The 1,153,433-nt window shown below is 37.8% G+C and overlaps 1 protein-coding gene, 2 non-coding genes and 2 pseudogenes across 3 annotated transcripts; 3 read left to right on the forward strand and 2 right to left on the reverse strand.

The window, feature by feature from the left end:
• Positions 1-189,327: 189,327 nt before the first annotated feature.
• On the reverse strand, positions 189,328-891,894 carry LOC129514498 (netrin receptor DCC; the record flags this gene model as incomplete). The annotated part of the gene is made up of 28 exons (XM_055333118.1): positions 189,328-189,417; positions 193,067-193,209; positions 218,723-218,935; positions 228,793-228,948; positions 245,314-245,430; positions 249,382-249,608; positions 257,472-257,634; positions 268,657-268,722; positions 284,818-284,850; positions 289,940-290,134; positions 296,522-296,629; positions 302,150-302,288; positions 307,360-307,592; positions 312,916-313,011; positions 346,562-346,756; positions 365,943-366,053; positions 377,329-377,470; positions 462,134-462,183; positions 468,542-468,680; positions 470,373-470,521; positions 498,404-498,558; positions 514,598-514,754; positions 604,011-604,131; positions 606,748-606,902; positions 752,207-752,343; positions 753,553-753,703; positions 772,322-772,606; positions 891,564-891,894. Coding segments are annotated over 28 exons (4,257 nt in total), but the record flags the coding sequence as incomplete, so codon positions are not given.
• On the forward strand, positions 375,183-375,289 carry LOC129514665 (U6 spliceosomal RNA). Its single transcript, XR_008665478.1, has one exon. It is a non-coding gene; the product is annotated as a U6 spliceosomal RNA (small nuclear RNA).
• Positions 517,076-517,192, reverse strand: LOC129514682 (small nucleolar RNA U13; annotated as a pseudogene).
• On the forward strand, positions 519,854-520,043 carry LOC129514677 (U2 spliceosomal RNA). The gene has a single exon (XR_008665487.1). It is a non-coding gene; the product is annotated as a U2 spliceosomal RNA (small nuclear RNA).
• LOC129514546 (glyceraldehyde-3-phosphate dehydrogenase-like) lies at positions 690,435-691,434 on the forward strand (annotated as a pseudogene).
• Positions 891,895-1,153,433: the final 261,539 nt, after the last annotated feature.

A 1,153,433-nucleotide genomic window follows, 5' to 3' on the forward strand; every position in this document is an offset into this window, starting at 1 on the left:
AACAAAGTAGTAAAAAATAAAAGGCCAAGAATCCCAAAGAAGAAGAGAAAAAAAGAAAAGAGAAAAAAGAAGAGGAAAAAAGCAAAAGCAAAGAGGAAAAAAAGAAAAAAAGGAGAAGAAACAAAAGGAGGGGACTGTGAGATGTGGTGGTGATGAAGTTGTAGTGAAGGAGAATGTAGTCTCCCTGAGGGTCCTAGAGGGTGATCCTCTTGGTTCTGAATGTATTTTGTTCTGTATGTTAGAAGATCCTCAGTCTTAAATTTATATAAACCAGCAATACTTGTAGATGGGTCTTGCTTTGACCCATCAAAGGCCCAACATTGACCTCAGAAACCTAAATTAGATAATGGGAATGAGTAATCTCACAGAATGAACCAGCACGGTACACCACAGGTTCTGGGTGCTGCTGGTCATGTTTTAGAAGATATTAGCTTCCACCATTGTAGAATGAAACCAAAAAACATATCTTGCATATCTCCCCAAATTAAATCGAGTATGTTGAAAAGAATCTAGAAGTGGAAAGTATATCTAGGACCTGTCATTGTAGATATATGAAAGTCAAAAAGGAAGAAACTTAAAAATGAAGAGGTGGTAAAATAATGTAGTTAAGGTGGGAAGAGAGAAAAAAAATTGGAGATTTATAGTCTGATATAAAAACGAGTTGTACTGGAAAAAGGAAAAAAAAAAAAAAGGGTGTAGGTACCCTCTGGTTCTATATACTCTAAGTCCCTTGACCTACTCTGGAGCTTTCCAGCACTGCTGGGTCCAGACCTGCTCTCCCCCTGTCCTTGCAGCTGGTCTCTGGGGGAGGGGCTGCTGTGCTGACTCTCAGGTGTGTGCACCTGGGGAGATACACCCCCCCACACTCAGTGGGAGCTGTTGACCCCGTGAGGCCCTGTCCCCTAGGTTCCCACCTTCCTGGGCACAGGGTGACACCAGGAGGAGCAACCAACTGGGGGCGGCCAGGTCTCCAGCCTTGGGGTCAGCTCCCCCAGTACCCACCGCAGCTTCCAGTCCGCCCTGGCCTGGGTGTTCCCGGGTGGAGGGTGCTGACCTGTACAGCTGGGGGCGCCCGTCGGCAGGAGGGTCCCCCGTCCTGTGCCCACCCCTCCCGGGGGGAACCACAGGATCCTGGGCTGTCTCCCCCGCACCCAGGGGTCCCGGGCCTGCGCTGCTGGAATCGCGCTCCTGGGGCTGCCGCCAGGGCCCCTGAAGCAGCAGGACGCAGCCCCCTCTCCCGGAGCCCCCCCGCCAGCCGGCTTACCCCGAGGCCCCCGCCCTTTACCAGACCCCCGAGGTAGGTGCGCTGTCCTGGGCGCCCCTCCTCTGACAGTGACCCCGGGGACTGGAGGCCACCGCCCTTTCTCGGTTCCCGCCCGCCCCTCCCAGGTCCCCCAAGTCCCTGCTGAGCCTGTCCCCTCCGGGAGGGATCCGGGAGGAGGGAACGTCCCAGCGTCCCCAGGCGGGGCTCTCCTGTCCCCAGGTTCCCCTCCCCCCCAGCCCCTCCGGGTGGGGCTCTCCTGTCCCCAGGCTCCCCTCCCCTCCAGCCCCTCCGGGTGGGCTCTCCTGTCCCCAGGCTCCCCTCCCCCCTCCGGGTGGGGCCCTCCTGTCCCCAGGCTCCCCTCCTCCCCAGCCCCTCCGGGTGGGGCTCTCCTGTCCCCAGGCTCCCCTCCCCCCCTCCGGGTGGGGCCCTCCTGTCCCCAGGCTCCCCTCCCCCCCCACCCCTCCGGGTGGGGCCCTCCTGTTCCCAGGCTCCCCTCCCCTAGCCCCTCCGGGTGGGGCTCTCCTGTCTCCAGGATCCCCCCCCAGTCCGGCTCCTCATGGCCCCTCCCCCACTGGGTCCTTGTTTATTTTCTCACCTTCCTTTCTGGTTAGAAGCGCAAACCCTTCTTTCTATCTGTCGCTGGGCTCTTTTCTCTTTACATCTCAGGTGGGATGGGCAGGTGTTCAGGATGGAGTGACCATCATCCAGGTGGTTGGGGGTGGGGAGGGGAGGCCCTGCTCCTCCGCCCTCCGCCCTCACCCCTAATTTCCACACTGTGATCCTAGATATTAGCATTATTTCAAGAAAGGGTGAGGGGATCCCTGGGTGACTCACTGGTTGAGCGTCCAACTTAGGCCCAGGGTGTGATCCTGGGGTCCTGGGATCGAGTCCCACATCGGGCTCCCTGCATGGAGCCTGCTTCTCCCTCTGCCTGTGTCTCTGCTTCTCTCTCTGTGTCTCTCATGAATAAATAAATAAATTAATTAAAATCTTAAAAAATAAAAATAATGGGTGACCTGTTTGCCTTCGTCTGTACCAGGCACATACAGACAGAAACTACGTGCAACGAAAGACCCCTCATGCACCCGACAGAGGCAGTTCCCCATGACTAGGGGAGCCCCTCCCGTCTGGGTGCTTCCCTGTGGACCGCAGCCTATTATCTGAGATTTCATAGGACATGTTGATTTGAGTTATCTGAGGCTTTGGAATCTCCATAAATACTTACATGTCACAGGAAAGATATTAAGTGTAAAATAATTGTGATCTGTAAGCTGGACATGAAAGGTGGAGCTATCAATTTCTTTGAAGCAAGTATAGGGGGATGGACAGGTCAGCTTGCAGTTTGGGGCAGGATATCAAGGCACAGGTGCCTCGCGCTCTTAGCACCCTGGGCCTGGGAAGTGGAGAGGCAGCAGCCTGAGAGCCCTGAGTTCTTGCAATAGGTCTAAGGGGCAACGGAATATAACGCTCATGATTTATTTATAAGTTTCCCCTACATGTTCTTGTATGGACTGTATGTTCAGTCGGTTTGAGACCTGTGTTTCTTTAGATCCCAAGGAGGGTTACGTGAATTGATATAGCAAGTATTTTATTAATGATTTCATAATGCATGCCCGTTGATACTTATTCTTTAATATTCTTTTATTCCCTTTAATATAAGACATTATTTTTAAAAAGCCAGAAGATCCAACTTTAGGAATAAAGATTTTTAAAAATATGTGTATGCTATTATCTTCCCTTGCTCTGCAGGATGAATAAATTATCCCAAATTCACTTTACACGTTTAGTGTTTTTGAATGCATACAATTCAATCTTGAGTTACCTGTTAGGGCATTATTTCTGGATAAAAGACTTAAAATTGGATGTTACAGGTCACAGATCTGTATTTATATATCAATTTTATGCTTCAGAAACATAGCTTCTTATAATGCTTGATTACCAAATTATGTTGTGTATAAAAACACATAAATGTGAGTGCTAGTGTTGTTTCAATGCCTTGAGAAAAGAAATTGGCTAGTCTAGAAATGAGACACAAAAAGCAAAATCAGTATCAATTGTTTAAGAAGAATCATTTGCCTATTCTAAACCATATTGATAGCTTAGCCAAAAAAAAAAAAAAAAAGAAACTTGTAAATTATGAGACATATAATAGTCATGGGGAGAGTTGCTTTTGCTAATCCAAACCCTTTTAAACAAATGATTTGTAAAATAATTGCTCTAAGGATGAGGCTACAGTGGCACCATCGTTGGCATCTGCGTGGGTAGAATGCTGCAGAACATCTTTTGGGGACATAAGTTACAGGGTTTAAATGCATCCACAGAAGAAAAAAGAGACCACAGATTAGAAAGAAACTGACTTGGAATGGGAGAAACAACAGAAAACAAAAATAAAATTGCTTCCTGATTTCAGTTTGTGTTGAAAAATGGTTGTCTATGGCTAGTTGCAGCGAATGTATAATAAACTAACATGTTTTTCCTGATGAAGAGTGCTTTATGCTTCTGGGAGCTGTGTTGGACAATTCACAGGCATGTTAAAATAGAGCCTGATGTACCCTCAATCCTAAATTTTTTTGGTCATATTTTTGCTGGCATGATCCTTTGAAGCTTTTGCTGCGGGAATGTATTAGAAGAATAAAATAAATTTAGTGAGTGCTGAGAGAGAAAAGCAAACAAATAGACACATATGCATATCAAAATCAATATCATAAAATGGCAAGCACCCCCATTTGCCCTGAAGTTCCTCTAGGTTTTATCACAAGCTATAGCCGAGAGCTATAAAGTGGTTTTCTCTGTTCTCATTTTGGGAGGTTGGGCGAGAAAGCTATGGATGAAAAGCTACTCAAAAATGAGGAAAGAAAAAAGAGCTGAAAACCTTGATGAGAGTGTTTTGGGTGTATGTGTTTGAAGACAGAGCCAAAGTCACCCTCTGAAAACCCTTTGGTGCAGACCAGCTTCTCGGTACGTGCTGTATCAGAAAGTACTGACCTCATGGCAAGGAATTGGTGGTAATCCTGGATTCTCCCCTACCAGCGAGTTTAGTGCTCTTTTTATTTCTCTGTCTCCTCTTTTCTGAAAGAGAGATTGATTTTACCCAGTGAACTGGGTTGAATAAGGTTATCTGGGTCCAACTTGAGGTCCACTCAGAACCTCAGTGTGTGACCTCTTTTGGAAATAGAGTCTTTGCCAATGTAATCAAGCTAAAGTAAGGTCATACTGGATTAGGGTGGGCTTTTTTTCTCATGTTGTGTAAGAGTCTCACATTTATGAAAATCACAAGACCTGCAATTGTTCTAAAATGCATTTTTCTATATTTTAATTTTGTTTTTTTTCCCAACCACTTTGTTGAGGTATAATTGACATACAAAAAGCTGCACACATTTAAGATACACAAACTCGGTGGGTTTACAGAGAAATACACACTTTGAAGCCATGACCACGATGTGAGCCATAAATATATCCATCACCTCAAGTTTGCTCATGCCTTCCTTCTTGTCCGTATTATTTTCTTGTAACAAGAGCATTCAACACAAGGTCTACTATTTTAATAATACTGTATCATGTATTTAAAAATTTGCCAGCTATGGCACTATGCTGTACAGGAGGGCACTAGGACTTACTGATCCTGCATAACTAAAGTTTTATGCCTTTTGCCTGATACTGGCCCCTTTCCCCTACCCCCAGCCCCACACAACCACCCCAGGCAATCATCTCTGCCTCCGTGGTTTTGACTATTTTAGATTTCTCATATAAGCAGTATCATGTACTATTTGTTCTGTACCTGGACTATTTCGCTTAGCCTCCAGGTTCATCTGTGTTGTGCCCAGTGACAGGATTTCCTTTTTTTTTTCTTTTTAAGGCTGAATAATATTTCATTGTATGTCTATACCACATTTTCTTCATCTATTCACATCATGGAAATGTTGGTTGCTTCCATGTCTTGGCTATCGTGACTCATGCTGCAATGAATGTGGGAATGCAGATGGCACTTTGATCCTGATTTCAATTCCTTTGAATACATATCCAGAGGTAGAAATGCTGGATTCTTTGGTAGTTCAGTTTTCAATATTTCGAGGCATCTCCATATAGTTTTCTGTAGTAGCTGCACTAATTTTCATTTCAACTAACTGTGTATGAATGTTCCCTTTTCTCCACATCCTCGCCAATTCTTACTATCTTTTTCATTTTTTACAATAACTCCTATAGCTATAGGAGTGAGGTAATATATCATTATGGTTTTGATTTGCATTTTCCTCATGATTAATGATGTTGAGTACCTTTTATACACCTTTTTATACACCTGTTGGCTATTTGTATGTCTTCTTGGAGAAATGCTTATTCAGTTTCTTTGCTCATTTTTTAATTGGATTTATTTTGCCTTTGAATTATTCAGGTTATTTATATATTTTTGACATTAACCATTTATCATATATGGTTTATAAATGCTTTCTCTGATTCCATAGGTTGCTTTTTAATTTTGTTGATGTTTCCTTTGCTGTGCGGAAGCTTTTTAGTTTGACATAATCCCTCTTGTCTGTCTTTGTTTGTGTTGCCTATGCTTTTGGAATTATATCCAAAAGATTATTGCCAAGGCAAATGTCAAGAGCTTTTGCCCTATGCTTCTTATAGGAATTTTATAGTGTCAAGTCTCAATTTAAAGCAGAAATTCCTTTCAAGCCAAGGAATCCAAGGATTGCCAGCAGCCACTGGAAGCTAGGAGAGAGACATGGGACCTATTCTCCTTTGCAGACTTCAGAATGAACTAACCTTGCCAACACTTTGATTTCAGACTTCTAGTCTCTAGAAACTGTGAGACAATAAATATCTGCTTTAAGCCACCTAGTTTATGCCATTATTATTATTATTATTATTATTATTATTATGGCAACCTTAGTAAATTAATATACCTATTTTACACAAAGAGTAGAAAATTAAAGTGAGATTTAAAAGTCCAACATAAGAATGCTAGCTAATATATGTAGAGCATTATCTAATGAGATACAATAAGAAACAAGGGCAGGAAGGAATACATTTTTAATTTGTATAATCATTACATTAAGATTGAGATTCCCCAATGTTTTGCAACTATAATTTCAGAAGCAAGCTCTGATGCAGCTTCCACTCATCACAAGCCTTTATGGGAACCCTAAACACTGGAAGAGATTACTATGGTTGCAGTAACTAGTACAAAGACCCAGTTGGTAAGCCTATGAAATTTATCAAAATAAATCCAATGCTCATGTATATCTTTTACATAAGGATTAATGTCTTATAATAAGAATATTTTAATTACCTGATCCAAATGTTAATAAGAATGGCAAAGAGAAAAGAAGATCTAAGTAGAACTTTGATCTGAGCAATAAATTATTGATGATAAAGATATTTATCTTTATCAAAAATTTCCTTTGCACTCCTTAACGTTGTTAGGGAAACAATGAAAATCTTACCATAGTATAATTCTTCTTAGATTCACTTTCATTCAGGAGAGAAAATAATATGTTGCTAATTAATATATATACTATCATATAAGCAACTGATTCATCAAATTAACATTCTGACACTCTCCTGGCATACGTTAAAATTTGGATGTATTGGAAAACATCAGCAGTTTTTGTCTTTTTCCTTGCAATGAAGAAGTTAATGTTTGGTCTTGACAATTATACTTAAGGATCCTGTGTCAGAAACACTAGTGCGGAATGCTGAAAAGCTGCAAAATACTCGGAAATGGTTTAATCTCTGAGGGAAGAGTTAAATCTCTGAGTAATGGGGAAAAAACAAATTGAAGAGAGTAGATGATTTTCAGGCAAAGACTAGACCTATTCAACCATGTTAAATTTGGAAGCAGAAATAAAGTATTTAATTAGGTTGGATTTCCGGGCATCAACTTCATAGGAATGATAAATATGCTTCTGTATCCTGCCATCTTCATGATGAGCCAGGTCTAAGAGATTTACTCAGCTCCATTCATGGAGCCGTTGGGTTCTCTGATTTGACAAAGCTAACAGTTCTCTGTTGCCCAGCCTCTAAACCTAACCTGATTCCAATTTAAATCTGTTCTTAAATGTCGTTGCCTTATGCAGGGTGAGTGACCTGGCCCCTCAGGATAAATCAGTTCCGTACCAATAGACCAGGTCAGACAGGTACACCCCTGGACACCAAATACAAGTTATGTTTGCGTCAGGAATCCTAAGGCCAAGTAGTTCTTTTTTCTTCTCATTCTGTTGTTTCATTACTAGGTTGCAAAACAAAGAAACAAAATTAGGGACACCTGGATGGCTCAGCAGTTGAGCGTCTGCCTTCACCTCAGGTCCTGATCCCAGGATGCGGGATTTAGTGCCCCATTGGGTGCCTTGTGGGGAGCCTGCTTCTCCCTCTGCCTGTGTCTCTGCCTCTCTCTCTCTCTCTCTCTCTCTCTCTCTCTCTGTCTTTCATGAATAAATAAATAAAATCTTAAAAAAAAAAACAAAGAAAGAAAATTAACAAGCAAAGGTCAAAATTTTAGTCCCAGATACCTAAATGACTGTCTGTCTGCTCCCTTTCTGTCTTGTTGCGTAAAGAAGATGCATACATCTAGAATTTGATGGTGTTTACAACGACTTGTAGAGGTGAGAGAGTCTACCTTTTGAGAACTTTGATCCTTTCAAGAAGATCTAGAAAAGTCCTGAATGCCTGAGATCATTGATATGGACGTGGAAAAGGATGCTTCACTAGGATAAGTATGTCGTTTCTGTTACCTGAAAATAGAGTAGAAAGAGCAACTAAAGGGACTTCCTCTTTCAATGAATAAATCTGACTTTTTAATCAGGGATGGCACAGAAGGGGTATTTCTAAAAACTCTTACTTATGAATGATTTCTGTTGTGTTCTAGTTTGACTATGAGTTAGTCTTTGTCTTAAAATCGATAAAATTTGAATGTTTCCTCTGGACCAATTACCTTAAGCCAATACTTGACTAGCTTGCTGGTCACCACTGATGCTTTTGCTAGTATTGGGCTAGTTAAAAAATTTAAATGGAATTTTTTTTCAAACTTCAAATTTCTGCCCCCCCCTTTTCAAAACATTAACTGAAACACACTGAATCAATTAATCTTACTAGCCAAAAGAATACCTGTCTCAAATAATTTAGTGGTTCCACAAACATAGATTTGTACTTTTAAATTCCCCACCCAACACTAATTGAATGAATAAATCAATGAATGAATGAATCAATCATTGAATCAGTGGATGAAGAAGTTAGGAAGATTTTAAGGATATGCCTATTTCAAATGGATTTTAGGACACATTAGAAAAAATATTGTAAATGACATAAAAATAGACGTTTGGAAGTTTCATGCCCTTAAAATTGAGATCAGGTCAGAATATTTTATGAGAATTCACCACATAAAATCATTAAGAGGAAGACAAGTACAGTCTTAAAAGATTTAGTCTAATTAACTGGTCAAAGAGTAAAAAGGAGATTCAAGTAATTTATAAAATGTATATTGAGAAAATATCCAAGAAGAATAAGTGATACAAACTCTGAAAGTTAAAAACCAAATTTTACAGGGAATAATGGAATGTTTAGATATACAAGGTCTATTGAATAGTTAAGAAAAGATTTCTCTTTTGCTTGTCAAACTCAGCTAAATTTTCCATTTCCCTAGTGTGATAAAATTGAATAATCCAAATGAAAATATAGGATGGTAGGATACAGATTTTAAAAGAATTAAACATTTATCTAAGACGTTCATTTTCAGGCAGCCCGGGTGGCTCAGCGGTTTAGCACCGCCTTCAGCCCAGGGTGTGATCCTAGAGATGTGGGATCGAGTTCCACATTGGGCTCCCTGCATGGAGCCTGCTTCTCCCTCTGCCTGTGTCTCTGCCTGTCTCTCTCTCTCTCTGTGGTTCTCATGAATAAATAAATAAAATCTTTTAAAAAAGGCATTCATTTTCAATAATACTACTGTGGCTTATGTACCTGAGCAGACCTCCATCTAAGAAAGAATAATCCAGGATAAATATTAAATGAACTGATGAGTTTCAGGAAAGCAAGGACTTCTCAGGTTAAAAAACTAATCAAAGGCAGGAACCCAAAGAAGTAAAGAAAAGAGTGAAATTTGTTTTCACATGAAGGCATTTGCTGGGCCTGTGAACTTGTGCTATATTTTGAAGAACTCTCACAGTCTGGGTGAAAAAAGACAAAATCCAGGACCTGCGTAAAGTGGAGGATGTAATATTAAGCCCTTATATCTTAAAGTCGGCACTCTAATGGGTGTATAACAATAATTCAGAGATCATCTTCTCTGCCACTGTCAAGCAGGACCACAAGAAAAATTAGTTACCTAAATATGACACTGAGATGGGGTGGGGGATATCATTAGTAAACATTTGTAAACACCAGATTGACCTCATGCAGCTTTGAAACTTAAATTTATGTTGCCTTTGAGATATAAAAATATAAAGTTAGAGGATTGCTGTCTGATAATTTCCCCAGGCACTTGGCAGAGGCAAATGCAGAACTTAAAGGATCTTGTTTTCATCTTAATCATCTTAAATGTTTCCCACAATAATAACTAAGAACAGAAAAACACAAAGTACCATAAGCAAGAGCCATCAGAAAAACATCCTCAAGCCTCAGATATTGTAATTTTCAGATGCAGAATATAAAATATCTATGCTTACTCTATTTAAATAAAAGACAAGCTTAAATTACGTGCATGGGACAAAAACAATAAAGAAAAATCAAACATATTTGACAAAGAATCAAGCATAACTCTTAGAAATAAAAATAATAATATCAAAAATAAAACTCAGTAGAAGAAGGGAACATTATAGTAGAACTGAAACAAACAAGTAAACTAAAAAAGAAACTATCAACTAAAAAAAATCATTTATGATCTAGCAAAGAGAGATAAAGGTCTGGAAAATACAAAAAATAAGTTAGGGGATATGGAGGATAGAGCGTGAATATCTTCAAAATGTCTAAATGGAGTTCCAGGGGAAAAAAGATAAAAAATGGGCTAAGGCTATATTTAAAAAGTCGGTGGCAGAAAATTGTTTAAGAACTGGGAAGACATCAATCTATAATTTCTAGGAGTCCTCCAAATTTTAGGCAGATAAAAAAAAATCAGTAACTAGACAAGACAGCAAATATACGATGATTTTAAAAGCAAGCATTGAGGAAAGACTTAGAAATAATATAACTTTTTCTTAGCAACAAGGGAAGGCAAAAGACCATGAAATGATGGGTACAGAAAAAATACAGAAAGTACCTATTGATATAAAATTGCATAACCAGCAAACAATGTCTTTATGGTAGGATAGTGCAATAAACATATTTGCCAACTAAAAGGAACTGGAGATAGTTTTTCACTGTTAGACTTCCAGCAAAAGAAACCCTGGAGGATATACTTAAGGCAGAAGGAAAGCCATATAAGATGGAAGGTCAGAGATTCAAGAATAGAGTGCAGGAAATAGCAGATTTGTGCAAATCTATATAAACATCTATCATATAAAACATAAGTAATAATGTCCAGTCCAAGTGAATTATAGACCTATTGTAAAACCCAAAGCTGTTAAAGTTTTCAGAAGTTGATATCCAAAAATATCTTCATGATTGCAAGACAGGAAAATTTCTTTTTAAGGCACGAACCCTACTAACCTTTAAAAAATAGATTGCTAAAATATGATTACATTAAAATTATGATTTTCAAAACTTCTGATAATCTAAATGCACTAGAGAGGGAACACAACATCAAAAGGGGAAAAAAGAGCAGAAACTGGGAAAAGATATATAACTGAGGAATACAAATATCTAGAATATATAAGGAACTCCAACAAATCGTTAGGGAACAGCCAAACTCAAGAGAACAAACTCAGCAGAAGATTTCAATAGGTGCTTTACAAAAGAATAAATCCAAATGGTGATTATACTTATGAAATGATGCCCAAGCAAACATGCACAGAAATGTTTATAGCCATTTTTTATTAAACAAAAAAAAAGAGGAAATAATATGAATGTCCATTATCAGTAGATTAGCTACGTACACTGTGATAGGTTTTCACAACAAAATATTACATATCTATGAGAAAGAAACTAGCTATGGGCATCATCATGGAGTTTACAAATGTAATTTTGAATAAAAGAGAAGCCATATGGCTTTATTTATACAGATTCAAAAACTTGTAAAACTAAAAAGTGTATTGTTTGGAAAATCTATGTGAGAAAATTATAAGCAAAACCCTGATAATTATTCTGCAAGTTAGATGTCAATCACCTCTGGTGCAGAGGCAGAGAGATTAGTTTGAGGGGGGTACACAATTTTTAAAGTTTCTGGCAATTTTCTATTTCTTATCCTGAAAATGGTGGTGAAATGAGTGCTGGTTCTCTAATGTTAAGGACAATACCTGACCCAGAGCAGGAGCCCAGTAAGTGCTGGCCAGTGAATGACGGATGAGTCTCTCTACCTTTGAAATTCATCCTTTATTTTTCTTTTTAAAAAATTTGTAAGAAGTCTTCCTTTATATGCCTTTCCCAGTCAGCTTGGCCTGCTGTAGGAGGATATCATAGACTGGGTGGATCAAACAGCAATCTATCAGAATTCTGGAGGCTGGAAAGTCCAACATCAGGCATCCAGCAGATTTCAATTCTTGATTCTCTTCCTGGTTGGCAGCCTGCTGCCCTCTTGCTGTTACCCTCACAGGGTGGAGAGAGGGAGAGTAAGCTCTGCGCGCCTTCTCATGAAGACACTAATTCTGTCACAGGAGCTCCACCCACATGACTTCATCCAACCCAAATTCCCTCCCAGTAGCTCCACTTCCTAATGTCTTCATATGTTGCGTGGGGGGAGGGGAGTGGTTAGGGTTTCAACATATGAATTTTGTGGAAACACAAGCATTCAGTAAAATTAAAAATTTTGAATTAAGATCTCCCGTGGAAAAAGACACTTAGAGCTGATTTTAAGGACCATTTTTTCCAATGTGAACTCCAGGTAAGGATTACATCTTAGTTGCTCTTTTATTGCAGCACCTAACAAGGTACCGGGTACCTAAGTTTCAAAAACTATTAACCAGCCAGAAAATATGAAATAATTATTTTGGTTGAGATAGTACCCTCTTAACGTAATGAAGAGAAAATTCAACTGTTGTTGTTTTGGAATGTAAGAAGAACGCCTAGGATCAGCAGTTCATCTGTGGTAACAAGCTAGTTCCAACCCAAAAATGGCCTATTTCTAGAGAGGTTGAAATGGTGATATTCAATAATCGTTTGCACCGTAGCATGCATTACTGTAGCTAGATAACTAATCAGCTGAAGATAGGGACTACAGAGAGAGGAGAGGGATGATGAGCTTTTCAGAAATGATTGAGTTACCCCCTCACCTTTAATTTTGCCTGTCTGGCAGACCATTCCAGGGATACGGTTCTGCCCGCTAAGTGACTAGAAGCCCGGGGGCCACCGCAGAGCAGACCCAGGGATCACAGAAACTCACACTTTATGTGGACACACACCTCAACCATCACAAGTCTTTTCTAAGGTCTCTGAGCCTAATGCATTTATCATATTCTCACACCCTCCTTTCCTACCTCTTGGATTTCAATGGTTGGTTTGTCCTTTGCGGGTGTCTGACAAGGTTTACTGTCTTACTCCTTCGCCAAAGTAACCATCTGAAGAGATCTCTGTAGCTGTGTGATAAAAAGGAAGTGAACTTGTTCCAGTAACAAGACTGGGACGGATTAACTTGATATGGCCCTGGAACTTGAAGTTACGAAGTTTTTACTTTGAACCTGTTGTGGGCATGAGAAAATGTTAGGTTTCTAGAAAAGTCATAAAGAGGGTTAGTCACTGCTCAAAACTGGTACTCTCAATAGTCTCAGAATATCTATTAGAATTTTGCTTTTACCATGTATAATACTGATGAGCTTATCTATACATTATTGCTTAATAAGATGTAACTTTTATTACTATGCTTATTCATTAATCCTGGGAATCATGATGGCAGTGTAACACATAAAACTTATATAATATAGCATATTATGGGTGTCATATAAGTGTAATCATATATACATATTATATATGTGTGTGAGTGTGTGTATCTGGGTGTGTGACTCCCTATAAGATAGATGTAGATGCAGATATGGATGTGGATACATCTTCCTGGGCAGGAATAGGAGAGACAGATGCTCTGTGCCAGGTATGTTTAGGGTTTTCTTAGACATGGTTTTGTGGTGGAAAGTAGAGAGATTCTCAATGACTGTAGGTGACCTCAAATAAGATTTTGTCAACTTTCCTAGGGTCCCAGAACTAATAATGTTGTTTTGAAGGCTTGGTGGCATTATAGGAGGACCAGGACCCACTTTTTACTAGTAGGCTTCTGTGGGCTTCTAAGGTGACAGTAAGGAAGGCAAAGTGTGGCTTGAATCAGAATCTTAAGAGAATATATTAGTTGCATCTTGCTTGTGGGGATAATACAGAAATGGAAGCATGAACATTTACAACCGAGGAAAAAAATAACTTCAAAACAGGCCTTGACATCTATTGGCAAGCCCTGTGGCAAGATTCTTTGAAACATAAAGGTAACTGACCATTGCTCTACTTCTGCTGTGCAGTGCTGAGACATGCACTTACAGTCAACTGTGTTGGCCTAATAAGGCAGAGGATGATAAATGTGAACTGTGATTATGCTGAGTGAACTGTACTGTGCCTTGTAATCCATTCATGTATTGATCGCATAACTCCAAGATCGATAAGCTGCACCAGCTCAGATGGGCTGATCGTGGCTCAAATCCAGACCAGTCTATGTGCAATTTTGATCTGGACTTAACGGAAAATGGCCGGGCATCAAAAAACCTGAAATAAACCTTAATCACACAGACAATAACCCTTACAGATGCACATGCCAGGGAAGATTTGGGGATCTCTGTACCTCCTGATCCTAGAAGCTGACATGCCTACATGTCTCTTCCATGTGTCCTGACTACATTAAGCTTCCTCCATATTTTTACACATATAAATTTTATTTAATTTGCCCTCTTTAATTTTTTTGGAGTCTGTGTCTGGTCATTCCATCTGTCGAAGTCCAATGCTGTTATTATTTATATGGTGGTCATGTGATAATATAAACAAAGTACATAAAAACATTTTTTCTTACTGTCTACAATCCCATTCTAATTTTGGCTCTTTCCTAAATAAAAACCCATCTTATATGATAGATAATTATGGGGCATAATGTCAGGAAAATGAGAAAAAATCCGTTTATCACTGGGGTCTACATTTTTTGTGGAGATGCTAAATCAGCATCTCCCTTTTTGTTTCTCTTTGAGAACTCTTGTCATCTAGTTATACTTAGCTATATATCTGGTCTTGCAGTTCTTACTCTATATTCTTCATCAGGAGACGAAGGAGACAGAATGACATTTACCCTCTCTATCTAACGGGGAAAAGTGGCAACTTTAAGAAAGTAGAGGTTTAAAAGAGATTATTTAAAAGATAAAGGAATGCAGGAAAGATAGTTAAATTCATGCTTAACTTTAACATGACATCAACCTCGAAGCTCAGGCGAACAAGGGGAAGGTGAGATTATTAACCCCAAATTAATCTTTAACAGAAATTATACATTAGTTATACAAAACAGAGGCAAAACTCTAAGAAAAAAAGGAAAAAGGAAAATCACCACCAATGTTATTTAACCAGATGAATATTCCTTGGATTTCCTTAAATTTTCTTAAAATCCCCCAAATAGCCAGTTTTTTTTTTTTCTTAGTCTCCAATGGTGCCCACCAAACCTGTAACATTTTCCAGGACCATAGAATTTTCCATCAGCCATCTCTTCCCTAGTGCCTTCTGGATTAGGTCTGGAAGAGATTTTCTCACTTTTCTGATAACTCTGGAATTAAAGGGGTCATAGTCATAATGATCATAAAATCTTTACATATCCACATAATAGAACTACAAAGTTTTGGCAGTTTGTCAAAACAAATTTAGAGCCCATGGAAATGCTTTATGTATCTTGGGATGCCTGGGTGATTCAGCAGTTGAGCATCTGCCTTTGGCTCAGGGCGTGATCCCATAGTTCTGGGCTCCCTGCAGGGAGCCTGCTTCTCCCTCTGCCTGTCTCTGCCTCTCTCTTTGTGTCTCTCATGAATAAATAAAATATTTAAAAATAAAAAAGAAATATTTTATGTTTTTTTGACTCTCTAAAGCATTGGCATGCTTCTACAAGATTCAGAAGAGGGTAGCAGGCCTAAAAGATTGGGAAACTGAGCTTATGGCCCCAACATAGCTTCTAGTTCTTGGGTATCTTGGAATCGTGGTGATGCCAACGCATTCTTGAATCAAGGCTGGAAATCTTTGGCATACTTAACACTTTTATTGTATTGTATAACCAATCTGTTCTAGAAATTGGTTATCTCTGATTGATCCATTTGCTTATCACGTAAAACATCTCAAAATACAGCATCCAATATGTGAGCATCCATAGGGTTTCTGGAAGGAAAACTCGCTAAAATGGAGGCCCCCCATGCGTTTCGTGCTCTCAAGCCAGTCTGCATTCTGCCTCCAAAAATTCTTGAAAGCTGTCATATAACTGTTTCTGTCAGTTTATGGCTCCAGGTAAGCTGATCCCAGCTGCGATTCTCTGTATTCATCTATCTCTCCAGATTTCAGGATGGCAGTTTGCCCGGGTAGTTTGCCTCAATTCTCGGAGGGGTCTAAGACAAGTCACTGATTTTCCGTGTGTTCAGCTATTTTCTTATTATAAAGATGGGAGTGATAACTTCCAAGCTCTTTACTTGTCAGAGCTGAAATTGGAATGATTCTAGGATTTTTCATATGTAAAATGAAAAAAAAATAATAGCTTCCTGCATGGTTTATAGAAAGGAAAGCACTATTACCGTGTCTTGTTGCTAGCTGATTGTTAATTCCTGAACTCCGTCATATTACATGTAAATGAACTGAAGTCCTTGTGGCTTTTCAATCATATGCTTTTATTAAGCCTGGTTTTCTCCACTTTGTACTACTACAGTTAGATTTTTAAACTCTGGAGCAGGATTTTGCACAGATACCTTAAATTTTATAGATATTCTAGGTATATATGAAGTAATAGCTATTATTATAGGTAATGAAATACAGATCTACATGGAGCTTCATGACATAGCTCAGCTGTGCCAAATGACATATCAGGGAGTGAGGAGGCTGGGAGTAGCAATGCCTGATAGAGCCAGAGTACAGAGAACCAACATGAGGATTGAATCAGATGCAAAGTAGAGACTTCCAAAAGAGATCAGTTAATAATAATATTACTTGAAACCAAGGAACAGTTGAAGGACTAGGGGAAGTCTCATCCTGGAGAATGGAGATTATGACAATCATCTTAAAATATAACAAGAACGCTAAATAAAGAAGAGACTGAATTTGTTTTTGTGTCTAGAGAGATTAATCCTAAAACTCATGGATGGAAATTTAGAAGCAGATATTTTTTGGCCTAATGTAAGAAAGAATTTTCTAATAGTCAATACTCTGAATATGCATATAATAGAACCCAGAGGACTTCTAAGTTATTTATAAAAAAGAATACAGCCACAGCTGGAAACTTGTCTGGATGACTTTAAGCCATAAGGGTTTGTTATTCTAGGCTACTTACACATGATCTCATATGTTGTTTCATGGAGATTTTCACGATTGATCATGAGTCCAGACTTCTATAGCTCTCATAATATATCACAAATACATTTTCATATACTGCTTTTCTTTTTATCAAAATTTGATTTTTTTGTGCTTGTGTTTAATATAAATTCCATGTTAAGAAAGTCTCAGCAGATGAGAATGGCCCAGAAAAAGAAAGAAAAAATACTAAAGAACAAAAACTCTACACGCCACATAGCACCCCTATTTGCCATTGGAACCAAAGACAAATCACGGTTCAGAATAACTCTTCAAATATTTTTGCTCAAGTACCTTCTTACTTTTTTTTTTAAGATTTTATTTATTTATTCATGAGAGACACACACAGAGAGAGAGAGAGAGAGAGAGGCAGAGACACAGGCAAAGGGAGAAGCAGGCTCCATGCAGGGAGCCCGATGTGGGACTCGATTCTGGGACGCCAGGATCAGGCCCTGAGCCGAAGGCAGATGCTCAACTGCTGAGCCACCCAGGCGTTCCATCAGGTACCTTCTTAAACAATTTTGAAAAACTCTATATGCAATAATGACACCACAATTTTTCACCATGAGTATAAATATTGCAAAATATACAGGTGAGTTCAGGTGAATAGAAAACAGCAACATTTTTAAATTAAACTATTTGGGGGAGAGTTTTCAGAACAGTGGAATAAAAAATACAGAAAATCCTCTTGCCATAAATTATGATAAAACTTAATAAAATTGTTAAAAACAACCTTTTTAAGACACTAGAAATTGATCATAGGCCTTATCGAAGAGTCAAAATGATTAAATCTGGAAGAAACCAAAAGAAAACACCTTTGTGACATTGAGTTAGGCAGAAATTCTTGAAATAAGATGTGAAAAGCATAAACTATAAAAAAATAATTGGCAAAATGGACTTCATTGAAATTAAAATTTTGCTCTTCGAAATTCATGCTTAATTTAAGAACATGATGAAAAGACAAGCTATAACTTGGAAAAATATTTGCAAAAAGCATTTAATAACCGGCTTGTATGTACAGTACATTAAAGACTCTAACAACTGAAAAATATGAAAACCAATGTGAGAAGGGTAGAAAGATCTGAACAGACTCTTCACAAAATACAATACATAGATGATCAATAAGCACAAGAAAGATGGTTGGTATCACTAGTCATCAAGGAAGTGCAAATTAAAACCAAAATGAGGTACTACTACATGCCTACTAGAATGGCTAAAGTTAAAAATACTGTCAATACCAAATACTGGTGAGAATATGAAGCAACAGGAATTCTCAAACATTACTGGCAGGAATGCAAAATGGCAAAATCTAACAAAGTTAAACATACACTGAATATATGATCTAAGAATCCTACTCCTACTCCTACTCCTATATTTACCTAAGGCAAATGAAACCTAAGATATATTCACACAAAGATTTGAAAATGAATATTGTAGCATACTCTGAATTGGAAACAATTCACGTTTCTTAGTTGGGGAATGGACAAACTCGCTGATATTCTACCTGGGACTCAAAAGGAGAGATGCAACATGGATGCATCTAAAAACATCACCATAAGTGAAAAAGTCAAACACAAGTTCTAATTTAAGATTCATTTATATGTAATAAAAAAGAGTGTGAAATCAGAGTAAGCTAAAGCAGACAAGAGGTTGTCAGGGCTTGGGGGTTGAGGAGAAGATGGAATGGAAAAGAAAGGACACCTTTTGTTGTGATACATTAAATGAGTGCATTTTATTATATGTAAGTTAAAACAATGAAGCTAAAACTAAAAAACCCAAACTATTCTTTAACAATATAAAATATGCATTCTTTCCATTCCTCTGGAAATTGTACATTCATCTTATTACATCCACAGAATTTTATGCTAATGTAAAATGTATTTATGCTTGGAGGTCTTTTACTAATCACCCTAATATATTTCTGGACAGGTCCAATATGAAAATATATTGAAATATAGACTTCCTATCTATTAATGTCACTGTTACATAAATCTCTATGTACTACGTTTTTTCTTGATTGATGATCTTCATAATTATAATTAGTACACAATTGATCAAATTGGTCTAAATATATTTTAAATTTTGATAAATAATGATCTAAACTTAATAAGTAAACATATCTCTGAATGAGCTGGATGGAGGTGAGTAATCATTTTGAGGTGAAAGGAGACTTCTTCTTCTTCTTCTTCTTTTTTTTTTAGGGACTTCTCTTAAGTGAAGTGTTTCCAGTATTCTGTTTCTTGGCTGCACCAGAGGTTGTACTCCTCAGGGTAATGCATCATATCTAGAAGCTTCTGGATGGGTATGAGGGGAGCCTATTTGAAGGGTTGTTGTGAAGGAAAATAGGCAAGAAACTCATCCTAATGCCTTAATTCCAGTCACATCCTCAGGTATTCAGTTTTAAAAGACAGAACACCTGGACAATGTGCATCTGGGAAATGGAAGACAGTTTTTTTTTTTTTTAAAGCTCTCACCAACATTTCTTCTTTTCTGAGTGTGAAAACCACTAGTCTAGGGTGGTAATTATTAATCCTACCTGCTTAAAAAAATATATTGATACTCAGGCTCTACAATGGACCAACCTGATCAGAATCTCTGGGGAAGTGCCCCTGGCACCATATTTTTTCAAAAACTCTTCTGGTTACTCAAATGTGCAGCAGCCATGTTTGAGAATATCTGGTCTAGGATTTAAATTGGGAAATTGACTTTCAATTTTGGAGGGCAACTGATAAATATTAATCTCAGTTTTCTGAATTTTATAAAGGAAAAAGTGAAAACTAACAATACCAAGAGTTCCATTTGATGGCTTGAATTTTGTGTCTTCAGAAGAGAAAAAAGAAAATTATAAAGCAGGAAAGAAAAGAGAAAATATGATTGTCCCAGCCATTTCTTACTTAGAGTAGTCATAATCCACAAATATGATTAAGAGAATTTTATAAAAATCTTTTTCGCTTCTCATTTCTGGGGATTTGAAAGTTAGAAAACAATTCCGCTCTAGTGTAGTCAAAGCCAAGCAAGGTAACTTATACTCTTAAGGAACATATTCTCCTGATTAACTGCTTGCCAAAATACAGGACTCATATCCAAATAAATCTTTTTTTCTCATTTACTGTTTTGCTCCTGTCCCCATTTATCAATTCCAGTAAAAAAAAAAATTAAAGATCACTTATTCTTTTCATACAAGGTTTACTAGAAATTAACAAAATTTGCTGCTTGAAGAATTTTGCTATTACTATTTATTCTAGAACTTAAACTTATTAACACTCATAGATTATGCCACTATAGTTATTGTATGCTTTCCTGGGGTTTTCCTAGACCTTATATATATTGTAAAGTCATAAGTGGTAGCAGATTCTAATTTTAAGATCTCAGAATTTATTTCTGAGATGTCAAGGCAGATTTCTTCAAATAGTTGGATTTTCTTTCATGATGTGGAAAAGTTTCCAGCAGAGTATACATTGAATATTAGAGGGAAGGGATTATTCATCATGAAGCTGCATCCAACTTTGAACGTACAAGTGGAAATATCAGGAAGCTCCATCTTTTGTAATAGTATCTTCTGGTATCCTAGGAAAGCTATAATCTGTGCCACTTAGCAGTTGGGCCCCATCAATGCAATTTTTCTGTCTGTTAAACAGGAAATAAAAATGATTTGCTGTAGACTGGTTTCATAAGTATTTTTTTTTAAGATTTTATTTATTTATCCATGAGAGACCGAGAGAGAGAGAGAGAGAGAGAGAGAGAGAGAGAGAGAGAGAGAGAGGCAGAGACACAGGCAGAGGGAGAAGCAGGGAGCCCGATATGGGATTCGATCCTGGGACTCCAGGATCATGCCCTGGGCCGAAGGCAGGCGCTAAACCACTGAGCCACCCAGGGATCCCTGGTTTCATAAGTGTTTTATCCATCAGCTTATTTATCTCTGTATCTTTCCACATCTTAGATTTTTCTGTACGATATTTCTATCAACACTTCACTAATCTTTAATTATCAATCTAATTTTTCTATTACATATAATAGACATTCATTTTCACCTATTATCCATTGCTTATTCTTTTTTCTTCTCTTTCAATATACTGTCTATGCTCTCTGCTTATCTGAACTCTTTATCTGTGAAAACTATCTAAATGATCCCTATCTTTCCTTCCCTGCCCTTTTCTAAGTATCTTCTATATTTGACTTACAAATAACTAGCAATGCTATGTGGCCAAGGTTCCTAAATTGCTTATTGCAACATGCTTTATTTTTATCCATCTTGAAGTAATAGTCCTCAAAATTTTACATGTTCTATACGTCTCTTACCAATTTCACTTTTCCATCAGACTATCAATGTAATTAAAATTTCCATATTGGAGGTCATATTCTGAATGGACACCATAATGCTCTGAATTATGGTGTATAATTCAGCTTACCTTGAATGGACCATCCTTTACTTTCTTGCTTCTCCATTTTTCACATGCCAAGGAGACATCTAGTAAAGGTGTATTTTGAGTGTGAGTGAGATACGGGAGGTACCCAAAAGTGGCCTGTCATCAAGATCTAATTCCCTTTCTTATCTTTCCTCCACTATAATCCCATACCCATGTGGAGAGTGAAGCCCTGACGCCCAGTCTTACAGGATAGACACTTTGGAGATGTGTATAATCTTTGCCTTTCCTTCACTATATCTATATCTGATGTCTAATATGATCTCTAAGTTTATTTTTTAGGCTCCTATAAAATTTAATTCTCCCTTCTCAGCTCTGCTATTCCCTTTCTAAATTCAGATAAACTATTTACTGTGCATGAAAATGCCCAACAAATGTGTGTGAGAATAATACATTGTTGTATATACATACACAATACATTATTGTATAATTACGTAATTGTATAATTTATACTTGCATGCATTTATATATTTATATGTGAATTGCATGAACAAGTGTAATCAAGTAAAAATAACACTTTATTCTAATATTTAATGATGATTAATGTATGGTAATTAAGCACATACATTATCCCAATGAGCATAACATTATTGCAAACAGTATTTATTATTTTTACATGGACAAGCCAAATTTACAATTTTTTTGTCTTACTATGTTATTCCTATAATATATGTAATTTCTGGTAACTATTCAATGTACATTTATAGTCCTCTTTGCCACCACCACCCCTAACACACCTTACAAGGTAAAGAACCTCACCTTACTATTCTCCATTTGGGGCCTTTTCGCTGGGTACTTCTCTGGTTTTACCCTTATAGCTCTCATTTCTCACCTTAGGGATTCTTAAGCAACTGTCTCCTTCTCTAGCCCTCTCCTGCAGTTTAGGAGACCAAAGAGATGGAAATGTGGGCTGTTTCCAGTGGGAAAGACTCTGGAAGTGCCTGGAGGGAAAATGGACCGGCCCAGAAGAAATGCAAACAATAACTGCTTTTGACAAAGGAGTAGAGGACAGAAAAGAAAAAAAGTCAGGGTGAAAGGAGAGGAAGGAAGGAGGGAAAGGGGCCTGCCTGAGCCACTCCTGCTGGTAATTCTGACCCATTTCCTAGATTTAACTCTAGAGCCAGCTAGGTCTATAGTGGAAGTTCAAAGACAATCACACTCAACAGGCATTTTCTAGGCACATTTCACTTGCCAAGCACTGTGCTACTTACTTGCCATAAGCAGTGGTGGAGATAAGGTCTCACTGTTAAAATCAGATCTCTTGGAGAGAGAGAGAAGCAAATGAGTACAAAAGAGATGTAATTAGTATCAAAATGGGGGAAATTATTTTTGAGCTCTGAGAAAGAATAGGAGAGGAGGGAATCTAACTCAGACTTTGGGGCTTTAGGAGGGCATCCTAGAGGAAACCATGTTTTCATGGAGACCTGCAGTGCAGGTTGAAATGGGCTGGGTGGACCTTGAGGGTCTGTACTGGGGAGGGCGCAGGAGAGAAGCATGGTTGCAGTAGCCATAAGAGCCCGGTGCCAGGACTTGGGTGTCCAATGAGAGTACAGATGGAGGAGGAGGAGAAGTCTACATTTGCCCTCTTCAGATCCTGATCCTCCTCCTTGCCCAGGCCTCCTACCCGCCCCCAAAACACATCAAATCTACTCCTGCTGATCTTGTTTGAATTTGCTAAAACAGTAGATAAGTGGCTAGGAGATCAAAGGTTTTAAAATGCAAATCTCTTGGAGAGTTTGTGCTTGCTTTACTGAATTTTAGTCAAAATACAAATTATAATGTAAGATTCCTTCCCCTTAGTGTAGAAAGTGCATAACAAATAGGAAGTCACCTGATGCTTAAATTCAGACAGAAACAGAAGTGGATATAGACATAGCTACACACATTCAGCTTATTCTTGGACTGATGAGTCTTAGAAACTGCTTAAAATAAGAAAGGAAATACTCTGGCTTGTCCTTTTCCTAGGATGTGAGATATCAATGGATGTTAAATAAAAGCATATTTGGCTTTCTAGATAGGTGATTTTCAAAATGCTATAATTAAAAGGAATTGAGAGAGAGAGAGAGAAAGAGAGAGAGAGAGAGAAATTCTTCACTGTGGAGTTTCCCAAAGCTTTAGTGTGACAATAGTTTTGTGAATGTCTCAGTAGGTATGATTTGGCCCCCTTTCCCAAACTTACTGGCTACATAGCCCTTTTATCATTGAATTCCCATTAATTTTTCACTGAATCAGTATTTTTCAACCCTGAAGAAATACCAAGTGTTTGAATTTCTCCCTCCATGCTGTACTATATTGGGAATCATTTTAACTTGACACATGGTTGGTCAACATATGTATTTCTGTAAAATTTTGTAATTCTCCTTTGAGAATGAAAAATCTTTTTATTGTACAACTGTTCTAGGACTAGAGAATGAATTATGTCTAGAGTCTGCTCGATCCTCTTAGGATTGTGGGTCACTCCTTGTTATTTAAGAAAAATTAGAATGAGATAGTGTTCTGAAGTCCATGTGTGTTTTGAGTAATATTATAAACATGAGAAGCTTCTAAATATGACAATCCTTTCTCTTGCAACTCTATTATAACATTTTATTTTTTGGTTTCCCATCAACTAAATATAATCCAAAAACCTGTGGTATAATATATTCTAAACTTGTACCTAAAAAGCTCAGCAAAACTACCAAACAAGGGTATTTTTTTATGAAGATTTTTTTTTTTTTTTTTTTTTTTTTTGCTAGTGCCAAGACGTTGCAGTAACATCTGTTTGGTATAAATAAAACCTTACCAGGTAGTGAGAAGTTTCTCATACTGCCCCATCCACCCATTAGTCGAGCATATTAAGCAAACTTGGAATTAACCATGTTGGATCCGTTTACTTTAATGAGGAAGGCCTTGATGATTTCTCTCCTCAAATTCTGGCACAAACTATTTCAGGCACTGAAATAATTACGTTTGTGAGGTTTTTAATGAGGAAACTGTCCCAACTCAAGACTTAGTTTAGGAAAAGGGATTATTTCGAAGGCCTAGACATGGTAGTTATGCAGATCTCAGCTCCTGGAATCTTAAATGAATGTGAAAGAATCAATTTATAATCAGGACAACTCAGGTGTCATGTTACCACTCATTCCCTTCTCCTTACAATAGCTAAAAGACTTTTATTCTAAGGCAGATTTATATATATATCTTAACTACTATTAAAAATGAAGCATTTGTGGATATTAACTCTCCAAATTATATTTCTGAGAATGTTTCACATTTAAATGCAGTTTTCAATTTTTTAAAGAAGAAAAATCATTATTAGAAGGCAGATGTTATGAGGTGAATATTACTTCCTCCTAAAAGATGTGTTAAAATCCTAATCCCTAGTACTTTTTAATGTAATCTTATTTGGAGATAGGATCTTTACAGAGGTAATCCATTAAAATGAAGTCATTTGGTTGGGTCCTAATCCCACATGACTGGAATATCAGAAAGGGGATACAGAGACAGACATGCATACATGAAGACACAGTGGAGAGTGGGGGATGGTGGAGAAGATGGTCATGTGATTGGCATGATGCATATCTCAGAGGCAGTGAACTCCAAGCATTGCTTGAAGAAACACAGTAGGATTTTTTCCCAAGAGCCCTTGGAAAGAGCATGCATGGCCCTGTGGACACCTTGATTTCAGATGTTTAGCCACCAGAACTGTGAGATGATACATTTCTGTTGTTTTAAGGTACTGAGTTTTGGGTATTCTTTTGCTGCAGCCCTAGAAAATGAACATGGTGACTCAGGTTGAAAGCACAGGATTTAAGATGTTGGCTTCCCAAAATTATACTGAAGAAATTTCTCAAAGAGGAGTCCCAAAGATATTTATGGATGAACAGCTTCACTGGGATTGGGGTTTTCAGCTATCTTATATAAGTAGATGAAGGAAGCAATACTATTTTACAAAATTTTATATATACTCATATTGTTTCTGTGTGTACATGTGTATGTGCTGTTCTTTCCTTCTCAAGGAAACCACAACCCCAGTAGGAAACTCAGGAGAAGAGATGAGTGAGAAAGGAATTGAGGGAAGAAAGCAATTGATAATGCCTTGTGGGAAAAATCAGTTTATTCCAAAACAAAATGGTAAAATTGTGGGAAATTGGCCACTGAATCCTCTCCATGAAGAAGTTAAGTTAAAAAAAAAAATACACTAGCAACTGTGTCACTTGATCACAGTTAATCTAGAGTTGTGTGCTGTAATTTGCCTTTCCCTATATGGAGAAAACTTTGTGTCCACCCAATGGCAGTCAAACTGTAAAAAGCCATGAAAGTAATATATGAAAATTAGTAAGCATTCATTTACGAAAGGAAACTGGTATTCTTAGGATTCATTTGTTTCAGTAACATCCCCACTGCCTCAACCATGAAGTATCCAATTTCACTAAGAAATCCTCACTATTTAAAGACTGAAACGTTTGCTAAATATTGTAGACTGTACACAAATACCACAGCTTCTAATTATTCCCCTTCTAGATATAATCTTAGCTCATTCAAAAGCATGTAGTGGGCCCCTTGGGCTCAGTCACATAACTTGAGTTGTCATTAAAGTATAGATCTCCAGAAAAACAAATATGATTCTTTATGTCAGGAGGTAAATTGTGTCTACATTTGTTCCTCAAAAATATTATTTTATGTGGCTGGAAGAGCCTAAACCACAGGGCATGGTTTGTTGAATAAAGATTTGGTCTCTACATAACACTTACCAGAGACTAAACAGAACTAATGTGCGATTGAGTATAATTGACTATTGTACCAAGAGTACACTAAGTTTCTAACATAGATGCCATATTTAATTCTCATATGACTTTCTTAAGTGGATGTCCATATTCTAGGGATGCAGAAATTGAAGATGAGAGGTTACAAAGCTGCTCAAGGTTCTGGTTCTGGTAGAAGCTTGAGAACAACTCAATTCCTACTTCCCATTTACTACTACAGATGAGAAAAGAAGAAAAATAAATCCACAGAATTCACCTCTGGAAGGTAAGAGAAGAAGGAAAACTCATAAACTCCAAGTTTTGTATAAGTATGGCCAAATACCATAACCAACAGTATAAGCTCAACACTCAACACCAGAACACAATGGAAAAACACTAATAAGATATGCACGAAAGAGTGTGAACCAAGGATTTTAGATTCTACCAAGCTGTCCCTTAAATACAGGGCTATCGATAAACCTTTTTTATTTTATTTTATTTTAAAAATCTGATTTATTTATTCGAGAGGGGGAGAGAGAGATAGAGAAACGGGTAGGGGAAGAGGGAGAGGGAAAAGTAGACTCCTTGCTGAGCAGGGAGCCTAACATGGGGCTCGATCCCAGGACCCTGAGACCATGACCTGAGCTGAAGGCAGACGCTTAACCAGCTAAGCCACCCAGATGCCCCTAGATAAACAATTTTAAACATAGAAGAACTGAAGAAGCATTCCCATGGATTGTTTATGAGAAATCTAACAGGTGAGCATTAGTCCTCAAGAGAAAATCAGTGAAATTTTAGCAAAAGACTTAGGGTAAGTGTTGACTTTTTTTAACTCTGAAGTAAAAATTGAACAAAGATGGTAGTAACCAAAGAAAGCAGAGGGCAGGATTTTGATATTAGATAGGGTAGTCAAACCAAAAAAGCATTAAGCGAGATAAAGCATGGTACTTTAAATACAAGATTTGTGAGAAAAATTCTTCATACAACATACCATAATTCTCATAAGGTTTCTGTAAACAAAGAAAAAATTATTTCTCAAATTAGGAACAACTGCTTTTCAAGTGTCCATAGATGTTTATAAAAATCGACTCACAAAGAAAATGCCAACAAACGTCAAAAAGCAGATGCTTTATAGGCCATTATTTCTGACCATCAGATAATAAATCAGCAACTGTCATCTAAAATAAATATAAAAGAAACTCCAACCTCAGGAAAACATTTGTGGAATTTTAACATTTTATTTGAAAACAACCTGAAACTTAGGAAAAAGTTGCAAAAATAAGAACACAGAATATTCATACATCCTTTTACCCAGATTCATTTATAGTGAAATGTTTCCCATTTACTTTATTTTTCATCACTTGCATTTGCTCTGCATGTGTGTGCCTGTGCATGCATATGCTGTCTCTTTTCTGAACTGTGTTAGAGGTAGTTGCATACATCGAGGCTCTTTAATTCTAAGTGATTATTAAGTATCTCCATGAGTATTTCCTAAGAATAAGAAAGTTCTCAGTTGTATCCACAGTATGATTATCAACTTCAGCAAGTGTAATAGTAACACAATGCTTTTATCTAATCTACAACCCATATTTCCTTTTTGTCAGATAACTCAATACTGTCTTTTATAGCATATATTTTTCCCTCCCAGTGAAGGATTCATTCTAGCATCTGATATTACTTTTGTGATGTCTTCTTTCTTTTAAGATTTTATTTATTTATTCATGAGAGACACAGAGAGAGGCAGAGACACAGGCAGGGAGATAAGCAGGCTCCATGCAGGGAGCCTAATGTGGGACCCTATTCCAGGACTCTGGGATCATACCCTAAGCCGAAGACAGATGCTCAACCGCTGAGCCACCCAGGCATCCTTGTGATGTCTTCCTTAATCTGAAATGTTTCCATAGTTTTTGTCTTTGATGACATTGATGCTTTTGAAGGATAGTCTCTCTTCACCTTTTTCTTTTTAATATAATGATCTTTATTGGTCTGCTTGATGTTTTCATGGTTAGATTCAGATTAGATATTCCAGGACAGAATAATACCTTAGTGATATCCTGTCCTCAGGATATCACATCTGGATGCATACCATGTCCACTTGCCCTCCGGTAGTGATGTTGATTTTAATCATTTGATTAAGGTCTACATTTTCTTACTATTTACTATTTACTTTTTCTATTGTGATAAAGAGTAATATGTGGGGAGAACTTTATTTTTTTTTTTAAATTTTTATTTATGATAGTCAGAGAGAGAGAGAGAGAGAGAGAGAGGCAGAGACACAGGGAGAGGGAGAAGCAGGGAGAAGCAGGCTCCATGCACCGGGAGCCCGACGTGGGATTCGATTCTGGGTCTCCAGGATCGCGCCCTGGGCCAAAGGCAGGCGCTAAACCGCTGCGCCACCCAGGGATCCCATGGGGAGAACTTTAAAATGGTGTACATGTCTTAGGCTCATCAGAATTTCCCTCTACCTTTAGCATAAATTAGTGAGTCTTCTCATAACTAACCTCTACTATGATAGCTACAAAATTAAGATTTTCCAGTTACAGCATCCTCTTTATATTTATCAGTCAGTATTTGGCATTCCACTATAAGCAAGGTCCTCCCTTCTTTCCTGCTCATTTATTTACCTGCCTGTTATCATAATGAACTTAAGTCTTCCTATTTTTTTTTAAATCTTTGATCAATTATTGCACCTTAATTGGGTGTTCAAATCGTCCCAGACTTGGCCAATAGGAACTCCTTTTCTCTATCTTTTCATAAAAAGATGAAACTTAAAGATTGTGACCATTCACTCCTTTTTAGTTTTTTTTTTTTTTTTAGTAAAAGATTTTACTTGAGAGAGAGAGAGTGAACAAGAAAGAGAGAGAGAAGGAGCAGGGGGAAGAATGGAGGGAGAAGGAGAAGCATACCCCACACTGAGCAGGGAGCCAGATATGGGGCTCAATTCCAGGACTCCAGGATCGTGACCCAAGCCAAAGGCAGATGCTTAACCAACTGAGCCACCCAGGTGCTCCTTTACCCTCCCTTTTAAAAATGAATTCTATCATATGTAATTCACATTATTGCAACCAAAGATACATGCAATATTTACAAATTTCCTACAGAACTTGTTGTATAAGGTGCATGCAGATGTTTAATGTTGATGCTAAAGAAGAGAGAGAGACTTGCCAATTAATCCTACTTTGCAGGCAGCCTGGGTGGCTCAGCGTTTTCCCACCACCTTCAGCCCAGGGTGTAATCCTGGAGTCCCGAGATGGAATCCCACATCCGGCTCCGTGCATGGAGCGTGCTTCTCTCTCTGCCTGTGTCTCTGCCTCTCTCTCTCCCTCTCTCTCTCTCTGTCTCTCATGAATAAATAAATAACATATTTTAAAAAAAAAGCCTACTTTGATGAGGCATCTGGATGGCTCAGTTGGTTAAGTGTCTGACTCTTGATTTTGGTTCAGGTCATGAACTCAGGGTCAAGAGACCGAGCGACAAGTCAGGCTCTGGGCTGGGCATTGAACCTGCTTAAGATTTATCCTCTTGGTCTGTACTCTCTTCTCTCCCACTCTCTAAAAATAAATAAAAAAATAAATCTACTGTGCCTTGGAAATGCTATGAGGATAAGTAATTTCTGATGCAAGAGTGAACATTTGGGGTCTGGATATTTTCCTGTGAAGAGGGTACTTGAATGCAAGCAAACTCTTCTGCTCTCTGCTTCCTGGAAATCTGGCTGATCTTTCTTGGCAGATGCTGGTTTTCTGGGGCTTCATATAAATGGGAGGATCCATTTAAGGAAAGAGAAGACAAAATGATGTAAACACAATTTGGGATGAGAATAATTATTTATTTAGAATGAGAGAAGACATCATGAAAACTTACTGAAGGCTTTGCAATTGAGGTCTCATCTGACATTCCTTCAGGCGACTTTCCATTCATGCTCACATATTTCATAATTCTAACCTGGCCTCCCTCTCACGACCTAGAATACTGAACACCTTCCAACAGTTCTCACACTTGCAAGAGGTCCATGTCAAGTGAAGGGAGTGAAGGTTAAGCTCCATTAACTTTGCAGTAAATCTTCCTGTGGCTCAGACTTATGAAAAAACATCCACCACAAGCCAGGCATTATTGTACACATGATACAACCTTGAATAAAGGACCTGTCTTTATAGGGTTTATAACCTAGTGCTGGGAAGGGATGCAGAGAAGAGGTCAAATATAAATATACCAGATGGTGATAAGGACTATGGGGAAAAGAATAGGTAAAGGGAGAGGATGCTGGGGAGAGTTTCTAGATACAGTGGTTGGGGAGACTTCTCTGAAAGGGTTATATCAACATTAAGGACTGAGGAAGTGAAAGAGAGAGTTATTTACACATGTAGGGACACCGTTTCCTGAGAGAAAACAGCAAGTTCATGGCCCTGGAAAGAATGGGTACTTGCCTTATAGAGTTCAAGGGGGAAATCATATATGATCTTATAAAGTTTTTGACTTTGATGCTGAATGAAATGGGGGACCACTAAGACTTTTGGCTGGAGGAGTGTTGTGATCAAACGTGTGTTGAATGAAGAATGAGAATGGAGTGGAGGGTGGGCAAGAGCAGATAAAGGGAGACCAGCTAGGAGGATTTTGAGATAATGGTTTGGACTTATAAGGTAGTGGTAGATGTAGTGAGAAGTGGCAAGGTTCTTAGTGTACTCTGAAGGTAGCGCTAAAAAGATCTGCTGATGGATTGGGTCGTGAGAGAAATAAAGGAGTCAATGATGAAAGCAGTGTCTTTGACTTGAGCATCCAGAAGAAAAGAGTTTTATTTCCTAAGAACAGGAAGTCCTTGGGGGGTATCCCAGGGACCATGGGAAGGTGTGGTGATGGTTGAGATCTGGAGTTCAAGTTTGAGCTTATGGAGGACCAGGGGCTTGTTGGACATCCAAAAGGAGATGTTGGTGCTATTTAATGATCTGACGCCTGAAATTCAGAGGAAGCATTTGGACTGCAAATGCAAATTTGTGTCAGTGCATATAGTCTTTGCAGCAGTGGATTTATTAGGTTACCTAAGGAATGAATTTATAATGAGCCTGGGGCACTCAAAATTTTATAGTTTGAAATGAGGAAAACCAGCAGAGCTTGAAGAAGAAACGAGTAAATGGGTATCATAAAAACCATGAGAAGTGTTTGAAGAAGGAGGAAATAGCTTTGTCAAATTCTGTAGTTAGGTGGAGTGATATTAAGATTATCTAAATGTTATGCAATGTATTTATAGAGACTATGGGGTCAGTAGAATAGCAATTTAGTTGGTCTCTGGGTCCCTTGGTATCTTGAGATTTCTGCCACATTGCTGACATTAAGTATCCTAAAATTCAGGTCTAGTCTAGAGGAAGTAGTCGGCTGTCCACAGGGTGGTAACCAGGCAGGAACAGGCAGGGCATTGTTCGGGGACCTCAGCAGATTTTATAGCATTGAGCTGCACTGGTAGCAGCCCAGGACTTGCTGGGGATGCAGAAAACAGGGAATAGGATTAAATCTAAGCCTTATTTCTCCCCTAGCTCTCCTGAGGTTTGTGGAGCTCCTGTGTGCAATTGCTGGCAGGCAAAGGCAGGGAGAAAAACTTGGATAGCTTCTCTCTCTCTCTCTTTTCCTTAATTTCACTTTTATCTGAGAAAGATCATATATATTGGAAGGATAATTCTTTCACAGTGGAATTTTTTTTAATGCACTTAGACACAAAACTTGTTCCAGCAAAAGTGTAAAAACCTTTTTTGTGAAATATAAAAAATATTACTGTTCTGAATGAGTACATGTGTAAAGGTGAAGCAGCAAATTTTTGAAGAATTGTTACCTTTATTTATTTTTAGATAGATTTTAAACAGTAAACTTAAGCGGAGTCAAGAAATTAAACTATGTTTTACTTACTTATTTTTTTAAAAAAGATTTTATTCATTTGAGAGAAAGAGAAAGAGAGAGAGCAAGCGAGTACAGGGCGTGGGGGTAGAGGGAGAAGAAGAAGCAGACTTCTCCACGCTGGGCTCCATCCCACTGGGATCATGACCTGAGCCAAAATCAGATGCTTAACGAAGTGAGCCAGCCAGGCGTCTCTAAACTAGGTTTTAAACAATAATTTCTTTCTCGGTATAATCTTACACTCAAGATGAAATTTAATTTCTGAATAACTGTCCTGGAAATTGACAGTCACTTTGAATTGGACAGCATGTGTACTATGATGGCATGTTTAGAACATAGCTAATGCCTGGCTTTCAATCTCTTTCCACCTATCCCCAAGATTTAACAAAAGTTTGCATGCCCTAAATCAGAGACTCCACTGCCACAACACTTCTTTGGTAAGTACAATGGAAATTAATTATTTTGAAAGGTTCTGATTCCCAATTTACAGAAATTTACACTGAAATGAAGATTGAAAATGTATGTATTTAACAAATTTCAGAAATTTGTGATTTCTTGATTTGAAGATTTCCTGAACTCATGCTTCTAGAATAAAATGATAACATTTCTATTGGTAATTTAATTTGGGAGGGAATCTTAATTCTTTTCAGATTACCTTCATTTCATTACTGAAGTAAAGGGGCATTTGTCACTGACTGCAAAACAGACATACAAATATGATATTTATAATCCATGAAGATTCAGACTCTCACATAAAAACTAAATTACCAAAGGTGCTATAGTTGTAACTTTAAAAATTTCCCTAAACTGGCCTTTATACCAAAGTTCTAGGGTTTATCACTTCCTTAACTGACTGCAGTAGTGTGTGTGTGTGTGTGTGTGTGTGTGTGTATAAGATGGACTGATTTTACAACAGATGTGTGTTCTAAATCACATACACACTAACATATGTATCCTAGAGTCTATATTTTGTGGAAAAGCGAAAACTTAGGGGAAGATAGATATTCCAAAGAACCAAATGCACCAATTCTCCCTTCTAATTTTTTCTCTATTAAGATTATGCATATGCTGTCTAAAACGACATGTCTTCGCATTTTCTCACGTATTCCTGAGAGAGAATTTCTCTTTCTTACCAAAGGATACAACTGTTGGATGAGAGCCTAGCAACTGATTTCCTAACTGCGCTCATGTGAAATAATAAAATGTGAGCCCCTAGCACTCAAAACTTGATTTTTAATATGATTTTTCCACTAATTGAAACCAGAGCTTCTCAGGGTATAGTTCAACTGAAAAAGAACTTTTATTTTCCTGTGCAAATGCTTTTGAAAATATCTGAGGGTAATATAAAAAGGACAGAGGAGCAGACTTGAAGGAATTTCAAGTGACCAAGCAGTAATAATTAGTTCTGTCGACAGAAGGTATAGGTGGAATCTGTAAAGGCCATTTGCCCACGGTGATCCTCTGAAAGGGTAAGTATTCGAAAAGCTTCTAAAAGAAAAGGTGTATGTGAGTTTCCAGTGATGTTTACTAGGCTGCTGTATGTTGTTATATATCATACACTGAAATTTGTGCAATACCTAGGCTAACAGTCACAGAAGATGTATAAAAATGTAAAGTGTACAAAATATCTTTTAAAAGTGCTCGATTGTTAATTTTGTCACTTTTATATTGAACACATTATGTCAGTGTTGTGTGATAATGAATTTAAAATAGGATGACTGCCCAGAAATGAAAACATGTAAAATCACCAGATTTATAGATCGGTAAGATAGAAAAAAAATAAACATCAAAACATCAAGTTGTGTACCTTAAATATATACAATTTTTAGGTCTCAAAAAGGCCACCAATATTAATTCCAATTAATAGTGGAATATATATAATGATCAGTTTTACTTTTAAAGGGTGATTTACAAGCTGCCAAAGTAAAATGTAGCTTCATTTGACAGCTCCAATTTTTTTCTTATTAAATCATATCTTATTGTTAAATCACACCTTGTTGTTTCAACAGATTAGTATCAAACTAAACTCTTTCCAAAAAGCAGTAACTTAAAAAAAAAAGCAGTAACTTGTTGCCATTCTGTTCTGCTTTTAGTTTGCTTATCATTTGTTCATTAATTAATTCATTCATTCACACAACAGATTTCTTACTGAGAAACTGGTGTATGCCCAGCCCAGTACTATTACTACGTTACTGGTCAATCTCCAATCTTTGCTTTCAACGAGCATTCATTGCAGAACATAGAAACAGACAATAATCATCAGACTTATTATGTAATTATATTGTTGGCTCTATTAAAAGATAATCAGTGTTTGGGGGAAAATACCACAAGGTAAGGCAGATTGAGAACTCTGGGGAACAGGGGGTAAATTCTCACGGTGTGGTCAGTTTAGATCTTATCAAAAGGTGACATTTGAGCAAAGGGCTGAAAGAGAAAGGCAGGGTGGCTAAGATACATCTGGTGGGAAAGTGTTCCAGAGAGAAAAAAATAGAACAAAGAAAATATTATCTATGGGAAGTATCTTGATGATCGATTCTCAATCATTAGCAAAAATATCGATGTGGAATTTTTCAGTAAATATTGCTTAAATTGCTCTTATTGCCTGAAGTTCTCTAATATTTACAACACATTTAGTAAATTTTCGTCTCTCGGGAAGATGATAGCAATAAAAAGTGCTGATAAACTCTTGTCCTCAAGCAGGGCTGACAGAGATCTGTGTGAATGCTTCTGGAAAAGATTACTTTTATGGAATTGAAACAAGTGGAGTTATAAATTGTTTGCAAAGTCCCAGTGAGAAATCTATGTGCAAAATCTGTGCCAGATTAGTGTTTAATGTTGCAGCTGCAGAACGGCCTGTCCGTAAAGTCCTCCTCAAAGGCGCTGATGGAGTTCCTACTGGAAGTTGTCACCACTGTCATTGCCAATATGGGTTTAGGGTATCCTAAGAAAGAGCTAGTCGTGGACATGGTGTAAAATGGATGGAGAAAGAGCCTCTGCCCACTGAACCCTGGAACTCTGTCACCACTGTCATTGCCAGGCTGTAAGAGGGTCTGGAGGCTACACCCTCTTGAAGCAGATGGCCCGATGGGAGGCGAGAGCTCCTCAAGACTCTGCCTCATGGACTGGTGGAGGGTCTAGGTTGGGTTATACCTGTGAAAAAAAGCTATTCAAACCACAAACAGAGAGTTGAAACCATACAAGACAAAGGCTGAGAACAGATGTGATTTGCCAAACAGAATGTTGTGTGATATTTGGTGTAAGCAAATACAAGGGCGTCAAAGGAATCCTCTGAATAGAAATGTCCTGATAGATATGCCGTTTTTGCTTGTTAAAAAACCCTGAAAAAATTAAATCTAGCCTTGAGTGTTTGAACTCAACTAGCCATTCATCAGTACTCAAAATATTTTTCTTCCTCTAATCAGCTCTGTCTCCCATTTTTTTTATTTGTGTGTGTGTGTGTGTGTGTGTGTGTGTGAGAGAGAGAGAGAGAGAGAGAGAGAGAGTACTTAGTTATCAGATGCTTAGAAAGTTAAGCCTATTTTCTCCAGGATTTAGCTACAGTTTCCATTTAAAAGTTTCCAGGTGATTTATTTCTATGTTGGAGGTATCAACCCTTGGAAGTAAATGCTCTGTTAGTATTTTTCACTTGGAAAAAACACTCAAGTTTCATTTCAGTATTGCAAGGCAAATGTGAGCCCAGGTTTTGGAGGAAAAGGGACAAGAGAATTTTTTCTTTCTCCTTGTGAAAAGGGACTCTCCCTCCTTACGTCTCAGTGTGTAGAAGTCAAAAGGCTACTGGAAAAGAGGGTAGGTAAGTTTTCATAATGAGCCGAGAAGACTTGTGGGAAGAAAAGAGTAAGACCTTGACACAGTTCCTTTTTTGGGGGGGCAGGGGGAAGGTGGAGGCTGAATGTTAGAATATTGTGAACGTAGTGAACCCCCAGAGATCAGCAGACAGGAAAGGGCACCAAGAAACCAAAGAAAAAATAATGATGCAGGTAAATATGGATTTAGGGTATCCTAAGAAAGAGCTAGTCATGGACATGGTGGAAAACCGATGGAGAAACAGCCTCTGCCCACTGGACCCCGGAACTCTGATCTAAGCCTATGCATGTGGTCCACACCACGGGTCAGAGAGCACACGATTCCATCTGCCAGTGTTGGGAGTCACAAGGAGCCTTTAGAAGGCATTGCTCTCTTGCTGGTGCTATTGAGATCTTATGGGGCCGGAGAAGGGGGGTGCAGGTTAATGCAGCCAGTCCTGTGGCAGCAGAACTGCGAAACACCCTCTCCCATTCCCAGCTGCCTTTTCTCATTCCTTCTCAACTATGATTAGCTCAGGGCATCGGCTCACTTGATGGAATTCACAGTAAGAGTGACTATTTAAGGGGGTTGGATATGGCTCCGGGGACTCATGAGCTGCATCTGTTGCAGAGACTAGTTTCATTCAATGGGTCACTTTATAGTTCCACTTTTGTCTTGTCCACATCTTCTTATATGTTTTGGTTGATGAAAACTCTGCCCAAGCCAGTGTAGACTTAAAACTGGTGCTGTTAAGATCCGGTGCTGCAAATTTAGAAAAATTTGAGGTCCTGATAGTGCAGCACATGGCTTTGGTGGCCGCTGGGGGGGTGGCAGGGACCACGGCACTGGGGGCGGCTGTATGTTTCTCATAGAGCCTGGAAATGGAAGGTTAGAAATGCATTATTGGGAGACACTACTTTTCAGGTAACTGAAATATGTTTTAGTTTTCAGAGTGCCTGAGACCAAAAGAAATGTCCCTGGCGTCAAATGCAATATACATACCAATGAATCCTGCATATGCTTTCTGGTAAATAAGTCCAACAGCAGTGAACTTTCCAGTGTGTTCTCCACTAGCATGCCTCACCTGCTCCATCAGCTCTCATTCCACCTGGGGATCCTCAAGTTTCTCCCAGTCCTTTTGAGAATTCTAGAGAGAAGTTTATGGCTAGACAAGTAAATAGGCACAGTTCAGTGTTCTGAACCCTCCACTTCACAGTATGGAGAAGAATTCAGCTTCCGATGTTCTAGGAGTAGCTGATATGGGCATGGAATAAGCTATTTGATCTAATTCTTCCTTAAGTCAAGGCTCTCTGAGGTGAAAACACGTTTGTAATGGTGATGTGCACGTGGGCAAGTTAACGTTTGCCATCGTGAATGGTAGGGAAAATGATGGATTTAACCAAAGCTGGCATTAAAGAAAACTCACAGGTGAAAATCTCTCTCTCTCTCTCTCTCTCTCTCTCTCTCTCTCTCTCAACTTCTCACTTCAATATACACTGAACAACCAAGACTGTTGTTCCACTGCCTCTTAGCTCGTTAACACGTCGCGCTGAGGAGTCTTCACATTCAAACTGTCTTGTGCTATGATTTTTCTCCTCCACCCTCTTTTTAATCTTCTTTCCTACTTCACCCAATACCAGCCATTCTTGTCCTATATTCCCTTCTCTCAGAGTGCTTCCAGGTGTCCAGAATTAATCTTGTAAACTAAGGTGGTGAGGGATAATTGCCATCGTTTCCATATCACAAAGATATTCCCATTTTAAAGGGGTAATTCTGGAAGTGGGATGTCCTATCCCAAATTAGAATTTTCAATTCTAGAATAAGGTTTTAGTAGTCCTTCTTGGATAACATTACCTGGGCAGGGACTTATTTGCTTGTATTGTCCAGATGTAAATAGGCATGGGATGTGTAGCCATAAAACTCTGGGCCACTGAGCCGAGTTTGACAGCGCAGCTATACAGCGAGTAATGAGGATAATGACTTTTATACACTGCATAGGCTTCTTGATATGGCCTTCCACCTTGAAGATTTTTCATACAAAAAGTTGAGAAATCTGTATTATTTGAGTAACAGCAACAATAAAACCCACATGGGGCTTTGCAACTTCTGTGCTTTGAATAGATTAGAGATGGTCCCTGAAATATTGAACTCTTTATCCCATTGATTCTCAAACTGAAACATGACTCAAAAAGCGTAGAAAGCTTTTTTTTTTTTTTTTTTTTTTTTTAGATTTTATTTATTTATTCATGAGAGACACAGAGAGAGAGGCAGAGACACAGGCAGAGGGAGAAGCAGGCTCCATGTAGGGAGCCTGACGTGGGACTTGATCCTGAGACTCCAGGCTCAGGCCCTGGGCTGAAGGTGGTGCTAAACCACTGAGCCACCCGGGCTGCCCTAGAAAGCTTGTTAATATGCACAGAGTGTCTGTCTTAAATGGGGTTTGAGAATTTACATTTCTAGGAAATTTTTAGGTGCTATTGCTGCTGCTGCTGCTTTTGATTTGGGGACCACATTTGGAAAACTCTTTTTAGTCTTTGGGACACTTGAGTCATCAAACATGAGTTCAATGAGCCACATCTGGCAGTGCTTGCTCTAATATGCCTGCTAAGCACTGAGGAGATGAGCTACCTTGGAGAAATCTACTTTAGCATCCAGCTAATGCAGCCCAGGTTGCTCCTGGAAGAGTTTACACTCAGAACACAGAATATAGCTCAAGGTGAATTGCACAGGGGTGAGAGTCAGAGAGGCCCTAAGAAATCTCCTGGAGGGTGTTCTTGTAGGAGTGGGCTTCTCAAACTATCAGTAGATGTTCTCCATTATTTTGGAATATCTTATCTACAAAAGTTCATTTGGTGGAGGCATCTGGGTAGCTAAGTTGGTTAAGTGGCCAACTCTTGATTTCCATTCAAGTTATGATCTTAGAGTCCCAGGATGGGGATCAAGCCCCACTGGGGTTGGGGCCTATCTCAGTGGGGAGTCTCCTTGAGGATTCTCTCTCTCTGCCCTTCCCTCAAATAATAAATAAATAAATAAATAAATAAATAAATAAATAAATAAATAAATAAGTAAGTAAGTAAGTAAATAAATAAATAAATAAATCTTTAAAAAAGAGTCTCTGGATTTGAAATCTATCTGCATTCCTATAAGAGATTTCAACATTATATTAGTAAATGCGGGTAAAGGAAGTGCTTTTGGATTTTTTAAATATAATTTCAATTTGCTAGTTTTTAAGCAGCTATAAAAATGGGAAAATGGTTTTAAATTTTTTTATTATCTATATGTGAACAAAGTTTTTTATTTGATGTGACTCTCAAGGATTTGAAGAAAGATCACCATAAAAATCATGATTAGGAATTGCCTGTAGGCAGCTTAATCATAAAATCAAACATAAAAATCTATTTTCATAAAAGAAAGCTCAAGTTTCTCATTAAAGAAAAAAATGAAAAGTCTTTATTTTGAAGTTTTATATAAATTCAATAGTTAATACTCTTTCTATCACTTTTATTTGACTTTTCTAACATTGTTATCTTACATTAAGGATGTAATTTTTTTCCCCACCAAGTTCTGTATAGATACTCCCAAATTTATTCCAGTTTATCCCAGTTCTCTTACAGATATAATAATTTCTTTATGTCTACTTTAACCTGAAAATGGCTGGGAGAAACTGCCACAGTCCCCACTGAATGGATTAGCAAGGCAGGATTTAAAATTATGCTCCCTTCAGAAGTCTGTTGCTTTTCTATGTACTAACAATGAAGCAGCAGAAAGAGAAATCAAGGAATTGATCCCACTTACAACTGCACCAAAACCCATAAGATCTCTAGGAATAAACCTAAATGAAGAGGTGAAATATCTGTGCTCTGAAAACTGTAGAACTCTTATGAAAGAAATTGAGGAAGAAATGGGAAAATATTCCATGCTCATGGATTGGAAAAACAAATATTGTTAAAATGTCCATGCTACCCAATGCAATCTACATATTCAGTGAAATCCCTATTAAAACACTACCAGCATTTTTCAGAGTGGGAACAGATGATTCTAAAATTTGTATGGAACCAGAAAAGACCTTGAATAGCCTTAAAAGACCCAGAATGTTGAAAAAGAAAACCAAAATGTTGAAAAAGAAAACCAAAGCTGGAGACATCACAATTCTGGACCTCCACTGTATTACAAAGCTGTTATCATCAAATATGGTACTGGCACAAAAAAGACACATAGATTAATGGAACAGAATAGAGAACCCAGAAATGGACCCTCAACTAATCTTTGACAAAACAAAAAAGAATATCTAAAGGAAAATGAGAGTGTCTTCAACAAATGGTGTTGGCAAAATTGAACAGCCATGTGCAGAATATCACTTTCTTACACCATATACAAAAATAAACTCAAAATAGATGAAAGATCTAAATATGAGATGGGAATTTATCAAAATCCTAGAGGAGAACACAGACAGCATCTCTTTGACCTTGGTCACAGCAACTTCTGGCTACACATGTCTCTAAAGGCAAGAAAAACAAAAGCAAAAATGAACTATTGGGATTTCATCAAGATAAAAACTTACGGCAAAAGTAAACAATCAACAAAACCTCCTACAAAATGGGAGAAGATATTAACAAATGACACATTAGACAAATGGCTAGTATCCAAAATCTATAAAGAACTTATCAAACTCAAGACCTAAAAGACAAAAAAATCTGATCAAGAAATGGGCAGAAGATATAAAGAGACATTTCTCCAAAGAAGACATACGAATGATGAACAGACACATGAAAAAATGCTCAATATAATTCAGCATCAGGAAAATACAAATAAAAACCATAATGAGCCATCTTACACCAATCAGAATGTCTAAAATTAACAACTCAGGAAACAACAGATGTTGGTGAGGATGTGGAGAAATGGGAACCCTCTTACATTGTTGGTGGAAATGCAAATGGGTGGCAGCCACCCTAGAAAATGGTATGGAGGTTCCTCAAAAAGTTAAAAATAGAAATACCCTATAATGCAGCAATTGCATTACTAGGGATTTATCCAAAGGATCGAAACATAGTGATTCAAAGGGCCACCTGCACCCCAATATTTATATCAGCAATGTCCACAATAGCCAAACTATTGAAAGGTCCCAGATGTCCATTGACGGATGAATGGATAAATGGATAAAGAAGAGGTAGTGCGTATATATATTAGCCATCAACAAGAAGGAAATCTTGCCACTTGCAATTACGTGGATGGAACTAGAGGGTATTATGCTAAGTGAAATAAGTCAGTCAGAGAAATACAAATACCATATGGTTTCACTCATATGTGCAATGTAAGAAATAAAACGGATGAACAGGGGAGGGATGGCTGGGTGGCTCAACGGTTGAGTATCTGCCTTTGGCTTAGGTCGTGATCCTGGGTCTCTGTGTCTCTGTCTCTCTCTTTGTGTCTCTCATGAGTAAATAAATAAAATCTTTAAAAATAAATAAACAAATAAAAATACTTTCAAATTTAAAACATCCATATATGTTTTTTAATGTTTTACCTTCATCTTTCTTTTAAAAAATTTTTTATTTACTCAATTTAGTTAACATATAATGTATTATTAGTTTCGGGGTAGAAATTAGTGATTTATCAGTTGCATAAAACATCCAGTGTTCATTACATCCAGTGCCCTCTTTAATGCCCATCACCCGTTTCCCTACCCACCTCCCTCCAGCAATTCTCAGTTTTCTTCCTAGAGTTAAGAATCTCTTACAGTTTACCTCCCTCTCTGTTTTTCTCTTATTTTATTTTTCCTTCCTTTCTTTTCTTTCTTTCCCCTATGTTCTTTTTTAAAATTTATTTATTTATTTATTAATGAGAGACACACAGAGAGAGGCAGAGACATAGGCAGAGGGAGAAACAGGCTCCCTGCAGGGAGCCCGATGCAGAACTTGATCCTTGGACCCCAGGATCACCACCTGAGCCAAAGGCAGACACTCAACCACTGAGCCACCCAGATGCCCTAAATTTGAAAATATTCTTAAATAGTAAATTAATTGTGAACATTTTTGAGTTTGCTACAAGGAAAATGTAAATTGAAAATACGATATTGTGAAATACAAAACATTCTTCAACTTTTCAAAATAAAATAAAACTTTTCAAAAATAAAATAAAAAAATAGAATAAAATTATGCTCCCTACTTCTCTATGTCTAAACTGCAGAAAATAAGCTACCATAGAGCAGATTTGTGCCATTATGGGAAGAATCGATTGCATTATCCCTCTTAAAAATAATTTTAAGGTAAGGAGGTATCCATTGCTTTAGGGGAAATATGAAACAGCATCATTTTGTGGTTTGACAAAAGCATCAATTTTTCTTGGTATACAGAAAGGAGATAAATCTGCACAAATGATAAGGATCCTCCTGGGAAGAAAATGATCAAAACACCAACCAGTTTCCTTTTGAGATTCACTGTTATCATAATGAACCTCTGTGGTAGATTAGCATAGCTCCAACTAAGGCCTCCAGAGACTCCCAAAAGAAATTCATCTTATAAGAAATGAAAATTCTGATTGGTAGCTTGGATTTATAACTGTCTGCATCATGAAGGGAAGAATTATTTAGGCACAGCATTTTTCAAAGGTGAGAGATCTCTTTCTGATTCGGGTACTCTGACATGGAGACTAGAATAATGAATACATTTTGTGAATAAAATTAAGTGTGATTTCAAATTTCTATATAGTTTATATGGCTATTTGAGGGGTAAGTAGAATAGTGCATATAAAATGCTTAGAACAGTCAATGGCCCATGGTAAGTGCATAATAAATGTTAGTCACTGCTAATGTCAAAAAAAAAAAAAAGTATGAATCCTGACTTGGAAGCTTCATGAATACTTGGGAGCCCAAATATTCTGATCATAATATTGAAAGCAATGAAGTTATTTTTCCTTAAAATAAAACAAACACACTCACCAGGTTCTGAAAGAACATCTTCAAATCTTTGTGAGATCAGTTTTCCATGCCAAAATTGTAGCCTAAAATGGGGGCCAATGTTGATGGATCAGAATTTTCACTTGTGTTTGCTTGGCATTTAGAAACAAGGATGATTTTCTTTGTTCTAAACAAGTTTCTTTAGTTCTTAGATAATTTCAGTGGGAAAAGGGAAGAAAGAAATATAGAGAGACAAGCAAGGGGGTGTGGAGAGAGAGGGAGGAAAAAGAGAAGAGAAGAGAGAGAGAGAGAGAGAGAGAGCTGTTGGATAACTAAGCTGGCCAGATACAGACTTGAGTAATGTGTTAAAATACAAGGAGAGTTGACCACAAGGTGGTGAAAGGCACCAACTGGATGATATAATAATAGGCATATGAGAGGCAGTTTTAGAATTAGAGAGCATTGTGGGGGACAGGGAACATCTTTACATTTTTTTTCATTACAGGAATTTCTGACTTGAGAGGCAATTTAGGAAATCAATAACTAGAACTTTAGAAGAATATTTGAAGGACACTAAAAATAAAGTATGAACTTTAAATAGTTTCAGACAAAATGATTTAGGATTGAAATCCCTATAATTAATCCACATACTTAAAAGCGTGAAGGTGAATATTTAGATGCAGAATGGTGTTAGGGGAGTTACGTACTTTTTTTTTTTTAAAGATTTTATTTATTTATTCATGAGAGACACAGAGAGAGAGAGAGAGGAAGAGAGAGAGAAAGAGAGGGAGAGAGAGGCAGAGACACAGGCAGAGGGAGAAGCAGGCTCTATGTAAGGAGCCCAACATGGGACTTGATCCCAGGTCTCCAGGATCATGCCCTGGGCTGAAGGCGGTGCTAAACCGCTGAGCCCCCAGGCTGCCCTGGGAGTTGCATACTTAATGCAGAAGGTGGATAATGTATAACCAAAACAAAAACAAAAACAAAAAAAAAAAAAAAAAAGAAAGAAAGAAAGAAAGAAAGAAAAAGAAAGAAAGAAAAGGAAATCCACAACAAAGATGCTTCCTATAACCTTCCTGAAGATGGATTTGAATTAATACTCTCATTACCAGCTTATTTTTTTTGTGGTTTTAGATATGTATCTGTCTCTGTCTGTAAATATGTACATGCACACATACAAGCACACAAGCATGCCTAGGCATGTATCTATCTGTACTTCTTACATATGTACATGTGTACTATCTATTTTTACACTTAATTTTGTTGAAAAATGGAATGTAGCTTATCCTATAATAGGCTAATTGCTTCTTAATTAATTTTTTGCTCATTTGTTTGTTTGTGTTAATCATATAATATCAAGGTAAGAAAACCTCTTACTGGATCCAGAGGCCCATATAAGCAGCACCTTTCAAATAATGTTGCCTTAGCAAGGCTTCTTGCTATCGCTGGGCCATATTTTATATTTATGCCAATGATAATGCCAAAATATAGCCATACTTGACTATATTCTCCTTATTCCTGCATATTTCAGGGAATAAGAAATGTTAGGGATGTTCTATGTACCAATTTTGCATCTGGGTTGTAAAGAGCGGGTTCTTTTCTCTGAGAGCTTCTGAAAACCACAAGTATCAATTGCACTTTACTATCGTACTCAAGGGGACTTTGGAAGTAAGTGAGTTCATTACAGAGACTTAGACTTGAAGTCTTCATCATCAACGTCACCAGTTTTGGCCTAGGGTAGCGAACTGTGTGAAAATACTCTTAACACCCTTAATCAAGGTTAACCCTGTAGCTATGACTATACGAAAGAACGAAATGAAAATTTTAGTACCTACCCTTATAACTTCATCAATACAAATGACTCTGAATGATTTAGAAACGGGCCTTTTCTTTTTCCTTCAAAGGCACATTTTTAAGGAGTGGCATGAGTACTCCTTAAAATGATCAAAGGAGTACTTGATCATTTTAGCTTGGATTTGGAATTAATAATCAATGAAGTATTCATCAATTTCTCAGGGTTTTTTTTTCCCTCTAGATTTTCAGCTAAATGTATTCTCCCTATTTTCATGTTGAAATGGAAACAGCCCAGCCTTAATGTTCCCAGTGCATTAGTACAACTTATATCAACCTGATATGTAAAGAGCACTTGGACTTTTAACAACAGATCTTCCTTTATGAGCAGAGATTGTTTAGATTTTTCAGAAGAATGCAGAGGGTTAGCAACCTATTAGGTGAGTCTGGGCCATGGGAAATAGCAATTCAATAATTTAGTCTAGAACTCCCTTCCTTGATTGCTGCCATTTCCCTCATGAGTTGCATAAAACATTGCAGATATGTTTATTTGGTCTAATAAGTAGGGAATGTCATAGACTTGTGCCAAATTTTCAGTGATTTGTAATGCACGTGTTTTCTGAGTCTGGGAGTTCTAATGTGAAGTGGGAATGGGAAGGGGTCTCCTTCCAACTCGCATGTGAACTCTCCATCCTGCCCAGTTTATTACATTGCACATTGCAGGATTTATTTCCAGGACAGGAGTCCTCCAATTCACTTTTATCAAACACACATGACAAAATTTTGCTTTCTGAGATCTCCCAGTTAAAATTTATCATAACTTCCTTTTTTTTTCTCACCCAAACATAATTTATAATAGAAGAGAACAACAGGAAAGAGCGATGAAATCATTGTTCTTTCCTTCAAAGTCTTAGACTCATGAGTAAATTGTACCTGGAGTCTGTCACTAGTGCGGTGCTTTGTTAATATAACCAATATTTGAAATAAAAAAACAGAAATAAAAGAAAAATCCTAAAAATAGTCTAGTCCCTAAATATGATTATTTACAAATACAAAATCTACAAAAAACATCTATTTACCATCCATCATCTATCAATCTATTTCCATTCTAATGATCCTCATCAGCTCTTAAAACTTTTATTTTTATTTAACTTTTACCATTTAAACTCAATAGTTTAAATTTTCGACTATCAAGTTGTTTCGTTCTGGCAACCGTATAAACATTAATATACCCTACAATACTCTACTGGTAATTATCCTTAGTAGCCATTAACTCTCACAGGAAGTGAGGAAGTTATGAGTTTCGTTCTTCTTGCACATTTCCAAAAGGAAAAAAATAGAAAATAATCCTAAAAGAGGAATAAAAATAAAATTATAGAATAGTAACTCACTGTATTACATTCATGTACAAAGCAAAGGAACATTGGGAAAACCTAATTGAAGAACAATTTTGCTTTTTTATAGCTTGAGAAAAGAAAGTTTTACCAATTTTATTAGCATATGGGAAACAAATAAGGTTAATAAAGAATTTTAAGGAGAAAATTGTCTTAATCTTAATTCATATTGTAAAATAAAAAAAAGCCAGTAGGCAGACAGATAAATACACACACACACATTTTTTTTTTCTTTTTGGATCTAATAGAAACTATAGGACTGTAGTCTTTTCTGTAAATGGATTTGAAAAACACCAGTACCAAATACTTCTCTATTGCACTCAAGAGAATATAATTACAGCTGAAGAGTTGAGAACTCTCAAAACACACATGAAACTTGATACTCCCAGAAGATTGTACTGGCTGAAAGTTTAGATGGGTTAAGTAAGGGTTTAGATAAATCCCTAGATGGCTGAGCCATAACCAGTCATTTACAGGCAATTAGAGATTTAGAGGTGTAGGTCTTGGGAGGATTATGTCACAGCAAAGGCAAAGGGTCCCTTAGGGCACTTTAAGAGCCAGCATTCTGTCCGATTCTCTTACTCTTGTTAAACACAAGTCTTAGATACTTTCATCCCCTGGGACTTTATATATATTTGCAGTTTTGGCATGGTCCACAGGAACCAGTAGCTAGTCCAGGTTAAATCTAACAGCACTAGATAATCTCATCCTAAACAATGAATTCCAAATTAAATACTATGTACCAGGAAAGAGATAAAAGCATTCTTAGAGTTCACTTTGTAAAAATTGTAGGTTTGAGATGACCTCTTCATTCTCTTTTGCATATTTTTTTCTCCAAAATTTATTCCATTAATATTATACTAAATTATAGAGATAGTTCAGATATAATTACATGTTACAAGTAAGAATAAAGGGGAAAGAATCATGTAGCATGACTGAAAATAAATAATTTTGACCCCTTTCATTTCTATTACATTGCACGTCCCCAAAGATTTGAGTATGTGATTGACTGATTGCAAATCTGCCCCCAAGTTCTTTATCCTTTCTCCTACCTCCAACCTTTGCAGTGTAGTTTGCTGTTCCTTCAATAAAGAGGTGGCCTACTTCCCCAACTCTTGTCTAGTCTGGCTTTGTTACTAGCTTTGGCCAATAAATTCAACAGAAATGATAGTGTGCCAATTTCGACTATGGAATGGCACTATTTCAAACTTCTCTTTGAACGTCAGCCACTCTCACAAGAACAAGTTTGCTGGAGATAGCACGTGGAGGGAGGACCTGATCATCTTCAAGACTAACTAGCCCACAGATGATCAATCAGCTGACAGTAGATGCATGAGTGAGCCTAGCTAAAATGCCAGTAATTGTGCAAATGATCTATAGATTTATAATTAACAACAGAAGTGTATTATTTTATGATGCTGCATTTTGCAGTGGTTTGTTATACAGTAATAACCAAATAATAAAGGGATAAAACATGTAATTGATGGGCAGCCCGGGTGGCTTAGCGGTTTAAGTGCAGCCTTCAGCTCAGGGCCTGATCCTGGAGACCCAGGATCGAGTCCCACGTTGGGCTCCCTGCATGGAGCCTGCTCCTCTCTCTCTCTCAATCTGTGTGTGTGGTGTGTGTGTGTGTCTCATGAATAAATAATAAATCTTTAAAAAAAACATGTAATTGAGTTACTTGTTAGATATATATTATCATAATGAGAATGTGGCTTCATACTCTCTTCTCTCAGTATTTCCTTGGTGATAGCAAATGATTTTGAAACAAGTGGTTGCATATTAAATCCAAGAGAACAAGGAGAAAGCTAGACATTACAACTTAAGGAAATGAATTTGATGAAAATATTCTTTCATTAAATGAATTATTAGAGAACTACACTGTATGTTTGTAGGTACTTAATAATATGTTCTTAAAATATACATTAGGCCAAAATAGTAGTAGGTTAATTTTAATAAGCTATTTTAAACACTGTACTCTCAATAGTTAAAAGTTATGAATTATTTGAAGAGCAAGATCACCAAAAAAAAAAAATTACCAAAGTCAACCATAAAACACACCATACAAAATCTGAAGCAATAGAAATGCCATGTCTTCTCTCAGACAACAACACTGGAATTAAACTAGATCTCAATAACACAAAGATATCTAGAAAAAAACAAAAATACTTGGAAATGAAACAACATATTTTACAATAATACATGAATCAAAGGAGAAATCTCAAAATACTTTAGAATTAAATGAAAATGTAACATCAATATTTGTGGGATTTGAATACCTGTATTTAAAAGAAAAAAGATCTAAAATCAAAACTCTTAAGTTCTACCTTTAGGAACTAGAAAGAGAAGAGCAAATTAAATCCAAAGTAAGCAAAAGAAGAAGAGGAGGAGAAGGAGAAGAGATGAAGAAAAGAAGAGGAGGAGGAAGAAAAGGAAGAGGACAGAATAAAAGAGAAGCAGAAATCAATGAAATTAAAAATGGGAAATCAATAGAGAAAATCAATAGAATCAATAAAACCAAAAGCTGGTTCTTTGAAAGGTTAATAAAATTGATCAGTCTCTAGACACATTAAATGATAAAAAAGAGAGGACACAAATAACTAATACTAGAAATGAAAGAAAGAATGTCAAAGCAGATCTCACATACATCGAAACGATGATAAAGCAGTACTATGAAAAGCTCTATGCCCACAAATTTGATAGCCTTCAATATAAAGTCTAAAACTGTAATGATTCTAGGAGAAAACATAGAAGAATATCTTTGTAAACATCAAATAGGCAAACATTAGGCTTGGCTAAAAATGCAGTAAGCCTAAAGAACTGATATATTTTTTAAGATTTTATTTATTTATTCATGAGAGACACACAGAGAGAGGCAGAGAGACAGACAGAGGGAGAAGCAGACTCCATGCAGGGGGCCCGATGTGGGACTCGATCCTGGGTCTCCAGGATCACGCCCTGGGCTGAAGGCAGGCACTAAATCGCTAAACTAACCAGGGATCACTGATATGTTGTTTTTAGTGGAAATCAACAATAACACTTTTTTGAAAGACATTTAAAAAACAAAAAGGCAAGTGAGGAACTAGGAGAAATATTTACAGCACACATATCTGATAAATCATTTATATTCTCAAAAAATATAATAATATGGAGTTCTTCATTTATATCCCATGCACTCTTCTATGTGAGAATTAAATTTCCTAATTAAAGGTTAAAACAAACAAAAATGGCAAAACTCTTCCAAGTTTTCTACATCATGATTCAACTAACAAATATTTTATTTAAAAAAATTTTTTAAAGATTTTATTTATTGAGAGAGAGCAGGAGCTGTGGGAGAAGGGAGAAGGAGAAGCAGCCTCCCTGACGAGGAGCCCAACATGGGGCTCGATCCCAGGACCCCGGGATCATGACCTGAGCCAAAGGTAGATGCCACCCAGGCACCCCTTCAACTAGCAAATATTTTAAAGAGAGCTTTTGGCATGATACATAAATGCGTTTCTGCACAAAAACAGTACCCTTTTCCCACTGGATTCTTCATCTGCTTCCCTTCATACCTGTTATATAAACAATCTCCCTTTACAAAAAGATAGAATGAAATGGGTATGTCCCAGGGAAATATTTCATGGACAGGAATCAAGGGAGCATAGAACAACCTAGAAATGTATATTCATTCATATATACATATACACAGCGATACAGAATTTAAAGAAAATCTCCAATCTTTATGTTATTTTTTATTAAGATGCTGTTGGAGGATCTCCTTCCCAGGACATGATAAAGTCTACAGGATGCATCACCGGTGAGGCGGTCACTGTTTTCCCGCATCCCGCATAACCCTGAAAGAGAAGGCCATTACTGTGTCCAGTCATTCGAGATTCCGCAGAGCCCTGTTGCACAGCATGCTGTCTAAGGATTTCTTGATTACCAGTGAATTCTACAGCTCTACTATGTTTCATTGGCAGTTTAAATGGAAAATTTAACAGACGTCCCTGTACATATAAGGTTTTGGCTGGCAACCATCTTGGGCATGCTGGACACTAAGCTCCTATATTTTTCAGAGTCCTTTTTACTTCCAAAGATTGTGCTGACAGCAATCGATGAAACAGAGGCCGTTCCCACCATGGAACAACCTTCTTCTTTTACCTTCATTGATTTTTGGCTTGTGCTTCTCACCAGAGAGTAATTGTTAGAATCTCCTGTGGACCAAGGAAAGCCTGCAACCCCAGCATTCATACCACTTTTGTTGCCCAAGTCACCTGCAGGAACTTTTTATAGCCTAATTGCATCCATATTCAAGGAAAGACAGTATGTAGTGTGTCTGGCAAGAAAGGAAATGTACCCAAATTGGCTCCAAGATTGCAACCCCGAAATGTTTATGTATGCTTTTAGTTTAGCGTTTCTTTAATTGGAAAGTGCCAGGAACCACCACCCACCCCCAGCCTCCTGCAGCCCTGACCTCTCAGGATAGGCCGCAGGCCCTGGAGCTCAGTCACCCTGCACCCACCCCTCCATCTGCTCTGTCCCTAGTGCTTTGAGGTTTTGTGGTTGGAAGCTACAGCTGGCCTAAGGAAGAAAATAAAAAAGAACACTTCGGAAAAAAAAAAAAAAAAGATAAACAACTCAAACAATATAATAATATGCACAATGAAAATCAAGACTCCCCCCACAGGGCTGGACCTCTAATCTTCCTCAGTGGCAACCTCTCCATTTTGTGCAAAGTGCTGGAAATGGTTTATACACATGTATGAGCATGTGCCAATTTTATGATATTTATTAGTTATCATATATATAAACAAAACACTAAGGGAAACATATAACATATTTACTCCTTGGCATAATATGTTTTAAATTTATTTTTAATTTCCATATGGTAAAATGCACTCCTTTTGATGTGCAGTTCTAGGAGTTTTAACAAATGCATAGAGTTGTGCAAACAAAACAATTCTATTAGTCTTCTCCTCAAAAATCATCCCCCAAGATCCCTCTTTATTCTAATTTTATTTTTGAAAGATTTTATTTATTTCTTTGAGAGACAGAGAGAGAGAGAGAGAGAGAGAGAGAGAGAGAGGAAAGTATGAGCAGGGGGAGGGGCACTGGGATAAGCAGACTCCCCGATGACGGGGGAGCCCAGTGCAGGCCTGGATCCCAGGACCCCAAGATCATGACCTGAGATGAAGAATAGATGCTTAACTGGCTGAGCCACCCAGGCACCCCTCTCTCTTTTTTTTTTTTTAAATTGTAATTCCCGTGTAGTTAACATACAGTGTCATATATATATATATATATATATATATATATATATATATATATATACACACACACATATATATAATCATCCAGTGTAATTAACATATAGTGTTATAATAATCACAATATAGTGATTCAGTAATTCCATATATTACTCATTGCTCATCAAGATAAGTGAACTCTTTTTTTTTTTTTAAGATTTTTAAAATTTATTCATGAGAGACACACAGAGAGAGAGGCAGAGTCATAGACAGAGGGAGAAGCAGGCTCCACGCAGGGAGCCCGATGTGGGGACTCGATCCTGGGATCAGGCCCTGAGCCAAAGGCAGACGCTCAACCGCTGAGCCTCCCAGGCGGCCCAAGTTAAGTGAACTCTTAATCCCCATAACCTATTTCACCCAACCTGCCATCCACCTCCCCTCTGCTAACCCTTAGTTTGTTCTCTGTAGTTAAGAATGTTTATGGTTTGTCTGTTTTTAACTTCGTCAAGTCCTGTCTCGATCTTTCTTTAACTTCTAGAACTCACAAATCTGTTTTCCTCTCTATAGTTTTGCCTTTTCCAAAATGGAACCGTACAGTATGTAACCTTGTCAGTTCTTTCACTTAGCAGTATGTATTTGAGATTCCTCTGTATCGTGTATGTTGTTTCTCTTTGATGCTAACTAGTATTCCACTGTATGGCTATATCACAGTCTACCCCTTTCCCAGTTGAGGGACAGCTGGACTGTTTCCAGATTTGGTGATTAAGAACAAAGCTATTCTAGGGGATCCTGTATGGCTCAGTTGGTTAATTATCCAGGCCTTAATCTCAGGACTGTTAAATTCAAGCCCTTCATTGGGTCCCAGGCTGGTTGTGCAGCCTACTTAAACTAGTAAATAAGTATATAGAACAAGATTACCCTACATATTTCAAGAAGATGCTTTTGTGGGAACATAGGTTTCTGTTCTACTTGGGCAAATACCTAGAAGTATGGCTTTTAACCTAATATATTATGAATATTATTTAATATTAGTGTCAAAACCACACACAACTCAACTCCCCCCCCCATCCCCTGCTGTAGAGAGGATGGAATTTAGACTCTAGCCCCTCTGTTAATGCCCAGAAATATCGCACAATTTTAGGAGAAATGTAAGTTTAATTCCTATTCCTTTCTTTGCTATGATTTTCTAAGATGAATTATGTATTCTCTAATAAGGAAAAAGCAATAATAACAAACGCAAATTGCCTCCAGTTTTTGAAAGTGCGTTTCAAGAACTGATTCTGAATTTAATTGGCTCACTTAATTTTTTAAAATACTACTTAGATTTTGTAACCAATTTCAAGCAGCAGTTTCTCAAGTCTGTTTTGAGTTCATAAACCCAAATTGCTCAACCTATTGGAGCATTTGAAGTTTTTGCTAGTGGTATTGTCCCATGTTAATATCCAAAGAATTCACTTATTAACAAGCTTGGACAGTCTCTGGCTTGACTGGTTACAGCAATCTGAAAGCATTTAAGTCAATGAAATAATTGGTACTATGGACCAACAACAGGAAAACACCGCCCAGATGTTTAAGCATTGTGTAAATAGCCATCGTATGATTTTTCCAAGAAGAAAAAAAAAATAACAAACAGAAATGGAAGCTTAAATCCAGAGAACTTAAGTAGAAGTTGATAAAGTGTTTTAACACCTGACTCTGTTAGATTGCTTGCCCGTAAATATCCTTGTGGGAGGGCATCTCAAGGAACCTTGCCTTTTGATTCATAGGTATTATAGTAATGAGATTAATTTGAGACATGTGTATTCCCATCTTATTTTTAGTTTATTTATTAAGGGGGTCCTTGTTAAAGAAAATTCTTGACATATACGTTGTGTTCTTCCAAAATCCATATGGTGAAGCCCTAACCCTCAGTTTCTCAGAACGTGATGGCATCTAGAGTTAGAGACTTTAAAGAAGTGTTTCAAGGTAAATGAGATCATAAGGTAAGTGCTAGCCTGCTATGACTGGTGTGTATGTACAAAGAGGGGATTAGGATACACACACAGATGATTAGGTGACCTTGTGAGGACACAGTGAGAAGTGGCTATGAGCAAGGCAAGGAAAGCAGGCTCAGGAGAAAACAAGCCTGTCAACACCTCCATCTTGCACTTCGGGCCTCTAGAACCATGAGACCGAATTTCTATTGTTTAAGCCACCCGGTCTATGGTGTTTTGTTCTGGTGGCCCTAGCAAAGTGAAACACCTTTCACCACCTACTAATGTTTCCGCTTCCTGATAGTCAACTGTCCCAGCTTGAGCTTTTGCTATGGCAACTTTGCTTAGAAAAAACTGAAAAAGAACAGTTACCTCCACGGTTATAAAATAATGCTCAGCAAATACCTAATAGATTGGCAAGTTCTACTTTTTAAAAAGCTTATAAATAAATGATTACAGTAGAGTTTGATTTAGTCAACAAGCCTTTGTTTCTGTCTTTCCTCATTTCCTGTCTTCCAGAGATATTATTGCTCACTATATTATTATTATTTTTTTTTACCTCTTGACCCCCTTTTGCCCATTCTTTCCCATCCCCTACCCCTTGCCTCTGGCAACCACCAGTCTGTTCCCTGTATTCATGAGCTTTGTGGTTGTTATTGCTTGCTTTTTAGATTCCACCCATATGAGAGATCATCTGGTATTTGCCTTTCTCTGTCTGGCTTATTTCATTTAGCATAATGCCTTCAAGGTCTATCTATGCTTTCACAAATTGCAAGGTTTCGTTCTTTTTTACGATTGAATAATTTCTCTCTTTTTAATAATTTCTTTTTTTTCAAGTGTTTTTATTTCAGTATAGTTAACATACAATGTCATGTTAGTTTTAGGCTACAACATAGTGACTCAACAAGTTTATACAGTATGCACTATGCTCACTGTAAGTGTAGCTACCATCTGGCACCACACAACACTATTATAATATCATTTACTACACTCTTCACGCTGTGCCTTTTATTCTTGTGGCTTATTCACTCCCAAACTGGAAGATGTCCCATTCCCCTTCTCTCGTTTTTCCCATCCCGCCATTCTCCCTCCATTCTCAACCATCAGTTTGTTCTCTAGCTTTATAGGTCTGATTCTGCTTTTTGTTTGTTTATTTATTCACTTGGGGTTTTTTAGATTCCACAGATGAATGAAATAATATATCTGTCTTTTTCTATCTGATTTTTTTCACTTAGCATAAAAGCTGCTAGGTCCATCCATGTTGCAAATGACATCCTTTCTTATGGCTGTACAATGTTCCACTGTATATCCCACATCTTCCTTATCTGGTCTATTAAATAATTCCTATGTAGTCAACTTCCACACGGGAGTTTGATATTGGAATATTTACCTTAGCTTCCAAGTTGACTTTAACAAACATTTATTGGGTCCCTCATAAATAGACTCTGGAGATTTACAGACTCAAGAATTTCACCTGCACTGGTCCTTATCCTTATGGAGGTAACCAGGGAGATATTATCACTAACTAAATAACCACAGGGGGATATTTTCAGTGCCTTGATAGAGGCATGGATGGGTACAATAAAAGCACAGATAGGAGCTCCCAGTCCAAAAGTAGTATGCTTATGGAGTGGGGGAATACAAAGGAGAGAATGATTTTATGAGAAATTAATGTTTTAGCTAAGACTTAAAGGTAAAGAAAGAGTAAATTAAGTAGAACGAGGGGTTAAAAGGATGTTTCTGACAATGGAGAAAAAGCATGAGCAAAGGTGTGATGGTGGAAGCAGCATGAAAAAGCTAAGGTATTGCAAATAGTTTGGTTGCACTAAAGCATTAAGGCAGTAAGGAGGCAGAAAGTGGTGAGATTGAGTTTGGACAGGTAGGCATGTGAAAGACATGGAGAACTTTGTAAACTATATTAAAGACTTTTTTAAGTTATTAGATTCTAGTTAGTTAACATACAGTGTAATATTAGTTGCAGGTGTACAACACAGTGATTCAACAATTCTACACATCACTTGGTGCTTGTTACAAGTGCATTCCTTCATCCCCATCACACACTTAACCCATCCTCCCACCCACCTCCCTTCTGGTGACTAAAGACTTTAAATTCTACAAAGGAGAAATGACAGATAGGGATTTTTTTTTTGAGGAATCTGGCACATACATATTTGCATTTTTAGAGGGATCCTTCTGACAGCAATACTGAGAGTAAATCATACAGGTTTGAGATCAGAGGCAGGAAGAATGAGAAGAGGGTCGTTGAAGTAGTTCAGAAAAGAAATAATGTAATCCAGAAGTGAGGAAGTCATGATAGAGGGGAAGAAATAGAAATATTAAGGATTGGAAGGATAAGTTTCTTGGTGGGTCTGCAAGGAGCATTATTTCGAGGAATTATGTGGTGGTGAATACAAGATTAACAGGAATGGGTATTGTGATTGTTTAATTATGTCTGCACAGGCTTAGCAGGGGAGTGTAGGTGATGGGGAGATTTCCTGCACTTGCCTGCCAAGATTTCAAAGGGAAAAATGAAGAAGTGTAGACAGAAATCAGATTTTGGAAAGGGTGGGAAAGGGAGCCAGAGGTGAAGGTACCTCAGTTTTCCAGCTTTAGTGACTGGGTATATGTCCCACTGAGTGACCCACTGATAAAGGAGAAGAAGGTTTTGTAGTGTATGTGTGTATGTGTATAAACATTTGTGCCCATATGCATCTATTTTGGGGGACAGTTCCATTTTTATTATGTTGAGGTAGAGTTCCCTGCACATCATTCAGGTAGAGATATCAATTAGAAAGTTGACTGCATAAATGAATCCGAAAGTAAGGGAGAGTTGGAGAATCATATTTAAGAGTGATTAGTGCCTTCAGTTTAAAAAAAATCAGGAAACGTAGAATAAAACAAAACGTGGAAGATTTTCTCCACATGTCAAGGTTAACTTCAATTTCTTAAAATAGCAAGGGGTAGGAGTCAAATCTGTCTTCTATTTCTGTTCTCTGGTGTCCTCCAGGGAAGATAATTAATTTTCCTTCAGCTCACCATTTCTACATCCAAAATAGAAATAATATAACTTGTCTTTTACTTTTATCTCAGCAATCTTGAGCCAGATCATTCCTGTTCCTAATCTTTTAATTAATCCCCCTTGCAAATGGGTTAATTCTTCCTAGATACTTAGTTAATGTTACATTAACATTTCACAGCCCTCATTGATGACATATTTAGAAAAGTTCCTACAAACCCTAACTTTGGTTAGAGAGTAAATGTACCTCTCATCACCAGCAATCCAATCAGCCAAACCAGACATTATAATTATAATATTCTTAAACAATTTTTTAAGGGATGGAGGGGCAGAGGGAGAGGGAGAGAGAGTCCCAAGCAGCCTCCGTGCCCTGTGTGGAGCCTGACATGGGGCTCCATCTCACAACCCTGACCTCATGACTGAGCTGAAATCAGAAGTCGGATGCTTAACCACTGAGCCACCCAGATGCTCCTGATTATTACATTTTTATTGATGATATCAGCCTTTTCAGTAAAAGAATGAGAATTAGCCCACCCCCACCACACCCTCCACCCTTCTAGCCCTTCTACTTCTCAGTTTCCCAGGATTCGCCTTAAGATAGAACACTTCCTTGTTTACTCTCATTAGATAGCCTCTCATCAGGGATCATTTTCAACATTTTTTAGATCACATATAGGATTCTCATCTGTCTTACACATTCTGCTCATGCTGACCTATGTTTCCAGAACTTGCATTCTTTTCATAATCTTGAGAAATTTTCCCATCAATCATCTCACTCTCATCTTCTCAGAATATGTCTTTCATTGGCAAATGTGAGATGGAGAAAAAATAATCTTTAGTAGTGACAATAATGGCTTGGTTTTATATTGTTATTTATTTTGTATTTAAAAGGATGCCTGGGTGGCTGGGTCGCTGAATGGTTGAGCGTCTGCCTTTGACTCAGGTCGTGACCCCAGGGTCCTGGGATGGAGTTCCCCATCAGGCTCCCAGCAGGGAGCCTGCTTCTCCCTCTGCCTGTGTCTCTGCCTCTCTCTCTCTCTGTGTCTCTCATGAATAAATAAATTTTAAAAATCTTTATTTTATATTTAAAGACTTTTTTCTTAATAAGCAGTTCTCTCAACTATTGGAAGTTCTAATGTCTATAAAATATTGTTATTATTAACATACATAGAAGCAGTGTATTTATCTAATGCTTTTAATATTGTTATGGTTTTATAGAATATCAATGTAAGAATTAAATATATTGCCAGATATTACAGACCGAGGCAGGGAATAGGTTCAGATAAATACTTACAGGATCAGTTCTAAGGATGAATAATAAATTGATAAATGAGAATTAGTGTGATTTGAGGTTTAAATTTATGGGGAAAAATGCTTTGCACCTACCACTGGAATTAAATATAAAAATGTTAATGATGGTGTTATTAATGATTTGATTCTAGGATGTGCATGTGTGTCTTCCATTAAATAGGGGGATCAATCATTTCCAAGTGGAGAGACACTGAAAGACCCTGACAAGTGGCAGATTTAGTCTGTATATTTAGTTCTTTGAGTGATCACTTGATAATTTATCAATGAAAAATAGATTTCCTTTATGATAAGAAGCAAAATAAACACTAAACCTTTAAAATTAAAGGGAAAAAGCCTTATCAGTAATGGTGGCATTTCAATATGTTCTTCTTCAGCTGTGTTTATAGGTAAAACCCAAACAATCCTTTGTTTTTGGATTATAAGTGGCCACAAAGAGGTGTAAAATCAAAAATCCAGTAACTAACAATGGATGATGGGATGCAGATTTTTCTATTCTGATGGAGGATCCAAAATCTTGACAATAATGACATTAGAATTATGAAGCAATGGGCCATTTAACAATTAGAATAAGGTTTTATGTTCTCAGAGAAATCACTAATATTTTTGTAACATGTGGAAAGTATTTCTGAAATCAGTTGATTTGTCTTATCTCAAATTTACGCTGCCCTTTTAAACTATAATTTTAAGTGTAATCCAGGAGATAGTTGGACCTCCCACTGGCCCAGCTCATGGGTTCCAGTTTTAGCCTAATCTTCATTCATACCGACAGAGATCAGCCATATCCGTGGCACTCTTGGGAGGCAGCCATTGGGTTGCCAATGATCAGAGACATGGCCACAGTGATATGAGCATGCAAGGTGGGAAATGAAAAATGTCATCTAAGAGACGAGGCAACTGAGTCTCGGGACATTTGTGAGACACCTCAAGAGAATCTCAGAACTATTTAGGAAGAACATTTAGAGAGGCTGGAATTTGAAAAAAGCAGAAGGCTGAGACAGAGGAATACCCTTATTGTCACTTTACTATTACTGCTTTAGGCTATAGGAACCTTGAAAAATTTGTTATAGTTTGACAGTATATTTTAGCTACATTATCATAATCCAGGTGTATTACTTTCCTATGGCTGATATAGCAAATTTCCACAAGCTTGAAGGGCTAAAAAACAGAAGTTTTTTTCTCTCAAGTTCTGGAGGCCAGGAGCCTGAAAGTTTCACAGGGCAGTGGGGCCTCACTCCCTCTACGGGCCCTGGTGGACACTCTTTCTTGCATCTTCTGGCCTCTATGGCTTCTTCAGGTCTAATCATTAAAGCCTCTGCTACTTCACATCGTCTTCTCCTATTCTGTCTGGGTTAATTCTCCCTCTGTCTCTTTCTTTTATGGACACTTGTGAATGGATTTAGTGCTCATCTTGAGAATTCAGGAGAATCTCCCTATATGATATCCTTAATTTAACTGCATCTGCAAAAATTCACTTTTCTTATTAGATAACATTTGCAGGTTTTGGGTAAAAGGACCTGAAGACTCTTTGGTGGCTATTAACCAGGTATGATAGGATAACAGCAAAAACTAGTTAAAAAGAAATTAAGAGGGAAATCATAGGCCACTAACTTCAATTCCCACTCCTTTTCTTTTTTTTTTAAGATTTTATTTATTTATTCATGAGAGACAGAGAGAGGCAGAGACACAGACAGAGGGAGAAGCAGGTTCCATGCAGGGATCCCGACATGGGACTCGATCCCGGGTCTCCAGGATCACGCCCTGGGCCGAAGGCAGGCACCAAACCACTCAGCCACCGGGGCTGCGCCCCCCACTCCTTTTCTTAATTCCCTATTTTTAAAACTGTATTTTCATCATCATCATTATCATCATCATCATCTCAGGCTATGCTCTCTGCTTAATTTAGTTTTGTCATTCTAACATTTTTTACCCTAGCTATGTATAAGAATCACCTGGGCAACTTTATAAAACTATAGATACTCAGGCCCAACCATAAATGAATCAAAGTATAATCTCTGGGCCTGGTTATCAACATTTTTAAAAGCTGCCTAGGTGATTTCAACAGAAGGCCAAGGTTAAGATCTCCTTTAGTAAAGGGGGACAAATTATGCTTGATTTATGGGTCTGTGTCAGACCACTGGCTTTGAAACTAGAGTTTGAATCTTGTCTGACCTTTACTAGCTATATGACCTCAGACGAGAATCTCTAGTGCCCAGATTTATTTCAGTTAATATATGTTTATCTATAGATAGATATTTATTTAAAATATGCTCAGCATTTATGCATATTCATTTATAATATAAATATGGATAATGTTTGTTAAATGGATGTCAGGAACCATGTGAAATGTAACACCATGTTAAACGATAGTGATAAGATAAAGAGGAACGCAAACATGATTGCTGCCCATGTGCAACTTATACTATTGTGGGAAAAAAGACATTAATCAAATAAAGTCTCCTAAAATATGATACTGAGGCAAAACAGTGCTATAAAACTCTATAATGGTATTGGTAATGTTTTTACTCAGTCAAAAAGGTTCTGAAAAGCTTCTCTAAAGAAGTGATAAATACTGTGATGAAGAGCTAGGATCAGAAGAATAAGCAGGAGTTATTGAAGGAATATGAAGAAGGAAAAACAGTCTGGGAAAAGGGACAGGTGTATGCAAAACCCAGACTGTGAGAGAGCATAGTGAGCTCATGGTCTGGAGGTAAGCCAGGGACCAGTTGAGAGAGTGCAGTGACCTGTGGGACAAGACCAGACTGGGCAGGGGTTAGGCAGAAGTTCATGCAGGGACTTGAAAGCCATGTTAAGGAATCCTGCTTTCATTCTGAACACAATGGAACCCACCCAAGAGTTTTAATCAGGGAAAGTCAGGAAATGAGGGTGATATGTTGTTATCTTGGGACTCAGAGAGGGGCCAGAGTTAATGCAAATAAATGAGTGAGTGTGCTATTGACGAAGTTAACTAAAAGATGGTGGTAGCTTCAATAGAGTGATGATGACAGCAAGGAAAGGTATGGGTAGATTAAATAAATAGATGGGTGATAAAACTCACAGGGCTTGCTGAGGAAGAGTATGAGGGAAACCAGGGAAGACTCCTACACTTCTGGTTTGTATAGTTGGGTGAATGGTGAACCATGTACTGCAATGGAAAACTCCAGAAGAAAGTCAAGTTCAGGAGATTTGGTTTTGATCTTGTTTACTTTGACATTTTTATGAGTTATTTAAGAGGAATCAGAAGATGGCATTTGGATATGCAGGTCTTTAGTTAAGAAAGAAGCTTAGGATGGAGATAGGTGTTTGGGAGTCCTGTGGAAATAAACAGTAATTAAAGCTGCAGCTATAAATGAGATTTCTCAGGGATAGAGGACTGGGTGAGAAGATATGAGAAATCAAGGCTGAGTCCTGAAGAACTCCTGGCCCAGGAAGAGGGGAAGACAAACTTGAAAATTTGGCAAAGATTATCAGAGCCGTAGGAAAATAATCTGAGGAGCATTCATCAAGGAATTCCCCAAAGAATCAGTATACTTACAAAAGTGCACCCAACAAATCTGGATGTTGATTATAAGTGGGGTAAGATGAAGACTACGAAAAATCCACAGACTTTAATGCCATGGAGGTCACTGCTGATCCACGGAAGAACACTACCGGGAAGTAAATAAGCAGAAAACCAGATTGAATATTGGACGGTGCATGGGAAATAAATTAAAACACAGGGTGTAAATGAGTGTTCTGAGAAATTTGGTTGTGAAAAGAGTACATTACCAAATGACATTGAAAAGTTGAGGAATTTTTTCCTTACTTTCTATTTGTTGGTTTGAATAGGACGGATTGAGATCATTTAATAATAGTGAAAAGGAACTACATGGGAGGGAGAGGTGGAATTGTAGAGTAACAGTATATGTCCCTGAGAAGGAACTAGATTGGTCTTGGATAGGAGCTAGTTCTCCTTATTCAAAACAGGAGAGAGGTTAGAAGGGCTTCAGATGAAGTAAGTTTGCATGCTTGGTCTCAAGGACACGGAGACTGAGCATGCATTCTCTTTGACAAATTTTCTATTTTCTTTACAAATTCACCTACTGAATGGTAATAGAAAGGCAATGGTCAGAATTTTGAGAAGAGGGGAAGATTTGCATTCAGCTTGTGGAGAGTTTAGGAGAGACCGAATCAACCAAACTCAATAGGATTTCTAGGTATAATGAAGGTCCCAAGCAAGGTTGCTGTGTTTTCAGAAGTTCTAATCTTGTATTGTGTAATTTCCTCAAAGCTTAGCTGTTCAGGGCAGAGTTGAACTCACACAGGGTTGGAGAGGAAAAGGAAGTTGGGAATATACAAGAATATTAGTTACACTACACTGCGGACTAGATCCTCAATAAAACCAACAGTCTTAGAAACACATTCTCTGCTCACACTGATAATGTTTATTTCAGACTTTTCCCTCCCCTCAAAGTTCTAATCTTTCTTTTCCTTCCACTATCTACTCAGAAGATGAAAGCCCCTCCTACTTTTTTTAAATAATAAATTTATTTTTTATTGGTGTTCAATTTGCCAACATACAGAATAATACCCAGTGCTCATCCCATCAAGTGCCCCCCTCAGTGCCTGCCACGCAGTCACCCCCACCCCCCACCCTCCTCCCTTTGTACCACCCCTAGTTTGTTTCCCAGAGTTAGGAGTCTTCCATGTTCTGTCTCCCTTTCTGATATTTCCTACCCATTCCTACTTCACAGAGAAAGTAGAAGCCCTCTGAGAAAAGAGAGAAATATCCCACTTCTCTGAGACTAAACACTCAAGTTAGTGATTACCATGGAATGTGAGCTTTATAATGAGAGTGAGGAAATGAGAGGTGCTGATGGATGGGAGTTCCCTTTCTCCACTTAATTTTTACATAAATATTCATAACCTCATCAAATTTCTATAAATTCTTTTTAATATAAATATTCTATTGCCTTAAGTAATTAGAAAATTCCTCTACTATCATTTCTACTGTTTTATTTGATCTTTCATTGACTTCTTGTTATGAATTTTCATGGTGAATAAAGAATGCTTTCAAAAAGCTACTATGTGGGGCAACTGGGTGGGTCCGTGGCTGAGAGTCTGCCTTCAGCTCAGCTCATGATCCTGGGGTCCTGGGATCAAGTCCTGCATCGGGCTTCCTACAAGGAGCCTGCTTCTCCCTCTGCCTGTCTCTACTTCTCTCTCTCTGTCTCTCATAAATAAATAAATAAATAAATCAATCAATAAATAAATAAATAAATAAATAAATAAAACCTTAAAAGAAAAAAAAAACAACCAAAAAAACCAAATAGCTACAACATATATGTAGTTTGGCCCCCTCTCATGTCATGTCCATGTCATGACAGTGGCTGCTGCTTACCTTACATGTTTAAAGGATGATACTGATGAGGTCTGTTTAGTGTCTCTTCTCATGGCTTCAAACTAACTTCTCCCCTCCTGCTCTACTCAACTTTCTCACAAAAGGATTAGAAGTCTCGCAAAGTGGATGCAGTAGAGTGGAGCACACATGACCACAAACACATCAATGGTATGGGAAGAAAATACACTATGATCATGCTTTCGTGCTGGGCTGTCCTTTATGGAAGAATCACTATCTTCATAAATGGGTTTAGTGTTTTCAAAGTGCCTTCATATCTGTTACCTGCCAATTTTTGGAGGTAAACAACATCATTACCTCCATTTTTCAGATGTGAAATCTGAGATTAGGTGATATCAATGGGTTTACCATCAAAGCAGTTGTATTAACCATGTTTTTATTTTCTGTATAGCTTATCTGACATCTGGGGCCTTGCTGACCTTGGAGGGCCCTCCCAGGGATCAACAATTCCTACAGATAGGAAACAATGCACTTGCGAGTGTGCTCTTCAAATACAAACAAAGCCCAATTTGAGTCCACACCCCAAACACCACCTCTATCAGGTTCTCACATTCCTTTTTTTTTTTTAAAGATTGTATTTATTTATTCATGAGAGACACAGAAAGAGAGAGAGAGAGACAGAGACAGAGACAGAGACACAGGCAGAGAGAGAAGCAGGCTCCATGCAGGGAGCCTGATGGGGGACTTGATCCCGGCTCTCCAGGATCATGCCCTGGGCTGAAGGCAGGCGCTCAACCAGAGTCACCCAGGCATCCCAGGTTCTCACATTCTAAGCTACTATCCACTGGCCCTAATCATCCCAGGGCCAGGTACCAGACAACTAGGGACAGCCCTTATCTTATGCTCTAGGGCCTGTTGAAATTGCTCAAACCAGCCAATTGTAAACCCGCTTAACCTGTGTCTCAGCAGTTCTTTCCTGCTAAAACCACAATAAAGGATCCTGCCCACAGCTCTTCCCTCTCCCTCTACCTCCTCACCAACCTCGATGATTCACAGTATGGCTTCTCCTGGTATGTCATGTCTCTCCTCTTTGGGAACTATAAGTAATAAGGTATCTTTAAAAAAATATTTAGTTACTTGAGAGATAGAGTGAGTGAGTGAGCAAGAGAGAGAGCATTAGTGGGTGGAGGGGCAGAGGGAGAGTGAGAAATAAACTCCTTACTGAGCAGGGAGCCAGACACGGGGCTCCATCCCAGGACCCTGAGATCATGAGTTGAGCCGAAGGCAGATGCTTTACCAACTGAGCCACCTAGGTGCTTCAGTAAGGTATCTTTTTCACCGCTGTTGTCTCTTGATCTGTTGGCTTTGCAATATCTCAATTTTTTTTTATAAATACACTATATTTCAAAATAGTAGTTTTCACTTAAAAGTTGTGAAAGTCAGAGTTAGAATCCAGGTTTGAATTCTTTCCATTTTAACACTCTCTTGCACTATGGATGGTGGGGTATGAAAATCATATTTACTATTAATTGAATCCATTCATACATTAAATACATATATTTGGAGCACCCGTAATAAGCTAGGCAATTCAAATACATTATATTTGGAGCACCGTAATAAGCTAGGCAATAAGTATATATATATATATATAATTTTAATAAGGGTGCCCGGGTGGCTCTGTCGGTTAAGTGTCCAACTCTTGAATTCAGCTCAGCTCATGATCTCAGGGTCGGGAGATCAAGCTCCAGGTCTGGCTCTGTGCTCAGCATAGAGTGGTCTGCTTGGGATTGGGATTCTCTCTCTCCTCCTCCCTCTTCCCCTCCCCCCACTCATGTGTACACACTCCATCTCTCTCTCTCTCTCAAATAATTAATTAATTAATTAATTAAAACCTTTTAAAAATAAATTATAATAGGGAAAGTGGGCAGACAGAAAATAAGCAGGTTAATAAATGTCTGGATATGTAATTACAAATTGTGGTAAGTGCTCTAGGTGACAAGGAATCCTCTAACGTATGGTTGCCTACTTCAGATTGGAAATCAGAAGAGATTTCCTGAAGAGGGGATGTCTGAACTATAACCTGAAGGAAATGAAAGATCAAGCCAAGTAAAAAGTTCACCAGCTCTTAGATGGGAATGATCTTGTTTGTTTGTTTTTTTTCTTTTTTAAAGATTTTATTTATTCATGAGAGACACACAGAGAGAGGCAGAGGGAGAAGCAGGCTCCATGCAGGGAGCCTGATGTAGGACTTGATCCCAGGACCCCAGGATCATGACCTGAACCTAAAGCAGATGCTCAACCACTGAGCCACCTAGGTGCCCCTGATCTTGGTTTCTCAGAGAATGGAAGTAAAACTACAGTAGATACGATGTAAGAGAATGGCGCAATGTGAAATTGAAGAAAGAAGATTATTTCGGGATTTTTTGTGAGCTATGGAGTTTGAATTGTTTTGCCATATTGAAGGGTTTTAAGCAAGGAAGTGACATGATTCCTTTCATATATATAAAATTCACTTTGGCAGCTATGGAGAATGAATACAAGATGGATAAGAATAAGGGAAGGAAGCCAATTAGGAAGTTAATTTAATAGATCAGAAAAGATGTGTTGATGGTGGCTATGTCTAGGATGATGGCTATAAAGATGGAGAGAAACAGGGGGGCTTAAGATATATTTTGGTGATGGATTGATTATATGTGTAAGGGTGAGGTGAGGAAATCGGAAGAGCAACTTGATGGGGAAGACTGAGGGTGGAACATGCCTGTGTGCCTGTGTGTGTTAAATGCGTGTAATTGAGGTGGATGAAGTGGAAATTGAGAATCCTGTTTCAAAAATACGAGTCAAGTTTGACATGCCTCTGAACACTTTTGTGGAATAGTAATAGATGGTTTCCTATGGATCTGCATGTCAGATATCAGAAAGCTGAGCTGAAGATTTGTTTAAGAAGAAAATGCACAGAATTAGCATTTCACAATGCAGGAAAGAATGAGTTCATCTGGGGCCATATATATAAGAAAGAAAGGTCCACAACTGGTTTTTGAGAAGCTATAACACTTATAGGTTAAGGGCAAAATACTGGAAAGCAATAACCAGAAGTGGCCAAGAAAAAATGAAACCAAAACACGTGGATCACTTTGAAAGGTAGAATTATCACTATTTAGTCGGCTCAGAAGCTAATTGGCTGTAGAATCGAGATTCATACTCAATTTGTCTGATTTTGACATTTCTATTCTGATTCGTCTACAAGCTTTCTTTCTGAAAACAGTGGTAATAATTGAGCATCACATATTCTCAGTGTTTGTAAACTGACCAGTTGTAAATGTCTCCTGGGATTCTTATCAAAGAGCGGATTTTCAAGTCCCTCTCCTTCTGATTAAAGAAAATACCTGTTTTTATCCTGAAGCTACAAGCTAAATATAGGTTGATATAAAAATTGAAGAAGATAATGTAGTTTTACCCAAACTTGCTAGAATCTGATTGGTTAAATGACCTGCCCAAGGTCACACAGCTAGAATGAGTTGGCATTTGAACTCAGGACCATTTGTCTCCAAAGTTCTACTTTACTACTATGCCTCCCCAGTATGAATAAAAACACTAATCAGTTACCATGAATCTGTTAGGGCTTCCTTGATTCTGCTGAAAACCCATCTAACTTTTAGATGACATATATTTTTTTCTATAAAGCTTTAATTTTGTTGATTTCCCTTCTTTTGGATGTCTATAGTATTTATTATCTCTAATGTTAAATTATTGTTCAACATATGTTCCTTTGTGTTACTGTATTCTCTCTCCCCTGGATTGTAAATTCCTTGTGGTCATGACTTACATTCTGTGGCAACCACCAAAATCCATTTTCTCTTTCTCCCTAGTTACTGAGATTAAATCCCCACCTGCCCTTGAAGTTGAGTGTGACTGAAACAAAGTTCTTGCTAATGGAGTAGAAGTTTAATATGCCTTTTTCAGGCCTAAGCCATAATCATTTCTATAAGTGCTCCACCATGATCTTTCCCCCTTTCTATGTGCCCAAATGGTAATAATCAGTATTAAATGTGGTGGAGTCACTGCTAGCCTGGTTCCCTGAGAGACTGCATGGAGCATAATGCCCTGCCAATCTGAGATGCTCTATAACATATGTGAAGACAAAATAAACGTTAATAGTATTTGAACACTTACACTGGGGGATTGATATATATTTGTCAGTTTAGCATACCCTAATACAAAGTCCCATATTTCTTTTGTGCTCTATCACATTATACAACGTTCGAGATGTGATAAATGCTTAACATGGTGATGATAAGTACCCTGAATAGTAGATAAAAAGCTGAGTAATATAACAACGAGCAATTCTTGTAAGTTGAATGTGCTAAGTTTCAGTCTTAAGTTTATTATAATCATTTACTTGACTTCCAGATTTTGAAAAAATATTGTCTTTCATATTCTTTTTATTTTAGGTCAGTATTTTGATTATATTCATCTGAAAAACTGTTCTATTCTAATTTAGCTCAGGTGGGTCATCATAGCTAAAAATTATTGGTTAATTAATGCTAGTTTCACAGAATATATCATTTCCAATAGAAATGGTGGATTTAAATATTATTTTATAAGAATCAGGGGAAACATTACTTTCTGCCATTTATATAATTTATTTACAATACAAATCCATTTTTTAAAAGATTAGAGAATCTACAGTCCAAGCACTCAGATCACTCTCATGAATAATAGATCATTCTCATTAATACTTTCCATAATATATTAATATTAATGTATTAACACATTAATAATTTATTACTGGTTAAGGCTTTGAAACAAAACAAAGGAGACTTCAAATTACAAGATATATGTTACAACAGGAATAACATTTCTATAAAGCAGTTAGGGGAAAAATAAAATTAAATTATAGAATCAACCAACCCTCCCGCCCCCCAAAAAAGAAAGATTTTCAGGTTCCAATGACATTACTTGGAGAAATAATTAAAGTAAGATATAGAAAAAGCAATGAAGTAAATATTTTTGCTATTTTTCTTTGAATTATAATGTGTGCTAAATTAATAGGGAAGAAGTTAGAAAAAGAATAAACAGGGCAGCCCGAGTGGCTCAGCGGTTTGGTGCCACCTTCCATCCAGGGCGTGATCCTGGGGACCCGGGATGGAGTCCCACATTAGGCTCCCTGCGTGGAGCCTGCATCTCCCTCTGCCTGTGTCTCACCTCTCTCTCTCTCTGTGTCTCTCATGAGTAAATAAATAACATCTTAAAAAAAAAAAAAGAATAAACAATTCTGTTGACTATCGACTAAAACTTGATTTGACCAAAAGAGTGATGATTTTGATTTGCACTGTGTATTGTGTTATGGAAGTGATGAGGGATCAGGTTACTGTTAGAGCTTAATGTGACTAGTCTATACGTCATCCCAGGTATAATTTGTGAGGTCTCAGAAAGTGGTTGAGGGAAAGAGGGATCCAGAGATCCTTCTCCCCCCTGTTCCCATCCAGTTCTGATCTATTGCTTCTGCAGAATCAAATGTCTCCTGAAACTTGTAGGTAACTGGTCCAAGTGGGACCTTAGACTGCTGAGGGAAGTCCCCACTAGAAGCCCTAATTCGCAGCTTTCTTATCCAAAGCCTGAATTAGTATCTGCATCCTTCTGTCAGAAACTGCAGGACCAAAGGTGGTTGGATTCTAAGAAGAGCTTTATCCACATATAACTGAGGGTGTTTGGGGAAGATTGACAAGGGATGGGACACACATGATCTCTCTGGACCACAAGTGTCCAGAGAAGCAAGATGGATAAGCTAAATCCTATTTTCTCTTGGAAATTGAGACAATAATTGAAGTTGGAGAAAATTCTTCTAGGTAGTTTAGCAAGGAGATGGCCCCCTACTTGTTTTTACACTTTCAGCCCTCTAGAAGAACATGCAAGTATGTTTTCTCCTGTTTGTAGGACTACCACATCTCAGGAAATTTTAATAATCCAACCTGACAGCTAATGGCCAGCAAAGAAAGAGGAAGAAAAACTTGATTGCATTATATCCACAGTACTAATACAGCTGCTGAAAAAGATAGGCCACAGTCTGAATAAGAAAATAATAAGAATACTTAGGTAGAGCCTTAAGGGAAGCAATCATACTTGCATATAAACACTTCCCTTAGCTTATTCTTAGAAATCCATGAGTTGCCCATGAGAATACTTGGATTTTGAATGTTTAGGTCAATAAACAGACTCTTAATATAAGAATATAGACAGACACATGGAACACGATCTTAAAAGAGAGTATGGCCATATGTATTTTCACTTGTATTTAGGATCATGATGAAACTTTTAATGAATTAATTTATTATCACTTACTAGTAAGAAAAAAATTAAGGAGGTAGGTCTAATAATAATGATTCACTTAATGAATTCCATATGAAAAAAATTTTGCAATAAATCAAATGGGAAATATCATTTTTAAAAATGAGTCATCAAATGATGCAACATTGAATAGACAGATCAAACCCAAATGATTCTGTGCAAATTCCTATTCAATACAATTTTCACATTGTAAATGGTACTATAGATAGAGTAAGGTATTGTATGTAACATTAAATTTTTGTCATTTGATTTTTATTGGTTTTGTAGCTCTGTTTTCAATTTATAAATTTGTGTTATGTTTATAGTTGCATAAGAATTAAGAAAAAAAGGTAATAATTTATTGAATTCTACATCCCAGGATTCGGAATTGTGATGTCAAGTCAATGTATCATGTGGCTGCGAGCTTTTATTCCATGTCCAGACACACTGTCTCATGTTCTTTTCTTTATTTTCTTTTTTTTTTTTACTGTCTCATGTTTTAACAACCTATAATACAATGGGCTATTCAAGAAGCTGAAAAGCATTTTCCCAAGTCCAGCTACTGTGAGATCAAAACATCTCATTTACCACCAAATTTGTGATTGTTTACAAAATACAGTGGAAAGGTAATTCTTTAGAGATGAGGTTTATTGCTGTCTATTCAAATAAAAATATCAGGAGAATATTATATTTCAGTGAGAGGTGAAGGAAAGGCAGTGTTTAAAATGACGTCTTTAATAGAACTTATTATTCTCATGCTTACATTAGTAATTATAAAATGTAGTTTCTGAATCCTTTATTAGAGCTTAAAGGAATGATGTTATTATGTATTTGTTCTCCATTCTTATTTGTATTTCTGTTCTTGGCCTACCCCCCCATCCCCAAAAGTCCTATTTTAAATAACAGGAGCAATTGAAGAAGGTTCTTCTTTCATCATAATCAAGACTTAAATGTGTCTCTGAAGCAGACCTAATCCTAGTGGCAATGATTTTGCAAATGTGTCCTTTTCAAGATATTTACCCTTATTGAGACCAGCTGGGAGGGGAGGGAAAGCATAATTTGACCAATTCAAATAGCATAATTGAAGGATTATATCCTAATATCTTGCTCACCAAACATTGGCCCACTGAATGTTAGATTGACAGGAAGCATTATATGCTCTTTTTAGGAAATACTTTTGAGTGGTTGCCATAACTGACTTGAAAATGGAATTCCTAAAAACAACAGCTAAGAAATCATCTCGAAGGAGCACACCTGAGCTGTCACTCCAGCTCTCAAAAGCTCGATTCTCTGTTGACAACGTTAACTTAGGCCATCTGTAACTTGTTCCTATCTCTTCCCAATCTCATCTGGCCACTTAATATGTCTTAGATCTGATGCTTCAAGAGTCTTCGGTGTGTATAAAAAAAATGATACATCTTGATTCAGCTGATGGAGCATAAGATTGCTCTTACAGAAATATTGCAAGTTTTCAAAAAAAATTTATGGGACTTCAACAGAATGAAAGACACTATAAATTTTACACAATGAATGAAACATGTTTTCTCAGCTGTTTTCATTCGGTAGAAAATTATGTATCACCCATTTCAAATGGTGCCCACACTTCACTCATCTATTTGATAGCTGGTTTCATTTAGCTAGTGGGGAAGGGAGAAGAGAGAGGAAAAACTCCACTCATTTGTTCATCTTTCAAAAGAAAATCTGAGACACTTACAAAAAGCAATTTAGTGCTTTTATTCCCCCTTTATATGAGGTTTTGACTTATGACTTCAAGGAAGAACCCCATCAGAACCCAGCATTTCACAGGGACTTATCCTTGGGCACTTTTGATTGCCATCTACTTAGAGTAAATAAGTGGACACTTGCAGGAAATCTATTTCCTTTCAGTGCTATAAGATTCACACCATATTATGAGATAAAGGGAAATGTTGTGGGAAATACAAACACAATGACAAAGAAGAATTGCTCAATTTATTAGAAAAGAAAGATTCTTTTTCAAAAAGATGAAAGTAGACAATATATTGTTCTGGTGTGATTTCAATTTCATTTATATGCAGCTTTCAAATGAAATTATTTCAAAAAGAATTAAGATATGAGACTTTTCTCTCATATCTTGAATGAGCTGGTTCTGAATTCTTTTCCTGCAGGAAGTTTTCTTATTTTATCCTACCTGACTTGCCTCACTTTCATGCTCATAATACCAATCGAGATATGATCGTTGGTTCTTGTTGTGTCCTTTCTGAATGAGTTATTTGCTTTCCGAAGATTTTGGCCCAATTTCTTCCACTAGATTGGCAGTTCTTTGAAGATCAGTGTGCTGTTTTCTGATTGTAACTAATCTGTGTAGCCCCTGTTTATATGCCGAAGAATTCAGAAAATGTTAGGGCATGACCACCTGGATTGTTTTTACAGGTAGTCTTTGTCCTGTTTTGCTCATTCAGTGTTGCTTAAAAGTGGCGACTACTCAGTCCTCCTTGTCTTTCACCCCAGTTTCTGTTCTTGACGGTGGAGCATGTTCCTTTGGTTACAGGCAATAGTGCATGGCTGACTGGCATTTTCTTGAACCAATGCCTTTGCATTATCAAATGAAGTGTGGTCTCTGGGAAAACTCAAGAGCACTTTAGGATTATGATACATGAATCAGAGAAACAGCACTGTTTCACTGCCACCCATCAGGTAACACTGGTAGCATTGTGTACATGCTTGGTGGGTCCCTGAAAATTAAAAAGAAAATTACCTTAAAAGTCACTACCTTAGGTGTATCCTGGACTTGATACCGACTTCTTTCTTATTTAAAATAAGGCATTTTCGTTTTGGAGAATTGAATAGGGAAATAATAAGTTGCTACTCTTTCAGGAAATGTTTTTGGGATTGATGTGGGAATTTCGATTTGGGTGTGGGAATTTGAAATTCTCAGGAGAAAAGCAAAACTCGTATAGAACAGTAACTACTCATTAGGTGACATGAGGATCTAGAAATGAGATGAGTTACAAGGGGCTGAATGTATTTGCCCTTCTCGCTTCCCTTTTTTGCTTATTGGATTTATTTATTGTGATTGTTAATTGTATATGTCAACCTCACTGGGACACAGGGGGCCTCGATGATTGGCTTAACTGTTATTTCTGGGTGTGCCCTTGAGGCTGTTTCAGTAGATTGAATAAAGCAAATTGCCCTCCCCAGTGTGGATGAGCATCATCTAATCCCCTGAGAGTATGAATAGAACAAAAGGGCGGAGGCATTAGTCAGGTGCCTTCTCGTGTTCTTGGTGCTGCTGGTTCTTGAGCCTTCAGACTGACTGGAATCTATAGCATAGGATTTGTCTCTTAGGTCTTCTTAATTTACCACCCACTTTCCTGGGTGTCTATTTTGTAGACAACAGAGTGTGGGACTTGAAAAGCTCCATAATCACAGAAGCCAAATCAGTGTGTGCGCGTGTGTGTGTGTGTGTGTGTGTGCATGCTGTGTGTACTCTATTGGTTCTCTTGTACCCTAGCTTCCATCCTTATGTGGCAAATGTAAGACAATGTTTATCTTCTTTCAAAATTTAGAAATCAAGAACATTTTTAAATTCCCGACTCGTGTGATACAAATATAAAATGTACTTAAGCCAGAGAGAATATATTGGAGCAAAATTGTTCTCAAGGACATAATGAATGAAATAAGGACTTGAATGAATACTTGACTGAGAATTGGGACTATTTTATGATATATTTTTGACTCTGTTTCTTTCTCTTTTTTTAAGATTTTATTTATTCATGAGAGACACACACACAGAGAGAGAGACAGAGATACAGGCAGAGGGAGAAGTAGGCTCCATGCAGGGAGCCCGAAGTGGGACCCGATCCTGGGTCTCCAGGATCAGGCCCTGGGCTGAAGGCAGGCGCTCAACCACTGAGCCACCCAGGGATCCCCTGACTCTGTTTCTAACTAGAGGTGTAAATGTGGTGATAGCTCTTCTCTTTCTGGGTTTTAGATGCCTTATCTTCAGAGAAGGGGATGGACTGTATCAGTCATTCTCAACTTGAGGCAGTTTTGCTCTCAGAGGACTGTTGGCAAGTGAGACAAGTGACAGTGGTGGTGATGTTACCAGATGATCTAACATAGCTGATAACTCAGGAAACAAACAGATGAACTCTGGCACTTTTGTGGCCAACTGCTTCATCCTGGAGAATCCTAGGGGGTGCTGGACAAATCAAGAGCACAGCTCTGGCTGGGTTGGCCAACACTGTTGCCAAACAAACTTGGATAAACTCATCACAAGAGAAGCCAGTAACTCAAGAGATAGGTTTTGGAAAAGAGAAAGGGAGAAATTTATTTCGAGTGTGGGCAGCTGGGGGAGGAGGGAGGCCCAAGCCATAACAACCACCCTCTCTGCCTGCAAGGTGGACAAGTGAAGTTGTATAGAGACAGGTTGGGGAAAGAGAGGAGGTAGGGGATGCACGATCACAGGTCAGGGTATTGGTATGTGTTCAGCCCTAGTTCATGGATAGGGAAGGGGATATGTGTGGTGTAGTCTTCCATTGTTATCAGTTTTTCTGGTCTGGTGGTTGGAATGTTCCAGTCATTGTCAATGCCTCAAGAAAGTGCAATAAGAAGTAATTGTTGGGGTCTATAGTTGAGCAAGAGAGATTGCTGACAGGAATACTGGCATCTCATGGGTAAAGGATAGAGATGCTGCTAAACATCTGACAATGTACAAGACAGCTTCCCACAACATGGAATTATCCAGCTCCAAATGTCAATAGCATTAAGGTTGAAAACCCCTGGTTTAGATTCTTCCTCTTGCAGTCCTAATCTTTATGAATCTATCACTCTGCTCTCATTGTATCAGTCAAAGTATTTGAACTTTGAAGGTTTTTATTTTTTTTTAAGTAAAAAGAGCAAGTTGTGGTGCATAATTAATATGAAAGAAAATTTTACTAGCAAGAAATATGGTCTCATTTAAGAAATACTTCCCTGGATTTATTAATTTAAAGGATAGGATCAATACCAACCACCTTCTCCCAAGGAATATCTTCTTTCATGGATCTCTATATATACAATTTTTTAATAAAACTATTTAAGGAGGAGACTAAGGGTTTTTTGTTTTGTTTTGTTTTGTTTTGTTTTTGTCTCAAAGCTATTTTTGTATTTGTTACTGGTGACAAACCCTGTCAGTAAAAAGTTGAAGAGGAGTAGAGAGAGGCTCAAAATGACTGTCTGCAAATCCCCTTGCTTGAAAATATTTTCCAGGGGCACTTGGGTGGCTTGGTGGTTGAGTGCCTGCCTTTGGCTCAGGTTGTGATCCTGGGGCCCTAGGATTGAGTCCCACATCAGGCTCCCTGCATGGAGGCTGTTTCTCTCTCTACCTATATATCTGCATCTCTCTGTCTCTCTCTCTGTCTCTCATGAATAAATAAATAAAATCTTAAAAAAAAAAAACCTTTCTACACTGCCTCTAATTGAGAAATCCTGTTTGATTAGCAGGCTCTTCCTTGGAAATACAGATGAGCTGGAGAATGAACGAACGTCACTCTCTGTTAGTATGAATCTCCTTAATCAGAATGATACCTACAGACACGGTTTTGTCTGGAAATAAGGAAATTTGTAGATGGTGCCTGCATGGGTGAGGCTGTTTGAGAATGTGACTCTCTGGTGAACAGGGAAGAGAAGGTATTGGAATGAGGCAGAATGAAGAGTGCTTGGTCTTTGTGTTTCCACTTTGGGGAATCACCCACTAAAGTGTGACTGCCTTAGGAAAGACAAAGAGGAAGACAACCCCAAATTCTCAGTTTGGACATCCCATCTTCACAGCAAATTTCTCTAGTTGTGTCTACCAAATATTCCAGACAAGAAATGGGGAAAGAAATGTACTGTGAATTGTTTCTTTTTTCTTTTTTTGTTTTTATTAGTAGTAGATTTTTATTTTCAGGAGGCCTTAGAAAATATTATCCAAAAATGCGGGAGGTTTATTTATTTATTATTATTATTATTATTTTTTAAATTTTTATTTGCTTATGATAGTCACACAGAGAGAGAGATTGGCAGAGACACAGGCAGAGGGAGAAGCAGGCTCCATGCACCGGGAGCCCGATGTGGGATTCGATCCCGGGTCTCCAGGATCGCGCCCTGGGCCAAAGGCAGGCGCCAAACTGCTGCGCCACCCAGGGATCCCTATTATTATTATTGTTTTAATATTTTATTTATTTGTTCATGAGACACACACACACACAGAGAGAGAGAGAGAGAGAGAGAGAGAGAGAGGCAGAGACACAGGCAGAGAGAGAAGCAGGCTCCATGCAGGGAGCCCGATGTGGCACTCCATGCCAGGTCTCCAGGATCACAGTGCCAAAGGCAGGCGCTAAACTGCTAAGCCACCCAGGGATCCCCAATATTTGAATTTATGTAACAATCAAAGGTGACTTACCTGCCCTCCTGTCAGCTTAGTGAGTCACCTGACCTCCTTGAGCTTATGGGGTTATTATCTACAGCTCATGGGGGTGTGGGAGTACTGTTTTCACCTCAAAGATTCACTTGTGAATATACATTTTTTCTTTAAATGTAATATTATTTTATATATAATGCATAATTTATTTATAATTATTAATAATGGTGTTATAGTTATAACAATTATAATTCTACTGTAATATTATATATATATATATATATATATATATATATATATATATATATACACGCATTTTTTTAACATGTAAAAAAATAGGTCAAGTGGGTATTTTTTTATTTGCCTGGAGCAGATCTACTGGTCCCCAGCTGGTAGGATGAACTGGCCTCCCATTTCAGCACCTTCTAGTTTCTGTCCTCCACAAAGGCACATCGTCTTTTCTATCAGGCAGTGGATTTACTTCTGAGCTCCTCTCCTTTTTGAAACTTGTACTAAGGTGCCAACGACCTTGGGCTTTTAAAGTTTCCTTTCTATGGCATCTAGAGTCTATTTAACAGCAGGCAAAATTAAAGGAAATTAGGGCATGAGTTAAAATTGTTGAATTTCAGATATTAAGAATGGATAGGTGAAAAATAAGGGGATTTCTAAGGTTCCTCTTGATGACCTTTTGTTCCTAACCAGACAGCTAAGCAGTATGTCTTTCTTTTCCCTTTCTGTTCCAGAGACTTCTATCCCATAGAAAATATAGATCTATTATACCTAATCTGAAACCTCAGAGCCTGATGTTTTTCAGAATTCATTTTTTTGGGAAAGATAATACAACGAATTGGCAGAAAACAGTGGATTTTCACTGAGAAAACAGTGAACCTGCTCTGCATGGTACTTTCATGGCAGATACCTGCCATTATATGTTTGTCCAAACAGATAGAATGTACTACACCGAGAGTGAACCCTAATGAAACTATGGACTCTAGGCAATAATGTGTCAATGCCAGTTCATCGATTATAACACATGTACCACTGTGGTGCTGGATGTTGATAAAAGGGAGGCTATAGATGTGTAGGGACAGAGAATATGTGGAAAAATCTGTAGCCTCTTCTCAATTTTGCCATGAACCTAAAACTACTCTTAAAAATAAAATCTATTGTTTTAAAAAGGTAATACAATATATAAGCCATATATATTATGACATCACTAGGAGAGTCTGAAGCCATACCCATCAATCAAAATAATATCTTTACAGTGAAAATTATGCTCATTTATGCTAATTGGGATAAAAATAGTTTCTTTCTTTTAAAAAAAAGATTTTATTTATTTATTCATGAGAGACACACACAGAGAGAGGCAGAGACACAGGCAGAGGGAGAAGCAGGCTCCATGCAGGGAGCCCCATGTGGGACTGGATCCTGGGTCTCCAGGATCACGCCCTGGGCTGAAGGCAGGCCCTAAACCACTGAGCCACCCGGGCTGCCCAAAATAGTTTCTAAATAGTATATAAACAGCCTCAAGTCAATTCAAGGTTAGAGTTTGCCTCCAGATGAGTTGGCATCAAACTTGTAGAAAAAACAATTGTTTTTCTGAGATCTTTGGACTTTGAAATTATGGATAAGAGAATTCTCAACCCACTCCATTTATATTGGCCTCAGATAATCAGTCACTTCTTAATAGCAGCTCTCCAGGTTTCCTAGTTTGGTGACAAGATTCACAGCTGTCATCTTGGGAAAGTCATCCCACGTACCTCCCCACCTATGCTAGTGTTGCCCATGGCCATGTTCCCTGGGGTATACAGAGCTGCAGATGGGGCCAGGTGACAGTAGGTGTAACAGTAGAGGATGATCTTCTCCTATCCAGGCCCTGTCTATTATAAACCATCATAAAGCTGCCCCTGGATTTTGGAGACAGCAGCTCACTGCTACTATTCCTCTGTCTCTGCTCTCAGAAAAGGGCAGCTTTACCCACACATTTCTGGGTAAATAAATGTGCTTTGCTCTTTTATCTTTTATCAAAAAATAGAAGTCACAGTTGAGTTAATCACCAAATAACCCAGGAGCTAAAATGCCAAATGTCTGTTTTTTATATCACCACTTCCAAACCCTAAAGTATTTCTTGTGAAATACCTACAAGTGTCCCTTCTTTTATGAATTAGTTAGCTTGTTGCACTAAAAGTAAGCTTTTAAAATGTAAACAGTCCTGAGGTGTATGCTACTCTCATAAATCCCTCAGTGATTTAAAAAAAATAACGAGTCTCAATTTAACATTTATGTTCATTGAAGACAAAAAAATTTAGACTGGAAATCCAGAGGCAGGTCTGCTAGTAACTATCCATTTCACCTGGACAAGGTGCCTCTGATTCTTCATGCATAAAACGAAGATGTCGGATGCAAGGCCATCTCTAAACTTTGTGACCATTACATGGGTCCTTCTTCAGATGGGTTTCAGAGGGTTGGTAAAACCATGGTTAAGTAAAAGTGTGTGTGTGTGTGTGTGTGTGTGTGTGCATGTGAGCATGCACAAGCTTACACAAATAAGCCTTGGGTAAAAGCAACATAGCCTTCATGAAATTCTAAAATGAATACATTCATTTTGCCTTAAAACTTTTATGATTTGATAAGTATAAATTTTCATATATCAGATATGCTTAAAACAAGTTATACTTGCAAATATATGGCAGCCTTAGGTGGACATTTATTGAATCAGCAGGGCCCCAAAAAGAAATAGGTGGCATACTCAGGGAAGTTTGAGGAACATTTAACAAGGAAATAATTACAAATGTGTAGATAGAGTTGAGGAAAGTAACAAGAATAATGCAGTACCCAGGCACCAGTAATGGGGGAGAGGAGTCTAGTAATGGGAGAGGAGGAATCATTACCACTTTTAGGCCTGAAGAGGCAAGGGGAGATTACCATCTCCCCTTGGGAGGCAGTGGGGAGGCAAGCCATTACTATAATCCCAAGGAGAAAGTCATGACCTTAAAGGAATAGTGACTTTGGTCTAGGCTTGCAGCTCTTCTCATGTGAACCTTAGAAAGAGAACTGGGAAAATAAATGCTTTAACCATCATTTCCTCCATCCCTTAAATTTATCTCCATTTTCTACAATAGCCAAATTCAAATGTAAAACAGAGGTAAAGGAATCCATTGGCATAAGTCAGCATCCTCAGACAGAGGAGAATGGATCTAGACAGGCAAAATAGAGGCCACCCAGCCAAGCAATACAGAGTAGATTAGGTGGAGGCAGCAGATGCCCGGAGACAGAACCAGTTTTGTCCCTGCTCTGTGACCCAGACCTTCCATGTGGTTCTCTTTCTTCACCTGTCATCAAAAGTGATGATATGAATGTACCTTGGAGAGTTGTTTTCAAAAATAACCAATAAAAATGAATATAAAACATTGTGCAGATATAAAGTGCCATATGGATGCTCAAAATTTGTGGTTATAGGTTTTAAATTCCTATACGAGGCATGCCAAAAGTAGGGGTGGCATGTGCACTGGTTTTCATGGCCCTGAGGATCCATCTGGGACTGAGCCAGCTGTGGAGAAGCTGCATGGACGTTTCTGCAGGGGATCTGTCCTTGATATAGTTCAGTCAATGCATAATATGGCTATGGGATACCAGAACAACCAATGGATTCAATGACATGTCAGTGAAAGACTGGTCAAATCAGCTATTTATTTCTCTCAATTTAAAAACTTCCATTTTAAAATAATTGATGGTGTGTGGTACTAGTGATTGCAAAGCCAAAACACAGATTTCCAGGCCACCGCCCTAGAGATTCTGACTCTGTGAGACATAGACCCTGGTAGCTCTACAACAGCCTTGCCCAGGTGATTTTTATAAGTGGGTTGGTTCCGGGGACACCCGATGCAGACAAACATGGGAGGCCTTACTGTGTTCAATCCTTTGTCACAAAAGGGAATGATCGAGAAAGAAGAAGGAAGAAGCAGAGAGTTAATTTATTCTTTATTTAGGTAACTTGACTTCCTAATCCAAACTATTGGCAGAGTCAGGAGATGCTGGGTATTATTTGAAGGTGCTAAAAGACTGCTTGAAAATGCCTCTCTCACTTCCCACACCCAAAAATCTCACATGACTCATTCTTCTGCATTAGGCCATTAAAGACTCATGTTCAAATGGAATCATTACCTATGAGCCAACATGGTGGATTGGAAGGTCATTGGACTGGGAGTCAGAAAACCTGGTTCTGTGATTTATTGTATTTCTTACTCTTATTATCTGTCTTTAAGACTCCTGGATCCTTAGGTTGCTTCTTTACAAAAAAGGAAACAGATGAGATTAGTGGCTTTCTGGGATATTTACTTATTAGTGGAACACTTTTGTCAAATTAAAGCTTGCAAAAGGCCACAATATGTCAAATATGTAAAAGTTGAATCACTTTAATAAGAAAAAGGCCAGAGAATGTAGAAAGAAGCCTGTTCCACCTTTTCTGTTGACCCCTCATTGTTTCCCTTGCGATGCTTCCCCAGAACCCTAGCATTCTACACACCTACATTTAGAAAATCACTGTGCAAAATGAAATCTAGGGTCTCTTCATGTGTAAAAGGTTTTATTACATTTAGATATATATTAAACTATTAATCACAGATTTTGAGCCATCAATTCAAAGCAGTTTCTCAGAAACTTAATCATCAAAAAATATTCAGAGAAACTAGAATATTTAATAAATATATTTTGATGAAGCACAGAAATTAAGAAGAGAGAACCAAGCTCTAAAGAGAAGGTCCTTAAAAAAATAAAATAAAATAAAGAGAAGGACCTGACAGAGCTGAATGGACGAGGTTGAGACATCCTGAAAAGGGTGAAACATGAAGGCAGTGAGATCTCTGTCAGGGGGAAGGAATTCTAAGGGGAAATGGGAACAAATAATATGATACTAATAACACCATCGATTATATAATTTTACGGATTCCTGAAATATTCACATCCTTTTCCCTTTATCTTCTAATAAATCCTCAATACAAGCAGGATTGGTTGAACCTCTCCACCCTGCATATCAGGGTTTCTCAGTCTTAGTGCAGTAGAAATGTTGGGCTAGATAATTCTTTGCTGTAGGGACTGTCCTGTTCATTGTAGGATGTTTAGCAGCATCCCTAGTCTCCACCCTCTAGATGCTACTCTCCAAAGTGGAGTTTACCAAGCATGGTTCCAAATATTGCCAATGGCCCTTGTGGGGTCACACCACTACCAAATGAAAACCAGTGCTCTGTGTACAATTATTGAGATGAAGAGAAACCATCTCAATTATTAGAGACAGGATGGCAGTGGCATAGCTGTTGAGTTAGGACATTTGTTCCCAACCCAGGTTCTTTACCTGTGCAGTTGTTTGAATAAGATCATTTCATCTCTTTATATTTTGCTTTACTTTGTATCTGATCTTGGCAACAATTGTATTTCCTAACTTTCCATACTTCTTCCAAAAAATACACTTCTAAGACCCGTTTTTTTTTTTTTTCCCTAAAAACAGAAAGTCCTGATTATGAGAGCAAATTTAGGGCAAGGATAGAGTCAGGCATGAACAAACCCAGTACTCATTGCTTGAAGGAATATTTGCTTTAGAATGGAGCCCAGGGCTTTTGGGGGATACTGCTCTGGACAGTTAATATGTTTATAAAAGACGTCCTTCAGTCCATTATTAATTCAGCTGTCTGTAAGACTTGGTGACTTCTGTGTGTTTCCTCTTTAATACTTTCTGTTGAATCTTTAATAGCCATTTAGAGAAATTAGCCATTAGTTTCAAAAAGCTCATCATGGTAATGAATTTCTATACCCAGAAATTGATATCATGGCCTATAATTTTGAACCTTGATTGAACTGGTATTAGAAAAGGAATTTATTGCTTTGAAGAGTTAGAGGATCAATACACTTGGAATAATGTGTTAGTAACCATGCCAACACAACTTACATACAAGGCTGGAGGGCAAAGTGGTTTTAAAATAATTGACAGAAAGATAATTAAGTCTAGTTGTGACAAGACATAAGATAAATGATGATTCACTTGAAGCCCTCTGGTATTTCTTTAGCTGAAGAAAAAATAAGGCTAGATAGAAAACATTAAATCTAATAAATGATTCTCTAAATAAGGTTTCCCAGAGTATGTCCCTAGGAGAAGAATTTTCCCTTATTTTATGTTTCCCTTTTCATATTTAGACTTATTTCATTTAATCTTTTCTAAAGGACTGAAAGGAACTCATTGGTTTCCTGTTTAAGAGTACAAAATGGATAAACAAGCAGGGAAGTTGTAGCAAGTAGGGTCAAATGTGGTAAAATTGTGATATTGTTGAGTTCTTCATTGGTGGACCTTCCTGCTGTTCAGTAGCACTCTCCTTTCTCAATCTTTTTGTATTTAATAAACTCTTTAATTGACATCAGCCACTCCCAACAAGAAAAATCTCCAGAATGCTTTCCTAAATTGTACCATATGCCAACAATTCAAACTGAGATGCTCCTATCTCTGAAAATGCATGGAAACTCTCTTAGAGGTACCCTGGCATGAATAGTATTAAGTGAATCAATTTCCAGAATTTTAGTTTCCATATGCTTTGGGCAGAGTATCTACAACTGAGATGTCAATCAATTCTCCACATTCCATCTTACTTTTCTCCATCTCATCCATCTATTACTATGGTCCACTGCCCAAAATACTTAAAAAAAAATGCACCAGGGGCACCTGGGTGGCTGTTGGTTAAGTGTCTGCCTTTGGTTCAGGTCATGATCCCAGGACCCTAGAATCCAGCCTACGTTGGGCTCCCTGCTCACTGGGGAGTCTGCTTCTTCCTTTTCCTCTGCCTCTCCCCTAAATTGTGTTTGCTCTCTCTCCCTCTAAAAAATAAAATTTTAAAAAGCATCAAATAAAAGAATAATTTAAAATCCCCTCTAATCAAGAGACCATAATCTCCATTTCTACCCATATCATTAAGAAAAGCACTTTCAATTCTATTTTGAGGTTAAAAAGTATTTTGCATTTATTTGTTTTGAATAATTGTATAATAATAATTATAATAAAAGTCAATTCAAATGAATTTTTTATAGCATCATAGAGCCTCAGGGTCACAGGAAAAAAATATATGTAGTGTTCTTGCAAAAAAATATATTATAGGTGCCTAATAATACTTTCAAATATAAATATTATATTATAATGTGGAAGAGGTAAGATGAAAATATGGTTTTTAAGTGTACAAATAAGAAATTAAATTGCTCATGCATTTATTTAAAATGGTTGATGGTGAGTGTCAAATTATTATGCTGTTTACATCTTGTTGAATACATTTAAAGAAGTGATACAATAACTTCAAAGCATTCATACTTACAAAATGCTAGAAGTTACGCCCTCAAGATGATGGAGATGAGCAAAATGTTTCTTTTTTTTTAAGATTTTATTTATTTATTCATAATAAGACACAAGCTTGTTACTGTAGGCCATGGACCACTGTTTTTGCCTTATAATAGTGTTTTAGCCTGAACCTTTGAAATCGTATGATGCTTTTTCACTGGTAGGAAGGTGGGCATTTTGTTACTCTTTACACCATGTATCATTAGTTCACTACATTTCCAATTCTTGAAACTTTCTGTGTGGAATCAAATAACTCTTCAGAAAATGTGTCTACCCCAATTTTTGTGTTTAGGTGTTAATTTTTTAACTTTAAAGTATTACATTAGTTTTAATTTTCAGGATTTCCAATATCTACAGACTGTTACTTGATTGAAGTCAGGTAAAAAGACATCCTCCTATACTGTGTTTTGTGTTTCTTTGATTCTTGGAGAAACTCTACAATTAATAGCGCTTCAACAGCAGAATAAAGGCAGTGGGAGATTATGAATTAAAATGTTTTTGGTAGATGTATATTGAGTTTCAGTCATCCTACATGTGTCTAGGCAACATGGAAGATGTTGATGCTATTCAAACATAACTGGTAGCTCTGTCATTTCTGAACTGTAGTCAGGGCTTTGTTAATTTAACGACATATTCAAGTAAATGAAATAATGAAGATGGCAATAAAAATTTTTTCTATCTTTTCAAGATATTTTACCTCTATGTCGAAAGGAATAGAAGAAAGAAATGTCTTTAATTTTATGTGCAGTAATACATTTTTTCTCTTTAATCCATGTCCCTGAACAATTAAGGATAGTTGCTGTCTTTAAATCACATGCTTCTATGACTTCTCTAAAGATTTACTCTTGCATATATAGATGATCCCCACTCAACGACAGTCCAACTTAGGATTTTTTTACTTCATGGTGGTGCAAAAGTGGTGTATTCAGTAGAAACCATACTTTGAATTTTGAATGTGGATCCTTTCCTGGGCTAGTGATATGCAGTGGGATCCTCTCCAATGATTCTGAGCAGGGGCAGTGGCCACAGCTCGCAGTCAGCCATGAGCATGAGGGCAAATAGCTGGTACACTGACAATCCTCGGAGCCCACACACCATCCTGTTCTTCACTTTCAGTGCAGTAGTCAATACATTACATGAGATAGTCAATGCTTTATTATAAAACAGGCTTTGTGTTAGATGATTTTGCCCAATGATAAGTTAATGTAAGTGCTCTGAGCTTGTTTAAGGTAGCCTGGGCTAAGCTATAATGTTTGTTAGGTGTATTAGATGCATTTTCAACTTACATTATTTTCAACTTATGATGGGTTTATCAGGGCATAACCCCATTGTAAGACTTGGACAATCTGCATATGAAATGTGGAATGGAGGACTTACAGCAATAACCCAACAGACACTGAGCCACTTAGAGAAAGGCAGCATCTTATAAATTTTGTGTTCCTTGTGCTTCACTCAGTAGCAATATCATAGTAGGCAATTAATAAAATTGTGTTCAATTTCCTAAAGCAACATTTTCATTCCAGGACTAGTTTTAATATACTGAATACATGTCTACCAATATATGAACTACCCAAATAATTGGTGAAACTATCAGAATCATTCATATAATTGCTTTAGGATCCATTTCCAGTTTTATTATATAGCCTCACCCCTAAGTTCAAGATTATTGCAAATGCAATTTACAGGTTCTTTAAAAAAATACTTAGTGACATGTACAGCTCAGCTGCCTAAATATATCCTATTTATTCAAACGGACAAATAATTCACAGCCAAGGAAAATGGGAAATAATCAAGGTTTTAATCCTTCTCCTTCTCCCTTCTACCTATTTATTTTATTTTTAAACTTTTATTTATTTTATGATAGTCACACACACACACACACAGAGAGAGAGAGAGAGAGAGAGAGGCAGAGACAGGCAGAGGGAGAAGCAGGCTCCATGCACCGGGAGCCCAACGTGGGATTCGATCCCAGGTCTCCAGGATCGCGCCCTGGGCCAAAGGCAGGCGCCAAACCGCTGCGCCACCCAGGGATCCCTCCCTTCTACCTATTTAAATGAGACTGTTGTTCCCAGAAAGATTGAAGAAAAATGTATATATTGTAATTATAAGAAATTATTTATATAAAGATAAATATGTAAACATCTATCTATTTATCTATCATCTATAAAGATATATATCTTCTATTTGTCTAAGTCCTGCTTGTTCCTAGTAAAGAAAATTATTGTCCACTTTGACTAAATCTAAACTGAGATGGCTGGGAGAAGGAAGAAAGCATTGTAGAACGTTTGCACTCTACAATGAAGAGAGATCTTCTTTGCACCTGCTTATTTTTTTTAATAAGACCTTTGTCAAAACAGTTTCTTGACTTGTCATAAATTATACTATGTAATGATTTTGGTCCCAAATTCAATCTGCAAACAGTATGCTCACAGCTGGCATATCTGTTACATTTTGCTTCTGGCTTGTAGTGTTTAATTTTATTTAAGAATAACATCAGCTCAGAGCTGGCACTGGTGCACAGACTTCAGAAACTTGGTATATTTGAATCCATAATCCTACAGCCTGAACTTGCTAACTAGATGTGCTGAGTTCTGAGTTTTGCTATACACCCTGGTCCCCAACCCCAGTCATGTGCGCGCACACACACACACACACACACACACACACACACACTTTTTCTTTCTCTCAAAGCCATATGGGTAGAGTTGGCTATTGCAATTTAATGGTAGTCAATAACACTATAAAATCTAAGCTTGATTTATGTTATTCTTATTTAAAGAGAACACACTGCATTCTGTATAATACACTGTAAAAGATAACTGCAATGGCAACAAAAGAAGTCCTATATAAGGGAGTTCTCTTTTCTCGTCCAGGAGAAGTTCTCCTTTCTCATCCAGGACCAAAATAAGAGATGTGCAGGACAAGAGTTTCAGTCCTCAAGAACTGAGATCTGGAAGCTTAAAACCATTTTCAGGATGAACCAGTGTCCTGAAAGAATGAGGTGGTGAGTTAGTTCTCAAATGATACCAAAATCAGGCCCAGAAGTGAAGCAACCCTCTTCAGTGGCGTCATAAAGAAAATGTGCTGCTAAACACCAACATCCTGTTGATTTTCCAGAAAATCTTGGACTGGCTTTTCAGAGGGCATCCACCTCTCTCAGCCTCACATGTCACACATCCTAAAGTACAAAACTGCAAAGGGGATGAGCTCAGTCTAATACAAAGACATTAGCAGGGCTAGCTGAGTACCAAATTTCTTTTTTTTTTCTTAAGATTTTATGTATTTATTCATGATAGAAGGGGAGAGAGAGAGAGAGAAGCAGAGACACAGGCAGACGGAGAAGCAGGCTCCACGCAGGGAGCCGAATGCGGGACTCGATCCCAGGACTCCAGGATCACGCCCTGGGCCAAAGGCAGGCGCAGAACCGCTGAGCCACCCAGGGATCCCTGAGTACCAGATTTCTAAGCTTTTTCTGATTCTATTCAAACTAGAAAAAAAAAGGGAACAAATAAATATCATTTACTAAACACCTACAAGTAGGGGACATTTTACCCCTGCTGTAGGGACTGTAAACAAGTTTGAAGTGTCTCTGACCCCACAGAGTTTATTTTTCCAGATGCAGAGAATAGATATACATACATGAAATGGTAGCGGAAATACACACATAAAATAAAAAAGATGAGAAAAGACAGTAGAGTGTGTCATTAAATTCTAGACCATGAACAACAAATTCTGAGAGTAGGCACTGCAGGGCAGGGAGATCACCAAGGGCACCAGGATGATGGAAAATGTCATGGGTCTTGAGCAAAGCCTATAAACATACACAGTGTAGAACTAGGCACAATAAAGAAAGGAGGACTTTCTGGTTGGGAAAAAAGAGCCAGGGGCTGGTATGTTTAAGTTCAGTAATGAGACAGTGCTGACCTTAGCAGAGTCTATTTGTACCCTTCTTTATTTTTCTGTTTAGTTTCACAACTTTCCCTTAACAAAACACAGCAGGATTTGAAGGGATGTGGATGCCTGGACCATGAAACCAAAGATGAAAGTAAGTTTAATGTTGAGTAGGCATCCTGATAAACTGAATGAACTCCAAAAATGATGGTAGCTAGCTAGCACTTACTGTTTACTATACCCCAGTTATGCTTCTAAGTGTTTTACACGTATTAACTTGTTCATATCCTCAATCTCTGAGGTAAATCCTATTATTTCACTGGTTTTCAGATTAGGGATCCCCAGCACAGAGAATTTAAATAATTTACCGAGTCAAACTGGGTGAAACTAGAACTCTAGATGGAGTCTCTCTCAGCTCTAACCTTCCTACTTTAATAAAACTCCCAGCAAGACTCTGCAAAATGTCATATGGACCTCAAAACTATCGGCAACCTCACAGACTACCAGGGTCCACAGGCTTCTCTGATTGATGAATATCTATCCATCATCTATCTATAGAGATTTTATTTATTTATTCATGACAGGCACAGAGAGTGGCAGAGACACAGGCAGAGGGAGAAGCAGGCTCCCCGAGGGAACCTGTTTTGGAACTTGATCACAGGACCCTGGGATCACGACCTGAGCCAAAGACGAGACGCTCAACCACTGAGCCACCTGGATGCCCTAATCTATTTATTTATTTATTTATTTATTTATTTATTTATTTATTTATTTAATATTTATCTTTAAAATAAAGTTTTTGTTCTTTTTCTCTGGCCTAGCTTTTATTATTATCATTTTAAGCTTAATTTTTTGATTTTATATCTCTGCTTAATGTATATTAGCCATATCATCTTCTATACCTCTAATGACCTAAATCATTAAAGATAATTTTTAAAAAAACTTATATTAGGGCAGCCCGGGTGGCTCAGCACTTTAGCGCCACCTTCAGCCCAAGGCGTGATCCTGGGGACCTGGGATCGAGTCCCACACCGGGCTCCCTGTGTGGAGCCTGCTTCTCCCTCTGCCTGTCTCTCTCTCTCTCTCTCTCTGTGTCTCTCATGAATAAATAAATAAAATCTTTTTAAAAAAAAACCACTTATACTAATATACCAACATACATGTGATCTTGACAGTTTGCTTGCTTAAATTCAGATCAGTATATACATGTTATATCCTTCCTTTCTCAGTACACATACATATCCTAAAAAGTGATTTGCAATCCTTGTGTAATAAAGAAAATGTATGAAGAGGGAGTACATGCCAGTGATTAAGGTGGGAAGAACTATAAAACCACAGAACCTAAAATTAAATTTTGCCCTATTCCTCCCACTTAACTTCCTATATAACTTTGCACAAATGATTTAACTTTCCTGTGTTTCAGATTTTTCTTTTTTAATTTATTAAATTATGTAATATAACTTACTTGATAGAGGTGTTAGGAATATATTTATAAAGTACTTGTATAGCCTTGGCACTAACAATAGTTACTACTACCACCACCACTGCCAATAGCAATGATAAAACATAACAATAAATGTTAGCTATTATTATTAATTATTATTATTATTATTATTATTCAGAAGCCACTACCAAAATTATCTCATGAAGAGAATTGATTCCTTTCAAGATTTATTTACAATAAACCCTTTTATGTAAAAGGTGAGATCCCAGGATATAGCTGTACATGAGACCACAACCAAAAGATAGTTAAACTGCTCTATATAAAGAAGTGAAGGAATTGTTTTTTAGCTATAGGATATAAGAGAGAAGGTGTGAAGCTATTAATACAGTGAGATGAAGAGCCCTAAGAAATTTTTGTATTGCAATTCAGAAATAAGCCAAATAAAACAAACAAACAAACAAACAAAAAAAAAACAATCAGATCATTCTATAAGGTATTTACATTCTTTGTGATAGCTGCTCTGGCTTCTTCAACACGTGAATGCTATTTAAAAAAAAAAAAGAAAAAAAAAGAGGAGAGGAATTTGAGCCACATTAAAAGAGACTTAAGAGTATGGAACCATTAGTATGATCGCAGAAGACTAAATTATAATCTCTGAATATAATTTCAGTAAAGCCATACCCCATAACTACACTGTAATTAAAAGAAGAGAATACTGGGAAATTAAATTCAAATATAAGAAGGAAACTGAATGTTCTAAACTAGCACAGTGATCTCTGGAGCCCATTTGGCAATAAGGCAGTAACTGTGTTCATGGCAGGAAAGTTTGGTGATGTTCTACAAATAGAACACAGATAACACTGACCAGGTTTCATTCCTAGAAGTAAAGGGTCCTACCCTGAGTCTGAAAAACTTCAGGGACAATTCTGCAGTCTGGTAGGACAGTATGGTTCCTAAAGAGTGTAATAGGAAAAGGTTTGGGATTATTGAACAGATTGAGTGATCCTAAAAAAATAACACTTCTGGGGAAAAGGGAGCCACATTGAAAGGAGGAGGTGCCTCTTGAAGGGATGGTGGTAAAGGGAAAGAAGAAGGCAATGATAGTTAAAATCAATGATAAAACAGGACACTAAGAATCAGAAGAATGCCAAAATAAATCAACAAAAAGATGTCATTTTTAATTAAAGAAATTGTACTTTCTTAGAGCAAGAGAAGATGCTTTTAAACTAAGAAACCAAATAAGTCATACCAACCTCCTCCTTTAGAATGCCTACTATTCCAATACAAACTAATTATGAATGTAAATGAAGAGAATTTAATATCCACATGGAATTTATGTAAGAAGAAAACACAATATGAAACTCAAAATTTGCAGGAGACAAAAACACTGGTAATAACAACAGGAAGAATGCATGAAAAGAAAAAGCTATAACTCAACACTGTAAATTAAATATAATTAGATAATTGAAAAAAGAAATGAAAAACAGGAAGATATAAACAGGGAGATAATCAAACTCAAAAACATGAAGAAAAATATAAGAATATATTAGAATATGTGACAAACTATATTAATTAATTATTAATATATTAATTAAATGACCAGGGGATAATAGCATATGATTAAATTATAATAAGTGGCATAGAAAATAGCAATGCAATTATGGAGATAAAAGTCCAATAGAAAGAGTTTTAGCATAACATAAAAGAAAACAACAGGATCACATAAAAAGTCACTAATTGAGAAAACAGGCAAAGAAGATCCACTGTGTACATAATTGGAGTGGCTGAAAAAGAAAACAACAATGGCGGAACTAATATTTAAAAGGATATTTAAAGAAACTCTCTCAATACAATTAAATAAAATAAGATCTGAGTAAATGCATTCAGATAGATAATACCTATTGGTCAATTCTTAGATATATTCTAGTAAAATCAAAAGATAAGTAAAGTAAATTTAAATAAATTTCCTCTTGTTGCATCCAAGCCAAAAACAAGCAAACAAACAAACAATAAAAATCCACATAATTTACGAAGGAAATAATACAATTGACAAAAGACTTCTCAATAGGAACATACAAAGTAAATATAAAATAGCAACATTTTAAATCTAAGAAAGAGCCGGGGGTTTTATGTCCAGGCTAGCTCATCTTTTAGTATCAAGGCTAAACAAAAATTGGCTTAAAGTTGGCAAAAATATTGTAATCATAAGCCTTCCCCAAGGAATTAACTGTAGGATGAGCTAAATTTAACCAAATGATTATTAGGAAATTGGCCAGAGAACTATGGGATATTGAATATGTCCCACCACAAATATAACCCTAAAATAAAAGTGGTTCTAAGATGGAATAAATGCCATAAGCTCTTAAAGAAGGAAATAACACAACTTAAAACTGAGCGAAGAAAGGAAAGAGGCAAAGGGAGAGTATAAGAAACTCAGTGAATGTTGCTTGGGCAGTGCAAGAGAATAAAGATATCATTTAATGCTAACAAATGGAATAATATTGAATTAAGTAATAACAAAGGTGAGGAGGAGCATTATGTAAAGTGAGTAATAAAAGTTATATAAATAAACACATATGTGTTTTAAAATGCCAAGCAAATTTTAAAAGGCAAAGGAAAAACCAATAGTGAAAAATACAAGCTTAATACACTCAAAATATTCAAAATAAAATAACATAATAGAAATGAAGCCAAATGTATGAATTCTATCAGTAAATGCAAATGGGCTTAATTTAATGAATATAAGGTTTATTTAATAAAAAGGTTTTTAGAAAGCTCCCCAAACAAAGCTCAGTTTGATGCTGTTTCCATGAGGGATACCTAATACACATTTGTTCAGAATGATTGAAAAAACTGGACAGCCACGTGCAGAAGAATGAAACTAGGCCATTCTCCTACGCCAGACACAAAGATAAACTCAAAATGGATGAAAGATCTAAATGTGAGACAGGAATCCATCAAAATCCTAGAGCAGAACACAAGCAGCAACCTTTTTGACTCGGCTGCAGTAACTTCTTACAAGATATGTCTATGAAGGCAAGGGAAACAAAAACAATAATGAATTATTGGGACTTAATCAAGATAAAAAGCTTCTGCTCCACAAAGTAAACAGTCAACAAAACTAAAAGTCAACCTACAGAATGGGAGAAGATATTTGCAAATGACACATCAGATAAAGGGTTAGTATCCAAGATCTATAAAACACTTATTAAACTCAAAACCCTAAAAACAAACAAGAAATGGGCAAAAGACCCGAACAGAAATCTCACAGAGGAAGACACAGACATGGCCAACAAGCATATGAGAAAATGCTCTGCATCACTGGCCATCAGGGAAATACACATCAAAACCACAATGAGATCCCACCTCACACCAGTGAGAATGGGGAACATTAACAAGGCAGGAAACGACAAATTTTGGAGAGGATGTGGAGAAAGGGGAACCCTCCTGCACTGTTGGTGGGAATGAGAACTGGTGCAGCCACTCTGGAAAACTATGTGGAGGTTTCTCAAAGAGTTAAAAAGAGACCTGCCCTACGAGCCAGCGATTGCACTGCTGGGGATTTACCCCAAAGATACAGATGCAGTGAAAGACCAAGACACCTGCACCCCGATGTTTCTAGCAGCAATGTCCACAATAGCCACACTGTGGAAGGAGCCTCGGTGTCCATCGACAGAAGATGGATAAAGAAGATGTGGTCTATGTGTACAGTGGGATATTCCTCAGCCATTACAAAGGATGACATGAGATAAAACCAAGAGTCTAATGCTTAACAGACTGAGCCACCCAGGCGCCCCTCTAGAACGCATTTTTAAGGTAAAAAACCAAGGTTCAGTACAATATATATGGATAAAATAAGGAAGGAGAAAAATAAATGTTTTACATATTCAAGACTTGGATAAATTCAAAGAGGAAAAAAACCACATAACTGAAAATAAACTGAAATAATAAAACTATATATAAATCTGATAACATAATTGCAGAGGAAAAAAATAATTCTGAGTTAAGTTTCACTCTGAGAGTACTTTCTTAGTGGGATATATTCTAAGGAGAAACACTGAATTTACTAGTTTCATTACTACTAGTTTTATTTGTCTAGTTAATTTGAAACTTTTATAAATATTTTAGGATAAAAAAGTAAACATGATAATGTTATTGGGATGCAAAATTTTTGGAACAAAATATTTGGGAGAAGATAAAAGAAATTAGAAATTTCAATTTGAATTTGTAATTTTTAACATGTTTCTTAGGTCTGCCCACTGAAATGGCTCATGAAGGAATGATATCCCAGTAGTGATGAACCATACCTAGTTTCCCTACCAGAAGGAACCAGGGCTCCTTGGAGAAATAGGTGATTGTCAGTCTGGAGCAGGTGAACCTAGGATATTTCATTTCAGAAAACAAGAAAGCACTCAAAGACTGAACTTGCTGGGATTCCCAGTAGCCAAATTTGTGATAATTTGAATTATCAAAAAGAATAATGACTTTAATTGATTGTAAAGCATTGAACAAATTAAAATCTATGAACCCAATAGCACTAATCAAAAGAATAAAACTCATTTGCCACCCTTGGAGGTAAATCTTCTACTAAATCTTTACTCTGAAAATTGCTAATTAAAGGGAAGGAATTAATCACTTTGTCCTTTTGAGAGTAAAGATTTAAATTCAAATTGATAACAGAAAGTTGTTATTTTTTTTTCACAAAGAAAAAGACAGCTAATAAATGCAGAAGGAAGAACAGAATTAGAAATCAATGTCATGCAACCCTCCATGAAATAATTGGCTGAGGCAAGGGATTATTGGACTATGCCTAAATTTGTATGGAAAAGTCATCATACAAAGGAGAAAATGTACATTTACAACTATCAGGAGGTTACCACTTTAACCAAGGGATCAATCTTAAATTACTAAATTACTTAGAATGGTATAACCTACCCTAATGTGCATCAAAATTCGCTGAATCTAAATAAATCTTTTACTTTCAGTTTACAAGAACACCTGGCCCAAACCCTTCAATAAGTCAATGTTATTTAAAAAAAAAAAAAAAAAAAAAAAAGTAAGAAAGGAAAAAAAAAGTAAGCAGGAGGAGGCCATTCTAAAGTAAAAGAAACTAAAAAACGTAGCAACCAAATGCAATATGTAAATCCTGGTTGGGTCCTTAGTTGTTGGGTTTTTTTTTTTTTTTTAAGTATAAAAGGTATAATTCTAGGAAAAATTAGGAATGCAAAAAAGATACAAAAGTTTTAATAGGAATTTTGTGTTTAACTGAGAAAGTTTGACATAGACTTTTCAGAAATATCAGGAAAAATGCTAATTTTCTTAGATGATAATGAAATTGCAGTTCAGTAGGAAAAATAACTTTTAGGAGATGCGTGCTAAAGTATTTGGGGATAAAATATCACAGTGTCTAAAGTTTATTTTCAAACAGCCTATCAAAAGATGTGGTACATAATATATATATATATATATATGATAAACATGGCAAAATATAAACGAAGTTTGAATCTAAGTGGTGTGTACATTGGTGACCATTGTACTATCCTGTCAACTCTTCTGTATGTCTGAACTTCACAGTGAAAAGTTGGGGGGTGGGGATGACTTGGAGACGTGACAGTTCTATGGTATATGCTGGGTTGAGACTGTGCATGAGTCTCCTGAATGCCCCTGTTCATCACTATCTTGAATCTGTAAAGACCCCGTCCTCCTTCTATATTCCCATCAAGCATAACGTGCAGAAGAACATGTTGTTCAATATTCAAGGTCAGGGACTCCTGGAGTGGCCAACCCAGGGCATCTCCTTTCTAAGGAATAGTCTCCAGCAGCCAGGCTTTACTCTTCTTGGAAATGCTGGCCACGCGAAGAGGAGCGAAGGGCCACTGATAGTTGCTAGGTTGAGTTGCTATGATATAAAAATTAGCTGCACATAGATCCCAGCAGCAGATGCTTTGTCTAGCCAGCTGCTTCTGGAGTCCCCGTATGTAAGTTCTTCCAATGAACCTACGTCTTGATTACCGTCTGCAGGTCTTTTTTTGGCCTCACTGGGCCATCACCCACCCAAGGCTTACAGTCTGCCAGGATGTGGCTGTACAACGACCAGTTGAAATGTGTGGTTTTAAAATGTATCCTGAATTAGACAAAACATTTGCTTATTCATTTGTCATATGGGGAAGATTAATGATGATAGAAATTAGGTTTTAAATTATTTAAATCAATAATGAAGTTTGAATTCTCTTATAGTTCCAAAGGTTCATGATCATTCAAGACCCGCTGTTTGGCTTGGTCAGTTTGACTTGGATGGCCATCAGGTAGGAGAGAGGAGACATCAAAGTGGTCTGCTCACGTCTGCTGGCTGAATCTAGTCTCTGCTAAGGGGTGTCCCCTACTTGAAAGGCCGAAGGATATCAGGTGTGGACATCCTGTGAGGGCTAAAAGGGAACAGTAAAAGAAACGATGTCCTTTAGGCATTATTCAAGGGGCTATAATAGGTGAGCGAGTGTATACTTTTGTGATATGCTAGAATGATAACTAGATCATTAGGTGACACTCAAGCCTTGTGACAGCTATCTGAACAGAAACGAGAAACTTGGTATAGTTAGTATATGCCGTGATTGCTCCTATAAATCCAAGTAGTCTGATTTTATTTTCATAAATTATATGTAAAAAAAGAAAACAGTCAATTCAACAGAACCAACCAGTTTACAACATACTTTTATATGCAGTGAAGAAGGCAGCGAAGTAGTTTTTAATCTCGTTTATACGTGAAGTAACAGGCATGGAGACTAAATTTTTTGCCTTGAGCCACGTGGCTAATAAATACAGAAGCTAAAACTTGGATAAGGCCTAAAAGCAGCACTGCCCCCCCCCCCACCTTCGTTCTCTTCCAGGCTGCTTTTTTCAACAGCTGGGTCCCATCAAACTCATTTGTGCTTGTGGATCCGGATCCGGGCTGGGGCTCAGGCTGGCTGGTGATGAAGTGGAGAATGGGCCCTCCACAGTAAGGAATTCTCTTTGCCCGATGTGCTTTATGGGGTAAGACCTAGCCAGATCTATGTTTCAGGTTGCAAGTGGCTGTTTGGTCATGGAGACCTATTTTTAGCTTCTTCTTATTTTAATGGTGCTTGATGGCTCACATTCTTTTCATCTCACATGAAAAGATTGGTGATCTTTTCCTGTTGACTTCACTTGAATATAAAACGCCTTAATGAGCTGTGGCACTGGGTGGGCATGTCTGCTTTTGGTTACTTCTGAAGCTCCGTAGAATCCTTGGCCCAGTGGAGCTTTCTCAGTTCATTGCTCTTTTTAAGGAACTGTTTGAGGAGCTTGAGGGCTCTTGAACTTGTGATGCTGATGGGTAGTGAGACACTCTCTTGGCTTAATAGGTTCTTTCCAGAATTGCTAGACTGTATTTGTTTTTCAATATCAGCAGGGGAGATATCCCGAGGGGATCTTTGTGTGTAATGCAGAAGACAGTTTTTTCCTCTCGTTTTTAGTTCCATTGCTTGGTGGGTTTTTTGTTTTTGTTTCTGTTTTTTTTTTTTTCTTTTCTTCATCTCAATTTACAGCTATCTGTACTTTTGTGCACTTGGTGTGTTTAGCTAATGTCTTAGAATGGAAGCTGAATGAGAGTTTTCAATTATATTCTTTCCTTAACAGCCTGTGATTTTCCAGACCAAGAATTCTACAGAAGAGGAAGTCAGGAGTTCATCTCTGTATCTGCTTTATTTAAAAGTATGGAACACATTGACTCCATTGTAACATCCACCTATTGTGTGTGTGTGTGTGTGTGTGTACGTGTGGTGTGCTATGCACACACACGTGCACGTGTGTTATCTAGTTGACTTCACAGACTAAGATCGTTGATTAAATTATGGTTTTCAGTTCTAAAACAGTAGATGCTCAAATATAATTTCCCTTTTAAAATTTAACAAATTAATGGGCAGCCCGGGTGGCTCAGCGGTTTAGCGCCACCTTTGGTCCAGGGCGTGATCCTGGGGTCCTGGGATTGAGTCCCACATAGGGCTCCCACAGGGAGCCTGCTTCTCCCTTCACCTGTGTCTCTGCCTCAATTTGTGTCTCTCATGAATAAATAAATAAAATCTTAAAAAAAAAAAGGAGATTCAAATACTCACATTACAAAATTGAAAGGAAAGAAAGAGGGGGACTTGAGGCTAATTTCCAGGGAAACACAATGACAGATTTATTTTGTAGAGAGGAGACTAGTGACATATGTCTTATGTGATAAAATACATAATTTAAGTCACTGGCACCATCCAGCTTGGATGATTCCCGTGTCACTACCCTCACCTTGTGACTGACCCACAGATTAATACTCGACTCTAATTGTTGGGGAATGGCAAAATGGAAAATGAACATGAAAAGAAAGCCAACATGAGCCAAAATGCACACGTAGAAGATGTAGGAATAATGATATTTAGGAATGAAAAATGAGAATGAAAAGCATAATTGTTTGTTGAGTTGCTATGCAATACTACCAAGAAAAGTGATACAGGAGTAGGTGCCAATGAATCACCATAGATACACATGTTTGTCACATATGAGAGATAAGCTGGTGTGCTGTGGCACCCCGTGCTTCAGGGAAAACCTAGTGGCAGAGTGGTAATAGGAGGCTGACTTAACATGGCAGTATCTGCCAACATCAGATGGCATCTGATCGCAGTTTGAAAGAAAGAAGGGAAACTACTAAATTTGAAATTGAGTAGTTTTAGAGGAGGTGGTCTCCCATTGTGAGAAGCTAAATATAGATGTTGAGCAATTAGGAATTGTCAGATTTACCCACTTACCATCATTTGAGTTCTTGCTATTTCAAGTTTCCTGGGATACTACTCCACGACCCCTGCAGGAGCCTCTGTGGGATCAGTAATCATTGTTAGAACACTAAATGGACCTTAAACCAAAGGCGATGTGAAACTAATAACAAGCTATTTGTGAAAACATAGAAGATAGAACTCATATTCTTTCTCAGCCAGGTGTTGGATTTAGAGGCTCTTCTAGCTTCTGATCTCTGTGGTATATAATCAATTATTGATAATCTGTCAGTGGTTGCAAACAGGTTTAAACTTGCCTGCCAACCCCAAGGGCTTAGCAGTAGAAGGTGACTAGAGCCTTGTATTAAATAAATACTTCTGAGCACACATCCTAGCTCAGTAGTAAAGAATGCCGGGCTCAATTAGCAATGCCGACCATGGACATAGCCATAAGTATTTATCATCCCATTCCAAATACCTTCCCCTACGTATTAGGTAGTTTAAAATTATATTTGCAGGCCAAGAAATGGATGTAGTGGTTTCTCATACAATTCCTATGAGAAGTATGACTCCATTTGATAATAGTAAAATAAAATAGATTGAATTTGCCCAGAACTCTTTATATATACTTTAAATAGCATATTTAAAGGATCTTCGAGTTACCTGAAAAATATTAAAAGGTCACTGTAGTCTCACTTAAGACCCCCAAATCCACCTGGGCAAACACATAATCTCCAATCATGATTTTGTCGCCCCTCACCCTTCTACCTTATTCCACTGACACAAAATGTTCAAATCAATTCTAATCTAATTCAGCCATTTCAAAAGGCCGATCATTTGTCATTTGTCAACATAATCTATGTGTTTTTTTCTGTATAAAATGGGATTTCAAAATATATTTTGGTCTTTTTCTAATCACTTAAGTTCCCATTCATTTTCATTTCCTTAGCTTTTATCCTTGAAGGTATCTGGTAAAGTAGGAGTCCCTGGTATCCATAAAAGTGGAACAAAACAAATATCTAATCAACCAACCAAATAAACCAATACATAACCCAAACCAGCCTACTGTTACTTAATATTGGGTTCCTTTATTGCTCATGATGGTCAATTTGCAATGGATCACTGACCCCCAATATACTTTACTTGATTTAATTTCTGCCATTTTCTTTTTGTAGTTAGTAGAGGCTCTTTTAGAAAAGCTTATTTCCCCAAAGTAGCAGATTTTTAGTACAGAATACATTCATAACTGTACGCGTTTTTATTTTCTTACTGCTATGTATTCACTCTTTGATTTTACACCAAATTGCCTGTTGGTTCCTTCGTCTTCTTTTGCTTATAGAGAAAAAAGTAATTAAAACTGAAATTGGGAACATGGGAGAAGTGATAAAAGAAAAGAGTAGATCAATAAAACTTTTTTGGGGGTGTTCTTTGCAAATATTAAAAAAGTGACATTGAGTACCATATAACCCCCTTTCGTAATGATTAGGTATCAACAGCTCCTCTTTGTATCATTTCTCTATATTCTACAGTGATAGGCAATGGATACAGAATTTTTTCTATATGTTTCAATAGAAAACTGCACTGTCTACAGCATTTTTTTCCAGGTTATTAATTCTTGCTCTGCTCATTGCCTTTGAATAGTTTTCAATTATTTATCAGTTATAGGTAAATAATGTGCTGTTTGGTAGTGATTTTAATTATTTCCTTCCTTCTGGAAATCCAGTTTTGTCTCTATTTGGAATTCATCTCGACATTCTTTTACATGATATAATTTTGTGTTTTTTTTGGCTTTTCTTTTGAACCAGTAATAACATCTGTTTGGTTCCCTCATACCAAATAAGTAAAATCTTTTAACACACGATTATTTCTGTATCTGCCTGAATCATGATTTACCATTTTCTTAAACTAAGAGTAGCAATTAAAGATAAGTCATTTTTGAAGCAGTTGAGAAGTTTGAAAATTTTCAAATAGACTAGGACTCCTTTTTGTTTTTCTCTTGCTCTACTTCCTCTTCTCTATTAACAGAACAGGTTAGGTGGGACAGATGCTTTCTTAATGTTGTGACAATGTTAGAATCAGAGAGAATATTTTGCTTAAACTGGTAACACTATAAATATTCAAAAAATGTTAAGTCTCTGCTGATTTACTTCAGTAAACAAAGGAGTTTTACATCATAAAGTTAACCATAATCTCCGTGATAGAGCCAAGTGCTAAATTACCCTGACAGGCAAATAGGCTGCCAGCTTTGCATCCTGGGTCCCTTCCCAGACTTCCAGTGCCTGCTCATCTCTCTTGGGAAAAACTAAACAGATTTCTCCAGGAAGAGAGAGAGAGAAAAAAAAATCTGTGTTTAATTTTAAAATATGACTAGGGAAAAAAGTAAACTGGAATGCCTATACAGAAGCTGATTACAGACAGAAAGACATTAGTTAACAAAAATACTAAGACGAGGAAATTCTAAGATGGCCTTGCCATCTTTTTCTTCTTCACATTCCCTCACAGGAGAAATACGGGATCATTCTTTCCATTTGAATTTCACAGTTCTGCTTCAGTGGGGAGAAAACAGTAGCTAGGTTTGTTTTCTTTTCTTTTTTCTTTTTTTTAAAATAAGCTTTACCACTTCTCCCCCAAACCCTTTAAATGTTAAGGGATTAGGTAGTTCTGACTATTTTCAAAGTTTGGTTTTTATTTTTAAGTTAATGTTGCTTTATATAACTACTTTTCATTGAATTCAGTGTATTTGTTTTTCCTTGTCCGTCCCCCGTATCATTTTAATATGATAAAAATTAGGCTTGACTATTTTGATTTAACTAACCAATTTTTTAAAGAATATAGTAGAAAACTACTTTTAAATTTCATATTTATAATTAAATTTGCCAAACATTATTGAACACGTGTTACAAATTGTTTAAAGCCCGAAAAGCTATCAGTGACAGTTTGCAAGGCCCTTAAAATGCATAAATCACTAGCAACAATTTCCCCAAAAGACTGGAGCCACAAGGAGATTCAATTTTTTTTTCAGTTTTAATTGTATTTAAGATTTCTTGATTTGTGAGCCACGTCTTCACAAAGTAGTATCTTCTTTAATATAAAGAACCTTCTGATAAATAACAATGCTGGGCTACTGTAAGACTGACCCAGCAAAAAGATAGCACAGAAAAGTGATATTGGGGAGATAGGATAATATCCAGGAAAAGACAAAAATCATGATTCATACAGATATAAAATATTGAACTCCTATGACATGATATTTTACTCAGGGAACTGGGAAAATGTTTAAACTATTCAATGGAAAAGTCAAAAGACCACACATTTATGTGGAATAATGGAATGTTGCAATAAATTGCAAGTGGAGACAAAACTGAATTTTTCACAGGGTGGAGGAAGTCAAAATTATTATCAGTTGCCTACAATTTACAATGGTTTGACAAATGGACAATGAAAAAAGACCATCAACACAGCTAGAACACGATAACTGAGAAGGGTACACTATACACGAGGCATAGTTTTCCATGGAAACACAATTTTTTTTTAAATAGGAAAAAGAAATAATGCCAAATAAACCCATTAAACCCAACTAATTTCATCAAATCAGTTCTCCTACAAGCTCAGAGTGCTGTCCATGCAGGAGTGGATACACAGAGATACTGTGCTGTATCCATTTCTGTTCTGATAAAAAAGTGAATTTATGGCCAAGTAACCTGTCGGTAGTAGGGCAATCAGGTTAAAATAAAGGTCTTAAGGAAGGTTAAATTTGGCCATGCTGTGTTATTATAATTACGAACTGCTGTAGTTGTTTCCTTCTTTCTTTATAAGGAACAAGGATGTTCTTGCTGACAAATTGTTTTGACCCATTTAGGTAGTAAATCTGCAAGAAGTCAGAGTTTGTGAAGCCTTCTTAGATAATCGTGAAACATCACAAAATGTGGATAGCGTGAGGGGTAGTGATAGTTAATCAGTTATTTTTTTTTAATTTTTTTTAATTTTTTATTTATTTATTTATGATAGTCACAGAGAGAGAAAGAGAGAGAGGCAGAGACATAGGCAGTGGGAGAAGCAGGCTCCAAGCACCGGGAGCCCGATGTGGGATTCGATCCCGGGTCTCCAGGATCGCGCCCTGGGCCAAAGGCAGGCGCCAAACCACTGCGCCACCCAGGGATCCCTAATCAGTTATTTTTAATATCAATCACATCAGATTGAACGGAACTTAAATTCAACTGCAGTGCATTTTGATGATCCTTTAAATTTTTTTTCATTTCATTTATCATGACTCTTAGCTATGTCCCTAAAGACCTGACTCTGATAAAGCAGAAAAGAGATGTATTAAAAACATACTGACATCTCTGGCTTCCACTTAAGGTGTAGAAAACTGGAAAGGGCATGACCTCCAACTAATCACAGGAAAAGCCAGATAATGTATAAAGTCACAACTTTTCTTGAACCCATTAAAGAGCCGAGGTTGCAGTGCAGCCAAAGAGCTTGAATTCTTAAGATGTGTACCGCCAAGGACAAGCAGCATGTGAGTACCCTTTCTCCTGTGACAATGACAGGAAGACAAGGCCTCCATGCAAGTTGTAAGAAGGCAGAAAGTTTTTCAAATAGATAAAGGCAGGATGTGGGCTAGCATGAGGGTATAGAACCATTAGGGCATTGACCCCTGAGGAAAATTCACACCTGCCTTCAGGCGTTCCTGGAAGTCACTGGCACTCAGGAGCAAGAAGGCAAGCAGGAGAGGACAAAGCCTCCAAGCAGAAGTCCATTTGGCTCCTTTGTTCTGGAGGAACAAAAGGCTGAAGTTGCTAGGGAAAGGGCAACATACTTGTACCCCCACCCACCCCTCATGGGGCAAGAGTGTAAGGAAGGCACCCTATACTGGGGAAGGGGTAGAAATAGCTTTGGACCTAGACTAAGGCCAAGGTCTAGTGTTCTCAAAACACTAGAGAAAGGACCGGATCATCCACTACGACACAGGATTCAGTACCAACAAAAATGGGGGGAGTGGGTTTCAATTGCATTATGCTCTGTGAAAGAATCCAGACTCAAAAGGCTAAATAAACCATCGGGGCAAACACACAGATAGTGGTTGCAAAGGGCTAGATTTGGGATAGAGGACACCAAAAGGGGCATACTTAATGAAGGAATTGTTGGAAGTGATGGATCTGTTCTACGTTTTCACGGTGGTGGTGGCTCCATAACTGTATACATTTGTCAACAATTATAGACTGGTATATTATATAAATTGCATGAAAATTATACCTTGAGAAACTTACTTAAAAAGATTAACATATAGGAGTCTTCGATTTTAACAAGGTAATAGCAGCAGCACAGATTTTGAATCTCCTCAAATTCATTCCTCTCCTTATAAAAACACACAAACTTGATTAGCAAATCAAAACTCCACGGATAACATATATATCCTCATCAATTTCCAAATTTGAATAGAGGGAGATGAATCAATGCCGGCTACAAGATGCACCTGTAGTCAGTATGTGTATAGGAGCCTCCCTGGGGCAGCTATGGCCCAGATAATCCTCAAATAGCCATCGGATCCTCACTGAAATGCTAAGAGGATCTGTTTGAGAACAGTAGCTGAAACTGAGAGGACCTCTGCACACCTAACAGTGAATAAATGCAAGGGCTCTTTGGAAATGTCCGAAGAAGTTTGCATAGTTTCTGCCCTCTGAGTTCTCAGAACGGACCAACGGAAGCCTCCTTCTAGGACAGAGCCCCGCACTAAGATAAACTCATGGGAATCGTATTTTAAATTGAGTTGTGCAGAGAAAAAGGAGACAAAGTGGTAGAGAATGTCCAAGTCAAAGTTGGAGGTGAACCAAGTCAAAACGTAGGCTGTCATATTTTGTGACCCTTCAGGAAAACATCACCAAAGGGAATTTTATGCAGCTGTGGGTTTTGAAATGCTATCCAGACCAAGCTTTTCACTGTAGTTCAAGAAAACTAAGCTCACATAAAAAGAGCGACAAAAAGGATAGAGGTCAAATTCCTTGCAATGCTATTAAAAGAAGAGGCTGTAGCCAGGGTTCAGGGGTCTGAGTGCCTGGCTCTACGGGTCCCAAACAGACCAGGTTCGGCCACTCACCACTGACCAAAAGGCAGAGAAATCAAAAGGGGTGATGAAACAAGAAAGGAATTTATTTCAGTGAGACCACCACTGGGGAAACAGTGGACTAACATCTCATATCCCAAGCGCCAAAAATACTTCTAGGTTTATATTAGGAGAATGTGGGACAAAGGTCGGTGGGTATGTGCAGGTGGGCAGTAGAGGTCAGATTGAATATTGTCTTAGGGGTCAGTCATGCAGGGGCTGGCTGGCATCAGGGCAGTTCCTATTTCTTGAGGGGTTAGTTTTGTTTTTTATCTGGGGATGCTCTGCCCTCAAGGTCTTTTGCTTGAGTGAAGAGATAAGCTGGAAAGAATTTAATTAGAAAGTACAGACTGAGGAGGCGCCTGGGTGACTCAGTTGGTTAAGCATCTGCCTTTGGCTCAGGTCATGATCTCAGGGTCTTGGGATCGAGTCCCGAGTTGGGCTCCCTGCTCAGGAAGGAATCTGCCTCTGTCTCTCCCTCTGCCCCTCCTCACTGCTCATGTTCTGTCTTTCAAATAAATAAAAGCTTAAAAAAAAAAAAAGTACAAAATGAGGTCAGAATGGACATAGTTGACACCCTCTTTCAAGGAGAAGACTAGCATCTCCAGCCAATATAAAGCATGCCATAAAACATGTCCACAAAAAGATAACAGTACAAACTAGTATTTTAGAATTAGCTACAAGATATTCAGGAGATGAAACCACATCGAAAAAAACAACAGCATAAATCAGAATTAGAAACATTAAAAAATGAGATGATAATTACTAACAGAAAATAGGTACGTCATTACTGAAAGTTAAAATAATTGAAGACTAAGTTGAATGAGTGAGTAACATCCGAGTGAGACATCCGAGTGAGTAAACTTAAAGATAATACTTTTAGAAAAGGAGAAAGTGAGGGCCGCCTTGTTGCCTCCATCAGTTAAGGATCTGACTTTGGCTCAGGTCATGATCCCAGGATCCTGGGATTGAGCAGCGCACAGGGCTCCACACTCCGTGGGGAGTCGGCTTGTCCTTCTCTGTCTTCCCCTCCCACTGCTCATGCTCTCATGTGCATGTGCTCTCTCTCTCAAATAAATAAAATCTTAAGAAAAGAAAAAATAGAGTGAAAATAAAGATTTCAAAAAGCAATGTAATAGAAATACTTGAGAGAGAAAAGATGAGCCAAAAATATGCCAAAGTGTGCATTATAGTAAGTAGTGCTCCAACTCTCACTGTCCCCAGAATGGAAGACAACAAGACAGTTACATTTAGTAAATGTAATTACTAAATTTAGTAATTACTAAATGTAACTGTTACATTAACTATAATTTTTTTAAAAAAAATCCTAAAATTAAAAAAGAAAACAAAATTTAAAGAAAAAAAAATAAAATTATAGCTTGAAAGGATACATTACTACTTGAGGAAACTGACCCAGAATCACCAATATCTACTCTAGTAAAATTATAGCACATTAAAGAAAAAAGGAAAAATAATTATTAAGCATCCAGAAAGAATACCCAGTTAACTTACAAGAGATAGAAACCCAGATTTTCATCAGCTTTGAAACAGCAAAACTTTATACCAAGGTGATTGGAGTATCCCATTCAAGACATTCATATAAAGAAAATGTGAGCCAATGATTAAATCAAAGTAACGGACTTCCAGTTTAGAGGCCACTGGCACTCTTACCTGTGTACAAGAGTTCAGGAAATATTGTTTTTTTAAGCTCCTTCTATGGAATTTACTGCAATCTGAGCTGTAAACAAAATGGCCAGAGGCATTGATGTAAAGACGGGGGAAATGTTAATTGTATATTTGCTCATGTGACTAATACTCAGCAAAGACTATAAAGGAAAGCATTTGTATATAATGTTTAGATGCTCTGACGATGTAAATAAGCAGAAATTGAGACAGAATGGGGAAAATATAAGCAAAAATACTCAACTGCTTTCAGTAATCACTTTGATTATGTTAATTAACATTGGTGTCATTATTTTGAGGTGATGAATGTAATAAGGGGTTGAGCAAATACGGTTGGCCCTTGAACGACGCAGGTTTGAACTGCATTGGTCCACTTACCAGCAAATTTTTTTTATAGTACTGAAGTGTATTTTCCTCACTGTGCTCTTAATAGCATTTTCTTTTCTCTAGCTTACTTTATTGTACGAATCTGGTATATAATACATATAATATACAAAATATGTGTTAACTGTGTTACTGGTAAGTCTTCTGGTCAGTAGTTGGCTATTAGTAGTTACGTTTTAGGGGATTCAAAAGTCATACTAGGATTTTCAACTGTGCAGGGGATTGGTGCCCCTAACCCTTGCATTGTTCAAGAGTCAACTGTATGTAATTACGTGACATTTTAGTTTTCTTCCCTAGTGGTCTTGAAAACCAGCTTCTCAGGGAGGAGACATGAGGAGATGTATGATAGACAGGCAGAAGTCAAAATCCTGACATTCTGAAATTTAATTGAAAGTATTATTGTGAAATCATGAGATGTTTTCTGTTTAAAAGTATGTGTATGTGTGTTCTCATTCTAACCACTGAAAAGATAAAAATAATGACTAGCCTAAGAGCAACGAGCATCCCTGGAACTCAAATGGTACTTAGTAAATGTGATTTCCTTTTTAAAAAAAGCAAACAAACAGAAGCACTTTGGGAGTGATATCTGATTCTAGGGGCCTGGGTCAAAAGTGTTGAAGATAATTGTGAGACATCTTGTCACTGCAGACACGAATGGAGCTATCAGAGACTACAAGGGTCAGAGCTTAAGGACTTAGAGCCAACTTGAAGAGGTTCCTAGTGTCTAAAGATGTGGAAATTCATATGTCACTGAGTGTACTGACCATAAAGGTTTGAAGACATCATACATGTTTAAATATATGAGTTGAAAATGCAACTTTATAAAGAAATTAAGTGTTCAGTTTCAGAAGATAGGAAAACAACTCAATATTTTGAAGCCTGGTAAACAAAGGAAAAGGTCTGTCATTCTTTATGAGTTGTTTTCCTGGATAACTCCAGAGTAGATGCAGAGAAATGTCTCCTTATAGGTGCATTCTGGCTAATAATTGAAGAAGGGATGAATGAATAAGAATATCATCACTTGAAAAGCCTAACAGGCTTTGAAAATCAATTGCTGGTAAATTCGTAAAATGAAAGACAACTCTGTGTGTCCCCTGATGGAAGAACACAACGTCAACTCTGAGGAAATTCCTTTAGAAAATCACCAAATCAGAATATGACCAATTCTTTATGTGTAATTTGAATTTATAGGAAATACAGGGAACTGTGCAGCACGGGCATCTATACCGTGGAGATATAATCAGCAAAGCACACACTGTGTTTTGTGAACCTCAACAGGCTTAAATAAGCTAGTTATGTAACATACAATTTGTAGAGAGGGAGGGGAGAGAAAGAGATTGAGAGAGGAGATGGAGGAAGGAGCGGGTAGGCAGATTTAAAAGATATATTTGTAGAAATGAGTAAACTGCATTATTTTGGGCATGCACATTCCAGTAATAAAACCATAAAGAATTTAAGGAAATAGTTATTTTAAAAGTCAAATTAGTGACTTATATTTGAGGAGAAAGGAGGGATGGTGACTGACCTCTGCTTCTTAACCTGAGTAGTGACTACAAAGGTTATCCTTGTAATAATTCACTGTTATAATTTAATATGCATTTTTATGAATCTACATTACATTTTATAACAGAAAAGTTTAAAAAAAAGATACTGAGTAGCTCCCCGAATTTTGAGAGGAATAAAGCAGTAATTTGAAGTGAAATTAAAAAAAAAAAAGTCAAAAAAAAAGTTAAAACCACACCACAGGTAGGTGGTGTTTGATAGGGAAGCTGTTGTTGGGGCTGCTTCTTACCCAATGACAGGCTGGATGCAGTAGCTCGTCCTGCTGCCTGCAAATCTGCTTTATGGCAACTATTAACCAGTCAGTGCCAACGCCACTTCTCTATCAGGAACATGGCTTTGACAGGCCACTTCTTGTTTCCCAAAATTAAGCAAGCGGAATAGATTCTGTACAGATTCTTCTTCATCATGTTGTTCACTTCCATGCTGGAGCCTCAGGGGATGAGAATGGTGGAGCCTAAGATTGGAGAAAGGGCACAATCCTTGGGAATGATTGGCAAGTTAAGTGAGAAAATACTTTTTTTCTCTTACTTTTAAAGTGCTCTGTTTAATTTTCCTATTTATTTTTATTATAAAGCTTTAAAATATAGAAATACATAGGGAACATATTAGTAATCTTGTGTTCTCTGCCCAGAGTTAATGAATGTTAATATTTTATGATTTTATCTTCAAATATGTTACATGTAAAAGATGTAAAATGTAATTGTTGATGGTCTCCCTCATTACTTTCTCAGGTTCCAGAGTTCTTCTGTCTTCCTTCCAGAGGCACCACTGTGACATTTTACATATATTCTTCTAGTACACAAGCAAGAGTTTGCTAAGGGACTATAATTAGCAGTACTCTTAAGTGGTACTGAAGCACAGTGCCTCCTTTTATAGATACAGCCAAATTTTCCACTACTATGGGTGGATGAGAATTTAAGATTTCGGTATTCCCATTTCCCTGCCTCCTTGATATTTTTAGACTTCTCAACTTTTGCCGATTTTTTGACTTAATTAGAATTTCATTCTAAATTGCCTTTTCTGATGTTCGTTGTAGAGTCATTTGTAACAGTAAGTCATCAGATTTTTCATTTTATTTTTTAAGTGCAAACTGTACTGTGATATAAAGTGATATACAGATGCTGAAGCAGGCCAATAGCACAGAAGGCATGCTCATTTTGTTCAGGTATCAAAGAGTAAAGCATCCACTCTGATCATTATAGTGGATTCGCACCAAATCAGTAGTAGAATGTGGACTTGAGTTGATTCTCTGGATTTCCATTCTCTGGAGTTCTCTCTTGGAAATTGAGAATTTGAACACGTGGGTCTTCTATTTGAGAACATTAGATTTGTAAGTTGGTGTTGGGATTGCAGTTGTGTATTTGAGTGGCCATTTTGGGATCTCAGGAGGGAAGAGCACGGTGGTGTGGACAGAATTAGGAAAACTGAACAGCATGGCCCCAGAAGCAGAGTCAGGACAGGCAACTTCAAGTTTCCCTCCGGCTTTCCAATCCCAGATCCATGTCAAAGCCAGAACCAGCTGCAATGCTTGCCTTTATAAGCTCTGGAAAATCTCTACTGAGTGCTAATAATAAATCAACTTTTGTTCATGGTATGTCAAGTGAGTACTTACCGAGACCCAGCAAATGCCCTTTTATTTTATTGGTTTAGATACAGCAATCATTTTTGTCAGTGGAGACATTTTTCTGGTATGGCAAATAAACGATCAACACTAAGGATCAGACACTTTTGTACCTGTTGGGAAAAGTTAAACAAAGACTACATCAGCAGGTGTTACCCTAGGCAGAGCAGAAAATAAAGTGGATTTGGAGTCAAAAGATGAGAAGTAGATTCTATGCTACTTTGTAGCTGTTTGAATTCAGGCAAGGAACTCTTCTGAATATAAATGATTTACCTATGAGATAAAGACAATATCTGTCTCAGAATTGTGGTAGAGATCTAATGAGATTACCGATGTGAATGGGCTTTATAAAACATGTTGTCATACAATAGAGTAGAATTTAAGAAAAATCAGAGTAAGACAGTCAGCAAAAGAGCCCTATTTTCCTATGTATTTGTGTTCCTTCTATCTTTTCTGGGTTAAAAACACATAGCTAAGTTTCCCAGGGCAGTTTAAACTCTGTGGGAGATGTAAACTTTTTAGTGAGGCTTCTTTCTTGGGTAAACTTAAACTTCGGGAAAAAAAGAAGGAAATCTGAAAAAAAAAAAGGAAGGAAATCTGAAGCACAAGCCATGCTCTCTGGTGGTTTATGAACTCTCTACTCTCCTGCTCTACTTCTTTCTCTTTCTCAACAATAACCCACCAACATCCATAAAACGAGTAAGAATTTCCTAAAGAAAGAGAGATTCTTAACTGATCTAGTTGAAAGGTGGCTTCACCCCTGATTGCTGGGCAACCTAAAAAATGTCAGTACGATATGGGTCATTTGATAGGAGGCTGGGAATGAAGTTTAAAGATGATTTAAAGATGATTTTCAAGCTTAATGCAAATTAAGGCTAGCGATAGACTTGGATTTGAGGGACTCACATGATTGCACACATGGAGGGAGAGGAGTATATTTAGGGACTTTATTAAGCTAGTTGTTGCTAAATAACTATTTTTTTTAATTTATATTATGGTAAATATACAAAATATAAAATTTACCATCTTAAGCATTTTTACGTGTACAGTTCAGCAGCATTAAGTACATTCACGTCATTGTGCAGTCACCAATCTTCAGAACGCTTTTCATCTTGTGAAAGTGAAACTCCATACCCATTAAACAGTAACCGTTCTAATTATTTTGAAACTTCGTTTTCCTGAATTGTTCAGTAATGTACATACTAGATCAGAAACAATATACATTGTGCCTTGTGTTCATGTAAATTTGTGATTCTTAGATTACAAAGGCATAGAGAACAGCAGGCACAGGCCCAAAGCATTTGTACACAATTTAACACAACATGCTTAACAATTAACAGGACAGTGACAATAGTGATGTACCTCCAGATATCAAAACCTGACCTCATATTTGACCTAAGGACCAAATCTGAGCTGACTTAGTTCATTTTCATGGTTGATGAATCTGTTTTTTTAAAATGATTTATTTTATTTTATTTTATTTTAATTTATTTATGATAGTCACAGAGAGAGAGAGAGAGAGGCAGAGACATAGACAGAGGGAGAAGCAGGCTCCATGCACCGGGAGCCCGACGTGGGACCCGATCCTGGGTCTCCAGGATCGCGCCCTGGGCCAAAGGCAGGCGCCAAACCGCTGTGCCACCCAGGGATCCCTGTTTTTTTAAAATGATAAAAATTAATACTAATCATTAGGATTTTGATTTCATGAAACAACTAATTCGGATAGGAATGCCTTACTTTGCTAAGGGTCATGAGTGCTGGCCTCCCCAACTTATTTTTGAGTGGTAAATATGGATTCTCAGTCCCATCTGGGGATGCACATTACTGAATTTTCTCTACGGGAGACTTTAGCTGACATTTCCTCCATGACATATGCTTGTATGTCTATAGAAAATTGTCCAAATTCGTTTTCATGCCTACTTCAGGCAACTGTCTAAAAATGTCTCTCTGTCTCTATTGTCCCTCCAAACCTTACCACTCGAAACAAATTGAGGTTCAATCAATTTCACAAAACAGCACCGTGTTGGAAAGGAAATCAACTGGAAGTCCAAAGAGCACGACTTTCTTTGTCATTTTTCTTAGATCTGGAAAAACAACTGAAATTTAAAAAAAAATTGATCATATAGCCTTTCTTATCCATAATCAACGCACTAGATTTTAAAGTTTTAATAGACATAAATGAAGTCCTGTATTATGTGCAAGATGAAAATGAGCCCATGATAACTGATGTATATATTCCTTTCATGCTAGAGCAGCAGAAGAGCTGGAGGGGTTTTAACAGATGCTGCTTCTCCTAGCATGACAGAGATTATTATTCCTATTATCATTTACTCTTCCATCTAAGGAGAACAGGCAGACATGTCACAGTAGGAGAAAAAGAAGAAAGCAATAAAAATGAATGTTCTTCCCCAGACGACAAGAATTTATCTTGCAAATTTTGAAATACCGTTTGGGTAGAGTAAAAGACAGAATAGGTCTGACTGTTCCACCGAGGCACTTGCTGGAGATTACCATAAATTAACTACACCGTTCCATAGAACACCTTTATGGAGAACGGTTGAATGCAAAATATTTGGAGGTTTGGTAGGAATTATTTAAGCTAATGTTTATTTTTCTTAATTAAATCATATTAACTGAAGAAAATAAGATGGCATAATGTCATGTCGATTTCAGTAAAAAATGTACTGTTGTAAGAAAAGAGCTCCTGCCAAACATTTATTGAAAATAAAAAGTTACATGCAATGACAGAGATGGAGCCAGAGTATAATGCTAAGTGAAATAAGTCAGTCAGAGAAAGACAAATAACATACATTTTCACTCATATGTGCTATGTAGGAAACAGAACAAACTAAAAAGGGAAAAAAGAAGAGAGAGTGAGGCAAACGAAGAAACAGACTCTTAATTTTGAGAGCAAACTAATGGTTACCAGAGGGGGGGTGAGTGGGGAATGGGGAAAACAGGAGATGGGGATGAAGGAGCGCACTTACGCTGATGAGCACTGGGTGGTGTACAGAGTTTTGTTCCATCACTATATTGTACATCTGAAACTAATATAACTCTCTGTTAATCAACTGGAATTAGAATAACAGTTTTTTTAAAAATTAAAAAAATTTTATGACAGTCAATATCTGAAAAAAGAGAATCAAGGAAATTAGCTACTTATTATAATTATTAATCCACTCATTTTGTATCCTTAAGGGCAATGCCTTAAAGTAAAGATACTTGAAAAACATATATGCCAAAGAGCAGAACAAATGCTTGACCACTTATGGAAGGTTATAGTGAAATAATTTTGATATCACTCATGTTTGTGACATTATTATTTATGCAAAGAAATTTAGAAATCTACTGGTATAAGTCTGTCAAGCTACGGAAATAAACGACAATTGACCAAATGAAAGCAAGCGAAGGCTATTTATTCTGAGAGTGTCAACCACAATCACCTCCCTTTTGGCAGAGAGTCAAAGGCAGGCAGAGAAGGGGGAAAGCTTTATAGTGGAAAAAGGAAAAGCTTCAAGGGTGTCCTGATTGGAGGCTGTTGACATGAGGAAGGAGGGCCACCTAGATATTCAGCATAATTCTTTAGGGATGCGTATTTGAGTTTCTGTCATTGGTCCTAACCTGGAAGCAGGAAGGAAAAACTTATAGGAAAGCTGTTCAGTTATTAATCAAGTGTTAGCCATTTGGAGCTGGTTTTTGTCAGGGCTATTGTTTGCCTTTCTGAATTGTTGCTAGTAGTAACAGTCTGACTTCTTGCAAGTCTGCCTCACAGCAGGCTGAATTCCTGGGCTGGTTATTACAGATAATGGGTTGGTTCTGGGGCAGGCTCCTGCAGGTTGTGGATCAGAGTTCTATTTTTATGTAGGGTCTGGTCCTTGTCTTTTTTTGTATATTCAATCTCTCAAAACAAATCAGTGTGAAAGACAAAATGCACAGGACAAATAAGGAGATTATTTTATTTAGGCTCTTACAATAGGGAGAACATTCATCAGTGAGAAATAACCCGAAGAAGAACGAGAAAACCCAGAGTTTTATCAAGGCAAGTAAATAGGAGTCATCAGGATAAGTGAGCTGGGTCTCATTTGGGTTACTGAGAAAGACTGGAGATTGGATTTATCTTGGAATATGTTAAGGCAGGAGGTCTTCTGCTATTAGCTGCCATAATATGAGAGAGTAGGGTTATTTCTATGGCTTCATGGATCTACATTCACATTTGAATTACACTTTGAAGAATGGCTAGACTGTGACTAGGCTTTGCAGGAGGATAAAACGGAATGTAACATGATCCAAGCATGGAAGCAGGAAAGCCTCAAAGCTACTTGGGTGGATCGGCAAGCTGTCATATCCTTTTAGGAGCTTTGTGTAGAGAAATCTGGCCACATAAACCTGGAAAAGTGAAAAGGAAGACAGAACATAAAAGACCTGAGGGATTTGGACATCATTTTGCAGACAATGGCGGAACTAGGGAAGATTTGGGGGAAAGGGAGAAATGTGTCAAAATGATTCTTTAGGAAGAGCAAACCCTTCCTGAATGTGGTCTCCTGGCAAGGCAATGTAAAGACGGTATTCTTAGAAAGATACGACTAAGAAATTTAGGAAATGCCAAAAACTAAAGGACAGAACTAGAGGGTGACAGTGGTTTTTGTGAGGAACATGAGGACAACTGCTCATCCAGTTTGTATTTTACCCTCCTCTAGTCCTAGCACATCGGATTTCCTTTCTTTCAGTGTATCCTCCTCCCACACTCTCTTGTGAAGTTTAGGCTTGTTTATTTTGAGGTGCCAGTGGGGTAAACATCTGGGTATGTCCAGAAGATGGTTTAATATTTATGTTGAAAAGTTAACTCACATTTATTCCCCAAACTCCCTCTACTTCTGTCTTGTACTGTCAATGAAAGGGGCCAGCTTCCATCAAGACAACCTTAGAATCCTGGTTAGAATCCCTGGGATGTTTCTTGACTCCTTTCTCTCCTTTATCTTGCAAATTCAATCAGCAATAAAATCTTATCCATTTTGCTTAGTAAATAAGATGCACACCCATCCTTCTATGCTATCCTTCTCCACACTTTCGTAGCTTGACCTCCTCATCGTCTTTAAATTGACTTCTGAATACCCCCCAAAATGCTCCACGTTCTTGCCCGTCTCCCTTGATTCAATCCCTGTGCCACTGTTGAGATTTTTCTAAAAAATGCAACTATGGTCATATAATGCTTTTGATTGCTTCTATTTTCTACTACCTTTACTTATTTATTTATTTTTAAAAAAGATTTATTTATTAGAGACCCAGAAAGATACAGAGAGAGAGAGAGAGAGAGAGAGAGGCAGAGACACCGGCAGAGGGAGAAAGCAGGCTCCATACAGGGAGCCTGATGGGAGACTCAGTCCTGGGACCCCAGGATCACGACCTGGGCTGAAGGTGGCACTAAATTGCTGAGCCTAAATAAATAAATAAATAAATAAATAAATAAATAAACCGCTAAGCCACTGAGGCTGCCCTCTACCACCTTTAAAATAAAGGGTTTTTTATTTAATAAAAACTCTTTTACATGGTTTACAAAGCCTCATGTGAGCCAGCTCTTCTGTATCATCATCTTGATTTCTCAAATCTACCCTTTCTTTTATCTATGCCTCAGTGGGATTGATCTTCATTTAATTCTTTAGATATACCACTTCTTTTTCTGCCTCCAATTTTTAAAATATGCTTTTCTGTCTTCTGGTAGTTTTCCTTCTTCTCCAGATATCCTTCCAGCCACCTCTCTTCTCCAATTACTTAACCTTTAGATAACCACTCATATTTCATTCCCTTCATGGCATCAAATGAACCTGAGGCTTGTGGGACACATCAGGGCTAGAGGTATGTAGGCAATTAGCGAAATCTCAAAATAGATGGAATTTCTCAGAAAGAACACATGAAGCAAAAGAGAAAATTGGCAAACGTGTTTCCTTGGAAAGTAACAACACTTGACGGAGAAGCAGAACAAAATGAAAAGTTGAGGGTACATAGAACAGGCATAATGGGATGGGGTTCAAGACACAGCTAGGAATCAGCAAGATTAGGTGCATCACTGAACTCTGTTAGGGTTAAAATCTTAAAAATGGTCTTTGGATTTGCCACTTAAGAATTGGATGGTGATCTTAAGAGTAGTGTTAGCCGAGGAGTGAGGATAAAAGGCAAGTGGTAGTGAGTTAGAGTAAGAGTGGCAACGAAGTAGAGATAGCAAGAGTAAAGTAGTATTTGGAGAATTAAAGATGACAAAGAATGGAAAGGAAAGAAGTTTTAGCATTGCAGTTTTAGGGGAATAAAGATGGAACAAGGGCTTGTGTGTATATTAGGAATTAGAGGTAACTATTAGGGGCCAGGGAATAAAGAGATGATTAATTTCTTGCTACATGCTCATGCTTCATCTTGGAGGTGACATCTTAAGGCATGTAAATAGTGGCAGTATGAGACTACAATAGAACTAATGCAATACAAAATAAGTACAGGTAGGGATGCCTGGGTGGTTCAGTGGTTGAGCATCTACCTTTGGGTCAGGGCATGATCCTGGAGTCCTGGGGTCGAGTCCCACACTGGGCTCCCTGCATGGAGCCTGCTTCTCCCTCTGCCTGTGTCTCTGCCTCTCTCTCTCTGTATCTCTCATGAATAAATAAATAAAATCTTAAAAAAATCACAGGTAGAGTCTGTAATAATCTTTTAATTGGTTTTGAAAAAGAGAGTCTATTACTATTGATATATGGTTGTTCATGATATTATGAACATTTTATTTATTCTGTGATTGTTTGAAGGTTTGGGTCTGTATTATCAAAACAAATCTGAATAGGAAGCCAAGTATTTTTGTTCCTTAAATGCTCTCAACTCCCTCCTTCAACCCACTCTAGGCTACGAAAGGGAGTTTGTGAATCAGACTGCCATGAAAATGTAGCTTAAACACAACTATCATTTTCCTTCTTCCTAGAGCAAAGATGTGGTCCAAAGACAGAATAGGTTGCTTCAGGGAGTAGTGAATTCCACATCACTGGGATTGTTTAAGCTTCTAAGAGTCATTCAGAATGATGATAGGCCTAGATGATTTTTAAAGGCCCTTCCATCCACAAGAGTCTATGAATTTCACATTTCTAAATGGCTTTAGAGGTTGAATGCGAGCTACACGCCAAGTTAAGAATAAATAGATGTGAGCTGTTAACAAAGTAAGCAGTGAAGTGGAATATTGTTTTTGCTGGCAAGGTTTGCCAAGGATAATCTGCTTTAAGAGAACTGAGAATTGATTCTATTAATGCTCATTGTTGCTCTTTTTAGAAAGACTTCAATTTGTGCTTTACTTCGAAGTTGTATTTTCAAGAGTATGAAGGTAGGATGAGAGCCTGGTGTTAGGATATATGTCTAGAACCTGATAGTAAACACAGCTTTGCATTCCTGGAGTGCTCTGAGGAAATTGGCTTAGTTCACTCCCCCATCACCGCCCCCCCCCCCCCGCCCAACACCCTCCCAGCCCATCTGAGAGTGGTTATCTTTTCACATAATTTCCTTATCCCTTTTATCATCCATCCCCTTTCAGATGAGGAAACTGAATGAGAGCCATTGCACGTGGTCCAAGATCAGGATGGGAAGCAGAAATCACCATGTACATCAAGAGAAAACATCAATAACAGAACAATCAATGATGATTCATTAAGATCCTCTCTTGATGCTGACATTTGGCCTTATACTTAGCATTTCTGCATGCCCAGCACTCTGGGCATATTTTCTACCCAGTACAAATTGAATTACTGCTGATGCCCACACATTATTACTTGTAGAACAACTCAACAAATATTAGAAATAGTAAAAGTCAAATTTGTATTAGAAGGCTCCTTTCTCCTGCCAAAACATCTGAACATTGCCTTTACTGATAATGAATTCCTTAATATTTTTGCTATTTAGAAAAAGAAGTATGGTAACAGAGACAGAAACATGAATCCAAAAAAAAAAAAAACCAACCCTCAAATATATTCTAAGCTTAGTGTTTCATTAAACTCAAAAAAGAAGAAGCTACAACAAAGAAACAAATCTTTCCGTGAGTTTTATATATTTGACAGGAAAAAAATTAATAAAACTATTCAAAAATTTAATTCATGAATGTAAGTGGTGAAAAAAATCTACATTAATTTGATATAGATTTTATATAGATAATTCTATTTTTACTTCCTTTTCTGAAGGAAAGATAGTTTAAAATTTCTAGTCTAGGCAAGTTTTATTTTAAAATGAGATACTAGAAGGGTGCCTGTGTGCCTCAGTTGGTTAAGCATCTGACTTGTGATTTCAGGTCAGGTCATGATCTCATGGATTATGAGATGGAGACCTGCCTTTCAGGCTCTGTGCTCAATGGAGAGTCTGCTTGAGAATGAAATATTTGAAGATAATCAAATGCTCAATTAGATATACTATGTTTGTCTCAAGTAAGCAGTAAAGATAGAATAGAAAGTCATTTTCTTTTCTCCGTCCCTCACCTGAGGAGACTTCAATGGAATTTAACAAATATTTATTGTGTCTGGTGTAAGAGAATGGTCTAGTTTCATTCTTCTGCATGTGGCCATCCAATTTTCCCAATACTATTTATTGAAAAAATTGTCTTTTTTCCATTGGATGTTCTTTCCTGCTTTGTCAAACATTAGTTGACCACAGAGTTGAAGGCCCATTTCTGGATTCTCTATTCTGTTCCATTGATCTATGTGTCTGTTTTTGTGCCGGTACCACACTGTCTTGATGATCACGGCTTTGTGGTACAACCTGATATCCAGCAGTGTGATGCCCTCGGCTCTGGTTTTCTTTTTCAACATTTTGTTGGCTATTTGGGGTCTTTTCTGATTCCATACAAATCTTAGGAATATTTGTTTCAACATTGTGAAGAAAGTCCATGGTATTTAATAGAGATTACATTGAATGTGTACAACTGATTTTTGTGCATGGATTTTGTATCCTGACATAATAACTTGCCATCAGGGAAATACAAATCAAAACCACAATGAGATACCACTTTACACCAGTGAGAATGGGGGAAATTAACAAGACAGGAAACAACAAATGTTGGTGAGGATACGGATATAGAGAAAGGGGAACCCTCTTGTGCTGTTGGTGGGAATACAAGCTATAGACGTTCTGGAAAATAGCATAGAGGTTCCTCAAAGAGTTAAAAATAGAGCTACCCTATGACCCAGCAATTGCACTGCTGGGGATTTACCCCAAAGATACAGATGCAGTGAAACGGCAGGACATCTGCACCCCGATGTTTATAGCAGCAATGTCCACAATAGCCACACTGTGGGGGGAGCCTCAGTGTCCATCGAAAGATGAATGGATAGAGAAGATGTGGTCAATATATACAATGGGATATTACTGAGCCATCAGAAGCATGAACACCCACCATTTACATTGACATGGGTGGAATTGGAGGGTATTATGCTGAGTGAAGTTAGTCAATTGGAGAAAGACAATTATCTTATGGTTTTACCACATGTGGAATATAAGAAATAGTGAAAGGGTCCAAAGGGGAAGAAGGAAAACTGAGTGGGGAAAAATTAGAGGAAGAAATCATGAGAGACTCTGGGAAACAAAGGGTTGCTGAAGGGGATGTGGGGGGGATTGGGGTGACTGGGTGATGGGCATTAAGGAGGACATGTGATGAGATAAACACTGAGTTATACTGTATATTGGCTAAATGAATTTAAATTAAAAACAAACAAATATTTATGGAATATCTACCCTGTTTCAAACACTAGTGTAGGCATCTGACATACAGAAATGGAAGATATGGTCACTGTCTTCAAGGATACATGACTCATGGAGGAATTCACAGCTGTGGGAGACAATTTTTCTTAAAACACTGAGTCCCATAGATTCCATGGATGGACCCATTTTTGTTTTCAAAATTGCATAAATTCTTGTCATTTTGGATGAAGGATACCACCAGTTGTGCCCTCTTAGTTTTCAAAGAATGATATGAAGGATTGGATCTGAAAATGTCTTGAGGAGAAACCCTGGCAATATCCTTAAATATACAATGTCTATGTTCCTAGTGGAACAGACACTTTTTCAGTCTTCAGCCTTTCTCAACTTTCTTAGTGTATTTGCACACATTTTGATGGGAGCCTTATTTTAGTTACTCTACATCTTTTCTTATAAATAATGTGCTGCAGTATATCAGAAGAATCATTGGTAAAATGAGAACAAAGACTCCACATTTAGAGTTTCTAGTTACTTTCTCACTAGTCCTTATGAAATTTGCTATGGAGGTGGAACAGTAACAACAACCAAAGAACTGAGTAATTTGTAGGAAACAAACAAACAAAAAAAAGTTTCTAGAAATCCAAGGTGGGTGTGTTTTTCCTCCTATTACAACAGGTCATTAAAAGTAATTGAACATGCCTTTTTCATAAGACCCAGACATGAATATTTCATGATTTTGCAAGTGAGTTCAATGTCTTGTACCACATGATTGTAAGCCAAAGGCAGATCATAGGTTAGGCGGTGCTTTGCAAATTTGGAGTTTACAGCTCACCTGGAAGATTTTGTTAAAATGCAAATTCTGATTCAGGGTCTGGAGTGAGAGCTGTTCTATACCAGCTTTATCCAATACTGTAGCCACCAGCCACGTGTAGCTACTGAGCACTTGATATGTGGCTTGTATGACGAAATTTTTAATTTAATTTGAATAGCTCTAAGTGGCTAGAGGCCTCTGTACTGCACAGTACAAGAAAAGTCAGACGATTGACAGATCATTGACCGTTTTTGAGATCTTTCTGATATTTTCTATTTCTTTTTTCCTTTTCCTATTTTCTAGATAGTGGTCTGTTTTGATTATTTTTGTTTATCTTGAATTTCCTGGTAGAATCAAAGCATATAGTACTTTTTTTTTGTTAAACCTATACAGCTCTGACTGAGGAAAGAAAAGACCATTAAGTGTGACATATTGTTGCTTTTTCCATCAGGGGTTTACCTCCACAAAGCATAGGATTCATCAAAGATATACCCCACAAAGCACAGGATCTAGAGCACATTAAAATGCTCAGTAAGAGCTGATACACTACATTCATTCATGGAAAAAACCACTTCAGGTGGCAGATATTAGAATAAGTAGATTTACTTTTGAATGTATTTTATTTCTTCACTTAAAACACCTTTCATGTCTCTTTGTCTTCTATTAAAATGAGAGTGTAAGATATTTTGAAAAATACTAAAGTTAGCAAATACAATCAGTGGCTAAATCATCTAATTAATGTTTACTCTGAATCAACATAAAAGCCATTCCTTCCAGTGATTTATCCTGAAAAATAAATCTTTCCTAGGGGCATAAACAAAATCTGTCAGCTTAGTACATTAAATAGGCTCTGGCTGAGCTGACCATACTCTCATAAAATTTTCAAATAATTACTATTAATACATATTTACATAGTATTTATTATGTGACCAGCACTATTCTAAGTGATTTTAACCATATTTATTGAACCCCCATGGCAATTCTATTAGGTAAAGTATCTTTTCCATTTCATAGATGAGGAAACTGGAACACAGTAATTTGTTGAAGGTCAAATGGCTAACGTATAGGAAGCAGGTTAAGAATTGTAGAGCCCACACTCTAAATCCCTGTATCAGGCTTGGTGACTAATTCAGTATTGGTTTAGGATTAAAGGATACGCTTATCCTGTTAGGCTTTGCATTTTCAGACTATTTCAAGAAGCGCTAATTCATCAGCAGCCTTTAAAAAATAAAAGCATTGACCTCATTTTTACTTCTGTTTCTCCTAATGGTGAAACAGCTGAATTTTCTATTTGAATATGGTAAGGCTCTAGAAATTAATTCCCAGCTCTGTCTTATAGAACTTAGGTCATTTGGGACAAAATTCTTCATCCTTAAACTTGCCCTACTCAATGTGGTCAATCATAAAACCTACTTCACAATGTTTTTGTTAGAATAAATGAGAAATATATAATCCATACAACCAAATACCTTGATTAAAATGTTATTCAAGTCCCCAAGAAATGTTTAAGCAAGTAGAAATTTGAACAAAATCCATGTCAATAAGTAGTGTTGGGTGAGCCTGGCTCCACGTAATAAAATCAAATACAAAAAATACCTGTAAATTTGATGAAATTTAAACTTTTTTGAAAGATTTTATTTATTGATTTGAAAGAGCGAGAATGAGCAGGAGGAGAAGCAGAGGGAGAAAGAGAAGCAGAATCCTCACTGAGCAAGCAGCCTGACATGGGACTGGATCTCAGGACTGTGAGATCATGACCTGAGCTAAAGGCAGGTGCTTAACTGACTGCACCAACCAGGCGCCCCAGGTTTAAACATTTTAATCACATTGGTGCATTAAAGTACAACAGTTTACTAAAATTATTTGGAAAATGGAAAGAAATTAAATGGTGGTGCCTGGGTGGCTCAGTTGGTTAAACGTTTGACTCTTGGTTTTGGCTCAGGTCAGATCTCAGGGTCCCAAGATAGAAACAAGTATTGCTCAGCATAGGGTCCGCTTGAGACTCTATCACTCCCTCTGCACCTCTCTCCCTCTAAAATAAAAAAATAAATAAATAAATTGGATACGTTGTTTACTTTCTCCTTTTTATATATTAATGTTATATAATGTGTAAGATATAGTTCAAATTTTTATTTGTCTTTAATTGATACACATTTTAATGGAGATTCAGATATGAAAATGGGTTTGGTATAAAACGGGCTCATCATACTCATTCCTTTTAAAAATATTTTAGCACCTTTCACATCAAAATGTTACCGTGAATAATTGTGCCTACAGAATAAATGATATGGTTATGGGATAATTGGGACAAATATTTCAATTGATTATATTCAGTTAACTTTCAAGGTAAGCTTTTTTTCTTTTCTTTAAAAGCTTAAGGGAAAGGTGGAGGCATGGTTACAAGGTAATAGTATTTATTCTACTTTTTAAAATATTATTTCACATGTGAATTACCTTTAGCTTTTAGAAGAGGTCACTTAGAAATTTTATATTTATTGCAACAATGCTGCTAGGACCCCAAATATTTTTGAACTCCTTTTTTGAATTTTTCTTCTTATTCTTTGATATATGAAACATAATAATTTAGCCACTGTATTCATTCTTCACCTATCTGAAGATGGATTTGAGTATTAGAGAGCACTCAGTCATTCAGAAAGAAATCTATGGAAAAAGGTGTGAATGGTTAAGAATTCTTATATTTTGATAACAAAAAGTAGAGTTGACATACAACTATAACACACAATTACGGAGAAATGACATGTCGTCAACACATGTCTAGGCTAATAATACTAGTATCGGTAAGAACTTGCCAAGGTTCTAGGATTTTCCAGCCACTGTATTAGGTACTTAATTCATACTATTTTATTTAATTTTCACAGCAACTCACTATTGTTTTCCATAATTCAGATAAAAATAATGAGACTCAAAGGCTTTCGTGACCTTCTCAAGGTCACATAGCAAAAGACAAGATGAGATTTCAAATTTAGGATTGTATAAATCTAAAACTCATGCTGTCTCCACTCCTTACATTCTGAAGTAATACTCTGCAAATGATTCAAGCATCATGGTTAAAGGCAACATGAAGGAGTAAGTACAAAATTCATCTCAGTGATGAAATGAAGGGAAATATATATTTGGATGATGTATATTTAAAAATAAATTCCATTACTCTTAGGACACACTTCTACATTTTGGTAATTTTACAAATTCAAGTGCAAATCATAAAGTACTGATTTTATCTAATATTATGTTGAGTCAAATATTTGGTCATCTAAGTGGAGCAGGACTATGAGCTGAATTGGATATAATGTAATACATTATAATATATATAGTTTGTGCAATGATTAAGTTAATGAAAATCTTTGTAGAAGTTTTAATATAAAACTTATAATTGCAATGACTAAAGATAGAAGTCTTTTTAAACATGCTTTATTAAGTGTATATTTATTTTTACCATGCCCTTTTCTCTATAATTCTTGAGAACCTTTGCTTAATAATACTAAAATATACTAATTTCACTTCTTAATGCTTACTTGCTGATCTTTTTTTTTTTTTTTTTTTTTTCTGTTTGGCTCTTTACAATGGATGATGCTTAGTTCTGGTATTGGGATATTTTCTTTTCTTATTCTTCTTCTTGTCAGATTCACCCAGGTATCCACCTGAATATTCTGCAGGTACCTCAGAATAACATGGCTTGCCTACCCTGAAGCTCCTTTCTTCCCCAAACCTGCTCCTATTCCAGCACTTGCTTTCTCAGTGAATGTTATTATCATACAGCAAGTCATTCAGAATAAAAAACAAAGAACAGACAAACAAACAGAACAAACTCGAAAAACCGAAACTCAGAGTCGTCTTTGATTCTGATTTGGAAATCCCTGTGCAGCTCTCAGCAGACTCCGCCCCATGCTCATCATTTATGAGGGTGACATTTCTTATTGGTGTTGCACATGTGGGGTGACGTTCTCATGGTATTGTGTTCAGCGGTCCACCGGGCTAAGAATAAGGGGAAAGTTCTATCTGCAATGTGGATAGAATAGAAAAGTTTCTCCTTTCAGTGTTTTATTCTCACCTAGAAAAATGTCCCTCTGTGGTGTTTCCTCTTCTTTGTGTTCACTATCATCTTAGTATGCAACCTGATAAACCAACACTTGCTAAGCTATAATATAATGATGGATGATGATGATGATGATACAATGAATAACAATAAATAGCTAGCATGTTTGGAGGGGCTAACATATTAGTCATTTACTGAGCACATTGTGTATATGATCTTTAGCTTCATCAACTTCTCTGCAAAGCCAGTATCAATTCTTCATTGATTGAGATAAGGAGACAGAGGCTTAGAGAGGCACAGTGACATATGCAAAGCCACACAAATGACAGGAAAGGCAGATTTTTGCGTATATCAGGAATATTCCAAAACTGGTGCTCTTTTCCCCATTCCCATATGGCTCTGGCTAAATGCTCTATCTCTTCCAGAATTATTTCTGTTTAAACAGAGAGCTTATAGAAGCGATGTCGTCAAGCCAAGGAGAGTATTTCTAAGGCCAGATTTTCAGACTACAGATTTAATTCATATTGCCCGTACTCATCCATTCTCCCAGCAAGATGTCACTTTTTGCTTTCCTCTTTTCCAAGAATTCTCAGATTTGTCCCGGCAGACAAGAGACTCAATGACTGGACTGCAAACTACTACAAGCATCGTCACACTCCATGTGATCTCACTTGCCACCACATTGACTTGCTGAAGTTTTTTTTTTTAAAAGATATGATTATCAGAAAAATGTATTTGCAAATAGTTTGAAACAAACATGAGTTTATTTTCAGAAAACGTTGGAGTGTGGGCAGTGATATGGCTGGTTCACAGGCTTACTACTTTCATGAAGGGCCCAGACTGATTTCTGGTTCTCATTCCTTTGATCCTCAGGGACCTGGATTTTCACCTCCTTGTTGAAATAAACAGACCTCAAACTTTCACTCATGAAGAAGGAAGAAGGACGTATTCTAGCCACATCTATTTTCTTTTATCAAAAACATAAAAGCTGGGCAGCCCGGGTGGCTCAGCGGTTTAGCGCTGCCTGCAGCCCAGGGCGTGATCCTGGAGACCCTGGATCGAGTCCCACGTCTGGCTCCCTGCATGGAGCCTGCTTCTCCCTCTGCCTGTGTCTCTGCCTCTCTCTCTCTCTCTGCATCTCTATGAATAAATAAATAAAATCTTTAAAAAAAAAAAAACAACATAAAAGCTTTTTCTAGAAAACCCGAGTAGATCTCCATGCACATTTCTTTGGTCAGAACAGTGTCACGTGTCCACCTCCTGCTGCTAAGAGATGGTGGGCAAGCAGAGTTGTTCTCTGGGGCTGCACATCTGGCTACTGGACTCGACTCACCAGGTAGAAGGGGATAGAGGAGCTGAGAGCAGCAGCTTGCAGCACCGGCCACACCCTGGCAGATATTCACAGTATCCTCCCATGGCATGAGTGATTACCCCCCACTCCCTTTCATGCTGATAGAATCTTTTTGTCTTTGTCATCTTTCTATTTTTATTGACTCTCACAAAACCTGGCCTTTTGTAAGTGCTTAAAAATTTCTTGCTCCTTGAATACAAATGTGAACCTAAGAATGCTCTCATATATTCTTCCCAAATCAGCCTTAAAAAATAGCTTTGAATAGTAATTGGAAAAGAGAAAAAAGAATGAAAGAAAGCAGAGGGAGAGTGAGAAAAAATGGGGAGAAGAAGAAACGAAGCACTTTAAGTTGCTAACCATCCCGGAAAGAAAGAAATTAGGACGCCAGGCTAATGAACTCCAGTTCAAATAGGAAAAGATCATTTTGACTTTGCAGCCTTTGGGTCTCTGCCATGACCGTGGGAACACTCAGGGTCGCCCATGTCCTCCTGTACTGGCGCACACCCAGTGCTGCGATGGGCATGCAGAAGAGCCATGGGTCCTTCAGAGCTCTTTTCTAAGCTTTGTTCTGGAAGCATGCAAGTGATGGGAAGCTTTATGGTCAATTGTAGCTTCTCCAGTGAGGAAGTATGCCAATAAAATGTTTTGTGTTTTTTTTCCTCCCCCCAAACCCAAAAAAGTTTGCTTGTTTCCCTCTCAATTTAATTTGTGCCATGCCTTTTGGGGAAGGAACTATCTAATATAGTGCTCCTCCGATAGAACTGGCATAAATATCCCAAGTAAAGATTATTTTGGCCGTACAGCTCAAATTCTCTCCCCCTCTGTTTTCTTGCTTTATTCACAAGTGCGAAGCAAGGCCCTCGACAATCCATCAGGGTGCTCGAAGGAGTGAGGTGCCCGGTGACAGGGTGGCGGAGAACAGCATTTGTGTTTGTGCATCACCAGAGCCAGGTTGCTGCCAGTGTTTCAGCAGAGGGTGGTAGCCTGGCCTGGCTCATCCCTTAACTTCTCTGCCATACTTTCAACAACCACTAAGCCTATTAAAGTGTAAATAGCAATATGACAAGTCTCCATTCAATTTATAGTGTTTTTATTGCAGGCCGCGGCAGCAAGGGATTTATCTAAGGTGGAATTCCCTAATGACCACAACCAGGCCCAAAGTACAGGCCAATTTAAAACCAGTGCTTACAAATTGCAAAATACTTGGAAACAAAATCAAGAAAGATTGATTCTTTGGTTATAAATTTAGTTAGTTCCTAGACACTAAATATATGGATTTTTAAAGAGCCATATGGCTTAAACAACATAAAGCAAGAAAATCCTCTCCCAGTAAATCACATAGTGCAGAACTGCCTTGGCTTGAATTATCTTCCTTAGGGCTTGATCAAATAGTAAGTTTCCAACTCTATTGTTTTTCAATAACAGTCTTTTCCTGCAAACTTCTATTTGAAATATTTATGCCAATGCTCTAGTGGTTTCTTTAATGGGGTTTCAACATTGAAAAGTGGGGAGTGAGTACTGCAGATGGTGCCTGGTTTTTGAGCTATGGTCTCTGAACAAAACCAGCTAGTTCATTCTATACCCATCCTGCCTTAAGAATTCCTGATTCTCTCATTACCAGTGATGGCAAAGCACACCTGTGGCCGGGCAATACTTGTTCCACATTCAGGGGCCACTGGGGGAAAGAGTTCCCATTAAGTCATAGCCCAGAAAAATGAAAGTTACTTACTACTGAATCATAGTTAAGCTTCTAGCATCCTACATACATGCCCCAGACTTAGGGGATCTCAGAATTTCAGGGCTGGGGGAAAAAAAAAAAAAAACAGGAAGCACACAAAATCACAAAATTGCCCCTTGAGAAAGACTCAGTCAGATGGAGAGCTTGGGAACAATTTGCATTATGGAAAAAGCATGTATCCATGGGTCTGGAATGCCTAAATTCAAGGGCAAAAGAATGGCTCAATTTTACTAAGCAAATTATCCTGCACCTGAATTCAGGCTTGTGCTTTCATAGGTCAGCTGCTACCTGGAGGCCACATGGAACATTTATATTTTAAAGAGAATATAAACGAAATTGGTAGAAACATCGGAATGCTACTCTACAGGAATGCCTATTGTCTTATAGGGAATACAGTGTTTTTTAGATTTCACTTACCTTAAATTTCTCACAGGCACAGAACAAACCTGACTTAGCTGTAGAGTCTCACACATTCATTCTTTAACAAATATTATTCACTGCCTCTTACACGTTAAGCCCATTTAATCACTAGGAACAGGGCAATTAACAAAAAGACAGCAATCTCCGGCCCGTGGAACTTCTATTCCAGTGGCAGAAGACAGCTAAGAAACACAATTAACGGTAAATCATGTAACGTGTTAGAAGATGAGTGTACCAGGTTAAAAAATACAAGAACAGTAGAAAGGTAATTGAGGTTTTAAAAAACGTAGTTCGGGGTGCGGGGTGGGGGCAGAGGAGCAGGGCCTCCCCTCCCCGCCCCCCAATGACCTGGATGACGGTCACTCCATCCTGAACACCTGCCCAACCCACCTGAGAGGTAAAGAGAGAAGGGCCGGGTGCGACAGACAAGGGTTTGCGCTTCTAACCAGGTAGGAAGGGGGGAAAATAAAATAAATAAGACCCCAGTGGGGGAGGGGTCCCGAGGAGCCGAGCTGGGGGGGGGAAGGGGGAGCCTGGGGACAAGAGAGCCCCACCCGGAGGGGATGGGGGAGGGGAGCCTGGGGACAGGAGAGCCCCGGCTGGAGGGGACAGCGGAGAGGAGCCTGGGGACAGGAGAGCCCCGCCCGGAGGGGTAGGGGGAGGGGAGCCTGGGGACAGGAAAGCCCCACCCGGAGGGGCTGGGGGGAGGGGAGCCTGGGGACAGGAGAGCCCCACCCGGAGACCCAGGGACTTTATTGCTCCCCAGATTCCTCCCGGAGGGAAAGGGTTCAGTGGGGACTTGGGGGGGACCCGGTGTGGGGAAGTGGTGGTGGCCTCCATTTCCCGGGGTCACTGTGAGAGGAGGGGCGCCCGAGGACAGCGCACCCACACGACAGGGGCCGGGGCATCTCCCCAGGTGCACCCACCTGAGAGCACAGCAGCCCCAACTAGGACAGGGGAAGAGTGGGTTCTGGATGGAGCAGCGCTGGAAAGCTCCAGGACTGAGGAAAAATATAGAACTAGAGGGACCTTTTTTTTTTTTTCCTCATTATGACTCATTGTTCTATCAGGCTAAAAATTTACAATACTTTTCTCTTTTCCATTTAACTACAAAATTTTACCAACTCGTTGTTTTTAATTTTTTTTCCTTGTTGACTTTTATATTTCTCAAATTACATGTTTTAGATATATTTTTCACTTCTGGATTCCCTTCAATGTATTCAATTTAATTTTGGTAGATATACCAGTTATGGGTTATTGTTTTTTTTATTTTTTCTGTCTCATTTCATTTTACAATGGTGGAAGTTAGTATGTTTTAAAACATGACCAACATACACCCGGAACCAAGGGGACACCGTGCTGGTTCATTCTGTGGATTATATTCTCTTTTCCTTCCCATTCTGCCTCCCTATTTTATCTTGTTTGGGTTTTGGGGTCAGTGTTGGAACTTTATATAAGTATTGCTAGTTTATATAAATTTGGGACTGAGCATCTTCTAACATACAGAACAAAATACACTCAGAACCAAGAGGATCACTCTCTAGGACCCCTCAGGGAGACTACCTTCTCTTGCCACTACCACTTCCTCACCACCACCATGCCCTCCCCTTTTTTCTTTTCTTTTCTCTTTTCTTCTTTCTTTTTTTGTTTTTATTTTTACTATTTCATTTTAAAATTTGTTTCTCACTTTAGTGGTCTTTTTGTTTTATTTCATTCTGTTCTTCTTATTCTTTTATCTTCTGGTCTCTGACCTCTTTGGAATCATCCAGGGTGTATTTTACTTGGGTTGTGGTTGATATTTTTGACTCAGCTTGCTCACAGCCACTCTGCACTGGACAAAATGACTAAAGGAAGAATTACCACAAAAGAGAGAATTGGAAGCAATACTCTCTGCCAGAGTTACAGAATATGAATTTCAATATGATGTCAGAAATTCAATTCAGAAGCACAATTATAAAGTTACCAGTGGCTCTGGAAAAAAGCATAAAGGACTCTAGAGACTTTGTTACTGCAGAATTGAGATGTCATCAAGTGGTTATTAAAAATAGCTTAACTGAGATGCAGTCGAAACTGGATACTCTAACTGCTTGGGTTACTGAGGTGGAAGAGAGAGTGAGTGACATAGGAGACAAGTTGACAGAAAGGAAGGAAGCTGAGGAAAAAGGAGAAAAACAATTAAAAGCCCATGAGGAAAGGCTGAGGGAAATAAATGACAGCTTGAGAAAGAATATAGGTCTAATTGGAGTTCCAGAAGAGGCTGAAGGGAGAGGATCACAAAGTATATTTCAACAAATTATAGCAGAAACTTCCCAAATCTGGGGAAGGAAACAGGCATTCAGATCCAAGAGATAGAGAGGACTGTTCCCTAGTCAATCAATAAAAACTGTTTAACACCTTGACATTTAATAGTGAAACTTGCAAACTCAAAGATAAAGAGAACATTTTTAAAGCAGTGAGATACAAGAGATCCCTAACTTATATGGGGAGAAATATGAGATTAACAGCAGGCTCTCCATAGAGACCTGGCAGGCCAGAAAAGGCTGGCAGGATATATTCAGGGTCCTAAATGAGAAGAACCTGCAGCCAAGAATACTCTATTCAGAATAGAAGGAGAGATAAAGAGCTTCCAAGACAGGCAGGAACTGAAAGAGTATGTGACCTCCAAACCAGCTCTGCAAGAAATACTAAGGGGAATAAGTAAGAGAAGGAGGGAGTCCAAATAAACAATCTGCAGAAGCAGGAGCCATATAGGTAATACTATGACACTAAGTTCATATCTTTCGATAGTTAACTCTGAACGTGAATGGGCTAAATGATCCCATCAAAAGACACAGGGTTTCACACTGTATAAAAAAGCAAAACCCATCTATCTGCTGTCTACAAGAGATTCATTTTAGACTTAAGGACACCTCCAGCCTGGAAATAAAGGGGTGGAGAACCATTCAGCATTCAAATGGTCCTCAAAAGACAGCAGAGGTAGCAATCCTCATATCAGATAAATTACAGTTTATCCCAAGGACTGTAGTAAGACATGAAGAGGGACACTGTATCATACATACTGAAAGGTATATCCAACAAGAGGACCTAACAATCATGAATATTTATGCCCCTAATGTGGGAGCTGCCAACTATATCAATCAACTAATAACCAAAGTTAAAAAAATACTTATATACTATAATACACTAATAGTAGGAGACTTCAACATGGCACTTTCAGCAAATTACAGGTCTTCTAAGCAGAACATCAACAAACAAACAAGGCGCTTGAATGATACACTGGACCAGATGGATTTCACAGATATATACAGAACATTCCATCTGAATGCAACTGAATACACATTCTTCTCAAGTGCTCATGGAGCTTTCTCCAGAATAGGTCATATAATGGGTCACAAATCAGGTCTCAACTGGTACCAAAAGATTGAGATTGTCTCCAGCATATTTTCAGACCATGATTCATTGAAACTAGAAGTCAATCACAGGAAGAAATTTGGAAGAAACTCAAACACATGGAGGTTAACGAGCATCCTGCTAAAAGATGAATGGATCAACCATAAAATTAGAGAAGAATTGAAAAGATTCATGGAAATTAATGATTATGAAGATGCAGCCATTCGAAATCTTTAGGATACAGGAAAAGCAGTCCAAAGAGTGAAATACATCTCAATACAAGACTCCCTCAAATATTGGAAAAGACTCAAATACACAAACTATTCACGCACCTAAAAGAATGGCAGAAAGAACAGAAAATAAAGCCTACATCAAGCAGAAGAAGAGAGTTAATAAAGATTTGAGCAGAACTCAATGAAATAGAGGCCAGAAGAACAATAGAACAGATCAACAAAATCAGGAGCTGGTTCTTTGAAAGAATTAATAAGATAGATAAACCCCTAGCCAGCCTTATTAAAAAGAAAAAAGACCCAAATTAATAAAATCACAAATGAAAGAGGAGAGATCACAACCAGTATCAAGGAAATACAAATGATTTTAAAAACGTGTTATGAACAGCTATATCCCAACAAATTTGGCAATCTAGAAGAAATGGATGCATTTCTGGAAACCCACAAATTACCAAAAGAGGAGCAGGAAGAAACAGAAAACCTGAACAGGCCGACAACCAGTGAGGAAATTGAAGCAGTCATAAAAAACCTCCCAAGACACAAAAGTCCAGGACCAGATGGCTTCCCAGAGAAATTCTATCAAACGTTTAAAGAAGAAATAATACCTATTCTGCTAAAGCTGTTTCAAAGGATAGAAAGTGAGGGAATACTTCCAAACTCATTTTATGAAGCCAGCATTACCTTGATCCCGAAACCAGACAAAGACCCCAGCAAAATGGAGAATTATAGACCAATATCCCTGATGAACAGAGAGGCAAAAATTCTCAACAAGATACTAGCCAACAGGTTCCAACAGTACATTAAGAAGATTATTCACCATGAATAATAATAATAATTACATCTTCACCAAGTGGGATTTATCCCTGGGATGCAAGGTTGGTTCAACATTCGTAAAATAATCAAAGTGACAGATCACATCAACAGGAGAAAAAACAAGAACCATAGGATCCTCTGAATAGATGCAGAGAAAGCATTTGACAAAATACAGCATCCGTTCCTGATCAAAACTCTTCAGAGTGTAGGGATGGAGGGAACATTCCTCAGCATCTTAAAAGCCATCTACAAAAAGCCCACAGCAAATATCATTTTTCATGGGGAAACACTGGGAGCCTTTCCCCTAAGATCAGGAACACTACAGAGATGTCCATTCTCACAACTGCTATTCAGCATAGTTCTAGAAGTCCCAGCCTCAGCAATCAGGCAACAAAAAGAAATAAAAGGCATTCAAATGGGCAAAGAAGAAGTCAACCTCTCCCTCTTCACAGATGACATACTGTCCATAGAAAACCCCAAAATACTCCACCCCAAGATTGCTAGAACTCATACAGCAATTTGGCAGCATGGCAGGATACAAAATCAATGCCCAGAAGTCAGTGGCATTTCTATACACTAACAGTGAGACTGAAGAAAGAGAAATTAAGGAGTCAATCCCATTTACACTTACACCCAAAAGCAGAAGATACCTAGGAATAAACCTAACCAAAGAGGGAAAGGATCTATACCCTAAAAACTACAGAGCACTTCTGAAATAAACTGAGGAAGACACAAAGAGATGGAAAAATATTCCATGCTCATGGATTGGAAGAATTAATATTGTGAAAATGTCAGTGCTACCCAGGGCAACTTACACATTTAATGCAATCCCTATTAAAACACCATGGACTTTCTTCAAAGAGTTGGAACAAATAAGATTTGTGTGGAACCAGAGAAGACCCCAAATAGCCAGAGGAATATTGAAAAAGAAAACCAGAGCTGGGGACATCACAATGCCAGATTTCAGGTTGTACTACAAAGCGGTGGTCATCAAGACAGTGTGGTACTGGCACAAAACAGACACCAGGATCAATGGAACAGAATAGAGAATCCAGAAATGGACCCTCAACTCTATAGTCAACTAATATTCGACAAAACAGGAAAGAATCTCCACTGGAAAAAGGACAGTCTCTTCAATAAATGGTGCTGGGAAAATTGGACAGCCACGTGCAGAAGAATGAAACTAGACCATTCTCTTACACCAGACACAAAGATAAACTCAAAATGATTGAAAGATCTAAATGTGAGACAAGAATCCATCAAAATCCTAGAGGAGAACACAGGCAAAAGCCTTTTTGAACTTGGCCACAGCAACTTCTTGCAAGACACATCTATGAAGGCAAGGGAAACAAAAGCAAAAATGAACTGTTGGAACTTCATCAAGATAAAATACTTCTGCACAGCAAAAGAAACAGTCAACAAAACTACAAGACAACCTACAGAATGGGAGAAGATATTTGCAAATGACACATCAGATAAAGGGCTAGTATCCAAGATCTATAAAGAACTCATCACACTCAACACCCAAGAAACAACAAACTCAATCTTTAAATGGGCAGAAGAGATGAACAGAAATTTCACATGGCCAACAAGCACATGAGAAAATGCTCTGCATCACTGGTCATCAGGGAAACACAAATCAAAACCACAATGAGATCCCACCTCACCCCAGTGAGAATGGGGAACATTAACAAGACAGGAAACAACAAGTGTTGGAGAGGATGTGGAGAAAGCGGAACCCTCCTGCACTGTTGGTGGGAATGTGAACTGGTGCAGCCACTCTGGAAAACTGTGTGGAGGTTCCTCAAAGAGTTAAATATAGATCTGCCCTACGACCCAACGATTGCACTGCTGGGGATTTACCCCAAGGATACAGATGCAATGAAACGCTGGGACACCTGCACCCCGATGTTCACAGCAGCAATGTCCACAATAGCCAAACTGTGGAAGGAGCCCCGTGTCCATTGACAGATGATGGATAAATAAGATGTGGTCTATGCATACAGTAGGATATTCCTCAGCCATTAGAAACGACGAATACCCATCATTTGCTTCGGCGTGGATGGAACTGGAGGGTATGTTGCTGAGTGAAGTTAGTCAATCGGAGAAGGACAATCATCATATGGTTTCACTCATACAAGGAATATAAGAAATAGTGAAAGGGATTATAAGGGAAAGGAGGAGAATTACGTGGGAAAAAATAGAGACGGAGACAAACCATAAGAGAATCCTAGCCCTGGGAAACAAACAAAGGATAGTGGAAGGGGGGATGGGGTAACTGGGTGACAGGCAATGAGTAGGGCACTTGATGGGTTGAGCACTGGGTGCTGGATGTTATACTATATGTTGGCAAATTGAATTTAAATTTAAAAAATGTAAAAAAAAAAAAACCCAAACCCTCAAACAACAACAACAAATGGGTAGTTCAAAAAGTTCTCTCTAAAAAGGTGACATTTGAGCAGTGTGGGAATGTGATTGTTGAATGGGGCATGGTCTTCCTGGCACAGGTGTACAGATGGCAAAATGCCTGAAGTGGGAGCATGCTGGATCCACTTAATGGACAGCAAGGACATTAATGTCACTGGAGTTTGGTTAGGAGAGAGAGAAGGAGAGGTCAGAGAGGCTAAAAGAATCTGGATCAGAGAGCCTAGTGGGCCACTGTAATGTCTTGAGTTTTTATTCTCAATGAGAAGCCATTGGAACGTTCTGAGCATAGGTATGTTTTAAGAGCTCACTCTGATTCTGTGAAAATAGACTGCAGGTGGACAAGAATGAAAGCAAGGAGACCAGGTAGGAGGCCGTTGCAATAATACAGGTAAGAGGAGGTAATAGTTTGGAAAATGATGAGAAATTGTCAAATTTGGATATATTTTAAGGTGGACATAAGGAAATTTTCCAATGCATTAAATATTGGGGACAGTTGAAGAGAAGAATCAAAGATGACTCCAAGGTTTTGGTCTTGAAAATTTTACAGACTTTGTGTGTGTGTCCATGTGTGTCTATGTAATTGCCAATACAGATATGGGAATGACTACAGGTAGGTCAGGTTTGTGGGAAAACCATAAAAAATTCTCCCGTATATGTTCAGTTTGAAATTAGGCATCCAATTGAAAATGTTTAAGAGCTACTTGGATGTATAAATTCAAGAAAATGAGTCCTGGGGATGTAGATTGGATGTCCAAATTTTTGCCTCCAATATTAATTTTAAAAAGTGAATTTTTGGCTTCAACTGAGTTAGTTGAAGTATTTTAAGAGATTTTTCTCTTCTGGAAAGGAAATGTGTGCCTAGCTTCTATTAATTCATACTTTCGCTCATTAAATAATAATTAAACCTTATTTATGTGCCTGGCAGTGTCTTTGTATGGGCATCGATTAATGTTATAGTAGGTTGGTCTGTGCTCTCACAGGATTCCTAGGGAAGGACGGAGTGAGAGAAGAACCAGATCATCGCAGTCCTTGGTGTCAAGTGCATGTTGTATGGGAGTAGTGAATAGTGGCACATCACACAGTTAATGACTCAGAAAAAGCTTCTTGGAGGAAATTATTTTTAAGTGAAATCTTGAGGAAATAGAAATGTATAGACACAGGAGAAAACCATTCTAGGCAGTTCAAAACAATCTATGGGAGTGCTTAGAACTGAGAGAGAACGCAGTGTATTCGTAAAATGTAAGAAGTTCAGTTTGCTTAGCCATAGGGTACAATGTTGGAGTAGGGTGAGGTAAGAAGGACTTAGAATGAAGAGGGCCTTTTAAAGGAATTTGGGCTTTACCCTAAGAGTACAAATAAGAATAAAAGCAATAAAAACTTCAAAGCAACAAGTGTTTGTTTTACCCATTTGGGTAAACATTTGGTTTTCAAAAATCAAAGATTTCTTTTCTCACTGAAATTGGGTTCACTGTTTTTCTCATTTTGGAAGAACTTTCCTATGAAGTCAACACTGATATCATTTTATTATTATTGATGTGCATATTTATTTTATTAAAGTATCTGTTTCACTCAATGGCTAATTTTTAGTTCAGGTTTTGATGCACAGGCAGAGATAATTCTGAGTATCTGAGAAAATCAACCTCATTCAAGTTCATATTGCTGAGAAACCAATCCTGTGTTTCAGATAGTTGCAAATCTTGAAAAAAAATAAGTAGAACTAAGAACTGAATAGTAGAGCTATCGGCATTTTTCATGCGGAGTTTGAAAAATGCAATAGGGTTTAAAGATTCAAAATAGCCCAGTTTCCTACCAATTGGTGGCAATTGTTGGAATACATAGCCCAAATTGAGTGTCCAGTAACTTAATGACCATGCATGGTGCCTCGGGAAGTTTTTGCTAGAAATATGTTGAATGGAGTCACTTAGGAGGCCAATGAGTGGGGCACATGAGAAGATATGGCAGAGAATAAAGCCATGAATGGAGGCAAATGTAGACATTAATGCCACATATTTGTTGTAGAAAAGGAGACTAGAAGAGAGGTTGAGAGACAGCCTTTAATCTAAGGTCAATACAGTGAAATTTGCTCTCAGAAGGAACTGGTCCCAGAAGTGAGGCTGCCGAGGTGAAATTAAATGGTTCAGACTACTTTTCGAAGTAAATTTATTAGGACACTTCACTCTCAGCCATGTACATAGGCAAATGCCACCTGCAGTGACAAGCTATTAATGTCCTTCTAGATAATCCAAAGGTTTCAGATAATTTGTAGGTAGTGAAATGTAGTGAATAAAATTCTATTCTTCCTGAATTCACTGAGTATCATTATAAGGTCAAAACCAGCTATGGATGAAAAATGGCATAATCTCATTCAATTTAAGAGTGAGCTTTCTTCTCAATATGAAAGATAGATAATATCAACATATAACTTTTATGTTATAACATTAAAGTGGATAAATGATGTTATGAAGCAATTAAGCAATTCACTTATTTGATATAAACTACTTGTTCTGTCATAAGTTTCAACACCCTATCTTTATATGAATTTCTATTGCACAGGTCAACAGGGAATTTAAGGGGAATATAAGGAAGTAATAGGCTAAAGTGATGGATCTTTCTGTGGGTCAAGGTGATCAGAAGTTTGTAATTTCCCATGAGAATTGTGAAATTTCTAATCAAGGCCAAAGAGGCCCAAAATATCCATTTGCTTACAAATGTCAAAATAACTGTCTAATAAGGAAATAGCATATAAAATTTGGACAGCCTTACATTTTAAACAAAATATTGTGTCTCTCTGTGTTTTTATTCTTTGGATTCCTAAACTAGCGAAGAAGATTGGATTATGGTCAGCCCAGCCATAGGAAGGAAAAATGTCAGACCAATCTAATTTTCTTTTATGATGGAGTGACCAGCTTTGTAGATGGAAAAAGCAATAGGTGTAATATATCTTTCCTTCAGGAAGGCTTTGACTTTGCTCCCCAAGATATGTTCATAAACAAGCCAGAAAAAATATTGTTGTTTATTTATGTCAGATGTCAGATGTTTGGAGGTCCAAGAGACTACTTATCAATGATTCAGAGTCAACATACCAGAGCCCATTGAGAAGTTATCTAGGTGTAGCTAAAGTTAAAAATGTAAAACAATCTCATATCATATTTTCTTAGATTTTAAGATAATTTGCTCTTGGCTTATCAAAATGATTGACCTGCAACTCAATTGATGAAGTTGAGTAGGATGGAGGCAATTATTTTTGGAATACCAGTTTTACAAAGTTTAAAGGGGAACTTTGTTTTAGGGAGGAAAATGTAAAGGAATCTAGATTACTTTTATGAGTTGAATGGTGTTATCCAAAAAGATGAGCTGATGTCCTAAACCATAGTACCTGTGGATGTGACCTTATTTAGATATAGTCTTTGCAGATGTAATCAGGTTAAGATCGATCATGAGGGTGGGCTCTAATCCATTAGGAGTATTGTCTTTATAAGAAGAGGAAAATGTTCTATGAAGACAGGACACACAAGGAAAATGCTATGTGTGGACAGAGGCAGAGATTGGAGTGAAACCAAGGATGTCAAGGATTGATGGCCACCACCAGAAGATAAGACAAGCAAGGAAGGATTCTACCAAAAGTCTCAGAGGGAGTATGGCCCTGCTAACACCTTGATTTCAGACTTCTGGGCTCCAGAATTGTGGAAAAATAATTCTCAGGTTTTAACTGACCAAGTTTGGGGTACTTTGTTATAGCAATCCTAAGAAACTAATAAAATGACCTACAGCAGATGTTCTACCAAAGGAAGTTGTAAATATGAGGATATGGAGCACTGATTAGACCACAGGACTCTAGGAATTATCTAGGAACAGTTACTCACTAGCTATGATGACAGGTATACAATTTCTCTCATTGGAATCCTAAATTTTATAAAGGAGAAATGCTATTGTAGAATGGAATTAGATCAGACTTTTTGGACTAGTATTCTGCTATATACATCATTCCCCGGGGGGAGGGCATTTTTATAAATTTCTGCACAACAATTTAGGGATTTCATGACCTCTTGCAGCCCAGCATATGGTCCTCAATTTAGATCCCCTGCCTTTAAACAATGCTGCCCCTCTAAAAGCAAGCCACTTTAAGATGATGTTTTTCATTGCCTTATCATGGCAATTGGGCAATTTCAATCAGCTGTCTAGCTATCTAAAGGGAACAAACAAGGTCTTTAATGTATTTGAACTTCTGCCCTCTGTCATCCACCTTCCTACTCCTTTTCCAAGTTCCTGCACAAGGTCCATCTCCTTCACAAAGTTTCTTGTCTACAATCCTTCTCTGTCCTCTCCCCAACAGCCATCATTGGAGCTTCATGGCATAATACTTGATCACTTGTATATTCGGTGATTGTTTAATGTTTTCCATGCCTTTTCAAAAAGATTACAAAATAGTACTGGTTTGGAAAGGATGAAAAAAGAAACGATAACAAAGGGAAAGTAATCCTCTCTACCCATAGCCATTCACCATGGGAACCACAGTGAGGATTTTAATTCCAGCCTGTGTTCCTAACAGTCACTCCTGGCAGAGGATGGTGGATCAAGTCATGTGCAGTGAGAGAGATGGAGAAAAGAAAGGAGAAGAAAGAGAAGAGGGAGCTGTATATTATAATCAGTTGTTATCTATAACCTCCAAAAAACAGTAAGAGGACATGTGGTAAAATTTTATTGGGGAAGTAGAAAGGTTATAAATATCGGCCTCACCATTGTTGGCTTAACATTTTTTAAAAAAAAATTTAAAATTTTTTTAAATACATTTATTTTTTATTGGTGTTCAATTTGTTAACATACAGAATAACACCCAGTGCTCATCCCATCAAGTGCCCCCCTCAGTGCCTGTCGCCCAGTCACCCCCACCCCCCGCCCACCTCCCCTTCCACCACCCCTAGTTCGTTTCCCAGAGTTAGAAGTCTCCCATGTTCTGTCTCCCTTTCTGAACATTTTTAAGTAGATTTCTGGATGGATGTCACACATAAGCTTTAACAACAAGCTTGATAACTATCACTGTGGATGATGAGGGTGCAGGCTTCACTCCTGACGTCCTTCCAAACCAGCACTGCATAAGAAAAATCATTACACCTTCAAAAGTCACAAAGCCAAAACTAAAGTCTCAAAGATTGAGCGGATAATTCCATGGAGGCCTATTTAGAGCACCTTCCTCAGTTACAGTCAATTTCCTTCCACATGATGTTTATTCCGTTGTCAGATATTTATAGTCCTAATACCAAAAGTCCATTGAACATCAACCATTGATACAGTAACATAAAGCAGATTTATATATTCAGCTTGTCTAATACTCCATTGGGAAGAGAAGGCATTGCTCAACCTAATAGCCTCCCTTCTTAAGAGATATTCATTTTAAAATGTTGTCTTATAAATACAAGATGGGTTGAGACTTGTGCGCTCTAAATATTTTAAGGGATTTATGTTTGCATTAACTGTCCTTTTAATCAAACTTCAATGCATTGCTGGCACTGCAGAGGTTTCAGGGAGAAAAATAATACTTGCTGTTTCAAAGTTAAAAGTCTCCTAGTAAAAAGGAAATCCAAAAAGTTCTTAAAAGAAGATATTATGAACATATTGTCAGACTCATTATTATTTATAGAAAATATTTCTACATAAATCATAGCTGTGGATTTAAAAAAAAAACCAAACTTTTATACTTTTTTTCCTTGAATTATATCTTATGAAAATGCTCCAGACTTGTATGTCTGTATTTTTGTGGTGTTAAAAAATGTGGAATATCTCTACATATTCAGTCTTTCTATGCACCAATTTCCTTTTTAATTTGGTGCATTTCAGTTTCTAAATATCAGCAGTATCTTTAGGGCTGTGTCTTCAACAATTAAAATACCTGGACTGCATTGAAGTTGGCCCTCACTCCACTGACGATTATTTCCTTCTTCTGGTGTCATGCCTTCTTCTATTCAACTCTACTTTCCCCTCAACCTAGAAACTCGTTCTTCTGTGCTCCCAAAATAATATAAGCCTCAACCCTGAACCATTTTTTCTTTCTCTTCACCTCCAAACTTCTTGAAGGCATGACTTAACCATTTTGTTTCCACCTTCTCAGCACCCTTGCTCTCTTTAACTTATAATAGTACAATTCCACCAGTCCCCAACCACTGCCTGAAACCACTCTCCCTCAGGTCCCTAGTGACAACATGCATTAACGGCTTCTCATTAACGTTAGTTGTCTTTGTTGTCAAATCATTGAATCATGAATAAGCAAATTTGGAAGAATGATCAACATCAAATTTGGAATTCCTTTATGTGGTGTTTTCAAAAGTTTTTAGGTGGTGAAAGTTTCTTTTAAAATTTATTTTTTAAATTTAAATTTGATTTGCCAACATACAGTGTAACACCCAGTGCTCATCTCATCAAGCTCCCTCCTTAGTGCCTGTCACCCTGTTACCCCATCCCCCCACACTCCTCCCCTTCTGCAACCCTTTTTTCATTTCCCAGAGTTAGGGGTCTCTCATGGTTTGTCTTCGTCTCTAATTTTGTCCCCAGTCAGCTTCCCTCCTTTCCATTATAGTCCTCTTCACTACTATTTATATTCCACATATGAGTGATACCGTGATTGTCTTTCTCCAATTGACTTATTTCCCTCAGCATAAAACCCTCCAGTTCCATCCATGTTGAAGCAAATGGTCTGGTAGATATTTGTCATTTCTGATAGTGGTGAAACTTTCTTAGACAAAATGTTATTCAGAAGCCCAATATAGGTAGGTATGGTACTCATTGAATTGAATCAAGATGGGGACCCAGTTACATAGTATTAATTAGAAATAAAATTTAGATCTCCATTAAAGACTTATAAGGGCTTGTAAAATAGGGAAAAATTTTTCTCAGCTTTATTGGGGTATAATTGACAAAATGGTAAGATTCTTAAAGTGTACAACATGATGATTTAATAAATGTATATATACATTGTGAAGCATTTCCCAATCTAATGAATGCATCTATCACCGTGTATTTTTCTTCCCTTTTCTCCTTCCTCCTCTTCCTCCCCCACTTATTCTTTTCCTCCTTCTCCTCCTCCTCCTTCTTCTTCATCTTCTTCTTTGGTGAGGACATTTAAGTACTAATCTCTTAGAAAATTTCAATTATAATCATGTTATATGCCTTAGATTCACGGAAATTTTTCTTTTTATAAAGAAAATTTGTGCCCTTTTACCAACTTCTCCCTATTTCCTCCACCCTCCAGCCCCTGACAACCACTGTTCTATTCTTTGTTTCCATAAGTTCTAATTTTTTTTCCACATATAAATGATAAATACTATATTTGACTTTCTTTGTGTACTTATTTCACTTAGTGTGATGCCATTTGGGTTCATCCATGGCTGTAGCAAATGACAGAATTTCCTTCTTTATAAGGTTGAATAAGATTCCATTAGATAGATAGATAGATAGATAGATAGATGATAGATAGATAGATAGATAGATAGATAGATAATCACATTTTCTTGATCCATTCATCCATTGATGGACATATAGGTTATTTCTATACCTTGGCTATTGTAAATAATGCTACAGTGAACATGGGAGTGCAGATATCTCTAGGAGATACACTTTCTTTACACAGGTACCCCAAAGTGGGATTGCTGGGTCATATGGTACTTTTATTTCTTAACTTATTGATGAATAACCATATAGTTTTGCATCGTGGCGGTACCAGTTTACATTCCTACAAAGTGCACAAGGATTTCCTTTTATCCACATCCTTCCAACATTCGTTATCTCTTGTCTTTAGACAGTAGCCGTCCTAACAGGTGTAAAGTGATATCTCATTGTGGTTTTCATTTGTATTTTCCTGATGATTAGTGATGTTGAGCACCTTCTCATGTATATGTTGGCCATTTTTATGTCTTCTTTGGAAAAATGTCTATTCAGGTCATTGGTCCATTATTTAATTGGATCATTTGTGTTTTTGCTATTGAGTTGTATGAATTTTTTGTATATTTTAGATATGAACCTTTTATCGGATATATGGTTTGCAAATATTTGCTCTCGTTACATAAGTTACCTTTTTGTTTGTTGATAGTTTCCTTTGCTGAGCAGAAGGTGTTTAGTTTAATGTTGTCTTATCTTTTAAAACTTTTGCTTTGGGTCAAAACCAAAAAGTCACTGCCAAGATTAATGTCAAGGAGCTTACTACTTATGTTTCCTTCTAGGAACTGTACAGTTCTATGTCTTAAATTTAAATCTTCAATACATTCTGAGTTGATTTTTGTGTATCATGCAAGATAGGAATCCAGTTTCATTCTTTTGCATATAAAAGTCCAGTTTTCTCAAAAATATTTATTAAAGAAAAAAATTTAATAGTATCTATAATATCTACTCTCCATTCACTCTTTTCTTTCTCTTCTGTGATTTCAGATATTGTATGAAAGAATGTTAAGAACATTTAAAATATTCAATTGCTTTCTCGAGAAACTGGTGACATCTTGCTCTTGAGCTACTGAAAGTTTCTGAGTAGAGTTGAAAGGTTGAAAATAGTGTTGTGTTTGATTATTGAAAGGGTAAGCTCCAGGCTAGTTATCTGAAAATAAATATTTTCTGAGACTTGCAGAGTAAAGAAGTAAAACTTGACTTTTTCTTTTCTTTTCTTTTCTTTTCTTTTCTTTCTTTCTTTCTTTCTTTCTTTCTTTCTTTCTTCATTTCTTTCTTTCTTCTTTCTTTCTTTCTTTCTTTCTTTCTTTCTTTCTTTCTTTCTTATTTCTTTCTTTCTTTCTTCTTTGTTTCTTTTACTGCAAGAGAAAGACAGAAAATAATGATGTTCAAGCCTTCATCAGTTGATGGCTAAAGCCTTGTGACCACAATAAAGTACAGTGGCTGAACTGAAGATTTTTATAGAATATCTTAATAACTTAGAACTGATTTTTGATGTATGTATGAAGCAGAGAAACTAGGTAAATTACAATACGAAAGCAGTAAGACTCAAATTAAATGAGTGAACACAGAATAAAACCAAACATTTCTTTAAAAAACACGTTACACTTGTTTATGCTTGTTTGTAATATTATATGTCCCTAAGTTTAATAGTTCATAAAAATAACAATGTAAACAATTAAAATTGACTTAATTCAGCATTCTCTTTAGGAATAATAAATATTTTATGCTGAGTAGTTCATGAAATTTTAAATGCAACTTTGGAAAGGTTTTGTTTCATTAAAATAAACAAGTAACACCAACAAACACTTCTTATTCTTAGTATCTATCGTGTGGCTCAGAGAATACCTGAGTGGCTATGCCAGTGATGTCAAGACAGATATCAGTGTTGGAATTAATAAAAAAGTTTGAGAACCAGGAGAACTATGTAGAAGCCAGAAAATCATTGTGTCTACATTTGAAAGCCAATTTTCTGGAATAAGTACAAGGAAGAGATCAACAAAATAAATGAGGTCTCATTGGCCCAATAGGGCAGTGTCAGAAGTAGTGATGTCAGTTCATTTCATACTACCTACATAGGTGTTTTTCTCTAATTCCTCATTCAAAACCTTCAATTATCTGAAGTTCAACCTAGATCATGCAGCCCAACTGGGCTACATTATGATTTCATGGACATTTTCTTATACAAAATATATCAAAAATTGTATTTCATGAATGCATGATCTGTGTTTTCACAGATTCTGTATTTGCCTATTTTAAGCATACCTCAGAGGTAGAGGGGTTCAGTTCCAGATCACCTCAATAAAGCAAATATCTCAATAAAGTGACTCAAATGAATGTTTTGGTTTTCCAGCGCATATAAAATTTATTTTTACACTATACTATGGCCTATTAAGTGTGTGATAGCATTATCTCTAAAATAAAATGTACAAACCTTAATTTAAAAATACTTTATTGCTAAAAAGTGCTAGTCATCATCTCAGCTTTCAGTGAGACATAATCACTGATCACAGATCACCAGAACAAGCATAATAATAATGAGATTTTGAAATATTGTGATAATTACTAAAATGTGATGCAGAGACACAAAATGAGTGAATGATAATGGAAAAATAAAACCAATACTTGCTTGATGCAGGGTTTCCACAAACCTTCAATTTGTAAAAAATATATCTGAAAAATATAATAAGACTGAGTGCAATAAAATGAGATGTGTCTTATATTATAGTAACTAGACTTTCTTATTTTCTGTTCTTTTGCTCTAACATTTGGGAGACTTACAGACCCAAAGACAGATTGCTCCTCCTAGAACCAGCTAATTCCTAAAAATAATAACAGCAGACTAGCCAATCTTGAGTCTGTACATCCAATTATCTCTTTATCTAATCCTCATACACCAAATTATTATTTCTCTAGTCCTAAACCATCCAAGGGCCAGGTAGCAGGCAACTAGAGAACACCCCGATAGCCCAAAGCCTTCCAGAATTTCAAACAAGCCAATATCCTAGACTGTTCATCTTGCCTTGTTTTGTTTTTTCTTTCCATTTGGAAACCCCAGTAAAGGTTCTCGCCTAGACTTTCTCCTTACTCCTTTCTGTTTCCTGACCAACATTCTGCTTTCCCCTTTGACCCTGCATGGTATGAGGGGACCCTCTCTGGGACCTGTGAGTATAATCAACTTCTTTGCCATACCCAACTTTTACATTCTTAGAACACTGAATTATCATAAAGACAAATGTATTGACATTTTACATATAAAAAGTTAACCAAAAAGCTCATTTTTTTCCCTTATGATTTCAAATGAAATGAAAATATTTTTGTATCCTCCTAAAAGTATTCCTTCACATAAGATCTACTATGTAGGTAAGGTAACCCTATAGCCAGGGACTGCCTGCTCTGATATACACCCATCTAAGATCCTGAAAGATTGAATTATAAATAGACAATAGCCAGTTCATATATAATCAGTAGAACCATGACCCACAACCTCACAAGGTGCCAGTCACAGCTTGTTCAGCAATTCGCCCCAAATGGTCATGAGTTGGTCAATGACTATCAGCCTTCTATCATTTATCCTTGCTTCTAATTCAGAGCTAAACAAAGAAAGTTAAATATGCTCCCCAAATCAATCACATGAGGTGTTCCACTTCTGGTTAGCCTACTTTCAGTGACTCTATCAATGCCATGCCAGTGGCCTCAATCAGAGCACTCCAGCAAATATTATTTCTGTCCAGTATAAAGCTTTCCCACTTGCCTTGCCTGTCTTTCAGTTTCTAAAGCACAAGTGATGGTAACTATCTTGCTAGAACGGGCTCTGAATAAGAACTCTGTGTTTGTTTTAATTTTGGGTGGTCTTTGCTGATTTTTACATATCCCATCTTCCTTGCAGTTTTTAGTTATGATGCTTTCTTCTCACTAAAAGCCACCTGTCCTCTACATCTTCTAAGGAAAAGGTTAATTGTGCTTTCCAAGATGACAAGCACATAATTTGATGAGTTAATCTATGCATATGAAGACAGAAGATTCATAAATGCCTTTGTCACTTTCTCAGATAGAAGGCTTATATTGAAACCAAAAACTCTTGAAACTCATTTTCTAAAGATTTTCTTTATCCCAAATAAATATGAATAAAAAGCTAAATAGAGTTAAATATGAGCCAGCAGGAGCACCAGCATCACCTGGCATCACATTAGAAATGCGAGTTTCTGGGCCTCACCCCAGAGCTATTTTGAGTAATCTTGCTGCACTTTGGTTGGAGAACCATTGGTCTAAACAAGTCCTTGAAATTCTCTGAACATTACTTTCTTCATATATAAAATGTAATTATGGTTTCCTTGCTTCTGACTTAAAGGATTGTTGTGAGGATCGGGCTTTCGATCTACTTGAGAACTTAATGTTTTCAAATGCTTTCTCTGAAGAAGAGAAAGATGAACTCTGCTGTGTAATATTTGAAAATTCTTTAGGATAGGAGTTGGTTCTTCCTTTAGACAAGCACTTGGGGAATGGTAGGAATTATGTAAGTTAAGAAAAAGGGAAATGAAATTTTAGACCAGGAGAAAGAGATTATCACTCACTTACACTTCCTTCACAGCTTTACTTAATACTGGTTCTGGGCTACATTTGACAATTATCCTGAGCTTAGTTCCAGTTGCTATAAGTGGAAGAGTCTGTTATAGATAACACTTATTAGGTCAGCTATGTAATAGCTATGCTTCAATGAACATGTTCCTTATCCCATTTGTGACTTAGTTTTCTTATCTGTTAAATGACAATGCCAATGAAAATATTTACCTTATGGTATAATAATAAAAAGTAATTAAGATAATATACAAAACATATACTTTCCCAAGAAATAGTAACTGGAAATATAAGAATAAGACATAAAATCCATATTTTTTCCTATTTCACTACCATGTTTTGAGAAATATAATTTGCCTTAAGGTCCTTCCAGAGAGTATTTTGAGAACATTCTATAATATTTGAGTTGTGCACCAATAATTGGTCCCCAGGTTTAACTGCACCATCTCTCATTTTTCTCTCTTCTTTTAGGTTGTTTTATCTTTGGTAAATGTTTCTGTTAAAAAATAGTAAGTGAAATATGAGCCCACCAAAGTCAAGCTGTTATCCTGGTTGGTGCTGATATCTATATGGGGGGGGGGTGATAACACTCAAGACCGAGGGCAAAAACGTCTGTCCAAAGGCACTTGTTCCTAATGTGGGAGTGACACTGGTGGCTGTCAATACAGTCACTAGCCTAATACTGCTGTTCCGATGGCATGTTCAGCAGCACTGCTATTATTGTCATTGCTGATGCCTCACATTCTAAATGTCCCATAGAAATGAAAGGAGAAAAATAGCTTTCATTTTTTTCTTCACTCTTTTATTGAAATTCCCAAAAACTTTTATTAGATCTTGAAGCTTTGGGATAGTTTGAGTGACACTGATATGATACTTTTAAAAACCATGCCATCTCATCAGAGCTGTCCACTTGCCCTTGAACCAAACTCAGTGTTTCTTATTTATTAGGAGGCCCCTTCTTCCTTCATATGAATGGTTCCCTGAAGATTCCATCCCATTGATTCTCTGAGCCCATTCAGAACTGCTTGAGTCCTAGACAAAACACAGCTTAAGCTTGTGTTGGCTCCTTTAACACATGTATTCATTGAAACAAACATGTATATGTGAAGACACTTTAGAAGTATAAAGCATTATAAGTACAACATGATGATAATCCATCATTATTGCCATTTCTATAATCTTGGTGTGATGAGCAGACTTTAAGGTGGGCACCATGATGATCACTTCTTGGTATTCATCCCCTTGTATAATACCCTCCTTTATGACTTGTTTTTAAACAATAGAATATCAAAGGTGATGGATGTCATTTCCATGATTATTACATTACATAAAACTCTTTCTTGCTAGAAGGCAGCAATCTCCTTTCATTGACTTTGAAGAAGCAGGCTATCATGAAGTCAATGGTCATGATGGAGAAGGCTTTGTAATGAAGAACTGCAGAATCCTCTATAAACTGATATCTAGCAAGAAATTAAAGCCCTCAGTTCTACAGCATCAAGGAAATGAATTCTGCCCAAAACCTATGAGAGTTTGGAGGTATATCCTTCTCCAGGTGACTCTCTGATAAGACTGCAGCCCCAGCAGAAACATGGATTGTAGCATAATGAGATCCTCAGGTAGATGACTCAATTAAACATGTCCAGACGTCTAACCCCTAGAAACTGAATTAATAAATCTGTGTTGTTTTAAGTTGTTAAGTTTATGGTAATGTATTGTGCAGCAATAAAAACCTAATATACTAGGTTAAAGGAATAAAATCTAAAGGGATTCATTTTATTATGAGCCACCATAATACATTTTAGGTAATATGTTTACTTAATATATTTTAGGTAAAAATATGTTTACATATTTTTATATGCATCAATTATTATGGCTATGAAATAGTACAGTTTGCTTTGTTACTATTTCCATTACAGAAACAACAGTTAATGCTTAATGAAATTATGAATATATATTTTAAGGCATGAAACTCTCATAGTAAATATTTAAGGACTTCTTATTAAATATAATTAAACGAACATATATTTTTATGTTTGCTTTCTCAAGAAATTCATTTAAGTAATAATTTAAAAAATAGGCATAAATTCAAAAGGAGCTGGAAAATGGAAAAAGTGACAATGCTAGATGAAATATTCCAATGAAAATTTTGCTATTGCTGAGGTGCCTAGGTGGCTCAGTTAGTTAAGTGTCCAACTCTTGATTTTGGCTCAGGTCATGATCTCAGGTTTGTGGGGTTGAGCCCAGCATGGAGCCCACTTGAGGTTCTCCCTCTCCATCTCCCTCGGCCTCTTCCCTTCAACAAATTTTTGATATTGGCAATGTAAATGGATGAGTAGGAAGATAACTGACATGAAAGAGTAAAGAAAGTTCACATCTAACCGCCTATGGAAACTCAGAAAAGCTTAGGAATTCAACGTAACAGTAACTTATAAAGTTGGCAATATAGGATGGGATTACAAAATATAAAGTTCTAAGTCTCAGTAGGAGCCATTAAGTCTTTGGATATACTCACTTCACCCAGACAACCAACCCATCTATGTATGAACAGAAATAGAAGTTTGCTTTATAAAGAGAGTGCACCTTAGGGGTTCTGGGATTGGAGTAGACACGAAGCACAATAGAACAGCTGGACATTGATATATGGGCTTTTAGAACTCCTCACTATCCCTCAGCTTCCTCTAACTCAGCTCTCAGAACAGGGTATAGATTATGACTCTCTGGGAAAAACAATAAGTTCAAAAGAGAAGCTCTCTGAACACAGTTTAGGGATTTAATAACAAAATATCTTAGATACTTTTTCTGAGAACTAGCCCCTCTTCTTTATTTGCATATATAGTTTCCACTCAGATTAAAAAAATATAAATAAATAAATAAATAAATAAATAAATAAATAAATATTTATTTATAGCACATAAGCAGGGGAAAGGGCAGATGGAGAGAGAAAGAGAGAATCTCAAGCAGACTCCACATTCAGTGAAGAGCCTGACTTGGGGCTCAATCTCACTACCCTGAGGTCATGACCTGAGCCAAAATCAAGAGTCAGAGGCTTAACTGAGTGAACCACCTAGGGGCCCTTCCACTCAGATTTTTAATGCATCGAACTTAAATACAGATTTATAGGTTTCCTGTTTCTAGTAATGGCGGACTACTTCTTTTGGAACAAGACTTTCACTGAGGACAACTGCGAAAGCCAGGCAAAATATTTTTAAAACTCTATTTGAATACATCAGAGACTCCTAAGATAATCACAGATTATGGACCCCAAATCTAACCTGAGGAAGTTTTCAGCATTTTGGAGGGTCTGTTTCCTCTAGAACAGAGGTTGGTAACCTTCTTCTGTAAAAGGCTGGATAGTAAATATTTTTGGTTTTGTGGTTTATATAGTCATTGCCTCGACTAATCGACTCTGTCCTTGCAGCATAAAAACAGTCATAGACAATATTTAAACAAATGAGCATAATTATGCTTCAGTAAAATTTCATTTACAAAAGAAGATTTGACTCCTGGACCATAGTTGGCTGACCCCTGCTCTAAAAGTATTTGTGATTTATGGAAGAAGTGGCTGATAAGATAAAGGGAGCTTCCAAAATACTTAGTGCTAGAACAAAATGTAGAGTTAAAGGCCCACAGAGAAGGCTTGGTAAATTTTTGAGGCTTGAGTTTGGACCCCTTTAAAGGGCTATACCTTAGAAATAAGGGTAAAGTAGAAATAGTCTCGTTCTCAAGTGGACAAAGCCTAGCTTCAAACTATCTCTACCCTGACTGGATTAAGTTGACCTGTCATGGTTCCTGCCCCTAGCCTAGCTTTCTTTTTCTTTTTTTCTTTTTTTTTTTTTTAAGATTTTATTTATTTATTCATGAGACACACACACACACACACACACACACACACACACACACAGAGTCTCCAGTGTCTCCAGGATCATGCCCTGGGCCAAAGGTGGTGCTAAACCGAGTACCCAGGCTGCCCTAGGCTAGCCTTCTTGAAGCAAACATAAGTTCTTCAAGGAGGATAATATGATCATTCATAGCCTCAAATTAATACTTTTTAAAATATATGTAGTTTCCTGAACTACAGAAAAAGACAAGGTTAAATGGTGCAAAAACAAGAGAAACTAGTGACAATATAAATGGACCTACAGTGAATATGATAGCAGAATAATAAGAAACCAATTTTAAAATATGTCCAAGAAAATAAATACGTTGCAGAAAATGGGATACAGATTGAGAATTTTACATTGAGAACTAGAAGTTATAAAAAAAATTCTAGAACTGAAAAATGAAATAACTAAAATTAAGAACTCATAGAATGAATTCCACAATAGAATATACACAGCTGAATAATGAATGAAATTCAGAGAAAATTGATGGGAAGTGGATACTGTGCATATAAGATATACGACCTGGTAGGAAGGTCTAATGTATGAATAAGAAGATTCCCAGAAGAAAAGAAGGGGAAAAAAAATAAAGGAAATTGTTATTTGAAGAGAGAATGGGTAAAAATGTTCCAAAATAACCAAATAACATCAATCCACGGATTTCAGAATAACTACATTATCCAAATAGCTTAAAAGGAAAGAGAAAACAAAACAAGACTAAAAGTAGGAAAATGTTAGTAAAATTCCAGAAATTAATGTGGTGGAGATCTAACAGCAGCTAGAAAAAAGAAAAAAAAAAACTTACCTTAAAAGATACTTCTCAAAAGAAACAGTGTAAACTTGAAGGCAATAGACCAGTATTTTAAAGGTACACACACACACACACACACACACACACACAAAAATCACCCCCAACCTAAATGTCATATTGGGTAAATTTATTTTTCTAACAAAGTGATCACCAACCAAGACTTACAGGGAAAATCCAGCTGTTTGTTCATTTCAGTAAACAAACTTTATTGTTGGTTTTTCCTTTTTTTTTTTTTTGAACAAACAGCCAAGCTCCTTCATTAACCTATTATCTATGAATGCTTTCATGCTACAGAAAGAGAGTTGAGTATATGGGATATGATGACTCAAAGCCGAAAAAAAAAAAAACACCCAAAAATATTTGGCTCTTTACAGGAAAATGCTGATCTTTCTTCTAGAATAAAGATGAAATGAGGCATTATTAGTTAAAACAAAAAGTAAGATAATTTTTTTTGCCAGTAAACTAGTTTAAAAAGTTTGAAGCTTAAAAGAAAAATGAGCAGTAGAACAAACTAATAAGTTAGTTACAGTAAATGAATATTGATGCTATAAAGTCATTATCATAATATTTTATGGGTTTAAAAAGTGTTTAGAATAAAAATACACTACAGAAAAAGCATATGGTTCAGGATAGTGTTACTTTGAATTAAATGTTCTAACTTCTTTGCATTTTTTGGTAAGTGGCAAAAATACTAATTTATATCACACTTTGTAGATCAAAATTGCATTTAGAAAAATCTAGAGTAAACACTAAAAGAATACATTTTTTAAAATGCTACCAAGCTAGTCAAGTGAGAAAAAATGGGGAAAAAGGAAAGCCAAATCCAAAGAGAGCAAGAAAAGGACCATAGTGTTATCAAGAAAATGAGAAGCAAATAATAAGATGGAAATCTTAATCACAGATGTACCTTAAACTACATTACATTACATGTGAGTAGAATAAATACCCCAATTAAAAGTTTGAGTGTTAGACAAGGTTACAAAATAAAAAGACCCAATTTTATTCTGACTCTAAGAGCCACACTTTAAATATAAGCACACAGAAAAATTAAAATTAAGTACATGAAAACAATTATACCATACAAACACTACCCAAAATAAAGCTTTAGTTACATTAATATCAGACAAAGAGGACTTGAGACAAAAACATTTGAAGTATCCGGGTATATTTCATAATGATAAAAGGTTTATTCCATGAAGAAAGTGTAACGCAACACTACAAAACAAAGATAAAAAGAGAAATAGTGGGAAATTTTAAGCCACCTTACCCAGTTCTTGAAAAAACAAATGGACAAAATAATTCTAAAGGATAGAGATTTGATGATGTCATTAACAAACTTATCCCAAATAACTTATAAAGAACACTACACACAGTAAAAGCAGAATACATATTCACCCTAAGTACACAATAAGTATTTACCAAAATTGACCATATTCTGGGTCTCTCTGCAAGTTTCAAAGGGCTAAAACCATACAAAGTAGTATATTCTTTTACTACAGTAGAATTAAAATGCAGATTAATAACAAAAAGATAACTATAAAAACTTCACAAATTTGAAATTTAAGAAGTTTACCTCTAGATAGTTCATGAGTAAATAAAAAAATAAAAATGGAAATAGAAAATATTTAGCACTTGGTTATAATAAAAATACTATGTACTGAAACTTGGGGGATATAGCAAAAACCAAGCATAGAGGGAATTTATAATATAAATGCAGATATCAAAAAAGAAAAAAAGCTCTAAATCACTGATCTAATTTTTTATTTCAATAAGTTCGAAAAATAACAACAAAACCGGTAGAAAAGAGAAGACCATATAAATAGAGAAGATGTTAGTGGCATAGAACATGAACCTACAATAGAGTAAACAAAGTTGAAAATTATTTCTTAGGAACAAAAACCAGCTAATAATATCCATGAAAATACACAGAAAAATCAATAATACTAAAAAAAACATGATATAATACCAATTCTACAGATATTGAAAAAATGAAATGTTATAAATTTGAAAATTTAGGAGTGGACAAATTAAATGCACAATTTACAAAAACTGAAACGAGAAGAAATAAAAATTTATGTAATCTTATAGTTATTTAAGAAATTATATCTGTAAGGGCACCTGGGTGGCCCAGTGGTTGAGCATCTATCTGTCTTTGGCCCAGGTTGTGATCCCAGGGCCCTGGGATCGGGTCCCACATCGGGCTCCGTGCAGGGAGGCTGCTTCTCCCTCTGCCTGTGTCTCTGACTCTTTGTGTCTCTTATGAATAAATAAATAAAATCTTAAAAAAAAAAGAAATTTTATCTGCAGCTTAAAAACAGCATAAAGTGGCTTCATCATTAGTATCAAATTAATACAAACTCTTCCAGGGAACAGGAAAAGGGGGGCATAATTCCTAACTCTTTTCCACCTAGTAGAAATAGGGGCATGGGACTTGGAAAGTGTTTCACAAAAGGAGATATCAAAATGGCCACAAACATATGAGAAAGTTCACAAAACATGAATAATAACAAAAATATAAACCAAAGTCACATGATATAAATACAGTTATTGCCAAATTTGTGGAGGATATAGAAAATTTAGAACTCTTATAAATAGCTTGTAAAAGTACAACTTTGAAAAACTCTTAAGCACTCTTTACTGAAGTTGAACATTTTGCATATCCAGTGATCAATTAGTTTTACTCTAGATTTATAGCCAGAGAAATGCGTGCACATACACACCAACATTGTGTATTAAAATGCTCACATTTGCACCGTTCACCAAACCTCCACACTTGAAGCCAAATATATATCAGCAATAGAATGAAATACTATTGAGCAACTAAATTAACTATAGTTGTATGATATAGTGTGGATAAGTATCACAAAAGAGTGAGAAAAGCTGGACATAAAATAATATCTACTGAATGGCTCCATTATACACAGATATTTTTTAAAGCAAAATTAAGCAACAGTGATAAAAAACTAAATAGTGATCACCTCTGGATAAAAAGGAAAAGTATAGTGATTGGCAACAGGCAAAGTGGGGCTTCCGGGGTGGGGGGGGGCTGATAATGATCTTGATCTTCATAATGATTATATACATCAGTATTCTATTGTAATAATGTATGGTTATATGTTTATGCACTTTCTGATGATCTAATAAAATATTTAAAAGTTAAAAACGTTAAACATATGAACAAAGAGCAATGGTTATCAGACATTAGAGCAAAGCTTCTAGTATAGAAGACTTAAGCCAAAACAAGTTGATAAGAAAAAAAAATTGGAGCAAATAGATGATGTGGTGAACAGAGGAAAATTTCAGCCAAATTCATTAATGTCTTAGGAGACAAAATAGTTTATGGTGCTCACAGAATCAGAAGATGATGAACAGTGAACTTGAAGAAATTAAGAAGATATTTTGCAACTCAAAAAGTTCTAGCAGAAAATTAAAAGAAAGAAAATGTGGAAAATGAGTTTGAGAAAATATCTTCAAAATGCGAACAACAACAAAAAGATGAAGAGAATGAGAAAAAAAAATAAGCTTTTTTTCCTCCTTATGATATCTACCATACAAGTTAGATTCTCAGTATTTTGAGTCTCTTATTTTGAGGGTTAATGGTTTTTCTATTCCTGTAAAATGAAAAGCCAGGTTAGTTTTAACCTGCTCATTAAGCTTTGGGATTGGAGAAAGTCCTTACGAATCAACATCTCTTCACTCACCCCTATGTCTTTAGTGCCTATGGCAGAGTTTTCTGAAATTTCCAAATTAGGTATTGATTTTAAAATGCTACTGTTTTGTATTTTATGTAGTGAAATTTGTGACTACTCTGTATTTGCTCAAGGAAAAAATGAAAAATCTATTTAAATTTGTATATAATTGTCCAAGAGCTTCTGATGAATCATTATTCCAAAAACACTTCTAGTACTAAAGCTTAAATATTAGGAGCAAGAGTATTAAAATCATATGCAAATAACTAAGGACAACCAAGCTCCAGTTATTACATCTATAAAATGGGGATGTACTGACTCATAGCATCACTGCAAATAGTTCACACTAAAATGAGCTGATGTAATTCTATGCCAAAACAGAAAAATTTAACAGTTTATATGACAGAGACTTATTCTGGGAACTACTCAATTTCTTCTCTACTTTTTCAAATAATGAACATAGATTCACTAACTCATGTTATTTTTATAAATCACTATTAGTCTGAATAACCCAGCTTGGAAATTATTTGCTGAAATAAGGAAATCTTAAAGTCTTTTACATTTATACAGTATATTAGAATAGTTCCTCTGCTTTTGTTACTCCATTTAAACCAAATACAATGTACTTTTAAAGCAAAAATTAAACATATGCAAAAAGGATCTTGAATAATAGAAAATTATTTAGATTATGATTTAAATTCTAAGTGATTCACGCAGATCTCTAGAATCATTCTTTTGGCCCCTAATAGATACATAAAATTATATACATAAAAATGAGTATGTTAATGCATCTGATATGCAAAAGTGGTATGTTAGGTGTTCTATCAGGATCCTTGTGAGGAATTTTTAAAGAGATTCTTTTCCAAAGCCCTCAAGGAAATGGGGGTTGGAGGAAAGATAGAGGCTTAACCCACAATTAGAGGAGTTTGAATTAGTTATGAAGACAAATGCCTAAATGACAGAATGATTTAACACAGAAATAGGATTTTTTAAGGAACCATCTTTACTAGAGATTTTAAATAAAGCTTTCCCAGGGGTTGGAGATTTCTATATCCTATTTCTCACTCTCTACCCCACTGTTTTGAGCCCTCCAAGTATTAGTCCAAGTCGTTTGCTAATATTCTGGATGCCATCATCATACTGTCTCCAGTCATTTTGTATGAAGATGTGGTTCAAAACTCTGGTTTATGATCCTGAGATGACCTCACCTGAGAGTCTTTGGAACACATTCCTGGTGTTGGACCCTGGCTCACGGGTGCCAACGTGGCCCGGTGGACGCCCCAGAGACTCAGACCCCAGACAGGCAGATGCAATTAGCAAGAGGGTTTATTGAACGTTTGCGCAAACGGGCTCTCCGCCTCCGAAGAGGAAAAGAGCCCCGATTAGCAATTACAGGTGTCTTTTAAAAGGCAAAAGGAAAGAAACTTCCTAAAGACAAAAGAACCGTGGGAGTCGCATGGCATCCAGGTTGATTTTGGGGAGGGTCAACATGAACCTATTCAGGGACATTCCAATCAGGGTGTGTGTGGGGGGGGAAACGGTTTTCTTATTGTAAACAGAATGCTTTTAGTTGCTAAAATTTCAGGAAGAAGACTGGATGGGCTGCCTCTGGATTAGGGCTGGCCCTACTTACAAGGGGGGGGAGGTTTCTTCACTGGAATTGGTTTAAGGCCAAAGTCTGACCATTACAAGGACCAGCCAATGTCTTAGGGTCCCAACCACCCAGGCAGTCCTAGGCCAAGTTGTTTGTATTGTTGTTTATGTTTATAATGGATAAAAAGGAAGCTTTTTTTTTTTTTTTCCAAAGGAAGGAAGACCCATTTGTTGTCCAGATTCATGTAATTTTGCCATTTTGCCATCTGGTGGATTTCCACCGTAATTACAACCATTAGACAAATTCATTAGTGGATAAGAATGTAATTTCACTACAGACTTTGAAAGAAGTCTTGTGATTTTGATGAAAAGGAGGCAGACAGGGACGCCTGGGTGGCTCAGGAGTTGAGCATCTGCCTTTGGCTCAGGGCTTGATCCCAGAGTTCCAGAATCGAGTCCCACATCGGGTTCCCTGCAGGAAGCCTGCTTCTCCCTCTGTCTTGTCTCTGCCTCTCTCTGTGTGTCTCTCATGAATAAATAAATAAAATCTTAAAAAAAAAAAAGAAAGAAAAAGAGTCAGACATATATAGATGTCTCTCTCCTGTATCCACCTTTCCTATATGAGAGACTTAAGAACACCTAAGGAGAATCCTAATATTGACAGTATTTATGATCCCAAGTGTCGTACAGGAGATCTAAAAAAAAGTGAAGCTGACAGAGGTTACTGTATCATCAGATGTCATTGCTGTCTGACAGTGTGTGTGTATGGGTATGCAACGGATATTTTTGTATCAAGAAAACCTAATCTGTGTATTCTGAACTACTCTAGGAACAATTAAATGATGAGCATAATCAGGAATATCTTTTTATGGATCAAAAAATGAATATTTATATAAAAATGCCTACTATCTGAGCTATGACTCTAAGATATTTAGTAAGATACAGACAGTATCTATTTCGCAGCAGGGGCTCCTGAAACATCTAAGTTATGGTTAAAAAGAAGGCTTAGCTAACCTGAGACCATGCCTTAGATACCCATGGATTAAGTGATGTTTTGTTTCACCTTATTAACTGCACTATAACATCATAGAAATAGCCTAGGCCATTTGAATTCAGTAAATTAGAAATCCCCATTATTGCCTGGTGTCTTATAATTTTAAGTTTCTGCTCATGGGGGTCTAATGATTATATAGAGTGAAAAATGCAGCTTTGCAACCTGGAATTCCTCTGGGCTTCTTCAAAATGATTCTTTTAACCTGTGAAGAATCCCTCATTAACAGGGCTATCCTTCAATATTTGAAAGGACTGATAATATACCACCTACAGCGCTTAAAATTCCACCATTTGCAATTCAAAGCATTCAGTTTGTAAGGAGGGAGAGAGAAAAAATAGAGCTTGTGTCTTCAGCTTATAAGGTGAAAGAGTCTTTTGGAAGCTGGAAGGAGAGACATGAACATTAAGATAAACTTTGTTCTAGAACCTACAAATGGCTGGTTATGATTGTGGATTGCTCTGTTGAGCATGAGTTCATGGACGGTACTTCCCATTTTATGTTCGAGTATTGGTACCTAGTAGGCTAGGATCAATTTTTATGTCTGAAAAATACTTTATGCCTGAAATACATTTCTCCTTGTTGATGTTTTGTTCAAAGACATACATATTTTCATTTGTTCACAAGAATGATTTTTTATAAGAACAATCAAGGCATGCATATGCTGGATGGTGCCCAAAGCATCTGTCTTTGACATTGTCTGTTGCCTGGAGAGTCTGGAGAACCTCTTGAGCTCATGTGTTATTCCATCCTATTGACTGCAGAGATGCTGGTCTCCAGTTTTTCAGGCCAGTGGTTGTGGCTCACAGGGATGAATGCTCTAGTGACGGGATGCATCAAGTTCTATCACACATTTCACTAGGGAATCCATGATATTCTCTCCTTTATTTTCCAACTTTGACTTGTATTGCAAGATTATTTTTAATTTTCTGTGCTATGGGGTCTTGTATGATTTTATTTGTTTAATGCCCCTGCCACCTTCTGAGACCAGTAAGGCATTTATTTATTTATTTATTTTTGGAGAAAATACTCCCTGTGTCTTATCTTCTATCTCAGACCAATCATGGTGGATAAAATGGTGGCTGCTGTGTTTTTGCAGCCTTTGTATTAGGCTATGGTTGATGATGCAAAGGTAAGATCTGACACCATAGGACCAACCATAGCTGCCCCTTGGAGTATTTGAGCTTGGGAAGATGGAGGGGGATATAAAAATCAGTTCCTTTCTGGTGGTGAGCACTGCGGGTAGTCATGTTTGGGAACTGCCAGCCACCCATGTTCTCTAGCACATGAAGGCAACTGGTCTGCAACAGGAGAGTATGAGGCTGATCTGGAGACAAGAGACCTGAGAATTTTTCAGCATTTAATCCTGGATCTCAGTAAATGTTGAGATAACTAATCATCCTATTGTTACAAAAGATGCCTCCAGTACATTTCATATATATTCTTCAAATGTGTTTTTCTTTTCTTCTGCGTAACAATTTGAGTTGATGTCACTTGGAGCTGAGAGTTTTGACTGACCCAGAACTCCTTCAAGTAGGGGATGTTTCTACTCTAGCAGTTTTCTCCTTCACATACATTGTAAAAAAGTCTTTTCGAGTCTATGGCTTCTGACCATGAATGTGTAGCTCCCTTGTTTTCTCTCAAGGAGGCTAAAGAAGACAGAAGAAAGTTGGGGAAAGAGTACAGGGAAAGAAGAAAGAAAGTGGCTGCATAAATCAGTTTTGAGGACAATGGTCAGAACTAGTTCCCTTTGACTTCCTAGAGACTAGTGATGTTATGATAATCAGTACTAATGTCGCCCCAGGATCTCCTGTCTTAAACTGACTTGAATGCAGTGTGTGTCTCAGAGTGATTGCATGTATTCATTACGTTTAATTATTGAAAGTTTATTTCTGTTTGCTAAGTAGGCTTAAGCCTAAGCCTTACTAGGATTTGGCTTCTCATCTGACAGAAATGCCATCTAGCTCAGGTGATCCAGAATAATTCTTTTTATTTAATATCTATGCTGGAATCAAAATGTGAATTTGTAGTGAACCTGTGCACGTGTTTTTATTTGTTTGTATTAAAAGCAAATTGAGCGAAATTATTCACTTTATCATTTACTGCTAACTATTGTCACTTCATTGTTATTGGTGATGACTCAATAGTGTCCCAAGGAAAGACTGCATTCAATAAGCAGGGTAGTTGACCTTCTCAATGTGAGCAATTCAGTTGGTAGCAGAATATATTCTATAATCAGGAAAAATTCAAGAAAGGACTCCTGAGAGTCCTATATACTATATACTAGGGCAATTGACCATCTCTATGAATTTATAAGAAAGTCTCATTATAAACATCATTATAGCAACAAATGGATCAAGTGAAATAAGTGCATTTGAAACATTTTTCTCCACTTGCTGGAGGTTGCTCTATGCTTATGTTTCTCACCAGCTGTTTGACCACTTCTCCCAAGAGCCTCTGCAGGGAACTCAGGCTCAGAAAGAACAGCAGACCTTGATGTCAACAGATTCCTCACAGTGAGATCTTTCCCAACTATTCTTCTGGTTGGAGTTCATCTTCTCTCTGAATCCCGTATGTCTGTAACCATCACATATTTCTCAGTGTCATTTATGGCAGGTCTACTGACTTTCAAGTCGCTGCTCTGAGATCACTTTATGTATTTAATGATTTATTTAAATGAATTTAAATATATTTACAATGGGAAGAAGACATGTCATGTATCAGTCTGCTTAACCAGTTTATCAACCACGTCATCTTGTAATAAGGAGAAATTTGGTTCAGTAAATATCTGTCACACCTGTTTATCACACAAACTGAGATAATTTTGAGTGAAAGAGTATACTAGTTATCATTAACAGGTGTAAATGAGAAATTTCTCAGGAAATCAGTACATGTGGTTTCCTAAATTCAGTGATTACAATTCTATTCATACTTCTGTTGGACAGACATCTTTTGGGCTACCCACCACGCTCACACTTTTTTCTCTGAAAACTACTCTTTCCACATTCTTTTTTTCCATTACTTTCCCACACTCTTTTCTGTGGTTAATTCTTGGAAAACCGTAAGCATGATCCCTGCCCTTTCTAGCCAAAACTACAAATTGAGGTGCACTGGACTAGAGATGGATTTGGACCCAATGTGGGCCAATCAGGTTATTTATTTATGAAGCTATTTGTTTGTTTGTTTGTTTGTTTATAAGGCAATTTAAAATTGTGATTCAGAGATCCTAGCTACAGTCTGTTAGGATTTTAAGCTGAAAGATCATGTAAAGCAAGACAATAATGATGATATAAATGACGACATGGAAAAGTTGCTCTGCAGAAGAAGGAAAGAATGAAGAAGACGTAGAGGAAGGCAAAATAGTAATTCTATCTGCTCCAGAAAAAGTGGAGACAGAGATTGGCTAGGCTTCTGGCTTCTTCTGGTTCTGGGTTTTATGATATATCTGTGATCCGTGGTGTATTTCTTTTTGCTTATGATGTTTTAAGTGTGTTTCTTTTGCTTATAACCCAATATTCCCTGACATAGGCATGTATTTGCTTAAGAAGCTCTCTTCCTATAAATTGACAAATTCTGACAAAGTTAGCTAAGCCTTGGTCTCTGCAATGAATTGTAATGTAAGAAAATTAAAATTACTTATTAAAAGTAAATATGTTTTAGTTTCCTTAGAGTCTCTAAAGACCAATTAAAATATGCCTTATTTTTGAATTGACATATAATTAGCATTGATGGAAGAAACAGTAGCAGAAATCTAATTTTCTGCTTGTTCCACCTTGCTTCAGAGTTTAGCTGGTATTTGCTTTCAGCAGACAAGAAAAACTAATGAGGTAGGAAGGCAATTGGCGTACTCTCTCTACTCCTTTGGCCTCTTTTTGTATTTTCAAGTCTGAATTGCCTATTCCAGTTTCATCAATCTCCTTTAACATTTGAAACATTTGGTTTCAAGGAGTTGCAGGTGCAACATTTAAACAGGCCAAGTTCTCAAGATTTAAGTAACAAGATGAAAGAGAGTAAAAAAGCCCACTTACCAAATTCTAGAGCAAGGGTGAAAACTTTACACATGAGGGAAAATCACCTTGTTTACATAGACATAGATCATTAGTTGTAATGGGAGTGTTTGGACCCAAAGAGCAGCTTACTTTGTGTAGTGACAGGGGACAGATGAATTTTGTAAGATAGGAGCAGTGCAACCCATTTTCATTTTTGGGGGGATATCTTGCTACATTCAGAAAGAAAATAGAAGGAAAATCAGCCATGGCTATTTAGTGTTGATTTTTTTAAAAAATCAAAAAATGTTTTACTATTAAATGATTACTATTGCCTTCGGGCCTCAAACTAATAAAGAAATTAGAATGATTTGTTATTAGTGGAATTGATCCTGCCGAAAGTAAAACTAGTATGTCAGTGGTTATGAGTCAACTAAATTTATTTTCTTAGTTTACAATTTTAAATATACCTCACGTTTATTAACTGATCTATTCATGTTACTGAAGGGCATCAGATGATGGAATCTGAGATTAAACTTCAAAATTTTGGTCAGATCAAAGGGCTATAACAACCCTATAGTTTGAAAGTTCATGTATCTGGTTAACACCTCCTGAGGCATTAGCACACATAATTTTGGTTATAAAGGAAAGTTTCATCAATCTTCATGAGGTTATATTTTCCCATATTTAGAATATGTTAGTAGGTTGGATTCAGATATACTGAATTTAATAGACTTAAATATTCAACAGATTGCAGCTAATCAATCATTTCTGAGATTTTTTTTCAATATATGCTAAATAAGTAGTTTTATAAACTTCAGGCTTCATATTAGTGTAATGAACTGGACCAACCTCAAGCTGGATTTTTAGATAGGGATTTTCTTTTTTTTTAAGATTTTATTTATTTATTCATGAGACACACACACACACACACACACACACACACAGAGGCAGAGACATAGGCAGAGGGAGAAGCAGGCTCCATGAAGGATGTGGGACTCGATCCTGGGTCTCCGGGATCACTCCCTGGGCTGAAGGTGGCGCTCAGCCGCTGAGCCACCAGGGCTGCCCCTAAATAGGGATTTTCAAGAAGGGTATAGGATCAGTCAGGGTTCGATCAGAGAAACAGAATCAGTAGGAGATGTATATTAAGAGATTTATTGCAAGGACTCAGCTTACATGTGGGGCTGGCTGGGCAAGTTGGAAATTGGTAGGTTAGGCCATCAAGAACAGGCTGGAATTCTCAGGTACAGTCTGAAGGTCTGTCCACAGGCACAATTTCTTCCTTTTCAGAGAGGCCTCAGCTCCACTTTTAAGACTTTTCAGTTGATTGACTCAGGCTCACCCTTACTTAAAGTCAGCTGATAACAGAGTGTAATCATATCTAGGGAATACCCTCACAGCAAGTGCTGAATTAGTGCTTGGCTAAATGACTGGGGACTATAGCCCTGTCAGGCTGACACATCATAAAAGACCATCACAGATGTCTAAACAGAAGAGCAAGCCATAAGGGAAGTCTCAGGTATAATTATGTTCCACAGTGATGTACCAAATTTGATTAACTCCTTCATGAATCAAACACATGGATTTCAAGAGACCAAGTTGAAAGAGAAACCTTTTTCTGTTGAAATTTATGAAAAAGAAATGACGTGTGAGTGGTGAAGAGAACATTCTTAGAGAAACAAGATCTCCAGTTTGAAAATAAATGTCCGTGCTTTGCCTTTTTGATATGAAAAAAATAATCTTTATTTCAGCATTACTCAACAGCAGGTGACCATTATCCTGCATAAATGTTCTATTTCCCTGATATTATCTCTAAACAATGATCCAAGGATAGACCTGAGAATGAGCTCTAAACTACCACTTTTCTCTCTGTGTTTCAGAGACCTTGGAAATTTTACTGGAGTATGTCAGAGGGGATTAATGAAAGCATTTTCGATTAGATCACATTTAAACACAGAGGTATGATGGGATAATAAACTAACTCATGATAAATAGCATGTGCTAGAGCTTTAGTGTGAATTTAAAATGGTGGTTTTCTAATAAATTTATCATGGGTTGGTGTTTTATGGTCAAGAGAGGATATTATATTTTATATACAAAAAGATGGCATTTCTCCCTGGTACCGATAAATTTTATTCACTTTAGACATTCATGTCGTCAAATGATGTGAATTTTATTTGAGCAAATCAGCTCAGCAGATAAAGATGACAACATGTTGGACTGTTTGTTCATGTGTGGTCACTCTGCAGTTTCTCAGCCATTCATGTATTATTTTTCTATCAACTTGAAAGTATAAAATTTTCATTTTTTTTCATATGCATGGCTTGATAAATGTGTATACGCCACATAATTTCTTTCCAAGTTTAGAGCAAATGTTAGAATTGCACGTTAGAAATATTCAGTGCCTCTGCATGTCTGGGAAGGGCATCAGGGTTATTTTGTTTGTTTTTGTTTTCTCCTCATTCTTCTCATTCTATATGATAACCATAAAACCAACAATTTGAGAAGAACATTAGCTACCATATTTGCCACATATTTATAATCAACTCTTTCATCCTTTATAAACATTTCTGCATGGTGATTCTCATTTCGTAGATGAGGAAATTAAGGCTTATGGAAGTTAAATACCTGGCTTAAGATCACACAGCTTCCTGGCATTGGAGCTGGTATTGCACTGAAGTCTGTCTGTTTCCAGAATTGAATTTCATTTTTCCATCCTATCTGCCAATTTGTTATTTGACAATAAGTAAAAATGTGTATTCAAAAGGAATGACAATTCCCAAAGCATGAAGCTTTGTCATCTTTTCCTGATAGACAACTATCTATAGGAACTGTCTTACAACCTATGTGGAAATATCAAGAATAGTCAGAAGCATCATGAACCTCTTTAAATCTGACCGCCTATTATGGAATCTGGAACTATTGGGTACTGGTACAGAGAATTTTTTAAATTATATAAAATTGACTTTAATGCTATGTGTACACTTAAAATCAAATGATATCTAAGCAAATTAATGGTAAATTAAGATTGTAGGGCAAATGTTTAGCCTGTTTTGTAGGACTGCCTGATTTAAAACTCTTTAGAACTACCATTAACAACAAATAATTGCTGTGCTCCTTTGAAAGCAATCTACTTATTATCCATTCATTAGGCTGATCATCAAAGAATTCTGCCTGACAACAATTTGTTAACCTTCTTCAAGTTACTATATTTACTTAAAGTCATTAACCTCCAATTCTTAAAGATATTACATAACTTCTTTGGTTTCCTACTAATCATGATTGTTTCTTCCCAGTGGTTCCAGTCAGTGAAATTTTTTCTGTATGTAGAATATGTTTAGGTCATATGCAGTGGGTTATTTTTTTTCTTGAAAAAAAAAAACTCTTATTCAGATATCTAGCCGGAAATAAAAAAGTTGGACTACATTCAGAAATAACTGGTAGATGAATATTTTGAGTAATTTCCCTTAGTGACACAAGGATTTATGGTTGTAATGGCCCCTGAACCATGGCACCACTTAATAACATCATAAACCAATCAATGGTTGTTATTTTGGGGTATTGTCCTTATTAACCTCATGTAGGGAGGTTCACAATGTGACAGCTCCTGCCCATGTCAAAAGTCTTCATTAACACGGAAAAAGAAAAAAAAAAAAAAAACTTACTTGGTATATAAGAACCCACTTCAGCCCAAATTTTCACCATCTGTTTCCAAATCCTGTCTTGCCCCATCAAAACAGGTATAGATCTCATCACTCTCAGAAGGTACAGAGGCAGAAAGAAGAATATTATTAGAAGAAAGAAGAGTAGTAGGAAAACATTCCATAAATTACATAATTGTTCTGAGAAAACACATTTTATTTTCTTTATGATCTCTGAGAATTCCTCCATGGACAAGGAAAGATATCTCAGTTACAAAAGTGTGGCTTCGGACCTTCCTCATGACAGATACACTCCAAAATTATGTAAATTCTTAATTTGAAAGATGAAAATCATTTTGCGGGGGTAGAACAGGGATAGAGCCTAGCTTAATAGGTAGGAAAACTCAAGATTTATAATTCTGCTTAATATAACTATCAGGGAGCTGAAATAGTGTCTTGTCAGAAGAACATGGAAGGGAGATTTTAACCAGAGGACATTTAATGCTATCTCAGCACAGAGGTCAGAATAGCTACAGAAATCTGTAATTATTTTTCTCTAATAGAATAAACTTTCTATTCTCTCCCATACTAATATTTTTATGTAGATATTTCCAGAAGCAGATAGGTATTTGTTATACTCATGTGTGTCCTGTGGGACATTTAGTCCATAATAATGCCCTGCTTTGAACTACACTTCAATGAGATGGAAGAAAAATTGCTATCTGGCACTGTGGCATCTATGCTTTTTGCTAATTGCTGTTGTCATCAAGTATCTCAATTTCATTTCTTAAGTAAATAACATTGAACTTGTTACTGCTCATTTTCTCTCGACATCAATTAAGTATCCATATTGTGGATTTGTTTTTGACTTGAGAGTTTAGGTTGGTTTCCTTTTATGTTTCAGAAATATGTCACGGGAAGATTAGCTCAGAGAAAAATGCCTGTTATGAACCAGAGAAAACTGATAAGTGTGCATATTGACTAGAAATTTCTCAGCTATAGAGTTATCTAAAAGAAACGAAATCAGATTACCTGCCTATAAGTGAGAACCATTTTGTTTAAAGTCAATAAAACAGCCAAAAAAAATTGGATTTTTGTAAGAAGAAATTATATCAGTTAACTGGTTTTCTGCCATTCATAATTTTGCTATTTCTAATTTTGCCATTATGAATCCTGAGGGAGGTGACAGCAACCTTTTCTTAATCCTTTGCAGTAGATATATCTGTAGCATAGGTTGTTCTTTGGGCTACAGTTTCTCCTACTCCTTTGAGAATCTAACAAAAGAAAGGTGAAAAGGCACACATGTACCAGATTTTGAATAAAATTTCAGTGACTCATAAACCCATCTCCCAACAACTCCTCCTAACCCCACACAGAAATAATCATCTCAATACATGGTTCTGGGCTCTGCTCTAAAAGTATACCATCCTTGAGAACTATGATCTCATCTTAATAAGTTTTACATACTTCACAGCATCTGGTATAATGTCTTGAACGTAAGTTGGTTCTTAAATATTTGTAGAATTGATCAGCATACAAATAAAGGAGGGTCATTTTAACATGCTCATTGTCAAGACCAACTATGTAAAAAAAAAAAAAAAAGGAAGATATCCTGATCACTGAAATAGAATAGGGAGTTCAAAAATAGGCCCACACATATGTGGTTGGTTGATTTTTTAACAAAGATGCCAAGATTATTCAATGAAGAAAGTATATGTTTAAAGTAAGTGTTGCTTTGAGAATTGAATATGTATATGGAAAAAAAGTGAATCTTGGCCATAACTCATACCATACATAAAAATTAAGTTAAAGGAGATCATAGAACTAAACATAAAGTTAAAAATATGCAACTTTTGGGATGCCTGGGTGGCTCAGCAGTTGAGCACCTGCCTTTGGCTCAGGGTGTTGATCCTGGAGTCCCAGGATCGAGTCCCACATCGTGCTCCCTGCATGGAGCCTACTTCTCCCTCTGTCTATGTTTCTGCCTCTCTCTCTCTCTCTCTCTCTCTGTGTGTGTGTGTGTGAGAGAGAGAATAAATGAATAAATAAATAAAATCTTTTAAAAATGCAAATTTTATAAAGGAGTTGTAGTCTTGGGGTGGAAAAAATTTCTTAGGATATATATTAGAAACACTATCCAGTTTTTCCCTCTCATGTTAGACAAAACCTCTGTTCCTTCCTCCTGTCCGTCTCTTCTACTTTTACATATAATACTTCACTTCTGACACTTCTGGTCTCCAAATGGATGTGGTTTATTTCATGCCAAGCAATTCTGCTCATAGGACATGCAGCTGGGTATCCTACAATTTAACTCAGTTCTGACACCATCTAGTTAGAGATAGCACCAGGTCCCATAGGTTAGGGCTCAGTTGCACAAGACCACCCTCACCCCCATCAGATGCAAGTCACAAGTCCAGGCTGTTACCTGTATTTCTAACTAGCTAGAAGCCAGAGGTTCTATTCTGTCCTCGCTTCAATTAATTTGCTACAGCAGCACACAGAACTCAGGAAAACAATGCAATGATGTGTACTAGTTCATTATAAATGGATATAAAGGATGAATATTTAGAAGAGGTGCATAGGGCAAGGTTTGTGGGAAGGGACACAGATTCTCACTCCAGCTACACCCCTCTCCATCACCTCCTTGTGTACCCAGAAGCTCTCCAAACCCCATACTTCCGTGATTTTGTGAAGTCTTCATCACTAGGTAGGATCAATCATTAAATCCATTCCAGTCTTTCTCCTTTCTCAAGACAAAGAGGTCTGAAGCTGAAAATTCCAAGGTTCTAATCATGGCTTGGTCTTCTGGTGACCAACCCTTATCCATGAGCTACCAAGGAGCCCTTTCAAGTACATTAGATCAAAAGGCACTCCTGTCATGTTTTAATGAAAACAAGATACAGCCCAATTAAATAAATGAGTAAAAGTTTGGTCAGGGACTTCAAAACAGAAGTAATGCAAATAACACATAAAAGATATTCAACTACCAAAAAAATGAAAATGAAAACCACAGTGACATACCATTACACACTCGGTGGAATGGCTCAAATGAAGGTGGCTGACGGTATCTGGTATTGGTTTGGAGATGAACAAGCACTAGCTTGGTGGTGTAAAACAGTAGAAATTAATAGTTCTGGAAGCTAGAAGTCCTGAATGAAGGTGTTGCAAGAACCTGCTCCCTCTGAGGGATCTAGGGAAGAGTCTTTCCTTGACTTTTCCAGCTCTGGGGTCTGCAGCTCTGGGGTCTGCAGGAATCTTAGGGGTTCCTCAGCTGATGGCCACATAACCCCATTCTGCTCCATTTATACATGGTCTTTTCCTTTTGGTGTCTCTGTCTCTAAACTTCCCACTTCATAAAAGAACGCCAAACATTGGATTAGAGCTCACTTCACTTTAACCTGATGATCCCTACAAAGACCCTATTTCCAACTAAGGTCATATGCTGAAGTTTTGGGTAGACATAAATTTTGAGGGGGACACAATTTTAGGGACACTATTGAACCCAAAAAGCAATATGCCTTATCAAGTGTGATGAAGAATAAATGGAAAAATAAAAGATATCTTCTTGAAATCTATTAGTACTCTTGGAAAAGTCATGCATGTTTTTAAAATATATCACCCCAGAATTAGAAACCCTGCCCCATGCACATACCAACTTCCATAGTGGAGGCATTTCTTTGTTAAGGTCTAAGTGTCAGTTCTCACAGGAAAATCATATTTGGATTCTTGAATTGCTAATTGCACTGCCCAATTAAGAGCAATAACTTGAATTTAGTTACTAACAAAATTTATATTTAATAATAGCCACAGGGTTACTGAAAGCATGATAGCTCTTTGGGTTCAAATGTGCCTTATTAGTGCTTGTGAATGGCCACTCTGACTAGTAGCCAGCAGGCCTCCTGCTCACATGCTAACCCATAGTGCACATGTGGTCGGGGTCATTGGGAGACCTCGCAGCCTTCTCCCTGACTGAGGGGGCAGGAGGGAGACACAGCTAAGGGAGGGTCAAGTAGGGCCGTATCAACAGAGTTAACAGGAAATTTACCAGAGCCCTATGTCTTCTGGCTCCGCTTCCTGGCGCTGGCTGAGCCCTCTCCCTCTTCATACTGTATACGTGACCCCATAGGCAAGTTCTGCCTGTAATTTGGCACATGCTGCACTTAACAGATGTCAAGAGGCCTGAGCACAGTTACTCAAATCCATGATGCAGGTTACTTGTGTGATGGGCTAAGAGGGGCTGATAAAGCTGGCAGATCAGACTGAGTCAGCTACTGGGAGGAGAATGGTTGGAGTACCTTTAATGACTTCCTCCCGCTTCACTAAGGGATAGAAGATGGATCTTCTATGAACAAGCACCATACAGAAGAAGGGGAAGAAAAACTAAATACTCCAGAAGTATAAAGTGATATATTGAGATAATAACAATAATATACCAGTGATGTGTGTAGCATTTTATAGCTTAGAGATTGTTTTGTGTGTTTTTTCTTAAGAGATCCTTGCAATAAACCCATGAGGCGAGCAGGGGTTATTGGCTGCATTTTATGGAGAAGGGAGGTGGGTCAAGGTGACTTGCCCAAACTATTGAATAGACACCTGGGACTCAAATGTAATGCTTCTGACATGACTCTTGCTACTATTGCTATGATTGCTAAGATGATAGCATTCCCACTACTTCCTATGGTGCCTCACACAGAGAAGCTGCTTGAGAAATATTAAGTGAATAAGTGAATTGTCAGCAACGTTTGCAATAGTTTACTTCCAGCTTCAACCAAACAGCATTTTGATATAGGAAACCCTGAGCAGATAAACCAGACTTCATTCATAAGCAGCACATACATGAGACTCATGTTGGAAGTTTAGCCATGCTTGTTAATGAATGCTTAGACATTTCTCAAGTACCCGTCTCCTAGCAAAACAGTCAAAGGATGAAGAGTATATAAACAACGCTCTACGTGTGCTATCTTGCTTTCCTCTTAAGCCAACTGGAAACCCAACACTGAAAATTTGCCAAATTGACAAATACTGGCATTTTACAGTGTTTCTTTCCTGTCATGTGTGAGCTAAAGCCATGTTTCACACAGAACTCCTCTTAGAGTTCTCATCTTACACGCAACATTCTGTGCCATGCCCTTCATGACTCTGGAAGTCAGGGCCCAAACCCAGTGAACAGAAGCTCCATGCATTCAGGACACAGTCCATCTCAGGTGATCAAGCATTCCAGGAGCACACAGTGGATAATCAGGAATAAATTCCCAGAAGGATGCTAATGCATGGAAAGACTCATGGGGTTAGAATAATGAACACTGCCCTTCTAGCAGTAGCCTACATGCAATGACTGGAAGTTCTGAAATCAGACGGTTTCTTTACTGGCATTTACCATTCAAATATTGAAGAAAAATTCATGGACACAAAGCATCAATAAATTTTTATATTCTCCTGATAGATGATGCTCATTTTGAATAAGATTTGGAGGTTCTTAGCACTCTGGGGAATGCCAATGCCTAACAGGGAAATTTACTAGAAAAACAGACTTCTTCAGGACAAATTTCCCTGGCTGTTTAAGACCCTTCAGAAAAAAAAAATCTAAATAGAAACATTTTCATCTCTCCTTTATATTAAATGTGTGGTTCTACATGAAAATCTATATCTATCTATATTATTATTATTATTATTATTATTATTATTATTATTTTTGGAGAGGGGGAGAGCGTTGGGGGAGGGGCAGAGGCAGAGGGAGAGGCAACTCTTAAGCAGACTCTACACCCAGCATAGAGCCCAACATGGGGCTCAGTCTCACAACCCTGAGATCATGACTGAGCCAAAATCAAGAGACACTTAGCCGACTGAGCCATCCAGACGCCCCACAAATCTATTTTTTTATGATTTTTTTCTTTTATTTTCACATTTTTGTATTTTTATGGTATAAATTAGACTTTAATACATAGACTGCTGAAGTGGACAGTGCTGATGTTTTCTAATCCAGAATACTTTCTTCTAGAAAGAGGACTGTCTTGCAGGCACAGCGTATTTTAGAAAGGGCACCTCTCTCCCTTTACCGACACTGCTTCTCCTTCCTCCATTCCTCATCACTCACCTTCGCCAACCATGTTTCAGTTGCGGCTGCCAAGTGCAGGGCTTTCTCCATAAGCACAGGTGTGGCCACGTGGCCCAGACTAGGCCACCTGCCCACAGTGCTTGGGCCATGGAAAGGCACATTCCCCAGGGTAGACCGAAGGCCTCTTCCTACGGATTGCATTAACTATAGCTGGTGCAAGGCTCCGAGGACACAATCCATTAGCAGCTGCAGCCGTATTCCAGTCTCCAGTCTCGTTGGGATGGCTAATCTGCAGGAGCACTTTTTGTGCCTGTTTTGCATATGCGCTTTCTAATGTTGTTGAAGTTTGATTATATGAACCAATAAACTTCCCACTTTTATTCAAGTTCAGTTTCGATCCCTAGAAACATAGAGACACCATTAGACTGTTAGAAGCCTTAGCTTTTGTATCTTGGACAGTCTTTTTTTAAAAATTAAATTAAATTTTATTATTTTTAAACTGAAAATTAATTTATTTTTTATTAAAGTATAATTAACATGCAGTGTTATATTAGTTTTAGGTGTCTAATACAATTAATTCTATACACTTCTCAGTGCTCATCAATATGTGTACTCCTAATCTCCTTTTATCTGTTTCATTCAAATCTTGAACATTTTTGAAGATTGGTCTAGAAGAGCTCAGTGTCACTTTCAATTCACTCCATTTTATTGCCTTTTAATTCTTATTTTTTGGGGAGAAAAATTTTACTTTTATATTTTCTTTTTTTCATATTTGGATGCTAAAATTATTTTGTGTAATCCTGCACTAAGATGCAATATTTGTCAATAGCAGAAGGAACAACATTGAAAGATGTTTAGAAAGTGTGGAATGAGTGCTCTGTGCTGTGAGTACATGTTCGTGGATCCAAAGTTCGAAAGTAACTGGCATTATCTGTCATTTTTTAACTTTTACATATAAATAAACCAATGTTCAGAGGCCCCATTTTTAATGGCTTAAACTCTAAGGTTCATCTGTGTTCAAAGTAATTACCTGACATACTCTCTCTAATTCACTCCTTCATCTAGTATGAACATTAAAATATAAGCTAGAAAGGGAGGAAAATTACATAACTGGGGTCTTTACACTTCCATAGATACTAATAGTTACTTATAGCTCATATTTGTAGCATAATTTTGGCTACCATTCTTCACATAACAATATCTACTTCAAATTAGTATTTATCTAAAAAGGCATTCATAGAGAGAACTAACAAGAGACGTTCTCCTATATAAGAAATCTTGAGATGACTTTAGAAAGCTCTGTTTATTCTAGACCTGACTTAATCATGAATTGAAGAAAACATTGATAACTTTATTCAATATGTGAAAATTAAGATTTCTTCAGTGTTTGCTGTACCTCCACAGGTGCAGAGTAGAGTTGAAGAGCAAGGAGCGGATGGGAAAAGAGCCATTTCAAAAAGAATAGAACAATAAAGGAAAGCAATAATATATAACATGATATATATATAAAAATTAAGAACAATAATATTGACTATGTTTTTTCCTCAGAATTCAGAATTCCTGAGAAAAATACTCTGATATTCTTAAAATTTTGAAATGCAATTATAGATAAAGAAGCTGCAGAAATCAAATTGGTTCTTTTTGGGTTATCTAAACACATAATTTTGGAGTCTAATGCATCCTTTGGGATCGAAAAAGTCATTAAGAAACCATTTATCTCCAAGAAATATCAGCAAGAAAGCACTGAATCCAGATGGTTATAAAGTTTTATTTTAGGAAATATTCAGTGATAAAGTATATCCAATTTTAAATGAGAGTTGCAAATAGGCAGTAAAGCTATTTCATCTTAATTTGGTAAACATTTTCCTTCTTCAAACTGAAGCAAAAATTCCAAGATGTGAATTTCTGAAAAGCTCAGTTAATAATTTAACATGAATCCAGTAAACTTTACAAAAAAAAATATAGAATTTTTAAAAACATTTAAGCAAAAGAAAATTGAGAAAGACTCATTGAGCAAAATGAGAAGACTCATTTTGGTCCATTTCCTTCCTCTCTGCACTGGATAAAAGTGTATGTCCAAGAATATAATAAAATGTGTCTCCTTTAGACATAAAGTTAATATGAATAATACTGATGGTTTTGTGGAGTAATCTGTCTGAACCTACAGGTTTGGAGGTTAGTACCTTAGCAATCAAGTTATCTTTGCTATTATAAGGAAAACATTCTATTCATATGATTTTGATAGTCTCTTAAAGCAGTGGACAGGGTATTCTTAGGAACTTTTAATTTTACCTAGGGAAGCTTAGTGCATATCTGTTTTGCCACCTAGCATCCACTTCTCGTTCCTTCTGATAATGACCCATTGTATCCCCCTCTCCCCTCTTCTCACTCCATGGACTTTAAGACAATTGACATCACTTCTGGGTTTCAAGCAAGATGTGAATGAACAGAATTAAGAAAATAGCCAATTCCAGCCACTTGATCACACTGCTGAGTTCAGGGATGGACCTATGATCTACAGCCAGGGCCAAAGAGAATCAATTCTGGAACTCTTGGTGCAATCTGACAATAAAGATGTGTCTGAAGTTAGTCCACCCTAAGCTGTTCAGATATCTAAGTCAATATATTTTCTTTTTAAAAATGTAAGTTAGGAGTTCATATTGGATTTTCTTTTGAGAGCAGTAGACAGAGTTCTTACTGATATATGATGGGAGAATAGAAATCAACCAGGGAGCTTGTTAAAGTTACAGATTCTCAGACCCATCCCAGACCAATTGAATCAGTATCTCTACAACAGGGGCCTAGGATTTACTATCTTAACAAGAGTTCAAGGTGGATCTTATAATCACTAAAGTTTGTGAAAGACTCTTAAGGAATTTCTTAGAACTAGCCATTGAATGTTATTCAATTTGGTGATAAAAAGCACAGGACAGGAGTGGGTTTAGGACTCAGCTTCTCACTAAATAGGTGACTAATGGCAAGATACAATAATTACCTTGTTTCAATTTTCTCACCAATAAAGTGGCAATAATAGTGTTTCACACATCCAAGTGTTTTGCATAGTAAACGAGATAAGGTATACAAGGTTTGTAACATAGCGTGTTGTTTATATCAGGTATTTAATTTCATTATATGTTTATTATATTATTGAATTGATTACCAGCATAAGTCAAACTCTCTTGAAACATTGGGAAACAGCTCAAATTGAGGAGACTGGAATCATACCTTCACTATTGAATATAAATCAGGTAGAACTGAATAATGAGTTATACCCAACATTGATGAATATATGAATTGTGTTATTTTAAAAAATACTTGGGTCTTGACTTTACATGGTACTTTATTTTCCACTGTTGATAAAACAACAAACTTAATGAAATTCATTCATTCGGTTTATCAGTTTGATATCCACGAGCAGTAGGAACAGGCCTGGCCTTTGGTCTACAAAATACATTTTGAGAAGGGCAAAAAGTTAGTCTAAAAGGAATCACCTTTCATAACTTCAGGTTCAAAGAGGGTCTCAGTTTGACACAGGATGATCCAGAGGAAGAAGAAATATTGTTTCTCATTCTGAAGTCTGGCCTGGAAGAAATACTCTTTCTCGTTGTGAAGTCTGGCCTAGAAGTCTTCCCTTGTGCTTAGATAAATAAATGTGAGAAAACTTGGGTAAAGTTTTCATTTTATTTTACCATATAGCAGGGTGAGCCCTAACAGCTGGCTACAGAATTCCTTCTATAGAGGAAATGGTCTTTGGGGAGAAGAACCTTAATTAACTGCTTGGATTAGGAGGCAAGAGTCTAAAGCTCTGTCAGCAATAGGCTGAACAGCAAAAGTCAGTGATAATTTTCTGAAGGAAAGAACGGGAGGAATTTGTATTTCTGCTCCTAGAAGAAAGGACTAAAACAGAACAAAATAGACAAAGAAGGGAAAGGAAAGAGAGGAGTCTGGGAGATGTAGAAGGACAAGGGACTGCATGGTTTCTGGGTTGGTGATACCTACCTTCTGAGAAGATGGCTGGAGAATATTTCCACATTGGAATGTTTCATTGCTGCAACTAATGTAAAACCCACTTCTATCCTTTCTGTTCTTGTCTTCAACCCAATCATAAGTAAAGTCTGCTACTTATACTTCTGTTTTTGCTTTGTTTTGTTTTTAATGAGGAAATGGTTGAGTCAACAAGATAGCCAACAGAATCTGGTTGCACCCCAATAAGAACCTGAGCTGATGCTTCCCACTGAACCCCTCTGGAAGTTCACAGAAACCTCGAGGAAGGCCTTGGATCCTAAGCGGATATGGAATTTCTGGTAAAATCTCCTATAGATGCCTTCCACTCATTTATATTTTAGATCTTGAAGGGTGAGTAGTCATAGTTGGCTGGATACAAGTACTGATAATGAACACCACTGGAACTTTGTAAACTACAAAATAGTACTTTCTGAAAATCAAATGTTTTTTTTTATATATGGCATCTGATGTGATGCACATAAGAAATCTGTGAGACAAGCCAGATATTATCATCCTTGTGATATAGTAAAAATAAAAAGAAAACAAATAGGCAAACTCGAACTCAGAGAAATTAGACATCTGTTCAAAGCCCAGTGGCCAACAACCCTAAGCTTACTGCTTTTGACTGGGATCTGTATCATTCCGGATTCATCCTTCCAGTGGCTAGACCTGAGCTGAACTGGATAATAGCCAAGGACCTTTATTTATGCCATACCTTTATACACTTGAACCCAACCTGTCTGTGCAGTAACAGTGAAACTCTAGACTCCATCTCCTGGTCTCCACCAAGATATCTCCTTTAATCTCTTCGGATTCAGCATTTTAGATTCCATGGTCTTGTGTGAACTGAGCTTTACTCAGTCCTGACATATTGGTTTCCTGTAGCTTCTGTAGCCACAAATTTAGTGACTTAAAACAACAGAGGTGTATTTACTCATAGTTCTGTAAGGTGGAGTCTGGAATTGAGATTGAAATCAAGGTGTCAGCTGGGATACGTTCGTTCTCTCTGAAGCCTCTAGGGGAAAATCCATTCTCCTACCTCTTAGAGCTTCTAGTGGCTGCCAACATTCCCTGGTATGTTGGCTACATTGCTGTCATTTCTGCCTCTGTGGTCACATCGCTTCCTCCTCTTCTATGTCTGTGTCAAAATTCTGTGGTTCCGTTCTAAGGACACTTGTGATTGCATTTGAAGCCCATCCAAATAACCCAAGACAGTCTCCCCATCTCAAAATCTTTAACTTAACCACATTGACAGGGACCCCTTTTCCATTCCATTCAAGGTAAACATTTCAGGTTGTAGGTGTTAGGATCTGGTATATTAGGGTCTGTCATCATAATATCAGCTTATTACAGTCTGTCCTCTTGAATAAAGCTATTGCAAATCCTTTTGCCTTTGGTTCTAAAGAGTCCTGCTCTTAACCATGGCAAACATCACTGTCATGCCACACTCTCTGGAGTGTTTAATTATTGTCCATAGCCTGAAGGCCTTTTTCTTAAATCATACTGCTATTCTCTCTGAAAATTTATGACTCAAATGAATTTGATTTGGAAATTGCTCAATTTTCTAGAAGACTCTTTGTGATTTTGCAGTTCATTTTTGAAAGCACCTGAGATCCAGTTACCCATCCAATTACTTCCCATTTTCCTACTGTCCTTCGTAATATAACTCCTTCACAGTTATTGTACATGTGTTATATTTACTTCATGAGTTCCCATTCCACTTATGATCCATTATAATCTTACTTCCACTACCACCCCTTCACTGAAACTGCTCTTGCTTTAGTCACCAATAGCTAGCATGACTATGTAGACCACCATCCAAATGAGGACATTTTGAAAGTGAAAGTAGATACTAGATTATGTTTACTACTATTCTAGAAACTACATGAGAGCATGGTACGTAAACTGGGGTTATCCCAGGCAAACTAGGGGGCCTGGTTACCCTCTGTGTGATCTTCATGTTGACAAATTTAATACACACTATTTAATCTTTGTCTTACCCAGCATCCCACCAACTTATTAATACAGCTGAGCTGAACCCTTCCTCTGTTCCCAATGCTTTTTCTTTCTTCTTGTACCAATTTTTTTTCTATTATTTTCCTCTAATAGAAAACTCTTTTTTTTTTTCTCCATTTCAGCCTTTCATTGACCACCCTTCATGAACCTGCTTACCTGGTTGCTCTTTCTTTACCCATTATCTATATTCTTGATTCACACAGGGCTCAGGTTAGGCCCAACTTCCTCTCTGCAATGGATATTCCTATGGCTTTAGATGCATTCATATGTTGTAAACTTCTGTATTTATATCTCCAGACCCGATTTTTCTTATGTGTTCCCAGATTCAAATATTCCTCTACATTTTGATGTCTCCTCTTGGATATCACACAGGCTCTTTAAAAATAATACTTTTATTTCCCAGTTTATACCATACCAAAACTGTTTCTCTTCCAGTTTACTGGATCAGAGAACAAGTTACTGCCAACTTAAAAGTGTAAATCGGAAACCCGCCCCATTCTGTCCTTTTGCATATGTGCTTGTTTGTCCCACCAAAGCACAGTTCAAATGTACCCTACTCCGTTTCTATCTCTTCATCCCAATTGAATCAACCATCTAACTTTTCCTGCAGCCTTTTTTTTTTTTTTTTTGCTACTTGGAATTAATTCTCTACACAATAGCCACATTGATTTTTAATGCACATACACACACACAAACACACACCCGATATATTATTTTTATAAATATTAAATTAATACAATTTCTATTCACTGTAAATCTTGATGCCTTGTGGCTTCATAACCATTGACCAAATGTTTCAATGGTTCATAGGAAATGAAGATACTAATATAATACACAAATAGTGAAGATTTCCAAGATATGATGTAAAGGAGAATTTTCACCAGACTTGAAAAGTAAGCAGAAAGTTTCTATTAGACAAGACATGGCATATCAGCAGGCATGGATGTACAAAGAGAAATGAAAATATTAATAGTTTATATCTAAGATTCTAGCACATGTCTATGAGGTAAAACCCTGGGGCAAGGAAGAAAGGATCATAGAAAAATCTAGGCAAGAAAGAAGTGAGGCCAAAACCAGAAGACTCTTATTTGTTGTGGCCTGTAGCATTCTTGGAAAGAGCCATCCCAAAAAGCTCATTTTGCTAGAAGAAAACTTTCTGCCTTGTTGTGCTAGGCAGAAAGAGCACTGGCAGTACCACTGATTTTTGACAATTAAGGAACCCAGGTATTTCAGTGTGCTTTCGGGGGGGGGGGGGGATTTGGGAGATAACTAAGTTGAGAGTTGAGTCTACTTTAGGATTATCAAGGGCAATGGAGAAGCGACTTTTAAATAGAGGTTATATAGCAGATAGCCTAGTTGGGGGCCTGATGGAAGACAAAGATGAGACTCAGAGATTGAATAGTACCAAAAAAGAGCTTAGGTTGGGCCAAATCAGTGAGGGGAATCATGGAATTCTACTGAGCTGAAAGGAAAGATTCTCAGTGTCTCCCATTGCAAACCTTGGCAATAAAGGCCAACGGAGTTCCAAGAAATAAGATGGGATAAAAGATCACTCGCTGGAAGCGGGGAGGATCCTTATTTGGTCAAGCACAACATGAAAACATAGCTGCTTCCCCAGGAGCCATCTTGAGAAGGACTGGCAAGAGTAGGGAACTTTAGGAAGAGAAACAGAGCTGTGGCAGAGAGTTAGAACTTTGAATTTAGTCACTCTCTCCAAAAGGACTTAATTAAATAGAAAGAAGCTTCTTTAAATAAAAAACGATATAACAGACTCCTTTCATTGTCAAGATTGAACTTTATCTCACTACCCAGTAAGAATTGGAAACATGAGCAGCACAGAGCAATTGGAGACGATAAAGAGTGCTACATCATCCTGCACATCTGAGGGAGTGTGCATGGTTTTGTTTTGTTTTGTTTTTTATCTTGAGACAAATAAATCAGATTTTACCTCTCTTCTTTGTGCCTTCAATTGGCTACTATTTCCCTTGGAATCTAAACTCGATAGCAAGCCCTGCAGTGTGTGGTATTATCTGGTCCAGTTCTGAATCCTTAATCTCTTCATTCTATTTTTCTTCCTGCTCAATGAAATGCAACTGCACTAACCATCTGTCCAGTCTTTGGATAAGCCAAGATCTTTTCCCAATCTGGGCCTTTGCTCAGTTATCCCCTCCTTCTGGAACGTTCTATGTTCCTAATATTCACATGGATGATATTCTGTGGTTTCAACTTAAATGTTACCTCCATGAAGAAGTCTTTCTCTATCTAGAATAAGTGTCTCCATTCCGCATCAATAATTGTGGATAATTCTTAAAGATACGATATTTTACATAATAATTTTAGTTTATGGCACTCCTTACAATGATTGCAACTGTTTTTTTTTGTCCTCACATGTAAATTATAAACTCCATAAGGGCAGCAGTCATATTCATACTGGCCATTGCTGTTTTTCCAGCACCATTTCACTCATTTGTATATAGTAAATATTCAACAGACATTTGTGAATGAAAAACGAAAACTTCCATTTTAAATGTTTCCTTATTAGTTACGGAATTAAGTTAAATACCATAGATAGCCATTACATAATTTGATTACATAATTACATAATTACATAGTTTCTATTGAATTTGCAAATTTATTTCCTGCTTTTTCCACAGTTTTTTTACTTTAAAAAAAAAAAACCTTCTGAGATACTTATTAGTTCTATTTTTTGTCCCATAAATTCTTCCCTTTGTATCTTTTTGCTCATGTTACTTTACTCTGAATAGCCCTTTTCAATCTCTGAAGATTTTAGTCTTATTTATTATTTAAAGCTATTCCCACATACCACCTTACCTATGAGGCTTCTATCAACCTTAGTTTGATGCTCTGAAGTCTGATGGAATTTTGTCTTTGCCTATCTACACCATCTCATCTGAATCATATATATATATATATATATATATATATATATTATACACACACACATACACACATACATAGAGAGAGACACACACACTTTTTTCTTGTCTGTTAGTATACAAATACACAAGATGCATGAATTTATCCTTTGTTAATTGGTCCCCTTAGTACTATGTCTTTCATGTAAAAAAAGAAACTAAACAAATCCTGGATGCATATATTAACAAAAGGAAAGCTATATTTTATAATAGTACCATCCTTTCAAAAACTGTCTTCAACATCTACGTGCATGCTATAAATAATACCTAAAAAATTAGAACTACTCCCAAACCACAAATTTGCTAAATTCCCATCTATATTTTTTAAAACATATGAAAATATTCATAAATGTTAAAGGGAAAGATTGAGTGCAAAGACAGAGGGAACAGAAGTACTTTTGTCAAGTACTAGAAATTATACTATGAACTTTATTTACATTGCCTAATTTAAATTTAACCCTATAATATCCCTATGAAGTAAATATGATAGTTTTTTGAAACATCTGACTGAGGGAAGAAATAGGAATAACCCATGACAAATCAGGAGTCACATTTACAAAATTAGAATACCACCATTGCTAAGAGAGTTCTACACCAAGAACAGTACTCAGCTGAATAAAAAGAAAAGTAGCTGAGAGAATCTACCACAGATTCAAAGAATAGTATAAGAATTAAATCTTAAAGAAATATTAAGAAGGTGAAAAATTGTTCTACTAAAGGGTACTTTGTCAAACTTGCATGAAGAGTCAGAATAGATATTAGCAAAGACAGGGAAATTAAAGGACTGTCATTAATTTATAAAGAAGAATGTTAATTAAAACCCGAAAGGAATCTGGGAAAAATTACTTCGGTTATTTATTTCGAGAAATCTTTTGAACTGCTAATGAGAACATTTGGATTATCTCAGGAATAATTGCTTAGTATTTATTGTATCAAATTATGAGTTTCTAAAGTTAAGGTGAAGGAGAGAGATTAGTCACTGATGAAAGAAAAAATAATGTAGCAACACAGAAATAAGAAATCAGTAAATAAAATATAGGTTAAGCTTAGACTTGGGTAAATAGAAAGTAGGATAGAACTTAGGCATTTTAAAAAAATACCTAGGGTTCAACAATTATAATGGCCCCCAACGGTCAATCCCACTTTCCCATTATTATACCTATGGACTCAGAAAATAGATTATTTGAAGAAAGAGGAAGAGGGAGAAAAGGAAGAAGAAATTATTACTGAAAAGCAGGACTTCTCTGCAGAATCCAGAAAGTTTCTTCTTTCTTTCTTTCTTTCTTTCTTTCTTTCTTTCTTTCTTTCTTTCTTTCTTTCTTTCTTTTCTTCTTCTTTCTCTTTCCTTCCTTTTCTTTCTTTCTTTCTTTCTTTCTTTCTTTCTTTCTTTCTTTCTTTTTCTTTCTTTTTCTTTCTTTCTTTCTTCTTTCTTTCTTCTTCTTCTTTCTTTCTTTCTTTCTTTCTTTCTTTCTTCTTCTTTCTTCTTTCTTTCTTTCTCTTTCTTTCTTTTTTCACTGACAATAAGGCCAATAAAATGTTGAGAAAATGTAATAGACTGTTGCCAGTGGTCTCCTGCAAAACGATCCTGCAAAACGATCACTTTTCAAGTGAAAAGTTTAAAAGTTTATACCAACCAGCTATCTAGGCCAGTATCACTGTTGCTGCCTCAGAAGGCATCAGGCACACAGCAGCTATTTATTCCTCTCTCTGATCTCTCTCTCTCTCTCTCTCTCTCTCTCTCTACTACATTCATCTGTTACTACAAATTGCCAGAACAGGACTGGGCAGAAAGGATAAGAGAGGAACAAATGAGCTTGGGTACATTTCTCATGTCTACAACATTCCACATAGAGGCTGAGGTCGGGAAGAGATGGGACATCTATTTCTTCCTGAGTTTTGCTCATTTTCATGTACTTCAGTTGGCAACTAAGAGCCAAGGAGATGAAAGGGAAAACACTAGATGAAAGCCAGTGAGATGGTGGCAGCTTTGCTGGGACCTGTGGAGGACAACCGGCTGACTCTGTGTGCCTCAGGAAGAGGTCTCAGAGGACACAAGGGGTCATAAAATGGGGCCACAAGGAATTCGCATGCACAGAGGGTTGACACATATTGACCTGAATGGATTTTCCTTCATCTCAGAGTAAATAAATAGAAAAACTACTTAAATCTAAAATAAAGATAAGAATAGAATAGGCTGAAATAATAAGACATAACAGGCTTATAGGATGATTCTTTCACAAGATTCTTTCAAAGAAAACTAGCGTTTTTTGAGTGTATAAAGAAATATCAGCTCTGTGAAACAGAATTGGAATATAATGAAGAAAGAATGGGGTGGGATAAAAAGATACAAAATGAAATAAAGGAGATGGGTAAGAAAAGGAAAAGTCATAAGGAAACTAAAAAAAGCAATTGCAGAATTAAAATCATTATTAGAGGAAGAAAAGACAGATTTAGTTCTACAAACATAGAAGCGGCACGTGAATGTGACTGAGAGGCTGCGAATAATTTTAGGAAAGGAGTAAAGCATGAAAGAAATGAGGCAGTGTAATGATAGGATGGACATCAGCAAGAATTTTTAAGAATTGCAGGTGCACCTTTAAAACACATCAGAATAAATGGAACAAGCAAGTGATCAATGAAGAAAATATTCATGAAAGAGAGATAATGTCAACCTTTCTGGATTTTGGTTCTGGGTGGACCTCTCTGACTTCCCACATTCCTTCAGACTGTTAAACTCACCTGCATGCTTATTAATACAGTGTACCATGTATCTAATGATAGCATCTCAGGGTTTTTAAGATGGAGAGAATTTCATTCTTTGACCACTCCGAAAATCTCTTCTATAAAAATATTTACAATGGAGAGAGTAATTAATCTCTTAGCCTTCTGCTCTCTAGGCCAGACACCAGTAAATCCATTTTATTTTTCTTCAGGGAACCAGTTTTCCACAGAAATAATCATCTGTGAGAGTCTTCTATGGTGGCACAATATTCTTTTGAAAGATACGGTTACATCAGTTGAATATGGTAATGTAAAATATGTGAGAGAAAATAGACCTTGGTAAATATGTTGCTTCTATTTCTTGCATATCAATCTCCTTTAACATTTTGGTGTTAACATATGTGTATTTCAGGACTCAAAAAAACAAATAGCACCATTTATAGAAGATGGCTCTGGGAGATCCTTATTTGGAGATTTTAAAAAATTGTGCTAAAATATACATAACGTAAAAGTTACCTTTTTAGCCATTGTTAAGTGCACAGTTCTGTAGCATTAGATACATTCATGTTGTGCAACCATCACCACTATCTATCCCTAGAACTTTTTTCATCTTCCAAAACTGAAATTTCTATAACAATTAAGTAATTTTTTCCCCATTCCCCTATTTTCCTAACCAATGGCAGCCACCATTCTGTCTTTGACTTTGACTACTGTATGTACCTCATATAAATGGAATTACACACTATTTGTTCTTTCCTGACAGTCTTAATTCCATTGGCATAAAGTCTTCAAGTTTCAATCATGTTGTAGCATGTGTCAAAATGTCCCTCCTTTTAAGGGTGAATGGTATTGCGCTGTATGCGTATATCACATTTTGTTTATTCGTTCATGTAGTGAGCACCCTTGGATTGCTCTCATCATTTGGGTATTGCGAAGCACGCTGCTATGAATACAGGTATCCAGATATCAGTTCGAGTGTCTGCTTTCAATTTTTTGAATATGGATTTGCTGGATCATATGGTAATGTGTCTAATTTTTTGAGGAACCACCATGCTGTTTTCCACAGTGGTTGCATTAGTTTACATTCCCACTAGTCATGCACAAGGGTTCCAATTTCTCCAGGTTTTTGGCAATCTTCAACACATTTTTTTTTCTCTCTAGATGGAATGATTAGGAATTGAGAAAGACAGGAAGATCTAGATGACCTTTAAAACCCCGCCTGTCTTGTCACCTGTGATGCATTGCTGAAAGAAATAGCTTACTGAGTAGTTCTCTGCTTGCCCCCAAAAGTTAACAAACTTGTATTAATATGTGCCTTTCTCTTAGCAGATTACACGCCCAAATTAATCTTTCAGTATTTATGGCAATATATTGTCCAGTGCATATGCATCCCCTTATTCTGCTATCGATTCTATAAGAATGGAATATCTGGAGGATGGAGAGAACATTACATTTATTTGGGATGGGTGTGTTGAAATAGAAATAAAAATAGAGGGGTCTTGTCTTAATTCCCCCAAAACAGACCCCGACATGAAAATCTGTTTGTGATTTATTATGAAGTGCTCCCAGAAAAGACCATAAGGAGAATGGGGGAAGAGGGACAAAGAAAGGAGGCAAGCCAAACAAGGGTACCATGGCTAGGGTGCAATGTTGTGGAGCACTGTCTCTCCACAGAGTCCCTTGGCTCAGTCCTGCACAGGAACTCTACAGGTAAGTTGGGTTATACCTCAGGGTTTGTCCCCAGCGAGGGCCAAAAGGGCCAGAGTACTCTGCAGCTATGGCTGGGGCGTGATCGGAGATGTCCAGCTCCCCGCGCATGTAGGCAAAGTACGGGCTGGCAGCATGAGGCAGCCCTCCAACAAAAAGTCATGGGTATTGGCTGTTGGGACTGAAGCCGTCCTGGGCATGTGCAGGATCCAAGGATAAGGATCCAAGGGGATAAGGATAAGGATCCAAGGGGCTACAGCAGAGCACTGCATGCAGCCTCTGCTCCAGATGCCACAGGAGACAGTACGTATCCCGAGGATAAGAATAGACAGGCGGGCGTCAGGGTCCAGGGCCTTTCGTGTCAGCCACTTAATATAAATAACTAGAGCAAAGAGTTTTGTATCAAAACTTTATTTATTAAACAAAAAATGCACCATTGGAATAACATTTCTATAAAAAATGAATATGAGACTGTTCTACAGTGATTACAAAACCCCTTTTTCCTCATGTGGTAGTATACAAGATCGTGTAGAAACAGTCATTGTTTGAAACTGTAAGCAAGTATCCTTTCTCATAGAACAAGATTTACACTTAAATATTGCAATCACTAGTCTAATTTGGTTAACAATGCTAGAGTCTTGACAGTTCAAAGAAACTCTTTGTAGGCTCAAAATACCTTTTTTTTTTCTTTTTTAAAGGTGTTTTGTAGCAACAAAAAATTTCTTTTTCCACTAAGGCTAGTTAAAGCTGTAGTATACCCATTGCTACCAAATAAACCTACCACTAGCACACTAACAATTCGAATTGCAAAGCCCTTTGAGAGAATGAATAGCACTGATCTGCAAAATGCTATCGGAATATTTCAGATTTGGTGTTATCTTGCTTGAATGACCCTGGAAAGGGAGAAGGTGGTAATGATGAAGCTTCAGCGGAGGCTTTGCCTGGACGTATCCTCATACTCAGCAACGGACAATTCATTTCCAAAGTGGTCCCTCTGAGGTACGGAACACTGCAGCTTTAATAGCCGTATCTAGATTCCCAACCAGATCTCCCTTTTTATCATAAATTATCCAAAAAGAAGCCACTCTAAATAATAAATTAAATATTACTTATAAAAAGTACACCCCAGACCCACCCACCCATCCCCCAAACAAGCTGACAATTCACAAAGTTCAGAATTGCCAGGTTTACCCTACAATGATAAAAAACAGCATTTCTCCTCCTCACCAACATTCCTTTCTTGCATCTGAAAATACGCTTTCAGCACACAGTGAGATCCCTTGGCCCACGCATCTGTGACATCTTGCAGAGTTTTGCTGTTGCTCTCCAGCCAACAAAAACGTATAGGATGACAATGTACAAAGGCTCTCTACTGAGAGCAGGAGAAGATCTCCTTCAGAGAGTGCAGCCAGAAGTTGCCAAGTGAACGTTACCCAACGGCAGCAACGCAGAGCCCAGAAGCAGTATTTATTCGCGGCTATGGGCACAGTGCTGGTCTCCTATATAACCTCACTGACCAGGAAATACTCAGGCATTTCGTTTCATCATTACTTTTTTGGAAGCAGGTATTAGGACAGCAAAGTACACTGAGGCATGGGAATGTGTATTTTTCGCTGGAATAGAATATCACACAGAATATCTGGGATTCTCTAAGCATCTAATGTAATTTAAAACATGGGAATCCAGTGAAGAGCTTTTCTATGCAATGTTTAAGTGATTTCTGAAAGTCACTAGAGAAATGAACATGATGAGTAAAATGGTGCTTTGAAAGTAATTTAAGGGATGCCCGGGGGGCTCAGCGGTGGAGCATCTGCCTTTGGCCCAGGGCGTGACCCTGGAGACCGGGATCGAGTCCCACGTCGGGCTCCCTGCATGGGGCCTGCTTCTCCCTATGCCTGTGTCTCTGCCTCTCATGAATAAATACATAAAATCATAAAAAAAAGAAAGTGATTTAAAAAGAGAGAGATTGCAGATTTGAGTGTATGCCTGCTTCTGCAGCCCTACTCTGCCATGGGCCCTGTATAGGCTACGGGGTTACAAAGGCTATAGGATACCAGCCACCAGCCCTCCACATGGTCCATGACTGTGCAAAGTAAACTGGTTGGTTGAGGGAGGGAAAGCAACCTCGTTCTACATCTACCTTAAAGCCCAGATGATTTTGTCTTCTCTAAACACACCTAACACTAGGAAACTTTTTTTCTGTTTTTCTCTCTTTTATCGACTAGAGACAGAAATTCTAAAATAATAAGTCTGAGTCTGGGATACAATTTCAAGCGAAATGTTAAGGTGATGTCTTTGGAGGTGACTTTTTGCTGTTGTTGTTGTTGTTGGAGTACAGTCCAGCTGCCACATGAAACCTTCTATTAAATTTGGAGAAGACTTTAGACGTTTCTCTAAACAGAGTCAGCGGACAGATGGATCAAAAGGGTGGATCAGAATGAGCAAACATCTTCAAACACAGACTATGAAAGGTTTCCAGAAAAACCTATACTTAGGGATTCTTTATTGGAAAAGCCTTGAGTGCCACACTTTAAAGCTTCTAAATACTGACGGGAATGACGCACTGATGCTGGGACATTCTCCTTTTGTAGCTCCTACCGAGACAGAGGACCAAACCATATGTGCCATCTTGAACATCCCTTATTTTGCAGAGAAGAGCATTATATCCAATCCCTCACAGGAAGCCTTAATAAATTCACCTCTTATATCTCTGGCTTGATCTGTTTCTCTCTTTTCTTTTCCAGATTGTTCAACTGTGCATTTTTAAAATACCCAAATGCGAAGTTCCATTATTTAAATATTCTAGAAGCTTATAGTGCTATAAGCTACAAAGAGGTAGCTATGCCTCTTTTTTTTTTTTTTTTTACTGAATATGAATCACTAGGAAATATTTAACTTTTGGCTAGAGCATCCTCCGAATATGCCTTAGGCATTTTGAGCTAACTGCTTTTCTGTGAATTTAACAAATGCAGAAGTTTCTAGAGGAAAGAAAAACAGCTTTCTCATCGGTATGAAATACAAAAGAAAAATACCAAACTTTTTCAAGAAGAGGCTCTTGCCTGACAGTTCAGAGCAGTGCATGGGAGGCCTGAGCATGCCCTGCCAAGTTTTATTTTCTTCTTTTTCAGGGAGAAATGAGTCCTGGTGGCAGGGCTCCTGGTTGGCTGTCAAGCACCGCCCTTTGGGAGTCAGAGAGATTTATGAGCTTAAGGAGCCCTGTATGTTATGAACTAGGCTCAGAGTGGGAACAAAATAGAGGCTGTCTTGCAGTCTTCATGGATTGCTTCTTGTCAAGACATCAGAAGGCTGGGAAATTACAAAGTTACCTGAAGACTTGAGGACGCAGTTATATACCTATGCGAACGAACTCTTTGAGAGAGTGGGGAGCAGAGTTTAACAAAAGGTGTGGTAAGATCATTGCATATTAAAGCCATTGGGTAGGGACACCTGGGTGGCTCGGAGGTTTAGTGCTGCCTTCAGCCCAGGGCCTGATCCTGGAGACCTGGGATCGAGTCCCATATCGGGCTCCCTTCATGGAGCCTGCTTCTCCCTCTGCCTGGGTCTCTGCCTCTCTCTCTCTCTCTGTGTGTCTTTTATAAATAAGTAAAATCTTAAAAAAAAAAAAAAATAAAGCCATTGGGTAAAGCACACAGGAGTGTCTTCAGAGAATTTAAATGGATTCTACTAATATCTTCAAGGCATGAAGCAAAGACTTATTAGCATTACCAATGACTAAAATAAACCATTGTATTTCCTTATACAAGCTTCAAGAGCATGTACCAGAAATGTACCTCTCACTGAAAACAAATAATGCATATTTTCATGTAGTCTTAAATTTTTTTTTTTTTATTTGTTGAGGTCAGTGACTTTGACAAGAGTCATCTAGAATTTTGTGAAGAATGGTATTTCCCTTGGTTGTCCAGACACAGTCTATAGGTTGAAGATGTGACTCAGTCTGAAATTTGAGATTTGCAGCCCATCCCAAACAGAGCACTCAGGAAGACATTCCTCGGATAACAGATGCCATCAGAGAATGTTCCTCGTTTATTGGTGTTAGAAATGGAGGGGGCGTTCTGGGACCTGGAGAGGGGAAAGCTAGCCTGATAAACATGTTCTGAGGTAATGAATTGCTTCTGCTAGATGCAACATTATGCTAGGAAATGCCTTGTTCCCGGTCAGTGGAGGGCTGTTTACCTGAGTGCCCAGATTTTGAAGAAGAATAATCCGCCCCGTAGAATAACGTCACATAGCTCTTCAGAAGAACTTCAAGAAAATCTTAGTAAATTGAATAAGCACTCTTGTTGAAGGAACAATTTCACAAATGGACCAGACTTTCTAATGAACCATTTGAACAAGCCCTCTCTTTGACATCAGATTTCCTTCCCGACATAAAACTGTAAAAAAATAATCTGAATTATTACTTCTGTTACAGTGCCATTTTGCTCAAAATATTTTATTCAGGGATTCATATATAATTACCCACCTAATAAAAGGAGCTATTAGGTTGTAAAGATCCTATCCCTTCCATGCTCTTTTAAAATTATGACCTACTCAAGCTTGAAATCAAAGACAGAGCTGAAAGGAATAATTCAGCTGAAACTCTCTTATTGGGTTTTCAAGTCGCCTAACTGATAAATATGCAAACTAGCTCCCTTTTGGCGATTCAGCTGCATAAACAGGGATTAACTCCAAATGCAGCTGAAAATTCAGAAACTGAAAAGGTGCACACAGAATGTTCTTAATTTCACCTAGTTCCAAGCTGTGGATAAACATGGCATTCGAAGTTTCAAATTCTAGGTCACAATGAAGATGCAGCTCTGAAAAGCATCCACTGGATTTAGAATGTGTCAGAAGTGTCAAGTGGCACCTTCCCCTCCGCTCCTCTCTGCCTCTGGGCAGACAGCGTAGGGAGGTCCCTTGACAACAGGGCCTGGTGGTTGCCCCTGACCAATACCGCCCCCTTTAAGTCAGCGAGGACCATGTTGGCAGAAATGACATCACCCAAGAGCAGGTAAAGTTTGAGACCGTCTTCCATTTTCCTTCCCTTTTTCAGATCTGTTCTCAGGGCGTCTGCCATTTCCACAGAGGGTGACAGGGATGTGGGTCAGGTGGCTGCTGTGTGTGGAGCTGGCCACCGCGCCCAAGGCTGGCTGCCAAGGAGACCCCGGGGGTGGGGGGTGGGGGAGGATAGGATGAAGGGGGGGAGCTCTTCCGGCCAGACTTCTGAGAAGGACGGCCGTGGTGAAGCTTAGAAATGTCATCACAGTGTGAAATGGCACAAAAGCCACCCAAATTGAAAAGTGTCCTATTACAAGCTTAAACACATAATTACTGTGTGTCTGAGAAGATTGCATATTGTATCCTCTTTCAGGAAACAAACTGCTGCTGGCAGGATGCCACCGGTTACAGATTTTTATGTTCCTGTTCTCCAGACATAAATATTAACCAAGGGTGGATTTACAGATACTTGTTAAAATGGGTGAATTTTACAGCCACTTGCTAATATCCACCACTTGTGCAAGATGAATGTCTGAGTTACAAAACAAGCAATTCGCTGCCTTTTGTTTGTCTACTTATTCACTTTTTTTTTGTGCTGTTAAGAAAACATCCAACCCTTTGGTGCTATGTAGTGAGAGAATGACCACGGGCGCTTTGTCCTTGGAAGTTGAAAGCATGATGATGAGCTTACACTTATTTGCCATGGCATGGTACAGGCTTCGATAATGCACTTGCATTTGGAAAGACTAGACCTACACAGAAAGGAAATGACGGGCCTCGATGGAGGAAAACCTAAGCGTTAGGTATGACAGTATGATCACTGCAGCAGCAAAGACCCAGGACTAGTCTAGCAGCTTCAGCTTTGACACTGCAGTGAAGATGCATCTTCACTTTTGTTTAGGGTAATAGTGAGCATTGTGAACTTCCGGATGCCTAGGAAAGAAGGGATGCTTATTCCTTCTGAACTGCTTCAGGATCTTCCATAACTGAGTGGTCCCGATGGTTGACCTGTACACTGGTTAAGAGTTCTTGGACACAGGTGGGCTGTTTATGGGTAACTGGGATGCTGCAAAGTTCCCAGAAAACACACCTCATCAACTGGGTAATATGTGTTAAAAGGCCGAGCCTGTGATGGCATTCAGCTGCTTCATTAGCCCTTCCAAACTTGCCATTTGTTCACTCAAATCATCCTGTTCATATACCTACGGAAAGAATGAGAACAAAGAGTTAGTAAGGTGAATATCGATGAACTCCTTTTACGAAGGCAGTGGCCACGTCTCGTTGGTTTACTCTGTATTATGAGGCATGACACGGTGGCCCGTAGCCACAGCAAGAGGCTGCGCTCAGAATATGATCATTGAATGAAGAGGCCGGCAAGAAAAGAGGTGGCGATGAGAGGAGTGGCTGCAAAACGTTTCACTAACTTCACTAACTGTGTGTTGAGGAAAAAGCATTAGAGTTAAAAAAAAAAAAAGTATTTCACATCAAGTTCTACTAGTCTAGCTGTATAGTCTCTGATAAGTCAGTGACACTTGATACACAGTTCTCAGCTATAAAATGATGACCGTGGGATCCCTGGGTGGCGCAGTGGTTTGGCGCCTGCCTTTGGCCCAGGGCGCGATCCTGGAGACCCGGGATCGAATCCCACGTCAGGCTCCCTGCATGGAGCCTGCTTCTCCCTCTGCCTGTGTCTCTGCCTCTCTCTCTCACTGTGTGCCTATCATAAAAAAAAAAAAAAAATGATGACTGTCTCTAACCCATAGGCTATTCTGAGCATCTCGTGGAACGTTTAGTGACAATCATAGTGGCCATCACGTGGTGCATATTCAGCACCTTACTCCTGTCCCTTCCTGTAGGTCACCCAGCAGGATATGAACAGAAGGTACATCAATATGTTTCTTTTCTTCATAACTCAGCATAGGGACATTTTTTTTTCAGAGTTTGATGGGCTTTGCCTTGAGCGATGAGAGGTCTGAGGATTATGACTCTAGCTTGTGTGTGGAAACAAAATTCTCATCCCAAACCAGAGTTGGCTGTGTGCACGGTCGTAAATGCCATCGTACAGCACGATTTAATTGGTGGGTAAAACGAAGGAGTCTTAGTGAACGTATTCTCTATAACTCTTACCCCTTGGGAGCCACTGCAATCAGGTCATTAGTAATACGGGATCATTAGTTATCACAGATACTCTCATTGTTGGCCTCAGGAATCCCGATTCAGTTAAGTGTGAGGTGGTTAGAGTCTCTCTTTTTAGCTTCTCAAGTATTTCTTTTTAAAGCTTGCCAAGTATTATATTTTTAAGATTTTTAAAAAATTTACTTGAGAGAGAGAAAGAGCAAGCACAAGCAAAGGTAAGGGGGTGGGGGAGACAGAGAAGCAGACTCCCCACTGAGCAGGGAGCCCGACGCGGGGCTCGACCCCAGGACCCTGGATCATGACCCAAGCTGAAGGCAGACACTTACCAGACCGTCACCCAGGCAGCTCCCCGCCCCCTAGTAATTTTGAGGACTAGCCAGCGGGGGTAATAAGGCTGTGGTATTGATTTGAATCCCACTTTTATATACTTGCTCTTTTTCTATCTGTTCATGTGTCAAATGGGAATAACAAACTTGCCTCACTGGGTAGCTGGGAGGATTCAATGGGTCATTGTTGGTGGGTATTACCTGCTCGGTAAATATTAGGGGCTTTCTTGTTTGTTTCTTTTCTCAAAGTACACTTTATTTTGACGAATGCAGACCTGCCCTGATTGATTATTCTTGGCCATTCATTGGATTAAATTATCGAGACCATGAGGCCTGAGTCATGATTTCTAGCTCTGTGTAGGACAGAAAGCATTATTCACCACCTGGTCAGAATGTGTCCCTAACTCTGCCCAATAAACACCAGTGATCCCAAGAGCACACTGCTGGAGACTACATGGGGGATGGGCACTAACCCAGGAAACAGTTCAAAATGCATGGCATTAAGTGTGTTGAAGAGGGTACCTTCTTACAGAAGTCTCAGCGTACCAAGGACTGGCTGGGTCGTATACCGCATACTCTCCGGAGCTTAAGGGAGATTGAAAAGTAGCCAAGTTGGCTCAAAAAACTGGTCTACATACTAAGAGGGAGGTTGATGGGAGGTGATTACTCATTTCCTAAAAGGTTATCTGGATTGTATTTTTCTTGAATTATCCGGATACCATTGTCCAACATAGCAACCCCCAGCAACATGTAGCTACTGGATTTTTGAAATGCGATTAGTCTGAATTAAAATGTGTTGGGGATCCCTGGGTGGCTCAGAGGTTTAGCACCGCCTTTGGCCCAGGGCGTGATCCTGGAGACCCAGGATCGAATCCCACATCGGGCTCCCTGCATGGAGCCTGCTTCTCCCTCTGCCTGTGTCTCTGCCTCTCTCTCTATCTCTCTCTTTCTCTGTGTGTATCTCATGCATAAATAAATAAAATCTTTAAAAAAATGTGTTATACATATAAAATACACACTGGAGTCTGAGCACTTAGTACAAAATATGTAAAATATCTTTTTGACAATTTCTTTGGATTTATTGCATGTTGAAATGACATTTTGGAAATATTGGGCTAGGCGAAGGATAGAATTAAAATTAATCTCATTTCTTTTTACATCTTTTAATGTGGCTTCTAAGAAATTTAAAATTACATATGTAGTTTACATTACATTTCTATAGGACAGTGCTGATCTAGTTTATTGGCCCTAGTCCTGTATATCCTTGAATGCATAATCTTACTACTTTTCATATTAGAGCTTCGGCTGCCACTCTTTAGAATCAACCTTAAACGCAGATATGGGCCACCTGACATAATTCCTTATGAGACAAGATACGTTACATAAATTTAGGACTTTGACCTGACTTGAGACATGGCCAAGACCCTGAGACTAAACAAATATCGCACTAAACAGCCAACTCCTCACAGAGTAGCACAATCGATTACTATAAATTTGAAATCTTTTTAAAGTAAATGAAAAGTATATTAGTCATATAACATGCTTCTGCCACACATTCACACACATACACATATCAGGATTCCTTGGTTTCCATGTAGTTGGAATCTCTTATCACTTACAGTACTAACATGATAAAGTCAAGAAAAAGTTTACTGTTCATTCAAATGAAATGATCCTAACTTGTTTTTCTCATCGTTTTTTTCCCCTTCCACCATAATTTTTCAAGGTATATGATATGGTAGTTCCTTGTTCTCCTTTTAAATGCCTTCTCTTGAAGTATACTCAGAAACACTCTAGAGTTCTCTAAATCTCCACCTTTAGGCAACATCTTTTCAAATCTCCTTCATAATGTATTTTTGGGAGAACTGTTTTGCTTTCTCAAAATTTAGAATTTTTTGGTCTCCATTGATTTTCAGAGTTTTCTAATGTGATCACTTTTGAGCTACTTCCTTTAGTTAGCAAACATTTTCTCTCAAATAACTACATTTTCTCATTTTCAACATATGTCAGTTCCTTCTCTTTCTTCTTCTTAAGCTCCTTGCTTCATTTCTTCATTTTGTATTTTCTTCTTTGCAATTCTATATTTCTAGGCTATCATATGATTTTAAAAGTCACATATCTGATAACTTCAGAAAAGTCTTCAGAGTATAGCTTTTTGTTATTATTATTTTTTATTTTAAAGTATCATCATACATGTAGTTAAATGGCAAGGCATTTCAACCCACTGGAAGTTAATATACATATATACATCTATAGACATATATAGGTGTGCAAGGATGTAAAGTCACACATTCTATAGTCACCTGCTTGTATTTTTAAGATTGATTTCTAAGTACAGCAGTAGTCACTGCTTCACCTGACACAGCATAAATTTCAAGGATAGCCTTACATTGGCTGGATCCTCTGTTGCTTTGTGGCTCTCTTCGGATACTTCAGGGGCTGTTGGCACAGATACAGGGAGCAAAGGAGATCTGGCCTTTCCAGCCAACCCAAGAGAGGCTGTTTTAACATGAGTCTTGGGAAGAGTAGGCCCTGAAATAGAAAACACAGAGTGATGAAAGTAATGTATAAAACATTCTGGGGAACAATCTCTCAAGCATGTAAGCCAACTCTAGTGGGTTGGCATTGATTTTAGGTTATTGTTCATTCTGCAGTATAGAGATGAATTATGACACAATGAATGGGCTCATTTTATTTCTATTGAACAGAAGACAAATTCTGATTAGGCCTCTACAGATGAAGCTCCACCAGTCATACGTAATTTCAAGTGGATTCCAAATCATCCTATGAAAGGTTGCCTGGGAGCTCCGGACTGTTCATCACGCCCTACAAAGTGTCAGTAGAACTCATTTGGTGCCAGTCTCAGCTTTGGGGCAAAAAGACTTGTGCTAGCTTGCCTAAATAAAGTCTAAACTGTTTAACAGTACCAAGGAATATTTGTGCAATTAAAAGAGATGGTCACTCTTGGTCTAACAAATGACTACTAGATGTTATAGTAAAAGAAAGTCCTTCATGGCTCAACCAATAGAATCTCATTATTAATTCTCTTTTGGGAAAAAAAAAAGATATTATGCTGTCCCGATCAGTATTGCTTCTCTCAATAAAATCAAATCATTTGTGGGAACTGCTGAGTTTCTACTAGATGACATTTCTGTCTGTTATAAACAATGGTTACCTTTTCTTTTTGGATCTGAAATTTGTCTTATAAATCCTGCTTAGCTTGTAGCGTAATATAATTTGTCCTTATAGCCTAAAATAAAACCTTTATGAAGGCTTGTTGAATCAGCTAGTATACCTCGCATACCTAAGGACTTCGTCATTCTTAGCTGTCAAAACCTCAGCACAGAGGGTATTGAATAATCAGAGAGGGAGACAAACCATAAGAGACTCTTAATCATAGGAAACAAACTGAGGGGTGCTGGAGGGGAGGAAGTGAGGCGACGGGGTAACTGGCTAATGGACATTAAAGAGGGCATGTGTTGTAATGACCACTAGGTATTTATATAAGATTGATGAATCACTGTCCTCTACCTCTGAAACCAATAATACATTATATGTTAATTAATTAAACAAATAAAATAAAATATTTTAAAAAAGGACAGGAAGATGTTTCCCTGAGTTCTCTTGTATCATCAACAATGACATTTGAGTTCTAATGATCCTAATGATCTACTAATATATATTTTGAGGAAAAATGTTTTGTTATGATCATACTTTGGTTAAACTTTGGTAAACATAATTCTATTTAATAAAACTCAGAGGTTATTATACCATCAAAGAAATTGTGGGCATTTGCCTATTGGGAAAAAGTAATGCAAACAGTCTAAAGAGGCCAGCAATTGGGTATATGCTAGGCAAAATAATAATGAATCATAACAAAGCACCTTTTCTCATACTTTCATATTTATATGGCCTAGTGTGAATTCCTTCATATTTCCAGTCTTTCATTCTTAAATTTCAGAGATCAAAAGTTTGCATTTGGGGCAGCCTGGGTGGCTCAGCAGTTTAGTACTGCCTTTGGCCCAGGGTGTGATCCTGGAGACCTGGGATCGAGTCCTGTATCGGGCTCCCTGCATGGAGCCTGTTTCTCCCTCTGCCTGTGTCTCTGCCTCTCTCTCTCTCTCTCTCTCTGTGTGTGTGTGTGTGTGTGTGTGTCTCTCATGAATATATAAATAAAATTAAAAAAAAAAACAGTTTGCATTTGGAGTGATTTATCACTAGAGGATATCTTAAGTTTTTGGTAGCTCAGATGAAGGTATAGAAACAGGAGGAATGTCAATCATTTTCTTTGAGAGAGGAAATTTACTGAGTGTCTACTAAGCTACAGACCTATGCTAAGTACTTTAAGTCATTTTAGGTAAAACAAAACAAAATGAAACAAACAAAAAAAACAAAAAACAAAAAACATAGTGGGGAAGAATTTGGGATTCGTCAGTCCAGTCTACATTCAGATCCTGGAAAGCTCTACTATGTACTAGCCATGCAATCCATTGGTCAACTGACTTAACTTCCCTTGGCCTGTTTCTTCTTCTGTAAAATGGGAATGATACTTTGTGAGGATTAAAATAAGATTATGTAATTAAAGTGCCTGATCTCTGTAATTTGTGCAAAGAGGGCAAGCTATTATCAATATTTAACTGTCAAAACAATACGTGAATTTTCAGGTCACATATGAGGATGCTAAACTGAAGAAGAAATGAAGTACCTTACCCAAGCTCACGCATTTAGAAAAGGGCAGGTGTGTAAGGGTGTGTACCAAGATTTGGCTAACTCCACTGAGCACAGCAAGGCTTTAGCATGAATGTGTTGATCTAGCCCATCCAATTTAAGTGAGCTCTTTGAAGAAGCAATGTATAAGAACAGAGAGTCTAGTTCAAAGACTGTAAGTAACTTGGGAGTAAAAACTATTTATTGTGTTTTCTCATGGTTGAATTGGCTTTTAACATAAAGGGGAAAACAACATTCAATAAACTCTGGTATTGATTTAAACTACGTTTATTACAATGTTAATGAAATATATACAAACATAACACATGGCATAGCTTTTACAAACTTGTAGTTCTTATACTATGCTAAAACCCGAAACATATTTAAAGTTAAATAGCAAAGTCCTGTAGAAATAGCACAATTTGAATTAACGTCATTAATTTAATATGATGAATGAGTTGGTTTGGGTAAAACAAAACAGCCATTTAAATGTGGTACTGGGGATCCCTGGGTGGTGCAGCGGTTTGGCGCCTGCTTTGGCCCAGGGCGCGATCCTGGAGACCCGGGATCGAATCCCACGTCAGGCTCCCGGTGCATGGAGCCTGCTTCTCCCTCTACCTGTGTCTCTGCCTCTCTCTCTCTCTGTGTGACTATCATACAAAAAAAAATAAATAAGTAAATAAATAAAAAATTGACTGTTTTTTAACATGACTGACTGTTATGGCATAAGTCCCTTGGGTTTGTCTCATATGCTCAGGTTAAGACTACCAGTTTCCTCTGGTTGAACAAGAGGCAAACCTTTCTTCTGGAGAATGTGGTGCCAGCTTGTCGCCATCGGATATAAACAAACTCTTGGTATATTAAGTCTACCCCTATCATTTTCTCTTTAGCTTCTGACTATAAATGCAATGTTCCTGGAGCCAACTTAGTTCTAAACTCAAATACAAAGGCAGGAACTAAAACCCCTGGCAAAGTGATTCCATAAAATGGCTCCCCTGATGCTCCAATATGTGTAATTCACATTAATATTGTGGATAATTACTAACTTGAAAGGAGGAGGGTTAAAAAGGAATTTTCATAGAGGACTGGTGAATCTTGAGAATGTGTCTTTTGAATCCCTACTTTGAGTTACATTTCCTGAATTATGATTATCTTCCCTTCTACAATGTTCACCATGTTCTGCTTAAACCTGAATTTAGCTTTGCCATAGAAAGATGCTTCTTTTAGAATATTCCATGAGCTATCTCTTCCTTCCCTATATTTAATAGAGTAGGTGCATTTTAAAAACTAACACAGATTTCTGTATGTACCTTTATTTATTTTTGCTATAATTTTGACAGGTTTTCTTGATTATGAATTTTTTTATTTTTAATTTTTTTAGCTTTAAATTTTTTATTTTTATATATATTTTTAAAGATTTATTTATTTATTTTAGAGAGATAGAGAGAGGTAGAGAGAGAGCATGAGCAGGAGGTGCAGAGGGAGAGGGAGAGAGAATCTCAAGCCGACTCCACGCTGATCTCATGATCCTGAGATCATGACCTGAGCCAAAACCAAGAGTCTCAACTACCTGTGACACCCAGGCTCCCCTAGCTTTAAAACTTTTAATAAACTAAACTATGTCTGAAAAATCTACAATTCAAGTCTTAAACACGTGTATCTTAAACACGTGTGTATCTAACGCATATTGCAAATCAATTCACTTTAACATAGATATCTACAAAGAGAATTACACAAGAAGCCAATGACAAAGACACAGCTTATTGTGTAGGAAATTCAAATAAACTGTGCTTGTTTTATACCAAGAAACATAAAAGAATAAAGATTATTTGAGAATGTATTGGACTGTTCTCTTAAATCCTCTAATATTTACCTTGTTTGTTGTGGTTTTGCATGTGGAAAAATTACATTTCTCAGTATAAAAGTATATTCTGATGGTTTGTTTTCTGTCCTGGGTCCTAAACACTTGGGCAGCTGCATGATGTATTATACTGCATCTAAAATACTTAGAGTATTACAATATGATGCAAGTATGCCTAAAGCGTACCATAACTCAGATCTATTAGAAAGAAGATCATTATAATTGATTTTCTCTAGTGTCCAGGCAGCAGTTATACATTCAGAACCTACTGAGTGTTGAACAATATATAAGACATTGCATTTTACAAAAGGAGCTAAAGACATTGTCTCAGCTTCAAAGACCACACAGAGTGTTTAAACCTCAAGTGACTGCCTTTTCTCAAGTCATTTTCACAGATTCAAAGAAATTCAGAATGCTGGCCCCTAGAGGGCTCTTGGAGTTCATCTAGTGACCTTCCCTTTATCTTGCTGAACAGAACACCAAGGTCCCTGGAGACCAAAGGATCAAGGTCAAATTAATTTCAATAAAACTCCAGTAGAGGTGAAGAATTTGAACAATTTTTAGAGTTCGTTATTAGCAGTGTTTGTCTGATTGTACTTTATGGCCTTAAATATTTTTATTTCCTTTTCCTGGATGGGGAATTAAGAAAAGACTCTGAGGGACATTTCCCAGGAGAGATTTACCAATAGCAGAAAAGACAACTTTGATCTCAGAAATGCCCTTTAGTAAAGGGGAGCAGATAACTGTAAAACAAAGATTTCTATGAAAATATGCTACATTGAAACTCTGATGTGCATGCTCTTGGGTGTACATGGACTCTGTTCCTATGCTATGTTTGCATTTGGGTAGCTTCAGCATTTTCTACTCTAAACCACCAATCTTTTTTTTTTTTTCAAATATTTTATTTATTTATTCATGAGAGACACAGGGAGGGGCAGAGACATAGGCAGAGGGAGAAGCAGGCTCCCTGCAGGGACCCCGATGCTGGACTCAATTCCAGGACCCTGGGATCATGCCTTGAGCTGAAGGCAGACGCTCAACCACTGAGCCCCCCAGGTGCCCCAGAACCACCGATCTTTTAAATCTGGACACTGGTGAGAGGTGTGTCCTTACAAACTCACCAAGCTGAGCTTCTTTCCTTACTTAAGCACTTCTAGTTCACCATGTGTTCGTGGTTCCTGGCTGGATTTTCTAGTCTGTATCCCTGTCCCTCCACAGGACCATGAGACATGGCTTTAATCTTTCACCTCTTGCTGGAGACCTTATTAAGGGCTTGCCCAAATGGTTAAATTCTGAATTCATTTTCTACACCATTCAAACCAAGCAAACATCTTTATATAAAATCACCAGTCCCATGGCATGAGCTATGCTCAAGCTATGCTCAAGCTATGCTCACTGAGCTATGCTCAGTGTAATCTTTTAGCATTTGTATTAGAAAGTGACGGCTGAGAGCTCAGTCCCATCTGAAGAGGACACTGGGAAACATCTTGCCGCCTCTGATCTACTGATGATGGTGATTGTTGGGGGACCATTTATTTTGAGTCCATTCCTTCATGTTGAACCTTCCTCAACTTCAGTAACAGGTGGGGCATTGCCACTTATCCTCCATTGTTATTTGGCCTTTTCTATGCTGCCCTCAGACACCAGTTTAAAAGCTAACTTTGTTCTTGCAGCCCTGGTGCCCCCCTATTCTCTGTGTACTCCCTCTTCACAGGCTGCCTTAAGGCATGGTAGCCTTTGCTGTAGCCAGCGGTGTTTTGACACACTGAAAGAGAACCACAATCGTACCTTCCCAAAGAACTAATGGAAACAGTAGGAATTATAAAAAACATTTACACCAGGGTATTAAACATCTGTTCTTCAATGTTGAGAAGTGATAGAATTTTTGCGAGGTTTTCCTATTTTTTGTAGATACAGGGAGTAACCAACAGATAAGTCTTTGCATGTATTTCTTTGCTTTGGAGAACTGAACTTAGCTTGATAATTGGTCTAAACATGAGAAATTTCAATGCAACTTCTACGAGTTTTATCAGAGCAATATATCAAAGCAAAAGCAAGAGACAAAAATTAAAAGAATTCTTTCCGGGCTTTCAGCTGCTAATATAATATAACCTTAACTTGGCAGTCAGGATCCTCTGTGGTCACGCACAAATATGAAGAGCAACTGTCAGATGTAAACAAGAACACCCATGTCACTCTCAGAGGATGTGAGCAGAGCTGAGGGTGGCAGCTCGTGATAAGAGGGCTGGCACTGGGGCCGTGAAAAATTGTCTCCCTTCATAGATGAGCCTTTGAGAGATGAGGGGTTCCTAATCCTGAAGATCAAGATGGTCTTCATGACAAAAGGTTTCTGATATCCTGTATTATTTACTTTTTCTTCCCACGATAGTAAAATATGTATGATCTACACAATAAATTCTGAGCACAGAGTGTGTATTCAAATAAATATCTAAATATTGAGAAAGAGTCCTTTTTTTTTAAATCTTTTTTTTTATTTTATTTACGATAGTCACAGAGAGAGAGAGAGAGAGAGAGAGAGAGAGAGAGAGAGGCAGAGACACAGGCAGAGGGAGAAGCAGGCTTCATGCACCGGGAGCCTGACATGGGATTCAATCCCGGGTCTCCAAGATCGCGCCCCGGGCCAAAGGCAGGCGCCAAACCGCTGCGCCACCCAGGGATCCCAAGAAAGAGTCCTAACCTGGGACATAGGAGACCCTGTCACATAGTTTTGCAACTTTGACTCAACAGCCTACTTTCTTTGGGTCTCAGTTTCTTTATATCTAGAAAGGTCAAACAATTTAATCTTTCCTTTTCCACAAGGAAAGAGAATACAGCTACTCTACCCATACTGAACTTTACATTTGGATTTCTCCGCCCTCCTTAAGATTCAGGAAGCATTAGTTAATCCATGGTAAAAAATGATTCCAAAGAAATCTCTAGCAAGTAAATCCTTAAAATCCAATTATAGTAACTTATGAGTTAAACTGGTACTTTCTAGAAAAAAAAATGTTATCATTTTCTCTTAAAGGTATTAGTGAAAAGCCATAACAACTATGATTGTTTTGCTTTTTTAATTTCAAACTAACAATAGACAGCCTAAAAATGGGCAGTGTGAAATCACAGTGAGTTTACATTATCTATGATTAATTGAAAAATTTAAATTTATAAATGCCCCATCTGAAACCACTATAGATTTTCCCCTACCCAGGGTGCATGTTGAAGAAGTATTTCAGGCGACCCTTAGGTAGAACACATGATGTTGATATGCTAAATAAATGGGTTTACACCGATATACAACTAATTAAGTGAGCACTGCTTTGGTTTTAATGTTACTCTCCTCAGCAGGACCCACTGAGGGGATAAAATACAAATGAAGCTGAAGATCTGAGATGGCCCAGCCATGTGCATCAGGTGTAGATAAGCAGCCTCAGCGGGAATTTACTGTTTTAAGCTTTATTTTCACAGTACAGTTATTAAACATTTCATTTGCTCATTAGGTACATAATGTATGACTGCCAGGTGCAAACTCCTGCTAGCATCTCTCTGCAGAGGGTTCCCCCAAGTAAAATGACTCTTGGTGAGAAATGCCGGCAGAGGCTGCAGAAGGAACGGAGTGAACAGACTCCTCTGGCTCAAATCAGAGGCCACTGGGTAGCATGATTTTGATTTCAATATTAATTTTCACATCCTTGCCTACTTTTTCCCATTTCATATCTCATTTTCCACTTCTTCACCCTCCAGAATACAGATAAAATGGGTAGTTTCGAAGAGGCTTGGGTTCACCTCTCCACTTGGTCTCTGACCCATTCTGACAAATGAAATGACCTCTCTCGGTCTGGTTTCTATGTGAACCATAATATCACTCTAACATGTATTTACTATTAAATAACTACTCTGTGCTCAGGATGTCTGGGGGAAAATGGAAGTATAGAGCTGTACACACTTCTCATGCGCAAGGAGCTCTTGAGGCTCTGGAAGAAATAAGGAACATGTATATGGGAAGCATAATATTCTCTACCTTTTCATGTTGACAATATATTGAACAAAAAAACGAGTATTTACCTAGATACAACAGCTTCAGGCATTCCTTGTGAGTGGCTGAATTTCAAGTATGTGAGCTTTGGCATCAGTCTCCGAGCATTTAGTCTGCATTCTATTTTAAAGGTGAGAAACATGCCTCAATGTCACTTCTGGGACAGAAGCTTTGTGCTCTTCTCCTAACTTTCTCATCTCTCTTCAAAAATAAGGGAAACACTGAGGATGTGTTAATGAGGTGACCAACTGGGTTGAAGACATGAGGTAAATATTGTCCCAGATGGCTTAAAAATCCTGTATACAAGGGAGGTGTTTATTTTGCATTTATAATTATGTTGGGAAATAATGACTAAGAATAGGATAGACAAGAAGGCCTCAAGGACAAAAACATTGTCTAACATGTCTTTCTGTCCTTAGGACCTACATCACTACCCAATTCCTACACAGTAGAGCTGATGTCATATTTTGTAGAATTCATTCCTGGAAACAAGACAACAACAAGCAGAGGAGGCTGCAGAGACTCTTGCACTCATAATTCTGCTTGTTTCTGCTGCTTCTTGATTTAGATATCTTCTGGAGTAAAAAAGGTTTCAGAAAAATCATCAATGATCTTGAGAAATGAATTTGCCAGAACACTTCTAGGTCTCCCCCTTTCTTTTGATGCTTTTCTAAGTTCCCTGACCGTGTATTAATAAAACAAAGCCTACAAAATCTAATCTAAGCACCTGTGTTGTTTATTTTTATTTTATTTTTTAATATTTGTTTATTTATTATTATTATTATTATTATTATTATTTTTACCTGTGTTGTTTATTGGCAGGCTCCCACAGCTCAAGTTCATATGTCCACTGTGACTTCCTATGTTCTTTTGCATATAATGTCAAAGTCAAAAAGCCTCTCAGTTAATTTCATGGATATTCCACGTTATTTTTAGTTTGTTATTAAAGAGACAGTTGTGTCCTCCTCCCAAATTGATCCTTTCCTTCTAACTTTTTCTACTCTATTTGCAACAAGAAGCAACAGGTTTGAGCTTTTTATTTACATCAATTCATGAATTTAGATGTTTTGTGCTCATAGGAGGAGAATTGTCAATTCTATTCTTTTATGAAAAATATGCTTAAAAACCCTTCTTGTATTATCTCATTTTTGCTGGTATTCTAGTTATCAAACTTCAGAGAAACCACATTCCGGATTCATAAAGAAACAAATGACACTGCATAAAGTTTCCATATCATTTCATGAAAGCCTCAGAAAAATGCAGAAACTAGCAGAAATCCAGACATCCCTCTCACACAACTTTTGTAATTATGTACTCCATGTACAATATCATCATTCCCAAATTCATCCACATTAGTATGCAACAGATTGCATTTCTGGTGTATTTCACTGGACATAAATATAATGGTCTTTACTTTCCAAAAATCAATTCATTTTGTCAATATTGGAAATATTTCCTTTTATAAAGACAATTAGCCACAGAGGAGTCTGGTTTTGTAGTATAATCTTGATTATTCAGACCCAGATTGCTTATTATCCTGATTTACCTGATGTTTAAAACCTGGTTTTGTTTTTAAAAGAAGTCATCAAATATCCCTTTGTCTCTTTCTTTCATGCACAGACACACACACACACACACACACACACACACAGAATTGGATGGATATCAAGATACTGTGGCCAGAAATATAACTTCTAGATTACATTCTGGAGTTAGTACACTATCATATTAACCCAATATCTTCCAACTTTTATGAGTATATCTCTCAGACTGACCAAAGCACAACATTATATGAATAATATTTTTGGTACAAAAACATTTTAAAAACTCAGGGCAACTTACTTAGTCAATAAGGTGATTATATAAGTCAATGATCATAAACCTTAAAAATATTTTCAACCGTACGTTAAACACCATCACTACTTCCACCCCAAAGAATATGTGAGCAATTGAGGAAAGGAAGTTAAGCAAGCATTTCCATTTTCTCCTTTGAGAAGCCAACTTCTTATATATATTTTGCTACCATACTTTTAGGGGTTGTCTACCCTTGCACATTACCTATTTATTTATCCATCATGGTTTTCTCAGACATCTGGCTTTTGATCTCACTAGTCTATAGAAATGTCAGATATAAAGGTCATAAATATTGTCATAATTTTTCAGCCTAATGGGTATCTGCCTTATAAACATCTCTATGGGATTGGTTAGTATTACATTTTCTCAGTTCTAAGATTCACAGCAATATTGCTGAAACCAGGATGCTGCTTACAATTGATTCTGTACAATTATTATAGTTTTTTTTTCACCTTAAAGTTATACAACTAAATCAATGGGATATTCCAAAGGCAATAGCATCTTTTTACACTTGCTGAGGTAGTTAGGGGTAAAGTGAATTGATGTCTGCAATTTCCTTTGAAATGCATCAAAAATTAAGGTGGATGGATGGATGAATAAATTTGAGGCAAAAATATAAAAACCCATTAATTATAGAATCTAAGTGGTGGGTATAAGGGAGTTCACTTGCACAATTTTTCTGAGCATTTAATTTTTTTATAATAGAATATTAGAAGAAAAAAAACGATGGCAACTTTGGAACAAGGAACTATTATATTTAAACTTGCCTTTTCCTTGAAATGCTCTTCCTTCTTTGCTTCTGAAAAATTATATCATCATTATTCTCCTATCTCGAGTACCTCTTTCTTTGCTCCCTCATAAAATGTAGACTTGCCTTAGATTTCTTTTTCAAATTTCTTTTCCTCCAAATTATTTCTCTAGGAGTTGTCATCTATCCGCCATGTGCTAAAACTCTCACCTCTCTGAAAATGATTGTCTAATCCACTCTTCAGTTGTGACTCCCTCTTGAATTCCTCCCACTTGCCCACATCTACTGTACACCTGCAGTAGGGTGTCCCCTGCTCCTTCTGGCTCAACAGACTCCACTCTCTCTGACTCTCCCTTTCCTCCCATGCAGTGCCTTCTCAACTCACTTCCCTCTTTCTGTTTGCTTATAACCATGTTCCTCAAGACACAGGATTCAAAGAACTGAGTCACCTTGGCCCGCACTTTCTCCCTCATTCTTCATAGCCAATTTATTCACTCAATTGCCTCTTTCTTCTTTTGGAAGATAAGTCCTGCAGCTGTCTCTTCCATCTGTTCTCACTTCCATCAATCTACATTACACACATTCCGTCTAAATCTCAGTTTGTGATTTGATTCTCCTCAGTCCGTGCTCTACCCTTTCCCAGCTTATTATCTCGTGATTACTCTAGGAATCATTCTCTCTGGCAAAAGAGCCTTACCTGCAGACTCTGAAAATATGTTGCACTTTCTCATGCCTAGGGTTTTCCTCACCCTGGTCCTTCTTCCTAGCACACTTGTGTGATTCTCCAGCAATCGAGAAAGAATACGACCATCATGCAGAAGTAGCCATTACATCTTGTCCCTGCACTTTAGTAACTGTGGTCTTAGAGATGTTATTCAATTCTCCTATACTCTGGGTGCATTCCATATAAAATCACATGATCTACTTTACAGAGATGGTGTGGGATTTACGGACAAGACACAGGCAGGATGGCATTTTTCATAGTCCTTAGTTTGTAGCTGTCATAGGATTGCCAACCGATAAGCATTTTTTTAAATCATGAAATGATTTGTGTTTTACCCTGAGTTATCCAGAAATGCAATTTCTTGAAAATAGTCTATTCCCCAAAGATACTGGTTAATTGACATTTTATTCTTTATTTGCAATGGAACAAAATGTCAATGACAAATTCTGACTAATCCGTGTTATGCTGGGCCAGAAAGAAGATCCGTTCAAGTCCATATATGGGAAATTATTTATAAGGAAAATATATTGCTGTGCAATGTTCTATAACTTTTCAATATTTGACATGTTCTGCAGCATGACATTTCTGAATAGTTTGTATCTATAAGATGACTGGAAGCTGGTTCTGAAAAAAAAAAGGCTATAGAATATCTTGTATTGGGCTAAGAAATAAGCCCATAGTATCTCTGGGTTCTTGACATCTATCTAGATATTTATTTTAGTCTTCCAACAAGAAATAAAACTTTCTCTGGTTGTGTGTGTTGGGCTAATTCAAGTATAAAAAAATATGTAATCAATACATTTTTGTAAAGGAAAATGAAAAAAAAGGTGACAAAATAAAAGCCAATGGAAATGTAAATAATACATGGAGATGACAGAAAAAAATAAAATCCACTTTTCCTTTTCCTCCTGTGAATGTATCTGGAGTTTCATGTCTTGGGATAGCATTAGAATATTTCTGGAAAAAAATAATCTCTTTCTTTCTCTCTCTCCAAATTTACATGTTAAGGGAGATGCTAAAATATAAGTGGAAAGTTTATTATTTGTGACATTACTAATTGCATAATCCTTGGCAATTTTATGTATATGTATTATTACATAGTGGTTCAGAAAAGCAGGTTTTGGTTTCAGAAAGTCCTAGGTTCATATCCTGGCCCTGACATTTTGATATATTGTAACATTGAATTAATTATCTTATCTACTCTGATCCTGAGTTTCGTCATGAGTCACTACTTTCCTCTTTGTGTTTCTGTGAAGATTATATCAAATAGCAAAATCACGGTTAACTGTCTGCTAATGGCAATTGTCAGTAACGAAGTCTGCAAACATATCACCATGGTTGGAATCAGTTCACTTTTTCTTGAGTAACTACTGGGACCCACCACCTATTAAGTTTTATTGTGATATTAAAGGATATAGAAAAGTGGGGTCTATTATGATATTAAATGTGGTTTTGGAAGATAAATCACGCAAGGGTGAAATATTTCATTAGAATCATACTACACGTAGATTAAATAAAGAGGTAAGAATCTAAGAATAAATGCAAGAACTAATTAGGAAGGGACTGACTGTGTGGCATCTGGAAGACAGTGAGTGCACTGTTGCTGAAACAGGAGAGGGGGATGGAGCCAGAGCGACAGACCTGGCCCCCCGATTGGCACAGGGTTAACTTTCAGGCCCTGCCATCAGCTGTCTAACCCAAAGGCTCAAGGAGAAAGGTAAATATATGTGCAGAAAATTCTCAAACATTACAAACATCAAGAAATTGGGGGAGGGGGGAAGCTTTTGAGCACTCTTCTCATGGTACTTTCCAATATTCTATCATTGTTTCTCTCTCTGATCTTCAATTTCTCAAATTCAAATACTTATGTACCTGTAGGTGCTTGTATAGGATCTGTTACCATTTAAATTAAGAAGCTGTGACCCAGAGAAAAAAAAAGCCAAACAATGTAAAAGAAAGAAAAAGAAAGAGGTTAGTGGGATAAGGGAGAGAAGGAGAAAAAAAAAGACAGAGGGAGGTAGGTAGACTTTAATTGTTCAAATGCTTATTGGAGAAGCAGGTTCTTTTTCTTTAAAAACTCCCCTCTCTCTCACGGGCTCTTTATTATTACCAAGCCTCCTCAAACATATACTTACTCCTTAGAATGATTTATTGCCCAATAAATGATTTATGATGATATTTTTCAGGATATCATATAATACAACCTAACGTCTTCACTACTCAAATACCATTTCTTTTATTATCTCCCGTTCTCTGTGATTTATATTATTACTGTTTATAGATTCATTTACCTTACCACCAACAAAATTTTCTTTAAAAAACATTTTTTATAGATTTCATATGCTCGTCATCCTGGGATGAAGTTGGCTGAGCCTAAAATTTTCATTGCACAATGAGTCACTGTTTGAGGAAGTGTGTGAGTAATCATCCAGGCTCTGCTGAAGTGCTTTCCATTGCACACCAGAACAGGGGATGCCGGGGACAGGTCATGATGACCTCCCCAAATGACAACACATATCCGTTTCCCACAGAACCCCCTTTTCTGGAGAAAATTTATCACAGACAGTTATGAATCTTACCTACTAGTCTTCATTTAAAAAACAACAAAAATGAGACAGCTTCAGAAGTGGGAATTCTTTTAAGACATTAAACTATTAATCTAATTCCTTCATCAGGCATTGACAAATATATACTAAGGCCCCAGGTGTTTGTACAAGAAAATAAATGGCTTAATTTTGCAGAATTTCATTTGAGGAGGGCCAAAGTGTTCAGCTCTCGGCCTCAGATTCCAGAAAGTTACTTTACTCAAGGCTTTTGGATTGGTCTAAAATCAAAAGCAAAATGAAGCAAAACAAAAACATTTTGTTGTTGACATTGCACAACTGAGCCTAAATGCCGGATGATGACAAAGTGGCAGGTTAAGTGGTCCTTAACTTGTTATAGAGAATGAACAATTTGAGACTCTAACAAAAGCTATAAATTCACTTACTGGGAAAAATGTGCGTGCGCTCACGCACACGCAAACACACACAGGTGAGCGTGATTTCAAGTGAGTCACAAAACCCGCGAGTTCTTCCATGAACTGCAGGTGAAAGGCACATGGTATGTTTTAGAGCCTCACTATCGCAAAGTGTGAGCCCCAGAGTGGCAGCATGTTCTGGAATCCTCTGGGAAATGCAGGATCTCAGGCTTCCCTTCAGAGCCACTGAGTCAAAACCTGCATTTTAATAAGGTCTGCAGGTGGTAACCAGGCGTAGGACACTTAAGAAGCATGGTTTTGGAAAGCCACGTTCATGGAGAATTTAGAATTAAAGACTTCTATGTCAAATCACATTGGGAAGTGAATCATACAATCATATTCCCAATAAAACAAAATATATTATTCATAAGTGAGAAGACAAAGGTGTCTGTATTGTTTTACATGCATGTAATGAGAAATAACTGCTTTTTCAATAGCTCAGTTCTTGCTCCTCACTTCTTATTCTTCCTTGCCCTGCCTTTCTCTTTGCAGAGAGTCAATGTAGGGAACAGCTAAGTCAGATATTAGAATGGGGATCTGGGAAATTCCATAGGCTTTAGTCATGCTAAACTGGCTTATCCTGAAAAGCAATTCAGGAAACACAGTGTTTCTCAGGGAGAAAGTCAGGTACATGACCAACAAATCCTTAGAGCCTTTGGACATAAATCTTTACTGGATTTGAGGAATGGGCCTTCATAGCAGTTAGTGGAAACATGGATTAAGAAGTTGGAGGGAGAATGCTATTTAATGCCATTTGGTCCTTTAAAGGGGTTGGTGGGAACTTCCTGGCTGTCCGATGTATTTACAATTTGAGGGCAAGACCTGTTCAACTGCAAGAAGCCATCCTTCTCTCTAGACCCAGGAAACAATCTTCAGACAGCTCTGAGCAGACACTCTGCTCTTGTCTGTGCACCATTCTGTCTTTGTGTAAGGGCTGCCTTTTCTCTGGTGGGTATACTTGCAGGGAAATACGACATTCAGGAGGCAGATCTTGTCTCACCAGCCACTAAACCATTAAAAATCACTTTTAGCGCCCCTTCCATTTGATCCTACAGCTTCTGAATAGGAGGTGCTGCAAACTCAACCAAGCCCAACTTATAAGGCAACGCGATCTCCAGCTTGTATCAAATCAGAAGCTCCTGGATGCGGTGCTAACATTTTTAACTAGGATAATTCATGTTTCCATGAGCCAATCCTTTCCAGACTAGATTCTCACCATTTATAGTTGTGCAAAATGGAAGCATAAAGAGCTTAAATGACTTATTTGATGCTAACCCGGCCAATGAGCAAGAAGTTGGGTGCCGGAGTTTTCTTCTTCTTCTTCTTCTTTTTTTTTTTTTTCTTATTTTCTTCTTGTAAATGCTCTGTTAGTCTCACTTGGCTACTGCCAGAGATGGGACTGGGAAGACTGGGGTGTACTCCTCCTCATAAGGCACCACTGTCCTGCCTTTCGTCCTGCACTGGGGTGGGCATCAGCTCAGATCACGTGCACAAAGCAGCCTATTTCTATGAACTAACCACTCCAGAGAGTAGCCAAGAAGAGAACAAACAACTATAATTTAATTGCAACGCTGAGGGTGCCTGGGTGCCTCAGTCAGTTGAGCATCTGCCTTCCTCTCAGGTCATGATCCTAGGATCTTGGGCTCGAGCCCGTAGTCGGGCTCCTGGCTCAGACAGGGACTCTGCTCCTCCCTCTGCCCTTCCCCCCACTGCTCATTGATCCCCCCACTGCTCATTGATCCCCCCACTGATCGCCATGAACATCATCATTCCTAATCCCTATACGCCTCTACCTGCAATTATGTCCTAATATGCCTCTCAGTTTGAAATCCATAGGGCTTACTTATCATTGTTATTCACCAAAAGAAGAAGGAGAGGGAGATGAGAAGGAGGAGCAGGGGACACAGAAGAAGCAGAAGCAGAAGAAAAGAGGAAGAAGGAGGAGGAGGAAAGGGAGGAAAAGGAGGAGGAGGAGGAGAGGAAGAAGGAGACAAGGAGAGGAAGCAGCAGCAGCTTGTTGCATCCTTTACCACAGATGATAAAGGCATTGCTTCCTGGGATCCCTGACATCCTGGTCAATAAAAAGACTCTGGTACTAAGAACACCGCCCTAGCTAGAGAAATAACACAGGGAGCTTCACAGGGCACTCGACTTCTTCATGAAGTCCCTGCCAGTAAGATAAACATTATAAACACCGAGAAAGAGTAGAGCTCTGAACGGTTTTAACAATGATTTTCTTATTTTAATACCGCAGAGAATTTTTTGTTTTCAGTGTGTTCAATTTTTCATATTTTCAATAGGCCATTAACACAGAAGGTTATGGGAACACTTTTCATTTGTTTTAAAAATTTCCCTTTGTTCCCAAAACAACCGAAACCTGATACTAATTGATGAACTACAAGGAACTCTGTCAACCACTTAGAATACTCACAAGGCACACTGTGCAGTTCCGAATCTGTTTGGGTGAAACCCTTTCTCTTACTTATACTTTTTCATAAAGTAAATAAAAAATACAGAGAGAATATCCGCCCACCCTTCTGCAGTAATTACGACTGCTAGAATCTCATGTGTTTCATTCCTCTTTAAAGACGAGAGACTACCCAACTTCAGAGATGGGAATAGGTAGGATTCGAGGGAGCAAAATCAATTCCAAAACTGAGATAATGGAAAGACTCAGGACTCTAATTCCACGGAGCTGCACTCCATCTTCCGGTGAACAAAGCAGATACCATTCTCCATGTTAAATTAGTGAATAGACTTTCCAGGGGTGGTGGCTTCCTTATTGTTTTTTTTTTCCCACTTTAATTCAGCTTTGGAATAAGATATTATTCCTAGCTCAGAACATAATATTTTAGGATCAAATGGTTGTGACTTTGGAAATTTTTTCAGCTTGTCTAATCCTTTCGCCGACTCTCAAGTTGCTTTGCTTCACTTAATAATCATCATTCGACTTGAAATCGGAAGACGTGAATTCAATTTCTGGCTCTTACCTTTATTATTCCATTCTGACCAGCTCCCCAAATATTTATTTATTTATTTTCCCCCAAATATTTATTGAGTGCCCACTGTGGCTTATATAAAGGTCCCAAGGATAATGACTCGTGATCCTAGAGAAGTTACAAGTTATTCGAGCTCTCTGAATGTCTCCCTCTGCATCACTAATGGTGATTATTGTTACTTCTCTGCTAGGCATGGATTCACTTGGAAATGTCCTTTCTAAACTATAAGAGGTGGTAAAATCTAAAGCCTTAACCTTATTAATTTCACATAAGCTTATTTTAAAAAAAAAGACACTTGGATCTTCAAGATATTTAATAAAAAACAACATTTAGATAGAAGTCAACCATGTGACCTATGATATTTTAGAAAATGTGAAAGGAATGTTTGCTGCTTGAAAACAGCCTATTGCTCACCCTTTTCTTTGTCATTCTCTGGCACTCATGTGGCCACCCACTCCCCAGGAAAATCCAAAGACATTCTTAAATTATATGTTTCAAGTTATGTAGACTACTTGGTAACAAATTCTGAAAACAGACTTTTTTCATAATCTCTTATGATTATGTAGGTGGCAATTCTAAACTTTACCCCCGGAGTTTACCTGTATTAAGTTGATAATTAACCTCAATTTTATATATTAATATAACCATTTCTGTGCAATTATTTTCACTTATAATTTTTTAACAGAGCAAAAGTTTGATTGAATGGATTCAAATTTTGACTCAGCTGTGGTCATTCACTCCCTCCTCCCAATAGAGTTTTGCAATTCTAATGAAATGCCAGCTGTTTGTCTTCATGCCCATTGACCCTCACATTCTCTAACCCACAATCTGAGTAATATTGTCATGTGCCTTAACTTTTATCTTCATTTTACACTTCCTTCTGTTCTTTATTTTTTTATTTTTAAATATTTTATTTATTTATTCATGAAAGACACAGAGAGAGAGGGAGAGAGGCAGAGACACAGGCAGAGGGAGAAGCAGGCTCCATGCAGGGAGCCCAATGTGGGACTCGATCCCGGGGCTCCAGCATCACGACCTGGGCTGAAGGCAGATGCTCAACCGCTGAGCCACCCCGAGGTCCCTATTCTTCATTATTTTTATTACTGGACTGCAAAGCCCTGGCTACCTGCGGTGTGTGGTACTGAAAGCAACAGATGCTAACTCCCTGGCTCCCTACATGGTCCTAGGTCAGAGGGACACTGATGAGTTGCACAAGTGACTTTAAGCAGAAAGGAACTAGTCCTGAGCCCCTGGCTAGTCACTACTCCCGCTGGAACTTCTTTCCTCCATCTAGCTTACGTGAAGGAACAAAACATTTACTCAAATGCTAAGCTAAATAACTCAAACTGCCTTCTATGAAATAATTCTTTCTGAAGGATATTTAATAGCTAGTATCATTCTAGAAGCCTTCTTAGGGCGGGGTAGGGGAGTTGATCTAAGAATAACTATTCACATTACAAAAATGTTAAATAAAATCCTTTCTCTTCAGTGTTCTACTTCTCTGAATTCTTTAAACTTGTCCATTAGCTCAATTGTTGACCTTGGGCTAGCTGCTTAGTCTTTGAGGCTGTGGTTTTGTCATTTATAAATGAGACACGGGTCACGTGACTTACTCCTAAAGTTTTGTCTAGCAATCATTTCCCTCCCTTTGTGGCAATTACAAGAGCTTTTTCCTCTTTCAATACTGGAACCCATACTAGAGGAAATAGTACTTCATTAAAACACCAAGTAGGCTCCAAAGTCACAAACGCTGGTGCAATATAAGGCCATTTTGACGGACTTACATTTTCCTAAGGGATAATGAAGGATGACTAGACCAAAGGAAATTGGATTTCATCTCTCAAAAAAGAAATCGTTAGGAATGAAGACAGGACAACTTCAAAGAGCTACCTACAAAAACGAACACACAAACAAAACAAAACTGCAGATCATCTTAGACCTGGGAGATGAAAAGTAACAGGGGAGGGTGTGATTTTCCCCTCTGAAATTGATTAGTGGTATTGGGTCCAATAATGTCAAATCAACATAGCTCTCCTCCTTAGCTGTGCCAATGACTTATTTGACCTGGCTGGCCAGAAAAGCCACCTTGTTTCACCCCTTTAAGGATGTCTGATCTCCCATGACCCCAGCCTGAGACTGATTTCCATAGGCTGGAATGCTCCTGTGCTATCCTTGATGAACACCCCACAAGGTGGCCTACAAGTGGCGCAGGGAATGCAATTGTGTTAATGTATTATAGTAATTTATTGGCAGTTTTGTGTGATAGCATATTTACTGAAATGAGGCCTGTCAAAAAGATCAGGCTATAGCAGGAACACCTGATTTCCCAGCCAGCCGTAAAATATAAATCAAATGCCTTTCCTGTCCACTGTCAGCCACCTCCACCCACCCCTCGTCCTCGGTCCTCAGACAAATTGAAGCACATGCCACAATTTGCAGAGGGAAAATCAAACTCAATTTCGTAGTACAATGAAGTGAGTTTTGGTCTTGTCATGTCCAGTGACATATTGATCTGTCGAAGACTGAGAAGATCAGAATGTTCTAGGTTTTTGCTCTTATAAATGAAAAAGTGTGGAAATGCAATGTATAAATGGAGGACAATAAAGCACGTGGACTCCTTAACAAAGATGCCAGGATTCCGGGGGGGCGGTGATGGGGGGGCTGATGTTGTAAAACAGTCACTGTTGAGTCCAAAAGTCACTAGTTAAGAGGGCACATTTTCTTTCTCTTTAGAATTACAGCCTCAGAAGACAAATGGTCTCCTAATCTAGGTTCATTTAAAGTGCAGCTGATCATTTCATAGCTAAAAGGAATTTTCACTAGTGAAGGAAAAAAAAAAACACCCCATCTTGGCCTTTTGTAGAATTTATGTCAGATCTATAACACCGTAAGCGCAACACTCCATCAAACATTTTCTATTTAACCTGAAAGGGGACGAAGCCAAATCACTTATATGTCCACATCTGCGATTTGCAAAGTGCAGTGATTGTAGCCTCCCCGAAATGCGTAAAGGCCGCAGTTCTTCACCGTGAAGCATTAAGAAACAGAACCACTTTATCACGGGGTGAGGATGGAATTGTAAGAAAGGCCCTAAAGCACTCTAGTCTGCTAAGCTAAATTTTAATTCGGCAGGTGCAAAGAAAGGAAAAAAAATGAAGGAAAGAATCTGTGTTTTCAGGTAGGCAGAGTTTCAGTCGTTATGACAACCGGCTGACTTTCTAATTACCTCTCACTATAAAAATCCCACAAAAGCCTCCACCAACTCCGGAGAGACAGTTCCTGCATCCTATGCGCTGCCCTACACCTCTCATCCTGCAAACACAGCTCCGCACGCCTTCCTGGAAGTCCAACTGAGGCACAGATCCATGAGGCTGCCCTTGAAAAAACCCCACACACGAACAGGAGTAGGGGAAGAGCCGCTTCATTGATCCTAATTTCAATGGTTTCAAAGCAGAAGGAGCTTCTCATTTGGTGTGATCTTTAAAAATTAGAGCCATGCCTCACATTACCATATTCTACAGTAATTACTTGCAGTAAGTAAAGATAAATTCATTAGAAATTACTCAGTCCTTTATTGTGAAATCCAGAGTAAAATTATTTGAGGTATTTTTTTTTATTCCAAGCCGACAAGAGAATGACTTTACTTCATCAATCAGTTTGACTAAAGTAATGATTTTCTCAGAATTAAAATTTGTTGAAAGCTCTAAGTATTTCATCTTTTAGGCTAAGAAGCATGTAGTTAGTGTCACAGCTAATACATTTGTCAGTCTGCTAATTTTCTTTTTCTATTAGAATAAGTAAACATCAGCCCTTTCTTAAAAGCATACTATTTACCATGTGTCAGAAGCAATGCAGGGGGAACTTATTTGAAAATCATGAGGTAAGGCATTATGAAATGAACAGGAATCACAGTGAGACAATGAAGGAGAAACATGAAAAGGAAAGGCATTTAATAATTCCAAAGTGATGGCAGGATATGCCTCAAGGTGAGTGGGGGAGGATGGCATTTAAAGGGGAACCATGAAAAATGTATAATCAACCAAAAATGCAGAGATTTTGGGCAATACAGCAGAAGAGATGGTTTTTTAAGAAATAGTTCAGGGAAAAACAAGAGTGATAGTTAAAATGAGGCAGGTAGTTAATAAAAAAGTAGGCTCTTAAAAAAAAAAGTAGGCTCTTAAGTGTACAACGGAAATAAAAGAAAATGAGATCTTGCCCGCATGGCATCAGATCAGAGAATGGTTCTTCAGACACGCTTATTATTTGGGACAACAGATGTAGACACAGCACAAGGAACTCTCTTCCCATCTTTTAAAGACATAATACTTATTTATGCTTTCGTATTATTGTACGTATTTTGTATTATTATTCCAGTATTATTCCAGTATTATTGTAACTGGAAGAAAACAATAAGTAATAAATAACAATCAATAAGTAATAAATAACAATGCCAGTGCTTCGTTCTGTCTATTGTTAGAGGTTCTTTCTAAAATTAGGGTTCTTTGTCACCACACTTCTCTGGAGCATGGGTTGACTTCCAAATGTTGTGTTCCAAGGCAAATACTTCTGGCATGGTAAATTTTCATTGAAAAGTGACTTCAGAATTGTATTTTCATCTTTTTTTTTTCCACTGTGATAACATAGCTTATCTTTACTTCCAACTAGAGAGAGCAGTTGACAGTATAAAGAGCTTTGGCACATGGGTTTTTTGATATTATAAAATCCGTATTCTTCAGCGTTAAATAGTTAAGCCTCTTACCTCTCCTCGTTAAAATGTGAGTGAGGAAGGCTTGTGAGGAAACAGTATTCCTCAAATCAAAATGATTTCAGATATTTCACATTTTTCTTTTTATCAGCTTTGGAATGATTTGATGTAAGAAGTTTTTAAAAATTTATCTTTGTTTTTGTCAATAAATAAGTTAGACCCAAGCTAATGGGTGCAAGTGAGTCCCTAAAATTTTAGAAACTGAGCTTTTCTATAGTCAAAAGGAGTGGGAGAAGATGTGTCACTCAGTAGTCGTGCAGACTTAACTAGGTTACTTAAATTAACTGTCACAGTTTCCGTAGTCATGAGCTGGGGTTGAGAAGGGAGCTACCCTACCAATTTGCTCTGATGATCAAATGTGATGTTACAAGTCTTCAGAAGCATGCCAGGCATCTACCACACGTCCAATAAAGGGTTAGTGATTGTCAGTAGCTGCAGTTTGCCTGCTATCTGTCCTGGATACCAGTCTCTTCCAAGGTCTATTCTTTTGGTCGGTATTGCAGTGGCAACCAGTGCGACCAAGTCACCAGGCAGTGAGCTCTTGACACAGGAATTTCATTAAATGAATTCTCTTGCTTCAAACTGTCCTTGTCTCAATTAGCAAAGACCTCGTAGTTTGGGGGCACTATAAAATAGCAGAGTCTACCCATAATGCATGTGAAGTCTATAGACTGTGGGATGGGGAGAAGGGTTTGGACAGTACAGATCTGCTTAACACCCTAGTGGGGGCTTCTTAGAAGAGATATTTCCTGTGAAATGAAGTGATGGCGTCCATTGAGCCTGTGTGTCAGAGAAGACCTCCTTCATGCATCTCAAGGGATGGAATCCCACATCCTTCTGTGCTCCTCCCCACCTCCCAGGGGTCGGCTGGTAGCTGAGCATCCATACCACACACAAGAAAGGCCCAACACCAGAGGGCATGAACATGAATAAATCAACATGGTGCCAGGAACAAGAAAGGTTCTTAATATTAAGATAATATTCATAATTGCAATTGTATCTTTTCTAGCTTTTTATTTTAAAGATTTTATTTATTTATTCATGAGAAACACGGAGAGAGAGAGAAGCAGAGACGCAGGCAAAGGGAGAAGCAGGCTCCACGCAGGGAGCCCGATGCGGGACTCAATCCCGGGTCTCCAGGATCATGCCCTGGGCCGAAGGCAGGCACTAAATCACTGAGCCACCGGGGGAGCCCCTCTTTTCTAGTTTTTGCAGTCATCATGAGGCGTATGATCTAATGCAGTGCCGACTGTTGCGGTGCGTACCAATTTGAGTAACAGAAATTGATGTATATTTGCAAATGGCAGATTGGCCAATCCAGCTGTGTCTCCCCACCCTATTTACTCAGGAGCCCTGAACTTTGCTGTCTTATGCCTGGTATATTGGGGCTGTGAAGAGTTATTTCAATAGTTCAAATGATTTCAGTCACTACATAGTTCTTCATCTTTATGTATCTACTTATCTATCGACCTATCTTTTATCCTATTTTTATTTGTTGCTCTTCCTCTTTTTTCTTCTCCTTCTCCTCCTTCCTCTTTTTCTCTCCTTATCTGCCTTCCTTCCCCCCAATTCCCTAACAGAAACAAAGAGGAACTCTGGATTAGCACCACTGGATACCACCTGAGGTGATAAAATGAACACTGCATTGGGAACTGGGGACCCCGGTTCTCATCTCTGCCAACTGATTTTCTTAGAAAGGGATTCTTTAAGGTTGGTGTTCCTAATTCCAATGCTGGGGGCGGTTCCCCCACCAACACCAGCCAATTCTCAGACATCAACCGGATGCCTAAGAACTCAACTTGTGGCCGCTGGGGTGGCTTAGTCAGTTAAGTGTTTGCCTTTGGCTCAGCTCATGATCCCAGAGTCCTGGGATTGAGCCCCACGTTGGGCCCCCTGCTCAGTGGGGAGCCTGCTTCTCCTTCTCCTATTTCCTCCTGCGCTCTTGCTCCCTCTCTCAAATAACTAAATGAAATCTTAAAAAAAAAGAAAATCAACTCAATTCTGACATGATCTACCCAGAAATAGTATCAGATTCCACAGGTTAAGGATTTAACCATACAAAACCGCCTCCCACCCCCAACTTCAGATGCTAGTCACAAGCTCCAGGCTGCTTGCTCCCTGTGCTTTTGACCTGCCAGCTACAGACGGGTGGTTCCAATGACTTCCTCCTTAGATTCGATTAATTTGCTAGAGCAGCTCCCAGAACTCAGGGAAACATGTTTGCCAGTTTATTAAAGGATAGGATAAAGGATACGAATAGACAGCCAGATGAAGAGATACACAGAACGAGGTCTGGAGAAAGGGCATGGAGTTTCCCTGCCCCTCTCCCAACCAGTCATTCTTCCCAAATCCCCATGTGTAAACCAACCTGGAAGTTCTCCAAACCCTGTCCTCTTAGATTTTTACAGAGACTTCATTGCACAGTCATGCTTGACTAAGTCACTGGTCATCGGTAGAGTCTACCTCCAGCCCTTCTCCCTCCCAGGAGGTTGGGAGTGGGATTGAGAGTCCAACTCTCTAATGGTGTAGTTGGTCCTCCTGGCAACCAGCCCCTACCCCTGGGGCGGGGGGCATTGTCTGAAAGTCATGTTCACAAGCAAAGGAACAAAAAAACCAACCAAAAATCACACTCAGTAACATAATTAAAGATACCTTTATCCCCTTGGTACTAAGGGAATTTTTAGAGTGTTGGCAGCTGTGAGCTCCATCGGACCCGGAAACTGCGGAGGAAGACCTAATAAAAATGAGAACTGTATTTTGATCATCTGAATGATCAAACACATAGTTCTCCTAGATCACAACATCACCATCACCACAGAGGTGTTACTTCCTATCCTATCTAAGTTTTTGTTTTGTCATTGCTAAAATTAAGAAGTTGGACTCTACCCTGGTTCTGATACTCCTTCCTGGCCCTGGAACTCTGAAATAAGAACCTCTGGGAGAGGACTATGGAAAGGCACAATCCCAGATTTATGGGATTACATGCCTATCTCTAAAAAGTGGTTTTTCAGGTGTTTGTACTTTGACCTCTAGCCTGGGTGTAGCCTTAAATTCAAGGATCCATGTGGCAGACTAAAGAACCAGGAGCTTCTCCAGCCATGGTCAGGATTCATGGAACGACTTTCTAAAGGAAGGAAAGGCAGCTGTAACCAGCCGGTTGCTTGCCGAGGCAGGTACTTATGAGCTGCAGTATGAAGGCCAGTATCAGGAGCACACTGGGCGTGCAATTAGCAGTGCACAGAGGCGTGGCACCTGGCCTTCCCAGAGGCCCTCACGCTTAAGGAGAGGCACCAAAGATAACAACTATTTTAAGTGTGAACAAATGGGCACTTTACCTGGCTGAGACAAAAGTGGTGTGTAAGGGACTTTCGGTTCTATTGCACTCATTGGTGGAGGTAGCAAAGGATTAGCAAAGCTGCGGAGTGGGTGAGTTGGTCGAACACAGGCCGTGGGGATGGTTCTGCTTGGTACCTCCTCGCTGCTGGGATGCTCAGGCTGTGCTGGGGGCAGCATGGGTGCCTGCTGGGTGGCTGGTCCTTCACTCACAGCTGCAATGGAGACAAGAAAAGCCATTCATTATTCCAGGACGAAGCTTTCCCCAAATCCGCCGAAGGGCCTCCGGATCCGCTTAGAGAAATATGTCAGGATCTGGCCAAGCTCTCCTCCAAGTTATGTCACTCCTCTCCCTTCATGTATTTCTGGGACATAACAGCACTTCTCTTTAAACAGTGGTTTAAATAGATCCAGCAGGATAGAGATCTATTGAAGAATAGTAAAATATATACACAAGGCTGACTCTATTGCCTGAACTGGCAGGGCCCTGTAATCATAAGTGATGAAGCAAGAAAAAAAGAGTTATTTCTCCTTTCATAAGGAGCAATGCCAGTGAAATTCAATATCCCGAACCCAGCTACAGCTGCATTATTATCTACCAGCCGATATGCCAATTTTTCTGTGATTTAAAAACGCCATGTCAACTGTCAAACAAATCAGTTTCCAGGTGTTCAAGGCATTGCTAATAAAATGGTACGAATAATAGCCCCTATCATGGTCTTCCATGACAAAAAAGAAGTACATCCAGCTAAAAAGTTATATGAGAGAGGACTTTGCTGGAGCGAGTTGCCTGAATGCAGAATTGTAATTTTTCCTCTCCGGTAGGAAACCTTGTAATTTTCGGTAAGATTACTGTAGTTGAAGAGATTTCCCATAGTCGTTTCTGCCTGCTGTTGGGCATTGGGACAGTTCTGTATACAGAAACACACCTTTTCTCCAGATAACACAGTTGAGTGGGACCAAAATATTGGCAAGGCAGTTTCTTATGCTAAGAACCCTGTGACTTGACTTTATCATTCGTATTCAAAATCAACAGGTCCAGTGTAAAGTGTAAATGGAAAGAGCTGCATAGGAAGTTTAAGTGTTGATGAAATAAGATATTTCTGACGATTTATTTTTTGAAGAACGTTCTATTGAGTAAGTGGGAAAAAAATGCAGGGAAAGAAGATACTATCTCACTTTTGAAAGAGAATTTTTAACCAGAAAGTATTTTGAGATAATTAGTTTGTGAGCTCGTTTTGAGACAACTCTCTGGAAGGCTCAGTGAGGTCGGCAAAGGGCAGAGGAGCTAGAAAGAAAATTTGATAATGCTGAAGGGAGTAAAGATTAAAGATACCAAAGATCGTGACATTATATTAAAGATATGCAGGAGTGAAATGTGCCTTCAGAGGATATTTGATATTAAGACTCACTTTTCTATATTCAGGAAGGGTTAGAGGTCCTCTGGATCACTGAGAAGCCTCCAGGCTTACCCTGTTCAAAGGGAGAGGCAGGGGAGATATAGGGTTGGCTGAGGACAGGATGTAGCCACTAGCAACCGGAGCTAGTAAACAGGCAAAGACTTGAGAGAAGATTTCTTCAAACATAGAAAATGTAACCAAGACAGCCAACTGGAGAGAACTCTGGCAAGAAGAATTTAACCGAAGCAAGCACGTTATCTCTAAGCTAGAAAGTCCTATCATGGAGGGGAGGGGCACATGCATGCAAAATATCAGGGTTAAAAGGTTGGGCTGCAAGGAAAACATTAAGAGAAGTCCTTGGTGGGACACCTGGGGGGCTCAGCAGTTGAGCATCTGCCTTTGGCTCCGGGGGTCCGGGTTCAAGTCCCACACTGGGCTCCCCACAGGGAGCCTGCTTCTCCCTCTGCCTGTGTCTCTGCCTCTCTCTCTGTGTGTGTCTCTCATTAATAAATAAATAAAATCTAAAAAAAATAAATAAATTAAATAAAAAAAAAGAAGTCCTTGGTGATATGGGTTCTCAAATAAGGGCAGAAGGGATGGGGCTTCAGGTAGGTGTTTATAAGGAGCTAAATTGCAAGAATATAGAGGAGAGGGTGGTACCTGGCTGGGTCAGTCAGTAGAGCATGTGACTTTGGATCTCGGGGCTGTGAGTTCAAGCTCCACACTGGGCATAGAGATTACTTAAAACTAAAAAATAAAAAAATAAAAGGAGATAGAAACAGCTATTTCTGTATTCAGTCAAGACTGTGTAATTTGAATAACAAGAACACCTGTTTCTCTCTCCTTTCTATTCTTAGGGGTGCCTGGATGGCTCAGTCAGAGGAGCATACAACTCTTGATCTCAGGGTCACTAAGTCTGAGCCCCACATCGGATGTAGAGATTACAAACAAACAAACAAATAAAATTTTAAAGGTTGTATAAGTAGATGGTTGACAGCATAGTTTTAGAGGCAAAGAAAATTATGCTGGTTTTACTCTGGACTCATATTTAACCTAAAGGAAAAAATGAACAACGGTCCGTATCCAAGTAAAAACACAGTATCTCTTAGCTCTACATCAGAGAGAAGCGGCTGCAGGAACCTATATCTGAGTCCCTCTTTATTACCAATGGGCCAGTTTTATTGCATGTTCATATCACCATATTAAAAACATCTTTCTAAAGAAAAGAAATAAATTTCATAATTTTCCATAGAAATTTGCCTTAAGTAATTCTATTGAGGATAGATTGTAGTAAATCCATATCGTATTTTAAAAATTGCTTCAGCCATTAAAGAAATAGTAACATACTATGTGATGTGCATCTTTATTCCTTCCTTCATATTTTCCCTTTTCTATTTCTTCTACATTTTTTTGAAATGAAAAGACCAATGTTAAAATATTATTGTGATATTAAACTTAATAAAATCAACATGCATTTTTTAGTCTTCTAAAATTTAGTTTCAAAAACCTCAGGTTTCACGAAAGTTTTGATGACATCATGGAACATTTTGGGGCCCCTCCCATTCCTTTCTCTTTAATGGCATTACTGACTAGCACCTCTAAAAACACAAATTCTCCATGTGCCCAGTCCTCCATCCCCAGGTCTTCAGGTGGTCCCCATGAATCCCAGTGGGAACACACTTGAGTAATGGTAGCTCAACACAGATGGACCAGCTTTTTGGCAAAATCAAACCTTAGTACCATACATAATAGAAAGGAAAGTTCCTAATCTAATGTGCTAGGTGGGAATGGGAGACTAAACACATTGCTAATCCATGAAGGACTATTTCTGTTTTGTTGAAAAATGATAAGCTTCCTAACATCTAATACAAGGTACAGATTCTTTCCATAGATAATTCACAATTCTTATATTTTATGTGGAGCAAAAAAAATAAAAAAATAAAAGATTCTTTTCAGAACTTGTTGACCTTTGAGGCAGCCAAAACTCTTAAACACAACAACCACAGTTTCACTGGACAAAAGCCCTCATGTCGGATAAACCCATTTGCCAGTTCAGCTGCCAGCTTCAGGACACCTAGGTGAAACAAACTGGCTCAGTGACACGGTATTTCAGAGCTTGGAAAACAAAGGAAACCTCCCTTTGCCCACAAAACACAGCCTTTTTGCAATTCAAAAAGCAGAGTGAGAATCAAGTAAGTGCTGGCAGGGCCCTCGTTTTCAAATGATGAAATAGTGGGAATCCATTGTACAAATAGAGTACAATTACACAGCAGAGTCAAATTTCAAGGCACTTTATACCAATTAATGTCAACACATAAATAATTGCTACAGAACAACTGGCAAAAATATTGCAAAAATGGAAATGAAGATTTTTCTTCTACCTCAAATTGTGGAATTTGAAAGAAAGATAGCATGCCAGTATCTGTGTTCAAAGACTTTGAGACATGAACACTCTAGGAACCCAATTCACTCATTAATCTCAGAACAAACAATTGTGCAACATTCCTGAATGAACTCAGCTCCCCAAGTGTGCATTTTTGCATAGACCCTAGAGAGAAAGTCATTGACTCTACTGTGCTGGTAATTCTATCTAGGCCAAGTCCCATTTATTGTTTGATTTCCAGTTTGGGAGATGGTTGGGACAGAAAAATATCATGGGTGAGGTTGACCAGCTTTCTCACTAAAGCAATACCCAAACTGAAAGGAATGGTAAAAATCATCTAACCTCTACTTTTTACCTGTTTCAAAGATGAAGAAATGGGCACACCAAGTTTATAGTGACTTGTAGAAATGGGACCTCAAGACTATCTACTGGTTGAAGTTTTCAAAATATAGTAGCACTGTTTCTTGTTCCCTGGGGACAGATTGCCTGTTGAGCTAAGAGCAGAACTACAGTTTATTAGTAGGAAAAGGAGGTGTTTGGCCATCAGGTCTACATAAATCTTTATCAGTGGGTCACCAAATGTGTGTAGTGGAAATGTACAATATCCTAGATCTTTCTTTTTCTTATGATAGGAGAGAAATTCAGCTTTATTTGTGGCTTTCAGAAAGGAGCAGGTCTTTGGGAGCAGAGTTTTAGTGATTCATTTCTTGTGCAACTCAAAGGTCTTTCAGATAACTTTGGAGGAAGGAGAGTCTCCACACTGGGCACAGATTTTTCTTTTTGTGTGACTTTCGTTGTTTCTCAAGATAACTAATAAGACATCTCCAGCCAGAGTCATGAAATGTTTTCTGCTTGAGAAAGAACAGGGATGTTTAGTGTTCTCCAAGGCATTTAGAAACCGATACTGAATGGCTAGAAGTTAACTGGTTCTGACAGTGATTTAGAGATTATTTGGTTTCCTAGAAAAGAGGGTGCTTATTTCTCTTCCTTTTCTAAGTAATCACGTGGAAACATATATTAGTTCCTATTTCTTTTACACTGTACATACTCAACAATATCTTGATGTATTACTGAATATATATTTTAAAAATCTGTGAAATCTTGGCCAGGAGTGGTATGTCCATATCTTTTGATTTTAGATCAAGTTCAAAAATTAAGCTAAGCACTCTCTAGGAATCCCCTATATAACTTTATATACTAGTTATACTATAGATTTTATATTTACATTATATATTATAGTTACTAACTACCTTTTATTTAATTATCCTTACTTTCAAAAGAAATCAACAAAATTTTATGTTACTAAAGAGACTAAATTGCTCTTTATTTCATTCATTTACTTATTTCTAATAGACTTTATCTTTTAAGAGCAATTTTAGGTTCACCATAAAACTGAGTGAAAGGTACAGAGATTTCCAGTATAATCTCTGCTTCCACATATACACAGCCTGCTCCACTATCAAAGTCCTGCACCAGAGTGAGGACTCTAACCACAGATATAAATAAATCTGTCGTACCTAACCACAAATAAAAACACATTTTTATCCTAGTTCATTTATTGTTCTTTGGCTTGTGCATGCATCACTCCAGTCTCTGCCTCTGTTGTCGCATGGCCATCTTCTCCTCTTACGTCTGAGTTTCTACTCTTAGAAGGATACAAGACATATTGGATTAGAGCCTATCCTGATTTAGCATGAACTCACCTTAACCTGGTAACATATGAAAAGCTCCTATGTCTAAATAGGGTCGCATTCACAGGTATTGGAGGTTAGAACCTCAACATATTTTGTGAGGAGACACAATTCTATTCATATTCATTCTGGCCCCCGGATATTCATGTCCTTAGAGGTCTAGGTCTATAAGACCTCTTCAGGCAGAGAGAGGACGGCCATGTGAAGGAGGCAGATATTGGAGTTATGGTGCCACAGCCAAAGGGTGCCTGGGACTACGAGAAGCTGAAAGAGGCAAAGATGGATCCAACTCTAGGGACTCTGGACCCTACAACACCTTGATTTTGGAGTTCTAGCCTCCAGAACTACGAGAGAATAAACTTCTTACGGACAGAATAAATTTCTGTCATTTTTAAGCACCTCGTTTATGGTACCTTAATATGGCAGCCTAAGAAACAAATACATCCACTGTGAAAAAAAAAAAAAAGAAAAATCTGCATAGACTCTGAGATGAGACATGGTGACACACATGAAGTCCTGACAGTGTATGGTAATCTATTATTTGTTTACAATTCACCCTTCACAACTTACCCAAGGTTACCCAGAGATAGTGATGGAACCAGGTTTTAAAATCAAAGTTCAGAGATTATGAAAGATTGGGAGAAATTGTTATGCTGGAAGTCCAAGGAATAGAGAATATTAAGAAAGAAGAAAGGGCCAGCAGTGTTTTTAAAATTTTTTCATTTATTTATTTATTCAAAATATATTAGATTTGGTTTTTACTGTAAAGCACACATATCAGGGCAAAGTGCTGCACACACAACTACAAATCACTTTTGGGGGAAAAGGCTATATATATATAAACCTGCAACTGCTTTAGTTATGCAGTCTCCATTTGAATCCACGCTGGCAAAGAAGTTCTGGCCCCTGAGAGGGGCTTCTTGATGGTGGCTGCCCCAGGTTTCTGCAGCCTCAGGCCTGGGCCTCTGTGAGACAAGGCCCCCCTGGGGTGGTGGCAGCCTGGAGCCTAGGAGGGCCTTTGCTCTCAGCAGGCTTGGGTCTCCCCAAGGTCAGCAAGGAGACATTCCTAATGAGATCGTCAAAACCTTGCAATCTTTGAGGATCTGAGGAGGTGGAAACTGCCAAAGACTTTCTTATCTTTTTCCTTTTATTATTTCTTAAAAGCACCTTCCCCAGCTCCCATGTGCCTGAGGCAGAGGACGCACGCAACCCAGTCACCAGACCTGCAGTCTTTCTTCCCTTTCCCTGTGAATTCTCTAGTTCACGTTGGATGGAGGATACATCCCTATCCTATTGATACTGAGCTTCTCCATGGACTGATTTGGGCCAATGAGGAAAGGAAAAAAAAATATGCTAGCTCATTTATTATTTTCTTTTTCATTGAAATTTAAAAATTTAACTTTTGGAATTATTATGTCTATGACTTAATGAGACAGTTTTGCCTGTTGCACAAATCAAGAGAGAAAGAAAAGAATAAATGGGATGCTGAGTTCTCAGGACACTATGCCTTTAAAAGAGAAAAAGAAATTCCAAGAATACAACATGAATAAAATAAAATAGTTCATCTCCTTAAACAAACAAACAAACATGGTGAACTTTGGCTTGACTTGGTCTTGTGTAGTGAAGAGATAAAGGTCATTCTACATATTCTTCTCACACTTCCTTTTAAAGCCAGAGAATAGGGTGAAATCAAAATAAAATAATAGATAGTGATTCGATGAGGGAAAAACTAAGCTAAAACTATAATCCTTTCTTTTGTGCTGGGGAGAGTTCATTTCAGAAGATGAAGAAGTGACTTGTGGGTTCTGAATTCTTTGACTGGAATCACCTTCCTACTTGTCCTAGGATTTAAAAATTTTTGGTTTCTGGACTTCCCACATCTTTCTGATTTAATTCTCTTCAATACGGTTTGGGAAACTATTCTTCCTTGGGTTTCTGCACACAACTCTATTCTGTAGACATGATGTGCCATGAGAAAAGAGAAAATAAATCTAATTCTCTCTTGGCAGATTTTTGATGCCTTTTAATTCTAACCTTGCTACATCTAGACGATTTATGATTTCTTAGAGCGGTCCCTGTTGGGTTGGAAAAAATATAGCTTACCTCACAAATATATTTTATTGCTGTTACCATCTTATCTATTACAAAACATCCTATCTCACATGAGCTGCTGAGTCACCTGTTCTTAACTAAGAGAAGAAAGCCATAAAATCAATTTTAAAATGCTATGCTTGAAGAAAAAAAAAAGTCAAATGGCATAAGAGAAACCACCAGGGTGTATATAATAGATTGAGAGTCTCTCTCCATACCCATTTTCCTTAGAACAAATGAAATACCACTTTCAGTATATAAAATCAATATACACAAATCAGTTACATTTATAGATGCTACCAATGAACTATCAGAAAGAGAAATTAAGAAAAATATCTAATTTAAAATTGTGTCAAAAAGAATAAAACACCTAGGAATAAATTTAACCAAGGAGGTAAAAGATCTTTACACTGAAAACTGTAAGACGTTGATGAAAGAAATTGAAGAAGACATAAATAAAAGGAAAGATATTCCATGCTCTTTGTTTGAAAGAATTAATATTGTTAAAATCTCCATACTACCAAAGTGATCTACAGAATCAATGCAATCCCTATCAAAATTCCAATGGCATTTTTCACAGAAATATAACAATCCCAAAATATGCACAGAACCAGAAAAGACCCCAAATAGCCAAATCGATAGAGAAAGAAGAGCAATCTGGAGGCATCACACTTCCTGATTTCAAACTATATTAGAAAGACCTGAAACTATAAAAGTCCTAGACGAAAAAATACGGGGTAATATTCTTGACATTGGTTTCGGCAATAACTTTTTGGATTTAACACCAAAAAGCAAAGACAACAAAAGTAAAAATAAACAAATGAGATTACATCAAATTAAAAAGTTCCTGTACAGCTAAAAGAAAACCATCAACAAAATGAAAAGCAATTTACAGAATGGGAAAAATATTTGCAAACCATATATCTGGCAAGGGATTAATATCCAAAATATGTAACACATTCACACAATACAATAGAAAGAAAATTGGATTAAAAAAGGTGCAGAACTGAATACACATTTTTAACAAAGAAGACATATAAATGGTCAGCAAATATGTGGAAAAGGTATTTGACCTTACTAATTATCAGGGAAATGCAAATCAAACCACAATGAGATATCCCCTCATATCTGTTAGAGTGGCTATCATCAAAAAGATGAGAGAAATGTTGGCAAGGATGTGGACAAAAGAAAACCCTTGTGCACTGTTTCCAACAGTGTAAACTGGTACAGCTACTATGGAAATCAGTATGAAGGTTCCTAAAAACATAAAAACAGAACTACTATATAATCCAGTAATGGCGCTTCTGGGTATTTACCCAAAGGAAATGAAAACGGTATCTTAAAGGCATAGACACGCTCCCATGCTCATTGGAGCATTATTCACAATAGTGAAGACATGGAATCAACTTAAGCATCCATCAACCGACGTATGGATGAAGAAGATGTGGCGTATATGCAATGGAATATTACTCAGCTATGAGAAAGAGGACCCCTTGCTGTTGGCAACAATATGGATGGACCTCGAGGGCATTATGTTAAATGAAATAATTCAGGAATAGAAAGACAAATATTATATGATATCACTTATACATAGAATCTAAAAAAGACAAACTCATAAAAATAGAGACTAGAATTGTGGTCACCAGGGCAGGGAGGTAGGGAAAAAAAGAGCGATGTTGGTCAAAGAGTACCAACTTTCAGTAATAAGATGAAGTTCTGGGCATCTAATGTACAGCATAATGATCACAGCTCATAATACTGTTTTATTTACTTGAACGTTGCTAAGAAAGTAGACTTAAAACATTCTCACCACAAAAGAGAAAGGGCAATTACGTGGCATGAGCGGGGCACTGTAGAAGTTTACGGTGGTAATCACTTTGTACTACATAAGCATAACCAGTCAACATCCTGTAAGTCTTAAATTTACACAATATTATATGTCAGCCATATCTCATTAAAATCAGAAAGATAAATAAACAAAACCAAAGGAGACACTCCTTTGGAAATCCCTTTCTCCAACAATTATTACTTAAAAATCAGAAGATATTGCTTAATGATTTAAGTAAAGAAAGCTAAAACATTCATTTAAGTTTTGGTTCATCGGGAATCAATGAGACACCTCTAAATATGACTAACAGACATTTACACAAGAATATGTTGGAGAACAGTCACTTGCTTATTAATTTCCTAGTTGACGGAACACATTAATTGTTGACACAAGCACCCGTCATATCATTGCTTTACTGAACCAGTTAACCTTTGTTTCCCACAGCTTCCCACATGGTCTGTGGAATGTTTCCGGGGAGAGACTCCCAGAGAATCAGTCCAAAAGCATGTGGTAGGATCCAAAGGACTGACTCTGCCCCAGTTCTGATCCAGGGCAGAGGCAAATCAGTTTTTCCAAGAGATGAGAATGTCAAAATGCTGTACTTTCAACGAGACATCCTTGGTTATTATTCATTTGTTCTTATTCATAGTAAAAAGAAAGGAAAATGCATTACACTGACTTTTTCCTGCTCCGAAACCTCGGTCCACTGACAGTGTAGGGAATGGCACAGGCCGGAGGGTAAACTGCGGGTGAGGGTATCCACATGTGGGAGACGGAAGGATTCCGGGGTACTGGGCACTTTCCAGGGTGGGCACAGGGATGGCACTCACGACAGCTGCAAAAACAAAGACATTGTTGTCATTACTATTATTTATCTTATGTAACCACAGAACAAGCCGAAAAGGAAAGGGCTAAGGTTTCACATCTCAAACCCATGCATGCTCTTCTTAGTACCGTGTTGGCCCCTTTACTTGCCTCTCTTTCTACAAAGTCTCTTTCTTACTTTAAAAGACAGCTCACTCCTCCAGTGGTTACTATAAGGCATAACCCTGAGATTTCAAACTTCCCAGGATTTCAAAGAAAGAAAGAATATATCAGGCCACCATAAAGCCACCTTAAGGCTCCCTGGTTTTTGTTTTGTTTTGTTTTTGCCTCTTTCTTTCTCCAAAGCAAGAACTATGGTGTTAGAAATGTTGGGTTGTTCAGAAACTGGATGTATTGTGTACAGTGGGCTATAGAAATGGGAATGTTCTGTTAATTCTGTGAAAGAATGTGATGCTCTTGAGAGATAGTCTGGAGAGAGAAAAGCAAGGTATAGTCTTAATCGTCATACTTAGGATTTTTATTTAAATGGAAAGAAAATGACTTCCAATAGCAAAACAGTACAGTTTAGTGACACATTAATTTTAATATAACTTAATGTTGTCTGGGAATATCAAACATTTTCAGTGATACTGGCTTAAACCCATAATGTATTTCCTAGGTGTATGGAGCATCATTCAATTCCATTATTCAATATCTATTAAATTATGTCACATTATAAAATATTTATTCTAATTGTAGTCTATCTTCACCTACATCATCTTACAAAATGTTTAGTATTGCCTACCTCTTATTAACAAAAAAATACAATTTAAACTAGCTACTGAAAAAAATTAAAAAAAATAAACTAGCTACTGGAATGAACTTCTGCAGTATATTTCTGTCCATTAGATTAAAAATGCCATTTCTATTATATGCATTATTTTTATTTAATTACATTCTAATACCAATTACCAGAGTTTAACATGAATGGGCATGCACATTTACCAAAGGAAAACCTTTCTTTTTATCATATGCTTCTTACTTAAGTAACTTCATCAGCATTGATACAGATTATAGTGCATTATTTTAAATTAGTTAGAAACAACGTATAGATTTAAACATTTTTTAATTACATTAAATATACAGCACTTTAAATCAAAAGGGCTGCTTTTAGTAAAATAGATTTTGAAGTTGCATTCTGGAATTTATTTTTCAGTGTATTTACAATACTCCTGGAAATGTAAAGACATTTTAATTAAATAATTTTAAAAAGTATTGGTTTCATAGTAAGGAATAGCTCTTTTAAGTAGGGTAAATTATGGGTGTTTTTCATGAATTGAATACAAATTCTAAAGATTTAAATAGAATAAAACATTTAAAAATTATATCGGTAACAGTGTAAGTGATATTTCAATGCTTCCAATCCTGTCATAATATGCGGTATTATATAAAGTATCTCTTGGTGGAAAAAAATTGCAGATGTATTTTATAATTACTCTGTAAGTCTTGGTAAAGCTTTTTATAGATGTACCTCTTAAAAATGAGAAAGCAAGTAACTTGAATGAGTAACAAATACTTTTAAAAGACAGGCAGTTTCTAAAATTTTTACTTCCAGCATAATTAGAGGACACTATCAAGCTAATTAAATATTATAAAAAATAACTTCAGATAAGAGTTCACAGTATGATTTTAGCACATAATTTTGGAAGTTCAAATTGAGTGACTGCTATAAAAATCTCATTTTGTAACACTCGCCCACACATATACGCAAACAAAGTTTCTCAGTGTTCAGATAAATAAAACACTGGAATAGAATTTATGCAAAATGTAATGTTCTTCCACAGATGTATGCAATTACTGTACAGAAAAAGCCTCATTCTTGTCATTAAATGATAAAATTCTAATAAAATCTTATTTTATACACTATTGTGCAGAGGTACTAATTATAATGTTAACTGAATACCAAAGAAAAAAAAATCCAGCAGTTAAACATAAACTTATGCTCACATAAGTTTATAATAATAGACAAATAATTTCAGTTTATAAACATATTGTATTGCAAAGAAATAAGATATATGATCAATAAAAGATAAAGATAGATGACATTTCTAATTATTCTGTTGGGAAAGTGAACTGTAGGTACTAGTTCAAAGAGAAACGTGTAAATTTTCCTCCATTAAACAGAAGCTTTCTTATGCATTTTGTAAATGGATGATGGTGGATATCAAATTGCTATGGTATTTCTATGCATTTGGATTTATTTATAAGAGTGGTATGCCAAAGATATAGCCTTCACAGGTATTTATAACAAACTGTTTTAAATGCTAAATTCAAAATGTTTGAGGTGCTACAAAGTTTTCTAAATTATTTTTGGGAAGAATTGAATGAAAATTTGATAATAAGTGTTATGTAGCACAATGTCTTATAAAGATATTTTATAAAGAGTAAATTGTGAATAAACAAACATATGAACAGACTCCAGAAAAAGGAAAAGAAAAGAAGATGACAGGGAAAATTGGAAAAAGAATCAGAGATTCAAGCCAGATATCAGCTAAAAAGATTATAAATTCCTTAAAGAAAGAGGTTATAATTTTGTAGTCTTTGTATCTCTCACACTACAGTGCTAGAGATGCTTCATGTTTTTCAAGTGAGTTAATCAGAAGGATTTTCTAGAAGTAATATTTAGAAATCTGTCATTTTAACCCACTGGAGACTCTTTAAGTGGTTTGATGTATCATTTAGTTTCCTGGGGTGTACAGTTACTATAGTAATAATAGTAATAATGATGGACTTGAAAACATTTCTAAGTCAGAGCCATATGATAACATAATGTCTATATTCAGAAAACTTAAACTCTCAATCTCCCAGGCAGTCAATTTAATGATTTTACCCATCTTATTGATCAAATGGGATCAATGCATAGTCTTTAATGTTGATTGCCAGATTGTAAAGCTGTCTTTGTGTTGACAATTTTTACCCATAAATAAATGTGACAATGATAGTTCCCTTAGATATAGAAGGCACCCACCCTACAAATTGTGCACATTTTTTATCAATGTTATTATTTGAACTTAACCAATATTTTATAATACATTTAGAAAAAGAATTGCCTAAATATCTCCTGGTTGGAGCTGAATAAACTTGAATGGAGAAACATAAAACAATTTGGCAAGTCACAGAATATAAAATCAGAGAACTAAAAGAACCCAAGAGACTGCATCTATATTCCAGTTCTAAGTCTTTCATTACTGAAGAAAGAAATTTTCCTTTCTAAGTTTTGCATTTTCACTACTGACCTGGGTACAAACGGCTCGCAAATAAAAAAAGTTCTTTAAAAAATAATAAATCTATTGTATGTTTCTGCATCTCAACAATTCCCATTGTTCCATTCCCTGACATGAAATAGAATAGTCTGTATTCCAAAGCTTTGTTTTTGAAGAATTTTATACATGATTCATTTCTAAAAGGGCACAGAAGTCTACACCTACTTATAAGACAGTTGTTGAAGAAATAATCATTCTAAAGTAAGTTGGATACAATACTACATATTAAAATGCCTTTTGGTATTTTTCTCCTACATGTCAGTTTTGAGAGCCAACCCCCCCCCCCACACACACACACTCTCTCTCTATTTCTTTCTCTCTCACACTACAGTTCAAAGCATTCACTACACTGCTATGTTTATGTAAAACAACTCAGAAACTGATATCATCAAGAATTTTCAATAAATCTTTGCACTGTGGCCAAATATGACAAGAAATCTGCTCTAACACAGCTTGCTGACAATTGAATTTATATCTCACACTGATGCACAAAGATTTTTCAAGAAGAAATTCCCTCACCAAATTACTTAGCTCTTTGAACAGGGCACATTGATATTGGAAAGCTTTTACAACATTCTTAAAAATGTTGGCACTAAATGCAACCTATAGGAAATCTAAAGTAGAGATTTCTTTTTTTAAGCTACAATTTTAAGAAATAAAGTCCTCTGTAGGTATCTCAACATGGTACTTGACAAAGTCTAGAGATATGTCAAAGGGGAGCAGAGCAGCAGAAAAATAAAAGCAAAGGTAATATTTTGAAGTGAAAAGAATTTAAGTTAAATGATTTCTCATTCTGCCTCTCCTTATCATGTCTTTTCTGCAATGACCTGTATATCATCTGGACTCTTTGGATATTTAGTGTCTAATGCCCTTGATAAATATTTTTATCTCCTTCACATTTACAGGTGTTCTTCAAGTAGTTGTCATGGAATATCCACAAACTCCACCAAAGTACCCCTTAGGAAAAGTCTGAGCATTCACAAATGTGTGTTCTGCAATGATTCTCAACATTATGGTAATAAGAGCCCAAGCAATGAGGTCAAACCGTCTGGGTTCATGATCTAGCTCTGGCACTTGGTAGTGAGTACATGTTAGAACCAGTATCTGAGATGCCTCTGATTGGGTCCCACTGCATGGTATTCACATCCTTGTGGATTTCCCTGCCACACTTCACCAGGGTTGGTCTGGTGACCAATGGAATGCAGCACAAATGCAGAAGAAATTCCACTTCCAAATTCAGGTAACAAAGAAAATATACAAATGGACAACAGACACATGAAAAAATGCTCAATATCACTTGGCATCAGGGAAATGCGAATCAAAACCACACTGGGATTCCACCTCACACAGGTCAGAATGGCTACAATGAACAATTCAAGAAACAGCAGATGTTGGCAAAGATGTGGAGAAAGGGGAACCCTCTTACATTGTCGGTGAAGTGCAAATTGGTACAGCCGCTCTGGAAAACAGCATTGAGGTTCCTCAAAAAGTTAAAAATAGAACTGCCCCACAACCCAGCAATTTATTATTTATTCAAAGGCTACAAACATAGTGATTCGAAAGGGCAACTTCACAACAATGTTTATAAGCAGCAGTGTCCACAAACAGTAGCCACAAAAGACAAAAGTCAGATGTCCAGCAACAGATGGACAGACAGAGAAGACACGGTGGATACAATGGAATATTACTCAGCCATCGGAAAGAAGGAAATCTCGCCATTTGCAACAACACGCATAGAACTAGAAGGTATTATGCTAAGAAAAATAAGTTAGTGAAAGACAAATACCATATGACTTCACTCCTAAGTGGAATTTAAGAAACAAAACAGATGAACATATAGGAAAGGGAAGAAATAATAAAATAATGTAAAAGCAGAGAGGGAGGAAAACCATAAGAGACTCTTAGTTACAGGACACAGACGAGTTGTTGGAGGTGGGAGGGAGATGGGGTAACTGGGTGATGGACACTAAGGAGGGCCCTGGATATAATGAGCACTGGGTATTATATGCATATAATGAGTTACTAAATTCTACCTCTGACACTAATAATACAGTATATGTTAATTAAATTGAATTTAAGCAGGAAATTTAAAAAAAAACCTCAAAACTTTGTTCTCTGAATGACATTGTTTTGTGAAAGCATTCATTAAAATTCGTTTTCCGATGTGAAAAAAAAAAGACATAAAAGAAAAAGATTGTCCTCTCTCTCTCTCTCTCTCTTTTAGATCACTCATCCTGGGCGAAGCCAGGAGTCGTGTCTTGAGGACATGCTGCAAACCTGTGGGCACAACAGAAGATGATGAGAAAATGAGTGATTGTTGTAAGTTGTTACATTTTGGAGGTAATGTGTTATGTGATAATAGATGACTATGCATAACCCAAATATGTTATTTAAGGTCACTGTTTCTCAATTTTCTCATTCTAAAGCGGAGATGATAAAAGTACCAACTTTATGGTGTGGCTGTGAGTATTCAAGAGATTATCCACAGAGAAGTACAGAAGAGTGGAGGGTCAGGAGTCAGCGCTTTAAAAATGCCGGTTGTTGTTATCAATCTGCAAAGATCCAACAGATCCTAAGATTGAGCCAAATTTCATGTAAAGGAAATGCTGTTTAAATTACCCCTTTTATAGGTTATATTACCTTAATCGTGGTGCTGGTTTCATGTATATATGCATATGTCCAAACTTATCAAATTGTGTACAATAAATATGCACAGTTTGTAAATATCAATTATACTCCAATAAATCTGCGAAAATTATTATACTCCAATAAATCTGCGAAAATTAACCCAAAATTTAGGGGTCCCTGGGTGGTGCAGTCAGTTAAGCATCTGATTCTTGATTTCAGGTCAGGTCATGAACTCAAGGTCATGAGATTGAGCCTAATGTCAGGCTCCGTGTGGACTCTGCTTAGGATTCTCTCTCTTTCTCTTTCTCTCTCTTCCATCTGTCCCTCCTCTTCCCTCAATAAATAAATCCCCAAAACCCCAAATTTAGGGGCACTTGGTGGCTCAATGGTTGAGCGTCTGCCTTTGGCTTAGGTTGTGATCCCGGGGTCCTGGGATCGAGTCCCACGTCGGGCTCCCTGCGTGGAGCCTGCTTCTCCCTCTGCCTGTGTCTCTGCCTCTCTCTCTGTGTCTCTCATGAATAAATAAATAAAATATTTTTAAAAAACCCCACAAAGTTTGAGATATGACCACTTAAAAGATAAACCAAATATTTCATCAAGATGCTGAAAATTATGGCCATAGCCAAAAATGTAATTAGTTCTATAAAAAGCCAAAACATCCTGTTTTAAATTCAAGTAAAGAGTTTAATACATGAAGAAGAGGTAACTAAATGATAGGGCTTTGTTTTTGTTTTTTAATGATTTTATTTATTTATTTGAGAGAAAGAACATGAGCAGGGGAGGAACAGAAGGAGAGGGAGAAGCAGACTCCCCTCTGAGCAGGGAGCCTGATGCTGGGCTTGACCCCAGGTCCCCGGGGTCATGACCTGAGCCAAAGGCAGATTCTTAACCCACTAAGCCACCCAGGTGCCCCTAAATGGTAGGTTTTAACTCAAATTTGAACCTGAGGGAAATATGATCCTAAAGTTTTTGAGATTAGATAGGACAATTCTTCCTGTGGCAGAGGAAAATAACTGGAATTATGATAATAAAACAAAATCTAGGTTCAGACTTTCATTGGGTCCTTATGAGCTAAGGGAAAGCCTCATTTATTTTGGCTTAGCCAGATTGAAAATGAGGTTTGATGTGGGTGACCGGACCAGGGTCTGCCGTAGGGTGACTATGGAGATGTCCTGAGATCAAACAGAATCCACTGTGAGCCTCCTACAGCCTGGCTCACGTCTATCTGACCCTACCCAACTGAAATTTTCTCAAATAAGAAATGGTTCTGGAGTCTGGAAATCTGAAATAGTACACAGTTGAGTGTATGTTTTGACACCATGAGTCTCAGACAAGATGAGACCACAGGAAAGGGAGCCTCTGATCTGGGTCCAGAGGAATCCTTTGAGAGGAGCTTGAGGCACCACACTGCTCCCTTTTCTTCAGACAGTGACTTTCTCGAGACACTAAGAGAACATCTGCCTTAGTCTTTTACAAGTGACCCCAGACTGCCCGACGAAAGCCTTACTCAGACGAGAAAGGTCCTGGAATCAAAGATGGTGTAGCCTGTTGTAGAAATCTCTAAGACAGTAGGAATTAAAGAAGAATTAGGTGACACAAATCTTAAAAAGTAAAGGATTCTTATTTTTCATATTGTTCTAGGAAAACTTTCCAAAAGCTATGTTTGTGTTCCTTTTGTAATCCATCATCCAAAATTCTCTACCTTTACCAATTCAACGGAAATACTCTTGATTATTACAGTATCTCTGAGAAGCCATATTTGCCTTGCAAAATCCTCCCTAATAACACAATTGTGTGGTCCCCAGAGGTACCATTTTGATCTTAACAGCCATATCTTGACCTTGTCTGCATAATCCTATTGACCTGCTGATTTTGATAATCCACTAGAATTACCAATCAATCAACAAATCATTTGCTTAAGGAACTACCAGGAAACAACCTCTGGGTTTTCATTCTCATTCATCAACAACTCTTATACAAAGCCATTTACACAGCCCTGTGGGAGCTAAGAGATACATAAAAAATACTGCCTCCTGCAGAAACTCACGGTAAGAGGAGGAATGAAGTATGCCATTCAAGACTCAAAGAACAAAAACTGATCTCAATAATGTAATGATCAAATTATTATTTGGAGTCACATACATATTAGACAATGACATCATTTCTAATGCAAATTTAAATGAGCTTTTAACTTTCTCTTTCTTTGCCACTGCCCCCCGCAATTCTGAATAGTTGGGAATTAGTATGTGTTGGTGTTTACGATGGTACTAGAACAGCAGTTTGCATTCATTACTCCTAAAAAAAGCACTCTTGGTTAGCTGTGGGCATTCACAGGGGCTGTAGGGGGATGGAATGAAGGCCAGTTCTAGAACCTGTAAAGCTGGGGACCAGTCTTAGGATACTGGTTTCTTATACCATGAATGCAAGGTTCACACAAGGATTCTTTTTTTTTTTTTTTTTTAAAGATGTTATTTATTTATTTGACAGAGCAAGCCAGAGAGAGAGCACGAGCAGAGGGGAGGAGCAGAGGCAGAAACAGACTCCCCACCAAGCAGGAAGCCTGATGAGACACTTGATCCCAGGACCCGGGGGTCATGACCTGAGCCAAAGGCAGACACTTAACTTACTGAGCCACCCAAGCACCCATCACACAAGGATTCTGACTTAGAATCAAATGTCTCAGAAGTGAGACTTATTCTCATATCTGGGTACAAGATGGCCTTCTGGTAGTAGAGCACCTCAATCCAACGGAACTCTCGTTTTTAAAATCTGCTTAAATAAATAAATGAATAAATAAATAAATAAATAAATAAATAAAATCTGCTTTTTCTTATGCAGCTTTACTTCACTTCTCAATATCTTCTCCAACCCACTGTTTGAGTTCTGCAATCAAGTGACTAAAGCAGGTGGTGGGAATGGGGGAAAAAAAAGAGTTGACTTTCAAAGGAAATGTTCTAGAAAGCCCCCAAACCAGTGGTCATAAGCAGTTCCTAAGCTATCACAAAAGCAAAACTGTATGATTTCCTTTGCATCACTTTTTCTACTAAATGCTTTGGGCTACTTTTCTGAGACTTCTTTTTTCCTTTAAAAGCTGATATTATGTCCCCACTCTGCCCCTCAAACATGTACAGGGAAACAGAAAAAAAAAAAAGGAAATTCAAGAGAATTCTGCTAACGAACTCTCGTACATTAAATTATCAGAATTTTCTAACTAATGCGATCTTGAGAGTCATCTGCTTCAATCTATATCCCTCCCAGTTCTGATTCCTGTCCTCTCCTCCTGCATTTTCCAGTTGAAAACACAGGCTAAAAATGAAAAGAGGATCCAAGGTCAAACAGATACTTATGTTCCATCAAGTAATAAAATAACTAGAAATGTAAGTCAATCTACATCTTTCCAGGAATTGCTCTCAGCCAAAGAAGTTGCTCATCCAAGATTATACCAAGCCTCTTTTGGGGATAACTCTGAAGGAAGATCCAGCACCAGAACAAGCCATAGGGTCAGCTGAAGCCGCCTTTGACTGCACCACCAGTTTGATCTCTCCCTCTTCCAAACTCTGCATCCCTTACCCTCACAGGTGTTATTCCAGAAAGCATTTGCTAATAAATTGCCTGTATTCAAAACTCTGTGTTGGTGTCTGATTCCTGGAAACCCAGCATCTGACTCTTATATACAAATTCAGGAAAGTTATACTTGATGCTTCTGATTTCTTGTAAGTAATTTCATTTGTAGTATAATTCTTTGGCCATTGTAAAAATAGTCAGCCTTTGCCTCCATTTTACAACAAAGCACACTGGATTGGAAAATCAAAATACCTGGGTTCTCTTGCCTGTGCCCTGGGTTGGTGTTTTCTCAAAAGCATTAGCTTACTTAGCTGTGAAATGTGTTCAGGGGTGAGGAGCAACATATGCCACATAATGTTTTCAACCAATAAGTTCACAAATCTTAGACAAATAAACAGATTTTGCACTCCAATGAAATTAAATACATTTCCCCATGGATTTTAAGAACGAAGAAGCACTTCAGATAGTCTATATTTGATCTGCTAATTTACATTTTATAGAGCATGATGAGAAATGTCAAGGAAGAGAGGAAAAGTAGTCTTACAAAACTAATGATTCTTAAGTGGAACAGCAAACATCTTCATACACGTGACTAGAAATCAGCATGGTGCTATGATGTGGTTTATACAAAACTCGATAGATAAGACTTGATAAATCTAAATAACTGCAAGTGGGGCCATCGGAAAATCTATCTACTATTCTACATGAAATCATTGCTCTGCCAAGATACAGGTCTACAATTTGCTCAGCAGAGCCATCTAAGGCATATCAATCACGCCAGTTGCAAAGAGCTTATTTTATTTATCAGAAAGCTTAAGAATTTATTTTAAAATCAACTTTGATTACATGTTGAAGTCATTTTCTTTCTTTAGATAGTTTTACCAACACGGAGCCTGGAGATGACAAAGAATATAATATGACAAAGTTAATTCAAAAGATATATTTTCTATCAACTCTTCATTTCTTATTGAAATTTTATTTAAGTGTAACACACATATTGAAAACTAGAATATTCGAAGAAGTGCTCAGTGGAATGCTTTGTAACCATCATCCAGGGCATGAAATAGGACATTATCAGAACTTGCCCCCATGGTCTCTTCTGGCCACTAATCGCCTCCCATCCAGAGTAACCTCATTCAGAATTCTAACCCCCTAGACTATTTTGCCTGCTTTTAAATTTTACGTAAGTTGAATGACACAGATGTGTTAGGTTTCTGTCTTAACAATCTTTTATCTCTGAGATCCTCCCTATCGTTTGTGGCATTTTAGTTCCTACATTTTCATTGCTGCATGGGTTTCCACCGTGTGAATATGTTACAATGTAATGAAGATGTGATATGAGGAGCACTATTGCCACACGCATTCTTGTATGTGTCTTTTACTGGATGTATTGTACATTTCTGCTGGGTATATAGCCAAGAGCAAAATAGGTATAAGGATGGGATTGCTGGGTCAGAGCATCTTTATGTAAAAATATTTAACTGTTTAAAATAATGTACCTGCAACATATAATAATTTTTAAAATAACAGCAAAATTAATTGCTGGTCATCTGAGGGTCCCCATTTCTGTAGAGTTAGACACTGACTACAAAGGATTGTTAGGATTGTTGTTTTAGGCAATAAAAAAGAGCAACTCAGAGCTCCAGGTGACAACATAAGGCAGCACAAAGTGATCGCCAGATCAAGCACAGGTTTGGGACGAGTCAGGCACCTTCAGGCTGGTGTGGCCATAGATGAGCACGGGTTTGGGGTTAATACTCTCAGAACCTTAGTCTTAATGTTTGTAGATTGGAGATGCTACTGTCGAAAAAATATTTTTAAAGAAAGGATATAAATAATACAAGGCGTGCAAGGCATCTTTATCCTTGGAAAAACAGTATATCATAGAAGTTAAGAGGTTGCCTAGGTGTGTCCTAAGAGTAAGTCAAGTCAGTAAGCTGTGTGAGTCTTTGTTTGCTATCTGTAAAGATCGAGATAATCTCACCACATAATAATATTATGAGGATTTAATGAAATAGTAATTAGCAAAGTATTTAGCAAATGGATAATATTCAGAAATTCTCCATATTTGTTAGATTTCATTTTTCTTTCTTTCTAAGCTCATTATTTCTTTTCCTAGTTAATGAAAACAATTTTAACTGTCCTTAATATACCATAAAATCTGATTAGAAGGTATTTTAACCATAACTGATTTTTTTAAAGAAGTCCCACACTGGTATATTACAAATACAAGGCATTCTTATAATGCATTTACTTATTCATTCAGTCATTTAACAGATATTTAGAAAGCACCAATTTTGTGCTAGTATTGAGCTATACAATGTATGAATGTGAAGATAAATTGGATACATTCCCTCCCCTTCATGAAGTAATTCACAACCTGTTAGAAGAGGAAAGGCTTGGTCTAGAATACCTAAGCATATGAGGTAGTACTATGTGTAATTAATGCCACAAATGTAGTAGAGAGAAATGCTATTCAAACATGAGAAAGGAAGCCAGCATTTCTGGATACAAGATTCAGAAAAGAAAGAATTCATTAGAGTGTAACTTTGAAATTGATGCATACAACTTTGTTAGGCAGAGATAGCCACTGAGTGATTCCAAAAGGAGAGATAAGTCCAGAGGGAAAAACAAAGAAAGGGCAATGTATAGTTATGGATGGCATTAGTCTAGCCTGGCAGGAGTCTTGGATATATCTCTATACCTCATCTATCTATCTATCTATCTATCTATCTATCTATCTATCTATCTATCTATTCATTTATCTATCCATCCATCCACCTAGGCATAAGAATAGGAAACTAGAAATGTAGACTCAGATGTAAGATGCTCAGTGGTTTTTAGTTGTTTTTTTCTTGGTAAACAGTGGGGAGCCTTTGGACAAATTTATGGAACAAATGCGGTATTAAGTTGTCTTTGGAAGACATCTGATAAGCAGGATGCATGGGAGTATGGAAGATGCTAGAAGGGACTAAGACTCATTATGAAGCTGTTTTGACAGTTCAGGTGTGAGGTAATAAAGAAGAAAATTAAAATATACTCTAGGGAATAGGAAGGTGGCCAGGCATTGAAAAGATATTTTGGAAGAAAAATCATATCAATAAATGGGATTTATTGGATAAAGAAATTATACATAGAATGCAAAGGTCCACAGATGATTTTTTAAAAAGATTTTATTTATTTATTCATGAGAGACAGAGAGAGAGAGAGAGAGAGAGAGGCAGAGACACAGGCAGAGGAAGAAGCAGGCTCCATGCAGGGAGCCCGATGTGGGACTCGATCCCGGGACTCTAGGACCACACCATGGGCTGAAGGCGGCGCTAAACTGCTGAGCAACCCGGCCTGCCCAGATGATTTTTTTTTTAAATTTGAATAGAGTTGACACATGAAACACAATGATTTTTAAGAAGAAAACTCTTAGATAGGTCCAGATAGAAATAACTTTGTTACAAGAGGAAAGTAGCTGAAGGGGAAAAGAGAGGCAGCTCAGGGTACAGTGCCTCTCTGTGTAGTAAAAAGAATGAGAGAAGGACAGTGTCTTCACAAAGTACCACAGCAGGGAGCTGAGTTGATTAGGGATTCAGAACTCTGAAGCCAGACTTTCTGAGTCCAAATTTTGGTTCTGCTACTTAGTTGTGGGATGACTAAAACCTAGGTATTTAAACTCTCTAAGCCTCAGTTCTCTTATTAGTGAAATAGGAATACTAATTGTATCTAACCCATGAGTTGAACAGTTGGAATTCATCATAAATGCCATAAGAGTTTTTATACTTAGTAGAGTAAAACTGAGAGCTGTATTAGAACATGGAGGGAACGTGACATACAGTAAAGCAGGAAGAAGCAACCATTAATTCATTCACCTAAGTTGTCTCCATTGGAGCTTATCAATTGCATCAGGCTCTGTTCTGAGCATTGAGGATATGAGATGATCAAAGAGGCAAAATCTCTACTCTCATAGAAATTACAATATGAGAAACATAATAAATAAACACAGAGATGCAAGCAGGATGGCCATGCACATTAATAAAGAAAAATGGAACAGAATAGAGGAGAGAATGACCAAAAGTGCTGTGTTAGACAATGGTTATGGAAGAACTGTGATGGTAGCCACTGAACACAGACTTGAATGAAATTAAGAAAAAGGCATGTAAATATCTATGAAAAGAAATTCCAGGGAAAGGGAACAGCAAGTGAAAGTCCTTGATTTTGAATGTGTGTTATTCACATACATTAGAGGAAGGCTATCAGGCTGACATGGATAAGAGTAATTGCAGGAGATGGAGTGAGGGACATGCCCAGAGGCTTTATCACTTGGGGCCTTGTAGGACAGGGTAAAATCATAGATTTCATTCTACATGTGATGGGAAGTCAAGAGGAGTAACATGATCTAATTCACACGTTGAAAGGCTGCTCTGTAGATAACTTACCATAGGGGAAAGAGCCAAAGAAAAGAGACTAGTTACAAGCTTAGAGCTATAGTTTATAATCTGAAACAGCTGGTGGTGGCCATAGCTTAGGACAGAGCGGTAGAGATGGGAAGGAGTGGCTGGATTTTCAACAGGTATTATTAGCAAGAAGTATAGGATTGATGAAAGACTAAATTTGGGATGTAATGAAATTTGAATAAAAGATCATGAAACTAGAGTTTTGAAAAGAGTGGATGAACTGTGGTACCACTTATTGAAATGGGGAAAATAGTAGGAGGGTCAAGTTTGGAGGTGGGGAAAGGGAAATGAGAAGCAGGATTTCCATTCTGAACATAGCTGACTTGTCTCTTACACAGCCATATGGAGAAATGGAGTCAATGGTTGATATTAATGTTGATATGGATTCTGAGAAGAAATTAAGTTAGAGATAAAATTTGAGATTTATCAACATTTAGATGAAAAAATTAAAAAAAATTAGATGGCATTAAGTTCATCGGAACCAAATGACATCATCAAAACAGCAAGGTAGGCAGAAGAGAAAAGCTTGAAGACTGAGCCTTTGGGGCACTCTCTGACTCAGAGATTGGGAGGAAGAGGAGGAATAAGTAAAAGGTATTGAGAAAGAGCAGCCAGTAGGATAGGATGAAAACCAGGAACATCCAGTTTGCCGTAAATCAAGTGAAGAAAGTGTTTTACTTAAAAAAAAAAAAAAAAGTGAGAAGCTATGCCAAATTTTGCTAAGCATCTGAAAATTGATGACTTATTTTGGCAATGTGGAGATTTTCGATCACCTTACAACTGTGGTTTCAGTGGAGCGAAACTGAAATATCATTCAAACTAATAAGGAAGATTACAAAGATTACAAAAAGGAAAAAGTGGGTATAACACATTTTAAAAGAGCTTTTCAGGAAGGGAGAGGGATAAGCTTTAGTTGGAGGGGAAAGTGGTCCAATGAGGGTGTTTGGAAACAAGGGTTGTGATAGAATGCTTGTATGCCCATTGGAGTATCCATGAAGAGAGAAAATGGATGATGCAGGCCAGGGAAGGGATAAGTACGAGGGTCCCCAAGTGGATGAGAAAGGATGACAACAGAGGAAAGAGCTGGCTTCAGATAGAAGCACAAACACATCAAATAGATTTGATGGAAGTGTAAGGATGCCGTTTCTCAGTGTTTCTCTCTTCTTGGTAATATAATAGATATAAGACATTCATTTAAAAAACTGAAACAGTGAATAACTAGAGAAATGAGTAGCATTTCCAGAAACATGGCTGCTTGTTTGCCTTGGATTTGTGGTCATTAAGGCTCACCAAGCAAGTCATGTGTTTTTTTCCAGATAAAACCAGCTGTTAGGGTACATGGTAAGAACTGGTAGTGGAGCTAATATAATCAGGGTTGAGGTTTTCTCTTTCTTTCTTTCTTTCTTTCTTTCTTTCTTTCTTTCTTTCTTTCTTCTTTCTTTCTTTCTTTCTTTCTTCTTTCTTTCTTCCTTCCTTCCTTCCTTCCTTCCTTCCTTCCTTCCTTCCTTCCTTCCTTTCTTCTTTCTTTCTTCCTTATTTCATACAATGGGAAAGGAAGACCAGGGGAGATGAGAGTGTTTGCAAGGGACTGAGATGATAAATGACTCTGAATTCTCAGTTGAGTTTGGAGGACACGAGGCAAATGAGGGACAGTGGGAAGGCAGCAGAGTTAATGGATTGGAGGTCTTGGTGGGATTGACGAATTGTTAGCAAGAAGGCAATAAAATAGGTGAGCAGGAAAGAAACAAAGTCATAGAAAAAGGGATAATAGAAACTGAGGTTTGAGGGGTTACAGTGATTGCTTTAGTGGGTGACACAGTGTGAATTGATGAATTGAGGTGGGAAGGAGCCAATATCATTGCAGGTACCATAAAGGAACTAAACAGTCTAGGGCACTGGATGAATTACCTGCATGGATATTATAATTGCCAAGATTAATCATAGAGGTAATTGGAAAGGAAGTGACCCCAGGTGTGCTAATATCTTCAGTTAATGTGGGAATATGACAGCAACCTTTGACAAGAAGAGGGTAGTAAGTGGATATCTGTTAACACTTGCTTCAAGGGTACTAGATTATTTAAATCTGGAAATTGGACCTATTAAAAAAGCACACATAAGAAAGCTATGAAGATGTGATCATTAGACTGAGACCAATAAGAGTGACAGAAGTTTCAGCTCTTCAATTCATATTTTTTATGATTCCTTAACTATGTAGCCATCTGTCTTGCAACAGACAGTCCACTGGACTGCATACAACAAATACAATAAGTACAAATCTGACTTCAACTATAAATGATATAGTTTTAGCGATTTTTCATTTTGTTCAGTTACCCAGAAAGTACAGAGAAAACTCTAAATATTTTTGCTAATTTGATACAGAAAAGATGAAAACAGAAAACATTTCATGTCTTCACTGTGGTACCAATCTTTACCCACCAGGATTGTTGGACTGGGCATCCATAGGAATCATAAGCTTGGCCCGAGTGGCTCTACGTGCAGCCAGTGACCTTTCCAGAGTGGACATGGAACTCCCTGCTTCTTCAGTGTCTTGACCTAGGAGAAGAACAATACTCCTGAGAGACACGTCTTCATTGATGCAATACTTGACATACTTTCTAGCTAGGCATGCCGATGCCTCTTTCACTTTATTGATATTTTAAATAATTATATCTATTTTTTATTACCCAATCAATATAGTCTCATTGCAAAAACTCTAATATGATAAAACTTACCATACCTGGTTATTCAGAAAGAACCATTATTTATATTTTGTTCTTTGGCAAAGTTTGTCTATGTGTAATATGTAAAAGTGAGAAGGTATATATTAACATACATATTTTGTACTAAAGTGACATTTTCCCACACATACTCTTTTGTTACCTTCTTGGGCAAATAATATGAACATATTTCTCTGTCAAGTCAGTTTTATAATTTTCATTTCTTTATTTAAAAACAGTCATACTTCTATACTCACAAGCAGCACCTATTCTATTTTATTTATTTTATTTTTTTTAAGTATACTGTATGCTGAATGTGGGGCTTGAACTCATGACCCTGAGATCAAGAGTCACATGCTCTACTAACTGAGATACCCGGGTGCCTCACTTTTAGCATTTTTAACAGTTCCATAAATATCCAATTGTATGAATTTACCACAATTTATGCAACTAGTACTTAAGGCCCAAGGGCATTGCATCTTATTATAAAAACACAAGGGATAAACTATATTTTTCTAAAGTAAGGCCAGGCATATTTATTATACATTTATTATGATTCCATAAAACACCATACTACAGAATCTTTAAAAATAATAAGAAAGGGGGCAGCCTGGGCAGCTCAGTGGTTTAGTGCTGCCTTTAGCCCAGGGCATGATCCTGAAGTCCTGGGATCGAGTCCTGCATCAGGCTCCCTGCATGGAGCCTGCCTCTCCCTCTGCCTGTGTCTCTGCCTTTCTCTCTGTGTCTCTCATGATAAATAAATAAAATCTTTAAAAATAATAATAAGAAGAAAGAATTATATGTATAGATTTAAATGTTAATAAAATATATGTTGAGAACAACAAACTTAAGTTCTGAATAGCATCCTATGTGCTCATTTGTGTAGTATGCATATGAAAGCATATTGTGTATATGCACATTTCTGTGTGTGCACATAAATATATAAATGTAAATATATATATCTGTATATATGTGTCATATATCTGTATATTATATATGTATATGTGTGTTTATATATCTGCATAAAAGTGCATGCATATATATCTGTATAGAAAGGTTACAGACAGAATTCTTAACATTGCCTTCCTTTGAAGAAAGGGATATGGAATTTGGGGATGGTGAAAAGGCAAACATACTTTTGATTCCTTTGGGTGTTATTTTCGCAACTTTTTGTACTATTCTGTGTCTTTTAAGATTACACACATGTATTTTTAAAATTGAAATAGTAGGTAATAGAATTCAAAATTAAAAAAAATAATGCTGGGGGAAAGTTCTATGTTGCTAAGACGATGAGAGCTGTCTACATCTGAAACTGTTCACACATCCTCCAAAAAACTACACAGAACCATGTAGGACAATAAAACTGTGCAAATTATACCACTATGGCACAAAAAACTTTGAATCTCCTCTAAGTATAAAAATAAATAGTATTTTCCAGAAAGCTATGACTCCAGTTGCTGCCACAAAGTCTTTGTGGGAAGTTGAATATTTAAGAAGACTTTACAAAAGAGAGGAGGGGAATAAGCCTCCTAGGATTGACCTAAAATAATCCACAAAAGGAGAAAGTCTACCTCAAATGTAAAAATATTTTAAAAGGTTCCTAGTAGACCAGAACATTTAAGAGTATACTATTCATTGACATGAAGTTTTGTTCTTTTACCTGCCAGGAGACTGCAGAGAACACTAGATATAATGTAAAATATAACTAGCAGGATTTTGAGTACTACTTTTCTTCTACTATAGAGTTGACAAGTAGGTCTTTAAATTAAAAACAAATAAGCACAAGTATCCTCTTATTCTAAGGAAAACAGCCATTGTTTGGAGTTAAGCTTCTCCCAGGACTTATTAAATGATCTCAAGTACTCTGGCTGCCCCCAAATGTCATTTCAGTGTGTAAAAGATAAAGGGAAATGTAAGGAACGAGAAATCCTAGAAATAATTGGTAAAATCTTTAAGGGCTGAGAGGTAATTCTATCCTCTGCAGTGGGAGGCGGAGGTGTGCTGTCCTCTTGATGCCCCCTAGGAATCCAAACTGTCAGAATAAACATCTGTAGAGTGTGGAGGCTCCTGCAAAAAAGATCTGCCTTCCATTCATTCTCTAGGTATTAGTTCGCTCAGGCAGCAGGCTTGCTGGTCTACTCTGTGTCTATTTAAACAGAGGAAGAGGTTATTTAAGAAGAGCAAAATTGAAAGAGGGCCCAGGACTGGAGTACAATCTCTCTCATCATTCGGTCTGGGGTCAAGAGGTCCCTGGGAAAGTCGCTCAAGCTTGAGTCCTTTCCCTGGAATTCACTCAACTGTAGCTGGCCCGTCCGAGGAGAGTGAGGTTGGCAGAGCTGTGCCTGGTAGGAGGGGGGTAAACCCAGACTTGATACCTTACCTCACGTTATGGGCCAGTGGAAGAAAATCCCACAGGGTCTCAAAAAGAACTCATACTTGTGCTTCACAAGGGACCCAGAATTTGGATGTCACAGGAGGACAGCCCATCTGCCCAAAAACCAGCGTCAAACTTCCAACTCTCCTTTCTCTCCTCCCTCCCTGCCTCTCACCTCTTCATCCCCCCTCCCTGTCCTCCTACACAGACAGGAAGAACAGGTGGGTAGGAAGAATAAGTAAAGGAGTTTCTGAAACAGACTGTGCTCCCTCCTTCTGCCCCACACCCACCGCTCCATTTCCTTCCAGGGTCCTGGAGGCCTTAAACAACAGATTAAGATCCCAGTCCTCAGAGCCCAAAGTCCAGCTGGCTGTAAGGGAAGGAGAAACTTTAGCTTCAGAGTGCAGTTCTTAATAGGACTAGAATGTAGTTTAACTACTGAAAATGATGGAAAGGTTAGGGAATCTGTTTGAGATATTATTTAAGAGCTGGAAAAAAATACTCAACTCGCGATTAAAAAGTGAGCTCCTTATTTAAACAACTGGAAGCTGAGAAAGTCTAGTAAACCAGTTACACATTCAAATAACTAAAATATTTTAATTCGGTTTAAAAACAACAGCTACTCATCCTGCAAACACATTATGAGTAGACCAAGAGGGGTATGTGTGTGTGTTGATGAGAATACTTGGTTCATTGTTTGGCTTCCCATAAGCATTTTTAAAATTCGAGGACCAACAGAAAGTGGAATATCTTACAGGCACTTTCTAGATTTCTTAGTTATTCCTGGACATGGCTTGTTCTGCAACTATTCATCAAATGGTAGGCTTTCTGCTTCTGATCACTTTGCGTATCAACAGAGCCTGCACATAGACTCCACCAAACTAGGCTAGTGATCATATAATGTGATTGCATGGGGATAAAAGTTGATGTTCACAGCAATCAAGGCCAAAGTAACAGAAGAGTCAATATTTTCATAAGTCACGTGTCCCTAATGTGATTTTGTTTAACGCAAGAAACAGAGTGAATTTAAAAATCAACTTACAATTATCCATAGACACAGGAATTAAAAAATGTACAAATAGTTTCAAATAGCATTTGATAAAACTTTCATTCAAGATTTAACAAAAAGCAATAAATTAATTTGGCTTTTACATTTCAGTATTTCCCAAGCGTACCACCTGTTACCTCCTACAAGTTTTAAAAAGCATTTCAATGATAAAAGGCAGGTAATAGGATGATGGAAAAGAAACTAGTTACTCAACCAAATTTACATCAGATTATTTTAACTGCTGATAAGAGACCGGCAGATTGAAAGGAAGGATGCCTCCATCAGAGAGGGAGTGGGGACATCTTTTTTGGAATTCAGAATTGGGGGCGGGGGGGTTGCCCTGATGCCCAAGAGGAGAGAGTTACCTGAATGAGAGGTGCTTTTGCTCCCCAATTGAGTTTCTGACTGGCTGTGGCTGACTGGTGTGAGGTCTTGGCAACTTTGGATGGGAGAGTCCCTTCCTGTAGGGTCAGTACCCGATGGCTTCTCAATATTTTTCATCTCCATTTCTTCATGATGTATCCAAAGATCAGGAGGCCTGAGGTCCTTCTGGCTGCCCTTCCTCTTGCCAACACTGTGAGTGGCCCGTTTCCTATGGAACAAAAATTAGAAGGTGAATGTGAGTGCCTCTGTTCAACGGTCCTTCCTCTCTTTTCTCAGTCAATTCAAGTTAGAAGCAGGAAAGGACACAAGAGTGCTCCCAGGGGGGAACCCATGAAATCCAAGAATTGGCAGGCATGTCTTGGCTGTCTTTCGTCCTCTCCCCCGGAGCTTCACCACATTATAGGAGCAGTGGTGCTGAATCCCCAAGGCCCTAGCTGCCTGCCAGAGAGTGCCTGACTCTAGCTTCACCGGCTACAAATTCTCACACAAGGTGACAGTGGGTTAGATGGAGCCATATGCCAATCTTCGGAGCTAGTCATAAGGTACTTGACGGCAACATCTGCTTAGGAGATAAATGAAGGAGCTGCTCTGAAAGGGCAAATAGAAATACAAAAGGCCAGAATTTGTGCCAGCCAAGATTAGGGTTTAGAAGAAAGTCTATAGCTCAGCTGCACAATTTAATGTGCTATTTGGAGACAAAAGGCAGCATGAGGACATTCTAAGGAGAATAAAGCACTTGTGCCTTGGAGTCACTAAGTATCTGGATGCAAACACAATTAAGACCCATCATCTTTTGAAGAGAGAAGAACACAGTTTAGAGGGGTGCTTCAAATGTCTCCTATTTCCCTCAATAAGAATTTTGCAATCATAAATTCATTTTTTCAGGGGTAGTCTCTTTTGGGGGCTAGTGAGATACAAATGTTCCCTACATGCTAAGTAAAGTAGGCATGGCACTCAATGCCAGCCATGCAGTAAGGGTCAGTAAACTATGGCCTGTAGACCAGATCCGCCCACAGCCTGATTTTGTAAATAAAATCTTATTGGAATCCTACTGAGCTCATTTGTTTTCACAGTGCAGAGTGTTGAGTAGTTGTAACAGAGACTGTATGTCCCACATGTCTCACGAAGCCTCAAATATTTACTATTTGCCCCTTTTTAGAAAGTTTTCAGCCTCTGCTTTACGGTTCTACCTCTTAAAAAATCTCCACTTGTAGCTTCTATTTGTTTAGAGTAATAATGTCTCTTCTAAGACAGAATTCAGATAGTTAAAATATAACCTCTGATAGAACCCCAGAGAAGTAACTCCCTTTTACTTCTTCACTTGAAACTTATGGTTTATGAGGATAACTGTATTCACGGGGGCTAAATGGTTCAAACAAGCCACTTCAGTGAACCCTCTTTGTGACTCGTACAAAGCCATGGAGAGTGGCTTTATCTTCCAATGCTGAAAGACCTTTACTCATATTGGGCAATTAATAAATGTTTAGTGGTGTGACTTGCTTTGTTTTGACTGTTTTATACATTTTTTGGTATTTTTTGAAGCATGCTGATATAAGGATTGGAGACAAGGAATGCCAGACTTGATATTTGTTGAGTAGCTTAGTAGAGAAATATTTTCTGTTCTAATGTTTTCCCTATAACTACCTACATTTTGCTGACTTTCCAGCAGGGGTCTCACACTGCCTCTGGACAATGGTCTGTAAAAACCCTTAGACCATCTTCCTGTGTCTAAAATAATAACTGTGTGCCAACCATCCGTTCCCTGAATTCATTTCCTTACACTTCACCTGCGCACAGGAAGCAATCTACAAGTCACGCGCAGCTCTCTAGGTAAGCTACCCCTGGTAACTTCATAGAACAATTTAATGTCATTTTTGCACTTGGAAATTTCACCCTGTTATCTTTCTAACAAATCAAAATGCTAAATAACTTTTTAATCCCAGTGCCTACAAGACTGCCTAGAGAGACGTTCCAGTTCCCAAATCCAGGATAAGAAAGTCAACCTTTTCATAATAACTCAACATTTAAATAGCCTTTGGGGGAAAATATGTCAAATAATTTCTGAAACTAAAAAATAAATTATGAATTCTGGTTTCCTCTTGTTTACACACATAACTCATTCATTCATTCATCAGCCCCCATAACCTCAGTGCCAGATGTGTCTTATTAAAAAAAATTCCATCTGACTGAGGTAGAGAATTTTTGTATGTTGTGACTTATAACCTCCATACGGGAAAAAAATATCATTTCTGATAAAAAGCATCTACATTTTTATGATGGATTTTAATCAGATCAAGACTTTTTCTGAGAAGCTACTCATCCACTCATGGTCAGTCAAGAATCTAAAGATTCTAAACAAACTTTATTTTCTTTTTGTATATATTCTACAAAAAAAACTGTCTACTAACTGCTTTTGTTTTCTATAATGTCTCTTATCAAGAGATACATCTTTGACCTTGGAGAGGCCTCCCTTCCCTACTGGTGGTAGAACAGCCGCCCATGTAGCAGGTTTGTAATAAAACTGACATCTGCTCATAACTAAATTGCCTGAAATTTGTCTTAAAACCTGCAGGAACATTGTCATCTCAGCCTTCTGTCCATCTGCTGGTTCTCTGACATAGTGACTGTTGCCCACTGTGGTTCCCTAGTTCCTCTGTCTCACCAATGGAATCTTTAAAATCTGTGTGCAGATGAATCCAATGCAATGGATCCTGAAATACGTTCCCAGCATCAGCATCTCCTGAGAATCTGTTAGAAATGCATGTTCTCAGTCTCCACCCCAGATCAGAAACTTGCACACGTGTATGTGTGTGTGTGTGTGGGGGGGCGTTGTGAGAGGGACAGGCCCAATAGTCTGTGTTTTAACAGCCCTCAAGGGAAATAGGATAGGATTCTTAAGTTTGAGAAACACTGTCATAGTGAATTTGGTTTTGTTTGTTTTTATGTTAAACTTAGCTTTTGTATTAGATTGGGAATGTGTCACATGTTTATCCCTTCCTACATGCATCTTTTCTCACAGGTATCAGTAATCCTTCAGCTTCCAAAACCAGCTGTGGGATGGAAGGTCTCTTCCTACGCTGTGAATTTTTTCATAAAGACTCTCACACCATAATCAAGTGCTGGTGATTTTTGTTCTATCTCTCTCTTTCTCTCTCTTTTGTTATTCTCTTTCTCTGTTTCTCTATTCCCCACCCCACCTCCCATCTATCTCATCGTACTTTGCCCAGACGCCTTCACAATCCAGTTTACTTACAAACCACTTACTCTTAAGGATTTTCTTCAAGCCTCTGTTCTTCAGGAAGCCTTCCTGACCATGTTAGGTCAGTGTAATCTGAGCATATCGAAGTCCCTTTCCTCATCTCTTTCTTTTCCATTCACCTTGCATTGATTACTGCCTGTCTTCCTGAACTGGCCAGAGGCTCCCAGCATGGGAATTGGTTTCCTCCAGTGATACTGGAGCAAATTCTGTCTCTTTCACTCGTCCAACATCACCCATTGTCTTAGAACACTTATTCATTGAACATTTACTGAATACTGAGTGTGTGTCAAGAAATTTGCTAAGCACTAGAAATGCAAATACTAGTGAGACAATGGGAGCTTGATAAATGAGTGAAAAATGGCATGGCTACTGTGAATTTCTGCATTGTTGGAGTAAGGAGCAGGCCCTGGGACTGGCAGTTGGTAAAAGCTGAAAAAGTAAAGGGACCAAATCATAGGAGGCCTTAGCTCCAACAGAAACATTTTTAATACTATCTAGAAGTTGTGAGAAATTGTAGAAAAATCTTTAGCTCCTGAGTTAACATTAATCAGATTTGTTACTTTGTATCATGCAGATCCCATTCTAAGCACATATTAATTACCTGAATTAAATAATAAGAATTTTTCATTATCACCTTGGAAGGATTTTTTGCAAGATTCTCTGATTCCTTATTGGCCTCTCTGTTTCTTACTTTGCACCTAACCTATTTCTATAAGAGAAGTTTGCTTCCTTTTCATTTTTAATTAATATGCTTGGGATGTGAAGGTATAAACACCAACATTGGGTTAGTAACCATTTTATTCAAGACCCTGCCCTTTGAAGTTCTAAAATACTACTCTCATCTCATAGATTATTTTGCCACATTGTAATAAATTATTAAATCCCTTTCTGCTCAAGGCATCCTCTGCTCAAGTTGTTCATAGGAAGCAGGCAAATAGCTCTGTACTAATTTTCCTGATCAGATAGAAAGCACCCAAGATCTGACAGGAGGTTGAAGCAAGGGCAGTTTGCTTCACTGAGAATTTACAGAAGTCTTCAGAAAGGAAGAAGCCCTGAACGGAGTGTGAAGAATGATTCAAGGTAACCAGGAAAAAATCTATTGGGATGTATAATAAGTACCTGCCCTACTTCTTCCTTGCAAATCTTTCCCAAAGGTTTCCAGTTTCCTAATTCTCTATATTGATTATTTTTATTCTCCAAACTGCTATTAAAAGCAAAAATAAACAAAAGAACAATAACAACAACAACCACAAAAACAAAAAGCTTGTATTGGAATCCCAGGGAACATGTGTCCTAGAAATTCAAATAAACCTGCATTTTCTCTGGTGGAATTAAGGTATATTGAAGATCTAAGGGGTTGCCTCTGTGGAATACTGAAAAACAATAAAAATGTTTAAAAAATGTTAAAAATCTGAAAATGAGTGAAAGTAACCTAAACTACAATAGATTTAAGAGTTTAAACATTTGATTGTCAGGACTGAAGATAATTATTTTTTGTCAAAATCTGAATATGGACTAATATTTAAAACTTGCCTTATTTATTTATTATTTATTTATTTATTTATTTATTATTATTTTGTCATATACTTTTAAAATCAAATAAGAGGCTTAGTCAACTGGTGACTCTATCATGTGAACTTTGAGTTTTATTCACATATTTAAATATAATGTATTCAGACATGTTGATTATCTACCCAGGTAACTGCCTTAGAAATGTGATAACCATGTGTTCTAGATTTCCAGGATATTTTCAATGTTAAATAGTTTGTCGTTAGTATCTACAGATACATTCTAACTTATCATGATACATGTTCTATATTTGGGCTAGGAAAATGTTATTACTTTCCTAAAAGGTACAGAACCCCTATAATTTAAGACTTCATCAGCATATTTTTCCTATATTATGATATTCTACTATAATTTCACTAATTCAAAATATGTAAGGGGATTCTCTTCAAAGTACTAAAAATGTAAATTAATAACTAAAAGAAAGGCAAAATTATTTTTATTTCATATTAATTTGAAGCTAAGTGCTACCACATGAGTTTATAATTTGATAGTGCTCCATGGGGAATTTCAGTGTTTTAAGATAGAAAGATGATAGAAAGTATTTAGCCCTATTTCTCACTGAGGAAACTGACATTCAGGGATTAGGCCTTCCTTTAGGCTTAATTAAACACCACTAATTTAATTCTAGAAGTGGAGAATCAGAACTAGAACTTGGGTTCTAACTTGTTAGTGATTTTACATTGTAAAAATAAAATCTTACCAAGTGGGGTGTTAATCAATCAGATGACCACATTCTTTTTTTTTTTTTTTTAGATAACCACATCCTTATTAAATAAATATAAATATGATAAACCATAGAATAAAATGTGTGGGTACTAACTTGAATAAAGTGTTACCAACAGTACACAAAAATATGTTTCAAATCCACTGGATGTAATTCAAGAGCCCCACTGAAACACAAAGACAATTTACATTCTATAGCACCAACAGATAAAGAGATATTGAAGAAAGCCCATGAATGTGTTTCCTATTTCACTTCATTAATTACATTAAACTCTCATTTTTCTGAGAGTTCCATTGGAATTGATTTTGCTTTCATCTGCATCACTTAATTCATTCAAAAAGACTCAGCGGTAGTGGTATCAGGAGGAAGGATCCTCAGTGAAATCAGGAAAAGTTAAATTAAAACTCAGGAATATCTTGAAGGAGAAAATTTTTTCTTTTTTTCTTCTGTTAACATATACAAACAAAGAGACCAAGATGAACGCCCATGGGTCTGTTGTAGGAGAAAGATATATGAAACAAAATTGTGAGAATATGCCAAGTAAATATGAAGGGACTTTGGGTGAAGGCTGAGGAAAAATCAAAGTGGCAGCACCACTATGAAGGTATAAATTTACTGTCTTTGGTTTCCAATCATTCATGGAGTGATTTATTCTTTCATTCATTTCCTGATTTTAAAAACGAGTCAGACACAGGTCTCAGCCTCTACTCTTTTTAAATAAAAACGTCAAGCTCTTCACAAATTGCTTAGCGTGGGATTTAAGACAATTTAGGAGTTTCTCAAGATAGCATCAAATCCCACTTTTGCATTTTGAGAAGACTGGCATTTTCTCTATGAGGACACAACATGCCCAGGAATCCAGTTCGTCAGGTCACTAAATACCCTCCAACATTATCTCAAAAGGATGAAAATGGAACAAACAAAACACCCTGCTACACACAGATGGTTTAGTTAATTAAACTTAGTTTAGTGAATGCATCCGTGTCTTTAAAGCCTTCGATGAAATAGGCCAACTTTGGTTTTGATGCCTTCCCTACTTCCATTTATGCGAATCTTCGTGACTCTGCTTCAGAGCCCTGGCTCACCGGCATTCTATCATTCTGTGTTTGCACAGCCCCTTTCCTGGGATGGCCCGACCGAGAGGCTGTTCGATGCCTTACTCAGTTACAGTTCCTCTCCCTCCAGAGTCTCACTAAGTAGGAGGAAGTGTTTAAGTTCTGTGGGTAATTATGACTTCCCAGAATGAGAGTCAGCTAAGCTCAGTCGGCCTGGGTTCTTGTTAAGCACAATGGATCAGCCCACCAGCTGGCATCAGCTTGAAGACAGGCCAGTCTCATCAATGCAGCCAGATATAAAATTTGCCCTGCCATATAAATAAATTAAATGCAAAGACTGCATCTACACTCCTATGCCACTTTCTTCAGTTTGTATATCTTTCTGTATCCTATTTCTAAACACTTCAGAAGGTTGGAAGATCCCATACAGATCAACAAACGGGTCATAGGGTTTTTAAGGAGAGAGAAACTAAGATATTAGCAAGGAAAGAGGAACAATTATTTGTTAGAGAATCTTCCTCTGACACGATGTGTAGCATATAGTTGTCAAACCAACCATCTATAGGCCCATGCCTCAGGCTTTCAGAGCTGGCGCCATGCCTGAGGCCAAAGGGAAAAAAATGAATCAAGGGAAGAGCTTATTATAGCCAATTCAGTGAGAAAGTACAGCTGAAAGGGACATATCAGGCAAGATTTGAAAAGTGCTAGAGAGGCAGAGAAAAACCAGGAGATTATTGCTGATTCCCACAGCCGATTGACACAAGGTTAATATGCTGGTTATGGATGTTGTTGGAAGGGGATAAGTTGAATTAAAACCATCTTCCCATTCTAAACTTTGATGTATCAGGACAATACATGTGCTATAACCTAGAACTGCATAATATTAAAACATTTTTAAACCCCTCAGAAAGTTTAATTTCTGAGTATCAATCACAGCCAGGAATTTCTAGAATTTCTCTTCTAACTACTATCTCCAAACTAAACACTCCTCAGCATTGTAACTACACTGAATTTGGAAGTCATCCATGCAACATTGATTCAATGCCTACAGTCTTCCTGGCCAGAATGGGGAAATACTTTTCGAGGAACACACATCTCCAACATTTGACACGTAGCTCTAGAGAGGGCCGTGAATTGGAACCTGAGGAAGTCCAGTCTCTAAATGTTGCTGAAGTAACACCTGCCCCCACTGGAAGGAAGAATCTGGCTCAGAGAAGTAAAATCAAGCAGAAATGCCAAGTGGGCCTCCAGGTGCATTCTATTATTAAGTCTGCAAGTCCGGCCCTCACCCACTCAAGGTTTGGACCTGGAATCAACAAAAGGTGAGGTTTTGCTCAGGTCAGAGGATAAATAATATATGGTGAATTGTGAAAGAACACAGGAAGAGACCTGTCAAAAATATAACTCAAGAAGGTATAGAGCAAATAGTGACCTCTCTCCTCTTAGGAACCAGCTGTTACCTACTTTCTCTGCTGGGCTGAAGAGCGCCGGGTGCAAATCACAGCCACGATCACTACCACCAGCACTGTGATGACGCCGACGGTGATCACAATGATCACAAGCAGGTTGCTGTTCTTCTGAGGTGTGACACTGCCATGTGGGGGGTGCATCTGGCCAATGGGTGGCTCTGGGAAAAGACAGGCAAATGGAGATCAGATTTAGGGAGATGTGAACAGCTTGGTGTTTATCAAGCTGTTGAAGACGTGAAAGTTCCTAATGTTCTGGGCATTCCTGAAGCTGGGGAAAAAAAGCAATGAAAAATGAGAGGAAAGATGGAAGTTATCTACCTAAGATAAACAAAATTTATGTCCACACAAAATCTTGTACAGAAACATTCATAGCAGCTTTACTTAGAATAGTAAAAAAAAAAAAAAAAAAAAAAAAAAATGGAAACAACCCGAATGTCCATTGACCGAAGAATGGATAAACAAAATGTGGTACTTCCATACAGTGGAGTATTACCCAGCCATGATAAGGAACCAGGAACTGATACACAGTAAAATACTCATGTGCCTTAAAAACGTTATTCTAAGTGAAAGAAGCCAGACACAAAAGGTCAATATTGTATGGTTCCACTCACATGAAATGTCCAGAATAGGCAAATCTATGGACAGAAAGTAGATTAGTGTTTGCCAGTGGATGGGAGGAGTGAATGGGAAGGACTGTGAATGGGTATAGGCTTACCTTGGGGTTGGCAAAAATGTTTGGGAATGAGAGAGTGATGCCTGTTGCACAACCTTGTGGATGTGCAAAGACCACTGACTAGTGCACTCTCGGGGTGAATTTACGGTATGTTAACTATCTCTCTCTGTCTCTCAATTTAGCTCTCCCTTTTTAAGAATTAGCCTACCATACTGAGCAGAAAGTAGGGGGAAGAGGAAGAAGGCTACTTTGTGCTATGAGTATCCCAAGGTGATGAGAATCACAGGAAGCCACCTCAGTGATGCCTGCCTAGGACTACTCTACACACCTTCCCCTAGGCCTGGCCCCTCACCTGCCATCCTGGGCTCCCCTGAATGAGGTAGTCTTTATGAAAATACTATTTATTCGATGGTGTGAAAGACAAACTATTTGACAGCAATCACTCACAATTTATTTCCCTTTTTTTTTAAGAAGCTACCTAAAAGGCACCTTTAATTTTCAAACTGGTAAGAGTGTATGAATCCCACTTAAAAGCCAATCACTGGGTTTATAAGAGTGTCATGAAGCCCTGATATAAATGTTCTGCAGTGTTCCCATAGTACCTCAGCATCAACAATATCTAGGTCAAAATAACAGACTAATAAGACATTTTTTATAATTTGCTTATGTAACGACACCTTAAATTGCTTTCTTAAGTCCTCAGTGATCAATTAGAAACACTATGCTCTATACACATCACGTTATTTGTTAGAAGTCGTAGTGTTCTAAAAAGTAAACATTAGCTTATTTTATTTATCAGCTAGTTTAAAAAGTAACAGAAGCAATGAGTTTGGTTGTTTTCCAGACCTAAGCTTTGAAGGTGCTTCTTTAACAAGCTATATTAGCTTTCTATACCTTCTGAGTGAAATATTTGGGCCTTTTAGACCTTCAGTGTTTTTGTTTATAAAATGGAAATAATAATACTTATAGTAATACCTCTTTTATACAGCTATTGTCAGAATTAGAGAAAACACATACAAAATGACCCTCTTAGCACCTGACGGAAAGTAGGCACTTCTATCATTATACTACTGAAACATTACATAATATGTTGCCTAAATTAATAACCTGCCATACCATTTGGGACACTTCTGGTGTAGGCTTCCAAACTGCAAAATTGTTAGAAATATGCTGAATGTCAAAAATTAACTTCTCACAAATGAATATAATAACCCAGTTCTTGCTTCAAAATCAAAACACTATCTTTTGACAGTTATCTAAGAATCACTGCTTTTTTGAAACAATAGTCACCTAAATTTAAGGTATTGCTGATTCATTAATATTGGAAAAATATTAAGCACTTCTAACATAGCTTGAATCTCGGGGGAGGAACTCATCAAAAGTATTTAAATAGCACTTTCTGTTAAAAGATTCTGCTTCTAAGTGAGAGAAATAAGATTTCCTTGACGTAATTTTACATTTACTACAGAGGAATGAGGCAAGTAATGAAAGGTCAGAACTTTCTGTAGCAGAGTTTTACTTACAATTTAAAAAGTCATTTTACAGTAGTATCTCAATATGCCCTTTCTGTGCTTAACAAATTAATTGATTGGAATAAATTAACCTTTTATGTGAGCACTGACAAAGAAGATAGTTGGAGATATCATGGATTTTTATTAGCAAGACTTAGATTTAACAGTTCACCATTTCTGACCAACTTACTTTGAGTCACACAGAGCAGTACACCCTAAGAGCATTTTTAAAACCTTGTAAACTAGAATTCTTCAAATTTCCACTCATTTTTCTTTCCTTCCCACCCAGAAAGATATCAACTTCAACTCAGAAAGTAATGATTCTGGACTCTGCTGAACAGTAGGGAGATTATACTGATGCCATTGCCTCAGAAAGTTAGAGATCATGAGGACTCCCATTATAAATCTTTGATTCCAGGCCTTTATGACTTCCTCATAAAAATTCCTATCAGTTTAAAACTTGCTATTGAAGGTCTTTCATTAATTTTCCAATCTCAATTCAAAGGCTTGAATAATCAGAATATTTGACATCAAATGAGCAGTTCAGAAAGTCAAGCGGAATGGAATCTTTTGATGTAGTTGACCCTCATTATTTGTAGCAATTTGTTCTGTAAAGTTGCTGTAAACACGGAATTAAGGAATATTAAGAATTGCTTCTGGAGGCAATTCAGTGTTAGGTTCCTGGGAGCTTCTGGTGACAACGTTTTTATCAGTCAATATATGACCTTGATTTATGTGTATTTCTGTTTAAAGACGCTTTATTTATTATATAATGTTCATCATTAACACTGAACTCACAGTCAACAATATTACAACACAAGCTTGAGTGCAGTTCAATTAACACACACATTTTCTCCAAGACATACATCACACAGCCTTTTGCATGTAGAACACTAAGCAGCACTTCACTACAGTTAAAGGCCACTTTAAACGCTGACATTGCCACCAAAAACCAACAAAAATGTGAAAAAAGTGGCACTAAATATACTGTAGAAAGGACAACTCCTTTGCACTGTGAGTGCTGAAACAATAAAGCAGAATTGAATTTTTGGCTGCTCTGCACATGTCCACAAATGACCATAAAAGCACCACAGTTACTGATTTTGGTGTGTAAAAATAGATTTTAGCAGTAGGTGAATTCCCAAATGCAGAATTTGCGAGAAATGACAATCAGCCCTATATCTGAGCACATCATAAGATTGCTTCAACAGGAAAGAGTTCTGAATGACAGCCGGACTCCAGAAGAGGCAAGATGACACTCTATTGGGCTTCAGAGGGGAAGCCAATGATGTAATTCAGAGATTTGCAAATATTCTCTAGAACACTGTGATTATTTCATGAGATAAAGAATGTAACACACCGGCCACAGGCCCTGGCACAGAGTTGGCACTCAATAGACATTATGATGTCGTTCAACATAATTCATTCTATGTGATCTTTTAAAATTAACAAAAAACATATTGTCTTAATGCATCTTTTCCTGGTGTTACTATAATAGCTTGGGTATCCAGTGTCTGAGAATCAAAGATCTAGATATGTTTCATTAAAATCAGTAAGGAGAGAATTAAATTTTTAAAAGTCACACAGACACATTTTTTATTTTCGTGATGTTTGATTATTATAAAAGGTTTCAACCTTTCTCTACTAAATTAAATAAAAACAAATATTTCATAATCAGATGTGCCTAAAGTCTTTGTAATAATTGGAAAATTGGTTTTGTGAAATAATAATGTCTTTAATTTTTATAGTACTTGGGAGAGAACAGATCCAATGACTGCTTGGGGACTGGACTTCTTTCTTACAATTGCAGTCTTTTCTGATAACAGTTTTGTTATTAGAACACTTTGAGCTCAACATATGTCTCAATAATTTTACAGGTCTTTGAATTTGAACAGAAATTCCTATGGCATTGAATATTTCAAAGCATCTCCTGCTGAAATAAGGTGCTATATAGTCGATCAACTGGAAGAAATTTCACAGATAATCTAGCCCAATGTTCCCTACAATGAAATATTAATCAGCATTATGGGGTGGGGAGGGAGTTCCTTGGTCAATTAAGTTGGAAAACATATTTCTTTTCTCAAATCTCAGAATTTTGAACATGCTAATGTGAACTGTGAATTGCCAGGAAAGATAGGGCAGGAATGGTAAAGAATATATCCAATTATTCTAGAAAAATATATTGAAGATCCAGTTAGGTGCTGGTGATACGATGCTGTGATCAAAACATGGATTGACCTTGAGGGCGGTATGCTAATGAAATAAATCAGACCAAGAAGGACAAATGCTCTATGATATCGCTTATATGTGGAATCTGAAAAAGCCAAACTCAGAAACAGAAAGTCAAATGGTGGTTGCCAAGACTGGAAGTTGGGAGAAATGGGGAGATGTTGGCCAAAGGGTGTAAATTTCCAGTTACTAGTTGAATAAATTCTGGGGTTACAATGTACATCATGGTGATTATAGTTAATAATACTGTACTATGTACTTGAAAGTTGCTCAGAGTGTAGATATTAATTTTTTCCATTAAAAATGGTAATTATGAGATATGATGAGGGTGTCAGCTAAGGCTATGATGTTGATTGTCTTGAGATATATAAGTGTATCAAATTAATACATTGTACACCTTAAAGTTAGACAATGTTGTATGTCTATTACACCTCGGTAAATCTGGGGGGGGAGGAAATTCTTGAAAGGATTCAAACATACAGTTGTGATATAGCCATAGGTCTGCCCAACTGGTTAAACCAGAGAAGGATAAAAAAACCCAATATATATTAAATGACTTATCTTTTCCATTCCTAAAACAGGTACCTTGTCTGGATCATTGTGAGCTGAATAGAATGTCAGGTTACTTCTCACCTGAGATCAACCCACAACTGTTTGAAGGGAGGTGTGAAAGCTCCATTTCTGAGCTGTTTTTCTGGAAGAGCAGAGAGGGAACAATAGCCAGGCTATGAAACCATTAGAAAGTATTTATTGGGCCATGCTGATATTGTTTCATACTAATTTGCATGTCACTGTCTTCTTGTATATCGTGTGGTTTGAGAACAGTTTCCAAATTAGAATATTGTGGGATGGTGGCAGAGAAGGAGCAGGTGGCAAGGTAGGTTGGTCTCATCCCAGGAATACAACTAGGTAAGTATCAATCAAATTAGAATATTGTGATTGCTCCCACCTCCACACACCCCTCAAAGAGAGGCATGATTGTTGGCATCATGGAGCTTACAGCTTACTGAAAAAAATACTTACTAAACAAATCATGAAGCAAATAAATATAAGATTACAACTATAATTGGTAATTTTAAAAAGTAGAGTTCAGGGAACCTGGGTATCTCAGTCGGTTAAGCATCTGCCTTCAGCTTAGATCATGATCCTGGGGTCCTGGGATTGAGGCCCACATCCCTGCTCAGGTGGGAGTCTGCTTCTCCTCCCTCTGCCCCTCTCCCCTGCTCATGATCTCTCTCTTTCAAATAAATAAAACATATTTTTTTTAAAAAAATATAGTTCAAGAGAAAGATGTAGTTGAGAACATAACAGTCCTTGGAGGAGGAAGGTGGTCATAATGAAAGACCTCCTTAGAGAAGTAACATTTAGGCAGAATCATGGGGTAACCTAGGAGTTAGCTCCTGTTTCTTTATAAGCAAATTGAGAGCAGATCATGTGTCTGGAACGCTGGGAGCAAAAGGGAAGTGGCACAAAATGGGGCTGGAAAGAGAAGCAAGACTCAGTTCATTCAAGAACCTTATGGATCACATTCAGTTATCTTCAGAATGATCACAGACCTCTTAAGGACTTTCAGGAAGAAAGAGTTTGGTGGTGGAAGCGGAGACACCAGGTAAGAAAATGTTGACGTTCTCCAAGTAAGAGACAGTGATGGCTTCAACTGAGTTGGTGGCCAAATGAAGCAAGCAAACACACAATACAGTCTGAAAGTGAAACAGCAAAGGAGACTGCAAGTGGGGGAGGAAAAGAGGAAGCGTCAGGTTTGGACTTAAGCCATAGTCCCACGTCTGAGGTGAGGGAGAAGGTGAAAGACCAGTGAGGGAAGAACAAGAGCTCGGTCTTAACTGTTAGGTTTGAGATCTTATGATAAATTATAAAGAAGCAGCTAGGAAGTGTTAGAAAAGTAAATCTGGAAGCCAGCACGTAGGTGGGAGTGGACAAAGTCACCAAGAGTACAGAGTCAAGAGTACAGAGTCCGCGGAGATGCTTTTTCAAGACTAATATACCTCTAGTGTTCGGGTAAAGGGAGGATCTGGCCAGGGAGACATGAGTGGCCCAACGAGGTTCCTAATACCTGACATTGGAACACTTTTTTTTTTTTTTTTCTCAGAGCTTCTCAAGGGAGCCATTTACCTTGGAACAACCTTTGGGGGATGGTGATCTAGATCAGTGGTTTCTAACTGGAGAGAGATTCTGCTTCCCCAGGGGAATTGTGGCAAAGTCTAGAGACGATTTTGGTTGTTACAACATGGTAGAGGGGAAATACTCCTGGCATCTAGTGTATGAAGGCCAGGGATCCTATATTGCATTAGGCAGGCCCCACAACAAAGAATTACCCAGTCTCAAATGGCAATAGTTCTGAGGTTGAGAAACCTTAGCTTAACACTTTCTATGTTCAGATGAAAAACTGAGACCCTGAGACTTTAAGTGACTTGATTCATACACTCCTAATCCCTAGCAAAGTCATTTTAGAACCTGGGGTCGGGATTAGTCTGGGATCTTTAAAATCATTTGCCATAAATAATAGTGGGATAGTAGGTAGGCAGAGCCTCTTGTAGACTAGGCCTTGAGAACCTGCACCACTCCAATTATCTATCAGGGAAACAACATGAAGTTCTATTTCTGGACTTTTTCTTTGACATTAAGGTGTTGGTTCAATGTCTTATAATAGCTTGCCAGCCTCAGAATGGTCATTTCATGCAAATTTGGAAGACCTTTAATGCAGACTGCATTTAGATTAGTCAAAATGTTATAGAGGTTTGAAAATAATAAAACAAAATTTTTCAAAAGTAAGGGGCAAATCATGACCTTTTGTCCTGAACACACAGCGTAAGTCATGTTTTACAGAACACCTAATATGACTCTGAATATTTACAAATTAATTAATAATATTGATTTTTTTAAAGATTTTATTTATTTATTCATGAGAGACACAGAGAGAGGCAGAGACACAGGCAGAGGGAGAAGCAGGCTCCACGCAGGGAACCCAATGTGGGACTCGATTTCAGGACTCTGGGATCACCACTTGAGTCAAAGGCAAATGCTCAACCCCTGGCCACCCAGGTGTCCCAATAATGTTGATTTTTTAAATAATATTTCACCAAGGCATCCTAGGAGTTAGCTCCTGTTTCTTTGTAAGGGAACTGAGAGTGGATCATGTGTCTGGAACACTGGAACCTATCAAACTTAATTTGGTTTTTAAAGGATGGGATCAATATAACAACATATGTGTAGGGATTGTAGATCTCTTAGCCAAAATTACTAATTTCACAAATTACAGGAAGAACCACCGATGAAAAGAAATTGGTGGTTTATCTTCCCCAATGAGAAAAGCAGGACAAAGTAATTGTCACCACTGTTGTTCTAATTCATACAAATATAAACTACAAGATCACATTTTCAGAAGTTGAAGATTTTTCTACTTTAAGAATGTGGACCATAAAAATGAATGAACCATAAAAGTAAAATACTAGCATATTGGCACATAATAGTTTTGATTCTACCTGCCATCAGAAAATTATTTAGGATGCCTCTTCAGTTTCCTCAGCTTAATTAAGGGCCTCCAACTACAAGAGTAAACATGAACTATAGCTTTGTTTTTCTTTATTTGAATTCCAAGAGTGCATTTTTAAGACAGTGGTGCCCAGTAAGAGAAAGTAAGTGAGGGGATCCCTGGGGGGCTCAGCGGTTGAGCATCTGCCTTCGGCCCAGGGTGTGACCCTGGAGTCCTGGGATGGAGTCCTGCATCAGGCTCCCCGAAGGGAGCCTGCTTCTCCCTCTGCCTGTGTCTCTGCCTCTCTCTCTCTATGTCTCTCAAGAATAAATAAATAAAATCTTAAAAAAAAAGAAAGTGATTAGTGAGGTCTAAATTTATTTGCAACTAGCCTGAGGTATCCTGACAATAAGCCATATTCTATTATAATTCTTTGAAGGATGAATCCAGGAATTGCAGGGAGAGATAGGAAAAACTTTGAAACTCTGTCACTCAAGAGGAGCTGTATGAAATTTTCCTTGGTTATATTTAATTTTGCAATGAAAAATATAGGAGGCTTAGTTAAATTTCAATGATCTCTAGTTGCCTTTACACATGTACCTTGAGATGCCGAAGCACATTGAGATAGAAATTCTTTGTAATATTTTCCTCTCTCTCATATTTAGAGGCAATTAGAAATGATTCAAATTTTACTGGGCCTCCTGTATTTTGAGTTGCCAAATTTGGGATTCTATCTAAAATTAGAGCTCTTTAGGGTGTGCTGTTTAAGAGAAAACATTGTTCTAGGTCTGCGGCTTACACCTGCTCCACCTTTAACACACGTGACCACAGCTTAGTCGATGGTAGAAATGGTGAAGGGACAATTTCTCCTTCTCAATGATCCATTCTGACTCTCTCTTAATTCCCTGGTGCTCTGTCTCTTCATAAAACATCATTTTGTGCCAGTACAGATAGTCATGTCCTTAGCCGTGGATGAATTCCAATTTGAAACTCTCTGTAGAACAGCATCTGAAAATCAGCTCTGCAGGATGATTCTAAAGGGGAGGATGTTCGTTCCTGGCATGGACTCCAAACCTAGAACCTCGCTATCTAAGGCCAAAAACACTGCAGTGTTGTTTCCCCCACACAATTTCAACAATGACCTTCCTTTACCCTCCCAAAAAATCCCTGGAGTTTTTCTCACTTTCTTGCATCTTCCAGGAGTGTATTTCTCTGCCTTACCCACCTGGATAATATTCCCTCTTCATTTGTTGCTCCTGTGGGGGGCTAGTCTTCAGTCTGTGTGCATAGCTCATAGTGAGCTCCCTGCCTGAAGTGAGGACTTAGTAGCATTTTTAACAGACTGCTTGGATGCATGAAGTGTGTTTGGCATATTGTTGAGACTTGAGATAAAATCTGAAGCAAAAGGATGAGTTGATATAACTTGCACAGTTTTGGGAAGGGAACTACCAACCACTATCTAAACCTATTTAAGGAGTATGCTCTTGGTCTGCTTTCAGTACCAACACATCCCTCTTCTCATCTTCCTGCTGTGAGCTCTCCAAAGTGTCCCTTGTGAATCTGAGAGCCTGGAAACCCCCAGAAGTAGGTACTAGCTAGAGCAGGTGTCTAAACCTCAAAAACCTATAGGAGACATAGTGTTACTTAATGAGAGAAGAGGATCTTTGGACAAGAGAATACAAAGTGGTGAGGATTACGGTAATGTGGAAGGAGCATTCTGGATATAACCTAAGCCAGTTCTGATTGGAATATATTTAGGAAGCTTAAATGTAAGAGATTATACTTGTCTGGTTAAGTAAAGTACATTATTAGCAGAGGAGGGTACGCCTGGCAATTAGAAGAGTTGGCAGGTAAAAATATGTTCCTGAGTCCACCACCAGCCAGAGGAGGGGATACTGAGTCTTTAACTGGACGATCTGGTCTACTCCATAGACACCTGTGTCCTTTTCGAGAAAATAGATGCATTAGGTTAACATAGCCTATAATAGGAAATAACCACATAACACTCCCATATTCTGATTTCTCACCCAGCAAGTGACTTTTAGATAGCAATTTTGGCTTCTCATATGGATTTTTTTTTAGTAGGAGACCATTCAAATGAATATTTATCTCTTCTGTAATAAAATTTCTCATGAAAATCTTCTAAAGTGATTATATACATATATTGTGTTATTTTAAAAAAATAAGATATTATACAGCAGTAAAGTTAAATGAAAGATATTTGTAAATACATGGATAAGTCTTAAAAAGACAATTAAGGATGAATGCAAGTTGCAACAAGATACATATTGTATGATGTCATTTCTATAAAGTAATAAGTATGCATAACAATATAACATTTAGGGATATAGGTCTGTATAGTAAACACCACATTTGGGAGCCTGGTTACATCAAGGAAGAATGGAGGAAATGGTGGAGAGCATGTGATAAGTCAGAGACATATGAGAGATTTCAACCGTATTTTGAATATTTTATATCTTCACTTTGCTGATGGGCACACAAGTGTTCATATTTGTATTTTGAATATATGAAATATATTTATAGTAAACCAAACCAAACAACAGCAACTGCAACAAATTTTTTACAAACCTATAAAAGGAACTTATCATATATACATCAGTCCCTTGGGAGTTTGGCTAATATCATTGCATTCTCCCATAGTTTCTGTTTCAGCAAAACGAAGGACAAGATCCTAGAAGACAGCTCCAGCACCACCCCGCTGCTTCTGTGCAGTTCAGATATTACCTTTGTCTGGTCAGTGCCAAAGCATGGGAATGACCCATCAGAATGAGCAGAAATAAATGTTTAATCTTGAGAGTGTAAAGAAAAGTTAGCAGTAAGTGCTAGAGGATTCTAAAGAGTAAACTCTCCAGGCAAAAGGTCGCAATGACTTCAATTTAGGAAACCGATTGGGTTTAGTTGAAACTATCTTAGCTATCACCTCTCTCTCATAATATTGAAATTTTGGAAATATTATAAATACATAAAACTCTTTAAAATCTAGATATTATATTGTTAACAACCCTGCATCATTTATAAAATTTTCCGTGCTTAAGCTTTCCTGACTGTTTTGGGTACTTGTTGACTCTCACTGGTATCATCTCCTGGTAGGATATGCTACAGGTTTGCTAATAACTTTATATTTCTATTATGTCACTAAAACTCTAGGTCTGAGGCTCTTAACACGTTTAGTAAGTAAAATATTTGCCTCAGACTCTCTAGAATTAACCATTTAATTAATATAACAAATCCAATAGAACCTAATTGATAGACTTACCATTGAGAGTGCTTCTATCAATCAAATTTGTATCAACTGGCCAAAAACCTCCATCTCCATGACGACCTGTTTGTTGGAAAAACATATCAGAATGTTATTGGCTCTACAGCATGAAAGCACAATGAAAGAAAACAGACATAAATAATGAACATCTTAAAACACACAAACAACTGAATGAGGTACTTTGACCACCTCAAAGAAAGGCTGAAAATATTAATCCCAGTATACTTTGTGAGAAAATGTTATTTTCTATGTGTGAGAAAAAATCCATCATGAATATAGGCTCTTTTAAACAAGCTAATTCAATTTCTCTTTGAAAAGTCGTCCCCTAAAAAAAAAAAAAAAAAAAAAAAAAAAGAAGAAGAAGTTGTCTGTTCTCTTTTTTTTCCCTTCTAATCTTGCAAAAATTGTCCCTAGAAGGTACAGCAGTGGCATGAATCTCAACATTGCATTACTGAACATCTAAGAACAGAAGGGTGCAGGTCATGACTCCTAGAGAGGCACAGCTCCCCTCTTTCATGCTGGAAGAGGTCCATCCATCTGACATGACTTTGTGGCAAATTATCATTATTACTCAACAAGGGGACAGCACATTTTGTCTTATAACTGGGTTTTGAGGAGTCCTTGTGGTATGTGACAAACAGGTGCCTGGGACTGAGATATTAGATGGGGAATAAAGAATGGGGTTATGGCACAACACATAACCATTCTGAATAGTTCTTACAAACACAGAGGGAAGAAAGAAAGCTTCTTTAGTATCACATTATTGGAGACACTGCTTTCTAGTAGGTGTGCAGCAGTTGTAAAAGCGGTACTTAAGAGAATTGAGCCAGGAAATAACCAGAATTGTAGCATCCTCCAGATTTAATTAATGGTGTTTCACCACAGGTAACACCTTTCTCTATTGGTACATTTGTAGAACTGTAATTATTTTATTAGATTTTGAATTCTAGAAGATCTATTAAGTTGACAATTTATAGGAATGCATCTGGGAGTTGAATTTATATGCAAACACATACAAGAATACAGATAATATTCCATTTATTCACTTCAGAGTTATTTCTGAAAGCAGTTATAATCAGTGGATGACATAAAGGAAGCCCACTGAGGCAGTTAGCCATGATAGCATAGGTCGTTTGCTCACATGCATTGATTTTATTTTTCTTCTTTTTCAAAAAAAGATGTTTATATATTTAAGAGAGAGAGAGAGACAGAGAGAGAGAGCACAAGTGAGAGGGGCAGAGGGAGAGAGAATCTCAAGCAGACCACCCCCGAGTATACAGCCCAGTGCAGGGCTTGATCCCATGACCCTGAGATCATGACCAGAGCCGAAGCAAGTCAGACTCTTAGCCAACTGCATCACCCAGGTGTCCCTATTTTTCTTCTTCTTTAAGACTTTCAAGTCCTGCTCTTGTGACATTGTTTGGCATCCCAAACATGCCTCTTGCTAACACTTTCCCAAGATCTCATCATTTTACTTGCAAATCAGTAGTGAAAGGACAACTTAAATCTTGTTAACAGACTATACATTCCGCATTTTAAAAATTCGTTCCATATCAAGTCAGAGGTGAAGTGAGGATGTTGAGCTTCCGACAAGCAATGCTTACATTAATCCAATCACATCATATTCTGTTTTCAGTAAAAATTGGTAAATTTAAAATCTGCTGGCCAGTAACTGTGGATGTATATAAAGCAGGAATTAGGATGGAGGCTACCTATGGGGAAAGGCAGGAGGGAAGCAAATGAAATAATCAGCAATTGTAAACATTTTGGTGGGCTGAATAAAATGTGGACAAACCTTTTCCCAAATACCTTGTTTGTGTGACTCTGATGTATTTGGGGTTTCTTTTATTTTTTTTTAAAGATTTTATTTATTTATTCATGACAGACAGAGAGAGAGAGAGGCAGAGACATAGAGGGAGAAGCAGGCTCCACGCAGGGAGCCCGATGCAGGACCCCTGGATCATGCCCTGAGCCGAAGGCAGATGCTCAGCCGCCCAGCCACCCAGGCGTCCACATTTGCAGTTTCAATGAACAGAGGATAAGCTTTGCCCATGGGACATTGTAAGATCTATGTTGGAAGAAATGATGTGAGACAGGAAATCTGTATGAATATTAAGATAGCTTTTCTCACACGTAAAAGCAACTAGATTGCAAAGCACTCAGCCAAAAGAGATGCTAACAGTCCCATCACTTAGGCCAGTAAAGCAATAAATGATTCCTGGTGGGAGTAATCCTGTATTGGCTGGAAATTAGGTAAATACTCTGTGGAGGATTTTCCTTTTCCTCTAGCATCCTGACAAATGTCTTTTTAATGAAGTTTCTCAGTCTCCCAGCTAGTTTGTGAGAAGATGCAAAAACAAGCCCACAAGCACATCCATACATTACTCAGACGTAAAGCTCTATGGGGATAGCACCCCCTGGATTTCGCGAGGCTATTGATTACACTGTGAATTTCAATAGGACGGAGAAAATCAGATGTCCTATGGTTAGAGTTCTATGTCAGATAAAGGAATTCTGGAAATACTTCCTAAATAAGAGAGGGCCACCTAAAACTTGACCATTCTACCCACACAATCTGGTGTATTGACATTGCTTCCCTTTTTGTTGGCTGTAATTAGATTGATACCCCAAAAGAAAATTAAGTAACACTTAACCAACCCAACAGAAAGTACTTTAAAGAAATGTGATCTCATCAGCAAGCAAGATTGGATTTATGGTAATTTAGAGTCCTTGAACCACTTCAGTAAGGAAACACAAAATTCATTTCTGGGATATTGGTGAGGCTGGGGATCTTTTCATCTAAAGACGTGAGAATAAAATTTTAACGTTGTGCTCTGGTATGTTTCTGTTCTCTAAAATACGTCTTTTAACTTCCAGGAATGCTTCCTTTGTGGGGAAATAATAAACTAGAACAAACAAACAAGACTCTCCCATTGTTCTAAGGCAAGAACCACAAAGTTGTCAAATGAGAGGACACTGACGACCAAAGAGGACACTGAGTGTCATTGCTTGCACTTCAAAGCATTTTTAAGGGCTTTTTGATGTGGATCCAATACTGGAAGTGTTTAGTTAATTTGGTTAATTTCATAAGCACTGATGTAGGGAAATAGAAGATGAATGAGATTCTGCAAGACGGAAAAGTCAGTTGATGCAAAAGTATAAAGTCCTATCTGATCCCAAAGGTGGAGATCAGATCAGATTTTATTAGTGGAACATAAAGTTGGTAATAATTCATTCAAGATTTAGTGAGGGCCTACTAAATGCAAGACATAGTCCTAGATCCTCAGGGAAGTGGTAAGATAAAAACATGGATTAGGTAAGGATCCCGCCCTGGCGGACCGAGTCGGTTCACTGTATCTCAATCCTATATAAGATCTTAAGCAACTGCAGATGGTTTTTAATTGGTGCCGACTTTATAGATTTAAAAATAAGTTAGCCTATCTTTTACTATAAAATTACTATTAGTTTTAATTACAATTTTTTTATTTGTCCAGTATTGTTAAAAGAACTACATGCAAATAAAAATAATGCATTATTTTCAGTCTTATGTGTTCTATAGTTATATTTAGCTTAAAACTCCCCAATTTTCTTTGCATACTTCACTAAATCTCTAACATTTTTCGAAATTAAAAATTTCCCCCCAAATTTATCACATTTACACATAACATTTGTAGAAATAATGTAATAAATTTCAATGAGTACTGTTTTTTTTTTATTCAAATAAAACTCAACATGGTTCAAAAAGGTGGGAACGGGCAGTTTTTCTTTTTGTCTTTTTTATAGAATTAGTAGTATCAAGACATTATGTGACAGTAATCAGAATGTGCTTTGTGAATAAAATATTAAATTCTGCAGAGCCTGAAGAATTCTTGTGTTACTGTGTACCCATATTTTCTTAGTAATAGAAATGAGGGTGAGGAAAGGATTCAAGATGCTAAATAAATTCATATATCGTTTAACCAACTAGGTATTTTATCCAATTTCATCCAGAAATCACTTTTCCAGAAGTCACTTCTTCCAGAAATTTTTGATAATTAAAACATATTTTCTACTTTTCCTTAGGATTTGAAACCAGGAAATGGCACTTTCAGAAAGAACAAGAAAACAAATGAATCTGGGATGCCTGGGTGGCTCGGTGGTTGAGCCTCTGCCTTGGACTCAGGGCGTGATCCTGGGGTCCTGGGATCCAGTTCCACATTGGGTACCCCGCAGGGAACTTGCTTCTCCCTCTGCCTGTGTCTCTGTCTCTCATGAATAAATAAATAAAGTCTTTAAAAAAAAATGAGTCCATGGTTAACTTTGAAAAAAGGAAGTGTATAACTATTTTAGAGTTACTAGAAATTATTTATATATTTCTAAATTTATTTTGTATAGGTACCTATTAGATATGATCAAAACAGAAATTTCATGTTCCTCCCCTTGATTTGCATTTTTACAATATTATAAAGTATAAAGTCATTTAAAGAGTAAACCTTTATATTTTATTTAAAGGACAGTTCTCATTAGGAGACTTTTTTTTTTTTTTTGGCAAAAGACATATGCTCCCTTGGGCAAAATTTGAAACCTCCATGATTTCCCTACCATTTGTTCTCTGGATTGAAGGGAAAAGTGGGCAGAGGTAATACGAAAAATTCTGTGCTCCAACAGTGTCATTATTTATACGTACCAGCAGTGCAACTCCTGTGATCTCCCTGTAGGAAGTGTGCTTATCATGATATTTCTTGGTGTTCACCAAAGTGACATGTATACTGTGTTCTCAATGCTTGATAAGAGACTAACATGAGTGAGAATGCTCAGTGTTATATTATTAATATGAACAAGATCTTAAGTTATAATTATTATACAAGTTGTTTTCCATGTTCTTGTCCTTACATATCACTTAAAATATCATTTTTGTGTGTGGGTGTATGTGTGTTTGCTTAAAAGGAAACACTAATGTTTACATTAAAGTCCATACTCTTAGCAGTCATGGACAGTTGGAGTATAACTCTCGGGATAAAAATAATTTATCAGCACTTAACAAAGATGAATTTAACTGGGATTTCTAGAGTGTGGTTTTCTGAGTAGATGTTTACAAGTTCAGGGGCGGGGGGGGTAGTGGAAAATTAATTTACTGAGGACATGGAGAAAACTGGATGTAGTAGTTCTGATCTATTCTTTAATTTATGTTTCCTGAGTGGGGATAAGAGAGGGTCCTCCAGAATGGCACCCACACAATCAATCCTGAGGAAAACATATGGTCCATAATCTAAATCAAATGAACAGACTGGCCATCTAACAAACATTCAATATACAATCTCCCAAGGATGCAAAGCACTGAGGTATCTTCTTGATTGTAGAATTGGTTCTCTGAAAATAATTCTGGTGATAATGATGGAAATTGAATTGATTTTGTGTCCTGCGTACCAGTGGATAAAGGATATCTATTAATGACACCTGAATACAGTTTTACGGTCCGATACACAGATCATGTGGAGATCTATTTTGAAGCAGATGATTTTTCAGAGGCTGGAAAAGTGTCTAAGTGATCAATTTATCATGCAGTGGATAATCCTGCTGACTTTGAACAAAGGCATCAGGATATCTAAAAGCCAGGAAGCGAAATCATAACTCATGCCTAGGTTATTTCAAACATATATTAATGGAAAAGAATTAATGAGCTCTCCTCGACACATTGTTTTCAAGTAAACATGAAAGAAAGCCCATTGATTGAAAGAAAATAGAACATTAACTACTTCATATGTAAGGGAAGCTAACGTGCCTGCTGCATATTGAGGCTTGGTGCTCAACAAATCCTTTTTGCTTTCCTTCCTTCAAAATATCTCCTTATATTTGTCACCTGTGGCAAGTCTAAGAGCAATAATTTTTGAGAATGGTAATGTATTTGGTGACCTACTCTGAGTAGACACAATGCAAGAGAACCAAATATGTGCTTATTCATCTTTTCCTTGACCATGAGAAGGACATTTTTTTTAGAGTTCCAACTTCTAACTTTATGCAATAAAATATGGACATAATAGACTACAGTGAAAAGCAAATTCAGTTTTAAAATCCTTAGAGATCAATCTAAAATCTAAGATTTTTTTCACATACAAACATCATGAATTGGGTGACCACGTAGTTATGAAAATCAAGCCACTTTAAGAATGAAAGAGGATGCTATTATCAATTTTGCCTGGATCTGGGTATTAATCAAGACACTGCTGGACAAAATGGAAATTATAGTCATTATGGATGCAAATAATTTAAATAAATGAACCATTAATTCCTGGCTCTTGGTTAACATCAGTTTGATTTTAGGGCCTGACTTCCTGAAGGAGATGTGTAGTTTTTTGCAGTGTGACAACTGACAGGTGGAGAAGAGTTGCCTGGGAAATGTCTTAAGGTAGGAAAAAGGTTTGCAAACTTTGTACTCTTCTTACTTTGCAAACACCAGAGTAAAACAGCACTATGCCACACTAACTGATACCTGGATTCCTGACATGATGATAGATATCAGCCAATGAGAAGAAAAGAAAAAAATACACACATACATATTAATGATACAGTGATTGTGGGGTTTTCTCCTCCCTCCTTGCACGTCTTCTTGCCCATACTGTATCTGGAATAATGGCCAGTATATGAGTCTAAGATACCACTTTTAGGTGCAGTCTTTCTTTATTATTTTTTTTTAATTTTTATTTATTTATGATAGTCAGAGAGAGAGAGAGAGAGAGAGAGAGAGAGAGAGAGAGGCAGAGACACAGGCAGAGGGAGAAGCAGGCTCCATGCACCGGGAGCCCGACGTGGGATTCGATCCCGGGTCTCCAGGATTGTGCCCTGGGCCAAAGGCAGGCGCTAAACTGCTGCGCCACCCAGGGATCCCCAGCCTTTCTTTATTAAAACCTAAAAAGCCTCTTGTTTCCCTAAACATGGGCACTCTTCTGGAATGACTGTATCTTCCCAAGAGCTATCTCATTAACCAGACTAAAACATGGAGGATGAAGAAGAATCTTCCATGGATTATAAAGGAACAACTGTTCTCAAAAGCCACTGAGTGATCATGAAAGTCTCCCCTACCTGAATATCCACAAGCTTATCCCAAAGGCGGTGTGAGATAAGTTTGTGTCTGAGTGAAATTGCCAAGCAATGCAAGGAGAGGGAACAAAAGAGCACAAAAGCTTTGTCTTCTCCAAGTGGCTGTATGTCAAGACGTTGCAACTACAGTATGAAAACACTAGAATATCCAGGTCACAGGAGTTGCACTGCTGGTACATATAAATAATGACACTGTTGGAGTATACAAGTTTTTCATTTGTGTATCAGCTCATGCTACATCCAACTAGTCAACAAATGTATTGAATGGGTCCAGTGTTCTAAGTACTGGAGATTTAAAATGACTGTTGCAAAGGCTCTTAAATTAGTGAAGGGGGAGGGACGCCTGGTGGCTCAGAGGCTGAGCATCTGCCTTCAGCTCAGGGTGTGATCCCAGAATTCCAGGATCGAGTCCTACATCGGGCTCCTCGCAGGAAGCCTGCTTCTCCCTCTGCCTGTGTCTCTGCCTCTTTCTCTCATTCTCTCTCTCTCTCTGTGTCTCTCATGGATAAAAAAAATAATAATAAAACCTTTAAAATAATTAGTGAGAGGAGGAAATGTTGGATAATAATAACTGAATAATAGCTGAAAGTTTTAAAAATATTATAAGTAGGTACCACAATGGAAAAACAGGTTGATAGACCATTTATGCTTAGTAAAATGATGAAAGACTTTTCAGGGGTGACATCTGAGTTGAGGATTAAAAGATGAGTAGGTCAGGTAGAAAGAGTGACTGGGGAAGCTTTGAAAGACAAACAGACATGAAATAATAAAACTCCCTAGATGTTCTACCGAAGAGTCTAGAATTTATCTTGCAGAACACAGAGGTCTATTGCAAGTATTTTATGCAGAAAATGGACTCAATTAAATATGTACTTTAGAAAGAGCACTGTGGCTGAGTGTGAAGAATAAATTATGAGAGACTACTATAATAAGTAGCACGAGAATAATATTAATTATGAATCCACAAGGCAGACATTATTAGTTCCATTTTATAGGTGAGTAAACTATGGCTCGGAAAGACTAACGAGTATACCCATTTTAAGTGGCCGAATAGGTCTGGCTCTGATGATGATGATTTTACCATTAGTGGGTGAATTCATAAATAAAAGAAGGACTGGGGAGAGAGTTGGACAGAAATTCGAGCATCTCTCAGAGTTGATCCTGGTGTGTGAGTGTGAAGGTTTAGATGTGGGAGTGTGACTTGAAGTAGTAGCTTCATTTTCAAGAAGACACAGAACACCATAGACTTTGGAAGGAAAAGGAAATAGTTCAGTTTGTAACCATGCTGAGCACTGGGACCAGTAAAGGTGAGAGTTCAGAAAAGGCATAGCAGAAGTGGTCAAGAAAGGCTAGGAAAACTCTTCTAAGATCAGGGATACTTAGGCCCTATTCCTAGTCCACATCGTCCTTTCCTCCCTGTCCCACACTCTCATGCCCTCCTTCCCCCAGGGAAGCAAGAAATGATTGGAATCAGCAGGCAAGATGGGGTTTGCAGGTTCTGGATCCAGGTGATCCATGCTGATCCTCAGTGACCAGTGTAGATAGTAGATACTTATGTGCTGAAAAGTCGGAAAGCCAGAGAACTGCTGTGTTAGAGCAGAGGGAAAGAGCAAAAGCCTCACCAATTCACCTCCCTCTCTCTCCCCCTCTCTTCCTCCCCCTCTCTCTATCATTGTGCATTATTCTGCACAGAAGTACCCTAACTGTCCTCTGAATACATCTTGCAAACCTCAGTCTTTGAACAGCTTCTTGGCATCTTAATTTTCTAATTCTAGGATTTCTCTAAGTAAAGGTTCAAGTAATCTTTCCCTCCACAATCACTTGTGTTGAATCAAGTTCTACTCATATATTAAAAGTCCAGTCTTGGGTGTAAGAAGTCTTTTCTGCTAATTACCAATAGTGACTGCCCATCCAAAACCCTATAGTAATGATACACATATGAGAAGGTACCACTGAATTTCACATTTAATTTTTTTAAAAAAGATTTAATTAATTAATTTATTTATTCATGAGAGACATACACACACACACACACAGAGAGAGGTAGAGACACAGGCAGAGGGAGAAGCTGACTCCATGTAGGGAGCCCAGTGTGGGACTCAGTCTCGGGACTCCAAGATCACGACCTGGGCCAAGGGCAGGTGCTAAACCACTGAGTCACCCAGGGATCCCTCACATTTAATATTTTTAATGTTGGGCTGGGAGTATTTATATACTCCTCCTAAACACATTGCACACTTCTTGAAAATGGATCCCTGGAACTGTACTTCTTTCTTATGCTTCGTCACACCCAGCAAGCTATCATAAGTGAGTCCTATTCCTTTCATACTTCACATTTGAAATTTGAAAAACTTATCCACAGCCAGTAGTTTTGATTTTTTTCTCCTTTCTGTATTTAGAATTATAAGCAGCCAGAGAAATGCAAGAAAACTAAATTTTCTGCTAACAAGAAACGACAGGGTAGAGATCAAGAAAAGTGCACAGGAGGTCAGAATCATCTACAAGTGTGACCACCATTTCCTCAATCAAAGAGAACTTGTTCTCCTGTTTAGCTTTAATTTAATAGATGAATATTGAAGACATTTTTACCTTATTGGAAAAATATTAACATCCTCCTGAAGATCAGTAACATACACAATATCCTCAGCCCTGGGCACTATTGCTTTTAGGTCTCCAAACAATACATTTGGTCAGATGGAAAAGTCTTTCTTTCCAGATTATCCTGTGACTATTTCCTCAAAGATACGTGTCATAATTCAGTTCAACAACTGCTTACTGGGCAACTACAATATGACAGGTTCTCAATTAGAGACTGGGAGGTGGGGATGACAGTGTGAATTAGACCAGTGCTCTGCCAGCAAGGAACTTACAACCTGGCCCAGAGGTTGGGAATATAAACAGCAAACTAAAAGAAATGAAGAACAGTGAGCAAGGAATAAGTTGGGTGTTATGTACATATAGAAGAAGAAAAAGATTGGAAAGGTGAGAAAGCGTTCTTGGAAAAAAAAAAAAAAGCAGAATGGGAAAGGGAATCTTAAGAAATGAAGACCTGACTCGGTTGAGAAAGGGAGAAAGTACTGTGAAAGCTAAGAGGATGGTACCAGTTAGAGCATGGAGCTGGGAAAAAGCGCCTTTCCCAGAGTGATTTATACATTTTTGCTAATAGGCTGTGATGTATGTGGAGGGATGGACTAGTCTTGAGGCTAGAGAAGAGCAGTTGGGGTCTTGATGTCAAAGAACTGACTATTCCATTAGCACCAGTGAGCCATGTTTTGGAAAGAACTAAGGAGGCCGAGCCCAGGTCTAACAGTCTTGGGCAGAAAATAAAGTCAGGAGCCTGGTATCTGGCTAATGTCTACAGCAAAGGACGTTAAACAACAGAGTGGTTCTTACCAAAAAAAAAAAAAAAAAAAAACCACGTTGTTTAAGAAATCTTTTTGAGGGCTTGTTAACAAAAACGTCTATCTTTTGGGTCTGAGAAACTCACAATTATGCTATGAATCACATCAATTCTTAAGAGTACTGAGTATGTGTTTTCTTTCAAAGTTATGTATTGAAACATAAAAGCTCCTGAGAGGTTGATTTAGGCAGCTACTTGACTGCTTGCTGGGAACACGAGAAGCACCTCAACACTTTATCAAAAGCGCCGTACTCATTTTTCACCCCTACTTTTACACCATAATCATAATTTATAGAATTGCAAAATTTTGGACCTGAGAAAAGCATAGGCGAGAACAGCTCTCTCTCAAAGGGGTGTAGCTGCAATTGAATAATAAAGTAGTTGAAACTACACACAATAATAGGGTAAAAAGAGGTTTTAATTTTCAATTAAACAGCTCCCATCAAAAGGTGCTAAAGGCTTCAATTTTTCAAACAGCACCCCAGCTACTGTAATCCAAACTCTGCAAAGTCTGGATTACATTAACTAAATTCCAAGCTTGACTAGACTGCCTTGAAAACCCTATTTCCTTGAAATTGGAAGTAATTAATGTTCTGTTTATTCATGAGATTAAACCCGCTGAGGTGTAGAATGGCAGGTGTAGTGTTAAGTACTTTGCCTGAATACCCTACTGAGGAAAGACAAAGAACTTTAAAGTAGGTGAGGTATGATGATGCCATCTAGGTTTTTCTTTCTCGATAACAAAGTAGTGACCAATTAGCTCACCGTGTTCCAAGCAGTTACATAGTGGTTAAGGGCAGAGACTCTCAAATTAGTTCACCTGGGTCTGTATCTTGGCTTAATCTCTTATATCCTGTGAATGTTAGGGCATCTTTGTGTCTCATTTTCTACATCAGGAAGGGTGTGATGAAGATACAATAGCACACGTACAGTGCACGGAATGACTGACGCATCCCAGGAATGCTAAACACGTGAATGCTGCACTATGTGAAGATGCTGTGCCTGGGCTTTTTTTCAAATCCTAACATCCATCTTAAGGTTTGATCATCTGAAATCTTGAAAAAAAAAGGTATTTTGAGCTTAAGTCCTCATTTTACAGGTGAGGATGCTGAGAGATGTCAATCACTTGTCCCACAGAAGGTCACAGTGGCAAGGCAGCATGGAATCTGGGGTATTGGATCCCGTGCCACCACTCTTGGAGCCTTATCCAAGAGCATTATCAGCCCTTACCATGACTTAGAAGTGACTAATTCTCCCTCCCTCGTGGGAGGGCAGTTCTCAGCAGGCCACCTGCATGTAGAGCTAGAAACCGGACCATGAATTTCCACCTCCTTTGTAGCCTTGGTGGTTGGTTTATTATTTATTTATTTATTTATTTATTTATTTATTTATTTATTTATTTCTCTATTTAAAATATTTATTTATTCATGAGAGACACACAGAGAGAGAGAGAGGCAGAGACACAGGCAGAGGGAGAAGCAGGCTCCACGCAGGGAGCCCGATGTGGGACTGGATCCTGGGATTCCAGGATCATGCCCTGGGCCGAAGACAGGCACTAACCTGCTGAGCCACCCAAGGATCCCCTCCTTGATGTTTCAGATCACCCCTCTGCCAGCTATGGAGAGTGAAAGACACTTGAGAGTGCTTGAGGCAAGCATTTCCTTCCTGATTCATCTCAACGATGACACTGACCATCTCATAAAGGTTCCTGCCCTCCTTACGGTACCATGACATGGCCCTAGCACCTACTCCGATGCCCCAGTGGGCAGACATAGAAACACATAGGACCTTGTGTGTGGTCATTTGTGCTCATGCGAAGGATTACTACTTTTTACACATGGACACCTCAAAATGGAGAACAACATTTGGGGGTTAAACAGAAGGATGTAAAACAATCCTTTAAGATTAGAAGGTTGATCTGATCATCGCTTCCGAAAATTGGTCACATCCTATAGTCCCAGCTATCCTCCACTGCAGCCCCAAACAGGGGTTTTTATCAATGTTTCCGTGAGAAACTCTAAAAGGCTTGATGGGAAGAGACTTGAGAGAGCCGGCTCTCCCTCTGCCACGTGAGGAGGACGCAGCAAGAAGACACCTGTCTGCAAGCCAGGCGAAACACCCTCAGCAGAACCCAACTCTGCTGGACCTTGGTCTGGGCCTTCCAGCCTCTAGAACCGTGACGAATCGATTTCTGTTGTTTAATCCACCCAATCTGTGGCATTTGGTATCAGCAGCCCGAGCTAAGACACTGGAAGTAGCACCGTCCCTCTGTTTCCCAACAGAAATGACTATCAGGATCACAGACTTAGTGCTCTGACTTCCCGCTAATAAGATGACCCCGGAGTGAAAGCTGCTCTTTAGGCTATTCCCAGAGCTGAGGGAGGGAAAGCTGATACTGGGAAGATCCCCATACACAGACTTCAGATACAGCAACCTTATAAATATTTGTTGAACATGAGCGTGTGGTTGTGTATGCATGCGTAGACATGCCCACACACATGTACCTCTGTGCTTAAGAACTGGGTTTGAGTCATGGCCTTGCTGCTTACTAGCTGCATGTCTACAGACAAGTCACTGAAACTCTCTAAGCTTCAGCTTCTTTACTGCTGACATGGGACCAATTATATCTCACAATTATAGCAGCGAGGATTAAAATGAGAATTCTGTGAACGGTGACAGTGCTAGGGCTTCACAAGAGTTCATTTTACCACCACACACGTCCACATGCACGCAAACAAATCGACAGGGTTCTTACCAAAATATGAAAAAGAAAAAAAGAAAAAAACCCCAAAACGCAGCATTTCTATGCCCTCTGCGCTCACTTCACATAGCCCATACAATCTCCCTGTCCTAGTTGACCTTCCTAAAAATTAAACTCTGTGGTTAATCTCTAAAATCTCATGATTACCTTCAAACTTATTGGCCACTTGTGCCTGGAAGAGACTAGAGAAAAAAATTAGGATGTGTCACAAGAGATAAGAGGCTGCAAAAAAAGGGAACTACAGGATAGGCTGAGATTAGAGAGATAAGGAAATGCTAGATCTAATCAATTTATAATTATACAAAGGGAAAAAAAGAGTTCAATGTAAATTTTCTATCATTTTCAAACTACTACTGCTATGATTTGGAAGAAAATCAAATATAACTGACTTTTTGTTTCCACATTTACGTACTTCATAGTTTCTTGTACTTCTAAGAAGAAGTAATTGTGACAAAAGTCTGCAGAGATACTTCTTTAAAATAATCAAAACTTTTCCTACTGTCTTGCATGTAAATTAAATTTGACCTCTTGTTTTCCTATTTAGGATTCATCTTTGCGAGGTTCACTCTGACCCAAGGTGTTGAATTTTCTCTCAACATAAATTCAGCTCCTGTCATAGACGTAACAGTGGGATCACTTCACCATGGGAAGGGGCAAATAGGTCTAACAGTGGGCACAGTAAAACATCTTCAAATGATTTGCTTTGTGCTAAGAGCGGAATCATGCAGAACAGCTTTTTCCTCTTGTTTTCATCAATCTTAGAAGGATCTTCTGGGTTATTTTTCTTCTACATGGTCATCAATGCAGAAGACTGATTTTGTTTACAATGAGCTTTTGATGGCCAGTAAATTTTATATGCTTTCTTTGTAGGAATTTAAAGATCTTATTTATAACCACTAAATTATCTACTGTCAGTTCCTCTCAATTTTACAAGTGATTTGAGTTTGCTGTGAAATTTAGAACCTATCAGTTTGAACAACTGTATACCACCTGTGACTGAACAGTCACCAAGAAGTATAATATGTGCCAGAAACTTTCAAGTGGTATTGGATGAAGAAAAAGAACAATTGCCCAAATTGTATTAAGAGACTCAACCACTGGTGATAATTCTTGGAAATTCCTTTTTTCCCTGATAACAGATCTGATTTCACTATTGATATGAAAATCAGAAAAATCCATGGAGACTGTGTGATCAGAGACACTGGGCAATAATTTATTTTCTTTTCTTTTATAAAAGGACCAATTTACAAAATATATTTTTAGTAACTTAAAATATTAAGCAAAAACAGCTGAAAAATAACAGGAAAATCCATTTATTCAGAAACTTGGTCATATCATCGTCCAAGTGGCTAATAATGTAACATTTCATCTGGTTCGCTGACTTTAAATTTTTTTAGGAGGTATATTTTCTCTCTCTTTATATATTTGTGTAAATATAATTTCAAACATTAGGAATTATCTGCCTGTGGAAGTTCCAAATTCATTTAAGTTAAGAAGGCTATGGGTGGTTGTTGTAATTCTTTTTATATGAAATAATAAAGCCACTCCTGCTAATTAATTATTCCAGCTTTGGATCTGGGCAGCACTAATATTTAATATACCTAAGTGAATATAAGCTAATTGATCAGAATTCATCATTAACAGTTTCCAAATATTACCATTTAGTAGATAATTGATCTTCCAAAAATATTTTAAGTGGAAGTAAGCAGGAAGCAATTTTAGGTGATTAATGGAAATGTTAACTTTGGGTAGACATTTCTGTGTACTGTTCATTTTTATTACTTCCATGTGTGAAATCCTGGCCGTGTTCTCTGAAGCAGAGGCATGATGTAAGGACCCAGAGATAAATCAGAATATAGAATCATTAAATAAAATACTACTCATGTATTCAACTCAGGTAGACATGAGTAGTGAACCTTCATATCCAAGTGCTTAATATTAGAAAGTTAAAAAAAGTATTCTTGTTGAAAAGAATGTTTTCCTCCAATCTTACAAGATGGTCCCTTCTGAGACATGTGGCCTGCAAGCAGGTTCTGCTGACGTAGATTGTCCAAAGCAGGAGACAAACTACACAAACTGTAGACTCCGAGCCAACAAATACTGACATTACCAACTACAACAAGTTGCAAATACTGCCCGGCTCCCCCTTCTTTAAGGAATATAACATGATGAAGAAATATAGCTCATAAGCTATTCTTTTTCTCCTGTGGAATTCTATTAATTACCTTTAGTGTAAAAATAATTTATCAGTCTGCAAATCATGGTAATAGCAAATTCTTATCTACCCGTGAATTGATGGATAACTCTTATTTATTCACTTTCCTTTGCCTATTTCTCTACATGAATCAGCTTTTAGCAAAGGAATGGAGGGAGAATAAAATACTGAGTCAAACCGGCATTTGATTCATGGAATGAAAGCTTTCTGACTTCAAAATGAACAATAGCAATGCCTTAAAAAAAGTTGTCCTAACTTTGTTTTTATTTATTAAAAGAAGCTCACTGTAGATAAAAAGCACACTTGATTTATGGTTTTTCTCTGTAGAGCTACAGAACTTTAATCCACAGCTCATGAAAGGGTGTAAGAGCAGCTTGAAAATTATGCTGAGCTTAATTATACTTAATGTGAATTATTCAGAAGTGCAGACAGAGACTAAAAATTTATTTCATACAAAGAAGCTTGACATTTTAATTGGTCCTTCAGAATAGAGACAAAACAATTTCCTCTCAAGAAAATTTACATCTTCCCCAACAGACCTGCAGCTTCAGCCAAACAGAACTTCATTAACAAGATTAATTATCACGCCAGTGTCTGCTTCATCAGGAGTATGGCTCAGGTGAGAAAAGGAATACAAAATAATGACTGACATTTCTAACAGAATTGATTCAAGGAGAGAAAAGATGACAGATTGAGCCACCATACCTTGGTCATTAGCCATTTTGTCAGGGTGTTCTACTGTGGGGGAGAAAGAAATATTATTAGACATTGACACTTCCTACAAGGAAGCTGACACTTCAAATCGACAGTTTTGTTAGCAAGTTTTCATATCAAGGCCAAAGCCCTGTTGAAATAAAATTGATAAGGAACCAAGGTTGATGTGATTATTTCTATCAAATAGTAGTCAGAGGAGAAAAATTGAAAGTAATTTTTGCTATTCATGTTCTTAAAAATATGTTATTTGTTTGATTCCTCTACACATCAACTCAAAACGATCATCATGTAAGTTTAATTAAAAATACAATACATAAAAACTGCATCTGATTACCAAGTGATTATCATCCATATATTTTAAATAAGCTAAAGAAGCTATTTTCCTGTCTTCATTTTTTTTGCAACAAGGGAACTTAACTAATTCTCACATGGATAGGGTAAAATAATGGAATATCACAAGTATGTTTTAATATAGTTTGATAGATGTTTAGACCTTGTGAAGAGAATTCTTACCTGTTCACAACTTCAGGTACATTATGAATAATGTTCTTGAAAATTACCTTTTTTTAATTAAAAAAATATCTGTAGATTTTTTTTTAAAGCGGCTTCTTTTCTATTAACCAAATGCAACCGTATAGGAGGTAAATCCACAGTATCACTGCTTTTATGGAAATTGCGATACGACATTTTGACCAATGTAGATTTTTATCAGTCTCCATCAATTAGAGTTATTTCCCCTATTCTTGAGTTTCTTTGAGAGTCAAGTCTTCTGGGTTTATGGAACTCAACTGCACTAAAGCTTGACATTTATGTTATTACACTTGCTGTTTGCTTCTTTACATGTCTCAGTTAAACTCACAGAGAAAAATGTGATAGCATTCCCATGGGCAGCAAACCATAAGCACCCTAGTTCTCTCATTATGGGTGGTGGTCTCACAGCAAATCCATCATCACTGTTTGAAAAATAAGGCAAAGGTCTTAGAAGTGGTGGTCCTTCTTTTACTAATTGTTGGTACACATATCATTGCCCAAAATAATATAGAGAATGGAGATACTCAAAAAATGTTGCCGTTAATAAAGGCCCCTTTCAGATCAACAGGGTTTATGAATGTCACCTTATAGAAGGACAAATTCTAAACTTAGTTACAAGTTTCTATCACTTACAATTTCTTTCATTTAAAAGTAAGATGTAAACATACTCTATGAAAAAGGATAGATCAAGAAAGGTTATCTTAATAAGTAGTAGACTTTGAACTCTGGGTGACTCTTTGGAAAATAGTATTCACACAAGAGTGCTTATTATATTAAGATTCTACTAGCTTTAAATAAACTTATAAATGTCATTGTAGTGTCTCAAGATTGAACAAACTTTTTTTAAAATTCACCAGACCTTCCAACCTAATCTTTCCTAATCTAATCATCAAGCTTATTATCATAGTTTTTCTCCCATTTCCCGGTAAAGACTAACAACTCCTCAAGATACACTTTATTTCAGTACTAGGGGATTATTGAAGAAAGGTGCTTTTGACAAACAACTGCATTATCTGTGGTTTATATATAGGGATAAGGTTTTCACTGAGACCCTAATACAGTTTTTGAGAAAGAAGTTTATGTTGTAGAAAGTGCCATATCAGATCTCTGGTAAGAATTAGGAGGGATTTATCAGGATCATATGTATCCATGCAACCAGGGTAAAAGTTTGGCAGCCAGAACAGGACATACTTGAGAAACTACCCTAATCAGCACCTCATATTTAGGGTAGATATGTTTGGAATGACATCTAAAAAATAGAAGAAAGAAGAAAGAAGAAAGAAGAAGAAGAAGAAGAAGAAGAAGAAGAAGAAGAAGAAAATAAGAAGAAGAAGAAAATAAGAAGAAGAAGAAGAAAAAGAAGAAGAAGAAGAAGAAGAAGAAGAAGAAGAAGAAGAAGAAGAAGGAGGAGGAGGAGGAGGAGGAGGAGGAGGACAGAAGGAGGAAGAGGAAGGAGGAGAAGAAGAAAAAGAAAACCAGTCTCATCTCATTTTCATTCTTCATTTCTCCCTTCATCATTAATCATACATATGTTATCTACAGTCTAAGAAAATTTTTCTCAAGTGACAAATAAATACATGTTATGGGCAACAATGTCGTCCTCATTCTTACCTTCTGGATTTGTTTACTGTTGGTAATCTGGACTGGATATAACTTGAGAAAATTTGAATAACTCAAGGAAGGTTATCAACTAAAGAGTATTTTCCAACAGGGTTAAAATATATTGTAATAGCTACTTTTTATTAAAGTCAAAAAATGGCTTATGATTGTTTTAAAACAATCATAATTTGTGTCTTGACTTTTTATTTGTTCCTGTCATTTGTCAAGAAAATCAGGTATTTTGTCAACAACAATGTGAAGAGTAAAACTCTTCTGTATTTTGGTATGGAGCTTTCAGTTTTATATCCTTGGATGGGGAAGATGCACATTTCAGAATGATGATTAAAGGTACCCAGCGAACAGACCATACTCAAATGCTCTTTCATTGCTGAAGAATGTGTGTTTTTTTTGTGTGTGAAGGAGGTGACTCCATCCTGCCACAGAAGTCCACTTTGGTCTGTTTCAGCAAAAGCATCCTTTCTTCCTATTACTTGACAGGCCAACATGGAGAAGCTCAGTGTACAACAACTCATGTGATAGGCAGAGATTGACATGCCTCTTGTACATCTTCCAAGGGTTTCACACTGTATGGGTATCCTAATGGGGAATATTTGAGGAAGGGAAGTGTGTTTTTGCAGAGTCCTGTGTGGTCAAAGACTCAAGTTCAAGATTCTTTTAATTAACATTCCAAAGAAACAGTCAGATGTACTTCATACATGCATGCACACGAGGGTATTGTAATCTGACCCCTTTTAAAATATAAATGTCCTTTTCATTAACCAGTGATTATGGACTGAGTTTCCTATACCTATCTTGCTAAATCTCTTGCTAAAATCAAAGACAAAACTCTAGTCTCTAGGAGTAAATGCTACTGTCTTTGCAAAGACTGCATATGAAAGAATGAAGCTTGTAGACACCTGCCTGGGGCAGTATTTGCAATGAAACACTTTCTTGTTACCCAGTAGACTACGGAGAGCTTTCTCAGCTTCAGGATAACATGTGAGCCTTTCTTGCCATCAAACAAAGTTACATTCTGATGAACAGAGGCTTTATGTTTTGAAGCAGCTTTGGAAACTGGAAATTTTCAATCAGAGAGCAGTTGCATCAAGTGATGTCTTTAACGTAGATTTGGTTCACTGTGGCTTCAAATCTCTTAAGTCATTTGCCTCAGAATATCTGTCATTGTAACGTGGAGAATGCATGTATGTACAATGTCAGTGGTTGATGAGGGTGGGCAAGATCTACATCTTTAAATAATTGAGAATGCTATCAAGACATCTGAAACTTAGTTTGCCATATGAGCAAGATTTGTTTTAAAATCTAATTGACTATTAATTGAGCATGACATACTGAGGATAGACAATATTAAGCATTCAAATCAGGATATTAGAAGTAATGCTTGTGGACTATTACAACATAACAGATTCCTAAATTTGTTCTCAGTTCTGAACATCATTTCAGAGATGAGTTTAGGGCATCTAGGGTAAATAGTACTAAATGTGATCTGGAGTTCATGAAATAATCTACAGGATGGTTATCAGGTGGGCCTGTAAGTCCTGTGATATAACTCATCACTCATTCTGCTGCTTAATACATGTGGATGCCTTAAGACGTCTTAAAAATCCTCTCTGAGATCTCTAGTTGGCACACAGTGTGAGCATGAAATTAATTTGGCACTTGTCTATAGATAAAGATGAAGCATTTGTGAAACCCTATCTAGTTACATTTCATGCTCCCACAAAATGAATAACCAGTTTCCTTTCGATTGCTCATTTGGAGTGAAACCTGATTTAGACATAAAGTCCTGGAAACCCAGATAGATGAGGATTAGCTCATTTCCTCTTACTTCCTTCCCCAACTTCTACTCTGTCACTAAGAACTGTCATGAAGAATTAGGCTGAATGCTTGTTTGTGTGTTCTTGGCAAACTTTCAGATTAGCTATTACCAAGTCCAGCTTTGAAAGGCTAGCTCCGTCACCAGAATTCAAAAGTCCACTATTTTTTAGGGTACCTTTCCTAGGGGAATTGGATGACTACCCAATTATTCTAAGACTCAGTATGTCAAACACCTGGGTGAAAATGTCAACCATCCTCATGTTTCTAATTTTTCAGCTGTTTGCTATCAGATATATAGATAGACATAATGTCACAGATTTAAATTAAGAGCCAAGTCTCCGTCTTTAGAACAACATACATCGTGCCTAAATATACAACTTTAAATACCAGCTATGAAACATTCTATTTTGTCAATTGCTAAATAACAGAGGCTCTTGAAACCATTTGTCCTCCAGAAAGATAATACTCTTCTAAAACAGTAAGGACTAACATGAAGATTATTTTGATGTAGTCACTTCCCCGGGCCTTAGCATTTTTCTGTATGAACATATGAACTATGCTTGAATTGAATAGCTATTTTTACTCTTGCAAGCATGAGGAGGTTACTTCTAGTAATCAAACTGTAAGATTTTTTTTCCCTTGTTGCTACCCTAGGTCCTTAAAATAAACACATTCGTTTTGTTTGAGATCCTCTGTCTTGCCATATCAAATTTTCTTTTTATGTATAAGGACAATAGTTCCTCAAAGAAAACATTTAAAGTTGGCAGTAGTATGGCATTCACATAATTCAATGCTTCTTAATTTTTATTTCCTTACATAAATGACTTAAAAAGTTTCATTATATTTTGAATAGAACCAATATACGTGAAATCAATATAAAATTCCAAAAGGATTGTAAATGGAAAAAAAAAAGTTGTTAAGTATGCCTGCCTGTGTCGAAGGCAGAAAATGTGGTAACACAATAGATCTTCCTTTGACATGCTAGCTTTCAGCATGAAAAAGTACATTTTAATTTATTTTGAATGTCCATTGTAGTCACGTTGCCAACAGAGACAGCAAAGACAGTTCCTAATGCAGACTCCATAAGTATTTTACAACAATTCCACAGGAAAAGAAAGGCACTACTGTACAAGGAAATGATTCAAACCTTTCAGAGTCCTGAAGAGGATGGGATCAGAGAGAGGTCCCACTCCTTTTGAATTTCGTGCTTGAATTCGAAAGTAGTACATCGTGTCAAGGTTGAGATCCATGATTTGATGAGTAAGTCGATCACCACTGATCGTTTCCATAACCCAGTCATCAATTGGTATGTTCTTATCCAAGGTATAAAACAAGATGTAAGCTGCAGAAATAGATGAAAGCGTCTGTGTTCAGTGTACTGACTGCAGGTTATAGCTCTGTTTCTAAACACTCATGTTTCCCAAATATAATTTGCAAAGATAATTGTACATTCACAATCTATAAACTACAATATTCAGTTAAGCAAGTAATGTTTTTTTTTTTGATATTGCAAGGATTAGACAAATCATGGCCTCGGTGTACAGAATCTGAAAATGGAATAGACCACTCAAAATAAAAATATCAGCCATGTTTAAAAATCCAAGGTATCTGCTGCCTATAAATCCTGTGCATGGATTCCTGACTGACAAAAGTACTGAGATAACAAACGTATGTTGTTTTAAGCTGCTGAATTTGTGGTGATACTGCTACACTGCAATAGATACCATAATAAGCTAATGGTGACCTTGGCAATCTGCACCCCACGTGATTTCTGTGTTCAAGCAAGGTCAGGAATCACCACTTTAGTTGATATATGGAATTCGTATATTTTTGGTACTCGTTCAGATGATGATGCTGAGCTCTGAATGCCTTATGATGCAGAGAGCTCAGTAAAAGATAAAAGGCCATGGTAAAGAATTCTGAAAAACTTACAAAGATTGTATGATTCCTTCCCTGGTTAATATTAAAATCAGAATACTATCATTCAAAAGGGATTGTGAAATATCACTGGGCAAAGGAGTTTTTTTCTGACTCATTTGTAACTCAGCCCCCATGATAAATATCAAAAAAATCTTTTAATATATTTTGAATCAGAGTAGTCTCCATTCTTGTTCCTAAGGAACCAGATCTACTGAAAAGAAGACCCTGGGACTGGTAATATATATATATATATTTTCTTTTGACTTTTATTATGTGCATGCCTTATCTCTTCAAAAGGACAAAAGGATTTCTTTAGTTCAGGAGCCATATCTTATATTACCTTGTATTCTTCAGAGAAACCAATAAAATTGTGTTCACATAATAGGTATTGAAACTCACTTATTGAATTAAATCCTCTAGCCAGTAAGCACATATACTCTACATTCATGACATTTAATACAATTGTAGTGTTATCATGGGCTGTTGTAAGTGCTCAATGACACTGAAGTTTGGAGAATTGTGTTCTCATCCCAGGTCAGCTACATTTCTTCCTGATTTTGTTTGTTTGTCAAACAGGAATTAAATATTTGCTTTCTTTGTGTCTTATTTTTTTTTATTTGTGAAAAATGTTCAATTAAGCATTTAAAAATGACAGTTCTGGCATCAAATAAGTATGAATGAAAGTGCAAGCATTAGGTTCCCACAATTCCAAACTGTATTTGAAGTGATTTCCTGATATTTATGGGAAGCATCTTGTGTGTGTGTGTGTGTGTGTATGTAAATTTGAGAAACGAGATGCAGAATAGAAACATACCACTACATCATTTAAAACTTTAAAAATAGGTCCTAGAGAAAGCATACAATTTCATCTGGGTATATGAGGTTGGTGTGTTTGGTGAATACTACTGTTTTTGATGTCTTACTGTATAGATTTCCAGAACCACACAGGTTAGAACTAACTGACTGGTTTCTCAGAACCTTTGTGTACCTATATGTTAATTTCTCTGCATCCAAATTTTTGTCTTACTTTTTTAGACTTCATTTTTGTCTCTTACTCACCATAACTAGCCAAATAATAACTATATCCTGTCATAGGTGATAAGACCTGGGATTATCACCTCAAGTGGACGCTCCCACATTAGAATTACATTTGTCTAAATACGTATAAAATGTAACATCATATATATGTCATTTTGACTACTTCTACAAGGAGGTAGTTGTAATTCTAAAAGGCAAGAGTCAGAAAGTGTTCAGTTCCACCTGTCTCTTCTTTTTCCATACTTCTCACAGATCACTGATTCCCTTCCATGTTTTTTTTTTTTTTTATTTATGATAGTCACAGAGAGAGAGAGAGAGAGAGGCAGAGACACAGGCAGAGGGAGAAGCAGGCTCCATGCACCGGAAGCCCGACGTGGGATTCGATCCCGGGTCTCCAGGATCGCGCCCCGGGCCAAAGGCAGGTGCCAAACCGCTGTGCCACCAAGGGATCCCTGCCTTCCACGGTTCAGCTGCTAAGTACCAGGAAGACCAAGATGATGCCTACCAGCAAGGATCTCAATCCAGTGAGAACTCCTCTTTCAAACATTGATTCTGATGATCATGTCTATAGATAAATACATAATGAAGGACCCATTTCTTCCTTCTTTGTGGAAAAAAATTATTGAAAAATAATAGGCTATGGATTCAGGAAGACCTGACCTCAACTTATAGTTTTACTTTTCCTGGCTTTGTAACCTTGAGCAACTTGCTTGATCTATATATGTCTCCATTTTCATCTGAAAATAAGTTTCAGTGAGATAATGTATGTTAAGAATTTAATATATGTGGGTACTCCTATTATATATTATCTTCTATATAGTGACTACTTAATAAATGCTTCTTTCTTTTTTTTTCCTTTCCTTTCCTTTTCTTTCTTTTCTTTTCTTTTCTTTTCTTTTCTTTTCTTTTCTTTTCTTTTCTTTTCTTTCTTTCCTTCCTTCCTTCCTTCCTTCCTTCCTTCCTTCCTTCCTTCCTTCCTTCCTTCTTCTTTCTTAATATTATTAAAGCTTAGGGAAATATATTTGGAAGAGCTGGAACTTTGATTTCAATCAAACAATAGATTTAATAGCAATTCAATGGTTATTCTACTCAATAAATATTTATTAATTACCAGCTAAGTGTCAAGAATATTGATACTAAAGAGAAAGCATTGAACTAAATCTTATATATATATTTATAGAATTTTCAACCCTGTATTATGATTTTATTTAGATTTTTCTCTCCTGATTATATGGGAAGAGGTCATAAAGGGAGAAGTCAAGATAGCTAAATTTCCAACTTTTGCAACTGGGTAAACATGAAAAATCTTTATATGATAGGAGTAAGAATATTTAGACACATATGATTGCAGTGAGTGCCCAGTTGGGTCCACAATCCTTGATGGTCCTACAATGTAATACAAAATACAATAGTACTTTTTTTGACTGGTATGGTGGGGGATAAATAGACCAAAAAAAAAAAAAAAAAAAAAAAAACAACTCACAAACAAACACAGAACAAAAAAAAAAAGAGGAAGAAAGGAGATAGAGATTGGGGAATAGAAGGAGGTGCCTTCTATTGGAAAGTGGAAATGCAATATGCAGGATATGTATCTAGAATTCCTTGGATGGAGATATAGATTTCAGAGACATAAATTTGTGTTCACTGAAGCCCTGGCTATACTATACACACTTTTTCAGAGAAAGTAACAAATAGACTAAAAAGATCTACTTAAGGAACAGGTCAAAGAACTGTCTGCCAACAAGACCGACAAGTTGTAGCCTGAAATTGGGAAGAAAAATGGGTAGGTGATCTTAAAAGATCAAGAAAGAAGAGAATTTCAAGAAAGAGGAACTGGACTAGAGTATCACACAACACAAAAGAAGATAACGTAATCTTATCCATTGGATAGTATTGATAAGGAAACAATCTCTGAAGAGCTAACTCTCTTCTAACTGTGTTGGTGTCTCATCATAAATAATGTTGGATGCTTCATTTATTTAGATCAATATTTCAAAACCCTAGCTGTACATTAAAATCACTTGGGAACTTTTAAAATATAGCATTCTCAATCATTCCTCAGATAAATTAAAGCATAAATCAGTGAAGAATCACAATTTGGACTAGTTGAATACTAATAAGCTAAAGCAAAACATAGTATAAGAGTGAAGAGTCTGAACGTGAATTACAAATCCTAGCTCTGTTACTTCTTGATTATTTGACTTTGGGATTTACTCTAGAAGAGACCCTTGTCTCTTCATTTCAACATGGAATAACAGGAGGATATGATCATCTATAAGATGATCTACTAAAGTACTTAGCAAGATGCCAAGCATATAATAAATGCTTAATTCATTTTGAACCATTCTCTCTTGAAAATGTCAGTCCAAATTCCTAAACTGCCAGTTTATAATCAAGGAATTTAGGCACTGGCATTATTTAGATCTCCTTCTTTGTCTTCTTTTTTGTTTAATCTTTTTGAAGCATCTATATTTACAAATTGATGATCTGCTTCTATGCAGAGTACATCAGTAAAGTCTCACCCTTGAATGGATTTCAAAGGGAAATAACAATCATTAATTTGTTTTAGTTCTCATTGGACATCAGAGAATTTTCTCAGTACTTTATTATTGCATTACACAAAAGAGGTTCTATTACTATCCTTATCTTATAGATGAGAAAGTGAACTTAAGAAGGTTAACTTATGCAGGCATCTCCCTCCAAGAAGCTTGGGTTCTTAACCTTTACTGCTATATACATGCAGGGACTTGGTTAAACAAACAAATGTAAAGGTAGGATATGAGCACATTCTCCCATACAGACACACACATGCTCTGACACACTGGAAAGGGGCTCCCATTTCCTTTGTGCTTCAATGAGAAACCGAGTGTAGTAAATCTGGGCCTTCTGCTACCTGGTATTCTGAATATTTTATCATGCTGTTTTCTGGAAGTAATTTGATTGAAGAATCAAAATATGTATGGAAGAGAAGCTGTCTTAAGGATTCTTACTGTTTGCTCCCTGTTGACTTGAGTTCAAAATATCTCAATCTGATAACAACAATTTGGTTTTAACTAATGAACTAGGCTTTTATAGGTAAAAAGCATTGCCTCCCATACTTTTACTTTACCATTGTGAGAGAATGGATACTGAATATACAACTCTAAATAAAAGATGTGGAGAAAGTTTCTTCTGCATGTCCTGCGATTTTGAAACACAGAATTTTATTGCTTAGATTGATCTGCATTTCTTAATATGGGGGCAGACTTCCATTTTTTCTCCTCAATAAGCAAAACTAAGCTTCTTCCAGAGTTGAAAACACATTCTATTGTTTACATTGACTATTTGATGAGATTTATTTAAATAAGAGCAGAGAATATGAGTAGTATATGGCTTATTTTATCCTCTATCAAAAAATATATATTTTTTCCACCAGAACTTGTTTTTATTTAGACAACTTCTATTCTATTTTTTTCTTAAACTTATTATCTATTGGTTTAACATATGCTTATAAATAACTGCTTATAACATAATAAAAAAGTCATCATGTAAACAAATCAAACTCTACAAAAGTACCGAACTAGAACCAATGAAAATAAATCATAGCATTGAAGGGAAAAGGAAAAAGGAAATTAGAATGAGCCAGCCTCAGTTTTAAAAAGGCTGGCAGAGTGACAACTAAGCATATACAATTTGGGGGAGATTTAATATCCCTCTTCTTTTTCCATATTTGTCAGCTCAAATGAATTTCTGTTTTGTATTGCACTAAGAACAATTTCCTAGGGAAAACAAGTCTTCAGCTTAAATTTAAATCACATTTGGAATTTTCACATTATCTTTTCATTTTGGAAAATTCAGAAAGTAACTCATACAAAGTAAGCGTGCCATCTGAACTGTAATTTCCATGCTTATCTCTGTTATCACAGAATGACTGAATTACTTTGTTAATTTATAATAATGCTATCCACTTCTTGTATGCAAAAAAAAAAAAAGAAAAAGGAGTTACTCTTACATGTGCCTAACCCAATGGTTCAAGTTAATTAGACTATAATGTGCACATTTTTAGTTATACAATATTTTTCATAATAATTATATGCTATGGAGACATCTATTAAAAGCCTAAAGTGATCATTTAAATGCAAAATCCCTGATAGAATTCCATTATATTTTTCATACTAAATTAACATTACAGGCTTCTAATGGATGCTTTAATTAGGCATTGATGTTATCAGCAATATTTGGCAAAATAAAATCTGTCACTGTGAAATATTCATTAAGTTCAATTTCTGTCAGTCAATATTAAGTATTTTACGAACCTCATGATTTCAGTAAGAAGCTAAGAGTTAAGTGAGAAACTGAAAACCCCCAGACAAACCTCCTTTTTATGTGCCATTCAAAAATACACAGCCATTAGGTGTCTTTTGTATTTTATAATTGCCAAACAACTGGCTTTTTTTTTTTTTTTTTTTTTTTAGTCATTTATGCTTGGAGGCATTCCATTAGAAGACTGTCCTAGTGCTCCACAAGATGAAAAACAAAAGGTCTAAACTAATTGAAATATACATTGTTCACAGAAAGCAACTCAAAAGAAATCTGTACGTGTGCTTATTTGCAAGGCACCATTAGAAGAGATTCCATGGTCAGTGGGGGCAAGAAGAGGCAACCAGAAAGGATTGGGAAGTCCACTGAGATGCTGGGACAGAAAACTAATACACAGCGGCAAGAGCAGTGCTCACAGTAAGCAATCACAGGCCAAGCAGAGCAATGCTGGAAGTAAAGCAAAGACACTTACCAGTAATTTTCCCATTGGCTTCCAAAGGAGGCTGCCAACTTACAATGACAGTGCGAGGCTTCCCTTCTCGAGTAATGACTGTCAAATCCTTGGGAGCAGAGGTCGGGGCTGTGAGATGAAACAGAGACAAGGCCTTGTCATTGGATGTGAAAGAAAACAGACATTTATGGGACTTCTAATCATGATGTTGACACTCAGAATCCATCATGCAGTATATCATGCTGATCTTACCATTTACAATTTATTTCAAGTATTTTAATCAAATAAGCAAACAAACAAATATATAGAAGTGAATGTTTCTTCCATAGAGGTTAAATGACTTTCAAAGGTGTAAATATAGAGAGGAGAACAGAATATGTATGAATTCAGAGGAGAAAAGTATAATGGATATTTCCAAGTGAGCACCTCACTAAACATGTAAGAATCATTATACAGGAACAAAGGAAGATACACATACTTAGATTGATGGCTATATGTCTCCAAGGGACACAGTTCTGTTACAACCTTAGGTTTTAAAAAAAATATGCCACCTAATTCTATATTTTCTCAAAAGCAAGAAGAAGAATAAAAAGAAGGAGGAGGAGGTACAAGGGGGATGAGGAGGAGAAGGAGAAGAAGAGAATGAATTTAAATATAAGTCAAAACATCTTACTTAGGTAAACATACCAGGCATCCCTTAGTTAGAAGATAAATAAATATTTGAAAACAGAGGAGGTATGGAATCTACGAAGGTTGTAGTATTGGCCTGGCATGGATTGAGAAGGGTTGTAGAGCTACTCTTCCCATATGCTGTGGAAGGGAACCAGAATTTATCACCCCAGAATATACCTCTTTGGCATAAGGGCTATTTTAGGCTGATTTTTTTTTTAATAGTAGACATAGAGAAAGATCTGAAAACTTACTAGATGTTACCTTTTTATAAGAGAAATTTGTATTTACAATAGTGTTTCCCTCTCTGTATCAGGAAGAGGAGGATGATAAAATCTCTAGAAACTCTTATTAGGAAGAAGGCAGGAACCAAAATCTGCATAATAACAACCCCCTTATTTATTATGACTTGCCTGAAATCATATAACTGGCTCCCCAAACCCCAACACATTCTTTTGGTTTTAGTTGGAGATTGTATTTAAGGTGATGACTTGGGTCATTCAGGGAGTTACTCCGTTTTCCTGGGTATTCTCCATGTAAATGGGAGCTATACATGTTATTAAATTCCTGTTTGTTTTTCTGCTATTAATCTATCTTGTATTACAGAGAGGTCTCAGCCCAGGACCTAGAAGAATAAAGGGAAAATGATTTTTCCTCCTACATTGTGCTCAACAAAATTTTATTTATTTTTATTTTTATATATTTTTAAAGATCTTATTTATTTATTCATGAGAGACACACACACACACACACAGAGAGAGAGAGAGAGAGAGAGAGAGAGAGGCAGAGACACAGGCAGAGGGAGAAGTGGGCTTCTTGCAAGGAGCCCGATGTGGGACTCAATCCCGGGACCTCGGGGTCATGCCCTGAGCCGAAAGCAGATGCTCAACCGCTGAACCACCCAGGCGTCCCACAACAAAATTTTAAATATATTTTAAAGATGGCAGTAAACTGTCCAAGTCAGTCCAGTATCTTCCAGGCTTCTAGATCTGCTTTCTCACTGTCTATGCTTTGGGATGCAGTAAGTTTTCCACCTAGGCAATGCATAGTGCACCAAGTCTGTTACTGACAGTCTCTTTTCATTACCCTTAGTTTGATTCGACATGGGAAATTTTGGAACATAATCTAAGTTCCTTCATTGGTTCTGGAGGAATTCCCAGATCTCTGCATAAGAATGCTTGTACCTACAAGATAGGTACAACTTGGTCCGAATTCTGAACTCTTCACTCTTACCATTCTCTTTGGTTCTTCTGTTGGCCCTGTCATGCAAAATCTGAGCCACCCTATTTCCATTTCTCTACCTGAATATATTTCAAATGGAGGGGACTCCAGATATTTCCATCTATCATAATATTTTATTTCCATTGCTCTGATTCTCAAAACCACTAGTATTCCAGGCTAACCAAAGCTGCACCTAATCATAATATGCTGATCAAGGTACACAATATATTTAAACTGAGAAAAAAAAAAGAAGAAAGTAGAAGGAGGGGAGTACATAGGTCTAGTGTAGTTGAATCCCAAGTAAAGAAACTTCGTATGTATATGGTTTAACGAAACAAGAACAAGGACACTCTTGCAGGGCAAGATTTGTTATAACAAACTATTAAGGAGGCAATACTATCTAAAGAAGGGTTATTCTTATAAAGAGTTCATTCAAGATATTTTCTAAGCCATAGATAGGAAGGTAATATGTGGTCACAAATTGACTTAGATTATTATATCAAGCATAATAAGAGTTTTCCAATTATGGAAGTAATTAACAGATCTTTCTAACTATTCAGAATAATCTGTTTTTTTCTAAATAGGTTAAATTTCAAAGCGATGCTTATTTAGAAAACAGTCAAATGGTGATGATTAGATTGCTTCACTGAATCTGTTCTGGTACTCAAAAAAGATAAAATGCTTCAACTTCACCTATCAAAATAATACACTGAAGAGGTATATTTTTTTCAAAAAAAAAAAAAAAGAATCTAAGAACTGATCTATTTTAGGTGTTGTGCAAGTTTCTCTTTTTCCTCAAGCCCTGTGAATATTGGTGAATAGAGACTCTGGTCTTGGAATCAATAGCTCAAAAGTTTCAGATTGTTATATGAAATGCACAGTATTTGGACAGGAATGTGGCCCTAATAACCTCAGCAATGCCTACTGAATCTAGCAGAAGTCTCTGGTCTGTTCCTCTCCAATCACTTGGGTTCTGCCTAGAGACAACCTTTCAGAAATTCCTCACTGATGACCAATCTTCTTTGGATTAAATGTAAATAAAGAACAAATAATAAGCGGGGCAACTGGGTGGCCTCTAACTCTTGGTTTTGGCTCAGATTGTGATCTTGGAGTTGTGGGATGGAGCACAACTTGGGCTCCCTGCTCAGCGGGAAGTCTGCTGGACCTTCTCTCTCCCTCTCCTGCCACCCCTCCACCTGCTCTCTCTCTCTCTCCCTCTGTCAATAAATAAATAAATAAATAAATAAATAAATAAAAATAAATAAATAAATATTTGGGATGCCCGGGTGGCCCAGTCAGTTAAGTGTCTGCCTCCAGCTCAGGTCATGATCTCAGGGTCCTGGGATGGAGCCCCGCGTTGGACTCCCTGCTCAGTGGAGAGTCAGCTCCCTCTCCCTTATCCCTGCCCCACCACTCCTGCTCTCTCTTGTTCACTCTCTTTCTCTTCCAAATAAATAAAAAAAATCTTTAAAAAGTGTAAATATGTAAAAAAACAATAAATATCAGGCCCTGGTATGTACTGCACTTCCTTTTACTGCCTCAATTCCCCTGGTTGTCCCGTGAATACTGTGTTCCACTCACTCTGAACCAGCCATAAATGTCTCCAAAAGACATCTCTCTGATACTTGCTTGTGTACTTTTGTACATGTTATTCTTTTCCTTTGAAGACCCTGGATTGGGTACCTCATGACTCACCTAGGCCATTGCTCAATTATTATTTCTTTTGTGAAACCTCTCTTTATTTCTCCAGACAGAATTTATCCTTGGATCAATGTTCGGATTCCAACTTGCCCCAAACCCTGTGGTTTTATTTCTTATGTTACCTCAGGTTTTTGTTTTTTTCCTGTATTATTTCATGATTGTAAATGTCCTTCCAGTTATTTCTATTTTACTTAACTAGAATAAAATTAAGGGTTTATCACATGGACAGAATGGAATGTTTTATTTCAAGGATTTGCCCATCGCAAGCAATTTCAGCACAAGTGCATAACTATGCAGTCCCATATAGTCTTTATGTTACTGCAGAATTAGAAGCAAACCTAGAACTATTTCATTCACTTCATTTCCTTCTCACAGTTATAAAGTCTGCAGACACTTGTGAATTACTTTTTGCTTCTCATCATCACCCAGGGATCTCATCCTCATGCTATTTACACTTTTGTCCAGATCATTATCTGTTTTGACAATCACCTTCCCACTAACCACTTTCTAGCAGTTAATATCTTTTTGTCAGGAATGGGTCTCACCGTTGGTGTCCCTACCAGGCTAGGCAGTTGATGAGAAATGAATAGGATATATTTATCAAGCCAGATGTTAGGGTCCATTTGATGTTTATGAATGGGAAAAATGAATGAATTCGCTTGCTTTAAGAGGAAATTACTACTCTCTTTCGTTCAGGGAAGACCTAATGTTTCATTGGTTTCTGTTTAACTCCTTTCATCTTTTTTTTTAAAAGATTTTATTTATTCATGAGAGACACAGAGAGAGAGAAAGGCAGAGACCCAGGCAGAGGGAGAAGCAGGCTCCCTGCAGGGAGCCCGAAATGGGATTCGATACTAAGTCTCCAGGATCATGCCCTGGGCCGAAGGTGACCCTAAACCCGCTGAGCCACCCGGACTGCCCTCATCTTTTTTTTAAGTAATAAGGAAGAGCAGGGCCCTTATTCTCCCCATAGGACATAACCCACTCAGCATGTTTTATTCTTCCTAAGAAGCTGTGAATATTGGCATCCAGAGTAGAATTCTAGGGGTAAGAGTTAATATACATAAACGTGTAAAATAGAAGAAGATGAAGAAAAGAAAGGAGAATGTTGGAATTAAATCGGACAAACTAGAAAACTTCTTATAGAAAGATGTATCCCCCAAATTAAAAAAAATATTAACAGTGAACCCTCTGAATTAAGGTAGTAGCTTGGAATAAAAGAACTGCAATGCTACAGGACAAATCCTAATGGAAAAAGAAATTCGACTTACCCAGAGAGTTTTATTGGTATATATATTTTTGAATTTGGAAATGTGTGGTATAGTTTACCCCGAAAGAGAATACCATGAAACCAGTCAAACAGCATGCTAAACCCTGTATTCTTCAGATGTTGGATTTCTGCAAACTATAAAAGCCAAGTGCACTGCATGTCTGTTAAGGTTATAAATTCAACATTTACGATCCATAGTAAATGTGACTGGTAAAATTTACAGTGAATTGCATTTTCCTGTGATTTGAACTATTTCAAATTGCATGAGGGTTTTTCCATATCATTGTCTTATTTCTAAGGAGTGAACATAACCACCCAGAAACTTCTTCCCATACCCAGCCGAGGTTATTTACAGTAAACATCAATGCGATTATGGTTGTAAAGCATTGTATCTAATTTCTTTCCAAAAAAGTAAATACCATGACTGCTAATTAAAGACTCAAATGTTTTGGACAGAGTTCAGTGCATGGATTTCTGCCTTTATTTAAAGGGGTCAAAGAAAAGATTTATATTCAGATCTCTGGAGTTAATGCCCAGATTAAAACTAGATTACTCAATTCACTGGGGACTCATTTTGTTTTGTTTTGTTTTGTTTTCTAGAGTGGGGACAATGATACTTGATATAAAAGTGCTTTGAACTACAAAGTATAAAATGTTTTCGGCAGGATAAGGCATAACTTAGACCATCATAGTGCATGTATGTTCCAACTTCCACAAAACATGGGAAACACCATCAAAATATTCTATTACAAAAATAGAAATTTGGAAGCAAGACTTTCTTCACATACCTGCTTCATACGTGGTGGCATGGGCAGTCATGCTCCATGTGCTTGACCTTCTGTTTTTTGTTACCATGACCGAGAACTCATACATCGTGTTGGGTTTGAGGCCTGTTGCTGTGTAACTCAGAGATGTTGTGTCTTCTGACTGTACAAGTGGGGAATAACCAAAGAAAAAAGATGAACTCTATTAATTTGGTAAATGCAAACATGTAAAGAGACTATCAAATAACAACAACAACAACAACAACAACAAAGGAGTCTATTTCTATTTCCAAATAGCATAAGAGCTAAGGCACAGCCCTGGCTCTACTGCTCTACTTCCTTTCTGTCAACCAGTTTACACTGGCTGATTGTACATTCAAAACATGATGAATAAAATCAAGTGTGATGTTGTTCAGAGAGGCAGCTAGCTGATAATTTTCCCAAGTAGGGCAATAACCACGGTGTCAGGACCAATTCTGCTTGCTTCTATCAATTCCATTTTTAAGGTAATCTGAATTTTTTTTTTTTTTTTTTTTTTTTTTTTTTTAAATTTATTTATGATAGTCACAGAGAGAGAGAGAGAGAGGCAGAGACACAGGCAGAGGGAGAAGCAGGCTCCATGCACCGGGAGCCCGACATGGGATTCGATCCCAGTCTCCAGGATCGTGCCCTGGGCCAAAGGCAGGCGCCAAACCGCTGCGCCACTCAGGGATCCCCGGTAATCTGAATTTTAACTTTAATTTATTTGTAATAATCAAAATCCTTTTTTCAATAGATACTGCAAATAGATTTTCATGATTATTTTCCACTGGTAATAAAATTAACATTTAGAGTTCTACTGCTTGTGATTTTTAAAAAAAATTTTATAGCACAAAACTGTAGTGATTCGAGAATCTGTTTGGCTATTATAAAGAAAATAAACAAAAGCAATGTTGTATCTGTGTAGTCTTCTTTTTATGTAAAGTTCACATTAAACACACATGTAAGTATGGTCACTGGAGCAATTGATTAGGAAGAGAACTACATATTGGATAAGTATCTATTTGAGCATAAACACTGGTATTTGGGAGGCCATTAGGCAATATTGTCCTTGTTTTGTTTTAGAACACTAACACTAAAGATTATACTAGTATTACTATTTGTCTTTTGAATTCATTCTTTGTCTTTTAAATAGCGGTTACAGATGTCTTAGTAGGAAATAAATTATCTATTTTTTATTGCTTACTCAAGAGATCAAAATGGAAATAAGGAAAAAAAAATGGTTGATCATCCAGGTTAATTGAATATTTTCCATATGACCAGGAAAATTTTGCCGATTTATCCCTCTTATAAGTATCAATTTATGCTTGGTATTTAGATCTTGATCCTCTTCCGAAGTTTAATATTTCATTTTACTTGTATATTTATTACATTTATTACATATCTATGTTTAGAAAATCAAGGAAAGCTCTTTTCCACCACCTATGTCACACCTAACTCCTCCTATACTACTGTAGTGTGGCATATCTTTTTTATTCTACTATGAATCCTTAGATAATAGCTATGAAAATCCTACATTTCATTACAAAACCAAATAAATATTTAACTGTACTAATAACATTTTGACGGTGTGCCCATCCATCCCGTTAAAGTGATGACCTCATAAACATCTATCAGAAGCTCTTCTTAAAAATAGCTGTAAAAATGTAGGCCTAAGTAAATGTAAAAATACTGTGCAGCATCAGAAAGATAGAATTCCATCAAATAAAACATGACATGGGCAGCTAGTACCTGGCATGCTGTTATATAACTTCCAATCTTGTCTTCCTTTAGTATCATGAACACCTTTATGTCTTAGAAATGGAGATAAGGGGAGAAATGGGGCAATGAGAAATATTTCAGCTAGGAGGAAAGAATCATACTTTTTAAAAAACTAGTCTCCGAGCATAAACATCACTAGTGTTTGGGAGGACACTAAGCAACACTGTCCTTGTTTGTGTTTTAGAATGACACACTTGCATTCTGTAAAATACCATGAATTCACTGGGTTTTCTCAGGAACTTCATGGAAAGTTATTGCTCAGAACAAATAATTAGCTTAGAAGTACTTTGGAAAAATCATGGCCAGTTATTTTTGTGAGCATAGAATACAATAGATACTACCTCTCTGAGCCTCTCTTCCTCATCCGTAAAATGGAGATAACCATAGCACTGAGCTCCCAGTATTATTTAAAGAGTCTGTAAAGTAAAATACTGCATCTGGTCCAGAGAACATATTCAGTAAATGTTAGCTACAATATTTCATGCATTTGCTAATATGATATATAACTTTAGGCAGGTGTTAAGTTCCCTATGGAATTTGGAGTATCTTGAGGGTGTGCAAGACTCAGTCTTTGTATCTTCTGATAATAGCCATGTTATATCTGGCAATCACCAATCAATACTCAGTGAATGTCCTTTGAATAGAAATACGTATAAAACATCATGTGATTAATCATTTTAGTAGGAAGTAAATTATAGAAGATTCCTCCTTCTGATAAGGAAAATCAAAACAGAGTTTTAGACAACCAAAATATAAATGTCTGGGATATAACTTGATTTGGGATTAAATGAAGTAGAGGGCACTCCTGTGAGGATAACTTTGGATAATGCCACTAGGTCACCTGAGCTCCAGCTGCAGTTTCACGGGAAATCTTTTTCAAGTTACACAACCTACTGCTGTCTTCATAAAGGGATCTACATACATGCTTAACTATGGAGAATCTTACTCTTTTTACAGTAAGTGTGAATATTCCAAACATACAGTTGAGAAAAATGAGATTGAGCAAGTTCAGTGACAGGACAGGACACAGCCAATTCTTGCACCCAGGTCATTAGATGCCATGTATTTATTTTTTCCCCCTGTATCTTGTGTATGGTCTGCCTACCTTATAAAGTTGCAGTGGGGAGTGAGATGAAGTAATAGGTATGAAAGTAGTTTGAGGAGTTCACAATATAAAACCAAAGCATTCTATTACCATTATTTGTAAAATTTCAGCTTATTGTATTGCTTTCTACTGGGCTTGATGTGTTTATCCTTGCTCTCCAACTTACCCTGCCCTTTCCTGTAACACTCTTCTTCTCAGGGTGAGGACGTAGAGTATGAGTGTGTATGGGGGTGGGGGAGGTGGGGACGGAATTGTAGTAGCTGAAAGTCTTAGGTCAGAGAAGACCGTGGGAAGAGGAATATTTAAAATCTTTTCTTTTATTCCTAAATTTCAATCTAAGAGAGAAGCCAGCCTCTGCTTACAAGGAATAGTTTTTGTTTTGAGTCTTCCTTTACAGGCACTCTTTGTGAGATTCAGTAATTCCATATCTGCTGTATTAACTAATCAACTGAAATAATCTGCCCCAAGAAATTCTGGAACTTAAGCCATTCCTCAGAGAACAATTATTGTCCTTCAGAACATTTCACATACTGGCAAAGTACCCATGGCCATTCTGTGAAATGGATGTATCGACAAAGTACAGCAATTATGAGCATAACATTTTTAAAAGTAGTCTTTTATAGGTAAACTTAGAATTGGGCAATCTGTATATATATAAAGAGAGACTTTTTTTTAATGTTCTCATATGTTTCATTGGTTGTCTTATCTGATAATGTTATCTTTATTTATAGTTCCGGGGAGTCTTAAATCTAATACTGCAAGGAGATGGATAGGGTACTTAAAACATATGTTATATCAATGATACTATTTTGGACTTGCCTGGAGAGTTTTTCCAAATACCTGACCTAGCAGGGCGGCAGTACCAAAGAAAGCTTCTTAAAACGGTTTCAACTAAAAACTGATTTATGATGAAATGTGAATTTTATACCAGTTAAAAGTTGAAAGAGACTAGAAACAGATCCAGCATGGCTACAGCAGGGAAGAGGCAGATTTACAGTATTATTGGTGGGATTTGGCTTTATCTTCAGGGCCTTTAGAGTCAGACACTCCCAAAGGGTATTGCCATCCCTGAAATCACCACTGAGTAGAGGCTAGATTACGCAAGATGGCGGTTTAGTGGAAATAACACTGGATAAAATGTCAAGAGATTCGAATTCTCTCTGAGAGCTACCCCAGTAGAGTGGTAAAGGAAAGGGATCTTCCCTTCTCAGATAAGGGGCGTCTGAAGAAGCTGGAGTGCCAGGACTGAACCCTTGGTTCCTTGGTTATTGGATACCATGTATGATCTTATTTTTAAAGCTATCTTCTTCATCTTGTGAAGCTTTTATTTTATGTATCATTATATGTATATATATAATGATATATATTATCTCAGTTGAGTCACTTAGCAGTTCTTTGAAGTATATCAATGGAACTGAGTGCCTTACTCATTCTAAAATTACATGTAACATGTTAAATGGCAACATCTCAACAGTGTTTTTAACTGCCTCTATAATCTTGTACAGTTCTGGGTACGTAGTAGTAGGTACTTGACGGTCCTCGTTGATTTTCTCATTTTAGTCTACATTTTACGCATTGTTTGTATGTACTAACATTGTGGCAGGCTTAGGAGGTGACAGAATTGTCCCTGTACTGAACTAATTGCTGGGGTAGCTAAGGCTGGCTGACAGGGATTTAAAAGTAGTAAAGACAATGCCTCAAATATCTATTGCTACAGAGCTCTTAGTAGGGTTGTGGGATGACTCCGTGAAAGGGTTGGTCTAATTCAAATTAGTTAAAGGGGAGTGTGCACTGTGGTTTCCTTCGCCACATCAGTGTGCTTCAAGGCTAATTGAGGAAGTAGATGCCAATGGCTTAGAGTGCTTTCGAAGGACTTTATAGCAAAATCTTCCAGCTGTGTTCCCAGTCATACACACTATAAAATGGGTCTCTGTAACATTAATAGGGTTGCCTTTGGTGTCAATCTAGATTCCAAATAAAAAGAAAGACACCCGAATATACCCCGAAAATTAATGTGGAGCCCTGCTATTTTTAAAGGAAAACAGCATTCCCTTGTACAGAATCAAATTATTTATACAAATGCAGCATCTGGTGGAATTCAAATAACCTTTTGCATCTCCTGATGTTTTTTCTACCTTGCCTTAGAATTGTTTCCTAAGATACAATTATTCCCATTCTAATTTTAGATATTGAGTTACTAAAATGCTTTGTTTTCCATTTAGTGCCACTGCTAGCAAAATGACTCATGACAGTCCAGGAAGCATTTAAAACAATGTATTAAGCAAATGACAATTCATTTTAAAGTTTACACTATCAATTAGAACTTCACCTTGTATTTCGCATTCGCAGAAAAGCTGGTCCTCCACCGGACAGTGTAAAGTCGCACTTCAGATGTTTTTTGGTTCTTAGGGACAGAGTTGTCTGCCCAGCTGACCCTCACGGCATCGTGGGTAAGAGCCACAGCCTGTACACCTACTGGTGGGAGCATGGGGGTGGAGACATCTGGGACCGAGGTGGGGAAATCATCAAGCAAAGGATAATAATCAACTGGGTCAGTGGGATCTGGGTTTAAAAACCCGCCAAATGAAACAAACAAATAAATACATAAATAAAAGAGTTAAAAAAAGAAATATCAGTGGTAACACATCACAATGAGTTAAATGCATGGCAATAATGATGAAAGGGAACATGAGAAGAACAGAAAAAAATACAATTAATTCAATCGGAAAACTCGTTAGAAACAGTATTGCTATATTACAAAAATAACTATTTTCCGTAATTCACTCATTTCCTTACAGTGGTTTTATCAACTCCACTTTTGGTGGTCATTTCTAGCTATATATTTTAAAAGTCCATTTCTTCTTGGAGTGTTGCACATTGCTTCTTCCAGGGTCTAGTATAGGACTTGTCAGTTTTATAACTATACGGATAACTGAAAATAACAAGATCAAAAGGAGCGTCTGCTTTATTTCCTCCTGTAAAGGAAATAAATGCCTATATAATAACTGTTTTTTATGCTTGTTTTTCTCCTTTTATCACTTGATTTGGTTTCTCTAATGCTTTCATCGTTGCTTAGGCTTTATCTGTGTAAATATTGTTCAGACAAGAAACAAATAATAAAGCCCAAAGGGTCCTTCGGTCTACAGCAATCCGTCTATGGCTATGATTGCGTAAAGCGTGATTGACCAAGTCCATGGTCCATGTGGGCCAATGATACGTTGGTGACAACTAACTTTCCTCTAGCACTTGGTGTGGCAGGCTTTCTCAGATTGAAATCCTTAAAGAAAGTATGGAAGTGTCTGTTTTACCCACTTTCCCACAGAGTAATTAAGTTTTTAGACTCTTAAGTCATACCTATAGTTCATATTACTTGTTCCAAAATGTCAGGTTCATGGGAAGACTTTATATTATTGACTGGGGAGACAGAAGGAACTGTGTGAGGTACACACAGGCTTTGATCATGATTAGCATAATCGGAACCTGCATAATGACACGTGTGGTTTTATAAAATTCTCTAAAAAATTTTGTACTCATTTTTAGGCTGAGGATATCAGAATTAGAAGAACTTATCTTGTGGTCATAGTAAGTGTCCAATTTTGAGCCTTTTATTTTATTCCTAAGACTGTTCAGTTTTTGAAATTTTACCTTTAAATCATGTAATAGGTATTTTCACTAACAACAACAACAAAAAGCCCTCAGGCTAGGCACATGATGACATTTAGGGAGATGACCTGCTAAAATGTAGAGTGTCTGAAGCAGTGTACACACAGAGTTTAGATTTTTAAATAGCCGGGTTCCAAGCACAGCAGCTGCTGGCTGGTTTTGATGATGACTTCACTTTGTCCACTGTATTTCAAATACCTATCCCCTATACATTGCTCTGTTTTCCAATGAATTATTTAGTAGTTTACTGGGCTGTGGTCTTTGGAGAAAAATATAAAACCTGAAAACAAAACAAACAAAAAAATAGAACAAAGGGAAAGAAAAAAAAAGAGAGAGAGAGAGAGAAAGAAAAATGTGTGTTTAAAATTTAATGACAGAGCCCAGGCTTTCCATATTTTCCTTTGATGTGTCTTTTTTATTAAGGGCTCCTTTAAACCCAAATGGATTTATGAAATGATGAAGGGGGAGTTGAAGAGCCTCTGGGAGGATCCCTGATCAGTCATTAGGTTGGCACACTGGTGGCAGGTGTTTGGCCAAACTGAAGCAGGTGCTGCCTCCCTTCTTTCTATCGTTAACCGACTTTCCAAAAAGAATGTTATACACACAGGAAGACTGCTCTGAATCACAAACATCTTTTTGGACCAACCTACATAATATGTTATGCCATATTTGTTGTTTCTTTGCTTAACTTGGCTTTTAAACCCATACAAATTTAATAATCTGCCACAGGTGCCATATATAAGGTTTTGAAAAGTAGTGATTCTCCTTCAAGAAATGCTAACATTCAATCTAGCTGTTTCCGGATTTTATAATAGTATATTCTTCATGACTTACTGAGTTTCTTGGAGTCTCAGTTCCATAGAATGCATCCCTCCAATTTTAAGTAATATTTGTTGGTATTTATCTGTGGGCTTACATAATTTAAGATTTTCTATCCCTGGCCAAGTTTCTCTAGACTTTTTAAAGGAAATTTGTTTTCAGGCATGGCTTGTCATTCTACTTGCCATCTCCTTTAGATCTGTACTAATAATACAAGAGCCACTACTTACATGGACAATTTAAATTTTAATTATTTAAAATTAAATACAATTTAAAAATCACTTCTGTTACACTAGTCAATTTTAAGTATCCCACGGCCATATAAGCCAATCTATCATCTTGGATACCATAGATATATAGAGCTTTTTCAACAAAGTGGAATGTTCTAGTGGTTAGCGAGTACTACTCTAAACACACACATGCTTCATACACTAACTACCTTTCTCTCCGGACAGAAAATGAGTATATTAAAAGCTATTTTGGTTGTTGTTGTTAAAAAAAATATTTTTTTGTTGCTAAATGACTTCTTCCCAGTTTTTAGGTGCCTTATATGCTGTTGTTTTGTAGTGGTTTTATTCAGGATTAAAAACTAAAATTAAAAATTAAAAAGACGAAACATAGCCTCACAACTGTTGCTAAAAAGAGAAGCCTATTCAATTCCTAATAAATGTTTTGGTAAGAGTTCATGAATTTTCAGTTCACATTCTAAAGTTCAAAACAAGCTTTTAAAATAATCACATGATTTTACATCTGGATTATACTTCATTCAGACATGGATAAAACAGTTGAGAATAAACAAATTCAGACAACACACCTCCTTATTCCCCTGCCTTCTTTCTTTTTCCAGGCCCAGAATGTCTTGTTCTTGCAACCATAAGAACTAAAAAGCTCTACTGCACAAACTAAACTCTTAACATGTCCATTTGACCTGGTGAAACTTTCCTCAGCTCTAATACTAGTGTGTTCAGGATGAGATGAGGCTCCTGAGCATCCCAACACCTGAGAGCACGGGCTTTTGGAAATCATCATGGCCTGATGCTTACTCCACCCTGGTCCATTTATTGCCCCTGATTTTTTAATTTACTTTATGCGGGCCTCTTCCAAGTCTGCTCACGGGAATACTTGCGGAAGTCAGAGGCAGAGAATGTCCTCTCTGTGGCACTATGACACATTTATTGATAGAACTTCTTCCAGAACCTTAACCTTTGATTCCATTTATTTGTCCTTTGTTCTTCACAATGTGTGGAAACACAATAAAATAAGTCTGCCAAATCCAGGAAAATTGTATGCTTTCCCTTTAGAAAGGACCGATTTTATTCATTTGCTTTCAACCCCCTACTGACTTCACTTCAATAAGAAAATGCCTCACATGATTTCCAACTTTTGGTATCCATTCATTTCCCAGAGTCATTAGGATTAGAGTTCTATCAGGGAAAAATAGTCTTATGGATCACTGGTGTTTTAGAAACCACTCTGGGAATGCCATATGCTGAGGATTAAGGAACGGTAACAAATGTGAAGTCAGAAGTTGATGCCCCAAATGGTTCCTTATGAGCAACTTCTCTTCGGTTTATCTAAACTCTATTTTTACTACTACTTTCTGCTCAAAATTCATTTTTTTTTGTCACCTGAGTATCCCTTATTTGTGGGCTTTGGTTTTGGTAAGAAAATAGTGTTCGAAAAGACTAGTCATACTTTAATTTGTGTGGTCTGAGCACAAGCTCAAGGTCACATTGATGAACAGGTGCTCAACATCTTTAACCACAGGTGGGAAAGAGATGGCTTACTAAGTACAAATGATGGAAAGGACAAGTACAGCTCAAGTGGCCTGCTAGCTCCCAAAGAATCTCGCTGCTGGTGGAACAAGAGAATAAAGGGAAATGAAAATTCTAGACATCCTCCATCATGTTCTCTCATGGTTTCCTATTCTGGACCTCCATGGCATTTAGGAATAATATGTTTGTTATTAGACATTCTCTTGGGTAATACTTCTTATTTGCCCTTTGGGGAAGGCATGAACCCCTTTGATAACAATGAGAGAGCCATACTGTCTCCACAGATAAATTAATACAGACACATACCGCCCTCCCATATTCTGCATACCACTTTAGGCAGGTCATAGACCTTGAAAACAGAAGCAAAAGATTCCAGGAGACTCTGGAACAATAACTTTGCTCTACAAGAAAATCTGGTTGAAATCAATTAAGTGATGGTGTATATTGAGAAACCATCATGTAACAACCATGAATTCACTTTACAACTGTTATTCTCAGGATAGTCTTTGAATGGAGCTTGTGGGTCTGGAAAATACACCGTACCGAGGTTTATATAAATTGAGGTGATGGGCAGAAATCACAGACCCCACTGTTTGTTCTATGTTGATTCATTCCTCCCTGTCAGGACTTCATACTCAGGCACCCAGTAGTTATTCACGTTCTCTAGTGTTCACTATGAAATCCTGATCTCAGACCCTTTATTCTCATTGAGGTGAAAGTTACTGATGAGTTAGATGAGGTCTGAGGCTGGTTGGTTTTGAAAGGGGGCAGGATCAAAGAATTCATTAAGAAGATGGACCTCTTGGGTTTTACTTTCAGATTTCAGACAAAAGGCTATTGGGGTTGGTGATGTGACTTTCCACGGACTCTAACAGCCCCCAGAGGTGGTGTTCTATTTATGGGTACGCCCAGCTTTGCTCACAAACAGTCTGTGTGAATCTCATTCTCGTATCCATTCCTTTCTGAGTTCCTTGGGCTCTTTTTCTCTTGTGTGCTGCCTTTCCAGTCCAACTCCCATAAGAATTCCTAGAGGTGTCAAACCCTGGAAGCAGCCAGTCCTTTCAATGTCATAGGCTCTGGGCACTGTTGGAGTGACCTATAGGCCTGGCTCAGGAGAAAGCCACCTGTCTACTCAGCCTAGTCCAGGTCAGTCCTTCCTTGTCACAGTAGTTTGAAGGATCCTCTGTAGAGAAGAAAGTGGTCACTTGGGCCGGGCAGTTGGTAGCTTTTTGCATAGTGCCTGCCTAAATTGTACTGATTTGCAAAATCAGACAAGATGTTCAGGAGAGTGAAGAATGGTATCAAGACACCACAATATGAGCTACTGAGAGAAGGAGAGATCTATGCATTAATTTATAGACTGACTTCCTCTCACTTAATTTTGTAAACCAAGAAAATAAGGAACCCGTGTGTGTATATGTATATACATGCATACACAACTATGCATACCCACTTAAGGCTCAGAACATGACGGCATACAGTTTGTTTGTTTGTTTTTTCCTTTGTATTTTGTTTTATTTTGCTTTATGTTTGTGGGAGTTTTTGTTTTTTATTTTGTTTTGTTTTTTTTCCACCACCACTCAAACACTGACTACCTTGTCACAAGAGGATTGACTATTTCAGCTTACCTGTTATGGATCTGGTGGTGGCACTTTCATAAAGTGGAACTCCTTCTCCTGCATTGTTAAAAGCTTTTAGGGAGATTACATAATGGGAACTTGACTCTGGAGAAAAACAGAAAGAAAATAAACATGCTGATTTATGTAGTTACTGAAATATCCAGGGTAAACATTTTCCTGCAATAAAATTTAATGTAATTTATTAAGTAAATTGTTTTAAAAATGAGTGAGTTTGATTCCTGGGAAGAAAGTGGCAGTGGTGACAATATAGTTTTTAGTTTTCCTGAATCCACATAAAAAGAGACTGAATGACTAGATAGACAACCGGAGGCATTTAGACAGTTACAACAAAAGTAGGTGACAAGCTATACCCCAAACTCTGAAATACAATTGCGCCTGTGGGCAAACCACCAGTAACCTTAGGACTTGTATGTTATCAGCATCGGTGTAGGAGAAATCAGAGAGAAGCATCAAACTTCAAAACAAGATAATTCTAAAATAGTTATCAGTTAATGATAGCAAATGCAGCAGACCAATCTGAGGACAGTAAATATCAATACTCAAAACTAGATGGCAATCTCCTCTCCAGGACAGGACTTAGACTGGGAATAAACTCCTGGGACCAGAGTTACAATTTGAGCACACAGAAGCAACAGAAATGAAGGGAAGAGAAAGACCAGATAAAAGTAGAAGAGAGAAAAGTCATGAAATTTGGAAACCAAGCTGCCATATAGTTTTTAGTGTGTTTCTGGAGTTGACCGACTTTCCTTGTAAGGGGCCCCGATAGTAAATCTCTGGCTTTACAGACCACATCGTCTCTGTCATGTATTTACCTATACAACTCTTCAGAAATGTAAAAATCAGGGGATCCCTGGGTGGCGCAGCGGTTTGGCGCCTGCCTTTGGCCCAGGGCGTGATCCTGGAGACCCGGGATCGAATCCCACGTCGGGCTCCCGGTGCATGGAGCCTGCTTCTCCCTCTGCCTGTGTCTCTGCCTCTCTCTCTCTCTCTCTCTCTCTCACTGTATGACTATCATAAATAAATAAAAAATTTTTAAAAAAATCATCTTCAGAAATGTAAAAATCATTCTTACTTCAGTGGGGTTCAAACAAAAATAGGACCTGGTATGGCCAGCAGGCTACCGTTTGCTGAGGCCTCAGCTCTGGTCTAATGAAAAAAAGACAGGAGAGGAGCTCTGTGTATTTAGAAAATCCAGGGTCTTTTCTAAATACATCTGGGAATGTAAGGAGACAGGTCATGTGAAAGAAAGTAAGCAACAAAAATCTGTTGAGTTTAATAAAATAACAAAATAAACTGAAGAGAGTCTCATTCCTGTAGACAAGCACACCCCAAAAAGACATCGAAAATACACAAGGAAAGTAGATCAAACCTGTAATTTATTATTTTGAAATGAGCTAAATAAACAACAGTAAGAAAATTAAATGCCAGATATGTAAGAGTAACATAAATTACAATTAGGAAAAAAAAAAAACACCTCAGAAAGGAGGTGACATAATTCAAGAAAGAATGTGTAAGCAAAAAAATAATTTTAAAAATAAAGAGTGGGATCCCTGGGTGGCGCAGCGGTTTGGCACCTGCCTTTGGCCCAGGGCGCGATCCTGGAGACCCGGGATCGAATCCCACGTCAGGCTCCCAGTGCATGGAGCCTGCTTCTCCCTCTGCCTATGTCTCTGCCTTGTCTCTGCCTCTCTCTCTCTCTGTATGACTATCATAAATAAATAAATAATAAATAAAAATAAAGAGTAACTAGATGAACAAACAAGCACAAGAAAAAACTAAACAAAAATAAATTAAGAAAGAGTAAAAGAGAACGCAGGAGAGAGTGATGAATAGAAGAGAAGGAAAGTCTAACCAACAAGTAATAGTTGTTCTTGAGGAAGAAAACCAAAAAAAGGGGGAATAGAACAAATACTAAAAAGCATAATTCAAGAAACTTCTACTGAGTTAAAAAAAAAATCTTTAAGGCATCTGGACAGAAAGAATACATGCCTTGAAAGGGGGGAAACTTCAGTTATGATCAGACTTCTGGATAGTCACATTTTATGCCAGAGGGAACTGAAGTCATTTATTTGAGATATCCAAGGTAAGAAAATGTGACTCAAGGATTTTATAGTTAACAAAAGTTAACTCTAAGTATAAAGGGCACATCCAAGTTGTTATCAACATATATGCAACCAGGGAGCATTTTTCGCGTGATCCTGAACTACTGAACTACTGAAAAATGAGCTCCTAAATGACCAGGAAAGATAACCCAATAGTAAACTGGTGAACAACAAGTGTTAGAACTAAGGGATAGTTAAAAGAGGGAGATTTTATTTTGTAATGGCTACATGTCCTGTTGTAGTTATCTTATAATCATAAGTCAAAAGTAAGTGAGATTAGGGGTGGTGTATGCAAAAATCAGTATTTCAGTAATTATTATTGATGGTAATGCTATTATTATTATCATTCTGAGACTAATGTAATATGGGATAAAGCAAATGAATAATCATGAGAGATTATAATTCTATCATCTTCTGTGTCCTTGAGAACCGGAAGATTAGTATGGATGGACGGGCATACAGACTGTTGTAAAATAGAAGAGGTATGTAAAGTCTTATGTTCCTAAAATTTAATCAGAAAATCAGTTTTCTTTTTTTTTTTAAAGATTTATTTATTTATGATAGACATAGAGAGAGAGAGGCAGAGACACAGGCAGAGGGAGAAGCAGGCTCCATGCAGGGAGCCTGATGCGGGACTCGATCCTGGGACTCGAGGATCGCGCCCTGGGCCAAAGGCAGGTGCTAAACTGCTGAGCCACCCAGGGATCCCAGAAAATCAGTTTAAACTCAAAGGGCATTGTATGTCTGTTCCAGTTCTGTCCACTGAAGAAGTCTATAGAAACCTTGTCAATAATAAGCATCCCTAATATCCAGATTGGGATTTTGAAAAAAAATTTTTTTTTTTTTTTTTTTTTTTTTTTTTTTTTGCACTGCGAAAAACGATGGGGTTCTTGTAAAACTGGTTGATTCCTGGTCTGAGGTAAGACACATACCAACTGAGTCTGAAACATCTAGATGTAACCAGATAGAAAGGCAACAACAAAGACTAATAGGTTCATGTCAAATGGATTCAGGAATCGAATTGAAAAGGTGCTCAAAGACCAAAGATGAAGACAATCTGAGCTTCATTAAAGGTAAGAGTTGCAATGAATTGAAATTCAACAAATGTACATGAATGTAAGAATTCATAAAGGTATTTTAAAAAATAATAAAAGCTGGTCACTTCTGAGGCTGCCAGAAAACCTAATTACTATCTTGAAAATGGAGTAAAGAATCAAATATTTATTCTGTCTTTCTCTAAACTCTACGACTATGTAACCACACAGCATGCGAGCAGAAGCATCCACTTATAATATTATTCCAACTAACAAGTAAAAACTCATTGATATAGTTCAAATTTTACTATTTTGCAGCCCCAATGAACAAATGGATCTGGACATTAAGCATTCATGATTGCTAAGATAAAATAACAAAACACAGGCATTACGTATCTTCTAAAGAAAGAACCCCCCCCTTCAGAATATTTGCAAAGAATAGAACACATTTAGTCTGATTAAACCTCCAGATCCAAATGCTAATTTGCAGGAAATAGAGAAAAAAAAAAACACAGTTCAAGTCCAACTTATGATAATTCATTAATCTATATATTTGTTGCTTGTAGTTTTCTGTATCTTTCAGTTTACAATTAAAAAGGTATTAAAAATGAGTGAATTTATCTCTGACAGTGAGTGTTCTTTGAAAATTGATTAGATAGCTTTTTCTTCATGAGATTGTATGTGATCTAAATATTAGCATTTGAGATATTGGCATTCCAAACCACAATGACACAAGAGCCACCATATACCAAGAGGAATAAAATAAAATTGTTTAATGTAGTCAAAGGGTTTCTATTAAGTGAATTGTTTCCTCTACAAGAGGGAATCTTTATTTATTAATTCTTTCCTGTCAATCTAGTTTACTAATAAGAAAGTAATCAGTTGGGATGCCTGGGTTGCTCAGAGGTTGAGCATCTGCCTTTGATTCAGGGTGTGATCCTGGAGTCTCGGGATCGAGTCCCACATCGGGCTTCCTGCACAGAGCCTGCTCCTCCCTCTGCCTGTGTCTCTGCCTCTCTCTCTATGTGTTTCTCATGAATAAATATATAAAATCTTAAAAAAAAAAAAAAACAGTCAACAAGTGTTAAATGCTCTTGGAGCTTATGTAAAAGATGGACTTCTGTTATCAGGTTACAATCATAATTCTGGGCAGACAAAACAATGAACAATGAAAGACTACATAAAATTAATCAGTATAGTGTGTGATACAACCTGTGAATGCTATGTGTGTTTAGAGGCCTGGAAAATACCCCAAAAGTACTTTTCTGCTAGGAAATATCCTTTATAGTTAATGGAGTAGAGACAAAGCCTGATTTCAAACATATTTATCTCTACAACTACAACATAAACATTTACATTAAGGTCAAATCCTATAAAATTGCCTTTCTGTGGGTCAGACTGCAATTTGGTTTCACATAATATACATATAGTATATATTTGCATAATTCTATATATTTGTTTATCAAGGAAGTGAGAAAGAGGTCAGCAGTTCCAAAATTCATGTACTTGGGAGCAAGGATTTTGATTTTTGTTTGATGTGGTTTGGTTTTACTCTTTAAATCTGAAGGGGAGAGAAAAGGAGAAAGGAAGAGAGGGAAGCAAAGAGAGAGCGCGAGAGAGGAAGAGATTTTGTCACAGGGCATAAGAGGGTGCTAGACAGTAATTCCTCTGAGTAATTCACGGAAGCAATGGAGCCACCACCCCAAGATGTTATTAGCATATGGAAGGCAGTCTTCTAGCCTATCAACATATGGAAGGGAAGCCACAAATCTATACCCTCAGATTCCTATATACGCAAATGCATGCGAACCTACACATATTCATGGAAAAATAAATGACATCTGGGCTTCCTTCCTCAACGGGTCAACCATTGAGGTCAACGGCAACAAATTAGAAACTAAGAAAGTAAAGAGGGTGAAATAAAATAATAAAGCAGGTATGCTTCATGCAAAGGGATTAAAGTATGCTTCATGCTGACCTCTCTATTTGGAACTCAGCGTAAAGACTGTGACTGGATCAGAGGCTCTTCACTTCCTGCTGTGAGTTAAGAGCTGAAGCTCACAGGTAGCATGGTCTAGGAGACTTTGACTTCATGCCTTTACCTCTCTGTCTCCACCTCCCAGCTGCCCAGTTTACACCTCCCTAGAAAACATGCTCTGAAAGCCTCCACAGCCATTTGTGCACTATTGGCTTTCTGTCTCTTGGAATGCATATTATTTCTCATTTAAGAGAAAAAAAAATAGATCTTAACTGGCTCATGCTCATTTTACTAGCTTCAGTCTTTATCTCAATCTCAATTATAACATGTGCACCTCATCTAGCTGCTATCCTGAGCAGTATTCATTATTTCTTAATCTACCCCCCACCCACAGTAAATGTAAATTAACTGTCATTTCAGTACTGATGCTTGCTTACAAGTCTGATGATCTGAGTAATGGAAACTTCTTCCCCTTGATGTCTAGCCGTGATATGGGACATGTTAGCAAAGAATCTGGAGTTTTAAAATTTCTTACCCTGTTGGATTAACGAATCACACACGTTGTTAAATTCCACAGGTCCCAACTATGCTGTGCACACCCCAGGGGAGACCTAGCTTAAATTTAAATAAAACATGGCAATGGCTTCACCTTGGGAGAGGTAAACAGATTTGCAATGGAGTTGAAACTGGTATAAGAAAATTGCTCAGAGCTAGTGGTCCTGGAGATGATTTGGTCTGGTCTTCTCCTGTTTTCAGTTAGTAATTCAAGGACCAGGTAAGTTTAATAACTTTTCTAAAGTAACATAGAGCTTCCAAGGACGTGAAAGACCTATGTCAACTCCAATCCTTTTTGTCTACTTTTTTTTAAACCTTTTTTTATGAAAAAAATCTTTCCTTTATATCCTTCATAGTCTACCTGCCTATTAACATCTTTTGAGCTTCCTCTGGCCTCTGTACAGTGCTTCTGTCAAATTGCACCTGGATCTCCTGAGGAACCAAAAGGAATATTTCATGCTCCCCCAAATCAGCTTGAACTACAATAACAAAAATATCACTCCGATATTGGTTAATAGTGGTCAGTGAGCTATAATGCTTTGATCACCTTTTATATTGTGAAATTGGCATCTTGTTTGCGTGTTGAGGGGAAAGATCCTGGGAGCAACCCAGAAAAAGGGTTTTCTCCCCATACAAAAGGAGAGTGTCATTTATTGGCACATCACTAGAGGGCAATGTGGAGCTATTTTCCTGCACATGCTCAGAGCTCTTAAACTTTAAAACCAGTAAATCACAAAAGAATTGCCTGGAATTGCTCCCTCTATAGAAGAATCAAACGAGTTAAACACATTCAATATCATAATGAATTCCAAATGAATTAATCATTAATTATGGTCAGAACCTATTGTTCAGGAATACAGTTAATGACAATTATGACAGCAAATTTTTATATATTTTTTGGATTTACTGAAATGATGGCTTGAAAATGTATCAGTTGCCTCTGGAAAATAATGTGCAGCGGTGTTTTTTTCATTTGAATTCATTGTGATCGAATCGTAGTGAAATAACTTGGATTTTGGTGGATGTTTATGGGAATTATTTTAAATTATGGATATTCTGAGTGATTCCACAGAGTTCAAATTATTGGTCAGGTTTTCACCACTATTTGGCCAACCTTGCTTACAGCATACCTTGGATTGGGATAACGGAGACTGAAAAAATACTAAATAACTCTTGGAGCATCTAAAACACATGGCTCCTGGCCAGTATCCTCTCTGTGACTAAGGAAAAAAAAAAAGATTAAATGCATATTTACTGGTTATAGGGGTTGTAAAGATAAGGGATGGGTAATAGAGAGAATTCTTGGTTCTCCTTCCCCAGAGACTTGGTAGGTGAGAGACCCATTATTCTAAGAGCTTCTGTTGAGGCTTTCTTGAAGGTAGTGAGATGAATGACTCTCTGGGGTGGGAGGAGTGAATCAAAAGACCTGTGGAAAGCTCCTCAGGGACTCGACCAAGACGCTGTACTTGGTAACAAAAGCCAGCGAGAAGAACATCATTATTTTTAATTAATATTTGGTGTGAATTAAATGCCACAGGCATGTGCCAGATTGACAGTCCTTTATTCATTACAGATTATGTACTTTACTCAGTGGTCCCCACCCATGCCAAGTGCTTGTCAGGGCCCAGTCTCCATGTCCCTGCATCTTTTGCCCTCCCCATTAGTACTGCCAACAAGTCAATTAGAGAAAATTAGAGTGGTAGCTGTTTTCCTAATGCAGAAGCCTGCTCATTGCAATGAACCAGGGCTACCACATGCACAGAGTACAGGCCACCGGATCGCTGGCAGATGGTAAATGTTATTGGACGCCTCTGACTCCACTGGACCTGAACCATTTAATTAAGTGTAATGGGTGTATAGCAAATAGATCTGATTTCATTGATCTTCTAAAAGGATGAGTAATTCATATATGAGAAAGGTGCAGTTTATATACAACATTCAATATTCAATTCTATTTCATTACATATACTTCTTTGCAAATTTAATTAATAGCTAATCTAACCAGCACCCTTATAAAGATTTTTGTCTCATTTTGTTTTTCCTTTTCTAGGAACACTGTCCAAAGAATAGTCAGGTCATAACAGGACTTGCTTATTAACTCAGGTAGTCTGCGTGAGTATTTGAATTAAGGTAATTTTTTTTTTTAACCTACCAAGGTCTATCACTCACCAGGAGAGAAGTCAGGTTAAAATAAACTTTCTAAGAACTGTTTTAGTGCTTGGCAGATAGAAGATGCTTAACAAGTATTTGTTAAATTGATGAATGTATGAGACCCAGCAAGGCTATATTACTTAATGAAGTTTACACAGCAAGCCCCTAATCAATCTGAAAGCAGATTTCAGATTTCTTGGTCCCAAATTGCACTTTCTGATACCTATACGCTCATGAAAAACCAGTCCGAAGACACTGCACAACGTTTCTCCTTCTCCCTTGCAAATTCAGATTCAATTATTCTTTACCCATTCATTTGTTTATTCATTTATCAATTATCATTGAGCATCTTCTTTGTTTAAGACACGGTTTTAAGTTTTCTAAAGTATGTAAAGATTAAGGGAAAAGTTCCTTATTTCCCTTGATGAATCTGTTTTCTTTTTCTTACTAGTTTTATTGAGACATAACTGACATAGATTATTGTACACGTTGAAGGCACGCAGCAAGATGCTTTGACATATATATTATGAAATGATTACCACAATAGGTTCAACTAATATCCATCTTCTCACATATATATAGTAAAAAAAAGGAAAATAAAATCTTTATGATGAGAAGGCATCATGCACACACACACAGAAAAATATGCCACAGCCTCTTTATCCATTTATCCATCAATGTACACTTACATTATCTCCATGTCTTGGTATGGTAAATAATTCTGTTATGAGCACGAGATCTTTTTGAGTTAGTGTTTGCATTGCTTTTGGATATATTCCAGAAGTGGATTGCTAGATCACATGGTAATTCCATTTTTAATGTTTTGAGGATCCTCCATACTGTTTTCCATTGTGGCTGCACCAATTTACAATTCCACCAAGAGTGCAGGGGGTTCCCTTTTCTCCACATCCATGCCAGCATTTGTCATCTTTCGTTTTTTTTGAACTTGGTCATTTGATGAATCTCTAATTTTTTTAATAATAAATTTATTTTTTATTGGTGTTCAATTTGCCAACATACAGAATAACACCCAGTGCTCATCCCGTCAAGTGCCCCCCTCAGTGCCCGTCACCCATTCACCCCTACCCCCCGCCCTCCTCCCCTTCCACCACCCCTAGTTCATTTCCCAGTTAGGAGTCTTCATGTTCTGTCTCCCTTTCTGATATTTCCTACCCATTTCTTCTCCCCTCCCTTCTATTCCCTTTCACTATTATTTATATTCCCCAAATGAATGAGACCCTATAATGTTTGTCCTTCTCCGATTGACTTATTTCACTCAGCATAATACCGTCCAGTATTATGAAGACGTTGTGTTGGAAGCTTTAAAAAAAAAAATCAGAGTAAAGTGTAAAAAAATCAGAGAGGCTTTGTGGAGAAGATGGTAATTTTGCTGAAACTTTTGGTGAAGGAAGGTTGAGAAGAAAGGGTGGAATAAACAAGTGCAAGCTCATAGGGTTGTAGCATCACACAAGCTGGGATCAAAGCTTGCAGACCGTGACAATTTCTCCTCCTCCTAGTACTAACATATATTGGATGCCTAATTAGGTCCTTTCTTAACTAACTCACATCCCTTATTTTATGTAATCCATACCTTAATCCAGTGTCTGAAATATAGTAAGCACTCAATAGATATGTGTTGAATGGATGAATAATTACCCCCCCCTTTTATAAATACATGGAAAAATTTTAATTCCAAAGTTCTTATCCTCTGTACTACTTGCTTTTTACTGAACGAGAGGTGGTGAGTTGAAGAACATTTTTTACACATTTTGAATTGAGCCTTTAGGGATTTTAAATCCTAAAAACTATGTAGTCCAGGAAAGATGAAAAAGATACCGAAAGTGAGTATATCTCAGAAACCATTGTAATTGTCCAGGCAGAAAATCACAGGAGCCGGGGCTGGAGTGGTCTAGCCCAAATGAAGAGCAAAAGATGGGTGTGAATAATATAACCTGTAGATGTGTTTGGAGGAAACACGGGAAAAGGGAAAAAATCAAGAATGACCCCTAGATTTCAAGTCTGGTTGTGAGATGAACTTATTGCTGGGACTAAGAAGTCAAAAAGGGAGAGAAAAATTTCTGTTTCTGTCTTGTTTGGTATAGAGAGGAAGTGGCCTCACAGATAAAACAGACTGGCTATTCTGGGCTTTGGTCCTGGTCGAATAATATATACATGATCTGTGCTCACTCTAATCCTTGGGAAAGGCCTGCATCTACTTTTCCAGATACCCTCCCAAATAACTGCTTTCCTGTTTGTTTTCCCCCCCCCTCCACTGAAGTAACTAGTTGTTTTGGGGTTATTTAGGCTCAGGCCAGAGATTATCTCCTTAGAGTTATTGGCTGTAACTTGGTGAGCACTACCAAATTTACGCAGTATCTTCCATCACATTTAGGAAAAGCAAGCTCTTTCATGGGTATGGTGCTTTGCTTTTAATAACTTTTTTTTTTTTAAATCAAGTAGCTCAACAATATCACAAAGTAGATAGAAGGGATAATCATTTCCATTTTAGAAATGGAGAGACTGACGTCCAGTTGAAATCATTTTAGCCAGAGAAGACACAGGAAGAGATGAGAGCCTTGCATGAGCTCAGGTTTGTTCCTCCCACAGTGCGCAGACAAGAAGGTCTGGGGTTTCCTCTGAGCATTCCGCAGGGCAGCCTTTGGTCACTAACTAGAGCAGAATAAACATTCTTCACCTGCTACAGTTAGTGCAGTTAGTGATGTGTGCTTTGTCAGAGAGCACTCAGAGTCAGAAAAGGTGTTAAATGCTCAGCTTATGAAGCACGGCAAGCAGTTTACAAATGGAGGACTTAATGAAATAATTTCTCAGTAAAGCTTAATATTAGGCAATTTCCAGGAACAGCATCACCAAACATATACAAGACATCCTCTTGGGTTCATATTTCTTGAAGAAAAAAAGGAATTAGATAAAGGCAAGGTGTTACTATTGTATGACCTTAAAAAAATACAAATGCTGTTCATTTAATTCAAGGAAACCAATCATTCCTTTGGTTTAAAAGGTCAAACTGACTCCCCAGTGTAAAGAAAAATATAAAATACATTAAAGTCTTTTGGTTAGGAACTGAAAGAGGAAGCACATCTTTCCCTCTTACAAATGCTTGCCATGCCTTCCTCTCTTCCTACTTCTTTGTCCTTTATCTTTACTTCTAGGCTTCTGACTCTCCTGACTCATTCCTTTGAGTTACTAGGAGGGACGAAGGGAACAAGGAAGTAGAAAAGAATAGAAAACAGAAGATATGAAGAGAAAAAAAGAAAAAAAAAGAATATATGAAGAGAAAGAATGATAAGTACATTAATGCATAGATCCTGGGGAAAGAGGGTAGATGTTACCATAATGCCTCGAGTCCTAGTTATGGGGACTTGGTGTACTGGGTGCCAACCTTACCATGTTTCATCATGCTTATTGTCACCAGAAACCTAAGGAGTGGGTACAGTGACAGTCCTCCCTTCAGGGATGAGAAAGTTCAGGCTTAGTGATGGTCACAGGACTCATTAAGAAGCAGTGCTTGAATTCAAAGCCAGATCTGTCCTACTGTCCCTGTGTCACTACAGCATAAAGACTGGGTAAGACAGTACAGGCAAGAGGCCCCAAATAGTTCGTACTCTCTTTGAAATGGAAAAGACACACAAAAGGAAGTAATTTGGGGAACTTCACCATGCATCACTTTAAGTAGAGAACAAATTAATTTTTTTACTTTTTAGTAATGTCCATACCATTTGATTTTCTAACATCACCGTATACTAACGTATGTTATGGGACTATTATTTTATACTTTGATTTTGCTTTTTCACTCACTAAGTGTCTAAAACAGTGAGTGTGTGTGTGTGTGTGTGTGTGTGTGTGTGTCTGTGTGTGTCAAGGTAGCCTGCTCAATCTGTCAGGTTCTTTATTCACTTAAGTTCCTGCCTTTATCTGCACAATGTCTTTCATTATCTGAATACGGATGTTTAATTGCCAAGTATGCCAAATGATACTCAAACACTCCAAGTGACATGCAGCCTACATGCATTTATGGCTACATTTAGTCACAATCATAGTTTTCATTTCTCCATGTACTCTTGCTTTTGCTTTCTTCATTATCTTCATACGAAGACCCATTTAAGGTAAGACATGAAGTACTATAAAACAGCATTGTCCTGTAGCTCTTTCTTTGATCATGTAGATTTTCCCTGCATGTGCTATCCAGTCTGGTAGTTACTAGTCACATTTGGCTTTTGAGCACTTAAAATGTGGGTAAAAGACTGAGGAACTGATTTTTTTTTTCATTTATTTAATTTTGATTACTTTAAGCTTAAAGAGCCACACATGACTATTGTGTTCCATGTTGGACGATATACCTGCATAGAAGCTCTGTTTACCTTTCTCTCCTGTGATGTTGCCATGGTTACTATGGGCTTGTGGGCAATGTAAAGAGCAGATGGAGCAGATTCATTGTGAGGGTCCCTGCTGTTATTTCTTTCTTCGAGTATGAAATAACGCTACCTATACATGCTATGATTTTATAGCCTGGTCTGAACTTTAACTTAATAGGTTGCATGCATATATCACACTTGAATGTAAACCTAAAGCACTTGTATACGATTGTATATGATTCAATATCTTATATACATCTTAATTAATTTTTATGCCCATGGTACTAACATTGACATGACTGATGAAACTTTCAAGAACTCATAGTTGTCAGCTCTGTGCTCTAAAACTGGGACTTGTTGCTCACTTAATTATATACTCAACTCCAGAAAATAAGACTAGATGGAAAATAACTTTGTTAATAATGGAAAGGAACATTAAATTAATGATGATGCTAAGGTAACTGTAAAATTGAACTCATTTTTAACCTCATGCTTTAAAAAAACATGAAGGAATAAAGTCAGAATAATTAGGTAAGAATAAAGATCTGGTAAAAGTAATAGCTACCAATGATAAATGGCACAAAGAAATGCATTAGACCATTTGATCAAAAACAAATATAAGCTTCTGACCTAAGTTCCTAAGAAATCAACTAGCATTTTAATTACCCCTTGGATTGTCTTGGGATGAGTGAGGAGGAGAGTGAGAGAAAAAAAATTAGACAAAATTAAATGGACTAAAAATAAGCTGAGCCATGAGTCAACTAAAAGTCAGCATTAATGGTAATATTCAATAGATATACGGGAAAAGTATAAAATTCTGTCAATATCAGGAAGCTACTGAAACATAAAACAAAATAGACTCTTTGGTCCCAGTAAAATATATTGAATCATAATATTACTGATATAGACTTGGACTGCAATTGACAGGTTTGTACATGATTGCTTTAAATGGACTTTGACTGTAATACAGCTGAATGTTTGGAAAATTCTGCTGAAAGACTGCAAGCAGAGGGAAATAGTGAATAGCAACCTAACTGGTTGCAGGGAGACAAGCATGTGGGTAAGCCTGGCCTTTCTTTGGCATCTTGCTTAGTGAGACCCAGGAAGGGGGTAACGAGCCAGGGGAGAACATTTAGACGTGTAAACTCTAAATGGGCTACCAACCTAGAACCCTGCTGGATGTGACCTTACTGAATTCACAGGACCCCAGGCTTTCACAGAGAAGCACTGAGCCCTTACAGTTAAGGGTCAAAAGGACAGGGTCTTTCCTTCCAGGCCAGAAAAGGTGAAAACTCAGGTGAGAATTCATAGTAAGGCCATGGCCCTGAGTTTAAAATGAGTTTAGAATAAGTTTGACTACTTTAGAAGATACATACATATTCCTGACCAATTTTCTAAGCTCCATCTTTTTTTTAAATCTAAGTGTAAACTGTATTATCTTTACTTAAGATATAAATTGTTGATACTGTATTTTAAATTACTAGTCACTGGGCCAACAATCAATGGTGTTTGTTTTATTATTATGACCTATACTGAATGCCACCTCTTCTGTTTATTATATATTTAATTAAAACTTTGTTCATTTTTTTGGGGTCCCAACTTTCTCTTTGATGCCTATTCTCTCTCTTAGAGGTCTGCAAGAATCATCACTCTGGTGCAGCTGGGAGCAAAAGCATTATTTCACCACTTCTATGCCTATGTAAAAACAATGCGGATGGAAACTCATCTGACGCTGTAGATTGCAGAAGGAAACATGATCATGCTTCCAGGACTGGTCACCTTCTCTCCCTCTGATACTCCTCAGCCCCATTTCCTTTGAAAATTAAGGATTTTGAAAATTTGGGATTATTTCTCAGACCAGGTGGCTTAACACTGGGGTGATTTATAAAGGCAAGAGATGTCTCTGGTGTTTGCTACTGGCCATTTGAATACATCATTTGCAGATGAAACAAAACTTAAAACAAGCTGCAAGTACAAGGATAATCTCACCATTCTTAGACTTTTTTGTTCATCTGAAACATTGGTTTATAATTTGTTGCTCATCTTATTTATAAGATTTCACCTTGAATCATTGTTAGTTGATGTATTAAATCAAATCTACTAATAAAAAAAAATTCTGTCAATGAAGAAATTCAAAAGAATGTGCTCTAATTTCTGAAAGCCTTTCCCAACAGAGATTTCTAAAAGACACTGCCAACAACAAAATCAATGAGAAAGTGTTAAAAATCTTAAGGAATCTACTCAGATAGGGAAGCTCTCACTTGTTTCTCTAAATTTTATTCTGTTGGCTAAACATCATAATATGCTCTATGTGTGCTCCTATTCATGCTACTCTGCTGAAAGGAATATTTTCATTTTTATGTTATATTTATTTCAGCCCATTACATTTAGAATTTTAAATGCATTGTGGAGAAGGCAAAGATCAAATCTAGAAAATTAATACAGAAATACATATAGGACTTGTCTAAATATCATTTCTAGACTGTCAAATACCAAAACTACCTGAGTGTTTTAAAGACTACAGAAATTTTTTAATATTATAAAAACATAATAAAGGGTTCAGATTTCAAGAGAATGCTCTAGTTATTTTGTTGTTCATGAATTTTACTTTATTGGGCATTACTTGAAATAGGATGGTTATCAACAAAGACTAAGTTATTTTTCCTTTGTGAGTGTAAGCAATTTTTCCTGCACTGTAATTATTAGAAGATAATTTGACTCAAAGATAAAATAATAAAGTAGGGAAGTATAATTAGAGAGACATATTTAATAGCACAGTAGTAATTCCAAAGATGAATCAAGAAATATTTTTCAAAAAAAAATTTAGTGATTAATGTTAACATTCATCATTGTTGTCCTTTCTAGGATTCATGATGATGAATACAGTACAAACTGTATTTGTCATAAATATATTATGTTAAGATACAGACCAAGCTGTTATAATTAAGAAAGGCCAAAATACAGGATCTTAAGTAAAGCAGAAATAACAGTTTAGAAGTGAGCAGAGCAGTGCTGGTCATGTGGCTGTGCCACCCTCTGTTATGTCCATCTCTAATTCCTGGTCATCACCCAGCTAGCCAGAAAAAGAAAGGGGTCTGAGTGCTCACATGTGCTCGTGCATTCTGTGAAGGGACAAAGCCAGAGCACAGCACTGTCACCTTTACTTTTCTGCTCTGGCCAGAACTTAGTCATGCAGCCATCCACACTTGTAAAGAAGGTCACACATGAAACTTGCCCTTGGCCAAGTGACAAAGTGTCTTGCTAAAAGGAGGAAGATGGGTCTATCAATAAAGTTGCTGTCTTTGGGTAAAATTAGAAGAGGAAACCCATGGAAAGTTCTTTCCAAAAGAGAATGAGATGATTACCAGGATGACTCAGAAATAAATTATCAGGATGATTCAGAAATAAAATGATAATTACTTATACACGCTCCTTCCTTTAATTCACGCCACCCCAATAAAAGGTGAACATTCATCTTTTACTCACCTTGCAGGCAGGGGCCATTTTTCTCTATTTTTATTTATTTTATTTTTTCTATTTTATTTCTCTATTTTTGTAACATTAGTGCCTACCAAAGTTTCTGGCATATAGTAAGCACTTAAAAACTATTTGTTGAATGAAAAATTAACCGCTAAATGAAGAAATTTGAAAGTAAAAAAACTGATGCTCAAAAAGATTAAATATCTTTGCCAAGGTCAAACAGCTTATATCTGGTAGAGTCAGGATTCAACCCAAATCTCTTTAAAGTTTTTCTCCAAAGCAATTCTCCTGTAAAAAAAAAAGTCCCTGTGATAAAACAAGCCATCTGCTTGAGAGAAGCTCTTCCTCTGTAAACTGAAATATAAAATCTGTAATGACTACAGCTTTGTCAGCAAAGGATTTGTTGTATTTCTTTTGTGGAAAGTGAAAGATACTCATGTTGGTCTCATAAATTTCCTAAGCAATCACCCAGTGTTCTCTCAGCCTTTTTGATGTCAGAAACGTCTGTGGTTGACTGATTTTCAAATGAATAATTCTAACAAGTAGGCTCGTTTCTAATGTGCTGCATTTTTGCTTATGATTATAAATAGTAAGGTTAACACCTGATTAATGGTTGTTTTAACAAATGCTCAATACTAGAACACTCGTATATTCCTGGTCTCATCCTTTACCCATCAACTATAATGATTTCTGAACTGATCCCTTCAAAAACCATTAAATCTGGTAATGGACTAACTGGGCTCTCATCCATGGTTTTAAGTATTAATGCTCACTCAGGAAATGAAAAGTTTGCTGCTTTCCCTTTATCCTTGAAGGCAGAATTCAGAGAGAGTTTGCTGAATATCTATCTAGCATAGGACAAAATTTCCAACAGTGTGAGAAACATCACGGTGAGGATGCATTTGTGGGTGTGTGTGTGGGTGTGTGTGTGTGTGTGTGTGTGTGTACTCCTATTCGTAGAACTGCATGAGTGTTCAAAGACTATGTCTAACATTTACAAATTTGAAAGTTATGAAACAATGTATGTGGGTAAACAAGTTGATAAATGCAATATCTGGAAAAACAGAGACTCATTACATTATTTGCACATATTTGAAAGAGAGTAAAGGACAATTTGAGCAAATACAAAAATACTTCCCCTGAAAGTATTTTTACTTTACTTATGTGGAAATGTTTCATAAAAGTTGGGATTTTTGAATTTTCCAAGATACTCTGTATTTTGTAGTATGGTAGATATAGTAGGGAAAACCCTTACTGCTTGCGATGGTTAATATTATGGGTCAACTTGACTGACCACAAGGTGCTCAGATTAAACATCATTTCTGTGTGTGTGTGTGTGTGTGTGTTTCAATGATATTAATACTTGAATTTTTGGACTGAGTAAAGCATATTACTCTCTGCAATGTGTGTGGCCATCATCCAGTCCTTTGAAGTTCTAATAGAACAAAAGGTAGATGAAAGAGGAATTAATCCTCCTTTTTCCTGCCACACTGGTTGAGCTGTGACATTTCAGCTCATCTTTTCCTACCATTGGACTAGGATTTATAGCATTAGCTACCTAATTCTTAGGCCTTTGGATTTGGACCGAATTCTATCACTAGCCTGCCAACCCTCCTGGGTCTCCAGCTTGCGTGTGTGTATGCATGTGTGTAGGGGTGTGTGTGTGCCTGCATTATATATAATATATATCTCCTATTGATTGCATTTCTCTAAAAAACTCTGACTAATATAGTGTTCTCCTTCTGTTCATTCTCTACTTTTTCTCCAATCAGAAAATCCATGAACATGTGCTGGGACAATAAAGACTACATTTTCCAAACTTGTAGCTCTGCTTTCATGAGAAAAGGGGATGGTTTTTCTTTAAATATGAAGGAATAAAAATAAGAAAAAAAGACTTTGTAAAAATATATGTGAAGTGGTTTTATATACTTTACTTCTTTAATCTTCAAATAACCTCAAGAAACCTGCATTTGTTTTTATTTGGCAGGTGGAAATTGAGGCTTAGAAAAACTCTATTATTTGTCAATGTTCTTCTAGATAATAAAAAAGGGCCAGATTTTAAATTAAGTCTTTGATTCTAAGTTTAGTGTTCCTTCTCTTCAGCCATAATAGGCAATATTGCTTCTCTCTTTGCCACTTGATATATGTTGATAGAATTGCTGATTTACAGCATTAAATTCTAAACATACTAATGCTTCAATAACTCTATCTAATTAGCTGACTAGACTTATCCAAGTAATTTTATTTTGCTGTTATTATAATGTTAATGATCTTGAACAATTTATTATGATTTTTGCACCTTTAAATGTATCTCCTGATAATAATCAATTCTAGTCCATTCATTGACTCTCAGAGAACCAAGCGAAGGACTGGAGGCCCATAATTCCCTAAGAGGCAACTTATTTGTAGAGAAAACAAATTGTTCTACTTACAATATACTGGATAAGCTATCATTATTCAATTTGACATATATTTTAAATAGAATACAAATTATACATAGTCTCTTCGCACTACTCTAGAACTTCAGTTGGATTGGCTCCATTTGCTAGATATTTTTCAAAGCTGTACTTGACTTTCACAAGATAACTTATGGAAGATTCTTAACCTGATGTAATATAGTAGAGTGGTTAAGAAATTCTTTGAGTCAAGTAGTTTGAGTCCTAGTTCTGTCACTTCTGTGCTAAGAGTTTTGGTGTAAGTCACTTAAGCCTTCTTTGCATCAGTTTAACTTTATGTAATTGGTGTTAACCCATCTGTAAGATGGCACCAGTCAGAGCACTCTTCTCCTGGGATTACTGTGAGGACCCAGCGAAGCAGCACAATAAAATATAAAGATCTGGGCAGATACTAAATGTTCAATAAATGCTATTCCTTGCCATTATTATGTGCCGTGCATGCCTTCTAGTATTTGTAAGGTACATATTAAGGGAGTTTCCTAAGGGTTTAATATATGGCAGCATAAGCAACATGTTTGTTTTATTGAACATTATTAGTATCAGTTTCAATCTTATTTTCTCCTTAAAGTCTATTAATAAAATATAGTTTATGGAAAATAAAAATATAGTCTTTGCATAAAAAATTTTCAAATGTTTACAGTCATAGCCCATTCAGAAAAAAGAGAAAAAAAAAGTCTTAAACGAAATTTGGTTCCTGAAGGCACATGATACTTGTTTCAAAACAACTTCATCCTCTACCACTCTGGCGAGGCCTATTTTCTCCTCCTTGAACACTTGTTCTTATGAAGGCTTGGAGTGCATGTTATGCTCATTTGACAGATTGAGGGAATCAGGACACAATGTCTAAGTAACTTGACCAACAACAGAATAATAATCACTGTGCTGCATGCACCGGCATTTTAGAACTTAAAAATACTTCCCACCGCCATTGAGCAAGTGAAGCACCAAGAGAGAAAATGGGCATTTTCAATAGATGAAATCTCAACATACTTGTTATCAAAAATTCTTTAAATATATTGCATTTGAAAATCCATGTGCCTATGCTTGAGAAAAACAGAAAGTAACAATTAAGAACTGAATTATTACTCAGAATTGTGAGATAACATAATAGTAAAGAACATTGATAGGATTAAATTCAAGCATAAGATCATCACCTTTCTACCCCAATACTATAACCTCTCCAATAAACACTTCTGTACAATAATTTTATAGTGTTCTCTGATCTCTGCTCAGAAATGACTAATTGTTGTGTAAGACTTGTGAATTAGATTACCATAAAGATAAATCATTTACTTTTATTCTGGTGGGTATAATTCCTGGCTCTGCTTTTATTTATTTATCTAGAAATAATTTGATTTCTTTGCAGCAAATATGCTTTGTTCTTAGCTAGGAAAAAAATTAAAAAACAAACCAAACCAACAAAACCCTTTGTGCATTAGTTACTGTATTCCATCCAAGTGTCTTTTTTGTCTCTTCCTGAAAAACAAAGGCCTTGCCACATTACAGAGAAGGTAGACGGGGATGAATGCAAGGCTGGTATTCAGTTTCCAATTTGTTTCTAGACATTAGCATAAGAAATGCGGCTGATGAGCAAGAAGAACACAATTCCTTTGGATAACTGAGGTAATATTCCCTTGACTACAAAGTGAGAATCATTCATCTTACGCATCTAATGCCAAAGTGACGAATCCTCTTGCATGTCATTGCCTGCTACTCTAATGCTTTCTTTTGCCAATAACATTGCTTTTTGTGTTGAATTCTTTCTTAACTTTTCATTATTAATATTATTTTTTAATATTGGTCATGCTGCTTTAGAAAGTAGATGGGACCTGATTCAGAAGTTAAGAAAAAAAAAATAGAAGGAGGAAAATAGAATTATATTTTCTATTGCTTTCTTAGGTCTGCTGTAACAATTTATATAACCTTGGTGGCTTAAGTTTAGAGATCTATTCTCTTACAGTTCTGAAGGCTAGACGTCCAGAACACATTTATAGAAGGTGCCTATCTAAAGGGCCACATGCTCTGGAGGCTTGAAGGGAAAATCCTTCCTTGCCTTCCAACTTCTAGCTGCCAGCATTCCTCCTGGCTACATTGTCCCAATCTCTGCTTCACATGATCTGTCTTCACATGATCTCTTCTCTTGGTGCCTCTCCCCTGTGTTCTCTTATAAAGACATGTCCTTGAACTAAGGCCCTCCTAATACTCTGGGAGAATCCTATCCAGAAATCCTTAACTTAATTACATCTTCAAAAAGTCCCTTTCCTAAGAAGGTTGAAAAAGCCCTGTTTCTAATTTACAGGTTCTGGGGATTAGGCGGTGGACATATTTTGGTGGGATCCCTATCAAATCATTGCCTTCATAAAGAGGCACACCTAAGAATAATCAATAACTTCTAAAATGTCATTTCTCTGCTAATTGTTGAAAAAGCTATGTTGACATTCACTTAAATGCTTCTAGAAAAAAGGATTCCTTGGCTCATAACATTATGACTTCTCAGAAATACTCTAGGCTACCAGCATAAATTTTTAATCCCTCCTAATGAAAATGTGGTTTATATAAGATATTTAAGGGGGGGAGAGCTTTGTTGTAGTTCTGCTTTACTTAGTGTTTACATAAATTAACATACAATAGAGCATACAACCCAACTTGCTCTGCTTTATTTTAATGATTTATAACACAATCGGTTATTTCTGAAATATATGGCCATTTTTTTCTTATTCTAAAGAGATAGTAAAATGCTTAGTTTAGGGGACAACCATTCTTACTGAGTGAGTAGAATTTAAGATAACATATATTTTCAAGTATGATTAAGATGTTTTTCTGGAATTTGGGCTGTTTATAACCAATGGCCCTCCAGAGTGACCATGTTTATTAAATAAAATATGAAAGTAGTTTACATATGGATATTTATCTGATTACTTGACTGATTAATGTGCTTCAGGGTAGATATTGCTAGAAAAAATATTCTATTCTATTACTGTCCTTAATTTGTTGATTTATCTGTGCTAGTCTCATGATTAGTATATGTCTTGCCCTCTATGTTTGTCCAATGGAATACTGATCATTAAAACACATGTACTCACACCCAAACATGCAGAATATGTTGAAAAATATAAACATTTTTAAATGCAGTATCTAATGAAAGGATTTGCCGGTTTTAAAATAAGGATTTCTTTAAATTATTAACTGTATAAATCGTAATTATCTAAATCTCAACTATTTGTCCCATATCCTGCTCTCCCCCTACAGCCACCCTCAAAACAATTAAATGCTCAGGCACAGTCTTAGGAAAGATAACAAGATTTATATCATCATTAGCCACTTGGATATAGAGAGGAAGCCAGGATATAATGTCAAGGTGACAGGATAAGTCAGGTGTCACTCAACCGTGTGTTGAGTGAGAACTCTCCGAAGTAAGGGTGGCAGAAATTAGACTCCAGATGTCTTTATAAGCATGTCAAGTGCTCCACCCTAGAATTCTAGATATTTAACTGAGCATTTAAATAGAACTACCAGTGTGTATGGTACAACTGCCCAGCTTAGCTAAAATTAATTCACTAGACCTACATATCATTTGCTTTCCCTTGACTTTATAGCCTTGTACATATCACATTATATCTTCTTCCATGAGAGTGAATCCTATCCATCCTTTAAATCAAAATTCTCAAGCCAATATTTCTACCAAAACTCTTCTAACAACCTCATATCTTAAGTAAGCTTCTGACCTACCAATGCAATGACTGTTCCTGTAGAAACTTTTGACCTCATTTATTCTTTTAAAGAAATTCTGTTCTGCTTATCCTATAAGACTTTGGGAGCCTAGTATATTTCAGAGAATATGCCTTACTGTTCCTAGCAACCTTCACTCAATTAATAATTATATGCAATAATGACAAATGATAAACTATTTGGTTTTTTAACATACTATCCACCACAAAAGAGATGTATTTTTTTCTAGTTAAATAACTGTCTGCACTATGAAAAATTCATCCATTTAGGGTTTTGATTAATGTGAACTAAATACTAAATGGTCGAGATGCCTGGGTGGCTCAGTGGATGAGCGTCTGCCTTTGGCCCAGGGCATGATCCTGGAGTCCTGGTATCGAGTCCCACATCGGGCTCCCTGCATGGAGCCTGCTTCTCCTCTCTCTGCCTGTGTCTCTGCCTTTCTCTCTTTGTCTCTCATAAGTAAATAAATAAAATCTTTAAAAAATTACTGAATGGTCAATATTTGAAAATGAAATTATAATTTAGATAATATGCATTATGTTATATTGAATTCATCTATATAAAATAAAAGCATTGAAACTTATCAAGGTGAATTTCAAAGAGATTATGAAATGCCAAGAAAATAAGAAGATATATTGTTCTGTAGACTCATTAGAGTCATATTCCATTCATGGATTTAGAATATAGATATTGGGTAAACAATATTGACAGGGAGAAATAATACACAACAAAGATAAAAGACATAGGTAATCAAATCTGTGATAAACAACAGGCATTCACATGTTCTTATAGAAACTTTATCTTAGACCCCATTCATTGAAACTGTAAGAATAACATTGTAAAAAAAAAAAAAAAAGAATAACATTGTATTATAAAATTACTAATATTAATTTGAAAATGAGGAGAAATTCCCTGTATAAATAACAAAATCATAAAATAATAACAACCACCAGTTGAGCTGACTTCCTACTGAAATAGCTTATACAGTATACAATATATGAATTTTAATGATGTATTCTGATCCTCCAGTCTTAAACACAGTTGGAGTTATGTTCACTATTGTTTCACTGTATATAAATGCTTTGAATAAGATAATTGGGGATATAGAAGGGGTAAATCTACCCCCTCCCTTTTTATTTTCTTTACCATTAAATGACTTTTCAATGATTTTTTTTTTGTAATTGGGCTTTTTTTGGTCAAAAATTGTTTTCCACAATTCTTATACTCTGCTTCAAGAAATACAAAACAGAATTTTGTTAACTAACACCTATAACGTACTTCATTTCAAAATAATAAAATGTTCTCTACATGGTGCTTACTCATTTTTTATTCATGTATGTAAACTATTCTTGAAGCTGCTATAGTGCATTGATTTTTCTGATTTAAAATGTTTGCATGTCATAAACTCCAAAATTCTATACTCCATGCATGAGGGGATTTTTTTGATGGGGGGGGTGGTGATACTGAGGTTAACATCATAATTTACATTGTATTCACTGAACCTAGAATGCACTCTGGGAGTTATAAAGGTTCATTTCTCCACAGGCTTAGAGTCCCATTTCTAAGAGCACTAAAGTTAAATTTATTCTCCAAAAATACAGTACGACGGTTAGGATTCATTCTTGATTAGATTAGTGACAGAAATCAGGAAACAGATACGATGCAGTTTGGCATATTTGGCATTCTTAACAAGCTAAAAGTTTTGGCACTCTGAAATTATAAAACAATGTTTAATTATTTATTTATTTATTTAAAAAGATTTTATTATTTATTCACAAGAGACACAGAGACAGAGACAGGCAGAGACAGAGGCAGAGGGAGAAGCAGGACCCATGCAGGGAGCCTGACATGGGACTCGATCCTGGGTCTCCAGGATCACACCCTGGGCGGAAGGCCGTGCTAAACCGCTGAGCCACCCAGGCTGCCCTGTTTAATTATTTATTAAAGGACTTCCACTTCTGATCAAAATAGGTCAATAAAAACTGAATTTACCTTCCTACCTGGATCAATGCAAAACAAAACAAAACAAAAACAAAATAAACAGAGACAAAAATATGTGAAACAACAGTTTTCAGATATTTGGCATCAGGTAGATCAGGTCAGTGATCTCTGGGAAAAGAGAAACAAAGTAAGTTCATTGATTTCCCTAGCTTATTGCCTTGAGAAAGTTTCTAAGCTTCTGAAGAGAAGGGAAAAGCCTAGAAGGAGCCCAGTGGTCTCCCTGAATTAAGGACATGGAGCCAGAAGTCTGAGATAGCCAAAGCGATTGGAATTTGTAAGGATGAGAAGAGAGAAATACATGGAAGAGGCATTTTTCAGGTCTAGGGAGTGTCTCTCTTGAATCTTCATCAGAGTACTTATCAGTGCATGCTTATGAGAAAGTTTCCCAGGGGTGGAGAAAAAAAAAAAAAACACCCAACAGAAGAAAAGAAAAAAATCTTTGATGCTCACTCAGGACCAGGAAAAAGTGGATCTCCAGAAGTCAGATAGACAAACATACATGGACCTCATGGGATTTGGGTACAGTACTCAGAAGATATTAGCTCAGAATCAGAGCAAATTAGACTGATGCTATTAGATGGTACTAGTACTTTGGTACCATGTAATAACTTAAAAGCCAGCTTCAAAAGGATTCAAGTTTTTCCAAGTGACTACATCCTAGAACAAAACTCAATATTTTTAAAAACACAAAAGTCTCCAGTATCCCAAAAGATAAGTACAATTTGTAAGAAGAACATAAAAATAACCAAATATGCAGGTAGCAAGAAAATAAATTTCATAATGAAGAAAAAATTAATCAGTAGTAACAGACCCAAAAATGACAGAGAAAAGAATCTTTAGATGAGACTACTTAAAGAGTTACTGAAAGTATATTCCATATGTTCAAGAAGGTAGAAGAAATACTGAGCAGGTTAGTATGGAATATACAGAAAAGACCCCAACCAACATCTGGAGATGAACACTACCATATGTAACATGAAAAAATACACTACAGAGGAATAAGATCAGATAAGCCACATCAGGAGAAAAAAAATAATGGCTTTAAGGACATAGTTATAGGAACTATCCCAAGTGAAACAGAAGAAGAAGAAAGACTGGAAAAAAATAAACAAAATCAGTGAGCTGTGGTAATTAGAGTCTCTGACTGGAGGAGTAAGTGTGGGAAAAAGAAAACTATTTGAAGAAATAATGACCAAAATTTTTCCCAAATTTGACAAAACCAATCATACCATAGATCCAAGAATCTCAGCAAACACCAAGCAGAAGAAACATTAAGAAAACTATGCAGAGACATAAGAATAAAATTGTGTAAAATTAGTGGCAAAGAAAAAAAAAAAACCTTCAAAGTAGTAGAGAAAACAGACACATTGTGTACAGAGGTATAAAGATAAAAATGATTGCAGTGGTCTTGGTAAAAGCAAGGCAGTATAGGAGATGGTGAAGGAATATCATTATTAAACATATAGAAAAAAATTGTTAACTTAGAATTCCAAATCCAATGAAAATGTATTTTAAAAACAGAGACAAAATGAAATCTTTCCAGATGTACAAAGATTTAAAAAGATTATCACCAGCACAGTTCCATTACTAGAAATATTAAGGAAGTCCTTCAGGAACAAAGAAAAATAATACCAGCAGAACATAAGGATTAACATAAGGGAATAAACAACACTAAAATGGTAACTGTGTAGTTAAGATATAAAATACATCTTTTAAACTATTTTTAAACTTAAAGTATATTTTATTGTTTAAAGAAAAAATAAAAATGTATTGTGAACTGATATGATATTTTTGTAAGGTCAATGGTAATAAATTAAAGATACACAACATAAATTCTAAAGCAATCACTAAGGAGGCAAAAGAGTTATGGCTAACGAGCCCACAAAGGATGTAGTATAAATTATTAAAAATATTCAATTAATTTCAAAGAAAGGCAGAAAGAAAAAAGGCACAAAGTTCAGATGGGTCAATTGAGCAACAAAGGAAACAAAGCAGCAGAATGATAGAATAAACCAAACCATATCAATATTCTTATTAAATATAAATGGCCCAAACACCTCAACTAAAAGTCAGAGATTGTCATATTAGATAAAAATGAAATATTTGACTCTATGCAGCCTACAAAAAACCCATTTTAAATTTAAAGACACAAATAGTTTGAAAGTAAAATAATGGAAGAATATATATCATGCCAACACACACAAATTTTAGGCTGGAGTTGTTATATGAACATCAGACACAAGGTCGATTTCAGATCAAAGGACATTACTACTGATAAAGAGAAATAGTCCGTAAATGATGAAGTTGTTACCCATCAAGAGAACAAAATAATCATCAAAGTTTTGCAACTAATAACAGAGCTTCAAATTACATGGGGGCAGATACTGATAGAAGAAGATAAATAGGGGATCTCTGAGTGGCTAAGCGGTTTAGTGCCTGCCTTCAGCCCAGGGTGTGATCCTGGAATCCTGGGATCGAGTCCCACATTGGGATCCCTGCCTGGAGCCTGCTTCTCCCTCTGCCTGTGTCTCTGCCTCTCTCTCTCTCTCTCTCTCTCTCTGTCTCATGAATAAATAAATAAAATCTTAATAAAGCAAAATGTCTAGATACCTGCTTTTCTCTCTTTTCCCTCCCTCTCAGCTCTGACCCTAACTCACAGGATAACAATTAATGGACCTCCATGGCTAAGCTCTGGGACTCATACCTGAAGTATGACTTGTTTCAGAAATTTTAGGAATATGTCCTTAGATTGTATTATTCTCTTATTGAATTAAAGGGATTTAATTTCACCAGAACATCTCGTTTTTACATATAGGAAGCAAAACTTCCTTGTAGTAACATGTTCTAGTGCAAGCCCTGATCAGCTGGGATTGGGTCCTACCCTCCTCTGTCCATACTAAAGAGTCATAAATAACTTTGTTATTTATGAAAATATTTATCTGACTGTGTTAATGTAACATTTAACTTTTTTCATTAAAGAATTAGCTTTGATTTTTCTGATTTTAGCTTTCTTGCTGTCTTCCTTCATTTATAAAATTGGGATGATGTCTGACACTGACATATTGGAGAAGATGAAGAAATAGTTTAATATTTGTAAAGTACTTGGAGGAAATGCACTAAGTAGTTGTCTATAAATAGTAAATGACGTGGAAAATCAAGGAAAAGTCTAAATTGTTCTGACCCAAATAAAACATTTTCTAGAAAAATACAGAAGATGGAGAAAAAATAAATGTTAAGGATTTATTTATTTATTTATTTATTTATTTGAGAGAGAGAGAGAAAAAACACAGGGAGGAGAGGGGCAGAGGACGAGGGAGAGAGAGTCCCAAGCAGAATCCACATTGAACACAGAGCCCAACACTGGACTTGATCTCACTACCCTGAGATGACCACCTGAGCTGAAACCAAGAGTCAGATGCCTAACCAACTGCAACCCTCAGGCACCCTTGATGGAGAAAAAGGTTTCGATTGAATGTTTGAATTTAATGTTGCTAAAATAAATGACCCACATAGTCCTTTCTTTTACCAATTTTATTTTACGAATAACCGCTCAGGCTGTAAACTCAAGGTAAAATATGAAAGAGTTATTAAAAAAGGAGAACAAAGGGGAGATTGGAGATTTTTAATTATATATATATGTGTATATATATATATATATATATATATATATATATATATTCATTCCAATGAGAACTTTCCTGCTCTAGTTAAATAATAGTATTCATATTTTGTAATAGATTCTTCCAAATATCCTTAGAAAATTCACTGGGTCTAAAACAATGCATCTGCTATGGGCCTGAAGGAGTAGAAGAGAGAAAAGAGTTACAAATAGAAAGATATGTATTATTAATGAATCACCCTAAGTCTGCCCTTAAAGATTGCTAGAAAATGCCTAGAAGACACTAACCTCAGGAAAAAAAAAATCATAAAAGATAAAATCTATTCTTCCTGATATATTCTAAGTAATGATCTCATGAAATGACCTTTTCTCTTCCTCTCACTCCTCTCTGAGCAAGCAGTGCTCATGCTGAATGAATCTAACTCTCCCACTCAGGATTTTTTAATCAGCTTTCTAGTATGGCTGAAAACAGGAGTTTACATTTTTTGTCTTTCACACTGAATTGAATGTCACTGTGTTGTTTTGATATGTGATTCATATTAGTTTCAGTAAAGAAATACATTTTATATAATGTTGTGCAATTGGTGAATTATTGGGGTTTAAAGCCCTGGAATCCTTAACTATTTTTTAAGTTGTATTTTATATAGTCTACTGTTAGGTAGCGAGGACAAACCAAAACAATATAAACTTCAGTTTATAAAAACACACAACTCAAAGGTCATGGAACTGAATTATTTATATTTGCTAAATCACTGATGTACCAAATGATAATAGAACAATGCCTTATTTGTGTGTGCCTAATGTTTCTAACTCTTTAAAAATTTTCAAATGGTATTAGTTTTGTTATCTAAATGGAATCTCATATAATTATAAGGTAAAATACTATCCTGTCTCACCAATAAGAAAACTGAGGCTTCAATAGTCCCACAATGTGGGAATGTAAAGCCTACTGTGCAGATGACCAATAATCCATTGTTAAAGACAGAACTCAAACCTACATTTGATACCATTAGATTCTAAACAAATTTAGTCACAAATGAAATACTCCCTTCCTTCCTTCCTTCCTTCCTTCCTTCCTTCCTTCCTTCCTTCCTTTCTTCTTCTTCTTTCTTCTTCTTCTTCTTCTTCTTCTTCTTCTTCTTCTTCTTCTTCTTCTTCTCTTCTTCTTCTTCTTCTTCTTCTTCTTCTTCTTCTTCTTCTTCTTCCTTTCTCTCTTTCTTTCTCTCTTTCTTTCTTTCTCTCTCTCTTTCTTTCTCTCTTTCTTTCTTTCTTTCTTTCTTTCTTTCTTTCTTTCTTTCTGTCTTTCTTTCTTTCTTTTTCTTTCTCTTTATTTCCTTTCTTTTTCTTTCTCTTTCTTTCTTTCTAACAGTAAAGTAAAATATTTCCTATCACTCTTATAAAAATGATTTTTTATATTATTTAGAAACAATAAATCTACCTTAAAAAGCTAAGTATTTTTAAATAAGGCAAAATTGATATTTTTGCAGCAATCACAACCAATTTTTGATATCGACATCTCTTACAAAGACCAACCTAAGGTTCCACCTTAAGACATTAGAAATGGAGAGCAGGTATGACTATAATAAGTACAAGAAAGAAAATAGTAGATATGAAAAAAAAATAAAATAGAGACAGAGAACAAATTAGTAATGGTAAAGCCTCAAAGATCAACAAAATTGGTAAACCCCTACCTAGGCTATTCACAAAAAAGAGAGAGGACATAGATGATCAATATCAGTAATGAAACAGCAGTTATCACCACAGATAATAAGAGACTATTATGAATGAACATTTCTATGTTACAAAATATGACAAAATGAACTAGACAAATGCCATGAAAATTGTAACTTACTAAAATCAATACAAGAAAAATACAGAATATAAAAAGATGTATTTGTGTTAAAGAAGTTAAATTAATTATCAAAAGACTTCCTAAAAAGGAAATCTCAGGTCCAGATAACCATCTGAATGAATTAATGAATTCTATCAAACATTACAGGAATAAAAAATATAAGTTTTACACACACTTTTTCAGTGACAGAACAACCAACTGTTCATCAAATTTTAGAAAGCCAGTCTAACTTTAATAAAAAAGTTTAATAATTCCATAAAAAGAAAATTGTAGACAAAATATACTTCATGAATATAGTAGACAAATATACCTAATGAATATAGGAACAAAAAATCCTTAAATAAATATCAACAAATCAAATCCAACAATACAAGAAAAGGATAATCCACCATGACAACATAGGATCTATATGAGAAACTGAAGATTAGCTGTCTTTCAAAAATCAATATAATTCACCATTTTAAGAAATACTAATGAAGGAGGAAAAAGAGAAAATTATTTCACAAAAAATCAACAAATTCATTACAAAAACTCCCAGAAAGCTAGAAAACGTAGAAAAGTTCCTCAATCTGATAAGAGACACCTGTGAAGAACCTGTAGCTATCATCCTATTTCATGCCTCCCCTAAGATCAGGAACAAGGCCAAAAATGCCTGCCTCCACTGCTTCTATTCAACATTGTACTAGAGATCTTACCCAAGAGAAGGCAAGAGAAAGAAATAAAAGGAAGGAGATCAGAAAACAACTATAAAACTGCTCTTATTTCCATACAATATGCTTGTTTACATGGAAATTCTCAGAGCATTCTACTAGTATAACAAATAAGTGGATCTAACGGGTCTAGGATACAAGTTTTATTGGTTTTATTGTTTAAAAACCATTTTATTCTACACTAGCAGCAAACAGTTGAAAAAAAACTTGAACAATCCCATTTAAAATAGTCCATACATACACGCACACACACATATAAATAGGGACTAAATTTAACACACACGTATATATGCTATATACATGGACTAAATCTAACAAAGAATTCAAGACTTCCTATATTGAATATTATAAAATATTACTATAAGAAATTAAAGAAGAAATTTGTATAACAGAGTTTATTGTGTGTCAATTATACCACAATCAAGCTCTTTTAAAAACTCAACAAATTACACACTTTAAGTATGTATAGTTTATACACATGCAAATACCTTCATGTAGGTAGAAGTAGGTAAAGTGTAGAAGTAGGTAAACTGATAGATTGATAGATTGAGCAATAGGTTGGTAGATAAATTGTGAGTTTTTAAAAGAAGAACTTGGTTTCAAATTAATTTTGCCAACATTGCCAGAATTCAGATCTTGTGGATTCATATCATGTGTATACATCAAAGCTGGCATGTAGGGCTCTTAAACTAGAAGGAGTATGATGTCAAAAGAGTATAAACATCTAACAGTACAAACACTGGTTAATGAATCTCTATATCTGTACTAGGTAAGATTTTTTTTTTTATGATTGTATTTATTTGAGAGAGAGAGAGAGAGAGGGAAAGAGAAAGAGAGCGAGCACGTAAGCCGGGAGGAGAGTCAGTCAGAGGCTGAGGGAGAAGCAGACCCTCCACTGAGCAGGAGCCCGATGTGGGCCTCAATCCCAGGACCCCAAGATCATGACCTGAGCTGATGGCAGATGCTTAACTGACTGAGCCACCCAGGTGCCCTGGTAAGCTTTTGTTTTAAATCAGACAATGTTAGATATTATTAAAAATGATCTTGTCATTTTAGTCCTGAAGCAGGTCACAGTGCCTGGCGTCTAAATACTCAGTTATTATGCCCGATAAACAAAATGCACTTTAAAGTTCTGGTCTGTCATCAAAGAGAGCGAGTTTATTGGTGAATTATAAACCAAATAATTTTTTTATAATCTAAAAACAACCATGACACTTGAAGTCATAGCTTATGCTATGCTTTACCAGATTATAACTTTCCTTAATTCATTTTTAATTGTATAACTATTATACAGTCCTTAAAATATATATTCCATTATTAAGCCAAAGTTTATGTTAGATATATCTTAAGTTCTAACTTTTAAAAAGATAAAGGATTCACTCAAGCTCACATTCAAACTTTGCGAAGAAACTACCAATTGTTTTATTTATTCTAGTAAATATTTAAGTAAGCATACCAGTTTCATGGTATCTTTTTGAAATGTATTTAAAATATAAGTTTTAAAGCTTTAGATTAGTTTTAGCTTTAAATTGTCTAGATAATTTTATATATTTTTACATGTATATATAAAACTCTTCCTATTTAATATATTTTAAGGTATGTTTAACATACACTTTAGGTAAATAGTAAATCACATGTTGAAAAAATACCAGTTTCTCTGTATAGCTATGCAGATACTTGGACAATAACAACAAAACACTATTTTATTTCATATTTTATGGTAAGACACGGGACTATGTTAGAAGAGTATCAGCTGGGAGAACTGAAATACATCTCTACATACACATGTGTGTGTATATAAATGCATATGTGTAAATCTCTTTCCAGATAAATTTGAAATGTAAGAAACACATGATTATCTGTCATTGAAATAGGTTCATATCCATTTTATCCATAACAGTTTTCTCAGCTTGAGCACCTGGGTGGCTCAGCAGTTGAGCATCTGCCTTGGCTCAGTGTGTGATCCCAGGATCCGGGATGGAGTTCCACATTGGGCTCCTGTAGGGAGCCTGCTTCTCCCTCTGCCTGTGTCTCTGCCTCTCTTTGTGTGTCTCTCATGAATAAATAAATAAAATCTTTAAAAAAATTTCTTAGCTCTTTAAAATACATCTTACAAAGGGAAATCTCCTGTTTTCTTGTTAAGCGTTTGCAGACATTTGCCAGTGTTAATCTTCCAAAAGCCTCAACTTTGCTAGCTTTGGAGGCTCCTGGAAAGTCGACGTGTAGTAAAGAACATCACTACCAAAAGGTAATACCCAATGTGGTTTTTGCTCATGACTTCATTCTGAGTTTGCACCATACTCTCATTGCAGGGGAGCCCGGGCACGGCCATGGGGATCTCTCTCCGCTGGGTGGCATCAAGATGGACTGTCAGAGATGATGTCCACTGAATAATGGATCGATGACACTCCCTTGACATAGGTTTGATGGCTATAAAATATGTTATACGATTGCCTTAACATTCAAACGGGGGACTAACCGAGAGAATGTTATTTCTAAATGCCAAGCTAACCAGAATAGTGGAGATTTTCAGTAAGCATTTCTCTTATTGTCTAAGGCAATTATAGAGAGAATGGGTCAGTGTATTTTTCCTCCTGCATTGGGAAAATCTTTCTTTGCTACTGCGAGAAAAAGGCATTCAAATTCAAATCAAGCTTCTCATCACGAATGTTCTGTTTGTGAAAGATGTTACAAATAAGTAGCATCCCTCCTGCTCCCACCAATCAGATTGTATTCCCAGTGAGGTCAGTGTACTTCTTTGCAAATAATATGGTGTGAAGTCAAAAAATAGAATCAACTTTATAAGAACAATTTAACTTCTTGACACCCTGTATATATTTCTTTGATTTCTCTCTGTTAATGATATAATCTCTTATTATACTATGGAAAATCAGGTATAGAATGGATAAGAACGCTTTTCCTATACAGTAGCCCTCTCTGAATAAACAAGTTTTAAATGAATTCAGAAAAGTCATAATTCAAGTATTGTATTGACTAAAATGAGGCTGAGTATGATAAGAGAACTTCGAATGTATGCAGAGAGCAGTTTGATAACTAAGTGTACAGGCTTGATTGAAAATTCCTTGTTTCACCTTTTGTTTTATGATCATAATGGCATAGCCACAAAACTCTACTTATAAACACTAAGGGAAAAGAAGGCAATGAGACTAGATAATTTAGTGTTAAGGAAAAATTGATGGAATATATTATTAGTGAGAAAAAAATGAAAAAGAAAACGTGTTCTTTCTTTTTATAAGAATTAGTAAGAAGTTTCCACTAACCAGTGGGAAAAAATAAATACAATCCCTTTTTGAATTCTATGACTCGTAAGCAAAAGTACACAGCAGAGTACCCACCATTATGAATGTCTCTAGATAAAATTCCCCAATTCAAAATCCATAGAGGAAAAACATGAGTTGTGCGTGTGTGTGTGTGTGTTTAGAATGATAGAAGATAGAAAAAGAGACTTGTTTTTAAGAATTAATTTGTGTCACAAATTAAAATAAAATTCCAAAGAACAAGTTTCCAAGAAAGAAACTAATTTCAGATAAATCATTTATTTCTCTTAATAGAATAAAAACCATAGCTACTCACCTAACCTCTCAATGGAATAATATCGCTGTTTACTGTCCACACGCACCGTCTCGGCATATGGGCTCCCAACACCATAACCAATAATGTAACCTCGCACCACGATGTTTGGGTTCAAGGGAGGAGTCCAACTCATGATGATGCAGTTGGTCTGGGGCCTCACATGAAGAGAGCTTGGTTGGTCAGGGACTTGAGACTCTAGAATCCAAAAAGAGGCATCATCAGCCTATCTCATACTAGAACATAGAGCACAGCAACATTAAACAAGACTTAACATCATATTCCATACAGCCTCAAATGGTGCATCACTTATTGCCCAAGATCCTCCTGTGTCAGCATGTGATACCTTTTCCATGTTTGATTTGACTTTCACAGAATTTCTTAAGTGCGAGAGAGCACTGAGTTCCTTCCATAGACATGGAGCATCATGCATTTTTATTCTAATAGTTTTTTTCTTTGGGCTGCTTCTCCCCCCATATAAACTCTTCTTAGGTATCATCAATACTGGGTAAAATCGAAGAGGATGTAAGAATAATGGAAAGGGAAATGAAATGTCAAAAATGGTCTTGCCCAAGGATTATTCACTCTGAGTTAACTAAAAACAAAAATAAAGTGGTCCTTTCTTAAAAAATTGTCAATAATTTAGGACCATGATTTGCTGAGCATGATTAGGATGGCACCCACCCCATAACTTAGTGCATCTCTGAAAAGTGCACTCGTTAAAGGAAAGGAGACAGTGGCTGGCATTGCAGCCACACAGACTTGGGAGTGTGCAAATTTGGTTTCATACCAGGATCTGTCATTTACTAGCTGTGCACCCTCATGAAGTTATTTATCTTCTCCGAGATTACCTTATAATTAAATCGGCATTCCAGATATTGATTGCCTTGAAGCCTGAGCTCTGGAAGTAAGAGTTCCAATTTGTACTATATACTCCCATCTCAGAGAAACCTTAAGACCTTATTCATCCTGTTTCAGTTTCCTCACATGTAGAATGAGACTAAGGATAGCAACGGTCTCAAAGGATGCTGAGAAGATTTAATGAGGTAGTGCATAAAAGTGCTCTCATTATGAGTAGCACCAACTAAATGTTAGCTGTTAGGGAGTAAATGCACTTGCTACCCTGCCATAAATTCTCTTTAAAGGAGACTGTGTGTTGAAAATTAATAAATTGGAATTCTGACTTTCACATCATTATTCTTCCCTCTGATCCCACCCTTAAAGAAATGATGCATTTTCTGGATCATTATCATCATTCACTTAATAAATATTTATAGAACATCTACTATGTTTGGAGAGTGGGGCAAGGCACCCATGACGATCAGGATACAGGACAGAATGCATATGGCAGATATAAAACAATCACTCTTGGAGCTTACAGTTTAATGGGAAAGACAAGTAAAAAGCCAGTTTTAATATACTATGATACATATTTTGATAGGATTAAAACAGGTATGTGTACCCTATTTTTGGAAAATCACATAAGTATTATGGGAAGAAATTTTTATTTTATTTTTTAATTTTAAATATTTTATTTATTTATTCATGAGAGACACAGAGAGATGCATAGAGAGGCAGGAGAAGCAGGCCCCATGCAGGGAGCCCGATGTGGGACTCGATCCTGGGACTCCAGGATCACGCCCTGGGCCAAAGGCAGGCGCTAAACCACTGAGCCACCCAGGCTGCCCATATGGGAAGAAATTTAAGAAAGAATGTGTCCACCTAAACTTTAGTAATGCATTCAGTGCTTAGCATAGTCCCTGGCAATACTCAAAAATATTAATAATGTGAACCTTATTCAAACTACTTATTTTCATTATTTCTTAACTGATAATCTCTAAAGGTAACATATGTTAGATTATGCAAAAGAGTTTGATGATTAAAGGTAATATTAAAATATATTTTTTCCTTGATGTAATAGCAAAAGGCGATATGATCTTTATTACCGACGTTAGCCACCTTCAACACGCACACTAATATGGAAGCGTATCTTTCATTAAAGTTTTTAAAGTAGGTCTCATACTAACAGCTTTTCAAAGGATGCTACATTCTAAAGATGCTCTATCAGCAGCATTTTCTAAAGGAGCTTTTTTTTTTCTTCTGAAGATGCCCGTTTGTGAACAGAAAGGGACTAGCTTTTATTTGCTCTAAAGAAGCCTGTGACATAATATGCAAAGGTGTCACAAAAAATCATCTCAAAATGTGGATATAAACCTTAACAACAGAAACACAACGTTTGTGAAGGATTTCCCACTATAAACACTAAGTAAAAGTAATAAAAGAGATGAAAGGAATGGATTAATACTTTTCAACTTTATTGCCACAGAGGCTCTCCAGTGTCCTTGAAATATAATGGGCTCCACAGTGAATTCTGTTTAACGCTTTTGAAGGTTTTGCAATAATTATTGAAAACAATGAGACAATCTGCCTAATCTTATGTTTGGCAAATGAACTGCATGCTATGACTTTTTAAAAACAATATGAAAACCCTAATATTGTTTCCAAAATCTTTTAGAATAAAAGGAAAAAGATATTTAAAATGTTTTCAGAACAATAACTTCTCTGTCTTTCCACAAACCATAGAGTAGCTCCCCCGCAAGTTAGGTTAGTACCCACAGAATTACATCTCTTGGAGATTTATAAAGGAACTAAGGTAATGAGTGCACAAACTGGTTCTTGAAGAAGTTGACTCTTAGTACACAATATTTATCTTTTTTCCCACTACATAGAAGTAGTTTGAATCCTAGATCCAAACTTTAAAACAATTTTAACATTAAAAAAATAAGAGTGTCAATACATAAGAATATATGCTGCCTCCCCATCTAAATATTTCCTGGGCTTTTACCATCCCTTTAGAATCATAGGGCCATAAGAAGGGGTGCCCATAAAGGCAGTAGTAGAGCTAAGCCATTCATAATATATGGCCTCATCATAAAGATAACTGTGTTAGGAGATTGTTCATAATCCGGAATAGCCAGGTTGTACCCACCTACTCACTTCTTACTATAAAAACAGAAATGACAGTTTCCTTTTATGCCATCTGAGTCAGTTTTCTCTAACACAGATGACCTTATGGATTAGGAAAATGGTTACTACTGGAATGAACCATAAAACATCAATTTAGAAAATTTGCCATGGAAGTATGTGACATGAGTCCTCTCTGTTTGAAGGCTGAAGCTGAAATTCACTACTCAGAAGTACATGAAAGATTTTACAAGTACCTCTAGGACAATAATCGAGTATATAAAGCATAGAGAAGTATTAAGGTAATTATTGAAATAATTTGAAACCAAAGAACACATTTTGCCTGAAATATCCAATTTAATGAGCCCCAAATTTCTACTGAAATCTGAATTATCAAAGTAACTATGTCAACTGCCATTCTTGATTACACTGTGGAATTGTGGATTCTCTCTTGGTTTAATTTGTTCTTAAAGTATAGTTATTATTTTTTGAGTGATGATGGCATTTTCCACTAATGAGCAGTGTCCGCATATAGCACATTAGGAAATTTATCATATTTTTTTTAAATTTTTTTTATTTTCGGAAATTTATCATATTAACCCCAATAACATTTCAACAATTACTTTGCATCTCCTATGTGCCAGTCATAATTCTAGGTACTGGGGATACAGTTTTTCTGGGAAGTAAGACCAATAAAATAAGAATAAATGCACAAGGAAATTGGGAGATCTTGCAAGTCTTATGCTGATGGAATAGTAACTGAGTCAAAGAAGATATTCTTGGTGGAATCTAAGGTGAATGATCAGAAAGAGCCAGTCAAGCAAGCAGCATGGTGACAAGCTACACAGGAAGAAGAAATAACTCCTACAAAGGCCCTTCAGCAAGACTCAGCTTGATGTTTGAAGAAACAAAGATCATTGTGCCTGGACTAAGAAGGAAAATGAAGAAGACAAAAAGAAAGGTACCGAGTGGGAATGTAAACTGGTACACGTTATGAAAAACTGAATGGCAGTTTTTTAAAAAATTGAATTACCATAATACCCAACAATTCCACTTCTGGGTATATTTCCCAAAGAGTTGAAAGCAGAGACTCAGAAACTTGTACACCTGTATTCACAGCACAATTATTCACGATAGCCAAAATGCAGGTGAGACTCAGGTGACCATCAACAGATGAATGGGTAAACAAACTGGGGGATATACATACAATGGGATATTTTTCAGCTTTAAAAAGAAGGAAATTTTGACACATGCTATAATGTGGGTGAGCCCTTTGGACATTATGGTAAGTGAAATAAGCCAGTCACAAAAGGACTAAAATTGCATGGTTCCACTTCTGTGAGACTCCTGAGTAGTCATATTCACAGACACAGAAAGTAGGATGGTGATTTCAGAAACTAGGAGGAAGGTAGAGTGGGTAGGTATTGTGTAATGGGTACAGAGTTTCAGTTTTGCAAGAGGACGAGTGTTTTGGAGGAGAGTGGTTTAGATGATGGTCACACAACACTGTGAATGTACTTAAAGACACTGAACTGTACACTTAAAAATAGTTAGGATGGTTACTTTTCTGTTATGTGCCTTTTAAAACAATTCTTAAAAAAATAGAAAACCCTACAAGTGTTTTTGTACTTGTCTAGGTGGCTGTTGTCATTTGGGAGGTAGCATCTGCAGAGCTATAAATTGGACATGAATGGTGTGGAAAAGAAGAAACTCAATGGCAATTTGCAGATCTCTGGCTTGGGCAACTGGTGGATGACCTAACGAGACAAAGAAAAACATGCAAGCTCTTGGGTTATGTGAACTTTGAGGTGCCTATTAGTCACATATGTGGAGATCTCGGGACGTTCATGGGTATATAAGTCTGGGGTTTTAGTGAAAGGCCATGCCTTTCACATGATACACAGATGTGAAAGCCATCATCAAACATTGAAAATAAATGTGTATGAATATAGAGATAGTGTGAGCACGTGTGTAAACAAAGCACAAAGATCGTGTCAAATAAATAACACCACTCCCAACCCCTTAACATCTTTCTATAGAATATTGTAAGGTCAAGTTCTTTACCATGGCCTAAAAGGTCACATGGGATCTATTGCATTCCCCCTTAGCTCTCTATCTTCATCTCCAGACACTTTTCCCTCTGCTCACCTTACCCGAGCCACCTACTATACACTGGACACTTAGCTCTTCCTCAAATATGCCAGGCATGCTCTGGACTCAGGGCATTTGTATTTGTTGCACCCTCTTCCTGGGAAGCTCTCCTTCAGACATATCTTCCTTCAGGTTTCTGTTACTTAATTTCCAATTTCAGCCTTCTATGGCTAACATATTGAAGATTGCAATCTTCCCCTAATCTTTAATGATCACCTGTCTTATTGCTTTTCCCCCTTTGGAATTATTGCCATTAATTGTGCTTTCTATTTAATGTGATTATTTCATTATTCTTTGTCTCATCTTCTTCCATAAATTCCTGTAACTCCCGTAGCTAGAACAGTTCCTGGCACAAAGTGTTCAAAAATATGTGAACAAAGTCTACACTTCCTGCAAGGTTCAATATCACTGTTATTACTACAAGTGTCATTAACTATAAAATTACCAAAATTTTATATAACTCTCTCAAGATGAGAATTTTAAAGCAAAAAAAAAAAAAAAAAAAAGGAAATAACATAGAAATGAAACAAGATGAAAATACAGTTATTCAAGTTGTTTTCTCCTAGTGGCCAGAAAGATTTGTGTCTGCTGGCTCCTGCTAATGAAAGTGATTGCTGCTATGTACCGTCTGCTGTGGACTGCACTGCCAAGCGACGACAGGCAGCTGGTACTTTTGACAAATACTCACACATCCGTTCTTGATTTAGTGCGCTGAATTTTATGGGTCACTTTGTTAGAATTCTGTTCCAGTTCCTAGTAGCCTATATTCCTTTACAGAGAATTACATAAAGCAATTGATATGGTCTACTGGTCATTCTATCTTTCCAGACCGTTTGGATACATACTCAGGTGTTCGTTTCTTTTGGTGGGGCCTGTTCTCATCAATGGACATCATCTTCTTTAAGCCATTTGCATCTCTAAACTTTGAATGTTGTTTACGATTATAGTGACCAATCACTTCTATCTACAAATGACCTCTACCTTGTTCTTGTTTGATTGATTGATTGATTCTTGCTGTACTCCTATGGTCTTCTCAGTATTAAATTTTTGCTATATTTTAAAAATTTATATGCAGCAAATTGATTCAGTGGTATACAAGTCATGTATCCACCACTCCTGTCATGGGACAGAATAGTTCCATACCCCTAAAACTTTCCTCATACCATCTGCCTTGGCAGTCATTGCCTTCTTGAATCCCTCAATATTAATTTGAATAAATGGATTTTTAAATTTCATTCCTCTATGAATATATGCTCTTTTGAGTAATCTTATTTATTTTCAGCATTAATTTAAAAAAACTCATCTAGGTTTCTGCTCTTGTTCCTAATAACAATGGGCAACATTTATGGAGGGCTATTATGCATAAGCAATATACTCAACATTTTAATAAATGTTTGCACATTTCTCACAGTTAGTAGCCCTTAGCTACTCTACAAATTTCATATTTATCTCAATGTTTTAATTTTCCAAGTTAAGATTTGCAATTTTAGCTACATTGTACCTTTTTGTTCAATTTTAATATGTCCTCATTCATTCTTAATTATTTGAGGTCAAATAACCTTACTACTCTATTATTTCACCTATCAATACATTTGTTTGTATAGTATACATTTCACTCTGTCATTGCTCCTGAAATTGAAAATGAGTGTAGGTAGAAACAGAGAGTAAAGCAGTGGTTGTCAGGAGCTGAGATGTTAGGGAAATGGGGAGATGTTGGTCAAAGGGTACAAACCTACAGTTATAAGATAAGTAAATTCTGGGGATCTAACGTACAGCAGGGTAACTATGCTTAACGGTACTGAATTTACTACATTATGTACTTGAAAGATGTCAAGAGAGTAGACATTCAACATTCTTCCCACACATATACCCAGAAAGATAATTATGGGAGGTGACCGATGTGGTAAGTAATTTTATTGTGGTAATAACTACACTGTACATATTGTATACCTTAAACTTCTACAATATTGTATGCCAGTTGTATCTCGATAAAGCTGGAAAAAATTAAAAAGAAAACAGAAAATAAAAAGAATGAAACTAGGATAAAACCAGAAAAAGGAAAGGAAAGGCAAAGCAAGAGAAAGCATGTAGAAATTTCAGGGGAACGGGCAGATAAATTGACAGTGCTCTAAAAAGCAACTTTTGACAGAGTCATCCCTTTAATACCAAAATTCTAATTCTGAAAAGAATATGTCTCTTAAATCTGTGTCAGTTAGATTGTTAGATTTGGGGTGTCTGTGTCCTCTAATTCCTCACACTGACAATCTTACTCCTGGTGACAGTGAAGGTAGGCTAACTGGAATGTAGTTGTCTACCCAGGACTAGAAAACAATATGACATCTTCCTGAAGAGATAATTGATCAAACTCTAGGTCCCACAGCCTCTGTACTTTTAGGTTATGATTCATAATGATGATAACTCAATGGGAAAAAGGACGAAGAATAATGTAAGATATTCCTCAGGGAAGAGACAGCCAATGTCATGCACAAAGTTTAATCTTCACAAAACAATCACGATGGTTCCTTCTCTGGTTCTCTCTTGCCTAGAGAAACTGCAGAGTCCCAACTCCAGATCATCAACAGGGTGAAACTAGTCCTTTTCATTTTAACATCTTACTTGAGGAGAAGTTAATGCATTTCTACATTTAAATAAAAATATACCAGCTAGAGCAAAGGATGATTCTAGCTCTCATTTATCTGTAATTGTTTTTTGACTATAAAAATGGACATCAATAGAGAATCAAACTATATAAATCATATGAGCTTAATATAATACCTGGTTATGAATGCTTATGTATTGACCTATCTATTCAATATTAATTGAAAGTCTACCATGTAAGCCTAAGGGACCATGTAAAGCATCGAGAAATTCAAATCAAATAAAGCATGTTTTTTACTTCCAGCGTGCTGAGAAGAGTGGGATAGATGCTCATGGCATGCCCAAGACAGCCTAGACGAAAGACACATGAATGAAACTCAGATAGGAAACGTTTTCTAGAAATAAAATATCCAGTGAGTTTTGAAGGACAAGTAAGTGTGAAGTCGTGTGAAAGGGAACACTGGCAAAGGAAACACTGTGTGAAACTATGAGATATGATGGAGTTCTTCTGGAGAGATGCATATATATGCAAAGACGTAATGGAATATCAGACTTAAGCTATAGGCAGGTCCTCAACACGAAGAATTTGAATAGAGAATTGACATCATCAGATATGGTTATGAAAAGTCACTCTGGCAGCATGATGGAATCTAGAGAGGAGCAAACTGGTGCCAGAAGACCAGGTAAGATGCTATTTTCAGGTGACAAAGGATGACAGCCTGACATAAAGTAGAATGGTGGGAGTGGATGTGAGGGGATGGGCTCCAAATCTGTTAGGGAAGTAGAAATTACAAGTTTGGGGTATATGGGTAGGGAGCAATAATGGAGGAGTTGAGGACCAGGAACCTGATGACTTGGATGACTGGTGGATATGGGTACCACTCTCCATGTGAAGAACACAGGAGCGATAATGCAATCTCCTATAGTGGGAATGATACCTTGAAAGGTCATCTCAGCTCACAACCTCCAAATGCTCAAAAGGATGAGTGTGTGAGCTCTCCATCTTTATTATACTTGAAAATACCAAAAGAAAAAACAAGCTCTTTAAAACCATCCTTGACTCTTCTACTTCTGATTTATTAAAGAAGTGATAACTTTGCTCTCGTTTGACTTCAGTTCCATCACTGGAATCAGCCTCTGCCAACTAGTTTGATACAGGAGAAGGAAAACTTTATGTTCTACCAGAAGGAATAGTCTCAACACCATTTATTGGATAATCTGCTGGTTGAAATGTCAACCTCATTTTAAAGTTTATTTCTCAAATACAGCAAGAAATATTTCTGTCCTCTGTATTCTCTTACACTGATATGTCTATTGCTATTCCAGACAGTACTGTATTGATTTTAAATCAGGCTTTATTGTAAATGTTAATGTTTATTCTACTTTTCAAATTTTCTCGGAATTCTTTTACATTTATTCTTCCATAAGTTCATTCTGATTGGAAGTGTATTAATCATTAATTTGGGAAGAACTAGCATTTATAATGGTAATCTTTTATATCAAAAATATATTTCTGTTTATTCATGTCTTATTTTATATCCATTAATAAAATGCTATTTTTCACATGTTTATTTAGTTTGTTAAATTTAGTTTTAGATATTATACTTTAGGTTGCCATATAAATGCATTTCTTTCCTTTTTAATGTTTAAACTAATAATTGCCAGTATAAGAAAAAGCTAGTTTGCATGTGCGTGTATGTGTGTGTGTGTGTGTGTGTGTGTATATATATATATATAATCTTATTAAATTTCCTTATTAATTCTAATAGGTTTTTAGTGTAATTTCTTGGAATTTCCAAATATGACATCACAGTTTATAAAAATAACATTTTTTCCTTCTGTAATAAAATGTTATGACTTTTTAAGTGTTTTTTTTGTGTTTATTTCTCATCAAAACCTCTACATTTTGTCAATTAACAGAAATATTAGGAAATATCTCTGGTTTGTTTTGGTCTTAAAGACAATGTATTTAATATTTTATTATGTAGCAGAGTGCTTGCTTTTAGTCTTTACAAAACAATGACATTTCAAAGTTTCCTTATATTCATATATTAACCTGAGTTTTTGAAAAAGTGATAATGACTGCCTAATTTTACAAAATGCCCTCTTGCATGTATTGATACAATTGCATGACAATGCCCCTTTAAATTATTCTCATATATTGTGATCTATCCCTCTGATGCAGACGATAGAGTTTTACAGTCATGAACGAGAAGAAGCTTCATAGGACAAGCAGTATTAGTATTTCATACCACTGAGATCTAATATATGAAAACGAGCAACAATGATAAGCATCGGTTGAGTGCTTAATGTATACTAGATACACTGTTGAGTACTTTCTTGCCATTATCACAATTAAGTCTCACGCAGAGCTGTTGAGATGGATGCTGTTGATATACCCTCTTTATAAGTGAGAAAACTCAGGTCTTAGGGAAGTTAAGGTACTTGTGCGTGATAATATAGTGAATGGAGCAGAATTCATCCTAGTTATTAAGACTTTGGAGCCCAAAACTTTTCCCCCCTACAATACACTTAGAAAAAGTCAGGGAAGTCATAAGGGGATCAAACATTTCATGGGGATATTAAAAAGTCTGCTATGGCTAAGGAAAGGACCTGAATCTCCTTTTGAACATTTAGCCAAGTCTAAATAATTTGTACCAGCCTTTGTATAGTGGAGCCCTGAGATTTTGAACAACCACTTGTCCAAGAACTAAAGCAGATCTTAAATTGCTTTCAAAACACAGTTTGTCTTTACCGACCAACACTCCTTATATGTAAGATGATTTCTACTTGAATGAGAATACGGGGCATGGATTCTTCAATTTCATGATGGATTGGCTGCTATATCAATGGCTCATCTCATTCACAAGTCTTTTTGTCAACTAGTAACCAGAATATCATGGATGGCTCCTATCAAAAGCCCGTGTGAAAGAAATCCATTTTCATGACACGCCACCTACACCTACATTCTTCTGTGCATAGAATCATATACTAACACCATTATATCAACAGAGGACCACATTTGTGAGCTCACTGGAATAAATCCTACTTCTTAACTCAAATTGACTTGAATGTATTTTAATGTCATGTCATTGGCTTTCACCAAGAATTTATGAAATAATAGCCAAAGAAAAAGAATTTCTAAAAAAAAAAAAAGAATTTTTGCATTTGTTGAAAGTAAAAATAAAAAAAAAACACTTTATAAAACTTTCCCTAGTATTTTTAATCTTACATATTAGGTGCTAAAAGTTATATTCTAGATATAATATGATTTCTTTTGGACCAATGAATTATTTGGAAGTATGTTTTTATATTTCTAAATATACTGAATATCTGTCATTGACTATTAGTTTAATTATATTATGATCAATTAACATCTCTAGTATTGTCCAAGAACTTTAATATCCATTTCCTCACAGGCAAGCACTAAATATTCTTTGGATGCTTAGGAAAAAAATATATGACTCTCTAACTGTGTGACTATTTCAATTATGACGGGTAAGTCTGCAGAATTCCTTCATTTTTCATTTTTTTCCAATTCTAAGAGAGATGTGTAAAAATCCATGAATATAACATTGGTCCTTATATATAATTTACAATTTATAAACCTACAGGAACAAGGTAAGTAAAACCACAAGAAATAACTAGACAAAAACAAATATTAGTGCTACTGAAACTAGAGGATGAAAGCCAGTCTTTTCAATAAATCCAAGTAGGATAAAAGGAGTTGTAGTAGATTAAGAGCCTTAAGGGACACATAAATGATAGCCAAATTGGGAAGAGTCCAAATGTCCATCAACTGATGAGTGGATAAATATTATATATATATATATTTTTTTTTTGGACACACACATATATTTTGTGTATATATATATATATATAATATTACTCAGCCATTGAAAAGAATAATATTGCCATTTGCAATGATGAGGATGGAGCTAGAGTATATTATGCTAAGGGAAATGTCAGAGAAAGACAAATAACATATGGTTTCACTTATATGTGGAACTTAAGAAACAAAACAGATGAACATATGTGGAGGGAGAGAGTGGGAAACAAACCATAAGAGTCTTGATAGAGAACAAAATGAGGGTTGACGGAGGGACGTGGGTGGTGAATGGCCCACATGGGTGATGGGCATTAAGGAGGTCACTTGTAATGACCACTGGGTGTTGTATATAAGTGATGAATCACTGAATTCTACTCCTGAAACCAATACTCGCTGTTTATTAACTAACCAGAATTTAAATAAAAAGCTGAAAAGAAAAAATAAATAAAAATAAAAACTATATACAGTGTGTGATCATAGATTCTCTTCTAGTTTATACAAATGCTCTGTAAAGAAAGATTTTCTGGGTACATTGAAAAATTTGGAGTAACAAAAGCTAGTGAAATTTCACCTGTGTGTGTGTGGCGGGGGGGCGGGCATTGTCCAAGGGTCCACTGTACTTTGTCAGTTATTCAAATGACACCAAAATGTTTTTCTCTGGCAACTGTACTAGTTTCCTATTACTGCTACACTCAGTGGGTCAAATTACCAAAGTTTAGAGGCTTACAACAACACAAACTCTTTATGTCACATTTCTGGAAGTTAAAACTGCAATAGCATTGTCAGGGAGCTAAGATATAGATGTCAGCAGGAGCATGTTCCTTCTTGAGGCTACAGTAATATTGTGATTTCTTGCCTTCTCTAACTTCTAGAGATTGCCCACCTTCCTTGCCTCCTGACCTCACATCACTCCAACTTCTGTTTCTGTTTCCACATGGACCTCTGTCACTCTTCCTGCTTCCCTGTTAGGATGGCCCTTGTGAGTACACTGGGCCCATCTGGATAACCTGGATAATCTCCTATCTCACAATCTTTAATTTAATAACATTTACAAAATCTCCTTTGCCATGTAAATGTCCATGTAAAGTCCCTGGAATCTGCCTCACAGATTCCAGGGACTAGGACATGGACATTCTGGGGAGGGAAGCTATCCTTCATCCTACTATAGCACATGTTTCACCAGTCTTCCTTCCATCTTTCCTTCCATTTTCCTCTCCTTCTTCATTTTTTTTTCCTATTTTTCAATTTCTTCCAATTGGCCAAAAACTTGTTTTTCTCATTTCTCATTCTTCTGCCCAGAGATTTTCCACTTTCAATACTCTAGTTTTTGAATGAGGATGACAACTTTAATAGGTAAGGTTCTTTCTTTCACAGTGGTCTCATTAATGTGAGAAACAAAGGCAAAAGAAAAATAAATTTCCTTACTACCTGCAGCCCACTGACCAGTCCTTTAAACCGGTAGAGTAACATTCCTTTAGGAACTCAGCTGCCTCAATGTTAATACTTTGCTAAGGGCAAAAGGTATCTCAGCCTCACCCCCAGGATCCTATAAATCTATGTTAACATATAAAAATTCCTTTGAAACTTCCTTTATCTCTACCCAACCCCCACCCTGGGTATATGTTGGCAATTATCCCCAGGCACACCCACTGATATACAACTGAAGGGTCTCATGACTGGGCTTTTACTAAACAATAACAAATGACCTTTTCCCAACAACAGCTAGCCCCCCCAACCTTATTTCCAAAATTCCTTGGAGACTTCCATTCTCCCTAAGCCCCTCCCAACTTGAAAGTATATAATGGGCCACTCCTCAGGATTCCAGTGCAGCTTTTTCTGCCCAAGGGTCCTGTCCCATGCTGTAATAAAACTACTGTTTTGCATCGAAGACATCTCAAGAATTCTTTCTTGGCTGTTAGCCCTGAATTCCAACATCTTACCTACATCATCATTTTAGATTTTATTATTACTCTGAAAATAAGTTTTCATGTGATCCTTCTCAGTCATGTTCTTGGAGAATATCATATATCATGAAGTTTCCAAAACATAGGAATAGTTTTGTGGTTGACTTCTCAGGTGAAGTGAATTTGCAGTAATCCCATTTTGCCTTTAGTCAGGCTAATAGGACTAATTATCTCTTTCCTGAAGGCAGGGAATTAGAGCCTGCTTCTAGGGTCACAGTTTTTGCTACACCACCTAGTTGCATTTTCAGGAGTCTCTCTGCATTGCTAAGTTTTGCTAGCCAAGCTCCTCCATTTTACGGTGGACGTTTAATTTTAAATTACATCATTATGGATGGCGTATCACAACTTCTAACTGTTCACTTCAAAATTAGGGGGAAAAAGCAGCACACTGATCCCCATGCTCAACTTCCTGGAGGATACCTTACTGATCTTCATCACAAATTCTCTCATATCCTTATGCAAGACATTTACATAAGAACTTTGGGGAATTCTAATGATCTATCTTGTTTCTTTAAGTTGAAACTTTGAGGCACAAAATAAATATTTTAAAACTTTCCAGCTGTTGGTAACAACAGCAGACATGCTTTCAGGGAGCCCTGAACAAACAGTTGAGGTTTGGCTCTGTAATTACTTTAACAAAACATCCTAATTAAAAGGGCAATCCATAAGGAATTGGAATATTTCTCCAAGTTACTGTTGATCTTCACACTACGTAAGCCAAGCAGAGAATGCAAGAGGAACTACAAAAGTCACAGAAGGAGAGAGATTGCTTTTAACTATCTGCACTTCACACTGGTTCCCCTTAGGGACTTGCAGGGCTCATTACCACTCTAATGAGTAGATCACTCCCTTGGAGTTCACCAGGAGACTCAAAAGCAAGAGGGAAAAGTTATGCAACCCAGTGTACCTAGAGAGGACAAACACAGCAGTTCTCAACCAAGAGAGATTTCTTTAGCTTTTGCAAAGAATGCTTCCCATTCCAGTTGATTTTCAAAATGGCTGCTTCCCCCTTACCTATAATTTAAGGCAAATCAAAGCAATTCCATATTGAAATTTCTGACTTTAGGACTCAAAACTTCCCTACACTAGCCATGAAAGCTTTAGTAGAAGTCACTTATATCTTATGATTTAAACATTTACATGAATAAGTTAAAATGAGATAAATATTTTAAGGAAATCCCCTTTAGTTTAAATATACATATTTTTATATTTATGTATTTATATATGGAAATAGAACAAACCATCAGGCTGTGTATTCCTTGGAGCTACTCATGACCACTTCTGAGATTGTCCATTTGTCCAGATTTTTGATTCCTATCAAGAGTAACACTTTTTAATATTTCAATGATACATTCAAAGTAAAAATGAGGAAGGAAGAGAAATAGAAATCCATTTAGAGGAGTATTTCAGTGAAAAGACGTTATGAATCAATAAATTAAAAAAGCCTTGAGACCAAATATGTGTGGTCTTATTAATTTCTTACAGCCAATAAAATATTTTGCTTTACAAATTTATTAAAACATATCTGTCCCATACTCATATAGTTATAAGCCCTAAAATCACTGTTTCCATCATGATTCGGGTGTGAACAATTTCGGGACACATGGGTGGCACAGTCAGTTAAGAATCTGACTCTTGGTTTTGGCTTAGGTTTGTCATGATCTCAGGCTCCTGAGATCAAGCCCCGAGTTGGGCTCTGTGTTCATCAGAGTCTGCCTGAGACTCTCTCCCTCTCCCTCTGCTTCTCCCACTCGTGCGCTCTCTCTCTCTCTAAAATAAGCGAATCTTTAAAAAAACAAAAAAAGAGTGAACGAGTTCAAGTCATAATTCCAGTACTATGTACGAGAAACATCAACTCCACTAGTTCTCTTCATTTTTTTAAAAGATTTTATTTATTTATTCATGAGAGACACAGATAGAGGCAGAGACACAGGCAGAGGGAGAAGCAGGCTCCATGCAGGAAGTTCAATGTGGGGCTCGATCCCAGGACCCAGGATCATGCCTTGAGTCAAAGGCAGATGCTCAACCACTGAGCCACTCAGGTGCCCCTAGTTTTCTTCTATTAATTTTTTATTTACCTTTTTAGATTTCTAATGTGTACATTATGGACAAGGACAAGAACTGCCTCAATAATTACAATCCAAATAAAGAAGTGAAAGAATGAAAAAAGACATTATTTTAAACATGTTAAAATGCATTAAGATAATTGGCGTATGAATAATACTTGGATGAGTGAGGACACATTTTAAACTAATTGTGGCAAAAATAATTTTCCCAAGGCATTCTTATTGAAGAATATCTACTATGCTTTTCCTGCACCCTTCCTTATATTTTTAGTCAACCTCCTTTTTCTGAAGTTTTTAGTTCAAGTACTATTTGTTTTCATGAAATCTTTTCAATCAGTGCAGCCATATCTGTTTATCTCTCCAGAGAACTGTTCCTACCTCTTTCATGTTTGTACTCTCCATGACTGGGCACACTGGGTGTTCTTAATTATATTTCATAATAATTACATCAATACTCAAGAAAGGAAAAAGTAATCAAGAATGTTGCATTCAGAAGAGGGACATTATTAAGCCAAGAGTATAGAAACGTTCAAAGAAATCCAATTAAACAACATTTATTCAGATTCTATTCATGAACACAGCATAGAGATTCTTGATTAAAATAGATATATGGATTGGATTATATTAATATTGCATGGATATGAAAAGCAACAGTTAAATAGAAGGTTTGTGCCATCCCAGGGGCTGTGATTTTTTTTTTTTTTTTTTTTGGTTCCACTAGATTGTGAGTCATTTGGAGTGAGGAGAAAGAGCTCATAAGTCAAGTGGAGAGCCTCATTCATCCTGGATATTTTATAGGACCTTCGGCACCTGTGCTCCATTTATTTTCACTCCTTCCAGTAAGAGATATAGTCTCTTAGGTTTGGGTAAATGATATGACCTCATTTCTTAGAATCTTCTGCCTTGAATCACCATCTTTTATTGTCACTGGGTCAGTTCTAGAGGATTCATGGAGGCTATGCTCCAATAATCTGTATTGGATGTTGGACTCACAAAACCTGGTCCTGAGTTTCAGATCCACAACTACTAGCTTAGTGACTTAAATTAGTTAAATTTTCTTAGCTTAAGTTACTCTCCTTTAAAAGTAAGTCTAATTATATATACCTCATAAAGGTGAGAGGATAAAAGTATATATATTTTTAAAGTTGTTTTCTTAAGTAAATCGAAAAATAAGGTATTTGTGTAGTTTAACCTAACTGTCCTTTTATTCTTTAAATACGATAGAGCCCATTCTCACAACTAGACCTAGCCACCCTGATCTCCTCACAATACTTCAGCCATCAACTGGGCTTTAGCTTCAGGATGACTGTTCTTGTCCTTCTGCCTGGAGGGCTCTTGTCTGATATATTCATGTGGCTGCCTCTCTCACTGCCTGAGGGACTGTGCTGATATTTCCCCACTCAGAGAGATCTTCTCAATATCCTACAGTACTCCCTAATTTTTTACTATTCCCTCTATGATACTTTATTTTTCTTCATAGCATTTGTCATTGTCCATCTCTATCTCAATAAAATTTATGTTTTTAAAATGTTTATTTTATTTATTTGAGAGAGAGAGAGAGAGAATAAACACAGAGGGAGAGAGAGAGAGAGAAGCAGACTACCCACTGAGCAGGGAACCTTTCTTGGGGCTTGATCCCAAGACCCTGAGATTATGACCTGAACTGAAGGCAGATACCTAAATGACTGAGCCACCCAGGTGCTCCATCTCAAAACTTTATATTCCTTGATAGTAGGGACCGTATTTATTGCTTTACCTCTGGTACCTAAAATAATGCCTGATATATATAGGCCTTCAAGAAGAAATATATGTTGAATAAATAAGTACATGAATGTATCCTAATATATTAACGAAGGATATAAGCTTTATGAAGTATGACTTTGTGTAGCTCTACAAATTTTTGATTTATAATGCTGAAGACAAGTTGAATAACATCTTCTAAGCCTCAAGTTACTTTTCCATAAAATCTAACCTTACCCCTAAGGTTGTCCTGAGATGACCCGTGGTTGTTTCGCCTAATACAATTGTTTATGCTTCAGCCAGAGTAGTATCTTCAAAATGGAAATAGAATTAAGTCACTGTTTAAAAAAATACTTTGATTACTTGCTTAGGATAAAGCACATTATTGCCTTAATGACATTCTTAGGACAAAATTCAAGATCCTTAATTTGGTCTTGCCAGATTTAGAACCTGCTAGTCCTGATAGTCCTTTTTCTTAGGCCTTGAATAGTGTCATGGTCTATCTTGATTTCAGATATGCATTCACCTCCCCTCTATATTTCTTTCCTTAGTCTATAATGTATGCTTTTGCTTAGCAAACTCCTATTCATCGTTCTGGTGTTGGTTTAAATCAAACCTTCTATATGTGTTTGCCTGTCAATCTATTTATTCTTTGTTGATAAATAGGATATTGCCAATATTCAACCAGATTTGAACTATGAAGTGGCAATTTCCTATGACTACACCTGGAATGTCTTGTTTTCTTTGTCATATTCTAAGCTTTACAAGGAGAGAATCATGCTTTTATCTACTATTGTACTCTCAGAGCTAAGCACAGTGCCTGAGACTTAGTAAGTTTCCTATGAATATTCTTTAATGTGCCGGTAGGAATTACCATTATTGTGGAAATGGCATTTGTTGATTGTTTCACTGCCACATTAATTATTTTGTAAAACATAATCTATAATGATATGAAAATCATGAGTGATGGTGAATTATTTAGAGGAGGGAAAGATCAAGAAGGAGAAAAATGAGGAGGAGCTCAAGGAAGAAAGGAGGACAAATTGGAGAAAGGACACTGCAAGCACTGAGACAAGAATAAAAATGAGGGGAAGTGGGAAGGAGTAAAAGGAAGAGGAAAAGAGAGGGACATAGCATTTTCACCTTATAGTATAACTTGGATACCTTCAGGTCTACCAGTGAAGCAATAAGAGGATTTTATTGTCAGTGATTTAGACAATCATCTTGTGCCATTGCATTTTCAATACATGTGTGTTTATTCTTTTAGCCACTTTTTCTTGGTTCCAGTTTTAATCACTTAGCTTGAAGTTGACTGATCATAACAAACTTCTTTTTCAAGCACCTTTTATTTTCATGAATTTAACTTTATTTCATTTGTAATTCTAATTCTATATGGTTTATTTCCACTTTATTACTTCACACATTTTTTCCTGTTGCTTCTATTACACATTTCTCTTGAATTTTATTTTCTTATTAGTCATGCTGTTTTTATTTCAAAAGCTATTTCTTATCTGCTAATTTTGAAGATTTGGCTTATAAATTATTGATATGTGACTTTTATACAAATCTCAATGTCTCATCCACAATTGTCTCAAGACAACTATCAATTAAGTAAATAAGGCAGATTGTTCCTTATGCAAAAAAAGATGGTGTCAAATATTAATGACCATATCACAAGGAAGCAAAAAATATATATTGCTGTTCTCAGAAGTATCATAAAAGAGTCAGAGAAGCCCTGTGAAGTAATTATATTTCATGATTATTATCAGAAATTATAGCAGTTCCTGTGAAGAAAATTTTAAGGTTGATTATTCAATAAGATAAATTTTAAAAAGATTATTTCAAATTATTTTGAAAAAAACTATAAATAATGTAATTAGTACATAATTATATATGGCATTGTTAAAGATCGACAGAGGATTTTGTATTTTGTTTTGTTTTGCATTAGAGGATATAGGAGGAATAAATATCCCTAATGTTGGAATTCATCAACTTCTATTAAGAGAGTCTTTGAAGCTGAAGTAACAAAGAAGATAGAAATCAGAATGATAGTGACTGCAGATAGGTCTTACCATCCAGATCATTCTCGGGAGTCTCTGCTGTGTACCAGTTGGAAGGTGGTCCAGTGCCATTAACTGTCATGGCCGATACTTGGAAACTGTACTGACTTCCTTTCTCCAGTCCTATGAGAGAATTTTCCATAATGGAAAAAAAAAAAAGTTACAGACTAACAAGTATTTCTAGCTGGGTTTCAAAAATTTTAGTAAAATTTTAACAACAGCAGACATACTTTACGTGGTTTGTGATTGTTGTGGTAATTATTATTTTGGCCAAAAGGGCAGAAATATTACAGCAAGAAATCAAATTATTTTCCATATATTCTCATTTATTTTTTTCTAGTTTATAAAATTGTATCCCTGAAAATAGCTTCTGGGCAGATGAAGAATATATCCAAAATAGCAAGGATCATTTTTTTTTCACAGTTTAGAAGAGGCCTGCCTATAAATCAAGAATAATCATTCTAAAAATTTATGTATCCATCATTTATTAAAGGTCAGTGATTATGTTTTCTTTGGGCCAAGAAAGAAGAATCCAAAGCCACTGCACGTAAGCAGAAAGTATTGGGCCTTTCATGTCTCAAAACCATTGCAAAGCATACTTTCTTTTGCATCACCTTCCATGCTAGAAGAATGATGAAAGTCTATCTCCATGGTAACTTGGATATAACAATACTGTACATAGTGATAACTTCAGGACTTAGCTTAGAGACCACAGAGAACACAGGGTTGATAAGAAATGGCCCACGTATCACTAATGTAATATGTGTAAGTTTTTATATAAATATATTCCTTTTAGCTAAATCTCAAAGCAGCTCATTACCATGACAAATTATTATAAGATAAATGACAGTTGCTAAAAAAAAAAATGTGACTTTTTTGAGACACTGAGGACTTGGCTTAAACTGACAAGTCCTTAAACTTCAAGGAGTTGAACAACCCTAATAAAGTTAAAAACATATTCTTTCTTTATTTTTTCTATTAATCTAAAGTGGCACAAATATTTGGTAATGAGAGAAATTCATAAAGAAAATGAAGTATTGGAGAAATGATGCTTATCATGTACAAAGTTAAGTATTTGTGCAGAGGCAGATGAGTAAATCTTGGTCCTGAGGGGAATTCTAACTTATTATTAATTGGAGATAATGTTTTTTAAGTAATGGTTAGAATGGACTTGTTAATGTCCAGGGCAGTTACGTTCAATACATTGTACTATTAGAGAAGACAATTGATCAACTCACCCACACAAAAGTATCGATGACACAAAATGCTACCTTCTTAAGAGGCTTCTAATTTTGTAAGATAAACTAGAAACCCCATGAAGACATAGACTGAGAATGGTTAGTATTGCTGTTGTTTTTGTTATTACTGGTGCTTTATTTGTACATCCACAGATCCCACTACACTGCCTGACACATGGAAGGCACACATGCAAAGCAGCTGTTGAAAGATCCACTAAAACATTGCTTAACACACATGAAAACATGAGGTCAAAATACAATAGCCAACATCATCTGGTAGGCAGTGAATGAATGCTTTTGAACACAAGGCCTTTGTCATGGCTCAATAGGCTTGTGCTCACTTTGATCTATCCCTTAGTTCACATGACATTGATCTGAATTTGTTAACATCTTGCACCCTTTCCTAGGCACCATTGTTGATTACGGAGGCACAGGGATTATAGAGGTCTTTCAGGAAATTAAAAATAACAGGAAGAGAATTCTGGGAAGAAATGTTTACCTAATCATTGTAACTCATGACTTTCATAATTTTAGGCCATCAACAATATATTATTTTGTATTAAGTAGAATTTTAACTTCATTTTTCTTTGAAATGGATTGACAGTTGTGTTAATGTCATCTCTAACAGTGATTAGGGATACCAGTGGTGATGGTCAGTTTCATGTGTCAACCTGGCTAGTCTAAAGTTCCTACTTTTCAATCGAAGACTGCTCTAGGTGTTGCTGGGAAGGTATTTTATAGATGTGACTACTCACATAGTCACATCTATAGTTCATATTTAGTTGATTTTAAGTAAGGGATATTAGATAATCAGGGGTGGGGTGGATGGGGTGGTGGGCCAGATCAACCTGGTGAAAGGTCTTAAAAGCAGAAGTAAGAATTCCCTGAAGAAGACATTTCACCTGCAGACAGTGACTTCAGCTCGAGAGAGTTTTGACCTGCCTTTCTTAATAGCCTGTGATGTAGATTTTGGAATCACCTAGCCAGCCATCATGATCAATTAAGCCAATTTCTTATAATAAATGTTTTAGTACACATCCCCACTGTTTCTCTGGTTGAACCATGACTGACATACCATCTTATCACATGTAATATTTGACATATTGGTAGAAATCTTTCTGAACGTTCTATATTCTGTTCCACTTACTGGACTTAAAATCAAGTAACTTTTTGTGTGCAGAATCTATCAACTTTTAGTAGGACTTTATTAAAACATCTCACTAGAAAGTAGATATGAGTAGTAAAAATATCTCACTAGAAAGAACTATTTCTCCTTATAATTTTGCCCAGTGTATCTTTACATATACTGTGTTGAAGATCTGTCAGTATCACAAATTCAGTTATGAGTAAAACAAAAACCTACTAATAGTTTGGAGTGAAATTATGAGGCTTTCAGAGACCAAGCATTAAGAATTCCCCCAAATGAGGGATCCCTGGGTGGCGCAGCGGTTTGGCGCCTGCCTTTGGCCCAGGGCGCGATCCTGGAGACACGGGATCGAATCCCACATCGGGCTCCCGGTGCATGGAGCCTGCTTCTCCCTTTGCCTGTGTCTCTGCCTCTCTCTCTTTCTCTCTCTGTGACTATCATAAATAAATAAAAATTAAAAAAAAAATCTAAATTTAAAAAAAAAAAAAAAAAAGAATTCCCCCAAATGAGTCTTGCCTGACCAGCCTAACTTCCTGATCAGAATACCCCTTCCAACCAGGGAAGAAGAGCTGTTATCATCCTCTCTGATATCTATAGTGAAGACTTAACATACTGTACATGTAGTCACTCTGAAAACCCTGCCAAATTTCCTTGAACTATATTATATTTTAACTTAAGTTTTTTAATTTTGCATTTTATCCTAGACTATAAAATCTCTCTCCCTAGAAACACCTTGAAATTCTAGATCATAAAATATTTAAATATATACATATAATCCCAATATTAAAAGAGATCTTCATTAATGTTTATTCAAGTGGCCTATCTAGTATTATTTAGATGCACATCTAACAAAGTGATCCTGTAAATAGAGCAGGAATACCTTTGGAATGTGAAATTCACCAAGGGAGGACACTTACTCAAGGGTTTTTCCTTGCTAGAAAAGTGCCTTAGATCGTACTTAATCTGCTTTACTCTAGTATTGTCTACTGATAAACCCTAGTTTTATACAGTAGGGATAAAAGAAAACTGAATTCCTCTTGTAAAATGTATTTACCCAAATCTTCTGATTCTACATTCTGTCTTCTTAAACCTTTACCAACAGAATTAAACCTGAGACTCTCTTCACTGTCCAGATAAGTGTAGGATGCAGGATAAGTAGAACGAGACATGTGGCTTTCCAGAGAGGCCCTCTGTATATTGCCTTCACAATTCTAGGTTGCATATGTTCCTACTTCTTTGTTGTGAGAAGTACTTCCCTGGCAAGTTTGAGATGTACTGAAAGCTCTTTTAATCTCAATTTCCCATAAAGGAATTAGGTATAATAACTGTTTTTTTCCACCTTAGAATGTTCTTCTGAGAATCAAATGACAAACTGCTTTTAAAGCAGTTTACAGAATTAATAAGCATTTAATAGATATAAAGGCAACATTTGCAAATTATTTTCGGATTTGATTTTCACATACATTATGATTTTGCCACAGGATACATTATCACTCCCAGTCTAGAGATAAGGATAATAAGGTTCAGAGAAATTAAGCAAGGTTACTATGTGGAGCTTTAATCACAACCTGGACTGCTCTTGCGTGAAGACTCTTGGTTTCATCCTATCTCCTGCTGGGGCCCCAGAGACATTCTCTTCAGAGACCTGCCTGGCCAAGGCTGGGATCTAAGAGGGGTGTCAGTAGTAAACATAAAGCCCTGTACAAATATGCAGGAATTTTTGTCTAAAATGATTGCATAAAGAACTGAAAAATGAAGAGGTGGCAGGAAAGAATTGATTCTATCATTTTGACAATGAATTGAGTTAAAAGTTTCCGTAAAACTTCAAGTTCGGGGTATTGTTGAGTTTTTCTCTCACTTAGAAAAAATATGTTGCCATTTGAAAGAAGAGGTATCTTCAAAGTTATAACAGCAATCACTATGAACAAGCAATATTTTGAGCCTCAAACCTGATAGCTGATACCTAAAGATCTTTTAAAATCTATCCATCTATTCATTCATTGTTCATTCATTCATTCAGTGAAGGTGGGGTAGAGGGAAGTCTGTCAGGAATCAAAAGCTTTATTGTGTATGTATTTCTAAAAGTTGTTTTCTGGGATGTATTTCCTATGTCGGGCCAGTAGAAAATTTAAGTAGCATTTTTTAAAGAAATGGGTAGGAAAGCTTTGATTTAATTTCTCCTAAAGCTATGCAGCTCCTTTAGCTGCAAAGCTAATATTCAATCTTTATTATCCAACAGATACGTTTTTTCATTGTGCGTTATTCCACTGTCTTTGTTCCACTTTCTGTACCCCTTTTATACACAGAAAATCATGCATTCATTGTCTGTGGTCAGCAATATATTACCTACAGATTAAGAACTAGGAGTATAGGTTTTCAATTCAGGCAGGATTAGTTTTACTCTACTGCTCATTAGATATGTGGCCTTGTAAAGCTTGCTTATCCTCCCTCTTTGTCTAAGTATTCTCATCAATAAAATGGGAATATATACATTAAAAATTGTTACAATGACTAAATTAAAAAAGATGTATATAATGTGTTTTTTTTTTTCTAATAGAGGTTTGTCAGCTTTGTTGGAGATATTTAATGTATACATTTTGATGAGTTTGGACATATGCACGTATCATGAGACCATCACCACAATTGAGGTAATAAACATATCCACCACTTCCAAAAGATTTCTCATGTCTTTCTCTCTTTCTCTCTTTTTAAATGGTAGTAACACACAGCATGAGAGCTATTTAACAATTTTTAAGTGCACAATATACTATTGTTAACTACAAGGGGCTGTATTGTATAGCAGATCTCCAGAATTTATTGACTTTGTAAAACTGTCACTTTACACCCATTGAACAAGGCCCCATTTCACCCTCCCCTTCTCCTCCGGCAACCACCATTCTATGCTCTGCTTTCATGAGTTTGACTTATTTTAGAGCTCATACAAAGGAATCATGAAGTATTTGTCCTTGTGGCCGACTTATTTCACTAAGCACATCTTTCAGGTCTATCTATGTTGTTGCAAATGGCAGGATTTCCTTATTTTCTTAAGGCCGAATAACATCCTATTGTGTGTCTATATATACCAAATTTTCTTTATCTATTTGTCTGTCAATGGACATTTGAATTGTTTGCCTATCTTGGCTGTTGTGAATAAAGCTACAATGAACACGTGAGTGCAAATATCTCTTCTAGATCCTGATTTTAATTCTATTGGATATGTTCCCCGGTGTGGGATAGCTGGATCATATGGAAGTTCAATTTTTATTTTTTTTGAATAAACTCCATATGTTTTCAGCATTATGTCTATTGTCACAGTTCGTGTTGGTATTATTATTGTTGTAAATGCTAAAATCATTTTTAATACCGATGATCTTTTACAGATTCATAGGAGAGCCAGAGTCATTCATAATAGAGTGAAGTAAAGATGACAATATTGTTTTATTTATTTTATTGTTTATATATATATATATACTCCTTGCACTACTATATATATATATATATATATATATATATATATATAAAACTAGGACCTGAAGTGCCTACAATCTAGTTGGTAGATCTTAGCAATGTCACTCTTCAGATCTCAGTTACCTCTTCTGAAAAACAGAAGGGCTGTGCATAAGATGAATGATGTGTTTCCTATTCTGTTCCCCAGGGACCTATAGTTCAATCCCTATAGTATATGGGGGTAGGCATGTGCATGTATACATGTTTGTGCATGTGTGTTTCCTACCTGTTTCCAAGTATAATTTTATTGAAAAAAAGTATCGTGTAATAGCAATGCTTTTTTAGCTGTGAAAAAATATATTGTTGAAAGCAGATTGTCTTCCGCCTGTTTCTATTCCCAATAATAAGTGCCTTCAAGTGCTGTAATTCTGTTCTATTTCTAATTTTATAGGATTTATGGTAAGAGATGGTACATTATTCAAAGAGTATCATTTTCCTTTATTCCCCTAATGTTAACCTTGTTATAAAATTCTATGCTATTGTTTCATTTTTCAGTCCATTAAATACCAACGCATGTTTATCATTATGTTTATTCTATATTGGCCATGAAACATAAGAAAACTCTTAAGTTCAATTCAAAACAACCTTCTCTGAAGAGCCCTCGAAAATTAAAAACAACATTTTAAAATTTAGTTGACATGGGATCCCACAATGAAACTGATGGCAGTGATTTAAAATCCTTGTTATAACTGTGAATTACTTTGTTATTGCAGATGCCTTATTATCCTAGTAAAAAATACACACAACAAAAAACACCTGTCTAACAGACAGAGGACTGTAAAAAAAAATGTTTGAGTCTCTACACCTGAATATTTATATCACTCAAATGAAGCATTCAAGCATTTCCAATTTTCTAACAGACAAATCAAAATATCCATGTATCTTAAAGGTATTGGAAACATGGGGTCAAATCCTGTGCCTTCTAAAGTACTGCAGATTCCTGGAGAAAATCAATTACTTCTGCAAACTAGAAATTGCATAAATTACTAAACATGTCCTGGGGACAAGTCAAACCTACAGTCAATCTACCAGTGTGTAGTACTTTCTGGCTCCTTGATGCTTTGTTGCACTGGAGACATTCCCATAACATGTAGAAATGCAACAGGCATTACAGAAGTTGGGTCACACATCAGGGGAGAGGAAGGCAAAGGCTCTGCAAAACTCGTTTTTAATGTTTTAAGGATATGAGACTATTCTCTGGAGACTTTTATTTCTTCATTTCAAATTAAAAATGGAGTCTGTGTGACTTTGTTTTACAATAAATATCAAGTAAACTTACAAATATAACTGCCTAGATTGTTTATCTTCCCAAATTCACTTTTTAATTATTGAAATGAAGAAGGAAAAATATGAATGAAGGATTCAAATTTGGAGTCCAGATTCGTACAAATCTATAAAGGTGGGAATGGGCATTTGTGAGCTATTCCAATAACAAGCTAATTAATTCATCCCATTTCTTTGCTTTTGGCCGGAATAGGATTAAACCAGGGTGGTAACTGATTATATCTCTTGCTGATTAGAAGTTCTAATTGCCTAATATATTTTAGATGACTAAAACTATAGGACTAAAATATTTATTTTTGAATAAATTTTATTAGAGGATAGAATTAAAAATTTGTGTCCTCTAGAGGAAAAGTAAAAGGAGACTGTAGTGAGTTGAACAGTGTCCCCCTCAAAATTCATGTATACCTGGAACTTTAGAATGTGACCTTACTTGGAAATAAGATCTTTATAATCAGTTAAGGATATTGAGATGAAACCATTCTGGATTTAGAAGGGGTTACATCCAGTGACTGGTGTCCTTATGCAGAGATAAGGGAGGCATATCTACAAGCCAAGGAATGTCAAGGATCGCCAACAGCAATCAGAGGTTAGGAGAAAAGCACTGATGAGTTTTCTCTCAGAAACTCCAGAAGGAACCCACCCTGTTGACACCTTTATTTCAGACTTTTGGCTTAAAAAAAAAAAATGATTTTACTTTCTGTAGAGAGAATATCCTGAAAGTTTGTATATGTAGGGAGCCAGAATCTTGGTTTGATAATACTAAGCCGAATGTATTAAATTCCAGTTGCCAAAAATATAAATACTAGACAGTTCATATCAGCAATTTCCTTTGGCCTTGTGGCTACTATTCTTCATTTATTTTCTGAACTACTGAGTACACTGTTTAGCTGTTCAGTGGGCCAAGAATTAGTTTTAGTGGTAGGAATTTTCAATTTTGGTAACCAAAAATCATAATATGACATTAGCGTCATTTATTTATTTATTTATTTATTTATTTATTTATTTATTTATTTATACATACACATTTTATTGTTACAAATGTAAGTAATAATCACTATCAGTATATTGGTATATATATTAATACAAATATTTTCCTCCAAATTCATATTTTTAATTTATAAATATGGACTCAATAATATTGATTTAAAGTTGTTATTCACTTAACAGTATGTTTTAGGTATTTAACATGTGATTTAGGGGATCCCTGGGTGGCGCAGCGGTTTGGCGCCTGCCTTTGGCCCAGGGCGCGATCCTGGAGACCCGGGATCGAATCCCACATCGGGCTCCCGGTGCATGGAGCCTGCTTCTCCCTCTGCCTATGTCTCTGCCTCTCTCTCTTTCTCTCTCTGTGACTATCATAAATAAATAAAAATTAAAAAAAAAAAAATAACATGTGATTTAGTATTTTTACATTATATTATTTTCAACAGATATGCAGTATTTCATGATATGATTTTGACTAAAATTTTTAGGTGACTACCTACATTTGGATACTTGAGTTCTTTTTTTCTTATAATCTGCTATTAAAGCAATATTGCAAGGAAATGTTTATAGTTAAAAACTGTAGAAAATATGGCTGCAGTATTAGAGTAAAGTCCTAGTAGAAAACTTAGATCATACATCTATGAAGATCTCTCTCTCTCTCTCTTTAATTCTCTGCCTCACACACAGGTATAACACATACCTCCACATTGCTTTCCAGAGAGATTCTAGAATCTTCTGGCTCACAGCAATATATGAATATTCGTTTTTTCTCTCATATGCTTTCCAGTACAGGGTATCATCATCCATTTATGTCTTTATTGCTTTAATCAAAAGAAAATGCTAACTCATTTTTGTTTCAATTTGCATTTCTCTACTAATGAGTTTGAACACTTTATCATGCATATTGGCTATTTATATTCTATAAATTGAATATCCAGTCCTTAGTTTTTCAATTGGAGCACTCATATTTTAATTAATTATCATATAAAAAGTTTATTTTATATCTTAAATCATTTTCATTTGAGAAGGAGGATAAATTTTAATAAGTTTTCAGGGCTTCAAATGGCAATATCTACCAAAAAATAAGGCATGGTGCTTGCTCCAGCAGCACATATGTTAAAACTGGAGTGATACAGAGAAGATTAGCACAGCCCCTGTATAAGGATGTCTTTCAAATTCATAAAGTATTCCACATTTTTTTATGATATAGATCAAAATTTCAAGAAAGTAGATCCTGAGAGTTTTCATCACAAGGAGATTTTTTTTTTCTTTTTCTGTTTTATTGTATCTACATGAGATAATGGCTGCTAACTAAGCTGAAAGTGGCAATCATTTCACAATAAACACAAGTCAAATCCTTATGTTGTATACCTTAAACTTACACAGAGATACATGACAATTATACCTCAATAAAACTGGGGTGGAAAGGCTTGGATATAATTATCCATACAGGCTCTTCTTCTAGTCTAATATTATATCTTAAGAATTATACTAAAAACTTTTCAGCAAGGTTTTTTTCAATCTTGGTGATTTCTTTCAAAATAAACTACATGTGGTACTAAGTATCCCCTTGAGCACATATGCCTCACCTCAACTTAAATTATTGTTATCTTCTCCCCATAATTTCATCCATAAAAAAGCCATAGTATCTCAGCTTTTCTTAAGCTTTTAAAATGATGTACTAGAGTCATAACTTCCGCTGATAGGCAAAATACCTGCCTAAGAGATTTTGTTCAGACATAAAACAAATAATGTTATTTTTGACAACCTACCTTGGAAGCATTCTCACCATCATGCTAACATTTTATAGGCATAAAAGACAAAAACAAGCAAACAAACAAAAAAAAAAAGCAGAGGTAAAAAACCAGGTTTTGATCAAGGCTCAGAGTGTGGGCTGAACAGGTAGCTTAAAATGTACGTGTTGTGTCTGTGTGTGTGCACTATGATTTCAAATGAAGATTTACTGAATACTTGGTATAGAGAAAAGAGTAAATAAAGGGTTACTTTCTTCTTTTCTCACTTGCAGTGATACTTTATCTATGAGCTGTAAGTTCTGAGTTTCAGTTTGTATATTTCCCCGGACCCAGGTTTGCTCAACTTCACCCACCAGTTCTTATCATGAGCCACTGCTATATGCTTTGCTTCCCAAGTCCCTGGCAATAAGTTGTGCTTCTCTTAGCTATAAAGCCCTCTTGAGTATTGCTGCTACCCTAGACCAAGCCACCACCACGTGAAGTACTTACTAATAACAAGGAGAGAATTCCAAATGCTCTGACTTCTCAGGTGCTGTTTGGAGGTACAGAATAGGTAACAGCCTATTGGTAATTGGTAGACTTTGACCAATGATAGGCAAGAGACGAACTGCTAAGAGTTCCTATCCAGCCATTGATTATGATACACAGCATTCATGTACTTCATGTGGCCTCTGAGGAGACCCCAGGAAGCCATGAAAACACCATGTTTGCCCTACACTTTTGGCCAGCTGAATGATACGCCACCATCATTGATGTTTTTTCTCCCCTGGCTCACTTTCTTTGATCCCTCACTGGTGCTTTCCTGGGCTTGCAACCCCCACAGGTATTACCTTGAAAGCACACTTCAGACTCTGTTTTCTAAGAACCTGGCTGACATGAATTAAGGGTTCCAATAGTGGATTACTGGATTATTCATTTTATAAAATAAATTACATATTATCTAAATACCACAATGAAACTGAATCCAATTGTCATAAAGAAGTTTGACTTACTCTGAGTTCCACCAATATTGCTACAAAAAGTGAATTTAATTTTATGTTTATGGAAAGTAGAATAATCAGTTTATTTCCCAAACTACCCTTTTCCACATTTTCCAACCCCTTCCTCATTGCTGGATATTAGGGGGAGAGGGGCCAGAGTGACTTAAACTTGGAACCATTTGATTAGATGGCTTTTTTAAAGTTATTAAAGTTAAAAGTTATTTGACAAGAGGAGCTGTTGTTGAATCATCAACGCTGAGAAACTAATATGGATTTCAAAAATCTGATATATTTATTAAGAGGATGATCCAGAAGCAAAATATGTACTGAAAGCATTTTAGAGAATATCAAGTTAAAAATATAGAGGTTATTCTTGTTCAGACCAATAAATGTCACCTGTTGGGAAACAAAAAAAAGAATGTTCCCTGGAAGTAAGAGTATATTTTATTCCCAAAGCATTTAATTCATCAAAATCTTGCAATACTACACCATGTGAACACTGACCTGTGAATAAGTACCAGAGGTTGTTGGGCTCCAGTGTTTCCATCTCACCCCTGCGGGTCGTCTTTCTGTGTCGTATTTTATAGCCAGTAATAAATCCATTTTGTGTTCCTGATGGAGGAGGCAGCCAGCTTACCTTGATACTCTGCAAAATAATACATATAAATTAAAACATTGAAGAAAGTTAGGACAACAGGATGAGGTCAAAGAAATGACCCAAGCTGAAGTACGAATAAAGTGGAGAGGCAGGAAATGCTAGTGATTACCTCATAAGAAGCAAATTAAAGCCATTCTTACAATCTGACAGTACTCCTCTTTGTGTAATTTTGACAAAGACACACAATTCATTTGATTGATTACATGCATTATTACCTCTCCTTTGTAAATACTACTAAAATGACAGTAAAATATTCTAAAGGATATAAAGCTATAAGGAAATAGAGAATAGGAGTCTAATGGATGAGGGATGTTAACAAATATTTAAGGGGTATAATCTAAGAGAAGTCTGGTGGCTGAGGCAAAGGAGAAAGACGAAACCTAAATTACCCCTTAAGAGGTATTAATGAAAAACAAGGTGATTTGCATGGCAAAGGTCAGGGAAGACTAGAAATTGTTGCTTCCAAAATACCTTTAAAGACAAAACTGAAACATGGTTCTGAAATAAAAGATGGATTGAAAGTCCTACCCACATCCAGTAAAATCACTCTACTGACCCTCAGCGACCTGGAAGTAGCTTGGAATTTTTTCCTCGAGGGATATTGAAACAGAATCCACAGATTCAGATATCAGGCACAGAAGCAAGAAGAGATGAGGGCAAGGAACTAATTTTTGACTTATTAAGTCAAAGACACCTAAGTCGTCTTCATCTGCATTCAGAGTAATGACAACCAGGTGTATATTCCTCAGGCAAAATATCAGGTAATAATTCTCTAGAGAAAATTATAAGTTTGGCCCTAGAGAAAACAACAGCCAGGTTTCTGATTAATCCACCAATAATGAGGCTCCCACTTAATAACCCCCACTCATGCACTAGAATTTGCACTTTACAATCATTTTTTTAGTACATATTTCATTTTAATGTAAACTAACAACAACTTAATACTACCAGACATTTTTTAAAAAGCCTTTAGTATAAAAGGAAAAAATACATAAGAACACAATGGCCCTTGAAAAAAACAGCACTGATGCTTAGAGCAAAGAAAGGATCCAAAAAGCTGTCATAACCCAGATAATCTAAGAGAAAATATTGCATTCATGAAAGGAATAAAAATACAGAAAAAATGAAAGATTCTTTTAAAATGTTATGACATTTATAATTTGGTTGAAACAGTTAATATTCAACAAATAAGTTGGAAGATAAATTAAAGAGAAATTTCCTAAAATTCAGTGGGGGTAAAAAGATGATCATTGAAAACTGGAGAGAGAAGATAAGAAAATAGAAGTTTAGTCCATAATTTCCAACATCCAACTAATAAAAGGAAATAATAATCAAAAAAAAAAACAGGAAAAATAGAAGGCAGACAATTAGCAAAGAACAGATACAACAACCCTTCTCCACCATAAAAACCTTAAAGATTTGAGACTTCAATCTAAAAGGGATTATGAAATGTCTGACATCATGCATGAAAAAAAAAAAAAACATTAAGGCTCATTACTGCGAATACTACAGCCTCATAAGGGAGAGAGGATCCAAAAGCTTCCAGAATGACAGGAAAAAAGGTCACATAAAAATGATCAGAAGTAAATATGGTAAGGAGTCAAATTTCTCAATGATATTCGTAGTTAGAAAACAACAGAACAGCACTTATAAAATTCTAATCTTAAAGATTTTAAACCTAGAATTCCAGGGCTATACAAGCAAATTATCAAGTTTAAAGAAAATATAACACAAGTATAAAAATAAATGCTTATATAAGTACAAGTATAGGAACTTTTCAGAAATGCATGGTTTCAAAGGTATCCACCTGCATTCCCTTTATCAGGAGGCTAATGAGGTTCTGCTTCAGGAAAATGAGAATACAAACAGGGAGAAAAAGATTTGAAATCCACAAAACAGAGAATCCAAAACAGAATTAAAAATATGGAATTCTCAGGAATACAGTGAAGAAAATTCTAATGTGATGTAAGATTGGGTATAAGGAGACATAGACTCAAAAGAGTACATACTGTACTATTTAATTCTATTTATACGGAATTCAAGAATAAGAAAACTAATTTATAGTAATACAAAGCAGACCATCAGTTTCCCATGGCAGTTGTATTGGGGGATTGATTGGCTATGTGAAGAAGGAGACTTTTAAGGGTGATGGAAAGAAACATTCTGCATCTTTGTTTCATGTTTTTTTTTTAAGAGTTTATTTATTTATTCATGAGAGACACAGAGACAGAGAGGCAGAGACACAGGCAGAGGGAGAAGCAGGCTCCATGAAGGAAGCCTGATGTGGGACTTGATCCCAGGACTCCAGGATCACGCCCTGGGCCGAAGGCAGGTGCTAAACCACTGAGCCATGCAGGAATCCCCTATTTCATGTTTGTTACATGAGTGGATACAATTGTCAAAATATATCATTATGGGCTTAATTGTGCCCCGGCCCCAAATTCACATGTTGAAGTTCTAATCGCTGGTAGCTGAGAATTTGAGTGTATTTGGAGGTAGGGACTTTGGAGAAATTGTTGGTTAAATGAGGTCCATTAGCATGGGACCTAATCTAACATGACTGGTGTCCTTATAAGAAAAGGAGATTTGGAGACACACACAGAAACCCTTGTGAAGACAGTGGAAGAATAGATCCATTAGTAAGTCAAGGAGAGAGGACTCAGAAAAAACAACTCTGCTGATACCTTGATCTTGATCTTTCGGCCTCCAGAACCCTGAGAAAACAACTATCTGTGGTTTGCTTAGGTTTCCTTCTTGGTGGGGTTTGCTACGGCATCCCTAGTGAAATAATACATTCATAGAAATAAATACTGGAGATTTGTGCATTTCACTTTAATTAAGTACACCTTAGAGAAGAAAAAGGACTAGAATGAAAATGAAGATGAGGACAAGGAAGAGTAGAAGGAGAATAAAAGGAAGAAGATTGGGGAAGGAGAATATGAATGGAAGTATGCAAGAGTGCTGAATCCTGACATAAAAATAAACCAGTAGGTGGTATCTAAAACAGGTGAATTAAAGCTAAGGAATTAAGGGACATTTACTTGAACACATTATTGAAAAACATGATGGTAAATTCCAGAAAAGAAAGACTCATGAACATGCTAGTGGGAATAGGGTTTGGGGAGAGAAGAGTCCATTGGTTTTAGTTACAAATCTATTTGAAAAAAATAATGAACACAGAATACCTTGATGAATATTTAGATTAATTATTTTTAAAGGATTTTATTTATTTATGTGCTTATTTGTTTTGTGTGTGTGTGTGGGGGGAAGGGCAGAGGGGGAAGGGGAAAGAGAATATCACGCCAACTCATGGGTAAGCGTGGAGCCCATTGGAGGGGCTTGATCTCATGACCCTGAGATCCTGACCTGAGTTGAAATTAAGAGTTGGACACAACCAACTGAGCCACCCAAGACCCCTAAATTAATTTTTTAAATAGACACACAAAATTGTTCTTTTGAGGTGTAAGAAATAAATGACTGTCAGAAACAGGCCAGACATAAAGTCAAGAAATGGATTTCTGAGTCCCTGGCCCACAACCCCTAGAACGCTTTGAGATTGTTTCAATCATGTGGAAGTATAGCAGAGGCAGGAAAATATTCTCCAGGGAGATAGAAGTCTGAGCCTCTTCTAGATTACTACAAATTAGCTATTTTTTTTTAAAGATTTTATTTTTTACTCATGAGAGACACAGAGAAAGAGGCAAAGACATGGGCTGAGGGAGAAGCAGGCTCCTGGCAAGGAGCCTGATGTGGGACTGGTTCCCGGGGCCTGGGATGACATCCTGAGCCAAAGGCAGACGCTCAACAGTTGAGCCACCCAGGCGTCCCACAAATTAGCTATTGCTCTACAAATGAGTAAGTGCCTTTATAAAAGGATTTTTAAAAAGCTGTGTAAAGTCAGTTACTTGGCCAAATATTTTTAAAATGTCAATGACATGCCAACTACAGTCAGTTCTTGTGATTTGCAGGAGCCATGTTCTATAATGCTGCTGCAAACACTGAATTTTTAAATATTGTAATATTGCTCCCAGGGAAAACATAGGTTTAGGTTCTTAAGAGCTTTTGTTTACATTTTTTCAACTCGTCAATACATAACCTTGTTTTATGTATCTATCTGTTTAAAGATATCTAATATTATTGTTGATACATTCACATTGAACTCATGGCCAATAGCACTATACCTCATGCCAGAATGAAGTTTATCTAACACATGGATTTTCTCCCTAAAGCACGTCACAGTCTCTTGCAATAAGTGATACTAAACAGCACTTCAGCATTATGCTTGGGGAGCATATAGCAAAATCACCAACAGAAAGCAAAACTAAATAATTAAATGCCAAAAAAAAGTGACATTTATCTGACCACCCAAAGGACACTTGGTTACAACACAAGAAGACAGAGTGTCTCCTTGTCCAACCTCAACTGGGAATGTGTGCTTCTGGAAACTCAGATTGTTTCATGGTTGTGTATGTGCGTAAATCAGCAAATGGCTGGGAAGGTACTGTGCGTATTGATTTGCGGTTATAAATACATTTTAGCAGTAGGTGAATCTGTAAATACAAACTCTGGAAATAATAAGGATCAAGTGTAATTATACAACAAATACATTTTAATAATTACAGAGGAACCTCGCTAGGTGTAGGTTCCCATGCTAATTAATCTCATGATTTAAGACAGTATATATCTGAAAGAGTATGGTACTACTGAGACCATTTATCTCACCCTCATTACCCTTTAAATGTGACAAACTAAATGCCACACTCAAAAATATTTAACAATATTTTGTTTCCAGGAATGGTCTAAGGACCTTATATATCCATGTGAGTTATGTTTTTTACCCTCATAATGACCCTATGAGTTAAGATCTTTTGTTCCTTTTTTTGTACAAGTATGTAAATTAGGACACACCTGAGTAAGTACCTTGAACCTATATGGCCACCAAGTGATAGAGGTAGGATCTGAACTGAGACTATGTGACTTTGAAGCTGGCATTCTTTACTATTTAATATTGCCTCTCATGGGAGTTCAAGAGGCTGAAAGTCTAATCCATTCAGTTATTATCCATTTAAAATATATTAACTGAATTTCTGTTGTGTAACAGATCTTTGGGACAATAGAAGCATCCGGATAAGTCATAGTATATCCATCCTGGTTGAGGGAATAGACACATAAACTGTTGACGAAAACACAAAGTGTTAAAGGCTAAAACAGAGTCTCAGAAAATACAGTGGAAATAAAATGGAGAAATTAATGCTGTTTCACATGGTCAAGAAAGACTTCAAATATGAATCAAGAAAGATTTGAAATATAAGTAGAACTTTATGGAAGGGATAGAAAAGATACGTAAGACAAAGGGAATATCAAGAGCAAGCTCAAGATTTCATGACAATGTACAGCACCTCCAAGTGAAGGTCAAGTAGTCCCTTAATGGCTAGAGCAAATGTGACATAGGACAATGTAATGGAAAGGTAGATTGGAAAAAAGCTAAAAGTCTTTTGGGACATGCCAAGGAGACATAGGTTAGTGTGCTCATTTAAGGCATGTGGCTAAAGAGACAAACTAATGAATAAAATACTAATATAATGCCCCTAAGAATACATAGACCCCAAAGAATACATAGCCTTAAATACACATACCCTCACCACCCCTTCTCTCCATCCTCCTCCTCCCACACATATATATGCACATGCATGGACGTCTTCTTTGTTCTCAAGTGTTTTAGAAACTAATAAGGAAAATCAGCTTTGATGAACACCTTACTCCACTAGTTATCTTACTTTTATTTTTCAATGCTTTAAGGTAGCCATGACAGATTTTATTACCATTTTACAATTTTACAGAAGAGAAAATTGAGGCACAGAGTTAAATGAATGGGGATAAGTCATCTTGTACTCTCCAAAGTTTTTGTTATCTTATGCTAAAATAATCATAGAATTTCTACTTGACAATTCTACTTACCTAAATTCTCTAACAAAATATTCTTGAAAGGAATGAAATCTGAATTTAAATAATTGGTTTTTAATACATCCAATCAGCCTTCCCATATGTAGCCCTTGGCAAATCAAAAAGGGTTATTTTCTAAGGACTACGAGTTTATTTTTTCAAGTCAAAAATAAATTCAAGTAGAAAACAAAATACAAATAAAAACATTAAACTTCGACCAAGAGGTAGAACCTTATGATTTCCAGTCACTACTTTGCTGTGTCTCTGTTGAGTGACCTCTTACAAGTCTTATAAATGACCCTAATCTCAATGCACAGATTGAAACAAGGAGAATAATTATGCTTTAGTATGTCTACAAATGGTTGTAAATCACTTGATAAGCCTGGAGAACTAATTATACTAATGATTACATGAGCAATACTTAGTTTTTGACAGATAATAATTTTTCTTGATCATATTTGAGGATTTTCAATGATTGTATAAATTATTCCCACATAGCCAATACCTTAATATCAATGCCTAGCAGCAATTAATTAATAGAATCAGTTATACGCTCTACACACCAGGAGGCAAAGACCCTCAATGGTTATCATTCATCTTTGGACGTAATTTCATCACTTGTATTCATTTCCATAGATGGGCAGCAGCTAGGTTTATTAGCATCTTTTATGCTTTCCCATTGATTTCAAGCAAGCACCAGCAGATGGCAAAGGCTCTAATGGTCAAATTCTTTCCTTGTAGGTTCTCCTTCTGCAGATATGGGTAGTTGTCCCAAATTACATTGTTTTGGGAAATTAATTGAAATTATTCAGTAAATTTTTCATATTCAGTGGCAATAATATATATTATTTTCTGTACTGGACCAGTTCATTCAGAGCTCAGTAGCTCAGACTTCATTGCCCATTTCCTCACAAAGCCACCTAAAGCCCTCACTGTTATGGGAACATTCTTGTACCTAGTGTTCATGGGTAAGCCTGGTAATTATTTCCATTAAAAATACTTAAAACATGACCTTTAACATTTGAAAAATCAATTCTAATAGCTGTGACTTGACTTTTGGTTTTTTCATCACTTGAGAGGGTGAAATTAAATTCTGTTCAAGCTGTTGCCAGTGTTCTATCTTGAATCAAGGATTAATTTCACTTTATTTTTTCAGATTTGAAATAAAAGAAGAACTGCAATATTTAGCTTCCCCAGATCCTACCATCTCCTTTTTGATTATCACAAAAATGAATTAATTTCCAAATTAGCATGGTGGGAATGGTTAGGTTTACTGACCCAAAAGGTAAGATCTCCTTGACCATTATTTTCTAACTTTTTGAGATAACACTGTTCTATTTAGTGAGGTATTATCCTTTCCATAGACTCCATTAATTCATTTCTTTACTTTTCCTTTACTCTAGCATATGAGTAGTATGTAACAAAACAGAGAAAAAAAATTGTTAAGTCCACCACCCCAGCAAGAAGTTGCTGTGGCTGAGGTCAAAGAGGTTGATACCTGTTTTCCCTAAATTTTCCTCAGAAGCCACATTTCATAGCTTCTCTTTTTAATTTCACATATTCCACTGCACACTGACATTTTGCTTTACTCTCTAGAGTGGACTGCAGAGGAAGACAAGCCCCAGTCCAAACATATTCAGGGACTGTAGTGAAGAGCCTTCCTTTTTTTTTTTTTTTTTTTAAAGTGGTTTCATCTGGATGACATTCCCATAGAAGGACACCATTTGAAAGAAGGTCCTTGCAGCAAATAAAAATGCCTTGGCCAGAACAACGGGGATCTAAGGATCTTGAAACTTAATTGAAAATAAGTTTTGAACTCTGGCCCGTATTTCTCTTCTGTATTTCTGGTGACTTCTTGAACTTCATGTTAAAGAATGAAATATGCTTTCAGTACTCACGAAGCCCTATAGCTTTTTATTAAAGAGTGCCCATTGGCATTTTTAAAGAGTCCCTTTTTACTGTATCCCTCATCTGTCTCCTTATTTACATTCCCTCTGCCACTGCCCTCAGACCTTAATTACCATTGCCCAGAATATTGCCACTGCTAACTAATTGGTCCCCCTGCCTCCAGATGTCACCAGCTCACACCAATTCAGTTACCTTTCTGTTCTATCAATGGACCAACTAGGTTCTCTGAGTCAGTTTTCTCATCTGCAGTATAAGCAAGCAATCCTACCTCAAAGGATTGTAGTGTGGATTAAAGGAGCCGATGGGATGGGAACATGTTTGGAACTTCAAGGGAGGGAAGGAGGAAAAAGAGTGAGGCAAGAGGTCAAAGGATTAAGAGATGGATAGAGGGAGAATTAAGGCAAAAGTAATCAAGGGTCCAAGGGAATCAAGCAAGGAAGACCCTGTCCTACAATGATGCTTGGAATGTGGACTTACTTGTATACTGCCTCAACAATTTTGAGTCAAGCATTGAGAGAGATAAGTTACCTAATAACACCCCTTAAACTCCTTTTCTTCCATGAATATTTACTGAGCAATTTACTCTGTAGAGCGCTATTCACATTTCTTGGGGTAGTCCATAGAACTTTCTGGCATGGGTGGTAAAGAGAAGTTGGAATACAGTGGAGACTAGAGGAATGTGAAAAAGTGAAGAAATGCTATGTATATTTTAGGAGGTAGACTTGACAGGACACCATGATGGAATGTCAGGTGTAAAGAAGGAAAATTCATCAGCATTGACTCAGGTTTCTGGCGTAAGCAACTCAGTAGATGATAATGCACTAACTGGGATAAGGTTGTCTGAAAAACAATACACTTTCAGAAAAAAAAAAAAAGTTTACTAGACCTTCCAGTAGTATCAACAAAGGCTACCCATATTATTAATAATATTCTAGTTAGGGCTGGGAAGGATGTTTTTTAATTTTATCACTTAGAATAAATGATACTTTAATAATATCAAACTTATACAATAACATTTAATATTTGACCTTTGATATTTATCTAAATACTTGGTAAATATTTCATTGGTGCAAAAATGAACTAAATAGAATTTCAAACTGGAATAGAACTCAATTCACCAATTAAACAGTATTTTGAATTTTATTATGTGTATAATTGTATGAATAATTTCCAAAAAGTGTTTTGCCTTTTTATAAACTTATATGCTTTATGGAATGACAGAGTATTGATTTGATAAAATGTCAATAAAATATAAGAAGTTCTATATATATTTTTCTGCAGTTATATACTATTCTTGCAGATTTGACATGTTTTCACTTCACTATCATAAATATGCAATCTCTTGTGATAAGTGAAGTCAAAAACTGGATAGCATACTAAAATTGGCATTCTTGAGTTCATGAAGGCAACTGTTATCCAAAATGACATAAAGCCCTGTTAGCAAATACTTTGTGTGACACATTTCCAGAGTGAGGTCTCTTAGTACCACTCAAGTCTAAGTTAAGTATTTGTGCAACAATAAAAGTGTTTACCTACAAATTGAAATATACTCAACTTTAAATAAAATTTTACATGCTAAGTCCAGGCAAGAAACATTGCTTTGTTTTACTTAAAAATGATGAAATCTAGCCTGTTGTGATCTTGTTTAATGACTGAAATAATATAAATGTTTCTTCAGTAGGTTAGTTTAGTTGTAGAATAGTCTTCCTTTTATCTCTGCCCTGGTGGCCCTGGATTCTCATAGACAGTGCTGGTGGGACTCCTACCTGGAGATTAAACCTACTTGATCTACTCTGGAAAAATCCTGTTCCTGGTTATGTTGTGCATTGGGACTTTTCCTCAGGTTGCTCAACTTCAAGCCATATACTGCAAATCCACTTTGATTTGGGTCTTGGTTTTAGCAACTGGGTTTCTTTGGCAGGGATGCTGACATGCGTCTTTCTCAATGTTCTTTTCGGGTGGCAATCTTCCTGGTTCTTCCAAAGCACCCAAGACTGAGTCCTCCAGGAGCTGGTGTCTCCTTTGTGAATCTCTGAGGCTGTCAGACTTCCCTGACAATAGGTGCTCACCTCTCTGAATCTAGGCATTACCTGCTTTCATACTCTGAACTGCCCAAACCTGGTCTTCTGATTTACCACTTGAAAGTCCTTGTCAGCCTGTTCCGACTCCACCTACCAGGTACAGCTTCTGTGTCTGGATACTGTGACCAGTCTTCCTGAAGGAACATCCCTAGTCACCTTCCTTACTCCTGATTTAGGGGCACAGCCCTCCTGACACTGGGTCTCAGTTCCACCCTATTCATCCCACAGAGCTGTCTTTTTCATGGAAAATGCCATGGGCACATACAAGATTTAAAAAAAAAAAAAAAGTGAAAAGTGGCTTCTGAAATATGCTCCATTTCCTATATGTTCCATTATTATATTTCTTGATTAAAGTAAACTGGGCTAAACTTAACTTGATGCTGGGAAACTGACCTGCCACCAATTTTCTCTGTTCCTTTCATTTAATTCTGAGAGCTCAACCTTCACAATTCCAAGGAAAAAAAGGGGAACCTAATCACTTCTCTAACCTACCTCATTTTAGTAAAATAGGGGAATTGAATCAGTAAACTAAGGTCAAATGGGTTTCCAAATCTATATTGTGATAGCATCAATCCATCACTGTCCATGGAGATGCAGGGGATCCCATGTATACTGGTAATTTGCAGCCTGATAAGTTAGTAGTTTGCATACTTTCAAAGCAATATTTAAGATGAATTTCCTGTGTTATTTAAAGATGAGGCACAAAAGTCTATCAGAAGAAAAGGGGACACTGAGTGTGGTCCACAGACTCTTTTCCAGTGGGATCCCTAATTCAACTCTGATCCCAACTTTGCATACCTTTTCTACACAATAAATACTAGTCATCTCTTTAAAAATGAACTCCAAATGTTTAAAGCTTAAATCCTAGGCACAGGTGGATGGAATTATCCTCGGGACTTCCTTAGTCTTATAGCTCATGCTTTAAAAATCTTGCTGGATAATCCATCTAGCATGCAGCTCTGAATTGTCATTCAGAGAAAGAGAGAATAGTATTTTGCAAATAAAAGATATTCAATAAGTATAATAAGATGGATGACAGAAAACATAATGTTCCACTCTCAGCTGTTCATTAATTTGCTAAGTGATGTTAGGAATCATTGACCTAGTTGCATCGATTGTACATCACAGGACTACTCTTTCTTTCACCTAATTGTTGAGAGAGAGTTTAGAAATGTAAAAACACTGCAAAATACAAAGTCCTACTCTTATTTTAATTATTTTTTTTCATTTTATAATTGATGAGTTATCAGGTCACATTGGCTTATATGATTGTGTATCAAAGACCTAAAACTACATAAATGAATGAACGATTCTTATTGAGGCAGCATTATCTTCATACACACTTCATCTGACCACAACAATTAGATTACATTTCCCTGGAAAACAACTTTCTTTGCTGCTCAAAAACCATTCAGTGCAATGTGTAAAGAGGTGGTTTCTTTATGGTAGAAATGGTGCTTTCTCTGTTGATTACAGAAACCCTGTTGGAGTTGATTCTCCAGTATGCAACTATGTATTGTCTCTATTACTGGAAGAAAATGAAGAAAAAAAATCTACTATTTTTTCTTGCTAGCCAGGCTTTCTTGGCCAACTAAATAAAATTAACCAAATATGTCTAAACCAAACAAGAAAATCACCCCCCAATACAGACTATAGTCCACACTAAAGGGAATAATAATAATAAAAAAAAAGGTAGAATTGGTACGTATCTAGCATCTTTCTTTTTTAAAACTCCTAGATTTAAAATAACATTTTTTTTCATGTGATAATTTGCTATGCATAGCCTAGTAGCCAGGCCTGTTTTATTCTAGGTCCTAGAAACTGGGAATGTAATTTCTAGGAGGTATTCACATTTTGACAAAATTCCATTACGATAAAGCAATTTGGTTGTTCCCTGGAGTTCATGATAAAGCAATCTTACGAGTAATACATTTCAGAATTTGTCAGTACCAATAGACTTTATTCTCCAGTACCCAAGTCATTCCCTGGAAGTAAGCTGGATGTTTAGGGAGGCTCATTAACTCTTTCAGATCACTAGGTCCTTTCTCAGACTATTCATTTCTACTAAATAAAACTACTAAAAGCAATGTAATAGCCTTGATGCAGGAACTAGAGATAGGAAAGCCAGAACACAAATACATCAGCAGAGTTATATGTAAAATTACACCCTTCAAAGACACAAGAAAATAGACCAATATACAATTTAAGACAGAAAATACAGTGTCTACTTATTTCTCACTTCTTTTGTTGGTTTGTTTTAGAACATGGAAACCAAGATACTATTTGAGCAGTGGGGTGAATGATGTAACTTCAGAATAATTGGTTTCACCAAATATTTAAGCACCTGAGTCAAGAGATAAGAGTTTGAATATTAATTTATACCCAATGAAAGTTTTTTTTTACATATGGGATAAAATGCGTTATCAAGAATAACCGGTGGGGATTCACAGTATCGCAATAATGCAGTCATGTTAAAATGATCATGATATACCAATTGGCTTTTTAAAAAATGAAATATTACTTAAAGATTGTACAGTGCCCAGTAAGAGAATAAAAACCAATGTTTTTGCAAAGCTACATACTAAAAATGGTTTTAGTGACAAAACCAGAGCTGTTTTCACAGAAACAATTTCTAATATTTATAGAATAAATATAATGGCAAATGAATCTCATCCTATACAAAATAATGCCCTCTATGCTTTAATGTACATTAAAATTTAGGCATGCCAAATATTTGGGGATAAACACATAGAGCTGGATCTATACTGAATAAGGGAAAATGTTACTATGAAACAATTAAAAAAATACAGAAGTGGCTATTTAATAGAGGCATATCTTCAAGCAAACTGTCAAATTAGGCCCTAAGTAATTAATCTCTGAAACCAGCAGGCTTTCAATCTCAGAGCAACTATCTCAAAGACATGACTTACCATGTAATTACATGGGACATTACAATGTATTTATGAGGTCATTTGTTACAATATACAGTAATTACAGAGTACTTACATAGCTATTTATGTCTCATAAAATGAAGTGAGACTAAATATTTTAATTGTGTTGGAGAAATAAGGAGAAATATTTGAGTTCCAAATGTCAGGTGAGATTATAGGTCAGATTCACATAACTCATATTAACAGCTTGCTGCTTCCACAATTACAAGTGTTTGTGGTGCTCTCTTATTGGAAGTGGAGGTTTAAGAAATATTTCTTCTAAGAATGAGTAAGTGGAATTGTTCTCAATTTCAATGTTCAGGTAATGCCAGAAGACAGACCAATAATATAATTTATTATTTAAACTTCTCGACAAACCATGAATGTCCAGGCATCAACAGAGTTACTGAATTAAAAACAATGTCATGTACAATGTGTTAATAAATGATAAGCCATACACCTAGACAGAATAATAAAAGAGCAGTTCTTACATTTTCTACTCCTATTATTTTGGATAAAAATTGTATTCAGATTTTCACACATTCTTAAATATGCAGTAAAATTTAAAAATTGTGTGTTTTCCAAGTTTCTTCCCTGCATTCCAGACTATACTTGGAAATTCTTATTTAGCCTAACAAGTGAATTGTGACAGCCAACAGACGTGGATTCTGTGCTTTTACATCTGAAACATCATTGACATATGAATAATGGTGAGCTCAGTGCTCTCATTACTATATTGCTGATTTTAAAAATTAAAATTAAAAAAAACATTCTGAATTGCTAATCATCTGTTCTCCTTGGATTAATGCCCAAAGCAAATCTTGCCATTATTTACATGCATTGCTTTATTAGTTTATTCAACAAACATCCCAAATGCCTAGTATGTTCCAGGCATGGTGTTACAACAGAGTCATATTCACCTAAAACACTCTCCTTGAAGAGCGTGGTCCTTCCCAGTGACAGATTCTATGCTACTATTGGTAGATGGGCCTTACTGCATCTATTAAGCTTAACGGACGCACCATACTATGCTCTCCTTTTGATTAAATAAATTTTGGCGTTATATTCAGAGTTTATGTCTTTAAATTAGAATGGTCATTATCTGATGAAGCATGAAATGCAAACAATATTGCTCAGTCTTTGCTTATTCTTGCTAAGATGTCTCTATTTATGTGATTCAATGATTAGAAAGTACAGAATAATGTTTAATTTTGATGGTATAGAAGAAGTATTCTTTTCTAAGCTTTAGGCTGTTTTGTGAATGTCAAGAATCATTTTTCAAGAAGAATAAATGTCAAATCTTTTTTTTTAATGCAGATATTGTAACTACCAAATTGCTATAAATATGTGAGCTAATTAATTCCTGTAAAGACTGATCACCAGGTTGACAGTGATACCAACTGCAGCCTCCTGGCAAAACAGGGATTCCATCAGTGTTTAATGAATGTTACATTCCTATATAATGGTCCCCAAATTTGCCAAATCCAGATACTAAGGGCCCACAGAACCATCTGCAGAATGTTGCCCGTTAATATGCAAATAAACCAATTAAGATTCACAGACTTATTCAACAGCCACGCAGGTCAATTCTGATCAACTGCACCAATTTTATTTATACATGCAGAAAGAACGGGTCCATTTCTCACTAAAGTTCCAGGAAGCTACTCAGAGTAGTTAGGAACATCATCTCAATGACTCATTCTAATTTAAGAACAGTAAGAGATAGTTTACTTTTGAAAAAAAAAATTATGGGTAGCTATCAATACTTCAATCAGTATTTCAATTAGATATGCATTCATTATGTGTCTAATTGATTAACAATTAGCAGCACCTGTAGTTGGCTATAATTTTAATTACTGATTACACTATGGCTGATTACTTAAAATGATACCTGCACGAGTACCATTGGATTATAAAGAAAAGAATAAAACAATTCCAGAATAATTAGTCTATTAAAATGAGATTAAAACCAATTCAATAAAATATTTTTAAAGTTTTTATCTTGAGCACTGTTAATAGATTCTTCTTAAAGTATACAATATGGAGAGAAACTAAAGATCTTTTAAATGTAACTAATCTGCCATTTTCCTGGAAGATATGCAGGTAGTTCAGAATATGCCACTGTCCATCAGAACAAAGGGCATGAGAAAGTAGATCCAAAGTAACAGTAGATAACAGGAGAGCCCCATTTCTAACTTGATTTTTAAATATTTATGTTTTAGAAATGGAAAGGTATGTTGATCCTTTGCCATGAATATGATATACCCAAAAAACAATCATCTTCAAAAAGGATTTTGGACTGCATTTCTTAGGCACAAAAAGAACCTAAATAGTTATTTCAAACAATTTTTTAAAAAGAGAAAGTCAGTTTTTTAAACTCAAATATCATAAAACTAAGTCATGGTTGCAAACATTCTGTTGTGCAAAATACCATGTGTTTTTTCATTTTGGCATTCTAAGGATTTGTAGCAAATTAGGTGCTGGTATTAGAACAAACAACTCCTCCAAACTTAAAAAAAAAATTCTCCACAGTGGCATACTATTATATCATATTATTTTTAGGAGTTAGGACTTCAAAAAGTTGATTGATGCATGAGCTACAGTATGTTTTTTATGACCTTTTTGGTATAAATAAAGTATTTGCGCAAATAACTATTCTAAACAAAGAATTTGATAGTTCCTCTTTGAAACTCTATTATAAAACATCTGATGCAAATCCCAAATTAGAATAGTATATCATTTCACAATCAGCAGGATGGGTAATATCAAAAAGACAGATAATAACAATATTGGTGAGGATGTGGAGAAATTAGAATTTTCATACACTGCTGGTAGGGATGTAAATTGGTACAGCTGCTTTGAAAAATAATGTGACAGTTCCTCAAAAGGCTAAATGTAGAATTAACTATGACTCAGCAATTTCTTTCTACGTATTCTCCAGAAAAATGAAAACATACATTCACACAAAACTTTATACACAAATGTTCATAGCAGCATTATTCATAAGCAAAAAAAAAAAAAAAAGAGAGAGAGAGAGAGAGAGAGAGAGAGAAAGTAGAAACAACACAAATGCCCACCATCTGATGAATGGATAAACAAAAATCCAAACAATGTAATATTATTTGACCATAAGAAGCAATGAAGTATTACATGCTACAACATGGATGAACCATGAAAACATCACAGGAATTGAAAGAAGCCACTCACAAGAGACCACATGAGGTATTCCATTTATATGAAATGTGCATTTTAGAGACAAAAACTAGAGAGTGCCTACAGCTGATGGAGGAAGGGGATAGGAGGGAAATGAGGGGTGACTGCTAATGGATAAAGGACTTTTTTAGGGATGGTCAAACATTATACAATTAATTGTGGTGATACATGCATGACTTTAAAAGGGTGGATTCTATGCTATGTGGATTATATCTCAATAAAGACGTTACAAAAATAATTACATCACAGAATTAGATTAGTATAATGGACCCCAATATGCCTATCACTTGACTTCAAATTCTCAGTTTACTTCCTCTCTTATATGTATCTACTAAGCCCTCTGGATCAATATTGTATTTAAAGAAATTCTGTAAAGCTGAGAAATACTATATGTGAAGGTCTCCCTCGAAGTGAGAAATATATTCCAGAGGAGCCTGAATACAATCTATTTTTATCCCCCATATTCATGATACAATGGCCTGTACCTATGGTACTCACAAATGTTTGTAGATGGCAGTGGTGACAGACTGGACTAAGCATGGCCTCCAGAAGGAGGCAGTGTACAGAGCAGGAAAGTCATACCTTGTTGCTTTTTTTTTTTTTTTAATTTTTTATTGGTGTTCAATTTTCCAACATATACAATAATACCCAGTGCTCATCCCATCAAGTGCCCCCCTCAGTGCCCGTCACCCAGTCACCCCCACCACCTGCCCACCTCCCTTTCTACCACCCCAAGTTCGTTTCCCAGAGTTAGGAGTCTCTCATGTTCTGTCTCCCTTTCTGATATTTCCCACTCATTTTTTCTCCTTTCCCCTCTATTCCCTTTCACTATTTTTTATATTCCCCAAATGAATGAGACCACATAATGCCCCCATTGCTTTTTAAGTGCTTCTTTGGAGGACATTTAGGAGGTAAGGTATGGTTAGGGGCTAAAGCATCTGCAAAGAGCTCAGTTGGTTAAGAGTTCTAATAAGGCCCATGGGAAATTTGTGGAGGCTCCAATCCAATTCTTTTTAAAAATGATTCTTGTATAACAAAACTAGATGGCAAAACATGGTTCCAGCCTACACAGGGTGTTCTTTAGGGGGATAGAGGTTGGGGAACTATTGCATACAAGTGAATGGTTGAATTAGGTTGAAGTTGATGAAAGATCTCATAAAAATATTTTATATGGCTATTTATTTATTTAAGCTTAAGAAAATTAAATAAGAATATTTGTAATGTTTTCATGGCCCCTGTGCTTTTTCTAATAGTGCTCATCACAGTTCTGTATTGGTTTATTTGATTAATGTCTTTTTTAGCTCCTTAGAACTTAAGCTCATAAACTTTCCTACTGTTTCTTACCTGAGGATCCCTAAAGCCAACAATGATGTCTAGAACTTAGAATACATTCAGTAGTTGTTGTATTAATTAATAAAGAAGCATTTTTTAATGGAATTAATTCTTCATTTAATCAAATTTCACTTCAAATCATAGCACCTTCCTTTTCCTTGTTACCAGGATATCCACAGTATTTCCATTACACTTAAAAGACATTGTGTGGGCCTGATTTGGGCTCACAGGTGCAGTGAAGGAAGACATAAAGGAATGTAAGATAGACAGAGTGACAGCTCATGAGGATCCTGACAAAAGTTGGAAGAAAAAAAAGAAGGAAACTGAAAAATGAAAGGGTTCTTGTGAAAAAGACAATGATTACATAGACTCGATGAGATAAATTGTAGTAAAAAAAAAAACCCAAAAAACCAATTTGAATTATGATTCTCCATAACTTCCACCATGTGATCTCCTCAGATACCTAGGGTACAAAGGGGGGTATGTTGAGAGGGAAGGTGTTGAAAGGGAGAGAAAAGCATGGAGTCCACAAGATCTGGGAGGAGGGCGGGGCATTGTGGGTAGGTCATGCGGCTATAAAGTTATCAAACTGGGTGTTGATGAAGCAGGGTGTGCCTATAACTAGCATTAATGAAAAATTAATTTAAGTAAATATCAAACAGGTAATAATCATGGCATATATATATGTGTGTATATATATATTACACAGTTATAATACTTGCCCATGATTTAATTTTCCTTCTTTTTTTTTAAGATTTTATTTATTTATTCATGAGAGACAGAGAGAGAGAGAGAGAGAGAGGCAGAGACACAGGCAGAGGGAGAAGCAGGCTCCACGCAGGGAGCCCGACGTGGGACTTGATCCCGGGACTCCAGGATCACACCCTGGGCCAAAGGCAGGTACCAAACCACTGAGCCACCCAGGGATCCCTTAATTTTCCTTCTTAATTTCTGTATCATGGTATGAAGAAAGAATCTAGAAGAACAACGAAAGAAGCATAACTAAAAAATTATCTTTTGACCTACTTTTAATTTTTTATTTTCACTTATTATCTATTGTCCTTGCTTTCAAAATTATATTGAAATATCATGAAAAATTGTGAGAACATATTTAAAATAATAGGGATCAAATCAGTGATCCCTTTCTAAATCAATGTCTTACATGAAGACACTTAATCTGAAATAAAAGAAAGAAAGAAAGAAAAGATGAAAGAAAGAAAGAAAGAAAGAAAAAGAAAAGAAAGAAAGAAAGAAGAAAGAAAGAAAGAAGAAGAAAGAAAGAAGAAAGAAGAAAGAAAGAAAGAAGAAAGAAAAAGAAAGAAAGAAAGAAAGAAGAAAGAAAAGAAGAAAGAAAGAAAGAAAGAAAGAAAGAAAGAAAGAAGAAAGAAAGAAAGAAAGAAAGAAAGAAAGAAAGAAAGAAAGAAAAATTCTTTTTTCTTCTCTGGAACACATCAGAATATGCTCATTGGTAACCAAGCAGATGGCAATGTTGTCTTGTCTAGCCTAGTTGATCATGATACAGCCAACCAACAGGTAAATATTTCTACCCTTTAAATTCAGGTTTTACTTTATTCATGAATTCTTGCTGAATCCCCTTCTTTTTGCTCTAAACTTGAATATGATTCACATGAAATACTGAAATGCTAGAACAAAAATATTTCCCCACTCCCGAGTTGCCTGCAGCTCAGTTGTAAAGACATTCACTTTGCAATAATTAGGTCAGCGCTGACTTGCCAATTCCTTCTTTTGTGTTTCATCTTATTCTTTTGTTCATTAGCAAGTTATGTAAAGATCATGGGAGATAGCCACTGAATATTCTGGGAAAGGTAACTGACCAGAAGTCACCAGACAACATTCTTTGCACATTGATTTTCTTTTTTTTTTTTAAAGGATTAATGACTAGGGTCATTCTGTGCAGGCCTTTCAATTTTGTACTCAGTAGCATTTGTTTAATTAGCTGTCTTTTTTGCTCCTTGCACAAATTCAATAACAGGAGACTAAATACCAACATCTGTGTATATCTTAACTTAGACATGAAATTAGAGTTCCTATTTCACTCTGTTGTTTCTCACTTTAAAGGCATAAATATTTTAAAAATTGGCCTGAAAGTGGGGAATAGCAGGAAGAGTGTAGAGAGATGTTAACACGCAGAGATAATTAGCTTCTAAAGTTCCTCATTTATATAACCCTTTAGTACTATAATAAATTCCAAAGATATTAAATAACTTTTCCTGCTCAGTTTCCTTTATCATAGATATTTTGCAAATGAGGTCACTAAGGCAAAGTTACTCTTGGTTCTTCGGGTGTGGGTTACAAAAGTCGTTAATTTTCTAAATCTTTACTTGAGAAATGTTCTACAAGAACTCTTCATGCATCTTCACCATGTGCTCTTATCCAGGAGTATATGTTGCAAGGGATAAGAGAGGCGACAGCATACTGCTTGCTGGTTCTACTCATTGGGTGCTCTTGCTTAGACAACAGCGGGTTGGGAGGATAGCTTGAAGCCAGGGGAGCCTGGGATTAAATCTCATTTACTTGCACTGTAACAGCCATGTGCTGTTACCGGTGCTTGTAATTTTGTTTTGTAAGTGGACACGTAAATACACAAACAAGAACAAATAATCAGAAATAAGAACCAAATAGGATGCCTGTGATAATTACCATATGAGAATACTAATCACTGCGAGCCATGTAGTAGGTGGTAAATAGAGTCATCTCTTGCCCTGAAGTTATCAAGGTCCCTGAAAAGACTGGCAAAAAGAAATAAAACCAACGCTAAACCAAAAGCATAAAAATGTTTTGTCTAAGTTACAGTTCTCCAATTTCTCTCTCTCTCTCTCTCTTTTTTTTCTGTGTTCACCTTCTAGGTTTATTCTATCCCTTACATTTTTGTTGTAAGGCCAATGTAGCTCTTGCCAGGACATCTTTTCATTCAGAATACCACTCAAAACCACACAAATAACCAAGGAGCTAGATCTAATGCTGCAGATACAATGGTTCTTTGTAGCACAAAAGGAAGCCTAACACCAGACTGGGTTTTCTGTTCTGTAAGTAGGAAAGAAATTAAAACTCTAAAATGTGACACACCATACTTTAGAGCCATGTTACAATCGGGGGCTTTTTATCCCAATTTGTTGTATACAGGGTCTCAGAGGTCTGTTGTGGGCTTTTAATGAAATGTCCGTGTCTAATAATCAGACGTAAAGCTTTCTGAGAATTCTATTACCACTCTCAGCCATGTAAATTCTGTCCATCAGTGGACTGGGAAATCAACTTTCTGACCGAAAAAGCCCTCGTCGGTAGTATTTGCCAATTTCTGTGGGTTAATACTTCTACCATGGCTGACTTCAAGCTAGCAGTGGTTTCATAATAACTTGCAAACTTCTTGAATATTTAAGAATTGGCTCTTAGGAGCCGGTTCCAGCTGACTCCAACACATACCAAAAAGGAATATGAAGCCCGTGTGCCAACAAGGAGCCAACAGGTCCACACGTCAAAATAGGACAAGTCCTTAGGGACAAGGCCTTTCATTCAAAAAGTTTTTAACCTCCTATACTACTTAGCAATCAAGAAATATTCATAGATGGACAAACCGAAACAAGTCACCACCCAATGTTTTAATCTTCATTTCTATTAAAAATCAGAAGGAATGATAGGACTATTAAATTCAGAGTGAAATCATCAAACGCCACCTTAATCTTAGCTCTAGTTTACTGGTCCTCAAAAACACATAAGGTCTTTATAAATACATATAAATATTTAAAGGGATGGTTGATCTCTTATGTTAAGCCATATGAAATGGCATATAATCAATAAATTGGTGATTTTATATAGTTCACGTGAGTAAAAGTGGTTTTTATTCTTTATCTAGTCCCATCTTTTCCGGTTTTAATTAAGGAAATAGAGGTTTCAAGGATACTTCAGATGTTTCAGTTGAGATGTTTCAGAGAATTTTCATAATGGCAACATTATGGACTAAAGTCATCAGATTTGTTCAGTTTTTTCAACATGTTAATTCATATTGATTTTGAGAGAGAAAAAAATAATCTCACACCAGAGGACATCTGTAAAAGAAGAAGCTACCTGTACCAGAAGCTCGAGACTAACATAAACAAAATGGGGGAAGGCCATAAAAAAGAACAAAATTCCTGGTAAGTCCAGAGTATGTTCCTTTATCCTACTCAAAGATCTTCACAAAGGGATTCAAATCAGATGGGTTTTCAAAGGTTGGAGGCTAGGAACAAGATTTGACATTACATTGTGAAATGACCCATTTTGGCACTTCATGAACACTTTACTTTCTCAATATACTGTTTTAAAACAAACAAAAAAACATCAAAATCTCTGAAATGTAAACAGTAATGATATCGGGCTATTATAAAAGAAATCTCATATTGGGAAAGGAAATAAATATTGGATCTCAATGCTTCTGGAAAATAAAAATGGCACTTTGCGTATGACTAGATTGTATCTCTTGTCATCGAACTTCAAGGTTTCATATTCATACAACCAACCATCAACAGCAGTGTCAGAAAGAGATTAGCCCACAAGCTTATAAAATAGCCTAGATTTGAATCTCTGTGTTCACACTTAACAGCTGTGGGTTCTTTTTTTATTTACAATTGTACTTATTTATTCATGAGACACAGAGAGAGGCAGAGACACAGGCAGAGGGAGAAGCAGGCTCCCTGCAGGGAGTTGATGTGGGACTCGATCCCAGGACCCCGGGGTCACGACCTGAGCCGAAGGCAGAGGCTCAACCACTGAGCCCCCCAGGTGCCCAACAGCTGTGAGTTCTTGCGTGCAAGTTATTTACCCTGTTGCTCATTTTCCTATCTACTCAATGGGAATAACAACACCAACTTCATCGTGTTACGAGGCTAAAAGGGGCAGCAGATGTAAAGTGCTCATGAGGACACTATTCCAAGTGCTGTGTCAAGCTAAACATCAAGTCAATAAGTGAGTTCTCAACAGAAGACCCTGAAATTAATTCTGTTAGGAAATTATAGAGTCACATCATTTTTTTCTTTTAATCTAGAAGGACTTTTGAAAACTAATAACAGAAAAGGAGAGGGAGCAGAGACAGCACAAGAAAGAGAACATGCTCTATCTACCACATTCATGAAGAACGTGTCAAAGGAGTCGACACACACCTTTATACTGAAGCCTGCTATTGTACAGAATAGACAAAGATGGTGTGTGGGGGGGCGCCTGGGGTGGCTCAGTGGGTTAAGTGTCTGTCTTCAGCTCAGGTTATGATCTCCTGGTCCTGAGATTGAGCCCTGTGCCTCAGGCTCCCTGCTCAGCGAGGAGTCTGCTCCTCTCTCTCCCTCTGCCCCTCCACTCATGCTCTCATTTGCTTGCTCTCTCTCTCTCAAATAAATAAATAAAATCTGAAAAACAAAAACAAAAACAAAACCTAAAACCTTCTATGTCAGTGTTACTCTGCAAAGTGAATATCAGTTCCTATCTGAACATTTTTTTCTATGTAAAGGAAAATTCTAGTCTTTTTATGGAAATAAGATCAGTACATGTTCCCACATCCTGGGCCCATGTAATTACCAAGTACGTCAATGAAAGATCAATGAGATTAATTATTCAGATGCCTTATATACATAATGCTAAATATCTGTATGTTTGTACTTTTGCTCAGATCTTAAGAATCACATATATATTATTTGTGCAGTCGTGTCTGGGCATATTTTTAATTTTTTTATTTATTAAGAACAAATGTACTTAAAAAACCTGATTATTCTCTGTTCTTCTTTTAAAGAAAAAGAAAAACAAAAAATTTGTTGCAGTTCCAATGATTTACGTAAGTGCGAAATATATAACTAGGAAAAAAAAACATAGTCACCATTATTTCTTTAAAAAAGCAAACATATTATAGTCAGGATCCTGGAATATGCCATTCCCTTTCTGAATGCCAGCAGAAAATTGCCATCACATGGACTATCATCATAGCTGGTGGCTTTACAAATGGGTGGAGCAACTCAGGTTCCCAGTGGCTATAAATATGCCTGTGTGGTTGCTGATGTGCTCTGTGAGCTGAAGCCCTATGGAGCTGAGGTTTTCTGGAGAGTGAAGGCTTTACCTCGCCGGATGATCAAAGGATCACCTGGGCACTGTCCACTGGAAAAGGAAAGATTTCACTGGGAGACTACTCCAGGGATCATGGCTCAAAAGTATCACCCAGATTGCAAAGAGGAGGAGAGTTGGGGGCCAGGAAACAATTCTTTAAGAACCCCGTCAGAAACTGAATGAGACAAACTCACTCCACAAGATTGTCTGATTTTGTCAAAATTATATCTGCTGTCAGGTCAACTATTGGAATGTTGAAGCGATAGTAAAATTGACGGTGCTGCATGAATTCTTAGGTTGTGCTCACATTTGGCAAGCAAACGTGGGGAGTGAACAGAATAACAAGCAACTCAGGATCATGCTCATTCAACCCAAAGACAAAGTAAGTGAAACACTGTGAGGTTACTGAATGAGGTGACTAGCTGGGAGCCCCACTCTGGGGCAGCCCGGGTGGCTCAATGGTTTAGCGCCGCCTTCAGCCTAGGATGTGGTCCTGGAGCCTGCTTGTGTCTCTGCCTCTCTCTCTCTGTGTTTTCCATGAATAAATAAGTAAAATCTTTAAAAAAATAAAATAAAATAAAAAGTCCCACTCTGTGGGAGATGTATGCCGACGTGGATCCAGCGGTGCCTTGGCAAAATAGTCTTGTGACTCTATTCTTGCCTATGTCAACTGCTGACATTAAAGGCAGACAGAGTCTTGGGCTATTATCTCTAATTATAGGTACCTGGTAAAATAAGGATCTACCTAGAGTTTCCAGGGTTTCTGACAGACAATTCAAATAGCATACAGTGTAGCAAAATCCACTCTAAGTACATCAAATCCAGAGCCCAAATTCCCCAAAGACTGACAGGTGGTTGACTCTATGGCCACCTGTATCCCTTGAATTTCATGTTCGCCTTCATTTTGCAGCCCTCTCAGGTTAAGTCTCATTTCTTGCTTTAGAAGGAAAATCACAGAGCAGGTGCCTCATTTCCACTCTAAACAATCTATGGACATGCTGAAAAGCCTTACAAAATTGTTTGCAGTAATTCAGAAAAAAAGCAGGAAATATTAATATTTGGGAAGTTAAAGTCAATTCTGTATGTGTGTTGAAAGTGCTGTAGTTCTTTGTACTTTCAAAATGAGTTGCATGCATTTAGTTTGCCACATTCTAATTTTCTTAGTAGCTGACTGTCCTTTCTTCACTGCCTCTTCTTTTTCTAGCATCGATGAAGTTGAGTGTGTTCTTAGGTCCTATGTTCCTGTCAGTCACCTCTATGGGTGGCTTTTTAAATCAGTTCACATGGTTTCGCCTATTGCATTCAGTGGGTGCCTACCAAATTGCATGTGTGGCTCAAACAGTGATCTAAGTCCCAGAGTAAAAATTTTAACTGCCTTATCAACATCTTAACCCCTGGGTCTCATTAGTACCATAAACCTAAAATGTCAAAGATCCATATTTATTCCCAGTATAATCCCATCATAAATCTTGGCCCTTTTCTCTCTCAGACTTCTTTGTGCTCAAGCCAACATGAAGTCTTATTGATTTTATTTTCTAGGTATATCTCAAGCCCATCCTTTCATTCCCATCGGCATGATCATATGCCTGGTTCTGCTCCAATCATCTCTCCCTCGAGCCACATCAGTAAACTGCAGCAGGTCCACAATTTTATGGGGTCTTATGGGATAGGGAGTGTCCTAACATGGAAAGATCACTGATAAGGAAGAGTATGTTTAGAGAGACTTAGTATTTCTCTTAGCTTCCAAGGAATTCTGAAGAACCAAATTATCTTTCTCTGTTCAGAATAAAGCAAAGAGAATAAACAGTGAACTAGAATTCATTTGTGATCTGTATCAAAACCAATAGTGATATTTTTAAAAAATATTTAAAACTTAAAAATAAGAAAAAAATTGGTGATTTTTTCCATGGGGATTTCACAGGTCTATACAAGGATCCTTTCATTATCTAGGAAAATGTACTAATATTATTAAACTGACTGTTTACTCTTGATTTAAGAACTCTAGCTTAGTGAAGTTATAGGCTAACTTGTAGATATCTTGTCCAATAGAAATGCAAATGATTTCTGTACAGCAAGGAAAAAAATGTCAGTTATAGTTTATTACCTCAATGAATGTTAACCAATTTCATAACTATCCTAGAGATTTTATTCTAACATTCCTTTATTAAAATGTCCATAAATACTGGCCCTGCCATCTTCCTAGTTCTGTCATTAATTAATGAGATGAATAAAATGTTTGATATGTTCATTTTATATTTATATGGGAGTCATATTTTTAATTTTTTGAAAATTATGCTTTACCTACGGCTTAAAAGTAACTGATTCTTAAAAAAAACAACCCTGCTTTAGGGCACCTTGGTGGCTTAGTGGTTGAGAATTTACCTTCGGCTCAGGTCATGATCTCAGGGTCCTGGGATGGAGTGCTGCATCAGGCTCCCTCTAGGGAGCCTGCTTCTCCCTCTGCCTGTGTCTCTACCTCTCTCTGTGTGTCTCTCATGAATAAATAAACAAAACCTTAAAAAAAAAAAAACTGCTTTAACTCATGAAAACTACCTTCGTTTGCATTGTTGATATGATATAAAGGGAGAAAAGCTATTATTAAAGCTGGATTTAGGGGCATGTGGGTGGCGTATTCAGTTAAGTGCCTGATTCTTAGTTTCGGCATCGTGAGGGCTCCACACTGGGCATAGAGACTACTTGAGATTCCTTCTCTCCCTCTCCCTCTGTCCCACTTGCTCTCTGCTCTCTCTCTTCTCAAATAATTTTTTTTTTAAAAAAAAGCTTGATTAAAAAAAATAAAGTCAATCGAATTTGGTCATTGAGATTACCAGTGATAACCCTCTTGTATCTACTATCCCAGTAGCTTTGGAAATAGACCTACCTGAAAAGTGAAACAGACTGGAAATTAATAAGAAAAGATCTTTACAAAAAAAAAAAAAAAAAGAAAAAAAGAAAAGAAAAGAAAAAGAAAAAAGAAAAAAAGAAAAGAAAAAGAAGAGATCTTTAACCAGCGCTGCTTTCTTATTTAGTGGGTTGCTGCTCACTATAGCTTCATGACCAATTTCTCAAAATAGTCATGTTTTTTACTTGACTACAATCATAGTCTTTGGCAAAACCTTATTGCTCGCATTTTTCTGTGCTACATGTAATACAGCGAAATAAAGGAAGCCAGCAAAAGAGCTGAATGAAAGGACTACCAATTTAAAAACAAAAAGAATTCTCTGTGTGACATATTTAGTCAGATTCTAGAATTTAGGGCTGTGGGAGATCAAAGTGTTCAATGAGTATTCCAAAGGTCAGTATGATTTTGTAGCAATTGCAGTGATAACTGAGAGAAAAAAAAAAGTCAAACTTTCTCCAGCTCCACTATATAATAATCTCTACCTTCTCAAGACTTGAGTAAGAGTGATAGCCTTAAGCTCAGAATCTAGCACTTGACTAAATATGGGTTTATATTGTTCTCTAATCATTTTTTAGAATGCATGTTTTATCGACTATAATGGGAAGGCAATTACAGTCAACTAATTTCATTGTTCTGCAAAGCTGAAATCTTTCCTTTACTTTTTCTTTCTGCATTCTTCACTACCCTGAGCATGCACTGGAGGCATCCTACTAATTATCTTTATTGGCCTTGATTGGTAATTTGAAATTTTCACTGCGGTTAGGTTTTACAGCTAGAGGACAAGAGTTCAGAGTTGCCACCTTACAGCAGAAATGGTTCTCTTTTACCCTTTAGAATACACCCTAACCTAGATGCAATTTTCTAGGGCTCAATGCTTTGCACAAGAATGCAATGCTTTGCTCAATGAATGCACAAGAATCATCTGGAGAATCTTGTTAAATGCAGATTTGGATTCAGTTGGATGAATCTGAAACCTGAGATTGCATTTCTAGGTCATGCCCATGCTGATGCTGCTGGCCAAGAGACAGTGCTTTAACCAATTACACTTAGGTAATTTGTTTCAAAAGCAAATGACAATCCATTTTGGGCTTCTAGTTTCTGAATAAAATCAGGAAGCATAGCCATCTGTAAGACAGGGAGGAGCGCAGTTGGGCTTTTCCAACTAATCCCTCCTTATTGCACTAAGAGTAATATGCTTCTGAAAATACAAACTAATTCTAGGAGTTGATCTATCTAGTCTTCTATACACCTTGCAGTGACACCTTTGCCCACAGAAAGACATTTCATCTTCTTAGCTTGTCATCCACGGCTTTTGTAAACTGTACCTAACTTACTGTTCAATCATATTTTTTGTCTTCTCACCAGATGCCCTTACTCACCTGCCACACATATTTACTTGGTTGAAGTTAATAATTTCCCCATACCTGGAAAACATTTCTTCTACTTCTCCACTATTCCTTTTCCTTCTTTAATATGAGTTCAAATGTTACATTCTCCTTGAAGCTTCCCTAATCTCCCTCTCCCCCTACATTCCCGCTTAAAGGTGATTGTTCCTCCTCCTATGCCCCTACAGGAATTCGAGCTAGGTACCCAATTATGAGTCGGGGAAATAAAAAAGACCCCATGAGAGAAAAGGCTGGTTTATTTTTTTCCTTTGCTCTTATTTGGCATACTCTCGCTAGGACCTGCATCCCCACACCACTCTCCACGCTCCTCAGAATGCAAATAGTGTACATCCTCCTTGTAAGAGACAAATAATTAATGATTTCTCTAGGACAGATAACAACTAAGGAGGGAGTAGGTGACGATGACCTGATGAAGCTGTCCTATGTATATTCCAGACCACAGGCTCTAGATATCTTGATGCCAAGATCCCTGGCTTCAGGGAATAAGTGACTTATGATGGACACCTGGACCTTGTCATTCTCACCAGTTCCTGGTTTCCTGAGAGGACATGTACAAGAGACCACGATCATCAATAAAAACCACCAGGCCTGGAACAAAGAAGAGACTCCCTCTTTCCCTTTCCAAGTTTCCTGGATGCCCCATCTGTACTTCTCTATATCTCTATATCTCTATCAAACTGTGCTTTCATCTTCTGTTGGTGCACATTTAATTTCCATCCTGCATGAAGCCAAGGAAGGACCCTCTTGGCTGGTCCTACAGGGACCCTCTCACCCCAATTCCTTCCTACACATAAACTGGGTCTTTGGGCCCAGCTTGCCTGCATCAGTATTGTAGTTAAAACCACAGTGTACAGAGAGCTATGCATCAATTCATTCAATTGGCTCAATTCTGACTTCTGTGGATTATAAAAGTTATCAGTACAGAGTCTTGTTTCAAAGAACTTACATTCTGGTATGGGGAGACAAACACATAGATGCAAAAGACCATTTCAACTACTGATATGCTCTGTGAGGAACACAGATGAAGGTAATATGGTTGAGAGTAATGGTGGTGAGGGATGCTGTTAGCTAGGAGGGTGGTCAAGATCTTTCTGAGAAAGTGATATTCATGTTATCTGAGACCTGGATAGGGTAGAGGTGCACATCTGAAGGTTTGGAGGTTAGGCTTCACAAGCTAAAGGAACAGCAAGTGCAAAGATCCTTGGTACTGAAAGAGGTATTTTTAATCACTGAAATGTCAGATGTTGAAGAAAATGCAAAAGGCAGATGAGGAGCAAAGAGAAGAGAAATCGAGTACAAAAACACCAAAAAGAAGTGATGCTATCAGTGTCAGCAACATGATGCAAGACCACCAGAAAGTATTAGGAAAAAAGATGCATAACTGCTCCATAAAAAAGCTTTGAGATTCTTCCCACTGCCCCTCTCCACTCCTAAGGAGGATGCATTTACCAAGGAGGGCAAATACTTAAGTACACTTTGGGTTTCCCCCCATAAGTTCTGTAATGGGTCTGGTCTAGAATACCAGCAAAAATCACATCTACATTGACAACTCATATGTAGTTTTCTCTAAAAATTCAGCACTCAGTGTCTGCTGGTATAATAAGTAATTTCCAACCCCCCTGGAATCATGAAGCGCATGGTAAAGAGGAGAGATGCAAACTGTGTGATACTCTCCATGTCCTGCACACTTAGCTTCATACCCAGAAATCAATGAGGAGCATATTGTAATCTATTCCCCTGAAAATTTTTTACCACTGCAAGTTTGTTCCAAATAGGATGAAAAATGAACTTCGAGGAGTAGAATTTTAACTTGATTATGAGATTCTAGATGACTCCTTCAATTTAGCGCCTATACACAAGCTACGATGGATATCATATACTATGATTCTTCGGGAGAATCCATGATGGCCTTCACACACATAGTCCTCACAGAGTTATCAGGGGACTTTAAATTTATTAACGTAAATTTGTATATCTGTAATTTTTGAAAAATTAAATATATGATGGTGTCTTTGAAAAGTTAGAGCATGGTTTCCTCCCACTGTGCCCCATCCTCCACCCTCTCTTCTCATTTTAAATACATTTGGAAACATTCCTTTTAAACTTATCTTGCAGCTTGTCAATGATGCTTCTCTTTTCAACATCCCTTAATTAACTCTTTTCCTCAGGCTTGCCTGGGGCCCTATTGATTTCTTTCCACTGCACAAAATTATCAGTGGAAAGGAGCTGCTTTGTTATGACTGTGGAGCACATGTGCTGGCATCTCACAGATGTGACAGGGCCACATGTGTCATGTGTGGACTCAATTGAAATGACTCACTTGGACAAGAGGAGTGAGTCCCTAAAGTGCTACTGAGTTGAAAAGAAGATTCATACTGAAGTGACTTGGGTGGAAAAAAAAAAAAGAGTAGTAGAAATATATGTGACCTAAGGAGATGAATTATGGGGGGAAAGGATGTAAAGTGTAGAAGAACAATAATTTCAACAGCATAGGAACCCAGTGAAACAAACCCAGAATTTATTTGCAGAGTCAGCTCTCAGGTAACACTTTGTGGAATTTAATATTGAATTTTTAAAGTGTAATTCAACACCAGATGATTTTCTTGATATAGAGGATTATTAATTGAATAATTTGAGGCTTTTAAAAATATTTTAATGACATTTGTCCTTAAAATCCTAACAAGTTCAGTTTGCTAATTCTACCCATTAGCCTTCATTTGACTATCACTCGATATAGCCATTTAGCCAATACTATCATCTATCTATCTATTTATCCATCTATCTATCATCTATCTATCATCTAGCAATAATGGGGAATTAGATTGCATGCACATATACAGAAAACTGCATCAGCCATAGTAAGAGCACAAAAGGGACAATTCTCACCAATCTTAAGAGAATTCAGGGGCTCATGTATAATTTCTTATTAGGAAAAAAAAACATCATAAGGTGATAATTATTCATAAGAGCTCATACTTTCGACTCTGTGGGACTAAATGAGATTATGATATCTTAAATATAATCGCAACATCACTACATTTAATTTACAACTCTGTACCACTTGTCTGCGTGTGGCTGATCTTGCCGCACTTGAAAATGCAGAAATAATCAAGCTAAATTATTTCCATTTAGTAATGGATCATTATCCCTCTTCTACTATTTGCTACTGACTCATAATCAAGGTTCGGATCCAATCAATAATTGTGTTCTTTTCTCACTAGAGTAATTTATATTTCTGTATCTGTGTTGAGCTTTTTTTATTTTAAATCTCCACATGAAGCACCATTCTTAGAGAATCATATATTAATTTTGGTGACATTTAAAATACTCTTTAAGAGAACAGTTTTTCTGAAACAATAAAGAGATCACATAATTATCTGAAGCTCATTTTCTAGTGAAAATAAGAAAGTAAGTATCACTAACTCAATCCAGTGCAAGGTACAAGTACTCTCAGATTTGAAAAGATTTTTTGAAAAAGACACAATGGGTAGAATTGAACTGAAGTTTAGAATTGTGTTTGGCCCAGAGTAGGCATTCAATAAACAATTGCTGAATTAATAAATGACTGGCAAATCAATGAATCAGTGAATTCTAAAAGAAACTAAAATTATCTGAGATATGAAGAAATGTGACATTGGTAGATCCATTACTAAATCACACTACAAATCATGATTATTTTGGAATGATAATTAGAAGAAAAATTCATCTATCATTGAAAGAGCATTTTGGCAAAGCATAACAACTGATACTTTCTTGAGAAAGGATGTGTTTCAAACTCAAACCTGATATTCTCTGATAGGGAGAGTCATTCATCAAAAATAATATTACAGGGATCCCTGGGTGGCTCAGCAGTTTGGCGCCCGCCTTCGCCCCAGGATGTGATTATGGGGTCCTGGGATCGAGTCCCACATTGGGCTCCCCAACATGGAGCCTGCTTCTCCCTCTGCCTGTGTCTTTACCCCCCCCCTCTGTGTCTCTCATGAATAATTAATAAAATCTTTAAATAATAATAATAATAATGTTACATAAAAAGTACAATTTATAATCTGCTGTCTTCCTGAAGTATTTATTAGTTAATCCTATATTTTTCCTTATTTTGGATCTGAAAAGTAGGTTAGGGAAAACCCACTCTACTTCTCAGACCTTTTTGACTTAAAGCTAAATGAGCAAGCCATCTGATTAACTCAGACAAACAAGCATTACCAAATGGACTCAGTTCAGTCAAGTCAGTTGCTTGCCTCAATTAACTACTTGTTTAAACAAATTAACCAGTCAATTCTGCCAAAATTCTAAGTTCTCTTATCCTTGCAAAGAAGACCAGTCACCCTGAAGCAGAGAAGATATAATTAAAACATCTTATCATTGCATAGCAAACTGAGCAAAATTGGTGTGAAGTTAATGGAGGGTACACAAATAGTCTTTTTCTAAAAAAGAAGCTTTAAGTAGAAAATTGCTGTGTCCATTAACTATATAAACAGGCAAGGAGACAACAAATTCACTGCTTTTTCGTTACTCCATAGCAATTCTAAGTTAAACTGACAAGAGTAGGCACATTGTTTGTCTGGGAACCGCAAACTTAGAGCCCAGTGACTCCCATCTCTTAATATTTATGCCCTGAGTAATCCCCTCTCCTAGAGTCTGAACTGGATTTACTGACTTGCTTTTAATAAATAGAAGATAGCAGGAGTGATGGTCACAGAAAAACTGTGGCTTCCGTCTTGAGTTGCTGGTTGCTGTGAGGGGAGGCAGCTGCCATGCTGTCACTGCTGTAACTGCCCTATGGAAAGGTCCATGTGGCACTGGCAACTGTCAACTGCCAACTGCCACACAAGTGAGTTTTGAAGCAGATCCTCCCCAATCAAATTTAGAGGTGAGACCACAGCTCCAGTCCATACATTCCTGACAAGTCCTGGGAGAGACCCTGAGCCAGAGACACAGAGCTCACATTCCCTGGATTCCTGGACTCACAGAAACTGGGAGATAACACATGTTCATGGCTTTAAGCCACTAAATTTTGGGCCAAGTTGTTGTGCAGCAATAGATAACCATCTTACATTGCTTCTTTCAATTCGCAGGCAGTGATATAGTTAAGAATCACCTTCAGATACGTCATCTGTATCTCTGATGATAGACAGTTTGGGAAATCTGCATTCAGTAGTGCTTATCTAGATTGTGGACAAATAAATACTCATAAATACTGAGCAAAATACTCCAGCATTATAAATGCTTGAAGATGAACTGACACTTGGCCTTAGAGAGTTGTAGAGTCTCTAGGCCAAATGGCTTAGATTCAACACTGAGCTCTAACACATAAGAGCTATGTTCAACTATACTAGTTATTAAAACTTCTATGTTTCATTTCTCTCACCAGTAAAATGAGTAATAGTACCTACCTCTCAGGGTGCTGTGAGAATTAAATGAATTAAACAAATTGAATATACTTATAATAGTTTCTAAGACATAGTAAGCATGATGTAGACATTACTTGCTTATATTGGAAAAGAAATCCTGAAGAGTTTTCTTTTAATAGTCAATGGAAATTAAAAGACCCAAATCTTAGAAGCATGATCATAAGAGGAAGAACTTTTTTGGATGAATCTGCAGAGTTTAAATCTGCAGAAGTTAGTGTGATAAAACATAATTCTCAATGGCTAACAATTGGTACCAGCATGCCATATGGTATTTTGGAGGAAATCACATTTTGCATGAGACATATGATAAAATTGTAAGAAGTGGTGAGTCTTTTATTTCAAAATTTCTTTTAATCATTTTAGGGAAAAGTCTCCCAGTATTTGGATCCCAGCAAACAGGCTGACATTCATCACTTTAAACAAGTCTTCAAATCAGCCATTTCAGTTATAAGATCTCTCTAAATTCCAGGATTGAGACCTTATAACTGATTTAATTAGGTTTTAGGGTGATTTTGAATATCTGCTATTTTAATATAATAATCTTCAGCACTTTTCCCCCACTCCAAATAAAAAAGCAAAGAATAACAAAACCTCCAACTGGGCAGTCAATATTATTGACTAAAGTAAATATTATTGGTAAAGTATTTCAACCAATATTTTCAAAGCAACTTGCAATAGCTCAAACAGATTTCTCAAATCCTCTATTACGTTTGAACAAAAGTGCCTTGGCTCTAGGAGCTTATGGATACTACTCTGGGGCAATTGGGTGAACTATGGATATTTTGTGTTTGTGTTAAGAAATGAAACAAAGAATTAGGGATGGACTCTAAAGTCAGTTCATGGATGTATGATTTCTGGATTTGTAGCCAACAGTGCATTTGGGGACTGTTTTTGAAAATGTCTTTTCCTCTGCTTCCCCAACTGTGAAATGGGGTTAATAATAGTACTTGGCATTGTGCCTGGCAAAAAAACAAACAAACAAACAACAACAAAACAAAACAAAAAAACAGGTACTCAGAAGACATTAATGGTTGAAGTTATTGCCATTAGTATTATTACTGCTGTTAAAAACTTTCTATGGCTTTCTCTTCTCCCATTTCTTGCATGCAAGAGAATAATTTTCTTTTCTTTTTTCTCCTACAATCTGCATTGATATACTGGAGAGGGGACAATATAGTCGAAACAATCACCTTAAAAAAAAATGAAACAATCACCTTGGATGGAACTTTGTGCCCAAGAATGGTGGCTAGGTTTTGATGTAAAACAGAACATTGCAACTGAACTGAGCACATCAGAATGAAACCTCTTTCAACTTAGCAAGTGCAAGAATAATTAATATATGTGTGTTGTTAAAATGCAATAGTGTAAAGTGCAAATATGATTTAAACAAAAAATCATATTTTATCATTTTGTAACAAATAAATGGAAGATGCACTAATTATTTCACCAAACTGGTCAAACAAAATAAAATGCTAACCCATGTACACATTCACAAGCACACGTGTATATATGCACAATATACACATGCATGTGCACACCTGTATCAGAATAATAAATTGGATGTTTTTGTTCTGAACTCTAAACTTGAGTAAAACTTGTCTCTGAGATGCTTTTCTTACTGAAACCATCAGCTCACTAATGGACAATATTCTCTCCTCTGAAAACACATTTCTATTATAAATAACCTGGAGACTACAATCTATAAAGAGCAATTGCCCTCCATCCCAAAGGTGGTTTTTGTAATCCTACTTCCCCGTCCACTCATCCATCCTCATTCTGTACAACCCCTCTCCACAGGCCAAGTCTGGTCCTCTACTCTTTGGCTGACACACAGTGCCAGCATCTGTGGCCGCTCATCCTGTTCAAGTTGTCATCTTAAAGACAGGGAAAACAGAATGGAATGAGGCTCTTGAAATCAATGTGACAGCACCACGATTCCCCTATAAAAACACTGCCGTCTTAAACTTATGAGAGTTCAGCCGTTGGACAGAGATATGAATCTTGTCATTTTTTTAAGGCCAAATAACAAAGGGAAGGAAAAAGGAAGATTAGAATGGCATTGCAAATGAGAAAATTGAAGGCTGAGAAATCCTGATTAGACACATTCTTGAGAAGAGCTTATTGAATATGTAAGAAGGCATTTTATATCTTAACATTTTCCTAGGTGAAAGAAAAGAAGACATTTTTTAATTTTAATCTAGTAGCCTAGTAAAGTGATAATGCTTTTGATTTTAAATTGTATTAATGTGGAAGTACATGTTTTCTTTCCTCCTAAAATCTGTGTGAGGCTACTTAATAAATTCAATCTATTTACTATATGTTCTATTTATACAAGTAAGTGTGGATTATATTAATTCTAATTTGAATTGTTAAAATCTTTTTTTTGACAAATCTATAAAATCATGACACATCAGGGTACAAAAGAAATGACACCCTCCCCCAGTGGAAAAGAAATCCTTTAAAAGAAAGCCAACAACAACACTTAATATTAATCTTGTTGCAGACTAAATTTACTTCAGAGACCTTCTACAAACTCAGTTTTGCTGCCTGTGTTCAAGTGGAAATCAAATATTACAGATACAATGGAAGCTCTCAGCTACCCCCAAAGTAATAAGTTTGCAATACAGTTTTCTCACAGGGGAATCTCAGAATGGTTTGAAGTGCTTACCTTTTTATGCCTACAAAATAATTATATCTGTGGTTATAATATAAATGAATCTTCTTCAGATATAGCTAATCTGTGCCAGGTTTGGATTTTATTAAGTATTACACTTTAGAAATCTCCTATTCACTGAGCTAAATGTGTTTGAATTATGTCCACTCAGCTTGACAAATCTGAAACATAAAGCATTGCCCATTCCTCATTAACAATATTGCAGATGTGCTTGGAAGTAAGCATTTGGAACTACAAGATTCCAACTCTCACAGCTCTGAATAAAGTATGTGATAAATTTTAGGCAAGTGTCAGATATAGAATGAGAAAGAAATGATGAGGAATCTTATATGGTCCAAACCTAGCATATGAGGACATCATGCAGTCATGTCCAGCTATAACAATAGCTGGATTTAGGGGCTTTGCAGTTTGGTGAAATTTGAACATAAGATTTAAAAAATTCTGGTCAAAGGTTCTACTCTAGCTAAGGTTCTCTAACTGAGGAATGTAAGAAATAATAGTGAATAAAGGAAAATATTTCATTACTCCTTTCCAAAGGGGTCCAAGTAGACTGGCTCTCCTGAAGGATATACTCATTTTAGAGTATTAAAATAAAAATACACAATCATTCAAGTAGGAGAAAGTTAGTGTTAAAAAGAAAAAAGAGCACAGATATCACCCCACACCTGTCAAAATGGCTAGAATCAAAAACTCAAGAAACAACAAGTATTGGCAAGGATTTGGAAAAAAAAGGAACCCTCCTTCAGTGTTGATGAGAATCCAAACTGGTTCAGTCACTGTGGAAGACAGTATAGAGCATCCGCAGAAAACTTAAAAATAGAACTACTCTATAATCCAGTAATCACACTACTGGGCATTTACCCCCAAAAATATGAAAACACTAATTCAAAGGAGTGTATGTACCTTTATACTTAATAGAGCAGTATTTTACAATAGTCAAACTATACCAACAGTCCAAGTGTCCACCAATGGATGAATGGGTAAAGAAGAGGTGGTATATACATACAATGGAATATTATCCAGCCATAAAAAGGAATGAAGTCTTGTCATTTGCAATGACAGGAATAGGGCTGGAATATAATGCTTAGCAAAACAAGCCAGTCAGAGCAAAACAAATTTTGTAAGACTTCACTCACATGTGGAATTTAAGAAACTAAACAAACAAGGGAAAAAGGAGAGACAAATCTAAAAACAAACTCTTAACTACAGACCTCAAACAGGTTGGTTACCACAGGGGAGGTAGGGGAGGTGCATGTGTGAAATAGGTGAAGGGGATTAAGAGTATCTTAATGAGCACTGAGTAATATATGGAACTGTTGAATCACTATATTGTACACCTGAAACTAATATAACACTGCATGTTAACTGCACTGGAATTAAAAAGTTTTAAATGAAAATAAAGTGTGGGGGGAGAAAAGAGCATAACTATGCTCAACATCACTAGCCATCAGGGAGATATAAATCAAAGCCACGGTAAAAGAGATACCACTTCATATACTCAGTGGCATGGATATAATCAAAATAATAGATATTTTGGTTTGGCAAGACTATGGAGAAATTGGAAATCTCATACACTTTTGATGGAAATTTAAATAGTTCAGCATTCCATTTAAATGGGAAACAATGGCAGTTCCTCAAAACATTAAGTATTATATGACCTAGCAATTCCACTCTTAGGTATCCATCCAAGGGAAATAGAATATGGGTTCACATAAAAACTTGTGCATGGATATTCATAGCAGCACTATTAATAATAGCTAAAAAGTGAAAATAACTCAAATTTCTATCTTCTGAAGAATAAATAAAATGTGGCTCCTCTAGACTGTAGAATATTATTTGGCAATCAAAAGGAATGAAATACTGATACATGTTACAGATGGGTGAACCTTGAAAACATGTTGGTAAACGAGAGAATCCAATCACAACAGACAACACACTGCATTTTTCCTGCATCCAGAATATGCAGATCAGCACAGAGTGGTTGCCTGGAACTGAGGGGTGGGGAGGATGGTGACTGGCTGCTAATGGACACACGATGAAAATCTAAACTCAGATTGTGAGGATGGCTGTACAACTCTGCAGGTATACTACAAATCCCTGGATAATCACTCTGAAGCAGTAAATTTTATGGTTTATGGATTCTAGACAGTAGAGCTATTAAAAAAAAAGACTAAAGAACACAGGAGAGGGATTAGGAACTTTGCTGTGGGTTGGGTCCCAGGTTTGCATGTTTTTATTTTTTTTATTTTTTATTTATTTTTTTTATTATTTTTTAAAATTTTTATTTATTTATGATAGTCACACACACACACACACACAGAGAGAGAGAGAGAGAGAGAGAGAGAGGCAGAGACATAGGCAGAGGGAGAAGCAGGCTCCATGCACCAGGAGCCCGACATGGGATTCGATCCCAGGTCTCCAGGATCGCGCCCTGGGCCAAAGGCAGGTGCTAAATCACTGCACCACCCAGGAATCCCGGTTTGCATGTTTTTAATGATTTATTTATTTATTAAAACAAAGAGAGAAAGAGATGAAGGGCAAAGGAAGGGAGAGAGAGGAAGAGAATCTCAAGCAAATTCCCTGCTGAGTGCAGAGCTCAAGACATGAGGCCCAGTTCCATGACCCCAAGATCATGACCTAAGCAGAAATCAAGAATTGGATGCTCAACTGACTGAGCTACTCAGACATCCCAGGTTTGTATTTTCTTGAATAATTTTCAGCCTCTTAGACATATTTTGTCCTCACCATTGAAAAACTAAAACCAAAACAAACAAATAATGAAAAAATACATACTAGGGGCACCTGGGTGGCTCAGTGGTTGAGTGTCTGCCTTTGGCTCAGGGTGTGATCCCGCGGTCCTGGGATCGAGTCCCACATTGGTTCCTGGAGGGAGCCTGCTTCTCTCTCTGCCTGTGTCTCTGCCTCTCTCTGTCCTTAACTGCAGCTTAACTGTCCATCCATAGGTGAATGGAAAAAGAGAGGTGGTACATATATACAATGAAATATTATTCAGCCATAAAAAATGAAATCTTGCCATTTGCAATGACATGGATGGAGCTAGAGAGTATTATGCTAAGTGAAATAAACCAGTCAGAGAAAGTAAAATACCATATGATTTCACTCATATGTGCAATGTAAGCAACAAATGAAATGTGGGAGAAAAATAAAGAGAGAGAGAGAGAGACAAGCCAAGAAACAGATTCTTAACTATACAGAACAAATGGCTGGTTACCAGAGAGGAGGTGGGGGAGGGTATGAGTGAAATAAATGATGAGGATAAAGGAATGCACTTGTCATGATGAGCACCAGGTGATGTATGGAATTGTTAAATCACTATATATTTCTAAATTATTTATTTATTTATTTATTTATTTCATTCATTCATTCATTCATGAGACACACAGAGAAAGAGGCAGAGACATAGGCAGAGGGAGAAGCAGGCTCCCAGCAGAGAGCCCAATGCAAGACTTGATCCTGGGACCCTGGATCTGAGCCAAAGGCAGACACTCAACAACTGAGCCACCCAGGCATCCTTGAATCACTATATTATATACCTAAAACTAATATAACATTGTATGTCAACTACACTGGAATTAAAAAGAAACTTTAAAAGAAAGTAAAATAAAAAAAGTAGAACGTCACAGAAATCCTTGATTGGTATGGATTTGAGATCACTGACTCAATGGTTGGTTTAGATTTTGACAGATAAGTAGTAGGGACAATGTGCCAGAGCAAGAAAGAGCATGAGCAAGCCCAGAGGCAGAAAACTGCATGGCAAAACCATGGAGGAAGGAAGCCTACAGTAGTGCTCAAGTGAGAGAATGGCAAGAGATAAGAGGATTGGAAAGGTGCCATGAACCACTGAGAGTCTCAAATGATGATTCCAGTGTATTTAACAGAGGAACCTGGAAGAGTAGAGGTATCACCATCAGAAAATGGATTCTTGGGAATACAGCCAGTTTTGTGGAGAAGATCATTGCTTCCAAGGTTGCAATTCTGGGTTTGACGTGATGGGAAGGAGACCTCTAAGCCTCTGAAAGCCCCAGGAAAGAGTTCAAAGCTGAGAATTACTATCAAGAGTCATTAGCATGTGTAGCCTTGATATTTTAATGATTAAATTTACTTCTGGAACTACATAACAAATGAACAACTTTACTTTCCCACTTCCCACTACTATTGGAAGGTCAAGGAAGTAGAACGATTACACTCGAGTAGACTAAGGTTCAGAAAAATAACAGGTTGTGGTAAGATAGGGAGAAAAAAAAATAAAAATGGTCTCCAAATTCTTGAAACATTCTCTCCAGTAGAAGAAACTTCTTTTGCTGTCAATCATCACATCTATTTTGAATCTGATAATGATCAGTCAACCATTTTCTAGGTCCCCTTTATACCTAACATATTTCTTCAAAGCACAGTACACTCTTAGCACTGAAATTCATCACCCAGAAATTATTTATGACATGCAAAAATTCACCTTTCCCCTCTAATTTCTCATAGGCTGTCACTTCTATTAGGAATATTGAGCTGGGTTATAGCTCAGAAAACTTAGTGCTAATGAGGCCAAAGACCTAGATTCTCATTAGTTAGCATTAGGGTAGAAAAGAAAAACACACTATTTTCCATATACTGTATCCCTAATGCCATCCTATTGCTTTTGACACAGAGTGTGCTTAGCTTAGGACAGATGCACTTTCCTATGAACAAAAGTGTAAGCTGACTTTCACAGCTCACTTCTTTTTTTTTTAATTTTTTTATTTTATTTATTTATTTATGATAGTCACACACAGAGAGAGAGGGGCAGAGACACAGGCAGAGGGAGAAGCAGGCTCCATGCACCGGGAGCCCGACGTGGGACTCGATCCTGGGTCTCCAGGATCGCGCCCCGGGCCAAAGGCAGGCGCCAAACCGCTGCGCCACCCAGGGATCCCTCACAGCTCACTTCTGGACACATTCTGGGCATTGTGTGAGTAGAAAACACCAGATACTTGCTGAATGATGATCTAATACTCTTTAAATAAGAAATCCTTAAACAAAAGTTGAAAGATTCCTTTTCCTCTAAATATTAAACAATAGTTCTCAAGCATGCTGTCTGAAAGTAGCGACAACTTCTTTTACAGGATACGGACAATGTTCCTATTGTATTACTTGACTTTAGGGCATATTGCTCTGTCCGTGATCCTTATTCTGTTCGGTGAAAAATGATAATTATTCAGCTAAAGGAAGAGTCATCTGACAACTACTTAATAATGAGTTAAAGTGTTGAGCAGTGGGTCTTGCTGCTGCTGAAACTCAAGGACTGATGCCAACTTTTCCAAATTTAGAAGAGAATCAGAGGTGCCACTGACTCCATCTATGAGATGATGGAAGAGAACCATTAATTACAGTTCAACTATGAGCCAAGGGCATTCAGTGGGGATTGCCCACTAGGTACAATGAAGAGGTGATCTTTTTAATACCACTTCCCAACATTCTGTGTAAATGAGTTTGTGGTGAAAGGAATTTACCGACTATTAGGACAAATTTGAAGAGGTTTTACTACCATAAGACTCCTCAGAATGTTTCCTATGCTGATGGGATTTGTGAATTTTATGAGCAAAATATAGGAGGTAGGATTTGTGAATTTTAAGAAAAAAAGAGAGAAAAATTCTCAAACATATTTACCCCTTATTCAAGAATACACTTTGCAAATCATTATATTCCATTTAAAATCAGAGAATGTACCCTATGGAAAGTTTAAATCATTGTCAACTCTGTGTACTTCTCTCTTTAAAAAAGTAATTTAACAGTTCCTAAAAAGAACTGTTGCAAATTAAGAAAAATATCAGTAGGGCTAGGTTTATTATGAAATTATTAAAATTGTATAAATACAATATAATTTTTAAAAAGTATGAAAGTAAAGCTACCAATAGGGTGTCTAATCCAGTAAACATTTGATCGGCGTATTTTTTTTTAAAAAGTGTAAGTAAGACCAAATAAAAACTATATTATACCCCTAGTACAAAACTTTGTCTTTTATGTTGAAGATACTTGGAACATACATTGGGTGGTCCATCATAATAATTTTGTTATTTTATTTTATTTATCTTATCATCTTATCTTATTTGTTTTATTTTTCTCATCATTATTTTGAACCCAGTATTAAGAGTGGTTCACAATCCTTTCCATTGCAATGTATACTTCTGTTCCTAATGCAAACTTAATGAAAGTCTTTTTTTTTATTAAACCTGTCTTAAAATTTCTATTTTCCAAAAATGTGTGTTAAACAATTAAGATATAGAAATACATTTCAAAAGTATGCATTCTATGTGATATTATACTCATTAGGAGTAAAAGAAATTAATTTTGTTTAATTAACAGGCATATATTCCTTTAATTTTGTTAGAATGGCCATAAGGTTATTCCCTCATATATTCCCTCAGTTCTCAGTGCAAATTTTCATTTTCAATGCTCATCAGTGAAAAACCGAGAAACACATAGATATGCATTTTGGATTCCTAAAAACTTCAGAGGCACCTGGGTGGCTCAATGGTTGAGCGACTGCCTTTGGCTCCCGTCGTGATCCCGGGGTCCCAGGATCCAGCCCCATATCAGGCTCCCCACAGGGAGCCTGCTTCTCTCTCTGCCCTTGTCTCTGCCTCTCTCTCCGAGTCACTCATGAGTAAATAAATAAATATTTAAAAAAAAAACTTCAAAAAAATCACCATCTAATATCTGCAATGTTTTGTTACAAGTAAACAACTCTCCTCATTTTATGGAAATACCATGAAATTTGTTCTAGGCATAAATGGAGTTTCTTATTTTAGAGAAATGAATTTGTTGACCTCTTGAAGATATTTCAGATTATTTGCCACTTTGCACTCTTTGAAATTCAAAACACCTAGTAAACCTCCAATCAAGGATTAAAGAAGAATGTCTATGCAGCCAAGTGTTTTTATTTATCTTTTAGAATTTATCAGTGTTCTTCTTCATATAAAGAGAAGGAGAATATCTATTAAATTATGTAACCCTTTGAGTTGTGTGCAATGTCTCCCTGAGGAACCATTCTCCATACACATTTGAATGTGTGCATGGAAAATTAGCATGCATCATCTCTTCTGAAAGTACTATAAGATGTTTAGAATCAGACTGGATGTTAGCTTTAAATATCTGGTCAAGAAGACCCGGGGACAATGAATTCCATAAACCACATTGTATCTACACATCATATTTATAGACAGAAAATATTTCATGGAATGGAATCTTAAATATCACAATTTGCAAAAGAGAGGGTTCAGTCTATAGACCTGTACCTACAGTTGTTTGATTTGATTTGATTTTAGGTTCTTACAAAGAACAACAACAAAAAAATGGTATAAGTTTCCTGCATTGGGACAGAAGTGGATGTAGTAGGCTGGGCATGTGTATTTTAAAAGAACATTATACCACTGATTAAGAACCTGTTGGGGTCAAAAGGAAGCACCAGGATAGACAGAAGTGGAAATCCCATCTGATTCTGATTCACTTGGACTGGAATGTGCACTGAATTCACATTTTAATGATAATGTGGCTGCTGGTGCCTCTTGGATCTCTTTCATCAGGGATGCTAGCTAAGAAGGCCAGTATAAGCTGGGGAGGATGTCATCCTACAGGTGGACTTTACTATCTTAATTTGGACTGCTATAACAAAGGATGATAGAGAGTGTGACTTCAACTATTAACATTTATTTCCCATAGTTTTGGAAGCTGGGAGAGTAAATCAGGGCCAGCATGGCTGGGTTCTGGTTGAGAGCCCTCTTCTCATTGTATGCTCACACTGCAGAGAGCAGAGAGGAAGCAAGCTCTCTCATGACTTTTATATAAAAGGGTAATAATCCCATTCAAAAGGACTTCCCCCTCATTTAATACTAATTACATCTTCCCCTAATTCTCTACCTCCTAGTATCATTGCATCAGAAGGATAGGGTTCCAACATATACATTTTGGGGGAACACATTTGGTCTGCAACACTCATTCAGGCATTCACCACTTTAGTGATGGGTAAATCTGAGCCCATTCTCTGCTCTCATATTTGGTGACTGGGTTCTCTACTACTTCCAGAAGGAAATACTATCATTTCAGAGCAAAGAGCCACAGCAGCTTTGAGTAAACCTTTTGCTCATCTTGTGGAAGGGATTGCTTTTTATGTTCAGGGTGAAGACATTTGCTTGATAAAAGAAATATATCTGGCTGTTCTCCCCACACTAAGTAATCATTCATTTTTATAATTAGGGAACCCTGGAAATATCCTTTCACTCATTAGCTTTGAAAACTGCCTGGATGTTTTTGACTTCTGAGGCTATTTGACACTTTATGCTAATATATATTTGAAGGAAAACACATTCATCTAATCAGGCATTGTTTAGACACCTGCCACCTAACTTTGATTCCTATATATCCTTCATTGCCCTGTCTCAGATGAAGCATCAGTTCTTAAATTAACTCATTAGTCATGTAGAATGGCATTGGGTAGGGGTCGGGGGAAGGATGATTTCTTACACCCAAGTAAATAAAAATGTCATGGATTTATAATTAGCTTCAATCACACTCCTTAAATCTGTGTGAGAGAATTCTTGGTTTGAGAAATTTGATCTGTATTTTCTTTATGGCACTCCCACTAAGCTGGCTTTGAGAAAGCTCACGATGCTTTCCGTTAAAAGAACAATAATACAACATAGCTGACATGACGGTTAATTAGCTAATTTCTTCAGAGTACTTGTCAACTCCTAAGAGAGGGTAAAATATTAATACAGAGGATTGTTATAATGAGACCAAACTGCTCTGTACCTTATTTGAAGCAACATGGCACTGGGTCTGGAGTTAGACATCCTCCAACCGAAGCTGACATTCAAAATCATCTCTAATTTAAATCCCGATTATGACATCTATTATCAGAGCAGCCTTAGACAATTTCCTTAATCTTGCTCTGTTTCCTCATCTGCAACATGGAGAGAATAACAAATACTACCTTGTGGTAGTATTTTTGAGATAGAAGTGAAACAATAAGGTGCTTACAAGCCTGCCTGAAATAAAATAAGATTTCAGTAAGTATTGGCCATTAGTTTAGGAAGATGGTTAAATGGGAATTTCAATACCTTCAAAAGATACAGTAATTCTCCTTGTCCCTGGCTTCACTTTCTATGGCTTTGGTTACCCATGGTCAACTGCAATCTGGAAGCAGATGGATCCCCCTCTGATGAATCCAGGAGGTAATGGTATGTCACAAGGTCGACCTCATTTACCTAACTTCCTCTCATCAAGTCAGCATTTTATTATCTTACATCATCACAAGAAGAAAGAAAAGTATGTACGGCACCATAAGATATTTAGAGAGAGACCACATTTGCAAAGCTTTTATTACAGTATATGGTTATAACTGTCACATTTTACTATTTTATTACCATCACTCTCACTGTGTCTAAATTACAAGTTAAACTTTATCATAGGTGAGTGTGGATAGGTAAAAAACATACTATACATAGAGTTCAGTACTCTGCATGGTCTCAGACATCCACTGGGGGTCTTGGAATGTATCCTCCATGGATAACAGGGGACTACTGTGTAGGTAAGAATCAGCTGTGGTAGGTTATCAAAATATTTCAGGCCCACCTGGCTGTTTTGAGTGCTGGTCATTTATACGTGTGGCTGAACCAAGCTAATTTTTTTCATATCTATTTACCTATCTATATATTATTTTCTGGTATATGGTAGTATTTTCAATTAACTAATAAAGAAAAAAAACATGGATAAAATGAGTATAAATAAATGAGTGTGGGGTGCCTGGGTGGCTCAGGTCATGATCCTGGGGTCCTGGGATCAAGCCCATTGGGGAGTCTGCTTCTTCCTCTGCCCTTCCTCCTTCTTGTGCCTAATCTCTCCCTCTCTCAATAAATAAGTAAATAACAAATAAAAATAAAATAAGTGAATGAGACAATCAATTAGGAGTCAGGAAATGTAGGTGCTAATGCCATTATTATCATTAGCAACATGACTCTATCTCTGTTTCCACACCTCATTTTATGAGAGCAACATGAGAAGATTGGATGGAGGGAAAAATACTATACAAATGAAAGCTATCAACCATAAACTGAGGTTTTAAAAATATAAGATGTCTTTCCAAACTGCTTATTTAACCCAATTTGGTCTGTTCTGTCTTGATCAATAATCGAGCCCTCTGTGTGCCTCTCACCTCAACTCGATGATGGATCAATTTCCTGAACTTGGTGACCATGCCTTTCACTTCTCCTTCAATGTTGCACTGCCCCTCTCCTAATTCAGGCCATAGAGAAGGACCTGAAAAGACACTTGGTGATGGATCATACCTCGCTGTTCCTATTGCTGGGTCTAGCAATGGGTCACTCCTTCTCAAAGAATTTTTGATTCCTGTATGATTATGCTGATTTGTAGACCTAGAAACCTTTACATTGCCTCTTGGGGTCTGCAAAATAAGTGTTGTTTTAAAAACAAATTTCACATTTAACATATTTTCGTTAAACCTGATTTTAAAACAATTATTTTCAGTAAAATAACACTAGCACACCAACCACCTGAACCCCCCAAACTGATTAAGTCTAGTCTTTCCTTGTCATTCTTCCTCATGTAGTAACTCTATTTTGTCATGTTCTAACACTTTATTTTTATTTTTTTCTTATTATTGTAGACTATCTCATCCTATGCAGCAAACAAATAAACATCTACAAATATGCATAAAGACACATGCAACATAGCATCTGAAGATCTCTTGCAAAAAGCACAGGTCAAATATAGTGAGGAAGGGTCTGAGGCAGTTTGATGTTTTTATTAGACATAATCATTTGGTTTAAGTTGAATTACGTGGGATGCCTGGGTGGCTTGGTTAGTTAAGCATTGGCCTTCTGCTCAGGTCTTGATCCTAGGGTCCTTGGATCAAGTCCCACATTCAGCTCCTTACTCGGCGAGGAGTCTGCTTCTCTCTCTGCCTCTGCTCACCCCCTACTCGTGCTTGCTCTCTTTCTTGCTTTCTCTCAAATAAATAAAGTCTAAAAAAAAAATAAACAACTTTTTCTTGGCTCCTATTTTGATTGCTTTTGTGGGAAAATATATTCACCAATTGGACATTATAAATCTATAAAGGTAATCGCGTATATTCATACATAATTTTGCAACTATACCCACCAACTTTTAGGATGGAGTTCATTTTCCTATCGGATTCTGCTTCCTTCGTATGCTAAGATTTTTTTTAATGAAAGATTTTTCAAAGAAATTTTATAATTTTCTGTGTTTTATCTGTAGTTTCATGATAAAGGGCTACACTCCCTATTTGGCAGGCCAAACACACATGTTTCTTAGGGAGGAGGTTGGCTATGTCAGATAACATCTTCCTGAGGTTATTCTAGACCTAGCCTGGTGGGCTGAGATGAAGAAACCTTAGTAGAAAGAGGCATTTGGTGATACCCCCGAAACAGAGAGTGTTGTGGGAATCTAGGATGGGAGGAAAAATATGGAAGTAATAGTAACATTACCTACTTCAATGTACTGAAGGTGACAGGTCATAGGTAATGGTGGGATGCAGTGTTTCATCAATGAACCCGCTTCTCTAAAGGTTAATGATACCAAGTATCCTTTCTTATTGTTATTGGTCATACCTATATCTCTTTACCAAAGTGTCTGTACACACATGCACAACATAGATAGTACTGTATGTAACTATAAATACTCAAAAATATATGTGATTTCAGAGAAAATCTATATTTATTCTAGACAGTGATTAGAATTATGTAAAGGGTAGGAAAGTTCCATTTGAACTGGGATTTGAGTTTATAAATATGATCTGGACAAGTTATTGATTATTCAGTGCCTGAATTCAGGAAGCATATTCATGTTATTGTTAATTACATCTATAGAACATATAGCACAGTGCTCATTTCCACGTAAATGAATTAATCCTAATTAAAAGATGTGGATGTGCAAAAGTGGGGAGGGGAGTTAGTGTGAAATAGGAAAGAAGGCACACTAAAAATAAAAGAGAGAGGTGTTGTGCAGTAGGATAAAAACAGATCATGGCAAATCTGACTCTGTCAGGCTAAAAATCAAGCTGTTAGCAGGCAATAGGAGAAATTTATGGAGACTTTCTGAGCAGGAAACTGATATAATCACAGGGGTGTTTTAGTCACATCAGCCAGGAAGCAGGAGGAAAAAGGATGGAGTCTAATAAAAAGATGAAGGAAAGGGACTGGAGACAATTATATAAGAGACCAAGTAATCCCCATTCAAGGGGTAGATAAAGGGAAGGGAGGACACAAAGGAGAGGAGAAGGATGAACAGAAGGACAAGGAGCCAAAGATATGAAGTCCAGGAAAAGGGAATGATAAACCAGGCTCAACAATTAAGAAAGAACAAGACAGAAGTCAGATGACCTTCAAAAAGAGATTCAGGGGAATAACGCAGCAGTAGCCTGATGGCAGGGTCTGCAGAGTCGGGAGAGGTACAGGAGATAGAGACCCTGAGTGTGCATGCCACTTTACAAAACACTGCTCTGAAGGGAAGCACAGGGAGCAAGAAGTTAAAACACCTGTTGTCACTACATTAAGAAGATAATTGTGTCAAATGCAAATGAGGAGGGAGGTTGAAGATATAAGAGAGAAAGAGAATAATCAGAGTGAGACGTGAGACCCCTGAGGAAGCTGGAGGCCATGGAACACAGGGAGATGTGGACGCTAGAAAGGATGGTAATTCCCATCCTTCCAGAGCCTGGAGAAGGAAGGAAAGGAGAATGGGGTTGGGGATGATGCTACCTGGGAGGCCCAGGAGCTGGGGAAGTAATGCAGAGGATGTGAAGGATGGCTGGATCAGCTCGAGAGAGCTGACTGCCACGTTACCTGCCCCAAGGTGTAACTACTGTTAGCAGTGGAACTGCAACTCCAAACATCGACTCTTCAGGATGGAGTGATTTCATTGCATTCTGCATTTATTATTACTCTAAATGTTTTAATTAATTTTTTTTAAATGCAAGTTTTTACAGCAAAACCTTATTACTTCTCTCATGGAATCCAGAATGCAAATATTCTACACAGTGAATTTTTAACCATTAATAGAGTAATAAAAACTACTTAATTTGATCAACAACCTATGTCAAAACTACTTCCTGAGGGAAGTTCAACTTCATCCCGTTTTTTTTTTTTAATACTTGGAATAATTCTTTCCTTAAAAACAGAATTCTATCACAAGTCTGATTTGTAAGATCTGGTATTGATTTTTCAGCATCCTAGAAGATCTGTACTTCAGATCCATGCGAGGGGTTTGTTTTCAATTTTTCTCTAGCTCTTATAAAAAACCCAATTATACTTTTAGTAGAATATTCCATGATGGAAAATATAATTTGATTTAATGCCTATAAAATTCTGCTCATAAGAGTATAATATACCTGGAAGGTATCATTTTAGCTCCCTTATCAATGCCATCTGAGATTTACCATTAATTATGATATTAGCTTCTGATGAAGGTTGAGATAAATGCTAACCATATAACCACATGGCTATATTTTTGCTAACATCTACCCAGAAAGGAACTACTCATATAATAAATTCTTTTTGAAATTTGGTGCTTGGGAAAAACATATCTTTCAACTGTCATACTTCCTACTACAGCAAACATATGTTTGCTACTTTTCTTTCGTTTACTTTTTGCCTTGGAAGTAAGAAGCTCAGAGTCAAATTAGTACAATAAGCAAGTAGTTAACTTTACCACGAATTTCCAGGACAAGGATTTCTGCTTTATCTTCATTAATTTGCACATGCAATTTTATCTTTCTTTCCTTTGTAAAACAGACTCCAAATACCCCCAAACTTACATGCACAGCCCGTGGTAGGTCATTAAAAGCTAATTATGAAAAATGTCAAAAACAAGTGACTTGATAGAAACTTCTGTCAACAATTAGTATTGAGACTTCTCTCAGAGAGGTATCCATCCAGGTTACTTTAGGATACAATGTACATTGACAATTTATTTTTGTTTTTGTTCAAAACTAACTATAATGTACTAAGAACTGTCCAAATAAAAAGAAAAATAGATTTAACTAAATGATAGAACAGAAAATGTAATGAACCACTCTGCAAATTATGTAAATTCCTAAAGCTCACCATAAACTATGGCAATTTAAAGCACATATTCACACTAGGCCTGATCCAGCTGTCCTAAAGCAAGGAAATTCGGCAGGAAACCAGAAAAATCTCTGTGCTGAAATTTTTTATGTTAAAGAAACACAAACTAACTCCTAAAGGTGCCAAACAGAAGCAAGAGCAGTCATCCTGATTTTCTATCCACAGAGGGAAAAATGGGAACTTTCAAGCAAAGATATTTGTTCTGAATTGCCAAAAAGTACCTTCCTCTGAAACACATACTTAACTGTCAATTTCCCTTGAATTATTCAAATATTTGTATTTTTTATTTAGTAGTCATACAGACAAAAAAAAAAAAAGGTATATTCTCAAGCCCTGCAGTGCAGTAAAGGAGGGAAGCTTTATTGTCTTCTTTTAAAACAACCAAACAACCTCTTTGACTTCAGCCGTACCAACTTCTTACTAGGCATGTCTCCTGACACAAGGGAAACAAGAGCAAAGATGAACTATTGAGACTTCATCAAGATAAAAAGCTCCTGCCCAGGAAAGGAAACAATCAATAAAACTGAAAGACAACCTACAGAATGGGAGAAGATATTTGCAAATGTCATACCTGATACAGGATTTGTCTTCAAAATCTATAAAGACTTGTCCAACTCAACACCCAAAAAATGAACAATCTGGCTAAGAAATGGGCAGATGAATAGACATTTTTCGAAAGAAGACATACAGATGGCCAACAGACATATTATCATCAAGGAAACACAAATCAAAACCATGGTGAGATACCACCTTGCGCCTGTCAGAAGGGCTAAAATTAACAACCCACGAAACAACAGTTGTTGGGACGACATGGAGAAAGGGGAACCCTCCTACACTGTTGATGGGAATGCAAATGGGTACAGCCATTATAGAACATAGAATGGAGATTTCTCCAAAATTTAAAATAGAACTATCCTATGACCCAACAATTAAACAATTACACTACGGCATATTTACCCAAAGGACACAAAAATACTGATTCAAAGGGGCCCATGTACCCTGATGTTTAGAGCAGCATTATCAACAATGGCCAAATTATAAAAAGAGCTCAAACTTGATGGGATGAGCACTAGATGTTATACTGTATGTTGGCAAATCGAACCCCCCAAAATAAACAGAGCTCAAATGCTCATAGACTGATCAATGGAAAAAGAAGATGATATATATGAACAAATATTGCTCAACCATCAAAAAAGAATGAAATCTTGCCATTTGCAATGATGGAGCTAGAGGGTATATGCTAAGTGAAATAAATCGGACAGAGAGAGACAAATACCATATGGTTTCACTGACATGTGGAGCTTAAGAAACAAAATAGATGAACATAAGGAAAAAAATTTAAGAGAGAGGGAAGCAAATTATAAGAGACTCTATAGTGAACAAACTAAGGGTTCATGGAGCTGGAGATGGGCAGAGGATGGACTAAATGAGTGATGGGTATTAAGGACAGCACTTGTGATATGCACACATCACACATATGTAAGTGACGGGTGACTAAATTCTCCACCTGAAACCAATTTCACCATATAGGTCAATTACATTTTAAACAAAAATTGAAATAAAAAACTAAAGTCAACGTCTAATTTTTCTAATTGGGTAGGTATTTTTGTAACATGATGGCACTTTTGATATTAAATATTCAGCAACGTTTTTCAAACTGACATAAAAATTACGTTTAATTGGCTTACACAACTGGAGATGCAGAGGCACGATAGGGGGTAGGAACTTCCCACATGGTAGGACCCCAGCTCTGGCTTTGTTTCTTGGATATATTCCAGGCTCAATTGTCCTCCAAGGAGAGACTTTGTCCTCAATGTGTCTTCCTTCAGGGTCACAAATTAGCTGCCACCAGCAAGCAACTAGAGCATGTGTTCTTAATTGCTTCCAGTGAAAGAAAGTAAAAGTTGTTTCTCATTGCTCCTTTAAGAATAAGGAAAGATGTTCTTTTTTTTTAATATTTATTTATCTATTTATTTATTTATTTATTTATTTATTTATTTATTTATTTATTTATTTGAGACACAGAGAGGCAGAGACACAGGCAGAGGGAGAAGCAGGCCCCATGCAGGGAGCCTGATGTGGGACTCGATTGCGGGACTCTGGGGATCACGCCCTGGGCTGAAGGCAGGTGCTCCACTACTGAGCCACCCGGGCATCCCAAGGAAAGATTTTCTTAAGACCCTCCTCATAATCCTTTCCTCAAGTCTCCTTGGCCAGATTTTATTCACAGGACCATTTGTTGACAAGGGTGTAGGGTTACCAAAATTGTCATAGACTGAACTAGGCCCATCTCTGAAACTTGCATTGGGGTCAGCATCTACCAAACTACACAGAAAGTGCTTAGAAAGGGTTCAATATACAATTAAAATCAAGGTGCTATTAGGAATGACAGAGTGGGATAATACCGGTCAACAAACAATAATTCATTTGAATTTATTCTGTATTTATTGGGCCACCTAACATCAATCCACTTATTCATCCAGTGAATGTTTATTGAGCATCTACTATGTAACTGGCAGTCTACTAAGCCAAGGGATAAAAAAGCAGCAGCAGAACAACAGTTAATGGGTTGAAAGGCCACTAGATCTGAGAAAGTCAAGAAATTATTAAACTACAATATTAAGTATGGTATCCACATGGATATTAAAACTCTCTGGTTCAGTGCTAAAATGCAGGGGAAGAAAACTCTATGACTGTGTTAAGAATAAAAGCAGATTTTTTGAAGTTCAATAGCCTTTAAAGGACACCCTGTTCAGGGTAACCAAACCTAACATGGCTGAGTCCCAAGCAAGAACAATCTCAAGAGTCAGTCTCCAGTAAGTTTCTTGGATATAAATTTTCAGCTTCAAATCATAAAACTTTTTAAAAGAATGACAGCTTATAAAATGATTTAACTTAATGGCTACATCAAATCAACATTGTTCATCATATTTTTGTGTGACCTTCCACTCAAAACAAAACAAAAAGTGCTGGAGTCCATGTTATTACTTTTTTCCCTTTTCACAACATATATGTCAATGTTGTGACATTTGTGAGATCAAACTATGTAAGTAGGTGAATTTAGTGTCCAACTGCAAAAATAATCTTTACTACTTATAGGCACACGTGATTTTCCTGGAAATGGACGCATTCGTACCAAAAAAATGCAACTTTTCTTTGAAATGCTTTTCCTTGTCCTCTTCTCACAGAACATTATTTTAGATACAGAAATTCACGGGACATTCACACGATATTACTTACCACAGTTTCTTCCTCCTGGGCGCCCACAAAGATCACACTTGCCAGCTTCCCTTCTAGTTAGACTGAGGGCCACTTGATTCTATTTCAGTCTACAGGATGTGGAGGAGAGAGCCACTTCCAGGCGGCTTCCTTCCTAAAAGTACGTCGTGCCACTGTCCAATTTGTAAGGAACCTAAGATGTTCCCAATCCAGGCCCAAAATACCATTATGTACTCTTTACTGCAGTAAAAGTAAAGTGCTCTCTATTCTCTGAGCCTTCCCAGACTCTATGACTTCTATGCCTACATCCCTGATGTTTCCTCTACTTAGAACATGAAAACCCACTGGCTTGATTACCTTAGGAAAGTCAGCCATCTTTTTAGGATATATTAAATTTTATCTTCTTTCCTGACCTCCTTTAGAGTCCCAGCTTTGACTGATCTCTGTAATTTCGCAACTGCAGGTGGATGTTCACTTTGCTACACTCCTAACACACCATACAATCCAGGCTTTATGGGATTACTTGCTATTCCTCCTCTGGAAATATACTCTGAGAGCTCCCCCATTCTTCTTCAACTCCTACCCATGCTCACGACCCAGAAAAAAATCATACTTTTTTAAGGCTCTCCTTAACCAACTTAGCCCTGAAGCAAATCCTGAATTTTTCTAGTAATTGTCTGCAACTCTTGGAGTTCATCATAAATAGGTTTGAGGTATATCTCCTATATTGTTGTCCTGACATATTTAAAGCAACTCTTTTGTCACTTTAATTCACATATTTATTTTTCCTTTGCACTGTAAGTAACTGCATTATTAAGCCCAGATAAAATTAGGAAATACTAGTTGAGATATTCATCATTTCATTTCCTTATTGTGTGACCCTTGCCCATATCCACATGACCATGTTCTGACAACTCCCTCCCCCATACACTAAAGAAAACTGAGTGTTTTCATAAGCAAAAGACAAAGCCCTAAATAGGGAAACCAGTTCATAGTTGGGGCTGTAAATATAAGACTGGAAATAAATTAAGTGAATAGGTGAATAACCCCTGTTCAACAATAAAGATCACCTGGGTGGAGGATAAAGAGGCTAGATTTGGATCATTCCAGAGAAGGGTCCTGAAGCCTGGGCCCTGGGCCGAGTCTAGGAATAGTAGTGGCAAGTGTCAGAGACTCTAGAAGCTCAGGGGAAATCCGAAAGATGAAGGAACTTATTCTTTCCTATCTGGGTAAAGGCCATGGTGTTAGCAAGTCCCGTGGAGAACTATTCAACACCAACAGCATGCTCCGTGTGTAGCAGAAATGGTAGACAGGGTGACTCGGTGGCTCAGTCGGTTAAGTGTCTGCCTTCAGCTCAGGCCATGATCCTGGGGTTCTGGGATTGAGCCCCAAAGCAGGATCCCTGCTCATGGGCAGTCAGCTTCTCCCTCTCCCCTTGTTCCTCCCCACCGGTCATTCTCTCTCTCTCTCTCTCTCTCTGTCAAATAAATACATAAATAAAATCTTTAAAAAGAGAGAGAGAGAGAGAGAGAGAGAGAGAGAGAGAAAGAAAGAAAGAAAGAAAGAAAGAAAGAAAGAAAGAAAGAAAGAAAGAAAGAAAGAAAGAAAGGAATGGTGGTAGACAAGGACCTAGGAAACTGTTGCAGAACCCATACCCAGACAGACCTGGGAGGGCAGAGGGACGCCACATGCCTCCAGGAGCTACAGTGAGAGACTTACACACCTGAGGTAGACAGGGAGTTGGGATGAAGATGGAAAGAGACTTATGGAGACCTAGAAATAGGAAGTCAAGGCATGACTATGACTTTGGGGTTTGCTCAGGGACAGCAGATAAGATATCCCTTATCTTCTGAGGCTACTGAATAGGGTTTCTGTTGCAGTCTATGGCATCCTAAGAGTGAAATTTTAGGCTTACAATGAAATATTTTATTATTAGTGGGGGAAAGTGATACTTTCTAAGACAGTCTTGCTTAAGGAGACAGGCTTCATGTCTAACAACACAATGTCTAACAACACAATATCATCCCTGGGAGCAGGTCACTACTAGGGCCTGAATTTGAAGAATAAGCTGAGATGCCTGATGTTTCTTTGCATTTTCCTTTATCTCTAGTGCAATGTATTTAGTTCACTAACAATTACATGATGCTGTTCATGCGTCAGGAGCAGTTCCAAGCACTTTATCAATGTGAACTTACTCCATCCCCATAAAAACTCCATAAGGCGGGATCCCTGGGTGGCGCAGCGGTTTGGCGCCTGCCTTTGGCCCGGGGTGTGATCCTGGAGACCTGGGATCGAATCCCACGTCGGGCTCTCTGCATGGAGCCTGCTTCTCCCTCTGTCTGTGTCTCTGCCTCTCTGTCTCTCTCTCTGTGACTATCATGAATAAATAAATAAAATCTTAAAAGAAAAACTCCATAAGGCAGGTACTATTATTTTCCCTTATAAAACAAATGAGGAAATTGAGGCACAGCATGTAAGTCACAGCCCAAGGCAGTCTGGCTCAGAGCCTGTGCTAAGCCACTATCTATGTCGCCTCTTTTCCAAAATTTGTTTTATTGGACTTGGACTCCAATAAAATCATACTAGGGCCACAATACATAAAGCAAATAATAAAGAAGCAATGCTGAGAGAAGTGGGGAGAAGCATTTGAGCAAATTATAACCTCACAGGTCTCAGCCTTTCTTTGGTAAAAACAATTGAGGTGACTTAGATGGATTCTAAAATTCCCTGTAGCATGGGCTATGGTAAAATGACACTTTTAACATCCGAAGGCATAGCTATAATTACATTTTGTCAGGATACTGAGGTTCAGGCACAAGTGAGAAAACTATTAAATACCCTAAGTAAGTAAACCACCCCTGATGGTAATTCACATTTTAGAATGAAATCATGAAGAAGTTCAAGTAATCATTTAAAATAATAGGATATCTTGCTTAGCCGCACCCCCCCCCCAAGTGGGATGAATTAGTGCATAGAAGTTGGGCCATCTCAATCCTGGTATCTTGTGGACAGTGCTACATACTGTGATTCTGGGATATATATACATGTTGGGTATTGATAAACCAGATCCAGCTTGTGTTTGCTGGTCTCTAAAGATGGGCCCCAGTGAACCAGACCCTCGTGTAGTGTCATCCCACCTCGGGGGTGTCTTCTTCTTAAAACCCAGTGGCCACACAATGAGAAGTTCAAGCTTCACGGACAAGGCACATTAGGAGAACAGCGGCAGAGAAATCAACAGTCCCCGTTGGGTTTCCAACAAAGCCAAAACCAATGGCCAACAGTGCAAGTAAGCCACCTTGGATGATTCCATCATATGGAAACCCTGCCCATATCACAGGGAACAGAAAAACTACACAACCTCACAAACATAACCAAACAGCTATTGTTCTAAGCTACTAAGGTTTGGGGTGGCTTGTTACACAATGTATAACAAAAACATACCCATACTAGAATACTTGGTTCAAGTCCTGTAAAGCTATTCTGAGGATCCCGTGGTGTTAATTGGTCAAAGGTACCTCAGACTGATTTATTTTTAAATATGTATTTATTTATTTATTTATTCATTCATTCATTCATTCATTCATTCATGAGAGACACAGAGAAAGGCAGAGACACAGGCAGAGGGAGAAGCAGGCTCCAGGCAGGGAGCCCGACTTGATCCTGGAGTCTCAGGACTGAGCCAAAAGGCAGACGGTCAACCACCAATCCACCCCGGCGTTGTCCTCACGCTGATTTTACGTCTAAGTCTGCATAGTGGTAGATGCTAGAATGGGAGCTTCATCTTTTCTGTAGGTGGTTCATATGTTGAAGGGAAATATTACTCAAGGGCACAAAATGACATCGAGGCAATAAAATATCAAACTTCCCATGAAGAACCTTCAGTTTCCCATGGTGGAAAGAATAATGCTCAGTGTGCTGGGAGAAAGTGGATTAAATCTGGTTACGTCTGCAGCAGCAAAATAACCCGACTCTTCATTGACACAAAACCATGTATAACATGCAAAAGCCAACTCCTATTTTCCATAATCAGAAGGGAGACTATTCTGTGTCTTGTAATGCTTTGCTGAGAGCGTTAGGGCATTGCACTTGACAAATTAACCTGAGAACAACCCGCATCTTGTTCTCTTTCTCCTAACAAGCTTGCTTGAGTGCTGAATCTACTGCAGGTTTAATTAAGAGAGAGAGAGAGAGAGAGAGAGAGAGAGAGAGAGAGAGAGAGAAGATTGTTTTAGGACTAGATTTCTTTAGAAAAAGCAGCTGAATCTGTGGAGTTAGAATAGCTCTTCTCCCCCCTTCCCCACGGCTGAGTAACCGCGATGTATACGTGAACACTATGCAGCTAATACTCCATAAAAATCTCACTTCGGGGTGGAGCCTGAATGCTGTATTTCCACAGTTTACAAACTTCCTACAGTCTCACAGCTTCTTATACCACATAGGCTGCCAGTAAATTAGTCTAAGTCCGTCCTGAGAGTGCCCTGAATCATCATTCCCTGCCTCTCCCAAGGTCACATCTTTGGATTACGTTGATAGGGAAGCTCCTGCCCATCGTTCAGGAACAAAGTGACAACTGGTCCCTGCCTCCTCTCATTTGTTACCCTCTGCTTGCTCAGAGCATGATACAGGCCTCCTTGGTAGACGTTTGAAATGATTTTCAGCTTCTGGCACAAGGAGACCCTTAAAACATGATTGCTAAAGATAGCAGCCAAGTACGGATGTCGTCTTGAACTCTCAGGTTTTGGATTGATTTGTTTCCCTGTGGTCACTGCTGAAGAGTCTTCCCCCAGCCGTACTGCATGATGATCCTTTAAGAGAGAGATATTTTTTTCCCCCAGAAAGCCTACAATACAGCCAGAAGTTGTGTTCACACTCCTAATGAGGACTCAACTTCTTGACAGCTCAAGGGACATTTCCCTCAGTGCCAGCCTCTGTGGCACGGTCACCAAAGTAGAACTGCTTTTCTCATCATTCCGCTTCTCTTTTGAATCCAGAAATACCTACAGCTCAGAGACATATCAGTTCAACGTGTTGAAAATGTTCCCTCTTAAATCACAGTCTTTTCTAGCTTTGGGGTCCTCTCCATTACCACTTGCAGCACCATCATGTCTCAAAATAAAGGTTGCAAAGAGACTGCCCGAACCTAACAAGCTCTCTGGCCAGATGTCAGGAGGTCCAGGACACACACGTACCCCTCATCATTCTCTTCCACACCAAAGGACAGGTCTGGACATCTTTAGGGAATACAGGGATGTTTTATTTAACTCATGACTAGGAACAATGTGTGTTTCGTTGAGAGACTGGAGAATGCGATAGTGGCTGATTGCCAAAAGAAACAAAAACAAAAACAAAAATAAAATAAAAATAGCAAGCTAGACCAGGAGTCCGTATGGGGCCCTATTTGACATCATTTAAACTCTTAACCCCAATAGTGAAGTTGTCACTGACGCTGGTATCACACAATTTCACTGAAATCAGTTGGTTCCTAAGTACGACCATGATGGAGTTAAATTTCATTTTCAATCTCCCCAATAAGAGTGAATATTCTATACAGGCAAGGTCCTCGTCTTATAGTATTTTTTTTTTTTGCTTGTTTTGGTCAAGAATAAATCTTACGGTACTTCGAATACGTATTTGTTGATAAGTCATTTCTACATCCACTCTTCTGGGAAAATGGAACAGACACTAATGGAGCAAGTACTATGTTTCAGATCATGTACAAGGTTCTCTTCATATGTCATTTCATTTAATCCTAAATACAATTTAGAACAATCCACTGTAGCTTCCTGCCTTTTCCACTGGAAACGTATATTATTAAGCTCGAGGGTCTTTTTGAGGCTCCCAGGTAGTGGAGTCCCTCTGGTTCGCTGCCCAAATCAAAGCTCTAATGTACTTGTCTTGCCCTGAAATCTGCCGCTGCTCTAGTTTCTCCCTCCTTCCTGGCTGTGTGCTGGGCCTCATCCTCCTGGTTCTCTTCTTTCCTTTTGTCTTTTTTTTTTTAATAAATTAATTTTTATTGGTGTTCAGTTTACCAACATACAGAATAACACCCAGTGCTCATCCCGTCAAGTGTCCCCCTCAGTGCCTGTCACCCATTCACCTCCACCCCCCGCCCTCCTCCCCCTCCACCACCCCTAGTTCATTTCCTTTTGTCTTCAACGTAAACCCTCAGCTCCTTCTCAACTTGGCTAATTTATTGGAAGTCAAGAGAACAGGGAAAACTACAGGCTGGGCCAGTAGGGATTTTCTGTTTTTACTCTTGCTGGCTGTCTATCAGACTGCTTCTGATTATGGAGTTGGCTTCTGGCTCAAACCCTGTGTGGTTTTTTCAGGCCCGATACCAGGGGAAAGCTGCCATCCGACCCCTGCCCTGGCGCAGCCAGTGCACTGCAACCCCTTGGGGCAAGCAGTGGCTGTCAAGGCTCAGGGCCCCTCGCTGGCGATGGCAGGGCTCCTGCACACCTGCATGTCCAGCTTAGACACCCTCATCAGGAGCCTCAGGCAGATGTCTCTTCCTCGGGCACCCTGTGTCCAGGCTGCCTTCTGGGGAAAGGGAGGGAACCATGTAGACTCTGCTCTGCCTCTGTTTTCTCTCCTGTGGCCCAGCTCTGCTCCTCTTCTAGCCGCCCTACTCCAGGGCCAAGGCCCATGACTGTCGTAACCTTCTGTTCAGGGTTCCCCCCAAGTGGGACCACCCCAGCGCCTGTGCTGATCCACCTGACTCTCTGTCGGTGCCACCCATGTGGGGAAGATGGAAGGGGAGGGTCAGATGCTTTCTCTGGTTTGCCTCTTGCTTAAATCATGGCAGTGAAGTGACTCAAGTCTTGAGGGTTGCTTTCATTTGGGCCTCTTTGCTCGATGGGACGCCCTGACACCCAGCAGCTCAGTTCTCTCTGGCTCAGCCAAGCCTTTAACACTCACACATTTAAGACACCAGGCAACCTCTTTGAGTCCCAGATTTAGACTTCCGCACGCCTTGCCAACTTTCTGCCCTGGATCATTCAGACGCATGCTCCTGGAATGCCCTCTCTTCCCAGCCTCTGGGCCAAATAATGGGTAGGAACTAAGATCCTTTCAGAAGCTCAAAAATCTCTGTTGTCAAAGAGGTAGCATTTCTGAGGTCTTCCCAACCCCATAAACCTTTTTGATGGTTCTTCTGCGTTAAGAACACAGGCTAAGGCTCTTAAGATACTTCTTCTATGCATTTAAACAAGATACACACACAATGGAACAAAACTCCGTGGAAGTGAAAATATCTGTCATTATTACAAATATCTTAAAAATGAGTTAACAAAATGCAAGCTTGTAAAAAATGACTTTGAGAGATAGGTTTTTGGAGAGAAGATACACCCTGAGAGACAAATGAACTTATTAATCATGAAAATGATAACAGCCTTTGTGAGGTCCTGTGCATTTAGAGACAATATTTTAATTTGAACAACAATCTCATGAGAGTGAGGATCCAGTATTAGTCTCATTTACTGATAAATGGCTAGTTAAATATATGAAGGTGAGACACCTGAAAAGGGAGACTTAATTTCGGGTTTGTCTGACATCAAAGTCTTTTATGCCTTGAAGATTATTGTCTAACACATTTTGTACAAGTAGTCCTACCTAGATACAATTGACAGCTCTATTTCTGATCCTTTTGACAACAGAATCAGGATTGGTAGATTTTATTTCTTTGCTTTTCATATATAAAATTGACTGTAACTATGGCAATCACAGAGGCGATTGTTGATTCCACAGCAGTTAGAGCAGATGTTTGATATGGCTCAATGCAGGGTGAGGCCACCTCAGAAATGCAAAAATATTTAGTATAAGGAAAAAATCAAAGATGGAAACTTTCTGTGCACTTGTTCTTATTGCTTCTTAGTTCATTTTTTAAATACTAGCATTTGTCTACAATTTTATCTGACACCTCTTCCATTTAAAAGAAATCCCCAAGGGGAAAAAAACTGTCTAATATAAAAATAATTAAAACTCTGTTATTTATCCTGGAAAGCAGTGGAAGCATGACTGTTTCCGATTGTATATTACACATTGATGAGAAAGTAGTGTTTTTCTGATTCTAGAACTAAAATTTTGGATGTCTAAATATTTTTACTTCTTTTGTTACCATTCTTTCTGACAAAAGTAAAATTATAAGCAGTCTTTATTGCTCTGTCCTAGTTCTGATTACAATGTGTATTATGTTACCATTTTGCTTATGCAGCACTTTCACACGCTAAGATAAAAACCGTAAATTATAGTATTATATCAGCCTATGGATATTCAAAATGAAAGACTTCTTCTAATAGACCTTCTGAAATTCTGTAAATCATATTATCTTCCCCCACACCCCTTGAAGTGAAACCAAGAAAAATCAGAGGTCTTTCCCCATACTTCTCTAATTCCTGGGGTGGGATGTAGTGTTCACAACATTTGAATTCCTCTACTCAAGGCAGGAAGCCTACAAGGTATTGTTGGACATTCAGAAGCATTTTTCTTGGTAATCATGTCAAAAACTCCAACCAAAGGGCCTGATGACATAGCAACCCTTGGAGGGCTTTCCCCCTCACTACCAGCTCTGCTTGTGAATTCACTCATTTATCAGAACACCAGTCAGCTCTGGTTCACGGCGTCTTTCAACATGAGCCACCACTAAAGAGCTTGTAGCAGAGAACATTAATAACAGGAAACAAGGAAGAAAACTGCCATGATTCATGGCTACTGGAAGTTTGAAGAAGCACAAAATGATACACCTGGGAGAAACTCTGAAGGGTCATTTCATATTTTCTCTTCTTTGGGCTTTTCTTTCCTCCAGTTTCTGCAACTATAACATGGAGAATAGTGATGGGCTTTGCTGGATTTTTGTGAAGGTTAAAGGAGATTAGGTATATCGAATGCACATGGCACATAATAGACATGTGAAGGTCCTTTCAGTAAATATTAGCTGTCTAAGTTCTCAGAGTTCATCTTCCGTGGGTTAATGGTCCCTATACTGCTGGTCAGATTCTTTCCTCTTAGGGTGCCTCCATCATAGCGTTTTCCAATTCAGTTTTACATGTTTGGCTGTTTGTCTCATCCTCCTCTAGCCGGTGAATTCCTTAGTTGCAGTGACACATCTTATATATCATTTTTAGAGTCCGCTCCTATTATAAGGCTCATAAGGAAACAGAGCCCCCTGCAAAGTGTGCGAGCCTGGACAAATAAATCATCAATATCTCTGATGCTCTATTTCCTCATCTTTAATGGAAATAGTAATATTTTAATTCTGTCTGTGTCATAGACTTTTTGAGAGGATTAAGATGTGTACTTATAAGATTACTGTTTTATTGCTTATTATAGTTACAAGGCTTTTCTAAAATATTTATAGTTTTATCTAATGCAACCACAGTGTATCAGTTTAACATTTAACATCAAAAAGCATCTATATTGCATAATCCTAGAAGCCGTGCTTCACCTAGATTCACCCAGAACACCTAGAACTCAGCACAGTATATCCCCTAATTATAAATCGGAAGATTGGTTACAAGAGGTTGTTAAAAATCAAACAAAAATTTTCTACATATGGTGCATTTCTATATCATAAGCAAAAATAGGTGGTATGAAAAAAAAGTCATCGGCAATATAAACTAGATAAATTCAAAGAATGTAAGAAACAGACTTTGCAAAGATCAAGCACAGTGTTTCACAGGCTCTTTCAAGAAGTAATTGATTTAATTAAACGTTTTTGGCAACTTGTTTTTCTTAAGTCTTCTCAGTAAGTAATAGATTTAAAGGTTAAACTCAATTGTGTGCTAAGGTCTTTCTCAGTGGTGGCAAATAGATAATCATCTAGTTTATTTAAATTGATTATGTGAATAGTATATAATTTTACAACCATTAATATTTAAAGCTGTCAGCTCAGTGTGTCACACATTTCTGGCAAAAAAAAAGGGGGGCTATTTTTATCTAACTTTTTATAGTCAACACTGATTTTGAAAAACAATGTTAATCAGAATATGACTTCTCTTGCAATCACTTGCATTTATTTATTTATGTATTTATTTATTTTTAATTGTCCTTTTTAGTCAATGTCTGGAGGATGACTCTATTACACAATTCAGTTATTTACTATTTTTTTAAATCTTGGCTTTTTAAAAATTTTAATTCCAGCGTAGTGAACATATGGTGTTATAATATTACTTTCAGGCATACAATATAGTGATTCAACACTTCCATACATCACCCGGTGTTCATCACAAGTGCACTCCTGAATCCCCGTCACCTAACTTCACCCATCCCTCCATCCACCTCCCCTTGGGTAACCATCAGTTTGTTCCCTGTAGTGAACAGTCTGTTTTTTTTTTCCTCTCTCTCTCTCTCTTTTTCCTTTGCTCATTTGTTTTACTTCATAAATTCCACACGAGTACAATCATATTGTATTTGTCTTTCCCTGACTGACTTATTTCACTTAGTGTTATACACTTTAGATCCATCCTGGCATTGCAAATGGCAAAATGTCATTCTTTTTATGGCTGAACAATATTGCATGTATATACACACACACACACACACACACACACACACACATATATATATATATATATATATATATATATATATACAAGCATATATCTCACTTTTAAATAAAGTACTTTTGGATATATGTTAAATTATTATTATTAAATTTGGATATATATATTTGATATATTTAATATATATTTCAATTCAATTTAGTTGATATATAATGCATTATTAGTTTCATGGATAGAATTTAGTGATTCATGAGTCTGGATATAATGTTTATGGAGGAACCACTAAGTTGTTATGGAATTATTAAAACTACTCTCTTTATTAAATGTGACAACTGGCTAGGAAGTATAGGCACACCTATCTCTAGCCAAAAATCCAATTGTCAACCATAGTGCAGGTACCCTATGTGATCATTCAGGATGACTACTGGTTGGCCATGATCATTAAGAATGAAAGGAAATTGGAATGCCTGGTGGCTCAGCGGTTCAGCGCCTGCCTTCGGCCCAGGGCCTGATCCTGGAGTCCCGGGATCGAGTCCCACATGGGGCTCTCTGCATGGAGCCTGCTTCTCCCTCTGCCTGTGTCTCTGCCTCTCTCCCTCTCTGTGTCTCCCATGAATAAATTAATAAAATCTTTAAAAAAAAAAGAATGAAAGGAAATTCAGTAGCATCTTTTGAACGAATTACTTCTCTGATCCTCACTTTATTCATCTACTAATGGAAATAATAAGTTAGAGAGTGTATTGTGATAGCTAAATTTAAAGATAACAAGATCTGGAAAGAACGTTTTTGGATGCCTGGTTATAAAAGGCACTTCAGGGGTGCCTTGATGACTCAGTTGGTTAAATGTCAGATTCGATCTCAGCTTAGGTCTTGATCTGGGGTTATGAGTTCAAGCCCCACGTTGGGTCCACACTGGGTATGGAGCCTACTTAAAAAAAAAAAAAGTCACTCCAAAAAGCATTAACCCTCTTCTTGTTTATCCTTCTTACATATTTGGCAGTGAGTTCTTTAACAGGCCTTACTTTATTTGATTATGAAGGAGAATCTAATGGTCTAGGTAATACTGGGAATCTAGAACATTTTCTTACTAAGATTATATGCTGTTTGTGGAAAATAATGGTCCAAAAAGATATATAAATAGTGATATTCTATCTTGGAGAAGAACAGCAACATTAGTGGACTTATGCTATTTGATTCTGAGACTAGATGTAAATATACAGTAATTAAGGCATGGCATTTGCATAGGAATAAACAAGTAGGTCAGTGGAACAGAATCGGGTCCAGAAATAGATACAAACATATATGTCAATTGTTTTCAACAAAAGCACTAATTAATTCAAAGAGGAAAGAGGAGTCTTTTAACAAAGGGTGATAATAAAACTGAGTGTCTATATAGAAAAAAAACAAAACTTGGTCTCTTCCTCAATCCACATACAAAAATTAATTCAATAGAAGTCATAGAGAACTAAATGGAAAAGATAGCAAAACATAGATTATTAGCTCCATACCCTGGGTAGACAAAGCTTCTTTAATTCATAAATGGCATTAATACTGAAAGAAAAAATACCTTGGACTTCATCAAAATTAGAAAATTCTGCTCAACAAAGGACACTGTTAAGAAATTGAAAAGGTTAAAAAAAAAAAAAAGAAATTGAAAAGGTAAGCCTCAGTTTGGAGAAGACATTTACAATACAGAAATCTGTTTGGCTTGTTTCCAGAAGGTTAAGGAATTCTGACAAATCAATCATTTAAAAGATAAACAACCTAACTTTTTTTAAAAATGGGAAAAATAAAATGTTCAAATGTCCAAGAAACATATGAAAAGATGTTGAACATCTTTAGTAATAAGATGAGTACAAATCACAAGCACAACAATATATGACTATATACACACCTTAGATTTACTAAGATTAACAAGTCAAGCAATACATGTGCTAGTTGGCATTGGACAACTGGAACTTTCATACACTGCAGCTGGGAACTCAAATTGACAAAACATTTTGGAGAACTGTTTCTAATCCAGTAAGACACTTATCTAAATTCTGACCCAAGAGTTCTACTTCCGGATACTTATCCCAGAGGAAGTGTGTGTCAATGAAAGGCTTGTTTAAAATGTACCAGTTTTCTTTTTAACAGCCCCAAATTGAATACAATCTAATATTCATAAACAGGGGAATGGAAAAGCATATTAAGTGTATCTATGCAATGAAGTCATACTTAGGAATAAAAAAGAACAAATTATTTTAACACACAATAATGTAGATGGATCTCAAGAACATTATGCTAAGTGAAATAAGCCAGATACAAAAGGGCAAATATTGCATGATTCCATTTATATGAGGTCATATACAATAGGCAAAATCATGGAGATACATAGTAAAACAGGGGGTTATAGGGCCTAAAGAAAGAAGGGAATGGAGAGTTATTGCTTAATGGGGATAGGGTTTCTGTTTGGGATGATGACAAGATTCTGCAGATAGACAGTGGTGGTAACTGTACAACCATATAAATGTACTTAGTGCCAGTGAGTCCTATACTTAAGAATGATTAAAATTGTGAACTTTGTTATGTGTATTTTAGCATGATTAAAAAAAAACACAAATAAAGCTGGGTTGAAAGTGGGAGGAAGTCCAGTTGTTTTGTTTCTGCACCACTGTTATAATCTCAAGGCATTGTATAGATATCATTTTCATCAGTCTTTTCAAAAATAGAAAAGGATGCTTGGAAGACAAGAATCTATGGAAAGGAACAGGGAGTCATATTTCTGGGGGTTCTTTCCCTTTGTAACTCTGTTCAGACAAAGAAAGAATAATTCTAGGTACCACATGCCACTCTAAGAGGTTTAAATTTTCATTAAAGTGAGACAGCAGACAGGCTTTCACGGAAATAATGTGAATCTGTGCCCACATCCAGCAGAGATAATGATTCTTTTAATTATAAGTTAGTGGGCCAAATTCAAAAAGACATGATGGGTAGGCATTAGGTAACTAAATAATAAATAGTAATTGCATTTCTTCTTTTGCATTTTAAAGAGAAAAACACCTGAGAACTTCTACTTGATATTCCTTACACAATGTACCTTCTGTGTCATGAAGTCACTTGAAAGAATGTCATTTGATGCTGTGCATCCAATAACTTTAAATAACACCATTAACATGAGAATGAAAAGAATGGAAATTGGCTATCTAGAGGGCATCCTTTCTCACACTTATAAAGTCCGTCACACAAAAATTATGTGACTCTCCCTTTGTTACACTTATTTGTCTTATATAAATAATAAACTGAATATATTTATAAGGAAGAAGAGAGGAGGAAAGGAGCAAACCATATGATTATCAAAAGCTTCAGCTTTAAACCAATCATTATTAAACACAGCATTATTTTTTCAAGAGATCTAGGTATTAAAAGGCACTATCAGCTCATTGAGAATTGGTGAGCGTGCATCTGTTCTTCCTTTCAGTTCAAAACAGAGTACTAGTTTAGCCAGAGAACTGGAGTTTGGGATCCAGCTCTGTTACTAAATTGCTGAGGGATTTAGACTCCTATATTTTATATAGTTTTTTAAATTGAGGGGCTTATTTTCTTTCTCAAGTTCTTCCAAATATATCATTAAGTCATGTTTAAGAGAATAATTTTTTATCTAGGGTATACCTAGATTTGCGTGGTACATCTGACTCCTTTTGGGGGTTCTAAAGAAAAAAATGGCTGCCTAAACAATACTACATTCTGAGACTAGAAAGAATGGGAAACATATTTACTTCTTTTACATTTCTTCTTGCTTCTGTGATACCTGAACTACTCCATATAAAATAATAAGTATACCAATCAGGAAGTTGTAAGTACTGGTCCACATGTTTGGTGCCAAAAGTAATTTTTAGAATAGTTTTAAGTAAAATCAGATACAGTTAGTTGGAAAACCAGGAAGTCAATCAAGAGAACCATCTTCCTTTTTATCAACTCCTTTGGCTGTGGCTTTGAATGAGAATATGATAAGATAAATACACTAACTGAAAATAAAGGGAATAAGATAAGATGAGAACTATGATAACTGCCTAAATCAGTTTCAAATACTTTAAAAAATGTATAGCAAAACTATTTCTTGGTATGATTTTAGTTTGGATGAAAAAGGGCCAGGTCAATGGAACCCAACCCCTGCATATTAATTGATCTTTTGGATATGGGTAAAAATGTGGACTTTGGTTAAAGCAGAATAAATACCCAAATTTGTGCATGACATAGAGAAATATAGGGAATATTAGATTAATATTAAACTAAAGGAACTAAAACTAAAGGAATATTAAACTAAAGGAATATTAGATTAATAACCGATATGATAACTAAATAGAAAGAACTGGGGAATGTCAACACAGGGGGAAAAAAATTAGGGGCCTGTTTTGGGTCCTTTAGATCTGGCATTTCAGCCATTCTAGGATTTTCTCCCATAGCCCTCATGAGCTTGACTTTAGGAACATGCAAGGAAATTGACTTAAGTGATAAAGGACAAGAGTATTAAGCAAAACAAACCAAAATAAAGATAATCTTGAGGGTGTTGAATATGGTCAGTCACATGATCAACGACAAGGTACAGTCTGAAAATGAGGGTGAGATAATGCAGAAAATGATAAATGGTGGTCAAGATGAAAGGATCAAGGTAGAAGTGTTTATGGGGTTCATCAGTTTACTGAGAGTGAAGACGATGGAGATCTGAAAGGAAAGAGTAGCCATTACCTAGGACAGTTTAGAAGTTGAAAGTTTTTAATGGAAGACCTGTCAAGGGGTAGAAAACAAGGTTATAGCATGGTCTGGGGGAGGTGGGTGAAGTAAAGTGGGAGGGAAAATCACCTGGAGTGAGAAGGCCAGTTGAAGTTGGGTGGTATATCAAATAAATGGACCACACAATTAACACCCTTGCACACCACCTGACACGTGCCAGGTGTAGAAGCAATCTTTGTTTATTGATGTTGAGTAAGTGTATGAAGATACCAGAAGGACCTTGAGAGGTTCTTGTGATGGACTTAACCTGAGACAGAATGTAATAAAAATAAATAAAGAGGCCTTTCATGTGAGTAGACAAAGGCTGGCCTGAACAGAGTGAGGTGGATGCAGTTTGTGGGCATCACTCATGAAATACTTCAAGGTTTTGGTGGAGAACCAACTCTGTCCACAAGATAGTGTGACCACCCACAGTATCAGTGGGATTGTAGATTATATGAATAATAATGTAGTATGAAGGCGAGGACGGTACCCTGAAGGGATGTTTCATAATCACGTGCCATCTGTAAACTGTGCAGAGGAGGATGACATATCAAGTGGGGAGCTGACAAGCAAATGAGAAATATTTGTAGAAACTAAGGATATTTAGCACAGGGAAGAATCGGTGGAGGGAAGGGAGGCTTGACAGACATCTTCAAATATTTAGAGTCATGCCATAAGAGAAGTCACTAGACTCACTTGATTTGTTCTTCATAGTCCCAGGGGAAATAATTATGACGAGTGATTGGAAGTTATAGGGAGATAAAGCAATTCATTTTGAATATAAATTTCTGAAAGTTAGACCTACATATGACAAAAATGGCTGCTTAAAGAGGGGGGAAAAAGTTCCTGTCTGCAGAACAGTTCAGGCATGAGCTAGAAGGAGGTTTTATGAAGGGGATTTGTGTAACAGATGGAAGATGGGAGGACCTGGCTTTTAAGGGCCTTTCAGCACTTTTGTGAATCAGCAAAATTAAAATTACAGGTTCAAGATAAATTCTTGGTGATTCCGTTTTGCTGTTGTTACTGTTGTTGTGTATGTGGTAGAGGAGACCATAGATTAGCGAAAGCGGAATGAATCCCAAATGTTAATACTGTGAGATCCACCTAACATCCTGAGGATTAAATAGAATTTGTGTAAGACATACATTTAACGTTTGAATCTAACTAATACTCACATGCATGTTATTTGTTGGGCTCTGAAAATCAGTCCATTAACTATTAAATTCAGAATTGAAATAAGTCTCAAGTTCATTTCAAAAAAAAAAAAAAAAAAAGACCTCCACAAACCAGTTACATCATTAGTCACGATTCTCTGCAAAGTCAGGCAAAGGAGCACTGATTGCTGGCATTAGGTAAAGATAGGATGTGCTGCATTGTTGAGATACTTACTTCATGGTCTATTTTATGGGTCAGCTATTGATAGTTATAATAAGTATAAATTTCTTTTATCGTGTGCTTATTATGACAGGTACTATTTTATGCACTTTAAAGTTATTTATGACTTCCCATCCAAAGAGCCCAGAGCATATTCAGAAGTATATTTCCCAAGAACAGTATCATAACACAATGTTTACTTTAGATTGAAGTAAATCTGGTGTGACAGCATGATAGATATATTTCCCTTTGGCTAAAGAGCATCGCTCCCCATCAATGTCAGTTCCTCACAAGACCCACATGTCAGAGAAAAAGTGTATTTTCTTATTGATAACATCTGACTCCTGTGTGTGTCACTCTGTCAAGTTGTATCCCATAGTAAAGTTCTTGACACACATGTCCTCCTCAGGATGGAGGAAAAATCAATTCTAAAATCAAAATAGGATTCTAGCAAACACTCTTAGGAAAAGGGATACTTATTTTACTCAAGCCATGTCTACATACACACATGCACACCAAGGAAAATTAGACCTCAAACGATGTGTCACACACACAGGTATTTCTAAAACTCAGGGTATTTACTTTCAATTATGGAGAGAAATCATACAAATGGTCAATTCAAACAAACTTTTCATCTGGTGTTCTAAACTGAACATACAGAATTTTTAAATATTTTGTAATCTTTAAATGGAGATTTTTAAGGTAAGCATTTGCTCCATTTATATATAATTCAAAATAAGAAAAAGAAGTACACACTGCTGTATTTAGCTTATCATGCCGCAATTCAGATGGTTTATCTCAATGATCTTAATTTCAGGCTACTTATTAATAAGACCCCTTAAGGGATGCCAGTATCTAGCTATTAACCAACAGGTGCATAATAACTCTTTGTTGAGTAAATGAATCGAAAAAAAATAATGAGTAAATGGCTAAGTAACAGACACAAGACTACACATTATTAGTAAAATTAGATACTGAAGTCCCTTTAGAAAACAACAACCGTGTTTTGTGAATACCATTAAAAAATTCTGATCATTTCAGTTTTAAAAGTTTCAAATAATCCTTTACTAATGACATGACATATTTATTATAAAGATATTGTTAAAGAAACTGTCAATTATACTTTGGGGGCATATCAAATTATAAATGGATGTTAAAGACAAAAGTGGGGATCCCTGGGTGGCACAGCAGTTTGGCGCCTGCCTTTGGCCCAGGGCCTGATCCTGGAGACCCGGGATCGAATCCCACGTCAGGCTCCCAGTGCATGGAGCCTGCTTCTCCCTCTGCCTATGTCTCTGCTTCTCTCTTTCTCTCTGTGTGACTATCATAAATAAATAAAAATTTAAAAAAAAAGACAAAAGTGTCTGTAGATAAAGAGTAGGGGAAAAGTCTCTCAATTTGGTAAAGTAAATGCTAAATATGGGCTTTAATAAGCAAGATGGTCACTTACATCTCAAAGAAGGTACAGAGGTGTTTATCACTGAAGATGGATGGACTGCCTTGTGGATTGAACCCTGGAACTCTAATCTGCTCTCTGAAAACATAATTTTCCCGGACAGGAAACAACCTAAATCAAAGGTATGTGTGCTAGGAGGTGGGGAAGGGGTTCTTTATTTTAGACAAGGATTTTTATGCTCCTTAAAGTTTGAGAACTTAAACTCTGAGCCTTCAACTTCTTTTTTTCCCCAAGCTGCAACTGTTAGCCTCCACCTGCTGGTTCAGCCACACTGGGCTTCCACTCCAGGACAGCAGGGCATCGAGCAAATTCAGTCCCGTCGCTGAGGTTCAGCTTCATAGACCTGCTCTGTCATCCATCAACCCAAAACATCTCTGATTATGACAAAGCTAAGTATAATATAAAAATATGACCCAATTGCCCCTAAACCACAGGCAAGGGGCCAGCAACTGCTCCATGATCACAGATACGGAACTTGATTTCTTCTATGGGAGCAGAAATTCTGTTTGATGTCAGGTGCTGTCACTTGTCAGAGTTTCTCATTCATTGCTGCTGTTCACAGAGGCGTTGAGGTTTCCTGACTGACAAGTAACTGGAAAGGCCTCTTATTAAACTAGCAGAGCAGAAGTGTCTACCTAGAGTCTGTCATATGGCATAAACTCCATGAAAATTTATTATTAGCAAACATATGAATAAATGAACGCACAAATGAATAAACACCTGAAAAAAATTAACTCAAGGTTGGAACAGAAATAATTTTTAAAATTTGTGTTCCCTTTTCACTAATAAAACTTCCAAATTAAGAAATCATTGTCCCCTGCCCCCCATTGGGTTTTTTTTTTTTTGAGCTGACAAATCCCTTTAAATGGTACTATATTCGATTTCATCAAGAGAATTTTGTACATTAGCATCTAAATGAAACTCAAATATGTTCTTCTTTTGAAGTACAAGAAAACTCCCCTCCACTTGGAAATGTTGAAATATAGACATCTCTGGAGAAGTACATGTTGAAACCACAGCCATGGACTTAGATATATTTTTCTTTTGCAACATTTACATTCATCTATGCATAAAAGATAAAAAATCTACAGTCAGCTTCATATTTTAAAAATATGAACTTGATTTTAAGTCAGTATGGGGCATTTCTTCACATATAAATCCCTTTTGTGTGTATCTCTTCAACTTCATCTGTGTAAAAATAAAACAGACAACTATCTAGTTAATAGCTACTGCCTCTGCTAAAACACAAAATGGTTTGTCAAACAGACTTCTCTGAAGTATGATAAATGTTTAGATAGGAAGAACTTGAGTTATTACAATAAAAAAAAGAAAACGGAATTTCTTGTTCACCTTGGAACCAAGGGATTTGTAGAAGATGCAAGTAATTTCTCCTAGTTCCGTGAAGATGAGATATGTAATATGATCATAAGTTAATTTTCTGAAAAATATTAAATTGTTCTTCCATATTTTTTGAAGATTTATTCTATTTACTTGAGAGAGAGAGTGTGTGTGCTGTGAGCACCCGCGAACTGGGGGAGGGATAGAGGGACAGGATCTCAAGCGCAGAGCTTGCTTTCATGACCCTGAGATCATGACCTGAGTCAAAATCAGGATTCAGACACTTAACTGACTGAGCCACCCAGGGGCCTCTTACCTACTCTTACATACTTTTCAATTGATTTGCAAAATCCATCTGGATTCAATGCAGTACGTATTTTCTAAAAATGTTTAGGAAACATGAAGATGCTGCTTTTAGACTGTCAACTTCATGTGGACTGAGTGATGATTTGGACAGCTTTGGAAAACTAATGGAAGCTATTTCCTATGTGAAAGAGCAACTTAATAAATGAAATAAGTAGATTTCAATGTTCGGGGGGTATTGAGAGTATATATTGGGATTTCATAATGTTAGTAGACTTCTTAATGAGATTAAACTAAAATGACTTCAGGGCAGTGATATATTAGACTTAGTTTGGTTGCTAAAACAGCAATATCTTAAAATAATACTCTTATTTAGATAGTTGCACTATTACCTGGCAGCCTTTGCTCTAGGCTTCTTATCTAATGTATGCCCATTTGGTTTAGTTTTGTTTATTATTTAAATTACCCATGTTTGCTAATAAAATGTAATGGCAAGTGTTCTGACTCGCATTTTCTCTGAACCTCACATACATTTCCTAATGTGGAACACTGCTGCTGCTGCTAAAAACTATATACACATACATATTAGATATATGCATAGACACACACACAAGCTTTATTTCATTGCCAACAAATCTCGAGAGCTGAGGTAAAGCTCTTCTCTGTGATCTCATTTTTTTTCTTTCAAAGTTTCATTGATACATATATTCTAGAACTTGGAATTGAGGAAAAACCAGAATTACCTTTGGAAATGCCAGAAGTCTTCAGGATTATTTAATAAAGTTTCAGCTTTGCTCAGTTAACAATCTACGGCTCCTCTTAGGTGTTTTTTTAGGCTCATCAGGGAGAAATATAAGGTTGTGAGGAGTAGAATCTTATAAGTAGGTTAACTCTGGGAGAAGCTGGGGAGCCAAGCACATGTTTGGTTTTGCTTTTTAAATTTTATTTATTTATTCATGAGAGACACAGAGAGAGGGGCAGAGACCCAGGCAGAGGGAGAAGCAGGCTCCATGCAGGGAGCCCGATGGGGGACTCGATCCTGGGACCCTGAGATCCCGCCTGGAGCCCAAGGCAGACGCTCAACCACTGAGCCACCCAGGGTTCCGGGACATGTCTTTTTGAATCCCCTTCTCAGAAGATCTCCTTTCCTGACATTTGCACCCATCTCTTTCCTTGCCTTCCATACCTAGTTCTGTTGTCCACTTGATGGATTAAGCCATCTGCCAGCTTCTGATCGAGACCTTACCTTCTGCCTGGAAACTAATCCTGCCGAGAACTTAAACTGGTTGAAGGCAAAGCTTACTTTGAACCCCTTCTCTCATAAGGCCCCATAGATGGAATGCAGTGTGGCCAAATGATCAACCTGAGCCTGGGTTCTAATCCCCTTGCTGCCACTTCCTCCTTGTGTCGCAATGCGACTCATTACCTAGTCTCTCTAAATCTCAGTGGTCTCTCTGGAAAATGGGGTACATTAATAATAATTATAGAATTATTATGCAATTATAGAACAATAATTATACAATCCACTGGTTCTAACCACTTTTTCATTATCCATCACTGCTGCCCCTGTACCCTCTCCTGTCTTTCCTTAGGCAGCTTCGAAGCAGTGGGTCTTCTTTTAATCATTCCCTTGCAAAACCCCTTTGTCACTCCAGCCCTTTTGGCTTGGCAAACTCCAAACAAAATAAAACCCAATTATCTGCCTACCCCAGGCCAGCAACCAAGCAACCACCCCTGGAGAGGAAAACAAACACAATTGTGTTGGCTCCTTTCACTTTAAATTCATGACCCCAAATCTCAAATGGCCAGTTCACACTGCTTGGCCATCATAATTTCACGTACTTCATGATTCTCTTTCCTACGATCTGAAATAATTTCTCATCTTGTTCCCTGTCTTCAAACTCTCAGTACTTGATCCTCCAAGATTTCATAGGCTCATGAAGACCTTGTGTCACACTTCTCACCTCGGCTATAAACTGTATCCACACCCACTCCCTCTGCCTTTGTTCACCTTACCAGGATTGAAGCACCCGTCCCTGCATGCCGGATCCCCCGCCTTCTTGCCTACACAAAGAATTGCAGTCTTAACAATGTTCCAGTCTCTTCTGCATCACTAATTTCCCCCTCTAGGCTGCACTATTTGCAAAAGTTGCAGAGTCTCCACCATTCATAAAGGAAACGGCAGTAAATAAGTAAAACAAGCAACAAAACCCTCCTCAAGCCTACCACCTCCTAAAGTCCCTGTCCAATTCTTTGATGCACTTTGGAAGAAAACTTCTCAAAAACATCTGTGGCCGTGCTCTACAATTCCCTTGCCTTCCTCTCCATTTTCATGCTCCCTCCCAAGCGGCTGCATTGCTGACATTATTTTACTATACTTTTCATCAGCACTGAAATAGTTTGCAGCGCCCCTACCTGTAACCCCCTCTGCCCCCTGCTTTTGTGACGTCATCCTTTGTCTTCTCCTACCTCTCTTGCTCCTTCTCATCTGGCCAATCTCTAAATGTGCAGTGTCTCCAGATTTCAGTCATTTGGTTTTCTAACTGTAATCTCTCCCTAGGTGTCATTGATACAACGGTGACTCTTTAATTTTTATCTCCTGTCATGACCTGTCATCAGAACTCTGGTCTCATATGCTAGAATGTCTACATGATTGACATTCTTAATTGTTTGTTCAGTAGTCATCTCAAATTCAAAATGTCCAAAAACAAAAATAAAAAAAAAAAGGTCCAAAAACTAATTGATTGGTCCCTCTAAACCAATTCTTCTGCACTCATCCTTCTCTCATTAACCAGCCCCACAGTGCACTCATTCGCTGTAGCAAAAATCTAGTCTCTATCCTTGATCCTTCTCTTTCCCCTGCCTTTTATATCCAATCCATTAGCCAATATTATTGGCTCTAAATGCAACACACATCATGATTTTCTCTCTCTCCATCTGCTAAAATGACTCCCAAGCCCCAGCTACAATCATCTCATACAGATCACTCAATTGTTTCCTAAATGGTCTCCCTGCTTCCACCCTTCCCCATCCCTAACAATTTTCTTCGCTGCAGCCAATGGGATCTTTTAAAAAGGGATCACTCACCTTTCAAACCTCTTCTCATCATCCACAGAATGAAATTCTAATTTTTACCATGCCCTGTAGAGCCCCTCGTGATCTGGCCCTGACCCAGTGATCTGTGATCCATGCATATGGCTATTATTTCAATCACACACAGACAATTCCCTTGTGAAGGCTTTTGAACTAGCTAGGGGCTTTCCTTGGAAGGCTATATCTTAAATGTGCAAAACAAAACAAAACAAAAACTGACCCTTTCTCACATTCTTGACTCAGCTCCAGTGTCACCTCCAAAAAATTGTCTTCTCTGATAATCTGATTTAAATTAGGTCCTTCTTTATCGTATTATTGTGTTTCATTTTCTTCACATGACTCATCATTCTCTTATGTTAATTGTTCATTCCTTTGTTTCCTTATCAGTCTACCTGCCTGTATTTGCATTGAAGTAAGCTCTAGGACAGAAGGAGATGCGACTGCCTGCATTGTAGCTTTTCCAGCAATAAGCTCAGCTCAAAGTTAGCATTCCATTAATCAGTTTAACAACTAATACATATCGTATAGGGTTATTAGAAGTAAATAAAATAGTGTTTTAATTGCTTAGCACAATGCCAGGTACAAAACACCTGCTGAAAAAGCTATTTACTGCCATTATTATTGTCAAAATTAGGTGTTCCTTAAAGACATATCAGGAATGCTAATTAAAATAACTCATGCTCATTCTTAAATAAACAGGTGAAGACTTTGTATACTCACAGTTATTTTCTAAGATAAGCAATATTTTAAAGCTAGACAAGTAAAGGAAGTTTTTTGTGTGTAGGTAAATGTTTCAACATCTTCTAAATTCAAATCACATAGTTAGCGACTGCTTTTACCTACTGGTAAGACTCAACCTATTCATGTCCTCTAACTAATCAACCATTCCAACTATAAGGGAACTTCCTTGAACTAAATTAAAATCAGAGACCTTATCACTGGACCTAGGTTCATTTAATTTAAGCCCATTATTAAACCTCCCACTTTTCAAAAATGTATGACTTGAGGGAAATCTCATTAAGCTTCATGAGAGGCTAAAGTGAGCTTTGCCTTCAGAGCCGACCAGAAATGGAGCCATTAGAAACGTGAGTGATGAAGTATAGATTGCAAGGTAATATTAAAGTGAAGCTAGAACACACAAGAGGGTGGTATCCTACAACCTATTTTAGTTTCTTTGTCCAAATCCTTTGTGCCAGGTATCCTAGATGGTAGTAATGAGAATAAATTTGGAAAGAACAAAATAGTATAACCCCAAAATACACAACAACAACAAAAATGATACATGTAAGTATTTGAAACATTCTAGAAAATATTTTTCTAATCCTGTTCACATTATAAAAAGTTCATATAGACATGAAGATTTAATCATGCCTCTAATTTATTCAAATCCTGTAAGAGAGGTCATAGGTGATTCTCAACCCCCTATTACACACATAGGTGTTTTGTAAGACTATTCTTAGATTCACTTCTAGTTTTTTCATAAATTTATTTTTCTTCTTTCTTTTTCTCCCTTAACTTATATTGTTATTTTAAATTAATTCAGGTACAAATGTACTTTCTGTGGAAATGAGTTAGCTCAGTTTATGAACTACTTTATTCTTGTTTGGAATATGATGTTTCCAAAGTAAGTAACTTGGGAAAAGTTTTAAGGGAAAAGTTTTAGTATAAAAGACAACTATAGAAAAAAATCATTTGGGATACCTGGGTGGCTCAGCGGTTGAGTGTCTCCCTTTTGCTGAGGTTGTGATCCTGGTCTCCTGGGATCGAGTCCCGCATGGGGCTTCCTGCGTGGAGCCTGCTTCTCCCTCTGCCTGTGTCTCTGCCTCTCCCTCTGTGTCTCTCATGAATAAATAAATAAAATCTTAAAAAAAATCATTTGACCAAAACAGAGTTAAAAAAATACTTTTCACAGCCCTTAGTGTCTCTAATAGGAGACTTATAGTTCTCACATTTCAAACCATGAAATATTGCTTAGGAAAGTACCATGAGTCAATATTCTCTAAACAGCTCTAAGCGGATGAGTGATAGTGTGATATGAAGATATGTTTTTGATTTACAGTGTATTCTTTTATTGAAATTATTTACAGAATGTATTTAAATTGGCATTCTTCATTTGTGTTATTTGAAAATTGGTTACCTATTTTTTTTACAATCCAAATATCCTTCCCATCATAGTTTATTCATTGACTGTGTTTTCACTATGGAAAAAAAAATAGAAACTGTTGACTTATTGGAACTTCAAAAAAAAAATCAAAGGATCCATTTATCTACTAGTTCAGAACTCTGGTCTAAATTGTAAAAGTTATGAAACTGATGCAAGTGACTAAAGTTATGTTTTCAGGGTTACTTCAGAATAACCCCATGCATATACTTCTGGTTCCCTATTATTAACTATGCAGTTGGTTTTGTCAGTAGATTTTTTTCAAATGAATTCATGAACATGGGATCTTGGAACAGAATTATTCTGAAAGCAGTATCAATAATGGGAAATGGGGTATTTCTTCCCAACCAGTTAAAGCATTGGCCTATATTCTTGACCACTATAATTCATTAGATCCTTCATTTCCCTGTGAAGATGTAAAACTTTAAGAATGTTCTTATTCTCTTAAGATAGAGTAAATAGACAATCACATTTTTTTCCCCATGAATCAGTCTCCTCACATTTTTTATAAAATAAGTCAGGAGGAAGAAAGCAGAATATTGGTTGCCAGAGCCTGGGGAAAGGGAAGAAAGGGGGTATTATTATTTAATGGGGGCAGAGTTTCAGTTTGAGGAGATAAAAAAGTGTTCTGAGGGTGGATGGTTGTAATGATTCAACAATATGCAACTAACTGTACACTGAAAAACTGTTAGAATGATAAATTTTACATTATATGTTTTACTACAATAAAAAGTACTGTTTTTTAAAAATGTAAGCAGGACAACAGATATATGAAGATGGGTTCTTTCCAAATTACAGACCAAATAGTTTTCTTCTTTTTTTTTTTTCTGAAGATTTTATTTATTTATTCATGAGGGACATGGAGAGAGGCAGAGACACAGGCAGAGGGAGATGCAGGCTCCCTGCAGGGAGCCCAACGTGGGACTCAAACCCAGGATCGAGATCACGCCCTGAGCCAAAGGCAGACACTCAACCACGGAGACACCCAGGTGTCCCCAAACACTTTTATTCTTGAAAGAGTTTTCACTAATTACATGTTGTCTGATTTTAATAACATAAAAGTTTATAGCCAGTCTATTCTACAAATTATAGCAAAAACAGAAAGACTAGACTGTAAGAACCATCAGGAAACATTGTCTGCCTTATAATTATGTTCCCACTCTCTCACCCTTCCCAAGACTGTTTCTGTCATGGCCCTCTGAACATTGTCTATACTCCAAGAACACTCAGGTAATGCATCAGTGAAGAGATCAATAACTAAAATAAATACAAGAGATCTATACCCATTTGAATTGCATTAACGAATAACTGGACCAGACATGATAATTAGGTAGAAATGCTCTGTATATTAAGATTGAGTAAAAACATCAGTACAAAGTCTGGAGTGTAAATATTATTGTAAATGCCAGTTTTTAATGTATCTTTGGATGGTATCAATCACCCAAGGTCTCCTGCATGTCCTCTTTCTCTACAATAAATGCATTTCAAGAACCAACTAAATTCATTGTAGGGAGGTCTCAGAGCTCCAGCTCCACGTAACTCAGTGGCCAAAGTGTATTTAATGAAGGATTTAGGATGATTGGAAGAAAAACAAACAAAATGTTTGTTTTCAAGAGTTCTCTGAGACCTACGTCTATGTGCAAGGCAGAGATCACCATTCACAGACTGAAGAAGAGGGTCTGTGTTTTTAGGCGGGATGTGGTATAAATTCCGGTGTCCTCTGGACAGCCAAGGGTAGACACTCCCCAGTAGGGGCAAAACAAAAACACCTAAAAAACAAAGACCAAAAGACCAGAGGATCTGCAAATTGATATTGTAACTCACACTGGCTCTTTGTTTTTCATTCCTCCACTCTCTCTCCTCTCCTCACTTTCACACTTTTGCTCACAATCCCTAACAAGTGTCTATCCCATTTGGGAGTCAAATGCAAATGACTCTCAGGTTCTGTTGATGAGAGAGCCCAAGCAATGAAGGAGACAGAGGCCTGAGTCCAACCTACTCCGTTATGCCACATGCCCTCCTGAGGTTACCCAATGATACAGTACTTAGATGACCTCTGCTTTGCTTTTATTTGTTTGTTTGCTCCTTTGTTTTCAAAAAAAAAAGAAGGGAAAGAAAGAAAAAGAGAAAATAAAGAAAAAAAGATGTTAAAATATCTGAGACCAAAAGGATCATTATGTTTCCTGGAGTTGGAAACTGCTGTTTTAAATCTCCCTTTGGGTAGTTTCTAGGTAAAGGGAATTGTATGATTACTAAACTAATTTTCAAGTTATTTAAGCATGCCAAAATGCTCACATGAGGGAGTGAGGCACTAATATAGAGGGAGACACCAGTCACTTTATCTACTGTTGCAATTAAGGCATCACACACACTATCAAACTGTGAGTGACCCAGTGGATATTAGCTTTTAGGAATGCAACAAAATTACATCCACATAGATGTATTTGGTGTTCAAGGGTAAGAATTTCAACACTAGAAAAGTGCAATGCTATAACTAGAGGAATCCACTATTCTACGTGGATTTTTAGATTTAAAAAATCTAAACCTATACAAGGACCCATGCCTGGTGATATACTCAATTTTATTTATTTAATTTTAAAATTTCATTCTTGGTAATCAGCCTATAGTGCTCAATCAATAAGCATCTGAACATGTAAATCGAATCTGGTATATTTGATTGATATATGTGTCTATTTTCTCTAATTCTGTAAAGATAAAATGATGAAGAAATGGTGTGACGAGTGAAAATACAGACGTAGATGTTTGGAGCCACAGAGATTTTAGAGATTATCTCTCCAACCCTTTCATTTTATCAATGAGAAAACAATGTCAACTTTGAGGACATTATTAAATTTGTTTTCAATAAAAGTGAATTTTCTTTCATATATCTTCCTAGTAAACCATGAGTTCCATGAAGGCAAAGACTGGGTCACTTAGGTATATGTAGTCATATAGTCGGTGTATATGCAGTGTGTACATAAGTATACATGCATGTGTATCTGTGTACACAGTATACAGTAGATATATTGTAAGTACACAGCAAATGTTGAGTGAATCAATGAAACGGATCTTGACTTTCCAAGGTCTCAAAGAGCTAGGAAAGGAGCCCAAGCATCTTGAATTGTAGCAGTCTCTAAATGTTCTTATTCCCAGAACTTTTATATCAGAACATAGGAAAATAGTCAAGTACCAGTAGAAGCTCTTCCCAGTCTATAATTTACGCTTTATAGTCTAGCCAACTAATTAGGTTGTAATATTTATTTCTTCAAATAATAATTGAATTTTAGAGTAAAAATCTTAAGAAAATTATCCCTATAAAGTTTTCCCAATAAAACAGTCACATTTTAAAGTCCATTCTGTAAACCATTATTTTCTCTTTTCTTACGAAGATGTTATTTCTTGTAAAGATATTTTAGTATGAGAAATAACCATACAATCATGACTCGTTATTACCTAAAATGAGTATCTATAGCTACATAAAGCCATTCCCTCAGAACAAAATTTGTGTTCACATAAGCCTGCAGAAAGGGAATCAAGTCTGTTCTATGATTATAGCTTTATAAAGGTAATTGCTGCATGAGGGTTTTAAGAACAATATAGTAACAGAATTCCTTTTCATTCTTTTATCTAAATGTTTAAGAACCATACTGTTTGCATAGCTTGGTACATGATTTCTCAGTCCAGTTGGCTTATTGGTAACCAGAACCTTAACAACCTATAAATGGTCATTTTATGCCTTATAGTGACTTCTCAATTCTATGTACAGAAATCCTAGCGATCTGTGTGCAAAAATATTAGCACAACCAAATTTTCTCATTGACTGTTAATAAAATGATGAAGTATGCTCAGCAATTGAAAATATTATACAGAATAAAAATTTTAAATGTAGCTCTGTTCCTTCTATATTAAATAAAAATTCCAAGTAAAATGAGAAACATAAATGTAATTCTTTTAGCTGAAAGATAATACTACTACTTATTCAACTAAACTATTCCCTTTTAAATAGGTTTTGTCTCTTAAAATGGTAATAGTTGGGGTAAATATTAATATATTTGAGAACTTTTGTATCAAACCTAAGAAGAAAATCATAATACAATCTTGTTTTTGTCTTTTCATCAATAGTGGGAATAAAAATAAATAAATAAATAAATAAATAAATAAATAGCAGTGTTTTGGCCATCCAGTTTCTTTCTCCTTGGTGAACAACCAAGAAGAATCCAAGAAGAATTCAAACTCATATTTTATAATTCCTTAAATGCTAGAAAATAAGATTAACAGAGAGAAAGGCAGGCAAATAAATGGTTTTCCGGGGCCTGGGCCTGCTATATTCATTCTAAAATGCTAATGAACAAGTTAGATTTTCTAGCAGTACAATGTTCCAGATATAACCACAGGAGGATAAAAAACAGGAGCTCTTATATTTGGTTGTTGCAAGCATTGCATATTATAGAAGATTACAGGCTGGGATATTTGTATACATATACAGAAATCAGTTGAAAATCCAATTTTGCAAAACAGGAATTCCCTTATCAGGGCAGTAAAAATCCATATTTAAATACAGTCAGCATCCAAGGTCATTCAATAATGCCTTATTCACATTTCAGAAGGAAACATTCATCTTTCCTGGAGTAGACTTTTAAAGAATATGACCACAGACACATATGCATGAAATAGTTTGTATCAGTATCTGAGTTCTCTGGAGGAATGATGTGAGGCAGGTGAAAAGACAAATAAAAAGAAGTCATTAAAACAAGAGAAATCATAGTATGTTTTCCAAACTTCATTCATTAACAACCTACAATAATTGTAAAAATCTACTTGACTGTGATTCAGCAGTCTCCTAATTTGAGTGGCACATATGCAAAACATTTAATGTTGTTGCCAATAATAATATAGTTTTTAGGGGATATTTACTTCTGGTTATTTTCCTTTAGCTCATTGTTTTCTCCTTAAATTTATTTATTTTACTTCTTCTAATTTTAAATTTTATTTTACAGTTCTTATCCAATATGGGGAATAAAAATGTAAGAGGCTAACAATTTTAGAGACTTTTCACTTGTCCCAAAAGACAAATTCATTTGACCGGGGCAAATCTGATCATAGTCATAACACAGGGCTTCATTGGAGATTTTTGCAAGGTCTGGCATGGAATTGTACATTGAGTGAATAGCTACTGACACAAAATTAGATCCTCTGTATGTGTTCTATTACTACTTCTTCATGGTAAGTCAATACAGAAAGCATTGACATTCATACTCCATGAATACAGAAACAGAGGGTTGCTGAAGTCAGAAACTTTTCCAAGACCACATACAGTTATTAAAAGAGAAAGCTAGAATAAAAACCAGAGTATGGCTTTCTTGAAGACTCATAAAATTTCCCTGCTGCGTCCCAGAGCTTAGACTGATCTGCCCTCACTGAGGCCCGGGAAGAGTGAGATCACTTCCCTGAGAGCACACAACCAAGTGGTCAAAGAGTCAAACCAAACCAATTCTTGTTTGCTTCACCATACAACATGGCTTTAGCTTATTTTCAACCCCAAGGAATACTTGAAATAAAGAGATGTTTATAGAAGACCGATTTCTGGCATTAGGCTCCTTATCTTCAGCTATACTCAGCCTCATTTAAATTCTTTTGAAAGTTACATCAATGTTCCAGGCCAGGAAGATATTAATCACCGGATAACACTGCTTCATAACCTTATTGGAGCCCAAAACAGCCTCTGATGCATATATTTATAAGTGAACGATAGGGATGGTGATGAAACAGGAAGCAGTCTGTATTCCACCTCTTTCAAGGTGACAGTTTTGTTTATTCCCTCAATCGACTGTTACTTCTAGCGCATTATATCCTATACTAGTAAATATAAAAAAATAGACGTCTTTGCTTCCTGGTGGAATAGCCTTTAATCACATTTATAAAACTGTGTGCTATTAGTAAACAAATTCTTCCTTTAATTAACTCAAGTGTGATTGAAGATGCAGAATCCATGCTGCTCACCCACTGACTGTGCTGTCCTGGAGCATCTCCTCACATGGAAACCACCGTGCACCCAAGGAGGTGAATGGATGGGCAAGTGAAAAGCACACATGTAGCGAATGAAATAGTAAACCTTTCTATGGTTTACCCTTGATTTTTTTTTAATTTAAGTTCGATTTGCCAACATATAGCATAACACGCAGTGCTCATCCCATCAAGTGCCCCCCTCAGTGCCCGTCACCCAGTCACCCCATCCTCCCACCCACCTCCCCTTCTGCAACCCTTTCTTTGTTTCCCAGAGTCCGGCGTCTCTCATGGTTTGTCTCCCTCTCTAATTTTTCCCACCCATTTTCCCTGCTTTCCCTCATAATCCCTTTCACTATTTCTTATATCCCACGTATGAGTGAAACCATAAGATGATTGTCCGTATGATGACTTACCCTTGAATTAACTACTTCCAGGGAGACGTTCTGAGGCGGGGCACTTGGCACTAAAAAGAACAAAACAAGGTGAGACGGTTACTGCCCAAGTCAGAAAAGACAAGCTACAAGCCCTCTGTGAAAAGAGAAAGCATGACTTTCACAGTTCATCATGGTAATTAGGGAGGCTGATCCAGGTGGTGCTTCAACATTTTTCCTGGAGAGATGAAAAAGAGCTGTCTCTGTTTATTTCTTCTCATTTTACCAAAATGAGAATCCGTGCAGATAGCCCCACCTCCAAACTGTTAGGCAAGAGAGCACCTGTCATGATAGCAATCACTGCCATTTAATTACAGCTTTCTGGTTACAACCTTCCCAGAGAAACCAATAAAAACACACAGGAGATTTCCTAGAGTGGTTTTAAAGGCCTAAGATATTGTGTATTTCAGGAGATGCAAACAGGTTATCAAATAGCATTCGTCGAATCAGTTCCATTAACAAAAAAGCAGTTTATTTTTCTTTGTGGATTTTTTAGGTTTATTTTTTTCTCTTGTCTGCATTTTGATTGTCACATTCCTTCATGGAAGAAGGAGGGACGTGCACAGCTTTCTTCATAATACTTGTAGTGAATATTTACCATACCAAAAAGTGAATATTCCATCACGTGAGTAATTCAAAAATAAACATTCACTAAATGGCTGGGATGTGTCGGACACTATCCAGGATGTCCTAGAGGAGTCATAAATAGAATAAAGCTTTCTGCCCCACAAAAGAAATGGAAGTAGTATTCAATAAACACTTACCACGTATTAATCTGTAAAATGAGTAGTCCCTATTGTGTTCATGACAAAATGATTTACCAGAAAAGAAATGCTCTCAGCATTTTCAAGAATTTATGGACCCTTCTCTGTCATGTTGCCCGTTCTTGAACTTGAACTTGGATAATATCTACACTTCTCTAGGGTACTTATATTTTCTCTAGGGTCCTTATATTTACCTTCATCTATATGAATTCACTTATGCCCTACTCTGAGTTTGCCTTCTGAAAAGTAATCACCATGAGGGCATGATACATGTCTGATTAATCTTCACAGCCCACAAACTGACATTCAATTAATAGTTACTGACTCGATTACATGTACAAATGAATACTTACTTAAATATTAGCTCCTGGGCCTTTCTGGACACCATAGGAATTATAATCACTTGCTTTATTTTCATTTTGAATTTCATATCTTAGTACTTGGTGAAAGTTGTGGTCAACACAGCTTGTGACAAAAACAAAAAAACTCTCACCAGAGGCTTGTTTTCATAAATTAGGTCAGCAAGAATTCTTTCAAAAAATATTTTATGATTTAAGAAATAGACTTTTTTATTCTATTTATTTTAGTTCATATTATATTTATTTTCAAATATAGAATATAATCCCCACAGGGTCCAGGATTCTTGTCCCTTTTGATGCTGAATCCTCAGTATCAAAGAGTGTCAGGCATGCGGGTCACGTGCAGCAAATATGTGTTGAATTAATTAGCTAATTGATTAATTAACAGAAAGATTATAAGACATAATAAAACCTTTTTCATTCTCAAGGTTTTAGTCATAACAAGCTTTATTTTTGCAGTTTTATATCTTAAAATTAATGTTTGCATACACATAGTATAATGCACAAATCTTATATGTGCTACTGGATAAAGTTATATGTGTGTGGTGTGTTCACATTTAAACACCCCCTAGATCAAGATATAAAATAGTTTCAGTATCCTGGAAAGTTCACTTGGGTCCCTTCCCAATCAATATCCTTCTAAGAGTAACCACTATTCTGATTTCTAACACCATCAATTAGTTTAGCTTGCTTTTGAGCTTACTAAAAATGCAATCAGTTATTTTTTTCAGCCTGGTTTCTCTTGCTCATTATTATTTCTTGGGATTCATTCTTTCTGGCTCATTTCGCAGTAGTTTCAGTGCTTTTGTTTGTTTTTTTATTGTTCCTACATATTCTAATACGTGACTATTATATTTTATATTTACTCCTATAGATGAATGTCACTGGATTATTTTCAATTTGGGGCTCTGAGAATAAATCTGCTATGAAAACTTTTGTACATGTCTTTTGATGAATAACTGCACTCATTTCCTTCATTATATACCTAGGAATGGAAATCCTGATAGCAGTAGAAACCCCTATGGGTTTATATATACATCCAGCTTTAGTAGACAAAATTTTCCAAGGTGGTCACACCAATTTACACTCTGATTAAGAATATAGCAAATTTCCAGAATTCCCATATCCTTACCAACCTTTGTTTTTCTTCTGAATCTTTTTCATTTTAGTCATTTGGTATCTATATCTATATCTATATCTATATCTATATCTATATCTATATCTATATCTATATCTAGTGTTTTTGTTTGCTTTTCCCCAAGGACTAATAATGAGGAACATCTTTTCACATGCTTGGTGGCATTTGGATGTCCTTTTTCATGGAGCCTTTAAAATATGTGTGTGTTTTTTTTTATTCTTAATAGATAAGTTTCCTTCAAAACTCATTTCTAAAACTTTGATTCTTTTATATATTATATTCCATTTTACATTACTATGATTAAAACATTAAGATCCTTTTTTAAAAAAGCTAAAATAGTCAGAAGGGCTCTTCTGCACTTGGCAATTTCTCTATATTCTCAACTCTTCTCAAATGTTACATTAATGAAACAGATTTCCTTGAACTACCTTCACAGGCCCATGGACATCCCAGTCCAGTTTTCAGGAAAGGGGGGGGAATGCAGAGGCTTTAATAAGACCAGCTCCACAGTTTATTTCTTTAAAAGTGGAAATAATAGAGTATGCTGGAAATAATAACAATGTGTGTGACTGGAAAAAATTAAACAGACTGACATCCTCACAATGAAGAAGAATTTAAGAGGATCTATATTCAAATTATTCTGTAAAGCACTGAAGATTAAAATAGGCACCGACTGAAAAAATGCCAAGTGCTCCATCGTATAACTTCACAAACTTCTAGCACATTGACTATTCTTGCTTTACATAATCAGGAAATAAAGTAGAGAGTTTTTTTTTTCTGTAGCATTTTTAGTTATCAATCTCCACTCCTTGCCTCTCACTATCAATTCCCCTATTATTGAGATATAGTAGATAGGGTTAATTGCTTGGTGGAAGTAAATGGAATCCACATTAGTTTGAGCTTTTCTTTATTTGATTTCCCAAGATATTTTGTTGTCTCATGAGGAAAAGAAGACCATAGTTCATTGTTTTCTCTTTAAAATGTCAAGCAATTTATCATTTACAACAGGTTCCTTAAAGCCAATCTGTGGGATTTGGTCTAGAAACTCCCCTCAATATGGTGCCACATGGTGGTTTGATATGATGATACATTCTGTAGAGTACATAAAGTCCCCACATTTGTAACTGAATGTCCATATAGACAGACACTTGAATTTCTCTCTTTACCAAATGTGTGCTGTCTTGAACATGATTTATTTATGGATTGAAATAACTGATATATGATTACGAGCTTTGTACTTCAAGCAATTCATATGAGAAATTCATTACAAAATAAGAGAGACTCAAGATTTTTTCACATTAAATCTTGCTCCTTTTCTTACTAGCTTATGTGACCTGGCTCTGCTGCTTACCTTTGACTTCTTTCTAATATTAGTTTTGTCATCTGTAAAGTAGGGGAAAAAATTATAGTATCATGAGGATTAAAGGTTAATAAAGCAAAGTGATTAGAGCAAGGCCTTGCACTAATAAGTACTCAATAAATACCAGTGACAACCGTAAGAAGCACAATCTTTTTTTTTTTTTTTTTTTTTTTTTAGAAGCACATTCTTAAGCACATTCTTAAAGCTAAGTTTGCCTATGAAATTGGTTCCCTCCCCTTTTGGGCACAGAGCAAGCCTGCATGGGAATTCATAAATATTAATTGACTCATAAAATATTTTAATGAGCTACAGTTGTCAACTAGTTAAAGAGACAGTGTTTGGGAACAAATTGGCAAAACTAGTCATCCACACTAAATATCCACACTAAATATCAGGCTGCCTAGATCTGATATTCTACAATCCCAAATGGTTTAAAGAAGTGGATCGTTATAAAGAAATGACACAATAAGTGGAGGAATCTGAATGAAAAACAATTTTTCTTCCCAGAAATACAATTAAAAAGCAGGCTAAATTAGAGATGACAGCTTATCAGGATAAAAATCTTCACAAGCATTTTAGCATAACAGGAGTACCATTGGGATAATTGATTCAGGAAAAAAAAAAGAATATTACTTGCATTTTTATTTTGCTTTTATTCCATTTTTTATGGTCCCAATATAAATTTTTATGGTAAGGGTTCCTCTGACCTGATAAGAAACACAATGTTCTCTCTAACACAGATGTAGACACAGTCATCTATTAAATTAGCCACATAAACGGGAAGTCCGAAAGATAAATCTACACATACAAAAAATTGTATTGTTTGGCTGAACTGTCTGATTAATTCAGCAAGTATTTACTGAGATGATGAGTAGAGAGATGAATATAACAGCATCCCTCACCTTAAGAACATATAGTACAAGGAGAAAAAGTGACATGTGCATTGTTATAGATGACATTTATTGAACACCTAAATGTATGACATGTTCATATTTTAGGTGCTCACATGGATTAGCCCATTTAATTTCCACAACATCTCCCTTTTATAACACCCAGAAAGTCAAGAAGACAGCTTCACGACTGCGGGTTGGGAAGTAGGAGGCTATGAAATGTGATGAAATACATCTCTGTATGATGTGTGCCCTCCGCATGGACAGCTTCGATAGAGAGAAGACATCAGATAGAGAGGAAGAAGGGGACTGACTGGATAACAAGAGATAGAAAGCCAAGAGTGTAGGGGTTTTCATTGGAAATCAAAAAAGATGAATTGATTGTGAAGAGGAATGGGGAGCAGGTCCAGAAGCCCACTCCAAGGGGACCACTCAGTTCTTGCTTTCTCCCGCCAAATACATCAATAAAGACAAGTTGGCATCCTTTGCGTGGTGATGCTTGTAGAGTTAGGGTCATGAAATCCTTTTATTTAGTGACAGGCATTTTCTAAGTCCTAACTGTTGCAACACTTAGAGATAATAATTCCTGGACTAAAGAGTAATAATCTCTCTCTCTCACTTATGACATTTAAAACCAAAGTGGAGAATAAGGCCACAGTATTACAGTACAGAGTGTGAATGAAATCTACATAAATTATGTAAAATATTCATTTTCACTTGTTTTCCTTTTATTTTTATAATTATAAGTTGTGAAGTAATTTATTCTGCCAATAAATATTCTATTCTGTCTTCAATAACAGAATCAGATGGATGGGCATTAAAAATGATACTGAAGTGGTGTCACATATAAAATATATTTTTAAGTTGAAATTGCAAATGAGCATCCTTCCTGTGTCTTTGCAGCCCTGTCCTTAATAACATGCATGACCTTCCTTGGTCCACTGATACTGTGTGAAATATCCACCCAGATACTTTTCCAGATTAAACCATGATGGATTGGTTAAGGAATCACAAGTTAAGGTCTTTTTTTTTTATTTCTTTGAAATTCAGAAGATCAATAATTTATAGAATTATATACAGCAGCATGCAAACCATTGCTGAAAAGAGATAGCTTGTTGCCTTTTTAATATTCATGGAGGTCATCTCTGCATTTCTACACCTGCCTGAATTTCACTGGCCCCATAGCATATATACCGCTGTCCTTTATTTTGACTGGTCATTAAATTTCCCAACATTTTCTTATTCTTTTCTTAGATCTCTAGTTTCCTCTGCTACTGCTTTGCCAAATCCATCTTTTTCATTAAGAGTTCTTCTTCTCTTTTATGATATTTCAGAAAATATGTCTAATATTTCACCTGTTAGGCGAGGTACAAGTAAAATTATGCATTATCCTGCTTAGTTTTAATATCTTCAATACTGGATTATTTGGCCTAAATCCTTACAAAATGTTTTCAATTTAAGTGGCATAGGTAGGAGGGCTGTCCGTCGCTTACATTTTTCATCATCCATCCCCTTTAGAATGAGAACTAAAAAGGGACAGAGTGATGTACATTAGTCCATACACATGCATAAATCAGTTTGTGTTTACAGACATAAAGAGACCCCTCCTCACCCCAAAAATTTTAGCCCTTAGGCAGGACCCACACTTTTGAAGATTACCTATTAGGAATTCTGACACAGGGTATAGAATATACCTTTTTGAAAACTGAAATTTAACCATAATAGATAGCTTGAGTGAACTAGTCAAAATTTTAATTTATGCTAATATATGCCATAAAGTTTCAATTAGAAAACCTTAAGGATGCAATCTATAGCATACATGCAACATTATGTCATTACTGCCAAATACGTGAGTCAAGTTTCACTGTCTATGACTTACCGTCAGAAAGTGTAACCACCGTTATGTCATCAGTAGATACTCCTGGCCCATAGCGATTATAAGCTAAGAATCGAAGAGTATATTCCGTGAATTTTTTCAGGCCTTCCAGCTTATAAGATAGTCCATCAACCTCTATATTCTGGAGACATAAAATGCCAAACTGTTATTCAGGAGGCACATTAAAGCAGAAATGGCAGCCATTCTGTGCAATCACAGAATTGGATATTAGACTCTTACTCACAAAACTACACTCTAGCCTTCTAATGAGTTGTTGTAAAACCTAACTTGTGACACACACTCCCCCACTAAATCCCAAACCATTCTGTAGACTTCTAGTTAAAATAGCACCAGGCTATTTTTACAGTCATTAAGCTCCAATGTGTTTAATGCCAGCCAATACATCGAATGGCATGAGGTGTTCCACCCACACCAAAACTCTGACAGGCACAAGGCAGCCTGTGAATCCATGGGAAGAGATACTATACTTGCTCCTCTACCCGAAATGGAATAATTCACTACAAAACAGTAGATTTCTTCCCTCACTTGCTGAAATATACCCCCGGTTCTTGAAACTGACAGATACTTTGCCACAATCTTTCTCTCCTACAGTGCTGTGAGGTGGGTTGGAACCGTTTTCAGCACTTCACAGCTGCAGAAATGAGGTACTGGAGGTGAAGGTCATTGAGAAATCAGAGCCAATTTGTTCTAGAAGACCTATTATTTTACTCTCCACAATGATGCTCACACTCATATTTGTCTCAGGTAACATCATTTCTGAATTTATTTAAGTGGGTAGGTGAAATGCATTATTGGAGAAGCCAAAAATGTGTTGCAAAGAAGAATGAAAGCAAGAGCTAAATAGCATGAAGACAGCAAATCAACAACAACAACAACAACAACAACAACAACAAAACCCGGGATGAATGATTATATAAGAGATCTTAGTAATTCCTCTTGTGCAACATAACTTAGGGCTCAAACAATTTCTGAAAAGGATTTTTGCAAAACATTTTTTTAAAGTAAAATCTCTATCATGCAGTTTGTGTGGACGCATGAAGACCACAGTATGCTTGGCAGGCTTCATAAGACATTCTAAGAACTCTACTATCCCAAGGTGGGCTCTTGGTTTTTCTTACTTAGCTATGCACTGTCTATATATCTTTTTCCACATGAGATTGAGAATCTGGAAGTAAACTTCTCAATAGTCAGATACATGTCACAAAACAGAATTTCTGAGTCTCATATGTCTCCCCTTCAATACTTATTTATCTGAAAATCTAATTGTCCTATTTTTAGGGGTCTGTGCAAAACACAAAATGTAAGAAGGAAGCAAGTAGCCTTCTGGAGAGAGGTTTCCTGAAAAACAATGAAAAATGACTACAGGTGACTACAACCTGATGGTGAGGAGAAGACAGAAATAACTCAGATATATAAGAACAAAAAAAGTAACGTGACTGAAAAGATCAATCATTCTTAAGATAAGGACTCAAAATGTTTTCTAGGACCAGATGAGTTCATGTAAATGTGGCTACACCTGCCCGGGGCCACTATCTACTTAGACCACAAAAATAAATAAATAAATAAATAAATAAATAAATAAATAAATAAATCCTATTTTATAGTGACTTCACCTCATTGCCCATTTGCTTCTCTTACAATCAGAATTCAATTAAATTGTTTATAGCTTCTAATAACCAGTACTTTAAAACTAATTAGCTATCCAAATAAGATGCTGGACTGGACTGTACCAAAAGTCTGTAGATCTTCTCCTATGGCTCTGGTCCTAGAACTATCCAATAGGTGGCAGCATTGGGTCCATTCCCTTGCCTACCTGTTCCTTTCCCGTGGACACCTCAGTGCAGAATAATCTGTACCCTTGGACTGGACCGTTTGCATAGGCAGGGGGTTCCCAGGTAATAAGAATTGAGGTAGGTGAGGTAGATACGGCGTGCAGGTTTTCTACTGGCCCTGGAACTTGTACTGTGTACAAAAGAAATTGATTAGTCTCAGAGGGTTCTATTTTGCAAAATAAGCAAAATACATCTTTTACAGCTTAAGGATATTATAGCCCTATGTACTATTTTTAGAACAAAATGGGATAAGAAATAAAACGTAAATATAAGGTAATGAATTTTAGAATCATTTCATTATGAAATTCAGGAGAGGACAAATTAATCTTAAGTTACCCGTTTCATTTTACAGTGGAGGAAACTGGTCAGGGAATGTAAATGACTTGGAAAATGACAGAAAAAGAGGAGAATTCTTAGTCCAAATTTTTAGTATGGAAAGCTTTCCACTATGCCAGTATGCCTTTGTGTATGACCAATAACCACAGAAGGAAAAAGAGAAAATACAATTAGAATTCTTGTACATCGTGATTCTACTTATATTTTAAATAAACAGCAAGGCTATGGATAACTTACAACATCTTTATTTATGTCAGCATTTTTAAATCTTGACCAATTCTGTGTCCTTTAAATTAATTTTGGCATTTAATTTTCAATTTCACTTTCTAGTATTCCATTTTCTCTCATAACTGCTACTTTACTTAATCAAGAATAAGTATTGTGTTTATTAAAGAAATTATATAGCACCGGATCACAATTGCTTAACCAAAACACTTGTGTCCAGATAAATTTTGAGACATAGAAATTTTCAGATTTTAGGAAGATAATGTGGTACATGTGCAGTGTTATATTTAACACCTCAAGTGGGGTCTGTATATCAAATCACATATTTGAGAAAAATACATGATATTCACATCAAACAGAATTATTAAAGACTATACACAGCATAAAACATATGATCAGATCAGGCTTGCATATGACGTAAGTTAAGAAACTCCTTCAAATTCCAGACTTGCAATTTTTTAACTTGTGCAAAACTTTTTATTTATAGACCTGAATATATGGTATGTAAATTGTAAATCCAGTACCCATGCTAGTAATCATAATCTCAATTAAAAGAGTTTCATCATTGCCAGTATAATAATTTTAACTTAAACACACTGTACATTTGCCCCAGCGTAGGGGAGAAATATTACCTAGGTTTGAACAGATGCACATTTTAGGCCTCTAGTAGAATTTTGTGAGTTTGAATGTTCCACGGAAAACAATCTGAAAACCTGGCTGACAGAGTTTAGATCAGTGCAGTGCCTGTGTCCCAGGATCATTTTCTAGGATTCATTGCATGGCATCCAGCCTCCTTAAGGCACCACTGCTCACACATTTATTTGGGGAAAAATTTATATTTTATATACATTTTCTGATATTATATATAAATATATATAATAATATATATGTACATGTTTCTGATATATACTTCATTTGGGTCACCTTCACAGATTTTCCCGCCAGTCCCCAAATCTTGAGCATACCTATTATTAACATCTGCATTATTTCACCTTAACAAATAATTGCTAACAATTTCTTAAAAGCTTACTTGAAAATCATTTTAAACCTACAGAAAATTTTAAGAATGAAAATAGTACATAGAATACCCATGTTCCCTTTACCTAGATATACATATATTACCTATCTTTTTCCATACATGCATAAATACTGCATTTATTGTATTTATTATATAGAGATAGAGAATCTATCTATTTAGATTAAGTTACACATACTATGTCTTTCTACCCCCAAATACTTCAGTGCGTATTTCCTACACATTAGTGTATACGTGAATAGTAACTTCGGTGCAATTTCATTCTAACACAATACTTTTACCTAATCTTCATCTGCATTCCAATTGTGTCACCTGACCCAAAAATGTACTTTATGTAGCATTTCCCTCTCCAGTTCAGGATTCGGTCTAGGGTCAAGTTAGCATTTCACTGTCATTATCTCTTTAGTTGGCTTTGGGCTGGAACAGTTCCAAAGCCCATCTTTATCTTTTAGGTGATTTATACTTTTGAAGATTATAGTCTCTTTTTTTAATTAATAAAATATTACTTATTTGGGGTTTGCTTTTGTTTCTTCATGTTGGATTTTGATTATGCATTCTAGACTGAAATGAAATAAGAGTGATGTCGGTCTCCTCAGGGCATCATGTCCAGAGGCATAAGCCTTCTCTCCCTCCCCAGCCTGTTATGTTAGTTCTGAATACTTGGTCGAGGCGCTGCCAGATTTCTCCACCATAGAGTTAACTGGTCCCCCTGTACCCTCCCCACAATACCCCAACCTCTGCTCCACTGCTCATAAGCAATAAGCAATTTGTGGGGAGATATTATGTCAGGATAATATAAATATTATTTATCAAAGTCTCTTAGAATTAATACCTATTAATTATTATAAATCAATTTTTAGCATGGTGGTCACAAAATATTTTTTAAACACTTCCTCCACATTGTTTGGTACTTAACATTCTATTATAAGTAAGAACCCACATTTCTTTTAAAAAATATTTTATTTATTTATTTATTTATTTATTTATTTATTTGAGAGAGAGAGAGAGCTTGAGGGAGATCAAGAGAGACAATGAGCTTGGGGAAAGGAAGATGGGCAGGGAGGAGCAGGAGATCCAATGCAGGGCTTGATTCCAAGACCCTGGGATCATGACCTGAGCAGAAGGCAGATGCTTCACTGACTGACCCACCTAGGCACCCCTACATTTCTTTTAAGATCTTATTTATTTATTTATTTATTTATTTATTTATTTATTTATTTGAGAGGGAGAGGGGAGCAGAGGGAGAGTGACGAGTGGACTCCCCAATGAGCACAGAGCTCCATGCAGCACTTGATCTCAGGACCCAGACTGGATCATGACCTGGGCTGAAATAAAAAGTTAGATGCTTAACCTACTGAGCCACCCAGATGCCCCAAGAACCCATATAGGTGGTACAGGCACATGGATTTCTATTTTTTTTTATGGTTTATCATTCACAATTGACCTTAATCTTTTGGTGTTCAAATTGTCCAGCTCAAATTTGGCCAGTGAAGTCCTCTTTAAGATGGTTCCTCTATCCTTGCAACAAGCTCCACCACTTGTTGGAGAACTTCTTATTTTCCTAGCATACTATATTCAAGGCTCACCTTTACCTGCCTCAGTTATGGAAACAAACATTTCTCCAGAGATGTCTCATCCCTTTTAGTGGGGAATGGTATTCAAGACAAAGATCTGGGTTTTAGCTGTGTTCATTGCTACTTGGGTGTCTTGCCTCTAGATCGTATTAGTGAATGAAAAACAGGAGCGTGTATACACTTGTACATACAGAAATGCATTCATGCATACATATACTGAAATGCACAGGTACCCATGTACAATTTTCATGACTCTACAGAGTCACCTCCCATTGCAATCCATCTCTATAGGGTTTGTTCCTGTGTTCCCCATTCCTTTTATGTCCTTCCTTCCATAGAGAGAACTCTGGCTCTCAAAAAGTTATATTCTGATAGACAATGAGAGTGCCCTCACCTTGGTACTCTTCCAGGAAGGGGTAATTTTTCTATGGAAAATCCCTTATTCCACAAAGGGGACTTCAGGAGATAATACTGTACAATACAACAACAGGGAGTCGTGCCTGTTTCAAAGCTCATATTGATACAATTAGAACTGTATTATAATGAAGCAAACATTTTGCTCCACGGGAGGAAAAAAAGGCAAAATAAAAACTTGCCCACTGACATTGTTCAACTGGATTTTCAAAGTACAATATTTTAAAGAATAGCAATAAAAAACTGTAATTTTCATGCTTCTGTGATTACTGACATGTTCACAATGACAATGCAAACATTTTAAGAGGGGAGGTTTTCTGATTTGGAACCTATTATTTTTCCAAGGAATAGAGACAAAGAAAGGAGCAAGAGAACTGAGACGGAGTGACCTCCTTAACTTATGTCATGTTGAATGTGACATAACCAGAATTTTGAAACTTCACAGAGCATATCCTTGTGACCCAGTGGTGTATAAAGTATTAACTAAATGTGTTTCTTCTTGCTCACCTGTAGTTAAACTGAAAGGGCACTGCTTACTAAAAACATGGCTCATTCTGGAATCCCAGCCTAAGATTTAAAAATGGCCAACTGTTAAAAAAAAAAAAAATAAAAATAAAAATGGCCAACATTCAAGACCATCATTCTACATTCAAGGAAGTTTTCCCAAAGCAGAATGACTCCAAGAGGCCTAGGGGATGAACAAGTCTCTTTCACTTGGAGAAAGGAAGAGAAGACATTATTTGGGAGGTTTCTGCTCATCCACTGGAACACAAGGTGGTAATTGGAAGAAGAGCAAGCCACCTGAGAATCTGGAAGGCCAAGCTGAGGGCACCACCTAGAATAGTGGGGATGGGAGTGCACAGTCCACCAGACTAGGGCTCTTTGAGCATATAGCAATCACATATGCCAACCTCATAGCCACTTCCATCAGGCATCGTCGGGGAGAACAGACAGGCTACCCAGATGCCTACAACTCAAGGCAGCATCCCCACAAAAACTACTGAAAGGCCACACTCCTCCCCTGATGAGCCCGGCGAGGGCTGCTTAGTGTCCAGCCTGTTTGTAAGGAATAGGATCAAAACACTCTACTTAGTTTCCCATATAGTAGGAGCAGTTGTGGTCTCCACAGGGATATGCACAATGCTAGGCATATACAACATATTCAATAAGTGTGTGTCAAATGTATATATCTTATATAAAATTATCAAATGTTACCCTAAATAAAAAGCCTAAAATGAAAACAGCTACTCTACATAGTCTAATTCCTTTGATCTTGTTACTTCAGGATTGCTACTACAAGTGATCAGAAAACAGTGTTTTCCTAACATACCTGATGAGAACTAAAGTTGGTATATATGTCCATGTCTGTTGTGTGCACATGAACCTAGGTACACTTTGCCCACTCTGTAATTTGTTTATGTGCTTAAATACCTTGGTTACCTATAAGACAACATCAGGCGGTAAGTAATTTGGATTCAGTTCACACTGGTAGTGCCTCCTCGGATTGTCTGTTCACAACTGAATTATTCTCCCTTCTTAATGGTCATTAGACAGTATCAGGGAAAAACATGTGCTTGGGATTCCAGAAGAATCTTAAACAGAGATAATAGACACCAGAAGTAAAAAAGGGCATTCAGAGCATTTAGTATGAATGTACGCTAACAGCAGTAGGAGTATAAGCCAGTTCCGGCCAAATGATAACATTCTATTTGTTGTTGTAAAGTTTCCACTTGTCTTTTTCTGAGAAAGGATTGCATCTTGGCACTAAATTATTTCCTACTTCAACTTTTTGTTTTAAAATCTATTTTGTTGGGCAGCCCAGGCGGCTCAGGGGTTTAGCGCCGCCTTCAGCCCAGGACCTGATTCTGAAGACCCGGGATCAATCAAGTCAATGTCAGGATCCCTGCGTGGAGTCTGCTTCTCTCTCTGCCTCTCTTTCTCTCTCTCTCTCTGTGTGTCTCTCATGAATAAATAAATAAATAAAATCTTATTAAAAAATAAAATAAATTTTGTTTTATGATCTGATTGTATTAGTTGATTTTCTCTAACATTGTCCTGTATTAAAATTAAGATACCATGATATTGTGGTTGTTGTTCCAAGTAAGTATAAACATTAAAATGTCAAAGAATTAATACCAAATCATACATTCATCGTATACTAAGACCAAAAATATTGCCTGTGTATGGGATGTTTTTCTTTACACTATTCCTAGCTAGTGTCAAGACTATGTCACATAAGCTAGTACATATTTTTCTTCACAACATGCTATACATTCAAATTCATGAATTCTCTAATATTTCCCTTTTGAATTTTAGCCCAAGCATGGGTCTGTGGATAAGATACTGTGTTTTACGTTAATTGTGTAGGTATGCATGTATATATTTGTGTATTTATTCAGATCTATACCTATATATTCAAGCATAGCTTACATAGTTTTACATATGTGATTTATTGTATGCATATTAGGAGAGAAAGAGAAAAAGGGAGACAAAAAGTGTTCCACAATGGGAATTATATGTGAAATCGATACAGTTAACAGCTTCAGCCTTCCATTTCATTACATTTTAGTATGTCAGTCAAGAAACATAATGGCCTTAACTGCTCATCATTTCCAAGATGTCTTTAATAATCCCCACTGATCCCCTCAGTTGGACAATAATTTTGTGGCAAACTGCATCTAATTTCTCTTCATCTCTATTCGAGTTACCTATTTCTTCAAAGAATGGCAAGATTTCAGAATAGATGCATAATCTATGCAAGTAACTCATCAATCAATGTCAGCTTAACCAACCACCTTTTTAAATTTTAATATTGCGTTTCAGTAGAAATTCATTACAACACCTGTACCTAAGAACAAATTAAATACTTATGTTGGAGTAAATGAGATGTATTACATGTCACTATTTGCACTGGGGACAGTAATTTCTTACTATGTATATAAATTTATAGTATAACAGAGCACTCATTTATAATGAGATCTTATTGGATATTAACCCCCAAAATGGCATATAAAAGTTAACTGAATCTTTAATACAGCATCATTTATCATATATAATCATACTGAAGACAGAAAGTATTTTGTCCTGTATATGTAAGAGTATGTCTTTGTGCACGAGGGCAAGAGAAAGAGGTGAGGGTATCAGTTTAACGAGCTATAATTGGTTAAGGTGAGGTTCAGAAGGTATAGTTTCTTACCCCTACTCTACTTATGATAAAGACCAGCCATTGGCATCAAGGAGTCCGTGGAGCCCCTAAAATTGTATGTACATTTTCAAGGATGTACTGTGTACATTCTTTAGGTGTAGGGCCCATAGTGTCCATCATTAGTGTCTATGATTCCCCAAGTGGTATCTCCCAATAGATTAGATAATATCTCTGATTTCTTTTGGCTCTGAAAACCGATGATTCTTTTTTTTTTTTAATGATTTATTTATTTTTTTGAGAGGGAGAAAGAGCATGTGCATGCAGAAGTTGGGGGACAGGCAGGGGTGGGAATCTTCAAGCAGACTCCCCACTGAGCTCAGAGCCCCAGGCAGGCTTGATCTTCTGACCCATGAGACCTGAGCTGAAACCAAGAGTCTCTAAAACACTCAGCACTCAAACCAATGATTCTTGAATATCAGTTTATTGGTAATGATTGCTAATTACTTTATGCTGGGAAATATGGCAATAATTTCAATTTAAAGGGACATCTTCAACTTTTTGTAAAATTCAAAAGCTGAAACATGTTTATGAAAGACTTCTGTTTCATTTGTTAAATCATGGGCAATTCAAGGAATTTGAATTCATCTGGTTTAATTCATCAAATATTTTAGGTTTTCAAGATGTTAGAGCTTTTGCTGATCAAGAAGTCACATAGCATATATGAATACTTTTTTTTCCTTTTTCTTCCTTTCTCTTGCTGTTTCTATTCCAATATTTATCTACATGTCTATCTTCCTGATGTCTGTTACTGTAGTTTGATATTTGTATTAAACAGACTAAATTCTAAATTATGATTTATCAAATATAAGCTTCTAAAAATATTTTTGGAGTTTAAATAATCCCTTCTAAATAAGAATGCAAATATAAGATTTTCACAGAAAAAGCTTTAGAAGGATCAAGACGTGCCACTGCCCTCATAATACTGAATGAGGCTGATGTCTTTTCACCATTATACTGATGTTTCTCAGCTGGAAGTCTGAAATGAAGACAAATGTTAGTGTCAGAGAATATGTAGTTGAACATTTGAATATTTAAAGTCTTTTCAAAATGACTGTGTAGTACAATGTGTCCTACTGTTCCTAAATCATCAATTTAACAGCTACCAAATCCCTTTTTTTAAAATGGAACTAAAGTACTAGTGCATTTGAAAAAAAAAAAATCACGTGTTGTCATTTAAATAATGAACTATAATTCAAATGTCCTCAAATCAGTCCAAAATTCTGAGCATGGTTCTACCTCCTTATTCATTCGTTAATTTAAAAATGATTCTTGAGCTCATTGTTTAAAATGGATAGCAACAGATCTAAGTAATAGTCTGTAGTGATCTAAATGGATTTAGGTCACAAAGCTCTTATTTAAACAGTGGCTTCCATTGCTGATGATCTCCTAACTGAATGTGTTTCAAATGCAAGCCACTTCTGAAACAATTTGCATTTATTGATAATAAAGTGCATGCTTTGATTGCCTCTTTGATTTTTTTTCATCCCGTAGTTAACAGCTTTAACGATATTTCTATGAAATCTGTTTCTATTCTTTACAGGGAGTGCAACATCAAAAAGCCTGCGGGCAATGTAATTATTAACATAATGAAACCCCTTCTTGACTGAACTATACGTAGTTAGGAGACATGACAGTAATTTGGCAAGAAGGAAGCACAACCTATGGGGTAGGTTTCTACTACAAAACCATAGAAGTCTAACTAGACTCGGTTGGAGAAAGTGGTTATTACCTGATCGTTTTATTTAGGGTTTTAATAGGTGGCATCTGCTAACCCACAATACACTCAACTATGTCATTGTGTGTGTATAGAGAAATGTCGATAAAATACAACTATACACATATATGACGTGTGATACATAAGACTTACCTATTACTTATATATACACACATATATACACGTATATATGCTAATATATCAAAGGATGGATATTTTTGACAGTGTAGTAGAAAGGAACTTTAATGAGTCTCTCTGAAAAAAAAAAAGTACTGAAAGTAATCTTCCTAGAACTAGAGCTAGGAGCAGTTTAATAATAAAAATAGTTTCAGAAATTGACTTCAAGATAAGGTCTTTTCAGTGGGATAGCTCTGGTTTTTCCCTGACATAGTCAAGTTGTAATAGTCTTGGTGAAGTATGCAGAGTATTTTGAACTTCACTTTAGAAAATAGGCAAGCCCTAGAAATGTAAAATGTAATGGAGAATGTAGATCCCTGACTGCATGATTGAGGTCTCAAATCATTTAAAGCAGAGATTTCTAAGTCTTGTCAAAAGTAATTGTTATTATGATCTAGAGAAATTGCTTACAAGGTACCAAATATTGAAGTTAAAAACTTAAATTTTTAGCCAAATGTGTTTAAGTTTCTATATTACTAAAGGCTAGATGTAATATAAACTTAATCACACTGACATTTTTCCCCCTTTTGATGTTTTTTTCCAGAATAGCTCAAGTTTGGTTACTTTCCAATACATAACATGCCCTTTTAGATAAAAGTGCCAGCTGATTTTAAAGTCTAATCATACTTTTTGTGTGTTTTTAGGATACAGTGCTACTTCCAATATTGTGAAATATTTGACCAAGGTAGGTTTTTTTTTTTTTTTTCCCAAGGAATTTAGCAGGACAGAGAAAACACACACATACAGGAAACACTTAGATCTGAACAACAGACTCTATATAACCAGATTAAAACCTCTCTGCATAGACAATGAAGTATATATTCTAAACATATATCTATGGATGAAGTATACAGTAATTAGGGATGGTTATGGGAATTTGGTCAAGAATATTTCTTGAAGGACAATTAAGAATTGCACTGAAGGAGATGCCTGGGTAGCTCAGTCAGCTGGATTCTGATTTACTCTTGATTTACACTCAGATCATGATCTCAGGGGCAAGGGATCAATTCCAGCTAGGGCTCCAAGCTCAGTGGGGAGTCTACTTTCTCTCTGTCCCTCGCCACTACCCCCTTCAAGGTCACAAGGGCATGCACTTGCTCTCTTGGCTCTTGCTCTCTCTCAAATTAATTAATTAAAAAAAAAAAGAATTACAATGATGGGGGAAAATAGGACAAGGAAGTTCAGGTGTGAAGAATCTGATGAGTCAGCAGTATACAGGAGTGTAAATGAATTTGATGGGTAATGGCCTTGAAATTAGCTTTTTCGAAATAGAATTTACAAGCTGGTAAATAGAAAAACTGCTATACAGCTTGGGGAAGGCTTCTGATGATGAGGCCTCTAAGTAAAGATAATGAGAAGAATTCCAAAGTGGGGTGTCTGGGTGGCTCAGTGGTTGAGCGTCTGCCTTAGGTTTAGGTCATGATCCTGGAGTCCTGGGGTCCAGCCCTGCATTGGACTCCTTGCTCAGTGGGGAGTGTGCTTCTTCTCCCGCTGCCCCCCCCACCACTTGTACTTGCTCACTCTCTCTCTCACTCAAATAAATAAATAAAATATTAAAAAAAAAGAGGGGCACCTGAGTGGCTCAGTGGTTGAGTGTCTCTGCCTTCGGCTCAGGGTGTGATCCCAGCATCCTGGGATCCAAGTCCTGCATCAAGTTTCCCTGCATCAGGTTCCCTGCAGGGAGCCTGCTTCTCCCTCTGTGTCTCTCATTAATAAATGAATAAAATCTTAAAAAAAAAATTCCAAAGTGAACTAAATTAAAATGACACAATTGATCTCATATCAGAGAAACAACCAGAAGCACAGAATTATCAATTATTAAATTGTTTTTCCATTTTGTTAACATTATCAGCAAATCAAATAACATTCTACCAGTTTTAAGAAAATATGATGTGTCTTAAGATACTTGAGGAAAGTTTCAAAATTTGTCCATTTTTTTTAAGAATGTTTGTCTCTAAAATTTCAGTTTGGGAATGAGTGCTCAGAAAAAAAAAAAAATCAAGTTATTTTCCAAAGAGTTGTCAGGAACTTTGAAGACATTCTAAATAAAAATAATGGAAAACAAACTAGGGGTGGGGGAAGGGGAGGTGGGCAGGGGGGTGGGGGTGACTGGGTGACGGGCACTGAGGGGGGCACTTGATGGGATGAGAACTGGGTGTTATTCTATATGTTGGCAAATTGAACACCAATAAAAAATAAATTCATTAAAAAATATAAATATAGAAATAAAAATAAAAATAATGAAAAAGTGAAAAGCATCTAGGATTAAACTAGGATTATGTGAGGCTATATAGAGAAGTAAGCGTTCCAGATAGCATGGTAGTTAATATTGCTGTTACCCAGACTCAAGGCCCTTCAACTTTTCCATACTTTGGTTCCCTCATCTGACAATTGGAAGAAGGAATATTGCTCTTCTTCTTCTTCTCAAGACTTTTGGAAGTCCATGGGGAAATGACGAATGTGACAGGGAAAAAGGAAACATAACATTCTAGAGTTGTATAAGGTATAGCATGAGTCCTATGCATCAGGATAATGTCTACAAATCAAACGTGGCCTCGAGAGTGTCTGATGAGACAATGGAGATTTGCCTGCGGTGTCATAATAACACATTAAAGTTAAGCCTTTCAACCTCCTCACATATACTCCACATAGAGTTACTTTTATTATTATACAAACCATAAACTTATGTTTAATTCTTACAGAAGATCCGCAAGCAGAAATTCCTAGTAAGGGCATGCACAGACCTCTTGCTTGCTATTTGCGACTCACATATAATTCAGGATTGTATTTCTGCACGCAAAGATGTCAGTTCTCTATAAATAGATATGCATCAGAGAAGCAGGTGTCTTCAGCTTATGTGCAACCCAGAGTGTTTCCCATGGTGATAATGTAACTAAATCCCAGCAACCTTTCTCAAAGTTGGTTTGTATTATGGTCAGTATGGGAAGAATCAATATTTGATGTTTGTAGTTTTAATAGAGCAATAAATGACTTGTATAGATTGCTTTTATAAAAGATCCCTGCTGCCATTTATTAGAGAAGAAGGAAGTGGCAATCTTTTTCAGAGAGTCAAGTGAGTAGGTTTCTCTACATTACGACAAAAAGATCCTATCTTAAAAAAATATACTATCTCTTTGGGGGAAGAAATTTATTGTTTATCTATTTCTAGGCTTTAAAAGGTAAGGAACTGCCTTGGGTAAACTGGCTCTTTTGGGAGGGACCGTAAGTTAAAGAAGAAATTTAGAACTCTAGTCTCCTAACACATAGGTTTCACAGAGATCTGGAGTTCTCTGATGCAGGCGATGCCAACGGATCCCATCTAATACGCTTTGGTGAGAGAGATTAACAGTAAAGAGTATGGACTCCAGAATGGAAGACTCTGGGTTGAAATCTAGTACCTTTGCTCAGGCTAGGTGCCTGGATCAAGCTACTTAATATCTCTAAGTTTAGGGATGGCTGGATGGCTTTTAAAGATTTTAAGTAAAATCTTAAAAAAAAAAATCTCTGAGTTTAATTATCCTTATCTTAAAAATGGGGTTAATACTAATACTCAACCCATGAGTTTGTTGTGGAGATTCATAATAAGTAAAATATGAATAGCATCTGGCAAAAAGGAACTGCTCAATAAGTATTAAGTAATTTTTTACAGTGTGCCAGGCACTGGAAGAACTGAAGAGGTAAACAGTGAAAACTTCCATAGGATTTGCAGTCTAAGGTTGCAGGACAAGAAGCCAGGAGAAGAGGGATTCAGATGAGGTGAGAGAGATTGCTGGGATGAGACCAGATGGGATCTTAAAGGCTGTGGGAAGATTTTGATCTTTTATGCTAAGGATCGGAAAGGAATTGATGAGTTTAAGCATTTTGTACTCAGTTATATAAAGAGTGAGCTGAAGAGTGTGAATGTGGGGATTGGGAGCCCAGTTGGAGAATATTCTATACCACAGAAGAGAGTGGTTAACAGCTCCAATTAGAAGAATGGCAGTGGGGAGGGATTCAAGAGCTGTCTGTAAGATCAAACTACCAGCATTTAATGTATTCGAGACAGGGCGGGGAGATGGAAGGAAGCACCAGGAATGACTTCTGTACTTCTGACTTGAATAGTTGGATGTTTCTTCTGTTGTTCACTAAAATAGTTAATATGAGACTAAAATTAGACACCCAGGTGTCCCCATACTCCATTTCAATGAATGGCCTCATCACAGACTTTTTCCCCTTCTTTATTTATTTCTCCTGCTTTCTTTCTTCCTTTTTCCACACACATAGCCACTTATCAGGACTATCATCTAGTCTCAAGATTTTGTGATCATTTGTTTGTTCTGTTCCCAACTTACTTAGTTCCTCAACACCCACACTTTGATCTTACTTACGGCACTCGAAATAATTACCCCAATTAACAGATCCGGATGTGCCAAGGCCCTTTTCTCTGAGTGATGTATATGTATGTTAAGAAATTTTGTTCCCGGGACACCTGGGTGGCTCAGCAGTTGAGCACCTGCCTTTGGCCCAGGGCGTGATCCTGGAGACCTGGGATCGAGTCCCACATCGGGCTCCCTGCATGGGGCCTGCTTCTTCCTCTGCTTGTGTCTCTCTGCCTCTCTCTCTCTCTCTCTCATTCTCTCTCTCTCTCTCTGGGTCTCTCATGAATAAATAAATAAATAAAATCATAAAAAAAAAAGAAAGAAAGAAATTTTGCTCCCTTTCTGTCCTGACTCTTGCAAAAAGAGCCCAAGGTGAAATATCTTTCCTAACAGCAGCAACAATAAAAATTCCAATAACAATGAACCTGGATACACATCTGACCTTGACAATGCTGAAATTAATATTCACTTTGCGATTCCACTGACATTTATCACTGAGGAGCACCTTTAACACCCTTACACATACATGCATACAAGAGGAAGATTGATAATCGCGCAGGGCAGGAAACCTGGTTGTCCGCTATCTCTAAGAAGCATCTAAAAGGCTCCCCGTCTGCTGACTGAACCACCCTGAGGATTAAGTTTATTTTATTTTCAGTATTCAAAAGATAAGAAGTTTATTAACCACATGGAAGATTTAGGCTTGCTCAGAGATAGCAGCAGGAAGACAAATAGGCTTCAGCAGTAAATCATCTCACAGAAGTTGGACGACTCTAAGTAGAACTGAACACAGGGACACTGGTGCGCTGCTCTGCATCAAAGGCTTCCTTTCTTTCCTCAAGCGCACTTCCTTTGCTTTTATTTTCATTGGTGCCAGAAAGTGTCAGGCCAATAGGGGGAAAAAAAAAAAGCCTTTGACTGAAACATTCAAAGGCTATTGAGTATGATGTCCATTAATATGGAATCAAATAAGGAAAATAATGGTTAAATACGAATACTATTTAGGTGAGACTTTAAGAGAAATACTTCTCCGAGAAGGGTTTACATTTAACCACTGCATTTCAGTGACTCTCAAACTCAATTTAATGTCAGACTGGCAATCTTCTTGACTTCCTGCTTGTTGGGTATAAGACAGAAGAGTGTAAACATCAAGGTCATCACTGTTCACTATAGATATAATGTGAGCCATGGATGCTCATACTAACTTTAACTTTCTAGTAGCCACATTAAAAAAGTAAAATGTAATGAGTAAAATTAATTTTAATAATATATGTTTAACCCGATATATCTAAAATATCATCATTTCAAACTATAATCAATAAGAGATTTGCTAACGTATTATTTTCTGTTTTTTTTTTTTCCCATGCTAAGTCTTTAACATTTACACCTCAATTTGGCCAAGCCATAGTTCAAATGCTCAACAGCCACTTACGGCTAGTAGCTACTACACAGAACGTGGCAGATAGAGGAGTGCTACTAAGCTAATTTAAGAATTCATGGATTGAAATAGGGGAAAACAATATTTCCAAAGAGAGTGGCAAAATTACCGTAAGAACATTAAGTTATAAGGAGGATATAGAACAAATCACATACAAAGCGATAAAATTAATCAAGCTATTGGTATAATCTAAAATAAATCAGTTATATGTTAAATATGTTAATACATTTTTATTTGGAGTTAAATATATTAAATGATGAAACACAACACCAGAACTAGCAGCAAGTTATTCCTGGGAGTCTTAAGTCTTTTTGTGAAGAGCTTGCATGAACTATAAGGCAGCCAGCCCACTGAAAAATGGAAGTAATAATAATTATTTTTTATTTCCTTGCAAGGTTGTGGGATAAGATTAAGACAGCAGACTGAGGGTTAAGATCAAGTAAGTGATTTATAACAGGAAGTAAAATTTATATATTTAGCATTTCCTCAGCGGTAGAGTTAGAAGAACTCATTCAGAGTGGCTTAAACACAATAATTTTGGAATTAAAAAAAACAACAACATATTATCCTGTCATGGCTATGTTTTCTGAAGTAACAGGAGTTTTTACTTATTAAGGAATTGTTAGAATGTAGCTAACTTTCAATTAATTTCTTTTTCTATTTCCTTGAAATAATCATAACTAATCTTAGTTTACACACACACACACACACACACACACGTGCGTGCATTAGCATTGGGGTAGGAATGTTATGCGAGGTTCAAATCTGAGCTCTGACAGTGTTAATTTTGACACATTAATAATTTTATGCTTTCTATCATGGGAGTTGGGTTGGTCCAGAATTCTTGCTTATTTCACAGGTGCGGGAGATTGTTATGGACTGAACTTGTCAGATTTTAAGGTGATGACACACAATTACTGCTTTAGGTTGTAGCTGTTAAAGTTAGAGTCAACACGTTGCCATCACTATTCCAGAGCAAATCAACTGAAGATCAACAATGGGAATCTGAGCATGCACTTGGTACCCGTACTACTGGCAGCTTCTGCAAACTTTGTTATCCAGATGATTCCTTTCGCTTGTGAGTCCCTCTAGGGCCACCTGCGCAGTTTGCAGACCTTAATATTCAGAAAACAGTACATCCTACAGCCTACAAGCAGGATTAAAATTCTGAAAGGCAGAAGGTAGGAGCATCGTCAAGTATGATTTTAAGGAAACTAGGACGTTTCGTAGTACTCCTCTGCTGGAGAGACAATGAGATTATTTTTAAAATGAAGTGGTTGCTTCTTAATTAAAAATGTGTATATACATGCTTCAGAGTTTGCTCAGTCCTCATTCAGATTACTTGGAATCTTATTAAAAATCTCTGTGATTTGTAGGGCAGTGCATATGTACTAGATTGGATGGTATCCCCTGAAAATTCATGTGTACCCAGAAAGGCCTTTGCAAATACAATCAGTTCAATTAAATGAAGTCCTACGGTGTTGGGGTAGGCTTTAAATCCAATATGACAAGTGTTCTTATAAAAAGAAGCAAAGAGGTTCGCCTGGGTGGCTCAGCAGTTGAGCATCTGCCTTCAGCCCAGGGCGTGACCCCGGGGTCCCGGGATGGAGTCCCACCTCGGGCTCCCTACTTCTCCCTCTGCCTATGTCTCTGCCTCTGTGTGTGTGTGTGTGTCTCTCATGAATAAATAAATAAAATATTTTTAAAAAAGAAGCAAAGAGACACAGAGACATGGACATGGGAGATAGCCTCCCAGAAACAGCCAGCAACTAGGAAGGATTTTTCTCTAGGACTTACAGAGGGAGCCTGGCTCTGCTCGCACCTTTATTTCACATTTCTATTCTCCAGAACTGTCAGAGAATAAATTTCTGTTATCTTAAACCACCTAATTTGTGGCACTTTGTAAATGCAGGCCTAGGAAAGTCATACATCCAATATGATCCCTATTTCATGAAAAGAAATTGAGAATCAGAAAAGTAAGTGATGGGGTGCCTGGGTAGTTGAGGTTGGTTAAACAGCTGACTCCGATCAGCTCAAGTCTTGATCTCAGGGTCATGAGTTCAAGACTCAAACTGGGCTCCATGCTGGGCATGAAGCCTACTTAAAAAAAAAATACAGTAAGTGATTTTTCTCAAAAATATACAAGATACAGAGAACACCTCAACCTTGAACCCACATCTTTTGCTTATTGGCTTCATATTGTATCCATTTTCAGAAAACATAAACCAAACACACAATTTGCTACCAGGGTTGTTGAACATGAAAATCCTGGGGCAGGTCTCAACTCTCTGGATTCCAAAGTTTACCCTTTGCAAAATTCCATCATTGGGATCAACTATGTCAAAGCTACTGCATGGATTCAACATTATATTTCAGATCATTGGGCAAGTGTTTTAGACTTTGGGTGCTCTGAGGTAATGAGGGATATAAGACCTTTCTGGATGGAGAAAAGGATAAAGAAAAGGGATGCTGCAAGACAAAAGGAATTCCTTCTTAATTCTGTGCCCTCCACTTGGGCCTAAACCTAGCTTCTGCTGGTAAAACTCCAATGCAGTTTCAGGTGATTCAACCTCAGGACTTCTGTGAGCAGACATCACATCAGAATTCAATCTCTTGTTTAGTGAACACAAGCAAAGTACACGTCAGAAAACAAGCTGGTTCTTGATAACATTCATTTTGGCAGTAACTTGCCCCTTTTGGATCAGTTCCTCAGAAAATCTTGGCAGCTGGGAGATTGGGCTATAGATCAGAGGCTCCTTTCAGGCACTTCATGCTGGTAGCAGCCGCATTGGGTTTTACTTCACCGGTCTGTAGGGAGGATTTCTAAGAAGGAAGCTTCTATAGGACGGACAAGTTTATGAATGTCTGTTGTGCATGGCGGTGTGCATATCCTTGTAGTGCATACATTGGGGACGTTTGGGTACAGATGATTTACAGTTTACAACATGGAGAATTTTTCATTTTTTTTCCAACAATTATTCAGCTCTGCCACTATTAGAAGCTAAATTATTATTGCACTTGGCCATTGGCCTTGCAGTATGTGGCATCTTCTCTTATTTTTATATTCAAAATACTAGGCACCTTCTTCAAATGCAGTCTAATTAGAAAATAAAACCTGCATGCATTTAATATTCAAACCTAATGTGTCAATAAATAATCCTTGATTTGTCCCACATAGCCTCCAAGCCAGCTCCTTCCCCAGTCTCCTGATTCTAATAAGTGGCCCCATGATTCACCTCGCTAAAACCTAAGGGTAAATTTGCTTCCTGTCTTTTCTCCCATCCCACATTCTGTACCAAGTCTTGTCCCTACTTTCCAAAGGTGTCCTGAATTCTAAAACCAAAACTTGAGCTACCAACATCTCTTGACTAAACTATTACATTAGCCTCCTCTCTGGTCTCACTCTCAGTTTAAAAATGAAAATTAGATTATGTTACTCTCTTCTACACAGATGCCTCTGCACTAAAGTTTAAATCTACCTTCCTTTACTGTGCCTTCCAATGCTTTTGCTCGCTGGGCGCTGCCACTCGTCAACCCCTGTCTCCCACTCTCGCTCTCCCTTGCTCTCCTGCAGCATGATGGTATTCTTGTGCTTCCCCACCAGGGATGTGGCACCTGCTACTGTCTGCCTGAAATGTCTCCACCTAAGATCATTGCTGGCACCCGTCCAAATTCACTCAGATGTCCCCTTAAATGCCCCTTCTCCAGAAAGGCTTTCCCTACTGACCTTCCTTTCTAGAATCATCTCTATCTTCCTCATTCTCTACCCCCATAAGCTGTTTTATTTTTTTGCATGCTTTATTTCTGTTTGCATATTGTACCTCCCTAACACTAAAATAAATACCTCATGAGGATAAGTATTTTTCCTTTCTTTTTTACTGCTGAATTCCCAGTACTGGGAAACACAGGGACACAGTACTGGGAAACACATTGGGGGGCACACAATGAATAGTTGTTGAATGAATGAATGAATGAATGAATGGCATGATAGAGTTCAAACAAGTTTGGAGAGTGAAAAATGAGGTTGTTCAAGATAAGAGACCGATCCATGGGGTGACTTAGCCAGAGCAGGCTTTCTGCTCTTAGAAATTGTAAGTAAAATCTTAAAATAGAAATAGAAGGGACTTACGAAATAGCCTAAAGAAAAAAGGAGATCATTTCAAATACACATGAAAATCACAGAGATAGAAATGAACAAATTATGTGCAATGTTAAGGAACACGATTACATGAGGAATAATTAGAATCCAGCAGTGGAGGAATGCATGATTATAAGAGCTACCATTAATGTGGGTTTAGTAGGCTCAGTATTTGATGCTAATCATCTCGCTTAATCTTCTGAATAATCTTTTGACAGTGTATTGTGACCCATTTTGCAGATTTTCTTTTAAGCTTTTTGACATTCCTGCAAGGTGTCTCTCTCTTTTACATCCGAGGAAAACTGAGGTTTGCCAGAACTAGCTTATTCTAGTTATCTACTGAGTGAAAAATCCAGAATTCAAAGTCAGTCTGACTTCTGAATCATTGTTCTTAGCCATCTTTCACTCTCCTTCCATTTGGAAGACCTGGAACACCAATTATAGATTTAAAGAAGGTGGTAATTCACAAGTTACTTGCATTAACTGTGGGCTCAGAGTTCCGTTGTTTGACTTTCAGTTGATAAAACTCCATGATCGTTTCCTCCTGAACACTGATGGGCAGCATCTTGACTCTGATTTTAACAGCTACAATCTAAACCAGTAATTTTGTGTCATCGCCTTAAAAACCTTTTAATTTCAACCATGGCAATCCTTTGTACCTGTCCAAATTCCTATAATCAGAAATTCTGGCCCAACTCCACCTCTATATTGGATATGATTTGGGGCTCCCCAAGGTGGGAAGATTGGACTGAAACAGAAGAGTTTCCACAGAATAGAGTCCTCTTATGGGTATCTTTTCCCTAGGTATCTTCCTACAAAGTAGTAATATCTTTATTAAAACAATATAATAATGCAGAAACATTGGAGTTAGAGAACAATAGTCCCAGTATCGCCCTTTTGTGTAGTGTATAAGACTTATCACATATTATATAGGGAATACAAGCTACAGCTAAAAGAATCCATAAAATAGTAAAGCGACTTAATTTTAGTTGGAATCGTATTAGGTTATTCAACTATAAATTTCTTGAGGTGATCCTTTCTAAAACACATTAATACTGCACTCTAAAACACAACATATATGTTTTGTGTTATATATCACATATGTTACGCATTATGTGTTATATGTTATAACATAACATATATGTGCATTAAATTATATAGTAGTTATACACTCATACCTTGTAACTATAACTTTAGGTTTAAGAAAAGAGGAAATAATTTGATTCCACAGTATGATTTAGAATAATGTATATTACAGATATATTTTCATCAAAAATTTCATCCCTTATTTTTTGATATTATTCTTCCCATCTTATTTTACTTTTTTTTAGAAGATTTTATTTATTTATTTCATTGAGAGAGAGAGAATGAAAACATGAGCCAGGGGGCAGGGAGCAGGTAGGAGCAAGGGGAGAGGGAGAAGCAGGCTCTCTGCTGAGCAGGGAGCCTAATGCGGGGCGTGATTTCCAGGACCCTGGGATCAGGACCTGAGCCAAAGGCAGATGCTTAACTACTGAGCCACCTAAGTGCCCCCTTACTTTACTTTCCATCCCCAGCACCTTATAGAGGTCTTGACACATTGTAGGTACTCAATAAATGGTTTTATAAACTGCATAGATGAAAAGAGCTTCTTAAGTTGAGAGAAGGTACAAATACAGCTGTGTAAAAATAGCATACTCTTCTGTCTATTTTTCACTAGCCGTATTTAACAGTTCATCATAGAATCAGATATAACTGAAGGAGTTCCATAAGAAAGCTCATCTCAGTTGCTTTATCTTTGGAATACAGTTTTATTCGGCTGCCCTGGCATGATAATATTCCTAAAGATGCTTAAGCTCCAGTTTGCTCTAATTCAGTTTAACAAGCAACCTACTTTCATTTTTAGAAGGATCCATAACCATACTAGGCAATTAAACCCAAAATCAATCTGTCTTTAGGGGAAATCTCTTTATCCCAGGATAGATACCCAGTCTTCTCAAAAACTTCTTCTTCTTATTATTATTATTACTATTATTATTATTATTATTATATTTCTATGTCCTCTTCCTTCATACTGTATATAGTTCTCTATATTATATGCAGATATTATAATTTCTATATAATTTCTCACAAAGCAGATAGCTTCTCTAGATGTTTGGTTATACAATGGAAGAGTCTTGAGCTATGCTTTGTGCTCAGAGTAAAAGAAAATAACAGTGAGCCTTTTGGATGAATGGAATTTAGGCTGCTCCACTGTTGAACTCAAGCAAGAGGTAATCTTTGTCTTTAATCTTTAACTGCGCTTTGAAAGATACTTAATGTTTTTAACCTGAGAAAATGTTTAAAGACCTTAGGTAACTAGCCAGAGAATATGTTCAGATCTAGATTTTGTGGGCTGGCATCACATGATGTGATGAGCATTGGATGTTATACGCAACTGATAAATTACTGAACTATATCTGAAATGAATGATGACTATATTTTGGCTAATTGAATTTAAATGAAATTCTTTTTTTTAATTTTTTTTAAATGAAATTCTTAAAAAATAAATATCCTGAATTAATTCAATGCATACCTAACTTTCAACATTCAAAGAGGACTAATCTGTTAAATGTTTTTAAAGTACTGCTTAAAGTAGTACTTTAACTTTTACTTTAAGTACTTTAAAGTAAAGTAGTAATGGAAATTTCTCTGTGCCATCCCATGTGGTAGCCAATAGTCATATATAAACCATTGAAATGTGGCTAATGAGGATCAAGAATTGAATTTTTAGTTTTCAACTTTATTTAAATTTTAAGTGCTAATAGTTGAAGTATAGCTAATGTGCCTGAATTTTGAATTTTATTTTACTTCAATGCATCTAAACTTAAAGAAACACATGTGACTAATAGTTACTGTACTAGACAATGAAGGTCTAGAACTTAGCACAAAAGAATCAGTTTTGACTGAATAAATGAATGAATGAACTAGAGTGACTCTTATTTGCTTTGAACTTTTCTACTGTGATTAAATAAACCATCCTCCCAAGCCTACCTCTAATTCTTTCACTAATATATTTCATTATAAGAGATATAATATCTGACCTAATTGACCATTAAATCCAAATGGATTCCTTAAGTCTTCTGTTGCTAAGGATGCCAAATCATAAGCCTTTAATGTCTTTCACCTTGTATTTGTATGCCTAAAAGCATGTTTTGCAATGAGAGACATTTTAAATTGCATTAGCATTTGTATGCTACCAAGAAAAGATGGAATGTCAGTGCTTATAGTTCTTTCTCTCTTTTTTATGATTTTATTTATTTATTCATGAGAGACACAGAGAGAGAGAGGCAGAGACACAGGCAGAGGGAGAAGCAGGCTCCATCAAGGAGCCCAATGTGGGACTCGATCTCAGGACCCCAGGATCACGCCCTGAGCCACCCACGCATCCCTCCTTATTTCTTTCTATAATTAAACTACAGTCATGCAGGTGACTATGCAACTGGACAACTGTTCTTTTGTTTATGGTCAACTTTGCTACCACAGTCATCCCAGATAGTCATTCAAATCACCATACAGTGCAGTTAATAATCAAAACCCAGCTCACATGGTAAAATAAATGAGCTAGACAGAAATATGATTTACTTAATTTATAGAAGCATGACGAAACAAACATAATTGATATTTAATATCTCAGCCATATATTAAGTATGGATCAGATACTACCAGAAAATTTTAAGCAACCAGCTATTGATAAAATGACACATTTTATGGGATAATAGAGTATTTTCTGATCGAAAGACCTCAAAATTTAGTTAGGGAGGCAAAGATGTATATTAGGCAAAATTAAAGGTCAAATCAGTCTATAATAGCCTGATTAATTATTGGCAGATGATAATTAGCAGAAAAGTAATGAAATATATAAATGGCTGACTGTATAGTAATCTAGCCAGTTCCAAACCATCAATAAGATATTATATTAGCCTTATTACCTAAAGAGTGTCCCACTTTGTAAGTGCAAGGCAATTGGGATTATGTTTCCATTTGATCCCGTGGGGGCATGGAGTTTCTTTCTATTGACTGCCTACTAGATGCCAGGTAAGACTCGGCAGCTTCTCACATGTTATCACATTTTTTTCTTCACAACCTAGGAAGAGGAGGAATAAATCATATCTTCAATCTATACTTGGGGAAACTGAAGTCTCAAGTACTAAGAAACTTGAACTTGGATGCAGGTAGTAATGTTTGGACAGATAATGTTCAGGGATTTATCAGTTCCCTCCATAATAATTATACAAGCAGAGTCCTATTAGAATGAATGCATGAATGAATATCTATATCTGTATAAATATATATCTATATTTATATATTATTTATAGTTATATATATTTTATATATTTATATATTTATGTGTTTATATATCTATATATTTATATAGATATAGATCCCTTCCCTTCTTCCAGGGAAGGAGGAACAAAGCAGATATGCCTATTCCTCTAGATACTATTTTCTAAAGTGACTCAACTTGGGGGATAGCTTTCACTCATCTTTTCAGTGTCAATATAATGGACTAATAATATTACTCATAACTCAGATATAAAAGGGTTTCGTGGATAATTGGGTTGTGGTCTAGCAAATAGGCTTCCTATTCTAACTGAAGCCTCCAGCCAGTATGTGGTTCATTTTAGGATCCTTCATGATTAAACTGCCTTAACAGCATAGCATCTTAAAGGACCCCAAATAATAATTCAAAAACTCTCCACATGTGGTATGAAAAGATTAGACAAAGCTTAAGCAGGCAGGGGCTTAAATCTGGCTGATAATACAGTGGAGAAATTATATACCATAAAGGCAGGGGGAAGAAGAAAGAGGTTAGCAAAAGAAAGATATAATCAGGGGACATAAACCTTCCTATAAATCAAGCTTTTCTATTCTGGGTGATTATTTCATAAACTGGATCTTGGACTATTGATCTCTTTAAATGATTACTACAAAATGTATGCATTTTTAGAAACAGTTGCTGTCTGATTTACATTTCAGACATATTTTCCATTAGTGTTTATTCCTTGAGAATACAGTTTTCATAATAGAGTTGATATTTTCAAATATTATGGAAAACTTGAAATTCAATTTGTATAAAAGCTATGTAATTTTAGTGTACAATTACTATATCATATTTGGAAAAACAGTGATAAAAGGAGCAACCAAACACATACCCAGATGAGACACATTTTCAAAAGATAAGATCATTTTTTGTCAGAGATAGAAATCAAGATAGAAATGTCCCTCCCCTGACCCCTTGCCTCTAAATTCTGTAATTCTAGCCTAATAATAAAATCAGCCTTCAAACTTTCTCTAAAAACAAAGAATAGTAGGCTCAGCAGGTGGGGAAAGCAGAGGAAGGGGAAGAAAAGGGGAGAGAAGGGAGAAAGGGAAGGGAAGAGGAAGAGAGGAGAGGAGGGGAAATAAAGCACAAGATCTCTAGGATGTTCCATATTCTTAGCAACTGGTATACTACTGAGCAAGAATGAAGAAGATGAAGTGTTTCTTATCCTAGACATATTTTTAAATTGCCGAAATGGCATTTTGTGTTAACAGCAGAAGATAAAATTCACATCAGTACCTATTAGTCATGAAAACATAATTTATTTATCCTAATGTCTGTAATAAAGACAGTAAGTGAGCTACACAGTATTTTTAATCTAAATGAATTGAAGGAGTTGGCTGTTTTGCACATATAAAGGATATTCTGAATGTACTGTTTATCTAGACTGATTTGTTTCTATCTACCTATCTACTGAGTAAGAAGTGAATTATCCAAAGCAATTCTCAACAAAACAGAATCAGGTCACTATTCAAGTAAACAATGGCTTGCAAAGGAAAGAATTTTTCTCCATACAGTGGCAAGAACAGAAGTGATTTAATAAAACAGTGCTGTTAGTAAAGGTCAAAGTATGGTTAGAATTCTCAGGCCATTATCACTGCCCTTAATGAAAAAATTTCAAAGCTTTTTCATGTTACTAAAGTAGAAAGACTATATTGTATTTTCTGGGGAAAAGATAACTGATAGGAGACAGCAGTACTAACCTGCAGTGTGCTTTATTCAGTCAGGCATTTAGTTTTATCATCATTTATGCTAACTTCTAAGCAAAGTAAATGCTTACAGAGACCAGCATCCAGTGAGGCCCTCTGCACAGATACTCAGGTTACTTTCTGAGCGAAGAGGAATGAAGACAAACAAGGGGCTGAGACAGTTGTGTTTGAAATACAGCATGTATTTGAGGAGGCAGAGACACAATGTGATTTAGGCATACAAAAATAACTAGACACTATGCCTTAGCCATCACAGGTAATGGTAAATCCAAGATTGAGATGGTAATATTTCACTTAACAACTTGTTATAAGTTCTCTTACTCTGTTTTATTATTATTGTTACACATTTAGAGTATTTGCTTCCTCAAGAAACTTCTGAGATCCATAAGTGCTGTTATCTCATTACACACATATGCTTTTCCAGCATGCCTCAGATGATAGGGAACAGTATTAGGAACATAGCAGATGTTCATGAAACATGCTTATAAATTGAATTATACCATTTAAAAAGGTAAGTTAAAGCTATATGTGCAATACCAATAATCACTATCGATTTTCTTTTCATTAATGATACTAAATATGGCAGACAATGTTATGAGTAATATTTTCATGAAATGAGGCATTATTAATAGCTGATATAAAATGAAAAATATTTTCTTGTCCCTTGGCTTGGAAAAGTTGGCATAAAAGAAAATTACTTAAAAAAAAAAAAAATAGGGCAGCCCGGGTGGCTCAGCAGGTTTAGCACCACCTTCAGCCCAGGGTGTGATCCTGGAGACCTAGGATCAAGTCCCTCATCGGGCTTCCTGCATAGAGCCTGCTTTGGCCTCTGTCTCTGCCTCTTTCTCTCTCTCTCTCTCTGTCTGTCTATCATGAACAAATAAATAAAATATTTTTAAAAATAAATAAATAAAAATAAATAAATAAAATAAAAATAAAAAACCTTTGGAAATTGATTGTTTTTTAAGCTGGAGATTTAGGAACAATGGAACTGATAGAAGAAAAAATAATGTTGCTTTGTCTTAGAAAACAAGGCTGACTACTTAGGGTTTTTACCAGAATGTAATCATGGCCAGTCAGCCTTAAAATGTATACTAAAACAATCTAGGGGTAACATTAAGATTAGAAAGTGAAGAATTCAAATAATTCATAGAAACTAGATCTTTTGAAAATGAACATACTTTTAAAATTTAAGTTCTACTACTAGAAAATTGAATGAGGTTTTCCTTTAGACAATTTTTGATGAATTTTTTAATTGTCAATCTACATATAGCATGGCATATAACATTTAAAAAAAAGAATATGTATTTTGACCTAACCTTTTTTTTCAACTTTGTTGATCGCAAATACCAAATATTTGTAAAAGTTATATCCCGATATATGGATTATCTTTATATATTATCTGTCTATATATCTCTGTATATCAATATATTTATTATCTCTATATATAATCTGTTAATAGTAAGTTAATGAAGAAACTTTTGACTAAAACATAGACTTTGTGAAATGGAAGTTGGCATTCTTTAGTGATTTAAATACAAACATTGAAAATTATTCTCAAGAACAGAAACTTGAGAGAAGAACCAGCTTCATTAATGGGCATAACAACCAGTGATGTTGTGCAAGGTCTTGCATGGAATGGGGCTTAATGTTCTGTTGTAGCTTCTGGATCCTGCATGGGAGCCTGTATTTCCTAAACATTATCTGAAACCTGTACATAACTATGCCTTTAAAAATGCTATCTGAGGTTTTATGTCTATGAGCCAAATATTTCTAGGATGTGTACAGGTGAAGCATCTCCCCCACCCTAATAAATATTTTATACCAATTTCTTATTATCTTTTCTTTGTAGCCTTGGCTAAGTGAAAAAAAAAAAAAAAAAGAAGAAGAATTTTGCCAAATATAGAACATAATACCAGTACTCAGACTACCTATCAGAGGGTTACTGCTCTCTTTTCTTCAACATGTTGACTTAAAATACCCAAGAAGCAGGGGTGCCAGGTGACTCAGTCATTTAAGCATCTGACTTTGGCTCAGGTCATGATCTTGGGGGGGTCTGAGCATGTGCTCAATGGGGAGTCTGCTGCTCTTCCCTCTGCCTCTGCCCCTCCCCCCCCATGTATACCTTCTCACTCTCTCGCAAATAAATTAAGATCTTTCAAAAAATTAAAATAAAATACCCAAGAAGTGACATAATACAAACATTACTTCCTCACATTTACCAATTAAAATATTTCTAATTTCTACTTCACTTTCTTCTAGAAGCATGAAGTGATCCTAAAATGAAATGTAGTTTTAAATAAAATGAACAGGAATCCAAGCAGAACAGTATCATTACTAAAAAGAAAAAGGAGTAGATACAACTGTCTAAATAATGTAGTTTGTTATAGGTAGTCACTTTATTTAGGTTGTAGATTATAATTTTTAAAATTTTTAACAAAATAAAATTGGCAAACTGCTCATCAGTAATCAATCTTTTCAAATAACATTACAAGTTTGTAGAAAAAAAAACCCACAAAATTTTGTAAGATAGATATTCTTCATATGTAGAGCCTTGGAGCTATTCTTTTATAAAAGTAGAAATCACTGAATTATAATGTGGTCAAAGAACATTCAACTGCTTCACTGTGTGATGATGTAGCTTAATGTAGTGATTTAAGTTAGAGGGTAGTGAGATTGCCCAGTAGAGATTATCTCTTTATACCTCTTTTTTTATTTTTATAAATATTTCATTTATTCTTGAAAGACACAGAGAGGGAGGCAGAGACACAGGCAGAGGGAGAAGCAGGCTCCATGCAGGGAGCATGACGCAGGACTCGATCCTGGGACCCCGGGGTCACGCCCTGAGCCAAAGGCAGGCGCTCAACCACTGAGCCATCCAGGGGCCCCATCTCTTTACATTTCTTGAGTCGAGTTTCACTTTTGGAATCTCCTTCAGGGCATTTAGTGCATGTTTAAGTTTTTTAAGAGGTCTCTGTATTTGGAAGTCCTATGTGGTTGTTTTTTCACCTTTGGTGTTCTTTACAAACTTGGAAAGCCTAAAAAGTCCATGGAGGAGGCTGAAACCAGATGCTGGCAGAGTAAGTCAGTCATTTATTTACTCAGGAAGTGAACCTGGAGACCATATGGATGGATTAGGTCTTTATAGTTGTTCCTTTGCCATTCTGGCCTAAAGTGGGGAGTCCATTTTTGTTAAAAAGTCATCTTACCTTTAAAAATCCTCAAGTTAAATATGTTGCTTTCAGAAATATTCCCTCCATTTTGTCACCTTAATTTCTATGACAGGATTCAAGGATATTGCCAGCAAAAAGAAATACTTTCTAAATGTGTCTATTTTCATACTCACACTCAGGCTGAGTGGCCACTTTGATGGGTTGAGAGCTCTCCCCTGGTCCCCACTCATTGTAGGCCACAACTCGGAAGGTGTACATGGCTTCTGGCTTCAGATTTCCCACAGTAAGCTGAAGGGACCCAGGCTGGGATGTGTTCAATGCTCGTTCTCTGGGAAGTAAAAGTTTCAGGGAAAGATTATTCTAACATCAATACTTGTAGCCAAACTTTTATTTAATGTGCCAAAGCAGTGAGGTGGATCAAGGTTTACTTACTCGTTTCACGCTGACTCTGCTGTAAATCAAGCCCTCTGAGGTTGATTATGAGAAACAAACTGGAAGGGCCTACATGTAAATATTGCAGGGTTTTGGGGGAGTTCAAGTTTATGTCATTCCCATGAAACTTGCAAACTAACGTCTTTTCCCTCAACACTTTACCATTTAGAATTCAAAACTCATGACAAAGAGCTATTAAAATAAGAAGAAACATCTGGAATGTAGACAGGAAGATGCATTTCGTAAACATCCGGCTAATGACAGAAATCAAGGTTTCAATTATTCCACAAATCGGTCTTTGTCAGTATTGCCAACAAATGCATTTATGCATTTTCTAGCATCGTATGAAAGGAAAAGGCAGATGCTAAGTGTCGATGTGCATGGAGCTTGAGCTCCTGTGGTTAAGTTAAGTGCAATTAGTGAGGGAGGGTAGATTCCCTTCTACGTGAGGAGAAATTGCAACTCATGTCTACTTGCCTTGATCTTCGAGCCGCATCTACATGTGTCCAATTCATTTTCCAATCAAAAGCTTCCCAAGTGGTTCCAAACAAATGAATTAATGTGCTGATGATGGTACAATTTGTAGGGCATATTAAGGGAGGGCAAGCCCTATGGATATAGATGCTAACGTGTAAGAAACAATAATTACCAAAGTATTCTTTAAGGATATACATGATTGTAGACATGTGTGTCCTCATTGGCCTCATATAATTGGCTGGCAGGTGAAGAAGGAACTTCAAAGCTATTCAATTGTTTCTTTAGGCTTCTATTTCTAGATCATATCTCGCATCTTAGTGGGATTATATGTACATTTTAGTTTTGTCATTTGGTTTTATCTTGTTTGTGGAAATATTTAAAATGAAACCTAGTTTTCTGTTAGGGCAAAGCAGGTTTCCAAGGAGAAAAATTAAAACAAAGTTTTAAGGGCATTAATTGTGATTCTTGGGCATGTATACAATCTGAATTTGACGGATGCAACAGATGAGCTGGTTTATCCTCAAACCCATTTCTTCTTTTTCACATGCTGGATGAGATTTTCCAGCCCCTGGGAGGTCTTGATGAAGCCATGTGACTGAGTAAACCCAGTGGGTTTGAGTATACACAACATGTGCTGATTCCAGGCCTGGCCTAGAAAAACTGCACAGGTGGTTACCTCCGTGTTCTCTTCCTTCATGCGTGGGCTTGGAGTTGGCAATCATGGCTGCCCTGGGAGCCATATATTGATGACACAGGAGTCAAAATTTGCCAGAATTCTTGATAAGAGCTGAGAGAAGAACTGCCTGTCAATTAGGAACATCCATTTTCTACTTTTTAGAATCAAACGGTTTTGAGCCATTATAAATTCTGGGGCTTGTTTGTTATAGCAGGTAGTGTTATTTTATCCAGTACTGCTAATAATTAAAATATATACCCTTAGTGGTCACTAGAGTCTAGATGGAGGGAAGAACTTATTTAGTGGGTACAGAGTTTCAACTGAAGAAGATGAAAAAGTTCTGGAGATAAGAGGGTGGTGATAACTCAATGAATGCACTTAATGCCATAGAACCCCATACTTAACAATGGTTAAAACTCTATTACAGTATGTGTATTTACCATAATAAAAATAAAACAACCAAACAAACACCCTGTATGAATCTTGATATAGCCTAAGGTTTAGGTATTCCTTTAGGAGTTCTCCATTAAGTTGCTGGAAGGCTGAACTGTAACTCATAGTAGGGCTAGGTTGGCTTCAACAGGAACTGAAAGTAGGCAGGGCTAAAATACAACAGATAATGTCCCACATACTACATAGTACACTGCTCTGTTCTACCCACCTCAGATTATCTAGGCCAGCAAGTTGCTTTGTAAAAGAAAACCCACATAATCAGATTGTATGCCATGTGGATATGTGGATTTTTGCATCTTACTTATTTTTCTTTGGCAGAAGAACTTTTAGATACATTCCCTCAGGCAGCCCTTTTATATAATAGATAGGGTGATTTTATGATCGTTTTACAGATGCAAATGTGTAATTTGGAAAACCAGTGTAATTTTTTTTTTCAAAGGACTCACAGTAGTTAGTGGATAGCAGAGTTAAAAATCTGGATCTTCATCCTTTAAACCCAGTATTGATAACACCCCCACAACTGTGGGACCTATTTGGATCATGGGCACTTTAGGTAGAAGACATAAGGTTCTAAAGGAGAAGAAGGAGTGCTAGGCATTCAGAAACCACTGTGGGATGAATCAGTCATCTGCTGTGATATCTTTTCTATCAGCCTCCAAAAAGTATTCCAAATTAATAATAGTTATGAAAAAAGTATATTCATTGATATGAACAATTGATGCTTCCCCATATTAAATAGAAGTGTGAACAAAGCACTTTTAGAAAATACTTCTGTGGTAGTGATCTGGAAAAAAAATAAAATTTAAGCAAGTACAGTTTTTTGTTTTGTTTTGTTTTGCTTTTTTCCCACAAATATGTTCAGCACAATTCTATACCTCTACTCTAATGACATGCTATGGTACTGCCCTGGATTGACCACTAGTTTCTTTAATGTAGGCTCTTCGCGGCTTAAAACAATGATTCAATCTAAGCATTTCAATTTGAGGTGCCACTTTTCAGAATCTGCTCATCTGATCAAAGTGAGATTGCATCAAAATACTATAGACACTGTGGAGTGGATTCAGCATTTTTAAGTCTGGGGTGGTTATTTTGACTTTCTTATTAATCTGAGCCTGATTCCTCAGGTGCTGACTGGTGCCATGAAAATATTTACCTCCTAGAGTTTCTCAAGAATCAAAGATGCTGTATGTAATCCACATAAAGCAGTAGGCATGGTGCCTAAGATCAGATGGTGAAGTCGTAGGTGCTGATACATTTTGAGGTATGAATCAAGATGGTGGCAGAGAATGTACCCTTGAACAAGTTGCATTAAGACCTAACTCTGGTTAGGCCATATTCTTCTGTGCCTGAAACCAACCCCTGCTCTGGTTTGTATTTACAATGTACTGCATTGTAATAAAAGCTTTTCCTGGCTTTTTGTCATTGGTCCTCCCAGTTCTTCTATTGATGAAGATACTCTTCTGACATCTGTAATCTGTCAACTCCATGCCCCAAATTTGTGCTGGCTGCTATTCTATGGTCAATACATCTCCACTCCTTGTGAAAAGATCCAAAGACCCTCAAGATATGGCCCATACCTTTTCATACTCCCCTATAATGAGTAACCCTGCCCACAACACCATATCCGTCTGTGCTTCTTGGTCTATTGCCATTCTGCCTTTCATTAGTTTGGTTTAGTTTTGTTCTGTTCTTGTTTCAATTGTCCTGGAATCACTTTGTTCTGACTTAGTTTCTTCTCAGTTTGGTAAAAGCTTGCTCATTCTTCAAACGCAATTCAAATGAAATCTCTTGACTGGAGCTTGCCCTACCATCACGTCCTCTGATTCCAACAGCATTAAATACTCTGTTATGCTTTTCCTGCTCTTTCTTTATAGAGCTGTTGTAGCACATATCACATTGTAGTAATAGACATGCCCATCTTTGACTCAATTGTGCATAACTTTAGAAGAGAAGCCATATTCCATTTACATTTTGTTGGCACTCAGCATGTGTACCCACTGAATATAAAAATGGCTATGTCGCCCGTGCTCACAAATTCCTAAATGCATACATAAATAAATGTAAAGATGTTAATAGAATAATTGCATAACATCTCCACATAGTGTAATCTCCAAAATGTGTAGAGATCTGGTTGTGATTCCATTTTTCCATCCCAATTTAGTTGGGTAGCCACTTCACTGTCCTGAGTTTTGTTTTCATTATTTGAAAACAGGGTGGCATCTACCCAAAGGAGTCTTTCTAATCTAATATTCTTTATTGGGAATAGAAAAATCATGTGTGTGTGTGTTTGACTGAATTCAGCACTTTTGTGTTTACATTTCAGAAGTAAGTAGACTTTAAAGATTAAGGATGATGTTATTTCTTACTGGATCATTTGTAACAACATATCTCTAGTACACATATTAAGTAAACACATATTGTCTTGCCCAAGTGCACCAGGGTGTTAACATTTAGTTAAAACCCTGAGGTGAGCAACAAATGCTGTCTTGAGGTATCAAACACCTAATTAATTCTTCACAGGGGGATAAGCTACATTAATGGTGCTTTATAGGGAAGGAATTATGTTACTTTCAATGGAAAGATTTTCAGCATCCCCTTTTTATACACTCCACTTTCACTTTTTTTTTCTTTAGTGTAAACAAGAACAGTACAATGATGAGAAGATTTCAAAACTGAAATACGGAGTCTACTAGAATAGAGCTCAAAATGACAGCAACAATGCTTCCCAGTGCTACACTCCTTATTACTCCAGAGCCATAGAGTTTGAAGTCAGGTGCTGTTTTGAAGGAAAAGTGAGTTCAGAGGTGACTTGCCACCATAGAACGCAGAATGGGAAATGGAGATCATCTAGTTAGCCAGAAGTATTTTGACTAAATTTTGACTAATAATTCTGTTTTTACTTGAATTGGTAAAAAGCATAGTCTGAGGCACAGATTTTTTAAAAATTTACTTTAATATAATCTCTGTTTCAGCATCTAGTACACATTCAAGAGACTAGTTATGTAACAAATAGCTACTGCAATAAAACATAAAAAAAACTATCCTTTCATGGGAAAAAAAAAGCTATTTGTTTCAAATTGTTTATTTTGTTTAGTTTCAGCCTCTGTCCCTTAATAAATAGGACTCAGTTCTTGGTCCTCATCTTGGTTTCATTTTGATTTTTTTTTTTGGGGGGGGGCAGAGTTGGTGACCCATTTTCTCCTTTGAAAGCTACCATTATCATCCATATGCTGAGAAATTCCTGATACAGATATATATTTCCGACCCAAACTTCTCCTCTGAGCTCCAGCCAGTTCCTTATACTGAAGGCCCTACTTGACATTCCCACATGAATATACATAAAAAGCAACATGTCTGAAGCTGGATTTATGATCTTCATGCTCAAACCTGGTTCTTTCCCAGCATCCTAATGTCAGTGAGTCACCCTACCATCCTATCATTTAAATACGCCAGAAAACTAGGAACTATTCTTGAAAATATCCCTTGTCTCACATGACTGCCAATGTGCTATCAGTTTTGCTTCCTAGTTATCTCTAGAATAATATGTTTCAACTGCTTCATCTCCACTGATCCAGCCTTAGTCTGATTTTCCATGATTTCTTGCCTGGACTTTTGCAACCACCTTGATGGCTTCCCTGGATCCACTGGCTGACCACACAGGTCTAACTTCCACTTTGCAGCTATGGTCGTCTTTTCAAAATACAGATCTGATTATGGCATAGACTCTATGCGCACATTCCTTTTCTCACGGAAGCACATTTCTTTGCCTTAGAGCTCTTAATTCAGCGTGTAGTTATATATTCTTCAGTGGAATGATCCACCCGACATTATTAAATTGCCTCCAAAGAGACTGTTGGCTTCTCTATTATTCCCAACACAGAGCCGGACACATAGTCAACTCACAAGTGAATAATGGGTCATTCATTGGTATATGGCATTTATAGAGGGCATGTTTTATTTTTCAGTATACATTAAGTCCACTGGAAGAATTAAATCACTATTCTCTTATTCAATGATCTAAAGACATTTTGAGGTAGAAAGGACAGGGTTTTACACTTTTACAGAGAAGCAGGGTGAAAGGGGGGCTAACTTTGCCAGGCTGTAAGCCAGGATCGGAATGTGGAGCTTTGGATTCTGAATCTTGTTCTCTTTCCTTCACAACACCTCCCTTCATAACGAGCTTCATCAGCTGCACAGCCTCAGCACTGAAGAGCAGGGAAAGAAGATGTAAACACCATGTTGCAAATGTAACGCACGACGGATTCTAAAATGAATTCTCCATGTCAATCATGAAAAGGTGGCCCTCTAATCCTGAGCCATGAGCAGAGGTTTTCTGAGGCAGCATAAAGCAATGTAAAGCATCCAGGGCTGCAGTGGGAAGACCCAGTCCAGCTTCTGTTCTGCCACAGGAAAGGTGTGTGACCTTGAGCAGGTTAGGGCCTATCTTGGGTCTTCCTTGCTTCATTTGCAAAAGGAAGATACCAGTCCCTTATCTGCCTACCTCACAGGGTTATTGTGAGGATTAAATTGAATGATGCTCATGAAAGTGTTTTAATTCTCTCATCTGAACTCCCACGGTACTTTATATGTGCCTCTTTTAGGAAATGTCTTTTACTTTGTATGGTACAGCGAAAAGATCACTAGACTAGAAACCTTGCATTTAAATCTTTCTTCTAATATTTGCTAGTTGTGTAGCTTCTTAGGCAGTGGGCATGGCATTTTTTTTTCTTCTTCTTTTTTGTAGATTTTCTGAAGAGAGTGAGGCGTGCTGATTTCTAAAATGGAAATTAGCATACCTGCCTTATCAGAGGATCAGACGGGTTAACATTTGTAAAGTGATAAAGTACTCTCTAAATATAAATTAGGAAATACTTGTATTTCATTGCTTTTCCTTTCTAAGACACACAATCATTTGCGCTGAGTGTTTTTGGAGCACCAGGCATTATGCAAATATTTTAGGCACTAATTTTTAAAGTGGTCATACATGTCAGTTACTATTATTTTCCCACAGGAGGAATGTATCCCATATGAGGGCCACACAGCTAGTGAGATTCTGAGCCAGGAATGAAACCCATGCAGTTTGAGTTCCATAGCCACATTACCTTAAGCTTTTGGCTACACCATGTCACACTCCATAAGTAATTTTACACTATGGAATGGGAAGTATAAAGTTTATATATATATATATATATTATATATATTAATATATATATATAATATATATATTATATATACATATAATAAATAATAATATATAAAGTTTGCTACTGTGCTTATAATTGGTAAATAAATGATGCAAATCAACTTAGCCATTAAGTCAGAAAATTACTGGAAAGAAGCCTATAGATGAAATTCATGTCATAATTCTGAAAATATCAAGAAAGTCTGATTCTCTTCCAGGTTAATCCACCAGCTATTTTAGGATCAAGTTGGTGTAGCAATTGAGAACACCTGCTTTGGAATCAGGCCTGCATTATATCCTGCTTCTACCACTCACTAGCTGTATATCAGAGATGACAATGTCTTCTTTAAGCCTCATTTGGATAATATTTTGTTTGGGGATGAAATAAGATAATTTATGTAAGATGGTTAGCCTGGCATCTGGCACAGTGAGTATTCAATAAATGCTTCCTCTCGTCATGAATGCTTACTCTGTGGCCTTAGGCATGAGACTCACCCCTCCCCGAGTATCAGTTTCTAAATGTTTAAGTAGCAGAAAGTTGCACTATGATTCCAAAGATCACTTTCAATTCGATGATGTTTTAGGTACAAGGACGGGATAGCTGGATATCTGCGAGGCAACTGCATTTCTGTGAATCCTGGCTTTCAGGTTCCGGGATTTATGGTGCTCCCTGACTTATGAAATGAAAGCACTCAAGGGGTTGAATAAAAAAAAAATGTTAACTATGGCACTTGCATTATTGACACCATTAACCAGTCAGACAGATTAATGATAATCTGAGCTAGAGTAATTTGCCTGACAAAGTCATTGCTAGTCTCAGGCAAATGTTAAATCCACCACCTTTTAAAAAGCTATTGTGTTAAAGAGCTAAATAAACCTATGTAAGCAAATAAGCATCACAGCAAACTGCTCAGGGATATATGGCATATATTTGCTCTAGTTGAGAAAGAGAAAATGAACAGGGATATTGGAATCAAATTTCAAAATCGACTTTTATTTTTTCTCAATTAAAACAAAGTTTTTATTGAGCTTCAGTGAGCTTATTCATCTTTCTCAGTAACACAATTTGTTTTATTGGTTAAGGAACTAGCTATTAAGAATACCACATCTGTCTCTCTGCTACCTTTATCATATTAGTTCCAATCAGTGAATGTCTACAGAAGTCATGGTACTAGACACTTGGGTATGGAATTATAAATAAGATCTAGTTTCAGTCATCAGAAAGGGACACATGCATGTACTTAAAGAAACACAAAACTGGAACAAAGATAGGGATAATATAATAGTAATCAAGGGAAGATAAAAGAAAAATTGATGACTTCTGAGCTTGAGGACTGTGGAGAAATTCAAAGTGGTGGACATTTCAGGCAGGGCTTCAACTCAACAAATATTTTTTTGTGTGTTTTTTTTATGGGTTGCATATTGCTCTAGGTGCTAAGAATAGCTCAGTGAATTAACAAGATAAGAACATCCCTGCCCTCGTAAAGCTTATAGTCTGGCATCAAGAAAGGGGATTCAGTAAACAATTAGTACAAGGTGATAAAGCTGGGGGAAAATATATATGAATGAAAAAGAGTGTAGGGAATGGTAAGGTGCCACTTCATTAAGATTCAGTGGCAGTTACTGAGAATGGCCCACATGGATGGCAAGGGGAGGAACATTCTAGGCAGGCTGAAGAGCAAGGGCAAAAACTTGAGGGACAAGGATTCTTGGTATATTTAGGAAACACCAGGGAGCCAGTGAAACTGGACAGAAGTGAGCAAATAGGTCAATGATAAGAATAAGTGAGGAGTATAGGAAGGCGACAAGGGGCCAAATCAGGAAGGATATCCTGCTGAGTCTCTGAATTAGATAGAAAAGTCACTGGAGGGTCTTAAAGCAGAAGGATAACAGGACCTAAGGTCTGTTTTATTTTTTTTTTAATTTTTTTTTATTTTATTTACAATAGTCACACAGAGAGAGAGAGAGAGAGAGGCAGAGACACAGGCAGAGGGAGAAGCAGGCTCCATGCACCGGGAGCCCGATGTGGGATTCAATCCCGGGTCTCCAGGATCGCGCCCTGGGCCAAAGGCAGGCGCCAAACCGCTGCGCCACCCAGGGATCCCCTAAGGTCTGTTTTAAAAGATTTATTCCTGCTGCTGTGGGGAGAACAGCCTTGAGAGGTTATTGCAATAGTTCAGATGAGACTAGGTGGTAATAATAAGGGGCAAGAAGTGGTAAGATTAAGCATATGTTTTATTTTTATTCATTTATTTGACTTTATTTTTGTTTTATGGAAAATTTTAAGCAAAACAAAACAAAAATAATATGGTGAACCACTTTATTCCCATCACTCAGCTCAAAACTGAAACTTATAGCCAGTCCTTAGTATTATTTTGTGGCAAATATCAAGCATTATATTGTTTCATGGATTTAGGATGCATTTCGATAGTGTTGCTAAGGCTTGATGTTTTTGGTTATGGGATAGAAGAAAAAGAAAAAGAAAAGAACTATTACTCCAAAAACTTTGGCCTGAATAATGAGAAATATGTACACATCACGGGAATGGGGCAATCTCTGGAATAATAAAATATTTAGAGGAGGGTTGAAGGAAAGCAGAGATTTGGCCTTGTTGATGATTTGTAGATGCTCGTAAGAAATCAGAAGTTGAGAGACCAAGAAAGAATTTGGATATATGATTCAGGTTTGCGGGTAAAATGTCAAGACCAGAGATACAAATTTGGAAGACATCAGCATACTGACAAAATGTAAAATCACAATCTGGATAAAAAGAGATCTTCAAAGTCTGAGCCCTGGGGCAATCCAATACTCACAGGTCAGGGAGATTTGAAGTACAAAGTAGAAGCTAAAAATGAGTGGCCAGAGGGATTAGAATAGAACCAGGAAAGTGCATGTAGTAGAACCCGAAGGAATAGTAAGTGTCACAAAAGGGGAAGTGACCAAATATGACAGAATTTGCTTACTGCCCAAGTAATGCGAGGACTGGGAGTTCACTATTGAGTTTAGCAACATGGAAGCCACTGGTGAACCTACAGATAAGAGCAGTTTCGTGAGATATTAGGGACAGAGCCACAACTGAGGGACACCTAGGTGGCTCAGGGGTTGAGTGTCTCCCTTTGGCTCGGGTAATGACCCTGGGGTCCTGGGATCAAGTCCCTCATCAGGCAGGACCCTGCTTCTCCCTCTGCCTGTGTTTCTGCCTCTCTCTCTCTCTCTCTCTCTCTCTCTCTCTCTCGTCTTTCTCATGAATAAATACATAAAATCCCTTAAAAAGAGAGTCACAATTGAAATAGGAGGTAAAGGATTGGGGTGAAGTTGGGCAACTCCAGGAAATTTGCTATACAAGAGAAGAGAGAGCAGAGTGGTAGAGGAGGGAGAAATGGGATGGGGGGGGATTGGTTGGGATGGAAAATCTAAATAAGGGCACGCTTGTATGTTGATAGACATGATCCATAGAGTGGACAAATCGATAATGAGGGCAGAAAGGGGATAGCTGAAGCTTTGCTCTTTTGTTTAAAGATAGGATAAAATCCAGTGCATAAGTGAAAGTTTGGCCTTATTTGTTAAGAGTATGGGCAGTTTTTTATAGACATTTGAGGAGACATATGCTTAAGGACACATCGGGTTAGGAAGTCAGATATGAAAACTCTCTCAGCTCCCCTTCTGATTACTACTGTTTTCTAGGAGATTAGAAGCAAAGTCAACTAAGGGTAAGGGAAAGAAGGAAAGTGTTGGAGACTTGAAACGAAAAGACATGGAATGTAAGTAGGGGTGTATTGTGAGAGAGGCTGCCTGATGTACGTGATACAATCTCCAGCAGCGGTAAGGGGCAGATCAATATCTGTAGCTCTAAATTTAAAGACTAGTCAGCACAATTACATATTTTCTTCAAGGAATTCAGCTACAAGAGTACACGTAGAGAATAGGTGGAAAGTAACATTTACTTGAGTTGGCTTCTGCTGAGAAATTAATATGAGATGAAAGAACAGCAAAGCAAAACTTTGGTTGTACGTCAGTGTTCATAATAATGGGCTCTGGGGTTTTAGCTGCTGAATGAGTGAAGGAAAACAGAAGGGATGAAGGACCAAGAACACACCGTAGAACCAAGGGATTGCTCCCTGTGGAATCAAAGGTTTGCTGCAGCCAGAGTCCTAAATGGAAGATAGGAAAATCAGAGTCTAGAGAGTGAGATAAAAGAAGGATGTGTGAAGCGGAGATGCTGAGGAGGCTGCAGGGATGGCTGTTGACAAGGACAGTGACTAACTAACCACGGGGGTGTGGACTAACTAACCATGGGCTGGGAAGATAAGAAAGATTTCAGTAGATAAGGAGAGAATTAAAAGTTTATAAGTAGGAAAGAGTGAGCAGCTATTAAATGGTTCATACAAAACCAGGAATGTTATTATTTTTATTATGATTACTACCTTTGGGCCTTATTTTCAGTCTCTTTCCCACATTGTCTCTGAGCTCACACTGTTCCAAGCCCCTCCATTCTGCCTATGGGCAGTGACTGTCTTAGATGTGTTGCTTCAAATCCTTCAATTAGTTCTCACTGCAATTCTGAGAGGTGTGATTCATCTTCACCTTGGCTATCATCCCCGAGAGATGTTATTCCTGTCTTTCACATATAAATGCACAAAAGTCACACATCTGATAAACAGTAGTACCATTTTTAATTCAGCCATTTAGACTTCAGTGGCATATGCTTAACCATGGGAACAACACTCTACCTGGATATAGATTGGATGTAGACTTCCATTCAAAGGCTTTGTAAGTTATTTTTTTAAGATTTTATTTATTTATTCATGAGGGACACAGAGAGAGAGAGAGGCAGAGACACAGAGGGAGAAGCAGGCTCCCCCTGGGGAGCCCGATGTGGGACTCAATCCCAGGACCCTGGGGTCACAGCAAGAGACACTAAACCACTGAGCCACCCAGGTGTCCCGACTTCATAAGTTATTAGTGGCATGTCTTTATATAGAAATTTTATCACATTTAAATTTAAGAACATTCACATTTTCTCCCCAGTAGGGTGAGTAATCTGAACTGTAGTTCAGAAAGATAACTAGAAGAGACAGTGAGGAGGATGGATTAGAAGGCAAGAAGCTATTGTCAGAGATCAGACCGGTGATGATGGAGATAGAATAAAGAGGGCATCGCCGAGCTGTGGCCAAGGTAGACTTGGCAAGACAGAATGACTGATGGCAGAACCAAGGGGCCGGGAGGAATAAAATATGACTTAGATTTTCCGTTTGGTCAACAGGATGGAAGGTACTAACATATACCAAGAAAAGAAAGGAAAATAAACTTAAGGAGGAGACAGTGAGTATGGTTTGGGCAGGGTAAATTTAAGGTAGCTCCAGGAAATCCAGGTGGCTCCATGAAGATAATTAGGCAAGAATTATTACCTCCAGTTTTCACAGCTGCACACACTGAGATCCAAAGACTAAAAGACTCATCATAAGGTCACGGAGTTAAAGAGCTGCAGATGAGACTAAAATGAATGCCGACTTCATTGTGGTAATGGATGATCATAGGGAACATGGGCTATATGTGTACAATGTATATTTCTCTTATTTTAAAGTTAGGTCAAATTAGAAAAGAAACTTGAAAAATGCTATGCTTTATTGCTGCGGACTAGAAAGCACTTTGAGACGCAGCATGGACAAAGTTGTGCTGTTCCTTCTGGTTCCTTCTGATTATCATACTACACTAACTGCCACTCTGGCCAGCCCAAGCTATGTTGCCCCTTTTGAATCCTGAGGGGGTTCCTGAAGATCATTGTAAGTTTAAAGCACTCACACATTTTAGAGACTAGACTAAGCCTCACACTTGAATCCTGGCTTCTTCCCACACTTTGTCTCGGTACCTCAGTTGGCACCGGGACACTTGTAACAGCCGTCTATGTCATTCTTCTACAAAAGAATGAATGGTGGAAGCCAGGATCAGTGTGAGCTCGGCCCTATGAAAAAGTGGGTCCCCCTAGGGCACTTGCCATTTCTCTCTATTTCTCTCTGTCCCTTTCTTTTTCACTCTCCCTCTCTACTCTCCCCATGCTGCCCCCACCCCCCAAAATATTCCAACTATGTAGATGAATCAAACAGGCTACACTTTGGCTAGTAGACTTTCCAGAAAGTGAATGCAGTCTGGGTTTAAGGATGAAAGAAGCGGCTGCCACATCTCAGAAACTCCTGCCTACCAATGGGGGTCCATCCTCAGATGGTTCTATATAAGAAAAGGTTTAAAATGTAAGAAAAGATGTGGCTCTCGGGACTCAGCCAAATCAGCAGACCAACATCTATGTAGACCCTAGTTGCGCTACCCAAATCCTCATCACTTGAAGAACATGACATTCCATCCTTACGTGAGAGGCACAGTACTTCGGCTGAGTACATTTGTAAATAGGTGTAGTTCTCTACAGAATCATGGGGTTTGGCAACCCAGTGTTTCTCTGAAGCAACCCAGTGTTTCTCCGAAGCAAACCAGTGTTTCTCTTAGCTTTCACATGATGACCTCTTTGACAGCCTTTAATTGGCAAACTGAAAACCCAAATGTTGATGAGGAGGAAGGAAAGTAAAAAATGCCTAAGAATTGGAATGGAAAGGTCTAGTAAGAAGGGTTCCTTGCTTTTATGATTCCTTCTTTCTTTTTTTAAGCTTTTATTTCAATTTCATTTAATTAACATACAGGGTAATATTAGTTTCAGGTGTCTGATTCCTTCTAAGTGAAGTGCTTAAAGTAGCTTTATGCTCTAATATTAAATAAAATTTCCCAAACACTGAACATACTTATATGCAAATGCACTTGCTCAAATGTCAAGAACTAGTGATATATAATAATGATACCAATCATATAGGCATTCAAATAAATATTTCAAAATGCCATTTCAGACAATATGGCAAATTAGATATATGAAAAACTCTTCTGTTATGGCACATCTAAAGTGTTGCATAAATTATTCAAAATCTCTTTTATTTAAAAAAGTGTTTTTTTTTATCTATAATATACTGGCAGCAAAATAAGAAAATTATATTGAGAAAGCCGACTTGTGGAGCTGGTATTAGCCTGAGGGTATGTGCCTATCAATAGAAGTCTGGGAGCTAGAAGTTTTAGAAACCAATAGGAGAGAAGAATAGGAAATGTAGCTTGCAGGTAAAGTGGTATGTATGGTCTGATTAAAGAACCTCACATTCAGCCAGGATCCTAAAAGAGAAAACTTCCATGGGTGAAGTTGAAAATGAAATTAGCCTCCTGAAAGAACTGAACATACACTCCCAGCCTTGGTTTAGTTGAAACAGAACAACAAAAAAATCTTAGAATTCCTTACAAGTCTGCATTTACCCATGTGAGTTGATATGTTAAAAATGGCAGAAAAAAATGTTATCATACTTAATGGACTTTCTCATGAGCAATAAAATATCAGCATGAGACCAGTATGGACTAAACAAACCTTAGCAAAATACTACTTTAACATGGTCTCATTTTGGTAAATCACATCCTCCCAGAAGATTGTTCTTTAATACTTGGTCTCAAAAATACCCTCAGAGAAATTTCTAAGGATTAGAGTTAACAATCAAGAATTACCCATACATGAAAAAGAACAAGCCACTATGAGGAAAAGTCAGCAGAAACATATCATTGAATCAGATTCATAAAAACTACAGATATTAGAATAATCAAACATAGAATATAAAATAAGTATAGTAAATTTAAAGAAATAAAGAAATGTTAGTTTCTTTTCTTTATGTTTTAATTTTTTAATTTTTATTTATTTGCGAGAGAGAGAGAGACAGTGGGGGGCAGGGGCAGAGGGAGAAGGAGAGTCTTAAGCAGACCCCAAGCTAAGAGCAGAGCCCAACATGGGGCTCGACCTCACAACTCTGAGATCATAACCTGAGCTGAAACCAAGAGTCAGATGTCTAATCAAATGCATCTCATAGGTGCCCCCACAATTTATTCTTAGACAAGAAATTGGGATTTATCTAATATCTACCTTAGACTTAATAGTTATTTATTATTTATTTGTTTATTTATTTATTTATTATTTATTTATTTATGAGAGACACAGAGAGAGAGTCAGAGATGTAGGCAGAGGGAGAAGCAGGCTCCCTGTGGGGAGTCTGATGTGGGACTCCACCCCAGGACCCCAGGACCCCAGGATCATGCTCTGAGCTGAAGGGAGATGCTCAGCCACTGAGCCAACCAGGTGTCCCTATGCTACACTTAAAAATCAAACTTCAAAGTCTTAAAATCATGAAATATTTCAAGGAGAAAGTGTTGAGAAAAATCAAGAAAAATAATAGGTTGCAGTCTTGAAAGCAGGGATATACAGATCAAGTGACAGGTGAAAAGAGGAACAACATGAGGTGCCCAGGTGACTCAACTGGTTTAGCATCTGAGTCTTGATTTTGGATCAGGTCATGATCTTAGGGTGAGAGATTCAGCCCTGTGCTGGGCTCTGTGCTCAGTACAGAGTCTGCTTGAAATTCTCTCTCCCTCTGCCCTTCCCCCCACCCACTCTCTCTCTCTCTCTTTCTCTCAAATAATAAATAAATAAAATCTTTAAAAAATAAAGAGGAACAACAATTTCTACCAAATAGTAGGTATTCTTGTATGACCTTTACATATGCAACATAATTTAATCCTAAAAAAACAAAAAACAAAAAAAAAACAACAAAAACTTGGGAGCTAAGTAGTATCATTTGCCCTTTATTATACACTAAAGTCAGGCTCAGAGAAGTTAACGTGGTTTTCTTGAGATCATGTAATGTCAATGACAGAGCTGGGATTACACTCTGTGGTTCTTTCATACCCTGTCCTGTTAATTCACAGCCTAATTCTGTTCCTCTGTTTATCACTTTGAAAATCAAAGAAATAAAAAAAAAAAACCTGATTATCATATATTCCCATACTTGTCTTTTTTCAAGGAAGTTTCCTATAAATGACTTTATTTGATTCTATAAACGATCCCACTTTAAAAGACACACACAGGCCATGGAGATAAATTATCTCCACTTACTGATGAATAATGAGCAGAGCTGAGATTCCATATGGTCCCCAAAGTCCTAGTTCAAGATCTCCTGCAGGTTCCTTTATGCCACAGTATGTACCTAAGGAAGTGGTGGATGAGGTACTAATAGCACCCACCTGTTGTCACCTTCTCTGGAGAAAAAGACCGTGAAGGTTTGAATGTTCCCTTTGGCTTCTGCAGGTGGGCGCCAGCTGAGACGCACAAACCGACTGGACACCAGCACGGGGACCACATCTCTGGGAGCAGAAGGGAGGACACTGGAGCTTGGGATAGCTAGGGAGGAAGAAGAGGAGGCTGTCAGAGGAAATGTACAGACCCAGCAGCAAACCCAGTATGGGCCATTCTACAGGAAGGAAGAAAAACAAGGAAAATCAAACAATCAGTAAATGGAATCAAAGGTATATTAGAGGGATGCCTGGGTGGCTCAGTGAGTGAGCCTCTCTGCCTTTGGCTCAGGGTGTGATCCTGGGATCCCGGGATCGAGTCCCACATCGGGCTCCCCGCAAGGAGCCTGCTTCTCCCTCTGCCTGTGTCTCTGCCTCTCTCTCTGTGTCCCTCATGAATAAATAAATAAAATCTTTAAAAAAAAGGTATACTAGAATTTCTTGGAGCTTATGAGAGGGTAGCTAACTAATGACATGCGATTTTACTGCATATTTGTCCAATTTCCTTTACTCATGGGATCCGTAACAATTAAAAATGTTCTGTTTAGACATAGACAGGGATAAATGCCTCAGGAAACCGAGCAGTTTTCACAAAACCAAATTCTACTCAGAGCCTGACTACTGTGTTTTAGATACAACTTGAAGGAACAGCAAATCAAAGTATGGAAGCAAACCAAAAGTAGAAAGAGTTCTCACAGACTCTTCCTTTCCGCTAGAAAGGAACTGATAGAAAAAACCCTTCTTCTACCAGACATAAGATGCTCGCCCCATGCTTGTAGGATATCACTGTAGGTACAGCTAAATTTAACAATTGTTAATCACAGGAATAAGTCATCCACAGTTGAAGAATTAGTTTTATAAATATTTGGGGCATTTATAATCTGTAATAGAACTTTCTATTAAATGTGTGTGTGTGTGTGTGTGTGTGTGTGTGTGTGTGTGTGTGCGCATTCATAGTTCATTTTATGTTTTCAAGTTCCCAAGGGCAGGGAATACACATTCATTTTGACAGGTGATTTCTAGCCCCAAATCACAAGGACCCATTTGCGTACATTTAATCTTCAAACTGGCTTTTGTGGGCTATTTTCTCTAGTTCTTTCCAAACTTAGTCTCCATCCTTGCATTCACTTTCTACAGAGGCAGACTGAATCGCTATTCCTGCTACACACTACACTCCTGTTAGCTGGAAAGTCCCCTGGGGTGAGGGGGCCTATCTCGTTCCCCAATAGCTCCAGAAACATTATCAATTGACAATACACAACCAGTTGCACAGAGAAAGAGGTTTTAAAGCCTCGTTTTTGATCAACACAGTATTTGAAACAAATGGCAGGCTAGAAGCAAGTGAGTCCATCTTTTGTGGCAGAGTGGTGAGGAGAGGGAAGAGATTGATGCCTGGATATGTAGTATCTGTCTTAAAAATATGGGTGTTATTAAACCTCCTGACAAAACCCTGTACTTCTACACACCTGGACATCTCAAACTAGCACGCTTATGTGAATTTATCCTCCCCACCCCCGTCACTGTCCACTCAGCCTACTTCTCCTCCCAGGCTGCTCAACTCACTTGTATACATCGTCCTCGTGACTGTACAACCCAGAAACCCAAAGGGTATCCCCTACCCTTGCCTCTAGGTCATCCCTTCTAGGACTACCCCCCGCCCCCGGACATCTGGTAAATCTACTCTGTGTTCCCTCCACTGCCACCATCCTTCTGTCTCCACTCCACCATCCTTCTGTCTTCTCCAGTGCCTCTGCTTCCTTTCCACTCATCCCCCTCAAATGTATTCTGTGTACAGCATCCGGAATAAGCTTATAAGAGGACACATTTGTTCATACTACCTAATATTTATTTATCCTCAGTGTCTACTCTTTACCTCAAGGAATCTCCAAACTTTGAAATGGGCCTACTGGGCTGGCTCCTGTTTATCACTTTTCTTGGTCTGCCTTCCTCCACAAAGAGGCCCTAAGAAAAGGATTTACATGCAAATGATTGGGAAGGTGGGAAGTGAGATGGCAGGAAGTGAAGCCTAGGAAAAGTGACTTATCTGGCAGTTAGCACTGTGGGAAACTGGAAAGCAACTCTACTGGGGACTCTGGGGCCATTGTGGCACAGGCCTCTAGGTTATCTGTCTTGAGGGAAGCAGACGGAGGTATTTATCCACCCCTCCTCCACCGCTGATTGAGGTGATTTCAAGGGCCATCCTGCATAATAGCCTAGTATGTTCCTGTTGCCACAAAAATACCACTTTGGAGAGAGGCTTGCAAGATTTCCACAGTAAGCAGCATCCAGTAGATCCACTCATCCAAAAAAAAATATTCATAAAGTGCCTACCCAACCCCAGCCCTTCTAGGTACAGAGGAGACAAAGGCAAAAATAGATGAGGCATCCTTCATGAAGCTCACATGGAGGTTCCCTGGCTTTTCTCCTCCATGTCAGATGAGGAATGAGTGCTGAGTGTTATGCTGAGTTCTTAACACAGTTTGAAGGAGGCACAGGTCACACAAAAGCATGAACACCCAATCATCACACCTAAGAATGACAAAGGATCTGTAGGCTCCCTGGCTTTTTCCTGCTTGTATTAATCAAGCTCTCTCCATGTAGGTCCCCTGGCGACCCCCCAAAGCCTTCCCAGAGCTACTCCCACTCGAGACCCATCTCATCCACCTAACTCCTGCTGTCCCTCTTCACTTAGTTTAGTGTTGTCTTCTCTGGAAAGAATGACCCAAAGTATTTGCAAAATATCCAACAGGTGATAGTTAATATCTACTATACAAAAAAAGTAAAAAAAAATCAATAAAATAATAAAGAATCTGATTTTATTTTTTTATTATTATTATTTTTAGAATCGTAGGGCTCAACCTGACAGTAAACAAAGTGTGCATTAAAATAAATCTAAAATGTCTGTCAGAATCAAATGTATTAAAAAAAAAATCGGTCAGAGAAGCAAGACTTTAGAGAATGTTAATATCTAAGGTTGGCCAGGATGTGACTGACACTCTCTTACATTGTCAGTTGAAGTTTCTAAGAGTCGGCTTTTTAGCAGTTATTTTGGCAAAATCCTTTAAAAAAAATATTCATACCATCTGACCATTCTCAGGTCTATACATTTATCATTAAAAAAAAAGTAACCCCTTTATCTATGTATCCTTGCAAAATCATAGCTCATTTTCTCAAAATGTTAACACCTACACACCTTACCAATTTAAAGCAAATGGGATCATCATTATATATATATATATATTTTTTTTACAAAAGATCTATACAAATAAAATGTGATCAATGGTGACTTGAAAAAATCTTTTGAGAATCCTCAAGAAGTTAGACAAATTAGTTTTAAAACTACAGGTGAAAAATTTTCAATTCCTTTTTTCCCTAAAGGCACCTAATTTAGAGATGGTATCACATCAAAACTGCATTGGCTTCCCCACCTATTCAGGGGCTGCCAAGAAGGAGAGCAATGGGGGTCTGTGCACGATGCTTTTCTCTTCGGGCCTCCAGGAGTGCCTTCTCACAGAGCTAGTCTAGACGCAGATGACACAGATAAATCTCAGAATAGAATTAATCATGAACTCTTTTACCTCAATTTAAACAGTCCTCGTTTGAAAAGGAGCAGACACATTTTTAACAAAGGGATGGCTCCTTTCTTTATACAGGGAATTAATTTTGTTCTTACTAATCCTCCATGCTTTCTCTCAACAGTAACTCGTCTTCACATAAGGTCTCAATAAGGAACCAATCAGGACTTTTTTCTTGCTCTAGGAGGCCTAATCTCCAGGCTGGCCCTAATCTCCCCGGCCCATTACTGTTGCCATGGTTACAGCTTCTTTATCTGTTGTCATGGAGAAGAGGAAGCAAATTTACCATACTATAACATAGTGTTTTTTTGGTTTTTGGTTTTTGTTTTTAAGAATCTCTAAAATAAATAAATAAATAATCAGGGGCACCTCAGTGGATCAGTGGTTGAGCGTCTGCCTTTGGGTCAGGTCATAACCCAGGGTCCTGGGATCAAGCCCCACATCGGGCTCTCTGCATGGAGCCTGCATCTCCCTCTGCCTGTGTCTCTGTCTCTCTGTGTCTCTCATGAATAAATAAATAAAATATTTAAAATCAATCAATCAATCAATCAATCATAGCAAAATCCAGGAAAAGGAAGTGATTTCTGAAAATAGTATAACTCCAAAAAATAGTTTTAGTTTTTTAAGTTACTAGTTACTATTACTACTACTACTACTACTACTACTACTACTACTACTGCTGCTGCTGCTGCTGCTGCTGGTACTGGTACTAATACTATTTCATGATGCCATTGCAATAGCCTTGGTAACAATTACATTCTTGGGTTAATTTTTCTATAAAGCCATGGTCTGTCTAGATACCAGAGAGTTTTTTTCTCTTAGAATTTTACGATGTAATGTTTACAGGCATTAATTTTTCCCTGAGTTTATGAACTCCCTGACCTCCACTCCCTATGAGGCACATGAACGATAATAAGATGTATTCACAAACACATAAAATATTTAATTTGCGTTAAACATCAAACAACTAATAGGCTTATTTCCTTGTCATTCTCCATATTATTAACGAAAATACTATAAATGTAGTCGCCAGATCAACTAGATGTTTTATTTGCTGCATCTCCTTATTAGCCTTCATATTTAAGTAAAATATAAATAGATGACATTAGTAAAATTAAAGGAACATTTAACTGTTCTCAGGGCAAACTCGATTCCTTTTCCTTTTGTATTTTTTTCTTATCATTGTTCCTTTGATCCCAAACTCTAGCTTTTAATTGTCAAAATGAAGAAGTGGACAAAATTTACATTTTGATATAATGTTATATAGTTTACAAAGTAATTTTGCGAACTTACCAAAAAGAAGCTCAGCTGTAAAAGATTGTGATTATTAAGAATAGCACTTTTTTCCTACAATTTCATGGTATTTTCAATATTCAAAGAATCATGGCTTTCGAGCTAGTATATTGAGAACTTCAGTAAAACTAAGAAATATGAATTTTAAAATAATAATGATTTGAAACCATTTTTTATTTTAAATTAATATGAGATAAAAGTTAATGATTTCCATAATATTTCATTAAATATTAAAAATTACATAAAAGAACGTAGTGGGTTAGTATCTAAAATGGAATAATCAATATTTATTGAATGTCTAAGTTCCTACTGTTGTGCTTGAAGTGAAGAATTATTTTTAATTGCTTCTCGGCCTTTTAGCTAAGATCAAGTATAGTATCTGTTCTTATCAGTTTAATATCTAATACATCCTCCGTAAGAGGACAATGTGTTAAATGGATTTTTGGAGCAGGAGATGGAATAAGAGCTTGCTCCACCCACTCCACACATTGACCTGGTATTGTAGTACTTCCTGGAATGGTGCATCCCACAAAACAACAATAAGAACAACAATAAAAACCATATTTAAACTATAGTTTTTTCCCTAAGAGAATGGGGAACTATTTTTAAGACGTAAGGTGTATACATATAAGACAATTACAAGAAGTCTCTTTTAAATTCCATCCTAAATTTTCAGTAGGGTGGTTGTTTAGAAATCAGAACACATGTTCTCACTAGACCATTTCTATTCTGTTCCCAGAATCCTATTTAATTGATCATTTTACAAACTATCATAGTAGTAGTGCTATGAAATTTCCTTTGGTAAATCAATTTATGTATCCAATCATTAATCCATCCAATATTCATGGAGGGATTACGATGCATAAATCATTGCATGAAGGCCTTTTTAAATCCATCTCCCAATTCCAGAAAGGAAAGCCAGCTCCGTAATGAGTAATCTCCCTGTCCCAGCTTCACCGACAAGGACCAGTCTCCTCCCACCTCTCCTATTGCTCCTCTACATCCCAGTTCTACATTCTTAGTTGTCTCAGGCAGGGGTAAGCCTGAGAAGGATGCAGGGGAAGGTCTCTGGGGTCACTGATCCCATCAGGTCCATGAAAACCTCATGCTTTCACCTCTGCTACTTTTGTGTGCTGCAACCTGAGTTGGAATACCTCCCTCCAATGGCTCTGCTTCTCTGACCTGGACTGCTTCTTCAGACTTCTGCTCAGGTAACACCTCACTGATTCCCACCCTGATTTTGGAACCTCTAGCTCTGGACCTTCACAGGACTAGGAGAAGTCCCTTCTGGAAATTTCCTACATGGAACTCTAATGGTCTAGTCATTTTTTGGTATCCTATGCCAAATTACATATTCTGTAAGAGTAGAAGCCAAGTCTACAGTTTATGACTCTAATAGCCAAATCTAGTACCATACATTTAGTGACATCCTAGGTATCCAATGCATTCTTGTAGTCTTAGCTAAATGAAAGGTACGGCGAACTTGTGAAATTCTAATGTTAAGACTTTGGCTAAAAAATTCCCTTTCAGGGGCACCTGGGTGGTTCAGTTGGTTGAATGTCTGCCTTTGGCTCATGTCATGATCCCAGAGTCCTGAGATTGAGCCCCATTTCAGGCTCCCTGCTTTGCAGGGAGTCTGATTCTCCCTCTCCCTCTGCCCCTCCCCGTTTGTGCTCTCTCTCTCTCTGAAATAAGCAAATAAAAATCTTTTTAAAAATCCCCTTTCAGAACCCTCAAAAACGGGTATTTGAGATTATGTACTGGGAGGGGACTGAGCTATTACTATAAGCTGGTCATGTTAATCATTATTACTCTGCTAATAAATTACAAAGTAGATTAAAAAGCTGAACTCTCAGGAAGATTCCAAGGGAATGTATATTTATGATGAGACTATTTCATTTCAGACCAAATGAGAGGGGAACATGTTCCTAAAATCCAAATATGTGCCAAATAATGCAAAAGATGTGTTCGTATAGGAATGATTCCTAAGAGAAATAATTCTTTCATTAAGAAGCAGAATAGAAGCCTGAAAAGTCTGAGCTGACCTACACAACCAGAAAAGAACCTGGGGATCTGTTATAGGAAGTGTGATTCTTATCCCCAAACCATATATCAAAGAGACTTGCCAGGACAAGGTTGCATGGTAAGAAGAATTACCTATGGCCACACAAAGATATAAGATGAAAAAAGAAATTCTGGAGAGTAATATCATATCAACAGAGATAACTACATCTTTCAGAGTTTGAAGTCTTTCAAAAGACATAGGGAGAGGAAAATAATATCCGGTAAACTGGTCAGTCTACACGTGTGAACCAATTATATTCTTTATTCTCACTTTATTTATGAAGGTACTTTTTAAAAGAGTTTATCCAAAGTGGAGCAGACCTCAGGCAGCTTGGGAAGGTGGCTAGTCCCTCATTTATGTAAAAAGTGGATCTGACTAGAAAATTACAATTAAATGGGGGGGGGGGTTGGATCTCTGCTCTGCTACTCTGTGACTATGCGACTTGGAAAGCTATGTAGTTTCTCTGAGCCCTACCCTCCACATTTAAACACTGATCCAATTTATTTGACATGCAGGGCTACGTGATGATGTAAAATGGGAAAGGGCTGCTCATAGTACCTGGCATATGACATATACTCAGTGAATGGTTATTGTTATTTATCTGTCTTCAGATCCAAAAAGCAGAAAGTCTGCTTCTGCTGGCCCGGTTCCATGATATCTGGTTGGAAATCCAGGATCCCTATTGGAAAGGCTCTGGGAACAATTAGGGCTAAATCTGATAGGTTAAGTGAGACGGGGACAAGGGTGCTTCCTCCATGCAAGGATAGGACTTGGTCACCTCACTACCTCTCTCTATTTCCTTTATCAGGTCGCAGAGAAAACTCATCCTTTGTTTTCCCTTTTGTCACCCGCATGTCTACCTCGACAAGAATGTACTTCATATCAGGTCTCTTCTTTCTCTATATTTTCTTACTAATCATTTTACCCTTCCCATCTGTCACTATTCAAGGTTTTGTGAGGCCACCTTTAATCATCTTTCTCATCAATGTCGCTTCCTGGCATCTTTTACCAACTGTAGGAAAGCTCTGTTTCTACCCAGTCCCCAGCTCCCTTTGTTTCCATCTTTCCCTTGAGTCTATGTCATTGAATTGCTAGTCATTATTTATCCCTTCTCCATGCCCAGGGACCCCAAATGTGCCATTTCAATCATTCCCCTGTCACCAGAGCTTCCTCTAGGGATAAAGACTGACAAGCTGTGACATCTCCCCTCCCATCCTTCATGTGCCTTTATCAACATTCACCTTATCCCAGCCATATGGCGCTTTGTCCCGGGCTGCCATGCAATCTTCTTCTCCAGCCGTGAAGAACATCTAAAGAACACGTGCATTGCTGATTCAAATCAGCATGGCAGGCTTTAAGAAGCAGTGTTTTTTTTTTTTTTTTTTCATGTAATTTCCTTTGGTAATAAGACACTACCAAAATAAAACAGCTAACAAGCTATGTTATTAAAAATAATTGAATCAATGCTAAGTAGTCTTAATTTTTTTTTTTAAGTAACTGAATTTTTCTGGTATGAAACTCAAGTAAAAGTAAGTTGAAAATAATACAAATTGAGTAGGAATAACTAAAAGTTTAAGCTATACTTTTTAGTAATATAGACACTACTAAGAACTGTTTTTATTGTTTCTGGATACCAAGTGACCCCCCCCCCCTCCAACCCCCAGGAAAAGCAGCTGCAATCATGTTTCATGGCTCTGTGAGTTCCCTTAATCGCAAACTTTCAACTTTGTCTGTGGGATTTAAAGTACATTTTTAAATCATCTATTTAAAGCTACTGTATAAATGTACCCGTGGAAATGCTCATTGCCGGGATGGGCTAATTTCAATGTTCTGAAATGTCTTTGAGAATCAGAATATCAGAACAACACACTCACTGATAGACAAGAAGAGAAAGAGTGTGGGAGGCAGCATCTCAGGCCAGGAGTGCATTAGCAGGGCATGGAGGTTTATTAAGCATCCATGTGCAGTACACTTGGCTCTAACCCCTAGCTACTCATCCTCAAATTTTATAGCCACCAAAACATATTAAAGGGGAATAAAAGAGGACATAAAACTAAGATAAATTATTACTTATTCCAATTAAGTTTATACAAGTAGAGCCTTATATCACCACCATGAAGTCACTGAAAAGCTACAGCGGGGCACAGAATGCATATGAAAGATGTTTTCTTAGAACCCTGTTTCTTTTTGAGTTTGTCCTTCTAGGCCTATATACATCAGAGAAAAAGAGAGAGAGAAAGAGAGAGAGAGAGAAGAGCACAAGTGATAGACGCAGTCCAATTCTTTTTTTTTTTTTTTTTTTTTTGACTCAGTCCAGTTCTATTCTAGTTCCCTTTCTGGGAAGTGAGATGGTGAGTATGGAGAACTTGCAGCCACAGTTGAGTGGTCACTCACATAAGCTCACCTTTTTTTTCCCCCTTTTTTAATGCACTGAAGTGAGGAAACTGATAGCAAAGCTGTAAACCACAAAAGAGGCTTATTGGCCTGAACCTAGCACTCATACTTCAAATCTATTAAGTAGGCAAACAAAAGGAATAACTACCAGAGATGATTGATTAAATAATAAAAACACATTATATACTCATAAACTGGCTGTGCATCAATTCCAGTATTTTGGGGGGTCACTCTAAATAGAAGAGTATTCATTCCTACAGAAAGGATGGGTCTTTTACAAAGTCTTATTTGATTTTTTAAAATAATCAGTAAATGTGTTGATTTACCCAAAGACCCATATCAGCTTGAATTATGGCTGATAAATCTACAGAATAAATTCAGATATAATATAGGGCATGTGTTATTCTGAAATACAGGATGCAGGTATCCAACTATGATAATAAATGTTATGCCAAGTTTGATTCTTGGTTGCTATTATAACTAAAGCAAAATGTGTGTTTGACCTATATTCACATGCTTATCATCATCAAGAGGTAAGATGGATTACCTTTTTTTTTTCCTAGAGCAAAGTGAAAAGAATCCTAGGACTGCAATTAAGAGGCAACCTGTATTGTGTTTCAGTCAGTAGCTGGACAGGCATCTTCTAGGGTACAGGTACATTATAAGATTGCTACTACTAAGGTTCTATCATGCTGGGAAGCAGCAATATCTTCCATCTTTGTGTTTTTTTCCTATTTGTTTTTCTACTTATTTATTTTTTTCTCTGAAGCTGATTCATCTAAATTTGAGAAAGAATTTGCCTCACAGTTCATTTTGGGAGTAAAGGCTGTATTTAAAGATAATAAAATGCAGAAAAAAAAAAGTTTGGAATTAGAATGCTAAATTAGAATGTTAAAACAATGGAGTTCTGTGCCAGAGCCACTACTGATTATTATACCACCTTATTATAATGTCTCCTGTCTCTGATTTTTTCCATTATCAAAACACACGGGGAGTCAGTTGTGACAATATGGCAAAAAAACAGAGCCGATGAAGAAAAATATTGATAAATATTACTATATGGAAATTTAATATGTATGGAAAAGCATAATGAATGACATTAAAATATGTAGGTCAAACTGGAACAATATTTTTTAATAATATTATGAAGGACTGACTTTCCTAATATGCAAACAGTTGTCACAAATTGATTAAACTAATTACTAGTTTAGTTTACTACTTACTTAAAAGAAAAGAAAGAGGCAGAGTAAGAAAAGATGGGAAAATGGTATCAGCACACTCAACTTTCAATATGTTTGAAAATTCTTACTGCCTCCTCAGAATAATTATTAATTCCACCAAAAAATAATTATTTTTTATAAGGGATGTCACCATAAAAATTACAAAGTACTGAGACACTGAGTGGCTCACTTGGTTAAGCGTCTGACTGGTGACTTAAGCTCAGGTCATGGGATCAAGCCCCATGTCAGGATCTGCACTCAGCAGGCAGTCTGCTTCTCTCCCACTCCCACTACCCTTTCTCCCTACCCTACTTGCACGTGCCTTCTCTCTCTCTCTATCTCTCTCTCAAATAAATCTAAAAAGAATAAAAGGACTATGGCCTTCACCTTCAAGAATGAAAACATTTGTTAAGTTTCAAATGAGAAGGAAGTCCTCATTCTCACACCTTTATTTAACACAGTACTAAAAGTCCTAGCTGCAGCAATCAGACAACAAAAAGAAATAAAAAGTATCCAAATTAGTAAACAAGAAGGAAAGCTTTCAGGGGCACCTGGGTGGCTCAGTGGCTGAGTGTCTGCCTTTCACTCAAGTCATTATTCTGGGGTCCTGGGACCAAATCCTGCATTGGGCTCCCCTTGGGTCTCTGCACTCCTATGTTTATTGCCACATTATTTACAATAGCCAAATTATGGAAGCAGGCAGAAGTCCACTGATGGGTGAATGGATAAGGAATGTTGTGGGGTGTGTGTCTGTGTGTGTGTGTGTGTGTGTGTGTGTGTGCATAACATTCCACACAATGTAATATTACTCAGCTATAAAGAGGGATGAAATATTGCCTCCCTGCTCAGTGGGGATCTTTCTTTCTTTCTTTCTTTCTTTCTTTCTTTCTTTCTTTCTTTCTTTCTTTCTTTCTTTCTTTCTTTCTTTCTTTCTTCTTCTTCTTTCTTTCTTTCTTCTTCTTCTTCTTCTTCTTCTTCTTCTTCTTCTTCTTCTTCTTCTTTTCTTTTCTTCTTCTTCCTCCTCCTCCTCCTTCTTCTTCCTCCTCCTCCTCCTTCTTCTTCCTTTTCTCCTTCTTCTTCTTCTTCCTTTTCTCCTTCTTCTTCTTCTTCCTTTCTTCTTTCTTCTTTCTTCTTCTTCTTCTTCTTCTTCTTCTTCTTCTTCTTCTTCTTCTTTCTTCTTCTCTTCTTCTTTCTTCTTCTTCTTTCTTCTTTTCCCCCTGCTCTCAATCTCTCTTAAAGGAATAAATAAAATCTTAAAACAAAAACAAAAACAAAGGCAGCCCAAGTGGCTCAGAGGTTTAAGCGTCTGCCTTCGGCCCAGGGCGTGATCCTGGTATCTCCGGATCAAGTCCCACGTCGGGCTCCCTGCGTGGAGCCTGCTTGTCCCTCTGCCTGTCTCTGCCTCCCTCTCTATCATGAATAAATAAATAAAATATTAAAAACAAAACCAAAAAACTATCTTAGAACAGCTTTTCTTGCATTCTGAAGACTTTGGATCATTTCATTTTCATTTGTCTCCATGTATTTTTTTTTATTTCTTCTTTGATTTCATTGTTGATCGATTCATTTTTTTGTTGTTTTAATTTTTTTTTAATTTATGATAGTCACACACACACACAGAGAGAGAGAGAGAGAGAGAGAGAGAGAGAGGCAGAGACAGAAGCAGGCTCCATGCACCGGGAGCCCGACGTGGGATTCAATCCCGGGTCTCGAGGATCGCGCCGTGGGCCAAAGGCAGGCGCCAAACCGCTGCGCCACTCAGGGATCCCCCAATTCATTGTTTAATAGCATGTTACTTCATCTTCATTTATTTGCGTTCTTTCCCAATATTTTTCTTGTGATTGCTTTCTAGTTTCAAAGTTATAGTCAGAAAAGATGCATGGCATGATTCCAATCTTTTTTAATTTGTTGAGACTTGTTTTGTGGCCTAATGTGTGATTTATTCTGGAGAATAGTCCATGTACACTTGAAAAGTATATTCTGCTGTTTTAGAATAGACAGTTCTAAATATATCTCTTAAATCTATCTGGTCCAATGTGTCACTCAAAACTACAGTTTCCTTGCTGATTCTGTTTGGATGATTATCCATTAATGCAAGTGAGGTGTTAAAGTGCCCTCTTACTGCATTACTATCAGTTAGTTCCTTTATGTTTATTATTAGCCAGTTTATACATTTGATTTCTCCCATATTGGGTGTTAAACTATTTATAATTGTTAAATCTTCTTGTTGGATTGCTCCCCTTATAATTTTATAGCGTCCTGCTTTGTCTCATTAAGTTCTTGTTTTAACGTCTTTTTTGTCTCATATCAATATTGCTACCCCAGCTTTCTCTTTACTATCATTTGCGAGATAAATGCTGTTCCACCCTTCACTTTCAATCTGCCTGTGTCTTTAGGTCTGAAATGAGTCTATTATAGGGAACATATAGACAGGTCTTGCTTTTTTATCCATTCTGTCACTTTATATCTTTTGATTGGAGTGTGTAGCCCATTTACATTCAAAGGAATAATTGATAGGTGTATACTTACTGCCATTTTGTTGCTTGTTTTATGGTTAATTTTGTGGCTCTTCTCTGTTCATTTCTTTTCTTGCTCTTCTCACATGGTTTACCAGCTTTCTTTAATGATGTACTTGGATTCCTTTCTCTTTATTTTTTGCACATCTATTACTAATATTTGATCTGTAGGTACTTTTAGGTTTATATATAACCTCTTAAGCATACAGCAGTCTATATTAAGGTGATGATTGCTTAAGTCTGAACCTACTCTTTAGTTCTCTCACCCCACTTTTTAGGTATACAGTGTCATACTTTATGTCCTTTCATTTTATGAATCCCTTGACTGATTTTTATAGCTATACTTAATTTTACTGCATTTGTGCTTCTTAATTTTCTTGCTCCTGCTTATCATCTTTCCTTTCCACTCAGAATCCCTATTAACATTTCTTGCGCTGGTTTAGTGGTCATGAATTCTTTTAATTTTTGTTTTTCTGGAAACTCGGTATCTCCATCTATTCTGAATGACAGCCTTGCTGGATAGATTATTTTTGGTTGCAGGTTATGTTATCTTTTACTGTTTTAAACAAAGCATGTTGCTCCCTTCTGGCTTGCAAACTTTCTGTGAAAAAATCAGCTGATAGCCTTTGGGGGCTTTTTTATATGTAATTGTTTTCTTTTATTTTCTTTTGCTGCTTTAAAATTTTTTTCTTCATCACCACTTTTTGCCATTTTAATTACTATATCTTGTTGTGGACCTCCTTGGGTTGATTTTGTTGGGGGATCTCTATGCCTCCAGGATCTATTTCTGTTTCCTTTTCCAGATTTGGGAATTTTCAGCTGTTGTTTCTTCAAATAAATTTTCTGATCTTTTTCTATCTTTTCTTCTGGGATCCCCCAAATGCAATTGTCATTATGCTTGATGATGTTGCTGTATTCCTTATATCTATTTTTTTTTCTTTCTCCTTTTCAGCTGGATTGCTTTCATTACTATGTCCTCCAGGTTGCTGATCCATTCTTATGCTTTCTCTAGTCTACTATTTACTCCATCTAGTATATTTTTAATTTCAGTTATTGAGTTCTTCATCTCTGATGGGTTATTTTTTATGTTTTCTATCTCTTTTTTGAGAGTTTCCCTGAGATCCTCCACTCTTTTCACAAATCCAGTATCTTTTGGGCTATTACTTTAAATTCTTTATCAGGAATGTTATTTAATCTCCATGTTGTTTAGCTCTCTTGCTGTGCTTTTGTTCTGTTCTTTCATTTGGGACATAGTCCTTTGTCTCTTCCCTTTGTCTAACTCTCTGTGTCTGTTTCTATGTTAGGCAATTTGGCTATATCTCCTGGTCTTGAAAGTAATGGCCTTATAAGAATTGGTCCTATAGTGCCCTGCAATGTCCCCAGTTCACTAGAACGTAGCACAACAGAGGTGTCTCCTGTGTGTATTGTGTGTGTCCTACTGTTGTGGCTGAGTTGCTTTTGCCTTCAGCTCAGTCATTTGCAATGGCTGTTTTGCTAGTTGTGGGTTGGGTGTGGTTCCTGTAGTGAGTGAATATGAGGCTACCTTGGGCTTCAGTTGTTAGACAAGGCATTTGCCAGAGCTGCAATAGCACTGAATTGCAGGATATTTTCCTTGTGTTGTTCTGGGAGAAGTTTTAGTAGTTGGGTAAGTCCTGTGGTCAGATCTATATCTGCCCCCAGTCTACTGTGGGGCTGCTACCCCAGTACTGTGGGTACTGGTATGTGTGGTTACCATCCCCTCTTCCTGGGGCATGAGTCACTTTGGAGTGGTGCTGGCCCATTGGGGCTGCTTGTACACTGCCAAGCTTGTAGCATAGCTTTGAAAGAGCTCTGGCTAAGGATGTATTGGAGAAGGCAGGCCCACAGGAGAATGCAGGGGTGGGCTGTGTAGCACCACACAAGTTCCATATAAGTCTGCTATGGGAAGGGGCCTACAGCTACCAGAGAAAACTCCTGCCCAAGCTGGCATGGAGGCTGTGTGTCTGCAGAAAGAGGGGTGGGGCATACTGCTAATAAGTTAGTGGAGAACATTTCTGCTATGCTGGTTTCAGCAATTGTTTGTTTATCTCAGGTGGGGGGAATGGGGAAGGAAATGGTGCCATCAGCTTTTTTGTTCTTAGGGCACTCTCCCAAAGATCTCTGCCACCCCAGCACATGCTCTGAGATTAGTAAATAAATCTTCATATATATACTCCAGGCATTTTTTTGAACTGCAGATTTTATACTATATCTCAGCAGGGCTGTTTGTTGTATTCTCTCTTTAAAGGTGGGGCTCTGCTTTCTCAGCTGTCCTTGCTGATTTTTAACATTTCTGGTGTTAAGCCTCACTGATTATTGGGCACCTCCGGTTTTCAAATCAAATATTATGGAGATTAATTTCTCCCATGTGGATTTCCTGTGCTTGGGAGGCCTGACCTGGAGTCTAGTCCTCTCCCCTCCCTGTGCCCATAGCATCTCTCCCTCCAGTGGAGAGTCCCACAGATCCATTTGGTTCCTGACTGTATCTCCGTCCTTCTTATCCTCTTTAATGTGACAGCTTTCCTACATTTAGCTGTGGAGAATCTGTTCTGTCAGTCTTTGGGTAGTTTTCTGGTTTACCTACATTGATGTGTGTGATATCTAGTTGTGTTTGTGGGATGAGGTGAGCTTTAGATGGTCTTATTCTACCATCTTCCCCAGAAGTCCTCATCCTAATGTTTTTTCTAGTTTTGACAAACAGAATGTAGTAATGGGAGATGTTAACAGTGGAGATACTAGTGAAGGGTATACAGGAGCTCTGTAGTATTTTCTTCCCAAATTTTCTGTAAGTCAAAAAAAAAAAAATATATATATATATATATATATATATATATATATATATATATATATGGAACTGTGGCTTTGATTGTAGTTGATAAGCCTATCCCAATGCCCTTAATACTGTTTTTTGTTTGTTGTTTGCTTGATTTTAGCTGAAAGTAGACTCCAAAGAAGACATGTGACAAAAGGAAGCTTATCTATTAGAAGTACATCATTTCACCCTGAGTCAAAAATTAGGGGAAAAAAAAGGACAGTGTTAAATTTTAAGATTTTTGGTGTGGTCAGACTTAACAACTCTCAGTAAGAAAAGATTAATTCTGGAGGGTGGAAAAGGATGTGCACACTGACTTCCAAACACAGACTTAGGAGACAAAGCATTCAAGTTGTGGCCATTGATCTGGAAATTGCCATCCCACCCAGACTGCTTATGATTCAGACTGAATGCCTGAGTACCTGATACCACCTGGCACCAATCTAGCTGTGAGTCCACTTTGTATTTCATTCTAGGAAGTAATGCATTGTATTCTAACTAAATTCTTATTTCATTTTGTTTTTCACCTATATGCAGCTAATAAAATTAAAGATGATAGAATGGAAAAACAGTTTTGCTTAAGTTGACAAAATAAATTTCCAGAGAGCATGGACCTAGCTAATCACCATGTTTGTAAATAGGGAAATTCTCAGGTAAGAATTCTGACATCTGTTCTCAATTGATTTTACAGTGTATGACCATACCTAGGGTGGCTTGGTGTTCTATGTACTTTCCTGAGAAGTACTGAATAGTCTGCAAAGGATGGTAAGAAAAAGTAATAATTACCAAAGCAATACCATTCAAACTTATGGAAGGAAAACTGCTATTTGTAAATGCATAATCAGGGAGAGGATGGAGGGGAGAAGGAATGAAGAGAACAACTTGCTGAGGAAAGTCTAGAAAACTAAAATTTATTGACGGGAACCCTTACATACCAATGACTCAGATGAAAAGACCAAAAAAAAAAAAAAGATTCATAAAATCTAGGCAATTAAAATAATATTTCTAAAAACTTACATATCACAGATATTGCTAGTCTAGAGTAAGAGCATCAAAGATTATTAAATCTAGGAAGAACTTGCAGATAATTTAATATGACCTCTACATATGACAATTTCTGATTCCACCAGATCTATAAAGTCCATTTTGGTTAACAATTTCAACTTCTTTCTCCTCTAAGGCTTTTATTCCATTTTTTTACTATATGCAGTTATAATACATAATTTTAAATTTTACTTTGTATTTACTCATGTTTGCCCTCTTCTTCATGCACCTTGGCTCAAAAACATGGCCCAGTTTGTTTGTTTTTGTTTTTTTAGAGGATACCTACCTATGTCTATTCTTACTTTCTCACTTCTTATATTCAGATAATTTCACCATTTTTAGCTGCTTAAAAACCACAAAGTATGTCACTAGGAAATTTCATCATAATTTCATCTACATAATAACCTCAACTAAAGAAAGCTATAGTTATCAAATCAATATCAACAAGTCTGGTAGATTTTTCTCTGATGGAGGTTTCACCAGGGACCATGCTATATAAAGATTTGCCTGACTCTCATGGTACTGATTGTAAAATTTAGGGGTATATATTAAAAATGTCATAAGTTATCTTAATGACTTATTAGGGAGCTTCCTGTGACATTTTCACTCTGAAAAAATCATTATGTGCTATGAAATCTATTTATAACTCATGCTAAAACAACCATTTCTAAAAATTGAGTAGATCCTTGGGGTGTAGGATACTGGGTTGAATAAACCAATGACCACATTTTGTATCCTTCTTGGTTTTATACCTTTTATAAAACTTCCCTCTCAGACCTTGTCTTTCCCCATCTTAAAATCACAACCTCATCCCCCTCTATTACTGCACACTGACATTTTCTTCCTCTTTTTCCTTAGCATATATTAGTCTTTATTCAAAAACCCATTCCCGGGGGATCCCTGGGTGGCGCAGCGGTTTGGCGCCTGCCTTTGGCCCAGGGCGCGATTCTGGAGACCCCGGATCGAATCCCACGTCGGGCTCCCGGTGCATGGAGCCTGCTTCTCCCTCTGCCTATGTCTCTTCCTCTCTCTCTCTCTCTCTCTCTCTCTGTGTGTGTGTGTGACTATCATAAAATAAATAAAAATTTAAAAAAAAAAAAAAAAAAAAACAAAAACCCATTCCCCTCTCCCTGATTATATTAGCTTCCCTTCTTGAACATATCTACCTTTATCTCCCTTTTTGAGCAAATTTAATGGCCCACAGTTTTTAAAACACAAACATACCATTATTTTTTATAATGATAATAAGATGGAAACTTGTCTATCAAATCCTTCCTATTAATCTTCATATGTTATTGATCTTGTTGAATTTTGGTATATTGGGGGTATATTAAAGACAAAGTCACCTTCAATACTCTCCCTTCCCCATTCTTAGTTCTGCTTCTCAGCTTCCTCTCATAAACATGTTACCCATACGGAAACATCATGCTAAAATATGGCAAGATAACTTCTGTGAAAGAATTCATTTTCACTTCTACCAAATTAATCTGGATTGAGACTGAGCCATGCAGATAAAAGCTTGTTTAATTTGGATTTTACCATATGTTTTTCTAATATATATTTTAAAACTAAGCAAATCTGTTTCACTCAGACTGGAGTAGTTTTGTATATAGATTCTTTGAATAATCTGAAGAGAATAAAAATACATAAAACCTTTTATTCATCTGAATTACGGTTTGTCTTTTTATTTTATTTTATTTTTTAATATTTTATTTATTTATTCATGAGAGACACAGAGAGAGGCAGAGACACAGGCAGAGGGAGAAGCAGGCTCCATGCAGGGAGCCCGACGTGGGACTCGATCCCGGGTCTCCAGGATCATGACCTGAGCTGAAGGCAGCACTAAACCACTGAGCCACCTGGGCTGCCCTGGTTTGACTTTTTAGACTAGAAACTCCCTTATAACAAGGCACACATATAATTTGTACATTTATCCATTTGTCTGATCATTTATTCATTCAAAATATTTTTGCTGAGCACCCTCTACGTAGCAGGCACCATTCTAGGTGATAGAAATGAAGTAAAAATGATAACCCTCTGCCCTCTTGAGGCTCATGTTCTTCATTCGTATCTTCCTTGGTGACTTATTATTGAATGTTAATAAAGTAGAAGCTCTAGTGATCACAGAGTGGGGAGATTAGGCATTACTTGATGTTTTTAGCTTCGAGGGGAAAAAAAAGTTACACCTAAAGATTAAAGGCATTAAAGGACAGTGAGTAAGTAAAGATTCCGGAGCCAAATTGCTTTTGCCACATACTAGGTATGTGTCTTCAACAAATTACTTCACCTTTCTGGACCTCAGTTTTCTCACCTATAGAATGTGAATGATAACAGCAGTACCTAACCCCTAAGACTGTGTTGAGAGTCAATTGAGTGCAAATTTATAATACACATGCAAAAATGCCTGTCTGAAAGGAAGCAGTCCATAAGTTTCTTTAAAATAAAATAAATAGGGATGCCTCGGGGACTCAGTGGTTGAGCTTCTGTCTTTGGCCCAGGGTGTGATCCCGGAATCCGGGATCGAATCCCACATTGGGCTCCTGCAGGGAAAATAAAATAAAATAAAATAAAATAAAATAAAATAAAATAAAATAAAATAAAATAAAATAAAATAAATAAAAGTCTAAGAGGTGATGGGAAAGAATCACTAGGAATTAGATCACAAGACAGTGCTTACTGCTTCAAATTTTACCCAGTGTACTACATTGGGCAAACACTTTAATCATGCTTTGCTTCTGTTATTTATTTATTTATTTATTTATTTATTTATAAGATTTTATTTATTTATTCATGAGAGACATGAGAGAGAGGCAGAGACACAGGCAGAGGGAGAAGCAGGCTCCATGCAGGGAGCCCGACATGAGACTCGATCCTGGGACTCCAGGGTCACGCCCTGGACTGAAGGCAGGCGCTAAACTGCCGAACCACCTAGGAATCCCCTGATTTCATTTTAAAGACAAATATAATAACATAATCTTCCACTGCTTCTTTACTTGGGTAGAGTGAGTCCAAATGACTTCCTGACCCCAGAAGAAAGTTGTTAGAAATAACACAGTCTGCTGCCTTTTGCCCCATTAGTTGCTAGCCCCAGTGGAGTGGTTTAGGCTGGAAAAACACAAAAACACTGGACAGCCCTGGTTTATTTTGATAAGGAATTGTATCATCACTGTTTCTTGAATTATCCCTATGTAATAGGTATCGTGGCAAATCAGTGACATTGGGTGGCTTCTACTGCAATTCTGCATCATGAGAGACTTTGGGTTGTTCAGGAATGCACCGAAGGTCACTGATCACATAGCAGAGAATGTCAGCAAACCCTAGCTTTGGCTACAATAAAACCATACAATTTGCCTAAAAACAGAGAATATTACAAACTTCTGTAAGCACCATCTGTAGCTGCTTTTCTGATATTCAAAAATGAATATTAAGTGTTGAGTGTTGTGCACTTGTCATGAAAAAATGTATTAGATAGAAAAATATTAAAAGTCATATTTCTCAGGTTAAAATTACTGATGCATTTGCAGTATTTAGTAGCTGTCAGAGTTGCAGCCTTATTTTACTGTAAACCCACAGGCATATCGTTAGTGTCATCTTTGAAATATTCACTAATTCAATGACAGAATTGTAAATTCTTTTCAGTCTAGAAGGTATAGAGCCACCTGTTATTTTGAAAACCTAAACAACGTGTATTTAGTACATGATAAAATTAAGAAAGCTACCACTGTAGGAATCACAGATGCTAATTTGCTGGCATAAATGTAGAATGATATATTGTACAATCCTGGCAATTATGTCAGAAATCAGTCTAGAGTAATTCATTAACACCTTTTCTTCAGAAAAAAAGGAAGAAGCTGACATCTGTAACTAATATTATGATCTATGTTATTTTACATTATGTTTTTGATTTTATGAACAGTAGGCAACCATAAGATAATTGAATAGCTAATTATTAAAATACTCCATTTTTATATTCAGTCACTGTTCAAGAATGTAGATTCATTTTGCAAATTATAGGTCTTATTTTACTGATGAGGAAGAAGGAAATCGACAACTTTCAAGAGGCACATTAACTCCTTCAGAGCCTGATGCAGCCTGTAAGGACATGCCTGATTCCATAGCATAACTACTATGGTCCCAGAATTTTGTATAAAAACCAAACCAGTAAAAATATTAACTCAAAATTTAAGTGCACTAATAACACTTATTTAAAGTTGAATCACACTCCGCTTAAACGATTCTGAAATATATACATATAAATTTACTTAAAGACATATTATTTGTTTAAGCATACCATTAGGAAATTACTTATTTCAGGGATCCTCTATTAAACAACTGTGATGACTAAATCCTCCGGTGACCCAAATGACCTAAGGTGACAGCAGTTCCACTGAGTACAGTTAGGTTTGCAATCAACAGAATATGCAAAACTGATGAGACCGACATTCCCTTACATTATATGGCAAAGGTGATGGAGTACTATCATGATTAGGTAACATCTTATAAACCTCTGTCTTAGAAGACTAAAAGGAGAGCTACTCCTGTTGGCCTGGAAGAATGAGCTGCCATATTGTGAACTGCCTAAGAAATGGGCCACCTGGCAGGGGACTGTGACTAGCCTCTGGGATCTAAGAGTAGCCATTGGTAATGGTCAGGAAGAAAATGAGGATCTTGATCCTGTAGCCAGAGACAGATAAATTCAGCCAACGACCTAGGAGCTTGGAAGTTGGCCATATCCCAGTAAGGCTCTCATGAGACCTCAACTCTGACGAATATCTGGATTGTACCCAGGTGAGATCATGAAACAGAAAACGTAACCAAGCTATGCTTGGGCTCCTGACTGATGGAACCTGAGAGATAATAAATGTGTATTATATTAAATTGCTAAGTTTATGTTAACTTGTTATACAACAATGGAAAACTAATACAGCAACCTACCATATAGGTTAATATGAGAAATTTTTCAAAGGTCAGTTATGTGTCTCCTCTTCCTAGGAGAGTAGAAATTATTGAGCCCGCTAGAGAAAATTTCAATTGTCTTCAGAATGGCCCTTTGGAGCCTGAATATTCAATATATATCAAGGATATTGTCAATTTAATTTCTCCTAAGAGTACATTCTGAGCAATATGAAGTTTTCATTCATATGCACAAATGGTTTAGTATGATTAGAGACATGGTAAATCTGTGGTAATTCTCTAAATAGTGTTCAAATGATGAGAAATAGATCTTTTCATTTTTTGAAACAACTTTTATATTGAGGTATGATTTCTGTTCAATGGACTGCACTCATTTGAAGTATATAATTTCACAAGTTCTGACAGATGCATAAACCCATAAAATTACCACTAGAATCAAGAAGCAGATCCTATTGTTCAACACCTAAAGTTCCCTCCTGTCCCTTGTAGCTACCCCTCCTGCCATCTCCAGTTCCTGGCAACCTGTGATCTGCTTTCTGTCACTACAGATTCGGTGTGCATTTCTAGAATTTCATATCTGTGGATTCATATACACACATTGTTGTGTGTGTTTGGTCTCTTTCCCTTTATACAATGTGGATCCTCTAAATTATTTCATCATGTTGTGAAACTGAAAAAGCAGTGCACTTAAAACTCAGTATCTTAGCAATTCATCTTTTGGTGTAACAACTACAAGTCCCAGCATGGCAATGATGTGTGTTGCTCCTTCGGCATTCACTCACACACACCTGCGTATATATTATAGGAGGTTTACTCTTTATGGGAATATGATATTCACCATTATCTCATGCTTATATATATTTTACGACCATAGATATTTTTCAAATTCTGTTTGGCTCAAAATGAACAAAACACTGATCATGTTTGCAGGGTACAAAACCAATTGGAAATAAGGTCATAATGACTGCTTACATTTCTGCAGTGAATGGCTCTCAGTAATTAACTGACATCATATACTAGAAAAATCAATATGAAAAATGCCCACGCATAGCCTTTCTATTTCAACAGAGGTTGCTTGCTCTGCCTCTGTCTTAGCATCAGGCCATATTGAGCTGCAAGGCTTGGGTGACACCTGTCATAATCAATTAGTCAGGTAGAAAAGTGGTGTAAAACCATGGCTTGGAGATTGAGAGCAATTCAATCACCCTCAAATGTTCCCTCAGGAAATGAAAAATCTGTTATTCCATTCAGCAACCTTTGATTTGCTGAACACTATTTTCTTCCCCCATCCATGCAAACTAAATACATAAATAAATACAGAAGACTTGGGATCCTTCTGGGGAGAAAAAAAGAACACACAACCTTGCCCAGCTGAAAGCAGCTCTTAGCTCCAGATGGCAGTACCCTCAACTGTAATCACATTAGAAGAGGAAGAATGGATTAAAAATTACCAGCAACACTCACACACACAAAAGAAAATGCCTACAATGCTAGAGAATTTTATCCGGACATAGAATGCTGTAAAAAGCAAAATGTCATATTTCATTGTCTTTTCTTCCTATAATAAACATAATCTTTCAGCTGGTATTCTTGTCCTATGATCCTTAATCCACAAACCCTAATGAAAATATATTTGGAATGATGAATCCTGACTTTCCACATTCTTATTTCATCTCTCTCCCCACCCTCATCTCGTGAGCTTAAGGTAACCAGGTTATATCATCTTTGGAAAGAAACTTTTTTCTTAAGTGGCCCCACCCCCAATTTCCCCACTACCACCAAAGTCCAGCTCCAGGAACACAGACTGGCATAGCTTTTGCTTCAGTCATCCCAATACACTGAGAAGGAGAGGTTCAGGAAACATGTCTGGTGAACAGATTTGGAGACTCCACTATGCAAATGTGTCTTCAACAAGCAAAAACAAATGCATGAAAATTTGCAGGCAATTATGAGTTCCTGGTGTATTTCTTGCCAAAAAACGATGCCTAACAGAACTGCTAACAACCTAGGACTAATACCACAGAGGGACTCTTAAGGGTGACAACAGTTATAACACTGGCACAAAAGAGTGAGAGTATGCTGCCAGGGAATGGGGAAATAGAATTTCCAATTTTGTCTCTGATGTTTGCAAATGTCGCCTGCATTTGCTGATGGAGAATATCACTCTTCTGCAAATCCCACCTCTAGTCACAGAGTCAGAAACTGGGTTAAATATATCCATCCTTTGAAATCCCTAGGTGCAAGTAAATGTACAAAGTGAATTACTATAAGGAAATGACACCATGAAAGAATGTCAAAAAATAATTTCTTTAAACTGTAGTCCTCCCACCCCAGAGTCAAATTCTTAACTGAGATAAGCCATTCATTGGGCTCTTAGGTTTTGACCTACCAACAGGCTAAGTGAAATCCATGTCTATACATAAAAAGTGTGTCACTCAACGTCGCTCTGCACTTTTAGTGACCTGCAAAGAAATCTTGTTTATAATTGAAGAAAAGTGGGAAGCTCTAGTAATGATGATATTTTTGAAAAGCATGTATATTATTTATAAATGCTTATATATTTAGATTGAGAGTATAATTCATAAGCATACAAGGTCCAAAACCTTCTTCATACACAGCATATAAATGCTACTTCATTATTATTCAGCTAAATCAAGCATAGATTATATAAAACTATAATTAATGTGGAAAAGCTACCGTCAAATGACTATAATTAAGTGTATGTCCTGCTTTATTAGGATTGACTACCCATAAAGATATTTAACACACCTTTGCCTTGTCAACACATGTACCGATGTTCTAACAAATCCGAAGTACAGAAAAATGTAGATATGTCTTTAAAATGCAGGTACTCCAAAAAGAGAGACAGCCTCAACCAGCCCCAACTGGCTGGTAATAAATAATTGCATATAGCTCACACATCCCACCCTGCCCGACTCCATTAACCTAGCTGGAACTCCATAAAAATGGTCTCTTGCTCTCTGACAATATTCATGGCTTCTCCTCTTAACCATTCTTGTCATGCCAACTCACATTCATTCCTGACTCCAGTATCTCAACTCTGAATTTTATTCTTTGTATGACCTCCCTCAGCTCTTCATAACTGGTAATATAACTGCCTCCCTGGCTCCAACCCTTGGCTTTATCTAAACTTCTCTTAAATAAGTGGTTTCTTATTTGAAAATTTTTAGAGACTCAAAGATGAGATGAGTCTTTCAGGGCAATGGTTCTCAAGCCAATGTGACCTTCTGTTCAGTGTTTTCAGTGACAAGGAAGAGGGTGAAGTAGTTAATGCACCAGGAATCACTCTTTGATCCCTTCCACAGTCTTTATAAAACCTGCGTGGCGTATGAAAGGAGGGGATGATCTTACTGAGTGGTGGATTCTCAAAAAGAGAATCTCAGAGAAGGAATAATATCCCAAGAGAAGGGGTAAGACATGAATGTGCACTTGCAGGAAACCAACTCGTTTAAGAAGGGCACAGAGTCCGTTACTCACAATACTTAAGCCCTGCCCTGTGGACTCTGCTGAATCTTTACAAAGAGTTCTTAGCATAAGAAAAAATAAAATAAAATAAAAATAGTCTTCGGATTTTCCACTAAAATCTCAGGGATAATTATGAATCTACATCATTCACATTAAATTCAGTCATACTGGTGTGGATGGTCTCTACTGGAATGGCTTTGAGGGACCGCCTGGGTCTTCCTAGTGCATCACCAAACCAGTGGGGGCAGCTGCACTTTGGCACAGGCTCTGACAAATCTGGTGACATTACAGCAGCAGCCAGTGCAGAAAGCAGGAAAATGGTAAAGGCCTTGTGGTAGCTGAAAGCATGACTAAATGCGCATAAATATGTGGAGATTTAGAGGAAGGAAGTCAGTACTTCCTTACTAGTACAGGTGAGTACTGGCCTTTGGCAAAACCAGCTCTAACTAGAGCCTCACTTGCTGTTTGATTATTCTGCTTCACATAGTTCTGAATAAGCACCTGACTTGGTCAGGCCCAGTACTAAGGACACCCTCTTATGGGACAGGCACTAGCGGCTTCTGAACATCTCTACAAGGTTCTTCCCAGACCCATTAAAGGAAATGAAGCATCATAAAATATTTGACCTTGGCATGGCCTTCAGAATTATGTAATTTTGGGTTCTTACCCTTAACGCGTGGAGGACTCTGGGATTACTGTCCCAATTTTCTGAAGAGGAACCCTGGAGTGACAAGCTTGTCTCAGAAGTAAGTTCATGATACACAGCTGCACCACACCTGCACTGCACTTCAGGTCCTGACACTCCTCTCCCCTGCTCTTCAAATCCCTGCCACCAGGCTGCTCAGGCAGCAAGACACGGCTGCTATCAATAACAAGCTAAATTACATTTGACAGCTTAAATGAACAAGCTACATATTAGGATAAAGTATCTTTGACTTCTATAATGTTGTCACCAGAGCCATCTACCTGAAAAGGAAGAATGATAGGAAAACAGAATGGATTAGACTGGGAAAAGAAGAGCTAAAATGTTGAGTCTCATCCCTACCCACATTTCCCTGGATGGATTCTAAAAGCCTGATAGCTTCGGCAGTGTGCTCTGGGGAGCTTGCACAGCTCAGGACAGCTAACTGTGCTTCACTGTTCCCAAGTCAGGATTCAGTAATCTCCGGTTGGCAGCTGGAAATTGGTCATGGTGGGAATATTCGCATCACAAGTATTAGTCAATGCTACAAATCATGGATGTCTTCCTTATCCTCACATCGCTAGTGGATTCCCTTCCCTTTGAATTCTCCCTGGGAATTTTGGTTATTAAAAGGAAAAAAAATACCACAATTGAATAGAACATTGTCTCCATCTGTCAAAGTCCTCAAATTTGGTGGTTTTTGATCACTCTGCCAAAGATGAGTACGTAAGTATATAAATATGGCAAAAAGACATACCTTCACTCTAAAGGTAGGTAAACAATTTGCTACCTACTAGAACATGATGAATTGTATGAATTTTTATTTCAGCCGACATATAAGGTAGTGGTGAGAGAGAGAGAGAGAGAGAGAGAGAGAGAGAGAGAGAGAACTCAAGGACAATGATACCATGTTTTATAAGTTCCTTTATAAACAACAAAATTTATACCATCCACATTGATTCACACAAATTTATTTTTAAGATCAATGGCAAATTCTACCTTTACTGTACAGACTCCATTCTCCATCTACCTATGACTTTTTCTGTCCCTTCTGAGCTGGGGTGGTATCTACAGTCTGTGTCACTTAATTGATACTCAGCGTCTGTTCTTTTGTGACTTCTCTTTACTTCAGTGTGTCTCTACAGCCAGACTCATCTCTTTTGAAATCATGGATGTGCTCATAGTTCTTGATAGCTCACACAATGAGTAGCATGTCACAAGTTCTGATTATATACGGAGATCTGTGAAATAGGGATATTTCTCCTACTGGAATACACATCAACAGTCACACTTGCAGCCAGATCATCAAAATGGCATTTTAGCATATCCTTTCTTGGTTGTCTCCTCCAAGGTCAATAATTTGTCAGCTCTTACCCTCCTTGTTGTTTCCAATATGCTTAATTTATAACTTGACTTTATCTTTTCAGTGAGCAGCAACTTAGCATCCTTCCAAGATACAGTCTAAAAATAAAGATATTTTGCCCAGCAATTCTTAAACCTTTGAGTATTCTTCTCCAACATATTTATTAGTTATTTTTTTCCTTAATAAATTCTGTAATTATGGGTTTTCAAAGCCCTTCTTGAGAGGATAAAGAAAAACTGTGAATGTACTTACTTTTATTTTTTTCAAAGGTAGGACAAGAAAATTATGCTGATGTTGCAGTTCATTTACATTTTAAAAGGTGAATATATCTTTTGTTTGAACTTTTACCCTCAAAACCCTTATGGTGATGAACAGAGACTGGGTGCCACCCCTATTCTGGGGTTCTGAAGTTCTTTTGTTTCATTTTCTAAAGCAGCCTTTTAAGCATTCTTGAAAATAAACTGAGTGGCCCCATTAGATCTAGCTCTTCAGAAACACTAAATTTGCTCCTCATCAGCAAATACTACAATTTTCCTCTAAATCAATCTCCCTCAGGCCACAAGTACAGGGTAATGTGAACATCTTGCATGGATCTACATACAACTAAATATTAAAAACACATGGAAATTAAGGAAAAAATACAAGCGATATCATTCAGGAAAGCAGGGCGTGTCTATAGTCAAAGATAAAGAGAAGACGGATGGAGGATGGCACAAGACTCAGTAGAGCAGAGGAATAGTAAACTCTAAGTGCATCTAAGACATTGATGATGAGCAAATGACTCACCCCACAGCTCCCAGGATAGCCCAGTACTACAGAAGACCAAGGTTTTATAGGGATGAAAACAGAAGAGTTGTTTACAATTTTGTATTAAGCACCCCCAGCCCTCTCTATTCCTACCCCTACATAGTATAGTCAAGTTACTGGTTTTCTTCTACCTCGGCAGGGGAAAGTAGTATATAGACTCTGGAGACACCTAACAAGAAAACCTCTAGGCTTGGTGATACCAAATACAGAGAGGTGGAAGAGCAAAATACGATCGGAAACAAAAAGATTAAATAAAATCTACACACTGAACAGAAGTCTCACACCTCTTCACCTGCTTGACTCCAGAACCTGGGAACCAAATTTATAAACCCAAAGTATGAGATAAGAGAATCTCGGGATAATTTGAACCACTGTGGGGTAAAGACTAAAAGAAGATACTCTTTAAGAGACCACTCTTAGAAGACAGATGGCCACCTGATTGTCCTACAGTGAATTCTATAATTTGATATTCCTTCCTACAAACACAATGTTGTCAATACACTTTTAGCACTTCACTTTTAAATATGAATTGGTAGCCTATGATTTCTAGAATCTGAGGAATCCCTCTGGCATGAAAGAGACAGACAAAAAGTAAAGGGGAATCTGGAGAAAATATAGATAACACATGAAACAGAGCAAAGATTGAAATAAATCAGGAATAATGGCTAAAATCCAACATCAAATAATGAAGGATATGGATAGAATGCTCACACTGGAGGGAATGCAAGATGGTATTTGATGGTATTTGATTTTAACCACTTTGGAGAACTATTCTGGAGTTTTTCATAAAGTTAAATATGCATCTTCCATATGATCTAGCAACTCTATTCCTCAGTATTTGCCAAGAGAAATGAAAACATAACATAAAATGAAAACATTCACATGGTAACCTATTTGTGAATGTTCATAAGCTGCTTTATTGATAATAGTAAAAAATTGGAAATGGTCCAGATATCTATTAGCAAGTCATTAGAAGAAAATATGACTTATATATACAATGAAATACTACTTAGCCATAAAATAAGAATGAATTATTGATACACATAACAACACAAATGAACCTAAAAAACGTTAGGTAAAAGGAAAAAAGCTATATCCAAAGAGGCAATACTATTTGATTCCATTTATATGAAATCTAAATATGGGCGAAAAAAAAAAACCTATTATGTGCTGTCAAAAACCACATAATGGTGTGTGTGTGTGTGTGTGTATAAAGGGAAAGGGAGTAGAAAACTGACTGGGTGAGATTGTGAAAGAAAATCCTGGAGGGACATAAATATTTTATACCCTGTTTTGAGTGGTTATATAGGTGTATAAAAATGCATTGTATTACAAATTAATTATGCAGCAGTTTTAAAAAGCAAAGCAATTGAGAATAAAAAAAGGGTGAAGTGTAGGATAATTAAGTATTAATCTGTCATCATAGGAAATGAATATGCAATATCTAAAAGTTATACCTATACATGTATATCATTTCAGAATATAGAGGCAAATATTAGAAGAAACAACTAAAACTTTGAAAATGATTATCTCAAAAAAAAAAAGAAAGAAAATGATTATCTCAGAGGGACAAACTATCTTGATTGAAAGACTCATGGTTTTTCTATGCTCCCTGCCTCCATTTCTCTTCCTTCCCTTCTGAGTTTTTATCTTTTCTTTTATAACAATAAGACTAATTTTAAAAGTTAATGTGACAGCAGACATAAAAAGACATTTTTCCAAAGAAGATATACAAATGGCCAACAGACACATGAAAAGATGCTCAACATCACTTATCATCAGAGAAATTCAAATCAAAACCACAATGAGATATCATTCCATACCTGTCAGAATGGCTAACATAAAAAACACAAGAAACAAGTGTTGGTGAGGATGTGGAGAAGAAGGATCTCCTGTATGCTACTGGTGGGAATGCAAACTGATGCAGCCACTGCGGAAAACAGTATGGAGTTTCCTCAAAAATTTAAAAATAGAACCACCCTATGATCCAGTCATTGCATTACTGGGTATGTACACAAATAATACAAAAACAGTAATTTGAAAGCATATATGTGGGGTGGGGGGAGGAGAAAGTCAAGAAATAGACTCTTAACTATGGAGAACAAACTAATGGTTACCACAGGGGAGGTGAGTAGGGGGATGAGTGAAATATGTGATGGGAATTAAGGAGTGAGTGCATTTGTCCGGATGAGCACTGGGTGTTGTACAGAAGTGTTGAATCACTATATTGTGCACCTGAAACTAATATAACTTTGTATGTTAACTATACTGGAACTAAAATGAAACACTTAATAAAATCAAGAAAAAAAGTTAATGCAACAAAGAGAGCAAACCAAAACAAGAAAACTAGCATTCATTGGGAGCACTGAGTATTGAGAGTTTCATAAGAAATGGCCTGCAAATTCTAAGAGTTGATAACAATCTTCAGATGTCACTAATATCATTAGCATAGGACAGATGCAAAGGTGTGAAAAGTCTTCATGTTACCATCAGATGTTGGAAGGAAATAAGCGATCCTAAACCAAGCTGAACAGAGTCTATACATTCGTTTTCTGTATTGCATCTCTCTTTGAGGTTGGCCATATTATTTTTAGCAAAATACAATAAAAAACTTAGAGTCAAATAAACATATTTATGTAAAACCATCAAAATTCATGGTATAGAGCAGATGTTTTAAAAAAAATATAAAGCTACCTTCCTCACTAAGGTGAGAAAAGAGGTTGGGTCCATTATCATCAGGACATATAGTTGATGTGACCTTAGGTTTATATTCTTCACATGTTTAACAAAAGAATCATTGCTTAACACTCAAATGAGTGATGTCTTTTTCAAGGAGGCACCTTGGCAGCTAATACAAATATTCCTAAGAAGCTGAAGTTATTAAAATATTTTTTGGAACATTTTTGGAAGTTATGTTTGAAGTTTATTATATATAGATAAGATATATATGATATACATATATCATATATATGATTTATATGTGCTTTTAAGGTTTTAAGAGAAAATAAAAAGCAGAAGAAAATAATTTGGTGCCATATGTGTTGAATAGTTTTGTGTTCCAGTTGAATGGCTCACTTTGCATTGGGGGGGGGGTGGATAAGGTAATATTGTAAAGCAATGACAGTGTTTTAGTATGGGCTTCTGCACTAACTCTGGAGCTAATTTTAAAGGCAGAGTTCCAAAAACATTCAAAGTAATTTTCTAAAGTAACTACTTGGAAGGAAAACATTCATGTAGACATTGAAGTTAATCAATGTTTTTGGTGGCAAAGTTCTCATCAGTTCAAAGTCACATTTTATGTCTGCCAAGCATCAGCAGATCCAAATGATACAAATTAAAAACAAAAATCCTTAAATGGTGCTGGTGACAGTTGGGATCGAGTGGTTCTCCAGCATTTGCTAGTTTCAGCACCATTGAATGTGGATTTCCAAGGTCCCTGTAGACTGAGAAAACAGTGTTAAGATTTAGAATCCAGTTTAACAGAGAGACCAAGGCAAATTGTAGGGCTTCCAAGTTTGGCCAGGAAAGTATGAGGGAATGTATGAACAGGTTCTATCTGAATGATCCTGATCCTTCTAGCAACTAGAAGCCAGTCCAGTCTTTTCAGAAGCATCTCTTATCTGAGTAAAACCTTCCAAACATCATTGCTAAGAACTGATCTCTATCTAACACATGTCGAGTCTGAAAGAGATGAGTCACCACCCACCAGACTTTAATTCCTAGGACACCTCCAAGTAGTTACCTTTTTTCTTCTGTATCCTCAAAAGCCTTAAAGCCAGGCACATTTGGCATAAAACACTGAATATATAATAAAAAAAATTGTGAAATAGCATGATTTTCATTTTAAGCTCTCATTTGTGATTTCCAATTTTTGTTTTTCTGCCCAGTGATTTCTGCATTTCAGAATTATGCCTGTCAACTCAAATGTCATAGCTATTTCCTTCTTACTTAGACTCTCATTTGACCCAAGCATCTGGATTATGCCAGCATTATAAGAAAACAATGACAACAAAGAACCTGAACTTCAAAATGAACAATTCTCAGTGATAGGTTTTAGTCTGTGCTCCTTTTTATTCTCCATATATCTTATATTTATCTGGAACAAACAGTTGGGCAAATAACATCAATAGGAAAATCAATGGACAGCCCAGGATATGTACACTGTTCCAAAATATCTGTGTTTCCCCCCAGCTGTTTCTGATGTTTTAAAGCCTGAAAAGATAATACTAACTGCTCTTAGCAACAGCTCAACACAGTGCCTCAAATAACTGTCACAATGAATAACCTAATTTCATTTTTTTTAAATTTTTATTTATTTATGATACTTACAGAGGGAGAGAGAGAGGCAGAGACATAGGCAGAGGGAGAAGCAGGCTCCATGCACCGGGAGCCCGATGTGGGATTCGATCCCGGGTCTCCAGGATCGCGCCCTGGGCCAAAGGCAGGCGCCAAACCGCTGCGCCACCCAGGGATCCCGAATAACCTAATTTCATAATAAAATAAAAGGCTTGTAAAAGTTGCATCATCTACTAACTAGGCTGTCTTATTCTTGTTAGCTAAAGAGAGTTGGGGGACAATGTAGAAATAAAAATTCTAGGCACAAAGAAATTAAAAACAAAGAAGTGTTCTGTAAAAAGATATCTTTATGTTAAAAGGAAAACAAATTCAAGAATTGTGAATTAAAAATTCTCAGCTTGTACAAAATGCTTTTTGAATATTGTGGTCCTTTTAGGTTCACCATACAATGTCTTTATCTCTAACCCACTCCTGCACCTTCCCCCTATCCCCCAGTCCCTTTGTCTATTTGACTAGTATTTCCCCCTCAGGTCTCTTTGAAACATCTCTTCCTCTTGAAAGTGCATTGCTAGGTGAGCTCCCTTTCTTATAAGTTCACCTATTATCATGCATTTCTTCTTAATATGCACAAAAATTTACTATTACATATTCAGTGTGTCTGTTCCTTAAACAGCAATCTCTCGGCCAGCAGATGCATCCATTCCTGCTTTTACGTAAGGTGCTGTCCTCTGAGAACTCATGTGTCAACTTACACAATAATAGTATAAAAGGACCACAAGTCTGTGCAGTTTGGGGTGTGGTCTTAGTTGTGCTGGTTTGGCCTGGTAACGGATCTGCTGTTTGGTGCCCAAGAACCAAATAGGAATGAAGGCACGTTCAATACCATGAGATCTGATTCTACTGAACCAATTGCTTGCCATCATTTGGTGTGGAAAATCCCTGGTGTCCATTTGTCTGGTGACCATTTGCGGCCGAACTTCAAGCCCAGCAAATATTGGAAGGACCTATAAGAGTGAGCGCTAACTAAGAGGAAAATTGTAGGAGAAATAATGAGAACCTGCAATTTCAGAGCATGGGAAGATGTGGCAAAGGGGCCCAATGCAAGAATGCAATGCCCAATGCAAGAACTTTTGAAGCAAAGAAAATGCAAGTTGTTTCTGGCAGAGTTAGAGCCAAGGTGATGATGCTTCATGGGTCCGTAGGGCTGTGACAGTTATCACAAACTGTGTTACCTGCCACGATGTTAATAAGAGAAGACCTGCTCCATGAAAAAGAAAGGCACAGTTTTGCAAAAGTGATAATGAAATAAAACTCCTAAAATCACGGGAACTACGTTTTAAGTAAAATCCATCCAACTTTCCCAGATCAGCAAATTATTATGCACTAGAAGTTTGATAAAATATTACTTCCCTAAGTAATTTTAGGTGCTGCTTAAAATAGGGTGGCTTACCATCAGTATAAACTTCCAGGTTTAAAACAATGTTTCAAGAGATACGTGTAATTGATCAAAATTATTTAAAATCTCTAGGATGTTTTTTATGTTTGGAAGGGTTCTTTTTAAAAAAATGGAAATGATTATGATGAAAATATCATCTTATTCTGGGAGCTGCAAGAGGCCCAGAATGAACATCTGAGCACTGACCTCCTCTCCCACTCTCTTTGGATTATCTTACAGAGAGATGGATTCCCTGAACAAGTGATCCAACAGTCTTAAAGAACTAACATCACAAGTGGTATCATGAGAATGGATAAAGCTCCAAAAAAGTGGTGGCAGTAAGGTGGGTGGGAGGCTTTTCAGTACTTCCCTTTGCCACAAAAAACAGATTTGTAAATTTAATGAAAGATTTTGAAGAATTCGAAAGAAATCCATTGATGACTATGAATCTGAGAGTATTTGAAATGGACTGGTATTTGACCATGTACATATTTTCATCTTTAACGTGTAAATTATTACATATCAATATTCAGAAAATATTACATATCTACAAAATCATGGTTTTAACTTGTTAAGCTTTTTTTTTTAATCACTCCATTAATTTGGAACAATTGACCCCAGCATTCTAAAGATTGAACATGCATTAAATAAAAATTAAACCTAAAGTTAAACCTAAAAAGTTTTTAAAAAGGAAATGATTGAGTATCTTTAGCAGGGCATCTTTATCCTTATCACCATCATCTTCAATCATGCACTGTATTGATTAGTTACCCACCAACTCCTATCTTAAAACCCTGAACAAATAATGACAATTCTCATCCCGTTGAGCACTCTGATGGAGATGTTTTGCTGTCCTCACAGGGTTAATGTCTTCTGGTCCTCACACATCTTATTCTTGGCTTTCTCTCACCTTTCCAAATACTAGGCATTCAATGTTTCATTTAAGCCTCACAGCATAGCCAAGCCCTCAATGTACACAAAAGAATATGCAGCCTTTAAAAGAAAATTTACCAACTTTAAGAAGGAGAAGCACAAGAAAAAAGAATTGGTTGAGAACAGAAGAAAGAGAAACAAAAGTGTTTTCATGGGAAATGACAGGATAAAATAGTTTAAAGTAAGAGAATAGAATAAAGACCAACAGCACAGGTGAAAATTGTGGGCCAACCTCTTCTGTAATATATGTAAAAAATAGCACAGAGGCAGTCCAGCTACAAAAAGCTCCAACTACCTGTGCATTTGCTGGAAATGTAATTCAGCTGAGGGCCGATCATCTGACATGTTCTTGGTGTACCTCACTGGTGAGTTCATCATCCAGAAAGCAAAGAAAGTGATGAGCAAAATGGCTACTTGGGACTTATTTCCAGCCAAAGAGAAAGAACAGGAAGATGAAACTGATGTAAGAGGAGCACTTGGAGAAAAGGACGATATTCTACCTAGAGTGCTGTAAGGGATGGAGACCTTGACTAGATATGAAAATGATTTTTAAAAAGCAGGAAAGACGGAAGAAAATGATAGAAAGAATGAAATCATGAGAACCAGAGACAATAAACACAACCTAATCCTCAAAAATTCTAAAAGGAAAATGTCTTCATAAGAAAGGTCAGTCCTATTTATATATATATATATATATATATATATATATATATATATATATAGAACTATGCATCCTTAAATTATCTCAAAAGAAAAAAAAATAGGGTACTGAAAGAACTTTATGAGAGCTGGTTGCACATAAGAATATTCCAGTGAGAAAATTTTTGATTGATTGATTGATTGATGAGAGAAAGAGAGAGAGAGAGAGCACATGAGCAGGGAAGGAGAGAAAGAAAGAATCTGAAGCGAACTCTGCACTGAGCACGAGCCCCACAGAGCCCCAAGTGGGGTTTGATCCCACCAGCAATGGGTCCACCAGTCCATCCTACCCAACAGCAATATCATGACCTGGGCCAAACCAAGAGCAAGATGCTTAACAGATTGAACCACCCAGGTGCCCCCTAGTGAGCTCAGATTTAAAGAAAATTGATTTCAAAGACCTAGAGCATCAGGCAGGGCATCTAGGTATGGTATTAATCATTTATTCATCTTCTTCAGACCCCTATACTCACCACCAGGCCCCCACTACTCCCCCCTCAATGTCCCTTGGTTCTTAAAGGTTCTGCGTCTTCCTCTCTTAAGTCTTGGTCCGTAATGGTCCCTTGCCCTGAGTCACCAGCACCCCATACATCATTCCCTCTACTTCATCCAGGTACCTCTTGTGCTTCTTGAGACCTCAGCAAGACAATAGCTCCCCAGGAAAGTCTAGGTCCAATCGTCTTTACATAATTCTTCCCACATTCTCCAATTTATGTATATATTATGACATGTTCTTCCAACACCCATGCAATAATTATGTTTCATTGTTGTTGCTGAATTCACAAGAAAATGATTGAATATCAAAGACAGAAGAAGGAACATTTGACAACGGTGTGTATTCAAAATGGAGATAAATCTGTTAGAACGATCACAAGAAGGCTAACGGTCAGAAATAGGTGGTCTTTGCAAAATACGAGAACAATCAAGATACTGCTTTTCTAATAGCTAGTTATTTAAAAAAAATTCATTTCCTTCTATCTGCTTTAAAACTAACCACGATGTTAATACCTGAGAAATCCTGTGACATTCCCACTTTCAGGTCAGACCACAGGGCAATTTAATTAAATCCGGAATTGATTCTGGCAGCTAAAGGGTCCAGTCTAATGGCCTAATGGTAGAGCAAAGCTAATATGGTCAATCATGTTTACTACATGTTTTCTAAGATAAAGTTTTTTCTAGACTATTGAATTTTACAGAAATAAGGGAAAACTGGCAGAGCAAATCTATATCTTAATGAAACGCTATGTTCCCCATTAAAACAACAGTTTTTCACAGATGAGAAGAAATGCAATTGTGAGAGAAATGGTGCGGGGTTACTATCTATCCACCTGCATCAAGTCCTGTTCATTTTTTCAAGAGATGATAATGTATAGTTTACTCTGTTATCAGATGCCACAGATCTGGATGAAAAAAACAAAAATAAATTTCTTTAGTAATAAAAGATGGGGAAAAAAAAAACACTTTTATTTCTATTCCTAAATCTACTACTGTAAAATCAGTGCTTCATGTCATAACTGTGACCAATTATACAACATTTCAGGCCACAAGTCTTCAGTTACACAAACAACCTCTTGAATTTAATTTACATATAAGTCAGTTTGAAAATTGAAAAATATGAAATCACTCACTCAACTGGTCAAAACTCATGTAGCAATTGGATACAAACAATTAGAGAAGGAACAATTGAATAAGTTCACTTATTAATTCTAAAACATAAGGTTGCTGTGAGGAATTTAGAAGGGGATTTTTGAATTATTCTCTCAAAATAGTTTTTGCATAGAGCCTCAACATGTTCAGCACTAAGTGGATCTGCAAAGCATCCAATAAATCATTTTATAAAAATGTAACAGCTTTTCATTAATAGAATTAGTCAGAGTGAGATTTATAGGCCAACAAGCATTCAGCATAAAGTCTGTACCTCAAGGCAAATTTCTCAGCTTCTGCAGCTCATAGATTTTCCATCAGTAAAATTTGTATAAATTAAAGATTTATTATTAATATTATAAAAGATATGTGAAGCTATTAACCATAGTATTGAACATAATGATCAGTTGATATTATTTATATTGCATTACATTTGAAAAAAAATGACAAAAATGTAAAGTTTAAAAGAGACATTTTTGACTTCCCCAAGAATTTAAATTTGACTTTCCCCAAGAAATATTTTAGCAGGCAAAATACTCATAAAGAATAGAGATGATGGAAGTATTAATTCCCTTCAAAGTCACCAAATATATGCATATAATTTAAGTTTACATCCTGCACTTGAGACAGAGCCTCATGAATATGAACAGGAGGGCAAGAGGAAACCTGCACATAAGTAAAAAAAAAAAAAATGCAAGACTTCATTTGGCTTGTGCTATGGTATTTAATGAAATTTTACTCTTAAATGCAGCTCACATTATTTCACATGTAGTTTGTTGAAATAATATTTTGTGTTAAAGGGGGCTTAAATGGCCCTTGATTTACCTTAGGAGTGATATATATCCCTAATAATATGCTTTTGATTATTTTGAAAAAAAAATCTCTCATTTTTTCATGTCTAACCAATTCTGGCTCTTCTTGGGGTCTTTTCTAATTTCCTAACTTTATCATATATGAAACAAATGAAATGTGTGTGGGAAGATGGGTTACTGCATCTCACTATCCTTAACTTTCTCACCAGATTTCACAGCAATCTACATATTTAATGAAGTGTTAAATATGCAATTCATATTTTGTTTCCTTAATGATAAAATGTATTTCCTCCCTTAATACTTTCCATAGAATATGGTAAGTAACAATTTCAGTAATCATGATAGTCTTCCTTCAGTGTATTTCTAAAATTTCAGTAATCCTTGCCCTGGCATAACACTTGCCCCAAACAAACATCTATTAATTTAAATATAGTTTCCCTTTAAACATTCTAACTGCAAAACATATTTTCTACCAAGAACATTCTCCTCCCACCCAACCAAGAAGGAAGAAAGGGTACTGATTAGAAACTGTGATTTCAGCTTTAACATATACACATGTAGACTTAAAACAAGTCTATAATTATCAGGCAGCATTTTAAATAATTTAGCAGCAAGATACATCATGGCTTGTAGCTTTATTCTATAATAGCATTCCAATATTCATTATTCATAATCATTACTGTGCTTATTAGCAGAGCAATTTTTCCTCTGACTTCCCTGTAAATTCAGTTTTACTGAGCATAAAGGTAAGCAGACCATAGAGTTAAACTGCATTACATAACCTTCTCATTATTGTACATATAGCTTCTGGTTACTAAGAGTTGATTCTTACCTGTGTTAAAGAATGAAGATGTAATATTTTATTTAACTGAAGATAGTCTTCAATTGCAAGTTGCCTGATATTTCTTTTAAAGAAAATTTACACCAGTTAAAATCAATATTCCCTCCTTAATATTATATTATACATTTGAAGTGCATTTTAATTATATTCTTGGCTAATTAAGGGAAATGGATAATATTTTACAAAACAAAAGTTTTCATATATGATATGTATATATATTCATATATACACACACATGACCATAAAACAAAACATGCAAAAATTTCATATATGATATATTCTCAATTCAGAATTTTCAGAAACTGCTAAAATTCTTTACATAAAATTGACCTGTTGAAGTTTGTGTTTAGAAATTTTCAGAATTTGAAGAACATAGTTATTGTCAAAATACGGCTAGATATGTAGCATGATTTGTACCCTGCTTAAATTTCTGATAAAACTCAATTCTTCAATAACTTCAGGGTAGTAAAGCTGCTTGGGATGCAGTTGTCATTTAACGTTAGATTGTTCAATTTCTACAATATATGGGTATAAATTGGACCTTCCTTTTCTCAGTCTCATTCTATCCAAGATGTATTGGACATAGAGGCTAGAGAGAGTAGAGAAAACAATACACAATATGTAAAGAGATAAAAATATTAAAATAAGTAACACCATCTATAAGGATGCAACCCTCCTATTCAATTGCCTAAGAGGTTACTACACATTTTACAATAACGTGACAATGATGATGGTAAGTCAATGACAGTGGAGCAGATCAATAACCATGATGATGGATATATGAAACTTCACAAGGAAAATTGATAGAATCAGCACCCAAACATTGCAATATATTTATCACACACCTTTCCAAGTCAATTCTGATCAAATTAGTATTTCAGGATGTTTAAATAACAACATGGAAGGTACAATCTGTGCTTCTGTGATCTGCTGAGGGTTCTGATTTCTACAGGGGTAACTGATCTTACTCCTGATCTTACTCCTGATCTTACTCCTGAGCAGACAATAGTCTGATACTGAAGATGGAGGCCTTGATCAGCCACATGCTAACTGGTGGTAAAGCAACTGGGTCAGGACATATTCCAAGGAAAGCTAAGCACACAAAGATTGTCAGGACAATATAGTCGTGAGACGCTGAGTAAGCACTTGAAAAGAAGGCAAAGGTAATATCTCTTTGTAGCAGGGACAGAGGATTTGTGCCAATGGGACGAAGCTTCCAAAAGCGTATCATGACCCATTAGAGTTACATTCAATGGGTATTTATTGATTTCTGACTTTGTGCAATGCTTTGCGATAGAGAACTCAAGGGGTACTGCATAACTACATTGCAGTACCTTTCTCAAAATGCTAAAAATGATACACTGTGATAAGTCTGCAAGTGCAAGAGAATGACACATTCTGTCTCATGGGGTTTGGAGAAGGATTCATGGAAGATGTAACATTAAAACAAGACTTGAAGGGTAAGAAAAAAATTACCTGATAGAAAAAGAGAGAGAAAAAACAAACAAAATTTAAAATACCATTCTATGGGGTGCCTGGGTGGCTCAGTCAGTTAAGAGTCTGCTTTCGGCTCAGGTCATATTTCGGGGTCCTGGAATCAGGCCCAGGGGTGGGCACCCTACTGAGCGGTGAGTTTACTTCTCCCTCTCCCCTGATCATGCTCTCTCTTTCTCTCTCTCTCTCTGTCTGTCTCAAATAAATAAATAAAATCTTTAAAAAATACCATTCTGTCATGTGGGCACATGGGCACTGTACATTTATAAGTTGATAAGAGGCAATAAAATGCTTCAATATGGTTTTTGGTAACAAATAGACCTAAGTCTATTTTGGACTCTGCTAATACCGGTAATGGTTCTCTTTTTCTATAAGCAAGGAAAATGACATTTATTTCATAGACTTGTGATGAGGATTCAATGAGATAATATATTTACAATACTCAATGCATTGCCTGCCACATATAAAGGATTTAATGTACCATATCCATTAATACAAGCCCCGTAACCTTTTAGTAAATTAAACAATTATAATGATCATTCACTCAGACTCAGTAATCCCACTTCTGGAAATCTTCCCAAAGGAATTAATTTAAACACTGAAAAATTTAACAATATGCACGAAGGCTATCATCTTAGTAAAAAAGCTAAAAGCAAAAATGTGTCCAAAATTTGGTAAAAATCAAGTATGGGATGGAAGAGTCGCTTAAATGAGGTTTTTTTAGTCAAGACATCTAAAATTACAGTTATAAAATCAAGCACTTTATAGAAAATATTTATGATGCAGCATCATATGACAAAAGTAGTATGCAAAATATACACATTATAATTGCAGTGATCTAAAAATACACATAGGAAATGATTTGGAAGAAAAACTTGCCAGACATTACTGATAATTATGTTACTAAAATAATATTATTAGTGGTCTTCTTTTCTTTTGCTTCGTTCAAATAGGCTTTATAATATAATATGGTTATGTTGTATCTACAATCCAAATTGATATAGAGTAGGAAATGGACTCAAGTTTCCTCACCCTAGCCACAAAATCCACCAACCCTTAATATTATATTTCACAGTAATGAGGAAGCAGGATATTCACCCAAAACGTAAGCTCCAGTGCAAGAATTGGACCAAACCAGACTGCACCAAGATGGATCCCGGCACTGGCCTTTCTTTCACTAACTTTACCCTCCGCCCAGGGGTGGAAATTTAACATACTACTCAGACATGTGCACAAGAAGAAGCATGACCGTCAGGCACTCAAGTGCCAAAATATCCCCACCTTTGCATGCTCAGCCTTACCCCTTATTGGCAAAAGTCTCTTTAAAACTCTCCCCAACCTCTACTCAGGGAGCTGGCCTGAGGACTCTTCCCTTTGTGCTATCTCCTTTGTGCTCCAGTCTAAGTCCCAGTAAAGCCCTGCCTAGAACTCCCATTTGGCCTCTTCTCAATTCCTATTATTTAGAGAGCCCAAGGGCCCTGTTCAGTATCAAAAGGAAGCATTTGGAATGTGCTCACTTGTGTCATCTTCCAATCAAATGGTGTTTATGATATTGGATGATCCATGGAGCTGCTGTGAAGCAGGGGTTGGTAAAGGATGGCCCATGGAAGAAATCCATCTGGCTGCCTGCCTATGCAGCCTGTGAGAAAGGAAGGATTTTTACATATTTAACTGGTTGGGGGGAAAAAAATCAAAAGAATAGTATTTCATGACAGGTAACAATTATGTGAAATTCATATTTCAGGGTCCATTAATAATGTTTCATTGGAATGCAAGCATATCTATTCTTTTATCTGATTTCTATGGCTGCTTTCACCCAATAATGGTGGAGTTAACTAGTTGTAAAAGACCACAAGGCCGGCAAAGCCCAAAATATTTTCTATTTGCCCTTTACAGAACAAGTTTGCTGACCCCTGCTATAGGGGAATCATTTTAATTGAAAACTTGATGAAGTATCCAAAACATACAAATGAATTATACAGCTCAACACCCCTCCACCCCCAAAAAACAAATAATCCGATTTAAAAAGTGGACAGAAGTGATGCCTGGGTGGCTCAGTGGTTTGGCGCCTGCCCTCAGCCCCAGGGCGTGACCTTGGTGTCCCAGGATTGAGTCCTACATCGGGCTCCCTGCATGGAGCCTGCTTCTCCCTCTGCCTGTGTCTCTGCCTCTGTCTGTGTCTCTCATGAATAAATAAGTAAATCTTAAAAAAAAAAAAAGTGGACAGAAGACATGAACAAACATTTCTTTAAAGTGGACATACCAATGGCCAACAGACACATGGAAGGATGCTCAATGTCACTTATTATCAGGGAAATGCAAATCAAAACCACAATGAGGTATCAACTCGCACCTGTCAGAATGGCTAAAACCAAAAACAAAGGAAATGACAAGTGTTCCTGAGGATGTGGAGAAAAAGGAACCCTCATGAACTGCTGGTAGGAATGCAAGTTGGTGCAGCTGCTGTGGAAAATATTATGAGGGTTCCTCTGAAAGTTAAAAATAGAATTACCCTATGATCCAGTAATTATACTACTGGATATTTACCCAAAGAATATGAAAACACTAATTCACAGGAATATATGCATGCTTATGTTTACTGCAGTATTATTTACAACAGCCAAATTATGGAGGCAGCCCGAATAACCATCAGTAGATAAATGAAGAAAGAAGATGTGGCATAGATTAAATTTATTGCCATTTGCAACAGTGTAGATGGCTCTAGAGAGTATCATGCTACGTGAAATAAGCCAGTCGGAAAAAGATGATTTTACTTCTAAGTGGAATTTAAGAAACAAAACAGATGAACAAAGGGAAAAACAAGACATATCAAAAAACAGACTTTTAGCTATAGAGAATGGATGGTTACTAAAAGGGAGGTGGGAGGGGGGTAAAATAGGTGAAGGAGATTAAGAGTACAGTTATCTTGACGAGCACTGAGTGATGTACAGAATTGCTGAAACGCTATATTGTACACCTGAAACTAATATAACACTGTATGTTGACTATATTGGGATTAGTCACAAACAAAAATACAGAAAAACTGGTTGAATTTGAACACCCCTAATTCAATCTTTAGGATCCTTCATGCCTAAAGGTTTTCTTATTCTCTGATAGCAGTCAGCATATGTGGCAGATGAGGAAACAAGGACTTTGAAACAGCAATACAAACTGGATACCCAAAGAGCCCCAAATAGCAGTAGAGATGGGCTACAAATAGGGTGGGGCAGACACAAGAAAGGCCTGAGAAGGAGGAGCAAACTAGACCTTCACCCAGAAGCTTCTTTCTGCCCCATTCTCCTCCATTCTTACTCTTAAATGGAACCTAGGGTGCGTACTTTTAGCCTGAGCCAAATGGAGTTACTCGTTTTCATAGGTCAAAAACGATCTGATATTTGTAATTTCCTATAGTACAAGTAAACTTCTGGGACAAATTGCTAAAGGGGAACAGATTTTGCAATTTCAAAATATATCTCTTTGGCATAGAGATTATTTTGAGTGACAGGCAATTAAAACTCAGCTGATTTAGGAAAAACTATTATCAGAGGTATCTTTCTACCTAAGAAACTTCCCTACATTAGAGGGCAACCTTTGTTTTCCAAACATCCCTTTTTGTGAATGATCTTCTGTTCCTCTGTATCTCCAGGTCCCTAGCCCTGTCCTCAGTTCAGGATGTTATATAAGCCTTAATTACCAGGCTGCCCTCTGGGTCTCATATTTTTAAGTCTCCTGAACTTAGGAAAGGTGCTCGTTTCTCTCTTGTTAATATGTCCTATATTAATTTAATTATTAGACCAGCCAAAGAACTTAGAAGAATGAAACTTTCCTACTCCTACGCTACAAAGGCAAGTTCTGACTATCTAGCCAAAATAACTCCTAATTTAGAAATGAATTAAATTACCTTGTATAAGCACATTTTAATGAAAGGTAGGTGCTTTAAATTGAAAAAAAAAATTAAATGTTTTGTATTCCCAGGCTTAGATCAGATACTTTTTTTTTGACATTTGAAGGATTTATATATGCATTTGACTAGATTTTCATTGATTATAACTTTCCATCTCAAAATAGTTCAATGTGAATTTGGTTATTTAAAAGTTCACTTGATGGGCTGGTTGAAAAACTAAAACTATTCCGGTCACAAGAGAAAAGAAATTTATTTTGCTTTATCAAAAGTAACTTAATATAGGGTATCTGCCCTTTAGGTCTAGATGTAGGAGTTAGGGAAGTGGGTAAGATAATTATGGACTGTTTTTTTTAAAGGTAAGCAAAACATATTATAAATTAAGAAGTAGTGAGAAATCGTGAATTGAAATTGATAGAGAGCCTTAGAAAGATTAATTTTTGCCAAGAACAAATTAACGATATGTGATATTGAACAATATCATACACTGCTTTGCTGCAAATCATTTTTAATAATTCTTGATCTGAAACTCAGGAATACTTTCATGATTATGTTAAAAATTCAATAATGAATAGCTGGGACCACTTATATCAAAAAAATGAATCTATCTTAGTTAAGACAGAATTAACTTTACAAAACAGTGACAAAACCAGTGAACAAAGCTCAAATCACACCATTTGTTGCAAATCTGGCTTCATCTGGATTTTTTACTAAGTAACAGGTGAGCAGAATATAACATTGCTTGATATGTTCCTTCAGCTCATGAAGAGGATTTAACTGATCCATCAGTTTATCATCTTTGACTTATTTTCCCTGGCCCAGGTTTCTTTCTTTTTCTTTTTTTTTTCTTTAAAGACTATTTATTTATTCATGAGAGACACAGAAAGAAGCAGAGACACAGGCAGAGGAGAAGCCGGCTCCATGCAGGGAGCCCGATGTGGGACTCCATCCCGGGACCCCAGGGTCATGGCCAGACGCTCAACCGCTGAGCCACCCGAGTGGCCCCTGGTCCATCTACCTACATTTCCTAGAGACTCCAATTTTATATCCATAAAATTATTAATCTGGTAGAAACTGTCACAACAGAATAAGAAGTAGGGAGAAAAAAACTTTTCTTCAAAGAAAAACGTTAATCCTCCCATTAAGACATCTCGTAATGCTGTCTTAGCAAACACAATTATTTGTTTCAATTTCAAGTTGGTGTTGCATTAGCTAAAGGACAAAATGTACACATTAAATGAATGAAAATCCTAATATGGATCTAATCTTGAAAGAAAATGCCTGTCATTTTTATGTCCAAAATAGTTATGTAAGCTCTTTTTTTGTAAGTCAAATGTTACCTTAGTCATGAAAGTTCAACCAGTGCTTATATTTTTCATGATGACTGGCCAAATTGCAATAATCAGATGGGTGAGTCAAATATAAGAGAGGGATTCAGTGGCACAGTTTTCTTTGTTGTTGTTTTGTTTTTTTAAAGATTTTATTTGTTTATTTGAGAGAGAGCATAAGCAGGGGAAGCAGCAGAGGAAGAGGGGAAAACTGGCTAAGCAGGGAGCCCGATGTGGGGCTCTTTGGGCTCAATCCCAGGCCCCTGGGATCATGAACTGAGCTGAAAGCAGACATTTAACTGCTTAACCAACTGAGCCACCCAGGCGCCCTAATGGTCCAGTTTTGAAATAGAATTTAGAAAGATGGCTCCTAGTCATTTGATTATGTTAGGCCACTATAGCTTTCCATTCTTCTTTCTCCCTTAACTAAATGTGCATGTGCAAGCGCGCACGCACACACACACACACACACACAACTTTAAAATGTTAAAAAAAAACTACTTCTTACAAGACTTTATAGATATCTAGAACTAAAAGGAAATAGAGGTTATGTGGAAATGTTGACTTAAATTTTATTTTATGCATGTTTCTTGTTTGATCCTTTTTTTTTCCTAGATAGAAGGATTTCAGTGCATTTTTCATACTTCAGAAAACCACCATTTGTTAAAAACCAGCAAATTAGTTTGCTCCACTGGGCCCTACAACAACTTAAGTATTTGATGATACCACCAATAATCCATAAGTATACCTTTATCCTGTCTCTCTTTAAAAGTCTATTTTTTCCAAATCACTGGTTAGATAATAAATATTAAATATTTTTTAAGAAGTAAAACTTGAAAATTCTAATGTTAGCCTGAAGTAAGGGAGATTCTTAAGAATTCATTTCAAACGGGGGCTCAGCTTGCCAGCAGAGGATGCAACGGTTCATGCTTTGGCATTGACATCAGTGGGCCTTGCTTTCAAAGTTCATAATAATAATTGGATTTGGACACATTTCTTTCATCAAGTGTATAAAAAATTTCTTCATCTGTATTCCATTTGGCCCCAACTAAGTGAACTGGCTCATTTTTATAAATTTGTGAATCCAACCATAAATGTAATCAAGAAACAAGAATCCACAGAAATCTATAGCCCTGGCCTGGTCTTTTCAAAGTGATTTGAAGTCCTGAGCTATTCTTTGTGGAGCTACTCAGTCCAGCATGGGTGATCTGCATGTAAATAACTCATAACTTTAGTCTGTAGTGGTGCTCCTTTGCAGCCCTGTGGTTCAGTGTGTGCACTATGTAACACCCTTGACTTTTTGAAAACTGTAGCTTCCAACAAAAAAAAAAAAAAAAAAAAAAAAATCAAAACCAATTTCTCAATGGCACACTAGATTTTAAGAAATTCTAAAACTAAGGTAGAAGGAAAACACCTTTTGAATTTGTTTTATACACAGAATTACTTTTTAATGTGTTTTCTACTAGCATATGCAAGTTCTGAATCTTAGGAGAGAGTACACTACGCAGTTGCCATGCTGTCGTTTTTATTTTGAATGTTCATTTTTTTTAAAGATTTTATTTTTAAGTGATCTCTATACTCAATGTGGGGCTCGAAACCACAACCCTGGGATCAAGAGTCACATGGCTCCACCAACTGAGCCATCCAGGCGCCCTTGAATGTTGAATATTTTATACAGAAATCTCAGCTATTTCAAACTCATTTGCATTCTTGACATTGTCTTTTAAAGCCATTAAAAAGGAGGTTATTTGAGAAATAGGTAAGATTTAGAAATAAAGCATTGTCAAGATTCAACACAAATGCTACTAACTGGAACTATGTGTGGCTATTTGAGAGAATGTCATTTACATATGCATGACTGTATTCGTGTTTAAAAGTCATGGTGTAGGGTATCTCTTTCTAGAGGGCTATTTACTTGTCTTTTTTTTATAATTAGGAATTTTCACTCATCTTCATATCCACAACTTTAATTCTGAAAAGAAGAAAATACATTTGTAATTTAGAGAAAATGAAAGCGTTAGAAAATTCAGAAATGTAGAGCAACAAAGAGAATGTAAATCTAATAATAAAGATATAATCAAAATATCATTGGAAAGATTTAATTAAGAGTAAGTAACAAAGTGGCAGAAATGAACATAAAAGAAAGGCAAAAGACCCAGAATAGACTCAGAACTTTAAAAGTCAACACAATATTGGGGCATCTGGGTGGCTCTGTTGGTTAAGCATCTGACTCTTGTCTTTGTTTCAGGTCATGATCTCAGGGTCCTGAGACTGAGACCTGCATCATGATCATTGTAAGGCCCCCACCACCACCACTCATGCTCTCTCTTGCTTTCAAATAAATAAAATAATTTTAAAAAATAAATAAAGGTCAACACAGTATTGAAAAAGGGCAAAGCTGGAGAACTTATATTATCTGATTTCATGACATACTACAAAGCTACAGGAATCAAGACAGTATGGTATGGGTGTAAGAATGTCAAACAGATCAGAAGAACAGAGCAGAGAGCCCAGAAATAGACTCACAGACATAAAATCAACTGATTATCATCAAAAGAGGAAAGGCAATACAATGGAGCAAAGATAGTTTTTTTTTTTCAACAAATAGTGCTAAATAACTGGACATCTACATGCAAAACAATGAAATTAGTCACAGTGCTTACACAGTTCACAAAAATTAACTCAAGATGGATCATAGACCTAAATGCGAAATGCAAAACTGCACGACTCTTAAAGGATAATACAGGAGAAAATCTAGGTGACTAAGGGCATGTCAGTGACTTTTTAAGATACAACACCAAAGGCACAATCCATGAAAGAAACAATTGAAAAGCTGGATTTGAGTAAAATGTAAAACTTCCATTTTGTAAAAGACAATGTCAAGAGAATGAGGAGACATGCCTCGGACTAGATAAAAATATTTGTAAAAGACACATGCTAAAGGACTCTTAAAACTCAACAATAGAAAATAAACCACCTGATCAGACAATGTCCAAAGAAGATATACAGATGGCAAATAAGCATATAAAAGACGCTCCATATAATATGTCATCAGAGAAATATAAACTAAGACAAGGATGAGGTACTGCTACTCAGCTATTCCAATGGCCAAAGCCCAAAACACTAACACCAAATCCAGATGAGGATGTGAAATGACAGGAACTCTTATTCACTAATGGTGGGTATGCAAAATGGGACAGCACTTTGGAGAAGACTAGAAGTTTCTCACAAAACTAAATATACTGTTACCGTATGATCCAGCAATCTCACACTCCTTGCTGTTTACCCATGAAAGTGAAAAACATGTCCACACAAAAAATGTGCACATGATGTTTATATAAGCTTTATTTTATTTTATTTATTTTTATTTTTATTTTTATTTATTTATGATAGAGAGAGAGAGAGAGAGGAAGAGACATAGGCAGAGGGAGAAGCAGGCTCCATGCATCGGGAGCCTGACATGGGATTCGATCCCGGGTCTCCAGGATCGCGTCCTGGGCCAAAGGCAGGCGCTAAACCGCTGCGCCACCCAGGGATCCCAAAGCTTTATTTTAATTGTCAAAACTTGGAAGCAATCAAGATTTCTTCAGTAGCTGAATAGATACAGTGTGATACATCCAGACACTGGAATATTATACAGTGCTAAAATAATGAGCTATCAAGCCACAAAAAACCCCAGAGAAGCCTTATATGCATATCGCTGGGTGAAAGAAGCCCATCTGAAAAGGCTACGTACTATATGATTGCAACTACAAAACATTCTAGGAAAGGTAAAATTAGGAAGATAGTAAAAAGATTAGTGATTGCCAGGGGTTTGAGGGTAGGGATGAACAGGCAAAGCACAGACAATTTTCAGGGCAGTGGAACTACTCTGTATGATACTGTGATGCTGACTACATGTCATTACACGTTTATCCAAACCCAAAGAGTGTATAATATCGAGAGTGAATACAGATGCAAACTATAACTTTGGGTAACTATGATGGTCAATGTAAGTTCACCAGCTTTGACAAATCTATAATTCCAGTAGGGGATGCTGGTAATGAGGGAAGCTAAAGACGTGTAGGGGGCGTATATGGAAAATTTCTCTTTCGATTTTGTTATGAACATAAAACTACTCTACAAAAAAAAAAGTCTTCAAAATTTAAAAAAACAAAGTCCTTAGATTAGATTAAGTAACTTAACACTTGGGATTTACTTAGTTTGTTGTTAAGAAACGCAACTATTTTTCTAAATGAGATTCAGGCTTTAATAAAAAAAAAAATGAAGGTTTTTGATTTGATAGTTCTAAAAATGACCTACCTGACCTACATTCCAAACTTTTCTTATTACAATATGTCCATCTGACAGATAAGGTCAAATTTTACTTCCAGGTAACTAAAAAAAGAATAGTATCCATGGTATGTAAGTTATATCCCAATAAAGCTGTTACTAAGTAAACGACACAAAGGAAACACAAACACAAGGAAAGACGAATAACAGGATTTGGGTTTTTCTTTTTGGGAAGTTTTTTAAAGAATAATAGATCAGGGCTAATGAAATTTGTTATGCAGGGGTAAGCTTATGAAATTTCCAAAGGAGAAGTAAATGAGGAAAATACATATTTTATAATTTATCATGTTAATCATTAAACTATTCTAAACCTCTCACTGGTATTGGAATGGAATTAATAAATTATATATATGTAAAAATGAATCTTACGCATTCTGTAGTTTATTTACTGAGCAGCCTCTGAATAAAAGATTCCAACTAACTGAATTTTTGTCCCATATAAATATTTTAAAAAGAATAAAATATACATCAACTTCTTTTACATTGTTTTCAAGTAAGCATTCTAGGATGTATTATTTGGTGGGTTCAGTTTAATTTTTAAAATATATTTTAATGGGATTTTTTTTTGAATCATTGGAGCCCTAGAAACTCATTTAAAAGAAAACCTCTTAAAATACTGGCCCTGCATATTATTGATTCTATGAATCAGTCATGAGCAAGAATCCAAGTGAAAGGATAATTTTTAGGGGATTTTTGAAATGTAAGTCACTATTCTAATTTCAATTTTGAAATTAAGTGACAAGCCATATAAGTAATAATGACAAAAAATATGCATAGCAGTTACACATTTGGATGCTGAAAGCTAAAGTAGTTTCATGATAGTACAAACAGAGCTAAGTCACCGTATCTGTTGCTTTATTCTATTTTCACTGCCCAGTGATCTTTGAATGTGACTAACCCTCAATTCTACCAGAAGAATCCTGTCAATGTGGGATCCACATGGGAAATGAAATAAATTTCCTTCACATATTTTCAAGGATGTCTCCCTAGAGTCTAAGAAATAGGTCTCAAGGTCCTTCTCCTTATCTGAAGATCCCTAAAATCTTAGAGCTTATAGACTACTCTCCATATCTATTTCAGTATTCAGATCCCCATGGTTCACTTACTGAAAAGCCCCCCAACTTATGATATAGCAGCACTGTGGTTGATAGTAAAGCCAGATCTGGGTTCCAATTCAGATGTTGCCATTTACTATCTGGGTAACTACTAAGGGATTTCACTACTTCGTGCAATAGAGCCTCTCTCACGGTAGTGTTGTAAGGATGATATGGTGGGGCAAATGAATAATATGTACTTAGCAGAATGAACATCTACTAAGTGTTCTTTTTATTTTAATTTTTTAAATTTTTATTTACTTACTTGAGAGAGAGAAGAGTGGGATGGAGTGGGGAGAGAGAGAGAGCACAGAGGGAGAAGAAGAAGGAGACTCCCCATTGAGCCGGGAGCCCTATGCGGGGCTCAGTCCCAGGACCCTGGGATCATGACCTGAGTCAAAGGCAGATGCTTATCCAAGTGAGCCACCCAGGCCCCCCTAACTGTTTTATTTTAATTAATATTTTTAATATTATGTCAAAGGGTTAATTGCTACAGGGAAATGAACCACTAGTATAAAGCCTACATTATTTTGCTTCCTCCAAAGTTAGCAGTAGTTTAAGGTTCCAAAAATATTTCAGATGGATTTGTAGTATAAAACCACCCAGATATACACAAGATTACTAATTTTAAGGGATTTTTATTTTTATTTTTATTTATTTATTTTTTATTTTATTTTATTTTATTTTATTTTATTTTATTTTATTTTATTTTATTTTATTTTGCGTGGTGGCTTCTAAATACATGGCGAGAGTCACTCAGTAAGGTAGGAAAATAATAATGGGAACAATATCCAGCATCCAGTCAGACCAATATTCAGGTCACAATGAAATGGGTGTTTTCTTCTTCCACCAACACCCCTGCCCCATCCCCTTAACACTGCCCTCATTTCCTGGTGGATCAGTGAGACAATGAAGCATTCAAGAGAATTTTCAGCAATTGAAACTACAAATTGCAAAACAACTAAATGTCTAAAGTGACTGGCACTGGTTGAATTTCCATTTTTCTCATTTCTTTTCATATTCATTATCCTTAGAGATTCTACTACATATGCAGTTATTCAATTAATTCCAACAGGGTCACAGGTTTGCAGAGAAGATTTAGAAAATGGACATATATTCATCCTGTCAGTATAAGTGCTTAGAATTAAGATTGAGGGTCTAAACATCATAAGAGTCATTTTTTTTCTTCCTCCTTTAAAGCAATTTAAATAAGCTTTTGTGCTGTCAAAGGCAGACTAATAAACCCAAATTGTAAATTCCTTGTTTGTGAGGAAAGCAGAGATGCCAGAGTAGCTGTATGTAACTAGGATAAAGAAGTGAAATCTAAAATTGGAGGATGCTTAGATTTACTTTTCTCTTAAACTTGGTCCAAAGTGGCAAAAAATATGATTGTGTCTCCCTGGTCAGATTTGGAAGTCCCCAAAAGTTTAAAACTTGATGATTGCCTAATTATCTGATTTCACTCAATCTCCAATCTACTTCTAAGATAAAGAAGTCTTTTAATGTATCTGCATAATACAGAGAAGAGAGAAAATGCCAACAGTGGGCTTTGCATATCTGTCTACATATCTTATTGATGATACTGGCATGCAAGTTAATGAAACTGTGCTAATACAGCTGAAAAACTGGGGAGCACAGTCACCTCACTTTATTTCAGAATTACTTTTTAATCATTTAATTATTCCAATTCAGGGATGGTGAGCGTAGGTGGACATCTCTTTTGCTTAACTATGTGATTACAGCAATTAGAGGAAAAAATGGCTCAAAGTTTTCATTCAAATAAGAATGATTTGTGTGTGTGTACATGTGAAATATGAGCATCATATCTCAATATTTTCAATAGCTTGCAGATGGATGCACACTGCTTTCTAGAAGGAATGTCTTCAAAAATTTAAATACTGATTTCTTTAAAGTCTTATCTAGAAATAACAAATGCATATACAAATGAAACAAGACTTCTGCTTCCTGTAATGATAGACTAGGTAATTCAGAACAATTGAGGACCTCTAGGAGAAAAAGGGGGTGCAAGACAAACAAAAAACCCTAGTCTACTTGGAGGTGCTGGAGAGATGAAACACAGAGTGAAGTATTACTGAGAAATGGAAAAACAGAAGGCACAGGGAAATGATCTCAGAGTGTAGGACCCATTTTACTCCAGGACGTTTACTATTTTCAATAGGGAGAGAGTAAGAGGTCCTGGGGATGCTGCTGCTTTGGACAGCCTTGACAAATACGGCTACAAACTCTGTGTCTGGGAGTAGTGGATGGGCTGTTGGAGGAGCCTGATAAGCCTTCCTAATTTTGGCTTATGGGCTAATAGATATAGATATAGATATGCATGCTATACCCAATAAGTAAGCGTAAACCAGAGTATACAGAAGTATAGACCGGAGCTCAGTTTTTAGTTATCTCAATCCTTGCAGATGGGTATCTTATGGCAGAAGCAATGTGAATTTTCATTGGAGAAAGATAACATCTTCTTAGATCTCAATTTGCTTTCTTAAACGTGTTTGAAGATATGATGCCTGTCACACAATAAGAGCTCTCACTCAGCAAAGTAGGGATAGAAGCAAATGGCCTTTATTCCATAAAGGTTATTTACTAAAAGCCTGCAATATACATTATACTGATCGGTTAAATATTAAAAGGCTTTACTTTGCTATCAAAACAAGGCAACCATGTCCATTATTGTCATGCCTATACAAGCTATACTACACTACAGAGTTACCTGATTTGGGCATTAATGGCATTTGAGGTCAGACTTTTTCTGTTTTTTTTGGGGGGGGGGCGGGTAGCCTGTGCATTATGGATATCTGGCCTCTATCCACTAGGTGCCCATACCACTCTTCGAGTTGTGACATTGAAAATGTCTACACATTGTCAGATCTCTCCTGGGGAACAAAATTGCCCTGGGTTGTGAACCAGTTCTCTACTAGAATGTCCAGATGATGAAATAAGGCAAATAGAAAGGAAGGAAGGAAGGAAGGAAGGAAGGAAGGAAGGAAGGAAGGAAGGGAGAGAGGGAGAAAGACTGGACACTACAGAGTGAATATAATGCAAGATGTGCAGGACTTCTACACAGAAAACTATAAAATATTTAGGAAATGTAAAGAGGATCTAGTAAATGTTAAAGTTTCAGGACATGTAAGTACTCAATATTACAAAAAATAAGCATGCAAAAATATTTTATCAAGTACTGGAATGCTTGAATACTGAATATTGTGCAGTATCAAAATGGTCAGTATTGTAATTATATAATTATATGTTGTCTTCTCAAACTGATCAAATAGATTCCATACAAAAAGACAACTCATCAAATGGACAAAGGATTTGAATATGCATTTCTCAAGAGAATATCCAAATGGTCAATAAATATATAAAAAGGTAGCCACCCTCATTAGTTCTCAAAAAATTGCACTGAAAGTACAATGAAATAAAACCAGTACCTACCCACAAGAAAGGCTAAAATTAAAAAGACTGAAAGTGTTCGTGAAAATACGACGTAACAGAAACTCTCATAAACACTGGCAGGAGGATAAATCGATAAAACCACTTGGGCAAACAGGTAAACATTATCCGCTGAGGTTGAAAATGTGCAATTCTACAACTAGAGACACACCCAATAGAAAAGCATGCACTTGTGAATCAAGAGAGACATGTCCAAATATGTTTGAACTAGCATAATAGTCACAAACTGGAAACAATCCAAGTATCCATCATTGGTCGAATGGATAAGAAAATTAAGGTATACTGCTACTATGGAATACTAAATAGTAATAATAAAATGAGCAGACTACGGTTACGCAAAAACATGGACGACTCTCATAAACATTATGCCCAGAGAAAAGGCTGCACACAAAAGAATGCATATTTTGTGATTTCATTTACATATAACTCAAAAATAAAAACAACTAGAATATAATGTTTGGAGATCCTTGCCTAGGAAGTACAACTCTGATGGAAAGAAAGGGTGTGGTTTCAGTGTGATTTGGTGTCATGTCTTCCTTGGTGGGAAACAGAGGTAAGTAATTAGGAAGGTCATGATGGACCCCTTGGGCAGCTGGCAGTTCTAGTCCTTGATCTGAGCGACTCAAGTGAGAATTTATTGAGTGGCTTGGGTGTGTGCACCTGCACATGAACATCATCATCATCTCTTAAATCTTTATTTCGTAAGAGAAAATATACAGAAGAAAGCAAAAACAAAAAGCCATGCTAGAAAGTTTCTAAATCTCTGAAATTTATTTATTTGAGTTTTAGACTTAGTTTCTTTTGCTCTGATGCATTACTACTCTAGTGATTATCTACTCGAGGATAGTAAGGGGAAAAACAGATAGGCAAGGAAGGACGACAGTAAGAGAAATATAAATACACAACCCTAGACAAAAATAAAAGAAAGATAAAACCTAAAAATAAGAGATGAAATAAAACAGATTAAACATATATTGAGCATAAATAAACCATAGAAAAAATCATGACTCTCGTGCTCATCTATTTTCTCATTTACCCACCAGGGCATGAGCCGCCATTTAAAATTTTTTTGGCACCATGAGGCAGAAAGTCTCTCATGGTACCTTTGGGAAGTAACATGGTCACCAACAAATAGTTTAATTTATCAGATTAACTATCAGAGCAGCACCTGACGTCTTTTGTGAGATCTTTCGATTGTTGAGCTTTCAGTAGAAATCTAGAATGATTACCTCTTCTTGCTACATCCTGACCACCAGGTGGCCAAGCCACGTCACACCTATACTCAAATCAGCACCCACTGAACAGATTGTTAAGGCAGGTAAAATATATATCTCAGTTCTGGAGAGTAAAATGTGTCCAGACTTCTGGCATACAATGAAATGCCCTATATACGCTGACAGGACCAAGGGAGCAAATTGTGTTCTTTGAGCAAGCTAAGAGCAGGACACTCCACTCTGCATTTGCACTTGGCAAAGTGCATAAGAAGTGGTATCTGTCCCTAGCTAAGAATCTAATTCAGGTAGCAATGGGAAATAGGACACCTCCTTTGAGTTTTAACCCATCAAGCCCAAACGGCAAAAAGTTCAATGAAAAGAAACAGAAAACAATCTGAACTCTCAGGGATTTTATTAGCTTCCCCTAAGTGATATCTAAGAGCTCTGATATACCCATGAAACCGCCACAGTCAAATAAAATAAAAAATGACAGAAATCAAGTAAAGCCAGGCAAGGGTTTCAAACAGTGTCCTGTGCTGCTTCTCAGATTACTCTCTCATCTCAGGTCAGTGGGAGGTGTGAACGAGGCGAGCGACAAAATGCCTGGGGCAGCCCTCGGAAATCTACTAAAAGAGGACATTCAAAAGTTGGTCACACTAGAATGATTCTTTCTGGCAGGCTTGATGGCAGAAAGCAAGGGAGTGAGACTACAAATTGTCAGAGACTGATAAGAAAATAACCTATTACCTACAAAAAAAAAAAAAAAAAGCATTCTATTTCCCGGGCCTTGGAAAACACCTTATAAAAATGGGATGTGCAGAGAGGGGAGGGGACCAGAATGGGGAGTGAAATCGAGTAACTTATTTTATAAGATGCACAGCTTGTCACAGTTCTGATGAAGTTAAAGTATGACTAAAATCACAACCTTTTCAAAACAATCTGCTTAGCACAAATAGGAGTATTTAACGCTTTTAAGTTGGATCCTACTTGTCTAGTCTGAAATCTGATTATTTAACAATGTACAAATAAATAAGCATGTTCATCCTTTCCTGTACTAGGGACCATGATAAAGCAAAGACCAGGAGACAAAATAAAATTTGTGGATTTTTGAGCCGGATACTCTGGGAATGGGCTCTTTAGAGACGGACAATCACAGAAAATGAATGGTCCTTGGAGAAGCGTGAGAACTTGTACATTTTCAGCTGCCAGCAAGAGCAGCTTATTGCTCCCAGTATTTCATCCAACCAGCCAAGGAAGGGGCCAGGCGTTCTCGGTTAAGGAAACCCAAACTGGCTGCTAAGGGACTCTCGTGGCAAGAGATTGCATCAGAGAGAACAATTTCCCTCATACATAAAGTGTCTTAGTTATAGCTTCTTCTCACCCTATTTGTCCAAGAGCTGGAATTCTAAAAATGCCAGTTAATACATGAACACATTTAATTAACAAATCTCCAAATGATGCCATTTCTTAGTACAGTATTTAAAATTTAGATTGCTAACCCATTAAATGCATGCGTGAAAACCAGAATGCATTTACATAATCATAGATGGGAATTAATTTATCTGTTCTTAGTATACTCCCAAGTGGTGTATTCATTTTGTGTTAGAAGGTTAAATTGAATTTCCATAGAATGTCTCTAGGAGATTTCACAGACAGAAGCTCTAAATGATAAATAACCTACTTCTACTTCTTAAACACACAGGCCCCAGGCAGTATGATGACTTAGCAAGAACACTAGACTGGGAGTTAGAAGAGAAGGTTCTAGACCAAACCGGGCTGCTTATTCACTTGTTAAGAGAGTGCATATTGTTGGACTGCCATTTGACCTCTAGGAGCACTTCTACTTCTCATATATTTAAATTCCAGGTCTATTAGTAGAACATGCCAGTGATGTATAATCTCTTTTGTAGGATCACCAGGTATTCAAGTAGACAGGTCTTAAAAAAAAATAAAATCTGAGAAATGATGTAACCTAGAGCTAAAGATCTTTGGTCTCTATAGAACATAGGTGCCTATCTTGGATCTAGGCAAAAGCCTCCCTTGCCTCGCCCAAGTCCCAGCCTTATATCTAAATCATGTCTCTAAGCCCGCGTGTATTGGGCCAGTTGACAGAGAGGCAAAGAAATCAATACACACATGCTTTACCTCCCCCCATTTGAGGATATTTGTGTTCACACTGTGGCAGAGAAAACAAATTACCTAATAAGCATTTAGTCAGAAACTGTTGTCCTTTTAATACCGTTGTTAGCAATTGTAGAGCATAACTTGTCTAATGCAGAAGAAAGATAAACCTTTCATTGAAAGAAAGCACACCACACGTGATTTTGGAGATAGCTTAGGTGTGATCAGTTAAAACACAATTTTACCACAATTACCAGCTTCTGCTTCTCATGGAGTCATAGCGTAATACTTTGACTATATGTGACTGTTTTGGGTTATTTTGAAGAAGAGCTTTACACCATAAACAAAAGCAAAATATACTGCTTTATATCACATCTGTGTCCTCATCCCCTCGTGGTCCCCTCTTCTTTACTGAATCTGTTTGAACTCCTCCCAGTTTCTGCTGTCATAGACTGCAGAGGGTGCGTACCATGGTTCCAGGTCTCACGCGTAGAAGCTGGGTCTGAGGGGGCACCTGGGTGGCTCAATCAGTGATGCATCTGGTTCTTGAGTTGGACTCAGGTCATGATCTCACGGGTCATAGGATCAAACACCTCTGGGCCCAGTGTTCAGCGCAGAGTCCACTTGAGATTCTCTCCCCCCTCCCTCTTCCCCTCTCCTTTCTCAAATAAATACAATAAATATTAAAAAAAAAAAAAAGAAGAAGAAGAAGGTGAGTCTGGATTTCTAGTTCAGGTTATGATCACACGCTTACTTCAGGGTCTATGTCTCTTGTGTTCTTGTATTTCATGGCATTTATCATGATGATGTGCCTATAGACGATTACTCAGCAACTCGGTAAGAAGTCATTGAATGAATGAATAAATGAGTGAATGAACAAATAAATAAGAAGGTCATTTGCAAAACTGTGAGCCAATCATCCCTAAGTAATTAGCCCTAAGGATTATAAGTTTTTCAAAATTTTCTCTGAAATTCGATTTTTATCTTGAGTAGTAAGGACAAATGAAAGGAAGCCAGGCAATCTTTGAAATACGTAGATAACTTGGGGGCACACTGTAGAAAGGCTGCCTTATAGTGTATGATTTGAAATTCCTAAGGGTGTCTTCATGGAATTCCTGAGTGGTATGCACCGTAATAATCTATTCTGAAGACCCTAAATATTCTAGAAACCTGGACAGGAAATAGGCTAAAGTGTATAGGAAAGTTATTAGTTGGGTCAGCAGTGAAGGGATTTATCTGGTGCCCATATGCCCACAGCATTGAACAAGCCAGGAAAATAGACATGGTCTGACCTTTAAATTTCACTGCACCATAATTAACTTTAAAAATCAGCTAAGCAGACTATCTGTTTGAGGGAGCAAAGCTCATTCACTTACAGGAATATAGCCTGAATAGGAGGCTGGAAATACACACACTTTTAAAAACTAAGCAGAGGTCTTTTAATATAATGTATAGAGAACCTCGTAGAGTTTGGAAATAGATTTCACAAAATCATAACATCTTCTAGATATCAAATGCTCCGAGGAATAAAAATGCATGGAGTGACCACTCATATTGCTTAAAAATGCTTTTTAAAAATCAATGTCACTCCCAAGATGGCTTGTGAACAACCAGCTCCCTTTACAATATATCATGAACATTTTTTTTTTAAAGGAAGTAGGAAAGCACTCCCTAAATAGTGATATTCTGAAAAAGGGATACAAGCTTAGTTATACTAATTACATTTCTTTTGTGTGTCTGGGTTTCAAATATGGGCATTAGGATCTGTTTTTATGATGAAGCGGTTTCAGAGTCATGTGCCAACTCCACAACTCCTGCTGCCTTCAGTGATAATGAGCATGGCCTCTATTGATGCAAAAATGCATGAATCATGGCTCAGGAGTCGTTAAGCTCTCCTGAGAGATTTGCCTTAATGCAAGGCCTGCTTCTATCCCTGAGTCTGTCATTCCCTGAAAGCAGAGGAGATATGCCCTTTTCATTCCTTGCTCCTGGAGTAATTACAGTCCCAGGTAATGGGTCAGTGGGGCACTTGGGACTTCCACGTGCCAAGAGGGGAGAAATCAGTCAGCACTCTAAAGAAAACAGCCCAGTGGTCGTGTCACGAAGCGGTGCCATTTGTCCTAGGGAATCACCAGGAGCTTGATGGCATCTCCCGTATAAACAAAGTGTCTTAGAATCAAGGCTCCGCATTTTATCCCCATCCTGGGAGGATGGCTACGGAACAAAAGACAACAAACATGTCAGTAAAAAAAGTGAGCTGTCCTCTATGTTTTCTTAGCTAAGTAGCCATACGGGAAATCAAATATTTTGAACAAATACCTCTGTGTACTTATTGTTCCCAGTATGCTGGTGTGTGACTAGCAGTCCAGAGAATTCTTTATGTAAAGATCACCTTGCTCTTTTTTCAGGGCTAATAAGATTTGGGGTTAGCACTGCTGTTAAAGGGCCCCAAGAATCTCGGTGGATTTAGGACCGGTAACGCCTCTCATTCTGTCCCATGCAGCAGTTTCATGGTTCGGCCCCCAAGGCTTAGTATAACCAACTTTTTGAGTCAGCTCCCACTCGTCTCCTCGACTTTGTGATACCACAGCTTCCTTTGGCGTCGTTAGTGAGCACACTGCCAAGGGCATGTACAAGTATGTGTGCCCAGCAACACACCTTCAGCGAGAGGACAGAGAGGTCTCCACCCTGAGCATTTGGCATCAACCCTGCTCTGATGTTTGGCACCAGCTGGGAGGAGATCCCCTTGAAGGCAATTTCAAGGCCGTAGCTGTTCCCAGCTGGACTTGTTTCTGCAATATCTGACCTTAAAGCAAAGCTGTACCATTGTCAGGAAGTCAGAAGGGCGGCCACCCAAACCAGTGTTAATTGTATAGAACAGGATCGAGGTGAAGGGACTATGGGATGAATGGGTCTATCTCCTCCCCCAGCGGAGTGTGAAAAGCACTGACAGCCGCTACGTCAAAGTGACTCCTCAGAACGTTCTTTTTGTGGACGTTTCATAACACCAGAGATAAAAGGATGGGAGCTGTCTCCCTATTTTAAAACAGGCACTCTTCATTCCCCCTGCTTTGGTTTGCAACTGTCTTCCTGGCAGCTAAGCATTAGAATTGTATTATTTACTACACAGGTGATGTAAGTGCTCAGGGCTTGTCATGAGACGACACTGGTACCATTAAGCATCGGACCCCTGATATAATGGTGCTCTCCCCCTGGCAGGCAGCTAGCAGTTCCCACCCCTTCTCCTCTCCTGTGTTCTTGTGGGTCTCTCCTCTGACTCTACTGAAATACCTAAAACAGCTTCTCCCTCCTTTCTTCTTTACTGTGACCGGAATGGTGTTTGAAGCTAAGAGATTGGCAAACGTTCTTATTTAATTAGAACATATTTTGGAGAATGTAAATGAATATACATCCCTTCTGATAACTCTGCTGAATCACAGACACACTTCTCTTACTCTCTTGTAATCTTATGCTTGAGGGGTAGAGTAGGGCTGGTTGAAGGCTGCTAACCCACAGTCACTCATATCTCTATATCCTCTAACTGAAACTAGGTGGGCCTGCCAATCTTTCATAAATAAATTTTAGTTATTTCCATTTTCATTAAAATAAAAATAACATTTCATAATAACGAAATTTACATTTATTACCTTCTTGCTTTGGCTCTAAAGCCACTTTTTCTGGATTCTAAACCTTCTTAAGGCAGTTACTAATTTTATGACCAGGAAGAGGTTACTTAATCACATCCTTCTATAGGATTTAAGGACACATATATAGTTGCTCAATAATATTAGCTGTTATTATTAATATTATTATTATTATTTGATGTGTTGCATTACTTGCTTTATGTAGGCTTTCTCATTAATCCTTATTCCCATTTCTTAGATTAGAACACCAAGACTGAGGTTTTAGGAGCCAAGACTCCACAGCTAGGAACTAGCAATTCCAGAATCGAAACTAAATTCTGTGTGACTTCGTGTGCTTTTCATTGCATTACTTGAGGGCATTGTGATTAGTATTTTAGAAATTATTCAGATTACAGTGAAATTGGAACATGTCAAATGAATCCAGTAAATATCTAGACAGACTCTTACTGGCCAACTGTTGGATGTGAATATCAAAATGTGATGGTCTGAATGTGTATGTTACCCTAAAATTCACACATTGAAAACCTGATGACCAACATGATAGTATTAGTAGGTAGAGACTTTGGGAGGTGATTAGGTCATGAGGGTAGGACTCTCATAAATGGGATTGGTACCCTTATAAAGGACATCTCAGAGAGATCTTTCACATTTTTCCCATATGAAGATAACACAAGAAGTCTGCAACACAGAAGAGAGTTCCCATCAGACCATGCTAGCACCCTGATCTTGGACTTCTAGCCCTCAAGACCGTAAGAAATGAGTTTCTGTTGCTTATACGCTACCCAGTCTGTGGTATTTGGTTATGGCAGCCCAAGCCGGCTAATGCAGGATCGTAATACAGACTGGATATACTTGGTGCCTTAAAAGATGCATGGATATGGAATGCATATATATTAGTCTGGTTTCTCCAATTTATTGGTGTCTTTGTTGATCTCCCTCAGTCAAGTCTGTGCTCCTTGGAAGTAGGTATTTTTTAATTTGACATCACACCAGCCATATAGTTGGTAGACACTCCTACTCCTCAGCTTTCTTTGTATAAATGTCTCTGTGGTTGGTCAAGGTAAAGAGAGAAGAGCTTATGGGCAGCAGCAGGAGGTAGTGTGAGCAGAATGATGGCCCATGTGGACCGGATAAGGAAAGGGACACAGGGAAGTAGAGGGCTCACTTTTTCCTTGACAAAAAAAAAAAAAAAAGACTCACTCTACATCATTGAATGTTTCCAAAATGGAGAAAACAATATAGAAGTTGTGTAAGTTTAAACCAAAGATTGGCTACAGTTATTCATCAGCCACTTGAATAGAAAATTGAATCAAGTGACTTATTATTGAATAAACAAATAAATGTATATTATAGCTCTATTTTTATCATACTAGGCTTTTCTTCCTTCAAACTTTTTGTTATCATTCCCTAAAAACTCATTTCAAATACCATAAAAGCCAACTTTCCTTTGTGCTTCATCCTTTTTTTTTTTTACCTTCCCCTTTTCTTTCTTTCTCTTGATACATGTTTCCAACTACATTATTTAGCTATACAAACCTTTTGAGGATGTATTTTGTGTAAAACACACCACACTAAATATTAATACATTTTACTTCATTACAGAGTAGTTATGATATTTTTAGCATGGTAATTATGGTAATGCTATCACAGACAAGGATCATAATAATAATTATCATATCATAAACTATAAGCTGATTTTTAAACAATTGCTTGGGGTCTCTTTCTAATATCTCCTCTTTTTCTATCCTGCCTCCCTCTCTCCTCATTGATATATCCTGGAATAAAGTTAAAGGGGTCTAGAACCACCACAAAGCCATAAACTCCAATAAAAAGTATAACCCCTTCATTCTATTTCTTTTTGACTCCTGTGCATTTTCATATTATTTCTTGTACATCTCTGTGTATTCATTCTCATTTATTAATTTGAGAAATATTTGTGGCATCCCTACTCTGCATGCCTTACAGAAGACTCAGCTGTTTGTGTCTGTGGTAGACAGAACAAGGATCCTCCTCCCCCAAATAGTGGTAACCATCCCAATTCTAACCCCTGGGAAGTATGAATATGTTCATTGACATGGTAAAAAAGACTTTACAGATATGAATATATTAAGGATTTTGAGACAGGGAGATTACTCTGGATTATCCAAGTGAGCCCAATGCAATCACAAGGATCCTAAAAAAGGAGGCCAGGGGTCAAAGTGAGCAGTGGAAGTGGCAACAGAAGCTAGAGTTTGACACAATGAGGAAGGGGCCATGAGCAGGGGCCAGGGAACACCAACAGCCTCTTCAAGATGAAAAAGGCAATAAAATGATTCTCCCTGAGGTTCCAGAGGAATCACTCCTGCCAACACCTTGACTTCAGCCTGCATAGACTGATTTTGACTTCTAATTTCCAGAACTGTGAGATAACACATTTGTATTGACTTAAGCTACTTAGCGTGTGGTAATATGTCACAGCAGCGGTAGGAAACTAGTAAGTTTTGTTCCATTTTCTCAGAACAACTCAAAAACACTATCTGAAAGCCTTTCCCTTATCAGTTCTACCAGCAAAGGCAGTTGCTTCCTCTGTGATGGACAGAGGATACCCACAGCAAGAAAGACCATCCAATTCCATATTTCTCTGAAGATGGGTGAACAGTCACGTCTACAGTTTGACCTGGCACTGACGGGTGTTCACCTCCTTCAAACTTTGTTTTATGATTAATTAGAGCTCCTGAAAAGAGTATCAGCCATGATAATTGGCATATATTTATATTTAACCTTTATAAAAGACTGCAAAGCAAAATGTCCATTCTAATCAGGGGCATTAAACACAAATCTGATATTCTACTTTAATTAGAAAACAGATAAATAAGCTTTGTTATGTTTTGTTGCCAACTGTAATGACGATTTTTATTATATTATAAAAATTTTATTTTTATAATAAAAATTTTATTTTAAATTTTATAACAAAATTTTATTATATTATTTATTATATTATTTAAGTAATATATAATATATTATAATATATTTTATTTTATTATATTATATATAATAATATTATAAATAACATATATTATATTATTTATAATATTATAAATATTCTATTTTATTAACTGTACTCTCAGAATTTGTTGTAATAGCGATACATACTCATAATTCAAATCATGCTAAGCTTGTGTTTAATACGGAACTCTAGAGTAGGAGATTATCTGAATGAGTGTTATTACATTATTACTATCCTCTATTATTTATCAGACCCAGTTAAGTACATTTATGTTAAACAGCCTTACCAAATATTACATATGAGTAGAAAAATAAGTTTAGAATAATAGACAAATTAGATTTTTAGAAATCACTTAAAATTTCTCTTCACTCAAGGCAAAACTCATAAAGAATGATGGAATCGTTAGGGATGTCCAGAATAGAAAATAGTTTATTCAAAAAAAAAAAAAAAGAAAAGAAAAGAAAAGAAAAGAAAAGAAAAGAAAGAAAATATTTTATCCAAATATCCTACAATCTCTGCTGGATCTCTTAGTTGCACACATTCTTATTAAGACATAAAATCATCTGGAATCATTCCATAAAATTCCATCAAAGTTTCACTGAACAATTTTAGGAGTTTAGTTTTCAGCTGATGCTATGAATTTCCCTGCAAATTTAAGAATTCCACAGGGATTCTTAGACTTTTGACAACCTTGTGATGTGTTGTCAAAAAAATAACACAAAGCAAGAATGCTGATAAATCTTTCAGATAGTAAGAATTGGGGCAAAACGTGACCGACTCCTAGAGGAAAATGAAACTTGCATGTTTATGATCCTCCAGGTCTAATAGCTTAAAAAAGGTGTACCAACTTCAAAAAAAGGGGGGAAAGTAGATAGCACACAATCTGTTGCACAGTTCTCCAGTTGTACACATCCTCCACTCACTCATCCAACATCTAAAACAATGCAAGTTTTAGGGGGATCCCTGGGGGTCTCAGCGGTTTAGTGCCTGCTTTCTGCCCAGGGCATGATCCTGGGGTCCGGGGATCAAGTCCCACGTCAGGCTCCCTGCATGGAGCCTGCTTCTCCCTCTGCCTGTGTCTCTGCCTCTCTCTCTCTGTGTCTCTCATGAAAAAATAAATAAAATCTTTAATAAAATAAAATAAAATAAAACCATACAAGTTTTATTGCAAAGCCAACCTGTTTCCATCACATAACTCAAATGGATGCTAAAAGCTTGAGTCCTCTGCTCTCACGCTACAATCCCTTGGGGAAACTCTGTATTACCACAAAGTGAAACGGGTTAATAATGAAATCATAATTTCACTGATAGGTATTTTTTTTAACACCTCAGTTTTAGACATTTCTTATTTATAATTCTGTGGGTGATGTGAGGTTTTTTTTTCCCCATTAATTTATTTATTTTATGTTAGCACTTAATCCCACTACCAGGGTATTCTATTAGTTATTCTCTCAGATTGACTCAGTTATGGTTGCCAAGGAAACAGCCAGGAAGCAGGAGTTCAGCAGACTCTTTCATCTGGCGAGAGGATGATGGGAATGGATGAGGCAGTAGAGCAAGGTCAGGCGTTTACCGCTGAATACAAATCTGTCATGCCTAATAGATGAAGCTCTTTAGTTTCCACGCTGCTCAGGCTACTCCCAGCAGCCAAGGAGAAAATAAAAAAGACACTCAAGCATGAATGCCAATCAGCCTGTGCTGGCAACAGTGATGTATTTACATGTGCCATGGCAGCTGTACTAGGCTGGGCTATGGATGAAAAGATAAATTAAATAGGTGTCAATAATCATAGGAGGTCAGAACCTAAATCCCGAGGGTATCCTAATAAGATCAAACAGATGGGATTTGGCTGACCTATCCTGTTAACATGCCCAAAGCTTCCTTCTCTGAGGTCAGGGTTCAAAATATGTCATGGGCTCCAATGTATTAAGCTGAGAAGCCCCCTCAGTCCGTCTTCTGATGACTATTTTCCCAGGGCTGACAATCTTTTGAAATTTGTTGGCAAACGCTGTGTATCTAGCTCTTACTCAGAGTGATAAGACGTGTGATGCAACTGTAATAGGTTCTTCACGATGTTTTGCTATCAAAAGATTAAAGCCCTTATGCAAGCACACTTTATTTTAATGTTAATGGTCATGATAATAGTAATAGTAGTGCAACAACAATATAGCAATGCTACAGGATACACATTTAACAGTAACAGAGCCACTTATGTTAGAGAAAGACTGTAATTTTGAATCTATTCATGTGATTCGTTGCTAGCATTAAAAAGCCTAGACTGTTTGTGCACATGTGTGTATACACAATGGGCAGTAATTCATTTCCTCAACAAGTGTTCCAGGATCTACAATATATCAGATTCTGTGACAGGTACTGGCATGGATATAAGGAAGAAAAAATAAGGCCTCCTTACCTCTTAAGAGATAGACAGGTAGGCTGATAATTAGAAGTAAAATAAACACATTAGATCTTGAGTTTGGTGAATTCCAACACATTCACAGAAGAGCTGCAGATTCACATTCTTTCTTACTCCATCAAAATACCTACCTAGGAAATTTCTATTCCTAAAACATTGTTGTAATAAAGTGAACACATTGATATTATATCAGATTTATGAGTTGGGATCCCTGGGTAGCTCAGCAGTTTAGCACCTCCCTTTGGCCCAGGGTGTGATCCTGGAGTCCCAGGATCCAGTCCTGCATCGGGCTCCCTGCATGGAGCCTGCTTCTTCCTCTGCCTGTGTCTCTGCCTCTCTCTCTCTTTCTGTGTCTCTCATGAATAAATAAATAAAATCTAAAAAAAAAAAAAAGAAAAAAGAAAACATTGTTCATGATATAATAAGTGAACAATGGTATGCTTGGTTAATAATGTCCATTTTCTAATCATGGACTAATTGCTAATTCATCTAATAATTTATCATGCATTTACATACATCTCTTGGGGGGGTTATTGAAAGCAAAGCAGAAATTAAGAGGACAGAATACATTATTTATACAGTTCACTTGCTTAAGGCGTTGGCTCTAAAACTTGCTTGATTTTAAGAGTCACCTGGCTTGCTTGTTAAAAATACAGCTTCCTGGTGCACTAAACTTAAAAAAAAATACAAAAAAAACCCCTCAGGATTCTAATGATCAACAATTTTTAAAAATCTTTTTAAATGTATTCTAGTTAAGATTAACACTAACATCTTCTCTAAATTTTGAAGTCTAAGAAATCACTTTGATCACCAGTATAATGAGTCTAGGAATAACGAAATGGTTATTCTATAGCAACCTGACATTGTACTACATCTCTTAGAATTTTCAGAATTCTCATAATAAAGACGGTTCACCGAGTTCTTAATGACTTCGAAGTCTAAAATTAGAAATCAGTGAAAATTTCAGTCCAGTTGAGTTTTGTTAACCAATAGTATTTACAATTAACTGAATTTTAAAGTCCATCTCTTAAAAAGGAAAGAGGTTTTTGTTTTGGTTTGGTTTTTGTTGTTTTGTCAAAGAGCCAAACTAAGTATAAATATGTACTTACATAAGGACATATATGTAATATATTTTTATTATTTCTATTCTCTTGGAATAGAATTTTTCTAGTATTTTAGAAGTGAAAAGCTAGCTGAAACCACTTGGATTTATAATGACTATATGAGTTCTAAGTACACTGAATATCAAGTTATTGGAAGTCTTTGATTTACAGTTTCCAACTTAGCGTGCATCCACTAAAATAGCTCATCTCTCTATATTCATATGCTGTAGATAGTTGGGCCTCAACTCCTGCTGAGATTGACACCCTTGTGGGATGAAATACTGCTTGAGGATGGGAAAACGATGTTGGCATTCTGTATCAACTCCTGACATTCCATTAGGATGCAGCTGCCACAGGCACTATGAATAGGATGACCTCAGGACACGCAGTCTACAGAGCAAGGCTGTAAATTAACTGTGGAGCATGGCATCAGAGTTTACCCTCAAATTTTCCTAAATCCTAAGACATTCTGCGTAAACTGTGAAAAATTATTAACTTTGGGAACTTGGTTGAACTGGTTAGGATAGTCTTAGCGTCACGAAACACTGCACATTTCTTAAAACACCCCTCAAAACAGCAGTTCTGGAATACTTTTTTTGCATAGCATAGAGCATTAAGCCAAAGCCTAACCTGCTAAAAAGATAGTTTTAATTATCAGGCAGTGAGAGTATGCACTAGCATGCTGGTATTGGTATTTAGAGATCAATACCAACTGGTATTTAGAGATCTATTTACTCCTTAAATAATGTGGATAACTATTTGCCTCTAGTGAGTAATATTAAATATATTAAAAATATTTTCCTGTACGTTTTTGCTTAAAGAAAAAACCCAGACATATTAGTATCATAAGTGACATCACAGATAAGTTAGGGATAATCACTTTCATTAATAAAAGATTTTTTAAATCCTAACACCTCTCACAAATATGAGCACGAGTGACAGAACAAGAGTTCTAGTACAAAACTGTGCGCTAATGGTTGAAGGAGAGTATTAAGAAATTAGAAGTCAAGATTCTCAAAGCTGAAAAGTTAGATGCTATTTGAATTGGAAATTGATATGAAATAAAAATTCAATTCCTTTGTGGTAATTACACAGGTTAATGAAAAAGAATGATTCCATTGATTAAAAAATTAATTGGCACAACCTTAGAGAATATACCTATGACATAAAAATGATTTTAAAATAAAAATGACTTATTAAGCAATATGAAAATTGGAATAATGAAACAATTGATTAATTGTCATGTATCAAAGGACTTCAGAGCACTTAGAAAGGAAGGCCAGATTTGCTAAAAGTGTAACCATTGTGTGGCTGTAACAGGGCTGACTTAACCATTGGATACAGTAGGTACAGTGCCAAGGGCCCATGGGACTTTTAAGGACCAAGGAAGATGCTTTATTTATTTTTTTTTAATCAGCAGTGTAAAGAAAGGACTATAATCCAACCTGGATTATATTAGTCTTTATACTAATCCAGATATAAAGTATAATTCTTTTTTTTTTTTTTTTTTTTTTAATGGAGAAAGAGACCTACAAAGGCAGAACATGTGACTGGGCCATGAAAGCTGTGTGCATCCCTGGCTATAAAAACGCCAGCGTTTACTGGAAATGGGGAAGGTACCAAGAACAGTATTTTTCATATTTTTATATCCTATCACATCTCATATATTTTCTTCTCCCATTTTCCAGATAAGATAGAGAACAGCAGAGGCATGAGAGGAAAAAGAATTATTAAAAATTATATAAATATAAGCATTGTGCTGCTTTAAGAAACTAATGACTATGCTGGTCTTATCACTATGAGGAAAGCCTGGCCATATTTATTATAAATGACACACAATTGGATAGAGTTCCTTTTAGAGAATATTCATATTGTCAAGCATCACAAACTTTTCAACTGTTGGGTTCATATTCGTTGCTGGCCAATCTGCTTTCATATTCAAAAAGAAGGCTCTATGCTCATTAACTTTCTTCTTAAGAAAACCGATTTAAATACAATGCAAACTAATAGGAAATCATTGATGGAAATGATAATGGCGTCATTGTTCAGTGTGCTAGGTATCAATGACATAAGAAAACATGCCGCCAGAAGCTAACATGGAACAGAGAAGGATTTTGTATAAAGGATAAAATACTCACTTTATCCTGTTTGAATGACTGATTCTGCTTGTATTTCATCATTAGTGAGTCCATAAGACAGATTATTTTTTAAGGGACAACAATTTTGGCAAACACCTGGAAATGGATAACTTTGCACAGTCTCAGCTTAAGAACCAGGATCAGCAATGCGGTTTTAGAGGGAGCTGTGGTTATTAATAAATAAATAAATAGATAGATAAATAATAAATAAATAAATAAATAAATAAATAAATAAATAAATAATAAACTTTAAAAATGGAGCTGTGCTGATTCTTCTACTTGGTTCAAGTAAGCTTCATTTTTCTGTTTTATTGAAAAGAAATGTAAAGATTGGTCACATAGAGTGTTCTAAGAGTAACTTTTTGATGGTTTCCCTACTCCAGACACCAGAATTTGATTAAACTGTTAGATAGGGTTTAAACAATCCAAGTAAGTCCTTATAACAATACTCTTTAGGGTCCTTAAGAAAAAAAAAAATTAAGAATATGACTAGGTGATTTTGGGAGTTTGCTTAAGTTACAAATCGTGATGAGAACTTGACACTGTTGAATCAGTTTCTTGGGAAAAATAAAGACCAGGACTGGGTTCTTTTTTTTTTTTTTTTTTTTTTTTTTTTTTTATGATAGGCACACAGTGAGAGAGAGAGAGGCAGAGACACAGGCAGAGAGAGAAGCTGGCTCCATGCATGCACCGGGAGCCCGACGTGGGACTCAATCCCGGGTCTCCAGGATCGCGCCCTGGGCCAAAGGCAGGCGCTAAACCGCTGCGCCACCCAGGGATCCCTCAGGACTGGGTTCTGATTGTATTCTTTACTAAGGGATTTGTAAAGATCCTCAGTTATTTTGGCTAAAATAAAGCTCTCTGACTCTGTCTGACTTGGAATGCTTTTCCTGTACACATTTTTCTTCTTCTATATGGCCTCACTGGTGCTCAGTTCTTGCTACAGATCTTTAAGATAATCCTTGGCCTTCACTTATTAATTCCAGGATAAACTGTTGAACATGAGAGCTCCCATCCAGTTATCCCGAGAGTAACACCATTCTTGACTTCTGTTTTTTCCCAGAGGAGACTATATCCTCCTGTTCTGGAGATCATTCTGAGTACTGGGATGATAAGGGAGATTTTTTAACTACTTAGCAGGAATTCTCTTCCTATTTAGAGTAAGAGCCACAAAGGGAACCCCCATTTCTGCAACTCCATAAGGAACTCTTCTTGTAAAATATGGAGACAGTTCCTAAGGAATGACAGTCCTAAGAATTAAGATAAAATTTCTGTCGGTTCAATGTTGTACAACTTCTGTAAGAATTATCCAAAGTGATCAGAACATAGAGGAGAAATTAATTCAAGAAACTTGAGTCCAGGGGCACCTGGGTCGCTCAGTAGTTGAGCATCTGCCTTTGGCCCAGGTCGCAATCCCAGGGTCCTGGGATCAAGTTCTGTATCAGGCTCTTCGCAGACAGGTTGCCTCTCCCTCTGCCAATGTCTCTGCCTCTGTGTGTCTCTCATGAATCAGTAACTAAAATATAAAAAAAAAAAAAAAAAAAAAAAAAAACTTGAGTCTGAATATATTCATGTTCTGTTGTTGCTGGAGCAGACGACCACAAACTTAGTGGCTTAGAACAACAAGTATTACTTTATTTTATAGTTCTGGAGGTTAGAAAGCTGCATGGATCCCACTGTGTCAAAGTCAAGGTGTTGGCAAAGCTGTGCTCCTTTATGGAGGCTCTAAAGATGAATCTGTCTTCTTTTCTTTTCCAGCTTATAGAGGCTATTCGCTCACCTTCTTTGACTTGTAAGGGCCTTCTTCCTTCTTCAAAGCCAATAATTCCAGGCCATGTACTTTTCCCATCACTTTGCTCTGACCTTTTCTCTTGCCTCCCTCTTCCACTCTTAAGAACGCTTGTGATTATATTGGGTCCACTTGGGTAATTCAGGATAACTTCCCTATTTTAAGGTCAGCGGATTACTAACCTTCATTCCATATGCAACTTTAATTCCCTTTTGCAAAGTAACATAGGGTGTCCAAAAGATCTAGAGGTTAGGATGTGGACATCATGAAGGTGGCACTACTCTGTGTATAACGGTGAGGATTTATTCTGAATGTTTGTGACTGCCCAGCTACTCTTTCTTAATCTCAAATCTTTTTGAATAAAAAGAACAAGCTTGTGAGAGTTGGTTAAGACCCTGTAGTGGAGGTGCTTTGTTTTCACATGTTAGGAAAAACTGAACCAACATACAGTATACACTTCTAATATCATCACTGCTCAACCGCGTTGCTAACCATCTATGCTGTGCCTTTGCTATGCTTCCTCAGGCAGAGAGGGTTTCACATATCAGAAATCAAGTCATTGCCAAGGCAACCTGGATACATGGCATCTCTCACAGTGAGCATATATGGAAAATAACATGTATATCTCATCCCCAGTCATCACTCTCCCATCTCCAGTCCACTAATTGTCACTCCAATTTGGGATAATTAGAAAACAGAGGAACTGAGGTTTGGGGAGAGAACATTGTGTTAAAACCCAAAAGAGGAAAACATGGTATGAGTATGATGAAGAGGAGAAGGAGGAGGAAGAGGAGATGATGACGATGCGATAATGATTGTGTTTTTGGTTTTATTTTGTTTTGTCTTGTTTTGTTGATCCATGATGCCTTGGGAAAGCTAGTGGAAGAGAAAATCAAGGTGAACAGGATTCACAATTAATTGCTCCCTCATAAAATCTGTTATGAAGGAAAGGATGGGCCAGTCTTATAGTGGTAAGGAGAAGTAGAAACCAGTGAAGAATTTAGGGATCCACAGAAGCACTTATAAATACGATAAATAAGGAATGAGCAAGTGGAAACCCAATGAGACAGGACTCATAAGCCAGATGTTGCTAGTTAACTAATCTTAGACCAGTAAACCAGGAACAATAAAATTATAATATGTGTTTGCTGAAGCAAAACAATGTTGTGTATATGATGTGGAAACTATGAGGGAGAGACATACTTAAAGGTTTCTAAAAAAACAAAGGTTGAGGGACACCTGGGTGGCTCAGCAGGTGGGCGTCTGCCTTTGGCCCAGGGCATGATCCTGGAGTCCCAGGATGGAGTCCCATGTTGGGCTCCCTGCATGGAGCCTACTTCTCACTCTGCCTATGTCTCTGCCTCTCTCTCTGTGTCTCTCATGAATAAATAAATAAAATCTTTAAAAAATAAAAAAAAATAATAAAAATAAAAAACAAAGATTGATAAATAGAATTAAAGCAAAAATATCCATGATTAGTAATTTAAAATGTCATTGATATTGACTTTATTTAGCATGTTGCTTCATGATATGTTAGCAAAAAAATAGGTATACAGATTTACAGATTTATTTTAATTATTGGCTACCTGAGGCAATTTTTACTTTAAAGTATATAAAGCCTTGGTAGGCAAAAATCTAATGTATGTGAAAGTGGAAATTAAGTAAATTAATTTTAGGATATAAAATGGTTACAGTGAAAGAGAGACAGGTCTATTGAGGAAAAAGTTCTCTTTGGAGACTTAAATTTTAATCACTAGGAGAAATGATTAACAATAAAGCTAGACCCAGTCATAACTATGCAATATTTTTTTGTTTTTCTGTTTACAGTCAGTTTACAAGGTTAGTTTATACATTTTCAGATGTAGATTAGACTATTTACTACATTTAGTGTTTTCTATTTTAAAAGTAGAATAAGGTTAAAGACCCACAAGGTCTGTGCGTTGCATAAATTGATAAGGATGGGGTAGTATAAAGAATACAATTGAAAGCCCACATTGAATCTTACGCTGAAATAAAATTCCCATTACTGCTGCACGGGGACCACTGTGTTCTCCTTTGACAAGGACAGATTTTAGATTAAGCACTCTTAGATTGTAAATTACCATTCTTGATAGTGGGCCTCCCCTGTCTATGGTGCCTTAGAGAGACAGGACAGACTGTGAAAAAGTGTACATTTCAAGAAAGCAAAATCCTGTCTCTTAACCCTCCCCAACCCCCACACCCAAATTTCCATGTTTCAAGAGAAGGAATAGTAATGTGAAGAGACTGTTGAATTTAAATAGGAATAAAGGACATTATAATTACAAATCTTAGTAGCCATTCTGAGAATGATTGGCTGACATGTCCCGTCACCAATTACAATTACATCAAATTTGGCCACCCGAGGTAGAGAAGGTGGGGGCCTGGCTGAGAGAGGCACCTCTCTGGATTCATCTTCAAACTTGCAAGGATTTTATTTTACAAATTCCTCGCGTACAGTTCAGGTTAAATAATTAATATTTAAATAAGGTAGATATGATTTTGTGAACAAGGGAAAAGAAGAAGTGGAGGCTTTACAGACACAGGGTCAAGGTCTTTTATTTTTAATTCTGTCACTCAGAGATGAGACATTAGTATCACCATCCAACAGAGACTGCTTCCGCTAAGAGATAACTGGATCTCCTAAACCACTGTTTTGTTTTGTTTTTGACTCTATATTTTTAAGACACTGGGATACTAAAATGATCATAGGTTGGATTTTTTATTTTTTAATAAAATCCATCCTATCAAAGTGAGTCCTCCTACAGGTATGCCAGTCAAACCACAGTAAGTAGATGTTTGTTTCCTAGAGCAAACAGACACTGCAAAATCAATTTGTGAACTCATTACATAAATCCATATTAAACTATTTAGTCTATATTTAACACTATAAAAAGGGTAGTCAGGGTAAATTAAATGGATTTTATTTCCAGATGGCAGGGAGCCAAAGTTAGTCCTTTTATTTCTAATTTATTTCTTGGTTCTAATCTGTGTCTGCCACAGACAGAAGGAGAGACAAAGAAGAGAGAGAATAAAGAGAAGTGATCACTTTTACTCTTCTGATAGTTAAAGGCTAATCAAATCAATCTGTCCAGTCCTGGCAGTGACAGGACTCCATGATTATCTTATGTTCATGCATGACCCTTTAGCTCAATCTTCCAAGATGGTAGCACGATGAGTCCCTTTCTCAAAGCTGGGTAAAATATGTTCAGCAAGGAGGAATCGACTATCAGTGGGAGAATGATTCACTTATGTCCTATCAAGGAACTAAGGATACATAATAAGGCCCTGTCAACTCTCCCGTAAGCTTTTCATTACCATCAGCAATGCCAATAACTTACAGGATTTCCAGTCAGCGTCAGTCGCTCCTTTTCAATTCAAATGCAAACTGCTAATCATTTCCTCTTCCATATTATTCTTTGAATTTATCTTTCTGTCTATGAACAGAGTTGCCATTCAGTTCAGACCATGACTATTTCCCTTTGAGAATATTATAAAATACCTGGGTTCATTTTTTCCTTCTGTTCCAGTCTTCCTAATATGTATGAACGAATATTGTTTGTCAGTCAGACTACTAATTTTGCCTATTTGAACTTTATGCTTTGAGATATTTTAAATATGTACCTTTTTTGCCTCCTTTTCTACTCTAACATAATTGACACTACTTGGCGTCATCAGTTAACTAGTAATGAGTAGTTGAGAGTCTTCCCCTTACCAGGTGCTTGAAGTGCAGAGGCCATCAAGACACGAGCCCTCAATGAACTCAAAATCAAGGTTCTTTCTGGCAAAATAAACTCAATTCACTCTTGGTGGCGTTCCACCTTTTGGGAGTGATGGCTTTGCCATTTATTCAGTTAAATAAAGAATCTAGGAATCATCCCAGGTTCTTAAACATTCTCTATACATTAATAGATGATTTCCATGGGTGAAGGTCTTCTAATATATCTACTCACTCTTTCTGTGCTGCTGCGGTAGGTGGCCTTAATCTGTCTTGCTTAGCCTCTTGCTGATGCACTTTTCCAATCATTTTTGCTATTTCCAGTCCCTTCTCTGCCACTGCCAACATAGCAATCCCCAGCAATACTTTCAGAGCTCTCTTTTAAAAACGCCAATAGCATCCCTTACATTCCAGACATCAACATCCTACATAGGCTCAACAAAGAGCCCAATTTTCTTTGCATATTTGAAATGCATATTCATTGCATATACAGCCCCTGCGTGTCTCTCCAGTTTTACCAAGTCCCGCATACCCCTCCAAACATACACTTCTGCTTCCGTGTTATTTCCTAGGCTTTGGGTGTAGCATTTCTTCTATCAGCCATTTCTTTGCCCTTCTTGACAGCTTGGCAAAATCATATTTCTACTTCAAAGTCCATCTCAGCTCACATGTCACATCCTCAGCAATGAGTTCCTCTGATTCCCATAGAAAGAATCCCTCAAGCCCTCCACTGTGCTACCCCTACATCTTGTATTTAAATACTCCAGGGACTCATGGTAATGATTTGTTCTGCTCCAAACTTCTCTATTAGATGAGAAGCGAGAGCAATTTAACTTAGCATCTGCATTCAGAAAATAGGAATAACTTCTAGGATAATATTTTATGTGCAAGAAATGACATATTTGGTATGAGGTTTTATTTATGTTGTTATTGTTCCTGATATAAAAAGCAAAAGGTATTTACCACTTCACTCAGTTGAATTTCCCCAAGGGTCATGTTATCCTTTCTAGGCAAGTGTGGTAAAGACCTAAGATATCTGATCAGAATTGGGCTCAAAGGCTCATATTAAATAATGAGAAGCAAGGCTCACATAGCAAAGGAAAGCAGGTGGTCTGTATGTCAGAAATTGGACATGGCATTCATGAGATCCAAAGGCTTAGGTTTGGGCCCCCGATTCTGTTATCTCTTGCCTCTTTCTATTTATAAAATCAAGAAGACGAGGCAAGAGTAGGATAGAAAACAAGCTACATAGCATTTTCATTTTTTTCCTCTTCCACATAACTGCCATGCTGGTAGGAGAAAATTGTTTAGAGAAAGAATCATTCTTCTTTATTCAAAATAGTGTAGTCTGCTTTCTTACATTTTCATATATATAAACGCAGTTGATATCTTTCAGAACTAAAGAATATTTTATCTGATTATCAGGGAATTCATCACTTAAATAGGAACTGGAACTGAAAAATATCAGGAAACATGGGAGAATGGCTTTTCTATTCGACTTTTGTTGGTTTACAATGCATGTTTTACTTCGAGAATGGGTTATTTTTTTTTATTTCAAGTGAATTTTTCTTATGTTCTACAATATATCAAAGTCAGACATAATCTAAATAAAAGAAATATGTTTTGTCAATATTGTCAGGGAAAGCAAAAGCTATCTAAGGATTCTTGGTGGATATTCATTAATACAGAATAATAGGTAGCTTTATGTCTCACACTAGCATTTAGGCTTATTAACTAATTATTTACTTTTAAATGGATTTTTAAATGGAACTATATTGTAGGTTAAAGACCTATAAGATATTTATATGAAAGATACTGTTTTTCTCACTCTTCTTCTTCTTCTTTTTTGGAACTTGGAAACTTCTTTTTTTTTGGAACCTGGAACTTCTTGCTTAGAATAGGGAACAAAATAAAACAAAAAGTGAAATAACTTTTCTAAACAACAGAATCCTTGTCAGTCTGCATGACAAGTGGTACCACTGTCCTCCTCAAATAGGGTTCAAACAAAAGAAGAGTCGAAGAAGCACTGGCTGTGTTTGAATTTCAGGAATCTTAATACAAAGAATTAAACTCTCTTCAAAGGACATCTACTGTCTCTTAAGTCTCATTTCAGTTTTGTGAGCCTTTATACCTATTCTGGATATTTAGTAAATATTGTAATATATCATTACAGATCACTCTGTCTTAATTATATTTGATAGTTTGGATTGGTTGGGTCAAATTAGTATTTTTGGTTAAAGTACAGATTCCTGGGTAACAGGAGTTATGTGATATTCACCCTTAAGACCCCAGACACATTCACAACTGGCTCACACTTAGCAATGATTTCTAGCACACTAGGAATTCAGGCAGATACCATTTGTGTTACAGAATCTTAGGAATTTTAATTAATTTTAAGCTCATCTCCTTTATTAGTAATTCCCAAACTGGTCTGATTAGACTCCAATCAATATTAAACACTGTGCATTTCCCTGACAGGCTCCATGTGGTAGACTGAGGGTGGGAGGACATCCACATGATGGCAGAGTGGCTGAGACGTGCTGAGTGAAAGTCCGGCCGTGCTCACTGAGTGGCCTTGGTAAGTTAGCTAGCCTCCTGAGGAGCACTTTCCTCACCCACAAAGGGGGAAGGAGCTGTATCTCCTTTGTACGATTCTTGAGAACAATCAATTAATATGGTGCTGTAGAGCCCTGACTCAACACGGTGCCCACTAATGAGGACTCAGTAGTGTTTCCAAATCCAGCTCCACCACTTTCTAGCTACTGGATGTTGGCATGGTATTTGACCGCTCCGAAGCATTCTCTTCTAGTCTGTGAAGTGAAACTAGTAATATATTCTGGGCCAAATTACCATAGAGGAAAATGGACTGATGTGCATGAAGTGCTTGGCACACAGTACAGTACACAGGAAAGTTTGTGAAAAAGTTCTTTTCTTCTGCGTTTTCCTTTTCTTCTATGTCTATATAAATCTTACTGGAAGCAGGGCTAATTAGAGCCCTATTGGCATACCCTTCCATAATTAAAATGGTGTTTATTTTCCTGTATTTCTAAGTCTCTTGTTAAATTTAAAATAATAAAATACAAAAGTCTTATCTCCCAGCACCTCTTAAGTGTCCCAAGAGGCAGAGAATACTCCAGGTAGTTTATTTGGAGACTGATGTCAAAGGCAAAACCACATTTACATTTCTAAAACCCTTGCCATACTTCAGTATATATTGCTTGTTGTTTGATGATTTCTTAGCACTGATAAACTTTGACTTCAAAAATAAAAAATAATATAGTAGTTTTTCAAATTATAAATATAGAAGTAGATTTAAATTTAAACTTCTTTTAAAAGTTGAGGCCTATCTTGTACAAAAATAATTATATTCTACTTCTCAATATTTTATTCCACTACTTATATATTATATATACATCTTCCACTATATATTAATATTCCACAATTTATATTTTATATTCCAGTTATCACCATAGCATGTCATTCCCTGGGGGAATGGCTGAGGTTAGTGCTACTCTTAGATTCCTAAATAATGGTAATTCCTATCATATTCTAAGTTAATTTCCTAATCTGACTCCTACAAAAATCAGAGCAAACCTAGAGAATGACAGTGTGCAACTATTAATGTAACTAAGTGGTAGTTCCCATTCCATCTGCTATGCCAGATGCTGTACCTCTGTGTGAGCAGATTAATATAACCTCCCGTATAATATATTTAGCCATAGTGATGCATTCTTTTCTATTCCTGTAAGAAAGGACCATCAGAACATTTCTCATTCACTAGGAATAAAAAAGTCATTATTCATTTTCAGTCATGTCCCAGGGCTATGTTAATTCTCCCATGTTCTCTCATAAAATGGTCCAAAGGGATCTGGACCATCCAGATATTTTGTAGCATATTTCATTTGTCAATTTTGTTAATGACATCATGTTAATCAAACAAGTTGAGTGAGAAATGGCAAATATATGGAAGGTTTTTGGTAAAACACGTATGCTTTAGCAGTGGCAGACAAATCCTATGAAGGTACAGAAGGCCATAACATCAGTGAAGTTTTTTGGGGCACATGGTTTGGAACAAAGCAAGACAGGTCCTATAAATAGGGACAAATTGTTGTATTTCATATCTCCAAACATGAAGTAAGAAGCACAATGTCTTTCAGACATTTGGGTTCTGCAGGCAGCCTATTCTGCTCTGACTTATTTATCAGGTAATATGAAGACTGTCACTTTTGAGTAGGGTATCCCCGGTAGAAACAGGTACCGTAACCAGGCCAGGATATGATGCAAGTGCTTCTGCCACCTGTGCTATACAACCCAGTTTACTCTGGAACATTAGAAGTAGTAGTAATATATTTAAAAAAAAATATATATATATATATAGATAGATAGATAGATGATAGATAGATAGATAGATAGATAGATAGATAGATAGATAGAGGCGGACCCTAATAAAGTAATCACAACACAAACCCTTAGGGTTCTCCTGCAAAGTCATGCCATCTGTAGCGGAGAATTATAGACCGTTTATAATATGGGTTTTGGCAGAATATTGGACCCTGTGGGAACAAGAATGCCCAACCATGGCACAATCAACTGACCAAAGGGCTATAATTGCTCATCGTGAACTAGGGTATTTGAAATGCATCAGGCCAAAAGGTCAGATGGCACCACCATCAACTTGAGTAAGATTAAAGTGTTATATTTGGCATCAGGCATAAGTATGACCAGGAGATAATTGCAGGTAACCCTGACAACCACATTTTCAATCACTGTTGTATCAGTGTCTTCCCCTCAACTCACACTTATGGCCAAGTGACTGAGAAGGAAGAAGACGGAGCTTTCTCAGCTTGGTATGTGGCAGGTATGTGGGTGCACACAGAATAGATGGCTGCTATACTACAGCATCACTTAGGTGTAGCCCTAAAAGAGGGAGATAAGAGAACCTTTCCTGGAAGGCAGAGTGTTGAATACACCAGGCCATCTACCTTATATGAAAAGAAAAATGTCCCAAAGTAAGAATATACATAGGGACTATGAATAAAGTCAGATGGTTTGGCTGATTGAGTATAGGTCCAGAGGGAGAGTGACTGGAAGATCAGGGACAACGAGGTTTGGAAAAGAGGGAGTAGATGGGCCTATGAGAGTGAATACCATAAAGATCTTTGAATCACATCTAAACACCAGATTGTATCCTCCAAAACAAGGGACTAAGCAATCAATTAGATGGAACATTTCAGTCAGTGGGCATCAGCCAGGCACCAGCGGTGGCAGAAAAGTACATGGATTAAGAGGCTATAGCGGCCGTGATGGGATCTACACGTTGCCCAGTAGCATGGACTCGAACCCAACAAAGCCACTGTTTATCCACAGCAACTACTACTACTGTCACATATTTAATCCACTAGCAAACAAGAAAGATGCTGAACACTCAATAAAACACCATTTCTTGATGAGACCAACTAACCTACTGGTGACACATTGTTTATATTGAACCCCTTCTGCTCTGGAAGGTGTAGAAATTCATCTTGTCTGGAATATACATATGTTCTTCCTTTCCTGCCCTCAGTTCTTCAGCCTGTAGCACTATCTGAGCACTCACAGAGTATCTGAGCCACCAACACGGGATCCTGCATAACACCGTGAAAGATTAAGTAACTCATTTAATAGCAAAAGAAATGTGGGGATGAATACATGATCATAGGATCTCCTGGTCCTATCATATACTCACCACCGTGAAGCTGCTGACTGATATAGCAAAAGTACAACCTTTTGGAGGAGCAATTGAGGAAACAAACTGAATATGATATCCTAAGATGGAGTAGGGTGCAGTGTATACTCTAAACCAATGACCAGGATACCATGTCCTCAATAGGTGGAGTACGTGGACACAAGAGATTGAAGTAAGTGTGGTCCTGCTTCCATCGCTCCCAGTGACCCAGTTGGAATATGTGTGTTTCTTATCCCTGGAACTCTAGGCTCTATGGACTTAAAAGTCCTAGTTCTCAGAGGAGATGTCATTGAACTTGAGCACTCACTGCTACCTGGTCCTTTCAGGCTTCTTGTGCCAAAATAAGGCAACGATAATTACCCAGATCATCAGGAGGAGGAGAGAAAACAAGGAAGACTGCTATTGGCACTCAGGTGATCTACTGGAGGTGTCTCTTGGCACTCTTCCCCAATTTTGATGGTAGGTGGACTGATATGGTTTCATATGGCCTGTGAAGGTGTAGGAGTTTGAGTCAGTGGCATGATGAGCCAGATGGAATAGCAGAGTTGCTAGTTGGGGGTGAGAGGAATACATAACAGGTAGGAGGATAGAAAGAATGAGTACCAGTTTCAGTTGTGAGACCAGTTGCAGGTGCACTGGAGGGGGATTTTAATTCACACATCTAGCCTTCCTCTTTTCCCCAGGAAATCTGACCAATTTAGAATCTGTAAAAGTTATTTCTGAAATTTATTACATGAGGCAAATAGATTTGAGTCACACAAGGGTAGGACCATAGTGGATGGAGTGGTATACCATCCAGCGCTCCCTCTCAGGGCTATAGCACTCATTCCTTCAGCTGGAGGGAGTGATAGTTGCTGAAGGCTCCCTGTTGAATCCATGTTCAGTGATTGCCTTTAGCTAAAGAGAACACCTCACCCAAGGTCACACCCATTCCTGGTGATAGTTAGTTGCTCAGGTTATCCCAGTTTCAAAGCGTCTATTGGGATCACCTGAGGTCTTTGTTGTGACTGTATTGTAATTCATTCCTTCAAACTGTGTATATGACTGCAATTTCATTATAGTTCTATCAATGTTGCTATTATCACTTCCATAAAGAAAAAAAAGACCTATATAATATTAACTAATTATATATACCTCCTACTAATTATTACACTGATAACTTAAAGTTTTCTAATAATAATATAGGAAGGAATATATATCAGAAGGACTATATATATAATATGTACATTATATATATGCATGTGTGTATTGTGTGTATACACACACACCTGTTATCGAAGGGTGATTTATATGTAAAAGGTAGAAACACAACAAGCATTCAATCATTTGGGTTCCCTGTAAAAATCAAGATTCTACTTTTCTACTTTCGCACTATAGAGTAAAAAAAAACAAAACAAAAAAAAAAAAAAAACAAGATCTAGAAAAACACTCTTTGGTGTGTTCACCACCCAAATATGATATGATCAATATTTATGAATCTCTCAAGTCTTCCATATTGTATGGATTTACAGTTATCACTGGGCTCAGGATACTTCACATTCCTAAAGAATTCATTTCTAATTTCAAAGTCTGCCATACGGCCATATCCTCTGAGCTAGCTTCCTACTTGAAGCACATGCTGAACCAAGGACAAGGTGAATGACAAGCCTTTATTTGCTGAGAAACCTCTGCCGACATAAAACCGGAATGAGCAAGTCATTAAACTGATACTGCAAACCTTGCAGCAAACCTTTCCACTAGCAGTCATTTTGAACAGACCTTTTCCCTTAACCTTGTCCACCGGGCTAAAAACTTAAACTTCAAATGGACATTGTTGAAATATCTGCTTATTAATTCTTTTCTTGGAGGATGGGGAAATATGCCAGAAGAAAGCTATCATTGTGCCCACCCCAATCAATGCCTGCTATTTTTCTTGAGAAAACAAACTAACAGAAGACTTTATAATAGCTAACATTCATGTGGCAATTTAGAGCTTACGAATCTCTTTTACATACACTTATTGCAATAAATCTTTGAGAGAATTATCTACTGCATTTCATGGCTGAGGAAATGTAGACTTTGAAAGGTTAGGCAGCACTGCCTGTGATTCTGTCCATACATATTTTCTTAATTCCATTATGGGCTTTTTTTTTAACAATTTTTTTTTTTATTTATTTGAGAGAGAGCAAGCAGGAATGGGGGAGGGAGCAGAATCAAGCAGACTGAGCACAGAACCCAAGGCAGGGCTCAATCCCATGACTCAGATCATGAGTCAGACGCTTCACTGACTGAGCCACCCAGGTGCCGCTTCAGTTATATTTTTAGATCTCTATAGGTAAACTAGCAAAGGATACAGAGATGAGATATAGACACATCTCATCTAGCCTATGGATAAGACAAAAGATCAAATGAGTGATTTATGACAAACTAAGGCCATCACTGAACCCTCAAAAGTATTAGTTTGGGTGTCAACACTCTAAGCAGAGGGGATTTTGAGATAGAAAATTCAAGAGCAAAGACTATCATCCTCTTACTTAATCTTCACCTTGGCAAGCAAAAATAGCATTTCAGTACATTGAATGCATTCATGGCCATGTATGCTGACATTATAAACTACCTTGAAAATTCTGGTTCTGTATCCTATTAGCTGCAGTTAATTACCAAGATTTATAAGGGAAAATGCGGAAACCTTATGAGTTTATGAATTGGTAATATGTTTCAAAAACATTAAGCTGACTTTTATTCATTTAGACTCAATGATGGGAAAAAAAAAAAGAATGTTTGTAGTTGTAATGAGCATCTCATTTTGGGTGAGGAAACTGTCCAATGACTTATTTCTAGTTTAGATCCACAAACATGTTAGTCTAGTACAAGAAATTGGCTCTTCTAAAATTATTTATAGAATTCCAGGATAGATTTGATTTCATACTAAATACAACTGAGCATTTAAGTCACAGTAACCCTTCTCATATGAGAGACAAAAACTCAACATAATTGACCACCAGTGACTAATAGGAGATCGAGAAGTACTTCCTGTTGGCTTTAGTTACAGTCTGTCTTACATCGTCACTTATGTGCTATTACACTGACAAATTTTAACAGACTTTGGAGTGCTAAGAACTAATTGTACAGTTTTTCATTGCTTCACACAATACCACTGAATTTACTATGTAAGAGTCAATATTTAGTAAGAAACACTATAATTAGTTGCAGGTAACATACAATTATATGGGTGAGCATCTATATACTCCTTTTGTCCATTTGGATTTCAAGGTATTCTCACACGGATAAGAAACAAGTCACAAAAACAGATTTAAAAAAAAAAACTCAAAACAAAAAACAAAAATTTTGATTTTATGCCTTAGTGTTCATAACCGGACTTAAATACTTTTGCTAATTTTAGGCTATATGATATACTGCCTTAATAAGCCGTTGAAAATTCAATGTTAATTGTGACCAGTAACCTTTTCCAAAGGAGGACAGGGAATTGATAATAGCTTACATTTCCTAAATGCCTAGCCAATATACTTCACCTCCTACAGTGGAAAATTCTATGTTGTTACCAATATGGGAGGGAAAACAAACAAACAAACAAAACAAAACCAGATTAGAAAGCATTCAATATTAACATGAGACACATAATCCTTATTTACTTCTTCTATGGGAGGTGTAATATGGTGTCTTGCCTAAGCAGATCTATACTTAGGGGATATTTATAATGGCATGTATTCATTTTGACCATGCAGTCTTTTCATGTGTGCACATGAGAGTACGAAGGATGTAAAAAAAAATGAAAAGAAAATATGAAGAATACATTATTTCCTCCCATGGCGACTTTATTCTATCTTTACCCATTTCTTCCATTAAATTAAAACTCTTCCAGACAACATATGTCTCGATAGTTACTGCATTCATTCTCAGTTCCCTGACCTTCAATTCCCCTGGCCAACGGTCATGTATCTTCACCGCAGACCACTGCCAGGAAACTGAATACTCCCCAGAAGCTGGAACAAGAAAAACCAACTCAGAGATAACTGGTATCTTAGATCTATCTTGTCTTTCCTGCCTTGTTCCCTATCCACATACCCTCAGCAAAAGGAAATTGCTAATTTTTCTACCCAATTACCAAATAGTTTTCTTTTTTTTTTTTTTTTTTTTAGTTTTCTTAATTTAATTGCCCACACTGCCCACACCACAGTTTATCAGATGATAACTTGATGGTAAATAGTTCATCAGCATCTGCTATGCTAACCGGATTCGAACCTACAGCTCACGTTTGCAAATCTGGCTACCAAACCTTCTTGTTCTTGTGACGTCTAACACATTGATTCTTAGTGCTCTCTGGCTGGTCTATTCACCGAATGGCAGACTTGGAGCTATAGTTCATTTGGAAAGGCAACTTCTTAATCCAATGTGCCTTCCCCTCTTCCCTGCAAAAGTAAATAAATAAACTAAAACAAGCAACAGCAAAACTTTTCCTTGGCTATTAGGAGAGATTAATAGATAATACAAGTAATATAAATTGGCTGAAGTATTTTTAATTTCTATTCGCCACCACTTACATAACATGGCTAAGTCTTTCTGATGTATGTAAAGTCTTAAGAATGCGGGCTTTCATGCATCCCACGCGCGTGCGCGCGCGCATGTGTGTGTGTGTGTGTGTGTGTGTGTGTGTGTGAAAGAGAGGGAGGGGAGGAGGGAGGCAGCAGTCTGGAACTGCATATATGGTATTACAGCGTTGCATGTACACTGCTAATGAGAGGACTTCCTATAGTATAATGACTTTTTTCATTGCCATTGATCTTCTTGACCTTTGCCTAGAGGAAACCATGTGTATATTTCACATGCTAAGGTATACACACCTCAATATTTTCCCCAAACCTCAATATTTTCCCCAAACTTATTTTCTGGAGAGCAAAACAAGTCATTAACTCAATTTAATTTAGTAGATTATGTTTACTTTATTTGCTGAGTCACTAATTGCTAAAGTGGGAATAGCTCACCGTATATAAAAGACAATGTTGAAACTTCATTAGGCTTATGTAAATATCCATTAACGATGGACACTGGCGAGAATGGGTCATTGTGTGTGCCTGGGTGAGGAGCAGATTGTCATGGTTGCCAAGAGGAACTTGCAGCCACCAGCCTGTGGACAGATCACAGCTGAACAGTTGGCAATGTGGGTGTATGATGAGCCTCAAAATACACGGTGGCCGTTTATTGTTGAAACTTAAACAGAGAGGGCTATGTTCTCCCCACCACGATCAGCCTCACTGCTGAATTTTTATTTCGAGCTGGCTTCTCCACCATCTGTGCATGTGGCCTACACTGCATCTCTGAGGAGTTGGAGAAGCATATTTGAAGACCTGATTGAATAGCCAGGGAAAAGCAATCCATCATTTCTAAGAGGGGATGTGAGATAGTCACAATAGTGTCCTGTCATGGTTTCAGATTTTTATCTTCATTTTCTTTTACTTTCATTCTAATCCGTTGTCAAACACAATAAACACCGACCAAGAGTACAAAATCCACTGATGGTACTTTACCATCTACATGAAAGAATGGATTATCCAGATTCTCAGAGGCTTCCCTTAGTGTGGGTGGGCGGTGTGATTGTCCTGCCGAGGGGAGCCTCGCTCTGCAGGGTCCCTTAGACCTCAATGACTCAGGGCCTTTGTGGAATGCAAGATGCTGGTGACACGTGGCTACCCCTTGAAACAAGAGCTTGCCGGGAAAAGGGAAGCTGCACTCCTAAACCTGGTTTATGGAGTTGAACTACTAGAATATAAAGAGGAAACAGTTTCATTTTATCCTGTGGTCCACTTTCATACACACCCTGTCACATCTATTTCCCAACTCTGCAATCTGGGCCAATCCTCTCATCCTGGGGTCACCTTAAAGTATTTAAAAAGCCTTATCTTCGGGTCCTATGAAAACAACAAACAATAACAACACACACACGTACACACAGAGTAAGACCTACATCAAAACATTAATCTAATGAGGCTCAGGCCTCAGCAGGCAGGACCTCTCGGGCATGATCATGTCAAAAGGACCCCAGCTCTGCTATCTTCAAGTGCACCTCATATCTCTGTTCTTCCTCCAGGTGGAAATAGAGCTTCTACCCACAGTTGCCTTCCCCTTTCTCTTCCTGGCATCATTTTGGATGGTTCCAGGGACTTCTACCTTGCATTTTTTGCCCATTTCCCATGTTTACCAGCAATTCCCAGTAAAAGACACACACACACACACACACACACACACACACACACACGCACAATCTGTTCAAGGGGTTTTCTTGGTATCTCTACAACTTCTGTGGAAGGGAAAGTACCATGATAATCTCTAATACGATGAATTCAAGAACTTCAAAGAATCCTCCATTCCTCTGGGCAATTGCAGCAGATGGTCACTGAGTGTGTTTGGTCAGTGTCAACGAGTCCTAGGAGAAACTATTTCATATGTCCTTTTAGAAATACGGGATTACTCATCCAGCATTTTCCTCAGCATTATGGCTATAGCTGAAAATCAAGGTTAACTAGAATTCTCTTATTCTGTGTGGCCACATCATCATTACTAATGAGACGGCACACAGTTCTGAAAGCATGGCTCACATTGGATACCCTGATTTTAGAGGTCGTTTTTCTCCTTCTTATCCCTTACTGTTCCAGCAGAGGAGAACATACTCAGTCACGTGAATAAATATGGAGGGAAAAGAAATAGTCCACCAAAGAAATCAGCAGTCTCAAAGGAGGGTTAATTAATAGTCCCCTTTAATTCCTAGAGAATTCCTTTACTCATCTGCAACTGTTGTTCTACTGTTGCTTTTTTTTTTTTTTTTCATTTAGATCAAGGAAAAAAAGGGGAAGTCACTGTCATGAGCATTATTATGAGACTCTGAGAGGCTTCAAATAACTGGTTAGGGATGCACAAAATATAAGGCCTTCACAGACTTATTTTAAGTGATAGAAGCCAAAGAAAGACTTTATTTCATATACCTCAGTTATTTTCTATCATATTTACTATAGGGAAAGAGTACGACAAGAGTAGTGAGTCATGTCAAGAGGGAGGAAATTGGTCTTTAAAAGTTGAAATTAAAATAATCAATAGGTAGTATGAAAACTTCCATAGAAGATACTAATATTTTAAAGTATTTAGATCTATGTAAACAACTTTGCCATCACTATTTTTATAAAAATAAACATTTTTGACTTTCTTTAGTGTTATAACATTTCAGAGCAACTGACCAATTTGTTTTCTTTTTCTCTCTCTCTTTTTTTTTTTAATGGCAGGATTTTGTTTTGTTTTGTTTTGGATAATACAGGATGCATCTAATATAGAGCTATGATAGTTTTTTTTTTTTAAGACATATTTATTTTTTTGGGCGGAGAAGGACAGATGGAGAGAATCTCAAGAAGACTCCCCACTGAGCCTGATGTTGGACTCAGTCTCATGACCCTGAGATCATGACCTGAGCTGAAGCCAAGAGCCAGATACTTAACTGACTGTGCCACCCAGATGCCCCAAGTTATGAAGGTTTGAATACACCACCATATTAAACTTCCAAAAGACTACAGGACGAAATAAAATAAAAACTTCATAAATTATAGAAAAAAAAACTTTCAAAATCTATTTAAAAAATAGAAAAATGTTTTAACTTTCAAGTGATTGTTTCCACTATTTTTCTGCCAATTTCCACTGATTCAAGACTATACATATTTTTTTTTTGTATTTTTTTTTTCTATATTTACCTGAATTACTAAAAGAAAGGCAGGCCACAAAAGAGGGGAGAAGGTAGTAATTTAGCAGTTGTCATTTTGACAGCCAGAGGCACCAAATGTTCGTGATGACTATCTCACTGAATGGAGATACACACCTCGTTTTCTAGGGAGAATAGGACATCGATACATAAGTGTACACCTTGATAAACTAAATAATTAGATGATTTCCAATTGACTTTGAGAGATAGAGAAAATAATAAGGATTTCACAAGTGGACCAATCACCGCAATGATTACCAATGCCAGAGAGAAGTTCCCCTCATCTTACCAGGCTTAGGGACAATGAGCTGTGCACTGGTCTGGGCATTTCCAGCCTCATTTTCAGCGACACATTGATAAAAGCCTTCATCTGACTTCACCACTCCAAGGATTCGTAAGTTGCTTCCTCCCTAGAGAGAAGAAAGAAGCAGGTAAAATATTTTAAAAGGCAAATAACTCAATGAACATATGATTTTGATAAAATTTCACAGAAGAAGCAAGAAGGAAAGCCATGAGAGTTCTCAGTCTCACGGATATGACCTACGTCACTTGGGAAATGTCACAGATTGCCAATACTCTGCTGAATCCGTGTGCCTACATTTAACCTAGTTCTGAAATGAAACCTATACTCACAAAAATACACATCATCCTCAATATCTAAACGAGCAGCAAACAGAGAGCTCTTTGATTAAACAGGCAAGAAACAAAGGTTAGCATCCAAAGACATTTCATTCTTTCACTTGGCATCGAAAGAAAATTGGGTTTAGCAGCTGCTGGGGGAAGAAAAGAAAAAAAAAAATGAAAAGAAACACTGAGTTTTGCAGCTTCTAAAAGACAAGAAATCTAGGTTGGGTACTTTCTGAAAGTGTTTACTGAGAAAAAAAAATCTGAAAATCCTTTTAAAATTGTAATTGCTTTGACACGTACCCTTTTGGGGATTTGGAGCTGTGGTATGGTGGATATTTTAAACCATGTCATTCTTTTACATGGCCAAAATGCTTTACCTTCAGTAATCCATAAATTAAGCACAGCGATGTTAATTCCTGTTTTATATAAATTGAGCCACCATCTTTTTCAAGGATGGATGATAAAATGATCTGGAGATAGCATTTAATTATACCGACTCAGTTTTTCTTCAATATTAGTGTAAGAATTAGTTCAGTAAGTGAGACGTGTTAAATCACTTCCCCTAAAGTCATTAAGAGATAAATATTACCTCATGGGGAATTCTTAATTGTTTTTAGTGTCTTGTAGTCAATTCTCTGCTGATGTAAAATTCTTAGATAAAGCTGACTAACTTCTAATTAACAATTCTCATATAAGTTACTATTTGTGCTGAATGTCACTGTGACAGACAATGGCTCTCAGATTTCTGGAGCTACTGGGGAAATATTTTTAAGCACAATTTAATGTGAACAGGGCTCATACTGTACATTTTCTTTTCACCTTAAGAAAAGAAACATTTAAATAGGTTAGCTGTAATGAGTCATTCTGGGAGAAAGATTATTCAAACTGCAGAAAAAAATAAATGTTGTATTTTATCATGTGTCCTTAAGGGCACTCAACAATTTCCTTTATATGCAAGTAGCATATATTCTAGGCGGACACAACACATTTCAAGTTGCCCCACGGCAGGTCATTTTTAATTCACTGGTAGTAGAAATAGCATTGCACTTAAAGGAGCTAATGGATTGGCGTGGCATTGAAAAGTTACTTTTTTTCCTCTCTCTCTCTTTTTTACTCTATTCCCAACCAATTAAGCAAATGCAACTCTAAGTAAAAAATACTAAGTGTTTTAAGTAAAAATAAAATAAAGTAAAAATAAAAGTAATAAAGATATGCTTTATGGATGTATTCCTTAAAATCCCTTACGGTATGACAACATGCATACACAAAGAGCTTATGAAACTTTCTGAAAGTCAGCTGATCCAGCTACAAAGAGGTGGATCCACCAATGAGAGCCGGTGCAAGGTGAAGGTGAGCATGTGCCTGGACCAGCAGAGCACCTGTGTTCTACTCCCCTTCTGCCAGAAGACTTGGCTTGGACACTCTTCTCTGACAGGCCATGTGTGCATCTCAAACATAAGAAAAGTGGACTGAAATCCTCCTCCTTTAGCTACTAAGTTAATTTGATATTTGGAAAGTGATTTTCATATTTCTCATATATTCATATCCTTGAATTTGGAACATCTGATGCTAACCTGCATCTAAAGGAGAGTTTTCAGAGCATTTTTAAATGAGCAAAGAATTCTGCTGGTAACAGCAAAAGCAATGATAGTAGTGATAGGTATTGAGCACTCACTGAATACCAGGAAAACAACTTGGTGAATATAAAATACCATTATCCCTACTATCCCCCACAGGGCATAGAGTGCATTAGAACTTATAGAAACTATAAAAACCATTATGCTTAGCTTCAGTTCTTTCCAAAGTTCAAAAGCACAATGCCACGTGAACCTGGGTCTCTGTGGCTTCCTACCCTGCCACTACCACTCGTCACTGTCACCACATCCTTTCCTACTGCTCAAGTAGCATCAGCTGTCCTATCTGGGAGGGTAGCAAAGAGAACTTGTCTGTATTACAAAAGTAAGACTCCCATGATCATAGGGGCACATCTTGTTGAAACTTTGTTATATCAGGTAATGAAAGTCCAAGAAGTAAGGGATTATTGGCTTCATTGAGTCTAAAACTAGGTTCTAAACTCTGTTCTCCCAAGAACCAGCATGAGGATACTTGGAAATATAGTCTTAGGCCCTCTGTTCTTTTCGTGGTGTGTTTGTTTAAAACCCTATTTGTAAAACAAGAGGGATGGGCTGTTTAATCACTCTTTTTCAGCTCAAAAATTTGAGTCTAGAAAATCATTTGCTGTATTGGAACAATTTTCTTAACGCATCATAAAAATTCCCAACAGGAACCTTCTTCCCAGGAAAGAAAAACAACTGAAAACAGAGTAAACAATGAATGGGGTTGTAAATCTAATATGAAAAAAAACCAAAAAACAAAAAACCAAAAAACCAGATAATTACCACTATCTGAAAATAATCACTAGGAATGACCACATCTCCATTCTTCATCCAATTCACAGTGGGTACAGGCTTTCCAGAGACTGAACATTCAAACTCAATATCCATGCTTTCATAGGCATACAGGTTGGAAGGGTGATTTAAAAACCATGGCGGAACTGCAAAGACAGAAAACAAAAGTGAGTGGGTGGGAATGTGAACCTGCATGCTAAGATCTTTGCCCAGTTAGAAACACTGGGCAGGGAGAGAGAATATTTGTAATTCAATAATTCCCTGAAACCCTTAGTTTATTATACAGGAACGACCGTAGAACACAACTTCCCCCTCCCAAACACAGTCACACAGTTGTAGTTAGTGGTGTTTTGCCTCAGGAAAGAAAAAGAAAGCTTTTGGAAAAAAAAATATTACATCTAGTAAACATTCTGAATACCTGAGTATTTGTATCCAATTGACTTACATAAAGGATACTGAATAGTGCATAAAGCTATGGAAACTATGCTGATAAAGTAAATAAAGGGAAGCTAATAATTCTGAGACAACCCCGAATGCAAGACCAAAAAGCTCAGTGTCTCTATAATTCTAGAATTTCATAGGGATTCAGTTAATGTGATGGACTCATTCCCTGCTGAAACTGGCTATGGCGATTGGCACAAAAAATGACTATCGTCTTTACTGCAGACACATTCCTATTGTCTTAGCAATTATCTATTTTGGTGCTTTACTACGCTGCATTATTATTTTCTCAGCATGATACTTGATATACTAATTTAATTTAATGTCTTAATTGCCATAATGCTAGTTACTCTATGATGGAAATTTGTAATTGAAAGAAAATCACAAATAAAATAAATAACACACCTTTGCTAATGAATCTCCCAGGCTTGGTCCCTCCAAACCCTGCCTGGGAGAGGGAAATTTTAAAAAGAAATGTTCATTTGCTTCCACTGGGATTCTTAAAATGATGTCAGATTTGAATATTCATGTTGCCTGAGACCCAGGTTAAATTCACAGTGAAGTAGCAGCCTTGATCTCGTTTTCAGGTAGGACATGGACATGCATTTTTAGTAGTCATCTTTAAAGTCATTTTTTTTTTCATTTTTAAAGTCAGATTGCATTTTTTTTTTTTTTTTGTCATTGCTGTTGCTATTCAGTGAGTAAGGAGTGGTAATTTTTGCTCATTTGGTTTAATACCGTATTTTGCTCTCTCCAACCACCCCGACTTCCAGTTAACTTGCAAACATTGATGAATAGTCTAGAAAAATACAAGAGCCAGTGGAAAGTTCCCAGTTTTTCTACCGAAGATCATGGAAATCTTAATCTCTCCTGGATTCTGGAAATCTTAATCTCTCTGTCTTTCTCTTCTTCCTCTCTCCCTCTCTCTATTTTCCTGATTTTTAATTAAGTATTTGGACCTTTACTATAAAACGACTTAAAAATTCTTCAAACTTTCACATGGGCAAATCGATTTTTCTGACTTAGCCAGCATGCATTAATATTCACAAACTAAACACATGAAAAAAACATGTCAGAGAGCTTTTCTAAAGAGAACATGACCCCATTGTATATAGAGCTGAAATTATTTATCTATAATTGATAATATTAGTAAGAGATTGTTTTTTATTCCTGAACCAAATTCACTGACAAGGAGCTAAATGGCATCAGATATATTTTCCAAATGCCTCTGAGCAAATACATTAGTTATTTGTTTGATTCTGTTCCTGATTTTATTAGAGATTTTGATCAAGTGCATGTTTACTAGAAAACACCCAATATTTATAGAGAGCTGACCATGTATAATTTATTAGTCTAAGCACTTTATATTTATTATATTCACCACACCTCTCTGAGACTCTCTGATTCCCATTTTACAAAGACGCTGAGGTGCAAGGAGTTGAAGTGACTTTCTCCAAATCATACAATGGATAGAGTTTGGAGCCAGACAGGCTGACTCCCCTGCCTACGTTCTGAACTGCTTTATAATAATTGTCTCTTTTGCCACTTAAAAATTCAAGTAGAAGAATAACTCGTTAACATTCCTAAAGCCTTACAGAGATAAGTAATTAGAGCTATTAAAAATATAACACCACATTGTCTATTCCTCTTCGTCCTTTAAGATCTTCTGTTCTGAGGCCATGAAAATGGCCAGAGTCTACCTATTCTTAGTATTCACTTTCATCAGAATTCATAATATCATTTAGGCCCATCACAGAGTTTTCAAATTTTGACTGATATCCATCAGTGGAATTTAAAATTCATTTTTGCAGTTGAGACTAAAATTCACATATATATGCATGTAAATATACAGAAACATGCATAGTATGTGAATATACATAAAAATATACATATATACACACATATATCCAGTTATACTTCATTTTATTTCACTTCATTTAATTGAGTTTTCATTTTCTTGTGCAACACAGATAGTGGATATTTTTTTTTTTTTTTACAAATTAAAGGTTTTGTCAGCAATTCAGCATCAAGCAAGCCTAGTGACACCATTTTTTTTTTTTTTAAGATTTATCTATCCATTTGAGAGAAAGAGAGAGAAAATAAGAGTGGGGGACCGAGGGAGAGAGAGAATCTCGAGTAGACTCTCTGCTGAGCATGGAGCCCAATATGGGGTTTGATCCCAGGACCCTGAGATCATGACTCAAGTCAAAATCAGAGTCGTATGTTAACTAACTGAGCCAGGCAGGTGTCCCTTGGCACTATTTTTCCAATAGCATTCACTTCACTTCAATTTTTGTAATTCTTGCAATATTTTGAATCTTATCATTTATTATTATTATTATTATTATTATTATTATTATTATATTTGTCATGGTGATCAGTGATCTCTGATGTTAATTTGTAATTGTTTTGGGACACCACAAACAACACGCATATATGATGGCAAACTTAATAAATGAATGTTGTATGTGTTCTGACTGTTCCACAAACCATCATTCCCGTCTCTCCTTCTTGGGCCTCCTTTTCCCCCAAGACCCAACAATATTGAAATGAGGCTACTTAATAACCCTATAAAGCTCCCTAAGTGTTCATATGCAAAGAAGAGTCACGCATGTCTCTCTCTTTAAATCAGTAGCTACAAGTGATTAAGCTTAGTGGGGTAGGCATGTTGGAAGCTAAGATAGCCTGAGAGTCTTGTGCCAAACAGCCAAGTTGTGAACGCAAGTGAAAAGTTCTTGAAGGAAATTAGAAGTGCTGGTCTAGTTCTCTCGTTATTTCCACCACATCTGCAGAGAACTAGAATCAGAAGTGGCGACTAAAGATGTGACTCAACTGCTGCAATTTCTTGATAACATTTGAACAGATGAGGAGTTGCTTCTTATGGATGAGCAAAGAAAGTAGTTTCTGGAGATGGAAAGTACTTCTGGTGAAGATGCTGTGAAGGTTGTTGAAATAACAACAAAAGATTTGAAGCATTACATAAACTTAGCTGGTAAAGTAGCCTCAGGATCTGAGAGGATTGACTCCAATTTTGAAAGACGTTTTATCCTGGCAAAATGCTATCAAATATCATCACAGAAATCATTCATGAAGGGAAGAAGCAATTGTTTTGGCAAACTTCGTTGTTGTCTTATTTGAGAAACTGCCACAGCCACACTAGCCTTCAGCAGCCATCACCCTCATCAGTCAGCAGCCATCAGCACTGAAGCAACACCCGACACCCGCAAAAAGACTAGGTCTCACTGAAAGCTCAGTTGATGGTTAGCATTTTTTAGCAATAAAATATTTTAAAATTAAATTATGTAATATATCATTTTTTTAGACTTAATGCTATTGTACACTTAATAAACTACAGGATAGTGTAAACTGATTTTATATGCAGTGGGAAACCAAAAGATTCATTTGACTCATTTTATTGCAATATTCACTGTAGTATGGGCTCTGGAAGAAAATAGATGCAAACATACAGAGATATGCATATACGTACACATATATACATGTATATGTGTGTGTGAGAGAAGTGTACCTATTTATTGATTGATAGATGCCTTGGTGATATCGATAGCTATTTATAAATGTACATTTTGGGAACTGTCCATTTCAGGAAATATATTGTTAAGCAACATCATCCTTCAAACTATTCTCATCTGACTTGGAAAGTCGCTTTCAGAAAACACATACCACCAGCAGGTTTTTAAAAGTTTTGAGACGTTTTTTTCTACAATATTGGTTCAATAAAGATTAACACATTTCAAAAACTCTTTCAATACGTGTGTGTGTGTGTGTGTGTGTGTACACTATATATAACGTCTATCTGCAGAGTAGGGGTGGGGGGAAAGGTAGAACAGAAATGAAAAGGCTTAGGAGTACAGAAGAAGAAAAAAAGAAGGGAAAATACCAAATCTATCCGGAAGAAGAACAAAGAAACGTGAAGTTTCAGGAACCTACATGATAAAGCCAGATTGCCTGGGCTTAAATCCCGGCCATTCCACTCATGCAAGAGCTTCAGTTACTGCCCCCATCTATAACCTAGAGATAAAAATTGAGGACAATGGATGACAGTGCACAACTGTATGTTAAAGAAAAACAATAAATAGAAAGATATATCTGAGTATATTACCCAAAACAAATTATTATATATAAGTGTATAAAATGTACATATAAATATATACATAAATATGTAAATATATATGGGTGTGTGTGATTCTCCAATTTGTTTTTTTTTTTTTTAATTTTTATTTATTTACGATAGTCACAGAGAGAGAGAGGCAGAGACACAGGCAGAGGGAGAAGCAGGCTCCATGCCGGGAGCCCGACGTGGGACTCGATCCCAGGTCTCCAGGATCACACCCTGGGCTGAAGGCAGGCGCCAAACCGCTGCGCCACCCAGGGATCCCTGATTCTCCAATTTGACTTAGCCTTTTGTACTCTCAATGTCCAAAATGTGTGTTTCACACAGTAAGATTTCTTAAAAACAAACAACTGAATTTAAACCATGACCATTTTCAAATAGTTTGGAGTAGATTAATTCTATTTCCTCAACTTGAGGGGTAGAAATTATCTTCCTGTTTATTACCTCTCAATGGACCTAAATAAACCAAAACTGATCACAGTAAATCCTCAAAACCTTCTGTTTAGTTGATTAAGTTACAGTGACTTCTGGGGCACATGGCTGGGTCAGCTGGTGGAGTGTGCAACTCTTGATCTAGGGGGTTGTGAGTTTAAGCCCCACACTGGGTGTAGAGATTACTTTAAAAAATAAAATAAAATAAAATAAAATAATTATAATATAATATAATATAATATAATAAAATAGTGACTTCTCATTAGTTAAGGGGATAATTTGACTTAAATATGTCATTACAATTGTAAACCAATAAGTACCAAGGATGCCTCAATAATTTTTTTCTATTTCCAAATATATATGTGAGTCATGATCTGTATCCTGTGATTTTCTCTTATTCCTTAGGCTCTCAGTATTACACTAGATACCTTGTCTACCCTGGTCATCTTAATATCTTCATTTCTATATCAGGTTTTCCAGCTTTCACCAAATACCAGACAGTACACAATGAAAAAAATATATCTTCCCTCACCTACGTGGGAAAGTTGAAGCATGAAATAATACCACACATCAGAAATGGGTCTAATCTCATGCTTTCTGAAAATATATTGTCTAACTAGGGCAGTGTTACCAGTCATGAGTAATTTTGTGGTAAGAATAAGGGCTAATGATTTTTCTTCATATTTTAATGCCTCTTAAAGTGCCTCATCCTTAGCACACGCTCAGCAAAGTTTTGCTGATGGTGCTGATATGAACTCAAGCAATAAAAAACACATTTTTGCCTTTTCTGCAGCAATATTAATATAAGATATTGAGCAAGAGTTTGGACAATGTCATGGAAACCGCATAACTAACAAAATACTATTTTATTATCCTGGAAAACAAAATGTCAATAAATGATGAGAAAAATAAAAAAAAAGAACAGCATGGTGTAGCATGGCTACTTGGAGAAAGGCATATTAGTTATATTGGATACCTTTCCAAAATAGTCTTTTTTTTTTCTAATTTTATTTATTTATTTGAGAGAGGGAGAACAAGTAGGTGGAGCAGCAAGCAGAAGGAGAGGGAGAAGCAGACTCCCCACTGAGCAGGGAGCTGGGACGCAAGGCTCCATCCCAGGACTCTGGGATCATGACCTGAGCTAAAGGCAAATGTTTAACCAACTGAGCCATCCACGCATTCCTCCAAAATATTCTTAAAGCTCTTCTTTGTTAACAAACAAAGTGTTGCGGGCGGAGGTGGGCGGGGGGTTGCGGTAACTGGGTGACAGGCACTGAGGAGGGCACTTGATGGGATGAGCAAACTCATGTATTATGTGTTGGCAAACTGAATTTAAATTAAAAAGTCTTTAAAAATAATAAAATAAAATAAAAAAGCTCTTCCCTGTTTGAGCAAAAAGAATTAAAATAAATCTAGAATCTAGGAGAGTTTTGAAGAGGTCTAAATATATAAGCCTGGGTTGGATTAGAATTCAGGTAAAAGCTTTTCAATCTTGCTTTAAATAATGCATGACCAATGCTATCGGTTTTCCTGCTCCTACCCACACATCCCTTACGTACACCTGAGGGCTCAACTTAACCATTGTACCTGGTCCGTTTCTAATTCTGTCTGTGTCCATTCTGTTTTCTCTTCCTGAACTGTTTTCCATTTTGTCTTACAGTGTAGACAACCTAACTATCCATCACGAATCCCCTTCTCCAAAAGGTCACCTTAATTTTTCTTCTTGTAAAATTTTCTTTCCTTTTAGAAATCCCAGTGGTACAATTTTCACTGATTTTATGGCACTTGACATGGTTACCTTAGCAGTAGTTTATAACTTAGGGGAAGAGGCTTGGCCATGCTAACATCAATTGAACCCATTGTTTAATATATTTTTGATGTTGACACTCTTCTGGGAGAGGGTGAACAAATGAAGTTTATCCAGTTTTTCTCCCTTTATCTGATCCCTTTGTCTTTTTCTGTGATGAACAGACTAGAATCTGCTGCCTGTAATTTAGGATCTAGGTATAATCACATTATACTTTTCACAGCTCTGGAGTCCTATATTCTCAGCACAAACTGCACTGGGATGAAAGAAGGAATATGATTTATCAATGGCTGTAGGTATGTTTTGTCAGCATTTTTTTGACCATGGATCCTTGCCTGGAATTACATTCCTCAGATGATACTACTTCTATTTATTCTCTAGGAGGAAACTCAAATACTCCTTTTCCCATGACATTTTGTCTTTTGTGAATCTGACAATGGATTTTCCTGCTTCTTGCAATGCTTTCTCTCTGTGCCCAGTTTTTATACCACTTGTTATTTTAAGATATCTTTCACAAATATTATTATTTACCAACCACAGTATGATTCTTTTATTTTTTAAGATTTTATTTATTTATTCATGAGAGACAGAGAGAGAGAGAGAGGCAGAGACACAGGCAGAGGGAGAAGCAGGCTCCATGCAGGGAGCCCGACGTGGGACTGGATCCCAGGACCCCGGGGTCACACCTTGAGCTGAAGGCAGATGCTCAACCACTGAGCCACATCGGCGTCCTGCACAGTATGACTCTTAAAGATGGGATCTGAAGCATATGCTTCCTCTTTTAATTTCCTTTAAATATTACACAATACCCCCTCCCTTCCATTCTCACGGAAGGAATGATTTCACTACTTTAAGTTATTTGATGGGTAGCAGCTTCTTAATGACTAATAAAAAATGAAATACTGAATCTTCAAGTTTATCAAATTGTGCCATTTACATAGTATTAATCCATTGCAGAGAATTGCTTAACATACACGTACGGTGCTGCAACAATTTCAGGCAAGATATTGATTTTAGTTATATGCTCTTTGGGTAGAATAAAAATTCATGACCAGAAATAAATTACTTTACATTTCCCTCAGATGTTAGTTTCTTAGAATCTCCTACAGTACTTATAGTACATATATAAAGAATTATTTTAATTTGGGGGCTAAAGGGATAAGGGATAATGACCAAAAATGAGTAATAAGCCAAAGATATATGGAAAAAATATAGTTTGTTCTTGAAAGTGTTTATAATGCTTACAAATGACAAATATATGATAAAATCCTCTATCCTGAAATCATTAGACTTGTATAACTAAACCTGAAATGTGAGTAAAACTTTTCCTTAAATTTATTTGATTTTCTCCTAAGACTTTCTATGCTATGACTATCATTTGAATTTTGTAGGATGAAATTTCTTCTGTAATTTCAACCCCAAAGTCATCAACAACAATATAAATAGTATTATGAGTTTTATTTTATGTAATAGATACTTCACAAGTATTTTCAGGAATGTCCATATCACTTCCTCATATTTGGACTTGGCTTCTAGTATTTTTATTCTTAGATAACGTATATAGCTGTTCTTTTCCAGTTATTTAAGTATGTAATAAAAGTGAGTTAATTGTAAAATATTGCTCTAATATGTATAATTAACTAAAACCCAGTATTACCTTGATTTTGAGAAGATTCTATACATTCTAATAATTTACCACAACCCCGAAATTGCAGAGAACACATTTTTAAAGACATGCAAGTGGTTTAAATTAACACTAGGTAGTATAAATCACTTTGGTGAATGATTAACAAGAATCAGGGGGAAAAAATAGATTGGTGAGCTTTTATTAGGAGGAAAAAAAAATAGCATCATCCTTGAGTGGCTGCATTTCCACTCTGAGTACAGTGGAAAGTCAGATAGTTTCCCTAGAACAGAACAGCTCGCTCCAAGTTCTCAGGCCCTATAAGGTTAGTTAATTTGTTGTTAAAACAGTGGACATAACCCCTCCATCTTCTCTTGAATACAAATATCTAAAGAGACTGCCCTAAAAGTCTAAGGTATGTTTGCTGCCAAATTTGGGTACCTCTGTCCCCAAAACAAATGGTTCTTTCAAGTGCACTATCACATTGGTATCAACAGGTAATTTCACCAGGGGGCCCCTGGGTGGCTCAGTGGTTGAGCATCTGCCTTTGATCCCCAGGGTTCTGGGATGGAGTCCCGCATCAGGCTTCCCACAGGGAACCTGCTTCCCCCTCTGCCTGTGTCTCTACCTCTCTCTGTGTCTCTCATGAATTAATAAATTAAAAATCTTTTTTTTTTGAAGATAATTTCACCAAAAGGAGCCATAGTTTCATATGTAATCACCTTCAGATGACTACAAAGGAGGACACTGGGCATTGGATGTAGGTTTAGAGATAACATCCTAGTGGGGGAAATAGTCTTTATAAATTCAGGCTTTCATATTAAACATACCTCAGCAAAATCCTAGTTTTAAAGAATAATGTTTCTTCTAATGTACTGCTCAATTTATAGATTAGAAATTGCTCTCTTACCTCATAGTTTCAACTCAATTTTTCTTGCACAAACTTTTGTTGTCAATGTAACTTTTGTTCAGCTAACTTGATCTCTAAATGCATAATCCTCCTTCTCCTTTTTTAACAAGGAGCTATGTGATGTATCTCTGTCCAATCCAACACTTCTCTCCAGGTCTTATGTGACAAGTGACTTGAAATCTGCTGAATATTTCTCTCTAGTTTGCTCTTTCCTACCTACACATCTGTCCTCCCCCATAGGACTGGGTGTTGAGATTTGCATTTCATTTTCTATTTAAGTTGTTTCTCACACATACCTGTCTGGGCTCTCCTAAAAAATTTAAGTTCGGCTCTAGACTTAAATGACTAGAATTTATTCTGCATTGGAAATAAAAGCACATTTGAGGTTTAACTATTAATATTGACTGAAGCTCCCACTCTTCTGGAAAAAAAGTTTTTTTTAAGTTATTGATTTTTATTCTTAGCCTTTTCATTCAAAGAAGTGTTTCAATCTAGTCCATCAGTGATCATTTCCTCAGAGAGAAAGAGAGAGAAAGGGAAGCAGGGAACGGGGAGATAGATAGGTTTTGCATTCTCTTGATAACTGCTAGAACCTACACGAGCTTTATTCCTGACATATGTGTAAGCCTAAGTGGTGTATTTAATTATATACATATCTTTTTCCCACAGGAGTAAATATAGCATCACTAAAAACTAATTGACAAGAAAAAGCAGGTGAAACAACAGCAATTCCTTCTACTGTGACATCAATCTAGTTGTGAATCCACTAAGCTACTAGCTTCTAAGGACGAGGACTGTCTTTCCAAATTTAAGTCCTCGAGGCCAAGCACAGGATAGGTCCTAATAAACATTATTTAGGTATGAGTGTCTTCCTAGGACAATCTTCTCGTGTTCAATCATTTCTGGGTTGCAACTAAGTAAGAGCTATAAAAAAGCTAGATGATGAACAACATTTGAGACATAAGAGTACACTTCTCTTCAAAGTTAATAACGATAACAGCAATAGAATATTAGAAGCATCGACTATAAGCTACTCTGCTGCAGTTGGCAAAGATAGATTTTTCATCACCTGATAGAAATGAAAATTTAGATCTTTTGATTTCATTTTCTACACCATCAGTATTTTTTATTGTGGACACAGTGTGCCAAAAAATTCTTCCTCCTATCTAAAAATTCTGGCCTATGAAGACCATCAAATCATCAACCTTTACTTTAGAGTCCTTTTATATGTGTGTGTGTGCTTGGAAGCTATTTTAGACCTCTCCTCACACTTTTCTTTATCCAGACAAAATAATCCCATTACCCTTCCTCAGTTCCAGCTCTTTCCGTAATCAGGGTTTGCTTCTCTGTAAATCCAGACTGAGCTTTCCATTTTTCTCCTTAGTTGCGGAGCCTGGACCAAATTGGTAGAATGATGTTGCAAGGCTCAAACCAGTGATAAAAATAATAGGAGGATTACTTCAAGGTCCTATTTCTATATACCTCCTGATGTTATTGTCATGCCTTTGGAATGATTTGTGTGCTATCAACCATGTCTTAGGTAGATATTGGCAACTACCCAGCAATTAGTTTTGTATGTTCACGTATAAACACATACAAAGATATGTATGTATATGTATATATAAACAAATATTTTAATATATGTACTTCTAGATCATATACATGTGTTTCCACAAATGCCTATATAAACTATATAGTCACATAGAATATTCATGTTTAAAATGTCATAGAGATATGTAAACACATAAAATTATGCATTCACTCATATACAATTTATAAACAATTTTCTTTGTCAGTTTTCATTTTCAGTTATGAAGGAAATGAAAACATGTTCAAACAACAATGTAAAAAGGTTGAGCAGTGTATGTTGTATGATGACAGAAATAATAAATCTATAAAATAAGTTATCCAATTCCTAACATTGCATACTGACAGGAATTTGAGAGCTAAAATTATTTTTCCCTCAGTTAGTTTTCTAGCATGCCTTCTTGGTATTTGAGAGTAAAAGATGTGGATATTCTAAAAGTCTGGAAAAAATGTTTCTGCCTTGCATGAGAGCTATTTCTGTGTATTTTCAAATGTACTTTGAAGAATTACAATAAATTACAGTAGAAAATTGTTTTTCAAGTTTCTTGTTAGTAGTAGATATTCAATGAGGGAACATTTCAGCATATTTAACTAAGAAAATAATGGATTTTAACATACAACTAATTTTTCTCCATCGATACCTAGTGAAATAAACTTCCATCCCAGTATATATGCACAGGAACAGAAAAATCAACAACAAATAAAGAAAAGAAAGCATGGTCAATTGAAAAAAAAAATCAAAACAGACATTTTTGGAGTAGAGTAGAAAGGCAGATTATGAAATGGTTCTGAAGTTTGGAGGAAAGTCTAATAATTATCAGTAGTATCTCCAAACCTGAAGTAATGTGAAACCTATGGATATAGCCTTATGTTTCTCCTTTTCTGAGAGAGGAGAACCTTGAGGGCTGTTGAAGATACATACTGGAGATAGGGCTGACTAAGGTGAAGGCACTTGAGCTAACAGTCAGATAAAGACCAGAAATCTGAAGACCAAGACCTCTATTCTGGAAAGGAATAGGAGCAGCGCCATCCAACACAGTATGTTGCTTCAATTGAATAATTCCCCAACCATTCCTGTTGGTTCTTTAAAAAAGGCACAAAACTCAAAATCTCCAGCCTTCAAAGTGGAGCCCAAGGTGTCGAAGGCAGGGTGGTAAATAAGTCTATAAGTCACTTTTATCGTATTAGAGCAAATAGTATCTGGACAGAGCCAACCATACATGAGCAAGATAAGAGATATATATGAGACATATGGAAATATACTACAGTCTACAATAATGAGAGAGAAAGATAGTTGCTGAAGGGAGAGTGGAAAACAAAGCACTCAACCCAGAAAAAAATATAAGGGTAGGAACAGAAGGAAATTGCTCAAGTTGCTCTTTACACAATGGATTCACTTATTATGAAAATCAATTCAATATAGAGGTCAAAGACTAGATGATAAAATAACATAATGAAACAGAAAGAGAGATAGTGGACCTAAGAAATAAATCAAAGACCAAAACAACATCATTAGAGAGCCAATATATAAATTAGAAATTACAAGTAATATATTAAAAAAAAAAAAAAAAACTACTAAAACTCGTATTACCAACATAGGGGAGACTTGAGATAATCACAGTGAATGTGGATGAAAAAAGCCAAACAGCTAAAATAACAAAGCTTGTATAGAAAGAGGACAAGCAGAAATGATCCAACATTAAGATAACTGGAATTCTGAGGCAGCAAGCCCAAGATGGAACAGAAAATATATTTAAAAAATAAAACAATAGGACATTTTCCCTGAAAAATAAATCAGAAATTTCAGAATCAAAGACTATACCATGTTCTTATGAAACTGAAAACATAATTCCCAATAGTGAGGCATATCTCATTGGGCTATTGAATCTGGAGGATAAAGAATTATCTGAATATCCAGACAGAAAAAATCAAAATCAAAACAATCTATAAGTAAGGGGGAATCAGATGCCCATATAGTAATATCCAATGTCAGAAGAGCAATATTACCCAAGAATCTTATACATGAGCCCTTCTATCTAAAGTCACTTTCTCAATTAATAAAGTACTCAGAAAATATAGCATGCTCTTTCTTTGTTTCTTAAAAAAAAAAAAAAAAATATATATATATATATATATATATATATATATATATATATATATATAAAACATTTCTAAAGTAAGTCTGACAACAAAATCCAGGCAATTAAGCATACTATCAAAATAAAAAGTTAGATATCCTGAAGAATGTGATGAATAGTGACAATATCTCTATACAGAAATAAAACAAACACAATGAAAATGAGATTACTGAAGACAGTCCAATTGTTATAATCTGAACAGGAGAAAACCAACATTGTAATTACCAAAATCAGAAGGTGGGGAATGAGGGGATGAGTAAGAATGCTAATCCTGCTGTGGTGAAGGCATTCCTGTTTTACCCTTAAATAGAACTTGAACTTACAAAGACAAAAAAAAAAAAAATCTGTAACTGCATCATGTTGTCATAAATGTATTTCCACCTAGCCACCCAACTATTCATGTACACAGAAGGATACATGAGATCCTGAGACTCGGGAGGATTTTTAATTCAGATGGATTATTTTCACAAAATTTATAGAGTGATTTTTTTTTCCCAAAACATTTTTTAAAAGACTCTGGAGGCATATATTCCAAAACATTACAGCAGTTATGGATGTAAGGATATATCTCTTTTCCTTGTTAAAAATTTCTGATGGTTAAAAAGACAACTGAAAATGTATCTTCTGGAAGGACTCAACACCATAGCTTTATTTTTTTTAAAGATTTTATTTATTTATTATGATAGACATAGAGAAAGAGAGAGAGAGAGAGAGAGAGAGAGAGAGAGAGGCAGAGACACAGGCAGAGGGAGAAGCAGGCTCCATGCCGGGAGCCTGACATGGGACTCGATCCCAGGACCCTGGGATCATGCCCTGGGCCAAAGGCAGGCGCTGAACCTCTGAGCCACCCAAGGGATCCCCCCCATAGCTTTAAATAGTAGAAAAAACCCTGGAAATATAAATATATATATATTTATATAAATATATAAATATATATATATTTATATATTTATATTTATATTTATATAAATATATATATTTATATATTATAAATTTATATATATATATATATAAATCCTACTTCTCTACTGGGGCTTAGAAGAACTTCAGAGGAACGTGTTGCTGGTGACAAGAATACATCAACCCTTAAGGGAAATCATGTGGAGAAAAGAGCAAAGCAAGGTTTTCTACCTCAAACTTGCTGAAAGGAGACTATTTGCAGGATGACCTGTGAAAACTGCTGTCTGAGAGTAAAAAGTCAGGAACTCTGTCTGACTCTTGACTCTGGCTCTACCGTAGGGTGATAAGGACACTGAGCAAGTAACTGAACTTTCCTTGACTTCAGCTTCCTAGTCTGAAAACTTAGAAGAGTGAATGGAATCCCAATTTTCTATTTTTTATTTTTTTGAAAATCCTTCAAGTGTTACTGGGGAGGCGTTGGTTATCATGTCGCTCTCCAATCCTGTAATCCCTTCAAGGAAAAGAGCACCATGTTGACCAGCTATAAATATTGAGCTTATGTTTTACCTTAAAGCTGCATGAGAAGATTCTCTGCTGCAAAAAGGAAAAAAAAAAAAAAGAAAGAAAGAAAGAAAGAAAGAAAGAAAGAGCGAGCAGTAAATTATCCCCAAGGTTTTTCCCACTTTAAAATTTTGAGTGTAACACGAGAGGATATATGGCTAGTCCAAGGCTGTTCAGCATGAACAGTTTATATAGAGTTGATTTAGCAAAGAAAGGATAGGGAAAATAAAGTTGTCAGTTTGCCTTTTATTCTTTCACTAAAATAATATTTGGCTAGCATTAATGCATTGCTTGAAACGATAAATACTAACCTTAGCGTCTCATAAAAATCACAGAAAGTGACTCAAAGGCAGGTCAAGGGTAATTAGTTCAATGCCTTGCTGCAAAATGACAGTATTCTTTTCATACCAACACTTGCAAATGACTTACTTATATTTTTACTTGGTAAGAGAGTCCTTCCAGCATTGATTATATTCTAATTTTGTGACTCTATCTGCTTTTTTCATTCCTGCATTTTGGCCCCAAGAGACCTTAGCTATATCCCTACAGATAAGACAAACTTCATGGTAATTTCACTGCTTGATAAATGTGGATATCAGAAACCATGGAAAATGTGTGAGCGTGTGTGTGTTTCAAGATTCATAAAATCTTACATCGACAACCAATATCAACTGGAAGGGATTCTTGCATAGTAAATGGAAATATTCTTTTTGAACATTTTGCCTGATATATATAAAAACCAAGAAGGAATGCTTATAAAGTTTGTGTGCAATTCGTGGTGCTAAGTTGGATTTAAAAACTCAGATTTCATAAAATTCATCTCAGTTGGGAAGAACTGAGTATCAAATATTAAAATATAATGTATTAAGGGCAAATGATAAAGGCATGTATTAGAATAAAAACAGCAAAACTACTACATATTGAACAGAAGTTTATATCAAAAGGGATCTGGGAATTTTCGGTGACTGCTAAGAACTCTAATCTTTGAAATATTGCTCTGGGTCTTACGATTTTATGCAAATTACCCTTCATATCATAAACAAATACACGTATGCATGTGTGCATGTTTGTGTGCGGCAAGGAATATTTGGCTGGCTGTATCACCTGGGGTCTGGCAGTCAAGGCCGGCACGGAGCAATTTGTTACTAAGCACCCTCTTCTGTAACTAATACTCTTCAAACTTCAGGGAAAGATTTCCTCATTGCCTTCTCTCGACTCACCAAATACAAGAGCCAAACATGTAAGGCTAAGAAGTGCTGTGTTCTTACATTTCTGTCCTTGTACTTCATAGTGAAATCTCGTTACACACAAAAACTCATTGGGAAATGGTTGGAAAGAAAAGCTTGAGGAAATAGTTGATGTAAGTCTTCAAATATTACAGCATCCTTCCTATCCCTCCTCATTCCTAGAAGTCTTTGCCTATTTTACTCACCATATAACTCATCAATTAAAACCAAACTGATGAGAAAGCTTATAATCCAGGCAATGATTCTGATTTAAAAACATGTGTGCTTCTCAGAAGCTTTTAAAAAGTCCTTGATATATTTCGTCATTGTCATTCATATTTACTTCACATTAGTTCTCATACATACATTTAATTCTTGTTCTTCATTTGCCAAATAGAGAAAGTCACATAAACCAACACCAGTCTACTCCCGCTGCATCACAGAGACTTTGTACCATTGTGTTTTCATTCTAATTTTTCTCCATGTAATTTTTTATTTCTTCTTTGCTTTTTTGGCTGACCCATTCATTGTTTAGCAGCATGTGATTTAACCTCCATGTATTTGTGCTTTTTTTCCAGATTTTTTCTTGTGGTGGACTTCTAGTTTCATAGTGTGGTGGTCAGAAAAGATGCATGGTATGACTTCAGTCTTTTCGAACCTGTTGTGATCTAATATATGGTCTATTCTGGAGAATGCACCATGTGTCCTTGAGAAGAATGTGTATTCTGGTCTTTTAGAACTGAATGTTCCAATTATATTTGTTAAATCCATCTGGTCTAGAATGTCATTCAAAGTCACTGTTTACTGTTGACTTTCAGATGTTTGGATGATCTGTCCATGGATGTGAGGTATTAAAGGCCCCAACAACTAGTTATTTTATGCTTGTTATTACCTCCTGTGATGCTTGTTATCAACTGTGTTACACACTTGGGTGCTTCCGTGTTGGGTGCATAAATATTTGCGAGTATATCTTCCTATTGGATTGACCCCTTTATTATTATACAGTGTCCTTCTTTGTCTCTTGTTATAGTCTTTATTTTAAAGTCTGTTTTTTGTCTGGGTATTGCTACCCTGGCTTCCTTTTGCCATCCATTGGCAATGACAAATGTTTCTCTACCGCATCAATTTCGGTCTGCATGTGTCCTTAGGTCTGAAATGTTTCTCTTGTAGGCAGCATGATGAGTCATTTTTTTTTTTATCCATTTCACCATCCTATTTCATCAAAAAACTTTCAACAAACAAATGTTCATAACCAAATGGCTTCACAGGTGAATCCTACCAAACATTTAAAGGAGACTTACTATATATTCTTCCCAAACTGCTCAAAAAAAAAAAAAATAGAAGGAAAACTTTCATATTCATTCTATGAGGCAAGCATTACCCTGATGCCAAAACCAGATAAATCACCTCACACACAAAAAGGAAAACTACAGGCCAGTATCTCTGATTAACATAGATGCAAAAAATCCTCAACAAAACATTGGTTAACTGAATCCAACAATACATTAAAAAAAATTATTCACCATGATCAAGTGGGATTTATTTCTGGGATACAAGGGAGCTTCCATATTCATATTCATAAATCTATCAACATGACACATCATATCAATAAGAGAAAGGACAAAAACCATATGATCATGTCAATAGATTTGGAAAAAGCACTTGGCAACATCTATTCATGCTAAAAGCTCTCAAAAAGTAGGTTTAGAGGGAACACACCCTAACATAATAAAAGCTGCATATTGATAACTCACAACTAAGAGCAATCTCAGTGGGGAAAATTGAGAGCTTTTCCGCTAACGTCAGGAACAAGATAAGGATGGAACAAGATAAGGATGTCCACTCCCACCACTTTTATTCAACATAGTACTGGAATTCCTGGTCACAGCAATCAGATGACAAAAGGAAATAAAAGGCATCCAACTTAGCAAGCAAGGAGTAAAACTTATTTGCAGATGACATGATACTATATATAGAAAACCTTAAAGACTCCACCAAAAAATTATTAGAACTAATAAATGAATTCAGTAAAATTATAGGATACAAAATGAAGGTAAATCAGTAGTATTTCTGTGCACTAATAATAGGCAACAGAAGGAGAAATTAAGAAAACAGTCTCATTTACAATTGCACCAAAATAATAAGAAACCTAGTATAAACTTAACCAAAGAGGTGAAAAACCTGTACTGTGAAAGCTATAAAACATTGTTGAAAGAAACTGAGGGTGACACAAAGAAGTGGAAAGATACTCCATACTCATGGATTGTAAGAACAAATATTGTTAAAATGTTTATACTACCCAAAGCAATCTATACATTTATTGCGATCCTGATCAGAATATCAACAGCATTTTTCACAGAACTAGAATAAACAATCCTAAAATTTGTATGGAACCACAAAAGACCCTGAATAGCCGAAGCCATTTTATAAAAGAAAACAAAACTGGAGGTGTCACAGTTCCAGACTTCACGTTATACAACAAAGCTGTAGCAGTAGGGATGGTTCAGTGGTTGAGCACCTGCCTTTGGCCCAGGGCATGATCCTCCTGCAGGGAGCCTGACGTGGGACTCCAGGATCACACCCTGGGCTGAAGGTGGCTCTAAACCACTGAGCCACCGGGCTGCCCTCTTTCTGCTTTTTCAGTCTTTTTCTGCATTCTCACCTCCTGAAGCTTTCCACCTTCATCATGGAAGGATGGATGACCACCATATTTAATTCTGATTTATCTCACGAGTCCCACATTTACAACTAACTGGTTGCTATTTCCAACTCTGTGTTTCTGTTGGCCACTTCAAACCTGGCCAGCATTACAGGTTCCCCTATTGGGTGCTCCCACAGCCCCCTAAACATTTATTACCATGTGTTTTCCTAATCTATGTCTCTTCTTCCTCATCCCTCTTCTTCTCCCCCTCTTCCTCTCTCCCTACCCACCCCTCTTCCTTTCCTTCTCTCATTAGTCTAGTAGCTCCCAGAGGGAATAAATTATATTGATTTTTTTTCTATTATTTGCAGAGTCTGGGCCAAGTTCTACAAAATTATAGCAGCTTCATAAAGGTTTACTAAATTGAATTAAATACAATATTTGTATAGCTTTAGCTAGCACAAGAGTTCCTTATTGTACTTTTAAACATGCATATTCCTTGGCTTCCTGATACTAGCAGTGGCATGTTTGCAGTGGGACTCAGGAAAACTTTTGAACCACTATATGATTTTTTATTTGGTGAGTTCTTAGATCACACTTTGGGAAATCCTGGTTTAATGGAATACAGAGAACTAGGGCTTCATTCAAATTCTGGCTTTACCAACTACTTAGCATTTTGATTAAGTTCCTCATTAGCAAACTGGCTTTTTATCTAGATTGAGTGAGGAAATGCATGGACAGCACTTAGCAGTGTGTCTAGCACATAGTAGCTGCTTAATAAACTGTAGCTATTATATCTTATTAAATCTATTCTTGTGTTTTACTTCTGTCATTCAGCTTATCTATATATTTTTTATCCTTGATTTTTTTTTCTTCTTCCATATCCTGTGGTTAATCACTGACAAGCTTTGCCATTCCATCTTGGTAATATCGGCTTTTTGCTGTCTCTACTGTTATTGCCATTACTTTGGCAATCCAATTTAAATTACTTTATCAAATGCTCCTTGAGTGCCTACACGGTAGGAATTATGTTAGGGGCTGAGGAGGCAAGGATCATAGATAGACCCTCAAGAAGTGGAGAATGCCATAGGGAAGAGGAGGAACATATTTTAAAAATCCACATGGTGCGTGATCATTGCTAGAACCGAAGAGTGGAAGTACATTGAAATATTAAAAAAAAAAAAGAGCCATAGGATTTGACAGTTTTGATGTCCTCCATAACTAGGCTCTGACGTTCTCTGGGTCCCATCAAATAAGAGAACTAGAATGACTGATAATCAATGCCTCAGATAGGAAAATATGGAGGTGAGACCTAAGTGGACACAACAGGGAGAGCCTGCACTACAGGGTGAACACAACCGAGGTCAGAAAGCCCTTTCCAATCTCCACCACAATGTGAACTTGGTATAGATGGTTTGGAAACCAAGCCCACCCTCAAACAAACAAAAGTCACAAATATGAACCAAATATTGTCTCCATTCCCTTTAAGAATACAATTGGCTAAAGAAAGCACAGTATGGATCTTCATCTGGCCAGTATTCCTTATGGATGATCAAGATTAATGAACATAGAATATTCAAAGATAGAACTTTGTAATTCCCATCTTTTGAAACTTTAAAAAAATAGCAGAATTTGTATAAGTATCCCCATTTGCATAGAAAAATAGTAACTGGAGAGTTTGTGTCTGAGGACAAAATTTATAAGTTAATTCCTTAGAATTGCAGTCTTGGTATCATCCAGGGACCTGAACATTAAAATATGGTATACCAGCAAAAGTACAAATTGAAAATTTGATCAATGGACTTTGGAAGAAAAAAAAATCCCACATATCTGGAAGCTACAGACATAGACATTCTGTAATAAATCTATCCTAAAGCCTCTGAGACTAATGGGATGCATGCAGGATAGAATGGATTAGTCACAAAACTCTCTGTTTTAGTGACCTCAACATTTCGTAAAGATATTTTTTCCCCTGAAGTGACAGCTGCTTGGGTGAGAAACAACCATATCCTCAGAAATGTCATATTTTCTAATACCAAGTGTCCTTCTCTATATGTTTAGATTTTTAAAAAATGTGTTTCCACTGATTTAAAGAATAGTCCCACCTTCACTATTGGCTGACCTCTGTCGACATCTCAACTAAATGATGCTTTGTGAATCTTACATTAATGGTATCGAAAGGCACAGTGTTGGATGGTTGAAAGGGCTCGAGTTGAGTAATCACACAGGCAACTGTCGGCCAGAATTCTGCTATGGGACTTTGGGTCAATTAATTCACTTCTCTTGAGTCTCAGCTTCTATCTGTACAATGAGCATACTGATAACTATCTAACGGTGGTTATTTTGAGGGTAAGAGAAAAATCCTATAAAGTTTCTGCCCTAAATATAGTGCATAGGTGTTATGGGCTGAGTGCTTTGCCCCCCTCCAAAATTCACACATTAGAACCCCTAACCACCAAAGTGATTATATTTAAAGATAGTACCTTTGGAAGGTAATGAAGTTTAGATTAGGTCATGAGGATGAGGCAGTCATTATGGGATTAGCAGCCTTATAAGAAGAGAAGATAGACACCCCCCCCCCTCTCTACACACACACACACACACACACACACACACACACACACACACACAAGGTCATATGAACATATTTGCAGGATGCTGACCATCTGTAACCCAGAACCAAGAATCAAATCTGTTGGCACCTTAATCTTGAACTTCTCAGCCTCCAAAACTTTGAAAACTACATGTTTGTTGTTTAAACTACCTCCTCTGTGGTATTTTGTTATAGCCACTCAAGACAATATGAATCATTACACACATATTATTAATACCAGTAATAATCAGAATCCTAAAATATCAAAAATAAAAGAGAACTAATTGATCACCTGTCTCAATTTTCTAACCTTAAAAATGAGAACATGGAGAACAAGGTCTTGTCTATTACTTTGTTTAATGCCTTGCAACCTAGCTTAGTGTCTTATAGTCACTAGAACACTTATTGACATGAATAAGTAAAAAAAAAATAATAGAGTTAAAAGTTGATAATGAGCTCAAATTTATTTGTTTGTTTTAGCTTTGGGATTGTACCACCTGGCCATTTCTAGAGATAGATCTGTTTCTAGAGATGGAATTCTGATATTTTTTCCCTTTGTTTGTTTTTATTCTTAGGTAGCCTCTACAGATTCTTACCCTTTGTAAGTTTTGAATACTATAGACCATTTTCACACAACTTTCTCTTAATTAATCCTTTAAAAAATTCTTCCAAGTGTTCTTATTAGTTCTAATTTACAGGTGAAAAAAAGTGAAGCTCATGATGACTAAATGAATTCCTCCACATTATGAACCCATAAGTGGATAGCTGGGATGAAGCCCCAGTCTTCTTGACTTCAAAAGTCATGTTTTCAAATAGCACCATGTGGACTTACTTTATCAGAGGTTACATTTGTTGCTATCTATTCTTTGTATTTTCTTTTTATAAAGATTTTACTTACTTAGAGAGAGAGTGTGTGTGAGTGGGATGAGGGGCAGAGAGAGAGAGAGAGAGAGAGAGAGAGAGAGAGAGAGAATCCCTCAAGCTGACTCTTTGCTAAGTGCCGAGCCTGATGCAGGCTTGATCTCATGATCCTGAGATCATGACTTGTGCTGAAATCAAGAGGCAGATGTTCAACCTACTGAGACACCCAGGTGCTCCTACTTTTTATACCAGTATGGTTCATTCCTTCTGAGTTGGCAAATTTTAGGAGTTCACACCTTCCTATAATCTTCAACTCAAGACATATGCTAAAAGATCAGGAGACAAACAGGCAAAGCAATAATAGAACAAGACTGTAAATGCTGTTCATGACCATAAAAAGCAAAGTCATATCAGATTTCAGGCTTTGCTGGCACCCTCATGCAGAAGTAGTGCTCTATTAAAAGACATCAAGGTCTGCTGATTAAGTGGTGATATATGTTGTTTCTTTCTCTGTCCCTGTTTATTTCCAATGGAGTCCCTCTCAGTTTTTTTTTTTCTTCAACTCAATGCCAGTTCCTTAATCCTCAAAATTTTCCTAGGTGGACATGATGCCACTTGCACCTATTTCTAAATAAGAGTGCAAAGATGTCAAATCTAGGGATGACTGTACTTGAAATTAATCTCGAATTGTAGCCTGGGCTATTTAGGAATCATTGATTGAGTTGGCAATGCTTCTTTGAGCAAAGAATCTTTTCTGATGCACTACCCCCCACCCCCCAATCATTTACTCTATCTAAAGAGAATGTCAGCTTTGTTGCTTAAAGCTGGTAAAAATGATTGTCTGGTGAATCTTGAAGGATTGGTATGGATCCTGATCTACTACCTACTTGAAAAATACTCATGCCCCTGCTACCTTGAAAATGTATTCAAGTTTGGACTAATCTTTATCTTTCCACGGAGCTGAAGGATTCAATTGTACCCAAGACGGGAAGCAATGCTTGAAAGAACTCATCTCCCAGACTCTAAAGTAGATTTTTCAAACAGAGATATTCAGTTCTAATATTGCTTACACCAAAGGCTCTGAGCAGTTCTTTTTTTTTTTTCATTTCAATTTCTGCTGTCTCAAATTTTCCTTCTCTACGCACAATTAAGGAGCAGATAGGAGGCTAGGGACACATACTGAATAACAAGATTCACCAGTGTCTTCACCAGTGATTCAGAAAGTTTCTAAAGTAGAAGGCTACTTATGTAGGCTATTAACAAACACAAATAACACCAGTGTAGATGTAACCTCTGAAGTAAGTTGAATTTATATGTAGTCAGTTTTGCTATAACAAGACATATGTGCTCATCAAAAAATTACCATGCTATAATAAAGTGATAGAAGGAGTGCTACCTGAAATCAGAAAGATGTAAAATCAGATATGGATAAGTGTGGCTCAGAATACATATGGTGAACTAAGGTAGCTAGTAGATTGCGGAGTTTTGCATTCCTGGATTAGACTGGTTCAGCTGGGCACAGTTTTCTCTATTAACTAATCGTCTCTTGCAGATGAAATCACATATAGGAAAATGCAAACTCTTTATGTTCAAATTGTTCCTTAATATATTGATTACCTTGGAACAAGTTCATATTTTCAAAATAAGCACTATAGCACAACTATACCAGAAATTATGTAGAAACCCTTCCTGATCGATTTGGGTAAAGATTTTTGGAATCTTTCACATCTTAAAAACATGTTTCCCTTTTGTACAGATACTAAGTGTTTGTAAGGTTGAAATGGAACAGACACCATTGTATAATTCTGAAAGAAAGATAAATTGATACTATTTTCTTATAAGGTGATTTTGTAAGATGTTTGAAGAGTGTTTTTAAGGACTAGAGACAAGTGTATTCTCTTTAACTAAGTAATCCAGCATCTAGGCATGTAGCCTATAGAAACGAGCAGAGTTGGAGACTATGATTTATGAACATGGGTGTTTACTGAAGTATTATTTGTAACAGTGAAATATTAAATGCTCTAAGTAAAGAATGACTTAACAATGACAAAAAAAAGATTTACAGGAAAAAGTTCAGGCTAATGATATATTTTTCTAAACATTTGTATAAGATTTTGGCAAAAACTCTAGAAATGAAAACCATGGGAATCATTAGGCCAACATAAAGAAAAGCACATATGGGGATATTCATTACTATTACAAAGGTGAAACGCTAAATCAAACATGTATTACAATGACTGGATTACTTAAATCAATTATGAATGAATATAAAGCCACTAAAAATTATACGGTCATCTGTAAAGGCTACCTCATATCCCATTAGACAAATATACCAAAGAATGGAGGCAGCCTCATTATTGTTCACTTATATTGTTTCCAGCTTCCCCTATATTGTTAAAATGTTTCTCTTTAAGCAAGAATACAAGCGTATTTGAAAGACAAATCTTGAGCTTTTGCTATCCTCTTAATTATAACTATATTGAATTTTGAATTATAAGATAAATTTCATTCCATGTTCATATAGTACTGGAGAGTTTATCAGCATTGACCAGACAACACTGCAGATAGTGAAATGAAGAATCTTCAGACCAGGTCAAAAATCATGATGTTAGTGCTCCACTCTCATCACTGTTCTAGGTACTAGACATGCAGTAGAAAACCAAACAAACAAAGTTCTAGTTAAGAAGCTTACATTCTACTTTAGTAAGATAGAAAACAAAATGAATGATGGTTAAGTGTCACAAAATACAAAAAAAACATACATAAATTAGGAAAGGAGGTTGAAGAGTCTTGTGGGAGATTGGGAAGGGCTAGCTAGTTTAGTGAGAAGGGAGTCTTTATAGGGCAGCAACAGCTGAGGGAAAGGGAACAGCAACGACTGGGGCAGGCAAGTATTGAATACCAACAGTGAATGTGGCCTGTGTGACTGGAGAAAGATGAGCAAGGATAAGGAGAGCAGATGAGCTCACAAAGAAGAGATCTCTCAGGCCCTGCTGCGTATTTTAAGAGCTTTGGCTTCTACTCTGATAGAGTGAGAAAAGTATCAAAGAGGTTCAAGCAGAGAAGTAAACTAATATGTCTTAGATTTACCACAATGACTCTGGTTTCTGAGTTTAGAATAGAATGTTACAGGACTAAGGGTAAAACTAAGAAAGTCAATCAGGAGGCTCCCACAGCAGGCCAGGGTGGCACAGTGGCAGTGGTGGCTCCAGATTCTGACTACACTTCCATGTTACAGCCAACAGGATTTGTGGATAGATGGGAAGTGAGTTGTGAGGGGCAAGCAAAAAAACAATACTGTGGTTTTTGTGGCCCTTTCAACTGGGATGATACATTTGCTATTACAGAGATAGGAAGATTTCAGATAGGGAGGATCTGAGGTAAGATGAGAAATGTAGTCATTGGGTTATGAGTAAGATGTCTGTGAAACATCTAAGAGTATATGTGAGTCTGAAGCTTAGGGAAGAGTTCTGGGACAGAAACAAATAATTAAAAAGCTATCAATACACAGATGGTTTCTAAAGCCAAGGGGCAGGGATCCCTGGGTGGCGCAGTGGTTTGGCGCCTGCCTTTGGCCCAGGGCGCGATCTTGGAGACCTGGGATCGAATCCCATGTCGGGCTCCCGGTGCATGGAGCCTGCTTCTCCCTCTGCCTCTCTCTCTCTCTCTCTCTCTCTTTCTGTGACTATCATAAATAAATAAATAAAATAAAAATAAATAAAAATAAAGCCAAGGGGCAGGTGGATATCATCTGGGCAGCAAAAGAGAAGAGGAGTGAGAACTAAGAGGTGGGAAAATTCATCATATGGCATCAGGGAGATGAGCTAAAACTCCTAATGATATTGAAAAGGAGTATCCAAGGGCATCTAGGTGGTTCAGTGGGTTAAGTGGTCAACTCTTGACTTTGGCTCAGGTCATGAACTCAGAGTCCTGGGATCAAGCCTAGTGTTGGGCTCCATGCTTAGCGAGGAGTCTGCTTCAGGATTCTCTCTCCCTTTCCATCTCCTTCTTCCCCTTCCCCAACCTGTTCACACACACTCTCTCTCTAAAGTAAATTAATTAAGAAAAAAAAAAGAAAGAAAGAAAGAAAAGAAGGGAAAGGAAAGGAAAAGAGAAAAGAAAAAAAAAGAAAAAAGAAGAGAGTGTGCAGTGAACTATTCCAATAGAGATACGAAGATTGAGTTTTAGGAAGGAATGAGTGTCAACCATGTTTGTCAGTAAAACAAAGCAACAGAGGACTGAGGTGATAACCGGAAGGTAATGTGGGCTCACAGAGTTCCTTTTTTTTTTTTTTTTTTTGAGACAGGAGAAACTTACAGCAGACTTGTGTGTTGATTGAAAATGATCTATCAGACAGGAAAAAATATAGATGATGCAGTAAAGAGAGGACAATTGCTGAAAGCACTTCTTTAGGTACTCAAGAAGGGATGGAACCAGGAACCAGTGCATGGATGGAAGGGTGAATACTAGGTCTGTTCATAGAGAAGAAAAGCAAACAATGGAGCACAATGTTGGGCTGATAAATGTGGACTACATCGATGTTCTCTTCTGGTGGCTTCTGTTCTGTTAGTGAAATGGAAAGCACCATCTTTAACTGAGATTCAGGTAGGAAAGGGGTAGTAGATGAATAAGGAGGAAGGGATAAATAAATAAATAAATAAATAAGATTTTTAAAACATTAAAAAAAAAAGAATAAGGAGGAAGGCTACACTGTGAAATAATTTTATAAGTCCATGGAAATCAAATGGAGTTGGGGGATGTGGGCAGATTGCCAAGTACCATTTAAGCCCACTTGAAGCTGGCAGGCACCATAATTAAGAGACATCAGTCAACAAGATCCTGTGTTATTTCTCCAATCATGTTTGGCTTCAAGAATTCAAGGGAAGATTGGGTAAAAATCAGGTGTACTAGGGTTGTGTTTTGCTAGTGAGCTCCTTCATCATGCTGCACTTGAAGCTTTCCCACCTATATCTTTTTTTTCTTTATTTCTCTAAGGTATTATATTCCCTTTTGGGTAAAGTCAGAGTGGGACTCTTTAATTACTTGCTGCAGAATGAGTCCTAATTTTATTGGAGACTCTTTTTTATAACTGGTATGTGAGACATACTAAAGGAGAGAGTTCTCAACTCATTAAGAGGCCTTATGTGAGCAACTAGGTATGCCATTACATGTCTTAAGATTTGATGTGTGTTGCCAAGAAAAGTCAGACTTAGAGCCAGAGGGAGTTTTCTGGAAGAGCCACCATTTCCTCCTCAAAGTCTGACTTGAACTCCAGTTTCCTTTGTTATTATTAACTTATTTCCCCCGCATTCAGCTTCAATGCTAAAAATTCTGTTCAGAAAAGAATCCTGTATGCTCTGCACACTCTGGACCCTGTTCCAGCAGCCCATGGAACAGTAGATCTTAATCCCTAATGGGTGACTATGAACATTCATTTTCCATATGAATGCAAAAGTATTATATGTGCGAGCTTGAGATGTCCCTACTTCCACAAATACAAACTAAGAGACTATAGATTCCTAACTCCTCGAAATATTTTCACATCAAAGAAAATGCACCTGTAAATTCAACAATTCTTCAAAATGAATTCATGCCACGCATGCAAAATATGTTGCTCAAAACACAACCCCATATATCATGAGGGAAAGGTTGGATCAATAAGTACCTGTATCATATCCAAACAACTGACAACAGAGAAATAAAATGAGGAAATACACACTTGGTTTAACTACTGGCCAGGAAATTATATTTCTGTCAAGTAACAAGACTCCTAATATGCTTTCTTTTCTTTCTATTCCTCTTGAAAAGCAATTTGTACAGAGAAAATCAGAAGCAATTATGTCTTTCTATTTCTTTCTCTCTCTTTGTTTCTACTAGGTTTCCCCCCATATTTGGGAAATGGAATTCTGTCTTTGTAGCATTAAAAAAAAAATGATTCCAAAAAGATTACACACACACACACACACACACACATACACACACATATACACACACACAATTTCTGTGATAACATTTTCTTTTGGGATCCAAACAATAGGAAAATTTGTGGCTGACCTCCAAAACAGAATGTAGGTATTTCACAAAAGAACAGTGACTGCTATCAGCTTACATATTTTCTAGCATATCACATTCTTATATCCCTGAAGCAATTCCACAAAGAGCCTTGAATTGTCCTTTATTGAAAAATAGCTCAATATGAGTGCCTGGGTGGCTCAGTTGGTTTAAGCACTCAACTCTTGATTTCAGCTCAGGTCATGATGTCAGGATCCTGAGATGGAGCCCCTGTGTCAGGCTCCACTCTAAGTGGGAAGTCGGCTTGAGATTCTCTCCTTCTGCTTGTGACTGTCCCCCACTCATGTGCACATACTCTCTCTCACTCTCTCTCTTTCAAAAAGAAAAAAAAATATCTTAACAGAAAATTAAAATTAATTAAACTTGCATACACACACATACCCCTATATACTGATGTATAAATTTTGATATAAGTAAAACACTTAGTCTGAAGAGCTTAAGACCCTTTAGGAGTCCTTTCTTATCTTTACACAACAATTTAACCTGCTGAAAAAGTCAAATTCCTCAAAAGTAATTTTAGGTTGATATCTAGAATATATGATTTTGGCAAATCCTAACATTATATGCATTTTATCTTATTTTACACTGAAACTTTTTATTTTTTTATTTTTTAAAATTGTTTTTTTAAAGCTTTTTAAAAATACTGTAAACCTTATTTTTTCTTACTGTATTATTCTTAATGTATTATTTTACTGTATTATATATTCAAAATTTGAATAAGCCGGATGATTAGTGTCTACTGATTTATAGCAAATCAGTCATCACTTTTACAACATGAACAAAATGGAACCTCATCTCTAATACTCTAGAGATTTGCACTTTTAGCAACTTTCAACTCCCAACTAATGATATTTCAGGATGAACCAAAGACACTTTTATTCATAAAATTTGGGAATCCATAATATAATATGCCACACAAAAATAGGCTCACAGCGTGTCTAGCCTAGGACATTATTTCATCAGGATTCTAAATGATAGCATGTCAGGAAAGGATTTAAAGAGAGACTCATGACCCACTACATGGGTCATGTAGCCTCTTTAGGGGTGTAAGACCACTACTTAAAAGGGGGATAGATAAAATCCTGGTCCCTCCCCTGATTTCTAGTGTGCTGATAATATGTTCTCCACTTCATGTGTTTCAATAGACTTGCTATTGGTAGGACTCCATTGGAATGGAGCAATAATACTGTGCTTTGCTACAAAACAGCCTTTCCGCTCCACTGGTGATGAGAAGTCCCACCAAGAATATCTTTCCTTTGAGTTAGAATGTGGTATCCACTAAACTTCATCTAGAAAGAAAATGCTACATTAATTTGAGGACATTTATTATAACATAGTCTCTGGCTATTAGAAGCTATGGTAGGGACCCATAGCAATAGATCCAAGCATAGGTAAGTTTTGACATAATTAAGAGAATAATATTCCCAGCTCAAAAGAGAGTGCTTCTTGTCACCATACTATTAACCCTGACTGGCAGGTAGGGTTAATATTGAATATTGAAATAGAAATGAATACAGAAGAGCCCTTGTTCTTTACATCAAGAAGAACCCTGTTTATCTACTCAGCCACTCAACATTCTTTATTGAGTTCTATTACATAGAGTTTTCTTTGTACTAGGGATGTTAATATGATTAGGAAATATACTGAGGTACCAGTGTGCGCTTATTGCTCATGTATTTTTGTCTCTCTTCTCCTCTAAGGCAGCCAGAATTCTGTGGTTCAATGGAGGTAAAGAGGAGCCATAATTATTGACTCAAAGTCTACATTTCCTAAAGACTACCTCTTTTCTTGCCTTTTGTTTTAAAACCTAAAACTGAATGAGTTGTGCTAGACATTCCAAGAGGACTGATGAAGAAAAGGAAGTTTTTAGAGGTTTATATGAGCCAATCTCAGGGACAGATTTAAGATTCAATCTCAGAAAAATCACTCCTCTATTCTGGGAAGATGGCAGAGTCTGAGAAGTCAATGGCCACATGAAATACCTAGGTATGCTAGATTCTAGAGGTCAAGGTTCCCCACTTCAGAAAATATTCTAGGATGCCAATTGAGCAGAACATCAAGGGGGTCACACACCTTTAAGAGTCTAGCCAAGTTAGGACAATATCCAACAGTGATCAGGAGCAAATAAATGAACTCTCTCCAAACATTCTGTTTTACCAAGTTCCTTGGAGCTGTTGAGTAACCCTGCAACAGGGAAGGAACACCCCTGGACCTAATGGGAAGGGTTTTTAATTACTTTGAGAGAAATAAAAAAAAATATGGCATTTGTTATACCTCTGAGTTTGTGTAGGTACACGAAGATGAAGAAGACACATACCTAGTCCCTGCCTTCAAGTTCTTCACAGTCTAAGGACAGCAATTGCTTAGAGATAAATAATTTTCATTGAATATGGTACAGGATACAAATCCGGGCATTTCTGTGTTGCTCTGGACTCATGGAAGGGGGAGGGGTGGGGAGATGAATCACTGTGTCCAATGATTATTTCTACTGCAAATGTACCTAGAAAGTCTCAACTGAATGATTTACATATGATAGACAAATAACAATTTTTTTGTTGTTGTTCCACTCTGTTTAATGAAGGCAAGTTTCAGGATCTTATGAATGGGTGACTATTGTAACAAAGCATCAACAAAAGCTTATTTTATGCTTACTTCACCCAGGAAAATTTCTATCACACACAATCCATACCTGCATTTCTTTCCTCAACCAAGCACTAATATTTGCTAATTATTTACAGTTCTCTAAAAGTCACATTTGGGGGAATTTTAGTTTATTACTTTATGAATTAATTGAAAAAGACAAAATGTGGCTTATATGCATTTCCCCCTCCTAATACTATATTGAATTATTAATTACAGAGGGGGAAAAATGTGAAACTCTTCCCAGGATAGGTAATGTTTTCTAATTCCAAAAATCCTATACTGTGTGGCTGAATATAATGTGATATAATGAGAGCCATTTTGGGATGCAATTGCAGTGTAGTAATTGTTTTCCTCAATGCCACACATTGCAGTCACAATGGTAGGAGTGTAGGCATGGTGGGTCACTAGGTATATTTGTATATCATAGACCTATCTTTGTTGGGAGTTTTCCCATGAAACTGCAATGAGAAATGGTTAAAATTAACCTTTACAAATGATTAATTAAAGAACGAGTGGGCTAGGAAGTTATGGAAGATTTAAGCCAGCCTAAATTGGAATAATTGTTTAAGGATTTTAAGTTTTAAAGACTGCTTTACATGATTGATAACAGTATAGACACATTGTTTTTGGCAAAGGTCTTTAAATATTATGCATACATAGGATAATTTTATGTAGTGAAAAAGCTATTTGCATGATTTTTTTTTTTTTTAGCAATTAAGTAAAGAAAAGAACCAAAAGCATTTAGTTGGGTGACAGAGGCATCATTAACTGACTAAGAGATGAATGTGTTTATTAGATATATTTTTAATGCAAGACTAGTTTTAATAAAAATAATGTAAATTCTGAAGTTGAAAAAGCAAAAAACAAAAAAGTGCTGCTGTTAATTGTACATCAAGCAAAATCTGATTTGGATAATAGCATCTCCAATGATCATTTATGGAATTATTTTTCCTTGCCAAACTTGGCCATGTAGGCAACACAGACAATATGTTTTCTGTGGTTTTATTACTTGAGCACAGTGTATTTCAGACCAGCTTCCTGGGCTTTGATAAAAATGTCAATTTCCTTTACTAACCATTACTATGAGACTACCTTTAAGTGTTTCTTAATATGTCTTTATCAATATTCTTCAGTACATCACTGTTCTGGCCTCCATGGTGACCTTTGATAATATTAAAATTTGTCTTCACCCCAACCCAAAAAACCCATAAAGCTCAGGATCCTTCACTTTATAATACTTACTGTCCCTTTGACCAGATTCCCATAGGAGACTGATGGAAACATACGAGCTGCTTTTGCTGTGAGTCAAAGTTCTATGTGGATTAAGGCTGCCACCAGTACGAAAGGAAGAAGTAGAGCTGTACAGAAGATAGAGACTGGAATTGAAGGAGACAAAACAGGAGGGGAGAGGGAGAGAAGAAAGGCTGACTGAAGAGGAGGATAGAATGAAAACAGTTCTTGTTACATGGGACTCCCTTGGATGCCCCCAAATACCTACAACCCTTACAATTTTGTAGAACACTGATTTTTTTTTTCTGTGTTTTCCCTCCTAATGGACCCAGAGTCTCATTTTCCCTAAGGCCTTCTTGGTATGCAGTCATTTGCAGTAGATGGGCATCTGTTGTGTTCCCTGCTCAGTGCTGGTCCTCTGTTCTCTGGACAGGACTCCTTTCCTACTACAAACCTCCTGCCTTGAAAAAAAAGAAATTACCATCTGCAGACCAATTACCAATACAGACCAAAGTATATAAATTTCCTCTTCAAAGTGTAGCTGAATATCCTTAGTGGTACTAAGGAAAATTTGATCTAATTATTACAGATGTCATCACTTTTAAGTTTTAAATGTGGCTTTGGAATATACAGTGATATTTTGGGTTCTTGAGTGTGCTGCATGCCTGCTTAAGTAGTAAAAATAAGCGAGCATTCCATATAAACAATATTCTTGAAATATTTTTCAGAGAACATGCCATGTAAAATTCTAAAATACCAACACCAGACCAAACATCCCAATCAAAATTCCTCACCACAAAGGGAAACATTCCTACAAGTCCAGGGAGTTATAATGAAATGCAGAAGAATAGTACTCTGAAATATTAACTGATTTCCCCCACAGCCCCCATTACCTTTTGATACTTTTTGAGTTTCACTAACTAGAGAGTAAAACACTCATCATCTCAAGGAAGAGATGTTTCAAGTAAAAGCAAAGAAGAGGCTTAAACTCAAGGGACTCTGGACAGAGGGAAAACAAACAAACCAAATATGATGAGTCTTTTTCTCCCACTCACTACTGGATAACGATTCTCCATTGGGTTGGGAAGAACAGAAAATTGGAAGAAAGAGAAGTTATCGTCCATCCTTGTCCACCTGTCCTAAGTACATTGGTCAAGGTTGGATAGTCAGTAGACATGAAGAGGCCATTAGGATATTAAACAGGGATAATACAGCAGCTGCCTTTACAGATCACAGTCAGACAACCAGCTAGGAACAAGGCAGTTTCCATGAATATTGGAACACAAAGATGACCACACCAAGATAATTATCCCAGCTTCCTATCCCTGGCCTTAGCAGGATAAACTTTCCCTTACTTCTACCCCCAGGGTGAGCAGAGATTAAGTTTCCATCTTTGATAAGATAAAGTTCATTTCAAAAGAATAATTAAGGTCAGATATGAGAAAGAAAGCTTCATTTTTTTTAAACTCTATGGTTGTGGGGTTTTACACACAGTACTTATGTAACGATTAAAATTAATAATTTATGGGATTTGTGTGCCAGGCATAATAGTACTTGTGAGACTATTTACCATCATGAAGGTAATGATGAAGGTGTTATAATAACAATATTTCTGGATTCATGGGGGAAAATGGTGTCATTGTCTTCCTGAATAAGAAGGTAAAGAGGGTTAATGGAGCTCAGCCTGAGAGCTAAGCCCAAATACTCGGTTCCAACACAATGTTTAGACTAGGGTGTAATTGAGAATATAGAGCTACATTTTCTTTAAAGCAAACACTACAACATGTAAATCTCTGTTCGAAAGAATGATAAAAGTGTGTCTTTATTTAGCAGAAAGATTAATAGTATAAATATTAAGTAACATTTATTTAGTAATTTAAGCCATCTAGTAAATTTAAGCCATTCAATATTTTGAAAAGAATTGATCTACTCACAACTTTTTGGGTTCAAATTTATTGTACCAAAAGATCTATACCTGTATTCAAGCACAAAGCAAGCATTGTTATATAATTCTGATGAATGAGTGACACCTTAATGAAATATCTATAATAATTTTTTTTATTTTTTTAAAGATTTTGTTTATTTATTCATGAGAGACACACACACAGAGAGAGAGGCAGAGACACAGGCAAAGGGAAAAGCAGGTTCCAGGCAGGGAGCCCTACATGAGACTTGATCCCATGACCCTGATATCACGCCCTGAGCCGAGGGCAGACACTCAACCCCTTAGCCACTCAGGCATCCCTAAATATCTATAATAATTTAAATATCATTTGACAAACTGGAAAGCCACAGAAAATATCATAAATTCTTATAGAAAATCACTTGAAAAAAAAAAAGAAAATCACTTGCAACATCTTAAGTTGGGATCAGTCAGGTATATAATTTTGGCTACTTAATGAAGAATTTAAGCTTTCTGTTATATTACTAGGATTTAATGTAACATTTGTCTGGAAAGATAAACATCAATTAATGCATGCCAATTTTAAGGATCCTAAATGTTGGTTCATTAAGCAAAATAACAACAACAATAACACCAATAATAATAATGTTTCTATTTAACTTAGCCTATTGTAACCAACAGGTGCATAGTAATTTATAATTGATTAAATAGATGATTGACATAAATTGTCTCTTCTACTTATTCCATATTTCTATTTGGTGGAAAACATTGAATTTAAAAACACTGAAGGTCATCTCAGCTTTTTATTGTTTGCCAAAAAAAATAATAATACATAGATAAAACCCTATTTCCTCTAGTATGACTACAGCTGAAAAATAGAGAGTGATCCCAAATGGTTATAATATTTTGGAGGCTCTGGAGGTGATTTTACATTAGACCATTGCAATCCTATCTCACAAGTTGATAAAATATTTATTTATATTTTATAGAGGAAACTTCAACAGAAATGTGATAAGGCAATGAGTAATACATAAAGCCAGAAATCAAAAACTTATTTTCCAACCCAGAATATATTATCATAGGTTGTTATAACTCCATAGGTATTTAATAGCTGGATAAGATGAGTCAACCTCCCCCATAGTAATCTGTGGTTTTATCCATTATCTTTTGTTTTTGTTTTTTCTTACAGAAAATTTGGATTTAAAGCCTGGATCTATCATTGTCCATTGAAGGATGTTCACTTATTCCCATTATCACTCACTATCCATTAGCATCAGTGTATAAAATGTGGATGGTCTCTTTCTATTAGGCAGAGTCGTTATGAGGTTAAAATTAAATTATAAATTTACAGTACTTGAGGGGAAAAAAAGGTGTTTTATCGGCCAAAGTATTACTATGTTGTAATTATAGATCCACTCTGTTTGACAATATTTACTCATCCAGGCTACATAATTTGCTTACCTTGGGGCTAATTAAAAAGTCTTCAGGGTTTAGCACATTGTCATTTTCTCTTTGTTAGAAGAACAGACTCACCAGCTTTCTCTTTATTTTTATTTTGCAGTCATCACTATGATCAAGAGAGGAGGTGGGATATTGGAGGCCTAGCAGCCATAGACAGGGTAGTAACAGAAAACACACAAAAAAGTGTCAATTCATTTTGAGTGTTTGCTAACTAGGTGTGAATAACTTTGTGCAGAATCATTCTCCCAATGAATATATTTTTGTAGGATGGAAAGTCATGGTATTTCTTTTTCCCTAAGTACCTAGGTAAATGATGGCTTCAAAAATGTTGACTCAATTTCCTTTTTTTTTTTTTAACTTTTTTTTTTAATTTATTTATGATAGTCACAGAGAGAGAGAGAGAGAGGCAGAGACATAGGCAGAGGGAGAAGCAGGCTCCATGCACCGGGAGCCCGACGTGGGATTCGATCCCGGGTCTCCGGGATCGCGCCCCGGGCCAAAGGCAGGCGCTAAACCGCTGCGCCACCCAGGGATCCCAATTTCCTTTTTTTAACAATAAAAATCATCAAAGCTTATCTCTCGATAATTGGTTTAAAATAAGTCAAGACATATCACAAGGAATTAGAAAGGTTAACAAGTCCATTTAAGTGCTGTATAGATAAACATTAACTGTGAACTCAAAAACGACAGAACCACAAAAGCATTTGTTAATAATTGTGGAATGTCTATGACTTGCTGAGCCCTTTGATGAATTTTCTTACTTACTCATACCTATGAAGGAGATGCTACTACTCTTGCCAGTTTATGAACAAGGAAGCTGAATTTTTATAACTTGCAAAGGTCACCTGGACCATGAAGGGGAAGAAACAAGATTCAGACCCAATGAGCATAATTCCAGAACTAATTTCATAAGTGTTTGCCATACTGCTCCAGTTTTCTTACCATTTTCTAAAATGAGAAGAAATCCTGTTACAGAGATCTTGTAAGGTAATGAGTGGATCTTTGGGTGGGAAGGGAATGAAAACCAGTGTTAGAGCACATCAACTGTGTAGTTTAGAATTCAACAAATGGTAATTTATTAGAGCATATAGGTTAACTATCATGGAATTAGAAGCTTTTCTTGGCATACAAAATAATTGATTGTGAGACACTTTTTAGTTAAAAAAAAGAAAGAAAGAAGAAAAAAAGAAAGAAAGAAAGAAGAAGAAGAAAGAAGAAAGAAGAAGAAGAAGAAGAAGAAGAAGAAGAAGAAAGAAAGAAAGAAAGAAGAAAGAAAGAAAGAAAGAAAAAAGGAAGCAAAGAAAAAGTCAATCAGAAAGAGGCAATGCTACACTAATCATTTTCAGTCTCTCTTGTCATGATTATCTGAGTCTAAATAAGACTACAAGCATTTATAAAGACTATAACGTGTTGTTGCTGTATTTAGAATGTACATATGAATTTTACAATGCTGAATCATCTCTTATTTCAAGGAAAATAAGTCATCTTACATCGGAAAGAAAAGAGACTCAAAGTAGTATTATAAGAGGAAGGTTATCAGAAACAAACAAATAAACATTAGTTTTGGAGATATAAGACAATGGAAAAATGATGATGCATCTAAGTATTTGAAGAGAGGATAGGCTTGTCCTGGGTGACCACAGAATGCAGAACAAAGTCAGTACTTGGAAGACACAGTAAAGTGATTTTTTATTTTGTCAACTTAAAGAATTACCTAAAGTTAGTGCCACTTCAAAAACTTCAACAAAGACAAAAGTATAAAGGATATATTCTAAGGGTACAATTTCATTTGATGATTAAAAAAAAAGAACCACCCTGCGATTAAAATTCACTTTCCTAAATAAGCATTTTACTCAAGAAGTTATCGAAGCTATAATTATGTATATTAGAATTTAAATATAGCAAGAATACCATCTATCAAAATGCAAAATGTATGGAAATCTATAAAAGTTGCACTTAGGAAAAACATTCATAGTCTTAAATGTCCACATTTTATAGGAAAGCATAAATAGAGATAAATAAACCATCTTAAAGTTTAACTCAAAAGCTAACAAAAATAATAATAAAGGGGACTGAAGGAAGCAATGAAGGCACATGAAGGTGGTAGAAAAAGTAATGAACTACAAAAAAAGAAAAGAAATGAAAGAATCAACAGTTGAATCACATGTGAGAACATGGAATATTAAAAGAACCCAAAGGAGACAGAAGAGAAGTGAGAGAATAAAAAAATGTGAATAAAACATCCCTAGAACTCTCTATAGGTACTAGCATCGTAACATTTGTGTTTAAATACAAAGATACAAGTCATAAACTGCTATACAGAAACTGAAGAAAAAAAATAGAGAAAAATATCAACGTTTACCAATAAAGTGCTCCCTAGCCCAATCATCTCCACATGTGACTTTCTTCAAATTTTCAATTAACAGATGATTTTTATATGAATTAAATTGTCCTAATGTACAAAAGAGTTGGAAAACGACTCAATTTATCTAATAAAACTAGCATAAACTTGAAATTAAAATGTAACAAGAGTGATAATGTAAAGATGATCACATTTAAAAATTATATATAGAAACTGATGCAAAAAAGTATTTATCACCAAAAATAACAAAGATGGTTTCATGTTAAGAAAAAGTATATGATCATTTCAGAAGACATAAAAATGCATTATTTGAAGCAATTTCTAGTAAAGAATTAAAGGAAAACTATCATGACTTTAAAAAAAAAGTTTTCTTCAACGGAGACAAAATTCATTAATGACAATATTAGAAGGAGTCCCATTAAAATCAAGCAAAGGGAAAAGACCATAGAGAGTTTGCTATTATTCTAATTGCTTTATAAAGTATTAACCAGAGCTAAGGTGTTGGTTGCTAAAAATGACTGGAGGGCTTCCCGCCTAGACTGGGAGTCGGAAAACTCAGTACCAGATGTGGGGTGGAGGTGGGGGTGGCATCAAAAATAAGGAGAAAATGTGGTCTGGTATCTAGTCCTATGGTTTTCTGCCCCAAGTCTGCAGCTGTGTGACTTCAGGCAGTCCAAAAATTGTTAGTGCATTATGCACAACATCAGAGTGGTTTTGAGAATAACAGTACTTAACACATTTAGAGCTTTTTACAAACTACAACGGACCCTATCAATGTCTGTTGATGCTAATGTTATTGTTGTTATTGAACTAGATGCGTCTTCACAATATTTCTCATCGGTGTGTATTCTCTGAGGTCTATTCATTGCTGAGCTGTGATAATGTCTTCCTCATTCATTATATATAGGGGATTCATTCCTTACTATAAAATAAGAACCGGATGTCCCCACTCCTCCAGGTAAATTCACCAGACTCTACTGACTTCTGTAGTGATCTGCTCGAAAAAGAGGAGGACCTAATCACCCTGTTTTTCTAAGCTGTTATGGTCAAGAGCAAGACGTAGGAGAAAGACAAACAGCACTTTACCAGCTTAAAAATGCTCAGGAAAGCATTATTTGTGTTGAATGTTTTGAAATAATATAGAATTTGGATAATCACAATCTTTTAGATAAGCTCTGGTGACTGAAAGAGAGAAAAATTCTTTCAAGGATGGGATGTCATTAGAGAGGGATTAGAAAAAAGCCTTACAGATTTTTATAAGACTTCTTCAGAATTTGTCTTTAAAGAAAGAGTGGGCTAGCATGGCATAAAGATTGCCTAGATGTAAGTTAAAAATCCAGGCTACATTTTCTAAAGTGAAAGGGGATTTTAACAGATAGGATATAACCAAGTGTTAAATTGTAGAACTGGGGGGGGGGGGGGATGGATTCCCAGCAAAGAGATGAAAAGTTGACAATGTTTCTTTTTTTATAACACAACTTTTAAATGATGCCTAAGGAGACTGTGTCCTTAGAAGGAACACGATAAAATATAAAAGATTAAAGAAGTGCTTTTTTTATATTATACAAAAATAGAATAAAATGTCGTATTGGTGTTACTGGGCTGCTTTTTCTCTTCCTTTTTCTCTTATCTTCTCACTTATGTTTATGAGTTCACATTAAAATAAAGATAATTCAATGTCAATAACTTCATCAACCTTTCATAATAATTTAATGTATATCCTCCATAGGTTGGCAGGGGGAGAGGGGAACCTCAGAGTTTCAAAATCCTGGATATTATTCAATTAACCCATGTGAATCCTATGACCTATTATGCTGAAAACTTATCCTCCAAGCTGAGTTGGATCTCAGAAAATCATTCCCTAACAGAGGAGCTATTCTAGTTATGAATGTAATAATACTTTTTTTCTTATATTAAACAAAAATAAGCTATTTATATCCTGTACTGAGTCTTAATTTATTCCACCATGGAAGATATAAATTTATAGTTTAACACACTCCAATATGGAAATTCTCTGTATATAAGATACTTTTTGCCTATTTAATCTCCAATTTTCCAATCTAAATGTTCCTATTTATTTCTCTCAAACAGCATAGTTTTAATTTATATCCATTATCTACAGCAAAACATTCTAAATATATTATGGAGTAAAACATCCTAAAGTTTGGCATCAGAGTCAAATATTAGAATATTATTTTGGACTTGGAGTGCCATAAATAAAGACTGGCATCCCACTACTATTGGGAACTATACTGCCGTATCATCCAATCAACCTTATGTGGACTAGTTGGTTGTAGCCCAAGTGACATCACACCAGCCATCAGCAAACAGAGAAGAGATAAGAGAACTGAAGCAAACAATCATTTCAGTTGATATCAATTCATTAGTCTTTCCTTTCAGGTTATTATTAATGTATCATTAAATGTTTACTCTATTGGTCCACTGTCTTAATTTTTTTCCCTGAAAGGTAACATGAGATATTGGGGGGGGGGGGGGCAATGGGAGTTGGGAGTTTTCTAAAGAATCTTCTAGATCTTCCAGCCTACTAATATCATTTAAAAATGACAGAAGACTAGTTTTCAATGGCTTGTTTTTCATGAAACTTCAATTTCTTCAAAACCTCTGTAAACATTTACACATCATTTGTTGATTATGTCTTTCCAAAGGCATTATCCAGACTAAGGTCAAACTTAGAGGTCATAGATGGAAGTTCGTCATCTTTTTTGAGAAATCAAGGTTTTTTAAAGAATCAACCTTCTCTGTAATGTTGTAATTTTTTAGTACAATTGCATATGTTCATACATCACATAAACAAAAAATAAAGAAAGGAAAATCTATAATGATAATTTTTCCCTGCTTCTATGATGATGGTGGATAAAAGAAAGGAGATATGAGAGTAGAGTGGTTTATTTTTCACATAGTAAACTACAGCAAATTGTTAATGTCATTAACTACAAAAGACATACCAAGTTTATATCTATTAAGAAACAACTGAAATCCCTTTACGCATTGCTGATAAAAATTTAACATTTAACACTTACATATTTCACAAGGCTTAGGGATTTTAAATTAGTTTGATAGTTACATGTTGTTATTACTCAAAAGCTGATCAAAGGACTAGAAATCCACTGGAGACCAGTTGCAATGGAATAGCCCTTGATTTAGCTGCCAGGGACTACTGGGTCTTCTTTGCTGAGTCAAAGATTTGTTTCCCATTCCTCTCAGTGGGTGATTCTTCTGTCTATCTTCCTCCTTCTCCATTATTTTGATGAGCCCCTTGGCTCATGGGTAGAGTGTCCGTTAGCTAATGTTTGTGAAAGGCATTTGAAAAGTGCTAGAGCTATGTAAATGCAATGAATTAACAGTAACTTCACAGATTGCCCTCATAAAACTATTTTTTGGGATTTTAGAATGGAAATACACTTTCAAGATTAAGAAGAAGGTAAACAAAGGTCCAGACTGAAGAGGACTGCACAAAGTTGTGCCCAAAAAGTAGAACAGATTCATTTCTTCCAATTCCTAAGAGTTTTCTTGCTATTAACTATGTGATTCTCATCTTTTGTTTATCTTTTATAACATTCTTTGGAGTTAACTTTTTAAGGAAAAAACAGCCTGTTTCTTTATTAAAAATATGTAAATATGATGGGCTCAAGGCACAAATGACAAATTTTACTCCCTGATTTTTTTTTTCCTGAGAGTCTATCCTCTCCAGTCTAAATATGTTTTTGCTCAATTCCCTACCTGCTCCCAAATCAAGTTATGGAGCTACTGATTCCACCCATCCAATAATCAAAAGGTCCCTCTGAATGTATTCATCTGAATTATAACTGATACATTACAAATAAATACACATTTTAGGCTCAATTTATAGGTTAGCAGATGTAAAATAATTCCACTAAAAACAAACAAATAAAATAAAATAAAATAAAATAAAATAAAATAAAAATAATTCCACTAAGTAAATGGAATTTCGGGCATCTGCAGTCAGGAAAGCAAAGGTTAACCCAGCCAAGTACAACCCTGTATTTCCTACTACATAGCAGTTGTCAGATCAACTCACATATAAATGAGGCTTTTAAAGTGCCAGTCACTGGGGTAAACTCTAGAGACATCATTGCCTTAATGCCTCATAGGCTCTATGTTGTTACTGCACATCCACTGTAAAGATCAAAATATCAGAAAGGACAAAAAAAGTTGCTGAAAGTCACTCAGTGGGTCAACGAGAAATCACACTTCAAGTAGAGTTTCACTAACTCCAGGTTCCAAATTTTGAACTTTGGTAACATACTGCCAAAACCTGGAGTTGCATTAGCAGAATCCTATAAAGAAACTTTACTTTAGAAACAATCTAGTATTAAAGATCAACCTACTTGTAAGACTATATATTCTTCAAAAAATCCTGAAATTGTTTTTCCCGAAGGATTTTTTTGTAGTTATGTTAACAGCTTTCTCATGAATCAGTAAAAATTTCCATATTGTTTGGTAGTAGTCAATATGGTCCATTTGTTATCAAAGAAAAACTAGAAAAATGGGTGGAAACACAGGCGACTTCAACTAGACTTTTCAAATATGAGGAATATATGTAATGGCATATTGATAAAATGTATAACAACTGGCTCTCAAAAAAACAAAACAAAAACATTGACAATGTTAGCCAATTTATGTTATATAAGTACTCCCCTCACTGCCTACTCTGAACTTTCAGGGTGATGCCATTGAACATAAACTTGGGAATGGAGGTGCATGCATATTCAGCTCTCATAAGCGAGAACAGTCAAAAATGGAAAATTTCATGTTTTGAATTGTTTCTTTATGGAAAGACAAGGGGAGATTTTAAAGAAACTATTATAAAAATAATAAATATAAATATTTAATTTGTATTTTCATAGCAGAAGACATATCATTATTTTCTTATAATTGCTCTAATGGTTTGTTCCTAGAAAATAAGTTATGTCTGTTTTACTCTGTTTTTTTTTATTTATTTTTTGTTTTACTCTGTTTTATTGATTTAACAAATTCTTGAATTTTTTTTTTTTGTTGTTGTTTTTTAATGAAAAGCAGGATTCTGACAACTAGCATGTTGTGGTCATTGGTATGCAATTTCATGGGGCACACAATTATATAGTAGCTGAACTATTTGTAATTTTTCTTAGAGTACAAATACTAACAATGAATCTGAGTATTTAAAAGATACTTCTTTACCTTTATTAATTTTTCTTAAATAAACCTTCAATGTTTTTTAGATAGAATAAATACTGTTCTTGCAATAAGTTGTATGAAAGGTAGGTAGTGATTTCAATGAAGTCTCCTTTCCTTAACTCTGGTAAAGGACATTACAATCCAATATACATTTAAAATCATTTACTCTTTAGTATTTAATTTATTTACTCTTTGATCCATTACTATCTTCAGTTAAAATATTGGGGCAAGCATATTTCCTTGTCTGAGTGGGTTTTTTTTTTGTTTTTGCTTTTTGTTTGTTTGTTTGTTTTTTTTTGTTTGTTTGTTTTTTAAGATTCATGAGAGACTCAGAGAGAGAGGCAGAGACATAGACAGAAGGAGAAGCAGGCTCCCTGCGGGACTTGATCTGAGGACCCTGCGATCACGCCCTGAGTCGAAAACAGATGCCCAACCCCTGAACCACCCAGGCATCCCTCCTTGTCTGAGTATTAAAAAAAGATGAATTAAATTTATTATTGTTTCTTTTTTTTTTCCCATCCTGGGGGCTTCCTATAGTCATCAAATTTGAATCTCACAAACTAAGCAACCAGGATAGACTTACCAATAAATAATCAACTCATCAATGAATTTTACAAACCTCGACATAATAGAGTTGAGCAGTCCTACCAACAGTGAAGAAAAAAATAATAATCTACATCCTAGTGACACTTTCTCATATTTTTACTTCTATCACCATAATAATTTTCAAATAAATTTAGAGTTCTTAGTTTTCTTTTTTGTTGTTGTTGTTGTTTTTTAAGATTTTATTTATTCATGAGAGACAGAGAGAGAGAGAGAGAGAGAGAGGCAGAGACATAGGCAGAGGGAGAACCAGGCTCCACGCAGGGAGCCTGACATGGGACTGGATCCTGGGTCTCCAGGATCAGGCCCTGGGCTGAAGGCAGCCGCTAAACCACTGAGACACCTGGACTGCCCTAGAGTTCCTAGTTTTCACAAAGGTTTTCATAATTTTGTTATTGTCCTTTCTTAGTGAACATATAATACTTGCTAAGATTTACTGAATGTTCTCTATGTTCCAGGCACTGTTCAAAGTACTAAGTAATTATTAATTTTTAGCTTTTAACAGCAATCTCAAGAGAGAGATAGTATTATCAGCTTCATTTTACCGATAAGGAAAATGAGACAAGTTCACAGAACTACTAAGTGGTAGAACAGGGATCAAGCCTAGATATTGTGACTCTGAAGCTTATGTTCTTAATCCATCTTTTAATAAGAATATCCAATTTTACGTTAACCCTTTTAAAAAATCTGTTATTATAAATTTATAGTCATGCTAAATCCTTCATATTTGTCTTTATTTTCCTTAAAGAATATTCTCAAATATATTTATTACAATAAATAAACAGATTTTGAACGAAAAAGCATTTATATAGATTTATGTGCTAGCATGCATTAATGCACATATGAAAAAAAAGACCAATAAAAATTAATTTATTAAAAAAAAGACCAAAATATTAGTCCTATTAATATAACCTGGAAATGGCTGAACAAAAATATAGCTTTCCTACTATTTCAATTGCAACGTAATTGCTGAAACCAATTTTGGAAATCTTAGCCAAATATTCCATGCAGTTATGTGTAGGTGTGAAGCCAGGGCTTTTGACTAAAGTTCTGATAAAGCCAAATGTAGCCAAATGCTTGCTTTTCCCAAAACACTAATTAAGGTTTTCCAGAACTGTGCAACACCCATCAAGTCATCTAACTTTATTTTCCTTATCTGGACAGCCTACTACTAGAATTAATGGTGAAGTGCTGTATTTCCCTCGATTACAGTAACACCTGCAACAACATGGTCTGATTAAAGCAATCAATTGAACTTCAAAATTAGTCAGTTGAGTTCAGCAGTGGCGAATGCTCCAATATATAACCACACAACTTCTTATCCTATTCTCCATGGAAATCCTTCCTTCAAAGCACATACGTGCCAGCCTATTCAGAATAGCAATTGTCTGCTCAGTACTTCCCCACAGAGGATGCTAGAAGGGGTACGGCATCTCAGTTTCCACTGTGTCTGTCACCCTCACTTGACTTCTCAGCTCACCAGACACATAATAGAACAAGATATAATAATAGTCATTAACAGACATATTTGATGCTCTCCGCACAAGTATTCACTCACAGCTCATTCACTTCAATTGCTTCCTAGAAAACCCTCCAATTCATGTTCTACATTACTATGTTTTCAGTTTTAGAAGACTTGACAATCTTCAAAGGTTAGAGAGAGCACTTCACGCAACGAGAGGAAGACCACCGAGCTGAGCATTCCCTCTTTGGCCCTGCAAGGCCGGTCTTGACCTTCTTCACTTTGACCTGTGACCCAGGGTGCTGATGTTTATGAACTGTCTCTACAGGCTGCCCTGACAGGCTTCCAGCGATGTTTTTCTCCAAGTTCCCTGGCTTTTAAACCACAACTGGTTGGTTATGGCTCTCTATCAATATCCCTTGCCAGATGGTCAGAGAACTCTCACTCCAGATTCTGTAACCTGGTCCTCCTCTTACCTCTACTGGCCTCGAGGTGGTAATGAACTAAGTTAATGAACTCTGTACTCTCTCATGTATGCTAAACCACCCCCACCCTTTCTTACACAGATCCTTTACCAAATTTTGCTCAATTCCTAGCCAACGGTGTCAGGATCTTGACTTACTCAGACCCTTCTAAATGGAAAATTTGATGTCCTGAAAGCAAAGATGCAAGAAGACACAATTAAGGTATTTGTTACAGTTTTCTCTTTGCCTCAATAGATATTGGCAGGTGTTCACCCAAGGCTAATTAGATTTCATTAACATTTACATTGAGGGGTTTAAGAACTAATAAGGAGTGTGGAGCATACCACATTGATTAGGAATAGTGTGTGACCTTTCTCTTTTTGATTATTTCTGGTTCTAAATAGCTTTTGGTGCAGGTTTCAATTCTGAAGAAAACCCTCATAAGCCTGATCAATAATACTTCTATTAGATTATAAATATATTAATTTAAGTGTTTAGACATTCTATTACATTTTAAGAGTGATTTACAAAAATATTTATAATTCATTAATACCTCCCTGGTGCTATAATATGGTTTAATCTTAGATTTATAGGGGAAAATTGGAATTTTTTTAATTTTATTTATTTATGATAGTCACACACAGAGAGAGAGAGAGAGAGAGGCAGAGACACAGGCAGAGGGAGAAGCAGGCTCCATGCACCGGGAGCCCGATATGGGATTCGATCCCGGGTCTCCAGGATCGCGCCCTGAGCCAAAGGCAGGCGCCAAACCGCTGCAACACCCAGGGATCCCAAGAAAATTGGAATTTTTTAAAGCAGTGATTGCAAATGATGATTTGTGGTCAAATTCAAGTTTTGTCTTGTTTTTGTCAGGAATTGTCCTAAAATATTTACTAAGGTTTTTTTTTTTTTTTCATTTTATTTTGAAGCTTTCATATAAAAATATACATTTCTGGTTTCTTTTGAAAAATTCGGTTGCTAATGGTCCACAAGCCAGTAGGGCAAATTAACAAAGGGCTGATAGTAGTTGCATTTCTTTTTTTTTTTTTTTAAAGCATTCTAATTTTTTTTTTTTTTTTATTTATGATAGTCACAGAGAGAGGCAGAGACATAGGCAGAGGGAGAAGCAGGCTCCATGCACCGGGAGCCCGATGTGGGATTCGATCCCGGGTCTCCAGGATCGCGCCCTGGGCCAAAGGCAGGCGCCAAACCGCTGCGCCACCTAGGGATCCCCAGTAGTTGCATTTCTTAAGCAAAGTGTGCACCTATCAATTTCCCACAGTCTGCAACATTCTCTGTTTCTTACAAGTCTGATTCATTTTTAGTTTACTCACTTTGTAGCTTGTGATTCCTAGTATCCAGGAAACTTCATTCTTTCTAATATGTTATTGAAAATCACACTCAAGAGCAGCCCAGGTGGCTTAGCAGTTTTAGTGCTGCCTTCAGTCCAAGGCATGATCCTGGAGACCCAGGTTTGAGTCCCACATCTGGCTCCCTGCATGGAGCCTGCTTCTCCTTCTACCTGTGTTTCTGCATCTCTCTCTGTGTCTCTCATGAATAAATAATTAAAATCTTAAAAAAAAAAGAAAAGAAAATCATAATATTTCCCCATGTCCAAACAAGGTGTCAGTAAAGGCTCTTTTATATAAAGGGTCAGAGAGTAAATATTTTAAGCTTTGTAAGTGATGGGGTTTCTGCTTTGCTGTTGCAGCACAAAAGCAGCCACAGATCATATGTAAACAAATGAGCATGGCTGAAATCCAGTAAGACTTTATTTTAAAAAATAAGTGGTGGGCTAAATTTGATCCATAGTCCATAGTGTCCAAAGTCCTGGTGTAAGGAATCAGAAAATCTGTAATAAATCATGGCAAAAGATATATCATATCCTAGGAATTTCATTTGTGGATCTGATGTTTTATGAACAGGAAGGAGGAAGGCTTAAGGATGAAGGAAGTGGATAAGGCTGGTAAAAGTCACTATTAAGAGAATATAGATCCCAAGAACAAAGAAATGACAGATTAGGAGTACACATACATGTAACTATAATTTGTTCTAGAGATTGCAACTCAGAGAAGGTACCTCCTAGCAGAGTCTCTGGCTTCTCTGCAATCTTTAAAATATAAAATTTCCTACCCCAGAACTTATTCTCAAATCACAAGGCCAATTCCAACATTTTCTGCAAAATTAGGAGGTACTGACTTTAAAAAATTTTTATTTATTTATTTGAGACAGTGAGAGAGCATGAGCAGGAGGGAGGGGCAAAGGGAGAAGGACAAGCAGGCCCCATTGAGCAGGAAGCCCTAGGAGGGGCTCAATCTGAGGAGGACCCCAGGATCATAACCTGAGCTGAAGGCAGACCTTTAACCCATTGAGTCACTCAGGTGCCCCAAGGTATTGACATATATATATATATATTTTTTTTACAAATATATATATATTATATATATAAATATATATAATATAGATATATTTTATATAAATATATTATATATTTTTTTATTGAAGTTCGATTTGCAAACATATACTATAACACCCAGTGCTTATCCATCAAGTGCCCCCCTCAGTGCCCATCACCCAGTCACCCCGTCACCCCATCCCCCTGCCCACCTCCCCTTCCACCACCCCTTGTTCATTTGGTGTTGACTTTTAAATGCCGATGAACCACACAGGCAAAAGAGAGAAATTTAGCTTTGACACCAATTTGTAGAGCTACAGGTTCAAACAGATGTCAAAGAGGTAATGAGTTATAGAAAAAGAGCCTCAACTTTGGAGTCTGCTCTTGTGTTATTGAAATATTTCAGCTATCTTATTTTCAAAAATGAAACTATTTGAAAGACGTTCTAGGTAGTGTAAGACCTACTCAGGGCAAGAACAATGCCTAATATACCGATTACAGTATGTTACTAGTTTTTACAAAGGAATATATAAGCATCGGGTTCCGGTTCCCTACTGGGTCAGATCAGCTTTGATCTCTTCATGGTTCTGAACTCTCGTCTTAAATGCTTGTAAGAAAGAATGGGATTTAAATGAAGAAAATATATTGAAAAAATTTTGTATAAAAAATAGAAAATCATAATTTGGGTATAATACAACAGGACTTATACCTATATTGTATACAGAAAAGTCCAAAATCTGATTTCAGTTTTTGACTTGAGCATTTCTAAAACCAGAAGTGAAGTACAACCTTAACTTATCAAGCAAGTGTATTTTGAATATATATTAGAATGTAGCATGCATTCATTCATTGATAAATTAAACGTTCAACATTGAATATGTTTTGAGAACATGCAATGTCCTAGGCATGATACTACTCTGCTTTTTTAGACTTTAGGGGGAAAAATGAATTTCATGCTATGATAAAAAAAAATAAGGACATGTTCAGAAAAAGTGACTCTGAGGAATAAATATTTTAGTTGAGGTATTAAGGATAAATTGAAGCGAGCAAAACCAAATTATAGTTGGTAAGACAAGAGTGTTCCTTATGGAGAGAATAGAATATTAAGCACCCTGGAAAAAATGAACCAGGGAGGCAAAGAAGTTAGCGAAGAATGCTTATCTTTTAAAGCCAGGTTGGGAACATCTAAAGTAATTCTTCTATCCAGAGTTTGGGTTAGGCCAGTGCAGTTGAAAGCTTGATGCGGTTGTGTACTCCACAGTGTACTGTCAATATTTATTTGTATGTATGTGTTGTTTAGCCATGAGTTGGTATCATCGTGCTTAGGTAGGATAATATAATGACAGCTTTCAATCCCTTGGATACTCTTAAACAATTTTATTAAGATCTGAAAGTCACATTTAACATTAAAGATCAAGAGAGGGATACACACACAATCAGTGGAATACAGATTGTGCCTCTGCGTGGATAAATGCCTGTTGCAACTCAAATCCTCTAAATGCAGGGATTAAGAACGGGTAATAGAAATAAATTGAAACACTACTATGCAGGAATTAACATGAGGGAACTCAGGCAGCGTGAAACTAAAAGAAGTCCTATAAATTTATTTTAGGAACAATACTGGGGAGCCTACAGTATTGGAAAAAGAAGTACTACCATTGGTTCTGTGGCACACTAAGAGTCAATGGTACTACAACCACCAGCAACGGATGGATTTCTATTTTACTAAACTATTGTATTAACTTTATATTAACTATTGTATTAAAATTTACTTTTTAATCTATGTATAAACATATGTACATTTTGGGGGGGATAGGGGTGGCAGTGAGCCCTAGTTTTTTCCATCCCTATATGTTTATGAACCATTGTTCTAAATACGCTTTGAATATATCAGGAATGGAAGTACTAATGTAAGGTTGTTAACTGCATCCATAACTAGAGATTGAGGATTTACTATGGATATTGAAATAATTCATACACTTCTACGGTCAGACTTACCTCTTTCTAAATTATAACTTACCTCTTTCTAAACTATTATTTTAACTAATTATTAGTTAAAATAATTAGATAACTGGAGACAAACCAGGAGGGGCGGAAATCACACTTTAATAAAGATTGAAATAAAGAGTTAGGCTTTCTACTTAAATTATGTGTTCCCTTAGAATGGCTAATGGCATATTATTAATTTAAATTTTTATTGGAAGTAGTTGGCACATAAAGCCATATATAAGTAAAATATATTTGCATGCTATGAAACATAATAGTAAAGAGAACATTTGTGAATTCCTCACCAGTCTTAAAAAACAGAACATGCCGTACCGTGGAATGCTACATTGCCTTTTGTAAAACTAAAGTAAGAACTGCTATAAACCATTTTTCAAAGTACTCCACTGCACACTGACATAAAATATACCTTCGGCTGAAGAAGACTAGCTACTTTTTAGCCTCTTGTAGAGGAAATCCTTATCAACCAGCAAACATACTTCAGTAAAATCCAGTTTACCATAAATACTTGACTGAATTTTTTTAGTTGCTGATAAGCTCCAAATACTAAAGAGCAGACATGTGAAAAATATTTGGAAAACAAACGTACTTATTCTTTGCTCATTGCTTCTATAATTTGACACAGTTGCAAAACTGATTTTACAGCATTTTCCCGCATAGTTATTTCCCTGGTCTCAAGAAGCTAAATACTCTGAGACTTCCTTTATCCAATTAAGCAAATAAAAGAATTAAGTTTTTATTATTTAGTTGCCCATTTTGCCAGGTCATGACTTTCAAACATGTGAGGTAACTTGTTATTTCTAAAGGAGAATATACAATGGGAATTCACATACCCAATTTTTGCAGTTTTTGTTCTTATTTAAAGTTTGACCACAATTATTAAAGTTCTGTAACTTTTAAATCTATAGCCAGAACAAGGGCAACAATTCTCAAATGCATGTGTCTAGCTACAAAATCAGATCTACTTCTTCAAAGACAGATTCTATTTTGCTCTGTAGGTGTACAACATCTTGTCAATGTTTTCAGTGAGAAATGTTTCCCTCTCTGGTTTAATAGTTTTAAACAGAGTCAAAATTTGAACAGGATCTGAATTAAGAACTTATTTGCAACTACACAAAAGAAGTAGTTCTAAATTCTTACTAAATTCTTAAATTCTTACTCACTTAAATTTTTACCCACCTATGTATATTTTCTACGTTAACAGAGCTTGAAGAAATGAAAAACAGATAAGGGGAAATGTGAATAAATTTTCTTTTGTGGGGGTGCCCGGGTGGCTCAGTTGGTTAAGTGTCTACCTTCAGCTCAGGTCATGATCCTCAGGTCCTAGAATTAGGTCCCTACATCAGGCTCCCTGCTTAGTGGGGTCTGCTTCTCCCTCTACCACTACCCTCTCCTTGTGATCCCTCTCTCTCTCTGTCAAATAAATAAAATCTTTTTAAAAATTCGTTTTTTGAAGAGATAGATATTCTTGAGTGACAATGTTTTGGTCCGATTAATTTACTTTCACTATTCAGTCATGGACTAAAATCAAACAATGATAAATTGGATTCAGTGGATCTTTATATTCAATAGATCCCACAAGTTTTAGAAAATGATTCCACATATATTTTCATGTGTTTTGGTGAAAAAGACATGTCCTAGCAATGTACAAGTATTTAAGAAATATGCTAATGGTTGAAATAGCTTCATTCGTAGAATGTAATGGAACTTTCTTCATCTGTGATTATGCATAGCCTTGTTGAAAATGCAGTTGAATTTTTTTTTCAGTTGAATTTAAAAAAAAAAAAAACAACAACTTGTGATAACTTCATAAGTAATAATTTTACATTTTGCCTGTTATATGATAGGGTGAGTCTTTGGATCTCCATTATTTCCGCAGTTAAAAAAATAACATAAATATTTTCTTTAAAAGTTGTAAACATAATGCTTGTAAGTATATAACCTCTTCAAACTTTCAGGGAAAGATAGGTCTACCAAAGGTAGCTGACAAAACATTACAAGCTTTCCCCTTCACATGCTTGCACATACCCTAAATATGACTGACATAAGGGACATCTAAATCCAGCAGCAACTCAGCACAACCCAGTAAGGTTAATCTGTATCAAAAAAAAAATGTCAATAAACTTGAGCTGGAGAAAATCTGAAGTTGCATTTCTTCTTAACAGAGCCTAAGATTAATCACATTCATCCAAACTAAATATTTAATTCAGCTAAACAAATGGAGTTTGTGTTCATCCTAAAATTCTATTCTAAGGTTTTGGCTAACTGGCAGATAAGAAAGATTCCAACTCCTTCCACATTTGGGGCTCACTATGTACAACTCTATGAATGAATTTAAAAATCAGTTATGAACTCACTTTGTTAAACTTCTTATCATGAATCATCATCCTGGAAATTGGAAATTATAGAGAGGAAATTGAGTGATATCCTAGAATGAGTGTAATTATTGACATTCCTTCACTCTGATCAAACTTCTAAGGCAAATGAAAGGGTGATTATTTTACATCTGAATTTTCCTACCCTTAGTAGACTTTAGTTACATTCTAATCTTAATTATTTGGGGGGAAAAACACATTTTAAATAAGATCTCTATGGTAGGTTTTTATTCCCTAGGGAATATAATTAAATGGAGAACTACATTCTTTCACAGTACCGCTCATACTGATTTCACCAGAAAGTAATTTCTGGGACACCTTCACTTTGATCTTCCAAGTATTTCCTCTTTCCAACCTCAAAGGCTTATGCAGCACCTCACCCATTCTTTATCGAGATCACCTTTGGCAATTTCAAAATCAAATCGAAATATTCTATAATGCTAATCTACTTCATTCAAAAATAGATAAACATCCTACTTGAAGTATCTACCTCTGTATCTGTATCTTAAAGTGCCTAGAGCATAAAAAAATCTATATTTTCCAAAGAACTGGTTAAACTTCAAATATGTGTCTCAGAAATTGCAGTAGTTGACCTGCTAATAAGCAAATTATTAATCTCATTCTTTCCAGTAGCCCAAATGTAGAATGACTTACAACAGACTGGATGTTTTTGGTCATATAATCATCACACTCAGAATATCCAGTGTAAAAATACGGATTGTACATTGTTAAGGACAAGTTCTCTAAAATCACTGTGCCTAGGTTTGAGGTCCAACACTAAGATCACTAAGATTAAACAGTAGTACCCATTTCATCAACTTGCTATGAGGAATTGTGAAATGGTCCACGTAAGAGTACTTGGCATATATAAATATGTGTCTATGATCATTGTTCTAGTCATTAGCCCTTGCACCTTTTTCAGTACCATTTTCAAAATACACTAACTCAGTGACAGAGGTAGGCAATTTCTGATTTATAAACGGTTCCCTTTTTCCTCTATGATATTTTTGGACTTTTTGAGCTTTGATTAAAGTATGCTATATGATAAAACGATTGTTTAGAAAGCTATGGACAGGAGCGACTGGGTGGCTCAGTGGTTGAGCGTCTGCCTTTGGCTCAGGTCATGATCCCAGGGTCCTGGGATCAAGTCCCGAATCAGGCTCTCCACAGGGAGCCTGCTTCTCCCTTGCCCTATGTCTGCCTCTCTCTGTGTGTCTCTCACGAATAAATAAATTTTTTAAAAAAATCTTAAAAAAAAAAAAAGCTATGAATAACAGTGCAGTAGAAAGCAAGGGTAGCCAGGCTGAAGAAGAATTAAACTCAGATTTTAAGGCTGTATGTATTTTTGTTTTAGTATAATCAATACTCATGAAAACATCCTATTTTTTCTATATAATAATAGTAGATAAAAAATAATAGTAATTTCTTTTATTTCTTTTTTTTTAAGATGTTATTTATTTTTTCATGAGAGACACAGAGAGAGAGAGAGACAGAGAGAGACACAGGCAGAGCGAGAAGCACGCTCCCTCAGGTGAGCCTGATACAGGACTCAAATCCAGGACCCCGGGATCACAACCAGAGCCAAAAACAGAGGCTCAACCACTGAGCCACCCAGGCATCCCCTTTTATTTCTTAAGGTATAATTCACATTTGGTAAAAGGCACAAAACTTAACTGTATCTCTTGATTAATATTTATATGTGCATATATACATTTATATGTGTATGCATACTCTACCAAAATCAAGATATAAAACATTTTCTTTCCCCTAAACTTCCATTAGACTCTTCAGTTAAAATCTGCCCCAAGACATAATTTCTATTCAGAATTCTATCATGATCAAGAAGTTTGCCCTTTTTTGAATTTCATATGAATAGATTCATAGAGTATGTACCTTTTTTATTTCTTTTTCTCAAAATAATAGATTTGAGATTTATCCACATTGTAGTGTACAACCTTATACATTCTTTTTTATTGCTCTTCAGTATTTTATTGTTGGATTCTAAAATAATTTGTTTATTTATTTTCTCATGTATGCATACCTGGGTTGTTTCCATTTTGGCATTACTGTAAATATAGTTTCTATGGATATTCTGTGAATCGTTCTGTGCACATAAACATTCATGTCTCTTGGATATATAGCTAGAAGTGGAATTGCTGGGCCATAAAGTAGGTATGGTTTTGTTAGAAATTGTCAGATGACTTTCCAAACTTTAGTTCCATGTCTGTATTTCCACCAATAATGTATGAGGATACTGGTTGTTCCATATCTTTGTCAACACTTTGTATTGTCACTCTTTTCAATTTAAGCATCCTGGTGTTGTATGGAGGGGTATCTCATTGTTGTTTAATTTGCATTTCCGTGAATAAGGATATTGAACAGTTTTCCCTTTGTTTTTCTTCACAACATCAGTAGAGTCCACATGATTTTTTAATCTTTTAAAAAAGTTATTATATCTATTTATATTCATTTTACTAAGAATATACAACATAGTCAAGGACTGAGTAAATTATATAGGTTAATGTGGAAAATACGTGAAAGTTGGAATACCTTGACAGAAAAAAGTTAAGGTACGGTCGTTCCATGAGCTTAATTAGTAGGAAGGGAGGGTTTAATCCATTCCTGTTTAGCTACAGAATGCCTTTGATTCAAATTAATCTGAATTTTGCCCTAAACATATGCAACTAGGAAATGTATTTATTCTTCAAAAATGCTTTTCCATGGTAATTTTATCTCAGTATTACAAGTTTTTCCATTCATGTAACTTATTATGAATAAAATTTTCATTAAAAGCATTTGTTTTAAAGGGACTGATTTTTAACAGGTTTTAGTCATGCAAGGCTTATTTTTGACTGAAGATATAAACTTCTTTGCAAGAAAAAATATACATATATCCTTGGGAAATAAAATTAAAATACTAAATTTAGATATAAAATGTGGAAAATATAGTCCAAGATGAAAACATGGAGAATAGGTTATGTTTTCATCAAACAAGTATTTTAAACATTGAAATGCAAGACAAAAATGTTCAAAATTAATTTAAAACAGAATTATTTCTAAATAGAATGCTTAAAAAGAGGTTTCCTGAGATGCAAGCATCTCTGAGTATAATAAATGGCTTCTTCTGATTATACATAAACAACCAAAGCAATCTATTAAAATGTTTTAGTACCAACAATTGTTATATTGAGCAAACTATTATTTATATACTCTTCTATATGTTTTCAGTCAGAATATTAGCAAAATGAGTTTAGGGATACTTTTTTAAAGAACAGTTTTATCAACATATTAATATGTAGTGTGAATTTAATATTACTATTAGTCATCTAATTAAACTTATACTTTTAATGTAAGCGCAACCATTTAATATCAGATTTGAACATACCCAGGGTAATAATCAAACCAAATTTCTTTGAAGATTGTAGATCTGCATTCCAATGTTGCTTAATGGACTTTCCCTTTTAAGTTTCATTACTAAATCATTGCATTAATAAATCTAATGTGAAAAAAAAATAAATCTAATGTGATTTACTCATTCAAAAAAAAACCACACTTCAATCTAATCTGCATTGCCTGTTTCTAAAAATAATGTTTGCCATATACTAGATGACAAAAATTCTGATTTGCACAATGTATCACTAAGAGAAAAATTCAGAGAAAATTATTCATGGTTTTCTAAAGCATTCCCTACTCCTATTTTTTATTAATATAAAGACTAATTTGAAGTTTAAAACTTCTAGGTGCCTGTCTACCTATAAATATATATCTCTTTGAATACTGACTCTAATATTTTTTTTCTGGAAAATTTACAATAAATATCTCATTACTAATTTTAATTGAAAATTTCATGCATTATTTATATAAGCAATTGTAATGAAGACTTGATATACAACTCCTTTATCCTGTTTTCTGTCTCATACTCTAAAATAATTTTCATGGAATATGAACATTCCCTTTTTATTTCTAAAAGTTAACCATGAGCTATAATGACCATTAATATATTCAAAATTAAATGGCTATTTACTAATTTGTCTTCCTTAGATGTTTATTTTTTATCTGTTGTCCCATTATAATGTTTAGTGTAAAGTATGCTTATTTGCTTATCTAGAATATAATAGATAAAATATTGTAAGTATTACAAATAATTATTTAAGGTATATATAACTATGTACCTAGATTTATTATTATATGAAAAAGATTATTTAAGATAATGCATTCAATGTATTATATACATATTATATTACCTAAGTTATTAATAAGGCTATATATTACAAATATATAGCTATGTATAATATGTTAAATATAAATAAATATGTATTATTAATGCAAATGGTACAATATTACTTATTATTATATATTATACTTTAGATATTGTTAAAATGATTCTTGGGAGTAATACTATTTAGTAAGTGATGGATCATCTTTGACAAAGAAGTCTGGCTCAGTATGAAATCTGAATATGCAAATAAACATTGGGTATGTTTCAAACTTGGTGAAATTAATTCTCTTGACTAATGACAGAGATAAGAAAGAAAAACAACGCATTATATTCTATTAGGATATCTAATAGCCAAAGCAATTTTAGATTAGATTAATTAGAAAAGCGTGGGCATCTTAATTATATCATTGTAGAAACAAAGCAATATCAACTTACTATTTTCAGTCATGACAACAGATCAAATTAGACAGGGTATTTTGTTTTAGAAGATTTACGCAAGCAGATCATAGCATGAAAGAAGCTTAGGGATGAATTAGATTTTTGCAAAGATTAATTGCAACATTAACTAAACTAAACAAAATCAGTGTGAGGCAAGATCACACAAGTGGGTCTAATCAATTTTGAGTGAATTTAAAGTAGTAATATTTGATGGATTTGATTTTTAAAACATCTGTCACATGTATTTCCCAGAGTTACTACTGCTGCTTCATTGCCTCCACCTAGAAAAGTCACTCTGGGGGTTCGACAATAAAGTTCAAGACATGATTAGACCAGTGGCAATGCCATTGACTCTGAGAGCTACCAGGGCAGATGTTTTCAAGGCAGAGTTAGCCTTTAGGTGAAGCATATTGGAATTAACACTTTTAATGTTGGGTGTTCAGTTCAGAGCATAAGGAAAATGTAATTGCTTTTTTTTAAATTTCCAAATTATCTAACCAGGAATTTTGAATAAAACCTAACTAACCTAACTAAATCCTAACTAAACTAAATGCCAAAACCTAACCAAAATGCCAATAAATTTTATCTTGTTACTAGTACATATGCAGAACAGACTCACTCCATCATCCAAGAACAATACAGTGAGAAATATTCATAGCTACAAAACTCTAACATATGATCTAAAAAGAAGTCACCTAATCGCCAAATTTGAATTCAGAGCTTTTAAAGATTTCTTATACTGACTTTTGTTCTTTTTTTGCTTTTCCCTCTGAAACCATCAGCACCATTTCCCTAGCCATACTATCAATACAATGGAGAGACTGTTTTTGGTGTGCTATGGATGCCATTATATATTATAGCCAATCCCAAGCCTCCAATGATAATACCAGGGACTATCTAGTATAGTGACCAAGGGCTCTGGATTTGAGAAATACCCCTGATATTTTGTGTTTTATATCACAATCACCTCTCACTTAAAACAATGAGTTTAAGGAATCTCATAATAATAACCCTGAGGTTCTTATATTTTCTTTTCAGGCTGAGTTCTAAATAAATGAGGATGCTTCAGTGTATGGGCTCAAAATATGATCAGTTCAGATATAAATAAATTCCTTCCAACCCCCACAAATTATCTGAGATGAGAAGAATCCAGAGTGGCAAAATGATTATTAATGAGGATCATATAATTCTACTCCCAATACTCTAACCTATACATCCTGATCTAATCTTTCTAGGTCTGTTAAAACTCCTTCTTCAATATAATTCTGATTTGAGAGTTAGAAATATGGGATGAGAGTTCTCATATACACCACTTATTTTAATTATTACTTCTGGCATTACTGATGCAAAGAGAGATTCATTTGTAACCTGTTCATTTAAGAATTGCTAGTGTTATTTGGTATTGCTTTCACTTTCTGCCCATATGAAAGGTGATGCTGTTTCTTCCTACTAATAGTTTTTATTGATAAATTTCTTCTAAACTTATACTGAACAACTTTTTGTTAAAAATAGCTTTAAGTATAATATAGCCATCCATTCTTCCATTTTACTTACAAATATTTATTGAGTAATAATGGCATATTCCAAAAATGTAGATAATGCTAGTAAAATGGCTAATTTAGGAAAATGTGACATAGCTTAAAATATGTTACAATTATGCCATGAGTTTATTACCCATTTAATTTATATGGGCATATTTTAAAACCTGAGAATTCACTTAGAACTAAATTAAAGTTTTCTCTGCCAAGTACTCATTAGGTTGTACAGGAAAGACTTCTAATTATTCTCTCCATAGAACATATTCTTTTTTGAAAATAGATAAATAGAACCAGAACAGAAGCATATCCTGGAGCAATCCTAAAGGTTTCAGTTTCCAAACACTTCTTTGGAAGCAAATTAAGTAGAAATTACAGAGCTATCAACAGAAGTGTAATTAAACAGAATAGATACTAATGATCAATGGTAAAAATGGCCCATAAGTCGGCAAAATAAGAAGCAAAACAAAGTGCTAGCCATCGAAAAACACAAACATGTGATCTCAGTCAATGGAATGAAGTGTGTTAGCTGAGCAACTTCACCAAGAAATTCAATGCACCGTGCTAAAGCGTCGGTATCTATCACAGCCTGATTTCTTAGGAGAGAACTCAATGCCATTTCCACATAGGTGATTCAGGTGTATTTTATTTTTTTTAATAGTATTCTGCACAAATTCTGGGGCTACTTCATATTTTCAATCTTGGAAGAGTAAAATCTCTCTCATCTTTACATAACACAACTTTAGGTACATTTGGTTTGGGTAATGAGTCCCCACATCTGGAGGTCTGTCTACTAGTCAAAATCACCAGCACCTGAATTGGCCAAAAAAAGATTTCTAAATCAGAAAACTGAATGGAAATGACTTTAAAGAAGTCATGAGCTCCCTAGTTGGCCTTGGCCCCCAACATTCACTACTATATAACACTGGGCACTTTATATTAATGGTCATGTTAATTTCCTATTCCTAGAAGCATATTAATTTACAACTTCTGGGCTTATTTTTTTAATAATTATCATACTTCATGTGTGTGCATACAAAATATGATATATGAAATGCATATATTCAGAAAAAATAATGTGAGGTGTAGTTTCTACTTTCATGCCTCTAACTTGCCTCTGACTTTCAGCATATTTTACTTAAAACTTAATAGTTGATGTTGATTCCAAATTAGGTTTCTTTTCCCTCTAACACAGTTGCTACCTCAGCTCTTGGTTAGTTCCAGACAATATATTTTGATGGATTTCTTCTATAAGTTGTCTGTTTTTGCCAAGTAATGGGGCTCTCCGTGGAGTTGGCAGTTCAAAGGAAAGTAATTTTATTTGGATTCTGATTGCTCATTTAATTGGCTAACACCCACATCCAAACTTTCCATAAATTTATTATGAAATTTATCATTGTCAACTTGGGTTTCTCTACGAGTAACCACATCTCTCTAAATTATCAGAGCCATTATAATTCAACCTTAGTGAATTTTTCAACTGAGGCTAGATAGTTAAGTTCCATAATGCCAGATGCAGCTAATTTTGTTCTAAGTATGAAGCTTGGAGTACATACAAACAACTTAATCAGCTGCTTCACTTCAGCTAGATATTTGCTTTTGTTTTCATTTTCTGGTTGTTTTTAAATCTCCTTGGCATTCCCACAGAGCTGGTCTATCATCTGCTTCAAATCAGCCTATAGTAATTAATAAGTTCTAGTTGAATACACCATTCTGATGGTAACATCACACGCTGTAAAGCAATCTCTTTGGAATCCATGGACATTACTGTTTGTAGGAAGAGGAGATTGCAAAACATCATGACCTTGTCATGCCCTGTTGGAAGTGGATCAGCGGCCAGATATTTATTGACAGGACTCAAGACTTAAGTGCTCTCCTCACCAGAACTGACAAGGTCAGAGCAGCTCACAAGTAATAATGAAACTAATTCAAACAGCTGTGCCTACATGATTGTTTGACATCTGTCTCTGCCTCCTGTCAGGCTTATATACATGACCAACGGATACAGGCCAAAATGAACCATGTACCAGAATGAACAAGGCATAGTTTCATTTTATCAAACTACTATTGATATCTGCATACAGTGTCACGTTCATCTGGGATTCCTGAGCTCAGCATCTCTATGTTGGATATAGATGTACATATTTACCTCTAAGTTTATGTTTCCCTGTGAAATATTTTTATCCTGAAAATGTATTTCCATGACATCATCCAAATAGCAACATACGTCATTCTCCATTTTGGTTCCCTTCACAATAAGACAAACTACAAACTACCCATAGACAAGACACCATTGTGAAAATCCCAGACACCTGTGGTGAGGCTGAAGCATCCCTTGAACAATAGAGAATGAGGACTGTACTAGAAAGGTAAGAGAGGAGGCTATATTCTGACCACATTGCCCCTTCTTTAGTCCAGGACAGTACCACACAGAAAGGGCCCCCTGGGCCTACAGTTTTTCCGGGGGGAGGAGGGGAAGGGAAGCCCAAGGTAGATATTCAACTTCTCTGTCATTTTAGGATGCTTCCTGGGAAGTCCGGTTGGGTCTCGCCTCACAGAAATCACAGGAAGAATCTGCAGGACTCAACCATGGGGTAATCAGGTACAGATGGAAAAAGGGTCTGGACTTACAGAAACCAGCACTCAGATCTTGGCAGGCTGCATTCCTGCTTTTAGGATTACCCAATATGAGATCTCAACCAATGGGTATGCCCATCGGCAGAGCTAAGCCAGTGACCCCACGTGGCCAGGAGGCTCAGTCAGCAGTTCTAATTTGAGTTCCCAGCCAATGAACTTTACTGACTACGGAGCTCATTCTATAGCCTGACCTAGGCAGGGGAGCTAATTTCAGCCTTGAATAACTACTAAATATGGCATCTGGTCCCACTTCATCAGGAAGCCTAGCCAGAGAATCCTAGTAGCCCAGAGCCCATTCTATAGCCCCACTAGGACAAGGAGCCAAACTAGCAGCCTTGCCAACTGTTCAGCATGGCCTCTGGCCCCACATAACCAGTGACCTAAACAGAGCCCCTGGGAAGATTTGGGGCCCAGCCTACAACCTTGCCCTGCACACAGCATAGGCTATGACCCTGTCCAATTGCTGAACACAGCATAGGCATGAAACCCTGACAGGGACTCCTCTCAATCACAGAGCATAACCTGTGGCGCTACCTGATATGCCCTAATAGCAGCCCTGCCTTACCACAGAGCACAGTCTTAGCCCCACCCAACTGTAGGATATAGTTGAAGGCTCCTCCCAATGAGAGAGTCTGGCCAGTGTCCTCATCTAGCTCTAAATACAGCCTGCTGTCCCACCTGATCACAGAGCACAAACTGAGGCCACATCAGGACACAAAGCTCTGCCTGTGACCTAAATGAACATGGGATTAAGCCAATGGCATCATCCTTGTTGAGGAGCACAGCCTGGGACCCCACCCAAACAGGAGTGATGGGGGAGCCCAGCCTGTAGCCCTGCTCAGTCATAGAGTTCAACCAGTGACATAACACTGCCAGGAAACATGGCCTATGACCTTGCCAGACCAGATGCTATTGCAAAGTCCTACTCAACACCAAAAATAATAATGATAATAATAAATGATCCAATTAAAAAAATAGACAAAGGACCTGAATAGACATATTTACAAAGAAAATATTCAAATGGCCAACAGGTACATTAAAAAGAGTTCAACAGGGACACCTGGGTGGCTCAGTGGTTGAGCGTCTGCTTTTGGCTCAGGGAGTAATCCCAGGGCCCAGGATCGAGTCCCACATCGGGCTCCCTCCAGGGAGCCTGCTTCTCCCTCTGCCTGTGTCTCTACCTCTTTCTCTGTGTCTCTCATGAATAGATAAATAAAATCTTAAAAAAAAAAAAAAAAAAAAAACAAAGTTCAACATCACCAATCACCAGCAAAATGCAAATCAAAACCACAGTGAGGCATTACCTCATACCTGTTAGTGTGGCTACTATCAAAATGACAAGAGATAACAAATGCTGGTGTGGATATGGTTTAAGGGGAATCCTTGTGAACATTCCATGGGAATGTAAGCTGGTATACCCATTACTGGAAACAGTATGGAGCTTCCTCTAAACACTAAAAATAGAACTTCCATATTAGCCAGCAATTCAACTTCTAGAAATATATCCAAAGGAAATAAAATCATAATCTTGAAGTAATATCTGCCCCCCATTTCTACTGTAACATTATTTACAATAGCCGAGACATGGAAGAAACCTAGTGTCAATCAATGGATGAATGGATTTAAAAAAAAAAAGTGGAGAAGAGGTGTATGTATATGTGTGTGTAATGGAATGTTATTCAGCCAGAAAGAAGGAAACTCTGGTATTTGCAGCAACATGGGTGAACCTTGAGAGCATTATGCTAAGGGAAATAAGTCAGACAGAGAAAGAAATATACTGCATGACCTCACTTATATGCAGATTCTAAAACAACAGCAACAAAAAAACATATTGGTGGTTTCCAGGGATTAGGTAAGGGGAGCAGGGGCAGAGAATATGGGTGAAGGTGGTCAAAAGGTACAAACTTTCAGTTTCAAGATGTATAAGCACTGGGGATATAATGTACAACATAATGACTGCAGTTAACAAAACTGTACTGTAAATTTGAAAGTTGCTAAGAGAACAGATCTTAAATGTTCTCACCATAAAAAATAATAATAATAATAATGGTTGTAACTGTCTAGTGATGGATGTGTTAACCAACCTTATCATGGCAATTATCTGCAATGTGTACACATATCATCATTACCCTGTCCACCCTTAATTTCCATGATGTTACACACAAATTATATCTCTACAAAGCTGAAAAAAATAAAAATTATATAAATTACACACACCCCCACACACAAAGTCATTCTTATTTTGTTGGTCCTTTCATTTATGCCATCACTTTTCATTTTTCTAGATAGCATTTTCACTAGTTAAAATGCATACCCTTGTTTTATAGTTAGCATCAGCCCAGAGGACAGTGATAGATTTGAGATAAGCATTGCCATGTCTAAGAAGAATTACTCCTTGACTAATCAACCTACATAGAAGATGCCAGACCAGATACTTTAAATCTTGTTTATGGCATTTACAAATCTCATTTTGGAAAGTTGAGAAGACAACTCTACTTATTTATCATGGGACACCCAGACCGTTTGGAGTTTCATTGTTTTTTGTATCAGCAAAATATTTGGATGTCTGCATAAGAACACAAAGAAAATAGGCATAAAAATGCTATGACTATATTTTTATATAATGATTGAAGGCATACAGGTGTGGCCTGAGAAAATGCCAAACCTATAACCCTATTCCACCCAGCGTACTAGACTCTTCCTTAATAAACTGCCACTAGAAGAGGAAGATGCCATTACAATTCCACTGATTTATTTATAACTTCCAACATGAAGATGCTTAATGAGGGTAGAACTTGAAAAGCAGAGCAAAGATATGAAGTGTTATGCGTGTATTAATGCCCATCAGATCCAAGTGGTGATTGGAGTGGCTCACCAAAAAGCAACTATAATACACAGAGATGAAAGTTATTCATAACTAGTAAGCTTCCAAATACAGCCTTTGTTGCTTGATTATAAGCTCAGCCAAAGGGGTATTTATATAGGAAAACTTAAAGACAACTGATTTACTCACTCATAGTATAATTAAAGTTAAAAGTTGAGAAGGGGGATGGTGAATCATCCCTAAAAAAATATTCCAGTGTCAACAGAATCATATTCTTCAATTAAGTAGATAATTGTTTCAATTATTTGTTAGCGGACTACTGTGAAATAGAAACCTCTCTAACGTGCCTTTCTAATTTGCTGCGAAGAGGGATAATCAAATCATGCAAACACAGACATCTGTTGGCACCAGTACAGGAAACTACCCTTAATGGGGGGAAAACATTAAATAAACCTTAAGGAACAATTTGAGAACCCAGGCTATAAAATTTCATATGCAGTACAGACCACGTCACCTTACAAATTGCTAAATTAGGAAGTGGTTGACTGGAGAGTACACTGGGGTCTGCCATAAAACTTCAACTCAAAACTTGAAATTTTACATAATCACAAAAGAAAAAAAAAGTGGTTTATATAGACTGTGACAAGCCTTAAGAATGATTTCTAGCAACCTCATAAATGCCCCCCAAACTAATTTTGGGGAAACACACACACATTCACACACTGGTTAATTGATTTAAAGAGATTAACAGACAAATACCTAAATGAAAAATGGATTATCTTCCAATGCTAATCCTGATATGTAAAAAATCCTTTGAAAATCTGATTAAAGCTTCATATAAGGGGCAGCCCAGGTGGCTCAGTGGTTTAGCACCGCCTTCAACCCAGGGCCTGATCCTGGACACCAGGGATCGAGTCCCGCGTCGGGCTCCCTGCATGGAGCCTGCTTCTCCCTCTGCCTGTGTCTCTGCCTCTCTCTCTCTCTCTCTCTCTCTCTCTGTGTGTCTCTCATGAATAAATAAATAAAATCTTAAAAAATAATAATAAAATAAAATAAATAAAGCTTCATATAAAATGTACTTTGGGACATACACATCATACATATATTTTCAGAGGTGTCACCATCTCCTAAACTACAGGATAGACTCTTTAAAACATCATTTAAAATGAGTCAAAGACATTTTTAAATACTGTATGTCAAATAATTTCATTTTTATATAACAATGAATGGTCTCATTTTATTTATGTGGAAACTGAATCTTGAGGAGATTAAGTGAAACTTCCAAGTTATAGGAAATAATTGTGCCAAACATTAATTCAGGACTACCTGACATCAAAATCTTAGTCTTAATCACTATCCTCTGCTATGTTCCCAAGAGTCTGCTCTTCAAATCCCATTAGAATTAACATTTTGATGTATAATCACCAACATTCTATATTTCTGATATTTAGACATAGATTAGTGATTTTTTTAAACATCATTTTGGTATATGAAGAAAAAAGGAAGGATGGGAGAGAGGCAAAAAGGAAAAGAGGAAAAGAAGGAAGTGGGATGGGGGAGGAAGAGTGAAAGGAAGGAAGAAAGAAAAGCAAAAGGAAAATTTCTCTATACACATTAAAATAAAATGTGTGTATGTATATAAAAATATGCATATCAGTCGCATAAAATATATGTATTATCATGTTTATGTATAAGAATTAAAGCTGAGATACCTATACTTTTAGAGCTTTGAGTAATACAAACATGGGAGTGAAACCAAACACTGAATGGATTTAATATGAACACTAATAACTCATGCATGCCTAACAGATGACTTTTGTGATTCTTCTCTTATAGCTTTTTTTCTAAGATTTTATTTATTCATGAGAGAGAGAGAGAGAGAGAGAGAGAGAGAGAGCAAGCACAAGCAGAAGGAGGGGCAAAAGGGAGAGGGAGAAGCAAAATGAGCAGGAAGCCGAATGTGGGGCTTGATTCCAGGACCCTGGGATCATGACCTGAGCCGTAGGAAGACGCTTAACTGACTGAGACCCCCAGGGGCCCCTCTTATAGCTTTTTAAAGATCATTCACAAAAGAAAAATGTACCTCTTCCCTACCTTGGACCATCACCATTACTGGGAGCCTCGAGTCCAATGTCTACAATAGACACAGAGATAGAGACAGAAAGCCTTAATGATGGCCACTCTCTTCTACCTCTTTCTGAGAAAACAGAGTATGTGCTTTACAGACTCCATAACTAATAACACCTAGAATCTATGAACAACACAGAGAGATCATAAATAGAGCATGCATGTCATAGAAGAGGTCACATCGGATCTATTTTACTATACTGAGGGTGTTCCATCCTAACTTCTCTCCCCTCAGATCCACATGAGCTCTACCATTGACCCCAGGGGGGTATTATTGAGATCAATGTTACGACAGATCCAAGAGGAAGGGATCTCTTATTTTAACACCATTTTCAATCATGCATTGAATGTTTTGCCTTCAATAATCCATTATTTAATTAAAGAATAATGACTTCTTCCAGCAGTTTAATTAGTTATCTGAGGTCTGAGCATCAAAAAGACAAACTGCTGAGGAAACGGGAGAAGATACGGTAGGAAGCATGCTGAGTCACCTCTTACCCCTGCACCCTTGAAGCATTCCTTATATTAAACCTAAGTCTAGTCACAATCTGGTTATACAGCTTTGTTTCGGCATATGCCAGTTTTCTTTTCCCGAAAGCTGTATGTACCCTTGGCTTCTTGTAGAAGGCAAGATATATCCTAAGGGCAGAGTTTCCTTTCTCTACGGAGAAGCCTTGACAGGCAGTCTCCCTATATGTTGATACCATACAAAGTAATTAAAACAAAAGAAAGTTGACCACTTCCAATCCTAGTTTTTATAAAGACCACGTGCTTATACAGTTCCTCACTGGAGAGCCATTCAGTCTCGCCTGTGAATACATCAGGTGCAAATCCATCTTCTGTCTGCTCGACCTCTCCCATTTGTCTTTTCAAGGCTGATGCCACTCCAAAAACAAATGCTTTTTAAGCATCTATCATGTTTATTATCAAAGTTCTGAGAAAAACAACAGAAAAGGGATGTAACGAAAGGAATAATGAGCAGACGTGCAGTGTTTAATTAGAAATAAGTTGATTTTGGATCTCACCAAAAGCCAAAAGTAATTATTAGTCTATTGTAAATTATTTGCTCATCTCTGATATCCCTGGTCTCCTTGCCTACCAAAAGCAAAAGCAGCACAGTGCTGCCATCTTGACTATGAAAGAAGGCAAGCTGGGTTAGCTGTAGAGGAAATCTGTAAATTCTTGGCCATGTCAACTGAATGTTTAACAAAGGTATTTCATTTTAAAATGTAATATTTCATCATGATGATGAAATGACTTATTTTTCCCCTAGAGAAGACAATGCCATTTCAGCTTGTCCATTATGCAGAGGAAGCATTCATTCATGTTGCCTGAGAATACTCCGTTGTAGTGTGTAATACAGGAGGCTGGAGCATGGGGACCATGTCAAAATGTGCATGAGCTGGAAAACTAAAGGATATTTACACACGAGGAGAAATATTAGCTGTGTCATGGATAGTTCTGTTAACTCCAGACAGCAGGTGTTAATAATAAAATAATTGCATCTTGGAAAATCTGCTCATCTGCTTTTCTACTTGGGTTATAACACCATGAAATATATATATATATATTATAAAAAACTGTTTCTCATGGGATAAAAGTTACCAATATATATATTTTTTATGACTCTGGTAATTTTCTCAGATTGTGATACACAGTTATTGGACAATCCAGGTTACTGAAATTACAGAAAAACAATTTTGAAAGAACTATACTAGGTAACCAGAGTGAGTTTTTCATCATGTGATCACATTTATGGACAATCTCAGAAAAATAACTAAAGAAAAATTAAAATTAAAGGACTTCCCTCAGATCTCACTCAAATAAAATTAAATCTGAGTTATAATATATCCCACCTCATTACTTTTGTCTGAGTGTAAAAATACACTAAAAAAATAACAAAAACAAATACACTAAAAAAATATGATTTATTTCAAATAACCTAAAGAAATTTATCAGTATAGTAAAATGAATCAAGAAATAGTCTCCTGTAGGTTGGAGACAGTATTGAAACTTTTTTAGAAAGGTCACTCAAGAGAAAAGGGTCATTTTTCAACGGCAAAATGTGACTCATTATTTTTATGAATTGCCCCTCAATTATGCAAAAGCTGGGATCAAGAAAGGAAAAAAGTCTTCAGAAGGCTATAAACATTTTTACTGTTATCCTTTAGGAGAACATTTGGTCATGATAAGCCACAAGAAAGATGGTAGCATCTAATACCCTGAAAAATTTATAATTGGAAAACTGGCAAATACTTTATATTCATAAAGGTCAGATCTAGGCTAAAAGCACTATTATCAAATCTGTGAACTTAGTTTAAAAAAAAAAAAGCCCTATTTAACCTTTCCTGTGGTCCTTTCCTTGCAGTTTAATCCAATTTTATAATATCCAAAATTATAAAAACCCCCAAGAAGTGGACAAGTAGGCAAATCTGAACCAGTGGTAGCCTGGTAAATTTTATCAGCTATCTTGGTTTAGGGTTAGAGAGGTAAAAGCCCCCATTAGTAGCATTTATCAATTTCCTTAGTGATCCAATGTCCTACTACGATTGGTTTCAAGCTATCAACTTGATGACACATGGAGCTGGGAAGAGATGCACAGAAATACATATACCATAGTACATCTCCCATAGAAATTCAACAGATCTAAGTAACCTCAAGAACATAGATCATAGCACAATGTAGTAAAAACAATTAGTAAGTAGTGAGTTATAAGTATTTATTATCTTGATTTTAATATAATGCATTTAAGTGTAAGTTTATATAATTTAATTTTAATAATGGCTGTGGTTAACTACCAGCTTGCAAAAATCCTGAAAATTTACCAATTGGCTCTCCTATGCTGTTATCAGATGGCTGCAACACATTGCCATGCCGGCTCTGAGTTCCTGTCCCCGTGCTATTGATCTGGTGGATTCTAGGTATTAAAATCAATTCAGGCAGCTTATTCCCAACAAGGTGAGTATTCTGGACCTGCAGGGCTAAAAGAGAGGGTGGTTTCCAGTTCTTAGACTCTCCTTGGAGAGTCTGATAGAAACTATAGAACTCCAGCCTCAGAAAAGTGTACTTACACAAATATTTACCAAATTTTGCTTATATTTGCAAGAATTTCTTGCCTGCGACCTCCCATTCCCACAGCCACATTGGGGTGAGCATGCAAGTGATGGAGGAATGGCTGACAGAGCCATTAGAGGAGAAAGAGGGACAGGGGAGCCTCATCAAAGGACGTTGCTAAAGAGTCTTATAAAATTTATTTCCACTCAATTTATTTTTAGGTATCTGACCTAGAAATGGGAAACTGACTGGCTAATCCATTTGGGTATAGAATTAGTTTCCTAGGACTGCCCATCACAAAATACCACAAATTGGGTGGCTCCAAACAAAAGAAATGCGTTTCTCACAGTTCTGAGGGCAAGAAGCCTTAAATCAAGGAGTTGGCAGAGCCATGCTCCATCTGAGACTCTGGGTGGGATCCTCCCTTCGTCTCACTAGCTCCTGCTGGTGGCCCTTGGTCCAGAGCATTCCTTGGCTGATAGCTTCATCACTCCAGTCAGTCTCCGTCTCTGGCATCATACCATTCTCCCTGTGTGTCTGGGTGTCCTCTTAACTGGATACAAGTAAGGCTGGATTAGGAGCTTGTCACACTGCAGTATGACTCATTTTAACCAAAGGCATCTGCAACAGCCCCATTTCCAAACAAGGTCACATTCAGAGGTACTGGGCATTAGGACTTCCACATACCTTTTTTTTTTTTTTTTTTTTTTGGATGACACAATTTAAACCTTAGCAGATGTTAAAGTTAATAGTTTAATAAATTATGGATGATAATGATTGCTCCTATATCTGCTCCTATATCTTGTTCTTACCCCAAAGAATTTTTATGTCAATGTCAGCAGTCCGTTGTTTTGAAAGGGAGGAGATTTGTATTCCCATATAATAGAGAAAGAAAGGGACTTACTGACAGAAGAAAAAAAAAATGCTCCGAAATACCCAGTGTAGCAAAGGGAGAGCCTAGAATTTTCCAGATTTAATGCGAGGATTCTTTTTAAAGCTCAAGTTCACTCTCTTCCTCTTTGAAGCCTTTTGCTCAATGCCACTCTAGTGATGTTCCATTAGCACAGCTGCCTCTTCTAAACACAAGAAAGTACATACATCCCCTAACAAAGGAAGTGAAATGTTCTTACCTCAAAGATCACCTAACCTCATGTATAAAGAAGTGCATTTTGCTTGATGACTTCAGTGACACAGTTTAAACCCATAAAACATCCATTGTTCTCTGCTAATTTTTAATATTTGTAAACATATTTTATAGTTAGAGCCATGTTGTTTTTGAAGCCAGAGATCAACATACAAAAATACTGTTGTTGTTCCAATGAAAGAAACAAGTTTTTAACATGGATCTATTAATACATAGGGCTCTCACCCAATACATCACAGTAGGCTTGAAATCTCAGACCAATTACGGTCAGTCTCTTCACACTTGATAGCTACTGTGCAGCCCCTATGTGCAAGGCCCCTAACTGCAGCCTAGTTCAAATATTTGGAAAATTTCACATTTGTCCTCTTTTAGTCAATGAAGCCAGAATCTTACATGATACTGTTTTCTCCGCTATTCTTTGTTTATTGCTGCTAGTGTGTCTGACAACCGTTCAATTCATAATTTGGGTTTCCTGGAAACAAACAAAAACTAGGAAAATTTTAGAGCGACAGTAGTTTTGTAAGCACTACCCCGGGAAAAGAGAATGTATTTGTGGGAGATACCCTAAAGCAGGGATCACTGCTGACAGTCAGGGACTGCAATGTGACAGGCAGTCAAAGTTTCTGGAGAGTTTCCACAACACTTTCTCAAAATGTTCATGCGAATGACTGAAACTCAATTATTCTCTTCTGATGACAATTCCCCCCTGATTCAAAGCAAGGGTCTGTTATACTGGAGTCCTGAGAGATAATCACCAGCTTTAACAGAATGACTTTGGGGCCTGAGCTAAATATCCAACAAGGAACCCTGTTTCATTTTCCAATAGGTTTATTGAGAGAAAGCCACTTTTCAATCTGAACTCAAATCTGCCTCCATGACACCTTCATGAATTAGAAATTCTATCCTCATGTCTTGAGCAATGCAAACTCAATCTGACTCTATTTTCCACATTAGCAAACCCACTATTTCTCAGTTCAGTTGTATCTAGTAGTTGTTAATGGCTATGTTCCACGTACCCAATACCACCCTAGAAGATAAAGGGAGCAGAAATCAGGGAGAGAAAATCTCTTCTAAGGAGCTCAGTCTAGTGCCATTCTGGCCAATAGGACTTTCTGCAATAATGGAAATAGTCTATACCTACACTGTCCAGTATGGCCACCACTAGCCACCTGTCGCCACTGAACATGTAAGATGTGATAGGGCGACTGAAAAACTGACTTTTTAATTTTATTGAAGCTGCCACATATGGCAATGGCTACTGCATTGGACAGTGCAAGTTTGGTGAAATAGCCAGACCCCTATGTGACATAATATAATAATAAATGCATTGTTCCTAGCACAGAAGGGCTGACCTGAGAGACCAGGTAGTAGACACATTAGTTATCCTGGGGAGGTGATTCTGAGCTGCGTCTTGGTGCTGAAATTAGCAAGGTGATGAAGGGGAGAAAGAGTTCAAGGAAAACTAAAAACAAAACAAAACAAAATCAAAAAGATACACAAGCACAGATGAGCCTACTGAGAAGAATTCAAATACCAGTTTGGACACAGAATCTGGCTGTGGTGTTAAGTATAAATTCCATTTTCCTCATGGTCTTCATAAAATTGGTTTTTAAAGCAAACTGTGTACACAATTTGTTTTGATGCATAGAAGAAAAATGTGAGACAGTTTCTTTCCTTATTTGAATACTATGCTTCAAAATGTGTATCTGAAATTCAAATTGATGCTCATGGCAGAAAACATGGCTCAATTTAAGTTTACATTTAATTAAAAGAATTCTATAAATTCTCAGCCTAACTGCTAATAAGTCAAGCCTCTCCTATCGTAATTGGAAAATGTGAGTTTCTGAACTAAGATGTAGGATTTTATGTGCCTATTACAGTTTGTCTAGATAATAATAATTAAAAAAAAAACAAACATAGTTTAGCCTTCAAAGATTTTTTTTCAAATGTTGAGTAAGTCTTCTTTGGATAAACTCTTTGGATTAGATTTTCTATCCAACTCTGTGTTGCATTTGAATTATGAAAAGCAGTCCACAACAGTGTTAAGAGACAAAAATCTAATTAGGATGGGGAAAGGATAGAGCCCTGCTGAGAGCTGTCAGAGACAGCTGAATATCAAGGTGAGTATCAAGGTGAGTCATCAGGACTAAGATTCCTGGACAAGCTTCTCAAGTACAGACATTTGGTCTGTGCTTTCCTTATACTCAATGAACATACTGTGTATTTGTTTTGGTTCAGCACAAAACATATTTTCCTGATGCTTTTCTTTTGGTTTGGCTTTTTGCTTTTGTTTTTCAACCAGGTGCAACTGTGGACTCTGGGATACAAAAGTGTAAAGATGAGACTTGGCTCATCTTTGAAGAACCTAAGAGACTGGTACACACGGACAAACTGACAGCCTTGTTAATAGTTGAATGCTATGTCTTCATCAATAAGTGTTATCTACCAAAATCTTAGCAGCTTGGAAGATCATGAGCCAAATAGGTTTCAGAAGAATGAGGAGAGAGACAGCGTCAAGGCAAAAGAAGAGAACGTGTGTGTGTTTCTAACTTCAGAGAGTCAAAACAAGAAAAAGGTGATTGTGCATGAAGAGAAAATAAAGTGGAGAACATGGCAGGTGATGGTGAGACAGGGCTTCTCTCTTCTAAATATGAAATTATTGGCAAGATTTTGTTTTACTTCCTAAATACTTGACTCTGGTAGTATTTAATCAGTTCATATTTGGTTCTCTTAGCAATCATTAGTGTCTGCATGAGTGTCTTCATGAAACAACATAATAGCATCAAGAAAAATAGTGGAAGATTTAAGATTAAAATTTTCTGGAATTTGAAATAAGCTATCAGTTAAGAATAACTACTTGCATACAGTTTCTCAAAAATATTTAAGGAACATGAAGGTAAGCTGGGCTGTTAAATATATTCAAAAAAGTCCAAAGGCAGCCATCTATGTGACTAGGTCGTTTGGGTTTGTTAACTGGCACTTACCAAAGTTAAGCTCCTACCATCCCAGACAGAGGGGGAGACAGGGGCCCTATTTTCAGGGTTGACTAGAACAAACAATAAATTCTTTTGGCAGGTAGGAGCTTCCTCAGGTAGCAGCTTAAGGGGCCTAAGAGACACCTGAGAGGTGTCATCCTAAGTTTTTAGCCTTGAGCTCTTAGAGACTAAGCTAGTGTTTAAGTTTATCAGTACAGGAATTTGGACAAAGTTGTTATGTGCCAAGTGTTCTTTTATAGTTCTCAGTAGAAGGGATATAGCAGCAGAGGAAGAAGAGTAGAGTTCAAGTAGTGGATGAAGATTCTATAGAAGCTGATCAGTCACCAATGAAGGGTTCAGAGCTAATTGGATATGGCACCTGGGTTGTGCTTGTCCAAGTCTGCCCTTCACTAGGTGGTAAGGTGAGGAAATTGAGGAGGAAGGGAATAGAGAGGGAATATTAACTGAACAAAGCAAGCACCATGTTAGGGGCTTTGCAAAACAAGTTCTCAGCAATCATGCAAAGTAGAACATTTTATGGAAGAAGACATGGAAATACAGCCAAGCTGTATTTCTTCTCAGGATTAAGCTGTTGATAGTTCAAACTCAGATAAAATTCAGGGGCAAGTTTACCACCTCTTGCTGCTTACTCTAAATCTCCTACCTTGACTTTTTGGTTAAACAAGAGTCTGACATGTGCCCTAAAAGACCAAGGGATTCTCTAGCATATATTCACTTAAAGTAGTTCCAGGTCCATGTTAGATGCTGAGCAACCAATAGCTGGCAACGGAGATGTTTGTCTTCGTAAATACTATTTGCATAGAGAACTAATTAAATTTATATTAATTTTATTGCTTCTTAAAAGCCACCTTGTTTAGAGGAATTTAATGTCTCAATGTTACTGTTTAAAATACATCTGGGAGGGCAGCCTGGGTGGCTCAGTGGTTTAGCACCACCTTCAGCTCAGTGCCTGATCCTGGAGACCCAGGGTTGAGTCCCACGTCGGGCTCCCTGCATGGAGCCTGCTTCTCCCTCTGTCTGTGTCTCTGCCTCTCTCTCTCTCTCTGTGTCTCTCATGAATAAGTAAGTAAAATATTAAACATAAATAAATAAATAAATAAATAAATAAATAAATAAATAAAATACATTTGGGAGACACGTTTGGTAAAGAAATATTTGCTATGGGAAAATTTATTATTTGTTGTTGGCATGACTATTATTAAATAAATGACAAGGTATGGGACCAAAAAAAACAAAAAAAATCTCAAAACATCTTTCATCCATGTCCCCATTCTCACAGAAAGGACCTAATTGCCTGTGAAGGTTAAAACAAAACAAAACAAAACAAAACAAAAGAGAAACAAGAACCTGCATGGAATAATCAGATTTACTAAATTTATTGAGAAATTTGATCCACTGAAACTTTCCTTAAAATAAATTTGGTACCCTGGCTACCAGAAGTGTCCTGGTTCTTAAATAGTCAAAAAAAGATTCTAACTAAAACATTAAACTAGAATTATTTTTCCAACTAAATTTAATTTCTATGCTGTAAAGCAAAAGCTATATTTATAACTGGTTTTATGTTAATTGCCACTAAAGTCATGCTTACCTAATGTAAGTTTGAGTATTGTAAGTTCATGTTTCCCTAGAAAGCTAAGCATAAGATACAACAGTAGTATACTCAGGATACTCCAATTTTCTTTTTAATGTATGGATTATTTTCTTCCTCATTTTCAAAATAATAAAGAAAAGAGGCCGTTTTATTCTCAGGGGAAGCAAGTAATTAAAGTAAAAGTTGTCTTTCCTCTCTTACTTCCCTAAAATTCCTATATAGGTGGAAATTTTTAGAATGATTTGCCAAGAACCTACTATCTAATTCATTTCTTTCAAAGATAGTCTTTAAAAAAGAATATTATATCAATAAATCCAAGTAAGGAGAAAAAAACAATGAAACTAGATGGTTGTATTTTATAGAGAATCTGATGGGGAATTTTAATTTTAGCATTTTAAAAAACATATAAGTGGCATGACTCTTCCTGACACATACTCACTACATGCACCTAGGTTAAGATTTCTTTTTTGTTAACATACCAAGCTGAATAATTTTGCCAATGTGGAGAACTGTCAACTTGGCCATCTGTATGAAATACATTTTTCATATTGCAATTATTCAAAGAAACATAAGCGAAAGTCCTTAAAAACTTGGCTTGATTCAAGGAAAACATCTCATTTATCCTAAATCAAACATTACAGAGTGGAAGGAATGTTCTTCTGATAGGTAGCATGGAAAATTGTAGGAAATTCTCAGTTTATAAAAAACGAGAGTTACCAATTACTTGTTTCTGCAAGGCAGAGATTTTAATTTTGTCACTGAAACAACAGAAAAGTACATCCAGGAAAATGATGCTCTTAAGTCCTCAATTCATCCTATTTCTCGGGTACCCTGAGAACTCACCTAATTAATTTTTTTTTAATTTTTATTTATTTATGATAGTCACAGAGAGAGAGAGAGAGAGGCAGAGACACAGGCAGAGGGAGAAGCAGGCTCCATGCACCGGAAGCCCCACGTGGGATTCGATCCCGAGTCTCCAGGATCGCGCCCTGGGCCAAAGGCAGGCGCCAAACCGCTGCGCCACCCAGGGATCCCTCACCTAATTCATTTTTTAATCTCTGTTCACAATTAGACTTAAAATATGAAAGATCATAGCCTTTTCCATCCCAAACTCCTTTGACAGTGCAGTCACCTACATCAAGACTTACCACTACATGAGGCAATGGTAGGACCTCAGTTTCTCATTTAAATTTGACATTGAGATATTATATTAACATTAGAGAAAAAAGAAAAAAAAAACATTAGAGGTGGCTGCTGTTATTAGGAAAACAAAAATAATCTCATTCTATTTTATTCAGGAGTTCGAATATTCTAGACTTATAATATGCTCCTTCTATGCTTCTTTCCATTACTAAGCATATTCTTGTACTTTTGCCAAACGTTCTTGTACACCAGAGTCAGAACCCGCTTAAAACTCCCTCTACACAATGAAAGCAGTAAAGAACTTTTCATATCCTTCTCGCCTTTGACTATCCCATCAAGCCTCACAGCAAGTCTTCTAACTTTTACAGGTCTCATTAGATGTCATAAAATAATTGTCCTTTTCTGTCAGGGATGTTTTCTAATGTTAGCTTTATTTAACTCACCTTTATGGAAACTGGAACAATCATTTAGGAAAAAAAGATGATGATTTCCAGGTTCAGTACTCTAACAAGATACTGCATCATGCCAAGGATGATAATGAACTGATTCCAGACAAGATGTCCTAAATTAAGTTGTCATAGGGAGGGTTCAAGAACGTCATGTACTCTTAGTTGTATTGATTAATGATGAGTTTGCACAACTGTCTTAAATAGCAATTCTTTGTCTCTTGAAAATTAGTGGCTAAGGGAAGTGGTTTTAGGGATCTTAAGAAAAAAAAAAAAAAGATAACCAAACTCAATCTATAGAGGCGGAGGCATTAGATAAAGAAAGTAATCATAGAAATACAGAGTTGGAAGAAATCTTAGAAGTCATTTATTCAAAAATCTTACCATATGCATAAAACCTGCCCACCTACCTGGAAAGGGCTCACCGAGAACCTATTTAAGATTTCTCCAGATGAGGCAATCCATTCTATTTCTAGATGAGTTAGTTAAAAATTCTTATGGAAAGTGAGCTATAATCTGTCTTCAGTTTCAACACATTGAATTTAACTCTGCTCATAAGATAACAAACTCTTGAGGAGGAGACTTCTTGTTCACCAGCCTTGTATTGAGTATTGTGGTGATATTCAAGGACATAAGAAACATGTGTTCTCCTTCTGTGTTGTGGAGGAGCAAAGGAAGCACTCAGGAAACAGAGAACCAGTGAGAGGGAGGTGAGTGTCATGCTGCCACCATTCATTGAGAAGTACTACAGACTCAATAATTGTGTCCTCCCAAAGTCATATGTTGAAATGGCATGGGACTATTATTAGGAGGTGGGGCTTTGGGGAGGTGGTTTGATCATGAGGGTGGAACCCTCACAAATGGGATCCTTGCCTTTATAAAAGATGGTCCAGATCCATCCAAGGGGGTCCTCCTCCCTTTCTCCAGATGAGGACCCAACAAGCAGGTTTTCATTAGAACATGAGTCTATTGGCATCTTGATCTTGGACTTCCTATCCTCCAGAACTACGAGAAATAAATCTGTTGCTTATAAGCAATAGGGTGTGATAAATAAATTTATTTTTGTGATAGCCTGAATGAACTAAGACAGGGGACCTCTTAGGCAAGTCACTTGGCTCCTCAGAATTTATAGGCAGTAACGGTATCTCCTAGGGTTGTTTCAAAGATTAAACTTACATACACAATTGTTTAGTGAATTTTGGGATCAAAGCAAATGCAAACGGTGATTGTCATGAATTTCTATGCAGATTTCTATGGTAAGTCATCTCACTTTGAGCTATAACAGTCACCTTATTGGTTTATAACAGTCACTTTATTTACCTGCCACCAAAGGAGGGAATGGTGACAGATTTCCCTTTTTGTATTGAGCATATAGTTTCTGGCACACAGTGTTTGCTAAATTAATCCAAATGAGCACTACTCCAGAGACTCACAAACTGTGATAATACTGAGCTTAGAAACAGGAATGTTTTACTTTAAAGATAAATAATGAATTCAGTTTCCATATTATATGTTTAAGTATTAAGCACCCTGCAGAAGTGATCTAAGGGTACATGAAAAGACAGAGCTGGATATGAAGTTTTTAAATTCTTCACAAAGAAAGGGCGGGTGAAATGCAGGGGGGAAAGCAGGAGGCATTGCTTTAGAGAGGAAAGAGTAGAAGCTCAACTTAAAAGCTGGGGCAATGCTTAGCAGTTGGCAATGGAGGAAGAAACCTCTAGGAAGCCAGAACAAGTACTACCGTATTTAATTGATTCTTATTACACTTACTCTCCTAAAATGCCCTTCTACCAATCAATAAGCAGGAGTAACATCTATGGTCTGTCCAACATAACTTGGCTTTTTATAGTGTACAGAACAAAATAAGTAAATAAAACCCATATTTTTAAAGAAGTTTTCAGTCTCTTGAAAAAACAACACTTGGGTAAAACAAGAAACAAAGAACATAGGAGGCAGCGATAGGCAAGCTACATGATTGTATGTTTAAACTCTGCTGCTACATGCCACCGGCTCTGGAACTGCAATAGAAAGAATAGAACTGTGTAGATCTGACGGGAACTGGGCGAGATGAGAACAAAGCACAGCTGATAGACCACAAACAAGCCCTACCCAGAATGGGATTTATGACATTCCTCAGGAGGCTTCCAATGGTTAATGGTTCTCAATGGTTAATAACTTGCTAGAGGGAAAAGCAATCTTTACCTTGACAATGGCAAGGCCTCCAGTATCTTGCAGGTCCTCCTTAGCATATGAAAATCCTTTTGAAATCTCCCTTTTCCTTACTTCCCCCAACTCCCAGGGACGCAATCAGCCACCCCTCACAAACCCAGAGCAGCAGCTCTTCCTTCCCACAGGTCCTGTCCCCCTGCTTTAGTAAAACCACCCTTTTGCATCAAAGACGTCTCAATTTCTATCTTGGTTGTTGGCTCCAGACCTCATCTATACTCCAAAACTTCATCAGATCTAAGAAATCAGGAAACCTTTATGGATTAGGATGTAGGAAACAAAGGCAAAAAAAAAAAAAAAATCAAATTTCCTTACTACATATAGCCCACTGACAAGTCCTTGAAACAGGCAGAGTGACATTCCTCTAAGAATTTAGGTGCTTCGATGTCAATACTTTGTTAAGGGCAAAAGGTAATCTTAGCCTGACCCTCAGAATCCTGTAACTCTAATTTAAGATATAAAAATTCCTTTGGAAACTTCCTTTGTCTCTACCCCCTAAGATGTATGATGACAGTTATCCCTCAAGCATATGTCCCACCCATATACATCTGAAAGCTCTCATGACTATGATTTTATTAGACAGTAATAAATGACCTTTCCCCAACAACAGCTAGTGCCCTCGAGGTTCTGAAAACCTTGCTTCCAAAATTCCCTAGAGACTTATGCTCTCCTTAACCCCCTCCCAACCTGAAAGTATACAATGGGCCCCTCCTCATGACCCCAGGTGAGAGTCCTGCCCCTGTGCTTTAATAAAAACACATTTTGGTTCCAAAGACATCTCAAGATTTTTTTCTCTACCGTTCACTTCAAACCCTAACATCTTTCCTACATCAAATAAAATGGGTGTACAATTGAGCCATATATAGATAAACTTCAACACATTAATTTCATCTTCACAAATGTAAACCATTCAATCCTGTCTCCTCCCTATGCTGGTTGTATAATTTTGGGGGCAACTTATTTAACTTGTCTGGGCATCAATGTCCTCCTCAATAAACTAGTGGAAATAATGATACCTATGAAAGAGTTGTTATAAGAATTAAATGAATTAAATACGAATGCTTAAAAGACTACATGGTATATTAAAATGTATAATGATGTTAGTTATGCTTATTGTTATTCCATTGGCTTAAATTAATTATTTTGCTATGAATCAGGTATATTTTGGCCTGTTTCATGTTTGTTTCATGTGAATTTATTTAAGAACTCTTTCTTACATATAATTTAGCACAAATGAGCTGTTTTTCCAATTGTGGCCTTCAAAATATCAATATGTGCTTGAGTAGATAAGACAGACGTTGGGCATTGCATGTGGGTGGGAAAATAAAAAGCAATATTTTTATTATAAACACAATCTCTTTGATCACTTTGCAATAATGAGAACAAGAGGAATTTTTGGATTCTGAATATGCTGATTGGTTCTTCAATTTAATTTTCTTTAGACACAGGGGATGAGGTAGTACTGAGTAAAGATCAATATACCAGGAATTATAATCTCTGAGTTTTACTCTTGGTCTCCACAGCTAACTTGCTGAGAGACTTTGGACAAAGAAATAAACTTCTCAGCTTTAATTTTCTAACTATAAAATGAGGGACTGTACTTTCTTTCCTTCTTACCCAAACAACTCATAGTATGGATCCAATGATGGTTTACTATTCCAAAGTGTAAATATTGGCCAATGACCGGGTGGTATCTTTTTACATTTCAGTGCTATATGATCATAGGCAACTGGCTATAGACCTATATTTATTTACCAGTAAGGTAAATGGCCACTTGAGCACTGGTGCTGTGATCACAGCCCACATCTCTGGTCCTTATGTGGCTCTGAAATTGTTTTCTGTCATTCCAGTCATGGTAACAGCCATGGAAAATTTTCCATTTTCTAATGTAGTAGTTTATGGGAATACAAGCCATGTCACTGTCATGTCCTATGTTCTATTTTCAAGTATAGAGGAGGCAAGATACAGTGTCTTCACTATGTTCAGTAACCAACTTTTCCACAATCACAACAGAGAAATCATCTTGTTAGTCATATTTTCAATAAATAAAATTATGGTCAAAATTCTGAAGATTAAAACAATATGTTTCAATCAAAACTATAATTATTTTAAGAGAGAGAAATTGTATGCAGGAAACTCTTCTTTGTATCTCTGTACCCACTCTAATTAAAGGAAAATATTTCTAAACCTAGGACCACAGTATTTTAAGAGGTTCCAAATCGAACAAATGTTCTTTGCTGTGTGGTCTCTTAAAAAAATAATTGTCTAGGTACCAAGATTATATCATCCTCGTAGATGATATAGTAGATACTTGGATTTTTAAAAATAGTCATGTGAAAAACAACAAAAAAACAAACAAAAATAGAAACAAAACAAAACTAGTTTTTGTTATTTATAAGTAAATTCAAACCAAAAGGTAAATAGTACACTGCTATGAGGATAGAATATGACCCACATAAGTGTATGTTTTTTTTTCAACAAAAGTACATATATAAATTTTATTGGCAATCTCTTCATACACAATTCATATGTTTCTTCTTCCTAAGAGGAAGATTAAACTTTTATATGCACAATCCATAAACAGAAGTAACACTTTTTAAGCTAATAGAAATATAAATATTTGAGTATAGAAATGTTTTATCATCTCTAATGTTTGTATCGTGTTTTTAAATAATGGACTCTTAACTAATTAATTAATTAATTTTTAAAAGATTTTATTTATTCATGAGAGATACAGAGAGAGAGAAAGGCAGAGACACAGGCAGAGGGAAAAGCAGGCTCCATGCCAGGGTCAAGCCCTGGGCTGAAGGCAGATGCTAAACCACTGAGCCACCCGGGCTGTCTGGACTCTTATTAATTTCTTATAGATTTACAATTGAATGTGCAACAATTGAAGACTGAATAAAAATGAGACTAAGATATATTAATTGAAGTTTTTCATTTTTAAAATATGTGTGTATTTTTCTCATAGAACATCTCTCTTTGACATGATTTTGGTTAAGTCTACAGAGGAGCAATCCTTTCACAGAACAAAAAATGTCAATAATCTAAATGTTTCAGGTATAAAATAGATAGACCTACTGTATATAAACTTTGTTTTATCTTTCTTTAATAATTATATAAGAAAGAGGAAGGGTTGATTTTTGTAACAGTAACACCCAAAACCTTAAAATATGCATAACATTATATAAACCTCCAGAGTTTCCTTATTTGGTAAGCTAATTTTGGTAAAAATTTGCTTTCATTATACAGTGCTCAGATTCTAATTCTTTACATTTTATATTCTGTAATGTTCGAGACACTTCAAATTATTTTTGGAATGAGATAGAGTATAAATATGTAAAACCCTGAGCACAATATTCATTAAGTAACCAGTAAACACTAAAAAACAAATTATCTAAATTCCTCTACTGACTTAAAAGGTTGTAAATATTGGCAGTTTTTCTAGTTAAATAGCTTACGCTTTCTTGCTGGGCAATATTGATAAGAAGGGAAAACTATTATATTTGCAGAAACAAATGCATTAGTTTAAGTAATAATTATATGAAATGCAGTTGTTCAGACAGTTTGAAAATACTTTTCATGTTATGTTCATACAAAAAAAAATGTGTTAAATTAGGGAATTCAAGACAGACAGTGGGAAAAATGGAAATGTCAATGAGGACTGTCAGTGTCTACACATTCATGAATCCAGGAGTATGGTAGGCTACATACACAGCTGAAGTCAACCAACTGCAGTAGAGGACTATTGAAATCAGACCATTTGAGCCCCACTGCCTATTTCCTCAGGTATACATCCCCCCTGTGCTTTACATCAATGGAATTATAATAAGAAACCTACATGGTAATGAATGAAATGAATCAAGGACGGAAAAAAAAAAATGTTCCATAAGTTACACCATGTTTGCAGTGGAGTTTGCCAGTAATTATGCAGCCAACAAATGATAGAGTCTCTAGGTGATGGTCTGGGATTGGAACCTCTACATTGTTTTGCCATTTGCCTTACCTGTTTTAGCTAGTAGCTGTTGGGCATAGACAGATGCACCAGAAAGGAGAACCATAAAGCTCACTGTCCTAGTGGAAATCCTGATTGTCTTTACTGCTTCCTAGTCAGAGGGTTAGTATAGATAGAAAAGGGGGTGAATAGTCCTTGGATTTTGTTTTTATCTTGAAAATATTGCTTTGGGTACAAAATACTATAATTAACATGTATTTTATTGCCGTTCCAAAATCTTACTGAAATTAGAGGGAAGAGATCAAAACATAGTAAACCCATTGGGGCTCTGAAAAAAAAATGGGTTGAGGAAATGGTTAGGTCTTATTGGAGCTACTTTTTTTGGAAAAAATATCTGGAAGAGAGAAAATAAGTAAGATGATACGATGTTTTAAACGAAGCAGGTGAAACTAAGATTTGAAATATTTAGAAGACAAAGCCTGTAAGGAGGAAGGAGGTAGGAGCTATTCTTTATAACAAAGACCCAGATATACAGAGTAAATCTAAAAAATGGGGCAGGAAAATGTGGTTAAGTGTGCCTAAGGAATATCTTTATCGTTCGCCAGCTCCCACTGCTGAAAGATCATTACCAGTAAGATATCCTTGAGTTTCTAAAATTATAAGATGACTCTCTAAAGAAATTTAATGACTTTCATAAGCAGGGTTAAGGCTTAAGCCACTCTCATTTTGTGAGCTTTCTAATGTATCTTTCTGTTATGTCTCCTTCTACTCTATAGTGAAACCAGCCAGGTCACTACCGGGTCATATTTCTTTCATCAATATGAATGAGCAATCAATGATTAGCAAATACGTTAGGAAAATTAACAGCACAAGGCAAAAGATCCAAAATAAGCCAAGATAACAGCTGGCCTTAAGAGACATTAAGTTAATGCAAGAAACAGAAAATAAGTTTACAATATTCTGGTCAGTACTTTGAGAAATGGTTGCATCTATAAATTAGAACAAGGCGATATGATGAAAAGAAATCCAAGAACAAAGAGTTCTAGGAGATTAAAAATCTGTAAATTAGGAAATCTCATTTTTGCACTGAACAAAAAGGTGAATGAAAGAAACCATTTTTAAAAAGAGAGAGAAAGAGACAGAGAATTAACCCAGCATGCCAACATCCATTTAATAAGAATTTTAAGAAGAGAAGTCAAAGAAAATGGAAGGGCTGAAAAAAAAAAAATCAAACAGAAGAGTAAGGCTCTCTGCTCCTCCCTTTTTGACAGACAGCTGCATCTTCTGGTGCAGGGCCAGCCGCGTCCCCGAGACATGATGGTGAAGGTCGGAGAGAATGGATTTGGCCGTATTGGGAGCCTGGTCATTAGGGCTGCTTTTAACTCTGGCAAGGTGGATATTGTCGCCATCAATGACCCCTTCATTGATCTTAACTACATGGTGTACATGTTCCAGTATGATTCTACCCACGGCAAATTCCACAGCACAGTCAAGGCTGAGAACGGGAAACTTGTCATCAACGGGAAGTCCATCTCCATCTTCCAGGAGCGAGATCCTGCCAATATCAAATGGGGTGATGCTGGTGCTGAGTATGTTGTGGAGTCCACTGGGGTCTTCACCACCATGGAGAAGGCTGGGGCTCACTTGAAGGGCAGGGCCAAGAGGGTTATCATCTCTGCTCCTTCTGCTGATGCCCCCATGTTTGTGATGGGCGTGAACCACGAGAAGTAGGACAACTCCCTCAAGATTGTCAGCAATGCCTCCTGCACCACCAACTGCTTGGCTCCTCTAGCCACAGTCATCCATGACCACTTCGGCATCATGGAGGGCCTCATGACCACCGTCCATGCCATCACTTCCACCCAGAAGACCGTGGACGACCCCTCTGGGAAGCTGTGGCGATGGCTGAGGGGCTGTCCAGAACATCATCCCTGCTTCCACTGGCGCCACCAAGGCTGTGGGCAAGGTCATCCCTGAGCTGAACGGGAAGCTCACTGGCATGGTCTTCCATGTCTCCACCCCCAATCTGTCAGTTGTGGATCTGACCTGCCTCCTGGAGGAAGCTGCCAAATATGACGACATCAAGAAGGTAGTGAAGCAGGCATCGGAGGGTCTCCTCAAGGGCATCCTGGGCTACACTGAGGACCAGGTTGTCTCCTGTGACTTCAACAGTGACACCCACTCTTCCACCTTTGACGCCGGGGCTGGCATTGCCCTCAATGACCACTTCGTCAAGCTTATTTCCTGGTATGACAATGAATTCGGCTACAGCAACCGGGTGGTGGACCTTATGGTCCACATGCCCTCCAAGGAGTAAGAGCCTCCTAGACCACTAGCCCCAGCAAGAACAAGAGGAAGAGAGAGGCCCTCAGCTGCTGGGGAGTCCCTGCCCCAACTTAATCCCCTAACATACTGAGAATCTCCTGACCTCCAATTTACATCCTAGACCCCGAGGAAGGGGAGGATCTTGGGGAGCCCTACCTTGTCATGTGCCATCAATAAAGTATACTGTACCCAGCCAAAAAAAAAAAAAAAAAAAAAAAAAAAACAGAAGAATAAGATAAAAACACATAAGAAATGAAAAAAATAACAAGGTTCTTCAAATAAAATAGTTGTTGTGTGGTTAAGTGCCCAGCAAGACCCACACCTACTCAGAACTCATGAAATGTCATGTCTCCAAAGATTCAGGGATTATAAAAGCCTCCAAAAGGAAAAGCTGCCTATCTGCAAGAAGATGGGGATAAAGTTGGTGTTATATTTCTCATCAGCAATGCTGAATATTATAAGACAATAAAGGAACGCCTTCAAAATTCGGAGGAAAAATAACCATGGAACTTCAAAATCTACTTTCAGCCATCCTATTACATACTACTACAATTAAGACAGCAAACTAATGGCATCTGATATATACAAGGACTTAAAACATTCACTTTCCAAATACTTTCTAAAACATGGTTTATGGATATCCAAAAGAAAGAAAGGCAAAAAAAAAGGAAACTCAAACATGGAAGAGACAAATATATGTCAAATGATAACAACAACACCCAGACTAGGAGTGAAACTGGAGGGAAAACAACAACAACAAACAAAAGCAAAAACAAACAAACAAACAAAATCACCCTGAAATGACTGTTATGGGGTAGAACTAAAAGAAGTATGAATAGAAATTGGAAAAGTGATTTTGATAGTTACATATACACACACACACACACACACACACACACACACACACACATATATTTAGCCTTGGAACAATAGAGCCCATCTCTATTTTATATATATGTGCGTGTGTGTGTGTGTGTGTGTGTGTGTGTCCTTAAGAAAAATGCCTTTTAGGGTCGCCTGGGTGATTCAGTGGTTAAGCATCTGCCTTCGGCTCAGGTCATGATCCCAGAGTCTCAGGATTTAGTCCCACATCAGGCTCTTTGCATGGAGCCTGCTTCTCCCTCTGCATGTGTCTCTTGTGAATAAATAAATAAAATCTTTAAGAAAAAAAAAGGAAAATGCCTTTTATTTTAATAATAGTATGTGATTAAGAAATGAGCAACTAGCAACAAGGAGGAAGCATGCTATTACTTTTTCATAGACTATCAAGTGTCATTTTAAAATTCTGGGAAAAAGAAAAGGGAAATTCATAGTCAAAATATAAGGCAAATTAAGAAGTTTTGGTAGCTAAAAGTAGAGAATTCATTTGACTTCCATGCTTGAAAGGCACATGCTTGTGGACAAAGAATTATATTTCCTTTCCGTGTGTCCAGTTACACTCCCTAGCTCATAAGAATAATACAATAATGTGTCGTTTATGGCTTTTCAATTGTATAATTAACATATAATCTGTAATTAAGCCATAATTAAAATTATGACTTAAAAGAGCATATTAAGAATGTAAAATACATGTACAGTTGATGGAAAATACCATAAAATTGATGAAGGTTTAAGGAAATGCGTGAATATGCTTAATTGCAATAATTTTCTAAAAATCATTGACAATACATTACTTTTAAAAAGCCCTTATCGGGATCCCTGGGTGGCGCAGTGGTTTGGTGCCTGCCTTTGGCCCAGGGCGCGATCCTGGAGACCCGGGATTGAATCCCACGTCGGGCTCCCGGTGCATGGAGCCTGCTTCTCCCTCTGCCTATGTCTCTGCCTCTCTCTCTCTCTCTCTCTCTGTGACTATCATAAAAAAATAAATAAATAAACAAATAAATAAATAAATAAATAAAATAAAAAATAAAAAAAAATTAAAAAAAGCCCTTTATCATCACATAACTTTTAAGCATATGCCTCTTCCTTTACAAGAACTGCATGCTTAACTTAATTTTCTTAAAATGAGTCAAACGTATGATATGGAAAAAAAAAACTGTATATTTTCTCAAAGGGATTGACAAACACAAGTAAATCTTTAAGTTTGAAAACATGTGTCCTCCCCAGTACTCAGAGACTTCCTTACTGACCACAGCCAGAAACGTTTCCACAGATAAAAATTCTCTAAATGTCTGTAAAACTTAACAATAGCTCAAATTACAGTACTTAACAAATCATTTCCTTTTGTCATAATTGTCATTTATATCCCGCGCTATATAAGTGATTTCCTTTGAAGTTTATTGAGATGTTATTTATATTTATAGATATTTGAAATATCGTAGACACCACCAAACACACTGGCACACACACACACCCATGCCTGTTTGAGTATTTGCATATTTACTCCACGGTGTGAAGATATTTCAACGCAAAGAAAACTCTGAAGTGATAAACATTTTGACTGGAAAAACTGTCTTTGCATCGCAAGCCTAAGTCAGCTCACTGCCATAGGAAAAAAATTAAGTGCAGGAGGCAGTGAAAAACGACTAGTCATTTCTTTTCTCCCAGCTGATACATATCTTATTTATTCTTCCTTGTAATGTGTGAATGCTGCACCATGCCCTATTTTGTCTTGTGCCTCAATTAAAATGTAAATTTCTGCAGCCCATCTCTATAATTCCAAACTGCTCTAGGCAGGGGAATTTAAACTGCTTTTAATAAAACCAACTACAGATGCTGAAATAAGATTTCTTCCCAAGCCTTTGAAATCTATATGTGTAATGGTATTCTGGATCCTCTGTACTTACGTCTCGGCTACAAACATTCAGATTTAAAAAAAAAAGGCGGGGGGGTGATGGGTGCATTATCACCACATATGCAAACCCACAGCTAGGAGACTGACCTTCGGCTCCTTTTGGACACTTCCTAGCAATCAATCCTTTTTCTTTTCTAAAAGATAAATGTTTGCCATATTTAGAATTTATAGCCTCAAAATGCCATTGCCCGTTTTGTCAGATAGGGTAATAAGTTGATAGGTAGATTCCAAATTGAAGTGAAGTCTGCAAAGTGAAGTTTGGATTTTCCTATTAGCCTGTTGGTCTCTTAATATATCCTTTTCAGTATCTCACCCTATAAAACTTCCCATTGCTTCTGCCTGGCAAGCACCTTCGCCCCTTTCCTGGTTAATTCCTAAGGCCATTTCAAGTCTTCACATAGAAGATACTGGAACTGTGAAGGAACAAGCAAAGAACACTAAGGATGGGGGCGGCAAAGAGGCAAATTGTCCCTCTGGCTGTTCCAGGTAATGTTCCAGTATCTCCTGTGTTAGAATGATGATACAGTTTACCATCTGATCCAGGACAATTTAGAGAGCGAAGGTGGGTATTAACCAGACAAAAATAGGAAAAGCCAACCAACCAACCAACCAACCAACCAACCAACCATCAACCACACACAGAACAGGTATAAACCAGGACTCTCTCAGGCAAACCAGGACCTACAGACAACCCGTTAGTTACCTGGACCATTTCGCATTATCGTTGAGCAGGTGGGTTGGAATATGCCAGTGAAGAAGTCATATCAAACTGCATGGCTGACATTTATGGTTCTCAGATGCCCCCAGTCCCCACAAAACTCATAGCCTGGCAATAATGGAGAGGGGACAGAATTTCTCTTCTGCTGCCATAAACGTTTATCTTTAACAACAGAATCTGCGGCCTATGACTCTCCATGGGGGGTGATTTTATCCCCTCGGGGGGGGGGGCATCAGGAAATGCCTGGAGACATTTTTGGTTGTTACAATGTGGGCAGGCAAGGAAGGATGCTACTGGCGTCCAGCAGATAGAGACCAGGGACAGGGCACCTTCGCAGACCAAAGAATCACCCAGGCCCAAACGTGAACCGTGCCAATGTGGAGAAATAACTGCCCCAAGCAAGTGATACAGTGAACAGGCAAGACGAGCAAAGAGTAAAGGCAATGGATATGTGAAGTGTTTGCATGTACAGTGTCAACCACAGAGCCCTGGGTGAAGAAGCAGGCCTTTGGCAGGGAATGCATGATTGCACAGACATCCTGCAGTTGTCACCTGACGAGCATGCTGCGCTCCTTAGTACCTATGCCTGAAGAAAAGGCTGCAAATGAAAGACAGCTCTATCGACGCCCCCCTTGAAGCACTTGGCTGTAGAAAACAAAAATAAGCAAATACTTTGACTTGAATTTTCCACTTCCTTTCTTTTTTTAAAAATATATATCCTTCCTCCCACCACTGCCAGGTTAATCATCCAGAGGCACTCCTGTCTTCATTTCACTGCCCTGCTCAAACCTCCAGCATCTAAGTGCTGAGACTTTTATTGTTTTTTTAAAGATTTTATTTATTTATGCATGAGAGACTCAGGAAGAGAGAGAGAGAGAGAGAGAGAGAGAGAGAGAGAGGCAGAGGGAGAAGCAGGGTCTCCAGGGAGCCTGATGCAAAACTCCATCCCAGGACCCTGGGGTCACAATCTGAGCCAAAGGCCAGTGCTCAACCACTGAGCCACCCAGGAGCCCCAAGACTTCCTGAATCTGTTTTGGAAAGCTCTTTCTCAGAGCCTCTCACCTCAGCCATATTGTTCTTTTTAAAAACTTTTAAAATTTAAATTCAATTAATTAACATATAGTGTATTATTAGTTTCAGAGATAAAGTTTAGTGATTCATCAGTTGCACATAACACTCTGTGCTCATTACATCCCTCGCCCTCCTTAATGCCTCAGATACCCCGTCCCCCCACCAACCTCCCTCCAGCCACCCTCAGTTTGCTTCCTAGAGTTAAGAGACTCTTATGGTTTGTCTCCCTCTCTGATTTCATCTTATTTTATTTTCCCCTCCTTTCCCCTATGATCCTCTGCTCTGTTTCTTAATTTCCACATATGAGTGAAATCATATGATAATTGGCTTCCTTTGATTGACTTATTTGGTTATCTCCTCCAAATAAGATTTCCTGCCCTTAATTCTCTGGTGGGTCCTGCCTACAATACCTTCCTGCCTCCGTTTTGTCTATCTCAATCCTACCTTTCTTCCGTGACCTTGCTTAAATTTCACTTTCCTCAAACTCATCTCCCCTGTACCCTCATATCTTTACTTCATTACTCATTTACTTGTGTTGATCATTATCTTTCCAAGTGCATAATCTAATCGTCTAATTGAGATAGAAAATACTTAAGAAAAAATAGGAATTTATATTTTACAAAGTATCTTCTTATGGTAAACTTAGTTATGGAAAATTATTCACAAAGATGATTAATAAATAATCGAATGCCCCAAACAGTAATTGTGCCACCCTCACTCCCATTTACTGGTATTTAATAAATGTATGTTGTGGGAGCACACACAGAGACATATCTGTGACTAAATAAGCTGCTGATGAGATCAGCTTTTAAAGGACACACTCCTCACCCCCAAATCTGAAGTGGAGAGAAAAAAGAAAGAGGCTTGCCAACCCCTTGGGGAAAGAGTTTCAGAAGATACTCATTTTTGTGGGCAACCCTTTCATTATTGTTCAGATCCTAGAAGGATGGGGAAAGCTTGGGAGCAGGATTCAGACTGAATTAAATATAAAGCTCAAAGAAAGTTGGCAATTTAACACATATATAAAAAAGAAAATCCTTGGAAAGTTTCAAGTTTTGGTTAAATAGTGCTTCAGATAATGTTTTTCAAATTGAGCCTGCAGGCATAAACTTGAGGTCCATGACATTTTGTTTTTTTGGTTTTCATTTGCAATTCGAATCCAAAATGAGTTTTACCATTATAAAGATAAATCTTATATTTTGCTATGATTCTTTGCAGTTAAAAGATATGTTCGTGGACTGAGGCTTAGACTCCGTAGCCAACATTTCTCAAGATGAGAGCATATGGTACTGAGGCTCTGAAAATTTCTCTTCTTAAAGAGGGTCTATACAGTCTTAAAGTGGGGGTCAGTGGCTTAGGATACATCTTCATGGACATTATGGGTCCATTTTAATAAAAAATAATAACAATATACTTAAACTCTGAAAAAAAATAGAATGTAACTTGATAATGCTAAAATCTGCTTAGCCTCACTTTCTTCAGTTGATGGTCATTGATATGGCTTATTCATTTGTTTTTTTTCCCTTCATGAGTTACCTGTTATATGAGAGAAAGAGGCAAATAATCTTCACCAACCAGTTTTGATTATTTTAGTCATTCGGTATTTAACCACTGAATGATTCATTTATTGTCAAGGATGTGCATTACACAAGGACCTATAAATTTTAAAAATCTTATTTTACTTTATAACAATCTTTGCAATTTTTTTAATTAAAGATTTTTTATTTATTTACTCATGAGAGACACAGAAGAGAGAGGCAGAGACCCAGGCCTCTGGGAGAAGGGAGAAGCAGACTCCATGCAGGGAACCCAATGTGGGGACCCCAGGATCACACCCTGGGCCCAAGGCAGTTGCTCAACCGCTGAGCCACCCAGGCATCCCAATATTTGCAATTTTAACCTCACTGATTTTTTTTTTTTTGCATTGTTTCATTAGAATCTTCGCTAAAGTAAAATTAATGCAGTTAGGCAAACTGCAAATTCTTTTTCTCCTCTTCCTCACCTTCTTGTAGAGATTCTAATGGAAACAGTCCCTTGGAATGGGCAAACAGGAAGACAGATAAGACGAAGGAAGGAAGAAAGGGAAACCATTAGACCTCATCATAGCCCTACCTGGATAACTAGATTGAACATTCTAGAACTGAATAAGATTCTGTGGTGTTTCTCACACCCAGAAAGATGACATTTTTAAGCGTAGTTGAAATAAGCCATCTTTTTAAAATGACAACTGGCTGAATCCAATCTAAGACATAATGATAATAACCAATTCATTGCATAGACCTGGTCATCCTCCTGCTGCTGGCAGCTGGAGCCCTTGACAACTTCCCAGAGGAAGCAGCTGGGTGAGTAAGAGCTCATCCTTTATTGAATTCCCTAATAAAGAATGCACATCTTTTGGGACTTGCAGAAGCATCAAGCATCACTCTCTTCCCAACCTTCCTTGTAAGGCAGACAGTTGGGGGTGGCGGGGGCAGATAATTGAATTAAATACAGTGATTGAACACGAAAGCCGTGCCTATGTCTCAGGGGACGTGTGCTTTCTAGAGAACTGACATCCCCTTTCCTTTTCAAGTTAGATTGACAGTGACTGGGCTGCCCGCAGAAAGTTGTTGGAGTTGCCCTTTGCAACCACTCCGCCTGTTCAGTGAAGGGGGGAGAAAGCCTGCATTTGGGATTTCATTTGAAGGCATCCTGCCTCCGAGGTTCTTTCTGCTTGAGTTTGAAGCATTATTAATTCCGTTCGCATCCCTTCCACAGGCAGGCCGATCACTGCCAATCTGACTGGATGTGTTACCTGGTGGTACTCCTCTCATCCAGTTCACTGAGAGGTAACGGGAAAGTGCAGATCAATCTCGGACTCCTTGCGGGTCACCCCGGACAGAAGTGATGCGAGATCCTGTCCTTTGCCATTCTTTGATTGAGAGGTATTTTTTTGCTTGGAACTGGCCTCCCTCCTCAATGAGGGGAGGAAATATGAACTGAATTCAGTAGGTAAAACTTGAAGAATGTGCAGACTAAGGAGGGAGGCCTCTGTGCTGAGTGGGTGAGTGGGCAACATTGGGGCCTACTGGTCATGGCAAAGTCTGTAGAGTCAAAGAGCTTGGCGTCCCATCTGAGCAGACCCTGTACTGATTTCTTGGGGGAAGAAAGAGAGTGGTCTTTGTGTAAATACTCTTCCACAACTTTCCTACCCTTATATGCTAGTACATCCTTCCTCTTTCTTGGGAAGAGGCAGTCAGTAGTGATCCTCCTCCGTCGGGTCTTCTGGTCTACCATCCTCCTTCACCTTCACGTGAAGCGTCCTTAGTGACTTGCCTTCTGTAGCTCTACCTTCTGCGTTTCTCTTGGCTATTTCTTGCAGACCATAAGAATATCCCACCTCTCCCCTCTTTAGATATAATCATTCTTTGATACTAGGTCACCCTCGGGAATTCCCTTATGATGGGCCTTCCTTCACACCTGAGGATTTTAAAAAGAGCACCTTCCCTTACCCCTAGCTCTCTCTTCCACCCCTCCCGCGTGAGATCCACACCATTTACTGATCGCTGATCTCACCAAGCTCATTGCCCATGTTCTAGTGGACACAGGTCTCTCTCCTCCTCCCTACCACCAATTCAGCAGGATCATTGAGAGCATGACTTCTGGAGTCACCCTCCCCAGATTCACATCCTCATGGTGCCATTTATCACCATGTGGTCTTCAGCAAAACATTAGCTGCACTTTGGTTTCCTCGTCTATAAAATGAGGTGATAATAATACCTACGTCTCAGAATTATTGAGAAGGAAGTGACGAACACACACAGAGCAAGTAGATATTTGGCATTCAAACAAGTAGCTGTTGGAACTCAGCCACTCTGCTGAGTTGGACACTGCGGGCCACTCCTCCTCGTTGAGACTCTCTTCTCCTTCAACCTCCAGGATATGACTTTGTTCAAGACTGTACTTAACTTTTTGTTTCTCATGTTTATTTCTTTTCCCTCTCTTTCTACTTTTCTACAACTAAGGATCTGTCCGTGCCTTCCTCCTGAACTATAACATTCTCTGGAAGCAATTTCAGTATCATCCTTGTTTCCAAAATAATCACAACACTGCATTTTTTTTTTTCTGTATCTTAAACCTTTCCTTAAGGATCTGACTATACGAAATAATTTTCCTTGAATGCCTTACAAACTCAGCAGGTTTAAAAATCATGACCAAGATCCGTCCGTCTTATATCCTGACTTTTTTTTTTTTTTCCAAAAAGTTTCACCAAACTAGCCATTTGCCAAAATTGAAGGCAGAAATTGCTTTACTTGCCATAAATTCTATCAGTTCCTTAAAGATTTCTCTTGATACAAATCTGCTCTGTCTCCATCCCACTGGTTAGGTTAGGCACTCATCCTTCCCTCCCCACATTGCTGTAACGGCCTCGCGGTACTTTTAACTACCTTGCCTTTTGGCCCCTTCCATCGATTCTCTCCATGTCTATTCCCTTCCGACCTCCCTAAACCAGTGACTTTTAGACTATCCGCTGCTTGACATTTTCTCAATGACAAAGCATCACCTTCAACGCAAACTATGAAGTACTGAGCACAATGGACAAGGTCCTTTCAACCTGCTCTGTTTAAATCTTGTCATTTTCTCTGTATTCCCCACATTTAAGCTACATTTATGTATTTTTTTTTATTTTTTATTTATTTATTTTTATTTTTTTTAAGCTACATTTAAACAACTTGAATTCACAAAATTAATTTAATTCCATCTCACTGAGAGCAGAGATTTGTTCATAGAAGCATCAACAGCCCCTTTCATACACATCTGCTGAGGAATATAAATAACTTTTCCAACTTATTCTAGAGCACAATTCCAGATTTGGGAAGAAAGGCTAAGAATCCACGGAGACAGCATTTTAGATCAGTGAGGAGTCTAAGTGATCATCTAATTCAGATGCTCTCAATTCTGGCTGTGCATAAAAATCACTTGGACATGTTTTTAAATCTATCAACAGTCAGGATTCATCATAGACCAAGTCAGTGAAATCTCTGGGGTCCACTGTATATTTTTAAGACTCCCTAGGTGATTATAATGGATAGACAAGGTTGAAAACCATTGATCTAGTCTAATCCATCATTTTACAAATGAACATAACACAGTTGATTTCATTTTACCCTCAATATTTTTGTCTCAGCAAAAATGACCGAGGTTAGCAATGAGTGCTAAGCGAAAAGGTGGCATTAGGCAAGAAACACAGGCAAACATTGAAGAGTTTATTTTGTGTGAGAAAGAATGACCATATATTTCGTTATCCAGACCAGGAACTTGGAGCTTCTCTGGGGGAGAAATTTTGCTCTCTTTTATCATGCTGTTGCCTAGAATAGTGATAGACACACAGTAGGTATTTATTTCTTTAAAATGTTTCAGAATGAATTACTGAGTCAAAATTTCCTAACCCTTAAAAGAACAATCAAGAGTAATAGGAAAGATCTTACCTCTTTGTATAGCTAGCTTTCAGGGGAAGAGCTCTGTAACCTTTACAATATAGATTCAGAGATAAACTCTGCCTCTTTGCATTTGTAAAACAATAGAAGCAGATGATGAGGTGAACTTAACATTTAAAATCTCAATACCAAAATATAATTTCCTCAGGGGAAAAATAAATAAATCCTCTTGCATTATGTTTTGTTTTTCAACTAGAATCAGATTAAAAAAGAAAATGTGGAAAGTATCTGAGGATACTGAATTAAGAGATTTTCAGCAGATAAGGATTATCACTGAAAATAATTTTAATGTTTTTTTATAAGCTGAATTGTGTCCCCCAAAATTCACATATTGAGGTCCTAACTCCCAACATGACTGTATTTGGAGACAGGACATAATTACAGGAAGTAATTAAAAGTTATATGAGGTCAGATGGGTTGGGAGCCCTAATCCAATGGGATGGGCATTCTTACAGAGAGAGACAACAGGACACCAGAGGTACCCCCCACACACACTGCAACACACACACATAAGAAAACCTGCCAATACTTTCGTCTTGGACTCCAACCTCAAGAACTGTGAGAAAATAAATGTCTGTTGTTCAAGTCACTGAGAATATGTATTCTGTTAGGGTAGCCCTAGAAGACTGATACAAAGTGAACTTCTTATTCTTTGGGGTCAGCAGTGTGAGACAGCACAAAGGAAGCAGAGAATTCCAAATAAGTACCAAGATTCTCCCTCTGCTTCCAACAGAGATTGTTCAGGAGGCATAGTGGGACACAGGCTGGAAATACGATACACGGAATTGCCTGGAAATAAAACCCAACAGACTTTTCACATACATGGTAAATGTCTGGAGTATTTGCATGTGATCTAACTCATAGCAAAATATTACTTAATATAAAATTAGTACAAGTCAATTATACTTCTCAAAGACAACGTGCTATGTTGTAATTCCCTCCCAACAGCCTTGGGTCTTCTACGGCAGTCATCACTTCTGAGTTTGGTTTTAAAATGAAAACTGAAAAATAAAAATTAGCTGTCTCCCCTGCAAGTGGAAAATGACACAGGAACATATTGGATCATTTGGATTCTCCTTACAACATAGGCTCAGATAACACCATTCGTGTTGATTCTCATATATTCTCCAAGCCTCCCTGCATTAGATTCTACAGGCCACCCTGTGGCTTTTCAAGCAAAATAATCATTCTTTTTCTTATAAATTCATTTTAGCAGCACTTGTGTTTTGATTTGCTGCTAGTCCTCTGGCTCTTATTAACATTCAGAGTGGTTGGGGCAGCCTCATGCAAATGTAGCTCCTTCAGAAAACAAAATGCACATTTTTTGTTTGACAATCAACATTTCATTAATAGCTTGTTAAAGCTGGAATAGACCTTAATGACGACCTATTTCACATCCCCGATCTCCTACCCAGCTAGTATTAGCAACAGATAAAAGACCCAGGTGTCTTGATTTTCAAGACATCATGTTATCTACATGAACAAAATTAGAGGATGCTTTACGTCCAACTCTGCACACCACCAGATTCTAAGGATATCGAAGCAGACTAGAATTTTAAGCAGCCTTAAAATTTCTGTCAGATTTGCCCTTAATTGAATACATCTTAGCGTATCAAATTTCTACTTTATTATTGAAATAAAAATAAAAATAAAGCCCTTATTATACACATTCATAATTTATGCTTTAGAATGTAGGATAGTTTTCATTTAAAAATATTTTTCAGGGGGATCCCTGGGCGGCGCAGCGGTTTGGTGCCTGCCTTTGGCCCAGGGCCTGATCCTGGAGACCCGGGATCGAATCCCACATCAGGCTCCCGGTGCATGGAGCCTGCTTCTCCCTCTGCCTGTGTCTCTGCCTCTCTCTCTCTCTCTCTCTCTCTCTCTCTGTGACTATCATAAATAAATAAAAATTAAAAAAAATAAAAATATTTTTCATTGGCATAAAAAGTGCTAACACCCTGAACTCAAGGTTTATGTATCTTTGGTATCTATTATAAAGTGCCATCTGTCATTATTTAAAATACACACCCGCAGCACATGAATGCCTCGACACTTAAACCAGAAGACACTCAATGAGTCTTTGAATCACTGAATGAATTTTTTAAACACTTGGTTTTGCCACTTACAGAAATGAAAAATAAGAGGGCTCAAAAAAACATGTGTAATAAATAATAATAATTAATAATATTAATAAAAGTCCTGAAATTCTAACTTCTTCTCTGTACCACTCCTAGCAGTTTCTGAATTCCACACATTTTCTCTTTAGGCCTCCCAAGGATTCCTTCTGTAAACCAGTGAAAACAGCACTTTCCTGACTCAGTCAACACCCCAGACTACAGATCACTACAGTCTGTTCAGATGGTAGGATGTGTCTTTCTGTGAACTCAGAGAAAACAGTACACGTGGGAAGAAAGGAAATCCCGCACCAGCCTAATTAGAGATAGCACAGAGTTGAAGCTCTGGGAATACAAGGTGCAGAGAGGTAACATTTTATTTAGAGAGCAGAAAAAAAGATAGGAGAAGGAGAAGTACAGCCTATTTCCCAGACCATGTGTGATCAGAGACACAGGATGGATAGCCAGTATTTTTGCACACCACAATTTGAAAAAAAAAATAAAAAAATAAAATGTAGATGTATAATTTAGTACAAATAAGCTTTATTAGTGATTTAAAAATTCACACTGATGTATGTTAAGTTAAAAAAAAAACTTCCCTTTTATGAATTTGAAGATTTTGTGACTTCTTTAATTAAAAGCATTAAAGAGGGATCCCTGGGTGGCGCAGCGGTTTGGCGCCTGCCTTTGGCCCAGGGTGCGATCCTGGAGACCCGGGATTGAATCCCACGTCGGGCTCCCGGTGCATGGAGCCTGCTTCTCCCTCTGCCTGTGTCTCTGCCTCTTTCTCTCTCTCTCTCTCTCTCTCTCTCTCTCTCTCTGTGACTATCATAAATAAATAAAAAAAAATAAAAAAAAAAGCATTAAACATTTATAATTAATAAAAAACATCTGAGGTTATAGCCTCATCTGTGGCTATATAAAGCACAATATATTGGAGATTTAGGTAAGGAAAGCTCCAACTAAAGTCACATAATGTACCTATTCATCACTCATCGACCAAGTCAACATTTACTGAGCATCTGCTAGGTTCCAGCACTGTGTCAGCAGGAAAACTCTAAGTGGCCGAGCAGAACATTAATGTTAAATCTGCCCTCTTCTGCGTTGGCACCAGGCCTATTTCTCTGCGGCTGGATTAGATTTGGAAGGCAGTGGCTGCATACTGCACAGCCCAGTGCGCTCATGTAAAAATGATCTATGGCAGAGAACCATTCAAAACTATATTCACCGAGGTGTCTGAGGGTAACGTGAAGCAGCAGTGGATACCAAGCAAGCTTGACCCTGAGCATCAGGTAAGTAGTGTGTCTCCTCTTCAACAGTATCATCAAGTACCACTGATGGGGGGCGCATCTGCTCCATGATGTGCCCTCACATGGAAAGCATGTTTGTGCTAAATGAGCACTGAAGGGAGAGAGGAACACTTCTAGGGCAGACTTTCTTCCTCAGGGCTGGAGTTTCACACTTTCTTTTCTTTTTGGCCCAGCATTCATGCATGCATATAGGTTAGTATATGAATACGCATTTAACTACTTAGTTGTATCCATCTTGATGTGCGCCTAGAATGAAAACTATCACAGAATTGCTTTTAAGAGAGAACATGGGAGAAATTTTCATGTACACATACGTATATATCCCTTCAAGCAGTAATATGCTTAAAACAGCCGATGAAACATCCACTTGTTGATCTGGGGGCTGTGGAGCTTATCTCCCTGCAGGTCTGTTTTATCCTACAGTGGAGCAGCAATTTAAGGCTAGTAAGAGCTTTAGCCTATTTAGGTTTACTTCATTGTGTTTTAATTAGCACCATGTCACAAAATCCACCCAAGGCAACTTATGTGTGAAGGCACAACTGAATGACTCAATTTAGAAATATTACGTATTATAAATAAATTATAAATATACATAAATTTGTATCTGAACACTGGGCATGGTTTTTCCCCCCTTTAAGTTCATATATTTTCCCACCTCACAGCCTGCTTTAAATCCACATCGTTTTGAGGGAGGTCACATATTAAATTCAAATTAGCCATCACACCTCAATGCGAATTACTTTCTGATCTCAACTTCTATACGGGTACAGAGGGCAGTGGGTTTCTGACACGGCTGCTGAGATGCAGGTGTTTGTTGGAAGCTTGGGTGAGATGCTAGAGTGTGGAGACAGCATACCTGGAAAAGATACTCCAGGGATAAGAGGGGACAAATGTTCCACCTGTTGCTGATTGTCACTGCCAGGTTAGCAGCGATCCATGATAACCTGACTTCTCTCTGCCTAAGGGAGATTGTCCCAAGAGTGAGATCTGAGAGTGTGACTCCTACTCGAGTCAGAAATAAACTCCCCTTGCTGTTGATCTGGAAGCGTGTGTGTGTGTGTGTGTGTGTGTGTGTGTGTGTGTGTGTGGCGGGGAGGTGGGGGGCTGCGCCCACGTGTGTGTCTCCCCCTGCATCTTGTGTAGCACTGTACACTTTGAAAAGGTGTTAAGACCCTTTCCTGGAAGGCATTCTACTCCTCTCACGCTGAGCCCAATTCTCCTAACAAGAGTCATAGGGAATTAGACATCTATTGCTAAACAGGTCACAGTCCCAACGGTGCTGAGCAAGCTAATTTTCTAAGCCCGGTTCATAACGTTCAATTGGTAGCAAGAGAGCTACAAAGTGGTAAGCTCTGATATGATGACTAATCAATCAGAATGTGAAAGTTCCTATTCAGGGAATTCTGGGAAAATTCAGTGAAGCTTTAGAAGCTGTGCTGAAGAAGAAAAAGGCCAAGGAAAAAGCTGTGTTTTCTTTCTCCCCTGGGCTTGAACAGCTGTCATCTGTCTCAGAGTGGGAATGCTTCTTCTAAGTAAAAATCTCATTTACATACTATAGAAAGTGGTGGGAAATCAGTGAATAAACAAAGTTAGCATCAATTCCTAGCTAATAATTATGACCCTTTTTCATTCCCCGGAGTCTCAATTCAAAAGAACTGAAGCTTCACAACATTAGTTTTAGGAGCCAGACTTTTAAAGATGCTGCTTAGAGGAAATGCCCTGATCTTTCTCTGCACAGCGGTGCGCTGCTATTGTAATTTTGCCTAATAATACCCCAAGCTCCACTTGTTACTAACTAAATAGAAATGATTCTACAGAGGCTTCCAATGGAACTGTGTTATCCAACATGAATTCCACCAATACTTAGGCCATTGCATGCCAAAAGGAATTCATTTATTAATGGCAAGTAATCCTCCCTAGTCCATTTACAATTTATTTTCATTCACACACATTATCTGGAAGAGTAAATTAAATTTGCCACACGTGTTCAGTAGATATCAATGCCTTGAGCAGTCTTGAAACTTTACAAGAGGCATTTATTGTGCACCATACTCAAAATAAAATGCTTTTTTGGCTTACCACTGGGGAAAACCTCTATTAGTTAATTAAAATCATTGAGAATAATACTGATATATGCACCTTAGATATTAATTTATGTATTATGTGATTGATATCTTTGAGTTTGGGGACACTGAATGAATATGTGTAGTCTGAAAATAGATATCTGTTTTCTCATAAATAAAAATGGTTATCATAGATAAACAAAATGGACAGCCTTCTGAATTGTGGGTGGGATGCTGTGACAAAGATTTCATTAAGCTTCATAAAATTGTAGTGTGGATTGTCTTTCAATCTATTATAAATGTTAGAAACGTGGTGATTAATTATTCAGAAGAGCCAAACAATCAGGATGTCAACATTTCTTGACTATGCCAAATAGTAAAGCAGGTTCAAAGTATTTAAATATTTATATAAACATATACCTTCTTAGGGACATGTAATGCTTATATGCATTTAAATATTTATATGTATAGACATTCATACATAAGTGCCACAAATTCATGATTCTTTATTATATAATTTTTGAAAAACCATGTGTCATATAAAGTCCCTCAAATGTAAGAAGTACCTCATCAGTGCACCTGGAATGTGCTTTTCCCTGATGATATTACAAACAGATTCCACTCTGAAAATTCTATCATTCTCTCATCCATAGGATAAACATATGATATGCCTACTACATACAAGGCATGAAGCAATGGAGAAGCCATACCATATGTGTACTTTTATCCCTCCGAGGTAGGACTTAAGAGGTGGGCAGAGGTCAGATTCTGGAGAGTATGGTCCATATTTAAAGCCTCAAGCCCATCTTGCAGAACATAATAAGTTATTGAAGAACACTAAGCAATAATATTCAATTATTCAAATTTGAAGTTTTGGAGACATCAGATGAGTGTGTGTGTGTACACACAGAACAGGGAATTACATTGTAGGCTAATCTAATATTCTGTTGAGATAATAAGGAAATAAACTAGGAAGTTTCCAGGAAACTTCTAGAAGATGGGACAAATTAAGCTATGTTAAGGAAAACTATAATGAGTCATTGTTGGCAATGAAAAATGGAAGCAGGAGGGAAGAAAGAGTTGAGAATGAAACTAGGGTTTCTATTTGGAATTGGGTTGGTGGTGGTGGTGTCCTTTGTTGACATGAATAATTCACACAAGAAGCAGTTTGGGGTTAGGGGTGAATGCTTATTCTGGGTTTGTGAAGGTTTAGATGCCTTTAGGACATCCACAAGAAAATACCCGATTTGCACTGGATATATAGGTCTAGAAGTCAAAGAAGAGGTCTTGGCTGGAGGTGGGGATTTAGGAGTCATAGGTGAATGGTAATAAATACCAAGAAAGGAAATCACATTGCCTAGGAAAAGTGTGTTGTTATAAAGAAAGGTAAAAAAAAAAAAAAAACAGAGCCCTGGGTAATGATAACAATTGTGTTTGGGTTGCTGGAAGAAAAGCAGCAGATAGATCAGACAAGTGTCACAGATAGATAAGGGGAACTATAAGCCAGGGAAAGACTGAAAGGTGCAGAGTCTCATCTGCACAGAGGGAAATTTTAAAGTTTCAAGATTTAGGAAGTTCAAATACAGGATTCCCAGCTAAACTGGAATTTCAGATAAACAGCAATAATTTTAGCATATCTCAAATAGTACATTGAATGTGATAATACTAACAAATATATATAATTTTTATCTGAAATTCAAATTTACCCTAATTAAAGTTAAGTTTACTAATTAAAGTACAGAGTATCCCATATTTTCTCTGGCAACCCTAACGACAATGTAAAGATTCCACTGCCTCTAGCAAGATTAGCCTTCATTAACCATAGTTATGAAATAATTTCATGGGATTGTTTAAATCTAGTTGCCATGGGAAGAGAAGTGGATGTGTAAGGGGTAAAGAATTGAATCTTAAATTCAAAATATTCTTCTGAAGTCTTTGCTATAATGGGGAGGGGGAAATATATGGCACCACCTAGAGCAAGACCCAGAGTAAAAGAAGGAGAAAAAGAAGGAAAGAGGGAAAAGATAGAACCAGTGGAATAGGAGAGAGTAGGACACTGAGTAAGGAACACAATGGCTCCCTCCCCACCCACCCAGAGCCAAGCCTGGAGAAGTCGGTGTGTCTCCTTAAGAGTGGACCCTTTTACGACATAATCCTTTCCTTCATCCCGGCCATTCATTTTCCCACACCCATACTGTTTGTAGGAAACACACCTGTCAACCATTATTCTATGACTCTAACTTCGACCATGAGGCTTTAGATTTTATATCGCAATTATTTGGAATATCTCTGACTCCTCGGGAGGTAGATAGAGGACAGGACCCTGACCTACTGAACTGTGTAATCCCAAAGTCTAGCCCAAGTCTTGGATCAGTGTGGAGCATAAATAAACAATGCAAGAATAATGTATCCCGTCTCACCAGCTTCCTTTATTCCATCTATATTGGCTATCCCCCCACACATCGGGAAACTTCAAGGATCTAATGCCTGCCAGACAAAATGAGTTTAAGATCTATTCAGACTCCAAGCACAGATACAGTGAATAGCTATACAAACATACAGACATACATCGCATCCGATATCATGCATAATTAACATTGTCTGGTTTTTTACTTTCATAAAAGACATAGAACAGTGTCTCAGTTCAATTGGTGAAAAATCCAGTCTCCTGTATTTCATTTTTTGTTGTCGCTTACGGTATACATCTCCGTAAGTATACCAAATGCAATTTTTGAAGTTATCAGGAGATGAACATATTGAATGGAAAAAAAAAAAAAACGTTTAGCAGAATATCTAATATATGAGAAGAGAGGAAAGTAGCAGAAAGTTAACATGATAAGTGCAGGAGAAACTACAGATGCACCAGAACTTGAGGAGAGAGTCAGGTCTTGTAAAAAAGAGATGCACAATACAAAAGGGACATTTTTTTTAAAGGTAAAACCTTGGAATGGCCTGCATTCTTTTCACTGCAGGAATTATTTATTGTCAGGAGTACTGAAATAAAATGGCCAAATTGAGTCAATGCCCTGTTCAAAACTTTACTGTATATATTCCACACTCAGTTGCCTTGGCAAAAAACTCCCAACATTTGGGTAATAACATTGTCGTGAAGAAAACCACCTGCAAATCAAATAAGCAATATTGAAAGCGGGGCTAACTGTATTCAGGGAAGTTCTACAGAGCAATTTGGGTTGGGTTTGTTCCACAAAAAAAAGAATGAGGCCATGAAGGGAAACAATAGGATTTATCTTAAAAGGGGTTAAAATGAGGTTACTCTGTCCTCCCAATTCTGGCCCTCTGGTCTAAACAGCCAAAGTAAGTTATGCTATTTCGACACTGTCTGGGCTATTCTACTCACCAGAGCTCAAAGCCATAAAACTGTGGGATCCTGAATGAGGAAAAGACTCAACTAATCTCAAGAGGGATTTTGAGATGGTCCCCCTGCCCACCATCACTGCAAGCTGGACCAGTCAGAAGTAGTAGGAGAGTAGACTGGCCGCAGAGCATGGGTTCCCTATAAAGTTGTTCAAATGGCAACTGACTTTCATCCACAGGTTAAAATGTGCCTTGTTGGCTTAGGCTTATTAAAAGCAACACTCAATTCAGGTGATTCAGATGCAAAGGCTTAATTAATAGGCTAATTTTTATGGGTGTGAGGGCTGGATCCAGGGACACACTGAGAGATTAGAAACTGAGCAGTCACGAAAACTGGTGACTAGAAGGAGCAAAAGGAGGAAAAGTAGTTCCCATCTCGACACCACCAAGGGCAGCAACAAAGAGTCTGTCTTCAACCAAACTGAACTCTCTTCGCAATGAGGCCCTGACTTTGGGGCTTCGGCGTTGGTCTCAGCATTGTGACCTAGGAAGACTCCTTCCAAGTCCGCTTAGCCAGCATCCCCACATTCCATATATCATTAGGTTTCCATCTTCTACCAGTGTCCAGGTAGTGTCTGACTCATATATTTTCTAACCGCTCATCCCCTGACTCTGCTCCTTGGCTATAAAACCCCACTTTTCCTTGTTGCCTTCAAAGGTGAGCCTGATTTCTCTACTTTGATATAGACCCCATCATAATAGCCCCTCCCCTGCTGAATAAAGTCTTCCTTATTCTGACAAGTGTCAGAATGAATCCTTTTTTTCTTTAACAGTGGGAGCCATGAGAAGTGGGTCCCTGGAACAGCTGTACTCATGGAGGGTACAGCCCAATAGGAAGTGAAAAAGAAAAGCTCCAACAATCTTTCCCTCTATCTATCTTCTCGTGCTGCTGCCTCTCATTTGGACGAACACGCTAGAAGCCAGCTGACCAGAGCACCTGTTTGATGCAGTTCCAAGGGGTCAACCTTCTGGGACACACTACATGGCAGAGATGGACAAAGAATGGCTTTGAGGTGGAGTAAATAGACAACAAATTGAGATTGTTCAAGATATTAGCCAGTTCTCAAAAGTGTATGGAATGCCTGAACAGTTCAAAAACAGTACAAAAACTATATTTTTGTTCTCTTGGGTGTTTTAAAGCATAAATAAATAAATGTTCTCCTTCTGCTACTCATTTTCGGAAAGTAAATTGTTAGAGTTGTCAGAGTACATCAGCAATGTCTCTTTATTTGTGGTCATGGAATAACCCCCTGCTCAAACAAGTTTTTGCTTTAGGGCAAATTTTAGCTTCATAATAGCAAGGTAAACAAGTTAAATAGGCTTCCTTGTTTACTATGGGAAATGATGTATGGATTTTTTGGGGAAAGAATTCCTAGCAGTCTATCTCGAGCATTTTGCAGTTCTTTAGCAATGGAGAGAAGCACTTCTGTATGACGAGCATGATCTTCCTTTATAACTCCCCACAGATCTGAGCCCATCAATGTATTTTATTGAATGTACTAAAAAAATGCTCCTAGCTCACAGATTAACTGGTTTATGAAAGGAAGAGACTCATGGGTAGTTTGTATGTTGCACTGAGAGCTGAGCTCAAATGCAAATCACTGAGCTAATAGATTTAGTGGAAAGAGAACTGAATTAGAAGACAGGAGATCTGGGTTTGGTAAACGAGGTTTGGGTCTACCACCGAAGTAGTAATATGATCTCAGACTGGAAATATAAATTCTCTGTAACACCACTGTATTTTCTCTATAAAGGTCTGTTAGTTTATTTCCAATGTCCTTCTCTAAATAACTAAAAATTAGATCTAAATTCAGAAGGCATTCACTGAAATAATCAGATACCCTTTTGAACATTAAGCAACGCAGAGAGGATGAATAAATAAAATGAATAAAATAATTACCTTTTTCTGGATATGTACTTTTTTCTGGCTATATATATATATATATTTTAATAATTCTCTTTTTTTTAAATTTTATTTATTTATGGTAGTCATCACAGAGAGAGAGGCAGAGGGAGAAGCAGGCTCCATGCAGGGAGCCTGACGTGGGATTTGATCCTGGGTCTCCAGGATCGCGCCCTGGGCCAAAGGCAGGCGCTAACCGCTGCGCCACCCAGGGATCCCTCTGGCTGTATTTTTAAATCTGACTTTGGAATTCACAGTTTCATGGCCATAACCATTAAATACATAAGGTATACAGAGACAGTATCAGCTAAAGAAAAAGGGGTGGAGCTTTGGCCCTTTAGTGCTCTGGACTTTGCCCTTGACAGAATTGTATAGTGTAGATTTTTTTATTTGAGGGGGAAATCTTCCTTTATATCCTCTTGTGGTAGTTTTCTTTTTCTTTAAACAAACTTTTTTTTTTTCCTAATCTTTTTCTTTTTTTCTCAATCTATACCTCCAGTATTGGGTCTGTTTCTCCAAGAAACTTTTTCCTTCTAAATATCTTCTCCAAGATAATATCCAAAGATCATAGTAGAATATGAATCCTATCTTTTGTGATAGGCTGAATAAGGGCCTTTCCACAGATATCGGCCTCCTAATCCTTAGGACCTCTGAATATGTTACTATCTATGATGAATGAAACTTTGCAGATGTTATTAAGCTAAGGATTTTGAGATGGAGAGATTAGCATGAATAGTCCAAATAGGAAAATGTAATCACAAGGATCTTTATGAGAGGTTGGATCCCAGGGATGCCTGGGTGGCTCAGCAGTTGAGTGTCTGCCTTTGGCTTAGGGTGTGATTCCAGGGTCCCGATATCAAGTCCCATATCAGGCTTCCTGCAGCCTGCTTCTCCCTCTGCCTGTGTCTCTGCTTCTCTCTGTGTGTATCTTTCATGAATAAATAAGTAAAATCTTAAAAAAAAAAAAAAAAAAAAGATTTAAAACAGGAGGATACCAGTAAGAGAAAGAGAAGATTCAGGGATGGAAGCTGAGGTCAGAAAGGAGAGAAGATATTACACTGTTGGCTTTCAAGCTGGAGGAGGAGACCATAAGCCAAGGAATGTAGGCAGCTTCTAGAAGCTGTAAAAAAGTAAGCACGATTCTCTCCTAGAGATTCCAAAAAGAAAGGCAGCCCTACTGACACCTTAATTGCAGCCTGGTGAAACTTACTTCTGACTTCAGTTCTCCAGAACTATAAAATAATACAATTATTTTGTCTTCAGCCACTAAATTTGTGGCGATTCTTTGTATCAGTAGTAATGAGTAGAAATTCTAAGAATGTTTTAAACAGGTTCTTCTGGAAAGACCTAAAAATCTCCACTAACCAAAGAAGCATATAATTATGTAATGAATCTCTAATGATTTCATATCCTGTAATAGAAAGCTGTGGAGAAGTATACGGATAGGAAAGAGTACCCATAGTCCCCCAAACATTACTAAGTCATCTATGCATTGACTTGTAACACTTTATAAAAATAGCCCTAAATATGATTCTTATCATTTTTTTAAAGATTTCATTTATTTATTCATGAGAGACACACACACACAGAGAGAAGCAGAGACACAGGCAGAGGGAGAAGCAGGCTCCATGCAGGGAGCCCAACATGGGACTCGATCCCGGGTCTCCAGGATCAGGTCCTGGGCCGAAGGTGGTGCTAAACCTCTGAGCCACCTGGGCTGCCCCCTAAATATGATTCTTAAAAACAAAACAAAGAAAAAACCAAAACAAAAAACCCCTTTGATTAAAAAAATTTACAGGGGAATCCCTGGATGGCTCAGTGGTTTAGCACCTGCCATCAGCTCAGGGCGTGATCCTGGAAACCCGGGATCGAATCCCATGTCAGGCTCCCTGCATGGAGCCTGCTTCTCCCTCTGCCTGTGTCTCTGACTGTCTCTCTCTCTCTCTCTCTCTGTGTGTCTCTCATGAATAAATAAAAATCTTTAAAAATAAAAAATAAATAAATATAAATATAAAAATAAATATAAAAAATAAAAAAAAAATACAGACTCACACAGATAGGCTAAAGAATATACACAGGTTTCTATTACCATTTGCAGGGACCATCATGAGTTCATCAGAATGCTTTACATTTTTTGTTGAATTTTATACCATCCCGTTTTTTTCTATTAAGACATATCAGTGGACAAGACAGGAATTAATTTTTAGATTGAACAGCATTAAATGTCTTTGTTGTTGTTGCTAAATATGAGTTGTAAACTCTTTCTGACTTTCTCCCAATTTTGGGACATCTTTCCAAAAATAAAGTACACTCATGATAAATTAGAAGGAATTCTTGGTCCTCTTCTCAAGGACCAAGTTGGCTCCTAAACAAGGTAATGTGGAATTTACTATTGATGAAAATGACTATTTATTTCCTCCATACTCTGTAGCTCCTGAATAGGTATCTTTCTCTAATGAGCACTTATAATATCATATTGTAATTGTTTACAAATCTGTCTCTTTACATTAGAGTCTGGTTAGACTATGAATTTTTTTAAGGCTGGGAATCATTTTTATGGACCTTTTCATTTCCCAAGGCTTGTGCCAGGTAAGCACTAAATAAATGTTTTTGGAATTAATTAATCTTTACATAAGTTAAGATTATAATATACTTGGGAATACTCAAGGAATCTGAAAAAAATTAATAAAAACTGAAGAAAATCAGGAATAGCTGTCAATATGCAGCAGATAATGTCAACAATGGGTCCAAAGCAAAAATATCATGGTTTAAAAGAGAGGCGCTTACCTTGGGCCACATTAGTTAAGTACTAAGCATTCTTTCCTCTTTGCATTTCCACTTTCTCTTTCAACCTGGCCTTCACCACATCATCCTACTGGAGAGGTGCCCTAATGCCCTATCCTGCTCCATGATTTCCCAGGACACATTCCCTGTATGGTCCAGCTTGTCTTCTTCAGACCACTTTGCATTTTTTTGTGCAGTTCCACCTCTCTTGTGTGCAGTCCTATCTCTCTTTTGTTCATCAGATTGTCCTTCAAATGCAGGGCTTTGTTCTACCATCTGGCATTCTACTTTTATCTTTTGAAGAAACCTGTGCTGATATGTTAATACTTGTGTCAACTTTGTCATTCTCCTAGAAAACATCTTTCACACTGAAGCTCTCTTAAGAAATAACTTCTTTGCACCCTACAAAATTTCAGATGTGTGGTAGTACTGTATCACAGACTCTATTTTAGCAAAAATTTTAAGTGCCCTCAATTAATATAAGCATAGGCTCATGGGTAGCCTTGGTTCTGATTATAGGAATCCATGAACTTTTACTATCTTCTGTGAAGGGTCATCAAATTTAGTTTTTGGCCTACTTTAGTCTTATCACTAAAATATTGTTTTTATAAAAGAATATCACTGTAAGACAAAAATACTTTTAAGCCTATCATTCACTTAATTCAAACATCAGTCAATCAATAAATTCTTGATTTTGAACAATCCCTTAGAGTTCACAAAAAGTGAATTTTATTTGTCTTGCAAAGATAACTGTGTTGGAGGGATAAAAAGAGGGTAGTAAAGAAGCCATAATACAAAATTCAGTTTGTTAATAAAGATAATTAAGAGCATGAAATAATATCATGAAGCTGGGTATACTTTGATCTTCTATGAATGTTATTCAAGGGTGGCTAAAACATGATAGCATTTATCTTGGGCATGCCATTTTGACTTTGGAGTCACTGGATAAAGAACTGTGATGAATCATGGTGAGTTTGCTTAAAGACGAATGAAGAAAAGTAAGATGAATTTCTCAAATGGGTAAAATAAAAAAGAAAAACGAAAGTATGCCAATTAGTAAAGAAGAGACAAGAAAGCCCAAAGCACCATTAAAAATGTAGATGTTAAAATAAATAAGTAACGGACCTAGAAGTTGGAAGCTGTAAAACTCTAAACCTATTTCTGCTGGCAATATAAAGTGTGATGATTTATGTAATTTATTACAAATGTTAAAAAAAATCTAATTACAGTAAAAGGCTTCAGGGATATTCATAGATAAAAGTTTTCCTTTCTTAATCTGCTATTTTGTAATACTATAGGGGGATGTTATATGCAAAAACTAGAGGAGTCCTAGGGTGACTCAGTCAGTTAAGCATCTGCCTTTGGCACAGCTCCTGATCTCAAGGTCCTGGAATCAAGTCCAGCATTGAGCTCCCTGTTCAGCAAAGAGTCTACTTTTCCCTCTCCCTCTGGTTCTTCCTCTGCTTGGTTCTCTCTTTCTCTCAAATAAATAAATAAATAATCTTAAAAAATAAAATAAAAAAGCTAGAAACATTCTGTGGTACCTGGCTGGCTCAGTCAGAAGAACATGCAACTCTTCATCTTGGGTTGTGAGTTTGAGCCCCACGCTGGGTTTAGTGATAATTTAAATAAATAAATAAAAGTAAACTTAAAAAAAAAAAACATTCAAAGGTCTATGGGTGTGGGACCCACAAAAATTTTGAGTACCTACATTATACATAAGGATGAGATAAATAAAGATTGAGTTGAGGATGTAGATGTGGAAGAAAGAGATAGACTAGGGTTGGAGAAATACAGCTAGTCTCTGTGCATTGTTTGAAACATCTATTGAGTCTTGAATCATCAAATCAGGACACTCTCTTGAATGATGTCCTGTCAACAATATTGCACTTTACATGAACATCCTATGCCTGATTAAAGTCCTTGATAGCAGGGGCAATATCTTTCATTTTGTTGTGTTTTAATACTTTCTTCAGTGTTTATCTTAAAGTCAGTAGAGACCAGGATGGACTCAAGAATCTGTGCACATGAAACTGGAAAGTTTCAGAGTAGCTATATAGCTACAGCCAGGATTGAGAATCACCACCCAAGTACTCCAGCTAAACTTTTCCATCACTTGATTATCAACAGTCTTCTGAATCCATGTTCATCTTCCAAAAGCATATAAATTCCTGAGTAAACCAGATGCTTAGAGAGCCCGACAGGTATATCCTGTTCTGCTTTGCAATCATTTTATCATCAATCCTATTATTAAAAACAGCAGTTATTGTGTACCTCCCATGTGACAGGCATTATGAGAAACAAATTATAACAAGTGCTTACAAGTAATTTACAAACATGATTTTATTTTCTACATTTAAAAGTTAAAAACACTTAAATTTAGAGGGCTCAATAACCCATCCAGGAACACATAACTAGTGAATTCATTGGTTTAAGTGACTTTTAATTTCCTGTGGAACTAGGTTAAAACAAGGCATTTTTGTGGGGCTTGCTTACCCATCAGTGCTCAGAAAAGCAAACTAGCTCCTATCTACTAATTCCTCATGATGTGTAAGATTGAATCCAGCCAACCAAACTCCTTTAAAACTCTGTTTTTAACCTTAATCTTGAGCACTCCATTCTTAACCCTCTCATGAATAGTCTTTTCCAGGGAAATGATACTTACTCCTGAGAATTAAACAAAACTGAAGACCTATAAACTCTTATTTCTAACTTTAACTCTGAAATTAATATTGTGAACTCTTCAACCTGAGTGTGAACAATATCCTTACTATCCATTTGTCCTCATGGATCTGTCTTTCTTTCATGTTCTCTAGCTGATTATGTCATCCCTCTTGCATCACTTGAATGAGTCACCTATAAATCTTATCTTCCTTCATCTGAAAGGCCTACACTCACCACATCCTCTTAACTTTGTCTTTGATGTGTTTCCATGTCTCCACTTTTATCACCACTGCCCAGCTTAAGTCATCAATTATAGATACTTAGATGTTAGAAATTTCCCCTAACTTCTTCTCCCTCCTACATCCTAATAGCAAGCCATATCTTAGTCATTCTTCAAAACTATATTTTGAAAATATGTTAATTACTAAAAACTATTTTTGTTTCCTTTTTATCCATTGGTCTGGCATGACCTCACTTCAGATATTTCTCTCACAATGCCTTTTCAAGGACATACTTCCAAGTTACATGGTTTACAGATAAATCATATTACTTTAAAAAACAACAACAAAAAAAACCTTCAGGGATATCTGGGTGGTTCAGTGGTTGAGCGTCTGCCTTGGTTCAGGGCATGATCCTAGGGTCCCCCAATCAAGTCCCACATCGGGCTCCCTATGAGGAGCCTGCCTCTCCCTCTGCCTATGTCTCTGCCTCTCTCTCTCTGTGTGTCTATCATAAATCAATCAATCAATCAATAATCAATCAAAAAAGCCCTTCATGTGTTAAATGCATTCCTACACCCAATCACAGGAGGTTAAATAGGTAATAAGAAACACTGAAGTCAAGATTTCAACCCACTAGATATTGTCCTGATAATACAGTAAATTCTGCTGATGTAGATAGGTCATGTCAAATGCTCACTCCTTGCAACTGTTGAATGCACATAACACTAGAAAAAAACATGTCCACAGGAATGAATACATATATAAATATATATTCACATATATATGTACCTATATGAACACACATATATGTGAATATATGTATTTATATATCTGAATACATATAAATGTATTCTTACATATAGGTAATAAATTCATATATGTAGATGAATACACAAACACACACACACACACACAAATATATGCTTAAATTTTAAAAAATAGGTACTAGAAAGAAAGAAAGAAAGAAAGAAATCAGAGTAACAGCACAAGTTGTTAGCATGGTAACCAGATAGAGGAAGAGGAGGAGTAGGCAATTTGCCCCAAGATTTAAAATTTTTTTAAAGTAATCTCTACACCCAACGTGCGGCTTGAATTCACAACCCCAAATCAAGAGCCACACACTCCATTGACTGAGCCAGTCAGGCTCCCTTCTTCTAAGATTTTTAACCTGGCAAAGATATAAAAAAATATTTTATTTATGAAGTACAAGAATCAGAAACCAAGAAATTAATAGAAAATTATTCAAAACATTGAATCCCTAAGGCCTTAAAAATACATCACCACTCTATATGAAACTTTCACAACTCAAGACATATGATGGTGCCACAGAAAAACTATGCCCCATTGAAAATGATGTCACTATTAAGGAACATTATAGGAGTGTCAGCAAAACTCCACAAACTGAAGATTAACACCATAGAAACTGCAGACCATAGAAAACCTATAGACCCTTTAAAATAAACAAGTGCTCAATAATGAAAGGATAAAAGAAATAGAAACTATAGTTTGAAAGGAAACAAAACAATCGAAAAAACAGGCTGATATGACAAAGAATTAAACCAAGTTTTCTGACTCCAGAAATTGTGCTTCTAATAATCTATAATTTTTAATATTTATTTATTTATTTATTTATTTATTTATTTATTTATTTAATTTATTTATTTAATTAATTTATTTATTTACTGTCTGCCTTTCTACCACACTCAATTTCTCACACCACGATTCTAATTCAAAAAATCACGACATCTTGAATCAGTGCAACAGCCTTATTGGTGTCCATGCTCCTAATCTTGTCTCTCCACCCAATCTGTGCTTCATTATCAAGTAAGTGTCCTCGTGTTAAATGCTCATCTGAGCACATTACTTCCTTGATAAAACTATCCTAGAATATCCTGTTGTTTTTAATGTAGTTTGTAAGGCTCTGCATGATGTCCTTTCTTGTCTGTTCAGCCTCATTTCCTATCATTTATTCCCTTCACATCCTATTGAGGCCCTAGCTCCTGGAGCACATAGTACTCTCCACACCTCCTGGCCTTTGCTCTTCCTGTTCCTACAGATGTTAGTCTGTAAACCAATTTCCTAGACGGACCTGAAAGCCCACATTAGAATGAGATAGCTTTCCTCTGTGCACAATTACTTCTACACTCTTCTCTTATAATTGCACTTGCCATATTTAATTGTGAGGTCTGAGATCACTAGATAATACCTCTATAAAATCTGAGATAGTATGAACCTATTAATCATATAAGTGGTATTTAGCAGATGTTCCATAAATATTTGTTAAGAACATGAGACCATTATCTTGCATTTCCTTAGCTTCTTCACTCTGCTGATAAAAGCCATATTCACATTTTAAGGGACAGCTCACATGACCACTGTTTTTTGAAACATCAACTGTCCCACCTCCAATGTTCTCATAGTATCATAATTTACAATTGTCTATACCTTCAGCTAAGTTGTAATCTACTGTATTGGTAATACGTCACAGTTTCTTAATATGCATTTAGTGATTAGATATATGATCTAATGGCTATAAACAACCAAATGACTCATGTTAGGTCCTTACTAGGATGCCCATAAAGAAAAATCATAAAACAACAAAAACAACAGCACATTTTTCCAATTTTACTACTGATCAGTAAATCTTCACAAGTTCAATTTGAACAACATATCCTCTTACATATCTTCACCATTGGATTGTTCATCTTTTTTTCCCTTTTCTTATATTAACACCTTAACAAACTACATATCAAAAAACAATCTACTCCTTTGTGGAGAAATTTATCTGCATCCAGGAATGATTAGGTACTTCCCATAATCATGGGGCATTGAAGTTGAAAGAGATTCAAAGGCATATGGCTGTTTTTTTTTTTTTTCCTTGCTAAAGATAAAGTGAATTTGGGGATCCCTGGGTGGCTCAGCGGTTTAGTGCCTGCCTTTGGCCCAGGGCGAGATCCTGAAGACCTGGGATCGAGTCCCATATTGGGCTCCCGGAATGGAGCCTGCTTCTCCCTCTGCCCGTGTCTCTGCCTCTCTGTGTGTCTTTCATGAATGAACAAATAAATAGAATTTAAAAAAAAATAAATAAAGATAAACTGAATTTAACTGGGAAAACCAGCATATCACAGTCCACTAGTACCTATTTTTTCATTGAAATCATTCTAATTCTGACTACTTTATAATCAAATTTAAGTTTTAAAGAGGAAAATATTGCTTCTTAATTAAGCCATAACTTTATAAATAAATATTTTATGCATGAAAACTTAATTTAAAATATGATAAAAAAATATCAGGGAAGAACTAAGCAAATGGAGAGATATCCCATGGTCATGGATAAAAGAGTCAATGCAGTCAAGATGTAAATGTATCCCAACTTAATCTAGAGATTCAACACAATACAAGTCAAAATCCCAGCAAGTTATTTTATGGATATTGACAAACTGACTGTAATGTTTAGAACAAGAGGCAAAAGAGCCAGATTAGTAAACTCAATATTGAAGAACAAAATTAGAATATTTACACTACCTGACTTTAAGACAGGTATACTATAAAGCTATAGTAATGAAGATTGTGTGGTTGTGGTGGTGGTGGTGGTGGTGAAAAAAACAGAACAAATAGATGAGTGGAACAGAACAGAATCTGAAAATACACACACAAAAATGTAGTAGTCAAGTGATCTTTCACAAAGTTGCAAAGGTAATGCAGCAGAGTAAAGACAGTCTTTCCAACAAATGGTGCTTAAAGAACTGGACATGTAAAAGAAACTAGACCTAGACATAGCTCTTTCATCCTTCACAAGAATTGACTCAAAAGCACCATAGGCCTAAATGTAAAACACAAAACTATTAAACTCCTAGAAGACAGTGTAGGATAAAATCTAGATGATTTTGTAGCAATGACTTCATTGATCTAACACTGAAGACACAATCCATAAAAGAAATAATGGATAAGCTGAACTACCTTAAAATTAAAAATGTCAAGAAAATGAGAAAACAGGTCACAGATTGAGAGAAATTATATGCAGAGGAATCATATAATAAAACATTTTTCTTTTTTTAATTCATGAGAGACACAGAGAGAGAGAAGCACACAGGCAGAGGGAGAAGCAGGCTCCACGCAGGGAGCCCGACGTGGGACTTGATCCCGGGTCTCCAGGATCACACCCTAGGCTGAAGGCAGCACTAAACCATTGAGCCACCCGGGCTACCCGATAAAAGATTCTTAAACACACAAACAGCTCTAGAAACTCAACAATAAGAAAATGAGTACCTCGATTTAAAAAAATGGGCAAAAGACTAAGACATCTCACCAAAAACGATATATAGACAGCAAGTAAGCATATGAAAAGATAGTCAACATCATACATCGTTAGAAAATTGCAAGTTCAGGGATTCCTGGGTGGCGCAGCGGTTTGGTGCCTGCCTTTGGCCCAGGGTGCGATCCTGGAGACCCGGGATCGAATCCCACGTCAGGCTCCCGGTGCATGGAGCCTGCTTCTCCCTCTGCCTGTGTCTCTGCCTTTCTCTCTCTCTCTCTGTATGACTATCGTAAATAAATTAAAAAAAAATTAAAAAAAAAAAAAAGAAAATTGCAAGTTCAAACCACAAGATACCATCCACCACATCTATTGGAGTGGCCAAAATCCAAAACGCTGACAATACCAAATGCTAGTGGGGATGTAGAATGACATAAATAATCATTCATTGCTGATGGGAATGCAAAATGGCACAGACATTTTGGAAGACAGCTTGACAGTTTCTTACAAAACTAAACATACTTTTACCATGTGATCCAGTGATTGTATTCCTTGGTATTTACCCAAGGGAATTGAAAACCTGTCCACACAAAACCCTATGCAAGGATATTTAAAGCAGCTGTATTCATAACTGCCTAAACTCGGAAGCGGCCAAGATGTCCTTCAGTAAGCGAATGGATAAATAAATGGTATATTGAGACAATGGAATATTATTCATCACTTAGTAGAAATGAGCCATCAAGCCAAGAAAAGTCATGGAAGACATTTAAATACACATTATTAAGTGAAAGAATCCAATGTGAAAAGATTACACACTATAGAATTCCAACTACATGACATTCTAGAAAAGGCAAAAACTATGGAGACAGTGATAAGATGACTGGTTACTAAGAGTTGGAGAGGGCAGAGGGATTAATAGGCAGAGCACAAAGGAGTTTAGGGCAGTGAAATTATGGTGTATTATACTACAGTGATGGATACAAACCATCATACACTGCCTTAATCCATAAAATGTACAGCAAGAATGAACCTTAATGCGAACTGCCAACCTTGATGATTTCATGGTATCACTGTAGTTTCCTCATTTATAACAAATGTACCATCGTGGTGGTGGATGTCCACAATGAGAAAGTTTGTGCATCGTGGTGGTGGATGTCCACAATGAGAAAGGTTGGGGGTGTATGGGAATCCTCTGTACTTTCTGTTCAACGTTTCTGTGAACCCCAAGCTACTCTAAAACATGAAGTTTATTAACTGAAAAAAAAAATGACTTAAAACATACAGGCTTCACTTAAACTGTTCTTCAGTTAGAGCTTAGAGAAATTGAAATTAAAATATTTATATGGCTTTTCCCTGTACCTAATGAATAAACTACAATAGGTTTATGAGAGACTAAGGAAAGAACAAAATCCATTTGTTCCACGTACACTGTTATTAAAGTAATGTGACTTTAAAAATTGCTTCTTGAGGGCCCGTGGGTGACTCAGCTTGTTAAGTGTCCAAATCTGTATTTCAGCTCAGGTCATGATCTCAGGGTTGTGAGATCGGGCCCCATGTTGGGCTCCATGCTGGCTGTGGAGCCTGCTTATGATTCTCTCTCCCTCCCTTTGAGCCCCTCCCCCCCTTGCTTGTGGGTGCATGTGCTCTCTCTCTCTCAGTAAACAAACAAACAGATGGATAGATGAATAAATAGTTTCCTGAGTGATCACGTGTATAAATTTTGGCAGTAATCCCTTGGAAAGAACTGGGCTATTATTCTGCTTGTGAATTTCAAAATCCATGAGGGAACATTCTCAAATAGGCCCCTACTTTTCTCTGAGAGAGTCCCAAGACCCACTTGCAAGATAAATGTTTAATGCCTGAATGTGGATTTAAAGGTTTGAAATTTGGGAGCACCTGGGTGGCTCAGGGGTTGAGCATCTGCCTTCGGCCCAAGGCGTAATCACAGGGTCCTGGGATGGAGTCCCACACTGGGGTCCTTGCAGGGAGCCTGCTTCTCCCTCTGCCCGTGTCTCTGCCTCTCTCTCTGTGTCTCCCATGAATAAATAAATAAAATATATAAAAAAATTAAAAATAAATGTTTGAAATTTGTTTTACTTATTTCATTTTCCATTAAAAGACTGCTCACAGAATAAAAGAAGCCAGATGAAATTAAATTACATATGTAGGAAAAGGTGGAATGACAAGTTATATAAAGCTAATAATTGCTTTATGTAATTTGTGTAATATACCATTATACCCAGTATGATTATCTTAGCTCTAAAAGATATCAAATAACTAGTCATATATTTTTTCAGCATATCAAAATTGTTATACCTTCCTGAATGATCAGTTTTGCTACATTTTCTAGGTTTACCCCGAGGAGGAAGAGGTTCCTGTGGCATTTGGCTGTGAAGATCTTTGTTCCCAGCCTAATGTTAAATTATGAAAATAGTGTGAGGCAATATGACAAAGAGAGAGAGAGAGAGAGAGAGAGAGAGAGTAATTTCCATTTTACAGAAAGAGGAGTTACGCACAGACACATGCAAGATGGAGGCGATATTAAAGCCGAAAATAAGAATCCAAAGATCACTGTATCCCGTAATTTTGCTCAGGATTTATAATCCCATTTTTGCTGTGTAGTTAAGCAGATTAGACTGCTGCTAACACCATCATTGTGTTTTAGGAACAAAAGTTCCTAATTGCTTTTGTCAACCCTGCATGATGAGGGGTGGGGCAATAGCATAGTTCCCCCAAGAAACAACATTTGTCTCATCATCATTGTGGAGTCCTGCAGACTCTTTCATAGCATTTGAGCCTTTTAAATCAATCAGCTCAAATTTTTGCTCCTCACACATTGGAATGTTTGGTTAAGTTGACAAATTTGTGTGGTAAATACAACTGCCTGGCAGGAAGCCTTCTGTCTGCTTCAGTCAATGCTTTGAAATAAGTCCAGCCAGAAACATTCGTTCAGGCAGCTTTGAAAGTCAGTGATACAAACAGATAAGCTGCATGTCCTGTCTGTGGTGCTGTACTTGAATGGCTCAGTGGGCAGCCACAGGCCACCACTCTGGAAGGGCCGAAGGACTTCCCTGGCAAATGGAATTGGCAGATACAGATTGAATACAGTAAGGATCACTCAGTTATATTATGTGGGGGGATTTGGGCCAGGTCAAAAAGGCAGTAAACCCAGAGGAGGCAGTCAATCGATGTTGTTCTAACAGCAGCAGTGGCAACTGTGGGGTAGGCTGAGAAGGTGTGCAGACGCTCAGCTCCTCACATTAAGGCTTGTCATCTAAGGGATGAGAATGAATGGCCATGATGACTCTGAAATACTCCCATAACCCACCAATCTGTTTATGTATTAATGCATTTAAAAATTAACAAGTATTTGAGGACCTTATCTTCTTTGAAAGGAATGTCGGGTGCTGTTGGATACATGTCAAACCAGAGATCCATTTGGGATTCCTAAACGGATAAAAATGGCATAGAGGGGAATGGTGTAGAAAGCTGAAAGAGGCATAAAAACAGTACTATGGGGTTGTAAATAAGAGAGAAATTACTTCTGGTTGATTAAAAGTGATTGTTACTATATAACGAGTACAGTGGTTCAGCACATGAGGATGAACCTAAGCTAACAAGCCTGAAGCTATACAGAGCAAAGGGGCTATTTGAGCTGAGTAGGATGGTTTTTATAAAACAAGCACAGTAGCTTAAATTTGTATGGACTTTTAACTTCCCTTGTATACCCTGTTTTATGTGATTATCACAACAGACTTGGTGTATAAGTAGGGAAAAATTTATTAATCAATTTTATAACTAAAAAATGACTCTCCTTGAGATATCTAATGCTAGTCTTAAGGTCATATTAGGAAAATGGATGGATGAGGTTATTCTCCCTTTGGGTACAACAGGGGCTTTTTTCCTGATCATGTAGTTTCTAAAAAACATTGTTCAAGATGTGAGAAACTCATAAGGGTGTTTGTCTCGAGTCAATGGGAACAGGACATTATTAGAAGGAATGAATCTACACTTTACTTTTATTTTATTTTATTTTATTTTATTTTATTTTATTTTATTTTATTTTATTTTATTTTATTTACAGTTTACTTTAGATAGTGCTGAACTATTTGAAGTGTTTTTAGTGATTATATACTCCTTTTCTAATTAAAAATAAATATAAGAAAATATCTGGGGCGGGGGGGAGACATAAAGTAAGGAAAATAAAGACATAGGCAATTTAAGACACAGAGAAAAAGGAAAGGGTATATTCCACCTGGAATATAAAAGTATTACATGAAAAAAAAATATGTCAGGCAGGGATAAATGGGCAGAAATCACTTGATTATAATATATAGGTTTGATCTACTTCAAGGGTAAATCACCCTCAGTGTAGAATCAAATAGCCCACCCCCCGCAAATAATATTCATCTACATCGCTAGTCCCAGCAAATATGCATACATTCATGGAAAATTCTTGCCTATATCATGTGTAGTAGTTGGGTGCACTTCATCCTTCCACTGAAAATACCCACATTTGCATATTTTCTCTTTACCATGGGAATGAACATATGTGCCTATCTGCCTCATTGCTAGTAATAATAACAAAAAAACATAGTAGTATTTTGCAATTGAAGCAATATGATATAACACTGAACATAATATTATAGAAGTGTAATGACGTTTGGAGAATAATAAAACATTTTAATCAATATGTTCAAAATTCTTGGAATTATCTTCAACTCGAAAAGGCCGTTTCCCCTTAAGAGTCTACATACTGCTTTGGAAATATAAACTTATTTTCAAATAACTTGTAAAAGAAATGTGCCCTATGGAGACAACTTAGTGTGATAGAAAGTCCCGGGCTAGAACTCTGAAAATAGAGGTTTCCATCTTAGTAGCAGACCTGCTCACTGTGATTGAGAGTCAACTATTTAACCCCTCTGAGCCCAATCACGCTCAGCTGTAGCAATGATGTGCAGTGTCCCCTCGCTCACTGGCAATGCAGGCATGAGCAACAAGCAAGGTAAGAGTTTGAAATAAAAATCTGCAATTTTAGGAGAAAAAAAATTTGTTACCCATTTCAAGGTAGCCATAGCTGGGGAAATGGATTTGATCTTGATAGTGACACGACCACACAATTTACCTTAAACATCTTTGGGTGTGAGTAATACAAGCTATTCATCCCTTATCTAAAAATATTTTTTCTTTATTTACTTATGATAGTCACACAGAGAGAGAGAGAGGCAGAGACACAGGCAGAGGGAGAAGCAGGCTCCATGCACCGGGAGCCCGATGTGGGATTCGATCCCGGGTCTCCAGGATCGCGCCCTGGGTCAAAGGCAGGCGCCAAACCACTGCGCCACACAGGGATCCCTATTCATCCCTTATCTAAAAGGAACTTTTTTAGAGCCTTCTGAAATCAAATTTATTTGGTTGTTAGAAAGCTGATACTGAGGTATTATAATGTGGTGATGGGTTTCAGTGAGTTGATTTATTAAAAGGAAAGATCAGTCAGCTCAGGTGTAGGACATGAGCCAGGACACCAAAAGACCATTTGTGAGCTTCTGTAGACACACAGAAAATAACTCCAGAAACAACATAACTTTTTTTTCGATTAAAAGAGTATGAGACAGCATGCGTAGATCGTAGTAGGTAAAATAAGTCAGCCACCGAAATGCACAAATACTGCATGATTCCACTTACCCGAGGCATCTAAAATAATTAAATTCATAAAATGAAAGGGTGGAACAGTGTTTGGCAGGGGCTGGGAGGAGATGGAAATGGGGAGTTAATAATCAATGGGTGTAAAGTTTCAGTTAAGCAAGATGAGTAATTGCTAGAGATACGCTGTCTAACATTATACCCGTGGGCAAAAAGATTGTACACTTAAAAATTTGTGAAAATGGTAGATCTCACATTAAATGTTTTGACCACAGTAAAAAAAAGAATAATAAAATATAATACAAAGAAAGTAGGAAACTCAGGTTTCTCTGAAACTGCCCTTAAATTCTGTATAATTAAGGGGATAACTCGATGGGATAGAATGGATGAAGTGAGAAACGTGGAATAATTGATGGGGAAGATAGAATAATATTGTGAAGATTGATGTGAAGATAACAGTATTAGCCTCCAAACAGCCTCCAAGGGTGACATAGAAAATTTAAGCCTTTTGAGGAGAGACACCAGCAAATTGTGCCCCCACCCCAACCCCCGGAACTGAGCAAGGTATCTATGCAAGTAGGTTCTCAAGAAATATGGATCAAATGGATGAAATGTCCCTACCTATGACTGGTAGGGCTTTGGACTTCTCGTTCTTATTTCCATGATGGAAATAAATCCAAATTGAGACTCAGGAGACAGGAGGAGAGGGAGTTTGAAAAGAGCAAGCCAGATGTACCTGCATATGTTTATCAGAGCTCTGAAATCATTAAATGAAGTGTTCAAAACATTAAGTGTTTTGGAATAAGGAAGGCAAAATCTATTACTACCAAGATGTTAGAATCTTAGACTCTTGCCTCCTTAACACATCCATTGCCATCAACTGCCCTGCAGAGAGAGGTCAGTAAGTCTTGGGCCGGGACTGTGCCGAAAGCCCCCCCGCGTCCCGGAAAGCAGAAGGAAAGAACCATCTGAACTTGGGCCTTAGGCCTCTGGATGATCTTTGGAGACCAGAAGCCCCTGGTATTACTTGCTGGCTTTTTGCTCTAAGGAACAATGGATTTGGGAGGAAACTGGAAAAAATGAAGTAAATCCTGTAACAGGAAACATATTAATGAGGAATGGTTTCCTGAATATGCTGTTTGTTCTTCCTCAGAACCTTCTTAATTATTACCTTTTGGGCTGGTTCTGCCCCTAAGAAGAGCAGGAAAGAGGCACCTTTGCTCATTTCCAAAAAATGTCCTTGACTTGTCTCTTACCAAAACAACTTGTGCTCATTTGCTTTCTGTCCAGGACCTGAAAGCTTCCGTGTCAAGGAGTCTTCCAGGCTCATGTGAGATGCAACACATGCCAGTCACAGCCATCCCAGCCTCTCAGGCCGCTAGCCATGTCTGCGCAGCAGCCTGCAGTTCGAATGGGCCCCTTGCAATTGCTGGCTCAGGTCTTGGTAAAGAGGGGACCTACACAAGGACAAGGCAGGGGCTGTCCATCATAGTTCTATGGATGAACCAACGAGACTGGACAAGAGCCACACCTGGGATGGGAACCTGATATCCATGACTCTTAATGAGCTCAGTGGTTTTCCCCTCTATGACAGCAGAGGCGGGGCGTGATGTGAGGCTGCTTTGCATGGTTCAGAGCTTAACATCAAAGGTGGACTTATACTGGTGTGGACGTGACACTCGACTCAGCCGTTTCCTGGCCGTGTGCCCTGGGTGACTGACTTAAGCTCTGACAACCTTAGTTTTCATACCTATAAAAGGGGGACAGAGATAATGCCTCCTATGTGTGAGCATGAGAGGAGACAAGATCTGCTTCTAGGAAGCAGAGGTGTCTCGTGTAAGTCGTCCCTCGATGAACATACTTTGTTAGTTTTCTGCCAAAAGGGAAGTTGCTGAGCAGCTGGACAGACTCACAAGGCTGCAAGCAGCAGCAGCTGGCAGCCCTGCCCCAGCTGGGGCGGGGCGGGGCTCACAATGGGGAGAGGAAAGACCCTGGATTTGCATCCTGACTTGAACATCTGTTAGCTGTGTCGGCAAGCCATCTAATCTTTTCTCAATCCCAGCTTTCTAATTTGTAAAATAAGGAGAACGAGGCATACTTTACTGAGTTGTAGTGAAGAGAAGTATAAATTTATGTGAAATGCACAGCACGCTGTCTGGTATACAGAAGGTGCTTGATAAATGATAGCTCTTATTCAATAGCAGTTACAATTGCAGAAGTACCTCTCCCAAGTCACTCCATGTCCCACTTGCTCACAATCCTACACACACACACACACACACACACACACCCCAGAAGAATGAGGGGTAAGAAACTAACCTAAGACTTCATTAAATATAATGGTTTTGGCCAAAGATATAGATCAGGAACGATTTCTAGGGAGTCCTTATGAAGTCCCTGTACACTAAAACGGAACAGTCATAACAGCACATAACAGCACACTAGCAATACTTTCTGTATCCTGAAGCAATCATAATCATAATCATAATCATAATTGTCTCTTAGAACTTTACTCTCCTTCTTTTGAAGACTTTCATGCTACTAATATTATTTTACTTAATTTAGCTAGAATACCTAGAGATAGAGACTTTTGTGTTTGCTCCTGAATTCTTATTAAAATTAAAAAGAAAACGGTTAGGGATGCTTGGGGGGCTCAGTGGTTGAGCATCTGCCTCTGGCTCAGGGCATGACCCCCAGGTCCCGGGATCAAGTTCTGCATCAGGCTCCCCATGGGGAGCCTGCTTCTCTCTCTGCCTGTGTCTCTGCCTCTCTCTCTCTGTCTGTGTCTCTCTTGAGTAAATAAAATCATTTAAAGAGAATTTTTAAAATAATGAAAATGGTTAGATGCTTTTCTCCTTGCAAGAGTTTGGTGGTTTGACCCTTATCTTATAGGTCGCTTTTATCAGTCCCTTCTAAATATGTTCCAGGTATCTTCTTACAACCTTCACCACGACGTTCTCTACTTGAAATGCAGTAGGGATCCGTTACAGATTCTTGAGCAGTGACTTCGTCCACAATGTCTTCCTGAACTGGACACAGTCCCTTCATGGGACCCAGGGAACCAGATGTAGCATCACTGTCATCTCTGACAGCATGGCATGGGATGGCCCCTTCCATAAAATGTAGTCCACAACTGAGCCCTTTGAAGACTCGGGTATGATTGCTTTTTTTTATTTGCCTCCCTCACCTGAGGGACAAATATCTATGGCTATACTTCCACGTAATGAGATCAGTTACATGCTGGAAAATGTAGTGAAAAATCCTTAAGGGAACCAGAAAATTCTTGCTGCCCTCGCTCTCCTACAACTCGCCTCACCTCCAACTATGGACGATTTTCAGTTACTTATATCATCCTTCAGTCTCATGCCAAGGTGCTCTTGCTTAGACAACCAAATGCAAGATTTGGACAAAATAAGGAGTTGACTTATATAAACTTGCAGGTGCAGGTGCTTTGTATTACTTAATAGCAATGCACACTTTTCTACCAAACTGATATAAAACGTTTCCGGTGGAATATGTTGTTTTCTTTTCTTTGAAATTAAAGATGCTTTAGGTTAAAAGCTTGCTTGCCCTAAATTCTCTTTTGCTGGGGTTAAATTTTGTATCTATTAACCTGTCTGTCTCCTGGAGACTTGAATTACTAACATATTTCATTACAAATATTCATATCATTCCATAGAGTCAACATACAAGCAATAGTCGGACAACTGCCAAGGAGAGTGTTTTTGATGGGATCAATGGTGGAAATAAGACCTAACGGGACCCAGATGAAGACAAGGGAACTGAGGTGACACATGCAAATATGTGATCAGATACTGTTTTTCTCTAATATTTTGCTATTTTATCATAGATTTTTGCATTAATTTTGATTCCTTAAGATATAATATTAAAGTATTATTTGCCTTGATTGCTAAGGTTTTTTTTTGTTTTTGTTTTTTGTTTTTTTTTTTTGGTTTCCCCTTAAATTTTATAGCCAAAGCAAGTGCCTCCCTTGCCTGATTTTAATTTTGTCCCTGGGTTGAATTATTGGCTGCAATTGTTCACATCCCATGTCAACCTTCCTGCTATTTTTTACCTGAGTAGAAAGTACTTTGCACCCCTGGACTTTGGGGTTGGCCATGTGAATTGCTTTGGCCAACATGAATGTTAGCAAACAGGATGTAAACAGGGCTTGAAATTGTTTGCCGGACTGGGTTTTCCTTCTTGATTTCTGGTGTCATCATGAATAGGGAATGTCTTAAGTAGCTACAGCCTCTGATACAGCCTCTGATACCTGAGCCCAGAAGATGTGGAACAAACTTGAACCCAATGTGCAGTTTGAATCCTGCAGGCTGTACAGTTTGAATCCTGCAGGCTAGATGAGTTGCCACCACCTACAGACCCATGATCTTATGAAATTACTACTGTTGTTTCAAACCAGTGAGGTTTGCAGGTAGGTTTACATGGCATTATTGCACAACTCCGAATAGTAGAGAGGGAAGAGTAGGAAATAGGCTTCTCTACCTCTCATACTTTTTTATAAATAATAACCCATTTCATTTATTTACAAACGTTCATTATATAATTATGATGTGATAGGCTCTGGAATTTCAGAGATGGATTAAAATGCTGGTCTTTGCTGTTCAGAAGTTTACTGTCAAGTATGAGAAAGACTGAATGAGTAGTGCTGAAAGCAAACCTGCGTTTGGTACAGCAGGCACAGAGTTAAGTATGTTATCAAACCTACCAGAGAGAAAATATTTAATGGAAGAGCTGATTATATTATGGAAATAAGCCCAGATGCTCACCTAGGCCACAGAAATAAAGGAGTTCAGATGGAGATTATGGCATTTCAGGGCACACATTACCTATATAGAGAGAAGCTCCTCAGCAACAGCTAATTATTATAGGCAAAAATGGAAACTCAGTGTTACCCTGTCTTCTAGCTTTCAAGAGGAATCTAGATTATTCTATTTAAAAAAAAAAACGTGTAATTTAAAAATAGTGGACATTAATTTAAGCTATTTTTGTCTACTGCATGGGCAAAAAGTCCCCAAAGAAGCACATACTCAGACCATGGGTCACATTTAAACCTTGTACTACCAGTTTGAGGCTGACCAATGGGTGGGAAGTTGGGAGACAGCCGGCTTGCACAGGGCACAGTGGGCCTGGCACAGGGGCCGGTGGGCTGAGATCCTGCCTCCAGCTCAGCTCTCCAAGCCAGCGCTCCCTGGCAACAGTGGTGCAACTGGGAGGAATGGGTGCTGTTTTCCTTTCCTATCTCTCTCTCTCTCTTTTTTCTTTTTTTAATTTGGTCAAAGCCACTAAAGGATGTGTTTCTTTCATCAGTTTTCATCTCTTAATAACAAAAAAGTTGTAATAGACATAATGAAAACATCTAAAGTCATATAAATGCACTTTCAATTACCTGTAATTTCAGAGGCTCTCCCTCTCCAATATGCCAGATAGCATGTTTCCTTTAACAACTATGCATGTTTCAGTCCAGGAATAATAACAATTCATAATATTTTTTGGAGGAAGGTAGATTATGCTCGTATATTTTCACTATTAAATTTGGGTGAGAGAGGAAAATGTATTTTTAAAATATAACACATGTACCTTTATATAAGAATCATCTAGCTTTGGTATTATTCATATAAATCTTAGAAAGGTAATTTTTTTTTTTTTGTCAAAATCTAAATTCCTATTTACAAACAATAGCACCAACAGTGGAAGGTGGCTTGGGGGCTGGGAGACTAAATGTCAAATTTAGCAGGACTGTGTAAGTGTTCTTCATTTATAAATAATACACCACAATATGGTAACATGATATTTATCTAGCATTGCAGAGAAATTTGGTATTCTAGGAATGCAAATGTTTTTGATAGCTGGAGGTTACAACTTCAAGTGCCCCCAAGGAAGATGATGAGAAGCTATCTAAGATCTACTACATAATTTATCTGCCTTCTTAAACAGACTAGACTAAAGTAAACAGACAAGTAAAGCAAAACCCTGGATTCTTTACGTTGTCCTCATGAATAGCACATGATGCTGTAGCACAAGGCTGCCTTCTATGGCTCCGTAGGAAATGGGGTTGCGGACCCACATGTGAAATGGCCTTTGATCTAGTCTGTGGCCTGGTGGTTCTCCTGGATCAGAGTCACCCATGGGAACACAGATTGGTGGGCTCCTTCCTCTACAGTTTCTTTTTCAGTAGGTTTGGGCTGGAGAACAAGATTTTGAATTTGTAACATATTCCCAGGTGACGCTGCCATTGCTGGTCCAGAAATCACATTTTAATCACCACTGGCTATTGGCCTTTTCCCCTTCCTTCCTCCCATCTTTTCTTCCTCCTTTCCTCCCTCCATTTCTCCTTTTCCCCTTCCTCCCTCCTCTTTCCTCTCTCCCTCCTACCCTCTTTTCCTCCCTTCCTTCCTCTCTCCTTTCCTTCCTCCCTCCCTCCTTAATCCCTTCCTCCCTCCTTCCTTCTTCCTTCCTTTCCTCCCTTTCTCCCTCCCCTCCCTCCTTCCTTCCTTCCCTCTCTCCTTCCTTCCTTCCTTCCTTCCTTCCTTCCTTCCTTCCTTCCTTCCCTCCCTCTCTTCTTCCTTCCTTCTGCCTTTTATTAAGTAGATTTCCTAATTTCCACTCCTTCACCTATGATTTATCCATGCATTCCATGTTTCTTACTTATAAAACACTTGCAGAAAAACCTAAGTCTCCTCTTCTTATTTTCAGACAATGATTGTGCCTCTAGGCTTTGCCCTTTATTTGCAGCAATCACACAGTACGGGATGCAGAACCACCATTGAGGGTTCTGATCCTTAGTGATTCTGTCTTTAATGTTTGGACTTAACAGAACTCAGGACATCAAGGCATCAGTTATCATCAAGTACGGACAATTCCACAGACCTTTCTGACCCGCTTAAGTCCTTTCTCAGGCTTCCACAATATTACTCTCATCTTGAGAAGGCAAATATGTTTTTTTTTCAATAATCCACATTACCAAGGAAGCACCCCTGCTGCCATCAATGTCCCCCTTCCTTGTATAAAGTGAGATGGAAAATGGTATTCACCAGAATAAGGTTTTTAAGCCCAGGCTTGCTGTCAAACTTTAATATTCTCTAACCATAACAACATAGTCTTCCAAAAAAAAAAAAATTACCAGTAACAACATAGAGGAAGTCTCCTGTTTCTCTGAATGTTAAAAAAAAAAAAAAAAGAATAAATGAGAAACATTCATTCTTCTCTCAAAGACTTGACATTTTAACTGCAAATATATATGGGTCCTGTGTAAGTGACACAAAAATTACCTTCACACATCAATTAAAAGCTCATAATGAGGGTGCCTGGGTGGCTCAGATGGTCAAGTATCTGGCTCTTGGTTTCAGCTCAGGTCATGATCTCAGGGTCGAGAAATCGAGCCCCATGTCAGGCTCCGCACTGGGCATGGAGTCTGCTAAAGGTTCTTTCTCTCCTTCACCCTTCACCCCTCCTCCTCTCGAAAAAGAAGATCATAATGATACAAACAGCAATCACAGTCATTGTTATTATTTGTATAACGAAATTCTACCTGCCGTTTCCAAGTGTGTCATTAAATACCAGATTTTGCATCCATACGTTACCTTGTATGTCTATTAGCGAACAATCACAGTGCCTACATGGACATAATTAAGTATGCATAATTATCATAGCAGATAGGATGAAAAATCAAAGGCAAAAGTCCCCAACAATTCTAGATAAATAAAATTTATATGGCACCAAAATAGTCACATCATTGAGATCCTAAGGAGATAGGCAGCAGAAATGGTGGCATTTTTATTCCCTGCCAAACATTCAGATTTTGGAAGTATCAATTTATATGAGTATTTTTATCAATTTAGTCGGTTGCCTATAAAATGTACAACAGCATTTCTATCCTGTGAATTACTACAAAAGATAAATCAAATTTAAAAAATCTACACAGTAGAAGATATAAGCAAAACAAAACAAAACAAAACAATCCACCAAGATGGTATTAAAATGAAAGTCAGAAGTATAAAATAAGACAGAGGGGATAATCACAAGAGCAATATTAATTTGAATGCTTACTCTGTGCCAGGAATTCTACTATGTTTTAAATCTACCATCTAAGTCTTCATAAAATTTCGTAATATAGTCAGCAAACAGTGCCAATATTCAAATTTAGACTGTATTTGTTCCAAATATCTCATGAGAATAATTTAAATTGCGTGTGAAAATAAATATGAATAAGTGAAACCCTCCTTGGAAAAGGCAAAATATTTCAAACTGAGTAGATAGGAACAAACACAGGAGACACCCACATGACATTAAAAGACACACTTAAAAGAGCTCTACATACCAAACAGGATAGGATTAAGACATATAAAAGACATTAGAAATGAAATGGAGTATTAATAGACATAATGTAGAATTAGAAGACTACGTAGTTTCAAGACTGTAATAAACTTGAATAGTAAAACTGAATTTAAAAAGGAAACCAAAAAAAGTTCGTATTTAAAACTCCTTGTGCGCATAAAGCAAAACTCCTATGTACCGGTAAACTTAATTTCACAGGATATTAGTGTTTTCATATCTGCATAGTGGCAAAATCCTACAGTCAGTAAAAAATTGTGAAAATCAGAACAAACAGTATAAACCTATGTAGAGCATTAGAACACTAGAATATTAATAGTAGCTACCTTTGGATAATAAAGTAATGTGATTTTTTTTTGTCTGCTACTTTATGTTTTTTTAAAGATTTTATTTATTTGAGAGAGAGAGAGAGACAGTGAGCATGAGCAGGGGGAGGAGCAGAGGGAGAGGGAGGAGCAGGCTCCCCACCAAGCAGGGAGCCCAATGCAGGCTCCATCCCACGACCCTGGGATCATGACCTAAGCCAGAGGCAGAGGCTTAACTGATTGAGTCACCAGGTGCCCCTACTACTCTATTGTTTCAAATGTACCTGTGATTAATGCATATATGTGTCTTTTACAATGACAAAACAGATATTACTTTAAAAGAAAGCAAATATAAATGTATACACATGTTCACATGTATGTGTGCATGAGTGTGTATGCATATGTACATGTATACCTATATGTTAAAGCATATTTTAAAACTCTAATACTGCAGTGGTCATTTATTCCTGGATTTTGTGTTTCATGAGGATGGTTAATGTCTTTTTTAAATATTAAAGAAATATCTAAAATAATCTAGATGCTTCCTTCTTATAAACCGTTTTGAATCTCATCTATAAATATTAATTTGTGTTCCTTATTATCCTTCCAGTTTGTGAAAGCTATTGTGGGGAATTAATACTAATACATTTGCCCACTAGATACATAAAGAAATCCTGTACTTTTTTTTTTTGTCCTAAAATTACCTTCAAGCTTCAAGAGAGTTCTCTTAAACATAATATTCTTGAATTTGTTGAACATGTCCCTGCTCCACTTACTAATATCCTTCATGGACATGAATCTGATTGTGTCTCTTGTTACCCATCATTTTTCTGAACTGAAAATTTCTCATCCGGTCTTATTATTTCAATCCTTTGATCATTTCCATTAACCTTTCAGGCTGTTCTAACTGTTTTATGGCCTTAATGGAATGCACAGAATCAAACTATAAACTCTACTCCAAGTATAAAAACATTATTATTTCTGTCCAAAGACTTAGCAAAATTACATAATACGGTCTTTTCAATTTTATCATGGTTACCTCTGGCATTTGGTTGACCTTAAGAATGGCCTACACTGGACAGTCTTCAAGAAATAGTTGACATAGAGATTCAGATACTTTTTTTTTTTTTCTAAACACAAGTAATAGGGAGAGGGTGATCTCTTTTGTCAACATAGTTTGGATTATACTTCCCCAAATACCTTACCTTGTACCTTCCACACCTGAAATTCACCCACTATCATCTGGCCTATTGACACAGCATTAGAAATGTTCTTGCAGGGCCCATCCATCTCACGAGTTTTGAACCCTTTCTGCAAACTTCCAGATCTGTCTCAGTACAGGCGCACAGCCTACCTTCCTCCTCAGGCGCACATTCTTCCAGTTGCTATAACTGCAGATATGGTGGATAAAGTTTTACTCCACTTTTGGCTCAGTCCAACCTCAAACTCTTGATACTAGTCCTGTATACCGGAGGGCAGTTTTAAGAACCTGAGCAAGTGCTACAGATGAGAAGATCATGTTCACCTGGATGCTACCAATTCCCACCTGGGCTTCCCCTCCTGTTCCCTAGCTTGACAATTCTTCCTTATGACTAAGCTCTTCCTTCATATTGCAATTTTAATAACAGGTCTGTGTCTTTGAAAGTGGCCTGCTCAACCTACTTTTGTTTGTTTGGTTTGGTTTTTAAATAGAATGCTTTGCCTTGGGCAGCCCGGGTGGCTCAGTGGGTTAGCGCCTGCCTTAGGCCCAGGGCATGATCCTGGAGACCCGGGGTCGAGTCCCACGTCAGGCTCCCTGCATGGAGCCTGCTTCTCCTTCTGCCTGTGTCTCTGCCTCTCTGTGTATCTCTCATGAATAAGGAAATAAAATCTTAAAAAAAAAAAAAAAAAGAATGCTTTGCCTTACTCTTGCTTCCTTTGCTAACTGCCAGGTCAGCTTCCTTCTCCAAGAGCAGCGGTTGAGAATCACCTGGAAGCGTTATCAAGCTATAGCTTCCTGGCTCCAACCCTAGAGATTCTGATTCACTAGGCCAGGGCAAGGCCAACAAATCTGCATTTCTAACAGACTCACAAATGATGCCAATCCTGCAGGTGGGCCTGGAGACCACACTTTCAGAATCACACAACTTCCATGATTTCCATTAGTTTTTTGTTTGCCAGAGGCTTCACTTTATGATCCACCCACCCAGCCAGCTCCTCTGGGTTCTCTTGATGGGCTTTCCTACATCTAAGGACTCTATTCCTTCCTCTGACATCTGTATGAGGAAGGTAAACAATGCCAATTCTAATTCCGTTCCTGAAACGACAATGGTGATGATGATGATGCCGACAATGACAGTAAGCCTCAATTTCCTCATCTTCAAGGTGGAGATAAAAATAGTACCTCCCTTATAGATTTCTGAAACTATAAATAATGGGAAAACACAGCACTTTGCATAATTCCTGGCACATCCTGGGTGCCCAATAAATGTGGGTTATAAGGCCATCAATGCAGTGATAAGGGCAGCATATCATTAATTCAACAGACTGACTGATTAGTTTGGGGGGAACATAATAGTGAGCAAAACAGATAAGCATCCTGCCCTGGTGGAGACAGACACAGATAATAACAGGTTACAATAAGTACTATCAGGAAAAAAAAAAAGAAAAAAGAAAAAAGAGAGCAGAGTAACTGGGAGAGGCTGATTTAATCAGAATGGACATGGCAAAGGCCATAGAAAGGTGGGATTCATAATTCGGTCTAAGTGAGGAGCAGCCACATGAAGGGCTGGAGGAAGAGAATCCCAGACATGGGGAACTGCCCAAACAAATGATTTGAGACTGGAAATTGTTTGATTTATCCAATGAAAAGGCAGCAGACTGCATCCATGGAACCCAATAAAGAGAAATAGAATGTGCTTAAATTAGAAAAGAAGTAAACACAAGCTGAAGCCCACAGAGGTTGTTAAATGTGTTCAGGTTTTAGTTTGGTCTAAGAAAAACAAAAAGACTTTGAGGGTTTTAATTTCTAAGAAGGGGCATCCTACATTCTGACTAGCGTGTTAACAAGATCATTCTGGGTAAGAATGGGTTGCAGGGAGGCTACATTGGAAAAGAGACAGGAGGTTCTAGGTCTGATCTAAGTAGCAGGTGAGAGTAGCTGGATTTGGGGTGAGGGAAGTCAGGATGGGGAGGACTGGGTAAATTATTTTCCAGAAATACATTCTGGAAATAAATAAATAAATAAATAAATACATACATACATACATACATACATACATACATACATACATTCTGGAGGTTCAACTGTCACAGATTTAATGCAAGGTATAAGGAAAAGAGGGCTCAAAGATAATGCCTGGGTTTGAAATATTGCAACACTGAGGCTATATTCATTAAATCAAACTTTCTTTGCTTATTTTAACAGGTTTAGTATGCATTGTATATGTGAATGATAAATATTCCTTCTTATCCAAAGCTAATTTAATTGTGAATACTTATTTTCTGGGTGATTTTCCTAATAACTTACAAAGTTGGCATTTTTCATAGTCTTTGGTAATGTGTAAATAATGGTGGTACACTTCTTGAGCTCCCTCCAGAAAGCTTGCAATATTCTTAGCTAAAATTATTTTTTTAAATAATACTAGCTAATATTTATTTAATAGTTCCTATATACCAGACCCTGATTCACACCCAAATCACTTGAGTATAGCCCACCCAAGCCAGCAAAATTCACTCATCTTCTCTCACTAATATCACTCGAATTCCCACTTCCACAGCTTGGGTTCAGCAGTCCTGTATGTTATGATAACTTGTACTGCCTGGCTTCCATTCCATGGTTCTCAGCACTACCTCTAGTATGTTTCTTTATCCCAGTTTCTTTCTCTTTGAGCTTCTCTGAAACAGCAGGAGACGGCAAGAACCGCGCAATTTACAACACAAGATCTGAACGAGACTTCCAGAGTTTGAGTAATCAAGGAGAACGCATGTTAATGTGCAGACACCTGTTAATAGTAGTAATGATGACAATGCCATTTACCAAGTGTCTGCTCTGTTCCAGGCACTGTCCTGGAGCTGCAGTGAATATGCACCATTTTGCTTATTCTAATCTCTGTAATGACTCTGCAGGCCACACATCACCAGCCCATTGCACCATGTTAGAGATGGAGTGATGTGTTCATACCCACTCCCCAGTGGCACCCTCAAGCCTAAATCAGAACAGACTGGAGGAGCAGAAAGGGGAAGAAGATGGTAGGTAGAAGGGGGAAGTGTGGATGGAAGGAAAGATGAGAGTCACAATCACACAAATGGTTCTGCTTTTAGGGGAGGTACTATAAATTGTCTGCACAATGTTCAGCCAAAAAAGAAGAAAAACAAGCAGTTTGCAGTGGAAGTAAAAAATGAGAACTAACTTATTCCTCTGTTTACATGGAAGAGAGTGAAGAGGTAGTGAGGAGAAAAACTCACTCACTGATATCTTCTTATGAGGCCAGAATTTCACTTATTATTATTTTATTATTGTTTTAAAAGCCAAACAAGGAAAATGCCCCTGCTGTGACTTTCCCTTCCTACATATATCTACATAATGACCCCGTGTCATCTTAATTCCCTAGGTATTTTGCGAGCTGAATTATCATTCCCAAGGAGAAACAGTATTACGTGCACAATCCCCACATCTATCTGGTTAACCATCCTTTAAAAATCGCACACACACACACTTCTCAATCCCTTAGCTCATTTGAAATTTCTTTTGTTTTCATGCACTGTAAATTGGTGATAAAGTGTTATTACTGAGCATTTGGCAGTTGGATTCGCTAACTACTTTTTGAATGTCAGTAAGAATATACCAAGGGAAAATTGAATTATATAATGTAATCACTTGGGCTAATTATTTTCTTTGCTGGTCCTCTAAAGAAGCAGTAGATGCAAACTCACAAACATCGCATTTATTTTTCTTAGCAGGAGAGAAGCACTGGGCTGTGATTAAGGTGGCATCGTGTTGCTTCTTACAGAATGTGTAATGGTTCTGAACTGCAAGAACCAAAAACAAAACAAAACAAAACAAAACAACAACAACAACAACAAAAACAGGTACACCTGCAATTGTAGTAAAAATCCACTTTTAATTGGGTAAGAAGATTCCATAGGAATGTATACAGTAAGTGTCCATTACATATAAGCCAAAGTGGTAGAGCTTTACTGCTGATAGCAGGAAATTCTTCACCTGAAGCTCTCTTTCAGTCTCCAAATATAAAGGGAAAAAAGTTTTCAACCTTAGAACCTTTTCTAATTGCACATAGCATTTCCCAAACATGAGCAGAGATTCTGAGAAGTCATGTAGTATGTACCTGTTTAATTTAACTTTGTTTCATCCAGAACTTTCCAAATGCAGGTAATGACAGATGATTATTCATTTTGTCTTGTTTTGTTTTTTCGTTTTCTTTAGGAATACCCGTAAAATGCATACAACTTGGGGAATGCGGGCGAACAAAAATGTTTAGCCTTCATCTTTACTAGATGTCTCACTTGATTGTACAGTTCCTGCATCTTTAACTTTGTCCATTTTATTCACACCAAACTTATACCCAAAATGTATTTTGCAAGGAATATTGCTATTGCTATTTAGAGTAGCACAATTCCTATTACCATTGCATACATAGCAACAGCTTTTCTGAACAAGAATATGGGTAAAATGAGAAAGAACACTTGGAGTCTGAGGATTGTTTATAAAGATTTTTTTTTTTTTTTTTTGGTCACAAAAAGGACTTAATGAGACTTTTTTTTTTTCACATACTGAAATTCAACATTCAGGATTTAAATCCAAATTCAATTCTGAGAGGAAAAAGCGGACATTTCCTACACATTTCTTAAATGCTTAATTAATGCCAACTAGTATGCAAGACACATATGACTAAGATACAAACCCCTCCCCCTTGAGAAACTGCCTAACCAACATGTTAAATGTTAATCGTGGAATTAGCAAGAAATTATGGAAGCACAAGAAAGGAGGAGGGGCTGCCTCATGGGTGCACATAATGTCAGATGCAATGATCAAAAAGCACTGTGCTTATGTGACACAGCATCAGTTTAAAACAACAACAGAGCACATATAAAAGATCAGTCGTTGGGAACTCAAATGTTTTTGCCTGGATAGCCAGTGACCTCACATTGCCCTCAGTACTTCCTCTGTGTGCATTCCACTTATCTTATTCCTATGAAAGTGGTATATCTCATCCCACACACATATGCCCATAAAAAGCCATTACAACTCAATAACAAAAAGACAAAAAACCCAATTTAAAATGGGCAAAGGCTCTGAAAAGACATTTCTTTAGGAAAAGATATACAAATGGTGAATAAATCCATGAAAAGAATCTCAGCATCATTAGTCATTAGGGAAATGCAAATCAGGCCCACAATGAGATACCACTTCATACCCACGAGGCTAGTTAGAATTAAAAAAAAATTACCTAATAACAAATATCAATGACGATATAAAGAAACAGAAATACTCAAGCATTGCTGGTAGGAATGTAAAATGGTATAGTCTCTCTGGACAACATCTGTTAATTCCTCAAATAATTGAACATAGAGTTACCATATGATTCAGTGGTTCCACTCCTAGGTATATACTCAAGATAACTGAAAACATAGGTCCACACAAAACCTTGTGCATAAATTTTTATACATAAAAAATTTTTATAGATAATTATTAACAATAGACAAAAATAGGGGGATTCCTGGGTGGCTCGGTGGTTTAGCGCCTGCCTTCGTCCCAGGGCATGATCCTGGAGTCCCGAGATGGAGTCCTGGGATCGAGTCCCACATCGGGCTCCCCGCATGAAGCCTGCATCTCTCTGCCTGTGTCTCTGCCTCTCTCTCTCCATGTCTCTCATGAATAAATAAATAAACTCTTTTTTTAAAAAAATAGACAAAAGTAGAGACAATCCTATGCCCATCAACTAATGAATAAATAAAATGTGGCATATCTTTACAATGGAATATGATCTGGCTATAAGAAGAAATGAACTACTGATATAAAGTATAGTAAGAATGAACCCTGAAAACATTATACTGAGCTAAAGAAACCAGTCACAAAACACAACATACTCTATGATTCCATTTTTGTAAAGTGTCCATAATAGAGAAATCTACAGAGACAGAAAGTAGACAGGTAGCTGCTCAGGGCTGTTGTACGGTAGAGGGAAAAGAGAGAATAAGAAGATGAGGGAATGATAGTTAAAGGGCACAAGGTTTCTTTCGAGGTGATGAAAGTGCTCTAAAATTCAATGTGGTCAGATATGCTTGCAAACATCTGTGATTGCACCGAAACCAGTCAATTGTAACAATTTAAATGTGAAGTTGACCTGTATGTGAATTATAGTGAATGGTATCTCAAAGCTATTTTATAGCATTAGGCAAGAAACTCATTGCATTTTCAATACACAGAGGTTGAATAAGTGATAAATAAATCAACAAATGTATATTTAGAACTCCAAATGCTTTACTTGAATAGAATCTGCCATTTAAAGACATGTTTTCAAGTGGGTGATTTTTGCCCTTAGGCACACTGCCACAGTGGTGGAAGGAGCCTTGGTCTTATGGTCCAAATTTCAGGAGTATGAATACAAGTATGCTCTGGTGGTTTCAAATATACTAGGTCATATTAAAGATAAGTCCACACCCTACCATGTAAAACAATCACTAAAATGATCATATCTAGATATATTAAATAATAAGTCAGAAATAAAAGTCCTTAGAAAGCATAGGAAGAAATGTCATGCTTTGCTCCCTAGCCTTTCAAAATTAGCAAGCACAACGGATGCTAGCTCTTGCTAACTTTAATTAAAACACTCCTCTCCTATAATTTAGTTTGAATCCTGTAACAGTCAAACTCCTTCTGGGATAATGTGTGCTTCTGGTACTTCAGGACAACTTTGGCATAGAACGCCCTTTTGGGCAACTTTCCACAACTGTCAGCAGTTCTCCTCCTTCTAAACCACAGATGGTCAATTCACCTTGCTGAGACTGTTAGGGCTAATTAAAATCATAGCCTTAGATTGCCTTTTTAATGCTCTGAATTAGTGCAGAGCCTCTGCTTTTCCCTCTTGAGCCTCTACTTCCTTCCTCATCTTTCTGAGAAAGAAGAGGACAAAATCAGATCCAAAGCCTTCTCAAGATAAATGCAAAAAAAAAAAAAAAAAAACAAAAACTGTTCAAATTGTTTTCTCTAATGAAAGAAGAAAGGAGACTCAAGATCAACATAGTAGGCCTTTAAATAAATATCTGTGTAATGAGTAAATAAATCCTGTCACAAATTCAACTAGCATTTACACAGACAGTAGAACTGCAATTGTCATACCAAATTATTTTACTCTAATAGCATGAACATACCACCTTTCTTCTTCTGATACATATGTGCATTCAATAGAATCTCCTAAACATCATTTGGTACAGAATTTCTGCATACTCATACAAAGGCTGTGATTTCAGGTGAAAAAGTAATTATAATAAGAAATCACCACAGTTATAGGAAGGAACAGCAAATAGACAATCTTGATTTTTAAAATTTAATTCCGTCTTATGCATTTTTTATCATATACTTGGTATCATATCCCCACATAAAAAAAAAAACAAAAAACAAAAAAACAAAACTCTTAACTGATTTTATTATGATCCATTTGGTAATTACCCTGTGAAAGATAATCAATATAAACTTACCCAAGGCATTGCTTTTAGGTAATGACCATTAAATGCGTGTGGGTGAGGAGGTTACTGCTTATAAAGGCCAATTATAGATAGACATGAAAATTAGGGACTGCTACTTGGGGAGAAGCAGCGATGTAGTAAGTTTAGGAGAACTCCATTCAAACAAAGAAGTATATATCATAATAGATGTGTTAAATATTATCTTTATTATCATATTTTATGATAACTATTTTCCATTCATAGCTAAGAACCTAAGTCAAAAACTCAACATGGGTGATCCAATGGCAAATTTATAAAGGAGGCAACCAAACACCTTAATGGAGGTGGATGTGCCAGTTACTCTCCAAACACATGGATGGGTCAGTTCCCTACTCGATCAGTTATACATGCTCAGAAAGTAGCAACACATCAAGTATGTTTCAGGAAAAAATAATTAAAAAATAAAACATATATAAAAAATAAAAGGACACAAAACCATATCGGTTTTTAATTATATTTCCTTCCATTACTAGACACATCTGAGAGTTGATGGAATGTGAACATCTGCATGCTTGTTGTAGTAAATTGAATTCATAGAGCATATCTAAGAATTGAATTAAAAAAAAACAAAAAGATTTTCTTCAGTTAATGATATATTTATTATTAAAGTTGTGATAGATCATTTAAAATTATAGGCTCTAAAATGTTAGTACCTCATACTTATAAATTACTAAATAAAAAGATGATGATGTTAAAGAAAAAAATAAACAAGGGGACATTCAGATCTTGGAACTACATATAACCTAGTACATAAACAGAGAAATGGCTTTTGATTCATTGCTCTTATAAGAACGACATTTTTTTCACACTCTTGGAAATTTGAGATTGTCATTACCAACAATATGTAAGAAATGTTGGTAATATACTTCTTTGTTGTGGCTTATGCCTCTATAAAAGTAATCAAGCATCTTTTCAACAGTATAATACACAGTAGAGTTCCTCTTTCTGTGGAAATACTCATCTGCTCCAGCTGCTCTAACAAAATATCACCACAGATTCGGTGGCTTAGACCCCATCAACTCATTTTCTCACAGTTCTGGAGTCTGAAGTTTCAGATAAAGGTGGCAGCAGGGTTGATTTCTGGTGTGACATCTCTCCTTGGCTTGGAGATGGTGCCTTTCTCTCTGTCCCTACATACTCCATTTTCTATGTGTTTGTGCTGAGAGAGAAAAATGCTCTGATGCCTCTTCCTCTTCTTAAAAAGATGCCATTCCTATTAGCTTAGGGCCTCATTCTTAGGATTTCATTTAATTTTAATTACCTCCTTAATTAAAGGTCCTATCTCCAAATAGTCACATTGATGATTAAGGCTTCAACATGTGAATTTGGGGGGAAACAATTCGGTCCATAACAAGGTTCTACAAAAACACAAGTCTCCATAAAAAGCTTATAAAATATTTCGATAGAAAGCTAGATAATTTATATGCAATGCACATACAACTGTATTTTTTACGTTTAAAACACAGATGAGCCAGAGAACAAGCCAAGGCTTTGAGTGACCAAGATGAAAAGATGTGGTATCTGTTTTTTCTCACAATCTAGCTGGGCCAAAAGATGGATAGCAGATTATAAGGACCCGGAGGAAGCTTAAAAAATATAAAATGCTTTACAAATTTGACGCCATCCTTGTGCCACAAACCTAATATTTTTCTGTTTTTCTTGAGATTACTGACAAATTTTGTTTCTCTGTGTTATTAGAACATCATTATATAATTCTTCTAGGACTCATGAGAATTATGTGGGGACCAGTTGTTGTTTTGTACATGTTACAGGTGAGTAAAACTGGGTATGGAGAGGGTACACAGGATGTTTTAATATTTATAGCATTTTGTTGTTTCATTCTTGCTTAATTTTTACAACTCTGCTTTAGGCTTCTGCTGAGGTCTAGAAGAACATCTTATATTTCTTTACTTCCCACAGCACCCAAAGCCATGCCTCCTATTCTGGAAGCCTTCTCTACCAAATTTCACACCTAAGCAATCATCAAGCATCAAGCAGTATGCATTTCTGGGATGCCTATGAGGAAGTAATTATCATTCTTTACAAGTGAAGGGATTGAGGATTGGCGAGTTAAATAACTGGCCAAGATGAAACAGCTATAAGCCACAACCCCAAAACCAACCCATGTTTTTCCATTGCCCTTAAGAAGTCAATCGGAGAAGGACAAACATTATATGGTCTCATTCATTGGGGGGATATAAAAAAAATAGTGAAAGGGAATAAAGGGGAAAGGAGAGAAAATGAGTGGGAAATAGAGAGGGAGACAGAACATGAGAGACTCCTAACTCTGGGAAACGAACTAGGGGTGGTAGAAAGGGAGGTGGGCGGGGGGTGGGAGTGACTGGGTGACGGGCACTGAGGGGGGCCCTTGATGGGATGAGCACTGGGGGTTATGCTAAATGTTGGCAAATTGAACACCAATAAAAAATAAATTTATTTTTTAAAAAAGATAAAAATCTAACCACATTAGCAAACCATTCAGGATCTGTACCACTTTTCCAGTCCCCTACCAGACTCTCATTGGCCCCACACTCTTCAGTCACATCAGATCATATCCCCTTCCCTATTCCTTGCTTATTAAATATTTTGTTAAAGTATGCATTTCTGGGATGCCTGGGTGGCACTATGGTTGGGTGTCTGCCTTCAGCTCAGGGTGTGACCTCTGGTCTGGGGATGGAGTCCTGTATGGTCTCCCCCCGGGGAGCCTGCTTCTCCCTCCGCCTGTGTCTCTACTTCTCTTTCTGTGTCTCTCATGAAAAATAAATAAAATCTTTAAAAATTAAAATAAAATAAAATAAAATAAAATAAAGGATGCATTTCTGCATTGATTCAAACATCAGATCAATCTAGACCTAAGGCAGTAACTGCAAATCTCTTGAATGTTTATTAATAGTGATTATAATTCTTGTGCCAAAAAGCTGGTTATTTGGAAAGTAATAATGGATAGAATACCATTCTTTACTTCTTTTTTATAAAACAGAGTTCAAAAAAATAACCATAGCACTGGTGATTTAGACAGCATATAAGCTGGCAACAGTATTCAGAAAACCTCCCTCTGCAACCTCCTTTTCAGCACTTCTGCCACCACTTCTTTAGGTTCTGTCTTTTATGAGAGAGAGAGAGACTATCAACCCTTCATATCTTCACAGAGTCCACGTTAACATGCAAAATGGAGGGGGAAAAAAGGAACTTACTCTAAATTGATTAGGGCAATTGATTTTTGAATTTGTAATTACATTACAAGCCCATTGAAGCCAGACTTCAAACTTTTTGTAGCTTTCCCAGAACCTAGAGTAATACATGTACTCAAAATAATCCACCAGTACTGTATTATTGAATATTCTAATAGATCAGAAACATCAACATAAATGGCTATTATTAAGAACACATCTATTACTAATTTAAATTTCACATACCTTGACAAGTTGTCCTTAATTTTGTCTATTACGGATTTCCCAAAGAAGTTTAATTATTATGGAACTTTCAATATTCATTTTATAGTGTAAATGCTTTAAACGATATTTAATGTTTATTAACTCAGAAACTCTTGAGGAAGACCACAGAATTTCTCTTGTTGTATATAAAATGATATCATACTTGAAAAGTCCATTAGTTCATGCAGGTTCACATTCAAAGCCAGTTCAAGTACAAAAAAGGACCATTGACTTGAAAGGCAAAACAAAAGTCTGATAAAATGCATGATTAAAGCTTGTAAGCACAACTTGGGATTTCTTGTGGGATTTTTATCTTATGAAGAATTTACACTATGGTAAAATTCTTAAAGCTAATGAAACCTATTTGAATAACACTGCTAATGAAGCTCTTTGCATCTTTTATTTTAAAAAAGTAATGTTATATTTTCCATATAAACTCAGCCCTGCAAGTTGAGCTCAACTCTATAACAGAATAGCCAAATACTATATCAAAGATTTTATTACATCAGGGGGATCCCTGGGTGGCTCAGGGGTTCAGTGCCTGCCTCCAGCCCAGGGTATGATCTTGGAGTCCCGGGATCAAGTCCCGCATTGGGCTCCCTGCGTGGAGCCTGCTTCTCCCTCTGCCTGTGTCTCTGCCTCTCTCTGTGTGTCTCTCATGAATAAATAAATAAAATCTTAAAAAAAGGATTTTAATATATAAACATTCATTTTAAAGCCTGAGTAGAATAGTTAAAACAGTATTATGATCATTTCCTGAATTAAATCATACTTTCTATAATAGTTATAGATCATACTAGGTCTGTGGAAGATCTTTAAAATGTATACCCAGTTACCAAGAGAATTTTTTTTAAAGATTTTATTTATTTATTCATGAAAGATACAGAGACAGAGAGAGGCAGAGGGAGACAGAGGGAGAGACAGGCTCCACGCAGGGAGCCCGATGCGGGACTCGATCCTGGGACTCCAGGATCACGCCCTGGGCCGAAGGCAGGCGCCAAACCACTGAAACACCCAGGGATCCCCCCAAGAGAATTTTTTAAAAGAAGACCCAAGATATAAACAGAACTCTACCTAGTTTTTTAAATTAATATTGCTTCTAATTTACACATTGAACATGTAATCTTCAATGAAATTTTTGGAAATAGAGTGATGCGTTTAGAATAAAAATGTGAGTCTAACAGCAACAAAGCCAGCATCCATAAAGAAAAATACTTGATGCCTTATAGAAAATGTAAAATAAAAATGAAAAACAGAAACATCAAAATGCATACAGACAGAGCCTACACAGCATAGTTACTATTCTTCCTACATTAAGAGTTCCTGCAAATCAATAAAATAAAGATGAATATTTTAATAAATGTATAAAGGTCAAAAAGATTGATGGCCAACTCACAAACTAGTACATGCAAATGTCCAGTAAAACCATGAAAAAGAAACCCAAATTTAATAAGGATGCAAATTAGAACAAAGAGACTACATTTTATAAAATTGTTAGGCAGGCAAATATTGGTAGGAATATATTCTTTTTAAATTCAATTATAAAAGAGAGAGAAGGAGAGAGCACAAGCAGAGTGGAGAGGCCAAGAGAGAGAGAGAGGGGGGCAGAGGGAGCTGCAGGCTCCCCACTGAGCAGGGAGCCCAAGGCAGGGCTGGATCCCAAGATTCTGGGATCATGACCTGAGCCGAAGGCAGACGTGTAACCTACTGAGCCATCCAAGGAATCTGAGAGAAATGTATTCTTTTGGAGATAGGCAATTCTTGCATTGCTGGTGTGAGTATGAACAATTCTGTGATACTTTTCCTTAGCATATAAGCAAATAAATAGCAAAGATACGGAATAATCATTTCAGTGCTATTGTTGTGTGTGTGTGTGTGTGTGTGTGTGTGTGTGTGTGTGTTTAACAGAACTTGGAAACAAGGCAGTGCTCAACAATAAAGAACTGGAGAACATACATATGTGCACGGGAACGCACAGAAGATGCTACAAATGTCAGTGTGTGCATATATGTATGCATGTACCTATATTTCTTTGTTGTTTATTCTCAGAAATCATAATTTATATACAATTGGCTTAGATATCAATGAAGCATCATGTGTCCAAATATTATGAATTAATTTGATATGAAGTTTGACCTCATATATTTGCGATTAGAAGTTTACTTATGATCGCTAAAAATTCCAGGTAATTCTATAATTGCATTTGCCTTATGATCAGTACTATACATTACAACATGATTTCTGTATAGCTAATCTGTGTTGCTGTACTTTGATAGAACAAATGTAAAAGTTCTTTGTTTCACTAGCAACTTCCATATAAAATGAGTATACTAAATTGCTGCCATTTTAAAGACAAGCTATTTTAGTTAGAATAATGCTACCTCTAAAACCAAAAAAAAAAAAAAAAATTAAAGTCCTTTGCCTATTCTTAGCTTAATATTTATGGTTTGATCAAAGAACAAACAACTCCATTGTCTCATCCATTACATATATTATTGCCCTATCTGAATATTAAAGCATTTTCTGAATAAACTTTAAAGCCAACAAGTAAAATGGATAGCATAGTAATATTATGGTAGAGGTTAGCAGATATAATCAGCACACCATACCTCTTCATTTCTGTAGAATAACTTTTAAAGAGACTATGATTTTTCCTGTACTCTTTACAAGGTAAAAAAAAAAAATATAAATATATATATATATATATATATATATATATATATATATATATATATTCCAGAAGGAAAAATCCTAAGACCGGGAAACATTTTTTGTTGTAGTTGCTGTTATAGGAAAAAGCAATTCAAATGGTAAAGCACCTTCTCCAAATTACATGATTCAAATGAAACTGACTGAAAAAAAAATATCTGGAGTAAAAGATAAATGATGTGTTTGAGTACTTCCCACATACAACAATTATGAACTTGCAATGATACACAGTGACCCTGCCTTTCTGAATAATATGTACCATCCAAGCCCCTTAAAATTTTAAAATTAGATTCTTTCTATGCAAGTTTTCCTTAGATGTATTTGATTATAATGGTTCACCTTCAACATGGCATATACAGTATTTCCATATTAAGAAAACAATCTCACCAAGACATTTGAACTTAGTGTCAGGAACCCTATCTGTCATCTCAAATGATACCTGACTTTTCCATTCAAGTGTATACCGTTTATGCAATTTCTCTCATTTATTCCTTATTTATTTTCCCCAGATAAAATATTTGGGAATCTCTCATTTGTTATTTAATTCATTGGCTGTTTAACACATTTGTTAAATAATAATTTTTCATAGGTTTCAGTTGTATCATTGGAATAATTAGCCTTAAGAGTGATGTGTCTGGATTTTAGTCAATGAGCAAGTATTCAAACACTGCATTTAACCCCTACGCAATGAATCAAAGAAGAGCAAGGACACGTATGGAATACTGGGAGTTTGCAACTTCATATTAATAAACCCAGGAAGCAATTCAGGGATAAGCATTTAGAGTGTCATGGTGATGTATTTTGGAAAAAGGACAGGGTAAATTAATCTCATGCCATTGACTTACCCAAGACCGTGAGCTCTGCAGAGGCACTAATATTCTCATTTTTATATGTAACAACACAGGTGTAAGTTCCACTATCATCATCCGTCACATTGGAGATAAGCAAGTTGCTTCCACCCAATAAGGAATACTTTTTGGACCTGTGAGGCACAGACATATAAAATTAGAGAGTAGATAAATGTACAAATACATATTTATATACCAGGCAAGGTACTTAGAGGTTCAAATAAACTCTATGGAAGATCAAATGGTAGCATTAGAATTAGAAACTATTTTATGAGGCCTTGATAACACAACATTTATTGATCAAAAATTCATTTGAGGTAAACCACTCCCACTGGAAGATTATGGGCAGTGATCAAAGAAATTAAATAGATTAAACTTGGAACCAAGCTTAATACTGAAAAGAAATTTACAGATAACCCGGTTGCAATTCTCTCATTTTGGATTTGAGGACCATGAGGTCCAGAGAAATGATTCCCCACAGTGAAAGTCAATGTCTTGCATCCTGACATCTGATCTAGTGGCCTTTGTACAAAGCCACATTTCATACTATACCGACAACGTCTGGTTGCATTCAGAGAACACGTTTTGGCATGCTAGTGCTGCAACCAGCTTTCTCATGTGCTTCAGTATTCTCAGAAGTACTGTGACACTACACCATAGAGTGTTCTTATATAAATACAGATGGGAAATGAAATTTAAAGATTTAAGTTATTGTCGGTGAACCTATCTCGTAATAGAAAATAAACGTGTTGAAAGGGAGACCTCCAAATCAATGAAATTAATTTTTAAGTGAAATCCATTTAATCAAAATGTTTCAGACTAAGTGTTCCATTCTATTAAGAGTTTACTTTCTAACTATGTCTTAAAACAAACGCCTAATAATTCAAAGCTAGCCATGCTCTCCTTTTGTCCTATCTCAAATATTTGTTACATCTGGAATGTGAAAGATATAATTGGGACTGAAAAAAAATTGCACAGACTCTATAATGACAAGGAATATATTTCAATTCAGAAAATTTTAATTTCTTAATAAATATTTCACTGTCTATACCACTTCCTTAGGATGAGATCCTCCAGTGTATTTTTGATGAATATTTTTTGGACAGGGCTTTTTCAACAGCAACACTGGCTTTCTCAATTTCTTTTCCGAATTGGTCTCATAGATTTTGAGTCTGTTTCCCATCTCTTAATCCCATTGGGTAAATGTCTTTCATATATTGCATAATGTCAAAGAATGTAGGGGGAAATCAATTATCATAAAAAAACTCTAGTATTACTAGATACCCATATCAAATTAGAGAAAGAGTGACATATACTTCACAAAAGTCTTCAATCTGTGATACCTGAGTTGGATGACTTCCTCTCCCCGTAACCAGGTAAAACTCGGGGGAGGATAGCCAGAAACGCAACACTCCAGGATGGCATCTTTTCCTTCAATGGCTACTACATTGGATGGTCTTTGCAGAAAATATAGCTGCCTATGCAGTCCTGGGTCTGTAAAGAGAAAACACAGAATCACATCTTTTATGAAAATATAAATGGTGTAGGTTGAACCATTTTTTTTTCTACACTCTGATAGAGAAGAGGTAAAGAAAGAAAATGGAAAGTTACCAGTGAAACTTATAAACTAGATTCTTAAAAGGTTTCTCCACCCCAAGTTTCTAGGATTATGATAGAATATTCTTAACTGTTGTTGACATCATGATACAAAGCAATAGATGGAAGCTTGGGATGATAAGTGATTCATTTTGGCTGCAGGACTTGTTGACTTCTCATTAAAGAACAAGAAAATATTATCAGTAATTTTTCTAAACATTATCACCAGTAACTTTTTAACATTTTTAATTTGTCTTCCACTACTACCTATTTCACTTCCTTCTGCTTTGTCTATTGCTTCTGTGGCTGTTAGAATTGTGTTAAAAAACATATAAGTTTTGAGAAGTTAGGCTGTAGAAGGTACTGAAAAAAAATATCTGTTGTCTTCAAAATTGAACTTACATTAAATTTTGTTTTGTATAACAGTAAGTTTGGCTGTTTCTAAGGCTTCTCTTTATTTTTAATTTCTATTTTTTAAGATTATTTATTTATTTATTCATGAGAGACAGAGAAAGAGAGAGAGACATAGGCAGAAGGAGAGGCAGGCTCCCCTCTGGGATCCCGATGTGGGACTCGATCCCGGGTCTCCAGGATCACGCCCTGAGTCAAAGGCAGACCCTCAACCTCTGAGCCACCCAGGCATTCCCTATTTCTAATTTCTAACAACATTCCAAAGAGTTTGTCCCTAGAGTTGAGACTCTGTGTAAATGAAGAGTTCTTGTATCCTCCTACCTCACCCAATGCATTTTCTAGTTCTGTATAACCAACATTATTCATTTTACTTATTTGTTTATTATTTGTTTACTTATTTATTTACTACAGAGAGAAAGAGAGAGTGAGTGAACAGACCAGGGTGGGGGGCTGGGAGGAGGAGGAGGAAGAGAAAATCCCAAGCAGGCTCCAAGCTCAGTCCAGAGCTCAATGCAGGGCTCCATCTCATGACTCTGAGATCATGACCTGAGCCAAAATCAAGAGTTGGACACTTACCCAACTGAGCCATCCAGGCCCCAACATTATTCATTTTTACTATCAGGCTAATAAAACGGTGTCTTTCAACCTAAAGACTCATTAGAGGGATCCCTGGGTGGCGCAGCGGTTGGCGCCTGCCTTTGGCCCAGGGCGCGATCCTGGAGACCTGGGATCGAATCCCACGTCGGGCTCCCGGTGCATGGAGCCTACTTCTCCCTCTGCCTATGTCTCTGCCTCTCTCTCTGTGTGTGTGTGTGACTATCATAAATAAAAATAAAAATTAAAAAAAAAATAAAGACTCATTAGAACTCATTTGTTCCAAAGTTGCTAAAACATTATTAGGTGGAATAGCAAAAAATTTTACAAAATCCTGGTTCAACACAGCCAAGAGAAAACTCTGTGTGAATTAAGAGCTTCTCTTCCACCTTCCACATGTATTCAGCTCTGAAAGCTGGGACACCTCCACAGTAATCTATGGTTAAGTGAGCTTGGAAGAAGTTCTCCCAGCCATGGTGATATCTTCTGACCTGCCTGTTGACTAAACTTCCATCATTCAAAGTTCATTTAAGGTAAAATGTGATAGTTCCACATCCTTATTAAAATCCAGATCCCTCTATGGAGGTTTAATTTAAGCTATTTTCAACTTAATGCATTAAATGGAATTAACATGTAATCTGGCATTTTTTAAACTCAAAGGACCACCTTAAAGTAAAGAAAATGAGGCCATGAAATCTTAAAAATTAGGATTGGTGTGGATGGTGAATTGTCAAGAGAGATTAGATCCAACTGTATCATAGCATGAGCCATAGAGGAGCAGAGAGGAGGTGAGGTAGGAGGAGATCTGGGAAACATTTTAACACTGTCTTTAGTCCTCCTTGGCCTGACCCAACTCCACACAGCTTGAGCACAAGTTAATAAAATAATACCAAAATAAAAATAAAAATAAAATAAAATAAAATAAAATAAAATAAAATAAAATAAAATAAATAAAAGAATACCAATTCTCCAGTTAATGGTTGGAGTGGTAATTGTCCTTTAAGTACTCTGTGTGCAGAAAGACAAATTCACACTTTCTCAGTCTTTTCACATCTGTTTCTGGTTGTTACAGTAACAAAAATAAACACTGTTCACAATGAAAATATTGAAAGAGTTTTTGAAATGTGTTAATCCTTATTAAACCAATATTGTAGAAAAAAATGTCTCAAAACTTTTAAAAAACTGCTGATGGTGTGTGTCATTTCCTTTTGTGAAAGCGGCTTTTCAAATCAAATGAGAAGATTTTGAAGGATCATGCTGCTTAACAATAAATTTCCTGAAATGGACAGTTCCCAAAATGTACATTTATAAATAGCTATCTTCACAATGGAGTCTTATATATTTAAATGCTTTACTTCCCCCACATGTTCCTCATCAGAAATGTTTCAACTGCATATATTATATAATACTATATACTATACTATTTTACACACACACACACACACACAGAGACACACACTATATTATAATAACTTCCACAGTATCAAGATCTACAAATTTTACCTTATGACCTAAAGAAGATTCACCTTTGGCCTCTGTGCAATACCACTTATTTATCCTTAAAAGAGCCAATAATTCAACTCAACTATATTTTCTTTTATCAGGAAACTAAACCACTTAACCCAATTTTTTTTTTAATTTACTAAAAATTGAATAGCAGGGATTTTCCATATACCAGTTCCTCATTCCCTTGACATTGTTTCTCCTATGACTAACAATTTACATGAGGGTGGTATGTTTGTTATAATTAATTAAGTGATACTGACACATTATTATAAATTAAAGTCAATAGTATACATTAGGATCACTCTTTGTGTTGTATAGTTGCATGGGTTTTAAAAAATACATAACATCATGTCTTCATCATTACAGTATCACATAGTTTGACCAAGCTTAAAATCCCCTAACGTTTCCTATTCATCACTCCCCCATCAAGCCTAACTCAAATCCTAGGAAATTAACGGTTTCTCTACTATTTCTATAGTTGTACCTTTTCCTAGAGTTGAATATACAGGATATTCCTATAGGCTATCTATAGTTGGAATTATGCAGTATATAGTCTTCTCACATTGATTTATTTAACTTAGTAATATGCATTTAGGGTCCTCTATGTCTTTGGGGGGGTTCAATTGTCCATTTGCTCTTCTTGCTGGATAGTATTCTGTTATATAGACACACTGCAGTTTGTTTATCCATTCTCCTATTGTGGGATACCTTGATTGCTTGGTAATTATGAACAAATCTGCTATAAACAAATGTCCGCGTGTAGATTTTTGTCTGGTCATAAATTTCCAACTCAATTGGGTAAATACCTTGAAAATTGATTGCTATATTGTATAAATAAAACTATGTTTACCTTTGTAAGAAACTCCCAAACTATCTTTCAAAGTGTCTCTGTAATTTTGTATTCCCACTAGCAATGGATGTCTTGTTGCTACTTATCCTCATAAGCATTTGGTATGACTTTTTTTGGATTTTAGCCATTTCAATAGGTATCTAGGGTTATAATTGCTCTCACTGCAATCCCATGATGAAATATAATGTTTAGCATATTTCATAGTCTTGGTTTCCACCATTTAGGTCTTTTTTAATAGGATGTCTATTCAGATATTTGCTTATTTTTCAATTGATTTGTTTATTTTCTTATCATTGAGTTTCCAATGCTTGTATATTTTCAATACAAGTTCTTTATCAGATATGTGTTTTGCAAATACTTTTTGTCTGTGGCTCATTTCTACTTTCTTTTAACATTGTCTTTGCAGAGCAGAAATTAATAATGTCACAATTTACCAATTTTTCCTTTCACGAAGGAAAAATTGTTTGTGGTCTAAAAATTCATTGTCAAACCTAGTATCATCTAGATTTGCTCCTCTGTTATCTTCCAGAAGTTTTTATAGTTTTATGTTGGGATCCCTGGGTGGCGCGGCAGTTTGGCGCCTGCCCTCCAGGGCGCGATCCTGGAGACCCGGGATCGAATCCCACGTCGGGCTCCCGGTGCATGGAGCCTGCTTCTCCCTCTGCCTGTGTCTCTGCCTCTCTCTCTCTCTCTCTCTGTGTGTGACTATCATAAATAAATAAAAATAAAAAAAATAAAAAAAATTATAGTTTTATGTTTTACATTTAGGTCTGTGATCCATTTTGAGTTTTTTTTTTTTTTTTTTTTTTTTTTTTTACTAAAAGGTATAAGGTCTGCTTCTCAAGGTGTTTGGTTGTTTGTTTAATTTTCTTTCACTTTGGTTTTTGGTATATGAAATATCCAATTGTTCCAGCACTATTTGTTGAAAAAGATTATCTTTTCTCCACTGGCTTGTTTTTATTCCTTTGTGGCAGATCACTTGACTTTGTTTGTGTGGGTCTATTTCAGGGTACCCTATTTTGTTCCATTGATCTGTTTGCCTATTATTTTGCCAATATCACCATCTTGACTACTGTAGCTTTATAATGAGTCCTGAGGTCAGCCAGTGTACATCTCCAACTTTCTTTTTCAGTATTGTTCTCACTATTTTAGGTTTCCTGCCATTCTATAAAAACTTTTAAATCAATTTATTAAGATACACAAAAGAACTTTAACTTACTGGGATTTTGTCTTTATTTTAAGATATCAGTAGTTCAGGCATCACTGGGCTCATATTGCCACAGAATAACCATCTGCTATTACTTTTCCAGACAGAGGATAGATATTCCAGATGACTTCAATCTGCCTGGCCCGTTTCAGTTATGTTTATTATCTTTGTAGCTTCATTGTAGGCATTAGTGTTTGTGACCCAATGAGAGGTATAAAAATGTCAGCTATTGACAGATAAATTTGGTTTTATTTCTCCAAAGATAATTCTCTATAAATATATACCCTAATAAATTCTAAGATTATGTGGATTCCCAAAGAAGCTCATAGAAATTGTCTTTAATAGTACATAGTTCATATGTTCTACAATGTTGTGATGGATTTAATATGATCACAAATTGTTTTGAGTTCCTCTAATCCAGAATGAAGGGTCTAGTTCCCTATGATTTAAATCTGGCCTGGCCCGGTGTTGTGCTTTGACCAACAGATTATGGTAAGTGTCATACTGCATGAGCTCCGGAGCCAAGGCCTCAAGAGACCTCAAGAGGTCTTACGGTTTCTGCCATGACTCTTTCTGACACTAAGCATCTCAGTCTAGCTACTTAAAGAAGCCACATGGAGGACAACTAAGCCCCCTTAAGCCAAAAACCAGCACTAATTAACAGACTTGTGATTAAGGCCCTCTTGAACCTTCCACTTCAGCAAAACACGCACAAGGAAGCCAAAGTGAAACCAGGAGAGGAACTGCTGAGGTACACTGCAGGATTAAAAGAGATAATAAATTATTTCAAGTCACTAATTTTGGAGTGTTTTGTTATGTAGCAATAGATATTTGCCTTATTTTTCTTGCCTAAAATGTGTGTGTGTGTGTGTGTGTGTGTGTGTTTAAGAGGAGTCTCAAGAAAGTAGATTTATGTTTTAAAATAGAGAAGATGGAGATATAATTGCCAAGGTTATTTTTGTGCGACAGAATCATGAGTGGGTTTTATTCACATCTTTGGATTTTTCTCTATTTTCAAAGGTTTTTTATAAGAATATATACCATTTTTAGAGTATAGTTATGTTAAATTCTAGTTTAAGGTGGATGACATTATACAAGGAACAAAATAAATTATAAAAGTTAATGATTAAAACACAGACATAGGGACACCTGGGTGTTTCACCATTGAGCATCTGCCTTTGGCTCAGGGCGTGACCCCAGGGTCCTGGGATCGAGTCCCCTATCGGGCTCCCCGCTTGGGGCCTGCTTCTCCCTCTGCCTGTGTCTCTGCTTCTCTGTCTGTGTTTCTCATGAATAAATAAATAAAATCTTAAAAATAAATAAATAAAACACAGACATATATTCAAGAGCAGATGAAAGTTTTCTCTCTAGGCTCTAAAATTGTATAGATGGAAAAGCCCTGGAAAGAGTAAACTCGAAATTTTAGGTCATGACTTTTGTTGACTAAATTGATTTTAATGGGTCTATGATGGAATTAGGAAATATTCATGAAAATCATTTTGTTGTTGTTGTATGGGCACTGACTATTCCAATCCAAATGAAATTGTTCAATTAATAAAACATGGCAAATGCTTCCAGTTAATTAATGAGTATGATTTCATCACAGGAAATGGCATGAGAACACCAGTTTTTAATACTCTTATTTCATAAACTGGGTGATGGGTATACAAATGGTCATTTCATTTTTATTTTTTAAACTGCATATATGGGGATCCCTGGGTGGCGCAGCGGTTTAGCGCCTGCCTTCGGCCCAGGGTGCGATCCTGGAGACCCGGGATTGAATCCCACATCAGGCTCCCGGTGCATGGAGCCTGCTTCTCCCTCTGCCTGTGTCTCTGCCTCTCTCTCTCTCTCTCTCTCTCTATCATAAATAAATAATAATAAAAAAATTAAAAAAAATAAACTGCATATATGTTCCATATGCTTTAATATATGTGCTATATGTTTTAAAATAAAAAATGAAAAGAAAATGCAAGGGTAGGCTTGAGAAAATATATTTGGCAATAGCTTTAAAATCACACCAGGAAAAATGGATTTTTTTTCTGTCAATTTTTTTATTAAAGACTAAAAAAAGGCAGCCCGGGTGGCTAGCAGATTAGTGCCACTTTTGGCCCAGGGCGTGATCCTGGAGACCCGGGATCGAGTCCCACATCGGGTCCCTGCATGGAGCCTGCTTCTCCCTCTGCCTGTGTCCTGTGTCTCTACACACACACCGCCCACCCCCGGCTTTCATGAATAAATAAATAAAATCTTTAAAAAAAAAAGACTAAAGAAAAGCAGATCTCTTTAATATGATGGTCATGGAAGTGAATGCAAAAAAATTATGCAATGACTTTTCTTAATTGTTTATTAGCAGTCTGATTTGCTTAGACTAAAACCTAGTTTAGCTTCTTCCTGTTTGGGAATGGGGAATATTGACATGATTCTCCATCTGACTTGATCTCATTGTCATCCTGGTGGTAAAAGAACTAATCCTCCTCAGAGAGCAAGAGGGTAGTAACTGGAGGGGAAAGAGTCATTACAGGCATACTGATCTCTGACACAGACAGATTGTTTTTTTCTTTTTTTTTTTTTTAAGATTTTATTTATTTATCCATGAGAGACACAGAGAGAGAGGCAGAGACACAGGAAGAGGGAGAAGCAGTCTCATGCAGGGAGCCCGATGTGGGACTCGATCCCAGGACCCTGGGTCAGGACCTGAGTTGAAGGCAGATGCTCAACTACTGAGCCACCCGGGTGCCTCTACAAAGATTGCATTTAAAGTGCAAAGACACCCTATGGCAATATCCTGCCTTTGTTTATGCTTTCCTTTCTTCCTACCTGCCTGCCTGCCTGCCTTCCTTCTTTCCTTCCTCCCTTTCTAACTTTTTAAATGGAAAATTTGGCCTATTTAGCTTGTTCTTTTATCTGAGTTGGAGAGGACTGACCTACAATCATTTGGAGAATGAATAATGGTGTAGACAGTGAATCTCACAGCTGTTTGGTTTCAGGAACCACTGTACTCTTAAAAATTATTGAGGACCCCAAAGAACTTTTGTTTATATAGGTTACAGCTATAAATATTTACCATATTAAAAGTCAAAATTGAAAGACTTTTTAAGATATCTATTGATTATTTATTCACAAGTTACCATAATATATATATTTTTAAAACTATATTTTCAAAACAAAAATATTAGTAAGAAGAGGGGTAGTACTTCACTTCTTTGCACATTTTTTTAAAGATTTTATTTTTAAGCAATCTCTATACCCAGCATGGGGCTCAAATTCACAACCCCAAGATCAAGAGTTGTATGTTCTACAGACTGAGCCAGGTAGGCACCTTGAGTTTTGTGAAAAACTTTTTAAAGATTTTTTATTTATTTATTCATGAGAGACACAGAGAGACAGGCAGAGACACAGCAGAGGGAGAAGCAGGTTCCCTGCAGGGATCCCGATGCGGGACTGGATCCCAGGACCCTGGATCACGCCCTGAGCCTGAGGCAGATGCTCAACCACTGAGCCATCCAGTTTTATAAAATTTTTAACAAATGATTTAATAGAGAATAACTAGATTGTTGTGTTACTTTCTGTATTAACTTTGTTCTGATATGTTAATTTGGTTGAATTGTGTGAAAATAATGTGATGTTAGATATGTAGCTGGAAAAGGAAGGTGTATTTTAATAGCCTTTTCAAATAATTGTAGACTTTATCTTTTAACACCATGCCAATAAGTAGTTTCTTAAAAGTTAGTTGTAATGTAGAATCTGACCTCATATTGATGAAATTTCACACTGTGATATAAAAATCTGTTGGTCTTATCTTGCATTTTGAATAGATCTGTTACCCATGTGTGATGCTGTCACAACAATCTGTGGTCATTTGGGATGGCACGGAGAATTAGACAGATATTCCCAACGTTGACACATGTCATTATACAGTTATCAAAAAATCCCATTTGTTAGTATCAGCATCAATCCCATCAGAAAGGCCTTTTAATGTTGTGATGCTGTCAAGTTCCTAGTGGCAGTTACAAGTTTTCCAAATTTCTAATTTTAACTTAAAAGCTTGAATTTCATCCTTGGCAGCAGATACTATTTTCCTTAAACTGACTGGCTCACTTTGTTCATTTTTGAGAAACGTCTAACTAGTAGTACCCAAGTCTGAATAGCTACAGTTTTTCTGTTGATTGCCCTTTCAAGTAAAAATGGTATTCCATATAAAAAAGTAGCTAATTCAGCTTGAAACTCAAATGATCACAATAATTTAAAAAATAATGTATTTAGACATCTTTCCTGTTTTCTCTTTTGATATTCAGAATATTAAAAAAATTATGAACTTAAGGATTAAGAATTAATAAAGTTAATAATTTTCATTGTTTCATGAAAGATATTCTTAGTCAACATGGTGAAATAATACCAAAAATATTGTATTATCATTAAAATAGGCTGGACTCTGCAGATCACATAAAAGCATCTTGAGAAACACTGAGTCCCTAGACCATACTTTGAGAAGTGATGTAGACAGTTTCAACAAATTAGCCTATATTCTGAGACATTCAAGAAGCCTATTTGCTTTCAAATGGGAATAGTTCTGCATCCTTGAAGTAGAAATTGATAAAGTAGGAGAGGTCTGGGGGGCTTAGTCGATTAAGTGTCTGACTCTTGGTCTCAGCTCAGGTCTTGATCTCAGGGTCATGAGTTCAAGCCCTGCTTTGACTCCATGCTGGGCACAGAGCCTACTTAAAAAAAAAGGGGGGGGGTAAATGTCATTCTTCCTCTTTATTCTTCTTATTGCTATTTTATTATTATTATTATTATTACTATTACTACTACTACTACTACTACTACTACTACTACTACTACTACTTTCATTTGTGAAGGGATGAAAAACTTCAGTATTCCCAGTCACTGTCTTTCAGTAAGAGATTATTAAAAGTCAAGAAGCATCTTGGATCATATAACCTGACACATTTACCTACACTTCACATGTTTAGAAATAAGAACTCAACTGTCTTCAGAGCCCACTAGCCAGAGTCATAGAAAAGGCATGCTGGTGAAAGTAGAGAGAGTACTTTCCATTTTAGGGCATTTCAATAAAAATATTTCTATTAGATGTTACAGTGGCCAAATTACCTGAGTCTGTGAGGCGAGTTGGAAGCTAAAATTGACTTTGCATTCCTAGATTTCCCCAAATATGTCAAGGCCACATGATTTTGTCTTACCTCATTATAGGTAATCAGACTCATTACATATATTATCCAACATTGGATGGGTACATATTTTTTTAAAGATTTTATTTATTTATTTGAGAGAGAGAGAGAGAGAGAGAGAGAGAGAGAGAGGCAGAGACAGGCAGAGGGAGAAGCAGGCTCCACACAGGGACCCCAATGTGGGACTCGATCCCGGGTCTCCAGGATCATGCCCTGGGCTGAAGGCAGGCGCTAAACCACTGAGCCACCTGGGCTTCCCTGGATGGGTACATTTTAGAGTGGAAAGTAACTCTCTTTATCATTATTTTAGGGCATTAGATGTGCCTGAACTAATCCCATGCATAGCAGAATGCATGCTCACCCTGTGATGACAATGACTTTCTTTTCATGGGGCCATTTTCCTGGGTAACACTTAACTTACATGGCTAAATCTAAAGAATAACTGAGGCAGGCAGAAATTTAATTATGAACTGTTGGCATCTGTGTCAGCAAGAAAAAAAAATACCAGTTTTCACAGCTTAATAACTATATTCCTCAAAATAACCAATACTTGCTTTTAATTTTTATGCTTTCTGAATGCAATTTTTTTTTCTGGTTGTATACTCTGGTTTTCTTTATTAAATGCCTGCCTCAATGGAATATCAAACACTTTTTTTTCCAATTGGAAATGAAAGGACACTGCAGGCTACAGTGGGATATTCTCTTTGATTTCTTCCCAGGCATAAGAGTTACAAATTAATTTAACTTCACAGAGTGAGTTCCCTGTCTGCATCTTCAATTTCAAGCTAACCAACTGTTCACCTGCTGGCTCCTTAGCCATCTTCCATCTAGTTCTGTTTCAGGAAATTCAGCAGGTACCTTGTTGTCTTCAAACACAAGCAGGTATAATAATATGTGCTCTGAGTGAAAAATTCCATCAAACTCCTTCTAACTCTGTGTTTAGAGTGTCTTTTATTAAAAACCAGCCTAATCCAGACTGATCATAGGAGTCAAAATTTATTTAATAATAATAATAAAAAAAACCCTCCATCTGGCTAAAAGCCAAGAAGCTTTGAACAGAGAAGAGAACCATTTCTCAGGAGCTAGTAGTCATCACTCCATGATTCTATTACTTCCCTTCCTCATTTACACCAATTCAGTACTAAAAATGACATTCCCTCTCTGTAAATATTCCTACATCTGTTCATATTTCCTCTTTCTTTCTCCATGTACACACACATACTGCTATTTGTAGATAGAGTTTGGAAGAAGAAAGCAGAGTGTCTATTCTTATCATTGGCATATGGCTATAGCCCTTCTGTCTCACAGGCAAATTTTGAGTCTATCAGTTTCATTTTGTAGCAGGGTTGAAGGAAGTGGTTTTTCATTTATAGAATGATTTTTTTTTTTTTGGTAATGTCACAGCTGACAGTAGCGTCTCAGAAAACAAATGCTGTCATTATGATATGTCAAAGTTAGTTTAGAGAACCCAGAAATCTTCATAATTTATATAAATGCATACAGTAGCATTTAAATTTTTCTAGCAAATTATTTATTCTACCTGTTGTTTTTGTTAAAGAACGAAAAAAAAAGGACTTGGGTTATTTTCTATTGGGCGAATGTTGAAAAAATAAAGGTAACGCCCATAGCTCATGACTAAATATGTCTTTTTTATGCTCTAGGAATAAACTGATACCAAGCAGGACCAGAGAAGGAAGCTGTACCAGTCCCTTCATTGATTTTTGTGACTTTTGCACTCATAGGTTATAGGCTTGGCTTCTACACACACTCAGAGAAAGCCTCTTGTTTGTGAGTCGGGGCAGATTGCCAGACCCTTTAGATGCCTGCCCTGGGGCTGCTAAGTGTCATATTCCTAGTAAATGCAGAGCTGACCATATATCAGCCCTAAAAGACTCCTGGGAAAAGAAAGACTCGTTTTCAAGGAGTCTTCATTCCTTCTTATAGAGGACAATCCCAAGTAGACTGTTTTTGCTTTTGACCTTATATGAAATAGCAACAAATCAGGGGATGGGAGTTAAGAGATCACATAAACAATATCTAATATCACTCAAGGTCAAGAATGAAAATAGAAAAACTGGTGGAACTGGTGAGAGAGTGATCACTAGTGATATTAGAATGATAGGCATGGCAAGAAGAATGTAATAGATAAAAGTATTTCAAATACTTTTAACTTGGAATTCTGTACTAGATAGATGTCTCCAAAAAAGCACTGAAAGATGAAGATTTTTTTTTAACAAATTCAAGAATCAAAGGGATATTGTCTATGTATCCACTGCAAGTCAGCTTAGGCTTACTAATATATAAACTTTATTACACTTGAATGGGATTTCATCAACCCCATATGAAACACTGATTATCTCTACTATCTCACATTAGTTAAAAGACCTGACTTACAATAAGTAATTCTAATATAGCATGACTGTTCATTTGTTTCCATCCTCTGCCCACCCCTGATTCTCAAAGAGGGCAAACTAAAGCTATCATGGTAGAGAGCTAGGGGGTGTGGAGTGCATCATGGTATGGAAATTGGTCATTTCACTACATCAGTTGTATATAATAAAAGGCATCCTATTTCCTTTTGGTGTGCTTTTTATGAAAATATAAACCAGCTTAAAACCATTATTTTCTAAATTAATTTAAAAGAGGATAATCTCATAGGTTATGAAATTGATTTTTGACAATGATTGTGCCTTAGTATGGCTTATAGTTTTGTGGGTTTTGTAGATTTATTTATTTATTTTGCAGAGAGAGAGAGAGTAAGTGGCGGGAGAGGCAGAGGGAGAAGGAGAGAAATCCTCAAGTAGACTCTGCATTGAGTATGGAGCTTGATCCCAGGATTCCAAGATCATGACCTGGGCTGAAATCAAGAGTCAGCCGTTCAGCTGACTAAGGCACCCAGGTACCACTCAATTTATTTATTTTTTTGTTTGTTTGTTTGTTTGAGAGAGAGAGAGAGAGATAATATGGGGAGTGTGGGGAGGAGGGACAGAGAGAGAGAGAGAGAGAGAGAGAGAGTCAGAAAAAGAATTTTAAGCAGTCTCTACCCCCAGCACAGAGCCCACTGGGGGCTCTATCTCATGACCCTGAGATCATGACCTGAGACAAAAAATCAAGAGTCAGACACTCAACCAACTGAACCACCCAGGTGCCCCTAGTTTTTAATAATTACAGTTTGTCTAGCAAACTTAAGCTCTTAAACACTGTGACTATGAAGGCAGAGTTGGAGATGAATGTGGAAAGACATAATAAATCAGGGCCTTGGTAGTGAGAAAATTTGGAAAGGCTGTTCTAGGCCAACCTCTTCTCTTTAACAGATAAAGAAACTACGGATTTTAGAAGATTCAGTAAATTGCTGTAATTGCTAATAAAGATCAAACGCCAGAAGTTTTATTTATCTTCTAACTCTGCTTTCTAAGCTAGTGCCTCTTGCAATATTTTATATAGCAAACAAAATAATATTGTTGGAAAGGTTAGGGTGAAAATCATGTAGCAATGCATTGCTAGAAAAAAAAAATAGTTGAGTATACTCTGCCTTTTAATAGACGTGGAAATCAAATGCAGAAACATAATGCTGTGGATAAATGGCATAAAATACAAGTAACTATCATTGAACAAATGAATACTTAGATATCCAGATTCCAAATTAGTTAATTTAGTCTCAGATAAATAGTCTTGACATGAGAATCAAATTCTTTAAGACTGGAATTTCTAAAATACTAAAGTAATTACAACAGTTGCTAAGGACTTAGCAATTCTAGACATTGAATTTGCTTCTTAAGTTAAAACTTCACAACCACCCTAAGAAATATGTGACATTATTCTCTACATTTTGTAAAATAAATAAAGATTTAGATTAAGTAAATTGCCCTAAATTGTACCACTCGTAAGTGGTAGGACTGAGATTTGTACTTAGTCTAGTGTCATATTCTGTGCTTTTAGCCACTTATTATAATAATAGTTCAATTGATCAATATTAACTCAATATGAAACGGACTGTGGTAGTCCACATGCTGACTCCTTCATGCAATCTGAATTAAATCTGATATAATACTTAGGAAATGTGGACTTCACATTGTTCAAATATAATATATTCTTATATTTCATTCTTTTCTATGTACATGTAAGAGAGAAGAAGAAATCATTTTATCCAACTTAGATCCATGAAGGTTAATAGCATTCTATTTATAGCAGGATGTAAGAACTAGTTTTATTTAAAACTAGCCTTAAAAAAGGCAAACTATGAGAAAATCCTTTCATGCAGTGAAAACATTAAGTATGATACAAAAATATCAGTAATACATTAATCCAATTTGCTCTTCACTTTCTTATTTCTGTTTTTCTTTGTGTATGTTTATATCATGAGATATATTACACAAAAACCTTCAAGGATTCCCAACCATCAATAAAGGGAATAGAATCAAGTCTATGTTCCTAGGCATAAGACTCAAGGTTCTCCAAAAAAATAGGTTCAGCTTCTCATTCCAGATTTATATCTGCTATCATCCTATAAATGGTTATTCCAGAATATCTAGCAAAGGAATCATCTCTACAGAGGCTGCACATTTTCCACCTAGAACTGACTTATTCTTTGTGCTGATTTGGAACTAGATATGTTTACCTGAATTTACCATTCCCTACCTTATGTTAATCATACGGCTACATGAATTAACTGTCTGGCTCAATGGTAAATTTAAAAACAGAGAAAGTGTCTCCTTTGCTTTTTTTGACAAACTATTATTCTGCAGAAATTATAAGAGAAATGGTAGCAAAATATAATTAACTTTGTAATATAAGCAGTAGTCACATTAAAACATTTCATGTACCCATCAATAATAAATTCTTTGTGTTGAACACAATTCTGAAACTGTTTTAAAACTGAAAAAAATAGTTTTCCTTTAAATAATATGAATTTTGAAATGTTTCTGTTAAAATACATTTCAATAAAAATAAATATAATATAGAAAAATCATTCAAAATATACCTTAGTCTAATTGATTCCATTAAAAGCCAGTGCTTCTAATTGTACAGATATTTAGAGTTCAGGTCTACCCAGGACCCAGAGTCATTTAATTGCAGTTAAAAGAATGAACAATAGATTCAATTACCAATTGATCAATTCAATTAGGCCATTAAGAAAACTGAAATAAGAGTTTCAGTGTATGGGCCAGTTATTTTAGTCAACCTTAGTGCCCAAAGCAGATTTATAATTCAGCAATTCAATCTACTGCTTGGCACTCAGATGTTATGAGAACTGAATAAAGTGAATTTGACAATCCCGGTGGCCCCTCAATACCTCGTTCCTCATCACATGCAACAAAATACCTTAAACCATCTGAATCTTACTTAGTGATGTATTATCAATATTAAAAAAACAAAAACAAAAACAAAAACCTTTACAACAATTTAATATCAACTTACTCTGTTAAAAATGTACAATTCCTCATAAACAATAATTCAATTTCTGTCTTAAAACAATCAATTACTGATTTCCCTACCTTTGAATGAAATAAATAATTATTCATTTAATCTAGAAAATAGAAAATGTTATGGGGAAATCTCATTTAAAAATCTGCAATTTATTTTGAACACAATAGCACCACTATTCCATACCCAGTCTCCGGTTAAATACCACCACCTAGCCTTTACTGAACCTGGACCCCATCCTCTCCCTCATACGCCTTATGTGATATGCTTCGGAGACCTATCCTTAATTAAGATCTCCTCCCTCGTCTTCATTTCTGTACCCTGTCTGATGCTCCTTTAGTAGCCACTATGGGTTAATTCCCTCCAGGTTAATGCTGCACATCCTATCTTATCTGCCTCCCTTCAGTTTATCTCCCATACTTCCAGTTTGTCTGCTCCTACCCTCCCCGTGCCCTATGACCCAGTTAAAAAGACTTAGTTCAGGTCCCCTGAAAAGCTATTATGTCTCCTTTCTCTATGCTGTGCTGGTGCTGCTCTTTTGTCCTGGTGTACACTTCCTTGCTTTTCAAAATTGGCACCTGGTGTTTCTCTTTATGTGAGGGAATGCCACTCTGTTTCTTCCTTCACAGCACAGTCTACTTGCTTTGCCTGTTTTCCCCACTACGCTATTGCTGTTTTAGGGCACAGTCTCCTGAGCTTGTATTCCTAGCAACCAGCACGATGGCACGCATATAAAATTCAGCCAAATTTTGTTGAATAAGGTATTTATTTACTTAATAAACAGACTGACATTGCTTGTTGAAAAGCAATATCTCAAAAGCACTATTTGATTCTTAAAATCTGAATTTAATGGATCTCAGTTACTTGGTGGCATTCAAGCATGAGCACTTAATATATAAAAGGGGCAACTTTTATTTTACATAAACCTGAATAGAATATCAGATTATATATTAATTAGTACTAGATGACTCTCTACACACATTAACATTTATGTTTCATGTGTTTCACAAAAACAGATAACATCATCAGTCAAGATGGTGCTTAAATGATCATGAAGGAGATATATCTTTTTAAAGAGTGGTGACCATTTAGGTACCACTTTGATGCTTATAAGAGATATTAATAATTTGATGATTTCCTATTTTAATTCACTCCATCCTACCTGATTAAATAAGCACAAGAATAGAGAGTGGGTCATCTATCTATGTAATTTATTACTTCCTTAGATTGATACTTACAGAAAACAGAAATTGATTCAGAAAGGATTAGCTAGATTTAAAAAATGAGAAAACCATAAGTGGCAATTAAAAGAAACTGAGATTGACCTCCATCCATCCAATCATTCATTCTTTCACTCAATTTTGTGCTCGTTGTGGATCTGTGTATTTGACCTCTAAATCAACTTGCAAACTCAAGGATAAACGGGACAAACATATGCTCCTTTAGCAGACCGTTATGTGGTCAATAGCATGTGAGACAGGTGTAACCAAGTATGGCAATAATGTGTGTGTGTGTGTGTGTGTGTGTGTATTAGCCTACCTTCAAACTTTTCTTAAATTTATATTTGAATTAACAGAACTTGGAGAAAATTTATCATTAACTATAATGACTTCAAAAAATTTCAGTTTCCATTCAGATAAAAAAAATATCCACACATCTCCAAAGTACCCCAACATATTTTTGACTTAGCCAAATTAACAATATGAAATTTGGCTTTAATAAATCTCCACAGATTACAATGCAAATGTATCTTACAAGGTGAATAAATAAATGTAAATGGTGATTTGATGCTTATGTCTCTGTGTCTTTCAAAACTTCCTATTTCACATTTAATATTTAATTAGTCCAACTTTATCCCTTAATACCTCTGGAAACAGACCTTTCAGTCATATTAAGATAGGCTAACATAGTCTTGCCAATTTTCCATGTGGCTTACCTAGGCTCCCCATCTGATTGACTTAGATGCATTATTAAGGACATATGAATATAAATATTTAAAAATTTTTGTGTATCTAATGGATGCCTAAATAAATGCATGTGTGTGTTGAGAATAAATGCCACATTTGCATCTGTCACTGCCTAGTGGATGGAAGGAAACGGTAGTGCTGATGGTTATTGACACATTTAAGTCAGAATCCCTGTGACTGATGGAAGAGAGAGTACACAAAAGAATTAGAAGAGGTTTCAGAGATGTCCTTATCAAAGTAGCTGGAAATTTTTAAATTGTCAGTGCACTTTTGAAGTGACTTAGAAATGTTACCCTCTACCTAGCTCAAGGACTTTGATAACTACACTCCACAAGCCAAGACAAAAGCCAACATCAATGCTTTGATAGTGAGCCTGCCACAACTACTCAAGTGTGTGCCTTCTTTGTGATGTTCAGAAGTGAGTCTTTGCAAACTCTACAAGTGTCACTAAGTGAGAAAGTAGAATTACAAAAATAGAAGATAGTAGCAGTTATTGGAAGAGAAGAGATGTTAGAAAATCTCCAGTCTAACTTGGGTTATTTAGGAGAGGCAAAGGATCCCAGAGTCTTAGATGTGCCAGTGGAGAGAAAAGAAGGTAAGACATAGAGAGAAACAATGTTCCTTACCATAGTAACAATAGTCACACTTTATTGTAATGACTTACAGGTCCATATTCACCCAGAACTCTAATAAGCCAGTCTCTGTGTCAGTTTTAATCATTACTACATCCCTACACTTAGCATAATGCTTCTCAGAAATGAGTATATCAATCGATGAGTAAATGAATGTCCAGTATTAACCTGGGGAAGGTTCTTCATCTTGCAGAGCCCACCTTCATCCTTGGAAAATGGGGATAATGGTCACTACCTCTTATAATGTTATCAGAGGAAAATAAAACAATACAATAATGATGCTTAGCAGTGATCTTTACACAAAGAAGCACTCATTGCATATTAATTGGATGAGCGAATGCATCCATAAATAAAGCCAACTATAAGGAAAATACGTGTTTCTCTGAAAACTTCCACTATGAGACTGGGAAGAATAAGAAAAGCTTTTGGCATAGCCTCATTGAATGGTTCATTTAGAAAAAAAGGAAAGAAAGAGAAAGAAAAAGAAAAAGAAAGAGAAAGAAAGAAAAGAAAGAAAGAAAGAAAGAAAGAGAAAGAAAGAAAGAAGAAAGAAAGAAAACGAAAGAAAGAAAGAAAGAAAGAAAGAAAGAGAGAAAGAAAGAAAGAAGAAAATGCATATAAAACAAAACCCCAGAACTTAAAGACAATTACAAAGCATTTGCAAAAGGGAAAGTCATGGTTCAAACTACTTCAAAGAACGTAATTCTGAAGCAAAGAAAGAGCACAGCCATACCTGACAAAATTCTGACTTCTGCTTCATTTCCCGCTCTTGAGCTGGCTGGATTCCGGGCTAAGCACCGATAGATTCCAATGTCCCCTGGTTGAAGTCTGCTGATCTGCAAGGCTCCAGAGGGCAAGACCACCACCCGGGAGTCTCCTGGGATGGGAGGTAGGTCTTGTTGGTTTTTCTGCCAATGTATGGTTGGCATGGGCTCCCCAATGACGTCACACTTGAGTAGGACTGTGTCCCCCATAAAGCCTGTGACAGAATCTGTCTGGGACAGAAACCTCAGTGGTCCTAGGGGAAAAACAAGAACGGAAGGATAATCTTTCAGATAAGGAATGATAATCACCAATGAAAATAATCACACCTGTATTCTTCATAGAAGATTGTATTTCATGTTTTGTCAAATTTTATCTCCTTTGCTCTTCCTGTCCTACCATGTTATGTGTCTGGCATTACAACAGTTACTGTAGCTTAAAAAAAAAAAAAAAGGATGAAGATATTGCCATTAATCCCTAGAAGCTTACTATTTTGTCATTCTTAGTTCATAAAGCTGCCTTGTAAAATAAACAGAGTACACAGGATCATCCCAATTTTACACACAAGGAAATAAATTGAGGTTCAGAGAAATGGAATTCCACACACACATTCACACAATGTTACAAAGACCTCGTTCTTCTTTTTTTATTTATTTTTTTTTATTTTTATTTTTCAACAGGCACTAAACCCAGTTGTGGAACTTGAATCCATGACCTTGAGATTAAGAGTCCTGTGCTCTACTGACTGAGCCAGCCAGGCACCCAAAGATCTAGTTCTTCTGAATCCTGGTCCTATGTGCTTCCAATTACAAGGCTTTGGACAAAGAACTATGAAGTTAAGGAGATTCACAAAAGACTGGTGATACGGCATTGCCTCCAGCCATTTCAAGAAAGATGAGTAGCGTTAACCACCAATTACAGTAACAGAGAACACTCTTATATGGGTGGACTGCTTAAGGTCAATGATTATCAGTATGTTCCATTTACGGTTGTGGAATACTGAGAAAATGAATTAGATTAGCTTATGTTTCTAACCTGGCTGGGCCATCTACTCTGCATGATTCCGTTGGCAACTTGTTTCATTTTTATGGGTGATAATATGGGATAAGAGCTAACTCAACCCACACAACCACTGTGATGTTCATATACAATTAACTCATGAAAAAGATGCATTCATATGGATGATTAAGCAAATGCAGGGAAAAGAAAAAAAATAACAAAAAGAAAATAATTTGGCCATTACTGAGCATGAGCATGATGAAAAAGAAGTCTCCTACATCATGATGTTGCACATGAGAAGGGTAGAAAATATTTTGATCCTCCCTCTTGAGCCCCCTTTTTGTGAACAGATGGATATTTATGACCCTAGAGCTTTAACCGAGAAAACATTTTTTTAATAATAACAAACAAACAAATTTGAATGAATTATCCCATCACTGATAGAACATTAGCAATTTTATTTTCTAGAGTTCATTTAATTAAATAATTTTAAATTCCTTGATTCATGTTTCATTCAATACAGTTATATTCCAATATTTTGATTTTCACTTGTATCTTATTGGAATTGTTTTCATTGCATGTGCATTTCATTATAAAACTTAATTCATTCATCATTTTGGGGTTCATCTCAAGGTTTTCTGATCATATTTTATGTTACTGTGATTTTTTTTATTGATTTGTTTTAACTAAGTCAAAATTTCCTAGGTCTGGGATCAAATTTTACCAATAAATCTTCCATGAATATGTAGTCAATAACAAATTCTACTTGTGCTCAGTTTTAACTACTATTAGTTTTATTTTGGGTCTATTAATTCTCACAAACCTAACTTTCATGACAATCTGATAAAAATTGTGTTGGAGTCCAAAGGGGAAAGGCAAGATGACTTAGTTTAAACATCATAATTTAATACGGGAGACAATCAGAAATGCTGTAGAAAAGTCTTCTTCCCTAGGTGATAGTGGAATTCCATATCTCTTTCAGATATTAGAATATTTGAGCCACCAGATAACTGAATCTATGAAATAGGAAATTATAGCAATATCATACATGGAATATGTAGATGCTGCCAAAGATGGTTTACTACTCATTATACCTTCGTTCACATTAACAGACCGGCAGATCTATAAATGCAGTATTAAGGTTGTTCTTTAGTACAAACGATTAATTCTAGACCATGCAGAACCATTAATTTATCAATCAAAATTTATCCCACATATAAGGTACTAAAATTATTCATCTGGATCCCCAGTTGAGGCTTTAGAATCTGGATCCATGGAATTGTTTGTCTCCACACAACAAATGTATCTGCAGGGAGTGCCAGCCACATGCATAATTCTATTCTTATTTATTATCCAGAATTAATAACTATCCTAGATTTACCACTGAGTAAAGAACCAAAGGAATCTGTTAACTTGTGTCCTGGCTCATTGTTCAAAGTCCAGGTTCTACACTCTTTGTAATGTAGTGTCTAGAGTCTATTCAAAAGAAGAACATTAATCTACACCTGATTGCTAAAGTATAGATTTAAAGCAAGTATTTAAACAAAGAATGGCTTGTACATACCGCACAAAGCAAAACTGCAATGAATAGTTGGCCAGATTGTGTGAGGGTTATATAGGACAATAGATTTTCAAACACTTTTTTTTTATTTAATAGTTTTTTTTCTTGGTCTCCACATCTCATACTTTATTTTGTAGCCAAGGAAATAAACATGCAAATTATGTTTTATAAAACAGGTAAGAATAAAATATTTTGCTTAAGTTGATAAAATATCTGGATACTTATATATATTTAGCTATACAGTCTTGTTTAGGTTATACACATTGGATACAGTTCTCAACACCTATTTTACATCTAAATGTATGTGATATTCCAAAAACTCACTAAGTTCTAGAGAATAAATAAATTGAATGAAATATTAAATGAAAGAGTATAATCACACCTTGGAGATATTGTAGGTTCAGTTCTAGAGCACTTCAATAAAGTGAATATTGTAATAAGGTAAGATAAATTAACTTTTTATTTTGCTGGTTCATATAAAAGTTATGTTTATATTGCATTATAATCTATTAAGTGTCCAAAAACATTATGCAACATATCTTAATTTGAAAGTATTTTCTTGCCCCAAAGTGCTAAGCATCATCTGGACTTTCAACAAGTTGAAATCTTTTTTTGCCAGTAGATGGTCTTGCCTTTCTGTTGATGGCTGCTGACTGATTGGTGGTGGTTGCTGAAGGCTTCGGTGGCTGCGGCAATTTCTTAAAATAAGACAATAATGAAGTTTGTTGCATTGACTGATTGTTCCTTTCATGAACAATTTCTCTGTAGCATGTGATAATATTTGACAGAATTTTACCCAGAGTAGAACTTCTTTCAAAACTGGAGTCAGAAACAAAACAAAACAAAACAAAACAAAACAAAACAACAAAAAAACTGGAGTCAGTCCTCTCAAACTCTGAAGCTGCTTTTCAACTAAGTTTATGTAATGTCCCAAATTTTTAATTTTCATTTCAATAATTTTCACAGCATCTTCACCACGAGTAGATTCCATCTCAAAAAACCACTTTCTTTGCTCATTCATAAGAGGTGACTCCTCATCTATTCAATTTTTATCATCAAATTGCAAAAATCAGTCATATCTTCAGGTGCCACTTCTAATTCTAGTTCCTTTGTTATTTGTACCACATCTGTAGCTACTTTCTCCACTGAAATCTTGAACCCCTTCAACTCATCCATGAGGGTTGGAATCAACTTATCCCAAACTCCTACTAATGTTGGCATTTTGACCTCTTCCCATGAATCACATACGTGATTAGTGGCATCTAGAATGGTGAATCCCTTCCAGGTTTTTAGTAAACTGCCCTGTTGTGTCAGAGGAGTCACTATCTATGGCAACTATTGCCTTATAAAATGAATTTCTTAAATAAGACTTGAAAGTCAAAATTACTCGTTGGCCTATGGGCTGCAGAATAAATGTTGTGCTAGCAGGCATGAAAACAATAATCTTGCTGGGACTCTCCACCAGAGCTCTTGAGTGACCAGATGCATTGACAAAGAGCAGTAATATTTTGAAATGATTTTTTTCTCTGGGCAGTATGTCTCAACAGCAGGCTTAAAATATTCAGTAAACCATGTTGTAAACGCATGTGCTGTCTTCTAGGCTTTGTTGTTCCATTTACAGAGCATAGGCAGGTGGATTTAGCACAATTCTTAAGAGCCCCAGAATTTTCAGAATGGTAAATGAGCCTCGCCTTCAACTTAAATTCATTAGATACAATAGCCCCTAATAAGAGATTCAGGCTGTCCTTTGAAGCTTGGCCTTCCCCTCTCCAGGCATGAAAGTCCTAGATAACATCTTCTTCCAATAGAAGGATATCTTGTCTACATTGGAAATCTGTTATCTAGAGTAGCCACCTTCATTAATTATTTTAGCTAGACCTTCTGGATAACTTGCCGCAGCTTCTATATCACCATTTGCTGTTTCTTATTGAATTTTGATATTATGAAGTGGGATTCTTTCCTTAAGCTTCATTGAACAACCACGGCTAGCTCCAAACTTCTCTTCTGCAGCTTTTTCACCCCTCTCAGCCTTCATAGAATTGAAGAGATTTAGGATCCTGCTTTGTTTTTAGGCTTTGGCTTAAGAGAATGTTGTGGCTGCTGTGAGTTTCTATCCAGAGCACTAAACTTTCTCTGTATCAGCAGTAAGTCTGTTTCACTTTCTTATCATTTGTATATTCACAGAAACAGCACTTTTAAATTCCTTCAAGAGCTTTTCCTCCACATTCACAATCTGTTGATAGTTTGGGGCAAGAAGCCTAGCTTTTGGGTTGTCTTGGCTTCTGATTTACCTTCCTCACTAAGTTTACTAATTTCTCGCTTTTGTTTTAATAGGAGAGATGTATTATTTTTCCTTTTGAATACTTAGAGGCCACTAGAAAGTTATTCATTGGTCTAATTTCAATATTATTGTGTCTCAGGGAACAGGAAGACCCGAAAAGAGGGAAAAATGTGCAGGAATGGCCTGTTGACAGAGCAATCAGAGCACACAGAACATTTATAGATTAAGTTTGCCATCTTATATGAGTGTGGTTCACGGCACCTCAAAATAATTACAATCATAACATCAAAATCACTGATCATGGATGAGCATCACAAATATAATAATAATGAAAAAAAGTTCAAAACACTAGAGGATTACTGAAATGTGACAGAGACACAAAGTGAACAGATGCTATTGGAGTAATGGGGCCAATGGACTAGTGTGACACAGGGTTGCCACAAACCTTAGATCTGTAAAAAATGCAGTATCTAGGAAGCAAAATAAAGCAAAGTGCAATAAAAAGAGGTATAGCTGAATTCAAGCTGATATTTCCTTTACGTAAACCTCAACTGGAGGTAGAGGAATCACACACATGACATAAGATTGTATATCCATAAATTAGACTTAACGGAATTGACCAATATTCCACGTGTTTTTTCAGCATGTGCTCTATGATTATTTCATATTTTAATAAATGAGGTCAGAATTGTGTCCTATTTAAAATTTAATGATGTAATAATGTTTGAAAAGTTTAAGTAGTTGATTTTTTGACACGGTGAGCAATTATAAACATGATCTGCAGCTTTTTCTTTTTGTCTCTGCAAAGCAAACCCAACACATCAAAAAGCAATTGTAAGTTTACAAGGCTCTCTATGGCTTAAATTAACGCTCCCAATATTATGCCGAATTTTAGCAGTCACATCTCCTGGTGGTGCATATGACCTAACAACAGTATTAAAAGAAGAAGTTCTAGGCTATCACCATAGTACAATATTTTCAAGGTATGAGTATGAGCACCTAGTAATGAACATTAAACTCACTGTAACTCATAGAAATGAAATACAGTATTTTCGGAAGAGCCATTTAATGCTCTAAGGCAATACAAATGATTCCATGCTTCATTCCTAGAGAAATCCAAGTTTAATTTTAACTGGATCCTCATGATAAATAGCTTCTTGGTCCACAAGAGCTTTTCCTGAAAAAAGTTTGACTCCGACACATCTATCCATTGTAATCATAGCACAAGTGGTCTTCCAGTGTCTACTCTTTTCTCACAGTAATATATTCCAAACATAGTAAAAGATCAGTGTTCCTAAATAACCAAAGTTCTTGCTTCACTTAAGAAACTCCAATGTCCCCAGTTTTTTCTAGTATTGTCTTGTACCCTAGATGCTGATACCTGAGAATCTAGCACAAGGCACTTTCCAGGCCCATCTGCCACAATTCCTAGAAAATAATTATTGGATCTATTGAACTGGTCTGCTCCCTAAACCTGCTTTCTCTTAACTGTATTTCTCATGTTTCCTCTAAAGAGGGAAATATCTACATATTAAAACTGTAGTTATGCATAAGGTACTGACTCAAAAAAAAAAAAAAAAAAAACAGGGGGAGGGGCAAGATGGCGGGAGAGCAGGGTCCCCAAATCGCCTGTCCCCACCAAATTACCTAGATAACCTTCAAACCATCCTGAAAATCTACGAATTCGGCCTGAGATGTAAAGAGAGACCAGCTGGAACGCTACAGTGAGAAGAGTCCGCGCTTCTACCAAGGTAGGAAGACGGGGAGAAAGAAATAAAGGAACAAAAGGCCTCCGAGGGGGAGGGGCCCCGCGAGGAGCCGGGCTGAGGCCGGGGCGAGTGTCCCCAGGACAGGAGAGCCCCGTCCCGTCCCGGAGGAGCAGGAGCTGCACCAACCTTCCCGGGCGGGCGGAAAGGGGCTCGCAGGGAGGTGGAGCAGGACCCAGGAGAGCGGGGATGCCCTCGGGCTCCCGGGGACACTAACAGACACCTGCGAGCGCAGGGGAGTGCTCCGAGCTCCCTAAGGGCTGCAGCGCGCACGGAGGGACCGACCGGAGCAGCTCGGAGGGGCTCGGGCGGCGGCTCCGCGGAGGGGCTGCGGGGCGGGAGCGCGAATCCAACAGCGCAGGCCCCGGAGCACAGGGCGCCGGGACACAGCCCAGGATCCGGCCTCCCCCGGGACAGGCAGAGGCCGGGAGGGCCCAGGACAGCGAGGACGCTCCTGCCCCGAGCTGAGCAGATCAGCGGCCCCGCCCCGGAGCCTCCAGGCCCTGCGGACGGAGAACCGAGAGCCCCGAGCCCCGTAGTTCCTGCGGAGGCTGAATCCAGGCTTCCAGAGTTGCCATAGCAACTGCTGCTGTTCCTCCTGGGCCCCACGGGGTAAACAACCCCCGCTGAGCCCTGCAGCAGGCAGGGGCAGAGCAGCTCCCCCAAGTGCTAACACCTGAAAATCAGCACAGCAGGCCCCTCCCCCAGAAGACCAGCTGGACGGACCAGTGATACTCCCCCGTGTTCCAATACAACTTGTTTTTGGCCACTCTGCACTGAGCAAAATGACTAGAAGGAAAACCTCACCTCAAAAGAAAGAATCAGAAACAGCCCTCTCTCCCACAGAGTTACAAAATCTGGATTACACTTCAATGTCAGAAAGCCAATTCAGAAGCACTATTCTACAGCTACTGGTGGCTCTAGAAAAAAGCATTAAGGACTCACGAGACTTCATGACTGCAGAATTTAGATCCAATCAGGCAGAAATTAAAAATCAATTGAATGAGATGCAATCCAAACTAGAAGTCCTAACGACGAGGGTTAACGAGGTGGAAGAACGAGTGAGTGACATAGAAGACAAGTTAATGGCAAAGAGGGAAACTGAGGAAAAAAGAGACAATCAATTAAGGGACCATGAAGACAGATTAAGGCAAATAAATGACAGTCTAAGGAAGAAAAACCTACGTTTAATTGGGGTTCCCGAGGGCGCCGAAAGGGACAGAGGGCCAGAATATGTATTTGAACAAATCCTAGCTGAAAACTTTCCCAATCTGGGAAGGGAAACAGGCATTCAGATCCAGGAAATAGAGAGATCCCCCCCTAAAATCAATAAAAACCGTTCAACACCTCGACATCTAATAGTGAAGCTTGCAAATTCCAAAGATAAAGAGAAGATCCTTAAAGCAGCAAGAGACAAGAAGTCCCTGACTTTCATGGGGAGGAATATTAGGGTAACAGCAGACCTCTCCACAGAGACCTGGCAGGCCAGAAAGGGCTGGCAGGATATATTCAGGGTCCTAAATGAGAAGAACATGCAACCAAGAATACTTTATCCAGCAAGGCTCTCATTCAAAATGGAAGGAGAGATAAAGAGCTTCCAAGACAGGCAGGAACTGAAAGAATATGTGACCTCCAAACCAGCTCTGCAAGAAATTTTAAGGGGGACTCTTAAAACTCCCCTTTAAGAAGAAGTTCAGTGGAACAATCCACAAAAACAAGGACTAAATAGATATCATGATGACACTAAACTCATATCTGTCAATAGTAACTCTGAACGTGAATGGGCTTAATGACCCCATCAAAAGGCGCAGGGTTTCAGACTGGATAAAAAAGCAGGACCCATCTATTTGCTGTCTACAAGAGACTCATTTTAGACAGAAGGACACCTACAACCTGAAAATAAAAGGTTGGAGAACCATTTACCATTCAAATGGTTCTCAAAATATACCCTAAAAACTATAGAACACTTCTGAAAGAAATTGAGGAAGACACAAAGAGATGGAAAAATATTCCATGCTCATGGATTGGCAGAATTAATATTGTGAAAATGTCAATGTTACCCAGGGCAATTTACACGTATAATGCAATCCCTATCAAAATACCATGGACTTTCTTCAGAGACTTAGAACAAATTATTTTAAGATTTGTGTGGAATCAGAAAAGACCCCAAACAGCCAGGGGAATTTTAAAAAAAGAAAACCATATCTGGGGGCATCACAATGCCAGATTTCAGGTTGTACTACAAAGCTGTGTTCATCAAGACAGTGTGGTACTGGCACAAAAACAGACATATAGATCAATGGAACAGAACAGAGAACCCAGAAGTGGACCCTGAACTTTATGCTCAACTAATATACGATAAAGGAGGAAAGACGATCCACTGGAAGAAAGACAGTCTCTTCAATAAATGGTGCTGGGAAAATTGGACATCCACATGCAGAAGAATGAAACTGGACCACTCTCTTGCACCATACACAAAGATAAACTCAAAATAGATGAAAGATCTAAATGTGAGACAAGATTCCATCAAAATCCCAGAGGAGAACTCAGGCAACACCCTTTTTGAACTTGGCCACAGTAACCGGAGAAGGACAAACAGTGTATTTTCTCATTCATTTGGGGAATATGAATAATAGTGAAAGGGAATATAAGGGAAGGGAGAAGAAATGTGTGAGAAATATCAGAAAGGGAGACAGAACATAAAGACTTCTAACTCTGGGAAATGACTAGGGGTGGTGGAGGGGGAGGAGGGCGGGGGGTGGGGGTGAATGGGTGACGGGCACTGAGGGGTACACTTAACGGGATGAGCACTGGGTGTTATTCTGTATGTTGGTAAATTGAACACCAATAAAAATTAATTTATAAAATTAAAAAAAAAAAAAAAAAAAAACTTTTTTCTCAAATCTTGCTTCCTGGAAACCATCTCAGTATCTTTGGAATTTTTATAGCACCGGTAACTTATAAATAATATGACAAAGCCAATTATATCACTAGAAGGCTGAAAGATGTTTATATGTTTGCATATATGGAGTTTTGGGGGGGCAAGTGGTATCTTATGTCTCCAGAGTATATCAAATATCTACTGAAAGAAAAACAAAATACACAAATATTTGTTGAGGTTCTAGGTGACTCTAAATGTTTAAAAAGAGCACTGAAACCTCTAAGCGTTGATAATTGCATTTGAGTGTTGGCTCTATCACAGTCTAACATACTCAGTGGCAGTCTGGGATGGTAAAGAAGGAAACATATGGATGTCAGATTATCTGGGGTCCCTTCTCTGCTTCACCAGTTAACCAGCTGGATGGCTTCAGGTAAGGTCTCAGTTTTTATCATTTGCACTATTATAAGTACCTTTAGAAATCACCTCACTCAATCCTCACAACAGACCTGTAAGTATCACTGTCTCTCCTTCACAGATGGAACTAGAATAGGAGCAAAACTCATTCAAAGGTTTACCGTAGTAGGATTGTTTGTTTTAGTACTGAATTATTGTACTTCTTAAAACATCTTATTTCCCCAACCCATGGAAATATCTCAAGAGGCGTTTCTTCTATAGATCAGTACCCCCGTACTCCTCAACCCCCAGGAAGCTGCACAGTGCTGGACACACTCTGTGGTTGAGTAAGCACATTGTGCCCTGGATTGAATTCTTACAGACAAATGTCAGTCTAAAATATGGCATATGAGCTTTCTTTTTCTTTTTTGTTTAATGAATTTATTTTTAAGGCTTTCATGGAGGCCTTTCACTGTTAGCCTTGGAAGAAAGGCCGTTTCCAAGAATAAACTGCAAAGTTCTTACCCCTGTACTTAGTCTGACCCGGGATGTATGGCAGCTTTCAGTCTACCAACATCTGAATTCCTTGCAAGTGTCCCCTACCAGTCACCTTGCAGGTTCACACAACTAACAAAGACCAGCACACACTTCTGGAGGGATTAGTTTGGGAACTTTTAAAAGGAAAGAACATATTGCTTTGTATTTGGAAAAGTCAGACATGTATGGCTCCATTTTATCTCCTGTCCCAGAAATTATAAACCCAGACCCTTATAATTCAAGTTTTATAAGTTCCTAATAGTCAGAAAAAGTGCCTGGGCTTTGGGATCAGAAATTTTATTGATGTCAACTCTCCTAATTATAATTGCACAGTAAGTATTAAGTGCTGTTAGCAAGAGATAGACAACCATTACGCAAGTACCATGGATAAATGGGTCTCACCCTGTTTATTTTGATTTTTGTAAAAGATCCTTCAGTTATTCTTTAGTACTGGTTTTAATAGTAAAAGAATTCATTAAGGGCCCATTTATATATGTTACTTTTTTGATGCTGCTCAAGGCCTGTTAAACAGCCATAACCACAATTCTTTCCCAGAACATTTACGACCTACCCATGCAAGGAAGAGTGAAGGTTTTGCTCTTTTAAGCTCTTCACTAACACAGCCCTTGAACACCTGGGACTTAACAGTGCCCAGTGCCATACCAGAATTCTCAGTTCCTCGGAGAGGCAACTCCCCTAAGCCTAGATAGAACCAGTCATCTCTAGTTGTCTCCTTTGAAGCACTCACTTCAACTGTTACTAATTAACGCTGGCATTGATTTAACAGCCATCTTCCTGGCTAATCTGTAAAACTCCACAAATGTAAGGCTAGATCTATTGCATTCTGCACTCAGACTTAGCACAGTGCATAGCATATCATTGTCTATCAAATAGTTGTTGAATGAAAAAATGCATTACCCATAAGATGTTTGGTTTAGGCAAATATCCCAGGGTCTAAACATTGCAGAGTCTATGAAGGATAGCGATGGCTACGTTGGCAAAAAGATAGGGAGAAACTAGGTATTTCCTCAGGGGATGTGAAAAAGAGCAAAGACTGATGTACATACGGGAAGTCAAACCATGAAGGCTTTCATTTGAAAGATTGGGGTAGGGGGGTTGGACTGACTGACTACGCTTAGTGCATCCATGAACATTTTAACCAACCAACGTAAGTTTATATTGTCAATGGGTGATATCCATTCTGGATGAAATTTCCCCATCCTCCCTTGCTTCCAAATCACTGCCCCTGGAAGGAGGTTACCAGTGGTCTGGGGGCAAGCCCCTGCCCAGCCCCTGCCTGAGCAAGGGCTGCAGCCATCAGTCAGGTTCCAGCCAATACCTATTTCCTCAGGAGTTAGGCACAACCCAAACCACTGGCTGTCACGGAGGCAATAGAAATGTTAATAGCAAAAGCAGCAAACATTTTTCATTTAGGCTTTTCCTTTGTGATGCTAAAAAAGTGAGGTAAAATATCACCATGGCAATGAATGAAAAGCTGCTAAATCTGCAGGGACATCAAAAGTGTTAGGCTCCCAGAATTAAAATAATGAGAACAATAGTCTCTCTGGACCCTTCCACCCGTGTATATACACACTACACAGACTATGAGAAACCTTTCCATCAGATCCAGAGAGTCAGAAAGTTTGAATATCTTAGCTGTGCACTTTCATTCATTGAATTCTAAACTACTTTGGCTTTTAAGCAAACGTAGAAATAAAGCATTTCACAGTCCAGGTTTATGCCAAGACTCTCTGCCTCTAGGGAGGCCCCCATCCACGTGCACACCCTTAGACTAGGCCTATTCCTTTTTAAAAATTCTAATCTGAAAATGGCACACACATTCTTCTGCTTTGCCCTCTAGCCTCTTTGGCAGACTATCAGGATCCCCATCTCCTCCTATGGAAGGTCTAATTATTAAGTAATTAAAATACATTTAATAAAAAGAGACTTATCAATTGGGGGACAGACTTTAGGGTTGGAAACATGCCTCGCTTTTAAATATTCAACAATGTGGTGATATTCTACACCTGCCAGAAAGCTGCTGTAAATGCTTTGTTTGCTCCAAATTAAAGCCTTGAGGCTATGTCCCTTCAAAGCCAGGACCTTGTTTGCCCTCGTTTAATTCACAAATTAGCTGACAGGAAGAGAATAAAGGTAATCCAAAGAGAAGTTCTCTAGATTTGGTCCTTTTCAGAAGCCAGAAGACCAATAAAGGATTCTTAGAATTTGTTATAGCATATTTCTGCCAGCATGTCCCTCTGAGAGTTATCATTTCCCTTTTTTTTTTTTTTCGGATTTTTGTTTTAGCTTCATTCTCATTGACAAAATTGCCAATAGATAGTTGGCAAAAGAACAGTTGCTCAAAGGTGGCAATGCAAAACAAATCTAGTGAGTATGTCCGGTGGGTGCCAGCCATACTCTCCCAATGTATGATTTTATAAGAAACATCCATGTGGCTAATTAGTTGAACCTCAGAAGAATGGATGAAACAGAAGTATGAAATGAAAAGGTAAATCATATACTCAAGAATGGCAGCACACAATAAACTCCTCCCTAGGCCAAAAGTAGTCAGAGACATGTCATCAAAGAAATGTTTCTCAGAATCACCTTTGGGGTCTGTTCACTATAAATGCTCTGAAGGACTGGTACTCTTCCCAATCCTTAAACATAAGGATTATGTTAGACATAATAATTAGACATAAGGCTTGGGACCAGGTGGTCATTTGGGGTATCCTATATCTATGATTGATCAAGGGCCAGTTGAATGCTGACCTATCATAATCTCACCAAGCAGCCTTGCTGGACTTTTGGTCTTCAAATCCATGGAGTAATTCAGGAGTCTCCAAACCATTCTTTTAAGTAACATAGCTAGGGCCTCTGATAGCCTACATGGTGCCTTTATAAGTATTGGGAAGGAGTGATCTTTGAAGAGATGAAATTTTAAAAGGTGCTCCATAGGATCAGTCAGCTATCCAGAGCTGGATTTCAGCTCCACACCTCAACTCTTCTCTAAAGACTGTTACCAGATATGAATTACACCATGTGCCATCGGCCTTGCTCCTGCTGATTTCATTATCCACAATCAGACAAGCATGATTCAGCCCCTCCAAGTCTTTTGTTAACTTCAACATCAAAAGAGGTAGATTCTGGAAGCACTTATCTCGGTAGCATTAATAGGTTTCCCTTCATTCATCTGAGTTATTATAGAACATCTATTTCCCAGCACAAAATTAAATAATGAAGAAAGCTTTACCACATTTTCCTCAAACTTGCATGTTATTGTCTTCTTGAATATAGATCCTCCATAAAATCTAATCAAATTATATTGAATATCAATGTCATTATTGTACCTGAAGTTTAGAATAGAATCCATTTTAACAGAAAAAGTTATATAGCAATCCCTGTATAGTGGCAGCTGCCTTTCCTCTTAGCCTTACTGTCATATCTCTGATGACTGAAACTGGTCATTACCCATATGGATGTGTTATGCCAAGTGGAAACTCATATTTATGGTGAAGATCAATTAGGAGTTGTTTGCTTATTTTATTTTATTATAGGATTTTCTTTTTTTTTTAAATTTTTATTTATTTATGATAGTCACAGAGAGAGAGAGAGGCAGAGACACAGGCCGAGGGAGAAGCAGGCTCCATGCACCGGAAGCCCGATGTGGGATTCGATCCTGGGTCTCCAGGATCACGCCCTGGGCCAAAGGCAGGTGCCAAACCGCTGCACCACCCAGGGATCCCTATTGTAGGATTTTCATATGGCATTTTATCGGGATTTTTTTAATGGATCAACTTCCAATATAGAAAAGTGTTTGTTAGAAATCAAAAACTGAAAATACAGTTGACTCTTCAACAATGCAGGGGTTAAAGGGTGCCATTCCTCCTGTGCAGTCAAAAATCCAAATATGATATTGACTTCCCAAAAACTTAACTACTAATAGCTTACTGTTGCCTGAGAGCCTGATCAATAACATGAACTGTCAGGATCCCTGGGTGGCGCAGCAGATTGGTGCCTGCCTTTGGCCCAGGGCGCGATCCTGGAGACCCGGGATCGAATCGGGCTCCCGGTGCATGGAGCCTGCTTCTCCCTCTGCTTATGTCTCTGCCTCTCTGTGTGTGTGTGTGCGTGTGCGTGTGTGTGTGTGTGTGTGTGTGTGTGTGACTATCATAAATAAATAAAAATTAAAAAAAAAACATGAACTGTCAATTAACAAATACCTTGTATATGTATCATATATTGTATTCTTACAATAAACTAGAGAAAAGAAAATGTTATTCAGAAAATCATAAGTGCTGTAAAGTACTGCACTGCTTTTTTTTTTTTAATTCTGCATGTAAGTGGACCTGTGCAGTTCAAACCTGTGTTGTTCAAGGGTCAAGTGTATAAACAAAAATGATATAGCACTTTAACCTATTAATGTTGCAAAGATTTAAAAATGATGACTACCAATGCTTCCGAAAGTAGCATTGTATAAATTGATATACTACCACTGAAAAGTAATTTGGCAATGTGCATCATGACAATTCAATCCAATAACTCTGCTTCTAGGAATCTATCTATAAATATATGAAGAAAAAGTTAGATATATAAAATAATTCAGTACATCATTATTTAAAACAGTGAATGATAGATAACGGAATAATTGTACAACTGATGATTGCTTAGGCAAAATATTGCATATCCACGCTACTAAAAATTACACAACCATGTAAAATTATATTAATACATATTCTTAAAAGTGAGAGAAAATTATTTTTCCTTTTTTCTAAAATAAGCATATCTTAAATATGCAAGAGGAGACTTTGCTAATGATTCTAATGCTCTATTCAGTGTATTAAATTCAATTGCAAACAAGTCTTCAAGAACATATTGATTTCATGAAAAGATATTTCCCTCCACAGGCTTTGACCATAACTTTATATTCATTCTCTACTCTGTAGGTAAAATCCTTATTATAAAACCTGAGATTGGTTGGTAATCAATAGTAATAAACAATTTTACAGAACTCAGGCTTAAGCTTTTCACCAAGCTTAAATCTCATTATGCATGGCTAATGAATGGTCACAACATTCATGAAAGTCAGTTATGAATGTGGCTGATATTTGTTGGGCCTACTTATAAATTGTCCTTAATTCAAAGCAAGCAAGTCATTCAAAAAACAAAAAAGAAAACTTTTAAAGTTGTATGATATTTTGTTTTACCTCATGTCATTGTTCCCATCCCTTCCCTACTTTGTCTAGGTTCTCCTGATAGCTCTGCCATGAGCCCCTTCCACCACTGATGATATCACCTCATGGAAGTTTCTAAATCATTCATTTCTTCACTCAGTGTGATGATTAATTTTACATATGAACCTGGCTGGGCCACAGGGTAATAGCACATTTGGTTAAAAGATACTCTGAGTGTATCTCTGACGATGTTTCTGGATAAGTTAACATTTGAGTCAGCAGACTGAGTAAAACTGCCCTCCTCCTCATGCAATCCACTGGAGGACTGGATAGAGCAAAAAGGCAGAGTCAAAGAGGATTTGCTCTCTGCCTGTCTTCAAGCTGAACATCAGTTTCCTCGTGCCTTTCAATGGAGACTCAGGAAAGGAACTTATACCATCTGCTCTGCTGGTTCCCAGATATTTTTGGATGCAAACTGAAACACACATCATTTGCTCTCCCAGGTCCCTAGTTTGCTAAGTGCAAGTCCTTGGACTTCTCAGCCTCCTTAATCACACAAGCCAACTCCTTATAATAAACAAATAGTTGACCCTTGAAAAACATGGGGGTTCAGGGCACCAGCCACCCCCTCACATAATCAAAAATTCATCTATAAATTTGGACTCCTCCAACACTTACCTAATAGCCTACTGTTATCAAAAGCCTTACCAATAACTAAGCAGGTAACTAACATGTATCGTATGTTATATGGATCATATACTATAGTCTTACAATAAAGGAAGCTGTAGAAAAGAAAATGTTATTAAGAAAGTCATAAGGAAAAGAAAATACATTTATAGTACTGCACTGCATTTATTAAAAAAAAAATCCAGACATAAATAGGCCAATAGAGTTCAAATCTGTGATGTTCAAAAGTCATATATCCTACTGGTTCTGTTTCTCCAGAAAGCTCAGGCTAATATAATCTGTCAACATTCACTGGACTTGTAATGTGTGGCAGGCATCATCCTAATTGCCTAAGGCATACAATGACAAAATTAACAATGGATACTAGCTTCTTGCCCCAAACAGCTCACAGTCTGGTTGAAAAGGCAAATATGCAGGACAATACTATATAAATACACTGCGTTATGGGAGCAGAGATGAAAGAACCCTTAGCGATGTCTGTTGGAAAGGGAATAATAAGCAAAGAGCTCCAGAAATGGTGGAATGTGGCTGGGTCTTGAATAATGAAATGGGTTTTCAACAGGTACCAAAGATCCAAAAGGACATTCTCAATAGAAGAACTATGTGGGGAAAAAACACAACAAAACAAAAAGCCTGAAGACTACAATAGATGGTAAATAATTCAGTAAATGATGGAAAAAATACTAAGGCATCTCTATAATTGCTTTGTTTTTCTACCATATATGAGAGCTTGGTATTAAAGAGAGCTTCTTTAATTTTATCATAGGTCATGTGTGTTTGACTACAGAAGTACTATGAACTCCATGAGGGCTAAATCAGTAACTCCTATATCTTAGTATTACTCCCCTGGTACACGCAGCACTCAATAAACATTGACTAATCTCCATATTAATGAGGGAAAAATTAATATCATATTTGGGCTATATTAACATGTTATGTTACATGACAAATTATTCTATTTTATACTTCTGTTAATATACAGTTACTATTTGGGTAATAATTCACTCTTCCGGATTTTGGAAATTCAGAGGAGAGAAATGAGATTCACATTCAGCATATTTCATGAGTGAAACATGACAAAGCCCCAATTAATAGTGAATAAGCAGAAAAACTCAGCAAGAGATTGTCCTATCAGTTTCAAAGGTTATAAAAAGAAGAATTTTTTGGATTATGATTGTTTCAAGCTTACAATTGAGCATATTATCCAAAGTATTAAATTACCTTCTACTTATCAATCTAGTAACCTAAATGCTTATTTTATTAGTATCCAAATGCTTATTTTGTTAGTATCATTTATTGAGTGCATACTAGACACTGTATTAGGTATAGTAATACAAAGCATAGCCTTTATGTGTCTATATAACACAGGGTCTTACTGACGTTCTCTGGCAATATATTTTATTCTCTGTTTGGTAGGACCACTGTCAGTAAAAATGATTTTTTTCTCTCAAAAATAAGTAGCTGAGTCCTATATTTAGAAATTGTAGACAGAGACCAAAGAAAGGAGAAACCAAAATGGAATAGGCTTTCAAGTCGGCAGCAAAGAGACTAGTGTTAGCTCATTACCTTTATTTCAGTACATAATTGATTAAAATTAAATTGATAATGGCTAAGATTCACATCAAATATATCAAAATGATTCATTTTTTATCTCATAATTTAGTATCTTTGTTTTTCCTCCCCATCAAATCCATCAGTAACATGAGAATCAAGAAACCTCAGCAAAAATAATAATTCAGATTAAAGACTTCTGGTAAATTTATGCAATTTTCATTTTGATTTGGAAGTACCTCCTGGGAGAAAATTGGAGCTGATGAAATGACTTTGCATGCTGGGCATTTGCTCAATGAAAATACAAAGCCAGAGTATTTCACCTTAACAGCTGAACTTGTGTGGTTTTCTACCTTTTGTACTGAGACCCTGAGCAAATAAAAGCTTTTCAAAGAATTACCAAAATTTTTGGTAGCTTGGCTCAAAGTCCCCAAATATATCCATTATAATGAGTCATTCAAAACGAAGAACAAAAAAAGATGTTTGACACCTACATTCATAGTTCGGGAGGTGTCTCAAGAGTCACCTGCATTAAAGTCCACTACAAGGGTCTGGAATATTCATTTATTCAGACTCATCTGTTTTGTACTTACTCCCCAGCAATCATTTGGCTGTAGGAGAATTTCAGTAAATGAGAGAATGATAAGTCACCCTTCCTGAAAATCTCCTGGTCCCAAATGCACATATGTTACTTGGACTAAGGAGAAAGATGAAAAAAGGGGGCAAGCCTGAACAGTTACAGACATGTTTCCCCCTGATTCTAAGAGGGCCAGAAGTAGGGTACAGGTGTGTGTGGTGGGAAACAAACTATTCCTCCAGAATAGCTTTAAGTGTCGAGGATTAGCATACTTGAACAGTTTTTATAGAATCAGCAGCAATATTTTTTCTAAGTTTGTTTATTGATCTTGCCAGATCTTATGAGCTACGTAAATAGAAGCATTAAAGTTTTAAGAAGTATTTCTTTAAAAAGCAAAACAAAACACATGGTTCTTTAATACAACAAGAGTTTTGAGGAGGCTGGCAGATTAGCCTGGAAATGTAGGCAGGGGTAGATAATTCAGATACCTTACACCATCTCAATTTTATTTCAACTGCATTGAGAAATGATTAAAAGATTGTGAGCAATGTAAACACAATACATGGTTGGATTTGCATTCTTTGAAGATTGTCCCGGCTGTTGTGCAGAGAATATTTGTAGGATATGGTGTGTTAGAAGGCAAGGATGTAACATGAATCTTAGAACCTAACAGTAGTCTGCATGAAAGAAAATATGGCTTGTGTTGGGAAAGGTGGAGCCCACATGCAGTCTCCAGGCCACACAGCTGTGTAAGAATGGTCCTAGGACCTTGAACACTTCCTTGCCAAGAGATAAAGAGCCAAACCCCTTGTATGGAGTTTACAGCCAAGAATGAGGATAGCTTTCCCTGTCTCAGGCTCAAGGAGTGCTCCTCTGCTTACATGCGTATATCAGTGGCCCTCAGGTACGCTGGCAGCTTTGTATATTGAAGACTCCACAGAGGAGGGATTAGGGTCCTGCTGCTGTGCAGAAGGGGTGCAAGTAGGCCACTTGCCCTGTCTCAGCTGCCAGGGGACCCACAAGCCCTCTATTGGAGCTGACCTTACTCTGTCTCTTCTCTATGTGAGCAAAGCATTGTACTAACTAAGCAGCACTTGACCGTGTTGTTTTCCTTGGCCCCTCTGATACCAAGGTGCAGCGGGCTAAAGTGTCTGGAGGCCTCCACGGGGACCAGTAACTGGTGCACAGTGCTCTGTCCACAGCTTGGGCAAGTGAGGTGACAATGAAAATGGAGAAAACGATGAGGTACATTCTGAGGCATAATTAAAAGGACCCGTTGAAGGCTGAATGTTGTCTGTGAAGGAAAGGGATAAATCAAGAATGCACGCAGATTTGATCAAATATTTAGGTTGTGATCTAAAGGATTTTGTTTGGGTTAAATTGGGTCAAATGTGTTAGTTTAAAGGGAAGTAACAACAACAACAAAATACTTAAATAAGAGCTGTGGTACTGGGGTGCCTGGGTGGCTCAGTGAGTGAGCATCTGCCTTTGGCTCAGGGTGTGATTCTGCGGTCCTAGCCTCAGTCCTGCATCAGGCTCTCTGTAGGGAGCCTGCTTCCCCCTCTGCTTGTGTCTCTGCCTGTGTCTGTTTGTCTCATGAATAAATAAATAAAATCTTTAAAAAAATGTGGTATAAAATCTGAACAAGAATAAGAGATCAGCTAAGTTACTGGATCTAAATCTAGTAATCTCAAAAATGAAAGGACTAGAAAATGTGATCATCAAAGTTCTTTGCATACATAAAATTATATAATCATGTGATTCTTTCTTAAACAACTTAATATGTGGCCAGACCTTACATTCATCCATCAACGTTTAACCAAAGTAATCTCATAAACACACTAGAAACCATTAACTATTGGAGATATTGAGGCAAACTAAACATTTCTCATTACTGCCGTAATGGAACTGCCAATCTAGTAGAAGATGTAGCACTCATTAGGCATTTACCACGAATACTCAGAACAGAGGGCTTAAACATAAGCTTGGAGATTTGTGGTTGAGAGAAGCCAAAAAAATTTGCTCAAAGTTGCAAAAATCCCCGTAAATTTGAATTACTCTTTTATTCCTCCATTTATAATCACAAGTAAGCAATATTGTGACTTACTGAGGCTTTTCGTTAATTTAGAATCATTTACCCTAATTTATTTTGGCTCTGTAGATCAAACTCTTATTCTTAACGGCTATCAAAAATACTATTATTTTAAAATCATATAACTTTCAAAAGAGAGAAGATCAAAAGTGTAAGTTCAAAACAGGTAGATTTATCCTAAATTTTGCCAAGTTCTTTCATATCACTTTGAATTTTACTTTCTTTGAAGTAAACTCTTTTTATGTATGTTACTCTTTTGGCCTCAGCATTTTGAATTTGTGACAGTCTTTAGAATGATTTACAGATACTTCTACATCAGAATGGTGCCTGAGACACATAGTGGCATTGTACTGTAATCTCCATCTATCCTTTCCAAAATATGCTATTGAACTGATTCTTAGATCTAGAGCCATCTAGTAAGATGCCATGAAGTCCAAGAATCTGATGTCACCATGAATGATGTATGAGACACATCTTTAAGGCAATGCCTCATCTGTAAATTTACCAAGAATTACTTTATATAGCTTAAATTTGAGGATCTCAAAACATTGCATTAGTTCCCAAATTTTTTATTACACATGAACCATAGGGAATATATCTTTCTTGAGTTTATGAGATCATTCACTCCCTATCTTTATTTTCTTTAATTCTCTTTAGCAACCGTATGTCCTATTTTAACTAGTCTTCACACTGAGGTTCTGAACACGGCTTTGTGCTTTCCCATCTACCACTTCAGTTTTGTCACCTTCTACTTCTGATCACCTGTCTGATTTCTTTACTTTTTCACACCTCACGAGGGATGAACTTTGGCTAAGTTTGTTTACTCTTGTATCTTCAGTGTCTGATACTTAGTAGGCACTCAATAAATATTTGTGGAATGCTCAAGTAAAGTATCTGAACCCAACTCAACTTTCTAGATCCAAAACAAAACTATTTTTCCCCTTTCTTCTCTGGTATCACTGAATTCATTCTCAGCAGCACGCATTGGTAATTATCAACTATTTATTGTTATCATATTTTCGTGCATCCCTTCTTATACCAATTAAATTTCAGATTGCTCAAGAATACATATATCACTCAATTTTGTGTGTGTGTGAACATTCATGGTACACTGTCATACGTAGTGAAGACATTGGGTAGTACCCTTGTTTTAAGTCTGATCACACTGAGGAATGATTATTTTTGCCTTGCCTATTTAGGTAAAGGGCCATCAATTAAGGAAATTGTAAAATAGTTGACTTCAGTTGATTTATTTCATTTTAAAATTTTGATGACTGGTCCTTTCCATTACTCAGTATTTTGGTAGTGACTAAGATTTGTGGGAAAATCTCATTATTATGGTGTAGAACTTATAACTTGTAATAATTTAGTACCTAAAGAATTAGATTCTCTCTCTCTTTCTCTCATCTATTTATCTATCAAACTTTAAGGAATTAGATTATCTTTGAAACAGCATCAAGAAAAGGTTTGTAAGCGGCTTAATTGTGGAAAGAAGATTTATAGTACTATGTTTTTTTTTAGTGGCCACTGCTGATTCTGAAATGTAGGTTTTGGTATACTTTCTAACCCACTTATCAATCCCTGCTTTATACTGATGGCTTTGATGCCAATGTCTACATACCCTTTCACAATTAATCTATAAACTTCTCAAAAGTAAGAATAAGACTTCAATTCCTTTGTATTTTCTTCTGCTTAGCACAGTGTCTTTGTAGTATGTGAATTGCTCTTGGTCAATCAATTATTGAAAGCCTGATCTTTCATTTGTCCTACTTCTATAGTCTTTCTATCCTCTAATAATTATCTACCACCATTTCCAGAATTTTTAAGTGGTTTCAGGAAAGGGAGTATGAAGATAATCCAATCTTAGACTCATCACTTAAATTTGGAAAAGGCTTTAGAGCCCACATAAATCCAATAATTTCATTTTATGGAAAAAATATGTGAATATACAAAATTATTCATATTAATATTTGATACAAAAATGCAAAATTGAATATACAAAATTAGTATTTTTTACTCCATGCCAATTATTTTTTTCCCGATTTTTATTAGAGGTTCTCTACAGCTAAGTTCGTGTCTATATCTGATTTACTGACATACCTATGTGCATATGTGTATTTATGTACATGCTTAATAAACTACAATGTTTGTGTAGGTGTGTGCCTATATATGTATGTTACATAAGCACAGATACACATATAGAGGTGTGTATACTTACATACACACAACCATAGTCAAATATACACATATATCCCTCTATATTACGTGTGAGTTTCTACATACATATGCACATTTACTTCACATAAATTCCTGCAAAAATATAAGTTAATCATTGAAATAAGCAGATAATTAATTGGGAAAAGGAATCATATTATGATAGCACTCTGTTCTTAGTTGTTACAAATCAATTCTGTCTTAGATACCTGAAATGACTAAGTTATTTCTCCATTAATATATATATATATATTTGCCCTTTAAAAAACACTTTCCATAAGTGTTCCTTCCCACTAATTCTTCAAGTTATCAGAACTAAAATCTAAAAAGATTAGCTGACTCCAGCTTTAGAGAAATGGCAACAGTCTTATAAATCATAAGCTTGTCCATAATACAGATTTTTAATATGATTCGAACTCATGAGAGAAGATGCCTTATTATTCACACCAAGCTGAACTGCTAATTTTCAGAGACAAATGCACCTGTGGAAAAAGAAATCATATCTTTAAATTGTATTATCCACTGACAAGACCACATACTGTTCTGTCCTTGTTGTTAATGCAGAAATCAGAGGGTGTAAATCTCTTCATTTTCCTGTCATCACTTCTGGCCAGGGTGTTAATGGCCTGCAGCCAGGAAGTTGTATAGGCTTCCAGCCAATCAGCAATGAAACCATTTAATCGGCTTTTCAAACAGGAAGCACAAGTTGGGGAGTTGGGGGAGCTCAGTGCTAATGCATTTAGATGAAAACATATTTTAAAACTGCAATTAAGACAAGGCACAAGAAGTCTTCATCCTTTGTGATACAAAGTGGGTAGAAAATGTTTCATTTATTAAGTGAAAGGCTAATTTTACTGATTGAAAATATATTATCAACATCTTAACAGATTTGTTTTCCAAGGCTAACCCCAGTCTTCCCCTGCCAAGATGAAAGGAGTCTCATTCTTCAGAGAGAAGCAGCAGAAAGGTCTCCTGCTTGGAAAAACCAACACATCTAAGGGCAGATGGTTTGGTCTGGTACAGAGGCTGTAAACTGTCTAATTCAGAGATAAATTGGATTGAACAGTCATGACCACATTAATAATGGCCACTAACAGTTGGAGGAGCTATACAATGAAGTTTTGGAAATGCATCTTTTGATATTCTTGGAGAAAAAAAAAATTAGGAAGTTGAGACAAACAATTGCCTAAAACATTTTGGGAGAGACATTCCCTGGTAGCCACAAAGATTGTATTATAAAAGCATTGGAGATGACATAAGTTTTAAGCAATTTATTTAAACATTTGTTAATGATGAGAAAGGAAATGACCATTGTGGACAAGTTCTAAAAATAGAAGTTTATACAATTAACGTCTTTAAGTCTTCATTGCGCAGTATAAAACTCTGAACATCTTTTCTTTGCCTTTTGATGGAAATATCTTTGCAGTTAAAATGACACATGTTGAGAAAACACAACCTAAAGCTTTAAGCAGCACAAAAGGTAGAAAATAACATGCTTGATTCTCCATTTCTACAAATATATATTAATGCTAACTTTAAAATCGTAGGGGAAAAGGTAGTACAAGGGTAGGCGAGCCTGCATTGATTAGACTTAAAAGTTGCAGAGTGAGAACAGGATTTAGATAAAAGCGCAGAGAATCTACAAAGTCTTACCTGAATTTTAAACTCAGAGTGGGTTTTGCAATACCTGCTGCAAACTGCTGTTTTTTTTTTTTTAATTGTTATTTATTTATGATAGTCACAGAGAGAGAGAGAGAGGGGCAGAGACATAGGCAGAGGGAGAAGCAGGCTCCATGCACCGGGAGCCCGACGTAGGATTCGATCCCGGGTTTCCAGGATTGTGCCCTGGGCCAAAGGCAGGCGCTAAACTGCTGCGCCACCCAGGGATCCTCAAACTGCTGTTTGACTTGCAATCTTGCTTTTCTTTCATTTAATATGGACATGGCTTCACGCACATTTATCATGGCCACTCCCTCCACTATTAATCTGGTATTCGAGAAGTTTAAGCAAGGGAGCCCTTTTCAGGACCCTTCCCTCCAAATTTCAAATCAATATAATTTAGCAGTGCTCAGATTGCACTAGAGCGGCCTAGGAGGACATCTTGAAACAGAAAGTCTCTGGCAGGGGTCAGCAAACTCTAGCCTGCAAGTCAAATCTGGCTCACCATCTGTTTTTGTAAAGTCCTCAAAGTAAGAATGATTCAATTAAAAAATATATATGTATATTTTATGACATGTGAAAATTATGTGAAATTCAAATATCCATAAGACAAAGGTTTATTGGAATATAGTTATGGCCCTTTGGTCCACTTGTTGTTTATGACTGCTCTTAAGATAGAGTGGCAGAGTTGTAGCAGGGACTAGATGGCTTGAAAATCTGCAAATACTTACTATTCAGTCCTTTAGAAAAAACAATTTGATTTCTGTCTGTGGTGATGTTGGCTTAGGAGTGCTAAATGAACTAGTCAATTTTATGTCAATGTAGTTGGGAGGATAATCTCCCAATCTGGCACTGTTCATGTGTGTGATTAATTGCATGAAAATGATCGCTTAATACCTTAACATCTCAGGCACACACAGCCCCAGAGGGCATTTGCTCATATTAAATGCAACTTTTATGAAGACAATAAAAGAAGTGAAAGGCAAAAAAAGGAAAACTTTGTGAAACAGCTCTCTTGCACTTTCTCTTAGGTCCCATTTACTCTCTACAGCCACTTCGCTGGTAACCAGTAATGAGTTAGGGACAATGGGGCTGGGCAGAGTTAGGTAGGGGGCCACGGAAGCAGGCTCACAAAAATCTCCAAAATACGGAGATATAAGGAAACCAGAGATATGGGAGCAAGCCAGACCACCCTGCCCTAGGTGTGGGAGAGGGTGTCTTTTTATGACAGTCATCTGTGACCAACAAAGAATAACCAGACCCCAAAGAAGTAAGCCACTGAAGATGTTAGCACCAGTCCTAACTCAAACAAAGATAGCACAAGATTCTCAAGGCCACAAGCTTCCCAATCACTCCTCAATAAAAGACCAACCCTACAAGCCCTCAGTGGCAACCCTGTCGGGACCCCTCTCACTTCGGAGAGCTTTCTCTGTATCTTCGCTTAATAAACTTCTATCACTTTACTCACTCTCCATTGTCCATGAGATTCATTCTTCGACTCCGTGAGACCAGAACCAAGCTCTCCCGTATCAGTAATATAGTATTTGTTTATGGCAGGGATTGTAGAATTTTGCAGAATCTGGTATTAGAGAAGTTTAAGTAAGGGAACCCTTTTCAGGACCCTTCCCTCCAAATTTCAAATCAATATAATTTAGCAGCTTTTTCTCCTAAGTCTTCAGTATGACATAAATGCAAGATGGGATTATAAAGTGATGAGTTTGTGCCTGGGTAACAGTTTAAATCATCTTGTTCGTAACAACTAGTCTACTTATATTCCCATGTATCAAAGATTCTTAAGACTACTTCCTTTTGAAATGTTTTCAGATATTCCAGTACATTAATTTACATATTCAAGCAGTATCCATTGAGCATCTACTATGTGCTAGATATTGCTCCAAGCCCCAAGGAAAGCGTAATAAATAAAAGATTAAAAAAAAATGTTCTGCCCTAGTAAAAATTATATACTTGTAAAGGGAATCAGACAATAAATAAATAAAACCCAAGTGTAAGAGAGGGTGAAGACTATCATAAGATAAAATACATCAGGAAAAGGGAGTAAAGTGAATGGAAACTGGGAGCTCTGGTGATTTTAGATAAGGAGTTCAAGAAAGGCCTGATAGAGAAAAAATCTCAAAGAGGTGAGGGAAAAGGCCAGGAGGTTTTGTGGACAAAACACAGCAAGCCAAAATCCTGAGGTGGGGTACATGGGGGACGGCACATGAATGGTCCTACAGAGGATGCAATACTGAATCAGCCCCAAAACCTACTCAAAAGGTCGTCTCGGGTGAGGAAGAGGGATAAAGTCAACCCATGTTTTTAATCCAAGGGAGAAAGTGTGTTGTGCCACATGAGAGGGACATAGATAGTAGAGGAGAGACATGGATAGTAAAGTGCAAGAGGAGACAGTGAGTCATCCAGGCTCAGGAAACAGGTCAGGTTTTGTGACAGGTGGATGGTCTGGACTCCTTGAAAGGATGGAGATGAAGCAGGTGAAGGTGGGCAATACAAGGGAAGGACGTAATCAGAAAATGCTGTGCAACATCACGCCACCTGAGTGGTGTCAGTCTGGTGGGTACTGCAAAATGACGCAAACCAGAGACAAATGTAGGGAACAGAATAAACAACCAAAGGGAAGACGGAGGAAGGAGCTAGTAGAATCAAGGATGCTGGGTAAGAGAGTTTGAGTTGAATCTCATAGGCATTTGCACAAATGTGATATTCCATAGCTGTAAAAATGGGGTGAAATACTCAGGAATGGAATAATTAACATTATGATTAATGTACAGCTTTTAAATGTTAAATGTGTATGTGTTGGGGCAACAGGGCATGAGAAAACAGACTCAGAAGTAAATATAAAACAGTATTTGTCTCTAAGTTTTTTAATAATCTCATAATTTTCACTGACTTTACCTTGGAAAATCCCATTATATGTCATATTTGACTGAAAAAGATGACCAAAACTTTCCTGAAATTTCATATTCTGGCTAGAAACAAACACACACACATCTATACACATACATGTACGCATGCGTGCGCACACACGCACACACACACGATCTCTTCTTCTAGACCAGTGGATCTTACCTGAGGGTGATTTTGCTCCCTCACGGGAAACTGACAATTTCCAGACATCTCCCCACCTTGCTCCCAGTTGTGATAGAGTGGGTGGAAGCCAAGGATGCTGCTAAATCTACCATATGGGAGGCGGCTCCACACAACACAGAACTATCTGGCCCCAGAGTCAACAGTATTGAGGTTGATCAAGACCAATCCACATCAAGGTATTAGTTTCAAGGGTAAATTTACCAGATAAAATACCGAACATCCAGTTAACTTTGAGGTTCAAATAAACAATGACTGTTTAGTGTAAGTATGTCCCATGCAGTATTTAGGATGTTCTTATAGTAAAACATTATTCATTGTTTATTTGAAATTAAAATTTAACCAGACATCCTTGGTTGTAAATGATAATAATAATAATAATAATAATAATAATAATAATAATAACTCTAGTAAATTAGTAATGCAACTCTAAATAACATTTAACGTGGAGAAAAGGAGTGTAGACCAGTGCCAAAATGGATCGGAGAAAAGCTACCAAGAGTATCAGATCAATAAACTATAGATTGCTAGGTTCATCAGGACACACACCAAGTAAGTGGCAAAAAAATGTAAGAAAGGATGAAAAGTCTTTCCTTTCACTTTAATTTGTGCTCCGTCTCACCCACATGGTCTAACATATTTCAAATAAGCCAGTGTGGCCTGTGATCTCCTCATCCCTGGGCAGGTGTTCCAACAGAGTGAATTGATGAAAATGAGACAAATTCCTTGCTTTTAGCTTCAATTTGGAGAGAACGTCTTCAGAAGACATTGTGGTCATCTCTGACTAGGCTTAGCTGTTTCGCCTTGCAAAACTGGTAGCAATGACAAGAGAACCATGAGCCTGAAAAATAGAAGTGTCCCAAAGATTTTAAGGGCTGAGCACCACAGCACTGTTAGGGGCCTTACTACCGATTCCACATCAATCGGTGGTGGCCTTTGGCACCAGTAACAACATGAATATTTTATACTACGACTTCCCTGACTGCGAGTTTAGTTTTTATCAACAGCTGAGATGATACTTGAGACTGCAATTCTCTTTGATACCCTACTATTATATTTTCTGCATGTGTTTCGTGGTGTTTTATGAGTACACAGAGAACATTATATTCAATGTTTGCATTTCACATCTCCGTCTGTCAGAAGAAGACAGGCGGATTGTAATGTGACCGCATTTTCTTTAGTAAAAACTAAGATGAGTTATATTCAGTGCTGCTTGGATGCTTAGGTTGAAATAATGAATTGCAGAGGACTTTTAAATGCATTGGGGGAAATTTTTATTGGTTCTACTAAAGAATAATAACAAGTAGCTTTTTTTTTCTTCAGGAGAAAAGTTTCAAAATCCCAAATAAAATTTTCTGTTTTTGTTTAGAATGAATTTATATGTGGTAGCAATAGTAACCCATGAAGGAAAGATAATATAGATAAGATCAAAGACTGGATAAAAAATTAAACCTGAAAAATTTTGCTTAGAAGAAATTCATCATTTCCTAAGCATGGTCAGTTGGGTTTAAAAAATGACAACACACCAACAATTTATTATAAGCTCAAAAATGATTTCACTTTTATATTTAAATATCTATATAATATGCCAATGTTGACACTAGTTAATTTTGATTATAAGGAAGTCCCTGTGACCACTTACTTATATTGCAGTGCTAGAACTCAACTTTTCTGAAAATTTTAAATCAAGTGGGCCTTCATGATTATTTAGACCATAAAGCAGTTCTTATTTGCCTATGATTAATAGTAACTGGCATATAAGTTAAGAAGATACAATTTGGTACATTTCTTTGAATACTGAGATATATATATTTTTAAGATTTTATTTATTTATTCATGAGACACACACACACACACACACACACAGAGGCAGAGACTCAGGCAGAGGGAGAAGCAGGCTCCATGCAGGGAGCCCAACCTGTGACTGGATCCCGGGTCTCCAGGATCACACCCTAGACCAAAGGCGGCACTAAACCACTGAGCCACCCTGAATACTGATAATCCTTAATAGCGTTTTGGGTTTTATTCTACAAGAGGGTATTTGAATCCTGATCCACTGGAAAATTGTAACCAGTTTGATTAAGTTTATGGTACGTGTTTTAAGGGTACGCGTTTATAGAGATATCTATAAGGACTCCATCTCCATCTCTCAACCGATGAAATATGAGTTTTTGTCTGACACAGAAAGAAAATACAAATAATCCACTTATCGAGTCTGATCATGGGAACAAAAAGAAAAAGCCTGGATAAGAGAGAAGGAAATAAAAGAAAGTAATTGTAGATCAAATCCTTATAACAAACCTTCCTCTCTAAACTGCATGGAAAAAATGCTTCATCTCACCAACTTAATTTCACTGGATTTTGAGCTGAGGGACAACCACTTATTAGCAGATATTCATATTCTACTCACGGAAAACTCACCCTTCTCTCCTTCTTCCAAACTTCTATCAATCACATCAATACCATCCATCTGGCAAGCACAAATTTACTTATGCCGACTACCATGTTCTTAACCTTGATTGTCATATACCCACAAGGCAACAATGCAATTTAGAAATATGCCATGCCCTATTCAGCCCTGTTCAGCACGTTGACTGGTCTCTTACTCCATGGTAAATCAAAGGGCTTTCATAGACATGGTATACCTTAATTTGGTAAAACATTCAACAAATGATATACACCCATGAGGTTTACTCACCCATTCAGGGCTCTGCTTTTGGCAGGGCCAGAAGGTTTTAATTCAGATTGAGTGGGGAAGTGGCTCAAATGCTGAAGGAGGAAGTCCTAGAGGGAAACTTGACTCTTGAAGACTAAGAGAATTACTTAATTGCTTCTGTTCATATTAAAATTGAGTGCTTAGGGGGATCCCTGGGTGGCACAGTGGTTTAGCTCCTGCCTTTGGCCCAGGGCACAATCCTGGAGACCCGGGATCAAGACCCACGTCGGGCTCCTGGTGCATGGAGCCTGCTTCTCCCTCTGCCTGTGTCTCTGCCTCTCTCTCTCTCTCTCTGTGTGTGTGACTATCATAAATAAATAAAAAATAAAAATTAAAAATTAAAATTGTGTGCTTATTTGAGGATGGCTTTGGGTGGGACTTGTGGGAAAATGGAAATATTTCCATAGGCATTTAGAACTCAGCCTGGCATTGATTCCAAGGAGCTTCACAGTATTATACAAGTAGCCAAGTAGCCTATCAACAGGATTGACACAATTTATCTCAGATAAACTGGAAATTTTCCAAAGGCCTTCTGTCATTAGTTATTCTATAAAAGCATAATAGTTTATTGTTTATAATTTGTATTTCTGAAAATACACTTCACTTCAGAAATACAAACTATTAAAAAAAAGTGACCAGAGGAACCCAAACAACTAATAAAAAGTAATGGAGATTTTTTTTTTTTAAGTGTCATATAATCATGGAGCTCTTAACAACTGATCAAAGCCCTATCTCTGGGAGCAGTCACCCCTATTATAACTATATATAATCACTAGATCAGTGCATTAATATCATTTTATCTATCTTAAAAATAACTGTCAGGATGACCAAAGTCTGCCTCAGAGGTTTTTACTTAATTACATTTCCTGGACATGTTCAACTTTATCTGTCACGTCTATCACAGGCCATGAAAATCAGGAAGGACAGGGACGAGCCTCCTGTTCCTTCTGTGAAGTGATTAAATATTAGACCAATACCCAACTAGCTATCAACAGAGGGTCAAACTCTCACATCAACCAATTTCATGATCATGGGGGCAGCCATTACCTCCACTATGGGATATTTTTAACATCTCTAAAATGTAGAAAACAATATTATTATTGCCCAAACTATCTTATTGTTTTGCCATGGTGATTAATCGGGGAAATAACATAGCAATATTCTTTAGAGAATGGAAAGGGAGGTACTTTAATTATGTGAAGTTTCCGTCTTTTGAGCTTTGGCTCTCCAAGACCCCCGACAAGCAACACAAGCAAAAAGTGCCGCCCACACCCAGCATTCCAGGGGCCTCCCCTAATGACCCTCGCTCCCACTTTTTAATGTCTGGAGCCGTCCTCTGCTATGATGTACACTTCTACAGGAGCCACAAAGAAGGGCTCACTTCCTCTACCTTCGCGCTGTCTTCATTTTCAGTTCAAATTCCCCTGTGGGACTGCCCTTTCCAGAAGGGTTTTCCAAGCAGCTACTAACCTCCAACATGACTTCTAAACTGTCTGGTCTCAAGCCTCAGATAGGTCAGGTTTCAGAGGGACAAGGAACTCAACAGACCTCAAAGGGTCCAAAGAAACCAAAAAAAGAAGCCCAGGAATCCTGGCAGAAGCGCATGCCTCTTTTAAAGAATAAGTCACCTCATTATGGGTAGGTCTGAGCACCCACAGCTACACACACCTATGCTTCTCTGTGTTTTGAGTTCGAAATGAAATCTGCACATAAACTGAGTAATACTAGGACTATTAAAATGGTTTCTGCTCCTGAGTTTTGCCACCATCACTGTTGCAACTGCTAGTGTTGTTTATAATGTCCCATAGGTGGGACTGGCGAGCTGACATTCCTGAATTATAATTCCTATTCAAGAATTCCTTTACACCTGGGGCAAGCCATAGTCCATTCCTCCACCTGTGGAATGGGTGTGGTAACTCTGCTCCCTACAGGCCAATCTTCAGAAAGACTGGAAATGATTATTTCATACAGCAACCATCAAGCACTTCTTGAATAGACAACATATTGGTCCTGCTATCCAGACTACAGAGAGAAGAACAATGATTGTTTTGACTAGAAAATCAGAATGAGATTCCAACAATGTACATATTTGTGAAAATAAGGCAAAGTCACTTTAATTCCCCCTTTCCAGTAAGCACTTGGCATTAATTTACATATATTCTTTTAACCAAACAATAAAATGTTTTTTTTTCCTTTCAAAAATTCATGGCCAACATTTAGTCTAAAAAAGGAAGTTCTAATTATGAGAAGATTATTATTTTCTCATTTGCACAGATTTCGCTCATTAGAGCTGTAATCCTTTTCCTTCAGCCCACAGACTGAAAGTAACCTTTTCCTATGATTCTGAGAGCAAAATTGACTATTTTAACAAAAGTTCAAATCACTGTGACTGGAAGGCCTGACCAATGTGACTCCTAATAACAGCAGTGACCAGAGAAGAGATCATTTCTCATATTTCGTTTGAGGGTCTGCTTAGTAATTGTTCATGGAAGTCACTGGGCTTCATCTTGGTGGCCTCATAAAATATGATTTTAAATTCGAATTATGCTATATAACATCATGGTGTCTAGCCAGCCAAATTCAAATGACATTCAGTTTATACTTCTCTAATCTCTCCAAGTGCTTCAGTGGGTCATTTATAGAATTGAGTCTTAATGGCTAGAAATTAAATTAGAAAGGAAATATGCATCATGCTTCTACTGCACTAAAATGAAAACTTTTTTTCCTAGTTAAGTGGACCATCTTTCTCTTTTGGATATTTAACAAGAAAAAAGAACTAATTTAATGGAGTGAGCTCATTAATGCTACTCTAGCCCATCCATTAGCATGTGTCTTTAGAGCAGAGATAGCAAAATGTTACTCAAACATGTCTACAGCCTGAATTTACTAAAAGCACTTCCTCACAGATTCACCCCATTAGGCATTTACTTAGTGTTTGTTTTTAGCAAAGCATCCAATCTATTTAAGAAGGAATATAAATGATATTATCCTTTTTTATCTTCTTCTCCCCCAAGTCCATATGTAATGTTGATGGATCAGTTAAACAACAAAATATGTGTGACACAGGAAAATTAAAAGAAGAGGATGTGAAGCATCTTAAACATAAAGAATGCAACCCACTGACGTAAAGTCAAGATCCACACTAATAGCCTGAAGTGGAAGAACTGGTAGTGAAGTCCAAAATTTTCTTTAATTTATACATAGTTTGTTCTATAACAGTTATTCCTAATCTGTAAATCAAGGAACTCTAGGTAAGTGTGGTGCATGCTTTACAGTCACAGAAAGGTGCCCATGAATTGAGATTTTATATATATATATATATATATATATATATATATATATATATATAATTTCAAAGTCATTAATATGATTTTCAAAGCACATTCAGAATTATTTTCCAAGAATGCAAAGATACTATTCTCACTAATAAAATTTTATTTAATTATTTTTCCTAAATTCATAATAATGGATATTGCCATTTTTTGTTTATCTTTGCTTTTTAAATGTATGGCTATTTATTAATGTCAAAAGAATAATTCTATTATCTTAAGTTTCATAAAGATCTTAAAAATAGTCATATTCTTGTAAACAGAAGAAATCAAATTATATATACATTTATAAATACACACATACACACGCATACACACGTGTATTTAAATGAACTGCTTAAGGGGGCACCTGGATGGTGCTGTCAGTTAAGCTGAACTCTTGGTTTCAGCTCAGGTCATGATCTCGGGGTCCTGGGATCGAGTGCTGCATCAGGCTCCACGCTCAGCACAGAGTCTGCTTGAGATTCTCTCTCTCTCTCCCTCTACTCCTCCTGCTCATGTCCTATCTCTCTCAATAAAGTAAATAAATGAAATATTTAAAAAATAAATAAACAAATGAAATCAACTGCTTAAAACTGATTTTGTAACATTGCCTCCTATTTTTTTAAAGACTTCTGTGGTCTTGAGCTCAGTGGCCATAAGCATCTTAACTCATTGTTAAAGCAAGCTTCTATAGGAATTTAGACTCTAATGCCATTCTCAGTCACCATCTTCACGACCATGTGGCCATATTATTCATATGCCCTTTTAACAACGATGCCTTACTGAGGGTTTCTGTACACTTTCTCCAATCTCAATAGCAACTCCATGGGGCATGGGCGATTACTTGCATTTTACAATAAGAAAACTGAGGTGTAGAGAGGTTCATGAGTCTTGGCGTTTGTCCATAGTACCAAATCCTTGGTAGAACTGGAGCTAAACCTGCCATTATTAATTCCAGCGTCTATGTGTGATCGTTGTACAACATCATGGACACATCCTCACTGACAAAATAAGTCATTGAGTATGTCATTGATTAAACAACATTTTAAAATTTTATAAACTTATACACATATGTAGGACACCATTCTGCTTACTATTACATCTGGAATGTAGAAATTATAGGGAGGAAAGAAGTAATGACAAAAAAGATGTACTCTTTTAGGCTAAGTCTTGATCCTCATTCAAATCAAATTATTGGAACTGCCGTACTTTGTCGGGGATGGTCTAAGTGAAGATGAAAAGTTGGGATAAGGAGGGAAGATAAATCGAACCTGAAAATGGCCTAGGGAGAGAGATCAGGGAGTAGGAGAGCACTGGCAGTTGGAAGAGTTGAGAGCAGAAGCGGACAGCTGTGCTGCTTTGCAGAGAAGAGCTGCACGCAGAGTGCAAAGGGAAACCCACACACAGCCTGGAGCACGACCCTCCACGGTTTGCCTGATTTCAAGGGGGTGGATCGCATCCTTGTGCAAACTACTTCTTCATTCCGTTGTCAGCATGAGTTGGGGGGCTGCCTGGACTGCAGGTCTGACCGGGGAAGTCATTTCTGGCAGTTTCACTTAAGAAACCCAGGTCATGGCTCTCATTCCTGTGGGGGCCAATTATCTCTGCTCTGACAAACAGAAGCACGGCCACTCTTGGGAGGCCTCTCAAAGGCATACCCATTGTTAATGAGTCAGTGGAAACACCTTTGGATATGAAGACACCAAAGATTCCTTTTCTAGAGTTACACATAGCCCCAAACCCTGCTGGTGGCCTTTATGTGATAGATAACTAATAAACAGCTTCAATAAAAGTGAGTGTTTTGGGTGTGATTCTGTGTTCTCGAGCTGATACTCAGTTAAAAAGCGAAAAGAATTAGTAGCTGCTGGCAGCATGTCTACCGTGCATGTGAGCCTAGCAAGTAAATCAACTGCTTTAGATGTCAGATGTCTAGTTAATGATTAAGTAATAGCACTTGACTCTAATTCTACTTGCTTTCAATTTTTTATTTATTTTTTACTCCAAGAGTTGAACATGGGAAGAGAATTCTGTGAAATCTTAACGGTGGATTAGGATAGGTTTAGCCTTGATTTTAATTTTTAATAAGGCTGAGAGATGTTAATCCTGTACCTTCATCTTCTCCATTCTATCCCATAGACACACCCATCCAACCATCATACCAATCGCCCCAAGAATTTGAGACGTATTTCAGAAACTGTCTCAGTTCACTGGATACCGATTTATGAGCACTGAATAAACGAGCAGTTATAATTTGTCCTCATGATGCAAAACAGTATCAAATGAAGTCAAATCAGCCTGTATATTTAGAGTATTAACCGTACTTCTCACCGGGATGTGAAATTAGAGGCATTGAGCCCATACAACAGCTTCACATCTACTTACGAAATCTATTAAAATTCCTTCTGCCACAGAGCCTGACGTTCAGCATTTTTACTTTACAGCCGAGAAATCCAGTCAACTGAGGTCAAGGAAGGCTATTTGCCCATAACTGGACAGCTAACGATTTGTGTATTGGGAACCAAGATCCTGGCTGCTAGGGCTTTGAGTTTTTACTATAACTCTTGCCTTTGCTCATTTGCAAGAAAAAACCCTAAAGACGGGGACTCCTGCCCCCCAGTTCATCAGGCAGCTCACTTCTGAGTGTCTCTCGCTTGCTCATAAGCTGCAATATCCAGCTATGATCGGTTTTGCGTCTTGACCCATCCTTTCCCTGCCTGCTCACAAGACCTGTGGCCTTGGCGCCTCATCCAGGAGCAGTGAGAGCCTGGCATATTAGGATATTAAGATCTCTGCTTCTAGGCTCCCGTTATCATGCCATTTGCTACCGTTTCCTGTGTTGATCAGCTAAGTTTCCGAAGGAAAACAAAACCCTGAGGAATAGTGATAACATCACTCCCACTTTTCCAACCTCTTGTCTACTGTAGATTAAGTACATCTATTTGGCTTTCCTGTCGAAATCTGGACATCTGGTTTCCATGCTGGCTACATACCTAGAAGTTATATTCTTTCATAAAACGGTTACAGAATTTACTACAGTCTTTTAAAATTTTCTTTTAAAGATTGTGTTTACTTATCCATGAGAGACGCAGAGAGAGGCAGAGACCCAGGCAGAGGGAGAAGCAGGCTCCCTGCAGGGAGCCTGGTGAGGGACTGGATCCCAGGACCCCGGGGTCATGACCTGAGCCGAAGGCAGATGCTCAACCATGGAGCCACCCAGGTGCCCCCACTACAGTTCAGGATGAAAAGTTTCACAGGACAGTATTTGGCATGTAGTAAGTAGTCAGAAATTAATGCTGCTTGATTCCAATTGCTGACGATTTTGAGACCTGAGACTCAGATGAATTTCTTTGGCTCATTCATTCACTTATTCATTTGAAATGCTTAAAGAGGATGGAGTCTGTGCTCAGCACTCTGCTAGGCACTGAGTTTCTGAATCGGATCATCTGCCGCCTGGCTACAAGAGTAACATGAGATTCCCAAACTACTAGGTATACCAGCAGTAGCCTGGTCCTGCTCAGCTCTGGGAGTCTCCTCCTTGTGGATTTTGTCTCTATTTTTGCCTGTTCCCAAACTCCTTGACATTATGTCACGATGCCTCAATGCCTCAGCCTTGCCATTTGATCTTAGGAGAGAAACTGAAAAGCTGACATGAAATCAGCTTGACAGCTTGCACGTGAGGATTGCAAAGACAGAAACTTCAGGAAGAAACAAATGGAGTATTTCAAGAGGTTGAATTTTTAACTATAGAAAAACCATCACTGTGTCCTGACTCGTTTTATAATAGCTTATCAAATGAGATAATAAATATACAATATACAGTAAGTATTCAATAAATGTTCACTTTTCAATAATAGCAACTATTACCCCTCATAAGTGATATCTAAGTGTACATATACTTATTACTTATGTGAGTTTCAGGGAAAGAACAAAAACTTAAAGATGTTAAAGAGGCAGCCATCTATGCATTGAAACTGTATAAAAAATACAAGCTTGATGCCTTTTGAATTATTTGTTTAAAATGAAGTTATATGTACTTCAAGGTTCTATTTAGCATTAGTGGACCAACTGAGTTCCTTGTATTATCAACATCCACATAAATAAAGAAAATATGTTCACTTTGTATCGATTTGCCTGTTTTCATAGAACATTAGAAAATCACCCTATGTAAAGTATACTAGGTGCCCAGAGATTTTGTTTTGCTTTGTTTTTGTTTTGAGGCGAAATCTTGTTATTCTTGACTTGCGAGGAAATGGAATTAAAAAAAAAAGAAAGAAAGAAAGAAAGAGAAAGAGAGAGAAAAGATAAATAGCAATCATCTCATTTTTTTTAAGGCCTACCTTTAAAAATCAATATATAAAAGTAAAAATTAGTGCTAGAAAGGTACTTTAAAGGAATATGATTATAATAAAGTACTACTGATACTGAATATAAAAATATAATAATTTTGATTTCTTTTCTTGTTATGCCTGTAAGCCTAGAGAATTTTGACATTAATTTTATACATTAGACGTTTTTTTCTTGAGATAGAATACCAATTTCTCACTAATGTGTATTTCAGTGATACCATGACTGCTGTTGATATATAAAAACATAAAATCAATTAGTAATTTTGACTATAATGGCCAAAGAAGGATGTATGTTTGTGTGGTATGAATAGTTTACAGTAAAAACAACTATATTCCATGTTCCAACTCCTCCACCCACAGTTAGCTACTGTAACATAGAAGACCGTCACCTGGTAGCTGGTTAAAATCTATTTGTAAGGGACGCCTGAGTGGCTCAGTGGTTGAGCGTCTGCCTTCAGCTCAGGGCATAATTCTGGGGTCCTGATCGAGTCCTGATCGAGTCCTAATCGAGTTCTGGATCAATCCCTGTATCGGGTTCCCGCTGGGAGCCTGTTTCTCCCTCTGCCTGTGTCTCTGCCTCTCTCTCTGGGTCTCTCATGAATAAATAAATTGAATCTTTAAAACAAAAACAAAACACCTATTTTTAAGATTATAGTTGTAGGAAAATTGTTGTTTAAACAATACTTTCATTATCATTGTCCATTGTTTATTGTCTACATTTCTTTCACTCCAGCAGTTGAATAAGTCCTAGCACAGACTAGATGCTCAATAAGTATATGTTGAATGGATGAATGTTGAACTTCAGCTGTTATCCCAACAATGTCCATTCAGATTCAATTGACTTTCAGCACATTAGACTTGACATTGTCCATTCTCAGGTTCCCTCAACTCAATTTGCTATCTGTTTGGAAAAGAGAAACAGGCTAGAAGCATTTAGGAAATTTTGGTTTATAGCAAAGTATAAGTAGAATGACCCAAAGTGAAAGCATAACATACACAAACACACACACATACACATACACACACATAACTTTATGACTAGAGTTTTAACCAAATAATTTTCTGTATGGATTACAAACTCCGTATGAAATGAAAGGAATGATTGAGATAGTGTCTGATTGGAGTGTTTATGGTGTGCATCAGTCACTGCCCCACAAAAGTCACTGGGCTGCTTAGAACTCTATGGCCCTGGAAATTCTCCTTTATATAAAACACGATGTGCTCACTTCAGGAGCACATATACTAAAATATAAAACATGATAATTTCTGGACTGAGTTTTAAATGTTTTAAGAAAATATGTACAGTGTTTAAAGACTTCACTAAAATTGTATAAACTTCAAGGGTAATCTATGAGGAAGATATATAAAAATGGGGAAAATACAGCAACATGGTCTTAAAAGGGCTAGATATATTCCAAATTCCAAATTCCATTCTTAATCCACTGTGATAGACACAGGGAGGGGAAGCCACTTCACTTTGAGTAAAAAGACAGTATATACTTCAAACTGATAGATCATAAATATACTACTAGTTATAACCATCTACCTGTGGACTTTCCCTCAGCAGTTTTGAAATAATAAGAATTAAAAATCCTGCTTAATTCCTTGTTCATTCACTACTAGAAACATAAAAAAAATCAAAAAGAGAGAAAGAATATTGAACATATGACACACTATGATGATGTTAATGTAGAAAAAATTAAAAGGCAAATTAAAGACATTTGACATTCATTGATTGTATCTGATTAAAATTGGTTAAACAGCCATATGGATTTAGAATGTGTTCAATAAACACCAAATGAAACCTTACCTTAGAAATTGAACATTTTCTAACTTGGGGAAAACTACAGGACTCAAAGTTTATACAAAATATGACTTAAATCCTACTTCCTGAACAACCTTTATTCAAGTTCTTTCGTCAAAATGATCATAACAAAGTGTGTATGAGTGAAGGCAAGGCTCCAGTTCGAGAATGGGCAGAGGAAGTGTGTTCTAAGGGATGGTTGGAATTTTTTTTTCAAGGAAGCACGATTAATCCTTTTCTATTCAAGATACCAAACAATGTCCACTGCACATCCTAGCCATACGCTCATTAGAGCCAACAAGAAGTCACAATTGAGAATGTAGATAAAGCAGGACTTTACAGGCAGAGCCAATAATGGATTGTCCCCTCTCCAACACAATCAAGCAACGGGACAGCATGTTTAACAACCAGCTGTAATAAACCGGTTAAAAATATGGCTAGAAGGAGGCGGGGTAAGACTTTAACGCCTATTTTTGAGAAATGTTTCTGAAAAGTTAGAGCTAATTGCTCAACTGATTACACTTCTCTTGAATTTCTTATACACAAATGATGTGCTTCCAGATTAATTAACTTTACTACTGAAGAACTGGGAGTGATTCCAAATTTTGACTGTCTGATTACTCCACTTCCATGGAAAATATTCCTTAAAGCTCTGCCCTTGGGCACATGATGTTAGAGATATTTCACAGGGTAAAAGTAAAAATGCAGAAATAATTCTCTGACTTAGCAGCTCATCTTCCATACTTCAGAATAGAAAAAAAAAGAATTATTCTGGCCATCCAGAATTGATATAAAGATTCAAAAACCAACAAACTCCAACAAGTATCAAAATCTGTAATTTCTAGTTCTGTTTGCTTCCAATTCTATTTTATCCAAGAGCAATAATGTTCTCTCATGACCTGGGTGCTGTATTGTTTTAAAAGACTTTATTCCTGGGTTTGTATATTTTTTTTCTTTTTTACCTCCCCAATCACATTGAAAAGTCCATGTGGTCTCTCTGCTAAACCCTCTAAATGTGAATACTGAAATCAAAAGTTCATTTCACTGCCTGGTACATAAGAAATCTATATCCCTTTGGCTCCTTCTTCTGTTACAAAATTCTACGTTAGATTTCCTGCCCTTAAAAAAAAATGGAAAAACATTCTAATAAGTAATCAAGTTACAAAAGCTAGTTTTTATGAGTTTTGCTGCTTGGGGGCATATTTTGCTTTAGATGCTTTATTAAAAAAAAAAAAAGTCTTGAGATTCTGTTTTGGGAGCAAGTACAAAAGATGCTACAATGCCTATGAATTTTTGAGCCTCTGTCTTTCCAACACTCTCCATGCCCTATACCAAGTTCACAGTTACTAGATTTAATTTCAGCTGCTCAGCTAAGGGCACTATTCTCTTTCTTGATTATAAGAAAAGTTTTCCTTGCAGAATTAGAAGAAAAAAAAAAAAGGCCAGTTCTATCCACTGTTGGTGGGTTTTCTAAAAATGGGACCAGCGGGGAATCAATCTTTGTTTTAAGCAGAAGAGACACTCTAGCTTATTTTCAAGAGGAAAGAGAAACACATAATTAACTAGGGCAGGCCTGACCTAGGGCAGATGGCAATAGCAGCCCAGTGGAGAGCCTACTGTCTTAGAAAAAGATTCCTGCTGGGCTATGTCAACCCAAAGAATTAGGAGGGAAAGCTTTCTCAAAAGCTATATGAGTTTAAACTATCTTAATTTGTCTAAAAACATCCTGGAAAACACACACACACACACACACACACACACACACACACAAACAAGCAGTGCATTGGAACTGATTGCAAAATACAAATGAAATTCAGCAGCAGGAAGAAAACGCTATAATGCTGTGATTCCATAATAACAGCAAATATTTTTGACAGTCTAGCAGGGCCAGATATTATGATATTTTTTTATTATTTTAAAAAGTATTTTATTTATTCATGAGACAGAGAGAGAGAGACAGAGACACAGGCAGAGGGAGAAGCAGGCTTCATGCAGGGAGCCCTACGTGGGACTCGATCCCAGGACTCCAGGGTCATGGCTCAGGCTGAAGGTGGCGCTAAACTGCTGAACCACCCCAGGTGTCCCAGCTAAATTTTTTAAAGTGTTACTCAATTCCATGTTTGCAACACCTCTGAGGTACACAGTATCATTGCTCCCCTTTAAAAATAATTTTAAAAAATATGATAAGGAAGTTGTAGGATTTGCCTGACATTGTAAGTTGCTGCACACAGTATTTGAGTGTGAATATAAAGAAAGAAAATGGAACTGAATTGAAAGTCCAAAAATCACTTAACATATATGGGAAAATATGTGTAATTTCAAAACATTAGGAAAAGAGGGATAATTACATCAATGTTCTTGGGACAAGTGGGTAGCCATCTGGAAAAATATTCATAAGGTCAGAGCCTGACCACAACTAATTAAGCAGGATAAATCTAATGGATAAAAGATATAAATGCAATTGTAAATAAATACATTAAGCAACTATTAGAATAAACCAAGAATTCTTGTAAAACCTTGGAATGGAGGCCATTCCAATATCACAGAAAATTCTGAAGCCATTAAAGACAATATTTATAAATCAAACTAAATAAGAAATTTTAAAATTTAAGAACTAATAAATAAATAAATAAATAAATAAATAAATAAATAAATCTGTTCACCATAAATTAACTGCTTTACCATGTCCAGGTAAATTATGGGACAGGGTAATCAGTAGGCACTTATTAGTGTTAATTCTTACAACTAGATTCAAAATATCAAGACTGGAGGAATCTTGGAAATCACTGCCTCTTATTCGTGTTCTATGGATGAGAAAATGTGGCAAGTGACCTGCTCAAAGTTACAGACCTAATTAACACTTGCATCATTCAAGGGAGGTATTTCTGCTGTTACAACACTGCCTCACACTAGCAAAGCAAAGTAGAAGAAAGAATTTTGCAGTTGGGGTAATAAACCTTGATCTACTGGTCAAATCAGGGAAAGAATATTAATGACAGCATGTTTCAGGTTTTTTCTACAAACCAGATCATTGTAGATACTTTATATACATCAATCTCCCATGAGGAGACAAGTCAATTTATTCAAGGTCACAGCTTTACATGGTGGGTAACCAGGTTTCAAATTCAAGCAGTTTTATTTCCCCCTCACCTGCTCTTGTTAATACTCTCTTCTCAAATATTAAAATCATATATAAATTAATATTAGGTTCATCTCTGGGAACTGCACCTGTTCCCCACAGCATACCTTTAGCTCAGCATTTTTACACTTGCTTGAAGAATCTGCCCAAAATGGGGGGAGCAGGGAGTGACACAAAAATGAACTGATGACAGCATCTTTACACAGTCACAAAACTGTCCTTTAGTGAGTAATCTGATGCCAAGTTTGACAGCTTTATAATTTCCATCTGAAAAAGCTAAATTTCATGTATCATTATGGCTATGCCGTTTGCTAAAATACTGAAATATTACTGTTCTGATAATCAAATGGTTTATCGTCAGAGCCCTCAAGTGTTGTGATGTCCACACACCCTAGTCCCTCCATGGATCATCTCAATATACAGAAACCAAGAGGTCAAGGACGTGTGAGCAGGGAGTTTCCAGATTCTACTCCAGCAAGATGGTTGACATTGGCTCTGATTGGTCAGTGCTTGTGCTTTACAGAATGTCAAACATGCTATCATTTTCTTATGTAAGTTCAAAGATAAGTCTAAAATATAGACATCAACGCAGGAAGAGGATGGCAAGGTAGCAAAATTTTCCAACCAAATCGAAAATGAGAACATAAAGCATTCCTGGATGCATATTACAGGAAGGATTTCATGGACAAAAATGGGTGGAAAGAAAAAAAAGGACAAAAACAGATTCCAGAGTGAAAGTGCATCTCAGTAGAAAGTGTCCCATTGTTTATATATATATATAAACAATAAAACGGATACATTTTACTCATAATGTCATGGCTCCACAACATGCCACTCAATCCCTACAGAGATCAGACAAGCCAACTCTGAATTGCATGGTAGCTCAGAATCCCTTAGGACCGTCCCTGCATTTGTACCCTCTGGTGGGTCTATGTGCCTACTCCCAAATGAGCCATCCACCAGCTGCACACATCTCGGAGTGATCCACTTTTTGCATTGATCTTCTGCATAGAGTTCCATCGCATATACTTTCTTTTCTTTTCTTTTTTTCTTTTAATATTTTATTGATTTATTTGAGAGAGGGAGAGCGTGAGACAGAGAGAGCACCATCACGGGTGGGGCACGGGGGGAAAGAAAGGCAAATGCCCCGCTAAGCAGGGAGCCCAACTCGGGGCTCAATCCCAGGACCCTGAGATCATGACCTGAGCCAAATCAGATGTTTAACCAACTGAGCCACCCAGGCGTCCCCCCACACACTTTCGATCACAGTGATTGTTGAATTCTCATTGAAGTCCCCCACTCCATCAGCACTTATTCCGGTTGCAGTTCAGCCATCAGCATCTTCCTGCTTCTAACTTTCCACAAGAGACAATTAGACCAAGTGTAATTGAAGCGCCCAACCTCTGCATGAGAGACTAAAAGAAGCATCTACCAACATATGTGTGCGGGGGAGATGGGGAGAATTAAAGCCTAATTCCTTGAAGCCCAGAGCCTCTTCATTAAACATTTCCCCCTGCATAGTACTATAGTCCATTAAGAAATCTAGCGGTACCTTTTCTTCAATGCATGCTTCCTCAGAGAAGTGAACCACGTGGAGGATCTTATTACCTGCTGGAAACTAATCAACTTCCTAAAAAGGATGACTGAAATCAATGCCATTACCTATGCCATTTGCCATTGCTTCCATTGAAGGGGCAATTTTGTTGGGTCTGTACTATGCCCTCTGATGGAAGACTAGCATTCTACATGGAACCTGAGTATTTTAACTAACCTCCCTGTGTTTTCGAGGAGTCGTGCCTTACCTGATCCTGGAGTCAGGTTTGCAGCCTCTAAGTGTTTACTGCAGAGTTTTGCAGGGTCTTTTTTCCTGGGGGATCGGGGATGGACTCCCGTTGGCATCACAATATAATTTCGGGTGGGGGGCTGGGCATTGCTGCATTTGGTCCATTGCTGCTTTGCATTAAGATGGTTTCCTCTGTCCTGTCAAGGAGAATTGCTGGGATCATCCATAGGTGATTGCTGCCTTTTACTATGGTTCACTTTATAGAAGTGTCAATATACAGCTCTCTTTCTCTCTTTCAGAGTTCCTACAGGTCAGAGGGAGGGGTTCGATGAGCAAATGCAAGCTGACTGGGCAGCTCAGTGTTCTTTGAGATGTATTGCCTTTTCCTGGTAGCACATGAGAACCATTGTTGGAAATGGCTCCCAGTCCTTTCCTAGGGTCTGCTTTCAAGCTTATTCCTGTGTCCTCTCTGTCTTTCTTCCCCCAAGGGAACTGGGATGCATCTCTGTGAGTTCATTTTTCACTGACATCTTCTCAAGAAGGAGGTCAGATGTTAGCACAGATGAATACCTCTTGGACAGATCTTTTCATTGTGTTAGGCAGAAAACTGACTTTCTATAATGGCAAATTCTACTCTTGCCTTGACCAAGGAATATTTTTCTTTGTAGTTACTTCATGGAATATACTACTTATAAAGTATAAATCCTGAACCATTCATCCAGAACTCCTTATTCAAAGAGTTCTAATGACCAAAATCAGACCATCTTGTCTCATAGACATCACGGAGAGACAAACATCAAGGAGGCCTGCCTTTCTCTGAGTTCCCAAGGACGGCACGTGAATAAAAGATGCAACATAATAGGTGTTCAGAGATGAAGTCTAGCTTTAACTCTATATGGATCTGTTCTTTGTCTTTGTGCGAGTTCATATTCATTTGCTCAACTTCTCCTCTGTTGTGATGAGGGATACTAATACTGATCTAAATCTTCCAGCATGGTTCTTGGCGTATGGCACAACCTTAAAACATAGTCAATGAAGGAAACAATGAACAAAATGGTGAGTTAATGTGAGAAAATGATTGCAAACTGCTTTGTAATGTGCCACACGATACCGTGGGAGTTAGGAAGCAAACTATTACGTGTATGTGTGTAGAAAAAAAACACAAGGGGACCATATATTAGCTAAAGCAAACCGAGGATGAGTCCTCTTAAACAGAGGAGGACTTCCACGTTGCGTGACGACACAGTACCCTGGGTGAGTCCCAACCAACAACTGGAAGGCCTTTTGGACATGTAAATCTCACTTCCCCTTTTTCCCCTAAACCCAGACGCTAAGTGGAGAAACTAGAAAGCAGAAGGACTGCATGGCATGTTGATGGTCAAATAACAATGTATTACTAAAAATAAAATAAAACAAATGGAAAACTCTCCATCAATCTTCATCCCTCACCCAATTTGCATTTTTCTTAGCAATCACTACATAACATATTGCATGGTTATTTGTTAATTTATATTATCCCACATCAATTAATAGCATACAAAGTCTTAACAGAAGTTTATCCTTCTTAAGACAGGCAGACGACACCTGCTCAGCTAACGACACATTTGACTAACCGGGCATTCCTGTAACTCAGAGACTACAGGCAATGGGTATGAACTTCAGGGTGTTACGGAGGACCTCGTATATTCCAAGAAATGTACTAAGTGCCTTACAACTGTTCTACTGTTTACTCCTCACAATAACCCTATGAGGTTGTCACTTATTAGACAAGAAAATTGAACACAGAGAGATCAATTTCCTTGTCCAGGGTCATATAGTTTATCGGTGGTGAATCTAAGTTATCCCATCTGACTTCAGAACCCATGCTTTTGAGCACCATGCTATATTATGCTAATGTTCTATAAAGGACTTGGGTTGCCTACAGAAAAATCACTCCTGGAAGATGAGTCAGTCCTGAAAAGTCCCTGCATGTTTCCTGTTCTGGCTCACCTGTGCTAGTCCCTAAATAGTAGAAAAATACTTAAAATCTGTTCCAACAATCTGCTTCTGGGAACTGGGTTAAATTTTGCATCACAAGTAATTGACACGATTGAGACTAGCATGTGTGCAATGTGGGTGGTATTTTAATAGGCTTTTTGAGTAATGAAAAATCCTGGATATGATATATGTTTTTTTTTTAATCATAAGATTTACTTTCTCTTACTGAACTCATGACTAAAGGAAAAATTAGAAATGATGTTAGAAAGGAAGCAGCATTATTTAAGGCACTCAGAGCTATTGGGCACACTTAAATTTAATTTTTAATAATGTGACTATAAAAAATATAAAAATTATTTGCAGTGAAGCACTTCCCTTATGATCATAGAAATGTTTATGTTTGTGCAAAATTTTTCATTTCCAGGATATCCTCCTCCAGCTTCCATCTTTGTATTTCTCTGCCTCACATTTCACATGTGGATGCATGGATCAAACTTGCCTACATGGTATCTCGCTGAGTTCTGCTTTTCTGACATCAAGTGCACACACGCACACATGTGTGGGTGTATTTTTTGTGTGTGTGTGTGTGTGTGTGTGTGTGCGTGTGTGTGTAGAATCTTCCATAAGAAGCCTTCTGCACCTAGCAGGTGAAAAAAAAAATCTTTATATATCCTTAAAGCCAAATCAACTTTGAATTAATAAGTAATTAGCAAAAACTGTCAAACCCTTTGCTCCCACATTATAGATAGCCATACTCCTAATACATTTAGCTCTTATTTGTTCTGTTCCAGATATATTTTTTTGGAACCCATGTGATTATTTTATACAATCTTAGACAAAGAAGTCACAAAGACCTACTGTGTACAGTTTTCAATACATGCAAACATTAAAGATTCCTTCTACCCTCTTTTCTTAACTGTCTAGGATCTATTCATAGGTAATTAACCCATATAGTGAAAGCTCTGATATTTAATATCCCAGTCCTGACCTTACACATGAATTCTGGACTTCTGTATTGATTACCTCCCTGGCATTCCCACTTGGATGTTCATAAGTACCTCAAGCTTAACTGAGTACAAAGTAGGATGCTTGATTTCTTCAATCTTGCTCCTCCATAAGTCTTTCTCATCTTCACTAACTGAACTATAAGTCAGCTACATGCTCAAGCCACAAACCTAGGACTCACTCTCATTTCTTGTTTTTCCTTCATTCTTTGTATTTGGTTGCACTTCCCAGTGTGGAACATGAAAGGAAATTCCCGTTCAAGTGGTTTATTGGGGGATTGCTTCTTTGCAGGGTTCTTAAATTGAGAATGCATCAGAATCACCTTTGTGGCTTGTTCAAACACTCAATACTAGACTCCAAATCCAGAATTTCTATGTAGGTCTAGGGTGGAATCTGAGAAGTTATAGTTCTAATGTGTTACCAGGTGATGTTGATGCTACTTTTCCAAAGACAATACTTGGAAAACCACTGCTGTAGGGAGAAAGAGAATGAGAGGAGATGAATGGAGAGTGGGGAAAAGCAAAAATGTGGCCTTACATGGAACTGAGAGCCACCCAATCTCTAGGTCAATCAACAGAGAGGCAACTTAAGCTCTAGGTGACCCACACTCCCAACAACTAGAGGTGATTTATCAGCTCTCAAAGGGTACCTGGACAGGAAACAAATAGCATCTGCTCTACCCCCAAAATTGATTTCCTAATCAGCTTTTTCAGATTCACTTCCAGAATAGGTACTATATCTAACCACTTCTCACTATATCCACTGATAGCACCCTAGGTCACTGTCCTTTCTCAGCAGATGACACGTCCTTTCTCAACCAAAATAGCTTTTACATTTTTTTTTTTACAATGTTTTATACAATGTTTGATTTAGGGCAAGAGCCAAATTCCTGGTATGGTCAAGCTAAGACCTTTAGGTGGACATAACTTAGCAACCTTTTAGTTAAAGAAGCCACAGGCTGCGAGTTCAAGGTCAATGTCTGAAACAAAAGCCAGATGAAATCACCTCTTAACCAGTCTAGTATGACGCTCCTATAACGCATTCTCCATGCGTGAGTCAGAGTACCGTTTTTTTCTAATATAAAGCAGATGTTGCCACCTCTCCATGATTCTCTGGTGTTCTTAAGAAAATCAAACTCTTATTTTAAGATTTTATTTATTTACTCATGAGAGACACACAGAGAGAGGGAGAGACACAGGCAGAGGAAGAAGCAGGCTCCTCGCAGGGAGCCCGACATGGGACTCGATCCCAGGTCCCTTGGATCACACCCTGAGCCAAAAGCAGACGTCAACTGCTGAGTCACCCAGGCGTCCCTCAAACTCTTTTCCCACAGTAACAAGGCCTCAGCTTTTTCAGACTCAAAGCACTTGCAACTTTCTGTTACATCTTCCTAAAGTAATTCCTTTGCCACCCCTCTAAAACTCACCATTACCTTTATCACACAGAGATACAGATGGATGACTGCTTTGTATCCCTCAGGTCTCAGCCCAAAGTCCACCTTCTCAGAAAGACCCACATAGATCTCTCTCTCTACTTAAACTGCTCCACACCCCTGGTCCCTGTCACATTATCCTGTTTTAGCTACTTCATAGCATCTAAGCTCTCTAAGGTTTTCCTACTTATTAATCTATGTCCTTGTTTACTGTGTCTCCTCATGAGAACATGAGTTCCGTGACCTTGTTCTTTAGATCACTGCTGTGTTCCCATAACATTGAAGAGTGTTTGGCACATAGTAGGAGTGAAATAAAATATTTTTGAGAACATATATGAATAATGTACATGGTTGGAACAGGGATGATATTTTACCTCGTAGCCTTCGCTCACTAGAATCATTCTTAGTTATTTTCTTCAAGGCCATGCATGGCCATTTTGGAGTAGAAAGATCTCAAGGATCAATCTTATCTTGTGACTAATCAGCATAATTCATATCTAAGATAGTTTCTTGAGGACAATGAAAATACCTGTGTTTTGACAGCTGGGCCATCCATCAAAAAGACAGGCTGAGCTGATTAGTTTGACCAAAGTTACATTTAAGATGTTTCTACAAATATTGACGCCACTGAGAATTTAAGCACAGCGTAATTGTATCAGGGCCCAGATAACAGCAAATCAGAAAACCAATCTACGAAAACACAATTGGTTGAGTTTTTCTAGTTATAGAATTGCCTGTCTGGCTCATGGAGAGAGACCATTAGCATGCCAAGAAAGTCAAAGCAAAGCAAGAAATAAAACATTTATTCAGGTACGAGGGCAAACCGTGCCCAAAAAGATGTCAGATCATGTAGGATTAGAACCCAGGAAAGCTTCCAGGGAAACATTCAGAAGCCGACTATCTGGACAACAGAGTGCGATCACCAAGAAGACACTCCTTTAGGTGAGATTTCTTCTGTAGTCTTTCTTTTAAGGCAGTGGTTCTTGGTCTCCAGACTGGCAGCACCACCATCTACCTTAGCATATTACCCAGGAAGTTTTTAGAATCATAAATAAATCAAGGCACACCCTGGACCTACTGAGAAACCCTGGGTATAGACCCCAGGGCTCTGTTTTAACATGACTGGCAGGTGATTCTGTTGGGGGCTCAAGTTTAAGAACCTCTTTTCCAGGGCTAGAGTCAACTACTTGGTAGTGGAAAAGAGTGAACCATATTTTAGTTGAAGGCACCTGCAATCGGAAGTACAAGGTTTGAAATGAAGTTTGAGTCTGACATCTCATTTTTAATTGGCCGGGCTACCATCAGTGAAGCGCTTGGCCCACTTCCTGCATTTTCCATGTATAAACAAAATGTGGAGCCTGACCCTCAACACTACACACACCATTGCACAAAATGAGGGTGGAAAGCACTCCAAGAAAGTGCAGTGTTCTCGGTATGATGACTATTATTACACTTCAGAGAGGTATGCTAGATTCTGCTCTCAGCATAAATTTCTAAGCAATCATAACCTGTTTGCCAAGTGAGGATGCTTTACCTGAATTGCCTTAAATACATATTTGATAAAATTCAGCAATGTTGTCAAAAGGAGGCTGGTGGGGAGGAGCTCAGTTTCTGAGGAAACACCAATCAGCTCATCAATCTGCCTAGTTGTGCAATCATTTCCTCTAATGAGAGGTCTGTAATTGTCACTCAGGATGACTTAACATGTCACTGTTGATTAGCACAGGAGACGAAGATGTCTCAGGAGCAGAGTGAGACAAAGCACACCTTACCCAGTCTTTGCTCTCCTCGTGACTAATTGGCCGGGTAGCTGCAACCTTTATTGTGATAAATGACAACTCCAACACTCACATGCAAATCCATGTGCTTGAGCTTACTTGGATACATGTCTACACACTTCATCACTTTATTTAACAGAGAGAGAACTTTTGCTCAATGAAAAACAAAGGCAATTTATTTTCATGTATTATTGGATAGGTCATTTATTTGTATATTTTCTCATAGCAAATTAAAAAAAGTTTTATAGGAACCAGAATACAGCTAAGGGGATTTCCAAGTTATGCTTTTTAACACCAAAAATGTGGCCTAATTCTACATAGCTAATATCTATTTCTTTTTCCTGTGATTCCTCCACATGTCTCTTGATCTAACCAAGATAATTTGTCACTTTCTGTTAAATATATAAGTTCCATTTATGTTTTTACTCTGGTTATTTCCCTTCATAGAACCCCCACCAGTCCTTGCATTTCCTCAAATTTGACCTATCTTCTAGAATTCTCTTCAAATTGGAACTCAAGTCCCACATTCTTTTTCTTTTTTTTTTTTTTTAAGATTTTATTTATTTATTCCTGAGAGACACGCAGAGAGAGAGAAGTAGGCTCCATACAGAGAACCCGATGTGGGACTCGATCTGGGACCCCAGATCACGCCCTGGGCAGAAGGCAGGTGCTCAACCGCTGAGCCACCCAGGTGTCTCTCAAGTCCCACATTCTGATTTTAGTTAATCTTTCCATTTTTCTAAACTTTTACACAATTTTTAAAAATATTTTATTTATTTATTCATGAGAGACCAGAGAGAGAGAGAGAGAGGCAGAGACACAGGCAGAGGGAGAAGCAGGCTCCATGCAGGGAGCCTGATGTAAACTCTTACATAATTTAACTGTTCCTGGCTTGTCATTTGTAAGATATGTTGCACTGAATTATTATTTAATGTTTCCATATGATCAACTCTCAAAATGCTAAGATTCTTTATGTTAGGGACTGTGTTCTATGTTTTATTGCTGTGTTCAGAATAGCATCTGCTTCATAGTAGGAATTCAATAAATATTTGTTCAATTATTGTATTTGAGGTTTAAATCAAATGGTTGGTAGGATAACAACGATTAATTTCTTACTATAATTGTTAAGAGGTCACCTTTTTTCTCTGAAATTGTCTATGGGAAAGACACAGCCAACACAATCACTGACACTGTACAATCACAGGACTTGTTTTTTTCTTTTCCATAATTAAATACATGCCAGTATCGGGATCCCTGGGTGGCTCAACGGTTTGGCGTCTGCCTTTGGCCCAGGGCGTGATCCTGGGGACCCGGGATCGAGTCCCATATTGGGCTCCCTGCATGGAGCCTGCTTCTCCCTCTGCCTCTCTCTCTCTCTCTCTCTCTCTCTCTCTCTTTCTCTCTTTCTGTGTGTGTGTGTGTGTCTCATGAATAAATAAATAAAATCTTAAAAAAAAATACATGCCAGTATTATCTTGAACAACTCTACAAATTCACTGGTCGCCAGAAAGGGCTTTAAACACAGTCAGTAAATCTCATTTTCTAAGAAGTAGAACTATATTTTATTTTATTTTTATTTATTTATTTTTTAGAACCATATTTTAAAATTATTCCTTTAACAAAATATTCTTGATGGACCAGAAGAAAATTGTCTCTATAAAAACACAGTGTTCCCTAAAACCTCAAATCCCTTAAAAATCATAAAATTTCTAGATAGGACAGATAGAGAGTGTTCATCCCAAAACAGTTAATAAACAGGGCACACATGAATGGAGTGAGTGCCCTAATAAAAGGGATCCCACAGAGCTCTCATCTCATCTTCCATGTTGAGGGCACAGGTAAAAGACAGCCATCTATCTATGAACCAAGGGGCAGATCCTTGCCAAACACTAAATCTGACAGTGCCTTGATTTTCGACTAGGGAGCCTCCAGGACAGTAATAAATGTGTTTCTGTTGTCTATAAGTTTCCTGGCCTATGATATTTTGTTATAGCAGTCTGAAAAAACTGGCAAAGTCATAATTTTAGTTTCAGGGTCAAAATTTTACACTTGGAATAGGACCTTATAATATCATAACCAAAATCAAAACAGAATCTTTCTCCCAAAAATATTCAGTCACGAGATATCACCTTGTACATATCCAATGCAGTGAAATCAGCAGGAGTTTATTATAACTTGTGATTGTAACAAATGTCTATCAGCAACGTTATCCCTTCACATTTTGAAATGAAAAGAAAAGAAAACAAGTGGGGAAAGCAGGGAAAAACGAGAAGGTAAATCATTTTGAAATAGTATCGCGTCCTCTGTGGTGCTTTAAAATTGAGTTATTCCTCTGTTTTGGAAACAAAAGGACTTTCATATGAATTGTGTTTCTTTCAGGATTTATGAAAACATCTAGTCAGTTCTTCCTTGGCCATACGTGATATTGTATTAAATAACCCACTATTCCAACTTTATTAATCATAAAATATCCATAGAATGTTAAGTAACCTGAATTTAATCCTCTATACCAGTGAATCAATTGTCAAAATGCTCAAAGGGCTGTTTCCTCATGAAGGAAATTTAACAAGGAAATTTAAGAAACACAATGCAAATGATTCAGTTTCATAGATTTTACAAAGGACGAAGTGTTTTAACAATGGGCAATCACACAAAAGGAATATCCAATTATATGTGTGCATGTGTGATATGTAAATGCATCTCTACATTTGCATATAAACATATACATACACACATATGCTGTAAATGTGAGATATGTGTGTACGTGTGTGTGTATATACACACATAATTTCCCCATAAAAACCTTTTTATTCTTTTTTCTCTCAAATGTTTTAAATGCCAAAAAATAAACTAAAATAAAACCTATTAAATGCATTGAACTACTATGATTTGGTATCTTATCTAACCATAGTAAAGAGCATATAGTTATAGGGTAAGAGATAAAAATAGTTATAGGATAAGACCACATATAGTTATAGGATAAGAGATAAAAAAAGAAACATATTTCTTTTCCAATTTCTCAAATAACACTTTTGGTGGTTTGATTCAAAGCACTAAATTACTTTGTAAAAGAAAGTCATATAATTACACCAAACCTATTTTTCACAAACGTTTTGGTGTAGAAAGGATGCATCAGCTTGGGTGTTGTTATAGTGTTATAAATAAAGATGTTTGGTCACACCCTACACAAGCTCTTCAGGCAATTCGTATGCATATGAAAATTTGAGAAACACTATCTGATACCAATGGTTCTCAAAGTTCAGGGAGCATTACGCTAACCCTGAGGACTTGTGAAAACACAGATTGCTAGGTCCCATCCCAAGATGATTCAGTAAGTCCAGGGATTCCCATCCCTTTCTGATTCAGTAAGTCCAGAAGGGGAGCTTCTAGAAAGTTCCCCAATATGGCTAACACTTCTGGTCAATGCATTACAACCATTGCTACAACCTTCCTTAAGTGTCATATTTTTAAACTGGAATATCAGGTAAACAGGACTTCAAAATATTTTCAAACCTCACTTCATAATGCATATGGCTAGCCATGCTGCCAAACTAGAAAGTACCAAGAAATACATTGAGAAATTGGGGCAGAAAACTAAAGAGAATTTCACAAAATATTATATTAACCATGGACTCTTCTAATTCCTGGGGGAAAGTATTTAAGAAGTAAAAATTTTTTTTTTTTTTTTTTTTTTTTTTTTTTGTAAACAGAAGTGAATTGGGACTCTCTAAAGAAAACAAAAAACAAAAACTAAAATAAAATCTCACTTCCGAAGAAGGGCTCTGAAGTTCGTGCCCGGGGATGCTAACCAAAAGTGGATCCATAAGCTGTAAAGAGAGGAGGACATGAGGCTAAGCTTCCACCGTGAAGATTGCAAAGCCAGTGGAAGCCCGCCTGCGTGAATGCCAGGCCTCTCCCACAGTTGTAAGCTGTAGGTGGGATGCCTGTTTTCTCCAGAAGCCGCTTCATATCCACTTAAACACGTGGAATCTGGGACTTCCAGGCTAGAGCTGGGCAACCTGACTTGCCTGATCCCCTTTGTGGATCAATGTCTCCAATGGCAATGGGCAAATGTGTGCTTACCATTCGTGACAAACTGCCCAATCACCTTACCCCAGGAAGATTCGAGTTTAGAACCCTCTACAAAGTGTGGCAGAAATGCTTTGTTTTGGAATTTCCAAACAGCTGGCTACAAACCATCCCCCAGGGCTCTGAAGGAGCCTCACTAGCCCTCCAGTGGACCTTCGAGGTTGAAGACCATGGCATGCCAGTGTAATAACCAGGAAGAGTTTGTTTTGAAAATGGGTCTCAAGTACCCAGAGAGATGGACTTGTTATATGGAGGCAATTAATGTAGATTATGTGGATGTGAAAGCCACACAACAATGAGTTTCATTTGAGTTTAATTAAAACTAAGACACACTTTCTGGCAGTAGTTAGATTCCAGAATGTTCTATGTGTCTCATCCCTCGCCTAATTCTTGATGGCAAAATCATATCACTATTAAACAAGAGGCTATTGATTCTCTTTCTGCGATGGCAGAAGGCTATGGATACAGCCAATCTAAGAGCAGTTGCACGTCATTTATGTATAAATTTAAAATTTTAGGAAAGAAATATAGCCCTGTTTAGCAGTGTTTGGAATTACCATCTGTCTTTCAGGGGATCGATTCAGCTAGTCCAGTTTACTATATTGGTTATGAAAGGTTTTATAAGCGCACCAAACCCAGGAAAGTATATGAAAATGAGCCACTTGGCCTGAGCTACTTTCTGTTTACAAAGCCAATGGCCAATAAAAAGGCAATGGAGTTGCAAATAACTTTTAATTACTCCTGGCAAGTTTCTCCATGAAGTGATTATAACAATGATAATAGTGGAATAACTGTGTTGTGTCATTTCTATCTGCTCCTCACGCTAAACAGGGTAGGGTGTACCAAACTTCAAATTAAGTGATACAGGAGCTCACAGAATTTTGAAAGAAGACTTGTTAATCTAATAAGACTTTATGACTTGGTAGAGAAGTGTTCCAGAACAAAAGTCTACAGATGACTTCCCAAAGTCTGGCTAAAATCACATATAAACATTTTGGGGGTCATAGGTTTGTTTTTTGCTTGTTTGTTTGAGAGTACGCAGGCAACTGCAGATTTGGGGGGAAGCAGTCTTCGTAATCCTAAAAGTAAGAGTCCTCAAACAGAGTTGTCACTTACGAGTTTTGCACAGACTAAGCTGAGCAACCTCGTGGCATGTGTGCCACCCTTCTCCTGTTTTGCTCCATTGACCGACCTCACTATGCCATCAGGGGGGCTTTTTCCTCCATGAAACCCATGTCCAGCCTCCATATTTCCCAGAACACTGCGTTTCATGTGGTCCCTGCCAAGTGACTGGAGTCGGGCAAAATGATGGTATTTTTTTCTTGAACGTACACTTTGAATACATGAAAAAGGTCGTGCTACAGTGGGTAAAGGGCAGTTTCAATCTGAACTGAGTTTAAACTATTTAAATAAGAGATTTTGGCTGATATTCCAGAAGTTATCAAGTCCAATTTGACGTTTCCCTCCTTCCTTCTTTCCTCTTTCTCTCTTCCTTCCTTCCTCCTTCCTCTTTCTTTCTTTCTCTTTCTTTCTTTCTTTCTTTCTTTCTTTCTTTCTTTCTTTCTTTCTTCTTTCTTTCTTTCTTTCTTCTTTCTTTCTTTTCCTTCCTTCCTTCCTTCCTTCCTTCCTTCCTTCCTTCCTTCCTTTCCTTTCCTTTCCTTTCCCATCTGCCCTTTCTTTTCTTCCATCCCTCTCTTTCTTTCCCAAAACATTTAGTGAAAATCTGCAGGGCTCAGTCATTGAACTTCTCCTTTGTTCTATCTTCAGACACTCATTTAGAGACTTCACGCTGTTTCGTGGCTCCTACTACTCTAAGGTGATGACTCTCTTATTTATATATTCAGTACAGACCCTCGCTCCAGACTCACAGACTCACTGCCTGCATAAGCATGTAGACGTCCAGGAGTATCCTGTCCCAAGTACGATGTGATAGTCCCCTAATGCTGGTTAGAATCCTCCACATTGCTAGTGGTAGCAATCCTACCCTTCCAGTCTCCCAGGCCCCCAAATGCTACTGTTCTCTTATCTTTGTCTCAGACCCCATATACAGTATGTCAGCAAATCCTACTGGATCCACCCTCAAAACATAACCAGAATACGACTACTTCTCACCACCTCTGTTACCATCCTCATCTGGGCCTTCGCCATCTCTGACCTGCATGGCGGTAACAACTTCTTACCTGGCTTCTCCGCTTTCCTGACTGTCCTCCTGTAACCCAGTAGAACACAACAAGCCAAAATGATATACTTAAGTCAGATCATAATTCTTCCTCTCTTGGCATCCCACTTCATGCAAAGCAAAATCCAAAGTCTCTAGAAGAGCTTTCAAGCGACTACATAATCTGGCTTTCACATCTCCTCATAGCTTACACCTCACTAATTCTCCACGGCTCCCTCTGCTCTAGACATGCTGATCTGCTTGCCATACTCCGAACATGACAGTCATGTTTCTCCCTCGGGGCTTTTGCACTTTGTGTTGCTTGTCAGTGCTTCTTTTCCTCTGCCTGAAATATTCCTTTTCCAGAAATCCCCATACCTGACCTCTTTAAAGTATTGCTTAAATTTCATTTTCTTAAATTATTTATTCATGAGAGACAGAGAAAGAGACAGAGAGAGAGAGAGAGAGGCAGAGACACAGGCAGAGGGAGAAGCAGGCTCCCTGCGGGGAGCCCGATGTGGGCCTCAATCCCAGGACCCTCAGATCATGACCTGAGCTGACAGCGGACACTCAACCACTGAGCCACCCAGGTGCCCCTAAATTTCATTTTGTTAGTACCCAGAATATCTGATTAACATCAAGACTTGACCTATACCCTTAATTTGGTCTACATTTTAGATTTTTATTTCAAATTCACTCATAATCGTCTAACGAGTTTGATCACTTATTGACTGTGCTCCTTATTTTTCTGTTTTCTCTTTTAAAATGCAGCTCTATGAAGGCAGGGACATGAGCCTCGTTTGTTCTCTGATGTATTCCAAATAACAGGAACTGCGCCTGACAGACATCAAATGCTCAATAAACCCTTGTCTGATTGAACTGAACTGTCGTGGGTTTATGAAGATAGGGAAGACGAGGCATCTCAGGTCACGTGTGCTTTAACAGCCAAAATCACATAACCTCAGCCTAGGGCAACAATTCTAGCATTTTGTATCAGTCAACAGTTATTACACAGCTGTAAGCGAGTGAATAATTTTTTTTTGAGTGAATAAATTTCAAAACAGAAGACCAGGATACAGATGGTGCAGGGTGTTAACTATAACTGGAACTATGGAAAGAATAGTATCTGACCGTGGGACTTCATCCAGTGCCTCCCAACACGTCTGCTGCTTCTGCTCTTGCCTTGACCCTTCTCAAGCCAAAGGCCACAGGAATTCTATCAAAGAGCAAGTCACCGAATGCTGCTCACTCAGAGTCAAAGCTGAAGTCCTCAAACTAGCCAACAATAGCTTATGAAGTCCGGCTTCCCATGATGCCCGGTCCTCCTCTTCCTCTGACACCACCCTCAGTGCTGGTTTGTTTGCTGTTTCTCAGGCACTGCAAGTGAGCTTCCACCTCCAGACCTTTGCTCTTTCTGTCTGCACTGCCTGGGGCGCCCTTGCTCCTGGATCTTTACAGCTCACACTTTACTTCCTGTAGGTCATTGTCATTTTCTCAGTAGGTACTTCTCTGGACACAATATTTAAACTTGAAATCCCCTTCCTTACCTCCCCCTCATGTATTTTCTGCTTAACTATTCGCTCTAGCTTTAGCATAATATTTTCACCTCGCTATCTTTTTGAGCACACGGTATATTTTACCTTATTATCTAATTTGTTATTGGTCTTTTCTCCCACTCTCCCAGACTGTAGGCCCGTTAAGGCAGGTATTTGTCTGTGGTGCTCCCTACTGTAATTCTGGCATCGACAACAGCATCTGGCAAAACTACACACGTAATACTTTTTGATGAATGAATGACTACACATGTAGATATACAGATATACATGCATGGGAGCGCAATTCCTGGGTGTTTTTAAAGGACCATTTTAGGGATCCCTGGGTGGCGCAGCGGTTTGGCGCCTGCCTCTGGCCCAGGGCGCGATCCTGGAGACCCGGGATCGAATCCCACGTCGGGCTCCTGGTGCGTGGAGCCTGCTTCTCCCTCTGCCTATGTCTCTGCCTCTCTCTCTCTCTCTCTCTGTGTGACTATCATAAATAAATAAAAAAAAAAAAATTTAAAAAAAAAAAAAATAAAGGACCATTTTAACTGCGACTAACCACTTCTTGAGATTTCAGTAGTGCGATTCCTTCAGACTATGGAACCATAACAGAAGAACTGTCTTTTTTTTTTTTTTTTTTTTTTTGAGGTTTGAAGCTTAGGCCTTCCATGTGCCAAGTAATTCCATAAGAGAAATCATTTATACTGTCCCATCTCTCTGGAGGCATTCCACAAATTTACAAATGTCTACAATGTTGGAGATTAGCGAGACTTCACGGAGACTTTAGAGATGACGGAAAAATAATAACCGTAAAGTCAACGATCACATTATTCCAACAACACAAAACAGAACTAACGTGTTCCTACCAGTGCAGTGATCTTACCGTAAACTCACTCTGGAATCTGTTACTGCTCAATGAGATACATCAGAAAACGTACTGGGTAAAAGACGTGCCTAATGCATATAGCTTCCTGTGAGAAAATAAAAGTTGGCCCAAATGTAAAGTTATGTTTCTTAGGTTAGAAAAAGACCTTCTGGTGGCATACAATGAAGAGAGACAACAATGCTGGATGACACAATCGGAGCATAAAAAGATCTCAGTAGTCTGGAAACATGGACCAAATCTTTAAGGATCCATGCTTAACAGAACTCATGCAACATCCTCTATTTATTTCCAACAATAATTCCAAAAATCCAGCGTGAGAGAGGCACAGGTACATGGTAGAAACAGAGCTCAGAGTTGCATTTGGTAGTAGATAGATTATGAACTGAAGAGTGAGGTGGCTGCTGGAGTACAGATGACATATATTCAGGCTACATTAGTTACAGAGCACATGGACAATGAATCGTTGGACGACTGATCACACTAGAGCTGAGACACAGGATTGACTACATAATTTGTGTGACTTACTGCAAAAGGAAATGTGGAGGCTCTTGTTCAAAAACCATTACAAATTTGAAGTCAGTGACCATAGAACATTAAACTAAGCAGAGGGCCTTTCAAAACACGTGGGGGTCCTATGGGATTGTACAGGTTGGTTACACACCCATGTAGCATCCCTACTGGGACTTGTGTTGAGTCTAAACACTCAACACTTCTGGGAAAATCTCAAAGATAAATTCAGAGAAGAGCAAAGAGAAGGGGCAGATTTTAAACCAAGTCACATAAAGAAATGCTTAAAGAACTAGAGATATTTTCTAAATAAGAAATGACTCGAATGGTGGTGTCTGCCATAGTTTACAACAGTCGAAGAGCTATTATATGGATTAAGAATTACATTTTCTACATGGCCCCCAAGTAATAGAATTTATCCCAATGGATAGATGCATATTTTCATTTAATATTGGTTTCTTCGATGCAGGCAAGCCTATTCCAAAAAAATATGAAGGACTTAGGCAAGTAGTAATTTTGTAGTCACCATAGGCATTCAAACCTCCTTGTTAGACAAGGCTCTAGGGAATTTGCTTAAAAATTCTCTAAGGATATATTTCCCAAATGCAAACTCACAAATTAATGCTGGATATGCTACATCAAAATCACATTAAGTAACTTGAAATGCTATTTCCTGACCTTGTACCCAAAGATGGGGCTTGTAATTAAAAGTTCTTGCTAGGAGATTCCAGTAATTCCTCAGAGTTAGGAACCTCTGGTCTAGGAGGAATTTAAATACCAAACACTATTGAGATGGATGAACCTAAAAGACCCGCATAACTCAATACACCTTCCCAGCTGAGATTGAGTAGCTTCTTCCTCCAGGCCCTGATTCAGTGTGCTAAACTGACCACACACACAAACACACACACACACACACACACACACACACACACGCATACACTTTTAAAATCCATGCTGCATCTCACACATGAAGTCATTCTGGCTTTTTCAAAAATCAAAAAGTCATCACCTTGGAAGGATTAATGCTGTTATGTTGCTATGTGAATAAATGCTTAACCACAAAAGAAGGTTAACTTTATTATATTATGGAATTTACCTCATTTTTTAAAAAAGTGAAAACCACATTGCTAAAAATGATAACATATACGCCACAGACTATTTTTGAAGAAGATTCCTTCAAAGGGAAAATACTTCTAAAATGTTTTAAGCTGTGATTCGTCCTCAGACAAAATTGTATATGTTTCCACAATGAATGGCATTTTCCCAAACCAGCACTTCTTGACTTAAAATTCTGATATATTTTGTGAAGATATCTTTGACTCACACAGAGAAAAATCTCAGTTTTTTTTTGTTTTTGTTTTTTTACATTTCTTAGAGATCCAAGGCTAATCATTTTCTGCAACTAACATACAAATTTTGTTCTGTAGTTCAGTTTTCAGTTTTCTACTTTTCATAGTCTGCATATTGGAAATACGGGGAAGGGCACAGACAAACATGGCTATCTAAGACAGGAAAGAACAGCCTCCAAACTGAAATTACCTAGACAAGATGTTGGCATGAGTTTGGATGGAGGATGCCTGGTTTCCTGTTTTTTTTTTTTGTTTGTTTGTTTTGTTTTTTTTTGTTTTTTTTTTAGATTTTATTTATTCATTTGAGAGAGAGAGCACAAGCAGGTGGAGCTTCAGAGGGAGGGGGAGAAGCAGGCTCTCCACTGAGCAGGGAGCCCCATGCTAGGCTGGATCCCAGGACCCTGAGATTATGACCAGAGCTGAAGGCAGACATCTAACTAAGACACCCAGGCCCTCCTTGAGGATGCTGTATCTGAGAAGAATGAAGTGTGCTATTGGGGGAAGCAGAAAGTTATTCCAGGTCTAAGAGTCACCTAGCAGCAGAAAGCAAGCTAAATTTTCTCTTTGAGGGGAAACCCAGGACCTTGGGGTAGGCGCGCAGTTACCCAGTCCTCTCTTACTGTGCCCTTCCTGTTCTTCAAATACCCTCCTGACACCATTTTCACACGACAAACGGCATTTCACTCCTTTTGGCAGAAAAATAGGTGGCCCATGCCAAAATGAAGGGGAAAATACTGTTTGCTATTGTGTTGCACAACTGAAAACAAATCGTCTTACAAACTAGTGGTAAAATTTTTGAAATGGTGGCTTACACTAGCATCTTTACTAAATGTTTTGAGTCCAATCACAAGGAAAAAAAACAGAGTCATACCAATACGTTGTATTATTCAAGTGCTCTTTAAAATCAAAAAGTGAAATTCAAGGTCAATTTGTGAACAAGTTGGGAGAAACACTTATTTGAAATTTTGGTTCAGCTTGTGGATTTTTCTCTAACAATATGATGATGATGATGATGATGATGATGATGATGATGATGTTTCGTGTAGAGGCAAACCTTCCAAACTATAACTCATCACAACTCCTTCAGTATTTTGGCTTCTGGGTTTGCATTTTTGACCACCCACATGTCAAATTAAAGGAATATGAACATGGTTACAACATTTGTCTGAGATATATATGAAAATTCTTGAAACACTGACTTTAACTTATAGGTGTGTGGGGCAGCAGAATAGTTTGCAACTTGTTCACAATTGCCCTATACACTGATTTTCAAAAAAAAAAATTACTTATGCCATATTTCCTGTGGGTCTGAAATTTAATTGTTTAACCTTTATCAGAAATTTCAAGAGCAGAGATATTTCTTCAGAATATTTTTTCTGTACTATTTTCACCCACTGTCACTAAATAAAAACAACCAGACAAATAAACAAAGCATAGGTAGTTTCCATTACACATTATAGGCTGTAAATTATAATTATGCATTATAGAGTATAAATTATACGATATGACTTTATAAAATTAATACCATAACAAAAACAGCAAACAGGCCTGAAGCTGTTCCTCTCAATTTCCATAAGCCAGATGCAAGTTCATATAAATTACAAAACTTAGAATTACGAATGGTTTAGTTTTACTTAATAAGAACAATAATATAGCAGCTCTCCTCTAGCAGACACTGAGTTATTACATGCATTTTTTAGTGTGTTCCCACAGAGCTTGGATTGTGGAAACTGCCATTTGAATTTCATGAAATATTATTTTTTTCAAACATTTAAAAATATGAAAACAATTCCTAATGTAGGGTTGCACAAAAACAGACAAGGGAAGGACGTGGAGGAGGATGGTAGCTCTGCTTTAGTCCATGGGCCTTCCAAGTGTGAACACCTCCAGCACCAGGTACTTTCCTCCACGTGGGCAAAGAGAGTAGAGAAGGAGAGACACCCAGAGACATGCCCAAATGATACAACTACTGTTGTGTAGCTGGACCTTGGGATCCCCTGACATGACAGATGCCACAGCAGCAAAGGAGGATGCTCAGGACAAGGAGCCAGGTGGGAGATGATGGGAGGGAGGCCACAGAAGGGCCCTTGGAACTATAGGGCAACCAGGGAGCCCTAGGCTGCATATTTTAATTGAATCTTTATAAGAACCTTATTGATTAGGTTCATGTCCATTTTCACAAGGAGGAAGCCAAGAGAAAGGGTACGTTGATCAATATCTCCCAGTTGGACAGTTTGAGAGTGATCCTAGGACCGTCTGAATCCATTCTCATTACTATACCATGCTCCTTTTCCAAAGAAAAGGATTAATCCTTCCAATCTTTTAGTAGATATTTACCATGACAATTGCTTTCAAATAATTTGAAAACCTTAACTTTTTATTTTATTTTATTTATTTTATTTTATTTTTTTGAAAACCTTATCTTTAAAGAAACATCTATGTAAGGGGTGAATGGAGAAAGAGAGGTTCAAGTTTGATTTCCTTTCCCTGATTTTCCATCTTGCTTGTGTGCAGTTTTCAGTAGGCGGGTCTTCAGTGTGTCAAAAGGGAGAGATTACTGGTCCCTTACACTCAAGAGGCTGAGGAATGACTCAGTCACTACCTAGCTGGGTGCCACAGGCAAGTCTTTTTTTTTTTTTTTTTTTTTTAATATATTTTGAGTCTTCCACTGCTTATAGCTGAGATGGCAGGTTTTGTCATTTCTAAAATTACAGCGGCTCTAAAAACCTAAGCTTCTAGTTTTTCTTCTGTCTTTGTTCAGTGCTCAAGCGTTAGAAAACCTATCCACATATTTATTTTTTTTTTCCGCCAAGACTAATAGTTTTGAAGTTCAACCACACACAAGAGACTAGCTATGAATACAGTTTTAAAGCAATCAAAAGAACATTCCCTAGAACTTCCTATGGGAACGGAGCCCGCCAGCATCCCGGGATGATTGGCTGGAGCCCACAGTCTAGACGGCATTTCTCATGAATGGGCAGGAAAACGGGCCACTTCATGTTTATCTGTTTATCTTCCTTCACAATTTTGAAGTAGATCTGTCATCACTCGGGAGGCATGAGGAGAGTAAAAGAAACAAAATAACTTTCCAGGTCTTTTAGAGAATCTAGTGGAACTAAAGTTGAGAAATGACTTTGTCACTTTTCCCTTCATCGAACACTGGGGTGTATTTCTCATCCAGAGGACGTGACCCACTTTCCAGAGTGCCAAAATCTTGAGAATCAATCAAGTCAGCCAGAGACGTTATTTTAGATGGAAAGATACCAAGTAGCCGTGGAGTTGGAATTCACCGTCGGTGGGAGAATGATCTCACTCGTCTCTGCTGGCTTCCGTTCTCAGGCCTAGCAAGAAAGGCTTGCGGCCTACGCCACTCACCCACCTACCAGGTCACGCAGGTTGCACAAACAACTGGGAGGCATCCCACCTTTCCCAGCACTGCCCCCCTGTCGCTCGGTCACACCTGTCACGCCCTGGGCATCAGCACTTCACGTTGCCTTATCCCTATCACTCCGGTGCCCCTTTATTCATCCCCGGACAGGATACCTACCACCCCGGGCTCTCCTGGTCATCGGGTCCATTCTCAGTCAACTCAGATCCCACGTCTGAAAACCTTGCAGCCATCGACTACGATCAGAACTATGATTCCGAGCCTTGAATTCTCTGATTAGCACAATTTAAAAAAGCGTCTTTCTGTTTGAATCTTGTTAAAAAAAAAAAAAAAAAAAAAAAAAAGTCCTCGTGAAATGTGTGAGTTCACTGCATATCCCACCTTAGTAAGTAAAAGAAGGTAGCCTCTAGATAGACTACGTCTTCGGCTTTCAAGGAAACTATGCAACCCTGGAAAATCTTTGCTTTTCAAAGATAACTGCCCAGGAAGTGGAGAAAATTGGGCTACAAATCTCTGATCATAGGCCATACCGCAACTACATTGCTTAACAGGGTGTTCTTAGTATATCTTTTCAGTACAGGAAACATTTTTTCACACCATAAGAATAAATATATATATATATATATATATATATATATATATATATATTATTGGAGTTTGATTTGCCAACATAAAGTGTATCAATTCCCTTCTTAATTGTCAGGAAAAGGGAAGCAAGCAGGAGGGAATGCTCTCATTCTCTCAACACCAGACCTCCCAACCGGTTTGCATCCGCACCACTGCTCTTGTGCTCTGGTCCCCGTCCAGACCTGGGTGACCCATCCTCGCTCCTGTCTAACCAACCGCTCCATGCACTCGCCCCCCCTCGCTTCCCTGTTCACCTCCAAAGGGCTGTGCCCCTCTCTTCCCCCTGCACCATTTGTTTGACCATGCGTTGGACCATTCTCATGAGCCCCAAAATATGTTGTCATTGCTTCCATTAAAAAAAAAAAGTATCTTGGCAGCGTATTTCCCTCCAGGTACCGTCTCATAACTGCACTTCTCTTTACAGAAAACTATTTTGATGGTGTTTCCTGTAGTATTGTCTTAATCTCCTCATTGTCTCCCTTCTTTATCATTCTTTGTGACATCAGTTCCTTTCTTTCTTGTTTTTTTTTTTTAAATTTTATTTATTTATTCATAAGAGACCAGAGAGAGAGAGAGAGAGAGAGAGGCAGAGACACAGGCAGAGGGAGAAGCAGGCTCCATGCAGGGAGCCTGATGTGGGACTCGATCCCGGGACCCTGGGGTCACGCCCTGGGCTGAAGGCAGGTGCTCAACTGCTGAGCCCCCCAGGAGTGCCTCAGTTCCTCCCAGTGAGGTTTTTCTCCCATTCCTCTATTGAGAACATCCTCTGAAAGTTTTCAGTGACCCATCTTGCCGAATTCAAAGGTCTATCTCTGTCCTTATTTTACCCAACTTCTCGGAAAACCTCTACCCATCGATCACTCCTGGCCTACTGGAATGCGCCCAAATATTCATTTGTTTGTGAACCTGTTTGCTTGTGTATTTGCCTCTGTTCACCACTACACTGTAAGGGCCAGCACAGTACTGTGCAACTCTTAGTTCCTGGTCATCCTGTTGTACCCCAGTGTCCGGAACAGGACCTGGCATGTCCTGGATGCTCAAGTACCAGGTCACTTACCGGGTGATGTAAGCAGTCACGGATCTGAGTAGCAGGCACATGAACTCATCAACGTAGAGTTTATACCTAAAACCGAGATTCTGGGGAGTCAGACTTCTCACTGCTGGTTTTTTTCTAGCCTCAGAACAGGCTCTTCATTTACACTGACAGTTGAGCTTTGGAATCTCTTTATTTCCGTTTGAAACGAACCCATCCACCACGTCCCCTGAACTGCACAGCTTAGTGAGGAGTCCCTTCAGTGGACTCGGGATAAGTAAACACATTCAGAGAAGCCGTTAATCTGGGTTAGTGTCCCATGAAAACAGGACCAAATCTCAGCGGCTTTTGTAGAAATATGGCTAAAAACACGTGAGCCCCATATTCTTGCGTGTGTTCACAAGCAACACTTCTGAGATGCAACAGCCCCTCTCCTCTCCGTGCTGAGCTAAGGGTCCACAAGAAGTAGAATGTGCAAAGCATCCAATTACCGTCCCCCTGTCCTGCCGTCCCCAGCTCATTCCAAAGGTCTCGGTCCAGCTATTGACCTAAATAATCCACCTGGGTGAGGCTGCAGCTAGGAAGTCGGGTTATAGCTCAGAGTAAACTGGTAGCAGAGCTGGGAGGCCTTTTTCTTGTTTTTAATTATTTTCCCCTCCAGAACACAAGAAAGCTGACACATCTTAAACATATGAAAATAATAAGTTCCCCCAAGGGCTCCTGGGGGGCTCAGTGGTGGAGCGTCTGCCTTCAGCCCAGGGCGTGACCCCGGGGTCCTGGGATCGGGTCCTCCATCAGACTCCCTGCGTGGAGCCTGCTTCTCCCTCTGCCTGTGTCTCTGCCTTTCTCTGTGTCTCTCATGAATAAATAAATAAAATCTTAAAAAAAAAAAGTTCCCCGGATTCCGACCCCAATTCCTTTCCAAAAAAGTAAACAAAGTGTTGAGAGACTGGGTTCAAATGCAGTGCTCATTCAGGAGTGTCAGAGACTCCCTCAGGTGGAGACTAGGGGGAGAGAGTTTTAGTGAAATCATTGCAGCCACGTGGCACTTTTTTCATGCAGATAAAAATGCTGGCTTTTAGTATTAAGGTTGTGAACTGGCTGGGAGATCTTGGGGGTTTTCTTAAGTTGTTTTATTTGAGGAATTTAGCTACAAGGTGTTAGTACATGTTTATAGATAGATAGATGGTTGACTAGAGGATTTGTCCAAGCATCAGTGTACAAGTGAGGCCATTTCATGAAGATCGTTGAGATGTTTAAGAAGTGTTTTTTTTTTTTCCTCCAAGGAAATATGTTAAAACAGGAAAAAATGAGCTCAAATAACTGGAATCCGTAATCATATTTGTTTGGCCTGACCCCAGGACCACAGTAACCTTCCTCTCCTTCTTCTACGTGCCATGACCCCTCTGCTCTGGGGGTTGAGGTCTGCGTCGGCACATCAGGATTTATGGCCAGTCCCAGGGTGGACATATCGTGTCACTGCCTCCATCCCATTGGATTCCACGGCCCATCTCACCGGGCTCCATTATGCTGTAGAATTTGTATCTTTGAAACAACCCATGGGCTTTAGAGATCTGGTGAAAACCTATGGATGTGTGGCTTGCTTATAAAAATACTGAAAATATTTCATGTATGTGATTTAGAATCTTCCTGCTAAAAGAAAACAATATTCCTTGCTTAAATGCTCTAAAATGTACAATATCAGGGCAGCGTGTGTAGGAGTTGATATTTATGTGTGTGTCCATGTAAATTAGGCAAAGTCATTTTAATCATACCCCCGCCCCCCGTGGGAAAGTATCATCGCTATTGCCCGATAAGGTGCTTCTGGCTTATACATCCTTGGAGCTTGGGAGCTAGGATCACAAGTATTTGGTCTCTCTGTCTCCTCGTGAACCTTCGCCAACGTCAAATTCATGGGGGAATCTGCTGTACCTACATACCCGCTGACAACAGAGGGTCAAGTGGGGTGAATGGAACTGGGCATCCGTATACAAAGCTGGCGATGCTGCACCAATAACCATCGCCCCTGCCCCACATCGGCAACATAATGGGAAAGTTCACAAATCCACCTTGTCCTAAAAAAAGGAGAATTGGATTTACTCAGAAACATACTACGTGAGACAAGGTACCTCACTGATAACCGGCAGCTGAATTCTAAGACAGTAAGAGATGAAAAGGCACATGGACGTGGGCAGTGACTGTGACACCACCAGGGTCATTTTCACACTTGCTTAGGTGCAAACCCCACGAGTCGTTATGCTCTTGGGGACACCATGAGACACAGACATAACATGATTAAAATAATTTGACTAATTCAATGCACAAGGTTAGGCTAACTCACGTAATACGTTATATTCGGCTCTCATCTTGGCACGAAGTCACAGATACCAAAACTTCAAGATAAAAATCGGGCACAGATTTCAAAACTGAGAAAAATGTTGTCAATTTATTCTTTTCCTGAAAGCTGAGAAAATGATAACTGTTGGGTTTTTATCAGCAAACGCCTATTTTGGGATGTAAAAAGCCAAATCAATATGGGAGAAGTGGAGTCCTTAGTTCTCTTCTGATCTTTTTTGGTTTCTTTGCTTCAATTTTGACACTGTAATTCAGCATTGCATCCTTGTTCTACAGATTTTTACAACAAAGTGCCTGTTTGTGCTATCTTCCTTTAGGGGCTACTGATCCACGAAATATTTCTGTACGAAGAGTGCAAATGTCTCTGGGGCAGGAGTCACGTCTCCCTATCTCTCCGTATCCCCTTCCACACCGGGAGGTCCTCTTGAACCCTACATTCCTCACGTGGCAGCGGCAAGGCCCAAGCATCTAATTCTCTGCCAGATACATCTTGGGATAATATGAAGCAGTGAGTAACGTGAATCCTAGATATTAGTGAAATGTTTCAAATCCCTACCCGTCCTTTTTGTGTCTATTCTCAAAATAGGCACTGCTATGGAGGGGCCAGGCCTTTAGCACACCGACTGGCTTTGGCGTCCACGACCCCCTCAAGCCAGCCTGACACGCTGTGCCCCGATGTTCTGACAGCCGGTGGCCAGCACACCAAGAGTCGATCCTAAGATGGTGAGCAGTAGAATCTCAGATGCCAGCCAAATAAAATACTGGGTAGCTCACCGATCTGATGGTCTTTTTCTCCCACTTACTTTAGGTTCCTTGTCTTACTTGTTTTTTTTTATTCTTTAGTATCTCAGAGCAGCATTCACGTCCCAAAACTCAATAAGCAACACAGTTATTAATGGCATTTATAATTCACCATTTTTACACCTGTTCTTTGTGCCAAAGTGCTGTCCACTGGACACATGTACTTTCTTTTTTTTTCCTGTATGTTAGAATAAATAATAATTCTAATTACCAGGCTTACTCTAGGAACATTAGATTGGACTGGGTCTGGAACGTGTCATCACTGCCTCTTGGAAACAATGCCAGGTAGCATTTCATGCTTGCTCGTGACATTTAAAAACCAGCACCAAAAAAAAAAAAAAAAAAAAAAAAAAAAAATTAAAAACCAGCAGCAGTGTAACAACACACTTAGCGTGCTTTGCAAACTATTTCACTAAGTGGCTTTAACCTGATTCCCTTCTTACTCTGCCCAGGTGCCCCGTTCTCCACTCAACCTTATTTTGGGATAAAGACACGGACACATCCCAGTTGAGATTTATATGAGACAGCAATTCACGAAGCTTAGGCTACCATATCAGATCTAGTTAGCTGCTGTTCATACTTCCATGACAGGGTCTGGTCAGAATTAATTTCTGAACAATTGGGCTTCCAGGAAATGAAGATTTAGTTCATTCATTCAACCCGTTTGTATGAAGCATTCCATGTGCCATAATATTTTAGTTTAGTGTGGGCTGAGGTGTTCACAATTGGAACATGAGAACCTGTGATTTCAGTCCTTAACGATCCTTTTGTTTAGACAAAAATATAAGTGGCTATAATACAACATGAAGAAATCTACAGTGGTGATTTAAACAATGCAGACAAAAAGCAAAGACTGGTGAGTCCTGCCTGACTGTAAGAACGAAGGCTTCATGGAGGTAGTGCTCTTTGAAAAGAGCTTTGAGTAATAGAATTTTTTTTTTTTCAGGGACACCAGAGTTTTCAGGCTGCTGAAATAATCTGCACAGGCATAGGGTAATTCAATTATATATTTGTTTGAGGAAGATGAAGCAATACATGGTAGCCAGATTTTACTAAAAAATAGCAGGAAAAAAAGCAGACTCTTAAAAATATGAGCAGTTACAGCTGATCATAAAATCAAGAAACAAATTCAACAGTATAAAAACATTGACAAAACAAAACAAAAAACTAGGGCCAAAAAAAAAAAAAGCCCCCCCCTCAAATTAGCACCCACATGGCAATATGAATTGTTAGAAAGACAATTCATATAAGAAATCATGTCCATAAATGCCATCTATGAGAATAAGTTATTATTTATTACCTTTGACAAAAAGGCTTAAACCAAATTTAAAAATAAACATAAATATATGTGTGTGCAAATGTGTGTGTGTGTACATGCATGCATGTGTGGAAAGACTTAAAAATTTAAGTTTTCAAATACTCTTCAAGCCAGAAATCTCACTTCTGAAAATTTTCCTTAGAAAGTAACTTAAAATACAGGGGAAGTAAAAGCCCACACAAAATATTTGCAGAGATTCTAATCAACAAATGGTTTATAATTAATTTAGTGCAGTTCTATAAAGATGGGTACTAAAGGATGAGAAAAATGAAAAGGGCTAATTATAGATATCACAGTCATTAAAATCATGTTCACAAACAGTTTATGAGTATCTGTAAAATGTGGATGTTATCAATGCTAATAAGGAAGAAAAGGAGGACACACAAAAATTAATGTAGTGTAAAGGCAACCAATGTAAAAATAAGGAAATATTCATAGAAAATACATCAAGAGGCATATTAATATAAAAAATTGATCGACTCTTATCAGGAATACTAGAGAATTTATACTATTATTCCTTTTTGCATTCTAACATTACATACTAAGGACATTGCTTTTTTAATGTAAAAAGCCATTTTTTTTAAAAAAAAGCAATGTCATCTTGGGCGCCTGAGTGGCTCAGTCTAGTTAAGTGCCTGCCTTCAGCTCAGGTCATACCTCAGGATCCTGGGATCAAGTCCCACGTCAGGCTCCCTGCTCGGTGGGGAATCTGCTTCTCCCTCCTCCCCTCTTGCCCTCGTTCTCTCTCTCTCTCTCTCTCTCTCTCTCTCTCTCTCAAATAAAGAAAAAATATATTTTTAAAAATTAATAATATCTGAAGTGATAATTATAAAAAATACAAGATTTGGATCCAGGGAGATAAGAGTCCAATGTGAGATAACATCTAGACGTATTATTTCCAATTTTGGCTAATACTAGTGTAGCTAAACTAGAGAATTCAGGGGTTGGCAACCGGGATGAAGTGGGTCAGCGGTCCCCAAGTACTCCATACTACTGTGCGTGCTTGACCCCACACTGTGAGTTGTCCCGTGCCTTGTTGCATTCCCCATCTGTCGGGTGGGCATGGTGATGCACACGGGTGAGACTGAGCCAGAAAACACCAGAAAGGGCTCAGTTCAACTGAAGGAAGCACAGCAGGGCTTCAAGAAAAGTTAGTTGAACATAGGTTACAGATAGGGAGCTGAGCTCACTATCCTGAGGAATTCTGGGATATTGGGTTCACTGCTACTTGGAAAGAGCTTCTTCGGGAAGCAGAGAATTGCTCTCTTGCTGGGAGTTCTCACTCTGGGCCTGGATGGCCTGTCGGAGCAGCCAGGGAAGGAAATGCTGTCACTGAGTGGAGAGCTGAGCTGTTGTGTCTCCTGCCTCTTATCTCCAAGATCCTCTGGTTCAGGACAACGTTTTAGCCGAAGCTCACAAAAACTTAGCAATATTCTTTTTTCTTCCACAAGAACGACTACTTCTGAGACCTGTGGATGGCCGCTGCTTCTTCTCATTCCCTACTTCTCATTTCCCTTGCAGCTCTGTGACTGTGAACAGCCCTGTTACTCATACTCCCTGGATCTCACTTTCCTCTTCTGTAAAGTGGGCCTAATAATAGTACCTGCCTAAGAGGCTCGTGCAAGGAGGATGTATGTGAACATACATGAGGCTCTCAGGAAATACCTGGCACAACACAAGTGCTTAACTCTTAGTCTCTATAGTACCACTAGTGTTACTATATTGTCCACTAATCGGTGGGTTTATCTTCTTTTTGCTATCAGCACTCTAACAAAGTGGTTCTTTCTTATAAATGTGTAGAAATAAATAATAAATAATAATAAATAAATAAATAAATAAATAAATAAATAAATAAATAAATACTGGTGGCCTTTGGATAGATCTCTCCATATAATTCTGAAGCTAAAAACGTCGAAAGCAAATCCAACTGAAGATGTCAACGTCTCTTCCAAGATATTTCCATTATGCACCTTCTTCTCTACTTGGAGATGTAGTGTAACTATCTAATAATGAATCCTTATTATTACTTTTGCTTTTCTGATGCTTAGTTTCTTGTTTTGTGCCTTAAGTACACGGATTAATTAAGCAGGGAAAAACATAATTATCTTATCTTCTAAGCATGAGAATTACCGTGTTGGTTAGTTTGGGTTGCCATAACAAAATACACAGACTAAGCGACTTAGAAATTTACGTTCTCACAGTTCTGGAGGCTTGAAAGTGTCAGGTCAAGTACCAGCTGATTGAGTGCCTAGTGAGAGCTCTCTTCCTGGCTTGCGGACTGCTGACTTTTCACTGTGTCTTCACATAGTGGAGAGAGACAGAGCTCTGGTGTCTCTTTCTGTTCCTCCAAGGGCACTAGCACACGTAGATTAGAGACTCATCTTTATGACCTCATTTAACTATTATTCCCTTGTAGACTCTTTGTGCAAACACAGTCGCTTTGGTGTTTAGGGCTTCAGTATATGAATTTGGAGAAGGGGACACGATTCAGCCTACTGCGATTCAGCCTATCGCAATTACCTAATTTCCACTCAGTGCTAGCCAAATGCTAACCAGTCCCGAGTTTCATTATAAGCATTAGGCCCGTATTTAGTTTTACTTGGATGTCTCTCTCACCAAAGTCACTCATCTTCTTCGGCCCACAGCTGATACCCCTAGGTGATGGCCCTAACTGAAACCATATTTTTTTCTAGTTGCCTACTCTTGCTATGTCGAAGTCATCTTTATACCCTCTCCTTTATCGTCCATTTCCAGTGAGTCAACACATTTTATGGACCTCTCCTTTGAAGTAACTCTCAGCAATATCCCCCCATTTTTATTAACCCTGTCACCACCTGATTCCAGGGCCCTAATCACTTGATGGATTGCTGTAACATCATCCCAACTCATCTTCCGCCTGTGCTCTCATCCCTCCAGGGAATCATGCGCAATTTCTCTTTCTAATATAACCCTATTTTCATATTATTACTTGCTGAAAAGTCTGCATTCCCCACTGTCCATAATATTGAGTTAAAGCCTCCTTGGCATTCCATAAACCTTGAATTCTAATTTAGTTTATATTTCCAACTACTTTTCAACACAAATCTTCATTTACTGAAATTTGGGGGAATGGAGCAAATATTTAACCGACTATTATTTACTAATCTCTATTCTCTATCCTGACTTCTTGTATGCAGCGACTCCACAATAAGACTGCTTTTTTTTTCTCCATATCATTACTGTGAAAATCAAGTCTAATCCAGCAATGTATGACTCAAGGATCAAGAGAACACACAAAGGACCCTAACGATCCCTCTCTGTTACATGGTAAATAAGGTGGCAGGGACCAGAGGTTCCCTTATCTCAGAGGGCAGGCTGTACCCAAGCTACATGGTCTGTGGCTTCTTCCCCACAAAAGAGGAATTGGAAACTTCTGGTGGGTCCCAAGGTCTCCAGGAGTGGGCTGCTAACATACCAGAACAATTCCATACACAAGTCCTACACCAATCCAGATGGGCTGACACCCAAGGGTTTTGTATGTCCCTTCACTGATACGGCTGCCCTCACACTTGGCTCATGGGGTTAGGACAGGTGTGGCAGGAAGGATTCCTTCATGGAAATGCAGACCCATGATGCCCTTGTTGTAGCACACTTCTAGGAGAATGAAGGAATAGAGAACATGTGTATTTTAGGGTTATCCAGAGAAACAGAACACACACACACACACACACACACACACACACTCTATAGGGAATTGGCTCATGTAATCATGGAGGCTGAGAAGTACCAAGACCACAGCTGACAAACTGGGGACCCAGGGAAGCTGGTGTGGAGCTGCAATCCAAAAGCTGGAAGCCTCCAGAACCAAGAAGAGCAAATGTTTTAGTCTGAATCCAAAGACCAGAAAAGACCAGTGGTTCAGCTAAATCAGTCAAGCAGGCCAAGTTTTCTGAACCGTTTTTGTTCTGTTGAGATCTTTAATTTATTGAATGAGGACCACCCACATTAGGAGGGGAAATTTATTTTATTCAGTGTACTGATTCAAATGTTAATCTCACCAAGAAACAGCCTCACAGATGCACCCAGAATAATGTTTGGTCATAGAGCTGGGCAGCCCATAGACCAGTTAAATTGATAGATAAAATTAAGATCACGGGGATCCCTGGGTGACTCAGTGGTTTAACACCTGCCTTTGGCCTATGGTGTGATCGTGGAGACCTGGGATCGAGTCCCATGTTGGGCTCCCTGCATGGGGCATGCTTCTCCCTCTGCCTGTGTCTCTGCCTCTCTCTCTGTGTCTCTCATGAATAAATAAAAAATCTTAAAAAAAAATTAACCATCACATTGCCCCCTTTTTTTCCCGTTTATTGACTCCTATTAAAGTATATCCCTTAATCCATGCCATGTGATGCTGTGGTATCCATTCTGATCCCTAGTGCCTGACAGGTGGTGGCCCAGATGGGGCCCGTCATGCATAGCGGATGGCCATTATATACCATGCATTGCCCCTCTGCCCTGCTAACCACCACCTTTTTGCCCCTAATGTACCATACTATACTTAAGCTTCAACTGATGTTTTTACAGCAATTGCTGACCTGACACTTTTTGAAATGTTTCAATAACTGCTGCATGATGTATGTCTTTAAAAAAAAAAAAAGTGTTACATCTTAAATATCAACAAACATCCTCATAGAATTAGTAAGATTTTTATCACCTACACTGAATATTTAATTCCTTTCATTGACTCAGTATGCATACTAAACCTTTCTTCTTGGTCTGCTATCAATCTTTTTGGCTCAAGGACTTCAATAAGATCTCCATGATGCCTCTTAGGTTTGGTAGATATTCAATAGCACCTGGAATTCGTGGTCACAGAAAACTACTGCTTTTATATGACAGATATTGGAAAAATCTTGTCTGAACATTATTAACGCTGTCTACTAGATATTCAACTTGGAAGTTCGATTTTATCCATACCCCCAAAGCTGTCTCCTCAGCTTTAAAATACAAATGGTAGGTACAGTATTACTCCTTGCAGTTAAATGCAACTGTATAAATACTAATGATCATTCACCATTAGTAACTCATTAATTCACAGCACTACTTTTTTTTTAATTACATAAAGGAGGTGCTTATAGGTACTAAGTGCTTTTTTTTTTAAATCTTTGTCTCTCTACCAGTTTATAAAAGATTTGCAGATAGTACCCTCTAATTTATTGTCTCTCAAACATACCCTTTGTCCAGAGACCTGTTGTGTATTTCCCTGTGAGTGAACAGGTTCTTTTCTGATATATATTCATCAAGACCCGTCTAAACTAGGGGCACCTGGGTGGCTCAGTAAGCGTCTGCCTTCAGGGCCCAAGGTCCTCAGGTTGAGTCCCTCGCTGGGCTCCTTGCTCAATGAGGGAATCCGCTTCTCCTCTCCCTCTGCCCCTCCCCATGCTCATATCGCTCTCTCTCTCTTTGTCTCTCTGTCTCTGTCTCTGTCTCTCTCAAACAAACAAAAAAGACTTTTCTAAACTACATGATTTTTGTTATTGAGGAAACAGTAAACATACCTACAACATCTACAGACGCTAGCAGATTCCTTCCAGGAGTGTGCGTTCTTATTCATGTGGCGTTAAGTGTTCTTTAAAATTGAGCAATTGAGCGGGTTCAGGACATGCTATCCCAAAATATGGGACCTTGGCATATTAAATACTTTAACCTGAAGAAATCTGAGGAACCAGCAGAAGCAGGAAGATCACTCTTATCTCTCCCCTTTGCCCTTCCTCCCTGAAACAGGTCATAAAACTCCCGAATGAAAGGTACTTCCCTGTACTCGGAGAGGAGACCTTCTTATCACCAGAAATCTGTATAAACCTTGTTAAACTCACCCTTATCTTAGCACTTTCATCATTTACTACTCCCAGCACAAACACCTTTGTCTCATTAATTCTTCACAAATGTACTGTTTCTTTGTCTAAAGGTATAAAAGCTTCCTGTTCTGGTCATGTTGGGTCTTCATCCTCTTGTGAGGGCTCTCATGTACGTAAAGATTCAATAGAATTTGATTGCTTTTCTCCTGTAAATCTGTCCTGATTAATTTTCAGACCTAGTGAGGAACCCTAATAGGGTCTAGGAAAAGTTGTTCCCTCCCCTCCACAAGCCAATCTCAGTTGAAGGGCAACAATAGCCAAGATTAGACACCAGTGCCTCGCTGCACCAGAAAACATGAGGGTTAAGAAGCAAGATTATCCCAGAATCATTACGTTTAATAGGGCAAGGTCTTTGGAGGTCATTAAGTTCAACCTCATCACAGAGAACCAAGGGAAGCTTACATTACTTTCCTTAAAACATACACATCTTAAGCTCATGTATTAAGTAAGCTCATGTATGTTCTGGGATCTCCAAAGTTACACATTTTTGTTCTCTACAAAAAAAAAAAAAAAAAAAAAAAAAAAAAAACAAAAACAAAAACAAAAACAAACAGTGGAGCAGCTCAGTGAAGACCGGCCATGCCGTGTTATTTTGGGAGACTAGAGTTTCTGTCGGCTGCCTGCTGGTGATCACTGCTAACACCCACAGAATCCTGGCCTGTCTTTACCCAGAGGCTTAAGTTCCCGACCTGATACACTATCAAACTCTCAGCCCAAGAGTGTTCAGCAGTTGTTAAGATCTGTTGAATTTTAATGGAGTTTTGCCTTGGAGCACCAGAGCAGCAAGTAGGCAGTGCAAGACAGCTCAGACCGTCAGACCTAGGCCGTGATTATCTGCATCCACTTTAATTAAATGGAAACTCTTAAGTGCTGTTTAAGCCTCTGAGTTTTTTTTTTTTTTTTTTTTTTTTTTGAAATGCATGTCCTTAGGCTTTGAAAATAAACATGATCTTGGGTTCTACTGGGGGGTTTGACCATCCAACTAAATCATTATTTTTTAAGATGAAAGAACTGCACTTGGATGATGCTTTCTTGCCACTTTCTCCCTTCTCTAGGATTTAAGACCTTAGGTGAGTACAATTTGTGAATTTCTGCCTTTCTGATATATTCCTTATCCTCTCCTTGAAGACAAATATTAATAAAATGATGCACTAGTTGTACTGGAGGTACCTGTCTTCCCTCTTGCCTGAAATAACAATTAACTTGTCAACCTCAATTTAGAGACGTGTGCGTGCACGTGTGTGCGTATGTGTGTTTATTGCATACACACTGATCATGGGGAAAGAAAGATAATTTTCTAAGAAAAGGGATATCCTGTGAAAAAATTTAAGTGAAATACACATAAAATATGTAATAAAAATAATATTGGGAAGGGTATTTGAGATGAGTTATAAATACTCCATTTTGTAATCCTACATATTGAAAAGAAAAAATGCTCTAAACTGAATTCAGTCATTATCAATCTGTAAAATACTAAGTGATTTTCTCCAACTCAACAAGCCTTCTACTTGTGGTAATCAGATTATTTTTATTCTCAAACGACTTTCATAGATCTTCCTGGTGCTGAGTCCTAATCCAATTTACTAGTGGCAAATTCTTAAAAGTTGCTGTTTGAAAGAATCCCAGGTTTGCTTATTTCTCAAAATACAAAATATAAATTAAGATTTCAAGAAAGAATGTTCAGACAGAGTAATTTGGAATTTTGGTTGGCACTCAGTTTTTTTTTTTTCTTTCCTCAGATTCACCAAATGTCTTTTGTTGATAAGATAAAGATAATTGAAAGTGTGATTGATGTAAATTACATAAAAGAGCTAGAGCTAGGATTGAAGCAAAACCATGTTTTAAAAAGAAAATCTGTCTATTCAGATCTTAGATAAAAATAATGAAAAACCATAAAGAAACATGTTCTCTTATTGTAATTTACCATATTGATTATTTTCCTTTTGTGTTTAATAAGAGTGCGATTGTGCTGGCAGTACTAAAATTGTTTACTTTTCTAATATAAAAAAAAAGTTCCAATAGCTACACAATTTAATGTATGAAAATAAATTTATCTGCAACCTAAATGAAAACATTTGTTTTCCTCAGCATCTCCCCAATATAAAGTGATTTCATTTTCCAACATTAATTTCTATAAGACAAGTTCTTTGCCCAATTTTACTCCTTTTAACCAAACCAATATTGTTAAACATGGGCATTCTCTCTTAAATCACTTCACAATAGCTTTCTTTAAAATTAATTAGCTCATCCATGTGGTTAACTGAACATACTAAAGGATATCACCAGCAATACCTGATCTGATATTCATTTTTTTATCTGATATTCAATACAATCAAAAGTGATAAGAAAAGAGTTATTCTGTAAAATATACACAACATGTAGAAATAATCTCATGTCACATTATTTATAAGTCATCATTTTTATTCAGAAAACCTATATAAAACTACAGATGTTAACAATCTCCCAGTTCGCACATTCATCTGTATGATATATGAATCCTTTGTGGGAAGAGGGTCAACACTTTTTATGGTTGGTGCTGTTTTATAGGAACACATGCCTTTTATTTTTAATGAAGTCCACACTCTGAATTCTATGACTTCCCACATTTTTTAACTTATCAACTACTTATGTGTTGCCTTCTCTGTGTGGACCACTTACTGCCTCTTGGGATTTGAATCCCCTGCTGTTTGGTCCCTATCCTCACTCCTCCACCTTGTGGTTCAGGTGCTGAATCAGCAGGCCTCTCAGGGCACCATCCGCCAAACTCTGCACCCATTCACACAAGCAGCTTCCCATCTGCTAGCTGGTTTTGATCCCCTTTCTACTTTAGAGCTTTTAATCTACATCCCACACCTTCTGTTATTTCTCCTTTTGTCTTCAGAAGTGAGTCTCCGTTGTACCTTTCACTAGCTCCTAGTGCCTGAAGAAAATTTTCGAAAATTGGTAATTTTTGGTGAACTAAATATATCTAACTTATTTCATTTTGATTTAAGTGAATATTCTTTTTTATTTATTTTTATTTTTGTTATGAATTTAATTATTTTTATAATAAATTTATTTGTTATTGGTGTTCAATTTACCAACATACAGAATAACACCCAGTGCTCATCCCGTCAAGTGCCCCCCTCAGTGCCCGTCACCCATTCACCCCCACCCCCTGCCCTCCTCCCCTTCCACCACCCCTAGTTCGTTTCCCAGAGTCTATGTTCTGTCTCCCTTTCTGATATTTCCCACACATATCTTCTCCCTTCCCTTATATTCCCTTTCACTATTATTTAGAATATTCTTTTTTTTTTTTTTTTTTTTTTTTTTTTTTTTTTTTTAGAATATATTCCTTTTGCTTTTTTGGTTGTTAGAAAGTTTTTTTTTTTTTTTAAGATTTCGTTTATTCATTCATGAGAGACACAGAGAGAGAGGCAGAGACCCAGGCAGAGGGAGAAGCGGGCTCCATGCAGGGAGCCTGATGTGGGACTCGATCCCGGGACCCCAGGATCACGTCCTGGGCCAAAGGCAGGCACCAAACCGCTGAGCTACCCAGGGATCCCAGAAAGCCTTTTTTTAATGAAATAATGATAATAACATGGCAGCTCTGATTCATTTTGGGTAACTATATTTTAGGGTCTTTCCTTGACAAAATTTTTCTTAAATGGCATAATAAATCATAACCGTTTAAATCATTTAAATAATCATAATCATTTTTATTATCAATCATAATTGTTTTTTACTACAATGCCAAACCTTGAATGTTTCAAGAATTCCCTTAAACTTCTAGCTCTCATTTTTGGCAGCTCTTTCTGGATCCTGCTGTACCCGAACCAGTGGGATATGAGGTAATTGGTCAATAATGCCAACAAAAATACAATTATTGATCCACTAGAAATGAGGATTCCACAGGCATAATCTTTTGTAGACACAAACCTAGAGTTGAAAGACGTGGATATATTTTTACTCAAGACCATCATTCCAAACCTAGAGCTTGAAGAAATACTCTCATTGGTTAGTGAGTCAACTGAGAAGCTCTAAACTGCCAGGGGTCCAGATCAGCTACAGAAACATTTAGAAAATTAGAGGAAACAAAGAATAGAGGAAACTTTCAATCAAAAGAGAGGCGAGGTAAGTAAAAACAACAGGGGCACATTTAAGTGCCCTTCATTTTCCCAGCTGAGTCATCTAAGAGCTTTCACAGGACAGGGAACGCAAGGCATCCACACAACAGAGCCACCTCTTTCCTGCCACCAGCAGATGGTAGTAGACACCCCCTTCGGTGGTTCTACTTTGATTTATGGAAGTGCGGATAGAGTTCTTCTTTGTCCCTTCCAAAATAAGCAACTTTCATCTATGCCTTTCTCTGACCATGCTGGCTTCATTTTTCCTACTCAAAATAATAATATCAAGTATCGTTACTTTAATAGGCTATGAAATAATTTATGACATCATTTTCAATTTTGTATCTAAAAACAATATATTCATGAAATTATTTTCTATTTTGCATGTTATTCTTTACAAATGTCCTAGCTCAACTGAGGCTTCTGAAACATTTGGAAGGGGGAGGTGCAAAAAAAAAAAAAAAAACACCAAGTACTCTTAGTTGTGTCAGTCACTGTCAGAATTACAGACCATCCACTAGAATGTTACCTACGAAACTTAACGGTTTAGGTGAATGCCAAATGGCACCATCTGGTAAAAGCCCAACACGATAAGACAAAATAAACATCACACTAATATTCTGATTAAAAAATCCAGAATAAAATCTTTTAGATACAGCAATACATTCCAGTGAATAGGGCCTAAAACCCAACCTCCCTCACGCGTGTGTTTCCACCAGTTCTCATTGCATCTAAGCTTCCCAAATCCCATACCTAAAGGAAAGCTTGCTAGGGAATAACTGAAATGACAGCATCAGGACTGAAGTTAAGTGTGGGTTTTAGCCACACAAAGCATTAGTGGTCATAGCAACAGCAGAGCCAAGGCCCCCGGAGACATTTAACTTGGCATCAGTCAGAATTAGCACATGAAAGGGGATTGGGATTGTCCTGGACCAAACCACCAGTGAATGAAATATTTCCCATACATTCTCTGGGAAGACTGAGAAGGGAGGTGTGTAATTGGATATTCCTCACTCATAATAGGGAAACACAAAATCATGTTAAACTCCTAAATCTGCACCTACGTTAAAACAGCATTTTGCGAGGAGGATAAACACCTGTTTGCAGCAGAGTCGGTAAAAATATCAAGTGTTATAAGATTATTATGGATCTTGTAAAAACCAGTCCAGGGGCAAAAAAGAAGAATATGATGGAATTGATTTATGTCAGGCTGATATTTAATGAAAAGCCAGATCCTGAGGACAAAGTTGTAATAATGTTTCTCCTTCCTTTAAAGCCTCCAGCATCCTCTTTCTGTGACCTGTTACTAAACTAATAGCTACGCTTTGGATATCGCTGTCATTTTTTTTAAAACAATCAAGTACATATGTTTGTATTTTTATATATGGCTTTCTCTTTGACAAAATGTGTAATATGAACGACTGTATTAATATCACAGCCAAGCCAGGTCACCCGTCTGAGAAATGGCTACATTTTGTATTTGGTCATCAACAACCCAGCCAGATATGCTGAGACATCTCACCATGCTATGGGGCAGGTGTCTCAGTGGACCAAGGGATGTGAAAGAAGTTTGTAATCTGAAAATAAAGGAGGTTTGCCCAGAGTGAACTCGAATGTAAACTGTGGACTTTGGGTGGTAATGGTGTCAATATAGACTATATACTACAAATGTTCCACCCTGAGGGAGGATACTGATGGTGTGGCCAGGGGGTGGCAGGAGTTGGGGAGGGGATTGGGGGTATATGGAAACTCTCTGCTCAACTGCACAGGAACTTTAAAACTGCTTTTAAAAAAAAATAAAGTCTATTGGAAAAATAAAGGAGATTCAGAAATGAATTTTTCATTACTTCCTTCTAGGTCAAAGTCAACGTTGAAGAGTATGTTTCAAATATGCCTAAAACTGATTAATAATCTTCACCTTAGTGTCTTTGGTTTGTCCCTTCCAAATGTATCTAAATCACGCTGAAACTGGAACCTTGGTTTGGTCCACTGACTTTAAGTGGACTTTCAATTAATTGTGTAGTCTACAAGCCCCCAGGAACTGCCTGTCTCTTGACATCACCTCAAGATTGTGTTGGGTCCTCAGGGTCCCAGACTTCTGAGAATGCCAGATGACTTACATAATAACTAGGGTCTTACATAATAACTAGGGTCCCTTCTATTCCCAACCATACATTTCTGCTCTTCCTCATAGTAAACCAGATGGGACATAGAACATACTTGCAAGTGTGGTAGGCTTTACTGAAATTTGATTTCTTGGTAAAATCTAAATCCAGCTAGTAAAAAGGATTTTTAAATTGAATAATAGTCTTCCCATCTTAAAAATGTCCTTGGGAGAACCTTCTGTGGGAGAGTATTCCCTGGCTGCTCAGCTCGTGTATCCTTACTTCACCCCATCTCTCCAGTTCCTCCCTCTTCTCCCCACCTTCTCCATCTTTCTCTTCTCTCCTCTTGTTTTGAGCACAAAACATATATTCCTATAATTTTCTTACCCAGAGAAATCTAACCTTGTTACAGCTAGGCTTCCTGCTGATATCTAAGCCCTGAGAATCACACCTTCCACAAATGCTTATTAAGATATTTTGACAAATAAAGTTTCCTTCCTAAGATAAATTTTGATGCCAGCTGTTAATACATCTTCTACTTGGTTGTGGAAGTTGCATTTTTATTTGTTCTGAAACTACCTCATTTGAGTTAAACGGAATTCATAAAAGAAAGCAAGAGTTCACACATTGAGTACCTAAAATATGCCAGGCACTTGGCTAGACCTGTTCACTGATACTTTAATGTAAATCATGCCTATATTGTTAAACTTATCTTAGAAATAAAAGAAGAACAGAGACTCAGAGAGGTTAAGTAATTTGTTTAAAGTTATACATTAGTTTAGTAGCCAAGGCTAGATTTGAAAAACCCTAAGCTGAGAAAATATAAAGTTTGTGCACTGCATCGATTGCCATAAGAAAGAAATATGGCAACTAATTAAAAAGAAAATACTTCAAAAATTTTAGGCGTAAGCTAAAGAACTTATAGCTGTGTGACATTGGTGGAAATAACCAAACTTCTCTGATTCTCATCTCTCTGTCAGTCTCTTATCCTTCTGATCCATCCAGCTGAGTTGTAAGGATTAGATGAGTTAATTTATATACAAGTTTTTTTTTTAATTTTTTTAAAAGATTGTATTTATTTATTCATGAGACACACACACACAGAGAGAGAGAGAGAGAGTGGCAGAGACACAGGCAGAGGGAGAAGCAGGCTCCATGCAGGGACCCTGACGAGGGGCTTGATCCCGAGGCTCCAGGATCATGCCCAGGGCCAAAAGGAGGCGCTAAAACCACTGAGCCACCCAGGGATCCCCTATACAAAAGTATTTTAAATACTTTTAAATACTTAATGAGAGAGTTTCATTCAATGAAGAACACAGAAATGGTGATGGATGGCCTGGGTTAAAGTCATGGCCCATCTATCACTTATAAATGGTATGACCCCCCCCAAAAAAAATGGTATGACCCTGGTCAACTTACACACCTCTCTAAACCTCAGTTTCTTCACATGAAACAAATAATAAGTACTAATTTCCAAAGTGATACGCACTAAAAGAGATAAAGAATACAGAGAATTTAATGTGCTCTGGTGAGATGTGAATAATGACGGCAGGATGTGAACAAAGGTAATGACTGATATTATTAAATTGTTGCATTTTAGAAGGGTTGGAGGTGACAGCAGCTCACCTCCCCTCTGTGCCTACATGCTATAGTCTCAGATATGAATTATGCCACTTGGGATTGTAAAATACGGTAGTGCTTTCCTCACCAGGGTCCTTCAAAATCAGAAATGAAAACACCAAATAGGAATGGCTGAGTTGGGATCCCTGGGTGGCGCAGCGGTTTGGCGCCTGCCTTTGGCCCAGGGCGCGATCCTGGAGACCCGGGATCGAATCCCACGTCGGGCTCCCGGTGCATGGAGCCTGCTTCTCCCTCTGCCTGTGTCTCTGCCTCTCTCTCTCTCTCTGTGACTATCGTAAATAAATAAATAAAAAACCTTTAAAAAAAAAAAAAAAAAAAGGAATGGCTGAGTTAATGGAGAGCTCAAAAGCTGTGCTAATTCCCATCCCAAGCTCAAATCTTGAAATGCTCTCCTCTTCCACCGCCTCCTGTCCCCTCCCTCCACTCAGAGAAAACTTGGTTTAGAAGATGGATTTTGGATACTCAAGTCATTTCTGTGGAGATTTATAGACTTGTTCTATAAACCCCAGGTACTGGCAAAATGGAGAGTAGGAGGCGTCTGCATGTTCCTTTGTTGTCTCCTATAGCTTAATCTCTTCTATGATGTGGGAAGATAAGCAGGTGTTATCCCTACTTCCATTAGTTTTAAAATATATCCTACTATAAATGATTTCAGTGTTATATTCATGGTTTCCATAAAGGTTTAGGGCCTATCTCCCAATATGTGCTGCTTTGTAGATTTGACTCCTGATCCCTCGGTCTGTCCAGAGACAATTGCTGTGGTTTCCCATCTGTACTTCTTGGAGAACCACGATGATCTTCCAGAGAAACATTATAATAGCACTTACCAACCTTGAACTTGGCCACACTCAAGGTACTCTCCTTTTTTTTTTTTTTTTTGATTTTTTTTTAAATTTTTATTTACTTATGATAGTCACAGAGAGAGAGAGAGAGAGAGAGAGAGAGAGGCAGAGACACAGGCAGAGGGAGAAGCAGGCTCCATGCACTGGGAGCCCGATGTGGGATTTGATCCCGGGTCTCCAGGATCGCGCCCTGGGCCAAAGGCAGGCGCCAAACTGCTGCGCCACCCAGGGATCCCTCAAGGTATTCTCCTAATCAATGATCTAAGATTTTAAAATTGTCTTATAAAAAAATAAAGAAAGAAAAATTAAATTGGTTATAGAAATGCAGAATAAATGTAAATAAACATATGTGCCTTTACTCATTTCTCCAATGCTTAAAAAACAGAACAGAGATATTAATACATAGTATAAAGCTCTGAAACTGTGTGAAAGATATTTACTTTGTAAACAGGGAATAATTTAGGAGAATGCGTGTATTATGGTGTTTGGGAAAGATGTCAGTTCTGAATGAACTAACTCTCTGAGAAACAAACCCAGCACTTCCGTTAGGTTCATTGGCTCATGGGGGTCTTGTGTTTATCTTCATCGCCTAGAGTAACCAAAAGGACTATTTCTTCCCATGTTTCTAAGAAAAGCTGCTGATTTAAGTGGAATAGAAGGTGTTGGCCCTAGATTATACTCTGATTATGACTCTACCATCTTGAGAAACAAAATTTTCTATCCTTGAGCTATTAGGGGATTATCTGAGTTTGTGGAGGTAAAGAAAACTATTAGCGCTATTTTAATTTTAATTTTATAGGTGACTGCTTAGAAATTGGCCTCATATATATCTCTTGCCAACTGAGTGCATAAATATATATAAATATAAATAGGCCTATCCTATTCATTCATACATTGATTTAGTGCACAGGCACTGAACGCCAATAGCATGTTCAATAGGAACAGTGAGATGGGGAGATAGATCTAGGTCTCTGAACTCAAATAGGACAGATGGAAATTTAAAAATAATAATCAGTGTTAGGGTTATGGTGAGATAAGAGGGAAGTGATACAGGTGCATATTTGTATGTATGTATCAGGGTTTAACAACAACATGCCCTGCCCAGCCCTGGGCACAGCTGTGGTTACTCGTATGTGAGTAGCCTCTACTCCTTATACGGGGATCCAGGTGCCTTGCTTGTGCAGCGGGGAGTCCCAGGACCTGCCTGGGCCGCCCATTCACCTCTGGCTGCCCTTGACTACAATCAGCTGTGGCTGCTGCTGCTGCTCACATTTTATCCAAGATCTACTGAATTTTCAACTCTACTTCACCTCCAGGCTGAAGTACAGAGAGATCAGCATTTTCCTCTGAATTAAGGGACTTAAGCTTTTCTCTTAGCGTCACACTTAGCTGGGGTGATCTCCCAGCAGATGTCCCAGCTTCCTGAGTTCTGTAGGAGTTCCTTCTGGTCATGTGCCTAGTCTTAGAATTATTTGTTTGTTTGTTTGTTTGTTTCGTGATCTCTGGATAGTTGGATCAGGATGGGTTCAAGTTCAAGGAGCCCTTACATTCCTCTCAGCAATGAAGCTCCTCCATTCACCCATACACCATCCCTCTTCCAAAGGGATCCTTGCCCAGGAAAGCAGAATGTGCAGACATGTTTGAAAATAAGAAGAGTCACCTAAGACCACAGCTCAGCCCATGCCAACCTAGGACTTTGGCCACTCCATCCACTGTATACACTTATGTAGTTCAGCCATGCATGATGAATACACCACATAGCTCTTCATTATCCTACACACTCCTTAAATTCCAGGTTCTTTGGTTAAACAGACTTGGGCTCAAATCCCATCTCCCTCACGCATCCTGTGTGGCTAGGACTACATTAATTACTTCCCAGTGTCCTAGTCTTCATCTATAAAAATGAGCAAAAAGTACCTATTACATTGGGTTGTTTTGAGGTTTAAGTAAAATATTGACATTTACTTAGTTAGTTGTAGGTCATTACTTACTTTTTTATAAACTCCCACTGAGTATGTGAGTTGAATAAGTATGCTGTATCGTCTCTAAGGCGAATTACACACATGCACACACAGCACACTGTTGTTTGTTTGTTTGTTTCTTTGAATGGAGCTTTGCATGCTAAGATCTTACTTCTTCTACCTGGATATTTAAATTCCCATATATACCCTAATCTTGATTCCAGAATCCCCTTCCTCAAGGTGGTTTGTTACTCTGGCAAAAATGATGTTAAATAGTCGATACTAACCTGTAAAGGATTAGAGATAACTTTCCCCAAGCTACTGCCTCATCTGTACGGCTGTGGGGGTAGGGGGATGGGGGGAGATCTTTCTAATTTGACTATTTTGAAGCAAATGATTCAGAAGCAATTTGACACAGGTATAATTTTCCCTCAGTAGCTCACTGCCACGCTATAGTACTATTTGCCAACTGTCAGCACAGTTAACGCGGTGTTACTGCTCAGGGGGATGTTGATACAAAAAGAAAAGGGAATGGTTTAAAAGAAGGAGGAGGCAAGAGGAATGGGAAGGAGAAGGGAACAGAACATTAAAAAGCAAATAAACTTGGACCAAAAAACCCGAGGTGATTCGGAGATGTAGCCAGCGTAATTTTTCTATGTCTATAGGGTCTATGTTTTTTATACCAACAAGCAAACTGAGGGGAGAAAAATAAAGTATTTTGCATGCATCTTCATATTCTCAATAACAGAGCTACATTGGCTATAAATTCAGGGTGATTTGGCTCCCAGCTTGAACGCTAAGTACAGTATTACATAATTTTCCAAAGTAGATTCCACATAAGGCCACTGTCTTGTAAGATGTTAATAGATATTCCAAAAAAAGAAGGGTTCCTAGGTTCCACATTTGGAAATTGCGGCTTATAACTTTCCCGCTGTAAGATTCACAATGCACATTTTTACATTCAAAACTTGGAGAAGTCTCTGGATGGATGAAGAGACAGATAGACTCTATTGTTTAACCTTGGCCAGAGAAATCTGTTTTGGAAGACGTTTACATCTTGTAAAATAGTTAGCTCCTCTGTAACAAAGTTCCTTGCCTATGAAATAGAATAAACTAACATCCACTCTATATTGTTAATGGGAAAATTGATTGAGTTAATCTATGGAAAGCACTTAGCACAGTGGCTGGCATGCAGGGGGTCCTCCACAGGTGTTAGCTGTTAATGCTGTGGTTATAGTTGTCATTAAAGGCCACTGACTCCTTGAGGAAACTGGTAGGAGAACTAATATTAGATGCAGTGAATTGTAAAACTGGTCACATTACCCTTCTCCCATCAAATAGAGTTTATTCCTCTACTTCTGGAATCTCAGCTCATTTCCTAATGGGTTTTGACCAACCGGATGTGGTGAAAGTTGGACCGTGAGTTCCCGTCTAGAGCACAAGGGACAACAAGACCTTGTACTTTTGAACGCTCAGCTCTTGGGACCCTGTGATCTCCATGGCTTCTTCATGTGAACAACCCACAGCTATCCTGCTCACAGATAAGACCACCTGGAGAGAAGTCCCTATCTTTCCAGTCAAGGTCATCATAAACAAGCCACCCCCACTAATATACCAACTGATCAGAAGTGCATGAGTGACACCAGTCCAGCTGGCCCAGACCAGAAGAACCCCCCCCCCCCAGCTAATCGAATGAATCATGAATTAAATAAACAGTTGTTTTAAGCCACTGAGCTCTAGATGGTTGGCTACATAGCAAAAGCTATTTGATACATTAAGGGAAAAAAATTCAAAAACATAAAAACACATACACAAACATTTTGGTGCTTTACTCTGCTTGCAGTCTCTCAAGAACAAAATGTACTTCTGAATATAATGTGATATGTTAATAAAATGTATGTTTTGCTATTTATGAGCAGTCACTCATCTGTAGAAGTGCACAACATCTGTCTGCAATTGAAAATGCTATCACACAAACATTTTTTCGAACTTGCTTATATATGCATCTAATCCTACCACCAACACATTTTTCAAATGAGAAGGACAGAAATTTCTATACTTAACACATTGTCATGTTCATATTCACCTATATACTTTAGAACAATACCTTGAGTCAAGGAATTAAAGATAGGGCGCAAAGATAAGACACTGCTGATACATTCCTGGGAATGTCTTCTTATAGAGCATTTCCTAACGTTTCTCATTAAAAAAAAAAAAAAAAAAAAAGGAATACTATGTTTTACCCCATCATTTTCCTTAAAGACTTGCAAAAAGTCAAAATATTGGAATACATTTTTTTGTTTCATGACTCATTTAAAACATCACATGCCATATTACATTTAATTCTGCAGGCATTTGGATCATGGTATTAGCTAGGGAACACTTAGACTTTCATAACAAATTTCGCTGAAGGTACATATTGAGGAAGACCCATGGATGCCTTTTCTCATCAGGAACTCAGCAACACTAATTTTATTAATTCACTGAACACTACAGGAAAATGAATAGTATTAGCATATATTATAATAATAGTATAATCCAGGAATATTTTTAAAGCAATTCAACAAATGTTCATTAGCATTTACTATGTCTCAGAACTTCAATAGCCATTAATGATTCCAAATGAAGAACACTACCCCTGCCGGCAAGGAGCTCCCAGTCAAGTGGAAAAAGAAAATTATTTATCTGAGGAACAATCAGAATTGAAAATTTCCACACTTTACAACAAGTCCAACCTTGTAATTAGCTATGCTAGCCATTGACTCTATAATTGATTATAATAATAGGCACTATTTACCATATCACGTTATTAACAGAGATAAAACAAAGTACCAGGAATTAAGCTGTATCGGTAATTTTGAGATTTTTTTTTCTATACACTGTTTAGAAATGAATATGATGCAATATGATGCTATGATTCTTGTAATAGCCATCCTCACACCTGGGCATTTAAAAGTTTCTCAATTGTTGACCTGTGGATATCAGTTGGTTTCCATAGGAGTATTTTGAAAGCGGAATTAACTTTAGGTTTGTGGATAAAATTGCTGAAACCACTAGATTAGAACCTACTATGGTCATAAATAAGCATGTACTTTGACATGAGACTGACCTGGGCTCAAATTCTGATTTTTCCCAATTTACTACAAAGATCATAGGAAGACTGAGAAAGTGTGCTTTGCTGAATATTTACAAATTAATGAAAGTACCAAGTGGCCATGGAGTAGGTAGCTGGCTTCTAATTTCAAGAGCTTTAGAAATATGTATTGGGGCACCTGTCCGGCTCAGTCAGTAGAGCATGCAACTCTTGATCTTGGGATTGTAAATTCAAGCCCCACATTGGGTGGAGAGATCACTTAAAAATAAAATATCTAAAAAAATAAAGAAATATGTATGCATTTAGCTTCACCACATGAAAACATTTATGTGAATTTGTAAAACAATTCCTATTTTATTTTAAACATCTTTTAAAAAGGAAAAAAAAAAGAAAGCTTTGTATCAGTGGTCTTTGACTTTAAAGATTTGTTAATTTATTTTATTAGGAGGCAGAGGGGAAGAGGAAGAGAGAAAATCTCCAGCCAACTCCCTGCTAATCCTGCTAAGTGGGGAACCCAGTGTGGTGCTTGACCTCCCAACCTTGGCCTCACAGATCAGGAGCTGAGCCAAAATGAAGCATCGAATGCTTAACCACCTGAGCCACCCAAGCACCTCAACGTCTTTGACTTTAAATATGGTCTTTCCTCCTCACTTCCTTCTCTTTTCCTTCATCTCTTCCCCTTCCTTACTCAACTCCTTCATTTCTTCCCCCATTACAAAAAAAGCCCAAGGACATACATCCACATGAATCTTTGACGAAGTAGAACAGCTTCCTCCCAATTCAGAAGGAATTTGGAGTTTCTGCAAAGGACAGAACCTTCACTGTAGTTAGAAAGTTTCTCTGAACCAGCCTTGTCTGCAACTTCCTCTGCCAGAATAAAGACGTTTGCCAAGTCTTTGCCATAGCCTGATACTAAGTCACTTAAAAAAAAAAAAAAAAAGGAAATATAGAAACCCACAAAACCCCCCAAAAATGTATTTCCCTATAACTCAAAGTCAAATAGGACATTTACAGAACTTCAGTAAAATCCTGTGTTTGGAGGGGTTGGGCATGAGGACTCTGGTCAAGTGACTGCTTACCAATTGCCTGGAGGCAAAGTGTGTGTCAAGAACATCTTTTGGAACACTACATAGCCTTTTACAGAAAATACAATAAAATGCACTCAACATTATAACGCATACAACTTAATTTTTGGAGGGATTCGGAAAGAATGATAGGATCTTGTCGGGCCCCAAGTCACATTATTAACATTAATCTTTATCATACATGCCTGAGGATACTGAGACTAAAAGTAGGCTGCCCTGTGAGAAGTAATAGCATTTTTATGCACTTTGATTTCCTTTGTGTTATAAAAGTAAATGCAGGGTGAAAATAAATGATTTTGGTTCTGGATAAACATATGCTTATAGTACTCAAAGAGTTTAAATAGATGTTAAAGCCACTTTCTAGAGCAGTTCCTTCCAAAGGAACAAGTGGGGATGCCCAACTCACTCAAAATGACAGCCTATCTAAATGCAATTTCCTGCATGATTTTCATTCTGCACTTAAATGTAAAAAGAGTTTAAAGCCATACTTATTCCCTGAAAGGATCTGTAGTGTAGGTCTGTTTTTCATCATGACGTGCAACATATTTTTAGAAACGTGCACACTGGGAATCAGTATGGTCTCTTGTTTTCAGCTTCCCTGAATCTCACAGGGCACCATCTGTCCAAAGACATTTAAGCCTTTCACCAGTGTTATGAGATATAATAAAATAGTGATGATTTACCTTCCTGGGCAAATCTGTCACCTAATTCTTCCAGGTAGAGTGTCAGGTTTTAAAATTAAAATGTTTACGGGAGGCGTATAATGGGGAATAAATTCCCCTAAACTGTTCTGAAATTCACTTCTCTCTTAACAGCATATTGGAGGTAAAATCAAAACTTTGCAGATGTCTCTCTTGTAAGTAACTTAGAAGGGAGCAAGGGAGGAGCAAATAGAGCCACGGAGGAGAGAGCTAGTGGTCCTAGGTCGAGGAAGTCACCTTCATGGGAGCCCAGCAAGCCAGGAAGCTGCAGCAGGGAATACACGTGGAGGGAGGCCAAATGTCCAGCATCCTGTGTATTTGGGATTGAGTGAAAGTGCATGGGGAAAACGAGGGCCAGGGAGTAGTTCCAGAAGTAGGAGCAAAGCAGAGGCCTTAAGAATAAAGGTAGGACACCAGAGTGTCCAGCCCCAGAAGCTATCTTGGAGAAGGGCTGATATGAGAAGGCTGATAGGATATAGGAAAACAGAAGAAAGGCAGAACAAGATATAAAAACACAAATATCCTCTCCTGACTTCTCTTGCTCTCTCTCTCTCTCTCTCTCTCTCTCTCTTTTTTTTAAAGATTTTATTTATTTATTTGAGCAGAGGGAGAGGGAAAAGCCAACTCCCCACTGACAGGGGAGCCCAATCCCAGATCCCAGGGATCCTGACCTGAGCCAAAGGCAGACCCTTAACTGACTGGGCCGCCTGGGCGCCGCCCCCCCTCCTGACTTCTAAATCCCATAAGCACCTCTCTCAGTCATGAAACTGTTTCAAAGCAGGATGCGACAAACCAACCTGTGTTACCAAAGCTTCCACAATAAAACCAAACACCAGATTCTAGAGAGAGTATCAGTCATTACTTCCCAAGCCTTAAAAATGCATTGCATTTGAAGGAGCCTGTTGAACTAAACAGAGATCCTTTGAAAAGAACCTCTCTAAAGTGCACCCTCATTTATAAAGGTCCTTTTGTTTAGGAAGCACCTTTGTGCTTAGTTCTGGAAATGCATTAACTGAAGAGGTCTTTTACCTCCCTTACTTCTACTCAATTGTATTTCACCTTGACTGCCCCTTTTCATCACTGAGAAATTATTTTCTTAAAAAAAAATAAAATCACACATTGTTTCTCAGTACTGAAATTTTTCCTTGTATATTCAAGCAGTAATGAAAAAAGTCATTCTCTCCAACTATGCAACTCTTTAAAGAACAGAGTAACATAAGCTTTCTACTCTTTTCACATATAAATAGATGGGCACAACATCAGTCTCAAATTGATGAGGATTTTGTAAAAAATGAGTATCTTTTCATGACACTCCTTCCATCCAACCTGCTTCAAAGTGAACTCCTTGAAAGGAGGTGCCCCCTCGGTGTGGTGATTATGATGCTTACATAAAACAGGTATTCAATAAATATTGACTATAAAATTCAATTCTCTACAACGACTTGCATTCACTCAGAACAGATCGCAGTTTGGTGGAGCCCAACCTTTCTATCACCTAGGACTTTTTCCTTTGCATTTCTCTCTATAGATTATGTATTTTGAAAGATATTGTCTAACAAACAACTCGCATTAACATTTTTTTTAACAAGAAGTGAATTTCATTACCTTCTAAACTGTAAAGTCCAAAAGAGAATGTCAAGCTGAACAAGTAAAAAGGAAGAGAACTGAGCCAGGTTTTGGGATTCTTTATCTACCTGCCTACCTTATCTACCTACCTCATCAATCTACTAAATCCTATGAAAAAAAAAAAAAACAGATAAAAAATAAAATTTAAGATTCTATATAAAGTATCAGCAGTAATAAACATGACATACTACGAATAAATCTACAGAAAGAGATGAATATCATCTATGATTAAACAGACCAAAATGAAAAAAAAGAAAGAAATCATATTCAAGATTGGAAAGCCCAGGACTATAAAGACATAAACTGTAGAGATGATCCCTTCCAAAAACATTTAAAAATTGGTACAGTCTAATCAAAATCTCAACTCCTGTCTTGAGGGAAACTTTCAAAGTCAACTAAAATTTCATGCAAATGCAAAAGGCCAATGAAAGCCAAAATACACTTGAATAAAGGGCAAAATAGGAGGATATGCTTACAAAGTCCAGGCATTATTTTAGTGCTATAGTAGTCAAAGTGCCACGCTGATGCAAGGATACACATAGAAAACACTGACAAAGAATACAGAGCCCAGAAACATAGCCTATCTTAACGGAACCTCAATATTTAACAGGATGCTATATGGCACTGCTGAGCAGTGAGAAAAAGGATGATCCTGTCAATAGAGGTGTGAGGACAACTGATAACAGGAAAAAGGAAAGGGATAAGATAACAATGAAATTAAAACCCTACCTCCCACCATATCCAATAGTCAAGCCTAGTCAATGCCTAAGTGCACAAAGTAAAATGATTGAATTTTTAGAAGACAATAAAGCAGTATCTGGACAATCTTGGGGTGGGGTAAGATTTTTTAAACAAGATAGGAAAAAGTAACTCGGGAAGGAAGGAAGGAAGGAAGGAAGGAAGGAAGGAAGGAAGGAAGGAAGGAAGGGAGGGAGGGAGGGAGGGAGGGAGGGAGGGAGGAAGGAAAGAAAGAAGGGATTTTTTTTTTTTTTAAAGAAGAAACAAAAAAGGTAAAACTAGGCCATTGCTCAAATTGTGCCTCTTGAAATTGCCACAGGTCTGCCAGTTTTGTTACCAGTATGTCACATGGCGAGTAGACACATTGAAAGGAAGTTCTATAAAAATTGGACATGGAGGGATCCCTGGGTGGCGCAGCGGTTTGGCGCCTGCCTTTGGCCCAGGGCGCGATCCTGGAGACCCGGGATCGAATCCCACGTCGGGCTTCTGGTGCATGGAGCCTGCTTCTCCCTCTGCCTGTGTCTCTGCCTCTCTCTCTCTCTCTCTCTCTCTGTGACTATCATAAAAAAAAAAAATTAAAAAAATTGGACATGGAAAATGTATGTCTACTGGGCCCATTGTAAAAATTATGTTTGCATATAAGATGTCTTTATTTTTATTTCTTTTATATTAATTCCTTTCATTGTATTTTACCAAAATAGTAGCTGATACCTAGGGAAAAAAATGATGATCTGCAGAGTTTGAGAAGTAGTGAAATAGTAATGAAATTAATTTAAAATTCACTTAAAAAAGAATTCTATTCATGAATCCATAATTCATTAAAAGACACTTTCAAACCACAGAATGCAAGAAAATGTTATGGGTTCTTTCATTATTTCTTTGATGCATTAAATGAATGTTTAAAACACCAAAGAAAAGGGGTTCCTGGGTGGCTCAGTTGATAAGCATTTAACTCTTGATTTTGGCTCAGGTCAAGATCTCAGGGTCAGAGCCCCAAGCACCACGTCTGGTTCCCTGCTCAGCAGGAGTCTGCTTGAGATTCTTTCTCTTCCTCTGCCCCTTTCCCTCAATAAATAAGTAAATCTTAAAAAAAAAAAAAAAAAAAAAAAAGGAAAAGGGCTTAATATTAAATGCAATAGTTGCATCCCATAGTAAACTTTTAAAAACTCTCCTTGTAGCTTCTTTCACATGTCTATAGGAGTGTGTCTGTTATTTGCTCTGTTAACTTTAGACATTATTTATTGACTTCTCACGATAGCTGAGGATTTATGCCACCACTCCCCTTCTAGGGGATCACTATTGAAATTATCCATATTGGGTACCACTGAACCATCCAAGTAATATAATACCTATAACTCTATTTCTTCTTCTTTCAGTGATAATATTTCCTGACTTCATAGTTTGTAACAAGAGAATATTATTGTGTCTATCCATTGTTTTTAGTTTTTTTTTGTTTATTTATTTTATTATTCTCACTCTTCCTTTTTGTCATCTACTGTGTGCCAGATACTTTTTTTTTTTTTTTTACCTTTTCAGGATAGATGTAATAATGTCTTGTCCATTGTCTACAGTTTGTTTCAAAAAGGTCAAAATTAATAAACATTGTTTACATTTTCAAAATTTTGTAAATATTGCTTACTGATGGGCCTGGTGGTGCAAAATAATGACTTTCTTTTGCTCTTATTTTTAAATCTTCCTAGGCATTTATATTTCTTTCTTAAAAAAAAAAGAGAATTGCATTAATAATATCCTCGTATTCTACTTCAAACATTCCATCAAATCTGCCAAGTCCCTTCTGATGTAGTCTGGCTTTAGTGCTTTGTCAGCTGCACAGGTGTCCTTCTGGGGTGTCACTTCATTGTTTTCTCTTAGTTTGCATCTGCTGCTACTTGTAGTGGGTTAATTTTATCCACCACCCGCCCAACAAAAACATATATCCACAGCCTAATCCTTGAGGTAAAACCTTCTTTAAAAGGTGGGGGATGGGGGAGCCCAGGTGGCTCAGTGGTTTAGTGCCACCTTCAGCCCAGGGCCTGATCCTGGAGACCCGAGATCGAGTTCCACATCAGGCTTCCTACAGGGAGCCTGCTTCTCCCTCTGCCTGTGTCTCTGCCTCTCTCTGTGTCTCTCATTAATAAATAAAATAAAATATAATATTAAAAAAGGGGGGGCATAGGGTGAGAGAGCATCTTTATAGACGTAATTAAGAATATTGAGATGAGAGGATCATCCTTGGATTATCCGTGTGGTCCCAATTCCAATTCCAGCTGTCCTTATAAAAGAGAGGTAGAGAGGGTTTTGAGACAGACATACAAAGAAGACCTCAAGTAAGGAGGAGGCAATGTGACCATGGATGGATTCAGAGCCGATTGACACAGACACAAGCCAAGCCACACTTGGAGACAACATAAGCAGAAAGCAGCAAACAGCAGATGTTCCCTAGAGCCTCCAGAGGGAAGAAGACCCTGCTGATACCTTAACTGCAAACTTCTGGCCTCCATAATTATAAGAGAATAAATGTCTGTTGACATAGGCCACCCAGTTTATGGTATTTTGTCACAGCAGCCTCAGAAAACACAGGGCCAGGCTGTGGGTTAGTGAGGTTAGTGAGGCAGATACCTTAGGTACAAAATTTAATGGGGTACTGGAAACCTCAATGTGAAGATAAAATGATGTTTTAAATGCATTTTTAAAAATTAAATGATGCAGAAAACCCATGATGAAAAAACTATCTACATTTTAAAAACATGAGAATCCAAGCCTGAACTTGTAGGACACGTTTCAGGATTCATCTCACCCAGCCCCGCTATTGGTCAACTGCTCTCTAGTTCTCGACTCCCTTGGTTAGGACAAGTAACTTCCTAGGAAAAGTATGAGGTGTATCATTTCTGAGCCCTTGGGTATCTAACAATGACTTTATTTTATCCTTACCTGTGATGAACAGTCTGGATGTTGAAGATTACTAGGTTGAAAAAACATTTTTCCCAAATAAAAAAGAAGCTTTGCTTTAGTGTCTTCTTGCTTCCAGTTTGCTGAGTCAGGTGGTGACTTGTCTGGGTCAGGGGTGTGTGTGGGTGGGGGGGGGTCCTGTGGGTGTTTCTTTCTCTCTGAAAACCTATCTATCCTCCACTTGTTATACTGTGTAATTGATTCAGCATAAGCCTTTTTCTTTCATCTAACTCAACACGTGACAGGCCTTTTTTATTAGAAGACGTACCAGGGAAACTACTTTATATATTTTTAAATGCGTTCCCCTCCTTTTTATCTTTTCTCTCTTCTGGTATTCCTATTAGCCAGATAGAAGAAATCTTGACCCCATCCTCTTATCTTTGCTTCCTCTGAGCTTTCTTTTTAAGAGAACTAGTCTTAGAGATCCCATCTCTTCCACCTTCCCTTTTATTGATTTTTTGAGAATTTCTATTAAATATATATATGTTTAATTTTTTAAGAGATTGTTTTTCTTCTCTGATTGTTTCTTTTTTGGAGTTATTGGTTTAGGAATACATGGTTTTCTTAAGTTTCTCTAAGATCAGTCATTAGAAGTTATTTAAAAACTCAGTTTCCCTGTACTACCATGAAATTACTTGATTTTTAAAATTTATTTATCTTTGCCTTTCTTTATCGTTTTGTAAGAATTCTGGTGACCTTTTGCTGTGAATTGATAGTTAAGTGTGAACCAAAAGAAATGTCTACCTGGGTCTCTGCAGGTGGGAGAGACTGTCAGAGTCAAAATACTTTCCTGTGTGTGACCGAGGAGCTCCCTATTGTGCTGGGAACCTCTTGATGCCAAAATGCGGAGTTCTTTGCTGTTCTAGATCTCCCTGGACAGTCTACTCATATTTTTCAGAGACTATCCTTCCTATTTGACTTGTTTTTAAATTTTATTTTATTTTATTTTATTTTATTTTATTTTATTTTATTTATTTATTTATGATAGTCACAGAGAGAGAGAGAGAGAGAGAGAGAGAGAGAGAGAGAGGCAGAGACACAGGCAGAGGGAGAAGCAGGCTCCATGCATCAGGAGCCCAACGTGGGACCCGATCCTGGGTCGCCAGGGTCGCCAGGATCGCGCCCCAGGCCAAAGGCAGGCACCAAACCGCTGCGCCACCTAGGGATCCCCCCTATTTGACTTGTTTAGTAGTGACTATTTGTTAGGTATTCTGAACAAATGAGTAGGGCAGAAAACAGCTGCCAAAATCAACTGGATATTTCGTTAATCTCTCCTCCCCATCTCCATCCCCCCCCCCCTTCTCTCCTCCCTTGAGGTTCTCAAGATTTTCCCAGGCAGGTCAACACCATCCTTAGCTGTAATCCACCCAGGGCGCTCTCCTCCAGTTGTTAAAAACTGTGCATCAGAATCACTTGGAGGGATTGTTACACTATAGATCAACAGGCAACACCCCAGAGTCTCAGGCAATAGTTCTGGGGTAAAGCTAGTTAATTAGCATTTCTAACCAGCTCCCCTATGATGCTTTTGCAGCTGGTCAGGGACCACTCTGAACCACTGCTTGTAGCTCACCTAGCTTGCCTGAACATTACAAACATCCAGGGCTCTCATTCCAGAACTGTTCTCCAGGTCCCACCTCACTTTGATAATTTCCCCTCCTGCATCTGACTTTTACTGTCTACAGATTGTTGCAATCTGTTGTATACATCTGTCCCACCCTTTCTCTATTAGTTTGGGGTCATACCTCCCAATGCTTACAAACTTTTTCTATCAGTGCCTCAAGTGTTTTGGGAAGAGAAATAAACTTGGTAAATAAGTCATCTTCAAATGGAACTCAGTTAAAGGTATAAAATATAAAAATGACCCTTTCCCTTTGGCTACCAACTTAACGGGCGCTCAAATCACAAAGTTGATACAATGTGTTCATCAGTTAAGAGGAAAAATCATCAATATTTGGCATTGAAAGGCCAACATCCTAGTTTCAGATTTTAACTGAAAGCTTAACCCTTAATACAAAAGTCGTAAGTTTCTGAGGTCTAATAATTTAAATCCAAGTTCTTGCACTGAAATTATTTCCTTTTATAGAGTTCTTTCTCGTTGCTACCATTCTTTCCAGAAGCTTACAGAGGAAGTGGTAGGGATGGTACGTACCCCTGTTGAAAGTATGAAATGTTTGAAGTATCATGAGTTGGCCATACAGTCACTCCACCTTCGAAGAATTACGCCCAAAGCACTCTGAATACAAGGCAACTGAACAATTCACAAAGTTCACTTTCTTGGCAATGAAAATAGTTGCATATACCTGGCTATGTATTAAAGCAGGAAATCTTCAGGAGAAGAAAGAGAGCTGTGTACTGTACTATAAAGACTTGACTTTAGAGGCAAGAAATTAGAGATGTAATGTTAACTCATTCCTTGGGGAGTTTCTGCTTTGACTAAGTCTTTATCATGAACAAGCAAACAACCCCTCCCCTCCAAATAAAATAAAATAAGGTCACTGTGATGGATCATAAGCTCTCCTGGACTGAAACCTCCTTGAAGGGAGGGCGTTATCTAAACTGAGCTCTTATCTCCTCAAATACAGTCAACTCTGAGACTGTCACTAGAAACCTGCTACTACCCTTTGCATGATAGCTTCTTATCAGGCCCTCCCACAGTAGTTCCTCTGATGAAGTATCTTAGGCAGTAACTATCAGCCAAAGGGGAAAGAATGAAAGCAGAATAAATTTTCAACTCTAAACTTATTAGACCTCTAGCACAAATCATCACGTCACTTCTGCCAAAAACCATGGCAATCCACAGAGAGGCATTTAATCAGGGTCTCTGTCAAAAATAAATTGCCGGGGCCCCACAATACACACTCACAAACCTCTTGCTATCATTTTCCTGATATTCATGGTTTACTGACTGTTTTTAATCATGGTACAATGGGATATTCTTGAAAGAATAAGTATTAACATGAAGTTCCTTAACCAAGAAGTGTTCAGCATGAATTGACAAAATTACAATCTACGTAAATATTTGCCATTACAACACCATTTAATAAAGGAGCTATGGTAATTAGTCACTTCCGATAATCAAAAAATATTCAACGATAAATAAGTAAAAAGAAGGCACCACAGAATAAATAACTACATTATAAAATAAAAAAGTGAGGTATCAGAGTAACAAGGCACGATGCTATTTTTCATAAAATTGAAACAATATACATGTTAAACCTTGGTATACATCAGAATCACTCCAGTAGCTAATAAAGAAAACAGCTTCATTGAACAAGCACAAGGCCTGGACCTAGTATTTTTACCAAGTTCCTTCAAAAGCACTGCATTTCGGAGCTAATTAAAACGTGGGAGAGGTAAGGAAGGAAGGGGGAGAGAGAGACAGGGAAAGAGAGATCAACATTACAGAAGGCTTTTGATATTAAAGAAATTTCAACCTCCTATTTTATATTTTTTTAAGATTTTATGTATTTATTCATGAGAGACACAGAGAGAGAGAGGCAGAGACACAGGCAGGGCCAGGATCAGGCCCTGAGCCCAAGGCAGATGCTCAATCACTGAGTCACCGAGGTGTCTCCCAACCTCTCATTTTAAATAGATACAATACCATGGAGGAAACATCTCAGAGATCTCTCTGATACGATATCTCTATCTACACCCTCATAGTCATGAGAGTATATTGTTCCAAAATGTCTTTGGGTCCTGGATACTGGCCCCCTAGTGCTCCTACGTAGAGGAAGTTTCCAGCCTCTCTGTCCACCCTTGGAGTACAGGGTAGAAAAGAGATGCTATACCCAACATCAGAAAGAAGCCAAGTGGCTATCAAAGGGCCAATGTGCTAGAGAAACCGGCAATTCCAGTTAACAAGGGGCTTGGGCATATTCCTTTTTAATTTGAATGGTTTTCAAAATTGAACACAAGTAAAAAGCAATTACCAATCTATCCATTTAGTTTACATATTGGCTTCACTTTTCTTGTGAATAACAATTTTTCTTTACTAAAAAAAGAATACGGTCTCCTTCTCATGCCTGCTTCCAGGTTTGTGTGTGAGGTCTATTGCTCATGCCGACATTGGGTCACCCAGGGCTCACCTCTTCCCAGACAATACTGAATAAAAGGCCTACTAAGGCTTAAGGCACCTGGGTGGCTCAGTCACTTTTGTGTCTGAATCTTGATTTCAGCTCAGGTCATGATCTTAGGGTCCTGGGATCCAGTGTCCAGCTTTGTGCTGGGCATGGAGCCTGCTTGGGAGTCTCTCTCTCTCTTTTCCTCCGCCCCTTCCCTCACTTGCATGCACACATTCTCTCTAAAATTAAAAAAAAAAAAATTAAAGGCCTACTGAGACTTGAAACTGGGAAACATCTGAAAACTGCTTTCTGAAAGAGAAAGCAGTTATTACATAAGAATAGAAAAAATTAAAAAAACAAATTTTTCTCTGTGAAGGCCTGATGAGAGGGGAGGCCAAGAACACTACCTGGTCTATCCTTCCTGGCATGTTAAGGACCATCTAAAGGAACCAAAACAACCTCGGGACTATGGGGCCTTGAGAGATGTGGAAAGAAGATAAACTTTGAATACTTTAATGCTCTCAGTTTATGATCATTAACAGATATTTGACTACTGCATGAAGACTTTGATTTTTTCTGAACTTAAGATCCTGTGACTCTCCAAATCCCCACTCTCTGTGTCATTTCTATATAATGGTAACTAAAATCTTTTGACTCATGACTTGATACCTTGACACTCAGATAAAAAGAGAAGTCCTGGGATCCAGGAATCAGGGACTTAACCATTAGCTCCCCTGCCTTGCAAGTTCCTACCCTGTGGTGATGATTCATATTTGGTTACTGCCCACAGCCCTGGTTGGACACTAAGACACTGCTGTTGTGCCCACTGTGAATACATCAGGGAAGATGACAGACATGGTTAGTGGGGTAGGTAGGTATTAAAGCAATAATAATAAAATTATAACTAGTAATCATTCAGAAGGACATTTGAGGCATGGTGCTCTTATAGCAGTTAGGAGTGGGCTCTAGGAAAAACAATGGACATTCCAGAAAAAGTGACATCAAAACAGAACTCCAAAGAATGAACAGGAATGAGTTTAACCAAGAGGAAATGAAAAAAAAAAAAAAGGGTCTTCAAGAGATTACTCCATATGCCAAATCTCAGTGTGGGAGGAAATATCTTACTCGGGGAACTGAAAAAGATTATAAGGACTAGAGCATGGCACAGAAACTAGTGAGAATGAAGTTGGCCATGGAGGAAGGAGAGGAAGAAGGGGGGAAAGGATGCAAGGAAGAAGCCAGATCATGTGGAGCTTTTGGGTCATTATGGACTTTAGATTTGATCCTAGAAACATGGGAAATGATTTAACAACTTCAAGTTGTTAAAAAATTTTATACTTAAAAAAATTGTATACTTTTAAAAGACAATTTTATCCTCTGTATATAAAATAGATTGTCATCTAATTAATAGACAATTGTAGGAGAAGCAGTCGAGGGATGAGGGTGGCTTCTGTTTAGTTAGAGCCAGTAGACATAGAAAGAAATAATTAATCAGTTGTAATCAGTTGTGCGTGGCTGGCTCAGCTGATTAAGCATCTGCCTTTGGCTCAGGTCACGATCTCAGGGTCCTGGGATCGGAGCCCCATGTCAGGCTCCCTGCTCAGCGGGGAGTCTGCTCTTCCCTCTCCCTCTGCTGGCTGCTCCCCCTGCTTGTGCACGTTCTCTCTTTCTCTCTCTCTCTCTGTCAAGTAAATAAATAAAATCTAAAAAAAGAAGAAAGAAGAAAGAAGAAGAAGAAGAAGAAGAAGAAGAAGAAGAAGAAGAAGAAATAAACAGTTGTACATAGACAATCTTTGGCATAGGCGCAAAAGAAAAATTATGGAGAGTCTTTTCAACAAATGGTGCTGGAACAACTGGACAGCTATATTAAAAAAAATAAGGAATCTACAGACACCTTATACCCTTTATAAAAAATTAGAATAGTTCCTATGCCTAAATATCAAACAAGAAATCATAAAACTCCTAAAAGATAACATAAGAAAATATACGAATGAGCTTGGATCTGGTGGTGACTTTTTAGAGATGACACCAGAAGTATGATCCATCAGAGAGAAAGAGAGACAGAGAGAGAGAGAGAGAGAGAGAGAGAGAGAGAGAGATTGAAGGATGAACTGAATGTCATTAAATTTAAAGACTTCTGCTCTTTGAAAGCCACCACCAGGAGAACATGGAGACAGAATATAGACTAAGAGAAAATATTTGCAGAAGACATAGCTGATAAAGCACTGTTATCCCAAGCAGAAAAGAACTCTTAAAACTCAACAATATGAAAATGAAAAACTCAAAAAATGAGCAAAAGAGCTGAACAGACACCTCGCCAAAGAAGATGTGCAGAGTGCAGATGGCAAATAGGTACATGAAAAGATGCTCCACATCCTCTGTCATCAGGAAAATGCAAATTAAAACAATAAGATACCACTGCATGCCTGTAAGTGTGCCCAAACCCAGACCACGGATGACACCCAATGCTAGCAAGGATGTGGAGCAACAGGAACCCTCCTTCACTGTTAGTGGGATTGCAAAATGGTACAGCTACTTTAGAAGACATTTTGGCAGTTCCTTGTAAAACTACACTTACCTTTACCATATAATCTAGCAATCCCATTCCTTGGCATTTACCTGAATGAACTGCAACACCTATCCATACAAAACCTGCATATGAATGTTTATAGCAGCTTTATTCATATTTGCTTAAAATGTAGAAGCAATCAAGTTGTCCTTTGGTAGGTGAAGGGACAAATATCCATATGCGGACAATGGAATATCATTCAGCACTAAAAAGAAATGAGCTATTTAGCCCTGAAAAGACAGGGAGGTATATTAAATGGACATTAGTAAGTAAAAGAAGCCCATCTGAGAGCGCCGAATCCTAACCACTAGACCACCAGGGAAGCTAAGAAGCCCATCTGAAAAAGTAACCTACTATATGATTCCAACCATATGACATTCCGAAGAAAGCAAAATTAAGAAGATAGTAAAAAAATCAGTTGTTGCCAGTGGTTATACATTTTACTATATATTTGTCAAAACCCATAGAATATACACCACCAAGCGTGAACCGTAAAGTAAACTATGGACTTTGAGTGATATTGATGTTTCAGTGTGGCCTCATCAGTTGTAATAAATGCACCACTGCAATGTGGAATGTTAGTGATGGAGAAGCTGTTTATGTGTGGGGAGACGGGATATATGGGAACTCTCTGTATCTTCTATTCAATTTTGCTGTGAACATAACAGTACTCTAAAAAAGTAAGTCTGTTTGAAGGGAAAAAAATGTTTCTTAGAAAAACTAGACATGGCTTGCTATTCGATAAGAAAGTTTTAGGTAGATGAGAGAGAGAAAAATGAGATTGCCCAGTTTTTTTTTTTGTTTTTTTTTTTTGTCTTGGACAACTCAATGGGTGGGGTGTCACTCACTACAGTGGGACTTACAGGAAGAGGGAAGAAAGGATAATGAGGCAAGAGAAATTGAAAAGGAAATCAGATTCCTGGCTTAAACTAATTCAAGTCCTTTAGTCCTTGCCCCCTCCACAGTTGTTTTGTTTTGTTTATTTGGAGTCTAGCCTGTATCTCCTAATAGGTTTCATTAGAAAATGTCAACCGCTTATGGGTTAGGCATAGCTTGATTATGATAGAAAAATGCAAACAAAAACAAATGTCCTTGTGTACATTAAGAAAAAGCATGATGGCTTAGAGGAAAGAATGTGGGTTTTAGGTCTAAAAAGACCTAAAAACGTTTCAAACCTGCTTTGCCTATTCATTAGCTGTGGGGTAAGTTATTTAAACTGTGCCTCAAAAATATAAAATAAAATAAAATAAAATAAAATAAAATAAAATAAAATAAAATAAAATAAAATAATAAATAATAATAAATAAATAAATAAATAAATAAATAAATAAATAAATAAATATTTAAAAAAATAATAAATAAACTTCGCCTCAGTCTCCTAAGGGATATGGCATGCAGGATGGTTGGGAGGACGTAAATTATGTTGCTGCTTTTCAGGTGTCACGTAATGGATCCTCACACCATAAAAGCAAGTGTTGGATTATCCACTGGGTGCTTCTCACATTTTTACATGAATTCAGCAGCTTTATAAAAATACAATTAGGGGGGAGTGAAAGCATGTCGAATACATACTCGGAGGTGGTGATTTCCAGAATTCTCCTGAAACAATCTACGACTGGAGACTTGATACAACACCTTTTATTGAAAAGAGTCTACCCTCTTCCAGAAGGGAGCTTACAGTTTGCTCTTTGTATGGAAGTCATACAGGTAGTAGGTCCTTAGGACATTTCAAAGACCCATTCCAACTGGTAACATGCAGATTTCTCTTCTTTTCCTCCATTGCTCTTTCCTTTACCCATAGTTGTTCTTTCAAAGATTTAACGGTAGCCATTCTGAAGTATACCAAGGGTGGCTATGTTGTTAAATAAATAATGCACACTGAATACCTACTGAGTGCTAAATATGATAGAGGAGAAAACGAACAAAAAAACACAACCACCAAGAAGAGTTAACAACAAAGCAAGGAGATTTGAAAAATAAAAAAAATGAAGTAAAGCATTAGGGAAAAGGTCTTATGCCAACCACAAAATAATACAAATGTGGGAATAAACAGACCGGGAACTAAGAATTTTCCAATCAATCAGGGTTTCCCCTGCAGAGTTCTGGCACAAGATACCTCCGGGGAGCACAGTTGAGTCTGAACTGTCGAGGGAAGCGTAGTAGAGCCCTCTCTGCTTTCCCTAGGACAGGCAGGGTGACCCGTATGACTGGGAGTCTCCATAATGAAAATTGGCAGGCTTGACCTGTGTTGACCACATTTGTAGTTTCTTCCCCCCCATTGGTGACCTGCCACATGTAAGCTTTCTTTCTGCCTCTAATTTCTGAGGCACAGCAGCCGAGCAAAAAGTATGAAAAGGTTACTCGTTATAAACTGAAAAATGGATAAACTCATAATTTCTCAAACATGTGAAACACATGTCCCCCAGGTAAGACCTTGCACTCCAAATGTCAGGCCAGAGTGAATTCTTAAAGCTGAGTTATAAAGCTCTGAAAATGGAGTTTATAATGAAAATGTTGACAGGCTCTTGGAGCCACTGTAGTATAGAAAATTTAATATGTCACCTTGTTTTACAAGATTTTACTGGCATAGAAGAAAATTAAAACATTTAACATCTCTCACTTCACCAAATTGCTTCCCTCCTCCAAACTGCAGTGCCATTTGTAGTGCTATTTCATTTATAAACATCCTTTTCATTGTCACAGCCTAGCCTGGACGCGCTCAGCTCTATACTCCCACATTTCCTTCCCAAAGCACTGACATGCTTATCGGGGCAGCATTACCTTATAATAGCATCCACATTTTCTGAAGTTACGTTAAGTTGTAAGAGTGCTGGTGGAGAAAGGGATGGGATTAGTTACCTAGCTGCACAGGAAACATAAATGATGCTGATCATTAAAATATTTCCTAAGAGCCTTTCACAAAAAAAAAAAAAAAAAAAAAAAAAAAAAAAAAAACATTTGTACTGCAGATATTTACACAAATACAGAGAGAAGGTATAGCCTAGTGTTGGAAGAGACAGATGTAAATCTTCTGGCAAAATAGGATGATCACCTGCATTTTTGAACACGAGTAGGCAAAAAAGCATCATTATGAGGGATGGGGCACCTGGCTGCCTCAATCAGGAGAGCACCACGATGGCTCTCGATCTTGGGGTTGTGAGTTCGAGCCCCACACTGAGTATAGAGGCTCCTTAAGTAACTAAATAAACTTCAAAAAAAAAAAAAGGATAATCTTCTACGTCAGTTGTAAATACTCAAGATTCATATAAAAACATATTAAAAAATAAAAATAAAAACATATTAATCCAAGTCAGATTACCAACATGAATCTCTCTACTCTAGCAATATTCTGATATCTGCAAGGACCACTTGCTTTAATGATGTGTTTACACACCAACCTGCCAATTTGCAGTTCACTTGCTTTCTCAGAAGAAGGAAGAGACCCAATATTTGCAAGTCCACAGAAAGCTCTTCAAAGCCATGGCAAACTTTGCTTCAGACTTTGAGTAAGTGAGAATTAAGAGCTGTGATGTTTCAATTTATGAAAGAATAAAGTAAAAACCCTGAATATTATCCAAGTCCTTTCTAGAACAGGCATTATTTGATTAACTCTGATTACTCAGCGAGACGTACCGGTCCCACAGCGCTGGTGCTAGGAATTTTAAAGAGGCACATATAACCTCACGCGTCTGCACAGGGCCTTTGTGGTTGAGGAAGGATAAGCCTCTGGATGGGAAACAAGCCAGAGAGTCAGAGCATGCAGGGCACATGGATATGCATCCCCAGGGAGGAGAAGGAGGCTTCTTCATAGGGCTTCTCTCGTCCCATCTGCTGCAGAGCGCTTACGGAATTTTCAATAATACCCCAATTTTGTTGTTCATAAACCTTCATTTGTTGAGCCTTTACAAAGTCCCAGGCCCTCTGCTAAGCACTGCTTGGTCATCTTCACAGCAACCTCATTGCGGTAGGCCCACTTTACAGGTGGGAGACTAAGCCCAGAATAATTTCCATAGGTAGCCAAGTTTACAGAACTAGTGAAACACCACAGATAGGATCCAAAGTCTTGACCAGCTGACTGTGAAGCCTCATGCTCCTAACCACCTGCCACAGCAAGCAAGCAACCAGGTTCCGAAGACTCTGTTCACCCAGGGCGGTTAAGATAGAATGTGAACTGCACCTTCACAAAGTTAGTGACCAGTAGAGGAGCTGAGGTATTATCTATAGGGTGGCACGTTCTGTGCTATAACAAGAGGACACCAGAAGACGAGGCCCCTTCTCACTTAAGGGGCTAGTTAAGGGTCCTTGAAGATGGGCTACATGAAGTGTGTCTTATAAAAAAAAAAAAGGATACAGGAGAGTCAGCACAAGGATGAGAAAGTAAGACAAAGAGAATGGTGTGCAAAGCCATGAACACCATATGGCTGTTGAGGAAACTGCTATAACAACTGAAAGAATGAGTGTAGATGAGCTTATACGTGGAGCTAGGGAAGGAAGCGGGGCCAGAATCTGGAGCTTCTTCAGGACTTAGAGTTAAGCTCCCATTCTTCTGTGGTGTGCCTGTAGGACCAAATGCCATTTTGACAGTGTATATAAAGCTCGGGAAATTCTGATTTCTACCTAAGGGTAGCTTCAGCCCCAAGTCATGGAGTGACCCATACTAGAAGACAGAAGACACATTTCGGGAAAATCTTAGGACACAGATTAGATAAATTCTCATAGATTTCTGTGCATAAGATTCTCTCTCTCTCTCTTTCTTTTTTTAAGTGAGGCAAACATCTGTGGCACAGTAGATTTCAGTGATATTTAAAAGTTAAGGAGAAGCCAGCTGTGTTTGCTCAATGGCAGTAAACACTGACCTCTGATATTTTAGGTCTAGGCTAACAAAAATCACTCTACCAGGAATCTCTAAAAGGCAGACACCCTTTGATTCAACGATTGCATTGCCAGGAGTAGGTCTCAAAAGACTCGCAAGAGATATGCACAACAAGAGTATCCTCTGAATACAAAATCATACATTAAGGCACTATTAACAAAAGTGAAAACTTAGAGACAAACCAATATCGGTATGGGGATAGAAACTATAAAATCGTAAGGAGGAATTACAAAATGAGACTCATTTGTTAGAATACAGAAAAGAGTTAAAATGCATCTCTCTCATATATATATATTACAGGGTACCATGATTGTCTCACTTATGTTAAAAACAGACAATAAAGAGATTTAGGTGTACATTTGTTGTGATGAGCACCGGGTGATGTACAGATTGTTGAATCACTATATTGTACACCTAAAACTAATATAACACTAGGTCAACTACACTGGAACTAAAACAAACAAACAAAGACAACAAAGACAGAAAGTAGACTCATGGTTGCCAGGGCATGAGGGGAGGGAAGAAGTCGTTCCAGAGTCAGAAAGTGATGATGGCTACACAGCTTTATGAACACACTAATAATGAGTGAATTATCTGCTTTCAACAGTGAAATTTGATGGTATGTGAACTATTTCATAATAAAACCCAACAAACACCAGATAGATGCTAGGTGCATGTATTGTGGGGGTTGTGGGGTATTTAAAGTAGACATTTAATTTATCTACAACCACATCCTCCAAACATAGGCACCTCCAGGGCTAAGACTCAACTGGATATGACCTTAGAGAAATAACCACGATGTGTGCTCATGAAGTGCCCTACAGGACGCAAAGGATGACCCCGGAAGCAATACTTGCATCAAAGAAATACTAATTTTTTATGTCATGTTCCAGCCTTTGGAGATGAATTCTCCTTGCGAGAGGGGCCACAAATATCCAATCCAATAAAATCAACCAGCACTGAAACATAGTTAAAGCTATATATAGCTTTATTAATCTTTAACACACTTTCTTAAATAGACTCCTAGTTGGTGAAAGTTGCTCTAAGTGAAATTTCAGCAAATGAAGTCTCATGAGAAGCCCTTCTTAAGGGTTACGATGAAAATGATTTCTTTTTGCGTAAAATACAATTTTTAACACTGTGCCTAATAGAACAACAAAAGTAGAGGGGCTAGCTGTAAATGAAATAGATTTTATGGCCATGGTGTTCATCAACGGATTTAAGACACAGAAGCGGGATCCCTGGGTGGCGCAGCGGTTTGGCGCCTGCCTTTGGCCCAGAGCGCGATCCTGGAGACCCAGGATCGAATCCCACGTCGGGCTCCCGGTGCATGGAGCCTGCTTCTCCCTCTGCCTGTGTCTCTGCCTCTCTCTCTCTCTGTGTGTGACTATCATAAATAAAATAAAAATTAAAAAAAATTAAAAAAAAAGACACATAAGCTTAGATAGGAAGAGCCACCTAAATGGCAAGGTGTGTATATTGTCTCTAAGGTGCGTGTTTATGTCTAAATATCTCTGGATGACCTAGGTTAGAATATAGATAGTGTAAACCTAATTGTTTAAAGACCATAAGGGAAAACATGCAGATAATACAATACAGATTCTCTCTCTCACACCCACATGCGCCCCCCGCCCCACACACACTGGTATTTATCGAACTATTTACATGCAATTGCTCTAACCCCTGCTCACTGGATTCCCGATTAGTCATACCACCCCCAGGTTCACTGCTCTAAGGAAATTAAAGTCCTTATTCTGGGTTCTTGAACCCCACTTCAGTGTAGAGGAGGTTTCTCTGCAGCACCAACAATCCTCTGGACGCCAACTGGGTATTCGTTTGGACAATTCAACTCAATTCTGACGTCTATCTATCTGCAGACAGAGGGGATTCCACAGGTTGGGGGTCCTACAGCCCCCCTTTTCCCACTTCAGAGGGTAGTCACAAACCCAGGTAGTCTTCACCTGTGTATCTGACCCACTAGCCGTGAGTTCCAACTACTCCTCCTCAGGTTAGATCAATTTACTGGAGCAGCTCACAGAGCTCAGAGGAATATTTTACCTACTAGATCACTGGCTTAGTCCAAGAGTATGACTCCGAGACAGCCAAAAGGAACAGATACGAGGACAAAGTGTGGGGAAAGGGTACAGAACTTCCACGCCCTTCCCAGGCACCACTCCCTCAACATCTATGCATGTGCGCCAACTGGGAAACTCTTGGAATCTTCTGTGGATTTTTATGGAGGCTTCAACACATAGGCACAACTGATTAAATCATCGACAATTAGCTATTGATTCAACCTGACCTCCAGCCCCTTTCCCCTCCTAGGAGACCAAGGGAGTGGGCTTGAAAGTTCAAACCCTCTACTCACAGGACTGCTTCTTCTGCTACCCAGGCCCCGTCCAAGAGTAGGATCCCATATATATATAATGTAATATGTATATATATATATATATATATTACATTATTTATTACTTGCGTATGTGCGCATGCGTATGCCCAGTGTATTGTGAAATGAGATGATAGATTTAGGACCTACCCTGCTTACTTATTTGCTAATAAAAATATCTATTGTTGTTGTTTGGTTTTTGTTCTATGCTAAATTCAGGATTCAAGTTCCCAAACAAGTTCTTTGCTGCATCAGGAACACACGGCTCCTTCATGTACTCCAGTGGCTTCCCATTCTCTAGAAATCAACGTTTCTGATTTATTCTAATTCTCACAGTTACTAAATAATAGGCTTATCCACAATTATGGGTGTAATGGTCAATGGATTAGACTGCTTATTAGAGAATACGAATAGATTTTAACTATAAAATTAGACTATTAAAACAATAATTTCTTAAAGGGAAATGAGTAAGTGCTTTCACTAACAGTACTTTCATCTACATCTTAACAGGAAAGGTTTAAAATGATTTAGGGACTACACACACTGAGCATTTCTATGATCCCTTTTAACTGATGTAGTTTCTAGAACATCCCCTAATTTAAAATGTTCCCTTATTTTGTAGAAAAACTTTGTATCTAACATAAATATCTCAATTCAAAGGTCTTTATGTAACATTACATTTAAATAATAAATTTTAACATGGACGTTAAAAAAATTAATAGGAAAAAAACGAGTACCAGTGATAGGTTCATAAACATAAAAATTCTTTATTAAATTTATTATCAGTCATAATTTCATCAGAAATTTACAATGATGCCACCTAAACTATCTACTTACTCTGATTTAGGGCTTTGTTAGCCTGACATTTGTCAAAAAAAAAAAAAAAAAAAATCAAGCTTTTGTACTCCAAAAGGGTCTTCTAGAATGTAAAAGAGTTTTCTGTTACTATCACTGAGTTATTTAAAATATTGCTCATTGCTCCTTCATTTTTATTACACTACCAGCAAAAATCACACTGAAGCTAGCTTAAGGTTTGAATTAAAAAGAAAAAAAGTACTCTTAATATAATGATTTTTAGAATGAAAAATTAGCTATCTCCATTGTCACATGAATTAGAATTCATAACAAAGAAAAGGAAATGAAAGGTAGGAAGATTTTTAAAATTTATTTTGTTGATGTTTCTACTATAAAAAGCCCTGTCAAGTTCTCTTTTGTAATTTTTATAATGTAAAAGATGTCTTTCCACTGTGCATATTTCTCAGGGATATATTTCTATTTTAATTTTATTGCAGAGTTAATTGACTTAGGAAGGAGACAACTAAAAACCTATTCTTTAAAATGCAATTATTTAAGTCCAGGGTGGGGAGTATATGGGTAAGGAGGTATTGGGGCAATGTTGGTGATTATCTCAGTTTTATTTAGCAATAAAATCTAAAAAAAAATATAAGATTAGCACATACACAACAATTACTTATAGCACCACATTTCCATATATATATATATATATATTTTTTTTTTTTGTTTGTTTGTTTGTTTTTTCCTCTCTCTCTCATGTTTTAACCACAAAACAATAGGAACATTTAGCTAACTGGAGATAATTAAGACCATTAAGAATTATGGAGTCTGAACAATTAATTTATTTTCCTACTTATTGTTTGAAAATAAATACCATCCCTATTGGTTTAAAATAAAAGAAGCTCTTTTCTATAACTGCACCTTCCCAAAACAGAATTCTGAGAGTATTCAAGGGCCTTGGGATACATTTTCCAAACTGCTTGACCAGATGAACTTGACCTTCTAGGCAAGATTCTTATATTTGTTCCTGTAGAGAAAAAGAATATGAACATTTTTTCTTGCTGTTTCCTTTATATAATGTTTGAGTGACCTCAGGCGATGTAGTTCATTCTCCCTTCTCTTAAGACAAGTTCCTTTTTCTGTTTCCTTTTAAGCAAAAAACGTAAAGGTCAGATTATCATTTCACAAAATGCTCCATTCAGCTGAGGCGACTCTAGCTTCTCTCACCATAATATGCTTTCACTAATTATTTCATAACTCATTTAAATGGGAGGCATTCTGGAAAGGAATTCACTGCAACAACTCCTCAAGTAACTAATTATTTTTTTTTTAACACAGGGGAATTTTAATTATAATGCCTGTGTTATTTAAAAGCAGTGTGTGACAATTTGCATCTTGAAACATCTATTGTAATAGGGAAGAAAAAAAAATGCTCCTGAATGAAATAACAATTCAAGTAAAGGCAATTTAGTTGGCCTTTTATTTCCTTGATTTTCAAGAAACGGAAAGAAAAAAAAATGCAAACTGAGCCTGAATTATAAAACCACTTACAAAGATTAAAAGAGAAGAAAAAATCTTGCCCCTATAAAGAGTATATATAACCTTATTTTTATAGTTACATGTTCTCTATATTTTAGGAGAGATTTATCATTTGTCATCATTTAATGTATAGCTGTGGTAGCAAAATCTATCATTTTAGAAGAAAACAGCCAAATCATACTGTTTTCTTCTAGGGAGTTGATATTTTCAAGGGACTAAATGGATAAATAAAATCTATTATTATTATTACAATAGTGACTATTGCTCTCCATTAGTTTATATTTTGGAGAGTTTTATTGGTTAAAAATAAATGGCTACGTATTCACAGTGTCCTTACATCTAGTCCCTAGATTGAGCAGCAAAGTGATAAGGGATTAAGTATGTGCCATCGTTAGAGAAGGTGGGTTCCATCGTCTGCCTGCAGAAAGTCACTATCTTTTTTTTTTTCCAGTTTGTTCTCTATTAATTTGGGTATCTGTATCACAGAGCGTTTTTGAGCATTATGAGCTACTGCATATACATATACTGTTCAGAGAGGAAAATCTCACCCAGAAGTCAGCGGTTTTAACAGTCAAGATGTAAATGCTTATAAATTAACAAAAGAAGAATTTACCTGGACATAAATGCCCTATAATGTATCCTGCATTCAGTGTCCCTCTACTTGAGGAGGGGGGGCTGATCCCACTGCATCCCCAAGAGTGTAAATACAAGTGAGGTAGCACTTGGGTTCCAATTGTGATGCTCATAGCCCTGCAGAGGAAGTGGGTGGGCCAAGAGCTGGGTGGTTGGGTGGGTGTGTTGGGTGGCGGGTGTGCTGTGGTGGTGTCACGGAAAATAAACAAGACGGTCCTTTGGAGATTACTCAAAGCAGCTCTTTAATAGGGTTTTCTTACACGCTGGTTGGACGCTCCTCTCCCGCAGGGGAGGGGGGTTATGTTACACTCTCAGTCTAGACCAACTGACCCCTGTCAACTCAGCTTCAGTGAATCTTTTTCAGTTGGAAGGACAACAAGGAGGCTCTGTTGAGAAGACTGCCCAGCATCTTTTTCTGAAATGAGAACAGCCGTTGCATGATCTAGAACTCCTGGTCTGACCAGGACAAATTATATTGGCTTCACGGACAGAACACTAGATCAAGTTGTGAAAAATGAATCTCACAGTCAAACAGATTTTGGAACAGCTTGCCAACAAACTGCATAGATTCAACTTTTTAAAAACTCAATTCAGGCTTGCCAGTTTGTGCTTGTAGATTGCGAAAGCAGATATCTGATCCAAGTTGACAATATTTATAGCTCAGGATTTGTAGTCTATATTTCTTCCTCTCCCAACCCCTCCACAAATGTTCTGTATCATTACAAGGAATAATCAAAGTTGTCATTTCCTAATAATATTGATTGTAATAATGTCACAATATCCATTTTTAGGTCTATTTGTACTACCACTGCTGCCAGTGAATAAGAATCTACTGCATACCATGGTTTTACGTGCTAAATGTTATTTAAAAGCCAGCACAATCTTAGGAGATAGGTTATTATTATGTCGATTCTACAGAAGAGGATCCAGAGGCTCAGACAGCTGGCAACATCTGGAGTTGGGAAAATTTGACCAGATGCAAGGTCATCTTGATGTTATGGGTTATGGAAGGAATGAGGACGTGGCACATGCCTTTTTTTTTTTTTTTTTTTTTAAGTAGCATATGGATATCCCAGCACAGTCCACCTTCTAAAAATCTAAGACCCTATGGGCTCAAGAGAAACTTTTGGCCCCTCCCCTAACCATACAGAGTAATCTAAATCGGAGGTCTTTCCCACACAAGGGTTATTAGCTAAAATAAATTTTATTGGGAAATCATTGCCATCCATATAGCAAACCCCTAATAACAAACTTCTGTTCTTCTTACTCTGTGAAGTGCATTCCTTTCCTCTGAAATCCCAGGCCCCTACCCCTATTCCTTAGTTCCGAAATGACATACAGATCTGATTTTGTCTGAGTGTCTTTAGAATCTCCACGTCTGTGTGGATACCCTGTATGCATACTATTCAATTCTGTTTTCTCTTGTTCATCTGTTCTATGTCAATTGGATTCTTAGTCCAGCTGGATGGACCCTGGACAGGGACAGGAATTCTTATTTCCCAACAATGGAAACCTCTCCATATGTGGCATAAAGCTCCATGTATCCACTGGCAAAACAAATATATAAGGAATAACCACTAAACATGCCCCACACTCTGACGGGCAGAGGGTGGAGAAGGGAAGGATAAGTTTTGCAGATAAAGTCTGACTCTGCTTCTCTCTTTAAAGTCCCAGTCTAGAGGGTTAAACAGAAGTATCCATGGCAGAGAAATACTGCTCTACTTTAGAGTAGAGCTAATTGGATACAGACAAAATTCCCAAGTTTCAGCCGGGACAGGCCAAGCTGCTTTCCAATGGAGTAACAGCCCTTACCGACAGAATTTGCTTTTATCAGAAATGCCAATAGTCAGTAGTAGCTGGTTACACCAAGAACTTTTGTTGTTGTTGTTTTGTTGTTTTTAAGAGAGAGAGAAAGAAGTAGGAGGGCAGAAGAGGAGGTGGAGAGGGAATCTTAAGCAGATCACGCCCAGCACCCAGGGCTCCATCTCACAGCCCCAAGATCGTGACCTTGGCTGAAATTAAGAGTTGGAAGCTTAACTGACAGAGCCACCCGGGCACCCCACACTGAGACTTTTAATAAGATGTTGGATGGGATGGTAGTCCTTGGCTTATCTTTTCTACTCCCCCTCCCACTTCAGCTAAGTTTGCACTTAGGTTTTAGAGTTTGAAGAGCATGTGAGAAGTTGCTAGAAAATAGGATGGATGGTGCATGGCAAGATCACTGCATGAAATGCTCTGATTGATTAAAGATAGATTTCATTTGCCACATTTCTTTTTCTCAAAAGACACTTCGAGAAAGCAGAAGTGGAAGAAGGGCATTATTATTTTAAATGGACTTTCCATTGTACCTGAGGGTACCAAACAGGTTTTTTTGTTTTTGTTTTTTGTTTTGTTTTGTTTTGTTTTTTTGGTCTTTTGTTTTTTCACTCAAGCAAAGCTGTTACCTTTTAGTGGTGACTGGTTTACTGACTGCTAATGCTTTAAAAATGAGATTAAATCAGGCCCATGGTCTTTATTACAAGGAAGATATATGCCCCTTGTGCATTCCAGTGGGTTGGCAATCTTAACCTCGAAAGACATAACATTGATGTATGCTGTGTTGCCAAACAGCATGGTGAGTGTTTAAAATGCTGTGAACAGCCTTATTGCCTCGAAATGATACAATCTAATATTAGACTGTAACTCAGTGACTGAATCTGCCAACCCATCCTTCTATAGAACAGGAAAGTTGAAGCCACTCCGTTTTAATATCTCCCAGGGAAGGGATCATTCTTCATTCCACCATTGAAACAAAGCACGTAAAAGTGAATCTAGATTGCAGGAAAACTGAAACCACGTCAAATCGAGTCATTTTCATTAACGGCACATATGCATCTGCCTTTCAGAAGAGGGTGTCGAAATGCCAGCCTCTTTCATTCACGTCGGCAGGATTATCCAAGCAGCGTGGGCAACTGATGGGTGGGATCTGAGAGCCCAGAAATTCTTAAGCTAGAGAAAATAGAATTGCACCCTTTTCCACTTCATTTGGAATAATCTGGAAAAGCAGATTTTACCTTGGTCCTCAGTACTTATTCTACTTGTTCTTTTTTTTTTTTTTTAATTTTTATTTATTTATGATAGTCACAGAGAGAGAGAGAGGGGCAGAGACACAAGCAGGCTCCAAGCACTGGGAGCCCGACGTGGGATTCGATCCCAGGTCTCCAGGATCGCGCCCTGGGCCAAAGGCAGGCGCTAAACCGCTGCGCCACCCAGGGATCCCTCTACTTGTTCTTTTTAATCAATCATAATTTGCATAGACTTTCAGTCCTTTCTACCCTTTATGCTCATCAATCAAATGCCTGATGCCCATCATTTAAAGGACCCAGGGCACTGATAGCCTTAGTTTGCAGGATCGGAATGCCACCTCCCATGTTTCCAGAGTAAAGGGGACTTTCTGCAACCATGCTTCAGTATGTTGTCATTGCTAGAGGAGGCAGGGTGCCACCAGGTGGGTTGACCAACTTTCCTAGTTTTGGTTGAGACTGAGGGGTTAGGGCATTGCACTTTCAAATGCTAAAACCAAGTCAGTCCTGGTTAAAGCAGGATGATTGGCCACTGTATCTCTAGGTAAGGACCCAGCCCACCAAGACGCGCTTGGTCAGGCACAGTCTGGTTGGTGCATTTTCACTGGGTTTCTAGACTGACTGCATGGCAATAAAATCTAATTTTTTATACTGGCACCTGATCAGAACAACTCTTGTATATTTTAACTTCTGCAGGCCCTCAGTAGAAGAATGTGTGCTGGAGAGATGGTCCTGTCCAATTGTCTTAGTACATGTTATTGCTGAAAAGGAGTCTTCATTCTCACCAGTATTTTAGATTTTAGACTAAATGGGCCCTGGGAAAAGAAGCCCTTATCAGATGGTTGCCCTCTTAGTTTAATTTTGTACTGAGAGCTAAATATTAAGTTTGGAAGTAGCCCTTAAAACCTGTTTACCCATTTGAAAGCCTAAACTTATTTCAGGTTGGATCCATTTGCCTTGCATTATATCCCATACCAAAGGGTTTTCTTTGTTTTTGTTTTTTAAAGCCCATTTTAAGCTAAGTCATTACAGAAAGGAGTAAAATTCTGAGTCTTCTCTTTACATATCCAACATTTCAAGGGCTCCCCCCAAAATAATAATAACAATAATTATTAGCTACCCTCTAACCAAATCAAGTGGAGCAGAAGGAATAATATCCATGGATTCCAGAACATCTTGTACTATTTTTTTAGGGTCTACACCACTTAAAAATATTCAGATGGAAAGGAAAAAATGTTCATCTTATTAGTTAATTCATAAGTCAACATATTACCAAGCATATGTGGATGCACTAATGCAAATTTTTATTTCCTTTTTGGAAATCTATATGTTGCATTTCAAATCATTGTAATTAAAGAAAAACTCACTGCACTGAAGGCAAAAAAAAAAAAGTTCTGCAAAACTTCAACACTAGTGATTCTGTGAAATGGAATTAATTGGGGAATCATTTTTCTAATATTTTTCTGCTAATGAAGAGTAACCCCCCCCAGACACAAGCAGTACATCAACTTGAGACAATCTTTGTTTCTAAAAATCCCGTAATGCTGTGTTAGTTGTTGAGATCCTTTTACTGTTTTCCAAGCAATTAAGGATAAAGTCAGTCAAAACCATGAGGGAACACGCATAAATCTTTTTTACATTGTTCCCTTATCTAAAGAATGTATACTGTTTCTGCAAAGATGATTTTCTTATCCACCAAAAGAGAGAAATAAGAGAAAGAATCCACTTACCCGCTACTGCAACTTTTGCTGTCCGACTAATAATTGACCCAGAATCTCCTAAAGATGCCTCACATTGGTAGAGTCCCTCATCTGGCTTATGGTGCCTGGAGTGAAGTATGTTCTGTATCAACAGAGAGCCATTTGGAAGTTGCTGCTTCCTTTCATCCATCCCCAAGGCCAGGTGGACTCCATCTTTCTTCCACTTGATAACGGGGACTCCTCGGTCAGACTCAGCAGAGCAGTTCAGGAGGACGTTTCCTCCCCGCATGGTGACAGCATCAGAAGGCTCGGACAGGAAGTGCAGTGATGTGAAAGGCTTAATCTGGAAACCTGCAACAAGGAAACACGGGGAAATAAATATGTTCACTTATTCAAAGAGATCACGGGCTTTATCCCCCTGCCTCTTCTTTACAAAACTTTTTTTCAAAAAAGCTGCGGTCCTTGAAAAATATTCAAGAATAAATGATATTGGAGGAGGGGCAAGACGGCGGGAGAGCAGGGTCCCCAAATCACCTGTCCCCACCAAATTACCTAGATAACCTTCAAACCATCCTGAAAATTTACGAATTCGGCCTGAGATGTAAAGAGAGACCAGCTGGAATGCTACAGTGAGAAGAGTTCGCGCTTCTATCAAGGTAGGAAGACGGGGAAAGAGAAATAAAGGAACAAAAGGCCTCCGAGGGGGAGGGGCCCCGCGAGGAGCCGGGCTGAGGCCGGGGCGAGTGTCCCCAGGACAGGAGAGCCCCGTCCCGGAGGAGCAGGAGCTGCACCAACCTTCCCGGGGGGAAAGGGGCTCGCAGGGAGTTGGAGCAGGACCCAGGAGGGCGGGGATGCCCTCGGGCTCCCGGGGACACTAACAGACACCTGCGCCCCGGGGAGAGTGCGCCGAGCTCCCTAAGGGCTGCAGCGCGCACGGCGGGACCGACCGGAGCAGCTCGGAGGGGCTCGGGCGGCGGCTCCGCGGAGGGGGCTGCGGGGCGGGAGCGCGAATCCCACAGCGCAGGCCCCGGAGCACAGGGCGCCGGGACACAGCCCAGGATCCGGCCTCCCCCGGGACAGGCAGAGGCCGGGAGGGCCCGAGACAGAGACAGCGAGGACGCTCCTGCCCCGAGCTGAGCAGATCAGCGGCCCCGCCCCGGAGCCTCCAGGCCCTGCAGACGGAGAGCCGAGAGCCGAGCCCCGTAGTTCCTGCGGAGGCTGAATCCAGGCTTCCAGAGTTGCCATAGCAACTGCGGCTGATCCTCCTGGGGCCCCACGGGGTAAACAACCCCCGCTGAGCCCTGCAGCAGGCAGGGGCAGAGCAGCTCCCCCAAGTGCTAACACCTGAGAATCAGCACAGCAGGCCCCTCCCCAGAAGACCAGCTGGACGGACCAGTTCCAGGGGAAGTCAAGGGACTTAAAGTCTACAGAATCAGAAGATACTCCCCCGTGTTTTTTTTTTTTTTTCTTTTTTTATTTCTGATTGCTTCCCCCACCCCCCCTTTTTTTTCACCTTTCTTTCTTTTTCTTTCCCTTTTTCTTCTCTTCTTTCCTTTTTCTTTTCTTTTTCTTTTTTCTTTTTCTCTTTTCTTTCCTTCTCTCTCTTTCTCTCTTTTTCCCAATACAACTTGTTTTTGGCCACTCTGCACTGAGCAAAATGACTAGAAGGAAAACCTCACCTCAAAAGAAAGAATCAGAAACAGCCCTCTCTCCCACAGAGTTACAAAATCTGGATTACAATTCAATGTCAGAAAGCCAATTCAGAAGCACTATTATACAGCTACTGGTGGCTCTAGAAAAAAGCATTAAGGACTCACGAGACTTCATGACTGCAGAATTTAGATCCAATCAGGCAGAAATTAAAAATAAATGGAATGAGATGCAATCCAAACTAGAAGTCCTAACGACCAGGGTTAACGAGGTGGAAGAACGAGTGAGTGACATAGAAGACAAGTTGATGGCAAAGAGGGAAACTGAGGAAAAAAGAGACAGACAATTAAAAGACCTTGAAGACAGATTAAGGGAAATAAACGACAGCCTAAGGAAGAAAAACCTACGTTTAATTGGGGTTCCCGAGGGCGCCGAAAGGGACAGAGGGCCAGAATATGTATTTGAACAAATCCTAGCTGAAAACTTTCCCAATCTGGGAAGAGAAACAGGCATTCAGATCCAGGAAATAGAGAGATCCCCCCCCTAAAATCAATAAAAACCGTTCAACACCTCGACATCTGATAGTGAAGCTTGCAAATTCCAAAGATAAAGAGAAGATCCTTAAAGCAGCAAGAGACAAGAAGTCCCTGACTTTCATGGGGAGGAGTATTAGGGTAACAGCAGACCTCTCCACAGAGACCTGGCAGGCCAGAAAGGGCTGGCAGGATATATTCAGGGTCCTAAATGAGAAGAACATGCAACCAAGAATACTTTATCCAGCAAGGCTCTCATTCAAAATGGAAGGAGAGATAAAGAGCTTCCAAGACAGGCAGGAACTGAAAGAATATGTGACCTCCAAACCAGCTCTGCAAGAAATTTTAAGGGGGACTCTTAAAATTCCCCTTTAAGAAGAAGTTCAGTGGAACAATCCACAAAAACAAGGACTAAATAGATATCATGATGACACTAAACTCATATCTGTCAATAGTAACTCTGAACGTGAACGGGCTTAATGACCCCATCAAAAGGCGCAGGGTTTCAGACTGGATAAAAAAGCAGGACCCATCTATTTGCTGTCTACAAGAGACTCATTTTAGACAGAAGGACACCTACAACCTGAAAATAAAAGGTTGGAGAACCATTTACCATTCAAATGGTTCTCAAAAGAAAGCAGGGGTAGCCATCCTTATATCAGATAAACTAAAATTTACCCGAAGACTGTAGTGAGAGATGAAGAGGGACACTATATCATACTTAAAGGATCTATCCAGCAAGAGGACTTAACAATCCTCAATATATATGCCCCGAATGTGGGAGCTGCCAAATACTTAAACGAATTATTAACCAAAGTGAAGAAATACTTAGATAATAATACACTTATACTTGGTGACTTCAATCTAGCTCTTTCTATACTAGATAGGTCTTCTAAGCACAACATCTCCAAAGAAACGAGAGCTTTAAATGATACACTGGACCAGATAGATTTCACAGATATCTACAGAACTTTACATCCAAACTCAACTGAATACACATTCTTCTCAAGTGCACATGGAACTTTCTCCAGAAGAGACCACATACTGGGTCACAAATCGGGTCTGAACCGATACCAAAAGATTGGGATCGTCCCCTGCATATTCTCAGACCATAATGCCTTGAAATTAGAACTCAATCACAAGAAGAAGTTTGGAAGGACCTCAAACACGTGGAGGTTAAGGACCATCCTGCTAAAAGATAAAAGGGTCAACCAGGAAATTAAGGAAGAATTAAAAAGATTCATGGAAACTAATGAGAATGAAGATACAACTGTTTAAAATCTTTGGGATGCAGCAAAAGCAGTCCTGAGGGGGAAATACATCGCAATACAAGCATCCATTCAAAAACTGGAAAGAACTCAAATACAAAAGCTAACCTTACACATAAAGGAGCTAGAGAAAAAACAGCAAATGGACCCGACACCCAGCAGAAGAAGAGAGTTAATTAAAATTCGAGCAGAACTCAACGAAATTGAGACCAGAAGAACTGTGGAACAGATCAATAGAACCAGGAGTTGGTTCTTTGAAAGAATTAATAAGATAGATAAACCATTAGCCAATCTTATTAAAAAGAAGAGAGAGAAGACTCAAATTAATAAAATCATGAATGAGAAAGGAGAGATCACTACCAACACCAAGGAAATACAAACGATTTTAAAAACATATTATGAACAGCTCTACGCCAATAAATTAGGCAATCTAGAAGAAATGGACGCATTCCTGGAGAGCCACAAACTACCAAAACTGGAACAGGAAGAAATAGAAAACCTGAACAGGCCAATAACCAGGGAGGAAATTGAAGCAGTCATCAAAAACCTCCCAAGACACAAGAGTCCAGGGCCAGATGGCTTCCCAGGGGAATTCTATCAAACGTTTAAAGAAGAAATCATACCTATTTTACTAAAGCTGTTTGGAAAGATAGAAAGAGATGGAGTACTTCCAAATTCATTCTATGAGGCCAGCATCACCTTAATTCCAAAACCAGACAAAGACCCCACCGAAAAGGAGAATTACAGACCAATATCCCTGATGAACATGGATGCAAAAATTCTCAACAAGATACTAGCCAATAGGATCCAACAACACATTAAGAAAATTATTCACCATGACCAAGTAGGATTTATCCCCGGGACACAAGGCTGGTTCAACACTCGTAAAACAATCAGTGTGATTCATCATATCAGCAAGAGAAAAACCAAGAACCATATGATCCTCTCATTAGATGCAGAGAAAGCATTTGACAAAATACAGCATCCATTCCTGATCAAAACTCTTCAGAGTGTAGGGATAGAGGGAACTTTCCTCGACATCTTAAAAGCCATCTACGAAAAGCCCACAGCAAATATCATTCTCAATGGGGAAGCACTGGGAGCCTTTCCCCTAAGATCAGGAACAAGACAGGGATGTCCACTCTCACCACTGCTATTCAACATAGTATTGGAAGTCCTAGCCTCAGCAATCAGACAACAAAAAGACATTAAAGGCATTCAAATTGGCAAAGAAGAAGTCAAACTCTCCCTCTTCGCCGATGACATGATACTCTACATAGAAAACCCAAAAGCCTCCACCCAAGATTGCTAGAACTCATACAGCAATTTGGTAGCGTGGCAGGATACAAAATCAATGCCCAGAAATCAATGGCATTCCTATACACTAACAATGAGACTGAAGAAAGAGAAATTAAGGAGTCAATCCCATTTACAATTGCACCCAAAAGCATAAGATACCTAGGAATAAACCTAACCAAAGAGGTAAAGGATCTATACCCTAAAAACTATAGAACACTTCTGAAAGAAATTGAGGAAGACACAAAGAGATGGAAAAATATTCCATGCTCATGGATTGGCAGAATTAATATTGTGAAAATGTCAATGTTACCCAGGGCAATTTACACATTTAATGCAATCCCTATCAAAATACCATGGACTGGGATCCCTGGGTGGCGCAGCGGTTTGGCGCCTGCCTTTGGCCCAGGGCACGATCCTGGAGACCCGGGATCGAATCCCGCATCAGGCTCCCGGTGCATGGAGCCTGCTTCTCCCTCTGCCTGTGTCTCTGCCTCTCTCTCTCTCTCTCTCTCTCTCTCTCTCTCTCTCTCTCTGTAACTATCATAAATTAAAAAAAAATTAAAAAAAATACCATGGACTTTCTTCAGAGAGGTAGAACAAATTATTTTAAGATTTGTGTGGAATCAGAAAAGACCCCGAATAGCCAGGGGAATTTTAAAAAAGAAAACCGTATCTGGGGGCATCACAATGCCAGATTTCAGGTTGTACTATAAAGCTGTGGTCATCAAGACAGTGTGGTACTGGCACAAAAACAGACACATAGATCAATGGAACAGAATAGAGAACCCAGAAGTGGACCCTGAACTTTATGGTCAACTAATATTCGATAAAGGAGGAAAGACGATCCACTGGAAGAAAGACAGTCTCTTCAATAAATGGTGCTGGGAAAATTGGACATCCACATGCAGAAGAATGAAACTAGACCACTCTCTTGCACCATCCACAAAGATAAACTCAAAATGAATGAAAGATCTAAATGTGAGACAAGATTCCATCAAAATCCTAGAGGAGAACACAGGCAACACCCTTTTTGAACTTGGCCACAGTAACTTCTTGCAAGATACAACCACGAAGGCAAAAGAAACAAAAGCAAAAATGAACTATTGGGACTTCATCAAGATAAAAAGCTTTTGCACAGCAAAGGATACAGTCAACAAAACTCAAAGACAACCTACAGAATGGGAGAAGATATTTGCAAATGACATGTCAGATAAAGGGCTAGTATCCAAGATCTATAAAGAACTTATTAAACTCAATACCCAAAAAAACCAAAGAATCCAGTCAAGAAACGGGCAGAAGACATAAACAGAAATCTCTCCAAAGAAGACATAGACGTGACCAACAAGCACATGAGAAAATGCTCCGCATCACTTGCCATCAGGGAAATACAAATCAAAACCACAATGAGATACCACCTCACACCAGTGAGAATGGGGAAAATTAACAAGGCAGAAAACCACAAATGTTGGAGAGGATGCGGAGAAAAGGGAACCCTCTTGCACTGTTGGTGGAATGTGAACTGGTGCAGCCACTCTGGAAAACTGTGTGGAGGTTCCTCAAAGAGTTAAAAATAGACCTGCCCTATGACCCAGCAATTGCACTGTTAGGGATTTACCCCAAAGATACAGATGCAATGAAACGCCGGGACACCTGCACCCCGATGTTTCTAGCAGCCATGTCCACAATAGCCAAACTGTGGAAGGAGCCTCGGTGTCCATCGAAAGATGAGGATAAAGAAGATGTGGTTTATGTATACAATGGAATATTACTCAGCCATTAGAAACGACAAATACCCACCATTTGCTTCAACGTGGATGGAACTGGAGGGTATTATGCTGAGTGAAGTAAGTCAATCGGAGAAGGACAAACAGTGTATGTTCTCATTCATTTGGGGAATATGAATAATAGTGAAAGGGAATATAAGGGAAGGGAGAAGAAATGTGTGGGAAATATCAGAAAGGGAGACAGAACATAAAGACTCCTAACTCTGGGAAACGAACTAGGGGTGGTAGAAGGGGAGGAGGGCGGGGGGATGGGGGTGAATGGGTGACGGGCACTGAGCGGGACACTTGATGGGATGAGCCCTGGGTGTTATTCTGTATGTTGGTAAATTGAACACCAATAAAAATCAATTTATTAAAAAAAAATAAAAAATAAAAAATAAAAAATAAATAAATAAATAAATAAATAAATAAGAATAAATGATGTATTAAAGGAAGAAAAGAAGTGCCCAACTGAGCTAACCAAATTAATGCAATGATTGACCTAAAAACAAATAATTTGAGAAATTAAAAATTCATACAAATTTAGGTACAGCCATCACCACTTATAAGTCAATGCTTAAAACGATAGAAAAGACTAATATTTTCCAAATAAAACTAAGATATTTTATTTATTTATTTCTATTTCTATTTTTATTTTTTATTTAAACTAAGATACTTTAAAGTAACAATGGTTGGATGCCAGCATGGCTCAGCAGTTAAGTGTCTGCCTTCGGCCCAGGGCATGATCCTGGGGTCCCAGGATCCAGTCCCATATCGGGCTCCCTGCAGGGAGTCTGCTTCTCCCTCTGCCTGTGTCTCTGCCTCTCTCTGTGTATCTCTCATGAATAAATAAATAAAATCTTAAAAAAAAAAAAAAGTAAACATGGTTAGTAGTAGAGCAGTAGTAGTAGTACCTCTAAGATTTAGGGGGGGGGGTTCTATCTCTGCATTTTGATTCTAGCATCCATCTATTTTTTAAAGAAAATCTACTGAGACATGGTGTTTCAACATCATCATCATCATCAACAACAACGACATCAACTCTGAACACCGTGGGGAAAGTTATTTAGAACAAAGCTCTGACGATTTTTAAAATAGGTAAGAAATGCCACTAGCAGAAGTGAGTCAAAAATGCTACTACCTAAAATCACAAATCCCTGAAGTGTCTTAATTTCCATCTGAATGTTGCTCATGAGCAAGGAAATTTAAGTGAATATTATATTCTACCTGGTCTTTTTTTCCCCCTATAAACATAAATGAACATAAGAAATCGACAGAAGGAAGAGAAACTCATTTAAGGATCCTGGGGGGGGGGGGGGGGGAGACAAGTATAGTTAAAGTATATTACACCCAGGGCTCACAACATAGCATTTAGCAGAATGCTTGGTTGTTGAATCATAGGATTTGACAAAGTTTTGGAGGTCATTGGGCTAACCCTTTGCCAAATAGGTGTATGCCTAAGTCATTCAATTCAAATTACTTTTAACTTTATTTTTAACCATCTTAGAGCTAAGGATTCTACAATGCCTCTTGGTATCTTGTTTTTAATATTTAATTATTCTTAGAGGATGACTGAATTTTCTTGCTCCTATTTCATCTCATATTTTTTCCTGAATTGCTTCGTGTGAAAATACAGAGGAAATGGACATTTCTTTTTAAGACCCTTTTACTCTTCTGAAGTATTTAATTTCTTTAAAAATGCCCCCTGAATTATATTTTAGCCTTCATGTATTTCAGGATAACGACCTTAATTTCATTAACTTCCTTAGTTTTTCTGTAATGGAAACAGTTGGTGCGTGTGTGTATGTGTGTACTTTGTGTAAGTTTTGTCTAGTTTTCTCTCATTTAAAAAGCTGGCGTCTAAATTGCTTATCATCAATATTCTCATAAAGGATTGATCCATACTAGTTCCAATGGACAGAATCTTTCTTAACTTTGTATATGAGTGGAGATAAAAGCCGGACAGTTTCTCACTATTCCCCTGTAATGTTACCTGTCATGGCCACTTTTGCTAAGCCTTCTATTTGAAGCCTGTTACTTTTGCTCTTGTGTTGAACTTTGCCCAGTGAACTGCATAATTTATTGTCATACACTCATTTCATCTAATGAAATGAAAGAAATGCTTTCTTTCACCCAAAGAAAGCAGCTAGAATTTTGCTCAAGTTAATAGAAATTGTAAAATAGCAGTAAGCATTTAAGTCTACCATAAGTAATGTTGGTAAAAATCTCAAAAGATACAGACTGGCTCCCTCACTGCCTACTAAGCTCCTCCTCCCTCCAAATCATTTTGGTGTAGCCAACTTACTCACTACTGCCCATGCTTCTACTGGGAAGTATATCAAATTGGGAGTCTGGATATTTAGCTCTTGGTCCTGCCTTAATTACTTAAAGACCCATGACTCAAGCAAGCCTTTCAAGTCTTCAGAATCTCAGTTCCTTCACCCGTGAAGTGAGAGCATTGAACTAAACACTCTAAAATGAACATCTAGTTTGGAAACTTTCAGAACCAGTATGGGTTGAAGGCATCCATCAAGCGCATTCTGCTTTGGCTTACTGAGATGCAGACTGATTTTGCCATAAATGTCTCCCCCACATCTCTGTGATATCCTCCTTTACAAGAAAAGAAACACGGGTCAGTGAACACCGAGCTTGAGATACCAAGGATGGGAAAGCAGAGAGACGTGCCAATGTCCTTGAATGTCAGGATATTTCACTAGAGTAATACCTGCAATTTCCATACAAGTGGCATTAATAAGGTAGAAATAAATTTAGAATTCAAGACCAGGCAACTATATTAGGAAGCATTTATTGCTTTTTGGTTCTTCCTGGGGCCTATATTTTAAACAACAATTTCATGTTGAACACCTTATTTATGTCACAGAACACATAATACGTTGAATGCAGCTGTTTATGACAGCATGTTAATGAGTATATGTGCCCATTATCACAAATAAATAATCCACTTAATCTGAAAGAAGGAGTTTATGACAGTTTTCAGGGCTGTGAATACATAATTTAGGAAAGTTAAATAAAGATTAACTTTTCTTCAAACGACTACCCTTGCGTTTTGCTGGCAATTTGAGCTTTTGTACGCTTTATAACGATTATATTTTTAATACATTGCTGTGGAATACAGGTATGTCACTGCCTTAAATAGCTTGCATTAATTACTTAGTTTTTATAAAAGATAGACTCAAGCCAATAGGATCTGTTGAGAAGTAATAGATGTGACTCCAATGTTCTCCTTTTCAAAGTTCCAGTCTATGTCGGCATAAACTGTTTGCACTCCCTTGGGAGCTATTTTGCACAGACTTTTTATTTTTTATTTTGCACAGGCTTAAGAAATGCCCCACTAACACAGCACCCTGACTTCAATTTTGGTTTCCCCTCTCTCTTAGAGTACTAGGCCCTCCTGGAGGGGTTTTGCCCATCAGTACATCATATTTTAAGATGAAATAATTTTTATCCATTGTTTCTTTTTTTTAATATTTTATTTATTTATTCATGAGAGACACAGAGAGTGAGAGAGAGAGAGGCAGAGACACAGGCAGAGGGAGAAGCAGGCTCCACGCAGGGAGCCTGAACAGGACTCGATCCCAGGACGCTGGGATCCTGACCTGAGTCAAAGGCAGATGGTCAACCACTGAGCCACCCAGGCGCCCCTATCCAATTGCTTCATCCAAGAATCCCTATCTGAAATCAACTACACTGACTTAATGTTTGAACAGAGAAAGATAGGTGATGAAACTGAAGAAGGCAAAGAAGTAGAAATCACTGTTGGAGCCTGTAGCTCAAAAAGTTGTGGCTGGAATTTGGGCAGGCAGTATTTGATGGGGGACTGCCAGCCTGGGAAATGAGTGAAAGAAATACTCAGAAAGCAACAGAAGAATGTTTTTGAAGAGTCAACATGGAACTACCTACTTTACAATTTTACAGAGGATTTTTGCATTAGAATGACGATGCTAGGGATTTCATCCAGAAGAAAATCAAGTGGAGAAGTTTTTGTTTTGGTTTGGTTTTATTTTTAAGATGCCACTGGTCATTCTATTGAACCTTTCTTTAAATAGTGACAATTCTCAATCTTGCTTCATAAAAGAAGTGATCTTTTGGCCTGCTGTAAAATCACATAATTAATAATATTTTGGAGAAATACATTTGATAGTACCTAAAAACCATCCACTAAGAAATCTCAGTGGTTGAGTCTGATGGCAGAGTTCATGATTAGAAGGAATGAGTCTCCAGGCCTCTTCTCCCTCCAAATGTTGGCTTGGGAAGATTGCTAGATTATCTCTGGGTAGGATTTAGGCATAGAACCTTAAATGCATTTAACCACTTGATCTTTTCTTATCTGTGTCAGTCTGAGAAAAAGTAATAAAGTGTCACATTGTTCCTGGACATTATTCTTTATTTTCATCTTCTTCTGAAAGACCGTATTGTATTTTATAAGCACATAATAATATAGCAAATCCTTCAATGTTTTTCCGATACAGATATAGAGGAGGGCTTGAGTGGTGACCCAAAGGAGAAATACTGGTATTTATTTGCTTTGGTTTTGTCAGACATAAGTAAGAATCAGAAATAGCACTGCCAGGAATATTCTAAGTTTATATTAATTGAGTACGTAGAGATAGAAAAAAAAATCTGTATTGTATTTTAGAGACTCATCAAAATAATCAAACAAATAGTAAAAATCTTTCTGTTAGCCTAAGTTCCTTTTTGCCTGCCCTCCTTCTCATATTCTTGTTAAATTCAAAGACCATTCGGTCACAGCAGCAGACTTAGAATGGGTTTTTAAAAATATGACATTTTATCTACAATATCAAACATTGTTAAGTGTGAAAAATAATTCCTCATGGAGTCAGACATTCCTTTCCAAGTCCAAAATGTAAAAGCGTCTGGTTAAAGCAATAAAAGCTAAAAAAATGAAATTTATGAAGAGTAGCATAAAAATAAAAAGAAGATCCTGAAAAGATTTTAAGATTAGAAAATGTCATACAAGTCCCCATAGAATGTGCGATGCATAATTTTATCTCTTTCAAGTTACAAAACTTTCACTTTGGGATGCATGGAGATTGGGATGATCCCCAAATTCTTGTAATCAACCCAGAAAACTCTGCCATCGTTATCTCTTCTTAAAAATATATGCTACTGCATCTGCTTCTCATGTGTTATGGAAATAGATCTCCACTGAAGGAAAATAAAATCGTTCTATGAATGATAGAATATGATCTCTTTTTAATACATCAAACACCAATTACAACTCTGGACTTCAGCCCTAGCAAAAGTTTATAATGCTTGTGAGACTTTGGTTTGGAATGGGGGTTTTAAAAAGCAAAAACAAAGCAAAATGTAAGAATTAAAAGAACCCCTAACTATATATGGGCTTTACTGGGTTTGGGATATCAGAATATAAATTCTGAAACTGTGATTCTCAAACCACAGTTCCCAAACAAGCAATAGCAATACTGGAAATTTGTTAGAAATGTCTGATCTCAGGCCTCAACCCTAGACCTACCTAATCAGTAACTTTGGGGATGGAGTCATTAGCTCCATATTCATGAAATCTTGACCGCCACTTCTCTGAAGCATCTGGTGGCCAGGCCTAGGGCCTAGGGGTCCTTGTATTCTTTGTACTGCCCTGTTATAAATTTCCAAATTTGGGAGCTTGTGTAGTTTGGGTCAACTATTTTTGTAAGTAGGGAGATGAAATTATGGGGATGATCCAAGAGGGCAAATAACTGAACATCTTCTCAACACATATTTTATTGATACGGTCAGTACATTTCTTTTTGAAAGGTTAAGGAAAAGTGAAGACAGGACCAAGGAAGAGGGCTATTGTTGATAATACATCATCTTTCCACTTTGTAACCAGCAATGTGTCGGGACCCCAAATGGCTGTATTCCATTAAGCCAAGTTTAAATTCCAGTCAATTAAACAATTAGAACGTTCCTTGTAATATCCTTGGTTCTTCATACAAGGAACTGTCAAAAGATTTCTTTTGATGAACTACAATCCTCTCTCAAAAGAAGTTTGGTAGGGTATGGTATTCCTTATCAGACTGCACTTCTTCCATTACATTTTCTCCCCATGGTATAATTGTAGCCTTTTAAAACGCTGGAACTCTAGACACTTGCTTGGCTGATCTATCCCTCATTTCAAGTTTAATATCTAGACGGGCAAAACCATAATTGCACTCACTCTGCTGTAGCCTGGAGGGTGTACTCTACGTGCTCCATCCTAATGCAAGACTTTAACATTAGCCAGTCTAAGGCAAGACAGTGCATCGCACCAAAAGACCAGAACCAATGACCACTGGGGTTTCGGTGCTTTTTTTTTTTTTTTTTTTTTTTTTTTTTTTTTACTTTGGTAAGAGACAGAGTGAACAGAATTGTCCAAAGATGTGGTTGTGTCTTTAAAAAGATTGTTTACATTCCAGTCTTTGCTAGAGACTAGCATATTTTGAAGCTGTTCAACTTCAAGACAATTTTTTATCACTAACACATGGAAATTAGAAGTGAATTAGATTTCGTGAAATTTATTCCTTAATTTAAATAATGCAAGGGAAGACTTACCAGGAAGAAATACAGGTACGTTTTACTAGGGGGATTTATTAAGAATCATTATAATGTAGGGAAGCTATGGATGAAAATTTAAATTAAAAATTTTAAAGGACACTTCAAGTTCCTCCCTCATTAGAGTTGCCAGATTTAGCAAGTAAAAATCAAAGGTATCAGTCCTATTTGAATTTCGGGTAAGCAAAAAGTAAGGTTCTCATATAAATATGTCCTAAACACTTCTATTATAACATAGGGCATACTTACACTAAAACATTTGTTGCGTACCCAAAATTCACAGTTAACTGGGCATCCTGTATTTTCTATCATATCCCATGTGAATTCCCTTCCTTCAAATCATGGCAACAGTAATCAAATAGTTTATGAATTCTCCTACTCCGCTCAGTTCTCATGTATCTGAAGAGAAGAGTGATCTGTTGGACAGCTACCCTGATTGAGTCACGAGAAGCGATTTTAGCGTCAAGACGTTTTCAGACCTAGTCTACCACCACCACATGTCCATGTAGAAAGGTTGTTGAACCCGATTTGTTCTTGACATAGTGATTCTTCTTTTCTCTTCCCTTTACAAGACAGGGAGCAACATTCAGAAATATAAATACAGGATGTGAAGTTCAAGAAGCAACTGTCCCAGCAGAAATTGCTTAGTGAGCCCACAGAGGCTTCACATCAGACATGCAGAGCACATGGCACCTTCTACAAGGCAGAGGAAGCCTTGCTAAGATCTGAGGTTTTCATAGGGTGAGAAGTGTGTGCCCCAGGCAACTGTCTGAGTGTCCTCTGGCTAAATCCAATAGTAAAGAAAAAAACGATAAGGGCCAAGATAGAGTGGGAGAGGAGCTTCCTCATCCTTTTGCTGCTTTAAGAGCTAAATCTCTAAACCACAGCTTGATGCTGCTGGGTGATACTGGGCAAATTGTAATGTTTTTTTTTTTTTTTTTTTTTTTCCTCTCAGCTCAACAGGTAATGCAGTCTGACATCTAGGTTATCATTCCCTAGGCCTCATGCAAAATTAACATTTAAAAGAGAAACTTTGATGTGCTGGTTAAGCTGCCCTGGGTTTGAACCTTTAACCCTCTTCATTTTGGTTAAATGTAAGCTGGCTTTCTCCTCCCCTTGTGTTTTTCATCAGTGTTTCTCAAAGTAGAGGGATGGATGGCTCTTCCCTCAAGGCTTATCATGAAGGCACAAGTGTCAACATGAATAATAAGAAAGATTATTCAGAGTATTTACCAAAAGTATCAGTTAATGGGTATCCAGCACATAAGAATATCTCCATCTGGATGACAGTGAAGAGTGGGCAAGCTTTGAAGATGCCATTAATTATAAGGGGATGGACTGTTTTTTAATAAGTTATTTATATTTACTGCACACAAATAAGAAGATATAGACACAAAGCTAAATATAATAATCGCCTATAATCCTGTTCATCTGGTGAAAGCCACTGTTAAAGTTTATGTCCATTTCCTTCCAAGACAGGATTGATTTTTTGATTCATGGTAATTTGCTTTATTACTCACACAGTTGTAATAATATTTGAGAGAAAAAGAGAGAGACAGAAGGAGAGAGAGAACACTCACCTATAAGCATGTGCACACCCTCTGGTCTCTCTTTCTTATGAGGCTTCTAATCTCATCGCGGGGTTTCCACTCCCATGACATCATGTAAACCCAATTACCTTGTCAAAGGCTCCACACTTCTCAATACACACTGGGGATTGGGGCTTCAACATATGAATTTTTGGGGAACACAAACATTCCATCCATAACAGACATAGAGAAGGTATCTAGGGGAAGAACTCTGTAAGGAGACTCAAGGGCAAGTGCTAAGGTCCTGAGGTGGGAGTGTACTGGGCTTTCCCAGGAACAGTAGAGACTACAGGGCAAGAGTGATAACCCTGAGGGAGAAGGAGAGTTCAAGATTAGGTGGAGAGGATGGTGGCAGGTGTATAGGACCTTGTAGGCGAACAAAGGAGCGTTGAACTCTGACAACGATGGAAACCTAGTGGAGTGTTCTGGCCAAAAAATAAAAAGTCTAACTTATATTCTAAAGCTATAGCTCTCAATAAGGAAAGATTTTACCCCCAAGGAGATATTTGGTAAATGTCGGAAGACATTTTTAGCTGTCACAACTGGGAAGATATTACTGGCATCTAGTAGGGAGAGGCCAGGGACACTGATACACGGGCTGCAGTGCACAGGATAGCCCTTCACAGGAGAGAAGTCTCCAGTCCCAAATGTCACTATGTTAAGGATGAGAAATCCTACAGTAAAAGGTCACCCCAGTTGCTGTGTTGAGAACAGCGGTCATTAGAAGAAGTCAGGAAACCAGTCAGCAAGTTACTTCTATCATCCAGGTGAGCAATGATGCAACTTAGAGGGAAGCCCTGCAGTGGAAGTGGTAAGAAATGGTCAGATTCAGGATCCATACTGAAGGTCGAGCCCTGGGGTTGTGGAGGGATTGAATGTGGGTGGTTAAAAAAAAAAAAAAAAAAAAAGAACAAGAGAACAAGAAGAGTCGCAGATGACCCCAAGAAGATCAATAGAGCAATTTATGTAATTTATATGCAAAAAAAGGCATACTATCTGTCTCGAAAGAAAGCTCAGCACAAGGGGTCAGGAGACCTGAGTTCTTTGTCTAATACTGTAACTCACGAATCATGGACCACACTACTGGGAATCAGCATGCTCGCCCACAGAACAAGGACAGGAGGTAGGACTAGCTAACTTCTAGGTGTCTTCAGCTCTAATATTAAATAGTCTATGAGTTCATACCTATTAACTTTGCCACTTACAAAAAAAATTACCCTTAAATTTAGGAAGAAAATTGTTATATGAAGAGATTTGCTATAATTGCCCTGTGATCAGTTTATCACAGTCTTCTATGAGTCCACAAAGAGGTGCAGTTACTGAAGGTGTCAAGAGACCAACAGCCACCCACCTCATTATCCATAAAATAGAGGGAGAGTCTAATCTTTTCCCTTGAGGATAAAACACTGCAGAGGTCACTCTGTCAACAAAGCACAGCAGCTTTATTATGATTCATGAGAAATGAAGTATTCATCTTATGGAAACTGCTGTTACAAATATAAAGGATTAATTCCATAAAGGTCTGACAGGTCCCGAGAAAACCTTAAAAATTCAGCAAACTTCATGGTTGACATTGTGCTATGAAGTCTGATGTGGGGACCCATATTGATAAAACATTTATGTTATAATGAGTCCCATTTTCTCAAAGCAGAGGTCAAACAGTGGTTTTCATTAAAATGCTGCCATTCATTTTGTTGTGATATTTACTGTATCTTGTCTCAGCAGAAAAGTGATATTTTCCTGCTTAGTCCATGAATGACATCAAAAATGAAAACCTATAATGATAAGAGGTATATCAGCTTTGGAACTGAGGGCCAATGAGCTTTAAATCAGGTCAGTATTTATTAAACACTGTATGTTATTAACTGGTGATTTAAGTTTAATGGGAGATGACTTGGAGAGCAAGGATGAAGTCCCTTTAAAAGATGAGAACCACAGGATGCCTGGGTGGCTCAGTGGTTGGGCATCTGCCTTTGGCTCAGGGTGTGACCCCACAGTCCCGGGATCGAGTCCTATATCAGGCTCCTTGCTTGGAGCCTGCTTCTCCCTCTGCCTGTGTCTCTGAGCCTCTCTCTCTCTCTCTGTGTCTCTCATGAATAAGTAAATAAAATCTTTAAGAAGAAAAAAGAAGAAGAAGAAGAAGAAGAAGAAGAAGAAGAAGAAGAAGAAGAAGAAGATGAGAACCACAAGGGGACCTCTGAGCCCTAAATATGCAAAATATGCATGATCTACATGAACTTCACAACTGAAGAACTATTTATGTGTCTCTCTCTTAATGGAAGATGAAGAAACAAATGTGTTTCTTACCTAAAAAAGAGCTTATTGCCCAAATGAATTAGTTGTTGTTTTTCCCTGAAAAAATTCTCATCAGGTTCCCATTTTACAATGGAAAAGTTAGATACAGGCCTGTGTAGAAATGGGGAGTCTCACGGATAGCAGTGACAGTTCCAGCTCTGGAAGAGAGAGTGCTTTATTCTACTTCCCTTGTGTCTCTACTCTTTCTATCACACAACGTATTCATAAGAATGGCTTATTCTACTGAAAACTTCAACGGAGCAGATTTAAATTGTATTTGTTTATCTCACACAACCCTTAGTAGTCTTTACCTAGCTCAGAGGTAGTTAGTAATAATTATCGAATACACTTGTACAAACAAAACCATGAAAACTTTAGGTAAATTCCTTAAATCAGTGAAAGAAAATCATAACGTACATGACCTAATTCTCCTAAATTGGCTGAGCACTATGGAGATTACTTGATATCAATAGAACCAAAATCAATATCCATACTGATAACATTTCCCTGCATATTTGGAAACTCTTTCTGTCAAGAGCCAGATGGTAAATGTTTTCAGCTTCCTAGGCCAAGAGGCAACCCTGAGATTATTATATAGATACTTATATCATCATTTAAAAGGTAACCATAAAAACATGTAAGCTATTATTAAACAAACTTACGAACAAAAACAAAAAAACAAAAACAAGCAGAGAGCCAAGTCTAGTCCTCTCTTGGGCTGTAGCCTTTGATTCCTGTTCTGGGAAGACCATTCTGCTGATTCACTTCCCCGGGATTCAAGCCTGGAGCTGCCACCTTGTGCTAAACTCACTACTTTCAGCACTGCATTCCTCTTGGCAATCTTGGCGATGGATTTACCATTTACGAGAGCTTTAACAAGAATATCTATGTGGTCTATAGGCTGTGCACACAGATGAACCTTTCCATCATAGCCATTCATTCATTCATTCATACATATTATTAAACATCTATCAAATGCCTGTGTACCTCCCCAGCTACCTTGTTCCTTCTAAGAGCCCTCCAGTTTAGGGCCACGGACCCTTTCCAGATCTATACATCTCCTCTCTTCTTGTCCCTCCCCTTGCTGTCTCTGTACACTGGCCTAATGTCCCTGCGACCTGCTGTATCTATTCCAAAGACTTAGCAGACAGAATTGAGGAATTCTGTGGAAAATATATTTTTATAATTGCTGATGGTATGTAAAACACATGCTATTATCATGTCATCATTTACTAAAAAGCCTTAGAGGAAGGCAAAACAGCCTTGTTAACTTTTTTCATCTTGCACGAATAAGTATTCAAGGTAAAGGGAAAAGCCATTTTTTCTTTGTTTCCTTATTGTAATTAAGGCAGTAGAGTCTAGCCCACTGCCCCAGGACAGCTGAGTTTTTTATTGGCTTTAAAAAGGCTACAACATTTCAGTTATACTTGATGAATAGATCCTGGAAATCTACTGTACATCACAGTGCCTACGGTTAGCAGTGTTGTGTTGTATACCTAAGCATTTGCTAAGATGTCATATCTTATGATAAGTGCTTTTTATCACAAAAAAATAAAAGAAAAAAAGAGGGTGACAGGAAATTTTTGGAGGTGACGGGTATGTTTATGGCATTGATTGTGGGGATGGCTTCATGGGCTTATGCTTATCTCCAAACTCATCTAAGATGTATTAAACATGCATAGCATTTTTGTATATCAAGCATGCCTCAGGCAAGTGGATTCAAAAATCATCTAAAATTACCTAGATGTCTAGGTAATTCAGAGCTAGGGAACTGTCATGGTGTCACCAGCAGCACCTTGTGGGTTCCTGTGGTTGTTTAACCAGTTTGTACCATTTTTGGATAAGCTTCTATCCAGTGTATTTATCTTATCTGACCTTTAACAAATTTCTTTCATATTGTCACTCATTAAAAAAAAAAAAAAACAGCATAAGAATCAAAGCAATGATTGTCTATGCCACCACTTAGAAACAGTAAAACCCTAAAAAGTATCTAAATGATAAGCAGCAGATTCCCTGGAATGATAGAAACTGTAATTCTATTAAAGAGACCAAGTGTTATCATAAAACACTCAGAAGTAAATTGATGTAAAACTCTCAGCTGACAAGCAGAACTGGGAGCAGAGAATGGGCTGAGTTTACAGAGTGTAGCACACTGGTTTCCAGCTGAAATGTGGACTCCCCCATAATTCATCAGCTGTAGACACTTTACCCCCAATACCCATAATCCCAGACACACACATCTGCTTTCTTTTTTATTCGGCCCCATGTACGGGGCTCTGTCCTAAAGTCTTAAGCTCTTTTATCCTCACATTACCTCCAGATCAGAAGAGCCAGGGACTTCATAGATGTCACTGGAATATAACATCTCTTTGTTATGTAACATTTTGATTTGTATGCTCTAGGCCAAGACTACAATTTTATTTATTTTTCAAAAGATCTTATTTATTTATTATAAAGAGAGAGAGCGCATGAAAAGTAGGAAGAAGCAGATTCTCTGCTGAGCAGGGAGCCTGACAATGCCTGCTGGATCCCAGGACTCTGAGATCATGACCTGAACCAAGGCAGATGCTTTAACCAACAGAGCCACCCAGGCACCGCAAGACTGAAATTTTGAAAGCCATAATTATTACACATGTTAAATCATATTGCCAAACATGTTACTATCTTTTTAATATAATTAAATAAATGAAGTATCTCTTACCATTTCAATGTTTTGTTTTGTTTTGTTTTGTTTTTCTCTCTCTCCCTAAAAAATACATTTGAAAAATATGTCCTTGAGGCACCTGGTGGCTCAGTGGTTGAGCGCCTGCCTTCTGCTCAGGTCGTGATCCTGGAATGGAGTCCCACATGGGGCTCCCTGAATGGAGCCTACTTCTCCCTCTGCCTGTGTCTCTATAACTCTCTCTGTGTCTCTCATGAAGAAATAAATAAAATCTTTAAAAAAGAGAAAAAATATATCCCTGCTATTGTGCATCCAAGGGACTGCATAATATAGAGATGAAAAGAACTAATAGCAATCAAGGTCACTTATATATAGCCAGATCCATTTTCTTGTGAGTAGGGTTGGTCTGAGAGTTGGGGCTGGACTTATTCACTGCTTTTAATCATGGGTTAGTGTTGCATTAAGACGTGTTGAAGGTTTGCACTGTGGCTTAGGAATATTGTATTCTTTGTCTGCTTATTTTTTTCTTATGGTTCTAGTAACTTACCTAGAATTTACATGGCAGCCTCATTTGATCCTGTTGATCAGGAACAGATTGCTAACTTTATTTTGCATGTAGGGGGAAAACAAGGCTCAAGAGGTTAACTGTCTTGACCAAAGTCACATGTCTCAGAAAAATCTAGCTTTTTGTCTTAGTTCTATCTATGAATCATTCTTTCTGCTTTTTATCAAAGCCCTTTCTTTTCTCAAACTACATAAAAGTAGAATACATAGCCAAAGACGGGCAAACCAGCTCAGAGGCACGTAGTATTAATTGAAATATTTGATACAGACTGTGCCTACGCTACTGTGATTTCAGAAAATCCCTCAAATAGAATTTAAGCACTTTTGGTCATAGGACTATGTAATCTGGGAAGAAGGATTAAGTCAATGATTCTGTGGTATAAAATGGCTTCTCAAACTATAGCTTTTGTCACCCAGTTCAGTCCTAGAAGGATGAACCTAGGTTAACACAGCAAGCATTGGTAGGAGAAGCACAAGAGTATGGGTTTGCCTGAGAAGGGATGGATGCGGGTGTTGGGGAACGAGGCTGAAGCAGTAGTACCAACTTAGAAAGCCTTCCTCTGTTTTCTCTTTGAGGTTGTCCCAGAACCACAAAAAAGCCTGGATTTGTCCCACATAACTAAATCAATGGAAAACCAAAGCATTTAAACATTACAAATTATTAATTACTAATATCAGACTTCTCAAATTTTGATTTTGTCCATACAATTTTTGTTGATCTACCACATATATTAATACCTGATTTACTACCCTCAAAGTCAAGAACTACACCAAAACTTTTGTTTAAATCCTCTCTCCCATTTGTGTTTAGCACTGATGAACACATTAAAAAAAAAAAAAAAAAAAAAGCACTGAATGATGCTGTCCTCAGGGAAGAAGACTCTCTTACTACCTTTGACATGAACCAAAGGGTAACGAAGAAAAATGAGTGAGCATTTTGAGCTTCCTTTAGTAATTACTTTCCACTAGGCCTAAACTGTAGTTCATTGGCTGCAGGATGCAACTGTGGTCCCTCACTTATAAGCAAGCAGCACCCATAAAGCTCATAACCAGGTCCACATATTAAAAGAATTTATGGATGCCCACCTGGGCATCTCCAAAATATACAGTAACACAGTTGGTAAAGATTTTAAAAGTAGCTTTTAAATAGGACTGATGTTGAACATCAGTGTAATAATCATTTTGCCATCAATGTAAAATACAGTAAAATCTAACCAAAAAATGTATATGGTATGAGGAGAGAGTACTTATGACACTATGCATTTCGCTCTTAGCTAATTTCAAGCTAAATCACTGGTGCAATGACTAGGATAATCACATAAGATACTTTTGAGACTGAAAGGGGACTCGGTTTATAATTACTCCAGGACAAAATGTATACATGAAATTGTTCTAAGCAATTTGTGATGTATGGTCTTCAACCTATCACCATTTTAAAGATGATGCAGATGTTCATTCTGGCACTCTTTCTCAAAATCTGTATTTTTGTCTGATAGTGAGAAATCCTGTCAGGCACTAGAAGCATTCAGAATTAATTATTTGAAAATATAGTATATATACTTCTATTTCTGCAATCCATAATATGCTGTCATGCTTTGGAGTTTTAGATAAATTTGGAATTAAAGAGAATTATTGCCTCATTCTCCTCTAAATGTTTTTTTACTCATTAATGGAAACTTCTTGGGGGAAAAAAAGAAAGAAAGAAAGAAAGAAAGAAAGAAAGAAAGAAAGAAAGAAAGAAAGAAAGAAAGAAAGAAAGAAAGAAAGAAAGAAAAAAGAAAGAAAGAAAAAAGAAAGAAAAAGAAAGAAAGAAAGAAAGAAAGAAAGAAAGAAAGAAAGAAAGAAAGAAAGAAAGAAACTTCTTGGGGTGGGTGTGAAAGGCCATGATGTATTGGAATACCCCCTGGTGTTAACTGGAAAGGGATGGCTCTAGGCTCATCAAACTGGCATGTAGCTGGAAATAAACTGAAATCAAATGACTAAAAATGTGTTAAGTCTCAGTGAAGAGGACAGTAAACCAAAAGGTATCATACTTCCCTGTTGGTCTACAAAGGAACTGTGAAAAATGACAGATGAGTCATGGCAAAAGGAACTCTGGCCACTTAGACACTGTTAACTCCACTGGCTTTGACCATAAAGAATAAAGCAGAATGAAACATGAAAGTGGGGATCATAGGGGAGAGCCCTGCTCCATCACATTCAATGACTCACAACTCTATGCCTTTTTGCTTAATAGTTGTGGGTCAATGCTTTGACATGGATAAATATGCTCAGAAAACCTTTCTAGTCAACGCTGACATCAGCAACTAATAGTTTAGCAGGACTGTAGCTAAAGCAGGGTAAAATTAGAAAAGATTGAGTTGGTAGTTTTGGTTACATTAATTATTCGTTCGTATAAACAATACTTTTTTAAAAATTTACATAGCATGAATGGATCTTCAATTGACTACATCAGGACAGTGTACAAAGTAACTACTACGTAATATAGACACTAATCATGTTTTTGAAATTTAGCCTTTGTGGGTGGGAAGAACAAAGTAACTAATACTGAAACCCATCACATGATTTAATTTTCAACTACTCAATGAAATTATTGTTATGCTGATTAAGAAGAGGAGAAAACTGAGACTGAGTCTATGACAAATGCCAGTTTGTCCAATGGATGAAGCTGAATGTGAAATAACGTCTTTGACTCCAAACTCCATTTCTCATCGTCAGATTGGTTTCTCTAGGAGGTTCTGTTTCTCTCCTGTTTCTCGGGAATCTGGTTTTTATTTATTTTTTTTTTTTCTTTTCCTTTCTGTAACAGGCCAGATAACTTTTGGCTTTGTAGAGCAACTACTTAACTCTACCATTGTAGCAGGAAAGCCATCATGGAGTATGAAAAGAAATGGCACAGATTCCCACCCTACTTCCTGTTCCAAAGTAATCATCAGAAATGAAAGCAAACTAAACAAAATAAATAAAATTATTCAACACTTTAATAGTTAAGAATGTCTTAAAATGGTACCCCTACAACACCTCTAGTATATAAATCCTGGATAAGGAACAATGGTATTCATTCTGGCATTCTGTAACCTTCCCCTTCCAGGCCCTCCATCCCCTGGGTACCCAATGCTTTCCTACCAGACTTACAGCTCTCCTCTCAAAATGCCATCCATCCCTGCCCTTCTTTGCTGACTCGTTCTGAATGCTTCTTTCTTCAGTTTCCCATTTTCAAACCTATTCAAAATAGCATCACCTAGTGGAAAGGAAAATTCAGTAACTTTTATCCACATTAAGGTATGATTCATTAAAAATCTTAATGTGGTGAATTTAAAAATCATTGCATTTTAGGAGTATGCTTAATTAAATTCAGCAACTACTTATTAAGTCTCTATATGCTAGATACCAGGAGTGGGAAGGTTTCTAAAGAAAGGAACGTAGATCTAAATCTTAAAAATATTTAGGCAAATCCGTTCCTAAGAATTAGACAAAAAATATTTAGGAAAATCCATTCCTAAGAATCTACCTCAAGAAAAATAACTCAATAGAACAGAAATTACTGCACATTAAAAAAAGCTAATTAGTGTTTGATATAGCAAATCCAGCTAAATAGAAACTTATTAACTATCTAATATTAAAGAAATAGAGAAGTAAGTCACAGAACATAAAGATAATGATACATTTGGAAACCATCAAAATGATCACTGTGAAGAACAGTAAGATACATGCAATAATAAGCAAATTATTAGGACAGACCCGTGGATGATTGGTTTGGGGTGAAACTTCCTTCTGGTTACACTTCAAATAATGTCATGAAATTACCCACTCATTGCATCTAAAAGATCATGATGCTGCATTAATATTGCATTAATATTTTAGTATGGTTCTAATGGTGTCTGCATATGCATCAAGCTTGTATATGTAAAGAATAAATAATCTGTGGCTTCCTCATCCTAAACTCTTTCACTATAGAAGGAGACGTGTCCTGCTGAAATCACCACATGGACAAGGCTGCTACCATAACTGAATAGCCTTTTTGTAGTTGTTAACTATACCACCACTGAAAAACACAGACATGCAACAGTTCTTTCTTTCCGTGCATTTTTTTTCCTTTCATTTTGAAGCCTACGCCCTTGTTCCTCAGAGGCCAGTTAGCAATGCAATACATTAATTTGTACTTTGGAGTGAACTCTTTAATCCCTTTTTGTTCTCTCACCTCCCAATCAAACACACACTCTCACATTTGCATGTATTAACATAATGAAACATTAATTACACAGTGTCTAGGATAGGACAAGCAAAGCGCTTCAATCAATCTCAATAACTCGCATCAGGAAGGTGAACAACGCTGCCCAGCCTTATCAGGACCACATAATAGACACAAACACAGGCTCAGTGCCTGTTGTGAGTGTGATTTATAACCAACATCTAAAAACAAAAAGCAGAAAATTACAAGGAGACTAATCAATAACAATTATCTTAATGATAGATGGACAAATTTTATTCCTTTGTTGGGTGGTATTGCTAGTCTAGTGATTTGTTTGCAACAGGGGATAAAGATTAAGCAGACTGCTCTAGAAAACCAATGAGGTCTGAAAATGCCTAATTCCTGAGTGCAAAGAGTTGTTGCATTATCAGATTTCCCTCAAGAAACCGTGAGAGTTTATCTGAAAAAAGAGAAGGTGACTACCATGGCCGCCCACAGCTGTCTTTTGTATCTTCCAGGTTTCAGTTGGTCTTCCAAGTTATATATGGTGTTTCTCTGCTTAAGGTCTGAATTCGGCCAATGGCAGCCTGCAGGGCCACATTGCATGCTTATCAGCATCAGCGCTGATTGAATGTGGCTGAGCTGTGCCAGTGGTTAATTATGTAAAAGGCAATACGCAAGGGTTTCATGTTTGGATCCCACTACTTATAAGCATCTTCAATATTTCACATGCTTTTAAAGAGTTGTTTTTTTTTTTTTTTTTTAACAATATCAATTGCAGGGACATATTTGTATTGGAGTTCACAGAAGCCCAGTTCTTATTGGATGTCTTCTTAGAACCGTGATAAGAGAAGAGATGAGGTGAGGTAGGTTGGGGTGAGGCAAGAAAGGGGGAAAAAAAGGAAAAGAAAATAAAGGAAAAGAGGATGTTGTCACATTCCTTAAAGGGCATGCCTCTAGACCATGGTTTCTCGACGTTGACACTATTGACATTTGGGATTGGATAATTGGATAATTCTTTCTTGCAGAGAGCTGACCTGTGCATCGTAGAAGTTTATCAGCATTCCTAATCTGTACTCACAAAATGCCAGGATTCTTTCCTCTCTTCTTCCAGTCATGACAATCAAAAACATCTCTAGGCATTACCATGGGAGGGACAAAATCATCTCCAGTTGAGAACCACTGCCCTTTCAGTACAAGAACCATATGTAAAGTTCATTTAAAGAAAAAAAAGAAAAAAAAGTTAATTAAGGCAAACTGCAAAAGATGATATGATTACATAAAAAATTGTTATTACATACTCTTTGAAATAAGTAGATTTCACTCAGTTTTTAAGTCAATACTTCAAAGCATTTATAAAATGTTGAAAGCCAAGAAACCTAAATTCTATTCCTAATGATCCCATCCTGGCTGTGTGGTCTTGGGCAATTAAACTTCTGTTTTCTACATATCACTTTCTTTCTCTGCAAAGTGAAGAACTTAGACGAAGTGACTTCCAAGTCACTGCTGCATCTAACATTCTGTAGTTCTACTTGTAGAAGAGTTGACTCATGTGGTTTAGCTCTTTAACCAGGACAGTCCACATTACCCCCAAACATCCCAGCCAGTATGGGCCACATTTCTCCACTCAACCCTTCCTTCTCAGAGCAGTGTTTCTCAATGACCTTAGCATAGTCCAATGATTCTAATTCCATAAGAAGAAAAACTAAACACATTAAAATCCTAATATGTAACTTAGCAAAGGTAGGAGTAGTTCCTGTCTCTGTGTTTCTTTACAGAGATGGAAGCATCAAGGGAGCAAAGATTAGCTAGGGCTTCTTTAATGACTTGGGAATGATAAAAAAAAAAAAAAAAAAAAAAAACAAAAAACAAAAAACAAAAAACAGCAAATAAACAAGAACAACCAAACAGACCATTAAACCAAGACTGATATACTGCTTATTGTGCTAAAGCTTTCATTTTTCCCATTATGATGGTTTTTATTCAAGGTAGAAACTATACATAGCAAAAAAAAAATTGTAATTGTTAAAAATCCAATTTTCCTGAATTTGACCCTATGGGCAGTGAGGTCTTGGAAGCACATGCTTTCTGATTTGTGGTTCTCAGAGCCCATTAATATTTGTAATCACTTCTCCAAATACACACACTCTTCCCATAGATCCCTAGAGATTCGAGAGACCAATCTGCCCTTCTGACAGCTGTCGAATCCTTGTTTGCATGAAAGATGCAACAAGTCAATGAAATCATCCTTCAGGACTCTCAGGCCTGTCAGCTATTGGCTATTGAGACTCATCCATCCGTAGACTCTCATTTGGGCCCTCTCATAACTGATATGTTAGCTTGTGCATTCCTGCAATTGCTCATGTGAGTACAAAATAAAATGACATGACAGAGACACAACAATATAATTCTCTACAACCAGAGACTTGAAAGACCTGCCTGCCAATATACCACAGTGTGTTCCCATTTACAGTACATTTATCTCAACAAAGTGTTCAGGAAATCATCTTTCATGTAGGTTGTACCTGTCTTTTTTCATTGCCTCTCAACATTCTAAAAGATGCATCAAAATACAATGATCCTTATATTTTCGTGTATAACAGTCTTGGGAGAAGGCATGCGAACTACCTCGCCCTAAGAAATGGAGTGCATGGCAGTAATATTACACAGAGAAATCTTTAGTCTGCATACTTGGTAAGATACCTCCTACGTATCACTGCATTTCAGCTGCCTCTGGTAAGATGAAGAACTTTATTTCTAAGGCCACAGGCACCAAAAAATGTATACCAGTAACAACTACTGAATACTTCTTCAGGAGCTTATGATCTCCTCATAATAGTTCTCCATTTTATTCATTAAGAAAGTGGGAGAGAGAGACAGAGCACACAGTCATAATCACATAGGAGAAGTACTCATAAATCCCAGAAACCACATCCTCATCAATAGGAAAGCTATACTGTTTTGTAGCTACACACCAACATTCTGGAAAAGCCACCCTATAGTTTGAGCCAAGCACTGACCAGGAATTGGGGGTAAATGTTTACCATTAGGGGAATAAATTGCATGACTCTAATGAAGTGGGAGAGTTGGAAAAGCAAGCAGCCAATTCATTGCAAATGCAAAACCACTCTTTCTCTATAAAATGAAAGCCACAATAAAACTGATGGGCCATGGGTTATGAATACATTGTTCTGGGTTTTTAAAACCCAAAGATATTTTAAAAACCATAATCCAAACATAACCAAACTGTAAAGTATTCACTAACAAATGTGTATATTTCAGTCCTGCCGTTCCAGCCAACAACACCAGCAAAATCCCCATTCCCTGCTCTCCTGACCAGCTGTATTTGGTTACACTTCATGAAAAGCCACAGCTTCCAGAGCTCATTTTCTTTCAATTCAGTGGATTTGGCAATTTCAACATAAAATAATTAAAATTTAAAAATAAATAAATAACAGTATCTGTGGGTCATAAACTTGCAATCTCAGCGGTTTTAATGTTTAAAATAAATGTTTAATGTCCAACAGCAGGATTAGGTGATATTACAAATGTGGATCATTTTCTTCTTTGGGATGAACAAAGCAAATAAGAGGAGGAAAAGCAATCAAGGTTGCAGGATCCTGAAACTCTGTTATTCATTACACTGTCAGCTTCACGGTGACACTGGTTGTCATGTTTTCTAAGTCCTCATCCCAATAATTTATTAACCCAAAGCAGTTTCAGACAAATAAGAGATGTTCTTGATGACCATATAAAACTAAATGTTGATCAGCCATAGTTATTCTCAAAAGAATAGCACTATTTTTACAAGCCAATGTGGGTAAAGACTAGAAAACATTGTCTGCCCACACAGCAGAGAAAAGAAAATTTTAATTGCAATAACTAATCACTATGGATTTCCATTTCTTACTGCTTTCTCATGATTATGAAATCTATTATTGCTGCAACAACACACCTACTACCGCTAATATCATACCTAAGGGATGGCTTCTATCAAAATAGATGAACATATTTTTTATCTCGAGTTGTACGAGAAAGACTCTTATTTATTAGACTCTTTAAAAATACCCAGGGGTTTTCTAAGCAAGGGGAACTTCAAGTTTGGAGTGTTTCCCAAAGCTGGTAGCTTTCCTTTCCTAATTATGATTAATAATGATAACATTAATAACAACTTTTATTATTGAGTCGTATTTAATCTGCTATTCACTATGTTAAAAGTCACTTACATGTTATCCAAAATATTCCTCACATTTAACTGATAATGTGGCTGCTACCATTATCTCTGCCTAATAGATGAGTAAACTGAGGCTCAAAGAGGCAACATAATTTGGCCACTGTCATCCAGCTGATTAGTGGCAGTGCCAGCACTTGAAGTTGAGTCTTCCTGAATCCGATTCTGGAGACTGTTTTTTTATCAGAGGATTGTGTTTGGAGTTGGGAAATCTCAGTTCCAGTGCAAAAATTTAAAAATATAAAATTTCTAAAAATTGTTCATTCTTTAAATATTTCCAAAAAACTAGGGAAAGAAGAGAGATGTACACAGACAATGCTGAAGAGTCCACTATGTTGAGACGCCAGGCAATTGAGGCATATGGAAGATGAGATATGAAAGAACAGACATATGTAGACCAGCAGAGAAGATGTGAGATGATGTTGCACATGGCGAAACCAACTGAAATGAAGGTACTGTGGTGGGGAGGGATGGGATTCACAAGGAAGTGACCATACGATATGAGACTCATTAGATATCAGGAGAAGGAGACAAGCCATAGAGTAGGGTTAAGATCATAGACTCTGGAGGCAAGCATATCTAGATTTAAACCCTATCTTTGCTACTCAGCAGCCATGTGATCTCAGCAAATTACTCTCTTTTTTCTCTTCTATACAGCAAGAATAAATACCACTACCAATTTGATAAAGCTGTTGGGATTTTTTCAATAAAACACTTAATATATTGTCTGTAATGAGTATAAAAATGCTATTATAACTGTGTATGGGGCAGTGGACCCAAACCTACTAGTGTTAGACTCAACCATGAACATTTGATCCAAACAATGGTGGGCCATGTCTAGACTGGTCTCTCCTGAGGAGAGGAAGGAACAAAGCTAAGGAACTGACATGCATTTCATTTCTAATGAACGCTTCTTATCTCTATTGCCTTAGTCTCTCGCTCCCCTCTCTGTAATATATTCTAGATACATCATCTCCGTCAAAACTATCTATTTGATATGTTAATTCTTCATTCCTCCTAAGATGAAACCATATTCTCTCATTGTGAGATAATAGAAAAAAAATACACACACATGCACATATATGCACCTACCCATGCACACGCATACCTACACCCACACATACACACACATATGGGTATATATACATACACACAAATATAGCCCTTATGCGCCTGGCTCCCCAGTCAGATGGACCACTCCAAGTGAGTGATTTGTTTGACTTCAAGTATGCCAGCTGTAGGAGCCTGCCATGGCCAAGTCTCATTCTCTAGAGCTCAGTCTTTTAAGTCCAGTCTTCATGCCCCTCTGGAGACCATAATTTGGTATAAAGGACTACTAACATCATACCTGCTCTTTTCTAGGCTTTCCTCTTTACATTCCAGCTTACCATTGAAGCTATAGAATGGCTTAGTGTTCTCCTACCTCTGACTTGCAATTATTATTCCACTCATGGAAACAATAGACAAATTTTGTGCTACCCATAATGTCACAAGCAGTGGTAAATCTCCTGAATTTTATTTGTGTGGAATTCTGTGTCTAATTCATCATGGCTACATTTTGGATTTTTTACAATTATTTATTGATAATGAAAATATTCCATTTGAATTTAAAAACACAGTCAAGAAATTAAAGCAAAAAAAAAGACAAAAATATGATAAGGAAATAAAATTAGGAAGATTAGTTCTAGAACTTCAATGACTGAATAAAAAGAGTTCTGGAAACAGTTGATGGAGATACTAGAAGAGAGGACATTATCAATGGAGTAATTTGAGAAAATCTCCCAGAATTGAAGGGTACCCAAATCCAGATTAAACAGGCCCATATGCATACTATGACAAACATCCATAACAAGGTATTTCATGAGAGTTTAGATTACCACAGACAAAGAGAGCATCCTGTAAGTATCCAAAAAGAGAAACAAAGAGACAGAGAACCTAATAGGATCAGATATCAGAACTCATCAGATGTTTCAGGAGCAATTTTGGAAGCTAGATGACAATAGACCCACACCCTCAAATTCTGGAGGAAAGCACTCCCTTAATAAGAATTCCATACCCAACGAAACTACCAGTAAAGTGAGAGGAAAGAATAAAAACATTTTCTGACATGCAAAGTTTCAATCTAACTGCCCTTTCTCCCACAAATCCTTTCTTAGGAAGCTACTGAAAGATATAATCCATCAAAAGGCAGAGAATAAAGGGGACACGGGCTTCAGGAAATGAGTGCTGTAATACAGAAGGAAAGCGGAAGGGCTTCTCAGAACAGTTGTGAAAGAAGGTCTTGGGTTATAGCAGTGCCCATAATGTGGGAGTCAACCAACACTGGAGCAGGCCAAGAGTCTCTGGGAGAGAGTCTCTATAAAAATAAAAATAAAAAAAAAATTACAGATATACCTGAATAAGTGGGAAGAAACGTAGGCTCATAATGAAGAGATAAGTACAGGAAAATGAAACAAAACCATACAAATGGCAAAAAATAACCATAGTATACTCTGATTCCATATTATAAACACTGAATACTGATCTAAACAAAATTAAGATAGAACTTTATTTAAAAAGAGAGAACTTTATTGGGCATCTAGGAATGAGAACAGGGCACATATAAAGTAGAGGTGAAAGGGTGAAGAGGTATTAAAGAAAGTCACTTCTGTATCTGTCAGTAGATAATGCTTCAAATGAAAACTTTAAAAAAGGAGTAATATTAGCATGTTACTCAGAGAGATGGAGAACAATTTTGTTAACAATCAGGAATTCAATGTGATTACTTCTGGAAAGGGGAGAAAAGCTGAGATGGGGTGACAAGGACATATTTTTATAATAAGCCTTGGTGAACTCTAGAGCTCTTTTAATCATGTACATACACAGGTTGAAAACAATTAACGCGAAATTCATTTTTCCTAATTCTAAAATGTGACTTGAAGTATTTCCATGGCCAGGAGGCCATCACACCTGGAGAAGAATCTGGGATTAATAGGCAGGGTCACTGGGACTTTAATAAGAGTGTTATTTTCCTTAGTGAAGTCCTTCCCACCTTGCTTTTGGGCAATGGGCAGTTTTACATTCACCGATTATTTAGCTTTTTCTTTCTTAAGGCAAGACCATAATCTGAGAGTTAAAAGGTAACTTCACAGAACTACAACGTGTCTTCATAAAACCCAGTCCCACACTGATCAAGTCAAATCTGGCCAATCTTTCATACTTGGAGCAAATGGTACAGTAAACCCCTTGCTGTCTTGTTAAGCACAAAGTTTGCTTCATAATAATGTTATTTTTAGAATTCTGTGAGCTTGACGGGAAAACAGAAAGAACAACCTAACATTAAATTACTCACTTGAACGACTTTCCAAATTGAAACCATGAAGACTGCAAAAGTACAGAGGTGCAACTACGCGGGAACCCATTTGAAATAATTTCAGACCCGAGCCTTGCCATACGGTCCTGTTGGCTTCGATGGAGGCAGCCTACTCGTTGGGTAATACTATGCAGACGGGGCATGGGTGCTGGGGCCCTCTGCCAAGGTCATCTCCGTCCCTGCCCATCTCTGGTGCCCAGATTCTCTTCATGGAATCTGTAAGGATTATTTATCTTTTTTAAGGGAGGAGGGGCTCAAGTTGAAACAGAAGATGTGTTCCTAACATTAATTATCCTTCAGATGAGAGGACTTCTGCTGTGAGGACCACGTGGTTGTCTGAAGCATTTGCCACAGTCGAATGTTAGCCTTCCCCCAGCCAAGCGCACGGGGAGCAGGGGGAGGTAGCGTGTTAGGGAATACTGTGGGAGAGGCACAGGCACATTTACCCGCTCAGGTTGAATATATGCACGTGGTTTCTAACAACAACTGAAATGGTTCCATTATTTTCATGGTTACGAGACATCTTTCCTTACTGCTAACCTCATCTCAATATTCCCTTCTTTTCACCCCAAATCCAGGTCCTCTGGAGATGGAAACCAAAGGCTGTTGGCAAAGGTTGCCTCGGCTGATATTTATAAGGAATGTGCCACATTGCTTTCTGGTAGGCGACGGGGAGCCCTGATGGTTCAGGGGCACCACAAGCCAATATTTCTAGGCCTGAAAGACTCACCCTTCTTTAGAAGGCCCTTCCACTCCCATGTGACTTCCAAATCCCAATTAGCTGACACTAGTTTTTCTCTGTCATCAGTGTCACCTGCATAGCTCAAATGCTGGAGCTATTTAATCCAAAAAGTATAATTCAAAAATTTCATAGCAAATGAGCAGAGATACATGGTAAAATTTCTATTAATTTTAAGTAAGATGCGTTCAAAAATAATTTTCATTTCCACTTTTTTTAAAAGTCAACTCTATATAGACAATGGAGCTGTACAGATCTCTACTAAGTCAGGCTTGCCTTCGGCCTTGGAAATAAGCCTTTGGGCATCCTTCTGATCCCTTGCAGCCACAGGAATACCTATGGCATGTTTCCTGGGTAGCAAGGTCTCTGCCCAGGCTGCCCCGTGTCACCTTATTTTATCCAGCCTTTGGGTGTTGCTATTCTCTCCCTTTCTCTTCTTTACTCATCAACCTGAGTTCAACTTAAAATGACATTCAGAGCACGCTATTCCTCTGCTTAAACCTTTCTGAAAGTCCTACCGCAGGTACCCCCAAATCCTGAATGTGAACCTCTGCAAGTGCATCATCAAGCTTTCTGGCAACCTGCTCTTCATCCTCAGCCTTGATCATCATGCTGTAGTCACAGGGGCCCCTCCTTTACCTTCTGAACTCCCCACTCTACCCACCGGAAGGGTCTTCCCAAATGGGTACCTGGCCAATTCCTACTCATCTTTTGGTTTCAGCTTAATATCATTTCCTCTGAGAAAATTTTCCTGACAGACTGCAAATGAAAAGCAGGACCTCCTCCCAATATAATTCCCTCTCATGATAGGCTGTGTCACTTCCTTAACAATTTGCAGCAATACATTTGTTTTTGTTTTCTGGGTTATATTTATCTCCCCACTGGACCATAAATGCCATGGGGATGGCTTCCATTCCATTATGGTCACAACTCTGCCCTCATTGCCTACAGAGTGTCTGGCACATTCTGGGGCACAATAATAATTTTCTGTCCAAAAATATGACCGTATCATCTCTTTCCCTGACCTCCGATGCTTCTTAAGAACTGTCACAAAAATCCATTCTCTTAACCACTCACTTTGCGCCTGTTGTAGGTGCCAACAAATACTTTTAAGGTTGATTTTTTTCCTTTAATTACCCTTTGCAGGAAGGTATCTATAGTGGGTTGAATAGTGTCCCCACCAAAATTTATATCATCTTGGAACCTGAGACTGTGACCTTATTTGGAAATAAGGTCTTTGCAAATGTAATTAAGGGTCTCGAAATGAAATCATCCTGTTCAGGTGGGCCCTAAATCCAATGGACTGATGTCCTTGTAAAAAAGAGTAGAGGACATTGAGAGACATAGACTCTCCAGGAAGAAGACCATGTGAAGAGAAATTCAGAGATTGCAGTGAAGCAGCTACAAGCCAAGAAATGCTAATGCTAAGTAAGGATCTCCGGGAGCCCCCAGAAGCTGGAAGACACAAGCAAGCTTCTCTCCTACAGGTTTGACTGTGGACCTGCTGGCATCTTGACTTTGGATTTCTGGACTCTATCACGGTGAGAGAATACATTTCTGTTTCAAGCCACCGAATCGATGGTGACTTGTTATGGCAAGGCCATGTTCTACGAGCACTGGGATTATTGTGTAACCACTATGACTTCCTATCACAAAATTACTGAACAGAAAACCGACCCAGAGATAAGGACCCAGACTAATAAGTCAGTTTAAAAACTCATTTTACAAATGCAGGGAGGAATAATAGAATTAGAATCTTGGAATTAAAGTGAGCATCCCAGGTTGTTTGGTCCCACCTTCCCACAATACCGGTGCTCTCCGCAGAGCATCCCCTAAGATGGTTCCGGGGCCTCTGCTAGCCAGCACGACACTCACCGTCCCACAGCGCTACACAGAGCCAGAACTTCTAAGGAAAACAGTATATATGCCCCGAAACTCCCAGCTCACACTGGGAGTGATCCTGACACAGCACTGCTCCTGACAGCTCAATGTGCTTTACAGTTTCAAGGAAGTAAAGCAGCTACAGAGAGTAGGCGACATTGTGGTTTAAATGCTAACAAAATCTTGCCCTATTTTCCTTAAAACGAATTCAATTTTCTCAATAAAGAAAAAAAAATATCACTCAGTGGCATAATTTTATTCAATTATCTTTACCCATATCCCTGTAGCAACTGGAGAAGAGAGTTAATTTTCACACTTGTGACCAACACTCCAGTCAAATTAAGTCAGATCAACTAAGACTTACTGGGTACTTTTATTGGGTAAATGTTTTACTGAAGCAAAACACAGATCTAGAAAAAGTATGCCTGCCATAGCATGCAGTTCAATGAATCTTCTCAAAATGAACCACCTGTGTAGCCTGTACCCGGATGACCGACGCTTACTGCCCCCCTCCGCTCCCCTCCTGCCCCAAAGCGGCCCCTCTCTTGGCTCTTAACTCGCTAGATTAAAAGTGCTGGGTTTTGTGTTTTTTTGCCTTTTTTGTTTTGTTTTGTTTTGGTGTGTGTATGCTAGAATATGGATACCATAAAAATTACCACGTTAATCCCTTTTAAATGTACAGTTCAGGAGCATCAACCGTTCTGGCTGTTTTTGAATCTGATATAAACTGAGTCCTGCAGAAGACGCCTTTACGCATGACTTCTTCCAGTTAGCACCTGTTTAAATCAGGTCATGTCTCTGCAGAGACAATGAATAGCTGCCTTTTTAAGTATTTTATCCCTTGAAGAACAGCACCAGGGAAACTCTGAGATGGGTGGTGTTATGGGGTCAGAGGCCCCGGGGATGTGTATCATGTTGGTGTCATCATACACAAAGGCAGTTTTAAGCCTCTCCAGTCTCTCCCTTGGGTGACCGCCTGCACTCTGGGCCCAGTTGCACTGTGTGTGGCTTCGGAGCATTCAGATTCCAGGCTCTGCGGCCACTGTGAGCAGCACCGAGGCTGGTCCCTGGGCTAGCTGTTACAGAAGCCCCGAAGCAGATGGACCTTTCCTTGCTGGCTCAAACGGGATGTGGACATTCTCTTCATTTAAACCAGAAAGAGGTAAGGAGTGACCCGAGCCTCAAATGCCATAATAGTGTCGATTAAATGAAAGTGACCCTATAAACCCGGACTTCTGATTTATAATGCGTGCTGTTTTAAAGGTTCTATGACATACAGCTTAATGACCTAATATAAAACACTTTTATTTAGCTTTATGGGCCTTGTTACACTAAATACCACATTCCCCCTTGCATCAAAGATTGTGGGATGGTTTGGTTCATCCTGTTGACAAATCTGGACCAGCCTTGGCGGGTCCCGCAGAAGCTGCATGGACTTCTGTGCCCTGCGGCCCTCCTGCGGTCAGGTCCCAGCAGGGACAGGAGCCGGCTGAGGGTCGGCCTCTCACCGGTCCATGTACACAGGGGAACAGGCCCGTGACCCTGCAAGGGGAAGGCTCTCATGCTCTGGGCCTTGGTCACCGGTTATCACATTTGGATTCCCACCCACGCGACTGTTCTCTGCCCTCTTCTTAAGACCCTGGAAGCTTCATCGAACAACGATCAGAAAGCCTTAAAGTTCAGAACAATCCCAAAATGGAAAAGAGTGTGGCCGATGGCCAAGCTTGGAGAATTCTCAGAGAAACTGAAGGGAAGCAGGGCCACATGCACACATAAGGAGGGCGGCAGAGAGCTAGGACACCGCCTTTAAGTAAGGAATCCAGAAACTGTATGGACGATGGTGATGTTGGTGGGTTTTTTTCTGGGACTGTCCAATACAAAATCCTATCTCCCCCCTGCCCCCCTCGTTGGTGGGGCCATTTTGTGACAGCCATGTCTCCAGGATGGACAAAGGTAATTGGACGGTGTTCCTAATTGGGCATCATACTTATTTATCTTCACCATCCGTCACACAAAAGGCCTTGCCAAGCACAACATTCTGACCCTCAATCATAAGCCACGGGTGAGACTGCAGAGGCTTCAGTGAGCAGCTGCCACCGCCACATCCGATTACGTCTTCCAGAGCTTCCTTGCTGTCCACCAGTGAGGTCAGGAGCGCTCCCCTCCCCCCACTGTCCATCACGGGTGACAGGTGAGGGAGGACAGGCCGGCCTTCACAGGGGGTGACTGATTGCCAACATGACAGATTGCTTGTTTCATATGCAAAGGAGGAAGGCGAAGAGGAGCCCCTGGGGACCTGAGCGCTCTGCAGCAGGCAGGCACAGCCTGCAGGCATGGGGCAGGCTAGCCAGGGTCTGGCAAGGGCCCCCCAGAGGGGAGACTGGTAAACAGTGAACCCAGAGGGGCGAAGGCCCCAGCCCTGCATCTGCTCCCCAGGCCTGAGCCACAGAGGCAGAGAGGACGGAGATGTCCACGCCTATTCCTTCTTTTTACAGATGAAGAAACAAAGGCACAAAAGGATTACTACCTGCTTCAGGTCACACCCCTCATTAGTGCCAGGGCTACAAGGACAACCCAGTTCACTTGACTCCTAACCTGGAAGACCTTCTACTGTCTTTATGGCCTCCAAACCCAGAGGAAGCAGCCCCTCAAGAACCCATCGGTACAGAGTATGAGTGGGTAGGACTGGGGGTGAGGGTGGTGGTTTACACATTCAGACCATATGAATGGGCAAGAAACCTATGCACAGCCAACATATGGCTCCAAAGCAATTCAAGATTAGGAGGACTATTTTAATTAGGAGTGGAAGACCGCAGGGACCTTCAGCGGCCCTCCAACGTGAGGCATCTTCATGCAAGATTATTCCACGAAAGTAGGAATTACCTATAATGGAATGATTTGTAACACCCATTTGCATGTTCAAATGCCCTAATAAAATGAAGAATTGGAGAATTTTCTATCAAAAATAATTCTTAAGGAAAGGACAATTGAAAGGATAAAGGGTTAAATGGCATGTTTCCTCCTCCAATCCACCCACCTCCCCACAAAAAGCAATTATGAGAGAGAAAGAGAGAAAGTATGAGGGGAGGAGGAAGAAAATGTAATTACCTCTACACCTAGTTTCAACTTGGAAATAATCCTTACGTAACATGTAACCACTGAATCCTACTAACGGAATAGCCAGTATCGAATAAATAGTAAAACATGCCATGGGAGATGAGTGTGTCTATAAACAATCAGGATTCAAATGGATGAGGCACTTACCCATATTATCAAAAAGTCTTACCACCCAGGTAGGATCATTCCTTTACCCAATATAGCACATTCTTTCCGGTTCAGTACCCAATGCTCTACCATTTTTAAACCTTTTTAAAACACTGTGATAGTAAAAAAATAAAAATAAAAATGTTATAGCCACAAAAGGATTACTACCTGCTTCAGGTCACACCCCTCATTAGTGCCAGGGCTACAAGGAGAACCCAGTTCACTTGATTCCTACACCTGGGTGGCTCAATCAATTAAGCATTTGATTCTTGATTAGTGCAGGTCTTGGATCTCAGGGTCATGAGTTTAAGGCTTACTTTAAAAAAAAAAAAAAAGACGTTATGGAGCTAATTTTAAAAAGTTACTATCCTAAATCAACTGCTTTCATTCTTGCTTGCTCTCGTTCTGGCTTTGTCTAGTTAGTTGGGTTTTATATGGTTATAACATAATGTTCCCTGGAATTTTCAAATAATAATGCAATGCAATCCAAATCTGTCCTGAAGTTCTATTTCCTGCGATATGTTGCAGTGACTCCTCGGGTTTAAATGCTACCTTGCTGTGGACCTTGAGCTCAGACAGACTGGATTAGCATCCTGGCTCGGCCTCCTACTATAGAGCGTACTCAACTGGTGTGTGGGTTGGGCATAATCATATAAGCCTGTTGCAAGAAGTTTATATATGACACACACAATGTACTTGGGACTGTGTCAGGAACACAGTAGCAGTTTATGTTAGTACTTAAATAGACTTAAAGTCCCCAGATGATAGTTTGTAGTCTTAAAAGAGTCCAGGCGGTTAAATCCTCCCAAGACCTGCTCACTCACTCAGTGTTTCCATCTTCCTTTCTTTCAAGCTCCTGCATGAACCTGTAACACTGGTCTGCTCCAACGTGGAGTATGTTTTGATTATGCACATCTGGCCAGCAGGAACCAAGTGCCTTCCTTGTATTGCGCTTAGCACAGTGCCACATAATTACAGGCTCAACCCTCCCATTCTGATGATAATGATAATGACAGGAACAGCACCACTGATGATGGCTAAGAGATGACAAATAACCTGAAATCCAAAACTTGGCCAAGGAGTGGGCCCCCCTCTCCCTAGCTCTGGGCTGTACACAATAAAAATGATCATCAGAATCATGGATGCAATTAAACACTTCCCCGAAGGAAGCTGAAAGGCAAAGATCCATTAAGTGCATGGGGGCTTCCCTGGGGAGTGTTCGGAGTCTTCATATGCTGCAGCCTGTGATTCAAAATATTAACAGGCCATTAAGCACCCAAGGTCCCAACGGGTGCCCAGGTGGCCAGACTAGTGTTTTAAAGCTTTGCTCTTTTTGCTTTGGGTCTTTTTATTTTTTGTCCTCTCTCCCTTATAGAAACAAAAGTTCAGGTTTGAACAGGCATTTGCTTTCCATGGTTTTCCTGAACTCCATGACTGCTAGGGAGAAGCCCTCCAGGCTTGCTTTGCATGGCCACGTAAACGCAAGATAACTACTGTCCTTTCTCTCTTGCCTCCTTTGTGACAGTGTCTGAATATCCTAAGTTAAAGACAAGGCAGGGGGCATCAGGAAAGGCCTGACCTAGAGCAGCTGAAAGAATCAGGCAGCAATGTCCTGACGGCCCTTGGTGCTCTCCATTGCTGGAGTTTTCAGAAGTACCCCAGCTAGGCACTCAAGTGGCTTTATGTCCCAAATGACCTCTCTACCAATTAGGAAAATTAATTCAAAAGTCAGGAAGATGGAATGGAGTGAGCTCGGTGTCCCTCGGAGGTCAAGTATAAAGGATGAGAGTCAGGCCAGCACAAGAACAGCAATGGAAATATGTTTTAATGGGTGACAGGCCAGGCGGTGACACCTTTGTGGAGCTCACATAAATTCAGCAACTCATCACGTTTTTAGCTTTTGAAACGGAAGTCTCTTCACAGATTCCCCCCTCTGCCTCTGCATAGCAGTTTGCTCACAGGTTTAAAGCAGACCAATCAGGATATCAAATAACATATGGATGGAAGGCAACGTTGGTAACTATGGAATGCTGGATTATGAAACTGAAGGGTGCCAGCAGAAATGTTGCAGAGAAGCAAGCTTCCCAATGATTTTCTATGGCCTGTTGAACCTAATTCCAATTTTGAGTATTTGTGAAATACTTGGGATACTTAGTATTGCAGATACTTGGAATATGGATAGAATTACATCTTCTTATGATCAGTCACATCTGCATTGTAATAGACTCATTTTTGTGATCTCTAAACTGGGGTATGCATATATGTCATAGGGTTATGAGAAGGCTGAATAGGTAATGCATGTGAATGACTTAACGTAGTGTTGACATCCTAGTGAGTGTTTTACAAACGGTGGTTAATGATAATAAGTAGAACAAGAAGATTACATTCATTCATTCATTCATTTAAATAAGTAAGCCTAATTATGTTACGTAGCAGGGTGAAATTTAAAATTAAGTAGGTGGGAAAGTACTTTATCGACCTTGATGCCTTTGCTAATTCTCTCGAATGTGTGCAAGCCTTACTGGTGCAGCGAAACTTAAATATATAGAGTCAATCGGCCAGCATTGGTTAGACATGCAGAACGGTCAGTGATTTCCTGAACCAGGTATGAAGAAACTGGCAGTGAGTAGGACACATGCTATGCCAATGCCACAAGCGACCCCCCAAAATGTCATCTTTTCCCATGCCTGCCTGCTGGGTCAGAAGGACAAAGTGAGCCTGTGGTGGAACAGCAGTACCTCCATCATCCCAAATAAAGGCACCATCATCAAAGGTGCTGTGATTCTTGGGGCCATCTGTTTCCTTCCTCAACATCTAAATCTGTAGCTGACAACTTCAAGTCTGAGAGTATATACCAGGAGTCTTGGTTGAGTAAAGATTAGACTTCAAAGACTAGAGGTCAAAGCTTTTGACAGGTTGGTATGACTTAATTATTTCAGTTATCATTCAACAAAAGCTTATCAAGGGCCTGCTATGGGTCAGGCCATGTTCTCAGTACTGAACACACAGCCATGAGAAAGACCATGCATCTGCCCTTATGTGCCTCATAGTTCAAAAAGGGGGAATAGTCAACAATAAATACGCAGAGTTATAACAGCAACTGCTATGTTACAGACATTAGTATAAGGTCACAGGATAGAATGACTGGAACAGGGGTTTGAAGTCCTGATTTGGGGTAGGATGATTTTCCATCTGGCATAAAATTAAGTCTCTCGCTTTTCTCTGCTCACTGGCAGTATGAAATTATTCTGTTGGATACCAATGATCTTTTTTCTCAACAATCCTATAAAGTCTTAGGGAGATTAGCTTCTGTCCTTGGTAAGCCTTACTCCCAACCAACATCCTCTCTCCCATTTTCTATCCTAGATGCATATGTTAGGGGTGGAACAAGGAAGGTTCATCTGGGAATGCAAGTAGTTAAATCTAAGGTTCGTTAAATCAGAGTAGCATCTCTTTTCCATATGCTAAAAGAAATACTTATTATAGAGAATTTAGAAAATATGGTAAAATATGAAGAAGAAAATTAAAATTGCACTCTCATCCACCAAGAAGACTACAAATAATGTTCTGCCCGCATATTGCAGTAGGTCTCTCTCTTTTTTGCGCGCACGACACACAAGCCACACTCCACGTTCTATTTTTTGTTTTACATTTTCTCTCCTTAACATTACAGCATGAGTATATTCTTATGGACAATGGAATTATGTCAAGATATGGTAATATCGACATAATATTCTCTCCTATGATTATGTCATACTTAAATCAGCCATTTCCATACAGAGGACAAAGTAGACTATTTCTGATTTTTCACTGTTATTAAATATAGATCTGCAATCAGCAACTATCTGTCTATCTATCTATCTATCTATCTATCTATCTATCTATCTACATCTCTAATTACTTCCTTAAAATAGATTCCAATGAGAAATATTGGATCGAGAAAAGGGATATCAAATATTTTTAAGGCCTTTGATAAAATTCCCAAACTGATTTCCAGAAACGTGGCCAGTGCACAGTCTCACCAGCAAAGTCTGAGAATGCCTGTTTCACCACATTCTGAAAAGCACAAATGCATTATTCTTCTTTAATTCTGCTATTTCAACAGTTAAAAAAAATCTATCTCACTGCTATTAAAAATCTTATTAATTTGTTTATTCACTGAATTGAAAAACCTTCTTCAAAAGGATTTATGGCCTTGGACTACATATTTAAATACTCTGAGGATGAGTTTTCTCACCTGTAAAATGAAGATAATTATAGGTATCTTGCAATCCAGGTGCCCTTCCAAGTTTAACAACAAAGTATCCTGTAGGCATTGTTGTAGGGAGGTAGGGATAGACACAGAAAAAGTGGAGCAAAAATACCAGAAAAAGACTGAATACAAAAGTGAATCTTCCTTATGTGAGCTTGTTTAGCACTCAAATTCCTAAAAGGATAAATAACAATGGACAGAGGGATAGTTTTTGGTACTAAGCTGTAACAGAAAGGGTTCCCAGACCCTTTGGCCCATTCAACCCAAGATGCTTTTCCTCTAGCTTACACGAGAGCTTGATTACTTTGTAGGTTTGCTGCAATCCTGCTGCAGCACAGCATATTACTTAAAAAAAAAGAAAAAAAATCAAATCTGCTTTCTCCCACATACTCCTTTCCTTTAGCCTTTTTATTTGTCTTTGGGTCATTGTTGATGGGTCTCATATGAGCCAGGAAACAAATTCTTGACCTTCTAAAGCTGAGCTACCTACACACTCAGATGCAATGACTGTGACTGTGGCTGGGACAGTTCAGGGCGAGACTCAGAACATTTCAGAGACTATGACAGTATCTTTTTGTTAACATCTGCCCCAGCTGCTCTGCAGGTTGTCTATGCAAATGAGCACTGACTTCTTTAGACTTGGGCTTCTGTACTGGATGCGATCCTGTCTCGCGGGGTTCTGGGTTAGGGTTTTTCAAATATCTTGAAGCTACAGAAATTTTACATGTAAAAACGTATGAGACAGATTCTTGCCAATTCCAGAGTAACTTGGAGAGATGAGAAAGTGAAAAAGAGGGCCAGCTATCACAGACTCTACTTTGTATCACTCTCTGAGAACCTGTCAAAGCTAGCACCAAAATGCAGGACTCTGTCTCCGTATCCAAGCAATTGCTATTAAGCAAATATGTTGAAATAATAATAAATCGTATAGATGATAAATTTAAAATTAAATGTCACGGTAGAAATAGGGGAGTGATATATTATCATTTCTTGCCTTTTTTTTTTTTTCTTGTTCCTCTCCTGGGTCACAGTAAAATAAAGTGCTACGGTCTCCATCTAGTTTGTTAAAGGGCATTATTTTCTCCTTTTCGTGCCTTTGCACATACTGTTCATACAGCCTAGATGCCTTCCCTTCCCTGTCCCTCCCTCTCTCCTTCCACATCATTTCTCTCCTGTTTAATTCCACTCCTCATTTACACTTCAGCTCAGCCACTGTCTCCCCATGAGACCTCCTCTGATCCCCTGCTTTTCACCCCAAGCTCACAAAGGTATGAGTTTAATACCTTGCTCTTCTCAGAGCACTTTCTCACCACATTTTTTGTGTGTGTGTGTGTTTGTACACTGTGGGTATTCGTTTGCATGCTCCTTAAGGGCAATACCTAGTGTTTTTCATCTCTTCTCCCCCATTGTATATCATGGTACCCGGCACAAGGCTTGGTGGTTGTGAGTGGAGAATGGGTGAGTAAACAAATAGCTAGATATACATACAAAAGTACAGAGCATTTCGGGGCAATGCTTGAACTGAGCTTGATTGTTCTTGATTAACAAATAATCTGCTTTGAGGTAAAGATTAGACTGGAACTTGGCGACAGAGAAGATAAATGAACAGGATTCAAGAATAGCCTTCCAGAAACTTAAAATGTCAAAGGAAACAATGTTCACAAATAGCTATCAAGAAATAATAGAAACCTCATTATACTTGCAAAATATTTCACAAAATCCTAAAATATTACCATCGTGCCCTAGGTTTTCATTATAAATATAATCATTATGCCTTGGTATGTGGGATGCTTCTTGAGAGGGAAATTAGAGGACAGTGATGAACCCGGGGCTGTTTTCTAAGGACTGCTGGGCCTCATCTGGAAGTCTCTGCGTGCCCTTGGTTATCCGACCCAGAATTTTGTCCCTAGAGTTCAAAATTCCAATGAATTTTTTAATGCAAATGGAATTATTTCCACTTTGGGATTTTATTGTTGTTGTTTAGATGCCGATTGCATTTTTCTAATGTCTCTACTTTCCTGAGTGACCCAGTCTCATCAGGCACTAGGAACAGAATGGACTTTTCATTACGGCCTCATTAAGAGGTCTCTCAATGCTTAACCACCCCAAAATTTAGCAGTCATCTAATGGGGAAGCCTCCCTGCCCAGAGGTTACCCAGCTGCCTTAGGTTCTTTGTTATGATGATACACTGGAACATAAAGCCATTTTAGTCTAGTATGGAAAGAAAGATTAAACTTCGAAACCGAGTTGTTAAATCCTATGGTAGATTTTTTAATAAGTCAATTATTAGTTCACTTATCATTCAGCAGAAGTTTTCTGAGTACCTTTTATATGTCAGGCCACATTCTAAGCAGGGCACTCAGCTAAGTGATCTGTACACCAACACACAGCTCGGTATGATAAATGTCAGAACAACATCTGTGTTTTTAGATCCTTAGTCTAGTGCCCTTTCCACTGGACACATTCCAGAGAAACTCTGTGCTTCCTCTAGACCCCATTTTTCTCTTGCAGATCAATTTTCTACTTAAGAGAAACATTTGACAGAGAGCCTACCCTTCTGTGTAAAGACTACCAACATGTGCATCAAAAGGACCGTTGTGTCTAGTAATGGGATAAAAAATACTAGAAAGGATTTTCACACAAACAATAACAGATCTTTCTGCCCACGTCAGCTTCCTTTCAAATACAAAATCATGAATAGTATATGTAAGAAGCATCAGAATTCCTAGTACTTCTCTAGCCACCTAGCAATTTTCCCAAAAATCCATTTTGGGGTTGCTGCCCCCCTTTAATTAACCAGTCTGAAAACCAAGAATTTTCAGGGATCAAAATTCATATTGGGACAGCCAGCCATGTTCATCTGAGCAACTGAGAATCACTCACCCCTATCTCTAGGAAAGGGATAGATATAAAATGTACGTAGAAGGAAATGAGATAAGTATTTATATTGCTGTATGAAAACCAGCCTTGTTACTTTATAGTCACATTTAGCATAGCATAATTCCTTAAGGGGATCCTTAGAGAGATGCCAGAGACACAGCTGTGGACACAATGCCCAGGATAATTTCACCACCTGGGAACCAAGTGCCCCAAAGCTTCATATTAAGATGCATGAAGGGTACCAGAGGCATGATTAGTCATAAATTAGGGTCAGAATATAAATGGCCAGGCTGCGACATATCCTCTAGCTCAAAGAAAAGACATGAGGGAGGCTAAGAGAAAAAGATTGCAAGAAAATCCTAAAAGTCTCCTACACCAATAAACACAAAGGTTGAAAAGACATCAGTAAAAGCAAAAAGCCACGTGCACAGGGGCATTCTGAATCCACAGAGTAAGAAATAACTTCTGTGTGTGACAAAAAAAAAAAAAAAAAAAAAAAAAAAAGATAAAGGCTAGCCTGTTTAATCCCGACTGGATGGCTGATAGTTAGTGTATTGTTTATGTAACAAGAGGGCATGCCGTTTAATTCATTTGCAATGTGGGATTCAACACCCAAGTGCTTCCAACAAGCTCAGCCTCTTGAGCAGAAGCTCAAGATGCATCAGCATCTTCATTTAATAAAGCTTGAACTTTGAGGATATGAGGAAAACATCTCTCATAAATGCTAAATGTAATTGGAAACAGTCTCTATATAATTTTCCTTAAAAATGACTGTGACTGCCTTGAAAGCCTCAAGTATTTATTTATTAAGTCAGGACCCTAATTTGTAAATAAATAAATTACCAGCTGTCATTTTTTTTTTAAACAAATGGGCTATCCACGTTATAAGGACATAGGGCAGATAGCACATTGTGTCATGCAAAAACAGAATATCTTCCTTCAATGTTAGATGACAGATAATTATTACATTTGAATTTCATCATATACACGGGTTGAAGGTTTTATGTGTATAGTGACAGAGACTCAAAATGGTATCACATTATATTTATGAATGAAGCTCTTTCATATCTCTGAACTACTTTAGATCTAGTTTTATAGAATCATAGAGTTTAGCATTATAAGGGGGCCTTAAATAATAGGAAACTTAACTGGTAGCAAACTAGTCTTAGATCTAGTATAAGCATGTAGATCAACTATTTCCTACATAGCTCCTTGATTCCAAATTTAAACTGGGAAGTGGAAGATGGGAGAGAAGATCAGATCCTATCGATGCACTAACAGATCTTCAGGCCCTGTGTAGTGACTTTCAATCTCTGTCCACAATCTAAACATGAGAAATATAGAAACTTTTTTTTTGTCCATTCTTCGATCTATCTAGGTTTTTTCCTTTTTTTTCTTTTTTCTTTTCCGTTTGGTTTCATTTCCTTTTAGTTTTAAGACAAATCATGTCACCTGAGCACATTTTCCACAAAGAACTCTTTGTAATAATACTTTTAAGGTAACAAATTGACCTGACATGAAAAGAGGCAATATGAAAACAAGATAATGAAACCCATAAAATCCAAATCCCAGATACATTTTCATGAGCTACCCTGCAGCCCCCTATCATTTGCTTATGCTCCCTGATGCTCAACCTGGCTTTGCCTTGATAACTTTGTATAGAGTTTCAGAAGAATGAAGAGTTGCTGTAAAATGTCATTAGATAGTCTGTACAATGAAGTCTGTGAGGAGAGAATCAAATTTCACAATTGGAAGGTCATTAATGATATTTTCTAGAAAAGAGCCAGTGGGAAATAGAGGCACCCAATTATAGGGGATGAAAAAAGGTAGACTTTTCTGTCTAAAAGAAAAAAAAAAAAAAAGACTGGAGGTGAGGCAGTAAATAAAGGAGCGGCTAGGGCCAACAATAGTTTTTGTTTTGTTTCTGAGTAGAAGTAACATAGGTAAAATCTGTGGGGAAGAAGCTGGTAGAGAATGAGATATAAGAAATTCAAAATATTTTTTAAAAAAGTGAATAATTGATGAAAAGTTGCAGAAAAGAAGAGAAGGGTATAGTGAGAGTGATTGGCTTTGAATTAGAGAAAGAAAAGCCCTTCCTCTAGTCCTGAAGAAAAGGTAGTGAAGGTGGGTAACGATGTACATGAGCGTCTGTATATGGAGACGAATAGCTTACCTCCAAGAATCTACCTCACTTTTCACTACAAAATAGGCAGAAAGATCCTTTCAGATCTTAGGATAAATATTTAAAAAAAAGGGGACTAGTAAATATACAGTCCAGTATTGTAGAAACCCAAGAAACATGGTGACCACAGATTCATGGTAGCAAAATCCAGATAAACAGCTGAATGTCCCTGAAAGGCAGACTCTAGACCCTAGAAAGCAGATGACTGGCTTGACTGAAGAATGACAGTTTGCAATGTGAATACCCCCACCAGGCCAAAGGAGCAAGACTTTTGGGATGAGAACACAAAGGGGCTGAAGTAGGTCATACCAGGTCTGGTCTAGATGGAAAGGGAGTATATTTTATTTTTAAAGTAAAGGAACTTCAATACTAAGAAATAAGAATATTAAACAGAAATACAACAGAAAAAAATACCATGTTCAAAAATTAAAGGGAATGTGATAATAATCAGGTCATGACAACAAGCATAAATAGGACTAACCCAGGAAAACTGGAATACAGAGGAACCATACTAAAGGGTGCAGAGAAGACAGTCACTGGACTTGCAAATATTAAGGAACTTGATTTTGCAACTGGTTTTTGGATAACCCACAATGATAGCATGGCAGGAATATCAAAGAAGGGATACGAGACTGAGCTAAAAAAAAAAAAAAAGTAGCAATCCGAAGAAGGCAATAAAGATCTGAAAATAATGACTATACAATAATTTTATGTCTCATGGTACATGGGGAGTAGGAGCAGGAGCAGCAACCATTCAGAAGGGGTACTGGTTCATTACATAAAAATTAAGAGGTATAAAAAGCATTGGTCTCAAAAACATTTTATGAGGATCAGCCTCTTCTCTCCCTTCCTAAGAGGAGACATGTAACCCGCTGTGAAGGGGGAATATACGTTTATCACACATCGTATTACCATAGTTTGTTGCAACCTCTACATTTCCATTATATTGTCTACTGGGTGGGGAGGAGGGAAACTCCTACAGCTTACGCGTGTATTTCCATCTGCTGATAGTTGTCCTGTTGAGCTCACAAAAAAGAAGCTCCAGGCTATGGTCTTTTAGCACAGTTAATCAGAACACAACCATTTCCTGGGCTGTTATCACTACATACACTCTTTCAGGGTAGCTAATATTTCAAGTATCAACGCTCTTGTAGCTAGGACAGCAATAAGAAGCACCAGACCCTGTTAAATTAAAAAAAAAAAAAAAAGTCTAACTATACGAGCAAAGTTAAGGTGAAAATACTCGGAAAGATTTTTTTAATACAATATAGATATACTTGATTGTACTGAAAAATGGATTTCTGCCATCTACCATATTAGATAAGTCCTTATCAGAAGTCACCATGCATTGCTTAACTAGAAGATCTCTCAAACAATATTAGTCATTGATCAGAGGCTATCACAGATACATCTTACCGTGTCCGATGAAATTTACCATGACAATACGGTTGTTAGACAGAGCTTTGTACAGGTTTAATTATTAACTCCCAATGGAGCAATATGTAATCGTGCACTTGCAATGCTAGTCAATCAATATCATGTGCTGCTACTTGGGGCAGTAGGTGCCTGCGTGTTGAAGCAGCTGCAACCACCACGATTATCTCTGCCCTGGCAATTCCTAAAGTGCTTCCATTTTCAAAACATTTGAGCCTTTGTAAGGTGACTCTGGCACAACTCATCTAGGTTTTACGATTTCAAGTGTATTTTTGCGTAACTGTATACAAGAGACTCAACAACTACTCATTGAGTTTGAGTGGAAAGCGGTGTGTGGGATAAAAAGAATCAAGTTTATAGTTTTGCTTAGGGAAAAATTATGTCTATAAAACTATGTAGACAGCCCAGATCTCAGAAAATCTTTGTACGTGATAGAACAAATAGAGCAGATGTTCACGAGAAGGGGCGTGTGGGGAAGAAGCCCAGTTAGTAAGTAAAGATAAAGTGGATGTGGATTGACAGGAAGTTTGAATTGGAGACGATGGAGGGAAGAATTCTGTGTGTGTGTGTGTGTGTGTGTAGAGAGAGAGAGAGAGAAAATGATATTTCCCAAAATGATAACTTATAAAATATTTACCATATTTTATGATGTGTGTACTCTTTACATAAATAAATTATGGTAAGGCTTGAAATTATAGACTCATCACTCAAAAATAAGACTACAATATGTATTAATCCACTATTAATTTACACATGAGGAAATTCAGACCCAGATTTATCCAAACCCATATAGATGCTTCAGTGGACAGAATTAACACGACTTGTGAATATAATAAAAACTAGTGAATCGTACATATAAAACGAATGAATGTTAAATTGTATGGTACATGAATTATGTATCGATAAAGCTGTTATCCCCAAAAAAGGAATAGAACTGGGGATATGAGACTAGAGCTCATGTATGGTGACTTCCAATTCAGAGGAAAAAAGTAATATTCTAATCGCTTTACCAGAATCAGGATACAAAGTAGCAAAAGATTAAAACCTGCTGCAAACCTCAAGGTGCCTCTCTTTCTTATCCCTAAGTACCACCAAATGCAGCTAACTATCTGCCATAGACATTGAGCATGATCATAGAGTTGGGGGAATTCACCAAAAAACGGGCTACATTACGTTTCACTTGTCATTTTCCCTGAACCACTGGTATTTTGATTAGCAAATTCATGAATGATCTAAAACATCTGAAATCAGTAACAATTATCTTGCCTTTCTTCCTCCTAAAGGTGCTTGAATACTGCAGTGATGACATCAGACTTGTCATTGGCACCGCCATCACAGTCAAACCTTGGGTGAGGAGAGGGTAGGGTCTGGGTACAGTACTTTAGCGGTCTCAGAGAAAGTTACTGAACAAACCCCTTCAGGTGCCATGGCGATATCCATGGCCACATGGGATTTCTAAACATTGATACCCCCAGCATGAAGCTATCCCTCGCCTGGTGGCTGCATAGTTGGTTACAGGGTTAAGGGGCAGGGCATGCTTCCAGCTAGCTTGTGCTCTAGCACCTCTGAGGCTCATGGCTGTTAAGTCAGCCTATAAAATCATGCACCTTTCCCTCCTCACCAGATTCTGGAACTGACATTTTCTGATTCTATATATGCATGGAAGATTTTACTCATGTGATGTTGTAATTCTGTGACTTCATTTTTCCCTTAAAGTTGATACTAGGAGAAGAATGCCTGCATTCATTCATTTATTTATTCACTTATTTATTTGTTATTTTTCATTTATTCATGTTATTTATTTACTCGTATCCAAGCATATGTGGCTAACTCAGGATTTGGTTCCATCCTAAGGATGGCCATACCATTATATTTCTTATGTCCTGGAAGGGTCCTTTTTTAAGACCCTCATCTTTCACATGGTTTAAAACATATGCATATTTTAATATTTTAATGTATTTATTCATGAGAGACACAGAGAGAGGCAGAGACAAAGGCAGAGGGAAGGAGCAGACTCCCTGCCGGGAGCCCCATATGGGACTTGATCCCAGGAGCCCGGAATCACACCCTGAGCTGAAGGCAGATGCTCAACCATGGAGCCACCCAGGCAGCCCTAAAACATGTTTTCAAGAACCGTGGGGGAGCATGATAGAACAAGAAGGAGCAAGAGACACCAGTGAGGTTGAAAAAAACGACCAACTCTGCAGACCATCATCTGATAATCAAGGTTCTCAGAGACAGAGTTTGAGATACTGATTAACTCAGAAAAAAAAAGGGGGGGGGGATCTCACCAATTCATCCTTCCTCCCAAACAATTATATATTATTTCTTAAATAGGTCAGCTGTGATGCAGACACATTATTTAATGAGGCAGAGGTAAGTTAATAATCTTTCCAGAGTTAAAGGATGAAAGGGTCACAGCAAACAATTTTCAGGAAGCTCAACATTACTGGATCAAGTAAAAATGCTGAGAGCATTTCAGATTGTTCAAAAGCAGGCTGTTGTAATGAGGCTGAAAGACTCGGCATCAGTTAGTTGGTATTAGAGACTAAGGAAATGTACTTATTCCCTAAAATCAGATTTTTTCAAATGTTTGGGATTTGGACTTTGGGGATAGTTTTGCTAAAATTCTATCTTAAGGAAAATCTTCAAAGAGCTTATCTTGTTTTGTGTTTTGAGAAGAACACATGCCATACACTTGGGCTACGATTAGAGCCATCCATGGCTTCTTGCTGCTCAGGGATGCCCCTGACTTCTCAGCTGACCCTCGCCCTTAATTTCTAATTGTGTTATTACTTCTTAAAGGATTTCATTGAATTAAAGGAATCATTTCTTGGTAGTAGAAGTGGAGTAAGACAAGACATCCAATTCAACCTAGGCCTTCTTTTTTTTTTGTTTGAATATTTTAATTTCATTTTTAAAAATTTTTTATAAATTTATTTTTTATTGGTGTTCAATTTGCTAACATACAGAATAACACCCAGGGCTCATCCCGTCAAGTGCCCCCCTCAGTGCCTGTCACCCATTCACCCCCATCCCCCCACCCTCCTCCCCTTCCACCACCCCTTGTTCATTTCCCAGAGTTAGGAGTCTTTCATGTTCTGTCTCCCTTTCTGATATTCCCCACTCATTTTTTCTCCTTTCCCCTTTATTCCCTTTCACTATTTTTTATATTCCCCAAATGAATGAGACCATGTAATGTTTGTCCTTCTCCTAGGCCTTCTGAAACCTGATGAATGCTATGTAGGCCTTGATTTCTACCTTGCTTCCAAAATTAGATTAAATTTCACAGAGCTGAGTAAGGTAGGTGACCCTATTGTATGAGTGTAAGTTCAAATTAAATATAAAACTGAAAGAAGATCATACCCTTTAATTATAATGAAGAAAAATATAAGAAAATATAAGAAGGTGCCTGTTACATCTAAAATAAATTCTCAATCATACTTCCAAAAATGTCTTCCAGAAGGCTGAAACAGCTGTTCTTCAATGGAATCTCTTGGATCAACAATCATATTTCATATGCAATTTTATGTTTAGTAGTATGGCACTTGTGATTTCTCTATTTAACAATGCACTTATATCTAAATACTTTTAAATCCCGTACTCAAAATCCTTATTCTGAACACTAAATTAATAAATTCATAGCAGTGGGAAGGTACTTTTTCAGATGAAAGCTTCAAACAATTAAAAAACCAAAAACGCTATTTCTTGATAAATGCACACACAAAAGTATGTTCACACATATGTTTTAAAATAATTGTTGGCATTTAATGAATATAGTCTTCCAAGTGTGAAGCATCCTTAAAATTATACACATATATCTAATAAAGAACCAAAAAGTGGGATCATGCAGGACTTTGAAGACTTTCTATTCCATCATTAATTTAAACAAGACAATGGCTCAGAGAATTCCTTAACAAATATGATCTATTTCTTTTTCCTTTACAAATTCTTTCTTTCAACCAAAAACTAGGCTGTCAGGTGGTAGCTCAAGCTTAAGAAGAGTGACGGAGCTAAACAAAATCCATAACAGCTAATCCCAAACTCTGAGAATAAGGGCACAACGGAAAGACCTGATCTGTCTCGTTCTGTCCCCAGAATGAAGTAACATCAGAACCTCTGTTCTTTGAAGTTACCCATACCCTCAAAATCAGCACATTGTCGACTCTTACGGAGAACTATGTGCTGAATGTGGCCTTAGTGGCTTGAGTCTACATCCTCTCTCCTGTGGGGAAGACACAGAAAACAACTAGAGCTAAAGACAAACACAGAGATACATTCTAAGAGGATGACATAGGAAGAATTAATTGCAGTAAAAAGAGTTAGCCAGGACAGCCCGGGTGGCTCAGCAGCTTAGCACCGCCTTCGGCCCAGGGCAGGATCCTGGAGACCCAGGATCGAGTCCCACGTCGGGCTCCCTGCATGGAGCCTGCTTATACCTCTGCCTGTGTCTCTGCCTCTCTCTCTCTCTGTCTTCCAAGAACAAATAAATAAAATTTAAAAAAGAGAGAGAGAGAGAAAGAATTAGCCAAAGCTTCATGAATGCTAGGCCATTTGAGTTGGGTCTTGAAATAAAGGTAGTATTTTGGGAGGTAAAATCAGGCATGGTGACAGCATCAAGTTATTCAAACAGAGGCCACATTATAGTAAAGCAGGTTGGGATCTCTGGGTGGTGCAGCGGTTTGGCGCCTGCCTTTGGCCCAGGGCGCGATCCTGGAGACCCGGGATCGAATCCCACGTCAGGCTCCCGGTGCATGGAGCCTGCTTCTCCCTCTGCCTGTGTCTCTGCCTCTCTCTCTCTCTCTCTCTTTCTCTCTCTCTCTCTGTATGACTATCATAAATAAATAAAAAAAAATTAATCTCCAAAAAAATAAAAAAAATAAAATAAATAAATAAAGCAGGTCATGTGGGACTGGCAAGGTCCACCTATGTCCATTCACAAGCTCGTTGCATCAGACATACTTGTGGAGCTGATTAAGAGCTTAGATTCTGTATTTGTCTCAACCTGTAAGTGTGAGATGGAACCAGGAATCTGGTGCAGTCAAGTTTGAGAGTTACCCCATGGGGCTAGGTGATAGGCTAAAGTAACATGAAAAAGTCAGTTTGGGGGCACCTGGGTGGTTCAGCAGTTGAGCATCTGCCTTTGGCTCAGATCATGATCCCAGGGTCCTAGGACTGAGTCCCACATGAGGCTCCCCACAAGGAGCCTGCTTCTCCCTCTGCCTGTGTCTCTGCTTCTCTCTGTGTGTCTCTCATGAATAAATAAATAAAATCTTTAAAAAGATAAAAACAAAAAGTCAGTCTTTACCAGCTCAAGGAGAATATTAGAAGTCCAAGGAGTTTGAGGTTTTTTTTTTCTATAGATAGAAGTTCTTGATTGCTCTAGTTCATGATATTTGGACCTTAAGAGAAATATTTGGCAAAGTAGGAATATTTCTACTCAGAAACAGATAAAGTATTTTTTTTAGAAGATCCTTATCATCAGGAACATTTAAATACCATTTGTGAACCTAGGGCTGAAAACTTCTGAGTAAAAGGCCATGTACATACACACATACATACAAGCAGGAAGCTTACTGCCTTAGCAACAATATTTGTAGGACTATCTCAATAATAATGGATTTCCATCTCCTACATGCAATGATATGGTCACTCCAGATGCACGGGATGTTATCTACCTAGAGACTGAAGGACCTGGAGGGTTCTTGTCTCTACCACCAACTTGGGCAAATTAAACCTCTCTGTGCCTTAGTTGCATGCTATGTGAGAACACAGTAATAATGTCTGATGGCATTACTAAAATAAAATAATGAAATAAAAATGATCTGGCAAGAATCACAAGAAAAAGTGGGTAAAAGAATTTCATCCCAAAAAAAAAAAAAAAAAGAATTTCATCCCATTAAATTGGAACATATAAAACCCAATATTATACAGCATAATTCAGTGAAGTCTTTCCAGGGAATACTTTCTGACCCCTGAGCTCTAAGGAAATAATCCCATTTCCAATATGTCTTCAAAATATATTTTAAAAAAATGTATAAATGGGACCAGGGCCTTCCTGAGATCAGTCTTTCTGCCAGAAGCCCACATCCCCAAGGCATCTTGCAGCTGATCCCTCCCTTCCCATGGCCACAAAGAGGAGAGTAGATGCGCAGCAGAGAGAACTGAGCAGCTTATCACTGAAAATCTAACATATGCCAATGTAAAGCCTCGGCTGGAGAAGAAACGTTCTTGAAAACCTATTTAACACAGATCTGCACATGTTGAAAATATTCCCAAGTTATCCATCTTCCACTAAGGCCCCACAACTGTGCTTCTCTTTCCCCTGCTGCTCAGGTCTCCCCAGGAGAAAAACTGCCAATGACTTGCACATTGCTGATTTATGAACATAACCATGGATCATGTGCTGCTAAAAACTACTGTAAAGCTCTCTCTTCACATCTTTTAAGTTCACATTAGGAAAAATTAAATCTATCCTCTTGCCGTAATTCAGGATTTTATCAAAGGCAGGAGCAGCCAGGATCATGCTCTTTGACCCTCTCTATCATTTGACATGAACAGACTTACTGTCATTTAATACTTGATGAGGATCAGAGGCCAGAAAAGTCCGACTGTTATCCACCCAAATAAAGAATCACATAGGAAATCACAGCTTTAGAATTGGATTTGCTCAATCCATTCTCATAAAGCCATGCAAAGTCGTTATTTTTAATTCCCATTTTATAAGTGAGGAAATCCAGGCCCAAAGAGGTTAAGTAATTCGCTGAAGATGTCATAGTTAATTTTGGGCAGCGCCAGAACCATGCTAGATTGTGCCCAAAAGGAGGAGAAGAGGCAAGAAAGAGAAGAGCAAATGTCACTCCTGTCCCCCGGCTTCACCTAAGTCACAGCTGAGGTCCAACCCGAGCCTACAGGGCTTTCTCTGGCACCAGATCTGATTTTCCAAGCTACTCAACCCAGGGAGCGAACCCCATTCCCCCAGCAGGTGTCAGTGTGGTGCATGAAAGAGCATCATTTACCTGCCCCAGAAATCACAGTCTCTGTTTCTCAGAATCTACCACCTGTACGTACAGAGGCGTTAGTCGAATTTCATGTTAAACCCGGAACCTTAGATATTTCCTAACTCCTCAGTGTACAGACAAAGAAATTAAGGCATAAAACCAGAATGTGTCCAAGGTCACGTGTCTGTAGGCCGTCAGGACTAGACAAGGGCTCCCCAGAGTCACCCTTCCAAGGACCACCCTTTACTCAGCTTGCAGCTCTGACTCCTCAAACTCTTGTGCTGGGACACCTGGGTGGCTCAGCAGTTGAGCATCTGCCTTTGGCCCAGGGCGTGATCCCAGTTCCAGGATCAAGTCCCACATCATGTTCCCTGCAAGGAGCCTGCTTCTCCCTCTGCCTGTGTTTCTGCCTCTCTCTCTCTGTCTCATGAATAAATAAATAAAAATCTTTAAAAACAAAACAACTCTTGTGCTAACTGGCCACTGGGGGTCTAGGGTTCCTTCATCTGCAGGAGAGCCTTCTGCAATTCTCTCCACCTCTCTCTCTCTCTTAAGAACGGAAGAAAAATCTGTAGGAAGAAGCATTTTTAAAACAACAACAACAAAAATAAATAAATAAATAAATAAATAAAAATAAAATAATAAAACAACAACAACAACAAAGAAAAAATAGCACTAAAGCCGCAAGTTCTTTCTCTGAGACATTTCCTCCGTTAACCCCACATCTAGAACATTAAGAATTCTACAGGTAGCAGAGAGTGAGCCATTTGATCCAAGTCTTTCCTTTTTTTTTTTTTTTAACTACTAACTGAACTGTAGATTTTATTTGGACTCACCAGTTTTTACGTGAATGTCCCTCTTCCATCAGGACACAGTTAATGATTCCACGTGGCACTTAGGGGGCATCCCTCCTTAATCTGCACTGGTCTGTGATAGTTTCTTAGTCTTTCTTTCATTATGATCTTGACGGTTTTGAAAAGTATTGGCCAGGTATCTTGTCGAATGCCCCTCAGTTAACGTTCATCTTACGTTTTTCTTGGGGGAATAGTCCCAAGGTGAAGGTCGCTCTTCATCACTTCATTGTCAGGGGTGCATGCTATTAACATAACCTGTTACTAGTGATAATCTTTCTCACTTGGTTAAGCTAGTGGCTGGTGGGGTTTTCCATGGTGAAATTATTGACATTCCCCTCTTCATGCTCTACTGTTTGGATGAGGGCACCTAAGTCTGGTTCACACTCACATTATTTGGGATACTTTTATAAGAAGGATCTGTGATTCCCTCCATATTTATTTATTCATTAATTGTTTATTTATATCAGGATGTACTTGTGTATATATATATTTTTATACTTTGGGTTATACAAATTTGGGTTGTAATCCAATTCCACACTATTTATTTTCTTGCCCAAATGTTCTTAGTTCTGGTAGTTGGGAGCTCTTTCACATTGTTTTCAGTGTCCCTTTGACTTTGTTTTATTTTGTGAGCACTTCTTTGTTTACTGGCACTGTTAGATGCTTCGCGTTCATCTTTCACTTCCCTGCCTTAGCTATAAAATCAGTTGCTTTTCCAAGGAACTCTTGTTATTTTCATTACATAATGGTATTTAGAAGCTAAATTCAAGGTCCTGTATGTACTTGTTACTACTGGCATGTCATTGCTTCTGGTCCCTCTCCGTGGACTGAGCTTGGACATATAAGTACGTGCAATGGCCCATATATACACACATATACAATTATTTCTGAATCTCTCTTTATCTATATTAAACTAATTAAAATTTTATACTGATATCTCTGATTCTAGTTCATATCTGTAACTTTCCTCTCTAAACAGTAGGAAATCTCTCACCACACACCATCCACTTACTTAACAATACCCCCTGTTAAGGCCTCAACTGTATTCCTCACCCAAAATTCATATGTTGAAGTCTTAATACTTAAAATATGACCTTATTTGGAAATATGGTCTTTAAAGACATTATTAAGTTAAAATGAGATCATCAGGGTGGCCTCTGGTAATCCAGTATGACCAGCACTCATGAGGAGAGGAAATTAGGATACAGACTCTCCCAGAGGAAACACCATGTGAAGACACAGAGAGACCAGCCAAGGGGAAAGGCCTTGGAAGAAACCAATCTGCCAAGGCCTTGATCTCAGACTTAGAGTCTCCAGAACTGCAAGGAAATGTTTTTTGTTTGTTTTTGAAGTCACTCAGTCTGGGGCACTTTGTTATGAAAGCCCAGTAAATACATACAAAGATCTTGTATAGAAAGGAAGGTTGATAACACCGAGAGGGGACAAGTCACTAGTAAAAGGTTACAACTAACAGGTGCAGCAAAATCTTCTGACTTCTAGACCAGATTTCTGACTTCTTTTCTAAAAGAGTACATTTCTAACAATTGTTTTTTTTTTGTTTTGTTTTGTTTTGTTTTCTGTAACCATACTTATCATTTTTGGCCTCTGATTTTTATGAATTTGATTTATTCACCTGAAAATGCATACGGTATAACTATAGGCACCTTTCCACTGTGAATCTAGAAGTGGGGTAAATGAAAAGGGTCTTTAAAAAGTCAGCTACAAATCAGCTCAGAATGTAGCTATTTAACAACAGAAGCTGCTTTGGAACTTCTGTAGGTAAGGAGTTTACAAGGCACCAGTCTGGCTCCTCTGGAGGCTACGGAGTTTCCCTTGAAGTTTATTTGCAGCAACTTATATTGTACAGAAAAAGGAAAATATGTGGTAAAGGTGCTCTTGTCTATATTTGATGTAAGACTGGAAAGTAAAACAGCATTACTCCATCAGAGATGCTATTGTTTTCTGGTTGGATGACTTGAAGGAGGGGCTAATATCCTCCTCCCAAGTCCCTGTTGGCATTGGCATTGCACTGTTCATACCATTCAGCTCTTTTTTTTTTTTTTTCAAGAACTTCTACAGAAGGGATTTCACTACCTTCTGACTTCTAGCACTTTCTCTGTGATTAATTTGAGGTTATTTCATTGTATCCACTGATTTAAATTTTTACTTATTTTCAAAGAGCCTACCCCTTCATGTCTACCACTTACAGCTTGTCTTAACTTAGACATAATGTTAAGTCCAGAATCTTAACTCCCCTGCTGATAAACTGGGTACAATAATGACTGTTGTGCCCATCTCACTTGGTTCTTGTGGGATACATAAATTACTATCTGTGGAAATACTGTTAAAATAACAAAAAAAGTACTGTGGTATACTGCTATAATTATTATTATTAATTTCATTTTTTAGACACTCTATTCTTTTTTTTTAATATTTTATTTATTTATTCGTGAGAGAGAGGCAGAGACACAGGTAGAGGGAGAAGTAGGCTCCATGCAGGGAGCCCGACGTGGGACTTGATCCTGGGTCTCCAGGATCACGGCCTGGGCCGAAGGCAGGCACTAAACCACTGAGCCACCCAGGGATCCCCCTACACACTATATTCTTACAATTTTGTCAATCTCATCACAAAATAGAACCGTTTATGCAATGTGTCCTCAACATCTTCATGTGTGTAAAGCATGCTCATCCTTCAAGCCCCAACTCAACCTCTGCCGTGAAGCCCCTACTGCTCAATCGATCCTCTTCCTATGCTACAGAAATCCTAAGATGGGTGTTTGTACACATATATTACTTTCTGCACTCAACTGTCAGGTCCTTAAAGGCAGAATTGAAGTCTTCTCTCTCTATATCCCCACAGCATTCAATGCCTTTCACATGGTGCTCCTAGATATGTGGACTGATTTCAAGCAACGGGCATTTATTATCTCATGCAGTTGATGAGAGTCCGGAATCTGAGCGTGGCTTAGCCCAGTATTTCAGGTGCATGATCTCTCATGAGGCTGCAGTCAAAATGTCCATTGGAACTACAGTTATCTGAAGTCTTGACTGGGCTACATGGTCTCTTTCCAAGCTCACTCACATGGCTGTTAGTAGGAAGCCTCAGTTCCTTGTCATTCAAGCCTCTCCATAGGGCAACTCACAACATGAAAGTTGGAGTACCTTAGAGAGAGAGTGATTCCAGAGATTGAAAGAGAGAGAGGTCACACTGTTTTTTATGACCTAATCTCCAAATCTCACACTATCATTTCTGCATTATTCTATTCATTAGGAGAGAGTTATAAAGTCCAGCTCACACTCAACCGGAAGATTTTTCTTTTTTTAGGTTTTATTTATTTATCCATGAGAGACACACAGAGAGAGGCAGAGACACAGGCAGAGAGAGAAGCAGACTCCCTGCAGGGAGCCCGACGTGGGACTCGATCCCAGGACCTGGGATCATGCCCTGAACCAAAGGCAGATGCTCAACCATTAAGCCGGGTGTCCCTCAACAGGAAGAAATCATACAAAGGTGTCAATACCAGGAGGCAGAGATAACTGCAGGTCCTCCTGGAGGCTGGCTACCACAATGACTGACTGGCTGACTGAATATGTCATGTTTATCTTTAGTTTACTTTCCATTCAGGATTTTTTCTCTTCTTCCAGTCAAAACAGCCTTGATTTTACTTTTGCTAAAATATGTTCAGGGGTGCAAATGCAAACCAATCATTAACCTTTATCTGATTCAGGAAAGATGATACAATAAAGAAGTCTGAAGCAAAAGGAATTATCCAATCATTATTCGTTCTAACCTCACTTCCACTATTATGTATACATAAATGACTGAATATACTTTTACCCACAGTTAACAAAATATTTTTAGCAAAGTGATACCAATAAAAATCCGTAAATATATGCCAACTGAAATAAGACAGCAAGTTGTTTTTATATTTTCTAATTTTTATTTTCCATTTCCTATATCAAATCCAGACTCCTCTACCTTCTTCTCACAGTGAAGAGCCACACTGTATTTATTAGATCCCTACAACCTGTGCTTGAGATAGAAGGTGACGAAGAAGCACAAGGCCCCTATTCTTACTCAGTTTATAGGAGGACAAACAACACGCCCCACAAACAAACATTCTTTGGAATGTGATACATCAATTTATCTGACCTCATTTCATGACTTCACACCTTTCTACTCATTGCCTACGAATTCCTTCATGCTTCTCCATCTACCCAAAGCTTCTCCATATTTTTTGAAGGCTACCCAAATTGGAGAGTCTTCCATAATTTTTTCAATGAATCCAGGTGCTTTCCATAACCTTCTGCTCCTTTGAATTTCTATAGCAAATTAGCACTTAATTATGAACTATCTTGTTTATTTTTCAAATGGCTTCAAGTAATTTAGTCGTGCTGCCCCAAACAGATGGCGATTTCTTTGAGGTTCGGGCTCCTCCCCAATGTTTCAAAGGTACTCAATAAATGCTTGCCAATTGGTGACTAATAAAGATAAAGTGTTTGTTTCAATGTCCTTGGCTAAAACTGTGCATGTGAATCTGGACTAATAAGACTAGTTTCTGAATTAATATTCTAGGTGCCTAAGGCTGAGCCTAATTTGAATTAAAATTTACATAAATTATTTTAATCAAAATAAATGCATAGTCCCTTAATCTTTTCTGTACTTAGGATTTATTGGAGAGATTAATAAGTTACTGTTGCTAGTGTGGAACTGAGCAATTGGAATGTTAAGTATTCCATATTTTTTTCATGACTATGCAAAAGGGCTACTGTTATTTTCAGCATTCTTTAGATAGAATACCTGAAAGAGCCTAAAGTCTTGGAAATAACTTTGGCTTTAGAGTCACACAGACCTGGGTAAGACACATTCTAATATTTGGCAGAATGCAGTAACTCTGAGCTTTCCTTTTCTCATTCATATGATGAGGATATAACTATTTGCTTTTTAGCACTAGCTGTGCCTATACCAGTTTTATTATTTTCAGTATTTTTCTAAAGAAATATTGGAACTCTATCGTTTTACTTGTGAGGAAAATTTATTGTTAATCATCCAACATATCAAAAAAAACCCAAGAATGTCACTGAATACTTTTAAAAACTTCATTATTACAAAGGCCCTTGGATGGTCACCTCTGATAGTGCATTCAAGGAAATGGTAGAAAATTTAGACCCATGAATTCCTCAGATTTCAGTGGATCATGAAACAGCCTTGAGTCAAAGACCACAGAAGATCTAGGAAAAAAAGAACGGCCAAAGATAACAGAAGAGTCATACAAATGAAAGCACTGGTCTCTGGATTTTTGTTCTCCAAAATGTACAAAGTATTGTAATAATATTTTCTTTGAGTGTAATAATCCATTGTTACTCTGGATGGACAGGCTTCACTTGAATAGTCACATGTTTCAACACTGTAAGTCTTGTGTCCCACCCGCAATGCCTATAGATACTTGATTTCTAAAGACATTTCAATTCTTGTTGCCACTGCCAATTCCCATGAAACACTTTAGTAACGATATTTGGCTTTGACTTTTTGAATTATTTTTGTTTTGTTTTATTTTGTCTTACTCTGCTTGACAGTTCACAGTATCAAGAAATAATCTTAGGATGCATATCTAACTTGTGTGTATATACATTACCTAAATTTATTTGCAAATATATCCACACACTTTAAAAGTATTTCGCTAATATCCTAAGAGAAATTCAAGCTGTCTCCATATTGCTTGAGCAAATTGGACTTCACTGAAGTCTTTTTAGAATCAATATTTACAATAGATTAGGGTGGTAGATTCATTTATAGAGTAAAAATCGCTGAGCTAAGGGTCAGGAGACATGGGTCTCAATCTGAATTAATTATACTCCGTGTCTAAGAAGAGTGAAAGAAGACCATGGCCAAGCTAATGAGTAGAACCACCATTGGAAAGAATCTTGGAAGAAAACTACACAGAGGGGCAATGATTTATGTTCTGGGTATGACAAGAATGACATTGAGTCAGAGTCCATAGATTGGCCCAAATTTTCATATTCTCAGTGGGAAATCATAGAGAAAGACTAAAAAATTGGCAAAAATATGATTAAGGAAAGACCTTAGTGAGGAAGATTAGTGCTAGGACCTCAGCCCCGAAGTGTGGTTGATTTATCTTCAATCCTCTTAATTCCACCTCAGAGAGACTTATGGCATTCTTAGAATTATGTGCAAAGGAGCTCATGGATCACACTGAACTTATTTGTTCTACTCAAGAAACTCTGGTACAGCTGACAGGAAATAGGAAAGGCTGCCCTGTGGTGATAACTTGCCAATCTAATAGGGCTCTAGATCTTATGGATTCTGATAGAATTCTCCTTTAGGATCTTAATTAGGTGTTTTTGGATTTGGGGCATTGTTCTTGGAAATGTGGGTTGACAAAGTAGAGAAAGCATTAACTCCATCCTGAACAACTGTTTGGAAAAAACTCATTCCTCCTCTAATCTTTCTCCTTTACTACTTAAATAGAACACTTCACTTCTGACACTTCTGGTTACCAATATATGGAGGTTTTTCTCATACCAAGTAATTCTCTGTGATGCTAGTTGGGTCTCCTACAGTTTAACCCAATTCTGACTCTACTTACAAGAACAGAACATCAGATTTCCACAGGTTAAGGGCTCAATCCCACAACCCCCCGCCCCATACACACATACTCCATACCTTCATACCTCAATCTTAAATCCAGATTGTTATCTGTGCTTTTGACTGACTGGCTATAAAATAGAGGTTCCCACAATCCCCTCCTTAGATTTGATTAATTTGTTAGAATGGCTCACAGAACTCAGGAAAAGAGTTTATGTATTAAATTGACAGTTTATTATAAAAGAATATAACTCACAAATAGCTAGAAGAAGAGATATATAGGGCAAGGTATGTGGAAAGGGTGTGCAGAGCTTCCATACTCTCTATGAGCCACTCTCCCAGCATCTCCACGTATCCACCAACTCTAGATGCTCTCTGAATACCATATATATATTTTTTATTTTTGTGGAGCTGCATCCAGGTAGGTATGATCAATCATTAATTCCACTTCTAGCTTCTCTCCTCTCTCCAGAAAATGAAGGGGTGTGGGTGGAGCTGAAAATCCAAGCTTCTAATCATGGCTTGGTCTTTCTGTGACCAGCCCTTGTTCAAGAGCCCACCAAGAGTTGCCTTGTTAGAACAAAAGATGTTCCTATCTCCCAGTAAATTCCAAGGGATTTACGAACTTTGTGTCACGAATTGGGGTCAAAGAACAAATATTTTAAAAAAGGATACTCTTACTATCCTCATCATTTAGAAAATTACAAGGATTTTAGAAAGTCTGTGCCACACACATACCATATACATTTTCTATGATCTCACAATGTGTCACTTGGACTACCCAAACACTGTTAGCTACTACTCTATTTTCTTCATTTAAAAAAAAGGATTGATCAGTATACCAAAGTAGGAAAATATTTTTAGGGCTCAGACTTGATATGTTATGAGTAGTTGTACAGAGTTAGGCCAGTTTAGAAGAGATTCTGATAAGGTATGTGAAACTTCTATATTAAGTTTCAGCCCAGTAGCCGTGATGAAATGTAGTCAGTGAGCAGAAAAACCTAACAAAATGAGTGCATGACTATTAGGAAGAAAGGAAATGAAGAGATTAGCACCAATGCCATCATGTTCAGAAAGAAGTAAAAGAGAAGCTTCAGGAGTAAAAGTCCTAAGATTTGAGAAATAGCTAAACATTAGTGGTGCTGAGCACAAAGGCATCCAAGGTGGGGCCACAGTAGCCTGGCCTGTGTTCACCGTGGATTAAGGGAAGATTTTCTCAGTGTTGATGCTGATATAGATGTTCTTAGTTGACCCTTGAGGAGAGGGCTTGGATTTTGTCTGCTTCCATAACAGCAGCTTTCTAATATGAGTCTCTTTGTGCTGTAACTAGGTATCCATGTTACAGCTCTCTCTCTCTCCCCTCTCTCTTTTTTCCCAAAAGAGGGAGGACTTTATGAATATGAATGTAGGAATATTCTCCAATTTACCTTGGAATTCCTTCTGCCTTACCTAATCATGATTGAAGATAGCACCTGAAAAAGAAATATTTAAGAAATAAAGGGCAGAGAAAGGAAGAGAGGGGGATGAGATCATGGAGGAAGCAAACACTATTATTCCAATAGTGCCCTGGCTTCTCTTTCAGAGTCAGCTAAAGATCCTCTTGGAAGGAAAGTTTCACTTGAGTCTGCTCCTCTTTACAACTTACATCATCCAATATAATTATATTGGCCTTAACTGTTCCCCTAAGGCCTTATCCATTTATTCCACAAATAATTGTTGGGTTTATTCTGTGTTCCAGGCATAGCTCTATACATCGGTCATGATTAATAAACATGAGCAATCAGGTTCTCTTGAAGCTTAAATTCTAATGAAAGAAGAAAGATATCAACCAATCAAGAAAAAAATAGCAAAGCTCTGCAGAAAATTAACATAAGATGGAATGATAGAATGTAACTTGGGATCAGGGAAGGTCTCTCTCTGAGGATGCAGAACAAGGGCATTCCAGATAGAGGGAACAGACAGTGCTAAAGCCCCAAGGCCAGAACAGCTTTGAGGTGTTCAAAAAAGGACATCCGAAACAGGACAATACGGCTGGAGAGTAGTAAAAAAATGTAGAGAGTAGAAGATGCACCAGCAGAGTTAGGTGGGATAGTTTACAATGAGCTTTAAAAGGTTGTTTGAGGTATTTGGATTTTATTCCAAGCTTACAACAGGAAAAGTTAGAATAAATTATGTTTTTAACACTTAGTGTGAACAGATTGTAAGGGAAAGATGGAGTCAAAGACACCTATTATGATACTTTCAGTAGACCAGGCGAGAGATGTAGTGGTGTGGAGAAGGTGGTAGTAGAGGATAGAAGCGGGAAGCATTGTAAGGTATGTTTTCAATGTCATGATTCTAGGATTTGCCAATGGCTGGGATGGAGAGATGGAGAAGAGAGGAAACAGGAGAACTCTAATTTTTGCTTGCTTGCTTGTTTGGAGCCACTCATAGACAGGAGTGTCTGTCTACAGGTATGAGTCAAAGGAAGATTAAATTTGAGAATTTGAGAGAAAAAAATTAAGTGTTTTCCAGTGGTTAAAGTTAAATCTGATATACCTTTAAAACCAGGAGATAGAGGCTAATTAGCTAGCTGATATCAATATAACAAAAGGTGTATTTTGGAACTAGAGAGAAAATCTATTTAGTTCGCTAGAAAGGATTAAAAAAACATTTTAGACTGGGCGGGGGGGTCAAAGTGACTGTCTTCCCACCCTCTCTGCAGCCCATACCTCATTGTACTGAGACAGCATTTAAAAAATAAATAAATAAATAAATAAATAAATAAATAAATAAATAAATAGTAAATCAATAAATCAAATTTAATGAGTCAGGACAAAATGATGAATTGTAGATACTTACTGGAGACCAAAGAAGTCCTGGTATGTATCTTTAGAGAAGGAGAGTTAACAAAAGAAAGAAAATAAATAACTAAATATGGAATAAATAGTAAGCCAGTACCTTAGAGCTATCTGCATATTTAATTATTTAATTCTTAGAAGATATGGGCATGTTCGATTCTGTATGTCAGAACATACAGAAAATATTAAGTCTTAATTGAACTAAATTGAGTATGTGTTAAAAATGTGTCTTCAGAACTTAAACAAATTTGTGTCTACCTAGCATAAAAACAAACAAACAAAAAATTGGAAGCACACATCTACCTATTAGTACTTTGAGAAACAGGCTAATACTGAATGATAGCTGGTAGTAACATTAGCTGTAAATTTTAGGAAAACAGATTTAAAATTTTTGAAATAAATATCCACTTGGCACAAAACATAATAAATTCACTTAGATTATGATTTGGCTCATTAGTAGTTTAAGCAGATTAGCCACCTGCACACTTACAAGCTTTTTTCAAAGTTCTTGTGGGTTTTTTTGGTTGCTTTTTTTCTTTCTTTCTTTCTTTCTTTCTTTCTTTCTTTCTTTCTTTCTTCCTGAAGAATGTAAGTGCTTTGGAATTTCTGTAAACAGCAAGCCCTGATCCGCCTGTCTCGTGTCTTTACCCAGAAATTTCCTTCACCTAGAACCAGCCAGATGGATAAGTTTGCCCAATCATTACAAGGGACAGTTGGAAAACCCATCCTGACTGATGTTATGCAAAATGTCAGAGACTTTTGAATCTCATTTTGGCAAGACATGATGGAAATTTTCCAAATCCAAAGATTGTAGAGAGCTGTACAATCACTACATAAAGGGACTGATGTGTTGCATATTGAATTCAGGCAATGATTACATATAATTGTATCATTACCATCATTACCTAAAGTGAGATTAATGGAAGCAACTATTCAGAAAAACAAGAAAGAAATTAGCTTTGAAGTAGCATAATGAAAGATTTTAAATGTGGGAAGAATTCAGTCACATTTTAAAATTACTGGTTGTGATTCCATCAAACTCACTAACCCCAAATCTTATTCACTGCTTCAATGCATGTGCTTTATTTCATTTGGCCACACAATGACTAAAAAAGGTCAGATATATGTGGAATAGAACCTCATAGAAAAGCTAATAAACCACACTGTCCAAAATGCTTAGTTTAATAAATGGGTAGAGGGAGTTAGAAGAACATTATTGACAAAGCAGATAAATGAAGTGTTTCTTTCCTTTTTTTGGTGTGTGTGTGGGGGCACCATCAAAATCAACACATAAGTGATTTAATCCCTGCTAGAAGCAAAGCAACATGGTACAGATGAAGATCATGCACGTTTCACATAGAGTTAGAGGTTAGAGATTTCTAGTATCCAAAATAAGTTAACAGACCAATTTTATTCAAATAAATTCATATAACCTACATACAAGAATTCCACTGGTTGTTTTTTCCACTAGGGGCTGTGTGAATGTCCCTACTGTAAATGTATCTGAGACAAGACTCCTGCAAGTCCCTAACGCAGAGTAGTAAGATGTTTTGAACCATGGGTTCTGCAAAAGAATGGTGCTGGGATTCTAAACTAGATGGGTCTTGACATCTTGGAGATGCACTTTCCTCCTCTTCCTGTTACCAGCGCATTTTTCTGAGAATCTCAATTCTAGAGCTCCTAGAGGATTATGTACAAGCTCAGTAGCCTGAGACATGGGAATGAATCCAAACACTTAGCTCCATACCTAAACTTAAATTTGGACATAGATCATGGTTTAGAAATTATTGCAGCATAGATATTTTGTCAACTGAGTTCAATCAATATGTCAATTAATATTAAGTCATATGCATATAGTACCTAAATTGCAATATTCATAATTCACATGGTGGGTTTCTTTGCGTTCACTCTGGAAACTCAAAGAATAAAAAGGCTGTATATCTGCTAGTCTAGAAAAACAGTAGTTATAGTGTTATAATATTTATGGTGAATAACAACTGCTCACCCCTTCTGTGATAAAGCACTTTACATATTTTAAATCTTTGTTACATATCTGTTCTGTACAAAAGCCTTAGAGATAGAACACACAAGCTTCATTACCTCCATAAAGGAGCTCAAGGTAAAACAAACAGACTTAAAACAATTTCTTCCTACTCCTAGCTCAGCACTCTTCAAAGACAGTACTGCCACTTACAATCACATGAATTAAAAACCGTCTCCAGTGATGAAATTCACTCACATTCACCCATGTCCTCTACACCAACATGGTCTGAACCACTATCACTGCCTCTAGGCAACTGTAATGGTTCTCTTACTAGTCTCCTGCTTCTACCCTTTCCTATTCTCATCATTTTTGAGGCCTAGAGCAAGGCTGATTCTTCTAGATCCGTATTCTGATCATGTCCCCTCTCTATTTAAAAACCTTCAATGACTTAACACTTGTTCTAAGAAAGCCTAAAACCCTCAACATGGCCTGCTTTCTTTAGATCTCTATTCAAATGTCAATTTGTCCTATTGGCAGCTCTTTGTAAATTAGTAACGCTTCTCTCCACCCCCACTACCACTCGCTGTCCTCCTCACCTGCTTAGTTTTCTTCATGACATTTCCCACCTGACATATTCTCTGTTTATGGGTTTAGCTGTTAATTATCTTTCTTCTTAGAGACTCAACAGTTTTGTTCACTTCCATATCCCCAGAATAGCACCTCATATAGCATATGCTTGGTGTTTATTGAAAGAATAAATGCATAAATTCTCTTAGTCCATTTGGTCTGCTATCACAAAATACCACAGACTAGGTGGCTTGTAAACAACAGAAATTTACCTCCTACAGGTCTGCAGGCTGGAAATCCAAGATCGAACTGCCAATATGGTCAAGTCTGGGTGAAGACCCTCTTCCAAGACAGCTGACCTCTTGCTATGTCCTTACACAGTGGAAGAGTGTAAGGAGTTCTATGGTCTCTTTTATAAGAGCACTAACCCCATTCTTGAGGGCTCCACTCTCATGACATTAGCATGTCCCTCTACCTTTTAATATGACCATGTTGAGTATTAGGATTTCAGTATATTAATTTAGAGGGACACAAACATTCAGACTCAAGCAATACCCTGCAATGTCCTGCACGACCCAGTTCCTGCTTACCTTCCAGCCTCAACTCTCACAGCATATCCTCTCGCCCACGGTTCTCCAAGCCTCACTATCCTTCTTCATGTTTGTTGAATATGCCAGGTTTCCTCCTATCCCACACTCTTGTTCCTAAGCTTTGCCTCCAAATCCTTTAATTAATACTTGTTTCTCCAGCTAGATGACATGTTTTATAATAACAGAACTTCTTGCTGCTCTGTTCACTCTTGTGTCACCAGTGACTGGTCTATAGAGTGAATGTCACTTTGATATGATGTTTCTATTCATTTATATCTAAATAGGTAAAGTGTTCTATGGAATTAAAAGCGATTCAGTGTTTCACATTGACTGGTTCATATTTGGAAGTGCCTTGGTGAGTAAATTGGGCAGTTAGGTAGTCCATAAACTGTCACAAATGGAACCCCATTAGCAAATTGCCCACTCTATTTGTGCAGTTAGTAATGGCAAGTTTGGTATAGCTTTCACAAAATTAAGTGCCTTTAGTGCAAATTAAGTTACCAGATTCTCAAAGCTTCTAATATAAATCATATTGAAAAATTTATTAAATCCCTCGATTTAAGTGAGATATATTTAGGCTTGAAATATTTAGAGTATATCATTGCAGTGTTTTCTTAGAAGAGAAAGGACCCTATTTACAAACCGTGAAAGTTAAATACTCATGTTTTAAGCTACAAAAAAGAGGCACTTAACCCTACATTCTGTTGTGAAGGGAAGTTTTCTCACATTGTCTGTTTCCTCACATTGTCCACTACTTACATTGCTGAACAAGCAGACTGAAAAGAAAACTTGATTCTGATTCAGACCAGTAGCGTATTCACTGTAGACCTACCTGACAGTCTCTGAAGTCAGAGTTTGCACCAATCCTCAATATTTAATATATGATGACAAAGGACCAATCAGAAAGACCCTTTGCTTTAAAGTTAGATAGATGATGATAGATAGATAGATAGATAGATAGAAGATAGATAGATAGATAGATGATAGATAGATGATAGATAGATGATAGATAGATAGGCAAACCAAGAAACAGACCCTTAACTATAAAGAACAAATTGATGGATGGTTACCAGAGGGGAGGGGGGCGGGGGGGGATGGGGAAAATAGGTTATGGGGATAAAGGAGTCACACCTGTTGTGTTGAGCACCAGTGATGTATCCAAGTGCTGAATCACTAAATTGTACACCTGAAACTAGTATTACACTGCATGTTAGCTAACTGGAATGTATTTATTTTTTAAAAGACTTTATTTGACAGAAAGAGAGCATAAGTAGGTAGAGCAGCAGGCAGAGAGAGGGAGAAGCAGACTCCCCACTGAGGGGAGGACCAGGTATGGGGCTCCATCGCAGGACCCTGGGATCATGACCTGAGCTGAAGGCAGATGCTTAACCGATGGAGCCACCCAGGTGCCCCAAGTAACTGTAACTGGAATTCAAATAAAAACTAAAAAAAAAAAAAAAAAAAAAAAGACACAAAGCATGATTTATCCCCCAAATAAGTGAATAAAAAGTTTTTCTACTTCTGAATAGTTTTGCCTAATGCAAAATTATCCTATTGAGAGAATTTCCCTGATGACATAGAAATTAACTGGCAAGTTTGGATTCTGAAAATGGTTGAGATATCTATCTACTATCTATCGATCTATCAATCTATCTATCTATCATCTATATCATCTACCTACCTACCTACCTACGTACCTACCTACCTATCAAGTGGTTCTCAGGATTCAGATTGTAAAGACTGGTGGCAAGAGGAATAGGGAGTATTGAAAAGAAAATAGCTTTAGGGTCAAACTGACCTGAAGTTGACATTCAGTTCTCTTATTTGCTTACTGTGAGCTTAGGAAATACCATTTAACTTGTCTAGACCTCACAGTCTTCTTTCTACAATGGGTCTAACAGAATGGCTAAATCCACCTGTGGGAGAGGGTATCTTCCAAGACCCCCAGTGGATGCCTGAAACCATGAATAGTATTGAACCACCCTATATATTCTAGGTTTTTCCCATATATGCATACTCTGATTAAGTTTAATTTATAAATTAGGCACCGTAAGAGATTAACAACAATAAATAATAAAACAGAACAATTATAACAATATACTATAATCAGTTTATGTGAATGTGGGCTCTCTCAAAGTATCTTACTATATTGTACTCAGTCCTTGTTTCGTGATGATGTGAGATGATAAAGTGCCTATGTGATGAGATGAAGTGAGGCGAAGGATGTAGGTACTGTGGATGTAGCATTAGCTATTAACCTCATGAATTGTCAGGATGATCCGCTTCCAGACCATAGTTGACTGCAGATAACTGAAACTAGAGAAAGCGAAACCATGGATAATGGGGGACTACTGTATAGATTGAGCGAATAATCTAAAGTCTGATAAAGAATAAGTACGTAGTAAAGGTTAATTCTCACTCCCATCCACACTCTCCACAATAATTTATTAATGGACTCTTGGGAGACTGCTGTAGACACTGTAATTGAGACAATGAACAACTAGCCAGTTTTTTTTTTTTTCTGTGTTTTAACTATCTCTAGAATTCATCTAACAGTGTCCTCCTTCATGTTACATGTACTAGGCAAAAAGCTAAAGCTATGGAATATATCTGGTAGATTTAATTTATGATAGAATTTATATGATACACTTAGGAAGGGCGGTCCACTAAGAATAGGTTTGTGTGTGTTTGGTTTCTCTTTTTCCTTTCAGGAATATTAAAGACGGGGAATATGAGCTTAGCCATTCAAACCATGAAAGCAGGGAAGGCAGCTCCCTAAATTATATGATTTGTGAATCTTCCCACTCATTCATTCAACATTTATTAAGTTCCAAAAAAAAATTATTAAGTTCCTACTATGTGCAAGACAGCGTGCTGTTCCATGGGGATAATGCGAGGAAACAGCTGTGCCCTTTTCCTTGATGGAACATAGAGTTGCAGGGTGGTGAAAGGTGGTCATCTCCATTAAAGTATTAAATAAAACTGTTTAATATATAACTAAAACCTGAGATAAGCCCACTGAAGGAAGGAAGTTATGGACCTGAGAAAATATATGATGGATGCATCCCACGTGGGTAAGAAGTCCAGGAAGGCATCTCTGTGCAGCAGTGTTTTATATGGATGGATGAGTGTCCTGAGAAAGCCAGGAAAGGTCACCCGTCTTCTGACTCTGGGAAACCTGTCATCATTCAAGACACAGCTCCTTGAAGCCTCTGGACTCCCCCAGGCCTCCCTCTTGCTGCCACCTCTGTCGTCCCAAAACTCTGTCCGTATGTTCTGCTTCAAGATGCCCCACAATAAGATGATCTGTGTGTCCCTCTCCACCTGTATGGGGAGGCCAGGCTGCTGTCTCATTTTCTGTAACATCAGTGTCTGCTACCTAAGCACACAGTGGGCACCCAGGAAACGTTTCAAGAAAGCACTGACCCATCTCTGACTCTTCCTTAATGCCTAATACCTCCCTGCAACCCATCTGTTTTAATTAAGTATTAAGGTTTTTGAAGAGAAGTTTTTCTTTTTGACCGTGGTGGAATTTTGAGCAATTTTCCCCGATTATGCGACTTTATATTCTAGCTCTAGTTTTGTTTATGCAAGACATGCGGATTTTCTTAAAAATCTATTCAAATGCAAGACATTAGGAACTAGCTCCTCAATTCAAGTATCTGGTGACATGAACTTTAATAACCTTGAAGGAACCAAAGGGAACAGGAACATGGACAACAAAGTTTTGATTCAGTAGAGTAAACCCACCATACAATCTTGTAGAAATAACCAAGCAAGACTTATGGGTGCTTTATAGCAATGATTAAACTGAAACTGCCAGGAAGTTCCATAAGGCTAAGTGGTACTTTGTCATGCAATAATAATTCTGTTTAGTTCAGCAAAAATGCAAGGAAATGCAGAGAACTTCCCTCCTGTGGTGGTTTCTGCATTTCTGCTAGATCAGAGATACACACCATGCACCCTGCTTCCCTCATAGTATTCTGTTACCTAGCAACCAACATGTCTAGGCATTACAAGCATGGGGGTTACATGAATATACACCCTCACTCCCCTTTAACGAGAGATAGTAGGAAATGCAGGGGGACAAAGCACTATAAATCGTCATCAACAACAAACTGGTAACTTCTAAAAGTTTGCTTGAGAATGAGGACACTCAAAAATGTAATGCTTATCTGCATGCCACTTAAATAAATTCTTCAGTGTTTGTGGGAGGGCATACTTCCTTGCTTCCAGAGTCCATTTTAATATCTAAAACTCAAAACAGCAACAACAACAAAAACCATAATAATGATAAAATTAGAATAGTTATAGATTCCTTCATGTGGCATTCAATAAACGTGTATGTGTATGTGTGTTTGTAGTGGATTTGCTTTTATTTCACTTGCATAAATGACATTCGTTTAAGACAAATTGTTACGCTGTGTGGGAAAAATAATACTTCAAAGCTTTATTCCTTGTAGACCGTCAAACTTTTCAACTGACCTTATGCTCCTGGATTGGTAGGGCCGTTTCCATTAAAAATTGAGAAGGAATAGAGGACGCAGTAAAGCAGGTAACAGCCAAAGCTCAAGTATGGAAGTAAGGTTGTTGCAGTCGGAAATGGAGAGGAATAAGGGACTCCAACACCAGCTGGCAGATTTAACAATGGGATCATTGATGAAAGAATGGGCCAGAGGATGGGGGAATAAAAGAAGAGGAAAGAAATAAAGTGTGAGAGCCAGGGGGTGGAAACAGAAGGAACGGGTAATGAAGGCAGCAAGCAGAATTGGTTTCCTAGTGAAAAGGTTAATTAAATCTTTCGTGGCATGGAATTCTTAAAGAACTACTTTTCTGACTATGTGTGTTTATATTCATGTGTGTTCTTTGTAAACACACAGAGATGATAATGATTCTCTCCTAACATCCTTTCACACTGATGCTTGAGCACATTTTTTTTAAAAGGACAATTTTTTTTTTTTTTTTAAAGCTTCTTACACATTGAATAGAAAGAAATTTAGCACTACTGACCTACCAATGAATTTCAGGAGCCAGAGTTTGTTCTCTTTTCACCATTCTGCTTTTATTTTCCCCCAAATTTAAAACCGACCACAAAAAAGCAAACCTTATATATCTCTATTAAAATTAATAGCAAAATGAATAAGCTCTTATAAACAATAGAAGGGACAGAACCCACCGGGCTTGAGAGCTTCAGTAATACTCCCAAGACCACAAGGCTGATTTCTAAGCTGAAGAAATGATTATAGATCATCCCAGGAGGACACCAACCAATAAGATGGCAGCAGCACTATTTGTTTGCTGCCTTTTGTGTGTTAACGTTAATCTTGCCATCATGTCACACGGAGTCTAGCAGCCTGGGGCAGGCTGTGGGTGGAGTCTCTGATGTCAGTCTAAAGGGCAAATGCTGATCAGTGTAATCAAGAGCACACGGTCCATTTAAGGCGTGACCGGTGTTCCCATCACTCTTACTCTTTTATGTCTGTAGTTTGTAAACACCTACGTGGAAAGGTAATGCATGCAGCAAATAGCTTCCTTTGGTTTGTTCTGTGGTTAGCCTGGCTCTTGACTTTTAAAGAGCATTTGGTGTATTTGTTTTCAGCGTCCTGGATTATCCTGGCTGCTGGAGTAATTGCAGCTGATCAGGCTACAAGTTGTAGGAGAAAAAGTATTAAAATATTTGCTCAGCAAGAAGCCAGTCTTCCTAGACTCGCCTGTGCTTAAATGGAATCCTTTCATGTGGAAAATCAAAAACAACAGAGTGCAGCAGTTTCTTGAGGAAGGCTCTTTTTTTCTTCTCCTTTTCCATTTTGTCAGAAAGCAAACAAGAGAGAGAAACAGAACGAGAGAGTCTGTCATAGAAATTTCATCCTGCCCTCAAGTTGCCAATGGCTTCGTCTCTAAAGGAGGCATTTCCTCCTGTACCAAGGAGGGAGGGGCTCAGTTCGCCCAAACTGCCCAGGATGGATGTCTTTACACATTGAACGAAGATAACAAGGACGATGACAACAACCATAACAACAGAAACAACAACAAAAACAGCCTCAGAACCAGGGATAGCAGAACAAGGGGACACAGCATCTGCTACGGTTACATTGATCACCGTGGGGCTCGGGAAGATTCTTCGAAGTTCTTTGAGCCACACTCAGCAGAGACTCCAAAAAGGCATGATAGGTCTTTACTTCCTCTTACTTGATGTATGCACACCTACTATCCCATGACCACAGGGCAAAAACAGTTTCAGCCTTGAGTTAGCCTTAGTGATACTACTATATGCTACCTGGTTCAAAGGATGAGCAATATTTGTGATTCAAGAATTTATTCAGAGACAAAAGAATTAAAACCCTGGTGTTAAGAATTAAAGAAACTCATCTAAGAATTAAAAGCCCATCCCATAAGTTGAACACATGATATCATGTCTATCACAGAATGGTGGCTGAACTTATTTGCTGTTAAATTTCACTGCTTTTCAGAGCTCTTTGGGCTACATTAAAAACCTATTAGAGGATGTCTTATGTTCATGTTTCTGTAGTAAGTGCTTGGGGAAAAACAAAGATATCAAAAATGTTTTCCTCTACCCTCGAGGCATCTACAATCTAGTTAAGAAGATAAAATATATAACCCAAAAATGACTTCAATTCAAGGCAGAAGGGAATCAACCTCTCAGAAAAGATCATTGAGTGAGAAAATAGGTCAGTTTCTACATCCTGAGATGTGTAAATTAAGGCCCAACAGCTCCTAAAAGGAAAAAAAAAAAAAAAAAAAAAAAAAAAAAAAACGAAGAAGGGGGGAAAAAAAGAAGGAAAAAGAAAAGAAGAAAAAAAAACAAAACAAAACAAAAAAACAACCTTCCACAGCATCTAACTCATTAGACATGGGACAGGGCCAAGGTGGGTCGAATTTGGCTCTGTTTCTAGGTTCCCAGCACAGAAATAAGACTTGTCATAGAAAGACTTGGCCTCAGTTCAGTCATCTGAAAAATGGACTGAAATATCTCTCACAGACCCATCTCCTAGGAGAAAGGCCTGGCTTGTGAAAACTGTCTCAGATACAAGTCAGGCGCTTAGGGTACAAATCATTTGCACATATACATTGATTACTAGAGGACAAAATTTAACATACTATGGGATAAAGTGTTACCTGGTTTGCTATTACTATCAATAGTAGTTACCCTTATAATAGCGGTAGATACATTTTCTTGAGCACCTACTATATAAGGCAAGGCTTACTGAGCATCTAACTCAATTCACCTCACTCAGTTCCTCTCAAAACTCTATGAGGTAACTATAACTATCACCACTTAAAGTCAAACTCTGAATGGTTAAGCCTGAGAACGCAAAGTTTACAGGTGATAGAGTTGGGAGCTGAATCTCTGTCTGCCTTTGATAATGAAGCCATCCTGCTCTTAACCACTGACCTAGACTACTTCAGCTAACCTTTCCATTCCTGGACCTAGCCAGAACTAAAGCATCTAACTTATTCTGATCAACAGTAAGAGTTAAAGGAAAATGTGTGAATTATAAATAAAGAACAAATCATAGGAATTTATAGAGTTGAAAAATCTTTAAAGGCTACTGAACATCCTCATTTTACAGATAATTAAACTAAGGCCAAAAAAGGGTAAATCACTTGTTAAAAGTTACCCACCTACATAGTCAAAACTAGATATGATCCACGAGCTGTTTGATTCCTATCCTAGTCTTTTTACTCTTTTAGTACTTAAGACAGTAAAAATGCTGAGGAAAGAATGTGGTCCATTGAATGTGTTAATTATCTAAAAGGTTAATCAGAAAGCTCGGTGTCAACCTTTATTACTGAAAATCCTAAAGTATCGGTTGGATTTCCTGCTTTAGCAAACACAACAGAAGAACAACATATATTTCTTGGCTTCAATATGCTACAGTGGAGAGGGGTACTGAAGTAGGTCTGATTTGGGTTCTACTCTCAACCAGTTATTTGTTACTCAAACACGTAGATTGTTACATCAAGGCTTCCCATTGGATCACACCTCTGGGCATTTACCCCCTTGTGTGGTGCCTCTGGCATCTATGTTGGACTTGGTCCTGTGATTTGCTTTGGCCAATGGGTGACACGGCAAGGTTTGCACAGCTGTGGGGACAATGTGAAAAGACACATTCTAATCTCCCTGAGCATGAAAGACTATAGAAGAAAGAAGCCCACCAGCCAGATCAGCCATTGCAGCTGAGCTCAGTTCTCAGTGGTGGAGTCCAGAACTAATGGATGCACCATCAGCCATGAATAAGATTAATAACCTAATGTAGAAGAGTTGCTCCATTGTGGTCTGCCCACTTATAAGAGGAGAGTGTGTCCCTTTCATGCCTTGAGTCCTCAGTGAAAGACTAACAATGAGATCCAAACCTAACCATGGCTTTTTATCTATCCTTTCCTTTCTACCCCATTGGAGGGTGCATCTCATGCTTCAGAAAGGGCTCTCCTTCCTCCATGCTTTGAGAATGAGCTTGGTGTAGTGACTCACTTCCAAAATATAGAATACAGAAAGAGGAAATTAGTATTTAATGGTGGAGAAACTCTGCAAACGCTACCTTATCTAAGTGGTGAAGGCTAACACCATCAGTGACAAGTCATATGGATTCACACACTTTCCTACATGAGGTTATAGGAAACACACTTCATCTCTGTTGCCATTCTTCAGGAAACGTGACATGTAACACATAAGATAAATATCAGACAATCCCAAATTATGAGGCATTCTACAAAAATCCCTGACCAGTGCTCCTCAAAACTGCCAAGGTCATGAAAAATTTTAAAAGACTGAGAAACTACTAGTGACCAGAGAATTCCAAGGAGACGGAGACGTAACAACTGAATACAATGTGATCTACTAGACTGAATTTTAAATAGGGAGAGGGCAATAAGAAGAAGAATTGGTGAAATCCAAATGAAGTGTGCAGTTTAGTTTAAAAATGGGAGAGACATATATCACAACAAATGTCACTAGCTCCTTCCAACCCACAGGAAATAACCCACAGGCTTAACCGATTGAGCCACCCAGGTGCCCCGGACGTCACAGATCTTCTAATATCATTATTCTGTAGTAATCCTTTGTTACCCTGAAGCATTAACTTAATTGAATTGTAACTTTTCTTTTGCACGGAGATTAACATAGGCCGGTGGACACTATTCATATTGGTTTATGGAACCGGTTTCGTATGACAACATGGTCTAGGATGGAGATGAGGCGAATCTAAAAATGTATACAGGTCTACATAAATAAAAGCTTACACTTGGACAAAAGTGCATCTGGCTCTTTAAATATTCATGAAAATAATAGTAGAAGGCCTCTGCTCTGTGGGGTGTTTACTCCCTTTTGAAGAGTTTAGTTCTGCAAGTGTGATGGTAAAGAGGTTGGTGTATGATACTGAATCGTGCTATTGTGATGGGGGAAGAAAGATTCTGATGGAAAATGACATCGTCTGTGCCTTTTGATTTTTTTTAAAAAAGCATATTGGAAAGAGATCAAGAAGTGCCATTTTGTGAATAACGTAAAATAGACCTAGCAACATGAGGAAACAGAGACAGACAATCTGGAAGGATGCGCAGATTTCTAATATGTCCCTTTTAGAACTGGCCACACTCTCAGTTATATGACAAGGAATCTTCCCTTCAGTGAATGGTCTGCTTTCAGAGATAGGCATAAGTGATCAATTTACAAAATCAATTATCCTGGATTATAAAGAGCTCATGTTTGAGGTCCAAGCACCTATGTTGCTAAAAACCCAACTTTGAATTTAAGGATGGTTATCTTAAGCCTCCCAGCAGGGGTCAGTAAGCTAATGATAAATATAAGCTCTACCATAATATATAGTCCCTACCTCCATCGACAACATGAGAAAAAAAAATACATGATGTCAAAGACACTGCTGGGGAGGTTTTGGATGAAAACACAAAATATTTCTCAGCAATAATGATAGTATTTCACATAAAATCATAATATCTGTCATTTAGTGTAAGTCTTACAGAAAGAGCAATAGTCTATAGCTTACTAGCATTTAGAATATATACACAGGAGTGTGTTGTACTACTATTCAAGTACTATGACCATATAGAGAGAAGAGACCTAATGATGGAGGATTAATGATTTACTTAAACTTTATACTTAAATAATTTGAACATAAGAGAGGCACTGGCATTTCAGTTCTATACCTCCTGGCTTCAGTTAGGAATCGGCCAGTTAAATCAGTCTTCATCTCCAGAGTGGACATTGGTCACCTTACTCTGGTACTCCATCCTCATACTCGCTACATTCCCTGGTCCTGGAATAGTTCTGGGCTTCGCTGGGTCACGCTGATATTAGTAAGAGTGAAGAGCTGAGACCTTTTACTGGAAAATATAGTTCAGGGCCTAGAAGGGCTTGCATGGTATACCCCTGCTCCCCGCCTCACCTTGAACGGAGGCCTCCAGATGCTTGAAGAACATATCAAGCACAATTCCCTCAGGCTTGTTCATTCCTCTGTGGAAACACTCTTCCCTCAGACATGCGGGTATGAGGTCCCTTCACTTCATTTGATTATGTCCCCGCTTGTTATTTCTGCAGAGAGGCCCTGCCCTTTCTGACCACCAGTCCTAATGAACACCCATCATGCTCTACACCCTTATCGTATGTTTTTCTTCAAAGCACTTTGAACACTTCTGTTATCATCTGGGTTTATGTATTCTCTGTGTATCATCTGTCACCGCCCCCCAACCCCCCCACATACACCTAGAAGAATAAGCCCATGGAGGCGGGACTTTGATCTATTCTGTTTTTCTCCTAAATGACCAACATCAAGAACCATGATTGAGTACAGTAGGAATGCAATCAATATCTCTAAATAAATGAATAAACACACAGACCAATCTATGAACCAGGTAGTTCCCACCTTGGAACAGTGCAAAAGACAGATGAGACGCAAACCATGACCACAGGGCTCTCCCATCTAGTTGAAACAAAGGTTGAGCACAAAATCATGGGTCACAATTCTACATCTATTTCAAACCAAATTGATGGGTGCCGGAAAGATTAAGTGTTCTTCACTTACAGAAACATAAGCCTCCAGTAGGAAACTCCAGCAAATTGATCAGATGCTGGAAATATTAGTTTTGATCAAATCTTCCCTTATTTGAGAAGTCCACAGAGAAAAAGTCATACTCTGCTCCACTGTCAAGGACAGAATTTGAGGCTAAGTAGCTCATTGTCTTAAACTTACATGGAAATTCTTAGAGCCTGACGTTCTTATTACTTTTTGATATTTATTCTTTCATCTCTAAATTCATACATAGACTAGCACATCAGACACTTTGGAGATGAGAAATCATTTGTGAACTAACAGCACTTAATTAAATTTTTCTTTTGCCTCTTTTTTTTCTTTTCCAATTATCACAAAAACATGGATGTGAAAATGCCCTTCTTTTTCTTTGTCTCCTGTTCATGAATCATAGCTTTAAAATCTGAAATCTTCTTATTTTTTAATTCTCCCAAACTTCAAATTAAGCATTTGATCTTGCTTTATTTTGGATATAACTGAAAACAAAACAAGCTGGCGGGGGGGGGGGGGGGGCTTACTCTGCCAAATTTTCCAACATGTGAGATTTATTTGAAACCGTGGGGAACTTTACATGTTTTCCATTCTCTAAACAACCTTTATCCTCATAATAAATATTTAATTAATTTAAATATCCCTGCTTGACTTTCCAGAAAGTTGGCAACCATTCACCTCCCTCCTACTTTGATAGACTCATTCAATTTTTTTTTTTTTTCACCTGCTCAGGAAAGAAAAATAGTGGGAAAAACTAAAGAGTTTAAAAAAAAAAAAAAAAGGACACCCTCTAATGAATGTGTTTAATAGCTGACATGTCTTCTTTCTTTTTGTTCGATTAAACTGGCACATACTCAGCATGGCATTGTTCACTTTGAAGTGGCTTTCCATTGTTCTTCCACCAGCCTCTATCAAGGCCTACTGACAGATGACCTATCAAATGCTTCCTCCTTTGTCTTCCAACCTCCTTACCACCCCTAATTTCTTTCTTTCTTTTGATTTTTTTTTTTTTTTGAAAAGACACAATCTGCTCACCCTCTGGCTCTTCCTTCTCCAGGGGTAGCAGTTGGTAAGCCAGGGCCCTCCCAAAGCCAGGGGCTGTTATGCAGAACATGTCTGGATCCCAATTATCCAAGGAGAAGTAGTGCATAAATTAGTAGATAGTGTTTCTAAAGCTGTCAGGGATAAATTGTTCTTATTTCCTGACACTGTCAGAGGAAAGAAGGGTGATTCGAAGATGAGCTCTGACACCCCTGTTGCTCCTGAAGACAAAGAGACCCTCAAGTCTCCTGTGAGGTCTAAGCCAGGAACAGGCTTGCCACTGACTTATAACAGAGCTCTGGGAAATAAAATCGAACTGGCTCTGTGGTTGGAAGGCAAGTTTCAGTTCAAAATGGGTTAAAACGACATCTATCAATGATAACAATTGTTTCATGAATCACCTGCAGTATTTAAGCTGAGGCTGCCTGCTTCACATTGTAACAGGGATCCCCCGCAGGATCTCCATGAGGGGGTGGCAGGTGGGAATAACCAGCTCCTACTACCACCAAATTACCTTAAGCCCTGGGAAGACTGGGAGGAGGCTGCAGGGACTTAACCAGGACTTCTTCAATGCGTCCGGAAGGTCCCAGGCTTCATTTAGCTCAATTTTCAGTCTGGACAGGTGTCTGTCCATTTCCAGATCCTACCTTGTGACTGTAAACCTTCTTTTGGCCACTCACGCCCCCACTTTTGACATTCAAGTTGTCCCCTCTGGTATAGTTGACATAGACAATTCATAGAGCATTCAATTATTTTCTTGACCCATCATGAAACCAAACACGCATCTAAACATGTATCTATACACAATTATTTGAGATATAATTTTAAAGATTTTCCATCAAAACTTGGGAGGTACAGTTAAAAAAAAAAAAGGTTGTTGTTGTTGCTCTTGTTTTTTAACATGTCAAGTCTTCAAATTATAAGCTTAGGTCATCCTGAAAATGAACTTCTGTAGAAGAGATGCTTTCCAAAGATAGTGGAAGTGACATGACACAACTGGCAACCAGTGAGGGACTAATGAGTTATTGTCTTTTTCCAGATTTTTGTGAAATTTTGTTAAACTAAGTCGAATGAGTAAAGGTACTGTTAACAGTAGATGGTATCAGCACAGACGAAAATAAAAATAAATTTTGAACCGTACTAATATTTGATTGGCAGGAACACTAGTCACATCTTTTTTTCCCTTTCTGTAGCATTTCCATTTAAAGACTTCTTCTCTGCTTTGCTATACTCTACATCGGTATAAATATGAAAGCAAACCCCTTAAGAGGGCAAATTCCAGTACTGTCGCGTGTTTACCGAAACCGATGCTCCATCATCGCGTTTAGCATCAGATCTCATAAGCACCAGGCACGCACGGGAACAACAAAACCTCTTGTGAGTTTCTAGGATTGTTCTATTCTCTTTATAGGGAAACTTCACCATGCTTTCAAGTTGGAGAATTGAATATAAGTGAAGTATATAAACATTTTCAAACTAATGGTGGGTTAATTTGAGCAAGTGGATGTCTGAGGAACGAGGCATATGATTTAATTCTCCTTTTGATAACTCCAGCATCCTAAATAAAATGTCAGTTTCACAGCAGGGAAGGGAATGGCTCTCTCCCAATATAAACAAGAACTGCTTGCTTAGCTGCTGTTGATTTACATGAGAAATTAGGCTTTGACTTCCCTATATTTGGCTGACTACACTTCAAGTTTATACTAAGCTCTAATCATCAAATATCACCTAGGCCTAAGTTACTCTATCCCTACCTTTGATATCGCGGCATCACTGAAAATACGTGGCTTTTGTTCTTCAACGGAAGGTATAAATCAGGCTCCGATTATCTAAACAGTTACAATTCACTAACTTCTGGATGACATCCAAACTCTTCAAGCACATCTGCTCCACACACCAGAAAAATGTACAGCAACTAGTGCAGCACAATTCAACATAACAATTTAAATATTTTATATAATTAATGATATGTAATTAAACTTAATGTAATTACATTTGGGTTCTCTGAGGTAACTATTTTACAATTAGTGTTTCATCAACAAATAGCTTTTCTGAGGCACAGTGCAGCTCTTCCTATAGCAGCAAGCCATACCCAGAAGTGTCCCTGTTACAGTAAATAAATTGTGGAGCAAAAGTAAACACTCTAGCTCATCAGCCCCCAGCTTTTGATTATGTCAGAAACAAGAGGGTTTTTCGTGCCAAACCCACACATCAACCTAAATGTTAATGGCTTTGCCTTCAGCTTGCTGGCGGTTGGAAAGGGGGCAAGAAGGTCCAACCACTGGATGACCTTTCTCATGACTTTACAAGCACAGTCAACTACCTGGAGGCCCATAAAGAGAAGTCAACGCCCAATAGTCATGTTCCAACGGGGCCAATGAAACTGTCTACTGGTCTGTCTTACTTCTCTGGGTCAGGAATTTGATGAGCAGATGGTGGAGGGGCAGCATCTGGGAGGCCGTTCTGTCTTGGGGGATGGAGGAAAGACATTTGCAGAGCCTTCAGGTAAGGACATATCTGAATGGAGTCGTTCCTTGCCCCTGGCTCAAATGAACTGATGCCCGCACCACACAGCAATGATGATGACAAGGAGCTCGTGCCACCAGGATTTTTGCTTTGAAGCATTTGAACCGATTTAAAGAGCAGATATATGATTTGAAAATATATTCTCCTCCCAAGTTTGTCTGAGTTCAAGAGAATTTTAACAAATGGGCTCTTTCCCTCACAAGGACGGAGGGCTCAAGTCTGTAGCTGTCCAGAAGAGCTCTCCAGACTTCATGTCCTGAGGCACCCCCTGCACCCCTGAAAGGAATCCAGATTTCCCTTCCACGCACCCCCTCCTCTCAGTCTTCTCTGGCTTGTCCCGCCCGAGATGAAGTTTCTTTTATTTATTTTTCTCCTTTGAGAGTTTTTACCAACAGCAAAACGATGCATGTCCACAGTAAATGTGAAATGAAACTTCCAGGGTATAATGATGAAACACCCACCTGCTGACATGGCCCCACTCAGATTAAAGTTATACTTTCGGGAGTGACCACATTCAATGCGTATTGATTCTTTTCTTATTCTGAATAAAATTATTATCTCTTGGCTTTTTCCATTTTAAATATTACTTACTGACTTCCTATTATGGAAAGTAAGTAAATAGCATGTTTGTTTTGAATACTATCTCAGTTTAGCTAAAACACAGTTCTCTAACTTTCTTGCAACATAAATGTAGCATAACTTAAAAATATATTAATTCATTAATATGACTGTTCATTGTAGGGTCACATAGTCTGCACGGATTAAATACGCTTTCTTATATAAATTTTAATTTTAGCGAGGGTTAGTACATTTTTTTATTTGCCTAATTTTCTATGTAGCTTCCATTAATCAACCCTCTAAACTTTTCCAGAAACTACAGCTTTTTTTTTTTTTTTTTTTTTTTCCAATAAAGGCAAACACATCAGGGTCCATTAGGAGGTGTGACTACTGTTCACTCCAGCCTTGACAGCTGTCACCTGAAAGCTCCTTCTAGCATTGTCCAGAGAATCCCTTTGGCTCTTTTCTGGATCCTAAGGCTTCTTTCCTGCCCCCTCCACCTTCTGCCACAATAAGCACACACACACACACACACACACACACACACACACACACACATTCTTGGTAGAAGTACATCCTCAAGTTGTTTCATGAGAAGGAGTGCAGAGGAGTAAAATTCTTGAGAAATGGATGTTTTAAAAAGAACTTAAGCCTATTTGAAATTTGGCCGCATGTAGAATTTCTACTTTGAAAATCATGTCTCCTAACACATCGGTGCACTCCTTCAGTGTTTTACCAGTGTTGCTCTCGAAAAGTGTGAGTCCACTTTCATTCCTTACTCTTTGCATGTGGCCTTTTTTTTTTTTTTTTCTGGCCATGTTTCTCCCTGAGGTAGTTACGTCCAAGGTTCTGAAATATCATCGTTATGTCCCCTAGGGTGAATCTTTTCTCACTTACTGTGCTGGGCGCTCAATGCACCCTTTCAATCTGGAAATCCATGCCCTTCTTGAATTGTTTTCACCGTTATTTCAACATCCCCCTCACCCCACCATCTGCTTTCTGGAGTTCTTTGTTGAGAACAGCTGTTATTCAGATGTTGACTCTCCTAGAGGTGGTTTCTCAATGTCTAGTTCAGACCAGCTGCATCTGTATCACCTGAGAACTTGTTGGAAATGTACCTTCTCAGGTGGTCCCAGGCCTTCTGAATCAGAAACTCTACGGGAAAGGCCCAGCAATCTCTCTGTTCATAAGCCCTCCAGATAATTCTGATGCAAGTAAAGTTATAGAATCACTATTTCACACTGATCCTCTAATGTTTTTGGTTGTTGTTGTTCCTACCTTCCACCTTTTTGGTCTGTTTGTGAGGGATCTCCTCAACGTGATTCTCCAACTCTTCCATTGCATTTTTCATCCCTTCTATCAAGAATACCAGGTTTAAATTTCTGAGTACTTTGTTTTATTTTTCATAAGTTTTCCCCCTTATTTTATAACTGAGTGTTCTTGTTTTATGGTTATTTTATATCATACCTCTCTCAGAATATTTAAGTTTTATTCCACTTGTTTTAAGATTTCTTCTGCTTCCTGAATGGTTTCGGATCTCTGATTTCTAGTTGCTGTTTTTTCATTCTTTATCTTATTTTTTTTTTTTTGCATTCCTTATTTTAGAAGATTTTACCTGTATTTGGTGATCCGTAGATGTCCATATCTATTTAAAATGAATAAGTAGGGATGCCTGGGTGGCTAAGAGGTTTAGTGCCACCTTCGGCCCAGGGTGTGATCCTGGAGACCTGGGATCAAGTCCCACATCGGGCTCCCTGCATGGAGCCTACTTCTCCCTCTGCCTGTGTGTCTCTCTCTCTGTGTGGTGTGTGTGTGTGTGTGTGTGTGTGTGTCTTTCATGAATAAGTAAATAAAGTCTCTTATAAATAAATAAATAAATAAATAAATAAATAAATAAATAAATAAATAAAATAAGTAAATAGATAAATCTTCTGAAAATCTTATGTGCACAAATGCGGCTTGTCGGCTATAGGCTTCACTCTAGCTGTTTGGTAGGCAACTCCTAAGGCCAGCACCTTGGGTGTTTTCCTTCAAGCAGAGCAATTTCTCAGAGAGGATTTTTCAATTTCCTGTGGAGGGACTGAGGAAACATCCCATTTGCCAACACGAGAAGAGCCAAAAGGATGGAGAGGTGGGGGGTTATCACCATCCAGTTTGCAGACCCTTCCCCTAACCCCCAATTCTCAGTACAATTTCTCATCCCCACTCCATTTGTTTTGGGGAATCTCTAAATGTGATCCTCTCTGATTTAATCTCTCTAGAAAGTGTGTATTCCCTCTTTTGCTGCATTTGGGGAAATCTAATTGCTCAGCTCTTTGGGATCATGGAGTCTGTAGATCTAACGTTCCATACTCAATCCCACTCATCTCCTTGTATTCTGTTCTCTTCTGTACCTCCACCACCAAAGTCACCTGTTGCCTCGATTCCTGAGCCTTCCTGAGGTTCTGAGGTCACTCTGGCTTGTTTAGCATTAAATTGTTATTTGTTCCCCATCCATCAGACTTGTTCTGATAAGATTTGCCTCATGGTCAGAGGAAAGAGCTTTGCTCTCTCAGCCTGAGTGAACGCCTAACTTACACAAACTCAAATCTGACATTTGATGGTTAAGAAAGACCCTATAGGTAACACTGATTTTTTTTTTCTCCTTTATTACGTGATTGCAGTCATAGCACCACCTTGATTCCAGGTGGCCCTCAGATTCACTTTAGTCTCTTTTAAAAGTGTGACTCCTAGTAACTGTAAACTTGAATCAGAGCCATGTAGTCACATGGGTGCTTAAAAGTCATTATTGGTTCAGTTGCCTCCCAGAAGCAGACAATCAGAAAGTCTTTCTGCTTGACCTTCCCATCCTAGTGGTTTGATTCGTTCATTCATGGATTCTCTCTTTCACAAAATTTAGTTGGGGGTGGGGGGAGGATGTTGCAGAGGGGAGGGAGCAGGACAGAAGCATGCATATAAAAGCAATATATTTATGGAGATTTCTTTTGTTGCCAGGCAAATACATACCAATTGAGCAATTGTGGGAAGAGATGGGGCAAAATAATTAGTGACCAACTCCTTCACTTCTCCTTTAAAACACAAGTCTACTAGGAGTGCCTGGGTGAGGCAGTTAGTTAAGCATCTGACTCTTGGTTTCATCTCACATCATGATCTCAGAGTCCTGAGATCAAGCCCTACCTTGAGCTGGAGTCTGGTTAAGAGTCTCTCTCCCTCTTCCTCTCCTTCTCCCCCTGCTATCTCTCTCTCTCTCTCTCTAATAAACACATAAATCTTTAAACAAACAAACAAACAAAGCACACAAGCCTACTAATATATTTGCCCATCGAGTAAAGGTGTGTGTGATAGAATGGAAAGAACATGGAGGGGGGTGCCCTTAGGAGAACCAGGTCCCAGTTCTTCTCTGCCACTGTCTGGCTAGCCAAGATTTAGAAGGCAAGCACTTTTGGATCACTTTCAAGTTCTCATACAACCTGAAATGGTTAGACTTAGGCAAATCACTTAATCTGTGGATTTCACGGGTCAAATCTATAACAGGAATAGCAGACTACAAAACAACAAAGTTTTTATTTCTTCTTTATAACCTGTGCATCAATAGTCCTTAGTATACATCCATTATCAGTAGTTACGCTGGTTGGGATGAAACTGTATTGTTGTAAGGCTTGGGGCATCCCTTCCCATTCCCCTTTTATTTTATTTTTTTTTAAATTATAATTTAACTTAAAAATTATTCTAAAACAAGACATATATAGAGTTCAGTGGTTCAAGAGCATGTGTGTAGCTTTAGTGAAAGCATAAGTGAAACATAATTGGGAAGCTAAATTATTTAATACATTCCAAAGCTCAAGGCATCTGCACATGTTCAACAGTTGCACTTGTTTTGGCCTGGTTCATTTGGTTCCTGACTATATGAGTTCTTATCAGAATGACTTTTCAGATTAAAAATTTAAATAGCTTAAGCCAATGAAGCATTGCAAAAACACAAATAAAATAAGGGTACATTAGAGAATGTAGGCTTTGTCATCAGTAGGCTAAGAGATTCACTTAGAGTCATTGGATGGAACGTTCTGTGTTCCTGATCTAGGGAAAGTAATCAGCAGCGTCCTCCAGGCAGTAACATTTTTAGGTAACTTGATCCAATTTCTTTTCTTTATGTAGTAACCCAGAAGATAATATTATGGTATTTTATTTTACTTTTTAAATATATATATATATTATTGGAGTTCAATTTGCCAACATATAGTACAACACCCAGTGCTCATCCGGTCAAGTGCCCCCCTCAGTGCCCACCAAGGTATTTTAGATTATCATTCACTCCACAAGTGGGAGGTTTATTTCTAAATCTTGACTATCAATCCATTAATTTGTAGTTACTTCATGGACTAAGCTAGTATCTGGCTATGGTCTAAACACTGTACTGAGATTCATTTGTTCTGGGTTTACCTTCTTGTCCTGCCTGTAGTTAAAGGGAGATAGAAAAGTAGATTCTGGCAAATATTAAAATTCCAGGACATTTATTAGGTGTGGACAACTGCCACAGGCTAAAACACCCTCATTTCAGAGAGAATTTTTTAGTTTGTAGCTTATTATCAAGGTACTTTTTCAATTTGCAAGCAGACATCCACCTACTTTTGAAGAACTAGCAATGCATTATACTGAATAAGGAACGTTGACTTAACCTCCGTGATGATTACAGTTGCTGGTAAAAACAACTTGTAGGATAGTCAAGTCTATAAATGTGACTTGGATGTTTAAATACCAACAGAAATATACTCTGAGGTGGGGTGCCTAGGTTGCTAGTCAGTTAAGCATCTGACTCTTGATTACAGATAGGGTCATGACCTTCGGGTCCTGGGATCAAGCTTTACACAGTGATTCTTAGATTCTTGCTCTCACTTTCCCTCTGCTCCTCCCACCCCCCTGCTCACGCATGCTCACACACATACACTCTCACTCACTCTCTCTCTCTCTCTCTCTCAAATAAATAAAATCTTAAAAAAAAGAGAAATATATACTGAAGCAATAATTCGTCTTGTCCAGAATGGATGATCCAGGTAACCTTTTTTCACCTTTTCCATTCCCATTTACTCTACAGAAAAGCAAGTGTAAAGACAAATCAAAACAAAGCACTGCTGCTGTTACTTCTCATTGGATGGAGACCCCTGACTTGAAGATGTACAGAACTAAAGTGATGTGAAGTGACCTTTTAACCCCACGGTTCTCAGATTTATTAAAAACCAGAATTTGGGGTTTTTTAAAGCAGTTTCTTTTTTAAGATTTTATTCAATTATTCAAGAGAGAAAGAGACAGAGACAGAGACAGAGAGAGTAATCGAGAGCGAGAGCACGAATAGCAGGTGCGGGGTGGGAGGCAGAGGGAGAGGGAGAAGCAGATTCCCACTGAGCAGGGAGCCCAATGTGGAGCTCCATCCTAGGACCCTGAGATCGTGACCTGAGCCAAAGAAAGACGCTTAACCGGGTAAGCCACCCAGGCACCACGGAAAATAGAATTTTGTGATCATGACAGTGTAGAACTGGAAGGTGAGCAGATCGCTTTCAAGTTCCTGGTCACTGACACAAATGGAAAGAATTTAGCCTTTAGTTAAACACTTCAGTGACTGTGTATATGCTCCTGAATCCAAAACGGTGAAGGGGGTACATGCTCTGCCAGGGTCGTTTAGATAAAAGGTTTCATGTAAAGACAAAGGGTATCTGTATAAGGGTTTGGTTATTGGATCATCTACCCAAAAACGTAAGCCAGTGAGTGCATGAACCAAAGTCCTTTTGAGAATTAACTGCAACTTAAATGAAAACTCTGAGGATGGACTCTGTCAGGGTTCTTACCTCAGAGAGGAGATGCACTGGCAGGAAAATGATAATTGGTGCCGCACCTGAATTAAGACCCCTACCTTACCCAGAAGTCTGTTTTGTGACGCTAAAAAATACTCAGTTTTGCTTTCCTATGTAATGGAGAACTCACAGTCGAACTCATCACATTCTGAACGTGAGAAATACGCAGTGAATGGATGCTCTCTTACTTGGCTGAAAATTAAAGACAGAAGCACCTCTAGTCAAAGAGAATCAAAGTGTAGAATTACGGGATGATCACGCTGGGCGTATGCTGCTTAATCAGTTCTTCCATCATTTTATACTGTAAGAGTTGAGGCCTAGAGAGCCTACGTGATAGGCAAGGGATTGCAGCTAGTACAATCCAGTTGATCAAACATGATATTTAGGATTCCTGGCAAGAAGGAAAAAGAAGACACAGTCCTCACCCATGAGGTGGTCTCTATACCATGCAGAAACAGATGTATAAACACAGAATTACAATGCAATCTCTCTAGCCAAGATGGGATTAGGCCACGCATCTTTTGCTTTATCAGTGGCATTGACATCTACCCAGCTGTCTTTAACACACTGAAACTTGGCCTCAAGTGAAACAGATCTGTTTGAAGCAAGACAGGCAGACTGCAGAGAAAGGAAACTTAACATCACTTCAGGCACATTGCAGGTGCCCACGGAAACTGCTGGAGCCCTGCTGGTTAAAATAAAATCCCAACCATTAATACAATATAGTGATCACCTGCACCGAGGGAATCTTGACCCTCGCCGAGGGGCCCCTCAGAAAATCCTTTCTCGTCCAGAATCCCAGGAAAGGATTCCAGCTAACACTGAAATGCAGCCCCTGCCATGTGGCGAAGTCCAGCGGCATAATCTCCACGAGCAATTCTCAGACCAAAAGAGGCCAGGAGGAGAAGGAACGCAGCCAACTGGAGCACTCGGGCGGAATAGAAACTGCACTTGGCACTTGCTTCACACACACTGTGGGAACATCGGAGAGAGCATGGCACAGGGAATCCAGCCTGGGTCCCAGGGAACAGCCTGGTTTTTGTCTCAGCATAGACTTGATCTTGCCCCAGTACTGGGTCACTCCCTTTATTCGCCTACACTGCATTTTCTCTCTCAGTACATAAGGGAGACAGACAAACTCTTACGGGCCTTGGACCCAGCCAGACGTCGTCAACTACACTCCACCTCCCATAAATATGACAGGCGCAGAATAAAGAGTTTCTAAGTATCTCCTTGGGAGACAGTCAGAACAGGACAGTGCACTACCTGAGAGATCCGAAGAGGGCATTTTTGGTTCATCACGCATGGGGATACGCATTTTATTTTTTTCTAAGTAGTAAGGGTCGATTTTTACTTCAAACTGTTGATGTCTTCATACCATCTTCTTGGGAAACCCTTGGGGTAAATGATGGTGCTTATAATGTATAAGATGAATAAAAGAAAAGATGAAAAAACCAACAGACTATCTGTGTAACAAAGTCAAGGCCTTCGCCTTGTGTATATTATACTGTGTTCTTATCAGAAAGATTCCACTGAGCTTGTGTCTCAAGCCCAGGATTGTGATAAGTCTCCCTGTGGACCCAGGTTAGAGGGTAGCACCCGAAACTGCTTCCACTTCTGTTTCCCTGTGCATGGAAACTCCTTTGCGTGTTTCACAGGGGACAGTAAGAGAGTCAAGACGGGGCAGTGCTCTCAGTGGGGACAATGTATGGTGTCATATATAGAAGAGGGACTTCCAACTGTCATACCTTTGAGGGACTAGGGGATGAAGTGAAGCAATGACAGTATCTTTTTTTTTTTTAAGATTTATTTATTTATGATAGACATAGAGAGAGAGAGAGGCAGAGATACAGGAGGAGGGAGAAGCAGGCTCCATGCTGGGAGCCTGATATGGGACTCAACCCCAGGACTCCAGGATCGCGCCCTGGGCACTAAACCACTGAGTCTCCCAGGAATCCCCGCAGTGACAGTATCTTCCATGAATATTAATCTCACGAGATAAGGAGAGCTCAGAGAGAGAAGCTTCCTGCCAAGGGCCTGCAGATGTCCAGGAGAGACCTCACCACAAAGGCAGGAGAGACCTAGTCTCTGAAGGTCTGTGAGGTCTTCCTTGGGGAAATCACTGTCTTAAGATCCTTCGGTTATAGGATAGGAGCTGTGCACTCCTAGAAACATCAATGTCCCAGAAATGTAAAATGAGATAAAATAAAATAAAATGGAATTTTGCCACAACATCACTAGTGCCACCCAGTAGGCACGGCCATGTCACCCCTGTACTGCGTCAGTGAACATGCAAGTGCCCAACTGCCATACGGTGTTTAAACTGAGATACAAAAACAAAACAAAACAACAACAACAAAAATAAACTGAGACACAAATTCATTTCAGGATAGTCTGAAAAAGCTTCACGGGGGAGGCAGTACTTGAATCAGAGCTGAAGTTTAGATATAATTTAAATAACCAGAAGAGAAGAAAGGAATAGGAGAACAACAACAACAGGGTTAGTAAAGGCACAGATGTGTCTGAAAGAAAGGGAATTAAGAGCATGGAACTATCTGTCCTGAGGACAGGCTGCGTGCTGGATAAGCTTGGGAGATGCAATCGCATTGGTAAAATAATAGAATAAGCAAAGCTGCTCATCAGGGCACGCCCTCGCTCCACCTCCACCCTCTTGGGTGTCTGGTGCCCTGTTCATACAGAAACCCCGAAGAACATCCCTGTAGCTATGCGTGGAGATAGGACACATTTATTCTATTTTGCAAGTGGGAAATTTCACATAAGGAGAAAATCATTCAGCCCCCGGGGAAGAGGTGAGAACACCACTCAGGATCAGAACCCAGGTCACCCGCGTGACATTTCCGCAATCAGTTCTTCTACCTGTGTGTGAGAAATGCCCCGTCTCAAATGTCTATGGTAAAGGATCGTGTGGCTTGATAGCCACTTACTAGTTTACTTCATCATCTTACGAAAGTAAGCTAGTAGTTAGCTTTACTAACTTTACACTTTAGGTTTTAGGACCTACTTGTATAATGCATGATATATGATGTGTGGTAAGCGCTACATAATATATAATGTCTAAACCAGCACATTATGCTGAAATGGTATGCATAAAGCCATATTGTGTATCAATGTGTTATACATTCCATATATTATATTTTATATATGTATGATGTGAATTTACATATATTGTAAGACATATAATAGCATTCAAGCATGCTTCATAAAGATAAAATATATAATACATTGACATATATAAGTAAATATGTATGTATATATATTTAATGGAGGGGACAGGCAGGGGAAAAAACTTAGCACTTAAAAAAAGTCTATTTATGCAAAGAATTTCAGGAATATACTCTATCTATAGGGTATATTTAAGGGACAGGTAGAAGCGTACCACTGAAACTTCTTGGAGAAATGTGTTGTATTTGTTTTTAAGAACTATTTCATTTCCCTCCAAGACAGAACTTAGATAATTTTATCAAATTTTCATTGGAGAAAAATTTTATGACTTTTATTTGTAATACAGTGCCTATGCTTTTGAAAAAAAGTCCTTATTGAGTGAATCTATATATAAAACACAGATTCTATAGGCTATTTTTAACACTGCCTTCAATAAAGATGAACATCTTTTGTTTTGCTTTGAAGGTTTTCAGTAACAGGCAGAGAAAACACTGAATCAAACTGCAGAAGCTACTGTCCATTTCTTCAAGTTCACAGGAAAGGAAACTTAATCCTTTTTGTTTCAAAGGTTCCACTTAGATCCTGCCATTTTCAATGAATGTAGGAAACACTACAGCTCAATTGTTAATTGGACAATGCATTAAATAAGATAGGTTTCACCTCCTAAGACGGCCTGCCTCAACATTCACCACAAGTGGGCTCACGGTGTCCCGGCGATTCATTCCAACCAAGCAGAACTCTGCTTTTTATCCACAATGACGGTGTTTAAATAAATTTTAATTTACTGTTCCTGGCCTATGTTCTCTGCCTCCCTTTAAAAATATTACATACCTATAAAAGAAGAGTGGTTGTTTCAAGGGGCAGGTGATTAATGGGTTAAGGTGAAAAGGTACAGATTCAACAATACAATATGGCACATTCACCTTTAGGAACGCTTGGGTTCCACAATTCAGCAGGGACAAATTTATTTTTGTAGTATTGCATCAAGTATTTAAAGGCCGAGTGGTTTATATTTATAGCAGCTGCAGATAAACAATAAAAGCAATTGAGTGAAGCAGATGGGATAGACTCCTTTGCTAAAAAGAAGGGTTCCCAGTCTGGATGCGACATGAAGCATTTTCAAATTATTGCAGAAACCTTCACGACTGGAGCATAAAGCTTGGCGTCTCTCACAACGGAGGTTCACTCTTTCTTTCTTTCTTTCTTTCTTTCTTTCTTTCTTTCTTTCTTTCTTTCTTTCTTTCTTTCTCTTCTTTCTTTCTTCTTTCTTTTTTTCTTTCTTTCTTTCTCTTTCTTTCTTTCTTTCTTTCTTTCTTTCTTTCTTTCTTTCTTTTTTCTTTTCTTCTTCATAAGATTTTATTTATTTATCCATGAGAGACACACAGAGAGAGGCAGAAACACAGGGAGAGGGAGAAGCAGGCTCCATGCAGGGAGTCCAACGTGGGACTCGATCCCAGGACTCTGGGATCACACCCCGGGCCGGAGGCAGGTGCTCAACCGCTGAGCCACTGAGGCATCCAAGGTTGATAATTTAACCCTGAAGAGATGAGGCTTGAAGTGTGTCCCTGACCACCCCACCCCCACCACCCCCTAATTCATATGTTGAAGCCCGACCCTCTAGAATCTCAGAATGTGATTATATTTCTATATTTGGAGATGGTCCTTAAAAAGGTATTCAATTAAAATGGAGGTGGGCCCCATTCAATCTGGTGTCTGGATAAAAAGATGAAATCTGGACACAGAGACCTGTGTGCACATAGGGGTGTGTGCACGAAGGAAAGGCCACGGAGGCGCTGCGAGAAGGTGGCCATCTGCCCCAACAGAGAGACGGGCCTCAAAAGGAACCGTGCTGCTGACACCTTGTTCTCACCCTTCCAGCCTCCAGAAACATGGGAAAATAAGTCTCTGTTGTTTGGCCACCCAGTGTGTGCTCTTCTGTGGTAGCAGCCCTGGCTCACTCAGATGGGGTGAAAGGGCATAAGGGCATGCTTCCTTCTCCATCCTCCACTGCCATTAATTAGCCTGGGCCACGCTGAATTTCTTATTGGCTCCGGATCACCACTAAATTAAGGGTCTGTTGGCCACTCCCTCTCCCCAGCCAGCGTTGCTTCATTACTGCTCTTGTGATTAGATGCATTCTCCCCATCCAGACTGCCCACAACCCCAGGTCACAGTCCCTATCCGGATTTTCAGGAACAAGTTAGATGAACTGCTCTACTGGCGATATGCAGGGACCTTGATTCTGGTGCACCCCGGCCTTACTTGCAAGGTTTCCAAATAAAGATGTTCCTTTAGCTTCTGAGAGAATGAAGGAAGGATTCACCCAGCAGGAGTCGTCCTGGGAATGCAAGCTAGGGAAAGTAGTCCCATAAATGCATCAGGTTAAAAAGGTAGTTTGGATGTTATCACCTAAAGAGAAAGAACGTGAAGGCTTGGAGCCCTGACCCTTCAAAAATGGACTAGGATGCACGAAATTGAAAAGTAGCTGCCCCATGTGTTCTCCTGGGGAATAAAAGAGGGGGCAGAGCTACCTGGTTTAATATCTTTCGTTTCAGGATGAAAGGTATAAAATGCTAATCAGCACCCACACCCCGATCGTGTTGAGGTGAATAACCCGGAGCAACTGGCGAATGGAAAAGAAGATAAATGGCCACATGATCAGAAAAGCAACATTTCCAGCTCTGTTTGGAATGTTCCTTCTTAACTGAAAAACTCCTACTCATCCTTCCACTCTCCCAAACTTCTGTCCTCTCCTCTGGCAAACCTCAAACGTCCAGAAGCTCTATGGTTCACCAGTGTTTTGTGCAGATTTCAAATATGACAATTATCAGATTGCGCAGTAGTGACTGTGCTACTTAAATTAAAAACATTAAGTTAGGACGCACTAATAATTTTTGTGCCACTAAGAAAGACAACCGAACCACAGCACAATCCTTTCTGGTCACATAGGATTTTATTTTATTTTATTTTATTTTATTTTATTTTATTTTATTTTATTTTATTTTATTTTATTTATTTTATTTTATTTATTTTATTTTATTTTATATTTTATTTTATTTTATTTATTTTGTTGGGTCACATAGGATTTTAGTCTATACATTTTTTTTTAATCACATGTCACTCTGGTCAGCCATAAAAAGGAAAATACACGCCAAAGTATGAGACAATTATTCCTGGAACTTCTTTACACTCAGAGTCTGACTTCTTACTCACTTTTTGAATCAGAATTGTGGATATCTGTGATTTTTCCATACAATTGTACTGCTTTCTGACATTAGGAAAAACTGTGGTGTATTATTAGTTCCTAGAACAGTGCTTCCCCATTCTGTGCAGACTTGTCCTCCAAACATCTGACGTAAATCATAAGGCTGTGCACATTTGCACGAACACTGATCTTTATGCCCTTCCTACCTGCCCAACAATGACTGTAAATATTCAAAGATGGTAAAATATGAAAATGTGTGCCTTAGAAGCAGTGAAATATAATTATATTCACTTTCCTTTTCCTCATTATTTTTTTTTTCTATTTTATAATACTCTATGTCCTCAGAATCTCAGATACTTCTTGCCAGGAAGAAAATTCTTGATACTTAGGTATCCCAGCCCTCATGGGAAGTCTGTCTATGTCCCCATAACCAGTGCCCTAGTGCCCATGTTCTGAAAGGAGGACATGACACAAATTAAAAAGTATTGTCCCATCACAAATTTGCATGCCACCTTCTACCCAATTACTGATCCTGCTATAGCGGCTGCCACTACCACACACGTGAGCGCACGCACACACACACACACACAACACACACACACTCACCCTTTACCGATCTTGTTGTAAAGCATTCTGGTTCCCTACGGCTCACCAAGGTGAGTAAGTAAAAGACGAATGAAAGGGCCAGATCCAGTGTTATGGACCCAACGCTTCTGTCCTTTCAAATTCCTATGCTGAATTCTTCACGCCCAATGGGCCAACGGTAAGAGGTGGAGTCTTTGCAGGTGATGGAGTTATGAGAGCAGAGCCCTCCTGGAATTGGTGTCCTTATAGAAGAGGTCCCAGAGAGCTCCCTCACCTCTTCTGTCATGTAGGGACACAGCGAGAAGATGGCCACCTATGAACCAGGAGGTGGGGGAAGGTTCTCACCAGACACCAAATGTGTGGGCGCCTTGATCTTACACTTCCCAACCTCAAGCCTGGTGAGGAATATCTCTGTGGTTGAAGTCACCCAGTCTATTGTATTACACAGTAGCCTGAAGGAGCTAAGACACCCAGGGGGGCTGAAGCACAGTGAGGGGCAATACTCAAAGGGCCCATGGGAAGAGCCATGCAGAGCTGCAGAAGTATGGTTGGCCCATGGTTCCACATTCCTAAAATCTTGTTCGATGCAATGTGACTGTGTCCAAAATAGAGCATGACATGGTTGCCTTCCTGAACTGATGGAAGGAACCCCAGTGAGTGTATTGGGAAATCTGGAGAAATGAAAATACCAGAAACACTCTGGCTGGGTCCTTCTTGGAGCAAAATGGGGTGGGAGAAGGTCTGAGATTTTGTTCTTTGCATTTGGAGGGAGAAGTCTTTCTTTCTCAGGGTAAGACACCTGCTTTCACCCTGCCCCTAGCCATCTCATTGCTGAGCTGCTCTCGGATGCGTGGCTCCAGTGTGGGTGATCTGAGCCGCCTCCCTCCTGCCTTCTTCTGAGGCCTTTTCCTCCACATGCAGTGAGCATATGACTACAAGGATCAAACCTGCATTGATTGGCGCATTAGGTTTAAGCCTCAGCCTGGGGTGTCAGGCCCTCCTTCACCTCTTCTGTACTTTCAAAACTCTTCTTAATTGAGTCAACCGAAGCACTGTGCATTTCCTGTGGTTCCACCGCTCTCCCCAGCCTGACCTTGCTTGTGATGTGACCCTCCCTCCAATTCTTCTGAGGGCCACGCTCCAGCCTTCCTTGTCTGCAAATCCTTTATTTATCCTCCCACTGCAGTTCCCGCAATCGGAAGCCAACTAATTTCTCCACCTCCTCTTGATGTTTCTACCTCGGATCAGAAGTGGTAGGAAGTGTGTGTGTATCATGTCATCCCTGATCCTAGGTCAGTTACTGAGTCAGCTTCACACTACCCAAGGGCTAGAACAGAATGGACACCCTACAAGCAAACACTGTTGAAATGAATAAATGATGTATTTACTTCATCATTAAGGAATGGATAAATGCAGTACCACACAACAGATAAAAGCAATAAATAGAATTCAGAAACTTAGGAATATATAAAACTGTTGAATAAATGAAACAGCATATTGACCCTCCTGTGTATCTAAGCAACCTTTTAAAGATATTATTTAACCAATATAGTATTTGGAATTAAGTTAATCTTTAGTCAAAGTTCCTCCACTTATTTTGAACAGATTCCCAATGTGCTCCTGGAATCACATGCAGATTTGTCATACAGATAGAAATGTGCATTTTTCTGCACAGAGAAGTGGAAGCAGTAAAAAGGGGTGCTAGGGACTGGGAATGGCAAAGGTTTCCAGATGATGTTGGTGACGGCTAGGACAAGGAGACAGAACAAAGAGATAAGGAGACAGAAGGAAGGGAAGAGATAAACAGAGAGAGGGAGGGGAGGGAAAGGGGTCTGGGCAGACAACTGAGAGAGGCAAGGGAGCTCACCATGATGATGGCCATGTTTATTATCACCGTAACATTAATTCAAGAACCCTAACTCCCTGCCATTTACTGTATATTTTCTAAGAGCCAAGAACTGTGCTGGATTCTTTATATATGGAACATCCTTTTTATTTTACCCTGATACCGATTAATATCCCAATACTATTTTCATAAAGCTCAGAGGGCTCTTTTACATAAGATTATAGAGCGTCAAACCATGATCTGCTGTCCTCCAGACTTCCCATTCTTAGCCACTGTGTGACTGTAACATGTAATTATCTCTTCCTTCTCTCTGATCATCAGGAACATTTCAGCAATGGTTTACTCCATCAGCTGTATTGGATTCTCACAGCCAAATTTATAGAGCTAAAGACATATAGGGTCAGTGGGGCCTTATTCGTCAATATTCTCCCATTGTGATGTATGACTAGATATTCATTTGCATTTAACTGTCCACCCAGACCAGCTACTGTTTTTTCCAGAAGCTGCATGAAAGATACAGTTCTCAGTACACTTTCCTCGGTGCCTAGGAGATTTGCATTACTACCGAGTAAAGCATTCCTACTGGGGATTCAGAACCCAACCTCGTGATCTTTCTTTGAGAGTGCTACTAAGAATTCATCCTTCCACTCGATTCCCCATCTCCATTGTAAGCTATTATCCAATTTCCAACAATGCCAGAAACAATCAACACAGAGATAAAAGCTATAAATTTCCAGGAGATGGAATGGAGTTCCTCAAATCATTTACATCTATAAAGTGAAAATTTTCTATTTTGGCAACTTCAGGGATCAAGAGAGGAGTCACTTGGTCTACCCCTCCCTCGTCAGCGTCTTTGCTCCATCTTTCATGTCCTGGTCATCATATCCTATAATTCAAAACAAAACAAAAACAAGGGAAAGTAAAGGAATAAAAAGAAAAGAAAAACAGGAAGTAGGGTTTCCATGAAGTCCACCATGTTTGCCAGAATTTCTATAATGAGAACCTTCATGGGATAAAGCAGCAGCACATCTAATCCAGTGCAGAAAGATACTTAAAGGAAACTTGATTGGTTTTCCAAATTGAATGACGCTAAGTCCATTACGTCCTCCTCTTTATTGTTTTTTGTTGTTGTTGTTGTATTTTGTTTTTAATTAAAAGGCCATATGCAGCGTATGAAATACTTAGGAAAGATACAGAATCAGAAAAGGAATAATGCTTCAAAGCAACTAGCTAAATGCCCACTCCTTTTCAGGACCCCGAAACCTAGACAGGGTCACAAAACTGTGTGCCAAAGGTATCCTGATCCCAAGGCATTTCTTTTGTTGCAGAGTCTTGAAGTTAATATTACCAGATTTTTTTCTATTAAAGTTTCCTTATTTTTGTCCTCAAGGTTGTTAATTTCCAAGTTTACCCTCTCTTCTTTCTTGTTTCCTTTCCTTCAACTCTAGGAAAAGCCAGAATGCGAGTCAGAGCCCACACAATTCAGATTGGGCACCCAATCCAGTCTCAAGCGCAGGTATGTGGATGGACACTTGGGACAACCAGATTTGGGCACAGCCCCTAAGAATTTTAGGACCCAGTGTCCTCCCTCTGTGGCATCTGTACGTAGTGTTACATATCCAGAATCACAGAGCTCATTGGTATTACAATCCTATAGAAGAATGTCATCTGCATGGGTTCTAGGTCTGTCTCTTTCCTTAGCTACGTGATACTGGGCAACTCCTTTAGCCTAACAGGGGCCACAGAGTTCTCATCTGATAAATGACAGAGACTACAGTCTTATCTGAGTGTTTCTTTGAGGTAAAGGTCACTCTGGTCAAGGGTATGCTAGAAGATGTTCAGCGACTGGTTCTCTGGGGAGAAAGAGTCTTGATTGGCAGAGTTTACCAATTCCTGTGGTATAAATACTCCACCAAATCTCTTTTCAATCTACAGACATGATGTCACTGAACACCAAGTCAGAAGAGATGTGTGCAGCTGAGTCTTGTGAGCTCAGAGGAGCTGTTCCAGCATACCACTAACTCCATCCACCTGTAAGTAACACCACAGACACTCTTGCCTTTAAACTTTTACTCACATTTTATTAACATTGGAAGGTTTTTTTTTTTCTTTTCTCTGCACATCTAATTCCTACTCATAATCAAGATTCAGCCTTAATGTCACCTCTTTCATAGACATTTCCAGGATCTTTTACATAAGAATCAATTCTCACTTTACCACATCTCTAGTTGACTCTTATTCTATTTTTTCTTGTATTTACTAATTGCTTACAAGGCTAGTTTGTCTTGTTCCCCTTTTACCAGCACCTGCCATACTCTCCAAGCTCTCTGCAGTACATAGCAAAAGCCTTTGAACACAGCAAGGGTTTGATCAGTGTTCACTGGATAAAATATTGACTAAACCTACTTTTGTAATGTCGAAAAACATTACAAAATCTCATCAGGAAGTACGCTTCTGCCTCCCCAAACTGAGAACTCTTTAAAGATGTTTATAATCTTACTGTTGTGTGTGTGCCAGAGAAAAGTTTAGAATCAGAGTAAACTAAGCCAAAGCAATGATGTCTCCAAAGTGGCTGTTTCAGGTGTTAACGATGGCATCTGAGTGGGAGAAGCCCAGTTGGCACTGGGTTCCAGATCTACCTAAAGGATTTTTCACATCGCAGTGCAATGTGCTTCTCCGGCTTTGGGTTTGCCCAGGACACCTGGTCTTGCCACATAATATCAGACCAGCAACATCAATGAGCCTCAGATATCACTAGGTGGCAAGACAGGACTAACAACACAGTGTGAGATGTATCTCACAGTTTCCTGGCAGGGAGGCTGGGCACAAGGGAGGAAGAGGCACTTCCCTTCCCCAGCACGGTAGTTATGAATAGAAATAATCAGGCTGCAAGCTGGTCAGGCAGGAGTACCCAATGCACACATGAGATGTTAGGCTAGATGCAAAGAGCTGAAAAGGTACTGCTGAAGCCTGTAAGCCTGGACAAGTTGGGACCAAGGCCTGACATTCCCAGGAGGCAGAGAAATAAGGCAGGAAGAAAGAGTCCAGACTTCGCATTAGTGACAAACTCTCTACCAGCATGTTCAAGAGAGAAAAGTCACTATTGGAGTTACTACTTTTTACTGTCTATGGAATAACATATTTTTTTTGTTAAATGAATGCTTGTAAGATGTTAATGTAAATTATAATTTCACAAAAACTTCAAAGGCCTTTCAAAATGATTGCAAAGCTCATTTATGATTGTACTGTAGAGATAAAATAATGTATGCCATTTTACTATGTGCCCAGCCAGGAAACTGAGGCTCAGAGAGGTTAATGCCTTGCCCCAGGCCAGGCTGGCTAGTGCACAGCAGATCAGACACATGACTGTCTGAATCCAAACCTCTTGCTCCGTACCACTATGTCAGACATGCAAACTGAAGCAAAAACATGGCTCTAAAATAATGTCTTACCCTTTCTAACATAAATCTGAAAGCAATTCCAAGAGCATAAATACCTACTGGCTTCCCGAGATAAATACTTTGAGGGATAACGTTCATGAAGAAGTAGAAGCTCTTGACTAATTAAGACAAAAAGGAAGGTCTGTTAGAGTCAAGCCTCATATATTTTAAACTAGTGTTGCTATTTCAGTTGACTCCAAAATGGTGAATTTAGGTAAATTTTCCTTGTGAGAGCTCATTCTCTGTCAGGAACTCACTGAATACTTGATCTGTCTGCTGTAAATCTAGCACAGGCCACCTGGTAGATATAAACTTAGAGTAGAAGTCAAGAATTAAAACATGCCAATAAGCTTTTGTTTTTACTCTTTATGGTGCCCATGATGCACCTGAGATTCTCCTTCCACATTCCTTGAAATAGAGTGTGGTAAAAATATTATCCCATGAGGACAACCCTTTACTCCATAACTTGCCCATTTCTTGTATGTTTGCTGTTTCTTTTTTTTTTTTTAATTTTTAAATCCAGTAATACATTGTTATGCCTTTTTTTTGAGATATCATTAAGAAACTTTGTAATACTCTTCTGGGCATAATATAAATATTGTGGAAGTAAAAATTTGTCATGAAAACAGAACAACTAGTTGGGTAATTTATGTGAATGGGAGAAGACAATTTAATAACCCTAGAATACTCCACATCCTTTATATGGTGTGAATTATTGTGATTTCTTCCACAGAAATCTAGGCAGTTTGCATTTTCCAGTCTTATTGGCTGCAATGAACTACCCGGGTTGAAAGCACTCTGTTTTTCATCACCCCAGGGCCCACTTGAATCTAAGTCAAAATCTGATCAACCCTCACCTCACTGGTACACACCTGTAGGAAAACCCAAACACAAGACCTCAAGAAAACTCAATGCAAGTGCAACATCAATGGTAAATTGTCTTCTTACAAAAACAAATGAACAAACAACCAAAACTACATGTTTTTTTTTTTCATAAATAGAAGATACAATGGCATTTGAAAGAGATGCAGCCTCCCAGCAAATCAGCCATATGGGGGGGGGGGGGGGCGTGTCAATGCTCCTGAGCGTGCTTTTCAGAGAATTCTGTCAAGCAACTCACAACCAAATTCCACTAATATTCATACTAATTTTAAGTGGACATGGCCACTTAAACAGTTCACTCACCGCCTCTAGCTCTACATACAAGTCTGCAGAATTGATATTGATTCAGCTCAAGGGGGTCCAGGGATACTCATATGTTTTTGGTTGTGTAACAGAAAGAAAGCTCGAGGCTTCAACTCCTCTTTTCTTATGTCTTCAATCCTTCAATCAGGTACCAAAGAGTGGACATCTCTCTGTAGGGGGATTGGGGGCCAGGGACCATATTTAGCTGGTGATGGGGAATTTAGAAATTATCATTTCAGGAAGAAAAGAAAAAAATTAGAACAAAAACCATGGAGGCTAGTTTAAATTAGTGTCGCTAAGGAAAATGAATTACAATTTGGCAGGTAGAAAATCTTCCTGTCCGATTGTTTTCAGCACAAGCATCCCTTCCTCAAATCACAACCCAACGCTGGGACTGTGTCAAATGGTCTGGAGATATTGATCCCCCACCCCCTATTACGTGCCTTTCTGTCCATACATAAAACATGTCCCTTTATATTGCAGTTTTCTTCAGATGCTTGCAAAACACACTACTGTGCGGGGTTTGCCATTTTCAATTTTTGACTGAATAATCTTAACTTCCCTTTTCCTTAAAGGAAAATAGTTTAAGGAAAGCTCTCAATTTTTTCTTTATTAAATTTCAGAATTTTTTTTTTATTGCAAGTACAGAAATTGAGAACAAAAGGAGCAAGAAATATTTGGTAAATGTCCTATTTGTACTTTGTGTGTTACTTTGAATTTGGGGGAAGCAGTGTAAGATGGCAATGGTCTTTGCCCAGAGGGAGTTTCATTTGGGTTATGAATTAGCACATGAAACATGGGAGCAGCAAGGTCAAGGTCTCATTGATTTTTTGTATATTCAGACTGGAACATAAGTCAAAAAGGAGGATCTATGTAGAAATATTGAAGAAAAATTTCACACTGGCTATGCAGCTGTGAGTGGCATGGAATGAAGACTCAATACTTATGGTCTACAGAAATGTGGATGCCTTAGTTATATTAAAAACAGACTAATTACGCTTTTAAATGTGTTAAGTCTCTGCTTAAAAAGAATGACTTTTTCTTCGAATTTAAATCATAGTAATTTTATATGATGTTGAAGAGTGGGTGCATTTTATCTTTCTGTCTATTCAAATAGGATGCCTTTGGGTTTCTATTTTTGGATGGTAAATTGAGTGTTCTTTCACTCACTTGTTGCCTAGCACAGTGCTGTGTTGGGAGATGATTGTTCATTTTTTTAATAGCAGTGAGAACAAATTGCCCTACATCAAAGGGCTCATGGGCCCTTGTGAAGCAGTGGAAAGCAATACTTGTGGAGATTTTTGAGCTTCTTAGAGAGAGGTGTTATCTGAATCAAAACCTGTGAAAAGAAGAATAGCTATAACATTTTCTGACAGTGAGAAACTATTGTGTTGTAAAGTAGTTTCTAAAGGGAAGAGTGCTCTAGACATTATTTGTCAAATTTAGAGGAACAAGACAAATCAAGGTGCTAGGAACCACTGGAAATAATACAATCTTCAGCAGGGAAGAGAAAATAATTTATTACTAATTTCTATGGCCCCATCTTATAAGAATAGTAAGAGTGATACCAAGAGACATTTAATAGAGCTAAATCCTACACTTGACTGGAGAATTGAATTACTGGGGTAGCTTCCAGTCCAGATAATTTTGCCATGGCATGTGTTTTTTCCATTCTAAGCATACAGCAAGAAAAACAGTTAAACAAGTTTCAAAGGGCTAGTGCCCTCCACACTGCAGGGAAGGATAGTAACAGGAGGGAAGAGAAGTGACAAAACATTACTTAGCAGATCAGGATATCACAGAAATAAGACACAGAGAAATTAAATAAATTTTCTAGGTCTCCACCACTAAATCATGCTGTTAAATAAAACTAATCCCTCACTATAATTTAATCTGTAATAATGACTGTCATTACAATTCTAAAATTGAGCATTCGGTCTTCAAGGAAGCATCAAAGCCATTCAGGTTTTTAATTTTTTTTTTTTTATGTTTGCTGTGTACATTCGTAAGTTATTTTTCCCTATACACATGCTAATGTTTGTCTGAAATTCAAATGATAATAGATTATTCCCATTTCCCTGTCCTATGATGTATATTCAGTATGAATATTAATATTTTTGTAATACTTTTTTAACCAGAGTCATTAATATGATAATACTTTGGTAATGAATTTACAAAAATTCCATACAAATACTACATGTGCTAATACAATGAAATACTGTGGAAATAATATGCATAATGCATTAGGCTTTGTTACAGATGCCTGCCAAAAATAGTGTTTGGCAAACAGTAGCATGCTTGAAGAGTGCCTAACCGATTAAAATTTATTGCTGCTGATAGACCCAGGGCAAACACGGAACAATCTATGCTATTCATGCCCTGGCAGACACATCAGTTCACTGACTGCTCAGATTATCTCTGAAAGCTTCTGGACATCACTAAAATTAAGGAAGACACTTAATGAGATGTTTAATGCTGGGGAGAGTGACTCCTCCAAACAAAGGAATCCCCCATATACCACAGTCCCAGCTCCACGGATGTGGTTTCTGGCAAAGTGTTGCAGCCACCCCCCCCCCCCCCAGCTGCCCACGGCCAGGGCTGCTTGGTGTACTCTCTGTGCCTCTGACTTACCTTTGCACAGTTTCTTCTGACTATGAGGAGCTGTGCTAGCATTAAAGCACCGCTTTCTCTCCATACCATTCCCAGTTTGATATCATGTAGTGCCTTATTGTTTTGTGATCGCACCTTCCAACACATGTGGAATTCTTATCGCTGTGAGTTGTGGTGTAGGAAGAGGAAAGTCAGAACTACTCCATTCTGTGGAGCCATGCGAAAAAGAGCTGAACTCTGAGGGTGCAACTTTCCAAAGACAGATTTGTATCTTCTAGGGAAACTGTAATTTGCCAGCGAAACAACCGCACATTGTTGTAAATGAACCAAGATTCATTGCTAAAATGTGACAAATTCACTAATTGTCTTAGACCTTTAACACTTGTGGAGTCTTTGAATTAATTTTGTCCCATCAATTTTGCAGATGGACAAATTAAGGTACAAAAAGAGGAACTGACTTGATCAAGGACACACAGCTAATTAGTGGCAAACCCAAGATGACAATTCCTTATTCCCAGCTTGAGTTCTTCCACCAATGGCACTGGCTTTTCTCAAGAAGGAAAAAAGAGAAAACTTTGGGCGTCATAAGTGCCAGCCTACCTCCTCCCGCCACATCCCATCCACCTGCCCACTGGTGCTAATTATGCCTTCAAAGGACTGGAAGAATAAAGCTTCAGATTGAGAATAAACAGAATGAATGGATGCTACTGATAAGCCCCAAATGGAGTAGGGTCTCAAGTATGTATTTAGATAGATAAATAGACAGACAGACAGACACACACACACACACACACACACACACAATTTGGAACAAAATGAAATTTTAACTTCTAAAGTCCATAATGCGTTTCATTTATTTATTTACTTTTTACTGGCAGAAAGAATACTAATTTCTAATTATTTGAAATATTGAAACTGTTCCTGAGAAAGATCCTGTTCAGAAATAAAGAAAACCCCAGAGTTCAGAAATGGTTCCTGAAAATAAAATTGAAATTCATCACAGTTAAAATTTTGAATGTAAAGGGCATCAGAGACCATTAAGTTTAGCAGGAATGCAAGGAGAACTGCAATCAATCAGATGCTTTTAGAAATATAAACAACCTAGTAAAGAAGATTGGGCAATCTATAAAAATAAGCAGAAAACAGTTATAAGGATCATTAGCAGAAGAGAAGAACAAACAGGAGTGTGAAAACACAGGCATGCTCACAATCAGAATGCAGAAATTTAAGCCCTAAGAAGGCAGGATGAATCCATTAAGAAGGGTAACAGAAGGAGGGAGCAGCCAATAACGAAATGACTAATGAGTTCAATTTCAGTTTATTTTAAATTTACCGAAAATTACCTGAGTAGAACAGGAATTTCAGCTTGAAAGCAGCGGATACAGAGGTGCTCTCTAAATAGCAAAGCAGAGAAATTTCACTGGCAGCCACTGAATTAACACTCATCCTATTAGGGTCCAGCTTCCCCCTGGCTCCTTGTTCTGCCCCATGCAAGTCAATTTTCAATAAAAGATCTAGTAAGCTGTGCACCTGTACAGCTTTAGTTTCCTTCGCTCAACATGTTTGTTGGTTGGTTGCTTACTATGTGCCAAGCATTGTGTTAACTACTGAGGACAGAGCAATGTGCAAAAATGGATTCAGTCCCTATTTTCTTGGAATTTGCAATGTTGTTGGTGAAGCAGGGACATATTAAGACAGTATGATCCCAATGAACGTATACTCATAAATTGAGTAATCTGTTCTCAGAGAGAAACAGCTCTATGACAAGGTGTGATAAAGACCAGCAGCACAGATTGGGAAGTTGAGGCCTTCTCTGAAGGAACGATGCTAATGTCGGCACTGAACAGGCGAACGGAGTTACTCGAGGGAGTTGGCATGGAACATCCCTCCAGGAGAAACCGTGCATCCGAAGGCCTTAGACTGGAGCGAATGACTCCCTGGAGGTGGAGAAGACCTGCTGGAGCTGTTTTCTCTATCTTAATGCCTTTGCCACAAGACTCCACTTTCCAAGAAGGGGTGGCTGAGGGCAATTTGAGATGCATCTAAAATGCTCTTGACCTGGCCGAGTCCTTCATTTTGCTAATCAATATAGTCAGACATTTTTCCAATTGAGGTGAGAAGATCAGCACATTTCAAAGCATAAACTAATTTGCATTGAGTTGAAAAACAAGTCACCCAATATTCCCTAATTTCAGTCCAGTGGTGACAAAATTAGTTAAACCCAGCCTGGTATTGGAAGCTACGACACAGACGAGCTTGGCATACCAAACCTCTGGGAAGTTTTCCTGTTCTGAGGAAATTGGCCAGACACCAAATCATGAAATGAGGAAAAAGGGATAGGCTCACAACAAGCCGAGTGTGCTTTTTCCCCCACTAAGATTCTTTCAGTGAGTAAGGCGAGAAAAGTAAGGAAAAACGCCTTCCTGTAGTATAAATGGACTGGGAGCCAGGAAAGAGCCACTAGCTGCACAAGGTGATGCCTTTCTCTGGAAACTATCCATTTTAGAGAACTCTTGTTCAAATAACCAATTTTATTTCCTTTTTTTTTTTTTTTTTTTTTTTGGTGCCTTCTCCCCCTGTGCTTTTTCTTCTTTTTTTACTGTCTCTCTCCCTCTGTTAGTCAAGCCTGGGGCTATCATGCTGGCATAAGGAACATTTAATATAAACATACACTTAAATAATAACTGCATATGCATAACCATAAATGGCAGAAAACAAGGCCCCAAATGCATTCATTTTTAAACCATTTTTTTAGAACAAATAAAATGTACTCCCCTCCCCTCTCCTCTCAGACCAAAGTCTGTGTAGAAAACCAGGCCTCAAATGGCCTAAGATATCTGCTAGGAGAAAAGAGGTCTTGCTGTGAGGGGCCTCTGCTCCAGGGTACAGCACTGAGGGGGACCGATGAAAAAATGAACAGCTAGAATTAGCATAGTAAGGGTCTATAGAGCACCCCAAACTGCAAAAGTTTCTGGATTTCAGGTACTTCTTCCAGGTACGTGTTCCTAGAAAATTGGCATTGGTAAGAAGGCACTGCTCAAAGGCCGCTTGGAATTCTACGTAAATGGTCTTTTAGAGTCATCTGTGGGTGCCTTGTACGTGTGCATATATGTGTCACGTGCCATGTACACAGTGGTTCACTGGATGATGCTTGACCATCACTTCCTGCAGTCCTATTATCTCCTGGTCCAAAAAAGTCTTGGCGTCTTGCTTTTTTTTTTTTTTTTTAATATAGAGATGTAAGAATTCATCAAGAAGGGAAAATATCAACTGTCCTCCGGGATTTCCAGAAGTCAATAAACATCAGCTTTGCTTTGTTTCAGCTAAGCAGCCCTGCCCTTGATTTCCTTCATTTTCTGGCACGGTGGCATTCACTTTGTGCCTTCCTGTGCACCAGGCACTATTGCTTCATAATTTCATAAGCATTATCTCAATCAGACTTCATATCTACACTATTGTTATACCCATTTACAAATGAGGAAGTTGCGACTCTGTAAAATAAAGTCAGTTGCCTACCCCTGTGGAACCACAGTCCAGGAATGAGTGGAAAGACTGAGATTTTGATTCCTAATACCTAACCTTCTGATGCATCTGTTAAGTCCTAAGGATTCTGATCCCCAGAACTCAGAGCTTTTCCCTATCTCAGTCAGTATAGAAGCCTTTTGAAGAATGAGCCCTTGGCCTGTCTAAACCCTGACTGTATGTCTCCGTTCAATCATAACTGACTAGGTTTCTAAGAGTGTAAACTTAGAAATTTGTTTTTATTCCTGCATAGGTTTCATTCACATATCTTCTCTTAGTTGTTAAATTAGAAATATTTCATATGTGATCCCCCCCTCACATCATTTGTGAATCTTCCCTGCCATTATCTGGGAATAGGGTTCCAACAGACCAAGTTTTGGTATTTTTTAGCTTTTATTTTCTCAGCTAAAAACAAAAAACAAAAACAGATCAACAGCAATGTCAGAAACCCACTTGGCAAAGCCAAAAGAGTTAAGGATTTTTCTCCTATTTTTAATGAAGAACTCTACGATGGATAGGAAGGGCATCATGCTAAGGGCAAATGTAGGAGAAAATACTGAACATAATACCCTGATAGACAAACTAGTAGATAATGTATTGTTCTACTTTAAGATTCTTGCAAAGTCCAATTAATTTGAATTCCTTCTACTTTTTGAAAAGGCAAAATGATCTGAAAATGGGCAGACACACTTCCTCCTAGATCTCCTCTTTCCCTCGTCGTAGTATCAGTATGGCAATGCCAATTCAAATCTATTTGTTCAGTGACACAACTGAAGAAGAATGGCTTCAGTGAGTGGAAGGAACCCCTACCCGGGTGTGGATGGCCAGACACTGCCGGGGTGTTGGCACGGACGCACAACAGGCACTTGACGTCCAGTCCGCACGGACACTCACTCTAGGTTAATGTCATCTACACCTGTAGTGTCAGGAACACAATGCAATGGTGTGACCTGAATCTAAGGCAAAGAGGCTCCCCCTAGTTCTCCTCCACAAATGGAAGGCCACATTCCATTTGTAGCACAGTTGTCTCTCCTCATTCTGCTACCTGGTAAATGCCAGGACCCTTTTTTCCAGGTGGACCTCTGTTCTCCCAGGACCCTGAGGCTTCATCTTGCTAAACTAGGGGAGAGGGGGAGGCGGGCTTATTACTTGGAGGAAAGGCACGTTGACCAGCTGTAATCCCCGACGAGTCCACGTTGCTAACAAAGCCTGTGATACTAAGTGACCACACGAGGTGGTTGCACACACATGAAGGCAAACTCATAACAGCAGCTGCCTAGTTTATTAAAACCCAAACACTATATATCAGAATATGGCCAGTGAAGCAGTGACTTATTTAAAAGAACACTTTGCTGGGGTGCCTGAGTGATTCAGTCTGTCAAGCATCCAACTCTTCATTTCAGCTCATGTCATGGTCTCAGGGTTGTGAGATGGAGCCCTGCAAGCCCCACACAGGGCTCCATACACTATGATTCTTTTTTTTTTTTTTTAAAGATTTTAGTCATTTACTCATGAGAGACGCACAGAGAGAAAGAAAGAGGCAGAGACACAGGCAGAGGGAGAAGCAGGCTCCATGCAGGGAGCCCGACGTGGGACTCGATCCCCGGTCTCCAGGATCACACCCTGGACCAAAGGCAGATGCCAAACCACTGAGCCACCCAGGGATCCCCCCTGCTTACAATTCTTAAAATGGTTCTCTCTCTTTCCCACTGGCCCCAACCCCATTCATGCGCTCTCTCTCTCTCTTGCTCTCTCTCTTTCTCTTGAGGAAAAAACAAACAAACAAACAAACAAACAAAAAAACCAACCAACCAAACAACACCTCCACTTCACTTACTGTGCAAGAGGCATGAGATGGCATCCCTTGCACTGGTTTGCACATATTGTCCTAATAATGATCATAGCTGTGTTTGAAGTTTCATAATAATAATAAAAAAAGTTTCCAAGTATGTTGAATTTTTTATAAGCACAAAGCAAATATTTCTGGTGATTTTCTTAGGGGAAAAAAAAAAAAAAGGTCTCCAAAGTCACCCTAACTGAAATGTTCCAATTTAGGAAGAATTCACAGCAAAGGAGAGATGTGACCCTTCCCCCAGCCGAGATGGAGAACGAGCGCTGCAGAGGTTAAAGGCAAATGCTTCTCCTCAGAAAGCTGTCGACACACAGCAAATGCCTCACAAGGTAGAGTCGCCACACTACGCAGAAGGCCAGTTTCCTGAAAAAATAGGGTGTGAGGGGAATAGGGACGTACGAGATTTTTGGGAAGCTGCTGGGCCACAGAGAGGAGCAGGGGAGTGGCCCCTGGACACCTGCATGTCTATCATCCAGGTGACACCAGAGGGAACAGATGCTGCGGATTCCCTGAACCGGTCACCGCTGCCCCCAGACTCAGGCTCAAAGACTTGAGAAATACAAACGTGAAGATTGGCTCCAAGGGAAGCCCTGCCTTTCCTCTCTGCTCCCCAGGAGGCAGCCCGGAGGACGGGCTTGGTCTCTACAGAGAGAAGGACGTGGTCGGCTGCAGGGCCACCGGGGAGCCCCAGGACACAGCACGCACTCTATGTGACAAAATCACGGTGGCTGCGTCCCTTCCTCGTAGGCATCACATCTCACATCGCCATCCCACTGTGCTCACTCCATGTAGGAGTCGGAGGCTCAAGGAGAAGCAGTACATTGTTTGCCTGCTGTGACCTGAAGGCACTTCTGCAGGCTCCCATGTGCCCGTGTCCCCAGGACCTGGAGGCATCTTATTCGCCCCTGGTATTAGCTCACCAGCCAGCACGCAGGCACCATTCTGGGCGCTGGAACGTTTCGGTGCAGTGACCAAACACACCCTATCCTCGCCCCTGCGGACCTCACTTCTGGAGGAAGACGGTGGACAACGGTCCAATTAAATCAAAAATGAATTGCAAATGGCAAAACCTCAGTGAAGGACACAGAGATGATGGGATCCAGAATAACCGGGACTCTCTTAAGATCACATATGTTGTCAGGGAGGACTTCTCTAAGGGGACAAGTGTTAAAATAGAAACTCGAAGACAGGAAAGCATATGAAAAGCTATCCCAAATGAATGAGACCATATGATGTTTGTCCTTCCCCGATTGACTTACTTCACTCAGCATCATACCCTCCGGTTCCATCCACGTCGAAGCAAATGGTGGGTATTTGTCGTTTCTAATGGCTGAGGAATATTCCATTGTATACATAAACTTGGGGAATATAAAAAATAGTGAAAGGGAATAAAGGGGAAAGGAGAAAAAATGAGTGGGAAATATCAGAAAGGGAGACAGAACACGAGAGACTCCTAACTCTGGGAAACGAACTAGGGGTGGTGGAAGGGGAGGTGGGCGGGAGGTGGGGGTGACTGGGTGGCAGGCAGTGAGGGGGGAACTTGATGGGATGAGCACTGGGTGTTATTCTGTATGTTGGCAAATTGAACACCAATAAAATATAAATTTATAAAAAAAAAAAAAAAGCTATCCCAACATGACAAGGACCCTGAAATGTAAAACAAAACAAACAAACAAACAAACAAACAAAAAAAAAACAAACCATCAACAACAAACAAACAAAAGAAAAACTTTGGTGCATCTGAGGAACAGGAAAGAAGTCAATGTGAGAGGAATGCACTACATTGAGAAGGAAATTGCTCATACTTGTCTGGAGGTGCAAAGGAGGTGCCAGGTCCTGTAAAGCTGTGGTGTGGAATTGAGCTTTCAGATGCAGTGGAGAGAGCCTAAAAGATTTTTAAGAGGGAAATAATCTGATTTAAATTTTATTAAGCTCACTCTGGTTGTTGCATGAAGAAAAATTGGGAGTGGCAAAGGTGAGATGAAAAAAGAAGCAAAGAGACCTGTTGCAATATTCCAGGAGAAAGACAGGTTGCTTAGACCAAGGAGGTAGGCGTGAATGAGGGAAAAGTGAAGACACTGGAGATGGGTTTCTTTTCTTTTCTTTTTAAAGATTTTTATTTATTTATTCATGAAAGACACAGAGAGAAAGAGAGAGACACAGGCAGAGGGAGAAGCAGGCTCCTTGCAGGGAGCCTGATGGGGGACTTGATCCCGGATCTGGGATCATGCCCTGAGCTGAGGGCAGACAGTCAACCACTGAGCCACCCAGGCGTCCCTGGAGATGGGTGTTGGAGGTGGATCTGGGAGGATCTGCTTGGGAGATGAATGTGGGGAACACAGAGGTCAAAAAGGAAGCAATGCTTTTGGCTTTCCAACTGTATGACACTCCTAGGAAGAACAGATTGTGATAAGAAATCAAGAGTTGCACTCTGGACAGAGCTGGGATGTTTGTGAGGCATGTGGAGAGGTCTGGGTCCAGTTGGGTAATTTCAGGACTTTGAGGAAATGGGCAGCACTGGAGAGAACATGCTGGCTGTTACTGGCTTCTAGGAGATGTTCAATACCTTGATGCCAAGTATGATTACACAGTCGGGAGATCTAGACAGAGAGAGCAAAGATGGCCCAGAGCAGATCTTTCACAGCAAAATATTAAGAGTCAAAGGAGCCAATAGAGAAGACAACGGAAACTGCCAAGGAAACGGGAGACTGGAGGAAAGCTTCAAAAAAGTTTGCCAAGGAGAATGTGATCACTTGCATTGAAAGATGCTGGGATGTGAGGCCAGATGAGGAGAAGTGACAGTGGGATTCAGCGTGGGGAGGTCACTGGTGACCCTGAGAAGAATGTGCTGCAGAATCTGATGGGGTGTGGGCTAAGCGTGAGTGGGAAATGAGACTGTGTGACGACCACTCCTTTAAGAGGCTTTGCTGTGAACGGGAGCCTGGGTATGGGCAACGTCTGGGGCGGGGTGTAAAATGAAGAGGTGGTGTGCCTGTTTGATTTTTTTTTTTTTTCATTTTAAGAGGGAAGATACCAAAGCATCTGATTATAGAGATGGAATAGAGAGAGAAGAATTAAGGAAACAGGAAATGGAGAGTGACAGTGAACAGGGTGAAGTCAGTGGAGAGAGCAAGTGGGTTGGGATTGTAGCTTCCAAGCTGAAGATCGGCCTGGATCAGTAGGAGCGCAGGTGTTCACTGTAACAGAAAGAAAGGAGAGGAATTTGGGAAACACAAACAGAGGGTACTCCGTTGTTCCTTAATGAATGAATGAGTGAATGAATATATCTGTTTGTTTCCCAGAATCTAAATAATTCAGAAAACTTCTTGGGGCAGCTGGGTGGCCCAGTTGGTTGGGCATCTGCCTTTGGCTCAGGTCATGATCCTGGAGTCCTGAGATCGAGTCCTCATGGGGCTCCTTGCTCAACAGGGAGTCTGCTTCTTCCTCTCCCTCTGCCACCTCCTACCCCCAGGTCATGTTCTCTCTGTCTCCTCTGTCTCAAATAAAGAAGTGATATAAATAAATAAATAAATAAATAAATAAATAAATAAATAAACTTCTTAAGTTTTACATCATTCAAAAAAAAAAAAAATAGCCATAACTCTTCGCTCTCCCTTTTCTGAGTTTACACAATACTCTCTGCATCTACCAACTTTCACTTTACGTGCATCTCTCTGACTAGTCACGCCTTTAAGGCTCTGGCTAGTTGATGAGATGTAAAGGTCACCTATGCTTCTGTGCTTCCTGATACAATCATCACTAAGAAGAAGTTCAACAGACATATATATGTTTAGTGATTAACTGGAGTCAGTTTTCCAAGGTCTTGTTCTATAATACCATTAATAATATTAATGCTGCTTCTAGCTCTAATGCTCTATCATTTTCAGGTACTTTAAAGACGCACTTTGGTCACAAAACCAATAAATGTGATTGTACAACCACTGAAACCGCCAGCTTCTGATCCTTGATCTACTCATAAGAGCGTTCCAACCACCAAAAAAGAGGGGCCTCAAATACAAAATAACAAAACCCACTTCAGTTTCAGCGAGAAAAACAAACTCCTAACCAACACTAAGATTTCCCCCCATGACTAAACTACTACAACCTTTATTATAAAACTGCTAAAGCACTCGACATTTCTCAATACCGTGAATGAAAAGTAATGAGTCTTTCCATTTGACACTAAACTAAGTAACGAGAGACACTGTTTTACACACACTTTCATTAAAGGTGAGCGTAAAAACAGAAGAAAAGAATTAATTTATATTTGGATATTTTTATTTGAATCAATTTATGTATGGAATTTTAATTACAGGTTGCAAGCCTGTGATTAATTTAATTTTGTTTCAATTTATGGGATGCACTTGGTTAATAACTTGCCTTTGGAAACAAATGCTTTGTTGAGGGATCTCATCTGTGTGATTTACTGTCTGAGGATATGTTAAGTTCCTTTCATTACATAAGAAATCATTATTTGCCCTTGAAGCTGAATCCATTGCATAGGTGGGGAGGTGATGCCAATACTATCCTATAGCCTACTATTTCTGAGGAAAGCAGCAGATTTAAAAGAAACCTTGTTTGGCTTTCTTGTCATAAACCTCTTTCTCTGTGTATTCAATATACACATGTGCATTGCTGATTAATGCTCAAATCCTTGCTGACATTATGATAAGCTTTAAAGCAATCCTGCCTAAGAGTGAGTGAGAGACAGAGAGAGAGCATGCAAAGCTTTTTCTTTTAGAAAATCTCAAACTGAAGGTTAGAGGTAAAAAGAAGAAATGCGAGGTAAAAATTGAAAGAGGAGACCTGAATATTGGAAAAGAAAATAGAACATAAGAGAAAAGAATAGAACCCAAGGAAGTATCCTTGAATAACCTTGTTTAGACAATGGTGGAAAATAAGCCAATCTGTGTAATCCCGTTATGAACTGTTAGCTCAAGGCTTTAGTCACAGAGAAACTGTGTAATTGAGATTAAACCACGTAAGAAAACATGGTTGTCTTGCTGCTTGTTGGAAGAATAAAACAAAGAAAGCAGTAAATGGACAATTATAATCCTGTGCCTCTCTCCCCTCACCATTCAGAAATAAAACAATTAGGAAGGAAGATCTCCTGATAATGCAAATGCCAAACTCCAACCTCTCCCAGCTGTGCAGCTTTGAAGAGAATGCATCTGCTTTCATTATTCACTTCCTAATGCTCTTTTTATTATGATGAAAGAATGATGCGATTTTAAAGGGAAAGACAAGTTCTGCTGATGATTCTCTCTTACTTGGAGTTCCCATTCTTGGTGCCTAAGAGAAAGCATGGTGAAAATATTCTAATATCTCCTTCTCACTCCCAACCCCAAACCCTACAAAGTTTTCATTTTCTTTTTCAGTTGCAACCACTCTGCCGCTGCAGCCATAGGTGATAAATAAATGCATGAGGGTGGGTGTGTGCCAATAAAACTTTATTTAAAAAAAAAAAAAAACAACTGGCCGGCTTTCAGGGTGTAGTTTGAAGATCCCCAGGTTAAAAGATGAGAGAAGTGGAAATAATTGATAGTACATCTTAGATGAAATTGGGACCCCGACATTTTATTCTTGAATTTATTTCCTTTCACATGTCTTTTGTGAATATACAACATGGATCTGTCACTAAGGATTCTGGATACATGAAAGCGAAAGTGATCATGAACAAATAATCCTGCTCTGATCACCTTTGGCAACCAAAGGAAAGCTGTGGTAGTGGAGGAAGTATGATAATAAGGGGGAGTGATACAAAGAGAAGGCTTCTAATCCTCCTAATGGGCCACAAGGTTGGTATAGGGCATGTAGATGGATCAATAGAGATGCTATTAATAGAAAATACTTGCTCTCATAGTTGGATTCTGGATGAGTACCTGTGATCTTGTTAGAAAATCAAGTTCTCGGGACCCCCCTCCCCTACCACACACACCGTCCTACTGAAAAGTTGTAAGGATGGGGCTCAGGAATCTATTTTAACAGGCCCTTCAGATGATTTTGATACACAAGTTTTAGAATCACGTACTACTCTAAAAATTTCCTATTCTTTTCAGCTGCTGAGTACTTATGTTCGAATAGAATAATGTTATCAGGATCTAGTTTATTCCTATGGAGAATTTTTGGTTTCTAGTAAAAGAAGAAAAAAAAAAAAGGAGTAACTCAGAAAGGTGGTAGAAAGTCAAGCATTATTCTGAATCCTAGATTAGTCTATCTATATTTGAAGACAAATCTTATATTCCATATGTGCCTAGCTTCCGGCCTCTTTCTTTTTGCCACCTAATCTACCTTTAATCTCTCTCTTCTGTGAGTGTGTGAATGGGATGCAAATAGATTTTTGTTATTAACCAAGAATAACAGCATGTGGAGAGTAAACTCATACTATATAAAGTATATTCAGTTTCAAGTCAAAACCCAGCAAGCCTGGAATTGAGTACTTGCTGGATGAGCTGTTTTTCACCTTTATGGCAGTGCAAGTAATTCTGGCTACATGACATGAAGCATGCGTACCTCTTCAAAAGAAAGGTGTGAGAAAGCCTCAGGTATCATAATTATCAACTCCAAGACAACCCTGGTCAAAAACAGAGAGACCTGTAAACATCCAAGTTCACACTCTGAATTGTGTCCGGATGGGAATCAATTGCCATGTAGTACCTAGAGACCTAATAAACAGAAGTGTGTGCACAATGGCAAGTGTCTTCACTCCCTCCAAGCTGATCAGTTGGTCAGTACGATCGCCTTCATGCTAAAATGCACTTTTCTTTGCAATTATTCAACTGCTCTGCCTGTGGCCAAACCCTGAAGCATAGAAAGCGCACATCAGAGTGAGGTTGTAAGCTTTGGGTAAAAAGGAATAAGGCACCCGGAGTAAGTGGAAAGAGGGAGGGGAGGTAACAGGACTTCCTCACTTAATTTTCATCTAATGAGCCCTCCTGAGACCCAAACTCTGCTTCAAACTTTCTCCTTTGGCAGCCTTCGGAAACAGAGGTCCAATCCCCTCTTCAAACTCCAGTTCATCGCCAGTGCAGCTCTCCTAGCCGTGTGTACTGAGCATCTCACAGTACGGCGTGGCGATATCCATTTCTCCAGGACAATCGTGTTAGAGGAAAATCGATTAATTCAGTTTGCTGGATTTTCAACATTTGGAGCCAAGCAGCATCTAAACATATTAACCGGGGATCCCTGGGTGGCGCAGTGGTTTAGCGCCTGCCTTTGGCCCAGGGCGCGATCCTGGAGACCCTGGATCGAATCCCACATCAGGCTCCCAGTGCATGGAGCCTGCTTCTCCCTCTGCCTATGTCTCTGCCTCTCTCTCTCTCTCTCTCTCTCTCTCTCTCTCTGTGTGTGTGTGTGTGTGTGTGACTATCATAAATAAATAAAAATTTTAAAAAATAAACATATTAACCAAAGTTAAACAGAAAAGCAACAATAGTTAACGTCGACACTGTAAATGAGAAAGTAGCTCTAGCAGCTGCAAGCCATGCTCTATAAATCCCACTCACAGAAGAACAGTCCTACAGGGTGGCAATGTAGTCTTGATCCAAAGTAACTGTTGTTGCTCCACTACTTCACCCAGTCTCCTTCTGATCAACACTTGGATGGAAGGAACAGGAAAGAGAACCAACAGTTCTGGGGAGAATAATTCTTGGAGAATTCTACTTTGAAATTTAAAATAAACAATTGGCCTGCAGTATAATTGCAGAGGCCAAGGCAAGTCTCATGCATATAATTCTTGACTAGGACATTTCCCATGTAGTGCCCATATAGAAAATGATGGCTCATTCAATGTGTACATACTAAAGTAAAATAATATAGTTACCTTTTTCTCCCAAATTTATCTACTTAATACAGAGGGAAAGAATTGCAAAGAGGGGGCGGGAAAAAAAAAATGTAGTTTGACCTTAATTTACTTCAGGCTTATTCTGAAGAGCAATTCAAAATGTCAAAATAAACAAACAACCAAAACCCTAAAATTTAAATTTAAATTAAGGCCAAGCCACTCTAGGAACAAAATTTTTGAGAAGGGAATTTTCTTCAACAAAGAATTATTCCAGTTATTATCTCTATATAACCATAAATAGGCTGATGGAGAGATTTAGCAAAGCAGCGATTGTATTACAGAACCCCTTAAAGATGGGTTAATTTTAATATAGTCAAGGCAGGCCTCATCATTTGGTAGTTACTGAGCCAGAGTGTGGAGTCCAGGATTATAAGCTATTCTCTGCAGTGCTACCAAGAATTTCAATAAGTCAAGCCCTCCAGTTACTGTAGCTTTCTTCTCCCCTTCCACATGTAATAAGCAGCTGGACTTGGAAGCTTTACTTATAACTACTCAACCCTCACATTTCATAGATAAGTAAATGCTTAAGAAGCAGAGACCTTGTCCAAAATTAGACAAGAGCCAAGAGTAAATTCAGTCTTCAAATCTAGGGCTTTTCCAGAAGAGCACTGGACCAGGAATTGGGAGACAGTTCCTGACTTGCCTGAGCCATTTAACTGATTGGCAAATCCAAAACCCAATGGGGCTCTCAGTTTCCTCACATATATTAAGGGGTTGAGAACAGGGAGGGCTCCTTGGCTTTTCCAGTTACACCTACAATTGTGATGAGAAGAAGCCATTTAATCCAAGCTTTTTAGTTTCTGGTGTCTTTCCTTCTAACATAGTCAGTGAGTGTTTTAATAATCCAGTCCTAGGCATTAATTTATGACTGGGGCCCATGTGAGGTAGCTACATTTTCAAAGATAAAAATTATCAGAAAGTGTTGTGACAGCGGTCTTAGATTTTACGTGGAGAAAATTGATCCGTGTGCCATTGCTGGCTTTCATGACGCAGATGGCTTATTCTTAGTAAAGAAAAGAATTTATAGAAGGAAATCTACAACATAAATCTTGATTTTTTTTATTTTTATTTTTGAAAGGTGTTTGACAATGTCCTATGTTAGAGCCTAATATTGGCAAAATTAAAGTTAGTTAGATCCGTAATACATTGAACAGCTGCATCCAAAAAAATACTGGTTAATGGAATCACTCATGCTCGAGGGAAATGTTTCAGACACCATGAGCTCCAAGTGTTACCAGTATAAAAGAAATGAGCAAACAAAATTAATTAATTAAAGTTAGAAAAATAAAAATCCAGAAGCAGTTGTCTATTGGAGTGAAGCAGAGCTCTGTCTTTGGTTGCATTCAAAAGCAATATTTTCATAAAAAACAAATTAGTAGATGGCCAAACAAAACAAAACAAAACAAAAACATCTGGGATCTCTAGCACCTCTACCTCTAGCATATCTAGGATGGAGCGTTTTATTTGGGGATCCATCCCAAAGAAAATTGCCAAATGTATATATACAAACAAAACCATCAAGAGTCTCCCTCAGTAGATTAAAACAATGGACAAAGATGATGAAATGTAGCAGAGATAAATGTAAAGACTGATTTCTAGAGGTAAAAAAAAAAAAAAAAAAAGAATCAATTGGATAAATATACCCAAGAGAATCCTGTCTTGACAGGCAGTTGAAGTGAAAGCTATCAAGGGAATTTGCTGACCAAATGTTCTGTCTGCATTAAAAGTCTGAAGGTCTTCTTTAAAGAAGCTAACACAGTAGCTGGTACTAATAAAAGACATTAGAACATAGCTGGGGAATTATGTCATTTCTGGGCATTAAACTCCTGAGAAATTAAAGATTCTTCCAATGAAGATGACAAGGATAGTGAGAATAACAAAGCAATATTGTTTGAGAAATGGTTGAAGGCCATGGTGTTGTTTAGTTTGCAAAGATAGCCCAGTAAGCAAATAAAATCTCTTTTATAAAATTTGATGAGGAGTTTTGGGATGATGATTAAATCTATTGGCACATATCCGAAAGATTGCTTAGGACCAATGGCTAGAAGTTAAAGAGGGACATTTTTTTGGCCATCTACAAACATGTTGCTATAGATTAGGATCTTCACCAGGGATAAGGTTAAACAAAATGTGTAGTTTATTCTGGGTCATTTCATGAGTAATCATGAAGGCTATGACCAAGATTCAAAACTAAATAAGTAAACAAGTAAATAAATAGAATAAAAACACTTCGTTGATTTGTCAGAAGGTTAGATACAGCAGTGTGAAAAGTTTCTTCCATTGCACTTTTTTATGATTCTATGAATAACTCTGTCTACTATGAAGAATGGGAGCAGTGATGAGGAATTTTCTTTCTATTCTTGCAAGGCACATCCATGAGAGAAAGGGAAACAAAAGCAAAAATGAACTATTGGGACTTAATCCGGATAAAAAGTTTCTGCACAGCAAAAGAAACAGTCAACAAAACTGCAAGACACCCTACAGAATGGGAGAAGATATTTGCAAATGACATGTCAGATAAAGGGCTAGTATCCAAGATCTATAAAGAACTTATTAAACTCAACACCCCCCAAAAAAACCAAAGAATCCAGTCAAGAAACGGGCAGAAGACATAAACAGAAATTTCTCCAAAGAAGACATAGATGTGGCCAACAAGCACATGAGAAAATGCTCCGCATCATTTGCCATCAGGGAAACACAAATCAAAACCACAATGAGATACACCTCACCCCAGTGAGAATGGGGAAAATCAACAAGGCGGGAAACAACAAATGTTGGAGAGGATGTGGAGAAAGGGGAACCCTCCTGCACTGTTGGTGGGAATGTGACCTGATGCAGCCACTCTGGAAAACTGTGTGGGGGTTCCTCAAAAAGTTAAAAATAGATCTGCCCTATGACCCAGCAATTGCACCGCTGGGGATTTACCCCAAAGATACAGATGCAGGGAAATGCCGGGACACCTGCACCCCAGTGTTTCTAGCAGCAATGTCCACAATAGCCACACTGTGGAAGGAGCCTCAGTGTCCATCGACAGATGATGGATAGAGAAGATGTGGTCTATGTGTACAGTGGGACATTCCTCAGCCATTAGAAACGACAAATACCCACCATTTGCTTCGACTTGGATGGAACTGGAGGGTATTATGTTGAATGAAATAAGTCAATCGGAGAAGGACAAACATTATATGTTCTCATTCATTTGGGGAATATAAATAATAGTGAAAGGGAATAGAGGGGAAAGGAGAAGAAATGGTTAGGAAATATCAGAAAGGGAGACAGAGCATGAGGGACTCCTAACTCTGGGAAACGAACAAGGGGTAGCAGAAGGGAGGTGCCCGGGGGGTGGGGGTGACTGGGTGACGGGCACTGAGGGGAGCACTTGATGGGATGGGCACTGGGTATTATGCTGTATGTTGGCAATTCAAACTCCAATAAAAAATATACAAAAAGAAAGATTAAAAAAAAAAGGAATTTTCTTTCTAATAGGAATCAGGTCAATGATGATATTAGCTTACAAATTTTGTAGTCCTAGCGAGCCTACTACTCTAAGGACTAAGGGATCTCTAACGTAAAATATTTACACAATTTTATACTTAACATAGTTTTTGGAATTATTTCCCTGTAATGCCTTGCCCAATACTCTGAACAGATTTACTGTCAGGCAATTAGATTTCTCATATTTTGTCACACCTTCGGGCCTGGCCTTAGGCTATATAGAAACAGATCAAATGAGTAAGTAGTTGCTTGATCTAGCAGTCAGCTTTTCAAAACCAAATCCATTAAATCCTAGATCAGAAACTGCCTCAAATTGTCAGCAAAATAAGCTTCTCTTCACGCTTCACTGACAAACTATAGCACTACTTATGTTTATTATTTCATCATTACTATTTTTTGAGGAAAAAAATTAACTCACATTTCAGTAGTAGATTTGTTTGCTTTTTCAAATGTAGCTTTGGAAAGCAAAGACAAGACAATAAAAAGCAGACAAGCACCCCATTCCCTGGCCATCTCCCAAACTGATTCAAAAGAGGAGCTATCAACAGTGGGCTCCAAGGTAAACCGGGGAAAGTGAGGCAATTTTCGCCTTGGGAATGAACTCAGAAGATGGTTGAGTCAAAAGCCACTCTGATTGGGTTTCGTAAAAGTCATGGATCTTTGCTTTCAATGGATTCTCCATGTATACCAGCAACCTCTATGTCTCACCTCAGACTGACCAGGCCCCCATGGTGCTCCTCACAGCGATTATTCTAAGCATGTGTTCAGTATCCCCCATTCTCACCGTCTACAGACGTGATCTCCTCAATAATGAGAAAATGAGGACTATGAACAGTGGGCTCCCTCAACTTCATTTTGTTTTTTAATGTCTCCCTTCCAGCTTCTTCTGTTTCCCCATGCCACACTATGCCCTCTCACCACACTCACGTTCTTTTTTTAAATTTTATTTTATTTATTTTATTTTTTTTTTCACACTCACGTTCTTAAGGCAAGCTCTGACCAACATAGCCACCTAGAACGACTCTCTGAAGGCCAACCCACTATCTATTAAAAAGTCATTAGCCCAGACAAATATTTAGAACCCTTATTTAAACCTCTAATCAATTTACTTTTCTGGTCCCTGTTACACATTACCTTTCTGCTTCTTATTCTGCAATACCCTTCCTACCTCCAAAACTAAGGCGAATGTCCTCTTGCTCCCACGCTTAGAATCACATTCCACATCCCCACCCCAGGGCAGTTCCCACCTAATGTACTTTTCTTTTAAATCATCTTTAACCTTTCAAATTCTTCTCTCTCTCTCTTGCAAGGGCAAATAAATCTTGTTTCTCAATTGCTTTAGCATTTATCTGTTTTTACTTTGAATTAGATGGTATGTCTGTCCTCTACTAGCTATAAACTCCTTAAGGGATGGGCTCTTTCTGAATGTCCCTTATCATCTAGTTCTAATATTGAGGATGGCTATCAATTTTTTTTCTCTCACCCCTAATACAAATGTAATTAATTTCTTCAGTGTACTAACTCGATGAAGGTACGTGCAGGAAAACACTTCATTTTTCTCCAAACACTGCCTTCTAACATACTCTGTCCACAGAACCTTTAATATTCCCTTGGTGACCTCTCTGCCACCTGAGCCTTTCTGGTCATGTCCAATAAGACACTCTCATTTAGGTAAAACACTATGAGTAGCTTACAGGTATTAGTATATACAATCCAGTCTAATAAAACTGAGATCTTACACCTGCCAGTACTCCTCATGGTCATAAGCAAAAATGATAATAAACATAAAAAAAAAAAAAAAAACAAGAGAAAGAATGAGAAACTGTCATCGATTGGTGGAGACTAGAAGACATGTGAATGAAATGCAGTGTTCCAGGTTTGATTTCTAAATAGAAATAGAAAAAAACTGGTAAGATCTAAATAAAGTCTGGAATTTTGCAATTAGTAATGCACCAATGTCATTTTCTTTGTTTCGACAAATATATTATGGTAACACAAGATGTTAATAATGGGGGAATCTGGGTGAAGGGTATATGGAAATTCCCTGTTGTATCTTTGTGACTTTTCTATGTATCTACCTATCATTTCTTTTAAATAAAAAAAAAGGGGGGGTTCTCACATCTGGTGCTAAGCTTCTCCCTACCCACTTCCCCACCACCACCACCCTGAACACTTTGGCTATCTTTCACTCATGTTTAAGGGCTCCTCACAGGATCTCAATAATCAAGGGGAACTCATATTGTGATTGTCCTCAAAATTTCCTTGATAATCCAATAAAAGTCTCACTCACCAACCCGTTACATATGGAAAATGAATCGGCATACATTGTAGTAAGGGATCATCATGGAAGAGAGACTTTGTGATAGCAAACTGAACCTAGTAAGATCTGTGTTACACAAAAAGATCAAAACACGGACGAGATCTTTAAAGTGTGAGTGGATACTGATTTGCATGACATGAGATCAGTTCTGCCTAAAGCCAGAGAGCAGACTTAATAGCTTCTCAAGGTGTCCTATTCTTCCCGTGTATTATGCGTGAATGTCATTTTCAAAAGGGGGCATTCCTACCGCTTTGAATCTTGAAAAGAGAATTACAAGTATGTTTAAATGGCAGAGAAACATGAATGAATGGAGCTCTCAAAGGATGTGACCTGAGGGCAGGAAAGGAAGAGAGTTACATAAATCTGTCAGTGATGGACATAAATCTACCAGAACCCAAGGATCTGTCATAGAGTATCAGTGGTTCCAGGGTACATTTTATTCAGAAGCACTTTTCCAAAGTTTCACAGCCACCCCACTTCTCTTGGAAATGATGCTTTTACTAGGAATTAATATTTCCAAATACAGTTAGTGTTTCAATGATTTGCAGCTATCGACTTTTAAGAGAGATGTGATCACACAGAAAGAACTTTGACATTTCCATGACATTTTCTGCTGAAAGGGAAAAAGAAATTATTTCCCCTTTCTTTCTTTTTAATTCAATACTGAGTTAGAGATGGAGCAAAAAGAGGGAGGGAGAGCTTTATGCCCACAAATAGTATTCTCTTAGTTGCCACTATAGATGACATGCCCCAATGCTCATTTTTATATTGCTATTTTCTCAGATGTCTTAGGGTCCCCTGATACCATCAACTGAGGATACATTATAGAGACACTTATGTCATCATACTGTTGAAATTTGAGACTTTTCAGATATAACATGCTTTATATCAAGATTTTTATTCACCATGGGACTGTCTTTGTGGTCTTGTTTTCATTATTGACAGGGAAAATGTTTGCCAATTTTCCTTTTTCATCTTCCCCCACCTCGACATATTTAAAGGGAGGAAAAAAAAAAGGAGAAACAACTTCAGGTTCTGTAAAGGAAAGCAGGGCTGAGGTATTATCCTCAAGGTAAATGTTAAAATGCATATCTTAGACAAATTGCTGGCACAGCTGTCAACGCTGTCAGAAGTAACTTCTCACTATTTTTAGGTGCAACTGAAAAGACTGGGTTACTAGGTGTCCCTTTCTTGACTTTCCGAAAAGCAGGATGCTGATGGATGTTAGGCAATCTCCTTCCTTAAAGATCTTTGGAGAATGACACTCCTGTTTTGAAAGGTGTACCCAAGAGTTCTCATCAAAGACCACACATGGATTAGGTCAACCTCTAAAAGAGATCTTTGCCAGTAATTCATATTCTAGCATCGTTTGTCCTCCTGACCAATTAAGAGTAATCATTTTAGTTGAATAATAGCATCAAAGTATATTTTTTAAACATATAGGAAATTTATTCCACAAACAGGAATTCTTACAGTCAATGATGGGGCAAGACTTGCTAGAACTTTACAATCCAAATCCAAACTGGCAGAGAAGCAAGAGGAACCAATTTGGAAAGTGTTGGTGCTAGATAATCTATTCTGGAACAGTCTGGAATCCATCTGCTCGGAGTTTAACCCCTTGGCACAAACACAAACACACTTCCCAACATTTTTGTTCTAATTAGGATGATGTTTCCTTGTGCTCTGGAAGCAACATGATGATGAAGTAGCTTCACAGCGTGGGATAGAAAGCCACCAGTGTAGGAGCCAATACACGTCTCTGTGTGTGCTCTGAGTTGATAGTCTCTTCTCTATCTGGAAGTGACCTTATCATTTACTGATTTAGTTAAGGTTCTTTGGAAAATAGATAAGAAAACTGAGGGGTTCAAATGATTTAAGTGGAAAACTGTTAGACCAGCTCTTAGGCTACTTGATTTCTAGTCTGGTACCTACTAGAAACCAACTCTATGAGGATATCTTACAGGTGTCATCACATGTTTTTAAACATAATGATAATAACAATAATAATACCTTTACACACATTACAATTTTATTGGAGTCATCCCATGAGATGTATTATATGAAGAAAATAATGATAAAAATAAACATACAGGGATCCCTGGGTGGCGCAGCGGTTTGGCGCCTGCCTTTGGCCCAGGGCGCGATCCTGGAGACCCAGGATCGAATCCCACGTCAGGCTCCCGGTGCATGGAGCCTGCTTCTCCCTCTGCCTGTGTCTCTGCCTCTCTCTCTCTCTCTCTCTGTGACTATCATAAATAAATAAAAATATTTAAAAAAAATAATAAACATACAAAGAGAACATTCTTTTTTTTTTTTTTTTAAGTAGGCTCCATGCCCAGCATGGAGCCCAACAAAGGATGCGAACTCACAACCCTAAGATCAATACCTGAGCTGAGATCAAGAGTCAGATGCATAACTGGCTGAACCTATCCAGGCACCCCACAAATAGAGCATTCTTATTACTGAAAATCCCCAGAAGAAGCTGCCTAGATATGTTGGCCAACAGTGAGTCCATCCTGTATGTAAGCCTAGAAGCAGAGAGGAAAAAAAGAATGGCTTCCCATCACTCAACATGCTGGACTGATACAGACCCTTTTTGTTTCATACTTTTTGTAGATATAGCAATAGCAACAGAATGAAAACATTGAGGAATTTGATGGGAAACACCCCAAAACAATATACTATGCTGCAGGCAGAATAATTTTTTAATGTCTCAACAACAGAACTGGTCAGCCATTGGCTTGTTAACCATTTTGGTCTGGTGCTAGACAAGAGATTCCATAAGAAAGATGGTGAAGGTGCTGACATGCACTAAGGAGGTCCATTTTCTAAGGGAATGGAAATTTCCCAAGATCAAATCCATTTAAGGAAGTGCTGGGCATGCCATACAAAAGTAACACAGTTGCCAAGGCTCAAGAGCCAGAAGTATGGTTCATTCAAGCAGTAAAATATGATTAGTGTGCCTAGAAGTGAGGTACCCAAGGAGATGAGATAAAAAGAGACTGATGAGGGAGACAGCAGGGGCCAAGCACGTAGGGCCTCTTAGGTCAAACGGAGTAAGTTATTCATCCTAAAAGCCATTAAACTCGGTGAAGGGTTGTAAACAGAGAGTGACATGCTAGAGTTTTATTAAAAATTTTAAAAAGTCAACACCATGTTGGCCATGGTGGGGACAATGAAAGGCAGAGTAGACGAGCATGGATATATGATAAGTGATGAAAACAAATAAAGACAAGAAATATATTTGAGATGTCAAATGCCTGGAAATTCACACTTGGGTATCTGGCAGGGAGGGGATATGAGGAAGACGGAAAAGGCAAGAAAGATGCCCAGTTTTCCAGACTACAAAGTTGACGGCATGGTGGCACCATCTGACTGAGCTAAAGACTCTAGAACAGTAAGGGGTTTGGAGTAAGGATGAATATAAATTTTACCAAGTTGATACCGAGGTATCTGAAAAGAAATTAAGTATTTGGATATATCAGTTTAAAGTAAAAGTCTGGGGATCCCTGGGTGGCGCAGCGGTTTAGCGCCTGCCTTTAGCCCAGGGCGCGATCCTGGGTCTCCAGGGTCTCCAGGATCGAATCCCACGTCGGGCTCCCGGTGCATGGAGCCTGCTTCTCCCTCTGCCTGTGTCTCTGCCTCTCTCTCTCTCTCTCTCTCTCTCTGTGACTATCATAAAGAAATAAAAATTAGGGATCCCTGGGTGGCGCAGCGGTTTGGCGCCTGTCTTTGGCCCAGGGCACGATCCTGGAGACCCAGGATCGAATCCCACATCGGGCTCCCGGTGCATGGAGCCTGCTTCTCCCTCTGCCTGTGTCTCTGCCTCTCTCTCTCTCTGTGTGTGTAACTATCATAAAAAAACATAAATAAATAAATAAAATAAAAATTTAAAAAAAAATTAAAAAAAAATAAAGTAAAAGTCTGAATAATCACTCAAATTTGAGAGTCATTAGCGCACAGAAGCTGAATGTCCCCAAAATTAAATGTCATAGGGGAAAACATACAGTGATTTAAAATATATAAATATATATTTTATATACATATATGTATATACATATGTGTACCTATATTTTATATACATATATATACATATACACATATATATTTATATATGTATATAAATACATATATAATATGTACATTATATAAATATATGAATATAAATACACATTTATAATATATAAAATACATATTATATATACACATATATATGCACATATATATTTATAAAATATTTAAAATATTCATAAATATTTATAAAATATATATATTCCAAATCCTCCAATTTCTGTTTTTCCTTGAATGTATGATCCATTTACCTCTGAAGTTTTCTTCTAAATCACTACATATTCATGTATATTTTTCATATTCACATGCTACCACATATTGAATGAAGTAAGCTAGCAATGGCTACCATTTTTTAGCCCTTATTATATACCACATCACATGTCAATAAAAATAATAATAACTTAAATAATAACAAAATAGGCTAAATAATAACTTAGCCTCAATTACTGTATGCCTTGGTAGGGTAAAAACCACTATTCCTATTTCACAGATGAGAAATTGAGGTTTAGAAATTTTACTTAACTTTCCTAAAGTCACGCAGTATCAGAACTAAAATCCTAGTGTAAATCACTGAAACATTTTTTATCGTTTCACTTTTTAATCCCATGCTGCTAGTCTGCATAATTCCTCTAACAAGATAATAGAAGACTCCTAACCTAAGAATCTAACAAAGGGTTAAGTTGGAAATTTTGAAAAAGGGCAATCTATCCTTTTCAGCCAATCTGGATGTATTTCTCACCAGTGTGTGCTCAGACACATCTTCATATCAAGGGATGGCTCAAGAATTAATCAACATATTAAAAAAAGGGATAAATTTTCCCATAGAGAACTGGCAAGGATGTGTGACAGTATATAAGTAATTAGATATTAGATTCGATGTTGTAACTATCCGTATGCTCGAGAATGGTTATGGAGATTTCAAAGGGGTGTGAGAATTAAATGGACCCTGGAGCCCTCCTAACTGTTCAGGGAAAAGATGGCAAGCAGGGAATTCTCTTCCAGTTACAAGGAGAAGCACATGCCTGGGAGATGCATGCCGTGAATTGAAACCAGCAGAAGTTTACAGCAGTTGATGTTAGATGTGGTTGTCAGAAGGAAAGAATTGTACGTTTATGAGTGGAATAAATAAAAGTGAGGATTAAAACAAACAAACAAAAAAAGAAAACCACCATATATTCACCATAGCTAGAACATTTTATTGGTATTTATTCTAATCACTTTACCAACAAACATCCCTAAATTGCTGTCAAAGGGGACAATGCTTAAAACAGACCAAAAGAACATAAAGAAGAAAGCCAACTCTTTGATAGTGTAAATTCAGGTCAACAAATTGTGGCTCGCAGGCAAAATTTAGCCCATCACCCATTTTTGTATAGCCCATGAGCTGAGGATGGTTTTTTAATTTTTAAATGTTTGGAACAAAACCAAAGGAAGATTTCGCAACATATAAAAATTTGATGAAATCCCAATGTAAGGGCTCATAAATAAGATTTTATTAAAACACAGCACATCCTTTCCTTTGCATACTGTCTGGCTGTTTTCATGCTGCAAAAGCAGACTAGAGAAGTTGTCACCAAGACTACACGACCCACAAATCCTACAATACTTACTATCTGACTCTCTAAGAAAAGGTTGGCCAACCCCTAGTGTAGAAAGGTCCATGTTACTTTCAATTATTACTCTCTTGCCAAACTCTTCATAGAAAGAAGTGTTCCTATCCTTGGAGTCAGTAGACTTGGATCTAGTTATTTTGAATAAAATAATTTATTCAGTGGCTCAGTGACTCAATACTTTTCCAGGCCGGTAGTTCTATGGTCACTGTTACCAGGTATTTACTGTGTTTCCTCACAGACAGTATATGGTACTTTAAAAGAAAATAAAATAAACATTTGTGAAGACCTCCTTTAAGGTCTTTTTTTTTTCTTTCTTACAGTAAAAATTCCTTTAAAACCTAGACAAGAAAACTTCTACATTTAACTTATATAATGATAATACTGCAAGTGTGCCATGGATATGACTCTTGGTCTATAGATTGTATTCCTACAAAAGATTTCAGTTCACTGAAATCATCTACATCCTCTAGCATTTTTGTCCTCTGTTTTCCCAACCAAAATTCAGAACAGGACAATGTGACAAATTTTTTTTTAGGTCTCCTTCCAGATATAAGAAATAATCAGAACTCTAGGGCATGTTACATATATTGGAAATTCATATACATATATTGGAAATTCTAGAGCAAAGTTGTTTTGGGGGACACAACAGAGAGGAATGTGTAAAATCAGGATACCCAGAAAACTAGAATAAGAATCTATTCTAGATTTCACTAGAATATCAGTGAAAATTGGTCTTTCTAGGCACCAAGCTAAGAATCTTGGCCCTGTTAACACCAGGCATCATCAATCAAGCTGGCTGACATTGACCTAATTCAACCTCATAGTGAAAGCTGAGGATGTTTAATAAATCTTAGTTACAAATGGAGTGAATGATTTGCTTAAGCCATCCAGAAAACCAGATGCTACACTGATACCAGATCAAGACCTCTCCTCCTTGGTGTCTGATATTCCTCCAAACTCCTAAACACACAGTTACCAATGCAGCTAAATTCCCACCTCGGTTAAATCCTATTCGGTTTCTTTACCTTTCGCCCTCTGATCTGTAGTTCCTATTTCTAAGAAACTTGTTTCTGAAATTCCCCTGTATGATGAATTGTATTCTCTGAGTTTGTACCCCTGCAAAAAAGGCAAAGCATATTAAACATATGAATCAAATATTCCTTCCTGTCAAGAAACAGAAAAACACACCTTTATATTTATTTTCATTTGCAAGTAATATGTCTCAATCTGTGTGTGCCTGGATTCATATTTATTGAAATATATTGCACTGACTCTCAGGCTGATATGCATGCTTCAAGTACTCACTGCCACCCGTGGGCCTCGCTCAGCTCACAGGGGTTCACGCTCAGAGAAAACAGGAACAACTGCCTGGTAGTAGGACTTGATGTAATGAAGTTGTGTGAGGTATAGATACATTTCAGCATGGAGGGCAACCCAAAGCAGAGTCTGATTCTCACATATATCATTAAGTTTGAGACAGTGCCTCCTCCTCAGACAGATTCAAGAAGGTAAGCTTATCTCTGATGGTTCATAAGTGCAGAGTTTAAACATAAAACTGGTTCAAAAGTGCATCTTTCTCTCCCATAAAATTCAAGTTTGGTAAGTTGGCATTTAATGCTTTCCCATGACGGGTTCCTAACTACTTCTCCTACTGATTTTTACTTATCTGCTCATAAACCAAATCACTGATAGGTTAACATCCAGAGACCTCTCGCACATCCCTATGTCTTTACTCACACAGTTCCCTCTGCCCAGAGTTCTCCTACTCTTCCCTTCAAGTGGCTAAGTCTACCTCTTTCCCTAGGATTCAGTTCAAAGATCATCTTCTCCGTGAGGTCCCTCTGTCCCTCTTGGGAAGGCCATGTCCTTAGTGAGCTCATCTCACTCCCTGCTTTGATGTCTCTCCTGAAATCTCTATTTATGTGCATAGGTTCCAACCTGATTATACTACATGGAGCTCAGAACAAGGTCTATGGTATATTGTTCTCCAAATCCCCTTGCCTTTTGTGTGCAAGATGCTCGTAATATTTGCTTGATGGAGCTTCCACTGCTTACAACAGACTATTAGTTATCATGACTCCGGATTTAGGGAAGAGAATGGTAAGCAGTATGACATGGACTGAAAAGTTTAGAGGGAAGGGGGTGAAGGCATGGAACAGAGGGAAGAAAGATGATCATGAGAGACTATCAGAAAAGTCACTTTCCTATAAAGAGGTTCTCCTCAAAATATAGGAAAAATTATCCTTGGATATAAAACCTGGAGGCTCCAAATAGGCTCCTCAATGGAGCATGTCACAATCATCTCTGTATTTATGCCACAATACACATTGCTTCCCTCATTTTAAAATACCATCAATCTTTCCTACTGCTCATCCAATTTCAAGGCCCTACTTAAGTTATGTCTCCTCCTGGAAATGCTTCTCCATTTCTCTGATAACTAGAAATCTAATACCTTGTTTTGTTTTGTTTCCAATGGTTTTCACATAATTTTTACACATTATTTCACATTGAATTGATAACTGGTTATAGAGTACAAATCTTCTTTCACTGATAATATTATAAATTTAAGAGAGGAGATGGCTAATTTCACAGGTTCTTTGTATTCCTCATGATGCTAGGCAAACTGCAAGGTACATATAAGCAATTTCATTAAAATCAAAGAAATAAAAATCCTAAGTAAAATGAGGTATGAGTAACTGCTTCAGAGAAGGCTCTGAGAAAGGATATCTCTTGCCCTAAGGATTTGTCTGATTTAGAATTAAGCCATGAACCACTGGCCAAGTAGGTAGTGAAGACTTTAATATCAAAAAAGTAAAGCGGTATGCTTATTTTAAGACTGTTCACTCCTCCCTGCTTTGCCCATCTGGATCTTATAGAGATGCAATCTTTAAGCAGTAGGATTCATGTTGTAGGGACCTCAACTGCTCACTTTATTGACTTGCGTATTCTGGGGGCAAGGAGAGATATCCCCAAGCTTTGCAGGCAGGGGCCATGTGCTAAGTTCTGGCCAATGGTCCCTGGGCAGAGGTGGTGGCTGTGACTTCCATTCGGAGGAAAACAGACCACTCCACTGTAGTGTTTTCCTTTCCTGCCACAGTGGCCACAGAGTTCCCGTGTTGAAATGACATCGCAAGTCCTAGCACCTCCGTTAGCTGGAATCTATGAGTAATGACTTGGAGCAGAGTTCCTGCTTATCCATATCAGATACACAGTTTTTGGTGTGTTAAGCTACAGAGCTGTGGTATTTCTTTGTTATTACAGTATAAAGTAGACACTCCTGACAAATATAGCAAGAATCACCTTTAGCATTCTCACATGTGTGAAAACTTACAGGTTCATACAAATGTCTATTCTCCCCTTCAGTATGCCAGGTCCCAGAAGTTTCAAAAGGGGTTGAAATGGAAGGAAGTTACAAACAAAAGCTTTATCACCAGTTGGCCCCAACGTCGCTTTTCAGACATTTCCAACGACCTGAATTACTTCAATATGTTTCCTCAATTTGCTGTTCCCCATAACCTACTCCAATAATGTGGGATTCCAAAAATCCCACATTCGTGGCAAAAAGATCCTAGCATAAAGAGACAAACTAGATACTCCCCTTAATCGTCCCTGTCAACTATAAAATATGCAAATTTTCCATTGGAATCCTACCCTTCTTCAGGGCCTGACTTAAATCTTAACTCTTCCATGAATCCCTTCTTGATAGAATCCTAGTTAACATTGATCTTCACCCACTATGAAATGTCTTGGCACCCAGTCAATATACCTATGCGCATCATGCCGACTTACGAGGCGCTTCTCTTCAACTGGACTGTCAAGTCATTGAGAATCATGATATATGTATGCATTCCCTTCTTACAGAGTACCAAGTCATAACTATTGTTTTAGAACACCTACTTTGTGTCAGTCACTACATTTGGTCTTTAAATGCATCATTCCTACAAACTGTATACGATCCAATAGGGCAAGTATCATATTTTATTTTACTGTTTTTTTTTTAATGGACTAGACAAGTGATCTGAGAGTTCAAGCAATTTGCTCAATGTTACACAGATGAAAATGTACAACTCTTTGGTAACAATTGCTCTGCATTCACCAAAATGCATTTCCTTTTCCTCCTGGACACGCAGCTAGACTACATTTTCCAGCCTTGCTTGACGATGGAAGTGGAAATTTCTTCGAGTTCTAGAAAAGTTATGGCAGGTTACTTCCAAGCCTGACTCATTAAAACCACCTACATGATACTCTGCTTTCTCTTTTTCCCTTTCACTCTACTGTAAAGTCACATCTAAGGTGACCTTGAGCTTTGTGTGTTAAAGAGGCAGAAACTCCTAGAAGCTGGAGACACTAAATGCATTGAGTGACTAAATGGAAGACTCGCCTCATCCATTGCCAGGAGGAGTTTATGCTGGAGTTTACATGATCAAGAAATACACCTGTGTTGTCACTAAAGTCCTGTGGGTTTTTGTTTATTAGAGTTTTTTGTCTGTTTAGCTATAACATTTAGCGAGTGCTCAGTAATAGAAGTGAGGAACACAACTTTGAGCTGTAGGGTATTCAATGCCTTTCCACTGTTTCCAGATATTTTGAATGTTACATCAGTAGAAATGCATTGATTTACTGATGAAGTGAACTGTTTTAGCATCTTAGAAACAAGTTATCTATGCATTTAAATACTTTGGCTGATTTAATAGATTCCAAGTGTCCAAAGTTTGGAACATTTTTCCCCATCCTCCCCAAATAACAACTTCACCTCGTAAAAGCCATAATATAGTTAACCACTTTTTTAGTTTTAGCTTTAAATGTCAATTCTTACAGAAGAGATTCAATTGTTTCTTACTTCTTTAAGGTCAGATAATTCATGCATCACTTAGAAATGAGAGGCAGATTTCAAATGATGACATAAGAAGTAATAACACTCATGTTTGACTTCCAGGGTGAATACATCTGGACTCCATGGCAAATACATGAATCCCAAGTGAGAAATAACAGATACATTTTAAAAAATGCAATTAGTGAATCACAGATTTATCAAATCACATTACATATCTAAATCGCTACGAACAGATAATTATAAGTATCGCTACATTTCCCAAACATCTAGTTCTCTTCAGATGCTTCCCCACCCTCTTGAAGTTAGGAAGAGCCTTGACCTGATTTGGCTATGGGTGAAATCTGGTTTCACGTGCATGTGCCCGCGCACGCACACACACACACACACACACACACACACACACACACACCCCTTCTCTACCAAAGAACTTGATGAGAATATCACATGGATTTGACCACTTAAGGGTTTCTAATACTGTTTCCTGAAAACCAAGTAATAGAAATAGAATTCTATCCATGACATATCCATGATAAGCAGCATTAAAATAGTTCCTGGAATCCTTTAATTAGGTTAGATGGATAACAGTAGTATTAAACTATAACTGGTCTGAATGATATAAGCCATAACATTTTCCATAACATTTTCTTCAGTTTCTTTAATTGTAGTACCACCATGCGTCTAGCCCCAACTGCAACCCCTGTCAGGGTGCCTAGGACTAAGTGATTGAACTTCAGAAGGAAGTGAATGCGGATTGATGAATTAAGCTGTAACTACTCTGGTTACCCTTCACCAGGGGTGTCCTTACTTAGGTGACACGCGCTCTGATACCCCAAGCCTTGTTCAGCCACCCCGTATATAGTACAGCAAAAGAACTGCAGTAAGGACAGCACCACCACCCGCTGCAATCAGGCAAGGTGCGCCCCCTTCCCTATTTCGTATCTGAATCAGAACACCGAGATATTGCTGAATGCTATTGTCCACACAGAATCGTAAATTTATCACACTTCGTGTTCTTTATTCCATATTGAGCAGGACCTCTGATTAGACTATATTTCCTGGAGTTGTACATTCTTTCTAAAGTGCCACATCTTTTTTCTGCTGCTTGGTGCTGCAATAATATCAGAACAAATGGCAAGTTAATCTTAGCAACTGTAGAAGCAGTCATGAAAGCCTAACAAATTGAATGCAATAGCTTATTAGTTGTAATTGCTGTCTTTTTCCTGGTTTAGTTGTACCACTTTAAAAGAAATGTCATATAACAGTAGGAGAATAACTTCCTCTGCCTCTTGCAAACCTGTCACTTAGCCTATTTTTCTCCCAGAAGATGAGAAATATTTTGTTAAGAACGATGGCTATCTTTTTTCTAACCTAGTGTTTGTTTACAATATGCTTATACACGCATATTCAGGTTTCTGTCCCAACAAAGCTAATAAAGTAAATTTAGCATTTTCCCCATTTTACATATAATGAAATAAGTCTCAGAGACATTACATGACAAGTCAGTGACCATGATATAGCTATTAAATAGGAGATTAATGACTCGGTTTCACTTTTTATTCTAGACTTCAGCTTCTGTTCTGCCTAAAAACAGATAACTGTTTATTAAATATATATGTCAAGAAATATTTGTTAAATGCCCACTCTGGGCTAATCCCTTTGAAGAATCCAAACAGGGAACACTAACCTCTGCTCTGGAGAAGTACGTAATATAACTGAGGGGACGCTTTATATAACATGACCTTGTGGAACAAATTGTAAGAATAAAAAAAGTAAGAAAAATGCATACAGTGTAACAAGGCAAAAAAGTAACAGTGATTGTAACCTGGCCAATGCCATTGGCCATCCCCATCACCCATCCCCAAAGCTTTCTTCTTTGCTTTCTGTTACAAACACAGAAGTGCCAATGCTCCGCTTTCAAGCTTCTCTTGCAGCTAGAAGTAGTCATAGAATGTGTGACTCTGACCTATGAAACCCAGGTGGAAAACTGAGGAGGGGGATTTCTGCTAAAACCTTTTCCTTCCCAGTTATCAAGGGACACATACAAATGGTGCAAGCCTCTATAGCTTTCTGTTCTTTCTGCTCTGATTTAAGAAATAATGGGAAGCTTCCATTGCTACTTTTCAAACATGAGGGAAGGGCCATTGCTTAATTAATTACAACATCTTCATTCCTCCAGACTTCTTACTGGGGGAGGAAAAAATACCCACTAATGGTTAAGCCATTGCTGTTTCTTGCAGCTGAATAAAACAGTAACTGATGCACATAAGAGCCATCAGATGTTCAGCTCATCCTGGCTCTCCAAAAAGCTATCTGACCAGCTTATCAACAGAGATGGGACGGACTGGGTTGGGATAATGAAGCTCATGAGGAAGGAGACATTTGGTCGGGTTGATGAGATAAAACAAGACTATTGAAATCCTCAAATGCCAAGACGAGGCTCTTAGCTGTTGAACAGCAGAGTTACATGAAGAAAACACGTTTTAGGAAAATCAACCCAGCAGTGAGAGGAATGCTTAGCTAATTAATTAAGAACTTTTCTACGTATCATTTTAGATGTCATCATTTTTTTTTAATCTTTTACACATTTCCCAATGCTACTATAAGCCCAACAATTACAGATAATGAAACATAAGCCCTAATATAAATTGTGGTCAAAGTTAAAAATTCAGAAGAAAACCCACTTATAAATTTCTTAGTAAATGCACATAAAATGAAAGGTAAAAAAGAAGACTAGAGCCATCTGTGTAAAATAAGGAAAAGCTTATATTCTATTATGTGAAATACCTTAGAAAAAGCTTAGCCTCTATCTTTTTGAGGTTTTGCTCTTTATTAAATTTAAAAAATGTTATAGGGTCCAATATTTGTGGTGTCACTTCCTCCTGGTTTTCTTTTCTCTTTATTTAACTTTAGATATGTTTTGCAGTTTGTTTCAGTGATCTATCAAATTACGATGCTTTATCAATTTACGGTGTAAGTTAAGAGTCTATAAAGCCTGTGAGCGTATGTGTGTTAATTTCCCTTTTAGAGTTCTCAAAAATTTCCATGGTTGTTAAAAATAAAAGTTTCACATTTAACATGAAAAAACAACTATCTTTTATTTTTCCTTTTTTCCCCTATGTTTTTTTATGAAATCTGTGCTCTATGTATCTAGTGTGCCCATCTCCATAGTTTTTTTTCCCTCTTTTTCCTTACTATCTCTCAAAATGCCCTATCTGCAGAGTTTCAGACCTAAGAGGGATTGAGGGTCACACTCTTACTTCTTGATCCAATGGATGAGAAAGCAGAGGCCCAAAGCTGAATAAATGAATGGCTCAAGATCCAATTCTAGGCTAGAGTTTGGACTAGAGCCACTATGTCTTAAAAGTTCTTTCCAGTTGGATGTCTCAAATTTTACCATGCAATGGTTTGCCTATAGTAACCTCACTTTACATATGAAAGTTCCAGTCTCCATCCCTGGAGATTCTGATTTTGGAGGTCTGGAGTTGGTCCCTGGTAATCACATTTTAGAAATACTCTTCAGGAGGCTTAAAAGCAGTGATCTGTGGGCTCTTCAACTAAAAAATCCACATGATAATCTTTTCTTATTATCATAAAAGTTTGGCTTTTTGTATCTACTGATCAATAAGTATGAAAAACTTGTCTATCCCTATCCTCTATAATATGGACTATGTCAGGCAGCAGGATTTCTAAATTTAGATACTATTTCAGGTTAACTTTGACAACAACCCACACCTCTTAATTATGCAAAGCCATCGGAAACAAACAGATGCAAAGCATGTGGAAAGGAGGCACTCCTTTGTCAAGTGCTGACAGTCAAAGTAATCCAGATCATGATAAATAGTGCATAAAAAGGAAGTAACTTTTGTAAAATCTTGTTTATTAAGGACTTTTTAATTGTAAAAAATGTTCATCTCTTTGTATTTGTACTGTTTCCTTAGAGTAGTTATATGAAAAGAAGGTGACTCATTCTTGAACATACATTATTTTAATAAAGACATATACTTAAAGAAAGCGTTTAACTGGTTGTATTATACACACAATTTATTTAATTTATGAGTTATTCTTGGCAGGTAAAATGTGTATACTGTACCAGGTGTCATTGATTCCTTTATGGCAATGACTCAAATTGCAGGCATAATGTTGCAAGAGGAAAAAATGAGCACTTTAACGGAAATATTTTGCAAATTGAATACTATTTCCATTTTAACAAAATTATACTATGCTGGTATGGGGAATACCAGATACATACATTTGAGAAAATTAACAATGGTAAAAAATAAGGTTGAAGACCCTGTGTGATTAACAATATAAGTTGCACAGAAATAAACATATACAAAAATGTTTCAGCATCTGAATAAATCAGGGTTTTCTATTTTATCCACAAAACCAACAAAAGCAATCTGGTACCAAAGAGACTTTCAAAAGTCATCACACATTCAAGTTAATACATTGTGTCCGTTAGAATTAGATCTCCCTTTGGGGTCATAAATATGAGAATACCGAGAATGAAATATATGTTGGGTAAAATCACATGTGCATAGTTATTGCATCTAAGAGGTGAAATCCCTTTCCTTTTAACTTCTTTGCAAAATTGTGGTGGTGAGCTTTGATCCAAACAAAGGGAAATTCATTCAAGAACAAGTGTTTAGTTCATGGGAGAAGTCATGAAGCCATTCACTTTATTACAAGAAAAGCTAGAAAGAGTGTGGAAGTTACAGAGAAATGTGTTGATTAAATATTTCAAATATTAATAAGTATTTATCTGACTGTGGAATATAGAGGTTTTATAGTTGATATTGTGCAAGAGGTAAGCAAAATAGGGATCAGAACTTTATATGTAAATCTGTGATACACTGTAATGCAAAAAGATCGAAGAATACAGGCATGTATGCCACAATCATCCTGGAAGTTTTAAAAGGACAATTGATAATATAGAGGAGCAGTTTACCTCAAATGCCATGGCAGTTGGGGAAATTCTTAATAGGAACTGTAAACCTCAGAAGTTGCCAATGGTTTAGAGAAAAAAAGTTCATGTATATGTGACATCAAGAGGAAGGAAAAAGATAAAATGGCAAACACCTTCAAGTTGGTATTAGAGGCTTTGGAACTAGAGAAAGTCAAGACACGGTGAGAGAAGACTGAATAAACATTCACATTGACAATTAAAGGAAGCAAAGCTAACAAGAGATTAGATATTTGCAAAGACAGGTAAGCAAAGAAATCCATAAACATGTCTCCAGAGGACAAAGAAAGTGGCAAACTACAAAGCTAGGTCAAAATTTCAGATACATATATCAGGAATTTGAATCTATTCTATAATGATAAATTAAATGATTGACACACATATAGAGGAAAATAGTTTAATGATTATAGGAATTAAAAGGATTTCCTAAACAAAGCAAAAGAGGAAAAGCAAAAAGTCATAAAAAAGATTGAAGAAATATAATTTCATTAAATTGTTTTTAAAAAGCTGGCCTTTAAGGAGCATGAAAAGAGATAGCATGGTTACCAGAGAAAATAGGGAAAAAGAGAATAACTATCAGGACAGTGGCAGCAATGCACAACACAAAGGCCAAATGCAGTTGCTGCTTATTTTCATATGGCCTATGAGCTAAGGACACTGTTTGAATCAAAAGAAGGATAATATTTCTTGACATGTGAAAATCTGCGAAATTCAAGTTTGGGTTATTGGAACACAGCAACACTTCCTCACTTTCATATTGTCTATGGCTGCTTTCACGCTACATCGGCAGAGCTGAGTAGTTGTGATAGAGACCATACAGCCCACAAAGCTGTCCACCCACGGTTCATAAAGAACTTCACTCTATGCTATATACTACTCACAACATCTCTAGGTACTACCGCTTCTAACACACTGGCTCTGGTCTCTTGTAAAGCATCAACCACTCGGCCACCCAACTGTCCAATCCAAATACAAATTTCCTAGTCTACTGTGAATGTGAATTTGACTATGAAACTCCATATTTAAGTTGCTACATAGCCTATATATCAGAGGAGGAGAGGATCTGGGCTCTACTGTATCCCCCGGGGGCTCGGGGCTGGTGTCCAGGTTTATCTCTGGCTACCACTCACTGCCCGCTACCCATTATACCCTCCTATAATCAGCTCTTTACAGCTCCATGTTCACACCATGTGCTGAGCTTCCATACGTCCCTGGGCCTCCACACAACTTTTAGACTCTATCTTCTGGTAGGAAAGTCTTCCCCAACACATTTACTTACCTATCTCATTCTCAGAACTCCATTATCTCATTTCCATGAGGAAGCCATTCTTGGGTGTTTGAGTGGAAATATGTGCTCCTTTTCTCTGCTTCCTTAGTCCTCTTGCATATTTTATTTATTCTTAGCCTCAGCAGTTAGCATAATGCATAGTAAATAGCAAAAAGAAAAAAAAAGTACATCAAACTAAATGCTATTAATTCTGTTTTACTTATTCCAAATTTACAGATACAAATAGGCTCAGAGAAGTTTAATATCTTGCTCAAGGACCACACAAAGCTAATGGAAGTGACTAAACTGGCATTTAAACCCAGTTTTTGCTGGATCTAAAATTTTCATGCACTCCAAAATATGTGCATTTTCCCATGTCATGCTGCTTAAAATGTATCAAACATGGCAGATGTCAAAAGTCAGGGGGGAGATAAAAAAGAATGATGAAGAGTTAGACTGATGAATGGAAGGCCATCCTACTAGATCAGTGCTGTTAGAAACAAGTTCAGGAACTCTGGAATATCTACATCATTTCCCAGTCCCACAACCATGAAATAGGTTCATGCAGATAATAGGCAGATAATATTGGGAATACTCTAGAGCATTTTGCTCAATGTGCCACTTCAGAATCATTAATGACAATATGCTGTGGGTTCCTACAAACTGTTTCCAAACGATCGATTATTCCATTTGCTGCCAGTGTGCAGAGTAGAAAGGGGCGGGGGGGTGCACAGGTTCCTTGGATTCCTGACTTTGATCTTTGCCTTCCTAAAGATTTTGTTATTTTACCAGGCTAGTCTTCTTAGCACCCTAAGCCAAGATTTGGTTTCTAATAACTCCTTTTCTTCCTTTCAATTCTAGACCAGTTTTGGCAGCTAAAAGGAAGGCCAAACAGAAAAATGCTTAAACCACCTAATTGGTGTGATCGCATATTTTCTACCTCGTGAAGAGTAGTAGAAGCAATATTGACCCATCACTGATGGTTGACAGTAAAATGTCAAGACAGGGCTGCAACAATATTCTCTGTAATGAACCAACTCTGAATACCAAGTCGAGCAGGCTAGTGGAAATCAAGTGAGAATGAAAAAGCATAAACACTTCTGATTAACAGCCAATAGCACCAGCTGGAGCAGACAATATAACGCAAAAGGGTCAGCTCTAGTGCTGACAGGTTTGGCAAGGCAACCTCGTTAACAGCAAGATGAAACTTCATTTGCTCACAATTTTATAGGCTGTTTCAAAGACACCTTCCGCAAATTGACTTTAGGAGATGGAATTGCATTTAGCTTGACTTTTCTGGCAAAAATAGAAAGAATTTCGCCAAGTCTTTCTTGGTGCTTGTGGAAGTTCAGATTCAAAAGGAGAGCATGTGGTGAAGGAAAACAGGAAAAAAAAAAATCACAAAGCTCCTCTGTAAAGGAACACCGAGAATTTTTTAATAAGTGCTGAATGTACCTAGTTAGATGCTCCACTAAATGTCCAACCAAGGAGAGTGAAATTCAGGGAGAAAACAAGCATGGAGCCTCCTGGCATTCAGATTTAAGTAGGAGGAGTATTGACTTGGGTTCACAAAGTGGCCACGAAGGAAGAATTTGGCACTAACTGTTGAAAATTAAAGGATTTCTTTCACCCTTGCAAAGGTAGAGAGAGCAACCTCACGGCCGGTACAGGACAGCTGAAAGAGTATCAAAATTTGTCCTCAGTCTGATATTATCACTCGGTGGTTCCATGTCTTTCAGTAGGTCATTTTATTACTCTGGGTTTCAGTTTCTCAACTATAAAACCAGTAAGTTAGATCACTGGTTCCACGTATGTCCCGGAGTCATGTGGAGGACTAGTTAAAACACAGAGTACCTGTGTCCCACCACCCCCAAAGTCCCTGATTTAGTAGACTTGGGGCCAGGCCCGAAATCTGCATTTCTAGCAAGTTCCTGGGGATATCCATGGATTACACTGAGAATTACTGGGTTAAATGATTCCTAAGGTCTCTACAGATTCAATGTGCCACAAGAACACCGCTGAACTCATTAGTGAGGTGATATAATTTAGATATCCCTTGAAATAGCAACACACAGATTGGTTTACGTGGAGACATTATACTTGAAATACGTTTCCTGGGTAAATGTGTCTGTAATCCAGTAGAGAATGTAAGTTCCATTACTTGGAAATTCGTATGGGTAGAAGGCTGCCCTGAAAAGGTCACCATTAGGTGAACACCATAAATAAATGAAGTGAACAAGAGAATGTTACCTTCTAGATCTATTCCAAAAAGAAGGTAAGTGCTGAGTAATCCAAATTGAAGCCAATAGTTATAAAACATACACCATTCCATAAAAGCTCTAATCTGTACAGGTTATAACCTTTCTAAAGTGCCTGAATATGGATCAAAATGCTGGTATTAAATCTGGTGTCTTTAAAAGAAGCATCCAAAAGAAGAATTAAAGGGGAAAATACTTGCTGGCTGAGATTTCTTACGGCTGAACTTTGGAATTCAAAAGCTCTGGTCCTACATCTACCATTTGGGTTTCTATTTTCCCTTGCTCCTGCTAAGAGATCTACATATACATAGAATTCAGTGTTTTCAGAGATCTGCCCCCAGAAATCCATGCTTTTCCTAGTGTGTGAATTGGAAAATGATCTCATACTAAAGGATAAAATCAATAAAATATGTTTGTACTTAGTTATAGTGCAAACACACACACCCTGCTGGGTAATGGTAATGGAACAAAATGAGGACTTTTGTTCTGGGGGGACGCTGAAACCCCAAGAAGGGTTACATGGAAGTATTCAGTGGAGAGAGTGGGCATATTTAGAAAGGAGTATGTGATTTTGAACAAAGGAGAAGCACAGTTCTCACAGTAGCAGGGCTAAAAATGTGTCAGCAATGAGCAAGTTCAGTTAAGAAAAGGACCTCTAATTTCTTGAAATAGAGAAAATAATTCGGCTTGACAATTATAACACAGATTCTAGGAAAGTTATTCTTAATGAGGATCAGGGTGTTACCCTCCTAAAGCCAAGACAAAGTTTATAGTACCCACTGATTAAATGTTGATCTCCAGGAACCATCAGAAATTTCAAGAAGTACTCCAAATAAGAACTAGAGACACACTCAAGGGATTTGGTTAAGGGAGGTCTTCTTATCGGCCTTTCTTTAGGCATAGAATAAAGTACTGAGAAGAGACAGTTATCTTGGGAGTAGACTTGTTAGTCAAAACCATGTGAACTGTGTGCCTTTACGTTTGTGCACTTCAATTTGCTCTTCCTTGCAGGAGATGGACTGCGCCTTATTGCGATGCAGTAGGCATTGGCTGACTCATCCTGCATGTGAATTGGAGGAGGGAAGTGGTGTATCCTATAGCTACAGCCCTTAGAGTAGAAAATCCTCTCCTCCTTAATCCTTCAGGTGGTCCCAACAAAAAGAAGCACAGAAACAAGCAGAAAACCTAGAATCCTGCCTTGTGCATTGAAGGGCGAAGAAGAATAAAGCCAAGGTAAGATTATGGAAGTAACTAGAAAAAGCAATGAGGTCTCAGCAATGGCTCCTCTCCAACAGACAGTGCAGAGTCTGTACCTGGAGGTCACTAAGATAGACCTACATGTGAGGGGGAGTGTCAATAGGCCAGGCCAAGAGGAAGACTTGGGCTCCTGGGCTTGGAAACATAGTCATAGTCATATTCATGAGACAATAATGAATAAACAGTATCATCCAGTAGTGATCTGAACAACTCTGCTGATAGGGTCATTCTCTTTCTGGGCCACTGTGAAAGAACCAGCTACATGGGGGTCGGCTCTGGATCTACAGCCATTCAGAAGCCACAGGCTGTAACCATCCATCCAGGGTGCCTTCTTTCTTAAAATTGTCCTGGAGCTGTGATTTAATGTAACCACACTTTCCTTTAAAGAGGCCAAGTCCTTGGTGAAATAATAAATTAAAGAATGACCCTTTGGGATCTTTTCCCAGCCAAGTGCCCATTCTTTATTTTGTCCAGGAACATATTTTTGTTGTTCAGTCTGACTTGTTCACTCACATTGAAATATATGGCCTCGCAGAGATTTCTGACTTTCCAAGATCTTTCACATGCGCTGGAATATATACTACATGTGGGCAGACCGGAGGAGTGAATCAGTGCCTTACTTCCTGTAGGTCAAAGGATTCAACCAGAGAGGGTGTGATTTTGCTCCTGAGGGGGGGGGCATCTGACAATATCTGGACAAATGCTCAGCTGCCAAAATGGGTAAAGGGGTTGGCTACTGTCATCTAGTGGGTAGAGGCCAGGAAGGTTACTAAATATCCTACAGTCACAGGAACACCCCCACCTGCCACCAACCCTGACCTAGCCCTACACATAAAGAAGTATTAGCCAGCCTCAAATGTCAACGGTGCTGAGGTTGAGAAAACCTGCCATGGGTGATTAAAAATTTTATAATTAATGCATTGATCTCAGGCTATATGAGTATACATCCATTTTTAAATTATTAAAGGTAATCATGTCTTTTTTTTTAAATGACGTAAAACAAAAAGAACCAAAAGATGAAAGTGTTATCAGTTAAGGGATAAAACTGCACATTTCTATATTAAAAGGGAATTTCTTGGGACACCTGGGTGGCTCAGTGGTTTAGCATCTGCCTTCAGCCCAGGGCATGATCCTGGAGTCCCAGGATTGAGTCCCACATCGGGCTCCCTGCATGGAGCCTGCTTCTCCCTCTGCCTGTGTCTCTGCCTCTGTCTCTGTGTCTCTCATGAATAAATAAATAAAATATTTTAAAAAAGGGAATTTCTTGGTAAAACAGTTCACCCAAGTCTTCACTGTAATTATCTGTGTTCTAGGCACCAGTGGGAGTTGCTGCTGAGGGAGGTTTGGGCAGGGAAAGTACGCAGACCACACCATGTGAATAATCCATTTGTTTACTTCAGAGAGTTCTGACTTGAGCCTTTTCAAAAAAATGAGGCTTGGCTTTTGAAAAACTCAGGACATTGGAAAGTGGATTTCAGAGAAAAAATTTAGACCGACTTCTCAGGTTTGAGAATGTTTTGGATAAGACACCAGAGGGGGTGAAACAAGGTGTCCCCTCCGCTCCAAGTAGAAGACTTAAATACATAAACATAGTCATAGACCCAGTCGCTAATGTGTGACTGAATAAGTCTCTTTTTCAGTAACTAGTCCCTGAGGATTTGGGTGAGGGAATAAACCTAGATAAGACAAAACTTTCCTTTACCCTGAATAAAGCCAGCCTTGATGGTAGAGATAAAGTTTTTCCCTTTAATATCACATTAAGCAACTCAAATAATGCTGAAACATGTAAGGCCACTGCCTTGTTCCCATTTCTATGTCCTTATTTATTTATTTTTAAAATTTCTGCCAAGGAATCCAAAGATAAAGCTTTAATTCTGCATGCCATCTAGTTCCTTCCACTGTTCCATTCAAGTAATTGACAAAGTAATTGACACCAACTGGAGGGGCGGGGGGGGGGGGGGGGGAGTTTAATGAATGAGCTCTTGAAGGCTGGATTCCATCAGGAACCAAACTGCTGGCATCTGACTTCTTGGAGGCTTGACACACAAGACCCCAAACAGTTCACCAGGTCAAATAAATTGCTGTCCTTTTTGAGCTAGTTCTGGCTAAGGACCTTGAAGAAGAGGAAACAGCCAACTCATTATATCAAATCAAACCCTAAGACTTCTGAAAGAGACTCCCTACCTTCCTCTGGAACAAGCTCCTTCTGCATTGCCCTAGAGAACTATTGATCTGGTTATTTTGAGTGATTATTATTTCAATTCCAGATGTGAACTCTGAAGAGTAGTCGAAAAAACGGAGATCCCAACTCTTGTCTTAACACTCTCCTTTAGTCACCACAGATTAAAATAATGGGAAAACAAAACAAAACTCGAGCTTGCTTATTTTTAAACTTTGCTTTTTTCTCTTGAGTAACATATGACTGTGACCAACAGTTTCAGTGACTATGGCGCTGCCTAAGAGATGCTTGAGAATTTGAAAGGAGTAATTTGACATTGTACAGAAGAACTTCAAGATGTGTTTTTTTTTAATACATCCAACATGCTTTGATCAAATAATTGCATTTTCACAAATTATATTTTAAGAAATAACTAGCCATGTAGGAAGAAGTGCATGAATAATGAGGGTTTGCAATTAAAAGTGAACATTTTGGAAATACAGGCTACAACTGAATTTCATGCAGCCAATAAGAATTAGGTTCTGGAAACAATGTGTAATAACATAAATGAAAAAAGCAGTTTGCAAAAAAAAAAAAAAGCAGTTTGCAATACATTATTTTTAATTTTTTAAATCTTATTTTAATTTATATTCAAAAGCATGTAATGATATACATCAAAATGTTAGTAGCACTTATTATATATGCATGGTAGTTAAACAAGTAATTTTATTCTTTTTAAATTAAATGTATTGGGATCCCTGGGTGGTGCAGCGGTTTAGCGCCTGCCTTTGGCCCAGGGCGCGATCCTGGAGACCCGGGATCGAGTCCCACGTCGGGCTCCCGGTGCATGGAGCCTGCTTCTCCCTCTGCCTGTGTCTCTGCCTCTCTCTCTCTCTCTGTGTGACTATCATAAATAAATAAAAATTTAAAAAAATAATAAATTAAATGTATTTAATCTGTTTTGTAATGAGCATGCTTTTTTTTTTTTTAAGTCTTATAATCTCAAAAACCAATAGAATTTTTATGATCCATTCAGGTCACGGAAGCTCAATACTAACTGTATTCAGTTTCTGATAGAATCAATGTTTTTTAATACTTCCAACTTGAAACAATGGCAGAAATTTTTTTTTATAAATAAAAAATAAAGCTTTATTTTAGCAGTTTGTCTAAAATTACAGTGTTTTAATAATAATATAACTGTAGAATAATGCCAGCCGAATTGGGTTCACTATTGATTTTTAAAGGAACAGTCTATTTGAAGACATTTATCTACTTGTAATCGACAGTGTATAATCCATTACTTTAATAGCTTAATCGTGTTTTAACTAGGGGGGGAAAAAAGCAACTCAGATTATAAACTCCTCTTTGGTCACCCAGAGATGGTAAAAAGACTTATCTGTGTATCTTGCTTTGTAGAGCTTAATTAGCACAAGTATTTATCAAGTACTTACTCTGGGCTTACTAGCACAGAAGTCAGGGCTACTGCTGGGAACTCCAGGTATCAGGGCACTGGTAAGGCCAATGGACGGCTGATGGCCATGTCTATCCTAAGGGCCAGTGCCCCTGCTGCCCCACTGCTTAAATAGTTCAAGAATCACAGCTGCAAAAGCTGATCTTGACACTCTCAGCACCTGCACATCCTGCTTATAGAGACAAAGCTAGGATTCGGGGAACAGGCAGATATATGCCAACACCAGCGAAGCTCCAGAAGGACATTTTGGTCAGCTTGTTAATGAGGTATTATCCCCTCGCTTAAACTGCTAACTTCTTGAGGACAGGGAAACTGTGTATATGCTTTCTTCACCCCCTACAGTGCCTAGCTCTTGGCTGAGCATATTTTCATTACCCAGAAAAAGTTTGGTTATTTGCTGATGATAAAAGAAATTATGAAAACAACCACACGGCAGCGCTTTGGCGTGGTTAGCCTAGTTAATGCTTTTGAGGTGCTGAGATATCCTCCAATGAGATGATGTTAGCATACAGCTTAGGCCTTCAAAGTGGAACCCTGTCTACTTTTCATACAATGTAAAATTAATATATAATATTCGAGCCAAGAAAGATTGGTGGATGATTTTATAAAAGGATAAATAGACTCTGGGACAGAATTTCACATTTCGCTTTTCTTTAATAAAGTATGTTCTTCAAACTGTCCTCACAGCACTATGCTATTTAATTATATAAAATATTTATTTTTAAAAACCTTGGATTTTTCCCAAAAGCATACCTGCAAGCCAGGGGATCAACAGAAAGTCAACAAAGAACTCAGCAAGAAATCTCTCTTTCCCCCCTTATAAACTATGACCCAAATGATTATACAAACTTTAGCCATATTGCAGAGCTTATCTATGTTGGCTCTACCAGCAGTAGAATTATACAAAGACAACTTGCTTTAATTCCACATATAAGTCCCTAACAAGTTCTCTGTTTTCCCTAAGATAGCTATTAATTAGTCAATAATTGCTTGAAGGCTCTAATTGATTGGCACTATAAACAGAAGAAGGCTTATAGGGTCCTTTTTTATTTCTGAGCTGCATTTAAGAGGACGTAAAACGTTAGCTGCATGTTATTAGGCAGAAAGGAGAAGAGGATTGTGCAAAACCCACTGAAGAGCATGACTAAACACTGGGTTGGCTTGTCCTTCTCTGCCTTACAGACTGACAAGAGAGAAATGAGGACTGTGGAAATGCAACTTTAAAACAGATCCAAATATCACACGTGGATCTTGCCAGAAAGGATCCAAAAGCCTCAGGGAAATCCAACACATAACCCCAAAAGCTTAGAGGGTTCTCATTCTTGGCAAGATCTATGTTATTTGTGTCATAGAATACCCCATTCATCGTGTAATGGCAGAAATACGTTTCTGGGACTGTTAGATTTCTAGCACCTCCCATCGCTCATCAACATCTAATGAGAAGTGTTGGTACCCATATTCTCTCTGGGGTGTCATTCTACATATATTTGTGTTTTTTTCTTTTTTTTTTTCCTCTACGTATATTTGTAAGATTTTTTTTTTTTTTTTTTGGTCTAGCTGTCATTTTGACCTCCAAGTCCCAATAATACTTCTGCAAGTTGCTAAAAAGTATATGACATCCGACCCAGATACTGGGGTCATACAGAGCTAGCATCCACATTTTTTTTTCCAAATACATTAGAGTTAGATCCTTTTAACTAAAACAATAGGACATATGTTGCATTCCTTCCACAGATATCCACTTTTCAAAGTCAACCCAGCATCCAAATTTCTGTTCTTTTGATTTAAATTAACATAGGGATGAGCCGAGAATTATATTGCCTGGTATTGCCTAATAACTCAGAAACTTGGGTCTTAGAATTAGTGAAAGTAGCATGGAAGAGTCTATTTGAGTATCTTTAATATAAAGCCCTTTAATGGCTTCTCACTGCTTTGAACTTAAAGACTAAATTTTGGAAAAGGAGAGAGTGACATCGTCAACATGGCAAAATAAGAATTTTCTATCTTCTTCCCCACAAAGAGCACTGCTTTTGACAATCACTCATGGATGAGAGTGTCTTTGTGGAAGTGTCTGAGTGCAGTGGGGACATTCCAGCACAGCACTGTGCATAGACACAAACACAAAACAAACAGAATATGAGAGTGGATGCCTATGCATTGGTGTTCTGGGCTTTACGTGTGCCCACTCCCAGTGGGTCTTTATACATATGTGTTCTCCCCGTTTGGTCCTTTGGTATGGCCATCCTTCCTCCCCAAACCTATCCTTGAGGTTACAGATTAATCACGCCCAGAAGGAATCTTTTCTATCATCCAGAAGAGTTAGGAGGCAACCCTCTTGAGCGTACCGTTCCTCCTGCCAAAGCGTTGTTTGTAACTACGTACTCGTTAGTGGTAGTTATTTGTTTATACCTATCTTCCGTCCTGGACTATTTTAAAAATAAGATTTCTGTTCACCAGTGTCAACTCAATATTTAGCATCGCTACCACTCTGTAGTCACTCAATAATATTCATTGAATGGTTGAATAAAAGTAACTCTCATTTCCCTCTGACCGGACAGGCATCCTGACCTAGACAGGTCAGCTTGAGAGGGAACAAAACCTATAGACTTCCTTAAGCCACACACCTTCAACAGATCTACCAAACAGGCCCCTTCCATAAAGGTAAAGGAATTCACTTAAAATGACCAGGCATTTAACGAAGTTATAAAAGCAGTTTTTGTCACTAGAGAGCATGGAGAATTGATAGGACACAGTAAGGGGACATTTATTTACTTTTTAACTAAGCCACAACAGAAATACAGGGTGGAGAACTCTCAGCGTTGTGGAAGCAAAAGGTAGCAGTACAAGCTTTCTACTAAATGACTTTATATTAAGATGACAACTGTCAATAAATAGAGAATAAATAATGGTGGCCAGAAGCTATGGGACAGCTATAAATGGAGGAGTCTGTACCAAAGGGAAGGGCAAACCAGGTCACCAGTTTTAAACACAACTGGAGAAGGTCCTCTTGTCCAAGTAATCCATCTGTCTTTCCCATTTTAATATTCCATGAGAAACTTAGCCTCTAGGATACGAGTAGGGCTGGAGGAGTTTCCTTTAAAAGTGCAAGAATCTTACAGGCCAAATGGTATCACAAAAGTCCCTTGTGTGACTCCTAACAGAAAGCAGAAGGAACATAAAATCCCCAAGCTTTACAATAGCAGAAATCATTTGTTAGTTTTGCACGTAACGACTATATTGAAAGACGTAACTGTAACTGAGATGTCAATGAAGTCCAGAGGGGGACAATGAGTAGTCCTGCCATGCATTGAATGGAATATATACTTAAAATATATTCATATAGTTGAATTCTTTTTAATAAGATAAGAAAGGTGAAAATTATATATGTGAGATTTAGGCTTACTGCCATTGTCTACTAAGAACAAAAAATATAAATCGTAATAAAACTAGGGGTTTTTATTTCAAATAGTAGTAGGGCATTACAATTGAGAATATAAATGAAAGTAAGAAAATAAGTCTTACTGCTGATACCAGATTATTCAGATTCAACTCAATAAGAGTTTATCAGTCTACCACCATGCATCTGACTGTGTCAGGTGTGACCATGTTGGTGTTCGAATTTGGCTACCATACAGCTAGTACACGCTGTACAAGAATAGAATACTTAGAAAATTATTTGAGGGATCCCTGGGTGGCGCAGCGGTTTGGCTCCTGCCTTTGGCTCAGGGCGCGATCCTGGAGACCCGGGATAAAATCCCATATTGGGCTCCCGGTGCATGGAGCCTGCTTCTCCCTCTGCCTGTGTCTCTGCCTCTCTCTCTCTCTGTGTGTGACTATCATAAATAAATAAATTAAAAAAAATTATTTGAATGGCCTTGCCCTCACTTCTATTAACAATGTCAGTTGCTGGGTGTCGGAGGATGGGGTGACCAATTTCAACTTAGACACAAGTGTCCATCAAAGAATATCGACGTGTTCATACTCCTTTGTTTAGCATCTCGTATCAAGGCCTCATTTTTAGTGAATGTTTCCCATAATGACATCCATCTAAATATCTTCTTTGAACTAAGAAATGACTAGCCATTCCAATGGGGAAAAAAATGCCAAATTCCTAATTTCTATTATTGTTCATTATTTTTACTGTTATGAACAGCAACCTCCTTTGGTTATTTCAACTCCGCCCTAAACCCATCTTAACTCTGTGAGTTCTCTTTATCTAAAAGGAATGTTCCAGTTGCCAATTTATAGCTGAAAGTGAGGGGAGAGATTTATTCTTATCCTTTCTATCTGGCCATATAAAAATGCTGGGCTTTGGGGCATGGCTACATATACAACAGATTGCTTTAATGCTTTCAGAGTCGCAGTTCCTGATGGCAACTGTCTGCCCATAGCCCAGACACTTCACCTGGCAGGTTTGTGTGCTATGCTGGTTTCCAAGAAGGCTATGGTGAAGGCACATTTTTTGCTGAGTTTCAGTACATTCTTTAAGCATTAGAAATGAAGTGAGCATCCTTCCAGGGAGTGTGTGCTTTGTAAGAGAATCCATCTTAGTGACAATTTAGCTATTCAAGGCATTCTCTGGGAAAGGGACCTACCCATTCTCTAATGCAATTCTGAATGTTTAATTATTGTGTGCCAATGCTAAGTGCACATGGGAACACTTATAGAGGAATGTGACATTTAGGAAAACGCCCAGGGTCCACGCCTGTGGTGAAGTGAGGTAAACTTACATGCAGCATAGTGGTTTGGCTGGGCACTTTTAGATTAAGCTGACTTCATTTTGAATTTCTGCTCTGGATGTACTAGCTCTGTAACATTGCTTGAGCCATTGAACCTCTGTATCTCAATACGTACATGTGCAAAGTAGAGTGATAATGCCCATGTGACGGGATGAAGTAAGATAATACGTGCAAAGTATGTAGCAAAAAGCTTAACGCAAAACAAGGGTTCTATAAATCACCAACTGATATTAAAATACATATTCTATGTTATATTAGGCTCCAGAAACAATAGTTGCTCACTTTTGTTACATTACATACATATAGACAGATTATTAGGTGACTTTATAAATGGCTTGTTATTCTTTTGCTCTAGTACATTTGACACCCACTATTAATGGAAAAAAATGTGGTGGCACAGCCATTTAGAGATATGTCCTAGAACTAAGCATCAGGAGGTCACTTCCCTTACTCCCACTTTTGAGGATGTACAGGATTTATGGGATTGAATTTCCCCTATATTATATCTTAAATTAATTTCTATGTCTGATGGTTTCTGATTTTTTTCTATTGTACTTGAATTGTTTTCTTTGATTTCATGTCATTATTTGAACTGAAATCCTAACACAGAGAAATAAACTTTAATCAGGTATGACTTTTAGTTATATGTGACTATATATGCACATGTGCGTCAAAATACTAAAAACAATACTGTTTGTAAGTAAAAGAGTCCATGGATAGTCATTTTTTACAGTAATCTATTATAAAAACAATTTTTTAAAAAATTAACTGATATATACACGCAAAATTCTCCTTATATCTTAATCAATAATTTATTTATCACATCTTTAATAGTCCAATAGTGTAAGAAAATCTCAGAGGGGCACCTGAGTGGCTCAGGTGGTTAAGCGTCTGCCGTCTGCTCAGGTCATGAGCTCAGGGTCCCGTGATGGAGCTCCATGTCAGGCTTCCTGCTCAGTGGGGAGTCTGCTTGTCCCTTTCCCTCTGCTCCTCCCTGCACTTGTGCTCTCTCTCTCTCTCTCTCTCTCTCTCTCAAATAAATACATTAAATTAAAAAATATTTTCAGAATCTTTTGTTCTGTAGCAATTTTCTTTTTCCTTTTTTTATTTAAGAACTTTCCCTAAGTAGTAGCATCCTAACTAATATTGCTAATTGAAACATTTTTTTAAGTTTTTATTTAAATTCCAGTTAGTTAACATATAGTATAATATTAGTTTTAGGTGTTTGATATAGTGATTCAGCATTCCCATACAATACCCACTGCTCATCACAAGTGTGCTCCTTAATCCCCATCACCTATTTTACCCATCACCCACCCCACCTATTTCACCTCCCCTCTGTTCTCTATAGTTAAGAGTCTGTTTCTCGGTTTGCCTCCCTCTCTCACCTCCCCCTCTCCATCGTGTTCATTTGTTTTGTTTTCTCAGTTCCACATATGGGCGGAATCCTATGGAATTTGTCTTTCTCTGACTGACTTATTTCACTTAGCTCTATCTATAATATTTCCTAGCTCTATCCATGCCATTACAAATGACAAGATTTCATTCTTTCTTATGGCTGAGGAATATTCTATTGTATACATATGCCACAATTTCTTTATCCATTTATCAGTCAATGGATACTTGGGCAATTTCCATAATTTGGCTATCATAGATAATGCTACTATAAACATTGAAGCACATATATTCCTTTTACCTAGTATTTCTGTATCCTTTGGGTAAATACCTACTAGTGCAATTGCTGGATCATAGGGTAGTTCTATTTTTAACTTTTTTGTGGAACCTCCATACTATTATCCAAAGTGGCTGCTTAGTTTGCATCCCCACCAACAGTGCAAAAGGGTGCTCCTTTCTCCTTTATCTTGCCAGCACCTCTTTTTCTTGTATTGTTGATTTTGGCCATTCTGAGAGGTGAGGTGATAACTGATTGTAGTTTTGATTTGTATTTTCCTGTTGATCAGTGATGCTGAGCATCTTTTCATGTGTCTGTTGACCCTCCCTATGTCTTTGGAAAATTCATGTCTGCATCAAAAACAGTAAGATACCTAGGAATAAACCTAACTGAAGAGGTAAAAGATCTGTACTCTAAAAACTATAAAACACCAATGAAGCAAACTGAAGATGACACAAAGAAATGTAAAAACATTCCATGCTCATGGATTGGAAGAGCAAATATTGTTAAAATGTCTATACTACCCATAACAATTTACATATCTAATGCAATCCTACCAAAATACCAACAGCATTTTTACAGAGTTAAAACAAACAGTCCTAAAATTTGTATGGAATAACAAAATACCCTGAATAGCCAAAGTAACCTTGAAGAAGAAAAGTAAAACAGGAGGCGTCACAATTCTGTACTTCAAGTTACATTACGAAGCTGTAGTAATCAAAACAGTATGGTATTGGCACAAAGATAGACGCATAGGTCAATGGAACAGAATAGAAAACCCAGAAGTGAACCCACAACTATATGGTCAATTAATCTTTGACAAAACAAGAAATAATCACCAATGGAAAAAAAAGACAATCTCTTCAAAAACTGGTGTTGGCAGGATGCCTGGGTGGCTCAGCAGTTGAGCATCTGCCTTTGGCTCAGGGTGTGATCCGAGTCCCGGATGGAGTCCCACATCGGGCTCCCTGAATGGAGCCTGCTTCTCCCTCTGCCGGTGTCTCTGCCTCTCTCTGTGTGTCTCTCATGAATAAATAAATAAAATCTTTGAAAAAACGGTTTTGGGAAAACTGGACAGCAACATGGAAAAGAATAAAACTGGACCACTTTCTTACACCATACAGAAAAATAAATATAAAATGGATGAAAGACCTAAGTGTGAGACAGGAAGCCATAAAAATTCTAGATGAAGGGATAAGGAGTAACCTCTTTGACATTAGCCATGGCAACTTCTTTCTAGATATGCCTCCTGCGGTAAGGGAAACAAAAGCAAAAATAAACTCTTGAGATTTCATCGAAATAAAAAGTTTCTGCAAGCGAAGGAAATAATCAACAAAACTAAAAGGCAATCTATGATGTAGGAGAAGATATTTGCAAATGAAATATCTGATAAAGGGTTAGTATCCAAAATATACAGGGAACTTCTAGACATCAACACCCCCAAAATGAATAATCCTATTAAAAATGGGCAGAAGACATGAATAGATAGTTTTCATTAACTGATCTAGGTGCTGATTTAAAGAAAACAGGCATATTAATTCAAATAATTCAATCAATCAAAACATGAGTAGTGCTTTGATTAGGGAGAGAGGGATTGCTTTGGTGAAAACAAAACAGATAATAGTGGTCAGACATAGAAAATTTGCTGGAACTTCAGAGATAGTGATATTCTGGAGTGGAGAGAAGGAACAAGTCCACATTGTGTTTTTCACAGAAACTTTTTCATGAATAAGTGGAATGGAGTTTCCAAATAGGATATTAGAAATGCAGGGGATTCTTTGTTTTTTGATGGCAATAAATTAAATTTATCAACCCAAAGAAGACCAATGAGATATTTCTAACATGTGAGCAAATCTCAACTTTTGGTCTAGGATTGGTACAGAAGATAGTGCATTATCTCTTCCTCTCACTATTTTCAGAAAACTCAATCACTAGTTTACACCTTGAGTCTGCAAAGCATACACTTGTCATTAGATAAGTAAACCTAATAAGCAGAGTTCGACCACATTTTAATATTATTTCCCTAAAGCTTTGAGAGATTTGGGAGTTGCAAAGTTGAGTTAACTGTGGAGTCCTTGAATAGAACTGTGTAAAGTGCTAACAGAGGGAGGAGATATAGTTAATGGTCCTTACCCTATAAGAAGGGGGCCAATTGGGACAATTTGGAGTCATTCTGCCTCCTAGAAAGAAGGGGAGCCACAGCCACAGGGTAGAAGGTTTGGCTTTCAGACCACCTCGTCAGGGATGTCATAAACACTTTACTGTTCAAAGAGCAAATCAATTATGCAAGACTGATGATCAGATTATTAGGTTTATAGTCATTTTTAAAAATAAGACAATGGTTCTAAAATGGAGCCATTTATACTAAGTCGCACGTCACCAAACCAAGACTTCACAATTAAGTGAATTAAACACTTCCAGCTCTCCCAGAAATGAAATCTTAAACCATTCAGGATTCACTTGATCAGCACTAGTTAGATCCTCTGCCTGACGGACCCAGGCTACCCCCCAAAGGAAGGTAACTTTGCAATAACCAACCTACTTTTTTGCCCAGTACAACTTCCTTGTTTCTGTTCCCTTCTGCCAACAAAGGCTTTCATTTTGTCTGGGTCCTTGGAGCTCCTTTCTGTGTGCTTGACGGGATGCCCCCTGGTTCAGATGGAATTTTGCTCAAATAACCTCTTAAAATCTTTAATATGCTTTGAAGTGTATCTTTTAACACCATCTATTATATGTCTACAAAAAATCAAGTCTGTCAGCATCAACATGCTGGATCAGACAAAGGGTCCGCCTCCAACAGAGACACCAACAGTGTGTTATGTGGAAGCGTAGTTGTTGCCTAACAAGTTAGGGGGAGGACCAGTCCTCCCTAAGTTCATCTTTAAAAACCTTTTGTGAACTTGTCTAAATCTCTGTTTCTGACTTTCTCTCTCTCTATTTGCCAACAAGGAACAGCCTCCCACCCTCAAAGTAGAAAATAGATAGTAATAGCTTATATTTTGTGAGTTTCTATTACATGCCAAGTTCTTAGAATTTTCCATAGGTCACCCTTCATTTAGTTATCATACAAAACACTACAAGCTCATTTTTAGAAATGGAACCACTGAGGACCAATAGCCTGCTCGGGGTTACGTCACTAGTAAAGAGAGGTAAAATTTGAACCAAGGTTCTCTGGCTCCAGTGTCTATACTCTGATTTAATCCACTGCACCATGTTGCCTGTTGCAAACAGGTTCCTAATAGTCCCTGCAAACTGCTATCTCTCTTGGCTTTAGCCAGCTGGGCCCTCCTTCCCTCCATCTCCCTCACCCTCTCCTACTCCCTTTCTCTGCATTAAATTAATCAAATTAATATCTTCATACATAATGCTGTATCTTAGACTCCTATTTGTACCTAAACATTGCTTTAATGAGCAATTTCCCAAGAGGGACTGGTGTATTGACAAAATTCTGTTCTACTGGATAAAAACAAGACTAAAATGCTGGCCTGGAAGCTGTGTTCCTTACTATTTTCTGGTATTTGACTGATTTTATAAATCTTTCACATTGTGGAATTCATCACAGGAAGAAAATTAGCCCTCAGCTGATATTTTGGCTGGGCAAATGAAGCCAGATCTCTTTGTCTAGCTTATTGCAACCTTCAGACACTTCAGACTTCTCAAGTTATTACAATTCAGCTACAGAAAAATGCTGCTTCCAGAAACACAAATTTTGAGACATTCGCTATAGGCTTCTAGGCAGGAACAATAGCATGTAGGCAGTCTTGATGAAACACACACTTTCAAAGAATAATACAGAGATGAGAGGGAGTGAAAGAAAAGGAAGAAAGAGAAAGTAATTAAGGTTATGGAAATGGGGCATTTCTATGCAAGGTGAGTTATATTTAGAAGAACCTTGTCAATTTAAAAATATTTTTTCAGAACCCGTCTTCACATAAGTCATATATTATATTGTTAAACCTGAGAAGATCTGTAACAACTAGAATTAATGTTAACACTTATTCAGTTTACTTTCAACATTCATTCAGTTTTGTGACTTATAAATAGGATCCTAAATTATCACTCAAAGTATAAGGTGTATTAGACATATTAAACCAAACTGATAATAGTGATAAACTTTGCCAAGGAAAGCTCATCATTCAGACAACCTTTAGAAGCAGATCATAATGCAATTTCTCCTTTGAATATGCACAAATTCATATATGTATATACTTCCAAATTTATATAACTCTTTACCTATTATAAGTTTTAAAAGGTAAAATTAAAAAATTGTTTTGGTAAAATGTCCAGTAGCTTATCTCTAGCATTTTTTGACAAGTCCTCAAAAACTGCTTGATAGGAAAGAGGCAGATTTATTTCTGGGAATTCTGCAACAAGTGGTTTTAAGAAGGAAGGAGGTGACATGAGCTGCTTCTTATTACAAATCAATAAACATATACTTGCAAAGTGACAATTTTATGTTAACTATTGTAGGCTCTAGAGTAACAAGTGAAAAGAAAGAAAAAAAATGTCCATGTTCCCATGAAACTCCCCAAAATATTACATCTTACTATAACTGTCCATTTACAGAAAAGGTTGTTTCAGACCATTTTTAGGATATAAGAGAGAGCCAGTGGCAAAAGGTGCCCTTCTAAATCCCCCATCTCAGATACTTGATGATTATTGCCCTAATGTTGATCATATTCTCAAAGCTAGTTGTTGGGAAACATACACACCAGACTTGACAATGATTCTTTTTTTTTAATTTTTATTTATTTTTTATTTTATTTTTTATATATATTTATTTTTTATTGGTGTTCAATTAGCCAACATATAGAATAACACCCAGTGCTCATCCCATCACGTGCGCACCTCAGTGCCCATCACCCAGTCATCCCCACCCCCCGCCCACCTCCCCTTCCACCACCCCCAGTTCGTTTCCCAGAGTTAGGAGTCTCTCATGTCCAATCTCCCTCTCTGATATTCCCCACTCATTTATTCTCCTTTCCCTTTTATTCCCTTTCACTATTTTTTATATTCCCCAAATGAATGAGACCATATAATGCCCTTGACAATGATTCTTACAATGCTTTCTGGAACCATGCCACATCTATCTCATGTCCCACCCTTAAAGAAACTGTATTAAGCTCTACAAGACATCCGGAAGAAGAGCTGTCATTCTCTTCACTCCCTCCTTTCCCTCCTTTTGGGCCACTCCTAAAATTCCCTCCTCCTCACTGACTTCCTGACCAGTCTCAATTTCACAGCTGGTGGTTAGCTATAAAAGAGAGTGTCCCCATTTGGGGAACTCTACACGAAAGCAGGCCCGGTTGTGATATATTGAAGCCGTCAAGGGAAGTAATGGCCCTGTCCTGAGTCATCTTTTATCTAGCGCCAGCAAAGTGATAGAGAATTAGATAGTAAAAATGCAAAGAAAGCCGGCACTGTTGCAAGCACAAGCCCTTTGCTCTGCTTTGAGGCCCTAGAGCTGATGCCCAACACTTCTGTGGTGTGGTCACTTCAAACACAGGTGCATTAGCTTATAAGTTTGCAGCTATAAATCAAGGGGCTGCCTCTTTCAACAAGAACTCCCCTGGCCAAATAACCAGTGTGACTGTGAGTAGGGAGATTAACGCTTCTGAAGGCCATTAAGCCTCACAATCCATCCACGTTCTGCATCAGCACAAGAGAACCGCGAATGCCAAACTGAAAAGCAGCTCCTAGTTAAAGGAGGAAAGCCCAGAAGAGACATATCCTAACAACACGTGGATGGTAATTTTGGGCTGATATTAAAAACATTCTTCATTAACCAGCTACCGTGAAAAAAAAAAAATGTGCAGATTTGGAGAGGGGGGGAAATTGGGTTGAAGAGTTCCAATTAAGCTTATAACATTTAGAGTTCAGAAATGAAAATGATACTATGAGCCCTGCCACATGTGTGTATTTATGATGAATCAATAGAGCTTTCAGATGTTGCCTTGTCTAGCAGGTTATTTATACTGCATTACCCTGATGGACTATAAAAGGAATCATAAAAATCTGCATGTGGAGGAAGATAATGGGATGAGGTACCTAGGTATGTGTATTGTTCTCAGGTGTATATTAAGTGCACTGATGGCCACCAGCAGTTAATTCACAAACCTAAGTGTAGTGAGTAGTTTCTGGCCACAGGAATACATTTTCTGGGCAAGGGCACCTACCTTACAGATCAGAAAGTTTTTAGGGCAGATTCCAAAGATAGTCTGTGCATCTTGTAATTGGTAAGAAATAATTTGCAGACTCTAAGTCCTGTCACTAACCTGTTAACCTAGAAAATCACTAACATGTCTCGAATATGTCCACGGAGCTCGCTGAAAAATTTAGAAGTGTAGAAAAGGAGGGAGAGTAAGCAGCACGGGAAAGGTGAAGAGTAATGAGAAAGAAAGTAAAAGGAAGAAACATTAGCATGCATGAAGAAGGGGGATGACACCAAAGCCAAAGATAAATGCTTATCTTACTTCTTACTTATTTAAGGAATCACTCACTCACAAACATTTATTGACTCCAAGTACATCTAGAGCTTTAGTGCAGTGGCGGGTAAAAAAATATAATAATCTCCGATAGAGAACTTTGGAGGTTGTAAAGCTGTCTCAGATTATCTAATCTTCACACCAATGCTGTGACTTGAGTATTATTTTCACCATATTTCTAAAGAGAGAGCTTATATAGCTCACCCAAGGTCATACAACTAGCTCTCATAGAGCAGTGACACCAACCTACGTTTTAAATATAGAAATACAAATGCATACGCACACACATATGTATATACACATGCATACACATATACACATATGTATATACATATACATGCATACGAACACATATAAAAATATATGAGATCCTTTCCAGCTAGATACGGGAAGAGAGAGCAGATTCGCGGTGGAATTTATGAAAGCTTTGGAATTGAGCAAATTGAACAAACACTTCAAGGAGGAGTATGGAGTGTTCAAAAAGCCCTGAATTCAATTCAATAGACTTATTACTGATAGCGATTCTTGGAAATCTAGTTCCAGCGTGTATGGCACAGTGGCTAGGAGTCAAGGTTAGTCTCATCTGGAAAATGGAAATAGTAATTATACCTGCTTCAGAGTTGCAGAGAGGATCAAAAGGTCATTCTATATGTTTTAGAAGGTCACAGAATCACGGCGATGGCAGTAGTGACAATGACAGTGATGTTGCTACTGCTTTATCTGGTCTGAGTCTCCCAACTGGAGGTTGATCAATGTCTTCCAGGCATCCATAGTCTTACCAAGCTATGTAATATGATAACTATTTGATTATCAAGTAATAAAACAACACAGTTTCAAGCAGAAAAGAAAATTTACATATATATATATATATATATATATATATATATATATATATATATAATTTTGAAATACTCAGTAGAGGTGGCTTCAGCTGTGGCTTAATCCAGGGACTAAAACCAATTCCCTATGGTGGAGGCTTCTCTTGCCGTCTCTCCCTCTGAGATAGCCACATTCCCAGACTGGCCCTCTCCTTAGAGACACAAGATGCTGAGAGACTTTCCTCTTAGTATCAAGTCTATTTCCCAGAAGTTTAAACACAATCTCCTCATGGCCTTGATTCTGATGGTATCCTACAGCATTCCCTGAATCATTCATTAGGGCCAGAAGATAGGCTGCTGTGATAGTCTCTTGCTGCGATGTCATTCACCGCAGTGAAAGTGGAGTCCAACCTGGGAAATGGGGGCTGGGGGGGGGGGTCCGGTTTCCCCAAGAGAAAAGCACAGCAATAGTCCTCAAAAACTGAATGGTAGTTGTCAGGCAGGCAGAAACACATGTCCAGTACACTGATATGTATTGTTATCAATCCATTGTTCTTTTCTAATATACACCAAAATTTTTTCCTTACTCTTCCCTTCCTTTCTTGATCTGGTATAGTTTTCCAGAATTATTCAATGTACTGATATAGTGATTTTGATATAATTTCTCCTCAGATAAAACTGTTTGGTCTTTTCTGAAGGTTGTACTTTTTAATAATTTCCAGGTTTTTAATTTATATTTTTGATGTTTAATAATTCCTTGGTAGGTCTGTCCTCAAACTCCTTAGGAACAGATTAATATGTAAAGGCAATGTTGAACGTCATGCAGCTTAACATTTGAGTTCAAACTATGCTCTTAATCTCAAGCCTTAGTTTCTTTTTCTTAATGAAATATGGGCATTATCTGTTCAGCTTACTTCAACAGTGTTTTGAGAATTATAAATACGCAGAGACATACACATACCCACACATATATAAACTACAAAATAAAAGTTAAATCACTATTATTGCTGTTCCAGGAGGAAAAAGAAAGAAAAAAGATTGTTCTAGTCTGCTCTGGTGCTTCTGATGTTATCAGGTATGACACTCTATGACTCTCTCTAATTCAATATTCTAAAAAGCATTCTTGAGAATGCTTTGTGTATTTTTATCTTAATAAAGAAATCTCCCAAGCAAAAGTAATTATGAAAGTAACAGGAAATCAATCTCACAGCTCCTTGGCCTACTCCCTGCATTGGATGCCTGGGGGCTGTACTGAGACAGACATGTCCTCAGTCTGGGGACAGCTGAGCAGCACACAGGCAAACAAATTGGGGCTTGGAGGTGAGGGGGTCAATTCTGATCTGCTTTCTTTTCACAGAGATCCAAGCCTAAAAACTGGATAAATAAGACAAAATGAAAAAAAAAAATGCACTCTCAAAAGGGGCTCATGAGAGCTGAAATACTCTTGGAAGCAAATGAAAACGTTCTATGTTGGCTCATAAAATAATGATTACAATCACTTTCCAAAAAAAAAAATAAAAAAAGGTCCATCTTATTCCTTTCCTTAAAAAATATAAGCAAGTTCATAAAGAAAGTGCTGGCCTTAAGTTTCTGAATTTATTTTGCTATCCATTACAAGATAATTTGCACATTTATATAGAGTTGGCTAAATTACCTAAAGTTCAGTTGCTTAATCACTTGATTTCTCTTCTGATTTTGTCTTGCAATATGCTTTTATAGTAATTTTGTTTTACTGTATACTCTAAGAGGATAATTCTAGAAGGCAAGTGCCATAGACATCTTAACAATAGCAACATAATTGAAAAGAAGGCGAAGAACAAAGGATACTAAAAAATAAAACAAAGCAAAGCATAGTAATAGGATCCTGAATAGTAAGAGTTTCAAAGAATGTGATTTCATGCAGATATCGAAAACAACAAAAACTAAAAATGAAAAGCAAAGCAAACATAAAAACTAAAGAAATATCTATCAGGGAATATGGGAACCTAAATCCATGAAATTCATCACCCATCACTGGCTCCTTGACTGAACCGATCGATAACAGGGTGTGTTTGACTTTCTCTGGCCCTGTGCTTCGTACGGGCAGAAAGCAAGCACAACTTAGCAGGTAGAGTGGAAGCTGAATTTGTGGCTCCAAGTCAGCTGAACTCAAGTAATACAGTCCTTGCCATGACGGTGCTCAATGATCACAAAACATTAGAGTTGTTTTCATCTGAGTTGTATGACTGTCTAAGGTTAAATCTACACGGTCTGGAGGGCAATAGCTTATCACATTTTGTCCCACCTAACTACTGCCATCTACGTGTAAATAATCAGGTTGAAAGGAATAGCAAAATTGCTTCAGAAGATGGAGATATGAGGGATATGTGTGAAGCATCACCCTTGTTGCCTTGGTGATCCTTGGTGATAGTCAGGGGTGTAATGAGTTGATGGCATATAAATCATTCTCAAGACATTTTTAGCACTAGTAGGTGAAATCACCTCCTTTCCCTTTACCTGTCATTGCGTTCTTCGCACTTGCTCAATTGCTGCCCAACTACTTGTTTTTAAAATTAAGTCTGGCATCTTAAAGGCTCCCTTTCCTACGCTCCAAATAGGTAGCCTCAGAAGAAATTCAAACAGTAGTAATCTCTACCAAGAGGTAGGTAATCTCTGCCTATTTCCAATGAAACATGGGAAATGCTCTAAAGTTTGGGGCCAAGGACAGTCTCCCTGCTTTTCTCCTTTCCCGAGAGACTGTGCTAAGCTCTAAATTACTAGCCTTACATTGTTTCATCGGAGGGGCTTGGGGAGGAGGAATGAATAAGAAGATGAGAAAAAGAACTGTCAAGATTTTATCTGGAAAAGAAAAAGAAATTTGAAGCGAATAAAGGTTTTCAAATATATGACAGTTAAAAATAACTATTGAGCCATCAAGTTAAGAATTCAACTTTGGGATTCTGCTTGAACTCCCTATTGCAACTGTTAGAAGAAAAAATTGGGAATGTATTTTTTTTTTAAATAATGCTGTTCATCCAATGGAAAAATAGCTATAATACTTGAAGGGCACCATAAAAAGCAGAAATTCAAGTTATTAATAAGCATCTGAAAAAATGTTCAGCTCATTAGTGATTAGAAAATGCAAATTAAAAATCACCTTGAAAAAAATAAAAATCACCTTGAGATAGCATTACCAATCCACCAGATTGGAAAAATTAAAATGTCTGACAATGCAAGTGATTGCAAAGATATGCGACAGTTGGAACTGTCATTCACTGGTAGTAGAAACAAATAGGAAAAGTTGAAGAAGTACATCTCCTCCACACCAGCAATGAATCTCCGAAGTCTATAGTTTGAAGAAGCTCCTGCCCTAGTGCGTGTTGATGCATATTAGAAAACGTTCAGAGCTGCACTGTGTGTGCTCTCCCAAAGTCGGAAAAACCCAAATCTTGAATGTGTCGATAAACCGTAGTATACAAAAATAAATAAAATAAATACACTGTAGTATATGTATTCAAAAATGGAATAGTACATGGCAAGAAAGAGGTCGTATGACTACGCAGGCAATGTGGATGGAACTCAGACATAATGCTGAGTGAAAGAAGTGCAAGGAGAGATACATAAAGCGTGATCATAAAAATAGAGCTAGGCTAGTTTCTTTAGTAATGAACCAGAGGTAGTAAATATAAGGTGGGAGGGAGTACACACGAGGTTCTGGGGAGCTGGCTGGCAGCACTCTGGGTCCTGACCCAGATGGTCTTTGAATAGGTGCCCTCTCTATAATTATTCTGCGTACTCGCTGTAGCTCGTGGTGGAACAGGTCATGCAGTTCCATTTGTACTTCAGTCCCCTTGTCAATGACAAAGGGATGGGGGAACTTCCAGAACAGAAGACAGCTGCCCCTCATCCACTGCTATCCCCAGTTCCACACTTGGTTATTGGATTGTGGAGATTCACCATTTCTTCTCTTCAATGGACAATTCTTCTTTGGGCGACATTCAATAACGACTTCCAGTGAGTGGAAAGGGATTTTTTTTTTCCATTTTTCCCCTCTACACATAATTTGTCTACCATGAAGATGACTGGCTGATGTTTTGGGACTCTGGCCACAAAAATCTTGGAGAACAACAACAGACTAGGTTGTTAAATTTGCCAAGAGTGGGCACTATAACAATCCCCTCTTCATGATAAGAAACTTTAGGGGGAAATCTTACTTAGCTTACCCTTTTGAATGAAGAGCATAACTGTCCTCTTAAATTATTTATTTTTAACTTATGTTTACTGCTAGAAACATTCTGTCTGCCATCGTTACTACTCTCTTATCACATCTCTTCAATAACATGTTACTCATCGAGAGCAAAGAGTATACGGAATCAGGTAAATAGAACATACATGACTCTGTTTTTGTATTCCTTAAATATGCCTGAAACAATAAACTGCAATCACAATTCTATTTTATAGAGAGTAGTTGTGAGGATTACATGAGATGATACATGTGAATTACCATGGAAACCATAAATTACTTTTTTTAAAGGCACTTACTATTATTATCACCATCCTCCTAAAAAATTGCATTACAGTGTGATTTTTCTACAAGGGTAGGGAAAAAAGCAACCAAGAGACCAACTCGAATGGTCAAAGAATAGTAAGAAATCATGTTTAGTGATTTCCAAGATCTGTAATTGATTTTAGGAAAGAGTAAGAAAATTGTGTAGCTGATACATGGACACATTAGGAAACCCGGCACAAAATAGAACAGTTTACTTCTAGAAGCTTTGTGACTGCATGGACACATCAGGTAAGTTGTACACATCCTTGTACTATCTGCCCTTGTTGGATATAATACAACGCATCTCTAGCCGCTAGCACCCACCTTCTGACTCTCTTGGGTTTCTCGCTTTCATAGATGCATAGTTCGATTAGGTGTGTTTTAGTAATTTAGTGATTCAAAATCCCCACAGTTATTTAGTAAGTTCTGTTTTTCTACAGAATAGATATAGAGAGAAGCTGGTTCTGTTCAAATAGAATAAATGAGAATCAGCCCAGAAAGATATAATTCAGGAAAGCTCTAAGCCACCTACCCTTAGCAACATTAGAACAACAAACGTAGTAATGCCTCATATGAACGGGCTGCTCAGTTCCACGGGTCTTGACGAGTTATGGCCCTTGATTCTTAGGAAGGTCCCATGGTAACTCCCAGACCCCTGCTGAAGAGTCCAGAAACCTAAGCCTCAGAGTTTAAATGACTTGCTCATGCTCACACATATAGTAAGTGTAGGCTGCCTGGATTCAGAGGGCCTAACAGCAGGAAATTCTAAACACTCCTAAAAATGTGCTTCATTTTTATGGAAAACTATTTAAATATGAAAAGTAATTGAATATTGCTGTTACATTGAGTTTATTCTCTTCATTATTAGCTGATGCATTAGACAACGAAGAAATTAATACACTATGTTGACAGAAAGGGACAAAGTAAGGGACTTAAAAACAGTGAACTAGGCCCCCAAAAAGGAAACAACAAAATTGTCTAGGGGAATTCATTCCTTTTGTGGCTTAGAACTATAAATGTTTTATAGTCTCAAACTATATTAAATGTATTTGCAATTGCATTGACTCACAGGTTCAATTTATCTGAGTGTGATTTCTTCTAACACGTAAATCAGTCTAGCTTTATAATTCACTTCCCAAATTCTGGAGTCTTCTACATTTGTTTCTAATGAACTAACCCATCGCTCTATCGAACAGCTTTACGAAGAAAGTTATGATATTATGTTTCAGTAGCCCTAAGGAAAGAGTGTGTTGCTGGAAAGAAATATTGCTAATATTGATGGTACATTAAGAATCTCATACCATGTTGGTTTTATTTGGTCACCATTGCCAAAGAATTCCCTTTTACATTATACACACCCGCATTCACAAAGGCAAGTTTTCACATTTACACACTGCGTCGTATAAATGGTAACACGTAATAATGATGGATTAAAAAAAAAAAAGCCCAGCATTTCACAGAGGATGGATAACAGGGAAGTATTTTATATATATATGAAATATATATATATCATATGTATATATGCATACATTTATGTGTATGCATCATATATATACATATATATACATAAAATTTGATGAAGCGATCAACAACAAGGTAGACATTCAAATATCTGCCAAATGAACAAATGGATAGATGATTGATATGATAGAAAAACTAAAAAATAATATGAGGTAGGGTCATTTATAGAGATGCATACTGGACTTAAGAATACATTTTCTGGTTTTGCAAGTTGTTAAATACTAAGATGAGATATTTGGAAGTGAGAGGTAGAAAGAAGACTGGAGAGGGCATGGAGCTCTGTCAGAAGGAGGGGGTGCCCAGGCCGGGCAATCATCCATCCTGGTTTCCAGAGAAGTAAGGGATTTCTTGGAGCATGGGACTTGGAGCGCTAAAACTAGAGGAAGGGCTGGCAAATTGGGTGGAGGTGGTGGTCCTAGGAGGGAAAGATCTGCAGCTAGGAATCCGGAAACACAGAAATCTGGAAACCCTGATACTAGCCTGACCTGGTACCAATCACTTAACTGAGTTACTTAATTTCTCTGTCCCTTTGAAAGAGGGAGCAGTGGGCAGGATAATCTTAAAAGCCTTTCCAAATTTAGAAAACTCCTGATCTGAGATGTACGGAGGCACAGGGCCAGGTCAACAAATTAAATGGGAACACACAGCAGATGATCCCACCAGAGGTTAATTCAGGCTTTGGCAAAGGGGAGGGAGAAAGCAAAAGGAAAAAACAAAGCACGTGGAATTCTCAGAACATTAAGATCTAAGTTTCTGATTTTAAGATACGCTTACACAATTTAGTGAGTGAAGTGGTTCTTGAATTTGGTTGTGAAAACGCAATTATAATGCATCTATTAAGTAAATGATACTCATTTTTAGATCCTTGAAATCCGTCTGCATAGTTAGTCGCACTTCAGAAGAAATAACCTGGAGGAAGATCTACTTCAGGCAACTTAGACGCTGAGGACAAAGATTCAAGTCGTCTTTCCTGCCCCCTAGTCGACTGGAACCATGGAATTGGGAAGTCGCGTCACGTATTTATTATTTTAAAGTCTATATTCAAATACAGATTCAAATATATATTATTAATAAGCTACGTATCGTGAATGATGAATATTATTTATCACAGTCATTTCAGTATCTTATTACTGAGAGAATAAGACACCGCTTGGAATCTTCCGCAGGACATGGCACGGGGTCCGTGGGACCTCTCCCATCACCAGCCAGTAGGAGAAAGGCGTTTTCATTGTATCACATACAGTGTCTCTGCAGTTTTGCTTTTCCTAAAGCATGATGCTTAATAGGGTTCCCGGCAGCAGACACTAAACACTTTTAAGAGGCATTTAATGTGAAGCATTTGTTTACCTGTGAATTCATTATTAATGAAAAGCCGAGCAATGCACGGTTCGAGTCAGGCACACATTAAGTGGATCAGTCAGCTGCATTATTAAAATGTACCCAAGGGAACCAGGATCGCTCTCCACCTTCATTCCCTCCTGGTGTATCCCCCTGCCCGACCCCCAACACCTAGGCTGCTCCCCAGAAGAAGCTGGCCTTCCCGTGTACACAAGAGCCTTGGTCTGCGTGTGTCCAGTCCCCGGGGGGGGGGGGGGCTGGGGGGGTTCAGGTGTCACAGGGGCAGCGACTGCTGAGCAAGCCGGGGTCTCCCCCTCCCCCGTTAGCAGGTCTGTAAAGCAAAGGTCCTGGGGAACAGCACAGCTCCAACCTGGCTGCAGGCCTTGAGACTCCAGGAGGTCCAGAGGCTCTGAGCAGGTGTGTCCCTGGGGCCCGGGTCTATGCTGCCAGGGGGCAGACATCCATCAGGGCACACGCTTTGGCTGTCACCAGCTTCAGACCTCAGACATCAGGTAAAGTCAGGCTCGGTCTGCCTTGAAGTCTGGGTTTGGCGGAGTCAGAAATCTGGGTGCTGAAAAATGAGACAGGCCCCGAAAGACTTAGGACTGGCCATTCCTCCTATCCGTCTTCTCCGGTTCTCAGATCCACCTGCTCCCAGGGGGGCCTCCCATGCGGGACCCCCACAACCAGCTGCCACCTGAGCTGTGGTCTGATGTCCCTGCTTATGCCAGTTGGCCCTGGATGTCTGTTTAGATTGTAAATGCCTAGAAGCTCAAATTATGTCTATAAGGTTTTCCCCACAGGAGACACATAATCTGATGTTCAAAAACTTATGATTTTCATACTGCTAAAAATAAAAGGGAAGTCCTTCCAAAATATTTTTTGTCATTATCTTTAATCGCAGCACATTTTCTGTAAGATATATGTTCTAAGTAGGTTTTGATCTTGCCATTGGGTTGAAACCTTAACAAAAAGAAACCCCAGTGAATACATGTTCCTAGATCACTTAGACACCCCGATCCTTTGGAGTCTGTACCTGCTGCCATAGATGCCATAGATCTTCCTCCAGGTTATTTCTGTGCACGAACTGATGGAGTCATTAATGCTTCCAAGAAGAGAAAGAGCAGAGCTGACCCAGGACCCCGGGCCTTCTAGTATGGAATGCTTTCCCCAGCTTGACTCAGAGTCCCTGGTAGGCACCTGCCCCAGTATTGATACCTCATCACCCTCCACTACGTTAACCTACTTGGCCCATGTGCACCTACGGCCACAAAGGTAAGGTAGTGATGGGTTCAGGACCACTGATGGGAAAAGAGGCTCACGGGGTTGGGCACACTCACTGGGGAGTAGTTCAAAGCCCACTGAAGGCTGAAAGGTTGCAATGGAATTCCGGGGTGCAATTAATAGTTATTTTCAAAAATACGATGGAGTAAAGGGCTCAGATACTCTTAACAGATTTTCTTAAGCAGGTCTGGAAAAAAAAATACTGCAAAATGAAAGAGAAGAGGGACCCCGGTCTTGCTGCACAGGCAAGCAACCGTTAACAATGTGTGTATATGCATGTACTTGTCTTGGGAAATTATCTGCAACATTATAAGGAGATCCCCCTAATACATATGCTGTGCTCTGACACATCCTCTCAGCCCCCCTGCTCTCTCTATCAGATGCTTCCTCCTTACCATTTTGAATTTTTTTTAAGATTTTATTTATTTATTCATGAGAGACACACACACACACAGAGAGAGAGAGAGAGAGAGAGAGAGAGAGAGAGAGAGAGAGGCAGAGACACAGGCAGAGGGAGAAGCAGGCTCCATGCAGGGAGCCCGACGTGGGACTCGATCCTGGGACCCCGGGGTCATGACCTGAGCCAAAGGCAGACAGATGCTCAACCACTGAGCCCCCCGCCCCAGGCATCCCCATTTTGAATTTTCAACTGAGACTCCACACAGTGGAATCTGGGGAGCTGAGTCACATTCCTGGGAGAGTTCTAGTTTATGTTCTTCAGATTTTATTCCAGCATCCTTTGAATAAAGTCTATTTTTTTAATTTAAGATAAACATTTTTTCTGCACTTTACAACTAATTATGACATAAAAGGAAAGTCAGAAATCAACAGAATCACAAAGAATCCAAGCTACAAAACTATGTTTATATGGCTTTCCTTACCCTATATACAAGTCAAACTGTAACCCCTAAAACAGGCTAAACCTGCTCAGCGTAACACAGCCCAGTGGAAAATGGTTCCATCCCCTAAATACAGTTTAATAAAACAATGGCACCAAACCACTTCAATGCCCACTTTACAGAACTACACAGTAAAAAAAAAAGGAACAGAGAAGAAAGGTGTTCGGCAAAATAATAATGATTATCAAAACACACACACAAACGAGCTCATGTCTACGGAATCTTTAAGAAACATCAATTTTCTGTTATATGCTAAGTCAGACGACAGGGATCTATCTCGGTGAATTTTGAGAATACAGCACTGCTTGTAATCAAATTTCTAACCCTGTTCCCAACATCATAATATGAGATCAAAATAGTTTCTACAAATGTGAAAATCACGCTGGCAGGTTTGTTTAACTTCCGGTACTCCTTAGAAATCCCTATTGCAGTCTGATTACTAATGAACCCAGAAACCATTTTACTAAAAGGAATCAATACATGTAAAGTATTTCTCCCATGAAACATCAAGAGATGGCCTGTTTGGAGTTTATAACATTAAAGTTTTATGCAAAAGCAACAAGCCACAGAAACGTTTCAAATCAGCCTAGCCTTTTAGACGATACCTCTCCTTTGCTTTCAGGGTCTGTATGTTTCTATATTAATGGGAGAAATACCTCCTTCGCGTAAGCAGACCAATGGGAATTTTGATTTAAGCATCGTTTAATGTTTGTTTTTAAGCCATCAAGCAGGCCACAGCAGACAATCCAATAGAAAGAATGTGTACAATTATGGCTGTTTCAAAATACCGCCAGACCATTAGAGAAAGGCTTGCTAGTTCTGCAGAGCCTGCAGCTTGATTTACTTAAATAAAATATGCTTAATAAATGGTGTTAGATTAGTAATGTGCAGCATATACCACTTAGTTAAATTAGTAAAAGGCTATTAGAGTCCTCTCAGTTGATAGAGATCAACGTGTGTAAAGCCACACACGCATAAACATATACGCTTATCTCTATCTATAGACACCGAGATCTATGGATAAATAGAGAAGTGAGGAAATTGGACACTTGAGAGGTTGACCAGTTCACCGGTACTGGATCCTAGCATTGTGACTTCTAATCCAGTGCCCTCTCCCCGTCTTATTTTCCTTCTCCTTTGTCTTCAGTTACAACGCTGTAAGGTTACAGACTTGAAAACTGCGCTCTAGAACTCCAGCTATAGGAATTGCATGGAATCCCTGTGTTGATGGGACATACCAAGAGCACTGGTAGGTAACAGTGATGCCCCCAGCCTCTTCCTGACCAGTGCGCCCTTCATGAACAAGGCAGCTACACCGTAGAGAGCGAACGTCACCTGGCTGAGTTTTCTGTGGCGCCCACTGCACCCCACCTCGCTCCTATCTTCTCTTGACGGCATTTGCTCAGACTGTCCTCCTGTAAGCACAGCGCCAGGATTTCAGTAGTCACTAAATAAATTGCCGTTTCAGATTGTGTCAATCAGAAACTGACACATAGGCAAGACCCAGAGGAAGTGCCACATTGTCCGTGGAGATGAATGCAAGGATCTTAGAACATAACTTGATGCTCCCCCGCTCCCCTTAAAGAGCTTCTACATGTGATTTTATACCATCTTGAATTTCCTTCTCGTTAAATCTCTGAGTCATGCTCCCCCCAAATAATCATGCAATGCCTAACAAACAATGACAGTTAACACATACTGAGCACCTTACACGTGCTTGGTCTTGGGATAAGGCCTTTACCTCACTGAAACTCTGTGAGGCTGATAATTTGTACTGCGCTAATCTTATAGGTGGAAACAGAGGATTAGATAAATTGGATAATTTGTATGAATCCATAGGCCTGGCAAGTTACACCGTTAGGATTTGAACCCAGGTGACTCTCACTCCAGAGCCTGGACTCAAATGCCTCTAATTCCTCTTTTATATAACTCAGCATTTCACACACAGTACAGATTGATGAAGAAGTACTGGCTGTCTGTGTAGGTGGCAATAAAAGTCCAGTAAATCCTGTTATGGTATAGTTTGTTATTACACAGACTTATAAAGGATTCAAAGCATATTCCTCAAAATATAACAACTCCATCATAAAAGCCTGACTTAGCACAGTCAGCACATATGGTAAATGTTAGTGCCATATCTCAACATCACTGATATATATATATAATATATAATCATATAATCATATTATATATATTATATATACCTGACATATATAATATATATAATATATATGTAATCATAGTATTTGTAATGCATAAGGGAATGCAATAATAAGTGTAATTTCTTTCAACCCTTATTCAATTTGAATTTTAAACATTTATTTTAAAAACTTAAGCTTGGGCATTTAAAAAAATACTTTTCTAGAAGTGAAGCTCCTGAGATTGAGATCATATTTTGCATGTTCACTGCTGAGATCCAGCACTTCACCCATGTGCATACATCAGTAAGAAGTGGTGTGGATGTGTTCATAAACTCAAATACACAGGGACTTAGAGTAAACGCACGACACACATGATTATAAATACTAGGTGCCCAAGTTAGGAGAAAAATAGGAAATAAATTAAATGCCCAGAATATAGCATATGTCTTTGGAAGAAATAATACTAGTGGACGCTTACAAAGGACTCACTATGAATCAGCCCCTCTTCTAAGAGCTTTAATGTGTCTACAATCTCATTCAATCATCGTAACAACTCTGTGAGGGCCCATCTTTTTTTTTTTTTCACTTTTTTTTTTTTCATTTTTAGTTATTGTTACTTATAGCAATAGCTTTTTCCCCCCTTTTTATTACTAAGGGGAATTACACTGCATGGTTGTGCCACAGTATGTTTATCCATTCGCTTATTGAAGGACATCTGGGTTGTTTCTAGTTTGAGGTGATGATGGTAACAACAGCTATAAAGATCCATACACAGTTCTTGTGTGTGTGAGCACAGGTTTTCATTTCCCCGGGGATTGATGGCTCATACAGTAAATGTATTTTTTGACTTTTTATTCTGAAATACAGGATCATAGAGACTGCAGAAATAGTGCAGAGAGGTCTTACATAACCATGATCCAATGTGCTCTCCTGCTCTGTGCTAAAAGCTTACAGATTTATCAGTATTCAAACAAAACATCAAAACCAAGAAATTGACATTTGCAAAATATGGTTAAACCATTGACCTTACATTTTGGATGTGTGCATATGTGTATGCGCATGTGTGTGTTTGGGGTATGTGTGTGCATACGGTTCTGTGACATTTTATCACCTGCATAGATTTATAGAATCACCACCACAATCAATACCCATCCCCGCAAAGGGACTCTCTGACCTCGGTATTAAACATAAGCAACCGGAATCACAGAGAAGTTGAACAGGGCCCAAGGCCAAGTGCGGGAGGTAGTCTCGGCGGCACCAGGGCCCATCCTCTTCCCACCACACTATGCTGGTCTCCCAGTCTGACCATCTCACAGAAGGCAGCACTTACAATCACATCTAAAAAAAATGTTACAGCAGAATTGTTTCATTAATGAATAAAATGGGATTTTTTTCATTTAATAAATATTTGACTCTTAACTTAGTGTTAAGAATATCTGTCAGTAGACACTTCCAAATTTTGAAAAGGTGATGAAAGCTCTCTCTGCTATTTTAAGTAACACTAGGTAGAACCTTATGAAATTCTAACTTTAAGATTCAGTTGAATATCCATTTCATAGGGGTCCAATCTAATTACAGTAACAATCAGTACTTCAGTCTTGCTGTCCTAGGTGTTTTATAAAAGTCCATTTTTTTTTTAATTTATGATAGTCACACAGAGAGAGAGAGAGAGGCAGAGACATAGGCAGAGGGAGAAGCAGGCTCCATGCACCGGGAGCCCGACGTGGGATTCGATCCCGGGTCTCCAGGATCACGCCCTGGGCCAAAGGCAGGCGCTAAACCGCTGTGCCACCCAGGGATCCCAAAAGTCAATATTCTTAAGCTAGTATCATTATAAAAGGCAACTCCTGGATTCAGATGCACGAAAAGCCCATGTCCTTCCTGGTATGCTTTTACACGAATTTAGGCATCGTAGGAGTAAGGTTCCGCGCATCTATCACTTCATTCCCTTATACGATATACGGTATAACTGACAGATAAGTGCAAGCCACACTGGATGCTCAGTTTACTCTGCCCTGCACAGGGAGTTCATCGCTGCAACCTCCCAGGACTCTAGCCTTGTCCCTCTGGCCTTTGCCGGCTCCGTGAATGTCGTACTTGCCCATCCCTGGCTTCAGAGTAAGCTGCTCCAGCTGCAACGTAATCTTTGACCATCTCCAGATGGAACAGACTGTTTCACACCAGGAATTTGTAATTTCGCTTTGAGAAAATGTAAACATGATTCTGTCAGTTGTTTAAAGTGCATAGAACACAGCTAGGTCCAGGGTGGGAGGGGGGTCTCCTACCACAGCCCCTTGAGCTAGCTAGCTAAATTGTTCAGCTAAGACCAGCTTCCTCCCAGCCAAGAACTCCTTCTTGCCCCTTATGAACTTTGCATTTTCTTTTAATTCTAATTCACTTCCCTCTGCAAGCACTGCTTAGCTTCTACTGAGCTCGAGATCATACTGCAATCACACCTCCAGATACCCATCCTGATATATGGTCTCCTAAGCAAGCTGCAATCCTGGGTAAGGACAAGTTCAACCACTAAGAGCTCCTCCACCTGAGCTCCAAGGTCCTGAATAGACTTAATGGTTCCATAAAGTCTCCGCAATCTGTATGTCCCTAGTTTTTTCTTGAGTTCATGTACCTCTTACAAAATGCTGAAAGACATTCACCTAAAAAAATATTATAATAAAATTACCCCACACTCCAGGCTCAGGGGATCAATGAAAGAAGAATCACCTCAACTTAGGAGAGATTTTTTTTCCCCCTGTTTTTGAAGTCACTCATCATGAAAATTTCTGTTTGAAGAAAACTCACCTGTAATTTGTCAGAATGTGTCTCAAAATTTGGGGGACAGCATAATGCCATTAAGTACAAATTACTTCTTACTTCCACAGTTAAAAACACAAGGAAAAAGAAGATGATGATTAATGAGTACCTAGGGACTTTGAATTTCAAAGAGAAGACCATACATTTAATGGACTTACAGAAATGCGAGGAATTCTCAGCCCAGTAATTTATTTCAGTCATTTCAGCTCCACAGAAAGTGCTTAGAACAATGATGATAAAGTAAATAATATCATGGAAATGTATAAAATGAAGCACCTACTCTCCTATCAACATCTTCTGTATTTATTTCCTGTGATCGGTTTTCGTAGTGCTCTCCAAGGAGCGCAAATACTTTTAGAAAAACAAAACATCCAGTAAGGAAGCTGGTAAAGGGTATGGAACCTATACTATTGAGAGAAGCTTTTATTTTAGTCGGGTCATAAGAAACAGAGAGACCAGTGCAACAGTTTGAAAGGGATGCTAACTGGCATGAAATACAACGATCAGTAGCGATACTCTGCATTTGAACATTATTATTATTAGGAATATGTTGCGTGAGATCACTGATCTGTTCCCTACATCACTTCCCAAAGCTTTGCTGATGCAAGTCCGTTGACCAAGAAAAGAGGGGGTGCTCTGTGGGATTTTGGCACAGAACCTTGCTGATGGCACGCCAGGCCTTGTCCACATCATAGGCCGCAGATCCCAACCGGATGCTCTAAGTGGAACCTACTGGAAGAAACACCAGGAAACAGGAAGTGCTAATGTGATTTTTGTAGGAGACTAAAGATTTAGTTGAATATAGGTAGAGAGAAAAATCAAACTCAGTAATTTTTGTGACAACCTAGGAAGCCCACTGAAGTCCTATTTAATGACAAGGGGCCCTTTTAATTCGATCCACACGCAGAGAGGTACAGTTGTCATACCCGAGACATGCTCCTCAGAGAATAACTGACATTAAACTCTTTGTTTTCAAAGATCCCAAAACTTGATGTCACAAGGTCAGCTTTCTCATCCTTACTTAGTCATGCCTCCTTAAGAAAGATGTAGTCAACATACTATTGCTGATATAAGATCCCGCAGGGATTAAACTCCTATTTAAACACTCCCCTCCTTCGGGTTTGAATGAAATGCTTGAGCAGGAACTTGGCAAAGTGTCTCCAGTGTCAATTAATTTTTAAAGACAGGGCACATGTTTTCCTACTTATGAATTCTGACAACATGAAGAGTTGAAGATTTGATTTCTTCTGACTCTACATTCATCTAAGGAGGAACAATTGAATAAGCTGACAGTACTGATGGCTGTAATTAAAGTGAAATTAATATTTATTGTAAAGCAGCAGTTGGCATTAAAAACCTATATTTATACGTAGTTTTGATTATCCAAATAGACTCAGTTTTGGATAACTAATACTTGACTTCATTTGCACTCTGCCTCTTTCCTTTTCCCATCGTGCACAGATGCTGTTCAATTACTGAGGATGTGATGAGCACTGCTGCTGCTTACACAAGAGACAAGGAGTTTCTTTTTTTTTACAAACTGATGTTTGAGCTGGTCAACAAATGTCAGAATTTTGTCCTGAAGTTTAATGTGAGCCTCTAATGGATTCATATGGCAGATGCTGACTTAGGAACTCCATTCTCCTACTTCTGTTCCAAGAAAATGAGTTAAAACTCGTCTTTAAGGTATTTAGAGATAGATGTTACACCATCTTTGCTTACACGTGACAATACATAATCTCCTCTTTCTCCTAATCTCTTCACTTTCTCCTAATCTTTTCACTTTCTCCTAATCAGGCCAATATAGAAGTCATGCCATGCGGCCAACCCTCAGTGTTTACAGATGCAAAATTGAAAACTGTTCACCAAAAGGTTAAAAGGAAACCAAGAATTAACAAAATGATTGCCTGGCCATTTTTCAATCCTTTGAAAATTGACTAGGTCATTTTTATTTGCTGTTTTCCATTCATGTAAATAAAAGCTTGTGTGGCTAAACAAAGTATAACAGCCACCTCAATATAAGTGATCTAATCCCTTCATATATAAAGTAGGGGACCCAGGGCCTAGGAAATGATTTCCCTACTGTCGGCTGTCAGCAAAGCTGGCTTAGGCTCTGATAAGAATGCAAAATTCTAACTCGCCTGTGAACCTGATTTTGCCACATCCAGTATCCCTTCTATATAATTATATTTGCTGTGATGCCTATCTTCTCTGTGGAGCTTTAGTGGAAGGTTATTTACAGCACTCATTTAGTAAATTCCTTTTTTTTTCCCTTATGATTTTTATTTATTTATTTTAGAGAGGAAGACAGAGCATGCAGTGGGTGGGGCGAGGGGCAGAGGGAGAAACAGAATCCCAAGTAGACTCTGCACTGAGCATGAAGCCCCATATAGGGCTCGATCTCACAACCCCGAGATCACGACCTACGCTGATATCAAGAGTCAGATGCTCAATCGACTGAGCCACCCAGGTGCTTCATTATTTAACAAATTATTCTTAATTAACAGTTGCAGGATAATAAAAATAGAATGTATCCGAAGGGAAACCAGTGATGATAACAGTTATCATCTGACTTAGAAATAGCTTCTGAAACAAGATGAAGAAAAAGGAATTGAGTGTCTTAAGGGAAGGTAAACGTAACTGCTAATATTTTTATAGAACTTTTTAGTTTACAAAGCAATAGTCATGCACATTTTCTTATTTGATGTAAAACCCACCATGTAGTGAATATCACCGTAAAATTTCATCATAGCTCTAAGGATGAGGTTCCCTTTTGAACAGCAATCCTTGGATTGACTTCTGAGGTAGGCAACTGCATTGCAATGCTCACAGAAGCTATTGACTGAAAAACTAAAGTTTCATTCACTTAGTGTTTCTACATTGACATTTTCAGGCACACTTGCAATAGGTAATATATATAAACTAAGTACAAATAAGAAGGCAGAAATCGATGCCAACATTGAACATATTTTTGTAAAATATGAATAGATATTTTAATTTTTTTAGACACTCATGCCTACAAATAGCTCTAAATATTTTTTTCAATATTTCTAAGGTGATAAATCATTTTTTAGAGAATTAAGAAATTCAAAAAATTTTCAACAAAGATGGCTCATTATATTATTTTCATACATACATACATTCATACATACATACATATATATATTTGTATAACACCAAATATCTGGATTATAAAGTGAAATGTTCAACATTCCATGCTTCCAAATATCTAAATGTTTAGAATTATGTAGAGATGAGATTACATAGAAAAAAAATGATACAGATATCATTAAATACAATATCTGAATCATTCTTCTTGTTAAGCCCTTTGAATCTTTAGAATTACTGATGCTAGTATATTTAAGAACAGAAGCAAATATTTTAGGTCACAACCACTTATCACCATATCACACAGACTCCACTGCAATTTTCATATCCAAACAAAAGGTAACATGCACAAACATCTTGAGGGAAGAAAATGATCAATTTTAAAGAGAGTTGATACACTGTAACAATTTATCTTAGAAAGATGACACCTTGCAAAAGGTCAAGCATGGGTGTATGGGTTTATAAATGGGGCTATAACTATTCAAGAAAGATCACAGTCAGAGAGGATTGATGAGGTATCTATGTTTTTTTCTTGCTTGCTTTCTCTCCCCTTCTCCTTCTCCCATCCTTTCTCCCCCATCCCTCTTCCTCTCCTTTTTCTTTTCTGTTCCACAATAGAAGGATGCAGTGTGAGAGCTTGTGAAAGGCTCACTAGTGCATAAACCAGCTCACTTGTTTATTAAAGAGATCAGAGTAGAGGCTACCAACATCCATGTGATGAGAATATTCAGTTTTACCAGGGATCAGCAAACTCTAGCTCCAGGGCAAATCTGACTGGCTTCTCTTTTCATATCAGTGAGCTCAGAATGGCTTTTTAAAACATATTTAGACTTAATTCTTTTTTATTATTTTTACATTTAAAAAAATATTTTATTTAAATTCAATTTGCCAACATATATTATTAATACCCAGTGCTCATCCCATCAAGTGCCGTCCTTAGTACCTGTCACCAGTTGTATTTAAACTTTTTAAAAAATCGAAAGAATGATATTTAATGCCACATAAAATTATACAAAATTCAATGTCAAAGTCCTAAGTAAAATTCCATCGTTGCATATTCACACTCATTCATTCAGTTATTTCAGTGGCTTCCTTGCTACAGAGGTGAGTCAAGTAGTTGCAACATAGACCATATACCTACCCAAGCCAGAAATATATACTATACAACTCTCTGGCCCTTTATGGAAAATGCTTGCTGATTTTGGCTTAATCCAATAAATAACTACCAAATTGGAATTTTACTTTTTAACTGTCTCTGTTAATGAAGAAGAAGAGAAGAAGAAGAAGAAGAGAAGAAGAAGAAGAAGAAGAGAAGAAGGAAGAAGAAGAAGAAGAAGAGAAGAAGAAGAAGAAGAAAGGAAGTATACGTGCAATAATAATCTACAAATTTAAAATATAGAAAATCCTCCGAGATCTTGCCATTTGTTAGAACGTGGATGGACCTAGATGGTTTTATGCCAAGTGAAATGAGAAAGAGATGTACCATATGATTTCACTTCTACGTCAAATCAAAAACAAACAAGCAACAAAACAAATGAATAAACAAACAAAGACCAGAATCCAACTACAAATACAGGAACCAATGGATGGTTGAGGCGGTGGGAGGTGGGGGGTGGAATGGGGAAAACAGGTGAGGCGAAGTAAGAGACACAGACTTCCAGTTATGGACTGAATAAGTCATGGGGATAAAAGGCACAGCACAGGGAATATAGTCAATGATACCGCAATAGCCTTGCACGGTGACAGATGGTGGGGGCACAGCCTAACACACAGAGAAGTTGAAGCATTCTGTTGTAAACTTGCATCACGCGTCAAGTATACTCCAAAAGATTTTTTTTAAATAAAGAAAGAAAAACTCAAAGCTATTTCTTCATTCTCCAGAGGTATCATTTATAGTTTGCTTTTCTATGAAATATTAACTCCTAGAAAATAATAAATGAAAAAGTGAAAAGCTAACTCCTCCTACACCCATCTGATCACCTTCATAAATAGTAAGCTCTTTTCTCTCTTTCGCTCTCTCTCTCCTCCACAATATGGGAAGATATTTGAGATTTATGTGGGAAGCTTTGGCAGTCTTCTAAAATTTACTTGGATGGGGAAATAAATCAAATGTGGGGCTCTCCCTTTTTCTAAGAATAAGTTATTTGTAACCTAAATACGAGTGAGAGAATCGGACAGAAATAGATATTTGTATTATGCTTATGTTTGCCTTGAGTGATTTACATTATCCTCATTGCAGTATTTTGCTTTTCATTTTTGATCACTTAATTTGATTTTGATTCTTTTGTGTAGTTTGTCAGCATTGTGGGTTAGGCTTTATGGCTTTCTAAATCTTTTATGACATGAAAAAGAGAAAAGACATATCTGTTTTATAGGAATCTTATCTCCAATAAATTGATGGAGATAGAATATTTTTGTTTTGTTTTTTTAAACAATCTCTCTTAGTAAGGAAGTAAATTAACATATGGGTTAAAAAAAGAAAAGAAAAAAAAAAATCCAGCAGCTTATGTGGGGTAGTGGAAAGGCCAGTTAGTCAGGAACCAAGACCATGACTCCTATTTCCGTATTTATTCACAACCTGACCTTGAACAAACCACACTATTTTTCTGGGCATCAGTTTCCTCCTCTCTCCACCGGGAGATTGAATTAGCTGTAGTCCCTTCCAGTTCTAAGATTCTGTGTTTCTAGCTATTGTGTACATCAATTAATTTATGAGGATATAATATACCAATTGATCTCTAGAAAATGTTTTTTCCATCTCAGAAGTTAGCCAGAAATTACAGATATACTATTTTTAATTTTTCAGTTAAAATTCTGACATATGATTAAACCAGGAATCAGGAGACCCAGAGCCTCTTCTATACTTCCACTGATGAGACACCTGTCCTAGAATAACAGAAGACTTCCTGCCAAACAGGTGTGAGGAACCCCCTTCTATAGGTTTCACCAAGTTCCTAGGAGTTTTATATTAAATCACAACATGAAGTGGTCAAAAGAGAGAAGCAGTATTCTTCAAATATGAAATCTAGAGTGGAAAATGTTCATCTCGCTCGCAATTATAGAAACACTATCTTTCACCCACAGCTTAGGAAAAAAGTGTGTGCATATATATAAAATACATAAAAATATATATGTATAAAACACATACACCCATATATACAAGTGGTGATAATTCTGTGGAATAGGCATATTCACATACTGCTATAAAGTACAGAAAATATGTCAAAGCAGTTAGGCAATGCGTGTAAAGTAATTCTTAAAGTGCTCAATACCCTCTGATCCAATATTTCTGCTTCTGGAAAGCTATCCTGTAACATTATTTACATTAGCAAAAATCTTATTTATTTCCAAATGATAATTTGTTCAGTAATTTTTTTCCAATAACTTAAATTTCCAATAATAAATGGCCAGGCATGATCATTAAAATGATAGTCATAAACAAGTTTATAATCACAGGGCATAAAAATCTCAGTAGTTAATTTTTTAAAAAAATAGAACATAAAGTTTATATCTAATATGCTCACATTTCTATTTAAAAAGCAAAAACTGTAAATTTGTACATTTGAAATAATAAAAAAAAATAAAAAAAAAAACTGAATGCTTAAGAATATTTGCAGGTGAATTTACCAGAAGTAAGAAAAAGTGACTCTCTTTAACTAAGGGGATTAGGGGGATTTATTTTTCAAAAATGTTAAATGTTTTGTTATTCGTGCTCTTTTCTTCTGCTTAAAAAATAATACATAATCATTATTTTTAAGAACACAACAACACACAATGGAGTTTAAAACAGTAATATCACTTAATGATACCCACTCTAGACTAATATTTATATTCTTTAGCTTTTAAAATTCTAATTGTTGCTGTTTTAATATTGCCAAGCAAATAATGTGTACTTCATAAATATTTTTTAATGACTCAATGTATTCTTTTTTATTTAGAAAATATTTCTGGAATTTCTATGTAACTGGTGAAACTAAGCTTTATATTTTCTATTTTTAAAATACTATATCAATATTATTACTATTATCTCAAAATAACTAGTTATAAACATTCTTATGGAAGCAGATACAGTATTTGTACAGCAGCTTCAAGCATCTGAGATTCCTGCTTTTCATACTCCTTTCTTCCTGCCAGACTTGTGTCAATCAACCACTGAATAACTCATTTCACCTAAGTTCACAAATAAGGTAATAGAAGGATATGTTACTTTACATAGTAGATTTATTCTTGATGGTTTAGATAATCTAAATGCTATTTTAAATGCATAATGAGGACTCAGATTTAAAGAACCTTTTGTGAGGTGAATAATCAAATACTAATATATCTGTTTCGTATATTGGACTTGCTCGAGGGAAGTTAATATCTGGTGTTTTCTAAGATATGGGGAAAATTCTTTATAAATATCTAAAAAGTGCTTAATTCACTGTTAGACTGATTTGACCTCTGGGGGAAAAGATATACAAGTTCAAAAAAAAAAAAGAGAAAGAAAGAAAGAAGAAAGAAAGAAAGAAAGAAAGAAAGAAAGAAAGAAAGAGAAAAGAAAGAAAGAAGAAAGAAAGAAAGAAAGAAAGAAAGAAAGAAAGAAAGAAAGAAAGAAAGAGAAGAGAAGAAAGAAAGAAAGAAAGAAAGAAAGAAAGAAAGAAAGAAAGAAGAGAGAGAGAGAAAGAAAGAAAGAAAGAAAGAAAGAAAGAAAGAAAGAAAAGCAATGAATTTTGAAGTTTGAACCGATCCTAATTTAAAATAAATATTATCCTAACATGCTAAACATTTTACCCTATGATGCAGTGCCCATCTTCCTGATTTAACAAATAAGTTGTGGTTGCTTAAAATCCAGAATGCCATTTTCCAAAAGAAATTGTATTATTTTAGGTTTCTAGGTTTTCTCATCCTATCCATGATGGAGCTCATTTAGCACAAACTTCCACTAAGTGAACAAAATAGTTACGGCAATGATTCTGTGGAATGTTGCTTACTGTTATAATTTTAGGACCCAAGAGGATATTATCAAATCTATCCTGGGTCACTAGCCCAGCAACAAGAAGCCTGGAATTCTCCAGCCGAAGTCAAGATTCCTACGACAGATATCTAGGAGTCGCTATCTATGAGTTATATCTATATTCTCCCTAGACTTAGAAGCAGCTTTTAAAGTTCCTGGAAAATATTTCAACGAAATTTAATTCAGAATAAATTAGATATTATTCACTAAAATGATACACACCGATGGATGTAATGACTCAGTGAGCTATAGATATCTCAATATCATAGCAAACATTCACAAAATGATGCATAATGATTGTGGGTAATGGAATGACTCCAGAGACATCAAGAAGAATTATTAATGAATAATTACCACACATCAATTTGAAGAGGAATAAATGATTTCTAAAAATACTAGAAATAACACAGGCTATAAGACACTCTTTAAGTAATGACTTGTTCTTTCCCATTAAGGTTAAATGAATCAAAACCAGATGCTACCCTTTAGTTTGATATAATTAAATGATAACATTTTTTTAATTGAAGTCTCCTTGGAATCAAATTACCACACCAAAATCTCTACTGAGAAGCAAGAATACTTCTGCTTCCTATGTGCATCACTAATAGTTGCTATTCAAAAAATCATGCCCCCAGCCTTTACTGTATCATTTTTGTTACTGCAGAAATAGGCTGTGCAAATGAGAAGTAAATAAATCATCTACATCATTCTTTCAGCATACAGGGCTCCACTGGCATCCCAAAGGAAAAATAAATGTTCATCATTTTCTGCCTATAATTCTGTATTCACTAAATAAGGAAACAGCTACAGACTTCAGTGTGCATGCTATTAATTTCTCCAGATCATTAATAAATGGTAAATTGGATTAGACCTCAACCTTTGCTTGGAATTCCCCACAATGTACGACCTTGGACGACTTTTTACAATGGAAGTGCTTAGTCCTCCTTCAGGTTTTACAGTATTGGTCCAAATTTTCTGGGACTAACTCTAGGTACACATCCAAATGGTTACCCTTGCTCTTATTGCTTACCATGTGTCTTTATAAAATCTTATTAATTATCACAGAGACCAAGATTACTGGATTCAGATGAAAGTTTAAAGGCCATCTAGCCCAACTGACTCCTGATAATGGTTTCTGCTGTAAAGTCTTTACCGGGGACAACTAGACTATGCTAGACACCTTCATAGTTAGCCGGCTACATTACCTTCCATCCTCCATATTTTGAACTCATTTGATTTACTAATCTATCTTTTATCATTCACTCATTCATCCTCAATCTACCCTCAGATTCTACCCAAATTAATCCAATTCCTTTTCTTTATGACCAGACTTTATGTGTCTAAGGATAGAAATTATGTCACCCTAGTCTCCTCCTAAAGCCTTATTTACATTTCATTATGAAAGGACTAAGTTCCTTAACTATCCTAATAGTAATCTTGTGAATTTGGTTAATTCATCTATAGATTTTTTTTCTTAGAATTTTACGTTGGAGATGTGCTCTGGCCTAAACAGGGAATGAGACCACTCCTGCCCCTATCATGGTAGGTAGGTTTCACCTTTATTTTGTGTAATCCAAATCAAATTTTCTTGTTATTAGCCAAAGTTAAACTTGACTAAATCTTAATGATTTGTTTTTCACATATGGTTCAGATAATACAGATCTTACATCATTCTGTCATTGATCCTTGGTAAACTCAAAATTAAAACTTTATATTAGGCATGTCAAATTTTAAATTTGATCTTCCCAGATTGAAACAATTGTTTCAGCAAGTTAATCAATATCATTTAGTAGCTGGAAAACATCACCCCAAATCATCACATCTGGCTTCATGTCATCTACAAATGTCACGAGCATTCACCCACATTGATTAAAATGTTAATAAGGTAGATAGAAAACCTGTAGTTTGTCACTGAAACTTGCCCTGTCATACTGGACAACGCCTCAGTAATCCAAATCTTTAGGGTGTTCCTGTAGTTACTAACCCACTGGTCATCCCTTCTTCTCGTTTACACCTGCCATCTTCCCTTTCTCGTGACACCACTTCTACTTTGTGATCTGACAATAACTAATTAATCCCGATAATAACATCTTAAATAGAACAACATTTATTGAGCACATATCTCACTTAGCATGACAACCCTTTGACCTAGCCTCTCTTATTACACCATTTCCTAGGTAAGAAAACGGAGATTCAGAAAATAACTTTCTCAAATGAAGTAGCCGGTAAGCATGAGTAGTAAATTGAATCTAGAATTATTTTCTCCAACCCCTATGCTCTTTATTGCTCTGGCGGATAGTATCTCATGATGTAGGATGGCACTGCATGACATATATTGTAATATCTTTGTGATATATTGTTGTTACATGGCTTTTGCATATATACATTTTTTTCCTTTGAAATGGCTTTCTCATCTGTTCCATATGGAAACCTCCTATTCATCTTTAACCAGTGCAAACAGCCTCCTTTCTGTGAATCCTTCATTGCCTTCCTCTAGACCCCCTCTGAACTTGTATAATTGCCCTCCTTACACTGTCATTATTGTTTACCATTTCTGGCTTTCTTCCCAGAGTATGCACTCACTTGGTGAAGGCGGGGTTCCTCACTCATTCATCTTTGTATTCTCAGAAATTAGCACAGTGCCTGCCTCTTGGAGGTGCATAATAAATGTTTATTGAACAGTAATTCATGTTTGACAGTTGTTCATTGATCTCATGGACCATTCTCTTTGTGTCACCTGGCCAAGCTGACTTGAACTCATTCAGGGCATCTTCAAAGCTTACACCGCCTTGGCCCTCATGTCACGGCAGTTCCTACTCCGTCTATACATTTCATATATTCATTGCACATCAGTCAAGTCAAAGACCTTCTGGTCTTGGCAGAAGACACAGAAGTAGGATCGGCATGGAGATCTTTTCCTTTCTCTCTGCTACCTTTCAGTATTAGACCTCAGTTGCAGGCAGATCCGTGATTCTGTTCTTGTTCTAACATGAGAACTTTTCAAAATCTCCCCCAAAATTTAGGTCATTTAGCTGCATGCTATCCATTTTTTCCCTACCCTTTTTCCCTACTTTTTTCCCTATCCATTTTTCCCTACACTTTTCCCTACCCACTAAGTGTGCCCAAATCCTTTTCAATGTTGATTTCAAAAGATATTTCCTCTTGAAGCTTTAAGCATAATGATGTTTTAGTAGAATTGCATATTATCGTCTACTTAAACTCTTAAGTGCAAATAAACATTATGTTTTAAATTTTTGTTGCTATATATACAATCTTTCTTAAAGAAATATGTCACTAGTGAAAAATTTAAGGAATAGAAATACATTTTTTCTTAGGTTTTTGTTTGTTTAGGTCTTTTTGTGTTTTTTTTTTTTTTTTCTGTAGCTCATTTTGTCTTTCTTTACATGTAGTCTGCATCTACACATGTATATTTAATATATTTCTCTGGTGTTTCAGGTCAAAGAATTATTTTTTTACCAAGATAAATGAGGATGACATTTTCGGCCTTTGGTCAGTTAATTAACTGCTTTTATTATTCCTTGCATAGTGATATTTGAAAAATACAGGTAATGTGATAAATACCTATATAGATGCTCTGAATTTTGGTAGATGTTTTCCTTTCTGAGATTTTAAAAAAGTGAACGGTGACTTGTGGTTTGACAAGCAGACAGTTCTCCATTTTTTCTGATAAACAGCTCAACTATGATTTAAAAAAAATGCTTTTTATTATCATATTTTTCTCATATTAAGATCAGTCTGCATTGCTTCCCATATATCCAACCTTCTGTCCTCACCTTAGGCCCTGGGATGCCTATATCTCAAAAGTGATTTAATTTAATTTAATTATTTTATATAGTTTTAAAAGCCCAGCGTGAAGTTCAATGTGGGGTTTGAACTCATGACCCTGAGATCAAGACCTGAGCTGAGATTTAGAGTCAGACGTTTAACCAACTGAGCTACCCAGGTGCCCCAAGAGTGATTTTAAATGGTAGTAGGAGTCATGTAAGAAATTTCAGGTTATATTTAGTCCTTTTATTGGATGCAGGCCCTTTGGGTGACTTTGAATGATTCTTTGGTCATTTTGCTTTGCCCTCCTAATTCCTGTGAGTTTCTATTCTCTTAATGTTGAAGGTAGAGTCTGTTTGACCTTTAGCACATATACCTACCTATCTCCACGCACCTATCTATCAATTCGCCACACTTTTATAAACCTCTGCATCTCTGTGTGCCCTACTACTGGAATGAACTGGTTTCTCACTTGGCCTTCTGTGCTTCAATGATGTATTTCTCTAAGCCTCTTGGATTCGATATCTAAAAGCCCAGGAAACCTCATTCCCACCTTCTGTTTCTCTGACATTCATCAATACTTCCTACACCAAAACCAAAGCTTCCAAGTCTCCAAGATACATATCCTAGTACAGTATGAGAAAGATACAAATTTTATCTGCAGTTTAAGCATTTGGAATAGAAGATGCCATGCACTGGAATAACTGATTAGTCACCAAAACAGGCTGTTGTATCTCTTTCAACAGCTCTTCTAGTAGGAATATTAATTCACGCTGCAAAGTGTATGGTGGGGTAGGGAGGGAGGGAGTATTCGGAATGGGAAGGGAAACTGAATGACCTTTCAAAAGTTATTCTAATTTAGCACTTTATGAATATGAGATGCTCATTCATTATTCAAAGACTGCCTGTAAAAATTAGTAGCTTCACTACTAAAAATTTAGCTTGAACATCTTTTCCCCTCTTGAACTGGATCATTGTCTTATCAAAGGAAGAACTTTTGATCTATTAAATCTTATGTTTTTGGCAGCACAACTTTATGACCCAAAGTTTAAGTATTTCTTCAAAGATAATCATATCAATATTACAGTGTATGATAGAGCTTTACAGAGGTTTTCCTTCCTCTGCATTTTCCATGTCTTCCCCTAAATGCGTTACCATCCATTTCATTGACAAGTTGAAGTTCATTGCCACAATTAATATTTCAGAAGTATGATGCCACCTTGCCACCTTTTTACTGTTCTGAGCGCTCCTACATAGATTGTACCCAACAGAGCTGACATTTCAATTAAGAGAACACGCCTGCCAAGTCCCCGTTATGCCCGCTCTGTCATGACCTCCATCATTGGCACGCAGTTCTATACTTTTGCCACTGACCACATTCTCTCCTTGTTGGATAATTTCATAACATTCTTTTCTTTGACCTTGCTTTATGCTGTACACAGCAGGAATGCTTCTGAATTCTCAAAGCAGAAGAATTTTATTCACAAAGACACGAAAGTATTTGCCCCTACTTTCTATCCATAGACTTCCCACTCTGTCATCTTCATAATTCATTTCTTTAAAAAATAAACTTTTATTTTAGAATTGTCTTAGTTTTAAAAAAAAGTTAGTCAGGTGAGTACAGAGTATTCTTCATAGACCCCATTGCTAGGCTCTGCTCTGCTAATGTCTTGTATTAGTATGGCACATCTGTCACACCTTATGGGCCAATATTGAAACAGTATTATTTTAAACAAGTCCATATGTGATTCAGATTCCCTTCGTTTTTTTGTTTTTTTTTTGTTTTTTTTTTATTTTTATTTATGATAGTCACACACACAGAGAGAGAGAGGCAGAGACACAGGCAGAGGGAGAAGCAGGCTCCATGCACTGGGAGCCCGACGTGGGATTCGATCCTGGGTCTCCGGGATCACGCCCTGGGCCAAAGGCAGGCGCCAAACCGCTGTGCCACCCAGGGATCCCCATTCCCTTCGTTTTTATTTAATATCCATTTTCTGTCCTAGGATCCATCCAGGATACCACACAATATTTAATCCTCATTGGCTCCTTGTGGCTATATGACTTTCTCAGATTTTCCTTATTGATTGATTGATCGATTGATTGATGACCTTGATAGTTTTGAGGAGTACTGGTCAGGCATTTTGTACAATACTCCTTACTTAGGGTTTGTTTGATATTTTTCAAAACCAGTGTGAGACTAGGGCTATGGGTTTTGGGGAGGAAGGCTAAATACATAAAGTGCCATTCTCATCACATCACATGAAGAATACACACCGTTAACATGACGTATCCCTGCTCTCACCTTGATCACCTGGCTGAGGTGCTATTTGTCACTCTTCTCTACTATAAAATTCCCTTTCCTTCCTCTCTCCTATACCTTATTTTTTGGGAGTAAACCACTATGTGTGGTCCTAACTTAAGGAGTGAAGAGTTACATTCTACATCACTGGGAGAGGGGAATATCTATCCAAACTATTTAAAATTCTTCAGAAAGAAGATTGATTCTTCAATCATTCATTTATATCACTATGGACTCATGGGTTATCAATCACTTTTATTTTTTTGAGATAATATCAGTAAACAATTTATTATCAATCACTTTTAAAAACTCACATCAGAGTTACTGAGACAATTATTTGCCTTATAATAAGCTGAGAATCACACATTTTCTTCAGGGCTCATATTTTAACCTCTTCTGCAGATAGTATGATGAAAAGTGAGGCTTAGGACAATTACCCTAGAGCTCAGAATTACTCAGGGCTCTGAATGATCAGGGCCCTGAGTAATTTCATTTAAAATGGTAGACTACCTAGCATAGTGAGTTAGAAGCATGGAGTAGCTTGCTGGGTTCAAGCTGTGGCTCTGCCTCTCTGTGGCATATGACCTTGATGGGTAATTTAAGCTTTCCATAGCTCAATTTTTCATCTATCAAATGGGAAGTGTAGTAGTGCATATTCTGTGGAGTTCTTATGAAGATTAAATGAGATAATGCACATAAAGAGATCAACGTAGTGCCTGGAACAGATAGAAGTATAAAATAATTGTCAGCCATGGAAGCCACGGTTTGTATGTTATTTATCAGATAATGTCATACATGGTAAGCGATGCAACCTTAGTTAGCGATACCTTTGATAAAATAGAAGATTCTAGCATCACACCAAAGTGAAATTAGCCTTAAAATGAATGTCCCAGGGGGCACCTGATGGCTCAGTCAGTTAAGCATCTGCCTTCGGCTCAGGTTATGACCTCAGGTTCCTGGGAACGGAGCCCCACTTCGGGCTCCCTACTCAGTGAAGAGTCTGCTTCTCCCTCTTCCTCCGCCTCTTCCCTGGCTTGTGGGCTTTCTCTCTCTTGTTCACTCTCTTTCTCAAATAAATAAATAAAATCTTAAAAAAAAATGAATGTTCATAGTTGTTTACCTTATGCTCTAACTATTCTGCTATTCATTTTAGAAGGAATGAAAGGAATGAGGCAATAGGGATATGCAGAACAACATGGGTTCTCTGGGTAAAGAATACGTTATACTAGATCCTTGGGGAAAATGGTACAGAGACAAGGGTGTAGGAGGAATAACGTTCTCATGAGCAAAACTGAACTGTACTTAAGAGATAAGTACTCAGACAGGGGGCCAGAAGATGGTGTGCAAGATAGAAACGTCTGCTTTTGACAGAAAGGGCTGCCTGAAAATGGAAAGAAAAGATTATTTAAATGAAATGCACCGAAGCCAGAATTTCCTCCATCTCTCTACTGTGCACAAGGGTGACTCTATTTGTCATATCAGGAATGAGATACTAAACGCTGGAGTTTACAGTATATAACGTGACCTGAATCCCTGTGGCGTGTGGGTGGGCGTGTACACACTCCTTATACGTGCACACCACATACGCGCTCCAAAATCAAACACTAGGTCAATTTCCATCATTGAAAATTCAAATGACAAGGGCCAGAAAAAAGTGCATTCAGAGGAGTCCCATATCAGATGCCTCTGTGCGTTGTAGTGAATATCTTCACTTCCTCCTAATCACATATTTTAGCACCCAACGGTAACCTCCTCTGAAAGAGAATAGGATTAGGGCAAATTCAATATAGAGATTTCTAGATCCAAAAAAAAAAAAAAAAAAAACTCCCTTAAATCAATGGGAAGTTTCCCTAAAACTTTCTAGAAGCTCAATATCTAAATATGTACTCTTTGCATCATCCCAGAGAAATAAGTGATTATCAAGAATGAGACTTACTGGGATCCCTGGGTGGCTCAGCGGTTTGGCGCCTGCCTTTGGCCCAGAGCACGATCCTGGAGACCCGGGATCGAGTCCCACATCGGGCTCCCTGCATGGAGCCTGCTTCTCCCTCCTTCTGTGTCTCTGCCTCTCTGTCTCTGTCTATCATAAATAAATAAATAAATCTTAAAAAAAAAGAGTGAGACTTATTGGATACATATTCACCTAATGATTGAAATCTTATCAACAAATACAAAATGTCCACACGATTTAAACGCCCATATAGTCCACTTAAGCGTAGAAATCTTTGCTGAAATGCTCTGCCAGACTAAACCTCAGTATCTTGGAAAGCTCTAAGGACCAGACTGGGGACTCGAAGAGATGTCACTGATGCATGCGCCGCATCCCACTATCTTAGAACCAAGAATTGCCGTACCTAGCTCACCTGTTCTCTTTTTGCAGAAGTTGCTTCTGTGAAACAATTGCCAGTGTAGCAATTTCCCACTCTCAAAGGACATACAACCAGTCTAGAACTGACTGGGGCACTGGCTTCCCACTTGAGATGCTACTGTTCACTAATTAAGGTGACTGACCAACCCAGCACCCTGGTTTGCCCAGCGGTGTCCTCGTTTTAACACTGAAAGCCCTGTGTCCCAGAAAATGCCCCCCATCTTTGACACACCGGGGTAGTTGGTTACCCGAGCACTAATATATTTGGTGGAAGCACATACTGATTATTCATATTAAAGCCCCTGGGTCAAGCTACCTCCCCAACGTTGCCTGGCGTATTGTACTATATTAAGGATAGGCTAAAAAGTATTGCCTGCACACTGGGGAACAGAAATTCTAATGTCTAAAAGGGGCAACGAGTTAGAAATCCGAGTAAAACGCCCTACAAAGGAAAGAAGACTTGTATTAACAGATCGGATATTGAAATTGGGGTAGGCAGTGGGGAGGCTTCAGACACTCTGACCCAATTTCCGTTTCTAGCCTCCTCCTTCTGTTTCCTCTCTCCATAGTTGAACCCAGAGATCAGCAAACTCCAGCCTGAGAGCCAGATCCAGTGTCCTACTGTTTCTGTAGATAAAGTCTATCATTAGAAGATAGGCGGCCCTTGCACTCGCTCCCGGGTTGTCCAGGGCTGCTCTTGTGCTACGTGCAGAGTGCAGCAGTTGTGTCAGACAGGGTGCAACCTGACAACACTGTGATCTTTACTCTCTGGCTCTTTCCCAAAAGTGTTTGCCAACTACTGTCCTGGTAAAACTAATTTATGGTTCCCCCACAGAGCCTCTCAGCATCTCTGACTTCACAGCTTCACTCGGGCTGTTCCTTCACCTTAAAACGTCCTTCCCTTTGTTTTCATGTGCATACCCCACGATGCTCAGCGGAGCCTGTGAGCACCCATTTTCCCTATGAACCATTCTAAAGCTTCCAAATAGGAGAAAGTCTTCCGTCACTAGTCTTCCAAAAGTCTAAACAAGTTCTCTTATGGTATCTACAGTTATTTATGAAGCTGGCTTTCTTTACTTTGACTATAAACATCTAGAAGGCAGAGTTTATCTTTGTACTTGTATCTCCCAAAGTGCCTAATATATTTATGATAATAGGCACTCACTAAATAGTCGTGGAAGAAACCCCGGAGATGTTGACCAACCCCCTTCCTGTCTTCTGTTTTGATTATAGCTCTGCTATATCCCTTGGGCCATCATCTTCTTTGCATTCATTCAGAGTCCTGTAGATTCCTTGTGGCATTTCCTGTGTATGCATTCAGGAAGACTCCCCACCCCCCAACACCCCTGCAATCCCAGTGCGAGCTCTGCAAAGATAGGAATCAGGCATCTTTGCCTTCTTAGTAACCCTTCATAGGACCTAGTACAGTTGAAGGCAGGCATGCACACATAAGGGAGTGTAGGACGCTGGCTGGAAATTAATGTGTGTCTAGCAGCAATCTCGGACTATCTTCTTTTACTGCTCTTCCCAATTTGCAATAATTCTGTAGACAAGGCAGGGCAGTGACATCTTCACTTACAAGATCAAGAATCAGAAAGCCCCAGTAAAATATACTGCTGCATGGTTAACCATCAGTGCCAGTTCTAATGTAGCTCACCAACCGGGCCGAGAGAGGATGGGAAAAATCAGTTTGTGACAGCAGTTGGATGTCAAGAACTCAAAATAAAAACCACGTCTGCATAAACACGACGGCATTTTAAAATTACAATTATTATTTCACAGGGATCCTAAGTTTATCTGATCATTTTATTGATAAGAAACCTTAGAATAACCAAAGCGTTCCTACAAGGCGACCTAGTTAGTATCTCAAACCAAATCACCTGACCCCAGACAGAGTGCTCTTTTCACTTCACTGACCTGGAAGGTCCAACTGAGCTAGGACTGTATCTCTATTAGCCGCCCACATTCTGGCAGACTTCTAAATTGGATCCGTTGCAAGCAATTTGGTAGAGGCAATTTTTCTTTGGCTTTCTTTCTCTAAGCTACATGTAGTTCCCATCTGCTTTATAGGTTCACAGAGCATGAGAATTGGCCAACCAACAGCCCAAGTCTCAATTGAAAAATAGAATGATAACATGGTAAAAAGAGCTCCGCACAAAGTCTCAAGATACTTAGGTCCTGATCCCAGCTTTGTAATTTATAATTCTCGTTCGTTCTTTGCGTTACGTGTTCATTAACAAGAATAAGTCACTTGTCTTCTTTGGGTCTCAATTTCTTTGTTTGCAAAATGAAACAAGGCCCAGATAACTTGCGCACTCTGTCCAGGGATAACATTTTACCATCCTCTTCCTATGAGAGTGGGCAGCGGGCACCATTCTGATAGCTTTCCACAGCCAAGGACTGTCAGAGGAATACAGGGGTTGCCTGAAAACAGCGGGGAGACCTGGTTCGCCAGCTGCGACCAGCCCAGTCTGCTGTCCCCATAAAACAGCATTTATCTGTACTTCTTTATACTATAGTGGTTCGAATCTCTCTACTTTGTCAATCTAGAGTTCTCTTCTATAAATTCCAGGTCTAAGAAACCCCAGAGATATTGACCAACACCCTTCCCATCTTCTGTTTTAATTACAGCTCCGCTATATCCCTTGGGCCATCATCTTGTTTGTATTGATTCAGAGTCCTGTAGATTCCTTGTGGCATTTCCTATGTCTACATTCAGGAAGACACCCCCCCCCCCATCACCACCACTGCAATCCCAGTGCAAGCTCTGTGAAGATAGGAATAATTTCTTTTTGCTTTCGTAGTAACTCTTCATAGGACCTAATACAGTATTTTACATACAGACACACTAAAGGAGCAATGCTTATTTAACACTTAAATGACAGCCGTGGGGTGATATTTACCTATTTTCTTTCTCCCCGACTGCAGCAAACACAACATAAAACTGGAAAAGTTTTGTTATGAGTGGCCATTGAAATCAGAAGCTATCCAAATGAGTAGAGATGTTAAAGTAAAGCAAACTTACTATATTCTAGTCCTGAATTCAACACTCATTTGCAGAGGGTACACGGCAGGTCATTGGTAAGATGCAAAGTTAGAGAATGTATGATCCATGATTTCATAATCTTCTTACAGAACTATTTATATTGGATAAATCAGAAAAATTCCCTTTTCCAAATATGATCCTTATTGGAATAACCTGTGGTCATTTCCTAAGCCTTCCGTAATTTGGTACCATTATGCAGGCACAAGGGAACTACTTTCTTCAATGGTCACTGAACATTTTCCAGCGGACTAATCTTCTAGTGATGATAATGAACCTTTTACCTGGTTTATTCCATAACAAAAGTACTAGGAGATCACATATGACCTGGCTTATCCCAAACAAAGGAACGAGGGGATCGTCTATGAGGCTGTATCATTTAAAAAAGCCCCACTGCAATAGAATCACCACGTAATCCTGCATTTCCACATCTGTGCATGGATTCAAAGGAAATGAAAACACAAACTTGAAAGATATCTGCACCCCATGTTCACTGCAACATTAAATTTATAATAGCCAAGACATGAAAACAACCCAAGTATCTATGGATGAATAAGGAAAACGTACGTACGTGTGTGTGTGTGTGTGTGTGTGTGTATGACAGAGACATAGACAGAGACAGAGAGATCATGATTCAGCCATAAAAAAAAGAAGGAAATCCTGCTCTTTGCAGTAACATGGATAGATCTTGAGGGCATTATGCTAAGTGAACTAATTGACATAGAGAAAGACAAATACCACATGATCTCACAAATATATATATGGAATCTGAAACAAACAAACAAAAACTGAGCTCACAGATTCAGAGAATGGACTAACAGTTGCCAGAGGCAAGGGGTAGGTGGGGGCAAAATGAGGAATGTAGTCCAAAAGTACCAACTTCCAGTTACAAAACAAGTAAGCCATGGGGATGTACAACATGGTAACCGTAGTTAATGATACTATATTGTATATTTGAAAGTTGGTAAAGTAAATCTTGAAAGTTCTTATCACAAGGAAAAGAAATTTGTATCTATTTCTGGCAATAGAGGTCAGTCCAAGTCCTACTGCAGTGATCGTTTCCCCAGGAATCCTTATGTTGCACACCTGAAGCTAATATAATATTATAGGTCAATAACCTCTCAATTAAAAAAAAAAGTCACACTATTATAGCATCACGGACGTGGCATGGACAAGCAAATGCACTGGTCTGCCAGCCTCTGGGTGGCACTGCAGGGGAGTATCAGGGCAATAAAAAGCCCCTTCCCTTCAATACCTCCTCTTACCTTCTACTGATTCTAAACTTCCGAGGGCAATTTCAGGAATTGCCTTCAGGTCTCTGATTCCCTGCAATCCCGAAGGAGCAGCTTCCAAATCTGACTCAGTTTCTCAAACCTCTGATAAACTAAATTCCAAAAAGCAACTCCTCCTCAAGGTATCGAAAATGACCGAATGAAAGAGGTCCTTGCTGCCACAACCTAATTGTGTCTCTTATCTTCCCTGCAGGTTGGATGTGCTGTCGCTTTCTCAGAATTTTTCCTCCCGTTTCTTCACTTATCACATACCTCTGAACCGCTAAGCGTTCTTAAAACAGTTCTTAATTGTTCTGTCTCCAACCTGAGCTGCAGTGGCAGCAATTGAAAAGGTATAATACAGCACAGTATCACTCTCAATAACCCAACCTTCATTAGGTTTAATGGGTGATTATAATGGTTATAACTCAGGAGAAAAAGAAACCCGTTACCTGTTGCCAATCTCTTCGGTTTTCCAGAAAATGTTCAGTCAATCCGAGGGAAAAAGTTCTTTTTTAAAAAGAGTGAATATACTGATATGTATGCCAGATGAACTGCAAACTTTTTACGCAGGGGAGGAAACCTCACAAATTGTCTTTGTGCTCCCTGTTCCGAAACCTTGACATGCAGAGAAGAGCAGAGGAGAGCAAGACCTGGGGAGCGAACCGAAGACCCAGCATGCTGAGTCAATTGTTCTTGATAGAAGATGTGACCTGTGTGATCATGAGCATTTATCACAACAGGGAGCAGGCAACAGGGGAAGAGCGTCTTGAGGTGTCGCAAGAATAAGCTAGAAGGAAATGCCAATGGAAATGACATTAAAAATAGACCAAATGACCTGCTTGTTCCTTGGCTGGTGTCAAAACACTCAGTGCTTCAATTTAGTTATCACCAGGTGCTCTTCTCCCAGCGTGACAAGGTGAGAACTTCAGGGAGAGCCAATGACAGCAGGAGAAGCCTCAAACAGTTGAGAGAGAACATAATGACTTGGCGAAATAAACAACGGAAACAGGTAGCTTTCAGTTCACATTCATGAGGCCTACTTTGGGCAGGGAAGAGGCACGCATGGCTGCCCATTTCCTCCTTCCCCATCTCTCTGGCCCCTCGAAACAAGAGGGTCTTCCTAACAAATATGGGCAACTGTCACCGTGGCCACTTTTTGTCGATCATGGGTCCAAAGACCCTGAGTGTTTATGGATGGAAGGATAGTCCTTGGACCATTGCCACTCTCTGAAGCTTTCACAATTTTCCTTGACAAAACGGTCATGGGGCTCTTCAAAGTTGGAGAGGGACCCGTGACCTACAGAAGTTCAAAAGTCACCGCTGAAGACTGCACTTTGCAGTCCCTGCTCCCAGGTAGGCAACAGGTGTGCAACAGTCAGGAAGGGCCTCAGTACTCAGTCTCCCCAGGGAGCCACGCTTCTGAGCTGACCAGTAAACTGTAACTTCTTGTGTTGAGGTGAAGCCTCTCTTTTCTCATCTTAAACTCTAGGTTGAAATTCACAGAACTAGAGAATAAGTTGAGGCCAACACTCTTGGGCACAACCTCAAACATTAAATGGTATTTATCATGTCTCCCTTTTGCTTCTCTAGGATAAACATTCACAAGCGCTTCAACTATCATATCAGAAATCCTCTTCCAGGATACTCCTCATTTTCTCTGGCCCTTTAGACGAGGGTTCCAAAATATAACCCCTTGCTCCCTCAATCCATTAGAACATTTGATAGTACTTTTTAAGACAGAAATTCTGCAACATCTGTGGTATCACAGCATACTTGAGAATCCGTATTTATAGTCAGACACTGGTTCTGTGGCTTAATTTAAATTATCTCTGCTGACATTTAATTCAATTTTCAAATGTATTCAAAGCCTACAGTGAGCATTTATCATACACTCTAAACATTGCTAAACACTTAAACTTATTTATTATTTCAATGCTTTTGAGTCAATGCTATTAAGAAACATTTTTAAGGTTTTTTTTTTTCAAGATCAAAAGTAGGCTCTAAGATGAGAGTTGACTTATTCTACACTAAAAACTGTACATTTGGAATATGTGGGTGGCTCAGTGGTTGAGCATCTGCCTTCAGCCCAGGGCATGACCCTGGAGTCCCGGGATCGAGTCCCGCATCAGGATCCCTGCACGGAGCCTGCTTCTCCCTCTGCCTGTGTCTCTGCCTCTCTCTCTCCATGTCTCTCATGAATAAATAAATAAACAAATCTTAAAAAAAAAACTGTACATTTTATTATGTTTTTACTTTAGGAGCTACTTGACCATAACAATAGGTCCTAGTATATCCTTATGTATAGGGGTAATGGGATACAGTAAAGGCACAGCTCTATAATGATAAAAATGTCTTATTTTTTTTAGAAACAAAAGTCATTAAGCTAGTGTCCTTACACATAGGTGCTTCCCATTCAGAGCTTCTTAGAGGATCTGGATTCAATAGATAAATATATGATATTTGATAAAGTGAAGAATGACAAGGTTCCATGAATTTGAAAGCCACAGACAGCATTTGCCAAGAATATTAAAGATGAAGGGTCTTGTTCTGGATAATCAGAAAGGCTGAAGGTCAAAGAAAGTCTTCTGTCCCACAAACAGCAAAACCTAGGTCCAAACCTTATCAAATACTAAAGTTAGAAAGGATCATTGTACTCATCTGTTCATGCCCTATCATCCTCCAGTTCTAAGAATAAGCCTTCAAAATTCAAAATGACTTTCCAAAGGTAGCAGAGTTAGAACACAGAAGATCTGAGAGTAGATTTCCCATTTGCTCTTCTCAGGATTATAAAGCTATCTCTATCCATGGTAGAAGTTGGAGGTTAAAGTTTTTAATTTACCCAAAGGTTGTTGTTATTGTTGTTATTATTGGCACTAAAAGGAATCATCCACAGTGTTGAGGGCAATGAGAAGATATAATTAAAATTACTTTCACAGTTCTGAGCTCATTTGCTCTTGCCTGTTAGAGCAGAAGGAGAAGACCATATGGTTACTGAACAAGGCGAAATTATGAGTGAGGTGGCCAAGAGTGGCAGGAAGAACACTGTGCTGGAGATATTAAGATCTGTCTCTCCGTTGGCTCCCTCTCCTATGTACCATGTTATCTGGGTGAGTCTAATAAAGACAACGAGCCACCGTATTGTCATCCATAAAGTAGAGATGATGTGATTTGCTCTACTTGGCTCACTGGGTGACAACGTGGCCCAAATGAGACAATGCTTTGGAAAGGGGTTAGGGACAATAACACACTGCTCAAGAGTGGGTCAAGGCTTTTAGCTTGCCGCTTCCCAGTTACTTTCTAGGACAAAACACTACTAAGTCCAAATTTTTTGTGGATTCCCTAGGACCTCTACTCAATGATTGTCACCATCGGCTTTGTCTCTTGACAAACACCTAATTACTAGGAAAGCAGACTTTAGTGGTCCTTGTGGGCCAGCCAGCAACTTCAAACCACAAGCACCAAAAAAGGAAAAATTTCTCAGGGAACATGAAAACTTGGTACCAAACTCATGACAGATAGTCAATGTAGTGTATATTTACATATATACACATTGGCATATTTATAATATATGTATATAATAAATATATTAAAGCACCAAATTCTAACCTCATAACAAAACAAAATCTGAATAAAATCTCTACAGGGACACCCTGATTGATGACAGAACTATGATACTAGTTTAGTTTTCTATAAGTAAGTGATAATGCGAATTTAATAACAAGCTAATTAAATGGTGAATAATAAATTACAGAGCGGAATCTGTAGGTGAATGAGTAAGTTACTGTGGTCAGAAGATATTTTTAGATATTCACGAGATTAGGGTTTGAAAAAAAGATTAGGGTTTAAGTTGGCTCCTGCTTATACTTTTATACTAATATTTTTTCTTCACCTCATTCCCATTAGCAATTCTTTTATTATCTCCCTCTCTCTGAACCTCTCAACCTCTGAGAAAGGGAAAAAAGATGATAGGCTGAAAACGTACCGTAGCAAAGACTATTTTTTTGAAACAACAGATGGCATATATAGAACTGCTCAAAAGAAGTTTAATAAGCCTAAATGGACTCTGAAGTCAACAGCACGAAGGCCACAGAAACTTCCCCATCTCCCACAAATCACGCCTGAGTTCTCCTCTAAGAACACTATTGTCACAATTTTTTGGAAGCCCTGAAACTCAACTTGGAGCGTGCCTGCCCTTATCTCATTCTCTGACATGAGAAAGGAGGTGGCTCTTCTCCCATCACCTGCCATCTTCTGAACAACTATGTTCTCATTAAAAGCATGGCAGGGACGCCGGGGTGGCTCAGCGGGTGAGCGTCTGCCTTCAGCTCAGGGTGTGATCCTGGGGTCCTGGGATTGAGTCCCACATCAGACTCCTTGCAGGAAGCCTGCTTCTCCCTCGCCTGTGTCTCTGCCTCTCTCTGAGTGTCTCTCATGAATAAATAAATACAAATCTTTAAAAAATAAAATAAAAATAAAATAAAAGCATGGCAGACATTAGCACAGAAACCAATTCAGTCGAGCCACAGTTTTCTGAATCCCATGATCATTTCATTGTGGAAATGAGACTAATACCTCTAAAACAAAGGATGAAATCAGAAGAGTGTGTTTAATCTAATAAAGCAATGCAATCTTTAGAAATTATAGGGCTGGTAGGGTTCTTGAAGGATTAGGTCTAAAGGCCTCATTCTGTGCATAAGGAAAATGAGAGCCGAGAGATGTGTGGCATTGATTCATACCAATGAAAAGGCACCGGTACCTTGTTTTATGGTGTTCTCACAACACCCCTTCTTTCTCTGCTCCCCATGATCTGTCCTTGAAAATACTGAGACCCAAATCCCCCCCTAAAAGATCAATTCATCTCTGTGATCTTCAAGTAGTTGAAAAATTATCCAAACTTCATGACTATTCCTATTTCCGCCATTTCCCATCTTTATTTTTCTCTTTCTGTTTACTTCACTCCCAAAATTGAGATCATTGGGATTTTTGATGAGAACTCTCTTCCCCCATCCCCCAACCCCCAAAATAGTGATAGGCTCTCTAGTTCTCTAATCAAATGAATTCTCATTACCCTACTCTGGATTATGCAGAGGTTTACACACACACACACACACACACACACACACACACACACACACACACACACTTCAATCCTGATGGCTTCCTCACTTACAAAAAGTGTTACCATGTTGTCTATTGAGGAAAATGACTCTACCATGTCCCAGATAATTTCCAAAGGTTAACATAAATGAGAAATTTTCCTCTAATCACACAAGTTAAAGATTAGAGGGCGAGAAAGAGAAACCATTGCCCATATCAAGTCAAGTTCATCCGCTGTAAGCATTCAAGCTCCCCACTTACGGGTAGATATAGTTTTCAGAGAATTTTATCTTTTACTGCTTTACAATCTGAACCCATATTCTCCATTATGATGGCTTTTCTCTAAACTTCCCATATAGCCCTGCTGTCCCTTATCTATAGCCTTACTTGCATCTTTTTCTTTTCTGGAATGATTTTCCTCTTCTACTCTGCTAATTCCTATTCTATACTTCCTTCAAATTCTGAGGCAAGCTCTGCTTCAGCCACAGATATCTCCATGACTACGAAAGTCAACAATTTCCCCCAAGGATTTAATTGCACACTGCTTGGTACTGCTCCATTATTGTTAAATGTATGTATACCTTTTCAGATGGTAAGATAGTAGGGAATCATAGTTCCCATTCTTTCTTTACCGCTCCCCAAATTCTTATTATGTGCATTTATTTTGTGGGTTGTTATCTGGCTTTTTAGATTTGTTTCTGCAACCATTATAAATCCAATTCCATTGAATAAGGCCCCATGCTAGGCACTAAAAGGAGACAGCAATTAAACATGATAACACATCCCTGCCATGGTAAGGGTAACCTTATAGTAAGCAAGGTGCCCTCCCATAACTAACCAACTTGTAAAACTTCCTTCTTGAGATGAAGGATTTTCTTTTAATATTCTGTAAATATTTCATTACCAACTCACTGCAATATAATTGTATGTTTCAGGTCCCAGGCTCCCTATTCCTGTTTACCAACAGAGCAAAGTTAATTAAACCCAATTGTGGTGACTAGCTCCTTTCTCCAGAAAAGGAACAGTAATCATGCATAAGACCAAATGCCTTGGAGCCACTCAAATTGAAGGACCTTTAAAAAAAAGAGAGACAAAATAGGGGGATCCCTGGGTGGCTCAGCAGTTTAGCACCTGCCTTCAGCCCAGGGCATGATCCTGGAGACCCGGGATCGAGTCCCATATCGGGCTCCCTCCATGGAGCCTACTTCTTCCTCTGCCTGTCTCTGCCTCTGTCTGTATGTCTTTCATGAGTAAATAAATAAAATCTTTTTTTTTAATAAATAAAATCTTTAAAAAAAAAGAGAGAGAGACAAAATAATAATGTCAACCAAAAGGATGTGACATAGTTTTAAAATACAGAAATATTAACTTCCTAATGTGTACCTTTAAAAATAAGCGGACTTTTGACACAGGAATCATTCCAGTTATATTTAGATAATGCTGGGCACCTGGGTGGCTCAGTGGTTGAGTGGGTGACCCCAAGGTCCTGGGATCGAGTCCCACATTGGGCTCCCCACAGGGACCCTGCTTCTCCCTCTGCCTACCTGCCTCTGCCTCTGTGTGTCTCATGAGTAAATAAAATCTCTAAAATAAAAACATGATAATGTCACTGAACATCATATCATATGACCAGAAAAAAATGAATACGACTTATAGGATTCCAATTTGACTAGAATCATCAAGATTTCCCACTGTCCTTTGGATGTAACTGAACTTTGAACAATCAAGCCTCCCCCCCCCCATGGGCTTACCTTGCTCTTCCGTTGGGCCTTCATAGAAAACTACTTCATTCAAGAACTCAGAACCTTCCCCAGGGTTTTATTAATTCTTAACATATCTCTCTCTAGTTCCAAGTTGAAAACAGTATAAACAAAGCCCCACAGAAGCTTGCATTAAAGAAGGAACTCAAAACTTGTATCGAATCAGAGACAAGAGTTGGAGAAATCCCAACACCAGTTCACATTTGAAAATGCTAACTGATGTATAATTGTTAGAATCAGATTCCTGTCCATCCAGAAAGAAAAAGAAGCTCATTTTAATTTTTTTACACATGTGTCTGTCAACCCCAGGCCAGCCAGCCTTAGCACTGAGGCCATGCCACCTACCATGCATCATTCATTCATTCATTCATTCATTTGACACACTTTATTAAAATCCTACTCTGGCCATGCCTGGGTGGCTCAGCGGTTAAGCATCCACCTTCGGCTCAGGTTGTGACCCCGAAGTCCCGGGATCGAGTCCCACATCAGGCCCCGTGCAGGGAGCCTGCTTCTCCCTCTGCCTGTGTCTCTGTCTCTCTCTCTCTCTCTCTGTGTCTCTCATGAGTAAATACATAAAATCTTAAAAAAAAAAAAAAGAAGAAAAGGAAAAGAAAAGCAGTGTTAGCAGAGAGGCAGGGACATCACCACAGTTGGCATTTGAAAAGCAGAACAAACAAAAAGAAAGAGGTGGTTCAGGCTGACCCCACAGTGTGAACGAGGCAGAGGCAGCAGGCCTGGAGGGCAGCAGGGGGCAGGGCCCTCCACCGCCACAGCAGCTGCAGGGGAGCAGGAGAGGCTCCGAGGAGGGCACACCTGGGCCTTGGGCCGGGGTGCAGCTGGGGGGCTGATGGCGGATGGAGGAAGCACTGCCAAACCTAGCAGATGTTTGAACGCTGGAGTGAAATGTTCGGTCATGTTTAGGAGGAGCCTCCTGGTGATGGTCCCCGGACAGACTGCATCCAGGGCAGGAAGCTCAGCAGGTAGCCGTAGCTGGAGACCGAAGAGAAGCAGAAGATGTGGATTTTTGGAAAGGAAAAAAAAAAAAAAGCTTATCCTACAGGGATAGGTCAAAGTCAGAAAATTCTAGCCCTCGAGGATAAGAGCTGTAGTTCATCAGAGATGCCAAAGCAGACCACAAGCTGGGCAGACAGGGGCACAAATGTGGGGAGACCACCGACGGCTCTGGACAGCCAGCGAGAGACATGACCATAGGCCCTCAAGGATCATGTAAACATCTTGTGTCAACGGATATGAAAAGTCATATGCTATTCTGTAAGAATCTGCATTTTTTCTTCTTTATGTCCTGTTCTTTTTCTTTTCTTTTCTTTTCTTTTCTTTTCTTTTCTTTTCTTTTTTTTTTCTTTCTTTTTTTTTTTTTTTATTCCCCTAGACCTGCAAAGCCCGAGGAGGTGGGATGGCTATAGGAGGTCCAAAAACACACGCACGCTGCGGACTGTGGTTGCCTCCTCTAGACTGTAATTTTAAGTATCCAAGTTAGAAACCCCAAGAGATATTTATACCCAGGAAGAAGCTTTCAGCTAACTATGTATTTGCCTCCAGGCAGCAGCCTCAACAGTAGCTGTGTTTACTTTCCAACACTGAATGGGAAACATCATTTTGAAAAAGCTAATTTCTGAAAACCCATCCCACAGCAGCCTAATTTTAGAACCTATGAAAGCTAATAATTTCAAAATTCTACCCAACAGTTTCTTGTTTATGTTTTGCAACCCAGGTCTAAAAATATCATAAGGGAGACTTTAAATATTACTTGATCTATCTGTTTACTGATTATGGTGTTTACTTCCGAAGCAGAGGCGCAGCAACGTATTGTTTCCAGCTGGTTTTTGTCCTATAGACTGGAGATGGCTTTGCCATGATCAGACAAAGACCTGAGGAGAAACTCAGGCCACAAAAACTCAGAGTTCCTGATTAAACTTTCCAGTATAGAAAGAATCAAAGCAATAACATGCGCCCGAACAGCATAGGTTCCTGTACCTATTACTGACGGCGTCTCTCTCCTCCAGGATGATTAAGATCAGGAAGGCGCTGCACGGAGTCTAAACCTTCCATGAAGAAAATAATAATCAAACCTGGTTCTCGGAGAAGGTCTGATTGTCAGCAAGATGGCACTTTAAAGGAGAAATTGTTTTAAAAGCTCCGAACTTCTCTAAATGTCTAGGAGTTTTCTTGGGAATTAAGTCTCTTTTACAAACATCAAATGATCCTTCAAATAGAAGTAGAATCAGTAGTAAAAGAAAAAAGGCATTCTAACCTGAAAGAAAAGGGACATGTCCTAGGGGAATAAATGGAATTTGGGGTATTTCCAAACTCATTGTTGTTTTTTTTTTTTTTTTTTTTTCCAAACTCATTTTTAAGGAAGATTTAGGTACAGGGTTGGGGACTGAGATTTAGATACAGCTGTAGTTCGGTTTAACCAGCAACCTCTGCCCGGCCCTGGAGGTTGGGAGGCCGGCCCCAGATGTGGCCTGGAGGCCACCTCGCCCTGAGAACATTCAACTTTTAATATGATCGATATTGTGAGCTTTACTAAAAATCCTCACATAGCTAAAACAGTGTCCTTCTCCCAATTTCTAAAATCCCCCATAGGCCTGTAACAGAAACCCTATGGTGAAGCCCATCTCTCTAGGCTGTCCTTTTAGGGGGGGATGTTAAAAAGTCACACTGAGTAAAATATGTAAGGGAAAAACAGTCGCTACTTCCCATTTCTCTTTTCCCCATTCTTACGGTCTGGGGGCTTGAAAATTTAGCTCTAGCCTAACCCCGTGGTTCCATCTCCCCTCCCTTCCATGTACTGTTCTTCTTCCTCTAATTTTCAGCCATACATATCTTTACACTCTGGCCTGAAAATACTTTGCTCTTTTGTTCCCCTATCCTACCTTGGTGGCTGCCTGATTCTGCATTTCAAATGACTTTTCCCCACTTTTTTTTTTCCATTCCCAGTTTAAAAATTCCTTCTCCTGAAGGACTCCAGACTCCCCAGACCCTGATATATCTTCCCCCAGCACCCAAAGCACATTGCCCAAACTCTTACAGCCCTAAGCACCTCACACTGTATCATCAGGCACCTATTTCTCCCCCTCCACCCAATATCTTGGTCCTGAAGGACACAGATCTATGCTGTCCTCTTGCACAGTAGGGGCTCAGCACATGTTTGTTGAACGATCGAATTCAGAAAATCATACAAACCAATTTTCCCAGAATATACTCCTTTCAGTTTAGAAAGAAAAGCATTTGCATTTTTTATTTGTTTCCACTTAAAGAATTGTTTCTGCGTTTTGAAAAAGCATTCACTGCCCAATAAACCTCCCAGACAATTTGCTCAAATTAATTCTGGTTTGATAGAGACCGTGTCTTTTATTGGACTGCATATTTTAACGGACGTGGTTTTAACATCTAGTTATAAAATTTCTGCCACCAAGTTTCACAGATGCATCAGCTTAACAAGAGACTGTATTGCAGTGATCTCCCCAAGAAGGCCTTAGCTGTACAGGAGTAGGGTAAGTAAGGAATAAGGACTCGGGCAAAGCCTGGAGCTGTGGTTTTCTTCTCACACGTTCAATTCTGCTCTACTGTTCCTCACCTCCTCTCCGAAGGGAGAGGGACCAAGCAGAGCGGTTCCACATTCCAGGGTTGCTCTGCAAGGAGCAGGTTCAAGAAAATGGCAAAGCGCCCGAAATATCCAGAAATTGGATCTTGCAATATTAAGCTTTGAGTGAAGCTTCCACAGAAGGTGATGTATGATTACTGTCACTAGTTCTTTGATTGATTATTGATTGTAATCATCTGCTCTCTCCTATGATGGAGCTGGCCATAACTCCTCCATGCAGTGACTGATAATGGCAAGTCCCTTCTTTTCAAAGGCAACTTATGCATATTGCTGCTTGAGATAAATTACTCATTGACAGTGGGGGATGGAGAAAAGTGGTAAAGGAACAACTCAAGTTTATTAGTGGACTTAATGATATATTGTACTCAATATCTGTATCCCACCTCTCTGTAATGAGGCCGGACGAAACTCACAATGGGGAGCCAAACTGTCAGGGAGCCTGGCTATTGGATTCTTTGCCAACAAAGTAAAATAATATGATGCCTCTGACAAGCTGAGAAGAAATTATGTTTTCAAAATAATACTTAATACCTCACTTAGGTAAGAAACATTAAAGATCACTAATGAAGTACCTTAAATTTAAAATATTTCCCTGGATTCCTTTAATTATGATTCAGAGAAAATAAGCAATTAAGATGAAATTTTACTCTCAATATGAAATGTAGTATTTATCCATTCCTTTTACTAGATTTGTGACCTCAGCTAAGTTAATTAGCCTTTCTGAATCACAGCATCTACTACAAATCCAATGCATATTAGGCTCTCAACAAATATTTGTGCAGTGAATGAATGAACCTTAATCTCTTCATCTGTAAGATGACTTAGAAAGTCAGTCAGTTTGGCAAACTCAAATTCCTCATGAGGCCAAGCAGGCCAAGTATGTGAATTAATCTAATGGGAGATAAGGATGCATATGGTAGGGTCTACAAAGAATTGAAGATATTAAAATTTCATTTTCAAAATTGATTTAGCCAAGTTAAATATGTCTTCCTGATAGATTTTTTTTTCCATAGCTTAATATGTGAGTTTCCAGTTTGTCCACCATGACTAGGGTTGTTACAAAACTCATTTGAGAGAATACATACAAAGCATTAATACGGTGCCTGCAGCTTTTTAAAATTGAAGCTATATTTTAAATATCATTAATATGAGATGTTTTTCCAGAAATAGTTTGTTTAACCATTAGGCATCCTCTTCTATTAGTTCACGAATCAATAAGTAAAAGGTGGTATATTCATACAAGAGAACTTAATTTGGCAATGAGAAGAAATAAAACACTGACACAAACTACAGTATAGATGAACCATGGAATGGGCTAAGTGAAATAAGCGAGTCACAAAAGCCCCATATTTGCTATGTTCCTATCAAAATGGCTAAGATAAAAAATAATGACAGCGCCAAACGCTAGTGAGGATACAGAGAAATTTCACTGCTCATACATTGCCAATGAGAATTTAGCATGATACAGCCACTCTGAAAACAGTTTGGCAAATTCTTATAAACGTACATGCAATTGCCATGTTGTACTCAGAAACTGTACTCTTGGGCATTTGTCCCAGAGAAATGAAAATTTATGCAAAAGCCTATGTAGAAATGTTCATAGCACCTTTATTCATAATGGCCAAAAACTTGAAACAGCCCAGCTGTCCTTCAGTGGGTAAATGGTTAAAACAGAATGGAATATGAGTCAGCAAGAAAAAGAAATGGACTATGGATGCGCGCAACAACTTGGATGATCTCCCGGGATCGTGCTAAGTCGAAAAGCTCAGTCCCGAAAGCTTAAATATTGTTTGATTTTTTTTTTTTATATATACAACATTCGCAAAATGACAACATTTTAGAAATGGAGACCTGATGAGTGGTCACAATGGTCAGGGGACATTCAAAGGGCAACACAAGAATATAAGGGTCCCTGTGGAATTCTTCTGCATCTGGACTTTAGTGCTTGATACACCAACACATGTGACAAAACTGTTTGGAATTAAATACAGAGACATGAGCTCTCTCTCTCTCTCTCTCTCTCTCTCTCTCTCTCACACACACACACACACACACACATACACACAGTAAAACTGGGGAAATATGAATACTTTGGTGGCTGGTAACAACGTTAGTATCCTGGTCATGATATTGTACTATATTTACCTACGGTTTTAGCTTAAAGGATGTGCAGGACTTCTGTGTATTATTTCTTATAATGAAATTCCCCTTATATGAATTTACAATTATCTCAATATCTGGTACATTTCTTAAAGCTCACATATTACATGATCCTACTTACATGAAATGTCCAGAAAAGACAAATCGGTAGGAACCTAGACACATTAGCAGGACAGGGGCTAGAGAGAGAGTGGGAAAGGGTGTGAATGCTGATGTGCGTGGCATTTCTCTTTAGAGTGATGACAATAGTCTGCAATTAGATAGTGGTGATCGTTGCACAGTTCTGTGAATATACTAAAAACCAAAGAGTAGTATACTTTTTTAAATTTATTTTTTATTTTTAAAAATATTTTATTTATTTATTTTAGAAAGAGAGAGAGACGAATGGCTGGGTGGCTCAGCAGTTGAGCATCTGCCTTAGGCTCAGGGCATGATCTGAAGGTCCTGGGATTGAGTCCCGCATTGGGTTCCCCATGGTGAGCCTGCTTCTCCCTTTGCTTGTGTCTCTGCCTCTCTCTCTCTGCCTCTCATGGATAAATAAATAAAATCTTAGAGAAAGAGAGAGAGAGAGAGAATGAGAGTGTGTGTGCCAGTGAGGGAGCAGAAGAGAATCTCAAGCAGACTTCTGGCTGAGGGCAGAGCCCGATGTGGGGCTCGATTCCACAACCTATGAGATCATGACCTGAGCCAAAACCTAGTCGGATGCTTAAACAAGTGAGCCATCCAAGCACCCCAAGAGCAATACACTTTAAAAGTGTTTTATGTTATGTGAATTATATCTCATCACCCTTGGCAATTGGTCTCTAGGTTAGGGAAGGTGACCTTCAGGAAAAGGTAAAAAGGATAAGAAAGAATTTATAGACAATTCTGTTCTCTCTCCTACCACCCATTGGGCAAGAAATTCCTTCCCTTAACTTTCATTGAATTACTCATTTGACAGAAAGGCTTCCCACACACAAACCCTTCAATCAATGGTGATGCACATTTCTCAGCTGTTGTCTCCCCATTGAGCAGCACCTGAACAGAAAATCCAGTTCCCAGAATATGCCTTTAAAAAAAATGCCATTTGCTTTGTGCAGAAACATCATTTAAATCCAAACTAATGTTAACATTATTTTGCACTTTGACACTCACTCTACACAACAATTTGCAATCATGGATCAGGTTCTAGAAGCAATCTTGGTGAAACTTAAATGTGAACTATCCAGTTTCCACAATTGAGAAAAATTAAAAAAACCTTAAGGAAGGCTCAAGAGAATTAATAGCTCTACCTTTGGTCTGAAGTACCCTTATTAGTCACGATGCATAAGATATATGCCCTCTATGCATTTTTTATCTTTTTTTCTCCTTAAGTGTCCATATAAATATTTTCTTCTTACAGTAGAAGACGGGCATCACCTTTGAATTTTGACCAAGTTCTGCATACATTCCTCAAATCACCTGCATAAGCACAGAGTCCAGTAGGATATCGATGGGCTTGATGCTGGCTGAGAGTCACGATATCACAGTCAGAAAGACTGCAGCAAAAGCTCTACCTTTCGCATTGTGCGAGGTGAAAGAGTGGAGGTGGTTATGGAAATGAGGTTGGCTCACAGAAAGCAATAGTTGCATAAGACGGTGGGTTGGTTTGGGGGATTTAATTTCTTCCTTTATTTAAGATTGAGAATAAAATGTGGATCATGCTGGATTATTCCAGAAAACCTTAGGAGGTATTACTACAGACACTAAGCCTCAGAGAACATGATGACAATAGTAACAATGAAGCAGGAAAAACTATAAAAGGGGGGTAGGAATGTGGGTGGTGGTTGAAATATTTGAATATAGCAGCATTAGTAATTTTCACAAGCCAAGTAGAGTTCAAGCCAAAAAAAAAAAAAAAAAAAAAAAGCCACCACACACCCAAAGGAAACTCATTAGGCTACTGGGGCCACACAGGATCAGAGAGAGAAAAACACTATTTCAATTGTCTACTTTCAGGATATAGAGTATGAAATATTGAACATTTCTCTAGGGAAATAAGTGTGAGTTTTTTTTTTTAAGATTTTATTTATTTATTCATGAGAGACACAGAGGGAGAGAGAGAGAAAGGCAGAGACATAGGCAGAAGCAGGCTCCATGCAGGAAACCCAACGTGGGACTCGATCCCAGGACTCCGGGATCACGCCCTGGGCTGAAGGCAGGAGCTCAACCGCTGAGCCACCAGGCGTCCCTAAGTGTGAGATTTTTAAGCGCCATATCCAAGCTATATTGTAATGAATATATGGCCTTACTCTTAAATATATTTAAACAGGTTTATCATTTGACTATAATATTTATTTTTTTAAAGCTGGTGTTGAATGATTTGGGGGCAGCGGGGCAGGGGGGTGTTTGCAAATGTTGTGGAGAAGAACCGGCATTTTACAACTGCCTTTCAGAGGTTTCTAGTAGCTTCTGTGTCTCCTGGAGACAAGCATATGTGGCATCCTTATAGACAGAAGCCCTGGGTTTTTTAGGGTTTATATGCGTCACACATTTCAGAGCAGTTTGTAGGACGGATAAAACACTGGGTGACTGCTTGACTCATCAGTTCAAAGACAGCCCTGGAGAAAAGGAATTTCCCACAAAACAGCCCAGAGAATAGGATGTTGTTTATAAGCAGTGACAGCTGTGGGGGAGTAGATGTCCGAGCATGTGGAAGGACACCCCCAAAGACGGTGACATTAACAGAAATGGTGCGGTGAACGGCAGCTGCTTAGAGGATGGGGTGTCTTATTTCTTTATGATCTCTCCTCGTGAAATTTCAGTGTTTCTCACTCCTGGGACCACCATTCTAGGTGTTTTATCTGTAGCCTCTGCCTTCCTGTTTTGGGGTCACCAAAGCCAGTGAAAATAGACTGAGGTTATTAGATGCTGCACCTGCTCGTGTTCATCTCAGTTTTCCACGTCCCCCAGGAGAGGAAGGGAGCGGATCCCTGTGTGTCTCGGGGCTTCTCTGCCAGTACCTACTAGTGCCAGGCTCTGAACGTTTCTGGACACTGAGTAAATCCCCCGGGACAAAGATAGTCAAGATGTAGCTTTTTCTAGGTTTGGCAATTTCTTTCCTTTTCTCTGCAAAATGATATTTTAATTCTTTAAGTAAGGTGGCTTAGGAAGAACACTGACCCCGAAGCCCGAAGTCCTAGTTCCACCTGTTGAACGCTTCCTGGGTGGTGTTACCTACTGATTATGTTTCACGAGCGTCACCTCTGCTTTTATAACTCAGCAGAAATCCTGATTTTGCATCTGACAAAACTGAGGCTCCCTTAGAAATGTTTAGTGACTACCCACAGGCACGTGATGAGAAAGTGGTACAATTAGGACATAAACCTCGAGAAAGACCCTCTCAAATGCCCAGAGTCCTTCACTGGACCTTCCTGCTTCTCTTGAGGATGAAAGTAGACAAAGGACTTAACTATTCTTGGCCTCATGCAGCTCCAGACCCAAAATGTGTCATGTCATGGGTGTGTGTGTGTGTAAAAGGTGTCACCCCTCAAAGACAGATACTGTTCTTGGACTTTCTACTTAATGAAACATAGCGGCATATGAAGCTGTTTGTAAGCAACAAATTGCTTATAATATAGTATTTTAAAATTCTTTAGTATGTAATGGACACTATGCCATGTGCAATATATTCTTATTTCACTGAATTGTATTAGTAGGTTTTAGCTGTGTTCAAAGCTTTCATATTGTTTTCTTTTTCTTTAAAAAAAAATTCATTTATTCATGAGAGACACAGAGGGAAGCAGAGACACAGGCAGAGGGAGAAGCAGGCTCCATGCAGGGAGCCTGACGTGGGACCCGATCCCAGGACCCCGGGGTCACGACCTGAGCCGAAGGCAGACGCTCAACCACTGAGCCACCCGGGCGTCCCACTATTGCTTTCTACTATAGTTTTTGTTTGCTTGTGTAGAAATTTGAAATTTTCCATCTCCTGAGAGGAGGATTAGCCATGGTACTTTCCCAAGAGGGCAACTAGGTAAGGGGTAGAGGTGTTCCTTTCTCTGATTCATAGCACCGGAAGTCGGCCTGGAGCCGATATCATCATTGTTGTATCCACAAGGTGACTCTGGCAGATAAGAAGCAAGCTAGAGGTGGATGCCTCTTCTTCTAGGCAAAGGTATATGATAAGGAATAATTCTTATATGTGCAAGTCACTGGCATGAGTGACTACGACAGATGAGAATCTGAGACTCTGAGGCACAGGTGATACCAATGGTTTTTGAAGAAACCTGGAGACACTTGAGAAAACAGCAATGTGTCGCTGCTGTAAACAGGTGTTTTGGATGCTGGCGGTAATAGGAATGTGATTGCTCTTCCTTTTACCTGGAGCGACTAGTCCCAATCTTGAATATTAATTACTTTTTGTGAATATTTATTAACACAGATTAGGAAAATATGTGTTTGTTGTTTCTTTTTCTCTTGGAAAACCACATACAAAAATGAGTTCTGGAATACGGGTCCACTTCTAATTCTCATGAGCAATGAAGATGGAGAAAACCCACTGCAATGAAAGGCTAAGCCCCAGAATACCCATAGCCTCTTCTCTCTAGAAAGGCACGAGGCGGCCATACTTACATTTATATCAACTGATTGATAAATATTAGGCATGGGATCCAAGTGTTGCAATGTATATGCTGACCACTGGCCTGAGTGGTGAGAGCTTGCCCTAAATTTAATATTGGGGGCTAACTTACCAGCCATATCTCCTACCAGATAATTTGTGCAAAAACACAGATAGACCTAACATAGTAAATAAAATCCATGAAGTGTTGAAAAGTATGAGTAAGCAGGAACGACAAGTGGGGAAGCCCAGAGATCACAATAGAGCATGAACAGGTCACTGGGGCTGATGAATCTTGAAAGGCTCTATGTCCAGTTAGTGATTTCCAGTTCCTGAGCCAGGCTCCAGTCTCTTTGAAACTCCTCTTACGTACTGAAAGTTTGCCTCACTCTCCCAAATTCCCAGGTTGAAATCCTAACCCCAAATGTGATGGCATTACGAAGTGGGCCTTTGGTAGTAACCCGGTCACAAGCGTGGAGCCCTGGGAAATGGGATGGGTTCTTACAACAAAAAGAAATGGAAGACTCCTTCTCCTGTTCCTGCCACATGAGGATGCATTGGGGTGTCGGCCATCTATCACCCAGAAGAGCACTCTCAGCAGAACCAGACAATGAGGGCACCCTGACCTCTGACTTCTAGTGTCTACAACTCTGAGAAACAAATTTCTGTTGTGTAAGCCACCCAGTCCTTGGTAATGTGTTAAGCAGCTGAACAGACTGACACACTGGCAGTACCACTCCCCATAACTGCTCTCTTTTGAAAGCTGGTGGTGCAGATTTTTCTAAATTCTTATAGAAAACCTGGATAAAAGGTCAAAATACCTGACTTCCTTGGTTTCATGTTTATTTTATAGAAATTCTCCCATTTCTTAGGTCAACTGAATAAATTCTGGTTCCTAGCAACAAAAAATATCTGGTGTACTATATATGAGACATATCTTAAAGTGTGTGAGTGCATGTGTGTGTGTGTGTGTATATATATATATATATATATATATATATATATGCCTTATTTTTGAAGAAGAATGTTAGCTTGTGCAATAAGTATTTGTTAAAGACCTAATGAAATAAAAAAGAAATGAGAGGAAAGAAATGTTTTGCCTACACAAGAATACAGGCTGACCAACGATCAGTTCATCATACCAGCGTACTGATCCGAGAATTCTAAACCACTTGTGCTGCCACCATAATGTCCGTAACAAGATTCTACATCATTTTAGCTGTAATAAGGAGCAATAACAAGATTTTAGAGCTTAGAAATTCAGTGGTTTTATTTTTTGCTTTGCAAAAGCACGCAAATCTGCTTTGCTGAGCCTTCATATTAAAGCTAAAATGGGGGATCCCTGGGTGGCGCAGCGGTTTAGTGCCTGCCTTTGGCCCAGGGCGCGATCCTGGAGACCCGGGATCGAATCCCACGTCGGGCTCCCGGTGTATGGAGCCTGCTTCTCCCTCTGCCTGTGTCTCTGCCTCTCCCTCTCTCACTGTGTGCCTATCATAAATAAATAAAACAAAAAAAAAATTAAAAAAAAAATTTAAAGCTAAAATGGGCTGCCCAGAAAGTCATTCTAAAGAAATAAGACAAAGTTCTTGGGGATCAGTCCAGCTGCCTTCCTTCCCCAGAGCTGGCAAAGCCTAGATGCTCTTGACCTAATGCCCTATTACATGCCAAATGAGTATAATGATTTCATCTTCTTGAAAAAACTTAAACCAGCCACACAGAGAGACCAAAATCAACCTCCGGAAAATCTCAACTTGTGACTGAAATCGAACGGCTGTGTGTTTACCCAAAAGCAAAACAGCAATGGTTTGGGTGGCATATTTCTGCAGCCTGGACGAGATGGTCAGCTTCTCCAGCATGTGCGTATTAATGACCTGAATTGTTACATATGTAAACATTAAAAAGCTCATTTAGCAACCACTGAACTCTGCATTATTCTAACACATTTATTTCCATTCTTGCCGTGAAGACAAACAACTGGGAAAAAAAAAAATCCTTCATTTTAGTGCAATTAAGCTCAAAAATTACTCAAACTTGTCATCCATAAATCATGACCAATAAAAACATTTCCAACCAATTGCTCATCAGTGGAATTCCTAGCTATGCTTTTAATATACCGAAAGAATCATCATTTTATGTGTTTGTACATAAAATCCCTTTGTTTATAGAAAGACCATGTTTGCTTTCACATTCCCCGGAAGACTGAACACAGTATGCAGACGCCATTTACTGTAGAGTTGAAAAGAGGAAGAACAAATTGCTCTAAATGCAGTGTTTTACTCTTAAGATATGATATCACCTCTCAGTGAACGTTTCCTTCATCACAGAGAAGACAGAAGCATTTGTAATATAGCTCTTCATTAATCCAGGTAGAGAGAACCCAGTAAAAGCCCTAAATCACACACCTATCAGAGTGTTTTCCATGTCCAGTGATATTAAAAAAAAAAAAAGATTGCACTCTAGAAAAGATCTTTCTTTGGCTCATTGGGTAAAAAGGTATCGATGCATGACTTTGGTCACACGTGATTTAAACATTAGCACCTAAAGATATATTCTGAAGATTTCTAGAGATATTTGGAATGTCGGGAGTAGAAAATAGTACCCATGAGATTAGCACACAGAGGGCATTTGAATATATCCCTACTTCCATATTACCTAAAAAGGTAGACTTATAAAATTAGTGTGCCGGAGTGTGTGTGCGCGCATGTGTAAGTATGCAGATACGGGCATAAATCCATCAACTCCACTAAAAATATACTAAAAACTCATGTTCCTCTGTGGCTATTCAGATATTACATTCAATAAAATTGCATAGATTTGAAGTTTTTTAAGCACATTGAGGCATACTATTTCATGAAGCTTTCGGAATACTCCTTTAAAGTACCAAGGGCAGGGTGTGGGGGTGACTGGGTGACAGGCACTGAGGGGGGCACTTGATGGGATGAGCACTGGGTGTTATGCTATATGTTGGCAAATTGAACTCCAATAAAAAAAAATAAAGTACACAGGGATGATATTCTAGATCGACAGGTGAATTAACTGAGGCCTGCTCATAGTGACACAAGGTAGGATAGTCTGGCCTCAAATCTAGGTCTTCTGAAACCCAGGTCAGTGCCCACTTCACTGACATAAGGAGCCTTTTGAAGATCAGTTGCTCTGAATTGCCATTTACCAAGCAGCACATCCTCTACTCCACAGTCACCAGCAATATCTGAAAACCTTGTCTCTCATGTCCCACGTATCAGGGATTGCTATCAGCAATTTGGTTAGAAACACATGTCCACCAAATTCAGCACACTTAGTATCCCTATTGCAGGATCACTGGCCATCCATCTCTTCCTCTTCATTCTTCTCTCTCCAAGTTATGTGCTTTTTCTTCTGTTTCATCACTTCCCCCGTCTCTACTGGTCCCTCTAGAAACTCTGTTCCATGCCAAATAATTTTTCCTGCATCCTTGAATTCTTTCTTAGAATAAATTCTATATCTCACTCTCCCCTAAGGACACTGTCTCCCCTGAAATTTTCAAAAAGAATTAATGAATTATGAACTCTGTCTTTAGGTAGGGTGTGTTAATTAGGATCATTATCACATAAACAAAATAAGATAAGCAAAATGTGATGTGAAAATATCATCCGTTTGTTCAATGTGAACTTACGACGTTAGGTTTCACAAAAATCATTTTCACTTGACAGAGAAACAGGCTCACAGAAACAGCATTTAATTCAAATAAGGCCCAGTAGTAGTTAATGGGAGAACCCATCCCCTTTGGCTTCCATATGTCTCTATTATTTCTCCTCAATTATATTATTTCTTTGTCCTCATTGTCACCATTCACAGGAGACTTAAGAAATCTCTGTGATAGCAACTGTTTTTTTCTATTCTCCATTTATTGACCACCTATTTGTCAATAAGTACTTAATTTCTGATCAGCTGCATTTTAAAAGTCTAGTTATCATGTATTAGGGGGTCTGCAAGCTTTTTCTGCCAAGCAGACAAGTTATAAATAACTTAGGCTTCCTGGGCTATAAAGTCTCCATCACAATTACTCAAATCTGTTTTTAAACTGAAAAGACAGCAGCCACACACACTACAAATGGGCACACTTTACGTAAATGGGCATGGCTGTGTGTCACAAAGAAACTTTATTTACATAAACAGGTGGGTAGCTAAATTTGGCCGGGAGGCCATAGTTTGCCAGCCCCTGAAATAGACTGTTACAGATGGGTGAAAGTAGCCGGTATAAAAAGTGGATAATGAGTTCAGAAGAGCCTAGTTTCCAGCAGGATCTTCTGGATGACCTTTATATTTACATTTATGTACATTATGTACATACACATATACATTTTCCAAACAATGCAAAGTAACCTACCGAGAGATGTATTATAAACTAAATGTTGAAGTGGCTTAAGGGGGCAGAGGGGAAGCTTTGGTCTTCAATCAGCATAGCAGGTGCTTTTATTATGTCAGAGTGGAAGGAAATGCACACTTAAATCTTGATTGACTGACTTCTAAATGCCAGAGACTGTTTCAGGAACTTGCAAAAATAATTTTATTTTATTCTCATAACAACCCAATGAAGAGAGCATTATAATCTTTATTTTAAAGATGAAAAGCAAAGTCTCAGAGCAATTATATAACTTGACACAACTAACAATTGAGAGAACCAAGATTTAAAATCATCTCTCTTTGCTATCTAAAATTATGTTCCTTCTATGATTAAAAAAATGAAAATACTTAAAAACCCCTACTATTATGATCACAGGAATAATTTGCCTTGGCCTTCCACTAGAATGGGTTATCTGCTTTTAAAAATCTAATTTAAAAAGGTGTTTTTTCTTCTCCTCCTCTTCCACTCCAACAAACAATATTTGCAAAGATGTTAATATGAAAGTATAGCATGCATAATCGAAGCTCATAAGCCCTCTGATTTCCTTGTCCCAGAGGGATAAAGTGGGCATAAAATTGACTCAGTCTTAGTAACTTTATTTCCTTCACCATATTTGGAATACAACTGTCAGATCTGGGAGCTGATCTCTCTCTACAAATTTATACCAATAAGTGATAAAATGATTGCTGTATATAGAAAAGCTGCACCTCTTCTTACAAAACAGTTATATTTCCAAAACGGTTAAGCATAAATTTATTTGAAATATCCCATTTAAGTATAATAGGGCAGGAGTTTCTTCAGGGGATCTACAATATTTTTAAAGCAGAAAAACTTTGAATCATACAATCACCCTCTAATTTACTTATTAGTTTTCTTTTTTTTCTACATAAAGGCTTCTCAAAAGAAGGTTTACTTTCAAAAGTACATTTAAATAGAAGTATATTGGAGAGATAGAAACCTACTCATGAAGCTCCTTAATAGGATTATGGTTACTTCTTTATTGGAATTTTTTGTCTTAACTTTGTAAAATATGCATTTAAGTACAAATTGTATTACTTTTTCAAGATGATAGTCAAAATAATGTTTATCTTGTTTCATGACTCAACTAGGTTAGCCTCTAACTATTTTGATATTAGAAAAAGTTGGTGTAATAGTACCCTGCATTGCCATCTGATGACAAAACATTGGGGCTTGTCCATCAGGGCTGTAGAATCCAACAGGGCTGTAAAAACTATTAATTGAGAAGAGCAGAAAATATTTATCTTGTTAGTTTCAGATTCATTTGTTGTTCCTTGGACAAGTATGCAGACATCCGAGAACTGCAAATTCTATTCATTTTTGGTTGGGTTCAAATGACGCATTATTATCTAAATGATAATCAAAATTCCTTGATGTTATTAATAAACAAACTTTTTAAAGATATAATTGTAAATTATTGATCCCATGCCAAAAATCTGTCACCAGTGTATAAATTAGCATGAACATATGTTAATGCATAATTCACCATTTGCAACAGAGCTTTGTTAAAAAATTGTTGAAAATTCATGAAAGAGGCTTTCTAGATTAAGTTGCCTAATAAACAAGTAACCGCAGGCATTCACAATGTAGAGCTAATACAGCTTTTGAAATTGGCCTTCATGCGTTTGGTAGGACATTCATAAGACATATTTTAACCTCCAGATACACAATTTTGCTTATTACTTTGAATCACAATTGTTTACATTTAACTACTAAATGAGAGAAAATTGAGAGGGCATCCAGTCCAATGCTTCCCAGTATGGGGTCCTTGGGCCACCTGCATGTGATTCTCTAGTGAGCTTATTAAAAATGTTCTTCATCCTGGCCCATTCCCAGGCTTCCAGAATCAAGATGTCTGATGAGAAGCCTAGAAACCTACACTTTCCCTCAAGCACCTCAGATGTGAGATCCAACTATGTGGAGTCTGTGAATGGGAAACTGAGGCCCAGTTTACTTGAGGTCACTTAAAAACTAGAGGCAGATCTGAAACTAAAGGCATTATTCCTTACTCCTAATCCAGTGTCCTTTCTCCACATTTAAGAGACCAGTAAGTAAATACAAAAGATAAATATATCGCATGTGACTGTGAATGATCAGTCTGTACCAATGTTACTTGACTAAATAGTTGGAGGCCATGGCTAACACATGGTTTCAGTGGCCCAGATCCTATACTCAGTACATAAATATATTAACTTACTCAATCCGCGCATAAAACCTCTGAGGTAGGTAGTATTATAATCTCTAATTTGTAAGTAAGGAAACTGAGGCAAAAAGAGGTCAAGTAACCTGCCCTTGGTGTTATAGGATTATCACTTTCACAGACGGGAATCAACAAGGAACACCATACCTAACTCCATCTTGATTATTCAATAGGAAAAGCAGATATTAATGGCTCTCTGGAGGTGGAACACCATAAAATATCTCTGATCAAAATTTACCTCCACAAAACTGATCCTTTGGGTAAACAAATTCCTCTTTGGACTGTAAGAATCCACTTAATTTCACGACCATATATTAATCTAGCTACCAAGCATTAATAACTGTGACTTTTTTTTTTTCAATTGATTCCTGTCTCTTAAAGAATTGGTGAAATTACATGCAATGATAAGTGGCAATTGGGGAAGGGTTTCCTGATTTAGTGAATAAAATCTTGAGATGTCCAGTTAAATTTAAATTTCAGAAAAATCACAATTTTTTTTTTATCCTGTGTCCCAAATATTGCAACACTATAATATCTTCTTACACTAAAAGCTGGTCATTGCTTATCCATGATTTAAATTGAGTGGAATATCTTCTATTTTATTTGGCAATCCCAGCTTGAAGAAAGAAAAAGAGGGGTTTTTGGTCAGACATGGATGGGGGCCTCATTCGGGAATTTGATGTAATTTTGGGGCGGCATGAAGGCCCTGCCCCTGGGAAACTAAAGAACACCAGAGGACTGTGGGGATTAAAAAGAAGGAGGTCTAGAATGGGGTACAAAGAACTCTTTGGGGAGATAGAAATGTTCCATATATTGACTGAGGTGGTAGTTACACGGGTATATACACTTATCTAAACTTGTTGAAATGTACACTTAGAATTTATGCATTTATTATGTGTAAACTATTCTTCAATAAAGTTGACCAGAAAAAATATTTTATTTTATTTTATTCTATTTTATTTTATTTTATTTTATTTTATTTTATTTTATTTTATTTTATTAATATTTTTAAATAAAGAGCACAAGTGAAAAAAAAATCTAACTTGGCCATTTTGTTTACTGTTGGGCATGTCCAGCACCACCATGGCATCTAGACCCAGACAAAATACCTTCGAAGATGTAGGAATAAAATAAAAATCATAAAGAAATGGTAGGAACATGTGAATATTGGTACCGCCCCGGATGCGTGTTAGGTTACTATCCCTGGACATGTAATTATTTCTAAGTAACTCAACAATGTGCCTTCATCTTGCACATGATTGCCTAGTCATTCCCTTAATACCATAGTTTTCCCACCAAGCCCTCAGCTTCTTAACATTTGGGAATTTCTACTTTACTGCTCTTTACAAAGCAGGCTTCTAGGGAATACCTATTCAAAAGACTGAGGACTGAGATTTTTTTTTTAAGCTTGACAGAAATGTTTTGTCTAAATTATTCATTTATTCATTAATTCCTCAAACAAATATTTATCGAAAGCCACCTTAACTCTGCAATTTACCTTGCTTGGTGATGCAGTATGAAGATGAGGGATTGGAGCTCAGTTAGAAGCCAATATAAAGTTTTCTGTCCCCTTTAGACAACACAGAAGAAAAAACTGGGTTCATCAATAAACGATTCATGGGGCAAACCATCCGCTTTTCTCACTTTAGTTTTAGAATCATGATAACTTCGTTCAAATACTGTAACCCACAATCTTGTACACTTTGCCCAAACTAACCACATGGTTGTAAACAATACACAGAATGTATTTTATTAATTTCTAATTACACACCAAAAATATTAATTTAATTAACTCTCAAAGAAAAATATTTATAAATCAAGTATGTTTTCTATTCTTTCTCAACATCAGAACATCACCGTCTCAATGTCCACATGCAGAGTAAGGAAAAGAATAAAGAGATTGTCTTCTAGACAAAACTAAGTCCCTCAGGGGGATCCCTGGGTGGCGCAGTGGTTTGGCGCCTGCCTTTGGCCCAGGGCGCGATCCTGGAGACCCGGGATCGAATCCCACGTCGGGCTCCCGGTGCATGGAGCCTGCTTCACCCTCTTCCTGTGTCTCTGCCTCTCTCTCTCTCTCTCTCTCTCTCTCACTGTGTGCCTATCATAAAAAAAAAAAAAAAAAAAAAAAAAAAAACTAAGTCCCTCATATTTTGTCTTGAAGTACACCAGCAAAATGCATCATTTTTCTTAAACATTTCTTTTCAGTTCCCATACTTAAATAGAACCTGAAATTCACTCGTTAGAGAAGTACACAGCAATTTTTAAAACTGCACATGAGGTCATGTAGTCTGTTTACAGACTCCGACCACAACAGCACAACTCTTGCGCAAGAAAGCGATACCAACTAAAGCGATAAAACACAAACCAGTATTATAAAGCACTTTTAACCAGAGTGTTATAAAATGGAAGAAATAGTTCAGTTCCCTGACCCTAAAAATGACTAAGGGATTCCAGATGAGAGGGATCGCTGCCTATATTTTTTAAAAAAATGAATAGTCATAGCACAAAAAGTACTTTAAATCCCACCTGCAAAACCACAATTATTACAGGAGTCAAAGCTCACACAGGAAGAGATCACACGTCAGGGGAGATGTCAGGGGTTTCATATAGCAGGGCCCCCACATATTACTCCTCTTGGGGCATTATCCACAACTCAGGAAACTCTACCACTAGTGTTAGTCCACTTAGTCATCTTAAATTGGTCCCACACCAATACAGCTAAAATGTATACAGATTACCTAAGAAGCCTCAAGAAGCCTCTGCTGGGCGGGTGGGTGACGGTAAAGGAGAAAACGTTCTTGAGTACATTAACATGGATTTATTGACTATAGTAGCAGCCACCCATGCAGCAGGGAGCAGGAAGTCTGTCCCAGCAGTGACCAGCCACAGACATGTCTTGATGATTCAGAAGTCACCTCTCAGCCTCAGAGCTTGTAGGGGGATCACAGAGCCATAGCTGCATAGGGGCAGCAGTGGGGCCTTCTGCTGTGGAGAGTGTGGGTCCAGACCAGCTTGCAGGAGCTGGTTCTAGAAGGGATGGATCCTCAGGGACTGACCGGTGCCTAGGTAGCTTCTGGGTGCCATCGACGTTAAGACAAATCAGTGCAGCTCCAGGCTTTGCAAAAACTCCTCTCTGCCCCTAATATTCCATTTTCTTTTTGCAAACCACTTGACATTAGATGAGTAACCTTTTCTGTGGAGATACAGCAGGAGGAGAAGACAGGAGGGAGGCTCCCGCAGGCCCTTCCCCTGTCCTGCCCGGCTCTACTCTACCTTTTTGCTCAGACACTTCCGCCCATCACGGTTCACCGCCACTTCTTCATCTCCTAGCAATTTCCACTCAACTGTCAGGCAACCACCAGCTGGAATGGCAATTAGCCAAATGTCAGCCTCCTCTTCTCTCCATCTTCAGTTCTACATTATTTAGGCACGGCGTGGTCGCAGCCGAGGTGAAACCAACCCACCAAGGTCCCATCTTATAAACCTGCACCGAACCTGAAAGTAGAGCCAAACAATTCACTACCAACAGGCACACACAGCCAGATCCTCCCTTCTATCCTTGACTCGCAGCTTTGCTTTACCTGTTCCTCTCCTCCTGCCCTAATATCCCTACGACCCCCTGGGGCAGCCTCAGTGGTAGCAGCAGTAAGGAGTAAGGCCAGGGATGGGCCAAGCTACTGCTTGCTCATCTTATTCTCCCTGGTCAGCAGAATCTGCACATAAGCAGCCAGTCCCTGGAGCCTTTACTCCTCCCATCAGCTTCTTTTAAATAATTAATACAAATAAAAACGATCCTCACTGCTCCACAGTTCACATTTAACAAAGAAATCGCCTCCCTGAAGCACGCAAGACCCCGCGTTCTGAGCACAACTCAGGCCCAGGAAACCGACCTGAGAGAGCTGCAAACCGCTTCAGAAAGTCACTGGCTGCCCCAAGGTCAGCTCCCAACCTGGCAAACACATCCTGGGGCTCTCCCGCACGGGCACATTTGTAAGAGGCACGTGGAGCTAATAAATAGGAATAGTTGTCATTCAGAAAGATCCAATCATCCGAGGAAGAAACCTTTCCACATAGTTCCATCGGTTACCGAAAAATATAATTAGTGAGAGGAGTCGGCATCCACCTCCTGAACTGTTCCAACTCAGGGGACATGGTTAGAATTCCCTGGCCTTCATTCAGGGTCACAAATTAATCAATTCCTCAAATGCTTAGACAGGTGATTAATCTGCCTGAGAGGAAGGTAAGGCAAGAACGAGCCGCAGGCCCGCGGAGAGGGGCATGTAGATCTTCTCTTAAAAGCGAGTAGAACGAGAATGCATGGCAGGGGTCCAGCCGTTTGTTTTCTCCCTCAGCTCTGTTGTCAAGCATCCTCAGTTTATGAGTAAAGAATGGATTTAATAATTGCCAGCGCCGCACCCTTTGCAGGCCCACACCTACACGAGCTGGAGAAAATAGTGAAAACTAAAAATGTATGTGTTGTCACGCTGGGCTCTGTTCACTTCTATTCAAGTGTGCTTCCTTCATTAAACTTTTTTCTGCAATTAGCAGTTTTGTTTCATTTTTAAGACAGGCCAAGGCAGAGAGATTGCAATGGGAGTCTCCTATCACCTGCCCTCCACTGGGGAACCTGAGAGCAAACTGCACAAGGACTCATTGAGGGTTTCTCCTCCACTAATCTGCTTACTCCAAGCCATGGGGAGTTCCATCCCTGGCTTTTTGCATCCCCCTTGCCAGGAGAGACTAGCCTGCCTTCTAAGATATTTTTTTTTTTTTCAACCTGCGAGGTCCAAACTCTGGGTTCCATCTTTTACCTGGGAAGCCTGCATGGACCACTCCCAGCTTACGGCAATGATCTGATGTGTGAGATCACAGACTGGGAGGGTAAATACGACGCCCCACACTCTCTCAGACTCTGCACTTCTAGCCTGTGGACTCGGATGTAGATGAACAGTAATTATCTGTACCGTGGTTACAGAGGGCTTTCCATATCCAGGACCATTATGTTTTCTTTTCTCAATTTGAAAAGTCAAGAATTGGGGATCCCTGGGTGGCGCAGCTGTTTGGCGCCTGCCTTTGGCCCAGGGCGCGATCCTGGAGACCCGGGATCGAATCCCACGTCGGGCTCCCGGTGCATGGAGCCTGCTTCTCCCTCTGCCTGTGTCTCTGCCTCTCTCTCTCTCTCTCTCTCTCTCTGTGACTATCATAAATAAATAAAAATTAAAAAAAAAAGAAAAGTCAAGAATTTATTGGGGGCAATTAGTGTGATACGTTGAGGCAAGGCATCACTTCAATCTGAAATAAAACAAGTAGCTAAAAAATTAAAAATTTTAAAAATTTTAAAAAAAAAAGAACAAGTAGCTAATGCCGGTGAATATCTTATCTTTTTTTCTAGATACGACGGCCAAGGGAGGCCATCACCAGCCACCTCATTTAAAACAGTAAGTGCTGTCAATCTCTATTCCTTTCCACTGTTTTTTTTTTTTTTTCCACAGCATCTGCCATGCCTTGATGCTATACTGTATATATATATATATTATTTTTTTTTAATTAACTGTACCCTTCAGCAGAATGGAAGCTCTGTAATGACAGGGCTACTGTCTGCAGGATTCAGTAGTGAATTGGGCACATGGTATGTGCTCAATAAATTCCACAGTACGTTCTGAAGGCATGCACCATGAAAAAATAAAAATAGAAAAAATATACATATGCGATTTTAATTACAATTTAATATCCAGACATGTTTTAGTTTGTCCTGAAAACTAGCTCAGTGAGCAAAGAAAGAACATCAGTAGAAGAGAACTTAAAAACCTAACATTCAAAGTTCTAAACAGTCCTGTTAATACATAATTATGTGATTATGTAGAGGAAGGAAGGCAGGGAAAAATGACACTAAGATCATTTCCTCAGCAAAATCAACAGTTAATGAAGAAGTCCGGGCGGAGGACCGGATCCCAAAATTGGAGACGTAACTACGCAAAGCGAAGATTAAGTAACCCAACTAATGAGACAGTGCAGCACTTTTATAGCTAGAAGAGTGAGTCCCATTACGCAAACCTATTATATGCATTCTCATAATGCTGGCCATGTTCTCCCCAGGGAGGCCCTCAGCTTCTTTAAGGTAGGGTAAGATTAGTAACTTTGACTTCCTACAGCATCCGACGCGGCCAGCATTGTCAAAGGGAAGCTTTCTTTTTTTTTTTTTTTAATTTATTTTTTTTTTTTTAAATTTATGACAGTCAGAGAGAGAGAGAGAGAGGCAGAGACACAGGCAGAGGGAGAAGCAGGCTCCATGCACCAGGAGCCCGACGTGGGATTCGATCCCAGGTCTCCAGGATCGCGCCCTGGGCCAAAGGCAGGCGCCAAACCACTGCGCCACCCAGGGATCCCAAAGGGAAGCTTTCTTTATGGTACTTAGTTTTATGGAAAGAAGGAGTTTTACATGTCATATAAACACATAGAAAAACGTAAAGAAAACAACATTCCCTTTCCATGCTTCATGAAACTTTTTTTCTTTTTTTAAGATTTTATTTATTTACTCATGAGAGACACACAGAGAGAAGCAGAGACACAGGCAGAGGGAGAAGCAGGCTCCCTGCGGGAAACCCGATGTGGGGTTCGATCTTGGATCCCAGGATCACGACTGGAGCCAAAGGCAGACTCTCAACCACTGAGCCACACGGGCGTCCCCTTGATGAAACTTTTTAAAAGAAATTTGGAATAATACACAAACACTAGGAAAGAGAGTATATTAGTGTGGAAAAGCCAGCCCTGAAAGAGAGAACTTTGTGTTCTGGCCCAATCACAGTTCCGACTAGTTCTAATACTTTAAATAAGTCATTTAATTTCCGTGACCCTCAGCTTATTTGTATGTGAGATACAAATGGTGGACTAGGTGAACTCTCAAGCCGACAGTCCCAACCTCAGGACTACTGTCATTTGGGGCTGATAATCCCCCATTATAGAGCTGTCTTGTGCGCTGGAGGAGGGTTAGTGGTCACTCTCACCTCTACACATTAGTCACCAGTAGGATCTTCTGGACCCAAAACCATCTGTAGACATTACCATTCCCATCACCCCCTTGCCCCTTGAAGACCAAAATATATCAAAAGATCAGAGACTTTCGATAAAATTGCCTTTTCTACATTAAGGAAATGCATGCTCCAAATTAGAGAATTATCTTCTGTTTTCAAATTGTTTTACAGCTACCACTTACACTTTTTTTTTTCTCTATAAAACCAGACTCTTTTCTAGACTTCATTGTTAAAGACGTGGTTTGTTGCATTCACCTTGGGAAAGCTGGAGACCAACTGGTCGCTTATAGTTTCCATGTCATCTGGGTAAGGGATGTGAGCACTGTCGTTCTCATGCCAATCAATGCCATCTATGCCAAGTGGGAGCCTGCTTTCCTCTGCTAACCTCATTTATCATATGAGAATGTGATTAACAGGCACACTGTGTTGGTAGCATTTTGGGGATCGTTTGAGATCAGCACAGAATTAACCAGAGAGAGAGATACAGTAGCTGATCATCTCTGTGGCGCACCTTCAGAGACTCTGAGAGGATCCTCTCCTGCTCAAAAACAGCATGCTGGGTAGACTGACGAGATTGCTAGCAGAGTATCTTCCCTATGACAAAGTCCCAAAAAAGGTGTTTCATGAAAAAGACACAGTTGCTCCCAATGGCATTTACTGTTCTAACGAGAGGTTCCCTCAGGTCACTCTGCACGGATTGGGAAGGAAAGTGGAGTCAGGGTTAGTACAGGTGGGAACGAGGAAAGCACCACGCCTGGCACAGGGGCTGAGGACTCCTCTGAGAACTTGGCACGACCGGAGCAAGGCCTGTGGGGCAGCTCTGTGTCATCAGTATCAGCTAGGACAGGCCAAGAAAGAAGAGTTGTGGGAAATTAAGGGCTCTGTTCTACAAGGGAGAAATGAAGGCTGTCGTCGCCTATCATGCAGGTCTTGACATTTGTAAGAACTGGAACGTGGGGAGGTGAGGTAAACTTCAGGCATTGAAACAAAATACTGACCCTCATGGGTTAGGGTAAAATAATATTTTTTGTTTCCTAACTGTGAAGGCAGACCAGGGATCCCTGGGTGGTGCAGCGGTTTCGCGCCTGCCTTTGGCCCAGGGCGCGATCCTGGAGACCCGGGATCGAATCCCACATCGGGCTCCTGGTGCATGGAGCCTGCTTCTCCTTCTGTCTATGTCTCTGCCTCTCTCTCTCTCTCTGTGTGTGACTATCATAAATAAATTTTAAAAATAAAAAAATAAAAATAAATAAAAAGAAATGAAGGCAGACCAAAAATATAAATAAATAAAGGGTATGATGCCAAAAGATGCTCTGAGGATTGTACCAGCCCTAGAGTCAGCACTCTGTGAGACAGTCAAGGTCTAGCTGGGGATGCTCTGATGGACAAGAGCTATACTTTCTGGGCTGCCTTCACTTTTGCATCCTTTACTAGGGACACAGGGGACAGGATAAGATGAATAGATAAGAATTACTTCCTATTGCCACCAGCTGAATTTACAGTTTGGCAACTGATAGGTTAAGCATTGCATTTAGCAGGAGAAACCACTGTCTCATTGGAAATTTTGTTTTGTTTCTTTTACAGAACTACGTCTGATTTAGCATCAGCCATTATACTACTCAATCTCTTATCTATGATTTACACATTAAGGATGCAAATGCTTAATACGTTCCGTTCATGGTGGAAGCTTTTTACACCAACCTTCGGGGCAATCATTCCTACAGCAACATACTTACAAGCACTGGGTTAATATATTTGACTTTGAAAAATTTGAAATGATTAGGAAAATAACATATCAGTGCTATTCACCAAACCTTGATTCATTTGGCAGAAATTAATTAGTTCAACCTGATTGGCTCACTTTAATAATAACAATAATAAGAGGGAGCCAAATAAAGCCCAACAGAGAATAAGACTCCTAGCAAAGGATATGTGATTTCTATTAGGCCATACAGGATTAGCATCTTATCTCCAGTTAACAAACAGCCTTGGTGTATTAGTCTTTTTAACTATTCAGTGTCCACTTTGCATCTTGCAATATATCACCTTTGGATTGATTCTAAATCTCTCCCTCACTTCTTTTTATTTCTATCTCCTTCTCTTTAATCAATACAATTCACCATCAATTTGAACTTTAAATGCAATTATCTAAAATATCAAATTTACCCCTGTAACAGCTGTCACTAAAATTCCCTCTATACTTTTATTACTAACAATCACTCTTCAAAAATTTCCTGAACTAGAGAAATAATATCTACGACCAGAAGTGACAGTAGAGATAATGAAATGGCAATATCCAGTAATTATGGTTTCATTAATAGCAATACTGAACAGCTATGCCTTAGTAAGAAAGATACTGTCTACTTCCAAAGAAAGATTGCATGTGGGAGGGGGTGGCGGGGAGGGAGAGAGTGAAGGAGAGTGGGAGGGAAGGAGGGAAATGGAGGATTTATAGACTTAAATGCAAATTTTAAAGAAAAAAAATGACATAACATTAATCATAGTGACTAATATTGAAGTATTATAGACAAAAAGTTGGCTTAATGATTTGTTAATATCAGACAATAGATATCTCTTTATTTGTCCTGAGAACACATCACCAGAACCTACTACAAAGACAAGGATCATAATGCAAATTAACCATTTATGTGGGCATGCATTTTAAGTGTCGTGTACCTTTTATTTTTTACTGTATTCCATATAGTTAAACCCTATTACAGCATGAACCAAGTTTCTATGGGTTTGTATGCTCCACAATGCAACCTCAAATTGTCCAAAAAAAAAAAAAAAAAAGGATCCAATACATCATAAATCTTAAGCAGTAAATGAAGGCTTTTAAACTGAATCATGGACATTAAAATGGCATTCCATTACAGCGGAATATTTTCAAATTTTAGCTTTGTTAATTAGTCCTGAAAATGTGTAGCCTAGTCTAGAATTATGTAAAATAATTCATCTACCAAAATTACAATAACAGAGAATCAAGTATCTAGCTGTAAAACAAATGGGAAAATAAAATATTATCTTAACACTTTTCCTATGGGAATTTGGTATTGCATGGGCAGTAAAAAAATGATGATGCTATGATCACATTAATAAATTCACACTTTTCTTAACCCTGGCAGGCGGCTCTGTTAACATGGTAACATGTGTAAATGTGTTTCCTCACCACCAAAAGAAGTATTTCAATGAAATTTGCAGATTTTTATAAATGACCTTTTTAGCATAACTGGTACGCATTAACAAGTATTTCAAAAATATCACAGCTGTTCTAGAATTTCTTTGAAATAAATGATGACATTTTGGCAGGATTGGATGTGCCCAAGAGGGGTGGTCATCCTTCCAATTTCCATTTCATTAGGTTTATGATTTTAATTTTCAAAAGTAAATCCCTCTCATGACAAATAAAGTGTCTACAAGATAGACAGCAAAGAAGTCTTGTAAGTCCTTCATCGTTCAGCTTGAACTCAATTCTGTGATGGATTAGGATAGGGTAAAGGGCAAACTCCACCAGCTTTCTTTAATCATAATACCAGCCATTCTTTTTGATCCCTCCAGAAATCAGAAAGTGATTAAGGAATCTAAATTTGTATTGATATTCTATATATAAAACTTCTTCCATGCCCTTTGGGAAAGATTCAATCTTTTCTTTAAATACACATTTTTCCCCCAAAACATAAATACATTGGAGAAGAATAAAAGCCTAAGAAGGAAGATCTATGATGAAATTGTCTCTATTTTGTAGCCACAGGAAATGGGCAAGTCCTTTTATCTTCTCTCTGATTCAGCTCACCTAGTAGTAAAATCGTGGAGATAAATTACCTTCCTTCACTCACTGGGTTTTCTAAAAATAAAATTAAATATGAGTATTATTTTTAAAATGTAGGGCATGGAATGAAGGTATTTTAAGACGGAGATTGAACAGAACACTTGAAAACCAGACCGGGGCACACAGAAATGAGCCGTTTGCTGACCATTTCAAGAAATGTAATTTGTTCAAGTTTGCCTCTATGGAAAGTTGATAAAACATCCTTTTATCTTTCCTGTCTCTTTTCTTCCCCCTGTACACAAACAGATATTCTGTTAAAACTCCTGAGGTTTTTTTTTTACAGTTGCAACATCAACAAAATCTAGGAGCGCCTTATTCTGATCATTTCTGCGACCATTTCAAATCTTATGGAAATATATCCAAAAAATTAAGGCAAATGTTTGACAGATATTTAAAAGGTGCCCAGTGAAGGTCAGAATAAATACTGCTGTTTTTTTTTGTTTTTCTTCTCCAAACTGTAGTTGTCAGACTGCTGCAAAGAGTCAGTGGGATTTAGGTAGAGAGCTGGAGAAGCAGGCTACTAACTCCTGAAGACAAGCACTGGGGTTGGAGAAGGTGGGAGAAAGTGGGAAGAGCTGAGGGGGGGAAGTGGAAGTGGGGAGGGAACAGTCTCTTTATGGTTTTGTGATATCCCACTTCTGGCGATTGCTTAGTTCACTTTGCTCCACATGCCCCAGTAGACTTTGGATTCATACAACTGATTCCATGCAAGGGGCTGACAGGGGCCCAGCATCCCAAGAAAGCCAGCATGACCCTGAGAAGAGACCCCAGAGGCTTTGTGCTTTATTTCTGGTTTTACTCATTTGTTTACGGAGTTACTCTGCACAGTCCTTTATGCACTGGGGTTAGGAGGAGTAATAACAGGTATGCTCCTTCCCCCTGGAGAATTCAGAGGGAACTCCTGTCCTGCTCCACCTAAGAATTCAGAGCAAGAACACTACAATGAAATACTGACTGACCAGTTGCTTATTACCAGGGGTTCTGAGGCATCTCAGCCATCCCTATCTACCCTCTTTGCTCTGACCTATCTTCCATTTAGACTCCTAACTTCGAGAGTTCCATTATGCTAAAAGCAGAATCAAAGAATAAAGTTGTAAAATTCTTGGCTTTTATTGGCGGTAGGGAGACTCTCAGTCCAGATTTAGGCCAGAGTATTAGAAATAAAAAAGATCCAGGCTGCCCAGCAATCCACCCCCCCCCACCCATGCTGTCCATGAATAGAGGAGGCAAAGGTCCTCTGAATGGGGCAAGGAAGGAGAAGTTAAAATCTCTTAACAATAATTACATCTCTGAGACTGCAGGGGGTGGCAGGATCGAAGTGACAGAGACACTCAGTTTACATTTTAAAATGTGACAGTAGAAAGGAAAAAAAAACAAGAAGAAATCAGGGAGATAAATCATAAGAGACTCTTAATCATAGGAAACAAACTGAGGGTTGCGGGAAGGAAACGATGTGGGGGGATGGGGTAACTGGGTGATGGACATCAGGGAGGACACGCGATGTGATGAGTACTTGGTAATATGTAAGACTGATGAATCACTGGCCTCCACCTCTGAAACCAACAATATGTAATATGTTAATTGAATTTAAATAATACATTTAAAAATTTTAAAAATGTGAGAGTAGAGGGTGTTTTATTCTCCCTCCCACCTGAAGCATTCATAGCATATGCATCTCGGAAGAGCCTCCCATTTCCCCTTGGCCTAGAAGGGCACAGAGGACTCAGCTGGATAGAATGTCCAGGCAGATGTGTTTGAACAGCTTCCCGAGTAACCTGAATACCCAACAAAGCTCAAGAAGCAGCCAAATATTTTTCTCAATTGACTGTGGGCATAAATGAGACAATAAACATAGGTGCCAAGGGGGTCCTTTTGACTAAGATGCAAGACCCTGCAATCAGGAGAGGCACGGCTGGGGTGGATGAGGTCTGGGTGAGCACGCAGTGACGTCAGATGTCAGCATGGAGGGGTTACAAGAGCCAGGAACATCTCAGCAGATGGACACACGGAGAGAGTTCTCTCTGAAGTTGCTCAAGGGTGTAAAAAAGGCCCATGGATTTGCAGGACAATCTCGAGCTTTTTCTACTATGTATTCATGCATAGTTCTGCTCTCACAGATGTGAGTCCCCAGGTGATTTAGGTTTAACCAAAGGCACCGCTTCGCATAGTTCTGTTTTAGAGCTGGGGTATACATTTCGGGGTCAGCAACACCTCGCACCTATAAGAAGGACAAGCCTGAGTCCTAATTTGCCTCGAACATGAGCAGTGTGACAACCTTCTACTCTCAAGTGTTCCCACTTTAGATGATTTATATAGTCACTCAACCTTTAATTCCTATTCTGTGTTTTTTTTTTTTTCACAGTCTTGCTAACGTATTCCACTTTGGTATCAGACAAATATGACTTTATTGATGTTACTATGTGTGCTTCTGTTTTTTTTTAAAGATTTATTTATTTATTCATGATAGACATAGAGAGAGAGAGAGGCAGAGACACAGGCAGAGAGAGAAGCAGGCTCCACGCAGGAAGCCTGATGCGGGACTCGATCCCGGGTCTCCAGGATCGCACCCTGGGCCAAAGGCAGGTGCCAAACCGCTGAGCCACCCAGGGATCCCTGCTTCTGTTTTTTTAAAGGTAAAATACATAAGAGAATAAAATAAATTCCTCTCTAATTTGATTTGGTTCTTCAGGTGAAATAAGCTCCTCCAAGAAATAAAGCAGCTCAATATGGTGGTTTGTTTTTCTGAATCAAAATTCCAAATACGGTCAATGATATTGCAGTAGCATCGTACGGTGACAGATAGTAGTTTTACTTGTGGTGAGCAGAGTGTACCTATGGAGAAGGCGAATCACTATGTCGTACGCCTAAACCTAATGTAACACGGTGTGTCAACTATACTGAAATAAAATTTGAAGAAAAAAATCCCAAATGGCAAATGCATGACAAAGACCCACATTAGCAGGACCGCACAAACTAAAGAACGCAAATAAGAGAAATTGAAAAAAAAATTGTTTTGGAATATTTGGAAACTCTCCCAGGATGTCGCTAAATTCACTTCCCCATCTGATTCTAAATGCCAAATATACACAAGTATGAACTCCAGCCTCAGGGCTTTTAGAATATCCCGGAAGAATTATGTAGGTTACTGACTTGTGCTGTGTAGGCAGAAAGATAGACTTCGCATGTGGCAGGGCAATAAAGCAAGTATTTGTCAGCTTCCAAATTGGAACCAACAATGAATTGGCTATTTGCAACACCGCTATTTCTACAGGCATGATGCAAGCATCCTTTACTCCTGTATAATGGATGGAAGGATCAATTCTAGATGTGCAGCGGCACGGTATATTTTATCATCATATTATCTTATAACAATAAGAAAATCTAAAATAGAAACCCTTCTAAAGGGCAAGGGCATCTCCTGCTCCCACTCCTCCAAGACTGCAGACTTGCAAAATTACAAAACTGTGTTTATAATTAAGGAAATGTTAAGACGCAGAGCTCCATGAGAAAGGGTAGTAGTGATGAACACCCACACTGAGGAAATAAAAATAGTTAAGATGTTCTTATTTAGAACTCAAAGTCGCTGAGATAGATTTGGTATTCTTGTTCCTACAGAGGTGAACTGAACATTTGTTCTTTATTTACTCTGAAATTCCTCTTCCAGATTACAATTTCTTAATTCTATTTGCCAAAACCAAGTCTTACAACCAAGCTACCCACTGGAACGACTGCACAACGACCCTTTACACAGTATCAAGTAGGAGAACCAAGTTTCTGAATCTTCTGAACATATGTGAAAATGCAGAGCTGCGAGGCAGCTCCTCATATTTAGAACTTCTGGGGAGCCATTCGGTTTTACTCCAAGAATCAGTGGATGATGGGGCAACTTTCAACCTTCCTTCCTTACTCACAGACCGTAGATCTTGAGGAAATGATATTTAACTGTTCCATGTACATAATCAAGATAACACAGGCTGCCCCCAAACAACAAGTTACTATCTACAAAGCAGCCACCCCGGAGCAGATGGACACCTGGATGAAGGGGCTTTCTCGCACACCTGGATGAAGAAGAAACTATTACATTGTCTCACGCAACGGCTCATAAGGAGAGGCATCCACCCAGAAATATTGGTTACAGTGACTTATCATAGAGAACAACAGGAAAGGGGACCTCGGAGTTGACAGTCATGGGTCTAACCTCTGGCTCCTCCACCCCCAAGTGGCCCTGGGCCTGCTGCCCCAGCGCTCAGCAGCTCAGGTCTTCACGGGGAAAGAGTCGGCTGCACCCACCAAGAATCGCTAACACCGACACTCGATGATGCCATCTGCTCCCCCTTTCCCAAATAACAGTGCAGAAGGCTGAAATTTGACTTGATAGCTGTTCTCTTTTTTTCACATGACTCTCTGTGGCATAAACTTCCGCTTAAAAGAGACAAGAGAAAGGGGTTCGGTTATGTGCAGAGGAGCAAGTGCGCTCAGAGGTTCGCTCCTAAACTGGTAAAGAGAAAGGGACTGTTTTGGGGGGACTGCGGTGAATTGATGCCGGCACACCGGTTGTTGCACGATTCACTATAGTCCAATTCTTGGCCCGACACTTGCTCCGTGTTTAATAAAAGTGTGCCGAGAGTCTTGAAGAATAAGAGAACTGCTACTCATCATTTCAGCAATAATGTGTAAACCCATGCACTTGGCTGAGCAGGAACTGATGAACAAAATCTCTAATCCAAAATTACCAACGTGCCAAGATTTCAAACAAAGATGCTCTGAGAGATGACTTTTCTCCCTCCTCTCAATGTGACCCAGTGACTTGGTGGGTGTTAGAACCAGTGGGAATTACCCTAATTTTAATGCTCCTACTTTGTACATTCGAAATAATAAAGACAACATCACAAATTATTGATCATCACAATATTGATGTGTGCGTGTGTCAATTACTTTAAATGCTTTGTATACATTTCCCAATGTTGTCAATCCCCTTGAGAAATAAATATTTTATCCCCATTTTGCTGTTGAGGAAATGGAGGATCAAGGAGGCTAAGTCGCTCAGATCTCCCAACTCAGAAGCATCCTTATCCTCTCGTCGCCGCTGGATTAAACAGAAATCATTTCGCAATCATTTTACTAGAGCTGTAGCATTAAAGAAATGCCATTCAAGTTAATGTATGATAATTTTAAATGATGCAAGTTAATTTTTAATGGAAAATTGTATTCGCCTGAAGTTTTTGCCCGGAAAGACAAGGTAGGGAGAAAATATTCAAGAAATGGGTAAGAAGGATAAAAAGGCGAAGTCATTAGCATCAGAATAGCTGCACAACAAAGAAAGCTTGTGTGGCATTGCTTGCAACAAGTATTGCATTGCCTATAATTGTCTTTTTATTTATTCCAAACTCAATCCTACAGGACTGCCTGCTTCCCCACATGATAAATCCAAATGAATGAAATAGCAAGAGGTGAATTCCTCCTTACGAGATCACTCCTTCTGGATGCTAATGCATGGCTTCTGCTCAAAGTGGGTCTTTTCAGCATCTTTATTTGCCATTCATGAATCCTTTACATGTGTCCTTGTACCCCTGGCTGGATGATGCATTGTTTGCAGGCATTTTATAAGAGCTCATCTCCAGGGGGAAAGGCACAGTGCAGCCACTTTGTGGTGAATGTTTGTAACACGTCAAGAATACTTGTGCCCCATCACCTGCGTTTCTTCTCGGGGTGAGCAGAAGAAAATCTAGTGACAATTATGTCCTCAGAATAGCACTCACTGCGTTCCTAAAGTCATATGGAATCAGGGACCCTAGCTCCAACTGAAAATACGGAGGGAGTAAAAGGGTGGAGGGCAAGGCAAGTTGTCAACTCATGCCAATTTCAGTCCAAAGCCAGCAAAACAGTGAAATAATGTAAAGGGTTTATCCCTAAGTCATACATTCTTCCCTCAGCCTTTAATTGTGATGGGACATAGATAACCCTTGAGAATGATTTATGGGGACCTTACCCGAGTCCCCATCTGTTTGCACCATGAGCCACTAATGCAAACATTTCCCAAAGCAAGCAAGGGGAGCTCTGTCTTGGGAGTCATTAACAAGGGACTGGGCCAAGCAGTAGAAAATCTACAGCAGGGAACAATACAGAATGGCTCCCTAGGGAATCAACTCACTTTGACCCAATATTTAAGATGGATAGTTGACAATGCTGAATCATTAATAGTAAATAAAATGCACTGAAAAGTCTTTGTTAAACAAAGACCTTGTATTGATGACAGTTGCCAAATAGGTAACTGATAAGGGGAGCGGAGCGGAAGGGAAGAAAGAACGCTCTCTTCAAAGGCAGGAAGTGGCATAGCTGGTCCTCTTCCGGCATTGGAATAGTAGATGAAACGGTAAAAGTCATATAGTTCAGGTCTCTTCTGTGTGCTAGATACTTCAGAGCACTGGCTCTTCGGAACGAGCCTCTAATGAGTAACTGGTAATCCCTTCGCAGAGAAAATAGGTGTATTTTCACACCTCTTCTCCCATGGCAGAGATAAAGAAACGGACCGGAAAGATGCTTGAGAAAACTGAAATCTTTCAGCAAACTGGAGACTCAAGAGCAGGAAAGACCAGGCTGCGACCTCAGTTGGCAATCATTAACTATGAAGTTCATTCAACCCAGTCATTTGAACTTGTTTGGATTCCTGGATCTTTGATCAGCACCACCTGCATTCAAGAGGCTTGTGATTTAGTTGGAGGAGTAGGATTATGCTATCATAAACTTAAAAGGCCTTGTTTAAACACCAAAGAGACACCATTAGCAAGGACAGTGGGGCACTGCAGATGGTGGGGATGACTGTGTGCGGTGTCACGAGAGAAGATGTTAGAGGAGAGGACTATGTTGGGCACTGCCATGGACTAACAGTGTCCCCCCAGATTCATGTGTGAAGTATTATGACACAGGGGGACTATATTTGGACATAGACCTTCACAGAAGTAAGGAAGGGTAAATGAAGTCATCAGGGTGGAGCCTCGATTCAATAGGATCACTGCTCTTATAGAGAGAGACGCCAGAGAGCTTGTTCTCTCTCTCCCTCAGTGTGAGGACGCAATGAGAAGGGAGCTTTCTACAAGCCACAAAAAGAACTCTCACTAGAAACCAACCTTTCCAAACCTTGATCTGGGACTTCCAACCTCCAGAACTGTGAAAAATAAAGTTTCTGTTATGTTTAAGCCACACTGCCCATGGCATTTTGAAATGGCAACCCAACCAAACTAAGATGGGCACTGAAGGCAGCCCCAGCAACCCTTTACAAGAGAGGTAAAGGACGTGATACTGGGTCAGGAGTTGGCAGACTAGACCCAGCCTGTCACCCCTTCTTGTCTAGCCTATGAACGAAGGATGATTTTTACATTTTTAAATGACTAGGAAAATACCAAAAGGAGAATACTTTGTGATATGTGAAAATTATATGAAATTCACATCTCAAAGCCCACGAATAAAGTTTTGTTGGAACACAAGCATACTCCACCTTCATGTACTATGGCTTCTGTAACACGATTCCAAGAGAGCTGAGTTGTGGTGACAGAGACTGTGTGGTCTGAATAACCCAAAACACTTAGAAGCTGGCCCTTTCCAGGAAAAATCTGTCAACCTTGGTCTAGTTTGGTGCTTCTTAAACTTTACTGTATATATGTATCACCCAGGGATCTTGTTAAAATGCAGATTCTGGGGATCCCTGGGTGGCTCAGCAGTTTAGCGCCTGCCTTCAGTCCAGGGCGCGATCCTGGAGTCCCGGGATCGAGTCCCGTGTCGGGCTCCCGGCATGGAGCCGCATCTCCCTCTGCCTGTGTCTCTGCCTCTCTCTCTCTCTCTCTCTCTCTGTCTATCTCAGATAAATAAATAAATCTTTAAAATAAATAAATAAAAAATAAATAAATAAATAAATAAATAAATAATAAATAAATAAAGTGCGGATTCTGATTCAGTGTCTCTGGGCTGGAGCTTGAGTGTGTATATTCCCATAAGCTTCAGGTGACGTTACTGCTGCTGTATATGGACTACAACTTGGTTAGGAAGCTTCAAAAATTCACTTTGTCTAAGATCCGGGTCTTCAATTAGAGGCCATCTTCCTTAATGATCTGGTTGGTTGGGTAATCAGCACCCACTACTAACAGCGTTATCTTAGGATTCACCCTAAAATTTAAAAACCAGTTCTTAACAGAGGATGGGTAGGACTAAAACACAAAGGGAATCTCTGGTTTACATGCTTGCTATTGAAAGCCACTGTAACAAGGAAAATATGTCAAAACTGACCATTTGCAGCTTATGTCATTGTAATGATTTTTTTCATTTTTATGTTTTTCCCCTTGATCATTATTTTTTTTCATTATGTGTAAAATAGCTCTTGTTTCCTTTCTATGTGATGCCCAAATCTCTTTTTTGAAGATGTGAAAAGAGACCAATTCTCCCTCTCTCTTTTTAAGCTTTTAGAGTAAAACATCTAAAAGTAAATATTGAGATTTAAGCTGATGAGAAACAGATTGGGTATTGCCTGTCAACGCCCCAAAGGCCACAAAATAAATGGTAAGGTAACAGCAGCCCCAGCTCATTAAAATGCAGCCTGTATTCACTGAGATTTCATATGCATGTCTTCCCTCCACTGTCTCCTTAACAGATGTCATCGAATCAGATCTACAGGGCCAGAGAAATGAAGTGCAAATACCACCCCAGGAGCCACTGAGACCCGAGCTGCGGGCGCCCCAACCTGTGAACCACACATGTGCAAGTGCATGGGTGTAAATTTATCAAGCAGATCCCAATATGTCATCGGAACCAAAAGTGAAATCTGGCATTTTCGAGATTTTGCTCTAACAACTTTCTGATGTCTTAGTACACAGCGCCTGTTTGGGCCTCGTAGAAACCCAGCTATGCTATCGTGTAAAGTATGTGGACAAGTACATCGCGTATTTCCACACTGTGTGGAAGGGTCTGTCAACATTATGGATAATTAAGCTTTCTTTGTGGTTTTTGTTGATTTCTGCACTTTTGATTGCTAAGTGCAGCACCGACGTTATAGGAGCGTCCTTAAGTCAAACAACGGTCTTTGGCCTGTATTTATCCATATCCTGTAGTTCAAAGGGTAAGGAATGAGAAAGAGCAGTAAGAAGCCATAAGTTATTTCACTTTAAGCCAAAATAGCACCTGGGCTATATGATGATGAAGGATAATATCGCTCCCCGTTATGGAATTCTTAGTACGTACTGTGCTACTCACAGCATAGTAAGGCAAGACGCTATATATAAGGCATTTGGTATAATAAAAGGAAGCGAACAATACATTCTCCTTTAATCATCCTTACAAGGTTTTCTTTCTTCCTTCCTTCCTTTCTTTCTTTGTCTTTCTTTCTTTTCTTTCTTTCTTTTCTTTCTTTCTTTCTTTCTTTCTTCTTTCTTTCTTTCTTTCTTTCTTTCTTTCTTTCTTTCTTTCTTTCTTTCTTTCTTTCTTTTCTTTTAAGGTTTCTCTCTCCCCATTTTATAGATGGTAAAAGTGAAGTATATAAATAGAGTACTTTGACCAAGGTTGCACAGATGGTAAGCTACTTAGCAAGGGCTGACTGTTTGCAGCTGCTAGCAAGGCTGTCCCAGGACAATGCACCACAAAACTCCGGACTGCTAAGAAACAGCATCCAAAGCCTTTAAAACTTCCCAACTCCACTCGATTGAAGGGCAAAACCCCTTGGGATGATTTATTTTGTAAAATGGCATTGGTTTGCGATGTCTGCTTCTCTAGCTCAGATGGAGTAGCTTGTGGCGAACCATAACTCTTGCCAAGAGAAACTAGAAAAGCTGGAAAAAATACCAAAAAAAAAAAAAAAAATCTTTTTAAAGGCATGAAATCTTTGCTCAAACAAGGAAAACTGAAGGGCCAAGATTTCAGAGAGAGGAACACTTCAATAAAAGTGAGCTGATATTCTATAGAAACTTTTTCCTTGGGGGCATTTGCTAATGCTCAGTGCAAAGAATCTAAAAATCCAAGATTTGCCTGGACGCAGGCCTATAGAAAGGACGAGAGAAATCAGTGGGTGTTTGTGGCCTTGCAGATACAAAAATGGAGACCAGAACAATCAGGACACGTCTTAGAAGAGGGAATGACAACGGAAACAATGTCAGTTTTCTCCTCCCAAGAAGAATGAAGTTATATGGGAGGATAAAGAGGTAATTACAAAACCTCTACAGAGAGAATGGAGTTTCCTGACAGTCCTTAGCTACTGAAGAGACAAGGATTAGAGGGTGAGACTCATTAAAGGGCCTGGGGCAGGGGGCGGGGGAGTGATCACCCCGGGCTCTTTGTTGAAAGCCTTGAAGGACTATATCCTAGGAAAAAAATGAATGAGAGAAACTGCAACTTAGAGTGACTCAACTCAGTGCCTTTTTGGGTTAAACTGATCAGCTTCCACTCTTTCTAGCAGAGAAAAAAATAAACCTCTGGGTAGGAAGATAACACAAACTGAATAAAGTACTATATATATATACACACACACATACATATACATATATAAAATACTGTATGTAATATGTAATATACTAATTAATACATTATTATATTATATTATATTATATTATATTATATTATATTATATTATAAAATATATGTAAAATATATTATATTATATATAGTATATATATTAATATTATAATATATTAATACATATATATAGTATTTAGCATTCAATCAAGAATGACTGAACAAGATACAGGACAATATATATTTTTTAAAAATATATATTAAAAAAAATAGAGACCCACAGTGAGCAGATATTTTAACTAGAAGTTCAAGAAAATGAGAACAAGCTAGAGAAAACAAGATTCAAAGAATGAGTAATTTCATCAGAGAAATGGAATTTATTAGAAGACTCCAATGCATATGTTGGAACTATAAAACACAGTAAGTATTATTAAGAACCTACTGGATGAATTTATCAGCCAATTAGACACTGCATAAAACAATGTTAACAGAATGGATAAAGTCAACAGAGAAGCTCAGCATTCTTTTTTTTAAATAAAAAATACAGGGACGCCTGGGTAGCTCAGTGGTTGAGTGTCTGCCTTCAGCTCAGGTTGTGATCCCGAGGTCCTGGGATCAAGTCCCACATCAGGCTCCTCTTGAGGAAACTGCTTCTCCCTCTGCCTATGTCTCTGCCTCTCTCTGTGTCTCTCATGAATAAATAAATAAAATCTTCAAAAAAATAAAATAAAATAAATAATAAAATAAAATAAAATAAAAATTACAGAAAAAATGAATAAGAGATGCTGGGCTACAATAGATGTACGTAACATCAGGTAGTCGGGATACTATTGAGAGAGAAAATGAGGTAGAAGCAGTATTTAAAGACATAATGACTAAAGGTTTCCAAACTGATTAAGGACAGGAACTCTCAGATTGGAAGCTCTCCATGAACTTCAAGCAAAATCAGAGCGATGCGTACACACACATACACACACACACACAACACACGCTCTCAATCCCTCATAAAATTAGCCAAATGGCAGAAAGCCAGAACCATGAAAAACATTAACAACAGAGAAAAGAGACTCCCCCCCCCAATAAACTTATAACTGGATTTTTAACAGAAATGATGGGAGCCAAGGAAAGTAACTGGTAGCGTGGAACCCTACACCCCACGGATGGATCCTTCAATGGTAAAGATGAAATAAGCACATTTTCAAGTAAACAAGACCTGAGAGCCCCTTCCTCTGGCTGGCAGCACAGGGGCCGCCCGATGCCCGGGGTCCCAGGAAGCAGCAGGTGCCTGTCGGAGGCGTCCGGGCCTTCCTGCACACCCAGGCCGGCAAGCTGGCCAAGCATGAAGAGCTGGCTCCCTGCGGGGAGAACTGGTTCTACACCTGAGCGCTTCCCCAGCACAACACCTGTTCCTCCAGAGAGGGCTGGGGTCGGCTCCAGGGCCAGGGTCCAGGGCCAGGATGGGAGGGGGAAGGTAGAGAAACCATGCCAGGCCCAGCCACTGTAGCAGAGGCCCCAGGAGTGTGGCCACTGGGTCCTCCAAGCCCTGCAGGGCCTGAAAATGGTGGGAAAGGCCCAAGGTGGGGGCCACCAAGGGAGGCCTCACAGACAGAGGGGTCTGCACAGAATCCTGGAGAGACAGCAGCTGCCAACAAGGAGCATTAAGAACAAACGCTGGATTAATAAATTGTCTCCTTCAAAACAAAACAAAACCACCACAAAACAGAGGGTTTGTCACTAGCAAACCTGCAGGAGAGAAAATTCTAAAGGGAGTTCTTTAAGCAGAAGGAAACAAGAAAACGCCAGATGGAAACAGAAAGGGTAAATATATGGGTGACTGTATTTCAACGGCAATTAATGTCTTGTGGGCTTTAAAACATACTTAGAGTTAAAATCCATAACAAAAATCAGAGGATGGGGAGGGATAAGTCCAATTGCAGCATTCAGAGATGCCACCATTATTGGTAGTAGTGATTTGATTTTAAAATCAGATTGTAATACAAGTCAAAACACAGAAACTGGTGGCCAAAAATCAAAGGCACGTGTTGATGTCTCCGGGGCATCCACTATAACAAAAAAAAATAAATAAATGAACGTGTATAACCAACAAGTTGATAGAGTGAAAAAGGCAATAGTTACGATCACTTTTACAAAGGCATGAAAGGAGAGGAAGGGGGATACTGAAATCACTGGGATCAACTGAAAAAAAAAAAAAAGACAGATATAAAGCCAAGGATGTCAATAATTAAGTTCTAATGGATAAAATATTCCAATCGAAAGGTTAAGATTACCAGGTTAGACATTAAGGACACAGGAAGCTGGGGATGTTGAGGATGCAAAATGACATATGATGCAAATATCACCAAAATAAGCTGGGAGGACTATAGTAACAGGAGCTACTGCAGATTTCTTTTTGAAGGGATTCCAGGGAGGTAAACCCATTCTAGAAAAGAAAATCCAACTTCCTATTTTCTTATGGGTTTAAATTGTTCTTATGTGTTTTTTGTTGTTTTGTTTTTTGTTTTTTGTAATTAGTGCTCCGTATTGAGAAAATTAAAAAGGGAGACAAGCCAGGACCCTGATGTTTTCTTGGAGGAGGATGGGTCAACTTTCCAAGAGGTGACAACAGTTCCACAGTGGCTGCTGCTCCCAGGTCGCAGGGCTAGCATCCTACATGGACGGTAGCTCAGGGGACAAGCAGAGAATTGGAAACCCCAAATATCATGACCATCCACCAGAAAACCTGTAGAGCTTCTTATAAACTTCATGTCCCGAAGTCAAGCATCCCGAGTCATCCCCTATGGCTTGGTTCACCTTTCCATCAAATACATTTGCCTACCTGTCCTTCCTTCTTTCTCTCCCTTTCAAACCCTTCCTGTGCAGTCAGCAAACGCATTGTTGTCTCAGCCTCTTCGTCAGGTGCCCCTCCCCTCTGTGGCCTCCCCTGCACCCCGGCTGTTTACGGGGCCTGGGCCTGCGCATCGTGATCATGGCTCTGCGGGGGCACCACTGCCTTCTTCCTCTGCTTTCACAGAAGCATGGGGTTCATAAAAACCAAACCCTGGGTGTACACAGTCCACTGTGAGCCTTCGGTCAGCCTCACCGGGATGGCTACACATTTCAGGAGAAAATCACACACCCTGTCTGGCAACACCACTGCTGTGGCAGCCTTGGTTTCCAGTCACTATAACAAAGTATTATGTCCTGTCCTTTCCCCCCATCAAACACTCCCCATACTTCTCTCTCCTAGCTCTCTCCCTTCAGTGTGGAGAAAAGAAATCGTGCAACGTGAATTTCTCGGTCTTCTCACAAACAAAACTCCAATTCAAACCTACCAGCAAAGACAGATCTCTTCTCTCCTCCTGCTTCAGTGCAGAAAATGATCTCTGCTTCTAAGACTGTTCTCTTTACATATAATCCGGACCCATCTTATTTTTTTTTAATATTTTATTTATTTATTCATAAAAGACACACACAGAGAGAGAGAGAGAGAGAGAGAGGCAGAGACCCAGGCAGAGGGAGAAGGAGGCTCCCTGCAGGGAGCCCCATGTGGGACTCGATCCCGGGACCCTGGGGTCACGCTCTGAGTCCAAGGCAGACGCTCACCCGGGCGTCCCATGGACCCATCTTTCCCCGCCAAGGACCTGGAGTGATTTTCTTCTCCCCCTCTGCATTGTCAGCCTCCCACTGGCTCACTGGCCACTCTTATCAATATTTTAAAATACTCTGATTCTCCAGATCTAATGAACATTAAGTTCCTACTCAAATTTTCAGGAATTTTCAAATTGTGCATTTCACGCCTCCTTCATTGTTTTATTTTTATTTATTTTATTTTTTTATTTTTTATTCTTCCTTCCTTCATTTGTGACATAATTCCTTCCTTTGGTTTCTTTGTTTATGAGAGAGAGAGAGAGAGAGAGAGAGAGAGAGAATACATCAGCATGCACAGGGTGGAGGGGGAGACCGGAGGAGGGAGAAAGAGAGAATCTTTTCTTTATTTATTTTTTAAAATTTTTTAATTTTTTAGAAAGAGAGAATCTTAAGCAGGCTCCACGCTCAGCACAGAGCCTGACGCCGGGCTCGACCTCATGGCCTCAAGACCATGACCTGAGCTGAAATCAAGAGTCTGACACGTAACAGACTGAGCGGCTCAGACACTCCCTTCCTTTGGTTTATATACCACTTTGTTTCCTGCCTTTCATCCAATGTCACTGGCTATTCCTCCTTTCTTTAAATTTTTTTAAGTTTTTTTTTTTTTTTTTTTTAAACTCATGAGACACCGAGAGAAAGTCAGAGACCCAGGCAGAGGGAGAAGCAGGCTCCCTGCAGGGAGCCCGACGCGGGACTCGATCCCGGGACCCCAGGGTCACGACCTGAGCCGAGGGCAGATGCTCAGCCCCTGACCCCCCCAGGCGCCCCTCCTTCCCTTAACTTCCAATCACTGGTCATGGTTTAGGACACTTCCTTCCTGTCAACATACCCTGTCTGCTGCCAAACTGACATCCCACCCAGTCCAGTCCTCTGAGCTCCAGGTAGATAGAGCATCACCCAAGGGTCTACGGGGGACCGTAATCACCCGTCCTCCACTAACCTGTCCTTCCCAGCCGCCCCAGACCGATGCACATCAACAACTAAAACCCAGACAATGGCTGAGGCGCAAGTCCTGTGAATTCCCGGTTCCCCTCTCCCCGCAGTCCCCAGGTGGTTCAGTCATTTCTTGTCGGTCTACCTCAAGACAGACAAATATCGAAACTAATAACATGATTATTTATTAATACCAATAATTATGATTTATTAAATATTATATTATTTAATATTATATTATAATATATATATAAAGCCATAGTACAGGTGCAGCTGTGTATCTCCTGCCCATTCATCCCTAGGTCTGCTCTGATACCACGACAGCCGGTCACCTCTGTCGCGGGCCCTACCGAGCAGCCTCCCCACTCGCTGGGCGAGGGCCCACCCCACTGTCAGCCACTCTCTGCAAGCCTCTGCCGAAACGTTTTTCCTTGACTTTTTATTTTGAAATAATTGCCGATTTAAGGAGGCTGCAGGAATGGTCCCCAGCCGTGGTGTACCCCAATGCCCTCAGTGCCCACAGCACGTACCTACAGTGGTTCGCAAATTAACAGGAAACGAACCGCTGCACCAGGAGCGCGGGGCCGCCCCCAACCCTGACCCTGTGCTCACTGGTGCAAGTGGCAACCGCTGCGGGGACAGATCTACTGGGAGGCACACTGGTCACACCACTCCCTCTGCTTCAGGTCTTTCAGCAAAGTTTCATTTTAGGGGCATCTGGGTGGCTCGGTGGGTTAAGCATCTGGCTTCAGCTCAGGTCTTGTGCCCAGGGTGCTGGGATCGAGCCCCGTATGGGGCTCTCTGCTCAGCCTCCCCCTCTCCCTCTGCCTCTCCTCCTGCCTGTGCCTGTGTGCTCTCTCTCTCTCTTTCTGTCAATCAATTATTTTTTTAAGAACTTAAAAAATAAAACTTTTCAACAATTTTTCATTTGAGTCAGATAAAAATCCAAATTCTTTGCCCTGGCCTGTATGGTCTGCTCCCTGCCTACCTGCCCACCTTAATGCCTCTAGGCCCCTCCCTTTCCGTGTGCCTGCTTCACTATCCATTTTTCTTCATTTCCCCAAACCTTGCCATCAACTTATCTCCATTGTGCATATTCTTCTCTTGGTCTGAAGTACTCCTTCCCTAGCTCACATATCACGAACATCACCCTATCAAATCTCTGAGGCCGTTCTTCGTCAGTACCTGGATTTCCTTTCATGCATCAGGCCACAGTTTGCAATTATACATGCCTTTCTTTGCATATTGACATCTGTATTTCTCCTCGGCCGGACTATAAATTCCACTGGGGAGAGAAAATGGAGATCACAATCATCTTCTAGCCCCATTCCCTAGAATGGAGCACTAATATGTAATATACAGCAGGTGCTACAGCAGAGGAATAACTGAATAAATAAGATGAGATGAAAAGAAAAGAGGAAAAGAAATGAGTGAAATAAGAAAAGGAAATTCGGGTCACCTCAGTGGCTCAGCAGTTGGGCGTCTGCCTTTGGCCCAGGGCATGGTCCCGGGGTACCAGGATCAAGTCCCACATCAGGCTCCCTGCCTGCTGCTCCTCTGCCTGTGTCTTTGCCTCTCTGTGTGTCTCTCATGGATAAATAAAGAAAATCTTAAAAAAAAAAAAAAAAGAAAAGAAAAGAAGAAAAGAAAAGAAAAGGAAAGGAAAGGAAAGGAAAGGAAAGGAAAGGAAAGGAAAGGAAAGGAAAGGAAAGAAAAGAAAAGAAAAGAAGAAAAGAAAAGAAAAGAAAAGAAAAGAAAAGAAAAGAAAAGAAAAGAAAAGAAAAAAAAGGAAATGCATAAACTGGAAACATTCTGGGAGGCGTTGATGAGAGCCTCCATGTAAGGCTGGGGAGGTGCTAAGTAGACCTGAAGTTGCAGGCTTCTGCACTGTGCCCTTCCTCTGTGTGTGTCATAATTCTAATGAATACTAACTGGATTTAAATCTGCATCAAGGAGGGAATTTTTTTGTTATTGCCCATAGCTCCTGAACATCAGGTTTGAAAGGCACAACACATTTCAACACGGAGCTCTCGAAGCCATGAGGAGGCATCAGTCCTGGACCTTGTCTTTCAAAATGGGGTGTGGTGCCCTTTCCGTCCTCAGCACCCAGAGTCACATAGCTTCCTAGTACATAAACCAAATACCAGTGATGCCTGACTCCAAAGTCTTAAAATTAGATATGAGAGACATCAAAGGAAAAGAGGAAGATTAAGAAAACAGAGGAAATTTCATGGTTTGAAAACTTTGGAGAATTTCTGATAAAAGACCAGACAACTGAACAGAGTGTCTTTTCCCGGCGAGCTGGTGCCTGGTTTCCAACCCAGGCTCTGTCCCCAGAGAGCAAAGACCAGCGGCCTCATCTGTCTCGGCTTCAGTTTTCTGGTCATTAAAGACCCTCCTAGTTCATACAAGGTATAAAGCTATTTTTCACGTAAAGCTGTAATTCTACGTTGCCATATGAATGGGAAAACAAAAAGAGAAGGAGAAAGAAGAAAAATAACATGTTGTTACTGTTGTCTGGTTCCTGTTTTTTGAACAGGTGATCTCTTCCGCATGACGAAAACTCCCTATTTTTTGTGGCTTCACTGTAGCACGAGAGATGCCATTTTCCCCTACCTTGTTAAAAGCTCCTATTATAGAAATTGCCAGATCTATTAGTAAATCTTAATTACCACTTCTTGTGCTGCTTTTAGCCTCTAGTGGGGCAAAATTGCCATGATTTATGCTTTACTAACAATGATATTTTTACATTAGTAAGCAATTAAAGAACCCAACAGCACTCCTGGGAACTTCAAAAAACTGCAGAACGACTGCCATCATTTTGATTTATATCTACTCTAGTTGTATTTACAGAAAACTTACAAAGGAGGACTACTGTGTCAAAATGTTGATGGTGCTCAAAATAAATGTTTGTGAAAAGAGAAGCTTTTAGGTTCATGCTTCACGTTGCCTGAGAAGCATCATATGTTATAGAGAATCAGCTCAGACAAGGTCACATCAGGCTGATGATCAGTGTTGGGTCGTAGACTTGTCGGCTTAGGAAATTCAGACGGAAGGGATTTGACCTCAGGGTGAAGCTTCTATATTCCTTGCGTCTAGAGGTAGCAGGTGACAAGTGAGTCTGATTTTAACTTGGAGATTGTGGAGAATTGCATCCCTTTACATTTAAAACAGCACGGAGACCTCTTTTAATTTTTTATTTATTTATTTTTTTTTATTTATGATAGGCACACAGTGAGAGAGAGAGAGAGGCAGAGACACAGGCAGAGGGAGAAGCAGGCTCCATGCACTGGGAGGCACGGAGACCTCTTAATAAAAATATCCATTGTGAATGAAATAGCTAAAAAGGCAGGTTGTCCTGCAAGCAGTGAGTAGGATGAAGCCGGGAATTACTGCTCCTTTTCTCCAAGACATAGACTATTGGAAAATTGATCCTTCTAATTCAACAGAAAGATTTACTTTTCACATTTTTGAGATCTCACCATAGAAGATCTTTTCTACTTTCTGTGTTTAGTTTTATTTTGCCTTCTGCAATCTCTCTGTTCTCTACATGTACTACCAAAACCTTACTTTATTATGCAGAAAAAGGCCGTATGATAGAATAATTATAGAAAAATTATATTGGATTAGAATGTGAATCCTTTAATTTAAATCTTTCTGAGCTGCCCATATTTAAGCAAAAGCTGATAGGAGCCTAAACTCTATACTTTTCCTAGAGTCACAGAGCCTGCCCCCTGAGCAGCAGTGCCAGCCAGCAGCATCTGGAGCTTGGACGACGGCAGAGTCGCTCCCTACCCCAGACTTACTGAATCAGAGTATTTTAAGCCGAGGATTCATGGGCACATTAGTGTTTGAGAAACACTGTCATAGAAGGTTATCAGAGAAGGGGAAGTCAGGGCGTCTACTGGGAAATTTTCATCATGATACCACAAGGTCTGTAGCTCTAAGAAAAGATGAAGAAGGGGCACCTGGGTGGCTCAGTGGTTGAGCATCCATCTTTGGCTCAGGTCGTGACCCTGGGGTCCCGGGATCGAGTCCCGCATTGGGCTCCCCACGGGAAGCCTGCTTCTCCCTCTGCCTGTATCTCTGCCTCTCTCTGTGTCTCCATGAATAAATAAATAAAATCTTTAAAAAAATTAAAAATGAGGAAGAAAAGGAAGAGGAGAAGGGGGCTAGGGGGAGAAAGTGGAAGAAGAAAGAGGGAGAGAAGGAGGAAGAGGTAGAAGGAGAAGAGGGGGACAAAGAGTGGGGAGAGGAAGAATAGAAGGTGGGGGAGGAGGAAGAAAGAGGTGGTCATGGCTTTTTCGTCTGAAAATTACATCCGAAAAGTCCTCTTTTCTAAATCTGTCCCATGATGAACCAAACCTCTAATACCAAATTTGCATAGTTATCCTTTCTACAGTGGGGGCATGCAGAGAGCAAAAGGAACTCATCTGACCTCAAATTTCCTGTTTTAATAAAGCATCTTGCACATGCCTCCCGCCTGGAAACAGCACTATGTGGCAGGTGGGTTAACTGTAACTTGAAACTTTGCATTTAAATAACCAAGTCTCAGCGTCTACAGGGGGAGACTTTTACAGCATCTCAGAAGGAGCTCCAAGGGTCCCACAGATTAAGCAGCAGTCAACGTCGATTCAGGGCCATTTCACATGAAGATTTCTAGAGAAATGCGAGAGCAGCAGTCAAATCTGATTTCATTTAGGCATTTTCCTCTCTCTTCTCTACTACAGGTTGTTCGACACCCATGCCGGTGTTAAACACACAGAATAGTCTCCTGCCTACTTGCTCAGCATGTCCTCCCAATCAGACAATATTCTCACAGCTTACAAAAGCACATTAATACTAGAGGAGCTGAAACAGCCCACACTGACTTTGTTTCCACTTTCTTCTAAGTACTGCTGCTTCAGGAAAGTCTGTGGTTTACATTTTTTAATTAAACTATATTTAGCTGGAAATTTCTGGTAAAAATCTCTATTAGGAATTAGAGATAACTGCAGAGTATTGCAGGACCTGAGGAAATGCAGTTAACCAAAGGGGATCCTCCAAAAATGAGGAATAATTCTAGAGGAAGTAAGGACGGTGGCAGATAAATGGAGAATAAACAGAAAACAGCCTTTCTTTCTTTCTTTCTTTCTTTCTTTCTTTCTTTCTTTCTTTCTTTCTTTTTCTTCTTTCTTTCTCTCTCTCTTTCTTTTTTCTTTCTTTTCTTTTCTTTCTTTTCTTTTTCTCTTTTTATTGGAGTTCGATTTGCCAACATATAGTATAACACCCAGTGCTCATTGTATCAAGTGCCCCCTCTTCTTTCTTTTCAAACTTTGTCTTTCTGTTTGTCCTCAAATCTATGAAGCTATATTGCTGATCAAGAATTAAAGAAACGTCTAATTAGGATGAGGACAGTTGTTCATATGCCTGTGCAGCCAAAACTTTGTTATTGTCTCTTTTTTTTTTCTCCTGGTTTTACTGAGATGTAGTTTATACACATCCTTACACAAGTCTAAGGTACACAGCATGATGGTTGGAGTTACATATTTTGTGAAATGATTGCCACAGGTTTATGTAGCATCCGTCACATCATATAGGTACAATAAAAAGAGAAAGAAAAAAAGATGTTTCTTTCCTGTGATGAAAACTTTCAGGATTTAGACTCGTAATAACTTCCATGGGGATCATACAGCAGTGCTAAGCACAGTCATCACGTTGTACATCGTATCTCTATCACTTATTTATATTGTAACTGCAAGTGTGTACCTTTGGACCACCTTCACTGGGCTTACCCTTTCCCCACTCCCTACCTCTGGTAACGATAAATCAGATCTCTTCTTCTATGAGTTAGTTTGTTTAGGTTCCACATGTAAGTGAGATCATACGATATTTGTCTTTCTCTGTCTCACTTATTTCATAGAGAACGACGCCCTTAATGTCCACCCATGTTGTCACAAAGCAAGATTTCCTCCTCTTCATGGCTGAATGGTATTCCACCGTGTGCGTGTGCACACGCGTCTCTCCATTCATCTGCCAATGGGTACTTAGGTTGCTTCCACATTTTGCTTATTGTAAATACTGCTGCTATGAACATGGGGGGGGCAGTAGATATCTCTTTAAAATATTATCTTTTCCATTGGACATATTGCCAGAAGTGGGATTGCGGGATCATATGATAGTTCTATTTTTAACTTTTGCGGCTCCTCCATACTATTTTCCATAGTGACTGTACCAATTTACAATTCTACTGATGGTGCACAGAAGTTCCCTTTCTTCTGCGTCCTCACCAACATTTGATGTCTCTTGTCTTTTTTTACATCATCCCATCCTCTTTAGTGATTAAGCGGCATTAGGAAAGATCTCAGGCTCCTAAAAACCAGTATCCTAAAGAAGAACTCATATTCTGAGCAGCCTTGTAATCGGAGGGACCATTGATACAATTGTCCAAGAGCTGCTACAGTGAGCACATCGATGTTTCCTTTAATGTTTAGTCTTCTAATTAATTAGTGCTTTTAAAATTGTTTTCAACATGTTTTTCATTATTGTTAATCACAACATCCCAAGGAGACAGGATAGGCAGACAATATTTTCTTCATTTTATAGGTATGTTAACTGAAGCACTTCTGGGTACAGGGTACTTTGATAAAAAAAAAAAAAAAAAAAATTACCAGGGGATCCCTGGGTGGCTCAGCGGTTTAGCACCTGCCTTTGGCCCAGGGCGTGATCCTGGAGACCCGGGATCGAGTCCTACATCGGGCTCCCTGCATGGAGCCTGCTTCTCCCTCTGCCTGTGTCTCTGCCTCTCTCTGTGTCTCTCATGAATAAATAAATAAATAAATAAATAAATAAATAAATAAATAAATAAATAAATAACAATTACCAGAGTTCAGTTTTTAATAGTCTTCTAACACACTTCTTAATGTTTAACACTAACTAGCCTTTCCATCTGCATCTACATTCTACCAGGGATGGGGTTCCCTTTAGATGTCTTAATCACTGGTTGTGGTGCTACTGATTATTGCCACGCTCTGGCAAAGACTATGAAAGTCATTTGATATTTGGAAAACATGCTAGAGATCAGCATGTGTCCAATCCATCCAGGTATCACTAACCCTCTGAGTCCGCAGCATAATATCTGGAAGCATTTTCAATACAGTTATTAATTCCCTTCTACCTGTTTCTGGGAGAATACATTTTATGCCTTTTCTTAGTTGTACATTCTAAGTATAAAATCTGAAACTACATCCTGCCTAGAAGAGTTTTTCTTGTTCCCCACAGAGAACAATAGCATATGTCTCTACTGTTTAAGAGATAGTGAATAATTTACCAAATCAGAACATTCTGTAAAAGACACTGTTTTGCTTTGATGCTCTTGTGTAACTGCCACTGACTTTAATGAGAATTACACACATCTGTCATTGGACAGAATCAACCCCATTATTTATTAAAGCTGAAACCCACCATTTTCCATAAAGCTTTCCTCTAGTCAATAATTAACAGATATAAGACTCGCAGATTTGTGCTGCATACTCTATCTTTCTGATAAGTAAAACATGGTGGTGAAAGAAAATGAGCCAGGGAGAAATTTTCTTGGCCTGACACTGTTTTTCCTGGTTCTCACAGCCACACAACTAGATTTTCTATCTTGGGTGATTAAACAGGAAGCAAATAGCTTCAGTGATTGCTTGTTTCATTGCTATCACACAATCTGTTATGGTAAGTAATAGGAGTTCATTTGATTAGTTGGTATAAATCAACTGCTTAATATTTTGCAGAATCACCAGGAGGACATAATAAGGACATGAGGTCCAGATGATTATCTTTAGGAATCTGTAACCCTGGACTCTCTCCTTGTTACTCAAAGGGCCCATCAGCAGGCCAGTTATATTGGCAACCACTGGAACTTGTTGGAGATAGAACCCCACACAGGTCTAGTAGATCAGAAACGCTGAGGTATCTCCTATTGCTGCTTTAATAAGCCCTCCAAGTGATTCTGATGCTCACCAAAGTTTAAGAACCACAGATCTAAACTATTATCTATGACCTTGCAAAATAATCACCATCTGGAACAAGATGGAAAAGTAGTATTAATATTCTTACCTTCTTTTCTGTGTGCTTATGTATCATAAAATTATATTACTTTGTAATATAAAATATGTTTTCAAATGAAAATTATCCACCCTACGTTTGATTAATTTCCTAGATCATATTTGCTGTTGAACTGTCCTTTCTGATTTGGAAAAAAGGATGCTTTACATGTTTAATTACTTTCTCTTCATGACATTTAAGCAATGTTTCCTGCCCTTTGAATTCCAATTATTTGTTATAACTTAATGTATTCTGGAATTTTCATTGAAATACAATATACCAAATAAAACACTCATAATGTACATTTGTTTTCCTAATTTTTCTATCATTATCTACTTCTCCTTTGCTAGCAAGAACTGCTAACACCCCCTTCTGGGGTACAAGTATTTCAGTACAGAGAGATCCTGCCCATTTATTTCCTATTCCCCCCAAGTCTTCTGATACTCAGCAAGAGTTGCCGATTATTCTACAGTACTTTGTAACGGGGATGGGGGTGGGTAAAAGCTATTGGTGCCACTACACAGCCAGACAGTGCATAAAAATGTCTAATGATGCAATTTATCTGCTAGACTAAAATATATTTCATAGGATGGAAGAAATAACTCTTTTAGTGCTGCATTCTCAGTACATTCTGCATTCAAACCTCCTGAAATTTTCTGTGGCAACATAGTCCATATTGCGATGATGGATAACTTATTTCCAACAGTGCTGTAAAGTGATTATTAATCCATAAGCATTCGCCTGCTGAGATATTCTATGGTTTTAAAAAGTTAAGAACCATTTCCACACTGTTGGAGCTATTATAATCTTTTCGAAGCCTTTGGTGTAGGACCTCCTGTCTGTTGCCATATTTCTGTATTAATTTAAGCTGATTGCCAAGACTTCTTAGCACCATACAGTCGAGCTCCAGAGCCATAGAAGAACCCACAAGTCATACTATGACGGAGACTGTTACTGGGCCCATAAATGCAATGAGCAGTAGTCACCACGTGGGACTTTCATGTTACAAATCTCAAAGGTCAGAATAATAGAAGTATCACATTAAATCACAGAATTTCAGAGGCAAAAAGAACCTTTGACCTCACCAAGACTAGTTAATTAAAAAATATGGGGACGTGTGTGTGTTGGAAAACCTGATCTCCCAAAAAAGCAAACAACAGAATCTTAGAACCTTAGGTGGAAAACAGACAAGAGTGGCTTGCTTTGCTTGATGGAATAAGGAGTCGAAGTCCCCCTATTTCTCTCTGCTCTTGGCAGAGAGTTGCTTAGTCACCTCCTTAGAATCACTGGTACCTAGCCAAGCTCGGAAAATTCTGGCTTAGTACAACTCCTAATATCTTGCAGATGAGAAAATGAAGACCAGAGGCTCCAGATCACTCACCCCACCCCAACCTCAAAGACTACTGAAAACATAATTTGGCCAATGTACATGTATCCTGACTCCCAGTCCACTGATTTTTCCACCAAACCTAGAAAAGCAAAAACTGACTAAGGAATGCTAAATAGGAAAAGGATAAGAATGGTAGAGTTCTTCCAGGAGTAGGGGTGGTGTTCATTACAGGTTCCATCCCACCCCTCAGGCAAAACAGTAACAAAATCTAAGACAATGTTAGGAGTAGGTATGACCAACCAAAGCAGATACCTCTCTAGTCTGAATTTAAATGAGACTAGCACAAAGATCCATCAAACACCAAGGATAAACAGATTAGGCTGGAGGGTCTTGAGAACCATTACTTTTAAACTGGGGTGGGGTGAGGGGAATAGAATGCAGTTTTAAACAGAAAGAATGGAAAGGGGGGAGTGGAAATCACAGTACAGGCAGGCATACAGTGGTTAAGTTTGTTTACTCTTTTTTTGATTCCTATTTAAGGAAAGTCATCAACATGAAATACAGAAACAAAATAAGAGAACCTGGAGCAAAGAGATCTGATTCGGGGAGAAAAATACTGTAAAATAACCAAAACAAACAAAAACAAATTATCAATATTCCCAGAGAGCTAAGAGAAGAAATTGCCTCCACTGAACAAGAATATCAAGCTTCAGAAAGGGAACATTCAGAGAACACAAATGAGTTCTTGGGTATTAAAAATATATGACAGCAGCAAGAGCTGAAAGACAAAGAAATTTCCTAAAAGGTGATGCACAAAGACCAAAAGATAGACAATCAGTAAGAATACATAAGGAGGGTGCCTGGGTGGCTCAGTCAGTTAAGTGTCTGCCTTTGGCTCAGGTCATGATCTCAGGGTCCTGTGATTGAGTCCCTCATTGGGCTCCCTGCTCAGACGGGAGTCTGTTCCTCCCTCTGCCCCCCTGCTCATGCTCTCATTATCTTTCTCTCTCTCTCTCTCAAATAAATAAAATCTTAAAAACAAAACAAAAGAATACTTAAGGAAACTGGGACAACAATACTGGAAATTCAACATCCACATGATGGGAATTTCAGAAAGCGAGATCAGGTTAGAGTGGAACTCATCACCAAAATAATTCACGAAAATCTCCCAGGACTGAGGGGGCATAATTTTCCAGATTAAAATACCTACCACACACCTAGTGAAATAGAAGAAAATCACCTATATGCTTATAAAAACAGATCAACTAAAGCAAAAAGAAGAATCTATAAGCCTCTCATGAAAAAAAAATTACAAAAAAATGGTATGACATTGAAATGGCTTTGGACTACTTGAAGCTAACTAAGAATTTAATGTTTTCATAGTACTGATGTCCAACACAGATATCTATTCTTAGACAAATTATTGGTTATATTTATAAGTAGAATAAAGACATTCCAGACACACAAAGTTCCACAAAGTTTGCCTCCAAACACTTTTTCTCAAAAACTATTGGAGAAAGGATTCCACCAAGCTGAAGCAGTAAGATGAGAAAGGGAGACAAGAATGTGGTGAGTTGAAGGGTGACCTCCCTCCAAAACATGCCTACCCAAAGCCTGCAAATGTGGCCTTATCCGGAAAAAAAGGTCTTTGCTGATTTAATTAAGTTAAGGATCTTGAGAAGAGGTCAACCTGTATTTGTGGTGATCCTTAAAATCAATATAATGAATCCTCATTAAGAGACAGTCAGAGAGAGATAGGGTTGGTGAGTCCCAGGGGAGAAGGACATGCGAAGAGAAGGTAGATGGAAGTTCTATGGTACCAAAGCAAAGCACGCCTGAAGCCACCAAAAACTGGACGAAGCAAGGGAATCTTCACCCCAGAGCCTGTTATCCCCAGGATGAGTGCGACCGTGCCAATCAAGTCCCTTGATTTGGGACTTCTTGCCGCCAGAGCTATAGGGGTAAATCTGTTGTTTTAAGCCATCAGGTCTGTGGTAATTTGTTACAGCAGCCCTAAGATGCAAAATACAAAGGGATACAGGAAATGGTAGTTGCAACACAGGAAAGAGGCAGAGAGAATCATTAGGATAGAAGCGAAGGGAGACCCCAGGATGATGACTGTGTAATCAATCCAGAATGGCTCTGGAAGAAGCTTCTTCAAAAGGATGGCATTAACCAGGGTGTCTGGGTGGCTCTGTCTGTTAAGTGTCCCACTCTTGATTTCGGCTCACATCATGAGCCAGGGTCGTGAGGTGGAGCCCATGTCAGGCTCCACACACAGCGTTGAGACGGCTTGACATTATCCCTTCCTTTCCCTCTGCCCCCTCACACTCTATCTCAATAAATAAATAAATAAAATCTTAAAGAGAGAGAGAGAGAGAGAGAGAGAGAGAGAGAGAGATGGCATTGATGACTTCCTGGTGTCAACGAATGTTTTAAAAGGAGATTTAAACAACTGGCAAAATAGTTTGGTTTGAGTTAGTGACAAGTACAGAGATAATTCAGCAAATGAATGGAATGCAAAAGTAAGACTTACTAAAGGTCACAAGAGGGTAAAGAATGAATGCTGATCTAATCAAAATGATAAAGCTCTATGAGGATGGTAAAGGATGGAAGCAAGTGTATGTGGTTTTGCGCGTTCGCAGGTGGCTGGGTGAGTGTGGTGGGGCAAAAGTGGAGAATTTTCATTCCATAAACTGAATCCCTAAATCTGAAAAATGAGTAAGTAGTGATATGGTAGTAAATATCAGAAGGATCATCTACAGAATTGAAAACACTTAGCTCTGGGGAACAGCAATATGCTTTGTAATAATTTAATAAAATATTTAATATTTAATAAAATAAATCTAAATTAAAATTAAGTAAATTTAACCTCACTCATGTTACTTTATTGCAATTTAATTTTACTTAAACATTAGTATTACTCATAATATTTTAGGTACATGACTCATTTACTCTTCAGCACAATCTTGTGGGGGAAGGTACTCATTTTACTGATAAGGACCCTGAGGACACATGGTCAAACAATAGTGTCAGAGCCAGATTTGGAAGCTAAAGAAGTACTTTAGAGATTCTACATTAACCTCACCATTTCTTATAAAAGAAAATATTAGAGGGGAGCTAGACATACTGTTCAACAAATCATATAGAACTAGTAGGGTTTAAAAGTCATGTAAACATACAATTTTGACTTAAAAAAATAATGAGGGGGTGCCTGAGTAGCTTAATTAAGCACCTTCCTTCAAGTCATGATCTCAGGGTTCTGGGATCCAGCCCCCCACACACTGGGCTCCCTGTTCAGTGGTGAGTCTGCTTCTCCCTCTGCCCCTCCTCCTGCTCAACCTTTCTTTTTCTCTCAAATAAATAAAAAATCTTTAAAAAACATAGCAACTGGAAAAAATCCACAAGCTAAAAGTTGCTATTCTGCCATTTTTCTGGTGTTGCCTTTGCCTAACAATCAGAATAATCTGGCAGTGGGAATGGGTTGTTGCCCATGGAAAGGGATGAATATTTCATTGGTCAGATAAAAACTTTGACCCACTCTTGGTTGTTCCAGGTATCAAATGGTGTAAATTGGAAAACACCACCTCCAGGACTGTCTGTGAGGGGCAGAAAGTGGACAAAGGTATGGACTCCAAAAGAAGAGGCAACTTGGAAAGTTTTTGGGAAGACAGCCTTACAGCCACATGCACCAGCCTGCACACATCCCTACAATATTTGCATTCTTGTGTCAACACTTCATTCCCATACATGAACCAACACCTGTTTAATCTGAGGAAAGTTGAAGAATTTGAAGAAATTAACTTGCATGAAAACGAAGCAAAATATTTAAACCTCAATAAGTATGTTTGCTTTCTTTAGTTGTGCCTGAGTTTACTTAAGAAAATCATTTCCATTCTATATGAGATGAGTAAATGAAGTATTCAAAGACATCCTCATAAAGGTAATACATTTTTAATGTAACCTCTAAAATGATATATTATGATAGAAATTTTTGAAAGGGGTATAAATAGGGCTCTTAGTAATTTTAACAAAATTTTCCTATTCGATCTATTCAAAACAGGTAAATGAAAACAAAGTATAGGGTCTAGAAATGAGAATTTCAAAATACATGTATTTGGAGGTAGATCCAAATCCTTAATATCACAGTGAATTTGCTAATTTGGTTGACAATGTGAAAATTCAAATAAAATTAAATTATGTCAGCTTCAAAAACTACAGACTCTTAAGATTTTTTATTTTTAAAGATTTTGTTTATTCACTCAGGAGAGACAGAGAGAGGCAGAGACAGAGGCAGACGGAGGAGAAGCAGGCTCCATGCAAGGAGCCCGATGTGGGATTTGATCCCAGAACTCTGGGATCACTCCCTGAGCAGAAGGCAGACGCTCAACCACTGAGCCACTCAGGTGTCCCCAGACTCTTTAGATTTATGACAGCCAAAATGTAAATTCAGCAAAGATACACTCCCTTCACAGAGCCCCTTTTTGTATTTCTAATAATTGGGATAGTTAAAACTTAATGACTGTTTATCAAAAACAAGGCTCTAAATTTTAGACTTCTGACCAACTAATAGCTCTAA

This window comes from Nyctereutes procyonoides, unplaced genomic scaffold (genome assembly GCF_905146905.1).
Source record: "Nyctereutes procyonoides isolate TBG_1078 unplaced genomic scaffold, NYPRO_anot_genome, whole genome shotgun sequence".
Taxonomy (NCBI): domain Eukaryota; kingdom Metazoa; phylum Chordata; class Mammalia; order Carnivora; family Canidae; genus Nyctereutes; species Nyctereutes procyonoides.